The sequence below is a fragment of the Leptidea sinapis genome, chromosome 23 (genome assembly GCF_905404315.1).
Source record: "Leptidea sinapis chromosome 23, ilLepSina1.1, whole genome shotgun sequence".
In the NCBI taxonomy this organism is placed as follows: Eukaryota; Metazoa; Arthropoda; class Insecta; order Lepidoptera; family Pieridae; genus Leptidea; species Leptidea sinapis.
Window position 1 is genome coordinate 3893510 of NC_066287.1, and position 973011 is coordinate 4866520.

At 35.5% G+C, this 973011-nt stretch overlaps 22 protein-coding genes, 1 long non-coding RNA gene and 2 other non-coding genes across 44 annotated transcripts in view; 12 read left to right on the plus strand and 13 right to left on the minus strand.

The window, feature by feature from the left end:
• Window positions 1–19151, plus strand: part of LOC126971392 (uncharacterized) — a 21226-nt gene extending 2075 nt beyond the window's left edge. Inside the window, exons 2-14 of one of the 3 annotated variants that reach the window (XM_050817703.1) lie at window positions 1903–2023; window positions 3208–3303; window positions 3718–3846; window positions 4872–5013; window positions 7370–7419; window positions 8192–8294; window positions 9047–9100; window positions 11618–11689; window positions 13500–13663; window positions 14467–14562; window positions 15895–16036; window positions 16413–16553; window positions 18039–19151. In XM_050817703.1, coding sequence (XP_050673660.1) covers window positions 1903–2023; window positions 3208–3303; window positions 3718–3846; window positions 4872–5013; window positions 7370–7419; window positions 8192–8294; window positions 9047–9100; window positions 11618–11689; window positions 13500–13663; window positions 14467–14562; window positions 15895–16036; window positions 16413–16541 — 1298 coding nt within the window. In that variant the 3' untranslated portion in view covers window positions 16542–16553; window positions 18039–19151. Of the gene's footprint in view, window positions 1–1902; window positions 2024–2771; window positions 2906–3207; window positions 3304–3717; window positions 3847–4871; window positions 5014–7369; window positions 7420–8191; window positions 8295–9046; window positions 9101–11617; window positions 11690–13499; window positions 13664–14466; window positions 14563–15894; window positions 16037–16412; window positions 16554–18038 lie in introns of those variants that run through there. The other 2 variants (XM_050817702.1, XM_050817704.1) reach the window with 2 other exon arrangements.
• A 2082-nt stretch (window positions 19152–21233) lies between these two features.
• Window positions 21234–24365, minus strand: LOC126971477 (protein bcn92). The gene is made up of 3 exons (XM_050817810.1): window positions 24088–24365; window positions 23881–24001; window positions 21234–21510 (listed from the first exon to the last, which is right to left on the minus strand). The coding sequence occupies exons 1-3, from the start codon at window positions 24174–24176 to the stop codon at window positions 21460–21462; spliced, it is 261 nt and encodes an 86-aa protein (XP_050673767.1). The 5' UTR covers window positions 24177–24365; the 3' UTR covers window positions 21234–21459.
• Window positions 24366–28130: 3765 nt separating this feature from the next.
• On the plus strand, window positions 28131–481165 carry LOC126971377 (uncharacterized). Its single transcript, XM_050817680.1, has 10 exons — window positions 28131–28326; window positions 31035–31128; window positions 32323–32498; window positions 35171–35971; window positions 38290–38464; window positions 41991–42139; window positions 45482–45656; window positions 48695–48719; window positions 57322–59985; window positions 481156–481165. The coding sequence occupies exons 2-9, from the start codon at window positions 31040–31042 to the stop codon at window positions 57391–57393; spliced, it is 1662 nt and encodes a 553-aa protein (XP_050673637.1). The 5' UTR covers window positions 28131–28326; window positions 31035–31039; the 3' UTR covers window positions 57394–59985; window positions 481156–481165.
• LOC126971465 (fibrohexamerin-like) lies at window positions 71299–76646 on the minus strand. The gene is made up of 5 exons (XM_050817789.1): window positions 76488–76646; window positions 75666–75885; window positions 74283–74419; window positions 72986–73096; window positions 71299–71537 (listed from the first exon to the last, which is right to left on the minus strand). Exons 1-5 carry the CDS (start codon window positions 76537–76539, stop codon window positions 71398–71400), a joined length of 660 nt encoding a protein of 219 aa, XP_050673746.1. The 5' UTR covers window positions 76540–76646; the 3' UTR covers window positions 71299–71397.
• LOC126971327 (CLIP-associating protein) lies at window positions 79136–171761 on the minus strand. 3 transcript variants are annotated; one of them, XM_050817564.1, is made up of 38 exons: window positions 171542–171761; window positions 168009–168158; window positions 154433–154621; window positions 147574–147674; window positions 144820–144996; window positions 144021–144145; window positions 141766–141879; window positions 139366–139476; window positions 138594–138686; window positions 136381–136565; window positions 131376–131498; window positions 129234–129353; window positions 127916–128043; window positions 127292–127420; window positions 126396–126517; window positions 124815–124862; window positions 118499–118627; window positions 115983–116003; window positions 114969–115070; window positions 114068–114188; window positions 109897–110017; window positions 109126–109227; window positions 108021–108146; window positions 106962–107146; window positions 105735–105851; window positions 104523–104641; window positions 103833–103963; window positions 103234–103321; window positions 102065–102190; window positions 101290–101398; window positions 100296–100403; window positions 99803–99873; window positions 99164–99308; window positions 97028–97131; window positions 96096–96307; window positions 92806–92952; window positions 89292–89426; window positions 79136–88009 (listed from the first exon to the last, which is right to left on the minus strand). In XM_050817564.1, the coding sequence occupies exons 3-38, from the start codon at window positions 154619–154621 to the stop codon at window positions 87956–87958; spliced, it is 4338 nt and encodes a 1445-aa protein (XP_050673521.1). In that variant the 5' UTR covers window positions 168009–168158; window positions 171542–171761; the 3' UTR covers window positions 79136–87955. The 3 variants fall into 3 exon arrangements, with proteins under 3 accessions (XP_050673521.1, XP_050673520.1, XP_050673522.1); XM_050817563.1 differs by lacking the exon at window positions 115983–116003 and adding an exon at window positions 120904–121008; XM_050817565.1 differs by lacking the exon at window positions 115983–116003.
• On the minus strand, window positions 173824–187423 carry LOC126971323 (uncharacterized). Its single transcript, XM_050817554.1, has 4 exons — window positions 187089–187423; window positions 183782–183949; window positions 182333–182422; window positions 173824–179289 (listed from the first exon to the last, which is right to left on the minus strand). The coding sequence occupies exons 2-4, from the start codon at window positions 183935–183937 to the stop codon at window positions 173908–173910; spliced, it is 5628 nt and encodes a 1875-aa protein (XP_050673511.1). The 5' UTR covers window positions 183938–183949; window positions 187089–187423; the 3' UTR covers window positions 173824–173907.
• LOC126971325 (uncharacterized) lies at window positions 189098–210568 on the plus strand. Of its 5 annotated transcripts, XM_050817560.1 has the most exons (14): window positions 189098–189189; window positions 190932–191013; window positions 191853–191992; window positions 192596–192711; window positions 194765–194846; window positions 195185–195283; window positions 196721–196858; window positions 197723–197864; window positions 201035–201191; window positions 201261–201332; window positions 203335–203368; window positions 205328–205392; window positions 206644–206770; window positions 206850–207254. In XM_050817560.1, exons 3-14 carry the CDS (start codon window positions 191884–191886, stop codon window positions 207113–207115), a joined length of 1407 nt encoding a protein of 468 aa, XP_050673517.1. In that variant the 5' UTR covers window positions 189098–189189; window positions 190932–191013; window positions 191853–191883; the 3' UTR covers window positions 207116–207254. The 5 variants fall into 5 exon arrangements, with proteins under 5 accessions (XP_050673517.1, XP_050673515.1, XP_050673516.1 ...); XM_050817558.1 differs by having other exon boundaries at window positions 206644–210568; XM_050817559.1 differs by having other exon boundaries at window positions 196721–196855; window positions 206644–210568.
• Window positions 212204–216003, plus strand: LOC126971430 (uncharacterized). The gene has a single exon (XM_050817750.1). It carries the CDS (start codon window positions 212391–212393, stop codon window positions 213516–213518), a length of 1128 nt encoding a protein of 375 aa, XP_050673707.1. The 5' UTR covers window positions 212204–212390; the 3' UTR covers window positions 213519–216003.
• LOC126971497 (uncharacterized) lies at window positions 216089–216717 on the minus strand. Its single transcript, XR_007730917.1, has 3 exons — window positions 216534–216717; window positions 216375–216436; window positions 216089–216232 (listed from the first exon to the last, which is right to left on the minus strand). It is a non-coding gene; the product is annotated as an uncharacterized LOC126971497 (long non-coding RNA).
• Window positions 229357–249190, minus strand: LOC126971321 (uncharacterized). Of its 3 annotated transcripts, none has more exons than XM_050817552.1 (10): window positions 249102–249190; window positions 247459–247543; window positions 245677–245824; window positions 244802–244902; window positions 243744–243825; window positions 241402–241524; window positions 240137–240311; window positions 237428–237551; window positions 236322–236396; window positions 229357–234280 (listed from the first exon to the last, which is right to left on the minus strand). In XM_050817552.1, exons 3-10 carry the CDS (start codon window positions 245780–245782, stop codon window positions 229424–229426), a joined length of 5643 nt encoding a protein of 1880 aa, XP_050673509.1. In that variant the 5' UTR covers window positions 245783–245824; window positions 247459–247543; window positions 249102–249190; the 3' UTR covers window positions 229357–229423. The 3 variants fall into 3 exon arrangements, with proteins under 3 accessions (XP_050673509.1, XP_050673508.1, XP_050673510.1); XM_050817551.1 differs by having other exon boundaries at window positions 247455–247543; XM_050817553.1 differs by lacking the exon at window positions 243744–243825 and having other exon boundaries at window positions 247455–247543.
• Window positions 252204–262306, plus strand: LOC126971344 (uncharacterized). Of its 3 annotated transcripts, none has more exons than XM_050817596.1 (5): window positions 252204–252253; window positions 256265–256393; window positions 256682–256823; window positions 257647–257767; window positions 258861–262306. In XM_050817596.1, exons 2-5 carry the CDS (start codon window positions 256285–256287, stop codon window positions 261840–261842), a joined length of 3354 nt encoding a protein of 1117 aa, XP_050673553.1. In that variant the 5' UTR covers window positions 252204–252253; window positions 256265–256284; the 3' UTR covers window positions 261843–262306. The 3 variants fall into 3 exon arrangements, with proteins under 3 accessions (XP_050673553.1, XP_050673554.1, XP_050673555.1); XM_050817597.1 differs by lacking the exon at window positions 252204–252253 and adding an exon at window positions 255702–255812; XM_050817598.1 differs by lacking the exon at window positions 252204–252253 and adding an exon at window positions 255723–255800.
• Window positions 263454–286423, minus strand: LOC126971444 (cyclin-dependent kinase 6). The gene is made up of 7 exons (XM_050817765.1): window positions 286090–286423; window positions 283574–283742; window positions 280068–280209; window positions 275652–275819; window positions 271277–271437; window positions 268606–268741; window positions 263454–266390 (listed from the first exon to the last, which is right to left on the minus strand). Exons 1-7 carry the CDS (start codon window positions 286193–286195, stop codon window positions 266304–266306), a joined length of 969 nt encoding a protein of 322 aa, XP_050673722.1. The 5' UTR covers window positions 286196–286423; the 3' UTR covers window positions 263454–266303.
• On the minus strand, window positions 287669–287740 carry Trnap-cgg (transfer RNA proline (anticodon CGG)). Its single transcript has one exon. It is a non-coding gene; the product is annotated as a tRNA-Pro (tRNA).
• LOC126971345 (uncharacterized) lies at window positions 288157–351669 on the plus strand. Of its 2 annotated transcripts, none has more exons than XM_050817600.1 (20): window positions 288157–288419; window positions 307859–308010; window positions 320748–322085; window positions 323720–323914; window positions 324466–324624; window positions 325014–325137; window positions 326147–326220; window positions 327154–327269; window positions 328587–328661; window positions 332612–332725; window positions 333799–333946; window positions 336097–336175; window positions 337310–337444; window positions 338899–339024; window positions 340871–340979; window positions 344552–344620; window positions 347560–347645; window positions 348343–348422; window positions 348970–349082; window positions 350221–351669. In XM_050817600.1, exons 2-20 carry the CDS (start codon window positions 307938–307940, stop codon window positions 350341–350343), a joined length of 3336 nt encoding a protein of 1111 aa, XP_050673557.1. In that variant the 5' UTR covers window positions 288157–288419; window positions 307859–307937; the 3' UTR covers window positions 350344–351669. The 2 variants fall into 2 exon arrangements, with proteins under 2 accessions (XP_050673557.1, XP_050673556.1); XM_050817599.1 differs by having other exon boundaries at window positions 288157–288415.
• Window positions 352045–354503, plus strand: LOC126971417 (uncharacterized). Of its 2 annotated transcripts, XM_050817734.1 has the most exons (3): window positions 352045–352349; window positions 353570–353784; window positions 353905–354503. In XM_050817734.1, the coding sequence occupies exons 1-3, from the start codon at window positions 352045–352047 to the stop codon at window positions 354456–354458; spliced, it is 1074 nt and encodes a 357-aa protein (XP_050673691.1). In that variant the 3' UTR covers window positions 354459–354503. The 2 variants fall into 2 exon arrangements, with proteins under 2 accessions (XP_050673691.1, XP_050673690.1); XM_050817733.1 differs by having other exon boundaries at window positions 353570–354503.
• On the minus strand, window positions 359364–729424 carry LOC126971412 (uncharacterized). 2 transcript variants are annotated; one of them, XM_050817728.1, is made up of 10 exons: window positions 729419–729424; window positions 370548–370629; window positions 370029–370193; window positions 368979–369148; window positions 367249–367378; window positions 364987–365128; window positions 363682–363773; window positions 362465–362606; window positions 360175–360371; window positions 359364–359854 (listed from the first exon to the last, which is right to left on the minus strand). In XM_050817728.1, exons 2-10 carry the CDS (start codon window positions 370621–370623, stop codon window positions 359721–359723), a joined length of 1248 nt encoding a protein of 415 aa, XP_050673685.1. In that variant the 5' UTR covers window positions 370624–370629; window positions 729419–729424; the 3' UTR covers window positions 359364–359720. The 2 variants fall into 2 exon arrangements, with proteins under 2 accessions (XP_050673685.1, XP_050673686.1); XM_050817729.1 differs by lacking the exon at window positions 729419–729424 and adding an exon at window positions 384188–384217.
• Window positions 625538–695113, minus strand: LOC126971286 (uncharacterized). The gene is made up of 25 exons (XM_050817511.1): window positions 695056–695113; window positions 693263–693337; window positions 690112–690196; window positions 688614–688712; window positions 686546–686581; window positions 684591–684637; window positions 678413–678601; window positions 675159–675214; window positions 673702–673727; window positions 644174–644267; window positions 643102–643308; window positions 641957–642185; window positions 640832–640999; window positions 640047–640227; window positions 639318–639705; window positions 638489–638912; window positions 638067–638227; window positions 637080–637413; window positions 635973–636030; window positions 634673–634778; window positions 633168–633275; window positions 631501–631620; window positions 630176–630333; window positions 627014–627100; window positions 625538–625816 (listed from the first exon to the last, which is right to left on the minus strand). Exons 1-25 carry the CDS (start codon window positions 695073–695075, stop codon window positions 625538–625540), a joined length of 3735 nt encoding a protein of 1244 aa, XP_050673468.1. The 5' UTR covers window positions 695076–695113.
• Trnas-aga (transfer RNA serine (anticodon AGA)) lies at window positions 704198–704271 on the plus strand. The gene has a single exon. It is a non-coding gene; the product is annotated as a tRNA-Ser (tRNA).
• Window positions 729425–754629: 25205 nt separating the features above from the next.
• LOC126971339 (mucin-5AC-like) lies at window positions 754630–782894 on the plus strand. Of its 2 annotated transcripts, XM_050817588.1 has the most exons (12): window positions 754630–754709; window positions 758236–758423; window positions 765031–765264; window positions 772356–772712; window positions 773521–773865; window positions 775320–775868; window positions 777421–777693; window positions 777996–778511; window positions 779572–779805; window positions 780409–780819; window positions 781330–781530; window positions 782379–782894. In XM_050817588.1, exons 1-12 carry the CDS (start codon window positions 754703–754705, stop codon window positions 782709–782711), a joined length of 3648 nt encoding a protein of 1215 aa, XP_050673545.1. In that variant the 5' UTR covers window positions 754630–754702; the 3' UTR covers window positions 782712–782894. The 2 variants fall into 2 exon arrangements, with proteins under 2 accessions (XP_050673545.1, XP_050673546.1); XM_050817589.1 differs by lacking the exons at window positions 777996–778511; window positions 779572–779805.
• On the plus strand, window positions 765497–768222 carry LOC126971460 (uncharacterized). Its single transcript, XM_050817785.1, has one exon. The coding sequence runs from the start codon at window positions 765664–765666 to the stop codon at window positions 766375–766377; it is 714 nt and encodes a 237-aa protein (XP_050673742.1). The 5' UTR covers window positions 765497–765663; the 3' UTR covers window positions 766378–768222.
• A 5967-nt stretch (window positions 782895–788861) lies between the features above and the next one.
• LOC126971449 (cysteine dioxygenase) lies at window positions 788862–826854 on the minus strand. The gene is made up of 7 exons (XM_050817770.1): window positions 826794–826854; window positions 812358–812462; window positions 810941–811090; window positions 795069–795215; window positions 794384–794637; window positions 792084–792253; window positions 788862–791419 (listed from the first exon to the last, which is right to left on the minus strand). Exons 2-7 carry the CDS (start codon window positions 812456–812458, stop codon window positions 791381–791383), a joined length of 861 nt encoding a protein of 286 aa, XP_050673727.1. The 5' UTR covers window positions 812459–812462; window positions 826794–826854; the 3' UTR covers window positions 788862–791380.
• Window positions 826855–862013: 35159 nt separating this feature from the next.
• Window positions 862014–871673, plus strand: LOC126971446 (E3 ubiquitin-protein ligase RNF113A). The gene is made up of 7 exons (XM_050817766.1): window positions 862014–862396; window positions 862734–862891; window positions 865249–865401; window positions 866064–866191; window positions 869074–869135; window positions 870367–870541; window positions 871489–871673. Exons 1-7 carry the CDS (start codon window positions 862303–862305, stop codon window positions 871655–871657), a joined length of 939 nt encoding a protein of 312 aa, XP_050673723.1. The 5' UTR covers window positions 862014–862302; the 3' UTR covers window positions 871658–871673.
• A 1655-nt stretch (window positions 871674–873328) lies between these two features.
• On the plus strand, window positions 873329–886156 carry LOC126971402 (uncharacterized). Its single transcript, XM_050817714.1, has 7 exons — window positions 873329–873625; window positions 874025–874177; window positions 878644–878767; window positions 880406–880534; window positions 881716–882456; window positions 883935–884080; window positions 885067–886156. Exons 2-7 carry the CDS (start codon window positions 874039–874041, stop codon window positions 885102–885104), a joined length of 1317 nt encoding a protein of 438 aa, XP_050673671.1. The 5' UTR covers window positions 873329–873625; window positions 874025–874038; the 3' UTR covers window positions 885105–886156.
• A 14835-nt stretch (window positions 886157–900991) lies between these two features.
• Window positions 900992–931881, minus strand: LOC126971472 (protein quiver). 4 transcript variants are annotated; one of them, XM_050817799.1, is made up of 6 exons: window positions 931706–931881; window positions 925510–925654; window positions 913980–914039; window positions 913004–913051; window positions 902584–902730; window positions 900992–901808 (listed from the first exon to the last, which is right to left on the minus strand). In XM_050817799.1, the coding sequence occupies exons 2-6, from the start codon at window positions 925532–925534 to the stop codon at window positions 901609–901611; spliced, it is 480 nt and encodes a 159-aa protein (XP_050673756.1). In that variant the 5' UTR covers window positions 925535–925654; window positions 931706–931881; the 3' UTR covers window positions 900992–901608. The 4 variants fall into 4 exon arrangements, with proteins under 4 accessions (XP_050673756.1, XP_050673757.1, XP_050673758.1 ...); XM_050817800.1 differs by having other exon boundaries at window positions 925510–925712; XM_050817801.1 differs by lacking the exon at window positions 913004–913051.
• Window positions 931882–946682: 14801 nt separating this feature from the next.
• On the minus strand, window positions 946683–968054 carry LOC126971403 (F-box/LRR-repeat protein 20). The gene is made up of 13 exons (XM_050817715.1): window positions 967863–968054; window positions 964100–964213; window positions 962670–962753; window positions 961870–961977; window positions 959287–959384; window positions 958258–958324; window positions 957144–957246; window positions 956174–956259; window positions 954991–955173; window positions 953790–953891; window positions 950277–950364; window positions 949351–949475; window positions 946683–948051 (listed from the first exon to the last, which is right to left on the minus strand). Exons 1-13 carry the CDS (start codon window positions 967890–967892, stop codon window positions 947944–947946), a joined length of 1296 nt encoding a protein of 431 aa, XP_050673672.1. The 5' UTR covers window positions 967893–968054; the 3' UTR covers window positions 946683–947943.
• Window positions 968055–973011: the final 4957 nt, after the last annotated feature.

Here is a 973011-nt window from a genome sequence, read left to right on the forward strand (position 1 = left end):
GAAATTAAAACATCAGCTCAGCAAAAAATTTTTCGAATAATATCGACAATAACGCCTAAATTTATATAACATAATAAGTTAAATTAGAATTTATATAAAATTATTATTAAGTATAATATAGTGTAGACTGAAGACTATGTGACTAAGCAAAATAGTATTCAATAAATATCAGCGTTTATTGAACACGTGCATGTAGATGCACGTCCGTTTATGTATTATTTTTTTATATATAACAGATAGCATTCTTAAATAAACTTTTCATAACTTAACTTAACTTTTAATAAATCTTTCTTACCATGTCACTAGATCAGATTTTCTTATCTTCGATTTATGAATATTAATCTAGTAACTTTTCATAACTTAACTTAACTTTTAATAAATCTTTCTTACCATGTCACTAGATCAGATTTTCTTATCCTCGATTTATTAATATTAATCTAGTAACTTTTCATAACTTAACTTAACTTTTAATAAATCTTTCTTACCATGTCACTAGATCAGATTTTCTTATCCTCGATTTATTAATATTAATCTAGTAACTTTTCATAACTTAACTTAACTTTTAATAAATCTTTCTTACCATGTCACTAGATCAGATTTTCTTATCCTCGATTTATTAATATTAATCTAGTAACTTTTCATAACTTAACTTAACTTTTAATAAATCTTTCGTACCATGTCACTAGATCAGATTTTCTTATCCTCGATTTATTAATATTAATCTAGTAACTATTTATTATGTAATTAGCTAGTAAATATCTGCGAAAACTTGTAAATAGCGTTTTATGTAAATATTTTCCTAACTATTATTGTATTTAGCTGTAAGTTTTCCAATTACAATAAAATAAAATAAAAAATAAAAATAGTGTATATTAATAATATATTATATTTTAAAATCTCTTAATGAACGTCAAAATCTACAAAAATTTATTTTAAATAGCCTCAGGACGGTCTCTCCTTTCCCAATCTTTGGCAACGTATAAAAGTCATTTATGTTATAGTAACCTTTATCACACGAGGGTTTTTTAAAAATTCTTTTGAAAAACATTTGTTTTTTACATTTTCTGGATCATTTTGTAAAAGCATATAGATCGCCCAAAAAGACTTAATGACACGACTTTAACCGAGTAGTGGGCATAACAAGTTTATGTTTGTTCTTTGGGTTAAGTTTATTTTTGTTCAATGCATTATGATTATCACAGTTCATTACATTCATAACATTATCAAGAATATATTGAGATGTTAGTGACGACCCGCTCGTCTCTCTTGCATCTCCTGCTCGTACATGTCTGCCTGGTTAAGATATTTGTTGTATTAAAAATGTAACTGTATGGGAAATGTTTGAACCTGAATAGCTTTTGATTCCGGCCATCTAGAAGCCCAACGAAACGATTTTTCTGATCTAGATCTTTCCAACGATATATTATGGACTGTACCTATTGAGGTTACTAAAGAATAAAATGTGCAACGCCATCTTTGTGCTATATATATGACGGTGAGAGGCTGGTAACATGATCAGGATCCTCGCGGCTGTCCATAGTTTTGGGGCTAACACTCACTCACTCCCATAACAGCTATAGCCTACATAATAAGAACGTGGCGTTCGCGGCATGCGCGTGCGAGACAACCGCCTCGCTCGATAGTTCTTCTCTGACTGCCTGCTCGGCGCTCACCTGGTGCCCGAGGTCGACCGCACTCGCACCGCACGCCGATGGGTGTTAGTTTTTGACTTTCAATAAGTGATATTATATCCTATTTTTAATAAAAATACTTGAATTCGATCACATCCGAGCCAAGACGAGTACTGACGCTATCGAACTCGTGATGAAGACAAAAGGTCAAACACAAAAGGTCAATCATCATTCAACGTCATTCGAAACATTATTTTATTTTTCCTTTCAGATTGCACAGATCCTCGCACTATGGAGAAGCATTCGGTCTACGAGGAATGGGCCGATGCATACTCCTGCACCCGACACAGGTGCCAACCAGGAGGAAGGAACCTCGCTATCTACACTGTTGGGTAAGCTTTAGCGAATATATATGCTGTCATTCGATGGAAAAAGTAGAGCTCGTAAGAACATACAAGAAAGTCAGCCTCCCTAATCGCTGGAATGAGTGTCTCTCTTCATCATTATATCAACTATTTAAAACTAGCTGACACCCACGACTTCGCGTACACACATAACCGAACTCGTACAAATTAGTTCAAAAACAAAATTTATGAACGATGCCTGACTTGAACCTGTGACCTCTCGCGTTCCGTGCGAGCGCTCTTCCACTGAGCCAACCGTTCGTGTGACGTTACGTTCATAAATCTTGATATGTCTTTGTTCAACTCTCAGGTTGTGGCTTCATCTACAGGATCTACTTTACAATTGATAACTTGCTCAACCCCAATATTGCGCTCATTCAAATGAATTTCTACCGTATTCGAAGTTGTAGGATTCAAGTCCCGCGTCGTACATAAATTTTGTTTTCAAATTAATTTGTGCAATTAATCCCAGAAGTGAAACTGGTACTTAAATGTAAATGTAAATCTTGATATAAAAGAGTGGCAATGAGTTTCTTGCTGCTTCTTCTCATTAGCTCAACCCTTTACGAAGTAGCGTAAGAAGTAGATTCAATAAGAAAAAATTTTTTTTTGACATTCATAAGTGTCATTTCCGCGACCTACGTGAATAAACTGATTTTGATTTTTGTGAAGATATCGCATTTTTGGAACGAAGTTCCTTACGGCAGGCTTGGAGGGGATAGGGATTTTGCTGCGCGACCGAACTGAAAAAAATGTGATAGTAAAACCATAAGAAAAAATCCGTGGAAAAAAGTGCGTGGAAAAGCGCGTGGAATAAAACCGTTAAATGAGACGTGCGCAGGCGCGACAGTCGCATACACAAACAAGCGAGTAATGTATAATACCTTTCTCATTTTTTGCAATTTGTGTCGATTCTACATTAGCCGAAGGAACTTCGTTCCTACCTGGTGTCCCACGACACCACATTTTTTTATAATTAATTTTAGATAAGTGAGTCTAAGTAAGTCCAATTGTCTGAGGAATAACAGGTAGAAAACTTAATTGAAATATTTATATTCAGTAGTTTTTCTATGATGCGCGCATTAATAAAAACCTCTATCATTTCATTTACATATTTTCATTACATAAAGATTAATCGAGATGTTTTATTTAATTTAGTTAAAATTTTGCAGATGCAAGTTAGTGGAAGCCCCAGAGTCAGCCATCGAGTGTGAGGAAGTGGTGGAAGACACCAATATGCAGTTCCCGTTCTGCTGCACAAGACTGAGGTATAGATATTAATTTTTCATCACTCATACTCGGAAAGTAATGTTGTTTTGATCTGATTATTGGGTGAAAAATGCTGCTTCCCTCCATAGAGAGGGAAGCAGCATACTAATTACTTCCCACCTAACGGCCGGAATGAACTTTAAAAATAGAACTGCTGTGAAGAGTTTTATGTATAAAAGAACTAATAAAAAAAAATGCTGCGGCTATTACAAAAATTTTGTTTGGCGTGGGATCCGATCGAAATCCGGACGACTGCGAGTGAAAAATCGCAATTTTTTTATAAATGTGTGTGATTTAATGACATTTTTCGTAAAGATATTGTTAAACATCAATTCTGTGGATTTTTATAAGATCGATATTCCTAATCTGGTGTCTGAAAGGGTCTATCTGTAACAAGGTATAATTTTTGGTAGGTGTTTGGTGGTAGTAAGAGGTGAGGTGTGGACCAAGGTCCTGGGACAACCATGGGAGACATTGCCTGCAGCTCCCTGGAGTCACATGTACAAGATGAAGAGACCACCACCCGCCGACTCATTGCCTAAGTAAGTCATATTACTTAATTTTTTCTATGCATTTATTTTTTGATATATAAAATATTCTCAAAATATTATTATTATTTATTTTTATGAAAATAAGGGACGAGATGAGCAGGACTTTACTGGTGGTGATTGATACGCCCTAACCATTACAATGCAGTGCCGCTCAGGATTCTTGAAAAACCCAAAAATTCTGAGCGGCACTACAATTGCGCTCTTCACATTGAGATGTGTCCAGTAATTTTACTAGCCACGGCGCCCTTTAGACCGAAACAGTAATACTTACACATTACTATTTCACGGCAGAAATAGGTTCGCGTAGTGGTACCCATAATCTAGCCGGCTTCATGTGCAAAGGAGCCTCCCACTGGTGTATTATTATGAGATTCCCTTTATTTGTAGATTATAATATAATTATGATAGCTAGATAGCACCAAATATAATAGTTCAATGCATCTCATAGAAATATAAATAAAAAGGCAACACTAAAGTCCTTAAAGCCTCGCCTAGTATCGGAATCAAAATCTCGACCGAATGCCAATTCCGCGGTCATCTGGAGCGCAAAGCCAAATTGGCTTCGAAGAAGCTGGGCGTTATCAATAGAGCACGGCATTCTAGCGCTCTACAAAGCGCAGGCCCGGCCACATATGGAGTATTTATCGCGGCAAGTGTTTTAAAGGGGTGCTTGACCTGATTCCTGTCGCCGAATTCTACCTTCGTACAACACGCCACAAATTAGGATATCATACCAACCATCTAGATGTGTGGCGTTCCTCCACAATGCGGTTTTCAAAGAAGCTTCTTCCACGTACAACCAAGCTGTGGAATGAGCTTCCTTGTGCGGATTTCCAGGACGATGCGAGATGGATATCATTAAAGAAAACCGCGTATACCTTTCTAAAAGGCCGGCAACGCTCCTGCAATTCCTCGGTTTATTCTCAGGTATAACTTTATACCAAATTTATTTGAAAGGCTATATATGTTTACGAGCTATTAAAATACCTAACTACATAGCTATTTTTATGAAGCAGAGGTGCAGTACAAGGTCCAGTGTATGAAATCCAATCCGATGCTGAAGACAAGAAGGAGAAGTTTAGATCCTGGAAGAAGACCACGCAGAATCCAGACGTACACGACCCCGCGCCCAGAGTTGCACCAGCCCCAGATATTGTGGTATAACTCTCATTTTTTATTTTTGAAAGTATTTTAAGCATCTCGAATGTTCTTCTTAGTCCTTTCCTTACTACTGAGGATCGTGACTCATAGTCAATCTCCATCGGATTCGCCCCGTCCACGGCGCTTATGGGTTATCTTCGGATTTTCGGAAATTTAATCCGACTACCGTTTAGGACTACGGCCTCTAGGTCTTTTACTCTCTATTTTCTTCGTGAACATCAAGCGCTCAAGGTTGTCGGCTAATCTGCGTGCAACATGGCCAAAGTATCACTCTACGCGCTGTAAGCAGACCGTGTACAGACAGTGAATATCCTTTAACTTGAGCTACTTTAAGATGCTAATAATAATAATATTAGTCTATGGTTAGGATGTTGTTGCGATAAACGATATCGAATACGAGCATTTGTTAGAGTAGGGTAGGTGCTATAGATTCGGAGTATTATGGTATCGTTCGGAATGTATCGTTGTCGATTTTGCGAGTAGACCTCCTGATGTTTGTGCGACGGGCCGTCAATTATAGTCGGAGCAAACGACGCCAACACAATAATATATTTTAAGGGCGTTGATGAGAGCCTATCTGCTACCTTGAGAGTCCATGTCTCTGCATCGTATAGAGCAATGGGAAAGACAAGTGTGCGAAACAGAAATATTTTATTCTGTAATTTCTGCTACACACATGCCTAGTTGAGTCATTGCCGTTTTTGCTATGCCTATTCGTCTACTTTTGATTGTAAATGGCGCTTAACTGCTCAAAACGTCAGGGGATCTGTTATATTGGGTATGTTCCGATATGCACTGTGAAGCCGTTCCTTTATAGCCAGTTATACTGGTTACTATTTAAAACGGAACGCAATCCCGTATACTGTCAGCCACATTTTTTGACGCAGCATTCAATGAGTTTATTAAAGTTTTCTAGTTCATTAAATAAACTTTTGTTGTAGTACTGTCAAATTAAAAATATTTTAATTAATATTTTAGGCACTCGAGTGGTTTTGACTGATCACGTGATCAAAGTACTGCGAGTACCTTACCTCGAAAACGCCAGTGCTCACAGAATATGGCGGCGATTTATGACGTCATGTATTTCCCTAGGGTACTGCGGCAGTATACTGGCGGTCCATAACGGAACGAATTTTTCTACAGTGATAGCACTGTGCAGTGCTCGCAGTGCATATCGGAACATACCCATTATCTTGTCGTGTCGTAGAGAAGTCACTTCATGGTGCGAAATCAGCTAATAGCAGTTATACCTCGAAACTTTAGAAAGAATATAGGTTCTTGCCTAAGCATGCTTTAGTTCCTAAGCTCCTTAAAATATATTTTGCGATAAAAAAGTAAGGAATTAAGTTTATGTTAAGTATTGTGGTATGGTGTGGTAAGCCCATCGCGTATTGTAGTAAACTTACCCTAAACTCCTCGCTCAAATATAAATATAAACAAGTGTAACGGTCTTATAAAACACAAGAGAAATATCACCATAAATAAACTGTTTAATATTTAAAAAAAATATATAATTAGGAATACTAATGGCTATAGATATTGTTAAAACTTAAAAACTTACAATTTTTATTTTATTGAATTCCAATTTGGACGCGTTTATTGTTTTAGTAACTTCGATAATTCTCGCCATTTCACATATTTTTTAGAAAATAATATAAACCTTTATATACCTACAACCAGATCTTGTAACTTGGACCAAATCTCCTTAAAATCGGAATGCAAACTCGGTTCTCATTCACTGATTTTATGTTCTCATGTAAGTAACTACTGTCGCAATGAGAAATATAGTTCTTTAAACTGAATCTCAATAATTGTAGTGGTAATTTTAAATACACTTCAAAAGCTATCACTCGTAAGATTTTTGTCCGTGTTTGGCACACTTGCAAGGCTGGACAGCATCTACACTTAGGACTGTCTGTTACGCCAAACATATCCTCTGTTAAAACTAAAAAGTCAGTTAATGCTATTAAAACTAGAATTTGCTGAAATTCTAGAATAAAAAGAAATAACGCGAAAAATGAGAATTCCCGCTAGGACTCTTCGCTCTTCTAGCAAAGAAGACTTGAATCTCTTGCTCATCGTCGACATTAAGGACATGTCTTTATTTAATCCCTACATTTCAAGAGCTCGATCTCAATGCTTAGTATCCCGATACGCGGGTAAAAGAACAGAAATATCCTCTTCATTGATGAAAAAAATTCATAATTGCACCCCAACAAGCAGAATCACAGAGTACCCAAACACAAATAGCTTAATTATAGCTCCAAAATAACTTCAAAAGTAATTGGGGAAGTATAACGTGAGCATTCATTCATTCAGCATTTTTTATACTTATAAGCATTTCCTTTTTCAGATTGCTCTAGCAACAAGTAAAGAAAATATAAGAGACATTGATTCATCTAGGTGAGTTATTAAGATAATAATATGTTTATATTATGAGCCCTGGTTTGCCCTGATACCAAAAAGTATCAATTCGAAATATTTTAATTTTTTCAAAATTATTCCAAGTGCGTGGATAAAATAATAGGTAAATAAATTTTGGGTAAACGAATCTTATTTAAGTTAATCATCACAAGACTTAGTTTGCGACAATCACATTTTTGATACTATCCAATTATCGATTGTACATTCCCTGTATTGCTTCACCTAGTATCGGAAGACTGGGTCCCTAATTCTTGAGCCTATTGGGCGGTCATTTGAAGGCAGAGCCATATTGACTTCGGTTTCATTAATACAACGAGACTTATGGGTATAGTAATCTTATCTCTAGTCTGGTGTATCAGCTCGAACCGTTTGACTGCCTGCAGCACTAAATTGCTATAAGAGGAGCTATAAGGAGCTCTATTACCTAAATCGAGATACGAAGTTTCGGTTGACAGATCGTACATTTTTCTATTACGAAAGTATTTCGGATCCGAAGATCGAAACGAAGTTTGCGATTAGACATTTTGTCATTCATTTGCCTTATTCCCAAATTCACTTGACATTATTATAATCGTAACTACAACTTTGCTTTATATGCATATGTTTATGGTTTTTCATCAAGTTACGCGCTAAAATTTAAAATCAGTATTCTAAATGCATTTTATTGCAATTTTTTTATAAAGGTGTTATAAGTGTATTATGTTACTTGGATTGTTTAAGTTTTCAAACTAATTCTAATACCCTATTTCAGACACAAAAAGCAGCGCAAGACTACCGCTGACCCCAGTTACGTAGACAGTGACAATGACAGAGAACACGAACCACTCGTTGACGACCAGATTATCACCGAAAAAGTAAGCCGATGAACATGTAATGTGTATCTAACTAGGCTGGCCATTAAGATTACAAAACAACATCTTCTATTTTTTATTTATTTTTTAGAATTCAAATTTGGAACTCTATTATTATGTTTCATATTTCAATAATTTCCCACCATTTTACATATTTTTTTCGAGGTTAATATTATTGGATGGGGTGGTAAGAAAACAGAAAAGCAGTGATTACCGTGCACAAAGTATGTATAGAGGCGTCGGTTATTTAATTTTTACAATTACTTCTATAGTTGGGTATAAGTCGTATGTCCGTGTATTGTAAAATCGATAGATACAGGATGCCCCATGTAGGTCGGTCAGTATGGGTAAGTTAGAAACTATAAGACATAGGAAAAGCTGATCTTAGGAACCATGTCATCGATTTCAGTGACAAGAAAAACTGCATTCACAAAAACTAATACTCAGTTCGGAATTAGAACCTTGAATTATTGAAAAATAATTGAACTATTTGTAATCTGAATGTTTTGTAGCGATCGGGTAAAGCCTTGGTTTTAAAGTTTGCATTAATATTTGTCCATAACATTGTAACATCCACAAGAACACATTTCGATTATTTGTACAAACATATTAACTATATAGATTATCTTTTATCCTACGCAGAAGAATCTAGTTAATAATAATTATTAATCACGTAATGGATGGAGGTGAACCACTACGCTCTCGTCCGTTGAGCTATATAAGAAAATCAAAAATCATGTGCATTTTCTGCTCAGGTACAACCTTCTGAAGAGAAGTACTACGAAACTGAAAAGGCAGTAATGAAAGCGGTAAGATAATTTTGTTTGATTTATAAATCTGAAAGATCTGATAAAGACTCGATTACTGCCGCTAGCTTCAACATCGAAGTACACGCCACAAAGTAAAATATTATGCTTATCTTCTGGACATGGCTTTCTCTACGGTGCGGTTTTCCAGAAACTTTCTTCACGTACAATAAAACGGTGGAATGAACTTCGTTGTGCGATGTTTCTAGAACGATACCACAGAGGTATCTTCCACAAAATTGCGTACACCCACCATCAACCTTATAACCTAGTAGAATCTGAATATTCTTGATAATGTTTTTTATATTCATAAGCACATTAACGAACTTGCTAGAAACTGCGACATTCATAATGTTAACACGAAGATCAAACATAAACTCGTTATGCCTACTACTTGGTTCAGATGAGTTAGTAAGTCTTTTATTGGACGATGTATATACTTTTACAACATGATCACAGAAAATGTACAAAACAAATGTGTCACCAAATTCAAAAGAATTGTTAGATACGTTTTTGTGGTAAAAGGTTACTTACTAAGTATACAAATGATTTAAGTTTTCTTTAGTGTTAATTCCAATATTTGTTTTTAAAACAATTCGACAGGTGTTTCGCCTCTACACGAGGCATCCTCAGGACGTGTTGTCTCGCCAAAATCTGGCACGAGACTCTCTCTCAGTCAAAACTTAAATCATTTGTATAATTATGGATTTCCGCAAAGTAACGCCTAATTCAATAAATTTTCTTACTAAGTATAACATAAATGCTTTTCTTAATGATACCACAAACTGGGAATGGAGTGAACGCCTTCAGGCTATTTAATTATAAATTTTATTATACGATACTACATAAGATATTGTAAGTAAATTTAGAAAGAAATAAGCCCGCTGAGTTGAAATAATTAAATTATTAAAAAGACTGCTTATTAAGCCTTCGAGGTAGCAAATGGCGCTAAATTTCACACATAACAAATCTGAAATCGTGTTTCATCTCACGTCACACACTATATTAACTTATATATAAAATTCTCATGTCCGCGACAGTGTTTGTAGTTAAACTCCTTCGAAACGGCTTGACCGATTCTCATGAAATTTTGAGTGCATATTGGGTAGGTCTGAGAATCGGACATGTATTTTTCATCACCCTTAAATGTTAAGGGTGGTTCCATGCCAATTTTATTTTTTTACTTTTTTGACATTTTTTTTAAATTTCTTTGATTATGAGTCAGAATTAAAAATACATACAACTTCAAATTTTCACCCATCTACGATCAACAGTTACTTTTGTATCGCGATTTTAGTATCGGCAATACAACGTTTGCTGGGTCAGCTAGTTTTTCATATAATTAGCATTGAATGTGCGGGTTTGAACGTTTGGACTATGGAGCCAACCGGAACTAAAGAGTTTTAGACTTAGGCTGAGGTCCATAGAGCGTACTTAGACTTTGCTCAGACTTTACTAACGTAAAAATTTGATGATTGTAAGCTTAGCATATTCTTTGATTTCATTTTTATAGCCATTTGAAAACAACTATGCTAATACAGGCGAATGCAAAAGTCAAGTTCGCGTTTTATCACACTCAGCTAAGCTTTACGTAAGTAAAGTATGAGCAAAGTGTAAGTATGCTCTATAGATCTCAGCTTAAAAGCGAAAATATTTGTCTGGAGATTAAAATGTTAACAATGACACAGAGCTTGTCACTTCAATTTCATTCATTCGGCGAATGTCGCATTGGTCTTAAATTGACTAGTTTCGTTTAGCTAAATAGGCTATGAAACTCGCACTTTCAATGCAGGTTATATAAAAACTTCTTTATATATTTACGCATCGAGCATTAGGCACTTGAGGCGTTCCTCCACAGTGCAGTTTTCAAGGAACTCTCTTCCACGTACGATCACGCTGTGGAATGAGCTTCCTTGTGCAGAGGTGTTTCCAGTCGATACAAAATGAGTACCTTCAAAAAAAGCGCGTACACTTTTTTAAAGGGCCAACAACGCTCTTGTGATTCTTCTGGTATTTCAGGAGAATGTGAGAGGCGGTGATCACTTAACATCAGGTGACCCGTACGCTCGTTAGTCCTCTCTTCCATAAAAAAGGGGGGGAATAATACGCTAAAGATACACGTGGATAATAAGTGAAAAACGCCTATAAACGTGCACATTTATCTCTTACCAGCATGTATTGTCTGAAATTTCTTTTTCTTACCTTGAAAATGACTTTAGGACAACATTTTTAAGAATCCTGTCGCAGTGCTCGCTTGTGTCATTTAAGGAAAAGTTGTAGCTCCAGTGGCTTAGGCTCTGCGTGGATGAAAGTCAGTCAGGACAAGTAAATATATTCCCCCTTATTCATAATAGTCTGCTAACTTAAAGCATTGCTAATTCTCACTCTGTCGTCTTCTATTGACCTAAGTCAGAATGAGAAAAAACACTCCTAAGCGACTGTTTAAAGTTAGCGGACCATTATGAATAAGGGGATTATGTTTAGGTTATTCAACTTTAATTTTATTCGTTTGTTTTATAGCAAAAGCACCAGGGATGGACTGAAGTACCACACAACCAGTGGAACGATCAGGATCCTGGAGTGGATGCTACTGTAAGTCAACAGATTTTTTTTAATGGATGAGGTGACTATCGAGCGTACGGGTAACCTGACTTTAAGTGATCACAGTCGCCCACATTCTCGTGCAACACCAGATAAATTACAGGAGCGTTGCCAGCCTTTAGGGATGTGTAAGGACTTTTTTTGAAGGTAGGTGTCTAACCCATGTCTTATGGTTCTGGTAAGACAGCGCAAGGAGGCTTATTTCATAATTTGGTTCAAAAAGGCAGAAAGCTCATTGAAATCCGCACTGTAGAGGAACGCCACATATCCAGAAAGTGAGGGTAATATGCAAGGACGATATCACGTCATGGAGAGTGCTGAGGCAGCCGCCCAATGGACATCTGCAAAACCAGGGATCAAGAGTTGCGTTGCCGGCCTTTAAAGTGGGAGTATGCTTCTTTCGTGGTCCATAAGTCGTTATGGTTCGTGGAAAACAATAGCCGCTAATTTACTCCACAAAGTCGTTGCACGAGGCAAGAGATTTTTTGAGGTAATGTACGGTGGTGGAATTCGGCCGCTGGTACCAACCCGAACCACTCCTCCGCGTGTCGTGTGTCAAAGGTAGAAGTTCCACGACAGGAATCAGGTCAAATAAATAGCCCTTTGAAACACTCCGCGTGTTAAGTGCGGTAGAAGATGGACAATGAAGTGACATCTCTACGCAACGCCAAGTGATTTAGTCGGAAAGAGCACTGGACCGCAGACAATTTGAGCAACCATGCATTCCACGTGGTCAAATAGTTCGTGCTGATACTGATATTTTGTATCTAAAGACTGTCAACGCGACCAAATAATAAAAGTCATTTGTTTTGTCAAAATTATTTTACACTTGCGATTTGTATGACACTTTGTGTTAGTGTGCGTGAATTGCTCAAAATAGAGAGTTAGAGGTAAGTTCTAAAGTCTATTTTATCGACGATGATCTTTTCAAGATCGCCGGAAACGGTTGGAAGTAAACGTATTCCAGCAGAAATGATAATGGTGATGATGATAGTGACCAATTATTTTTTATGTTAGTTAAATCTCTACGACTCCGAAACAATGGTACTCTGAGTGAGAAGAAATGGCGCATGAAACTCTCCCAATTTTCTTACATTGCGTTTTCTTAAATAATAATATGGTACAAAAAATATTCTTGTAACACAATAGATTTTTATGATTATATTATAGCTTTCGTATGGAATCGTGCATCTAGGGTATATTAACTGGCATACGGTGCGAGTAGTATACTTTAATTTTTTCATAGCATCTCCTACGGTATATTGTTATGGGGCAGTGCATCTGACATTTTGACTGTTGCTTCTCAATATATTCTTGATAATGTTCTATTTATGTTCATAAGCACATTGAAGAATTTGCTAGAAACTGTGACAATCATAATGTTAACACGAGGACCAAACATAAACTTGTTATGCCTCCTACTCACCTAAGTCGAGTTAGTATGTCTTTTCGTCCCATTCTTTTCAGGTCTGAGGCATTCTTTTTGGAATGGGTGGTTTTTGATTTTCAATAGGTGATGTCACTTCCTATTTTGAATTTGAATAATATACCAATGATTCGTAAAGTCAAAGGCAATTCTCAAAAGTAGAATATTTCAAATTCCAGGAAACCATTACTCGTCCATGAATCATATTTTTCAAGCCTTGGGATTTAAGGAAGGGATTTTATTTATGAATCCGAAAACATCGAAAAAAGTCTCATGTATTTTCTGTAAAAATAATCACTTAGTCGTATGATGGTTCTGGCATCGCGTTGTCGGTTTGCAACCTTCTAACTTATTTCAAATATTTTACACATACAGGAAGGACCGCCTCAAACAGAAGTAATAGAAGAGAAGGCAGACAAACAGACAGGTCTACAAGCACTGGTAGATGCCATAGGGAATCGTATGAGGGACATCGAAAACGTTGTACAGCGGATGAGTGACAAGGTGCACCAGAATCCTGCCTTCAGTGAGGAAATACGGTAGATAACATTTTTGTTTTTATCTTAAACCAGCTTTTCTTATCAAAATATTCAATATCTCCGGCAATTTTAACGAAAAATTTACCAATCTGTCTATAACCTACTGCACCCATTTAATATGCCGCCATTTTATTTTTACGCTTGGGTTAAGTGCGTGCACAAAAAGTGCAAAAACTAAGTACCTGATTGCGATCGTTGGTAGGTGGATAACAATTTTTCCTAAATTACTTAGTTTATTGACAATTATAATCATCCAATCCATCCAAACAGTGGCGTAGTGTGTGGCAGCCGGATCTGTTTAGGATACGGTTGTTACTGGAGCTTGCGTAGCGCTGAACTGGAAAGATGGTGATTACGCATTTGAGCACTTTGTTTGTGTGTTTTTCAAAGCCAGTACACCCGGCGTCTACGCTATCCAGTAGGTACTCGCGATTTTACTTGTACTATTACATATTATTTGTCAATAGCACGGTTAATACGTGGTTTTATAGATCATGTTGTATCCCCGGCGCGTATATATCTCCCCCAGTCCACCGGTATAGCAGAACTAACAGAACCCTTTAATAATAATAATATAATAAATTAAGGACAAAACATTATTCTAGCAGCACACAGTTTTAAGATGCTGATGAACAATTGTACCCATTCGAATATAGAAAAACTATGGAGAAAGTAATGCATGTCTTATTCATTTTACTTAACTCTTAAGTCACTCAAAAAACATTTTAACTCTTTTTGCTTCTCTCCGTGATCTTTCATTGTTTTGGGTCAACCTTTTTTCTTATTAATTATGATGACTTTAGATCAGTAGACGGAGATCAAAAGCGGAGAATACTAACTGATGACGAGGAGTATCCGAGCGCGAAGAAAATTAGTCCTGAAGTAGATCATTCTAAAAGGTAAGAACTTGATAAATAGATAATATGACGAATTCATATGATAAAAGATGTGAAATCTTACTATGTAGAGAAGAGATATATATCCCGATACGACTTAGGGACTTTCATAGAGTATACTCCCAACTTAAAGGCCGGCGACGCATCTCTGGAGTTCCAGGGGGGATGCTTAGCCAAGATTGGGTAGGTTGTACCTTGCGTCCAGACCCTTGTCATGCTGGAAAGCCCAAGGTAGATTTTAATAAACGTAATGCTAAGAGATTTTACACCTTCTAAGACAGTCTCTGGATACATATTGCCTGAGGTCTGGCGTGAAAAGGAGGGGCCTTTTCACATAAATCAAGTTTTGTGATACCTTGATAAGACATCCCCCACTAAAGTATGACGCAGGATGCTGACCACATTGCACTTTTCCGTCCAATACAAAACAAAACAAAACGTCAATTCCGCCCTTCCTGGGTTTATATTTTCTCGTAGGGCATTTTTGTGTTTTGGACTTCTATATGGTGATCCCTTAGATAATTTATACGTCTAGATAGAGTGTCTTGCTGTTAGACAACCGATAAAGATAGGCCAGAAGTATTAGTTATGTGTGCGTGACAAGAAAACAGGCCAGGTTTATTATTTTAGTGTGCCTGACAAGCTACGTCTTACACTCGCGATTTGTATGAAACTTTGTGTTAGTGTGCGTGAATTGCTTAATAGAGGTTAGTTCTCAAGTCTACTTTTACTTACGTTTTCACAGCTGTCATAGTATATCTAGACGTATACATGATCTATGGGTGAGTATAAGGCCAAGTTAATTGCGTTATTTAGCTCAATAGAGTTCAATTTAAACAGATAACGGTGGCGCTAACTGGTCAAGATGCTTGTAATAAACATGTATCTAATATCGGCATAACTGACAGGGGGTCTGCATGGAGGCAAAAGGAACGGCTGCGCATGTACTTTTACATTGTCCAGGTCTAGTGACTTACGTTCAATATCTTGGAACCCCAAACACACCCTCAGAAGTCCTTAGGAAGGAGGTTACCAAGGTTTCTGGAGGAGTTGGGGTGGCAGGAATAACTAATATATTGACACACGCAAAATAGGCTCACTGTCGTCGACTTACAGAAATTAACCCGATTATACCATGGTGAGACCTAGCCTCCTATCAGAGCTACCATAGGAAAAAGTAAATCCTACTAATATCTTCCCTAAATATCCCTTTCTTGGCGTGCGTCCGTGCAGAATGGAATGTCGCTATGCACGCCTCTGTTTATGACATGATTATTCTCATATTAGCAACTACTAGTAAAATTATTAACAGAAATGAATTATTTTTAATTTCAGAAGCTTGCTTAAGAACAAAGGTAGTAAATACCTTCATGATCCAGACGTTACCAGTGAAATGCCTCTCTTTGTTCAAGACTCCAACATGAACAGATACTTCACTGACGCTAGTAACAGTATACGAAGAATTAGCCCTCCAAAGGTATGTGACCTGTCATTTTCAATTCCGTAGATTAAAAGTGGACTGTATAACCACACGCGTTGGAGCAAAGAAGTACCTTGACGTATTTAGGTCTGCATGTTGTAACAGGCACTTGATTGGTGATACAGTACTATGATGTCACTAAAATGGCGGATGTCTTTGCCCCATTTTAACACGCGGGGATTATACTTATGTGTTATGGACGTATGGTTTTGGTTGTGGTTGGTAAATACAAGGCATAATATGGCTTTAATACAGTTTAGTGCGCCTAATGTGATCTATTGATATATCTATTAATTATAGTGAGCTACAGCTCACATTAGAGCATCATGTACCTACAGCCCCACGTTTCGTTTCTATCCACTTTTATTTTCAGGAACCACCGCCCCAGACGTACATGGCGCCAGTAGACACGCGACGATCGCATTTCGCCTCCGAAGAAGTTGAAAAGAAGAGAAAACACAGCCATAAGAAGAAGCGGGGAAAGGTGAATTATGAGAATTAGGAACATACAAGTGTACGACATTATACGTATATCTACCAAGTCCGGCCATAAATTCTGTTGCAAATAAAAAAGCCTTTTTTTTGTAAGTTATTCTTATTTTGGGGCGTCAGGGAAAAATATCAGTGAATTTTCACGATGCGCGCCGTACATCATTTTAAACTGACACCCAAATTCGACACCCTGACGTTAGTTGGTCAACTAGACCATTTGTAACATAAAATTTGTTATTTTAAATTGATAACCCACACTTCTGGGATTCATTTTACAAATTAAATTTGTAACCAAAATTTATGAATGAACGGGACTCGAACCCGCGACCTTTCGGGTTCCGTCTGAGCGCTCTTACCAACTTAGCCAGCCGTTCGAGTACGCATGGATCGTAAATTTTGGTATATGTTGTTCAACTCTCAGATTGTGGCTCCATCTATAGGATCTACTTTACATTAATTTTGGTTACAAATTACGTAATTAAATTATTTGTTATGGTTTCAAATTTAATTCGTACATTTGTATCGTACTTTTTTAATTATTCAGCCTTTACTCCCTTGTTACACCAGAAGAATTACATGAGTGTTACCAACGTGCAGCTTTTGAAGTGTCATGTGTAACACCCATTTTGTGCAAGGCGATCGGTGCTATTCTGTTTTCTTTAACACGCCATTCAATTTGTGTGATTTAATACTAAGAAAAAAAAAATAAAATTGCGGGAAATTATCTAAATTCATACATTCCTAAGAAACGCGTTCCAATTTGAAGTCACGTGAATAAAAATTAAAAGTTTTGTTGTGACAATATTTATGGCTAGACTGATTACTTATAATAAATTAATGTTTAGGTATTTAAAACTAAATAGTCGTTAAACTAGGAAAAAAGCAGATAATATTAATTATACAAAGAATATGTAATTTTCTCCGTAGATAGCTGTCAATAACACCTGTTGATAAGCGTATTTTTTTTTTAATTTTATCTTTTATTAAAATTTAAATAGCATCAAACTACATAGTTATTAATTATAACTCGTGTAGTAGGTTCGATTTTTTATTTTATCGTTTGTGTGCCGATATTATTTTATTATACTGATCATCCAGATGAGGCTGTGAAGGAAAATACCTAGTACTTATACTTCCTTAATTTAAATGTGTGTAGGTACAACACCTTATATTTATACGTCTTCATAGATTGTGGTTGACCTTTTCTTCTACTTCTATTTTGAGCAATGAACGGACACTACCCCCAAGTGTATGTCACTTGTGTAAGTCGCTAGTGTAAGACGTAACTTGTCACGCACACTAAAGTAATAACCCTGGCCTGTTTTTATCAGTTGTGTAGCAGTAAGAGGCTATATTAAGACGTATAAATTTTCTAGGCAACAATTAACAATAATATAAGATACATTTAATTGACTACTACTAAAAACTTATCAAGTCATCTACATTGTAGTTACTCTTTTAATAATATTTGAGTTTCAATACAACAACAGTATCTTTTTATTTACAGGGCAAAGGTCACAAGAAACACAGAAGGAAGGATGAAAAACGGAAACGCAACCATATTACTTCGAATGAAATTGATAAAAATGTTTTCTCGTTAGAGGACAGTAGTACCAATAAATAATATATTTTTGTCACTTAACATGATGCAAGTGTAACATTATTATAATGTCTAGCCTTAACTTAGGCTAATATAGTAATTCTACTTTAACTTAAACTGCTAGATAGATCAAATTAAGAATTGTCCATTAACACTTTTCTTGATATATCTATTACTCAGTCACATTTGTTCATGTATTTTATAATATCACTATTTTTGTACTGTTTTATACTAATTCACTAGCACTACCCTAACTCAACTAGTTTTGTTCAATTTAGTCTTCTTACTTTAACAGTGTTGTCAAGGAGCTGGATTGCCTCGACAATCACGTGACGATGAAATCTATATTAATCAGCTTCAACGTATTTTTGGATAAATTTGTTAACGAACTCGATGTTAAGGTCCCGATGGACAGGTCCCGCTGTTTCGAAAGGTGCGCTAACAATTTGCTTTAATACTTTCTTCCGGAAGCGTTAGCTGACAGCTGGATCCCATAAGTCCATACAGGTATAAGAACATGGTTGTACAATAAAACTTTTCTTTGTTCTGTGTAAAGTGTCTTCCTAGAAGCCAGTACATATTTTTAAAACAAAATTCTAACTTCTAATTGATCTCTTTTTTTCTTGACATGAGCCTTTCAGAAGAGCCAAGAGTCATGACCAGATATTTAGCTGTATTTTCGTGTGGTGCCTACTATTTTCTTATTAATGCAAACTGACTCATCTGGTTTCTTATTAATAAAATTTATATAAATAGATTTTCTTTCATTAAGTTTTATTCTCTAGTTTTAGTCCATCTAACTACTGCGTTGACCGCTATTTGTACTTTCTCTGATGCCTCTTTATGATTACCTACTAAACTATCCGCGCCCATTAAGGCAGTATCATCAGCATAGTTCGCAACAGCGTAGGAACAGGACCAGACCTAATACACTTCATTGAGGCACTTCAGCTTTATTCTCCTTATTTTTGGAATCCTATAATATCTATTTGTAAAAATAATAAATGATTATTTTATATACTTAATTGTGCTTTATTTCTAAACTTGTACTACGTTCTGAAAATTTTTTTCGAAAAGAAATAAAAATGTACCTTTTAATCTTTACAACAGTGTCATCTATTAGGACAATATGTTCTTACATCGATTTAATATCACACCATGTCCTAACTGACTGACTAGTCAGTAACATTTCACCAGCACAGAGTCTAAACCGTTTTAGCTAGATGACGTTGGTAGACATACAAAAGGGTCTTTTGTCGTCATTTTCAAACAAGTAGGTAGGTTCGAATATTCATCGAGGTCACTGACCTCTACTATCTACCACTGGACTGGTGGCTGTCAAATTGTTTTTGTGCCTGTTTGATAATCGCCATTTTGGCGCTGTTGGCCATGTAGTGAGAGTCTGCGGTACTAAAACTATCGATGACAACCTCAGCAAACATCGATAGATGGTGGGAAACTATTTACAAAAAAAATGTGTACTTTATAACGTTGATTCTTGAAGTATAACTAACAACGAAGCATAAACAAAACGAACGAAATTAATTCAAAATGCAAAAATACTTCAGAGTATTGCACGTTCCTTCGCAGCCATTTGTATTATACGTCACAAAATTAGTTCTCTGGACGCTCGCGAGTGGCGCTCAAATAGGCACAATAAAGTAGCTGTCAAACATATGGAACAGCCTGTCCAGTGGTATATAAATACAGGTCAGTGATCGAGGTATTTGTCAAAGAAAATATAATCACGACGGTTAAGTACTTGTGATAATAAATAAAAGTAGACACCGACAATATTTACCACCTTTACTTTTTTTGAAAAAACATAAGATACATACCTACAAGACGCTGATGTCCCGCGACTTCGTCCGCATAGACAAAAGACTGAGCACGTAGCAGCGCTTTTTCAATTATACTTTTAAAATAAAAGAACATTTAGCATACTCGTATATCATGCTGTCACGCCATTTTTGTGTAAATAATGAAGTATTCTGCAAAGTCGTATTAAACATTATTTTATTCTATCTACGCCATTTTTTGTAAATAATGAAGTGTTCTGCAAAGTCGTATTAAACATTATTTTATTCTATCTTCAATAAATTTTCTCAGCGCGCACGATTTACTTAAAGAATATTTTTAGGTAGATACTTTTTTACACCTTGGCTTACATAAGTAGAGTTCTAGTAGGTATTCCTAATTTTATGAAAATATAATCTAGTTTATGTCACCCGAAATATAAAATGAAATGCCAAGACAAATGTAATAGCAGATAGCTACATTCGCCACGCGCGACTTTGAGCAGGATAGCTTCGTCTAGAACTAAACAACCCATGCAGGCAAGCACCGACTTAAAGGCTATCAACGAGTAGCACATACAGATAATAGTATTTTATTAAAATTAAAGGTATAAGATTTGCATAAGAGGTTTTAGGTTAAGAGAATTAAATCTCTATTAAGTTATTTTATACTTTAAAGTTTTTGAAGACAGTTTTTTTAATATGTCATGTTATAACACACAGTATAACTGTTTATGCACAGTGTCTATTTTATTCTATAAATTAAATATTTTTTTTAAAGCAGGTCATGAAAGTGATATATTTTTAGTGTTTTCTGGGTCTGTGTTGTCAGCCATTGGGTTAGTACCTCTAAGCATGATTTATATTCGTGTAAAGATTAAATTAAAATATTTTTAATAAACATTATTTACAATGTCTATATCATATCATGGGATGAAACTTCTCTGAAATAAACTTTATTTTGTTGAAGTTTTACTCATTTTGGTGTGTTAGTGAAGATATCAGAGTAAATTTTAAATTCAACACCCTGCTTTTTGTTGGTCAACTAGACCACTTGTATCATACTTCGGTTACCATAAGCCATGCAACATAGTGATGTTACAAATTGATCTCTATTTAAATGTTGGCTGTAGTAATGACTAATGTAGTATAGTCAGCCACACCAGCAAAATAAATCAGAACATATTGTGCATCATTATATTGCGGCATGAATAACCACCCCATACAGCACAGCTACTTAAGATTATTTACCAACAAGTTTATGGATTATTGCAAAACAGTTGTAGTTTTGAAAAATAACACCAGCTAGATTCAATACATTTTATTTATTTAAAATAAATCTAAAACTGTGGCCTATGACACCTTCTTAAATGTCTCACTTTGTCCTCCTCTGTCATAAAAAAAATTCATTCGAATACTAATTGCAATATAATGTTCAGCACAAAAAATTTCATAAATGCATCGTACAGATGGTTCGCCATGCTAAGGGCTAGTTTACTTCTGATGTGACAGCTTATAATGTATCACATCATCTAATTCTCCACAACCAACTTATCTGTTTTGTACATGGCTCCAATGACAGCCTGAAACAAAATTATTCATGTATTAATATTCTATTCAACTAAGTACCTTTAGAAATGTTATAGTTATTCACAGGTTTTTTTTATGAAAATAAGGGACATGACGAGCAGGACATACGGCTGATGGTAGTTGATTACAATTATGCTTGTCACCTTGAGATGTTAATGTTACCACCGTTGTGGTACCCATAATATAGCCTGCATCCTGTACAAAGGAGCCCACTGGTAAAATTATTTTCAGCAACTCGATACATTGGGTTCAAGACCCATTGGTAAGTTCAAAGTGGTTATGATTTAATTTATGTAGATATGTATAGTCGCAAATATAATTCGAGATCAAAAATGTGAACAATGGTGTTGCCAACAACAAATAATAACCTTTTTCGTTGTGCGTCTTAAAATATACTAAAATATCATTTTAAAATTATAAGTGTAGTCTAGATACATATAATTAACTATTGCACAACGTTTTCTCTTTCTAATATAGCATGAAATACATCGGAAAATTTAAATTTATTATGCAAACTTTGCTTTGATACTGGCAATAAGATAGAAACTCTAAACATTTGGCTGGTCTACAGAATCAGTACGTATATAATGTTACAAAAAATCTTGGTCGTAGTGACAGGTATCACTGGTTGCCATATTATTTTGTTCATTCGGTTTCTAACGATCATCATGTGGTTGAATGTGCTCTTCTTGCTTCTCGTTTATATATTAAACTATATTTTATATGTTTACTAGCTGACCGGACAGACGTTGTTCTGCACATAATAAATAAAATACTGTTTTTTTATGAATTTGTCAATAATATTTCATAACATTAAGAATTATTTCTTCTGCTTCCTGTTGTTATAATGAAATTGTTTCAAAGCAGAACTGTCAAACCGTGCGTAAATTCTCTCATAGAAAGTATGCAAAACAAATAATATTGGAATTAAAAATAATTATGGGTCTCAAATCGAAATAAATGCTATCCTATCTCTCAAGTTGGACTAAACTGCACTCGATGAAGTAATCCCCATTAAAATCCGTTCATTAGTTTAGGAGTCCATTGCGGACAAACAATGTGTCACATAATTTATATATATTAAGATATAATAAACATGGGTCAATGAAGGTGTGTAATAAGATATACATGTTTAAATAGCATTGTATTGTGTATCTTATATTTGCAAAAAAGTGTAAAGTGAATATTTTGCTTTTAAGTAAATAATTATACAGGTCACGCAACATCGAAAATGTGGTTTGAAACTCAAATTAAAACTCCTAAATAAACCTTCTTACCATGTCTACCTGAGTGCCCTACCACAGGCTTTAAGGCTCAAACCAGAAAAGGAAGGGGTCTTAGGCAATATTATCTCTTATAGGCAGCGAGGATGGTTTTGTAGATGAAGCATTATTAATGTTCTAGTCCAAAAAAAACACTGAAAATTCGCTCATAATGAAAAGGGGTTAAAGGGCATACCAAAGATAAAAACCAATTCAGTATTTGTTTTAATGTCCCTTACCACTCTCAAAGGTTATATTTGAACCCCACAACTGCCTGATGGAAAGCGCAAATTATTGAATAGCTCATATCCAAAAATTGTAAAAAGAGAACAGTTTAATTATAAAACATTTGTTTGGGACAAGTTGGCTGTCAAAAATATAATTTATAATAAAAGTAACCAATTCCGATTCATCAACATCAAGCTCTTCAGACCATGAATCTGAGAGTGAATATTAATATGGAAATAATTTAATTTTATGTTTGGTACCCATTATCAAATAAAAACATTAATAAATAATTTATTATTATTATTTATATAATTATGTTATATTAATCAAAATAATTTATTCTAAAAGTTGTGGTGTGGTCCACAGAAGCCACTAGAAAGAATAGAATAGATCTTCAATTACATTTCTGGGTATAGTATGTATTTGTTTTCTTTAAATGTAATATCTAATAAATTTTTTAGAAACAAAATGCATATGCTGCAAAACTATGTCTATGAGCCAATCCTTCATTTCTTTCTAGACCATGTCAGGTAGACTAACAGATTGAAAATTCCTATGTTGTCTCTTGTCTCCTTTTTTATGTACTGTAGTGTCAATAACAAATAGATTTGTTATCCCGACTTAGACCTCATGAGAAGCTAAATAATCATTGCAGTACAGATAACACAATGGTTGCTTGGAAAAAATTCAAAGATTCCACATATGGACTCTTGCAATGGCATGCTGCAAGTACATCTAACACCTAAACAACTGAATGAAATAATTGTTGAAATTCGAAAATAAAATGAAATAGAATTGGGCAGTATTTTCATAGACTACTTACCAAACAATCTTTAAGTGAAAATTCTATAAAGGATATATTTATATAAATACCTGTCTTTTAATCATTTCGAGATTTTCTTTCGCATAGTCAACTTCTTTTCTGACTAACTTTATGTCCGTTAATAATTTGTTTGCTTTAAATGAATCTTTTACTCTTCTAATAGCATAACATCTGAAATTGTTGCACAATGCTATCATCACTTTATTTTAGGTAATATTAGGTTATAAATTTATTATTTACATAGAATTGTTATTTACCTGAAGTTGTAATTAGGAAATTTTCCAGATTCTCGAATCAAGGATTTATACAGTGATAATATCTGTTGCTTTGGTATATTTGAAGCCATTATAGTGAATATTGGTTTTGGACCCTACCCTGCCTAAAAATTTATGCAGTAATTTTGAATTAATTATTAATTTTTATTTCTCACATCAGATCACACACACAGAGTACTTTTTTTAAGTAAAGGGCAAAGAGAATTTAAACACTACGTTCAGTAAAGGGGAACCATAAAGGAAACATCAGCTCATGGAGAATTTAACCACTACTTAAATCGGCTGATGGAGTATTTGTAAAAAAAAATAAAACACCAGTAATTTTTAAGTTCGCAGCACTGAACTTTTATTATCTTTGGTACAGTAACAATGTGAGTTTGTAACCAAATGACTCTTGCTGAAATAAATAAAATACATAATTAATTTAAAGTTGTTTTCTCCTAGTTGGTTAGGGCCGAAACCCTGCAAAAGTATTGACCACAGAAAACTATGTATACTCTGAGAGACATCGCTTCATTGTGTGTCTTCTACCGCATTTATCTCGGGGAGTGTTCCGAAGAGCTGTTTAACCTGATTCCTGCCGCCGAATTCCACCTTCGCACGACACGCCACAAGTTAGGATATCCTCCCCACCATCTGGATGTGTGGCGGTCCTCCATCCACAGTGCGGTTTTCAAGGAGTTTTCTTCTACGTACTACAAAGGTGTGGAATGAGCTTCCTTGTGCGGTGTTTCCGGGACGATACGACATGGGTACCTTCAAAAAAAGTGCATACTCCTTCCTCAATGTACGGCAACGCTCCTGTGATTCCTCTAGTGTTGTAAGAGATTGTGGGCGGCGGTGATCACTTCACACCAGGTGACCCGTACGCTCGTTTGTCCTCCTATTCCATAAAAAAAAACACAAAAAATGTTACGATTTGTCTGTATGATCGATCTGATGAAAATCGTGATGATTGATCGCATCAAACATGACGCCCCAAGACGAAACGATTGGTTACGACCAAACAAGTAAGTGATCGATCACTTACTTGTTTGTGTTATTGAAATTCTAAGACGTGTTCGATTTATTCAACTATGGAGTTCACGGAACACTGAACATATTAGAATAAAATATTCTAAGCTCAACAATATATACAACCACAGACTAAATAAGTGATATTAGTGATGGGACTCGGGCCGTTTTTTTAACCTAACATGATAAAAGGAAGAGGTTCTGAATTCGCATGTTTTTTATGAAGCTGGTGCTTCCCGTGTGGTCCCATTTCAATTTGGTTTAGTTCTTACAGTGGGATCCATGAGAAAACCATATAAGTCTGTAAGTGATTTATTGACGTATTTGGCCCACAAATGGACGAATAACTCAATATCACGCCAGCCGATTTCGATGATTCTTGTTTTATTAGAAAAGATGTACTTCAAGGGTAGTTTGATAAGAGTTTGGTTAGGTTCTGACTATGGGAGTAAATTAACGATACTCGGCCGAATCTTTTATATGCTATCCGGATATTTTAGTCACCTACCGTAACGTTTTTATGGTCAAGTAATTGTTGTAGTCGAATAAGATGATCAATGAAATTCTTTAACGGCTTACAGTGAGTTAGTGAACTGTGGCAGAATTTTACACTGTCTGTAATCAAATTGCAATGCGCTTACGTTCGTTGCTGCACTGCAACATATTTCAAGCGTTATATCGATTTTGGCGCTCTTCACAAGTCTCTTTTGAAATTTTCCTCGAGATGAATCTCCTCTGTTGAGATAGGCGTTTCTCTCTGACAACGTTTGATTCATTTAAGCGGTGCTGTACCAACACACACTGGACGCACTGGACCAACATTTGCTGTCTAACATATGGAATAGCCTGTAGTGTAGGAGTGTGTAGTATGCCTACACGTCATATTCAGACAAATTAGTTAGTGTGCTTCAGACTCACTAAAAATAAAAAAATGAAGAGAAAAAAACAATCGAAATGTAATAATGCACTAAAAAGTAAAAAATAATCGGTTATTGCTCTACAACTTAGTAATCAATAATGTAGTTATAATTATTGTTATTTTTGGAGTCGATGTCAGCCAAGGTAGATTTGTAGCTACATACAGAGTTATAGGTGAGATGTGCTTAAGTCACGCGACTTGAGTCGCATGACGAGAACAAGAGACTCGGTGACTCACTACAAACAGGAAGGGCAATTTAAAAAAGGGCAAAGTTAAACAACTTAGGCTGAGATAGTCCGGGACAAAACTATTGTTCTTACACCCCTTTGGTTGTTTGTGCAACCCATTGTTTGTCGCAAGGTCAACTTTGCGACGAAAAGTACAAGAGCTGTCATATCATCGGTTGGCGATGAGATTGTACAAACTCCTAGTTATAAAAGTTAACACCATGGGTGGGTGTAGTGATTCTGGCTGTTAAAGCCGTAGTGAATGCTAAAATCCAGCTTATATACGTTATTACTTTTCAACGGAGGCCTACGCCTCCCCCCCTTCAATTAGCTCAGACTAAAGCAAGACTAATCCAGGACGGTACCAGGCTATGTAATCCCGGAGAATCTGTTTCTGGACGTCCACAATTACTAGAATCTGTACCTAATAGTGGATGTCCGGGCTGCTCCGCGTATTCTGGAGGGGCCAAAGCTGTGCTGACTAGAGGCAAACGGAGCAGGAGGCTCAAACCACTCTCCTCTACATTAACTGTGGACTTTTGCTACATCAGGGGGCTTCACTCAAATTTAAAAACCGTCCACTTCCATCTGGTGACGACAAAGCCAGCCATGCTCTTTTTGACCGAGATACATCCTCTCTGGCTGATACATCTTACCTCTCGTACCCAGGGTATAATCCTGGAACATCTTTTATACCGCAGGCTGGCTTGTTCGTTGACGTCAGGGAGGATGTCTGATCTCGAGGCCTGACTTTCCTTGAAGGACAGGAAACACTTGATCTATCCATCATCTACGATCATCCGTAAATCTACGCTTGCCTATGTAGGTCCCATAGCGGTAGAGCAGAGACTGACCGGTTCCTCGAGCACATCCAAATGTTGGAGTAGATCCCCAGTGCTGAGAAGCGTGTTATTGGCGATTATAACGTCCACCACGCTGAATAGCTAGGCTCACGTACCACCATCATGCAGAGAGATCTGTTCACGAATTTGCCTTAACATATTATGGTAAGACACAACTAGTTATTGTGCCAACGCGAATCCCAGATGTAAAAGATCATACACCTTTACTGTTGGACCTTATGTTGACCTCATATCCAGACGTCTACTTTATTTTCGTTGACCCTCCTCTGGGTTGTTCGGACCACTGCTTGTTCCGGAACACCATGCCGATTTTTTTTTCTTTGTAGAAACTCAGCGAGCTTCTATTTTTCATAGAAAAATATGATTACAAAGTAATATCGTACAATTTTATAGATTATTTATTAGCCCCAGGGCGGTCGCTCCATTTCAAATCTGTGGTATCATTAAGAATGTCATTTATGTTATTGTACGTACCACATAAACGTTTTGCTTTTGAATGTCGTAATGCATTTATTTTGAACATTTTCTGGGATATTGTTGTAAAAGCATAAACATCGCCCCACAAAAGACTTACTAACATAACACTATAAGTTTATGTCTGTTCCTGGTGTTAACATTATAGTTATGACCACGGAACAGAAAAAACTACTGGAAGTGGCATGTGGGCGTTACCCTGTCGCCACTATTGTTTACAATTTATTGTACCTACTCGAGGCTCAAGTGAGACCAGTCAATTGATGTCAAGTGAAGCATAATAATTATCTTTTAAAAATACAAATGTGCCTTATTGACTGTAGAAATCATAGCCGCCATAAATATGTCCAACGAAGGGATTTCCTATCATTGGTAATCATAATTTTCCGATCTAAATTCAAAAACTCACAACTGTCAATATGGAATGATAATGACACTGAGAAAGGGAAAAATTGTCAGTTGTCACGTGAATGGGTTTGACATTTGCGTAAATATGCTGTAAAATTCCAAAATTAAAAAAAAAAAAAAATTAAAGATCGTTTTCAAGACAAAATAAACAATATTTTTCTTTTCCGTTTAAATTTTTATCTTGTTAATTATTGTGAGTGCGATCTTGTAAAAACAAATTGTTTATTATTTGTTAGTAAATAATAGTGTTATTTATTTACAATCTGACAAGTTAATATATGAAGTTAGATATCGAAGGATTTATTTTAAAAAAGAGGTTAGTTGGTTTATTTATTTCTTCTTCAGTTAACAGTTTGAATTGATGATTTTATTATTGTGGTGTGTACACCTAGTACCGGCATTTAATGGAATTTGTGGTTAGTTTATTTGTTAATTGTAGGTACTTAGTACATACAATTACAAATTTATTCAATGGTCTATGTCATATTTCTATGCAAATTAGTCAATCTTCAGTATAAATATAAAATGTTTTTAAAACAACTTTTGGAGAGTCGAAAGTTCAAAGGTCAAAGGCTCAAACACGTATAATGAAATTATGAATCGAGTTGATATTACGTAAAATTAGTGGTTGCTTATAAGTGAAACGTGAATTACATGCCCTTGATGTTTTGTTTACTCGCGATGTATTGCGTAAATCATATCTGGGATTTATATGTAACAGGCTAACGGCGAATTTCAATAAAATATTAAATGAGATTTTCAAGGCGAATTCCAAATTATTTAATTTTTCATTACCTTCAAATGTTAGTCAGACATTTTATTTTAACACTCAATTATGTATCATGATTCAAAAAATAATGTTTCTTTTTGGCGGATTGATTTTATCAAATATGTTTTGCATGGTGGTACTAACATCCCTACTAGAAAGTGACCAGTTGGTACTAGGCACTGGTCTACCAGTAGTAGTCTATCTAAATATATAAAAATGGATTGCTCTTCATTAGTCTCGCTTAAACTCGAGAACGGCTGGACCGATTTGGCAAATTTAGGTCTTGAATTATTTGTGGAAGGCCAGAGAAGGTTTAAAAGGTTAATAAATAGGAAAATGCTGCTAAATTAAATAAAAGCAACAAATTTGTTTTTCCTTTGATGTGTCCATACATAATTTTTATGAGAGAATTTATTGACACACGGTTTGACAGTTCTGCTGTGAAACAATTTCATTACGACAGCAGGGTGCATATTTTACGAAGTCATTTTTGATGTTATGATATATTATTGACAAATTTATATAAAAAAACATTATTTTATTTATTATATACAGAACAATGTCTGTCGGGTCAGCTAGTAGTATATAATTATAATTTTAAGTTGTAATGATATGATTTATGTAGTTTTATAAAATCATCAACAGTATAAGCTACATATTGGGAGATATATTGGTCCAAACTATGGTTCTTGAAATTTAAGATTATACATAAACAAGTAATTTAACAGTTTTACTTCTGGCTTAATTTAGAACTAGGGATCAAAAAATATGCTTCTTGTTGTTATAATGAAATTGTTTCACAGCAGAACTGTCAAACCGTGCGTCAATAAATTCTCTCATAGAAAATATGTCCATACAAAACAAATATCTCTCAAGTTGGACTAAACTAAACTGCACTCCATGAAGTAATCCCCATTTAAATCTGTTCATTAGTTTAGGAGTCCATCGTGGACAAACAACATGTCACATAATTTATATATATTATTAAGATATTAGATTGTATACAGTATGTACTGTGTCTATAACTAAAAATAATAAAAAATCAAGACAGTGAAATTTTTAATAAAAAAAAAAAGTTTCAATGTATTTAAAAGGACAAAGGACAAGTACATCCCCAATGGCTAACAGCACAGAAATTTTAATAAACCCTCATGATATGGGTATGAAATGAACGGCTTTGCTTAAAAGAATAAAAAAAAACTTTTATTTAATATGAATATATGTATTTATTGCATTTCAAGCCATTCAAAAATATAAATAATTCAGTAAGGCTTGGTTTTTTTAAAAGCTATTTTTGATTGATTGTTTCATTTATGGGTCACTAAGACCATAAGCAGAATTGTTAGAGGAACTGAGATGTTGGAGTGGAGCAGCCAATGCTGCGCCACCTCCCTATAATATGTGGTCATGATTCAGTATCAGCTCGATCCATTTGACCGCATGCAACATAGAGCAGCTCAAATTGTGGGGGACCCAGTGCTCTGTCAACAGCTGGATCACTTGGTGTTGCGTAGAGAAGTCTCTGCATTGTCTGTCTTCTACCACATTTATCACGGGGAGTGTTCGGAAGAGCTGTTTAACCTGATTCCAGCCGCCGAACTCCACCTTCACACGACACGCCACAAGTTAGGATATCATCCCCACCATCTGGATGTGCGGCGGTCCTCCACTGTGCGGTTTTCAAGGAGCTTTCTTCCACATACTACGAAGGTGTGGAATGAGCTTCCTTGTGCGGTGTTTCAGGGACGATACGACATGGGTGCCTTCAAAAAAAGCGCGTACACCTTCGTTAAAGGCCGGCAACGCTCCTGTGATTCCTCTGGTGTTGCAAAAGATTGTGGGCGGCGGTGATCACTTAACAACAGGTGACCCGTACGCTCGTTTGTCCTCCTATTCCATAAAAAAAAAGTGCTTAACCACTGACATTTGAAGCATCTCTGTAATTAATAAATTAGAGTGTTGTTCAAGATGGTATTTGTGTTTCGCCCGGTAACACTCGATCTCTAATTTTAACAGTCACTATTTTTAGATATATGTGGACTTCTGTTGATTTTGTTTTTCATTGACTATTCTCCTCAGTATGCCTTTTTCAACTCATTGGTGGTGTTGTTGGCTACACTCCGGAGTTGAATGTCATAAATCTGTATTGGTTTTAATATTGAATTATATAATTATAAATTATTATCAATGGATAACAATAGTTTCGTCCCATGAGACGTTGTTAAAGATTCACATAAAATAATCTGTTATTCCAGAATTGATGGCAAATGATGTTTCACAATGGGAGGACGACGACACGACGTACTCCGATGAAAGAGACAGCGACGACAGTCCATTACTATCATACAGGTGGGTAGTTTCATAAAGGTCACGCATTTCAGCTTCAGAATTATTTTGATTGCAACTAAATCACTACCGGCGTTTGGGAAGTAAATGGCACTCTGAGAAAAAAGAAACAGCGCACAAAACTCTCCCAGTATTTTTTCTTGTGATATTTGTATAACACTATATTACATATATAATTGTTAAAGAAATTTTCTGTTGAGTTATAAGATTTACCTACTGCAGTGCCATTTAATAAGTTATTAATTTAATTTGGGACGAAAGTTCCTTGGAAACCGTATTGAGCCGCTTTTCAACACCGAGCAATATGTGAAAATATGAAATTTTACCCGCATTATGTCGACGTTGACAATCTACTGCAGCGAGAAACATTTTTCCTCGCACAGTCTCTTTGTGGAACCAATTACTGGCAGCAGTATTCCAGACCTGATACGACCTATCTAAAAGGCCGGTAACGCAACTCGCGATCTCTGGCATTGCGGCTGTCCGTGGGCGGTTGCTTTATCACTTCCCATTACGTAAGCTTGTAGCTCCGTTTCCCCCTCTCTTTAAAAAAAAAACTGTGAAGAAACTACACACATCCAGGGCGGAATTTACCTTTTACACATTGTGAAAATCATCAACAATGTGCCATATTGATATCCATTATACTCTTATTTTAAGATGTCATGGTACCTGATGACTTAAATAAAGTCTGAAAAAAAAAACAAGTTGGACACACAATTTATCAATTGAACGAGATGCCAATTTGCCCAAGGCATATTACATAACAGCGAGCGTTTGTAAATGTTTATAAAACGCCAAATTATGCGATTTGCCTGCGACTGACATATTTTGTTGTCATACTTTTACGTCTGTCATATGCTTGTTTTTCAGTTTTTAAAAATTATCTTTTTGCTTTAAAGTTATCACCAAATCAGTGTGGGTGTAATTCTTAGGTAATAAAGTTCATTAAATAGTACATTGTGATACAAGTGCGCGAAGTAGGTCCTGTGCGCACGACTATCTTATACTATTTTTCCTATTAAGTTGCGCAAAGTTCGACCACTATAAATATTTTCAAACATTCCCGCACGCTCACCTCATTCTCGCACGCTCAGTTACATTTCCGCCCGCTCTTGTCAACGTGTGCGAAAGTGGAAAAAATAATTCTTATTTTAATCATATGCAAATGCCCTAAAATCTACATCCATATTCCAGGTATGAAAGAAATCGCCACGCTGTGCCTTGCAGCAACGATGGCAGGCCGGAGAGAGAGAGGAGATGGCAGGTGACACTGATAGCCAGGTTCTCTCTGATCAGCACTGGCATGATCCTGTTCTGTGTCCTCATGTACATACCGGTCTATAATCGCGCCAACAATCAGCTGCCCAAAGGTACGTAGATACTTAAGAGCAGGGGCGTGCATATCATATAGGCAATTAGGCAGTGCCTATCTCATTATGTACCTAAATAAATATAGCACTAGTGTTATAGTTAATTTACTGCCTACGGCAGGCAGTCTACAGATTGCATATGCCAAGCAAGCAGCGTTTTATTCAACTTATGCTGTACCGTCGAACTGAAACGCAACTACGACTAGTTAGATCCACAGTGCCTACCTTGCTAGAAAACCAATCCACGCCCCTGCTTGCATGCGTTACATTCTTCATGCAAACATTCGTACGTGATTATGGCGATTTAACGCATCTTTATTCAAAAAGATTGCGTCGCGTTACATTTTTTATACCTACGCTCGTACGTGATTATGGCGATTTAACGCATCTTTATTCAAAAAGATTGCGTCGCGTTACATTTTTTATACAAACGCTCGTACGTGATTATGGCGATTTAACGCATCTTTATTCAAAAAGATTGCGTCGCGTTACATTTTTTATACCTACGCTCGTACGTGATTATGGCGATTTAACGCATCTTTATTCAAAAAGATTGCGTCGCGTTACATTTTTTATACCTACGCTCGTACGTGATTATGGCGATTTAACGCATCTTTATTCAAAAAGATTGCGTCGCGTTACATTTTTTATACCTACGCTCGTACGTGATTATGGCGATTTAACGCATCTTTATTCAAAAAGATTGCGTCGCGTTACATTTTTTATACCTACGCTCGTACGTGATTATGGCGATTTAACGCATCTTTATTCAAAAAGATTGCGTCGCGTTACATTTTTTATACCTACGCTCGTACGTGATTATGGCGATTTAACGCATCTTTATTCAAAAAGATTGCGTCACGTTACATTTTTTATACCTACGCTCGTACGTGATTATGGCGATTTAACGCATCTTTATTCAAAAAGATTGCGTCGCGTTACATTTTTTATACCTACGCTCGTACGTGATTATGGCGATTTAACGCATCTTTATTCAAAAAGATTGCGTCGCGTTACATTTTTTATACCTACGCTCGTACGTGATTATGGCGATTTAACGCATCTTTATTCAAAAAGATTGCGTCACGTTACATTTTTTATACCTACGCTCGTACGTGATTATGGCGATTTAACGCATCTTTATTCAAAAAGATTGCGTCGCGTTACATTTTTTATACCTACGCTCGTACGTGATTATGGCGATTTAACGCATCTTTATTCAAAAAGATTGCGTCGCGTTACATTTTTTATACCTACGCTCGTACGTGATTATGGCGATTTAACGCATCTTTATTCAAAAAGATTGCGTCGCGTTACATTTTGTATACCTACGCTCGTACGTGATTATGGCGATTTAACGCATCTTTATTCAAAAAGATTGCGTCACGTTACATTTGTTATACCTACGCTCGTACGTGATTATAGCGATTTAACGCATCTATATTTAAAAAAAAATACTGATACAAGATACCTTCTTGTGCATTCTATCTAGGTTTCTATCGAAGCAGAATATACAAATTTCGAGATTCAAATTTAGTTAACCCTCCAAATATCTGCTTTATTTTGAACAAATTTTACCTGAACTTTGTAGAAAAACAGAAAACATTGCCAGAGAAACCTCGCACATGTATTGGAGATTTTATGTCATAAACATGTACTAATTAAAAACACGTATTTTCTGGAAGAAGTTTTATGGAATTTCTGCTCACAATTTTTGTTCAATGGCTACCGCTCTTGATTTTCGTCAACAGGCGGTATGCCTTTGGATTAAACACGATGCTTTTCGACCATATTTTTGCGTTGACAGGACCTGGGAAGGGCCCTCCTAAAAGATTTAGATTTACGGGCTAGCTTCCGGAACTCAAGCTCACCCTATGTAATTAGGGCAATAAGGTTTTAGTTGAAAACACCAGTCCAGAGCAATTTAAAATTAACCCAAAAATTTTTTTTTTCATAAATTAATATGCGATTTACCAACACAATGGAATAGCCTCAGCAACTTATGAAACATTTATAACAACTTAGAAACTTACAAAAACAACAACACAATACAAACACACACAGTTACGTTAGTTATTAGTTTTACAAATTTTGTTATTTTCAAATATACATACCACTCAACAGTGCATCGGTGTAATCGTGTTTATTATTAAAATTTAGGAAGCTAGTATGAGTCCCATTGTTAACCTTACTGTAAATTAAAAAAAAATGGAGATTGGCCCCGAAAATAACTATATATATAGCTCCAAATTATAAAATTCATTTTTAATGTTATGACGCAATTAAATAACTAACTCTACTTTTAAATGTAGGCATTGCAATTTTTTACCACGTTGAAATTGCGCGTAGAGTTAGTTATTCAATTTTGTCACAACATAGAACATAAAAGATGGATTTAGTAGTGTAATTAAGCAAAATGAAACACGAGAGCTACATACATGCGCAAATGCTAGAAGTAGCCGCCATGTTATGACCAGTGGGCAGTGACACAAATAAAGAAAAGTTGAAAGGTTACAAAGCGAGTGACAAAGATTTCATTTTTGGGCCAACTAACAGATGGCACTACAGTCTTCTGAAAACGTTACTTTAAAGAGTCTGTCCCACCCATACATGGAATATATATATTTTTTCAATCACAACAGCAATTTTAACAATTCTAATATTTTTTGCAGTTGCTGTAGCAGGTTGGTCTATTCACACGAACAGAGATACAAAAATATACGTCCAACCTTATAACGTTACAACTATCCACGAACCTACAGATATATGCCCCAAAGCTATAAGGCATAAAAAACATAACCTTTTCCTACTAATTGTCGTATGTTCAGCAACATCACATTTCGACAGGCGGAAAGCCATTCGAGAAACATGGGGCAGCTACCAGAATTATCTGGCAACATCGAAAATATTCAATTCAGTGCGGGAGCAGTATAAAAAATATAATTATACGTATGATCTTTATTCGGGAAATGACAGCTTTGTTGGGCGCAGTAAAAGAGACATATCGGGTTTCGCTAAAATCCTGCCAGAGATTGCAAAAGCTTTGCAGGATAATTTGGTGAGTGAGGCACCTGAAAAAAGGTTTGATGATGACAGTGATGAGAAAATGTTGCCAGAATTTGATATGAATAAAGAATTAGGTGATAGCACTGCCGACGCAGATTACGACTACGAGTCTAATATAATGAAAATACCACCCAAAGGTTACGAGGATAATACAGATTTGGACAAGGTCCTATCAATGCTAAAGGTGAAAAGTCCTCCAGAGGTGCCAGATAAAGTGGATTTTAAACTAGTGTTTTTATTGGGGCTGCCAGCTAACGAGAACAACACTGATGTCCAGGATCGGATAGATGATGAGGTGGTGAAGTATGGCGATATAATTCAGGAGGGTTTTGTGGATTCTTATAACAATTTAACATTGAAATCTATCATGATGCTGAAGTGGGTGACCAATAATTGTAATGAAAGTGGTAAGTGTTTTTTTTTTACTTTGCGAAGACGTAACATAAGACGCGCGGGCTCCAATCCCGCATCGTCCATAAATTTTTAGAAATTTTTAATTTGTTTCAATATTTAATGCAGTGGGAACACATAAATGCTTTACGGCCATAATGACGTGCGATTCAAATTCAAATCGAAATGAAAAATCGTTTATGCTATAGTAACCTTTCCCACACAAACGTTTTATAACAATTCTTTTAAATTTCGTAACACATTTGTTTTGTACATTTTCTTGGATCATATTGTAGAAGCATATACATCGCCCAACAAAAGACTTACTAACTCGACCCAACCATGTAGTAGGCATAACATGTTTATGTTTGTTCCTCGTCTTAACATTATGAATGCCACAGTTTCTAGAAAACGCCTCAATGTGCTTATGAACATACAGAACATTATCAAAAATGTATTGAGGCAGTCAAAATGATTATTTCTTTAAATTTTTCTATTAATGATTCTTTAGGACCTGGTTATAAATCGCGCGAATAGCCCTCTTCTGCAGCACAAAGATGGTATTAATATTGGCCGCTCTGCCCCATAACAATATACCATAGGACATAATACTATTAAAATAACTAAAGTATACTAGTCACGCCGTATCTATGTCAGTTAACCGTCTAATTTTCTTAACCGCATATGCTGCAGAACTAAGCCCATTCGCCAATCCTTCAGTATGGGGGCCCCAATGCATTTTGGAATCAAGAATAATGCCATGAAATACAGCAGATTCCACTGGTTTTACCACCTCTCCATTTAATAAAATATTCTCATCTTCATTTTTGACATTTGGCGCGGTAAATTGAATATATTTAGTTTTATGACTATTCAACAATAAGTTATTGGCGCTAAACCAGTACACGATGTCAGATAGAGCATTGTTTACTTCGTCATATAAAACTTGGCTTCGTTTCACTTTGAATATAAAGTGAAGTGTCATCCGCAAACAATACCACCATGTGTATTTTTTTCTACAAGGTTAGGTAGATCATTTATATAAATTAGAAAGAGAAAGGGTCCTAGAATAGACCCTTGTGGTACCCCCATACCGAGAGGAGTCCCAGGAGATCTCCTGCCATTCACATCGACCCTCTGAATCCTATTATTTAAATATGAGATCGAGCTCAAATCCTCTTATACCATAGTGACCAGCGTTGAATGTTGAACACAATCAAAAGCCTTAGATAAATCACAGAAGATACCAAGTCCATTCTGTGATTCCTCCCATGCCTCAAAAATATTCCTGATTAGTTCAACACCTGCATCCGTGGTCGAGCGTCCCCTAGTAAAGCCAAATTGTTTGATATGAAGTAACTTATAAGTGTTAAAGTGAGTATGCATTTGGCTTAAAATATTTTTTTCAAAAATTTTACTTATAGTCGGCAACACTGATACAGGGCGATAGTTATTCGGGTCAGAAGTGGGTCCCGATTTAAATATTGGTGTAATTTTACTATATTTCAGAAGGTCAGGAAACACGCCATGTTCAATACAGCTATTAAAAACTAGTGCTAGATATGGTGCTATGACGTCAATAACTGAACTTATTATTTTTACAGATATTTTTATATATATCAGCAGTTTTTTTCATTTCTAAAGATCTGTAAGTTTTAATTATTTCTGCTGGGCTAACAACACTGAATTCTATTCGATAAACAAAAAAACTCAGAAATCACGCTCGAAAATTGTCTGAAGCAAAACTCTGCTTACTCGTCTATTACAGAGTTTTGATTCAGTTGTGTTTCGACCGCGCTTTGAATACAATGCCACGCAACGAAAAAGTGTTCAGTTAAAACTGTCCAAATAACAGCAATTCCAAATATAAAAAGGATGGAGTGTCGTATTTCTGTTAAGTGAACCATTAAAGTGTAACTAATACTTTAAATCTAATTCTAATGAGCAGATACAATATTTTGAACATTACTGTCACGAAATAAGGTGTTAATTTTAATGAATGTTTTAACGTTATATGTTAATGTATACGTATTACAACGCCGCGCGGACATTTTGACGACCTTTACTAGGGAGAGTTGACCAAGACATACGAAGATTTCCGAACTATGTGTCACTGGAACGGTTGGCTCAGTTGGTAAGAGTGCTCGGACGGATTCCGAGAGGTCGCGGATTCGAGTCCTGCATCGTTCACGAATATTTTTTTCAAGTTCCAATAAGTGACTTAAAATCCTATTTTGAATAAAAATATCTGAATTTGAATATGCTATTTTAAGCTGAACTACATTGGTAGACTTAATTCCGCAGTGAAGCTTAAACGTAGATGTGTGTTTTTCAGTCCGCTACATCCTCAAGACAGATGACGATATGTACATAAACGTGCCCAACCTTATAATGAACCTGCGGAATAGATCGACTGTTTTTGATGCAACTACGCCCAAGGAAGCCGAATATCTTTTGATTGGAGATCTGATTTGTGGTGCAAGGCCCGTGCAGGACTCTAATAATAAATGGTAAGTGTTAATGGGGTATAACGCCCCTCATTTAAGTCCAAATTTTATTCAATTTAAATTTTAGTGAAATTTGACATATTAGGAAGTTACCATAATCATAATAATAATATTGACACACTTTTTACACAATTTATCTTGCCCCAAGTTGAGCATATGTAGCCTGTGTTATGGGTTACAAGACAATGATATATTTAATACAATATACTTACTTAAACATACATAAATTCATATAAACATACATAAACACATTTAAACATTCATGACTCGGAAACAAACATCCATATTCATCATATAAATGCTTGCACCTACCGGGATTCGAACATAGTACTGTTTAGTATTTACCATCTACCACCACTACTAAAGACGAGCGTAGATGTGGCAAGAAACACTTATTATACACAAAAAACATTATTTTAAAAGGTTTATCAAGTGGGAGAATTTCATCGATTTCTACAAGGGTGTCGTTTGCAGGCACAAGGTGAAGCCGAGGCCTGAATTCATCGGAGTGGTGAAGTCGAATTTTCTTCCGAGAGATACATATTTTGTTCGATACAACAAGGAAATAAATATATTATATCATATGAAAAAAATGTAGAGACTGCCAATAGAAGTGAAATCTTAGAACTTTTAGTATTAAAATTTGAAATTTAATAACGTTTAAAAACAATTAAATGATTAATTTAAAACTTATTTTCAATAATAATATATTAATCAAACAAAAACAATATTTCAACAATGCATATTATCATAATATACACATTGAAATTTTCACGAAATTTTTTGATGCATTTAGCATTCAATTTCACTTATAAGATAAACACAGCACTAATGTTGCATAGTACGTCAGCTGTATAGCTACATATATACTGCTATAAGCATTTCGGTGACGCGTGAATAGTGTCCTAACTGTATATCTATTAAATAAAATTCTCATGTCGCGGTGTTTGTAGTTAAACTCCTTCGAACGGCTTGGCCGATTCTAATGAAATTTTGAGTGCATATTGGGTAGGTCTGAGAATCGGATAACATCTATTTTTCATCCCCCTAAATGTTAAGGGTGGTCCACGCCAATTTTTTTTATTATTTTTTTTTTACTTTTTTTTTATGAGTCAGAATTAAAAAATACATACAACTTCAAATTTTCACCCATCTACGATCAACAGTTACTTTTGTATCGCGATTTTAATATCGGCAATACAACGTTTGCTGGGTCAGCTAGTATTTATATATATTTTTTAATTATTTATAGCGTGTATCCTTAATGAGCATGCCGGTGACGCGAACGCATAAGATTTTATATGAATTATAACGGGGCAGTAAGATTTTACGTCACAATATCACAAAACAGAAAGAAATACAAATCCCGTTAGAAATGGGTTTTCATGCAATATTTCTGCCCGCATATTTGTATGTACAATTTCGGCCCAGTTCTCATATCAATGCGAATAAGCATTTCGAGAAGGTTTAGTATAGAAGCATAAAATAAATATCACAAAATGAAATGTTGCAAATTCATATACCAAATAGGTATGATTCATATTTTGACTTGCTTCCGTAAATGAAAAATAAATAACTCAATATGAGATCATGTTCATTTTGACTTGCTTCAGAAATTAAAAATACATATACCAAAGTTGGATAATGAACATTTTCATTTATTTAAATTGACTGAAGCAGCGATTGTTCACGAGCATGGTGCATGTCACATGGCCCGGCAGTTGCATATTCAAATTCAAAAACACTTTATTCATGTAGGACACGGAAATGACACTTATGAATGTCAAAAAAAAATATTGTTTCTTATTGAATTTACCGCTGCTTCGTAAAGGGTTGAGCTAATGAGAAGAAGTAGCAAGAAACTCATTGCCACTCTTTCAAATCAAGATTTACATTTGCAATTGCTTTACAAATCATTTCAATTACAATATATGCAAAGTGACGCAACAAAAATACTCAAATGTCAAAAACTGAAAGGCTTACACGAGTAAGTCAAAAAAAGAAAAAAAAAAGGTAAATTAATACTTATAAACACAAGAGTTATTGAGTATAGTAGATGCATCAATTCACACATACCGTATATAAATAGAGGCATTATGTGAGCATTTCATAAAATAAAATATGTAATAACTTCAATTTTAAAGGAAATAATAATAATAAAAAACACATCAAGCAGACCTCCCGGTAACAAGATCATTTCTTCGGCAAAGGAACGACCCGTAGCACGATACCGCCACAAGCATTGAATACCAACGTATTAAAGCCATAATAAGCTGTGATCATACATAATTGTGTGTATTTTCGAATTTTGAATGTGTAGAAACTCGAGCGAGTTTATGGATTGTAACTGTATTACATTAATAACGTTTAGTTTCTTTGTTTTTATTTGATTTTCATATTACTATTTTAAAAACTTTTTTTTTGTGTGAGATAATAATAGAAAATAAAAGTAAAAGTCCAGTCACAGCTGGATTACTCCGCCGTTGTAGAGAATATTCCAATATTTTTCCAAAAATTGTTACATAAATAATATTACTTTAATCTATACACATTATTAGATGTACAACTTGATAAAGGATTCACACCATTTTCCAAAAAAATAAAAATTAAAAAAGTTGCAATATTTAAAATAAAAAAATGAATAAATAATACTTAATTTTAAATAAAAGTAGGTAAACTAAGAATATTGGTATAGATCAATATTATTAGTGGATAGTTATTACAATTTAAGGACTTACAATTTAACAATATTAATACTTTTTTTTTAAATTTGTGTTATCTATCCTGAAGTATGTCAACCTATTTGGTAATAGAATTACAAATTTTTGTTAGCCTTGATATAGCCGAAAATTGGTTCAGGGGATATTCGGCTATGGGTTGGTGTAAAAGACCGAAATAAAATGGTATAATTCTTAAAAGTTGTTATTTTTTTTTATAATCGTTCATAAAATGCTCGAGTTATTTACTTACGGTGTGTGTGAATGATGCAGCTACTGTACTCAATAACTTTTGTTTTGTATTAATTTACATTTACATTTTTGACTTACTCGTGTAAGGCATTGACTATTTGACGTTTGAGTATTTTTGTTGCATCACTTTACATAATATTGTAATTGAAATGATGAAAATGTAAATGTTGACATAAAAGAGTGGCAATGAGTTTCTTGCTACTTATTCTCATAAGCTAACCCCTTTAAATGTCAATATTATAAGAAATAGTATATTACGCATAGAGGGAGAAAAGTAGGTCTTTCTCATCCGCTGAATATTCGGGTCAGGCGACAATCGCGGGTGGCAATGTCCTACTTACTCACGTGGTGCGTATACGATTTTTTTCCCACCCGGATGACAAGCTCGCTTCTAGTCCCTGTTGCGAGGGACAAAAGTCATCTTGCCGGGAGAGAATCGGCCACTTTTCTCCCTCGTACCATGGACTAAAAGTGAGGTATTCATCGAAGTGGGACATTCATAAGTGTCATATCCGTGACCGAAATGAATAAAGTGATTTTGATTTGATTTGATTGTTTAGGTACAGCCCACGCTATATGTACGGCGGTCGGGTTTACCCCCGCTATCTGTCTGGTACCGGCTACGTGTATAGCGCTCCCACAGCCCGAGCACTCTACTCTGCGGCTCTGACGACGCACTACTTCCATCTTGAAGACATTTATATTACTGGTGAGTCTTACTATCAATCATTTATTCATCATTTATTCTTGATAATGTAATGTATGTTCATAGGCACATAAGTGAATCTGTCAGAAACTGTCATAAACATAATGTTAACACCAGGAACAGACATAAATTAAACTTATGATGCCTACTACTCGGCTAAGTCGAGTTAGTAAGTCTTTTGTGGGGCGATGTATATGCTTTTACAACAAGATCTCAGAAAATGTTCCAAACAAAAATATTACGTTATTCAAAATAATTGTTAATAACATAAATGACTTTCTTAATGATACCACAGATTGGGAATGAATGACCGCCCTCAGGCTATTAAATAATAAGTTTAATTGTACAATATTACTTTGTAAACATATTTATTCGATGAAAAAAAAAGGCCGCTGAGTTTGTTGCGCCCATTCTTCTCAGGTCTGAGGCATTTGGAATGGGTGGTAGTTTTTGGACTTTCAATAAGTGATGTCACATCCTATTTTGAATAAAAATATTTGAATTTGAATTTGAATCATTCCCTTCGCCATATATTTTTTTCTTTCTGTATTCTGCGTCTTGACAATCTGTCTCTCAACAATGATCCAATGTGCTGACCCAATATGACTGTATTTTGGTGTTGTAATCCAACTCGGATGGGCAGCGTTCGGGAAGCTCCGTAAAATCTTCTCGTCCGAAATACCACAGTGTCCGAAGACGAAGGTTTTTAACCAGTGTGTGTTGCAAGTGATGACATACAGTACGCAGACGTGGTCGCCAACTGTGGGCTTTATGAGAACCCTATTGTCGCTCAGAGGGCATTTGAGAGGGCTATCCTCGGAGTTTCTTTGCGAGATCGAATCAGAAATGAGGAGATCAGTTGGAGAACAAATTTACCGATATAGCCTAGATGGTTGCGAAACTGAAGTGACATTGGGCAGGGCATATAGCTCCAGGGATAGATGGTCGTCGGGGCAGTAAAGTCCTCGAATGGCGACCTCGTACTGGAAGACGTAGTGTTGGTAGACCCCAAGATGGACCGACGATCAGGTCAAGATCGCCGGAACAGGTTGGAAGAGGGCAGCGTAGGACCAATAGTTATGGAAATCTTTGGGAGAGGCCTTTGTCCAGCACTGGACGTCTTCTGGCTGAAATGATGATGATTTCGTAAGGCTTTTCCAATAATAACTCTCTCACTCTTTGTCCACCAATGTTGCTGCCAGTCCTTGAATTCTGTGGCGCTTCAGACTAGAGAATTTAAGGCTCATAGGACTCTGAAGTTGAGCAAGTTCGTTTCTGAGACTGTTAAGTCTACACTGGTAGCTTCTACTGAATAGTTCTATATCTTGCTTTATAGTTTCCAATTTTATAGCTGCGTACATCAGTTTGTTGCTAACATGCCAAGGATATATTAGGCAGGGGAAGGACAACAAATGAACAACTTTTATAATATTTAAGTGGGAGGCTCCTTTGCACAGGATGACAATGACAGGAGCGCAAATGTAGAGCGGATCAGAATTTTTGTGATTTTCAAGAATTATGAGCAGCAGTACATTGTAGTGGGCAGGGCGTATCAATTACCATCAGCTGAACGTCCTGCTCGTTTTGTCCCTTATTGTCATAACAAAATAAAGTCCCAGTTGCTGGTCAGGCGGTATCTATATGTAAATTTAAATGTTATATTAAAAAATGTCTCTGTCGTAAATCTTTCGACCCCAAAGCTGAATGAATATCTTAGTGATCGGACAGCCTGGGACTAGATTATGATTATGAAAATGAATGTACAATATTATATATTATAATTTAAAAAAGCGCAAAAAAGAATGCTGGGAGAGTTTCTTACGCTGTATTTCTCTTTCAGAGAGTTATTATTTAAAATTAATTATTCCAATAGTCCTTTCCACTACAAGTGACAAGTGTAATCCCAAACCATCTGTTACATAGTCTCAAACTACTATTGAATGAATTGCTTTACATCACCTTACAAAAAACCGCCATCCTGCATAATCGTAAGATAAAGTAAGGTAAGTAAAGTTCTTGCAAATTGATGAACACGACATTTCACTTTACACATAAATTTAACACACCACACGCTGCGTTTACTTGGTTTTGACCCGTAAATGCAGACAAACCAGGGAAAGGCTGAGAAAAAATATCAAATATAAAAGTAATAATAATAAAATTGACACACTTTTCACAAATTATCTTGTTTCAAACTAGGCATGGACTGTACTATGGGGTACAAGAAAACGATATACTAATTAATACGATATATATGTCGCAGGCATATGATAAAAACAGTGATAAGTTCAAATATCGGAAGATGTTAAAATAACAACACGATTTTTACATTTCTCTAAACAAATCTAGTGATTTGACCAAATGCCAGAGTTGGTTACGTGAAATGACAAAAAGTATTTTATTTGGTATTTATAAGGTTTATTTGGTAAGATTTCGACATAATTTGCTAAGAATTTAGCATCGTGTCGCAGTTGGAGGGGGGTGAGAGGGGATGGGGGAGGGATGGAGATGTCTTCTGTCCCCTGGCTCACTCCCCCCACTTCCATGAAAAGGTAACGCACCAGTCTCTTGAAAATCAAATTAATGCAACCTAACCTCAAAACAGATAAAAGTTTCTCTAAAGGCCAAGTAAAAGCCCCATAAAGGGCACATATTATTAAAAAAAAACACGAAAACCTGTCCGTGTCGGGGTATGACTCAAGTCTGATGCTTGCTTCGCGCGCTTTTACATCCTAAGTTCTTCTAGTCGCGTCACTCATTGTCATTTCACGGAACCATCCCTGGCATTTGATCAAATCACTAGATTTGCTCAGAGAAATGATAAAATCGTGTTGTTCTTTAAACATACTCCGTGATTTGATCAAATCACTTAGGGAATTGACTAAATCTCTTTTATTATAGCTTCCTTGCGACATACATATTACTTATAGATATAAACTATGACTTGGACACAAACATCTGTATTCATCATATAAATGTTTGAACCCACCCCGGGACCTCTAGCGAAGAAGCAGTGTTGTCTTCGACCCTCTCCTTTATTATTATACGCTTTATATTAGCTTCACCTGTATGTTTGTAACCGACTTCTTTGGGTGCGATTTTGACCCACTTTAAACGGCTAGGTTTCGTTCAGACTTTGTAGATTTATCGAGTATCGATGACATTACACTAATTTGATAAAATTATACTAAAAAATTAAAAATAAATAATAAGGCGTCCGGGACGCTTTTTTTACACTATTTTCAGTTTAAATTTATTTTCTATTTTTTAGTTGAATTTTATATAAAGCGTGCTTTTTACTTTTTTTTTAACTATTATTTTAGTCTGTGTTATGTATATTTACAGGTATGTGCGCACTTCGCGCCACGCCGCGTGTCGTTCCTCGTGACGAGCCCGGCTTCTCGTACAGCGAGTGGGGCGGGGCCTGCGGCGTACACGGCCGCCTGTCCGCACATCGTCTAGCGCCCGCTGACATGCGCCTGGTGGCCGGATTGTTGACTCACGAGCGCTACGTCGACAGGTCAGACTTATTTTACGCAATTAGGTATTAATCATTAGGCAATCAATTACCCCCTTAGGGGAGACCGGGGTTGGTTGTGACATTTTTTTTACAAACTGTCATATTTTTTGATTGACTTGAGTGTTTTACCTGAGTATAGGTTTTTTTGATAGAGTAACTATACAGGATCTTTATTTAAAATAAATTTTATGTAGCAGACTGAGAGTAATGACATAAATGGACAAATTCTGAAAAAAAAAGCCGTGTAACTTTCAACCCCGTGCTCGGGGCTGGTTGTTACACAACATGGGGCAAATTGTTACAATAGAAAATAAATTTATTATTAAAGTTTTTATTAGGAACAATCATCATAATCAGTTACTTTTCTTAATTTAAATATCTTAACATTATGTCTATAAAGCAGTATTTTGCCTTATTACAACGAAAATATAAATCTAATATAAAACTAAACTACAAACTTAATATTTGATCCAAAAAAACGTTTGCACCTACTAATGAACAAATCGTATTTAATAATTGAAGATAAACTACACTTGAACTTTAACTTGAAGATCATCTCATCATATCTTTAAGGAACGCCAACCAGTTAGTTGCTGTAGTCTGAAATATCACTTTCGCAAATTCTAATGAAGGTTGGAGGCTAATGCAGGCGAACAAAATAGTTCCTGTATTTAAATCGAAGGAAGATAAACATACGAGTACACTGCACCGAGTTCCCCACTGCATTTACTGTTACGCAAAGACTTACAAGAGTCCCTCTGTCTACTGATGTAATGGAACCAACTTGTTTAGATCCTCTTGGAGCTAAATTTTTTCTAGCTTTCACTCGTTTCATCTACATTCCAAAACGTCAGCTAATTTTGAAAATAATTTATTAATATTCGTTTTAATAAATGGCTCTGCTCAAGCTAGCAGCTTCTGGTGTTTTTATATAATATGACGACTGGTTGCGATGTAATGTTGCTACCCAACCAGATCCAGCGTCCTTTTTGTCAATCCACGATTGCGGTATTACAATGTTGTGCTTAAGTGCGCAAGAAAATGCCAGTTGCTTGACATCCTTTAATATCAAGCCGTAGCAATATTGGCTGTATTTAATAACCTTACTCACCACAACGGGGTGTTGGTCATCGTTGAAAACTTGTCTATTTTTCTGATAGCCGACTGTGAGAGATTCCACAGGTATGCCCTTCTCTTCTGCATCTTTTCTTTTCTTTAAATATCTTATTAGCGACGTACGACATAATTCAAAATCGATTGCGATTTTTTCCTCCTCCAAAATAGCTGCTGCTTGTTCGTCAATTTCTTTAGATATTTTGCCATGCTCAATTTTTTTATATATATATTATTCGTACAAAAAAGAGACAAAAGCTTGATAAAAAAATGAAGCACAAATTATCTCATTTGGCAATAAAGCACTACGGGGCAGGTAGTGACAAATCACAACCTGCCCCAAGGAAATGTAACTTTTAGTCCCAACGCCAAATCTGACCTTTTAAGGTTATGCTGTGAAAACGTAAATAAACATAGCTGTATAAACGTAGAATCATTGGAAAACGGAAGCATTAGCGCATAAAAATCACAACAAGGACAATTCTGCCTTTATGGAACATAAGTTGCAAACCAATATTACTAAAAGTGAAAAATTTTACTAATCTACAATTTTAATGGCGACACGTCCGGGCTCCTCTCACAAAAATGCTTTCGCCACTCGCTCTCGTGGCGTGGTAGCCGGTGGTGGCAGGAGTATTTATCCCTTTCTATCGTCAGAAGTGCGTTCTCTGTTTCGCGACCATTGTCACTGTAACTACCTACCCCTGTCACATCCAGCCCCGGTCTCCCCTATTCATAATAGTCTGATAAGTTAAAGCATTGCTAATTCGCACTCTGTCTTCTTCTATTGACCTAAGTCAGAATGAGAAAAAACACTCCTTAGCGGCTGTTTAAAGTTAGCGGACCATTATGAATAAGGGGGTTAGGCGTTAAATTTGTAACCAAAATTTATGAACGATGCGGGACTCGAACCCGCGAACCCTCTCGGGCTCGGTCCGAGCGCTCTTCCACTAAGCCAATCGTTGGATTCATCAATTGAAAGTAAATCAAAAGAATACTCAAGAGTTATAGTGTACAGTGGATACATCGATTAAAAGGCATAAAAGGCATTTATTTTCACAAAATTGATTCCTTTAGAATTCTTTTTGATGTCATTTCTAATAACTACTAGATACTACTACCGCTTCGGAAACAAATGGCGCTCTGAGAGAGAAGAAGCGGCGCAAGAAACTCAAGAATTTTTAAGACATTAAAATTACTAGCGTTTGTAGTATGAAATATGATTTGCGTTACACCGAGAACTTAGATGCGATGCGATTAGGTCGTTGACCACTGTTGAAGTATTATTTTAATATGCGTATTGCGTGCGACTCTGTTCGGTGCTCGGTGACAATTTTGTTTAAGGCACGAGAGTCCATTCGCATTAGATTAGCCAATCAGTTACCAATGCGTCTGTTGTCTATAGGTCCCTTCTCTATTTTCTACAGGGAGTATCTGTCTCATAACAAAAAATTACAACAAAGAGAATAAACGAATGCGGCGCAACCAAAAAGAAAATATAGCTTTAAATTTATGAATTAAAGCAGGTTTTTTAATAACAGTATCATCCAGCTAACACAAGTGGCACTCGTTCTCGAGCATGGCGCATAAACAACCGATCGACCCTCGACTATATTCGGAAGAATTTTATTTATCTATTTAGTATTTCATAAAATCTAAACCACATTATATCACTTATAGCTAGATAATAAAATACAAAACATTGGCCAACGGAGATTCAGGCAAAATAGAAAAAATCTTAAATAACCTACTTGATATTAAAACAGACACAGAGATAAAATAAAACGCATTTTGTATTTACATCTGTGTGTGTGTGTTTTTAAGTATAATTTGGCTGTACTAGCTGACATCATTATTGTTTGGGTAATATATCTCCAAAATTTTAAATTAATGAAAGCATTTGACGTTGATATATTTTGTTTCAGATGCGAAAGAATACGACTAACACAGGTAAGGCAGGACAGATTAAAACCAAAAGCAACGAAAAAGGTCCCGAAATACCACCTCAATTTTATTTAACAATATCCAGTTTTCCCGTGATGGGAAAATCAATGTGTAATATTGTTTTGTGGTGATTGAGAAACAGTCAGACGGTTTAATTTGTTTGATGTTATCAATTTTAGTTTCTGATAACTTCCGCTAAAGTAATTTCTATTTTCATATTTGATCTGGATTTCAAAATGAAATCGTATTTGTCTGTAGCTGTAATGAAGCCAAGCTTAACTTGATGTTTGTAAAACTAAGTTTATCAATTGTACATGCCTTACTTAAACATGGTTAATCTTAACCATCTGATTATTGTGATAGTATACTAACTAATCTAGGGTTTACCTCTGTTAACTTAAACCTGTATTAAATAACATGCTTCTTGGTAATAGATTTACAAGTTTAACCTACTATTAAGTGAACCCTGGCTTTATCAATTTAAAATTAACGGTTTACATAATAGAATTTATCCAAGGTTAATTTACAATTAAGTTATATATTATTTGAGGTTAACTTACTTAATGTTAACCCTGTGCTAAACATCCTTCAAAGATGAGTTAATGCAAAACAGAACAAGTACATATTTAATTAAAACATAATATTTAGCGTAGTATAAATGATCAATATCAAATACTCGATCAAAGAATCTCTCTCTTGCTTCTCTAGGTTACAAATTTTATCAAACAGAAGATTAACTAACTTATAGATGTTGGGATCTCACATTGTGATGTTAAGATTAAGCATTCGTTATGACGTTATTAATAATGTAAATAAAAATTAGTTATCAAGTAGTTAAATACATAACAAAACACGTGGCTTAAGAGTTTTGTAGTTGTGTGTAAAAGTCACGTCATTACCCAAAATTTACGATTTACTAACTGTGCGTCACCTAACCTCCAGTTTAGCACGCACAGCGCTCTCTTTTAAATCGATAGATTAAGTGTTAAACGATATATTTAATAATAAACAGATCAATATTTAATAATAACAGCTTAAATTAATTTTTATTATAATTGTTTTTAATTATTAATTTCAAAATGGTTGTTGGTTATGTCGGACGCGCTGTCATTTTTTTTTGTTTTTGTAAATTTAGATGGGCTTATAAAGCATAGTAAGGTGTAACTTTTCGTAACCTATAATCGAGAAAGACAACGTATTTTATCTTATAACATTAAGATTTATCGTAAAACTCTTAAAATTATAGGAATAGTGTAACGTAGAGAATACTTCAATTTAATCAGAGTATCCGTATCATGTAAAATAAAAAATAAATAAATGTTTTTGCCCTCGTAATAAGACGTTAAACGTCAAATTTTGTATGTAAATAGCTTAGAATATTAACACTAGTAAATTGTATACCGTAAGCGCCTCTAACGGATACTTATGGTTCCTTTTTTTGCGTACATATATTTTACAAGTCTCTTAAAGCAAATCTTTGATAGTTTTAGAGTTGTAATGTACTGTATTGTCTATGTTTGGTCGGATTTCTGTCGCTGTTTTTCGGGGTTATTGCACAAACAAATATATTAAACTATACAAGTGTATGTCTACAATTCTATATTGTTTTTTGATCATTACCGGACCAATGAGCATTCAGTGCTGTGCCCTGCTCACCTCAGTTGGTGGATTAAATTATTTGCATTCTGAAAATTAAGTTATTAGGAGTCTACTGGGTCATATGGTAAATGTTAAGGCTCCCACTTCTTACTTCAAAGACAGACAACGCATATCCGAGACCTCTTGCATTGCAGATACCGCTTATCCGTTTCTCCCCTCGAATATGCGAGGCAATGAGGCAAATTCATTCTCAGAAGTGGGATAGGGTTTACTTTTTATTATATTGATATAAATGTTGTTTTACATTTTAATATTCAACAACTAGACAAGGTTATGCTGTTAATTGCACGGGCGATTAAGCTAGTTATCTGGAACATGTATCATGACTTTGACGTTTTGCTGTCAATGTCACACAATATGATATGGTTAAACTATCGCAAAACAGCTGGTGGTATCCAAATTGCATGATAATAATTATTTAATTTAAAAAAAATATGGGCCACAAGGTCAAATCTTAGTGATCTCTCTTGTAGATTATTCATTGGTTGCTTACTATGGTGAACCGCTTATCTGTTCCCCCCTTCTAATATTCGAGGCAATGGAGTAAATGCATTCTCAGAAGTGGGATACTTATAACGTTTACCTTTATTCTATCCGTATAATTTATTTTACATTTTCATATACATCGACAAAACAAGGAGGTTTTAAACTATAAATGAAGATACGAATGTATTTAAAGTGTGTATTTTAATATACCCTCATTACGTGGCTCTCGCAAAACACATCCGTCACAAATATCTTTTTACAAAATATTGTGATAAAATGTTATTCGTTAAAAATATTTTCATAAGAATAGTTTGGATCGAGAGATTGATATAAGTTTCCTCTGGAACACAAGCGGCGGAAAACACTAATCAGGTCATACCGCATCGCTGTGATGCCATCCATACAGTACATTACATTTTAATATTTTTCCCCATTAGCCGTACATTTAATTCTTCAATACACCTTAAATAGTCTTAAACTTAAATAAAACTTATTCAATATTATAACATAGCTTTTCTATATAAAACATGTTATGTATTTAATGCATTTAGGATTTAGAATCTCGAACTAAAATCTCTTATTATAATAAGTATACAATATTTGTTTCGTACATGGGGCTGAATACATATTATCTAGAAAACTGCTTCTAAAAATTACATAAATTTGATATTTAGATTTTTTTTTATTTGTTTCTCTCTATATATATATATATATATATATGAGCGTCCTACCCAAAAAACACGATATAATAAAAAAAGACGTGTATAGCATTTTTTACCCACTTACCCATGCAATTATAATTATTTATTTATTTTATTTATGCAGTATTTTTTTTTTGATAAAATTCATTTAAAAAAAACAAACGGGAAGTGATGCTTGTCATAATAATAAAAATGAAAAAAAAATAGGCTCGAACCTCTGACCTTCTGCACAAAAAGCATACGTGATAGCCGCTGTTCCACGGCAACTGTAATAATCGTGGCGAATATCTATGTACATCTAGTAAGTAAGTGTTAGGTTATTTTCGTTACGAAATTTCTGGATTCGGTACCCACGCTCAAGGCCCGCGATTGAAGCTATGCAATAGCTTAAAAATAGAAATATTATAAATATTTTAGAGTATTCGGCCTCCTGTACGAGTTTTAGTTAAAATACGGTGTGATATAGTTTCCTGCCGTTAGTGGACAAAGGAAAATGGGTGCCTTTACGAAATCATAGCTATTTATCATATTTAAATTATATATACGGTTGTAATTGTTAATATTTATCTAATGTTTAATTAAGTAGTGATGCGTCATAGTATTAAAGTATTTTGGTAATGAACGTAATACATCGCCATATTAATAACATTTGTATTGCTATGTGTAGAGAAAAATTTGATCCCAAATCAATATGATAATGTATATGGTAGCCGCGATTTGGTTAAAACAGTCAGTCAATTGGCAGTCTAACCCGTTCGTTAAAAATCCGACATCGAATGAAATGGCTGCTTCGCAAACATTAACTATATGGTTGAAGGCTGTTAAGCCATTTCGTTAAAATGTATTTTGATGAATTAAAAGTCAAATGTCACTAAGTTTAATTTAATTTTCCGAAATTTTGAATAGAATTTGTATGGTTAGGGTTGGGTTGTATTAATAATTCAGATAAGACAGTATAAAATAAATCATTACTTCAATTCCGAGGTTTAATTGTACAAGCTTTGCAATTCACTGGCTGATTTAGCGACATAACGACTTTGAGATAAGGGCAGTCGTTCAGTTAATGGGCTAGGCTTTTAATTGCACGCCTGATTAAGCTAGCTAGCTGCAACATATATAATGACTTTGACGTTTTGCGGTTAATGTCACTCAATAGTCTATGGTCCAAACTACTGCAAACAGGTGGTTATTGTTTGAGTTTCAAGCTGTAATGGCAGTACTAGGTATACATACACACATACATACAGAAATACAGCTTACGTGATAATAAAGCTTATGTGGATTAAAGTACTGCGAAAGATCGAAATGCATTCCATGATCAGATCGGGGACTTATCAGAAAGGGTCTAGGGCAAGAGTAGCAAGAACAAGAGAACATGAAAAAAAGGGTTTGGTGCGAGTGTAAGAAGCATGACAATCTTAGATAATTTATACGTCTCTTGCTGTTAGACAACCGATAAAACAGGCCAGGTTTAATACTTTAGTGTGCCTGACAAGCTACGTCTTACGCTCGCCATTTGTATGACACTTTGTCTTAGTGTGCGTTCATTGATAAAAATAGAGGTAGATTCTAATCTCAATTTTTTCGACGTTTTCACACCTGTCATAGTCTACCTAGACATATAAATGATCTAAGTAGACAACTTTGTTAGGACTATGTTAGATAGAAGTCTCTTATTTGTGCCTACCGCTCTGGGACTGTTTATGTATATACAATTCTTGACGAACATACGGCCACTTTGAACATAGGCGCAGGTGAGAACTCGCTCGTGGTGCCAGTACAGTCGAGTGGACAATACTTACTTATAACTTTAATATATTATGTTATGCCATATAAAAAATAGCATTAATCATAACAGCAAGGAGGGGGGGATGTTATTGTTGTTAATATGCGCCTATGTCCAGAGCTGCCATAACGAGCAACAGTTAGCAGCATTCCATACAAACGTTCTAGACTGTTTTCTATTTGGTTTTAAATCTTTAATTCTTTTTCTTTTGCACGGCTTAGGGTATGTTCCGATATGCACTGCGACCACTGTACAGTGTGACGTCCATTTAGTATGCTCTGAAGCCGTTCCTTTATAGCCAGTAACCGTTCCGTTTTTAATAGTTACCAATATATGGTTACTATTTAAAACGGAACGCAATCCCGTATACTATCAGCCGCATTTTTTGACGCAGCATTCAAATGAGTGTTATAAAGTTTTCTAGTTCATTAAAAAACACTGTTGTTGGAGTACTGTCAAATTAAAAATATTTGGGATTAAACTGTAGGTATTGTTTGTAAAACGTTAGGCACTTGAGTGGTTTTGACTGATCACGTCATCAAAGTACTGCGAGTAACCTTACCTCGAAAACGCCAAGCTCACAAATATGACGGCGATTTATGACGTCATATATTTAGAAAGCACTGTGCAGTGCTCGCAGTGCATATCGGAACATACCCTTAATCGTACCCGCCGTAAACTGAAGCCTAGTATACAAATCCGACACCAAGAGAAGCGGAAAATTTTAAAATAGTCCGACAGTTGACTTATGTGGAAAAAAGAGTATTTTAGCGTTTTCTGTAGATTCTATTATGGATTGTGAAGTACACCTAAATCAAATAGGTTGGCAGCCATACTGCCGACAGTCGAAACCGTCCTTATATTAGTTTTGTTAGAGGTTTAACTTATTGTAGAAATGACGAACGAATAAATGCGACGTTCGTAGCTATCACATTTTCCGCCCGAGGCTTTATCGCAGACTCTAATTGAACACAGTTTATGCTGGATTCATATCGTTTTGTAGTAACTTTTAAATTGGATCGAATTTGGAATACACAAAATTTTCAATTGAATGACTGCAACAACATAATAAACTTATATTAATGCAAATACCATACCACGATATGCAGTGTATGTACAGAACACGTTGGTAAAATGTTTTCGCGCCATCTTCATTTATTTTTAATTACATTACAAATTAATTCAAATAGGACGTATACGATGAGTTCTTTATTAGATATTCACAATTAAAACCTAGCAAAGACATTTAAAGAGAATAGACCGACAGTAAAAAATATTACTATTAAGTAAGTCCGTGTCAAACAATTTTTGCGGGTATATGGGCGTGGCGCGTTCAAAATTAACCAATCACATCGCTGCCTGCCAAAAGGGGTATGATAGAACTGTATATTATACCTACGAATAAGATCTATGATAAAATGCCCAGAAGTAGTAACTCATGATGTGCTAGCATTATGTACAATATTATTTTACTGGCGTATTATTTATATTTATTTAGTAAACTAATTCAATTAAATTTACTTACCGTTGATAGGTAATGTTACAGTGAGCTTTGATTTGTACCACTATTCTATTTTTACACCACAAAACGGGACAGATCGGCAATTTGTCGCTTTTCGTCTCGCGTTGCACGTTCTATGTCTGAATGTCGACTGAACGCGTATCAAACGTCATTTTGTTAGTAGAGGTCACTTGACCGTAATTGCGCGGTGCATGGGGAAAGCTGCCGAATTGTTGTTGGTTTATTCTCGTTAAATGTCTTTGCAATATTATTTACCAAAAATAGGAAACCAACCTCTGTTGTGTTCTACAAGCTTCGCTCAACAATACCACACGTGTTTACATTGGCTGTGTTTCAAACGAACCTTATCCAATACGTAATTTTCCGCCTACCCACTATCAGATTGGTATTGTTGATCGAAGCTGGACGTATACAATAAAAACTTTTAATGTTATTAAATTTTACCATATAAATTTCTAATTAATATTATAACTACTTAAAGTTCGTTAATTGTAATTGTGATTGAATTGTGAATGATTGTGTTGAAAAATAAAGAAATTCAAGTTCTTTGAATAAAAACCTAAACTAGTATAAGTTGGTGTTATAATAGATAATTATCTGCAGTGGAATATACTATATAGTACTTTTTCTAAGACCATTGTATAAAATATTAATTATTTTGGAGTGTTGGTGGTTGTTTCGACATTGCGCAGTTCCGTGTGCTTTTTTCTTAAATGTGAAGCTTAATTTTTTAACTTGCACAAAATACAATAAAAATTAGTCGTATACAGCATTTCGCTACTATGGCGACATTAAATAAACACACGGGCGAAACGACTTAACCGTATTGATTTAAAAAAAAATGCAAAAAAAATACATAATTCACCTAAATTCATCAATCTTCTGTAAGATTATTTCGGAACAACCTCTAAGAATTCTAGTAACCGCGCGCTACCGTAGCACATGAGTAACCCGTTAATGCACCACGCTGTACACTTGTAGCCAATGCAATGATACTATTTAAAAAGTTATTACAGTAGTATAGTTCACTCCTTTGGAAATGATCCTTGTCAAAACACCAGTAGGAATTTATAGTATCTGGTTTGATGGTTAATCACGAAATTGGAATAGAAACACTTGAGAAAATTTATCGATGATTCTGTGTCATGTTTAGTTTCGTGTATCAAATAATTCTGTTATGTGAATATCTTCTTTCTTAACTGGGCTGGACTTTCAAAATGCTTTGAAATGAGTATGATGATTTTTCATTAGAGTTTACTTACAAATCGAAAAATGACAAAATACAAAATTATTTTAATCATTTCGCACAAGTCCTTTGATTAAGCATTTAATTAAAATTTAAATCTTTATCTAAAAATTGAATTGAATCGTCCAAATAATGCTATACATTATTCATTTAAAGTTAAAGTTTATTCGACCGCTTCAAAGAAACTAATCTCTCAAAAAAAAGCAGTGTAATAGCACACAGAAAAATGTCAACCGTTGTTAACCCATACCCTGGGGGCCTACTCCTGAAATCGATATTCGATATATCGTGGCATTAGTCGTGTCGAATCCTACTCTTAGTTACATCGTATTCAATGTCGAAACGATGATTGAACGAACGAAACATTTTTCGATAATATCGGCCCTAACCCTACTCTTAGTTGAAAATGTCAGAGACGAATATTCGGATTTGACAAATAATCAAACGTCACTTTTACGATAATCTCAACGACACCTAGGCTATCGTTGATATTATCGTTTCAAGTTGTATAGATAGATATATTTGCCATACAATATACATACTAAATAAATATTATTAAAATAATTATATGTGATTTACTATTCAACAGGGTTTTTATACTACCAAGTAATTGAAGTTAGTTTGTTGATCGTTTATGCGTAGAAAGTAATGCAAATGGCCGCCTGAGAAATAGGAATTCGACAAGAAGGGTTGAGTTACTTTTTTTTTACATTTAATTATCCACAAGTTTTGTAATATTTTATCAATTTAATATGGTCATATTAAATTCATTACATATTTTTTGCATAATTACATTTTGTGTAAATGATGCAAATTGTTAGTGCAGAGTAGCATGGTTCTTAGCGCCTAAACTATGTTTTGACTTTTGACGCTTAACAGCGATATAGCACAGATAATATTTACTTTTTCAAGGTGTGCGCATAATTCATTCACTCTAACATCGTAAAAAAATTAAAATATTAGTGTATGGTTACGATAAACGATATGGAATACGAACATTTGTTAGAGTAGGGTAGGTACGATATATTCGGTGTATTATCGTATCGTTCCGAATATATCGTTGTCGATTTTGCGAGTAGACCTCCTGTCTAGATAACTACGTTTTGCGGTGCTTCATCCCCTAGGAAATGAGTTATCTTGATAATTTTAATTTAAATTTCTTGGTTTTGCTATTTTTTTGTTATTTTTTTATTTCTCCCCCTTTACAGATGCATAGTACTCCCGGATATACATACATATTATATAAGTACCTGCAGTTGTTGGTGACCAGCGAATGTTGAGGATCCCGCACGATTTCATGAGTGAAATAATGTATTGCCAATATTGTAGATTGGTATTGAATATACATACAATCTAACGGGAAATTGGAGTATATAACTAATTGGAGACGGCATGTTGTGAAATTAGATCTAAACTAAACGCAGCTATTTTGAGTAGTAGCAGGCAAGCCTTGTATGTTGGTGTCTATTTCTTTTTTCGTTGTCTTCTTCTCCTTATATCTCCTCGTCCTGAAGATCCGTGATGATGGATAATGTAATTTACTTTATAGCTAGAAAGCAGCAGATAGATAATTGGAAGAAATCAAACCATTCATTAATATAGGTTTGTGAATTTTGATGCAGTTGAACTGAAATTCACGGGAGATAAGCCTAATGTTATGTTTGTGTGCACTCCAAATAAAAATGTGTTTATATGAGAGAAATTAAAACTGGCAGTTACACATTCTTAAAGTTGCTTCTTTATATTTTAAAATTTAGTTTGATTTATAGCCACCTCACAGGCTCAACTCTTTCTTTTAACGGCAAACCCTACTGTAAACAACTCTTAAGCATCCCTTAGTGTATCCGGTGTTCCAATTAAAACTGCGTACCTAATATTTTTTCATATTAAGCAACCATATACCAACACTCAGTAATACACATCCCATCCCAAGTTTCATGTCTTTAATAAAATTCGATACCTTTGAACCAAAGTGTGACAAGTTTTGTAAAATTTGAGTATTGAAAATTTCTTCTCTAAGGTTTGTCCAATATTAACAATTTGTATTATATTCACGTGATTTGGGTAGCCGAAAACCCCTTCTTGGGTGCCCAAGGGGCAATTTAATCCCACCACCGGGAAGGGAAGGGTTAAAACTTACTAAAATCATCACGTGATTAATGAAAAAACTAATGTACTGGTAAATGGCTAGTTATTTAATTTCCTAATTATCCTCATAAGAATCCATCAGAATTGTTACACATGGGGTTTGAGGTATTGAGTCCTTTGTTGTATGTGTCATATGTATGACCCTCCTGCCATTTTGAGTGCCGAGTTTTATTATGTTGATATCTCATTTATACGTTATCGAGTGCAAATGAGAAGTGAAGACTTTTGAAGTGAACTGATGTGTATATACATCACTTAACAAAGTATGAAATAGCACGTGCAAGCCTGAAAAGCTTATATGTAATCTACATTTGAAATAATAATTATCATTCATCAGGAGGTATTTAAGAATATACATTTTGTTAACTTCACAATTGCACTTTCGCTGAAGAGCGGCACTGCTAACCCTCTAACTAGATTCGGTTTAAGTTTATGTCAATGTTCTGCGGAATATCATTTGTAAAAACAATAAAGAACGATAAAAATCCCACGTCAACTGAAGTAAATTGAGTAAATATTAGTTATTACCACGGACGATTTTCATAACAGTGAAGCACTAAAACAAGTCGGTAAACGAGTAAATACATAGCCCCACGCACACACTTACACTAATACAAGCCGATCGGCCACCATTATGAGATTTGCCATAGTCTGTGACATATCAGATTGCGTCGCAATAAAATATTTTAAAAATACCGTCGTGCGTTGTGAAAAAGTGTAAAAACGATACTATAAAAGTATTTGTGGCCATATATCCGCACACACACTAGCCTAACGGTGCTTCACTTGTTAATATCACGGCGCGGAGTTTTCTATTTACTCGTCCGTGGTTACTACATGCAATATTTACTTCACTTCAAACTTCACTTCACATCTGCACTTGAAAATGTTTTAATTACCCGCCATCACTAGTGTATCGTTTAGTATTTAGGTATTATGTTTTAGATGTTAAGTGTATACCTCGAATACATAAGCATAACTTTCTCGCTCAAATTATAATCCTACAATATTATAATCTCTAAGCGTTAATCTCAAATGCCAATTATAGTAATTTTATTATATTACTTGATTAAATTTTAATGGGCACGATGACAAATTTTGGATTTCTCATATGTTGCCTTCAAAAAACTTTATTTCCGCTGAAAAACTAATGTATTTTTAAAAACGCGAAAACCCGCATATTTTATTGTACTTACATAAAAATAATGATGTACATGGCAAATCAAACAAAGAAATAAAAGGTTACTGGCATTTCAACTTTTGCAGAATCGAATGGCAAATTGCTCTATGGCAAAATTATTGTGATGTGACGTTATATTTTAATATGGACGTGTAGTCAGAAATATTAAAATCCTTCTACCTTTTTTTTGTTATATGTTCGATTATTTAGATTAAGTAGACTTAGATTTTCATCATATTTTTATTTACTAAATTATGACGTAATGCCCCAGCCTAGTGAAACTCTGTAAGAATAAAGCGATTCGCTCGATTGTATGAAACGTGCAGGCATTTATAGATTGACAGATGACGGCTATAATCTTGTAAAAAACGGAGATAGCTGAAATCCACTACGTTTGAAGCAACTGTTCGCTTTCAAACTTAGCCGGATTATACTTCGTCGCCCAATTGTAATTTCTATTTCAAACTTATGTCAAATGACAGCATGTTTCATTATAAACTAAATTGTAATTTTTATTTAGGCAGTCCCGCTTATTATTACGTACGTACGTACTATTTACAACCTTTTTGAGCATGGCCGATTGCGGTAACTTTTATTTTGTTTAATATTTTATTAACCTAAATATTTAAATCAAAACAGTGTCAATTTTTTGAATCTTTTGATCATATATTTTTTTAATCCATTTATTTTTTGAGTCATTAATATTGTCATCGTGCCCATTACTCGTACTATGATATTTTTTTTATTATAAATGCCATGAATTCAAATATTTACCTTTAATTACTATTAAGTTACATTTTTATTTAAGAAGAATCATTATTATAGCATGACATAATTTTTACTTGTATATTTTTTTAAGTTTTTGAAATGTTTATTCTAAGTTTTTTGGATGAAATGTTTAAATCGAAATTTTATTTGAAACAATGAATTGAATGTTTTTGACAGGCAATACGTATTTACTCGCGATTTATGTTAAATATTTGTACATATTTTAATATCTATATAAGCAAAGTAGAGATTGATTTTAATTATTTACTTATTATATCGTAGTGAAGAGAAGAGAAATTATATTATAACCCCGAGATAATTTTTATTTTGAGTTAAATTAATTTCAATGAATTGGATTCTTCATGTGCCGATTTTAATACTTATTATATATTTGTTGAATTATTTAAAAAAATGGGATCAGCTAAAATTTTATAATTTTATTTGCAATTTTTCTATTTAAGTTGAACTATTTCAGAAAATGTAGACATTGAACACAAGCATGAAATTTTAAATAAATAATATGGTCTAAAGCTGTTCGCGACATTACTGTTGTTTTTTTTTTGTTCTGCAGTATTTTTTTTCGTGCTTTTATAGTTATAGTTATTCATGCAACCTTGGTATAATAAGGGGTGTGAAAACGAAAATATCTAAGTCATAGGAATCATTTTAATTATTAAAAATTGATTCCTTGAAAATTATTTTTGGTGTCAGTTTAATTACTACTACTGCTTGGGTAAGAATTAGTCGTTCCCAATATTCCGTCTATCTCCGGTTGTGGCCTACTTGAGATAAAAATCGTAATTATCGTTGACTTTCTCTGTCCCAATAAACTTATCGACAGTAACTCACCTTATCCGTACACGCTGTCTGTCAATGGGAGGACGTATAGCTTACCAGCGAAGTTTGTATGGAAATTGCAATTCACGTGTCCCAATATAAGGCGATAAGAATGACTTATCGGATATAATGGGACAGCTTCAGTTTATTGACAGCTAATTACTGAAAGTAGAAGGTAGTAATTTATATCTATCTGTAGATAATATATTGGGAACGGCCGTTAGGGAGGTGAACGGACATATGAAACATTTTAATTACAGGCGCGATTTTCAATATCTCATTGTGTACAGTTGAATGCATATATTATCAGTGCTTAAAAATATCGATAATGTCTGAAACTAAAAGCTTGATCCCCTTATTCATAATGGTCTGCTAACTTAAAACAGCCGCTTAGGAGTGTTATTTCTCATTCTGACTTAGGTCAATAGAAGAAGACAGAGTGAGAATTAGCAATGCTTTAAGTTAGCAGACTATTATGAATAAGGGCGTTAGTCTTGATAAGTTTTTTATGATGTTTTCTCGTCTTTTGTTATAATATCGGAAATGGTTGCATACGTTCATTGTTGTAGTATAAGAAATTTGCTGTTTGATAAATCGTCTAGTAGATCGTGAATTTTAGAAACAAAACGAGAAAAGTTTATGAAATTTTGTTTATTATTATATCACTACATTGAATGGCACTAATTTTTATGCTAAAAATTTAAAATGTAGATCATAATAATCGTTAGCTTATACAGTTAGCGCGCGAGTTGAATGCAGCGGGAGCATCTCCCCCTTAGTTCCGCAAGTCTCGCCTCGCGCGCCTTCCATGTAGTGCTGTGCCGTAGTCGGCGCTTACCAACTCCGTATCGCGTTTATACTAAAGTTACGACCCCGTATTTATTTTAATTTTAATAATGACTGAGTCCATCAGGCTCCGTACAAAAAAAAGTGGGTGTGTACTTATATATGCACGTAAGAAGTTATACTTCTTTGGCCTAACGAAGCAAAAACCATTAAAATGATTTATTCCTCGTGCAATTCTACGTTTTTAGAAAGAACAATTTTGTAATAATTTTGCAAAGATGGCTTTGCCAATTAATTATTAAATAATAAATACGGCTGTATGGGCTTGAACCCTATGCCTGTCCTAATATTGGACGAAGAAACCGAAAAAGAAGACGCATGACGCCAACGTCAGAAAATTTTAGGAAGCAACCTCAACCTGTTACTTTTGTGTTACAGTGATGCGTACGCAGCTTAAAATTTCACTCTCATCCTTTTTTCATAACGCGCCTAAAGAAGTATAACTTCAAAAACGAGTTTTTATTTATCGCCAAGCACGAGAAATGACGAAAAATTTTTGAGACATGTGTGTTGATGAAAGGCGGAGCAAAAATTTGAGATTTAATTATTATATTCAAATGGTAAACTTGAAGCATTGTTTAAATTTATCGACACTCATGATTATCGTCATCAATTATAATTAGGTCACAACACTATCGCATTACTCAACTCTGCATTCCACTCGCGCGTCGTCTGTAATTATTATCATTATAGGTGTACGGGCCAACGCATGTACATTCGTTATTTCAGCACTTTTACGCCACATGCATTAATTTAGGTCATTTAGATAATCAGTTCATCATCGGTAATCAATCACGCCGCGCGTAACTCATGAACATATCATTTTAGGATCTATCAGTTTATTTTAATCTTTTATCTACACCCATGCTTTAAATCCTCTATTAAAGATTCTGAACCAGTTAGCTTATTGCCAACATTAAAACACCCAATGTTCTAATAACCATTACATCACCCAAAAGAGTGTTGTAATGTTGTCCTGAATTTCATAACAACACTCCTATGTTTTTTTTTTAATCCCTTCATGCGCAAAGAGTTTCAACATACAGCCACATTTTTATTGCTCGATGCGTGGTATCTGTATGAATTTCAAAAAAAGAACATTTTCGTTTACGCGCGCTCCACACTCCCAGATGGTCGCGCGTCGTAAAAAAAAAAGTAGGTTATTCGAATCCCCGCCATTTTTCTTCGATATTTTTATTGTTTTGTTTACAAAAAATGAGCGATTCATTTTAAACGCTGCAAAAGAACATTATATTCGAGTGAATTTTAATTATTGCACTATACAAAATGTGAATTACTACTAAAATAAATAATTGTTTCATTAATACTTATTTTATTTGTATATAATCAGTAACGAATGATATTAGGTTACTACTAGGACTGGTGTTTTAATGTTAGCAGTAAGCTAACTGTTCCAGAATCTTTTAGAGGATTCATATTCTGGGTGTAGATAAAGTCTTGTATGCAACTGTTGATAATTAGGTATTAAAACACTCATGTAATACTATTATCACACTCAGCTTCGCCTCGTGAGATAAATCCACATTCGTGTTTTAATACCCCTTATTACACAACAGTTGCATAAATAACTATTTATCAATATATCATTTTTACAGCCATCAAAGACTTTTACTTCTCTCGGACTTATCATTAAAGGTGTAACTCTAAAATAGGTAACTACAAACCACTTTATAGACCCATTCTATTATTTTGACTATATCTTAGATAAGTGTTGTGCACCATCACTTTAAATTTAACAAATAATACTTATTTCTGAAAAAAATACTAGATATGTGTGTGTTTTTGCTGTATGTATTGTCACTTTTGTAATTACAAAGTTCTATTAATATATATTTTGATGAATTGTGTGGGGTCACTAAACAAACGCTTGAGTGGCGAAAATCTTTTAAAATTGCCAAAACCAAATTACTAGTAAATCTTTTTGTAATATAACTCCGCGTAAAGAGCACAAAAAAGACTTATAAGCGTTAAAACGAATAAGGGGGTATCCCCTTATTCATAATGGTCCGCTAACTTTAAACAGCCGCTTAGGAGTGTTTTTTCTCATCCTGACTTAGGTCAATAGAAGACAGAGTGAGAATTAGCAATGCTTTAAGTTAGCAGACTATTATGAATAAGGGGGTAAATGTTTTATGCACTTTTGTCATTCTTAAATCGTCAAATTTTTCCGAGGAATGCAATGGCGAAAGTCAAAAAAGACTTCTAAAGGAGTCAATCTAGGGAAATAAAAGCCATTGCAGATCATATTTTCATGAGAATCATTTTCTCCATACTACGACTCGAATATAAGATCCGCTTCGATACCTAATCATCATCAAGTATTTTTGTGTACTTTACGCGTTTAGCATCTCCATGGGTTGATTAAAACTCAAAGTTAGTTAGTTTGAGCTGTGGATGAGCGAACGCGGTTAAAACTCAAACCGTCTCTCTCGCACGCGGCGAAGCTTAAATTAGCGTGACAGAGATCGTTGCAGTTTTACTACTATGTATTAATATAAACAGCGTGATGTTTTAACTCGTTCGTAAATAAGTTAAAATAATATTGTGAATAAAGATAATAACGTTCACAAACAATTATTGCCTAATCTTTTTTATAAATTTTCCGTGTAAGAAATAGGCTTTGCTTACATTACTTTTAAATGCAAACCAAACTGCATTTTCATTTCATTATAACATAGAATGTGGTGTAAGGTTAGCAAAATAGTCAATGTTTCTTTGGTAACAATCACTAAAACGTGAATAGTATGTAGGTTTTAAAACAACTCTACTTGTTTTAATATTCAGACAGTTTGCGATCAAAAGCCTCGGGTTGGAGATTTAAAATTCAGCTAAAGTTTTGAAGTAAAAAAAAAGAAACTATTTACTTTAGGGCAGAAGTTAGAACATCTTATTACCTGCAAACTTTTCTGTAACAGTTGCCGCTTACGACTTATGGCCTATTTAAAAAACCGGTTTTTCAATCTCGGCCTATAACTAAATTAAAATATTGTAATGATGAAAAAATGCATGTAATCATTTTTACAGATCAGTTTATTCACTATAACATTTGTGATAAACTTATTTTTATAATGTATTCCATACCTTATGAGTTAAAAGACTTTGAATCTTGGACTAACGGCCGTAAACTCGAAAATTTCAAGGTACAATATTTTTATTTTTTGTACAAGGTTTTTAACAAATATCCTGATTGTTTGTGTCCTTAAAAATTAATAGTGCATTTCCTTACTTGCAATTGCAACGAACATTTTTATATTTTACTAGCTGACCCAGCAAACGTTGTATTGCCGATATTAAAATCGCGATACAAAAGTAACTGTTGATCGTAGATTGTGATTGGGTGAAGTTGTGTGTATTTTTTAATGCTGACTCATAATCAAACAAATTAAAAAAAAGTCAAAAAAATTAAAAAAAAAATCGTGCGGACCACCCTTAACATTTAGGGGGATGAAAAATAGATGTTGTCCGATTCTCAGACCTACCTAATATGCACTCAAAATATCATGAGAATCGGTCAAGCCGTTTCGGAGGAGTTCAATGTTTAATACCATGACACGAGAATTTTATATATTAGATTATATTTCGTACACCTTAAAAATATTTCGTTATTATGTTATGTTCAGATGCTAGAATGAAATGCAATAAAGCAAGCTTTTATCAGCATGATGAATGAATAATAACCTACAGGTATTCAGTGTGCTATCGGTACTGGCAGGACGAAGCGGATAGGGAGAATGGTCGCTTCTCGACTCAGGGGGCCTACTCCTAAAATCGATATTCGATATATCGTGGCATTAGTCGTGTCCAATCCTACTCTTAGTTACATCGTATTCAATTTATAGGTTTGCGCATAATTCGTTCACTCTAACATCGTAAAAAAATTAAAATATTAGTCTATGGTTACGATGTTGTTACGATAAACGATATGCAATACGAACATTTGTTAGAGTAGGGTAAGTGCGATATATTCGGAGTATTATCGTATCGTTCCGAATATATTGTTGTCGATTTTGCGAGTAGACCTCCTGCTCCCTAGATAGCTTGATCGGCTTGTACTCTTGGTACACCGGTCGGTAAATGAATTCTCCTTGTAGTACATCTGCTTTTAGCTCCGATTTCACCAATGACACTTCAAACTGAGTTTTGAACGAGTTTACGAAAACCGAGTTTACATTGTCGTAAACAATAGAATGTATTAAAGTGCCGCCAAAACTCTCATCGATGAGTAGCAAAAAAATCATAATTCTTCTATTACGTTTCTGTTACGATAACGACAGTGACAACTCTTGAACGCGATCGACGATCGTCCGACGGTCAGCGCTGATGTCGGTCGAGCATAGCGCGTATACGTACGCGCGTACCTTGTTGCGTTTAGTGCTCAGCTGACAGCAAACTTGATTGCGATTGTGTAAAAATGTATTCATTTTTAATCTTTTTAATATGTGCATACTATGTACGGAAACGATTACGGAATAAAAGACAGAGAAGATATCATATTTACTCATTTATAATAGAGCGTCAAATTGAAGGAGATATTGTTAATATATTCCAAATTGTCAGAAAAAATTTTTTACGATGTAACACACGGGCGTACGTTCGGTCGCTCGGTCAGCGCAGCACTGAAGTCTGAACACACTTATTTATCCCCAGAGCCCATAGCGCGTCAGCGGACCTTGGTTCTCGTCAGCTCGACTTAGTTATACGGTTGACCGACGTTAGCGCTGACCGTCGCGACGGTCGAGAACTTAAATGCAGCCTAAACGTCTTAAATTCGGTGCTCAGCATTTAACTGTGTTTAGTTTATGTTGTTGAAATAAACTGTTGTCAATGTTAATTCAATATTTAATAATCGAGTTTTACTTCAATGGTGAAATCAACCCCCATACATTCTCCCAAATAAAGTCATAAAGTAGGTTGGATACGTAATCGCGCTACACAGAGAACGTATAAGTCCGTATAACAAATTTACGTCAGCAGATGTGGGTGTATTTGCAAGTGATATATTTATTGTCTTTGCCTCCTCAATGTAGTTATGGACAGTAATTGAAAAAAGGTTATATCGTCAGTAAATAGTGTGTTATGGCACTTAATTAACCGGTTAACTACATTGCGATGACGTTATTTTAATTTTTTTATATATGATCGTCAAATGCCACGTCCTCTAGTGTCGTGTTTCACCACTCACGATGTTCATTGGAGAAACTTCTGGCCTCGCACAGCCACTTTGTGAACTCAATTTCCGGCTGCAGTTATCTTGAACCGGTACGATTTTTGACTTTCAAGCTAAGAGCATACACACACCTTAAAATCCGGCTTCGCATCTTTTGACCCCAGGTATTGCGGCTGTCTATGGGCGGTCGCCTCACATCTTCCCATCCCGCGAGCTACATGCCCGATTGCCCCCTCTTTTTTAGATTTTTGAATTTCTATTCTCGGTAAAACAAATATTATGTTAAGAAGTCAGAGAAGATAAATATAGTATCTTTTCATACTTTATATCGTAGATTTTACAATCAAAACTATATATTAACTTTCAAATCTATACAGTGGTTTTTATTTAACAACAGTTTAACATTGAATAATAATTAATTCAATTTCGAGCAAGACATTTATATACCCTACGCCTTCCCCTCTGCTCTACTCGCGTCAAACTTCACACCGCTACTCTAGCTCCTCCTCTCCGACACCCGCTCCTCACGTCACTTTACTCGTTACATCTAATAAAATCCATTTACCTGCATAGTATTTATATTTTGTACGATAGTGCGCAACTATCTCTAGGCGGTTACGACTTACACTAAACCGGTTTTTACTGGAAAGCCAATATGAAAGTTTAGTTACAAAAATTTCAACATGCGTTTTTACTGTTCCAAAAGAATTTTAAAAATTTTATAAAATATGTAAAGTACATTTATATAAAATTACTGTACTGCACACGAATTTAAAATATGTAGTAACATTATATCAGATATGTATTTTCATTTTTAGCAATTTTCTTTCTATTTCATTTATTTTATGTGGCCAGTACGCAGTAACTTTAAGGGTTACCAATCTAGAAATTATTTCAATTACCTTTTACGCAGTTATGTTATTGGACTCTTTTCTATTCTATCGCTTACCAGGCTTTGGGTATATAAATTTTTAAACGACTTCTAATTTTTTGTAGGTAGTTAGTAAAATAAATTTTCAAGCCCAATCGTGTTGTAATTTTCTGGAAAAATAATGTTATATGCAATAGGCCTGTTGAAATATTTAATGATTTACTAAAATTGTTTTACTGATGTAATACTGAAGATATCTATGTAATTCTTACGTACATACATATATACATATATGTTTAACTAAGCACTGTTTTGACATTGGCATAAATATATTGTCTCACCTTTAAGTGAAAAATATCAAACTAAACTATAAGCACTTAATTTTTTCTAAACATTAATAATTGCAAGTGCCATTATGATGAGTTGGCTTGTTCAATTCGAATTTCAACTTTCTAATTCTTATCCTCCTACCTTCGCCAGTCAAGTCAACCTACGATCATGTCACTTCCAACAGTACCGCAATAAAAGCTTTTAAAGTGCCTACCTATGTGTTATACCTAATACCTACGGCTTGTATTTTTTTCAATATGTATCCAAATGTTTACAAATGCTACAATATCGGTAGTATCCTTTTAAATAAAACATTTTTTTTTAAATCTACCCTTCTTATCACTTAAATCATGAAAGCGATGTAAATACGCACTTAACCATATACAATACGTTGTAACTAGGAACGTGTCACGCATATGTTATTCGTAGGACAACAAAAGGATTACGAGAATACGAAAGAAACTATTTAGAACGCGGTCGTCCGCTCTCCCTCAAAGATCTTTCGCGTTCAATAATTGTCAATGTCAAATGTCCATCAAATATTGCTTACGTCAATGATTATTGTATGAACCACTGACCTGTATAAATACCACTGGACAAGCTGTTCCATATGTTTTTTGTGTGCATTTTTTTGTGTGACAGCAAATTTTTTGTGCCTATTTGAAGCGCCACTCGCGAGCGTCCAGAGAACTAATTTTGACGTATAATACAAATGGCTGCTAAGGAAGGTAATACTCTGAAGTATTTTTGCAAAATAATTTCCCACCATCTATCGATTATTGCTGAGGTCATCATCATTAGTTTTAGTACCGGAGACTCTCGCGCCAAAATGGCGAATATCAAACAGACACAAAAGCACTTTGACAGCCGCCAGTCCAGTGGTATATTATAGTCTGGTCAGTGGTATGTACTCTCTTGAAATGTCACAATAAATAGCTTTCACTGGCTGTTGGTGTGTCAGTCTTAGTCAGGCTGAGATCTATAGAGCGTACATATACTTTGCTCAAACTTTACTTAAGTAAAACATAGGTGAGTTTAAGCTTAGCATACTCCTTGATTTCGTTTTAATAGTCATTTTACAGCTGAAATTGTACTGAGCTTAAACTAAGACGGCATAATGTTAAAAACAAGTTCAAGTAAAGTATAAGTACGCTCTCTTACTTAGACAGAAAGACTATTTAAATCTTATCGACGTATACGTACAGATAGATCCTATTATAATATTTATCCCACTCATATTAGATTATTTATAAATTCAAATCAATAAAAAAAAGTTTGGATACACGTTGAAAAAGTCCTTCGTATATTTGTAATAGTCCTAATTATATTTGTTTATAGGAACATGATCTGAAACATATCCGGCCATACAAATAAACTTGATATAAAGTTATACCTGAGAATAAACCAAGAATATGAAAAATGTTGAATAAATCGCTGACAACACTGTCAATACAATGATAATATTGAAAATTTCCGAATTTCAGCAGCCTTGCAAATAAACGCGGGAAACGTGATACGTCGGAATAAACCAATCATAAGCAACGTCTATTGGAAAAGATTTTGCTTATTCTTAAGTATAACTTTATACCAAGTTTATTTGTTTATTTGTTACGCCGACTATGTTTGCTTTCGATCGCAACGGGTCAAGTATCTATAGTCCGACTCGTATCGATAAAATCGTTCGCAGTCGTGCTCGGAGGGGCTGTAATCGGTCGTCTCATGTGACGTCATGCTGTAGATTCGCCTTATATGAATCTCGGACACGTAGAGTGCGAGATGTGATCAATATTTTGTAATAAATAAATACGTACAATTTAACTAGTGTCTTTTATTTATGCCTGTTTTAGTAGATTTTTTGCCACAAACAGTAGCGTGCGGGAACCATTTGCGTTTCGTTATGAAGGGCGCTGTAGATATTAAGTGATTACCGCCGCCCACATTTACTTGCAACACCAGAGGAATCACAGGAGTGTTGCCGGCCTTTAAGAAAAGTGTACGAGCAGTTTTTGAAGGTACGCATGTCGTATATCGTCGTGGAAACACCGCACAAGGAAGCATTCCACAGCTTGGTTTTACGTGGAAGAAAGTTTCTTGAAAACCACATGGCGTATCGTGCGAAGGTGGAATTCGGCGGCAAGAATAAGTTCATTTAGGTCTTCGGAACACTTCCCGAGATAAATGCAGTAGAAGACCCACAATGAAGCAATGTCTCCACGAAACGCCAAACCAGCCAATTAGAGAGCACTTGCTGTCAACAGTTCGAGCTGCTCTGCGTTACACGCGTCAATGGTTCGAGCTGATACTACCTCTCTCGCCCGATGTGTCTTTTGCTATTTACGTATTTATTACAAGACTGGCTCGAATACTTGAACATCCAAGATTTCGTAGCGATCTGTTGAATGGTCTAAATTACGTTCTGCAGCGCCACATCTTGGCGAGTTTTATCAAAGGAGAACCCATGACGATATGATATGCAAATATTCATCGTAGACAGGTCAGTGGTTTAGGAACTCGAGGAAATAAGCATACAGATATTAATGTGCACTGATGCTTTGCTGACTTCTTAAAATCTGTGAGTCATTCAAAGTGGTAAGTAATCATAAGGTAATGTCCTCAGCGTACAATCAAACTGGAAGAAATTCCTTCCTCAGTACATCCAAGTAGATAGTTGTGGAGAACATAGTGTAGAAGATTTGTCCTGTTTATACCTGTATTTTTTTTTTATATATATATATATAAAAAAAAAATACCGATTATAGCTAAATGAATACTTTCGAATGCTTTTATAAGGGCAATATTTCATCGGGACGCCACCGTGGTGTCCGTAAGCTACCAAACTAAACACCAGAGTCATGACGCGCCCGAGCTGATCGCGTCAGCAAATTGGTTGCACACACCAGGTGAGTAGCTCCCTATCGAGTTGTATAATATACTTTGGTAGTGGCTATTGGTTGCGCCACTATATATAAATAATATAGCCCTAAGAGTCTGCTGTTTGTCGGAAGTGAAAGGAAAGCTTTAGTAAGATTTCTAATCTTTATTAATAACCAAAATCAAAATTTGTATTGTAGACTCAACAGGTTTCCTTCGAGGTTGTTTGGTTATCTTGAAGAGATCTATGCGTTACACCCAAAATCACAAATCTTGGAGTTAATGAAAGTAAGTATTAACTGTTTGGCTCTGTAGAAGAACGTCTCCCGTTCGAAGATGTTCAGCAGTGTCATATCCTGGGACAAGTAGTTTGCTGTCTTCTTATCTGAAACATAAATTTATATGAATTTTTGTGCAAATTTAATTTATATATAAATTGTTTGCCAAGGGGAGATAGGTAGCGATTTTGTGACAGTGCGATTCGCAGGAATGAGACATTATTTTTACATTATTTCAGCCGTTTTACAAATGTATAAGATGAATAGGTCTGCGAGTTGTCCGGGACCCAGTGTTCTGTGACCGGCTAGATCACTTGGCGTTGCGTAGAGACGTCGCTTCATTGTGTGTCTTCTATCGAATTTATCACGGGGAGTGTTCCGAAGAGCTGTTTCACCTTATGCTGCCGAATTCTACCTTCGCATGACACGCCACAAATTGGGATATCATCTTCACTATTTGCATGTGTGGCGGTCCCCCGCAGTCCAGTTTTCGAGGCACTCTCTTTCACGTATAACCAAGCTATGAAATGAACTTCCTTGCGCAGTGTTTCCGGGACGGTACCTACAACAAAAAGCGCTTACCTTCCTTAAAGGCCGGCAACGCTCCTGTGATTGCTCTGATGTTTTTTTATTGAAGAGGATGACAAACGAGCGTTCGGGTCCCCTAATGTTAAGTGATCACCGCCTCTCACATTCTTTGCAACACCAAAGAAAACACAGGAGCGTTGCCGGCCTTTAGAACTGTGTATGATTTTTTTTTATCTTAAATTAATATTTAATAAAGAGCATAGTAGCATAGTTCGAGAGCCTCAATATACCCGAGTAGTGGAATCACACTTTCCCACGAATAATATTATATAGTGCTTTATACTTCGCCTATGAGGAAAATACAAAGAAATTATAACATTTTCGTATGCCAGTGTCCTAGTTAAAAAGATATATATAGCCTACGACACACAACTAATGTGGCTTTCTATTGGTATCACAATTTTCACAATCGCTTCAGTGGATCCAGAGATTACCTCGTACATCTCAAAAACTACCCCTTTATAATATTAGTATACCTGCTAAAGATTATATTCCTTTTGTTAATCAGATTATATAGTCACTGTTAGGTTGCTTAACATGAAGTATGCAAAAACAATTCAGTAGAATGATAATTTAATTCTACACTTACAATAATATTCCACTCAAGTTCGGTGACTGTTCAGTAAAGTAAACCTAACGGTCAAACCGTGTGAAGTCAACTTGCCCTGGCGTAAGGGTACGTCTTTTGGTGAAAATATGACATACAATGATACATTACTCGGGTGGTGAACATGTAGAGACATGTAGTTTACCAGAATCTGTGATAAGTGCAAAAAAATAGACTTAATGAGCATTTAAAAAGAAGTGCTGTGATTTGCACGCATCAGATCAGAGCTATATGCTAATGAGCAGATCAATTAACATTAGGTATGTTAATAATAATGAGAAATAAATTCTTCTTCTTCCAGCCCCATCTATGTTCTTCATAATGTTGCAATATTATATATGTTTTCGTTTGTAATCTTACCGTTCGGGTTAATCCTGAATATGGGTAAAGTGGTGACGTCTGCAAACGCGAAAGCAGAGCACGGGTCCATGGCGTTAGCGTGGGGGAGGTTCATCGTGATTCTAATGAGAGCTGAAAGCAGATAAAATGTTGATGATCACAAAATTTATAGAACTTTAGTAAGTTCGGCCATACAGACATATTATGGAGTATTAGGTACTCCTGTTCCTGTTTGCTGCGCCCTTAGCTAAGGAGAGGAGTGGGGGAGGGGCTAATGTCGTGACCTAAGTAATGTAAGTATAGCTATGAATGACCGGTAGCCTAAGACCCACTTAGCGGGAGACGGGTAAACAAATATATTCATAGAATGTTCATAAAATTAAAACTACTGGGCCAAACTATGTTAAATTTTTGTGGGTCCAAACTATTCCGTATCAAACTAAAGAAGAATCACGTTATTCGGATCATAAATATCAGCGTTATCATACGTCATACATAATCATCATTCGTGTAAATACATAAAAAATACCAATCGAATTGAGAACCTTCTCCCTTTTTAAGTCGGTTAAAAAAGAAGAAACTATTTGGAGACATAAATATTTAAGATCTTCCCTCTATTAATAATAGATTCCATTATCAGAACTGAGTTTATTTCTTTTCAAATCTTTCAAAATAATAAATCCGTACTACAAAGCTGTGGAATGAACTTCCTTGTGCGGTGTTTCCGGGACGATACGACATGGGTACCTTAAAAAAAAGCGCGTACACCTTCCTTAAAGGCCGGCAACGCTCCTGTGATACCTCTGGTGTTGCAAGAGATTTGGGCGGCGGTCATCACTTAACAACAGTTGACCCGTACGCTCGTTTGTCCTCCTATTCCATAATAAAAAAAATCCAAATATCGGACAATAAATGACATAAGTACACATAACTTAATAGATATTATCCTATTTTTTCGGTCGGTTGAAATCTTCAGTGCCATTCTCATTTCTTAACAAAATTATTTATATTATTATTAGTTCTTATTTTCTATACAAATCTAATTTGTACCAATATTCATGGACGATACAGGACTTAAACTCGCTCCTTTCGGGTTCTGTCCGTGTGCTCTTACCAACGGAGCCAACCGCCCGAGTGACGCAACGACCGAAATTTTGGTAACTTGTTCTTTTTTGTGTCTTGTTCAACTCTCGGGTTGAGTATTGCAATTGGTTGTGTTGTGCAATTTTGGTACAGATAAAACTTGTATATTTAATCTCAGAAGTAAGGGATATCAATTTAAAATAAAGAAATCTTATTATCTATGTTTGCAACTTACGATAAATGCCGACGTAATGATAACTAAACACATTGTCTTCTCGGAGGCTGAAATGCTGGATCATGGTGCGCTCCGACTCAAACTCCAGAAAGGGACAGTCTATGGATAGCACCAAGGTGTCAGCTTGTACGTTGTAGCTGAAATTACCGAGCTCGTTAAGGAATTATAATGTCTTAATTGGGTCCCGATCGAACTCACACATCATAAATGTCGTAGACAAGAACGTCGAGCACAAGAAGCGAGTATGAAGATGATTCGGTATTCGTCTTGGCTTGGGTGTCATCGTCGTGCGGTGCGAGTGCGGGAGAGAGTGGGCGCGAGGCGAGCGCCGCGCAGGCAGTGACGGAATAGCTATCAAGCGAGGCGGTAGTGTCGAATGCGCATGCCGGGAACACCACGTTCTCATTACGTAATCGTAATTGCTGTGTTAACGTTATGAGAACTGCTAATATGGTAACGTTTATTGTTGATCATTATACCGTGTGTTTGTAAGACTGTGTTTTACTAATTGCTTTCGTGTTAAACTAAAGAAAACCACAAGGATCCTGACCATGTGACCGGTCTTCCCTCGTTACATATATATAAGAGATTTCTTTCCACCTATGTACTCATCCCGATATCGCTGGAACCATGAGTCCCTTCGTTGAGCTAAGCAAGCTACATTGACTTAGCAAAACCGGTATCTTTCATTACCTCTGATAACTAAGATTAAATATCAAGAGTTATGTCAATTGCGTGAAATATTTAAGTCATTAAAATAAATCTTATAACGCAACTACAACCTAAACATAATATTTATTGATTCATAGTCTAAGGCCGATCGTTCCATTTTTAAGAGTATCATTGATGCTATAGTAACACTTACCAAACGAACGATTTTAACTTTTGAGTTCGCCCAACTTGTGACAAAGTAGTAGGATAATAATTTTATATTTGTTCCTGGTGTCAGCATTGTGATGATCACAATTATTTCTATTTAAGCAATATAATAAGTAATATAGGTACAAAGTCACGTACGTATATAAGGTACTAATGATACTGAGAGGCAATAGAGTTAATTTCTTTAAAATTTTCTCTTAATGATTCTGTAGGACCTTAATTAAAAATACTTACTGCGAATAGCCCATTTCTGCACTATAAAAATATATATATTAAATATTTGAGTATACAAAGTTGCGTATTTAAAAATATTGTAATAAAAATGATTTGTAAAACGATGAAGATGTAATAATACTCAACCCTTGCCGAAGTGATGGTAAATGTTAAAATGTACCTATAGGTAACTGGTATCTATAACTTTCATCTCTTTGACCTAAATGAATGAATAAAGTGATATTTTTTTGTCCTTACTTATTATTCAAGAAAGTCCTGAAAGATACTTACAAAAATTCCGAAGTGACACATTTATTATGGTTTCGAATAATCAAGTTATTATCAATATAGGAAGCATTGAAGTATGGTGTCTCAAAGGGGAATCTACCGATGCTGTACTCCCCAGGAATTGATCCTCTGACGGTCGGGTTACAGTTGGAGTTAGCGGCGAGGTTTTCACGGAGACACACAGTATTGGTGTAATGGCATGGTCGCACGATGTTGGAGGGACCTGGGAAATAAACATCATCTGTAAAAATTGGCTTGAGATACTTTTCTAGAGGCCTTTCTTTTTCTTTAGAAAAGATCATATATTATCTTCAACCTTCTCGCGTTATGAGAAACTGGAAATATACCGATTACGCTTTTTTACGATAAGAAATGACAAATTAACACTAGGCAAATGCCTTTTTGAAGTGAACTTCTCATGGGGGGATACACTATTTCGTAACGTAACGCGTGTCGGCCCCAGTCTGGCTTCCCTTTCTCTCACGGATACGGCAGCGGTAGGGAGGTTAAATAATGATACTAATAATGTACATACACAAAATTCTATTCAAGAATTGTGACTAAGAATAAAATATATTTTATAGTCTAAAAATATTTTATTTATAAATAACCTTTCCTCCAATATTATTTACAATATCATAGTAGATATGTAATATACATCAAATTTAAGTAATAACATTAAATAATATATATTAAATAGTTCAACTTAGATTAGTTCTTTCGGGCGTTCCGAGACGCACACGATTTGTATTCAAAACTGATATTTTTTATCTCATTTAGGCTTTATTGTTCTGTATAAAAATAAAAAAATAAAAATATTCTTACCAGCATATGCAGTACTACTAATAGACAAAAAGATAATCAGTTTGCCCAACATTATGTTGATCGTCCTGCACCCAAGATTCGCACAAACTGTTCAAAAGCACGCAATTACAACAATACCCTCATTAATCATTGTTATAAACAATTTGAAGAATTATTTAAACAGTTGTTTAAATAATGACGCGTTGTTTTGGTCAATTTCAGTAGAAATCTTGATTGTTATTTGTTCTTGCATAAAAGATTAATTAATGAAGAGACTTGAAACATTTTGGAAAATTGGGGTCTTTTTGCTAGTTGCAAGTTCATTTCGACGATTCATTTTTACATTTAATTCGTTCTTTCCGTCCATAGGTATTTGTGTTTGAACATAATTAATGAGATAACTGCTAAGCCGCGTCCGCTGCGCAGTGTTTTCGTGTTTGTTAACACAAAGCAATGTTTTATAAACAGATTAGGGGCGTGGCTTAACAGTTTTGTTAAATAAAACATCTTAACATGTTTGCCGCGAGAAATGGATAACATCACCCGCGTTCGCCTGCGGGGGGGACATTAACACATAATTTTTTAGCGTTCACTGAATGAAGACGTACCTATCATTTGTAGCTAGTGATAATTTCTATTTGGTTTGTTTGTGTTCGAGTAGTATAAAGAAAATACTTTGTTTTTTATACAACTCATAACAGAAAGACTCGTTCTTTGGGATGTTATATTGGTTGCGTATATACTCCTAAGACCTTAATCACATCACATCATTCCTCCACATTCTTTTTATATCCCTCAGGCTATTAAATAATAAGTTTAATTGCACAATGTTACTTTGTAAACATATTTTTTCGATGAAAAAAAAAGCCCGCTGAGTTTATTGCGACGATGTAGCAGTAGGTGTTCATACGCAAGTATGGGACAGCCAGATACTAGTCGATAGCTCCTTGGGTCATCAGGTAAAATACTTGGCTTGAGTCTGCATATCTCTATGGAAGTATTGAAATGTGGATAGTGAAACGTCTTATGCGATAGACCTTCCTGTTAAAACTCGCACTTGGCAACTTTTTTAATTTCTAATCCTAAAACCTAGTGCCTAATCAATAATCGGTCTCACTAGTTCTTAAGCCCCGCCTGTTAATCAAGGAGAAAATCATATTGCCGTCATCTCTGGTCTGGAGGTGTATTACCAACATCGACCGCCGAAGTGTCGGTCCGAAACGAAAGAACGACGAATCCTATTACGAAAGTACTTCGGATCTTTCATTTCGGAACCATTTACAAAAGTGAATTTGGGAATAAGGTAAACGAAAGAAAAATTGTCTAATCGCGAACTTCGTTGCGATCTTGGGATCGGAAACAGTTTCGTAATAGGAAATGTACGACCCGCCAACCGAAACTTCGTATTTCGATTTTCGTAATAGACCTCCTGGTACACCCCAGTATCAGCTCGAACCATTTGACCGTACCGCGTGCAACGCAGAGCAGCTTGAATTATCGGGGCCGCAGTGCTCTGTGAACGGCTAAATCACTTGGCGTTGCGTAGAGACGTTGCTTCATTGTGAGTCTAGTATGGCAATGTTCACGGGGGGAGTTCCGAAGAGCTATTTGTCCTGAATCCTGCCTTCGTATGACACGCCACAAGTTAGGTATCATCCCCACAATCTGGATGTGTGGCGTTCCTCCACAGTGCGGTTTTCAAGGAACTTTCTCCCAACCAAGCTGTGTGAATGAATGCGAATGAACTTCCTTGTTGTAGATATGGGTACCATGAAAAAGGCAACGCTCCTGTGATTCCTCTGCTGTTGCAAAAGAATTAGTGATAGAGGTGATCACTTAACAACAGGTGACCCGTACGCTCGTTTATCCTCTTCCATAAAATAATCACAAGCAATGGTATTCACGGTCCATTTTCGGCAAATAGACATTCAAGTGCGAGTTAATTAATTTCACACACAAACTTTGAATTTTTTCGTGTGTTAATATGTAGGTTTCCCCACTATGCTTTCTTAAGAGCGTACCTATACCTCAGTTCCAAAGAGTAACAATTCAGAAAAGCGTTCTCAAAAAAAATATATAATTCGAGTTGTTCCTGTATTAAACGAAAATATCCTAGACGTATGAAGATATATTGGAAGAAACAACTACATTCATTTATCGACTTGTTTCTCTATGGTAATGGTGGGTTTTCGTTTATGGAACCATTTCTCACACTTATCTCAGACTTACTGAATTTATGACTTGTTACAATTTGAAACTTACATAAAATGGCGGGCGGAATCCGAATTGGCCCACCGGATGAAAGGTATTCAAAAACGCACTAGCCTTTGCTCCAACGACGCTTGTAAATCTATGGTGAAATGAAAAAAATAGCAGTCAATTAGTACCAGTGGGAGGCTCCTTTGCACAGGATGCCGGCTAGATTATTGGTACCACAACTGCGCCTATTTCTGCCGCGAAGCAGTAATATCTAATAATAATAATAATTTCCTTCTGAAATAGTTTGTTTTATTTTAGTGAAATTACTGGGCAAATGAGACTTTCAAGAATCCTGAGCGGCACTGCATTGTAATGGGCAGGGCGTATCAATTACCATCAACTGAACGACCTGCTCGTCTCGTCCCTTATTTTCATAAAAAAAGTCACTCATTGAGTAATAAAAAACCTCCTAAATGGCTTAAAAATCGTTTATTCATAACTATCGTACATTAATAATTATACAATAATATTAATAAGTTTAATTAAATACAAATAATCAAGGATTTTTGACACAGCAACACTCTCATCAAAGCCCTTAACATTATTAAATGCATTTACATTATATAAATTGTAACAAACACTGGGGAACAAACATTCAAAATTTTATACAACCGAGTCATAGTCATACTGTCAGCACGTTGTCATACTCTGACAGACTGACATCGAACAAACTTGACACATTTGACACATGTCATAAATTGTATTTAACATTCAGAACGCAACGAACGCTACCGGTAATAAGAAATAATCAATGTATTATTTGGTGTGAAAGGTAAAATGAAATTTAAGAAATGTGTCAAAAATATCTTAACCGTCACTCGCATACATTACAATCTATATAATAATAAATTTATTGTATGTGACATGCCAACCGGCGTTAGGTGACTAAATGACAAAAGATGGATTTGAATTACGTCATTGTTCGTTGATAGGTCACACACAACAATATGTAAGCAGATTTCAATAAATATTTAAACAATGAAATAATAAAGGCACGCTAGCTCACATTTTGTGAAACCGACTCTTGTTTCCACGAAACGAAGTAAGCACACGTTGATAGTAATAATTAATAAATATCGAAGTAACATTTACAAAAGTATTGACTCTCATTTGAAAGTGTCACAAGAGCTGAAAAGTGAACCGCGACAATTAGTTCCCTTTAAGACCATTTTCATATAGAACAATTTGTATTTCGATAACTATAAAAAAAAAATAATAACATATGAAAAACAGACAATAATAATCGCATTTATTATATATGGCAAAATTTAAAAATTACGAAAAAATTACATTCAAAACTGTGATGGAATAATAACTTTTGTCATTTTGTTTTTAATCATATACAAAGCATATTATATAAAATATGTAACCAAAATTTATAAACGATGCGACTAAAAATACAACTGAACCAACCAGCCTAATGACGCATCGATTATAAATCTTGGTATGTCTTGTTCTCTTGGTTTCCGTCCGAGTGCTCTTACCAACTGAGCCAACGGTTCGAGTGCCGCTTCGTTCATAAATTTCGGTTACAAATTTAATTTTTATAATTAATCCCAGAGGTGAGGACATCACTTTAAAATAACAAATTATGTTTTTTAAACGTAATGTTTTGTAATAGAATGCAACATATACCAGTTAGAATTGTATTATACTTTTGTAAGGAGAGCTTTCGAAGCTAACATTAGTACCTTATCGAAATAACGACAAACTTAATTTATCTAGCACTAGACAACCGAAGCTTGCGCAACACGCCACCAGCAACATTCAAAAATGAGATTCTAAATCTATAAATATTGAAATCTGTTTACTTGAAGAGTAAATCATTAGTCGCTAAATATATTAAAGCATTAAAAGGGAATTATGATAATAATAATAATAAAAAAAACTAAACACTTTTGGTTAGACATGTACAAGTTATTAGCGACTTTACAGACCACCATGTTACATGTAAAAATATGAAAAACCTAGCCTACGGTAGTGCGGCCGCGGAACATTGATAATTTCGGTCAACGACCCTTTCCGTTTTCATCAAGGGCGGACACGTGACTGCATAATACTGTCAGTCATACAGTTGAGAATTATATTCGCGGCAACCACACCTTCGCAGTCTGTCCTACCTAAAAACATACATATTACCTAAATGTAACAATGCATATGGTAGGAGGAAATGGGAGTACTTATTGCCAGACACACTAAATGGTTTTTCCACAACCGTTTTAACATGGTCCATCCGTGGTAACATGATTTCTTGTTAGTGACTTTATATGTGCTGTATAAATAAAATCTGAAATTCCATGTGTTCCGCGGCCGCGTTCGAACTGCAACCGACAGTCTCAAACTACCAAGTAAATTAAAAAATAAGACAAGACAGTATGTAAAGCCGTAACGTGTGATTCAAATAAAAAAAAAACAACACATTCGTATGACTAATCGCGTATTCGAACGCAAAGGAAGTTTTAAATAAAGTCAAATATTTGCAGCGATATAAAAAAAAGAGCACGAAAACCCTCGCAGTAAAAAGACTTCACATAGTTGTGTGACCAACAGTCTCGATGATAAAACATAACTATAGAACTTATCAACATTGTACAATAATCATTAGATAATTTATACGTCTAGATATTCTGACAGCTGTCACAATGGCGTCAAAAAAAATGGCGTTGACAGGTTATGTCTATTTTGAGCTATGCACTAGCGATGGGTCGTCAACATATTTAGTGTGAACGAAACTAGACCGTTCATTTCCCTTTGTCGACTAGTCGATGGACTAGTTCAAATCGTGGACTGTTCACCTTCGACGATATTGTAGACTCATAGACTGTACAGTCTATTACAAGTTTACGTTGCGAGACGGAACGACCGAATCGACTGTATGCGCTCGTCGCGACCGCCGTGGCTTAAAAGATCAACTGATTTTTTGTACATGATAACATGATGAGATACTCTGTAAAAAGCTGGTAGTGTGAAGTTATAATGAAAATGGTGAAAATATCTAGTTGTGAAAATTAGTTTATAACTTACATTATCTTTTAAACGGTCGACAAACGGACTCCGTCGAACCGCTGACTGGTTTATTGAACTGGTCCGTTCATTGAACGCCCATCGCCACTATGCACGCATACTAAAACTAATCGCGAGTGTAAGACGTAACCTGACCTGTTTTCATCGGTTGTCTAACAGCCAGAGGCTCTATCTAAACCTATACATTACCTAAGCAAAAAACATTAACATGATCGCAAGTTAGAACGCAACAACATCGTAACTGAGGCACAAATGTCTAACATTAACCAAACGAGGCACCGACATGATCTAAGTTGTCAAACTTATTGGGCAGTTCTAAATCTGACTAATTGAGGTATTCCATTATTTTGTGTTTTCTTGCACCATATTTATTAAACTGCAATGTGACAATGCATTTTTATTATTTATTCATTCAACTTAGTGAAATTATCAAATATGACAGTGACGAATATCTATGGCAAATAATGACGTCCTATGTACACATTTATGGACACATCATTCGCAGTCTGACAGCGGAACGACAAAAGTGTGCTTAAAGACACTGTCAGCACACTTTTTTCCTTAGTCACGTGCCAACTGTCATTGTCCAAATCAAACCTAAACTGAATAGAATATGTTTTACATTGCTGCTTTTTAACCAAGAATATTTTAAACAACTGGAGTAAATGCGGCAATGTATAGATATAGCAGTCCAAGTTTATTTTGGTTGTACATACATTATCAGCTTTGTTTCTATACTACGTGATTTGTCAATGGCCAATGTAAAATCAATACCCGGAAGGGATCTGTTCTACATATTTTTAAATATCAATATAAAAAAAATATGGTAACGGTAATTTCATAACCAATTAACAGCGTTGATAGATACAGTAATTTTTTAATGAAGACAATTGTTTGAAGCTTGAACAAGTAGGTGACACTAAAAATGTTTATGACCATGTACTGAGACTGGCGATATACTCCGAGCCAATAGAGAAAATAATCCATATGGCTTCACTCCCTCATTCTCTTTCACTCACATTCTATTTTGCTACCTATAGTCATAAATGCGGCAGTACTGTGTGCAACTAATGTCAGTTATAATTTAATGACACAAAATCCCAACGTAAAATGAAGAGTGGAATCGAGAAGCCAAAGCTATTATTACTTTTTTTTTTGCTGACTGTACTTTATAACTACAAGTACAGCGGGCCTACCATGAACTCTTATTGCGATTCAATTGACAACCTAAAATGAACTACTTTTCTATTTCGTACCACGACGTGATAAGAGCTATCTAATTTAGGTTGACGTCAAATCAACTGATTATATCGCAATGATGTCAATTGAATGTCAAAAATGATGTCAATTTAATCGCAGACTGATTTAGTTCGTTCATTCATTCGTACCATTAGGTGTTATTTCAACCTAAACTGGATAGCTTATTTGTCAAAGTGAGCGATTAGAAAAAAGTTACTACTTCCTCAGAGGAAAGTGAATCGTGTTGTTAATAACTTTTAAAAAATAGTGAAAACAGAAACAGAAAAGGAAATTTTTATTGATGAAAGATAAGATGAGAATACTTTATTGGACTCTTTTGTAAAACAAAATACAGAAAATAAATACCAAAAATTAAAATACTGAAGACGAGGCAGTAAGGGCCCGGGCTATAGCCTGTTCGCAAGAACGAATTAAAAAAAATGTAGGTACTCTGTGGTCCTGTCAAATCAAACATCAATGGAGGTGCGTTCATAACTTGTTATTTTTACGAAAACACCTAATCAAACATTTAATTTGTAATTCAATTAACTATATTTGTTTATATTACTATTGGGACTAGATTGTGATTATTTTATAGCGATAGAAATGACTGTACAATATTGTATATTTTTATTGAACAGAGCGCAAAGTAAAAAAAATGCTGGGAGAGTTTCTTGCGCCGCTTCTTCTCTCTCAGAGCGCCATTTGTTTCCGAAGCGGTAGTATTATCTAGTAGTATAAGAAATGACATCAAAAAGAATTCTAAAACAATCAATTTTGAGAAAATAAATGCCTTTTATGCCTTTTATTATTTAATAAGTACAAAAAGGGCTTAATGGTTTATAATTTGACGCTATAAAGCGCAATTTTAAAATGTTTTTTTAGTATTTTCTACGCAAAAAAACCGCTAAAATCATATCATTTTAGGTTTCGAAACGCAACGCATATGGTTCGAGTAAGAGAGACAAACTTATGCAACGACTGTAGAGAGTCATCTCTTTCTCACCACAGACAAATTTATTTCGTTCATTCTTCTTAAGGAATCCAAACGCCATTCAATAAAAGGCACTTCATGGTACAAATTTTAGCGATTCTGTTTAGGTACCTAAATCAAACTGCAGCGGATTCGCATCGTTTATTAAAAGTTGATGTTAGGCCCTCAGTCCGCAATTTTTTTTTTCCGGTCGTTTCAGGTCATAACAGTAGTATACCAATATATGCATTGTCAGCTTTCCCTAACAATTTAGTTGTGAGACACCCTTCAACGGTTTTAAAAGTAAGTGAACAATTAAAACTTTCGATATTATGACACGTTTAAGTAAAAAAAAAAACAACTAATGTTTTCTAATAGTAAGTAATTCTATTTCTTGCGAAAATTCACTACATTTATAAGTTAGACTGTACATACATACAAAGTTAATTTTACGAATCACGTTAAGCAGTCGTTCTCCCATCCATCTACCGACCGTAGCGGGCAACGCTTCACCCCGCCTAACTTTCACGCCAACAACATTACACGTACAAAATGATAATAATGTCTTTTACTAGCGGCACACTCAAACAAACATCTCTACTCAGTACCGTCGGCATAAAAATTAAATATTATAATTTAAATTTTAACAATAATTTATTTTAAAGCCATGTAGTTATGTTAAATTGAAAGTAATTTTAAATACAGACTTAAACCTGCTCATGACAATAATATCTGGAAGTTTTAACACGTTTTGTCAAATCGAATTAAAGTACATACTACTTACTTTCTATGCCGACAGTAACGTTACACTAATTTATTATACAATCTACTCATACGGCATCGATTTTCAAAATTTGTTCATTTATTTCCTGACCGTACTTCCAAATAATTGGGTAGATGACTAGACTATTATTCACCGTAATATTAATCATCATCTGTGTATATATGTCCAAAAGCATTCCACTATCCTAAAATTCAGGAAACCCATTATCTAACATCGAAAATTTTATTTAGAGAATTTAAGAGAATTTCATAACAGCGAAACAGTTTATAGGAGATGCTAGCCTAACCATTTTTAAAATGGGAGTAAGGGGCGTAACGAGCTGATGGGCAACCCGGTGTTGAGCGGTGTCATGCACAAAGCATAATATTAGCGCCGAAAAGTCTTTTGCACCGTTTCTTCTATCTCAGAACGTTTCGAGTGGTAAATTATAAACTCAGCACTAATCTTCGCTCACCGCTCAAGATTCACATCGAGCCAATACTGATGCGGTGGAATACTTTGTGGATATTAAACTTTATAAAAAACGCATCTATACTTTTTACAATTTATATTTACAAGTTTAAAAAAAGACAGCACTTGTACTGGACTACAATAAAATTTATCTTCGATTACGGATTTACTGCTGAAACATCACTTACGATATAAGTCATCTACCCAATAACATCAAAACTCCTAAATCTAACCATTAATTGGTTGTTAATTTATAAAGCAAATACGCATGATTCTATTTGAATAATTATTAAAAAAATATGAATCCACCCTGTAGCAACTTTCAACAAGTTTATTATTGTTATATTATTAAAGGTCTTGTATATAGGGGGCTCGGTTTTTAGATGAATTGATAGAATGTTTTATTTTAATATCATGACACATTCCATGAAAGATATCGCTTTATCGACGTCCTAATAAATTTAACATGATAGCTACCTATTTGTTTCCTATATATTTATTAGGTTTGACTATGTCGTGGTCTTCTAACGCATACATTACTATCTGCAACTAATGTAGTTTAAACAACAAAAGAATATTGATTTAAAATTACGATTACATACCTATATATATTATAGAAAAAACTGAGCTTTTTTTTGTAAGATAACATTATACTAGATAGGTAAAGTTTTAGGTAAAGAAGTCAACCCTAATGTCGTCAGAAGAGATAAGAGTCACGCGATAGAAAGAGAGGCAACTTCTAGGTGAATAAAAATGTAGGTTAGTAGCGCTATGAGATCTGAATTACACCTTATTGTATGACCGCACCTATTTCTTTTATTGATTTTGCGGAGTGAGACTTCCGTACTTATATATTCTATACTATTATATATTCTTTGGTAGAGCAATAAAATTCACGAAAAATGATCCCATGATATAAATATTACATTTTTATGTGAATAACAATAGTTTTGATCGTAGCGCACACATAAACGGCATAACCGAGCAACCCCGATCAAATATAAGGCAAAACAAACGGAAAAATTCTATTAGACACGATATATTTATAACATGAATTCCTTGTGTCTTGAAGACGTTCATTAAATAAAAAAGACAATCAAAAAACTGAGTATCGAACGCGCGACCCCATGCTAATGCTAAAGCAGCAAACAGAATCATACGTATCTGCAACATCGCACGCATTACAGACGTTAACACCGACCCATTATATTGTCAATATGAAGCCAATTAAAAGTGAACTATGATGGAGCACCTGTTGATAACAAGAAGGATAAAACACACTGAGCGAAACATCAAGCTTGTGTCACAATGCAGTAATAGAACAGTATTTTAATTTATAACTGACGCGCCCAAATCGACGCACGCACACATACACGCGATTTATACGCTCGGTAAGCAATCTTGGGAGGACAAAATTAACGAGTGCCACTCCGTACACCGCCGAGACTAGTCGCTGTCCGAGTTAAATTAGCTACACCGCCGCGCCGTCCGCGTCATCAGACTTTTTGTATGTATCAACCCTAACATTTCACCCAGACGGAGGTATATATTTCAAGAAGACCGCTGGTTTATGCTACTGTTCTATTACTTGTATTTTGCTTGTCTCTTGTATTAAGAACAGCACACTGGCGGATAAGATATTATCGAATTTAAATTTAACTTAAGGGGCTACAATGAAAACTAGTAGCTAATTAAATTAATTGAAATTTATAATATCAAAAGTGTTATTTTTATTGCAGAATTAGTAGGATGTGACGTTAAACCTGACTTTTTTTCTAATAGTAAAATTGACAAAAATCATTTCATTGATATTATAATTTATTCAATAGGAGTAGATATGTTACTGTCGCTTGCATCGTGTTACTCGAAAGCGTCCTAATTGGGACGCATTTTGACAGTTACCTTTCCTCATAGTTTTAATCACTCTATTATTTTTCAATCATTTTAATGTGCCAGTTTGATGATTTGTGTATCTAAATTAAAATATGATTAAGGTCATAATTTTAACAAGAAATAATAAAAAGAGCACCGACAATACGACTTAAACTTTATCAAATAGATAATATTATTAGTCCCCGATTTCACTATTGAAGTAGAACGCGATTAGAACGATTTGATCGCGTTCAAGAGTTGTCACTGTCATTGCCGTAATAGAAACATTGACATTTACCAATTTGATTTGTTTATAATTATCGATGACAGTTTGACAGGTATTTCACACATTCTATTGTTTATGACATGTAAACTCAGTTTACGTCAACGCGCTCAATAGGTAATGGTGAAATCGCTTTGTGTCAATCGAGGTCAAGTCTAGCATTTGAACTCGTTCACGTAAAACTGAGTAATATTGAACTCAGTTTGAAGCGACATTAGTGAAATCGGGGCTAAGTCACTTAAATTCAAGTTGAATACAGTTGAATAAGCCAAGTAACGTTCACGACTGCGTATTACTAACATGGTTAAGGTTTTTGTGGTTATCATGAGTAGTAAAAAAATTATAAATAATTATAACTGTTCGTATAAAACTTTATGTATCTCGCCAGCACTTCATGGATTTCATTCTGGGGTTAGACGAAAATTAACGAAGAAAAAATGTCAAATACATTGTATGTACTTTGATTTTGAATTTAGTCAATAAGAGCGGTCAAACCGGTGGTAGATCAAACCGCGGGTTGGTCAGACTGGTAGTTGGTCAGACTGGTGGCTGTTCAGACTGGATCAGTCGGTCTGCGTGGCGCGCGATGTCAACCTGTGTCTTCGCTACGAGCCTCCTCCACCTTTGTTCGCTTCGTCCCGTTGCTTGCTTATGTACACCTGGAAAATATTAGTACGAAATAAAGTCTTGAGTAAGCACAGCATAATGGATGTCTGTCTACGTGTAATTGATTACTGATCCTTCACCTTTGACAGCTGACACTTGATGTCTTTTGGGTTGATGAATTGATATAATAATAATGTTGGATACAGACCTAAGATAATTTATACGTCTAGATAGAGCCTCCTGCTGCTAGATAACCGATGAAAACAGGCCAGGTTTATTACTTTAGTGTACGTGACATCGTACGTCTTACACTCGCGATTTGTATGTCACTTGTTGTGTTAGTGTGCGTGCATTGCTCAAAATAGACTTGGTGGTCTACTTTAACTTTTTAGCTTTGGCTAACTTGTGGTATACCTTCCACAGAAGCCACAGTAGGAAGAATGGAACAGATGTAAGATACATACATATTTTAAACAACTTGTTGAGAAATATATCCGTCTGAAAAAAGCCTAATGAGACGATATCCAAGACATTTTCAAAGGAATCCTTGTTTATTTGAGTATATTTTTGGCACCATATACATCGATACCTCAGTTGCAAACTTACCGAATTTAAGACTGAGGTATCGATACATACGCACTGACCGATTCGAGTACTTGTAGTAATGTCCATAATAGATTTTGGGGAATATACCTGAATAAATTTAAGTATATTGTTTATATTACTCAGCAAGACAAGGCAAGAAGGCAGTAGCTTCAAGTACGCACATTAAAAATAATTAAAACATTTGCTATACGGCGCCCACGCCTACGGCACCCTTAAAAGGCATGAAAGGCATTTATTTTCTCAAAATTAATTCCTTTAGAATTCTTTTTGATGTCATTTCTAATAACTGCTAGATACTACTACCGCTTCGGAGAGAGAAGAAGCGGCGCAAGAAACTCTCCCAGCATTCTTTTTTTGCGCTCTTTTCAATAAAAATATACAATATTGTACAGTCATTTCTATCGCTATAAAATAATCACAATCTAGTCCCAGGCTGTCCGATCATTTAGATATTCAGCAGTGGAGTAATAGGATTTACGACACAGCCATTTTTTTATAAAACATTTAAATTTATTTATACATAATGCCTGAACAGTGGCTGGGACTTTATTATAGAAGTGTATATATATTCCCTTCCGACTGAAACACAATAATGCTTACATAATAGTACTGCTTCACGGCCGAAATACGTGTCGTACCTATAATCTATCCGGCATTCTGTGAAAAATAGCCTCTCATTGGTGGATGACTTATATGCATTATGGGGTAAATGCGACAGTATCGGTTTACCTGTAGAAGCCTCGCCTTGCTGACGGAGAGATGTTTGAGGTGAGGCTGCATCCGTTCCTCACCCAGTGCGAATGTGAAAGCGACCAGACAGAATACGGCCGCCTTGCGAACGTTGGAGTTCTGGTGGTCCGACAGCTGTGGAACATATTATCTTACTGTAATGGGCGTTTTGATGAATATTTGTTTACAATTTAATACGACCCATATAGCCGAATGGTTAGTGACCCTGACTACTAAGCTAGAGGTCCCGGCTTCGAATCCCAGTAGGTGCAATCATTTATATGATGAATATAGTTGTTTGTTTCCGAGTCATGGATGTTTATATGCATTTATGTATGTTTAAGTAAGTATATTGTATCAAATATATCGTTGTCTTGTACCCATAGTACAGGCTATGCCTAGCTTGGGGCAAGATAATTTGTGTAAAAGTATGTCAATGTAATGTCGCAAAAAATTATGAAAAATAAATGGGGAGATATAATGGGCGTTTTGAGCACGTACATGAATAGTAAGGCGGAATAACCTAACATACAAGACACGTTCCTAACAAACGCACTTGATGCCACGTTCATCATCTGAGATAGGTGGTATATATAAGACGAGTATCTAAGTTAATACTCAGAATGTACTCATTAATGATATTGTGAAGTAAGAATAAATTATATCAAGCAAAGTCGTGTGCATTTTTGTTTATTTAGTACCCTCATTATAGAAACTTAACGGTTAGATTTAGCAACTCGCTCTAACTCATCTTTCTTCCTAATTGCATAAGAGTTTGATGATCCTTTTGCTGCATTGATGAGTTCATCGGCAACACAACTTCACTTGTATTACCTAGATACCGGAATGTGGGTTTAAGAAATGTCGGTAAAAAACTATTATTTATATAAAACAATTTGTTATTTAAGGGCCGATTTTTCAATCCTCACTTAAACAACTAGATAAGAGAAATTCGACGAATAGCGCAATATCGAATTTTTCAACAGGCAGACAGAAGTTATCGAACGAATTAAGACTATATCGGGTGATTATATTTATCGGCCCCTTTGGGAGCCGGTTAAGAGTCAATTAGGACGTGTCTCTTTTTTAAGTTTTAAAGTTTTTTAGCCAATATTTGTAGATAAGTCATTCTCTAGTTATAAGTGTATTATCTATGCTCATGTCAAAAGATCTAATGATCTAATAACTATCATCTTTTGACGACTACACACATAATTTATGTTATTATTATCTAATGTAGTAGAAATTACAATTTATTGGATATTTTTGAGAAAATTGACGACTTCGCGATTGAAGAAGAAATTCATTTCCTCAACTTTGTAAACACTCCGGACAGAAAAACCAGTGTTGTGAGAGAGAGACCAGATCACAACATTATCTGGAATGATATTGAGTTCTGGAGGAGATTTCGACTAAAAAAGATACCTACTGTTGCCTACTTAATCTCATTAATTGAGGATAAAATTAAATCGGAAACGCAAAGGTAAAAGTATTTTTTTAATGATACCTCAATATCATAGAAGTAAGTACCACGAAACCAAATTTAAATTGAAATAAACTGAACCAATAAACGACTGAATTAGAGGTTTGTTGTTATTAATTGTTGTGATAAATGTCTAATGTCAAACAAGCATCCTTTCTCTGTCTTATGCGGTAAATAATATATATGTCCATCTCGCTTGCACGTATGAAGTGTGAAGTTGCTTCGACAATACCACAGACAACTATTCTTTGGATAAAAGGCGATTGAAAAATTCAAAACTTTTAATCGTTAGATAAACAGTAAGTTAATTTTATTCTCTCGATAGTTATCTGGTGATTTATCTGAGGATTGAAAAATCGGCCCTTAAAGTGATATACCTCACATCTGGTATTAATTAAACAAATTAAATTTGTAAGCAAAATTGCTCTGACGGAACCCGAGGTCGCGGGTTCGAGGTCTCGCATTGTTCATAAATTTCAGTTACGAATTTAATTTGTACTATTCATACATTCTTTTATATAATATGTAAAATTGCGGCGGCAATGACCTAAGTTTCTTACACAATAATCACGTTATAATTTTCAATTCTAAATCTTAGTGATAATATTATAAACTAGGCAGCGATATATTTAATACAATATACTTACTTAAACATACATGACTCGGAAACAAACAACCATATTTACCACATAAATAATTATAAATGTTTGCACCTACCCGGTTTCGAACCCAGGCTCTACTATACCGGGAATTCTGCTAAGCGGGCAGGGTCACTATATATAATATAATATATATATATATATATTCTACTTCTTACATAATCATCATCAGCCGGACGACGTCCACTGCTGGACAAAGGCCTCCCCCAAAGATTTCCACAACGATCGGTCTTGCGCTACCCTCAGTCGGTCCATCTTGTGGGGGGCCTAACAGCACTTATTGTACAATCAATCGCTAGTTACAGTAACACAACCTAAACAAGCGATATTGTTAGGTGTTCGGAAATAGTTTTTTCTGCCAATTTGAAGTAATTTTATATCACAATCATAATCAAGTATTCAGTGTCAGCCTGTTTTCAGCACGATTTATTTATTTTTGACATCATTCGTATAATTGGCGATTGTTCTTAGAACATTTTGTTAATCACTCTGTGACTAAAAATAGTTTAAACTGTTTCGAGTAGCAATAGTAACTAAAAACGTTTATTCGCGTATAACGCGTATTCAAATTATTAATATCACAAGGTTTAAAAACAATTAAATTATTAATTTCAGTTTATTTTTAATAATTATAATCAATAATATATAAACACTACTTTTTACTAAATCCATTAAATTTCACTCATAAGATATATACAGAACCAATGTTGCACCATACGTCAGTTGTATAGCTACAGATGTACTGCTACAAGCATTTCGGTGACGTGAACTCACGAGATTTCACCCATCCAAAAAAGTGTCTAACTATATATATTTAAAAATCACACGCGAAACATTTATTTGATACAGGCCACTCACTCGGAAGCAATAATAATTTTAATATTTTACATACATGTGAAAAAGGATTTCGCTTAAATGTGTTAGAGCAATTAGAAATAATAAAACACAAAAATAGCATGTTTACATTGTTGAATGAACAAACAAATTTAGTCCCATCACCTTTGTTACGTGTCTCTTCCGGGGATAATACGTCACAACAGCCCACCAATCACAGCGCGTCATTTCATGGGACGAGGGTATTAAAGAGCGGCTTTCGGCTCATTTGATTCAGTCTCGTGCCAGATTTTGGCGAGACAACACGTCCTGAGGATGCCTCGTGTAGAGGCGAAACACGTGTCGAATTGTTTTAAAAACAAATATTGGCGCAAATTCTACAAAGCGATTTTTTTTTATATATATATTTAAATTTATTGTTTTGATTATTTATTTTCGCGTGCGCCAGTCATGAGCATGTCGGTGACGCGAACCCATTTCCTCTACCAAAAAGTGCCCAATGTTCAAGAAGTTTTCACTTCAAAAATATATGAAATACCTGCGCGACACCCTCCGTGAGTTGCCCGACCATGTCGTCGGTGAGGTCTCCGGGCCGTGCGCGAGCGACCTCCGTGGCCAGTTTGAGCGCACACAATGCCGTGGGGTAGCCACGAGTTCGGATCATGGGCTTCAACAGCGCTAGCACCTGCCAACAAACAATCACATGTCAAAGCCAATTAATGAATCTACCATGTGTTCGGAAAAAGAAGAGCTCTAGAAAAGAACATACAAGAAACTCAATCGCAACTCTTCAATAAATTTTGTAATGGCTGTAATATACAAAACAGATTGGCTTCAAAGGTGCTGCATCCAGTTAAAATAGTTTTAAATATCAAAAATTAAAAAAAAAAGCAATAAAGAATAAGTTATATAAATATAAGTTATCCTATATTGGACGCCATATTTAAATTTTTCTAACTTTTATAAACACATTATGCAATTAAAGAATTATTATTATTATTTACAGCTTGAATTTTTTGATATGCCCTGCCCATTACAATGCAGTGGCGCTCAGGATTCTTGAAAAACCCAAAAATTCTGAGCGGCACCATAATAATTGCGCTCGTCACGTTGAGACAAGATGTTAAGTCTCATCAGTTATTGGAGAATCTACAGCTGAATACTTTACAATAGATACATGATAAAATAACAGAAAGCCATTTACAGATTCTCACGAGTAGCTAGGTAAGATTCTCTTGCAAAAATTATATAAAATGGGCATTTAAGAAAATTTACCACAGACAGCCCATAAAGGAGTTTTTAAATCCTGCGTAAATTTGATCGTTTACTAATCTTTCGAAGACCTTGGCTATGATACATAATTTTGATATACCTAGGTCGGTAGTTGACGACTTCTGAACTGTAGAACCTTTCTTGTGAATAGGTGTTACAAATGCTTTTTTCCACATTGACGGGATTTCCATACAACTCAATGATTTTTTAAACAAATAGGCTAGTGGAATGGCTACTGATTTGGAACATTTAATAAAGAGCAATGGACTATCTAGTTGAGATAATATCTTGGTTTTCATTTTTAAATCAATATTTTATAAATAAAGGTCAAAACTTGATTCAAAATTACTTAATTCCAGTTCAGATACATAATTGAATAAGTTTTCTTCAGTTTTGTCTAGAAATGTAGCATAAAAATATTCTGAAAATGCATTACAAAATGCTGTCGCCAGATGAGAGTATTTTGTTGTTAAATTTAACATTCAATTTGATCTAGATTTGAAAAAAGACCAGAAGTATTTCGGATTCTGCTCAATGGAGTTTTCTACAGATTCGATATACTTTTGGTAACACTCGTTTTCTACAGTCTTGACACGATCTCTTAATAGTTTATATGATTCTAGTCTACTAAGGTTTCTGTAACTTTTGTATTTTCGGAAATATTTAAATTTTTCTTTTATAATCTTTTTAAAAGCCGGTGAATTCTAGATAGCAAATTTATTGTTATCTACTGTTTTACTTGGGATGTATGTGTGTATTAGATTATTTATAACAGAATAAAAATAATTCACGTTTTCATTGATGGAACGATTCCTATTAAACTCTTGTGGCCAATTTATTTTAAGTAGTTGTGCATTTATTGAGTCGTAATTCCCTTTATTATCTAAGATTTTTTTCCGAGTATTTGATTTTAAGTACGATATGTGAACAAGTTCTACATCTATAATGAGCGTTTTATGATGAGGATCAATTGTTAAGAGTAGATATAGACATTCGGTCACAGCAACACGTTCGTTCAATAACACTAGGTCGAGGATTCGGTTGTTAAAATTATGTATATAGTTGTACTGTTGCAATCCATGAGTGTATAAAAAAGGCATTCATCAGCATTCGAGTCGTTTGAGGGAAGTAGAAGACCATCAGAACTTACTGTCCAAATATACTACTCATGTTAAAGTCACCCACAATGATTATTTTATCCAAGGGATGATTAAGAATTATATTATTCAATGCAAATAAAAAATTATGTAATTGTTCACATATGTGTATTTTTATGCATTTGTCATGGTGTTAAAACGCGCAAAGTCAACCAAAGGTCCTCGGTAGATAACTGAAATTGTTAATGTGACGTCACGATTAATTCCTTGCGAGCCGCAATAAGCCCCGCGTTTGTCCCGTCACCTCATAATTCCGATCCCTTCGCCACACTGCATAGTGATCATTGAAATATCCCGAATCCCTTATGCCATCCACAAGCCATATTTCCCTTAACAACATAATATCGTACGAGTTTAAACACAAATTACGAAAAAATAGTAATGACTTTGTCCTCAATCCTCTAACATTTTGATAATAAATTGACAATTTTATGTTTCCATTAGCCATTTCAAGATTCGTGTATTTAATAATAGTATAGGAATCATATCATAATCAAATAGTTTTATTATCAAAAAATTTTGTTCCCCGTGCATGAAATTGAATATTAAAATTATTACAATTTGTCCCGTAATTTCACTAGCCAAGGCGCCCTTCAGACCGAATAACATTACTGCTTCACGGCAGAAAGAGGCGCTGTTGTGGTACTCATAATCTAGCCGTAAAAAGGTGCCTCCCACTGGTGAAAGTGTGGATTGATTTGTAATTTATTTTATTTACACCCATGCTTTAAATCTACTATTAAAGATTCTGAAACAGTTAGCTTATTAGCAAAATTAAAATACCCAATGTCGTAATAACCATTACATCATCCAAACAAGTGTTGTAATGTTGTACTGAATTTCATAACAACACTCTTTGTTTTTTTTTTTTCAATCCCATCATTTGCAAAAAGTATCAACAGACAGCTACATTCTTATTACTCGATGCGTGGTATCTGTATGAATTTCAAAAAAAGAACACTTTCGTTTACGCGCGTTCCACACTACCAGAACGTCGCGCGCCGTTAAAAAAAGACCGATTGACAGTTTTGACAGCACATGTCAATCGGTCTTATCAGTCTGTCGCCGGATATTTTAAACGCTGCAAAAGAACATACTATTCAAGTGAATTTTAATAATTGCATAATACAAAATGTGAATTACTACTAAAATAAATAAATAAGACATTAACATTCAGTTTATTTGTATAAAATCAGTAATGGATTATATTAAGTTACTACTAGGATTGGCTGTTTTAATGTTAGCAGTAAGCTAACTGTTTCAGAATCTTTTAGAGGATTCATATTGTGGTGTAGATAAAGTCTTGTATGCAACTGTTGATAATTAGGTATTAAAACACTCATTCGTGTTTAATACCCCTTATTACACAACAGTTGCGTAAATAAGTAATGCGTGTCACCTGCGCGGCGGGCATGGCTCGCGCGATGTGCGGCATGCCCGCGTCGATGGCTCGCACCAGCTCCTTGCCCGGGCTGCCGTACGCGTTGATCAGCTTCAGCAGGATCAGGTCGAAGTAGTCGCGCCACAGCGGCCGCGTCTCCTCGCGCCGGCACAGCCACACCAGCACGCGCACGGCTTCCGTCGCTGCCCGCTCTTGCACGCTGCCCCACCCTGCAGCAGGAGGAAACCTCACGTCAAAGCATCGTCAAAAGAGCGTTGTTAAGCAAGGTGGTAAATACAGAAATTTTGCGCACGGCTTATGGGCGTTTTTTTATTTTCGTGTAACAAAGTCAATTCCATTTTTGTGATATGGCGTGTGTGCCAATGTCAATATTTGACGAAAAAGAATTAGTGACAGTTGATATTTATAGGTATTCTTGTAATCTTAGTTATGTGAACATTATCCCCCTTATTCATAATAGTCTGCTAACTTAAAGCATTGCTAATTCTCACTCTGCTTTCTTCTATGAACATGTAATGATGATTCATAGGTAGGTGACCTCATTCTGTTTATAAACAAATGCCCCGCCTAAAACTGACAATCTCTTTAAATTTAGGGTTGTCTAAGAAAAGAAATTGAAAAATAATATTTTTATTTCGTAGGGAAGTCTTTTTCTTTTTTTTTTATTTATTTATTAAAACTTAAACATCACCATACTATTGCATATGACCCAAATAACGTCCCATTGAAGGGATGTTATACCCTTTCTGGTTCACGTTGTATAAATATATGTAACAGTTATTAAAGCAGTAATATAATAAGTCGATTTCATGTTTACTCATACATTACAATTAATTTCGAAAATAGTAGTGTCAATCAAGGACCCTACATATTTTTTGGTCCTTCGAGCATCCTTGTTATAATCTCCAATCATACATCTTCCATCTTACCGGTTGACTGTGAGTTGTGTATGGCGGAGGCATTATCGCTGTTTTCCTTGTCGGCTGAACTATCGTCCATGGAGAGCGCAGCAACGGCCACGCGAACGATAATCCTGGAATCATATCGAGCACACTTATATCCGAACCAAAGAATATGTAATAGTACAAGTACAAAAGGCTTACTTCACAAAATCAATTAAAGAAATAGGGAAGTCTTGCGGCTATACAATAAGGTGCATTAAAGATCGCAGAGCTATTAACCTACATAATTATTCACCTACAAGTTGCCTCTCCTTCTATCGTGTGACTCTAACCTCTTCTAACAATGTTAGGGTTGTCTTTTATTACCTAAAACTGTACCTAAGTGTACAAAGTGATATTATATAAAAATAGCACATCCCTTTCTATAATATTATTTAGGAATATAATCGTAATCAATATTATTTCGTTGTCAAACATACATTAGTTGCAGATAGTTATTAATGTATGCGTTAGACTTAGTCTACTACCATTTTTTCTTGAAAAAGAAGGAACTATGTAAATAGGTAGGTACGAATAATAGAAGCTTGAACAGAACCATGACGCGAGCTAGACTTGCACGCGTCCTCTTGGGTATTATATTAACAATAACAAACAACTTGTTTGCGGTCGGCTCTTGGTCTAAGCACGACAAAGCAAAACACCCGTTGAACCTACTTGTGTAGAGGTAATAAATAGAAAGCTATCATGTGTGGTAATTTAATAATAATATGATCTATTCGCAATTTAGTCGCCTGTCGTTAACGGGTCACGGCCTTTTGACAAACAACTGACATAGGTGTCTCCGACACAGGTGTCCCTGAGCAGGGCGTGCATGGAGACTAAAGAGACGGCCACACACATCATTCTGGAGTGCCAAACACCTGGTCACCGAGGACTCTCCACGAGGGCATGGGTGACATCAGAGGTTTGAGTAAGTTCCTTGAGGAGTAGGGATGGCGATTAGCAACCCAACCCTACCACGCAAAATAAGCGCACAGTGGACACAGTTTTGCTGAGAATAGCCCGTACGTATACTTATCGTCCGTCGGTATAAAGTGTAGAGGTAATTGTTATAAGTGGATTTTCTGTTTTCGAAAGGAAACTAGCGTAACAAAAATAGTTTAGTTTGAGTGAATTATTTGGCGTTTGGCATTTTTATCAATATATAGCCATGTAAATTGCCGACAAACACTTTAAAAATATATGCATATTGCCTAATTGACACTATAACATAGCAATAATAATGCACCGCTCATGTATTTCTGGTGCAAGAGGACACTGGTGATCACTTTCCATAATTTTTGACATGATTCCTGCCGCCGTATGACATGCCACAGACTTGGATATCATCTTGAACATCTGGATGTTCCTCGGGTTTACAATGACATTTCTGCCACGTACAACAAAACTATGCGTATGTAAATGCGTTAAAGGCGGGTATTTTCAGGACAATACGATATAAGTGTAATGAACACACTGACGTAAAGTCAGTCATCCTTTCTGTTTCCGATGGCAGTCTTTAGCCCCCGAGCCGTGTATATATACGTGTGATTAAAGTGATTGTATAATTATTGAAGTATTTCATTAAATAACACAAAATACCAACAATAAAATAAGATTATTCAAAAGCGCGCAACATCTTCTTATAAGAATGGTCACAGTCCTGTGATTCCTCTGGTACTGCAGATGCAGCGGCAGTGATCATTTAACATCAGGTGACCCGTACGCTCGTATCAAATTCAAATATTTTTATTCAAAATAGTAAATAATATCATTTATTGAAAGTCAAAAACTACTCATTCGAAAAAGTATGTCTCAGACCTGATAACGGGCGCAAGTAAATCGGCGGCTTTCTTTTTTTAATAAAAAATATGGTTACAATAAAATTTATTGTTTAATAACCTGAGGGCGGTTGCTCCATTCTCAATCTGTGGTATGATTAAGAAAGTCATTTTTGTTATAGTAAATTTTACATTTTTAACAATTCTTTTGTATTTTGTAATACATTTGTTTTGAACATTTACCATGATCTTGTTGTGAAATCATATACAACGCCCACAAAAGACTTACTAACTCGACTTAGGCGAGCATGAATGAAGACGAAAGTTCGTTTACGCTACTCACTTGAAGTAGTCGACGGGTCGAGTGCCGTCCCCGTACTTGAGTATCTCGTGCGTGGCCAGCAGGAGTCGCTCGAACTTGTCCGGGGCCGCAGTATTAACGTCCAGAGCGCTCAGCTCCTTCAGGACCTCCGTTTCGCGGAGGCCGCCTGCATACAATCAATTACACAATGATAATAATCTCTATATTACATTTAAGGTGTTTTATTGCTTAGATAATTTATTCGTCTAGATTGAGCCTCTTGTTATTTGGCAACCGATAAAAACAGGCCAGGTTTATTACTTCAGTGTGCGTGACGTGCGGTTTTTTTCTTCGGTTATATTACGAAAACCCATCGGAATATTACTTATACCATAAGAAGCAGCGTGTTTCATAGGTTTTAGTATACGATATATTAAAAAATACCTATATATTTGCAATACAACTAAATCAGTCAATGAAATTTTATTTCATATATACAATACAATAGCGAGCGCGGTGTACTTAATTTATATGGCAAAACAACGTTTGCCGGGTCTGCACTTGTAATGTATATTTAAGTTATTTAGTAATTTATTCTGAATCATCGCTATAATTTGATATTGTCCGAGGTGTTTATAATTTATGATTCATCAGTCACCTTGAAGGTGCTCGGTTACTTACATCTGGTGATGATGAGACCATTCTCGTCCGTATCGTAGGGCTTCAGCTTATCCCGACCAGACGCGTACTCACTGTTGACAACACATTAACCCATTTATATCAGATAAAAATTACTAAATAAATAAATCGCATCCGTAAAATTATAATAATATAAAGTAAGTGATCAAAAACTTGCTGATATGTGGTAGAAAGTTATTCGGAAGCCGCGCAGTGAAAGAAAGCCACAAAAACAGATGGTGAGGATGATTTTTAAAATGCAGCGTGTGCCAATGGTGGAATTCTGTGGCGAGAATAAGGTTAAACAGCATTTCGGTACAATGAAGGGATAGGAGAGGATATCTCTGCGTAACGTCAAGCGATCAAGCCTTTCACATATGACTGGATCTTATTTTTGCCATCCCGAATGTCACTCCGACTCTTTTTTGGTCCTTCGAGCCGGTTGGTTATTTAAATAGCCTTTTAGAAAGTCGTGCCATCTTGACGGCATACATACCTATGAGGGTGGAGATAGTCGGCTCTGTGATGAGGGGTCGGCGATGATTCCTTGGTGCTATTGGCGTCTTCGGAAGAGTCAGCAGATGCAGCGCGACCCAACACCTCACTGATTAAATACCATGTTATTAGAAGGCACGCGGTTTAGAGACGTTATAATAATACTAGTCAAGTAATAGTTTATTCCATATTAGGATTTTCAGGAACTTGTTTCACCGCCTTCGATGAACGAAAAGCGTTAGAGCTAGAATAGAAATAGGCTCGTATTAGAGAAGTTTCTCAATATTATATTAATTTAAATTATTTTGTTTTTTAGGCGATAAGATAGTTTTTAGTCGCTTTCTCACTAGTGGTGGGACATGTCCTTTAAAAACAACTATGGGTTCAATTCAACAGATCTCGGGACCGTAGCTGTTTAATATAAAGTCGAGTCGATTTCAGTCCATCGAGTATAAGAGAGATTAACAAAGCCCATACCTAGAAGCAAAGCACACAAGCAAGCACATAAATTTAAATTTGTTATTTTTATGTCAAATTGTGTCATAATACATTAATCAACCTACCATCCGGAATAAGCTCGAATATAAAATTACACCGAGACGTTATAATAACATACAATATTGTAAAGTATTTTGCATCTTATGTAAAAATATTAAGCCCTAATTTATTTATTGAAGTAGAACACTTTGAACTAAGCTTACGCCTGTAAACGAGTTTACAGTTACTGCTAACATTACAAAAGCCAGTCCCAGTAACCATTACAACATCCAAACGAGTGTTGTAATGTTGTACTGAATTTAATTACAACACTCGTTTGGATGATGTAATGGTTATCAGGACATTGGGCGTTTTAATGTTGGCACTAAGCTAACTGTTTTAGAATCTAAATAATAGAGAATTTAAAGCATGGGTGTAGATAAACTCAGTTTATGTCAACACGCTCAAAACGTATTGGTGAAATCGGGGCTAAGAGTAAAGTGTGTTGAGCAAGTTACCTGTTGTAGTGACCGTTGGGCACTCCGTTAGCGCCCTTGTTGGACAGCGTCACGTCTGACATCTGGCTGATGCCAGAGTCCTTGCTCGACGTGTGGTTTCCGCACTCCGCTGAAATTAAAGTCTATTATCTAACTCGATTACTAGCAAAATTTTCAATAAAACTAAAAACCGAGACCCGCACCAAAGATAATACAGCGCTAAAATATGATGAAATGGCGACAGAGTACTGAAATAAGGATATCCTGATACTTTAGATGGAATTTCTTAATGTGCAAAAGACTCAAAAACTTTATTAATTTAGAATTACGCCTACATCAATACTAATGATTCATTTGAGCAAGGAATTAATTTTTAAAAGGTGCAACAATTTCTAGGAAATATTTGTAAAGCGACTCCATCGGTCAGAGCAAGTTTAAGTATAAGAATGGGGGCAAAAATCAGCTTTCGACCAATCCTCTAAGTTTGCTTGTTATTATGAACTATGACGTCAATGATGGAAAGCGTATGATGTCCTCGTTGGTTGGCTATTTTCAAATCTTTTTTATAATTCCGGGGTATAAGATGAATATTGTTGTTTTAAAATGATAACCCTCACTTCTGGGATTCTGGGGAGTTGAACAAGATATACCAAAATTTACGACCCATGCGCTCGGACAGACCCCGAGAGGTCACGGTTTCGAGTCCGTATTCACAATTATATAGCGATATAATTTTAACTGCACAGCAATAGCGTAAGTTCTGATTTCTCTAAGTGCTGATGAAGCCATGAATTACCGTTGGAATGTTGCGCCGTGTAGGTGTGTATCTCGGAGGTGGTCTTGCGGATCCTGGAGTACACGTCCTCCGCGGTGCTGATGCCGCTCGGCGCAGCGTTGGACCGCAGTGGACTATCGCTGCCTGCTGGTCATTAGACATTTGAGCATTTAACAAATATAAATATAAATAATAATAGAATAGAAAGCTTAGACGATCAATAGATTTAAAAACTTAGTAAAAAACTATTTCTCAATACAAGTCGTTTAGTGAAAATCTACCTATAGTATAACTATTATATCAATGTACACTTTATTGTATAATTATTTTTGTAGTCGTTAAATCTATTTTTTTCCCTCCTCTTTGTGCGTTTATCTACCAGGATAAATGAAAGTTGTATGTATATAATATGTGTGTATGAATATTCTATAGTCAAGTTAACGATAATACTGTAGGTCAACCGTAACGTAACGTACCGTCAAACAATGAAGTCAATCTCTAAAGTTGATGCATCTAATGTTCGATAATTTATATTTATACAATTTGTTCTTTATAATTTTTTATGAAATAATTAATATTTAAACCGCTTTGAACTTAATAATAATTATTAAGTTATTATAATTATTATATAACGTTTTGTCTTAATAATAATTATTAACTTATGGAGTGCTTATCGCCGCGTTAATGTACGGAAGCGAGAATTGGGTATAGCAGAAGAAACATAAAAGCAGAATTAACGCAGTTGAGATGCGATCACTGCGTAGTATGTGTGGGGTCAGACTGATTGTTAGAGTTCCGATTGCGGTAATAGAAGCGCGCTGTGGTCCGAAAATATTCCTGACAAGGATTGAATAAGGAATGCTGAAATGGTTTGGACAGGTGGAGCGAATTAGTGAAGAAAGAATGACTTATCATATATAGAAGGCAAGTGTGTGTGGACAAGTCGGCTGCCGGGGACCTCCTAGAACATTCGCAGACCAAATTGGGGACGTTTTGGAAAAAGGATAGGTCCGAAGCACCCGGAATCGGTCAGCAGTAATGAATCTAGATGAAGCATTTAAGGATAGAAGAGAGTGTGGTGGCGTTCTGGTGTCAATGCCTACCCCAACGGAAAAAAATGCGTGTGTGTTTGAGTTCGTGCGTGCGTGCGTGTGTGTCTTTGTTAATTAGCACACGTTATGCCCACTTACTGCTGGAAGTTCTCCTGACATGTTGCTGCACGACCCCGTTTACAATGTTCTGAGTTTCCACCGGGAGTTCATTCATAATTCCGGTGAACTAGAAGAAGAGACACACAATATTAAACAGCCATAAGAGACACATAAAGTTAAAACGTTAAAAAAACTTGTTAGGTGCGACGTGAGTCTTGGGTTCACAGTCAAGAACGTCGACCACAATAAGAAGATGATTCGGTATTCGTTTTAGCTCGGGTGTAATCGGCGGGCGATGCGGGTGCAGACGAGAGCGGGTGCCGAGCAGACAGTAGTAATCGCGTCCATTATTGAAATGCAGATTTGTTCAAAAGGTTTAGCGTTAACTTTTCACGGAAATACATTAATGTTAATTCAAATGTATCGGGGAAAAGTTAATTATAAATTAAGGTCTCAGTTAGAAATATTTAAGGTAATAATTGCATAGATTTTTTTAATTTACTATTCTAATTAATTGTTACCTGAAATTTTTTCTCCAAATAAATAAATAAAGTTCTCCGTGTATTAAGGCGTGAAAGCGTAACGAACAAACTCACATTCTCATTTATAAGTAAGGATTTTAAGGTAGAGGTACTCACGGCCACAGGATTGCAGTCGTACAGACAGGCGAGCGCTCGGCGAGCATTCACCCGCACGTCTCCGCTGCGGGGTTCGTTCGCGAACGACGACACCTTGCTGATGGCGCGCAGTGGGACCGTGTTGCCGCTCTCTGCACCACAATATCAACAAACTCACTCTAAAACTTATTCGCAAGCTTATTCCACCGCTTATGCTGTATATATTTTTTTATTTTTGGGCACCACACCGGCGCCTATTTCTGCCGTGAAGCAATAATGTGTAAGCATTAGGTATTGTGTTTCGGTCCTCACTCAATTACCGGGCAAATGAGACTTAACATCTTGTCTCAAGGTGATGAGCGCAATTTTAGTGCCGCTCAGAATATTTGGGGTTATTCAAGAATCCTGAGCGGCACTGCGCGGCCAAGGCGTATCAATTATCATCAGCTGAACGTCTTGCTTCGTCCCTAATTTTCACTAAAGAAAAGCCGCAGTGGACAGTTAAGTCTCATTTGTCCAGTAATTTTACTAGCTACGGCGCCCTTCACAACGAAACACAGTAATGCTTCTACATTACTGCTTCACGGCAAACATAGGCGCCGTTGTTGAACCCATAATCTAGCCGGCATCCTGTGCAAAGGAGCCTCCCGCTGTATTGCTCAGCCGACAGTGGTCTTCACACTGTGTGTTTCGTTCTCGGTAACCAAGTACCTTGTAGAGCGACAGCCAAGCCGCTGGGGGTGCAGTAGTCATGAGCTAGATCCGCCAGGAACCGGAGAGCGGCCGCCTTCGTCTTTGGTGTGGGACCCGTCGCGCCATCCGCTAGGAACCTGGACAATTATATTATATTCATAGATCATTTATATTACTGTAACAGCTGTGAAAATATTGAAAAGAATAAGGTTGACATGTAACCTCTACTTTGAGCAATACACACTAACACACAGTGACATACAAATCGTGAGTGTAAGACGTAGCTCGTCACGCACACTAATGTAATAAACCTGGCCTGTTTTCATCGGTTGTCTAGCAGCAAGAGGTTCTAGATCTACATGTATAAATTATTATTATAATATATACCACATATGTGCTTACAAAAATTACATAACTAAGTATGACTCCGACAATTTTTGTAATATACTTAATAGGTTGAGGAAAAAGTATATTCGTATTTTATAAGAAAATACATGTTTTCATCATCTTTTTTATTTTCAAAAATAATTTATAATAAATATATTTTTGTTTTTTTTTTGAAAATGTTACCTTTTTTTTATGACATAAAAAACCAACCAGATACAAATCGTACAGCAAAATATATTTTATTATGATGATATATGGACTTTTCCCTTTGCTCTTATTATACAATTAATATCACTCGCTGTGCTAGTAGTAGAATGAAAATTTCATTAAAATCGGTGCAGCCATTTTAGGTTCATAAACAGATTCCTACTTAGACACCCATTTTTATATACAGAGATCAATATACATACTTGTATTTAGAACTTCCTATTAAGTAAGTATTCATAAGATACATAATAGCTTTAAGGGTAAATGTATACCCTCTTATAATAAAGTCCCAGCCACTGTTCAGGTATTATCTATAAATAAATTTAAATGTTTTATTAAAAAATGGCTATTTCGTAAATCCTATTACTCCACTGCTGAATATCTAAATGATCGGACAGCCTGGGACTAGATTATAATTATTTTATAGCAATAGCAATAACAATATTGTATATTTTTATTAAAAAGACCGCAAAAAAAGAATTCTGGGAGATTTTCTTGCGCCGGTTTTTCTCTCTCAAAGCTCCATTTGTTTCCTAAGCGGTAGTAGTATCTAGTATATTAGAAATTACATCAAAAAGAATTCTAAAGGAATAAATTTTGAGAAAGAAAATAAATGCCTTTTAAATAAGAGATTACCTGAATATATTATGGAGCTGCAGCTCAGCGGGGAAGCACTCGTGGATGACATCCAAGGTTTTCATGATCTTGCTCTGCACCGAGCCCAGGATGTCAGTGCCCAGCTTCATGAGCAGCCTGAGGATTGTATTTATCAATATTAAAATGATGCATCCCCAGTTTCTTAATCCACTCTACCGTGAAATATGTAGTTAATTTTTTATCTAAAAGGAGGGCAAACGAGCGTACGGGTCAGCTAATGTTATCATCGCCGCCCACATTCTCTTGCAACACCAGAGGAATCACAGGAGCGTGGACGGCCTTTAAGGAAGGTGTAGGCGCTTTTTTTTTAATGAGTCGTATCGTCCCGGAAACACCGCACAAGGAAGCTCAGTCCACAGCTTTGTTGTACGTGAAAATAAGTTCCTTGAAAGCCGCACTGTGGAGGAGCACCACACGAGGAGCGTGGGGATGATATCCTAATTTGTGGCGTGTCGTGCGATGATGAAATTCGGCGGCAGGAATCAGATGAAACAGTTCTTCGGAACACTCTCCGTGATTAATGAAGACACGCAATGAAGCGACGTGTCTACGCAGCACCAAGTGTTCTAGCCATTTTGGCTTTGGCCTCCAGATGACCGCTGAATTGACAATCGCTCGAGATTTCGAGACCCAGTATTCCGATACTAGGTGAGGCTGTAAGGGAGGTATTGTCGAAGAGCGGTGATACAACAAATGAGTTTTTTTAGTGGTAAATACCCAAACTTGAGTCTTCTGAGGGTTAAATTGTACAAAGTTCATTTTACCCTATTCCGCGACCTTCCCGAGAGAGGAATCGATAGAAGACACAAGTTTCATCCGGTACTGGTCGACGAGATCCCGATAGAAACGTGCATCCCATAATAGCATGTAGCATCTTTGATTAACGCGAGTGTTTAATTTAAAAAAACGCTTTTTAATAGATTCAAACGCGTGTAATTGTAACTGTTTTTTTTTTTTAGTTTTTGGCTTAAAAGTAACATTTTCATAAGTATTTTAGCTAACCCGACGTTTCGTGAACTTTTCAGAGCATGTTTTGCCAAAAACCATCTGTTTAGAGCAAATACCAAATCTGAAGCAACAACTAGTGCTAAACTTCATAATGGCAACTATGACAAATACTATCTCGACTCCTGTAACCAGCACTCCCCCTGCCAAGTGTTTTATTTAAACATAAAAGCATGCATATTGTCCGATTATTTAACTGACCGGAACATGAGCTGGTAGAGCCAGTCTTTCAAGTGCTGCCAGTGCACCAGCAGCAGCTCGCTGATCGCGTCCAGCAGCAGCGAGTACACCTTGGTGTGCGCGTCCATCAGCATCTTGTTGATCAGCTCCGTGAGCCGCTTGAGCTGCTCCTCCGTGAGCAGTCGACCGCTGTTCAGGTAACGGGCCTGTAAACAACAAATTAATATAGGAGGGAAGCTTTTCTTGTATTATATACTTCTATATAATATAATACTACAGTTGCAGTTACAAATTTTTTGTCTGTCAGTAAATACAGACAGTTAGTTGGCGCTGCTGTAGTGCTAACTTACATTAGTAAGATTACCTTTACACGATTGGTTGTTGTGCCCTATATAAGTATAGTATTCGCTACTTATTGTGAATTTTAAGTGGAAACTCTGCCCAACTACAGGCATTTTTTTCTCAAAATTGATTCCTTTAGAATTATTTTTGATGTCATTTCTAATAACTACTAGATACTACTACCACTTCGGAAAAAAAAATGGCGCTCTGAGAGAGAAGAAGCGGCGCTAGAAAATCTCCCAGCATTCTTTTTTTGCGCTCTTTTCAATAAAAATATACAATATTGTACAGCCACTTCTATCGATATAACATAATCACAATATAGTCCCAGGCTGTCCAATCATTAAGATATTCAGGAGTGGAGTAATAGGATTTACGACAGAGCCATTTTTTTATAAAATATTTAAATTTATTTATAGATAATGCCTGAACAGTGGCTGGGACTTTATTATAGAAGTGTATACATTTACCCTTAAAGCTATTATGTATCATATGAAGCCTACAGTGATTACAAGTATTGTGTGTTTAAATAACCACCCCTCTTGCATATGTGTATCTCTTTTATAGTAAGTCCCTTCTGGGTGTCGTGGATTTAATTTTGTCATCTCTATAAATTACCTACAAAGTAAAGCATTTTCATGAATTATGAGTAGTATTGTATTGTTACAGCCACGGAGTATGGTTCACCATCACATAACGTCACTACTGTAACGTATCGTATCTAGTGACAGTACTCACCAAGTGTGACAGGCCGTCCTTCCGCTCGGTCCAGTGGCTGCACGCACACAGGGCGATGATCTCGTCTGGCGGCGGCGGGGGCGGCGGAGATGACTCCCAGCCCAACCGACCCGACCACGTCAGGCTCTGGAGATATATTCAAATCAAACCAAAATTTTTTTATTTCATAGGTAAATCATATTACACTTGAAATATCTCATTTTTTCCATACAGCTCATTCGGAAGGCAGATTTCCTCAGAAAAGAATGAGCAAGAAACTCTAAGGTTGCTCTTTTCAAAACAGATTAGGTGTTACAAGTTCTTATTTTTAATGCAAATTTAAAAATCATTTAAATTACAATTTATGCAAAGTGACGCAACAAAAATACTCAAACGTCAAAGTCAAAGAAACTTTATACAATTAGGCTTAAACTAAGCGTTTTTCAATAGTCACTATAAATATTTCTTTTTAAATTACTGAATTTACCAGATGTTCGGAAAAAGTTGAGCTCGTGAGAAGAACATACACGAAACTCAACGGATACACTTTACGACCAATAGAGTATTATACAATGGCTGTAATATACATAAGAAATTAGTTTGTAAGATGCTGCATCCAATATATGAATCATGTTTAAATAATAATACAAATTATTTCATAAATATTAATAAAGAATAAACTATATATATCTGATAATTTCAAAGCTGGCTTTTTAAATAGCCGAACAAAAAGGAAATGAACAATTACTTGCGTCATAACAACACCTTTTGTTCGACGTTTTATAATTCCCGTAAAATACACGCGTCGGTGTAGTTAAGTGTCATTGTCAGGTTCGTGCTTTTACAATTGGACGTAGTTCCTGAAAGGCGTTCCACAAGCCACAAACCATTGTGTATTCCATACATGTGGGTTGGGCTACTAAGTCATGGTGTCATTTCAAGAGTGACAATAGAGCTGCCATTTTTTGGCAGTCCATTAACAAGAATCACGTGACCAGTTTTGTATTCTTAACTCAATTTCGACATGATTGTGGTTTGGAAAGTTTTTCTGGAATTACGTCAAATTTTTCTAATCTCGTTTCATAAGGAACGACTGCATCTTCCTGCTATATATAAATCTACTCACATCATGTCTCCGGTAGGAGTCGAAGCTTCGTTCGGAGCACACGCTCGACGCCTCCGAGTCGTCATCACGCCGGTTCTCGTAACCGGAACTTTCCTCTGGACTCTGTCAATATACAAACCGTTACAAATAAACATTACTAGCGATACTCTATGGTCGTCGTTTTAAACAAACGTTTGAGAGAATATGTATAATTTAGTATCGAGATCTTGGGTGTTTGAACAATAAGAATCAAAGAATATAGTATTTTAATAATGAATTCTAAAAAATGTCCAAAATTAACAAGATTGAGATGCAGTGGCAGTACTGCCACCATATAAGCTGAAAAGCCCAGCTTGCCCTAGTAAAACAGAAGAATTAGTAAAATATATAATACGAACATTGACAAAAAAATATTTTTAAAATACATATTATTATCTTTCCCGCGCGTATTTCAAAAGATCGCGCAATCCTTCCCAATGATTCGGATATTCTAAGTGTCCACCATCAACGACGCGCCGCTTGCTAATGAGTCAACCAGCTATGTTAACATAAACACCAGAGTGAATGACGTCACGGCTCAGTAGTCACCGTATAACTTAAAGTTTTGTTCTGCTCTGCTATCTAAGGTACTGTCATCAGTAACCACCACGACACATATGACGAGCTATTAAAAATGCAATAACTTTCGTTACAGCTGATTTTAATGCTGCAATATGCTTCTTAACGATGGAATGTTTCATGTGGCTGTAATTACACCGGCACGCTTAGATAAAGGTGTCGTGATCCACGTACCCTCAGCTCAGCCTCCCTGCTCTGCTGCAGCAGCCGTAAGCTGGCCACGGGAGGTCTGGTGGTCTTCTCCACCGAGTCGCGGCGCCTCACTCCACCCACCACACTGTGAGACCGACTGCTCCTACAATCATACAATATAGTGAAAGGTTTCAATTATCTCATTTGACTTTTCAATTGTCAACATTAACAGTTTGTAACGTTGATATTGATTTGATTTTGAACGGAAACTTCATGACGTCACCACTGTAAAGTAAATGGAGAGGAGACTTGGCAGAGCGGGGACAGCGGCCATATTGAAGGAGGCATTATTGGTTGGACCGCCGAAGTGTGCGGACGTATCTCGAATGATAAAGGATAACGAGTGATTTATACATATTATGTGGTGTTTAATTTACAATTACTATTGGTGCTTATTAATAATAACGCTTACAAAAGATAAATAAGTTCCGCTGAGTGTTTTTCTCCTTTGGCCTGAAGTAAATAACTTCGAATGCGTATCATCAATTACTACCCGGTTACATTATCTCCGGACCTTACGCCGATGACGTCACATCGTCACTTGTTACGGTAAATTTATTGAATAAGGCGTTACTTTGCGGAAATCCATAATTATACAAATTATTTAAGTTTTCTTTAGTGTTAATTCCGCCAATATTTGTCTCTAAAACAATTCGACACGTGTTTCGCCTCTACACGAGGCATCCTCAGGACGTGTTGTCTCGCCAAAATCTGGCACGAGACTGAATCAAATGAGCCGGAAGCCGCTCTTTTATACCCTCGCCCCATGAAATGACGCGCTGTGATTGGTCGGCTGTTGTGACGTATTACCCCCGGAAGAGACACGTAAGAAAGGTGATGGGACTAAATTTGTTTGTTCATTCAACAATGTAAACATATTGTTATTTTTGTGTTTTATTATTTCTAATTGCTCTAACACATTTAAGCGAAATCCTTTTTCACATGTATGCAAAATATTAAAATTATTATTGTTTCCGAGTGAGTGACCTGTATCAATTAAATGTTTCGCGAAGTTGGATTTTTCGGGATGATTATTCGTAAATGCGGCAATATGTTCCTTTAATCTAATTTCGAAATTTCGACCTGTTTGACCTATATATACCCCGTTACAAGTGTCACAACTTAGTTTATAAACGCCGGATTTTTCGGAATTATTTAATCGATCTTTGCCATTACATATTCGACTGACATTGTGATTCGTTCGGAAGGACACATTAATATTGTTTTTCCTAAATATTTTAGCTATTTTATCCGATATTGGACCAATATATGTCAAACTACCCACATATTTAGTATTTGATTGTGGTGGGACGGGATAAAGTTCTGAATTAATTAAACGTTTTTGTTTATTTTTAATTAATTTGTTCACTAACTGTTTTGTATAGCCGTTGGAAACCGCGATTTGGTATATTGTATTAAGTTCTTTCGCGAAGCTGTCACGGGACAGTGGGACTGACATTAATCTGTGAACATAGCAGCGGAAGGCCGCTAGTTTATGTTGTACGGGGTGGCAAGATGACGCGGGAATAGCAATATCTGTATATGACGGCTTTCTATAGATTTTGAATTCTAATTTATTATTTACTCTTGTTAATGTTAAATCCAAAAAATTTAGAGATTGGTTTGATTCGAATTCCAATTTAAACTTTATTTTTGGGTGGATCTTATTAATTTTATTAATGAATAGATTGATTTGACGTTCGGTGCCTGTCCAGCAAATTATTATGTCGTCAACGTATCGGTAATAAAACAGGATATGTGGGTCTCTCACCACGTAATTACACTCAAAATTATCCATAAATATTTCAGCCATAATTGGACTTAATGGTGATCCCATTGCTAATCCTTCCTTTTGGCGATAGAATTGATTTTTAAATTTAAAATAATTTTGTTTCATACATAACCTAGTAAGATTGATGATGTCATCCTTTTCACCGGGATGTATCCTCTGTTTTTCAAAGAGATCATCAAGGATAATTAAAGTTTGTTCATATGGAACATTGGTAAATAAACTATCTACATCGAGAGACAATAATTTGGCATTTGGTGGAAGGTTGGTATTTTTTACTTTATTTATCAAATCTAGACTATTTTTCAAACTATACTGAGGATTGAATAATGATTTGTTTTTTATTATTACGTTAAGTTTTTTGGCAAGGTCGTACGTCGGGGCACCGATATAAGAAACTACTGGACGGACAGGATTATTTTCTTTGTGAATTTTAGGTAAACCGTATAAGATGGGAGGTCGCGGATTCATGGGAACTACGTATTTTAATTTACTTGGAGAAATAAATGACAAATTTTTAATGGACTCTTTTAATTCTGAAGTAAAGTTTTTAGTGGGGTCCGAGTTCAGACGTTCAAAATCGTCGGTTTGTATTATATCATTTACTTTCTGTTCATAATCGTTTTTATTTAGAATAACAATGCAATTACCTTTATCGGCTTTTGAAATGACTAAATTTTCTTGATTTAATTTATTTTGTAAAGAATTAAAAACATGTTTATCTGAAGTGTTTTGGTTATATGTGGTACACGATGGTTTTTTCAAAAGGGTCGAAATTTGATATCTGACGGCCATATCTTGTTGACTTCTAACACACGCCACTTCTGAATCTACTGCCAATGTATCAAGGGTTTTTTGGTTAAGACCCGGTCTGATATTGTATTTAAGGCCTTTTTGTAGTAATGAAATTTCAGGGGGAGAAAGTTGTGTTGTTGATAGATTTTTGACGCGCGTATAGAATTTAATATTAGTTTTATATTAGAATTTTATATTAGTAATTTATTATTAGTATTTAATAAAAACGTTTAATTAATTCAGAACTTTATCCCGTCCCACCACAATCAAATACTAAATATGTGGGTAGTTTGACATATATTGGTCCAATATCGGATAAAATAGCTAAAATATTTAGGAAAAACAATATTAATGTGTCCTTCCGAACGAATCACAATGTCAGTCGAATATGTAATGGCAAAGATCGATTAAATAATTCCGAAAAATCCGGCGTTTATAAACTAAGTTGTGACACTTGTAACGGGGTATATATAGGTCAAACAGGTCGAAATTTCGAAATTAGATTAAAGGAACATATTGCCGCATTTACGAATAATCATCCCGAAAAATCCAACTTCGCGAAACATTTAATTGATACAGGTCACTCACTCGGAAACAATAATAATTTTAATATTTTGCATACATGTGAAAAAGGATTTCGCTTAAATGTGTTAGAGCAATTAGAAATAATAAAACACAAAAATAACAATATGTTTACATTGTTGAATGAACAAACAAATTTAGTCCCATCACCTTTCTTACGTGTCTCTTCCGGGGGTAATACGTCACAACAGCCGACCAATCACAGCGCGTCATTTCATGGGGCGAGGGTATAAAAGAGCGGCTTCCGGCTCATTTGATTCAGTCTCGTGCCAGATTTTGGCGAGACAACACGTCCTGAGGATGCCTCGTGTAGAGGCGAAACACGTGTCGAATTGTTTTAGAGACAAATATTGGCGGAATTAACACTAAAGAAAACTTAAATAATTTGTATACTTGTTACGGTGTCCAAAACTAGCATCACTAGAATATTATTATTATTAATTCACAATTATTTAGTTTTTCTATATCATAGATTGATGTAAAGGTGTTGTGTTGTGATGCTGACTATTATTTTTACAATGATAAAAAATCAATGAAAGAATCTGGATTAAGTTAAATTAAGAGATCTTTAATTAAAACTAGTTGAATTATTATGATAAGAGACGCTCTTAATGCAAACAAAATCAAAATGATTAAAGTCATCATTTCTTGTGGGAGGGTAAACCGCTTCGTAACGTAACGCGTTACGTCGCCAGTCTGTCTGCCTTTTCTGTCTCATATACGTCGGCGGTAGGCAGGCTCCTCCTCTCTCACTCTAACAAATTGTTACTTTTTTAGGATTAAATAATGATACTAATAATGCACATAAATACAAAATTCTAATTTTTAACATTTCATAATCAATAAAAGATTTTATTAATAAATAACCTTTCCTAACATTATCAAATTAATATAATTCAAATTTATGTTCTCAACTTGAAAAATTACAATACTAAATAGTTTGTTTTTATAGTAGTATTAAAACAGAAAAATAATTGGAATATGTACCTGGTAGGGCTGGTTTCTCTGGAGCCAGCCAAAGACCTGGGTATACCGGAAGGTCGCCGCCTGGTGTTGGTCAGCGACACGGGCCCGCTGCGAGACGACGGAGAAGACGAGCGAGATGTCGCTACGGAGAAACAAACATGGCGGACATTATAACAAGAAGGTGATTAATTGGTAATTGGTCTCATGTAGAGATTACCACCACCTTAAATATATTGTAGAGAAATAACATACTATACTAGTGCGATGTAGGATTTATTTTTTGAAGAAATTTGTGTAATTGTTGTTAATCATAATATATATTAAGTATTTATTTATGCCATCTGCAGCGCCGCCCACAGGCAGCACTGGCAGGGTCGACTGCGATTGTATCAACCTCTCTGAAGAAATGAAGCTTACTATCGCAGTCAGACTTATAATCATTTCAATACCCGAACTTACAACATCGCACTAGCGAAGCCCGCTACATATTATCTTATCATAATTAAATTTCGCATAAAATTTGGTTCAGTCGATAGTTCCACACAAAAGTTCGGTAGTAAACTTTGGATCAACATAACTCCGTACACCAATTTTGATTAAATACTAAATGTTGCTGCAGACTACACTGAAGGCGTTCGTGTTAGTTTTATGAAAATCTGTTCAGTAGTTCCTGAGATTTAGCGTATATAAAAAACTGCCTTTTTTTAAATTGTATTTTTTGTAACTACAACTACACTCCCTTCATTAGGTACGCATAATCGGTTTTTGGAAACAATATCCAATGTACAGACACGTCGCCTGTACAGTTTGATAGTAATTATAATATTTGATCTAAGGTTTTTGTATTTGTAAAAAGTTTTTCATCTATTAGAGGTTAGTTCGTTTTTGCCTAAGGTTTCATTGACATATTTAAAACACTCACGTTGTGACTGTGACACTCCAGGTCTAGCCCTGGATCTTCCGGCAGTCTTCTCCGGGCTGACCGGCACCCCTCCACCGGCGACTGGGGAGCGCTTGGCGCGAGCTGAAATTACCATTATTTCTTATTATGCTTTCTGAATATAAAAATAGTGCCGCATGGCACAGTGTTGGTTGCAATATCAATGTAGGTACGCTGCTGTCAAACTTTACATTAGTTTTGCTCACCGTTCAAGATGCATCTTGAACGGTGCATAACGTACATGCATGTACGTTAGAAAACCAGTTTTAAAGACATAACTTAAGATGACCGACAGAGGGCGTGATAGGAGAAAGAAAAAGATATAACAGTTGCGTTTACAGTATATAACATTAGTTTGAAACGAAATGTGTAATTAACTTTCATATAAATCTCTGTTTGTTACAATATTGTTAATATCATAGGTGGAGGCTCTTTTGCACAGGATGCCGGCTAGATTATGGTTACAACAACGGCGCCTATTTCTGCCGTGAAGCAGTTATGTGTAAGCATTACTGAAATTACTGGGCATATGAGACTTAACATCTTATTCTCAAGGTGACGAGCGCAATTGTAGTGCCGCTCAGAATTCTTGGGTTTTTCAAAGAATCCTGAGCAGCACTGCATTGTAATGGACTGGGCGTATCAATTACCAGTCTTAATAATTAGCCTCGTTCTTTATTTTCATAAAAAAATTGCGATTCGGCCATACATACATGTAATGACTCTGGAGGAACGGGGCATAGCGCTGATGTGGAATGTGACATGCGGCACAAATATGTCTGGTACAAGGTCTCAGTGTGTCTCATATTTGAGCCGTTTGGTGTACAAAGTAGGCCCAATCTCGCAATAGAGGTATTTAAAGCAAGCTCAAACACCGGATTGTATTACGGCCAATATGATTTTTTCTATTCAACTTAAGTTATATAAATATAACTACAGCTATTAGCACTGTTTGTTTTAAATATTATATCATATAATAAAAACGTTTTACAATACCTTGTTGTGCCACTTCTCCTTCTAGGGGTTAGCAGGTAAATATTTTCCACGATTAATTTAAAGTATACTTAAATAAAATATTTAAACATAGCCTAAAATATTTCACAGTTTTTGTCAAGAAAATACACAAGAAATTAAACAGTGAAACATAATATATATATATATATATATATATATATATATATATATATATATATTTTGTCACAAAATATAATGTTAATATCGATGTAAAAAGTATGGCATGACTAAAACTATAAAAAAGAAGCCTAGTGTTTCTCACAGCGGTCAGAGTTTAGTAAATGGTGGTCCCAAGATCTATCTAGAGTTGAAAGAACATACCAAGATTTAAATATCATGAGTCATGCGGACGCTTGGCTTCATTGGTAAGAGCGCTGGCACGTAGCCCGAAACCCGCATCTTCCATAAAATTTGGTACAAATTAAACTTGTATAATCTATATATATAAAAATGAATTGCTGTTATTTGTCTCGCTAAAACTCGAGAACGGCTGGACCGATTTGGCTAATTTTAGCCTTGAATTATTTGTGGAAGTCCAGAGAAGGTTTAAAAGGTTAAATAAATATGAAAATACTCGGAATTAAACAAAAACAACAATTTTGTTTTTCCTTTAATGTGTCCCCCGTCGTTCAGAAATCATAAAAATAGTTTAAAATGAAAAAATAAAAACTAATTAGAATTTTTATATATTCCTAACTTTCTTAGGAGGTAAATATAAAATTCCTTAAAAAACGAGTAATAACACTTAAAAAAGATTCCTTTTGTTTGTTTTAAATTTATTTTATACAAACATTTAGGTCTTTTATTGAGGCATTGAGGCAGTACGAAGTCTGCCGGGTCAGCTAGTCAATTAATATAATGCAACAACGTATAAGTTAACATCAATGATTAGTTCGTTTAACATCAGTACGGCCCTTTTCAATAACCTATCTATCTTTAGTTTAACTTACTAGAGGTAGACGAATCTTTCCCTTTACGCTTACTTACATTTCAATAAACTATCGACAGATAGCATTGGATTATAACTATATTGGACATAACTATAGATAGATAAGATCTTGTCATTAACGGCCGTTCCCAATATTCTATCTACAGATAGAGATAAATTACTACCTTCTTCTGTCAGTACAAAGCTGTCAATACAATACAATACAAGCTGTCCCAATATATCCAATAAGTCATTCTTATCACTTTATACTGTCTGTCAGCGTACGCGTGTACGGATAAGGTGCGTTACCACAGGAACCTAGAGAAATAACAATAGCGCAGAGAAATTAAGATTCGATGGCCTTTTAAGTGATTGTATACCATTTTCATAAGTACCCTTGTCGTTTGATAAACCAATCAAAGAAGTTTAGGTCAGTCGAAAGGCGAAATTGTAGGCTAAAGCTAGTGTTATTTCTTTTGCTAATTGTACTGCTGTTATTGCAAGTACAAGCCGCTATTTTAGATCAATTTCTTTATTGTCTCGGATTATTCTAGAAAATGAGACTTTAGAGAGAAATTAGGATACAGTGTCATAAAATAGTGATGTTGAGCAAAAGCTGTAGCGACAGTTGTTAATAGGTGATAAAATATTGTGGTGTAATCATAGACTTAGAATATACAAACGTATTAAATTTGTACTAAAATTTATAAACGATACGGGTCTCGAAACCGCGAGGTTCCTTTCGGATTCCGTCCGAGCGTTCTTACCAACTGAGCAAACCGTTCGAGTGTCGCATCGTTGGTAAATCTTGGTATGTCCTGTTCAACTCTCACAGTGTGGCTCCATCTACAGGATCTACTTTACAGTTTACCGGCTCAGCCCCAATAATTGCGTATTACGAAACAGATTTGAGACGTCGCTGTTTCAAATCTAAACAATTTGATTTGTGATATCACTGGAATTAATTATACAAATTTAATTTGTAACCAAAATGAAAATATAAATGTTTAGGTATAGTTTAGTACGGCCCTTTTCAATAACCTATCTATCTTTAGTTTAACTTACTAGAGGTAGACAAATCTTTCCCTTTACGCTTACTTACATTTCAATAACCTATCGACAGATAGCATTGGATTATAACTATATTGGACATAACTATAGATAGATAAGATGTTGTCATTAACGGCCGTTCCCAATATTCTATCTACAGATAGAGATAAATTACTACCTTCTTCTGTCAGTAATTAGCTGTCAATACAATGCAATACAAGCTGTCCCAATATATCCGATAAGTCATTCTTATCACTTTATACTGACAGACGCGTGTACGGATAAGGTGCGTTACCGTCGATAAGTTTATTGGGACCGAAAAGTCAACGATAGTTACGATTTTTTGAATATTGTGAGTGGCCGTAAACGGTGATAGCAATATATACGTAACTAGAGATACGTTATTGAAAACGGCCGTAAGTCTAATGTCTAATAACGGGTGTAATAAGAACCCGGATCGTAATGACAGTTCTACTATGACATTAATATTATAATAAGTAATAGGCAAAATGATACTAACGTAAGCTCGCCGTGCCTGCGGCCACCTTGTTCCGCGCGATCTGCGAGTACATCGCGCGCGCACGGGCCCGCTGCGCAGCGCTCGCATCCACCGCCGACACTGACCTGGCCGCCACGCCCCCGCTGCGATCTGACGAACACGTAGCACGTATATACAATGGAACCCCCATATTTAAGGATTGGCTAATAGACTTAGTTCTGCCACGGACGAATAAAAAATAAGGATTCAGTGTCACCTTACATAACAGTGAGGCACCAAAACAAGCCGGTAAACGTGTAAATACATAGCCCCACACATACACTTACACTAATACAAGCCGATCAGCCGCCATTATAAAATTTGCCATCGTCTGTGACAAATCAGTTTGCGCCGCAATAAAATTATTTAAAAATGCCGTCGTGCGTTGTGAAAAAGTGTAAAAACAATAATATAAAAGTATTTGTGGATATTTGATTATTTAAGGGAGTAAAAATTGTGTAACTGGTATCCCCCGTAACCGCACACACACTAGCATAAAGCATTCTTTTTTTACTAGTCCGCGAGTTCTGCAGCATACGCGGTTAAAATGATTAGACAATTAACCGACCGAAGCGCGACTAGTTTATTTTAATTATTTTCATTGTATTATGTCCTATGGTATATCGCTATGGGGCAATGCTGCCGATATCAATACCATCTTTGTGCTGCAGAAGAGGGCCGTTTATAACCTAGGTCTTTAAGAATCATTGAGAGCAAAATTTAAAGAAACAAACTGATTGAGTGTTCCTCTCAATATATTATTGATATTGTTATGTATGTACATGAGCACATAAGTGAATTTACTAGAAAATGTCATAACAATAATGTTGACACCAGGAATAAACATAAACTTATAATATCTACTCCACTAAGTCGAGTTAGAAGTCTTTTGTGGGGCATTGTGTATGCTTTTACAGCAAGATCCCAAAAATGTTCAAAACAAATATATTACGAAATTCAAAAGAATTGTTAAAAATCGTGTGTGGTAAAGGTTACTTTAACATAAATGAATTTCTTAATGATACCACAGATTGGGAATGTAGCGATCGCCCTCAGGCTATTAAATAATAAATTTGAATGTTAAAGTTAAGTTAAAAAGCCCGTTGAGTTTCTTGTACCCGTTCTTCTCAGGTATGAGGCATAACGTGTCGAATGGGTGGTAGTTTTTGACTCTCATAAGTATAACCTATTTTATATAAAAAAGTATGAATTTTTAATGTGTTTAAAATCAGTAATGAGTCTGTGTAAAACTATACATTAAAAATTTTACTTAGTTACACCATTGTAACCACTATATAGGACATAGTACAATAAAAAAAAAATAAGGGCGTCCCTATATTAGTCTTATATTTTTATTAAACTTGTGTGAGTCTCTTAAAGAATCTGGAGAAATATTTATATTAATAATACTACACCGCCTCTTTACTACTATTTATAGGCGTGAAGTGATTTAATCAATAAATAATAGTAATTTGAAAAATTTCACGAATTAAAATAAACTTTAATTTCATTACATCAAATTGAAACAACTCAAACGTACACACATACTTGCCTTAAAAAACTTTTACATAGCACAAGTTCAATTATTTATCAGCTGTCCAAAATAAGCAACACACACAATAAAATATAGTGCGCAGGCCACTGGCTGATTACTGAGAAAATATTCAGAGAGAGTTGACATATTGACACACTCTTAAAATCCCTTTTTGCTTTTAAATATTTTTTATTCATTGGAAAAAAAAAACAGTTTATGTACATAGTAAATCTTCACCGTGTATTCTTTTTATTGATAATATAGCTTTGTTACAGATGGTATTATCAACCGTTAGACATTATAAATAGGGCTTACATTAGTGTATCACGTATACCTGTGTTATGAAGTGTAAATGTATGAGCCCGGGTTAAACATAATATTAATCTCAATCTTAAAAAATATCCCTAACAAAGAGTTCACACTGAGATCTGATAAATGTCGTGTTGACAGTTACAAAAAGTATATATCCCACATAATGTTAACCTTCGTACATACCTGTCACGGCGACGTATTAAATTTATGTATAGTCAGGCCAACGAGACGAGATAAAGAATGTAAACAAAGTTTCAGAGGTTAAAAACATTTTTATTTGAATAAATTATAATATAATCGTATCAGTATCGTGTTCGACAAAGATGATTTGTCGGAAGAGTCCGAATCAAACTCAATAACGGTCCGTTTGTTTACAATCACTATCTCGTCTTGTTGACCTTAGTATCGACATATTTTGTTAAAGTGTTTAGCCCTGTTAATCCTGGTACATTACATCGCCTGTTAAATAGTCTATATCCATGTTAAGCCTGGTATATACACCTGTTAAGAATAGTGTATACCCTTTATACCCGGTATATACCTCTCATAGCGACCGGTATCTGTGACAGCGGGGGACGCTCCTGGGAGGCACGTCTCCTCCGCAGAGAATTGCTCCGATTGGCAACCGACAAGTTCTCAGTAGACGCTAAATACCAAACCGTGTCCATGGCAGCGTGAAAAGTGAGCGTTGTACATTATAAAATCAAATCAAATCAAAATCACTTTATTCATGTAGGTCACGGAAATGATTTATTAAATTTCCGCCACTCCGTAAAGGCTTGAGCTTTAATGAGAAGAAGTGGAAAGAAACTCATTGCCACTCTTAAATCAATATTTACACCTCCATCGTTTTAGAAAAACATTTCAATTACAATATATGTAAAGTGATGCAACAAAAATACTCAAACGTCAAATAGTCAACTCCTTACATGAGTAAGTCAAACAAGTAAATGTAAATTACTCAATACGTAAAAAAAATAGTTATTGAGTACAGTAGTTGAATCATCCACACACACCGTTAAATAAATGAAAGTATTTTGCAAGTATTTTCTAAAAATGTAAGTATTGTTATATACAAATGATTTGAGTTTTCTTTAGTGTTAATTCCGCCAATATTTGTCTTTAAACAATTAGACAAGTGTTTCGCCTCTACACGAGGCATCCTCAGGACGTGTTGTCTCGTGCCAGATTTTGGCGATAATTATGGATTTCCGCAAAGTAACGCCTACATCAATAAATAGTATTGTTATATTTATTATAGCACTAGCTAATAGCTAGCGCTTCATAATAAAAAAAACTCTTGCTGTGTTGTGAAATCGAAACAAAAAACTCTTGTGGAATTTTGTGAAATCGGTTCTTAGCTGAACTCTACTCGGCGAAAGGAATATTCTTACCAAATTTCAAGTCTCTACGCCTTATGGTTCAAGAGATATCGTGATGACTGACTATATACGTTCAAATCTCTTATATATATATGTACATATATATAGATTACTTACATCAATTCATTCTAATTTACCAAAGAATTGTTATTTCTCATTATTTTTTAAACACATAGATGACATCATATTTAACTCGTATTTTGCTTAGGCCATTTTGTTTTTGAACGATTTTTCCTTGGTAGAGCTTATTTATAATATTACTTCAAAAGCAGATTAGAGATTTTCAGCATAATAACGAATTTTATTCGCTGTTTTTACAGATAAGGCCGCAGTTTTTTCCATAAGCTTAGCCTATTACCCATGTGCGCATAGTAATACAGAAAAAAGGAAATTGCATTGTTACTAAGTGGAATAATAGAAGAAGCTTTAAAGTATTTTTTGATAAGGACGATACAAATAACATACTCAATATAAGGATAAACATCCAAATTATTTATAAAAAAAAAATTGACAATTTTTCGGTAGATTAAAGTCTTAAAAAAGATTTGTTTATAATCAGTTGTCATAATAAATATAGTAACCGTCATATACTGAGTGAGAGACATATTTAAAACAAACAAATGTTATCTCACATATTTACTATACTAAAAGACTTACCCCCTTACTCATAATGGTCCGCTAACTTAAAACAGCCGCTTAGGATTGTTTTTTCTCATTCTGACTTAGGTCAATAGAAGAAGACAGAGTGAGAATTAGCAATGCTGTAAGTTAGCAGACTATTATGAATAAGGGGGTTACTATTTTATAAGAATTTATTTCTTCTTTCATATTTAATGATGAAATGCTATTATAATCGCTAATTTAATTGAAAATATCCGCATTGTGAACGCGTCTCAAACTTGTCTTCATCTCAAGTCTGAGGCATAAAATTTCGAATGGGTGATAGATTATGACGTTCAGTCAGTGACAGTTTTCTCAAAATTGATTGCTTTATCATTCTTTTTGATGTTATTTCTAACACTACCAAGCAGCACAAGAAACTCCCCCAGCATTCTTTTTTTACACTCTTTCTAATTTACAGTCAATTAGTGAAATAAACCTAATATTAGTTATATATATAAAAAAGGAAACAATTAAAAGTGCATTAGAAATTTATTTATTGCGTGTCATTTAATCGCTTATAAATTCTATACAAAGCTGATTTATAGATATTATATTTAACATAGCTATATAATAAATATATTAGGATAAGATGCGTTAAAATTAACAGTAGAGTATAAAATATGTTGCATTACATTTGTACAGCCGTTATTGGAATGTATTTAAGTAGTATTAAAAAAAACAGCATGCATATTAAATTAAACTATAAAACACAAAAGATTAACGTTAATAACTTCAAAAATAATTAACAATGTAATATAATATAATAATCTAAAAATACATTTTCATCTATAAAGTTTCATTTTATCTTTCAACTAATTCATAATAATATATTTAAAAAATATAAATATAACGGTACGTACATATTTGAGAATACTCTACTATGACTGTAGTAAAATTAAATGTAAACAAGGACGGAGTGAATAAGATTTCCTCTATAAGTAGGAAAATAGGAAAAATAGCAACGAAGGCTGATATTGCGATTTTCAGTTTGACCATTTCCATGAAAAATATTAATCTGTTTATTAACATAATAGCATTTAGCATGTTGGTTAAGTTATTATTTTCTTATAAACTTCAAATGTATATTTGAAGTTTCAAGTCAAAAAGTTTTATGTACAAGCTTTTATATGAAATGACAGTCAATCTTTCAGCGTAAATAAATAAATTGACCATGTAATATGCATATAGTATAATGTAAATAAACAAATTATTTTTAATTTAAATCAATAATTGTCACTGAATGTATAGAAACCGTTGCGCTGCCATGTCCTCTAAAAAAAGGAACTTACTCCCAAGACATTACATTTCTACAATTTATTTATTGATATTTGAAAAAAACTGTTACTTCTAATAGTGATTGTGATGACTATCTGCCTTATTCATAATCAATCGCTTTTCAAAGGTATAAAGCTATATTAGTTAAAACGTGTTTTAAGCCTATCGAACGTTCGATAAAATTCCTTATTCATATTCGTTAGATAAATCTCCCATAACTAATACGTCTCTATAGTACGCAATGTTGCCATTTCGTACAAAAAAACATGATTTTATCTAATTTAATGAGGAACTGTCAACGGAAACAGTTATCTTTTCAATGTCAATGGTTTGTCACTTGTCAAAAGTAGATGTCAAAATAATTTCAAACTTCAAAAATCAATGTTTTGAAGTCTGTCGGTTGTCAATCTATGACGGATATCCAACAACTGAGCGGGAAGCTATTTATCACATTATTTAACGAACAGCTGATCGATGTCGGCCATGTTTTTTTTCGTTCGAGTGCTTAAAATAGGTTTATTGAAGGGGTCCTAGCTAATATAAGTCACGTCAGCTTTATCGAAGAGATAATGAGCGTTTTATCTCTGAAATGCGATTATGAATGCCATTTTTAACAAGCGTATATTAGCGAGCGATGATTTAAGTCTCCGCTAAGTCATTATGAATAAGACAGTAGATGTAGACGGGTAAACGCCGAATAGTAATTGATGTTGTTGAAATTTTCGGACTTTACCCAAGGCGCTAGGATAATACTAGCAATACTCAGTTAAACGCTAAGTTTACTAAACCTTCTAGCATTACTCGCAAGATAATATATATTTATACATAATATTGTAATAAATTGGCGAATTCTTTATATAATTTATGAAAAAACCATTCATACACGTGTAAGTCTGTTGAGCTGTCTTTTCATGTTTTGAGATATTTGATTTAAGGCCCAGAAAACGCAGTTAACTTATTATAAGTGTTTTTTATCTGTTTTTGTTTATTTTTCCTTCGCGAAACAATTGAATCCTGTAGGCCTGATCTGTCGTAAATAAATATTGTTGTAAAGTACTGATCGCAATTTTTTTTTAAACCGGATACAATAGAAGTAAGTCACACCCAATATTAAGATACAGATGTCACAAACCTGAGACACTTGCAGATGGACTCCTCGGGCTGGTCACCATTCTTCTGTCTGCAATAAATTATAATAACCATTAACAATAATTACAAAACAGTTAAGTATATTTTTTTTAAATATGATGAAAAAGTTATATTAGAAATCTGTGTCTTTCTGTTGTTTAGCGTTCAATATTAGTTTTACAGTGCTCCCAAATTAATAATGCGCATACAGATCTTCGCTAATGGGCGTATTCCCGGAAACACCCGAATCATTCAATCGTAAGAGCCCTAAACAATGCACTTGCATTTTGCACCTTGTGCCAAAGAAATAGGGAGTCAAATCATGTGTTCACAATACGAAAAGAAATCGGGCGGTCGGCTGTGGTAGCCGGTCAGTCAGTGCCGACTGCACGTGTTCAGCCTTTGTGGAATTATATAGAGCTCCTATTACACACCCCTCTTGTTATTATTATTGTAATATAATTCTACTAAATTATGCAAAAGTAATGCATTTTACCACTCAATATAGATATCGTTTCCCGACGGTCGGGAAATACGACCGTTGCCGAAAAGTGGCGAAGATCTGTATGCGCATTATTAATTTGGGAGCACTGTAGTTTATGTTAATATTCAATTTGTGTGTTTATAAACATATTCTTCTGTCTCAAGGTGACGAGCGCAGTTGTAGTGCCGCTCAGAATTTTTAGGTCTTTCAAAATCTTGAGCGGCACTGCATTGTAATGGGCGGGGCGTATCAATTACCATCAGCTGAACGTCTGGCTCGTCTCCCTTTTCATAAAAAATCATAAAAAAAAATATTCCTAAGATCTTTTTGAAAAGGTGATAGTATGTTTCCTCTTAGTATAAATACTTTTTAAGATTACAGAATATTTATTTTAAGACAACAATAGCTTTGTTTATTATTATATAGTACAATAATTGTCGTTCCAGTGATTATTATAGGATTTCTTAGCTTATGTAAATTTTATAAATGAAATAATGTAATATTTTTATACTTATATAGCAGTTTATATATTATGTCTATAGTCGTTTTAAAGGCCGCCATTTGTTGAAGACTGTATTACTTCCTTTTCCTTTTATTAATTCTTTTTTAGTATGTTAAGTTAAGAATTTTGTTTTTCTTTTGTTTCAGTGTTAATATACTTCGATTATATATGTCATATACATACATATAAAAGCCAAGTAAAGAAAGGAAAAAAGGCCGCCATTTTGAATCCAGTACATAATATATAATTTGTTACGTTTTTAAACCCTCACTTCTAGGATTAATACACAAATAAAATTTGAAAAACAAAATTTTATGAACGATGCGGGATTCGAACCCACGACCTCCGGCGTTCCGTGACGGTGCTCTAACCAACTGAACTAACCGTTCGAGTACCGCCTCGTTATAAAATTCTGTTAGCTTTGCTCAACTTTCAGGTTGTGGCTCCGGTTAGCTCAGTTGGTTAGAGCACCGGCACGGAACGCCGGAGGTTGTGGGTTCGAATCCCGCATCGTACATAAAATTTTGTTTTTCAAATTTTATTTGTGTACATAATATATGTGATCGTTGGTGTCATGGTGTGGTACGAGGTATACTGACCGAGCGCGCTGTCCACACTGCCAAGTCGCTCGCGGTCAATCTGTTTCTGCGCCGCGGGCTCCAGCCGGTTGAACAGGGCCTCCGCCTCCGCAGGGAAGTGTCTCTTGAAGCACGCGTATGCACTGCCACAAACACAAATTATATTTTTTATGAAAATAAGGGATGAAACTAGCAGGACGTTACAATGCAGTGCCCTTCAGGATTCTTGAAAATCCCCAACATTTCTGAGCGGCACTACAGCTGCGCTCGTCACCTTGAGACATAAGATGTTAAGTCTCATTTGCCCAGTTATTACGCTAGCTACAGCGCCCTTCAGACCGAAACACAGCAATGCTTACACATTACTGCTTCGGGGCAGAAATAGGCGCCGTTGTGGTACCCATAATCTAACCGGCATCCCGTGCAAAAGAGCCTCCCACTGGTATTTGGAACCCGCATTACTATGTATATAACAAACGATTAGGCCAGTTTCAGTGCTCAACCGTACATCGCTTTTTATTACATAAAACACAAAAATAACATGTTTACTTTGCTGAATGAACAAACAAATTAAGTCCCATCACCTTTGTTAGGTGTCTCTTCCGGGGGTAATACGTCACAACAGCCGACCAATCACAGCGCGTCATTTAATAGGACGAGGGTATAAAAGAGCAGCTTCCGGTTCATCTGATTTAGTCTCGTGCCAGATTTTGGCAAGGCAACACGTCCTGAGGATGCCTCGTGTAGAGGGGAAACACGTGTCGAATTGTTTTAAAAACAAATATTGGCGGAATTAACACTAAACAAAACTTAAATCATTTGTACTGTAAATAGTTTTCAAAACAATGATGTATGTATATGAAAGTATAAAAAGCATATCCTGTATAATATAATTATAAAATTGAATGCACACTTACCGCCTGCCGCACGTACGTGCGTTACTATCCGCGTCGCCGCACGCGCGACGAATCGCGTCCGCTATTAAGGGAATTTGCTTCTCGAGACTAGCGCTCGACCACTTCTCCAGAACCAGGACTAGAACTTCACTGAAAACAGTAAAATCTCAATTAAATCATGTGACTTCAATATAACATTAGAATATTATTTTATTTAAAAGCATAAAAGGCATTTATTTCTCAAAATTGATTCCTTTAGAATTCTTATTGATGTCATTTTTAATACACTAGATACTGCTTCGAAAACAAATGGCGCCCCGAGAGAGAATAAGTGGCGCAAGACTCTCCCAGCATTCTTTTTTTGCGCTCTTTTTAATGAAATATACCATATTTTACTGTCATTGCTATCGCTATAAAACAATATCTTGTCCCAGGCTGTCCTATCACTTAGATATTCAGCTGTGGACGACAATGCCATTTTTTAATAAAATATTGAATTTTTTTATAGATAATGCACAAAACACTAAAAAGCCCGTGATATATACAAATACTCTTTACCAGTCAATACGAGAATCTCTTTGTTACACCGTGTTAGCTTGGTACAGTGTAGTGGATAGTCTTCTTAAAGCGACAGGGTGTACGAACCTGAGCGTGGAGCGGATTTCCTTGGACTTGTTGGTGGTCAGGTTGGTGTGTAGAACGGGGATCAGTCGCGGCGAGTGCACGTACACGACCAGGTAGCGCACGCATACCGTGGCCGCACTCGACACCACCTGCACGCGCAATAAAAATATACGAATGCAGACTTTTCCTTGAGGCCGATGAATATAATATATGATATATTCGTAATCCTAACTTAACTAAATATGCTGTGTGTCAAAAGAAAAAGCCGATGCTCAGCTTACAAGATTTTTCAGCATCAACCTGGTTAACTGTCGGAGTAAACAATAATTTAAAAAAGAAAAAAAGCGATTCGTAAATGCGGCAGAGACGACGAGCTATGAGTGGCGAACGCAATAATTCAATTCTGGACGCGGTGTTAGTAGTATATGTTAGGAGTCTCTTTAGACAAATAGCCACCCTCTCCAAATAATAATAATAGATATATAAATAGGTACTGTATACAATTCAAAACTACGCTTTGAGATAACGTCTCTAGCGCTATTGCCGCGTCGCTTCCACTTGGTGCGGGTTATTCTCAGTTCAAATCCCGCATTGTTCATAAATAACGAAGTGAACAATATCGCTTATATATATATATGTTAGAAAAAATTTGCAGAAGAGAGAATAAACTGTGTGCCGTGTAATAAGGTTAGTTAGAGTAAGGGCTCCTTCATAGGCCTCTGTATTCAATTTAATAATAACAATAAAATACCAGACATTATACTTGAATTCACTTGAGCACAAATTCAAGAAATATATTAAAGCTTCTTTGACAAAGAAGGTTTATTATATACTAGGTGATGCCCGCGACGTAGTCCACGTAGGTAAAGGGTTTTTAAAAATAATAAGCAAGTTCGTAATTGAAGATTATCTAATGTACTATTTTAGTTCCGGTTCCCGTTACCAACATATTATATTAGCCTTATTTCGAGGAAGATTGCTATGGCAAACTATTGGCATAGTTGTAGCTCATCGACGTGAATTTCAGTTTTTCACAAATCCCGCGGGAACCATGGATTTTTCCGGGATGAATGAAATGTCTTTTCTCAACCTCTAGTCTATCGCTGTACCAAATATCATCAAAGCTCCGTCGTAAAATCGTAACATACTTAGATTCACATTATTTTATAATATTTGTAACGATAGTGGATAATGATGCATGGTTATTGTCTGGTTCTGCGCAAGTGGCAATGAGTTTCTTGCGACTACTTTTCATTATAGCTCCACCTCACCCGAAATGGTGGTAAAATCTTTGACATTTATATGTGCCATTTTGACCTAAGTGGACCTAGAATGTTACCTTGGCGGAGTTTTGTATGAGATTGATCAACTCCTGCAGTATGTACAAACTGAACTGCTCCAGTTTGTTCCCGAGCACCTTCGCCATGTGAGCTATGGTGATGCACGCCTCGCGAACCACCTGCCAGACAAACAAACAAACATGTTACAAGCAATCATAAGTGTCAGAAGCGTAAAGGAATTGAACGTTTTTGGCCTGTCCAATGCGCAAAAAATTTATTGAGCTTTTAAGAACTGCAAAAATAACTGCCCCAAATAATATTTCGAATTATCTTTCCTAGTATCCTGGTAAGTACATACCTATTTCTGTTTTACAGTAATAAATTATTATTAAATAGCTAAATAAATATTTCATCGCTGAGTCAATATTTAAAAAGAATATTTGACAGACTCCTTTCGATATTCAAAATTTAAAATTGAATACACTTACCCCCTTATTCATTATAGTCTGCTCACTTAAAGCATTGCTAATTCTCACTCTGTCTTCTTCTATTAACCTAAGTCAGAATGAGAAAAAACACTACTATGAGGCTGTTTAAAGATAGCGGACCATTATGAATAAGGGGGTTAAAATACAAGACAGCAATAGAGTTCACTTTCAAATTGAAATACTTTTATGACATAACGATAATTTTGTATTCCCTATTGATTAAGTTGACCCCACAGACTACTGTTATCCTACATTCAAATATTGACCACTGAATCATTAAATAATTGATCGAAGCCATGTCCCTTACAATGCGTGTATTAATTAATCCATTACTATAGCTTAACCCCTTTATTCATAATGGTCTGCTAACATTAAACAGCCGCTTAGGAGTGTTTTTTCTCATTCTGACTTAGGTCAATAGAAGAAGACAGGCTATTATGAATAAGGGGCTTAATTCGAAAAAACAGCTGCTTGTTGGAATGATAACATTTTTATGCCGTAGTTAACTACATATTAATTATTACTCTTATTTTTGTAATTTTACACTTATTAATTCACATTCATATTTAATAATTTCATATTAGAATTAATATTCAAGTTACTGAAACAGCGACGACCTATATAGCCCAGTGGTTAGTCACCCTGCCTACTGCGCTAGTTCCCGGGTTCGAGTCCCGGTATGTGCAAACATTTATATGATGAATATGGATGTTTGTTTCCGCGTCATGGATGCTATGTACAGGCTATGCCTAATTTGGAGAAGATAATTTGTTTTAAAGTGTGTCAATATTATATTATTACATATTACTTTTCTTTTTTAAAATGTTGAATTTACCTAATTAGAATAACCAAGCTGGAATTAGTATATAAGTGCAAATTAATCGTTCACGTCGAGTCATTGTTGGGACATCTAATAGAATAAAATAAAAGTGTCACAGTATAACCTTATTCGGCACTTATTGCCAGTCGTTCTATACCATGCCAGCATGTTTGCGGAGAATAGCGTTGACGATTTCTATGCTGTGTTAAAAAAAGAGCCGCTTCCTTTATGGACGGCATTAGAAAATGCTGTAATTTAACAATCAATTCTGTGTATGACTGTTGAAAAACATGATATTTGTGACTTGTGACAATTTATTTATATTATATATTTGACATAATATATATTTTTTTATAATGTAAGAACTGAAATTAAATTCAACATCATTGAATTGTATTAGACTATATTAATTTTATAATTTTTATTTCTATAATCTAATTATTTTCTTTTTTAATTGTAATTATGACATAATATATTAACTTTTCTTTTTAATCTGTAAATTAATTAAAATCAATGTATTATGTAATTTAAGTTAAGATTGTTTGTAGATTTATGGGTAAAATGCCTGAAAATAAATGATTTATCTATTTATTAATCTAATAAATAAATAGACAAATCATTCAGAGGACAATGTGTCCGTTTTTATAATAAAATCCCTGAAGAAATTTGCAAACTACAATTAAAAAAGTTTAAAATATTTGTTAAACAGAAACTTTTAAAAAAAGCTTATTATACAATTAAAGATTATATAACAGATAAAAGTGCATGGGATTAGAGCAATGTAAATAATTTAGCAGTAGGACTGTATTATTCTATTATTTGTATAGTTTCTTGACTTCAAAAAGTGATGCGGTTATCCTATTTTGAGAAATAAACTATTTGAATTTGAATACCTGGCTCCTTAAATCCTTGATGACGACGAGGAAGGGTACGGAGAGGTCCTTGAGGTGCGCCGTGAACTCCGCAGGGTACTGCGTGTGCACGTTAGCGTTGAGGAGAGACCGCAGTTTTTTCAGCTAGAAATTTACGAGAGACGTTAATAGAAGTGCATTCAAAGTTAAATAAACGTTACATAATTAGGCTGAAACTAAGCACTTTTGAATCGTAGCTATAAATATTTCTTTTAAGTATTATGTTAATAAAAAAAAAATTGAAGTAGGCGTTACTTTGCGGAAATTCATAATTATACAAATGATTTAAGTGTTCTTTAGTGTTAATTCCGCCAATATTTGTCTCTCTCCAGATTTTGGCGAGATAACACGTCCTGAGGATGCCTCGTGTAGAGGCGAAACACGTGTCGAACTGTTTAAAGACAAATATTGGCGGAATTAACACTAAAGAAAACTTAAATCATTTGTATAGTATTATGTTAATTTTTTACTTAAAATAATAAAAGTAAATATTTCTTTTAAATTAATAACCATGAAATTGAACGGTCACTCTTTTCAATCTATTTGATTATTTTACAATGACTGTAATATACAAAACAAATTATTTTGTAAGTAGCGGCATCCAATTTATGAATCATGTTATAAGTTAAAAGCGTTTCAAACATAATTTCATAAAAAGTAATAAATAATAAACTGTATAAATATAAATTATAAAACCTTTAGAGATTGAATTCATTGTTTGTGTAATGATGGTCGTGATTACTGTGATAATTAGTAATCGCATCCAACAATAATTAATACCTACAATGATTTATTAACTACATATAACAGGTCGACATGGTATACAAGCAGCACCTGTTCACGAGTTGACGCATGAACCAGCTATTGTTTCCTTCGTACATACTTGAGTGAAGAAATCTGAGCGGAACTGCATTGTAATGGGCACGGCGTATCACCACAATTCTGAGCGGCACTACAATTATTGCGCTCGTCACCTTGACACATAAGATGTTAAGTCTCACTTGCCCAGCAATTTCACTAGCTACGGCGCCCTTTAGGCTGAAACACAGTATTGTTTACACATTACTGCTTGACGGCAGAAATAGGCGCCGATGTGGTACCCATAATCTAGCCGGCATCCTGTGCAAAGGAGCCTCCCACTGGTATTTATTGCATTACAATGCTGTTAACCTAACCTCCCTTCATCGGCGGTGGTGATCAACTTACCATCACTATTCTTTAATACCATAATTAATTGTCTAGCTAGCCCTACTCACCGCGTCGACCCGCTTCTCCCAGTCGACGCTCTTGTCTCCCAACATGGCGGCGGCGTGCCGGTACACGTCACCCAGCCTCAACCGTACTCACCGCGTCGACCCGCTTCTCCCAGTCGGCGCTCTTGTCTCCCAACATGGCGGCGGCGTGCCGGTACACGTCACCCAGCCTCAACCGTACTCACCGCGTCGACCCGCTTCTCCCAGTCGGCGCTCTTGTCTCCCAACATGGCGGCGGCGTGCCGGTACACGTCACCCAGCCTCAACCGTACTCACCGCGTCGACCCGCTTCTCCCAGTCGGCGCTCTTGTCTCCCAACATGGCGGCGGCGTGCCGGTACACGTCACCCAGCCTCAACCGTACTCACCGCGTCGACCCGCTTCTCCCAGTCGGCGCTCTTGTCTCCCAACATGGCGGCGGCGTGCCGGTACACGTCACCCAGCCTCAACCGTACTCACCGCGTCGACCCGCTTCTCCCAGTCGGCGCTCTTGTCTCCCAACATGGCGGCGGCGTGCCGGTACACGTCACCCAGCCTCAACCGTACTCACCGCGTCGACCCGCTTCTCCCAGTCGGCGCTCTTGTCTCCCAACATGGCGGCGGCGTGCCGGTACACGTCACCCAGCCTCAACCGTACTCACCGCGTCGACCCGCTTCTCCCAGTCGGCGCTCTTGTCTCCCAACATGGCGGCGGCGTGCCGGTACACGTCACCCAGCCTCAACCGTACTCACCGCGTCGACCCGCTTCTCCCAGTCGGCGCTCTTGTCTCCCAACATGGCGGCGGCGTGCCGGTACACGTCACCCAGCCTCAACCGTACTCACCGCGTCGACCCGCTTCTCCCAGTCGGCGCTCTTGTCTCCCAACATGGCGGCGGCGTGCCGGTACACGTCACCCAGCCTCAACCGTACTCACCGCGTCGACCCGCTTCTCCCAGTCGGCGCTCTTGTCTCCCAACATGGCGGCGGCGTGCCGGTACACGTCACCCAGCCTCAACCGTACTCACCGCGTCGACCCGCTTCTCCCAGTCGGCGCTCTTGTCTTCCAACATGGCGGCGGCGTGCCGGTACACGTCACCCAGCCTCAACCGTACTCACCGCGTCGACCCGCTTCTCCCAGTCGGCGCTCTTGTCTCCCAACATGGCGGCGGCGTGCCGGTACACGTCACCCAGCCTCAACCGTACTCACCGCGTCGACCCGCTTCTCCCAGTCGGCGCTCTTGTCTCCCAACATGGCGGCGGCGTGCCGGTACACGTCACCCAGCCTCAACCGTACTCACCGCGTCGACCCGCTTCTCCCAGTCGGCGCTCTTGTCTCCCAACATGGCGGCGGCGTGCCGGTACACGTCACCCAGCCTCAACCGTACTCACCGCGTCGACCCGCTTCTCCCAGTCGGCGTTCTTGTCTCCCAACATGGCGGCGGCGTGCCGGTACACGTCACCCAGCCTCAACCGTACTCACCGCGTCGACCCGCTTCTCCCAGTCGGCGCTCTTGTCTCCCAACATGGCGGCGGCGTGCCGGTACACGTCACCCAGCCTCAACCGTACTCACCGCGTCGACCCGCTTCTCCCAGTCGGCGCTCTTGTCTCCCAACATGGCGGCGGCGTGCCGGTACACGTCACCCAGCCTCAACCGTACTCACCGCGTCGACCCGCTTCTCCCAGTCGGCGCTCTTGTCTCCCAACATGGCGGCGGCGTGCCGGTACACGTCACCCAGCCTCAACCGTACTCACCGCGTCGACCCGCTTCTCCCAGTCGGCGCTCTTGTCTCCCAACATGGCGGCGGCGTGCCGGTACACGTCACCCAGCCTCAACCGTACTCACCGCGTCGACCCGCTTCTCCCAGTCGGCGCTCTTGTCTCCCAACATGGCGGCGGCGTGCCGGTACACGTCACCCAGCCTCAACCGTACTCACCGCGTCGACCCGCTTCTCCCAGTCGGCGCTCTTGTCTCCCAACATGGCGGCGGCGTGCCGGTACACGTCACCCAGCCTCAACCGTACTCACCGCGTCGACCCGCTTCTCCCAGTCGGCGCTCTTGTCTCCCAACATGGCGGCGGCGTGCCGGTACACGTCACCCAGCCTCAACCGTACTCACCGCGTCGACCCGCTTCTCCCAGTCGGCGCTCTTGTCTCCCAACATGGCGGCGGCGTGCCGGTACACGTCACCCAGCCTCAACCGTACTCACCGCGTCGACCCGCTTCTCCCAGTCGGCGCTCTTGTCTCCCAACATGGCGGCGGCGTGCCGGTACACGTCACCCAGCCTCAACCGTACTCACCGCGTCGACCCGCTTCTCCCAGTCGGCGCTCTTGTCTCCCAACATGGCGGCGGCGTGCCGGTACACGTCACCCAGCCTCAACCGTACTCACCGCGTCGACCCGCTTCTCCCAGTCGGCGCTCTTGTCTCCCAACATGGCGGCGGCGTGCCGGTACACGTCACCCAGCCTCAACCGTACTCACCGCGTCGACCCGCTTCTCCCAGTCGGCGCTCTTGTCTCCCAACATGGCGGCGGCGTGCCGGTACACGTCACCCAGCCTCAACCGTACTCACCGCGTCGACCCGCTTCTCCCAGTCGGCGCTCTTGTCTCCCAACATGGCGGCGGCGTGCCGGTACACGTCATCCAGCCTCAACCGTACTCACCGCGTCGACCCGCTTCTCCCAGTCGGCGCTCTTGTCTCCCAACATGGCGGCGGCGTGCCGGTACACGTCACCCAGCCTCAACCGTACTCACCGCGTCGACCCGCTTCTCCCAGTCGGCGCTCTTGTCTCCCAACATGGCGGCGGCGTGCCGGTACACGTCATCCAGCCTCAACCGTACTCACCGCGTCGACCCGCTTCTCCCAGTCGGCGCTCTTGTCTCCCAACATGGCGGCGGCGTGCCGGTACACGTCACCCAGCCTCAACCGTACTCACCGCGTCGACCCGCTTCTCCCAGTCGGCGCTCTTGTCTCCCAACATGGCGGCGGCGTGCCGGTACACGTCATCCAGCCTCAACCGTACTCACCGCGTCGACCCGCTTCTCCCAGTCGGCGCTCTTGTCTCCCAACATGGCGGCGGCGTGCCGGTACACGTCACCCAGCCTCAACCGTACTCACCGCGTCGACCCGCTTCTCCCAGTCGGCGCTCTTGTCTCCCAACATGGCGGCGGCGTGCCGGTACACGTCATCCAGCCTCAACCGTACTCACCGCGTCGACCCGCTTCTCCCAGTCGGCGCTCTTGTCTCCCAACATGGCGGCGGCGTGCCGGTACACGTCACCCAGCCTCAACCGTACTCACCGCGTCGACCCGCTTCTCCCAGTCGGCGCTCTTGTCTCCCAACATGGCGGCGGCGTGCCGGTACACGTCATCCAGCCTCAACCGTACTCACCGCGTCGACCCGCTTCTCCCAGTCGGCGCTCTTGTCTCCCAACATGGCGGCGGCGTGCCGGTACACGTCACCCAGCCTCAACCGTACTCACCGCGTCGACCCGCTTCTCCCAGTCGGCGCTCTTGTCTCCCAACATGGCGGCGGCGTGCCGGTACACGTCACCCAGCCTCAACCGTACTCACCGCGTCGACCCGCTTCTCCCAGTCGGCGCTCTTGTCTCCCAACATGGCGGCGGCGTGCCGGTACACGTCACCCAGCCTCAACCGTACTCACCGCGTCGACCCGCTTCTCCCAGTCGGCGCTCTTGTCTCCCAACATGGCGGCGGCGTGCCGGTACACGTCATCCAGCCTCAACCGTACTCACCGCGTCGACCCGCTTCTCCCAGTCGGCGCTCTTGTCTCCCAACATGGCGGCGGCGTGCCGGTACACGTCATCCAGCCCGCGCGCGCCGTACACAGGCGCGGGCGCAGCGGCCGCGAATGCAGCCTCAAAAGCCCCCTCACCCACTGCCCCCGCTTCCGCTCCGCCTCCGCCGCCGCTACTGCTCACTGAGGATATCGTGTATTCATATAATTTTATATACACTTATGCTTTAAATCATGTATTAATAGTTATTTATGCAACTGTTGTGTAATAAGGGGTATTAAAACACAAATGTGGATAACACTCATGTGATAATAGTATCACATGAGTGTTTTAATACCTAATTATCAACAGTTGCATGCAAGACTTTATCTACACCCAGAATATGAATCCTCTAAAAAATTCTGGAACTGAAGTCCTAGCAGTAACCTAATATCATTCGTTACTGATTATATACAAATAAAATAAGTATTAATGAAACAATTATTTATTTTAGTAGTAATTTACATTTTGTATAGTGCAATAATTAAAATTAACTTGAATATTATGTTCTTTTGGAAATTAATAGCTCATTTTTTGTAAACAAAACAATAAAAATATCGAAGAAAAATACTTTATTTTACGGCGCTTGAAGTTCTGGTGGTGTGAAACGCGCGTAAACCAAAATGTTCTTTCTACACTAAAATCTACACCCATGCTTTAAATCCTCTATTAAAGATTCTGAAACAGTTAGTTTATTGCCAACATTAAAACACCCAGTGTTCTAATAACCATTACATCATACAAACGAGTGTTGTAATGTTGTACTGAATTTCATAACAACACTCCTTTGTTTTTTTTCGATCCCTTCATGCGCAAAGAGTTTCAACAGACAGCAACATTCTTATTGCTCGATGCGTAGTATCTGAATGAATTAAAAAAAAAAAGACATTTTCGTTTACGCGCGTTCCACACTACCAGAAAGTCGCGCGCCGTAAAAAAAAGTATGTTATTCGAATCCCCGCCATTTTTCTTGAAAAAATAAGTGATTCAAGTTTTGACATCACACCGCCGGATATTTTAAACGCTGCAGAAGTATATAATATTTTAGTGTATAATAAAAAATAATACTTAGTTAATTTATATGGATGATATTAGGTTACTACCAGGACTGGCTGTTTTAATGTTAGCAGTAAGTTAACTGTTTCAGAATATTTATAGAGGATTCTTATTATGGCTAGATAGATAAAGTCTTGTATGCAACTCTTGTGTCTTGTCTCAACGTCTTGTTGATAATTAGGTATTAAAACACTCATGTGATACTATTATCCAAACCCGCATTCGTGTTTTAATACCTCTTATTACACAACAGTTGCATAAATAACTATTGTAGTGAAAACTTCTTTACTCGCATTGAGAATTTTTTGGTGGTGCATTGATCATGATACTGTCGGTTCCCCTATCGCGTTAACCAGTGGTTTGCGGGCATAATTGCGTAATGGCAATACTGCACATATTCAAATAAGTACAGATATTATATTCTATATAGGATTTACAATCACTAATTTAACGTCAAAAACTACAACCCGCACATTATTGGCGCTAATCTAAACGATGACAGATAGAACTTTATTTGCTTCGTCATATGAAACTTGGCGTCTTTTCACTTTGAATATGACTAACAAATCCGCAAACAATACAACTATGTGATTTTTTTTTATATCAGGTTAAGTAATCATTTATGTAAGTAAGGAAGAGGAATGGGCCAATAATAGACCCTTGTACCTTAGACCTGATACTGATAGGCAGTTCCAGAAGATCTCCTGCCATCCACATCACGAGCATCTAAATTCTATTATTTAAACGCGAAATCGTAAAATCGAGCACAGTTCCTTTTATAGTATAGCGACATGAGTTGTATAAAAACTAGTCTAAGCGCGATTTATTTATGAGAAGGAAATGTCCACCAAAGTGTTAATAAGTTATAGAAAGCGTCAATCGCAAACAATACTACCTTGTGTTTTTTTCTATAGGTTTATGTAAATAAGGAAAAGGAACGGACCAAGAATAGACCCTTGTGGTACCCCCATACTGATAGGAGTCCTAGAAGAGTTCTATTTATACAATATATTTTAACTATTATGCTTGGCAATATTGTTCGAAAACTAGTCCAAGCGCGATAGAGGTATGAGAAGGAAATGACCACCAAATTGTTAATAAGTTGTAGAACTTACCGCTGGAGGCGCTGTTGAGCTTTGTGGGTGGCGGCGGCTTCCTGCTGGCGGACGGTTGCAAGTACAGTGCGGCCCCTCGTCGCACCTCACATGCTACGGTCATGTTAATTATGAGCGATGAGGTGAAAGTTACAGATTAGTAAAGCATTATGCGATGCTACAGATGAAATAGTCAAGAATATAGAATGATGTATTAAATTTATACGTTGAGATAGAATCTCTTGCTTTAGACTGTAACCGATAAAAACAGGCCAGGTTTAATACTTTAGTGTGCGTGACAAGCTACGTCTTGGTTTAATTAGTTGTAGATAAGTTATGTTGAAGACAGAACTGGCAAGTAACACGGTTTATTCAGATATTATGTTGGGTATGAAGTAGTAACGGATAACCGCCAAAATTGATTTTTAGTTTCGTTTGGGTCTGTGTACTAAACGAAGCTACTTTTATTTAAATAATATTAAACTTATAACTTATAATTTTAAAATTATATTATTTCGATATTCGAGTTTTAAGATTGTTTAGACTGGATTATTTCGGTTATAACGTGTCGAATCATCTTACTATTGCGTACTGCGAAGGTTTACAGAATTACTTTATAAATTATTTGTCCGGGAAACCCTATGCTGCAATTCTCGATAGGTTTCTCACATAGGCTTGATGTTCTTTTAATTATAATTATGCTAATATTCATTGCGTTGCTGTAAATACATTTATTTTACTAGTAGTTGTATAGTTGTAGTAAGTGTACGTGAGTGCGTGCACGTATACGCACCGGGCGTAGATGCGCCGCTGTCTCCATCGCGACTGCGAGCCGACGTCGGTATCGTCATGGTTCGCTTCACGGCTCGACTCACGAAATCTGCCTCGTCTGTGCCCGCCAGTGCTGAAATAAAAATTTTGTTAGATTCTGGATATTATAGCAAGAAAGATTTTATAATATTGATGATGAGTAAAAATATAAAAATATCGTTATACTTTAAAATAAGGTAACCTAGAACAATACATTTTTTCTACAACATATTAAAATTGCCAAAAGTAATTCGGGCCTTTTAATATACACAGTTGTTTCAAGAACTGTATCATCAAATATTTCCTGAACACATTTTTGAGTTAAAAGTACAATATCGGAAAGTTCCTTCACGAAAACAGTATATCATTGAATTAGGAGTTAGAGACTCCAAACGTTGTGAGTTTTCTTGAGTGTATGTTTCGCTAAGATTCCACTTTAATAAATTTTGCGTTTGCAAAATTTCCACACGAGATCCTCAGATGTTGACTCGCCAAATTCTGTCAGAATTATCTGACTAATCAGTCAAGTGACAGATAATCATTGAAAGTTTTCAACGATTGTGTGCGCTCGAGGATATAATTCACAATTTTATTTATAAATTCAACTAGCCGTTCCCACCCGCTTCGCTGGGTGAATTTTAAAAGGAAATAAATTATAAATTTTATTTATCTTATTAAAATACAACAAAAACATACTAGAATTTTCGCATCGAATGGTGGTAGTTCCATATCGGTACGATTAGTGGTTTAGGCGTGATTGAGCCTCAATCAAACACCGTTTTCATTGTATATATATATATATATATATATATAACATATTGTGATTATATACTGCAACTTTTAATATATAACAAAGTTTTTAAAGGAACTTCGCCATTAAAGTATCTATTAGATAGCTATCGTTGAACCATTAAGGCATGTTCAATCTAATATTACTACATATTATAAAACAAAGTCCATCACCGCGTCTGTCTGTATGTCCGTGACAAACTCAAAAACTACTGCACCGATTTTCATCCTGTTTTCACCACCAATAATATTGTGGTTCTCGGGGAAGGTTTAAGAATACAATTTGTTAAGTTTTTGTATAGTTTTTAGGATCAGCCACTTAATTAAAAAAAATGTTGTTCTGAAGTAAAAGATATATTTTGTTACGTTTTAAGTTTTCAACTCACTTTATTTATAACATCACAATAATAAATACACATGAAATTCACATTCAAGGGTTACTAAGAAAATAGGAATGAATTTTCTCTACATACATTCAATGATTTTTGTTGGACGTGTCGGAAAAAATAAGCCGTCTGGGAGCTTTCAACCAAGACTGTCTAAGCCCTTTGAGATATAATAAAATAATGTACAGTGAAAATATAAAAGAAGGTCCTAACCAATTATATTGTCATAATTTTGGTATCAATAAAGAAATTTGAATTATGTAACTCACAGAAAAGTCCACGATAGCATATGTCTTTCTCTTAAGGATAAAATACTATATCCATTTTAATACTTTAAAAATTGGCAATTATAAAGCGTTAATATAAAAGCTGTTTACAAAAATACGATACTTATCATTTTATTATAGAATCATTCAGAACTACATTTTTGTTTTTAACTCATTAACTTTGGTTACACATCCGATGGGTTTTCAAGTGCGGGGAGATGGTTCAGATGAATAACAGACGACTGTCTCGGATAACGCTATAGTTTATTCTGAGTCACCTCCTACCTGTTATTAATAAGCAACTTACATTCTAAACATATACTATGTACGCATATACGTACGGTGTAACCGACTTCACTTTAGACTATATTATTCCCGAATACCTTACATCAGTGGTCGGCAATGGTCGGCTCCAGAGAGAGAGCCGCATGTGGCCCTTTGGCACCTCAATTGCGGCTCTGGCACAATACTAGCTTTGAAATTTAATTGCCGGATGCAAAAAGAAGGACTTTTGAAATATTAGAGTCGGAAAAATGTAATCTTAGTTCACAACACAAGTGGTCTGTTTTGAATGACTTGGAGAAGACAGCAGACAGCTGAAAAAGCTCGCTTTTGCTGTTCTTTCAATTTTCGGTTCTACATATTTGTGCGAAAAATTTTTTTCAAGCATGAATATTATCAAGAGTGAGAAATCAACTTATCAACTGAGAAATCATCTTATTGATAAGAATTTGGAATCATACTTTCCATAGTATAATAAATAATTAATTAACAAGCAGATTTGGCTCCCAATTTTTTTTTTTTATTATAAACCCCTCATAATTGGCTATTTGTTTAATAAGTTTGCCGACTACTGCCTAACATCATTTTTTTTCTATTGACAGAACAACGTCTGTCGGATCAGCTGGAGATCTTAGTGGAAGCGATATGGACTGTGCTCACCTGAAGGCAACAGTAGGCCAGCTTCTCTTGCTTCATCAAATTTTTGTTCCAGCAGCGCCATCTTCTGCGCCGGTATCAGCTCCTTCTTGCGCAGATCTGACCTCAACCTTTCACCTAAAATAAAACAGGGTAATAATTACGAAATAATAAATACAGGTAATCCCCCTTATAATGCGGTATAATGTTATAGGACGACGCTTTACAGCGATTTTTCTGTATAACGCGTTTTTTAACGTTATAATAATAATTAATCATAATTCGTAACAAGAATTTCCAATTGATTGCCTAGTTTTACTGTTTTATTAAGGTGCAAAAGGATGCGAACCTAATTATGAACTGTACATATCGTTATAAATTTCACAGTATAGAAATATGAATGTAGGAAATCCTCGTGTTATATGGCAGAATGACCCTGTTATAAAGGCGATTGAAATCGCGGTACAAGAAAACACATGTTATATGGACACCGTATCGTAGAGGTACCCTTACGGTACCCGTACGGTAGATTACCGTATTTCTACGTCAGACGAAAAAGTCGAGAGTTCTTCCCAATGTTGATATTTGAGTCACCTGCAATGCCAGTAAGTCTACCGTATTAGTGTAATAGGCCGCCGGGCATGGGGGGCTATTTCGCATAGCAATAAACTGTATACGACATAAATTTAGAGGTATTTCTTTACGTGTTTTGTTTCTGAATCCGTGGCAGGGGTTTATCTGACACCAAAAAAAATCTAAAGGAATCAATTATGAAATATCCTTTTTTACATGGAAGTCAAACGAGCGTACGGGTCACGTAAAGTTATAATTTTATTCAAAAAAGGATTTTTAATCGCTTTTTGAATATTACAAACTACCCTACCTAAACAAACTACCTACTATTAAAAAACTTATGGCTCAGACCTGAGTAGAACGCGCTCAATTAACTGAGCAGGTTTCTTTCTATTTACAAACAGTTTTCTTACAGCAGGTAAATAATAATAAATTATTTAAATAGTGGGTCACTCCATTCGCAATCTGTGCTATCATTTAGAAAGTAATTAGGTTATAAATAAACCTTTACTAGATCTATCTATAATATCATTTAACAAATTTCCTTTGAATTTTGTAACAGTATATTTTCTGGGACCATATAATAAAACCATAAATTTTTATGGAGGCAAAGAGCGTACGGGTCACCTAGTGTTATGTGATCAATGCCACCCACACTCTCTTTCAACTCCAGTGGAATCACAGGAGCGATGCCAGCCTTTAAAGAAGGTATACGCGATTTTTTTGAATATACCCATGTCATTTCGTCCCGGAAACACCGCACGCTTCCTCGTGTAACTTCCAATGCATTCCATAGTTTAGTTGTACGTGGGAGGAAGTTAGATATGTACCAACATCCACAATATATTTTATCGCGGCTCCACTAAGTTTGTTACTTAGTGGAGCCGTGATAAAAATGCCAGCTGATCTCAGCAACACCTTTACTAAATCGTCGGTCAAGCTCGTTGATCCGCTGACGCGCTATGGGGACAAATATGTGCGTTCAGTTCGACGCTGACCGAGCGACCGACCGTACGCGCGCTTATGTAACGTCATAATCGTCATCAAGAATCGTAAACAAAAATTCGTGTTCTGGCATGTTCCAATATCTATATATATATAAATGAATTGCTGTTCGTTAGTCTCGCTTAAACTCGAGAACGTCTGGACCAATTTGGCTTATTTTGGTCTTGAATTATTTGTGGAAGTCCAGAGAAGGTTTAAAAGGTGAATAAATAGGAAAATGCTGCTAAATTAAATAAAAACAACAAATTTGTTTTTCCTCTGATGTGTCACTACATAATTTCTATGAGAGGATTTATTGACGCACGGCTTGACAGTTCTGCTGTGAAACAATTTCATTACGACAGCAGGGTGCATATTTTACGAAGTAATTTTTGATGTTATGATATATTATTGACAAATTCATATAAAAACATTATTTTATTTATTATATACAGAACAACGTCTGTCGGCTCAGCTAGTTTATAAGTGATCCTTCAATTTGACGCTCTATAGTAATTGGGTAAATAAGATATCTCCTCCATAATTTACTCCGAAATCGTTTGCGTGCACACACTTGCACATATTAAAGAGGTTGAAAATGGAATAATAATTTTACGCTAAATTATTTTCATGGCACGCGCTACGCTCGACCGACGTCATGGCTGACCGTCGGTCGTCGAGCACTAAATGCAGCCTACGACTGATATGACATATATACGTACCAACGTGTCTGTACACATCCAATAGCACCTGCTGGGCAGCGTCCCTCACTGCCGAGTTGGGATCTGCGAGGAGGGCAGCTATGTTCGGCATGGACCCGCGCAGTTGAAGTTCAGTCGCGCCGTGCCTGAAATGATTACAAGACGACTGTAGAAAGGCATTAATTTTCTTAGAATACTTTCGAATAATTTTTGATGTTAATTAAGAAAAATAAATAAACAATAATGTATTGTGTCATTGTTAATTAAGAGATATTATTTAAGGTCTTAGGCATACTTTTTCGATTAGAATAGGTGGTAGTTTTGGACTTTCAATATATATCCTATTTTGAAAAAAATAGGATATGATATTTATTTAATTAATTTAAATTTATTCAAAGACTACGCCACAGCAGGGGCTGGCATATTAATTATAGAAATAAAAAACTAAACTAAAATCAAAATAATTTTTTTACATCTACCCTCAAATCTATTGTGTATGTTATGAGGGCAACTAGAATAGGTTATAAGGAATTTATTATTTCTAGTGTTATAAAAATTAAAATCACTATTAAGAGCGACATTCAATTTTAATCAAGACCTTCGGTCACCAAATCACATAGTGAAAGTCAGAATCTATCACCTCTTCTTATAAGAAATGCCTTAAACCCAAGGAATGGTGTCATTGAACGATAAATATCGTCAAAATTATATAATATTATATAAAATAAAAAAATAAAAGGGGATTTATTTCATGTAGGTAGGTACAGCAGAGCACATGTCATGTGCAGTTAAAATATATTTTCCAAATTGCTGTACTCACGTGTGCAATAGTGCGGCTATACATTTAAGCGCTTCTTCGCGTGTATGAGCGCCCTTATGCTGTAGAGCAGGTGAAAGACGCGCGAGCAGAACGCGCGGCGGAACCGCCTTGCACTCGCCGAGCGCCGAGAGACAAGTTCTCGCCGCTATGCGAACCCCCTCCTTAGTGTCCGCTAATCTGAAACGATGCAAAAAAATCAATAACAATACGCCCACTAGTAAAACTCAAATAATACGAATTTAAAAAACATGAAAAATTATAATCATTCCTAAATTAGAGTCCTTCAAATGAAAATTTAAAATCACTTTTTTCATGTTTTGCTTTTCTTTACATCTACCACCACCTTCGAGCTATGTGCCATGCGCATTGCAATGGGCGGGGCGTATCAATCACCATCAGCTGAATGTCCTGCTCGTCTCGTCCCTTAGTTTAATAGAAAAAAAAAAGATTTTCAGAAGGAGCGCGTTTCGTATTTAATGTACAAGAATTCACGGGCAGTAGTTAGTATTATAATTAACGATCGAATTCCGTACTGCGCATTGGTAGCGCGGTACCGACACGGTCTTGACCGGCTTTAATCAATTGAGCAACCGGGCATCCTCCCATCTCCTTATTTAAAAATATTACTTTGATACGTAACCTTCCCGAGCTTTGATTATCATTGGCCGACCACTCCCACGGAAGAATTAACTAATTCAAGACAATGTCGTATTGTTTCGAAGACGCGTCATCGTATGCATCAATGGATAGCAGGCCGATTGGTACATTTATACAGGGAGATGTATGAGGTTTTGATGGTAAGTGATCACATTATTTACGGACATGTATTAGTAAATACATACATACACATAATCATGCCTCTTTCCCGTAGGGGTAGGCAGAGATCACTTCTTTCCACTTGCTACGATCCTTGCATACTTGTTTCGCTTCGTCCACTTTCATTATTCCCTTCATACATGCTCTTCGGTTTAGGGTACTCTTGACCTAGCCTTTTTCAAGACCTAGGCTTTCCAACACTTTCATTCACAATCGCCTTAACCATTTTTATGTCAATCGTTCTTCATTCATTCCCATCGACATGGCCAAACCATCTCTCCTTTCTCAATTTTTGCCACGACATCTTCTTTCAGACCACACCGTCGGGGACCCAGTACTCTGTGAACGGCTGGATCACTTGGCGTTGCGTGGGGACGTCGCTTCATTGTGTGTCTTCTACCGCATTTATCACGGGGAGTGTTCCGAAGAGCTGTTTAACCTAATTCCTGCCGCCGAATTCCACCTTCGCACGACACGCCACAAGTTAGGATATCATCTTCACCATCTTGATGTGTGGCGGTCCTCCACAGTGCGGTTTACGAGGAGCTTTCTTCCACGTACTACAAAGCTGTGGAATGAACTTCCTTGTGCGGTGTTTCCGGGACGATACGACGTGGATACCTTCAAAAAAAGCGCGTATATCTTCCTTAAAGGCCGGCAACGCTCCTGTGATTCTTCTGGTGTTGCAAGAGATTGTGGGTGGCGGTGATCACTTAACAACAGGTGACCCGTACGCTCGTTTGTCCTCCTATTCCATAAAAAAAACCGTTTCCTTATCTCACTATTTTTTATCCTGTCACTCAGTTTAACTCCTAACATACTTTTTAACGCTCTCATAAACTCATGCACAGCCAAACGAGCCTTGTTAGACACCTTCCGACACACAAACTGCTCTTTACGACCGCTCAGCGCTCTCCTACGATACAGCGGATATTCCTAGTCATTGTGAACAGTCTCTTTAATAGTATTTCCCTGCAAACTTTAACATCCTACTTCATCCCCATGTCGATCAAAGTTTCAAATATGCTCGAACAAATGTTTATAAATTACTTCTTATGAGATGATGAGAGTTTTGGACTTAAAATATTTGATTTTTTAGAAAATGATTTTAATTTATTCAAAGACTAAGCCACAGCTGCTGCTGGGATATTATAGAAATAAAAAAGTAAACTAAAATCAAAATAAATTTAAAAATCTACCCTCAAAACTATTTTGTACGTTATGAAGGCTACGAGAATAGGTTATAAGGAATTTATTATTTTATAGAAGAAGAAGAAGCTTCTTCTTTTAGTGTTATAAAAATTAAAGTCACTATTTAGAGCAAATAATTTTAGTAAAATAAGGTTACAGAGACATCCAATTTTATTCAAGAGCTTAGGTCACTTAATCACATAGTCAAAATCTATCACCTAGATAGAGTGAGTGAACGATAAATATCCTCAAAATTATATAATATTAAAGAAGATAATATAAATAAGGCTTTAATTTGCTTAAAATGCTTTAATAACAATGGAAAAAGAAAAGGGGATTTTTTTACATGTCCAGTACATGTCATGTGCTGGTCTGCACTTAGCACTGTCCGTTACGCCGATTGTAAAAAAAAATGCTTGTTTAGTAATGTGACCAGTTAGGGCATAGTTTCTCAACCTTATTTTGCTCACCGCCCACTTTGAGAATATGTTTTTTTCTGGAGTATTTTCGTGTATTTTTTTGCCTTTTTAGGCTATATTTTTTAATCTACCCACGCCCCATCTGCGCCATCTCAATGCCCCCTAATTTTCTCTGGGTCTTCTACTGCCCCCCCGAAAGTCTCAAACGCCCACAAGGGGGCGTTAACGCCCACGTTGAGAACCTATGAGTTAGGGTGTCCACCATGATTCGGATATCATGCCTGTTAAGGCTGATAAGTGGACAAAGAGAGTATCATGAGAGTGATACCTGTCAATAATATGCGGTAGAACGTTCGGCACGTAGTAGGAGAACTCCGGTCCCATCTGCTCCGCCAGCGCTGTCAGTACTTCCAGAGCATTCTGCGCCACCTGGAACAAACGAAAGCTGTCAGAACATGTAACTTCAATAATTATAAAAACATGTAGGTACTACCCGGTTACATTATGTCAGGACGTTGATGACGTCAATGTGACGTCTGTTACGGTGCGCAAAACAAACATCACTAGAATATTATTTTCTATATATAAAAATTAATGTTTGTCCCGTATGATTTGAACCCGCGCCTTTCGGGTAACGTCCCAGCGCTCTACCAATTAAGCCAACCGTCCGTATGCCACATGATACGTAAATCTCAGTATGCTCTCAGGTTGTGGCTCCATCTACAGAATCTACTTTGCTGCTTATAACCTGGGCAACCCCAATAATTGCATATTATTAGGAAATTCACTTGAGATTGTCGCTCTTGAAATATTTGCTGGGAATAATTTAATTTGCCGCAAATCGCAAAAATATAATTTGAATGAAAATTTATGGACGATGCGGGATTCGAACTCCCGCCTCTCGATGTACCTCCTAGCGCTCTTCCACCCAAGCCAGCCGCGCCATATGTCACAATCCCGCATTTTTGGTACATATTCAATTTGTATTTTTTTTTCTTCAATCAACGGATAGGCCAAAACTTACTGAGCTAACGAAGATGAAACTTTGAACTTTTACGCATCTTCTCCACTATGAAAGAAAGTTCTCGGAGTTCTCTGGCCTTGGTATGATATGACAACTGTGCCGAAACTGCGTCAGTTATTCCATACAAATATCCGTCGGAAAAGGTGAACGAGGATACACTTCTTAGGCATTTTAGCGAGAAGTAAATCTAGATCAATATTTATTTCTTAACTATTCATGTGTTTTTTTTTTCGTTTGGCTATTGGCACACAAACCAGCCTATGAAATACTTTAAAAGAAGTGTCAAAAAGACTTCAAATAACTCACTGCTATCAGTATTTATTAATTTGTAGTAATAATATTTGTTTTTTATTTGCAAAATTTATAATAATTATTTTTTATTTTTCTTGTACGTGTGTAGGATAAGGCTCTATATGTACCTATAACCCACTGGATGTGTGGCGTTTCTCCACAGTGCGGTTTTCAAGGATTTTTCTTCCACATACCACAGAGATGTGGAATGGCTTCCTTGTGAGGTGTTTCCGGGACGATGCGGCATGGGTACCTTCAAAAAAAAGCGCGTACGTACTTTCCTTAAGTGCCTACAACACTCCTGTGATTCCTCTGGTGTTGCAAGAGAATGTGTGCGGCGATGATCACATAACACCATGTGACCCGTATCGCTCGTTTGTACCCCTTTTCCATAAAAGAAACACGGAAGACTGTCCGATTCCTTTTCGAGAATGTACAAATTACACCCTCGTAGGAATCGTTTACATTCACCTCTTAGTCACCAGTGTATTATTTATTTGCATTGCAGTAAAATAAACCTATGCGAATTTATTTTTAAATGTAAATGCGTCATGCCGAAAATAGCAGTACTAAAAGATGATAACCCACTTACTTACTCGAACGTATCTTTAAGATTGATGAAGCGATTCGGCAGAAACGATAAAAACATCACAACACTACAAAGGAGTTGAACTTGCGACCCGCAGATCTTTTAAATCACTCTCATCTCTTTAAAGCATACGCACTTAAAACACAAGCGATATAAAACATCTCGTAACACGAAATCGTCCATCAGAACTGCCGATTATTCAATGAATCATTATTGTGCTTGTCTCAGTATCGGCGTCTCATTCTGAACGAGGCGCGCCCATGTGAGTTGGTTATATTATGAAACCTGTCGGTGTAGCGACTGCCGATAAAAATTATCGCAATCTTGTTAATGTAAGAGGTTTGTAGTACGGGGGAGGCAGCTGTTGTTAAGCGCAAGGTCGCGAACGTTTCTCATTAGGACTAATTCATGCGTACTAGTAATTGCTAATGACACTTAATAATAATAATAAAGCAATTTAATTCCGAACTAAAAAACATTTAACATTTGAATAAACAATAATCTTAAGCTAATAAAATGTCTCTTAGTTCGGCGTGCCGATTGGCAAAGGCCTCCTCCAACGATTTTCACTCTTTTCTGTTTTGGGCAACTCTTCTCCAGTTAGGTCCTGCTGTCAATTATATTTCATCTTCCCACCTTGTGTGCTGTCTTCCTCGTTCTCTTTTGCCATCTCTTGGGTACCATTCGGTTAGTCTTTTGCTCCATTTCCCCACTTTATCTCGCATCACATGCCCTGCCCATCTCCACTTTTGTTGGTCGATTCGTTTGAGTACGTCGGTAAGTTTCGTAATTTTCCTTAGGTCATTGTTTCTTATCTTATCCTGCAGTTTATAACGGGTCATACTCCTCTCCATTGATCTCTGTGTAACGGCAAGTTTCTCTCTCAGTGCTTTGTTTAGGGTCCAAGTTTCGCATTATGACAATGACACTTAACATCACTCAAAGTGACGAGCGCAATTGTAATGCCGTACAGAATTTTGCTTTCAAAGAATCCTGAGCGACACTGCATTAAAATGGCGTGCCTCTTGAACGTGATACTACTCATCTCCCCATTTTTTTTCTCATAAAAAAGAGATAGCGCCAGCCTTCACGGTGGTGAATCCATCGATCGAGTGAACTCATTTCGAAACGTACAATTCTAATTTGACGTCCTATAAAAGGCACAAAAGGCATTTATTTTCTTAAAATTTATTCCTTTAGAATTCTTTTTGATGTCATTTCTAATAGCTACTAGATACTTTTACCGCTTCGGAAACAAATGGCGCTCTGAGAGAGAAGAAGCGGCGCAAGAAACTCTCCCAGCATTCTTTTTTTGCTACAGTCATTTCTATCGCTATAAAATAATCACAATCTAGTCCCAGGCTGTCCGATCATTTAGATATTCAGCAGTGGAATAATAGGATTTACGACAGAGCCATTTTTTTATAAAACATTTAAATTTATTTATAGAATCTATACACATGTAAACGTCCAATATTATGAGAAGAAAATTTATTATTGTAATGATAATTCAAATAGAAAATAGGTGCGTAATTTAATAATAATACTAATAATATTAACACACTTTTTACACAAATTATCTTGCCCCAAGTTAAGCGTATATAGCCTGTGTTATGGGTTACAAGACAATGATATATTTAATACAATATAATTACTTAAACATACATAAATTTATATAAACATACATAAATACATTTAAACATCCATGACTCTGAAACAAACATCCATATTCATATAAATGCTTGCACCTTGCACTTGGATTCGAACCCGGGACCTCAGTAGGTAGGATTACTTAAAAAAAAATTTTCGTCAGGTATTTAGTTTGATAAACTCGAATCGCGATTGTCCGTGGTTTTAACAATACTTTTGTAGCTTATCCATACTGCAGAATAGAAACACGGGTGCTGTGAGGCGCAAAGCTCATATATATTGGCGGAGAATGATGAGTGTGCTAGATAGTTCTATTGTTGGACGGTACTAGGAAACGAGTCGTTATCCATACGACTCGCCGTTACATGCAGGGATGGTTGAAGCATAAACTTACGGCCGGTCCCAATATACTATATAGTAGAGATAAATTACTACCTTCTACTGTAATTAGCTATCAATAATCTGAAGCTGTCACAATTTACCCGATAAGTAATTCATTTTTCAACGGTTTCATGGTCTTCATATATTCCATCTCTTTCTCACACCTAGGTTTTTAAAAATATAAAATGTACAGACCCAGCACGATTATTTACAGTATACGCGAATTTATACATCTACTGCACTCTTACTTATTTGAGTTTTTTTTATGATTAATAACTTCTCTTTTAACTTACACAAATAAGTCAAAAAGTTTGAGTTATTTTGGTATATAGTAGCATATAATGTAGGTACATACTCGTTAGAATATTTGCTGACAATATACCAAAATATAAAAAAATCCGTGCATTGGTTTTGTCAAAAAGTAGACATTTCATTTTAGGCAAATTTCAATGTTCTGTAGAATTATGTAACTGGGTCTATGGTTCAATGAACTTGAATATTTCAATATCATAAACGGCGTTGCCAATTTGCCGTGCAAAAGTTTAAGGGCAGCGCTTTGAAAGAAAAGCCGCCAGTGTCTTGATACGTGTATTTTATAGCCTAAACAAATGGTCGGATTTGGTGCGGCCGAACCATCGGACGCGGTCTGGTAACGGACCATATTCGATGGTATGTCGCATTGTCCATCGCACAAAATTATTATTATTACCATCCGGACCGTACTGAGTACGACGGCGGACGAATTGGCGCGAAGGGTACACCCACCCCCACCGGCCCGTCGTATGGTCCCTTCGTAGCAAATCCGACCATGTGTCTATGCTATAAAATACACGTGTCAAGACACTGGCGGCATTCCTTTGGTAGCGTACACGTCCGGCGGTATCTCTTTGACGGTCGCGGGCGGCGACTTTATTCAAAGGCAAGGTCGAACTTCGTACGGCGTAGGGTAAGGACATCTATCGATAATTAGCTTTCTTTAAAGAGAGTTGTAATCAATAAACAATAAGCTGTTTAAGTTTAATTTGAAATTGTTCTGTAATGATTATTGTAATAATACTACACCATAGAAATTTAGAACTAAATAGCTTCGTTTCGTAAGTTTGTTTTTACAAATTATGAAGTAGTTTAGAGATAATGATTGTGAATTTGGAAGAACTAAACAATAACAAGTTATTACTTGTTTGCAATTTGAAAGCAACCTATCAAAAATTGTACCAACATACTTGTTCGCTGCTCAGGGAACCACTCAGAAAATAGTGGTTTCGTAAATTCAGTTTTACCAGTGGGATGCTCTTTTGTACAGGATGCCGGCTAGATTATGGGTACCACAACGGCGCCTATATCTGCGCTGAAGCAGTAATGTGTAAGCAATAATGTGTTTTGGTCTGAAGGGCGCCGTAGCTAGTGAAATTACTGGGCAAATGAGACATAACATCTAATGTCTCAAGGTGACGAGCGCAGTTGTAGTGTAGCGCTCAGAATTTTTGGGGTTTTTCAAGAATCCTGAGTGGCACTGCATTGTAATGGGCAGGGCGTATCAACTACCATCAGCTGAACGTCCTGCTCGTCTTGTCCCTTATTTTCATAGAAAAAAGTATTGAACTTACAAAAATAAACAATTTTTTTACAAAGCTTATCCATTAATAATTTATTAATTGTTAAAAATATTAAAACATTCGAATAACACAAAAATACTAGTTTTAATACCTTGTTTAGGTTATTGGTAAGTAATTGTAAATAAAATATCGATAAACTAGAATTGTGTGGCCTGCCCTAGTTACGCCTTAATTTTTTTTTCGCCATTTTAGTTTGTTGATTCAGTAATCAGTTTTTGGCTACCTTCCGGGTGGTGTGTACGATCTGTCAGAGCGTCCGTGAAACCAAGTGGGTGCCTTACACAGGGCGTGATTGTTTTAAATGATGGACTGTATTCATTAATTTAACTTTCTAAAAGTTCAAGTGAAATGTTTAAATCAATTTTCATTTTTTCGCTTATTGTTAAGAGCTTGTTTACGAGAAGGGAAGTAACAGCCGATTTGGCGCCTGTGTGCTACGTTGTCCCTCCTCGGGGTCAAAGCACGTTGCCTAAACAGACTGTATTCTTTTTTCTAATTCAAATTTGATATTTATTTTCTTTGAAAATTTCACTTTTATAATTTAGGGATTTTAATTTAATAATAAATTTTTCTATACTTCTGTGGATCAGTATGACTTGTATTTTCATTTATTTCATATGCAAACCATACTGTATAACACATATCTACGTGTGATTTTGCCATATTTGAATAAATGATATTTCTTTCTTTCGATTACGATTTTATTGAAGTTGAACGTAAAATAGCACAAGAAATAATTTTTTAAGGATTTTTGTTTTATTACTCTAAAGAAGAATAACTTCTTGCGTTCGCACATTTCTTTATATCTTTTTTTTTTATATAAGAGACCATTTGCCGCCTCTTTTATAAAAACCTGATATCCATGGACAAGGGGCAAGAGATCCGTTGCTAGCCTTTAAGGAAGGTGTACGCGCTTTTTTTGAAGGTACCCATCGTCCCGGAAACACCGCACAAGGAAATTCATTCCATAGCTTTGTAGTACGTGGAAGAAAGCTCCTTGAAAACCGCACTGTGGAGGACCGCCACACATCCAGATGGTGGGGATGATATCCTAACTTGTGGCGTGTCGAGCGAAGGTAGAATTCGGCGGCAGGAATCAGGTGAAACAACTCTTCGGAACACACCCCATGATAAATGCGGTAGAAGACCCACAAGCAGAAGCGAACGTGAAGCGACGCCTTTACGCAACGCCAAGCGATCCAGCCGTTCACAGCACTGGGTCCCCGACAATTCGAGCTGCTCTGCGTTGCACGTGGTCAAATGGATCGAGCTGATACTGGGGTGCGCCAGACCAGAGATGACAGCAATACTCCATGTGTCCGGCCGGGCCTGCGCTTTGTAGAGCGCTAGAAAGTGGGCCGGCTTGAAGTATTGCCGTGCTCTGCTCTTTTCTCGAAGATACTTGACTCGCATCGGTTCAAGAAAACAACAGCCGGTAATTGATTCCACAAAGAGGCTGTGCCAGGCAAGAAATTTCTTGCAAAAGGCGCGGTCGTGGAATGTCATAAGTCAACGTGATGCGGGTGATATTTTGCATTGTACGTTATAATATCCGGTGGTGGAAATCGGCCAATGGAGTCAACCCGAACAGCTCCTCTGAGCACTCCCCGTGATATGCATAGATAGATACAGATACCTTAAAGTTCCCTCCGTTGAGCCAAGCCACCAGGGAATCAATGAGCTGCGCCGCAATGTCCTGGGTGATCTCCTCACGACGCACCAGCGCCACGAGCCTCTCCCCCAGTTGCTGCCGGAGCCGCAGGTCGGGACGGTCCAGGAGTGGCAGCGCATCCTCCAGGGTCGACGGTTGGGGGTAGTGCGCCATCTAAAAGGAAATTAATTCACCCTTCAATACATTGATTTCATTGCTTGTTGAATTAGGACTAATTTTGCGGAAATCGATAGTTATCCAAATTTTGTGAGTTGTCTTGCGTGTGAATTCCGCTAAAATTTGTCTTTAATCAATCGAAGATGAAACTGTTTCGTACTAGAATTTACCGAGTCAACAACATCTTCCGAGGATGCCTCGTGTAGACGCGAAACACGTGTCGAATTCTTTAAAGACAAATCTTAGCGGAATTTACACTCAAGAAAACTCACAAAGTTTGAATAATTTTATTGTTTACTAGCTGACCCGACAGACGTTGTTCTGTATATAATAAATAAAATAATGTCTTTTTATGAATTTGTCAATAATATTTCATAACATCAAGAATTGCTTCGTAAAAATGCACCCTGTTGTTGTAATGAAATTGTTTCACAGCATAACTGTCAAACCGTTGCATCAATAAATTCGACGGGGTACGCATCAAAGAAAAAACAAATTTGTTTATTTTTATTTAATTCCGAGCATTTTCCTATTTATTTACCTTTTAAACCTTCCCTGTACTTCCAAAAATAATTCAAGACCAAAATCAGCCAAATCGGTCCATCCGTTCTCGAGTTTTAGCGAGACTAACGAACAGCAATTCATTTTTATATATATAGAGAATTCATGAGTTTAATCATCATTTCTCACCCGAATTAAACTTGTATCGTGCTCCCTTGGGAACTCTTAAAACAAACCGATCCCGAGCTGTACTTGTTTCTTGTCAGTGACTACGCGAGTATAATATTTTCGGTAGTGCTATCGTTTGTATGCTAACTACAACAGTAACAACTAGCCTAGGTCGAATAACAAAAACGTAGCTTTTGCTTCTACATATTTTGCTACTTAATTGAAATCAAAATTTAAAAATTTCTATTCAAAATAGAAATCACTACAAAAGTGAATTCATGTTAAAAACTACCGTAAGATAATTCTTTTTTTTTATGGAATAGGAGGACAAACGGGCGTACGGGTCGCCTATTGTTAAGTGATCACCGCCGCACACATTCTCTTGCAACACCAGAGGAATCACAGGAGCGTTGCCGGCCTTTAAGGAAGGTGTAGGCGCTTTTTTTGAAGGTACCCATGTCGTATCGTCCCGGAAACACCGCACAAGAAAGATCATTTCACAGCTTTGTGGAAGAAAGCTCCTTCAAAACCGCACGGTGGAGGACCGCCACACATCAGATGGTGGGGATGATATCCTAACTTGTGGCGTGTCGTGCGAAGGTGGAATTCGGCGGCAGGAATCATCTTATATCCTTTAAATGAGCAATCACTTGTTCTTACAACACACACCAATTTTCATCAAGATAATGGTAATTGATACGTCCTGCCCATTACAGTGAGTGCCGCTTAGGATTCATGATTGAGTCTAAAATTCTGAGCGGCACTACAATTGCGCTCGTCACCTTGAGAAATGAGATGTTAAGTCTCATTTGCCCCGTAATTTCAATAGATACGGCTCCCTTTAGACCGAAACACAATAACACTTACACATTACTGCTTCACGGAAGAAAAGGGCGCCGTTGTGGTACCCATAATCTAGCCGGCATCTTGTGTAAGTAGTAGGGATTCGCCGGTTCTGGCTCACAGTAGTAGTGGGGATGAGCCGGTTCTGCCTCCCCGGTTCTGGCTCACTTGTTCGTGATGCCTACTAAAAAAAAAAAAAAAGAAGTTTGGTGTCAAACTGGGGGTTTTGATGTATTTCCGAGCGATTGCGCTGATCCGTTTTTCGATATCTCTTATAGTTTCAAAGTTAGCTTTTTAAGTTAAACAGATCCATACTAATCAGTGGTAATTAACCTAATGATTGGTGAGCGCCTCAATGTGAATTCTATGAATGTGATAGATGTAATTAGTAAATTACCTCTCACATTCGTTACTAAGATTAAAACGACAGTTTTGTGCTGTGTGTCTTATTTATGTTAAAAGATTATAAAAATAAAGTATATAATAAAACATCGTTGCAGATTGTATCATTTTCAAAATATTTGATGAAATCATTCAAAATCTTCTTATTAAACTCAAAGTATAGATACATTAAACAGTACTCGCTAAATATACTGCGTCAAATAAATTCTTTACTCTTGTAGTATTGTAGATATACATTCTGCAATTGCTTTGTAAAAACCTCGGCTGGAATCCCTAAGCTGGACGATCATATGAATCGAAGTATTGTCCCATATCATGTTCATCAATGTGTATTGTAACAACCCAGTGAGAGCCTGGCTTATTTTCACTATCTATATCAAGTCAAGTGAAAAAAATCTTTATTCACTGTAAAACATTATAAGTTATTTAGTGCAAGTCAGGTTGAAGTACAAAAGTTACAATGGCATACAACAATATTCATTAACAAAATTTAGAAAATTAATTCCAACTATCTTTATCATTCAAATAATCTTTCACATTATAATAGGCCTTGGATGTTAATTTATTTTTTACGATACATTTAATTTTTTTAATAGGTACGATTTTACTATCATTTGGGAGTTCATTATAAAATATAACACAATCCACATTAAAATATTAAGATATTTAATTTTACGGAGCCTAGTAGATGGAATTGCGAGTTTATGTGGAATTGCGAGTTTATGTTTGTCTCGAGTATTGACATTATGTACATCACTGTTCTTTTTAAATTGGCTAATATGTTCATGAGCGTATAGGAGGTTCTCGTATATGTACTGGCAGTGTAATGTCATAATATTAATTTAACTAAACTTTTCTCTCAATGAACCCCTTGAACGCATTTTATATATTGCTGACAATATAACAGGGCGTAACAACGTATATCGACTATCGGTTTGCTGCGTAAATATTATTTTGAATACTGAGATCAATTTTCTTCAAATAATTCTGTATCTCGATTGTATTCAAATTAGTTTAGAATAAGCTCTTGTCAGTTGAGGGATTGAATATTTATGCGGTTCATGTATTTTATTCATGTATTTAAAAGTTATTGTGTTACAACTTACAATAAAACAAAACATCATTTTATGTACTTATATTAATTCAAAATTATAAGGCAATATAGTAGTAAGTTTAACCAAAAATAATACACAGCCTTACAAACGATCAAACATAAACATAACTGCGGTAATCTATGGAAATATTGTGATTTTTATCAATTTTATTGTAAAAGAGCTTATTCAAAACGAACTTTGGTTTTTGAAATATGTAACTTGAGTTAAATGATATAGCTCTTTGTCATTATCTTGATGTAACAAATTTTGAGATAAATAAAATAAACTTTGGTTTCTGTGATTACTTCCTTTCGTGAATATATCAACAATCCGACAATCAGACTTCCTCATCAGGTCATCAATTATTATTAGGATTAGTTTAAGATTTCTGTCAAACATATTATAGAGATCAGGCAGTTATATCTTGAAAGTAATTAACATGGTTGAGATTTTATAAAGGTTGCTATATATCATCAAAGTATCAAGTGATTTAGATAAAATTTGTGTCACTGACATCATTCAAAAATTTTATAAAATTATTTGCGAAAACTGATTATCCACATCCACACACAATGCAACTTCTACTACAAAAAAGGTTTCAAATAATATAATGAGACGATTTATTGTTAAACAACCATTTATTGATTATATTTCAATATAATAATTTATAAGTAAACTAAAATACAGTACCTACATCGTAACTTACTCCACAAGTTATGTATCTAATCCTATTCTTTTCAAAAAAATTAATTCAACCTTAAAACTTATATAATATTTTTTAATTTATGATGACTCCAAGCTAATGTATCAATATAATTTGCTTAGATATACCGTTTGGTATGACAAACTAGATTTATTTATTCGTTGAGTGAAAATATTATGCTTAATGACTTAAATCTATGCATTGAACAATATTCATTCTTATTTTCAAATAGGCATATCTTTTAATTTTCCATTTTCATATACTTACTTAGTTACACTTTTATTAAATTTGAATGTGAATTGTCCAACAACATCTAATGCATGCGTTTACATCTAAGTACTAGGAATTGATTAAATATGTTAACTTTGTTTTCATCTTTATAATTATGGTACCGCACTCTATTAATTGACTTTTGGATAGCAAACAATTTTTTCTGTAATCAGAGGTTTAGAAACGCAAATGTAAATCAAGTTTTATATCCGTGTAAAATTTTTATATATCAGTGTACAATAATTTTAATTTATTTCGAAACTTATTTAACTAGTGAAAGTCATTGCATTAGAGTTTTAGAAATATTCAATATATAAAATCCCAAATTAATAGGTTTATTGAAGAACAATTTAGTTTTTCGTAATTGAACTGCAACCAAATTCTCATTTTAAAATAGATAAACTATGGAATTCTATCTTGGCAATTAAATCTTGTACACTTTTACATTTACTCTTTTTTCAATCTTTACCATTGTTATTTATACACTGATTTATTCATTAATTTATAAAAATATTTTCGAAATCAGCTGTAGGTAGCTTGTTTATGCATGTTCCCATTTAAATCTATGTAATATTGTAACTATGAGCTTTGTTTGAATTTTAAATTTCTATCAATATTTTGTAATTTCTGTGTGTGCGCGTGTGAAGGGCCCATATTGGCACACCTAAAGTTCTTTACCCGAAATTGTTCTTCCTAACTATTTGTAATCCGAATGATCATTCTTCCTAAAAATTTTCATCCTAAAGTTTTCATTCATACTATTTGTAGTGCTACCGGCGATGCTCATATCACTGATGTTTCCGAAAATTGTAATTAATAACATCATTAATGTAAATATATTTAAACTCCTACTGTTTTTTATCATAACGCTTTTATCCCTAAACATACTCACCATAATATTTTCACTCATACTCAGAATGAAACATTTACCAAGTGTAATAAAAAATATATGTGGGTAGAAGATTATATTTATAGTTTCAATGATTATTATTTTAGCTTGATATACCTATAATCTTTTATCTTATTTAGATTTTGTTTTCTGAAATATTACTATAAATAATGGGTGTTGCCCGGCCTGCGGCCGGGCTCATATGTATTTATGTTCTAACTTAACCTAACCTACCTTTAGTTTCTAGAAAAGGATATGGTTATAAGATCTAGATTCTGTTTTCTGAATTATAACTATTAATACTAGAGTGAAAAGAAAATACATCGACAAAAATGATAGAATTAAAAATATATTGATTATTTGAAAGCTATAGCCGCTAATATTAAACTTATTTAATTGAAATGTATATATGAAAACATGTATTTAACTACTTGTACCATGGTACTATTATTCTTATATGTTATACCTACATGTTATGTGAAAACAAAGTTAGGCAAAATTTGTGTATATAATATTGATTATTATGAATAAAAAGAAAGCTAAAAAATCATTATTATTTGGAAAATTTAGTCTTAAAGTTTGAAATTGTTCTTCCTTCAAATATTTGACAAGTTTGTCTAAACTGAATGAAAAAAATTTAATCGAATCAACATATTGTCAGTTGAATTTTACGATTATTTAATTTTATAGTTTTTGTGAATGACTTGTATTTTTCTTACGTTTGTGGAATAATATCAATTACTTTTTCAATAGAATTTAATGCATGAACAACGGAAAAGATATTATTCAAATCATCTTACAAGTAACATCTGTAAAAATAACGTAATGCAATTATATAGTACTCTAAAAATCGTCACAGTTAATGAATCAGCTTTTTGTAGTAGAATAATTTCATATTAAATTAAGAGTAAGTAAATTTTACCAATTACAAACATTAGAATCACCAGAAATGTTTTTGAACTCTATCAAAAATGATTTGATATCTTTATTATTATTATATCCGTTTGTTACATAGGTACGCTTTTGAAGTTTTCCTCCATCCAATTCGGACATGATTTAACCATTCATCAAAACCATGCTTACACACAATTTTTTTAATTTCCATAAAAATACTTGTGTCGTTATACGTAAACTTTGACTCCAATGATACTGAAAAGATTTTGCAAACTTAGTTATTGAGTACTTATTGTAAGATGAAACTCAGTATTTAAGAAATCAAAAGTAATTTTAAAAAAGAAAGCTTTTTGTAATAGAATAATTTCATATTAAATTAAGAGTAAGTAAATCTTTTTCAGAAAACAGAATCTAGATTAACCTATGTTATTGGTAAAATTTACTTACTCTTAATTTAATATGAAATTATTCTACTACAAAAAGCTGATTCATTAACTGTGACGATTTTTAGAGTACTATATAATTGCATTACGTTATTTTTACAGATGTTACTTGTAAGATGATTTGAATAATATCTTTTCCGTTGTTCATGCATTAAATTCTATTGAAAAAGTAATTGATATTATTCCACAAACGTAAGAAAAATACAAGTCATTCACAAAAACTATAAAATTAAATAATCGTAAAATTCAACTGACAATATGTTGATTCGATTAAATTTTTTTCATTCAGTTTAGACAAACTTGTCAAATATTTGAAGGAAGAACAATTTCAAACTTTAAGACTAAATTTTCCAAATAATAATGATTTTTTAGCTTTCTTTTTATTCATAATAATCAATATTATATACACAAATTTTGCCTAACTTTGTTTTCACATAACATGTAGGTATAACATATAAGAATAATAGTACCATGGTACAAGTAGTTAAATACATGTTTTCATATATACATTTCAATTAAATAAGTTTAATATTAGCGGCTATAGCTTTCAAATAATCAATATATTTTTAATTCTATCATTTTTGTCGATGTATTTTCTTTTCACTCTAGTATTAATAGTTATAATTCAGAAAACAGAATCTAGATCTTATAACCATATCCTTTTCTAGAAACTAAAGGTAGGTTAGGTTAAGTTAGAACATAAATACATATGAGCCCGGCCGCAGGCCGGGCAACACCCATTATTTATAGTAATATTTCAGAAAACAAAATCTAAATAAGATAAAAGATTATAGGTATATCAAGCTAAAATAATAATCATTGAAACTATAAATATAATCTTCTACCCACATATATTTTTTATTACACTTGGTAAATGTTTCATTCTGAGTATGAGTGAAAATATTATGGTGAGTATGTTTAGGGATAAAAGCGTTATGATAAAAAACAGTAGGAGTTTAAATATATTTACATTAATGATGTTATTAATTACAATTTTCGGAAACATCAGTGATATGAGCATCGCCGGTAGCACTACAAATAGTATGAATGAAAACTTTAGGATGAAAATTTTTAGGAAGAATGATCATTCGGATTACAAATAGTTAGGAAGAACAATTTCGGGTAAAGAACTTTAGGTGTGCCAATATGGGCCCTTCACACGCGCACACACAGAAATTACAAAATATTGATAGAAATTTAAAATTCAAACAAAGCTCATAGTTACAATATTACATAGATTTAAATGGGAACATGCATAAACAAGCTACCTACAGCTGATTTCGAAAATATTTTTATAAATTAATGAATAAATCAGTGTATAAATAACAATGGTAAAGATTGAAAAAAGAGTAAATGTAAAAGTGTACAAGATTTAATTGCCAAGATAGAATTCCATAGTTTATCTATTTTAAAATGAGAATTTGGTTGCAGTTCAATTACGAAAAACTAAATTGTTCTTCAATAAACCTATTAATTTGGGATTTTATATATTGAATATTTCTAAAACTCTAATGCAATGACTTTCACTAGTTAAATAAGTTTCGAAATAAATTAAAATTATTGTACACTGATATATAAAAATTTTACACGGATATAAAACTTGATTTACATTTGCGTTTCTAAACCTCTGATTACAGAAAAAATTGTTTGCTATCCAAAAGTCAATTAATAGAGTGCGGTACCATAATTATAAAGATGAAAACAAAGTTAACATATTTAATCAATTCCTAGTACTTAGATGTAAACGCATGCATTAGATGTTGTTGGACAATTCACATTCAAATTTAATAAAAGTGTAACTAAGTAAGTATATGAAAATGGAAAATTAAAAGATATGCCTATTTGAAAATAAGAATGAATATTGTTCAATGCATAGATTTAAGTCATTAAGCATAATATTTTCACTCAACGAATAAATAAATCTAGTTTGTCATACCAAACGGTATATCTAAGCAAATTATATTGATACATTAGCTTGGAGTCATCATAAATTAAAAAATATTATATAAGTTTTAAGGTTGAATTAATTTTTTTGAAAAGAATAGGATTAGATACATAACTTGTGGAGTAAGTTACGATGTAGGTACTGTATTTTAGTTTACTTATAAATTATTATATTGAAATATAATCAATAAATGGTTGTTTAACAATAAATCGTCTCATTATATTATTTGAAACCTTTTTTGTAGTAGAAGTTGCATTGTGTGTGGATGTGGATAATCAGTTTTCGCAAATAATTTTATAAAATTTTTGAATGATGTCAGTGACACAAATTTTATCTAAATCACTTGATACTTTGATGATATATAGCAACCTTTATAAAATCTCAACCATGTTAATTACTTTCAAGATATAACTGCCTGATCTCTATAATATGTTTGACAGAAATCTTAAACTAATCCTAATAATAATTGATGACCTGATGAGGAAGTCTGATTGTCGGATTGTTGATATATTCACGAAAGGAAGTAATCACAGAAACCAAAGTTTATTTTATTTATCTCAAAATTTGTTACATCAAGATAATGACAAAGAGCTATATCATTTAACTCAAGTTACATATTTCAAAAACCAAAGTTCGTTTTGAATAAGCTCTTTTACAATAAAATTGATAAAAATCACAATATTTCCATAGATTACCGCAGTTATGTTTATGTTTGATCGTTTGTAAGGCTGTGTATTATTTTTGGTTAAACTTACTACTATATTGCCTTATAATTTTGAATTAATATAAGTACATAAAATGATGTTTTGTTTTATTGTAAGTTGTAACACAATAACTTTTAAATACATGAATAAAATACATGAACCGCATAAATATTCAATCCCTCAACTGACAAGAGCTTATTCTAAACTAATTTGAATACAATCGAGATACAGAATTATTTGAAGAAAATTGATCTCAGTATTCAAAATAATATTTACGCAGCAAACCGATAGTCGATATACGTTGTTACGCCCTGTTATATTGTCAGCAATATATAAAATGCGTTCAAGGGGTTCATTGAGAGAAAAGTTTAGTTAAATTAATATTATGACATTACACTGCCAGTACATATACGAGAACCTCCTATACGCTCATGAACATATTAGCCAATTTAAAAAGAACAGTGATGTACATAATGTCAATACTCGAGACAAACATAAACTCGCAATTCCACATAAACTCGCAATTCCATCTACTAGGCTCCGTAAAATTAAATATCTTAATATTTTAATGTGGATTGTGTTATATTTTATAATGAACTCCCAAATGATAGTAAAATCGTACCTATTAAAAAAATTAAATGTATCGTAAAAAATAAATTAACATCCAAGGCCTATTATAATGTGAAAGATTATTTGAATGATAAAGATAGTTGGAATTAATTTTCTAAATTTTGTTAATGAATATTGTTGTATGCCATTGTAACTTTTGTACTTCAACCTGACTTGCACTAAATACCTTATAATGTTTTACAGTGAATAAAGATTTTTTTCACTTGACTTGATATAGATAGTGAAAATAAGCCAGGCTCTCACTGGGTTGTTACAATACACATTGATGAACATGATATGGGACAATACTTCGATTCATATGATCGTCCAGCTTAGGGATTCCAGCCGAGGTTTTTACAAAGCAATTGCAGAATGTATATCTACAATACTACAAGAGTAAAGAATTTATTTGACGCAGTATATTTAGCGAGTACTGTTTAATGTATCTATACTTTGAGTTTAATAAGAAGATTTTGAATGATTTCATCAAATATTTTGAAAATGATACAATCTGCAACGATGTTTTATTATATACTTTATTTTTATAATCTTTTAACATAAATAAGACACACAGCACAAAACTGTCGTTTTAATCTTAGTAACGAATGTGAGAGGTAATTTACTAATTACATCTATCACATTCATAGAATTCACATTGAGGCGCTCACCAATCATTAGGTTAATTACCACTGATTAGTATGGATCTGTTTAACTTAAAAAGCTAACTTTGAAACTATAAGAGATATCGAAAAACGGATCAGCGCAATCGCTCGGAAATACATCAAAACCCCCAGTTTGACACCAAACTTCTTTTTTTTTTTTTTTAGTAGGCATCACGAACAAGTGAGCCAGAACCGGGGAGGCAGAACCGGCTCATCCCCACTACTACTGTGAGCCAGAACCGGCGAATCCCTACTACTTGTGTAAAGCCTCCGCACACTTATTCGAAGTGTTCTTTCGTGTTCTTCTATGAAATTACCGATACATTATAAAAGTAAATACATATAAGAACACAACGTGCATTTCGTGTAAAAGGATCATCCCTTTTTAACCGACTTCAAAAAGGAGGAGGTTATCAATTCGATCGGTATTTTTTTTTATTATGTATGTACACCGATTACTCTCAGCCTTATGATCCGATTTACGTCATGTTCGATGCGAAATAGATGCCATTTGGTTCCATTAAAAAATTTAGATAGTTTGGCCCAGTAGTTTTCATTTTATGAGCATTTTTATTAACATTTTTGTCTATCTAGATGACATAATTGTTTTCTGTGTACGGCTTTTGTTTGGAGTTTTCATTCAGGTTGATTATATGTTATTATTAACTGACACTAAAACGTAAAAAATAAAATAACTACGTTTAAAAAAACCGACATCAAAAACGGAAAATTATCAAATAACTAAAAATTTAATTTAATACACCTCTTATGCAAACTTTTAAATACTAATAAAATACTATAATTTGTATGTGCTATAAATTGATAGCTTTGAAGTCGGTTCCAAGCCAAATGTAATAAAGGTACCTACACTCGCCACGCGTGACTTTGAGCGGGATAGCTTCGTCTAGAACAAAACAACACAAGCGGACAGACACGCGGGGCCAGATAACCTAAATAATTACAGTAAGTAAGCTGTTTATAATATTAAGTTTTATTTTGTTTAGGGCTTGGCACTGACTTAAAATTATATTTTATTAACATTAAAGGTAAAAGTTTGCATAAGAGGTGTATTAAATTAAATTTATAGTTATTTGATACTTTTCCGTTTTTGAAGTCGGTTTTTTTAAACGTAGTTTTTTTTTTATTATGATACTGTACCCAAAGGCTAAGATCGAAACCCTATTACTAATATCATCATGCGTATCAAAAACTAAAACCTTCTAGGAAACAGGCTGCATCTTATGACTTATGGTATAAGTATTATTCCAATCGATTCAGTAGTTTTCGTAGTATAACCAAACAAAAAAACTATCCAGTTACTATTTGGTTATGTTCAAACGTCACAGAACCACATCGCAAGCTGTGTCGCAATGGACTTCGCCGAAAACCAGCGCCGTAGCACCCGTTTAGCATAATATTGCTGAGTGGTAACCATTTTCATGTCACTTATTAAATTTATTGTTTGCATTAAAATTACTAATTTGTTATTAGTTTAACGGCCTTACAAATAAACTTGTTATAAAGTTATAACTGATGATAAACAAAGAATATGCAAAATGCTTACAATATCGCTGACAACACTGTCAATACAGTGATAATTCTGAAGTTTTCCGAATGACAAGTTGCCTTGCAAATAAACGCGGAAAACGTTATACGTCGGAACAAACCATTCGTAATTAAAATGTCTATTTATAAACATTTTACATATTCTTGGTTTATGCTTAGTTATAACTTTATGCCAATTTTATTTGTAAGGCCGTAAATGTTTTTTCCTATGTATAATTTTGTTTGTTTTATTTAAATAAATGCTTAATGTTTAAACAATTTACTATTTTAAACATTTTTATCCCTCACATCTGGTTAATTACACAAATATAAATTTGTAATGAAAATTTATGAACGATCCGGGACTCAAAACCGTGAACTCCCGGGTTCCTTCCGAGCGCACTTACCAACTGAGCCAACTGTTCAAGTATGGGTCGTATATTTTGGTTACAAATTTAATTTGTATTTGTACATGCTTAATATGAAATAAAAATATGTCTGTGTATAAGGGACAGGGTGTTTCACTTACAATCAAGAGGTGCATCAACTATGTGTGACTTATTTTGATGAAACCTTGTGCAAACAGAAAAATTCCTCAACTTTTAGCCTCACCTCATGGTCCGCTTTTCTAGTATTTAACCAATGTTTGAGCAGGACAACATTCAGCCAGTGCACTAGTCTTTAATATTATTAATCAATAAATGATCTGAATCACTAAGTACAAAAACAATACAGGCACCTTATTATTGTGTAAATTTAATTTAATTGTAAGATTCTCCCAAACGAAATGAAGAGTGACTCGGCTTGTTATGAGCCATGTTTGCTGGTTCAATACTTGTTGGGAATATTGCATATTTTTCCACATTTGACTATATATATATCTCCGACAACACTGTCAATACAATGATGATTCTGAAGATCTCCAAATGTCAGGCAGCTTTGCAAATAAACATGTCCTTTATAGTTTAACGGCATGTTTTATTTCTTTTAGGCATAAAATACGAAAATAGTACTTGTTTCAATGCTAAAGAGCACCGATCACTACCATTAAAGTTAGAAAACAAATACTTTAAGCTTGGTGGTCTACTTTAATGTGACATTGGCACACTTGTGGTATTCCTTCCGCAGAAGCCACAGTAGGAAGAATAGAATATATTTGAATTTAAATTCCAGTCCACTACCAGACAAAATAATGGACAAGAAACCTATTTTCAATTATAAAATTTCTCAAAAAGTCATACACGACAATGCGCGTGCAGTACAATGATGCTTTTCGCATATTGTTGGGATTGCCTAGGTACTGCAGTGCCTAGGGTATGTTTGCTGAATCGAGGGTGCCTGATTTCTATGCTGTGATGAGAAAAAGAGTAAGCAACTCTTCTGGGATAGACTCCGCAAATCTCAGAACCGCATTCTCCAAACGGTTTGTGACGGGATGCCAAGCAATATTTTTTTCATATTATATATATATGGACCAAGAAGCCTGGGAAGAGTTTTATTAACCTTTCCAGATAGATTATAAGTTTTGTGTATCTTTTTTTATCTTTATATGATGTATTAGAATATTAGTACTTATTTGTTTCATAATATATTGTATACTGGGTAATTTTGCCTTCAAAACTTATTATTATTATTTCGTTCTCAATGCAGGTTGTATGGAGAGACAACTTTTTCCAAGCACACTAAAATATATAAAGCAAAGGTATACTCACATTGGTTATTATTTATTTCTTCAAATCCAAATAGACAACCTTGTTCATGTCACAAAATGTCCAAATCCATGTAACTAGCATTTCACATTTATTGACACACTTTACACAACACACTCGATAGTGTATTACCACTTTGCACTCACTCAATCACTTTAGAAATTTAAAAACCCAAAGTTGAAAAACCGTAATTATAATATACATAAGAATTTTAAGATGTCATCACTAGTTTACAAAATTTATTTGGCAGGCTTTTTACAAAATCCTGTATGATATCAAAAAAGCATATTATTATGCCATGGACAGTTAGTAACTTATCTCAAGTATCATTGAAGTTATACACCATATTCATTCCAGAAAATTTGTATTTAATTAGATCATAATAATGTTTCTAACATAGGTATTGTAGTGAATAGATATATTGTAAAGAATATGCATATTTTGTTAATTTAAATTGTTCTCGAAGTTGGAGCATCAAATGAATATTTAGATCACCTGATTGTATATGATTGCCAGCCACCTATACTTTCTAACAACACCAGCTAAAACGAAGGAGTCACTTGCCTTTACAATGAGCATACTCTTTATAACAGAACACCATAAAGTTCTCTAGTATTATAATATTCTTTTTTAAATAAAATAATTTTAATTAAAACTTAAAAAAAAATATCAACTTCAGACTTTTTTTTTAAAACATTGCCTGCATGTAGCACAAGTACACAGAAATACCTAGCTTTACAGCTGCATATCAAAATGATGTCATAATGTGCTTTATCAGTTATTACTGACCTACTGTACAAGGTAATTTCTCAATCAAAACAAATTGAAAGACATGAACAAACACGATTTGTAATTTTTACTGTATGTTACATATTTAGATACTCAGTTGGAGTACTAAGTGTATAATAATATTATATATTTAGGTACAGAGTACAGAAATCAACACAGTATATTTGATTCAGTGAGAGATGTCTCAAACATTTCTTCAGCCTAGTAGCCTTCAGAGTAGTAGGAATATCATGATGTGTAAGTGTCACCTGATGGCTAGGTGATCATAGATGCCCATGCTCTGTGGTAATCTATATACATATAAGAGATTTCCACGTATATAGTCACTCATCACAATATATCTGGAACCATAAGGCGTAGAGACTTGAAATTTGGTAGGAATATTTGTTTTGTCGAGTAGAGGTCAGCTAAAAACGGATTTTAGGAAATTCCATTGGCGAGTTTTTCTTTTTGAAGCTACCGCTACTTCGTAAAGGGTTGAGCTAATGAGAAGAAGTAGCAAGAAACTCATTGCCACTCTTTTATATCAATATTTACACTTCCATTGATTTACAAATCATTGCAATTACAATATAATATGTAAAAAAAAAGATTAATATTATGTGCAGCCACAGGTCATGGCAATTTTAACAGGCATCTTTTTAATATAGGTGTCACGGACAGCCCTCTATGCAGAGGTTGCCTGGGGGCAGAGCAAACAGCCGCTCACGTTCTGCTGGAATGCAGTGAGGTGGCAAACTACAGGGCGAAGCACCTGGGGTCACCAGGCGCTCTTCGGGAAGTCTTCCGAGACGTTAACAAGTTGGGTGACTTTTTGGAGGAGCTTGGCTGGTTGGAGTAGCCTCTACCACCCTCGCACGCAAAATAGGCGCATATGACGTCGAGTTGCGGAAAGCGCCCGTATGAAGAAGAAGAAGAATAACATGTAAAATGATGCAACAAACATACTCAAACTTTCAAACAAACTTAACATTGGTTAACTAAAGGAGCCAATGTTTATTGTATAGTAATTTTCTCATGAAGCAAACAATGGTGAGAATCAATTTGGAATTTACTGAATGTTTTCAACTTTCAAACACATCCACATAGGATGTGTTTGAAAGTTGTTTCACACCTAGGACATTGTTACATTTGTAATTCTAAAATATAATATTCTTGTGTCATGGTGTTAAACATTGAACTCCTCCGAAACGGCTTGACCAATTCTCATGAAATTTTGAGTGCATGTTGGGTAGTTCTGAGAATCGGACAACATCTATTTTTCATCCCCCTAAATGTTAAGGTGGCACACGAATTTTTTTTTAATGTTTTTGTCATTTTTTTTTATAATTTAATTGATTATGAGTCAGCATTAAAAAATACATGCAACTTCACCCATCTAGGATCAACAGTTACTTTTGTATCGCGATTTTAATATCGGCAATACAACGTTTGCTTGGTCAGCTAGTTATAAAATATTATTTCAAGAATATCAAGAAAAATTTACACAAATTTTGGCCGTTATTTTGTTTATAAGATAGTTTATTTTGCATGGTCTTATAGTTTGTTTCAATAGCTTTCTGACACATTCACTCAAATCATCCTAATTATAAGTAAACTATTGTTACATGTATATTAATACACATTGATAGAACACTCAGTGAGCACCAAAATTAAAGGTTAAAAAGAGGCCTAGTGTCTGTTGTACCTGTTTATCTGTGGCATATCCTTTTTTTTTATGGACATCCAGTTGTTGTTACATTCTAGTATGATTAAAATATACAAATGATATGAGTTTTCTTTAGTGTTAATTCCGCCAATATTTGTCTTTTGATTATTATTATATTATTAGTTTTGATGTTTAAAATTTAATAATATAATTACTAGATACTCGCAAAGGTTCTAATTTGACCACATAAGAATTTTATTATTGGTACTTAATTTTGTCATCTGCCATTCAGCTCTTGTTTAACACTGTGAAAAATGATATAAACAGTAATTGAACTATGTTTATAATTAATTTGTTTCCATGTAAACTATCATTATGTCATTTCACACACCCTTAAGTGAACACAATGTGTTAAAAGGAGTCTAAGCTTTGTTTCACACACACACACACATATAATATTATATGTATGTTTCAAATATCTGCAATCTCTTTTTAATACAGTAAATATTATGTCAATTCAGCCTAAAGTGCAATGTCTCTATTAGTAAAATCTCATTGATTGAATATTAACTTTGTTATTTTACCAAAGCAACAATAACTACTTATTTTAACAGTAATACAATTTCAATAATATTAATTTCTTGATTAACTAAAATTACCATGTATACCTGTCCGGCACTTGGCTTAATGGACAAAGAGCAAATGTCTTTCGTTTTCTTTTTATGTTTTAAATTAGAAACACTGGCGTAGGTACATCCTAACCCATATAAGTCTTAAGACCTATGACATCATATTTTTGTAACTCTACAAAAAACTTTATAATCCTCCTACGTTGCAATTGATCTTTTGAAATTTTGGTTTAAAAACGTACACCGTTTTCTAAGTAAAACTGTAAATAATTAACAATCAGAAAGTTTGTCGATATGTTTTTCGCAAATCACGGGTTTGACAGTTGTGGCAATAATACAATATTTTTAAATTTATTATCAAAACAGATGCTGTAATAGAATGTCCAAATAGTCCAACCTACGGTTAAAATATTGTTATGAAACATAATAACGTCATGAACACCGATAGAGAAAAGAAAATGCAGGATTACCTTCTAATTATTTGACCTTTGCAAAAACATAGACCTATCACTGTAAGAAGCTTTTCAACTTTGGGGTATAAAAACAAAACATCACACTGAACACTAGTAAACAAATAATATAATTTGTAATTTGATAAAATGAAATAGCACGGTTACAAAATTTGCTTGGAAAATAGTATAGTACGGCAAAATGAATATAATATTACATAGGTACTCGCGCATGCCCAGCAAAAATTTACATCACGTGATCTGTCATGGCGTCATTCTTACAATTTTTTTTAAAGAATTAGAACATTGGCCACGAGGCCATCAGCTAACCAAAACACATCATACTTATCAATCTATACTTATCATCAAACTTAAAAAGTTACGCGAGAAACCAAAAAACGCCTTAGATTTTTGAGAAAACAAATGTTAAGTATATTAGCCCTCCTTTTTTTCTTGAACGTCATACTTATTAGCTCACGTAGAGTGTTTCTAGTATATCTAAAATCTGATTGCTTGCGTCAGTGTGAAATGTCTATTTAGCGTCTAAGTATTTATGCATTGTAAGTGTTGGGTATGTAATGCCGGAAATGTATCGATACCGATCAAAATAACTTCATGATAAGTTTGTTCACTTAGCGACGTGAAGATATTTTGATTACTATTGATTTATATACTAGTGATGCAGGCCGTCAAAAGACTTTATAGGAGTAGTCCAAAAATAAAAAACGTCAATGTGGATTTCTATTATGTACAAGGCCAGAAAGCTGTGAAATTAATGGCGTATAGAATACGAATTACTGAATAATCGACGATCAAGTCATCGCCTACCGTCTTGATTATTTGGCTTTGCGTAGAATGTGGAGTCGAATCGATACGATAAGTCTCGAGCATACTCCCATCTCAAAGACTGAAAATGCATTACTTGAACTCTGTTATTGCGGATATCCTTTGGTGGTTGCTTTTATTACTTTCCATCAGGTAAGCAGCTTGCCTGTTGGCCCCCTCTTATATAAAAAATACTCTTGTACTTATACTTTGTAGTGGCTAAGTAATTAGCTTATATCATAATATACTTTGCTAGTATGTATACAAACTATATTTGTTGCGGCCGACGTGTGCCACAACTAAAACGGGCCTTTGATCATTAGAAACAAATAAATTGAGACTGTTGATCACAACGTATTGCTGTGTCTTAAATGCTACACTTATAATCTTAATAAATATAAATCCAGTGTCCTGTTTGTTTCCAGTGAACTCCTAAAATAATGAATGGATTGTAATGGGGATTATTTCACGAAGTGTTTTGTATGGACATATTATTTTCTATGAGAGAATTTATTGACGGACGGTTTGACAGTTCTGCTGTGAAACAATTTCATTATAACAACAGGGACCATATTTTACGAAATAATTCTTTATGTTATGAAATATTATTGACAAATTCATAAAAAACAGTATTTTATTTATTACTAGCTGACCCAGCAAACGTTGCAGAAAAGTATAAAGTAATTAAAAAAAATTTGGGGTATAAAAAATAGATGTACCCGTTTCTCAGGCCTACCAAATTTATCGTACTACTTACATTTAGCGTATTCGATTGCCATCTTGCAACCCTATAGCGGATTTGTGGATGAAACAGAATAATATAAAAATCGCGATACAAAAATAGTTGTAGACCGAAGAAAGGCGAAAACTTGAAGTTGTATGTATTTTTAAATGATGAATCAAAATAAAATAAAAATTTAAAATTTAAAAAAAAATGTTTCGGAGTGGGTGACCCTTAGCATTGAGGGGTATGAAAAATAGATTTTGCCCGATTCTCAGAACTGCCACACGATATGCACACAAAATTTCATACAAATCGGTTCGGCCGTTTCGGAGGAGTTAAGAGGCATAAAAAGCATTAATTATTTTCTCAAAATTGATTCCTTTAGAATTGTCTTAGATGTCATTTCTAATATACTAGACACTACTACCGCATCGGAAACAAATGGCACTCTGAGAGAGAAGAAGTGGCGCAAGTTTGGTTACAAACACCGGGATACGAGAATTTTTTATATTAGACGTACATAACAACGTCTGTTAGGTCAGATAGTAATACCTACATAATATGATTTTGCCAGTCGTAAATAATGTAGTAAATAAAGTCTGGAACCCGGAACCAGGTGCCCACGTTACTAATTATAAGTATGCATACGATCAGTACGGAAAAAAATTGAATTATAAAAAACCCAAAATATATTCTTCCCAAAAAAATAAATAAAAAGAGTTAAATGTTTATGATGTAAAATAAACATGAATACTTGAAAAGTATATAAATATGAATCTTGTCATTTATTGTTTCAAAACATAAGTTACATTACAAAGTTAGCTATAAAAAAACCAGGTTATCTACCCGGAGTATTAGGTTCACGTTCATTACTATTATTTATTTTATTACAGTTTTTACATACTTTGGCGCAAGATTTACGAGCAGTCCGTGGTTTGTAACAGCATTTGTGTGAATTTTTAAACTCGAATTGATGCTTTTTTTCTTTTGTTATACTCAGAGGCTCGGAACCAATAGGCTTTGAGTAACCTCTTGTTTCAACAGGTCGACTACAGGGATTAAAAAGTGGACCTTCTTGACTTGATCCTAAAGTAATGCCACCATTATTGATAATGTTTTTAAACGGACATGTCAATGGCTGTGCCAAATTTTCCGCAGATAATGATTTCGCTTGTTTAATCAAACTTAGAGTTCTATTTGGATACTTGCCCCTCTCTACGATTCCAGAATTATGTGGCAGCTCCTCACTATATTTTTTGGAGATCCGAGGATTTACCTGTTTGGTACTAGATATACCATAATGACCAGAACGTTTCTGTTGTGAGTTGTGAGGTCGTACGAGGTACTCGTGCATAATTTCATCTGAAGGTTTACCGTATTCTTTATCAATAGACATATCTTTTTCAAAGATTTTGTTTCCATATTTTGTAGTCAAGTCATTCTGTTGGTTATTTATTGCAGAAGCATGCAGGTTTTCATCTAAAGATGAATCATATTTAGTTATGTTTTTCATAGCTGATCTTTCTCGGAATTCCTTCTGGTTACTTTTTGCAGGTAACACACCCAATGAATCAATATTTGTGCTTTGGGGCGAATTGCAAGTATATTCTAATGCGGAAGATTTGTACTCACGGAAGGTAGGCAATGTGTGATCTTGACTATTAGAATTGTATGGGTTACTTAGAAACAAGTTCGGCGGATGTGTTTTTCTAATATTTTCAGTATCCTTCAGCCGTGCTATAAAAGCCTTAATTTTTTCATCATCGACGGTTTCATTCATTTTAGCAAGGTGTTCTGTTATTTCATATTTCATCTTAAGGTCTATTGCAGAACTATGGTCTGATTTTTCTAAATCGCACAACCGTCTAGCTAGAGTTGATTTAATTTGCAATTTAAGAGCTAGTCTTTCTTCGTCGTCCGACAATGACAAGTCTTTAAATAATTTGTTTACTTCGAATTTCATTCTGATTTCTTCAACTTCGTCGATTAAAACCTCAACTTTTGGAGGTGGAATTTTATTTAGTTCACAAATTAATTGGTTGCTTTTAATTAAGGGATCGACGTAATTAGAATATCTTATAGTAGGAATAGAAAAAAAGTTAAATACTGCATTGCTCACTAATATTTTATAATTGTTTTTATTATCAATGTCTTCTCTGTGATATTTGTAGATAATATAATTGTCAACAATTTCATTGCGCATCTCATGGCACAGTGTTCGTTTTCGTTTTTCTGCGTTAGAAATTTCTAACACATCGTCTGCAACATTTTTGAGTTCTTGTTTGTATTTATATCTAATAACTTCGTTGACGAGAAGAGGTTTAACTGATATAACAGCATCTATAATTTTTCTCTTCAATGTTCCTTTTTTTCGTATACAATCACAATTCGACTGCAAAGAACTGAATATGATATTCTCTATTTCATCATCTAGAATTTTGTCATATAATGTATCATCATTAAAAATTTCAGGAATCGAATTCAATTCACTTATCATTATCATAAGTTTCATTATCCTTTGATCTTTTATCGTCTGAATATTTACTTTCTCTTCTTGTGTTGTAGCTGGAACTGGTATTTGCTCACACCAATTTTCAACTAAATCTAAAATTATATCTAAAGGCCTTTTGTGTAGTACTGGACGTACTTTGCAACAACCAGGGAGTACAGTTTGTGTGTCAGTTTCATAACTAAGATATTTATATTGGGACTTTTTAGTTAAAATTGGTTCAATTTGTAAAATATCAAAAAGGTTATCTGTTTTATTACTATGTTTTCGTAATGTTTCAGTCAATTTCAGCCTTCTTTGTAAATCATTAATAAGATTATCCAAATTCACTTCTTTGCCGGGTAAAATGGGTAATTTCAAAATAATATTTTTAATATATTTGTGTATATTTTCCTCTGAGTTTGGATCATGTTTTTCTAAACCATAAATTTTTTTGGCCAATAAGCTTATTATTTGCTGACGTTCATTGAAATCGTTGAATTCTTTTGCCTCTCTAATCGGTAACTTATCAAACCACATGTCTATTTCACACCTCAATTTAATTATTTCAACTTCTTCGGCAATCGATTTATCGCTAGGCATGGATACATAAAAGAGGGTGCTGTATAACGCATTATATAACTGATCTTTCGTAAATTGTACAGTTTCTAGAGCATATGGAAAATATCTATCAATATCGCTAAGTAATCTCCTTTCATAGTTTATTTTTATCGGACTTTGTTCACAATCAAAATTTTCAAGAATAAATATGCTTGCTAAGCGGTCCTTATATATTTCAAAGTATGGACTATTTCCATTTGACATTGTTAATGAATTCGGCATTGTAATTGTGAGTGTATATTCCAGATTTTGCTTATAACGTTCACGTAAACTTTTACCTCTTATATTTTCTTCTAAACCTTCAATGTCAAGAATATCATTATTAATACTAGCATTATGATACTGAATTGTATTTTCTTTAAACACAGCAATATTAGTTTTTTGACCTTTTCTATTAGAATTTAATTCTTTTACCAAATGCAGTGAACAAACATCCAACAAAAGTTCATTTTGTTTTAAATCTTCAGCATGGCTACAAACAAATTCTTGTATAATCTCGTAGCAAGTATTTTTATGATTCATACGTGTATGGCAAAGTTGGCAATTTTCACGTAAATATAACATATTTTGATTCACATTCATAATTAAATCATTGATCATTTCCTTAGTAATATCTTGTTTGCATTTCTCGTTTTTTAGTTCTAATGAAATTGGAAGAATTTTCAAAAAAAAATCTACTTTATCATTGAGACAGCTACATCCGTCTTTAAAGTCTCTAGCTAAAGAACAAATTAGCTGAATGATTGATTTATAGTTTCTACTTAGTGTTATATCTTTCAGATAGTTTGAAATAGCGATTAAATAGTGCAATTCAACATCCAATTTATTTCTAGACATGTCATTTCTAGATTGGTTATTAATATCTGGAAATTCACGTGTTAATAATTCACGAAAACTTTCATCGGAACACTTAGAATCAATATATTTTAGAATATGTTTTTTCAAAATTTTCTCTAGTTTTCCATTCTCGTTGCAAGTTAATGGTATTACTTTATCATCGATGACAGATTCTTTTTCGTACTCATTTACATTATCAATTGTCATTTGTGTTTTTATATTGCTAGAATCTCGCAGTCCTATATTCAACTTTTGATTCTTTTGAATGACTTTGTAAATTGAGTTCAAAGTTTCTTGATTTATTGTAGATATTTTCGTGTCGTTTTTTATTCTATTAGAATCGGAACCTCTAGCTTCAGTATTTATGCTGTCTATTTTTTCACTTATTTTGTTCAAATGCTTTTGTATGGTTTTTTCAATAGAATTCAAGGTTCCCTGATTTATAGTCAGTATTTCTGTGTAATTGTCATTCAAACTAGTTTGGCTTACAATATTTTGCAAGCTTTTAACTAAACTTTTGACAAACGAGTTTGCGTTATTTAAATCTTTGAATAAGTGAGTCTTATTTAACCATTTGTATACAGTGATCATGTTGCGTTTTTCAATTTCAGCGGCTGTCTTAGGTGCTTTATTTTTATCAATTTCTTGTTGTTTTTTGATGTCACGCGCTAATCTTTTAACAATAATGTCCCTATAGTTATTTTCTTCGCACGTGACAAATTTCCTTGGTATTGTGTTCAACCATCCATTTATCACTTCTTTTATTTCTTGAAGTTTTCTTGGTTCTTGTCTTAAATTATTCGTACTGTCAAATTTATAATCCGTATAATCTATTTCAGCTTTCAATTCTTGTTGAGGCAGAAAAACTGCATTAAAATCATTACGTCTTGATGGTTTCTCAGTTAAATTATTGAAACTGTACACTTGTGTATTCTTGATTTCTGTAAGCACTTTAGAGCGGTTATAAAATCTTGTACATCTGCCTAATTTTACTAATGTATCCACTAACTCAACAATATCTTCTATTGGCAAATCGCTAGATCTCTCAAATATAAATATTAACTTATCTTTGATAAATTGCACTGGAATGGAATCGTTCAATAACAAATTTACGATTCCGTCGCTCATTAATATGTTCTCATGTAGGTGTAGTCTATAATTTTGTAGATAGTCGAATACAATTTTTTTTATTTGCTTATAAAATGAGTTTGACTTGTTATTATGAATCTGTGACTGAAATTGTTTGTTGATAATAGTGCTCTTTATTCTTTCTATGAGATTATCTGCTATATGGACTTTAAAAACAGAATCATATTTATAACAATCAATTAGAAGAATATTGTTTATAATGTTCAATATCTCATTTTTTAATGCTAATTCTGTACAATTATCAGAGAAGTAATAGTTTATTACAGGTTTTAGATAGTTGCAAATAATTTCTACTAAATAATTTGTATCGCCTTTATAGTAAACGTAGTTTTGATCAATTTTTTCCAAGGTATTTTTTATCCATTCACTAATCTCCTGTTTTATTTCAAAGTTGTATTCTTTTATTTTCTTTGGTTCAACAGACTGCGAGTTGAAAAAACTAAATACATTTCCATATTTTGGCAGCGCATTAGCAACACTTCTCTGAACTTGTATTTCTGTATCTGATGTTCCACTTTTAACTGTCGATATATTTCTATTTTTGGTTTGACCAGAGTCAGTCTCCTTTATATTTAACTTTTTATCAATATCGTGAAACGTGTTTTCAGAACCTTTAATATCGATGCGACTTTTTTTAGCTACATTAAAATTAATATCGCCAATGCTGTTAAATTGCGGATTGTCTTCTACTATCTCATACAAGTCATCCGAATCAGTAAGAGCACTGGCCATTTCCTTTTTTATATTTAATTCTTTTTCATTTACATTGTGTATGGTATCCGCGAGATTTAATGCCAAGTAATTTTTTACTGCACTTTCATTTCTCTCAAGGTCAGGATGTGGTGGTAGGGAGTGTAATAGATTCACTGTTTTCACGTTTATTTTGAATGCGTAATCACTATTATTGATATTGTTTGATAGATCAATAACTTCAACAGTGAAATTATTTAAAAGATTTTGTTTTGCATTTTCGTCCTCTTCGTTTAGATATAATGGTAAGTCTTGCGACCACACTATAATTTCTTCTCGTAATTTTGTTTCATATTTACTTCTGTAATTGTCTGATAACGGTCGCTGTTCAGTTGTCGTACCAATATCTTTGCCCAATTGTGATGTACTTCCAGCCTGGAAAATAGAAACGTGATATTTTTATAAGAAGTGATGAGATTATTAAGTTATGGACTCAATATATCATATAAATTTGTAGTATTTTCAAGTATAATGTAATTATTATCTAGAACGATTGATATTAAATTCACATATATTTTTTGTTCTATATACAATGTAAAGATAGATTGCAACAGTTCGTGTGGGCTAAGCCCTTTCTAGGGTTGACTCTACATTATTGGAATTTAATTATTTTTATCTAGACGATAACTTATTTCATTGACACTGCTAGTTGCTGCATGCGACGCCGTCTGCGTGAATCTAGCACCAAAAATACAATGCCTGGAGGCAGCGTGATATGTTCCAACCTCTTGTTAAGATCCACGCGAAATTTGAATTATTATTCTATTCATTAGTTTTCCTTTTTGTGCCAGTTCGCGGTACTAACGCGCACTTCAGTAAAAGAAACTGGCTCAGAATTTTAATAAAGCTTTTCGGACGAGTGACCCTTGTAGTACCACTATATTGAGAGGTGTCCCAGGAGATCTTTTGCCGTTCATGTTGATTTTCTGAATTTTATTGCTTAAATATAAAATCAGAAGTTCGAGCGCAGGCCATAATGATTAAAATCCAAATAGGCTGGCTATTCCACAAGTTCAATACGAGTTAATTCTAGATAATGCTTCTCAATCAGTGATGGCTCACTCGATTCGATTTGACGTCCTTTCTTTTTTGACAGGACGTTCAGCTTATGGTACAATTACCATCAGTTGAACGTACATGACATACGTATACGAGCGTAACATACATATCAATATACGCCCTGCCCATAACAATGCAGTGCCCATCAGGATTCTTGAAAAACCCAAAAATTCTGAGCGGCACTATAATTGCGCTCGTCACCTTGAGACATAAAAGGCATTTATTTTTTCAAAATTGATTCCTTTACAATTCTTTTTGATGTCATTTCTAATATACTAGATACTACTACCGCTTCGGAAACAAATGGCGCTCTTAGAGAGAAGAAGAGGCGCAAGACCCTCTCCCAGCATTCTTGTTTTTGCGCTCTTTTCAATAAAAATATACAATATTGTACAGTCATTTCTATCGCTATAAAATAATCATAATCTAGTCCCAGGCCGTCCGACCACATAGAAATTCAGCTGGGGAGTAATAGGATATACGACATAGCCATATTTTATTTATAAAACATTTAAATTTATTTATATATATGCCTGAATATTGACTGGGACTTTATTATAAGTGTATACATTTACCCTTAAAGCTATTATGTACCTATCTTATAAAGCCTACTAGAATTAGTCACAAGCAATCCCTTATTACTAGTGTTATAATAATGAAAATCACTATTTAGAGCAAAAAGGTGATAATTTTTGTGAACATATATTAAATTTTCATAAATGTACTGACAATAAACACTCATAATATTTATTTCTTTAAATTTTTCTTTGAGAGACTGTCTATAACCAAGCTGACAGCACGGACAGCTCTCTTTTGCAGAGCAAACACTATATCAATGTCAGCAGCATGACTCCACAGTAAAACCGTATGTCATGATGCTGTGAAAATAACCGAAGTATACTAATCTAGCGGTCGCAACATTCGCGTACTCTCTAATTTTTCCAATGGCATATGCCGCAGAGCTGAGTCTATCTGCTAGTTGGGCAATATGAGGACCCCACTGAAGCTTTTTATCTAACTTTATCACGTAGAACCCAAGAAGACCGTAGTGTCCACAACTTCCAATCTTCTCAATAAGTGAAGTATTATCAGCAAACAATACAATCTCATGGCTATCATCTACCACAAACGGTAGATCGTTAATATATATAAGAAACAAGAAAGGACCGAGAATAGAACCCTGCGGAACACCTATTCCCATAGGCTTACCCCACAACCGTTTGCCATTTACATTGAGTATCTGAACTCTTTCACTTAAATATAATTTTAACAGATTCAGGGCTCTATTTTTACTCCATAATGCTTTAGTTTTAGGAGTAAAGTTTCATGGTGGACGCAGTCAAGATGTTAAGTCTCATTTGCCCAGTAATTTTATTAGCTACGGCGCCCTTCAGGCTCTAACACATTACTGCCTCACGGCAGAAAAAGGGGCCATTATGGTAACCATAATCTAGCTGCGCAGACCTAAATGTCATACATAATATTGACCCCACTTTGACCGTCGTAAAAGCCCTTACAACACGGAAGTTATAACAATAGAGATAAATGATCAAATGGTAAAGGTTTAAAGGTTCTGAGGTTAAAGATGAAAGGCAATACGCAAATAGCTTGCACATCTTTTTCAAAAGTAACTTAAAAATAAAAATGAAACAATCCCCTTATGTGCTTGGGGACTGTATATCCCTACCCTTCCCCCTCTTCCCCTCTTCCACCCCTAAACCCTTAATTGAAGATGCGAATTTATATTGCAGGACCCGCTAGTATATTGTAAGTCTTTGTATCACGCTCTCTGCCGTCGTACATGTTAAGCCGGATCCGCTGTGCCAATTTTTAACAAAACATGTTAAAACAAGTTAGCAAAGCAGTCCGTCCGCAGTGCCTGTTTCATTTTTGTTTCATTTCAAGAATGAATGAACATGGCCTAACAGACTTACTAATTTAGAATATACTTACTCTTTTGCTATTCGTAGAATGTTTGCTATTTCCGACAGTGCATGCAGCTTTTGTACGTATTTATTTTAATGATTTACCAACAACATCCCAAAGAACCGGTCTTTCTGTTATCAGTTGTAAAAAAATAAGTATTTTCTTTTATCCACTCAACCATAACCAAACCAAATAGAATTATCGCTAACTACGAATGATACGTCTTCATTCAGTGAACGGTAACATTTATATTATGTGTTAATTTCCCTTCCCGCAGGCGAACGCTGGTGATGTTATACATTTGTCGCGGCAAACATGTTAAGATGTTTTATTTAATAAAACTGTTAAGCCATACCCCTAATCGTGTTATACAACATGTTATGAAAACACAGTGCAGCGGACCCGGCTTTATACGGACATATTTTACACTTACTTCTTGGTCACGTAGATTATTACTGTGATGCTCCAGTATGTGGCGTTCTATGCGTTCCTTGATAACGGGGCAAAGGGTCTCATTGCATGTCTGAAATATTCAATACCCTTTAGTAATATCTGAAGAATATACTTTGGATATTGAATGAATTATGAATTAAAGCTCTAAAGGTCGATGCAGCACCGTACAAACCAATTAGTTATGTATATTACAGCCATTGTAAAATACTCAATTTGATTTTAAAAGAGTGGTCATTGAGTTTCTTCTATGTTTTTCTCACAAGCTCTACTTTTACCGAGCGTATGGTAGATTCAGTAATTTAAATTAACTGTAAATAATGAAGATTTAAAAGCGCTTAGTTTAAGCATATTTGACTTGAATTTGACTTTATGTACGTTTATTTAACGCTCTTATGTCGAAGCAAACACCGTCAGTAATCCTACACAAACTTGCGAAGTAATGAAGCAGATGTATATTATGTAGAAATATTGAGTCGTCCGCGTCGTTGTTGCTTCGTAGTTTATACAGCATGTTACCACAATGGCGACATTCAATAAATGCACAGTTAACGTTCCCAAATCGTCAGTGCCCCGGGGCACTAGATTTTTCAGATACACCAAAACCGAGTGTGCCGTACGGCATACTACTCCCACACCAAGTTCTGACCCTTATTTTGTTTAAAAGATGGTTTATTTTGCATGGCCTTATAGCCTGATTCAATAGCTTTCTGATAAATTCACTTAAATTTATTATTTATTGCTACCTGTAAAATAATACGCGTTGACAGAACGCTGCGCGAGCGCCAAAATCGCGACGATCTACACCGTACCGCACGCCGCGAGATGATCACAGAGCGCCAAAAAACTGGGAGATAAAGAACTGCCACAAAAGGAAATAGTACCTGAGACTCCATTTAGACAGGCGTCTTATACGGAAAAAAAACGCATCAGCAAAGAGCGATGAGTTGAAAATGAAGTTCCTACATCAGATTATTCCGATAAAGATTAAAAATTTTGGGAGGAAGTTGTATTTGTTTGCAAAATAGAAGCAAACCGTTGAGCAAAATAAGAGCTCTTTTCCTACATACAGCATAAGTGCAACAACTAGGTACAACGTATACAACTATCTCTTCGAGGTCTATTTTGATTCTGTCTCAGTGTGGTGTGGCAACTCTGGTGTCTAGATTAAAGGTAAGGTAAATAATGATTTTCAGTTATCATTATCGTTGACTCTCACCACGGAGCCCCCGGTTTGATCCTTGCCCGCCACGTATCAACGTGTTCTCGGTTTTCGAATTCAGAGATTTATTTTCGAAGGTCGGCAACGTTCTTATTCCTCTGGTACCCCCATCCAACATTGAACAATTACGAGAAAAAAATTTCATAAAATATCTGCCTAAGTACTAGGACAACATGAAACATATTGGAGTATTCCACCATTCTTACTCACAATACAAGATTTAATCTTATCCTTCAGTCTTTGTATATTGTCTAGGTATCTGACATCCACGTGAGCTATGTAGTGGCCCTCTCTCAGATTGTCTTCGGACTCCAAGTTGATGGATTCAAGAAAATGAGAACTCTTTTCCGGCAGTACTTCCTCCATTTTGTATACAAGCTGAAATTTAGGTATATTTAGGTACTTTTAAAATGTCTCATTGTAGTGCATATTTAGGCGCATTTTCTTACATGATATTTTACCTGATAGTTTATGTTCAATATAGTTATTGTAATAATGTTATTATCACTTTATGAATATAAAACAAAATATAGTTTCATTTTGTTATGCTACTAAGCCTCGCCTTCATGAAGTTTTCACTTCTGTGATACATATTTAGTTGTATATTTAAAACTAATATTATGTTCATATTAAATTACCTACGGCAAGGTGAAATTTTGGTCCGCATTGATCCGTCCATCCGCAAAAACAGGCAAAGGATCGGCCCTGCCACCTACTTGGAAACGTCTCAGAATACGACACATAATAAGTCCACCGATTATGTAGTGGACATAGTGGATAAATTTTGTACGCCTGTACACGAATAGTGTTATAAACGCATCTGTCCCTCCGTGTTCATCATCACCGTTGTCGCACCCCACCCTGTCAAAGCTACGAGCTCCAAGCCCGAAGTGCTAGAATGGGCGCGACCGCGTAATTGTCTCACACACCCTAGTGACCTCCGATTGGTCCGAAACTAGTAAGTAAATGTGAGTGAAGAGGTTTTAAATGTGTAAAGTTATGGTCATAATTGGTGGATTGGCTAATAGACTTGGTCCTGCTTGGACCTGAGATATACACAGTTCACTTTATTTTCATAATATTATACAATTATGTCGGAGTTCAGCTGATTTTAATACTTATGATGTTACAGTTATATTTACTCTGACCGCACCAAACGAGTGTAGTTACCATTTGCTCGGCTATGCCCCAGGTTTGCTCGTAATTCGACTCTCGTGGAATTAAAGGGTTTGTAAGGGCTAGTAAGATACTAATTTTACCTTTACACTCCGAACAAAATAATAGATATAAGCTGTTTTAATTATTAATTAAAACCGGTCCCAAGCCATTATTATTATTATTTGAAGAGGGTGGCTATTTCCTGGTCCTAGAAGGTTCCTAGTAACACCGCGTCCAGAATTGGACTATTGTGTTCGCCACTCATACTAGAGCTCATCGTCAAGCCCTACCGCCTTTACGAACCGCAGTAGTTCCTTGACGCGAGTGTTGCAAACACTATCTGAAGGTACGAAGTAGTTGCCAAAGATTGTGTTACGCTTATGCATTAGTGGGCCGCAGTCGCAGAGTAGATGAATAGGTGTTTCATCATCCTCAAGGCAGAACCTGCAAGCCTTGTCGCTTCTGATGCCGACCACACTGAGGTGCTTGTTTAGGCGACAGTGCCCGGTTAGCATCCTAGTGAGTATGCATAGATTTTTCCTGTTCAATGATAGGGCTTCATTCGCATAGCTGCTGTTGAATGCCCTTATCAGTGCTTTAGAGTGGTTTAAACCTGAAGAGTTGTTCCAGCGTTTAAGTGCTTCTTGTTTACATTGGTTACTCAGGGTGTGTCGGATGGCGCTCTTTGGCAGTCCACAAATGGGTTCCGGACCATATCGGACTGCTTTAGCCCCAGCTCTTGCGAGCTCATCGGCCATTTCATTGCCTATGATTCGGGCGTGCCCTGGGACCCATCTGAGAATCACTCTGTTTTTCATGCCTAATGAATTCAGGCATTCGACGCAATTATTGACTAACTTAGACGACGTCAAGTCAGCGTCTAAAGCCAACAATGCTGCCTGACTATCAGAGTGAATGTATATGTTATGATTGAAGTAGCCTTTTTGGATATTGGTTTCCGCGCATTCCAGGATGGCGTACACCTCTGCTTGAAATATGGAGGTAAAGCTTCCCAGGTTTGTGCTGGATTTAAACCTGGGGCGTTCTCCATAGACCCCACAGCCGACTTCATTTTCCATTTTGGACCCATCGGTGAACCACATGAGGCTCCCGTCCTTCCACGTGACTTTGTTGTTCATCCAGTCGTCCCTGGAAGGTAGTTCCACGATATAGTGTTTAACAGAGATTAATTGTGGAATCATCTGATCAGGTAACATGCCTAATATGTGGTCTCGCATAACTGAGTCCTCTAAGGTCCTAAGCGTTTGCGACATCCAGTTACATGAACCCCCCTGGGCGATTGCCCTCAGCATGCTTGCCTTCGCCTCTTGCTGTATGAACAGTGGAAGAGGCGGTAGGTTTAGCATTGCTTCAATGGCCGCACCAGTAGAAGACGTCATGGCTCCGGTTACCAACATACAGGCAAGTCTCTGCAGGCTATTTAGTCTGTCTGCAGTTGTTTTCTGGTTGGCTTTGTTCCACCACACAATGGAGGCGTATGTGATTGTTGGTCTCACAATTGCTTTGAATAGCCATAGGAGGATCTTGGGGCGCATTCCCCAATGTCTCCCTACCAGACGTCGACATACACCCAAGGTTGTTTTAGCCTTTTTCACGGCTTTGTCGATGTGAGAATTCCATGTGAGTTTCTGGTCGAATGTGACTCCCAGATACTTAACCTCAGCTGAGAATTCCAAAGTAGAGCCGTTCAAGGTGGGAGACTTCAGTTTGTTAAGTCTCCGTTTCCTCGTGAATGGCACAATAACAGTCTTTCCTGCGTTGACTGACAGTTTGTTGGCTGTACACCACTGTGAGATGGTGTTTAGCGCCTTTTGCAGTATAGAGCTTAGTAAGCTTTGGCAGAAACCTCTGACGATAATAACTAGGTCGTCTGCGTACCCTAGTGCATCAATTCTGAGTTCTGCCAGCTTACTAAGTAGTTCGTCTACTGCTAGTGTCCATAGAAGTGGCGAAAGAACGCCACCTTGTGGGCAACCTCGCGTAGTGTATAGCTCCAGTGATGTCCCATGGAGGGAGATTAGAGCTTTGCGATTTGAGAGCATTGACCTTACCCATTTGACAGTGGTGGAGTCTACATTTTTGTTAATTAGTCCCTTCACTAGCGTGTCTGTCGGGGTATTGTCAAAGGCGCCCTCAATGTCTAGGAACGCACAAAGTGCAATCTGTTTGTCTTGTAACGCCTTCTCGACTCTATCCACAAGTTGTAGAAGGGCCGTTTCTGTAGACCTGCCTCTACAGTAGGCGTGTTGAGAACTATGAATGGGCTTTAGGCCCAAGCCATGGTGGAATGTGTAAATAATGCAGCTGTTATTCTATATTACAAAGAGACTCTATGTACCTTTTTGTTCACGTTTCAAGCCCAGCTCCAATTCAATTGGTCAGAACCCTTCTGCATGAAAATTTTCCTCATCAGGTTCCCTGCTGTAAAGCTCCTAAACAAAACAACTTTTTCATTGCAGCTATAAATCTTGCCAGATACAAAGATTATACTGGTAAAAAGTTCAACTTTTTTAATTCTCTCATTAAACTTCGCATTCATTAAACTATCGTTTTTTGTTTATTTCCAAGAGTCTACTTTAGGCGGTTGAAAGTTCATACAGTTTAAACCAAACGATCACATTTTCTTGTAAATTTGTTTTCCAAATCTCATTGTTTTCACAGTTATTTTATATGTTTTATTTACATTTTAAATTTTGTTTATAGTGACACTTTTAATTAGACAAATATCATTTGAATCTGACAAGGGTACTGTTACTACAGAATAACCAAGCAAAAGATATAAGGCCGCGTTTCCATCTGCAAGATAAGTTCCGCGAGGAATGTCCGACAGTCTGTCTGACAGCAGCTTGCAAGTGTAAACCCTTCTTGCGAGTAGTTGCGAAAACGTGTCTAAACATGTCTGCATCGACTCGCGACAGATCTCGCTGCTTATCGGCTATCGGTCTAGTTTCGTATATCTCGCAGCAAGTAACGCCCGCACGGCTTGAGTTCATCCCAACCGATTGAGTTGCCTATACGGCGCCCGGATGTAGATCGCATCAGGCCGTCTTCTGCAGGCTATCCTAGTAATTACTATGTCTCCAGCTACTAGGTTGCCCGGTTATAAGTGTAGTGCTTATCTGACACCCGCATCTCAGAACACCAGCCACATACCGCTCTCTCAATGCTGGCGAACTCTGTTTTCCTAGGACGTTAAGAAATCGAGTGGGCCAAATGGCATTTCTCTTAAAGTGCTCAGAACATGAACTAGAACTTGATTTAATTCTGGTATTAAACTCGTTTACCCACGATACTCATTCTCAAGAGGCTCATGGAAGTCCAATTTGTCCAACCGATGCCAAAACAGGCTCGGATTTAGCCAATGTGCAAAAATGGGATTTTTGCTATTATAATACTGTTCTACAATAACATGGAAAGCATAATCAACCAGTTCTTGGAAGGGCACCAGTTGTCATCTCGCAATGCCAAATTATCTTCTAAGATACTGGCCATCATATAAATATAGACGGCAATATTTCAGGCCGGCCCACACTCTAGCGCTCTACAAAGCGCAGGTCCTTCCAGAGAGAAGTATTGTTGTCATCTCTAGTCTAGCGTATTCCAGTGCTCGAATTGACGGGATCGAGATTTATATAAACGGCTAGATAAGTTGGTGTTGCGTAGAAACTCATTGTGTTCTACTATAGCACTTGTCATGGGGACGCCACAAATTAGAATTAACATCCCCCACCATTTTTAAAATGCGACTCGTGGTATAGTATCTACTCGAATTTATATTCGCTTTTGAATTTGTATGTTCTTTGGCGGCCTCAATTCTGTATTCGGTACGCTCCATCTGAGTATATTTTATTAATCTGAGGACAGACTCTTTTAATTATTGTATTGTCATCGTGTTTGGTAAGTGTACAAACTTCAATCAGACATACCAAGCTAAGCATTCGAGTTCAACTCTCAGATTGTGGCTCCATCTACAGGATCTACTTTACAGTTGATAACCTGCTCAACCCCAATATTTGAATATTAGTGAATTAACTTGAGATGTCGCTCTTTTTTTTATTTGTTTTCACAAGACATACCAAGATTTACGAACCAAGCGTCACTCGAACGCTTGGCTCAGTTGGAAGAGCGCTCGGAAGGAACACGACATGTCGCGGGTCGAGTCCCGCACCGTTCATAAGTATTGGTTATAAATTTAATTAATCCCGAAGTGAGGGACATCCCTTTAAAAATAACTTGTTAATTAAAACGTGTTTAAAAGCAGAAAAGGTAGTTACCACATTAAAACCTCAGACGAAATAGAATTTTAATGAAAATATCTAGCAACGCCAAGAAAATTTGAAAGACCCCGCCTGTCCTACAATTGTCAACTTTTCAAGTTGGATCAACACGATTCCAAATTTTAGCCAAAAATTCTAAATTACTAAATTCTTGCAGGAAATGTAAGTCATATTCTTAATTAACATTATGCCTCGTCTTCTTTGGTTTTGTTATTTTGCTTGTTAAATGGTATAGTAATCGACGTTAAGAATGACCAGGCGATTATATTGTAACTATGGCAGATATGCAAAACCTTTATACTGATATCGAAAGAACATTATCTTATCAGTAAAACAATATCAATAACTTATTAACAATCAAACGAAAAGTATCCAAAATTTTGATATAGCTTGGGGTCGCTGTCATCAAATCGCGCCGTCATCGGAACTTCTCCATTACGTAGTACATAATATTACCTCAATACAATAAGTGCGCTGAAATAAACTACAAAACCAGGCACGGCATTACTAATTAAATAAGTTTGTTGAGTTACGTATGTGACGCCGAGTGTAAAGTTACTGAAGCGAGATCTACCGCTTCCCATAAAATTTCCAGCACATACATCTGGTTTTTTCGGAGTTATTATCGGAAGTATTTAATTAGATCGTACTTCCATGCCCGCAGGTGTTTATCAGGGCTGCATGCAATCTCCAAAACTACTTCTTCGATGCCTCTAACATGAAGTTTTACTTTGCCTATTTTAATTCTAGCAATGCTGCTTACACTGGCCATAGGGGGTTCTCTTGACAGACTTGATACCTGTTTATGATTATCTTCTAGATTTTGATTATATTCATAATAGGATATGATTTTACTTATTGAATGGCAAAAGCCCCCTTTCGAAAAAGTATGCCTCAAACCTGAGAAGAACGGGACGAAACTCAGCGGGCTTCTTTCTTTTCATAAAAATATTCTTACAATGTACAATAATATTAATTATTTAATTAGCCTGAAATAATTATTAAGAAAGTAATTTATGTTATACTAACCTTTACCCCACAAATGCTTTTTAACAATTCTTTTGAATTTTGTGATACATTTGTTTTCGACATTTTCTGGGATCTTGTTCTAAAAGCATATATGTCGCAGGGAAATGATAGTAACTGAGATTTAGTCAATTCCCTAAGTGATTTGATCAAATCACCGAGTATGTTTAAAGAACAACACGATTTTATCATTTCTTTAAACAAATCTAGTGATTTGATCAAATACCAGTGTTGGTTCCGTGAAATGACAATGAGTGACGCGACTAGAAGAACTTTTTTTCAATAATATAGGCCCCTATGGGGGGCTTCTACTTGGCCTTTAGAGAAACTTATCTGTTTTGAGGTTAGGTTACATTAATTTGATTTTGAAGAGACTGGTGCGTTACCTTTTCATGGGAGTGAGCCAGGGGACAAAGGACATCTCCCTCCCTCCCCCTTCCCCTCTCACCCATCCTCCAACTGCGACACGATACTAAATTCTTACCAAATTATGTCTAAGTCTTACCAAATAAACCTTATAAATACCAAAGAATATACTTTTTGTCATTTCACGTAACCAACTCTGGCATTTGGTCAAATCACTAGATTTGTTTATAGAAATGATAAAATCGTGTTGTTATTTTAACATCTTTCGAGATTTGACCAAATCACTGTTTTTATCATATCCCTGTGACATATACATCGCCCCACAAAAGTCTTACTAAAACGGAGTGATAATATAAAAAGATAAGAAGTATAAAGATAATATAAGTATAAAAGATAAATTTTATTATACAGAAATAATATAAAATTCACCAACAAGATGATCAGTCTCCGATCAATGATGAAATATTCTTTTTATGTTGCAGTAAGCAAATAACCACTAGTTAATATTTCAGGTCGGGACCTCACTTCGTCGATTGGCAGGCGTGTTTTCGGCCTGAGTGTTTATATTCCCCCTCTCGCCTTATTAAAATGACAGTACGTATCGTCTTGCTTTGATATAGATACAATTATTTTTTCTATTACTTTAAATATTGAGCGTCATTTGGAACAAAGTGCAACTTTGCTAAATTTGATAGGAATATTGTTTTTTTTCTAAACTGTTTTAAATTTTTAAATCGGGCCCTCCTTTGAGTAATTTTCACTATTTCTTATAGTTTCTGTTTTGACCAGATGGTGAACTTTTCAAGTCGACGTATCTATATATATATTATTATTATAGTCTGTACCACTATAAGGCAAAATGTGAATGATCAAATAATAAGTCGTTAAGAATATAAAATGCTTACCGATTTAAGTTGAGGTCAAATTGACTTCTCTGACGAATATGATACGGTTCAGCTTCGGCTGGAGACATGTCTATTCACTTGCAAGTATCGGTGTCTCTTGGCCACACATGTATGGTTTGATTGAGAATTAGAACAAAGTCTAACCTGAACTAACATATACCGTTACGTTATATAAACGTATAATATATTATACGTTTATAGTTATACGGTATACTGGTGGGAGACCACATAGGCGCCTTTTTCCACCGTGAAGCAATAATGTGTTAGCAAATAAGCAGTTCAAGTGAAATTACTGGGCAAATGAGATTTAACATCTTATGTCTCAAGGTGACGAGCGTAATTGAAGTGCCGCTCAAAATTTTTGGGTTTTTCAAGAATCCTGAGCGGCACTGCATTGTAGCAGGGCATTGGGCAGGAAATATCAATTACTATCAGCTGAACGTCCCGCTCGTCTCATCCTACCTACATACCTACTACTCTAGGATGATAAGTTTAGATTAGTGGCACTGAAACTTCATTCAATTCTAGCACATACCCCTCCCTGGAGAAATCCTATAGAATGGAGAGAGGCGAGGGAATGATTGCCATAGTACGCGGGCTTAAAGACGCCAGTCTCGCGGTCACATTGCTGGATGGAGACAACAAATATACACTGAAACCAGATAATGGTTAGTTTTTTACCTGATTTTATTTATTACTCTAAGATTTAGGCCAGTTAAGTCAAGACATAGTTTTGCCTGTTCCTTATTACCATTTGGTAGGAACGTTGTTTCCTGAGAGCGGCTCGAATTATTAGTCCATATGTCCAATGAAGATGTAGAGAAGCTGTGTGTGCCGGATTAACCACCTAGCGAGACTATCAATTATAATTGGCCCCGCATATCCAACCTTCTTTGAGTTAAATTTATTAAGACTTGGTACGTATGATAAGTCCTAATTCTGCCATTTCGTGTTTGAGTTGATGAGAAGTTAGAGTACAAGAATAATAACTTTAATTTTAAAAACATGAAGCAGGGTTACTGGTAATAGGATCATCCTGCGACCACAAGCAGCGCCCATTCACGTGAATGAACGCATGGGCCAGTCATCACGTCCCTCGACCATATTTTATAAGGACCTGTCCCACGTCGCCGCCACATGCAGTGACATTTAAGCCGGCATGACGAAGCCTGTCGCTAGAACTCAACCAGATTAATATCGTCTTAGACTTTCGTTTTGTACCTTCTCATAAATTAATAATGTGGTTAATGTTCTTTTAACCTAAATTACAGTATCGAGGATCGGTTCACCTCCAGTTCAGTCCTCGACAGTGCAGTGCGAAAATTTAGGGAGCCGGTCTGATAGTGGAGTGCAAGCGACAGACGGACTGTATGCCAGCACCTACAAGGTTAGGAACAATATAACTTGCTGTTAATCAAAAACATGAATCACTTTCATGGTAAACACACTCTTCTTCAAGGCTAAATGCGAAAACATTAAAAGTGGCGATCGCTTGGCCTAACGCTGAACTCGACGGCCGGTCCCAATGCCCTTATGTCCGATTTCAGGTTTCTCTAACGTATTGATTAATATAATGACCATCGATATAACAACGGGGCCATAACCACTCTTAAATACACTGCTTAGTGTATTTTAGGTTTAAGAAAAAAAGATTTTTTAAAAGGAGAAAGTTAAATAACTTTATTCTGTTCTGCATTGATAGAGGGATCTTGTTGGGAGGATTTTGGGTTGTTAAAAACGCAAATATATATTATTTAAGCGTTTCGTTTTAATTGCATGATATAATATGACAAATTTTTGGGTTGGACAGCAGTTTTAAGTTCGTAGCAGTAGGATAGCAGGATGTCTTTTTTTGTTTACAACTTTATACTAAATTGGGGTTTAAAAATTATTTTGCTAACCACTTACTATTTTGGTAGTTCATGTATTCCACTAGTTTTTAGTATCATAATATTTCGGCCTATGTAGAGGAGAAAAAGATCCTAAATATGCAGTCAGTTTTTGTTTCGTCCTGGAAAATAATTGAATTTCAACATGTTTCTCAACTTTTCGAAAATTCTGCCTAAAATTATGGACATAATACTTAATTAAGTTTTTTTCTTAACCTAAACGGTGCTGTAGTAAGTTAAATTACTGGGCTAGTGAGACCTTACGTCTAATTTGTAATGTGACAAGCACAAATGCGATATCTTTACTTCACTTTTTGTCAAAATAAAGCAGCGCGGTTGGCCCTAGATGCTGACTCGTTTCCGTCGAAATTATTCAATGATTTGATTGACTGTAGGTAGGTACAATAGGCCTGTCAGGGTTATAGGGAATGCATACGCAATGTAAGTGATCATGAGCTTGCAAGTGTTGATATTATAGAGCAGTCTATAAGTTCCGAAATATTTAGTGGAACGCCTAAGAGCGCTATTTGACACACCGTGAAACCATTGCCAACAAGAAGCACTTAAACCTATGCATGCATCAGATTGAAGACGGGTACTGTCGCCAAAGCACCGTTGTGAGGTAAGAAACAAGGCCAAAAAAATTACAGCTTTTCCTTTAGGCCGACGAAACCTTGTAAAACGAAACCGCAAATCTCTGCAACTGCGGCCGATTCTAACACCAGCTTACTTCCAAGGCATATTAGCAATACTCATGTCAAAAAGCTGCAGAGATACGGCGACCTCACTAAGAAACAATGAACACAATGGTTCTATCTTCAAGGTGTTAGCGGGGCTGATAGGGACTATAATAATTGCCATTTGGTGAGGATTGAGGAGGAGCCAACAATGTGGTGAAGACCAAATAATAATTATAAATACTGTGCCTCCGTATCATATATTTTACTGATGCAAGCAAAAATCACTGTCAATATTGGAACCTGGAAACAAACCGATATTCGATATGCTACATCGTTCTAATTAATAAACAATTATATATTCTGTTGCGAGTCGCCATCCACACTTAGCACTGTTTTGTCGTTGCAATAATTTTATATTGTAAATTATATTACAAATATCTGGACGTCCGAACAAAAAAAAACTAATAGGACATCTGGATTCGAACCGGGGGCTTTCCGGATCACCCAATGCATCTGAGCTATTATAGTCTTGTATATAGTGGCGAAATTTACCTTTGTATTCCAATGTTATTGTAGCAGTTTCTCATTAAAACACGGAACTATATTTTTTAAAATTGAAACCTAGCTAGATCGATTTCTCGCTACTACAACTACCTGTATACTAAATTTCATTAAAATCGTTGGAGCTGTTTCGGAGATTCAGAATATATATATATACAAGAATTGCTCTTTAAAGATATAAGATATTACAATATAATATATGATATTTCAATTGCCCTTCATTTCACCAACCATATGATAGGCAAAATACTATCAGGTGATATGTAACCAATTCCCTAAAACCCTGCACTGACTACTTTGTCTTTTACAGATTATGCATTGTCATGTCACGCCGACGTCACCGCTGCGCCAAGTGACAGAGTTTCCACCCCAGAGAGCTGAATTGAGTCCTGGTAAGTGTATAAGTTTGATTTTAGACGAGGCGCAATATCAAGAAAGAAAGAAAGAAAGAAAGAAAAAATGTTTATTGACGTCATTATACATTCTGATAAAAGTTCTTAAAGTTATACTAATCTAATTATGATCTAATGACGCCAATGGGCCCCCAACTCAACGTTATATCATCCTCATCATACTACAATACATCATTTACCAATTTACTAGTGGAAGGTAGGGCGTATCAATTACCATCAGCTGAACGTCCTGCTCGTCTCGTACCTTATTTTCACAAATCAAACTTTAGATTTAATGAGTGGCCAATAATGTAGTGATACAGTGATTGATGTTGAAGGTCAGGGCAACTTTGAGATCGGGGGCTGCGGCAGCGGGGAGAGACACCGTGCAAGCAGATCAACCAACTACAGAGGTGGATTGAGCTGGCCAGAAAGAGGTTTGTAACATACAGTAACCATTAGCATATAAGCTTCTGTGTGTGACATTTGACCAAAGCTTACCTTCCACGACTGTATAATAACAGTCACTCAAGAGTCATTTATAAGACTAGGGTGCGTATTAAGGAATGCGCGCGACATTCACAGCGTCAATATAATACGACTGCTTTACAGTAACCCTTGTGCGTAGTAAGCTTCAAGCGAGCTCGTGTGTATGGAATCCCTATGAAGTAACCTATTCCCTTATGCTGGAGAAACTGGGTTACTCCTCGTACTTGTACCCGACGGCGTATCTCATCGGTTGTCTTGGATACAACACTCTAGAAACCAGAAGGGCTCTCGACGAAGCAACAACGTAACTTAAAGTTAGCCGGGGCTTAATAGCTGCCTCTGATATTCATAATGAGCTGATTGGATTGTATATACCTGACAATTATAGTCGTAGCAGAAACACCGTCTTCTGGCGGTAACCGCGTGTCGCACGGCAGTCGTGCCGCGAGTCTTGAAATTATTTAATCGCCACGTAGAAGCCCGCCCTGATTGGGATCTATTTATTAACAAACTTGAGGCGCTGGTGCAGTTACTGCTCCAACTTTGTGAGCCCTCGCATAATAGTTTCTAGCGATAGCAATGAACTTGATTAATGTAATTGGTATTGTAACCGTTTTAATCAAAATAAATAAATAATTACTAAAACAACATACATTTAGGGAGAAGAACATCTAACGGAGATAATTCTTCTTCATCGTCTCCTCACTGCTGAGGTTCGTAACTCCATAGACTGTTTACAGCACGCCTCCATCGGTTACGGTTGGTGGCCTGGTGCAGTGCTACGTTGGCAGAGATATCCAGATGTTGGGATATCTGATCCTCAACCATCTATTCGTACTTGGGCCTCTCGGTCTTTTTCCCTCTAAATTCCCCGTCACCATAAGTCTTTCGATACTTCTGCGAGCAATGTGCCCGAAATATTTCAGGATTCTTTGTAGGCAAACCTGAAACGACCGCTGATATTTTTGAATCCTGAGCTCTTTTAAGGCAGAGACATCGACAATTCGAAGGCGCCAATTCTGTACCGGTTCGCTGCCCCATAGAGAAATATGGAAAGCACGAGAGTACGGACCAGGGGTAGTATCTATTGTTACTGAACGGAATGCTACTGAATGGAATATTACATTCAATATTTAAATATAGCGTTAACGCTAAGGTAATGAAAGGTATAAGAAATAAAAATACAACAATAAAAAAATTGTATTTTCATTATAATCATAATAAAATGACGTAATATATATCTGCTGTAAGACGGCCACGGGCCAGTCATGTAACGAACTCTGTACCTTCTACTAGTGTACTGGCTGAATGAACTATCTGGTACAAAAATGATATTTATATCCGGACCACACATCACGTTCACCCTTACTCTTAATACTATTCAGGATCTGTGTACTCACCTCGGCCGTCACCCAAGATGGACGCGTTCGCGAGCTCTCTACGGAAATACCCGAGCTTGTCTCCAGAAAGGTCGTCAGAGATTGTGGAGAGACTCGTCAATTTTGCACAAAGCAGAAATGGTTGTTAGTACATTTATATTTATATAATTGGGCAATCTTCTGTTCTACACCTCAATTGACATTTAAAATAAGAGACACTATGTTACACTATGTTAAAAAACCCGGTACGATAATTGGTACGGATATAAGTTGAATGCGGACCACCACTAAAAATATAATAAAAAATCAAAACCCCTTAGGTTAAATGCTACGATAAAAAGAACATTTCTTATTAAATTTTTTCAAAAATCTTGAGAACCCCTGACTTATTTATTCTACCAGTAAACTAAGGTCATCGCCCTGACCTCGGTCCAATGGCGTATAGGCAACAACTGCGCGGCGCGGCGACTCAAACAAAAAAGGCGGGCGATGTTTATTAAATTTATTAATACAAAACCTTTGTTTTTGCCGCTGTCCGCCCGCCGCACAAAGGTCCGTCACAGGGTACATAAATGAAATGGATGTGTAGGCGGGGAAAATCTAATCTCAATAAGGATTTGTCATATCATAGTCAAGGAAATGATTCTGTAGATAAGGTGTGTAATAAGTGCTGTGTATTTTGGCAAGTGAAGGCTTTTTAATTAGTAGGTTCGTTAGTGCGATCGTTTGCTATAAGTTCTTTAAAAGAAACATAGACTTTAAGAGACGATCAACATATTAACAAACTTCCATATAGCTCGTATAATGTATAAGTCATTTATCTGATAGTTTTTAGCGTGTTGAAAGCAATCTCGATTTTCACAGCATCAAAATCATTTCATTTGAAATTTTACTACACTAAATTCATTTGATTTGATTAATTTTGATACATAGGTACTTGGACAAATTGCAGAGAAATCTTGTAGAACCGATGAATAGACTCGTTGTTTCAGAAATAAATGCTTTCAGCAATATCAAAGAATAGCAAGACGTGTCCAGACGGCATGGATTCAGACAGTTCACAGCAAAACTACATGCTGGACCAGTCCCGGAACTGCGCTAAGACGCTCCAGCGAAACTATGAGCCACGTGTGGTCGTCAAGTCCAAAAGGTATAAAACTGGTAGCTCGCCTAGACTTGGACCCTTTCATTTGCTTAAATTTGTAACCAAAATTTATGAAAGATGCGATACTCAAGCCCGCTGTTCCGGTTCTCCAGCTCTTCCAGCTGAGCAAACCTTTCGAGTGACGTATGCTTCGTAAATCTTGGGACGTCTTGTTCAACTCTCAGGTTGTGGCTCCATCTACAGGATCTACTTTACGGTTGATACTAACTCCAATAATTGCATATTAGGAAATTGACTTAAGATTTCGTGTATTGTCTCATTCATGAGGTTGGACAATTGAAATCGCAAAAAAACAAATTAATTTTAAAAACTGTAAATATTCTAAGTGAATTCGTACGAACTCACGAGCAAGCATTGACGCACCCGCGAGCTTTGTTGTCACATACTTCACAGATCCGACCGATATCTATACCTACAACCTCACAAACTTATCTCTTTACAACTTAGATAATTTATACGTTTATATAGAGCCTCTTGTTGTTTGACAACCGTTAAAATTCAAATTCAAATTCAGGATTTAAAATCATTTATTGAACGTCAAAAACTACCACCCATTCAAAAGAGACTGCCTCAGACCTGAGAAGAATGGGTGCAAGAAACTCAGTAAGCTTTTTTTTTAAATATAAAATATGGATTACAATGTGATATCGTACAATAAACATTTATAGTTAAAGAGCCTGAGGGTGTTCGCTTTATTTTATTTATTTTAGTTTTATTTAATATTTTTAAGAAAGCCAACAGCTGGTTTTACAAACATTAAAATAATTAACAAACATAATTCGTTCGAGCTAATAATAGGCTTCAAACAAGTATAATATTATTAAATCTAACATATTAATTACAAACAAACAACACAAGTATAATTAAAAATTATTTAATAAAACTTCATAAAAAAAATCTTCTCGCACTCCTATCGCCAGTTGAGAGCATGATCAAAAAAGAGTAATTTCATTCCTAATGTTAATTTGTTAATCACTGCTAAATTGTTTTACCAAATGGGCTCTAATTGAATTAATACTGGAGTTAAAGAGATCAATATTATCCGTGTCACAAAAATGATTGAATGACTGCATAGCTCTTAAAATAAATGTGTTCCTTCTATAATTTGTGCGACAGAATGGTACAGCAAAGATAGGCTGTTGTCTTAACATTCTACTAGGGGCTGCCAGACAGACTTTGGTCAGTAATATAGAACAGTCAATCATACTTCTTAGTATTTTGATTAACGTGATTATATCAGAAATATCTCTACGAGCTTTAAGTGGTAGAAGGTGGAAGCGCTTGCAGCGTTCTTCATAGCTTACATTAGGTATTTTAAACGTTAAGCCTAGATATCGTGTAAACTTCCGCTGAACCCTTTGAATTCGATTAATGTGTTCAGCATACATTGGGTTCCAAATTTGTGAACCATATTCAAGATGGCTGCGAACGAAAGAACAGTAGAGAATTTTTAATGTTTTCATACTTTTGAAAGGTTTGGCTGTACGTATTATACGAGATCAAGTATACGGCCGATATTGTTGTTACGTGATTATATTGTTTCAAACTACACATATTAATATTATCAGCAAAATCGAAGTAAATCTGTTTGGTTAGATTATGCGGAATAAGTCCATCTTCAGAAGATGAAGAAAACCACTGAATTTCACTTAGATTGAAGTCACCCAGTACTAGAAATTTGTCATCTTTGTAGGTGTTAATAAGTGTGAGTAGCTGGTTTTGAAAGTTTGCTAACTGAACATTAAACGAATTACCTTCCGCCTGATTACAGAGGTAGACTGAACATAAGTGAATGTGGGTGGCTGTGGTTGTTGGAGTACGAGGTATAAATAACGTAACCCACAGATCTTCAGCTGATGCACTCCAGCTCGGGTTGCCCCGGGCATGTATTGTGTTCTTAACGGCAATGAGTACACCTCCACCCTTTGTTTGACGAGTGAGATCGTAGTTACGGTCGTTTCGCCACACATTATACGTTTCATTAAAAAGTTCACTGTCACAAAACATATCGTTGAGCCAAGATTCAGTTAAGACGATAATATCGTAATCGCTCATACAGACGTTGCGATAAAAAACATCCGTCTTTGTCCGCAGTCCTCGAACATTTTGGTAATATATCTTTAAGTTACCCATTTTAATAGTAAATTATAATAGCTGTATGACACAAACTCAAATAAGGTGTTAATATAACAGACTAATGCAATAAAAGGAAATACAAATAATTTACTATAATAATAACAAAACTGGTCACTGACAACTAGGTAAATAGCACGATCGTTAGTCTTGAATGGTAAGTTGTTAACAAAATAAAAAGTCATCGTTAAGTGTAACATAAGTTCACTATCTAATTTATAATCTGACCGAGTGTTTACGACACACGAAAACTCACTCAATGAATATAATAGATATAAAAGTAAATTCGGATTTAAATAATATTTACGGATAAAAATCACATACACAAAGAAGCACCCAGATATTAAATTTAGAATTGTTTGTATTATTACGAAGTGATTAATAAATAAAGTGTCTATCGTTAGTGATTGAATAAAACTTCGATAGGAATGCGAGTAGTCATGAAGAAAAGAGTTACAATGTTGCTTATTGGTTACTATACACAGAATTAAACATACTAATTGATTTTTGATAAGTCTTTCTCTGATCTTATATGTAAAGGGGGAGAACTGTCGGTGAAACGCACCAGTATTTTGCCACGCTGTACCCAAATATACTTGTGGTTTTTTTCCTTCGCTAGTGCCTTGGTCTGTGAAAGGAGCTGTTTATTCCGAGCTGTAAGATGGTCGTTAATAAAGATGTACTCCTTTCCTTCGAATCCTATGTCCGATATATTAAGACCCTTATAGGCACGCCCGGCTGCAACGAAGTCTTCTTTAGCATATCGGTTTATGAAAGAAATAATAATTGGTTTGTTTTTGGTGTTGTTTCCCTTGCGTACTGGTACTCTGGTTATAAAGTTAACTTTTTCTTTGGACACTGGATACAATATTTTAGTGCCAATTTTTCCTAATAAATCATTGGAGTACCTTCTCCTTGAGGTCTTTGATCTCTGAATGAGATAGATCATGACCGTTGAGATCTCAGAGATGTAGGAAACATGGAGATGCTCGGTTTTTTTTATCAGCATTGTTTGTTTTTAGACCTGATGAAAACCAACCGCGAGAGAGATGGGATAAAAGAAATGCAACTAAAGAGTTTGAGTTCACTAGCCGAGGAAACTTTGGCGTGAACAACGAGGTTAGATACCTGCGGGATGTTGCCAGGACTATTCGGGAAGACATACGGAATGTATTCCAAGTTTGTATTTTAGCTACTATATTTTTAACTAAGCACTTATTATTTTTTGTATTTGCATGTCCATTGCAGATACAAAATCAGCCGGATAGGTTATCCCCCCGAGAGAGATCATCGCCGGAGAGAACACTCAAGTCGCAAAAGGTTTGTACCACAATAAGTAAAAATTTTTTTGGCATATAATTTATTTTAATACAATTACAACCAACACTGCGTCTTCCGGTCGCCATTCAGGGACTTTACTGCCCCAAACGCAATCTGTCCGTCGAACTATGTGTCCTGCCCACTGCCATTCCGGTTTCGCAATCATTCGAACTATGTCGGTAACTTTGAAGATGGACCGACGAATTGGTAAAGATCGGCGGAATACGTTGGATGAGGGCAGCGCAGAAAATCTTTGGGGGAGGCCTTTGTCCAGCAGTGGACGTCTTCCGGCTGATGATGATAATGATAATATACTAGCGTATATAGTATAGACATACAACAAGCGAGCGAGAGAAACGAAAAACATCTCTAACGGAGGTAAATCTATTGTTGCAGTAACCGATTTTGATGCACAACTCGTAAACAGTCAGCCACTCTTGGCATTAGCTCCAAACTATTTTGAATATGAAGCCACTAGCTAACCCACACATTGGCAAATCAAAACTGATCACGCATTATTGTGCTGTTATATTATGCTAGTCTGTTTAACATCAGTTTAATAGTACCAAGGAAATGTCATTTCTTTTGCTATTTACGGCTATTTACGGTATTATATGCCTACATTGATCAATTTGAAAATAATTCAAAGCCGATGTATATTCAGTAGGTTCGTCGAAGCTATTATTGACTTAGTTTGCGCTAGAGCCGTTAGATATTATGAAACCGTCGTAGGTAAACCACGGAATTTGTCCTCTAAATATATATTTTCAGAATACTAGGGTTAATTTCATTTCATTTCATATCTTTTGAATTTATGAATCAATTTCGATGATACACATTGCGTTGGGCAGAGTCACGAGTTTAGTTACTCCAAGATGGTCCCATGGTACCTAACAAAGATTTTCAATATTATGATGAGAATTTTTACGGGAACGCGACAATAATAGAGAATACCAGCATTGGAAAGTAAAATTCCCAACATAATGCTGACTTGACACCATTTTGGTTCTACAATTTCCATAATATTGTTATTAGTAATAAGATTTTTGAACCAAATAAACCTTTTAATTATGATTATTATTGTTAATCGCATTTATTAATTATTTGGAAATTATTCGTCTCTTAAGGCGACACTAAATGCCAGCGACCTTGAGCGATATGAGTTCACGGCTGCCGGCCCGCCATCTATGTAACAAAGCCAATATTTTCAAAATTCTTGCGTGGAAAACAGTTTATATGCTTACAATCCTCGTTATTCACTACTAATCTGAATAAATGAACCTACAAAAAAAATACAAGCTATAAGAATAAGTTTTCTAAGAAAAGTACCAAAAAAATGCGTCACGTCATGCCAAAAAACTTGTTTGACTTCAAAGAAATGTGGTAGTTGAAAAAGGCTCGGCAGTGTTAACTATAACCAACAGCAAGCATAAGCAACCTACAAATAAGACTTAAGGATATGTGTAACACGATTAAGTAGTGTTCATAGCTTGAAATGCTATACTTTCACCACAAAACTTGTCTAAAAACACCATGTTTGCGTGTTTTCTGCTTACTCTTCCGCCTTAAGTACCAATAAAAAACTTTTGGGATGCAAAAAATAAATTATCACTAAGTATATTTCGCACGAGATTCTGTAGCTTATTGTCATGTCATAAAAATACATTTTTTTATATAGGAAATACAAATTAAATGGATTTGTGAGACTAACCACGCAGTCTAATTTCAAATATTCGCTGCCTGCGTCAACAAAGACCATCGCATCGGCGCGTGTGATATTTTCCAAAAACATAATTGTATCCACATGACATTGACGTAACATGCAACAGAATTATAAACATAAACAGAATCAAAATATTTATAAATTTCTACACAAGAAACTAGTGTTTAGATGTTCTTTGTAAACATATTTTGTTAGAAATATAACTTTGTATGTGTGTATTAAAATCACTTCGTAAAATAATTTGTCATTTCTAGAGTCTTACAAAACGTCCCGTTTCAGAGTGGCCACTCGGTTATTAATATGGAAACGCAAGGTAAAATAAAATGTCTATTTCATTTATTCTTGTATTTATAATGTAATCAATAAATTTACAGTAAGTATACAATGTATGTAATACCTATAAAGTGTGGCGCTACAGTGGCGAAATTAAATAAACGCACAGGTAGCGCCCATAATCATAGAAAAAATATTCAAAAATAAAAATACATAATTCACGTGAAGAAATTAAATTTCCATAATGTCATTTCTTAAGAATCTGTAAGAAATCCTACCGCAATACAATTAGGCTGGGCGCAAATGTTCGGAAACCGGATTAGGTTTCCTGACCAGGAATTCGGATTCGGAATTCCGTGAGACTAGCGCAAACGTCCGGTTTTTTGTTCAGTTTTTTTTACGACCAGTACGAAATGAGACGCTTGTGAAAGTACACGCAAGTATTATCATGGACGACGAAGACGAATTGATTACTATTGCACTTTTACTGGCGGTAAACAAGAAGAAGGGGAATCGTCGTTACTGGGTACGCCCGTTGAATACTCGGAGATTAACAGATAGTCAATTTTATCTCAAAAGAGCAAGATTACGACAACACCCAGATGAATTCTTCAAATATTACAGGATGTCAGTGAAATAATTTGATGAGCTTCATAATGGCACACGAGAGAAAATAAAATTTGTTACCTACGACGAGTCTACAGACGTCCACTCGCTACAAACCTCGCGCGAATCTGAATTAAAATTTCCGTGCGTGTGCGGCGGTTGAGCCGAAATGTACGCGAGCGCTGCGTTCGGGATGACGTCATTGAGTTTTTGCTTTTTTCCGTTCTTACGAACCGAACGCACCGAACCGAACGTTAGGTTTTTTTTCCGTTCGGAAACAATAAGAATAATGTGCGCCTTGTTGAATATTTTGTATGTAATTAGAGCGTTCAGGTTTCCGAATCTGATTTCCTGATCAGGAAACCTAATCCGGTTTCCGAACGTTTGCGCCCAGCCTTAATAGAACAGTAGCGTGACTCAGCGGTCTCATTGAAATTTATTCATGCGACTGGGCGAAGCGCTAGGGTTGGTACCTACATATTAAAAGCAAAATATGTGTTTATTGTATGTGTGTTGTTTTCGGTTATGGGAATGAAATATGTTAATTCAATGATTATTTATTACATACATATTATATTATAAATTTGCAATGGAAAATATTTGCATCTATTGCGACAAGCTTCAAATGCTCTGTTGTTAAATTTTATTGCTATTGCTTACGTTACGGATTGACGACGCAGACGATGCGGCGAAGCTAATTTAACTCCGACAGCGAGCAGGCGGCGTACGGTGTGGCATTCAATAGTTTTGTCATCCCATGATTGTTTAGAGGCCATGTCAATCGTGTGTATGTGTGCGTGAGTCGATTCGGCCGCTCTATTATGAAGTTACAGTTCTATTTCTGAATTGCACGTAATTCCAGAAAAACGTTCCAATCCACAATCATGTCGATATTGAGTTAAGAACACAAAACTGTTCACGTGATCCATATTAATGGACTGACAAAAATGGCAGCCCTACTGTCGCTTTTAAATGACATCATGACTTGGTAGCCCAACTTTAAACACGAATTCCTTAAAAAGTGATGTTTGTGGCTTGGAACGTTTTTCAGGAACTACATCCAATTGTTGCCATCTTGTGCGAAGGATGTTAAAAAAATTTGTTTCCAAAATATATAGGCACCTAGCATTCTTGTTGGTAAATTCCAAAATTTCAATTATTTGCTTTTATATTTTAGTTTAATAAATGGGTCAGGGTTATGGATGACGTCTCGAATGAGTCATCATTTCCTTCGTAAAATATCAACGAAGGGAAGAACGCACGAATTCACGATAATATCGGTGTTTATTCCGTACAATTTGCCATGAATAAAAGTCCAAAATGAGTGTATGATAAAATACATTCAGAGACATTCGTTTTTTGAGACGATATATTTAATGTTCAACATTTTCAGCTGCCGTTGAGATGGTGTCGAAGGAGATAGTCGCAATGCCCACGGAAGTTCCGTCGCAACGAACTGTAAGTATAAGGACTTCTAATATATAATAGAAATATATGTAGTTATAGTCTGGCCATAAATATTGTAAGGATTCTTAAAATTCAAATTCAAATATTTTTATTCAAAATAGGATGGTACATCAATTATTGAAAGTCAAAAACTACCACCCATTCCAAAATGAATGCCTTAGACGTGAGAAGAATGGGCGCAACAAGCTCCACGGGGGTTTTTTTATCGAAAAATTATGTTTACAAAGTAATATTGTACAATTAATCGTATTATTTAATAGCCTGAGGGCGGTCACTCCATTCCCAATCTGTGGTATCATTAAGAAAGTGATTTATGTTATAGTTAACCTTTACCACACAAACGTTTTTAACAATTCTTTTGAAAAACGTAATACTTTTGTTTTGAATATTTTCTGGGATCTTACTGTAAACGCATATACATCGCCCCACAAAATACTTATTAACTCGACTCAGCCGAGTAGTAGGCATTATATGTACAAAGAACCATTATGACGATTCAATTTTGAACCCATATAATATACTATATGCGGCGTAAACGGCGGCTATAAACGCTTTTATTATAAAAAAAATAAAATAATAATTTAAAGTTACCCTCACTTCTGAGATTAATTACACAAATTAAATTTGAAAACAAAATTTATGAATGAAGCAGGACTCGAACACGTGACCTCTCGAGTTCCGTGCCAGTGCTCATCCACTGAGCCAACCGTTCAAGTGACGTATCGTTGATAAATTTTGTGTCTTGTTCAACTCTCAGGTTGTAGCTCCATCTACAGCGTCTTCTTTACAGTTGCTCAACCCCAAAATTTGCATATTAGGAAATTGACTTGAGATGTCGCTGTTGCAAATCTAAACAATTTGTTATTTTTTTAAAGTGATCACCATAACTTCTAGGAATTATTACACAAATTAAATTTGAAAACAAAATTGATAAACAATGAGCGGGTCAACTTCCTGGCTTCCAAATTTTGGTATGTTTAATTTATGTTTAAACACTTTAGCAGTCCATCGACTGTAGAAAATGGTAGATGGAGCTACAAATGAAAGGTTAAAAAATCATTCCCACAACAGAACAAACCCTACCATCTACCACAGAATAAATAATGACTACAGCGATTTTAGCTCTTATTGTCAAAAAAGATTTCGCTATCAAATTTATAAAATCAAGTACTTAGATTTAAAAATCATAAATTGATTATAATTTTAATAAATGATGCACTTATAATTTTGTTATATATTTAGGTTGCCGTAGCTGCAATACCATCGTCATCAAGGGAACGATTACCTGGAGCCACTTCATCAGTTTTAAATAATCACTGGGCACAAGAAGCCAGCCAACCACATACCATTGTGACAGGGAACAAAGATGGTATTAAAAATGAAAAATATAAACACAAAAATATTCGATTGTGTAGGTCTTTGGAAGAAATACGATATGAAAAATATAGATCCAAAAAATGTTTACCAGATCAACGGGACTGTCACGATGGACATAAAAATATTAACAATTTACGTAATGAAAAGCATTGCCACAGAATTAAGAAGCCAAACAAAACTACAAATAGTGATTTTACTTGGAGATTCCAACAGAGTTGCAGTGGTATTCAGATTTTGGATAACGTTGATGAATCACCTAAAGTTAAATCTCAGTTATGTAATATTAATTATGAATGCGAAGCTGACACGATTTCTGAAATCATTCAAAATTGGTTAGGAGCCCTACCTTTGAAGCCTATTGATTATTTTTCGAGACCACTTGAGAAGGAATATTTGTTTTACGATCTTTTTAAGAAATTGGAACGCAATGCAAATATGTTAGGACTCGATGAAGTGAATAAGTTAAAAGATGATATAATTGAAGTGTTACATGAATTTCCAGTAGAGGTGACCGGTAATAAAGACATTTTTTTGGAAAGATTGGCAAATTTACTTATAGTAGATATAAAAAAATCAAAACGAAAGAATAATAGTCAAGCAAAACATGGAAGTGATATTTTTAACGGTTTTTGTTGTACGGATCGTTATATACCTCCAACAGAAGATGAACTTCGAAAATTTCTTACTGATGAAGTTAGGATATTTTTAAGGAAATCAGTCTTAAAATTTACTCTAAGTCAACGATTAGAACTTACAGAAGACATTTTCAATGTTGCGAGTCATTTTATGGACAGCGTTCACTCTGTAAATGAAGACATAGTTAAGCAAGATATTGTGAATATTTTAGTATACCATGATATATCTGCACAGGTTGCGATACACTTCGCAAATATCTTAATAAAACATCTTAAGCGACATTTTATTAACCAACTAAATAGTGGAAACCTAAGATCCGATACAATTATAGTATTACCAAATATTTCATCAACGCCAACACCTTTTAATTCGAAAAGCGAAAATATAGAAGGTTCCAGAAGGCAGCCCCTTAAAGAATCTAATGTCCTCGATTCAACAGATAGTTATACTCAACAACTGTCGGAGCAAATTACTAAATGGTTGAAATCTGTAGAACAATTTCTTCCGCAACTTCAAGAGCCAGACTTCAATCACGCTATCGTTCAGGATCTAATCAACGATATATTGGATCGACAAAGGTACCTTCAACTTCATCCATCGAATTTAAGTACTGCAGAAAGTGAGTTAGATCACTTGAAGTTTCAAATTTTCAAATGGATGAATGATAATAATTTTGAACTTCTGGAGCGCGCCGAGGACTTAATGCAACGAATAAACAAGATTCCAGTGCCTTCACTTCCTATGTCTCCTAAAAGGTCACCCACAAAATTTGAAAATCCTGAAACATCTTTAGGGCATGCCAAATCACCACATGAAAAAGGTGCAGTTAAAACAAGTAACGACGAACTCAATGCACAACAGACTACAGATCCAATGTCGGTACGGGATAACCAAAATAATGATACCCGTATTCCAATCAGAAATACACCTATACCTGTACATGATCAGATCAACGAAGAATATTCAAGATTTCTTCAAGAATGGGTTCAAAAAATACCTATATTGACTTCGACTGCCGATGAAGAAGCATTAGCTTCAAAAGCAAGAATTGGGATAATTAATGGAATCTATCAAGCAAACAATAAAATAAGAAGTACTTTAAGATCCAAAGATCAATTTTTACTCGAAGACATGCTTGATGACGAAATCGAAGATCTATTAAGTTGCCTGCCGCAAACCTTTGAGTTGAAATCGAAAAAACACGCATTGAAAATTGAATTAATTACAAAAACAGTGGATTTATTTAACAAGCTTATAGATGAATCATATAAAGAGCGATTAGCACAAAATGTAGATGCCAGCTTACAGAAACAAGGACTAAAAAGTCCCTTACATCCTGAAGAAGAGATACAAGTCAGAAGAGTAGTTGATAATTTTATACTGTTTACCAAATACAGAGACAACGACAAGATAAGAAGTGAAGTTTATAGAAGAAGACTGTTGAATGTTTTGGAAGAACTTATTGACGAAATAAAAAAAAATCACACAGAAGTCACTCAAATAGATTATGAATATTATTTAAATGATATTGTTAATGTATTGCAACAAGTCCCTGTTCCAGATTATGAAACATTCAATGAGGAGGCTGATATTATTGCTTTAGAGATGGAAATTGAAAAATGGTACAACGATCTGCCAATACCGAAACCTCCAAATAATCTGATTGAATTGGAATGGAAAAAGAAGATAGAGAAGTTAGCGAAAAAAGTACACGAAAATAATAAAAAATTTGAGTCTGAGGATTATCGGGATCTTATTATAAAGTCGGATCTGATGGTTTTTTTAGGAGAAGATATAATGAACGATCCAAACATTAATATTAATTATGTATATCGAGATTTTTTGGAACGTATTAAAAACGGAATACCATTAAGTCAAGTGTCTAGACGCGTTTCATTCCAAGAGCCAGAAAATTATATCCAACGTGTTTCATTTCAAGAGCCAGAAAATTATAACCAATTTCAAAGTAATGTCCCCATTTCATCAAGCTTATTAGAAAATAAAGTGTCATCAAATGAAGAACAGAGAGGTGAATATATAAAACCGCAAACACCAAAAATGCCCCTAACTTCGATACGCATCGATGATGAAAACGTTCGTGTTCCGACTATGGGTCCAATCATGCGTGAACATTATCCCGTAAAACATAATTCTGATTATAATAGAAAACAGAGTAGGCAAGAAAATAATCGATCTTCCATTGAAAAGAGTGCGATAATAGAAAATAATAACGATTCTGATACACAATGGGAAAAACCAAAGTATTACGATCTTCTTCATGCTCCACCCTTTGCAGAAATCTCGGATAGAACTGCTAAGGGAAATGAGGAAAGCTATAAATTATTTTCTGAAGAGCGACCACTTAGTTCCTCATTAAAAGAACCATCTAACATAGAATGGCACACCATTCCTACAAGCTTTGAACGAATGAATCAACAAAGACACCAGATAAATCCAGCTCGTAGAGAAAACTTTGATCAATACAACGAACCAAAAATCAATGGTAAATCTAATAACAAGCCTGCTGGCAGTGGCATAGCAGAAAAGAGGAATGGACTACATACCAGTCAGGTTGCGGGTCCAAGTGGATATAAACACCACCAACAAGGAACATCATCCGACTTATCAAGAAAACAAAATATCGCGTATGGTGAGAGGTTATACCCTAAAAATTACAGACTTCAACCACCTTATGTTTACCCACCAAGGAAGTTTTCAATACAAATTCAAACTCCTGCAGAAGCCTTTAATGAAGAAGGAGCGTTTAGAGGTACAGATGATAATATTAGGACAGTTGCCACAAATACATCTGCAAGAACGCCTTCGACTAGGCAACCCGAGTATTCCAATGAACCTAAAATTAAAAGGTCAAAACAAGTTCCAGATAAAGATGGTGCAAGAAAGTATGTAGAGTTAGATAGTTCAGAATATGACGATGATGATGATCAATATCGGTGCCGGTGTATCGAACGGTTTTGGAAATATGGAAGACGAGCCCGATATTACTGTGATGGTCTGGACATGCAATTACCTCCCTGTATGCCGTTTATGTGCAATTTTCCACGTTATTTTTGATTTATTTTGTTTACAATTTGAGTGTATATTTTGTATGTCAGTGTTGTAGCGTTCGTTCAGAATAAATTAATTTATATTATTTTAGGTTTTTCTTTATCTAACTGAAAGACATCCACGGCAGCTAAATCACAAAAAAATACACTTATAAATGTCAAAGTTTTTAAATGTTAAGAAAGTCTACTTTGCAAAAGTTGGGCTAATAAGTAGGGACTAGGAGATTATTGATGTGAGATACAGGCGAGGTTAAAACCCGATTGTAAATAATATTTTATTTTAAATTTTCAAACAAACAAATTATACATTTAGAAAAAAAATCATCCTTAGGTACGTGAGCGCTATTCACTTACGAGTTCTAATGGCTATGGGGCGGCGTGGACAACCGATAAAGATAAACCATCATTGCTTTTGGCTGGGGCTTCCAATGTTAATTTTGCAAAAAAATTAATCAATGCAATAATTAATGACATTCTTCCAAGAAGTAGCGAGATTACACCGTATTGTATGGTCGCCATATTGTATGGTCAGTTCGGCGCAGACCGGCATACACCATTAAAATTATTATTCAATGACCAAACTTGGCCACTTCTATGATGAACAACAGTTTAATATGTACAGTCAAATCTTAAATAAAAGGCACCACAGAACAGTTTCAAGAGATTATAATGGCCTTGTGGGCGGGGAAGGCACGCATTTGAGTAACGGATCATATTTCCCGAAATTAGCGTCACCAGCTGAAAGTCGCGCTCTTATTGTAATAACGCGAAAACGATAAATTTTTCCGTCTTGCCCTATAGTAACATCTCAAAAAAGAAGTGTAGTGTAGTGTAGTGTAGCTTGAGAAGAGATTTCTTTTCTCTCATTAGACCAAAAACCTTCAAATTCAAGTGATATTTGTAATTATTAAATTTATCAAAGTTCCATGCGTATGGATAGGGTTGTACTCATAGAAGAGAGGGCCTACCATCAACTTTTACTAAGCGATGCGATTCCGATGTAGTTCGATTTAGGTACCTAAGCTGAATCACTAAAATTCGTACCATGAAGGGCCTTTTACTGAATGGCGTTTGGATCCCTTAAGAAGAATGAACGAAATAAATTTGTCTATGGTGAGAAAGAGATGACGCTCTACAGTCGTTGCATAAGTTTGTCTCTCTTACTCGAACCATATGCGTTGCGTTTCGAAACCTAAAATAATATGATTTTAGCGGTTTTTTTGCGTAGAAAGTACTAAAAAAACATTTTAAAATTGCGCGTATATAGCGTCAAGTTATAAACCATTAAGCCTTTTTTTGTACCTACTTATTAAATAAAAAAAAATATTGAAGTAGGCGTTACTTTGCGGAAATCCATAATTATACAAATGATTTGAGTTTTCTTTAGTGATAATTCCGCCAATATTTGTCTTTAAACAATTGGACACATGTTACGCCTCTACACGAGGCATCCTCAGGACGTGTTGTCTCGCCAAAATCTGGCACGACAGTGTGTCGGATATGGTGAGTTACCGTCGATAAGTTTATTGGGACAGAAAAGTCAACGATAGTTACGATGTTTATCTCAAGTAATAGATTGACAGAATATTGGGGACGGCCGTTAGTGGATTCGGCTATCTCCGTTCTTTACGATATTATCCGTCATCTGTCAATCTATCAATCACTGCACGTTTCATACAATCGCTTTTTTCTTATAGAGTTTCGCTAGGCTGCGTCGCTGCGATGCGCAGTTAACGCATGCGCAAATCAAAGATAAGATCAACGAAAATCATAATTAAAATAAAACCGTTAAACATAAAAGTTTATTGTACCTAGTTCAATGTCTCTTTAAATTTAATGTTAACATTTAAGTGCCAAAATAGTTTTATAATTTAGAACGGTGTTTAACTGAGTTATTACGTTTACAAAATGGAAGAAGTTTATACAATTAAAGTGAAAACAAAACAAGATACAAGAAATCTTTATCCTTCGGAACGAAGATATTCGGCCTCTACTGTGTCTGGACTGGCTTTCATACACATCCTATTGGCCGTAATGTTCATAATACTAGCATGTCTTGCAGCAGCCAGCCCAAATACACAACCATCATCTAAATCAACAGAATTAGATATTAAAGTGAAAGAATACCATTTTATTATTTTATTAACGCCGAGTTTGCTCAGTTTAGTCGCTCTAATCGCTGGATTAACAGCAAAATTAGCATCAGCACGATGGTATGTTGACAGGAATATAAGATTATTATTTGCTGTAAGTATATTATCAACACTAATATCATTGTTCATGACATTAACAATGTTAGTTTGGATAATTACTACAACCAATCAAGAAATTCAGAAAGACTTGATTTTTATCAAGTATTCTGAGATATTAGACAAGAATGACTCTTATATTGTCATTCCAAGAAATTTGACAGAAACAAAGACGGTAAAAAAAGATTATACTTTCTTGAAACTCACTTTGGCAGTAAATATTTTTGTTGCAGCTTTGATTGAGTTTGTATGGTCATTAATATGTGTCAAGGTATCATACAGAGGAATGCTAAATGTTTACAATTGTAAAGATGATAATGACAAATCGGGGAGCTGTGTTCAAATTATAAAGACTGTTAAAGGGAATAATTTGAAAAAGGTGAACCGGAATGGTAACAGTTTACACTTTATTGATTATCTCCATGGGCAATATTCAAATGAAAAGACAAAAAAGGTATTTTTAGTGCAAGGAGACAACGGATTTTATTTAAAAAATCAAAGCAAAAATATAAAGAATAACGAAACAAATTCAGAAATTTACAAAGAAAGAATGATGAGTTTTTTAAATAGGTGTGGATCAGACGGTGTTTCAAATCTTGAAACACCTAGTGTTATGTCTGAGGGTGCTATAAATAGAAATGAAGAAGTAATAATTGGTGAAAGCAAGGAGGTCCCACAAACTCCAGTTAGTTGGGATGACTCAGTAAACTCTGTGTATAACCAGAACAATTTAAATTTTGATAAAATCTTCAGCCTACGTAAAAATACAATGAAAGCTGAGAGTTGATATATTATAACATTGATTGATGTTTTGGTATTCTGTAGTCGAATAACATAAACCAAGTTATGCAACACACTAAAATGATTTTGATCGAATCAAGATTTAAAAGTATTACACATATTATATACATGATTTTAATGGTTATATCAATAATTATCAGACATAATATATATATATATATATTCTTAAATCCATGTGTGTTCATTAGAATTAAATTTTAATGATTTTTTTAACTTGTGTATGATTGGGAGACTGTATGGCGTATACATTTATGAAATCTAGACCTTTCAATTATCTTTAATTTTGATATAATGTGGACTTTCAACATGTCTATTAGTTTTTAAAATTTGAAAGGGTTCAATTAGGAGCAGCAGACTCAAACAGCATTTATAATTGTTTTAAAACAACAGTTATTTTATAAAGAGATTAAGAAACAACACAATCTGCAAATCCTTGCAAGCAGTTCTGAGCTGTACTATATTGAAATGTCACACTTATTTAAGTAATGATCAACACACTTGGAATTTTAACTAAATTCTTGTGATCATTGGTAAAAATTAACATATTTTTATGTTAATAATAATCCTTTATTAAGTATTAAAATAAACATTCAAATTATACTTGATATCTAAAAGAGGTGGTTATTTTAAAACACTACTATCATAATATATCTCACTGTGATAGCTATATAGTAAATAATAGATAATAAGTAAAGTATAGAACCCAGTCTACTCTTTAATATTTAATTAGTATGATCAATGACAATCATATATGTGTTTAGAATGTCATATAATATGGAAATGATATGTCCTTATATGTATAAGGACATATAATTTTCAGACTGATAGCAGAACAGCAAAGGTGTGCTTAAAGACAAACCCCCTTATTCATAATGGTCCCCTAACTTTAAACAACTGATTAGGAGTGTTTTTTCTCATTCTGACTTAGGTCAATAGAAGAAGACAGAGTGAGAATTAGCAATGCTTTAAGTTAGCAGACTACTATGAATAAGGGGGAAGGTAAGCACACTTTTCTTCTTAGTCACAAGTCAACTGTCGCTGTCCGAATCAGGTTATAAATTCAACACATGTAACATTAACTAAATAAATGTTTTATATTGCTGCTTATTGACCAAAATATTCAATACAACTGAAGTAAATGTGGTTAATGTTTAGATATCATAGTTGAAAAGCATATTATAGTGTAATTCGTGGTACGTTCCATATTTCGACTTTGTTTTTATGCAACATAATTTGTATATGTATAGAATGCCATTGAGTATGACAGTCTAATTTGATGCACAGTAGAACTTTTATAAAAACTTTTCACATAAAGTGGTGTGAAGTTGTCAACTTGCAAATGATTCTTTTGTATAATATACCACAAGAAAGGTAATTTAACAGACTATAAAAGTAAAAATATTTAATTTTTATAAAAACTTTATCTGTTTAAAGCCGTCAAAATGCGGTCAGCCGTAAAAATTATCTGTAGCAGTCAATTTAAAAATTATTTTTTGTATTATCTATGATGTTTTAGTAACTATTCTATTACTAATTAGTAACTTTGAAGTATGTTTAAGTTATAAAAAATTGCTACATTCATTAGTAATAATCGAAATGTAATCTGTAGGTAAATCTACAAAAATCATAAAAAATGCATGACTACTTTAAACGAAATTTGTTTAAATTACTCAGTATCTATTGTTTATGTAATCTAACAAAGCGCTAGTTTGTTTAATAACAAAAGCATTGATGTCCGTTTTTTTAAACAAGCCGAAACACTTCAAAAGCAATAAATTTTATCGTAACACTAGCCCGTTGAAATTGGCGTCGGTAACGCGCGGCGGCTTAAGACGCGCTTTGTGGCAGCTTTGCACCTCAGGGGGTGATCTTTGAATTGATACTTTGTGATAATTGTAACATTGATAATCTGGCTTATGTATACCCAGAGATATATAAACTCAATGGTTGTTAAAAACAGACTGATGCATTCATTTTCATATGTTTACATTCTATTGAGATTATTGTACCATAAACTGATTTAATATATCATATTTTTCATGACATATTATGATATGTGTCCATAGTTAATTTTGTAGCAAAGAGGATGTAAATACTATTTAATAAGAGGTGGGACTGCCTAAGTAAACATTTACCCCCTTATTCATAATGGTCCGCTAACTTTAAACAGCCGCTAAGGAGTGTTTTTTCTCATTCTGACTTAGGTCAATAGAAGAAGACAGAGTAAGAATTAGCAATGCTTTAAGTTAGCAGACTATTATGAATAAGGGGGTAAATAATTAATATTATAATATAATATATTAATATAATACTCTTTAGATAAACACATAAATAGTTACCATTGCAAGTACCTACAGTTTTTAAATATTTATTCAAACAATTACTGAAATATTTTAATGTACTTTATACTCAAAAACAGATGTTTGTATAATTTATTTTGTCAATTATTTAATAAAATAAACTGGAATATTCATTTTCGCACTCATTTTATATATTTATAGTTGACCCAGCAAACATTGTTTTGCTATAAGTATAAATTATTTTTCGAGTTAGAACGTTTCTTGGATGTTGCAACAATACTTTACTTTTCTGAAATAAAAGTCTTTTCTAAAATAAACGTAGCCTAAGTTACTCCTTATTGCATCAGCTACCTGCCAATAAAAGTCCCGTCAAAATGGGTCCAGCCATTTCAGAGATTAGCTGGAACAGACAGACAGACAAAAATTGTATGAAGTGTTATTTTGGTGTATGTATATATATTCATATACATGTAGTAAAAAACGGTTATTTCAATATTACGAACAGACACTCCAATTTTATTTATATGTATAGATAATCTTACTATTACACTACAATTTACATGTGATTGATAGGGGGAGGCTTTTATCCAGCAGTGGACGTCTTCTGGGTAATGATGATGCATAGGGAAAAAAATAGTTATATAATAATAGCAGACAGTAATCATTAGAATAAAAATATATATTTATAGTAAGTAGTATACCAGTAGGTACTAGTAGTAGTATTCTAGACTCTAGAACGTACGTAAAATAAAGGCTTTAAAGTTAAACCTCTATTATTAAGTTCTTCAACAAAAGTTATAATTTATAATACCTTCTGATGTTCTTAAATATATTTTTTACGTTTTATCATAAACATGAATAACACTTATCCAATTATTTATTGTATAGGTATTTTATAGATTTCGCGATATTCTACTCGTAAAATTTTTATTATTCACTTTGTAATGTTTTTCAACGTGAATAATTTTATAAATGTCATTATAATTTTAAACGTGAAAACAATAACTGGTACAAGGAATTCAGAATTGAGAATTATTGATGGAGTGAGTTCTTACGATAGTGAGCTTCAGTATGTAATCAGTTTGGAGAGTCAGATAACAAGAACCATTCCCGGAACGAAGTCAAATTATAATAGCTTTCACATCTGTACAGGATCTGCACTGGCACCGATCTGGACTCTCACAGCGGCACACTGTGTTACTGGTCTAAACAGCGTACAAGGATTGCCTGAAAATACTATTATAAAATATGTTATACGTTATGATTTAAATACAGGCATATTAAAATCGCAAAAGGAGACAGGGCAGTTCGTAGATGTGTTGGAGACAGTTTTACACACAAACTCAAGGCTTACTCAAACAGAGATTGTGTTCTCGATCCATGATATTGCACTCATTCGGTCCGATCGTATGAAACTCGATAAGTTCGCAAAATTAAGTCCAGTAGATTATCATTCCTTGATTGGTCACGAAGCGATTATCGCGGGTTACGGACTGACGAAAACAATCAATGACACATACCTTCCATCAAGACAAATAAATAATACATTGCTTGTAGCAAACGTAATAATTCAGAAGTGTGACAAACCGTCTTTATTCTATCCTGTGGTATGCCTAGCTTCTAAGTGTGGCGCACCGGTTTTGTTGGTAGGCGGTGATTCCGGCGGTCCGTTGATACATGCATCCGGAGTGGTTGGTATACATTGTCGTGGTACTTATCGAACAGACCAGTCATACCGCATACCTGATCCTCCTTTATATAAAGTTGGGTATGATACAGCAGTTAGTCCATACCTGGATTGGATTGCGAAGATAACATCAACAGATGAAAATTCTTGAGTTATACATTTGTAATACACGTTAATAAGTTATTGGTAAAGCTAATCATAATCTAGTCCCAAAGCAATGTATGTACTTGGAGCCATTGATGTACGATAAACAACTACTCATAATCACGCTCAAAAATTGTTTTAAGCAAGACTCAACGTACGTATTAGGCAGAGTTTTCGTTCCGTTGTGTTCCGACCGCGCTTTGAAAAAAACGCCACGCAATGATAAAGTGTTCAGTGAATAACTGTCCAAATAACAGCATATACAAACTTAGAAAAGATGGATTTCAGATAATTGTCTTTTTAAATTTACTAAAATGTGTACATAACTTGACGTTTTTAATCATTTTGCTAAATTGCTACACTTCAATTGCTGATAATGTTCTAGCCTCGTGTTCGCGTCCGGGCTTTTAATGAGCGTATACAAAAGAACATTACTGCCACGAAGGTAGTAATATTTATATCTAATATATAAAATTCTCATGTCGCGGTATTTGTAGTTAAACTCCTTCGAAACGGCTTGACCGATTCTCATGAAATTTTGATTGCATATTGGGTAGGTCTGAGAATCGGACATCTATTTTTCATCCCCCTAAATGTAGGGGTGGTCCACGCCAATTTTTTTTTTAATTTTTTTGACATTTTTTTTAAATTTGTTTGACTCATAGTCAGCATGAAAATTACATACAACTTCAAATTTTCACCCATCTACGATCAACAGTTACTTTTGTATCGCGATTTTAATATCGGCAATACAACGCTTGCTGAGTCAGTTATTATATATAATGATAAGGATAATTTCATTTGACTAAATGTTTTAATGTCTTTTTTTGAGAATCTTTTAATAGGCGATTGGGGATCAGTTGTTTATTTTAGGTACGTCAATGACTTGGAGCGCGCATTTTTAAACTTACTAATTTAAATAGTTTGCAGTTGAGTATTATTATCTATGGTTTATGATAATTAAACTATAGCGGTGGAGTAAGTGGCGCGCGCAAACAAAAATCTAAAACTCACAATAAGAAGTTGGTCTCTAACGGCCGTTCCCAATATACTATGTACAGATAGAGATAAGTTACTACCTTCTACTGTCAGTAATTAGCTGTCAATAATCTGAAGCTGTCCCAATATACCCGATAAATCAATGTTATTGCCTTATATTGGGACGCGTGGATTGTATTTTCCAAACTTCTATCGCTGGTAAGCTATACGTCGTCTCATAGACAGACAGCGTGTACGGATAAGGTGAGTTACCGTCGATAAGTTTATTGGGACAGAAAAGTCAACGATAGTTACGATTTTTATCTCAAGTAAAAGATATACTTTATATTGAGAACGGCCGTAAATGTCTCTCAAATTATTCAAATATTAATGACTCTGTAACACACGTGTCTTATATTAATGGGGATAAAAATAAAACCATTCGTGATTAATATGCATGTTTTTTTATTTTTAATAATTATACCTATACGGCCAAGAACTAGTTTTCTTTAGTAGCTTAATTAGCTTCCTTGTGCATTGCATGTGCATTGTGCATTGGAATTGGCCATCTTGGTTTGTATTTCTTATTTATTTATCCATAGATTAAAAATATATTAATAATACTTATGTATATAGACGATCTAACAAGTTATATTTGTCAATATGTACGTTAGCTAATGGCTTAATACTGAAAATCATATAATAATACTGGCTGAGACGTTGTTCTGTATATAATAAAAAAAATACTGTTTTATAGGAATTTGCCAATAATATTTCAAAACATCAAGAATTATTTCGTAAAAAAATCTCCCTGTTGTTATAATGAAATTGTTTCACAGCGGAACTGTCAAACCATGCGTCACAAAATTCTCTCATAGAAAAAATGTCTATACAAAACAAATATTGAAAATAAACATAATTATGGGTCCCGAATCGAAATAAAAACTATCCTATCTCTTGAGTTGGACCTGGTTATACTGCACCCCATGAAGTAATACCAATTAAAATCCGTTCATTAGTTTAGGAGTCCATCACGGACAAACAACGTGTCACGTAATTTATATATATTAAGATAATCTGAGCCTATTTCACAGGCGATAAAATATAGGAACGTTTGTTGGTATGTATGTTCTTGTACTTACATTTCATAGGACTAAAACGCGTGTAAATTGCCTAAAAATTACCTACATTTCACCCTGAAAACATGATCCTACAAATATCACGAAATGGGTTGAATAAATATTTATAAATGTTAATCCTATAAAAAGTTTTATCATATAAAAAGTTGGTAGGTACCTAATTAATAAAAAGAGTTTTAAAGCGATATAAAGTTCCCTGAGATTTTTTAGTTACCTACAATAAATCAGTTTACATGCATTAGCTTAAATATATCGTAGTTCCTATGAAGTTATGTGATTTCACCGTATATTAGACATTTCGCATGAATATTCATTTAAAAAATTACGTTCCAGTGCGTGTTGAGACTGACGAACAGCGGTTCGTTGCGCCTTTATATTACACTGTTGCCAATTGGAACACGATGGGAATAAACTAATAATATTATGCGGAACTAAAATGAAATATAATCAAAGCCAGTGCTCTGTAAACGGCTCGATCAGCTGCGTTGCGTAGAGAACACGTAGAGCTGTATGTGTCGTACTGTGTCGCTTTATTGTGTGTCTTCTATCACATTTATTTATTACACGGGGAGTGTTCCGAAGAGCTGTTATCACCTAATTTCTGCCGCCGAATTCCACCTTCGCACGACACGCCACAGCTTAGGAAATCATCCCCACCATCTGGATGTGTGGCGTTCCTCCACAGTGGGAGGCTCCTATGCACAGGATGCCGGCTAGATTGTAGGTACCACAACGGTGCCAATTTCTGCCGTGAAGCAGTAATGTGTAAGCATTACTGTGTTTCAGTCTGAAGAGCGCCGTAGCTAGTGAAATTACTGGGCAAATGAGACTTAACATCTTGTCTCAAGCTGACGAGCGCAGTTGTAGTGCCGCTCAGAATTTTTGGGGTTTTTCAAGAATCCTGAGCGGCACTGCATTGTAATGTGCAGGGCGTATTTATTACCATCCGCTCAACGTCCTGCTCGTCTCGTCCCTTATTTTCATAAAATAAGTGCGGTTTTCTTTCTTCCATATACCGCAAAGCTGTGGAATGAGCTTCGATACGACATGGGTACCTTCAAAAAAAGCGTGTATAATATATGCTGGGATTAGTATGTACCCTGTTTGTCTTTTTTATTCTCTTTCAAACATACCATTAGAGAATCTCATAATATAATTAAATTAACAATCACTTGAAAGTCAAATTTTACCACCTACAAATTATATCCAGGCATATTTTTCATGAAAATCAGCGGGTCTCATTTTTTTCAAAGAAATAAACATTACCTTAGTGCACCTGCAGCTATAGATACCCCAAAAGGTTTAAAGAATAAATAATTACTTTAACAATAGGTACTTACTAAATTTCCCACCAACTCTACGATAATTATTGTTGTTGTAAGATCATTGTGGGACTGGTAATGAATAGTTGTGAAACTCCATACATATTTTCTAATATTGTTGTGGCAATCGACTAAATTCAAAATCATAGAGGTCCTGAAGGAGGCATTACCCGTAGATTAGATTATTAGAAGGGTTCCCTCTCGTTCCCGTACAGGGTCAGGCTACGTGTCGTATTCTGGCTAGGGTCGAGGCCACAGTACCGATTAATAATAGTCAAGGCATAACTCCACTTCAATTTGTAGCCGCCACCACCTTGAGATGACACAGCTGCGCTTGTTAAATTTATATTTCTAGCTTACGCAGATATTTCGACCAAGAGACCACATGATGTTAAGTGATCACCGCCGCCCACATTCTCTTGAACCCTAGAGGAATCGGAGAAGCATTACCGGCCTTATAGAATATTCTTCTCAATACATTTTTGATAATGTTCTGTATATTCATAAGCACATTGAAGAATTTTCTAGAAACAGTGGCATTCATAATGTTAACACGAGGAACAAACATAAACTTGTTATGCCTACTACTCGGTTGGGTCGAGTTAGTAAGTCTTTTGTTGGGCGATGTATATGCTTCTACAATATGATCCCAGAAAATGTACAAAACAAATGTGTTACGAAATTTAAAAGAATTGTTAAAAACCGTTTGTGTGGGAAAGGTTATTATAGCATAAACGATTTTCTTAATGACACCACGGACTGGGAATAAAGCGAACACCCTCTGGCTCTTTAATTATAAATTTTTATTGTACGATATTACATTGTAATCCATATTACATATTTAAAAAAAAATCCCGCTGAGTTTCTTGCGCCCATTCTTTTCAGGTCTGAGGCAGTCTCTTTTGAATGGGTGGTAGTTTTTGACGTTCAATAAGTGATTTTAAATCCTATGATTAAATTATTGATTTAACTTATATCAATAATTGTAAAGGAAAAAGTTTAAAAATGGGTTATTATTATTGCGATAGGCACCTATGTCCCTTGAGACAACTCTTAATTCGTTGAACATCTTCAAAGAATATTGCCTCTTACACCTTAATAATCACAAAAAAGCAGTAGGTAAATTTATCGCTAGATTCCCTCCGTTATACTATTTATTGTAATACCTTGGTATTGCTCTCATCTAGTCTGGATCACCCCAGAATCAGGTCGAACTATTTTACCACGTTTAACGAAGACCAAACCCAAGTGTCGGGCATCTATTCATGACCTTGAAGGAAATGTTGAGTAATAAATGTACAAAGCATATTCTGTAATCATTTCGTGACAATTTTAATCAATTACATGGAACGCAGTCAGGCAGCCATCTTGTGAAAGTTTCGCTCCAATTTGATAAGTATGGTTTTAGGTAGGTATTGGCTTATAAATAAATGATTCTACAATGGTCAAAAGAGTTTATTCTCGCTTCAATATAATATTTATAATAATAATAATTGATATAAAAAAGTTTATATTATTTTAAGTAACTTTGTCAATGAAAAATAAATATGTCCCCTTAGATTAAGGATTGGTCTCCGCTGCACTCCAACTAGATACCGCACTACATAATAACAATAGCTTTTTTATTACAGTAACTATTAGATGCTTGTGTGCGTGGCATCTTGACACTCAATGGCATCTTTAAAATTTTGTAACATACGCTTCGTGTTATTTTACATTGAAATTAATAAAATACAAAATACTTACTGATGATATGTGATCCCCGTGTTTATCTTATTGCTTGTAGTATTATTTTTACAATATTTTTCTACGCAGCCCTGCATTTAAGTTTCAATTATTGGCAAAGTTTAACAGAACATTAACGTCACACATTGTTCGAAACAGGCTCAAGCACGCCTACTTGAGCGTAGTATTAGTTTGCGCACTTTCAATAGCCCGAAAATAGGTCACTCCATTCACACAAACACACACACACACACAAACGAACACACACCTTTTTTAGTTTTTTAGAGTTTGCTTATAATTGTCATAAGCTTTCGAAATGACCAAGCCTCTGCACCTCAGGGTATCCTACCGCAGAGGTTAGGGCACAAAACTTTCTGTAACCATACATGATTAGGCTTCAATAAATGATTATTATTATTCCTAGTCCGTGGTATTATTATGAAATTCATTATGTTATAGTAACCTTTACCACACAAACTTCATTTCATACATACTAGTTATATTCGTGAAGAGGCAGGAGGGCCTGCATCAGAACTCATCTTGTGTGATGTATGTGGGTAGGTCCCTAGGCAGGTGGGTGTTAGCAGAAAAATCACAAGTCCTTGTTACAATCACATTTGTTTAATCAGCACAGGGTTAAATAATCGAAATACACAGTCAAATGAACAATGTACAGTCTAACCAACACAAAACCAACTAAATTTTAACATACGTATACCTATATCATAACTACGTAACGCTCCAGCTTTTTGTGCCTACACTATAATATGTTGAACAGTGGTGACCATGGAGTATGAAAATTTTAAGGCTAGATTTGTAGGAAACATTCTTATAATACATAATTTTATATATATAACTAACTAGCTGACCCAGCAAACGCTGTATTGCTATATAAAAGTAATAAAAAAAAATTATAGGGTGTAAAAAGTAGATGCAACCGATTCTCAGACCTACCAAATTTATCGTACTACAATTATTGTAAGTATTGATCCATTGCCATCTTGCAACCCTATAGCGGATTTGTGGGTGGAACAGAATAATATAAAAATCGCGATACAAAAATAGGGGTTGATCGTAGAGGGTTGAAAATTTAGGGTTTTATGTATTTTTTAATGCTGTATCATAAAAAAATAAAAAATTACGTCCATAAAAATAAAAAAACTTTTTGGGGTGGACCACCGTAACCATTTAGGGGGATGAAAAATAGATAGTAGCTGATCCTCAGACCTACTGAATATGCATATAAAATTTGGTAAAAATCAGTAAAGCCGTTTCGGAGGAGTAAGGTAACTAACATTGTGACACGAGAATCTTATATATTACTAGCTGACCCAGCAAACGTTGTATTGCCGATATTAAAAACGCGATACAAAAGTAACTGTTGATCGTAGATGGGTGAAAAATTTGGAGTTTTTTTTAATGCTGACTCATAATCAAACAAATTCAAAAAAAAATCATAAAAATTTAAAAAAAAAATCGTGTGGACCACCCTTAACATTTAGGGGGATGAAAAATAGATGTTCTCCGATTGTCAGACCTACCCAATATGCACTCAAAATTTCATGAGAATCGGTCAAGCCGTTTCGTAGGAGTTCAATGTTTTACACGAGAATTTTATATATTAGATAAGATTCTACTTATCACAAATTATAAATTTGAAATTAGTTCTTTTGCCCTGTGTTTGCCCGGGGCATAAAAATAATAGGAAAGTTCCAGGCCCAATTGTGTCGTAAGAGGCATATGGGCATTTACCAGTGGGAGGGAGGCTTTTTGCACAGCATGCCGGCTAGATTATGGATACCACAACGGCGCCTTTTCCGTGAAGCAGTAATGTGTAAAAAAGTAAAATTATTCGGCTTCGGTCTGAAGGGCGCCGTAGCTAGTGAAGTTACTGGGCATATGAGACTTAAGATCTTATGATTCAAGGTGACGAGCGGAGTTGCTAAGTTCCGCACGGAATTTTTGGGTTTATCAATAATCCCGAATGCCACTGCATTGTAATAGGCAGGGTGTGTCTATTCCCATCAGCTAAATGTACTGCTCGTCTCGTGCCTTATTTATTTTTTTATTTATTTATTTATTTATTGGAAAACAAACAGCTTAAGTTATATACACATTGTAACACATAATTTATATTACACAAGCCAATAAAGTTTCCACTTAAATATAAACAAAGTAGGAGTGAATATAATACAAAACATAACGATTTGATATACATTTTAAACATAAGGCGAAAAAAGTACACAAAAATACAAATGAAACAAAATTTATCAAATTTATCGGTTGGACATATTTTAAGAATGTTTAAGATATTCTTTAATTTTTTTAGTAAAAGTTGGATAGCTGCTATGAAAAATGTCTAAGTGACTATAATTATTATTTTAAGTGTTGCATGCTCTTATAATAAAACAATTGCTAGTATAATTAGTTCTACGAACAGGGATAAAGAATGTATCTATAGAACGTGTATAATGTTTTGGACAGTTAAGTATAATGTTACTTAAAATACGATTGGAATCAATTAAGTCATGTAATATTTTGAAAAGGAAAACTTGATCTCTGTATTCTCTACGCTGTTGTAAAGATAGGTAATTAAATTTAGGAGTATTACAATTTTGAAACTTATAATTTAATCTTTTAATAAATTTATTTTGTACACTTTCTATAGCATCTATATATTTTGTATAACGTGGGTTCCAAGCAGTCGAGGCATATTCTAAATATGGTCTGACATAAGCATTATATAAAAGATTAAAAGTATGAATATTTTTGAAGTCATTTCCCTGTCTGAATATAAAACCAAGCATTTTATAAGCTTTTGCTGTCATATTGTCTATATGATTTTCAAATAAGAGAGCCGAATCTAGCGTTACCCCAAGGTCTTTTATTTCTGACACCCTTTTAAGGGGTTTATTGTTTATTTTATATTTGAAGAAAATTGGCATTTTTTTCCTCGAAAATGTTATCATACAGCATTTGTCAACATTGAGGTATAAGTCATTAGCGGAAAAATAGTTTCCTAACTCAATTAAATCGCTTTGTAGGTCAACACAGTCCTGTTTTTCTTTTATTATTTTAAATATTTTGGTGTCATCCGCATAAAGTAAAATATTAGAATTTTGAAAAGATTGCAAAACATCATTAATAAATATGTTAAATAACAATGGGCCAAGGTGAGAGCCCTGAGGAACGCCCGATGTAACAGGGACAAAACTAGAAATAAATCCTTTAACAGCTACCGCTTGTGTTCTGTTACGGAGATACGACTCCAGCCATCTTAGAAGATCTCCTTGAATACCGATACGCTCAAGTTTAAATAATAGTCGAGCATGCGAAATTTTATCGAACGCCTTTGAATAGTCGGTATAAATTGTGTCTACCTGGAATCCATTGTTTAAGGCATCCATTACTTCATCTAGAAATTCGCAAAGGTTAGTTTCCGTCGAGCGTTTATTTACAAATCCATGTTGCTGTGGAATAATTAGTGGTCGTAATAAAGGAAATAAAGTGTCATAGATATTTTTTTCAAATAATTTTGGGATGACCGATATCTTTGAAATCCCACGATAGTTTTTAATATTATGTCTGTCACCACTTTTAAAAATGGGAACAATTAAAGACATTTTCCATATTGATGGTAAACTACCTGAATGTAATGATTTCCTAAAGAGTATATCTAAAGGTATTGAAATTTGTCTACTACATGCCTTCAGTAAAATTGGGTGTAAATGATCGGGACCACTTTCTTTGGTTGGGTCAAGTTTTAACAAGTACTTTTCTACCTTTTCACGTGTAATGTCTATTGTTCTCGCAATAGTTTGAGTATAGCTTAATGGTAAGTTATCATGGCTAAATCTAGTATTAGAATCGGCTGTAAAAACGGAGCTAAAGAATGTGTTAAACATATTAGCTATCATTTGACCGTCTGATCCAGTATCATCATCATAGTACATACAGTCTGGAATGCAATTACTACTTCGCTTAGATTTTACAAATGCCCAGAATTTTTTAGAATTGTTATAAATATTATTTTCGGCCTTATTAATAAATAAATCATAGCATTCTGCTTCTAAACGTTTTGTTTCACGGCGTAATTCCGAGAACCTATCATAATCACTAGATCTTCCGTATATTTTCCATTTTTTATGAGCTTTTAGTTTTTTCTTAATTAACTTTATTAAAGATCTAGAGTACCACGACGGAAACTTATCATTTTCATGCACTAGTTTTGTAGGGACAATTCGATCTATAATATGGTTAAGTATAGAATAAAATTTTCCTACGGCACATGTTATATCTTCTGATGAGAGCTCTTCAACCCAGTAAATTTTTGATAATTCATCATTAACTGCATTGTAGTCGGCGTTGTGATAACAACGAACAACACGAGTCGGTGCTCGTAAGTACATGTTATTTTTTTCACTCTCAACCTTCACCACTAAGGATGGATGATGACCGTCTTCTGGCAATGCTAATGGTTTTGTTCTATTGACCACACAAACAGTATTAGATAAAACAAGATCTAATAGTCTATTATTATTGTTGTAAATATTATTATACTGCTTAAATCCTGTAAATGTCATAAATGCAAATAGCTGATTAACTAAATTATTATAAGAAGTGTTTACAATGGTAATATGTCCTCCGGGAACATGCAGCCATGTTGCATCCTTAACATTGAAGTCTCCTAATACTATGAATTTATCATTTGGGAATTTAATTACTAGATCAGATAAATATTCAAAAAATGTAGCTTGAGAGTTACTTTGTTGTGTGTTTTGTGGAAAATAACAGCAGAAAACCCTTAACTTTTTTCGGGTTGTATACTTTTCCAAAAGTAGGTCCAGAGAAGTAATGTCCGCATCAGGCAAACATGGAGGCACGTAAGAGTGAAGCATGTCTACAGTAACACAACTACGACGTACAGCAATCAGTGTACCCCCACCCATAGTCACTCCTAGACGCTTGTAATCACGATCATTTCGGTATACACTATATCGCGAGTCAAAAAATTCTTCATTGAAAAATCCTTCTGACAACCATGTTTCGCTCAAACAAACTATATCATAATTCATATTCAAAAGATTCAAATAAAATTGTTTTGTTTTGGTGCGTAATCCCCTAACGTTTTGGTAAAATATAGTTAGAGCCATACTAAGTTAGAAGAAGCATTAATAAATAGTAATCATAAGTAATAATTCGATCCAAAATTTGTTCAAACAGTTTTCTACAAAATAAGTTTAAAAACATACACCACAAAATTGTATAGCAATAAATAAAAGCACTTATAATAAATAATAAAATAACTAGCTTATAGAAACATTCCCTCGTAGAACCAACCACATTATAAAGCTTGCAAAAACAGCAACTACAATTAAAACTATAATATCTATAAATAATTTTAAAAGTCATTAATATCAAAGCAAAGACAAACATGTATGAGTTTAGTATGGTAGCACTTATGTGATTTTCTTTAAACATTCACTAGAACTTATATGAATAACCGGTGAGCTGCTAGTTTTCCGAACCATGATCGTACAGTTACGGACCCAGCAATACATGAAGCCTTTCTGCTTTGCTCTTCGTCTAGCCTCATTTAGAAGAGATTTATTATAGGTTGATAGGTGATCATTAGCATATATTGGAGTATTAACACCGGCATATCCAAGGTCGGAAGCTTTTAAATTTTTTATTTTCCTTAGTGATGAAAGAAAGTCATCCTTTTTATATCGTGCCTGCATTTTTAATATAATTGGGCGGGGTTTATTTTCTACCGAGTCATTCTTAATTGCCACTCTGGTCACGAAATCTATGTCCGTATCTGGATTTAAGCAGTAACCACTTTTTGACGCTAAACTTTTAACAATTTGAATTAAGTTTTCGCTTTTTTTGTGTGGGATGCCGTTAATCTGAATATTCGAGCGCCGAACCCACTGGTCGTTTCTTAAGGTGCCTTCTGATAGTTCATTAATTTTTTGCGTTAAATCTTTTAATTCGATTTGATAGCTGTTAACTTTAGAGACCTCCTTATCTAAATCATTTATACGGTCTACGATGGTATTTATGCATGACTCCATAGTAGTAATTTTTGAAGACCATGAACTTACTGTTTCAGAAAGCTTACGAAATTCATCAGTAAAGAAACATTTAAATGATTCTATTGTAGAATTTAAACTATTAAATCTATCGTCAAAGTGAGCAAGCATAGACTTTAAATCGGTGTTTTGAGCTGAAATAGACTGAAAACTACTCTCAGGAATGGTGTTTGTAATAGGACTTATTATTAAATTACTTCCCTTTTATCCCTTATTGTCATAAAGGTCCTGTGCGGATGAGAACATTATATTTGAAAGCATGAATTGGCCAAGCATCTTAAATATTTTCTTTTTGTATCTCATTAACTATTGAAAATATCCAAGTGAATCTTATGTATTTTAAGTTAGGAATGGTAGATATTTTAATCGTTATATTCACGCGTTCTTCTTTTTCATTAATTTCTGTGCAGGTACAAGGAAATTATAAATGAAAATTATTTAAAATCCAACAGTACTGTATTCGCGAAAACAAAGTCATTTAAAAACACAATCGCAAAGGCATTACGACACACCATCATGGAAATACAATGGACTAGGATAAGGACAATACGGAGCATTAACACGATCACAATATTTAAGACATTTACTAATTTGAGGCCGATAATGACTAGGAGACCGGCATTTACTCATCATGTGACGACTGCAATTACAATGCAACCTATGATCAAAGTCTGTATTTTTACCTTTACTAGATAAATCTGGACGTCTACCACTTTTTTGTGCTTCTTGATGATCTAAGTATGGTACGTCCATTCCATAAAATTCTCTATGCATTCTGCGTTGACAACTTTTCCCTCTATAATTATGTTTAGGGATACTTTGTCTTTCATCATCATTTGGATGTGGAAGCAATCTAACGAGATTACTTTCGTAGTTACGTGATTCTATTATGTATGGTAGTGTCCGCGAAGTCAACTGCGGTATTCTGTGAATAGTATCATAATCATCAAAATTCGGTAATTCTGAGTCCATATATCTTTCAGGTAAATGATGCATTTCTGGTAGATTTTCGTTCTCATGGTGTTTTAAATTAGACCTTATCGGCTTTGCAGAATTATCTGGCATGCTTTGAATTATCCTTCTTCTTGATTGATTGGGTGTTTCATCAGTTAAATTTATTTTCGATTGCGTTTCCAAATTCGATAGATGACCCTGAGCTTTGTCGTTCCATTGATATTCTTTAATGAAAACTTTTGGTGAGAGATATGCGTTATTTTCTTCTTTACTTTCAGCGTGTGATACTCGTTTATATGTTGTGCTAAAATATTCATTTTCAGTTTGCACACTTATGTCAATGGTAAGTGCAGGGTATTTGGTAGTGGAATTAAATTCATTTTTATAAGCTTGAGATTTTGAATTCCGTTCACGAACTATTTGTAAGTGCTCCTTATCTTTGGCACTTAAGGTGCTAGGTGGTATCCTTGGTGTATATTGAGTATTTTTATCGCTTTTTATAGATTGTACATTTCCTTCAGTTTTTTCACCTACAATTGCATTCAAAAGCTTTTCAGCTTCGTCGTGGAAATTGAAAGGAGGTGAATTCCCAATGGGCAACTTTTTTAACCAGTCAATGATTGCATTTATTGTACTTTCATCATTTTGACTATGTGGTATGTCTCGTTTCTTTTTAAATTTATGTAAAGTATTAGTTAACTCTAGTATGCCTGTTGATTTCTTTGCTAACAACTGTTCAGACTGATTTAGGGGTAACTCATTTATCCATTCACGTATTATATCCTGAATACTATTAAAGCTCTCAAGTGTGTGTTCTAATAATTCATTACAAGGTACCGAAACTTCTAAAAGAGCATTATAAAGATCTTCATTAATGTTTTCTAAATTTGATTGTAAAGCTGGGAAACGTTTTAAAAAGTTATCACAAAAACGACCAATTTCTCCTCGAATTTTCGTTCTATATTCATGTTTTTCCTCTGGTTTATCAGCAATATAATGAAGACTTACAAAAGCATCTGCTAATTTGTCTTTTAGTGCTTCAAAAGATGGATCTATTCCTTCTAAAAATGGTATGGTTTTTGTTATTGTATCACGAATACGCTCTTTGTATTCATCCATTGCAGAAACCAACTCCTCTTGAGTATTTGTTGAAATGTCTTCCTTCACGCTTTTTATTAATTGTATAAGTTCTTCTTCTAAAAAATCCGAATCATTGAAATGCAAGTGACATTTGTTAAAAAGGTCTTTAATTTCATTTCTCAATTCTAAGTCACTCTTTCTATGTAATGATTTCCGAACTACGTTTTCTATAAATTGGTCAATTTCTTTTACTATATCAATGTTGGGCACACTTCCTGGAAAATATTCTTTCCTTATCATTTCTACTATTTGCTTTTTCAGTGAGTTCCATGGCGAAGCAGTCAATTCACCGTCATTTTTGAGATACTGGCGATCATTATAAAAAGTTTTGCTAGTATCTTTGAGCTGACGTTCCAGTCCGAACGTTAGATTTGAAAACTGGTCTTCGATTTCAGAATTGTCTTTGTATACGTCTTTTAAAGGAATGAATAATTCAGCAGCGTATTTCATGGCACGACCCAAGTCCACATCATTGGCAATATTATTTAACCGCTTGAAAATTAAATATTTAAGATGTTCTAACTCCATGTCATTTGAGAGTTTGGTATTGATTGCCTGTAAATAATTTTTCCTATCTATGATGTCTTGTGTTAATAGATCAACAATTTTATTTTGAATTACCTTGCCGAACATGTTTAATTTGCCAAACCATTCGTTTAAAATATGTGAAATTTTTTGTACATGATTTTCATTTGGTTTTTTACTATAATGTGAAGCATCATGCGGTTCTTCGTGTATAGATGATAAAGATAAGGTTTGGTTAAACTTATTTTTTAGGGTATTTCGGGGTGTTGATGTGTATTTAATTTCTTTACCAATTATGTTAGAATTAGGATCTTTAGGATGATTAGTCATATCTTTTTCGTTATTGGATTCATAAGTTTTATTTACGGGTTCACTTGATTTCTTTAATAATTTTTTCAAGCGTTCATATAAAATAGTAGTTTCTTGCATTGCATTAGAAAGGTCATCTTCATTTACGACATTTTGTAATCTCTTACAAATTTTATGAGAAAGGTCATTTATAGATAGTCTAGGATTTGAAAGTTGGAAATAGTTTTGTTTTTCTACAAGATCTTGTGCTAAAAGATCAACAACGTTGCTCTCAATAACATTGTCCAAAATGTTTAGTTCTTTAAACCATTTTTGTAAAATTTCTTTGATATTAGAAAGATTTTGTGAAATATGATCAACAGGCTTTTCACTATTATTTGCAGTATCTTGAGGTTGTTGAGAATGAAATCGATGGATTTTATTTTGGAAGTATTTTTGTGGTGTTGACAAAATATTCCTAGACTTTTCTATGTTTTCTTTGGCGTCAATATCATTGTCTGTGGATTTTTTAGGCCGATTTATATAATTTGCTGCTTCTTTCAAATCAAAAGATGTGTTTTCGATATCACTACAATGTAAATTATTTTTTAAGTGATCAAACAAATCATTAGTATTTTGGATTACTTGAGGCAGATTTTCATAACTTATGATACTTTTTAATCGCTTGTATATTTGATATTTTAGATGCTCCAACTCTTCGTTGCTAGTCGGTAAAGTATTTGAAACCTCTAAATACTTTTGTCGGTCCATAATATCCTTTGCTAAAATACCAACTATTTGTTCTTCAATATCCTTGTTGAATAAATTCATTTCACGTAACCATGTTCTCAAGAAATCTTTAATACATAATTTTTTTTGTGAACCCATTAAATTTTCATTAACACTCTGATCATCTGTAACATCACTGCTATTCGTATCACGTCGATCTTTACGAATAGGAGATTGAAACTGTGTGAGGTGTGTCGTATTTAACGGCTCTTTTAATGGTGTTGAGACATGGATTTCAGAGAGGCGCAAATTTTCATTTTCCTTGTGTAGAATATTTGATCTACTCATTTTATTTGCATCAAAAGGTGAATCACTAGTTAGTTGCGTTTTCGAAGGATCAGTATCATCGATATTACCATCGTCATATAAAGTGTTAATAGAGTCTCGTGACCGATACCGCATTGCAAACTTATTGTTGAAACCAACATTTTTAGTTTTATTACTGCTACTATTTGCCTCATTCGTAGTATCAAATTCTGTCATGTTTACTTTACTAAGAGTATCCTGCAACCATTCACTTAACTTTAAAGCTAATGATTCTTCAAAATTATCTTTGTCAACACTTCGTATTAAACCATCAATTTCGTTTTGTAAAAACTTTGTAAAATTATCTTGGTGCCACTGTTTTCGATTTTTCGGTTCAGTGTAACTTTTATCTTGAAGATTTTTAGTAACTTTTATTGTCTCATTAGTTGTCATATCTGCCGAATCGCTTACAATTTTAGGGGAATATTTTTCTTTTTTTAAATTAATGTCATCAATTATTTTTACTAAATTTCCTCTCCTTTTTTCTTCTTGGTCAGTTGGCTCATTCTTCACTTTCCGTCTAACGAAACTGACATCAGGTTGACTTTCCTGAAATTTAGAAAAATCTTCTTCAAACTTAATTCCTTCCTTATTTTCTACTTCATGTAATAGATTTAGACGGTTTTTATTCATCTTATTTTGTTCACTTCTCATTTGTTCTAAATTGTGTTCTGAAATTTCAGGTATAAAAACTTCCTTCTCCTTTAAAGTATCGGTTACAATTTGAATGTCATTCGGAAATTTATCGGTCTTATCAAACTGACGTAGTCGTTTGGAGTGACTTTTATCGTCATTCGTAAAGTCTTGTTCTTTTAAAGCTGCAATAAGGGTCTTAGCCAATAGTTTAGTTTCAGTATCGGTAAGTTTTGAAAATCCTGGTAAGTCCTTTATTTTTATCTCCGCATTAGGAATGTAGCCTTCGAAAGATATTTTCTCTAACAATTCTTTCAATGTATAATTACCAAGTTTATCAGGGAGTTGCAGTTGCACAAACTTCATCAAAAAACATTCAGCTAATTTATCTACGAAGCTTTCATTTTCATCTATATTCCATATTTCCAAACGCTTTAACTCTCTATCAATCTCATCCTTAGCTTGCTGATAATTCATTCCTTCTGTGTGAATTTGTTTCATCAAATCAATGAGCTTGTCTACCATAAAATCTTTTTGATCTTTGATATCATCAAAATTGTTCAATAAAAACATATTTCCCACCCATTGTTCAATATCAGTTTTTAAATTGTCCGGTTCCTTTATAAATCTTAGTGGCTGATTTGAATATAATTGTTTTTTACAGACGCATGAAGATGGTGTCTGACAGAAACATGATTTTTGTTTTACTTGAACGCCAATTTTCTGAAAAGAGAAATTACAACTTTCACAAAATGTAGATATCAGAAAATAAGGTTTTGGCGTTGCAAAATTATTGCTATATCTAGGTGACAATTCTGAACGCGAAAACGCGACTACTAAGCAAAATTTCAAACGCAACTTTATACCGAGTTTTATTCATGTGACGTGATTCAGCCATTTTCGTTATTGCTTTTTGTTATTAAACAGTCAGGTTAAGATATCCATCTAATAAGGTCGTAGTGAATATATATATCATCATATAATAAGAAATGAAACTAAGCAAAGCTTTTTCTTCTTCTTTTGTTTTTATTACATTATATTGAAGATGTATGATATCCTTTTTTTTAATAATAAGATATCTATCTAATAAGGGGGGGATAACAAAGGTGCAGGAATCTGAAACACCATAGCCTGTATAATTATTAAATTAAAAAATTTTAATTATTTAATTATTACATTGCTAAAAGGTACATGGGAAACTTTTTTTTAAATTTGATACAACGGTGTTTCTTTCTCTTTTGGAGTATTACTTGTTTCAAAATTAGTGTAAGTGCTAAACATTTAAACTAGCCCTTACAAATTTCGATTTTGAGAAAATAAATTTCATAACTTTTATGATGTTACTGGCGACCTGTCCGGCTTCTTATTGGTCTAGTTTAGATATTTCTATGGCAGATTCCAAAAAAAATAGGTTTACAACATACTGAAATATTGATTAGGTTTTATCATATACCCAGCCTATTCATAAGTATATTTACACAGAAAATACCTTAGAAAATATCTGGATTGTCCGATAGCTTATAAATTCATTGTGATATAGCATTAAATAATGTGAAGCTATTTTCCTCTTTTATTTCCTTCATATTTTGTGGTCATCCAATTGAAATACGTAGGACATTCTCCAATAGAAAATTCTTCACTGCTAATTTAAAATTATCATGGCGTTTAGAGCAAGCTATATCTCCCTAAAATTAACCATATTTCATGACCCAACAGATTAGGATCGGGACAAGACGATGGCCGACTTAAGCCTTGATGATGTCAAAATATTAAACGCAAGCACGATTGGAACTCGAACTTAATGACCCAGTGTGTCTTGCTTTTAGGACCATTATTGGTACGAGGTGTTGAGGCTAAATTACCTTCTCAAGAATAGTATCTTGTTATAACTGTGCCGTTCTTTTGACACCTTTATTTTACAAAAATATGGCTCAGTCACTCCTTGCTATCTAACACCCATCAAAATATCACTGAAGTGGGATAATGCCAACGCTGTGCATTGCTGTTTTATTCAGAAGCTTCTAAAGATCTATGAGCATATACTCGGTAATTCTGCTTCTTTTAATCGTACTCGATTTAAAAAAAATATCAGTAATCTCCCTTTGTCTACAAAAGAAGTGGTTTTGATTATTTCATCCTATTCATTTTAAATTATAGGTTCAATTTTACCAGTATTCTCTCCTATAAGTTTCGTATCAATGTATTCAGCGGCTAAAATCGATTGCGCTTTAAGGTTTAATTAGTAATTTCTGATGTTAAGTGATCACCGCTTCATATATAATTTAAATATATATGATGTGTTAATCTATATCCACTTCATCTATAGTCAACCGTTTGATGTGAAGCCATTTGTTTGATAAATAATGTTTCATTGTATTTCGTATACTTACGTTTAAGTCAAGTTGTGTCAGGAATTTCAAGAGACATAATAATACCAGTAGGAGGCTCCTTTGCACAGGATGCCGGCTAGATTATGTGTAACAAAACGGCGCCTATTTCTGCCGTGAAACATTATTGTATTTCAGTCTGAAGGGCGCCGTAGCTAGTGAAATTATTGGGTAAATAAGACTTAACATCTTATGTCTCCAGGTGGCGAGCGCAACTGTATTGCCGCTCAGAATTTTTGTGTTTTTCAAGAACACTGAGCGACACTGCATTGTAATGGGCAGGGCGTATCAATTACAATCAACTGAACGTCGTGCTCGTCTCGTCGCTTATTTTTATAAAAAAAATTACTATTTATTATATTATTTCGTCGTCTTACATTGGTCTCCTTTCCTTCTCTCTGGGGACATATTCTTCTGTGGCGTTCGTAGCGGCTTTTGGCGCAAGGACGGTCCTAAACCAAATTTATTTTTCTTTATATTATATTATAATGTAGCCCACATATATTTACTAACTTTGTAAGCCTATTACTTTAATGTAATAAAAGGATTTCTAACTATTTAGATAAACATATATCTAACCATCGAATAAATCGATAGAGTATAGTACGAATTACGTATCGTCTTACGGCTGTTCCCAATATACTATCTACAGATAGAGATAAATTACTACCTTCTACTGTCAGTAATTAGCCGTCAATATTCTAAAGCTGTCCCAATATACCCGATAACTCATTCTTATCGCCTTTCCATACAAACTTCTATCGCTGGTAAGCTATACGTCCTCCCATTGGCAGACAGCATGTACGGATAAGGTAAGTTACCGTCATTTGTCTGTCATCATCTCAAGTAGGCCACAACCGGAGAAAGACTGAATATTTGGAACGGCCGATAGAAAACCGCACAAGGAAGCTCATTCCACAGTTAGGTTGTACGTGAACGTTCAGGAACGCCAAACATTCAGATGGTGGGGACGATATATGCTTGTATATTACTGTTCGACGGCAGAAAAAGGCACTGCTATGGTGTCCACTACCCACCTATTGTGCGCAAAGAAACCTATCAATCGGTGATAGTGAAGTGATTAAAAATAATAGGGAAGTCCCAGACCCAAGAGTGTAAGTCGTAAGAGGCTACTAAGGGAATTTACCAGTTGGAGGCTTCTTTACACAGGATGCCGGCTATATTATGGGTGTGGTACCCTGTGTGCCTGTTTGGGTCTGAAGGGCGCCGTAGCTGGTGAAATTACTGGGCAAATGAGACTTAACATCTAATGTCTCAAGGGTACGAGTGCAATTGTAGTGACCTGCTTCTCTCAACCCTTATTTTCATAAGCAAAAAGTGGAACGATACGATCAAAAGACTCTCGCTGGGAACACTTATACTGAACACAGAAAACAGTTTTAGAATATTGACACACTTTGACACGCTTTGTTTACACAAATTATCTTGCCCCAAGTTAAGCATATAGAATAGAAATTCGAACCTCCGCACTCTCACATAGATCCAGCAGATTCTTGCATACGGCGTTCCTTATGCTGGACAAATATCGTACTTCGGTGGGTGGCCTCTGCTTTAAGTACTGGTACATTACTTCCACATCGTCAGATCTGAAATGGCATGTTAATAGTAGCTTTGAACATTGTGTATTCTTATCTAGAACGTTTAGACTCGAACTAAGACAGGTGCATCGACAAAGTAAAGACGGATGAGGCAATGACGTAGAATAAGTAATTCACAATCACGCTCAAAACTTTTCGCGTATGTTAGGCACGGTTTTCGTTCAGTTGTGTCGACCGCGCTTTAAACACGACGCCACGCCATGCAAAGTGTTCAGTGAACTGTCCAAATAACAATATATCTAAACCTAAAAAGAATGGAGTGTTGTATTTTAGGTAAGTGTCACTTTAAATTAACAAAACTGTGTAACTAATTTGACGTTTTTAATAATTTTGCAAAATAATTACATTTCAATTGCTTAAAGAAAACTTTCTTGAATCGTGTTCGCGTCCACGCGCGTGTTCCGTGACGTAGTGGTATTACTTCTAATGGGGGTGTACAAATAGATTTTGAGCCTTACTGCTACGAAATAATGTGTTAATTAAAATGATTGTTTCAATGTTATCTGTATAAGTCAATTTATACCGTATGTACAGCACCGCATGTACATTTTTGACGATCTTTTAATAGGCACTTGGGAGTCTCTTAAAGTTGTTTATTGTATCAGGCGATCAATGACAGCAGTGGAGTAAATAAAAAAAAAGAAAATATTTATAAAATCATGATAATTGAAAACCAGATCTAATATAAATTTTATACACGACACAAATGTAGAAGTTGTGAAAAGTAGAACGGAAGGACTTCTAGAGTGATGTACCCAAAAGGGTAAAAATGGAACGCTATTACTAAGATTCCGCTGTCCGTCTCTCTGTCCGTCCGTCTGTCATCAGGCTGTATCTCATGAATCGTAATAGTTAGACACTTGAATTTTCACAAATGATGATATCTCAGTTGCCGCTATAACAACAAATGCAAAAACAGAGTAGAATAAAGATTTTTTGCTCGATATTATATAGCGGCCACAGGTCTGTGTCTACACTTGAAATTAGCCTTAGGGGGCGTCCATCAATTACGTGAGATGTTTAAGGAGGGGAGGGGGTCGAGTCAAATCTCATCTAATCTTATGTTGAAGAGAGGGGAGGGTCTCGGCAAATATCACGCAATTGTTTTTCTATTCATGTCCATTTAATTCAGATTGTACATGCTTAAGATTTAATCTTAAGCGTAATCGTAATACGATTAAGATCACTCACTAATTCGTTCGAAAGAAAATAATTTCGTTCATACTTCGACGTTATACGTCTTTACAATAACCATGCAACACGTTTATGTAAGAAACACACATTTTGGAAAATCTCACGTGAGATTGGGGGATAGGGGAGGGGGTTGAAGAAAATCTCACGACATCTCACCAGGGGGGGAGGTAGGGACAGAAAATTAAAAAAAAACCTCACGTAATTTATGGACGCCCCCTTAGGTAAAAGCAGATCACATGATGAGAAACACTTCCAAAGTGGTAAAATAAATACCCCCCCCCCCCCCTGTAACTTCTAAAATAAGAGAATGATAAAACAAAAAAAAATATTTATGTACATTACCATGCAAACTTCCACCGAAAATTGGTTTGAACGAGATCTAGTATGTAGTTTTTTTAATACGTACGTATAAATGATGAGAGCTCATTTGCACTGTATGATTTTGAGCAAAGATCTTTTGGTTTTTAACCGACTTCAAAAAAGGAGGAGGTTCTCAATTCGTCAATATTTTTTTTTATGTTTATTACCTCAAAACTTTCGACTGGGTGAACCGATTTTGATAATTATTTTTTTATTTGAAAGCCGGTGCTTCTCGTGTGGTCCCATTATAATTGGTCCAGATGTGACAATGACATCCATGAGAAAACCATAAAAGTCTGCGCGAAACGCGAATTGCTTCAATATGACTTAGGGGCTCCTAACGGGTTAATAATATTATTTAACAGTCATCCTGTAGACTATAATATTGCAATATACACTGTATAGCTATCATACATACACTATACATAAAAATCTTACACTTTTTACTTTTTTACGCTCCGCAACGCCCCATAAGGAACTTCGTTCCAAAACTCCTTTTTTAAAGTCGGTGCTGCTTTAATGGAGTGTACGCACATGTAGGTAAGTATTTTATCAACAAGGCTTACTTTCCATACTGATATATACATGTCTACGTGATGTTTTTTTTATGGAATAGGAGGACAAACGAGCGTACGGGTCACCTGGTGTTAAGTGATCACCGCCGCCCACATTCTCTTGCAACACCAGAGGAATCACAAGAGCGTTGCCGGCCTTTAAGGAAGGTGTACGCGCTTTTTTTGAAGGTACCCATGTCGTATCGTCCCGGAAACACCGCACAAGGAAGCTCATTCCACAGCTTAGTAGTAGTACGAGGAAGAAAGGTCCTTGAAAACCGAACTGTGGAGGACCGCCACACATCCAGATGGTGGGGATGATATCCTAATTTGTGGCGTGTCGTGCGAAGGTGGAATGTATATGTGATCTTGTTGTATCTCCGTTGCACACGTTCTTTTGTTTGTCTTTGGTCACTACATCAAGGGTTGTTCGATCCTCGCTCACTTATTCCCATAACAATGTACCTTGAGCCATAACTGTTGCTCCGGCATTTGATATCGTCTACCACTACTGGTGTTGTTTGGATGTTTCTCCGACCGAGGCTGTTTCTTCTGTGTGTCTTCCCTTTATGCGTCAGGCATCTCCGCGAAGAGACACGACCTGGTGGACGCAGTCTCCTCGACCTCGAACGATTTGTAACTGAAAAACGACTAACATCATTAAATGAGTAACTACTTCGAAAATCTAAAATGCATTTCAGCATCAATTCTTAACTCGGCTCAGGTTAGATTGAAATTAAAAAACGAATGATTTGCCTTTCAAAATTTTAAATATTAATTATTTTGTGAAAAGTAATAAAGAATAAACTGTATAAAAAAAATTATCCTTTAATGGATGTATCAACCTTTATTTTTCTTGCTGTCATAATTAGTAATCGCATCCAACCTACAATGATTTATTAACTACACAGGTCTCTGTATGTGTGGCGGTCCTCCACAGTGCGGTTTCCAAGGAGCTTTTTTTCCACATACTACGAAGCTGTGGAATGAGCTTCCTTGTGCGGTGTTTCCGGGACGATACGACATGGGTACCTTCAAGAAAAGCGCGTACACCTTCCTTAAAGGCCGGCAACGCTCTTGTGATTCCTCTGGTGTTGCATGAGAGTGTGGTCGGCGGTGATCACTTAACACTAGGTGACCCGTACGCTCGTTTGCCCTCCTATTCCATAAAAAAAAAGGTCGACCTGGCACCACAAGCAGCATCCTTTCACGAGTTGAAACGATGGTTGGTCCATGCGACCTTGGCGTTTCATTCGCACATATTTGAGGTAAGGACACGACCCGGCACATGCCGTACCATGTTATAGCACTTTAAAATTATATAATAACTAGCTGACCCGGCAGACGTCGTACTGCCTCAATCGATAAATAAAAGACCTAAATTTTTGTATAAAATAAACTTAAAACAAACAAAAGGAATCCTTTTTCAAGTGTTACCTCCTGAAAAAGTTAGAAAGATATAAAAAATCATTTTAATTATTCATTTTAAACTATTATTTCTATTTGATTTCTGAACGATGGGGGACACATAAAAAATCATTTTTTTTTTATTTAATTCCGAGTATTTTCATATTTATTAAACGTATTAAACCTTTTCTGGACTTCCACAAATAATTCAAGACCAAAATTAGCCAAATCGGTCTAGCCGTTCTCGAGTTTTAGCGAGACTAACGAACAGCAATTCTTTTTCATATATATAGATATTTTAAAATGATATTTGAATTACTCACAACTCTTCCCCTGCGAGTACGTCAGTACTCTCTGAATGATTTCAGCGCTGCGTGACGTCACCATCTCACTGGATGCTGGGTACTGCCGGAGCGACCGTGCGAACTCGCATTCGTGAAATGTACCTTATGTCAATAGCAGTAATGTCAAAATCAATCTTCATCATCAAAGCTTTCACTGCAGCATACTTAGATTAAGGATTGGCCTCCACTGCGCTCCAACTAGATACAATCGAACAATGTGTGACGTTGACGTGCCACATGTTCTGTTAAACTTTGCTAATAATTAAAACTAAAATCTCGGGTTGCGTAGTAAAACTTTCTAAAAGTAATACTACAAGAAATAAGAGGCACTGGGATCACATATCATCAGTAAATATTTTGTATTTTATTAAATTCAATGTAAAATAACACGAAGCGGAGGTATGTTACAAAATTTGAAAGATGCCATTGAGTGTCAAAATGCCACGCACATAAGCATCTAATAGTTGCCGCAATAAATAAGCTATTGTTCTTAGGTAGTGTGGTATCTAGTTGGAGCGCAGCGGAGATCAATCCGCATTACTTTATTATTTTATGTTATACACTTCTTTTGTTAGGGAATTATTATCAGAGTGTTTTTCACGATACGTGCTGTTACACAAAGTATATTGTTGACTAAACTCAACCTCAGACCTCACTACTAATTTACTAGTTAATGTAATATCTTCATCACCGGTATGTTTTGTAAACTTATTAGCAGTACATTTCCTTCATTCAAGGCTTTTTTCTCTTACGGCTGTTCCCAATATTCAGTCTATCTCTTACTTGAGATAAAAATCGTAACTATCGTTGACTATCGTTGACTTTTCTGTCTAAACTTATCGACGGTAACTCACCTTATCTGTAGACTCTGTCTTTCAAAGGGACGACGTATAGCTTACCAGCGATAAGAGTTTGTAGGGAAATTGCAATTCACGCGTCCCAATATAAGGCGATAAGGATGACTTAACGGGTATATTGGGACAGCTTAAGATTATTGACAGCTAATTACTGACAGTAGAAGGTAGTAATTTATCTCTATCTGTAAATTGTTTAGTGGGAACGGCCGTTAATCGTTTTCAGCGATCTAACTACGGTCCTCGCCCCCAGTTGGCTTGTCGGTTAGCTGGAGGATACGAAATAGGGAACAAAATTTTATGAAGGATGCGGGGACTCGAATCCGAATCTCGCGCCGTTTGAGCGCTCTTACCAATTGAGTATACCGTTCGAGTGACGTATCGTTGATAAAATCTTGCAGATGAAGCTACAACCTGAGAGTTGAACAAACCATGCAAGACTTTATCAAGGTTACACGATATTGACTCTTGTAATATACCAAATTTCAATTGTATAGTTACATAAAAAATATGTGAATTAAATTCTTTCTAATAATTCTATAAAAACAATTTAATGATTTAAAGAAACCTTTATTATGTAACTTCTATATTTAATACCTTCTTTATTACAATTGACTAGCCGAGTGGTTAGCGATCCTACCTACTAAGCTACAGGTCCCGGTTTCGAATCCCGGTAGGTGCAAGCATTTATATGATGAATATGGATGTTTGTTTCCGAGTCATGGATGTTAAAATGTATTTATGTATGTTTATATGTATTTATGTATGTTTAAGTAACTATATTGTATTAAATATATCGTTGTCTTGCAACCCATAACACGGGCTATTTATGCGTAAATATTATTTAATAAAATAATAGTAATTTTCTTTCTATAAACGTAAAATAGCACAAGTAATAGATAACTTTATTATATTTATTGAATAGATAAGTTAATCTTTTCAAATTCTATTATATATTAAAATAGTTGAACCCACAGACGTTGTCCAGTAGGTACGCATGTCTTAAATATGAAAAATCGATCCAGCCGTTAGAAGGAGTTCACTAACATACACATGAGCAGGAGAATTATATTATATGGACGGAGATTGAGAATCTAAACCAATCTCAAATTCACTGGAACACACAAAAAATCATCAAAATCTGTCCAGCCGTTTAGGAGGTAGTTCAATTGTGAATCTAAACCATTCTCGAATCCACCTGAAGACACACACAAATCTCAAATTCACTGGAACACACAAAAAAATCATTAAAATCGGTCCAGCCGTTTAGGAGGTAGTTCAATTGTGAATCTAAACCATTCTCGAATCTACCTGAAGACACACAGAAAGTTTCATTAAAATCGGTCCAGCCGTTTAGGAGGAGTTCAATTACAACAGACGCACATAAGAAATATATATATTAAGATATTATGTCAAATATAATTGTACTTTAGGTATTTCTGTAGGCCAGTATAAAATAATAGTTACTTGTTAAGACTGAAGACCTCCGATGCAGACCAGGGGATTCAGTGCGTTGTGATGAAGAACACTTCGAAATACAGTCTTCACTCTAGAGACGAACGTACACAAATATTATGAAAGAAATATATTAAAGAATCATTGAGAGCAAAACGAGACTGGTGTCTCTGAGTGTCGTGCCAGATTTTGGCGAGACAACACGTCCTGAGAATGCCTCGTGTAGAGGCGAAACACGTGTCGAATTGTTTTAAAAACAAATATTGGCGGAATTAACACTAAAGAAAACTTAAATCATTTGTATAATCTGAACTGTTGATCTCAATATATTGTTGATAATTTTATGTATGTACATAGGCACATAAGTGAATTTGCTAGAAACTGTCACAGCCATAATGTTATCACCAAGAACAGACATAAACTTATAATGCCTACTACTACTGCTGTCTTGTTAGTAACCCCCTTATTCATAATAGTCTGCTAACTTAAAGCATTGCTAATTCTCACTCTGCCTTCTTCTATTGACCTAAGTCAGAATGAAAAAACACTCCTTAGCGGCTGTTTAAAGTTTGCGGACCATTATCAATAAGGGGGTAAGTCTTTTGTGTGACGATGTGTATGCTTTTACAACAAGGTCCCAGAAAATGTTGAAAACAAATGTATTACGAAATTCAAAGGAATTCTTAGTATTCGTTTGTGTGGTAAAGGTTACTATAACATAAATGTCTACCGCCGCCGTATGCGTGAGAGAAAGCGCCGCTGCCGATAGACGTGAAAACTTTGGTAAAAAATTTCATAATGTCTTAAAACAATTAAATTATTAATATAAATTTATTTTTAAAACTTAATTTCAATAACATATTAATAAAACAAAAAAAAATTTCTAAAATGCATTCATAAGATATACACAGCACTAATATTGCACAATACGGCAGCTGTGTAACTACAGATATACCGCTATAACCATTTCGGTGACGCGAACTCACGAGATTTCACTCATCCAAAAAGTGCGCAACGTGTCTATGGTAGAAGTTTTCACTCCAAAAAAAACATAAATAATTGGAGAATACCTTGTCTGTATTGTATCTCACATTATATAGTTGGACTGCTCGGTCAACCCAGCCACTACTTCTCTTGACTCCAGCCACTCCGCTGTCAGACGAAGTGATACCTGAAGATATATGAGAGGATCAAATTATCTATCCATGACCCATGTTGGGTTTTTGTACGTACTGCATTCTTCATTTCTGTTTATTAAATAAATTGCCTAATCGTTGAAATGTAAAAACATTTCGTGAAGTGTGTGAATGGGGTTTTGGTTTTATTTTTTAAAACTCCATTAGTAATTAAAACAAATTGCCTGCACCATCTATGTTAAAGATGACACTTATGAATGTCAAAGAATTAAATACTACTTCGGATAATTTGAGCTTTAATGAGAAGAAGTAGCAACAAACTGATTGCAGTTCATTTATTTAAAAAATTACAGTTTCAGCATTTTAAATTACATTTTACACAATGTATCTATATAAAGTGGTGCACCAAAATTACTCAAACATTACACAATAAGTAGGTACACATATATACAAAGCAATTATATATTTTTAAGCGAATAATTTAAAATAATAAATTATCTATTAAAAATGGAGAAAAAGAGGATCGACCAGGCACTACAAGCAGCGTCCATTCAGTCCATTCAGAGCATGACACATGGACCGGAAATCGCTTCCCTCGCACATATTATTATCTAAATTAAGGTAACGACGACTCGTCCCATGACGTCACCACGAGCAGTATCATTTAGGCGAGCATAACAAGCCCTGCTCCGGGAAAAAAACAACAAAAAACATAACAATACAAATAGCTAAAATTATAAAAAATACAAAACTATCCACCTTAGAAATAGCAGAAGACCTAATAATTATGAAAAGATATTCAACTTTACCAATGTTATTAATATGCGGTCGTGTTTGCAAGAATTGCAGACTAACTGCCAAGCCAAAATCGTAGAGACCACAAATAATTGCCCTTCTTTCAGTGTCTCCATCCATGATGAGAAGAAGAGGTGCTCAGTTACAAACCAACGAGGTAAACTGAAATAATTTAACTATTTTTATTATACTTAGCGCCTGTTTAACAATGTTTAAGAAAAGTACGAATTGTCATAAACTAGATAAATTGGTAGCCACATAAAGCGATACAACATACCACCAAGTAACACTGAGTGTGTTTCAGAATCGCGAACGTGAAAAGTGCTCAAATAGTACGTTAGCAACCTAAAAAAAGATGGCGTGACTTTTCACCAGTATATTTATATTATTTATACAAGATTGGATTGCAAAAAGCGTAAATAATTTAGTAAACCGAATATATTTTCAATAAATATGGTACAATTATTGACAATTATCCACATTCCTTTCTCTCCCGCTTATCAGAAAGGGACAGATGAAAGGACGCGACCAGCACACAGTCAGAAATGGAAATTATAGAGTCGCTCATTTTTTTAAAAGCCCAGTGAACAATGATTACAAATATTGTATTTTGTGTACAGAAAGCCATTGCCAGTGAATGTGAACGACTTACAAGGACGTGAACAACTACAAACAAGTTCTATTTACACGGTTTCACAGATAGACGTCTGTGTTCATTGTTCACTGGGCTTTTAAAAAAATTAGCGACTCTATAATTTCCATTTTTGACTGTGTGCTGGTCGCGTCCTTACCTACGTAGGTATGGTTACCTAGTTATAATTTATACTTGTTTTACACTACAAATCTGTAAAAGCTAACCTTTTTTAGCTTGCCCGTACACGAGAAGAGAATTGGCGCCAGTTGGTATCAAGAGAGAGATATGAAGAATTTTACAAACCAAATAAGTCTAGTGTGATTTTACCTAACTAGGTTACCGAATTATTTTATATATATAACAATATTATTATATTTACAAAGTGTTTGTTTCTCTCATTATAGGATACTAATTTATAAAATCCAAATCCAATCCAAAAGTAAAAAATATACACACAAATTCAACAAATAATCATAGAAACTTTCGCCTTTATAAAAAACGTAATACCTCCGACTGAACAAATCTTGATCGATCGATATCTATAAAATATGGACAGACTAACAAACGTAAAACTTATAGCAAGTCTCTTTTTTGTCAGGTTTAAAAAAATACCTAGTTGCTACTCCACTGATGTCACTGTCCAAATCTGGTTCTAAATTCAACAGACGCAGCTCAAACTGAAAAAAATGTTTATATTGCTGCCTATTGACCAATAATATTTTAAACAACTGGAGAAAACGCAGAAATCTATAGATATAGCAGTCGAAGCATAGTATGGTGTAATTTGAGGCATGTGCCATATTTCGCCTTTGTTTTTGTATGACGTGGATTGTCTTTATGTACAGAATAGGGCCTGTCAGAATATTTGTGTACTACAAGGCTTTTTTAGTGATGTAGGTACAGTTTTTATGTATTATGTGAAGCTGCATCAAGCCCGATTACGCTGAGATTTATGATCGGATTCACGAGATTCTTCTTTAGTTCGACCCGGAATAGATGCCAATTGGTCGTGGCGAGTACATACTATTACATTTGGCTTGGCACCGACTTTACCGACACCGAAGTTATTGTATACGTTTTAGTTTTTGAAGTCGGTAATTTAAACGGTTTTTTTTTAACGTAAAACAACATTTTGGGACAATGGAATTTCTAACATACATACGCGTCTCCTCAACAGCCGCAGCACCGTTTGACACAAGTCTGGGTGATAGCAGCATCGGCAGTCGTCATCTGATGGTACTACACACCTGCAAACAAATTTGATTTAAAATCTTCAGTTGCCAGAATTGTTTTTATGGAAGCGGAGGAAAAATGTGGGTTGATTCATGAAAAGCGACCACGGACGCCCTTGAAGAATGAAATGAACGTTGAAGGTCTTTAAAATATACAATTGACTCTGAACACAGTGAAAGGCATTTAGTGTGGTTTAAAGTAGAAGAAAGTTTTTTGAGAATAGCACTGTGAGAACGACACACATCCAGATGGAATGCGGCAGGGATCAGCTCAAAAATCTCTTCGAAATACTTGACGCGACGTGATAAATACGGTAGAACGCCCGCAGCGACGTTTCTAGGAAGAAGGCAGGAATACATCGTAAACCAAAATCGTTCGGTTTCGTGAAGAAGGAGTTCATAATATAGAGATCCTCCTCCTCCATGAAGTCAGCCAGCGTCAAGCCTCGCGTATTCCGATTTCCATAACCAAATTGTCCCATTCTCAACTCATCGCCGCTACGTTTGCCCAGTTTTTCATTGAAGTCTCCCATTACAACGTTGAAGTCTTAGAAGTGCGAATGGCTGTGGAGATGTCCTCATACATGGCTACCTCTGCATCTAAGTGTATCGCAGCGTAAACCTGTATAACTCAACGAGAGACTTAGGAACGAGGAATCCGAAACCACCCTGGGACAGTTGGTCGCCCTTCCGGAAGTAGAGCAGGAGTTTGGAATTTAGTAATATCGAGTCCTCTCCCTATCTTCGGTCTTCTTCTCTCCCTGTTTCTCTTCTCTCTATAACCCTACGATATCCCATAGTAGTCTGCTCAAAGCTTCCTCCAGTTCCTCCAATTTCTCGTCGGTCCGCTGTGTATTGACATTATTTGTTACCAGGGCCAATAGTCTTCATTCGTGGTAGCGTTGCCGAACCCGGGAATTCTTAGCGCCCCCTGCCTTGTCGCTTATGTGGGTGCTACCTTGGACACTCTTGGAACCCTTATACCCTTATTCGCCTCTTACGACACCCACGGGAGGAGATAGGAGGAGGCGTAGTGCTATTCTGATACGATTCCACACACACAACCCCCTTAAATTGTAGTAGAAATATTTTAATATTGCTAGAAAAAAGGGCTGCTATGGAAGTATTTAAAGGCCGTCGCAAATGGAGGTTGAATGCGAACTTTCCTAACCGATTTGACTGCTGCCTTCAAGGTTATAGCATACTCTTATTACAAAGACCAGCTCTTCTGGTATGTTCATGTGGCTGCTTTTCATTTGCTGGTGAGCCAGGGACCCGTTTACCTCTCGAGCGTAAAATACCGTATTCTATGCCTCCCTATCTGGGAAGCAGGCGTGTCTATAATATTATGTGTGTAAGTATGTCATGTAGGTACCTGTGAATAGATTTTAATATCAGATGGACAGACAGAAAAAGGCGCCGTTTTGGTACCCATAATATAGCCGGCATCTTGTGCAAAGAAGCCTCCCACAGTCTTATGCCTTTAGTCGCCTTCGGCATGGGAGTTTCTTATTATTATTCTTATGCCCCGGGAAAGCTCAGAGCATAATATAATAGGTACGTTTTTACTTACATTATAAAACATTTAACTGTATAATTTAGAAAACTGCAACATATTTACATTCACTTTGAACAGCAATATTAGCTAGGAAATGACATAACTTACAAAACAATACTGTCAGAAATTTGTTCCTCTACGTTATAGAGAAGTTTAAACTATTTAGCTTTAGCACAAAAAATGTTGACAGTTTTCGAATATTTATGTGTGATTTTGACGAACGTTTAGATAGACAAACATAGCGTGTGAGAGAGAAGAATATATTTAATGGAGACACAGCAAGATAGAAATGTAAAGCTTATCTCCTCAACTCTATTAGTAAATAGATCAAAGTCAGGGCGGGCTTCTACGAGGCCATTAAGGAATTACAATATATGTGGCACGGGGCAACCGTGCGACATGTGGGTACCGCCAGAAGACGGTGATTTCTGTTACGACTATAATAAGTATCAGGTATATACAATCGAGTCAGCTCATTAGGAATATCAGGGGCATCTATTAAACCCCGGCTAACTTTAAGTAATTTTGTTGCTTGGTCGAGAGCCCGTCTGGTTTCTAGTGTTGTGTCTGGCAACCGATGAGATACGCTGTCGGTTACAAGTCCGGGTAGTAACCCAGTTCCCACTTATATAGGAAATGCAAAAATGCCTTTTGCTTTTTTTCCACCATAAGGGAATAGGTTACTTTGTAGGGATTCCATACACAGGAGCTCGCTTCAAGCTTACAACGCACTAGGGTACTGTAATACAGTTGTATTACATTGGCGCTGTGGAAATCGCGCGCATTTCTTAATACGAACCCTAGTCTCATAAATGACTCTTGAGTAACTGTTATTATATGGTTGTGGAAGGTAAGCTTTTGGTCAACCTGGCTATTTGCTATCTCAAATGGTCATTTACGGACTTAAAGGCTTTTATAGATAAGTGCTAGAGTGATCATTCAAGTAAATCATCACTTCCACTTATTAGATTCTGTGCATCGGATCATGTTAAACTTGCAACTCTAACTTCACTTTTCTTCTTCACTTGTTCATACATTCTGAACTCATAACTTTAAGCACATTGTATTGTTCCACTTTCCATACGTTCGACTTATTTGGTCTGAGTGCACTAAGAAAGTGATTGCTCTATAGGAGTTTTTTTTTTTCATGGAGAGGAGAATAAACAAGCGACCAGATAACCTAATGTTAAGGCAAACAAGATGTTTTAAGACAACTTTTATGGTGAAAATGTAGCATTTGGAGGTATGAACACTACTTTATCTTGTTTGCCATATCCTTGAGTCTTATTTTTACGTTGCCAATGCTTGCTATTGGTTATAGTTAACACTTCAGAGCTATTCTATTTTATTTTTAACTATCATTTTCATTTGCAGTAAAACACGTTGTTTCTCGGTGTGACGCATTTGTTTAGTACGAAACTCAGAAGAGTTATTCTTATAGCTTGTAGTTTAATTGTGTAAGTACATATATAAGAATTAGTAACCAAGACAAGGATATATATTGTAAAATAATATATTAACTCATCCCTTACACTTTTTAGAAAAGTGTATGCGCTTTTTTGAAGGTACCCCCATGTCGGATCGTCCCGGAAACATCGCACAAGGAAGGAAGCTCATTTCAAAGCTTGGTTGTATGAATAAGGTGAATTTTATAGTCTTAAGTAGAAATACGAAAATAGATTTGTGTCCAGGTTATGTTTATTTATTTATTTATATATGTATAAACGCGAATTAACATTAAATAAAATTTTGTGACTACACGCTTTTTATGAAAACTAGATTTTCTTAAAATAGTATTTTTTATGTGCGTTACTCTCCAAACGCAACATTGATATTGCGAGCTGTTTCTGCCGCGTTAGTTACGCGTCGGAAACTCGTATTCAAAAATCACTCGAATTTTCCAAGTATCCATCTTTTTCGTCATCTTCACATTATAGACAAATGTCTATAATGAAACTGAAAATTTTTGGAATAATATTTAATCTTTATTTTATACTTGGAAAAATGGAATTATAATGGGACATTGTCACCACTTGGATACAGGCTCCAACTAATATTTTTATTGAACTCTGTGTCTTAGACCTGGTTAAAAATATTGATTGATTGAAGGATTACATTAAACACTGACAAACAACACTGACAAAAACAAACAAAATAGCGTGGAGCACTGGCACAAATGAGTAATAGTCTCTACACTATACGGTCAGCTGCTGCGAACTATAGGCGCCGCCCGACCGTCACGCGACATGCAACACACAGACGAAAAAGTTTGAGACGATGTAATAAAAGTTTCACTTTAAATAACAACTGAAAGTCGATAATCAAAGGTTGCACATTTTTGAAAAGAAGAACTATAAAAGTACGCACGTACCTACGTAAAAAATGATTCTCAAAAATTCAATGAAACACAAAAATCTTAAGCAATCGTATGTCAATTCGAAGTACTCGTACCTATTACAATGAAACTGCAATTTTATACTTTAACCCATATTATTAAAAAAAAACCCATATAAATATGTTTTAAGTTATTATGATACATCTAGTGCACTTGTTACTATTTGGACGATTGTTTTATTTAATTAATATTTTTAACTTGTGTAAACAAGTAATTTGAATCGTTTTAGTATAAAAATTTAATTATTACCATTTATAGACTACTTGTATATATATATATATATATAACAAAAATATAAAAATAACAAAAAAAAAAGAAAGTTTGTGATGTTATTTACCCATGCATGAACCCCACTTCAAGTGAAGGTGAAGGCCTCCTCTAAAGAATACCATGGGTCTCTTGAGCTATGTGCGACCAGCAGGTATATATAAAGTTCTGACGTTGTAAGTTACTATGTAGAGCTGATCTTTCTTCTTTTTAGTTATGTTATGTATTTCTTGGGTTTCTGATTCATTTCTTGTTATTGAAGATGTTGGAGATTTTTTTTTAGAATAGGAGCTCAAACGAGCGTACGGATCGCCTGGTGTTGAGTAGTTTATATATACATTTATTTGTTCTTTGTATATATACATATATAAACTACTTATGTATATATATTCTAGAAGAACAAACTTCTGTCATTATTGTCTTGTGTTATTGTATTTGACAATTTGTACTTAATATTTGGTTAATATTGCAGTGTTCTAAATTGTCCAGTTAAATAATTTATAATGTAAGTATAATATGAGATAAATATCTAACTTTGGATACGAGTATGTCTGCTAAATGTATTATGTATATAAACTGAGAAAGTTACGTTGAAATTCTTTAAAATTACTTTTATTTATTAGGAAGACCAACAGCTATAAACTATCTTAAATGTCAATTTATATAGTTAAGTGTGAGCAAATTATAGGTTAGAATTCAACAATACGAATAAACTAAAGGCACAATTTAAAATATTTACAGAATTAAAACAGTTAATACACAAGTGAAGATTCTAAGTGTCATTATTCACTACTATTAACATGGTACTTACCTAGATACACCGGTTGACATGCTCCTCGGTGACATAAAGTTAGTCAGAAAAAGATCTATTACATTAGGCTGAGTCTATTAATACGGGTACTGTACGAACAATTTATAATTATTAATACGGTTACCGTACGAACCATTTATAATTATTAATACGGTTACCGTACGAACAATTTATAATTATTAAAACGGTTACCGTACGAACAATTTATAATTATTAATACGGGTACTGGACAAACAATTTATTATTTTTAATACGGTTACCGTACGAACAATTTATAATTATTAATACGGTTACCGTACGAACAATTTATAATTATTAATACGGGTACTGGACAAACAATTTATTATTATTAATACGGTTACCGTACGAACCATTTATAATTATTAATACGGTTACCGTACGAACAATTTATAATTATTAATACGGTTACCGTACGAACAATTTATAATTATTAATACGGTTACCGTACGAACAATTTATAATTATTAATACGGGTACTGGACAAACAATTTATTATTATTAATACGGTTACCGTACGAACAATTTATAATTATTAATACGGTTACCGTACGAACAATTTATAATTATTAATACGGGTACTGGACAAACAATTTATTATTATTAATACGGTTACCGTACGAACAATTTATAATTATTAATACGGGTACTGGACAAACAATTTATTATTATTAATACGGTTACCGTACGAACAATTTATAATTATTAATACGGGTACTGGACAAACAATTTATTATTTTTAATACGGTTACCGTACGAACAATTTATAATTATTAATACGGGTACTGGACAAACAATTTATTATTATTAATACGGTTACCGTACGAATAATTTATAATTATTAATACGGGTACTCGACAAACAATTTATAATTATTAATACGGGTACTGGACAAACAATTTATTATTATTAATACGGTTACCGTACGAACAATTTATAATTATTAATACGGGTACTAGACAAACAATTTATTATTATTAATACGGTTACCGTACGAACAATTTATAATTATTAATACGGTTACCGTACGAACAATTTATAATTATTAATACGGTTACCGTACGAACAATTTATAATTATTAATACGGGTACTGGACAAACAATTTATTATTATTAATACGGTTACCGTACGAACAATTTATAATTATTAATACGGTTACCGTACGAACAATTTATAATTATTAATACGGGTACTGGACAAACAATTTATTATTAGGCTGTTGCTATTCGTCCGGCAACTGGACGAATGAAATTAATTAGTCGTCCAATTATCGGATTAGAGAGAAAAAAGACATCATTGAATGAAATTTAACTGTTCTAACATAACTTAACCTAACCAATTTTAATGAATTGTAGTTGATAGAGCTTTGGTCCACGATATAGTGCTACCACTCTTATTACAACTTAATACACAGTTTTCAAGAAAAACCAAAATAAAAGTCTACCCTCCCCCCTCCCTAATTTGTTAATGGGGGGAAACGCCTACAATTTGGTTTTCGCACTCGCCGGGCGGTGCCGCGACACGCTACGCTCGGCTCGTGCGTTGTTTTAACTGTTCAAACATAACCTAACCTAACCAATTTTTATAAATCATAGTGATAGAGATTTGGTCCATGTTTAGCTACTAATCTTATTACAATACACAATTTTCAAGAAAATAACGAAAAAAAAATTACAACCTCTGAACGGGTAAACACGTAAATAAAACACAGATCATACATTTGAATAGGTAATAAAAATCAGACAAATGTGTTATGATAAGTTTTTAAATACATAAAAAAGGAATCATAAAATTTAAGAAAAAACCGCTTTCCGACTGAGCTAGGTCAACTTTGAAAAAAAAATTGAATAAATGTACGAATAAATATAATTTATTCGTCCAGTACCCGTACAAATAGGCACTGCGATTACATTATACCAAGATTAACTATTATTAAAAATATTACTTGCTCCCCAAAGGAATGTATTTTGTCGATTAGTTCTAGTGGAAGATACAAAAGTGAGTTTACCTAAGCGGCATAGACGCGGTTCCTCGGGGCAGTCAATAAGTTCAGAGGCTATCTTCATGATAAATATTGAATCAGTGATTTGGTGCATTTTTCACTTTCTTTGGAAGCAGATTCTTCCGCTTCAATATGACTGTCGAATATTAATTTACTTTCATGGTACACCCCAACATCTCGTAGGACATTTTCTCTTTTCAGCAAATTACCTTTTAGCTTATAATTGAAGAGAATAGTGTTGCTTTTATGGCCAAAAGTTACCAAATTACATTTGGTCGGGTTAAGATCCAAACAATTCATTACACTTCAGCATCTGCTTCTGAAGTGGCAAATATTTTCATGTCATCTGAGAAACAGAGAAGTTTTGACGATTGGAGACACAAGCCGATATCCTTTACAAAAATAAATAAAAAGTATTGGCCCGAGTAAGGAACCTTGCGGGACTTCGCTGTGAACGATCACCCTGCTAGAAATGTAGTTATTAACTAACACTGCTTGAGAACGATTATTTATGTACGATGTAAACCACCAAAGCAAGTCGCCACTAATACCAATGTCACAAAGTTTCGATAAAAACAGAAAAATCTAAATTGATTAAACCGCTGAACGCAATTTTTTATGACAGTAAGGGAGGAGACGAGCAGGACGTCCAGCTTATGGTAATTGATACGCCCTTCCCATTACAATGCAGTTCCGCTCAGGATTCAGTGCATCACTTTGAGACATAAGATGTTGTCTCATTTGCCCAGTAATTTCACTAGCTACGGCGCCCTTCAGACCGAAACACAATAACACAGGAAACACTTAAACATTACTGCTTCACAACAGAAACAGGCACAGGTGTGGTACCCAAAATCTAGCCTACATCCTGTGCAAAGTAGCCTCCCACTGTTAAAGTCCTTTAAAGATGGTTGGAGAAGAATGGTTGGAAACCAAGCTCGGGGAATGCTTTATTGACAGATACATATAACTGTTAACCAGGTTTTCAAATAGTTTAGCTATTTATTATACATAATTTGGATATCGGTCTATAATTATTAGTAACATCACACTCTAGGCTTTATTCTATGTACTGGCTTAATATTAACACGCTTCCAAATGTTGGGAACGATGCCTTCAGATAATGATCTGCTGAAAAGTAATGATATTGGGACAGAAACTACGTCATCAGCACAAGCTATGAGAAAGGCGCCTGGTAGACGGTCAGGTCCTGCCGATTTGTAAGGATCAAGGTTTTTATTTTATATTGACAATAATCGGTATCGTGGATATACCCGACGTGGCCGCGGTGCTGTGTGGCAGTGAATGTCACCAAATGGAGCTAACTCAGTAATAAGTTACACTGACGTGTAGCACTGGTTTTCAGTAGCCCCAAAATTATTGACTCCTGTAGTAGCAGCTACTAGTCATTTTTAACATCTAGTTTTGAATATAACTGAATAAATAATTTAAAATCAGTAAATAAAGACAATATAAATAAATTTAATGGTTTTATTTTAACTCTTACGAAAAAAATAAAATTAATAAGAAAATCTAAAATGTATAATTGTAAAATCTAAAAATATCTATAAATTAGCACTTACAACATTTCTTATTAAATTAGGTAACTTCTTATTATATTTCTATGGTGTTAAGCATCGCGCCAATACGAGAACAGTAAAAATGGCATCTCCGGTCTTTTCAGTTGTGAGATTCCACTTCATCATGGATGGCGACACTGAAGACAGGTTCCTCGTGCATGGTCTCTACGACGCGGCACCGGCCGTCACTCTGCACAACTGCTCGCACAGCGGACCAGAGATTGACAGACGTGGTACTTATTTAGCTTATCAGAAAACTATACGCACCGTATAACTAAACGAGGGTTTATTGTATCTCCAGTATAACTGTGACGCAGCATTTACTTTTTATGGAATAGGAGGACTAGCCTACTGGTGGTAAGTTATCTGAAGGTAAGTGATCATAGTCACTTATGAACTCTTTTAACACCTGAGAAATCCCATTAGATATTATTTTTGTGCGCATAATTTACGAGAGTTGCTCATTTACCCAAAGAAGATAAAAGAAAATGAGGACCAAATCAAAACTCTTATTATTTCAGTGAGAAAACAAGAGCGGTCCTCACGGAAATGTGCTTCTCAGCATTACGAGAAGACCAGCAGGCAACCGAACGCCGGTCAGACGCCTTCCTCGGGCCAATATCGCTTAGATCTCGAATCTGAGAGACACAGTAGTGGCTTCAGGTATTTTGTATTTGCCATCTATGACGAAGGTTTTCAACCAGTGTGTGTTGCCAGTGATTACTTACGGACTGCAGACGTGATCGTTAACTATTTGACTGATTCTTATCAGTCAAATAGTTTAGCGTTAGTAAGCTCATGGTCGCTCAGAGGGCAATGGAGATGGCTATGCTCGGAGTTTCCCTGCGAGATCGAATCACAAGGAAAATTATTGCGAAACTGAAGTGGCAGTGGGCAGGATACATCGCTCGACAGACAGATGGCCGTTGGGGCAGTAAAGTCTTCGGATGGCGACCACGTACCGGAAGATGCGTAGGCCCCCCACGTTGGATCAGGTTAGCTCAGGACCGTTCATCATGGAGATCTTCACCCAGAAGGGGACGTCTTCAGTCTGATATTCGTAACATTCGTAACGTAACGCTTTACGGCGTCAGTCTGTCTGGCTTCTCTTTCTCTCACGCATATGGCAGCTGTAGGCAGGCTCTTCCTCTCTCACTCTAACCAATTGTTTCTTTAATAATGTACCTACTGTATCACAAAATTCTAATGTACTTATTCAAGAATTGTGACTAATAATAATATATATTATAAAATCAATAAAAGATGTTATTAATAAATAACCTTTCCTTTTATTATCACGTTTACATAAGATTTAAGTAAGCTAATCTTAAATAACCTAAGCTTTTCTCCAGCTAAACAATTTTAATATTACATAGTTCAACTTAGATTAGTTAGGGCGTCCCAAGACGCATAAGTTTTTTCATTTAAAACAATGTATTCAATTTAATCTAACTATGACACTATTACCAACAATATGACATTACAGAGCTGAAGGTGTGGAAGTAACGAACTACCAAAAGTTCACGCCGAGGAAGGCCGCTGAAGATATAGCAAGTACAAGAGAGACTTTAAGTAAGAATCGACACAATATGTCTGAAAATTCTGAGGTAAGCATTTCTACTTAAATCAAATCATTTTTGCCAATACAAATATTTTTATTTGGGGAATGAATGGCTGAATCAGCAAATGGGTTATTATATCATCTGCCTAACAATGAGTTTCTTGCGCCCGTTATGCTCAGGCCATAGGCATACTATTTCGTATTGGGGGTTGTTTAATTCAGAACGTTCAATAAGTGATTACAATCCTATTTTGAATATAAATATTCGAATTTGAATAAGCTGAGCCGTAACGAATTCGCCGCTAATGCTTCCTTGAATGCCAGAATGTGTGAAATTCATTCAAAGTAGGACTGTAATTATTTTTGATATCACTTCTTCCACGGCATCAAAGAGCGGCTCGAACCATCGACGTACTCGTGTCTTCGATCGACTTAGTTCTTTACTATATCTTGCTGCGCATATCAGGAGTATTCGAGGGAATTGTTTACTTTAATACTAGCAGTCAACCTTCCGGTCGTCAAATTGGGAAATACTTCACACACGCCATAGCTGCTGGATTCCTAAGAAACTATTGCGTCTTACATACACTTGATAGACTTACGGCATTTCCCAATATACTAACTACAGATAGAGATAAATTACTACCTTCTACTGTCAGTAATTAGCTGTCAATAATCTGAAGCTGCCCTAATATACCCGATAAGTCGTTCTTATCGCCTTATATTGGGACGCGTTAATAGCAATTTCCATCCAAACTTCTATCGCTGGTAAAGTATACGTCTTCCCATGTGAGTTACCGTCGATAAGTTTATTGGGACAGAAAAGTCAACGATAGTTGATTTTTATTTCAAGTAAGATATAGACTGAATATTGGGAACGGAATATCTTTGAGCCTTGAAGCTCAGAGCACACCCTCACTTCAAAGACCTCGAACGCATCTCTAACACCTGATACTTCAGACACCCATGGGCTTGGATGTAAGGATCTCACTTCCCATCAGATGAAACTATTTAGCGTTGTCTACTCTAATTTAAAATCACCACGGTCGTGTGATAGCTGTGCTACGATGTAGGAGTACGATCGACGATCATTAGTTGCCGTATAAAATGGTAAGAATAATATTATTGTTCCTTTTCAGACAATTGGAAGTAAATTGAATCGAAGATCGTGTTTATGCCATACAGAATGTAAGAAACAGCAATTAAAATTGTTAGAAGAGTCAAAAGATTTGAATGTCCAAAAAGAAGTGTGGACTGGATATAATATAACTTCATCAACCAATCTCAATCCTAATCGTCGCAATGATAATTCAGAGATGCGTTCCAAACAAGCCAAGCAAGAGGTTAAAAAACGCTTTAGGGAGTTTGAGAAATGGAAACAAAATGAAGAGAAATACTTTGCCAATAATGAAAACTATGATAAAAATCACCATATTAAGTCTTATATTCAAAACTGGTTACAAGATACAACAGGAATGTGTTTAAGTTCTAAGTCGTTACGGGAATTGTCTCAGAAATTAATCTCTAACCTCGATCTAGATGAAATCAGAAACACAAACACTTTGCTGAAAAGTGAATCTTTATCTAATGAAAATTTAAGGCACAAAGGAATGGATTGGTTAAATACAAATCCAGTAATTTTATCTAGTAATACAAAGGAGAATATGAAAGATTTGAAAAAGTCATTTCAAAAAATAACATCTAGTAATACAGAAGACAGTAAAATTAGAAAAAAATATAATTGTACAATAGATGACTGGTTACAACAAGTTATCGAAAGAAAAAACACTCAAACTGATGCTCCTGTAAAAAAGGATTTTATTCATAATCTATTGCGTAAACTGAAAAAACAGCCTGAAAGTTGTCACTTCAGTTCATTGCACAAAGAAATATGGAAATGGCTCAAAAGTCTTACTCATGAAAATATAGTGGGTGACGAATATTTAAAAAAAGTGACGATTCTCTTAACCAGAACTATTACTGATATAGTAACAGCTGATGCTGATGAAATAGTAGCAGAAAATGATGTAAATTATTGGCTTGTATTGATAAGTGATTTATTAGGGGCTGAAATATCTGATACTAATACAGAACATTTCATCAAAATAATTCAGAAGCGAATTAGAAATGAATCTTTTTGTAGAGAGTCAGAAATACAAGATTGTGGACAGAATAACGTATCTTTATCACGAAATGTTAAAGCAGAAATAAAGAGTATATCTACCTGTATAGACAATGAGAAAAATTCTAGAAAAAAGAGCTCGTCAAAGTCTTATTCGAAAAGAAAATCTTCAATAATAAAAAAATTAAGAACACACACAAACTTACAAGGAAAAGAAATAGAACTTATAGCTGATGCAATAGCCAAGACATTAAAAGAATTGTCGCTTTCAAAGAGTCAACAAGATTTATATACCAAGAAAACATTATTAGAAATTATTAGTGAGCCAGATAGCGGCAATTACAAAAATATTATCAAATGTTGCAAAGAAAGGGTGTTTGCAAGATATAAGTCACACAATAGTTTATGTAGTGGCAGTGACGTGATTAATCATTCGGGCTCTTCAAAAGCGCAACCTAAAATATCAACTCCCCATGATGACTTATCAAAAACTACCTTCAAAATACATATTGAGTCAGATTTCCATGAAGAACCATCTTACAATAATACTAATAAAGCACATATAATTATGGATCACGATTTGAGTCAATCTCTTAGTAGAAAACAAGAAAAACGAAATACAACTCCACAAAAAGAGTTACTGAAAAAGTTTCACTGCAAAGAGCCGTACAATAAAGATAAAATTAAAGGATCAATTAAAAAATTAACTGCACTAAAAGAATTATTAAACGAGTCAACTCAAAGACAATGTTTTGTTCGTGAACATTTACTTAAAACAAATAATATTGAAGAAACAAATTATAAGAGTTTTGAAAACGATATAAGTTTTAAAAAAGCTCCACAAAAGAAAGATTTATTGAAAAAATTATTAAATGAAAATAATATCTGTAAAGAAATCAATGACAGTACTAAAGAAGGGGCCAATAAAGAATTAACAATAAAATATCGGCCAGGAGATTCTATTAAAATATTTAATAATCATGGTAGTGCTAACAAAACTTCCGGCCTGTCAAAGCAGTATGAAACATCAACACCTCAAAAAGAGTTATCAAGTCTGTCATACCCACCGTTAAAGTCAGTTAATAGTGCAGATACATATAACCAGAGTAACGAAGACCTACATCCATCAAAAGATCTATCATCTACAGTGCAAAAAGAAATGTCAAACAAACTTGTTGACAAAGAACCTTCAAAAGATGAGAATCGAAACACAACTCCACGAATACACTTTCAATCAATATCCAAAGAGCCTTTTAGTACAACAAGTTATATGAAAGAGTCAAATAATAATCAAAGCCTAAGAGAGCCCTCAATCTTGTCACAAACTGGAATACGTATTCCACGTCCACAAAAAGAGAATTTTAGAAAAACATATTCAACTATTTCGTCAGATCCGACATCGATTCAATCTTATACCCCGAAGAATAGGGAATACATTACCTATAACCAAACTTTAGAAAATGATCCTGGCTTGCGAAAAGCTTCACAATTAAAAAACATGTTGGTACATTGTTTAAATGAAATGGACAGAAAGACAGCTAATGGCAATAAAAAATGTAATTTAGTCAGCAATTCTAAGTCGATGTTTCAAAATATAAAAGATTTGTTGTCGAAGTGGTTGAATGATATACAGCTTACAAGCATCAACGAAAAAATGGTTGATATTTTAACCCAAGACATACTTGATCGACAAAAGTACTTACAGATTTCGAATAGTGTACCGTCTTATAACGAAGAGCAAAATTACCTAAAAAGTCAAATTTTTAAGAGATTCAATAATTTTGCAAATGATAAAGATCTGTCTCGAGCGTTACAGAATACTTCCGATTTATTTGATAAATTAAAAGTACATTTGCAGATATACCGTTTAATAAGTAAGAAAAGTTTTAATACTAGGAAAAGCTTCGAACAAATAATTGGGTCTATAGATAATACGCTATCATTTATTCGAACTGTAATACCGGGACCGGTAAAGAGGTCGTTTGCAGCAATATGGTGAAGACAAAATGCTTTGAAAAGAAATTAATAAATGGCAATAAAGTATCGTAAGCAATTAAATCGTCGAAAATACTACCTATAACACAAAAGCCATCAAATGAAAAAATACTTTTCATATAATGTCTTCACGTAGAAGCTCACAACACCAAACGGTTCAAACTTACCGTAAAGATCGTCGAAAAGGAATATGTTCAAATGACTGGAGCACCATAACCGTCAATTTTTTTTAACTAATGCTACTATCTCAAGTGAAAAAAATATGAAATTATCTGTATCTGATGATCAAAATAACACACGGTGAGACAGTTATTTATTATACATATTTTCGAAAAGTACTCTTAGTGTTAGTATTTATCCCCGATATTCTGTGTATTGTGGTTAGTCTCCTAAATATATTTTGAAACTCTTAAGCGGCGTCTCAAGCATACAAACAAGTCTTATTAAGCAATAAAATAATCAAATAATAGTACCTAATATGATGTAAAAAATAAATGCCAACTAGAATATATTATTGGCAGTTATCATAATCTTCATCGTTAGCGTATTCATATTGTTTCGTTTAGTGTTTTAAGTGATTTGATTTTCACGTCATTAAACATTTTTGTTGGAATGATTTGTTTATTTTTTATGAAAACTTTAGTATCGTTGTGATTTGAAAGTCTATGAAACGAAAAAGCGACAATAAAATGAGACAGACACATAAATTCATAAGATTTAACGTGGGAGAAAATGAGAAGGAAGGAAGGAAGCATTATACAGTGTTCTGGTACCAGGCAATCATAGTCGAAGAAAGGTTTGTCTTTTGTATGACGCGAGTATACCTTAATATATTCTGATGTCATGCGGACGACGTATTACTACATAGACTCCAGGAGAACTTTAATATAGTAGCCGTGATAGTAATGTATTTAATAGCGTTTGAAATCATGTGTCATCCTAGCATCGTGTACCAGGACTTCATATGCAGTTAAGCACAATACAGGTTTCACTTCTGACATATGTACTTTTTACGCAGGATTTTTTTTTGCTGTACTTGTTAACTACACTGCTTTTAGTACATAGGTAAACATTTTTTTGGGTTAACACAATAATTATTGGTAACATGTTCCCAGAGACTTACGGTTTCAAATTTCTCAACGAAATTGTATATTTATTTGTTTTTAATTTTGTAGGAATCAGTTGTAGCTACCCAAATCTATCAATGAAAACCTTAGTTATGTAATTTTGCAACGCTGCTAGACCACTAGGCGTTCGGTAGAGATATCGCTGCATTGTCTTCTATCGCATTTATCACGGGGATAGTTTTCGACCGAATTCCACCTTCGAAGCCTTCTACGATACGCCACAAATTAGGATATCATCCCCACCGTCTGGATGTGCGGCGTTCCTCCACAGTGCGGGTTTCAAGGCAATATCTTCCACGTATTTAGGACCAAGCAGTGGAATGAGCTTCCTTGTGTGGTGTTTCCGGGACGATACGACATTGCTACCTTACAAAATAGCGCGAATACTTTTCTAAATGAGCGGCCATGCTCCTGTAATTCTCCTGGTATTGCAAGAGAATAAAAATAATAACATATTAACGAAATTAGAGTGAAATAAAACATCGAAATATGCAAAAATAAGTTTATTTGGCGAGGAACGGTTGAAAGTAATACTTAATGAAAACTTAACTCTAACTTAGTGTACCAGCTATGATATACTATGTTTAGCGGACGAGTATAGCAGAGGAGTCTGACATGATAAGGGAGACCTATTATCACGTTACTGCGCCTAATATGCCTATCACTGGAAATAGTCACAACAAACCGAGCATAAAATAAATTTTCCCTACGAATTGTGACAGATAATGAGAATAACAGACAATTTTAATATAATTATTATTATCATAGAGAAGATCTAGTATCAAAATTACAATAATAATATTAGATATCATCGTATCGCGAGTGTAGAAAGTAGCCTGTCATGTACACTTATGTAATAAACCTGGCGTTTTTTCATGCGTTGCTAAGCAAGTCTCTTTCTAGTCGTATAAATTATCTATATATGTAGTATGTAATTAGATAAGAATTAAAAAATCTCACAATTATTTTTAATTATTATTATTTCGTGTTAAAAATCTTATACGCGTTCGACAGTTTAATATCTTTTTAATCTGTGCCCACTAGGTCATGATATAATTTAAAGGTTAAAGCCATTTTTTGATCAGTTTCACCCATATCATTGTGATTTCGGAAATAAGTACAACAAAAAAAAATAGATGACGACCGATTCTTAGACCTACCAAATATATCGTACATAAAATTTATCGGACCACAATAATCATTATATTCGATTACCATCTTTCAACTCTATTGCGTATCTGTGGGTGGAATAGAATTATATTAAAATCGCGGTAAAAAAAATAGGTGTTGATCGTAGACGGGTGAAAATTTTAAGTTGTGTGCATATTTTAATGCTGAATCATAATAAAATAAAAAAACAAAAAATTGTCAAAAAAAAGTATGTTTGTACTTATGTATGCACGCAAGAAATTATACTTCTTTGGCCTAACGAAGCAAAAATAATTAAAATGATTTATTCCTCGTGCCTCCTAAGTTTTAGAAAGAAAAATTTTGTAAAAATCTTGCAAAGATTGCTTCGACAATTAATTATGAACCTTTCCATATTCAAATAATGAATACGGCTGTATAGGCTTGAACCCTTTGCCTGTCCTAATAATGGTCAGCGAGTGTATTGTTAATATAATCGATTTTAATTGACACCTCGTAAACAGTCAACCACGCTTGGAATTAGCTCCTTAATATTATGAATATAGAACTAACTAATAATATTGGTTATTATCGGACTGTCAGATCGTTTATACACTCGTTATTAGTTATAACTAGCTGACCCGGCAAACGTTGTTTTGCCATATAAATTGTTTTGATCTTTTGCTTGCTTGTTGATAAGAGATGGCGCTAGTTGTATTAATTAGTAACAATCACACTTCTTTTATATTTTGTATAATTCACACTATAGTTTTATAAATTATAGCCTATTTGTTATTCTGGTGTGTAAGCTATATTATTGTAAAGTTTCATCAAAATCTATTCAGTAGATTTTGCGTTAAAGAAGTATAAACATACATCCAGACATACAAACTTTCACATTTATAATATTAGTAGGATAAGTCTATGAATTCAGATCGTCCATATATTTTGCTATAAGTTATAACTTGTATTTATAATCCCTGTAGGGAGAATTAATTATAAATAACAAGTTGTGTTAAAAAAGAGCGCAAAAAAGAATGCTGGGAAATTCTTGCGCCGTTTCTTCTCTCTTAGAGCGCCATTTGTTTCGAAGCGGTGGTAGTGTTTAAACTGACATTAAAAATCATTCTAAAGGAATCAATTTTGAGAAAATAAATGCCTTCGATGCTTTTTATTAAAGGCTAGACACGTATACTCGTCCGCCAACTTAAATCTAACTTAAGTTACGAATCGAAATTAAAAACACTTATTTCGATATCAGTCTGTGCCAGAAGTATTGGCTCATGGATAATGGGATTTAATTGTTAAGAAACCGTCTTATTTGGGTATTATTGGGTATATCTCTATCTAGTTATTATGTATAATTTTTTTATTTGGATGATCCCAGAAAATGTACAAATCAAATGTGCCACGAAATTCAAAAGATACTATAACATAAATGACTTTCGTAATGATACCACAGATTTGGAATAGAGTGACCGCCGCCCTCAGGCTATTTAATTAGAAAAAGAAGGCCGGTGAGTTTCTTGCGCCCGTTCTTCTCAAATCTGAGGCATATTTTTGAAATTAATGGTTGTTTTTATGTTCAACTAGTGATTTTGAATAAAAATATTAGAAATTGAAGCCGAGCAGGTTAAGAATAAGAGTGCATGTTCGAAAGGTTGGATCCTATAGCTTCTGGGAGACATTCGTGTGTTTTTTATGAGAATTAGGGACAAGACGAGCAGGACGTTCAGCTGATGATAATTGATACGCCCTGCCTATTACAATGCAGTGTCGCTCAGGATTCTTGAAAACCCCAAAAGTTCTGAGCGGCACTACAACTGCGCTTGGCACCTTGAGACATAAGATGTTAAGTCTCATTTGCCAATAATTTCACTAGCTACTTTAGATCGAAACAATAATGCTTACACATTACTGCTTCACGGCAGAAATATGCGCCGTTGTGGTACCTCCCACTGGTAAAAAGTAAATTATGCAATATACACATTCGTAGAAGATTAATATTAAGTGGTCGAATGCTGTCCAAACATCCTAGACTTAAAAAACCATCAGCTTCTGCAGGTTTAATTGAATAATACATAGAAATACTCTACAATAAGTTCAGTAGAAAACATACTTCTGAAACATTTAGTTTTCGTTGCTTTGTTTTGACGAAGAACCCAAAAGTACCAAATTTGGCTTAGCAGTTAACATGCAGTCCAGTGGCGCTAGTGCGGTGCATGGTCGGTGAAGTACGGATGTTCTAGGCAGTCCAGTGCTGTGAGACGCTTTGCTGGATCGAAGACTAACATACCCTGGAAAACATAGCATTTATCAACCTTCGGCTTCGGTAGCGGATTTCGTATTTTTTTTATGAAAATAAAGGACGAGACGAGCAGGACGTTCTGCTGGTGGTAATTGATACGCCCTGCCCATTACAATGCACTGCCGCTCAGGATTATTGAAAAACCTTCACCGTCACCTTGAGACATAAGATGTTAAGTCTCAAGGTGGCGCCCTTCAGACCGAAACACAGTAATGCTTACACATTAGTGCTTCACGGCAGAAATAGATGCCGTTGTGGTACCCATAACCTAGCCGGCATCCTGTGCAAAGGAGCCTCCCACTGGTGAAATTTAAAACAATAGTAAGCTGTATTTTTATTAGTCTGCATACAATATAATATGAATCATGTTCAATTTCATAAAAAATAAACTGTATTAGTTATTTATGCAACTGTTGTGTAATAAGGGGTATTAAAACACAAATGTGGATTTATACACGAGGCGAAGCCGAGTGTGATAATAGTATCGCATAAGTGTTTTAATACCTAATTATCAACAGTTGCATACAAGACTTTATCTACACCCATAATATGAATCCTCTACCCATAAGATTCTGAAACAGTTAACATACTGCTAACATTAAAACAGCCAGTCCTAGTAGTAATCTAATATCTTTCATAACTGATTATATACAAATAAAGTAAGTATTAATGAAATAATTATTTATCTTAGTAGTAATTTACATTTTGTTTAGTGCAAAAATTAAAATTCACATGAATATTATGTTCTTTTACAGCGTTTAAAATGAATCGCTCATTTTTAAACAAAGCAATAAAAATATATAAGAAAACTCGCGGGGATTCGAATAACCTATTTTTTTTACGGCCCGCGACGTTGTGGTAGTAGATCAAGAATATTTTTGATGCCTGGGAGGAATCGCAGAATGCACTTGGCATCTTCTGTGATTTATCTAAGGCTCTTGATTCTGTTCAACATTCAACGCTGGTCAGCAAGCTATACCACTATGGCATAAAGGAACTGCGCTCGATCTTCTGACTTCATATCTAAACAATAGAATTCAGAGGGTCGACGTGAATGGCAGGAGATCTCCTGGGACTCCTCTCAGTATGGGGGTACCACAAGGGTCTATTCTTGGACCGTTCCTCTTCCTTATCTATATAAATGATCTTCCTAATCTTATAGAGAAAAAACATAAGGTAGTATTGTTTGCGGACGACACTTCACTGATTTTCAAAGTGAAAAGAAACCAAGCTATGTATGACGAAGTGAACGATATTTTATCTGACATCGTGTACTGGTTTAGCGCTAATAACCTATTGTTAAATAGCAAGAAAACTAAATTCATTAAATTTACCGTACCAAATGTCAAAAATGTAAATGCAAATGTTTTGTTAAACGGAGAGGTGATAGAACCGGTGGAATCTGCTATTTTTCTTGGCATAACTCTAGATTCCAAATTACAATGGGGCCCATATTGAAGGATTGGCGAACAGACTTAGTTCTGCAGCATACGCGGTTAAAAAGATTAGACAATTAACTGACATAGATACGGCGCGACTAGTATACTTTAGTTATTTCCATAGTATTATATCCTATGGTATATTGCTATGGGGCAACGATGATATTAATTGATGATATTAATTGCCGATATTAATGAAATATTTGTGCTGCAGAAGAGGGCTATTCGCGCTATTTATAACCTAGGTCCTAGAGAATCATTGAGAGCAAAATTCAAAGAAATTAACATCTTGACTGTTGCTTCTCAATATATTCTTGATAATGTAATGTATGTTCATAGGCAAATAAGTGAATTTGCCAGAAACTGTCATAACCATAATGTTAACACCAGACATAAACTCTCTCTAAACTCTGCACTTAGTACTGTCCGTTAGGGTGAGGCTGATAAGTCTACGTGTCAGTTTGGGCGACAGTGCAGGTATCGCTTCTATCGGCTGTCTACAGCTTGAGACATTCATCCATCGGGTATTGTGTAGGTTGTTGGTGAGAGAGCGTATCCATGAGCGCATTTGGCTGAAGTGCCGTGGCAGAAGTGGCAATGGACCAGTCACTTGGGTTGATCGTCAATTATTCGTGTCACTCTTGCATGTAGTCAAATGGAAGAAGTTAGTACTAGGAAGTCTGCCTCCACATGAAGTTGAGCCCAAATACTAATTTATCTTTAGAAATTGCTAAGTTCTTAGTACTTTTATGGTCATAAGTATACCTTGATGAGATCCAAAGCCTGCGGGTGAACTCGGGGAAGTATATCGGCCAGATCTTGTGGTGGATAGTCCGGGAAGCTGTCTACCACTATGGAAACATTCTGTGGCCACTCATGCTTGGCGGGTCTCCCAATCAACCTGTCAATCAAATATTATTAGCTGATTTATAACATAAATGATTTTCTTACTGACACTGCAGACTGGAAATGAAGTGGACACCCTCATCAGGCTCTTTAATTATAAATGTTTAGTGTGCGAAAGAACATTGTAATCCATATTTTTTTTTTAAACCGGTGAGTTCCTTGCGCCCATTCTTCTCAGGTCTGACGCAGTCTATTTTGAATGGGTGGTAGTTTTTGACGTTCAATAAGTGATTTTGAATCCTATTTTGAATAAAAAAAATCGAATTTCAACAAAATGACGGCGACGTCTTGCGAATGAAGTGATGGCGTCATAAACGTGCCCGGGCGCTATTTATGGTGCCTATTCTGTAATAGTGTAATACAATAGGATTTTGGCGAATTCTGGCCTTATTTATTTATTTATTTATTTAACACGAATAAAACATATTTTTAACAGCCTATTTATCTGTTAATTTTTTTATTGAAGGAGGCGTTACTTTGCGAAAATCAATAATTATACAAACGATTTAAGTTTTCTTTAGTGTTAATTCCGCCAATATTTGTTTTTCAACAATTCGACACGTGTTTCGCCTCTACACGAGGCATCCTCAGGACGTGTTGTCCCGCCAAAATCTGGCACGAGACTAATGCCAGATTAACATAATGTCTCGTGCCAGATTTTGGCGGAATTAACACTAAAAAAAAACTTAAATCATTTGTATATATTTATCTGTTTTTCTCAACAAATAGCGGGAAATGACTGAAGCTTCCACAGAATACAGAAAGGCAGTGTAAAGCGCATGTAGGAGGGGCATACGTCTAGTACGTACGCGCATGCGCAGTGCCGCAAATGTTCAACTGACAATACGCGCTGTATATATCAGTCCGTCTCTGACAGCCATTGAATAAAATACCTAGTAAACAAAACAAAAATGCCGTACTGTCCTGTTTATACTGGGTGGCCGAGAAGTTGACGTCCAAAGCTAAAATTTGAATTTGGCTCATTTTATTGGCCAATGTTCTGGAAAGTTTTTAAAAATATAGGCTCCCTATTTTTTTTGATACCTTGAACATTTTCATAAATTTTTCTGGAGCAGTTATCTTGAACTTACGACTCAATTCTAAACTAGTTCCGCATTGTCTAAGCTATTCAGAGATTCTTATGTGGTTATTGCAACTGTACTTAATAATTATCAACAATAAAATTAACTTCAAGTGTTCAAAAAAATTAGAAAAAAGTCCTAAACCACAATTAGGTGAAAAAAACGGATAAAAGGGGAAAAATAAGTTATTATCTCCTAAACTACGCAAAATCATAGAACATACATAGGGGTGATTCGGATACTCATCCCCATGAGGCTTTCAAATTTTAGCTTTGGACGTCAACTTCTCGGCCACCCTGTATATAGTAAAACAACGATAGCCGAACTATAAACGTACCAAGTGGAGGTTTATTTATGATTTCATTTCAAAACAAACATTAAATCATATGTTGTACCTCACACGACATATAAAATTGTACTCCTTGTTTTATGCCTGGAGGCATTATTATTCTTAAATATTTTTCTATTCTTGACAGATTGCCTTCTCAGCTAGAGATTTATCGATATCGATAACAAGATATCGATAGCATAAGTACATTTAACATCCATGATGCAGTTGAATACCTAAGCGATCGGACAGCCTGGGACTAGATTACGATTACTTTATAGCAATAACAATGACAGTACAATATTATATATTTTATTCAAAGGAGCGCAAAAATGATGTTGGAAGAGTTTCAGGCCGCTTCTACTCTCTCAGAGCGCCATTTCTTTCCGAAGCGGTGGTAGTATTAAACGTGACATCAAAACAAATTTTTAACGAATCAATTTTAAGAAAATAAATGCCTTTTATTCTACTATTTGTACAGAGCATTTTGAATGGCGGTAGAACAACACATTCAGCTCTAAAATTGCCAAGGCACTAACAATATCAGAATAATATATGGAATGCACTCAGACTAAGGAACAATCCAGAAACCGTCGCTCAGTACTGAGGCGGTCTCATTCAATTGCCAATTAGCAACAAATCGTAATACATCAAATTCAAATATTTTTATTCAAAAAATCACATATTTAACATCAAAAACTACTACCCTTTCGGAATAGTGTGTGAGAACGGGCGCTAGAAACTCAACGGACTTTTATTTTAATTTAGAAACATTTTAATATGTAGATAGTTCCGTACATTAAAATTTATTATTAAATAGCCTGAGGGCGTTCGCTTCATTCCAAGTCTGTGGTATCATTAAGAAAATCATTTATGTTATAGTAACCTTTACCACACAAAACAAACGTTTTTTAACAATTATTTTAAATTTCTCAACACATTTGTTTTGTACATTTTCTGGGATCATGTTGTAAAAGCAACACTTACATCGCCCAATAATCGAGTAGTAGGCATGAGAAGTTTATATTTTTTATTGGGACAGATTTCTCACTCTGCCAAAAACTACCAACTGGTAATAATTTCAAGTGCCCATCTTAATACACCTTATCATTATGATTACCTGAAAATACAGTGCAATTGCTCGGAGTCACATGAGCCGGCGAGCAAAGGTGCGCGGGTGTGTAGCTGGGCTAACACGCAGCCACTAGACCACACGTCCACGGCTGTGTTGTAAGACACGCCCAGCAATACTTCGGGGGGACGGTACCATAAGGTGACCACCTGAAAATACAAATACGAACTTTTATTCAAAATTGGAATATAAATCACTATGACAAAATTTATTTACTTATTTATTTATTACACTTTTTTGACACCACATTAACAAAATATAACTTAACTACTTACATACATACTTACATGATATGGTGCAAATGGCGGCCTTATCACTATATAGTGATCTCTTCCAGGCAACCATTTGTAATACATTAAAAGAGAAAGACAGTACATTAAAAGGGTAAGAAAAGTGTCAAAAATATAGACACACATAAATAAAATTTACTGTTTTTATAAAATCAAAATCGCTTCATTCATGTAGGTCGAAGAAATGACACTTATGAATGTCAAAAGTTTTCTTTTCTTTACATTTACTATCACTTCGGAAAACGTTGAGCTTTAATGAGAATATGTAGCAAGAAACTCATTGACACTATTTTTTATCAACATTTAGAAAAGACCCGAGAAGAACAAGCGCAAGAAACTCATGGGGCCTTTAGTTATTTTAAAATTGCAGCACAAATAGTATTATAATTTCATGAAATAGTGTCCGGTAGCAATCATTTCATTCCGAGGATCTGGTATTAGTTTATATCATCTATATAATTAAAATATAAGATAGCTAGTAGCTGTTGGTCTTCCTAATAAATAAATAAATATACAACCAAAGAACTTGGTTCGGGAATACAGCACCCGACAGATTATCCCACTATGTGCGAGGGAAGAAGTTAGAAATTATACAAATCTGTACCTAAATTTAAAGACGATGCGGGACTCGATCCCTCGCTTCTCGGCTTCCGTCCGAGCGCACTTACCAACTAAGCCAACCGCCCAACCCGCATCGATGGAAAATCTTGATATATCTTGTTCAACTCTCAGGTTGTGTCTTCATCTACAGGATCTACTTTACAGTTGATAACCTGCTCAACCCCAATAATTGCATATTAGGAAATTGACTTGAGATGTCGCTCTATCAAATCGAAACAATTTGTTATCTTAAAGTGATATCACTCACTTCTGGGATTATATACATAAATTTAATTTTAAGTAAGAACTTCATGAAACGCACGATTGTGGAATGCTAAGTAACATTTTGCGTTTAATCGTTATGTCTGGTGGTGGGAGTCGGCTGCTGGTATTAACCTTTTTTTATGACAATAAGGGACGACAAGAGCAGGACGTTGATGGTGATTGATACGCCTTGCCCATTACAATGCAGTGCCGCCGAGGATTCTTGAAAACCCCCAAAAAAACTGAGCGGCACTACAACTGCGTTCGTCACCTTGAGACATAAGATGTTTAGTCGCATCTGCCCAGGAATTTCACTAGGTACGGCGTCCTTCACAGCGAAACACAGTAATGCTTACACATTACTGTTTGGAGGCTAAGGAGCCTCCCACTGAACTGAAGCTGAACTATTTCTCAGAACACTGCCAGTATAATATAGTATTTTTTAGCAGAGAGATCATGCATATTTACGCAACGGCAGAGTCATGCCGATCGGAGATGACTTGATCGAAGATTCGAGCCTCTCTTCAAATTAAATTAAAAATATTTTATTTCGTAGGTAACTTGCATTTCACTTAAAATATGTAATTTTTTCATACAACTCGCTCGGCAGATTTCCTTATAGAAAAACTAGTAGCCGTTCACGAATATGTCGCATGGACCAGCCATCGCCTACCTCGACCATATTTTAGGGAAGGGTACGACCAACCCCACGTCGCCGCCATAAGCATAGACTCACACACACTTACTTTTACTCACACTACTTATCACTCACAACACACCCAATGCACACACCTTACACACCTTATTTCTTACTATACATACTTTTTAGATATACTTCTTAGTAGTTAGAGTTTGACTGTCTGTAAATAATGTAATATAATAAGCTATGGAAGAGCGGGGTCTTCTAACACAGGCGCTATAGTGCTTAAAAGGAGGCTCCAATCATGAGTATTGATTTATGTACATACTTGCTAAAGAAAATAAACATTTTGTATTAAGCGAGCAAGACGATGCCTGTCACGAGATCTCTACCAAATAACAAAACTTCGTTGTCTACGGTCAAATGCAAGTAGCTGATACAGAGGTACCTATCCCCGCCCATTTGTGGCGAATTTGAGCCTTATAGAGCTAGACGCAGCTGGTATGAAGTGAAGTGCTGAGAGTACAACGAGATTTTTACAGATCACTCTAATGAGACTTACTAACAACGCATCCAGAATTGAACTATTGTGTTCGCCATTCATACTTATAGCTCGTCGCCAAGCCCTACTGCGTTTACGAACCGCAGTATGTTCTTGACGCGAGTATTACTGCAGGGTGTAGTCGCCAAGGATGGTGTTATGCTTATGCATTAGTGGACAGCAGTCGCAGAGGAGATGAAGAGCCGTTTCATCAGCCTTAAGGCAAACTTTTACCAGTGGGAGGCTCCTTTGCACAGGAAGCCGGCTAGATTATGGGTACCACAACGGCGCCTATTTCTGCCGTGAAGCAGTCATGTGTAAGCATTCCTGTGTTTCGGTCTGAAGGGCGCCGTAGCTAGTGAAATTACTGGGCAAATGAGTCTTAACATCTTATGTCTCAAGGTGACAAGCGTAATTGTAGTGCCGCTCAGAATTTTTGGGTTTTTTGAGAATCCTGAGCGGCACTGCATTGTAATGGCGTATCAATTACCATCAGCTGAACGTCCTGCTTGACTCGTCCCTTATTATCATAAAAAAAAAACTCTGGTCTTAGTGCCTAGTGATCACGGAACTGAATGTCACTCGATATATCGACTGTTGAGCCAAATAATAATACAGGCGAAGTTTTTTAAGTGGATGTGAATGGCCAATTCTTTTATGTAGAGCTGCATAAGCTATAGACAGGAGGTTTCATCATTTTCGGGACACAACAGAATCACATGTGGACATTCCCTGAGCCTTGGTATGTTATATTAGTTAAATGGTGTTTCAACGGTAAAAATGTTTAGTACTAAAGTAATATTAACACTGTAAGTTTTCGACATGTAATAGTTTAAAAAAACTAAAAAACACGCTCTATATAAAATTCAACATAAAAAATAGAAAATTAATTTTAATAAATTTAAATTGAAAATAGTGTAAAAAAAATATATCAATATAAAAAATGCGTTGGGTGTAGAAGAATTATTATATTAATAATATCTTAAAAAGCACCCCACGATTTTATTATAATTAAATATATTTTTATTATTTATTTCTGAAGGGATTTTAATATTTGCGAACAAAAATATTTTATTAATATTGAAAGATCACTTAATTCAGCTAGCCAGAGATCACCGAACTAGCTCTTATAATAATTAGCTCAGTTTAATCACGCATTAATTATTTATTTATAAATTAATAATGCGTGATTTAATCATTATAATGGAAACAGATTACTTAAACAGCGCCATCTTTTCATAAATATAAACATTACTTCATCATTACAGAATCATTTGTATACGCGTACGTTCCATAATATCATTTCATAATTGCCTTAAGAGTTTATTAAAATGCTGCTAGATGGCGTGAAACACAAATTCCCCGCCATCTATTCGCTTCTAAACGAATTAGATACTATAATTTTGTGGAACTGTCTTGACATGTCGCGCGGTTTCTTTGTAGATTACAATAAATTACTAGATGGCGCTTGTTAAGGATTTCTTTATTTAAAAGTTATATAAATTGGCAATCAAATTAGTGTATTGTCATCGGTCCTCGATAAATCTACAAAGTTTGAATGAAATCTGGCCGTTTAAAGTGGGTCAAAATCGCGTCTAGAGGAGTCAGTTACAAACATACATACAAACATACAAGTGAAGCTAATATAAAGCGTATAAAAATAAAATTTGTATTAAGTCTGTTATGTTTTTGGTTACTTGTTGTTGCTAGTTTCTACTTAGCATCATCCAGCACTGATGCATAAGATAAGACGTGTGCCATAACTAAGCAATATCAGTATTAAGCGTCGTTGCTTGTGTGGATGTCGTGGGGCGAGCCCCTCATTTAAACTTAAATATATATCTTCAAAATTATTTCCCATGTCAATAAAATAACAAGTTGAACAGTTTGAGCTTTTTTGTCATGCATAGATAAATAATTTATACAGCTTATGTTATGTACCTACGTGATAAATGACGCACTTTCGTCCCTGTTGTCACATAAGTACGAATGCACTTTCTAAGTAGTTTACAATCCAAAGTTACTCACAACACTAGTAAGTTTCATCTCTGTATCATAAGTCTTGGCCAGGCCGAAGTCAGCCAACTTGACCCTGCCGGAGGATGTGACAAGCAGATTGTGGGGCTTGAGGTCTCTGTGCACTATCCTGTGGGAGTGAAGGAAGTCCACCCCGGATAGTATGTCATATGACATACTCTGAAAAAAATATTTGAATTACTTGGAGAAATGGTCGAAACAATTTATACTCTGGTATCAATTAGATGAAAAGGAAAACATTGGACACATCCACACATGGAACGCCAAAACCATGACTATTATATTATTTTCTTCTTGAGAATTGTATGATACACGTGTGCGTGCACGTGACACTCTCGATTCCCTTATATCGTTCGCCTGTGTCTCGAATAAATTTGTAACCAAAACTTATGAACTATGCGGGACCCGAACCCGACCCGAGCCAGCCGTTCGAGTGACGTATGGTTCATTAATCTTGGTATGTTGACTTGTTCAACTCTCAGGTTGTGGCTCCATCTACAGGATCTACTTTACAGTTGATAACCCCAATAATTGCATAGAAAAATGGTCTTGAGACGTCGCTCTTTCCAATCTAAACAATTAGTTGTTTAAAGTGATATCTCGCACTTCTGGGGTTACTTTTGCCCTGTGCTGCCTCGGGGCGTAAAAAGAATAGGGTAGTCCCAGGTCCAAGGGTGTCGTAAGAGGCGACTACGGGCTTTTTGAAAGTGGGAGAGTCACGCTGCTGTCTTATGACGTCAGCACAATCGGGCCAGACTCGTCCGGGTTACTTACCACACTCGCACAGAATACCGGCGTGAAGTAGCGGCCTAGTGCCGCTATGTTTCGCATAGGTTAGTGTCGAGGACCGGAGGCTATTCCCCCCCCCCCCCCCCCCCCCCCCCCCAACAAAATATGAGAGCGGTCCTAAAAAATAAATTACCCCAGGAGGGTACCGGCTGTTGTGGAGCCGGAGAATCCCTCCCCGAGCATTCGCGCGCGCTGCCCCTCGTATTCTGGGGAGGGCACAGTACCGCGTATGTCACAGGACAAACAGGGCAGCAACACCACGGCACCCCGCTCCACGCTTAATGTGGACTTTTGTAACATCCGGGGAATTCACTCCAACTTAAACGCCGTCCACCACCACCTTGAGACGGCGCAGCCGGCCTTGTGTTTCCTTACGGAGACGCAGATATCTCGACCTAGCGATACGTCATATTTAACGTACCCCGGGTACAAAATTGAGCATAATTTCATGCCTCATGCCGGGGTATGTGTGTACGTTAGGGAGGATATCTGCTGTCGCCGTCTCGGCAATTTTGAGGGTAGGGGCCTGTCTACTCTCTGGCTCCGCGTAGATTTAGAGGACCGCATCTATGCGTGTGTCTACAGGTCCCATAGTGGTAACGCAGAAACGGATCACCTCATGGGCTGCGTTCAAGCGGCATTTGATGACGTGCTTGCTCAGATCCCCTCCGCTGAAATCGTAGTCTTGGGTGATTTCAACGGGCACAATGCCGAATGGCTTGGATCACGTACCACAGACTACGCAGGGCGATCTGTGCATAATTTTGCATTGGCGTATGGTCTGTCCCAATTGGTTGAGTCGCCGACGCGGCTCCCGGATGTGGATAGCCACATGCCGTCCTTATTAGATCTTCTGCTGACTACACATCCCGATGGTTACCAGGTCTCTGTCGACGCCCCTCTCGGAACGTCCGACCATTGCCTGGTCAGGAGTGTAGTGCCTATCCGACGCCAACGTCGCAGACCACCAGCGACCCGCCGCGTTTGGCACTACAAGTCAGCAGATTGGGATAGGATGCGTTCTTTTTTGCTTCCTACCCTTGGGGCAGGGTTTGTTTCCTTTCAGATGATCCTAGTGCCTGCGCCGTTGCAGTAGCCGATGTGATACGGCAGGGCATGGATATTTTTATACCAAGCTCTGTAGTACCGATCGGTGGCAGATCACAGCCCTGGTTCGATGCGTCAGTTAAAGCAGCATCTGACTGCAAAAAACAGGCGTATCGAACTTGGGTTGCGGCGCTGGGCTCAAAGGATCCGAACTGCAAAGTTCAGAAAAGGAAATATAACCGTGCCTCCAGATTTTTTAAGCGGCAAATCGCCCGTGCGAAATCGAAGCACGTCGTCAAAATTGGCGAGCAGCTTTCCAGTTACCCGACCGGAACACGCAAGTTCTGGTCGTTGTCGAAAGCTGCTCTTGGTAACTTCAACCAGCCGTCCATGCCGCCGTTGCACATGAGGAATGACACCCTGGCCCATACGGCAAAAGAGAAAGCCGATCTCCTGTGCACTCTTTTTTCCTCCAACTCGACTCTTGACGACAACGGAAAAACACCGCCGACCATCCCGCGGTGTCAGAGCTCCATGCCTGAAGTACAGTTCCGACAGAAAACTGTTAGGCGAGCTCTGTTTTCGTTGGACGTCAGGAAGTCGAGCGGGCCGGATGGCATTTCTCCAATCGTGCTTAGAAAGTGTGCCCCTGAGTTGACGCCGGTGCTAACGCGTTTATTCCGGCACTCTTATTCAAAAGGCGTAGTCCCTGATTCATGGAATTCAGCCCTTGTCCATCCGATCCCAAAAAAAGGAGACAGTTCGGATCCGGCAAACTACAGGCCTATTGCTATTACCTCCCTACTCTCCAAAATTATGGAGAGCATAATTAACCGCCAGCTCTTGGTATACCTTGAGGGTCACCAGTTGATCAACGACCGGCAGTACGGCTTTCGCCATGGTCGGTCGACTGGCGATCTTCTGGTATACGTAACACACAGATGGGCGGCGGCTATTGAAAGCAAGGGGGAAGGCCTGGCAGTTGGTCTGGATATAGCGAAGGCCTTTGATCGTGTATGGCACAAGGCGCTCCTCGCAAAACTTCCATCATTTGGGCTTCCCGAGAGCTTATGCAAGTGGACCTCCAGCTTCCTCACTGGGCGCAGCATACAGGTCGTTATCGACGGTTATTGCTCGAATCCCAAGCCCGTGAACGCTGGAGTGCCCCAAGGCTGTGTGCTATCTCCCACGCTGTTTCTTCTGCATATCAATGATATGTTGGACACCGCCAACATGAATTGCTATGCAGACGACAGCACTGGTGATGCCGTATACACGGGCCATGCAGGTCTCTCTCGGGAAAACGTCGACCAGTGCCGGGTGAAACTTGTGTCTTCTATCGAGTCCTCTCTCGAGAAGGTCGCGGAATGGGGTAAGTTGAACCTTGTCCAATTTAACCCCCAGAAGACTCAAGTTTGCGCGTTTACCACTAAAAAAAACCCCATTTGCCGTATCACCGCTCTTCGAGAACACTTCCCTTAAAGCCTCGCCTAGTATCGGAATACTGGGTCTCGAAATCTCGAGCAATTGCCAATTCCGTGGCCATCTGGAGGGCAAAGCCAAACTGGCTTCAAAGAAACTGGGCGTCATAAATAGAGCACGGCAATACTTCAAGCCGGCCCACATTCTAGCGCTCTACAAAGCACAGGTCCGGCCTCACATGGAGTATTGCTGTCATCTCTGGTCTGGCGCACCCCAGTATCAGCTCGATCCATTTGACCGCGTGCAACGCAGAGCAGCTCGAATTGTCGGGGACCCAGTACTCTGTGAACGGCTGGATCACTTGGCGTTGCGTAGAGACGTCGCTTCATTGTGTGTCTTCTACCGCATTTATCACGGGGAGTGTTCCGAAGAGCTGTTCAACCTGATTCCTGCCGCCGAATTTCACCTTCGCACGACACGCCACAAGTTACGATATCATCCCCACCATCTGGATGTGTGGCGGTCCTCCACAGTGCGGTTTTCAAGGAGCTTTCTTCCTCGTACCACGAAGCTGTGGAATGAGCTTCCTTGTGCGGTGTTTTCGGGACGATACGACATGGGTACCTTCAAAAAAAGCGCGTACACCTTCCTTAAAGGCCGGCAACGCTCTTGTGATTCCTCTGGTGTTGCAGGAGAGTGTGGGCGGCGGTGATCACTTAACACCAGGTGACCCGTACGCTCGTTTGTCCTCCTATTCCATAAAAAAAAAAAAAAACAAAAAAAAACTTATAGATACAAATTAAATTTGTAATTAAAATTTATGAACTATACAGGACACGAATTCGAAGGCCGCGACCTCTCGGATTCCGTCCGAGCGCTCTTACCAACTACGCCAACCGTTCGAGTGACGTATCGTTCATAAATCTTGGCATGTCTTGTTCAACTCTCAGGCTGTGGCTCCATCTGTTCCAGAGTTGAACAATCCAATCCTTGCCAGAAAATAATATTACTGGTCCTTGACACATGTCGTAATTTTAATGTAAATTTTTACGTTTTTAAAAGCTGTAGAATCTGTTTCATTGATACATTTTAAGAATGAAATGTATATTGTGGGAGAATGGTGTGTAACTCCATTAAAAACCAACTTACTCTTATCCTATTCTCGCTTAAAGGTCCAGGTGCTCGCTTCAGATATGACTCCAGATCCTGTTCCACATGCTCGAAGACCAAGAACAGAACCAGCTGCTGATCACGCTCCAGGGACTGACCTCCATGGCAAACATCCAGTAACCTAGGAATATTTGCAACATAGTATCATTGTGGTTGGGATTAGAACAGTGATATTAAAATAAGGGGATAATATATTTATCCCTAGTAATTGGAACACTGAAGACCATAGAATAAGTTGATATTCTTCAGAAGTAACTTTATTTCTTACATATAGGTATATTTAATTAGCCGTTCCCGCGCCGCTTTGCTGGGCGAATTTTAAAAGGAAATACAATACAAAAGAATCTACGTAATCTTGCGTAGTGAGTTGTGACTCAACCGTGGCTCGCGTCGACTGTTGACGTCGACCGGCCCGGGTCGGTATGATTTTGATGCGATGGTGTTTTAAAACTACCCACTAGTATTATAATTTTTATAAAATATTTGTATTATAATTTTTATTTAATATTTGTATTAGAAATTAGAAATGTATATAAGCTATACTTAACTAATTAGCCTATTTTAATTACTTTATAATTTCCTGTACGCTTTAAGATGCAATTTTGTTACCCACTTTTTATAAAATAGCCTGTAAGTTCCATTTAAGTGGAAATTCCTTTATGGAACAATTAATGTCTTAAACCATAAATAAATTAATGAAGAAACGTTGGAATTCGAAAAATAAGTATTAATTACTTATTACACTTACACGAGCGAGCAGTGTCGCATTTTTGCTCGTCACGTACTTAACCGGTCTGACCGATCTCATAGAAATAGAGAAACATAAATAAAGCAAATGATATCGTTGCGATCCATATTAAATTTTTATAAGCTTCCTAAAGATACTAAAACAATCTTATTTAAAGTTATTATTATTATGAAACTACCATTAACTACCATAAACTACCATGATAGCTACCTATTTATTTCCTATACTAAGTAGGAATGACTATGTCGTGGTCTTCCAACGCATACTTTACTATCTGTAAATGTAACGTAAACATTGATTTAAAATTACGATTACATACTTAATTAGGTAAAAAAGACAACCCTAATGTCGTCAGAAGAGGTAAGTCACGCGATAGAAAGAGAGGCAACTTCTAGGTGAATAATAATGTTGGTAAATAGCGCTGTGCGGTCGGAATTACACCTTATTGTATGGCCGCAAGAGTCCCTATTTCTTTAATTGAATTTGCGGAGTGAGACTTCTGTACTTGTACTATTACATACTCTTTGGCACCATACAGCCAAAGCACAGAAACAGTCATAAGTGTCCATAGAGTACATTACACAGATAATAGTAAATTTCCACTAACATAACATACCCCCAGCTTGTTGAGTTTCTTGTGCCTGTTCATCTGAGTTTGTTAATAAAAAAATATTTTATTTCAATTTGAATGGATTCAATTTCAGAACTTTAATTCAAATTTCCACTAGAAACCTTATTTTAACAACAGAAATTAAATGAAAATGAATTTATTTTGGGAGAAAAATTTTACCACACATTCACACAAAAAAAATGAATGAAAACACAATATATGCTTAATATTAATACTTAGCTTACTTAATACAAAAGAATTCTAAATGAACTGTGTGGCACTGTCCTTCCAAAACTGGAGTCTACTCAGTCTACGTGATTTATTAAAACATAAAAAATTTACTGGTGGTCAATGCAACAGATCATTACTTCATTTTTGCCGCCCGCCACTTAAATGGGCACACAGATAGTGATAATGGGTTATTGACCAAGAAAATTACTGAAAAACTTACCATTTTGAAGGTAGTGCTTCTGTAGGGTTAGCGAATGCAAACAAAAAAATATTTATATTAAGTGACAGTTAAGATTTACATGTACAATACATACATTTACCTAACAGCTGCATTTTCCCATATCTTTTACATAGATACGAGACAGGCTTTGCAGGATTTGCAAAACAACACGAAGACAGCGGTCAAACTGTCCTACAAATTGGTATGGTAGAAATTACTAGGGAATAGGTACGGATGTAGGAAGAGAGGGAATAGAATACATGAAAAAATTGTGATTCCTTTTCATTCATGTAAAACAGCATAGTAAAGAAATCTTTTAAGGATATAAATATGTTGATAGAAATATTTACTACTAAAAATACTTTCTAAAAAATATTTCTTAACAATCCAATATGAATGTTGTTTATTCTGTATCCTATTTCCAAGTATATGGGATATTCCAGTGGGTTCTTCTTTGCACAGGATGCCGGCTAGATTATGCGTACCACAACGGCGCCTATTTCTGCGGTGAAGCAGTAATGTGTAAGCATTACTGTGTTTTAGTCTGAAGGGCGCCGTAGCTAGTGAAATTACTGTTCAAATGAGACTTAATATCTTATGTCACAAGGTGACGAGCGCAATTGTGGTGCCGCTCAGAATTTTTGGGTTTTTCAAGAATCCTTAGCGGCACTGCATTGTAATGGGCAAGGCGTATCAGTTACCATCAGCTGAACGTCTTCATCGTCTCGTCCCTTATCTTCATTAAAAAAATAAAGTAAGAAGATTTCCCTTCTGATATTGCATTCCTACAGAGGTTTTATTATGTGTCAAATTGAATAAAGCTCGAACAGTTGCCAATTTGAGAAGGAACTTTTTGTATCATTTTAAAGATAATGTTTTTCCAGTCAGCTTCAATGCAGTACTTAAATACAGCTGTTTTCATAAGCTATAGCATGCCCATTTCTGAAATTAAAAATTTTGTCCATGTTGTTATGGCAATAAGCCAGCACCAATTTTCAGCCTTTAAATGAAATGTTTGTAATATTGGCACAATTAAGGCCAGCTTAAGCAGTTTGTTATTTTTAAGTCAGATCCTTCACTTTTGGGATTTTATTTACAAGACATACCAAGATTTACGGTCCATGTGTCACTCGGACGGACGGCTCAGTTGGTAAGAGTGCTCGGACGGATCCCGAGAGGTGCGATTCTTCTCCCGCATCATCCATAAATTTTGGTACAAATTAAATTTGTTTAAGGCTAGCCTATTTTCCAGAACTATGCACCTTCTTTCTTGGCAGAAGTTAAAAAGGTAGCAGTAGGTACTGCCCTGGACTATCACCACATTGTACTGCTACTATATTTACCACTCCTTTATTTCTGCCGTGAAGCAGTGATATGTAAACATTACTGTGTTTCAGTCTGAAGGGCGCCGTAGTTAATGAAACTACTGGGCAAATGAGACTTAGCATCTTATGTCTCAAGGTGAGCGTGACGAGCGCAAATTTAGTGCGGCTCAGAATTTTTGGGTTATTCAAGAATCGTCTGAGCGGTACTGCACTGTAATGGGCAGGTCGTATCAATTACCATCAGCTGAACGTCTCGTCGTCCCTTATTATCATAGAAAAAACTAATACTTATGGTGTAGTGGCAGTTAGTTCCAGTGATACTGAATAAGATAGAAGACAATTTTGAAATACCTGACAATGTTAGGATGTCTGTACGCCTCCAATTGTCTCAGCAATGCTATTTCCCTCAATGTTGAGAGTGGTATGCCATCTTCTGTCAGTGCAACCTTCACTTTCTTCATAGCCACAATCTGGCCACCATTGTGTAGATCTCGGGCTTTATACACAGTACCGTAGGCACCTGGAAATTTAATAGATTTTTTTATAAAAGGGCAAACATATAAGATGTGGAATGGTGACGCAACTGCCTATTGACATCTGCAACATCAGGGGTCAAGAGATGTGGATAACTTTAAGGTGCAGGTGTAGACAAGAAAACTTGATGGTGCCTAATTTGTATTGGTTTTGGAAAACATCAGCCAATAATTGATTCTACAATGTGGCTGTGCGAGGCAAGAAATTTCTAGCAAAACATGTAATTTTGGAATGGCAGACATCATTGAGGTGGGGGTGGTATTTAGCACTTTGACATAATGCCCCGCAGTGGAATTGCGACACTGGTATCAAGACACAGATCCTCTTGACAAATGTGGTAGCAGATGCAGAGATAACTCATGTCTCTACTCAGCTCTAAAGGATCACGCCAAATGGATATGACTTTTACTACTTGCTAGACTCTAGCATTTATGAGATAAATCCTCTAGCAGCAGAGGATTTATCTCGTAAATGCACTCCATTACCACTGTCAAGGAGCTATTATGATAAGATTAAGCATTTCTTTTAAATTTAACATTTGAATACAGAGTGATTCTTTTTGATAATATATGAATAATTTAGAAAGAGGTAGTTTGTGATGTTGTAAGTGGTAATCTCTGGACCTACTGAACCAATTTTGAGATTTTTATTACCAGTAGTATGCCACATTATTTGTGTCATATATTAACCCGAAAAAAAAATCTCATAGTCAGATTTGCAAAGTCAGAGAAAAAAACAATCAAATGAAAATGTTTCAAACAAATGCTGCCTTAATAATGGGAGATATAATATAATTGTTCTGAAAATATGCATGGGGCTGAAAATTGCAAATTGCAACTCCAACTAATATGGTTACATATGGTGGTAATAAATATTAAAGACTAGCCGGTCCAACATTTGTTGTTCCGTACTAATATAATAAATAAAAGACTGTTTTTTATGAATCAATAATATTTCATAACATCAAGAATTATTCTGTAAAATATGCTCCCTGTTGTTATAGTGAACAGCAGAACTGTCAAACTGTGCATCAATAAATTCTTTCATAGAATATATTATGTCCATACAAAATAAATATTTGAAATAAAAATAATAATTATGGGTCCCAAATCGAAAAAAAAAACTATCCTATCTCTCAAGTTGGACTTAACTGCACTCCATGAAGTAATCCCATTAAAATCCGTTCATTACATTTATATATATGAAGATATACAATAATTTCCGAAATGTTTTGGGTTTTGCAACATATGACTATCTAGTAGGATTCATCTGAATCGGAGGTTTTTGCTTGCTGATTAATTCCTAGTACTCGGCTAATTCGAGTAAGTAAATTATTTGTGGGGCAATATATGAATGATGTATTTATGAAAATGTTCAAGACAAATGTATAACGAAATTCAAAGGAATTGTTAAAAAATGTTTGTGTGGTAAAGGTAACTATAACTTATACAACTTTCTTAATGATACCACAGATTGGGAATGGAGCAACCATCTTCAGGCTATTAAATAATAAATTTCATTGTATGATGTTACTTTGCAACCATATTTTTTATGAAAAACATAAAAGCCCTCTGAACTTGCTGCACCCGTTCATCTCAGGTCTGAGGCATACTTTTAGGAATGTGTGTTTTTGACTTTCAATAAGTGATATCTATTAATTCAGTTTGTTGTTCATAATAAGTATTAATTCATCTTGGACTATGTGTTACCAATACATTTTATTTATACATCTTTACTATTTGTAGACTAATTGAATTACAAAACACTAAATGATACCTTGGGTTTACTATAAACATATCCTTTCAAGCTGCATCAAAATCATTTGAACTCTTTCTGAGGTTATGGGACACACAGAGACAAATATAAATATGATTATTGTTACATGTTCTATTGAAGACTTATTACCTTACATAATTTTATGTACATAAATAAGGATATTAAATCTTGCACACAGTAAAAAAATGGGTCATTTCCCAAATAGGTAAAATACCTGTCATTTTAATGTTATTTCACGAAAGGCTAGCTTGTGTGTAATGTAAACAAACAAGTAACATAACTAAGTAAACAAACCTTATTATTTTCGACTGATGTTATAGTTATTGGTAAATTAAAGGTAAATAGTTCTACTATTTACCTTACACCAATAACGTAAGTAAGGTAAATAGTACTATTAATAGGGTAAAAAGGTAAGTATAAAACGAATTTAACCCGAAACTATCTTTTATGTATATAACATACATAATATTTTAATATGCTACAGCATAAAAAACTACCCGGCACATGGTTTTCTATAAGGTTATCCAAAACTTTATATTTATAATATTCATACATACCTGTTCCAATAACATTTAACTCTTCATATTTCTTAGCGGTCTGAAATAACGCATTCACATCTCCAATAGAATTTAAGCTAGGTGGACTAGTACTGCTAGAAGACATTTTTCCACTTTCAACAACACTAGGTATGGTACACTATAATACTCAAATAATGAAATTATGGTTACTCAATCAAACCCAAAGATCGAAAATGATTTTATTTTATAAAAGCTAACTTTTACATTGTTTTGTAAAGCTTACATTACAAAACGTAAACAACGTTTCTAAACTACAGTTTACGATGATAATTGATAGCATTCAAGTACAAGTCGAGGTTTAAGACTCAAGAGCCGAGGGGTGCGGGAGGCGGACCACGGTTGCCGTGGTGCCGGGTGGTCAATCCATGTAGTAATAATTGTATACATGAATGGAACACCTGTTGTGTAAGTCGGCTAAAATGAAAAGTTGTATGATATGCCTTAAACTTTTTGTAGAAGTCTTCAACGCAATTTTGGTGGACTATAGAGTTAAAATGAAACATTTTTGCTTGATAACGACATCTATCATTCTGCCAGTAATTTAGTACCCTATCAACGTTATGTGATAAAATTTGGTAGCATGTTGCAGTGTAAAATAGCAATAATTAATAATTATTTGTTTAAGTTAAACTATAGCTACCTAATGATATCTGAATTATTGTTCTGAAAAAACTATACTATTGAGTGTTGAATAAAAAATAGGTAAGTAACATTTTTGTAATTTTTTACATTAGACTAGTTTGGGCAAAGGGAAAGTATAAGTAAGGTTGCTTGGATCATTTTAGCTTTCCTCATAGATCTATGTTTCATTACTAGATGGCGCTGTACTAAGAAAAATAAATATAAAAAGATTATATAGAAATTAGAAACGATCGATGGATGCATATAACATCATATTGTAAACCTTAAAAGAAATTTTGTGAGCATATTGAGTAGGTCTGAGAATCGGCCAACATCTATTTTTCATACCCCTAAATGTTAAGGTAGGTCAACACAATTTTTTTTTTTTAATTTTTTTACCATTTTTTTTTAAATTTGTTTGATTATGAGTCAGCATTAAAAAATACATACAACTTCAAATTTTCACCCATCTACGATCAACAGTTACTTTTGTATCGCGATTTTAATATCGGCAATACAACGTTTGCTGGGTCAGCTAGTCATATTATATTATTACCTATATCTATGTTCCCTACATATCTACTATTAGTTAACTATAGACCTAATAAGTATATTTAACACTTAATAATAATTATTTTCACAGTTGCAAGCACAGAGTACATTTTATATTACTTATAAGGTTGCAAGGTGGTAAGTTTCGGTGAAGACGAGGATTACAACAATTATTTAATTGTATAGATACTTCTATTTACTGTTTCGTTTAGATTTAATTATAAAATCTATAAAATGTCTAACTATTTGCATAATATGCAATTATAATGAAGAAATAAATAGATATCATACTTCAATGGTGCTGTTTGCGGCATGAAAGTAAATATTCCAACCTATAAAATACTTAATTGATAACTGAAATAAAAAAAAGACAAAAAATATCAGTGGGCTCGTCCGGGATTTGAACCCGGGACCTCTCGCACCCGAAGCGAGAATCATACCCCTAGACCAACGAGCCATGTTCATGGAGGTCGAAATTATCTATCATATAACAAAGTCACCGAAGTACAATATACATTTTTTACTACATTGCTTATTTTTCCAATTAGTACTAATCTCATGCCTGGGCTTAGTAAATACAGTATTAAAAAATTGTACAGCACAGCTACTCGTATACCATTAATAATATTTATTTTACAATTTAAAAATAAAAGCATTTATTAATATTATTATAATACGGTTTGTATTACAACTATATTATTTATGGAAGATTAAAAACAACTCTGGCAGCTTTTTAGAAAGTTGAGCGAGAAAGGAGAAAAAAGTTACCGCTACACGACACCCTATACCGCACTCTTTCTATCACATTTCACACACATTATCTATCCTTGTTTCTTGTATGTCTGAATGATTTCTTTTGAAGAAACGCGTCAGTTAGCTCCGGTTAGTGCTGCGCGCGCAATGTACTTAAGAAAATGGCGCCATTCTGTTTAAAATACAATTTAATAACTCTTTATTTCGTCACGCTTTTAATTTAAACAAAACAATCGTATGTAAATTGTAAAATTAGTAAATATAGTTAATAATTTATTGATGCGGAACTCGTGTGATTGTGTACGGTGAAAGTTGTAATAAGAAAAGTGTATTTTTGCTGCGATTAACACACTTCGGAATTATCCAACGTACTTTTCGAGTAAGTAAGTAATAATATTAAATAGTATTAATTAGATTAATGCCAAAGCTTGTAGTCGTATGGTTTAGTTTTTACTCAGTTGTACCTATTGTAATTATTGATTTGAATACGTTTCTAATTTTAAACGTGGTTTTTCCGACCGTTTTTAAAAAAATAATTATTACCTAGGTTGTAAATTGTTATAAAAAAAATAAGCCAAAGTCGCTATGCGCAAAAAGGTAGGTACGGGCAATATAGCATTTAATAAAATCTAAAGGTATTGACTGAATGAAATATTCAATAAATTTTGAATTTCAAATTACTCAGGATTGTAAACTTATCAGAGGGAGGCTCCTTTGCGCAGGATGCCGGCTAGATTATGGGTACCACGACGGCGCCTATTTGTGCCGTAAAGCGGTAGTTAGTAGCTAGTGAAATTACCTACTGGGCAAATGAGACAACATCTTATATCTCAAGGTGACGAGCACAATTATTGTAGTGCCACTCAGAATTATTGGGTTTCTCAAGAATCCCGAGCCGCACTGCACTGTTATGGGCAGGGCGTATCAATTACCATCAGCTGAACGTCCTGCTCGTCTCGTCCCTTACTGTCATAAAAACATAGATAGGTACCATTACCATACATTTTCAAATATGTATTAGCCACTGAAACGAGGCTGATCTCTATTGTTTTGAGAACAAAATATCACAGATTCGATTTCCGAGTACGAGTTATTCGTCGTATGAATCTATGAAAATTATTATTTACTCGTATAATTGTAAATAGGTACGTAATATTATTATACTTAATTAACTGTTTATGAAAGTTTAATCTTTTTTTGGGTTATCTTACACGAGTCATAGGCAATGATATTCTTTAATAAAAAAAATGTGAGCCGTCACGGGACGCCTGGCAGATGTGAAACATCGACATTACTTTGTAAAAGTAATATGCAGAAAAGAACATATTGTGATAGGAACTAAATATGTCATAATGATAAAATAAAATATTACGATTTTTTTTCCAGATAACGATGACTATTTATTGAATAAACATTTATTTTCATTAAATACAAAAAAATTACGAATTTATTTCAAATCGTGACTACTTAATTCGTTTAATCAGTGACTTCGGTAATAGTTATATTCGATGTTGCCTCTGAGGACGGTATTACAGTGACAAGGCGACGCGTCGCCACGCCAGAAATCGGTTTTACGTGCGGCTATAGATGTTTCACATCAAAACAGGAGGTAGGTATGTTTTTATGAAATAAGAAGATTATTCGGAGTAGATTACCGCTGTCCCGATACTCTGGACAAGATATCTCTTGGCAATAAGTCCAAATATGCATAATAATGAGGGTACTTGAAGAAAAAACATTTTGGAGAAATTGTTAAGAGTTAGTAGTATAAAACTATAAATAATATATTATCAAGGAACGTGATTATGATTCTCGTCAATAAGCCTTATAAGCTAATACTTAACTACCACCACATTGTTATTGGAGCGTCAGGCGTATATTGTGAGGGTTCTTGTGGCTTCATCATGCACGCGTCATTTCTTGTGGCGGCGACATGGGGCGGGTCGTTCGCTTCCATAAAATATGGTATATTACTATTTTGTAATCCACTATACTCGTAATAATTTCTCAGGCCTATTTTGTAATCCACTATGCTTGTAATAATTTCTAAGGCCTATTTGTTCCTTAATAATATATTTTGAACAGGGCACTGCGTCATGCTGGTTAATGATTGAGTATTTTCTAAGAAGAATGTTTTATTTTTCACCAGCTCTGATAATTGGAGAGTTTTTGACCTACTTCGCAATAATCAATATTTAAGGCTGGCTGACTGGTGTGGCTTAATGCTAGTTTTCTACATTATATAACTTAAATAACCATAAAAAAACAAAATATCAATTGACTAGTATGTCAAAACATTAGCGCAGTCAAACATACAAAAACTCAATTGCCTTAACAGTTAGGGATTAAATATACCTTAATTTACGAACGATACGGGACTCAAACCCGCGCCTGTTGTTCCGTCCGAGCGCTCTTACCAAATGAGCCAACCATTCGAGTGACACATCGATCGTAAATCTTGAATGAATTGAACAAGCGTTCAACCCTCAGGGTGTTGCTCCGTGTACAGGATGTACTTTACAGCTTATAACCTCAATAATTGCATATTAGGGAATTTACTTGAGATGTCGCTCTTAAAAATCTAAACAGTTTGATATTTTTGAGTGAAATCCCTCACTTCTGGTATTAAATATAGTAAATTTAATTTATACCATAATTTACGAACGATCCGGGACTCGAAGCAAAAATTTAACTTTAGTATAATAATAAACAATAGCTCAAGTATTGATTTTATTACTAATTTGAACGGAACCAGTCTCGCAATTGGCAATTTCACAGGGAACTCTAAAATGTTGAAGGCGCGTCAATCGCGACGGTCTTAAACAAGTTGGAAACAGGTTCCCAGGTATGTGGGTTAGTAGCATACGTCCCCGGCCGAAACATACTTGTTCAGGATGTCGCTAGTATCGCCTCCCGGATTGTGGGGTATCTCATATATATTTATTTTAATTTTGTCAAATACGCACTACTTTACGGCTGGGTTAAATTTGAGCACTTAATCTAAAAAAAAAAAAACCTGTATGAATGTAGTTTTTAAAGATTAACTAATTATTTTTTTATATCTACGTTGAGGTTATGCTAGAAGTTGTAAACTATAATAGGTAAATAAACATTTTAAGAATTATGTTCACATAACAAGTAAATTTTATGTCATCATATCAGCCGGAAGATGTCCATTGCTGGTCAAAGGCCTCCCCCAACGATTTCCACGACGACGGGTCCTGCGCTGCCCTCATCCAACCTATCCCGGACCAGATCATCGGTCCATCTTGTAGGGGTGTCCTAACAATGCTGCATCTTACGATACGTGGTCGCAATTCGAGGAATTTACTGCCTCAACGGCCATCTGTCCGTCGAGCTATGTGCCCTGCCCACTGCCACTTCAGTTTCGCAATCATTTGGGATATCTCGGTTCTGCGGTTCTCAGGGAAACTCCGAGCATAGCCTTCTCCATTACCCTCTGAGCGACCGTGAGCGTCTGCTTACGTATTTCATCGCTGGCAACACAAACATTAAGCTGGATATAAATATCAATAACAATAATTGACACCCTTCACACATAATATCATCCAGTCCCAAATTAGGGAATTGCAAACATGTTACCAGTGGGAGGATCCTTTACCACAGGATGCCGCCTAGATTATGGGTACCACAAATGCGCCTATTTCTGCCGTGAAGCAGTAATATGTGAGCATTATTGTGTTTCAAGGTGACGAGCGCAGTTGTAGTGCCGCTCAGAATTTTTGGGTATTACAAGAATCCTGAGCGGCACTTCATTGTAATGGGCAGTATCAATTAACATCGGCTGAACGTATTGCTCGTCTCCTCCCTTATTTTCATAAAAAAATTACAATATAAGAGGCTTATGGTAGCCATAGCAAAGAATATATATTAGTAAAATGAAGTATGCTACAAATGGTTTAGTTGACCAACTAACTTCAGGGTATCGAATTTGGGCGTAGGTGTGCGCGCGATAATTTTGACCAAAAAAAAATTCAAATTCCAAATTTCTGTATTTGATAGTAAAATATATATGCAAAATTACTTATAATCTACTTATTAAAGCAATTTACAATTAAGCCTTACATATGCAGGTATCAGAAAACTTATTTCTACAACCCTATCTACGTGTTGAGGGATAAAACTTTATTATGCTTAAAAAACTAATACATAACGTTAGTGGGGTAAAATCCAGTAAACTGGGAAAACTTGGCTATTTGCTATCACTTAACCTAACTTAAGACTAATAATGACTAGAACTTAGTTAATTTTGTCGTAACGCGCCAAATGAAGTAGGTATAACTTCAAAAACAAACAATTGTTATATTATTGTGGCGAGGATCGAACTTTCCGGTCGATCCATCGTTCGCCTTCCGGATGGAAGATAACGGCCCTAATAGCCTAAACACGTGGTCGGATTTGTTACGGCGTCATACTCGGTACAGACCGGACCGTAATCATAACAATATTAATCGATGGTATATCGAATATGGTCCAGTACCTACTACTCGCAGGTCTACTCGCAAAATCGACTACGATACATTCGGAACGATAAAATAATACTCCGAATATATCGCAACTATCCTACTCTAACGAATGTTCGAATTCCTTATCGTTTATCGTTACCATAGACTAATATTTTGATTTTTTTACGATGTTAGTGTGAATGAAATATGTTCAAACCTAAACATCTGTGCTACGTCGCTGTTAAGTGTCAAAAGTCAAAACATAGTTTAAGGGCTAAGGACCATGCCAGACTGCACGACAAATTTGGTATCATTTACACATGATGTAAATGTAAAAAATATATGTAATGAATATTATTATATTATTACCATTTAAAATTGAATAAATAATACAAAACTTGCGGATAATAAAATGTAAAAAAAAAGGAACTCAACCCTTCTCGTCGACTTCCTACTTCTCAGGCGGCCATTTGCATTATTTCTACGCTTAAACGATCAACAAAATGACTTAGTAGTAAAAATTATCGTAAAAGTGACGTTTGAGTATTTGTGAAATTCGAATATTCGTCTCTGACATTTTCAACTAAGAGTAGGGTTAGGACCGATAATATCGAATAATGTTTCGTTCGTTCAATCATCGTTTTGACATTGATTACGATGTAACTAAGAGTAGGATTCGATACGACTCATGCCACGATTTATCGAATATCGATTTTAGGAGTAGGCCCCCGGACCTCGTCCGATAGTTCGGCCGGACCAAATCTGTTCATGTGTTTATAGCTTAATATTTTCACCACCGATGCTCTGTGTATGCAGGCTTTCATAGATCCAAACGCGGCCCATTTAAACCGTTCCAAGCAGAGTTGCGACACGAACAGTGATTCACGTACAGTCGCCAAGTGACATCCGTTTGCGCAACCATCTGCATCGTAGCAGAAGTATACCTATGGCGTAACAATACGTAAAAACCAACGTCCTAGTCTCGAGTTTGAAGTCAAAATACGCTCAACATCGCGTCAAGTGAAACAATATGGCGATATAAGGTGACACTAAATGCCAGCGATCTTGAGCGATATAAGTGCACGGCTGTCGACCCGCCATCTATACAACAAAGCTAATATTTTCGAAATTCTTGCGTGGAAAACGTAACATTTTAACAGTTTATATGCCTACAATCCTCGTTATTCATGACTAATCTGAATAAATTTACCTACACAAAAAAGTACAAGCTATAAGAATAACTTTTCTGAGAGTAGTACTAAACAAATGCGTCATGCCATGAAAAAAAAACTTGTTTAACTGCAAAGAAAAGTGGTAGTTCAAAAAGGCTCTCGAGTGTTAACTATAACCAACAGCAAGCATTAGAAACTAACAAATAAGACTTACGGGTATTTATAACATGATTAAGTAGTGTTCATAACTCCAAATGCTATATTTTACCCTTGGCCTTAATGGGGGCTCTACTGTCGCCACTACTTATCTCGCTCTCTTAACTGTGCATGAAAGAGACAAAACACGTTCGATCACAGACTACGCATTGAAACTGAGATCTATAGAGAGATACTTTGACTTTACTTACGTAAAAATTAGCTGAGTGTAATATAACACGAATTTTGCATTGGGCTGCCTTAGCTTGTGCTCAGCATAATTTCAGCTGTCAAATGACTATAAAATGAAAATAAAAGATTATGCTTAGCTCACACTAAGCTAAGTTTTACGTAAGTCGGAGCATAGTCTAAGAACGCTCGATAGATGAGAGCCTGAGCGTTGAGACACCTTGTGGAATATGAATAGAATAAAAATATATTTATTTACCATAGGGAGTGAAATTATCATAACATATTGCAACAACACTTGGTAAGAAAGAAAGAAAGAAAAAATGTTTATTGACGTCATTATACATTCTGATAATAGTTCTTAAAGTTATACTAATCTAATTATGATCTAATGACGCCAATGGGCCCCCAACTCAGCATAGTTGTGGTTTCGAAAGAATCCACAACGCTGGTCTTCCGTGGAAACCCGTGGTAAACATCATGAAACTACATCAGTTCGTAAAGGGGATATGACATGGGGAGAAGAACTGATACGAAACTCTCAGCAGCTTCAAGCTCGCTGTGAAAACCCCGAGGGATGTGTTTCAAAGCCAAAGTAAAATATTTTATTTATAAAACAAATCTTGTATAACATAATATTCGGTGAATTTACCACGACCAACATATTCACGAAGCATCCTTACACAAACAACATCACTTATTGAAAGTCAAAAAACTACCACCCATTCCAAAATTAATGCCTCAGACCTGGGCACCAGAATGGGCGCAACAATCTCAGCTGGCTTTTTTTTCATCGAATAAATATGTTTACAAAGTAATATTGTACAATTAAACTTATTATTTAATAGCCTGAGGGCGGTCACTCCATTCCCAATCTGTGGTATCATTAAGATAGTCATTTATGTTGTAGTAACCTTTACCACACAAACGTTTTTTTATTAATTCTTTGGAATAACGTAATACTTTTGTTTTGAACATTTTCTGGGATCTTGTTGTAAAAGCATATACATCGCCCCACAAAAGACTTACTAACTCGACTTAGCCGAGTAGTAGGCATCATCAGTTTATGTCTGTTCCTGTAAAGGCATGCAATATACGATTTTTTATATTAATATCGTTTATTTTTTATTACTTTTAAAACGCTTTAAGCTTTGAACAAGACACATATATTAGATGTAGCACCTTACAAACTTATTTCTTGTGTATATTACAGCCATTGTGAAATACTCTATTTGATTGAAAAGAGTAGGCGTTGAGTTTCTTGTGTGTTCTTCTCACGAGCCCTACTTATAAACGGTAGATTCAATAATTTAAAAGAAATATTTATAAAAGGCATTTATTTTCTCAAAATTGATTCCTTTAGAATTCTTTTTGATGTCATTTCTAATAACTACTAGATACTACTACCGCTTCGGAAACAAATGGCGCTCTGAGAGAGAAGAAGCGGCGCAAGAAACTCTCCCAGCTTACTTTTTTTGCGCTCTTTTCAATAAAAATATACAATATTGTACAGTCATTTCTATCGCTATAAAATAATCACAATCTAGTCCCAGGCTGTCCGCCATTTAGATATTCAGCAGTGGAGTAATAGGATTTACGACAGAGCCATTTTTATATTTTTATATAGCGACGATTCAAAACTTTAAGCCTAACTAAATAAAGTTTATTTTACTTTGACAAAAACTGTAATACAATACAAATTAGTTTGTACGATACTGCATCCAATATATGAATCGTGTTTACTAGAAAGATCGGTTGTTGGACCTAAAAACTCAATTGTAGTAAGTAAATGTCTACTATAATAACTCAAAGTCATGACGTTTGAGTTTTTTTGTTGCATCACTTTGCATTGTAGATTGTAATTAAAATAATTTATTAAAAGATGTATCAGTAAATGTTGTGACTAACAAGAGTGAGTTTCTTGCCACTTCTTCTCATTATATCTCAACCATTATCGAAGTGGTGGTAAATGGTTGTTTGATCTAAATCATAGTTTCTCAACCTTATTTTGTTCACCGCCCACTCTGAGAATATGTTTTTTTCTTGAGTATTTTCGTGTAATTTTTTATGACTAGACTATATTTTTTAATTTACCCACGCCCCATCTGCGCCATCTCAATGCCCCCTAATTTTCTCTGGGTCTTCTACTGCCCCCCCGAAAGTCTCAAACGCCCACAAGGGGGCGTAATCGCCCACGTTGAGAACCTATGATCTAAATGAAAAGAGTGATTTTGTATTTTTTTAAAGCCCAATGACTTGCGTAGTGGCTAACTCTTTATTTCATTTTTAACCGACTCCGAAAAGGAGTAGGTTTTCAATTCGATCAGTATTTTTTTAATGTATGTACTGAGATTACGCTGAGATTTGTGATCAGATTTTCGTGATTCTTCTTTATTTGTGGAATATTAGCCATTTGGTCCCATAAAATTGAAATAGTTACTCCCAGTAGATTTCATTTTATGAACATTTTTGTTTATTTGGATGATGTTTTAGTTCGTGTACTGGTTTTTTATGAGTTTTCATTTAGTTTGATTATGCATATATTATTATCACTAACCCGTATCTCGATAAGTGTGTTTTAGGGTTGTCTTAGGGTACCTGTCATTCATAGCTAACAAGCGTTCTTCATGGTATTTTAGAGACCCCGCAAACTGCATACTTTTGATCGGCCGATAGTTTGGTTGGTTTCTTAATCAGTATGAAGATGTATGAGAGTGCGCACATTATAACGATTCAGTATTGGCCGACAAAAAAGTTTGATGGGCTACACGATTGCCTTCAAACTGAACCGTCAGCAAACTATCGGCCGACTGTTAAATCAGTCTGCAGTTTGCGGGGTCTCTTAAGTGTCTCACAAGAACGTGATGTATATTGTTTAACGGTCGTTCCCAATATACTATCTACAGATAGAGATAAATTAGTACTTTCTACTGCGAGTAATTAGCTGTCAATAATCTGAAGCTGTCCCAATATACCCGACAAGTCATTCTTATCGCCAGTTCACTGTTGCAATTTCCATGCAAACTTCTATCCTTGGTAAGCTATACGTCGTCCCATTGACAGACAGCGTGTACGGATATGATGACTTACCGTCGATAAGTTGATTGGGACAGAAAAGTCAACGATAGTTACGATATTTTATCTCAAGTAGGCCACAACCGGAGATAGACTGAATATTGGGAATGGTCGTAAGGCACGCGGAACCTTTGTCGGCCTATCCGGTAGGTACTTAAAAAAATACTATTTAACATATGACTTAATAAAAAGCAACGAAATCTTATAGTTTACCTAATGACACTAATAAGTAAAAAATAAAAAATAAACTACGTTTAATAAAACCTACTTCAAAAACACACTTTAATACACCTCTCATGAAGATACCTTTTATTTTAATAAAATACTTTTATTCCAATGTATATAGCCATTGATAGGTTGGAAGTCGGTGCCAAGCCAATTAATGTTATAGCAGGTACCTACACTCGCCACGCGTTACTTTGAGCGGGATAGCTTCGTCTAGAACTAGAATACAACCCAAGCGGGCAAGCACCGACTTAAACCCTATCACTAGGTAACACATACAAATAATGGTGTTTTATGAATAATAAAGGTTTTCATAAGAGGTGACAGGTGACATCTCAGATAATTAATACGTCCACATATTTTATATGCGTTCACTGGTCTAGATAGTCTCTTTCTGCTAGACAACCGATGAAAACAGGCCAGGTTTATTACTTTAGTATGCGTGACAAGCTACGTCTTAGGCTGAGATTTTGCTCAGGCTTTACTTATGTAAAACTTAGCTGGGTGTGAGAAAACGTGAACTTGACTTTTTTTTTTAATATTTATTTATAAATATACAGTTTCTTCTTAATATAATACAAAGTCCTGTAAAACTGTTTACACAGTTTGTCTACAGGATCGAGCGAGTCTCATAAAATAAATCTTAAAGCCTATTTTACAAATGTTAGTACAACAATAAATATTCATTCAATAGTTTTTTTTAATTTATTTTTGTTTGGTTCCCGTCGGATGTCGCCTGCAAACTATTAAGCAGATATGGTATTCTTTTTTTTAAAGTTCTATCGCCAAAGTAATTGTTTACTCTAGGTACTTCAAGTTTGCCTGATGTCATCGAACGGGTGCCATGATTATGACTAATTAAGGATGGGCTATATGATCTTAAGAGCCATGGTTATTTAAGGCTAAAAGGTATTTGTGCTTCTTGCATTGGGTTGTCTTAACTTATCCTCAGCGTAATATCAGCTGTCAAATGACTATTAAAACGTAATCAAAGATTATGCCAAGCTTGTATTCAGTTAAGTTTATCGTAAGTAAAGTCTAAATGCTCTCTATATTATTTTTTAATGATAATAAGGGACGAGACGAGCAGGACGTTCAGCTGATGGTTATTGAAACGCCATGCCCATTACAATGCAGTGCCGCTCAGGATTCTCAAAAAACCCAAAAATTCTGAGCGGCACTACAGTTGCGCTCGTCACCTTGAGAAATAAAATGTTAAGCCTCATTTGCCCAGTAATTTCACTAGCTACGGCGCCCTTCAGACCGAAACACAGTAATGCTTACACATAACTGGTTCACGGCAGAAATAGGTGCCGTTGTCGTACCCATAATCTAGCTGGCTTCCTGTGCAAAGGAGCCTCCCACTGGTATATCTCCGCCTTACACTCGCGATTTGTATGTCACTTTGTATTACTGTCAACATCAATTTTTCTTCAGTGTTTTGACAGCTGTCATAATCTAGACGTCTAAATACGTCTGACAGTTCTTTTTGTAAAACCTTCTTTCTGTAATATGAATACTTGTGCATTTAATTTCAGTTAAATATTATTATTTTGTTCTTAAACTCAAATGAAAGTTATATATATTACTTAATGGTTAACGACCCACAACGGTGTGCGTGTTATTGCGAAAGTTTGAAAACGTTATGGAAAAGTCGTAAAGTACAGATAAGTACACATTTCAGTATGTATGATATAAGGGTCATAGATAAAATACAAAGTGCGGGTAAGTTAGTTTTTTAACTGAGTATGTATACAAAATATTACATATAAATATTTTAAAAATAATATAATAGTATCAAAACTAGAAATCATTAAGTAAGTTTATTTTTAAAATTGATTTTGGTTTATTATTTGTCGATCATACTGTTAAATTTTAACAATAAAATAACTGTGTTTAAAAAACTGTTCTAATAGTATATAATAATAATATTGACACACTTTTTTTTTACACAAATTATCTTGCCCCAAGTTAAGCATATGTAGCCTGTGTTATGGGTTACAAGACAACGATATATTTAATATAATCGGAATCGGAAATAAACATTCATATTCATCATATAAATGCTTGCACCTACCGGGATTCGAACCCGGGGCCTCTAGCTTAGTAGGTAGGATCGCTAACCACGCGGCTATATACACATAAAAATAAAAAAATAATTGCATATTCTTCTACAACTTAATAATCTATATATTGCAGTTACAACTATTGTTATTTTTGGTATCGGTGTCCTCCCGTCGCGGCTCCGCTCTCGCCTCTCGCCTCCTGACGTCGCGCGTGCGAGACAAGCACATCTCACCCAAAACTACGTATGTAGCTACAAATGTACCTTAGCAAGTTTTACGTAATTAAAATCTGAGCAAAGTTTATAGATCTCAGCTTTAGTCAGAGGTCCCTATTCAATGAGGTGTTACAATACGTAGGTAATCTACGCTTAAGTTTAGGTACTGTTGTCTCTTTTATGCAAGATGGTGAAGACAGTGACAAGAACATACTAGATCATGTAATCTCATCTATTACACATTGATCAATACATCCTCTGAAATACGGACCTGTGTTTCTGTAGCTGTTTCACAGATCGCCACCGAATATAGCATGATCAATGCCACGGACGAGTAAAAAAAGAAGGACTCCGTGTCTTACATAGCAGTGAGGCACCAAAACAAGCCGGTAAACGTGTAAATACATAGCCCCACGCATACACTTACACTAATACAAGCCGATCGGCCGCTATTACGTGATTTGCCATCGTCCGGGACAGATCAGATTGCGTCGCAATAAAATATTTTAAAAATGCCGTCGTGCGTTGTGAAAAAGTGTAAAAACAATACTATAAAAGTATTAGTGGATATATGATTATTTGAGGGAGAAAAAATTGTGTAACTGGTATACTCCGTAACCGTACACACACTACCATAAAGGTGCTTCACTTATTTTCTACCAGTCCGTGGATCAATACCTATTTTGACGTAATTCTATTTATTTATTTAGATAGTTACACCAAAAACACATCATTATACAATAAAAATTTTTGCAAGTACGCAAGTGATAGTACGACATGCCTTTATAGGTGTAAACAACATTTATAGAAGCGAAAATAATAACAAAGTTGAACAATTAAACATAATAAAATTAAAGAAATGAAGAGTTAAACAAAAATGATGATAAAAAATTTCTTAAATACATTTCTATTATAAAAAAGAGATTTATAAAATATATAAGTATACCACAATACAATAATTTACTTCTTATATTTAACTTACATAACTAAGATCTTAATATTATAATGCAGTCGGTTTTAAATTTATTGATATTAGCCATATGAAAAATATCTATATTACCATTTTTTGCAGTGATATCCTTATCTATACTAATATTATAAAGCTGCAGTGTTTGTTTGTTAGAACGCGCTAATCTCTGGTACTACTGGTCCGATTTGAATGATTCTTTCAGTGATGGGTAGTCCATTTATCGAGGAAGGCTATAGGCTATGTTTTTTTTTTTTCAAAATAAGGCATCCGTAATAAAATTGCTATTTTGTAACACAAGGTGTAAAATCGAAAACCTATTTTTGCATGCGCTGCAAAAACTATTGACAATAGAACAAAATTATGTACAGGCTATAATATAGGCAATATTTTATTACTTATAAAACTATCGGGTGAACTATACTTTATATGGCAAAACAACGTTTGCCGGGTCAGCTAGTTACCTATATTAGTTCTGTTGATTGTTGAGCTGAAAATATTTTTGATAGGGAATCTTGGCCTATTTTTAGGGACTGTAAGATTTACATTTATAAGACATTCTGGGGATATGATTCTACCATGTATAATTTTATGTAAAGTTGACACATCAGTTATTTTCGTCTTATCTCCAACGATTTCATATTGAAATGGTCCAGTCTTGTTTTATAGTCTGCAAAAGGGCAGGTTTTGTCTTTAAAAGCTAGAAAGCGAGTGAAATTACGTTGAATACGCTCTAATCTTTCAATGTGGACATTATATTGGGGATTCCAAACCGGTGAAACGTATTCAAGTGCACTTCGTACCAAAGCATTGTAAAGACACAGAATTGCAAATGGATTTCTGAAATCTTTGCAAATACGCTTAATAAAACCAGCATTTTGCAAGACTTAAGTATGAATTAATCAATATGATTAATAAAATTTAGTTTTTTGTTTATAACTATACCATGATAACGAACTAATGATGCCTGTTACAAAGGAACATTATTAACGACGTAAGATGATGCAGTCTCAGTTCTAATTCTAGTGATCTTTGTTAGAGCAAAGAAGTACAATTGTTCATTGACTGGCTGGTATGAATATAATAATAATATTGACACACTTTTCACACAAATTATCTTGCCCCAAGTGAAGCGTATATAGCCTGTGTTATGTGTTACAAGACAATGATATATTTAATACAATATACTTACTTAAACATACATAAATTCATATAAACATACATAAATACATTAAAACATCCATGACTCGGAAACAAACATCCATATTGATCATATAAATGCTTGCACCTACCGGGATTCGAACTCGGGACCTCTAGCTTAGTAGGTAGGATCGCTAACCACTCTGCTATACAGGTCTTCATTATTGAAGTATCTTTGGATTTTTAGAGTGACTGCTGGTTTTTCTATGTCAAAGAAAAACAAGATCTTTATATCTGTTGTGTCAGCTGAGGCTGAAAGCTGTGTTTTTCTATTATTAATGTGCTATTTTTACCAAATATACTATATAACTGTATCTGCTATGTTATTATCAAATTCAAATATTTTTATTCAAAATAGGATTTAAAATCACTTATTGAACGTCAAAAATCAAACTCCCAGGTCAGTTTGAAGAAGTCTTATGTCATTCTGAGACTTAATCTTATATATAAAATTCTCGTGTCACAATATTCGTTCCCGTACTCCTCCGAAACGGCTTGACCGATTCTCATGAAATTTTGTGAGCATATTGAGTAGGTCTGAGAATCGGATAACATCTATTTTTCATCCCCCTAAATGTTAAGGGTGGTCCACACGATTTTTTTTTAATTTTTTGACATTTTTTTTTAATTTGTTTGATTACGAGTCAGCATTAAAAAATACATACAACCTCAAATTTTCACCCATCTACGATCAACAGTTACATTTGTATCGTGATTTTAATATCGGCAATACAACGTTTGCTGGGTCAGCTAGTTTCTTTATAAATAATAAGACGTTATTATTGAAAAGTTTTCTATTAGAATCACAGTGCGTTGTAACAGGGATGGATTCTTCTGATATTAAAAAGTCTTACCATCTAGATTCTAGAATCTAGATATACAATGAAATGAAATGAAATTATTTATTTTGCTTTGGAATAGGATATGTCCAGAACTGAAACATTACAATCCTCTATCCAGCTTACATGAAAACCATGCAAAAACTAAACACTAATTTAAATATTCACTAACACTATAAAAATTATTAAATTAATACAATGACTTTTTTAGTATAAATTTTCTTACATTTATAACTTTATATATAATATCTAACTTAAAGGTATGAATAGTGTTGCCACTTTGGCAGTTTAGAGTATAAGGGTTCAAAAACATATTTCTTAAAATTGCCAAATGTATTTAAATTTACATCTATTACTACTATTACTATTAGATTTACTATTATATAATTTTGAAATAATGCGTGGGTTAATTTTAACCATAATTTTTCTGAAAAATCGTAAATGTACCTACTGGCAAATAAGTGTACCTAATACGATACTTTTACCAGTAGGAGGCTTCTTTGCACAGGATGCCGGCTAGATTATGGGTACCACAACGGCGCCTATTTCTGCCGTGAAGCAGTAATGTATAAACATTATTGTGTTTCGGTCTAAAGAGCGCCGTCCGCGTCGCTAGTGAAATTTCTGGGCAAATGAGACTTAACATCTTATGTCTCAAGGTAACGAGCGCAATTGTAGTGACATTCAATTTTTTTGGGGTTTTCAAGAATCCTGAGCGGCACTGCATTGTAATGGGCAATCAATTACCATCAGCTTACCGTATTGCTCGTCTCGTTCCTTATTTTCATAAAAAAAAATACGAAGATGATAAGCTGGTACACATACCTAATCCAATCTTGGATAGAAGTAAAGGACAGTCTAGTTGATTGTTTAATATTTTATGTAAGAACATAATATTATGTGATACATTTGTTTATTTTACAAGTAGGCAATTCTAATTGTATACATTTAAACGAGTAATTAACCCGCTTAAAAAAACTTAAAAATTTAATCACTAAAAAATACGTCCATTTTCAAGTATTTTAAACACTAACGAAACGAAAACAAAAAACCTAAAAAGTGCTTCAAGAAAATTACGTCATATCTAGGTAATATTAAAATCCAAAAAAACGAAGACAACCTAAAAAGTGAACCAAGAAAATGACATACATATATGATTAAAAACCTTCAAAACGAAGACTTAGCCTAAATAATTAACCAAGTTAATGACGTCCTTATTCTAGGTATAATTAAAATCCTACAAATTGAAAACAAAAAACCTATAAAGTGAACCAAGAAAATGACATCCATATAATATATGATTAAAATCTTCAAAACAAAGGCGAAAAGCCTAAAAAATTTAAAGTATAATTAAAATCGTACAAATTGAAAACAAAAAACCTATAAAGTGAACCAAGGAAATGACATCCATATAATATATGATTAAAATCTTCAAAACGAAGGCGAAAAGCCTAAAAATTAACCAAGAAAATGACGTCTATAATCTAGGTATAATTAAAATCGGACAAATTGAAATCAAAAACCAAAAAAGTGAACCAAGAAAATGATATCCATATAATATATGATTAAACTCTTCAAAACGACGGCACTAAGCCTAAAAAATGAACCAAGTAAATGACATCTATAATCTAGGTATAATTAAAATCCTACAAATTGAAATCAAAAAACTAATAAAGTGAACCAAGAAAATGACATCCATATAATATATGATTAAAATCTTCAAATCGAAGGCGAAAAGCCTAAAAATTAACCTAGAAAATGACTTCTATATTCTAGGTATAATAAAAATCGTACAAATTGAAATCAAAAAACCTATAAAGTGAACCAAGAAAATGACATCCATATAATATATGATTAAAATCTTCAAAAGGAAAGCAAAAAACCTAAATCGTGAATCAAGAAAATTACGTCTATATCCAGGTATTATTGAATACCACATTCAATAATTGATGGTGCCAATGATTTCACAAGAGCGTGTGGAAGCACGCCACGAGCCATCGTATGTGTAACGGTACATAACACCTGTATTGTTGGCCTACTTAGATCCACATAGCTCAATGCCGCGTCTAACATCCACTTTTTTATCACGATACGTTGATTCTTTACTACGGACTGTGGGATCGCTCAGTTTTCCGTACAGTTGAGTGAGAAAATGAATTAATGTTATGATTTTTTGTGGAATCGCTGAATTTTTCGAGTAAATTCAGTTCAGATGCAGAATTCAGCTTAGGAAAGGACAGAGGCTACCAGTTATTGCGAAAAAATGATTTATGTATATATGTATATGTATCCGTAGGATCAAATAGAGCTTTATTTGGCATTTCTATGGCATATTTTGAAGATACTCTAAAAATAAAAATTTAATTAAATAAGTAAAAATTTAAAAGTGAGTACTAAATTTAATAGAAAGTAATAATAAATAATAAATAATAATAATTATAATAAAAAATAAAATTAATTCCCAAACATTTCAGCCTGGCCTTCATCTAGTCCATATCTGAACCCCTTGGACTACAGATTATGGTTAGTGTTGGTGGGTAGATACTGTTCTTCAACTCCGAGACCGCAAAAATGGACTCTGCAGCAAAATTGCCCATGCGAATATAACAAATATATAATATTACAAACTCAAATTCATATATTTTTATTCAAAATAGGATTTAACTCAGCGGGGTTTTTTTTAGTTGTTTTATGTTACCAGTTTATAACAATTACAATATTCATGAGCTGGAAGACGTTCAATGCTGGACAAAGGCCTCCCCCAAAGATTTCCACGACGATCGGTCCTGCGCTGCATCCAAAGTATTCCGGCGATCTTGACCAGATCGTCGGTCCATCCATCATACAAAGTGCAAAGAGTATTCATTTTTCTGACAGAACTATATTAGCGACACAGAACAACAGAACATCACGACATGTTGTACCTGACGGTAATGAAACTGCAAACTGTACTGACGCAACAGAACGAGCGCGAGGGCGTGGAAAGTGGAATGGGGGGGGGGGGTCACGTTCCAGCGAGGTCCAGAGATAATGTGGCCGTGTAGTATTATATTTTTTTTGGAAGACTTTGCTTTTGGACAAATGAGGGTCACCTGGTGTTAGTGATCACAGCCGCCCACATTATCTTATAACACCAGAGGAATCACAGGAGTGTTGCCGGCCCTTAAAGAAGGTTTAAGCGCTTTTTTTGAAGGTACCCATGTCGTATCGTCCCGGAAACACCGCATAAGGAAGCTCATTCCCCAGCTTTGTAGTGAGTGGAAGAAAGGTTCTTGAAAAACGCACTGTGGAGGACCGCCAAACATCCAGGTGGTGGGGATGATATCCTAACTTGTGGCGTGTCGTGGAGAAAGGTGGAATTAGGTGAAACAGCTGTTCGGAATACTCCCCGTGATAAATGTGGTATTATTTGCTGTCGGTATTCGGCAAGCACTTGTTTTATGGACGCAGGTGAGAAACAGAGTTGTGATATAGAGACTAGGTCATCAACCAGTCCGTTTAACGCTTCAATACATTCCGTGACAGTTATAGTATTAGTATTCAGTGCTTGTCTGACCCTTTGCGGCATCGCCAATCTATTGATGTGTATGTGACCGACTGATTGAATATTATTATGAAACTCTTCACTCACATTCCATTATTGTAATAATAAATGGTTCCGTACTGATGAAATATCGGAAGCTCCCAACTATGCGTCCCCTGGTATTAAGTTAGCTAGGGTTAAGGTATTCGATTTTACACAGATTAAAAATGTATACTTCACCAGTGGAGGTCCTTTGCACCGGATGCCGGCTAGATTATGAGTACCACAACGGCGCCCATTTCTTCCGTGAAGCAGTAAGTGTAAGCATTATTGTGTTTCAGTCTAAAGGGCGCCGTGACGAGCGCAGTTGTAGTGCTGCTCAGTATTTTTGGGTTTTCCAATAATCCTGGGCAACACTACATTTTAATAGGCAGGGCGTATCAATTACCATCAGCTGAACGTTCTGGTCGTCTCTTCCCTTATTTTCATAAAAAAATACCAAAATTTTTGAACGATACGGGATTCGAACCCGCGCCTCTCGGATTACGTCCCAGCGCTTTACCAACTAGGCAATCGTCCGTCCTTCAATCCGTAATCTTGTTAAGTCTTCTTCAACTCTCAGGTTGTGGCTCCATCTACAGGATCTACTGTACAGTTGATAACCTGCTCAACCCCAATATTTGCATATTGGGAAATTGACTTGAGATGTCGCTCCCTAAAATCTAAACAATTTTGTTATTTTCACACTGGTGGGATTAACTACATAAATTAAATTTGTACCTATACCAAAATTTTATGACGATGCGGGATAATTTGTAATCACAGAAGTGAGGCTTAAAAAAACAAAATATTTGATTTTACAATAAAATACCAGAGGGTTTACTAAGACAGAGTATAATTCAAGAAATATGTTTAAGATTCTTTTATAAAGAAGGATTACTATAATATAGTACATTACATTATAGCGGATAGTGATGCATGGTTCATGTCTGAATCTACGCAGGCAACCTAAAACTGTATAATGTTATATTAAATACGCAAAGTTGTTATATACACAAATAAAATTTGAAAAACAAAATTTTATGAACGATGCGGGATTCGAACCCACGACATCCGGCGTTCCGTGTCGATGCTCTAGCCAACTGAGCTAACCGTTCGAGTACCGCCTCCTTATAAAATTCTGTTTGCTTTGTTCAACTCTCAGGTTGTGCACATTCGAACGGTGACAACAGTTATATAGGATTGAGAGATACACAATAAAATATTTATAACAGACATCGCCAATATCTTTTGAAGGTGTCGGTATAGTAATGAAATTTATTGTACACAAATGATTTATGGTGTTTTATGTTCGTGAATATTGGCTCTTTAATTATAAACTCAGTGGACTTGTCATTACAACAGAATTGTCGCAAATGTGTCACTAACAGTACCTATAGAGTATGGTTGCGCTATAAAATCCTACAGGCGCTATAAAATATTTATATTTATCGCTAGGTATTTTAAAGGCCTGCAGTAGGGTTTTATACGCTATCATACTCACAAACGTACTACTAATTGTTTACATAATGTGTCATGTTAATTAATTTGGAAAATACTATTACTCAATGAAAATGCCATACTACTATTATAAAATAATAAAAAAACTAACTACTGAATCACGATAATAATGTCGTCATTTTTGTTTCAGATGATCGCGCAGTGTTGTGCAATGAGACTGACTTTAGTGATGTGATCAACGAATGAGTCAAGCAGCGTCGTGATCCAAGATGGCCGCCACAAAATGGCGGACGAGCTGTCACCGGGTCGTGCTGATCTGTGCGATATTACAGATCGTCAATGGTGTGTACAAATTAAAATGTAATTTATTGTATTAAGCGTTGGTATTAGTATCGATGTGACCGATGACAATTTTCCATTATCACACAAATAGGTATATTTGTTTAAATAGAAATTCAATTCGTATACTCCTATTCAAAGTAGGATTTCAAACCACTCATTCGAATATGTACGCCTCAGACCTGAGAAATACCTACGGGCGCAAGAAACTGGGCGTATTTCTTTTGTTAGATAAATTACAATAAAATTTATTAATAAAATAGCCTGAGGACAGTCACTCCATTCCCAATCTGTGGTCTCGTTACGAAAGTCATATATACGTTTTAGTAACCTTTCCCCACATTAAAACGTTTTTCAACAAATTCTTTTGAATTTCGTTACATGTTTGTCCTGTACATTTTCTGGGAACAAGGTGTAAAAGCAAACCTACATACATGATATTAAAATATTGAAAATATATTGAGAAGCAACAGTTAAAATGTTTATTTCTTTAAATTATTATTCTCTTAATAGTTTTTTATTTTATGAAGTTTAACCCAATATTCGGGCCTAAATGGGTTCCTTGTAGTACCCCAGATGGGATTGGATTAAAACATTAGCAGTAGATCCTTATGGTTACTGCATGGCTACGGTTACTTAGATAAGACTCAATCCAACGCAGAAGGTCGTCGTGTACACCAATGTACCTTAGTTTATCGAGAGAGATAAAGTGAGATATTTTATGAAAAGCCTTAGAAAAATCCGTGTAAACGGCGTCCACATTTGTCTCTTTACTCTTTGTATGTTGCGCACATAACAAAATCAGTAAATTCGCAAAGATTAGTTTCCGTAGATTTCTGTTAATAATTAGATGCTGATGTTCAATAAGTATATGTTTTATAACGAGCAATATAATATCATCTAATCAAACATCAACGAGATGCAAATTAATATTGAAACAGGACATTAATTTTTATATCATGTTTATCGCCGCTTTTGAAGATAGGGACAACATAAGACCTTTTGCATTGAGAAGGCATTGTGCACGTTTGCAAAAATAGAGTTAAAATAATCTGTAAAAGTAATCTTAGGCTCTCATTATATTTCTTTTAAAAATATAACAGGCGCACCGTCTGGACCACAGCCCTGGTTTATATTATGTAAATTTCTTTTATTGATTCTCTAGGACTTGACTTATAAATAGCGCAAATAGTCGTCTTTTGCAGCACATGGAAATTAATATAATTAGTATTGCCCCATAGCAATTCCATCTACTAGGCTCCGTAAAATCTTTTAAAGTGGATTGTGTTATATTTTATAATAAACTCCCAAATGAAATTAAAATATTACCTATTAAAAAATTTAAATGTATCGTAAAAAATAAATTAACATCTAAGGCCTATTATAATGTGAAAGATTATTTGAATGATAAAGATAGTTGGAATTAATGTTCTAAATTTTATTAATGAATATTGTTATACTCATTTGAATGCTATTGTAACTTTTGTACTACATCCTGACTTGCACTAAATAACTTATAAAGTTTTACAGTGAATAAAGATTTTTTGACTTTGACTTTGAATATATATACCATAGGTCATAATATATGTACCTACTATTAATATAAAGTGAACAATGTCATGTCAGTAAGTGTCTTATCTTTTTAAAACACAAGTACTAGAAATAGCAATTTGTTAAATATCGTACAGACATAAGCAATGGCGACGCCATAATATTTCATTTCATAAATTGTTTCAGTTAAAATATTTTCTTGTACTAAATACAGAATATCAAACTTAATTATACTTAACTTCAAATAACGCGTTGTAACTAGTCGTAGTAAGATATTGTAATTGAAAACCATATTTTTAATTGCTATCTGTCTGTTGTTGCTAATTACCGAAACCGCTGGACCGATTTTGACGAGGCTTTCTCTACCTGAAGGCTATACTTAATTCAAATTCAAATAGATTAAATAGGATATGATATCAGTTATTGAAAGTAAAAAACTACTGCCCATTCGAAAAAAGTATGCCTCAGACCTGAGAGGAACGGGCGCAAGAAACTAAGCTGGTTTCTTTCATTTCTTATAAAAATGTGTATAATAATGTATTTCATGGCCTGAGCGTGGTTGCACTATTCCCAATCTGTAGTATCATTAAGGAAGTCATGTATGTTATAATAACCTTTACCACACAAACGTTCTTAGCAATTCTTATGAATTTCTTAAGGAAATTAATCATTTACAGTTACGTGCAATAAATTGAAACGCACTGCATTATCTAGTGAAAATATTACTGACCATTTTTCCATGCAAACGTTGAGTCTCTACTCCTTGGTTTTTAATCCTACTTAGATCAAAATTATTATCAAATAGACCAATATATTAATTATCTGTGTCTCTGTTTTGCTTATTTGGACTTTTTCCTTTTGTTTAAGTGCTAGTAGTGTACTTTAAAAAGTGCAGCGACTTACAGCCGTTCCCAATTTACTATCTACAGACATGGTTGAATAAAAAAGAAGGACTACGCCTAGATATAAGCAAGTGAAGCAGTTTTATGCTAGTGTGTGTGCGCTTACGGGGGATACCAAAAACACAATTTGTCTCCCTTAAATTAGTCATATATTGTAACATATAAGTACTTTTTACTCCGATTGTTTAAATTCTGATAGTTTTTTTATTTCACAACGCACGTCGGCATTTTTAAAATATTTTATTGCGACGCAAACTGATCTGTCACAAACGATGGCAAATCTCATAATGGCGGCCGATCGGCTTGTATTAGTGTAAGTGTACGCGTGGAGCTATGTATTTACAAGTTTACGGGCTTGTTTTGGTGCTTCACTGTACTGTGAGGTGATAAGGAGTTCTCCTTTTTTTACTCGTCCGTGTCTACAGATAGAGATAATTTACTAACTTCTACTGTCAGTAATTAGCTATCAATAATCTGAAGCTGTCCCTATATACCCGATAAGTCATTCTTATCTCCTTATATTGGGACGAATGAATTGCAATTTCCATATAAACTTCTATCGCTGGTCGAGGACGTATAGCTTATACGTCCTCCCATTGACAAACATCGTGTACATAAGGTGAGTTACCGTCGATAAGTTTATGGGGACTGAAAAGTCAACAATAGTTACGATTTTTATCACAAGTAGGCCACAACCGGAGATAGACTGAATATTGGGAACGGCCATTAGTCATATAGGCCGAAAACAGAGGTTTAGATTAAGATCTATAGACCGTAGTTAGACTATTCTCAGGCTACTCAACTAGCTGAGTGTGAGCCTAGCATAATCTTTTTTTATATAACCTAGATTTTATCACCACCGAAATTATACTCGGCTTAGGCTAAGACAGCCCAATGCAAAAGTCAGTGTATGATTTCAGAATATTTATTATCTCACAAAGAATACAAATTCACTTACTGAGATACTTAAACTAACATGATACACAAAGTTATTGAGCGGCAAATCGTAGTTGAAATACTACACATAATTTAAATCGTTATATTTAAAGTTACAATAATTACACAGAGTTACAATAAATACTAATTAGGTAGATACATTAATAACGAAATAGGTGGGTAACGTATAAAATTACCCCCTTATTCATAATAGTCAGCTAACTTAAAGCATTGCTAATTCTCACTCTGTCTTCTTCTAACCTAAGTCAGAATGAGAAAAAACACTCCTTAGCGGCTGTTTTAAGTTAGCGGACCATTATGAATAAGGGGGTAAATGTTTACAGTAATTAATGAAATACCTACACTATTTTATTATTTGTTATAATGACAGCTATGAGGGTAGTTGTTTATTAATGTCTCGTTCATAGTCATAGCCGGAAGCGGTCTAACAAATGAGAAATCCTTCAAATTGTGGTGTTTTAACGTTTTTTTTTCTGTGTCGCGTAACTATGACACTCAGCTAAGTTTTAGGTAAGTAAAGTCATAGCGAAGTCAAAGTACTTACTCTCTATAGATCTCAGCCATAGTATACAAATCCGACAATAATAGGCGAAAGAATCGAAACAGTCTGATTTACTCATTTTTGGAGGAGGAAATTGCCGAGAATTAATGATTTTTGACTTTCGGAGATGCATCTGTCCTTATGTTAACCTTCGGAAAGTCCTAGCCTCTGCAACTCAGGGTACCGCAGAGTGTAGGGCACAAAACATTCTGTACCATATATTATTAGTCTTGAATATTTTTGACTTAGACTTTGACATTCAAAGTCAAAGTCAAAAAAATCTTTATTCACTGTAAAACTTTATAAGTTATTTAGTGCAAGTCAGGATGAAGTCGCAAGTGGATGCTTTCGAATTCCACTTTCGCACGACAAGCCACAAGTTAGGATACCATCCCCATTCTGGATGTGTGGCTTTCCTCCACAGTACTTTTTCAAGAAACTTTCTTCCACATAAAAGCAAGCTGTGGAATGAACTTCCTTGTGCGGTGTTTCCAGGACGATACGACATGGATACCTTCGAAAAAGGCGGGTAGGTACACCTTTCTGAAAGGCCAGCAACGCTTCTGTGAATGTTCCAGTGTTACAAGAGAATGAGGGCGGCGGTGATATTTCCTTTTTTAAAAGTTGGCGTAATTTCCATACAACGTATCAAATTGGGCATATCTCGAAGGTTCTGTAACACTTAGGTCAGCGAACCGTCTATCCTTGAACGTTGACGCTTCGGAGCCAGCTTTAGAAATCATGACGTCATCACCGAACCCAAATACCGGAACCATGCCTTAGAATCGGGGTCAATATACGAATTACTTGATAATTTTTATATAAGAGAAGACATATAACTGGCTGATGGTGTTGTTTTTGTTGGGGTGACTTACAAAAACAAAATACAAAATTATTAAGTAATAATTTAAGTCAGAAAATTACAGCTTCGAATAGTGGGAGGCCTTTGCCCCGGATACCGGCTAAATTATGGGTACCATTAAGGGTGGGTGTAAGCATTACTGTGTTTCGGTCTGAAGGGCGCGGTAGCTAGTGAAATTACTGGGCAAAAGAGATTTGACATCTTATGTCTCGAGCGCAGTTGTAGTGCCTCACAGAATTTTTGGGTTTTTCAATAATCTTGAGCGGCACTGCATTGTAATGGGCAGGGCGTATCAATTACCATCAGCTGAAAGTCCTGCTCGTCTTGTCCCTTATTTTCATAAAAAAAATGTGACTCTGTTATCAGCAATCGCTTTCCTCAACACAATTTAGGCTAAGACTAAATGACATTGAATTATTTTTGTGAAAATATCGATATTTTTTAATGAAAGAAAGGTAAGTGATCACCGCCGTCCACATTCTCTTGCAACACCCGAGGAATCACAAGAGCGTTTCTGATTTTATTAAGCGTCCAATAAACGTTCATATGAATTGGAAAACCGATAACTCATTTGTAAGTGGCGGGCGAGGTTCGAACCGGGGGCTCTGTGGTGAGAGTCAACGGTTCAACCTATTGAACCACCGGCTCCTTTTATTTAGTCAAATTATTGCGCTCAAAGTCACCAGTGGGAGGCTTCTTTACACAGGATGCCGGCTACATTATGGGCACCACAACGGCGCCTTATTCTGCCGTGAAGCCGTAATGTGTAAGTATTATTGTGTTTCGGTCTGAAGGGCGCCGTAGCTAGTGAAATTACTGGTCAAATGAGACTTAAACTCTTATATGTCTCAAGGAGACGAGGGCAATTATTGTAGTGCAGCTCATAATTTTTGGGATTTTCAAGAATCCTGAGCGGCACTGCATTGTAATGGGCAGGGCCTATCAATAACCATCAGCTAAACGTCCTGCTCGTCTCGTCCCTTATTGTCATAAAAAAAGTTGTTAGCTAGAGATGTCTTTATCGGACTAGTCTTACACCCATAGGTAGTATAGCTAAGTAACGAGAAATTAGAGCCGGCTGCTGAGCAGGTATCCAACAAGTTAGTAATACATACACGACTTGTATATCCAGAGATTAGCGTTCAAACAAACATATTATAATATATAAGTATATTTATATAAGTTATAATATAAGTTACGTCAGTTGGTGCTGGGGCTGCTGCTTCGACTTCCGAAGACAGCAAGCGTCGCAAATATGTTGGTCTCAGTGAGTCATACATCTTTGTGCCGTTTGGTGTCGAGAAACTTGGCCCGTAGGGCCCAGAGGCGCGGAGAATGTTCAAAACACTATCTTCGCGCCTCAATAAGGCTACTGGAAACCCAAGCGCTGGCAGCTATTTCGGTCAACGGATCAGCCTAACTATCCAACGCGGAAATGCTGCCAGTATTCTTGGTACGCTTCCACGTAATGATAGTTTTAATTTTATGTAGTCGTAGTATTGTAAATATAGTTATAAGATTTGTTTTGTTTTAGGCAAATAAAGTATACAACAAGTCCATATTTATAATTTTAGTATTAATATCTCATACCATTATTAGTGTCCTGTCAGAGTCAAAACACCCTTACGTAATTACTGAGGTTATAAATTCGTACGCCGTATGACGTCATCGACTTTCGCCTTCGAGCCTTTCATTTTCCGAAAGATATCTCAATGTGAGAGAGACGCACTGTGCGAGTGAAATGCGAATAGCTTCGAAAGGTGCCTGGTCACGCCTGGTGCCGGCAGTTCGCGTGAATAATTATCTAAATATGAAGTATAAATAGGTATTTATACCTTTAAACGAACAATTCTTGTATATATGTATACATATAATCTGAATCTCGGAAACGGCTCCAACGATTTTAATGAAATTTAGTATACAGGTAGTTTCGGGGGCGATAAATCGATCTAGCTAGGTTTCAATTTTAAAAAATGTAGTTTTATCCGTGTTTTAATGAGAAACAGCTGCAATAACATTAGAATACAAAGGTAAATTTCGCCACTATATATGTATACAAGACTATAATAGCTCAGATGGGATATTGGGTGATCTGGAAAGCAGAAGAAGCCCCGGTTCGAATCCAGATGTCCTATTAGTTTATTTTGTTCAAGTTTTTTACCTTCTTAAAAATCCGAGCAAGGCTCGGTCGACCAGATATTTAAATTTAAACTTCGTAAGGAGTATAATTTATGGTTCAAGCTATTGTTTGTTCGTTAATATTTGTGTGGCAAAGGTTACTATAACATCAATAACTTTCTTAAAGATACCACAGATTGGGAATGAAGCGACCGCTCTCAGGCTATTAAATAATAAATTTTATTGTACGATATTACGTACATAAGTACGATTAATAAATCACTTGGAAGTTTGAAAAGATCAGCTTTGGAATGACTTTTTAAATAATTGTAGTGTAAGTTATTGTAGGTTTGTTGCTTTTCAAAAATTATGTTTATATTAAGTATGTATTTGTTTTATAATATGAACTAGCTGACCCGGCAAACGTTGTTTTGCCATACAAATTCACGCGATAGTTTTATAAGTATTAAAATATTGCCTATATTATAGCCTGTACATCATTTTGTTCTATTGTCAATAGTTTTTGCAGCGCACGCAAAAATAGGTTTTCGATTTTACACCTTGTGTTACAAAATAGCAATTTTATTACGGATCCCTAATTTTGAAAAAAAACATAGCCTATAGCCTTCTTCGATAAATGGACTACCCAACTCTGAAAGAGTCATTCAAATCGGACCAGTAGTACCAGAGATTAGCGCGTTCAAACAAACAAAAAAACAAACAAACACTGCAGCTTTATATATTAGTATAGATGAATTAATGATGTAGTTTTAAAAAATGTAAGAATGGTAGGTATATAATTTAATAAGTGTTTCTGTGCTGATATAGTAATAAATGACTGTTTGTTTCTGAATAAAGTATGTAAGGATTTCACATTATAACCATATTTTTATGGAAAAAACGAATTTTGATTTTTTTTATTGGAGACAAAAACAGAAATCAATTATTAAATATACATTCAAATTATATCGAACTATAGTATATTATGATACAAGTGAGCTAAGCTGCTCATTATACACGAGGCTGTGGCAGCCCGAGCCGTAGCCGAGGGCGTTAATCAGCTGAGTGTCTAGTGAAGAATTAACTCACGAGTTGCATACACACTTTTTCAACACACTTGTGAGGAAAAAGCAAACAGGTACCTATTGTAAGCAGCTCAGTTTTTTTTCCCTGCAATTTGCATTTAGTATGCCTATCATTTGTTCATCTTCTGTACTAAAATTTGACATTTTTACAATTTATTTACCGCACAGCAACAAATGCGATAAATAATATGAAAATTATGGGAAATTAATAATATTAAAATTATGGAAAAAAACAAAACTTACGCACAAGTTTTGTTTTTTCACGCGTCAAATGTAAGTTGCATGATTATATTACAGCCTACTTCAAAATTGTAATTTTAGTGACAAAATGCATATATTTTATAACCAATTATTGAAAATTATATCTTCTGAAAAAGGAAATTAATTATCAGCGGCATAAAACCTCTTTGTTATTACAAAAAAAAAACTGTATTACCCGGTTAAATTGAAAATGCTCTGTTTACTCCCATATAATTTGCAGTTAGGTACTAACTTAACTTTGTTGGGAAAATTATATTACACGCTAGTGTGTAATATTATTATATAATTTCTCCCATCTTGGGTCCGTTTTACTTACATTGAGAGTTAAATCGATTTCCAAATTTAAGATATATTAATTAAAATTTCTTTCCTTGCATTTTATTTGGGCCATTGATAAAAATATCAACTCACACAAGTACGAGGTGGCAAATGGAATCAAACACTTCCAAACCTCTGTTGCGTTTCCTTTCCTTTTAAACCAAAAGGTATCATTTATTTATTTATTTAATTACTCGTTAATTGCGTTACATGCGACTTAGTTACTAAACAAAATTGTAATACTAAATAATTATCACATGCACCTCGTAATAAGGCATAGCAATGAACGACAGAGGGGAAAACATTCAAATATATTTTTCCTCTAGGATTTCGGTATTCATTAATAGAAAAGTAACATTTTTCCAAAAGTAACTTTTTCAAAGAGCTTATGAATTTTTTAATATTGGTTTCGGCTTTCAAGTGTTCTGGTAACTTATTATAAATTTTAACTGACATTGGGAAGGGACCGGAACTGTGTAATGTTAATTTAGATTTAGTTTGCATAAGATTATTTTTATAGCGAGGTGTGTTGTGCCGGGGCACGTCTATGATTTTAGTGTATTCCAGGTATAATATATGATGTTATCCCACATACACCTTCATAAAATACTGTGTCGAAGAATATGAATCGAAGATCGGGTCGGCCTGCATCTGCCGTGGTCGTACGTATGAGTGTAAATTTACTGGCGAAGCATTCGATGTATAAAAAAAAAGAATAGTAATGTTGTCTTGATCTGATTATTGGGTGGAAAATGCTGCTTCCCTCCATGGAGAGGGAAAAACTCATACAAATTACTTTCCACCTAAGGGCCGGAATAAACTTTAATAATAGAACTGCTGTCAGCTGTGAAGAGTTTTATGTAAAAGAAAAACTAATAAAAGAAAATGCTGCAGCCATGTGACTTTCTAAACAGCCAGTGTGAACTTAGCGCAAACTTCTTTGAGCGGAATAAACCGCAACAATTACGCGGTGAGTTCCATATTTAAAATTTAAAAAGTCGACATAAATTGTCCTAATTTGACAATTAATTTTAAATAGGTACTACTAATATTATAACATTTTATCTATGAATAGTTTAGATAAACAAATAGTTTTATTTTCCTCATATTCGAAATGAAAAGTAGAGTGTTTAACACGGGTAAAAGAATCAATTCCTACTCGGACTATAGCCGGTCTAAATACCTCGGGAATTGATTCTTTCGACCCTCGGTTAACAATCTACTATAACGTACTAAATTATGTATTAATTCGAACTCTAATTGGATGTAGTTCCTGAAAAATGTTCCAAGCCACCATTTTCAGGAACTCCTGTTTATAGTTTAAAAATTATTAGTGTATTCCATACATGAGGGTTGGGCTACTAAGTCATAATGACGTGTACAGAGTGACAGTAGGGCTGCTTTTTTTTGACAGTCCGTTAATATGAAACACGTGACCAGTTTTGTGTTCTTAACTCATTTTCGACATGATTGTGGTTTGGAACGTTTTTCTAGAATTACGTCCAATTATGATAATGAATAAATAAGACGATCGAAATAAAATACCTGAAAAAAACCAACGGGTCTTCATACTAAAGGGGCCGTGTCGTGAAAAAGGTTGAAAAACACTGCTCTAAAATGTCAATATCATAATCTAACTACTTTATTTATATTACATACTAGCTGACCTGGCAAACGTTGTTTTGCCATATAAATTATATATGTAAACCTTCCTTGAGCTTCAACGAATCTATTACAAAAGATTTCATTGAGATCGGTCGAATAGTTTTGGAGTTTATAGGGAACATACAAACATACATTCACTTTTATATATATATATATATATATATATATATATATATATATATATATATATATATATAGATAAAAGAAAACATAAAGGAAAATATGTATAAGAAACTGTATGCTTGAGTTTGTTTGTGTGTTCATCATAATATATAAAACAAAATTTAAGTTGTTTAATAGTCACAATTCATCGATTTGACGACGGGGGTCAACGGACTACGGGTTTACCGTTAGGCATAAGCCACTATGGAATATTTTACATAATATTATGCGTTTTTAAAACTGTATTTATGTTAAAACTAATAAAATGTTAGTCTCTGGTAGACCGGTATTCTGAGTGTATATGGCAGGTTCGATTCCTGCTGGGATATTTCTACGTCTAAACGTGTTTGTCTTTCCAGAAATAAATCTTTTAAGATATTAATAAAACTACAATAAATAAATTAAGAAGAGCGTGTTGTAATATATGTTTCTTTAAACAGTACAACTGAACTGTGCTGGTGTCGATGATTTACTGTGTTCCCGTACACTTAGTCTGGCTATAGATACTGTTACGATTAAAAATAAACAAAATATTACACTTAAATTTGGAATCTGTCATTTTTACATGATTGTTCATCGAGTTTTCTCATTTTGGCGCCAATACATTGTACAAAATTTTGCGATATTATAATGGAGTGGGGTGATAAAGAGAACCGAATCGCTGTGATTGCATTACACAAAGTAGATGTCGGTATTGCGGGATCCCGCGAGATGCGGGATTACGGGACTGAAAAAAAGCTGTATAATATATTCTTAATAACTCAAGTTATTAACTGTTTCGTATTTTCGAGAAGTTTATTGATACATCCTTTTAAGGGTTTTTTCTTTCATTAAAAGGAATACCGCCCATAAGTGTGGTAGCAGAAAGGGCATTTTCTGCATATTGCGTCTAAAATAGCAGTGGCAGACGACAGTTTGGACAGTTGTGTTTCCTTCGCAAACATTTTCAGTTAATATTAAAAGCTGACAAACTTAATAATTAAGTAATAATTTATCAGTTTTTGAAAACGATCTGGCCGTCCTCCTAGTGTTCGTACGAATAAGATGGTCGTGGGGTAGGTAATAGCAATAGCCCTGTAGCTAGCCGGCTCCGAACTATCTCCTTTTTTTTTGGATCTAATGGACAAGGGCTAACTTCCACTGGGAAGTGTTACACTGTATATGTATAGTCTACACAACAAAAGTCGGTCAAACGCTCTTGTATTATTATATTGAAACAAGCGTTGTAGGTTCCTGGAGGTCTATTACGAAAATCGAAAAACGTAATTTCGGTCCGAAACGAAAGAACGACGAACTTCGAATTAAATACTAGTACCACCGAATAGTGCGGATGGATTTCGTTTCGGAACCATACATATTACCATAAAAAGTGAAGTAGTTACGATCATAATAATGTCAAACAACGAAAACGTAAATGTCAATAAGTTGGGAATAAGGTAAACGAAAGACAAAATGTCTAATCGCGAAATTCGTATCAATCTTCGGATCCGAAACACTTTCGTAATAGAAAAATGTACGATCCGTCAACCGAAACTTCGTATTTAGATTTTCGTAATAGGTCTCCTGACACGTATGACAATTCAATAATCCATAATTTGCCGAGCTCAGTGAAAGTACATTATGTAACGGTTGCAACGGTTCCGGATTCGATTCCCAACGAGTCATTGTGTGCATTGTCTAGAAATCAATCGTTGTTTACCGTAAGCGGTGGGAAGTTTCCGTTCGACTCCAGCTTTGTCTTATTTCCATAAAACATATAAGGTATATCTAACTGTGCTTATAGTTAACGGGATTTGTTCCTGGCGGAGGGATTAAATAGTTCAATATTACTTTTTAATAGGTATTTCGAGGAAACAATAACGGATCCCTTTTTCAGATTTCCGAACTATAAAACTAATTAATATAAAATAAAATTTGTAACCAAAATTTATGAACGATACGGGTCTCGAACCCGTGACCTTTCGGGTTCTGTTCGAGTGCTCTTCCAACTGAGCTAACTGTTCGAGTGACGTATGGTTCGTAAATTGGTATGTCTTGTTCAACTCTCAGGTTGTGGTTTCATCTACAGGATCTACTTTACAGTACTTATTAGCAAGATGTGTTATTATTGGAGTAGTAGTTTTAAATATTAATGTCTTTTTTAATCCCTTTCTTATCCACAGCAACAACATATGATATTATAATAAACAAGTTAACCTTAACATAAATATTATAAACTAAGAGAAAGAAAACTTTCCTTATACGTTTTCTATTGAATTAACATGTAACTTATAATTAGGATTCTAAATCTCAAAATGATAATAAAAATTTCCTTTCAGGTTACGAGGAGTATTCCATATCTCAACTATCACCAAAATCAGTCACAGACAGAAGAGAACATCTGGACGTGCTACGAACCAGCCAAGTTGAGAACCAGTTTAGAATAGAACCTAGTATTAACCATGAAAACATCGAAATCCCAGACGAGGAAACCGTGGATATTGTAGAAACTGCTGAACCTAGTCGTGGATCTAGATCAATAAATATAGAAGACATTCCATCAACAAACAACAACGAAATCGACAACGAAGTAAAAGTCAAACGAAAATACTATCAAATAACACCAACTAAAACTATAGACTTTAGAGATGAGGAAGATATGATAATGTCATCGGGATTCGGGGATAAGTTAAACTTCAAATTTCCGGGGGAAGCGAAAAGGGTTCCGCAGGGTCGTGCACTCCGACCCGCGGAACCCAAGATCAAGCCTACTGCAGTGCAACCGATCTTTGCGACAGTGAACCCTAAAGAACAGGGTAGGCAGAACACTGAAATACAAAATATAATTACAGGTATTGTTAAATTGCTGAATGGTAATGTAAATGTTCAGGCGAATTCGCAGCTATTAAATGGCAGACCCAGGCCAATGGCATCTAGAATAAATAACCGAGGACCTCCAAGAATATCTGACGTTCCACCGTTGGAATTCGATAAACCTGCCACCCATTCTTTTGTACCAACTAAAACACCACCACCCTATCCATTTGATTTACCAGCAAACTTACCTGATCAAATGATTCCTCCGAGACCAGGTTTCCATAGACCAGTTCCTCCATGGCAAAGACGGCCTCGACCGCCCACCCGTCGCCCTAACCCTAGTCTTCCAGTCTACAAGCCTACAATCCCACCGCTACCTGAACTAGACCTGAACGAGAACAACGAAGATGAACAACAAGAACACGAAAACGTGTCGATCGAAATAACAACGGAAATAAAAAACGTCACAGAATCACAGACAGAAAAACCAACAACTGAAATTAAATTTACAACAGAAAGAGTTAAAGAGACAACGATTGAAGTCAAAAATATTACAGAAATGGTTAAAGAGGCAACAACAGAGATTACTACAACGGCAAAGGCTGAAACAACGACAGAAACAGCGAAAAGTGAAAAACCAAAGAAAAAAGAAGTATTCGCTGATAAAAAGGAAAAAATAAAGAATGATTTTGACAAAGTTAAGAATGTAACTATGGAAATAGAACCGTCAATGGTAGAACACGTTAAAGAATCGACGCCTGCGCCAACTGTAGCGTTACCTAGCGTTGTACATAGCAGTGAATCTACAATTAGTGATACAGTTATAAAGACTTCATCGATCAACACTCTTCCTATATCATGTGAGTTTTATTGTATTTATATTGCTTTCAAGTATCAGTACCTATTCTGTTGGATCTTGCGATTTCCGCCAGGAAATACAATAACATACATGTACCTATCTTTTGTAAGTCATCAACATATAAAATGGGGCTAAATTGTTAGTATAGTATAGACAATAATATTGAGGTGCCGTTGGAGATTTTATACTAATTTCGAATTTCTGGGGAGTACCTTAACACTAAGCCGCAACATGTGATCTGTTTTTCGCCCTTGTACATATTTTGTGTTCGTTTCTCCCTCTGAATTTATTAATTTAACATTCTAGGTCATTGTTTGCAGCGGGAATTGAACCCTAAATTTTTTTGATGGACGAACCTGCTTTATTCCTCAAAATTGTAGTTTTAAATAAACCTTTGAACTTTCTACCACTTACAGCCAAACTATGATATGAAATACCTTGCGCGGTGCTTCCAGAACAAAACGATATGGGTGCCATTATAATAGCGCGTACACTATATGCTCTTGTGCTTTCCTGAGACATAAAAATAAGGTAGCCCCAGGCCCAAGGGTGTAGACGAGACGCGTCTCATCGTCTTCGTCATAAGAAAAAACTACCTAAGGCCGGCAACACTTATTTCTCTGGTGTTGCAAGAGAAGTGATCACTTACAATCAGATGATGCACACGTTCATCTTCCTATTCAATAAAAAATACGTACCACCTGGCAACCAACTTACCATGAGATGATTACAGTGAGACTACGGATACGGAACATGGGCTAATTGTTTCCCAATTAAGTATAAAATTGAACGTAGTCATTACTTGTACAATTTATATATACAATATCAGCTTAAGATTGTTCATGTAGAATGCTTCTCATAGATCCATTACAATATCGACTAGATATCAACCCAAGCATGACACACGCCAACTCTACTCTCATACAAGGTAAAGTTAGTTTTCAACACATATAAATTATGTATAGTATGTAGCACTATCAAACTCTCATTTTTATAACTATAGATGTTGGCTATAGAACTCCAAAGAAGATGTTATTAGAAACATTTTAAGTCCTAATTGCTTTAGAAAGATTGTCGCCTGCAATAATATCTAGTTTAGCCATGAGTTCTGTTCTAAATAAATATGCATGTTCTATAGCATAATGTAATCTCAATATAACTTATATGTATTTATTGAAGTCTCATCAATAATAAAAAATATTTTGTAGTTGCTCACATTCTCTTGCAACACCAGAGGAATTACTGAAGCGTTGCCGGCCTTCAAGGAAGGTGTTCGTGCTTTTTTAAAGGTACCGATGTCATATCGTCCCAGAAACACCGAACTGTGGAGGACAACACATCCATATGGTGGGGATGATATCCTAATTAATTGCGTGTCGTGCGACGGTGGAATTCGGCGGCAGGAATAAGGTGAAACAGCTCTTCGGAAGACTCCCCGTGATAAATGCGGTAGAAGATACACAATGAAGAGACGTCCCTACGCAATGCCAAGTGATCCAGCCCGTCACAGAGCACTGGGTATAGGACAGTTCGAGTTTCTTTGCGTTGCATGCGGTCAATTGGATCGATCAGTTCCCTCTCCAATTCTTTTACTAGTCTTCTCTTTGTTATTTAACGTCCGTTTTAACATTTCAGCGACGGAAAGCATCCCATATCACCCGTATCGACCGCGACCAGGTATAGTCCTCGACGACCCTGACTTCAAACCACACGGCAGCCGCGTGAGAGATGCGCCAGTCATCACAGCGCCTCAGGCTCTGCCGGGCTATGGAGAAATTTTCGACGTGACTGTGTCTGCAATACAAGGACCGGGGGAGAAGGGGGCATCAGGTTTGAACTCAAATTATAAATTTTAAGGTGCGAGCTACTCCCAAGTCACGCCTAAAGAAAGATTTACTTCAAAAATAACTATGCCAAATTAGTTTCGACAAAGAGGAGCAAATGATTCCAAAGACAGTTTTTCTGTCCCAGTCAAAACAAAACTTTATTACTATTACGTACATAACCTCGGTTTTCATTTAGATGTTATTTAGGCTCCTAATATACATAATTGACAGATAAGCCATTAACGTAGAAATACCGTCTTACTTAGATAATTTGTATATCTAGATAGAGCTTCTTGCTGCTAGACAACCGATGAAAACAGGCCAGACTTATTACTTTAGAGTGCGTGAAAAGCTACGTCTTCACGATTTTTATGTCACTTTCTGTTAGTGTGCGTGCAATGCTCAAAATAGAGGTTAACAGTTAACTTCAATTTTTTCGACATTTTCACAGTTATAACAGTCTATCTAACCGTATAAGTGATCTGAGGTTTGTATAATAAATAAAAGATAGTCCTATATAGTTCCTCTCATCCTAAAATATATTATTCATTACAGTTCACATCGAAAACATAAACATTCACCATGATGACATCATAGTCTCACCATCCGGAGACCAGGGCTTCGTCTCCATCGACGGCAAGCGGACGTATCTGAACCTGTTCGACACCAGCACTAGCATTGCTCCGACAAGGGTGCAGACCTCCCTACATACTGGTAAAATTTTACTTTTTGAGTACTCAAGAAGAGAAGAGCTGTTTAACCTGATTCCTGCCGCCGAATTCCACCTTCGCCACCACCACCACGACACGCCACAAGTGAGGACATCATCCCTACCATCTAGATGTGTGGCGGTCCTCCACAGTGCGGTTTTCAAGGAGCTTTCTTCCTACTACAAAGCTGTGGAATGAGCTTCCTTGTTCGGTGTTTCCGGGACGATACGACATGGGTACACCTTCGTTATAGAACGGCAACGTTCCTGTGATTCCTCTGGTGTTGCAAGAGAATGTGGGCGGCGGTGATCACTTAACACCAGGTGACCCGTATGCTCGTTTAAAAATGAATTCTATTATAACGGAATTAGTAATGTGCCTATGATATTCCAGTTCCCAAGACCGTGGGACCAGTAGGTATAGCGGTTCCAGCAGATGACGTACAACAGCCCATCAGGAGACCACCACCAATACACAGGCCACAACACACATACAAACGACCACAGCCCACTGTTCGGTACGTATTTTGCATGCCTTAAACTGTACATACGAATGATATAAAAAGCACATCAATCAATCAGAAATAGGAATTATTGTTGATTTAAAAAAATTAAATCACTTAATTGCTATTTTCAAGTTTTATTTGTGAAAGGGTTCCCATTAGGGTTCTGTGTTCTGTCCTGACTCAGCAAACGTTGTATTGAAGATATTAAAATCGCGATAAAAAAGTAACTGTTGATCGTAGATGGGTGAAAATTTGAAGTTGTATTTACTTTTTAATGCTGACTCATAATCAAACAAATTTAAAAAATAATGTCAAAAAAAGTAAAAAAAAAAATGTGTGGACCACCCTTAATGGGGGATGAAAAATAGATGTTGTCCGATTCTCAGACCTACCCAATATGCACTCAAAATTTCATGAGAATCGGTCAAGCCGTTTCGGAGGAGTTCAAAGTTTAACACCATGACACGAGAATTTTATTTATTAGAGAAGAGATAAGGCTGTGACAGTCGCATGTTTTGATGCACTCGAACAAATCCCTACGTAGGAAAATATAGGTACTATAAATTAAAAATAAGATTTACTCATTTAATATTGAACTAGTCATAACTACCTACCACCCATTTGAAAATTTATGACACGGACCTGAGAAGAATTGAATAAGAAACTCAGCGAGAAGAAACTCTTACATAAAAAATAATTAAATAGCCGGGCGGTCCCCCAATTTCATTCTATGATTTGGAATTGTTTATCTCTAAGAAATTAATGAAAATTACTGCTAAATTCGCCTTGTTTTTCTCGCGTTGTGCTAATTTAGTATTTAAACTATATAATAATAAACTTAACCCATTTTTTTTCAAAACTTCTAAGATCCACAAAAGCGATGATTGTTCATCGGAAGTTGCTCGTTCAAAGACACAAACGAAACTGGCACCCAACTCTGACCTTTGTATGTGCGGGTTCTTAGTTCTATAAATTTAACTGTCGTTTTATTCAAAGCTAATATTATTGAATTCTCTTTCAGAATAGATACTTGCATTGTCGGCGATGATTCTACTTGCGATCAAGCACAGAACGAGAAATGTCGTACGGAAGCAGGTAGGTCCCAATATACTATCTACAGATAGAGATAAATTACTACCTTCTACTGTCAGTAATTAGCTGTCAATAATCTGAGGCTGTGTTAATATACCCGATTTGCTGATAAGTCATTCTTATCGCCTTATATTGGGACGCGTGGATTGCAATTTCCATACAAATTTCTATCGCTGGTAAGCTATACGTCAACCTATTGACAGACAGCGTGTACGGAGAAGGTGAGTTACGCTCCATAAGTTTATTGGGACAGAAAAGTCAACGATAGTTACTATTTTTTATCTCACAACCGGAGATAGACTGAATATGGGAACGGCCGTAAACCTGTATATACTTTAGCTAGAAGACGTCCACTGCTGGACAAAGGCCTCTCCCAAAGATCTCCTGTCTGTTAAAGATGACTGTCGGTCCTGCGCTGCCCTCATCCAACCCACTCCGGCGATCTTGACCAGATCGTCGGTCCATATACACGATATACACAACATGATCGATACAGTATGGTTTTAATATAAATTTTAATGTAAGTTTTAATGTAAATAAATATTAAAGTAGTTAGATGTGTTGTTTTATTTATGTCTTATTTAGTTTAAAATATTACAATAAAAATTAAATCATAAAAGACGTATATACAGGCACGTATAGGTAGTGTAGTTATAGATATAGAAAAATGTAATTTCTTCTGGTTTCACGAGATGGCGCCTGGTCGGCGATAAAGCTGATGACTCTATTCTCCCCATAATAAGTTGCTCTATGTGTGCATTCTTTCCCCCTTATTCATAATAGTCTGCTAACTTAAAGCATTGCTAATTCTCGCTCTGTCTTCTTCTATTGACCTAAGTCGGAATGAGAAAAAACACTCCTTAGCGGCTGTTTAAAGTTAGCGGACCATAAGGGGGTTTGTATATAGCTCTTAATGTCACACGGTTAATGGTGCAGGTATATCAAGCTGCCAGTGTCGTCCAGGGTATGCGCGGCGGATCCACAGGGACCCCTGCAGACGAGTCGTGGCTCTCTTACTGGACATAAGGGTGGACAGACTCTATGACAGAAAGGTGAGTGTTGACATCTTCAAAAAGTTGTAGAGAATATCAATTTGTTGAAATTCGTAGTCACCGTAAATTTTAAAGCTGTATTTTTAAATAATATAGAATAGAAATATATTTATTTACCAGAGTTAGTGACAATAACATAACATAAAACGTCATGAAGCTAAATCAGTTCATGAAGGAGCTATGACTTGGGAAGAAGAACTGATGAGAAACTTCGAGCCCATCTTTTAAATCATGTAACTTACTTAGCCTGTTATACAATTTTTGGTGGCCTGTGCAGAACCAGATAAGAACAATACATCACTATCATCTATATAATCTATTATACAATAGTAAGCCTTCTTTGTCAAAGAAGCTTGAAAATATAAATTGAATTTGTGCTCAATGAGTCCTAGTGTACTGTCTGGTATTAAATTGTAAATAGATTATAAAGAAATGTGAAGGAGACCTTAACTCTAGCTAACCTATTTACACGGCACGAACAATTCATTTTATCTTGTTGAATTGAATTAATTCAAATCAAAATTTTTCTTGAATTCTGTAATAATAAAATAACAAGAAGAAAGAAAGAAATGTTTATTAGTATAGTACGCACATGTACACAGTACAAAAATCTAAGAAATTAAATTTAATCCGGAAAACAAATTGTGGAAAATTATTTTCTACACGATACGAAGTTAACTTAGCATAGTGCTGGCTTACAAACCAAAATCTTCCGTTGGGCCCATTGGTGACGTGACGATGGAGCATCTTTTTATGGCAGAGGGTACAAACGATCTGATGTTAATAACTTCGCCCACATTCACCTGACGCTATCGCAACTTCTGACGAATAACAGGAGTTTTGCAGTCCGGCCAGCCCATGTCTTATCCTCCTAGAAACATAGCACCATGGAAGAAAGTTCACTAAAAACCGCACTGTAGAGGAACACTAGACATCCAGATAGTGGGTAATATCCGAATTTGTGCGAAGGTAGAATTCGCCGACAGGCATCAGATCAAACAGCTCTTCGAAACACTCCCCGTGATAGATGCGGTAGAAAACACACAATGAAGCGACGTCTCTACGCAATGCCAAGTGAACGTGACCACTGACAGAGCATTGGGTTCCTGACAATTCGAGCAGCTTGACTTGGAGTTGTTGCACTAAATATTAATACTTTTTGTACCATGACTCCCCAGGATGTGTTACACCTATCTAGAGAAACTTTGGAGATAGAAAGTTTGCTGTCTCACCAAAACGATCGCTTTAGTTTTGATTTTGACTTTGCTATTCCTAATAAAGGAAGTTAATATTTATTAACAGTTCATTTATGTGCAGGTTGCGTGGGATAGTAAGTTGGCCGACAAAGACTCGGAGCCATACCAGCAGCTCAGCTATGAGGCGGTCAGAGCGGTAAGAATGAAAACATTATTTGTTAGACCTGTCGGCAGGTGGCGTTCTTTCGCCACTTCTATGGACACTAGCAGTAGACGAACTACTTAGTAAGCTGGCAGAACTCAGAATTGATGCACTAGGTTACGCAGACGACCTAGTTATTATCGTCAGAGGTTTCTGCCAAAGCTTACTAAGCTCTATACTGCAAAAGGCGCTAAACACCATCTCACAGTGGTGTACAGCCAACAAACTGTCAGTCAACGCAGGAAAGACTGTTATTGTGCCATTCACGAGGAAACGGACACTTAACAAACTGAAGTCTCCCACCTTGAACGGCTCTACTTTGGAATTCTCAGCTGAGGTTAAGTATCTGGGAGTCACATTCGACCAGAAACTCACATGGAATTCTCACATCGACAAAGCCGTGAAAAAGGCTAAAACAACCTTGGGTGTATGTCGACGTCTGGTAGGGAGACATTGGGGAATGCGCCCCAAGATCCTCCTATGGCTATTCAAAGCAATTGTGAGACCAACAATCACATACGCCTCCATTGTGTGGTGGAACAAAGCCAACCAGAAAACAACTGCAGACAGACTAAATAGCCTGCAGAGACTTGCCTGTATGTTGGTAACCGGAGCCATGACGTCTTCTCCTGGTGCGGCCATTGAAGCAATGCTAAACCTACCGCCTCTTCCACTGTTCATACAGCAAGAGGCGAAGGCAAGCATGCTGAGGGCAATCGCCCAGGGGGGTTCATGTAACTGGATGTCGCAAACGCTTAGGACCTTAGAGGACTTAGTTCTGCGAGACCACATATTAGGCATGTTACCTGATCAGATGATTCCACAATTAATCTCTGTTAAACACTATATCGTGAAACTACCTTCCAGGGACGACTGGATGAACAACAAAGTCACGTGGAAGGACGGGAGCCTCATGTGGTTCACCGATGGGTCCAAAATGGAAAATGAAGTCGGCTGTGGGGTCTATGGAGAACGCCCCAGGTTTAAATCCAACACAAACCTGGGAAGCTTTACCTCCATATTTCAAGCAGAGGTGTACGCCATCCTGGAATGCGCGGAAACCAATATCCAAAAAGGCTACTTCAATCATAACATATACATTCACTCTGATAGTCAGGCAGCATTGTTGGCTTTAGACGCTGACTTGACGTCGTCTAAGTTAGTCAATAATTGCGTCGAATGCCTGAATTCATTAGGCATGATAAACAGAGTGATTCTCAGATGGGTCCCAGGGCACGCCGGAATCATAGGCAATGAAATGGCCGATGAGCTCGCTGGGGCTAAAGCAGTCCGATATGGTCCGGAACCCATTTGTGGACTGCCAAAGAGCGCCATCCGACACACCCTGAGTAACCAATGTAAACAAGAAGCACTTAAACGCTGGAACAACTCTTCAGGTTTAAACCACTCTAAAGCACTGATAAGGGCATTCAACAGTAGCTATGCGAATGAAGCCCTATCATTGAACAGGAAAAATCTATGCATACTCACTAGGATGCTAACCGGACACTGTCGCCTAAACAAGCACCTCAGTGTGGTCGGCATCAGAAGCGACAAGGCTTGCAGGTTCTGCCTTGAGGATGATGAAACACCTATTCATCTACTCTGCGACTGCGGCCCACTAATGCATAAGCGTAACACAATCTTTGGCAACTACTTCGTACCACCAGACAGTGTTTGCAACACTCGCGTCAAGGAACTACTGCGGTTCGTAAAGGCGGTAGGCCTTGACGATGAGCTTTAGTATGAGTGGCGAACACAATAGTCCAATTCTGGACGCGGTGTTACTAGGAACCTTTTAGGACCAGGAAATAGCCACCCTCTTCAAATAATAATAATAATAATAGACCTGTCGGCGCATGCGCTTAACTTAACGAATTTGATCGAAAAATAAGAACCTTATTTTTTATGTAATTAGGACGAGTATCGAGTACTCTCTTTAAATATCGTCAGTGTTTCAACTACAGTCATACTGTATATCCTCTTACAATAAAATAATAAGTATTACATACTACACGGCCAAATTGTCTCTAGACCTCGCAGGAACGTGAAGCCCCATCCCGTTCCCCTTTCACCCCCTCGCGCTCGTCCTGTTGCGTCAGTACGGTTTGCAGTTTCAGTACCGTTAGGTACGTGTCGTGATATTTTCGTGCTATCACTGCTTTACCGTTGGTACTTGTTTTGGTTGTTTTTTTTTTCAAATAAAATCAATATATTTTATTGCAAGTCACATTTTAGAATAGGGTGGTACATTAAATGGGTAGACAATATGTGACGCCCTGCTATAGGGCACAGCAATGTTTTACATAAAACAAGTAAGTCTTGTACATTTTATACATTCTTATGATATTAAAAATACCACTATTATTATTAATATAACTATTTATTTCTATATTATAACTAATTCCCACACTTAGCGTTATTAAATTTTTTATTTTTATTTCGTTTGGGATGTGATTATAAATTTTTATTGTCATGTGGTGAGGGCTCGATGACACTAATGACATACTTGTTTGGGGAATTTTTAATTTGTTTAAATTTCTATTATTTCGCTTGTTATTTGGTAGTGATGGGTATAAGTCCGAATGTTTTTCAACAAATTTAATTGCTTCTAGGATGTAAATTGAAGTAATAGTTAAAATTTTGTGTTTAATAAAACATTGTCTACATGAATCCATCTGCTGTTTTCATTGCAACGATTTGACTTTTGTTGTTAATAGATCTATAGTTTCTGTTGTTCTGTGTCGCTATAATAGTTCTGTCAGAAAATATATACTTTTTTTTACTTAACCCAGATTCTTTCTACACACATCACTATACATCAATCTATAATACTGAAAAAATAAATAGTTGTTTGTATTTAAATTATAATATCCTAGTGATGACTAGTGTGTGTTGCCAGTGATGACTTATGACACACAGACGTGGTCGATAACTGTGGGCCTGATGAGAAAGCATGGTCGCTCAGAGGGCATTGGAGAGGGCTATGCTCGGAGTTTCCCTGCGAGCTCGAATGGAGTCAGAAATGAGTAGGAGAGTAGGCAGGGAACATACCTCGATGGACATATGGCCGTTGATGCAGCAAAGTTCTCGAATGAAAACTACGTACAGATGCAGTGTTATTAGGCCCCCCACAAGATGGATCGACGATCGCCGGAATACGTTGGATGAGGGCAGCGCAGGACAGATCGCCGTGGAGATCTTTGGGGACACCTTTGTCCAGCAGTGCACGTCTTCCGGCTGAAATTATGATCCTAGAGATGCTTATTTTGCACATCGTAACAAAGCGACAATGTGACGTCGTCGACTTCGGGTCCAGAAATAATATAACCGGGCATATATTATGTCAAGATTAACCCCCTTATTCATAATGGTCCGCTAACTTAAAACAGCCGCTAAGGAGTGTTTTTTCTCATTTGACTTAGGTTAATAGATAAAGACAGAGTGTGAATTAGCAATGCTTTAAGCTAGCAGACTATTATGAATAAGGAGGTTACACTTTAAGTCTCAGATCAACCATTAAATGTATCAGTACCATTAAGATGTCACGATAATGTTATGCGTATAAAGTTATTTAACCATCTTCCAAAAATATTAGAGAGTTACATAAAACTGGAATACGCAAAAAAATAAAATGATGGTTATTAGATAAATGCGTCTATAGTTTAAAAGAATTATATAGCCATAAATGCTTATATTTGAAGGTAATTATTTGAGACTGTTACTTACAAATTTATGTTTTTATAATTATGATGATTTTATGGAAAATTGTGCTGTGCAACTGCCAATTTTAAGAACTATGTCACCACATGCATATAAAATAAAAAATTCATAGTTTATCTTTCTGCCATTTATTCATCTCTTTCCCAAACTCTTTCGTTTTACTAACATGAAGTCACTGTCGTGCCTTTAATAAGTTGAAGTAATAAATGACTATGTTTCAGATCGACTCAGCGTTCTCAATGACTCCGTTCTCTGACGACTTCGTCTTGGGTTCCGTCAACTCTGTCTACAAAGACGACGAGAGCAGCGCTGTCTACGTCAACTGTACTGTACTTGTAAGTTTTTGACCTATGGTCTATTATTCTCTTATAAATGTTATTGTGAAATCTAACGTAAAGTAAAAATAAAATATTTTATCACATCTATTTTAAAAGCTAGTTGGTTCATTGTGAATTTAGTTTTTGTGGCACCTCCCAGACAGGGTATAAAAAAATTATCCTATATAAACGATGTATAAACTACCAGACAGCCTAGTTAGTATGTGATTGTCCTTAGCATCATTAAAATTTTGTATAACATAATATTAATTATATTATTTTTTAAAGAGGTTTTTTTCAGATTTTGGTTTTTTTTATAACTGTGATTAATAATATTAAATACATACAGACAACGCACGTAGATACATAATATAATAAACAATGCCGAAATATGGAACATGCCACAGATTACACTATAATATTCTTTGACTGCTATATCTATACATTGCCGCATTTACTCAAGTTGTCTAAAATATTCTTGGTCAATAAGCAGCAATGTAAAACATTTATTCAGTTCAGGTTTGATTCGGACAATGACAGATGACACACGACCAAGGAGAAAAGTGTGCTTACGTTGACTTTAAGCACACTTTTGTCGTTCCGCTACGAGACTGCGAATGATAATCTTGTAACTTATTCTAGTAGGCTTCATAAGATACATAATAGCTTTAAGGGTAAATGTATACACTTCTATAAAAGTCCCAGCCACTGTTCAGGCATTATCTATAAATAAATTTATATGTTTTATAAAAAAAATAATGGCTCTGTCGTAAATCCTATTACTCCACTGCTGAATATCTAAATGATCGAACAGCCTGGGACTAGATTGTGATTATTTTATAGCGATAGAAATTACTGTACAATATTGTATATTTTTATTGAAAAGAGCGCAAAAAAGGATGCTGGGAGAGTTTCTTGCGCCGCTTCTTCTCTCTCAGAGCGCCATTTGTTTCCGAAGCGGCAGTAGTATCTAGTAGTTATTAGAAATTACATCAAAAATAATTCTAAAGGAATCAATTTTGAGAAAATAAATGCCTTTTATGCCTTTTGATATGTCCTTACATGTGTATAGAAATTTATTAATTTTGTAGATACAAGAAACAGCGGAGACAGTCCGTTCGTCGGTGGCCACCGAGATCCAGAAACAACTACTGGGAGTCATTCGTCGTCGTTCCAACAACGTTGGTGCTTCCGCGCTGTGGGTGGACTCTGTGGCGCGCAGTGTCCTGCCTCTAAGAGGTGTGTCTATCATTATAAATAACTAGTGACAAACCTCTCGCGTATCTCCTGACCGTGTATGTATGCCTGGTAGTTAAAACTTATAGACAATAGCTATTGTTGGTATCTTAGATTAAGGATTGCTCTTCGCTGAACTCCAACTAGATACCGCAGACGTAGTCGCAAAGTGCGGCAACTAATACTACGCCCAAGTGGGCGTACTCGAGCCAGTCTCGAACAATGTGTGATCTTGACGTGCCACATGTTCTCTTAAACTTTGCTAATAATTGAAACTAAAATTCCGGGTTGCAAAGTAAAACTTTGTAAAAATAATACTACAAGAAATAAGAATGACTCTGGGATCACATCATATAATCAGTAAGTATTTTGTATTTTATTAATTTCAATGTAAAGTAACACGAAGCGTTTGTTACAAAATTTGAAATACGCCAATGAGTGTCAAGTTCCACGCACGAGTGTCACGCACACAAGCATCTCATACCTATTTGCCGTAATCAAAAAGCTATTGTTCTAATGTAGTGCGGCATCTAGTTGAAGAGCAACGGAGACCAATCCTCAATCTAATATTGGCACGTTTTAGTCAAGTCAAATGTCAACTTGTCAAAAATGCCGATGACGTTATTCCATTTTAGCAAGACTCGATAATATTTTAAGGTTAATGCATAAATTAACATAATATTGCACCGGGTTATAATGCAAAATATTATTTATTGTCATAACAAAATTACCTTACAGCAGTTTTTAGATGTTTTTATAAATTATTTGTGTTAAAAGACATAACATTTATATTTGTAAAAATACACACATTGCATACAACGAAACGGCTAAGAGGGAACGGATCAGAACAAAGATGTAAGTAATCTGCCGATTCAGAACAATCGAGATAGCCTAGTTGAGTTATTGGCAAGCAGGTAGGAGAACAATCCAGCGATAATTTTGAATCCGAGATCAGACTGAATCTGAGATTGCAGATACAATATTAATTTCGGGCTTTAGTGTACAAACCTAATTTTGAATGTGATTTTATGCGAAAAGTTTGAACCTGGAATAGCTTTTGACCTCGACAACCTTGAAACACAAACTCAGATTTTGACCTTTTCTCATCATTACGATATATTGTGGAAGTCTGTACCTATTGTGGATGTTGAGGAATAAAATATCTAAATCCCTCTTTGTGCTTTAAATATAGATACTATCACAATATAAATACAAGAGGTAGAAATAGACTTGCTGTTCCAACTTTCAGTGCTCCTACTTCATAAAACTGATCACTCATTCACGGGAAAATGTTTACAAATCCAACCAACATCTTCCCTTTCTCCCCTTTCTCGGAGTGCATCCGTGCAGAATGGGATGTCGCTATGTCAACTTAATGGCTGACAGGCTTGCCCTGCATGTTTCAGTATGACAACTCGATGATAATTGAATTAGCAGACGCCTCTGTTTACGACATGATTATTCTCATATTAAACATTTTATTGAGATAAAACCTTTAGTTCGAATGCATTTACATGCTGAATTTTCTATATATAAATTTTAAGAAAATTGTAATGAAGATAGCGTATTATAAAGTTTAGAAATATATAGACGATTAAAATGTGTGAATACTATGAAACCTGTAAAGGTAGGATAAAATTTGTTGAGTATCTTGTCTGTTCTTCTCAGAAAAAGACCTAGGTAGTCTCTTGAACCAATTGAAAATTGACAAAACTTTGACCATGAAATTGGCTATCTTAAGTGTACAATGTTTACAATAAATTTCATTGTTTGTGTACCAATACATTACCACAAACACTAAACTATGTTACAGGAAGTTTGCTAACAAAAACATTTGATTTAACCATTTCTGAGATTAGCATGCACAAACGCACAGACAAAAATCAATTCTAAAAACTATTTTATGGCCTCCCTTACATAGGTACAACATTTATAATTGTTTTGATTATAAACACCCTTATTCATAATAGTCTGCTAGCTTAAAGCATTGCTAATTCTCACTCTGTCTTCTTCTATTGAACTAAGTCAGAATGAGAAAAAACACTCCTTAGCGGCTGTTAAAAGTTAGCGGACCATTATCAATAAGGGGGCTAATGTACAGAGAACGGCTGGTTTATTTAAATAAATAGATATATTTTTTTTATTTTTTTCAGATGTGGATGAATGCTCTTCAGCAGACCTTAACGACTGCCACAAGCTAGCCAGATGTACCAACACTTTCGGAGCTTTCAAGTGAGTCTCTGAATAATTTACATAAATATAATCTTAACACGAGGAACAAACATATTAAACTTCATATGCCTACTCCAAAGTAGTAGTAGTACTTAACCAATTAAGTCGAGTTAGTAAGTCTATTATTGTGTGATGTATATATATATGCGAAAAATTTAAAATAATTTGTTAAGATATTTTAAATTTGAATTAAAAACACTGGCAACAAGTTTCTAAAGAAAGAAAGAAACAAAAAAGCATTTATTCGCTCAGGTGAAAATTAAAGGTCAAATGACACTTATGAATGTCAAAGATTACTACCGTAATAGTTATTTATGCAACTGTTGTGTAATAAGGGGTATTAAAACACAAATGTCGAATTATACACGAGGCGAAGCCGAGTGTGATAATAGTATCACATGAGTGTTTTAATACCTAATTATCAACAGTTGCATACAAGACTTTATCTACAACCAAAATATGAATCATCTAAAAGATTCTGGAACAGCTAGCTTACTGCTAACATTAAAACACCAGTCCTAGTAGTAACCTAATATCATTCATTACTGATTATATACAAATAAACTAAGTATTAATGAAGCAATTATTTATTTTAGTAATAATTTACATTTTGTATAGTGCAATAATTAAAATTCACTCGAATATTCAGCGTTTAAAATGAATCGCTCATTTTTTGTAAACAAAACAGTAAAAATATCGAAGAAAAATGGCGGGAATTCGAATAACCTACTTTTTTTACGGCGGGCGACGTTCTGGTAGTGTAGAACGCGCGTAAACGAAAATGTTCTATTTTTGAAATTCATACAGATACCACGCATCGAGCAATAAGAATGTGGCTGTCTGTTGAAACTCTATGCGCATGAAGGGATCGAAAAAAAAACATAGGAGTGTTGTTATGTAATTCAGTACAACATTACAACACTCGTTTGGATGATGTAATGGTTATTAGAACATTGGGTGTTTTAATGTTGGCAATAAGCTAACTGTTTCAGAATCTTTAATAGAGGATTTAAAGTATAGGTGTACATAAAATAAATAACGAATTCGTTGATTTTTCTTATTACTTTATATGGCAATACAACGATAGCTGGGTCAGCTAGTGGTACATAATAATATATCTATTCTACGTTGCAGGTGCGAGTGCCCCGATACGACTCTGGATCCGTTGTTAGGGCAGACACACGCGGGGCGGCAGTGCCGCACGTGTAGCCCGTCACACTGCAGCGAACGCGGCGTGTGTCACTACAAAAACGGCAACATACAGTGCACGTGTGTACATATACATTACGATAAACACCATTTTCTAGGCACTTCTCATTTCTCATTGGACAAAAAAGGCGAAGCATCATTACTAGCGTAGTGTCTAACTACCGACTTTCAATGTATATTTTATTAAAAAGAGCACACAAAAAAAGAATGCTGGGAGAGTGGGAGGCTCCTTTGCACAGGATGCCGGCTAGATTATGGGTACCACAACGGCGCCTGTTTCTGCTGTGAATCAATAATGTGTAAACATTACTGTGTTTCGGTCTGAAGGGCGCCGTAGCTAGTAAAATTACTGGGCAAATGAGACTTAACATCTTATGTCACAAGGTGACGAGCGCAATTGTGGTGCCGTTCAGAATTTTTGGGTTTTTCAAGAATCCTGAGCGGTATTGCATTGTTATGGGCAGGGCGTATCAATTACCATCAGCTGAACGTCCTGCTCGTCTCGTCCCTTATTATCATCGCGGCTTCTTCTCTCTTAGAGAGCCATTTTAAATTATTTGCTAATGTGGCCTAACATTCTATGTATAACCTATTACGTTACCAACTTAGAATCCAGCTGTTATGTCATTCGTCAATCGATCCCGTAGCTGCACTTCAATATGTTAATTTTTATTTCTATATCCATGTAAGAAAGAAAACCTATCACCTTAGATCATTTATACCCCTAGATAGACTATGAAAGCTTTGAAAACGTCGACCTAAATTGAGTTTAGAGATAACCTATATATTTGGCTGAATGCGCATACTGTGCAGTGCCAAAGAAAAAAATACTTATATTTTGAGCAATGCACGCACAGTAACAAAAGGTGTCATGCAAATCGCGATTGTAAGACGTTGCTTGTCACAAATACTAAATTATAAGTTCGATTTTAAGAATGGACTTTAGATTATTTGGTAGGCGCAATAAAGCAACCGTGAAAAGGGGAACAATGCATATACCACCTACCTTTACTGCTCCGCGCCACACAGCATCCACCGGTGCACGGCACTACAGGAACCAAGGGCGGCCCAGAACGTCTCGGACGGCACCTTCTCGTACGGCGGTCGCAAGCGGAAGAGAACTTGTGTAGGCTTATGAGTTGCGTCCACACATACGTCACGTGATTGTCGCGCCTAGCACCACCGTTGGCTACCGGTTTCAACTTAGGGTTGAAGAACAGTAGCGATAGATGGCACCTTAGCAAGTTCGATCTCCACAGTTGAAATTAACTGGCACTTTACCAAACAATATACAATGCAAAGACCGAACAATATATATAAACGCCTATACAAAAACCTGTCCTGTTTTCATCGGTTGTCTAACAGCCAGAGACTATCTAGGCGTATAAAGTATCTTAAGCCTATCACATTCATACATATATGCTAAGCTAAAAGCTAAAATTACCAATATCATAATAGTGATAACTGATCACTTTGAAAATAACAAATTGTTTTATGTTCATATTGTGTTCCAGTTGTTCGTCGGGCTACTACGGCTCAGGGTGTGAGGTGGACGGAGAGGTAGTGGGCGTGTCCGTAGGTGCGTCGCTCGCCGCAGCTCTTGTCATCGCACTCACACTCGCTGCGCTCACCGCTTGGAGGTAAGCGAGACAAAAACACACAAACAACAAACTCAGAAAACTGTCCTCATCCAACGTATTCCGGCGATCTTGACCAGATCGTCGGTCCATCTTGTAGGGGGCTTACCAACACTGCGTCTTCTGGTACGTGGTAGCCATTTGAGGACATTACTGCCCCAACGCCATCTGTCCGTCGAGCTTTGTGCCCTGCCCACTACCACTTTAGTTTCGCAACCATGTGGACTATGTCGGTAACTGTGGTTCTCCATCGGATTTCCTCATTTAGACCAGCAATTCTTGTATATTTATACCAGTCATCGACAGCAGATTTGTAATTTGGCGTTCACAATCGTGAATCCTTTTCAGTAACATTCGGTGTGCCCCAAGGATCCATCCTGGGGCTTCCGCTTTCATATAACTTTGTAGGCAGTTGACATATTGTGTATTTTCTTGTTATTTCGGAGCATCCATCAATGATCATCATTATCCATCGATTACTGGATCGTTTAAACTGATTGATGAATCTTACTTAAAATGAATGGTACTTCTTATATTATCTTCAGCGCGAAGAAAAAACCAATACCTTCCTCTGCACCGCCGCCTACATTCTCTTGTATGTACGCGCTCGTGTTGAAGGTACCCATGTCGTATCGTCCTGGAAACACCGCACAAGGAAGCCCAGTCCACAGCGTGGAAGAAAATTCTTGAAAACCTCACTGTGGATTGACGCCACATATCCAGATTGTGGGGCTGATATCCAAATGTATTGCTACCAGATATGGCTTGTTTTGCGAAGGTGGATCAAATAGCTCTTTGGAACACTTCGCGTAATAAATGCCGCAGAAGACACACAATGAATCGACGTCTCTACTCAACGCTCAAGTGATCCAGCCGTTCACAGGTCCCCGACAATTCGAGCAGACCTGCGTTGCACGCTGTCAAATGGTTCATGTATACCAGAGATGACAGTAAACTCCAAATGTGGCCGGAACTGTGCTATTTGTAGAGTGCTAAAATGTGGGTCGACTCTAAGTATTGCCGTGCTCTATTTATGACGCCCCGGTTCTTCGAAGCCAATTGGGCTTTGCCTTCTAGATGACCGCGGAATTGGCAATCGCTCGAGATTTCAGTATTCTAATACTAGGCGAGGATTTAGGGAAGTGTTATCGAAGAACGGTGATACGACAAATGGTTTTTTTAGTGGTAAATGCTCAAACTTGAGTCTCCTGGAGGTTAAATTGGACAAGTTTAATTTTACCCTAATTGCGCAGTTACTTACACACTGGTTTTGCCATCCACCGGAACACTATCTCTATTGCAATAGGGCCGCTGAAAATTAAGCATCGCGAAGCCATTGCGGTATGGACCCTCGGTTCCTGAAGACCTGTGCCACACTAAACATTTTATTTATATTTAAAATTTGAATATATGTGCTATTATATAATATAATAATATAATATTGACACACTTTTTACAAAAATTATCTTGCCCCAAGATAAGCATATGTAGCCTGTGTTATGGGTTACAAGACAATGATATATTTAATACAATATACTTACTTAAACATACATAAATTCATATAAACATACACATAAATACATTTAAACATCCATGACTCGGAAACAAACATTCATATTCATCATATAAATGCTTGCACCTACCGGGATTCGAACCCGGCACCTCTAGCTTAGTAGGTAGGATCGCTAACCACTACAGGTCGTATTATGGAATAATCTTACAACAAATACTTACCAAGATTTGTTATAGATGTTACTTGTTAGTATTGGACGGTTGAATTAGCGGTAACATCCTTTTTTACATCATCCTAATTATGCCAAGTAGAAAAATAACCATCGTTTGATTCCAGCCGCAAATGGAGTCGGGAACAGAAGGCCATGGGAATGGGATCCCCAGTGTTCAACTATATGGCCAGCAACACCATCAAAACTCCGCCAGTGGGTCTTCCGCCCTATCAGGTTTGTTTTTTTTTTTTGAAGTTATAATTCTTTTTGCGCGTTAGGGAAAGTCATCAGGGTGAATTATAACGATGTGCGCGCACACCGTCACGCTAAATCGACACCCTGGCGTTAGCTGATCAACTAGACCATTTGTATCATACTTCAGCTACAATAAGCCTCGACTTGTAACTCATGTGTCTACTGAACCACAAGCAATGGACGAGAACTAAGTAAATTTCAATTTATATACAAGTTTTACAATAAAAAAAAATTCTCTTATTGCATAAAAATAATTTAATCATATTAAATTAAACTTACATTTTTTTAAATAAGAGGGGGCAAAGGGCAAGAGAATCACGTTTTTTTTATATATATATTTATTAAAAAAAAACAAAAATTTTACATTGCGGTTTCAAAGCAATAAAACCACTGAGGTTTGTACAATTATTGCTAAATTTTCACAATCGTTAGAAACTTAGCTATACATTATAATTTTACAAATAAAAGATACAATAATTAATAGTTAAGCACGATAAGTTGATCGGTGGTCAGTCAAGTCTTAAAAAGTATTTTTTAAATTCTGTTTTAAATTAGTCTCAGTCAACGAGTCGGTCAAGTCACGTGGCAGTTTATTAATCAGTCTAGGTAATATGTAAGCTGTTGTTCTTTCACCGAACGCATTGGATGCCCGAGGCATATGCAGCCGGTTTAGACTAACAGCGCGCGTATACACGGGGATGATCTATAACTGTTTTTAATTTATTATTAAAATAATTTTCTTTTAGTATAGAATATTCAATTTGCTTAAATATTGCCAGACAACACTTGACAATGCTTAAATAGCCCGCTTTCGTTACCCTGAAATTTACGTTTAATTTGATTTGATACTATTTTTTAATTGGACATGGTGAGGCAATGCCCATGGAAATCCGCAACACCAGGGGTCCAGAGATGCGTTGCCGGCCTTTAGGGTGGGAGTATGCTTTATTCTTGAAGGTCCCTAAGATGTATCGGTTCGGGAAAAAAGCAGTCGGTTAGTGATTCCACAAGGTGGCTTTGCGAGTGAAGAAGTTTCTCGATAAATGCTATACCATGTATGTATATACCACAATAACAACATTATTTTTTGTTTATTTATTAATACTTAATACGTAAGTATTTATCCCTACTCTGTATTTATATTTTTATCTGCACCCATGCTTTAAATCCTCTATTAAAGATTCTGAAACAGTTAGCTTATTGCCAACATTAAAACACCCAATGTCGTAATAACCATTACATCATCCAAACGAGTGTTGTAATGTTGTACTGAATTTCATAACAACACTCCTTTGTTTTTTTTCGATCCCTTCATGCGCAAAGAGTTTCAACAAACAGCCACATTCTTATTGCTCGATGCGTGGTATCTGTATGAATTTAAAAAAAAGAACATTTTCGTTTACGCGCGTTCCACACTGCCAGAACGTTGCGCGCCGTAAAAGAAAAGTAGGTAATTCGAATCCCCGCTATTTTTCTTCGATATTTGATTATGAATATAATTATTATATAAATGAGCGATTCAAGTTTTGACAGCACACCGCCAGATAGTTTAAACGCTGCAAAAGAGCATAATATTCTAGTGAATTTTAATAATTATGCACTATACAAAATGTAAATTACTATTTAAATAAATAATTGTTTCATTAATACTTCGGTTATTTGTATATAATCAGTAATGAATGATATTAGGTTACTCTACAAGGACTCGCTGTTTTAATGTAAGCAGTAAGTTAACTGTATCAGAATCTTTTATAGAGGATTCATATTCTGGGTGTAGATAAAGTCTCGTATGCAACTGTTGATAATTAGGTATTAAAACACTCATGTGATACTATTATCATTAACATTCGTGTTTTAATACCCCTTATTACACAATAGTTGCATAAATAACTATTAGTCATTTACAGAGAGAGTCTTAAGCTAACATAGCCCCGGAAAACTGTTTAGACAGAATGTCTGCAGGATCAAGTCTCTTGTTTTTGAAGTGATAACTTCTTTAGTCGCGTTGGCACTTTTTGGTTGGGGAAAATCTTATGGGTTCGCGTCACCGACATGCTCATGACTGGCGCACGCGATATATAAATAATTAAAAAATATAATATACTAGCTGACCCGACAGAAGTTATTCTGTACATAATAAATAAAATACTGTTTTTTTATGAATTGTCAATAATATTTCATAACATCAAGAACTATTTCGTAAAATATGCTCCCTGTTGTTATAATGAAATTGTTTCACGGCAGAACTGTCAAACCGTGCGTCAATAAATTCTCTCGCAGAAAATATGTCCATACAAAACAAATATTGGAAATAAAAATAATTATGGGTCCCAAATCGTAATAAAAACTATGTTATCTCTCAAGTTGGACTAAAATGCACTCCATGAAGTAATCCCCATTTAAATCCGTTAATTAGTTTAGGAGTCCATCGCGGACAAACAACGTGTCATGTAATTTATATATATTAAGATTATAGTTAGACACTTTTTGGGATGGGTGAAATCTGGTGAGTTCGTGTCACCGAAATGCTTATAGCAGTATATCTGTGGCTGGATACAGCTGACGTATTTTTCTTCTTTAAAAGGCATAAAAAGGCATTTATTTTCTCAAAATTGATTCCTTTAGAATTCTTTTTGATGTCATTTCTTATACTACTAGATACTACTACCGCTTCGGAAACAAATGGCGCTCTGAGAGAGAAGAAGCGGCGCAAGAAACTCTCCCAGCATTCTTTTTTTGCGCTCTTTTCAATAAAAATATACAATATTGTACAATCGCTATAAAATAATCACAATCTAGTCCCAGGCTGTCCGATCATTTAGATATTCAGCAGTGGAGTAATAGGATTTACGACAGAGCCATTTTTTTATAAAACATTTAAATTTATTTATAGATAATGCCTGAACAGTGGCTGGGACTTTATTGTAGAAGTGTATACATTTACCCTTAAAGCTATTATGTATCTTATGAAGCCTACTAGAATTAGTTACAAGCAATCCCTTATTTCTAGTGTTATAATAATGAAAATCACTATTTAGAGCAAAAAGGTGACGATTTTTGCGAACATATATTAAATTTTCATAAATGTACTGACAATAAACAGTCATAATATTTATTTCTTTAAATTTTTCTTTGAGAGACTGTCTATAACCTTTTTACTTCCTGGATTCGTCTCACAGACGTATTTTTGCCGAACATACAGTAGATTCAGTAAATTAAATGAAAAACTATAATAGCATAAGCATTCTTGAATAAAAAAATTTCGAGTTTACTTACACAAGAGTCAATTTTAAATATTAATTTAAAGTAATTTTGGTGCATCACTTAACATACACTGTATAAAATATAAAATGCTGGAACTATTAATATATATTTTAAATAGTGGCAATAAGTTTCTTGCCACTTAATCTCATTAAAGCTCAACTTTTCCGAGGTAGTGGTAAAATCATTGACATTCATAAGTGTCCTTTTGACCTTGAGTGAATAAATGATTTTTCTTTGTTTAAAAGGTCGTTTGTCTCTAATATATATATTTGTTTTTATATTTCCAGGTGACATTGGAGGAGAGAATGCGATGGGCTCAGATTGCTGAGGCAATGGCACAGGCTAATCATTATGCGGTTTGTTCATTTTTTAATTCTCCTTTTCATTCTAGTCCAGTGTGTCCAATTTGAAAAACAAAAAATTATTAACGATATTATTGAAAGATGACCTGCTCAACCCCAACATTTGTATATAATAATAATATATCTATTTATTTTCTCCTCACAAAGATCTTAAAGCTAAAACAGTACAGTAGTGTTACATGTTTTTAACAGAATTAGTATTTTGTGAGGAGCTGGTGTCTGAAGTAGGTTGACCCTGTATTACAGATCACCAGGACCTCACCCCCAGATATAAGGATCACAATGATTAAAATAGTACACATCTGTACTAGTAGCTAGAAGAGCAACAATAGATCATAACAATAGAAGACTTTAAATTTGTAAATTACTAGTAATAAAATGTGTGTGTGTGTGTGTGTGTATGTGTGTGTGTGTGTGTGTGTGTGTGTGTATGTGTGTGTGTGTGTGTGTGGGCGTACTCTACTCTCAGTTACTATTAGTGTAGAAGGTTTTCAGTTGAGGTATAGTCCAATTTCTGTAATCACTCTGTCAAGATACGCTTGCATTTAGTTCTGTTGAGGTGGTAAATTGACAGCTCTTTGTTTACCTTATTGTAAAGGTTATTACCTTGTTGTTAAGGTTATTACCTTGAACACAGAAGAATCTTTGGGAGAATCTAGTATTAAACAAAAATTTTTTACAGATTCTATCTTTTCGCCGTTGCGCTTTATTTTTTTCCGGATCGTAACTGGTAAGGCTATGTTTTCTTAAAACTGTATGCAGGATATAAAGCTGACGCACAGTTAGAACCTTTGATAGTTTATTGAGTTCTGTAGTGGGATGGTAGATTGGTAATGAGTTACTTACTTTCAATATAGCTCTTTGGGCCCTTTCTATTTTAAGGAAGTGTGATTTTGTATATAAATTGACTTGAGATGTCGCTCCTACAAAACTAAACAATTTGTTATGTTTTTAAAGTGATAACACTCACTTATGGGATTATTTATTACACAAATAAAATTTGAAAACAAAATTTATAAACGATGCGGGACTCGGACCGCGACCTCTCGCGTTCCGTGCGAGCGCTCTTCCAAAACAGAAATTTTATCACCATACAGAGCGCATATATTCTGTAATGATCAAAGTTAAAAAATGGGCGCTCTAAAGCCAGTATTAATAACATCGCCGTGTGGAGTCGCGTTCGTAGAGAGTGTATAGAAATATATGGCACGACTATTATATCACCGCGATTCTCTCGTTACTTTAGATGGCGCTGTGGATCAGTGTGGGCCTCCTTTAACAGCCGCCATGTTGTATCCATATCATGGGCTACATTACATGCATCCAGTTATCGGCGGGTTGTTTGTTTGAAAATTTGAAAATTTTATTTAATTTATTAAGCTATTGCATAGCTTCTATCGCGGGCCTTGAGCGTGGAGACCGAATCCAGAAATTCCGTAACGAAAATAATCTAACACTTACTAGACGTATATAGATATTTCGGCTAGGTCATTACAGTTGCCGTGGAACAGCGGTTATCACGTATGCTTTTTGTGCAGAAGGCCGCAGGTTCGAGCCTGGGTTACATCTTGATTTTTTTAATTTTTATCATTATGATAAGCATTTTTATTTAGTTTTACCTGTCCCGTTGTCTATCTGTAATCAAATCTTGCAATTTAAATTTTACTCACTTCCCGTTTGCTTTTTTTAAAATTAATTTTATCAAAAAAAATACTACATAAATAATTTTAATTGCATAAATTGATAAAAAATGCTATGCAATAGCTTTACCGCGGCAGTCCCCGAGTGCCACACGTCTTTTTTTGTTATGATTACGGTTGAGTAGTTCTACCCGTGTGTTCATTTAATGTCGCCATTGTAGTGCCACGCTGTATACAACGTGTTTATATTGATCTATAGATCATAACCCTAAAGTTATGTGAGCTATAGCTAAAAAGAAAAAGAAAAGTCCAAAAAACATGTGTTCTAAAATGCATATTATGGGTGTAAAAAATGTTTTTAAATTTACATTGTGTCTTCATTGTAACCAGTATGCCAAGTCCTAATCTTAGCGACGTTGCCAAACTTACACTTACAAATTAAATCAAAGGACATAATTATCAATAAAATTTAGGTAGTGACATATTCTCATTGATAATTAGGTAAGTACTAAAATACTTGTCATGTGTCGAAATCATCTAGCTATCTAGGACCTTCAATATATAACCAAGTAAATAATAAAATAAAAATTGCGGACCTCTCTTCATACAAAGTAAGATCTACAGTACGAGAGTGGCTTTTACAATTCAGCTATGATGAAACCGAGAAAATTATTAACTCAAAACTAATATAACTTTATATATTTAATTATGTTTGTGTTTATAACTATTTACTTTATCTACTATTATTTAATTTTATAGAGTTCTTATTATAAGATAGGTATGCGTTAAAGTTAGATAAATATTGTTTAAGTGTCAGTCTTAGTTCTATTTCGTTAATTATTAACATTAAATAAAATGGCTCTGCACAGGGTTTCCTAGTGAGCCATCCAGAGGAATTTAATTTATAGGTGCCTCTTTGTTTCTATTTTTGAGACTGAGACTTAAAATTTATATTAGGCATGAAGAACAATGTATTTAATTATAATTAATAATAAATAAATGAAATGATATGAAAATACATAATTAGAAGCTCTAAGTATGTATGATAGTGTTGCCAATTTTTTCGTAAAGGTGTTTGACATTGATATTTGATTATTAATTTGGATGAATGATAAGAAGAGCAAAAAAAACACCATTCGATTCTCATAGACGGTTTCCTTATTACCTTAGAGCTATGGGAATTCAACATAAACCCTTTGTACAGATGCTTATACACAATTCTAAAGCTCCTATAAAGTGATGAGTATTTTGATAATGTAACACATGATTTAATTGCGTGTTGTAACTTAACAGCCGACGGAACCCGCTCAGATGTCGACGAGGCCTTCGTCGGCCATGTTCGCTCCGTACCCCACGCTGCCGCCGGTACCAATGCCCAGGTGAGACTCCTGTGAACATTATTTCATTATTAACACAAAAAGTAATTGCGTGCGTACAAAGTACATATGTCAGAAATGAAACCTGATTTGTGCATGAACCTCTAAACTGCCTATGAAGTCCTGATATATGTTGCTAGGATGAAATCTTGGGTATGATTTCAACCGCTATGAAAGACATTACTATCACCGCTACCATATTTATGTTCTCCTGGTGTCTTTGTAGTAATACGTCGTGCGCATGACGTTAGAATATATTAAGGTATACTTGCGTCATACATAAGACTCTTCTCTATCTCTTCTTCAACGATGATCGCCTGGTACCAAAACAATGTATAATGCTTCCTATTTCATTTTCTCCCACGTTAAATCTAAGAAGGTGGGTTTCCCATGAAATCTAAGTGCCTAGCCACTAAACACCACCTTAGGTTGGCTTTGGGGAAGTGCCCGCTAAGCCTTCATCGGAGGCCTTCTCTTGGGAAGAGAGAGGAGGGAGTGGCACTCCCTTAGGAGTAACGTCGCGTTAACATGGGCGAAGCGATCATCAGTGCGATAAGTAGAATTGCAGCTCCAATTAAAAATGAGTTATAAACTCAAAAATCATTGTTTCGAGGAGGAAATTGCTGAGAATGATACTCTGATTTTTGAGTGTTTTAGACACGATTTTTCGACTAACTAACTACAAATACCTTTTTCACAGGATGGGACTACAAGGCACTCACACGGGTACTCTGAATACTTCACGGGCAAACACCTCCGCCTCACTCCACAATATCTATGGTAAGATAAATATCAATAAATATTTTGTCTGTCGTAAGAAAACATTGTATACTTTTTTTTAATGAAAAAAAGGGACGAGACAAGCAAGACGGAGGATGATAATTGATACGCCCTGTCCATTACAATGCAGTGCCGCTCAGGATTCTTGAAAAAGCCAAAAATTCTGAGCGGCACTACAACTGCGCTCGTCACCTTATACACTTCGACATAAGATGTTAGGTCTCATGTGCCCAGTAATTCGCCCTTCAGACCGAAACACATCTTACGTCTGAAGATGATGAGCGCAATTGTAGTGCGGTTTTACAAGAATCCTGAGCGGCACTGCATTATAATGGGCAGGGTCTTTTAATTACCATCAGCTGAACGTGCTCCTCGTCTCGTCCCTTATTTTCTTTAAAAAAAAAGTCATTAACGGCACGGAGTAGGAATTAATTCTTACGTAGGGTTTTGACTTCAATTATTTTATTAAATAGTATTTAATTTATTCCAGTCTAAATTTGTTTAAGTAGTTTTTACGTATTATGTACCTAACTCGCTTCCTTATCAGGCTACTCCAAGCATATGGCGAGCGAATCAAGCGGATCCGAAGCGTCCAGCCACGTTCAAGACAGAGCCGATCTACTGGTACCGCGAGCCAAGTCTCGATCGAGGAGTATGCACGTTAGTATACTTACTATAGCTTCAAGTAAGGTTGTACTTAGTGTCTCGTAGCAGGAATTAGGAGGTAAAAAATATTGTAGTTGATAGAGCTTTAGTCCACAATTATAATGAGACACTGTCAATACATTACAGCAGGTAACTATGGTTAAAAGAAGAGTCACAGTACTTCTTTTATAATTACACCTAAATGGGATATTTAGCGTGATTTTAACATAAGAGTTCCCGATAATTTGCAAGTCTATCCATGTCATTTGTCACTGGTCGGAATATCGGGAGTTCATAAGGGAAATGGGAAGGTTCCCCCCTCCCTAATTTGTAAAAAGGGGGAAAGAAAGAGAAACGCCTACAATTTCGTTCTGGTACTCACCGGACGCTGCCGCGGCACGCTACCCTCAGCTCGTGCGTTGTGATATCTGTCCTAACCTAACCAATTTTTATAAATTGTAGTTGATAGAGCTCTGGTCCACGATTATAATGCTGCTACTCTTATTACAAGGTTATTACACCGTTTTCAAGAAAATAACGAAAAATAATTCTAACCTAAAACCGGTATATCACGTAATAAAACGCTACATGAGCACTGTCTTGGAGTCGAGAGGCTGTGCATTACCTTGTAATAAGAGTAGCAGCATTATAATCGTAGACCAAAGCTCTATCAACTACAATTTATAAAAATTGGTTAGGTTAGGTTAGGACAGATATCACAACGCACGAGCTGAGTGTAGCGTGCCGCGGCAGCGTCCGGTGAGTACCAGAACCAAATTGTAGGCGTTTCCCTTTCTTTCTCCCTTTTTACAAATTAGGGAGGGGGGAACCTTCCCATATCCATTACGAAATCCCGATATTCCGACCAGTGACATGTGACATGGACATGGATAGACTGGCAAATTATCGGGAACTCTTATGTTAAAATCACGATAAATATCCCATTTAGGTATAATTATAAAAGAAGTACTGTGACTCTTCGTTTAACCTGTATTGACAGTGTCTCTTGCGAAATAAATATCATGAATGCAGATATCTCTTCACACCATACTAGAAATATATTTAGCCTTAAAATGCCTTCTATTTATCTTCAAGAATAGATGCATTATTAAATAAACATCGGTACTTTTATAGCAAACTTAAACATTTTCAGAACCAAACTGGCATATACTACGACGTTGAATACGAGAACGCACCAGAGCCGATCTACGGAACCAAGGGGATCCCCTTATCCACATACACCGTAACGAGAGGACCACCTTACTATAGAACATAATATTAAAGGAATAATGTTTATTTTTGTAAAAATATAACTACAATATATGTAGGATTTTTTTTCATTCTACCCGCATTTGATGACTGCAGCTCAATATAAGTGTAGCTTAGAGAATGTAAAATTTATTTAAGAAAATATAATTAGGTTTGAAACAGTTTTGTTTATTTGAATAATCTAGTTTCAAATAGCCTCATGTTTTCATATACCTTTGCTCTCTCAGTTAAGAAACTGTACCAAGTATTTGCATGTTTTTATTCTTTTTTAAGATAACTTTTGTCGAATTAATGCAAATTTAAAACTTTACCTATAATCACTTAACAGCATAACAATCATAGATTAAAATCATGAAATTAGATAGATTCAAATGCATTTTATTGAAAAAATGAAAGGTTTAATTAAAATAAATTTATAAAAATACATTTCATTTAAATCTTTCTTATCAAAAATCTGAAATTTAGGCTTTATGACTTTGGAAATACGATATAAACAAAATTCCCAATCGCTCCGAAATCACATCGAAGGCATATTTTTGTAAAGGGTACGACAATGTGTCATTTTAACACAGTGAAAGAGACACGTCGTTACGTAATTTGTTCTTTATAAGTATCTCAGTTACGCCATTTTGTATTGTTTCTGTTGAATGTAATTCTGTAAATGTTTCTAGATAATTCCTTGCTGTTGTAAATTGTATGACGAGTACTTACGATATAATTTTTATTCATATGATACCGGTATTTCAATCCAATTGCATGAATTGTGGCCGCGGCGGGACTGCGGAGGCGGCAAGTAACTCTTGCCACATTGACACTTGACAGTAATAGTACATCAATCTGTCCACATGGCGCCTAATTCGTTTTGTTTTTTTTTTTTTATTTGAGCGATGATAAAAGTTTAAAAACATATAGTTCGTTGCTATGCATTAAAACTGCTTCCAATTGCATAGCAAAAGTAATTATTAAAGATCGCGTCACTCTTCTATGTTTTACGAGTATATATTGTTGTTATGCGTTAGAACAACCCAATAATATCGAATGATTTAGTAAAACTATTGATGAAGTCTGAGTAGAGTAAAACGTCAATATTTACGTAAAATATTTGTAATAATTAATGTAATATCATAATATTTATTTATATTTTTAATACTATTGTTATAATAATCACGGACGAGTAAAAAAAGAAGGACTCCGCGCCGTGATATTAGCAAGTGAAGCACCGTTATGCTAGTGTGTGTGCGGTTACGGGGGATACTAGTTACACAATTTTTTCTCCCTTAAATAATATGGCCACAAATACTTATATAGTATTGTTTTTACACTTTTTCACAACGCACGACGGCATTTTTAAAATATTTTATTGAGACGCAAACTGATTTGTCACAGACGATGACAATTCTCATAATGGCCGCCTATCGGCCTGTAGTAGTGTAAGTGTGTACGTGGGGCTATGTATTTACGTTAATCGGCTTGTTTTGGTGCTACACTGATAACTAAAGGCCTACGCAGACCGGGACGGCAAGGCAAGGGATTTTGCCGTGAGTCAGCGCACACTGGCCGCTTAGATACCGCGGCATTCCAGCACTTTGCCACGGCATGCCACGGCGTGCCGCGGCACGACAAAGCACGCCTCAGCGACTCCTGCTGCCTGATACACTTTTAGTCTTCAGTTGCGTTTGATCGAGTGTTGGTGTGCCTCAGTTTTAAAATGGTAGATTGGGATTTGGTGTTGATATCGATTATTGCAGATGAAGAAGAAGGTGCACAGGCTAATAATAGGGATAGAAGAAGATTTTGGGTTGATAATTTATGGAAAGAAAGGGAATCAAAGGGTGAATTCAATAATTTATTTAATGATTTAAAATACGACGTGCAAAAATTTTATGACTATCATAGAATGGATTATGAGAAATTTCAAGCACTGTTGAATATATGTCGACCATATATCGAAAAACAGAGGACCAATTTTCGCAACCCCATTGAAGCCGATCAGAGATTATCCTTGTGTTTGAGGTGGGTAGTTAAATGATTGTATAAGTTTTATTTTTTCTTCTTTTATTAAATTAAAAAAAAAAAAACAATATTTTTTGCCAAGTACAATCATGTATTGTAGACACATAATAACGATTTTCAAGTTTTTGCACTGATAAACCTTCTCACTGATAATCCCTGGATCTTTATTTGTTTTTACTTAATTTAGAGTACCTACTAGTTTAGATTAGTTTCGTATTCACAAACTGCAGTTTTGTAGCCAGACCCTGAAGCAGCTTCATAGCCAGGGCCAGAGGCGGTACCATAAACAGACCGTGAAACAGCTTCATAACCAGAGCCTGAGGCAGTTCCATAGCCAGACCCCGAAGCAGCTTCATAACCAGAGCCTGAGGCGGTTCCATAGCCAGACCCCGAAGCAGCTTCATAACCAGAGCCTGAGGTGGTTTCATAGCTAGAGACATCTTCAGATGTTGGAGCTGGAGTTCCCTCTATGTATTTTAATTCGGCGTCAGTTACCACATTAAATATTTGTCTCTTTATTTGGACCTGCACTCTTTCTGGTAGTTTTTTTACTGTGGCAGCCATTGTTTGAAAGAACGAATCAATGGGGTCCACCTCCTTTTTCGATTCAATGTATTTATTTAGTATTTCAGCAGTTGTTGTAGGTTCTGGTCTTATTAAGGAATGGTGTGAATCATTGGTCATTCGCGAAACTGAACGTTCATCATTATCATTGACAGCGGATTCTGCGAAAGAAGTCTGCGTATCCTCTGAAGAGGAGTCCAGATTCGAGGTTTGTTTTCTGTGCTGAATGAATTTTTTCAAAAACTCCAGCTCTTTTTCAAACTTGATAGGGCGTCGCTTTGTGTACGGGTCACCACTCTTTGTTTTTCTGTTATTCAGAGCTTTCCTAAAATTATTACGTATATTACCCCATATTTTCTGGCATTCTTCACCTAAAACAAAACATAAGCAGGTAAAATGGTATAGAAACAGAATAAGTAGGTAATGGGAAAAGGCCTTAGATAGTGACTAGGTTAGCACCAGCTGTGTTTATGGGATTATATTGAGCTAATCTTTTTCTAAGTAGAAATTACCACTGGCATTACGGTGACGGAAAAATATCATGAGGAATTCATAATTATATATAAATACGTAAACTGTATTATTTAATTGACTTTGTTTAACTGTGCCCTGTCTTTCACTCTGCCTCACTTACCCCTAATTATATTATCTTTCAGATTTTTGATCACGGGAAGTAGCTTCAAGTCTCTAGGTTACAGCTATCGCATGGGGTTTAGTACAGTGCGCTCTATCGTACATGAAACTTGCCGAGTCATTTGGAATGCCCTAAGACCTAGTGTTATGCCAAAACCAACAAGGGAAAAATGGACGCGAATCGCGATGGAATTTGATGAAAAATGGAATTTCCCGAACTGCATCGGTGCAATAGATGGTAAACATTTCAAGATAAAAGCACCTCGCAATAGTGGAAGTCTCTACATAAACTATAAAAAGTTTTTCAGTATCGTACTACTAGCGGTTGTGGATGCAAATTATAAATTTGTGATTGCAGATGTAGGATCATATGGACGAAATAGTGATGGAGGTATAATGCAAAACTCAATATTTGGAAAAAAATTGACTTCTAATGCCCTCGATATTCCCCCAAAAAAACGTTTACCGAGGACAGATCTTGAGTTGCCGTATGTTTTTGTAGCAGACGAGGCTTTTCCGTTAACCACAAACATTATGAGACCATTTAGTGGCGATCGATTGACAGATGAAGCAATGAAAATATACAATTATCGTTTGAGTAGAGCCAGGCGTATCGTCGAAAATGCATTTGGTATACTTCAAGAACGTTTCGAATTATGTCAAAAAGGAATTCAGGTTCAACCAAAATATGTTGATAATATCATTTTAGCATGTACTTGCTTACACAATTTCATCATAGGTGGTACAAGCACAGAAAGCCAAAATATAGCAAGTGTAAGCATTAATTTAGAAAACGATAATAATATGAACAATGCATTAGATGGTATGACAGTACGGGAGATGTTTAAAGATTACTTTAGGTCTGATGAGGGCTCTATTCCATGGCAAAACGATATTGTAAATAGACATTAATACTGTGTTAAATCTTAAAATATAATTATAGTGCAAAAATATTTACTTACCTGTTTTATTCATTTCTATTCCAATTCTTTTCCACGCATTGTTCTTCATTTGAGTGTTCATATAATGTTTTGATGACATATTATATAAATAATCATAGTCTTGAACTAAAGTTATTAATTTTTCCTCCATGTTGGAATAAAAAACGTAAAAAACTGGTCTCCGAAAAAATCACGTAGCACAGTCGTCAAAGACGCGGGCGCAAATGGATGGTCAATATTGGTGTGCATTCCCCGCTTCTCTACTCCCGCCGCCGCACCCCGCAGTATATCACTACGAGCGCCGGAGTCCGTGGCATGCCGTTGCCTACCGCAGTATGCCACGGCATCCCGCCACGGGAGCCTGTGGCGCGTGTTGCGATAAAATCCCTTTCAATGCCACGGCATCATTTTAAAGCATAGCAATTTATGTCGTATTTCTGTACCAGTACGGTTGAATGTCCATTAGTAAAAATTAAAATCCCTTGCCTTGCCGTCCCGGTCTGCGTAGGCCTTAAGGTGACACGGAGTCCTTATTTTTTTACTAGTCCGTGATAATAATATGTAGCTTATATTACGTCGTCGATGTACCAGTATTATATATTTTGTGTATTAAAATCTGTTAATTAATAGCTTTCAAAGAAAAGCTATATAACTATATTTTTGAATATTTTTATTATATTATATATAAAATATTATATTATATTATAGAGTATGTGCTGCGTAGGTGGTTTTTTGTTGAGTAAAAACTTCACCGGTTTAATGCTGAGGGACCAAGGTTCGAGTCTCCTTAAGAGCGCTTGTAGACGTCCGTTTTTTTCACCGGATAACGGACCGTGTTTTTTGCCGGATTCGCGGTGGTGTATGAATTATAATGAATGTGTGTACATGCACCGGACATCGGTCCGGCGAACAATTTACGCCGGATGCACCACCCCTTCCCCTCGGCGCGACGGATCCGGTCCGGTGTAAGAAATGGCGGTCATCCACGCCAGTGTATTGGTGCGTGTTGACGCTGCCGGACGTATTGCCTGTTTTCTGTTAATTGAGTGCCGTCTACCTGCGTTCTTTTAAAAATGGGTGATATTGACATGGAATTGTATGTATACAAGGATAGCCGTTTATTGACGGTCCGTTATCCGGTGAAAAAAACGGACGTCTACAAGCGCTCTAAGGCTGGGGACCGAGCCAACGGCCTTGAGGAATCGAGCGGAGCTAGGTTACCTCTCTCGCACAAGATAGCCATAGCTTTAATTCAGAATTAGAAGCATTTTTAATTTATTACAAACATAATACAAGTTTCTTTAGAAAACTAACAAAATTATGTCATGTTAAATAGTTTTGTTAATAATTGTGTACAAATAATAAATTTTCATACAATTTTTATCTAGATTGAATGATTAGCATGGCTCCAACTGAAAAATTAATGGGTATTTTGGTGATGTTTTAATGTCAGTAAAAATTAATTTTCTTTCCAAATTCTGAAGGTATATAATTATTTTTATATTATTTTTTAATATAAACCTTCAAAAATGGATTCCATTATGCACTATTAAGAAGTTATTATTAGGCACCTCTCTTAACATCAGAGGTTAAAAATTACATCATGAGTAGTCACGAGTTATTACTCGTGTTTTCGATGTTTTCAATGTCGCTTCTATTTTTTACATCAACGGAAAATTATAATAAAATACATCGTGTTTTTATATATACCGATATTGTGTGGTATCGTTATGACTCGATTAATAAAATTAAAAAGAAATAAAAATTAAGGCTCAACGCCTAAAATGTCCACTAACGCATTAATTGGCTTGAATAATAGTGTTAAACCAAGCGGCCACAGGGCTTAAGATACCCATTGATAAACCGGCTTGTGGCAATATGATTATCGTTAAAAAATCGATAATTATTGGCTAAATGTATGCTAACTGCCTTTTAGAACGTTAATTAACGGCCTTTCCGTTAATGTGGTCCTGTGCCAAAATTCGTGAACATAATACAGTCATTTTGTTTTTTTTCAAACACGCGGGAAAAGTAGATTGTTAACCGAGGGTCGAAAGAATCAATTCCCGAGGTATTAAGACTCCGAGTAGGAATTGATTCTTTTACACGTGTTAAACACTCTACTTTTCATTTCGAATATGAGGAAAATAAAACTAGTTGTATATCTAAACTATTAATTGATATTATATAATAATATTCGTAGTACCTATTTAAAATTAGTTGTCAACATAAGACAATTTATGTCGACTTTTTAAATTTTAAATATGGAACTCACCGCGTAATTGTTGCGGCTTATTCCGCTCAAAGAAGTTTGCGCTAAGTTCACACTGGCTGTTTAGAAAGTCACATGGCATTTCTTTTAATTAGTTTTTTTTTACATAATACTCTTCATAGCTGACAGCAGTTCTATTTTTAAAGTTCATTCCGGTTAGGTGGGAAATAATTTGTATGAGTTTTTCCCTCTCTATGGAGGGAAGTAGCATTTTCCACCCAATAATCAGATCAAAATAACATTACTTTCCGTACAGTATGAGAAATGAAAAAAACTATTTCCAATATGTTCTTATACGCTTAATTAATAAGGCCTGTATTTGTGTAAATTATCATACTATAAGTTGTTGTCTTATAAGAATTGTGTACCTACTTTTGGGATGAATTATCCAATTATATTGGTACATCAAGTTGATTTATAATTTTTTGTGAAACTCAGATATTGAAAGCTTTTAAATATACTTTTAGTTGATTAAGTTATATTTTTGTGTGTATAAAAAACTACATTAGTCATAGAATTATGCATTTATTTGTAAATTATTACTGTGCATCACTTAAATAAATTTATTGTTATATAAATTGTTTCATTATTAAGAGTGGTCTAGGATGAACTGTGTTCAGTGATTCGTGATCGGGGAATTTCGTTTAAATTTTTACGTATTATTTACATGCGTATTTTCTTGTCAGCCTATCAAACTATCTAACGGCCGTTCCCAATATACAATCTACAGATAGAGATAAATTACTACCTACTACTGTCAGTAATAAGCTGTCCCAATATAACCGATAAGTCATTCTTATCGCCTTATATTGGGACGCGTGAATTACAATTTCCATATAAACTTCTATCACTGGTAAGCTATACGTCGTCCCATTGACAAACAGCGTGTACGGATAAGGTGAGTTACCGTCGATAAGTTTATTGGGACAGAAAAGTCAATGATACTTACGATTTTTATCTCAAGTAAGAGATAGACTGAATATTGGGAACGGCCGTAAGAAAAAAGCGATTTACTCGATTGTATGAAACGTGCAGTCACTATAAAAAACGGCTATAATCTTGTAAAAAACGGAGATAGCCGAAATCCATTACGTTTTACTTATACTTATATTGTATCGTTTTTACACCGTTTCACAACGCATGACGACATTTTTAAAATATTTTATTAAGACAAACTGATCTGTCACACTATGACAATTCTCATAATGGCCGCATATCGGCCTGTAGTAATGTAAGTGTGTGCGTGGGGCTATGTATTTACACGTTAATCGACTTGTTTTCCTTATTTTCTTACTAGTCCGTGCCACACCAGTACCAAATCACAAACAGGTAATTCTTTTATGCTGTCGTCATACCTAATCCATGGATACATCGCGCGGGTACCATTCATCGTAAACTCTGCAGTGTCCGAATCATGTTAACGGGATGAACCTATTGTGTTACTCTCAATGTGCAGGCACATTTAGTAAATTTTTTTATGAAAAAAAGGGACGAAACGAGCAGGGCGTTCAGCCGATGATGAGTGCCCTGCACATTACAATGTAGTGCCGTTCAGGATTCTTGAACCACCACAATAATTCGCTCGTCACCTTGAGACATAAGATGTTAAGTCTCATTTGCCCAGTAATTTCATTAGCTACGGCGCCCCTCAGACCGCAACACAATAATATTTACACATTACCCATAATCTACCCGGTATGTTGTGCAAAGGAGCCTCCCACTGGTAATAATATGAAAGCGGCTAACGATTTAGTAGGTTATTAAGAGGCTTTGCTAGTTTGCTCCTTATGTCTGAAATTCTCAAAAAATTGTGCCAATTCTTGGCATTATTGAATTATTGAATGCAAGTAATATACCTACTCTATGTAGTCCTAGATATGTAGTCTTGAGTAAATCATAAAATTACAATATATTGTAGCTCTTCTTTCAATAGAGTTTGAATTGAATTTATTTTACAAGTTGGCAACACTTTCTGTCCTTATATAACACAGTTACATAAGAATCTGTGTTACCTGTAAATAATTGTGTATAAATAAGTTTGTAGGTATGTCTGTGTCTGGACTCTGTAGTAACTAGTCAATTAAATTTTTCCTACCTACATGTAGTATAAACACACACACTCTCGCATACAATTCTTTCACATGTTTTTACTTTCTTTTAAATTGAATATTAATAAATTTGAGGTTATATAATTAAATTGTTATTTTTAGAGTATCATCAAAGTTCGCCATAGAAATGCCAAATGATGACTGCCAATGGTTTATAGATCTGTTTGAACCCACGCATCACGATACATTCTCCGACTAGTGTGGCGATTCAATGACAATTTATAAGCTTGTAAAATACTTATTTAAATTTATTGTAATTTAATGACTTGATTAATGATTCTTAAACCTGATGTTTTATAGTGTGTTGCTGAAGAGATAATATAAAGCATTATTTGCAATCAAATTATGCATTCTTTTATTATGGAATCGTCGATACAGCCCTTCAAAATATTCATTTATTTTACGAAGTGGTATCTAAAATTGATTTATTTCTATAAATTTGTTTAAAACTATTAAAGAAGAGTTGCTGAGAAGGATTCAAAAAAGTACATAATAATTTATTTTTAGAATTTTATTCAAAAAATATCTTAAACATCTACTTATTGACAAAAATAAATGCAACATCTAGTTCCCTTATTTCTTTAAATACAATTTTTAATCTTATTAAATAAATAAAAGCACTACCTACAGCAAGATATGGCAACACTTGAGCCTATACCGAGTAACGCCATCTGTGTTTCATCAGCATTACCTACTAAACCCTTTTTTCAATTGGGAGAGATTCGAGAAACACTTAAAGTGATGTTTCTTTTGTTTTGTAATTCTAAAAAGGTTTTCTATTTAAATACTATATGTAAAATAGCTATAAAAGTACTGGGAGTCATGTTATATAATTTTATTACAGCGCCATCTATTACGGGAAAGTATTTGTTCTGAGATAACAGTTGTTTAGGACGTTATAATTGAATCTGTAGCCGGACTCGTTGATGTCAGTTGTGACTAAGTTGTCGCTATGGAAATGCACGTACAGCGGCCCAGGTGGCGTTGCTGAAATGAAAGACCAGATATTTTGAAAACATGAACATCTCACAAAATAGAATCAATCACACCAAAATTACCAACACTTCCAAGCTCCTAATAATACGAAAGATAACACAAAACTATGTCAACTGCTAGTCAAAATTGTACTTTTCTAAATAACTAAACATATTTATTCGCACGGCGGCCATCTTAATTAATTTTGATTACAGGAAAATAACGCTTAATTAAAAAAGACTAAGATTGACATTGAGATTTAGAATAGGCTGACGAGAAAAGTGTAAATTTTATTATCCTTCTATATAATATACTATGTTGTGTATACTCACATGCAATGATTTGATCAGAAGCACTAGATCCGCAATATTTGGAGCCACGTAGACCGTCAGCTGTCTCCGCCTCGGGGATGAACAGGTAGTCCTCAGACTGGCTGGATCCTTGCACCACCGGGTTCGTCTGGCAGTCGGTATCCAAGTACATGTTTGTGTCGTCACGGAAGGCCATCTCGAAGCTGGCTGCAGTTAATCTGAAGAATACCAGACATTAGGTCTATTATTTCTACATATATAATTGGTAATCAATAGTATCACTATTATTATTGGAGGATGGCTATTTGTCTAGTCCATAGTTTCTCAACCTTATTTTGCTCATCGACCACATTAATAATGTCTTTTTCTAGAGTATTTTCGTGTATTTTTTTGCCTTTTTAGATTATATTTTTTAATATACTCACGCCCCATCTGCGCCATCTCAAAGCCCCCTTATTTTCTCTGGGTCTTCTACTGCCCCCCCGAAAGTCTCAAACGCCCACAAGGGGGCGTTATCGCCCACGTTGAGAACCTATGGTCTAGTCCTAATGAGTCCTACTAACACCGCGTCCAGAATTAAACTATAGTGTTCGCCGCTCATACTTATAGCTCGTAGTCAAGCCCTGCCGCGTTTGTGAACCGCAGTATCTTCTTGTCGCGAGTATTACAAACATCACTGAAAGCAGGGTGTAGTCACGAAGGATTATGGACGCTTATACATTAGTGAGCCGCAATCGCAGAGGAGATGAAGAGGCGTTTCATCGGCCTCAAGGCAAATTCTACAAGTTTTTTTGTTTTAAAGTTATACTTCTTCAGGCGCGTTAAAAATATGAGAGTGAAATTTACAAACAAAAAAACTAACACAAAAGTAACAAGGTGAATTTGGTTCCTAAAATTCTCTGACGTTTGCGACATTTGTTATTTTTTTTTTTTTGGTTTCTTCGTCCATTATTAGGATAGGCAAGGGGTTCAAGCCCATACAGCCGTATTGGTTATTTAATAATTAATTGTCAAAGCCATCGTTGCAAGATTTTTACAATATTGTTCGTTCTACAAACGTAGAATAGCACGAGGAATAAATAACTTTAAGGATTTTTGCTTTGTTAGGCCAAATATGTATAACTTCCTGCGTGCACTCATATGTACCCACACACTTTTTTTTTAATCCGAACACACTCAGGTGCCGGTTTAGGCGACAGTGCCCAGTTAGAATCCTGGTAAGAAAGAATAGGATTTTCCTGTTCAATGATAGGGCTTTATTCGCGTTTTTGTTGTTGAATGCAACTGTGATTAATCTGGGGTTGCAAGAGAATGTGGGCGACGGTGATCACTTCACGGTGAACATCAGGTGACCCGTACTCTCGTCTGTCAAAAGTAAGGTAATTATTTCTTCTTTCATCGTGTGAGTTCTAAAATATTTTCGGCCATGTCTGTATAAATAAATAAATCTCATCCATATAGAGGACCCTATATGGATGGACGATATCCGTATTTATAAACATCGATTTGAGTGCGAGCTAAGAATAATTCCACCATAACGACTTACGAAAAACTCAGACGTCGTCCTGACAATTATATACAAATATTTGTATTACTCGTGCGGGAAAAGTAGTATCCTGGCACTCGCTTTTGCGGTTGAAAAAGAACCGTTTGCCCAATTTTGAAATTACGCGTGAGTTTTTTCGTAAGTTTGTTGTTAGAGTGCGTAAAATTTACTTATCGCACGCAAATTTAGATAAAATTGCTAAAATAAATAAAATAATAACAATAAAAAACACAATAGAAATATCAAAACTGAATTGAGGTTGATGCGTCTGACAGTTATCTATATATATAAAAATGAATTGCTGTTCGTTAGTCTCGCTAAAACTCGAGAACGGCTGGACCGATTTGGCTAATTTTGGTCTTGAATTATTTGTGGTCCAGAGAAGGTTTAAAAGGTGAATAAATAGGAAAATGCTGCTAAATTAAATAAAAACAACAAATTTATTTTTCCTTTGATGTGTCCATACATCATTTCTATGAGAGAATTTATTGACGCACGGTTTGACAGTTCTGCTGTGAAACAATTTCATTACGACAGCAGGGTGCATATTTTACGAAGTTATTTTTGATGTTATGATATATTATTGACAAATTCATATAAAAACATTATTTTAATTATTATATACAGAACAACGTCTGTCGGGTCAGCTAGTATTTAATAAATAAAATTATAATTTAAGTTACAAAAGTTTAAAAACGAATATGGAGTCGGAAATAATACAGAAATCGTCGCATTTTTAATACAAAATAGTATTGTATCACTTACTTGATGCCACACACGTCTGGTGTCTTCTTGAAGCACGTGGCATAAGCCAGGTTGGCTATGTAAGGCCCGGCTCCTCGGTTGTAGTTGAATGACTCGAAGGCTCCTGTTCGGTCCGGGTAGTACTGCAGGCAGCCGGGCGGTGCTGTGACGTAGACAACGGAATATTATCTAGTTTCTATACAGGTTGTTACTATATTATTCCGTAACTAACTATGGCAGATATCAAAAAACATTTTTTTTTATAATAAAAGGCCATAGAAGGCATTTATTTTCTCAAAATTGATTCCTTTAGAATTCTTTTTGATGTCACTTCTGATAACTACTAGATACTACTACCGCTTCGGAAACAAATGGCGCTCTGAGAGAGAAGAAGCGGCTCAAGAAACTCTCCCAGCATTCTTTTTTTGCACTCTTTTCAATAAAAATATACAATATTGTACAGTCATTTCTATCGCTATAAAATAATCACAATCTAGTCCCAGGCTGTCCGATCATTTAGATATTCAGCAGTGGAGTAATAGGATTTACGACAGAGCCATTTTTTTATAAAACATTTAAATTTATTAATAGATAATGCCTGAACAGTGGCTGGGACTACTGGGGGTAATAGAAGTGTATACATTTACCCTTAAAGCTATTATGTATTATATGTAGCCTACTAGAATTAGCCACAAGCAATCCCTTATTTCTAGTGTTATAATAATGAAAATCACTATTAAGAGCTAATCACTAATAATAAGGGACGAGACGAGCAGGACGTTCAGCTGATGGTAATTGATATGCCCTGCCCATTACAATGCAGTGCTGCTTACTATTCACTAGCTTTTGGCGCCCTTCAGACCGAAACATAGTAATATTTACTGCTTCACGGCATATTTAAACTGATATCGAAAGACCGTTAAATAGTCAGTAAAAAGACATCAATAAGTTTTTTAAAATCAAACGAGAAAAATCTTAACTGTTGACATGAAACACTCCCATACATTTAGTATGAGATTAGTAGAAAGGTGGTTATCGCAAAACAAGGACGTCACTGCGAACGTCTGCTGTGAAAACAAAATTTTATACTTACTAAGAAATAAATAGTATTCAATTAAAAGATAGTTTTATTATTTTGATAGGTTAATAAACAGATTCCTTTAACATCAGTACCTCTCAAGCTAAAAAAACCTATTAAAATTAGTTAACTCAAACAGAAACAACATTGTAATATTTACCAATCAGGTATTCATCTCGGTCGGCTGATGATGAGAGTGGAGTGGACGGCAGCGAGGAGGTGATGGCTTCCAGGAAACCGTCGCGATACTTCCTGTAACATTATATTGTTCAATGTAAAATTAACAATTAATGTTACACATAATCTGTATAATAAATATATAAAGTAAAAAGACGGAATTAGAAATTTTACTCAGCAACCACGAAAGGTGCATACATTCCCCAGATAAAAAACAATGTCAAATTATTCTATGGAAGTAGCAAATCATTGACAATTTCAGTGACTGTTTATTTGTAAGTTCGTACAATTCGCAATGTTTTTCATAATAAAATAAATATACCTATCTATGTACCTACATCTCGGTATGTTCGTTAAACTTTCCAGCTGTGGCGCCATCTACAGGATCTACTTAACAGCCTGCTCAAATCCTTTTTTTTTTTTTTCGAGAGGAGTTAAATACATTTACGTATTGAAGACCCCGAAACGGGGCCCATATGTCGGGTTCGGGTGTAAACACCCCCTACCGACTAAAACCTTCTCTGTGCTGATAGCCCTGAAGGCTTTTACAGCGAAGCCGGGCGGGGGCCTTGGAGGCCGAAAATGTAGCTCACAGGCGCGGGGCGTCTCGGAAGGAGACTCGAACCTCGGACCGCCTGCTCACTAGGCTGGATGGAGAGAAGATCACTAACGATCTAATATATCTGTTAGTCCAGTGGACTCTAGCCCAAATCCAATAATTTAACATCAGGGAACTAACTCGAAAACGCGTGCATTAAATCTAAGCTGATTTTATTATTAGGGATTTCCTCCAATTCAGGAATCCAATTTTTTTGGGTTTTGATTTCTGCGCATAATTTTCAGCGTATTTATAAAATTTTATATATTTCCAAAACTTGAAATCAATTAAATTATTCCCCCCTTATTCATAATAGTCTGCTAACATTACTACTTAAAGCATTGCTAATTCTCGTTCTGTCTTCTTCTATTGACCTAAGTCAGAATGAGAAAAAACACTCCTTAGCGGCTGTTTTAAGTTAGCGGACCATTATGAATAAGGGGGAAGTATTTTCTATGATTAAAACGCGTCTAATTGTAACTATTTTATTACATTACATTTTCCGTAAACGTCACATTTTTATTATTATTTTAGTTAACTCAACGTTTCGTGGCCCTTCCAGATCACGTTTTCAGGGGGGACACGTGTTCATTTATACTATTAACGCCTTTGCCCAGCAATAGGCGTTTTCCGGCTGAAATAATGATGATGATACTGAGACTAATAAGGGACGTTATTGTAGGGTCTTACCCTAAAGTGTTGAAGCACTCCAGCTGTGTGACCTTGATCTTCCAAGTGGCCTGCGGTAAGTTCGGCTGAGTGTTTCTGTCGGCGATCTTGAAGTTGATCCGGATTGACCGGCTGTTGGTCGACGCGTTCACCCGGACATACACTATAGTAAAAGTAATTTGATTATCTGTCAGTGCTTGATTACAACAACGCATTATTTCATTTGCAATAATTAATTAATTAATGCATAAATAACTACATATCGAAAATTGTCCTATGAAAAAGGGTTACTACAAAATTTATTGTTTTAATGATAAAAATATTTTGACAGGCTAATGATGATTTTCTAATGATGATTTCCGAATTACGTAGGCAGCACGACCAGCCTGTCAAAGAAAATTAAACTTACGTATACCTAATATACGTTGGGCTATTAATGAAACTTGAAAGTCGAGCGCTTGAACTGAAAAAAGCGGCCAAGTGTGAGTCGGACTCGCCCATGAAGGGTTCCGTATCAGCAAGAAAAGCATATAGAACTTCGTTAAAACGATTTATGACGTTTTAAAAATAACTACTTTCTATCTCGTTCAAACCAATTTTCAGTGGAAGTTTGCATGGTAATGTACATCATATATTTTTTATTTAGTTTTATCATTCTCTTATTTAATAAGTTACAGGTGGGGGACACATTTTACCACTTTGGAAGTGTGTCTCGCGCAAACTATTCAGTTTAGAAAAATAATATATTAGAAAACCTCAATAATTTTATTTTTCTATTTTGTGTGAAAATTCTCGGTTCACAGAATACAACTACTTACCAAATTTTATAGTTTCGGAAAAAAGTGGCTGTGACATACGGATGGACAGACAGACAGACAGACCGACGGACATGACGAATCTATAAGGGTTCCGTTTTTTGCCATTTGGCTACGGAACTCTAAAAACGAGTGGCTGACATTAAGGCTAGCCTCCCTCGTATTTTTGATTTGATAACCAAACGAAATATGTATTTTCAAAGATTTACTTTCCGATGCCAAAACTGAAAACACGATTGGAAGATATTTCTTCGATACTTATCATATAATATCATAGTTTGCTTGAGCACTACATCTTCTATGAAAGCAAAAAATATGTTTGCACGTCAAAAGTAATTTATTTTAATAAAGTTTATTTAAATATCATTAAATTATTTTATACAATTGAGAAAAAAATATTTTATTTTATTTGACAGCTTATACATATTATTGAAATTTATTTAATTCTCGTACATTCATTGTGGTTTAGTAGACAATTTTGAGTAACAACAGACTTAAGGTAGCTGAAATACGATAGGTACAAATGGTCTACCAACTAACGTAGGGTGTCAAATTTGAGTGTCATATTGTGCGCGCATTGTTAAAATTAACTCTAAATAAAATAAAAATAAAATAAGCCTTTATTGCTGTTCACAAATATTATAAATGATACTTAACTAAATATAAACTTAAATCTAAATTATATCTTAGGTTAAACAGCTTGTCTTTCGACAAATGCCTCCTCTAAAGATTTCCACGTCTCTCTGTCTTTCCCTATTTGGATCCATTTAGGTCCAGCTACTCTTTTTACTTCATCTTCCCAGCGTTTAGTTTGTCGCCCTTTTAAACTCCCCAAATTAACTCTGATCAATTTTAAATAGGTATAACATCAAAATAATGTTGATATACATATTTTAAATCATAACAGAAATTGTTAACATCAAATTTTTACATTGGTAGGACAGATATAAAGTTATATTATAGTAAGTTCTTTTTTGTTATGGAAAAAGGGTGAAGGTCAAACGAGCGTACCTTGGTACGTATCTGCTGTTAAGTTATCACCGCCGCCCACTTTCTTTTGTACCACCAGAGGAATCACAAGAGCGTTGCCGGCCTTTAAGGAAGGTGTACGCGCTTTTTTTAAAGGTACCCATGTCGTATCGTCCCAGAAACACTGCACTAGGAAGCTAATTCCACAGCTTTGTTGTACGAGTACGTCGATGAAAGTTCCTTGAAACCAAACTGTAGAGGATCGCCACACTTCCAGATGGTAGGGATGATATCCTAATTTGTGGCGTTTCGTGCGAAGATGGAATTCAGCGGCAGGAATCAGGTGAAACAGCTCTGATACTGGGGTGCACCATACCAGAGATGACAACAATACTGTATATATGGCCGGACCTGCACTTTGTTGAGCGCTAGAATAAGGGGTGCCGGCTTGAAGTATGGGCAATACTTCAAGCCGGCCCCATTACATTCGCAAACTTACTGTGTTGTCCATTATTGTCTCCACACAGAGGCGGCAGAATGTCGGAGTTAGCCTGCAGGTTGGTGACCTGGAAGATATCATTGCGGCAGGAATATCCCGGTCGACTTGTAACGTTTTCAACTGCTTCTACCTGTAAAGTTATTCAAAATACTCTTTAAATTCAATTACTTTTTTTTATGACAATATGGGAGACGAGCAGGACGTTCAGCTGATGGTAATTGATACGCCCTACCCATTACATTGAAATTCCGTTCAGGATTCTTGAAAAACCCATTCGGGCGGCACCACCATTGCGTTCGTTATCTTGAGACTTGATGTTATGTCTCATTTGCCCAGTAATTTCACTAGCTACGGCGCCCTTCAGTCCGAAACACAGTAATGCGTACACACTACTGCTTCACCGCAGAAATAGGCGCCGTTATGGTACCCATAATCTAGCCGGCATCCATTGCAAAGGAGCCTCCCACTGGAGGGGAATTATAACCTTCATAGCTATAGCCTGTTTTACTGGCGTATATATTGTGGAATAGGATATGAGTCACCTTATCTTAAAAGATCACCGTCGCCTAAATTCTTTCGCAACACAGAGGAATCACAGGAGCCTTGCCAGCATTTAAGCTCGACAGATCGAACCATTTTAGTAACAGGTACGAAAAAAATTGACATTCCATGACTTTGATGCATAAAATGATTTTCATTTGATTTGACAGTACCGGTTTTACGGAACTTTCCCTCTCCATGGGAGAGTTTCTTGCGCCTGTTTCTTCTCTTTCAAAGCGCCACATGTTTCCGAAGCGGTGGTAGTGTTTGAAGCGACATCAAAAAGAATTTTAAAGGAATCAATTTTGAGAAAATAAATGGCTTCCTTTTTTTGAAAAGTGGGGAATGATCCTTTTGAACGAATGCTTGTTTATTCTCAAAGTCAATGTCAAAAAGACTTTATTCAATCAGGTTTAAGCCAAGCGAATTTGAATAGTTACTATAAACAACACCATAGAAATAGAGAGAAGGTTTCAACAAACCTGGAATAAATATTGGAGCCTAAAAGATATATTTAAAAGCAACTTACCAATAACTCTCAAAGCTAAAGTTATAAACACATGTCTACTACCAAGCCTTACTTATGGAAGCCAGACCTGGAAATTCTCTACAGAAGCTGCGCATAAAATTAATACATGTCAAAGAAGCTTAGAGCGAAGCATAAGATAATGGATAAAATACGACACACAAAGATAAGAGGCATCACCAAAGCTACAAACGCTTTGACCTTCGCCCAAAAGCGGAAATGGCAATGGGCTGGACATGTAGCGAGAATGGCTGATAGAAGGTGGACCATAAGAGTTACCCAGTGGAAAGGTCCTTCAGGTAAGAGGAGAAGGGGAAAACCCTTAGCCCGCTGGGAAGATGATCTGAAAAGATTAGCTGGCATAGACTGGTGCTCCATAGACAAGAATGGGCATCTTTGGAGGAGGCCTTTACTCATACAGGGGTTCTTGTTAACCCATAAATTGTTTATATTATATTTTAATTTAATCTTACACATTACTAAAAAAAATAACCAAAACTAAATTACAAATACAATGTAAATTGGTGTTTACTGTAAAAAAAAACGATTGTTAACAAGAAATAAAAAGGCTTATTATTATTATTCTATCGATATACAATACAATAACAATTTTTTTTAATTGTTTATTCGCCTCTTATATAAAAACAGTGTAAAATGGACTCACAGTAGTGGGGGGTGCCAGGTTGAAGGTCTCAAAGTCGATCCTCATCTGACACACGTTGTTGTTGTTGATCTCCACGTTGTAAGAGCACTCCAACCCTGAGGACTCTCTGTTGAGAGGAGGGTTGATGAACACGGCAACTTTCGTGTTGGTCCGGACGTCGCACGCGTTCACTTAACAAAAAGAGAAATATATTTAGTTACCACAGGGAGTGACAATAACATAACATATTGCAAAAACAATTGGTAAACGTCATGAAGTTACAACGGCGCCTATTTCTGCCGTGAAGCAGTAATGCTGAAGGGCGCCGTAGCTAGTGAAATTACTGGGCAAATTGACTTAACATCTTATGTCTCAAGGTGACGAGCGCAATTGTAGTGCCGCTCAGAATTCTTAGGTTTTTCAATATTTCAATAGGCTTATCAATTACCATCAGCTGAACGTCCTTCTCGTCTCGTACCTAATTTTCGTAAAAAAAAGTTACATCAGTTCGTAAAGGGGCTTTGACATGAGGAGAAGAACAGATAAAAAACTCCCACCCCGTACCATAGCGAGTATGACGCTGACCCAAATGGTGCTAGGGGTCCATCCAAGCCCACCGGACCGTCCGATGGTTCGGCCGAACCAAATCCGACTATGTGCTTAGGCTAAACGGTCACTGAGCTTCTAAACATATTATTATCCGTCTATCTACATTGATAAGTGAAATCTAACCAACATTTTAGTTCTAAACTACCGAAAGCAGATAAATTTTTGTAGACCGCGGGGTCTACGTAAGCGGTTACGAAAAGTGAACCCCCATTTTTTATCACGCCAACGTAAGCCCAACGAGAGTTAATTTATTTATTAGGAAGCCAACGTGCATAGGTATAGTGCACATTGAAGAATTATTTTATTGTTTTGTACACTCTTCTTCCAGGCTAACTCAACATGCATAATCGTTATAAAAGACATAATTTGTTTACAACTAAACCTTAAAGATAATTTTTAAAAGTACCTATACCTATCAAAAATAAGTACCTAAGTACTTAAAACAAACAAAATTGAACTCACATGAGCAACATGTTGCGAACACTCCACAGAATCCAATGGCCTTTCCTCCCTGAGTGTTGCACTGGTTCCTGGATAAACAAACTCCACCTGTACTCCTGTCGGATCCCAGGCATTGCTCTCCATTGCCCGCTGTGAAGATCAACGCAGGGCCGTTCTGTCGAGGTGCTGAAATTATTTGTGATTAGCGCCATCTACCAAAGGATAGCTTATCTTTTACATAAAATATTTGAAACCGTGATGATATAAAATCACTCTACACTGTTATTTACTGTACCTATATTTATTTTCACTTTATTTGAATGGTTTAAATTTAATTCAGCTATAGTATGGCTCAGTTTCTTATAATAAAATTACATTATATAATGTAGATTCATTTAGATCATAATAAGTCATCGCAATAAGTCTTCTATAATAGAGTATATTAACAAAATCAAAAACATTACTAAAAATCTCAAATTATAGCACAACTTTATTTTTGCGTGAAAGCGACATCTAACGTCAGTTTCTAAAACTACTTACTTCGATGCGTGTCCATGGCAGTTCCGCTACCCACCGCTGCAATTATCAGCAGGATAAACTTTAATTTTACCGCCATTTTGATCTGTAAATATTGAAATTTACGAGAATTAATAAAGGGGGTACAAAATTCACATTTGTTAAGACTAATATATTATATTCTATGGATACTTTTAAAAATATGAGGCATTCTCAGTTGGACTTCAAGTAACTTTGTTAATTGTCTTACACACCACCAAACTATGTACTAATTATGTTTCTGGATACAACAAGGTTTTGTTTTTAAACTTTTATCATCGCGGAACTTTAACATTGTAATTATTATATATACGGTGAGTACGTACCCACTCACGATATATATTTTATTAAAATCCGCCGCGACCAGGATTCATGCAATTGGATCGAAATATCGGCACCAAATTAATAAAATATATTATATCGTGAGTACCCGTCATAATCATTGCAAGGTTTTTAATAGTACGCGAAGCGTTACGTTTCAGATATTACGAACAGATTAAAGATTTACATCTTCTCGTTCTGTTACTATTCTCATATGATGATTGAGACGAGATTATGATTCTCTATAGCAAAAATAATACCTACTGGAAGAGTATCTTAGCCATTTGTTTCCTAAGCTATAATTGTATACATTAAAAATAATAATTTTAAAGGAATCAATTTTGAGTAATGAAATGAATTTTATAGCTTTTAATTTTATGCGAACGCTTAAGCCCGTAACACAAGTTACGTCTTACCGTTATTATCAGAGAATAATATTATCTCTTATCTTAATTGAATTTATTTCACAAGAAATTCGGGCTGGTTTTTTAAGTAAATTTTGAGTTCGATATGTATTATTTCTAGTATTATATAAATAACAAAATTAAGTATTAATTTAAAAAGAATCTATATAATCAAAATCGGCGAGCAGCTTTCCAGTTACCCGATTGAAACACGCAAGTTCTGGTCGTTGTCGAAAGCTGCTCATGGTAACTTCAACCAGCCGTCCCTGCCGCCGTTGCACATCAGCAATGATACCCTGGCCCATACGGCAAAAGAGCCGATCTCCTGTGCGCTCGTTTTGCCTCCAACTCGACTCTTGACAACGGAAAAACACCACCGACCATACCGCGGTGTCAGAACTCTATGCCTGAAGTACAATTTAGACAGAAAACTGTTCGCTCTATTTCGTTGGACGTCAGAAAGTCGAGTAAGTCGGATGGCATTTCTCTAATCATGCTTAGAACGTGTGCCCCTGAGTTGACGCCTGTGCTAACGCGTTTATACCGGCACTCTTATTTAGAAGGCGTAGTCCCTGACTCATGGAAGTCAGCCCTTGTCCATCCGATACAAAAAAGGAGACAGTTCGGATCCGGCAAATTAGTACAAGCAGTATAACTAAAAGTACTCTGTGGTATTTAGCATGCAAAAAATGACATTAAATGAAACCATAGACTCACCACATGACGAGTTGTTTCGATTCGATTTTAAGTGTTTAACGAAATACTATATTCCTAAAAAAATCGATTCTATTAATAACGATCGATTTTATTATTTCAATCATTATAGAACATTTAAATTTAAAAAAAAACTCGGGATAGGAAGCACTTTACTTTTACTCCCAAACTGAATGTAAAAATTTAAGTACTTTAAATTATCAAATATATTATTATTGTCTGACACAACCATGGCCCATGTATGGTCAATCTCCTTTACGTAAATCCAAACACTATGTATAAATAATATGATTGTAAATTAATTGTTATTTCAATTGAATGGTGTTTATATTTTGTCGTAATCTTGTACAGCCCGTAATATATTTGAATAATAAAAAACCACATAAACATGCATATAATTGTTGCTCGGAGTGTCAGTAGATGTGAAAACCAGATTAATGTTGATAATTTCAATTCAAACATTATGAAATTTCAAAATTTTAATACTTAAATTTTTTTGAAGTATAACTTCTTCAGGCGTGACATGGGGGTAACCCAGAATAGTAGTAGTACTTCCGGCAGAAAAAAGTCAATTGAAACAATTTCTAACCATTAAAACCGTTAAGGTTTAAACAATTGTTTCAAATTGCTCACTAATATTTTCTGAAAATCTCCAAGTGTATTTGTTCATTAATGACTACTTTGTAATAAATAATAAATAAAAGTTTTCAGTCTGACGTTTGCGACATTCGTTAATTTTTCTGGATTCTTCGTCCATCGGACAGGCGAAAGGTTCAAGCGCATACAGCCATATTCGTTAATATTCTATAACAATGTAGTATTGATATGTTAATAAAAAAAAAAAAAAAAAAAAAAATCTCTTCAATTTCTTATTATTTTTATTCAATTATTAATAACACGGCTTTAATATAAATCTTCTTAAGCATTCTTCGTAAGCATATATAAATCTACTTGTATTTCAACATTTAAATAATATCTATTATATTATACTGGGTGTCAGGTGGGTAAAGGGCAAATGAAGAAAACATTTGTCTGTGAGATCAGATAAGCAAAAAAAAGTATAAACATAAGTATCTGTTAATCATTCCTAAAACTAATTAGAAATTAAGTTTTACTTCAATCGCGCGTAAAGATTACACGCACACACTTTTTTTGTATATATCTGTTTTATTTTATAGTATTTTTTTCCTAACATTACAATTTTGTGAAAAATTAGATCATGAGGCGTGCAATTCATGATTTTCCAAACTTTTTTAAAATATTATGTTGCATATGCAATGTTTTGGATACATTGCTACAAGTAGACAATCCAAGAAATTGTAATTTAAATGCACTGTAAAACAATCAATAATAACAGTTACATTTATCATAAAAATTGACACAAATTTAACTCAACATTATATTATGTTATGTTATGATAAATTTTGTTTTATTGAGGTACGCTATAAATCAATAGAAGAGTTGCAACATTAATATGACTTCCCGTTAAGTTAACTGTTAGTTGTAGAAGCCAACGGTATAACTAAGTATGAGATTGGGTTATTAATCATAGTATAGACCTCATGTGACCCTAATCGTATCGACCAATGTTGTGTATAGTTTTAAGATATAACTCAGAAATAACAGATTTATAAGATAAAGAACTAACCCGACAAACGTTGTTTTGCCATATAAATTATTTTTAGAGTTAAACCGTTTCTTGGAAATTGCAACATTACTTTATTTTTCTAAAATAAACCTGAGTTACTCCTTATTACATAAGCTACCTGCCAATAACAGTCCCGTCAAAATCGGTCCAGCCATTTCAGATATTAGCCGGAACAAACAGACAGACAGACAAAAATTGTAAAAACAAATATTTTGGTGCATATAATTCATATACTTACATGTAGTAAAAAACGGTTATTTCAATATTACAAACAAACACTCCAATTTTATTACATATATATAAATATATAGGCGTATATATATTTATGCGTCAATAAAGAGCCTTTCGCTGCTAGACGACCGATGAAAACAGGCCAGATTTTATACTTTAGTGTGCGTGACAAGCTAGGTCTTATACTCGCGATTTGTATGACACTTTCTGTTAGTGTGCGTGCATTGCTCAGAAAATAGAGGTTTACTGTCAACCTCAATGTTTTTCATCGTTTTCACAGTTGTCACTGTCTATCTAGACGTATAAATGAAAAAAAGTGTCGAGACGATCAAGAGCTTCGAATCTAATAATAAATGATACGCCCTGCTCATTATATTGTAGGGCCAATCAGGATTATTGATTCAAATTGAAATTCAAATATTTTTATTCAAAATAGAATATTATGATGTCACTTATTGAAAGTCAAAAACTACCAGCCATTCGAAAAAGTATGCCTCATATCTGAGAAGAACGGGCGCAAGAAACTCAGAGGGCTTCTTTTTTTTATGAAATATGGTAACAATGAAATATCGTACAATATAACTTATTATTTATTAGCTTGAGGGCGGTCGCTCCATTTCTAATCTGCGGTATCATTAAGAAAATAATTTATGTTACAATAACCTTTAGCACAGAAACGTATTTTAACAATTCTTTTGAATTTCGTAACACATTTGTTTTGTATATTTTCTGGGATCATGTTGTAAATGCATATACATCGCTCAATAAAAGACTTACTAACTCGACTTAACCGAGTGGTAAGCATAACAAGTTTATGTTTCTTCCTCGTGTTAACATTCTAGTAGTAAGCATAACATTACATGACCGTCTGTCTACCTCTCATTAGAAATTTTCAAAAATGCAATACTACCTAACCAGAGGTCTACTCAAAACCTAAGAACATAAAAAGCATTTATTTTCTCAAAATTGATCCCTTTAGAATTCTTTTTGATCTCATTTCTAATATTAGTATATTAGATACTAACGCTCTGAGAGAGAAGAAGCGGCGCAAGAAACTCTCCCAGCATTTTTTTTGCGGTCTTTGACTCATGGCAATCGGCTTTAGAGAAAAGAATTTAAGCGACATCTGATCTTAATAAGCAAGCGACTTAGGTCTGGATTTTTCATACACATACATACACACACTCACGTCTTGTTCCCGTCGGGGTAGGCAGAGACAATAGAATGCCATTTGCTTCTATCCTTACAAACCCCACGCGCTTCCTCTACATTCATTACTCTTTTCATACATGCTCGCCGGTTGCGGGTGCTTCGGACCTCTCCTTTTCTCAAAACGTCCCCAATTTGGTCGACGAATGTTCTACGAGGTCTCCCGCGACCGACTTGCCCACACACACTTGCCTTATATATTTGATGCGTCATTCTTTCTTCACTCATTCGCTCCACATGTCCACACCATTTCAGCATTCCTTTTTCACTCCTTGTCACAACATCCTCTTTCAAACCACAGCGCGCTCGTATTACCGCATTCGGAATTCCATCAGTCAGTCTCACCACATACTACGCAGTGATGGCATCTCAACTGCATTAATTCTGCTTCGAAGCTTCTTCTTAGATTTTTCAATCTTATTTATTTCGCAACCCCGTTACAGCTTGATAATTTCTGGCGACCCCTTGACATTCAGATAAATAATTTATAATTTAATTTTAAAAGACGACCATAATTCTTTTTGCACACTCGATCTAAGGATTTCGCTATACCCAGGCTAACTGCCAGGCCTTCTCCCATACTTTCGATAGCCGCCGCCCATCTATGTGTTAGGTATACCAGAAGATCGCTTGCCGACCATGGTGAAAGCCATACTGTCGGTCATTGATCAACTGGTGACCTTCTAGGTATGCCAAGAGCTGGCGGTTAATTATGCTCTCCATGGTTTCTGAGAGAAAGGAGGTAATAGTTTGCTGGATCCAAACTTCTCCTTTTTATGGTTAGGATGGACAGAGGCTGACTTCCATGAGTCATGGACTACGCCTTTTGAATAATAGTGCCGGAATAAATGAGTTAGCACCGGCGTCAACTCAGGGTAACCCGTTCTGATATTGGAGATTACGCGATTGGAGAAATGCCATCCGGCCCGCTCGACTTCCTGAGGTCCAACGAAAACAGAGCTCGCCTAACAGTTTTCTGTCAGAACTGTACTTCAGGCATAGAGCTCTGACAACGCGGGATGGTCGGCGGTGTCATTCCGTAGCCGTCAAGTAGAGTTGTCTATGCCAGGGGCGTGCATTCCATATAGGCATTTAGGTAATGCCTACCTTAATAAGAACATAATTAATATAATATCACACTTCTTTTGAGTAATTTAGTTCAATTATTCTATAAGTAGGTACTAAACAAAATTTCAATTGAACATCCAACCAGTAAGTTTTAGCGTACTTACATTTAAAACCACAAAATTGACATGTCGAGAGTAAATCATAACTTCAACCTCTTCGTGTTATGTGCACGATACCTAAGGTGGGTACTTGTATCTACAGTGCCTAACTTACTAGAAAAGCAATGCACGCCCCTGGTCTATACTATCATGTGGACTAACAAACCGTGCGAGAGAGACGATCATCGCTAAGAGATTCAGCAAAATAGAAAAGGTAATCGAATCTATTGTAATCTTCTGTAATTAATTTTGATTGACAACTCGTAAACATTCAGCCACGCTTGGATGGATTGGTATATTAGTACCTAATTTGAATATGAAACCAGCCAACCACTAGATAACGCTCACATTGAAAAATAAAAATTGTTCAAGCCTTTGACCATTTATACGTCTCGATACTAGACTATGACAGCTGTGAAAACGTCAAAAAAATTGAGCTTAGAGTTAACCTCTATTTTGAGCAATTCACGCACAGTAACACAAGGTGCGTATCATACGTATTAAACCTGCCCTGTTTTCGGTTGTAATTGGGTCAAGCATTATCGGGCTGTCAGTGCATCTTTATCCTAATATATTGTAAGTCTATGCGTAGTATTAGTGTTAATTTACATTAAAAATAATGATCAAGGAATCAATTTTGAGTAATCAAATGAATTTATAGCTTTTAATTTAATGCGAACGCTAAATCCGGTAACACAAGTTACGTCTTACCGTTATTATAAGAGAGTTCATACGATTGAGAATTAATGTTTATAAATGTTACAGCTGATCGCAATAAAAATACAGTATTATCTCTTATAATTATTATTTAACTGAATTTGCTGCTGCTTCGACTGCCGAAGACAGCAAGCGTCGCAAATATGTTGGTCTCAGTGAGTCATACATCTTTGTGCCGTTTGATGTCGAGACACTTGGCCCGTGGGGCCCAGAGGCGCGGAGAATGTTCAAAATACTATCTTCGCGCCTCAATAAGGCTACTGGAAACCCAAGCGCTGGCAGCTTTTTCGGTCAACGGATCAGTCTTGCTATCCAACGCGGTAATGCTGCCAGTATTCTTGGTACGCTTCCACGTAATGATAGTTTTAATTTTATGTAGTCGTAGTATTGTAAATATTGTTATAAGATTTGTTTTGATTAAATATACAGGGTGTCCCGTAATCAGTGGACCAACGGGATACCCGTGATAGGGGTGGTCATCATCTCTCGAAAACACCAAATTTTACTGTTCTAGGGCCAGTAGTTCAAAAGATATGATTTTTTAAGCATTATTTTGAAAATTCTACCCTTATCAACACAAAAGTTGAAAAAAAATATTTTTTATTTTTATTTTGCCCTGTTTCTTAACTTAAGGTGGCTGAGGAAACATGTGTCTTCACAATTAAATCCATTTTTGTGAATAAATATTGCCAAATTAAAAATTAAAAACCAAAACATGCGCAAATATCAAATAACTAAATTTGCAACGTGATGTTTGAAGCAAGCTAGTGCAAAAAAAATGTATGACAGCCTTGCGGACCATTATTTAAAAAACATCTGCAGTTCATACTGATTCCAAAAAGGTATAACAATATTACATTTTACAAAAAAAATAACTTAATAACCAATTTTAGACTCCAATTGCGAGAAACATTTAAGCGCTATCTATTCTGAGAATTATTTTGTTATCGAGAGAGAGATAACACAATATGCTATCTCTTTCTCGCTCAGGTACCTTTTTCGTTTACGGGGTCCTATTGGCCGACGCCTATGATCCCCACACCCTAATTTTTCAAATTATTCTTAGTTTCATCAGAGACTTGCTCATAGCTCGTAGCTGCACACGTGTTTTTTACTTCGCTACCATTACGACTCTTTTTTTTGGTGACTGACGCTTGAATTGGACCTTGTTTGTCTTTGTGATTTGGATACTGTTTGCCCGGATTTTATAAAATGCCTAATACCTATACTCCTCGTGAATATGCTGAGATGTATTTTATTTACGGTCTGTGTAATGCAAACGCTCGGCAAGCAGCCCGTACGTATCGTGAGCGCTATCCTAATCGCGACCGCTATCCGGATCATCGAATTTTTCTCCGTGTAAATAACGCGTATTTAGAAGGCAGAATTCCCGGAGCTGCAAACAACGTGGGAAGACCTAGAAGAGTCGATGAACTTCAAATACTGGCCGAAGTGACAGAAGAACCTTCTACGAGTGTTCGTCGTATTTCAAGACGTACTGGTATAGCAAAAACAACAGTACATCGCATTTTAAAAAGAAACAGTTTATACCCTTATCATATTCAACGAGTGCAGGCACTATTACCTGCTGATTATCAACGGAGGATAGATTTTTGTGCAGAGATGCTTCGCCGATGCCGACAAGATCCACTATTTTTCAATTCAATATTATGGAGCGATGAATCGTGTTTTAAAAGAGTTGGAGTGTTTAACATTCATAATTTACATGAATGGGCTGTTGTGAATCCACGTATTGTACGAGAAGATAGATTCCAGCACCAGTTTGGAGTCAATTTGTGGGCTGGAATCTTAGATGGTAAACTTATTGGTCCATTTGAGCTCCCACCGAGGCTTAATGGTGCTCGGTACTTGCAATTTTTAAGAAATGACTTAAGTAATTTATTAGCAAATGTACCACAGGAGGTATGTGAGAGGATGTGGTTACAGCATGATGGCGCACCCGCTCATTATTGCAGACAAGTGAGGGAATATTTAAACGAGTCTTACCCAAGTAGGTGGATTGGACGAGGAGGTACAATCCCATGGCCAGCTCGATCACCTGATCTTAATCCATTGGATTATTTTTTATGGGGATATTTTAAAGAATCCGTATATGAAACCGTTAACGATAACGAAAGACAGCTAAGACAAAAACTGAATGTGGTGAGTGAAAAAGTCAAAAATAATGAAAGGGCGTTAAAAAGTTTAAAAAGAAATTTTATAAGAAGATGCCGGCTATGCCTTAGAGTAAGAGGAAGACATTTCGAACATTTATTATAAGAAATAAATAAAAAAATTCTAACTATTTACTTTTGTTTTATTGTAAATTCCGCCAAGAAATTGCTATCTAATGTTGATTTAAAATAATTATTGTCTTTTATTGTTTCACAATAATGATTAATTATACCTTTTTGGAATCAGTATGAACTGCAGATGTTTTTTAAATAATGGTCCGCAAGGCTGTCATACATTTTTTTTGCACTAGCTTGCTTCAAACATCACGTTGCAAATTTAGTTATTTGATATTTGCGCATGTTTTGGTTTTTAATTTTTAATTTGGCAATATTTATTCACAAAAATGGATTTAATTGTGAAGACACATGTTTCCTCAGCCACCTTAAGTTAAGAAACAGGGCAAAATAAAAATAAAAAATATTTTTTTTCAACTTTTGTGTTGATAAGGGTAGAATTTTCAAAATAATGCTTAAAAATCATATCTTTTGAACTACTGGCCCTAGAACAGTAAAATTTGGTGTTTTCGATAGATGATGACCACCCCTATCACGGGTATCCCGTTGGTCCACTGATTACGGGACACCCTGTATAGTGATTTATACCTACTGAATTTTGAGATAGTTATGTACAATTTTAAGTTATAATTTATTACATTACATAAAATAATTAGTAAGGTTAGTTAGTTTTAACAAATGCATTACAAAGCAAAAATCCTTAAAATTATTTATTCCTCCTGCTATTCTACGTTTGTAGAAAGAACAATCTTGTTAAAAATCTTGCAAAGATGCCTTTGACAATTAATTATTAAATAACGAATACGGCTGTATGGGCTTGAACCCTTTTGCCTGTCCTAATAATGGGCGAACAAACCAAAAAAATAATAACGAATGTCGCAAACGTCAAAAAATTTTAGGAAACAACTTCAACCTGTTACTTTTGTGGTACAGTGATGCGCGCGCATCTTAAAATTTCACTCTCATCATTTTATCATAACGCGCCTAAAGAAGTATAACTTCATAAGTATTTTGTAAATTTGCGTTCAAAATTAATGAGTTAGTCAATAAGGTCCTATGTGCTCACAAAATTTATTCTTCCAGTGAAAGTGAGACTGATTGATAGAATTCCGAACGAGTAAAAAAAGAATTACTAATCAAATATAGGTATATAAGGCAAGTGTGTGTGGGCAAGTCGGTCGCAGGAAATCTTGTAGAACATTCGTCGACCAAATTGGGAACGTTTTGAGAAAAGGAAAGGTCCGAAGTACTCGGAACCGGCAGGCATGTATGAAAAGAGTAATGATTGTAGAGCCTTGAAAATAAACGTGGGAAACGTTATACGTCCGAATAAACATTTGCTAATTCTTGGTTTATACTCAGGTACAACTTTATATCAAGTATTAGTAAGGGCGTAAATCTTTCACGTACGTTTCGTCCTACATTATATTACTAGAGCAACAGAAGCCAAAACAAAATTTTAGTATTTTTGTCTGCCTGTCTGTATTCTGTAGTCTGTACTCGCATTTTTTTTTTATATGAGAGGGGGCAAACGGGCAAGAGGCTCACGGGATGGGAAGAGGTGAGGCAACCGCCCGTGGACATCCGCAACAACAGGTGTGTCAAGAAATGCGTTGCCGGCCTTTAAGGTGGGAGTATGCTTTTTTCTTGAAGGTCCCTAAGTCGTATCTGTTCGGGAAGACCGCTGCCGATAGTTGATTCCACAAAGTGGCTGTGCGAGGCAAGAGATCGCATGACGCAAAAACTACACCATGGAACTGAAAACAGTTTCCATTGATGCATTGCTCCATGGAAACTGTTTTCAGTTCTACGTTTAGTGTAACTAAAATAGTATAGGCACTATTTTACCGCGAACAAATATCTAATAACCGCTATTTTAAATTTAATTCCTAAATGTCATAATAAAATTAAAAATAAAGATTTTTTATTTTAATACATTACAAATTTGTTTATGGCCGTCAGGCTATTAAATAATAAGTTTTATTGCACGATATTACATTGCAACCATATTTTTTATGAATAAAAAGAAAATTTATTGAAGTAGGCGTTACTTTGCGGAAATCCATAATTATACAAATGATTTAAGTTTTCTTAAGTGTTAATTCCGCCAATATTTGTTTTTAAACAATTCGACACGTGCTTCGCCTCTACACGAGGCATCCTCAGGGCGTGTTGTCTCGCCAAAATCTGGCACGAGACTTTCTTCCATTATATTAGATCTTCCATATTGAGTCTCGTCCTGAGGATGCCTCGTGTAGAGGCGAAACACGTGTCGAATTGTTTAAGAACAAATATTGGCGGAATTAACACTGAAGAAAACTTAAATCATTTGTAGAATAAAAAGAAGCCCGCTGCTTTTTCGAATAGGTGGTAGTTATTGACTTTCAATAAGTGATATCATATCTTATTTTGAATAAAATTTTTAATAATCACACGTACAAGTTCGTGAGCAAAAGCTACTTTTAAATCTAATATATAAAATTCTCGTGTCATGGTGTTAAACATTGAACTCCTCCGAAACGGCTTAACCGATTCTCATGAAATTTTGAGTGCATATTGGGTAGGTCTGAGAATCGGACATCTATTTTTCATCCCCCAAAATGTTAAGGGTGGTCCACACGATTTTTTTTTTACATTTTTTTTTAATTTGTTTGCATTCAAAAATAGCATTAAAATACATACAACTTAAAATTTTCACTCATCTACGATCAACAGTTACTTTTGTATCGCGATTTTAATATCGGCAATACAATCGATAACCACCTACATAGGACCACCCTTAACATTTTGGGGGATGAAAAATAGATGTTGTCCGATTCTCAGACCTACCCAATATGCACTCAAAATTTCATGAGAATCGGTTAAGCCGTTTCGGAGGAGTTCAATGTTTAACACCATGACACGAGAATTTTATATATAAGATTGAAAATAGGATGGGACATCACTCATTGAAAGTCAAAAACTAACACCTATTCCAAAAGGTATGCTTCAGACCTGAAAAAACGGGCGCAACAAACTGAGTAGGTTTCTTTTTTCTTTTCCAAAAAAATATGGTTACAAAGTAATATCGTACAATTAAACATATTATTTAATAGCCTGAGGGCGGTCGCTCCATTCTCAATCTGTGAGTAATCAATTTATGAGTAAATTTGAACTTTATTGTTGCATATATACATCGCCCCACAAAAGACTAACTAACTCGACTTAGCCGAGTAGTTGACATTTATAAGTATATGTCTGTTACTGGTGTTAACATTATGGTTATGACAGTTTCTAGTAAATTAACTTATTATTCATTTATTACTCGCATCTGCCCGCGACGTCGTCCGCGAGGACGGTATAAGCTGAAAAAATACTATGTATGCATCTGTTGTGATGATATGTTTCTTATATTATGTTGTCCCGTCTTGTGCAATTCATGCAAAATTTGAATTAAATCTATTCAGCAGTTTATGCGTTTTGCCCGGATACAGACTAATATTGTTTGAACTACTTTATTGGATCTGGTATTATTGGTTGTACCTACATACAGCAATTAGATAATATTCTTTAAAAAAATGTATATTTTTCACTTTATTACAATTAAATGCATAAAAGGCATTAAATTTCTCAAAATTGATTCCTTTAGAATTCTTTTTGATGTCACTTCTAACACTACCACCGCTTCGGAAACAAATGGTGCTCTGAGAGAGAAGAACCGGCGCAAGAAACTATCCCAGCATTATTTGGAGCTCTTTTTAATAAAGTCATTGCTATAGCTATAAAATAATCATAATCTAGTCCCAGGCTATTAAATCACTTAGATATTCAGCTGTGGAGTATTGGGATTTACGACAGAGACATTTTTTAATAAAACATTTAACATTATAAAAATGTATTAATATTAAGTACCCTTAAAGCTATAATGTTTCCTATTGTATTATCATGCCATAATTAACCCAATTTGCCTACATTTTTTAAATTAAGAAAAATTTTAGAAATAATAAATAATTACTTATAAAAATATTATCCAGACTTAAGATCTTAAGATTGTATAAAAGGCAAAAAAGGCATTTATTTTCCCAAAATTGATTCCTTTAGAATTCTTTTTAATGTAATTTCTAATATACTATATACTACTACCTACTGTATTTGGAAGTACTATGTATTAAATGTTTTTTATAAAATTGTTTAAAGTGTTACTTCTTACATCTCTCTCTATGAACTGGTAAGAATTTCATTTTAATGAAAATGTGTAAGAAATTGTTGCAAATCGGAAGAAAATAATTATTTTTATAAAAAAACTTATGTTTAACGTGTTTAAATTAATTAAAAATCTATACTTATATTATAAAGCTGCAGTGTTTGTTTGTTTGTTTGTTTGTTTGAACGCGCTAATCTCTGGTACTACTGGTCCGATATGAATGATTCTTTCAGTGTTGGGTAGTCCATTTCTCGAGGAAGGCTATGTTTTTTTTTTCAAAATTAGGGATCCGTAATGAAATTGCTATTTTGTAACACAAGGTGTAAAATCGAAAACCTATTTTTGCGTGCGCTGCAAAAACTATTGACAATAGAACAAAATGATGTACAGGCTATAATATAGGCAATATTTTATTACTTATAAAACTATCGCGTGAATTATACTTTATATGGCAAAACAAAGTTTGCCGGGTCAGCTAGTAAGGTATAAAATTGTAATCATTTTAGAAAATATATTTTAGATTCATTAAATTTTATATTAGTTAAAACTAATATAAATTTAGAGACACTGAGAAGTACTTAATTAAGTATATTTTTTCTAAATTCCGTTAGAATTAGATTCAATGTACATAATTAATAATATATCAAAAATATTTGAATGATATTAATAGATGTTATAATTATATATAATAAACATATAAGTAATTATAAATATGATACTTACGTTTTGTGTGCGGAAGTTGTGCGTCTGTACTGAATTGGTTGAGTAAGTGAGAAGCTCTTATATATGTTTTGCATCGCGGTGCAAGTTAGACCAGGAGCCAGCTTAAAATATTATCATATTTTTTCTTATCTGGTTTGGCATTTATGCATGCGGTAGTAGAAATATAATCAGAACAATGCGAGTTTCTTTTTTATCTTTAGTAAAAAAAATCATGGTAACACACTTCTCTTAGTCGGTAGTCCTCTTTAGGGCTCGTTCATGAAGGGACTCCGCTGCTCGTTTGTTCGTCTGTCCGTCTGTCAGGAAGCTGTATCTCACGTTTCAAACCTGATATGTTTTTGTTATTTAAAGTTATAGTTAGTCAACTGAAGTTTATACAGAGTGTATACTTCTATGATACATAAAATAACAACCAATAATTAAAAACTAAGATTTTGAATTTAGAATTGACCACCACATTAATATATTTGTCTTTTACGTTTAGTGAAAATATTTTAAAAATACTAATGTATCTTGTACGCTGTTACAGAAACCTTCGCTTTAGAAAAACGGACAATTTTATTAATAAAATAACTATGAACAAAATTTAACGAAAATTTATTGAAGATGGCGTTACCTTGCGGAAATCCATAATTATACAAATGATTTGAGTTTTCTTTAGTGTTAATTCCGCCAATATTTGTCTTTGGTCTCGTGCCAGATTTTGGCGAGACAACAAGTCCTGAGGATGCCTCGTGTAGAGGCGAAACACGTGTCGAATTGTTTAAAGACAAATATTGGCGGAATTAACACTAAAGAAAACTCAATTCATTTGTATAAAAATTAAACTACTTTTGACAAATTTTGTTCGATTCGCATTATTCTTCAAAATATCTAAAAAGTTCTCGTCCCGTGCTACTGACCCTCCACCACAAAATGAGACTTAAAATCTTATGTCTCAAGGTGACGAGCGCAGTTGTAGTGCCGCTCAAAATTTTTGGGGTTTTTCAAGAATCCTGAGCGGCACTGCATTGTAATGGGCAGGGCGCATCAATTACCATCTGCTGAACGTCCTACTCGTCTCGTCCCTTATTTTTATAAAAAAAAGCCTTTCTTAAAAATTAATAAATATTATATCCAAAGTTTTAGTATAGTATTTTAAAAAAGTTTGATATGTAATGGCGTTTCAATGTGCGACCACTTGCATAATTATCATTCCATAATAATTATTTAGATTATGTGCGTTGTCTCTTAGACTATATGCAGGGCTTCCTCTGCTATTTGTATTGGTAGTAAAGTGCCGCGCACAGTTACTCGTCCTCCATTGACTCCGCATCATCTATTCGTTGGTACTTCTTAATACAAAGGTGCTATCTTCGTGCATCTATAATAAATAGACGGAGCCGTAACAATCTAAAACCCCACGACATATTTTTTGTACTCAGAGTTGGATCGTTTATCAATTTAGAAACTTCAACCATTTCCCGCCACTTCACATATTTCTTTCGAGGTTAATATGAAATCAATAATGTAATGGTGTACTACTGTAGGGATTGCCTTACCCAAATTGGGTATGGAGGCGACAGTCATTTTCAATACAATTCAAAAGGTATTTTGATCGTATGTCCGTGTATCGTACTATTGATACAAAATAATAATATTGACACACTTTTCACACAAATTATCTTGCCCCAAGTTAAGCATATATAGCCTGTGTTATGGGTTACAAGACAATGATATATTTAATATAATATACTTACTTAAACATACATAAATTCATATAAACATACATAAATACATTTAAACATCCATGACTCGGAAACAAACATCCATATTATATAAATGCTTGCACCTACCGGGATTCGAACCCAATACATATACCAACACACCGTCATAAATGGAGAGGCCGCGTGCTATAAGAACTAAAAACGCTATTAATACCGTTAAAGTCAAATTTCACCGAAATCCTATAAAGAAACAAAAGAGATCATCGCGAGAAAAATTAACGCTAGAACTTATCGTGTATCATCAAAAAAGACCTGTGTGCTTATCATCGGTATATACAGGATATGCCCCTAATCAATTCCTACAACCAAAAGGAGTAGCTTTATCAAAATACTTCATGTTTGTGCTCATAGCTCTAAAGAAGCTTCACAAGTTGTCGGAAAAGTGCAACGTGTAAAATATCCTGCGTCAGTCATGATTTAGTGGGGGTGTCTTGTCAAGGAAAAGTGGTGGAAATCTTTTTATGGGAAGGACTGAAAACTTCAGTCAAAGTGTGAGACTGTCTGAGATCATATTGTAGTGAAACCTCTTTGTACTACGCTTATCAAAAATTTACTATGGTATTTTCGGCAAGACTGCACTTGGTCACAAGGCACAAACTACCCAGCCCTTGCTGGAAGTCAACATCCCGGATTTTCTGATGTGAAAACTGATCCTAGCCTAATGCAAATCTGTAGCTCTTGCTTGGACCACTAATTATGCTAAGTTTTAGAAGACCTGTTCTGAATGACACTTTAAAATAGAGTCGCTTCCAAAGAGGAGAACTTCCTTTGAGGGATCATTCCCAACCACTGGTAAGTAAGTAACGACTTTTATGTAAGTTTTTATTTTTCCTCTAAGCGTACAGCTATGCCGAGAGGAGAATATTGTAACACTAGGTTGTCTGCTATGCTGCATCTTTCTTCGGTTAGCTGCAAGACATAAAGTCAATTAAAATTAAGTTCCAATTTATCAAAATCAAAAACTAGAACAGCATGATCCAGTATCCTGTAAACGTTTCAATACTTTAGCTTTGCGTATACATGTCGCTACTTTGCTCGTCATCTATCGCTTAAATCACGGGATATGTTTCAAATAGCCCTTTAAGGCTTGTGTATATGTCAATAAGTGGTTTTCTCCGTGTAACTGTTCTTTATTGAGTGAATATAAATGAACAAAAAAAAATATATTTTATTTATTGGACTTTATATTTTAGTTTGAACGTTTGAAATTATTCTCATAATGTTATAAATAGATGAAAAAAATCTCAAAGTGAAGCCTTTTTTGTTTGAATTTTTGTAACTTCATACTTCTAAATGGCATTGAATTTCAGTATTTTTCTTTCACATAAATTTTTGGCTAGATATTTTTCACAAAGTGGACGATTGGCGACTCAATATAATGACTTATTAGGTTAAAAATAACTATTCCTTGTTTTCTATATAAATTCGCATGGGCGGGTCCGTGCGCGGGCGACTGGCGGCAGTGTAAGTTGGACTGTCGGACGGAGAGGTCACTCTACTTGTAATTTTATGGTGCACTAATTCACGCATCCCGCTTTAGTGACACTTGTTTTATTTTAGTACAAGGTACTTATTATGTAAATAATAAAATTTCATTTTGCGTCGTGCGTGCGGGCTGCTGTTGTCGAACTATCGATACTTTGGTTATCGATATATATGATAAGCCGGAAATCATCTATAATATCTATAGGGCTATCGATATAACATTGAATATTTAGGTTCAATTATACTATAGTATTACTGTGTATCGAAAATATCGACACTATCGATAGATTATCGATATTATTTGGCTTCAATTATCAGCTTTAATAATATCCTATTGATAGAGGACTATTGAACTGAAACACTTTTGCGTGTCCTCTCATTTATATATATTTCCAATATATCACCAGACTCTTAAATCTTTAATTTTATCATCGCTAACTAGCGATCTAAATGTGTTGTGTGTAGGCGTCCCTCTACAGTGAAGTTTTCAAGGAACATTCTTCCATTCACAATAGAATTGTGGAATCAACTTCAACGCGCGATGTTTCCAAGTCAATAGGATGGGTATCTTCAAGAGAAACTCATACTAATCATAATGATGGTCAATACTTATGGATTTCTTTGGTATTTCACGGGAGCGCGGAGAGAGGATTCCCGTAGATTCCTTCTACGTGACTTTCTTCTCCATCTGCTTTTTTTTCTACCTAAGTCTGATGAACCAGATACACTATCCTTCTTTCCTTAATCGTGTTATAAGCCCCCGTACGTAACGTATGTTTAAATTTATTTCCCGTCAGTTTGTAAAATCATTTAATGATTTTTGAAGTGAAAACTTATTAAGAGGCGTTGAGCACTTTTATTAGAATGGGTATAAAAACGTTAAATTCGCGTCAGGAGACGTGACCTGATCGAAAATTCGCAAGTATGAATGAAATTTAAAAAAAACTTAATTCAAATTTAAAAATTATTATAATGTTAAAATCATTGTAATAGTTCTGAAGTGTTAATTTTTTATGCAATATAAATTGTCATTGTTGTGTACGATAGCGCAATAAATGAATATTGTTAACCAATTAAATGCTAGTACTTTTATACTGATAAATAAAGCATTTTGTGCGAAATAATTGCGTAACTATTCCAAAATATTCAAAAATCCACAACATTAATGTCCAAGTTTTTACTTCAGCCAGCACTCCCAGAGTGCAATCCGTTGTTTTATGGGAGAGAAGGACAAACGAGCGTACGGGTCACCTGATGTTAAGTGATCACCAACGCCCTTGTAATACCACAGGAATTACAGGAGCGTAACCGGCATTTAAGAAAGATATACGCTTTCTTTGAAGGAACCCATGTCGTATAGTCCTGAAAACACCGCACAAGGAAGCTCATTCCATAGCTTGGTTGTACTGGAAGAAAGTTCTATGACAACTGCACTGTGGAATGCCTGAAATCCAGATGGTGGGGATATAATTATATACCATTAACAATAAGGAATCAAACTTTCATACTGACATTCACAGCTGCGACCCCTAGCTCGGCAGCGAGTATTGCTAACCAATGGGCATTAGCCCAATGGTTAGCAATACTCGCTTATCAAAAGTTTCAAAAATTGCATTTGGCTACGTAATGACTCTGCTATAATAGCAAATTGGTTTTGTTTCTCACGCTACTTCAATATAATATAACAAGAATATTTAATACAGATTGTCGCGAAAGTGAGAAAACACAATGAATATAACATAATATAATTCGTTGAACTCATCAGGAATTATTTTGAAGCCTGGGAGGAATCACAGAATGCACTTGGTATCTTCTGTGATTTACCTAAGGCTTTTGATTGTGTTCAACATTCAAGGCTGGTCAGGAAGCTTGGCACTATGGTATAAGAGGATCTGCGCTCGATCTTCTGATCTCATATTTAAATAATAGGATTCAGAGGGTCGATCTGAATAGCAGGAGATCTCCTGGGACTCTTCTCGGTATGGGGGTACCACAAGGGTCTATTATTGGACCTTTCCTCTTCCTAATTTATATAAATGATCTACCTAAACTTGTAGAAAAAAAAAACACAAGGTGGTATTGTTTGCGGATGACAATTCACTCATATTAAAAGTGAAAATAAGTCCAATCTTATTTAATGAAGTAAACAATGCTCTATTTCACATCGTGTACTGGTTAAGCGCCAATAACTTATTGTTATCCTGTGCAAAGGAAGGCTCTTTGGCCATGCCGGCTAAGTTACGGGTATCATAACGGCGCCTATTTCTGCCGTGAAGCAGTAATGTGTAAACATTACTGTGTTTCGGTCTGCAGGGCGCCGTAGCTAGTGAAATAACTGGGCAAATGAGACTTAACATCTTATGTCTCAAGGTGACGAGCGCAATTGTAATGCGGCTCACAATTTTTGGGATTTTCAAGAATTGTGAGCGGCACTACATTGTAATGGGCAGGGCGTATCTATTACTGTCAGCTGAACGTCATGCTCGTTTCGTCCCTTTTTTCATATAAAATAAATAATAGTTAAAACAAACTAAAAAACATGCTTTATATAAAATTCAAGTAAAAAATAGAAAATAAATTTTAATAAATTTAAGTTGAAAATAGTGTAAAAAACATATATTTTATTGCAAAAAAGCGTGTGGTGTAGAAGAATTATTATTCTATTTTTCAATTTTTAGTTAAATTTTCTATAAAAGCGTATTTTTAAAACTATTAAGTACTTTAACACCAATTCCTGCCTTATCGACGATAGATAAAAATTATATAAATTGACAAAACTCTTAGTTTGCAAATTTAATAATTGAATAATCGTATTGTTATCGGTCCTCTATAAAAATTTCAAAGTTTGAATGAAATCTGGCCGTTACAAACATACATACAAACATACAAGTGAAGCTAATATAAAGCGTATAAAAATGTAGTAATGGCAGGTACGAATTTCAAATATAATATCATAGTTTCTTTTGAGTGTATTGTCAGACTAAGTTAACTAACTCAAATAAAATTTGAAAAACAACAAAATTTTATGAACGATGCGAGACTCGAACCCACGACCTCCGGCGTTACGTGCCGGTACTCCAACCAACTGAGCTAACCGTTCGAGTTACTTATCGTTATAAAATCTTGTATGCTTTGTTCACCTGTTAGGTTGTGGCTTCATCTACAGAATCTACTTTACAGTTGATAACCTGCTCAACCCCAATATTTGCATATTAGGAAATTGACTTGAAATGTCGCTCTTGTAAATCTTATAAATGTGTTATGTTTTTAAAGTGATAACCCTCACTTCTAGGATTAATACACAAATTAAATTTGAAAAACAACAAAATTTTATAAACTTTACAACTTTTAATTTTATTTGTGTATTAATCCTAGAAGTGAGGGTTATCACTTTAAAAACTTAACAAATTGTTAACTAACTCACCAAAATGTAAAGTTTTGGAAGCATAGCTCCGTCTAGTTCTATATAAGCAAATATTTGGTTGTCTATTGGTCATTTAAATAAACAGTTGCGGTTGAAAGTTCAATATATGGGTATAGTGATCTATGCACTTGAAAAAACCTCTAATTAAGTGTTTGCTTTTGAATTGAAGAAAAGAAAATATTTATGATAAATTTATTGAATATCCGTTACTTTGAAGATTATTTTATACGCTTTTTATCAGCTTTACCTATCTTAATTTTAACTTTAAAGACTTCCGATTTATGTGAACATTAGCACACACATAATATAGTAAAAAAAAATAATGAAACACAAAAATAAGAATTATTTTTCTTATTTTGTATTTAAATTATTAGTATCTATCAATTCATGTCCAAAAAATGTTTATGTCTCACGACTACCCAACACTTTCACATCTCTTACTCAGGGGCGTGTATATAATATAGATTTATAATAGGCAATTAGGCAGTGCATCGTTATGAACCTATATAAATATAGCACTAGTGTTAAAGTTAATTGAGTTTAATTTGGTTCCATTATTTTATAACCAAACTTCTATTGAATATCACCGCTCTGCGACAACACTTCTATAATATCGGAATACTGGGTCTCGAAATCTCGAGCGATTTTCAATTTCGTGGCCATCTGGAGGGCAAAGCCAAATTGGCTTCGAAGCAACTGGGCGTCATTAATAGAGCACGGCAATACTTCAAGCCGGCCCACATTCTAGCGCTCTACAAAGCGCAGGTCCGGCCACACATGGAGTATTGCTGTCATCTCTGGTCTGGTGCACCCCAGTATCAGCTCGATCCATTTGACCGCGTGCAACGTAGAGCAGCTCGAATTGTCGGGGACTTGGGATCACTTAGCATTGCTTAGAGATGTCGCTTCATTGTGTGTCTTCTACCGCATTTATCACGGGGAGTGTTCCGAAGACCTGTTTAACCTGATGCCTGCCGCCGAATTCCACCTTCGCACGACACGCCACAAGTTAGGATATCATCCCCACCATCTGGATGTGTGGCGGTCCTCCACAGTGCGGTTTTCAAGGAGCTTTCTTCCACGAACTACAAAGCTGTGGAATGAGCTTCCTTTTGCGGTGTTTCCGGGACGATACGACATGGGTACCTTCAAAAAAAGCGCGTACACCTTCCTTAAAGTCCGGCAACGCTCCTGTTATTCCTCTGGTGTTGCAAGAGATTGTGGGCGGCGGTGATCACTTAACAACCCGTACGCTCGTTTGTCCTCCTATTCCATAAAAAAAAAGATTACTGTGTTTCGACCTGCAAGGTGCCGTAGCTAGAGAAATTACTGGGCAAATGAGACTTAGCATCTTATGTCTCAAAGTGACGAGTGCAATTGTAGTGCCGCTCAGAATTTTTGGGTCTTTTCTTGAACATTCTTGGATGTTCTAAAAAAGGTAGTATAAGTATGACGATTATGATAAGGAAACTCATTCAAGGTAAAGTTTTTAAAACGGCTCACTGCCTTTAAAAATGTATTGACCTGATTTTAGATTCAAATAAACTCAATGTATTAAACTTGTTTTACCTAATGCACGCATTTTGAATGTTAAAATTGTATTGAGTCGAAATGCTCTCAAGTTTGTTGACCCTGCGAAATATATCGATATAATTTTAGACAGTACACTGCAGTGGGATCTTCGGCTTAAAAAAGATATACTTATTTCAACAGTTTCTGCAGTTCATTAAAAACTAACTGATCGAACTGCTTCTAGCACTGTATAACGACACAGGATGAATTTTTCAAATTTTCACAGATGACCAAATTCGAAGCTGTGAGGAATAGCGAGAAGTAGCGACTGATCCGATTTTGATAATAATGAAAACTGCATCAATGGATTATTGAACAATGAACAATCAATATTCCTAGCCGGGATTGGAAACCCGTTGATTTTAAATAAAAAAATTTAAATTTTAAAAGGTTATTGTTATTGCCTATTGTATTTTATATTTATTCTTGAATATTATGCTAAACAGTACACGTATAACCATATGTTTGACAGCAAATTTTTTGTGCCTGTTTGAAGCGCCACTCGCGAGCTTCCAGAGAACTAATTTTTACCTATAATACAAGTGGCTGTGAAGGAACGTCCAATACTCTGAAGTATTTTTGCATTTTGAATTAATTTCGTTCATTTTCCGTGTTATTTATACATCAAGAAAGAACGTATGAATCTACATTAAATTTTTTCTCACCATCTATCGATGTTTGCTGATTGGCCTTAACTAGTTTTAGTACCGCAGACTCTCGCTACATGGCCAACAGCGCCAAAATGGCGAATACCAAACAGGCACAAAAGCACTTTGACAGCCGCCAGTCCAGTGGTATATAGTAGAGGTCAGTGTAATGACGATAAAGCAGAGCTGCTAAAATGGTAAACTAATTTAAGGGTTGGAATCAATCCATAATTTTTATCGATAATCACTATAATATACAAATATGTATATTCTTATATCGACAGTTACATTAATATAAATGTGGTCTATATTTAAAGTTTAAGGTTCCCTTTGTTTATTTTAAGATGGACCTAAGCTAACTTCAACTGGTTTAAACGAGGGAAACATTTTAATTATCTCAAAGAAAAAAACAATTTACATACCTAATATATCTTTAATAGTTTTCTTTAGCGTGGTGCACGAACTATTAAAAATTACTCCGTGTCACCTTACAAAACAAGCCGATTAACGTGTCAATACATAGTCCCACGCACACACTTACACTACTACAGGCCCATATGCGGCCTTTATGAGAATTGTCACCGTCTGTGGCAGATCAGTTTGCGTCTTAATAGAATATTTTAAAAATACCGTCGTGCGTTGTGAAAAATTTTTTATCTGCACCCATGCTTTAAATCCTCTATTAAAGATTCTGAAAGATTTAGCTTATTGCCAACATTAAAACACCCAATGTTCTAATAACCATCATCCAAAAGAGTGTTGTAATGTTGTACTGAATTTCATAACAACACTCCTATGTTTTTTTTTCGATCCCTTCATGCGCAAAGAGTTTCAACAGACAGCCACATTCTTGTTGCTCGATGCGTGGTATCTGTATGAATTTCAAAAAAAGAACATATTTTTCGTTTACGCGCGTTCCACACTACCAGAACGTCGCGCGCCGTAAAAAAAGTAGGTTATTCGAATCCCCGCCATTTTTCTTCGATATTTTTATTGTTTTGTTTACAAAAAATGAGAATTCATTTTAAACGCTGCAAAAGAACATAATATTCGAGTTAATTTTAATTATTGCACTATACAAAATGTAAATTACTACTAAAATAAATAATTGTTTCAATACTTAGTTTATATGTATATAATCAGTAATTAATGATATTAGGTTACTACTAGGACTGGTGTTTTAGTGTTAGCAGTAAGCTAACTGTTTCAGAATCTTTTAGAATATTCTGGGTGTAGATAAAGTCTTGTATGCAACTGTTGATTATTAGGTATTAAAACACTCATGTGATACTATTATCACATCCAATCACAATCCACATTCTTGTCTTAATACCCCTAATTACACAACAGTTGCATAAATAACTAAAAAACGATACTTTATAAGTATTTGTGGCCATATATGATTATTTAAGGGAGAAAAAATTGTGTAACTAGTATCCCCCGTAACCGCACACACACTTGCATAACGGTGCTTCACTTGCTAATATCACGGATGCGCGGAGTATGTCTTTTTTACTCGTCCGTGGCGTGGTGTAGTAGTTTCGGTTTTGACTTTGTCTTTAGTTTTCGTTTTTCAGTTGTTGCAATTCATATTTTGTATTAGTAGGCGTGGGGCCTGAATCTGAAATTTTAACAATATTCTTCAAATGCTTCAAATTATTTTAAGCACAATAAACTTACTAAACAAAAATTTAAATAAAATAATTTAAATGTCAAATAAAATAACTAATGTAAATATTATACTATATTTTAATAAAACAGTTAAATAAAATGTCTCTCGATTGCTTTATATAGATTTCTTTAGGTAGTCAGGTGTTTCTGAGATTATTTAAGGTTGAAGTAAAGCGTCTTTGGTTTCAAAAGTTGTATGTGATATACTCGATACGCCTGTTTTTTGAAGGCAAAAGCTGCTTTAACTGGCACATCGAACCAGGGCTGTGATTTGCCACCAATCGGTACTACAGAGCTTGGTATAAAAATATCCATGCCCTGTAGTATCATATCTGCTACTGCAACGGCGCTGGCACTGGGATCATCCAAAGGGAACCACACCTTGCTCCAAGGGTAGGATGCAAAACAGGAACACATCCTATCCCAATATGCTAACTTGTAGTGCCAAACGCGGCTGGTCGCTGGTGTTGGCTGGTCGGGGGCGTTGGATAGGCACTACACTCCTGACAACTAACCTGACAATAATTATTGGTAATAATTATTTTGGGGAAGGAAACGACCCAAGTAACAGGTTATTGTACTCTGCTTGGAATCTGATTTTTATGAGACTTTTGACTTACGTAATTTTTATTAGGATTGCTCTAATCAAACACTATTTTATTTTGTTATTATTTTAAATGTTATCGAACTCTTTTAAATGTGAAGTAATAAAAAACTTACTAACATAGGATTTAACTTCGACCTGGTGTTCAAATAATGTTTTCTCGTAAATTTTTTATTTAAATAAAGTAGTATTAATTATAAAATGACATTATCCGCCGCGATGGCAAGCGTCCTGTGGAATGACTGGTGGCTTGGGCACGGGGAAGGGTGCTGGTGTGGGACGCTACTTGCGTCGAATCTGTCTCCTTCTCATGTCCAAGTTACGTCAGTTGGTGCTGGGGCTGCTGCTTCGACTGCCGAAGACAGCAAACGTCACAACTATGTCGGTCTCAATGAGTAAGACATCTTTGTGCCGTTTGGTGTCGAGGCACTTGGCCCGTGGGGCCCAGAGGCGCGGAGGATGTACAAAGTACTATCTTCTCGCCCCAATACTGGCAACCCAAGCGCTGGCACCTATTTCGGTCAACAGATCAGCCTAGCTATCCGACGTGGAAATGCTGCCAGTAATCTTGGTACGCTTCCCCGTAGATAATGATAGTGTTAATTTTATGTAATCACTAGTGGACCCAACAGACGTTGTCCTGTACACACGTCTTAAATTTGCAAAATCTGTCCAGCCGTTAAGAGGAGTTCTTATTTATATGGACGGAGAGAATTATATTATATGGACGGAATTGAGAATCTTAACCAATCTCAAATTCACTGAAACAAACAAAAAATCATCAAAATCGGTCCAGCCGTTTAGGAGGTAGTTTAATTGTGAATCTAAACCATTCTCGAATCCACCTGAAGACACACACCAATCTCAAATTCACTGGAACACACAAAAATATCATCAAAATCGGTCCAGCCGTTTAGGAGGTAGTTCAATTGTGAATCTAAACCATCCACGAATCCCCTTGAACTCACACAAAAAATTTCATCCAAATCGGTCCAGCCGTCTAGGAGGAGTTCAGTGACATACACACTCACAGAAGAATTATATATATAAAGATAGTACTCATTGTAAATATACATAGTTAAAAAAATTGTTTTGTTTGAATAAATATGTTTTGTTTAATAAAGTGGTTTAGCAATTTTACGTTAAGTTTTTCACAGTGTTAGTAATTAGTTTAACATTTTGCTCTCAGTGAGAAAATTTAAGGTTATGATTTTATATTTTTATTAATTATTTTGTAATTAATTGTAATTGCTGCTTTTTCTCCAATAAATGAATAAAGTACCTAAATTAAAAAATATATAATCTATATAAATAAAATTATAGAGGAGGATTGATTGTAAAAAACTACTACCTAGATAGATTTCAAATAATTCTTCCAAGTTTTATTCCTAAGACACTTTTGCCCTTAATACCTAAAAAATATTGGGAGATCTTCATTTAATAAAAAGCAATTAATATTTTAAGAACACAGTAAGTCCGTGTAAGAAATTTCTTTGAAAACCTCACTTTGGAAGATCTACCCACATCCAGTGGAATTAGGCATGAATGGTCAGGTCAGGTCAACACTCTCCGTGCTAGATTCGATAGAAGACACACAACCAAGCAATGTCTCTACGCACCGGCTGTTATAGAGTACTGGATGCCCGGCAATTCAAATGGCTCGAGCTGATACTAGGGTGAACCAGATCACAGATGAGAACAATACTCCAACTTATAGTGCGCTACAAATTGAGCTTAACCTTTAAGCTCAAATTGTACTTAATATATCTTTTAAAAGATAAAACAAGTGACCACTTTAGGTCACAGTTCATTTACCTCTCGTCAAGTACTTGATTTTGGTTTGTGGATAATCATAGTGGTAGGCAGTTAGTCAAATTACAGACAAAAACGTAGTGCGTAAATAAGTTGAAGTGCTTACATAACTGTATTGGATTGTGATGGGCGCGCATCAACAACTTGTTCTCGTGTGGCCACGAAATAAGAGACTTGCTCAGGCGAACTGGTAGAATCTGAAAATCATGATATACTAAAAGTAGTATAAAGTGCAAAGATAACACTGAAAATTATGTAGAAGTTCAAATACTATTATCTGTAGAGGCTTCGGTTTAATAACTGGGTTAAGGGTAGACAAACAGAAGTTCTGTTATGACAAGAGTAGAGCGAGTTGCCGGCTCTAAAGTATCTATCTGCCTTTAAATCAAATTGAAAAGTATTTTTATGATTATTTTTATGAATAGTAATTGATACGCCCTGCCTAGTGAGCAGCGCCGCTCAAGATTCTGGATAGTCCCAAAAATTCTGAGCGTCACTGCAATTATTGTACTCGTCACCTTGATACGTATGATGTTTAGTTTCATATGCCCAGTAATTTCACTAGATCCGGTGCCCTTCAGACCGAAATACAATAAGGTTACATTACTGTCTCACGGCAGAAAAAGGCGCCGTTGTGGTGCCCATAATCTAGTCGGCATCCTGTGCAACGAGCCTGCCACTGGTGAGTTTTACCAAAAGAGCGTACTTACAAGCTGCAAATGCTGCATCGCAACGCCAGCCGTATTTCAAAAATTTTACTTGTCTTTTTGTACATTTATCGTGTTCGTGTGGTGTATGTTTCAAATGTAACAAAATATTTTTTGTTTTATTTAAATTTCCATTATACAAGTCTTTTAAAAATTGATACTACTTTTTAAAGATCGAAACAAATCTTCCATTATCAAATTATCTAGCCATTATTAGTAAGAAAGAAAATTAAGAATTATTTTTAAAAATTTACGATTTATTGAAAATTCTTTGACAAGTAATTAACAACTATCACTCTCCTGAGTAAGAAGTTGGCCAGAAGAGTTGTAAAAAAATGGGCTCAGTCATTTTGTTTTCTCAAAAATTCTGATGATTTATGTTATGGGTATAATTTAAGCACTTCGCAAAGATTTCTTAATTTTTAACAAAAAAATATTTTCTAGTTAATAATGCCTAGTAAAGCGTAAGTGTAAGTGTAATCTTATTTAATTAGTTAAAAATAAAACAAAAACGTATTTCTGAATGACCCTTCAACTACCGTAACAATTATATGATGTAAAAGAATAAAATATCTTATTTGTTTAAAAATTATAAGGAATACTATCGTATTTGTGCAAACACCTTTTACATTACCACTCTATTTTTTTTTAAGTATTAAAATGGATATCGTATTTATCCTTATGAAATAGACATATGCCATAGCGGACTTTTCTAAACTACGATATACTAAATACAATTCCACAATACATTATTTTGTTATATCTCAAAGGGCCTAGACAGCGTTTTTATTTAAAGCACACCTACAGCAGAAAAATTGGTGCAGTACTTTTTGGGGTTATCGCAAACAGACACGCGGCTGAGGTTTTGTTTTATAATATGTGGTGTTTTTTTTTCACAATTTCTTTTATTTTTTCAGATTGCAGCTGGATTTTTATTTATAGCAAGGAAATTATAATGGAAGGAAGCAAGGAATGTATATTCAAATTATTTAAAGGCTTGTGTTTTTTGCAATTCAGTTTTGATGAAAGTCATCCATTTAATTCAATGACGTTCTATACACTATAGAATGTCATTGATTTAATTACATGCTATTATAATATCCTCTTATAAGATTTTTGAGAGATGTTTATTCACATTTCCAATTATATTTATCGTCATAAAATAATGTAATTTTACAGAGTAGGAATTGATACTTATGTAATATCTATCTCCTATGAAAAGAAAATATATTTAACTATTCAGGAGAAGAAAAATGAGTCAAAGTGCCCTCTCGAGATATTGGGAATTACTTGTCAATAAAACCAACACTGCCGCTTCGGAAAAAAGTAACGCAAAAATAATATCTGAATATTGTTTTTGGGCTCTCCTATTTATATTAACACAAATAATTGCTAGACACGAGTCTAAGTCTGCCTCATCCTCTGCGTTTTTTTAATTGTGCTTTATTTTAACTTCACTGTTTGGTTTTGTATTCTGATCCGTCAAATCGCTAAAAACATCGCTGGTTTTGTGGCTACACATCGGGTATGCGCGAAGGTCGTTGCCTTGTTTCATCACATTTCTAAGGTACACTAGAAGATTCGCTGGACAGTGTGGTTCACTTGACCCCTTCAGATCTTATAATGGTGTCTGTTCCCACTTACTTTAACCACCTCCGCTACATTACATTAGAAATAATGCGCCGTCTACGGAGTTTTTTATTTGAGCTTCGATTATCTCAAAACAATCAGAAACACGCCGAACTTTTTGGTTCTTTAGTTCGGTTTTGCGTTAATCCATCGCAATTTATTTAAGAAACTTTCTCACTGGAATATACTCGCGCACATTATATAGGTCCCTCATTCGGAAAAATATACAATGTTCTCAGCTTTGCCCGCTACCCGATGCTCAGTAGATATTATCCTCACCATCTTGGATGTGGGGCGTTCCTCCACTGTGCGGTTTTCAAGGAACTTTTTTCCACTAAGCTGTGGAATGAGCTTCCTTGTACGGTGTTTCCTTTACGATACCACATGGATACCTTCAAAAAATGCTCGTACACCTTCCTTAAAGGCGATGTGATTCCTCTGGTGTTGCATAAGAATGTGACCTGTACGTCCGCCTCTTCCATAAAAAAAATAGACTGATGGAACTTCAACAGCGAGTTCCTTTCAATGTAAATGTATTCTGTTGTGATACAAATAAAGAAAATATTCCTTTAAATGAAATATATCCAAATTTTTGTGTAACCACGCGTGTAATTAATTAATATTTATAACTGAATTTTTATATTGTAACAATAATCTAAACAAAACAACATAATTTACTTTTAAAATACATAATTCTGTTAGAGAAACATTTATCTTTTTAACCAAATTCAAAAAAGGAGGAGGTTCTGAAACCGTCGCGTCGGTATGTATGTTACCTCAAAACTTTAGACTAGGTGAACCGATTTTTTTTAATTGAAAGCTAGTGCTTCCCGTGCGGTCCCATTGTATTTTGATCCAGATCTGACAATGGTATCCATGAGAAAACCATAAAAGTCTTAAATTTGCTAAACGTATCTGGATTTTGTAGATGTGGAAATTTGTTCTTGTGAAGTAGGTACTTGGTTGATATCTTTTTTATTTCTTTACCTACAAAAAAAGGTGCGAAGGCAATAATAGCTTATTATATAATAAGTTTCAAGCGTCAAATCCGTCCTAATAAAAAAAAATATGTTCCCAGAAGTAAGAGCTGTAAATGTCACCAAATTCATTTCATCATTAAAATAAACAGATCTATGTAATATAGACTAGGAGCTAGGATATTATGAAGCTAGTACCTACTTTCAGTCCGCGACGAGTTTATGAAAGAAACGCACGTCTACCGATGCAAATTTTAATCCTAAATTATTACTCTTTTGGTATCTGTATAGAGCTGTTACAACACGTCGTAATGCTCCTTCATTTTATGTTTGCTATATTGCTAGGATGATTTTGTTTCTTCTATATTGAATGTTTATATTCGCCTGACATCAAATGGTGCTTTATTTTAAAGCTAGTTTCCACAGAACTCCGTCCTATATAAACCAATATTAATATATGTTTTTATTGTTAGAAAGAGCATAATTTTGGATTAGTCTCACTTAAAACAAAATTCACTCTTTATGATGAGATCCTTTAAGAATTGAAAGATATCTTTTGAAAATTTTCCAGAAAAAAAGTAACACATGTTGGCCTACAATTACATAAAATTATTGTGGCGTTGAGATTAGCTGTCATAAGAAACCACATACATAGTGATGGTGTCGTAAAGTAGGAATTGGTACTTCGTAATAAAACAAGAAGCTAAGCCATGTTTGGGCTTATTGGGATTGTCATGACGCAACGTTACTAAATTAACACCTGTGAAATATAAAACTCCTCTTGAAAGAATACTGACTTCAAATGATGTTAAAATTATAGTAAGTTAAGTATGTTTTAATCATAACAGTTTGAGGTTGGTGCACATAATAATCACTCATTTCTGAAGGTCATGTTCGTAATTCATGGTTTTCGTAACGTAGGTCACTAAAGCTTTTTTTTATTGGAATAGGAAGACAAACGAGCGTACGGGTCACCTGGTGTTAAGCGATCACCGCCGCCCACATTCTCACAAGAGCGTTGCCGGCCTTTAGGGAAGCTGTACGCGCTTTTTTTGAAGGTACCCATGTCGTATCGTCCCAGAAACACCGCACAAGGAAGCTCATTCCACAGCGTTGTAGTACGAGGAAGAAAGCTCCTTGAAAACCGCACTGTGGAGGATCGCCACACATCCAGATGGTGGGGATGATATCCTAACTTGTGGCGTGTCGTGCGAAGGTGGAATTCGGCAGCAGGAATCAGGTTAAACAGCTCTTCGGAACACTCCCCTTCCACCCTTTTTTGCGACTCCCTCCACTATTTGAGACTATTTTGCACGTTATCATTAGAATTATACGCACTGCACATGCCTTTCTTATTCCCGTAGTACATTAGACATATTTTTTATAATTAAAAAAAATACCATTGGAGATCTTCTTTACACTGAGTGGTAATGAGACATTAAGAACATTAAAAATGAATAGTGGAACAAATTAAAATTATTTTATAAATGTTTTATAAGTAAATTGAAGCAACTCTGTGTAAATCCTGAGTAAATGCAACCGCGAATGATTCGCGCGCCACTTGCCGAGCTACCAGTCAGTTCGCAATAAGTCTGGATTTGTAAGAGTCCGCCGCGCTGCGGTGAAACTGGAACATCCCGGATTAAGTACAACTTACCAGCTTCTTTATAAACCCTTTCAATTAATTAATCGGGATTATATTTTATTTCATTTATTCTAGTTTAGAGCGATGGTTGAAACAAATTAAGGCTTAAGAAAAACGCTTAAGTTGCTACAGATAATGGAATAACTTCAAACGTTAATAGTCGGAACATTAATTCTTTATCTTTTAGAATTGACAATATTTCTTGGTGACATTTTATTTTGATACTTTTAAATTTAGAAATTTTAGTTTTAATGAATTATGATTGAGTTTTTTTACTAATTCCTCTACTTTTAAACTGACTTTTAAAATGTAGGAATTAATAATTTTATATTTGGTCCAACAGATCTTCGTCGTTTATTAAAAACAAACTAAGTATTTCTAAACAGACATTTTCATTTGGTGAAGTGGAAGTAATGGTCCTATGGTATATTGTTGTGGGGCAGTGCGGCCGATATTAATACCATCTTTGTGATGCAGAAGAGGGCTATTCGCGCGATTTATAACCTAGGTCCTAAAGAATCATTAAGAGAAAAATTTAAAGAAATAAACATTTTGGCTGTTGCTTCTCAATACATTTTTGTTAATGTTCTGTATGTTCATAAGCACATTGAGGAATTTTCTAGAAACTGTGACATTCATAATGTTAACGCGAGGAACAAACATAAACTTGTTATGCCTACTACTCGGTTGTGTCGAGTTAGTAAGTCTTTTGTTGGGCGATGTATATGCCTCTACAATATGATCCCAGAAAATGTACAAAACAGACGTATTACGAAATTTAAAAGAATTGTTAAAAAACGTTTGTGTGGGAAAGGTTATTATAGCATAAACGATTTTCTTAATGACACCACGGACTGGAAATAAAGTGAACACCCTCAGGCTCTTTAATTATAAATGTATGTATTGTAATCCATATTTTATATAAAAAAAAGCCCGCTGAGTTTCTTGCACCCATTCTTCTCAGGTCTGAGGCAGTCTCTTTTGAATGGGTGGTAGTTTTTGACGTTCAATAAGTGATTCTAATCCTATTTTTGAATTGAATTTGAATTTTAATGGGAAGGATCACAAATGGCCATCTAAACTCTGTACAGAATTTATATATCTTATAGAAATCATGCAGCACTCTGTTCTCTCTCACTCAGTTCTGGTTCTGTAGAATTATTAAGAGATTATGCAGTAAATTTTTGTACTCAAAAGTAATAACATTTATATAAAAAGTTAACAAAAATTCTGCTTATAATTACGTACATGCTATTTATTAATAAAAGTGTATCAATGTAGTAATCCTATCGGTGTCTGAAAATAACTAAAGTGGGGCAACTAGCAACAAAGAATTAATAATTAATAAGATTGTGAATTGTATGAAAATTGTCATGTTTGATCATTTTGTTTTGTTTGATGTTTATCAAAAAACACCATTTGTTTAAAAAAATTCTTACGCTCAAGAAACCTGTTAACTTTGAGCACTTACCGTGAAAAAAAAAGCACGATCACCCAAGTGACCAGCTACTACAAAATCATGTTTAATGTTAAACATATTCATATAACACGTGACATTCCAATAACAGAATATTTCTTTATAAAGTGATACAGTTATAATCTTCATTCACAAAATTGTCGCTTAGTTCGCAACTCGCAAATCAATGCGCTGCGAATTATGAAGAAGTGAGGAAAACTGCCAGAACCAATGGGACTAAAAAAAGGACCGGATTAAGTGTCGCGACAAGTGTCATTAGGTCAGTTTCTAGTTATCTCTTCTACAGTCCATTTTTCGCAAGAAGTCTACCGATCTACGTCTGACAGTGGACTTCACATGTTACGAGTAAAAACATTTAAATAAAGATGTTAAAAAACTTAAAATAATTAATCATCACATGAATCACTTTATTTAAAATTACAACAAAAATTTACGACTTGATTGGTTGAAGACACACCTGTAGATACATAATTTCATAAGTACCAAGCTAATAAAAAAAGCAATTGTGTGGTTTTTTTTCACAAAATAACATAGGTAATTATATCAGCATTGAAAAAAAAACAAATTTATATATTATGCTTTACATTTTCATAAAATAAAAAAACCTTTATCAAGTGTGGGGTTCGAACCTACTCTTCCGAATGCAATTGCATCCAATATTATGCGACCTATAGGCGCCGCCCGACCGTAACGCGATATGCAACACACAGACGAAAAAGTTTGAGACGATGTCATTAAAGTTTCACTTTAAAAGCGTGTTAAATAAAGCGCCCACAAAAACCTAAAAGACTAGCAACTCTCCTGTGAACATCTGTGGCGTTGAAAGAGAGTATCATCGGCGGTGATCAATAACTATCAGATAATTATCTTTATAATACAATAAAATTCCACGACAACAAATGAGGAACTTCCTAAATCGTCCAGGTCTCATATTGCACCGCAACATATCTGCTAAACCGTTGATCTGGGCATTATTGAAAATGTGCATTTGTACTTTAATCTGTAACCTCACCGATTGAGAGTCAAAACTCACAATGGCCGTATTATGATCTCGCTATTGTGCGAATTTTAAATCTCCATTTGTCAAATATTAGTTACAATGGGTTCAGTGTTGCAAAGTTCTTGGGTTCCTTCTGCGAATGAACTATAATGATTTTGCTATACATTGTAGTACATAGAATTAAAGCCGTGTCTGCATATAAACTATTTATTTGAAAACGATTTATATACGTTCTAATTGTAGCAATGCTAAGATACAAAAAGGTAAGTTGGTCACACTTGTGACTGCCCTCTTTTCTGTGTTGTAACGCCACATTTAAAATAAAAATATAATTTATTACACTAAAACAGTAACTGTCAATTTTTTTTAACCAACTTCAAAAAAGGATGAGGTTCTCAATTCGTTGATTTGTTCTTTTTTTATGTTTGTTACCTCAAAACTTTCGAACCGATTTTGATAATTCTTTTTTTATTTGAAAGCTGGTGCTTCCCATGTGGTTATAATTTGGTCCAGATCTGACAATGGCATCCATGAAAAAGACCATTAAAGTCTTAAATTTGGTATACATACGTATAGCAAAGTGGATGATAAATTTACGAATAACTCAATATCTCGCCAACCAATTTCACTGATTCTTTTTTTTATTGGAATGGATATACTTCAAAGATAGTTTGGTTAGGTTTGATTACGAAATCCATTACAAAGTAACGGAACTCTTCAATTCTTAAGAGCAAATCTTTTTTATAGATATTAAAGTCATCTACCAGAACATGGTTATGGTCAAGTAATTGTCGTAGTCGAATAAGATGATCAATGGGACTCCTTAACGACTTACAGTAAGTCTGCGATCTGTGACAGAATCTCTAACTGTCTGTAATCAAATTGCAAAGCACTTACGTTCATTTCTGCATTGAAAATTTTTGTATATCTACACATGTTTAGACAAATTAAATCATAAAATAAAAAAAAATAACAAAAAAACAACCGACTTCAAAAACACTATTCCAAAATAATAGATATAATGTGCACTAAAAAGTATAAAAATAATTGCGTATTTGTATACAATCTAATTAATTAATCTAATTCTAGTTACGATTATTGTAATTTTTCAAGTCGGTGTCATCCAAGTTAGGTTTGTTACTACATACATAGTTATTGGTCAGATGTGCTTGAGTCGTAACATACCTATTATAAAATCGCACCCATATGGACATATTATTTTTATATAATTTAATATATAATATAGCTGATTCGTCTTATCTATTAAGAAAAATAGGATACACTGCAGAAGGCCTTCCTTCACGGTGTACAGATGTATCGGATGATGCCTACATCGGATCATTATCGTCATTGTAATTGTTATTGTTAGTGACAAGTACTTTGACACATCACAGCCGACTAACTGGCAACCGGGACCCCTTCTTCTTTTGAGCAGATTAGTTGTAAGTTGATAAACACTGCTTCTATTGTGCAGTGTAATAATTTTTTGGACTTACATGTACAAGTACAACGTTGACAAAGGTGACAACGGTGACAACAGTACCAACAGTGACAGAAGTGACAGAAATGACAACAGTGACAGCAGTGACAACGGTGACCGTGACCATGACCGTAATAGTGACACAGTGGCAGAGACTGTGCCATGAACGTGACTGTGACTGTCAACTTCACCTTCAACGCTAGTGCAAGTGCAAGTTCAAGTGCAGGTAACAGCGGTGACAATAGTGACAACAGTGATAACAGTGATAAAAGTGACAACGGTGACAACAGTGGCATGTATGAAGTATGTCTTCCTATGAAATCAAAAAAAACTTACATTGATAAGTACTTTGACGAGTACTTCGCCAGGTATTACGCTGAGTACCTCGCCAAGTATTTTACCGAGTACTTCGCTATTGTTACACTCAATACTTGGACAAGTTATTCGCAAAGTCTTCGACAAGTACTTCTACTTCTGCATCGTTAGCATTTACGTTATTTTAATTGATATTGTTAGTGACAAGTAGTTCGACACATCACTGCCAACTATTTGGCAACCCGGTCCCCTGTTTCTTTTGAGCAGGTCAGTTGTAAGTTGATAAACACTGCTTCTATTAAGCGGTGTGTACTTCGCCGAGTACTGCGCCAAGTATTTTGCCGAGTACTTTTGCCAAGTACATCGCCGAGTACTTCGCCAAGTACTTATCGAAACTCGTGCAAGTGCTTTGCCAGGTACTTCGCAGAATATTTCACCGAGTACTTCATCACGTATTTAGCCAACTACTTCGCCAAGTACTTTGCCGAGTACTTCGCCAAGTACTTTCGCCAAGTACATCGCTGAGTACCTCACCAAGTACAATGCCGAGTACTGTGCCAAGTACTTCGCCAAATACTATGACGAGTACTTCGCCGAGAGCTTAGCCAAGTACCTCGCCAAGTATTATAACGAGTACTATACCGAGTACTTTACCAAGTACTTTGCCAAGCACTTCACCGAGTACTTGCTTGCGAGTATGCTTCATGAACACGATGGTCTTGATTACTGTCACTACAGGTCAACCTGGCACCACAAGCACGAGTTCACGAGTTCAACAGTGGGAGGCTCCTTTTCACAGGATTCCGGCTAGATTATGTGTACCACAACGGCGCCTATTTCTGCCGTGAAGCAGTAAATACTGTATTTCGGTCTGACGGGCGCCGTATTTTTTTTTTTTTTTTATGGAATAGGAGGACAAACGAGCGTACTGGTCAACTGGTGTTAAGTGATCACCGCCGCCCACACACTCCTGCAACACCAGAGGAATCACAAGAGCGTTGCCAGCCTTTAAGGACGGTGTACGCGCTTTTCTTGAAGGTACCCATGTCGTATCGTCCCGGAAACACCGCACAAGGAAGCTCATTCCACAGCTTCGTGGTACGAGGAAGAAAGCTCCTTGAAAACCGCACTCTGGAGGACCGCCACACATCCAGATGGTAGGGATGATATCGTAACTTGTGGCGTGTCGTGCGAAGGTGAAATTCGGAGGCAGGAATCAGGTTGAACAGCTCTTCGGAACACTCCCCGTGATAAATGCGGTAGAAGACACACAATGAAGCGACGTCTCTACGCAACGCCAAGTGATCCAGCCGTTCACAGAGTACTGGGTCTCCGACAATTCGAGCTGCTCTGCGTTGCACGCGGTCAAATGGATGGAGCTGATACTGGGGTGCGCCAGACCAGAGATGACAGCAATACTCCATGTGAGGCCGGACCTGCAATTTTTAGAGCGCTAGAATGTGGGCCGGCTTGAAGTATTGCCGTGCTCTATTTATGACGCCCAGTTTCTTCGAAGCCAGTTTGGCTTTGCCCTCCAGATGGCCACGAAATTGGCAATTGCTCGAGATTTCGAGACCCAGTATTCCGATACTAGGCGAGGCTTTAAGGGAAGTGTTCTCGAAGAGCGGTGATACGGCAAATGTGGTTTTTTTAGTGGTAAACGCGCAAACTTGAGTCTTCAGGGGGTTAAATTGGACAAGGTTCAACTTACCCCATTCCGCGACCTTCTCGCGAGAGGACTCGATAGAAGACACAAGTTTCTCCCGGCACTGGTCGACGTTTTCCCGAGAGAGACCTGCATGGCCCGTGTATACGGCATCACCAGTGCTGTCGTCTGCATAGCAATGAATGTTGGCGGTGTCCAACATATCATTGATATGCAGCAGAAACAGCGTGGGAGATAGCACACAGCCTTGGGGCACTCCAGCGTTCACGGGCTAGGGATTCGAGCAATAACCGTCGATAACGACCTGTATGCTGCGCCCAGTGAGGAAGCTGGAGGTCCACTTGCATAAGCTCTCGGGAAGCCCAAATGATGGAAGTTTTGCGAGGAGCGCCTTGTGCCATACACGATCAAAGGCCTTCGCTATATCCAGACCAACTGCCAGGCCTTCCCCCTTGCTTTCAATAGCCGCCGCCCATCTATGTGTTAGGTATACCAGAAGATCGCCAGTCTACCGACCATGGCGAAAGCCGTACTGCTGGTCGTTGATCAACTGGTGACCCTCAAGGTATACCAAGAGCTGGCGGTTAATTATGCTCTCCATGATTTTGAAGAGTAGGGAGGTAATAGCAATAGGCCTGTAGTTTGCCGGATCCGAACTGTCTCCTTTATTTGGGATCGGAGGGACAAGGGCTGACTTCCATGAATCAGGGACTACGCCTTTTGAATAAGAGTGCCGGAATAAACGCGTTAGCACCGGCGTCAACTCAGGGGCACACGTTCTAAGCACTATTGGAGAAATGCCATCCGGCCCGCTCGACTTCCTGCCGTCCAACGAAAACAGAGCTCGCCTAACAGTTTTCTGTCGGAACTGTACTTCAGGCATGGAGCTCTGACACCGCGGGATGGTCGGCGGTGTTTTTCCGTTGTCGTCAAGAGTCGAGTTGGAGGCAAAAAGAGTGCACAGGAGATCGGCTTTCTCTTTTGCCGTATGGGCCAGGGTGTCATTCCTCATGTGCAACGGCGGCATGGACGGCTGGTTGAAGTTACCAAGAGCAGCTTTCGACAACGACCAGAACTTGCGTGTTCCGGTCGGGTAACTGGAAGGCTGCTCGCCAATTTTGACGACGTGCTTCGATTTCGCACGGGCGATTTGCCGCTTAAAAAATCTGGAGGCACGGTTATATTTCATCTTCAGAACTTTGCATTTCGGATCTTTTGAGCCCAGCGCCGCAACTCAAGTTCGATACGCCTGTGTTTTGCAGTCAGATGCTGCTTTAACTGACGCATCGAACCAGGGCTGTGAGCTTGGTATAAAAATATCCATGCCCTGCAGTATCACATCGGCTACTGCAACGGCGCAGGCACTAGGATCATCCGAAGGGAAACAAACCCTGCCCCAAGGGTAGGATGCAAAGAAGGAACGCATCCTATCCCAATCTGCTGACTTGTAGTGCCAAACGCGGCGGGTCGCTGGTGGTCTGCGACGTTGGCGTCGGATAGGCACTACACTCCTGACCAGGCAATGGTCGGACGTTCCGAGAGCGGCATCGACAGAGACCTGGTAACCATCGGGATGTCTAGTCAGCAGAAGATCTAATAAGGACGGCATGTGGCTATCCACATCCGGGAGCCGCGTCGGCGACTCAACCAATTGGGACAGACCATACGCCAATGCAAAATTATGCACAGATCGCCCTGCGTAGTCTGTGGTACGTGATCCAAGCCATTCGGCATTGTGCCCGTTGAAATCACCCAAGACTACGATTTCAGCGGAGGGGATCTGAGCAAGCACGTCATCAAATGCCGCTTGAACGCAGCCCATGAGGTGATCCGTTTCTGCGTTACCACTATGGGACCTGTAGACACACGCATAGATGCGGACGCGGTCCTCTAAATCTACGCGGAGCCAGAGAGTAGACAGGCCCCTACCCTCAAAATTGCCGAGACGGCGACAGCAGATATCCTTCCTAACGTACACACATACCCCGGCATGAGGCATGAAATTATGCTCAATTTTGTACCCGGGGTACGTTAAATATGACGTATCGCTAGGTCGAGATATCTGCGTCTCCGTAAGGAAACACAAGGCCGGCTGCACCGTCTCAAGGTGGTGGTGGACGGCGTTTAAGTTGGAGTGAATTCCCCGGATGTTACAAAAGTCCACATTAAGCGTGGAGCGGGGTGCCGTGGTGTTGCTGCCCTGTTTGTCCTGTGACATACGCGGTACTGTGCCCTCCCCAGAATACGAGGGGCAGCCCGAGCGCGAATGCTCGGGGAGGGATTCTCCGGCTCTACAAGAGCCGGTACCCTCCTGGGGTAATTTCTCTTTAAATACCGCTCTCATATTTTGTTGGGGACGGGGGGGGGACGGGGGGGAATGGCCTCCGGTCCTCGACACTAACCTATGCGAAACATAGCGGCACTAGGCCGCTACTTCACGCCGGTATTCGGTGCGAGTGTGGTAAGTAACCCGGACGAGTCTGGCCCGATTGTGCTGACGTTATAAGACAGCAGCGTGACTCTCCCACAAAAAGCCCGTTGTCGCCTCTTACGACACCCTTGGACCTGGGACTACCCTATTCTTTTTAAGCCCCGGGGCAGCACAGGGCGTATTGTACATTAAACACGAATTAAACCGCAGTGCACAGCTATTGTACAAAACAATTCTTGTCATATTAAACTAACAGCTTTTGACTGCACACACATAACTACGACTACACCTCACTACAGTTGGTGATTGTTTTTTTTATGAAAGAGGAGTACAAACGACCGTACGGGTATGTTAAGTGATCACCGCCGCCCACATTCTCTTGCAACACCAGAGCAATCACAGAAGCGTTGTCGGCCTTTAAGTAATGATAATTATTCTGCAAGCATGACAAATTAAGAAATACTTATTATGTAACGCACTTTCTTTCGCATAGTGTAAGCCCGCCTTATGTGATCCGGATTTACTAATTAAGCACGTTACACATGCGACGACATGAACTCTCAAAGAGGCGCGTTGCTATTTTTACACGATATTGTACTACCCGCAATATCGAATTTTGTAAGCAACGAAACTAATATCACTATTTAACTGTTGTTTTAGATATCTGTGATCCTTTTCACATGTTAGTTAGAATTGAGACAAAAATTCCGACGGACAAAAAGGCACTTTATATATATATTCTGTAATCAAGAGTTCAGGAGAAAAGTTATTTATTATTATATTTGTACTTTATTATAATTGTACCTTTATGGTATGGTATGGTATGGTATAACATAAACTATTTTTTATGATTTTTTAAGGCGATAACCCTCACTTCTGGGATTAAACTGAAAACAAAATTTTATGAACGATGCGGGACTCTAACCCACGATCTCTCGCGTTCCGTGCGAGAGCTCTATTCAACTGAGCCAACCGTTCGAGTGACGTATCGTTTATAAAATCTTGTATGCTTTGTTCATTTCTCAGGTTGTGGCTTCAATTATTCATCAGGTTATCAACTGTACAAATGCAGAATGCCGCCGGTGGTTAGGGTGACAGACTGAGGAACTTTAGCACGATACATGCCGTTCCCAAAATAGCTACAAATTATTATTATTTATCATAGTACCTATTATTAAAAATGAAAGGAAGTCTTCTTACACTGTACATCTTATATATAAAATTCTCGTGTCACAATGTTCGTTCCCATACTCCTCCGAAACGGCTTGACCGATTCTCATGCAATTTTGTGAGCATATTGAGTAGGTCTGAGAATCAGCCAACATCTATTTTTCATACACACGAATTTATTTTTTTTATTTTTTTTGACTTTTTTTAAAAATTTGTTTGATTATGAGTCAACATTAAAAAATACATACAACTTCAAATTTTCACCCATCTACGATCAACAGTTACTTTTGTATCGCGATTTTAATATCGGCAATACAACGTTTGCTGGGTGAGCTAGTTATATTATATAAAATACTTCTCCTCCCAGTGGTATAAATTTATTAAATAACACACAATAGATTTACAACAAATACGTAATTTACAAAAAAAAAATAAACAGCATGTTTAGCAGAAATGAATAACTATTAAAGTAAAATAATAATAGCGATTTTAAATATAGCTTTAGGCAATTTAATATTATAAAAGAAAAAGAGAGAGAAATTATATATTTGGACAAATAGACGTGAATATTTATGGTTAGGGTCAATTAAGATTTTTTTTAAACAATTTTAACTAATTAAGGAATTTATTCGAACTGGATTTCCATATCTTTTCTCATTTTTTATGAAATAGGAAGACAAACGATTGTACGCGTCACCTGGTGTTAAGTTATCACCGCAGCCCACATTCTCTTGCAACACCAGAGGAATCGCAAGAGCGTTGCCGGCCTTTAAGGAAGGTGTACGCGCTTTTTTTGAAGGTACCCATGTCGTATCGTCCCGGAAACACCGCACAAGGAAGCTCATTCCACAGCTTTGTAGTAGGTGGAAGAAAGCTCCTTGAAAACCGCACTGTGGAGGACCGCCACACATCCAGATGGTGGGGATGATATCCTAACTTGTGGCGTGTCGTGCGTTTACAAACAGATAAACTGTAGATGTTAGGTACTTCACTATTTTCGAGCAGTAGGGCATTGTATTGATGAAAATTCTATAGTACTATTATGTACGACATGCTTGTAATAATTAGCCACTAAACTGAATTAAATACTCTTTGTTTTTACCATAAAGAAGGAGAATAGTTTTAAATCAATGTAGGCACAACTTTGGTATGAATTAGTTTCGTTAAAACTTGAATAGAGTATTATTCGTAAACAATACAATCTAATTCCATAGTTATCATAATATGCAAGAAATAGGAAGTCTAAAATAAGAAACAGAAAAGGTACTAAAATCGAACCCTGTGGAAGCCCCGCTTTTACGATTGATCTAAAAGATCCCTTTTCATTGATCTACCCTTTGTACTTTTCAGATTAGCTTATCCGGCTTTGTGGGTAACAGCGTTGCTACCCAACAACTTTGGCAAGGTGCTTAGTAATTAAAAATGTTAATGTCTTACGGCCGTTCCTATATACTATCTACAGATAGAGATAAATTACTACCTTCTACTGTCAGTAATTAGCTGTCAATAACCTGAAGCTGTCCCAATATACCCGATAAGTCATTCTTATCGCCTTATGTTGGGACGCGTGAATTGCAATTTCCATAAAAACTTCTATCGCTGGTAAGCTATACGTCGTCCCATTGACAGACAGCGTGTACGGATTAGGTGAGCTACCGTCGATAAGTTTATTGGAACTGAAAAGTCAACGATAGTTACGATTTGTTATGTTTTTAAAGTGATAACCCTCACTTCTTGGATTAAAACACTAATAAAAAACCCACGACCTCTGGCGTTCCGTGCCGGTGCTCTAACCAACTGAGCTAACCGTTAAAGTGTCGTATCGTTATAAAATCTTGTATGCTTTGTTCAACTCTCAGATTGTGACTTCATCTACAGGATCTACAGGATTTACAGCTGTTGATAACCTACTCAACCCCAATATTTCCATATTAGGAAATCGACTTGAGATGTCGCTCTTGTAAATCTAAACAATTTGTTATGTTTTTAAAGTGATAACCCTCACTTCTAGGATTAATACACAAATAAAATTTGAAAAAAAACAAAATTTTATGAACGATACGGGACTCGAACCCACGACCTCCGGCGTTCCTGAACAAAGCATACAAGATTTTATAACGATCGACGAACGACACTCGAAAGGTTAGCTCAGTTTGTTAGAGCACCGGCACGGAACGCCGGAGGTCGTGGGTTCGAGTCCCGCATCGTTCATAAAATTTTGTTGTTTTTCAAATTTTATTTTTGATAGTTACGATTTTATTGGGAACGGCCGTAAGTAATGTCAGTTCTACGTTCTTCCTCTTATGACTGACATAAAGAATGCCTTATAATAATGCTATTTACAATTTGTTAAATAAGTGAGCACCAATTGAATATTTCACCTAGTACATTAATAATTAACCAATATTTATTGTTGTTAAAGTTTTAATGTATATTAATTAATGACCTAAATACAGCGGGCTGTTTGAAACTTTTTCCATTTTCTCGTAGCGACACTTCACGGCGCCGTTCAAACCAACCACTTAAACGCAATTTAATCCGTGGTTAACATATTTCAAATCCTGCTTATAAGTCCTTCAAAGTGAATGAGACCTTTTTCCGTATTAACGACTTAATCATTTAAATTTTCAAGATTTTGAAAATTCGTATTATACTTCTCAGAATAATAAATAAAGATGCCATTTGATTTTTTGTGGATGAGATACAAATACAGTTGAAATAATTCTAATTTGTGACTTGGTATTTTTGTTGTTTAATATACCTACATATTTACTTTGATCACAAAAGATATTTGTAATAGTATTAATTTATTTCAAGTGATAATATTTTAACAAATTTTAACAGTTTTTGATAACACTAATTATTAAGTATTAATTTTAACTTAAAGAGCGCCTACGTAAACCTCTACTAAAGTAACAATCATTGATTACAGAGGTACATCGTACATCATTTCAGCCAGAAGACGTCCACTGCTAGACAAAGGCCTCCTCCAAAGAGCAAAGTGCAACATGTACAAAAACTGTTAGGTTTTAAGAACAATGTATGGATGAATTGAGATATCTTCTGAATCTGGCAAAGGGTATCCACAGCGTACTTGGCTGGTGCTTTCACTCTCAATCAAACTCAGATAACCATTATTTAAGCAGACTTAGTCTGAGCATTTTAGTATCATCTTTACGTTTTACATTTAATCAGGGTCATTCATTTAAAAAACAGAGTCGTGGGAAGAATTTCAATCTAAACATCTCAACAGCGTTTTATTATGTAAGTACCTGACCCGGCTTAGAATACCGGAATACCTTAGACCCGGAATAGGTTTTCGATTTTACGCCTTGTGTTACAAAATAGCAATTTTATTACGGATCCCTAATTTTGAAAAAAAAAGCCTATAGCCTTCCTCGATAAATGGACTACCCAACACTGAAAGAATCATTCAAATCAGACCAGTAGTACCAGAGATTAGCGCGTTCAAACAAACAAACACTGCAGCTTTATAATATTAATAGTATAGATAATAATAAATATAAATAATTTCGCATCATCGCTTTTAAATTATAAAAGCCACATAAAATTTTTTTGGCCATCATTTGGTACAAATACAATACGTACATAGAAAACAAGAGAAGTAGACTTCAAATTACATACAATATAATTTACGAAGGTTAAGCTAACTTTTCTTTAACTATAAATTAAGATATTTGTGTAACTGGACGGCTCAGGTGTTTACATTATGAGCTGAGTGACTTGTCGCTTTAGAAGTTGGTTGTATACATAGTGGCTTAAAAGCTATCACATGGAATTAACTTACATTTTCTTGAGAAGGAGAGTAAAAGAGAAAATAACTAGAGAGTGGTGTTGGGATTTGAAATAATGACCATTTAAATTTAATATATTTCTTCTGCGGTGTTTCCAGGTCGATTCCATATGGGTAACATCATAAAAAGCGCGTACACTTTTTCAAAGGCTGGTAACTTTCCTGTTATTATTCTGGTGTTTGGAGAAGAGAATGTGATCATTTGCGGCAGTTATCACTTAACGGCAGAACACCCGTACGCTCCTGTGTCTTCTGTTCCATATTCCAAAAAAACGCTAAATAGAAGTTCTAGAAATCTATGTATTATAGATCTGATGGCAGCAATTTATAGCAAGCTGCGTTCTTATAAAATCTTTTTTATGAAAGAGGAAGACAAATGACGGGTACCTAGCTGTTAAGAGTCACCTCATGGTAAGGAGGAGCGTTCTCGAACTTTTAGAAAAGGTGTACGTCCTTTTTTGAAGGTACCCATGTGATGCGAGGTATTGGCGCGATGGAACGAAGCATGATAGGAGTCACACTAAAATAGAGTCACACTATAATATAAAAGGGGGAAAAGGCTAACAAAAAGAGTGGAAGACATATAGTACCAAAAAAAGTAGTTTCTAGAAAAATAAGAAATTTCTTAGCTTAAATGGCAATGTGAAGGAAGGAAAAAATGGTATATATAAATCATAATATGGTATGGCAATCACGATATCTAAATAGCAAACATGGCTTGCATCCCGTGCCACTAAATAAATTAAAAAAAAGTAGAATACAGGGCATACAATGCATGAGATGGGAAAATGATACAAAGAAAACTAGTGCTATTTAAGAAAACGCACCTTGGTACATTCGAAACAGCGAACTCCATCTGGACCTTAACATTGAGTTTGTTGACAAAGTTATCCAAAAATGAGCTGAAGCTCATCAACATAGACTTCACCATCACGTGAACGTCGAGGCAATCCAGCTCCTTGACAACACTGATATAGTAAGAAGACTGCTAGTGAATTAGTGTAATACACTATAAAAATAGTGATATTATAAAAGGCACATGAACAAAGTGACATCCCCTTAATAGAGACATTAAGAAATGTGGTGATGGACACATTCTTAGTTTAATCTATCTAGCAGTTTAAGTTAAAGTAGAATTACTTATTAGTCTAAGTTAAGGCTAGATTGTAATGCAAGTGGGGCAACATTATAATAACTATATTATTGTGTTCCCTAATTGAAAGGAAAAAAAAATTGGATTAGGACAGTAATGGATAAGAAAATAAGGAAAATATAAAGAGGATGACGCTCTCGGGAAACATTATGAATGCTAAAATGCTAGAAACGTACACGCAAACACAATATTTTATGTATTTTAGTCCAAATTGTTAAGAAAAATAATTACATAAGATAATTAATAAGCCTCATAGTTCTGCCTTGTTTGAGCTACAGTCTCCAAAATGTAGTTCAAAATTATTAGAAATAATTATTGCTGTAACTAATTTTTATTATATGACATACTTTGGGAGAAATAAACGTATTTTGTTTTAATTGTATTGGAATTACGCTACGTTTTAGGCCATCTGGTAACGTGTTATTGCATCGTAAATTCGTTTTTATATTAAATAAGTGTAAATGTGTGTGTATGTTTTGAATGTATGTAAAAAATACTGTTTTGTTTATATTTTTTTAACATCCACCTTTTCTTAACTTAATTCAACCCATCTCCTCTCGCATTTTAAATTTATTTCTTGCGAAAAAATACTTAATATTTTTGAGATGCTTTGATTTTCTTGTGTCTCCATGCGACACTTACTTCTTGCCGGGATACCCCCTCACAACTAATAACTTGCCTTACTGCTGGTACGTCGAATCCAGCGACATAGGACGTGGGCTGTGGAGGCCGCAAATACAACCGGGGCATCTCTTAAGGAGACTCAAACCTTGGACCGGCTGTGTGCTTGGTGGTAGCAGATCGCTTATATCTCATATGATATAAATAAACATGATCTGGACGAATAATATTATAGTGTCATTGTTATAAGGTGGGTCAGTTCGCTTCATCACTACATTTCTAAAGAAAGCTCTTACGATCTGTGATCAAGGCTTAGAGACCCCGGAACGCCTCGGGTTAAAATAAAAAATTGTTTAGATTTGAAAGAGCGACATCTCATGTCTATTTCCTAATATGGAATTGTTGGGTTTGAGCAGGTTATCAACTGTAAAGTAGATCCTGTAGATGTAGCCACAACCTCGGAATTGAACAAGATATACCAAAATTTAAGAGCGCTCGGACGGAACCCGAGAACCCGCATCGTTCATATATTTTCGTTACAAATTAAATTTGTATAATTAATCCCAAAAGTAAGGGATAATATGACTTTAAAATAAAAAAATTGTTTATCTTACAATCGAGTCAGTTCGTTAGTTCCGTTCTAGAAAAATGTAAATATAAGGCGAATCTAAGTGCTCTGCATGTTTTAATGTCAGATTTAAAGTTCATTTCGATATAATCCCGCTATATTTCGAGACCGAAAATGAAAAGATACTCTGAAAGGAAATAGTAATTAATGTTTATGCTAAAATAAATACGTACGGTCCAGTTTCACGAATCTACATTACTCGAAATATCTACAAAAATCTACACGAAATTCACCTGATCATTGTCGAGGGATTGACGCGTGTCGATAAAATTGTCGATAATATTTATGTGTGACCTTATTTTATGTGCTATATATTATTTGAACCATAACGTATCAAAAAATAGTTAAATGTGGTTAAGGTTCTGTACCATCATACTAAATATAATACTATTAGATGAGGGCAGAAAAGAAAAGATAGTTGTGAGGTTAATATTGAGTTTAACTCTGATAGAGGATAGAGGAGAAAACATGTACAGCACCTTTCGTTATAGCAGTCAGAACAGAGAAAGCAAAACCATACAATTAAACTAAGTAGCATTGATATTGACATAACAAGGCAATGACTAAAGTTAAGACAGTTAAAGTTTCGTTTACACGTTCAAAAAACACTTTGTAATTTTTAACAGTCTTTTAAAAATAAAATATATATGACATCAAAAAAATAACTCGTTAAAAAGGCCAAATCTCGCAACTATGTTCTTCTCCCATATAAAGTTAAGATCCAAGTCGGTCAATTTATTTAGTCTCTACTTAAGGGTCCTTCTGTCATAACTGACCATATCAATATTGAAAAAATTTTATGTTTTAAATAAATACTAACTGACCTGGCAAACATTGTTTTGCCATATAAATTATATATGTAAACCTTTCTTGAGCTTCAACGAATCTATTACAAAAGATTTCATTGATATCGGTCTAATAGTTTGGGAGTTATTAGGGAACAAAACATACATTCTCTATATCTATATCTATATATATATATATATATATATATATATATATATATATATATATATATATATATATATATATTCTATCTCTATATATATATATATAGATAGAGATAGAATATAGATAGATTAATTATTATAATTATTTATATTAAATGATTTGCATGATTTCTCACACTCTGACGCGTTTTTGAAGTTTATTTTATACAAAGCAGAGCTTAATCACTCACTAATGATTTTTTCATAGCGTCTACATCAAGAAATACTCTTTGCAAAATTCAGCTGTCTAAGCTGCACGAGAGAAAGAGCGAGAGAGTGCTATATCGTAGCCTCTACTGATAAACGGACGGATATTGGATTCTCAGTTTTAAAATTCCATTGGTAACTTTTTGGCCCAGGAGCTCTAAACTAACCAAAGGCATAATGTACCTACCGAGATATAATCCAGAGATCTCAGTGGAACATATAAACTAAATACATGTGCATGTAATTACAGCGTCAACCACAATCTTCAGAAAATTGGTCTTAATCTTAATTAGGCTTAAATCTTAAATAGCGCGCAGTCACTGTGGTCTGTGTGTTACACATATACGTAACTTTTCACCAAATAACTCTCACAGATAGCAAGAAATTTAGCGGAAAGATATTACTCAAACTTTAAAATAGTAATAAAACTTTTTTTCTTTCGAAAGATGTCAACAATACTTAAACATATAGTATTGAGTCTTATAGAATACATATCCTAAGTAAAAGTTCTGTGTTGCCATAAAACTTGGCGTTATAAGTGCAAAATCTTACAGCTTAAAAAGCTTACTACACTTTATTCTGTGACCATGGTCTAAGATCTTTCTTGTGTTATTGGTTTTTGTTCCCAGATACTACTTGCCATAAATAATGGAGGAATATACAATACACAGAGAAATCGCCCTGCGTAATTAAATTTTCAATAATAATCAGTCAGTTCTACTACTATATGTGCATTATTTTTTAAAAGAGCGTTAGTGACGGTGATCACTTATCGCAAAGTATTCAAAAAAATACATCAATAATTAAATGCAGAATTACGTGTAAGTAATTTGAAATTAAAGAATCTATCGACAACATCACATCACTAGATCTCTTCAAAGCTCTCGAGTCCGGAATAGTTTCATTCACAAAAAAATATTTTTTAGTTTATATTTGCCACTCCATTCATGTTCACTCCTCAAATATTCAAACGAGGCATCTCCATGCGTTTTTAGTTTTTGTGTTTAATATATTGAATGGATGTTCTGTATTGAAAATGGATGCTGATTTTATATTGTTGATTCCTGTCGAGTGGTGTGTGGGTATCAAACTGTAAAAAATGTCATTGCTTATGCCGGAGTCATGGTTCGTCAATTTCCATGGTTTGTAGTAAGATAGCTGGTCTATGCATCGCTCTTGAATGAGCGCAAATTGCGGTGGCTGGATAATCCTGTGATCGAAAATCCTGCTTTTGTTATAAATTTTGAAGCGTAAGCGATCACCACTTACATTATTGTACTATATACATATTCAAATTCAAATTCAAATATTTTTATTTAAAATCACTTATTGAACGTCAAGATCTACCACCCATTCAAAAGAGACTGCCTCAGACCTGAGAAGAATGGGCGCAAGAAACTCAGCGGGCTTTTTTTTAAATATAAAATATGTATTACAATGTAATATCGTACAATAAACATTTATAATTAAAGAGCCTGAGGGTGTTCGCTTTATTCCCAGTACGTGGTGTCATTAAGAAAATCGTTTATGCTATAATAACCTTTCCCACACAAACGGTTTTTTAACAATTCTTTTAAATTTCGTAACACATTTGTTTTGTACATTTTCTGGGATCATATTGTAGAGGCATATACATCGCCCAACAAAAGACTTACTAACTCGACCCAATCGAGTAGTAGGCATAACAAGTTTATGTTTGTTCCTCGTGTTAACATTATGCATGTCACAGTTTCTAGAAAATTCCTCAATGTGCTCATGAACATACAATCGGTCAAAAATTGTGCGCTTGTGATTCCTCTGGTGCTGCAAGAGAATGTGGGCGGCGGTGATCACTTAACATATTTATATCTATTTAGAAACAAACAGTCACATACATATTTAGGTTTGCAAAGAGATGTTGATACTACGACTTTGACAATTAAGACTACAGTAGAGAAAAATATATAATAGAGGGATATTATAAGAACTTAAGTTAAGGTTTCTAACGAAAAAAATTTATAATTGTTTAAGGTTTAGTAGGAATAAAAGGCTTTTAATTTATATTATTTTATTATACATATTATTCATATTACCGAAAAAGACAGTTTTCGATGACGGGCCGTTCACAAGTATGGCGCATCACTTCCTTCGTACTGTATATCTTGGTGACGGTAACGACCCGCCCCATGACGCCGCCACAAGTTATTTAATTTGTATTGCGCGATTCAAAATTATTGCACTATGAACTCGTCGTATATAATTGAGTAAAATATACTCGTTGTTTATAGTATATATTACGAATTCAGTACTACAAAAATATTAACTCGCACAGTTTGAATACAAAGTCAGAAACATCTATACATACATAGACGACACAATATTTCATTATAACCCTGCCATCTCCAAGAAGTCTGCAAAAAAAGCACATCCGCTGTGTGACAGACTGGGCGCCCCAGGGCTGTACCAATTAGCGCATTCCGGCTGCAAGATCTATTGTGAACAAGCTTCGCGCGCCACCCCTAATGATACGGTGCCTTAATATTGAGTGGTAGCTTGTACCTATGTAGGTTTACTTATACAGTTTTATCGCGAATTTTAAGGAAAATAATTATTTAGATTGAGCGCAATTTTTACTTGGATGTATTTTCCATATACGTTATATAAAGGGATAGTAGGATATTGTAATGTATCTCGCTTACTCTCAATACCAATTTAATTTATGTGGCTCTGTCACATTATTTTTGTTATTTTATTGACGCATCTATTATTCATCTTATATCTACGGTAGCTAGCAATATAGTCAACATTTTATATTCATATTTTTGGTTTATACTCAAGTATACATTTATAGCAAGTGTATTTGTAAGGCCGCCAGAATCTAAATCGAATTCTAAAAAAAAAAACGCCTTTTCATTTATTATTAGCAAAATTACTTCTCATATACATTGCTACATTGCACATTGAGAGCTTAACTGGTACGTTCTTGTTGTTCTTAATTAACAAATATAAGGAGAATTGTAATACATTTTTATACAGTATTATACATTAAAATTACGAAATACATTTTCAATATAATATTAGTAAGCAAATTGAAAAATGTTTGTTTGACATGTGAAAATAACAGCTTAATAACACGCATTTATTAGCTTAGTATGTAACACAATTTGTGAGCGTATTATTTAACCACTTGAGTTTTTTTATATAAGATATGTCAAGCGGCTCACTTAGTGGGAAGTTGTGAAGCAACCACCCATGGACACCTGAAACACCAGGGAGGCATGACATAAAGAAATGCAATGCCTTTAAATTGGGAGTATGTTCTATCCTTGAAGCTCCCTAAGTAATTTATTGTAGAATGCCAGACTTTGCAAGTGGATTTCACATTTTGACATAATTTACTAGACATTTAGTGGAATTCGGCCGCTGGTAGCAACCCGAAACACTACTCTGAGCACTCCCGTTGTAATATGCGGTAAGACGCAGAGAGAACCCACATCTCTACGCAACGACAAAGAACCAAGCCGATCGGAGATGACTTAATCATCAATGATTCGACCCGCTCTTCGATGTAGGTATGCGATCAAATGGAAGAAGCTGTTAGTGGGAGCGCCCGCCCAGAGGTTAACAGTACTCAATGTGATGCCGAATTAGAGCCTAAATCATAACCTTTAGTTGTGGACTTGAGGTGAAGTACTGTCTCACCTTGCTGAGTACACCAAGCTTTTTAGAGGCTATTAGCTCTACTCTTATTCGACGCAAAACGAAGTTTCGATCGAAGTTTCCCGTGTTTCCTACTACGGTCCGAAGTTTCACCCCGAACTGTATATGTTGTGTGTCATTCAAGCAGTAGTGTGTGTTATGATGAGGCAATTTATATAAGAAAAAAATTCTTAATGCACTTCTTCTCCATATAAACTTTAACTGTGTTAAATTTCACGTTCATCAGTTCGTGCTATATTTTAAAAAAGTGTTACAAAGTTTTCGCTTTATGTTTTAACATAAAGATAATATATCATAATAATATTACAAATACATAAAAAAAATCAATATACCGCCTTTTCATTTATTGTTAGCAAAACCACACTGAGTCCTAAAGTCTTGTTGACCGCAGGCGTTACATTTCTATTATAAGTTAGTATAAAGTTGAAACGATGGACTTGTTATAAGTTTGTTACTAAGATATTTCTTCATTGTTAGACACTGAGCTAAGACCCCCATTCAGATATCATTTAACTTTTTAATTTTTCTGGAAGGAAATCTAGTGTATATTCGAAACTTGTATAATATTTAGCTCGTTTGGACTTTGTAAGCAAGACGGTTATGCCCCTAGCAATAGGGCTGGCCTAACTGTATTATAGTCAAAGTTAAATAAACTTTATTCATTTAAACTTAAGCTAAGCGCTTTTCATTCGTCACTATAAATATTTCTATTAAATTACTGAATCTACCTCAATATGTTCGGAAAAAGTGCAGCTCCTGAGAAGAACTGTATGTTATTTTTAGAAACTCAACGGCCATTTTTAAATCAAATAAACTGTAAGATGCATACATTGTAAGGTGTTTGGACATTAAATAAAACAACTGCTTGAGTAGTATGAAGAGTGTGAGGAATATGTGGAAGATATATTTTACTTCAGTTACACGATATAATATATACAAAATCCTTAAAACTAGTTAACCAATTACAATTGTTACTTAAAAAATATTTACAAGTTTACAAAATACACACCAATACAAAAACTAACATTTTGACCAATAGTTAAACGTTTCATTCAATAAGAATTGAGAATAATATTATGTGTTCTATCTCGCTCTAAAACTAATGCTATCGCAGTAAGCCGGCCAGCGAGCGCTTGTGTAAACTCACGCCGATCCTCGATCATCCGATGTCAATGAGCATTGAGCACCCACTCTGTCGCTCATTGATAAAAATTTAATGAATAGTGATCGACCCCGCGACGCTTTAGTAGAAGTACGCTGTGCGGTTGCTGTGAGGTTGTGTAACGCGGAGTTTATCACGTATATCTGCGGTCTTCGAGAGAACGTGACGATGCTTATACTTCGATGAGATGACTACTGGTGATCTGCATGATTCTATGACTTGATGTTGACTTGACATTATGAAATGGTTCTTATAGGAGCTAATATTACGGTATATAAAATAAAATGTTCTTTTAAGAACGAATCTTTTGGCATACGCTTATTACAGTTAATATGTACGATTAATATTTCTACGATCTATAATGCTACGTAAGGTATTACGTTACAAGCTAGATATTAACATTTGTATTAATTGATGTTAATATTGGTTGTAGGTACAGCTACACATCCAATATAATATGAACCATGATCAATGTTACGAAACGTCATAAATATGAAATATTTCATAATAAGTAATAAAAAAAGCGCAAAATTGAAATCATTTCTTGACGTTTTTATAAAACTTATACTTTTACAAAAATAATTTCTATCAACACAATATGACAAAATTATTTTTTTCTTTACATTTTTTTTATAGACAGTGTGAAAAAATATCACCAATCTACCCCTACCTTTTACAGTTGGAGCCATGCTAATCATAAAATCTTGATAAGAATTGTAGGAAAAAAATATTAATTATGCACAATACTATTTAACATGACATAATTTTGTTAGTTTTCTAAAGAAACTTGTATAATGTTTGTAATAAATTAAGAATGCTTCTAATTCTGAATTAAAGCTATGGCTATCTTGTGCAAGAGAGGTAACCTAGCTCCGCTCGATTCCTCAAGGCCGTTCGCTTGGTCCCCAGCCTTAAGGCGAAGAGTAAGCAGAAAACACGCAAACATTGTGTTTTTAGACAAGTTTTGTGGTTAAAGAATAGCATTTGGAGCTATGAACACTACTTAATCCTGTTACACATATCCTTAAGTCTTATTTGTAGGTTGCTAATGCTTGCTGTTGGTTATAGTTAACACTGCCCAGCCGTTATGAACTACCACTTTTCTTTGAAGTTAAACAAGTTTTTTGGCATGGTGTGACGCATTTTTTTGGTACTTCTCTCAGAAAAGTTATTCTTATAGCTTGTACTTTTTTGTGTAGGTTCATTTATTCAGATCAGTAGTGAATAACGAGGATTGTAAGCATATAAACTGTTTTCCACCAAATAATTTTGAAAATATTGGCTTTGTTACATAGATAGCGGGCCGGCAGCCGTGAACTCATATCGCTCAAGGTCGCTGGCATTTAGTGTCGCCTTAAAAAAATTGTAAGCACGCGGCCACGACCACTCTTGCCGGCACTATAATTATCCTATGTTATATCAACCTCAATACACTGCACAAAGAAATTCATTCAACATCACTTACTGTTTGATTGTAAGTGAAAATTAGTTTTTAAAATGACAATGATATTTGAATTTCTCGAGATATTGGAAAACGGCATCAGGAACCAGTTTTTATCAGTTGCATAGGATGCCGGCTAGATAATGGGTACCACAAAAGCGCCATTTTCTGCCGTGAACTAGTACCTAATGTGTAAGCATTATTGTGTTTCAGTCTGAAGGGCGCCGTAGCTAGTGAAATTACTGGACAAATGAGACTTAACATCTTATGTCTCAAGGTGTCAAGAATTCTGAGCAGCACTGCATTGTAATGGGCAGGGTGAATCAATTACCATCAGCTGAACGTCCTGTTCGTCTCGTCCCTTATTGTCATAAAAAAAACGGCATCAGGATAAAAACCTGTTAATAATTATAGAGGCGTGTAACACTAAATAAATAGTGCAATCAATATATTTGCTATTGGCGTATGTATAAATAATTAATTGTGAATTCATGTTCTCAACAACAGCCGCGGGCTATAATGACAGCCGTGTACATGTCCGCCATTACGGATTTAAGTTGTGGTGACAGCTGACAGCAATGCATTTGTCATGTAAAACGCTTAAACCTATACATAAAAATAATACTTAAAAAAATTGGTTGTATTATTTTGAGTCATAATATTTTTTTTGTCAAAATTTAAGCGCTGCCAGTATTCTTGGTACACTTCCCCATAATGGTAGTTCCAATATGATGTTATCATAGTATTGTAAATATACGAGGGGAGGTCAAAAAGTTCGCGGAATGACTGGGAAAAAAGATGAAATGATACATTATGTTATTTTTCCTTTTCAATATATTCCCCCTTAACACGAATACATTTTTGGGATCTGGCATATAACTTATTAATACCGTCGAAAAAATAGGTTTTGTCTTGGGCGTCAAAATACGCCGAAATCGCCGACTTGACTTCATCATCGTCTCTAAATTTTTTTCCACGCAGCTCTTTCTTCATCTTTGGGAATAAATAAAAATCGCTAGGGGCCAGGTCTGGACTGTAGGGTGGATGGCGTAGTTGTTCAAAACCGCATCGATGAATGGCAGCCGTCGCAACATGACTCGTGTGAACGGGCGCGTTGTCGTGCAAAAGGAGTACACCTTTTGTCAGTTTTCCTCTTCTTTTTTCTTTAATAGCTTCTTTTAATCGGTCCAATAGGGAAGCGTAGTACTCTCCCGTTATAGAAACACCACGTTCTTTATAATCGATCAAAAGAATACCTTCAGTATCCCAAAAAATAGTCGCCATGATCTTTCCGGCCGATTGCGACACTTTAAATTTTTTTGGGGGTGGTGTGCCTTTTTTGTGCCACTGCATCGACTCCTGCTTTGACTCAGGCTCATAGTGGTGAACCCAAGTTTCATCACCGGTTACAATTCGGGCCATAATTTCTTCCCTAACTTCTCCACAGCGGTCCAAATACTCGCGGGAACAGTTGACGCGCTCACGTTTTTGCAGCGGCGTGAGCATTCTCGGGACCCACCTTGAACACACTTTACTCATGCCAAGATGTTGATGAAGAATATTTAAAATTGTGGTTTCTGATACTCCAACTGATGCTGCAAGTTGTTTCTTCTTCAACCTTCCGTCTTCCAATACAAGTTTTTCAACTTTTTCAATGATTTCCGGCGTAGTGGCCTCAATGGGCCGTCCAGGTCGAGGATCATCTTCAATTGACTCCCTTCCTTGCTTGAAAAGGCCGTGCCATTTGTAAATCATGGTTTTACCAGGAGCAGAGTCTCCGTAAACAGCTAACATCTCTTGCAAAATAGTTTGAGGCGTTTTTCCTTGTTTGGTGAGGAACTTTACGACGGCGCGATGTTCAATTTTCTCCATAGTGGCTAGTTTGTTCCCGATTTACTTGTTCACTCGTTTGTAACTCGAAAGCTAATGACCCAATTAGGCTAGAAATTGGCATATATAGTAATTATGAGTTACTCAAGTAGCGGCTACCTGGAGGAGCGACCTCACCCCCGCCAACCCCGCCATTCCGCGAACTTTTTGACCGCCCCTCGTAGATATGAGATTTGTTTTGTTTGGATAAATATAAATTAAATATTGTTATTATAAATTGGAATATAGCCTATTATTACTGCACTCTCCGACCGATGTTACTTTTTCTAATAATTTTTTAAATGTGGTGTACAGTGATCCCAAATTAATAATGCGCATACAGATCTTCGCTAATGGGCGTATTCCCGGAATCATTCAATCGTAAGAGCCCTAAACAATGCACTTGCATTTTGCACCTTGTGCGGAAGAGATAGGAGTTAAATCATGTGTTCACAATACGAAAACAGTCAGTGATCAGTCGTCTTTAAGTATTGGTGCTGATTACACGTGTTCAGTCTATGTGGAATTATATAGAGCTCCTATTACACACCCCTCTTGTTATTATTATTGTAATATAATTCTACTAAATTATGCAAAAGTTATGCATTTACCGCTCTATATAGATATCGTCTCCCGACGGTCGGGAAATACGACCGTTGCCGAAAAGTGGCGAAGATCTGTATGCGCATTATTCATTTGGGAGCACTGTACATTTGTGTCAATCAGGGTAGTAATCGCCATACTACGTTTGTATGGAAGACTGACCGACTAGCGCAACCTTAAGGAATATTAGGCATTAAAGCGGAGTATGTTTAATAGCTAATAGCTCATTTGAGGTATAAATGTCCTCATTTCAAGACGGAGCAAAATTCTACGTTGGCGATAGTGTAGTCGTGTTTCTACCTATAGACGAGACCGTACCCTCTCCTTGAAGACAAAAGGTTTCTAGAGTGAGAGTTAGGGATTGATTACATGTCTCACGTAAAGTTTATTTCCTCTTGGCTTTATAAAAAGCCTTTCAGGGCCGCTGATTTACGGTGGACGATTGAAGGCTAGGCCCTCCTAGGTTGTATAGGCCTTTATTATTTACTTCAAATTTAAATAATTATTAATTAAATGCTATGTCTTTTACCACGGACGAATAAAAAAATAAGGACTCCGTGTCACCTGACATAACAGTGAGGCACCAAAACAAGCCGGTAAACGTGTAAATACATAGCCTCACGCATACTCTTACACCAATACAAGTCGATCGGCCGCCATTATGAGATTTGCGTCGCAATAAAATATTTAAAAAATGCCGTTGTGCGTTGTGAAAAAGTGTAAAAACAATATAAAAGTATTTGTGGATATATGATTATTTAGGGTGCACCTAAAATTTCAACTCCGGTAATTGGAGATCCGAAAATGTTCTTTCTAAGATTTTTCATCCTAACAATCACAATTCCTAATGTTAATTGTCTCTAATGTTAATAATTCCGAGGCATTCAACTTCATAATGTCAGTAGCAATAAACATCTATTATACTTTTATTTGTTTTCCTATATTTTCTCAACATAACCATCTTTTATACTATTATTCAAAGTCTTATCTTTTTTGTTTAGATTTCTTTTTATTCATAATAATCAATATTATATACATTAATTTTGCGTAACTTTGTTTTCACATAACATGTTGGTATAACATATAAGAATACGAGTAATAGTACCATGGTACAAGTAGTTTAATACATGTTTTCATATATACATTTCAATTAAATAAGTTTAATATTAGCGGCTATAGCTTTCAAATAATCACTTTTATTGGTGTATTGATGATAATCTCTTTATGAAGTTTGACTTTGACAGTTAGTGATTGCAATGAGAAATATTTTATAATTCTGTTCATATAAAATGACAATAATCCAAATCCTTTTTCAGAAACAAAAGGTAGGTTAGGTTAAGTTAGAACATAAATAATGTTTGTTGCCCGGCCGCAGTAGTCATCATTTCAGCCGGAAGACGTCCACTGCTACAAAGGCCTCCCCCAAATATTGCCATGACGATCGGTCCTGTGCTGCCCTCATCCATCCTGCTCCGGCGATCTTGACCAGATCCAATAATAATCATTAAAACTATAAACATCATCTTCTACCCACATATATTTTTTATTACACATGATAAATGTTTCTTTCTGAGTATGAGTGAAAATATTATGGTGAGTATGTTTAGGGATAAAAGCGTGTGGATAAAAAACAGTAGGAGTTTGAATATATTTACATTAATGATGTTATTAATTACAATTTTCGGAAACATTAGTGTTATGAGCATCGCCGGCAGCACTACAAATAGTATGAATGAAAACTTTAGGATGAAAATTTTTAGGAAGAATGATCATTCGGATTACACATAGTTAGGAAGAACAATTTCGGGTAAAGAACTTTAGGTGAGCCAATATGGACCCGATTATTTAAGGGAGAAAAAATTGTGGAACTGGTATACCCCGTAACAGCACACACACTAGCATAAAGGTGCTTCACTTGCTAATATCACGGCGCGGAGTCCTTTTTTTACTAGTCCGTGTCTTTTACCTGTTCTGTGTATAATATCTCTCTTATGCATCATTTCTCTCAGACAAGGTATTATCATATAGAATTATATTACGAGACGCAATGCAGACTTGCTCTAATTGGCGGAGACCCAGAACAGACCAGACAGAAGGCGAACAGGACGTTCAGCTGATGGCAATTGTTACGCCCTATGTATTACAATGCAATGCAGCTCAGGATTCTTGAAAACTCCGAAATTCTGAGCGGCAGTACAATTGCGCTCGTCACCTTGAGACATAAGATGTTAAGTCTCATTTGCCCAGTAGTTTCACTAGCTACGGCGCTCTTCAGACCGAAACACAGTAAAGTTTAAACATTAGGTACTGCTTTTTATTTACACATTACTGCTAATTATTATATTAATTAGTAGTGTTATATTAATCGCCAGAATACGTTAGATGAGTCATAGAGGTCTTACGGCTACGCTATGGGTACTACAACGACGCCTATTTCTGCCGTGAAGTAGCTCAGAATTTTTGGTTTAAATCCTGAGCGGCACTGCATTGTAATGGGTAGGGCGTATCAATTACCATCAGCTGAACGTCCTGCTCGTCTCGTTCACAATACCTTTACTTAGCTACTAGAAGCAGTAATGTGTAAACATTACTGTGTTTCGGTCAAAAGGCCGCCGCGGCCGTAGCTAGAGAAATTACTGGGCAAATGAGACTTAACATCTTATGTCTCAAGGTGACGAGAGCAATTGTGGTGCAGCTCAGAATTTTTGGTTTGAATCCTGAGCGGCACTGCATTGTAATGGGTAGGGCGTATCAATTGCCATCAGCTGAACGTCCTGCTCGTCTCGTTCAGAATACCTTTACTTAGCTACTAGAAGCAGTAATGTGTAAACATTACTGTGTTTCGGTCTGAAGGGCGTCGTAGCTAGAGAAATTACTGGGCAAATCAGACTTAACATCTATGTCTCAAGGTGACGAGCGCAATTGTGGTGCAGCTCAGAATTTTTGGTTTGAATCCTGAGCGGCACTGCATTGTAATGGGTAGGGCGTATCAATTGCCATCAGCTGAACGTCCTGCTCGTCTCGTTCACAATACCTTTACTTAGTTACTAGAATTCTTTGGAAGAGTAGATAAATAAAACGAATTAATATGCACAATTCTTTATTAAATAAAAGTTGGTAAAATTATATTTTTATTAGTTCAATGTTATATAATATTATGTATCTTAACACTGTACTTATTCCGAAAGCTTACATTTTTCTATTTTTGAATTGTAATTTATGGGACTATTTTGGTCTCAGTATTATATTTATTTATATGTATATAACTGTTTGTTCCTTTAAAATCAATAAATACAAAATAAATAAACAAAGTCGAATCGACTTTTTAACATTTGGTATGTTAACATCAAGATATTTAGAGGACTACTAAAAAGTACTTGTCGCGTTTTTTATCAGAATTCCCTTAATTTCTACAGGAACAGGATCGTGTCGCTACCTACAAGATGACAAAAAGCCATCAAAGAAAATGTCACATTATAATAGGCACTGTAATTAAATTTAAATAAACTTTGACAAAAAATTCGTTGAGTTTTCATAGAATTTTATCTTAAACCGCTTTGGGTTGAGCTGCAACAATGAGAATAAATGAATACAAAAAACGTATCCACAAAAAATACATAATTTACGTCTATTTTAAATTTTGGTTGAATGATGTTGGAATAAAATTCATTGATATTTCGTTCTTCTCATTGGAACTCAATAATAAGGTGCATTTTATTTAATTACTATTTCCGCTGCATTTGAGAAAATCATGAACGAAAATGAATTTGAATTTGGCCGGTATACAAAAATGGCTAACGGGTTCTTGTGAAGACGGAAGGGCTCTCTTCTCTCCAACGTCGCTATTATACATACCGTGCCCTTATCAGTTCTCCGTCCAGTCGTATATCACACAGGCCAGAAGAATGACAAGGGTACGGCTTTGTATACTCATCTGGAATCTGCTTTCTTCAGTTCTTGGGCTCGTAAATAACATACAAAAATTACAGACTCATGTGCATTGATATTTTATAATAGCGGCATCTAGCGCCGGATAGCAAAACTACATAACGTAATCTTATAAATGTAGGCAGTTTGTTTCTAAACATACAGATAAACCACGGACGAGTAAAAAAATAAAGACTCCGTGTCACCTTACAAAACAGTGAGGCACCAAAACAAGCCGGTAAACGTGTAAATACATAGCCCCACGCAAACACTTACACAAATACAAGCCGATCGGCCGCCATTATGATATTTGCCATCGTCTGTGGCAGATGAGTTTGCATCGCAATAAAATATTTTAAAAATGCCTTGGTGCGTTGTGACTAAGTGTAAAAACAATAATATAAAAGTATTTGTGGATTTACGATTATTTCAGGGAGAAAAAATTGCGTAACTGGTATACCCCGTAACCGCACACACACTAGCATAAAGGTGCTTCACTTGCTAATATCACGACGCGGAGTCCTTCTTTTTTACTAGTCTGTGAGATAAACATGATTTTTACCATCCTTACTGAAGACCGAAAAGATAAACTTCAGATTTTGTCACCAGTCAATACATACTGAATCCGCAGCTTTATATGTTAATCTTATTTTCCAAGAAAACACATAATATCTGTTACAATAAAAATATCTACGAGATTCCATTGATAGATTGACGAAAGACAAAACATTATATAGGTATATATCGGATATTAAAATGCCAAAAATAATCAAATTGATTGAAACATCAATCTCGGATCTCACCAATTTTAGATTCATGTTATATCTCTAATATATAAAATTCTCGTGTCATGGTGTTAAACTTTGAACTCCTCCGAAACGGCTTGAAATGAAATTTTTAGTGCATATTGGGTAGGTCTGAGAATCGGACAACATCTATTTTTCATCCCCCTAAATGTTAAGGGGGTCCACACGATATTTTTTTTTTAATTTTTTGTAATTTTTTTTTTAAATTTGATTATGAGTCAGCATTAAAAAATACTTACAACTTCAAATTTTCACCCATCTACGATCAACAGTTACTTTTGTATCGCGATTTTAATATCGGCAAAACAACGTTTGCTGGGTCAGCTAGTAATATATAAAATAATATAATATTGACACACTTTTAACACAAATTATCTTGCCCCAAGTTAAGCATATGCTTATTGTCGTGTAACCATGTCTTGTAAACCACAACACAGGCTATATTATATAATATAATATAGCCTGTGTTATGGGTTACAAGACAATGATATATTTAATACAATATACTTATTTAAACATACATAAATTCATATAAACATACATAAATACATTTAAACATCCATGACTCGGAAACAAACATCCATATTCATCACATAAATGCTTGCACCTACCGGGATTCAAACCCGGGACCTCTAGCTTAGTACGTTATAAAGGTTAGGTTTGTTATAGTTCTGGCGTTAGCTGATCATAGCTTAGCATACCCTTATTTTAACATTAATATATTTTTAAATCTTAAAAGAACTGTAACATTCTAAATTTGAATATTTATTACATATAATAATAAACGTAAGCGTAGTTTTATAGAACTAGTAAACAATAAATACCCAATCATTATGAATTAAGAACGGAAATAGCTTGAACTTCTTTCAATTCTGTAGTTTATTTCTCCTGCGTCCAAAATGTGGTCCATTTGAGTTCACAGAAAAAACGCAAGAAAAAACATATTGCCGATACGAAGCTACCTGAAAATAAAAACAATATTAAGTTAAATATCTGACAGGTTACAAGAAAAATAGACATTCCTAAGTAGTATAAAAAAAGTTTTATTCGAAGTACATAGTTAAAATAGAATTTTCTAAATATTGATACTATAAAATGTCAGAAATACAAAAATAGAATTAATGTCGATTACAAAAAACTGACCAGGCTATTGTAACATTAACATATTCTTGTATAATATGCCTTGAATATAACAAATCTTTTAATTTTCGGGTATACTGCTATAAAAGCGAACACCATGCGTTTGATAAAAAATAAATAGAGGGATATTTCGAATATCCATAAAAGCATTGGTACTTTCTACATACAAGGCAACTCTTCGATTGGTGTTGTAAGAAACTTACTTTTTTTTAACTTATACAAAAATAAAAACATTATTACGACTTTAAGGGACAATAAACGAATTTTGTTATATTTTTTAAAACTTAAAACAAAAATTTAGATCTTTCAACTACATATTGTAATAAATATTTTTTTTCCAAACAATATAATATGTACTAAATAGTGAAGCAGGATTTTTAAATTACAGTTTATTGTTATGGTTCAAGGAAGCTCATTCCACAGCTTGGTAGTACGTGGAAGAAAGTTGAGAAAGCAGATGGTGAGGATGATATCCTAAGTTGTGCCGTGTCGTGCGATGGTTGAATTCGACAGCAGGAATCAGGCCGAACAGCTCTTCGGGATACATGTGATAAATGCGGTAGAAGACACACAATGAAGAGACGTCCCTACGCAACGCCAAGTGATCCAGCTATTCACAGAGCACTGGTCCCCAACAGCTCTGCGCTGCTCGCGGTCAAATGTTTCGAGCTGATACTGGACTGCGCCAGACCAGAGATGACAGCAATACTCCATATGTGGCTGGACCTGCTTTGTAGAGCGCTAGAATGTGGGCTGGATTGAAGAAGTGCGGTACCTATTAGCAAAATGCATTAGTACAGCTGTTTGTTTTGTTTGTTTGTTGCCGTTTGAAGGATGTGGGGCTCATAATGCGGGTACAATGCTATGTAGTATCACGGCAATCTACGCTATAGTTCGTTTTGAGTTGTATTACTGGGGCACGTGGGCAACTTAATCTATATTATAAGCAGATGGTGAGGATGATATCCTAATTTGTGCCGTGTCGTGCGAAGGTTGAATTCAACGGCAGGGATCAGGCCGAACGTACAGCCGATAGTAGAAGACACACAATGAAGAGACGTCTCTATACAACCCCAAGTGAGCCGACAGAGCACTGGGTCCCCAACAAATAGAGCAGCTGTGTCGCACGCGGTAAAATGGTTCGAAATGATACTGGGGTGCGCCAGACCAGAGTTGACAGCAATACTCCATGTGTGGCCGGACCTGCGTTTTACAGAGCCCTAGAACGTGGATCGACGTGAAAAAGTTTTGTACCTATTATCAAAATGGATTAGTACAGTTATTTCGCAGTTTGAAGGATTTGGGACTCAGAATACGGGTACAATGGTATGGCACGTGGGCACTTAATGCAACTTAATTAAATTAATTGATTAATTGCAAATGTCTGTTAATCTAATGGGTCCTAGAGAGTTCGGATTTCAAAGTTTTACATTATTTTAAGTTAAAGAAGTGTTGCAAATACAAGATGTAGTGGGGCATATGGATTCGAATCCCGCATCGTTCCTAGAAGTGAGGGTTATCACTTTAATAACATAACATCTTGTTTATATTTGATTTGTTTATGATCCTTCACTAATATTTTGTCAAATATATAGTGTTTTTTACAATTGATAATATTTCTATTTATAACACACAAACTTCGATGATTTAGACTTAATCCGGTACTCCCTGATACCGTGATGGATGTCACATTTCATTCTGTTCTTGTTCGTTATTCTTAAGTGCTGCACTGGTTCTGAAAAGAAAAAAAAACATTGTTAATTACAATTTATCGTAATTTATTTACCACAATTTTACACTATTTTAGTGAAACGTACTTTCTAATCAAATGTTGTCGTTTAAATAAAGTATGCAACAGAGCGATATAAAGTTAACATACTATATCCACCTATGCATTGACTGATCACGATATCTCTGGAAAGGCAACTTGAAATTTGGTAGAAAAATTTCTTATTATTAATTCCAACAATTTTTTCCATTATACCTAATATTATTGATTTATTATTATACAAATGATTTAAGTTTTCTTTAGTGTTAATTCCGACAATATTTGTCTTTAAACAATTCGACACTTGTTTCGCCTCTACACCAGGCATCCTCAGGACGTGTTGTCTCGCCAAAATCTGGCACGAGACTATTACCGACTACTACCAAATTCAGTCGAATTGTTTAAAGACAAATATTGGCAGAATTAACACGAAAGAAAACTCAAATCATTTGTATAATAATTATAGATATCCGCAAAGTAATGCCTACTTCAATAATTTTTTTTTTGATATATTATTGTTTTTTAAACTTCAAATTATCAATTTGTTGGTTCAAATGTCATTTGGGACGTTATTAAAAATATAATGCAATCTACTTTATATTTTACTAGCTGGTCCGACACACGCAGTTCTGTTCATAATAAAAAAAAACTCTTCCGGGGGGAATTTCGTAAGATCCGTTCTTAGCGGACCTCTGCTCGGCGAAAGGAATATTCCTACCATATTTCAAATCTCTACGCCTTATGGTTCCAGAGATATAGTGGTGAGTCAATACACAGGATGTCCCAAAGTTATGGGACATGAAGGGAAAGTACCTTAAATATCGTAGATAGGGTATTTTACTGAAACAAGACTTTATGTTATTTTTAAAAGTTAGTAATTCTGCATTTAAAGATTTTCTATTTCTTATTTTTTTTATTTATTATTCTATTTATTATTATATTCCCATAACCTTGGGACATCCTGTATAGGTGGAAATCTCTTATATATACAGATTATGTAGGTATATGTTCTGGATTAGGATTTCCCCATACTGTCCCAGTTGAAACACACTGTATATTAGATACCTATTTAAAAATGTAAATGTAGAGAGTTGCAAGGTAATATGGCCCCGTTTGACCCTTTGATAATCAATTTTAAATGTGACCTCCGTACAAGCTGAGCGAGATATGGGCGCGGATATTTTACTGAGCACGCGCCCTCGTAAAATATAACAAGGGTACGGTCGGCATAAACGCGGGTATAGAGGTCGCGTAGACAGACTCAGACACAGAATCTGGAGCAAATCTTTCCGCATCTTACTAATATTCTAATGAGGAATAAACATATGCGAAAGATTTAGTTTTTGAATCATAATAATACTTATTGAAATTCAAATATTTTTATTGAACCGTCAATAAACTACTACATCAAAAAATATGCCACAGATGCTGAAGAGAAGAGCGTAAGAAACTCGGCTGGCTTTTTTATTGACTATTCGTACTGTTTCTATTGCCAACCTATGATATCCTTAGGAAAGTCATTTATGTTATAGTAAACTTTACCACACAAACGTTTTTTGACAATGCTTTTGAATGTCGTAACACATTTGTTTTGTACATTATCTGGAATTATGTTGTAAAAAGCAAATACAACGCCCAACAAAAGACTTAGTAACCCGACTTAACCGAGTAGTAGGCATAAAAAGTTTATGCTTGTTCCCAGTGTTGGCATTGTGATTATCGCTGTTTCTAGCAAATTCAGTAATGTGCATAAATACCTATGTGCATAAAATTATCAGGAATATATTGGGAGGCAACGGTTAAAATGGTTATTTTTTTATTTTGCTCTCAATGATTCTTTTATGACCTAGATTATAAATAGCGTGAATAGCCCTCTTATGCAGTATAAATATGGTATTAATATCGGCTTCACAGTCCCCGTGATTGTATTAATAAAGCCTCGTACGCCATGTTTTATAACTGTACTAGCACTACTATCACTCCCGGTGAGAAATAACAGAGAAGAAACGGCGCAAGAAACTCTCCCAGTAGCATAGCGCGTTGCTTTCTTTTACGATCTCGATATATACATTTGCAGTTTAGTTTTAAATTAATAAGTCAACGATTTGAGCAATCTATCTTTAACCCGTGCAGAACACAACAATAATTCGTAACTGCTCGAATTTTACTCTTAATTTTTAGAATTCTCTCGTGACATTAAAAACGCTCGGCTTAAGCTCGGGCTTGTTAATGGCAGATCGTTTGCAACAACCTACCTCCACCCTTGTATCACAACGTACTAGTGTGTGATCACCTTAAGATTGTTCCACTCAACTGCCCAAAATGAAAAAGTATGTGTTAATACGACATCTCCGTGGAGAGTGTCCACTTGTTACTGGGCAGAACAGTTTTACAGAGATCCATTCTCAATAAATTGTCCTTCATTTGTTTTATGTTTCGATATTCTAATATTTGTTGTTAATTCTTATAACGGAATATTCCATTCATTAACGTATATATATATATATACAGGGTGGCCCATGTACATCGGTCAGTATGGGCAAGTCTGAAGCTATGAGACACACAAAGACCTATTCTTAGGAATCCTGTCATTGATTTTATTGACAAGAAAAACTTAATTCATATATTTAAAAAAAAACTAGTACCTACTCAGTTCGGGAATCGAACATAAGTTTTGAAAAATAAAAGAAGAAGAATGGTTCGAAGAATTTAACCCCATTAGATTATAATATTATCCTTTGGGTAACTTAAGAATAAAGTGGAAAGAACATGCTGCAACAACATTGAAGACCTAAAAGCAACCGTCGAGGCAGTTTAAGCACAAAATCATTACCTGAAGATAAAAAACACAATTAGTAAAATCGTTACCTAACCGAGTATATTGTTGAATTAAAACCATGGTTATAATTTGCAACACCTACTAAATTAAATTAAAGGATATGAAAAACAGTACATTTAATTCAATTAAGATAGTAATACTGCTTAAAACCTACACAATCGATTTTGGAAATGGAAATAATGTAATTTTATTTCTTAATTCCAGATTCGGTTCCCTAACTGAATACTAGTTTTTTAAATCAGAAAATACCCTTTTTGGTGTCAATAAAATCAATGGTTCCTAAGAACTGAGACTTTTTGAGAGTTTCAGACTTGCCCATACTGACCGATCTACATGGGTCATCCTGTATATTTATATACCTACATCCGACAATAATTATTATCCAAACACAATCTGTGATACTACCACAGGTGTTAAAAGAGTTTCTACATTATCATTCAACAACGTACCACGATTTTAATTTGGATGAAGAACTGTATTTATTTATAATATTGCTATTTACTAAAAAATCAAGTTACACCGTTCGGCTTCAGTTTCCATTAACTTAAATGTAAAAAATAAGAATGTCATTTAAATATTCTTCATCTAATCGAAATCTCTGCGAAGAGTCAATCACTTACCACAAAGTGAGTCCGAAGATTGGAGATTGTAAAATACACTGTCACAAATCAAGACCAAGTTGATTTCAAGCAAATACAAAGACCATTAATCAATCTGGTGATGTAGAGAAACATATGAACTGTCAGCCACAGAATATTATAATCATTATTGAAAGGGTAGCGGAGCGCGAGATACAACCGACCGCGCCCGTATCTCGCAATAGACTGATCATTTCCGTGGGCCGAGTGCCGCCTACCGCCCTAGTGCTGCCAGATACAATACAGGCTATAGCCCCACCCCGTCGAGACATTAACTTATCTTTGCAAACGATATTTTTGATTGGCGATTTTTGAAGTTTATTCCTGGTGCTAACGTCACTAAGATCTTATTGGGTTGGTTTTACATATACTTGAATCTTACTAATTTTCCTCTGATCCTCGTATCCTAATCCTCGAGATCATCTTTTCCTCACCATTCGGTCAATCGACCATTTTTCTGCTTCAATATTTGCTAGTGAATTGATATAAAATAATAATTAATATCGTGATTAGGTACATACAAAACTAACCTTAATGTGGTTTTCGTTTCTCTGTCTAAAATTATTATTATTATTCTAACATGCTCTATCAAAATAAGAAAATTACTTTTCTGACACGCAGTTGGAATCACCGTGATCAGTTTGCACAGACTTTTTCAACGAACCAAAAGAAAACTAAAACTACCTCATCTTGATGATAATCATACGATAGACAAGAAAGCAATTAAGAATGGCTGGATATCCAATTTTTTGGTTTAATTTGTAACCCTATTACAACTATACACTGTAAACAAAAGCATTAACACTACAATTACATTATCGACTCGATTCGCTTGGCATTGCAATGGCAATTATTTGAAATTTTAGCAGAGAATTTAACATGTTTCTTTTAAAATCAAACACAACGTATGTTAACTGTTGAATTCTAAGGGTAAAAGAACTTTCGAAATTGGCTTAGTTTTGAGTTTATACATTGCAAACAAACAATCAAATCTTAACCCTTTCTTATGATTACCTACTTTAAATAATGAAGGTACATAATATCTAAGTCTTGTTTGTTCGGCTAAACGCTCGATTCACAGGACGTAAGTAATAAATTATTAAAAAAATATTCACCTCAACAATATCTAATAACTAGAACATTTTAACGTGGATCCTATAATTACCCTAAAATAGGGTAAATCGCTCCGAGCTGGCCACTCCGCCCGCCCGCCCTCAACTGCGCACTCGATACGTTAAGTTAGAAGACCGCGCAACTAGCTCGCGCTAGAAGGAATAAAGTCACAGAATAGAAAATACAGTATGTACTCGTATACTGGTATAATGGGATATGAAGTGACGAGAGGATAAAGATGCTCAGATAATTTTATATATAATACGTCGTGTTCAACACATTAACGTGATTACAATATGTAAATCGTGTACGATATTAATTCACAGAAATGCAGTTAAATGCGCCGCCATAGTACAGATTTAAGCGACATCTTGCGATTAAGAGCCTTCCAAAGATAAAAATATATAGTTATTATATTCCATAAGGCTTGATGTAATAGTATTTAATTGTACCTCTTTTAATTTTTTTTAAAAGCTTAATTGTGTTCATCTAAACGTAAATGAAAACATTGCCGTTCATATTTTATTCTGTTAGAAAATGTTTAACAACGACTGCTTCAACAATGACTGATATTTAAAGACGAGCGTAGATATCATTTCATTGCAAAATGTTTGCTAATAGCGAGATAAACGATTTAGATATTTTTACACCTTTCTATGAACATTTTTTTGAAAGATACCGAAAACTATACGCTTTTCTCTGCAAATCAATATAACTTCTTCATCCTTTAGCAATTTGATAACTATATTAGCTGGCAATTATCGCGAAAACATGTACGAAAATTTTGTCTGTTTTGTTAAATTTCAGAGTATAGTTATATTAATTTATTATCCTAAGTCAAAATAACGTGGGTTTTAATTCTATTTTTGCATGTAATTCTTGTCTAAACTTGAATAAAAATCAAGTCCTCGAATTCCTAGGCAATTCTATAAAACTTTTAAATTTAAACGTAAATTACTGGAAAATGAATTTTAAAATGTTAGATTATTCTCACGTACTATCTATTTATCTATTTTTTCTGATAATATCAAAGTATAGAAGTAGAGGGAGATACATCTTCGCATACTGTATATAGCTGCTCTGTGACACGTAATTGCATTACATCGTAAAATTGTTTGAAGTTCGGCTATCGCGCGGGAACAGCGCGCGTGTAAGGGGGACCGCCATTGTTTGACATCGTCGCGGCTACATTTAAGAGTAGATTTGTCCGGGCGGCGGTGTGTGTAACTAATAAATTCCATCAAACAAGCAAAGTTGTGGTGATAACTATTCAGCTAGTCAGCCTGCTGATAATAATAGCCGGCTAATATATCTCAACCACTAACGAAGCATCATAGGGTTTACTTGATGGTATTAGCCCACCCCCGTCCAAAAACAGCGATAGATTATTAAAACTCGTCTAATTGAAACTAAAAGTTTACAAGAATTGTATAGGTTGAGCTTTAGCAATAGGGTTCCATATGTTCTCTTTCACTCTTCTGGTATAGAACACTAAGAAAATATAACTATACAAACAAATATCAAAGTCTCTTCAGAGTTTCGTGAAACAATCACAGACTCGCAGAAAAAACATTAAACACTCAATCGCAGGCTTTAAACGCGATTTTCAGTAATTTTTCCGTCCGGCCGGCGAGCGGGTCGTAAATCAAGCCGGCCTCATTAAACCCAGATGCCGGTTCACGGTTTGCCGGACATCGGTCCCGGTTTTACAGATTTGCTCCGATAGACCGGCCGGCCATTTGGAGTTGGCAATATTGATTGTAATAATGCTGTTTTAATGCCGGTCTTTCACAGGGAAAGGTTGTTTGAAATGTCGCGTAGCTATATTAGGTTATTAATGGTTCTTTTTTATGGTAGAACGATTGTATATACCAGAACTAGCCGAACCCCGAGACTTTGCGCCAGATTAGTTATAGATAAATTTCAAATCGCCTGCAAATAATCAAAGAATTTGAAAAAAAATAAAAATAAAATAGGACTGAGATGCGAGCCTTGTGGAACGCCAGATATAGTAAAGAATGGCTGCGAGTTGTAACGAATCACGGACAGAATTTAAAGTCTTTTTGGTAGATAAGATATATCATATAGAAATATTCACCATAATTATCTCTTTGCCTTGCCTTGGATACCAGCGTAGTAGTGATCCAGTGAATCTTTAGTGATAAAGTTTTTTGATGAGGATGTTGTGATTTACTTTGTCAAACGGCCTACTAAAATCTGTGTAGATCTGACAAAAAGCAAATGAAATTTGTTGTAGTGAAGCTACCTAGTAGAAATTCATTTTGAATCCATCTACGAAGACTGCAAGTGCATACACTGTCAGAAAGTTAAAATTAAGCACTCTTACACTAAACGTTATACACACATAAGTACAAATTTTACCGCACGTTTCGTTGTATAGCGCCAAAACTTCCCGAACTAGTATCATAGGTAACTCTTTTTTTAAACTAGTAGTAAGTAGAAGTTATAAATCTTCTGGAATACTATAAAGACTATTGTGAATATACTCCTTGTGTACTTACTCTTTTTATAATTGTTTAGTGCTATGTCGTTGTTGTAAGTAGCAGTTTTTAATATTTACATTTTTATATTTATATCAGTCCTTCCCCTTCATAAAAAATTTAAAAGTAAATAAAAGTTTCATACTAATTATTGCGCACAAACGTGCTTCCCCGTCTGTCTGTGCACACCGCTCCGTGTCCGCTAAGCCTCACTTAATCCCATCCACTAAACGGGAATTAACAGACAAACTTCCTCTCCCGTTTTATAATTAAAAAACTACAACACCGCTAAGCGGCTAATAATCCGAAAGTGGCTTTCGATCGCCCACTATATTCATTCATCATAGAAAAATTACGATCTGAGATTGATATTTCCATCCATTCCATACTTTTAGCATTATTTTGATGACCAAGTTCGCCCCTTCTTTCATAATAAAATTCAAGATGTGTTTTTGGAGGTTGAATTAGAGTTTGACAGTTTATGGACAGGGCTCCTAATTTAAAAAGAACTTCAACTAGTTATTTATTTTTGTATACGTTAATAAACGCAAAGTAAAGTGATTTCAAATTTTAAACTTTTTGTCTTTATCTTACCTTTTTCAGTACAGAATTACATGACAGGGAGAAGTAATTTTACACTTGGAGTAACTTTTCATTGTGTTCATTAATAAAACAGTACAAGTTTATGGACAGTTTGTTAATCTTGAAAATATTGCCAGACTTGGGTTTTGTCTAGTTATGTATGTAACTAATTATGTCAACAATCCTATCATTTTAGTACCCCTTATTGCGACCGAACTGCTTTCAAATCTAATATCACGGGGGCAATTAATATGAGGATAAATTTCTGCGGGAAATATCGCAAATGGATGTATTTATAGACATTAATGTCACGTAATGAGTTACGGTACACATAATGGTGGCGGTTTTCAATTTATTTTTATTACACATTTTGCTTTCCACGGCTTTCAATACAACATCATCTACACCAGCCCTGGTGTAGATGATGTTGTATATGTAAGAGAGCTGGTATGTACTAGTTGAACAGGTAGTGGTCATCCTCGGCTGAGGATGCTGGTGCTGTGTTGATCTGCCCCCATCGGTGCCCTTATCGGTCTATTGTATATCTGGCAACCGAGCAGAACTTAGTCGAGGGTGGAGCCTTCACTTGATCTTGAGTATTTCGGTTGTATGACTTTGCATATATTATAATTGAAATAATTTGTAAATTAAAATCAAATTCTGTTTTGAAACGAGCATCCTTAGAGTTTTTTGCTCGTTCTTCTCTAAGAAAATCCTGCCTTCCGAACGAGCTGTATGAAAAAATTACCTATTTCAAGTGTAATGCAATTAACCTACGAAATAAAACATTTTTGATTTGATTTGATTGCTCCATCTGGTAGAGGAACGTCTGCGGACTCGTTTGCTTATTGAAACCCAACCACGATCAGCTCATCAACGCTCTCATCTCTCCTCCTCATTATGTGACTGAAATAGGTGAGAATTCACTGCTGACAGAGAGGAGCGTTCGGACACAAAGCTGCGAAAGATGCATTGGTGCGTTTGGCTGTCCAGGGTATTCGTAACATGCACCTCCAGCACCACATTACGAATGAGGGCGCGTATTTACTGGGTCTTTGTGGCTTTGGAAATTCCCTTCCTCTTCCAGATATATTACATGGCAACAAATAAAGGCAAACACAGAACCATAGAGTAAGTACTTATTACTCTTTTAAGTTATGTATGATTGTAGGGCCGCTTAGAAATTTTGGGTTTTTCAAGAATCCTGCGTTGTAATGGGCATGGCGTATGAATTACCATCAGCTTAACATCCTGCTCGTCTCGTCCCTTATTTAAAAAAAGCTAGCTACCTTGCCCTTTTAATTTCGAGGTCCGATGCTTGTCTTTTCGAATGGTTGGCGATTTAAATCCTACATTGAAAAAGTTATTCTAATTTGAACATCATATCTAGAAGGTTTCTACTAATATGTCGATATTATATATCAAGTGTGGTAAATAGCGCTATCTATCCACGGCTACGTGTCCATAGAGGGGTACAGATCATAAATCGCTGGTACATCTGGTGCATCGGTCGGTTGACAACAAAGCCTTTGAATACATTCGTGCCATTATTAAACTACAGACGGAGTCTCGAGTGGCTGGATTTAAAATTCTATGCACAGTAACGCCATCTAGTGGATAGCATAGAAAGACTGATGGTCAACTAATTTCGGATATTTGGGCACAAACAACATGCGAAAGGTGAATTTTTACATTAATATAGATAAAAAAAGGATAAGTGCAAGTCGGTCTCGCTCACCAAGGGTTCCGCGGACATAATATAATTAGGCACCTACCTATACTTATTAATAAAGGGAATGTTTTTTTTCATTCTTCATTCTAAATCAAAAAACATATACATCATAAGTTATTGACGTTCAATAACTGATTTTTAAAATCATTTATTCATCCGAAGAAAAGCATTATAATTTGAAAATATGTTTAAAAATCTGTACCTACCTACGAACAAAATGACGATAAAGTTTTTTTTATGAAAAAAAGAATGAAATTGATCGTCCACGCTCCGTCTGAGTTTACCTACGTCGATATTGTAGTAGTGTTCCCGACGTAGTAGTTTATGTTAGTTACGAGACGCCATGTGACGCCGCCTGACTTTACCCGAGCAAAACTTGATCAGCAAAATTCTATGAAATAAATACACTTTATTTATTTATTTATTGGTTCCCATACAACTTCATGTATTAATAATTACAAAATAACGCTAGTATAAGTAAATATACATTTAACAGTGGGAGGCTTCTTTGCATAGGACGCTGGGTATATGACTACCACAGCGGCGCTGGTTTCTGTCGTGTCTGTGAACCTACACAAGGAGACGTCGCTTCATTGTGTGTCTTCTACCGCATTTATCATGGGGAGTGTTCCGAAGAGCTGTTTCACCTGATTCTTGCCGCCGAATCCCACTTTCACACGACACGCCACAAATAAGAATCATCCCCACCATCTGGATGTGTGGCGTTCCTTCGCAGTGCGGTTTTCATGGAACATTCTTCCACATACAATCAAACTTTGCAGTGAGCTTCCCTGTTTCCAGGACGATACTACATGGGTACCTTAAAAAAAAGCGCGTAGGCACACATTTCTAAAGGGCCGACAACGCTCCTGCAATTCCTCTGCTGTTGCAAGAGAATATGGGCGGCGGTGATCACGTAACATCACGTGACCCAAATGCTTGTTTCTCTTTCATAAAAAAAAATCACTATTTGTTATTTTGTTACTTTTTTTTACATTATTGCAAATTTGTTTCTCGTTTTTGAAGTTATACATTACTTTAAGCGCGTTATGAAAAAATTATGAGAGTGAAATTTTAAGATGCGCGCGCATCGCTGTAACACCAAAAGTAACAGGGTGAAGTTGGTTCCTAAAATGTTCTGACGTTTGCGACATTCGTTATTTTTTTGGTTTCTTCGTCCATTATTAGGACAGGCAAAGGGTTCAAGCCCACACAGCCGTATTCATTATTTAATAATTAATCGTCAAAGCCAACTTTGCGAGATTTTTACAATATTGTTCTTTCTACAAACGTAGAATAGCACGAGGAATGAATAATTTTAAGGATTTTTGCTTAATTAGGCCAATAAAGTATAACTTGTTGCGTGCTTACATAAGTACACACACACTTTTTTTTTTAAAGAAACAGTCCTGTTACCTACACGCTGGTGGTGTAGATTTATAAAGTGGAATAACTTATGAAATCAGTATTAATTATTGAATTTCTTTAGGCTTAAAAGTGCCCATTGAGACATTTTTCTATAAACACATTATCTAGTTAAATCCAGGCTCATCCGCCCACAAGTATTTGTCTACAAAGAGTTCAGCGTGACCCAATTTATCTAAAATTAAAATGACTTTCATCGGAATCGATAACGCTAAGTGCGCGCTCGTTAATATCAATACAATTTTCGCGCCTACCCTCACAAATGGCGGCGGTAATGACGCGCTATGTTTATCACACAGATCGAATCATGGGGCGTTATCGAGGGTCCCGGTTGTTAAATTTAAATTGAAAATTATATATGACAAGTGGTTTTTTTAACAAGTGGCGTGTTGGGCAAAAAACTTATTTATTAAGTACTATCAATAACAAATTTCACACGAAACATGTTTGGTGTCCGGATTAAGGATATGACGTAATACTAGTAACTTTTCTCCAAATATGAAAAATTGGTAACCATTTTGATTTTTATGTGAATGTAGCAAGGGTACGCCTTAGACCTGAGAAGAACGGGCGCAAAATGAGGCCTTTTTCGATAACTGTAAATGTGGGTAATAATTATTATAGATAAAATAATGTAAAATAACAAAAGAAGTTTAAAAAAACACGCTTTGGTTCAAATTTAAAATTAACATCAATTCCTGCCTTATCGACGATAGATGAAAATATATAAATAGACAAAATTCTTATAAATTGAAAAATGTAACAATTTTATCTAATTAATGTATTGTCATTGGTCATCGATAAATCTACGGATTTTGAACGAAATCTGGCCGTTTAAATAGGGTCCAAATGGTGCCGAAATGAGTAGGTTATAATCAAACATACATAAAGGTGAAGCTAATAAAAAGCTCAATCCTTTTGCAATCACTATAATATCATACTAATGTACAAAATTACACAATAACAACGGCTATCGGATAATATCTTAAGAAATACAGACCGTATGGGAACCCATATCTAATTTAACACGAAACCATACTACAACAGGCGCAAACATCAAAAATTCAAGTGAGTTGTATTGAATAAATAATGATGGTAAGAAAATCAAGCAGTTATTCCCCGCGCGGTCAATCCACGCCATAATAAACGTAATTAAGATATTCCACACGCGCGCCCCCGCGGGAAGCTGTTAGTCAATCTAACAAAACCGGTTAGGGCTCACTGAATAGTTAATACTTCCATCCGGCGCCAATCTCGCGAGCTGCCATGGGAACGCCGAATCAAAAATGCATGACTTTGTATCGACTCGGCCATGTTTGGTGAGAGCGACATCTACTAGTGGATAGTAGAGATATCGTTGTTGTAACAATGCATATAGATGGCGCTAACGGCTATATTATTACGTTAGTGTCGATTATTTTATGAAAAAGATAAGTTTATTATACTTTTAAAGGGTTAAAACGCGTGTAATTTAACTGTGTTTTTACATTCGATTTTTGCGTAAAATTTACATTTTTATTTTAGATAACCCGACGTTTCAAGACCTTTCCAGATCTCGTTTTCGGGGGGTTTCAGGACTCCTTATGAAAAATATGTAGGTAAATATTTTGTCTTGTAATGTAGCATAAATAAATAAAATTTAAGACAAAAATAATTAATAATGTTTTGTCTTCCGCAGATAAAATATAATAATAATACCAATATCCCACATATACAAAATTATTATTAGTTCTCGAAGGAGTAGGTGAGGGGTTTACCGCAGCTAGATATCGCCGGTTATATTTCTGGGCCCATCTAATGGGGCAAATTGCAATAACAATTGATCACAGAGGTCGCAGTGAGACGAGACTACACAGACGACAGAACTGTACCGCCATTTGTGAGGGTAGGCGCGAATATTTTAGAAACCATAACAGTAATGGCGAGCCGTATTAGATATTAGTAGCAAGTATACTATTTATTTATGCAACTGTTGTGTAATAAGGGGTATTAAAACACGCATTTTCGCCTCGTGTGATAATAGTATCACATGAGTGTTTTAATACCTAATTATCAACAGTTGCATACAAGACTTTTCACCTCACCAGCACTAAACGGGCGCTATCGCTATGTGAAAACTCGCAGCAAAAACGCTTTTTGCTGCGAGCGTGAGGCAAAGTGATTTAAATTTCGAACCCCACGTGACCATACATCCGGGAGCTCATTTTAGCCTAGCGTATTATCTCATTGTCACAAAAATTTATATGTTACTAGCTGCCCTGACATACGTTGTTCTGTAGATAATAAAAAAAAAACTGTTTTATAGGAATTTTCCAATAATATTTCAAAACATTAAGATTTTTTTCGTTGACGCATTATTGACGAGTAATACCTAAACAATTTGTTATGTTTTTGAAGTGACTCACCCTCACTTCTAGGATTATAAACAAATAAAATTTGAAAAACAAAATTTATGAACGATACGGGACCGCAACCCACGACATCTGGCGTTCCGTCCCAGTGCTCTAACCAACTGAGCTAACCGTTCGAGTGACGTATCGTCATAAAATCTTGTATGCTTTGTTCAACGCTCAGGTTGTGGCTTCACCTACAGGATCTACTTTACAGTTGATAACCTGCTCAACCCGTTCGTATCTGTAACCCGTATATATGTGTTCATCGGTGGGGACGAAGCTTATACAATGTTGCCCATAGTCCTTTGCAATAGTTGACATCGCGTTTTTCTAAGTACAATAAAGAGAGAGAGAGAGAGATGTTTGATGAAGCAGCTGTTGGTCCCACTGACCCCTATCGGTATTGAACCCGCGTACCTCGCAGTAGTAGCACCACCGCGGGCAACACAAACATGCAAACGTAATTAGCAGAAACACCATTAAAGAGCCGTTGGTCCTAAACCAACATGCAATTAGTATGGAGACACACAACTCCCAACTTCAAACAGGGCTGTCGGGTTATTGATACTAATATGTTTTCCAGCAGTCGCGGATTCATTATTATGTTATGGTCTGTAAAGTGGATTTGGTAATTTGGTATGGTTTTACCAGTGGGAGGCTCCTTTGCACAGGATGCCGGCTAGATTATGGGTACCACAGCGGCGCCTATTTCTGTCGTGAAGCAATAATGTGTAAGCATTATTGTGTTTTGGCCTGAAGGGCGCCGTAGCTAGTGAAATTACTGGGCAAATGAGGCTTACATCTTGAGGAAGACATCTTATGTCTCAAGGTGACACGAGCGCAGTTGTGCCACAATTGCGCTAGTCACCTTGAGATATAAGATGTTAAGTCTCATTTGCCCAGTAATTTCACTAGCTACGGCCCCTTCAGACCGAAACACAGTAACGTTTACATATTACTGCTTCATGGCAGAAATTGGCGCCGTTGTGGTACCCACAATCTAGCCGGCATCCTGTGCAAAGGAGCCTCCCACTGGTAAAATGTATGCGATGGACTATGCGACATATCATCGACTATGGTGTGCTACCACACCGCGTCCCAAAAATAACAATAATTGTAACTACATTATATTATAGCCGTAATAATTTGATTGACTTTTAGGTAGTCTAATATTTTTCAATTAATTTATCTTAGAAAACTATAAAAATAAGTTTATAGAAGAATACGCAATTATTTTTTTGTTTGGAATAGTTTCTTTTGAAGTCGGTTGTTTTTTTGTTATTATTTTTTAATTATCAGCACTTTGGTTACATAGTTTTTATTATCTGTTTTACAGATAAGCCGGGAGCGTGGGAGCACTGGTGGTATCCTCGGGATGATAAAAGGCAGACAAAATTGCGTAATGTAATATTGTTGTAATGTTGTAATTAATATATATTTTAATTAATAATTTAAAGCTATAACAAAACTAACATAATTTTAAATATATGTTACTGACATTTTTTTTTAGTCTCTGTAACTTTTTTGAATCATAATATACAATTATAATTACTGTAATAGAAAATCCCTGTAAAATTTTAGATTTTTTTTAATAAGAGGAAGAAAATAGTCAAGAGTCTTACTATAGGGTTGGAATGTGGTGAAACAACCGCCCATGAACATTAGCAACACCAAAGCTATAGAGATGGGTTGCCGTCCTTCGAGTTTGGATGCTTTAAACCCGAAAGTCCCTAAGTGGTATCGATTCCGGAAACTGTTGCTTATGAAATAGGAGCGAAACCCCTCAAGCAAAAATCTAATTGTACGATATTAAATTGCAACGCAGTTTATTAAAAAAAAAACAGCAGAGTTTCTTGCGCCCGTTTGTCTCAAATCTGAGGCATCCATTTTCGAATGGGTGGTTATCTTTGACGTGATATTAAATCCTATTTTTAATAAAAATTGAATTTGAATCGTCGTACGATCAATTTCATCGCACGTCGAGAACGCAATTATGACGACGCGTTAGGGTTTTCAGTGGGACCGTTTCGGGTACCGAACTCAAAAAGGATATCTAATGATATAAATGATTTTCTCAATGATACCGCAGACTGGGAATAAAGCGGACACTCTCAGGCAATTTACAAATGTTTATTGTAGAATATTACATTGTAATCAATATTTTTATAAAAAACTAGCCGCTTTGCTGGGAGAATTTAATGAAGGAACGTTGCAATAAAATAAGAAGTTATAAACCATCTAGGATAAATTTAGCATCGAATGGTGGTAGTTTCATGTCGATACGATCAGTGGTTTAGGCGTGCCTCAAACAAAGACCATATTCATTATATATATATATAGAAAGCCCGCAGTTTCTTGCGCCCGTTCTTCTCAGGCCTGAGGCAGTCTATTTTGAATCGGTGGTAGTTTTTGACGCTCTATAAGTGATTTTGAATCCCAATTTGAATAAAAATAGTTGAATTTGAACTTAATTAATTTTTAATAGGGATTTCCACGCTCGACTGCTGTTAACACAAACAGCGCTTAACTCGTCAAGAACTGACAAGTTATTAGTAATCCACCCCTAACTGTTGAGCAGTTTGTTGTTGAGATAGATTAGTAGAGCTAATGAAAGCTCAAACTAATGACCCGAATATTACTCATACTGACAAATAGTTGACTTCAATTATTCGTCTACCCTCATTTATCTTTGACAAGTGAAACGCGTAATTTGACAGATGTCATGAGGTCATTCAGACGCGGTGTATACTGCCTCGCCACGGTATGGAACGGGTGTCATACAAATTACAAATTCAAATACTTTCATTCAAAATAGGATAAAAAATCACTTATTTAAAGTCAAAAACTACCACCCATTCCATATGCCTCGGACCTGAGAAAAACGCGCGCAACAAACTCAGCGGTCTTTATATAAAAACATGGTTACAATGTAATATCGTACAATAAAATTTATTATTTAATAACCTGTGGGCGTCCGCTCAATTCCCAAATCAGTGGTATCATTAAGAATGCCATTTATGTTATAGTAACCTTTACCACACAAACGTTTTTTAACAATTCCTTTGAATTTCGTAATACATTTGTTTTAAAAAAATTCTGGGATCTTTTTGTAAAAGCATAATATACAACGTCCCACAAAATACTTACTAACTCGACTTAGCCGAGTAGTAGGCATTATAAGTTTATGTCTGTTCCTGGTGTTAATATTATGGTTATGACAGTTTGTAGCAAATTCACTTATGTGCCTATGAACATACATAACATTATCAAGAATATATTGAGAGGCAACATCTCAAGATGTTTATTTCTTTAAATTTTTCTCTCAATGATACAATGCGTGTAAGTTGAAAATAGGGTCCAACGAAAATAACAAGTACCTGCATTGACGTAATAAACTCCCAATCGTTAAGGCGAAGAGTAAGCAGAAAACACGCAAACTAAAAACTACTCTAAAAACACCTTAGACAAGTTTTGTGGTGAAAATATAGCATTTGGAGTTATGAACACTATTTTATCCTGTTACACATACCCTTAAGTCTTACTTGTAGGTTGCTAATGCTTGCTGTTAGTTAAACTTAACACTCCCGAGCTATTATGAACTACCAGTTTTGTTTGCAGTTAAACAAGTTTTTTCTCGGCATGATGCATTTGATTACTATACAGCTCTCATAAAAGTTGTTCTTATAGCTTTTACTTTTTTGTGTTGGTATTATTAAGATTAGTAATCAATAATGAGGATTGTAAGCAATTTAACTGTTTGCGCCTGTTAAAATGTTAAATTTTCGACGTAAGAATTTTGAAAATATTCGCTTTGTTACATAAAGCCGTGAAGTCATATCGCTCAAGGTCGCGGGCATTTAGTGTCGCCTTAAAAAGTCGTCAAAAATGTTTGAGCGGCGTTGCATATATGTATACGCTAACGTATACAGGTAACATTAAAATGTTCATTCAAATTAACACCTTAATTCGTGGCAGTAATGTTCAAAGTCTATTGTATACGCTCATAAGAACCTAATTGATTATGGTGCGAAATGTACGACAGAGAAGGACATCTGTTTCACACATTTCGCCGGTGATGTTTTTTCTATTATGATTAAAAACGTCAAGTTAGTGACATAATTTTGTTAATTTAAATGGGCACCTACCTGAATACGACACTAAATGATTTTTAAGTTTGGATATGCTCTTATCTTCCTAGTTTTTTACTGAACCCTTTGGTATTGCGTGGCGTTGTATTCAAAGCGCGGTCAAAACACAACTGAACTAAAACTCTACCAAATTGACGCGTAGGCAGACTTTGCTTCGGACAACTTTTGAGAGTATGAGTATATTTTGTTTATTGTACGACAGTTGTTTCTCATGGTTCTCACAGTTATAAATTTTATAATTCTATGTTCCAACCCCATTTTGTCAACTCGACAATCTTCAACAAGATTGGAAGATTATAAAGAAATATGGGAGTGACTAATAAGAAAAATTAAAATTATATTATTAGTGGTAACGTAATACAATACGACTTAAGTACATTACTGTATAAAGTTCTGATTCCTTTCTAATGCGATCAAATTTAAGCAATATTTAATTCATTTAATATTCGACACTCGTCACTTTCCCGTTTATATTTTAGAGCCCAAATAATGAATTCATGTGACGAGGGACGACCCTAGCGTAAACCGCCATGCGGGCGGCGCTATGCGGGCCGAGATCCAGCGCCAGATACTACGACAGGAGATTAGGGCTGTCATCGTTAGTAATTAGACTAATATTTTAAACAACAAAAATTCCATTTTCTATGTGAAGACTTAGTTGGCGCATTGAGCACATTATTTTTGTGTTAAGCCGGCTAAGCTAGGGCAATCAGTCAGAGCTAAATTTACCAGAGTGATTTATAGACAATTATAATTATATACGGCCTTACCAATAAACTTCATATACACCTTATAATACGCCAAGAATATGTAAAATGTTGACTAGCCGTTTTCAATATACTATCTATCCTTAGTTTATCTTACTAGAGGTAGACAAATCTATCCTTTTACGCTTACTTACATTTCAATAACGTAACGACATAATAATAATAATAATATTGACACACTTTTTACACAATTTATCTTGCCCCAAATTAAGCATATATAGCCTGTGTTATGGGTTACAAGACAATGATATATTTAATACAATATACTTACTTAAATATACATATAAACATACATAAATACATTTAAACATCCATGACTCGGAAACAAACATCCATACTCATCATATAAATGCTTGCACCTACCGGGATTCGAACCCGGGACCTCTAGATTAGCAGGTAGGATCGCTAACCACTCGGCTATACAGGTCGTCTATAAAACATTGGACTATAGCTTTATCGGACATAACTATGGATAGATAAGATCTTGTCATTAAACGGTGACGACAGCAATAAATCCGTAAACAGAGATACGTTATAGAAAACGTCCATATATCGATCGCTGACAACACTGTCAATACAATGATAATTCTGAAATTATCCGAATGTGAAGCAGCCTTGCAAATAAACGCGGGAAACGTTACACATCCGAATAAACCAATCATAAGCAAAATGTCTGTTTGTAAACATTTTGCATATTTTTGATTTATTCTCAGTTATAACTTTGTACCAAGTTTATTTGTTAGGCCGCTAATATTTATAATTTTATGTAATTCTCATAATCTAATATTTCAATTGAACTTATTTAGATGCATTTTTATTTTACTTTAATTAAATTAAAAATGTTATTCAACGAAATGTCTTTTACAAATTGTAAAAACTTGTATTTCAATAAGTAGTAAAATAAAATATCTATCTCTTAAATTTAATGAAGAATAAAATTTTAGTACCTTTTAAATGATGAACACGACTGTAAGTACAACTGAATTTGTTAATTTAAAACTTGATTTACATCATCTAATATTGACCCCGATGTTTCTTTGAAATGTACTATTCCTAAAATCTAATACATATATAAAATTCTCATGTCGCGGTGTTTGTAGTTAAACTCCTTCGAAACGGCTTGACCGATTCTCATGAAATTTTGAGTGCATATTGGGTAGGTCTGAGAATCGGACATCAATTTTTTTTTTACATTTTTTTTTTAATTTATTTGATTATGAGTCAGCATTAAAAATACATACAACTTCAAATTTTCACCCATCTACGATCAACAGTTACTTTTGTATCGTGATTTTAATATCGGTAATACAACGTTTGCTGGCTCAGCTAGTTCTCTATAAAAACCTCAATCTAATTGACCTTTAAAACATTTTTGAAAAAAAAAAATATTATTACTAATCAATACTTACCACTACTACTCGGACTCGAACCACACTCGACTCGATCACGACGGAACACGTGTGCATTCTGCAACCAAACAAAGGCGTATTCAACAAACAAATTCTATTTCACATCCCACCACACATGTTCTGTACAAATAATAGATTTTTTTTCGATTACTACGCCATTGTAATAAGGTCGGTTTTCGCTTGAACACTATTGAGAATCGGCTTCGGGAATGTTTTGTCGCGGGATAAAAATAGCAAAAAATTACGAGCGTAACAGTAACTATACTTAAAACCGTGGTGTAAATTGTAATGCATTTTTAATTATACTTTCGAAAAAACTCACAGAATGGCGGGCGTAAGATTTACGTTATTTTCTAAACTAATTTTTATGGTGTTGAAGTTTTTGTATGTCTGAACGCGCTAAATCCCGGTTCTTTCAGTCATTTTTAGATTTTTGTAATTGTTTTTGTTTAATTTGCCAGATTTATCAGCAATAGTATAGTATATTTTATCTTTTAGCTTAGGCTAGTTGGAACAATGCGCTCGCGAGCTGATAGTAAAATAATATCTACACTTTTACACAATTAATTATTTTGCCCTAAACTAGGCATAGCTTGTACTATGGGTGCAAGACAATATATTTAATACGATATACATACTTACTTAAGCATCCATAAATACATATATTTATACTAGCTTTTACCCGCGACTTCGTCCGCGAATAATACAAACTGCTCTTTCCGCTGCTGGCAGTGCTCTTCTATCATACAGCGCATATCCCTTGTCATTGTGGAAAGTCTCTTTAATAATATTTCCCTGTGAACTTTAATCTCCTATTTCATCCCCATGTAGGTTAAAGTTTCAAAAATTCTCGAAAAAATGTTTACATTATTTCCTTTTTCAAGCTCTAGTCTATCTCTGTACTAAATTTTATCAAAATCGGTTCGGTGGTTCGGCGTGAGAGCATAACAAACAAACTTACATTCACATTTATAATATTAGTAGGGATGTACATAAAGACATTATAATATAGGTCGTCTTTGTATAGCATTAATCCTAGTACACCTAAGTAATACTTACACGCCGTTTATTTCTATACAAAACGGATTTTAGGCCAAAGGGGGTATTATACGCGGGTAATAGTTATTTACGCAACTGTTGTGTAATAAGGGGTATTAAAACACGAATGTGGATTTATCTCACGAGGCGAAGCCGAGTGTGATAATAGTATCACATGAGTGTTTTAATACCTAATTATCAACAGTTGCATACAAGACTTTATCTACAATCAAAGTATGAATCATCTAAAAGATTCTGGAACAGTTAGCTTACTGCTAACATTAAAACACCAGTCCTAGTAGTAACCTAATATCATTCGTTACTGATTATATACAAATAAAATAAGTATTAATGAAACAATTATTTATTTTAGTAGTAATTTACATTTTGTATAGTACAATAATTAAAATTCCCTCGAATATAATGTTCTTTTGCAGCGTTTAAAATGAATCGCTCATTTTTTTGTAAACAAAACAATAAAAATATCGAATAAAAATGGCGGGGATTCGAATAACCTACTTTTTTTTTACGGCGCGCGACGTTCTGGGAGTGTGGAGCGCGCGTAAACGAAAATGTTCTTTTTTTGAAATTCATACAGATACCACGCATCGAGCAATAAGAATGTGGCTGTATGTTGAAACTCTTTGCGCATGAAGGGATTAAAAAAAACATAGGAGTGTTGTTATGAAATTCAGTACAACATTACAACACTCTTTTGGGTGATGTAATGGTTATTATAACATTGGGTGTTTTAATGTTGGCAATAAGCTAACTGGTTCAGAATCTTTAATAGAGGATTTAAAGCATGGGTGTAGATAAAATCAATAATAGCACTTATAACCACAAATTAGAATATCCTCCCCACCATCTGCATGACTGGCGTTTTAAACGAATATTCTTCCACGTACAAGCAAAGTATAGAATGAGCTTCCTTGATATTCAGGACGTCCAACGCATTGGACCTCTGATATCCTACCCTACCCTAATATAGAGTATAGGTAATCTAAATTGATTAATACTATACTAGTACTAATAAGATTCAAAATGGCGAGCGCGGGAAGGTTACTTAGACTACTGGGGGGACTAGAGAGGCACGGCATTCCGGCGATTGCACATTTCATCTGAGTTTATTATTGCTTCGATTTGAAACTAGCGCCACATCCGTTCAATTGTGGAACTATGCACACATTTAGTACTATTGTGCGTAGTATTTGCACCATTGTGCCACTCCAGCGGTGGGATACTGGAGAGCATCTGTCGCTGGCAGCTGCGTGCCATTTGTATTCTGTGGGCCATTGTCAAGCTATGGGTACAGAAGGCTAGTCAAGTAACTATTATCGTGTGGCGAAAACACGAAGTTTTGATTTACAATAATAATTAATCTATACTCTATCGGCCTTACAAATAAACTTGATTTAAAGTTATACCTGTAAAGAATAGACCAAGAATATGCAAAAATATTACTAAATTATGATCGGTTTATTCCGACGTATAACGTTTCCCGCGTTTATCTGCAAGGCTTTCACTTTATAGGTACCAACTTTATTTAGTATTATATAATACTAGCTGACCCGGCAAACGTTGTTTTGCCATATAAAGTATCATTCACGCGATAGTTTTATAAGTAATAAAATATTGCCTATATTATAGCCTGTACATCATTTTGTTCTATTGTCAATAGTTTTTGCAGCGCACGCAAAAATAGGTTTTCGATTTTACACCTTGTGTTACAAAATAGCAATTTTATTACGGATCCCTAATTTTGAAAAAAAAACATAGCCTATAGCCTTCCTCGATAAATGGACTACCCAACACTGAAATAATCATTCAAATCGGACCAGTAGTACCAGAGATTAGCGCGTTCAAACAAACAAACAAACAAACAAACACTGCAGCTTTATAATATTAGTATAGATTGACACAATTTAACACAAATTATCTTGCCCCAAACTAGGCATACAGTATACTTACCTAAACATACATAAACACATATAAACATACATAACTCGGAAACAAACATCTATATTTATCATGTAAGTGTTTGCACCTACCGAGATTCGAACCCGGGACCTCTAGGTTTGTTAGGCCGTCTATATATAATATATATGAGATTTCCACCTATGTATTGACTTATCACGATATCTCTGGAACCATAACGCGTATATACTTGAAATTTGGTAGGAATATTCCGTTCACCGAGTATAGGTCAGCTCAGAACGGATTTTACGAAATTCCACCCGCAACGTCTGTCGGGGCAGCAAGTAATATTATAAACAGGTAAAGTTTGTGAGATTGTAGGGAGTAATTTCTGGATCTACTGAACCGATTTTGTGAATTCTGTTACCAATAGAAAGTTACATTTTTAGTGTGTGTCATAGGTTATGAACCTGATGAATTAAAAAACTTGTCGTGGTAGTCGGATTTGCAAATTAAGTCGGAGAAAAAACTGTCGAACGATGAGAGATATGTGATTGTTTTGTATATATGTGTGTGGAAGTTTTGGAACACCAACTAATATAGTCTGCATTTACCAGTATAAACTGGTAAATGCGGTCGAAGTGACCAGTGGCAGGCTCTTTTGCACAGGATGCCGGCTAGGTTATGGGTACCACAACGGCGCTTATTTCTGCCGAAGCAGTAATGTGTAAACATTATTGTGTTTCGGTCTGAAGTTTGCCGTAGCTAGTGAAATTACTGGGCAAATGAGACTTAACATCTTATGTCTAAAGGAGACGAGCGCAATTGTTTTGCCACTCAGAATTTTTTGGTTTTTCAAGAATCCTGAGCGGCACTGCATCGTAATGGGCAGGGTATATGAATTAACATCAGCTGAACGTCACGTTCGTCTCGGGGCAGCTAGTATGTAACGAACTATCATTCACAAACACAAGGGCAGAGAAGTGCGCATTGCACTTTCAGCCTCAGTTTGCCAATCTCGCCCACCACGAATAGGTACCGATTTTTAAGGAAAAACTTGAGCGGAGTTTTTTTAAATATGAGTAAAACGCGTGTTTGAAGTTTGTTCGCTAACCGAAAATAATTATATCAATACACAACCACTAAAATAAATTATGAAAACAATGTGAGCTTAAATGAATTTAAAATGTATTCGAATGAATGAGTTATTGTTAAACAATTATCGGTTTGACGAAATAATTAGTAGATCATAAGCACACCGGGGTTATCTGCAGTGATTTCATATACAAATATTAATTAGATTTTCCATCAATGGAGCGACAGATAGCCGTACAGACAGACGCGCTGTGTCTTTCCACAGTTTTAATAGTAGTACGGATATAAGGACATGAAATAAAAACGGGTCCATATTGGCTCACCTAAAGTTGATCATTCATCCTAAAGTTTTCATTCATACTATTTGTAGTGCTACCGGCGATGCTCATAACACTGATGTTTCCAAAAATTGTAATTAATATCATCATTAATCTATACTAATATTATAAAGCTGCAGTGTTTGTATGTTTGTTTGTTTGTTTGTTTGTTTGAACGCGCTAATCTCTGGTACTACTGGTCCGATTTGAATGATTCTCTCAGTGTTGGGTAGTCCATTTATCGAGGAAGACTATAGGCTATGTTTATTTTTTCAAAATTAGGGATCCGTAATAAAATTGCTATTTTGTAACACAAGGTGTAAAATCGAAAACCTATTTTTGCGTGCGCTGCAAAAACTATTGACAATAGAACAAAATGATGTACAGGCTATAATATAGGCAATATTTTATAACTTATAAAACTATCGCGTGAATTATACTTTATATGGGAAAACAACGTTTGCCGGGTCAGCTAGTGTAAATATATTTAAACTCCTACTGTTTTTTATCATAACGCTTTTATCCCTAAACATACTCACCATAATATTTTCACTCATACTCAGAAAGAAACATTTACCATGTGTAATAAAAAATATATGTGGGTAGAATATGATATTTAGCTTGTAATCTGAAATATTACCGTAAGTACGGGCTCATATATGTATATTTATCTTCTAACTTAACCTATATTGATTATTATTAATAAAAAGAAATCTAAACAAAAAAATATGACTTTGAATAATAGTATAAACGATGGTTATGTTGAGAAAATATAGGAAAACAAATAAAAGTATAATAGATGTTTATTGCTACTGACATTATGAAGTTGAATGCTTCGGAATTATTAACATTAGAGACAATTAAATTAGGGATGAAAAATGTTAGGAAGAACATTTTCAGATTTCCAATTATCGGAGTTGAAATTTTAGGTGAACTTTGGCGCACCCAATGAAAACACGGTTTAATCCGATTAATCGTAGCTGTCGTGAACTTAGAGCGCTTTCGCACTACGTCCGATCCGAATCCGATCCGTACCGGTGAAAACACGGTCCGAAGTTGTCGTAGAAGAACTATTTCTATGGTAGTTTACGCACTAGATCCGGCTACCGTCATCCGATTTATTTCCGTCAGCCGTTAGAAATGGTTCTAAGACAACACCGGACCGTATTTTCACGGGTTCGGATCAGATTCGGATCGGACGTGGTTCGAAAACGCGTTTACAATATTTACTAGGGAGGACTAATAGAGAAAGACATATCTAATGGAGAGAGCAAGATACAATAAGAAACCGAATATGTATATTGCAGCTGTAACCTATATTGATTGACAAGTCGTAAAAGGTCAGCCACGCGTGGAATTAGCTTCGTAGTACAGTGAATAAGCTAACGCACACATTGATAATTAAAATTAGTCTCTCATAATCGGACTGTGACGTCGTCATCCATACCAGTGGGAGGCTCCTTTGCACAGGAAGCCGGCTAGATTATTGGTACCACAACGGCGCCTATTTCTGCCGGTGTAAGCATTACTGTGTTTCGGTCTGAAGTGCGCCGTAGCTAGTGCAATTACTGGGCAAATGAGACTTAACATCTTATGTCTCAAGGTGACGAGCGCAATTGTAGTGCCGCTCAGAATTTTTGGGTTTTTTGAGAATCCTGAGCGACACTGCATTGTAATGGGCAGGGCGTATCAATTACCATCAGCTGAAGGTCCTGCTCGTCTCGTCCCTTACTATCATAAAAAAAAAACCATGAATTGTAATTTTTTTTATGAAAATAATGATTCGGACCGTCCCGTGGCTTAGTTGGTAATGGCGTAGTTCCAAACCTGCATTGTCAATGCAAGATCTTGATTTTGAATTGTAAATCGGAGCAATATATTCATTATATGTGTCTCTGTGTTTGCTTATGATATTTTTGTTATTGTTAGTTAATTTAGTTATTTGGTAAATAAATAAATAATTATGATTATTACTATATTTATAAATAAATAAACTAATTTTACATGCAGGTTTGAAACAGCAATAAAAACCACTGAGGTTTGTACAATTGCTAACTTAGTCTACACCAACAGAGTTAAATTAACAAAAGAAACAATAGTTAGCTACACAGACTACTTATAATTTACAAATAAAAGTAAAAGTAATTGTTACAAATAATTTTTTAAGCATGATAAGTTGATCGGTGGTCAGTCAAGTCTTAATAAGTAATAAGTTACTCAAATTCATAACCAGCCTAGCGAAACTCTCTAAGTAAAAAAGCCATTCACTCGATTGTATGAAACGTGCAGTCATTTATAGATTGACAGATGACGGCTAACATCTTGTAAAAAAACAGAAATAGCCGAAATACACTACGTTTTAAACTGTTCACTTTCAAACTTAGCCGGATTATACTTCGTCACCATATTGTTTTAACTAATTCAAACTTATATAAAATCTCATTTGCACATTTCATACTAAATTAAATTAAATTATTTTTCTCCTTGTTCATAAGTATTCACAACAATATGTATTAATACTGAAACTCATTTTAAATCGCACAACGGTACGCCCAACTTAACAATAGACAATTCTACAATTATAGAATAGTTAATTAATGAGAATCGAAAACAAAACCTCCACAGAGGCGAATAAAATCCACCTCCGATACTTTAAGTAAACAATGAAATATAAAAAAAAATAAACAACAATACCACTCCGCTCGCGAGGCAAAGGAAGCGTTGAATACAGCCAGACAATTTTCATATTGCTTCAAAAAAACCACGAGTAATTACCGCGGTCTTTGCGTTAAAAGAAATGTTAATGCGGGGACAAAGGCTGATGCTATCGCGGGTTTTAATTAAAAACTCTAATTTTAAGAAATGTTTGTTCGAGTCGAGTTCTTGTGGTAGGGCAGATTTGATGTTTAGGTATGTATATTTCACGGCTGTTTAAGATAGTCACAAGCCTTTGTGATTTGATTGTGGGTTATACAAATTGAAATGTCTGTTAGCAATGTACTAAATTTAACTAATGTATATGAGCTTTACACAAAATTACCTAAGCTAAATTTTTTTTAGGGTTGTGTACCTCAAAAGAAAAAAAACCGGAACCCTTATAGAACCACTTTTTCGTCCATCCGTCCGTCCGTCTGTCTTTTTTTTTTATGGAATAGGAGGACAAACGAGAGTAAGGGTCGCCTGTTGTTAAGTGATCACCACTGCCCACAATCTCTTGCACCACCAAAGGAATCAGAGGAGCGTTGCCGGCCTTTAAGGAAGGTGTATGCGCTTTTTTTGAAGGTACCCATGTCGTATCGTCCCGGAAACACCGCACAAGGAAGCTCATTCCACAGCTTTGTAGTACGTGGAAGAAAGCTCCTTGAAAACCGAACTGTGGAGGACCGCCACACATCCAGATGGTGAGGATGATATCCTAACTTGTGGCGTGTCGTGCGAAGGTGGAATTCGGCGGCAGGAATCAGGTTAAACAGCTCTTCGGAACACTCCCCGTGATAAATGCGGTAGAAGACACACAATGAAGCGACTGTCTGTCTGTGAAGTCCTTTATCTCGGGAACGCATGAAGGTATCGAGTTGCTGTAAAAAAGTCAAACTTCTGCGTTAACTTAAAAAATAGTTAATACAGTTTATGCCGCAATAAACTTATATTTCGACACTCTCAAGGTAATCAAAATTTCGTTGACCTAAAACTATGAAATTTGGCAAGCCATACAGTCTTTTGCTACAAGTATAGGGAAAACTGTGAAAACTATGCATTTGTAATTAAATCATAAAAAACAGGGTCTTTATACAAGGAACGGCGTGAGGATCTTTATATTTAAAGGGGAGGCAATTTGAGCCAATTTTTTAACAAACCGTACAATAAACTTTATCTGGTGAAAGAAAAAAATACTAATAGCGATAATTTTTTTTTACCCAACTTCATAAATATATTAGTTGATACCTGCTTGGCAGCCATAATAAGAAACTAGAAGAGATAATTTGAAAATTAATCAAAATATAATTAAAATGCACTCTTTTTTATTTATCTGTATTCTTTTTTTACCATTTGTGAAATCAGATATATTTTACTTCTTCTATAAAAATTTGACAACCCTAAAAATGACACACAAGTCGTGTTTTTTTTGACATCACTAACTTACCTACCATCACGTGAGGCCTACACTTGATCGCTTGTATCGAACACACAATCAGATATCATTTCATTAAATATACCCGCTAATAATGTTACATTTCTACCATCCGGGCAATAAAAAAATCTCCCCATAACGAAAACTAATATCAGCCCCTTCGGGAAATCAGGCCCTATGAAATCAGAAACTAACTTATGGACTGTGGGGTAGAACGTGATATTGAATTATATACAAACATAAGTCTTGCAACACAAGAGGAATCACAGGAGCGTACCGGCCTTTTTCTAGGTGTACCCGTGTTTTTTTTATGACAATAAGGGACATAAAGGCATAAAAGGCATTTATTTTCTCAAAATTGATTCCTTTAGAATTCTTTTTGATGTCATTTCTTATACTACTACCGCTTCGGAAACAAAAGGCGCTCTGAGAGAGAAGAAGCGGAAGCAAGAAACTCCCAGCATTCTTTTTTTGCGCTCTTTTCAATACAAATATACAATATTGTACAGTCATTATACAATATTGTACAGTCAGTACAAGACGAGCAGGAAGGCTATCAGCTGTGGTAATTGATACGCCCTGCCCATTACAATGCAATGCCGCTCAGGTCTCTTGAAAAACCTAAAAAATCTGAGCGGCACTACAATTGCGCTCGTCTCCTAGAGACATAAGATATTAAGTCTCATTTGTCCCAGTAATTTCACTGGCTACGGCGCCCTTCAGACCGAAACACAATAATGTTTACACATTACTGCTTTAGAGCAGAAAAAGGCGCCGTTGTGGTAGCCATCGTCTAACCAGCATCCTGTGCAAAGAAGGCTCCCACTGGTAAAGCTAGGAGCTTTTTTGAAGGTTACCATATCGTGTCGTACTTGAAACTGGATTTCTGATGTTTGTACGTGGAGGGAAGACGAAAACCGCCCTTGTTGTGGTGAGATAGTGGAATTGGTAACAGCTCAAACAGTTCTTCGAAATTCCTTTGGTGTTGCAAGAGAATGTGGGCGGAAGACGAAAACCGCCCTTGTTGTGGTGAGATAGTGGAATTGGTAACAGCTCAAACAGTTCTTCGAAATTCCTTTGGTGTTGCAAGAGAATGTGGGCGGAAGACGAAAACCGCCCTTGTTGTGGTGAGATAGTGGAATTGGTAACAGCTCAAACAGTTCTTCGAAATTCCTTTGGTATTGCAAGAGAATGTGGGCGGAAGACGAAAACCGCCCTTGTTGTGGTGAGATAGTGGAATTGGTAACAGCTCAAACAGTTCTTCGAAATACTTCCAGTGATAAATGTAGTATTTTACAGCGACGCCTCTACGTAACTCCAAGCGAAATCATAGGCCTAGTAGTAGATACTTACGGCCGTTCCCAATATTCAGTCTATCTCTTACTTGAGATAAAAATGTTTGTTGAATTTTCTGTCCCAATACACTTATCGACGGTAACTCACCTTATCAAGTGCACGCTGTCTGTCAATGAGACGACCTATAGCTTACCAGCGATATAAAGTTTGCATGGAAATTGCAATTCACGCGTCCCAATATAAAGCGATAAGAATGACTTATCGGGTATATTGGGACAGCTTCAGATTATTAACAGCTAATTACTGGCAGTAGAAGGTAGTAATTTATCTCTATCTGTAGAAAGTATATTGGGAACGGCCGTAATTCAGTTACTGTCTTAGTAATAAACGCAATGTAAAGTTACTCCCAGTGTAAAATTAATTCTCCCTGTCATGTAATTCGGTAGTGACGAAGTTAAGTTAAATTTGGAATAACTACTTATTTTATAACTTTACTAGCTGACCCGGCAAACGTTGTATCGCCATATCTATACATACTAATCTCTGAAATGGCTGGACCGATTTTGACGGGACTTTTATGGCAGGTAGCTGATGTAATAAGGAGTAACTTAGGGTACGTTTGTTTTATAAAAATTCTTTTATTTTAGAAAAATAAAGTAATGTTGCAATGTCCAAGAAACGGTCTAACTCTAAAAATAATTTCATGGCAAAACAACGTTTGCCGGGTCAGCTAGAAAAATAATAAAAAAAAATGCAAAAAAAAACCATGTTTGGGATATAAAAGATAGATGTTGGCCGATTCTCAGACCTGCCCGATATGCACACAAAATTTCATATAAAACGGTGGAGTCGATTCGAAGGAGTTTGGTAACAAACACCGAAATTAAGATATTAGAAGTTTATTAAAAACACAGTTATGATTTTACAAATACACTTAAAATAATAAAAACTTATAACTGAGGATAAACCAAGAATATGAAAAATGTTTACAAATAGACATCTTGTATGCGATTGGTTTATTCGGACGTAGGTACCTATAACGTTTCCCGCGTTTATTTGCAAGGCGGTTTGACATTTGGAAAACTTCAGAATTATTGTTGTATAGTGTTGTGAGGGATATAGTCAACATTCCTTTGGTGTTGCAAGAGAATGTGGGCGGCGGTGATCACTTAACACCAGGCGACCCGTACGCTCGTTTGTCCTCCTATTCCATAAAAAAAAGGTATAACTTTAGACAAAGTTTATTTGTAACACGGACTAGTAAAAAAATAAGGAATCCGTGTCACCTTACATAACAGTGTAGCACCAAAACAAGCCGATTAACGTGTAAATACATACCCCCACGCACACACTTACACTACTACATGCTACTGCGTTGTAAAAACGATACTATATAAGTATTTGTGACCATATATGTTTATTTAATGTAGAAAAAGTTGTGTAACTAGTATCCCCCGTAACCGCACACACACTAGCATAACGGTGCTTCACTTGCTTATAATATCACGTCACGGCACGTTTTTTTACTCGTCCGTGATTTGTAAGGCTATTTTGGAAAAATATAATATGGTGTAACATGATTCCGTCAAGTAGATATACGTTGACCATAGCAATTAGCAGTCCAGCAGTATCTAATTGAAAACGGGCTGAATATTGTTACATGTGAAGCGTGTTCAAGACATTAGGCGCCGCACAGCTGACTTACAATCAGTGAATCATGTCGCCAATCGCGTTCTAGTGCTCTTAATAGTGATTTTCATTATTATAACACTAGAAATAAGGGATTGCTTGTAACTAATTGTAGTAGGCTTCACAAGATACATAATAGCTTTAAGGGTAAATGTATACACTTCTATAATAAAGTCCCAGCCACTGTTCAGGCATTATCTATAAATAAATTTAAATGTTTTATAAAAAAATGGCTCAGTCGTAAATCCTATTACTCCACTGCTGAATATCTAAATGATCGGACAGCCTGGGACTAGATTGTGATAATTTTATAGCGATAGAAATGACTACAATATTGTATATTTTTATTGAAAAGAGCGCAAAAAAATAATGCTGGGAGAGTTTCTTGCGCCGCTTCTTCTCTCCCAGAGCGCCATTTTGTTTCCGAAGCGGTAGTAGTATCTAGTAGTATAAGAAATGACATCAAAAAGAATTCTAAAGGAATCAATTTTGAGAAAATAAATGCCTTTTATGCCTTTAGAATAAACTAAAAATTTTATATTACTTTCAAGAGATTCGCGATTTGGGACACTTTCTAGAATAGGGCCTTAGAAAGCAAGGATATTGGCATGAAAAAAAACTACATAATGGTATGTAGACCGTACGGCGACGTATGTGATTTTTACATTGTTCAAAAATACAATCTTAATTAATCTACTGAATTCGGTTGTTTTTTTGTTAAATTTTTATTCAGTAATTCTGACTCACCCTCTTCACATTCTCACTTCTAAAACCCGGACAAATTAGAAAGGCAGACAAAATCCGGACTAGAGTCTAAAAGTCTGGACATGTCCGGATTAATCCGGACGGATGGCAACCCTAGTGACATGCCTTTTCTCTCTCCTATATAAATACTATTATATCCTACTCGCGTCAAATATTTTGTACAAGCTCTTTCAGTTTTATTCTCTTGATCTGTTTATGTTGCTGCTTTTCACTTATCAGTCTCCGAAATAAACGTGTCAATCATTGCTTCATCTACATTATTTTATCTCTACTCAATTAAATTGTTAAATTTACTTTCATAAATGCTTATTTAAGATGCAGCCACCTACATAAAATTTATTCACAAACATCAAATAAAGAACTTATTAAGAATATCAATGGCGGATTAACCACGAAACGATTGGGCCCCCGCCCCGCATATTTAAATCTAAGCGTAATTTAGCGTAATTTTTTGATTGAAACTTATTAATATGTGGTACCTACCTACCTATATTGAATTGAGATGATGTCACAAAAACGTGAGACGTTACTACATTTCCAAATAAGACAATCCACGTCAGATACTCGGTAACCAATATTTACAATAAAGGTGAAGTACCTACTCTTTGTGAGAATTTGCTAAGGGCTGCGGGCTTTCTTTGTCCGGCATTGAATATGATCTTTTCAAGATTTATTAATTTTGCCAAGTCAGGTCCTAATCTTACATATAACAGACATCACAGATTATTACATTATCTTATTAAAAGCCCACCATACAATTATCCCCCACTTATCTAAGATATTATGTTATTCTTAAATCTTACCCATTCCAAATTGTTATATTTGCCGGACTGAAAATTTTCAACTTGAAACGAATAACAGAAGTCATTTGAACAAAATTTATTATAAGCAACTTATTTTAAATTTCACAGCACAACACTACCGTCACACGCAACAATAAAAAACACACTGCCACAGGCCACTGGTGGTGGTGGTAAACTGGTGAGTGTCGAGTGATGAATGGTCAATGGCTTATGGCATAGTGGGATAAAATAAATTGAAATCGAACAAATTCAAATTGTCAATGCGCGTCTGCGACGGACGTCCGCGAGTCGCAATCTGCAGCAGGAAACGTCCAATCACAGCGATTCCCGCGCTAAATGACGCATGCGCACTCCCCTACCAGCCGCCATCTTGCTTCTGATCCATTTAGATTGGCTGACAGACTCGCATGCTAATGACTCAATGCGCGTTGTGAATTTTAAATTGGAATAACAATTCGTTTATAAATAATTTTGTTAATATAGTAGCGTAGTAGGTAACTGATTGATGTAATGTATTTCCTTTGTACATGCTAAGTAATTTAACTTAATGTACATACGTACGACTCTAAAACTCAAAGTAAAATTATTAAAAATATATTTCAGTATGGTATTATTCAACCCACTATACCCTGATCTGTTCCATTAAAAGAAAGCTTTTTACTGGACTGAAAAATATGAAGATAAAGTTATATATATATAATAGAATTAATCTACAAATTCAACACAATATCAGAGCGAGAGTTTGCTTCTCGACTCAAAGCTTTACAACGCCCTAAAAAAACGTAACCTCGCAAGCTTAAAATCACCACAGATGGCTGTAAAATTATCATGGCACGTGTGCAAACGGGATTTCTATTCAAGACTACTCGAATGGGCAAGCAAAAAAAAAGAACTCATGTTTTCGTATTCAAATCTAGCCTGCTTCTGCAACTGAGCAAAAAGCTAACTACGCTGCACATTAATATCCAACTCCTTATAAATGCCATATTGTGTTTTTAAATATGTTTTTTTTTTAATTACTACAAAAACTGATAGATTCTTGTGTTTCTTTTATTCTTCCCCAAAGTAGTGGTTATTAAGTTATTCTTTCAAATAAATTCATATTTCTGTTGCTATCGTCAAAAAAACTTGGAAAATGTACTTGTAGAATAAACGGCCATTACAAAGTAAAATTACCAATTAATGAGATTTTATAAGAGGATCGTATAGCTTGAGAGTACCTACTAAAAGTGTTTCTAAGACTTGGGAGTGATTTTTGAGCCTAGCGAAACTCTCTAACAAAAATCGATTCACTCGATTGTATGAAACGTACTTGATAGTTAATTAAAACGTAATTGATAGATTGACAGACAGACGGCTGATAATCTTAAAAATAAACGGAGATCGCCGAACTCCACTACGTTTTAAGCAACTGTTCGCTTTCCAACTTAGCCGGATTATACCTCGTCGCTGCTATTTCAAACTTATGTCAAATGACTGCACGTTTCATACTAAACTCAATTTCAATTTCTACTCAGGCAGTCTTGCCCAGGGCCGGATTTAAACTTAATGCCGCCCATGGGCGGGAAAAATCCGCCCCAATACTGGAATTTTACTTAAACTAATAGTTTACATATTTTATTTTTCAAAACTAAAATAAATAATTTATTGCAGAAACTTTATTATATGTTATATATTCTAAAAACATGAATAAATAAATAAATATTATTGATATCATTGTGAAATCCGACATGTTTCAATATAACAGTACGATTAGTGTTTAGACAATTTTGTAACATATTTTGCATGTCAATTGACGAAACATATTGGATTATCCATTATATTGTTAACACCTTAAGTACAATGTTTCCTGCAAATAAATTTCATTTCATTTTATTTCATTTCATTTCATTTCATTTCATTTCATTTCAAATATTTGTTTTTTTTTTTAACAATTATAAATTTGGCACTGAGGGTGACTCATAATTATATAACATCAATTTTTTCACAGGCAAACACGTCTGACTTTTTGAATTGCGAATTGGTCGATTAAAACTTCGCAATCTAAACGTTGAAGTACGTGGGATTGGATGCATAGAATAGCTAAGCAATATTGAGCAATCTTGATAAGACTAAAAAAAAATTATTCACTTTCAAAATTTTGCCGCCTTAAAAATATTGCCGCCCTAGGCACTTGCCCCAACTGCCCCTAGTGGAAATCCAACGCTGGTCTGGCCTCTTATAACGTATTATTTACATCCACTTTGATGTTTAGTAACATCTTAAACTCTACTGGGGTGGGCCTATTTCCTTTAATCAAAAGTTAGGTAAGGTAAGGCCAACCCAGTCAAATCGTATAATGAAATCTATTGTTTTCAATATCCATATTTACTTATGATAACAAGCAAGACTTAATTGTAACTAACAATATATCATTATCTACAGCTATTTATGGTGAGTTGATTACTAGTAAGTACACACGTGTCGGGTCGCTAATGTGGCTGTGTAAGCACTTATAATGTTTAGTTTATAATAAGATCTTATAAACATCTTGATTTGGACTGTGCTATTTATTCCAAGAGCTGTAACCCTGTACGCAATTCTGTTAATTTCATGTGCTATTGAGGCATATTTAGGTATTTGTAAATTGAATAACCTTTCTTTTATGATGTTTTACGACAATGACCATATAGATAAACATAAAAATTAGACCGAAACGGGAAATTCATGTATCGGCCCGTATTTATTTAAAAAATAAGCTAGGATTTGAAGAAGGATAACATCTCGCTGAGCAAGGGCGGCACTACAAAGAACTAAAGAAAACTATGCATTTTTCAAAAATATTTTTAAGGTACCGGCTAAATGATATAAAAAACATAAAAAAATTACTGCTGCATTCACTGCAAAGGATGTGAATCTTCACTCCTAAGAGGATTTTGCATTAGCTGCAATTTTTCAATACAAACGTTCTAGAGTCTAGACTCATCTCTTTTCTCCTTGTTTTTTAGCCCCAGACAAAACTATTATCAAATTAGATCAATACCATTTATAAATCAAATCAAAATCACTCTTTTCATGTAGATCAAGGAATTGAGACTTATAAATGTCAAAACTTTTCAATTCCTTTTATATCTATCCGTCACAGAATATTTCCTTCCCATTCACTTTTGAAAATTTTATAAAGATTGATTTATTTTAACGAAACCCTACATTTTGAGATTTTTGTCTCTCGATTTTTAGCCTGAGCTGCAGTTGTGTTTATCGAACTGATAATTTGTCTCGCCCGTGTTAGCCCGACGGTATGTTGTTTTAGAATTCTTAAATCTGAGACCACAGCTCATGTTACCTATACCAGTTCCATTGCACAGTGTAGATTATGGGTACCACAACGGTACCTATTTCTGCTACAAAGCAGTAATGAGTAAGCATTATTATGTTTCGCTCTGAAGGGCGCCGTAGCTAGTGAAATTACTGGGCAAATGGGACTTAACATCTTATGTCTCAAGGTGACGAGGGCAATTGTAGTGCCGTTTAGAGTGTTTGGGTTTTTCAAGAATCCTGAGCGGCACTGTATTGTAATGTGCAGGTCGTATCAATCACCATCAGCTGAACATCCAGTTCGTCTCGTCCCTTATTGTCATTAAAAAAAAACCTCTCGATTGAATATAATATTATATAGTTTCATAGAGCTCAGTTAATACTAGGTATTCACAGCAAATAGTCGATCGAGTTTAATTAATTTCTATCATACTGCCACATACCATCATCGTTCTAGGAACATGTCACGCGAGATAACTATGTTTGTACAAAATAATCCCGATAAAGGCATCTCTTTCCTTCCACTTCCTTTCTAATCTTTCAATTTAGTTTTATGGATTCATTTCTCCCTCATATATGGACCCGGATGATATGCTTATATCGCTTTTTATTAAACATAGCTAACGGTGGGTCGCATTAGAATCTAAAACATACCTAGCATCCGGAGAATTAATTAACTTTCGCGGTGTGATTAGGTTTGTAAAACATAGGACATAGGATGGCACTATTAAAAGCAGTGTAGCTCAGTGGGCAGGGTCAATGACTATTGTCAAAGCCTACAAGTTTTTAGTCTTACTTTTCCAAATTACAGCCTATTCTTCTCTCTCAGAATCATCATCTCTCATTTGTTTTCGAAGCGGTAGCAGTATTAGAAATGATATCAAAAAGAATTCTAAAAGAATCAATTTTGAGAAAATAAATGCGTTTTTAAACTATAAAATTTAAATATTATTATTCAATCACCACTTATTATATACCACTAATTCCAAAGGATATGCCTCAAACGTGAACAGAGACAAGAAAGTGCGGAACTTCCGAAAATATTTCTCTTTCGTTTAAAATCTTTAATTTTATAAACAATTTAATTAATTAATTAATTAATTTTTCATGAAAGAGCCTGTTGGCATTTCCAAGGTAAATAATAGTAGCGTAATGAAAGTCATTTATTTTAGATAATAAAATCGTAATTTAATCAATCATATTAAATTTGTACAGTTCAACATTAAAAATAACTGATAGTAATAAACAACAAAGACTTCAAATCCTCAATAATATTAAAAATTTGCTGAATCCTATATTAATACTGAATGTTTATTTATTACTGTTAAGTATTAGATAAAAATAACATGTGTTGCCTTCAGTAACAAGTTGCATTTGTGATTTTTTGTGCTGCATACTCTTCCTATTACTAGAAAATCCTTACTTAATCCTTAGAACTTACACATAAATAATACGTCGCGATATTCACAACTACATACGTTAGCCATCAATTGAAAATCATTCTTAAACACGCGAATATCTGAATGCTTTAGATAGTCGACCTGACGTGATACCCGCATATATACTTCACCCTCATGCGCTCTCATACTCATTGTTATTTCATTCGAAACGTCACAGCCTTAGAGTATATAACGAAAGGAGAAACCATGCGGACCATGAAGTACGGACGGACGCGGTACTAGCACTAATGATATTATATTGTACACATTGTAAATCGCATAATTGACGTTATTAAATGTTATTTGTATCAATCACATCTACTTTTTTTATGAATTAAGAATATAAATTATTAGAAGAAATAGAAGGATTTTTTTTTGCAACTTAATACTTACCGTACACAGACATTATAGTATTTAAGCATACGCCTACTTTTTTACTGCAGTGGATCCGATGGAAGAATAAAAATCATCTCAAAACTTAAATCATTTGTAGAATAATAATAATATAATATAATAATAATTTATGGAATAGGAGGACAAACGAGCGTACGGGTCAACTGTTGTCAAGTGATCACCGCCGCCCACAATCTCTCTCGCAACACCCGAGGAATCACAGGAGCGTTGCCGGCCTTTAAGGAATTACTACGAGTCGTGCTTGCTTAACTTTATACGTTGCCGTCTACAATTGGTTTAGTTCTCTAAGCCGCATAGCAATACTGTACGGCAATAAGCAGTAAGTATTATTTTAATTGTATTCGGCCAAAAACACCGGGTCAAATGGTTCACGGAATGTCGGTTGCGATAAATATTGAGGAAACAACCTACTAAAAAACGTTTTTACTACAACCGTTTGTATATTTTACATTTACTCCAGTACACTTATAGCTTTAATTAATTAATTAGTTATTCAATGATCGAAATTATTATGTGTGGGCACACATACGGTTCGTAATAAAAAATATACATAAATTATAACGACAGAATATACTTCAAGAGGACTGGAATGAAAGTGTTTTTATAAGTTTTTACAATTAGATGTGACAAAAATTTAATTGAGGTGTTTTATCAGTAGGTCACGTTATAATTTCTGGTTAGAAAGTACGTACGCAGTGAATGAATTATGAATTTCATTTTGTGTATGTATATTTACGTCAGAGGAAGAAAAAGGAAAAAGTTAAATTGCGACAGCATTTCTCTAAAGTCACTTGTGTAGCTAAAAGTCATCGAAAAGCGGTTTCGAGTATAATGTAACCATTTCTTTAAAACAGCTAATGATTCACTAATAATACTGTGAGCTTTTATCATAATTTGATGTTTTTATTTATCTTTCGGGATGATAGTTAACTTATACTTTTGAGAATCCAAATGGAATTGGGAATACTGCAGCCGGTAATTGATTTCACTAAGTGGCTGTGCAAGGCAAACATTTTCTCGCAAGGCACTCAGTTGAAGAATGCCAGACGTCAACATAACGCGGGAGTGATGAAATTAGGCTCTGGTATCAACCTGAACAACTCTGCACAGTCTCCGTGATAGACGCAGTAGAGTCTGCAAAGAGAGTGACGCCGATCGCATGACTGATCGAACATAATTCGAGCCGCTCCTCGTTGTATAAGGTCAAATGAAAGAAGCTGGTACTGGGGAGCGCCCGCCCAGAGGTGAAAACAGTACTCCATGTGAGGCCAAACTTGCGCCTTAAATAGTTACAGGCGGTGGCTTGATCTGAAGTGCTGTCTGATCTTACTGAACGCGAAACTTCACTTCACGCCAACTGAAATCTCGACTTTAGGGGATACGAGAAATGAAGACCTGTAACTGTCGACTTGATTGGAATTAATGCTGCAGATTCCCAGCAAACCATTGATATGTAGAAGAAACAGTGTAGAGAATATTGGTATAGAAGAGAGCTCCAGTTTCTACCCAGGTAAGAGAAATAAGATGGATTCTCCAAGACTGCTTAGTATGGTACTGGTGGTGTAGCGTTCTTGGAAACGATGCAACAGCATCGTAACATTAAGCAAATTGTCTCTGGGAAGTAGGGGGTTAGCCCTCCAAAAAGGCCCACCGACCTAGCGAAACGCGGAGCCATAATCGAAGTGGTAAGTGGGAGAGTGGAATGTCTCCAGGCATGCAAATCCAATTCGCTTGTATCCCTAAGGGCGTAACATGCAAACAACACTCATCACAAGTTTAAAAAAAATTACATCTTGACTCCATATTTTAATAGGTGATATGCGTTAGCATATTATGGATAGCAGGGATGGGCTGGTTGGAATAATCGGCCACCCCTGCGTGTATAATTGGTCCAATTAAGAAGTCTAATTGCGGAAACAGGAGCCCCCATAAAAGCACCTATCCAAAACGCCGTCAACGCTTTTGTGATTTCTCTGTGTTGCCATTTTTGTGTGTTTTTTTATATATAAGAGGGAGTAAATGGGCAAGCGGCTTACGGGATGGGGAGAGGTGAGGCAACCGCCCATGGACATCCGCAACAACAGGTGTGTCAAGAAATGCGTTGCCGACCTTTAAGGTGGGAGTATGCTTTTTTCTTGAAGGTCGCTAAGTCGTATCTATTCGGAAAGACCGCAGCCGGTAATTGATTGGTGTATGTAATGTGTATGTACGGTATGCTTGTTTTTCCTCCTATATATTTTTTTAATTTTCATCATAGTATCACACATATTAATCATTATTTAAGTATCCATACTCTAAAGTCTAAATCATAAATTTCCCAGTAACTCAAAGTAATGTTATTGTCATGGTATGTAATGTTAACTAATCATAACATAAGTACGTTATGAAACGAATCATCGTCGCTTTCATACGAGTATGAATGCAAAAAAATACGAGTATTGCAAATGAGCTAGTAACTATCCGAACATAAACGCGGCATCGACAAATCGCAATCCCGCCGCGCGCCGCGGTCGCCATATTGCAAGCGCGAGGGGCCGAGGAGGGCTAAACAATACCCGTATTGTTCAAGTAGACAGAGATTTTTTTAATATCACGACTCCCGTAGTCTAGGTTTTAATTCATAATCACAACTATATAGACGTACGATTTTAGGTTGAGATTGCTTACACTAAGTATTAAACGAAACGGAGACGAAGTGCCGCCCAATCCCATACCCACATAGGCACAGTAGCCTAGTAGTGACCTTCATAATATACCTACTGCAATAGGCGGTGATGCGATGATATACCACCTAGCTTAATAATTGAGGTATCATAAAACACTAACTATCACTCACGTGCTACAACAAAACATTAAAAAATCAAGTTTTTATAAATATTACAAATTTTGACTAAGCATGAAATTCGACATGTATTTATTTAGTTCAAATTCTCACTTCTCCCTTTTTTGTATTTAATTTAATTAATCAAATAATTGTGGTGTGTAGTTTACAAACTTTTAAAATTTTTGAGATATTGATTGCATATTATAAGTAATCTATGTATGGATGTTTCCTGTGCACTTAAAAATGACCGGGGCCGATTTCGAAGAAAATTTTCAGGGAGTCATAGAAATCTAATTAAGAAGGTAATTAGATATGTTATAAGTTATAATTGCTTGCGGGACGATTGTTATACATACATTACATTGCTGCGTACACTTGCAAAAAGCAATGGAACGAAATAGAAAGAGAAAGGCGAGGTGAGTGAAACAGAAAGAATACCATTTCATTTGTCGTTGCTCTTTAAAAGGTCGCTATCCCAAGAGTCATTAGAAAAAATCATAATAAAGAAGCCATACCCCTAAATCTTACAGCTGGAGATATGCTAATCATTCAATCAGAGATAGAGAGACAGAGGTAACTTAGCTCCCCTCAGCCACAAAACCTTAAGCAGTTCTTATCTAAGTACTGAAGCGACAGTGCTAGTGGTTTAAACATTGTGTTAAAAACATGATAATACGTAAAACGTATTAATGAAACGTCTATAAAATTGTGTTGATTTATAGAAAAGACAGGGAAATTTATAAAGCAAAACCCTATCGGACCCAAAAGTTTTATACAAATCGCTAGAGCCGCTCACGATATAAATATTTAAATACACTAGTATTAAATACATATCAATAGTGAAATATATTATAATACTAGCTGACCCGGATAAAGGTTATTTTGCCATATTAATTATTTTTAGAGTTAGACCGTTTCTTGGACATTGCAAATTACTTTATTTTTCTTAAATAAATTTAGCCTAAGTTACTCCTAATTACATCAGCTACCTGCCAATATAAGTCCCGTCAAAATCGGTCCATTTCAGAGATTAGCCGGAACAAACAGACAAAAATTGTAAAAAATGTTATTTTGTTGTATGTACCTTATATAAATTCATATACATGTAATAAAAAACGGTTATTTCAATATTAGGAACAGACACTCCAATTTTATTTATATGTATAGATATATTGTTTAAAAATAATTTGATACCGTACCGAAGCGATAATTATATAAAATATGAAAACCGTTCGCGCGCACTATACAGCCTCATCAAATGTATTTCAAGTATCATTGCCGTTGCAGTGAGATCTACGGTTTCATTAAAAACTTCCGCTGCTATAGACAGCCTGTCCTATTTTGCTAGGTTCGTTATTTGTTGCATTTACGTTGCGGGTTCAATATATACATAATTTTAGGGTTCCGTGCGGAGTAAAAATGGACCCAAATTTTATGAAATTGAAGGACGAGACGAGCAGGACGTTCAGCTGATGGTAATTGATACGTCCTGTCTATTACAATCCAAAAATTCTGGGCGGCACTACAATTGCGTTCGTCACCTTGAAGCAAGATGTTAAATCTCATTTGCCTAGTAATTTTACTAGATACGGCGCCCTTCAGACCGAAACACAATAATGCTTACACATTACCGCTTCATGCCAGAAAAAGGCGCCGTTTTGGTACCCATAATCTAGCCGAAATCCTGTGCGAAGAAGCCACCCACTCGTAAATGCCCTAAGTCGCCTCTTACAGAATTCTTACTTTCTATTATTTTTATCCCCGGGGAAGTACAGGGCAAACTACTCTGATATCGATATAACATCACGCTGATACACAAATAAAGTTTGAAAAACAAAATTTTATGAACCATGGGGGATTCGAACCCACGACCTCCGGCGTTCCGTGCCGGTGCTCTAACCAACTGAACTAACCGTTCGAGTACCGCCTCGTTATAAAATTCTGTTTGCTTTGTTCAACTCTCAGGTTCGAATCCCGCATCGTTCTAAAAATTTTGTTTTTCAAATTTTATTTGTGTATTAATCCTAGAAGTGAGGGTTATCACTTTAAAAACATAACATATTATCACGCTGATATCTAGATTTCCAGGCACAGCCACTTTATGGAATCATTAATCAGTATCTCCGAACCGGTACGACTCACAACAGGTTCACACGGACCGATTTTAGTTGATCAACTGCTAAATCGCTTGCGATTTGTAGAATCTCAACAGACGTTCAACAAAATCGAACCATCTAGAATCGGTTCGAACAAAGTTTGAGTCGTCTGTTAAGCTAATTCTATCCAAAGCAACATAGTTAAACCTAATTTAAGTCTCTCCGAAACACAATCAAGTACATACCTACTTATAAAAAGATTTTTATTATTATTACAGAAAATACGTTAAATATTCCAAATATTAAAACACACTATAGGAATTTCTCTTTGTCCACCAACTCTGCTTACTATCATTGAATCAATTTTCATCCAACCTTCTGAACACTCTCATTCGAAATCGCTATCAAATTTTTAGTTGAGCAACTTTGTTGTAAGTCGTGTGTGAACCCTTTATTAGGGCACCTCCAAACTTGAGCATACTCTCACCCTAAAGACCAATACTGAAACTCATTGCTTTAAGAAAATTTATTGAAGTACGCGTTTTAACTTTGCGGAAATCCATAATTATACAAATGATTTAAGTTTTCTTTAGTGTTATTTCCGCGAATATTTATAAAGAAAACTTAAATCATTTGTATAGTCATTGCTTTTCTGCTATATTATGCATATTTTCGTATATGACAAAGAGTGTTTCGCTATTTTTGTGATTTTAATGTAACAATGTCGTTAAAACGTTAGTCAAATGTGTATTCTAAGCTAGGCGAGTCCACTCGCCGAGCGCGTTGGCCCAATGCTTGGCGAAAGTGTAATACCGCTTTAAGAATTACCTGATCTGCCAAGGTGACTGATAACCTACCGTTACATTCGTATATTTAAAAAAAAAACTCAACCCAAATACAGGCGTAAATAATGCATTGTTTTGTCCCAAGCACCTCCCATTATCATAATACTACCATAAATCGAAATCTACTCAAATCTAAAATTTAAATTAATTTAAATGTTTCTTATTGTATCCCGCTTTTTGTGCAGTGCAGTTTTGAGTATTCCCAGAAGTCAACAGAAATGGAAAAGTAATACGGAATAAACACCATTTTAGGGTTCCGCAAGTGAAGGGAAACCAACGGGAGCGTATTAGGTAGGTACACTCCACCGCCATTATTATATCTTGTACGATATTACGGACCTCCGTCTGCAAGAATAATCACATTATGCTGGTTTTATGAAATTATGACGTTCGTGACGCAACGAGCAGATTTTAACAAGCCGTATATAAATCGATCCAAATCATAGCGCGATGCGTCACCCTGAGAATATAAAAATGGAATATGTCAAGCATGTTACTAACGTTCTACGCTCGTCGCTTAGGCCATAACACGAGAATAGGTACACAGGATAGCTAACAGGAAAACAAGAAGTAGAATATTGGAATAATAACTGTATTAACTTTGAATGTATATAATAGTTATGTTAATAATAGTGATTATCGATAATACTTGAATTAACAAAAAGGTTCAAACTACCAAAGATTCGGCGAACCCTCCGCGACATAATAGCAACGTAAAAAACAAACAATATTTCAAATATCGAACGGGAAGTGACACCGATAAGTGCGATAGGATGTGCTGACCCCGGGCGCGATAACGCGCCGTCGGGACATTCGAAATTCAAATTGCGCGCCATCTTTTGTGAACACAAAGCTCACTCAATGCTCTTTGTTGTCAGTTTTTGAATAATGAATGAGACAAAGGTAAAATTCTATACAGTATGAATAAGTGATGTCAGAATCAAAGGTGATTTACTTGTGATGTAGGCAGCTGTGTATCAACCGTGGTTTATACTTTTTACAGAGAAAAAAAAAAGTAAATTCTAATCCCGATTACTCCAACACCAGCGAGAGGCTTCTTTGCACAGGATTCGGCTAGAGGAGTACCAGCGCGGCTCCTTTTACTGCCGCCATGCAGCTGCACTGTTAGCGCCTTAGCTGGGATTATTATCTTATGTCCAAAATTATGAGCACAAAATATGTATTCATAATGAAAGGCCGTTAAGTTGAATATCAATGATCTGAATGTACGGTTTTAAAGAACAGAGCAATGAATATGGCGCGAGAAGTCTTTACAGTTCTACGGTCCCCTTGTAACAAACTCCCCACTTTCATTGTACATTCACGCAAAGGGCCGTTAACTAACATTAACGCTAATAACATTTAAATGTAAATAATGAAAAAGGGATTATTAAAGATCTTCTATAGTCTTCAATATAAATTCAGTGCCCGATATGGATTTATCGTTTATCTTTTAAATTATTGTTATGTTAATTAAAAAAAATTACTAAATTTCTATTCGGTGTATGTCTTTGATAGTGCTATTGACCCCGGATATTAATAAACTGGGGCTTGCTTGATTGTAAAATAAGAAACAATATCCAAGGTGTAAACACTCCCTTCCATTGCCTTTCAATTATAAAATAAAATACGTTACTTCACCAAAACCACCATAGTCCATAATGCCACAGACTAAAAGCAAACAAAAACTTTATCTCCGACCGGCCATCGACAAGTCAATTTAGCCACTTTTATCCGATACAATAAAACCACAGATAACTTCAACCGCTACGCGCTGTAGGGAATCTGTATTTGACATTAGATAAAGCGCGATATACTTTTTATTTTTTTGTCTCTTATCGGGAGCCATACGATAGCAAGATAACAAGATGTCGCTATTTCTATTTTTATTTAAACATCGGAAAACGTGGTAAGTATAGCTTCAGTCAGCCTAGCGAACTCTCTAAGCGATTGTATGAAACGTGCAGTCATTGATAGATTGACAGATGACGGCTATAATCTTGTAAAAAACGGAGATAACCGAAATCCACTATGTTATAAGCAACTGTTCTCTTTCAAACTTAGCCGCATTATACTTCATCGCAATATTGTAATTACTACTAACTAAATTTAAATTTTTACTTAGGCAGTCCCACCTCTTATTACGTAGTATTTACAACATCATTGGCTTCAGTAAATCGATATATGGGGTCATTTCTTGATAGTTCTACACTCAAGTCAGATTCACAGAACAGCAGAAACTCGCAAAGAAATCTCTTATCATCATATAAATATTATCTAATACGAACGTGCCACAAAAAGTATAATTTCAAATTATGCGTAAATAAATTCTATTACGTAGCAGACACGTGGAGACAAATGTTTAGGTATTTTATCGTCCAACCATTATCTAAGAAGTAATAATACAAATACAAAAATTGAATAGAATTCTCCCGAGCAACAATTTGAGTAAGCCCACAGATAACATAATACAGGCGTACAAAGAGTACATTTATCAATAGAAAACATCAATCAGCCATTGAATATATAATCTTTGTAATTCAAAATCACAGCATCATCGTTGTTCGATGCGACAGCAAGGGAGTTGGGCATTTACCATTGCCATTAGACGGCGAATTGAGGTCAATTGTTGCTCGACCGCCATGTTTGATCTAATTTCAAAATGGACGCATTTTGCGCGGGAAATGTCGTTACGTTTTGTTTTGTGTGCTTTGTTAATTAACTGAATTGTGAATGGATGTAATATTTTACATAATATAATAGAATGGGAGCGTATAAACGAAAGGTTTAAAAAAAGACAGTACTCATTGCACAATAATTACCTACCGAAACTATAGAATTGTAATATCTGCGTCCACCATCAGTATAATATTACTCTAGGCCTAAGTAAAGGAACAAACAAACAAACAAACAAAAAACGAATTCAACAGGCGTATAGAGGCGGTATGGAGATTACTGAACATAATAATTTTATAACAAAACAATTTAGCTTCAATTTGCCTTATAATATTATTGTAACTATTATTTCCAAATAGATTAGATAAATAGACAACTATTTCCAAAAACATATGTAAAATTTATTTCAGAATGTAAATCTGTGTGAATCAACGCTAGTAAGGAATATGTTCTACTTACTGGGGGCCGCGCGCTCCAAGTGCTTTATCTAGAAACACAATTCTATACAAACGCTAGGCATCAAGCTCTCGTTATTTATAGTACTGCCAGTTACTAGACGAACATAATATATTAAGGCAATTTAATCCTTATCGTCTGCATGTAAGGCTCAATTGACAAAGTCATCTAAAACTATTTAAACAGCTAAATATTCACAATTACAATTTTTATATATAAATTATTATGTAATATATAAGTATATCTCACTATACTCCTCCTACACCGCTGAACGGATTTTGTTGAAAATTTGTAGGTGTGATTAAGTAAATCCGACAATTGTTTAGATATAATACAATTTCATCAGATATAAAATGATTTTTCGATTCATTAATTTATTGCCACGTTGTTAATCTTTGTATTATTACAATAAGATTCAATGTAAGCAGTGAGAGAATGGGCGCGACCGCGATCTTACTCGCCCTGGCAATGGACCTCCTATTGGATCCAGTAATCACTAATCAGTCGATAGTTAGTTATCCTGTTTCTCAATAACTCTCTCAAACTACACACACATATTAACTCTCCGTATTATAAACCTAGCTGTCTCATATTTCAAAGAATATTTAAAAACGAATTCATAACAAACAGTTGCTCGGTACAACAGACATTGTTGCACCTATCCTATTTCTCTACGTCAGCAGCAACAAATGATCTTAAAGAATGCGATACTCTAGACTTCTCGAAGCCGAGCCGTAATACACTCTGTTAAAAACTACTTAGTTTGTAGCTTGCACAAATACTGTAAGAATAATTAAAAACAAAAACATTTGAATTTGGAACCTGTCATTCTAATATAATCATTGTGTTTTCGTATTTCCGCGCCAATCTGCAAAGAGGATGTAAATACTACGTAATAATAGGCGGGAATGCCTGAGTAAAAATTGAAATTTAGTTTAGTATGAAACTTGCAGGGAGATTTGACATAAGTTTGAAATAGTAATTACAATATGTCGACGAAGTATTATCCGGCTAAGTTTGAAAGCGAACAGTTGCTCAAAACGTAGTGGATTTCGGCTATCTCCGTTTTTTACAAGATTATAACCGTCATCTGTCTTTCTGTGAATAGCTGCACGTTTCATACAATCGAGTGAATGGCTTTTTTCATAGAGAGTTTCGCTAGGCTGCCAATCTGCGTTAAGTATTCTTGTGATAATAAAACGGAGTTGAATGATAAACAGAACCGAATTGCTGTGAGCATTACACAAGGAAGATATGGAGTCAAATAGGACTTACACAAGGAAGTCGAATGCAATTTTTGGAACTCTTCATTCGATTATAATTAAAAAAAAAAGATCGCAACAACAACTCTGACCGACAGCAACAGATCCCGGAAAATCAATATAGCAACTAGAACCATGACGCGTATTTTAAACAAATACCTAGGACTTGAAACTTATAAGAGACTCACTTGTGATTAGTACGCAGAGGGAGATGACAGATTTTTTTTATTGACTATATTTTTTAACTATCAAACAACACTCTTGCAAGCAGTATGACTAAGTTTATAGTCACAGCACTACAGAAACTTCTCAATTAGTCAGCAGATGACAACGTTAGCATTATATAGTCTAGGGTTGGGACTAACTCGTTAATAATAAAAGCGACGTTTTATTTACGATTTCGTAGTCAAATAATAATAAGCCTGTGAGTATGAGCTATGTCTACCAATTGTACCAAATACGGCCGAACTATCGGACGCGGACCATACCGAGTACGACGCCGGACAAATTGATACTATGTGCCCACTGGACCGTCAGATGGTCCGGCCGTACCAAATCCGACCATGTGTTTAAGCTATAATGACATGCTAGTGTGAAGACGAGATCAGTAGAAGATGTGCTATCACACGATCTGCCGTTGACAAGCTGAATAAGGTCTGGTGCAACCGCAACATCACTAAAGCCACGAAAGTCCGCCTGATGAGAAGCATAGTCTTCCCAATTTTCTTATATGGTGCAGAAACGTGGACGGTGCGTATGAAAGGCCGACGCAAAATCGACGCACTAGAAATGTGGTGCTGACGACGACTGCTGCGAATTCCTTGGGCTGCGCTTCGGACCAATGTTTCGATATAGGAAGACTTCAAGGTGAAGTAGAGATAATCGTCGACTCCATGGAACGACTCGTCGTCCAAGGACGAGTGGACGGCAAGCGGTCACGAGGTCGGTCACCTACGCGTTGGACAGATCTGATAAAGGCTGCGACACAAACCACCATAGTCCAATGTTCCCGTAACGCTGAAGATCGTGGCAAATGGAGGAGCATGCGAGGGCTGCATCATCCACCACAGATACGTCTTGTGTGTACCTACAGTCTCATCATGCAACCACGACCACTTTGTCAAGAGTTAACGACTGAGGAGAAGGAGTGTGTATAACTATAATTGCCGCAATCAAAACCAAAATGGCCGCGCGACATGTCAAATAAAAAGAATTAAAATCGAAGTGATGTATCTTGCGTAATGGTACGGCACCAATCGTGTATTTGTAATATTATAAGTACAGAAAATACAACTGTTACAGTTGCAAAGTAAAACTATCTAAATGGAAATCAATATTAATTTTTAGGCCTGCTCAATAATCACTTGGGCATAAGATTTCATTCACAAGTCACAGTAAGTCCAAAGTAAATAAAGTATGACAATTTTGTATTTTATAAAACAGCTTGTTGCCAGATAAAGCGGCCTTCGTGTGATAACCCAGTGATAACGTACAGACACAATGTTATTGTATCTATATTGTAAATTGTATTGGGGACACTGAACCTACACGAAATATGCGACACAAATTTTTATACTCGCGCATTCGCCTGATTTAGGGTTACCATTTAGTAATTTGAAAATCCTGTCAAATGCATCTGACATTTTGATAAAAGTCGGGACATTTTAGTTAATCTCCTTCGATTTCGTTTCTCGTAAAGATTAAAGACTTATTTTGGTTTGGTAAAGGTGTTTTTTTAAGACAGTAAGGGACGAGACGAACAGCTCGTTCAGCTGACGGTAATTGATACGTCTTGCCCATTACTAGCTTTTTGGCTGATCGGAGCATCAAGGTTGTTATCAACGGTGCATGCTCCGACTTAAAACCCATAAACGCTGGTGTCCCGCAAGGCTGCGTGCTATCCCCTGCGCTGTTTCTTCTGCATATCAATGATATGCTGCAAATCAGCAATATTCATTGCTATGCAGACGACAGCACAGGGTATGCTTCCTACACCGGCCGTGCCAACATGTCCCGGGATAGCGTCGACGAGAACCGGAACAAACTTGGTCTGAAATCGAGACTATGCTTTGCAAAGTCTCGGAATGGGGCCGACATAATTTAGTCCAATTCAACCCCAAGAAGACACAAGTTTGTGCGTTCACCACTAAAAAGTCTTCCTTTGTCGTATCCCCTCGATTCGAGATCACTCCTCTAACTGCCACTGCCTGTATTGGCATACTTGGCGTCGATATATCGAGCGACGTTCAGTTCCGTGGTCACTTGGAAGAGAAGGCCAAACTGGCCTCTAAAAAGCTTGGTGTACTCAGTAAGGCGAGACAGTACTTCACTAAAAGCCACCGCCTGCAACTTTATAGGGCGCAAATTCGGCCTCACATGGAGTACTGTTCTCACCTCTGGGCGGGTGCTCCCCAGTACCAGCTTCTTCCATTTGACCGCATACAACGAAGAGCGGCTCGAATCATCGACGATCAAGTCATCTCCGATCGGCTTGATTCTCTAGCATTGCGTAGAGATGTGGGTTCTCTCTGCATCTTCTACCCCATTTATCACGGGGAGTGCTCAGAGGAGCTGTTTGTGTTGATTCCAGCGGCCGAATTCCACCATCGGACATTACGTGCAAAGTACCATCCGCATCACGTAGACGTCTGGCATTCCACAACCGCGCGTTTTGTACCACTTTGTGGAATCAACTACCGGCAGCGGTCTTCCCGAACAGATATGACTTAGTGACCTTCAAGAAAAAAAGCATACTCCCACCTTAAAGGCCGGCAACGCATTTCTTGACACACCTGTTGTTGCGGATGTCCATGGGCGGTTGCCTCACCTCTCCCCATCCCGTGAGCCTCTTGCCCGTTTGCCCCCTCTCATATAAAAAAAAATACAATGCAGTGCCGCTAAGGATTCTTGAGAAACCCAAAAATTCTGAGCAGCAGTACAACTGCGCTCGTCTCCTTGAAATATAAAATGTTAAGTCTCATTTGCCCAGTAATAACACTAGCTACGGCGTCCTTCAGACCTAAAACAGTAATGCTTACACATTACTGCTTCACGGCAGAAATAGGCGCCGTTGTGGTACCCATAATCTTGCCGGCCGCGGCATTCTGTGCAAAGGAGCCTCCCATTGGTATATACTTTTATTACTATATTCCATTTAATTAAAAGTAAAATCCGGAGATGTTAGAGAGACGGACAAAATCTGGACTGATGTCCAAAAGTCCAGTCTTGTCTGGATTAATCCGGACGGACCCTAGCCTGACTAGCGTATCTAGGACCCGCTCTTTACGGAACAAGATCTCTGATGCCCAAGGTATGATCCTCACCGGCCACAATGTGTTTTCGGTTTTTGAATTCAAATGTTCGTTTATTCGCCGCTTTATAAGGTAACAAGGTTTACCAGAGAGTATAGAGCGTCGTCTTTTGTCCTTGTCTCCTCTAAAAAAAAATACCGGTCAAGTGTGCGTCCTATATGAAAACGTCCGTTACATGAACTAAAATGGAATCCTCATTTTAAAGTCCACCCCTTTCCAACATTAGCCCGGCCAAACAGACAGACAATGTGACAAATAAAAAAATATAATTAGTGTTTTATGGTATAAGTACGAAAGTTAATGAAAAAAATCCCTTGTTTTTTACATCAACAACATGATAAAATTATATGGTTACAACAATGACATTCTATACAAAATAAGGACATATTATCATTCGCAGTATGATAGTAGAACGTTAAAAGTGTGCTTAAAGACAATGTAAGCACACGTTTCTCCCTAGTCGTGTGTCATTACTGTCACTTTCCGAATCGAATCTAAACTAATTTATGTTTTACATTGCTGTTTATTGACCAAGAATATTTTAAACAGCAGAAGTAAATGCGGTAATGTATAGATAAAGCAGTCTAAGCTTATTATTGTGTCATTTGTGGCATATTCCATATTTCAGCTTTGTTATGCTGTCTGTGTGTGTACAAAAATAATACCTCGTATTATAATCCCCTTGTGCGTATGTGTAGATATTATAATGAATTATCTCAAAAATAAAAACCTAGACATATTTAGTCAAAGTTTGGCAGAATTCAAGAATATTGTCAAAAAATAATATATTTGAAGTTATATTTATAAGACATAAAATTGTAATCATTTTAAATGGTTTATGTATAGTTTAATATTTTTCGTTTTTATGTTTATACTATACTAGCTGACCCGGCAAACGTTGTTTTGCCATATAAAGTATGATTCACGCGATAGTTTTATAAGTAATAAAATATTGCCTATATTATAGCCTGTACATCATTTCGTTCTATTGTCAATAGTTTTTGCAGCGCACGCAAAAATAGGTTTTCGATTTTACACCTTGTGTTACAAAATAGCAATTTTATTACGGATCCCTAATTTTGAAAAAAAAAAACATAGCCTATAGCCTTCCTCGATAAATGGACTACCCAACACTGAAAGAATCCTTCAAATCGGACCAGTAGTACCAGAGATTAGCGCGTTCAAACAAACAAACAAACACTGCAGCTTTATAATATTAGTATAGATTCAGATACTAAAATTTTGTTACCTTTGTAAAAAGCATGCTGTGCACGCTATTAGTGAACTACAATACAGATATGTAAATACATATAGATATTCTGTATACTATATTATTTAATTCAAAATTTGTTGTAGTTTGTTTGTGTGCCCAAATAAATAAATATGACGTGATTTTTCTATATTAGAATGTATATGTATGAGACGAAATTTACATGGAATATTACAATCGGCGAAGAGGCTCAAATCGGTATACAGTACGCGCGACGGTATTGTACGCTTCCGGATAAGCTTACATCTGTCTAGCACCGAACCAATCTTTATGGAGAGGCATGCACCACTAGTGTTACCATAAATTACAAACTTTGGATTTGTTTAACTTTGCAACAATTACACGTCTTCGTAATTTGGTAATGGGCCAGTGTATACGCTTTATTTTATTTTATTTTATTGTAATTGGAAAACTTACAGCTAAATACAATAATAGTTAGGAAAATGTTTAGATAATAGGCTATTTACAAGTTTTCGCAGATATTTACTAGCTAATTACATAATAAATAGTTACTAGATTAATATTAATAAATCGAGGATAAGAAAATCTGATCTAGCGACATGGTAAGAAAGATTCGTTAGTTTATTTAAGAATGCTATCTGTTATACATAAAAAAATAATACACAAACGGACGTGCATCTACATGCACGTGTTCAATAAAGGCTGACATTTATTGAATACTATTTTGCTTAGTCACATAGTCTTCAGTCTACACTATATTATACTTAATAATAAATTTATATAAATTCTAATTTAACTTATTATGTTACATAAATTTAGGCGTTATCGTAGATATTATTCGAAAAATTTTTTCCTGAGCTGGTGTTTTAATTTCGTTACCGTTGTATTATATAAATCTATATCTATGCTACAGTCTCTAACAATGTCATTATAAAATTTTACAACAAATATCCCAGTTATATCCAGGATCTATCAATACGTACAAAAATCACTAAGAAGATTATATGGAAAAAAGGGTATTACAAAATATCTGATTATTTGGATGACAAACAACCTTGGGATGAAAGCTGCCCAACTTAAAAAGTTGTGTAATAAATAAATAAAAAATGTATAAATATATTATCTTAATTTAAGTCACGTAAAATACTACTATGACTACCATATTTTGGTTTATATACTCTTGAAAGATTCAAGAGTTTTGCCTACCCCATCAGGTTGGTTTAAATATGTGCATTTAAAATTTCATTCCAATTCACCTACTATCAAAAAACTTTCTCATCAGGCACATAAAAATAAATTGAAAGTCTTATCAATTTCAATCTATGACTGTAGATATATGTAAGCACTTATATACGATTTTACGGTTCTTCAATGAACCTAAATGTTAAATCAAAGAGATATATGCTCAAAAATTATGATGGAGATCATAACCGTTAGTATAGTAAGTTAAATTGAAGTGATTTTTAATTTAAAATCCAATGAAATAACAACGCGTGGTAACCCTACTAGTCGCACATCTGCTGAGCACGTGGTAGCCTATAATACGTGAGAACCGCGCAGTATTGGGGACCCTCATTCTAGTAGCATGTCGCAGGACAATCCAAGACCTCGGCACATACACAATTGTCCAGACGTTTCACCGCATTGAGAATTTGACACTGATTGACTATTTTTAAAAGTCCGCAAGTAATATATTTGAGCCTGGAAATATAATTTGCTGAGATTAGTGAATATTCCTTGTTGTTCTTTCCCTTGTAACAGTTTAATTTACGTATAAACATCGTCGCCATTATTCGTTACTACCTATATTTAAGGATATTTTTACTTGTCTACCATCAAAATGATCCGAATGAAATAACTAATTGAATTTTCGAATTAAAAAGTAACAAATTTAAATAATAATAATACTACATGTCCAACATAAGTATGTTTTCAAAACTATTTAAACTATGCGCCTGTCAGATATTCAATAACCTCGAAAAGAATACACTGCAAAGAAAAACCAAGCTTTGAAAATGATAACGAAATCTGATTGTTTCAGCAGGATTCACAAAAACCATTTTGACATGTCATCAGGGGCGTGCATTGGTTTTCTAGCAAGGTCGGCACTGTACATCTTACTAGTCGTAGTTGAGCCTGGAGATTGCTTTCCGTAGGTATTGAGGAAAATTTATGACGGGGGTTGAATTTTGTGTATAAAATAACAGAACCAAATGAAATGAAATTAACTTTAACACTATATTTATTTAGGTTCATGACGAGGTAGGCACTGCCTAACTGCCTATATGATATGCACACCACTGCATGTCATGTCCACCAGTTTCTTTCGACTGAAGCGCTAGAACAGTCTTCTTACCCAGATTTGTACCCAGAAATCTTAGCAACATTAATTTAAGGACAACCTCACTATCTGAATAAGTGGTAAGTTTCCCACGATGCTGTTTAAGGAACATTGTTCCACGTAAAACCAAACTATGTTATGAAGTCTCAAGTCGATATGACTTGAAAACCTTGGGTACCTTCAAAAAGAAAGATCAACTTCCTAAAAATCCGGCAAAAAAAGAGAATGGCGACGGTGATCACTCCCCATCAGGTACCGTAAGTTTTGTCTTCCTAAACGAATAAAAAAACGATTTGTTGCTATTTGAGATTGCTTATTAAAAAAACTAGACGACCGCGAAGTGACGCTGCGATTTATCAGCTTGTTTTCATTATGCCCAGTTACACAGTCGACCTACTACATACACACACTATAACACTATTGGAGGAACTGTTCAGTCACAGTAGGGTACTGCGGTGGATCACTTTATTTCACAGTCTGGGGTCTCTTAATATATATAATCTAAGTCGAGTTTATGTTGCCAATTCAAAAATAGCTCACTATCTGATACAGATAGCGATTACGATATTCAAGGCTTAAAACTTAGCTTAAATTTGTCTAAGATTTTCTCATGCATGAATATGGTCAGTAATGTTGTTCAAAAACTAGATTTTTAACAATTAAATAACTTGCTACAGCGCCCTTTTAACCAAAACACCAAAAGTGCGTCCACAATACTGTTTTGGCGGCAAAAATTGGCACCGGTGTGGTACTGAACACTTAACATTTGGCTCAAGCCCTCCCAAAAACTCCCCCTTACGGGGAATGGAAGTAAAATGTTAATAATAGCAACTAGGTTGTACAAGCGAGCATTCCTAATTATTCGGAACCAAAATGAAAACTGTTAATTGACAAACTGACCCGGAAAACTTGCACAAAGCCTCCACTACACGCCGCGTTCCTTCATAACATTTAAAATTAAAATATTTCACTTAATTAGGGAATATTTGGAGCGCACATTCCGACGATATTTTAATTAGTTTACACTGTTTGTAGGTTTTTAAGGGTCCATACCATCATACAAGATATAGCACTATAAAGTTTTTAAATTCTTTTGTAAAAGAAATATTTTTAGGGTTTCATGCCTCAAAAGGAAAGAACGGAACGTTGATCGAACGGAGAGTTGCAATTAAAACGATATAGTTAAGTCTATAGTTTCTTGAAGCCGTGAAAAAATCAAACTTCTAATATGGTCGTTAGTGGCGGGAAAAGCATAGAATTAGCACACGAGTTGAATGCAGACGGGGCCTGAGATAAACAGTGGGAGCATCTCCCCCCGCTGTCCGCACGTCGCGCCTCGCGCGCCTGTATTGTAGTGCTGTGCCGTAGTAGTCGCTTACCTCGTTAATACTAAAGTTGCAATCCCGTGTTATTTTTTTTGATTTTAGTAATGACTGATACGAATCCACTAGGTTCCGTTCCAAAAAAAAACGAGTTTTTATTCATCGGCAACCACGAGAAATGTCGAAAAATTAAATACATGTGTTGATGAAAGGCAGAACACAAATTTTATGAATGAAAAAAATTAATATAATAATTTTTTCATTATTTTAACTTAGTGTAAAATGGTAAACTTAAAGCATTGTTTTAATTTATCGACACACTTGATTATGATGAGGTCACAGCACTATCGTTGCATGTAACTCGCGCGTTATCTGTAGGTGCCGTAGAGTCCGACTCCGACTTGTCCAGTTTTTTCTATTAGCAAGGACAAAAGACCATTTTGATATCCGCCATCTTGTTTTCTATAATTTCCTGTCACAACAGTAATACTGACTATGTCAAAATGTTACAGATATAATATTTTATCATCGTTATCAGTTTGATAAGTTATTGTAAAGATAGTATTGCAACATTGTATTAACTGTTACATATTGAATATAATATGTGATCTAGCAATAATCACAGAATACGCCCTACGATTTGAGTCATCTTTATAGCCCAAACACATGGTCGGATTTGGTACGGCCGGACCATCTGACGGTCCGGTGGGCGCCTAGTACCAATTGGTCCGGCGTTGTACTCGGTAGGGGCCGGACGGTAATAATAATAATGTTGTCCGTATGAAATCTGATCATGTGTTCAGACTATTAGATTCCGTGCTAGCAGGATAACCATCGGGAACTGCAAGAATGTCGCCGGTGATTACATATACGGTCATTAGATCGTATGAATTATCTGTTGTATTACCAAAAAATAAATGCAATTTTGAAAAGCTACAAATTAATCTGTGTAAAGTTGAGCACCTCGCACCGGGCTTGTCTCTTCTACGAAAACCTGCAGCTCAAAAGGGCTTGCATCCAGGGCCAATAAAAAAGATTCACAGATGTTGGGACCTATTAGGTGATATCGCTGTCATTTTAAATTAACACATGATAATGTAATTTGCAGTTATATTTTGGCAAATAACAATATTCGCTAGTTATTATAAATCTACTACCATTATATTATCCCGACTGCAGGAGTAGCATCCATGGACATGAAATAAATAAAAAAAAAAAGAACTAAATCTACTCGATAGTCGATACGCGAAACAGTAAATCGTTCAGTACACAGCCGGTCCGTGATTTGAGCCCTGTCGGGTGACTCTCCGCTACTGTGAATCATCTTTTAAGACCCGCCTGGTTCCTGGTTCGCGCCCGTCTCCCTAGAAAGCTATTTAAGGTACCGGTACCTCTCTCATAACCTGAATACGTAAATTTATATTTCTCCCCTTGAAAAAAATGACCTCAAAACATTATCTTTGTTAAATGTTGTATATACCTACAGCTCTCGTGAATATCTACATCTGGAATTGAAATCACGTAACAATGACACGAAACAAAAACAAAATTATACTATAGTAGGTAGATTGCATACCATACTGCTTATCCCGAATTATTTTAGAGTAGGTCCCAATTACTAAGATTGTTAATTATACCTTAATAAGAATGTTAAATGTATTAATGTACCTATTAATCATAAATGTTTAACAAATAAGGACTTTTATAAAATTTTCCTCAACAATATTAATTTATTACATAAGTAACTCACCATTTTCATTTTAGAGCACAAATAACCAGCGAAACTAATTGGAGTGCTTTTCCAAAGCATCTAAATTGATTTTCACAATATAACATTGCTGAAAAATTACTTTTTGTTTACGAGCGGAGAATGAAACCTTTGCCTCCCGTGCGACACGTTTAACTGACAGATCCGTCATCAAGCTGTCAGTTCACTGATAAAAATAGCGCCCTTGACGTACGCACATGGTAGATTTGCTTAATAATGTTGCCAGTTGTTGGAAACTTTCACATAATTTAATATCATATTTTGGTTTATGTTCAAAACGAATTATTCACTAGTAAATTGCGTAATCAATTACTGATCAAGACAATTATAACGTTGAATGAGTAATACTACTCATTCAACGTTATAATCAGCATCTTTTTTTTTTGCGCTCTTTTCAATAAAAATATACAATATTGTACAGTCATTTCTATCGCTATAAAATAATCACAATCTAGTCCTAGGCTGTCCGATTATTTAGATATTCAGCAGTGGAGTAATAGGATATACGACAGAGCCATTTTTTTATGAAACATTTAAATTTATTTATAGATAATGCCTGAACAGTGGCTGGGATTTTATTATAAAAGTGTATGCATTTACTGATAAAGCTAATATGTATCTTATGAAGCCTACTAGAATTAGATAGTTACAAGCAATCCCTTTTTTCTAGTGTTATAATAATGAAGGTTACTATTAAGAGAGAAAAGGTGACGATTTTTGCTAACGTATATTAGATTTTCATAAATGTACTGCCAATGAACAGTCATAATATTTATTAATTTTTTATTTGAGTTACTGTCTAAAACTAAACTGATATATAACACGAGCAGCTCTCTTTTGCAGAGCAAACTCTATATCAATGTCAGCAGCATGACCCCACAGCAAAATACCATACGTCACGATGCTGTGAAAATAACTGAAGTACACTAATCTAGCGGTAGCAACATTCGTGTACTCTCTAATATTTCTAACTCTCTAATCTTTCTTTGCAGATTATTCGTCTCAAGCCAACGCCTCGTCGAGAATATCTGCACTTCGCTTCAATTTAAAAATAAGAGAAGTATTACCAGCAAGCAATACAATCTCATGACTATCATCTACCACAAACAGTAAATCGTAAATATATATAAGAAACAAGAAAGGACCTGAATATAGAATCGAACCCTGCGGAACACCTATCCCTACAGCTTACCCGAAGACCGTTTGCCGTTTACGTCGATATTATCTGAACTCTTTCGCTTAAATATGTTTTTAACAGCTGTATTTTTTACTCCATAATGCTTTAATTTTAGGAGTAAAGTTTCATGGCGGACTCAGTCAAAAAATAGCATACCAATTGTAAACCTTAAGATTGTGGTGATCACCACCAGGTGACTTGTAACCAACCTACTCTTGTTTGTCCTGCATAAAAAATATGAATTATGATGAAGCATCTATTCAATCTATGTTCAGATTACTTTAAATCTTTGAGTGAAAACTTCTTTAGCCACGTTGGACACTTTTTTGTAGGAGAAAATATTATGGGTTTGCGTCACTGACATGCTCATGACTGGCGCACGCGATAAATAAATAATTGAAAATTAAATATTTATATATATAGATAGACACTTTTTGAATGGGTATAATCTCGTGAGTTCACGTCAACAGTATATCTGTAGCAATACAGCTGACGTATGTGCAACATTAGTGCTGTGTATATTTTCTAAGTGAAATTGAATGGATTTAGTGAAAAGTTCAATGTGTAATAAGGCGTGGTTTTAGTAAAAAGGTATTTTAGGCCTTTAATTAAATCTCGGAATATTTAATACCAATGCGTATTCGGATAAAACTTAAAATTATTGAAAATATTATCACATTTATTAAATATATGAATATCCTTTATGTGTTACAATTATTTTCATCAAATTTTTACCTAAGGTTTAAAAGAGTTTATAATAAAAACACAAATACCCAACTAATCTGACACAAGGACATATTTACGTCCCTAAATACCTAATAATACGTATTCCCAGATAACCTAATAAATAAATAATCTCAAATTTGGGGTAACTTCATTAATCGAGCAGGGAACACTGAATATTTCATGTTATGTCATGTTGAGTTAGTGGCGGAGATAGATTAAATTGTGGCTGAACTATAGACTATAGAATACTCTGAATCTTAAAGCGTTTCAAGCGCTTTATTAGTCATTCCTAAGATTTATTTTGTTACCTACCTATATCTATTTTGTTTAAGTTTTATAATTATTATCTTTGTAAATCTCAATCAGCGAATATTTTAGGTATATAAATTGATTATAATTAATTGTAAAAACGAACACAAATTTGATTGAATGTGTACTTTATAATAACGAAGGTACTTACTAGACATTGACAGAGACGAGAGTCTCGTGCCAGAGTTTGGCGAGTCAACATCTCCTGAGCATGCCTCGTGTAGAGGCAAAACACGTGTCGATTTGTTTGAAGACGAATATTCGCGGGACTAACACCCAAGAAAACTCGAAACATTTGGATAATTATGGATTTCCGTAAAATAAGCCTACTTCAATAAATAAAATGTACATTATTAAGACATTCTCAAACAAACTCGTAACTTGATATTCAAGTTCAAATATTTTTATTCAAAATATGATTTAAGTTCACTTATTGAACGTCAAAATCTACCACCCATTCGAAATAGTATGCCTCAGGCCTTGAAAAGACAGACTGTCAAAACATCGGTTAGCTCTCAATAAGGTTATGTGTTCATTATGAGCTTTCAGCGCCTGGCAGAACTATCGATTCGTATCTACTGTCAACAACTGATAAGGTTAAAGCATGACGTTATTGAGAGGAAGCCGGAACTGATCAATAGAAAGCGTGTGGTCATTCATCACGATATCGCTAAACCACATACATCTATAGCAACTCAGACAAAATTAAGTTTGGCTAGAAGGTGGCAATGCATACGCCATATAGCTCTGACCCTGCATCTTCACATTTCTTCCTGTTTCGATCTCTTCGGAATTATTTTGGGAGAGTCAGGTTAACATAAAGAGAGGACTGCCAACCTACTTATGACGCTTTTTTGATCAAAAGTCCCAAAATTTCTACAGCAACGGGATCACTTCACACCTTCAGGAGTTCAAAACGATCGAACAAAATGGCACATACTGTAACAATAGTATATAAATTTTTAAAAACAAATTTCACTTATTACATAATTGAGTATTAGAAATTGAAGGTTAGCTAAAGTTGATAGGTAAAGATTAGCACATGAGAACATGTTTTGATCTAATATTAAAGAATGTCACAGATGTCAGAAAAAACAAGATGGCGCGTAACGGGAAATCATGACGACTTTGATATAAAATTTCTCTCATACATCGATAAAGATGTTTCACTTCAAAAAGAAAGACTTTAATAACAAGCAAACATTTCAATAATTTCAAAATAAGCCGAAGTCAACTTTTATCGAAGCTATTTTGAGTTTTTAATAATGAATATGGAGTTGTGCAATCATATCTTGAATAAATTATAATTAATTGTCAGGAAAAAAGCGCTTAAACTGCTGATAGATGTGATCAATTGACCAATGAGTAGCGGCTGACGTCACTACTACGTCACAGGTCTTGACCGTGACTCGGAAATTTTTATTAATTTCCATCAATTAACTTGCTTTTCTGTTGTGTACAGAAATATTGTCCATCAATGAGAAGGGACTTATATAAAATGTATGATTAAGTGTTTATTTTATTAAATCGATTCATAAAGAAATAAGTAAATTGAAATAACAAGACTTATATATATATAAATGAATTGCTGTTTGGCTAATTTTGGTCTTGAATTATTTGTGGAAGTCCAGAGAAGATTTAAAAGGTGAATGAATATGAAAATGCTCGGAATTAAATAATTTGATTTTTGATTAACAGACTGTATCATAACTGTGTGTGTCTATCAATATTAAATTATATACTATTTCAGGAAAACTCTATTTTGTTAGTAAAGAATATCGTGTGTAATTGATGGAAAATAATAATTTGTTTTTATAAAAAAGGATTCCTTTTATTTGTTTTAAGTTTATTTTACAAAAAAGTTTGGGTATTTTATTTATCCATTGAGGCAGTACGAAGTCTGCCGGGTCAGCTAGTAAGAAATATAATTTTAATTTTAATCATAAACATAAAAATAATATATAAGGTTACCACAAATGCTACGGCGTTGTATCCGTTCCATAAAAAGAAAAAAATCGTAAAGGAAACCGCGAATGGAACCCAACTTAAAACTTTCGATGTTGTGACAAACATTTAAAAGTGTTTCTATGTCCGATTTGAAAAGTTTTTGCAATCACAATTTATAAATATTTCGGGTTGAAGTTTAAAATCAAAATGGCCGTAAGGGCTTTGTTATTTTGAAGTGTAAACTTCTTTAGACGCGTTGGGCACTTTTTGGTAGGGGAAAATCTTATAGGTTCGCGTCACCGACATGCTCAAGACTGGCGCACGCCATTTAAATAAATAATTAAAAAATAAATATAATATATGTATAGTTTGACACATTTTGGAACACACAGGTGAAATCTAGTGCAATGTGTGGTGAAATGCTTAAAGCAGTATATCTGTAGCTATACAGCTGACGTATTTTGCAACATTAGTGCTGTGTATATCTTATAAGTTAAATTGAATGGATTTAGTGAAAAGTTCAATGTGTTTAAACTGTGCATTGTTGAAATAGTTTGTTGTTTGTATAATATTATTATTGAAAATAAGTTTTAAGTAAATTGAAATTATTAATTTAATTGTTTTTAAACATTATGAAATTTCAAATTTTAATACTTAAAGTTCTAAGTTTTCATTTCTATCGACAGTCTCTTCAACTGCGAATTTTTTTTGATTGCATTTGCTTCTTACGCTTTTTTTAATAAAAGTAAGTAAGACTTCACTATTTATTCCATATAAGTATAATTACCCAGCCTTAGAACCCTTAAAGCATTAGAAAAAGACGTTGTTGAAATGGGATAAAAACTAAAAAAAAAAGTCTACTACTTTTCGTACTATAAACTAAAACTGAAAAAACATTTACCGTTTTCCGGAGATTTTTCTAATAATATGTAAGTATGTTTGTTGCTGCGTAGTTATTATTTGTTAGTTAGTTAAAATAAGTTATCATTTTACATATTATATTGTAATTGAAATTATTTGTAAATCTATGGAAATGTAAATCTTGATATAAAAGTGGCAATGAGTTTCTTGCTACTTCTTCTCATTAGCTCAACCCTTTACGGAGTAGCGGTAGATTGAATAAGAAAAAGATTTTTTTGACATTCATAAGTGTCATTTCCGTGACCTACATGAATAAATTGATTTTGATTTTGATTTGATTTGAAGAATAATTTTAACACAAACATATAATTTGCAATGAGACAAAAAAATTAACTGGTTTGACGTAAAACACTATTTAATTATTACACATATACAACACTAATAATTATTAACATAATATTTGATAAAATGAACCTTAAGCCGACGTCATAAGATCCACATAACAGACAAGTGTGTTGAACAAATATAATGTAAGCGATGTATGTGCGTAAGAACGCACGTTCAAATCCCGACTAAGACAATAAATCCTACTCTCCAAAACTACTCAACTTAAAACACGTTGTCTGTAACATTTGGAACAGTAATTAAAAATGACACTCAGTTGAGCATCAAACCATGAAACGGGTGTTTGAGGCTAAAAACTTCAGCGCAAAAGCAAATGTCGTACGGGCTGACAAAAGCCTGTGTAATTATACCTCTGAGTTGCATCGGGTGTGCCCATTGTGATAGGTGGAGTGAAAGCGGATGCGTGAGCGATTTTATGAAAAAAATTGGTGGATCATTATTTAAAAATGCATTATTTTTTGTTTGTAAGCTGATTGGAATGAACAATAAATATGACAAGAAGCTTGACACAATTCATTTGGGAAAATCATATTAAAGTCAAACCGACTGTGACATTAGCTTGCGAAACAAATCAGATCTATACACTATCTTTTTAAACTTCGTTACATAAGTGCCATGTATAGAAAATGTCTTTTGAGAAAATATTTATTGTACTACTGGTATGACAAGCTTACCATGTTTAAATATATTATGTATTTTAACAAGGCTAAAAATTTTTCAGTTGGCTGACAGGTTTTCTATATGACTTACTTATTAACGGACTATATAACAAATATTGGGTTTAACCAGCTACGACTTTATAATATATATTTTTTCAAATTGAAATTAAATTTCAATTATTTATAGTTGCCTACTTAGTACCGTAGTAACCGATTCTAATGACTACATTTTAAACATTATCACTTAATGGAGTTTGCATATTTAAGAAAAAAAACTAGCGGTATATATGTCTTTTAAAGACTGGTGCTAAAAGGTTAACTGAAAAGGTTACTTTATCTTAATATATATAAATTCAGTGTCCTGATGTTTGTTTTCAGTGAACTACCAAACTAATGAACGGATTGTAATGGGGATTACTTCATAGATAGAGACATAGGATAGTTTTTATTTCGATTTGGGATCCATTATTACTTGTATTTCCTGTGACTGTTTTGTATGGTCATATTTTCTATGATATAATTTATTGACGCACGGTAAGAGAGTTCTGCTGTGGAACAATTTCATTATAACAACAAGGACCATATTTTACGTAATAATTCTTGATGTTATGAAATATTATTGACAAATTCATAAAAAAACAGTATTTTATTTATTATGTACAGAACAACGTCTGTCGAGTCAGCTAATATTACATAAATATTTGGAGTCATTTACACAAGTTAACTGCTCATTGTCATCATTTGAGTAGCGCGTTGACGGCGGTATCTATTAAAACGCTCCGCTTATGCGTCAGGCGCACCCGACGACCTATATCGCTCACAAAGATCTCTCGGGAACCATTTAGTATATGTATGTCGCGCTAATATGAACAAATATACTCGCTTTTAAACTTTACATTAATATCTAATGCGGACTAAAATATGTCATATACTTGAGATACAACTAGGAATAGCGGTTATAATACTTATATGTATTTGTTTCATTACGAATTTTAAAATGTAAGTATTGTTCTAGAATGTATAGAAATAACACAACATGATCGCCACAGATGAAGTAGACAGAGCCTGGCACTAAGAGAGAAATAAAATAATATGTACAATGTGCACTATAATGTATTATTCCACCTTCGCACGACACGCCACAAGTTAGGATATCATCCCCACCATCTGGATGTGTGGCGGTTTGCAAGGAGCTTTCTTCCACGTACTACAAAGCTGTGGAATGAACTTCCTTGTGCGGTGTTTCCGGGAAGATACGACATGGGTACCTTCAAAAAAAGCGCGTACACCTTCCTTAAAGGTCGGCAACGCTCCTGTGATTCATCTGGTGTTGCAAGAGATTGTGGGCGGTGGTGATCACTTAACAACAGGTGACCCGTACGCTCCTATTCCATAAAAAAAAAAATATAGTATATACATTTTCTTCTAGCAGGCTTTGGATTTATTTTGAACCACATTGCGGGCACTAAGTAACTAACTAAAACATAAACGAGTAACGTTATAATTTAAATGACAGATAAACAGTTAAATAAATAATTAACTTGAACCCTTAGATTAAGGATTGGTAGAAGAACAATAGCTTTTTTATTACGGCAACTATGAGATGCTTGTGTGCGCGGCATCTTGACACTCAATGGCATATATAAAATTTTGTAACATAAGCTTCGTGTTATTTTACATTGAAATTAATAAAATACAAAATACCTACTGATGATATGTGCTCCCCGTTTCTTTCTTATTTCTTGTAGTATTATTTTTCAAAGTTTTACTACGCAACCCGGCACTTTAGTTTCAATTATTAGCAAAGTTTAACAGATCATAATAGTGATTTTTCATTATTATAACACTAGAAATAAGGGATTTCTTGTAACTAATTCTAGTAGGCTTCATAAGATACATAATAGCTTTAAGGATAAATGTATACACTTCTATAATAAAGTCCCAGCCACTGTTCAGGCATTATCTATAAATAAATTTAAATGTTTTATAAAAAAATGGCTCTGTAGTAAGTCCTATTACTCGACTGCTGAATATCTAAATGATCGGACAGCCTGGGACTAGATTGTGATTATTTTATAGCGATAGAAATGACTGTACAATATTGTATATTTTTATTGAAAAGAACGCAAAAAAAAAGAATGCTGGGAGAGTTTCTTGCGCCGCTTCTTCTCTTTCAGAGCGCCACTTGTTTCCGAAGCGGTAGTAGTATCTAGTATATTTGAAATGACATCAAAAAGAATTCTAAAGGAATCAATTTTGAGAAAATAAATGCCCTTTATGCCTTTTCATACCCTACAACCCATTCGAAAAAATGTTACTCAGACCTGAGAAGAACGGGCACAAGAATCTGCTGCGACTCGTTTTAAGGGCGTATAGTTTTTTTTTGTCATAAAGTACCTATTGTGGTTTATGTGTATGAAGTACGCATGTGGCATGGCGGAGTTCTTAGATATAAAAACGTATTAGAAATTTATAGACGGCCCATATAGCCGAATATTTACCGACCCTGACTATTAAGATAGAGGTCCCGGGTTCGAATCCCGGTAGGTGCAATCATTTATCTGATGAATATGGATGTTTGTTTCCGACTTATGGATGTTTATATATATTTACTAGCTGACCCAGCAAACGTTGTATTGCCGATATTAAAATCGCGATACAAAAGTAACTGTTGATCGTAGATGGGTGAAAATTTGAAGTTGTATGTATTTTTAATGCTGACTCATAATCAAACAAATTTAAAAAAAAATGAAAAAAAAAATCCTGTGGTCCTCCCTTAACATTTAGGGGGATGAAAAATAGATGTTGTCCGATTCCCAGACCTACCCAATATGCACTCAAAATTTCATCAGAATCCGTCAAGCCGTTTCGAAGGAGTTCAATGATTAACACCATGACACGAGAATTTTATATATTAGAAAAAGATGTATGTTTACGTAAGTATATTGTATTAAATATATCATTGTCTTGTATGTCTTCCATAGTACAAGCTATGCCTAGTTTGGGGCAAGATAATTAATTGTGTAAGATTGAGTCAATATTATTATTATAATTTCCCTTTTTGACATAAGTTACCTTTGATCCTAATCTCGTAAAAAAAAATTATTTTATGAAAATAAAGAACAATCAGCTGATACGCCCTGCGAATTACAATGCAGTACCGTTAAGGATTCTTGAAAAACCGAAAAATTCTGAGCGGCACTACAATTGCGCTCGTCACCTTGAGACATAAGATGTTAAGTCTTATTTGCCCAGTAAGTAGATATAAATACATAAATTCCTTCAATTGTAACAACATAAAAAAAAACAAAAAGAACACAATAATTGTGTTGCCAGCAACACATTTTATTAATATTTTTATAAAGTTAACTGCTCAGTGGCTTCTCACATAATCCTTCAAATATATTAAATCCAGTCGTATTCTTTGAAGATATTCTGAAGAAAATATTATAAAACACGTACGAAAGAATAAAGAGAGCGCGAACTCATACAAAACGCGGCAACAGACACGATCTAACATTAATTTTAAATTCAAATATTTTTATTCCAAATAGGATGTGAAATCACTTATTGAAAGTCAAAAAAAAACTACCACCCATTCCAAAGTGAATGCCTCAGGCCTGAGAAGAATAGGCACAATAAACTCAGCGAACTTTTTTTTTCATCAAAAATATGTTTTACAATTAAAGTAACAGTGTACAATTAAACTTATTATTTAATAGCCTGAGGGCGGTCGCTCCATTCCCAATCTGTGGTATCATTAAGAAAGTCATTTATGTTATAGTAACCTTTACCACACAAACGTTTTTTAACAATTCTTTTGAATAACGTAATACTTTTGTTTTGAACATTTTCTTGGATCTTGTTGTAAAAGCATATACATCGCCCCACAAAAGACTTACTAACTCGACTTAGCCGAGTAGTAGGCATCATCAGTTTACGTCTGTTCCTGGTGTTAACATTATGGTTATGACAGTTTCTGGCAAATTCACTTATGTGCCTATGAACATACATTACATTATTAAGAATATATTGAGAAGCAACAGTCAAGATGTTAATTTCTTTGAATTTTGCTCTCAATGATTCTCTAGGACCTAGGTTATAAATAGCGCGAACAGCCCTCTTCTGCAGCACAAATATTGTATTAATATCGGCAGCGTTGCCCCATAGCAATATACCATAGGACTTAATAGCATAGAGTAATTTAATAAATAGACAGATTATGTCAAAGCAGACTGACCATCAAAGCGCCGTCTACGGAATGCGTTTACGGGCCCTTTGAGATTTGTGGAAAGCGCAGTGTAATCTAAGGCTGTGTGTAATGAAATTCCGCACCTTTGAGGTGATCACCTGCCGTGCTATTACTGCGGAGTATTGTAAGCATGCTGGTAATTGTTTGCATGTAGTCAATCATGGCAAAGATGGGGCTATACATAAATTGTCATAGGACATAACGCATGTCGGTTATTAGTCACATAGTTTACGCACACCACTTTCAATTTTCACACAATATATTCCCAACACTACCCGAATTTCGAAGTTTGATTTTCACAGCTACAAGAGACTGTAGACATCGTTTTCTTCTCGTCTCGTCTCGCGTTCCCGAGATAAAGGGTCTTGACAGAAACATGGAGGGGCAAGAAAGTGATCCTAAAACGATTCTGTTTTTTTTTTTGATATACGAAACCCTAAAAATAATCTCAAATGGCAGTTTTACTACTTGTTTTATAACAATAAGGTTCGAGACGAGCAGGATGTTCAGCTGATGATAATGAAACGCCTAATACAATACAGTGCCGCTCAGGAGGCTTGAAAAACGAAACAATTCTGAGAGGCACTACAATTGCGCTCGTCACCATGAGACATTAGATGTTAATTCTCATTTGCCCAGTAAATTTCATGAGCTACGGCACCCTTTAAACCGAAACACAGTAATGTTTACACATTACTGTTTCACGGCAGAAATAGCCGCCGTTGTAGTACCCATAATCTACACGGCATCCTGTGCAAAGAAGCGTCCCACTGGTAAAACTGCGATTGAATATAAAAATTTACGGTTAGTTAAAAAGAAAATCTTCCAAACGAATGATCTACTACCCCATTATTTACGTGTTCGTTAAATTATAAGTATTCATACTATCTTCAAGTGAATAGAGTAAATTTATCACAGAGAAAATGTAGAGGGGAGTTATTACGTCGAGACGTTTCGAAAAAGATGATTGAGCAGTTATTACAGCAATAATACAAGTGTAGCGAATGCTTTGGGTTCATTTTTTCTTAAAAACTCATTCAGATTATGAATGAGTGGGATTGGGCATACAGTTGAACATTATACTATAAAATTATTCATTCATTTGTATCTTCTACCGCATACGACATTGTTTTATTAAAAAACTTTAATCCGTGACCCCTCAACTTGTTTTGCCTTCTATTTCATAAAAAGGGAACTTTTCAAAGAGACACTAACTGACTTAAAAAGTGAAGAACATTCTGGAAATTTTTACAAGCAAAATAATCTTAGTGCCATAGAACATCATAAGTATTATTTTGTAACATCAGTAGATACTCTACGATCTTTCAGCATAAAACTTCCTAAGTCTTTTTCCATATTACAAACGTTATGATTAAATAATATTATAATTCATCACCAAAAGAAAAAAATATCAGTTTGAACTCTTTTATATTTTTATCGTATTAACAGTTCAACCAATTTAAATCCCATTTAGAATAATTTTTGTTTCCTTTTCTTTTTGTTACGTGTTTTAAGCTGTCACATCCTCCCCACCTTGATTCGTTGATAAGTTTTGGTCTTGACCAGAATGATAAGAAGAGTGGAGACTGAAATAAGTTAGTAGAGACGTCTAATAAAGATAAATGGGTATATAAATATTGAAATATATCCAAGTAATGGTATATATCATAGATACTAAGAAAACCCCAAAAGAGACCGAATAAGTCAAATTATAATTCAAATATTTTTATTCAAAATACAATAAAAAATAATCAATAAGTATTGAATGTCAAAAACTACCACCCATTCGAAATAGTATGCCTCAGACCAGAGAAAGGGCGCTAGAAACTCAGTGGGCTACTTTTTTTTTCATACAAATTTAGTTACAATGTAATACCGTAGGGTAAAATTTATTATTTAATAGCCTGAGTTCGGTCCAATTCGGTTTCTAATCTGTGTTATCATAATAAAAACTTACCAACTTATCGCAATCTATGGAGACTTTGTATCTGTAAAAGAAGAAAAATAAGTTATTAATATAGAATGCCAGATGTCAATATGATCCGGGTGGAATTTTGCATTTAGACATAATGTCCGGTTGTGGAAACTAATCACACAAAAATTCAATTTGTTCTTCTTTGTATCGTCTGTATGTATTTTTATATCATCCTTTTCACTCTGGTTAGGATATAAGGCCAGACATATAAAAAAACTATAATACTATAGGTATAAATTGTGATTTTTTAACAGGGACAGTATGGATAAATCTGATTTCGAAAGACATGACAGTTAAAACAAAAAAAGTGCAATAATATTTCATACTAGCTGACCCGGCAGACTTCGTAACGCCTCAATCGATAAAAGACCTAAACTTTTGTATAAAATTAACTTAAAACAAACAAAAGGAATCCATTTTTAAGTGTTATTACCAGTGTTTTAAGGAAGTTTATTTTTTACCTCCTGAGAAAGTTAGAAAGATATAAAATTCTTAGCTATTCATTTTAAACTATTATTGTTTTTTTAATTTAATTCCGAGTATTTATATATTTATTCAACCTTTTAAACCTTCTCTGGATTCTTTTCTCTGGACCAAATCGGTCCAGCCGTTCTCGAATTTTAGCGAGACTAACGAACAGCAATTCATTTTTATATATATAGATTTGAATATATTATGTATCATATACGAATACGAATGTACGTATCGACTGTGATTCGTGTACTTCGCAGGAACTATTTATACTTTTTACATATTCTTTGCTGGAACTGACTTTTAGTATGAGAAAACATTTTATTAAATCTGACCAAATTCTGGTGCTCAGAATTTTTTTCTCACTGTTAAAAATAATTCTTAGAGTCGATCCTAATGATAGAAAAATTTAATCAAAGTGGACAATTCGAACTTTTCCAAAAATGTAACTATGCCAAATTTTTTTTTTTGATTTCTTTTTTAGTCCAAATATTCCCTAAGACAGATGTTTTTATATATGACTTCTGAATAAAACAATCCCCATACCACACTGCATACTAAATACTAATACTATAGTATAATCTTATAGTCATCAGGCCTTTATAAATTTTAAAGTAAGTCGATTATAAGTTATCTATACTTCTATATTAATGTTATAAAGCTGCAGTGTTTGTTTGTTTGTTTGAACGCGCTGATCTCTGGTACTACTGGTCCGATTTGAATGATTCTTTCAGTGTTGGGTAGTCCATTTATCGAGGAAGGCTATAGGCTATGTTTTTTTTTCAAAATTAGGGATCCGTAATAAAATTGCTATTTTGTAACACAAGGTGTAAAATCGAAAACCTATTATGCGTGCGCTGCAAAAACTATTGACAATAGAACAAAATGATGTACAGGCTATAATATAGGCAATATTTTATTACTTATAAAACTATCGCGTGAATTATACTTTATATGGCAAAACAACGTTTGCCGGGTCAACTAGTAAGGTATATTTTTTATAACGGCTTATAAAATGCTCGCATAATTCCTTTATTTATTTTCGATGTGTGTGGATTGATGTATCTACTACGTGGTGGCTGGATGATCTCCTTACCAGGAGGTCTGCTTGATGTGTTTTTTATTATTATTATTATTTCCTTTAAAGTTAAAGTTATTACATATTTTATTTTATGAAATGTTCACATAATGCCTCTATTTATTTACGGTATGTGTGGATTGATGCATCTACTATACTCAATAACTCTTGTGTTTATAAGTATTAATTTTCTTTTTTTTTTCTTTTTTTGACTCACTCGTGTAAGCCTTTCAGTTTTTGACATTTGAGTATTTTTGTTGCGTCACTTTGCATATATTGTAATTGAAATGATTTGTAAAGCAATTGCAAATGTAAATCTTTATTTGAAAGAGTGGCAATGAGTTTCTTGCTACTTCGTCTCATTAGCTCAACCCTTTACGAAGTAGCGGTAAATTCAATAAGAAACAATATTTTTTTTTGACATTCATAAGTGTCATTTCCGTGACCTACATGAATAAAGTGTTTTTGAATTTGAATTTGAATTACTCTAACAACTCTAGTATTTTATTTATTAATTAACATTTACTTTTTTAATTCACTGGCTTAAAACATTGAGTATTTGACGTTTGAATATTTTCGTTGCATCACTTAACATATATTGTAATTGAAATGATTTGTAAAACGATGAAGCCGTCAATGTTGATTTAAATGAGTGGCAATGAGTTTCTTGCCACTTCTTCATATTAAAGCTCAAACTTTTCCGAAGTGGTGGTAAATGTAAATAGTTACAAAAAACTAAAATTCAACTAAAAAATAGGAAATAAATTTAAATTGAAAATAGTGTAAAAAAATAAATTTTATTGTAAAAATTCAACTGAAAAATAGAAAATAAATTTAAATTGAAAATAGTGTAAAAAAAAATTAATTTTATTGTAAAAAAAAAGCGTGGGGTGTAGAAGAATTATTATTTTAATAATATCTTAAAAAGCACTCGACGCTTTTTTTACAATAAAATATATTTTTTTTACACTATTTTCAATTTAAATTTATTTTCTATTTTTTAGTTGAATTTTATATAAAGCGTGCTTTTTAATTTTCTTTTAACTATTATTTATTTTTCATTTCTTAGTCAAATTAGTGTAATGTCATCGGTCCTCGATAAATCTACAAAGTTTGAACGAAATCTAGCCGTTTAAAGTGGGTCAAAATCGCGCCCAAAGAAGTCGGTTACAAACATACAAACATACAGGTGAAGCTAATATAAAGTGTATAAAAATAAAAGTAAACTTTCGACATTAATAAGTGTCATTTCCTTGACGTACACGAATAAAGTGATTTGATTTGATCGTATTGTAGTGCGTGAGAATCACGTTCCAAGATTTATAGATACATGTGAAGGTACTCGTAATGTAGGACGTATACAAAATAATAATGAACCTAATGAATGGAAACCAGACATTGTCACTAATTAAAACGCGAGCGACTTAATTATAATAATTACAACTGAGAGTACTTTAATGAAGATGAAATATCATGAAAATTGTGAAGCACACTCGCTTTGCAGTGCCATCGACGCTGTAACCTCACTAGAGCGGTCGAAACCGGTTCTATCCGGTTATCGCCGGCTACAACTGGATCGCGACGGTTTTAGACATAATGTGCACGCTTTGTCTTTGTCCCGCGGATTTGCAAGTTTAAATGTTAATAAATTTGAATGTATAAAATAGTGGGTTTTGGTTAAATTTTCATTTTAAGCTCAGAATTGTAGTGAGTGTTGAAGAGATGATAATATTAGGAATAAATAAAGATTAAGAGAGTAAATGTTATGTGTCTTAACGGCTATTCAGAATAATATTATAATGAATATGGAAATGTTTAAGACGCATGTATAACTAATACCTAGTTTTATTCACCAGTGGGAGGCTCCTTTGCACAGGATATCGGCTAGATTATGGGTACCACAACGGCGCCTATTTCTGCCGTGAAGCAGTAATGTGTAAGCATTACTGTGTTTCGGTCTGAAGGGCGTCGTAGCTAGTGAAATTACTGGGCAAATGAGACTTAACATCTTGTCTCAAGGTGACGAGCGCAGTTGTAGTGCCGCTCAGAATTTTTGGGGATTCAAGAATCCTGAGCGGCACTGCATTGTAATGGGCAGGGCGTATCAATTACCATTAGCTGAACGTCCTGCTCGTCTTGTCCCTTATATTCATAAAAAAAATATTATCTGTGTGGAATGTGGATTGATGCATCTACGTACCTACTACCTACTCAATAACTATTGTGGTTTTATGATTTACTTACATTTTATTATTGTTTTACTTACTTTAGTAAATTAATGAGTATTTTGTTGCATCATTTTGAATCAATATAATATAATAATATTGAAATACTTTTTACACAAATTATCTTGCCCCAAGTTAAGCATTTTTAGCCTGTGTTATGGGTTACAAGACAATGATATATTTAATACAATATACTTACTTAAACATACATAAATTCATATAAATATACATAAATACATTTAAACATCCATGACTCGGCAACAAACATCCATTTTCATCATACAAATGCTTGCACCTACCGGGATTCGAACCCGGGACCTCTAGCTTAGTAGGTAGGATCGCTAACCACTCGGCTATACAGGTCGTCTAAATATAAACTAGCCTTAGATTATTAATACGTTTAGATAGAAAAATAGACTATAGAACTAACCTCTATTTTGATCAAAGCACGCACACTAACACAAAGTGTCATCCAAATCGCGAGTGTAAAACATAGCTTGGACACTATAGCAATATTCCTGGCCTGTTTTCGGTTTTCTAACAGCAAGAGACTCTATCTAGACGTATAAATTATCAAAGACCTTCCGAAAGTCGATCGAATTATAGACTTTTTCAATTTGGAACAATCTATTGAAACTTCTAGATTGTTAGAAAATTTTATTTTAATCTAGCTCTGTGATATATGTGTATATTTTTTTATTGAAGAGGAGGACAAACGAGCGTATCACCTGATGCTTAGTGATCACTGTGACCCATACTCTCTACTATCACCAGAGGAATCTCAATAGCATTGGCGGTCTTTAGGTTTTTTTTTTTAATGACAATAAGGGACGAGACGAGCAGTACTTTCAGCTGATGCTAATTGATACCCATTACAATGCAGTGCCTCTCAGGATTCTTGAAATACACAAAAATTCTGAGCGGCACTACAAATTCCGCTCGTCACCTTGAGACATGAGATATTAAGTCTCATTTGCCCAGTAGTTTCACTAGTTACGGCGCCCTTCAGACCGAAACACAATAATGTTTATACATTACTGCTCCACGGCAGAAATAGGCGCCATTGTGGTACCTATAACCGGTGTTTAATCTATTATCAATATTCATTCCACAGTGGATGTTGCGTGAAATCAAATCAAAATCACTTTATTCATCTAGATCAAGGCAATAACATTTATCTTAACATTAACCACAACTTTCGAAAAGGCTGAAGCTTTAATGAGAAGAAGTGGCAAGTAACTTATTTCCACTCTTATAAATCAACATTTATAGCTTTGTCGTTTTACAAATTATAAAATTATTTTAATTACAATGATATAATGTAAAATGATGTAACAATAATAATATCACTAGGTACTTTACACGAGTAAGACAAAAAATTCATGTAAATTATAAAATGAATAACTCTACAGTTGTTGAGTGCAATATAATTGCATCAATCCACACACACTGTAAGTAAATAAAGGAATTATGCGAGCATTTTATTAGCAAAAATTATTTTCATGAAAAGAGCTCATTGAAAAATTATCCTTAATACATAGGTATTTGAATCCAATTTTGTGAAATGATTTTTATGACTTTTACTATATCTCACTACTGAGTGACACCTTCGCTTCTCTGTATTTCGAATCGCAGGCTTTACTACGCTAGTAGGTACTATTAGCTGTTCTGTGGCTTTACGTATGTGATAAACATTTATTGCACCATATTTCGTGTAACAAATTATCATCCTAATGATCCTTTGTCCCAAATAAACATTTTAAAACATAATCAACCCGGTCATAACCGGTTAAGTCCGCCGAAATCCGCTGTTATCTTTCGGGGACCGGTCGTAACAGCCCTGGACCGGTTCAAAGCAGTTACAATGATGTTTTGTGGTTTAGTTCCGACCGGAATTAGGATCTAAAGGGTTCTAATGCGGCCGGGGTGCGGTTTTTGTTTTATTTTGTTGATAAGTTTGTTGTGATATTCGGTCTGCTATTTTTTTTATTGGTACAGTACAGAAGTATAGACTACCAAATAACAAGCGAAATAATAGAAATTTAAACAAATTAAAAATTCCCCAAACAAGTATGTCATTAGTGTCATCGAGCACTCACCACATGGCAATAAAAATTTATAATCACATCCCAAACGATATTAAAAATAAAGAGAAGCCTTCTCTATTTAAAGGACACGTTAAAAAATTTTTAGTTTCAAAATGCTTTTAAGATTTACCCGAATTTTTTAATTACACTAAGTGTGAGAATTAGTTACAATATAGTATAAGAATGTATGAAATGTATAAGACATATTTATTTTATGTATAACATTGCTGTTCCCTTGCAGGGCGTCACATATTGTCTACCCATTAATGTACCTACCACCTTACTGTAAAATGTGACTTGCAATAAAATATTTTGATTTGATTTGATTTGAGTATCTATAGCAAATTCATGATAAAAGTGTAAATTAACAGCTAAATACAAGATAGGGCGCAACTCTATGAGGATGTGTACACATTATGATATGAAGAAATCGAGATTTAAAATATATATTTATTATTATGTAGGTAGGTAGGACTTCGTCCACGTACACATACCCCCTTAGTCATAATAGTCTGCAAACTTAAAGCATTGCTAATTCTCACTCTGTCTTCTTCTATTGACCTAAGTCAGAATGAGAAAAAACACTCCTAAGCGGCTGTTTTAAGTTAGTGGACCATTATGAATAAGGGGGTTAATATCAGGTGATCCGAACATTCGTTTGTCATGTTCCATAAAATACACCTTTATAATAATGTCCCAGCAACTGTTCAGGCAATATCTATAAATAAATTTGAGTGTTTTTATTAAAAAACTACTACTCCACAGCTCAATATCTAAGTGATCGGACAGCCTGACACTAGATTATGATTAATTTATAGCAACAGCAATGACAGTACAATATTGTATATTTTATTAAAAAGAGCGCTTAAAAATGCTGGGAGAATTACTTGCGCCGCTTCTTCTATTCATATAATTCTAATTTCTATTCTATCATTTAATTCTAAAGGAATCAATATTGAGAATATAAATGGCTTTTATGCCTTTTAAAAAACATCGTGTTGTATTTACGACACACTCTGTAGATATTGTTGTGATTATTGCAGAGGATAAGTAAGAGATAAGGTAATATTATTACCTTCAATAATTATGACAGAAGAAGAGAAGAGAGGCTCACAATTGGTAAAGAAATATTATGACAATATAACAGAAACACAAAAGAAGATAATGCTGCTAAAGTTGGTTTATAAAATAGAAACTCTCGACCTATTTAGAAAACCAGTAAAATCCGGTTGCGACTTCACAGAATATAATTTATCGCTCGCAAAGTTTGTGTCTCAAGTATTTAGCGAGCGACCAGCCGAAGTTTGTTTACAGCGCTTTGTGAAATTAACGACCAAATCCGACTAATTGGTGACAAACTTGGAGTATTAAAGAGTTTATTGATGAATTTAAAAATCATTCATCGGATTAATTGGCCCCGAAACTGAACTTTTTCAATTTGGAACATTTTTATTAATTTATTTTGGTCTACGTACCAATTCAAGTTTATTTAAATGTTTGCAACAATACGTGCTTCCAATCGATTTATTACCCCTTTTGTATGTAAATTTTACCTAAACTTTTTACGTCTACAGCAACAACTTCCAAACAATACCTATGCCGCGCATTTGATGAAGTTTCAGGGAATCTGGCCCTTCAAATAATGTGGAGATTTTCCCATACTCTGGAATCTATTTATAATATTTGTTTGAAAGCGTATGTAAGCAAGATAATTATTATCTTAATCTTAATTAATTATATATTCAATGTTTCTTTTTTAAATATTCTTTATAAACTGCAATATCTTATGTGATTGAGTTCGCTAAATAATTAAAACTATTTGTATTACAAGTTTATTATTACATTTTATCAATCAGCGCCATCTAGTATCAAGTAGCTGTGTCCTTGGATTATCTTTTACAAGCGACTGCATTTTAAAAACGTAGACAGAATTATTAACATCTGAACAGCCTCGAGTGAATGTTAGATTTATTCAAAGTCATGTCTTTGTGAATAATGCTGATTCCTGATATCAGATATTGTGAATACTTTGTTTGCGATGTCTGGGAAACGTTCGTTGGATAATCATCTAGAATGTCTTTTGTAAAATATTATTGTACAAGCAAATATTTTATATTTTTACGGTTGCAATCTTACGGTTCTTAGCAATACACAAGCTAGCGTTGTTTGAAGTACGACGCTAGGTAGGTATGTAATGTTTATGTATTATTATATCATTAATGTAGGTTATGTAGGTATTTAAATTTTTATATACCTACTTATATAAAAATTTACATACCTATCCATCTGCCTTTGCATCTGAATGTATGTAGTGACACTACAACTTTCAAGCATTTTTTTTTCATGTAGAACCAGTCTATGGAGTATATAAATATCCTTCATAGCAACAAGGAAGCTCGTGAATTTGCTCTGGGGGCCTAGCCTAAAATCGATATTCGATATATCGTGGCATTAGTCGTGTCGAATCCTACTCTTAGTTACATCGTATTCAATGTCGAAACGATGATTGAACGAACTTAACATTATTCGATATTATCGGTCCTAACGCTACTCTTATTGTAAAGGTCATAAAAGGCATTTATTTTCTCAAAATTGATTCCTTAAGAATTCTTTTTGATGTCATTTCCAATATACTAGATACTATCGCTTCGGAAACAAATGGCGCTCTGAGAGAGAAGAAGCGGTGCAAGAAACTCTCCCAGCATTCTTTTTTTGCGCTTCTTTTAATAAAATATACAATGTTGTAACTGTCATTGCTATTGCTATAAAATGATGTCAGTGACAAATATCCTCCTCCAACGATCACATCAAAACGAAATGAAAATCATTTTATTCATGTCAGGTTAAGGAAATGAAACCTATGGATGTCAAATGTTTTCTTTTCTTTTTACATTTACCAGAACTTCAGAAAAGGTTGCCGTTTAATGAGAAGAAGTAGCAAGAAACTCAGTGCCACTCCTATAATCAATATTTACAGCTTCACCTTTTTACATATTATCATTTCCATTACAATATATGTAAGTGATGTAAAAAAAATGCCAAATAACGACCGATCTAACCTATCGCGGCAATCATGACCAGTTCATTCGTCCATCTTTTGGGGGCCTACCAACAACACTACATCTTCCAGTACGTGGTCGCCATTTGAGGACATTACTGCGCCAACGGCCATCTGTCCTTCCAGCATTTCCGTGTCCACTGCCACTTTAATTTCGCAATCATCAATATGTATCATGTCATCCGGACCCAAAACATAGTGCTCAGCGCGTTTTCAAGTTTTTACTTCAAAATCTTGACAGTTGTTTCGAACAACGGCCACATATATTGAAATCTAAATAAGAAGGTACTGGGATAGTATATATAAAGTGATTGAGTATTTATCGGAACTGGACGTCACATTCACTTATATTTCAGTATATTTAACAGTGGACACTCTTCTACAAAGAGAAACTATAACAATTATTAAATTATAACATTTATAACTAATAAAAAAATAAATAAATGAAGATCATTTCTCACTACGAAATTCTAAATTTATTCGTATTGCCGTGATTTTGCAAAACATTAGCGACAATATCCGAAGCGTCGTAAGAGTAATTACTACGTAACAATGTAATATGTGTGACATAGGTGACAGTCGTCCCGCAAGGAATTAACATTTTAATGATTCAAATATATTTATTCAAAATAGGATTTAAGTCACTGAACATCAGAAAATACCATCTATTCGATTCAATTCCTCACACGTGAGAAGAACGGACGTGTGAAAACAGCAGGATGCTTATTTACACAATGAAAATTCGTTACAATATAATTTCATATGATATTTGTTATTTAATAGCCTGAGAGCGGTCGCTCTATTCCCGATCTGCGGTATTCTTAAGAAAGTCATTAACATCATAGTAGGTAGCCTTTACCACATGAACGGTTTTAACAACTATTTTGAATCTCGCTCATGTTGTAAAAGTTTTATACCTAAATCACCCATCAAAATAATTACTAAGTTGACACACAGTAGTAGGCATAACAAGTTAATGTTTGTTCCTGGCGTCAACATTATGATTGTCACAGTTTCTACTTTCTTGCAAATTCACTAATGTGGCTATACATTACATTACAACAAACATAAACTTGTTATGCCTACTACTCGGTTAAGTCGAGTTAGAGAGTCTTTTATTGGGTGGTATTTTCAATATGATCCCAGATAATGTACAAAAAACAAATGTGTTAGGAAATTTAAATGAATTGTTAAAAAACGTTTGTGTGGAAAAGGTTATTATAACATAAATGATTTTCTTAATGATACCACAGATTGTTGTAATCTATATTTTTATAAAAAAAGGCCGCTGAGTTTCTTGTGCCCGTTTTTTTCTGGTCAAGGCAGTCTATTTTGAATAAAAGTATTTGAATTTGAATTAATAAGAATATTTTTATTACCTTCCTATCTATTTAGACTTCTATTGGCCAAATCTTTCAATATTGATGTACATATTATTAAGGTTAATGATAACTATACAAGACTAACTCCAAGCGGCACTTGTATAACTAGCTTAACTCACGACAATAACCAAACTTTAATCAGCGTAGAACATTCGCAAACTTTAGCATACTGACTATAACTCAACGAACTAGTAGTAACAACTTAGTGAACTATGCATGTTGAGAATAGCGCCATCTAGTGTCGGGCGGAATGACTTTATTTATGAGACTGCCTCGCATAGAATTCCATAAAGTATTTATTCATATTCAGTATTCATGACTCTACGAAGTATTGCAGATAAAATACTTTATAAGAATTTAAATAACATAATACATACTACTTATTTTTTTAGCAAGACTTTTACTTAAAAGACACCCCCTAAGATTGCCAAATGCCTTAAATTTTACAGTTTACCCCATTTGTTATGATAATACAGAAACTCGTCATTGCGAAACTAATATAAGGGGTAATTAATAGTGCTTTTTTTCGAAACTGCAAAATTCAAAATTGACAAATTTTAAGTAAAACTTGGAATTTAATTTTACGTTTATATGCAACTGTTTTACAAAATGAGGAGTTATTAGACGCTATTTCTCCGAACAATTAATATCTTCATTAAACACTGCTGTTACAACTAGTGTTGCCAGAACAAAACTGTCAATCGTAGGACTGTTATTTCTTATTAGATATTATTGTTATCAACGTATGGTAATAAAACTTTTATTTATGGCGATGGATGAATAAGTTTTATCCATAATTACAAGAAAAACTACCTTTATTATCGTTAGTATCATCGCCTCCAAAAACTGATATAGGCATATACTTATATTAAAGATTGGTCTCCGCTGGGCTCCAACTAGATACCGCTAGCGTAGTCGCAAAGTGCGACAACAAATACTACGCCCAAGTGAGTGTACTCGAACCAGTCTCGAACAATTTGCGACGTTGACGTGCCACATGTTTGGTTAAACTTGGCTAATAATTGAAACTAAAATGCCGGGTTGCGTAGTAAAACTTTGAAAAAATAATACTACAAGAAATAAGAAAGACACTGGGATTCCATATCATGAGTAAGTATTTTGTATTTTAATAATTTCAATGTAAAATAACACAAAGCGTATGTTACAAATATTTGAAAAATGCCATTGAGTCAAGATGCCACGCACACAAACATCTAATAGTTGCCGTAATAAAAAAGTTATTGTTCTTAGCACAGAACAGAAAATCTAGTTTTTTCTGTTCCGTGGTTCTTAGGTAGTGCTCGGTATTTTGGATCGCAGCGGAGACCAATCCTGCAGCGGGAATTATTTAATTTGGTTTGTTGTTAAAAAAAACTGTATTACCTGGTTAAATTTAAAATGTTCTGTTTACTCTCATATAATTTTGCAGTTAGAAACTTACTTAACTTTATAGAGATAATTCTATTATACACTAGTGTATTATGTTATTTTACACGTGTGTGTTATAGTTCAGTTTTTGGCCCTAAGTACGATGTAATAAGGCTCACTTTACGAGCACGTGTGTTGAAAATTATAAGCTGGTATAACCGCGGGGCACAGTTAATTCAATGTAAACTAAACAGCGATGCTTCTGCCCTTATAAGCTCCCTGTCAAAATTTGACATTTCCGCCATCTTGAGACCTTTAGAGTTGCCATATCATTGACATTTGCTTAAAATGTCGGACGCGAATAGATTGTTTTGCTAATATTCATTCTCGTAGGGCTGTAGAAATGAAATACGAAATGCTACATAAAAATATATATATTCTTGATAATGTTATGTATGTACATAGGCATATAAATGAATTTGCTAGAAACTGTTCTAAACATAATTTGATTTACCACACTTTTAATAATTAATCAAGTCTCAAGTTACATTCTTAGATGTGACATTAGAAGGATTGAGCAAGTTATCAACTGTGATGTAGATCCTGTAGATGGCGCCACATTTCGAGAGTTGAATAAATAACCAAGATTTATGGAATCTTGTAATCTTGTAAGTGGTTAAAGCGCTGGGGTGTATGAGAGCGACGTGGGTTCTATATTTAATCAAATGTTGTGTCAAAGACTAAGATATATTATGAGTGAGCTTAGTTGTGTAATGACACACGAGGCTGTGGGTTGTAGCCCCAGCCGTAGGCGAGGGCGTAAATCTGCTGAGTGTCTAGTGAGTAAATTGCTCAGGAGTCTCTTACGCACTTTTAAAAACAGTACCTAGTAAAAGTAGCAGTAGAAAAACAATTGCATTTTTTGACATTAATTATAATTTGACAGTTGACAATTTATCATACAAGTACAAACTTAAAATTATACATATTATAAGCTTTTAGTTAAACATTAATTTCTCGTTCCGTTAATTTGCTAGCTAAAATAACTTTTGTTTTAGTTAAAATTATATTTAGCGTTTTCACACCAGCAAACATGCTGAGTTGGGACTATTTTTGTAACGTATAGGCAGTAGGTATTAATCTTTCAGATTCACAGTCTTCTAAGTTTTATTTTAAGTTATTTGTATATTTATGTGTACTATACGTTTCAAAATAAACATTTTTCATTTATATTTCATTACTCTCATATAATTTGCAGTTAGGTACTAACTTTGTAGGGATTATTCTATTAAGTCTCTTATTCTAGTTTGTAATATTATTATGCACGTGTGTGTTATTGTTCAGTTTATGGCTCTAAGCACGATGAAATAAGGCTCATTTTACGAGCAAGTATGTTAAAAATATATTTCTATTACTATCAAATGACCCCAATGAGAATAGAACTTGCGGTTGCTTGATAACTTACCATACCTCTCGATCTACGTACACTCACAACACGTAACATAAAATGCATTTTTAATTTAAAACTTAACAAAGGATTCCAACATTCCTTTTAATGGAGGGTTCCTAACAATAGGCAGGGCTGCTACCTCCCAGATACAAGCTAGGGGTGAGCCGGATAGTCTTTTAGATATTTTCATTAGTACTAAGGATCTGAGCCTTAATTAAGCTTTATGTTTTAATCCACAAGAGAAATAATAAGGCTGTGGAAAAAGCATCAACGTTGGTAGTTTTACGAAACTTATAATCTTATTAAATTTTCTTCATATTTTAATTTATTCAAAAAGTTATAAGATCAAAAATTAGTTATTACATATACATATATAATGTTTTGAATAAGTGCATTTATATTTTTGTTAAGGTGAAAGGGAGTTTCTAGTGAAAGCAGAATGAAAAAAGGCAGGGGTCCGTGGCGGCTCTTGTTAAGATGGTCTAAGAACGTTTTTTGACTAATTGAACGATGGTCTCATTGAATACTATGAGAAGTATAATTTCGGTGTAACTTTTATGGGAGGACATTGAAAATCTGACAAACATTGTTTTTCACAGCCAAGACGACTTTTTGTACAGGAACTAAACAGATGCCATACGTAGGTACTATAATGGAGTCTATAAACTTAATTTTAAAGTGAAAACTTCTTTCTTCGGCAGTCAGCACTTTTCTTGGGTGGGTATAAAATGTTAAACTCGCGTCAGGACTCATGGCCTGATGGAAAATTCGTAAGACTGTCGTTGAAATTATGGATGAAAGATTTATACTTCTAAATAATTATTGTGCTACTATTTCAACGTAATGTTCCTACGGTCATGGGACCAGTTGTTTTTTTTTATGAAAATAAGGGACGAGACGAGCAGGACGTCCAGCTGATGGTTATTGGTACACCCTGCCCATAACAATGCAGTGCCGCTCAGGATTCTTGAAAAACCCCAAAAATTATGAGCGGCACTACAACTGCGCTCGTCACCTTGAGACATAAGATGTTAAGTCTCATTTGCCCAGTAATTTCACTAGCTACGGCGCCCTTCAGACCGAAACACAGTAATGCTTACACATTACTGCTTCACGGTAGAAATAGGCGCCGTTGTGGTACCCATAATCTAGCCGGTATCCTCTGCAAAGGAGCCTCCTACTGGTTGAGTCATTGTGATCGAATCCCAACCGTGAAAATATTTTTACAGTTTATTATGGATCTGTGTTAAGTGTAATTTTTTTTATTTAATATAAATTGTCATTTATGTGTACGATAGCGCAATAAATGAATATTGTATTTAACCACATAAATACTAGTACTTTTATACTGATAAATAAATTCGTGCAAATTAACCTAACCTTACCATTCCATAATATTGAAAAATGCACAACGTTAATGTTCAAGTTTTTACTCTTCCACTTCCTCTCTGGATAAAATATAAATTCAAATATTGAAATATTTGTAAAATAGAAAAGCATTTTATGCCTGTTAGTTTTAATTTGTAAAACATACATGTATAAAATTTATAACAATTTGTAAAATTAACATTGTTTTAAATATTCTAAATATTCACTTTGAGCAGAGTCACCCTCCCGTTATGTTATGTGCGCTCTGCAGGAATGCGTACCAAATAAGAAGGGATGGTGTAGTGTTGGACCGGCTTAGTATCGATATATCGATGAAATAGCGAAAACAATTATGATGAAAATATGATTAATCATTACTCATACAATCAAGCTTATTTATTAAAGTCTGATATGAAAAAATATCTTTAATTTTAGAGTAAGTCGAATTGGTTTTATATCTTAATATATATAAATCTCGTGTCACAATGTTTGTCCTCAATGGACTCTAATGAACGAATTTTAATGGTGATTACTTCATGGAGTGCAGTTTGGTCCAACTTGAGAGATAGGGTAGTTTTTATTTCGATTTGGGACCCATAAATATTTTTATTTTCAATATTTGTTTTGTATGGACATATTTTCTATGAGAGAATTTAGTGACGCATGGTTTGACAGTTCCGCTGTGAAACAATTTCATTCTAACAACAGGGAGCATATTTACGAAATAATTTTTGATGTTTTGAAATATAAAACAGTTGTTTTTTTTACTATCTACAGAACAACGTCTGTCGGGGCAGCTAGTATGTATATATATATTAAAGAGCGTGAAACTCAACATAATGACATGTGAAACGTAGTTGACACGAGACTGGCTTGATATTGTGTACCTACTTGCCAAAATTAGAACACAATTTGCTATTTCTGTCAAAAGCAGTGACGTACTTGTTACTGATTTATTTCATAGGCGTGTCGTTGTGATCATAGTGACGTGAGGCATAATAAGATAATACGATATTGTGATCAAGGACTTCTTGTTATGTTACGACTCAATAACTGCTATTATGACTAGATGGTATCACTTTATATAAGGTGGGTCAGCTGTGTATTCGGTTAATTGAAAATTGTAGAAACATTACAATTTGATAAGGATCTGTAGAGGTTCTACCAATTATTATATACACGTGTAGCTAGTGCTGATGTCACATCACTACAAGATTCTTTTAAGATTTATAAATTTATTAAATTTTGAGTTTTGTGTGACATAGGATACGACGAATATCTAAATATTTTTATTATTTAGCCACAATAGCTTGCACGAAAAAAAAAGACGTGTGGCAGTCGGGGACTGCCGCGGTGAAGCTATTGCATAGCATTTTTGTCAACTTATGCAATTATAATTTATTTATTTTATTTATGCAGTATATTTTTTAATAAAATTAATTTTAAAAAAAGCAAACGGGAACTGAGTAAAATTTTACTTGCAAGATTGGATTACAGACAGACAACGGGACAGGTGAAACTAAATAAAAATGCTTGTCATAATAAAAAAACGTGATAAAAAAATAAATAAATGAAAAAAAAATCAAGATGTACCCCAGGCTCGAACCTGGGACCTTCAGCAGAACGAGCATATGTGATAACCGCTGTTCCACGGCAACTGTAAAACACTTGCCGAAATATCTATATAGATCTAGAAGGTAAGTGTTAGGTTATTTTCGTTACGGAATTTCTGGATTCGGTCCCCACGCTCAAGGGCCGCGATAGAACCTGTGCAATAGCTTAATATCTAGGTAGTTCATAATAACTGTGTTAGGAATTTACGTCCTAACGTTTGCTGAGAACTTTTCTTTTTGCGACTGCTGCCTCGTTTGTTATTATTCTAAGTTATTTAAATAATCCTTCCATGTTTTATAGCATTAATATCTTTTTTATTATTGTTTTTTAAATATCTGTGTTGTTATTTTTTCTTTTATTCATTTAATGTGAATCTTTCATGTCTATTGTATTTGTAAAAAAATTGGTGGCAGTTTTCGCAAATAAGGATTTTTATTAATAAATTAGGGCTTAGCTCTGAGGACATTGAAAAATAGGTCACCTGATTTAAATGATTACGCTTTTGAAGTTACGTTGCCGGCTTTTCATGTGAGATTAGGTAATATAATGTGCAGAGGCTTGAAGGTTCAGAAGGCCTTAAGGAGTCCGTTACAAATGAATTGCATTGTTTATGTAGCTATTCAACAGAAGTACCTCAAAATATTTTTATGATGCTAATTAAGCACACTATTAGCAATACTAAACTCTGGTTTGCAATCAAATAAACATATTATTTATTATAAATAAGCATGAACAAGTAACGAAAATTTGTTAATTCTCTATACACAATATTGGTCGTTTACATCACATATTAAATACGCAATACGGATTGTTTATTAGAAAACTAATTGTTAATCACAATAAGTAGAACTAAACATTAACAAAAAATTATACTGCCCAAAAAGTGAAAAAAAAAAAAACATATAAAACATTTTTACTTCTAAACCTTGAGCCTCCGCGTATCACGTTGTACTTATTTAATTAATATGCTTTTCTATGGAAGAGGAGGACAAACGACCGTACGAGTCACCTGGTGTTAAGTGATCACCGCCGCCCACATTCTCTTGCAACACAAGAAGAATTAAAGCAGCTTTGCTGCCCTTTTAAAAAGGTGTACCCGCTTTTTTAAGGTATCCAAAATTCTGAAAAAAAATCCAACCCAATTTAATTCAATTCCAATTTTACTTATTTGACGTCAATACAAAATTACTTAGGTACTTATACCGACATTAGTTTAAGAACATAGTTATTAAGATAAATAAAAAAAATTAGGTTAATTAATTTAGGGTCAATTATTTTTTCTTTTAACTTTTTCGGCGACGTATATTTTTGTGAAAAAGTTTTAATGAGACCAACTTCGTACCTTACCTTTCCGACAAAAAAAGAATGATCAAAATCGGACTACTGTGTAAAAAGTTATACTTGAGAACCTCCTCCTTTTCATTTGTCGTGTTAAAATAAAAATGGATGGAAACATGTTCGAGGGTGTTTATAATAAAAATACTTTTATTTCACAAATTTCTGTAAAAAAATATGGTGATTAATATGATTTTTTGTGGTAGTCGACAAAAATATAACATACGCAAGCAAAGCCACTGGTGGGTGCTCATATCAAGAATAAAATTCTACCCGTCCATACATGAGCCGATTACCTAATACCTCGCTTGCTAAATGAGCTGCTCTTCATTGAGCGGCAAAATTTAAATACTAAAAACATTAATTACAGACTAAAAGATTATCTATTACAAAAATTATAGCAGCTAAGAGAAATTGAACCTGCTAAGTCATATTTATAAGTAGTATTTATTCGTTTTTATGTCTTTTAAAATATTTTCACTGTTGTTCATTTAATTTATTTATAGCATAAGTTGGAAGTTGTGACGTATTATTAAGTGTTATTAGCATTAGTTGTTAACCTTTGTGGTTTTTTTAGATGCTAAGTTGACCTAGTTTTATATCGATATATGTAATATGATAAATAAAAAAAAAATAAAAGTGAAAAGTGAGCTTTATTAAAATGTAATGTAAGAAAAAAATGGTATCCTTGGGTTGCTGTCCTCGACTTAAGCTTAAGAAATACGAACCTTGAACCGAGACTCTTCCTGTTAAGTTATTAAGTTGATCAAGTAATAAAATTACTGTATAATTACAGGACCTCAATTTTCAAGCTATTAACTAAGATGATGGACTTTCGTTAACACTTCGTTAGATAATTAAACGATTTTCATTTTCGCTTGCTGTTAATTTTAATGGTTTCTTAGGGTCGAGTCAGATTTCTTCAACGATGTAGTAGGGTTGTTATCAGCCGACTCCAAAAATGGAGGAAGATTACAATCCGTCAGTATATTTTTTGTATATATGGTAATATTATTCATTCGTCAATTGTTTTATTCTTACAATTATTAATAATGAGTACAGTATGTATATAAATTCCTTCGATAAATTATATTTAAGAATACCATCGTAAGGGTGGAAGAGTAGAGATGTGCTTTTTTGTCATTAAATAAATACCTGCTATGGTCTATGTGTGAGAAGTGCTATGCTTTGCCGCAACTTTATTTAGATGTTATTATATTATGATTTTAGATGAAATAGTGGTGGTGGAGGGGCAAAAATGGATAGAAACCAAAACTAAATGGAGTTAAAACGCGTGTAATTGTAACGGTTTTACATTAGATGTTTGTAAGAAAATTTAGGGATGCTAGGAAACGAGATACATTTGTTTTGTTGTATTCCAATCTTCTGAATCGGTTTGCATTTTCCAGTCCGCACTGTTCTTTCTTTGATTAACGCGAGTGTTACACATTTAAATAAAACACTTTTAAAGGATTCAAACGCGTGTTATTGTAACGGTTTTACATTAGAAACACTCGCGTAAATCAAAGAAAATACTAAATGGAGTTCTTTGGAGGAGGCTTTTACCCAAAAGGGGTCCATACAAAACCAGAGATAGAGATAGTAACTTAGAGTAATATTAAACAATTGTTATTTTTGCATGGAATCAAATAAAGCTTCATTATTATTAAATTATGATTTTAGATGTTAGATAGAAAATATTAAATTAGAAAGGCTTGCTGAGCTACATCTAGCTTAATGGTACATATTTTCCACTATTCCACAAAAACAATTAATTAATACCAACTTTTAGATCCATCAATGGACTGGTAAACTATAATAAAGTAAACATAATTTCACCATTTGTGAATTTTAATAAATTACCCTATTTTAAATGTAAATCTGAAGTCAACCTTTTGAGTGTTAACGATCAGATTGTGTTGATTTTTTGCAATTTATTTTAATTTAGGATGGAAACATTGTGGCATGTAGTGTGGCGCTGGTATTTTTAATGAGTAAAATCGATTGTAATTACTCTTATAATCAGAACTCAGGAGTTGATGATTACATAACAAAAGATATACGTGAGTTGTCGTAGTAAGGCCTGGATGATCATACCAGGGGAACTATAATGACATTTTAAGCACCAGAGGGTGCTCCGAATAGCTGATTGATCTACCATTCAATTCCACCATCACACACATCCCACATGGCGTTATTGGAGGAAACTGGAACTGCGCTTTGAAAGCGCAGTTTTCAAGGAACTTTCCTCCGCTTACAACCACGTTGATATGATATAGGTATTAACTACTTGTAATCTAATTAATTGCATGTCGAGTTAGCCCATAAATGGGTTATACGTTGTTAGATAATATATGTTATTAATGTAGAATTACAATAAGGCAACACATTGTTTAGAACGCGGGCTTGTTACTAAATAAATAGGTACCTTTAAAAAACCACGTACACCTTTTAAAAGGCTAGCAATGCCATTAGATGACCCATTCGCTCTTTTATTCTCCTCTTCCACAAAATAATAATAAACACAAAATGAGAACTTCTTCCGTTTAATAGTGGTTGAAAATAATAATTGTGACGTCAACCGCCGCGCCATGCTCACAACTCTGATATACACCTAATGGCATCTCTCATTAGAGACAAATTTCAGTAGCTGCCTCTATAAATCGGAACAATAATGCTTAGTCTCTTTTTCTGCGGCACAATCTCAGCGCTGCAATAGACGCGCTCATTAAACTACATTTTAAAGTTGGAATGGCCGAATGAATTTATTTCTATGGCTTTCTGCGTAATTTTACGAATTTAAAGATAGCATTTTATTATATTTTTCTTGTAAATATTAGGTCGCTTGCTCCGATTTCGTACAAGCTGAATTTGATAGAAAATTGGTACATTTTATATCTATAAGTAATGCCTCGGTATTTTTAACAGTGAAGTGCAAACAAAAATTGACTACGATGTCGATAATTTTACATTATTGCACTTATTTATAATACAGGTACAATAATTCTACTCGTGAAATATTTATTTCTTATTTCTAATCATCTTATAAGATGTTTGCTATTTCATAAAGTATTATTATAAAAAAAATCAAACTTTGCATGTGTTGATTTATTTTCTCAAAATTGATTCTTTTGGATGTCATTTCTAATATACTAGATACTACTACCACTTCGGAAACAAATGGCGCTCTGAGAGAGATGAAGCGACGCAAGAAACTCTTTGGTGAAAAGATTCCGCCCCTGTTCCAATGCCCCACGCATTGGATATATACGTGTGGTCTTCATCCACAGTACGGATGTCAAGGAACTGGCGCTCTGAGAGAAAAGAAGCGGCGCAAGAAACTCTTTGGTGAAAAGATTCCGTTCCTGTTTCAATGCGTGGGGGTTCCGATATATACGTCTGGTCTTCATCCACTGTATGGATGTCAAGGAACTCCCCTCCACATACAACCAAATAGTGGAATGAACTGCTCGGAGCAGTGTTTCTTGGTATATACAACTTGGGTTCTCTCAAGAATAGCGCGTATGCCAACACAAAAACCGACAACGCTGCCACATGTCCTTTAGCGTTACAAGGTGATAACTTAACCTTCAGACGACCCGAAGTTAACCCTACTTGTTTTGGGTTGCTAGTCTTCTAATCACGGTGGAAATATTCAATAATTGTTCAATACTATTATTACATAATTATTCAATATTTTCATCGTTATCGATACAATTATGGATAACTCAGTACATCCCTAGCCCACAGACGTATCGATCCCGCATCCCGGCGTACCTTAACTATACCGGTCGTTCAACCTCTGACCCTTATACGAGCCCTTCTCAATATTCTATATTTAAAAAATGCCGACTGTTCCACATTCAAATCTTATATTTCATTGTATTCCAACTTTAAAAAAAAGTATTCATTCTTAATTTAAATACACCTACTGATTTAATAAATTACCCGCTACCCTCAATAATTAAATCTTTCTCTTTGCATCTTTCAATACCCGATTATTAATGTAAGCTTATTTGTGTTATTTATTTATTTAATTGGCGGTGATCACTTAACACCAGGTGACCTGTACGCTCGTTCGTCATCCTCTTACATAAAAAAAATAGAATCCAGATTTTATGTTACTTTTTGACGGATTCCGTATCTGCATTTCAACACGACAATGTATATGTTTATATATTTCTACTAGCCGTTCCCACCCGCGAATATGGCGAAATCAAATGTTCAAAATAAAAATACTTATGTCTCCCAAATCGAAATAAAAACTATCCTATCTCTCAAGTTGGACCAAACTGCACTCCATAAAGTAACAACGTGTCACGTGATTTATATATATTAAGATACAAATAATTTAAGTTTTCTTTAGTGTTAATTCCACTACACGAGGCATCCTCAGGACGTGTTGTCTCGCCAAAAGAGTCTCGTGCCAGATTTTGGCGAGACAACACGTCCTGAGGATGCCTCGTGTAGAGGCGAAACACGTGTCGAATTGTTTTAAAAACAAATATTGGCGGAATTAACACTAAAGAAAACTTGTATAATTATGGATTTCCGCAAAGTAACGCCTAATTCAATAAATTTTCTTATATTAAGATATATAGACGAGCGAAAAACGCTTAGTTGAAGCCTAATTGAATAAAGTTTATTTGACTTTGACTTTAAATTATCCGGCTGTCAGTTCATCTTTAGCTATACGTACGGCACGCTATGATGGCCGTTTTGACGTTTGTCCACTCATGAAGTTTCGTATTAATTAATAATTAATCTCGGGGAGTGTTCAGAAGAGCTGTTTAACCTGATTCCTGCCGCCGAATTCCACCTTGGCACGACACGCCACAAGTTAGGATATCATCCCCACTATCTGGATGTGTGGCGGGTCCTCCACGGTGCGGTTTTCAAGGAGCTTTCTTCCACGAACTACAAAGCTGTGGAATGAGCTTCCTTGTGCGGTGTTTCCGGGACGATACGACATGGGTACCTTCAAAAAAAGCGCGTACACCTTACTTAAAGGCCCACAACGCTCTTGTGATTCCTCTGGTGTTGCAAGAGAATGTGGGCGGCGGTGATCACTTAACACCAGGTGACCCGTACGCTCGTTTGTCCTCCTATTCCATAGAAAAGAAATATATTGAAGGGGCAAATTACAGCTCTTTATTGTCAACTGTCAATTTTCGAGAATAAATTGACATTTGACATCACTATTATAACATGTCAAAACGGCTATCATAGCGTGCCGCTAGTATAGTTACAAGTTTATGATTGAAGCATGACAAAAGGTTACATATTATAAGCATAGATATGGAACTGCATATTTTGCAGATGCATAAAGAATGCAATATGCAAATATGGCGCACTTGAAGATGTAAATGGGAAGAGTTGAGGGTTGTTGAGGTCGGCAGATCAGCGATTATAGATGCAGCAGACGGCAGACGGTTTTCCCTTTGAGTCTCGTGCGAAGTACTTGACTATCTCGTGTTCGAGTACCTGTGACGTCATTTGGTAGTAAGCCTTTTACAACAACGGTCATTCGAGTATATTTAAACTAGTCACCGACCTAGGTCCTAAACAATCGTTGAGAGCAAAATTCAAAGAAATTAACATCTTAACTGTTCTCAATATATTCTTGACTAGCTGACCCGGCAAACGTTGTTTTGCCATATAAATTATTTTTAGAGTTAGACCGTTTCTTGGACTTTGCAACAATACTTTTTTTTTTCAAAAATGAAAGATTTTTTTCTAAAATAAACGTAGCCTAAGTTACCCCTTATTACATCAGCTTCCTGCCAATAAAAGTCCCGTCGAAATCGGTCCAGCCATTTCAGAGATTAGCCGGAACAGACAGACAGACAAAAATTAAAAAAAAATGTTATTTTGGTGTATGTACCGTATATATATATATTCATATACATGTAGTAAAAACAGTTATATCAAAATTACAAACAGAAACTCCAATTTTATTTATATATAAAGATAATGTAATGTATGTTCATAGGGACATAAGTGAATTTGCTAGAAACTTTCAACCATAAGGTTAACACCAGGAACAGACATAATCTTATAATGCCTACTACTCGGTTAAGTCGAGTTAGTCTTTTATTGGGCGATGTATTTGCTTTGACAACATGATCCCAGAAAATATACAAAACAAAATGTGTTACGAAATTAAGAATAATAGTTAAAAAAAGTTTGTGTGCTAAAGGTTACTATAACATAAATGACTATCTTAATGATACCACAGACTAGGAATGGAGCGAACACCCTCAGGCTCTTTAATTGTAGATTTTGATTGTACGATTTAACATTGTAATTCATAAATTAAGAGTTCGCAAGATTCGTAAGAGTTTCTTACGCCCATTCTTATCAGGTCTGAGGCAGTGTATTTTGAATGGGTGGTAGTTTTTGACGTTCAATGAGTGATTTTGAATCCTATTTTGAAGAATAATATTTGAATTTGACATCAATACCAAATTCAAATATATTCCATTCGAAAGTCTGCCTCAAACCTGAGAAGAAGGTACAAAAAACTTAGCGCGCTTCTTTTTTTTTAAATAAAATTACGTTACAATAAAATTTATTAATAAATAGCCTGAGGGCGGTCGCTTCATTCCCAATCGGTGTAATTACTAAGAATATAATTTATGTTATAGTAACATTTACCACATCAACGGAGCCTGTGTAGATTTCGCAAGTCTTTTTACAGTTATATTAAAATATTATGTACGAGTGAAATATTATTTACAATTCTCGTTTTTTAGTTACTTTGAACATGATTTCTGACCTCGTTTTTATCCGGCGGATTCATTTGAAACGTACTTAATTTGTACACACATATCAAGTTTGTCCCAAATAAATAAAAAACTTTTTAATGCGTAAATAAAATAATAATAAAAATGTAACTTTTACGCAAAATTCTAATGTACAAAACAGGTAAAAATATACGCATTTTAATCCATAAAAAAGTATTTTATTTGAATGTGTAACATTCAGGTTAATGACAGAAAATTCTAAGGTTTTTTGCTCTTAATAGTGATATTCATCTCTATAACACTTGAAATAAGGGATGGCTTGTAACTAATTCTAGTAGGCTTCATAAGATACATAATAGCTTTAAGGGTAAATGTATACACTTTTATAATACAGTCCCAACCACTGTTCAGGTAATATCTATAAATAAATTTAAATGTTTTATAAAAAAATGGCTCTGTCGTAAATCCTATTACTCCACTGCTGAATATCTAAATGATCGGACAGCCAAGGACTAGATTGTGATTATTTTATAGCAATAACAATGACAGTACCATATTGTATATTTTATTAAAAATAATGCTGGGAGATTTTTTGGGCCGATTCTTCTCTGTCAGAACGTGAACATGTGTAGAAGAAGCGGTATTAGAAAAGACATCAAAAATAATTCTAAAGGACTCAATTTTGAGAAAATAAATGCCTTTTATGCCTTCAGGGTGTCCAACTTTCCTTAGAAGGAAAGTATATCAGGATTAGCGGTCTTATAAGACCGGATACTCAGGAGTATCATTGTATCAAAGACCAAGGCATGAGTTATTATAATAACTATATTACTACTTACTTGAGATAAAAATCATAACTATCGTTGACTTTTTTGTCCCAATAAACTTATCGACGGTAACTCACCTTATGCGAACACGAGGTTTGTCAATGGGACGACGTATAGCTTATCTGCGATAGAAGTTTGTATGGAAATTGTACTCATCGCGTCCCAATATAAGGCTATAAGAATGACTTATCGGGTATATTGTGACAGCTTCAGATTATTGACAACTAATTACTGACAGTAGAAGATAGTAATTTATCTATTGGGAATGGCCGTAAATCTCGATATGTTTTTGTTCATAATTTACATAGCAACAAATAATTGACTTTTTGGTTGCCGTAATAAAAAAGCCAATCCTAAATCTAAGGAAAAATGCCTTTATATTTTCTTTTTATAAATATTATAAGTGCAAATGTGAGTCGATTGTTCTCAAAAGCCTTGACTACTCGACTGAATATAGTGAAATTTTGAACAAAAGTTGTTGAGAGTATATTTTATCCCGAAATTTTAGTTTTCAAGGGAGTGCGATATGTTTTAATATGTAAAATAACAGGAACCGGAGAGTTTTTTTAATACATTTACATAAACCATTTTCCAGTCAATTCCACCTTCGCACGACACGCCACAAGTTAGGATATCATCCCCACCATCTGGATGTGTGGCGGTCCTCCACAGTGCGGTTTTCAAGGAGCTTTCTTCCACGTGCTACAAAACTGTGGAATGAGCTTCCTTGTGCGGTGTTTCCGGGACGATACGACATGAGTACCTTCATAAAAAGCGCGTACACCTTCCTTAAAGGCCGGCAACGCTCCTGTAATTCCTCTGGTGTTGCAAGAGAATGTTGGCGGCGGTGATCACTTAACACCAGGTACTACCCGTACGCTCGTTTGTCTTCCTATTCCAAAAAAAAAAAAAAAATAAATAAACCTTCCCTTGGTTCCGACTTCTGTTACAGTTAAAAAGTTAAATGAAATTTTTGATACAAACAGAGAAGTGTGAGAGTAAATGTAATTCGAAAAAAAAACTACGTTTTAAAAAAACCGACTTCAAAAAAACAATTGTCATCGAGTTAAACAAAAATTTTCATAAAAAATGTTCATAATATGAAAACTACTCGGCCAAACTATGTAAAATTTTTAAGGGACTAAATGGCATCTATTTTGCATCGAACTAAAGAAAAATTATGTAAATCGGATTATAAATATCAGAGTTATCGGTGTACATACCTAAAAAAATACCGATAGTATTGATAACCTCCTCCTTTTTGGAGTCGGTTAAAAATAATAATGGCTTATTTATCATTATATAACAAATACATTTTAACAATACATAATTAATCATCTATTTATATAATATTAATTTAAATAAAATTTCTTTCTCGACGGCATTTCTTTTTCGACGATCTAAGGGTTGATTGGTTAAAGTGTCAGCCTAACACGTAACGGGTAGCAGGTTCGATCACCGCTGGGAACATTGCTTACTTATCCACCACTGATCATATAATGTAGTACTTAAAAAGCTTCCCGTGTCAGTAAATTAACATATTTTTTTTCTTAAGAAATTTGGGCACATACTTTTTATGTAAGCGAGACTTAAAATAGTTTAAATCAAATCAAACCAAAATCAATTTATTCATCGGTCAAAGAAATGACACTTATGAAAGTAAAAAAAATCTCATTAAATCTACCGCTACTTCGTAAAGGGTTGAGCTAATGAGAAGAAGTACCAAGAAAATCATTGCCAAGAATCTTTGTGCACGATAATCTCGGAAACGATTAAGCCAATTTAATTACGGTTTTGCTCATATATTGTGGCAAGTTCTCGAAAAATCTGACAAAAATAGCTCACTGCAACATTAAATTCCATCCCTATCGCCTCATAAGCAATCAAACTTTGTAACCTCTCTTGTATAATGTTTTCAGGGTAGTTTACCGTAAGTCCCTTCAAAACAACGCCCCTGTGATTCCTCTGGTGTTTCAAGAGAATGTGGGCGGGGGTGATCACTTAACATCAGATGAGCATTCGCTCGTTTGTCCTCCTTATAAAAAGTTACTTGAATTTAAATAATAAAAGGCATAAAAGGCCTTTATTTTCTCAAATTTGATTCCTTTATAATGTTTTTTGATGTCATTTCTAAGATACTAGATACTACTACCGCTTCGGTAACAAATGGCGCTCTGAGAGAGAAGATGTGGCGTAAGAAACTCTCCCAGCAATCTTTTTTTGCGGTCTTTTTAATGAAATATACAACTGTTATATATTGTACTGTCATTGATATTGCTATAAAATAATCATAATCTAGTCCCAGGCTGTCCGATCATTTAGATATTCAGCTGTGGAGTAGTGGTATTTACGACAGAGCCATTTTTTAATAAAACATTTAAATTTATTTATAGATAATGCCTGCACAGTTGCTGGGACTTTATTATAAAAGTGTATACATTTACCCTTAAAGCTATTATGTATCTTATAATAAAATATAACGTTGTACAATGCGGTTTCTACTTAACGGGCTAAGTTTATGATAAAACCCAGTAAAATATAAACCCTTAGGTAGATTACCTTTGAGGTGATCACTTGGTATCAACGATCGTCCGTTGAATGCCTAGTGACCTAAGTAATAACAAAAACCAGCCATGAGCGAGTTGTACGAAAGGTTACGTACTAACGTACGAGATATATCATTTACTAAAATAACATTTTTGTCAAAATAATCATTTCTTTTATTTATTTGTTGTTGTAACGGAAATAGAAAAAACACTCTGTTAAAATAACAGTTGTGTTACTTTTGTGGTTTATAAGATACAACAAGCTGACAGACCGAAGGACAGACTGACAGCATAATCTAAGTAATAAGGTTCCCGATTATAATGATTCGCATAAATAACTAAAAGAAATTGTTTTACGCCAATTCAACAAACAGAGATATAAGTATACCCAAAACAGAACTTTTTAATACTAGAAAAACCCTTTATGAAAATCTCACAAAAAAATTAATAAGTTTTCCTAAATAAAACACCTATATTTCTGCCGTGAAGCATTAATGTGTAAGCTTTACTGTGTTTCGCCCTGAAAGGCGCCGTAGCTAGTGAAATTACTGGGCAAATGAGACTTGACATCTTATGTCTCAAGGTGATGAGCGCAGTTGTAGTGCCGCTCAGAATTTTTGAGTTTTTCAAGAATCCTGAGTGGTACTGCATTGTAATGGGTAGGGCGTATCAATTACCATCAGCTGAACATCAGCTCGTCTCGTCCCTTATTGCCATAAAAATAATATCTAAGTATACCCAAAACAAAAAAAAAAACCTTTATGAAAATCTCACAAAAAATTAATAAGTTTTCCTAAATAAAACTCCTATACAAATATCCTATACAAAGTTTATCAATAAAAATGATATTCCAAGCTGAATAGACCATTAAAAATACGTTTTGAAGCCACGGTATCATTAAAACGATTTCTTATAACGCGACGGAATTAAAAGTATTCACGAAAGAGTTAAAAAAATAATAAACGGTTGAATATCGCTACTCAGTGAACCGGCAAACCGCAATTTCATATTACTTAGAGCGAAACAGGTGCATACACCCCTCTCTATCTAACTTTAATTATTTTCACCTCGTAATACCTTGATGGCGGTTATTGCGCTCAGCACAAGCAAACTTAGTCTCTACACCGAACGTAATAAGGATAATTTTAGATAATTCGCCGGCGAATCGATACCTACCCGTAAATAAAAAATTACGTAAACTTATCCTAAACTTACCTTGAGAAGACAGCGGCCACTGCACATAAATCGAAATCAAAATTAAATAAAATAACGAAAATCATAAATAAATTTATTGCGATGACGAGTGTAAGGGGGTAGTGAAAACATAAATCGTGGTAAAAATAACGAAAAATTTCGGAACGCAAATAAATAATCACGTGCTTCAACTGCAGCACGCACTGGCTCTCTGAAGCAAGAAGGGAGAGTGCAGGCTTATATACTCACCTGCGGGGGGAGGGGCGCACGGCCATTTTGAACGGTTGCCATGGTAACTAGGAGATGGCCCATTACGGGAGGGTGTTGAAGATTAGTTGTAGCGACAGCATGACAATTATATTTCTTATTTTTAAAAACGCGTTCGTGCTAAGACAAGATGATTTTTTTATACTAAAATCTGATTAAAAGTTTTATTGCTTATGTCTTACAAAATCCATATATTTTTTGTTGCTTTTGTATGAAATTTACTTAAAGAACACCGAGCATTATTTTATTTATATTTCTTAATAACATAATTTAATAAATTGTAATTTTTAAATAAGCTTTGTGCATTTTTTCACATTTTTTCTTTCGGAGAGAAAATCTCTGTTATTATTGAAAAAGCCTTTTGAAATTTACAGCACATAATGGACTAAGTGCGGTGCAATAAGTTCATTAATCATCATCAGCCGGAAGATCTCCACTACGATCGGTACTGCGCTCATCCAACGTATTACGGCGCTTCGACGGGTTTTTTATTATTTAACACTAATACTAATATATTATTTTTCCATAAAAAGACTTACTCGATTATAGCATACACATAAAAGTAATGAATAAAATAAAATACTCCCTTTAAAATATAAATTTATATGCTAACGCTACATTCAGCGTCCGTTTCAACCTACCATCTCACACTGGCAACATCCCTTCACTCACACATGCATCTTCAATGCTAACCGCTTACGCACACACACGTAGCCGTCATATAAACGGAAGCATACTATCGATGTAACGCTATCTTGCTTCAGCACCGTAAAACTCGGCCCCATCTCACTCTAATAGTCGGCATTTGTTTCGTAATAGTTTTTAATGTGATACAAATATTATATTCCTGGTTGAAAATGTAATTGATACACAGAAGTCAATTTTAGAACGGAAGATATTTTAAATTTCTTCTTAAATATTAATTAAAATATTATGTTAAAGGAAAACCAACTCTATTTCAAATGAATCAGAATCGATATTACAGTCATCGATTCTATTTTGGCGTTTCGTAGCTTACATGTACGGCTACATAATTTATTAGCACGCGCTTCTGCTATTCCTCACAAGATGTCGCTATAATTGTAATACACTCGCCTTTATCAAATAGAATTAATTTATTTCCTAATAATATTTTATGTGAGACACAAACACGTTACAACATGTTTTGGCGGATTTGAAAATAAACTCAAAACATATACGCATTAAAGATTATAATAATATACTAGTGAAAGACTGAAAGTATAATTTTGATCATCCAGTTCAACCAATTCATAATCGGGATTATATAACAACTTGAAAGCTAAGGAATAGATCAATTAATAATAATAACATTATTTCAATTCAATTATTACTTGTTTTTATAAAGGTTGCATTCTGAGAACTAATTATATTTGCACAATGTTTTTTTTTATTATGAATGAAACAAAGAAGGCCTCCACCAAAGATCTCCACAATGATCGGTCCTGCGCTGCACTCATCCAACGTATTCCGGCGATCTTGACCAGATCGTCGGTTCTTCTTGGGGGGGCCTACTAACACTGCGTCTTCCGGTACGTGGTCGCCATTAGAGGACTTTACTGCCCCAATGGCCATCTGTCCGTTGAACTATGTGCCCTGCCCACTGCTTTTACATAATTGCCAATTTTTTAAGTATTGAAATTGATATAGTATGATATCTAAATTGAACACTTTTAAAGGATTACAACGCGTGTAATAGTAACTGTTTTGACGTTAGATTTTTGCGTAAGTTACATTTTTATTTTATTAACGAAATTCCATTCTTAATGAAAATCACAATAATTACGAATTTTGTACCACCGAGTTCATTTATTTTTTTAAGAGTTGGACAACACAAGTGTATGTGTCATGTGATGGTGATCACCACTAACCAAATTATCTTGCAGTATCAGAGGATTCACAAACCAAGTGGACAAATTTTAATGGTACCCCATGTATTATCCAGTTTATGTTGTTAACATGTTGTCAGATAATGGGATTCACTCTGTAACAGCAGAGGTAAAGTTGATACTATTTGTATTTGTGCATATGTGATTTCTTGCAGCACAGTTCACACAACCATACTTATACGCAGAGAAAATCCTGACATTGTAGCCATTCATTCACTTTCCTTCATAGGTGTATCTACTGGGAATTTTCTTTTAAGGCCAGGAGATGGTGATTCTCTAGGTATATCAGAGGGTGGTTGTATGTGATAGAAATAAATATCTTTTGCATAGCAATGTATGTTGGCGGTGTCCATCATATCATTGATATGTTGGACACCGCCATGATATATCAGACGACAGAACTGGTAATGCCACAAATCTCCTAAACAGGAGGAGTTCAGTTACGACAGACGCACAAAAGAAATATATATATTAAGACTAGCTGACCCAGCAAACGTTGTATTGCCGATATTAAAATCGCGATACAAAAGTAACTGTTGATCGTAGATGGATGAAAATTTGAAGTTGTATGTATTTTTAATGCTGACTCATAATCAAAAAAATAAAAAATTGCGTGGACCACTTACATTTAGGGGGATGAAAAATAGATGTTGCCCGATTCTCAGACCTACCCAATATGCACTCAAAAATTTAATGAGAATCGGTCAAGCCGTTTCGAAGGAGTTTAACTATAAACACGCGACATGAGAATTTTATATATTAGATTTATTTGACGCCCATATTTCGATCCAATTGCATGAATCGTAGTTGCAACGGAAAATCTAATTTGATTCCATCTGATTCTTTGGCGGTACGTGAAGATATTGAGGTCTCTATGCATCTTCTTTCGTCAAGTCGGTCCTGTCCTAGGTAAGGAAGGTTCAGATTTTAAGATATCTTGTACTAGCACTAGATTTTAAGTTACTTTGGTTCTAACACTTTATGATTTTTTGTTAGTCGAAACAAAGAATTTAATATTACTTTTCTCTTTATTACAATTTCATCTTATTTTCTACATTTATATATATAACAATATTACAAATATAAATATAAAAAATAGAGTTCACGACAATTCCGCCGGTGGTTAGGAACTTCCGCACGATGCGTGCCGTTCCCAAAACAGCTGCTTTCTGTAACTGACCCTTTATACAGTTATTAAGTGAGAGCCTCTTGAGATGATGGTCGAGGCTCTTTGCTATAAGACCGTTAACGGAAACGACTATTGGGACAATTATTTTTAAATCAACATCCCACACGTCAGTAACCTCGTGTGCTAAGTCTAGGTACTTCGACAATTTGTCTATTTCAGCTTTCACAAGGTTATCATCACACGGAACGGTGATATCACAATAAATGTCCGACGCTCTAACCGATCTACCAACACAATATCAGGCTTATTAGCAATGATAGTTCTGTCCGTGATGATAGATCGGTCCCAGTAGAGCTTGGCACGGCTGTTTTCCAGAACTGGCTCCGAAGTATTATTACGACATTATTACTAAAATTTTTACTTGCTATCTATTATTTTGAAATAGTAATGAAATTTTTATTCGAAAAATTAAATTTGATGATGATTTACTATCGCAAAATTATTATGATTTTGGTCTAAGATTTTAACACTATCTTGTCATAAACTAGAAAGCTGAGGGTTAAATACAGTTACTTTTTTTTAAAGTATTCAGACTTTTTTATGGAAAAGGAGGACAAACGAGCGTACGGTTGATCTGGTGTTAAGTGATCACCGCCACCCACATTCTGTTGCAACACCAGAGGAATCATAGCAGTATTGCCAGCCTTTAAGCAAGGTGTACGTGCTTGTTTAAGGTACCCATGTCGAATCGTCCTGGAAACACCGCACAAAGAAGCTCATTCCACAACTGTGTAGTACATGGAAGAAAGCTCCTTGAAAACCGCACTGTAGAAGAACCCCACACATCCAGATTGTGCAGATAATATCCTATTTTAGTCTTTACCTTATTTTGCTCTTTATAATTCTACCTAGTTTTAAAAGCCCAAAGCAAAAGTTTATGAAAAACTTAATTTTTAATGAATATTCTGTGCAAAAAAAAAAAATTATGTTACTATAGTAACATAATTTTTTTTAGAAGAAAACTTTAAATATTTCTCTCAGGGATGTTTACTTTTGTATTATTTTCAGCATTAATAGTTAAAGATAAATTTATTCAAACAAAACACACTTATAACTATATATTTTACAATACTATGGTTACATAAAATTAATAATCATTCATCTATTCATTTTAAAATTTCTTTATTTCAGCAAAAAATATCTAGATAGTACATTACTTGACACAGTCCATTGACTAAAATAACTAAATAGTAATCTTAAATTTAATAGATTTCAACGGCAACATTTCCTTATGGAAACGATGTGGTCAATGAGTATGTTTAACATCGGAGGTTTATAATAGTTATTTAAGCAACTATTGTGTAATAAGGTGTATTAAAACACGAATTTTTATATTATATAATAGTATCACATGAGTGTTTTAATACGTAATTATCAACTGTTGCATACAAGACTTTATCTTCACCCATAATATGAATCCTCTACAAAAGATTCTGGAACAGTTAGCTTACTGCAAATATTAAAAAAGCCAGTCCTAGTAGTCATAATATCATCCAAAGGAGTGTTATTATGAAAACGGATGATATAATGTTGTACTGAATTTCATTACAACACTCGTTTGAATAATGTAATCGTTATTTGGACATTGGGTTTTTTAAAGTTGGTAATAAGCTAACTGTTTTAGAATCTTTAATAGAGGATTTAAAGCATGGGTGTAGAAAAAACTTATAATAATATCAGATAGTTGATATTTTAATGGAGAGGTAGGTAAAAATTATTTACTAAAATATTCAAAATGTTTTGCTTAGCATTAAGCAATCACTGATTGATGATGGTAAAGGTAATAAGTTAATCCTAATAATTAATTGAAGGTAGGTTGAAAATAAAATACTTGTAACAATTTGTTCAAAGCGGTAATTGGCTTGTGCATGTTTCATTGTCCTCATCAAACTGGTTTAGCAAATGGAGATGATCGATTATATGTTTCGATAAACGGTAGGCCAATTTTTCTTGTTTTGCCAATGGACGAAATTAATTTATTCAAGTGATGTGGATTTGTACATAGAAATAATGTTGTCATATTTTTTTGAAATTAAATCTTGAAAAAATTATATCATTACGGGAATGATTTTCCAGAATACTGGCAGCATTTCCGCGTTGGATAGCTAGACTGATTCGTTAACCAAAACAAGTGCCAGTGTTTGGGTTTCTATAATTATTTCATAATATTAAGGCGCGAAGTACTTTGTACATTATCCGCGCTTCTGAGCCCCACGAGTTTCTTGCGTATTCTTCTCAGGGCCTCAGCCCTGAGAAGAATATATAAGAATGTATGCCTCAGCATACATTTTCGAATGGGTGTTAGTTTTTGACGTTCATAAGTAATCTAAAATCCTATTTTGAATAATAATTTTTCAAATTGAAAACTATACTAATATATTTAGCTGACACATAAATTTATAAATGTATACTTTGGAAAGCCAGAAGGTAGGGTTGGGATTTTCACAGGGTTTTAAGTTTAGGATGTGTCGGTGTTCCCATTTATATGACTGACCTACATGACCTGTCGTCCTCGCTGTTTGCCTCAGGTGGAAATTACGTCAGCCATAAACAATTGATTTAATATGAATGACTGGAATTAAGCTGGACTATGATTTTGTAATGTTTTACTTTCCCGCGGGAACTCGTCACTTTTATGGAATTTATAAATTTTATAATACACACACATTGTTTGACCAGCAATGTATAAATTTTACTAGTTTAGGTGTAGTAAGTTGTTGTGTACTAAGATATATAAGTTATTTTAATTCTTTACTATCCCACGGGAACTCGTTAAATTACCGGGATGAAAAGTCTCCAAGATGTTGACCAGCAATATAAGGTATCAACATGGCAAAAGTTTACTTAATTAGGTGCATAAGTTAGTGTAGTTTTGTAACTATCCCACGGGAACTCGTTGATTTTCCGGGATGAAAAGTATATAAGATGTTGACCGGTAACATCAGATATGAATATGACAAATATTATATTAAATTATGGGCATAAGTTATTGTGTACAACGCTATATAAGTTACTATAGGATTTTAACAGTATCACGGGAACCCTTTAATTTTCCGGGATGAATTGTATCTAAGATGTTGACCGGGGATGTAAGGTACCATTACGCACAAATTTGAACTTAATCAATCCAATACTTTTAGAGCTTAGACAAACAGACAGAGAAACAAAAACTTTGAAAACAATCGGGACTTGTACTATTTCTCTTCTTACACCCCTGACTCGGTTTTGAGCATTTTTTTTTCTTTGTTAAGAAATTCGATCTCTAGGTTTATTGTAAGTATATATTTAGGCATATATCTTCAACTTCTGTAAGAATATTATCTACATTATTTTCAACAACGTTTATTAGTATTTTATTATTCAGTTGAAGGCATAACTTGACGGAATTCTATTGAATGGTCACAGGAGAAAACTTTATAACGATCCGCCAACAACGATAGCAAACTTGAATTCAGACTTAAATAATATTTATTTAAATGGTCTCATACGAGATAAATTTAAATAGTCATTCGTTTGAAGGGTTATTTTCCTTAAGGCGTCAATTCATGACAGTGACCTTGGTCAAAGGGTGAGGGCGGGAGAGCAGGGTCGTATTTAAAGGTTAAATATTTATAATAATTGTTGACTAAAAATATAAAATGAAGGCGTTAGTATATAAAATATAAAATGTAGAAATTATTTTGTTAAAGGTTTTAGATATGAGGTGCATATTCCAATGTCAATAAATTATTTTTACGCACTTATTATTAGCTTCACCTGTATGTATGTTTGTTTGTAACCGACTCATTTGGGCGTGATTTCTACGCACTTTAAACGGCCAGATTTCGTTCAATCTTCGTAGATTTATCGAGGACCGATGACAATACATTAATTTGATAAAATTATTACATTTTTCACTTTACTACCCCTACGGGAAAGAGGCGTGATTATATGCATGTATGTATGTATGTTAACTAAAAAGTTGTTAATTACAACATACACTGGGGTGTATAGGCACAATTAAAGGAATGGAACGCAATTTTTGTCAGTTGTCATTTATCTGTCATCATAATCCAAGTCTTCCGAATTTAATCTATCCGTTAGGCACACCCTTGACAAGCTTCAACGCGTGTTTAAATTTAAGCAATGTCTAAAGATTTTTGAACGCTAAACAACTGAAAGACACAGATTAATAATTGAACTTTTTTAGTATGTTTAACACATAATACAGATTGAGGTCATTCCACCTTTGAAACAAAGGCTTTAATTTTTTCTTTAATTTCGTGAATTGCGATCAAATCTGTTATATTCCCAGGTTCTGTTCAAGTAGAGAAATAAGTTAATTTTTCAAAGAAATCGCGTTAAGTCAGCATTTTAGGTGAAAAGGAGAAAAAACACTTCCTTTATTCAAAAAATCATAATATTATAAATTATACCATAGTTATGATATAGAATATATAAATTATCATCTTCATAAAAATTTGACTACGAAATAATAGATTCGCTACTCGATGCTAGATGTCGCTGTAAACCAAGTCCACTTCGCTACTGTTTAATACAACAGTTAGAAGAAACAGAATCAATGAAAATAATATAATATTAATGTGTACATGTAGGTAAATTTTTAAGCGTCATAGAAGCATAAGATCGATTTTCTAACAAGACTAACCCAGTTCGATCTGATCCCTCGGTTCCACACGCCAAATTTAATTATCAACATAACTATAAATTTCTACCACGTACCAAACGGCGGAATGAATTTCCTTGAGCGGTGTTCCCAGGACGTAACGATAGGGACGCCTTAAAAAAACGAGTACACCTACCGCTAGGCCGCTATCCCAAAAAATCGCCAAATTAGTGCATAATTGAGTCCATTTCCTAAGGGTTTATATAAAGCTTTTATTTTTACAAAAAATAATTATATGTCTACAGAGTATGAGAAGAAAATTCTTTTTTTTCTTTACATAAATCTAAACATTGAGAAAAAATCACCAAAGTACCTAACATATACAGTTGGAGACATGATAATCATTCCAATCTAGATAAAAATTGTTATGTATTTTGTTATTTTTGTAAAGAAAATTGCATTATGTTTGTAATAATTTAAAAATGCTTTTAATTCTGAATTAAAACTATGGCTATCTTGTACGAGAGAGGTAACCTAGCTCCGATTCCTCGAATTTCGATTCTCGATTCCTGAAGGCCTCAACGCTCCTGAGATTCCTCTGGCGTTGCAAGAAGGTAAGAAGCGATTACTTTTTATGTTAGCTTCATTTGTATGTTTGTATGTATGTTTGTAACTGACTCCTTTAGACGCGATTTTGACCCATTTGAAACGGCCAGATTCCATTCAAACTTTGTAGATTTATCGAGGACCGATGACAATACACTGATTTGATAAAATTATTCCATTATTTAATTTGCAAACTAAGATTTTTGTCAATTTATATAATTTTTATCTATAGTCGATACGGCAGGAATTGATGTTAATGTACTTAATAGTTTTAAAAATACGCTTTTATAGAAAATTTAACTAAAACATGAAAAAAAAAATTATAGTTAAAAAAAACTAAAAAGCACGCTTTATATAAAATTCAATAAAAAATAGAAAATAAATTTTTGTTAATTTAAATTGAAAATAGTGTAAAAAATTATATTTTATTGTAAAAAAGCGTGGGGTGTAGAAGAATTATTATTTGAATAAAATCTTTTAAGTTTTTTTAAACTATAATTTTTCTTCTTTATTGAGTATCGTTAATTTTGGTGCCATCGATTCAAAAGACTACCAGGAGGCTTTGTTCTGAGAAGAACCGGCAAGAAACTTAGCAAGTTTCATCTTGCCTATAGTGTTCATATTATCCACACATTTTTATCATCTATAATATAATCCTGAACTTTATAATACGTTTTCTTCTTTTAATTTATTTATTATTATTATTTACACCGACCTATATAGCCCAGTGGTTAGTGACCTTGCCTACTGAGATAGAGGTTCCGAGTTCGAATCCCGGTAGGTGCAAACATTTGTGTGATTAATATGGATGTTTGTTTCCGAGTCATGGATGTTTATATGTGTTTATGTATGTTTAAGTAAGTATATTGTATTAAATATATCATTGTCTTGTGTAGTACAGGCTATGCCTAGTTTGGGGCAAGATAACTTGTGTTAAAGTGTGTCAATATTATATTATATACTAATTGACCCGGCAGACTTCATACTACCTTAATCTATAAATAAAAGACCTAAACTTTTGTATAAAATGAACTTAAAAAAACAAAAGGACTCCTTTTTTTAAGTGTTACCCGTGTTTTAAGGAAGTTTATTTTTTACCTCCTTAGAAAGTTATAAAAATATAAAAATTCTAATTAGTTATTCATTTTAGACTATTATTTTCATTTGATTTCTGAACGACGGGGGACACGTCAAAGGAAAATCAAAATTGTTGTTTTTATTTAAATCCAATCATTTTCATGTTTATTCAAACCTTTTAAACCTTCCCTGGACTTCCCTGGAATTCAAGACCAAAATTAGCCAAATCGGTCCTGCCGTTCTCGAGTTTTTGAAACTAACGAACAGCAATTCATTTATATATATAGATTTGTATCCATTACTTTATTTAAATACTACATTATTTTTATTCATAACCACAAGGTCCTCCTTTCCCATAAAAAATGACGCCCTTAGAGAGAAGACTACTACCCGTATTATTTAAGCCTTTAGTAATGTTAACATTAATATAAAAAGGGAGGTTCAATAAACTGTGTAAATTAGGTACAAACTCTTTGGAAACAAATAAAGCAAATAAAATAATCTGGTAATGTCTTGATAAGCAAAGATGGATATCTGATATGTGCGTCTTACGGCCGTTCCCAATATTCAGTGTATCTCTTACATATATCTTTGTATATATCGTTGATTTTTCTGTCCCAATAAAGTTATCGACGGTAACTCACCTTATCCGTACACACTGTCTGTCAATTGGACGATGTATAGCTTACCAGCGATAGAAGTTTGCATGGAAATTGCAACTCACGCGTCCCAATATAAGGCGATAAGAATGACTTATCGGGTATATTGGGACAGCTTCAGATTATTGACAGCTAATCTATCTGTAGATAGTATATTGGGAACGGGTTACATAACATTGCGAATGGTGTTATGGATAATCAATCATCTATTAAGTTTCATAAACTTTAAAGTGCCAACACTATCTGTGCGTATTCCATGACTATTTTCGATTTCCTCAAATAATATTTTTTTTTGTTGCATCACTTTGCATATATTGTAGTTGAAATGATTTGTAAAATTAATTTAAATAATAATCTGTAATATCATTCAGTTTTGAAAAGAGCAACCTTAGAGTTTCTTGCTCGTTTTTCTCTAAGGAAATCTGTCTTCCGAACCAGTTTTAAGAAAAAAAAAATGCTATTTACCTACGAAATAAAAATATTTGTGTATGAAAAAATAATGTATCGCATAACAACCCGATAATAAGAATATGTAGAGAATTTAATGAAAAGTGTGTGCTGATTTTGATATATTCTTTACAAATATACACTTGTTTAAAAATACTTTTTATAAAACTAGCTAGTTTACATAAAATAATTTAATTTTTGACTTAAATTTCATTATTATGTAATTTATTTCTTCACTTATTATTATTTTTTACTGTATTTGGTGATTTATGTGTACAATTTTCATTTGATCTCAGGATCACATAAAATATCCTGTACTTGTTATTAGATTATAGTTGTATCCTGTTATCTGTTATTGTACCTAATAGTTAAAAAATTTTTTACAAAAAAGCAACCGACTTCAAAAACACTATTCCAAAACAATAGATATTATAATATGCACTAAAAACTATAAAAATAATTGCATATTTTTATACAATCTAATTAATTAATCCTATTCTAGTTAAACCTAACCAAAGTGTAACCTAACCAAACTCTAACAAAACAATCTTTTAAGTATATCCTTTCAAATAAAAAAAGAATCATCGAAATCGGTTGGCGCGATATTGAGTTATTCGTAAATTTATCATGCACTTTGTATAGCAAATTTAAGACTTTTATGGTTTTCTCATGGATGCCACTGTCAGATCTAGACCATATTACAATGGGACCACACGTCAAGCACCAGCTTTCAAATAAAAAAGAATTATCAAAATCGGTTCACTCAGTCGAAAGTTTTGAGGTAACAAACATAAAAAAAATACCGAAGTATTGAGAACCTACTCCTTTTTTGAAGTCGGTTAATAAATAAATATAAAAGTGTGTGTGTACTTATGTATGCTCGCAAGAAGTTATACTTCTTTGGCGTAACAAAACCAATCCTTAAAATTATTTAATCGTCATGCTATTCTACGTTTGTAGAAAGAACAATATTGTAAAAATCGTGAAATAAATTATTGAATATTAATGAATACGGCTGTATTGGCTTGAACCCTTTGCCTTTCCTAATAATGGATGAAGAAACCAAAAAAAATAATTTATGTCGCAAACGTCAGAAACTTTCTGAAAACTTTTATTTTTAGATGTCCTTGTGCGCGCGCAACGCAATAGTCAAAAAAGTTTAGCTTCGTAGTGGCTGTTGAGTTTCTTGTATGTTCTTCTCACGAGCACAAATTTTTCCGAATATACGGTTAATTGAGTAATTAAAAAGATATATTTATAATGACGATTCAAAATCCATCGCCAACGTAAAACTCCCCCTTTAATCAATTCGATACGTGATTCGCCTCTGCGCGAGGCATCCTCAGGAGATATTGACTTGTCGAACATTCGAGAGACTTTCGTGAACAAAGTATACTCATAATATTTAGATAAATATGGATTTCCATAAAAATCGTCTAATTCAAAAAGAATATTACAAAAAGTTTTTATTGTTAGCAAAATTATTAATATAAGGGGAATCCTTATTATAAAATACTCTAATATTTTCATCAAGCCTAAATATTGACCGATAAATTAATTAATTAAGCTGTTGCATCAACGCAACGATTAACTTAATTCAATTAAGTTAAGCAAATAAGGCCTTTTTTGGTGAAATATTGTAACACCAAAAATGAGGGACTTTTAATTTGAATATTATAACTTTATTTACAATCTCGTACGAGTTATATTACCTAGTTTATGATAAAAAAAATATGATAATAAGGGGCGAGATGAGCAGGACGTTAAGCTGATGGTAATTGATACGTCCTGCCCAGTACAATGCAGTGCCTTTCAAGATTCTTGAAAAACCCAAAAATTCTGAGCGGCACTACAACTGCGCTTGTCACTTTGAGTCATAAGATGATAAGTCTCATTTGTCCAGTAATTTCACTAGCTATTCGCGCGCCCTTCAAACCGAAACACAGTAATGCTTATACATTACTGCTTCACGGCAGAAATAGGCGCCGTTGTGGTACCCATAATCTATCCGGCATCCTGTGCAAAGGTGCCTCCCACTGGTGATGGTATAAAAGTGGTATAATGCGACAGATTTGCATATCTATAGACCGTACTTAAACTTTGCTCTGACATTACTTATGTTATACTTAGCTGAGTGTGATAAAACGCGAACTTGTCTGGCATTGGGCTGTTTCAGCTCAAACTCTCTCAGCTCTCAAATGACTATAAAAACGAAATCAAAGATCATGCTAATCTTACACTCAGCTAAATTGCATTTTGTTTTAGATAAGTTAAGTCTTAGCAAATTCTAAGTAGCGTACTTACTATACTATAGATCTCGTCTTCTACCGCATTTATCACGGGGATTTTTTGTATGTATGTATGTATGTATGTTATATATTTATTCATAAAGTTAAAATTTCATTTAAAACATGCCCCGCAAAACTGCTTACGCTGTTTACCTGCAGGTAACTCGCTTTATATAAACATAGCTCATTAATTAATACAATTAATTTACGTAAATGGTTACAACGTATTTAACAAGTGTTTTTTAATAAACTTTTAAATTTAGCAAGTGTAGGCTGACGTCTTATGTCCTCGGGTAAACTATTGAGTAAGTATGGAACTTGTTTTTTTAACGTTCTATCTCCATAGTAATTTTGTACCATGGATATTTCAAATTTACCTTTGGACAGTGACCTTGTGCGAGTTTTATGTTGCACCAAATTAGTGAAACGATCCTGTTTACTATGTATTTCTATATTGCACTATACTTACATTTTATTTATGAATAAAGTATGATAATTTTTAATGCTTTTCTAGTCATAGTACACATGTGTAATGTTTTACAAATTCTGATCCTGAAATCTAAGGGTGACCTGTAATACGTTGTCAACATACTTAAGACCTACTTTACCAGTGGAAGACTCCATTGTTCAGGATACCGGCTAGATTATGGGTACCACAACGGCGCCTATTTCTGCCGTGAAGCAGTAATATGTAAACATTACTGTGTTTCCGTCTGAAGGGCGCCGTAGCTAGTGAAATTACTGGGCAAATGAGACTTAACACCTCATGTCTGATGAGCGCAATTGTAGTGCCGCTCCTAATTTTTGGGCTTTTGAAGAATACTGAGCAGCATTTTATTGTAATGGACGGGCGTATCAATTACCATCAGTATTTTCATAAATAAAAGATACAAGCTCGTCACAAATACCAGCTGTTAAAAATGTAACACTTATGTACTGTATTAGTTTTCATTCTCTTGCAACACCAGAGGAATCACAGGATCTTTGCCGGCTTTCTACTTCACTACTTCTTGTACGCGCTTTTTTTCACCGCACAAGGAAGCTCATTCCACAGCTTTGTTGTACGTGGAAGAATGTTCCTTGAAAACCGCACTGTGGAGGACCGCCCACACATGCAGATGGTGGGGATGATATCTGAATTTGTGGCGTGTCGTGTGAAGGTGGAATTTGGCGGCAGTAATCAGGTGAAACAGATCTTCGGAACACTGCCCGTGATAAATGCGGTAGAAGACACACAATGAAGCGACGTCTCTACGCAAGGTGATGACTGCAAGAAATAAACAGGTATTACTATACAACTAGCTGACCCGACAGACGTTGATCTGTTCATAATAAAAAAAAACTCTTACGGGTGGAATTTTGAAAAATCCGTTCGTAGCTGACCTCTACTCGGTGAAAGCAATATTCCTACCAAATTTCAAGTCTTTAGCTCTAATGGTTCCAGAGATATCGTGATGAGTGACTATATACGTGGAAATCTTTTATATATATATATATATATATATATATATATATATATATATATATATATATATATATATATATATATATATATAGTTTATTACTACATACCAGTCGGAGGCTGCTTAGCACAGAATGCTTTCTAGATCAGCTAGATGAGAAATACAGTGACGCCTTTTTCTGCTGCCATGACACTATTGTGTATAGGGTTAGGGACGTTTCAAGTCCTTTAAACTTCATAATGAAAACTATGACAAATACTTTATTTTTCAAATTTTATTTGTGTATTAATCCTAGAAGTGAGGGTTATCACTTTAAAAACATAGCATATTGTTTAGATTTACAAGAGCGACATTTCAAGTAAATGTCCTAATAGGCAAATATTGGGGTTGAGCAGGTTATCAACTGTAAAGTAGATCCTGTAGATGAAGCCACAACCTGAGAGTTGAACAAAGCAAACAAGATTTTATAACGATATGTTACTCGAACGGTTGGCTCAGTTGGTTAGAGCACCGGCACGGAACGCCGGAGACCGAGGGTTCGAGTCTCGCATCGTTATCATAAAATTTTGTTTTTCAAATTTTTTAAATTTTATTTATGACAAATACTATCTTGATTAATTTCATCTGCAATCACCCTGAAAAAGATATTCAGAAAGGTCGTCAGGTCAGCTAAAATAATAATAAAAAAAGTAGCCAAAGTGCAGATCGGAATCGCCCATGAAGGGTTTCGTAGCAGCAAGTAACATAATATGAAATATACTAGCTGACCCGGCAAACGTTGTTTTCCCATATAAAGTATAATTCACGCGATAGTTTTATAAGTAATAAAATATTGCCTATATTATAGCCTGTACATCATTTTGTTCTATTGTCAATAGTTTTTGCAGCGCACGCAAAAATAGGTTTTCGAATCCTTGTGTTACAAAATAGCAATTTTATTACGGATCCCTAATTTTGAAAAAAAATAAACATAGCCTATAGCCTTCCTCGATAAATGGACTACCCAACACTGAAAGAATCATTAAAATCGGACCAGTAGTACCAGAGATTAGCGCGTTCGAACAAACAAACACTGCAGCTTTATAATATTAGTATAGATTAAATTATTTAAATGGAAAAGGCAAAAAATCTTACCTCAAAATCCTCATTATGAGCTCTCATCATTTATACGTATTAAAAAAAATAATTACTAGACCTCGTTCAAACCGATTTTCAGTGAAAGTTTGCATGGTACATCATAATTTTTTTTAGTTTTCTCAATTTCCTATTTTAGAAGTTAGAGGGGGGGTTAGAGACCTATCCATAACTACCCCACACGTAACAAAATTTTTGAGTTTCAGTTCAAAGTATGGGGAACCTCCAAATTTTTTTTTTCTATTTTTGCATGAAAATGTTAATGCGGTTCACAGAATACTTACCAAGTTTCAACAGTTTAGTTCTTATAGTTTTGGAAAAAAGTGGCATAAATGGACAGACAGACAGACATGACTAATCTTTGTGGGTTCCGTTTTTTGCCATTTGGCATTTGGCTACGGAACCCTAAAAATGTAACTATTTAGCAAAAATCTAATGTAAAACACAGTACCAATAACACGCATTTTGATCCTTTAAAAATGTTTTATTTAAATGTGTAACACTCGCGTTTATCAAAGAAAATACGATTAAAAGGCATAAAAGCATTTATTTTCTCAAAACTGATTCCTTTAGAATAATTTTTGATGTCATTTCTAATATACTAGATACTACTAGCGCTTCGGAAACAATTGGCGCTCTGAGAGAGAAGAAGAAGCGCAAGAAACTCTCTCAGCATTCTTTTTTTGCGCTCTTTTCAATAAAAATATGCAATATTGTACAGTCTTATTTATCGCTATAAAATAATCTAGTCCCAGGCCGTCCGATCACTTAGATATTTAGCTGTGGAGTAGTAGGATTTACGACAGTGCAATTTTTTTATAAAACATTTAAATTTATTATAGATAATGCTTGAACAGTGGCTGGGACTTTATTATAAAAGTGTATACATTTACCCTTAAAGCTATTGTGTTTCTTATGAACCCTACCAGAATTAGTTACAAGCAATCCCTTATTTCTAGTGTTATAATAATGTAAATCACTATTGAGAGCAAAAAGGTGACTGAACGTTTATTATAAACATAACCAAAGAATAAGCCTTGTCTATATAAATCAGGTGTATGAACTAATATAAAATGTATGATGATGCATCATACGCATGCCATACATTGCAACCGTCGGAATATCGGATTGTTTCGCAAAAAGAAAGCGACTTAGCATTAACTCATCCAAGTTTTTTAATAAACGAAACGTGGGGCATGCGTGGAATTTTAATACGCTTTTTTAATTAAGTTTTCCATCTGTTAGTCTCAGTGCAGGACAGGATTTAAGTGCTTTTGGCTTACGATTTAGTCAGATTTTTCTGCGTTAATTAAGAACTACTTTTAATCACATATAGATAACTTAATAAAGAAATATACTTACTTATATAGGCAATTATTTATCACAAAATAAAAAAGTTTTCACTTCTTTCGGAGGTGTCTACAACTGCCAATTTTTTTTTATTGCTGAGAATTCAATAGATAAATACATAATATGTTTTATTAAGATTAAATTCTCGTATCCCGGTGCTTGTTACTAAACTCCTCCGAAATGGTTGAAACAATTTGTTTGAAAATTCGTGTATATATCGGGTAGGTCTGAGAATCGGCCAACATCTATACCCCTAAATGATAAGAGTGACCCATCCCTAAATTTTATTTTTTATTTTTTTGACATTTTCATTTTATTTTATTATGGTTCAGCATTAAAAATACGATCTACAACTATTTTTGTATCGTGATTTTTATATTATTCTGTTCCTTCCACAAATCCTTTATAGGGTTGCAAGATGACAATCGAATACAATAATTGTAGTACGATATATTTGGTAGGACTGAGAATCGGTCGTTTTTTTTTATACACCAAAAATGTTAATTATTGAATTATTTTAATCACTTTATATGGCAATACAACGTTTGCTGGGTCAGCTAGTAAATATATATAATTTGTTACAGAGCTTGTGGTACGTGTGTAAAGTTCGTTATATTTTTTAAAATCGGAGAACAAATGAATATTAAGGTCACTTGAAGATAAGTGATAACTGCTCCTGCTCCATTATATCTGTACAAAAAATTTGAAGCAGAAAACATTTGAAAAGCCAACTAGAATATTATGAGGGTAGACGAAATATATGAGAGTTAATGAGTGTTGTGCTCGACTGTGCCGCGCTCTTGTCGTTTTGTACGCGAGTGTACAGCTTGATGAGCATTTTTAGCATTCACTTGTACAGTCGCAGGGGAAAATGTACAATGTGTTTTCACTTATTAATAAAGTGATTTTGATTAGATTTGATAACGTTAAAATTATAGTATTTAACATCAACTAACGGCCGTTTTCAACCAAAATTCGGACCAAAATTGTAACCGAATGGTACCCTTGAGAAAGCACACGAAGCAGAGGAAGACAGACAAAGAGATGGGAAGATGATTTTAATAAAGCAGCGAGCCCAGAATGGTTACGTATAGCAAAAGATAGAGACAAGTGGGAAGCCTTAGAGGAGGCCTTTGTCGAAAGACAAGCTGTTACAAGGAGAAAACAACCGAATGCCAACGATAGATTGATAGTTTAAGTTAATGATATTTTGTTACCCCTATTAAACTTTTAATATGTTGTGTTAATTAAGTTCAAAATAACAGCAATAAAGGCTTATTTTATTTTATTTTTATTTAACGGCCGTTTTCAACAACCTATCTATCCTTAGTTTAACTTACTAGAGGTAGACAAATCTATCCTTTTACGCTTAATTACATTTCAATAACCTATCGACATATCGCATTGGGCTATAACTAATGATATAACTTTATTGGACATAACTATGGATAGATAAGATCTTTTCATTAAACGGTGACAGCAGTATATCCATAACTAGAGATACATTAGTGAAAACGGCAGTAAAACAATAAAGTTAATATCTGAGCGATTTTTTTATGGAAGACGAGTACAAACAAGCATATGTAAGGGTCACCTGATGGTATGTGATCACCGTAGCTTATGCACCGCAGCGCATGCTCGTGAAAGACCAGAGAAATCTACAAAGAAACGTACAATTGGCATATGGTGGGCGAGAATCAATCCGGGGGCTCTATGGTGAGTATCAAAAGTTCTAAGTATCACGCCACGGATGCTTTTTCAAAATATGAAGTAGCCTCAATTATAAATTGGATTTTCTTACACCGTTTCTTTTGCAAAACAATGACTTTTTTAGAATTAAAAGGGCAAATGGGCAAGACAGATGTTCAGTATATATATCTCCACCCATGCTTTAAATCCTCTATTAAAGATTCTGAAACAGTTAGCTTATTGCCAACATTAAAACACCCAATGTTCTTAGAACCATTACATCATCCAAACGAGTGTTGTAATGTTGTACTGAATTTCATAACAACACTCCTTTTTTTTTTCAATCCCTTCATGCTCAAAGAATAAGCTCAAAACTCACTATACAAAATGTAAATTATTACTTAAATAAATATTTTTTTCATTAATATCTACTTACCTAGTTTATTTGTATATAATCAGTTATGGATGATATTAGGTTACTACTAGGACTGGCTGTTTTAATGTTAGCAGTAAGGTTTCAGAATCTTTTAGAGGATTCATATTATGGGTGTTGATAAAGTCTTGTATCTCGTGAGATAAATCCACATTCGTGTTTTAATTATTACGCAACAGTTGCATAAATAACTATTATTATATTTCATTGAATAAGTTCATTTTTAGCAGCAGACTTATATTAGAGTTTTTGAAAAGCATTATTTTTAACATTCAACATCTCTTAGAATCCTGTTCCTCCAACAATCGGAGGTACTGTATTGCATAACCAAATAAGCTTCGAATTTTGACATCATCAATAGGTTATACTTTATGACAGAACCAGGCGTACATGTAATGGATATTTTATTGGGTTTGAGTGTTTCTAATCTTCAACATTGTCTGTTAGTATTTTGATATAAAATTCAACTTAATACTAAATGTGTTCCTTTAGGAAAATAGTTACCAAGCTTTGGTGATTTGGTACTACCGCAGAATGGTCGCATCGGCTGTTAGTAGGGAAGGATTCTCTTCATGAGAGAGAGAAAGAGTTAAGAATCTAGAGTCTAGATTACTTATATCTTTCCCTCTGTCTCTCTTTACCTCTTGCTCTTCGTCTAGATTCTAACGGACAGATAGAGTGATCTTATTAAATGATAAAGATTTCGTGGTTTAAAATCATTCGGATTGCAGACTAAAGATAATATTAGAAATAACTTATGCTGGAAATTTCCATCGTTATCTAAACTAAGAACTTGGACAAAATTATGACTACAATCTTGACTATTAACATTTATATTTTATTCCATTGAACTTTGCGTCTGTCTGTGTATATTTCTTGTGTCCAATAAATCGTCTGGGTGTACACAATAATGAACGCCTCACTCATCTGTCTGTCCGTATGTTTGTCTGCACGTAAATCTGTTTCCCGCGAGTGTTGAACAATTTCATTATTCGCTAATGGTCTAACTTTTAAAACGCTGAAAAATTATTCAATTTACTGAAATATTTGTTTATTTTTTGTATCGATTGGTTGGTCTGTCGATTTGACTTTTTATTCGATCCCGAGGTAAGGTTAACTGATGGTAAAACTTTTTAAACGGGATATCTACAACGCTTCGAGAACTTTTGCGTTTCCTGATATTTCATCGTTATTGCAAACGTCATGCTCACTAAAGTAATAGGTGAGTGGTTATTAATTACTGGCCGATAAAGCTATTATTAATACGGGTATATCTTGAGTACCCATAGGCATATAATATTTATTTGAGGCAAATCATCATCATTCCATTCGGAAGACGTCCACTTCCACGTCCAGGACAAAGGCCTCCCCCAAAGATCTCCACAACGATAGGACCTGTGCTGCTGTCATCCAACATATGCCAGTAGTTCATCTTGTGGGGGGCCTACCAACACTACGTCTTCCGGTACGTGGTTGCCATTGGAGAACTTTACTGCGCCAACGGCCATCTGTCCGTCGAGCTATGTGCTCTGCCCACTGCCACTTCAGTTTCGCAATCATCTGGGCTGTGACAGTGACTTTGGTTTTCTTACGGATCTCCTCATTTCTGATTCGATCTCGCAGTGAAACTCCGAGCATTATCCTCTGAGCGACAATAAGCTTCCTCATAAGTCCCATATTGCGTTATGGGCCTTTGAGGCAATATTTTGATCCAATTGCATGAATCGTGTTCAAGGCGGAACTGCGGAGGCGGCAATTTTTTATATATTATATGCAATTGTTTAGGTGAAGCAAACCACCTCGGTTTCCAGCTAGTATAATGTATACATAACATAGTGTTGTTCTTAAAATTATTTCACTTATTGTAAGAATGTCCACATTTATCAAAAGCTTCGGTGTCGGTCCCAATCTTGTATCAATCTATTTGGCAGCATCCCCTTTTACACCATATGACACCTCTTCAAACAGATTTTACCCAAAGATTCTCCGTACCTTCCAGAATCTTACTTAAGATGTAGGTAACGCTCCTGTGATACCTCTTATATTGTAGGAAAATGTGGGATACGGAGATCAGTGACCAGGTGAACTGGGATCTAAAAAGCTTGGTTTACTCAGTAAGGCGCGACAGTTTTTCACTAAAAGCCACCGCCTGCAGCTATATAAGACGGAAATTCGGCCTCAGATGGATTAGGTACTGTTCTCACCTCTAGGCGGGCTCTCCACAATACCAGCTTCTTCCATTTGACCATATAACGAAGAGCCGCTTGAATCACTGACGATCAAGTCATCTCCGATCGGCTTGATTATTTGCCGTCACGTAGAGATGTGGGTTCTCTCTGCATCTTCTAACGCTTTTGAACCCGGGAAGTGCTCAAAGGAGCGGTTGGGGTTCCACCACCGGACATAACGTCAAAATACAAAGTACCATCCGCATCACGATGACGTCTGGCATTCCACAACCCCGCGTTTTGAAAGATATTTCTTGCCTCGCACAGCTACTTTGTGGAATCTTTTACCGGATGCTGTTTTCCCGAGCCGATACGATTTAGGGACCTTCAATAAAAGAGCATAATCCTACCTTAAAGGACGGCAACGCATCTCTTGACACCTGTTGTTGCGAATGTCCATGGGTAGTTGCTTCACTACTCCCCATCACGTGAGACTCTTGCCCGTTTGTAAAAAAAATCACATAAGATCAATTGACCCGTACGCTCATTTCTCCACTTCTTCTACAGTGTGGTTTTTTTAGAAGAGCGGTGATGGCTAAGTCAGGAACTACGAGTCTTAGAGAAAAGTCGTGAAAGGAGTCAAGCCCGCGATTTATAAGAAAACAACGGCATATTTAGTTGTTAAAATTTCTTGAACGTTTGACGGAAATGGACCCGAATGATATTTCAAAAAAAACACACCCTGTATTATTGTATTGACTCTGTTGCTGATAAGGATCAGAGCTAAGAAATGTATTACTTAAAATGAAAGGAAATACCAAAATTTTTCAAATTTGGCAAGACTCCTTTCACGATTTTTCTCTAAGACTCGTAGTTTCCGACTTGGCCATCACCTCCCTTCTCAAAAAACCACCCTGTATAAAAAAAAAACAATATACAATGTGACAAAACTTTTGCCGTATATTTCAAAATCACTTTCAAGGAATTCTTTAAATTCTATTTTCGAATGGATGTTATCACGGATTTTTTTAGGAATTCGGTAAATACATAATTCGTTAATATGTAGGTATATATTAATTTTAATTACTCCTCATCTACGATCAATCTATTTTACAAATAACACACAAAAAAATTCACTTTAACGACAATTTATAATTACAAACAGCGAAAATAACAAGCGTCCAAACAAATATATACCCTATATCTAATAGAAAAAGGGTCAAAACTGCGCCGACATCGTTACCTTCGCGATTTTTCGAATGATCAAAAACATACAGATCAAAAACTAAACAGTATATCATGTAACTGACACAGAGCAGGAAAGACAGTAAGACGTGGAACATAGATAAGACAACGTAGCAGTTAATAAGAGCAATTCTTTTTTGACAGACAGTTGTCAGGAGAAAAGAATTCGTTATAAAGATAATCCAACAAATGACTATTACAGACCACATAAATATAAACAGTTTGAATTCATTTTTTATTTGCGCCTTCACTTCATCGATGTGTTCTGAAACAAAATAAATTGTAGTTAAAAAAACTAAAAAACACGCTATTTATACGTAGAAAACCAAACTAAAAAATAAATCTAATACTCGTATATAAAATTCTCATGTCGCGGTGTTTGTAGTTAAACTCCTTCGAAACGGCTTGACTGATTCTTATGAAATTTTGAGTGCATATTGGGTAGGTCTGAGAATCGGACAACATCTATTTTTCATCCCCCTAAATGTTTATATGCCAAATTTTTTTTTAATTTTTTTGACATTTTTTTTAAATTTGTTTGATTATGAGTCAGCATTAAAAAATACATACAACTTCAAATTTTCACCCATGTAGATTCACAAAGTACCTAACTGTGGATCGTAGGATCAACAGTTAGGTACTTTTGTATCGCGATTTTAATATCGGCAATACAACGTTTGCTGGGTCAGTTAGTAGTATATATATTATTTAAATTAATTATATATAAAGATGAAAATTATATAAATTAACAAATATCTTATTTTGCAATTGGAAAAATGGAATAATTTTATCATATTAATGTATTGTCATCGGTCCTCGATAAATCTATGAAGTTTGAACGAAATCTGGCCATTTAAGGTGAGTCAAAATCGCGTCCAAATGAGTCGGTTACAAACAAACATACATACAGGTGAAACTAATAAAAAGCGAGTAAAAAATAATTGTAATTCTAAAATGGTTTTTATTTAAATATGATGAAACAGAAACACAGAAATGTAAATTAAATGCACTAGTGATAGCCGAGTTAAACATATCGCCTCATAGGTGACTTAAACACTACCGAATAGTAAGTAGTGTTTTAGTATAAATAGGAACGGAACGTTAAAAATATGTAAATATTTCAGTACAAGATATCAGTGGAAGGCTCCTTTGCACAGGATGCCGACTAGATTAAGGACACCGCAGCGACGCCTTGTCTGCCGTGAAGCAATAATGTGTAGGCACTGCATCGTAATGGGCTGGGCGTATCAATTGCCATCATCTGAACGTCCTGCTCGTCTCGTACCTTATTGTCATAAAAAGGTTAGGAACAATATTTATAAGTAATGATTTTCAAAATGATGGTCGGTTGATTATGTCCTCCGTATGATTTTAGGAACTTTCTTCAACTTACAATTCAAATTCCAATATTTTTATTCAAAATAGGATTCAAAATCACTTATTGGACGTCAAAAACTACCCATTCAAAAGAGACTGCCTCAGACCTGAGAATAATGGGCGCAAGAAACTCAGCGGGCTTTTTTTTAAATATAAAAATATGGGTTACAATGTGATATCGTACAATAAACATTTATAATTAAATAGCCTGAGGGTGTTCGCTCTATTCCCAGTCCGTGGTGTCAATAAGAAAATCGTTTATGCTATAGTAACCTTTCCCACACAAACGTTTTTTAACAATTCTTTTAAATTTCGTAACACATTTGTTTTGTACATTTTCTGGGATCTTAATATAGAAGCATATACATGGCCCAACAAAAGACTTACTTACTCGACCCAATCGAATAGTAGGCATAACAAGTTTATGTTTGTTCCTCGTATTAACATTATGAATGTGGTTATGACCAATAAAACTAAGTGATGATACTCTATGTAATGATCTATGAGGATAGCATTTATTGCATGGCGATGTGCAGTGCAGTAGTGATCAATTACCATCTGCCTGTTTATTCCTTAAGATATACTCCCATAGTTTTAATAACAAATAAGTGTAAGACTTATACTTAGAATAGTTAAGACATAGGCAATTTCGAGTTGGACTCATTATAATTCTACCGCTGTACTAAAGGCGATTCCGGCCACATATCGTGTACTAGCTGACCCGGCAGACGTTGTTTTGCCATATAAATTGTATTGATCTTTCCCTTGCTAGTTGATAAGAGATGGCGCTAGTTGTATTCATTAGTAACAATCACACTTCTTTTATATTTTGTATAATTCACACTATAGTTTTATAAATTATAGCCTATTTGTTATTCTGGTGTATAAGCTATATTATTGTAAGGTTTTATCAAAATCTATTCTGTAGATTTTGCGTTAAAGAAGTTCAAACATACATCCAGACATACAAACTTTCACATTTATAATATTAGTAGGATTTCTGTCATCTCTGGTCTGACCCCAGTATCAGCTCGAACCATTTGACCGCGTGCAACGCAGAGATGCTCGAATTGTCAGGGACGCAGTTCTCTGTGAATGGCTCAATAACGTGGCGTTGCGTAGAGACGTCGCTTCATTGTGTGTCTTTTACCACATTTATTACGGGGAGTATTCCGAAGAGCTGTTTTACCAGATTCCCTGCCACCGAATTCCACCTTCGGAGGGCACGCCACATATTAGGATATCATCCCCACCATCTGGATTCCTCCATAGAGCGGTTTTGAAGGAACTTTCTTCACCGTGCAACTAAGCTGTGAAGTGAGCATCCTCGTGCGGTGTTTCCAAGATGATACGATATGGGTACCTTAAAAAAAGCGTGTATGTCTTTTTAAAAGACCGGTTATATTCCTGTGTTTCCTCTGGTGTTTCATGAGAGTCTGGGTAGCGGTGATTTCTTAACATAAGGTGACCCGTGGGTTCGCTTATCCTCCTTTTTCATTAAAAATAAATATGCACGAAATATTCAGGGAATCCAACAATCATCACAAGTGGCGAGGAACTAGATATCTATGAATATCACAATTGAACGTAGTACTACAAACATATTACGTGCGATTTTTTTTACATCACTTTTTATTTGCGTTTTACTCGAAAAAAAATTTCAGTGATCAAAGACAGTTCAGTCAAGCTTAGCAAATTTAATGAATAAAATTTTTTGTAGGAATTGTGTGGGGATAGAATGGGATGAATACTTTTAAAATAAAGTTCTTGCTTAGAATAGTTTGCTATTAAAGATTGTTATTTTTTTTTATTTATTGTAATTGTTGAGAGGGTTAGTCGATCAGGGTTGCAGCATCTGACGCCAATATATTATTGTCACAACCTTATAAACTTTGATTTAAAGATATCCATACAGTTTCATATATAGAAATCTAAATAAGCAGATTATACACAAATAAAATTTGAAAACAAAATTTTATGAACTATGCGGGACTCGAACCCGCGACCTCTGGCGTTCCGTGCGAGTGCTCTTTCCAACTTAGCCAATCGTCGAGTGACGTATCCTTGATAAAATCTTGTTCAACTCTCAGGTTGTGGCTTCAGTTCAGCGTTCAGCTGATGGTAATTGATACGCTCTGCCTCTTACAATGCAGTGCCAACCAGGATTCTTAAAGAAACCCAAAAATTGCGCTTGTCACCTTGATACATAAGATGTTAAGTCTCATTTGCTCAGTAATTTCACGACATACGGCGCCCTTCAGAACGAAACACAATAATGCACACACACATTACTTATACTTACACATTACTTCCTCACGGCAGAAATAGGCGCCGTTGTGGTACGCATAACCTAGCCAGCACATGTGCAAAGGAGCCTCCCACTGGTAATTGCCATAAGTCGCCTCTTACGACAACCTTGGGCCTGGGGTCCTATTTGTTTTATGCCCCGAGGAAGCACAGGGCAACTTAATTAATAGCTTATTACAAATTAACATAAAATTAATTAATTCGATACAATAGAATATTTACTTGTAAACAATAGAGATGTATACAGCGGTCCATAAATGAAGCCAATAATAGTAAAGAAAATTGCAATCACAAATGTCGTAATTCGCCAAGTCCACAGTTCACAGAAATTACACATTTCTTTGCAAACATATTACTGAAAATTTAGTTCATGGATTTTTGTTTACAAACTTTCAATGACAGAAGATTTTTACCAAAGAGAATTTAAACACTACTTTAAATTTTTACAGATGATTTGCCCTGACAGTTGTGTAGCTATAGATAATATATAACGTTTATTATTATTTTTTTTTATCATATTAATCATTTACAGAAAGAATCTTAAAAGGTAACATAGTCTGCAGGATCAAGTCTCTTGTAATACATTAATGCTTATTAGAACATTGATTTTATACAAGTGTAATTAACAAATATTGATAAAAATTAGCATCTACTTTAACACCTATGTAAGTTATTACCAAGTATGTTACAAAATTAACTTTTTCTATAGGATTACATAGGCAATTACTTAAATTATTATGAAAGCAGTTAAAACTGTGTGCATACAAGGGAGGCGGTGAACCTGTAGAACGAAGATAAGGTGAGCCAATAACTAGAAGTTTTGTTTTATCTGCATTTAACATAATACCATTGTCATGTGACCATTTGATTACCGAGTCAATGTCCTGTTGAACCAAACGACACGTCTCAGCGAGGTCGGTGCCGGCACGAAGAGTACATAGGTCATCCGCGGACATCTATGCTGAACATTGGCGTAGTACACCACATAGGCTATTAACGTACATGAGATAGCATATTGGCCCATTTGGGTTTCTTACTCATAGATTATAAATTATAGGATATAATAATGCAAGGATTCCAAAGGTGGTGGCAGTCATACTCTTAAAATATCTTAAAAGGCATAAAAGGCATTTATTTTCTCAAAATTGATTCCTTTAGAATTCTTTTTGATGTCATTTCTAATATCCTAGATTCTACTACCGCTTCGAAAACAAATGGCTGAGAGAGAAGAAGCGGCGCAAGAAACTCTGCCAGCATTCTTTTTTTGCGCTCTTTTCTTAATAAAAATATACAATATTGTACAGTCATTTCTATCGCTATAAAATAATCATAATCTAGTCCCAGGCTGTCTGATCACTTAGGTATTCAGCTGTGGAGTAATAGAATTTATGACAGAGCCATTATTTTTATAAAACATTTAAATTTATTTATAGATAATGCCTGAACAGTGGCTGGGACTTTATTATAAAAGTGTATACATTTACCCTTAAAGCTATTATGTATCTTATGGTGCCTACTAGAATTATTTACAAGCAATCCCTTACTAACCGACTTCAAAAAAGGGAGGAGGTTCTCAATTCGTCGGTATGTTTTTTTTATTTTTTTATGTTTGTTACCTCAAAAGTTTCGACTGGGTGAACCGATTTCGATGATTCTTTTTTTATTGAAAACGATACACTTCAAAGATAGTTTGGTGATAGTTGGTGGTTGGGTTCTGATTACGGAATCCATGACAAAGTAACGGAACTCTTCAATTCTTAGGAGCAAATTCACGATACTCGGCTTACTCTTTTTTAGGCTATTAGGATATTTAAGTCATTTACCATAACGTAGTTATGGTCAAGTAATTGTCGTAGTCGAATATTATTGGAAATGGAACTCCTTACTCCTAAACGACTTACAGTAAGGGTGCGATCTGTGGCGATTCCAAAAATAACAATAATCGTAACTAGAATTAGATTAATTAATTAGATTGTATATAAATACACAATTATTTTTATATTTTTAGTGCATAATATTATCTGTTATTTTGGAATAGTGTTTTTGAAGTCGGTTGTTTTTTTGTTAAAATTGATCTAGTCTATAGTTAAATCTAGTGTTATAGTGAAAATCACTATTAAGAGCAAAAAGGTGACCACTGTGAAACCACTGCACACATTGACAAATCATGTTTGGTGACCCATTATCGGGCTGTCAGATTGTTTATACACTAGTACTTTTAAGTGTATGGTGGCAGCGCTTGCCCAGACGAACTCTGAACTTTACATTTATTTAATACCTAAGTATCTATCCCTACTATGTGGTAGTACCCAATGATGTTGGACAATATGCCTAATAATTGTCGCTATTATGCATAGGATTACTAATAATCTATATATATAAAAATGAATTGCTGTTCGTTAGTCTTACTAAAACTCGAGAACGACTGGACCGATTTTTCTAATTTTGGTCTTGATTTATTTGTGGGGATCCAGGAAAGCTTTAAAAGGTGAATAAATATGAAAATTCTCGGAAAAAAATAAATATAAACAAAAATTCTGTTCTTCCTTTGATGTGTCCGCCATCGCTGAGAAATCAAATTGAAATAGTTTGAAATAAATAACTAATTAGAATCTATATATCTTTCTATCTCTTAGGAGGTAAAAAATAAAATAATTTTCAACTATAGTTGGTAGAATAACTACAGTTTTTAAATATCTATCAGATTATTTTTATGTAGATTAATAAATTTTTGTCACAAATTAAATTTCTCAATTTAACCGCACCACGAAACAACCCAAAAATATATCAGAAAGCTTAAAACTAATTAACAGACTGTATCATAACTGTGTGTGTCTGTAAATATCAAATTGAAACCTTATAAATAGCCAGTAGGTATTTTAGGAAAACTCTGTTTTGTAAGCAAGTAATATCATGTGTAATTAATCTAAAATAATTATAAAATTTCAATCATACCGAGCATTTTTTTTATTTGTTTTAATCAAAAAAGGATTCCTTTTGTTTGTTTTAAGTTTATTTTAAACAAAATTTTAGGTTTTATATTTATTCATTGAGGCAGTACGAGGTCTGCTGGGTCAGCTAGTATAATAAAAAAAAGTGTCTCATATTAAGAATTGGTCTCCTTTGCACTGCAACTAAGCACAATACCTTTTTTATTAGGGCAATACTATTAGATGCTTGTGCGCGTAGTATCTTGACACTCAATGGCATCTGTCAAATTTAGTAACAAACACTTCGTGTTATTTTACATTGAAACTGATAAAATACAAAATTATATCTTACTAGTTGACCCAGCAAACATTGTATTGCCAGATAAAGTTATAAGAAAAGTCATAATTAAAATTTTTGGGGTATAAAAAATAGATGACGACCGATTCTCAGACTATATATTATTTAGGTTATATTATAGTTATTTTATAATTATTTAGGCTAATCATTTACGGGTATTTCTGAATGTTGGCCAAGAAGTGCTTAGTATCATTTAGAAAGAAAGATTATAAAATCTTATTATTTATTTATTTTAAATTATTCTTTCAATTTGATTTCTGAACGACGGGGGACAGATCAAAGGAAAAACAAAATTTTTGTTTATATTAATTTTTTTCCGGAAATATTCATATTTATTCACCCTTTAAGCCTTCCCTGGACTTTCACAAATAATTCAACACCAAAATAAGCCAAATAGGTCCAGCCGTTCTCGAGTTTTAGCGAGACTAACGAACAGCAATTCATTTTTATATATATTAGATATAGATTACTTGTATAATTATTTTAACAAAGTGTTACTACTACGCAACCCGGCATTTTAGTTTCAATTCAAAATTCTAAACATAATTTTTAACCTAGAATAATAACGCATAGAACGATAGTTTAATTCATAGTTTCTGTCATTATAGAAGTAACATTTTAATTGATTTTGCGTGAGCATCACATACTTACATTCGCCAACACGCACACAGACAGCTAAATAATGTTGCAAGTGAGACAGACATTTCCCTAAATCAGTAAATTGTAAGAAATACTAGATTATATTATGTATTAAGAAAGAAAAATAAAATAGTATAAATTAAAAATTAAATAAAAACATCATGTATTTATTTATTTATTTATTTAATAAGTACAACCACATTACACATATTATCCTTACCAACTAGTTTTATATATTACAGGGTATTGTGTCTGATATGTATAACAATTACGGTGTACATAACTTTGCCAAATAACTATGAAATACTAAATAATTTTATATAATTAATAACAATAATATTACTAAATTTTGAAATGCTCCCAAATCTTTTGCTTAAAACTATATAAAGAGTCATGAAACACATCCAATTCGATGCGACCATTTATTAAATTATACTCCTCAAGAATGCGCTTAACCGGAGACTGTAAGCCTAGATTTGATCTACAGGGCGGGGTATAGAAAATTTTGGATAATTTAGCTCTCGGATAATATAAGGGGCCTTAAGTGCAACGCGACTGAGCAGGTACTCACAATTTACTTTATGGTTAATAGTGTTGTAAAGAAAAACTATGTCATACATCACTCTCCTGTCTCGGAGTTTGACCATGTTAAATTTAGCCAGACGTTCCTCATAGGGTTGTCGATGCGAAAAACCATGAGAACAGAATGCTAAGTGACGCGTAAATGATCTTTGAATACTCTCAACTCGTTGTGATTGGTTTGCATAAAAAGGACACCATGCAACACTTGCATATTCGAGATGGCTGCGGACTAAGGAGTTGTAGAGTAGAATTTTCGTTTGAGGGAATTTGAAATCTATGGTATTTCTTTTGATAAAACCCAACATCTGTGCTGCTTTAGCGGTACAATACTTTATATGAGAAGTGAATTTCAGCTTATTATCTATAATAACTCCTAAATCTCTCATTTCTTCCACTTCCTCTAAATCAACTCCGCCAATCTCGTATCGATAGACAGTGGTTTTTTCTTCCTAGTGTACCTCACCAGAAAACATTTATTCAAGTTGAGAGTCATGAGGTTAACTTCGCACCACTTTCTTATCTCATTTAGGTCAATCTGGATTAAGGTGCAGTTGTAGTGGGTTTTGACTGGACGAAAAACTTTGAGATCGTCGGCGAATAGGAGTGCCTTACAATGATTAATGTTGTCTGTAATATCATTTATAAATATGGAAAAAAGTAAAGGCCCCAGATGGGAACCTTGAGGCACACCAGATGTAGCAATATACGTCTGAGAATTATGTCCGTCCACAACAACGCACTGGGGTTGATTCTGTAAATAGGAGTCAAACCACTTCAGCAGCAAACCTTCGATGCCGTGTTGATTTAATTTAGCTACAAGTATCGTATGGTTCAATTTGTCGAAGGCGCTGCTGAAGTCGGTATAAATTGCATCAACCTGATATCCATGATCTTTTTCATCAGACAGCTCCGAGACAAATGGAATTAAGTTGGTCAAAGTAGAGCACCCTGGCCTAAAACCATGCTGATGCACGCTAATTTGGTCATTAATAAATTGGCATATAGAGGAATACACAATCGATTCAAATAATTTCGAAAATGATGATAAAATCGATATTGGCCGGTAATGTTTAACATCTTCTCGTTCACCTTTTTTAAAAATTGGTAAGATTCTAGCCTTTTTCCACTCATCGGGGAAAATGCCAGATTCCATTGACTCGTTGTATATAAGAGATAACGGTAGTGCTAAGGCTCGACCACAACGTTTAATAAATATGGGAGGTATTGAGTCTGGCCCAGAGCCTTTAGTTTCATCGATCTTTTTAATGTATTCCAATATATTTCTTTCAGTAAAGTGCAAGCTGGAATATGATTTTCCCTTAGCAACATACCTATTTATTAAGTCAGAGGTATTCGGCTCCGCAGTCACTGGTAGGTAAACAGAGTGAAACTGTTTGGCGAAAAGATTAGCGATATCCTGCCCAGTGTCTGCAATTATATTATTTCCTTTCATTTTCGCAGGTAACGATGAGTGACCTCCTCTCTTGTTTCTAATGAAGTTAAAGAATGCTTTAGGGTTCACAGGAATGCTAGATTCTATGGTATTTTTATAGTTACTAAAACAAATATCACAAAGCTTGTGGGCACGATTTCGGAGGAGACGGTACTCTAATTCATCGCGAGGATTACCATACTTGCGGAAGCGCAATCTAACCTTATCCTTATCCTTTAGTGTTCTTATAAGAGCTTTGCTAAACCAGGTAGGCTGTCTGCGGTGGTGATAATTGCGCTTGGGTACATGTCTATCGATTACGGTATTCACGATCTTATAGAATATGGCCACCTTTTCATTTACATCACTGCAATCAGAAAATTCATTAATCCACTCAACACTACCTAATTCTTTGGTAATGTTGTCATAGGCGCCACTATAGAAGTTATATGTAAGTTGTTTCTTGGGTATTTAATTATTTGTGCAACAATTTTTGAAGTGTAAGTAGAGTTCTTTAGAATCATTGTTTTCTAGGATGGAGAGATGGAATTTGGGATATTTTTTTAAAGCCAAGATGGCCGCCGTCCAAAATTATGATTTCAACAATATGGATATCGATTCCGAGGTTCTTGACGGTGCAGAAAACGAATTTGGGATCATTTTTGAAATCCAAAATGGCCGCTGCGCAAATTTATGATTTCCATAATATTGATTTCGAATTCACGAGGTTCACATTTTTAAATCGAAGATGGCTGCGGTGAAAAATTCTTTTGGGGCTTTACGTATGCGTGTTGGTTATAATGATAACCCTAATGCCAAACAACTTATAGGCATATTTCGGAAATTGTTGTGCCACATTGAACTAAAATCGTTGAAATCATAAATTTGCGCGGCCGTCATATTGGATTTCTAAAATTATCCCAAATTCGTTCTCTGCACCCTCGAGAACCTCGGATACTATATCCATATTGTTGGTATCAAAATACTGCACGGTGGCCATCTTGGATTTCAAAAATGATCCTAAATTCATTTTCTGCACCCTCGAGAACCTCGGATACGATAACCATATTGTTGAAATCATTATTTTGTGCGCGGCCAGCATGGATTTAAAAAAATAAAATGGCGCGTAACCGAAAATCGTGTCGATTTGCAATAAAATTTCTCTCATACGTCGATAATGAAGTTTCACTTCAAAAACATACCGACGTATTGAGAACCTCCTCCTTTTTTGAAGTCGGTAACAAAAGAGTGGCCGTTAATGTTTTCACGAGCTCAACTTTTTCCGAACATATTACTTATGGTAAATTCAGTAATTTCAAAGAAATATTTATACTTAGTGACTATTCAAAGCGCTTCGTTTAAACCTAATTGAATTAAGATTATTTGACTTTGACTTTGAATACTTATAACATCACCATGGCGTCGTATATTATAGCCTCCTATCAATATCTACCAATAAACACAAAAAACTACCCCAGTGGTGGAACTCGGGGTATATAGTACAGTCATAGCTGGCAACATATTTTTTTAATGGAGTCTATTTTGTTAACAAAATATTTTGCTGTTTTGACGAATGTGTTAGCTTAAATTAAAAGTTGTGAAATAGTATTTAGGTGTCAAATGTGATTATTTTATCATAATTTTTATTTGTGGCACCCTTTCACTGCACATTAAGTCATTTTTCAATTAAATTTTGCACACTGATTGCCTGGAAGTTGACAGAATGACACTGACGCGGTGGGAAACGTATGTGGTCAGAAACGACCACAATGAAATTGCTTCATTTCGTTTGGGCCTACTCACGTTCTAAGCGTTATTATTCTAGGACTTTTAATATTTGAATGTTTTTCATTAAACATTAATTAAACTCGTTTAATTTGTTCGTTACTTAATACATAGTAATTTTCATCAAAAAATATATAAATACGAAAAATAATAATAAATGTTTATTTCAGACACATATACTACAATCCACACTTAATCAATATTTAACAGTGAGATTTCAAATACTCGCAGAAATTATTTTACAAGAGTAAACAGAATATCAAATCACATTCGGAGTTTAAGAAAATATCTTCCAATCTCGTATCAAATCTGCAGTTTCAAATCAATAGTTATTCAGATATGAACAAGTTGCCAGATATGCAGAAAATTGCGCTGTCCGGAACACGGCAGGCGCGTTTTTATCATTTATTGATATTATCTGTAACAGTCGGGCTAGGTGTACCTTACAATAAATAAAGAATTCAATTTGTTTCATTCTTGTTTTTGAAGTGAAACTTCTTTAGAATCGTTGTGATTTGAAACTCGATGAAACGAAAATGCGAGACGATAGAGACAAACAGGTAAGTGTATAGGATTAAGGCGGCGAGAGTATGAGATAGGAAGCATTGTACAGTGGTTTGGTACCAGGCGATCATAGTTGAAGAAGAGATTGTCTTAATATGTATGATGCGAGTTTGTCTTAAGGCGAGGTTTTCCCAACACTTTAGGCAAAACTCACTCGAACGTATTTATCTATAGAGGTACATTTACGTTCGACACGGGCATGGCTGAGACACTAGCCGACCTATGCGGGTCAACGACCCCACCCCGGAAGGACCGCGTAATTTATTTTATTTATATATTTAGAAACAAACAGTCACATACATATTCAGGTTTACAAAGAAATGTTAGTACCGAATTAGACCTACAGTTTCCTTAAAATTTATATTTTATGACAATTAAGACTAAAGTACAGCAGAGAAAAATAAGTTATACAAAATAAAAATAAAAAGAGGCACTAGTAAATATAAATGACTGTTTGTTTCTGAATAAAAAAAATAAAAAAAAAATATTATAATCAGGTAAGTTTTTTTTTGAAGAAACACTTCTTTATGGATGATTAGTTGATTATTTCGTAATTTCAGAACGGTAGCCTAGTGAAATTTTCTCAGAACAAAGCGATTGTATGAAACGTGCAGTAATCCTGCACGTTTTTTCTTTTTGTTCGCGTTCAAACTTAGACGGATTATACTTCATCGCCATAATATTGTCATTACTATTCAAAATTATGTCAAATCACTGCAAGTTTCACTATTTACTATATAAGGCAGTCCCGCCCACGGAACAGAAGAAACTTTTCTGTTCTGTGGTCCTTATGGTCTTATTACCTAGTATTTACATGCTCTTTGGGTAGCGGAGAGCTGTGAGATTGTGCCAACCTACTGTTGGTACCACGTTGTTGTGTCGGAAAAACATAGCGTATGCGTGTGTGTGACGAGAAAGAGAACGGATCAGCTGTCCACTTATCTACAGTTATAGAATATTGTGTATAAAATCTGACGCAAAACCGCAGATATGGAATTATTATAATAAATCAGTAATCGAAAATATCAGTGCGGATCTTGTTCATTTTATAAGCTTAATTTCTGTCACTGTAATTTTTAATTGTTATTAAAAAGTTTCCTTGATTATTAAATTAACTTATGGTACTAATTACAAGGTAGTAATTACAAGGTACTTCTATTTTCACCAAGCTAGTAATATTTTCATTAAACTGTGATGTGCAGAGATGGGTAAATGGACAGCAGAATATAATATTATGCGAAATTATCGATAAAATAGAAGGCTAACATGTCAGATGACACACCAAATACAACTATAACTGTAAGCCTAGTTTTGTCTTTTTATTTATAAGCGATCTTAGAAACGTCGCTACTACGTCAACCTCTTTAAATGATGACGATTCTAGATATTATAACTCGTGCCTATAAAGATGTATAAAACGTTTTTAAAATGGCGGCAAAACAGGTGGAACTGACAGCGAAACAAAGATGGCAGATATATAATATTACATGTGCGAGTGAGAGCGAACCATTAGTGCTCGCCTGTTTAGAATCGTTATTTTAACTGACTTCAGAAAGGAGGAGGTTATAAATTCGATCGGTATTTCTTTTAAGTATGTACACCGATTACTCTGAGTATTATGATCTGACTTACGTAATTCTTCTTCTTATTTGATGCGAAATAGATTGGTCCCATAAAAATTTACACAGTTTAGCCCAGTAGTTTCCATTCTATGAACATTTATATGAAAATTTTCGTCTACCTGGATGATATAATAGTTGTTTTCTGTGTACGGCTTTTTTTTGGAGTTTTCATTCAGGTTGATTATATATTATTATAAACTGACACTAAAACGTAAAAAATAAAAAATAAATAAAAAAATTATAAAACCGACTTCAAAAACTTAAAAGTATCAAATAACTAAAAATTTAATTTAATACACCTCGCAAACCTCTACCTTTAATATTAATAAAATAAAAGCTTTGAAGTCGGTACCAAGCCAAATGTAATAAAGGTACCTACTCTCGCCACGCGTGACTTTGAACGGGATAGCTTCGTCTAGAACAAAACAACCCAAGCGGACAGACACGCATGACCAGACAACCTAAATAATTACAGTAAGGAAGCTGTTTATAATATTAAGTTTTATTATGATTAGGGCTTGGCACTGACTTAAAACCTATCAAGAGGTAGCACATATAAATAATAGTATTTTATTAATATTAAAGGTAAAGGTTTGCATATGAGGTGTAATAAATTAAATTTTTAGTTATTTGATACTTTTAAGTATTTGAAGTCGGTTTTTTAAACGTAGTTTTTTTATTATTGGCAAGAATTATACGAATCTAAATTTTGCCAAAATAATTGTTGACTTATTACGTAATCACCTAAATTCTAATTTGATTGTGCATGTCGTAACTAAGCTCGTTAAATATCTGTTTACTAAAAATTAATATGTAAGTATGATTGTCGATAGGTGTGAAATATAAACATTGGAACAGAATGACCTCATGCAATAAAACCTTATTTTGTTGACAACAAACACATCTTATTGGTTATACCTTTAAGACAAAGATATAGTTTGCTGGATGTGCCATTTTGTTGAAGTTTTATTGCTATTAGTTAGCGTACGTAATTTCTGTTATAACGGAAAATAATTCAAGCCAAGGTGGCTACTATCAAACGTCAACTCGAAGTGTGCTATGTGTTTTATACATTTTGACATTTCAAGTAATAAGTAGGTTGCACCTTCCGCATGTATTAATTGAAGATATTTTAATAATGCCAAATTTTCTGAAACTATTGACAGTACCTCTGATACGCTAATCCATTTCTTGACAAACAGATTCTCATTCCAATCGATTACTTAATCGTTTCGAGAATATTTTAACATTGGATTGACGCAATATCATAAATAGGTACCATACTATATTATATTTATTTATTCAGATAGTTACACGAACAACACCTTTTAGTAAGAACATAAGTACAATAAGACATGCCTTTTCAGGGGTAAACAGCATATACCAGTGGGAGGATCCTTTGCACAGGATGCCAGCTAGATTATGGATAGCACATCGGCGCCTATTTCTGCCGTGAAGCAGTAATGTGTAACCATTATTGTGTTTCAGTCTGAAGGGCGCCGTAGCTATGGAAATTACTGGGCAAATGAGACTTAACATCTTATGTCTCAAGGTGACGAGCGCAACTGAGGTGCCGCCCAGAATTTTTGGATTTTTCAAAAATCCTGCACGGCATTTCATTGTAATGAGCAGGGAGTATCAATTACCATCAGCGGAACGTTCTGCTCGTCGCGTCCCTTATTGTCATAAAAAAATATACAAGTGCGAAAATTAGAATTGAAATATCTGGCAAAGCCAGTTAGGTACAATTTATACACTCATGAAAGGTAATTTTGTTGGCATCGATTCAAAAGACTGTTCAAAGAGGCCGAGTTCTCAGAAGAATCGTTTAAAAATTCTGCATGTTTTATCCTTGTTTTAATGTTTTCACAGGAACCACACATTTTTATTATAATGTTACATCTAGAGAAAATATATCTCTAATATAAAGGTGTATTTACATGAGGGTTGTATACTGACCGTCACATTGCTGTTTTACATCATCACATAAAACTGTTTATACTGTAGGTCTTAGCTTTACTCAGTGGGTTTGACTGCGTGAATGTTTCTATGTTTGACTTATTGCAAAACTTTTGCTAAATATAAGATCTTCTGTTAAATATAATTGGACATAATTCCAGAAAAACGTTCCAAAACACAATCATGTCGAAATTGAGTTTGTTGTTGAGACCAATACTGGTCATGTGATTCATATTAACAGACTGACAAAAAATGGCAGCCCTACTGTCACTCTTTAAATGACATCATGACTTAGTAGCCCAACCCACATGTATGGACTACACTAATGTTTATTAAACTTTAAACACGAATTGCTTAAAATGTGATGTTTGTGGCTTGGAACGTTTTTCAGGAACTACGTCCAAATGAGGTAATGATAATATAACTTTATTGCAGACAAAGAGATCTATAGTACAATAAAATATAATAAAATACAAAGTAACTAAGAAATATACATAAAGTGAAAATTATAAAAATAGAAATAAATGTTCTCGCTCTCTCTCACGAATCAGCGTAAACAATACCGTTTTATTCAGGTTGAAATTTGTTAATATTTATTAATATTCACTTTGTAATGGAGAAGCTTTATGATTCGCAAAGAATATTAAATACTAGCCTTCCCAAATCGGCAGTGCCCCAGATCACTAGATTTTTCAGATAAAGCAAAACCGAAAGTGCCCTACAGCACCCTACGCCCTCACAAAGCTATTAGCCCTTATTTTGTTTATAAGAGGCTTTATTTTGCATGGTATTATAGCTTGCTTCAATAGCTTCCGAATAAATCACTCTAATCATCCTTAGTATAACCAATTTATTGCTACAGGTAAAACAATACGCATTGAAAAACGCTGCGCGAGCGTCAAAATCTCGCCGATCTGTGTACAAGAGTTTCCCGGAACGGAAAGGCTAGATAACAACTTGATGACAGCGGGCCAAGCACATTGACAAAAAATAAAACAGGGGACATTCATTGGCTGTATATACGTGACAATAAAGGATGATAATTCCAAGTAAATCACATTTTACATCAGTGACATACTTATTCCCATAAATAAGCACCTCTGTGTGGTCGGAATAAAAAATGAAAGAACTTGCAGATTTTGCCTTGAGGCCGATGAAACGCCTCTTCATCTCCTCTGCAATTGCGGCACACTAATGCATAAGCGTAACACCATCCTTGGCGATTATACCCTATTCTCAGATTCTGTTTGCAATATTATTGTCCACATATTACCCATCTAGCAGATAGACTCAGCTCTGCGGCATATGCAGTTAGAAAGATTAGAGAGTACACGAATGTTGCGACCGCTAGGTTAGTGTACTTTAGTTATTTTCACAGCATTATGACGTACGGTATATTACTATGGGGTCATGCTGCTGACATTGATATAGTGTTTGCACTGCAAAAGAGAGCTGTTCGTGCTATATATCAGCTTGGTTATAGACAGTCTCTCAAAGAAAAATTTAAAGAAATAAATATTATGACTGTTCATTGTCAGTACATTTATGAAAATTTAATATATGTTCACAAAAATCGTCACTTTTTTGCTCTTAATAGTGATTTTCATTGTTATAACACTAGAAATAAGGGATTGCTTGTAACTAATTCTAGTAGGCTTCATAAAATACATAATAGCTTTAAGGGTAAATGTATACACTTCTACAATAAAGTCCCAGCCACTGTTCAGGCATTATCTATAAATAAATTTAAATGTTTTATAAAAAAATGGCTCTGTCGTAAATCCTACTTCTCCACTGCTGAATATCTAAATGATCGGACAGCCTTAGGGACTAGATTGTGATTATTTTATAGCGATAGAAATGACTGTACAATATTGTATATTTTTATTGAAAAGAGCGCAAAAAAAAAGAATGTCGGGAGAGTTTCTTGCGCCGCTTCTACTCTCTCAGAGCGCCATTTGTTTCCGAAGCGGTAGTAGTCTCTAGTAGCATAAGAAATGACATCAAAAATAATTCTAAAGGAATCAATTTTGAGAAAATAAATGCCTTTTATGCGTTTTAATACTTGCGTGAAGAACATACTGCGGTTCGTAAAGGCGGCAGGGCTTGACGACGAGCTATAAGTATGAGTGGCGAACACAATAGTTCAATTCTGGACGCGGTGTTACTAGGACCCAAACAGGACTAGGCATATATCTACCCTCTGCAAATAATAATAATACTAATCCCATACCAATATGACTAATTTACTCAACTGAGACTTTTAAAATGTTCGGCGACAAATGCCAGTACAGACTTTTCCTCGGGTTTAAACTTTCAAGTAATATTTATAGTATTTTCAACACACTCTTTAGTATTTCTTCTTCTTCTTCACAGTCGTTCCCTCATTACTGAGGATCGTGACTCTGCTTAAGTTCGTCTACAGCTTTCCTCCATCTGTTTCGGTCTGTCGCATGGTGGAATGCGATGCTGATGGGTTGTTTAGTCTGCTCGGATATTTGGTCAGACCAGCCTCTTGGTCTCTTCCCCTCAATTTTCCCGGTGACCATCAAACGTTCAAGGTTATCAGCACCGCGTCGTGCAATGTGGCCAAAGTATCTCATGATCCGCTGCAGACATGTAGTGGATAGACGTGGACTGCTCACTATTTTAAGCTGTTTAAGGAACTCACGTATAAACAAACAAATAATATCTGTTTTGACGACTGTAGAAGTTCAATTAGATTTTGTTGAGTTGCTACAATGTTTCTAGACAACGAATGATTAGAACTTGAGAAATATTTTCACTTACAAAATTTTCAAAACATAATTTTCTATCGAGCACACAAGACAAGAGAAGACAATTTGCATTGTATGTTTTTGTAATACATACTGTATATATACTATAAATAAAATTGTGGTGGCTCTTAAAACAAAGATTTTAAATGAAATACTTAAATATCTCTCGGTATTATGTAATATTCATAAATTTTAGAGCCATTTAGGTCAAAAATGTCATGAATAAAAAATTCATGAAACAACTATTTCCGATTACTTGCATAATTTGAGAAATCTTCTCGCAAAATTAAGGCTGTAGCTCCAATGGCCTTAGCTGTGCCTTGACAAACGAGGCAGTAAGAATATAATCTATATATATAAAAATGAATTGCTGTTCGTTAGTCTCGCTAAAACTCGAGAACGGCTGGACCGACTTGGCTAATTTTGGTCTTGAATTCTTTGTGGAAGTGCAGGGAAGGTTTAAAAGGTGAATAAATAGGAAAATGCTCGGAATTAAACAAAAACAACAAATTTGTTTTTTCTTTAATGCGGGTCCTTCGTCGAATTTATTGACGCAACGGTTTGACAGTTATGCTGTGAAAAAATTTCATTACAATAACAGGGTGCATTTTCACGAAGCAATTCTTGATGTTATGATATATTATTGACAAATTTATGAAAGACATTATTTTATTTATTATATACAGAACAAAGTCTGTCGGGTCAGCTAGTATAATATAAATATGAATAGATTCTAGACAGTTTTCAAAAATAACCTATATCTTATTTGTCAATTTGAGTTAAAAGAAACTTATTTTTCTTTTTAAGTTGTCAGATTATCCAGTTCGTATTTGGGTTATGTGTGCCCATTGGCGTGCATTGGTTTTCTAGTAAGGTAGGCACTGTGGATCTAACTAGTCGTAGTTGAGCTTTGGAATATGAAAAGATTACCTACCGTAGGTATTCAGTATCCAGCGTAAGGGATAATTTTATGAGTGGGTGTTAATAGAAGTTTGGTTATAAAATAACGGAACCATATCAAACTAAATTAACTTTAACACTAGTGATATATTTATTTAGGTTCATAACGAGGTACGCACTGCCTAATTGCCTGTTTATATGCACGCCCCTGTGTGTGCCCAATCGAATTTGTACTCCAGAGTCCAGTGTTACGTTTCCTAGAGGGTTAGATGCAAATTCGGAGGGATTTTACAAACGATCTAATAGTTAAGTTGACGGACGTTTACATAAATTTCCAACCACTTACGTTGATTGACGTTTACATAAAATACTATTATATTAAATTTGTACTTGCACTTCCAACTGAGCCAACCGTTCGAGTGCCTCATGTTTCGTAAATCTTGGTTTGTCTTATTCAACTCTCAGGTTGTGGCGCCTCCATCGCGAGCGCTTGGACGGAAACTGAGTGTTCGCGGGTTTGAGTCGCGTATCGTTTATAAATTTTGGTAACAAATTTAATTTGATTAATCCCAGAAGAAGAATTCTGGAAGTGATATACCTTAGTATCACTTCCAGAATAAAAAATTGTTTAAAATACTATAAAAAACGCAGTAAATCCACTTTCATCCATCCACCTTACAAACAACCTTATATAATATATTCAATAGTAATATAATCTCAACCCCAAAGTTTATACAGTCGCATTGTAACATGAAAATTCAATTTCCCGCCAATTGTTAGCAGTCACTATTGTTTTCCCGCGGTTCCGCCAGCCCGCTGACACCTGTTCTTCCGGCTTCTTATCTGTACTCTATGCTTCTGCCTGTACATGTAGTTCCTTTATTGTCCTCTGTGGTACCTATACAGTTTTCTATTCTTTATAGATCAAAGAGGATGTAAATACTACGTAATAAGAGGCGGGACTGCCTAAGTATGCCTAAGTAAAAATCTACATATTGATTTGACATAAGTTTGAAATAGTAATTACAACATGGCGACAAAGTATAATCCGGCTAAATTCGAAAGCGAATAGTTACAATAACCGTAGTGGAATTCGGCTAGCTTCGATTTTTACAAGATTATAGCCGTCATCTGTCAATCTATCAATCACTGCACGTTTCATACAATTCATTTTTTCTTAGAGAGTTTTGCTAGTCTGTTATAGATATATAAATGTTTAGATATACAGATAATAATATCTTAACCGAGTCGTGATCTAACGAGGAGAATTAAGAATTTATTTCTGTTTGTTTGTTTTGATAATCTCAAATGATAATAATCTGGATTCGACATGGATTCTTTAAAAAAAAGCGCGTACACCTTTCAAAATGACGCTCATTCATGTGATTCCTCTGGTGTTGCAAGTGAATGTGGGCGGCGGTGATCACTTAACACCAGGTGACGCGTACGCTCGTTTGTCCTCTTATTCCATAAAAGATATATATCTAACTTTAATCGATTCATTGCCACTGATTTTGTTCTTTCTTATGTATTTTCTGTATGTTTTGTACTATTTTTTGACATCTCATGCCGGTTTATTTCAACATATATAAAGAGCATATTGTACGTCAGAACCTGTTTAGGTCTCATTTTTATAACCAGTCAACCACGCCATCCACTGTACAGTTTTCAGGAGTCATTGGCAGTAATGGTCTCAATACAAAAATTTATGAAATTGAGAGCAAAACCCAATGGTGAAATTTTTTTATGACAATAAGGGATGATACGAGCATGATGTTCAGCTGATGGTAACTGATACGCCCTGCTCACTACAATGCAGTGCCACTTAGGATTTTAGAAAAACCCAAAAAATCTGACCGGCACCGACATAAATAGGCGGCGTTGCGGTACCCATAATCTAGCGGGCATCCTGTGCAATGGAGCCTCCCACTGGTAAATTGTCACGTAAATGAAGTATATTCTGACAAAGCAGCGAAGCTTGTATGAGATAAATTTGTTTAAGTCAATTAAAATTTAATGAAGCGCTACCTCCACGAGCGACTTTATCGGACTGTATAGGACAAGTCCGCCCTTTTAACGACTGTTAATCTAGTAATCCTACTGATCAACGATTATTGCTTCAGCATATTGACGCGACTCTTTCCACTCAAGACGACTTGATTGCGAAGATTCGCTTTACAAATGTTTTGAAGAAAAGATTTCTTTTGACAGCGCGCTCGCTGTGATGTGACAGGCACACACTCGCTCGTGTAGGGAGTGTCTTACTGTATTGTGTGGTATTGTCATATACAAGGTTGTGACAACAGGGTGATATCGTTATATTGACGCGGGTAACTTTCAAAGGCTTTAGACTTTAGTAAACTTCTATTGTTTCATTGTTACGTTAGACAAACGTGTTGGTTGTTTATAAACGAGTTTTGTTTAACTTCTGTTCAGCTCCCTCAATGTTATTTTGATAAAGGACTACTTAGAAATTACTAACTTTGATATATTAAAAATAAATTCAGTTCCTAGAGTTAAAACTTCTTTAGGTGGATTGGGCTCTGTATTTCGTGGGTATTAAAAGAGATTGACATTCGATTTTGTAGCAGTCGCTCTGGTAAAAGGGATGAAGTTGAGTAAGGGATCGCGATCAGTCACAGCAAATTATACGAGAGTAAATTGTACGTAATTATGATTACTATATGACGAATGGCGACCACGTACCGGAAGACGTAGTGTTGGTAGGCCCCCCACAAGATGGGCCGACGATTTGGTCAAGATCGCCGGAATACGTTTAATGAGGGCAGCGCAGGACCGATTTTCGTGGAGATCTTTGGGGGCGGCCTTTGTCCAGCAGTGAACGACTTCCGACTGATGATTACTATACATACAGGGTAATCGTTAAGTGTGACCAGGCGATTATGCCGTAACTATTACAGATATTCAAAAACTTTAAACGTTACGAAATCAGTAAAATGACCTCAATAATCAAACGAGGAGTATCCAACATTTTGGCATTAAACACTCCCATACATTTAGCATGGGATTAGTAGACAGGTTTTAATTCCCTTATTTTAATAGGTTATTTTAGGTAACTACTAATATAAGAGGAAACCGTTTAATTAAATAGTATTTATTTCGTAGTAAGTATAAAATTTTGTTTTCCAAGCAAATGTTTAAGGTGATATCCATGTATAGCCATACAATGACCTTTCTACTAATCTCATACTAAGTGTATGGGAGTGTTTAATACATCATGTATATATAGTAAATGTTAAGTATAACTTTTACTTTGATATCTATATAATAAAATATTTTAATTGTGTTCTGCATGACAGGACCGACAAGTCAAAAGCACGCCCTTTCAGGAGCACTATGTGTTGATCACCTACCGCCTGTTATCTTAGATAAGGTAACGTCCCGACAAAAAACGACGACAAGCAACGCAATTTTAGTAAGCGAAACATAAAGTGTATCGGGGACACACGTAATTTTGCAATATAAGTTTCTGCAAACACGACCGCTCACAACAAAGTCTAAACATCGATTGCGTCTCTACTATCTTTCAACTTCAAATTCGAAATTCAAATACAGCGGGTGACCGGAAACGCGATGGCGGATATTTCCGGCTGCTTTCAGGGCCTAGTTTGCTATCGGGAATTCTGGAAACGCGGCACGTAAGCGTAGCGAATAGCGTACAGTATCTGTACATAAAATATTTGTTCAAAAAATAAATTTTTATACGTTGTGCTTCTATAACAGATGAAATAGTAGATTGTTAACCGAGGGTCGAAAGAATCAATTCCCGAGGTATTTAGACGTCCGAGCGCAGCGAGGTCGGCTATAGTCCGAGTAGGAATTGATACTCTTACCCGAGTTAAACACTCTACTTTTCATTTCGAATATGAGAAAAATAAAACTAGTTGTTTATCTAAGCACAGATTAGAATCCCGCCATTTTATGTCGACATTTTAAATTTCAAATATGGAACTTACTGCGTTATTGTTGCAGTTTATTCCGCTCAAAGAAGTTTGCGCTAAGTTTACACTGGCTGTTTAGAAAGTCACATGGCCGCCACATTTTTTTTATATAAGTTCTTTTTTATATTACATAAAACTCTTCACAGCAGTTCTATTTTTAAAATTCATTCCGGCCCTTAGGTGGGAAGTAATTTGTATGAGTTTTTCCCTCTCTATGGAGGAAAGCAGCATTTTCCACCCAATAATCAGATCAAAACAACATTACTTTCCGAGTATGAGTAATGAAAAATTATTTTTAAAATATTTGTTCGTTTATCGAGTTGCGATTGTCGTACACATTTCGCAGCTTGCAACGCGTCGAATTTGGCACTACAATTTAGAATTTATAAATTAAATGCAGAGAAAAAAAATATCTGAAATGCTGTAAACATGTAGCGCAGTGGCTTGTGACCCTACTGAGCTGGAGGTCCCGGGTTGAATCCCGGCAGTTGCACACATTTATATGATAAATATGGATGTTTGTTTCCGAGTCGTAGATATTTATATGTATCTATGTATGTTTAAGTATATATAATCTTTTATTATTTTACGATAATCTCAACGACACCCTCTAGGCTGTCGTTGCTATTATCATTTCAAGTTGTAGTTGTGCTTTTTATTGTGATTGTGGAGTCAATTACTTGAGTCTTTTGATGGAAACTTTAGCTTAGACGCATATCTTACTTTATAAGTTGCCGTAACATAAACGGACTTTGCTAATTTGCACAGTTATTAATCAAAGTAAACTTATGTGATGACATGAGAATCAAAATAGTTGCATAGTCATAGTTTTCATATTGACGATATAGCCATATAGCCGAATGGTTAGTAACCCTGACTACTAAGCTAGAGGTCCCGGGTTCGAATCCCGGTAGGTGCAATCATTTATATAATGATTATTAATGTTTGTTTCCGAGTCATGGATGTTTATATGTATTTATGTATGTTTAAGTATGTTTAAGTATATATAATCGTATTAAATATATCGTTGTCTAGTTACCCATAGCACAGTATTTGCCTAGTTCGGGGCAAGATTATATTTTGTGTAAGAACTGTGTAGTTCTTATCATCAATATTAAAGTATCATTATCATATAGTTTGTTCAATAATAGCATCAAAAAATCAATTGAAGAAATTGATTTATATACAGCCAAGGCAGTATGCCCGCGTACGTATTAGTAGATTGTAAGCCGAGGGTCGAAAGAATCATTTCCCGAGGTATTTAGACCGAGTAGGAAATGATTATTTTACCCGTGTTAAGCACTGTACTTTTCATTTCGAATATGAGGAAAATAAAACTAGTTGTTTATCTAAACTATTTATTCATAATATATAATAATATTAGTAACACCTATTTAAAATTAATTGTCAAATTAGGACAATTCGTGAAAAGTTACATTTTTGTTTGGAATGTTTATGCTCTTTGATATATTATGACAGATTTGGCTGTTCTGGATATCTGTCAAAGTGGGAGACTCTGGTATTTCATCAGACGATGGATTCCATGGCGGATACTCCCTGGAAGTTGTCGGCTGAGGCGAATTAAGGTGTATTTTTATAGTTTCAGTTAATTTGGTTCAAATTTTAGTTTTATTTTGGACTGAATCTTCATGAATGTAACCTTCGGCGACTGTGCTGGATTTCGAGCCTCCATGTCTTTTTAACGTTGTCATGTTTGCCCCAGCATCGGCTAAAAGTGTTGCTGACGTTCGTCTATAACAATGTCCGGTATACTGCTCACAGTTTGGTAAACTCAAATAGGCTGCTATCTGAGATTTTATTTTTACCGATCACTTGTTTATAGCATTTTCCCTTCTGATAGTTGAGAAAAAAACGGTCCGTTTTTACATGACTAGGTTTCATTTTTTGATATTTCTTTACTATTTGTGCAAACTCTTCTTGTACTACAAACGAGCGCTCAATATTTGTTTTTGTTTTAGTCAGTTTTACTAGTAATAATTGGCCTTGACTTTCAATGTCCTTAATTGTCAAATTTGTGAGTTCACTGCTTCTGCAAGCGCCGTTTATAACTAGTATAAATACCACCTGTGAAACACATGAAATTTTTTAGTATTTGTGTAATAAATACGTTCATTTTTAGAATAAATTCATAAATACTTAGGGAAACTTACCTTCACTGACAAATATATCTCGTCAGGAGCATCATTTAAAAAAAAATCCACTTCATGAGAGGTGAAAACCTTAGATTTCCTATTCTTGAACCTCTGAGACTGTCTTTTCAAAAATGATGTTAAATTATTGATTTTTTTCAAATTTACATTGTGTTTTACACTAAGTGTACTCTTGAGCATTGAATATCGGCTCCATAGCGATTGCATCTCTAATTGAATCTGGTGTTAACATTTCAGAATCGCTTGAACTCATTTTTAATAATTAAATCTTAGCATAAAAGATTATTACCTATTTTTTTCATCTCTGTCACATATACATTACAGATCAGTATCCCGCCAATTTTGTGTCGACTTTTTAAATTTTAAATATGGAACTCACCGCGAAATTGTTGCTGCTTATTCCGTTCAAAGAAGTTTGCGCTAAGTTCACACTGGCTGTTTAGAAAGACACATGGCATTTCTTTAAATTAGTATTTTTTTACATAAAACTATTCATAGCTGAAAGCAGTTCTATTTTTAATGTTCATTCCGGGCCTTAGGTGGGAAGTAATTTGTATGAGTTTTTCCCTCTCTATGGAGGGAAAATAAAAGCACTTTCCGAGAATATGTAGCATAAAAATGTTAAAATTGTAAAGCAAAATTATTGAAGCTTACTATCAAATTAACATAACGTTGTAGAATTAAAATTCATATCTATTATGAAATGTTGCTATGACATCCCTGTGAGCGTTTCCATTGATTCACTTATTTATTATTATTATCTGGATAGTAGTAAAGAATGAGCAAATAATAAGTTAGGATAAACATTGTACTATACCGGAAGTTTGTTTGTTACGCTTATACGCCGGAGCTACTGAACCGATTTTGATGAAATCTGGTACAGCGATACACTAAAGTTTGGGAAAAGACATGGAGGTCGCGGGATTTGCAAAAAACTGGAATTCACGTCGATGAGCTATAACTAGACCAATAGAAGGTTTAGTTTCAATCTTTCTCGAAATAAGATTCATATAATATGTTGGGAACGACAGCGAAAAGGAACTAGAATAGGACATGAGATCATCTTAAATTCCAAACTTGCTTATTATTTTTAAAACCCTTTATTCCGGACGAACTGGCGTGCATCAGCTAGTATTTAAAAAAAAGAAGCGATTTAATCATTTATATCACATAGACTCTGATTAGACTGTATGACTATAAGATGTATTATGATTTTTGTGCAGTAATTAGAAAAAAGATTTTTATTACTAAAGACCGCATTAGTAAAAGTTCTAATATTGTTTTAAATGTTGTGAAAAAATAATGAATAGACATTGGCTTTTAAAATTACTAACCCTAGAAACAAATGACATTATTATTATTATAATCTAGTAATGCAATTTGTTATAGTGTTCTCACACATAGCTGCAACGCGCTTGCAAGCGCTCATACTACACAGATACAGACAGATTGAACTGATGCGAAAAGAATATCGCGATTAAAAGGAATAGAAAAAAGACAACTATTATTCATCTTAGCGTGAAATTGTCAAATATTAATTATCACTTCTATTCATACGGTTAAAAATCGTGATACAATGAGAACGCACAGTGCAATCGTGATAAGGCACGCCGCCGCCATTTTACAAATTGTTTCGCGCGCAAATAGCTGTCACATATCAATTTATGACAGAACTTAAAAAACAGTATCTAATAACTATAAGTTGTAGACGTTAACTTAAGATTACGTACTATACAACCTTTTATCATACAATGAAATTATTTATTAAGTACTTTAAATGTCTACCTGCAACGGCAGTTTCAATTCCGGCTTGCATGTGATGTTATATGTATGGTATCTATGTGAGAATAACAAAATAATAATAGCGATGTTTCGCGGATCTTTGGTAAGCCTAAGTTATTTATATGATATTGAAATATTTTGTAGTGATCTGTATATTATTAGGGGCTTATTCATGTCATATCCACACTACAGTATTTGCTTCAATCTTAAAACCATTTCCTACTAATATCTTCCCTTTCTTGGCGTGCGTCCGTGTAGAATGTGATGTCGCTATGCCAACTTGATGGAACACAGGCTTGTCCTGCATGTTTCAGTATGACAACTCTCTCGTTTATCCCTACTTAAACATTTTATTGAGATAAAACTTATAGTTGCGAATGAAACGCAAAAAAAAGAAACAAAAAAATACATTGCAATATAGTTGCCAATGCAATGTAATCGTATAGGAATTTGTTCATGTTTCGCCCCGCAAAGTTTCGTCCCACATAAGTAAATCTTTTTTCGACCTAGATTTTATTCCTATTTCGTCCCGAAAAAAAGAATAATGAATAATTTAGTATTTTATTCTTGTTTAGTCCCACTTTTTGTTGTTTATTCGTCTCGGGTAGTCATTTATGTGTTTTACAATATGTTTTGTACGGACAGCGTACAAAATATTTTAATTAATCTTATTTTCGATTATTAATAAATATTCATTATTTTATGATGATTATGCAATTTTATTTAAGTTTTAAATCCTTGGAAAATCGTTGGATAGACTTCGGGATAAAGATGATTTTACTATGTACTTGGTCCGTTTTTGATATGTTTGCCAAGATTTATTGTTCTACTTTTGAGACAACCTGAGATAGCTGTGCGGCAATCTGCATGAAAATAATTTCCTGTAATAGGTTTTTGAACTCCTTTCATGCCATGGTCTGGTCTCGGGTAAGATATTGCTCTTATATATGTTTAGAATATAGTTGTAATTCACATTTTTTCTTGTTGTACTAAATTAACATTTTATGAAGTGACCCGAAACAGGTAAAATAAACGTGGGACGAATCAGGAATGTGGGACGAAAACTCGGGCGAAACAGGAACACATCGTAAAAGGAAAAGTGATAAGGAAATTAGAAAAGTGGAGGACATCACGTGCACACCCGATGAAGCTTGGCTATCCATCACTTCTGACTACACACTACTGCTGCACGCTGGTTACCTCACGGTTCACAAAAGCACGTTTTAAGCAAGCTTGCTAAATTGTATAAGTTCGTATAAGTTTAATGTACATGTATATGTACGAAATAATAATCACACTTTATAATAAAGTTTTTTTGAGAGGGCGCTACAGTGCCATAGCTTATATCGGTTCCGTTAAAAACATTCAAAATAAAATATTTAAAAAGTATATAAAATCATAAGAAAGTGATATTGTGGAAGGAAATTTGATAAATATCGTTATATATTGAAGATACCAACAATGACAATATCTGAAGAAAGTTAAACGACAAAAAACACCAGTGACTTGTGAACATTTTCGTGTAAATTTTTCGTGTTTATATATCATAACCTCTTTTGGAATTCGAAACCACGATTTCAGTCATCCAACAAGACTCTGATACTAGCAACGCCATCTGTTAAAACAAGCACGCACTATTTCAAAGTCTGACAACGCTACTTGGATTCTGAGACAGCGCATCGATCTAATAAAACTTCGATCAGCTTAAAATAAGACAGGCCACTAGAGGGCGACACATAAACAAACTATTACTGAAAAACCTTAATAACAATAATGGATGAAATTATGAGAGCTCTAAAAGAAATCCAACTGGAATTAGATGATCATAAAAAAGCGATCAGAGAAAGTGGAAAAAACGTGACAGAACAAGTTACTCTAAATATAAATAAAATATTAGAGGAAAAATTTTTTGCATTAGAAGAGAAACATGAAAAATTAAAGGAAATAGTAGATAATCAGGAGAAAAGAATCTACTTATTAGAAAAGCAGGCAAGAAAAAGAAATATAGTTTTCTTCGATATTGAAGAACTGGAATATTCATATGATACTCTAGAAAAAAATATGCTCAAATGGTTAGAACAACATTTCTCAGTCAAACTATCCTATAGTGACCTACAAGAAGTTAAAAGGCTATTGAAGAAAAACGATAGACCACGCCCAGTAGTGGTATCTTTCTTCTTAAACCTGGGCATAAAGATAAAAATCTTTAAACAAAAAAGTGCACTGCGAGACACAAGTTACTATATGAAAGAAGACTTCCCTAAACACGTTTTGGAAAAAGAAAACAACTACAAGAACAGTTAAAAATAGAGAGAGAAAGAGGAAACATGGCTTTCCTAAAATATGACAAACTGGTCATACCTACTGTTAACGCCTGTAACAGCTGAGAGGAGGAGACGGCGGGGGAGAGGGGAAGCGACCAGTTTTAGAACCTGCGCCGACATACGCGAGAGAGACCGCCATCGCCCGGCCGTAATGAGAGACGTCCTTGCTGAACATTATATTTAATCTATACCTAATAATCTTGTTAATATAAATCTAGAAGTTTAAGTTTTGTTTTAATTATAAACAAAAAGTGGCGATCGTGAGAGGACGGAGTACTCTAAAAGATAATATTCTTTTAATAAGCATTACGCTGCCGGCGACTTAAAAAGTGCCACGTGATTGACACGACGAACAAGACGTTGTAACTTGGAACATCGATGAGAATTAGATCTACGTTTGATTTTGGATAATTTGAGATTGCTGCTATTGGAGCCTGATGAACCAGTGGAGATCCAGAGGTCTAATCCAAGGAAAGTAAGCCTGTTCCATACTTAAAGCTGTTCCAAAGCATTCCTTTGTTCCACTCATATATCGCATTTAGTTTGTGTGCAGTAGCCGTTATGTTATTCATTTAATTTAGCGATTTTAAATAGTACTCAAGCGTTAGATATTTAATAATTTATATATCTAATCAAGCTTACATTGAGGCTATAATTGTTAAAGCTTTAAATTGCATGCAAACGATAAGCATCATATCAGCTATCTACCTATTGCCTATATTGTATTTGATTTTAATAATTCTGCCAGTTTTCTTATAAATTAATTTACTGTATCGCTGCCAGTTAGCGGCTTATTTGCTACGCTTCTTATACATCACTCTATTTCTTTATTTCTCTTTATTTAGCAAATCATTTCATTTTGCCTAATTTGTTCCGTATATAGCTTACATTTATAGCTAGTTCCTTGCATAACAAGGTCATAATTAACCCTTTTAAAATAAATTTGTTCAACACAATATAAAACGTTTTGTCAACTTATTCCAGCGTTCGAAAGATCGAGTTGTTTGGTGTTTCTGTATAATCCGCTGTGCTGTAAGGCGCTGTGTGCGAATACCCGTTGCCGTTGGACTTTAGACTCCGGCACAACAATACATCACGGAGCATCTAACCGTCGGAGCGGCGTAGTGGCGACTGTATTTGAAGTGATCTGTTTATCTCCTTGTACTCGTCAGGTTTGAGTGCGCTGCATTAATCGTTCTACTTTATTAACATGGTTTGCGCTTAGAATTCTTTAATAAATTCGTACATTGTCTATTTATATTTGAAATATTTATGATAACTTGTATAACAAAATGACTGAATCTAAAGCCGATAGTCAAGGAAAGGTTGATTTATCTAATTTAATAAAACAAAGAGGAATAATTAAAGGAAGATTAACAAATTTTTCGACTTACCTATTTACCTTACAAAGTTTAAAAGAAATATCTTTAGTAAAATATAAAGAAATAGAATTAAAATTAAACAAATGTCAGACATTACTTAATGATTATGAAGTTATACAAGATAAAATTGATTTATTACATACTGATACAGAGGAACAAATAAAAGAAAGAGATATGATTGAGAATCAATTTTTAAGTTTGATATCTACTTGTCAGGATCTTTTAGATAAACGCCCAAATGAAAATCAAAGGTTAGGGAACCAGGGGTCTGATTTTAGTAGTTGCCATTCCTTTTCGACTAATTCTATTAAGCTACCTACAATAAAGTTACCGACTTTTGATGGAAATTATTTGTTTTGGATGGAATTTAGGGACACATTTGAATCGGTTATACATAGCAATGAAGGGATTCCGCTGATAAATAAATTTCATTACTTGCGTTCATGTTTAGAAGGGAGCGCATCTGTTGTCATAAAGTCGATAGAATTTAGTGCTAAAAATTATAAGATTGCATGGGATCTCTTATGTGAAAGATTTGGAAACAAAAATATTTTAATGAACAATCATTTAAAGGCGTTGTTCAGTATTGAACCATTGCGAACGGAATCATTTAAAGCGTTGCGGTTTGTTATCGATCATGTGTCTAAGCATTTACGTGCTCTTGAATCGCTTGGCCAGCCTATTGATCAATGGGATGCCCTTATAATATACATGGTGTCCGTAAAATTGGACATACACACGAGTAGAAAATGGGAGGAGTACAAGGGTAATCTAAACGAGTTACCTTCGTTGAGTGAATTTTTTTCATTCCTGCGTAGTCGTGCTGAGGTGCTGGAAACTTCCTATAGTACTAACCGGTCTGAGAAGGTGATAGATAAACCAAAGTCTATCACTCAGTCTAGAAGTTTTGTAGTGTCACATGATAAAAAGGATAACAAAAGAGGTTGTATTGTGTGTAACGATGAACATCCTTTACATGCATGCTCTAAGTTTAAAAATATGAGTATCGATGATCGTTACAATGAAGTTACTAAATTAAAATTATGTAAAAATTGTCTGCGCAGTGGTCACAACGCATATCAAAGCCAGCTCAAAGGACTGTGTCTCACATGCAAAAAGAAACATAATACACTAATACATAAACCAACCCTGTCGTATGCAGAACTTCAACCCACGACTTCGTCTTCCCTACCCGTGTCTCTTACGCTGTCTTCATCAGCCGGCCAAGTGTTACTGTGTACAGCTGTAGTAGAATTAATTGTAAACGACAATATTTATCAAGCTCGCGCTCTTCTAGATATGGGCAGTCAGTCTTCATTCGTTACCGAAAATTTAAAGAAAAATCTAGGGTTGTCTATTGATGATTCTAGTTCGGTTAACGTTTATGGAATTAATAATGTGGGCTGTAGGATTTATAAAAAATGTGAAATCAAAGTTAAATCAAGAGTTATGTCTTTTGAGATAAATGTCAAATGTTTGGTAGTGCCACAAATAACTGGTATTTTACCAAACTCAGTGATTAACACTGAATTAATAAATATACCTAACAATATTCAATTAGCTGACCCTAAATATTTCTCACCGGCTGATATAGACATACTGTTGGGTGCGGATGTATATTGGGAGATAGTCGGATCGAATATAATTAAACTCGGTTCGAATAAACCGGTGCTTCAAGAGTCTAAGCTCGGATGGCTTGTAGGTGGTCCCTTAGCAACAAGTCAGTCAATCTCATGTAAAGTTCATTGCAATTTTTCTCAGGAAATAAAGGATTCATTAGAAAGATTTTGGAACATTGATGACTTACCACAAACAAAAACATATTCTGTTGAAGAGCAGCTTTGTGAAGATGATTTTAAAAAGAATGTTTGTTGTCTGCCAAATGGCAGATTTTCTGTTCACATGCCTTTAAAGGAAGGACCAGAGAAAGCACTCAGTGATTCCTATTATATTGCTAAAAAATGCTTGGAAAGCCTAGAAAGAAAATTTATTAAACAACCAAGTTTAAAGGAAAAGTATAAAGAATTTATCAATGAATATGCTGATTTAGGGCATCTAACTAAAATCAATCGACCTGAGTTTGGATACTTTATGCCACATCATGCTGTAATCCGCGAGAAATCTGAAACCACTAAATTAAGGGTGGTGTTCAACGCTTCGTCTAAAACTCATACAGGGAAATCACTCAATGATATTCTTATGGTCGGCCCAGTTGTGCAAAGTGACCTAATATCTATATTACTTCGTTTTCGTGAGCATAAATATGTTCTAACAGGCGACATCGAGAAAATGTTCAGGCAAACCGAAATCACACCGTCGCAGCGTCATCTTCAGCTCATTTTGTGGCGTGAAGATTGTAATCAGCCTATTGATATTTTGCGTCTAAATACAGTAACCTATGGTACTGCGTCTGCGCCCTTTCTCAGTTCTCGGTGTCTCCTGCAATTAGCTAATGAATGTGACGATGAATCTATTGCTCGTATAATCAAAAGCGATTTCTACGCTGATGATCTTAATACAGGCGCAGATACCGTAGAGCGCCTGCAACACATTTACAAAAATGTTGTCGAAGTTCTTGACTCAGCGTGTTTACCTATAAGAAAATTTCGTACTAACTGTCCTCAATTATTTCATAATGAAACTGATTCGGGAAAACCCATGGATTTTTATAAAGATTCCAGTGTTTTGGGTCTGAATTGGTCACCTACAGCGGATCAATTACAATTTTCAACAGATCTGACTCCATCCCCTCAGATCACCAAAAGAACTGTCATATCCACGACATGTAAGGTTTTTGATCCATTAGGGTTGCTATGTCCTTGTGTTATTATAGCAAAAATTATTTTACAGGAATTGTGGTCTTCCAAGTTAGATTGGGATGATCCCGTTCCTTTGAACTTTTGCAAAAATTGGTCAAGTCTTTTAAAAGAATTTTTACACCTGTCAAACATTAAGATCCCGCGACGGGTTCTGTCTGAAAACCCGAGATCTCTAGAGCTGCATTGTTTTGTAGATGCCTCCCAACAAGCCTACGCGGCTTGTGTGTACGTACGTTCTCAAAATCAGGACAGAAGTATCACGGTTAGGCTGCTATGTGCAAAGGCAAGAGTTGCTCCTCTACACTCTACCACCATTCCTCGGCTGGAATTATGTGGTGCTCTGTTAGGGTCTTGCTTATGCTTTAAGGTTTTACAGTCATGGCGCGGTAACTTTAGCCAAAAATATCTATGGACGGATTCAACAATTGTTTTAGCTTGGTTGAAGACCCAAACTAAGGATCTCAAGGTATTTGTGTGTAATCGGGTAAATGAAATTAATAAACTTACCAGCGGATTTATATTTCGGCATGTACCCACAGATAAAAACCCGGCAGACCTGGCGTCTCGCAGCGTAAGTCCCAGTCAGCTCGAAGCTTCTGCCCTCTGGTGGGAAGGGCCGTCGTTCCTACGGAATGATGAATCCTACTGGCCGAAAACCGCTCATACTCACATTCCTATACACTTACCCGAGGTAAAAGACATAATTAAATGCCACGTCTCAGCTAACGATGCTCTAAAATTTGACAAATATTCTAACCTTAACAGAATGAAGAGGATTTATGGCTACGTATTACGTTTTGTATCAAATTGTAAAAATAAAAATAATAAAATAATTGGTCCTTTAGATGCTAATGAATTGAATCAATCTTTACTATTATTAATTAAATGTAGTCAACAGGAATGTTTCAATGAAGAGATAAAATTAATTTCAAATAATAAAGCTCTCAATCGTAAGTCTAAATTAATAACACTAAATTGCTTTATCGACTCACACGGCTTGCTAAGAATTGGGGGTCGTATTCAAAACTCTGAATTTGAATACGATAAAAAACACCCGGTGATTTTGGATTCAAAGCATCATTTCACTAAATTACTATTTAAAAACGAACACGAAAAGTTGTTTCATGCCGGTCCTCAGCATCTACTTGCCTCTATAAGAGAGAGTTTCTGGCCCATCGGTGGTCGACATCTGGCACGTAGTACGACGAAGCAGTGCATGATTTGTTTTCGTTTGCGTGGACAAACATTGCAACCTATAACGGGAAACTTACCTGCTGAAAGAACCTACTCTTCGTTTCCATTCTATTCGTGTGGGGTGAATTTTGCCGGACCATTTATGATTTCCAGTCGAAAAGGAAAGGGCAACCGCATTTCTAAATGTTATTTGTGTTTATTTATATGTTTAGCATCAAAAGCACTTCACCTGGAAGTAGTTAGTGACTTAAGCACGGAGTCATTCATTTTGTCATTGCGAAGGTTCGTTTCTAGAAGAGGCAAACCATATTCAATATTTTGTGATAATGGCAGCAATTTTAAGGGTGCAAACAATGAGATAAGTAGATTACTCAAATCTAGTCGTGAGCATTTAACCAATTTTGCCTCTAATGAAGGATTTAGATTCATATTTAGTCCCGCTTATTCTCCACATTTTGGAGGTATTTGGGAGGCTGGCGTGAAGTCAGCAAAGCATCATTTGCGTCGTGTCGCTGGCAATGCTTCTCTCACTTTTGAGGAACTAGCGACGCTGTTCACACAGATTGAAGCGATATTGAATTCTCGCCCTTTAACCCCTCTTTCTGCTGATCCTACAGAACCTACTCCATTAACCCCTGGGCATTTCTTAATTGGAAGACCTATGAGCGCGGTGCCTACGCTTCCTATCACGGCAAAGCACCCCAACCGGTTCCAGCTCATTGAGCAATTAAGGCAACACTTTTGGCAGAGGTGGCGCCGGGAGTTTATAGCAGAGCTTCAACAGCGAACTAAGTGGAGAACTAAGACAAATGAGCTTCAGATTGGAGACTTAGTATTACTTAAAGAAGATAATATTCCTCCACTCCAATGGCGTCTAGCACGCATCGCTAAATTATACCCTGGATCGGATGGAGTAAGCAGAGTCGCAGATGTCCTTACTACAAAGGGCACAATAAAAAGAGCTATCCACAAGATGTGTGTAATTCCTGCCAAAGATGATGTCAAAACAAACTAAGTACTCGGACGCTGTACTGGGCCACATTCAATCCTATTGAAAGCAGTACTTTCAAGGCCCGGAGGATGTTAACGCCTGTAACAGCTGAGAGGAGGAGACGGCGGGGGAGAGGGGAAGCGACCAGTTTTAGAACCTGCGCCGACATACGCGAGAGAGACCGCCATCGCCCGGCCGTAATGAGAGACGTCCTTGCTGAACATTATCTAAAAGAAAACTTTCTCCTTCACCAACCAAATCTACCGAGTACAAGCCAAAGGAAATAAACAGACAAACAAACAAAAAGAACAAATCACAACAGCACCACCCCACGGTGAGAAGAACACACAGCATCTCAGAAGGTTTGATTACTAACCGGGCATGCTAAATTTCTTAACAAATAAAGAATTAACGATACGGAACACAGCGATAAATAAAGAAATCTCCAAAAACAATGCATAGCAATTAGCTGCTCCTCTCTACACAGATCCAGCAAAGAAATATTTCAATACAAAAAACATAAAATATCCCCCAACCCGGTTGGTCACCGTGGAGGATTATGACCATAACCCTCCAAAGAAAAATACAAAGCTAGAAAAATGCTTAAGTATTATAAACTAAAATATTATGGGAATCTCAGAAGTAAGACATCGTGGTTGTGAAATTAAAGAATATGAGAACTTTATACTCTGCTACATGGGACAGACAGCAGGACAATATGGGGTTGGCTTCATAATAAACAAGGCAATAAAACACAATATCGAGAGATTCATTGGTATATCAGAGCGCTTAGCTATACTCAACATAGACATAGGAGACCACAAGGTATCCATTCTGCAAGTCTACTTCCCTACGGCAGATGCAAAAGAAACTGAAATTGACGAATTATATGAGTTAATTGAGAAAGCACTAACAACAAACAAATCATACTTATGGGCGATTTCAACGCTAAGGTAGGAGCACCTAAAGAAAACGAAGATTTGGTCATGCAACAACATGGACACGGCACAAGGAATAATAGAGGACAAAAACTCGTAAACTTTGCGCTCGAACATAAGTTAACAATAATAAATACCTGCTTTAAGAAAAATCTAAATCGAAAATGGACTTGGATTTCGCCGAATGGGCTTCACAAAAACGAGATTGACTACATTCTCACAAAGCAACCAAAATCATTTGAGAACAAGAACTATCCGTCTGATTATCGTGCAATAAGAGGAACAGTAAAGCTCTCCAAACATAAACTAAGCAGAGCCCGATTCACCAATAAACAAGGATACCAACTTAGAAGTGTAGAGGAAATAGAAAAGTATAAGGACAACCTTAAAATAAAACTATCTGAGGCAACAAATTACCAAACAAATGAATCGGTAAATACTTGTTATGATAAAATTTCTGAAAGCCTTAAATTTGCAAAAATAAAAAAGAGTAATCATAACCATAAAATATTACAAGAGAAAACTGAAAAACTGCTACAAAGAAGAAAAGTACTACAATCATCCAGAAATAAAACTCGCTCCATAAAAAATGAACTCTCTGCGTTACACAAAATAGTTAACAAATATATAAAAAAAGATTATTTAAAATATAGACAAGACACTATAATTAGACACCTACAGCTTTGCGGTAGCACGAAGAAACCACTTAAGGAGCTTCGAACAAAGAATTGCTGGATAAAAGGTTTGAAAAATCTGCACAAAGATGTATACAAACGAAACGATATTGTAAATACTGCTACGGAGTTTTATAGAAATCTGTACAGTAGTAATAGAAACCCCATAACAATACCAAACAACAGGAAAGAAGGCCGATTTAAAGATTATATAGAGATCAATGAAACCGAAGTTATAGAAACAATAAAAAAACTTAAACTAGAAAAAAGCCCAGGCTCCGACAACATCACAAACGAAGCACTGAAAGCTGCTCAGTTAATTCTGGCTGCACCGTTATCGACACTCTTCAACATGATACTCCAACACTCGATAACTCCCACTCAGTGGTCGGAAGCAAACATCATATTGTTATATAAAAAAGGAGACCATAAAAATATTGGTAACTATAGACCAATCAGCCTACTTTCTAGCCTCTACAAATTTAAAGGCATAAAAGGCATTTATTTTCTCAAAATTGATTCCATTAGAATTCTTTTTGATGTCATTTCTTATACTACTAGATACTACTACCGCTTCGGAAACAAATGGCGATCTGAGAGAGAAGAAGCGGTGCAAGAAACTCTCCCAGCATTCTTTTTTTGCGCTGTTTTCAATAAAAATATACAATATTGTACAGTTATTTCTATCGCTATAAAATAATCACAATCTAGTCCCAGGCTGTCCTATCATTTAGATATTCAGCAGTGGAGTAATAGGATTTACGACAGAGACATTTTTTTATAAAACATTTAAATTTATTTATAGATAATGCCTGAACAGTGGCTGGGACTTTATTGTAGAAGGATATACATTTATCCTTAAAGGTATTATGTATCCTATGAAGCCTACTAGAATTAGTTACAAGCAATCCCTTATTTCTAGTGTTATAATAATGAAAATCACTATTAAGAGCAAAAAGGGTGACGATTTTTCTGAACATATATTAAATTTTCTAAAATGTACTGACAATGAACAGTCATAATATTTATATCTTTACATTTTTTCTTTGAGAGACTGTCTATAACGAAGCTGATATATAGCACGAACAGCTCTCTTTTGCAGTGCAAACACTATATCAATGTCAGCAGCATGACCCCATAGTAATATACCGTACGTCATGATGCTGTGAAAATAACTAAAGTACACTAATCTAGCGGTCGCAACATTCGTGTACTTTCTAATCTTTCTAACTGCATATGCCGCAGAGCTGAGGCTATCTGCTAGATGGGTAATATGTGGACCCCACTGAAGCTTTTTATCTAACGTGATACTCAAGAAGACCGTAGTGTCCACAAGTTCCAATCTCTGGTCATTTATAAGTACGTTGGTTTGCACCTCCGCTGTGTTTGGTGTAATGAACTGTAAACACTTTGTTTTTTTACTGTTTAAGTGCAGATTATTCGTCTCAAACCAACGCACTATTTTTGAGAGTGCATTGCTTACCTCGTCATCAATATCCGCACGTCGCTTCACTTTAAAAATAAGTGAAGTATCATCTTCTCAATCTTATAGTTTATATGTATTAATTTACTTACAATATTTAAAAAACTTTGTAAAATCAAGAAAAAAATGGCTCATTTAATTTAATTTAATAAAGTTTTTTTAATGAATAAGCCTGATGTATCTGGATATATATAGTATGTATCGCGGTTATACGAGATCGGCCATTAAGATTTAACATATCAAGAACATGTGTGTCTCAGAAAGCGGCGCCCTGCTACTTGCCAAGGAATATGAATGACAGGAATGTTTAGTATATTGCATTGACAGCCTAAATAACCAATGAGTGAATCTCAGCTCTCTGTACCTACGCCCTGTTGCAACCTGTTTTTCAAAAAGTTATATTCTTATGAAATATCAAATTTTTACTTATTAAAAATAGTGACATAAACGTTTCAATAATATATCTAACAATTTGTGGCTTTGAGGAGTTTTTTATTCATATATTTAACGCGATGTAAGTTCATTAAGGTTTATTATTTTATCTACATATAATAATTGGACGTAATTCCAGAAAAACGTTCCAAACCACAATCATGTCGAAATTTAGTTAAGAACACAAAACTGGTCACGTGATTCATATTAATGGACTGACAAAAACTGTCACTCTTTAAATGACATCATGACATAGTATGCCAACCCACTTGTATGGAATATACTAATATTTATTAAACTTTAAACACGAATTCCCTAAATTGTGATGTTTGAGGCTTGAAACATTTTTCTGGAAAGTCTACGAGAATTACATGCAACCGAGGGCAAAGATGATACACATCGAAAATAAAATTATTTTTATTATTATAAGTCCCTTATTTTCCTAAAAATTGTGGGCTCTAAATATAAAGTGATTCCAATTTATAGCAAACAAGAAAACTTTAAAAGTAAGAGAAATACAAGTTATTGTACTTTGTCAGACATTCCTAAACACACTCTGTTTTAAAACAGCAATTATTTAACAAACAAAAGAACAATTTAATAATAAAGAATCGTTTACGTTTAATATTTGCATAGAAACAAAGAGAATATTGTAAGTGAATACAAATTATTTGTATTTTATTAAGATTTACTCGAGGACTGTTTTAATGTGGATATACCTTGACTTTCTGATTGTCTCATGTAACTTCACGTTGCCAGATATAGAGAATATCTGAAAAATCATCTCTTGGAATTACTTAACCAGAGTGAAGTTAAGTCAGATGCTCAGCGAGGTGATACAGGAACATAATAATCACCTATAATTGGTCTCTTGGAACAAATATTATTGAGTAGTATTTCCAATCAGACTCCAATAATTTTAAAGTAGAATAGGTAGAGGTTGTTTATATTTTACCTATTGTGTATTTTTTCGTAGCTCATTATATAGATATTGAAATAATAATAATAATACATTATAATTGTGAATTTCGACAAAATTTACGAACTATATAATAATATATTTTTATGCCAAATATGACAAATACATTCAACTTTTGCTTACAAACATAAATTTAAAAGAAAAATGATAAATCAGGTCTATATAGTAAAAAATTTTCATCATTTGTTAATGATAAGGCTCCGGAAGGCTGAGTAAGCTCCTTAGCACAGGACGCCGGCTAGATTTTGGGTACCACAACGGCGCCTATTTCTGCCGTGAAACAATAATTTGTAGACATTATTGTGTTTCTGCGGGCGCCATACCTAGTGAAATTACTGGGCGAATGAGACTTAAGAACTTATGTCTCAAGGAGACGAGCGCAAATGTAGTGCCACTCAGAATTTTTGAGGTTTTCCAAGAATCCTGAGCAGCACTGCATTGTAATGGGCAGGGCGTGTCAATTACCATCAGCTGAACGTCCTGCTCGTCTCGTCCTTTATTTTCATTAAAAGAATTATATGTAATATGAAATACATAAAATATTCTACAAATACCAATTTTGTATGGTATAGGTATATTTACCTATAACCGCTATTGTCTAATGACTGTAATAGGATTTCATCATATTCATTAAGCTTAATTTAATAATACACCACATAGATAATAGATAAATAATATTAGCCCGAAATATTTAAATTACATAACATTCCCAAAATTACGCTACATCCATATTAAAACAGTCCCAGTTTTAATAGTCACCCCGCGATATTCAAATGAAGCGAACCGGATGGAACTGGATACATCTGGTTATCCGGATAAATGTGACTCACTTGTTGAATCCGCTTGTTCTATTATAGCCGGGTTTATAAAAGTTTTTCTATTATCATTTATTTTATTCTTTCTTAAGAATAAGTTTAAGGTATTTATAATAATAACTAGCTTTTATCCGCGACTTCGTCCACGTTGAAGAGTTTCTTTGTGCAATTTTTTATTATTTTTAAGGATAGGTACTTTGTAAACAATACACATACAAACTGCTCTTTTCGCTTCTGGCAGTACTCTTCTATGATACAGCGCATATCCCATGTCATTGTAGACAGTCTCTTTAATATTATTTTCCTGTGCACTTTAATTCAAATTCAATTTTTTTTATTCAAAATAGGATGTGACTAAAATAGGTGTAATAATACCCATTCCAAAATGTAGACCTGAGAAGAACGGGCGCAACAAACTCAGCGGGTTTTTTTTTCATCGAAAAAATATGTTTACAAAGTAATATTGTATAATTAAACTTATTGATAAAAAAAAAATGATTTATTTAGGCGTTATTTTGCGGAAAACCATAATTATACAAACGTTTTTTTTTTTTTATGATAATAAGGGACGAGACGAGCAGGACGTTCAGCTGATGGTAATTGATACGCCATGCCCGTTACAATGCAGTGCCGCTCAGGATTCTCAAAAAACCCAAAAATTCTGAGCAGCACTACAATTGCGCCAGTCACCTTGAGACATAAGATGTTGAGTCTCATTTGCCCAGTAATTTCACTAGCTACGGCGCCCTTCAGACCGAAACACAGTAATGCTTACACATTACTGCTTCACGGCAGAAATAGGCGCCGTTGTGGTACCCATAATCTTGCCGGCTGGCTACTGGTGGATTTTTATTGTGTGTAAATTCCGCTAAGTAAATGTTGAATATTTGTCAAGATACGGGAGGGGACTTACTTCAGTGAAACTAGCAAGGCCGTTGCAGCCTAGCGAAACTCTCGAAAAGAAAAAATATTTTTTTTAATTTTTTTCAATTTTTTTTTAATTTGTTTGATTATGAGTCAGCATTAAAAAATACATAAAACTTCAAATTTTCACCCATCTACGATCAACAGTTACTTTTGTATCGCGATTTTAATATCGGCAATACAACGTTTCCAGCAAACGTTTTCAGCTAGTTAAAGTATAAATAGCACGGAAAACGAACGTAATTAATTTAAAATGTAAATATACATCAGAGTATTGGACGTTCCTTCGCAGCCATTTGTATTATACATCAAATTAGTTCTCCGGACGCTCGCGAGTGGTGCTTCACAATAGGCACAAAGCATTTGCTGTCAAACATATGGAACAGCCTGTCCAGTGGTATTTGTACAGGTCAGTGGAAACGTGCAGTCGTTGACAGATTGACAGATGACGGCTATAATCTTGTAAAATAGCCGAAATCCATTACGTTTTATGCAACTGTTTGCTTTCAAACTTTGCCGGATTATACTTCGTCGACAATGGAGTTTCTGTAATTGCTACAATTTCAAGCTTATGTCAAATCTCTGCACGTTTCATACTAATCAATGAAAGTGATTATTTATTCGAAACAAAACAAATCTTATAGCTATATTTACAATACTATTACTACATAAAATTAAAACTATCATTACGTGGAAGCATACCAAGAATACTGGCAGCATTACCGCGCTGGATAGCTATCCAGATAGGTCCTAGCTAGGCAGATCCGTGGACCGAAATAGCTTCCAGCCAGCGCTTGGGTTACCAGTAGCCTTATTGAGGCGCGAAGATAGTACTTTGAACATTCTCCGCGCCTCTGGGCCCCACGGGCCAAGTGTCTCGACACCAAATGGCACAAAGTTGCATGACTCGCTGAGACCGACATATTTGCGACGCTTGCTGTCTTCGGCTGTCGAAACAGCAGCTCCAGCACCATCTGACGTAACTTGGACATAAGAAGGAGCCAGAGTGTCGACGTAAGTCGCGTCCCACACCAGCGCCCTTCCCCATGCCCAAGCCACCAGCGTCATTCCATCTGGACGCTTGCCATCGCGGCGGGTAATACTATTTGGCTCTAAAACAGCTGGTATATTAAGAGCAGTGCTCTGCTAAATGCTTCATACTAAACTAAATTTCAATTTTTACTTAGGCCATCCCGCCTATTATTTCGTAGTATTTACATCCTCTTTGATACACTGATTTATTGCAAGCTGTATCGAAGCGATCAACGCCGGCTCGCACACATAGATACATCTAGACAACAGTAAACTTAATACACATTAAAAGTTTCTTTAAATAGTGGGAGTGTCTTTCAACAGTGTTGATAAAATACAGTTGTAGAAGCTATATAATCTTAATATATATAAATTACGTGACACGTTGTTTGTCCGCAATGGACTCCTAAACTAATGAACGGATTTTAATGGGGATAGGATAGTTTTGATTTCTATTTGGGACGCATAATTATTTTTATTTTCAATATTTTTTTGTATGGACATATTCTCTATTAGAGAATTTAGTGACGCACGGTTTGACAGTTTCGCTGTGAAACAATTTCATTGTAACAACAGGGAGCATTTTTTACGAAATAATTCTTGATGTTTTGAAATATTATGGGCAAATTCCTAAAAAACAGTATTAGTTTTTAATATATTTTATACAGAACAACGTCTGTCTGGGCAGCTAGTATTATCTATAAATCACATCCACAGTTGAATTATACCATTCGATAGCCAATCAAAGAAGGTGTTAAGGTTTAGTGAGTACTGTAAATGATGCAGTACCTTACAAAATTTGTGATGTATTAACAGCTTTTGTTAAATACTCAATTCTTTGAAACAGTTGCCGCTGAGTTTCTTGTAACTATGTTCTTCTTACGAGGTCTAATTTCAGAGATCAAATAAATGTAAAAAAAACATGTAAAAGGTCAAATATAGATAATATAATAATAATTTAATATTTTTTTTCTATTATATTGGCTAGTTCAGTAATTTCATTGAATTATTTATAATGACTATTCGAAATTGCAAGTTAACAACAATAAAGCAAATACAAAAATTATTTCAATATAAAAAGCAATTACATTTTTGCACAATATTACAAAATTAAAAAGGAAAAACAAATAAAATTTAAGACATCAAAAATGCTTATAAAATCAAAACTAATTAAATAATTATTATGAGTAGGCAATTTCAATATAATTTTAGTGAAATAATAAAAAAATTGTAATTAAACAATTCATGCGAAAATGGGTACCGCTGGGCAGCAGACACGATGATTTTCATCGAAGCCTATTGCCGCACAGCTCGCGGCGTGGTTCCGTAAATTAAATATATATAATTTATAAAGGGGACGGAGGGGGACGGAGGGGGGGAGGTGAAAGCTCTACCTCTTCTCTTTATTTATTCTTATGAGTTGGTCGAGCAGATGCTTCCCTTTGTGGTCATCATTTGGAGTTAATGGGTCCATTCTCTCTCTGAACCAGTCTAATCCAGTGAGTCGCCAGTGTGCGCTGGATCTGACGATCAGCCTCGAAGAAGACAAACAACAAAACTCCTTAATGTGCGTAGGAATATATATTCTGTGGGTTAGCTATACTCTAAAACAATACAGCGCTCTGCAAGTCCAGTATAATAATGCAATTATGCAATTAGGTACCTGTAAAACCTGTATTATTACCCAGGCTGGTCGAAAATAATATTGCACGATCGATCCATAATATTAATGTATATCCATGAGCTCTACAAATAATAGGCCTAGACAACTGTATATGTTTAAATCGTGTAGGCGATATAGTCAATACAATAAACATACTTAAAATAGAAATAAATTTATACAAATAATCATGGTCTCCCAGAGGACAGGGCAATGCTCGGAGTTTCCCTGCGAGATCGAATCAGAAATGAGGAGATCCGTATTAGAACCAATATCACCGATTTAGTCCAAATGCACGGCACATGGCCGTTGCAGTAGAAAAGTCCTCGAAAGGCGACCACGTACCGGAAGACGCAGTGTTGGTAGGCCCCCCCAAGAAGAACCGACGATCTGGTCAAGATCGCCGGGATAGGTTGGATAAGGGCAGTGCAGGACCGATCGTCATAGAAATCTTTAGGTCCTTGTCCAACAGTGAACCTCTTCTGGTTGATATGATGGAATCATGACTCGTAAACAAATATTCATATTCATTCATCCATTATATTATAAAAGATTCCGCTGACCAGGATTTGAACCCGGAACCCTTAGCTCAGAGGTCAGGGTTACTAAACATTAGACTGAGGTGTCCAATTTAAATTCGTGAATCAAAACGTGACCTTGCTCATTACAGCCAATTCGTGTAGAACAAGTCTGGAATATAAAAATGTTTGTGAAAAATTCATAGAATGAATGCCATAGTTCTTTGGATATTGATTTTGTGTAAAGATGAAGCGTATTGGTGGACGCACACGCCTACTAGACGTACTTGGAGTACGAAACATACAAATGGATGTGGCGTCGAGCAGAACGCTTTAGGCCTTAGCTGAAATAACTACTATTTAATAGTATCTGGAATAAAGAAATTAAATTGTGGAATTAACAATGAAAAACTATTGCATGGATTCGAATCACTTCCTAGCCAACGTGTTACTAGAGGTCTTACTTAAAATATAGACCATTGTACCGCAGGATAATATTATTTTAAATTTTATTTTTCGTTTAAGCTGAACTTTACGAAGTGATGATAGTTGTAAAATATAATTATATAACTTTAACATTCCCTAATGTTTTATTTATTTATTTATTACACTTTTTTGACACCACATTAACAAAAAATAACTTAACTACTAATATACATAATAACAACATATGGTGCAAATGGCGACCTTATACTATATACCACTATATATGCCAATATATAGAGATCTGTCAAAAGTGTCAAAAATATACATACATATATACCATACTAAAATATATAAGAAAATAAAATAATACGTAATTAAAAAGTAGACACAATAATTAACATTTCTGAATTGTTGAATTATGTTGATGGATACAATACATACAAATTCTATCAAATAGAGGACAGATAATGTGTTTCTAGTTGATTTAAAGGAGGCTAATGACTGTACTTGATGGATAGAAAGCATTATATTTCAGGATAGTAATGTTACTTTTAACCAAAGTAATAGATGTTTACAGGATTGAAAAAGGAATGCTTAAATGGTTTGGACACGTGAAGCGAATGAGTGAAAAAAGAATGACATCAAATATATAAGGGAAGTGTGTGTGGGCAAGTTGGTCGCTGGAGACCTCGTAGGGCATTTTGCGAGCAAATTGGGAACGTAATAAATAAAACAAAGGTCCGAAGAACCCGGAAACGGCGAACATGTATGAAAAGAGTAGTAGAAGCGCGTGTGATTTGTAAGGTTAGAAACAAGTGGCATTCTGTTGTCTTTGCCTACTCCGACTGGAAACAGTGTGGGTGTGTGTGTGTTAATAAATGTTTTTTGAGTTTGTTATTCACACTGAAGGTTTTTATTATCTTTCCTATATTCAATTGTACCTTAAAGATAACGCCTCGAAATATTTTTTTCACTGGAAATATTTATAGAAAAATATCTCTCACTGAAAGCCGAAATAAACTGCCGCATCCATTATTCATAGCTTAGTATCCCCGCCCACCGGAAGTCACGCCTACTCTCATGGGCGTGTTCTATATACTATAAAACATAGTATATACCGAACTATCCATAAAGTTACTATTGTTGTTGAGATATGCTAGTAGAGAAATGTTTGATGTGAGCAACTATAGAAATAAAGTTTTCACTTGAGTACGGCGTTGACAAGAAATAATGTTAGATCTACCTTGTCTGGCTAAAACTTCTGTAACAAAAAATGGCAGTTGTAGACTGCCGGTAAAACTGAAAACTAAGAACTTTTATTATTAAAATTTGAAATTTCATAATGTTTAAAACTTATTTTCAATAATATATTAATCAGACACAAACACTATTTTAAAAATGCACAGTATATAATCACATTGAATTTTTCACTAAATCCATTCAATTTCACTTATAAGATATACACAGCACTAATGTTGCACAATACGTCATCTGTATAGCTACAGATATACTGCTATAAGCATTTCGGTGATAGGAACTCACGAGATTTCAACCATCCAAAAAGTGTCAAAAAAAATATTTTTTTAACTATTTATTTATCGCGTGCGCCAATCGTAAGCATGTCGATGAAGCGAACCCATAAGATTATGCCCTACCAAAAAGTGCCCGTCGCGATTAAAGAAGTTTTTATTTAAAAAAATATCAGGAGACATGAAGATTCGCGCTAGGACTCTTCCGCGTATCAACAAAGAGGACCTGAAACTTGGTGGTTATTGTCCATAAACAGATATCCCCTTAATCAATCACTTAAATTAAAAGCGGCTTGATCAAAATGCTTGTTGCCTCGAATCGCGATTAAAAAGACCAGATTTATCCTTTACACTGATGAAAAAACAATAACTGAAGAGTGTAATGATTGAAGACTATTGTGATACATATGGTGTACCAAATAAGGGCTAAAGGCTATACTATATAGCATGGTGTTCACATGACGCGTTACAATCGCAAGTATTTATAATATATGCCATATGGCAAGCTCAGTTGACCGCGATCTTTGAAGAGTGTGCACACAATCGTCACAATGGATTTAATACTCGATAGTCTTGAAAGCTCACCTAGCGATAATGACATGCAGAATTTGAATACTATATTGTCATAAATGCTACGAAAGAAGCAAAATGCCAGAGCATGGATATTAAATCATTCGAAAAACAAAATTTTATGAACGATGCGGGATTCGAACCCACGACCTCCGGCGTTCCGTGCCGGTGCTCTAAACCACTGAGCTAACCGTTCGAGTACCGCCTCGTTATAAAATTCTGTTTGCTTTGTTCAACTCTCAGGTTGTGGCTTCATCTACAGGATCTACTTTACAGTTGATAACCTGCTCAACCCCAATATTTGCATATTAGGAAATTGACTTGATATGTCGCTCTTGTAAATCTAAACAATTTTGTTTTTCAAATTTTATTTGTGTATTAATCCTAGAAGTGAGGGTTATAACTTTAAAAAAACATAACAAATTATTAAATCATGTAAAGTTCAGAGGTGATTTGTAACTTTTTGAAGATGGAAGAAGTAGGAAAAGGGCGGATCACGATAAAGCACAGCATGAACTCAGCACAGGACCAATTTTATTGGGTATAGTAAGCCAATAATATATCGTACAGTAGAAGTGTAAACGTGTCCATAATAAGGTATGGTGCTCAATTTGTGCTATGAATTATATGCTATATGGTATTATATTATAGCGTAGTCAGAAAAGAGATTTACGCTTATATCTGCAAAGAAGTTTACAAAGTGTTGGAAAAGGTTTGGTGGGAAAAGGAGTGGAGACTTCGATGAAGCGTGTCAGAAGACTGTCTTAGTTCGTTCTGTGTAATCTCGTAACAATAAACTTTCCTATCCGATCCGGGAACCTCTGATCGCGCGGTATCCCTCAGATCGGAGCGTTTTTGGCGCTTGCTTGCTCTGTCAATGCGTATTATTTTACATGTAGCAATAAACTGCTTATAATTAGGATGATTTGAGTGAATGTGTCTGCTAAAGCTATTGAAATAAGCTATAAGTCCATGCAAAAGTATATGTATAACCATCTTATAAACAAAATAAGGATCAGAACTTGGTGAGGGAATAGTGTGCCGTACGGCACACTCGGTTTCTGAAAAAAATAGTTTTTGGCCATTCTTTCGATTGGCATCATAAAAGTAGAGGTGTTTCTTTTTTACATTTCAGCCGGTTCGATTCCCAGACGAGACAAGTAATTTTTAGAAAATCTTTGAATGCAGAAGTACTAACTTTTAAAAATAACATAAAGTCTTCTTTCAGTAAATTACCCTATCTTCGATATTTAAGGTACTTTCCCTTCATATCCCATAACTTTGGGACATCCTGTATATATAATAATATAAGCAGTATGTTTATCAACATCATAGTATAAAACAAAGTCGCATCCCGCTCTGTCCCAATGTATGCTTAGATGTTTAAAACTACGCAATGGATTTTTATGCGTATTTTTTAAATAGTTACCTACGTCTGCCGAATTTGTATTTTATCGTCGTTTATTGTCGAGATATAAATAACGGGACGTTATATTTATTTTTTTTTTTTTTTTTAGAATATTTATTTAAAATACAATATAGTTATAGCTTACAATATAATAACACACACTTAAACTTTAGGAAGCTTATCTGTGTGTGAAGCCGCTTAGAATTAAATTACATAATATTTAAAAAGAAAACAACAATTACTTTCAATTAATACAGTTATTACAAGATGTTAACTTACAATTTTAAACAAAGTAGTATAGAAATCATTAAAATGCAAAACAAAAAATAATTATCAACTAAATGTTAGTAATTACAAATTAGTTGTCTACTTAGCTTACCGCAGATACAATTATATTAATGAAGGATTTTGTAAAAAGTACTTTTTTAACGATGACTTATATTTATTTTTATTTATATATAATTTTTGAATCTCTAAGGGAGTCTCGTTTAAGTATAGAGGAATGACGTAGTTGTTTGCTCTGGTGCCATATATATTTGTAGATTTAGGTAATTTAAATGACATAGTTGTTCCTGTAAATTGTCTTAGATGAGGCAGTCTTTGAATTTCTCGAAGGAATTTAGATTCATTTATATCTGACAATATACGGAATTTCACTTTATCAAAGACATTTATAACCTTGCAATGTTTAAATAGTGCAAGATCCGTATTTTCTTTGTGTTTATAAAAATAATTTGGAACGATAGTTTTAAGAATTCTTTTTTGTAATTTGTATATATCCTCTAAATATGACTTGTACGTCCTTCCGTAACTGCTTAGTCCGTAGTTTATAACGGAATCCGCCAGAGCCATATATAATAATCTTAGGGCACTATAAGGTAACTTATATTTTAAATATGCAAGTTTACAAAGCACCGATCTCAATTTAGCACAAACATGGTTTTTATGAGGTCCCCAATTGAGTCTATTATCAATCACAAGCCCAAGGTATGAGTATTCTTGTACATTTTCTATTTTAATACAACCACACGTCTGTATTGGATTGTGGAAACAACGGTGGTGGTGGGCGATAATAGCGGGTTCATTTTGTGTTTTATGATGAGACGAATGTACATACATAAGTTTAGTTTTGTCAATATTAATAACCAATCCGACATCATGAGCCCACATACACATATTATTGAAATCTGATTGCATATCATGTTCTGCTAATTTAAGGTTTTTGTTTGCAACAACCAAACAAGTGTCATCTGCAAATTGGTACACTGAGGCTTTTGTGATAACACCACACATATCATTTACATATAGTAAGTATTCTAAAGGACCTAAGATTGAGCCTTGAGCACAGCCGCTTAGTGTAGGTATCATAGTGCTTTTAGTGTTTAATACTTTCACTGATGTACAACGATTATTATGATAGCTTTTGATTAAGTTAAGAAATGGTCCCTGTATCCCATTTTGCGAGAGCTTTTCAAAAAGTATGTCGTAATTAAGAACATCAAAAGCCTTGCTGAAATCAATAAACATCACTAATATATTTAGTTTATTATTTAGGTGACCATTTATTTCATTAGAGAATTTTTCTAAAAGTTGCGAAGTATTCTTGTTTTTTTGAAAACCAAATTGATTTTCGTTTATTATATTATTTTTGGCTAGAAAAGCATTTATTTTATCACAAATATATCGCTCTATTATTTTATTTATGCTCGATAAAATTGTTATTGGACGATAATTATTGTAATCATTCCTTTCGCCTTTTTTATATATTGGTCGTACTATTCCTATCTTTAACAGGTCTGGATAAATGCCAGTTTTAATGGAGCAGTTTATGAGGTGTGTTAATATTGGGACCATCTTTTCTGAAATATATTTTAGGTCATAGGCTCGTATGCCATCATAACCTGGACTTTTATCAATATTAAGTTTTTTTAAAATTTGATTTACTTCTTCCTTTGTTGCTTTTCCAATCCAGATAGCGCGGTCAGCAATGTTATTATATACATTAGGGTTTAGCAGTTTTCCGAAGTGACATTTATTGGTGATTTTCTTAACATTTCTATCAAATTCTTGTATAAAATTATTTGCTAATTGTAATGGTTCTAGACTAAAGGATCTTATTAAAATTTCATCTATACTTTTTGTGATTTTACCTGTCAAATTGTTTATTATTTTCCACACCATACGGGGGTTATTAAAATTATTCGAAACTGTTTTCATGGTGTACGTATATTTGAGCCTTTGCGCATATTTATTTGTTTTATTTCTGTACTTATTATATATAAGCCTATTTTTTGCATTATTCATGTCTTGACGCCATATGTAAAAAAGTTTGTCACGTTTTTTACACATTTCTGTCAGACGGCTATTACTCCACTCACATGATTTTCGCTTAGTGATATTAGTTGGACTTTCAATTCTACATTTAATTTTTATTATTCGCTTTTGACAGAACGACAGTCTGTCCGGGCAGCAGTAGATAATATAAGCTTCCTTATTCCATTAAATATAAGATACGACATGGGTACTTTCCAAAACAGCGCGTACATCTTGCTTGAGGCCTTTAAACGGCGGTGATCGCTTAACATCAGGTGACCTTGACTTTTTTTGTTCTCCTCTTCCATAAAAAAATGAATTTACTTTCTAAAATTAAAAAGTAACTTTATAACCAAATGGTTATTATTACTCGTTGTGATGGCAAGTGTTCTGATCGAAAGACCCTGGTGGCTTGGGCACGGAGATGGGTGCAGGAGGTCTATTACGAAAATCGAAAGCCGAAATTTCGTCCGAAACGTAAGAACGACGAACTTCAAATTAAATCCTATTACCAAAGTACTTCGGATCCGATTAGTGCGGACGGATTTCATTTCTAAGCCATAGACACAACCATAAGAAGTGATGTTGTAGTTACGACCTTATTATACTCAAACAAAGAAAATTTCAATGTCAAGTGAATTTGGAAATAAGGACAATGAAAGACAAAATGTCTAATCGCGAACTTCGTATCGATCCTCGGATTCGAAACACTTTCGTATTAGGAGAATGTACGATCCGTCAACCGAAACTTCGTATTACGATTTTGGCTCCTTCTCATGTCCAAGTTACGTCAGTTGGCATAAAAAGGCATAAAAGGCATTTATTTTCTCAAAATTGTTTCGTTTAGAATTCTTTTTGATGTCATTTCTTATACTACTAGATACTACTACCGCTTCGGAAACAAATGGCGCTCTGAGAGAGAAGAAGCGGCGCAAGAAACTCTCCCAGCATTCTTTTTTTTTGCGCTTTTTAATGAAGTATACAATATTGTACTGTCATTGATATTGCTATAAAATAATCATAATCTAGTCCCAGACTGTCCAATCATTTAGATAGTGGATGTGGAGTAGTGGCATTTACGACAGAGCCATTTTAAATAAAACATTTAAATTTATTTATAGATAATGCCTGCACAGTTGCTGGGACTTTATGATAAAAGTGTATAATAAAAATAAAAAATTCTTTATTAGTTTTAACAAATTCTCCATAATAAATAGTGGCAAGAACCTCCTTTTAAGCATATAAAGAATGCTTGTGCCAGGAGACTCCTGGTGTATACATTTAGTGTATACATTTACCCTTAAAGCTACTATGTATCTTATAATAAAATAAAATTTTCAATAAAAATATACAATATTGTACAGTCATTTCTATCGCTATAAAATAATCACAGGCAGTCCGATCATTTAGATATTCAGCAGTGGAGTAATAGGATTTACGACAGAGCTATTTTTTTATAAAACATTTAAATTTATTTATAGATAATGCCTGAACAGTGGCTGGGACTTTATTGTAGAAGTGTTTACATTTACCCTTAAAGCTATTATGTATCTTATGAAGCCTACTAGAATTAGTTACAAGCAATCCCTTATTTCTAGTGTTATAATAATGAAAATCACTATTAAGAGGAAAAAGGTGACGATTTTTGTGAACATATATTAAATTTTCATAAATGTACTGACAATGAACAGTCATAATATTTATTTCTTTCAATTTTTCTTTGAGAGACTGTCTATAACAAAGCTGATATATAGCACGAACAAACACTATATCAATGTCAGCAGCATGACCCCATAGTAATATACCGTACGTCATGATGCTGTGAAAATAACTAAAGTACACTTATCTAGCGGTCGCAACATTCGTGTACTCTCTAATTTTTCTAACAGCATATGCCGCAGAGCTGAGTCTATCTGCTAGATGGGTAATATGTGGACCCCACTGTTGGTGCTGGGGCTGCTGTTTCAACTGCCGAAGACAGCGAGCGTCGCAAATACGTTGGTCTCAGAGAGTCTTATATCTTTGTGCCGTTTGGTAATTAATATAATATTAACATAGGTACATCAATATTACATCATATATCAGTGACTAGCTGACCCGGCAGACTACGTACTGCCTCAATCGATAAATAAACGACCTCGACTTTTGTATGTACGTCAAATAGTATTGTTTGCCTTCAGAAATCTAATTTGTGACAAAACTTAAGATATGTCAATCTACATAAACATAATCTGAGAGATAGTTAACAACCAAATAGTCAAAACCATGTAGTTAATCTACCCACTATAGTTAGCTAAAATTAAGTTTATTTTTTACCTCCTGAGAAAATACGAAATATATAAAAATTCTAATTAGTTATTCATTTTAAACTATTCTTTCAATTTGATTTCTAATCGACGGGGACACATCAAAGGAAAAACAAAATTGTTGGTTTTATTTTACTCCAAGCATTTGCATATTTATTCACCTTTTAAACCTTCCCTGGATTTCCACAAATAATTCAAGACCAAAATTAGCCAAATCGGTCCAGCCGTTCTCGAGTTTTAGCGAGACTAACGAACAGCAATTCATTTTTATATACATATATAGATAGACATCCTCTTAAAGTTTTCTCTTCTATTACTTGGGTATGTGTGGATGAAATAGATACAGAAGTAATGATACCCGGTGAGTCTTGTCGACGAGAGCCACCACTGAAAATGAAATAAAAAAATCAAAACCCCTTAGGTTAAGTGCTACAGTAAACAGAACATTTCATATTAAATGGTTTCAAAAATCTTGAGCAACCCTGACTTATTAATAGAGGAGGTCCATTCAAACGCTGTGGAATGAGCTTCCTTGTGCAGTGTTTCCGGGACGATACGACATGGGTACCTTCAAAAGGAGCGCGTACACCTTCCTTAAAGGCCGGCAACGCTCTTGTGATTCCTCTGGTGTTGCAAGAGAATGTGGGCGGCGGTGATCACTTAACACCAGGTGACCTGTACGCTTGTTTGTCCTCCTATTCCATAAAAAAAAAATACTATGTTACCCGTCGGACACAAAGTACCACTTGGGTATATCAATAATAAACAAAAATTGAAACTAACATCTAGTTAGTTTACCTATTGCAGTTCATGGCAAAACTTAATGTCTACTAGGAAAAGAACTGCAAAGGAAAACCCTGCACACACTAATGTAATTTTATTTTACAGGCTAGAATTACAATTTTTGTTGGTTGCCTATGTTGGGTTGAGCAGTTTACTTCCACGCTTGCCGCTGCACTCCAACTAGATACCGCAGGCGTAGTCGCATAGTGCGGCAACTAATACTACGCCCAAGTGGGCGTGCTCGAGCCAGTCTCGAGAGAAGTGTGACGTTGATGTGCCACATGTTCTGTTAAGCTATGCTAAGAATTGAAACTAAAATTCTGGGTTGTGTACTAAAACTTTGTAAAAAGAATACTACAAGAAATAAGAAAGACACTGGGATCACATATCGTCAGTAAGTATTTTGTATTTTATTAGTTTCAATGTAAAATTACACGAAGCGTATAATATTACAAAATTTGAAAGATACCATTGCATCTAATAGTTGCCGTAATAAAAAAGCTATTGTTCTTAGGTAGTGCGCTATCTAGTTGGAGCGCAGCGGAGACCAATCCTTAATCTAAGGGTATAGTAGCATTTGATGCATAATTTTTGTTTTATGGTCAACTTAAATTTGTTATACAAAGGGAGTTCTTGGTTTCCTTACCAATCCCCCTCACGTGAGCCTCTTGCCAGATTATATTAAAAAAAACATTGTTTTCTTTTGAATAAATGTTATATCGATAAAGCCTTATATTACTACTAGCTGACCCGACAGACGTTGTTCTGTTCGAAATAAAAAAAACTGTTGCAGATAGAATTTCGTAGAATCCGATCTTAGCTGACCACTAGTCGGCGTAAGGAATATTCCAATCGAAATATTTCAAATCTCTACGCCTTATGGTTCCAGAGATATCGTTATGAGTCTATACAGGTAAATTAGGAATACGAATCCCGGTGGGTGCAATCATTTGTATGATAAATATGGATGTTTGTTTCCGAGTCTGATGGATGTTTATATGTATTCATGTATGTTTAAGTAAGTATATTGTATTATATATATCGTTGTCTTGTTCCCATAGTACAGGTTATGCCTAGTTTGGGGCAAGATAATTTGTGTGAAAGTGTGTCAATATTATTATATTATTATTATACGAGTATTATTGTATAGGTGGAAATATCATATAATCTTATATCTCTAATCGAGCAATTCTTGTTTATATATAATCTGAATCTCGGAAACGGATCCAACGATTTTCATAAAATTTTGTAGTTTCGGGGCCGAGAAATCGATCTAGCTATGTTTAAATTTTAACAAATGTAGTTTTATCCGTATTTTAATGAGAAACAGCTACAATAACATTAGAATACAAAGGTAAATTTCGCCAATATATACAAGACTATAATAGCTTAGATGACATTGAGTGATCCCGAAAGCAGAAGATCCCGGTTCGAATCCAGATGTTATCATAGGAAGAACTAACAGTAGTTCTTTTTTTGTTCAAGTTTTGTACATTATTAAAAATCCTAGTAAGGCTCGGTCGTCCGGATGTTATGTATATATATATATATATATATATAACATCCGGACGACCGAGCCGATATATATATATATATATATATATATATATATGTATTATATACTAGCTGACCCAGCCAACGTTGTATTGCCGATATTAAAATCACGATACAAAAGTAACTGTTGATCGTAGATGGGTGAAAATTTTAAGTTGTATGTATTTTTTAATGCTGACTCATAATCAAACAAAATTAAAAAAATGTCACAAAAATTATGTTGTCCGATTCTCAGACCTACCCAATATGCACTCAAAATTTCATGAGAATGAGTTCAAAGTTTAACACCATGACACGAGAATTTTATATATTAGATACCCAATATTATGGAGGTGGGAGAATAATACTTTTAATTGAAGGGAAAAGCCTTCGATTAAAAGCATCCTTCCTAATGTTTTCAACACTTATTAGATACGTACGAAACCCTTATTTATCCCCGCAGCTATCAAGGTATCGAGCGCCAGTCAATAAAGTCCCGCTTTTTAAATATTTATCCATGCTCGCCCTACCATCGTAAACTACACAGACGTAAGGTAACGAAATTGGTCTTATATGACCTTCATAAACTTCGTGAAGGTCAGTAAAATGTATTTGATGGTTTTTGTAAACCGAACGGGGTGAGCAATTTATTTATATTACCGATCACAAAATGTATAAAATAGCAACTAAAATAATTACTATTGGAATCTGTATAATAAACTAGCTGATGCCGGCGACGTCTGCGTGGACGCTGTGAAGCAGCAAAAATACTATGCCCGCATCTATTATATATTCCACCTATATGTTTCTCGACATTTTGTGAACATTCATTGTAAGATCGTATGCCCAAGTTATTAGCGATTCAGTAATTTTTTGCCGGCGCTCTGTTTAACGCTGTGCACTTGCGAGCCGGCAAGCATTTGCCTTAGAAGCACGCTGATTAGTTATTAGATGGGCATGCTTCATAAGGTGTTTGAGTGGGACGCTGAGATGCCATGTGCTCCGCTTTCTCTTGACGCCGAGAAACTGCTTCTTCAGATGTTTCACCGAGACGTTGAGAGGCCATACACTCTGCGTTTTTTGACGCCGAGAAGTTGCGTCTTCAGCAGTCTCTGAAGCACGCTGATAACGCTATGCGCATAGCATTTGCCTGACGTCGTGCATCAGCTTGAGCAGAACTTTCTCCAGCTCTGACTTCTGCTTGACGTGCTGCTTGCTCACGTCTAAGGTACTCAGCATGAACATTCGATTCTTGTTGTCTAGGAATTATCAACTGGCAAAAAAAAAGATTGGATTTGCGTTTGCGTTTGCAAGTCATAATTGCACCAAAATTATTAAACTTATATAGCTATCTAAATAGCTATAGACTAAAGAACTTACCAAAAATAATTAAAGTTCCTACGCTATTTGACAAAAATATTAAACAAAGAAACTAAAGTATCTACTAAACACAAAATAATTACTTGTTGAAGTCACTTTTTACGTAGAAAAAAGTAACTTCAAAATAAGTCAACAGTCATCAATCAGCGGAGAATCCTAAAACCGCGATTTGAAAATGATGTCATTTGCACAGCGCCATCTACGGTACAACTCCTATAAATTTAAGGCGATGGGACTGAGAATTTCGAGGCTTCAAGTTAGGGGAAGTCGAATGAAAGTGCTCGAATTTACAGGAGTTCTAATGTATTGAAAAACACTTGCACTTTACCGCGTACGTCAACTAACGAACAGCCCGTTTCACGCAACTTTGGTACATTACCTATGTATGATTTATCCTAAAGTAATGGTCTGTTTTTACTGATTTAAGGCACAAATATTATCTGCATTAAGTGTTCTTTACGATGAAGTTCTTAGTTAAATTTAATGAAAAGTAGTCATATACTGTCAATAAAACCACCTAAAAACACACCCCAGAATTTTATTAATTTTACTAAAACATAAAAGCAGTTTCTGTGGCTAAACACTTAAAATATATCATAACAACAGATATCCATACATTCTTACAAAATGCGCAATATTTATAATATTAGTAGGATAGATTAGATTAGAAAAAAAAAATATGTCAATAACTGGTACTGATTGTACCAGGTCGTTGAAAACAAATGGCTGAAATAGAAGCAAGATCGGCAACGCTCCTGTGTTAACTTATATAGATATATTTGCTGACCCGACGGACATCGTTCTGTTCAAAAGAAAAAAAAGAATTAATTTATTATCTAAACCAATGAAAGTTAAAGGTTAGGTACATTGAAAAAGTTTATAATAAAGCTGGGTAGTCGTGATGTTTTTAAACTTTCTGCGCAATTTTTTAAATATAAAAACCTTCTAAAAATTATCAGAAAATCTTTCCGTTCTAAAGCTAAACAGTGAGCAGGTAAAATAGGGGTTCATTTATTTAAATATATAGATACATATATAAAAATGAAACATGTAGTTAATACAAATACGAAATACAACTATATAATTTGTTCCACATTTATTTATTTATTTATTTGTATAAAGAAACTTACAGCTATTTATATTACATAAAAGTATGATAATCTATAAATATTACACTAGCCAAAATAGTTCCTAACGATGCTTATTACATAGTGAAGTTTTAAGACTTATAAAAATTATTACAAAAAAAATACAAAAGTTTAAAGAGCTAATAAATTCTCTGATACAAAATAAATATAACCTTTAGATAACAATTTTTTTAACAAAAGATACAAAATCGTACTTATTACATCGAAATATATTTATAGGGTAATATTAAAATTACAATATAATATGTATAACTATAAATATATTTGTGTATACTAGTTGATGAGGTAAATTTTTCTATGTATATTACATACATACAGTGCAATATTTTTCTTTATGCGTTAATTGTAAAACAGCACTAAGGAAAACTCTTCACTAACAATGTCCTTACTTTCCCATAACAAAATATAAGTGATGTGCAATTCTGTCGATAGAACGTTCGTAATTAGCGATACATTATCGATATTACGAGAACGAGACTGCACTTAAGAGGACATTTTATAGTGATGAGCTGCAGTCGATAAATTTGAATTTATACGTTAAGGTATTAATGCTGTCCTTAATATAATATAAATAATATATTACTTATATTTTATATATATTATTCTTTTTTTTAATAACTTTTCTTATTGTTTCTTATATATTTATGTCTATATGTATGATAATCCAAATAAAACTAATAATAATTAAGTTTAGTTAGGTAAATAATTCATAAGATTAAAATTTTAGATTAAATAAGAAAACTTTAATATTTTATTTTTTAACAATTAGGCCGAGGATTTTTGGACAGCCCTAGCACAGGCTTAGGTCTAATTGGGCTGCCAGTTGCAATCACCAGCCTTAAGTTTTAGTCTAATGCTTTGGTCTATAAATTATCGTGTAAATGGTGTTCACTTTTTTAAGTCTCTAAATAAATAAATAAAATTAAAATTGATAACGGTCAAGATCAACTTCGGAAAGAGAGTTGAAAGAGACTTTTAGCACAAATTATAATATAATTTATATTGGATAAGAATGTTGAGCATTGTTTAATATATGTAGATAAACGTTATCCTTTGTTATATGGTAGAGTTCTCGTGACAGGTATCGTCATGCTCGCATAAAGCCATGATTTTATTTACAGTATGTGTAGATTGGTGTAACTACTGTATTGTACTATATGTATGTACTTAATAACTATGTTTTTACTTATTAATTTACATTTTTTTGACTTACTTATGTAAGGCATTTATTAATTGACGTTTCAGTGTTTTTGTTGCATCTCTTTGCATATATTTTAATTGAAATGATTTGTAATTTTTTTTATGGAATGGGAGGACAAACAATCGTACGGGTCACCTGTTGTTAAGTGATCACCGCCGCCCACAATCTCTTGCAACACCAGAGGAATCACAGGAGCGTTGCCGGCCTTTAAGGAAGGTGTAAGCGCTTTTTTTGAAGGTACCCATGTCGTATCGACCCGGAAACACCGCACAAGGAAGCTCATTCCACAGCTTTGTAGTACGTGGAAGAAAGCTCCTTGAAAACCGCACTGTGGAGGACCGCTTAATTAAATATAAGAACTTGTAATACCATTCTGTTGCGAAACTTAGAGTTTCTTTCTCGTTCTTCTCTAAGGAAATATGCCTTCCGAATGAGCAGTATGAAAAATTTACATATTTATTTTAGTGTAATGCAATTTACAAACGAAATACAATAATTTTGATTTTATTTGATTTGGATTAACGAAATCCTGCAAACGTCCCTATTTGGGTGCCAAATAATGATAATTTTCAGAGTAATGAATATTAAAATTTATAACTAGTCGATGCTTCATAAAAATGACTTTAATGTAAAATTCAAGTAATTTAATTTCCGGACAAATATCATGAAATTTGTACTACTGGAAATAAATGCTTGAAAATGTTTAACAAGTTTTTCACCTCAAATCCTTTCATTTAAAATTCAGTGAAATATTATGTAATGTTGTAAATTTTTACATTAAGTGTAGTACTAGTACTAAAATACAATTTTAGGTTATAAGTAACGTAAAATTTTAGTTTACCCAGGCCAACAGTCACATTATATTAAAAAAAATACGTTAAAGCAATCATACAGATTTCATTAAATTCATATTAAGAGGATATAGACCACAAAATAAGAAGAAATATGGCTTAAAATGTAAATTAATCATAGTAAGTTAGATCAAAAAGAAACGTAGTTTGTGGCGTTTGAATTTAAAAGATTTATTATCAGAAGTATATAAAGCTTAATTATTTTTTTTCTCTTTACTATGCCTGTTACGTTAACAGCGGTCCACGACATAGCCCATCGAATTAGCAAGGTGAAGTGGCATTTACATTAGCCACAAAACAGATAAACGCTGAGTTGGACGTATTTTTTCGTAAAGACCGCAACTGAATGAGCATATCCAAAGATCAGGATAAGGGGCTCGCATTAAGAAACGCCTATGTTTAGCAGTGGATTAAAATAGTCTAATAATAATGATGTTCTATAATAATATGAAAAACAATAAATATAATTATCATAACATCGATATCTACAGTTGTAGCACACCCCTATGTAGCGTGCAATGCTATAATTCCTGTACGAAATACAGCACTTACCTCGCTGGTTACTTTCAATACGACTTCGCTTCTAGACGAATAACTACAGGTTGCTCTATTATTAATTCATCAATTTAATTAAACATTTGTATTGAAATAATATCACCATTCGAAGAGATGTTTTCCTAGAGGGATTTTTTCGACGCCGTTGGAAATAAAACGACAAAATACTTAACATAGACCCAATGCGTAGCGTTATTTAACTAGGTTTTTATTTTAACTTGAACCAGGGTGTAATGTTTCCACTATAAAAACGTTGTTTTATTAATATTTTATTACTATTATTATTTAATGTGTTATAAAATAATAAAACTATAAAATAAATTATTAAGTAAGTTCAATATTATTCCATATGTATAGACACAGTTCACGATTGACTGGTTGGAAAATAATATAAGAAAATAGAAATACATAACTTAACAAAAAAAATTAAATTTAAAATAACCCTGGAACGAGACATATGTAATACTATACTAGTCAAAACAAACTAAGGGCCACTTGATTTTTTTGACCTCGTTGGCGATAATTTATTTTTTATGCATTCTCAAGTAGTTGATTATTTATCGTGGTGTTACCTTATTTGTATACACACGTTTTTGAATGAAATACCTGCATAATTGTTTAAAGTGGGTAGTTTTTGATAATTTATTAAAACCACTTGATTCTACCCGATTTTAAGGCGGATTTCAACTCAGCCAAATTGACGATTCTGTCAAGAACACTAAGTTTTGTTTAACTAGTGGCTGAATTAACATTTTAAAAAAGTAAAGTTTAGTTTTGCAAAAATGTTAATATTTAGAAAAAGTGGAGATAAATTAATTTTTTAATTGTTATTTTAATTATTTTATGCTGACTACAATAAGAATCAATTATTTTATCCAATCGAATCATTAATTAACCTTTAATCCTCAAGAATTCATGAGAATACTGTAAAAACGTGGTGGCTTTTATTTTGTTTTGACTAGTGTATATGTATTATAATGTGTTACATGGAAAGCTATTTAGACGAAACTAGTAATAGTCCTTATTAAATTAAGACATTACAAACTGATGCTGTAATGCCGTGCAAGATAATGATAAATACAGATAAAATTACTTATATTAAAATCAAGTTTGTGTTGTTGTCAGTACACCCTGTATAGTCTGTAATGAGTGAGCACGTACACTTGGTATGTATATTTAAATTTGATACCCGCTGTAGCTGAGTGGATGTAAATATTTGTGTATTTGTTTATGCATACATATATAACTTCACTAATATTATAAGGAGGAAAATATTTGTGTTTTTGTATGTATGTTTGTAACGGAATTGAACATAAGTTGCTCCAACATGAAAACATTTGATTTACTTGGAAATTTGCACCCGTATCTAAGACAACGTCGATACGTCGAAGGGTTGGTCGCCCAATTGTTTAAACCGTTGACTCTTACCACGGAGACCTCGGTTCGATTTTCATCCGCGGAAATACGCGCATAAACATGCGTTTTCGTTTTTCCAATACCTTTATTGGACGTTTATGCGTCGGTTTTTTTTTATGAAAATAAGGAACGAGACGAACAGCTGATGGTAATTGATAAGTCCTGCCCATTGCAATGCAGTGCCGCTCAGGATTATTGAAAAACCCAAAAATTCTGGGCGGCACTAGAATTGCGCTCTTCTCCGTGAGACATAAGATGTTAAGTCTTATTTGCCCAGTGATTTCACTAACAACGGCGCCCTTTGGACCGAAACACAGTAATACTTACACATTACTGCTTCACGGTAGAAATAGGCGTCGTTGTCTACCCATAATCTAGCCGGCATCCTGTGCAAATAGCCTCCCACTGGTAAAATCGTTCTTGATACAAGAGGGTATGGGATGCGGTGATCACTTACCATCAGGTGACTAGTATGCTCGTTTGTCCTACTCTTCCATATGAAAAATACAATATGTATGTATACTAACCAGTATCACGGGGATCATTAAAAAATACGGCACAATGTCGATGTAAGAATAAATCGAGTTTTTAACACTTGAATTAGCTAAAATATTTAGTTAAAGACAATTATAGACGCGTTCTAACAATTGACAAATATTTATTTTTAAAAATGGTTTATCATCTACCAGTTGGGATTTTTTTTGATATTATAAATAATGACGCTTTTTATTGGTAACAGAATTTTCAAAGAATGGTTTAGTAGATCCAGAGATTACCCCCTACTACCTCACAAACTCTACCTCTGTGATATACGCATAGAAAAATCTATATTTTCCCGTCAAATATCCATATCTCTCGTTTTGCTAGTAGCTTCCTCTTAACACAGTCACCAGTGGGAGGCTCCTACGCACAGGATGCCGGCTAGATTATAGGCACCACAACGGTAGCAAGAGAAGCAGTAATGTATAAGCATTACATTGCACTCTGAAAGGCGCCGTAGCTAGTGAAATTACTAGGCAAATGAAACTTAACATCTTATGTCTTAAGGTGACGAGCTCAATTGTAGTGCCACTCAGATTTTTTTTTTTTTTCAAGAATCCAGAGCGGCATTGTATTGTAATGAGCAGGGCGTATTAATTACGCCCTGCTCGTCTCGTCCCTAATTTTTATAAAAAAGTCGCATTGTGGAATAATATTTTGCCGGTCGCAATAAAACAGTGTATTCCGACGAAGGGCTTGAATAGAATTGAATAAAATAATTATACTCTCAAAACAACATGTTGAATTTTGTAAAAATATTTTAACTAATATTATTTAAAACAATCCTTTATTCAGATTAAGTTATATTATTGTTGATAAATTATTTAATATTGCATCAGTTTGTCCTTATTTGACAAAGGCCTCTACTTTTTTTAATATGAAAAAAAAAAGTTATTTTTCGGTTCTATCTCTTCTTTTTCTAGTACATAGTAATATTAATTATAATATTGCTATTATTTTAATATTTACTAGCTGCCCCGACAGACGTTGTTCTGTAGATAGTAAAAAAACAACTGTTTTATATTTCAAAACATCAAAAATTATTTCGTAAATATGCTCCCTGTTGTTAGAATGAAATTGTTTCACAGCGGAACTGTCAAACCGTGCGTCACTAAATTCTTTCATAGAAAATATGTCCATACAAAACAAATATTGAAAATAAAAATATTTATGGGTCCCAAATCGAAATAAAAACTACCCTATCTCTCAAGTTGGACCAAACTGCACTCCATGAAGTAATCACCATTAAAATCCGTTCATTAGTTTAGGAGTCCATTGAGGACAAACATTGTGACACGAGATTTATATATATTAAGATGTACCTATATTCTGATCAGTAGTACCAAATTTCAAATTATTATCTTTTAAAAAATTTTAATGGAACCTTTAATAAAACAAATAATATTATTTAACAATTGTAGTTACTCAATGGATCACCAGGGGGCTGCTGAAAATCAGCGCTGTGTTGGCATTATACCCTCGTATCATGACGCTGAGTCAGTTCCTTTTGATAGCAATAACTGCCACAGAGAACTTTTAAATTAGAATAATCACTAATATATTATACATTCTACCGCATTTATCACGGGGAGTGTTCCGAAGAGCTGTTCAACCTGATTCCTGCCGCCGAATTTCACCTTCGCACGACACGCCACAAGTTACGATATCATCCCCACCATCTGGATATGTGGCGGTCCTCCACAGTGCGGTTTTCAAGGAGCTTTCTTCCTCGTACTACGGAGCTGTGGAATGAGCTTCCTTGTGCGGTGTTTCCGGGACGACACGACAAGGTAGGCACCCAACTTATAAGAAAACCGCGTACACCTTCCTTAAAGGCCGGCAACGCTCTTGTGATTCCTCTGGTGTTGCAAGAGAATGTGGGCGGCGGTGGTCACTTAACACCAGGTGACCCGTACGCTCGTTTGTCTTCCTATTCCATAAAAAAAATACATATCTTATTTGTATTTTTTGCATTTTGTATTTTTTTTTATGTTATTTATACTTATTTTTTTACCTCTGTAAGTCTTTTTTACTTGTATTATTCTGTGTGGTTTGTGTTTTCTTATTAATAAAGTTTTCATTCATTCATTCATTAAAATTGCCGACTATCGTATTAATTTCGTCTTCGTCGTCGTCTTCTTTTGTATTCTTCTTATTATGTGTCTTCTATGGCTTCTTATCCCACTTCTTCACCAAAACGTAACTCTCTTGCTCCATTTCTCTTCTCCTCTCTCTATAGCCTGTCCATTTCTATTTATATTTCTCTACAGTATACGCCACGGTTACTAGTTTCTGTATCTGTTTGCAGGACAGATTAAAACGTAAAATTTTACGGCCGTTCCCAATATTCAGTCTATCTCTTACTTGAGATAAAAATAGTAACTATCGTAGACTTTTCTGTCCCAATAAACTTATAGACGGTAACTCACCTTATCCGTACCCGCTGTCTGTCAATGGGACGATTTATAGCTTTCCAGCGATAGAAGATTGTATGGAAATTTCAATTCACGCGTCCCAATATAAGGCGATATGAATGACTTATAGGGTAAATTGGGACAGCTTCAGATTATTGACAGCTAATTACTGACAGTAGAAGATAGTAATTTATCTCTATCTGGAGATAGTATATAGGGAACGGCCGATAGAGAATTATGAATTTTATATTTTATTTTATGTACCATACATAGTACATAGTTACTTTTACGTTACTTGGGTAATATACGTTAAGTACAACAACATCAAAGTAACATTAACATTGCATTTGAATTAAACTCGCCGGACATAAAGTTGTATACAATAAAATGCACGCCTGTATTAAAAGTTAATATTCTATTTGCGGACCATAGACTTAAACAATATCGTAGACAGAGTCATCACAAAGTAGTTTATTCTATAGCGCGATTTTGCTGGTGATTTAGTTTTTTTCATAGTATTATCTGCATAGCACAGTATTTGAGGGAACAACGCTGCTGATATTAATACCATCTTTGTGCTGCAGGAGAGGGCTATTCGCGCTATTTATAACCTAGGTCCTAAAGAATCATTGAGAGCAAACTTTAAAGAAATAAAGATCTTAACTCTCTTAATAATTTATTAAGACGACCCCTATAGCCCAGTGGTTAGTGACCTTGCCTACGTAGCTAGAGGTCCCGTGTTAGAATCCCGGTATGTGCAGACATTTATATGATGAATATGAATGTAAGTATAAGAACAATTTTATTTTACAATACCTTGTCTAAAAGTTACTAAGTCCTGGGTGCAGACTCATAAAGTGCACGGCTTATTGTTTACTGCAGACTGTTAGCTGGCTACGTGGCTCGAGTAGCTAACTCCTGCAGGACCTAGGCTGAGGGTATAACAGTGGTAGGTCCTTTAATCTCACTAGCTGAAGAACGTTTGTATGGTAAAGAAAATATTTTATAACAATTCTACATCTTGGTAATGGGGCGATTAGGCCCAGGCTATTAATTGCAGAATGGTGTACAAATGAAACGGAAAACATGAGCATATACTATTTAAACTTAACAATTTACACGAACTAAACACGAAATAAAGTTAACAATAGGACTAAACTGATAGGGATATTAGTAGGAAATTTGTTAGTCTATGCTCGTATAGAATAGATTTAGATTATTAACGTTATTTAACAGAATGTTAAAGTTATTGCTTGCTCGCCAAGTAAAAGTATTTCTTTTATAAGTTTACCATAGGGAGGCTCCTTTGCACAGGATGTCGGCTAGATTATGGGTACCTCAACGGCGCCTATTTCTGCCGTGAAGCAGTAATGTTTAAACAATACTGTGTTTCGGTCTGAAGGGCGTCGTAGCTAGTGAAATTACTGGGCAAATGAGACTCATCATCTTACGTCTCAAGATGACGAGCGCAATTGTAGTGCCGTTCAGAATTTTTGGGTTTTTCACGAAACCTGAGCGGCACTGCATTGTAATGGGCAGGACATATCAATTACCATCAGCAGACCGTGCTGCTCGTCTTGTCCCTTATTTTCATAAAATAAATGGTTAGTGTGGGGAAGTCTTAGTGATGATGTTTTCGAAGTGATTCAACATTAAACCTTTGATATAATATGTATGATCCCCTGTCGTAATTCTATACAAAATCATATCACTCTTTGCTGGTCACCCTGTGATAAAATATTAAAACATGTCTCGGAGGGTTCTGCTACAGAAATAGATGTGATGGCAGTACTGCCTCGGATGAACACTGCACATTCAATTAGTTCTAATGGTGCTACAGAAATAGATTTGGTGGGAGTACTGCCCCGGATGAACACGGCACATACAGGTAGTTCTAATGGTGCCACAGAAATAGATTTGGTGGGAGTACTGCCCCGGATGAATACGGCACATACAGTTAGTTCTAATGGTGCCACAGAAATAGATTTGGTGGGAGTACTGCCCCGGATGAATACTGCACATACATATAGTTCTAATGCTACAACACAAATGAGGTATGCTGGCACTTTTGCCCTCGAAGACCACTGTCCACATAGTTCTACTGCTGTTACAGATATAGGTTTGCTTGATGGTATAAATGCCCCTGATAAACACTGGATATACAGTTAATTAAACGCTAAACATTAAACTACACGCACGCACGCAAATTTTACCTTAACAACCCACAAGATATAACACTAATAGTGCCTTTTAAATATTATGAACAAATTAAAATATAATTCTTTTATTTTCATGTCAGCAATGTTGTAATTTGCAAACTTGGCTATTTGTTGTAATAGTACTATTAAAACAAACATTATCAAAATTTCAGTTGTCTAACTATTGCGTCGAGATACAGCTCGTTGACATACAGACAGACGAACGAACACTGGAATCTTATGGTTACGATTAGTAAAACGGCCTCACTACAGTTTAGGCCAAACCTGTTTCACTGCGACCAATGTGATCTATTGTGATAGCCTCTGATAACTATAGCTCACTGCTAAGATTGATTCTTTTCATTTTTTCTTTTTACATCTTTTGCAGTGAGCTGACATATCTCAAGTGGTTAAAGAATTGATTTTACCAAAGAGATGCTACGTTTAAGTATCAAAGGACCACATCGGCACTATTATGATCTACACTCTCTGCAATCTCTATGGCCTAGGATTAAGAGGTGTTTGTTTAATCACTGAAGTCTAAGTTATTACTAAAAACCTTTTTCTACAGGACCTTAATAAATTAACAACAGTGTAAAAAACAATTGGAATATATTTTTTAACAAACTAGAGCATAGATTAATAATATAAAATTACATAAAATACAAAAGTATATTCTAAACTAACAATTATTTAAGTAACACTATCATCATTTTCGTTAGTTGGTTTTTTAAATTCATTCACAGCGTGAGTATTAATAATATCATTTCTATTCGTTTTATCATTAGATTCTTTTCCAGTAGAACTCTCAATCTTATTATTCCGAGAATTGGTTGTTGGAGAAGGAGTAATGAAAGAAGTACGTTTTTTGTCGAATTTCCGCATGAGCTTCTTAAACCATCTGCCGAATCTCGGTTTGCCCGTCTCGGTAACAGCTCTCCGCATTCTGATTTCTCTCTTCTTGTAATTCCACTGTTAAGAAGAGCAATCCAACATTATATAGTGGTCAGTGTATTATGAGCATATAATTTATATAATAAAAGACTCAGAATTGAATAATTATACCTTCATTATAATTTCCTTACGACTTATATGACTTACGGGTTGCGGTTGTACAAGACGCCATCTTAGAAGACACTCTAGTGATGTCCCACAACACTAGTGACGTAACATAGCACTTTAGATGTGTACGATTAAAATGTTTTTTGTTTTGCAAACACTTCTGAATGTATAGAGATAGAACTTGGACCACCCGATGCACAATTTCACATAGATGCTTCCAAACTTTCTAAATTTGACACAGCGACAGTGTGGTCGAACATAAGCAAGTGTAAAATTTCTCTTGATTAAAAAGCAAATCTTCATACTAATTGCATTACGCAAAAGCTATTGCATGAGATTTAGTTTCTCACCGATATAGTGCTCGAGCTCTAACATATTTTACCACAGTATAATAAAATTTATTGAAGTAGGCGTTACTTTGCGGAAATCCATAATTATGCAAGTGGTTTGAGTTTTCTTTAGTGTTAATTCCGCCAATATTTGTCTTTAAACAATTCGACACGTGTTTCGCCTCTACACGAGGCGTGTAGTCTCGCCAAAATTAAGCACGAGACGTGTCAAATTGTTTAAAGACAAATATTGGCGGAATTAACACTAAAGAAAACTCAAATCATTTGTACCCAGTATAATATTCTACTCCCTGTAATTCACATATATCTCTACAAAAAATAAACATTTATCTTAAAAGGATTTTACCACTACATTCAAATTGTGGACCGAATTATTTTAGTACCTTCCTCAGATCGATATCACATGGGTTAAAAGTCATGTTTTATGCATAGTATAGCGTGCGGCTCAATGTGCCGTTCAGGATTCTTGAAAAACCCCTAAAATTCTGAGTGGCACTACAATTGCGCTCATCACCTTGAGACAAAAGATTTTAATTCTCATTTATCCAGTAATTTCACTAGCTTCACGACGCCCTTCAGACCGAAACACAGTAGTAGTGTTCACGCATTACTGCTTCACGGCAGAAATAGGCGCCGTTGTTGTAACCATAATCTAGCTGGCGTCCTGTGCAAAGGAGCCTCCATCTGGTATCTGCCTTGTAGAGTGCTAAATTTGGACTGGCTTGAAGTAATTAAAAAACAATTCTCACATTCTTACATTGTTATTGTTTTGGAGAGCATTCAACTTCTTGTTCAGGTACCAGAGCTGGTCATCTAGGTATTTCTTGACTCCGGGCATTTTGTTCTGCAACATCCATAACCTCTTGTATATACAAATTTTTGAAGCGAAACTTTTATGACATCGTCTCAAACTTTTTGGTCTGTGTGTTGCATGTCGCGTGACGGTTGGGCTGCGCCTATAGTTTGCAGCAGCTGACCGTGTAGTATATAGTCTATTGAATGAAACCCTTATAAAATATTGTCTTCAGTTTTTTAATATGTGTATATAATCTTAATAATTGTTGAGTATTATGTATGTCTCCCTGATTAAAAATATTGATTGAAATTGAAAAGTATTGGGAATCAGTCATCCCATGTAAACTGTATATCTATATATGCATGAAAAAGAATCGAAAGTATTCAAAAGTATTCAAATTTCATCATTTTTAATCCTTTTCAATCAATATTTTTAATAAGGGCTAAGACACGGAGTTCAATAAAAATATTAGTTGGAGACTTAGTCTACTTTTATTATTTCCCATTATCATTCCAATTTTCTTAATATAAAATTAAGATTGATAAAGCAATTTTTATACCCTTAATGGAATATTATTCCAAAAATTTTTATCATTATTTTTATTCCAAAATGTCTATAATGTGAAAAAAAGTTTCAGTTATACCGTGGTTTCATAAAACCACACGATCGTTTTTTGTTAATGCTTTTCACAGAGAAAAACCAACTTTAAATGCAATAGCTACCATTCCCTATATTTATGTTCTCGTAGACAGACATGAAAACGAACGATGTGTACTGAAAAAATAATCTTGAAATTGAGCATCACTTTCTTTTGTCAAGTCGGCTTATTCAATTTCAAATCAAAATATTTTTATCCAAAATGGAATTCAAAATCACTTATTGAACGTCAAAAACTACCACCCGCCCAAAAAAGACTGCCTCAGACCTGAGAAGAATGGGCCGCAAGAAACACAGCGAGCTTTTTTGTTTAAATATTGGAATACAATGTAATATCGTACAATAAACATTTATAATTAAAGAGCCTGAGGGTGTACGCTTTATTTCCAATCTCTGGTATCAATATGGTTAAGTCTGTCCTGAAGCCAATCACTTTTTTTCTTAGTATAGTGGACGCGCATTGAGGAATTTTCTAGAAACTGTGACATTCATAATGTTAACACGAGGAACATACAAACTTGTTATGCCTACAACTAGGTTGGTAAGTAAGTCTTTTGTTGGGCGATGTATGTGCTTCTACAATATGATCCCAGAAAATGTACAAATCAAATGTGTTACGAAATTTAAAAGAATTGTTAAAAACGTTTGTGTGGGAAAGGTTACTATAGCATAAACGATTTTCATCTTAATGATACCACGGAATGGGAATAAAGCGAACCCTCAAGCTCTTTAATTATAAATGTTTATTGTACGATATCACATTGTAATCCATATTTTTTATATTAAAAAAAAAGCCCGCTGAGTTTGTTGCGCCCGTTCTTCTCAGGTCTGAGGCATTCATTTTGGAATGGGTGGTAGTTTTTGACTTTCAATAAGTGATGTCACATCCTATTTGAATAAAAATATTTGAATTTGAATTTAATTATTACAAATATAAAATTTTCAGGCCACATATCAAGGGCAAGTAACGAAAGATGGATCAGTATAACCACAAACTGGTACCCATTAGATGCCAAAAGAAGAAGAGGATGGCTGGAAAGACGAGCTAGTACATTACGGAATAGTGCTACGGTCCTGCATAGCAATAGACAATGGAAAATGGACGAATGGAAGAAGAGCGGGAAGGCCTTTGTCCAGCAGTGGGATAAAAGAATAAAATATAATGTAACATAACTGTTTTATATTATTAAGCTTTGATAAATAAATAAATAAGTGAAGTGTTCCAAAGAGCTGTTTGACGTAATTCCTGCCGCCGAATTTCACTTTCGCACGATATCCCACCAATTAGGATATCATCCCCACCACCCGGATGTGTGGCGCTCCTCCACGGTGCGGTTTGCAAGGAACTTTCACTTACAACCAAGCTGTGGAACGAGCTTCCTCTTGTGTTTCCAGTACCTTCATAAAAGCGCGGACATCTTTCTAACTTTTTAAATAGGTTTTAATAACTGAAAATAAATCATATATTTATTTCTTTATTGGTGATCAACAGCGTTACAGTAAAGGTTTATAAAACATAATTCTTGAGGTCATTATAGATTATATACTCATATTGACAGCATTATTTTACAATAGTTTTACAACAAGCTGTATTAAAGAACAACTGCCTCTTGTGTTTTTTATTTTCTGTGTCTATGTTTGTGTGTGGGTGTGAAAGCGTATGTGTGTGGTTAGTGGACAATAATATGTATATATTTTAAACAAATGAGTAAGGCACTGCTTTAGACTGGTGTAATTTAATAATTTCCCGCTTCAACTTATCCTTTTCTAACATGAAGATATCTAGAATATCATAGTTATTATTGTAATTGTTTTGAATTCTGCAAATACTCGAGTTTTTATAATAGTTCGTTTTAGTACGTGGTGCAATCAGGAGTTTCGTATGACGTGTTCTATATTGTGGTACATTTAACGATAGGGCACTCAATAATTCTGAACAGTTTGTATTGCCTGGCAATAAGAATGTAGAAACATTACATCTTGTTGATTTCGGCGTAGTTCCAGTGGGTCTATATTAAAAAATCTACATGCTTCATCGTGTGACGTGCAGTGATAATATGCTTTGAAACATTTTGTTATGTTTTAAAGTGATAACGCTCAAATCTAGGATTAATACTCAAATAAAATTTGAAAACAAAATCTTATGAACGATGCGGGACTCGAACCCACGACCTCTGGCATTCCGTCCCAGTGCTCTGCCAACTGAGCTAACCGTTCGAGTGACGTATCGTTATAAAATATTGTACGGTTAGCTCAGTTGGCAGTGCACTGCCACGGAATGCCAGAGGTCGTGGGTTCGAGTCCCGCATCGTTCATAAGATTTTGTTTTCAAACTTTGAAACATAAATATTTTTTTTTTGTATAAGACATTGTTTTTAATTAATTTTTTAAATGCATTGAGCATCTGAGCTTTTCTTATGTACTGAATAAAGATCATAATATATAGAGCATAACAACAAAACGAACCTTATCTTCATTGCTCATGCCTTCATAATGCTGCATCAGATCCTGGATTGCCTGGATACTGCCAAGACATTCAGTTCTGTCGTCTATTGGCACCTGGGAGTTTTCCGACAGACTGGGTAGCACCAGGTTGAAGTCGAATTCTGAACTCAAAGATTTATCTAGAAGCGGTAAATAAGAATGAATGAATACACGCATACAATTTAGGTACAATTTGTGCACTTATGAAGGTGAATTTTTATGCCGTCGGTTCAAGAGGTCTTGTTGTGAGAAGAACCGGCAAGAAACTCAGCAAGTTTTATCCTCAATTTACAGTTTTCAAAGTATCTGTATATGTATATTTCTAAACATTATAATACGCTTTCTTCATTAATATTTCCTTAAAATTTATATATAGAAAGTTCAGTCATATGATGTTGGAGTTTATTATATATTTGTATCCATTTTCCTATGAATGTGTAATCAGTTATACGAAGTCCGAATGTTGGACTAGCAAGTCTATTTCTACCTCTTGTGTTTATAATGTGATAATTACTGTTTTCAAATAGAACATCTTCACTCCTAGTGTTGTATCGTGCAGGTTAAGCACGCGGCCGCGAAATAGTAAGACATCTTCCCTACTAGCGTTGTATCGTGCAGGCTTAGCGCGTGGCCGCGAGTAAGTAGAACATTTAATATTTACTAATATTGACAAAAACATTTGGTTTAGAGAACACATTAGGATAATTAATATAAACAAGATTTAAAAAGTAGTTTTCCAAAGAAGTTTCTCTTAAGACGCGTGTACTTTATACACACAATATTTAATAATAAATTAATTAGTCTAGGCATTATATAAGCTATTGTTATTTCACTGAACGCGTTGGATGCACGAGGCACGTGCAACAGGTTTACACCAACAACAGCTATGTCTGTTTTTAAGTTATTATTGAAATAGTTTTCTTTTAACATTAGCAATAGCAATTTGCTTAAATATTGGTAACACTTGATAATTCTTAAAAAGCCCGCTTTCGTTACCCTGATTTTATTTACATTTAATTTGATACTAGTTGCTTATGAATTTGAATTTGAATTTTATATATTTCGTCAAGGTAAGAATTGTAAGAAGGTACGACCCTAACTGCTCAGTCCATATTGAAAGTACGATTCTGCTAACGCGTTATAGATAGACCATTCATTTGATTTAATAGGGGATGCGATTTTTAAGAATTGAGATATTTGCAAATAGATGTCTGAGTTTGTTGCGTACATAGTCTATGTGATTACTCCAATTAAATTTATCATCAATTAATAACCCAAGATAAAATGTAGTTGGAACTAACACCTACCGTACTTCCCAAAACCATCGGTATTGTAGTCACGGGATGCTGCTATGTTGTCCACGTGCCGCTTGCTGTCTGCTGGAGCCGTCAGCCAGTCCAGAAAATCGCGAAGGTCAGGCGGCAACTCTGAATTACCAGATGTAGGTACATAATGGGAAGATAAATGACGACACAGATAGTACCTTAATATAAGCCACCGCTTGCAACTATAAAAGGCACAAATTCGGCCTCACCTGGAATACTGTTCTCACCTGTGGGCGGACGCTCCCCAGTACCAGCTTCTCCCATTTGACCGCATATAACGATGGGCAGCTCGAATTATCAACGATCAAGTGATCTCGGATCGGCTTGATTCTTTAGCGTTGCACAGAGATGTGGGTTCTCTCTGCAGCTTCTTACGCATTTATCACGGGGAGTGCTCAGAAGATCTGTTAGGGTTGATTCCAGCGGTCGAATTCCACCACCGGACATTAAGTTAAAATGCAAAATAACCACACGCATCACGTTGACGTCTGGCATTCCACAACCGCGCGTTTCGCAAGAAATTTCTTGCCTCGCACAGTCATTTTGTGGAATCATTTACTTTGCTGTTTTCCCGAAGCGATACGACTAAGGAACCTTCAAGAAAAAAGCATACTCCCAAATTGAAGGCCAGCAACGCATCTCTTGACACCTATTGTTGCGGATGTCCATGGGTGGTTGTTTCTCAACTCCCCATCTCGTGAGGCTCTTCCCCGCTTATATTATATTTACAAAAAAAAAACGAGCAGATGTTCTTCATAATTTAGGATGGTATTATCCGACAGCATCATTAACAATATTTACTTCTTTAAATCTTTGTACCTTTGACTTAGCCCGGCTTCAGTGGATACTTGGATTGTGCGATCCTTCCCAACATTTGCTCTACAAAGCAGATCACCAAATTAATATACCGAGGGTATGCCCGTTATATAACCAGCAGCGGGGACTGTCCGTATGTTGGCCATTTAATAAAAATAAATATTTCTCTTCGTAGTTATAATTACTAACACAATTAGAGTATAAGTTTAAGTACTAACAATGTATCATAGTTGTCTGAAAATAAACGTTTTTATTTTTATAAAAGAACTGACGTTACACTGGACTTAACTGAACTGACATCGTGGTCGCTGTGTACATTTTAAATATTTCATAAATTGCGTGGTGGGCATTTTAAGGGGCTTTCAGAGTTTCGAGTTCTGTGTGCCGCGTTCGCTTGTAACTTACGTGGGCATATAGAATCCTACACACAGCGACCGCGGCGGTCAAAGTGAACTCACGTTCTGTCGGAGTTCTATTTTTGTCGAAATCAAGTTCAAGTACGATGCCCAACGATATGGAACATTTTATTCAGTATACATATATAAAATTACCTATTGAAACGGAACTCCAAAACTAGACCGGATCGCTTGCAGTGTGACCGAACCCGGAACCCAGAACTCGGAACTCTGACCGCTAGACCGCGCGCAGCGGCGCCTCATAGTCTGTTGGTATAACAGTATTAATACCCCCTTATTATGATTTAGAATTAGCCTAACTTTTAAGTTTTTTTTGTTCTTGATGTATGGCATGCGTCATACATTTTGCTCATTGCTACAAATTCTTCCCGGGACCTATAATTGTATTTATAAATAATATATTAATATGTGTCGTACTTGCGCAAGTTCTCTGTTGCACCTGGATATCCACCAGGTCACCCATGAGCCTGATGAGCTGCTGCATCAGCCCCGTGACTGCCGGACTCTCCGGCCTTTCCACTTGAGCTGGACATCAAACTGAGAGTTAAACTCAAAAATATTTATTAATCATTCATCATCTCACCTGGAAGACGTCCACTGCTGGACAAAGGAAGGCCTCATAAGGATGAGGATACTCATCGTCGCTCAGAGATCGAATTAGAAATGAGGAGATCCATAGGATAACCAAAGTTACTAACATAGCCCAGATGGTTGCGAAACTAAAGTTGCAGTGGGTAGGGCACATAGCTCGACGGACAGATGGCCGTTGGAACGGTCCTTGAATGGTGACCACGTACCGTAAGACGTAATGTTAGTAGTGGGGGGCCTTCACACAAGATAGACCGACGATCTGGTCAAGATCGCCGGAGTAGGTTGGATGAGAGCAGCGCAGGACCGATCATCATGGCGATCCATGGGGGACGCCTTTGTGAAGCAGTGGAATATTTATCCAGATGGGCTGAACCAAAGCGCTTTGAAGTAATCATTGGATCATCATCATTATCTTTGGATTAAAATAAACCTCCTTAGCACATGGGTAGATAAAACAAACTTAATAAACTTGTAACATTGGATTATTAGAGTTTCAGTTGCTTTTTCATTTGGCTTTAAGTATATATTCGTATTCTCATATAATTTCCCTAGAACGTCACGTAACGTTACGGAACCTACTGAATCGTAGCTGTCAACGACATTTGAATGACAAGCTCGCTTGAAGTTAGCAGTCAACTAAATGTCAAAATAAAATTAATCAAACATTCGTGAGGCATTGTAACTATATTAATTAACACGGCCTTGCTCATATTTTATCGGTGTGGGTACCAACTAGTTTCGGACCATTCGGAGGTCCTTCATATGGGTGAGTGTAGTGGGTTCGCGGTGATGTCCCGTCTCGAGCATGACCCACACCGATAAAACATGAATAAGCCGTGTTAACATTCTTTTCTTTCAGAAATACGTGTTTTTAAGTAAATGTTTATTATATAAAATCTCCATTACATGCGCTAGGAAATTTGTACAAAAATGTGTTTCTAGCTCGTGTATGCATGCCTGGTTAAGCATATGTAATGGTAGTCAAAATTTGTTTCAAAAATTGCTCCAATTAGTTAAAAAAGAATGTCCAGATTCACGATTTCCTATAGAAGATATTCAATTCAAACAAACCAATTTGTTCAAAATGGCCATTGTTGGCACGTGTGAACAAACCTCATTTTCGATGTCACTCCATGGAAAATGTTTGAACCTGAATGGCTTTTGACCCCGACCACCTAGAAACCTTTCCCATAAAGATCTTTTCAAATATATTAATGGAATCTAGGTACAGACCTGCAGACTTCAGACCTTGCGGTTGCTGAGGAATAAAATTTCCAAAGGGTTTTTAGATGTAAAGTAGAAGTGCAAGCAAGTTCCAGGCCTTAGGTTACCTTCAATCCTTCTCGTATTGCGAACAACCTGGGCAGCATCTCTGCAGATCTTTTTCAGGTTCGCGTTCAACACCTTAAAGCTGTTCTTCATTTCTGCACTTTCCTCCTGATACAGAAAATTATAATTATGTAATCAACGGACAAGACATTATATTATAGGGAAAAACTAACTTTACCAGTCACTCCTTCAGTCATTTTAAATAACTTATAAATAACTGAGCCATGGTGTTGTCCTGAATATTTTATGACATTATTGGACGAGACGAGCACGACGTTCAGGTGATGGTAATTGATACGCCTTGCCCATTATAATGCAGTGCCGCTCAGGATTCTTGCAAAGCCCAAAAATTCTGAGCGGCACTTTAATCGCACTCGTCACATTGAGACATAAGTCTAATAATAATGTAAAGTCTCATTTGCCCAATAATTGCACTAGCTACGGCGCCCTTCAGACCGACACACAATAATGCTTACACATTACTGCTTTACGGCAGACAACATTTGCTGTCAATAATTTTGAATCTGTCCCAATATACCCGATAAGTCTTTCTTATCGCCTTATATTGGGACGCGTGAATTGCAATTTCCATACCAACTTCTATCGCTGGTAAGCTATACGTACTCCCATTGACAGACAGCGTGTACGGATAAGGTGAGTTACCGTCGATAAGTTCATTGGGACAGAAAAGTCAACGATAGTTACGATTTTTATCTCAAGTAGGCCGCAACCGGAGATAGACTGAATATTGGGAACGGCCGTAACTCAATTTCGTTAGCTTTTCATTTGTAAAAAAAAGGCATAAAAAGGCATTTATTTTCTCAAAATTGACTCCTTTAGAATTTAGATTATTGATTTTAGATCGATTTTTGATGTTATTTCTAATACTACTATCGCTTCGGAAACAAATGATGCTCTGAGAGTGAAGAAGCGGCGCAAGAAACTCTCACATCATTCTTTTTTTGCACTCTTTTTAATAAAATATACAATACTGTACTGTCATTAATTTTTCTACAAGATAATCATAATCTAGTCCCAGGCTGTCCGATCACTTAGATATTCAGCTGTGGAGTAGTAGTATTTAGGAAAAAAGGCATTTTTAATAAGACATTTAAATTTATTTATAACATAATGCCTGAACAGTGGCTGAGTCTTTATTATAAAAGTGTATACATTTATCCTTAAAGCTATTAAGCTCTTATGAAGCCTACTAAAATGTGTTTCAAGCAATCCCTTATTTCTAGTGTTATAATAATGAAAACCACTATTAGGAGATAAAAGGTAATAAATTATTCTACTTACATCCACACTTCTGCCACGACGGTTCGGGATCTGTTGTTTCGATACTGTTTGTGGTTTTCTGGAGACAATGGCAATGTCATAAGGCTTTTTTTAGTACTTTTTCTAATTAATATATTTTTTTAAATAATCGGGGATTTAAATTAAACGGCTCTTGCCGCATCTTGCATTTCAGGTGGCGTTAAAGTAAGTTCATTACACTCATCTTCACTTGAACTCATTTTGTCAAACAAAGAGGATGAACTACGTAATAAGAGGCAGGATTGCCTAAGTAAACATTGAAATTTAGTATAGACTAGCTGACCCGACAAACATTGTTCTGTACATAATAAATAAAATAATGTTTTTTATGAATTAACTTAAGATTTGTCAACCTACATAAAAATCGGCAGTTAATCTACCAAATATTGTTAGCTAACATTAAGTTTATTTTTTTATTTTTTACCTCCTAAGAAAGTTAGAAAGATTTAAAAATTCTAATTACTTATTCATTTTAAACTATTTTAAATTGATTTCTGAACGACAGGGAACACATCAAAGATAAAAAAAATTATTGTTTTTATTAAATTCCTAGCATTTTCATATTTATTCACCTTTTAAACCTTCTCTGGAATTACACGAATAATTCAAGAACAAAATTAGCCAAATCGATCCAGCCGTTCTCGATTTTTAGCGAGACTAACGAACAGCAATTCATTTATATATATATATATATATATATATAGATAGATTATATCCGTCATCTGTCAATCTATTAATGACTGCACGTTTCATACAATCGAGTGAATCGCTTTTTTAAAGAGTGTTTTTGAGAGAGAGAGCGCAATAGAGGGTTGTCAAATACAATTACTTTTCAAAATCAATGACGAAACACGAACAACAATAATTTTTCCCGCGTTTTTTTATCTAAATAAACAGTTTTGATTTTGCAAGCCAGTTCGAAATTTAAATAAATCCTTTCATAATTTACCTCCTTGGTTGCCATGTTTCCGAGTAAAAGATCATTCGGACACTGATACATATCTGATAGATCATGTTCTATTTCGAATAGGTGGTACATTCGAAGCTTTCAAAAATAAATACTTAATTGTATTAATTCAACACCCATACCTCGATGATGTAAACACTGCATTCGCTTTAGATACTGTAGTTTTCCACTTCTGCCCAATATTCGTCCGTATTCTGTTACCCACATCCTTCATTTTGCCCTGCATCCACGCCCTCGACTTCATCAAGGCGTTCTTGTAATCATTTTTAGCTGAATGCTTTCCTCGCAGCACATTGTCCAAGTAGTCTACTTTCATGCCATACTCATCCTCGTCGTAGAGATCATTCCAGAAAATGGAATCATCAGCGCTTCGTTTCACCACTGTATTGTTTGTTTCTGCTTGAGTATCATTAGATGTAAGTTTTGTGGAATTTGTTGCGACAGTAGCCAACGCATCTGAAATTGTCATTCTACTAATTATTTCTTTTTTTCTTACTTCCTACTAAATAATTTAGAGGAAGCATATGCAACTTCTTAAAGAGTCTAAGCAGGGTTGGCAGCTGTAGTGTCAGAGACCTCTTTTTCTTTACGAGTTTCTCGTGACTGCATGATGGATAGTAAATTAAGCAAAACTTATTTAGTTTTCAATAATTTGTTCTACTGACGTAAATCTTATTTGTAAAAAAGTTTTCATTTTAAGTGATTACCGCAGCCCACGCTCTCTTGCAACACTAGAGGAATCACAGGCTCTTCACCGGGCATTCAAAATGGTTATACGTGCTTTTTAACAGTTATAAATCGCGTGTTTGCCAGGAAACAATGCGAAAAGAAGTTCATCCCATAGTTTGGTAGTACGAGGAAGAAAGATCCTTCAAAACCACACGTTAGAGGAATTCGACACATCCAGGTGATGAGAGTGATATTTAAGTTTCAAAATGTCTTAAAATATAACCCAGGATTAGATAACATCAACTCTGTTACTGGTATGAGTCAAATGCCCAGAGCAGTGTGTGAAGTGTCGATACTTCTTTTGCAAAACAAAATGACCCGCCAATGTAATACGTAAAATACGCCATCAACTGCCGAGCCTTCTTCCCGTGAGATCTTACCTATTGTTTCCAATTCAGGTATTGCATCAATACTAGTAGTATTCATCTCTTCAATAGACATGAGCACTCGAGAGCGATGTCCAATATTTTGCACCATGTCCGAATCATACAGTGGGTATTCCAATTCCTTTGTGATATTGGTAGTAATATTATTATGTATTCTGTAAACATGTATCTATCAACATTTCAATAGGCCAAAATTTTTATATTTGTACAATGTCCTCACTGGATAATGTTTAGTAATTAAGTAATGGTTTTCCAAATAAAAAAAAACATGCTAATATATTGGGGTAGTTAGTTGATTTACTTGAATAATAGTCTTCTTAAAATAGAAAACAGGCTACTCTTTAGAGAGAGTTCTCTTTGCTTGAGGAATCTAATTTAATAGTGAAAGCCAAGTATGTGGTTAATTAACTACTTACGAATCATTCGAGCGTGTTAGATTAGTATCCAATTCGCCAGATAAGTTGGCCATTGTGAAAAACCAATCCGCCACTCTTCCCAAAAACTCCCCGATGGCAAAACTAGAATTTGACTTATCCTCAGTTTTTCTATCTTTATCAATCTTTTCAAAATTATCGACAGACAAGAGATTTCTATTTTTTTTATACGTCAAATATTGATCTTTTTCATGGAAACTAGACTTGTCTGTTGTTAGATCACTACGAGATTGAGTCTCGATTTCGATTGCATTATCCGATTTGTCAATTTCAGAATTCATCCGTGGATCAGGTGCATCGTGGAAGTCTTTTGGACTAATAAACTTGACGTGTTTCTGAATGCTAGACAATAGATTTGAATGATTTAACATGCCAGAGTTCATTGTTCTTTCAAAATCATCAAAACCTGTGGATATTTGTCAATCAAATAACAGTTGAATAGAAATTATTCGAAATATGAATAGAACTTAAATTCATAGCTGAAATCCAAAATAGTTTTTTTTTTTAATTAGATCTAAATGGGCTTCATTAACAAATAATATAATAACACAAATTCTCTATCTGCACATAAATATTTCTATAAAATTTAATTTCAAGCAATATTTTACCTACATTATTCAAATAATATTATTGTAGTCGAAAATTTATACCAGCCAACAAATAACCATTACCACTAAGTGTCTCTTCAATGTGTCAAACAATAACATCAAATATCGCTGGCTAAAGATATAATCTGGTCTTTATTATTAAACTATTTTTCCTACTTTGTTTTGTACGCGTTCTCTGAGCAATAGTACAAAAATTAAAATACCCTTCTTTTTACGCCTCAATCCAGAGGGTATCAAACTTTCAAATAATGTGTATCCCTCGTTTGTTTTGGCATCGGATGTCGTTGTTAGGTCCTTCTTTCCTTCGAGCACTCCATAATCACTGTAAGCCTGGGCCAACCCAACCAAATTATCATACTTATTATAATCGTCAACATAGTATGAATCAGATTTTTCGCTTTCAGGTCTATCATCCACAACTTTGTTATCTCTTGAATGTACTGGTAGACGAACATTATAGTTTTGCATCACAGCTTGCTTGATCATTCTGTTCACTTCTTCGGGGTACAGAGGCATAGGCCCTTTCCAATTTAAGTTAAGAAGGTCATCTTTTTGGAATTTAGGACTAAGTTTGGAAATTTGTTCACGATCCTACAACGTAATTTAATTTATTAATTATCACGCGATAATTGAGAGTATTTGACCAGACATTTCAAAACTCAGACCTGCCAGCATACCATATGATGAGAAATATAGAAAAATAAACAGCACTTTTGTGGGTTTAATAATGCGACCCCTTAAAGGGTTAGTATATATGTGTAAGAAATAAAAATCAACTCGTTTTACGAAAAACTAGGTACAGCATAGGTGGTGAGCTTGAAGAATGGCTTTTAGGTTACTATTCCTAGCTATGATCTTGCAATTCCAATAGTGACTTTCCATCAGATGACACCCGAGGCTAAGAGCTGGTTGTATAAAAAGCTAATACGCACATTATAGCTCCTTCGATGCGTCTCTATTTCCTCTTGACGTTCATTATCATCTCCCAATACAGCTCTAGCTTCTTCATATCCTCGATCTCTTTTTATCTCATCATCTTCCACGTGCATTAGCTTTCGACCCATTCTGGCACTTAAAGTATTTTTATCGTTTGGATTTACATTGGATTTCATTCTAGAAAATTAATATGCGTCACTTAAAATATTTATTTCTCATATTTGCTTGATAGTTAATCTATTTGTAACATCTAATAGGTGTGATTTTGTTTCCATAAATAAATAAGAAGATAAACATCAACCGGCTAAGTGCGAGTTGGAATCGCACGCAAGCGTTTCCGTGCCAGTAAAGATCTACTACCACTGTGTAATATTAAAATTATTTTGTAAAAGAAAGTTTTTTAATGAAAATTTGGATTTTTTATTAACTGTTATAGCGGCAATAGTAAAACAAACACTCAAAATGTTTGAAATAGAGCCAGCTGACAGATGTCTGTCAAAGGGCTGTTCTTCCTTTTCTATCTTGCGGTATCGCCGTTAGAGATGTACTTCTCAATTAAACGCTTTGTTTGTGTATAAACTAGTCTAAGAGAGAGACAGATGGGTGGACAATAGAGTTTTAGCAATAGGTATACGTAATACTTGTATTTTAAAGGTCGACAATGCTCTTGTGAATCTCATGGTGTTTTAGTCTTTAGTCGGCGCTGATCACACACTATCAAATGCCTCCCAGACTTGTCTTTTTATGCCATCTTTATTTTTAATAACGTACTCGTTCATACTTTGAAAGTTGCGATTCGAGTAACTCAAGCGACGTCGTTGTCAGATCTAAGTTATTATCAACATAGTCCACGTTAAGTTCGGATATTGGTGCGTCAGATTTCTCTTCTTTAACCTTCGTCTCCTTCCCACTTCTAAAAGGCCCAGCTTTTTCAGCTTCAGCTTTGGCGCTAAAACGGAAAATTCATTATCATAATTTCGTTCTTGAATAAAAAACATCAAATTTTACATGGTCTTTACTCTGTATTAGAAGACTGCTTATTTGGGTTTCGTTTTTGTATTCGTAATACAGAACGTGAGTTCAATTATTATTCGTGTTATATGTCATCTTAGAATAAATTTTAGGTACCTTTATCAATATAAGGCAGTAAGGCTTAATATTCTAAACTACAATAGGTATAAATTATAAAAAATATTTTGTGAAAAAATTAATCTTTCGTATGGTATAATTGTGTATCGCATTCTTGTTTTGTTTAATCAGTGCAAGGTCTCTGTGCCAAGCATGTCGGTTAGTGCCGCCTTTTTCTCCTATAAAACAGTACAGTTCTAGCCATCCGATGGGCTCATCTACATATTCTACCGCATTTATAGGAGCTGTTTGTGTTGATTCCAGCGACCGAATTCCACAGCCGTACATAACGTCAAACAGCTAAATACCACCCGTATTACGTTGACATCTGGCATTCTACAACCGCGCGTTTTGTAAGAAATTTCTTACCTCGCACAGCTACTTTGTGGAATCAATTACCGGCTGATATTTTCTTGAACCGATACGGCTTAGGGACCTTCAAGAAAAGAGCATACTCCCACTGAACGGGCCGGCAACGCATCTCTTGACACCTGTTTTTGCAGATGTCTATGGGCGGTTGTCTCATCGCTCCCCGTCACGTGAGCCTCTTGCCCCTCTCCCTCGTCTTGGCTTAATAATGACAAGCGCAATTGTGGTGCCCCTTATAATTCAATCAAGCCTTCAATCAAGAATCATTTCATTATTATCATTGTCATGGCATATCCCTTACCATCAGCTGAACGCTTAGTTCGTCTTGTCATTTTTTCTCGTAAAAAAATGGCTATTTTGATGTTAGCCTTTGAATATATTTTATTTTAACTAATTGTTCAAATATAACCTTGCACCATGTGATTGGCTTAGATTGTTTGCAGTGTCGCTGGCGTTGCGCGATCTCGTCATGAATTGCTTAAGCATTTCGTCCAGCCGTTGGCTGTGCTTGTAGTACGGATGTTTTAGCTTGTGCTCGTGAGAAGTGACGTCATGTGGCTGGTAGCACTTCGGGAAGTTCCTCCGTTTGTTGCTCGGCTCGTAATGGATAATGTAGTTCTTTTCTTCGACGAAGTAATCTTTAAGATTAAAATAACTTATTAAAACTTTCGTGAGGCATTATCAAGTTTATTTATTTAAATCTGCTTTACGGATTAGTTCATCGGTATTTCTTCAGAAATACGTTTAACATCCATAGTGTCATTTATTATATAGTGGACAGTAATTATTATGAAGGGTACTCACAATATATATATATTTAATTAATATGGATCGTGGTCGCGGCGGAACTGCGGCGGCGGCGAGAAACTTCGAATTCCAACATCGATGAAATGTGAGTAATGAATTTAAATTAGGGCTAATAGATTTCTATAGTTTCAAAGAATTCTTTCTATAGCAATATTATATGCTAATATTTAAAATTTAAGTGATTATTTATGATATTAATTAATTAAAACTTTTTAATGTGTGTCAATGACGCAAAAATGTATAAAATTTGAAACTGCCCAGTCAAACATTTGTGAACCGGAATATTGGCGAATAACGCTGTGCAATTATCAATTTTAACATCCGAAATCGGCAGTGCCCAAGGACACACTACATTTTTCAGATACACCAAGACCGAGAGTGCCGTACGGCACACTATTCCCTCACCAAGTTTTGACCCTTATTTTGTTTATTATATGGTTTATTTTGCATAGTCTTATAGCTTGTTTCAATAGCTTTCTGACACATTCACTCAAATCATCTTTATTATAAGCAATCTATTGCTGCACGTAAAATAATACACATTGATAGAACACTGCGCGAGCGCCAAAATCACGCCGATCATACGATCATGGGACATACCTGGCAATTAGAGTTTCCCGGAACGGAAAGTTAAGAACTGTATGTTACCACGATCCATACAAATAAATAAAATTTCGGGCATAAGCGGGCACCCACTTGTATGAAAGTAAACATAATAGTAAAACATTTAAACAATGTCCAAATCACCCGCATTTTTCTTCAGTCTCCCATTACTCTTCTTCAAACTGCTCCTCGTCTGCTTGCCTGCCGGTATCTTCTCCGGAATCTTCTTCTCAACAGATCTCTTGAACCTGTCGATCGCGTAACGGCTATTGTCGCTATGGTAACCGTTCCCGAATGTCTTCTTTAGCCTCTTGATTTGCGAGTCAGTCTGTATTAGTTTCTTGTAAAAATCTGAAATTTAACTTTGATCGGCTAACGCACTGACTCGAATTGAAGGCAGGTTAGAGTGTTCTTCTCTAGTTGGTCAAAATATTATATGAGTCCACTTGAAGAGCTGGGAACGGTTTTGTTACAAACCTAAAATTTTTATGCCTCCTACTCGGTTGAGTTAGTAAGTCATTTATTAGGCGATGTATATATTTTAAAATATCCCAGAAAATGTACAACGTTTATGTTGTATGATATTTACCAGTGGGAGGCTACTTTGCACAGGATGCCGGCTAGATTATATATGATAGGGTACCACAACGGCGCCTATTTCTACCGTGAAGCAGTAATGTGTAAACTTTACTGTGTCTTCTACTTCGGTCTGAAGGGCGCAGTAGCTAGTGAAATTACTGGGCAAATGAGACTTAACATCTTATGTCTCAAGATGACGAGCGCAACTGTCGTGCCGCTCAGAATTTTTGGGCTTTACAAGAATCCTTAGCGGCACTTCATTGTATTGGGCAGGGCGTATCAATTACTACGCTGAACGTCCTGCTCGTCTTGTCTCTTATTTTCATACAAAAAAAATATGTTATATTATTTTCTTAATGATACCACAGACTGGGATTGGAGCAACGCCCTCAGGCTATTTAATTATAAATGTTATTTGTACGTTTTATTGTAATATAAACTGAGTTTCTATACTTTACTTAAACAATCAGAAATTTAAGCGATAGTAAAATAAATAATATTAATTTGGGAGAAGTTTAATTTCTAATTATGGCTGTATATTAGGGTTGCCACATTTAAAAAAACATAAAAGATCTTGTCTGTGAAATGTAAGGTTCAATTCACTTTCATTCTTCTTTCAACGCATTTTTTCCCTTACCTCGTAGGCTTTGACTCAGCTGAGGATCGGAAATCTTGTCCGTATCCAGAACGCTAGACAACTCACCACTGATGTTATCCATATCGAGATTGTTCTGAAACAATACAATAAAAATTATGAGCATACAAACTACACAAGTGAAACCTGCATTGTGCATGCATGTTATGAAGTCCTGGTACAGGTTGCTGGGATGACACATGATTATAACCGCTATGACAGATATTACTATCACCGCTACCATATTTATGTTCTCCTGGGGTCTATGTAGTAATAATATGAAGCTTGCGGCATACATAAGACAATCTCTACTTCAACTATGATCGCCTGGTACCAAAAACTGTATAATGCTTCCTATCTCATTTTCTCCCACGTTAAATCTTATGGATTATGTGTTTGTCTCTTTTTACTGTCGCTTTTTCGTTTCATCAACTTCCAAATCACAACGATGCTACAAAAGTTTTCACTTCAATAATTTAATAATGGTGAGAAATGATCATCTCATAGTATGTTATTGTCGACGACAATCACCGACTGGAAGCTACAATATTTACAGATATATGTGTCTGTTGGAATATGACAGTCGAGCGATTTATTTGAGCTATATGAGTGAAGAAAGAATGACTTATCAAATACATAAGGCAAGTGTGTAGGCAAGTCGGTCGCGGGAGACCTCGTAGGACGTTCGTCGACCAAATTGGGGACGTCTTGAAAAAGGTAAGGTATCCGTTGCATCCGTAACCGGCGAGCATGTATGAAAAGAGTAATGAATGTAGAGGAAGCGCGTAAGGTTTAAGTGAGTGTAAGGGATAGTAGCACGTGGCATTCTGTTGTATCTGCCTAACCCGACGGGAAAAAGGCGTGAGTGTGTGTGTGTATGTGTTATAATTAACCAGATAGATAGAGTCAAATGTCCAAAGGAATAAGAAAGATTTCAGAATAAATACAAACTTATATATAATATAATGATTGATTATAAAAAAAAAATTCGCACTGTCTATAAGAATTTAAAGAAAAATTGAATTTTCTTCTCATGTTCTGTAGACATACTTTTATTTTTTGTAAATAGATAAGCTCATAATTTCTTGGGATAGCGGCCTTAACTAGAGTTTTTCCTGGGCCCTTTTCGTCAACCCGTCCAGCTAAAATATTATAATATAATATTAAAATAAGCCGAGGCAATAAAGAATGACCAGCTGTGTGAAGTGAACAGTAAAGTGTAGCAATTAGGTTGCTATTTAAGGTGCCATTAGCAATATCAGTGCATAGACGAATAATGTTTAGACGGAGCTTAAATCCTTACTAACAATAATCAAAGAAAGAAATTTTTAATGTATGGAAAAGAAGGACAACTGAGCGTACGGCGGCGGTGATAAGGCTTATAAGTTATCAAAGCATTTAAAGGAAATCCCTTGAAGTGTAAGTTAAAGAATTTGGAAGAGGTTTGTTATCATGTAACAAAAACTATAAGTTTAAAAGTTTCAAGTGAAAACCTAAACGAGAAATAGACGACGATTAGTGTTACTGAGAATAGATATTCACAGAAAGCTAAAATTTTATGTAAAAACTAGACGACAAGGTAAACGTTGTTTTGCCATATCAATTATTTCTATTGAATATTTTGGTAGTGAAATAGAAAATAAGTTTATATAAGCAAATAACTTATTGTAAGTGTGCGTCTGGTTGGGGATGTGGTTTGTGATTGAAAGAAGCAATAAAAAATTGTTTAGTGTGGGCTACCCTTATCTCTTAGGGGTATAAAAATAGTTTACGACCTATTCTCAGACCTAGCGAATAAACAATAAAAAAATTATCAAATCAGTCAAGCCGTTTCGGTAGACGTTTTCCGTTTTCGTTTGGTGACAAACGCGGAATTTTATATATTAGTTAAAGATGTGTAATAAAATAATGACGTGATATATTATGTCAAAATATTTATTTTACCATCACCGCAATGTGGTGCTTCCGAAGAATGTTAAGTATCAGCTGAACTTTGGGAGTTACAAGAGTCAAGGTCAGCTCGTCGGTGGGTACTCTTACAGACCGTCACACAGAGAAATTCAGCACATCTCGGTCATGTGTTATTTCATGAAAGAAATTACCTTCAACAACTCATAATGATGACGGAAAAGAGAGAGTTGAAGATCTGAGCTGAAGACCTACGTCTGGAAATGAAGTGATACCTGAAGAGTGAGAGACTTTCGACCTGGACTATTATTTTACTCTATGCATTACCACCTTATACAAATATTTGTATTTTCACGAGAGTAGGTCAGAGATTGGAAAGTAATACACAGCTAAAAGGAACGAGCATTTATTTGCGTTCACTTCCACGAACTTGCACTCCATCGGTCTGCCGCTGTTCCTCTTCAGATGGCGGTTTCTTCAGCAGACCGCCCCGAACACTCGTTCTCTTCTGTCTTCTCCTCACTGAATCACTTTCCACTTTTCGTACTTTTCTATACAAGAAGTATTCACTTCATTTCCTTCTTTTCCTTTTCACTTTCGATTCTGTACTAGAACTGCTATTTGTATATCCCCGGGACTATTCTATTTTCAAAATTATTCTCTTCCATCTTTAAATTTAAATTGTACTAGAAATGTCGTCATGTACGTCGAAGCGTTGCTATTCGACAGTATGTTGCTTGGATCGGATGGGTGCGATGAAATATAGCGGAAAACTTTCGGGAAGGCCAACAGTGGAATTATTTTTTTGGCTGATATCGATATATTGAACAGCTCCATCTACGCATTCGTATATCTGAAGTATTAACCCGTCACTATAAATATGTACTCAGGTGCGCGACCGAGCCGCGTTTTAACGCAAAAGATATATTCGTTTTTAAAGGGTTAATTGTTTTCTTATTTATAGTTTCCTTTTATTGTTTTGGTGGGATTAGGTCGTATCTCATGGGCCGTTGTTGCTGATGACTGAGATAATGGGTTTCAAAACTCGTTTTTGAAGTGCAAACTTCTTTAGCATCGTTGTCATTTAGAAGTTAATTAAACGAAACAGCGAGATGAAAATGAGACATAAATTTATAAGATTTAACGTGAGAGAAATGTGATAGGTTGCAATGGTACCAGGCAATCATAGTCGAAGAAGAGATTGTCTATGTATGACGCGAGTTATATACTTTAATATTATATTCTCACGTCATGCGCACGACGTATTATAATTACTATCCTCTTCCCGAAATTTTACATTCATCTCACTATCTTGAAGACAAAATATTTGATCAATATGTTATGTTTTTAAAGTGATAACCCTAACTTCTAGGATTAATACACAAATAAAATTTGAAAAACCATGCCGGTGCTCTTACCAACTGAGCTAACCGTTATGTTATATTTATAACATATTGTTTAGATTTACAAGAGCGACATCTCAAGTCAATTTCCTTATTTGCAAATATTGGGGTTGAGCAGGTTATCAACTGTAAAGTAGATCCCGTATATGAAGCGACAACCTGAGGGTTGAACAAAGCAAACAAGCGTTACTCGAACGGTTAGCTCAGTTGGATAGAGCACTGGCACGGAACGCCGGAGGTCGTGGGTTCGAGTCCCGCATCGTTCATAAAATTTTGTTGGCTTTGTTCAACTCTCAGGTTTTGGCTTCATCTACAGGATCTACTTTACAGTTGATAACCTGCTCAACCCCAATATTTGCATATTAGAAAATTGACTTGAGATGTCGCTCTTGTAAATCTAAACAATATGTTATGTTTTTAATGTGATAACCCTCACTTCTAGGATTAAAACACAAATAAAATTTGAAAAATAAAAATTTTATGAACGATGCGGGATTCGAACCCACGACCTATAAATTAATATGTATTAATCCTAGAAGTGAGGGTTATTACTTTTAAAACATAACATATTGTTTGCATATCAAAGCAATTTTTCTACAGAGCTTTCGCAGACTTAAGACACTTTGTATCGTGAAAGTTGAAAACACGAGGAATTAACCAGGATGAAACGACATATGGACCTTCAAAATACACCTTTCTAAATCACTCCTTCGACTTCTGTTTTAATAGATGATTGAAAATATGATAAAGAAATTGTAGTGTTAAGGGTTACTTTAATTTTAAGATCCAAAACTACTGTATTCGAAGCAATAAGCAAATGAGTTGTTCCTAAATAAAAAGGAGTTGGGCCATCTCTTTGTACGTTTACTAGATATAGCATCAGATTACACAAAATACTTATATATTATAATATATAATATTGACACACTTTTCACACAAATTATCTTGCCCCAAGTTAAGCATATATAGCCTGTGTTATGGGTTACAAGACAATGATATATTTAAAACAATATACTTACTTAAACATACATAAATTCATATAAACATACATATAAACTTACATAAATACATTTATACATCCATGATTCGCAAACAAACATCCATATTCATCATATAAATGCATGCACCTACCGGGATTCGAACCCGGGATCTTTAGCTTACTAGGTAGGATCGCTAACCACTCGGCTATACAGGTCGTCTAACTTATGGTTACTATTTGTTTGATATTTTTAAAATAGCGCATAATTCAAACCATTTCTTAACGGTTTCTATAAAGCTTTTATTTTTACAAAAAATAATTATCTGTCTACAGAGTATGAGAAGAAAATTTATATTTTCTTTACATGTCTATCTTTAATAGACATTGCGAAATAAATCACCAACGTAATTTTGAATACCCTATCTACCCTTAGTTTAACTTACGGATACATTGCTGTCACCGTTTAATGACAAGATCTTATCTATCCATATTTATGTCCAATACAGTTTTACGGCCGTTCCAAATATACTATATACAGATAAAGTTAAATTACTACCTTCTACTGTCAGTAATTAGCTGTCAATAATCTGAATCTGTCCCAATATAACCGATAAGTCATTCTTATCGCCTTATATTGGGACGCGTGAATTGAAATTTCTATACAAATTTCTATCGCTGGTAAGCTATACGTCGTCCAATTGACCGACAGCGTGTACGGATAAGGTGAGTTACCGTCGATAGGTTTATTGGGACAGAAAAGTCAACGATAGTTACGATTTTTATCTCAAGTAAGAGATAGACTGAATATTGGGAACGGCTGTTAGTCGAAAGCTATCAGTCAATAGGTTATTGAAATGTAAGTATGCGTAAAAGGATAGATTTGTTTACGTCTAGTAAGTTAAACTAAGGATAGATAAGTTATTGAAAACGGCCGCAGCGACTGGTTGCTCCACCGTGGTGTCCCGGTGTAATATAGTCCTGAGAATCAGGTACAGCATACGGGTCACGCTCGCTTCTCCTCCTTTCCCATAAAAAAGTATTTTTTTCGCTGATACTTTTTTTTTATGGAATAGGAGGACAAACGAGCGTACGAGGGTCACCTGTTGTTAAGTGATCACCACCGCCCACAATCTCCCGCAACACCAGAGGAATCACAGGAGCGTTGCCGGCCTTTAAGGAAGGTGTACGCGCATTTTTTGAAGGTACCCATGTCGTATCGTCCCGGAAACACCGCACAAGGAAGCTCATTCCACAGCTTTGTAGTACGTGGAAGAAAGCTTGAAAACCGCACTGTGGAGGACCGCCACACATCCAGATGGTGAGGATGATATCCTAACTTGTGGCGTGTCGTGCGAAGGTGGAATTTCTGCGGCAGGAACCAGGTTAAACAGATACTGATATATAAACACATTTGTGAAGCTTGATTTAATTGTAAATTGAGTATACACAAATATTTCAGCCTTCCATACAGTACTTTAGTCAACATTCGCTGCTCTATAGATACAGTCACAGTTAGGCATTCGTTATAGTAAATATCGTTAAATAATACCGCACTAATAACTATAACAAGTTTATAATAAACTAACAAATAATTTATCGTTTTAATATAACGAGGGTGGAATTACAATTAACGTTTTCCGTCCCGCTCACTCGTACCGCGACGGAGCAGGACACAAGATGATTTAAATGTCACACACTGCGTAATGTATGCGACGTCCCGTTCGTTCTTTATGCGTTAGAGAGGGAGGTGTGATTTAGTGCTCGTCTACGTCACGTGTTAGTAATGATCGCTTCATTTGCTCTGTTAAGGGGGAGCATGCTTCAACAATGGACACAGAAATGTGTGTTTGTCTATCATTAATTAGTATTTATTAATGCACCGAGGTTAAGTAGGGTTCTTAAACAAAAATTTTACAAAAACACAACCGACTTCAAAAACACTATTACAAAAAATTGATATACCTAATATGCACTAAAAAGTATAAAAATAATTGCGTATTTTTATACCATCCAATTAATTAATCTTATTCTAGTTACGATCCAGAAGGATCACATAGGAAGCACCGGCTCACAAATAAAAAAAGAATTTTCAAAATCGGTTCACCCAGTCGTAAGTTCTGAGGTAACAAACATAAAAAAACACCAATGAATGGAGAGCCTCCTCCGTTTTAAGTCGGTTAAAAAATCGAATTAAAAGTAACTTATTAGTTTAGGTAAAAAAAATACTAATAAGTGTCAAATCCGTATATCTTACCACCTCCCACCGAAGTGGTGAGTGTTAATGAGAAGAAATGGCAAGAAACTCATTACGTCATTACCATTTAAATTAATATTTACTTCAACAAGAAATGTTTCAAATTCAATTTTTTCAAATTCAACAGTGATGCAAGAAAATATTCAAACGTTTCAAATCAAATGAAGTGAAAATTAAAAAATATGAGTAATAAATAAAAAACTCTATTACTAGTACAGTGGATTCATAAATGCACATACACTGAAATTGAATAAAGAAGGTGTCTTGACAAGGATTGAGACAGGGACGCTGCAATGGTTTGGTTGGTGGTAGCAAACGATTGAACAAAGGACGGTGGGAGGCTACTTTGCACAGGATGCCAGCTAGATTAGAGGTACCACAACGGCGCCTATTTCTGCCGTGAAGCAGTAATGTGTTTCGGTCTGAATGACGCTTTAGCTAGTTAAGTTTAAGTAGTAAAGAGCGCGTGAGGTTTAAGTGAGTGTAAGGATAGAAGCAAGTGACGTTCTGTTGTCTCTGCCCACCCCGACGGGAAAAGGGCGTGGGCGTGTGTGTGTGTGTGTGTGAAATAACTAAAGGGAGAATTCAAACATTTGAAGTAAATTATAAACAAAAACAGCTCTACCAACAAAAACAGGGCTCTGAATAACAGGATCATCCAGTCAACCCAAGTTGCCCCCTTTCACGAAAATGACGCATGGATCAGCCATCGCTTCCTTCGACTATATTTTAGGGAAGGTAGCGATCCACCCCCACTGCCACAAGCATGACTTACGGCCGTTCCCTATATACTATCTACGAATAGAGATAAATTAGTTCCTTCTACTGTCAGTAATTAGCTGTCAATAATCTGAAGCTGTCCCAATACACCCGATAAGTCATTCATATCGCCTTATATTGGGACGCGTGAATTGAAATTTCTATACAAATTTCTATTTCTGGTAAGCTATACGTCGTCCAATTGACCGACAGCGTGTACGGATAAGGTGAGTTACCGTCGATAAGTTTATTGGGACAGAAAAGTCAACAATAGTTACGATTATCATCTCAAGTAAGAGATAGACTGTATATTGGGAACGGCCGTAAGAAGGTTTTGGGAAAACATTTTAACCTTCCAGAATAGCTTGTCATATAATATAAAAGTATAGACGCCATTTCTCTAAATTCTATATCAACTAAATAAAGTTGTCGAGGCCAATAAAATATCTTAGATTTCTCATCATCTGTTTATGTCTATGTTTGCACACGCCGATCTTACAAACAGCTTAAACGATTTAAATCCTGTTTTTACTGCTGTGTTTTGGCCAACTCCCCGTATTATCCATCTTCCAACTACATTTTTAATTCAGCTCAGTTGAAATCTAAAAATCAAAAACACTAGAAAAATTTAATCGATATATTTGGCCGCTCAATATATATCCTAAATATATAAAAGCACGAATTGATATTTATATAGAGTAAGCTTCGCCCTAACTAGCAGAGTAAAACACAATGTAATATTTTGATCGCCTCGCGAATAATTGTTAAAGTTCCGATTCCAAAGTACTCGCACGGATCGAAACATAATATTCTCGTGTTTATATCAACACTCAGAAACTCATAAATATATTATTTTGTGGGCTAACTTTGTTCATAATACCAACTAGCAATCGATGTTGCGATAAATTATTAACTCAACTCAAATATCGCTTTACTTTGTAGAATTATTTAAGCAATTGTTTGAAATCGTCATTTTGGTAACATTATTCAAATCAAATCAAATCAAAATCACTTTATTCTTGTAGGTTTTTAAATGTTTTCTTTTCTTTTTACATTTACCGCCACTAGAAGTGGCAAGAAACTCTTTGCCACTCGTTTAAATTTTTTAACAGTTACAGCTTCAACGTTATAATAGTTTCACTTACAATATTAATACAAATACTCAACGTCTTACACGACTAAGTAAAAAAGGTAAATGTAAATTAATAAGTAAAAAGTGGCAGATTTACGATCCATGCGTCACTGGGGTGGTTGGCTCCGTTGGTAAGAGCGCTCTGAAGGCAACCGAGAGGCGCGGGTTCGAGTCCCGCATCGTTCATAAACTTGTAAGTAATATATCGAAAAACATAGCGAATCTGTTATGAAATTCAAAAGGATTATTGTTAAAAACCGTTTGTGTGGTAAAGGTTACTATAACATAAATAATTTTCTTGATACCACAGACTGCTCAGGCTATTTAATTTTAAATTTTATTGTACAACTAGCTGACCCAGCAAAAGTTGTATTGCTATACAAATTAATAAAAAAAAAAATATATTTATAGTCTATAAAACATAGCTGCTGGAGGACAATATATTTTCTGCCGTCTAAATAAGTCTTCAATCCGTACCAAACTCCTCAAACAACGTTCAAATAATGCGCATAAAAATATCTACTACGATCAGGGATTGAATCGTAGAATATTCATTTCAGTAGAGTTATTATATTGCAGGGTTAGGGCCGAGTCAAGAGCATTTATAAAAAAAGCACATAGCATAGAGTTGTAAACAGCGCGACAATAGACCTGCCGGAGCACAACAGACGCTGTCTACGGGAACGTTATCGTTTATAGAAACAATCTTCTTTTGTCCGCTGAGAGCTGCATTGTTGCTGGATGGTTTTTTTATTAATGTATATTGTGGAGTCTGACTGGGAGGATGGCTACTTAGTATTTTCCTGGACGTTCAGCTAACTAGTACTGATTATAGATCTCGTTAGCATAATTAGTATTAATAAGAAAGAGTGCAAGTCAAGTCACTGACGTTTAAGCGCTACTTCCACGAGTGACTGACAATATTATCATCGCGCATATATCTCATCTGGCAATAATTTTTGAAGTAAAAACTTATTTAGCTGGATATTATAAATCTTATGGGTTTCCGTCACGAACATGCTCATTACTGGTGCACGCGATAAATAAATAATTAAAAAAAATATAAATATATATATATATATATATAAGTATATATAGTTAGGTAGCATGGTATGATGCTTATAGTAGTATACCTGTATGGCTACCGTATTGTGTAACAATAGAGCTGTGGTTATCTTATAAGTGAAATTGAATGGATTTATTGAAAAGTTCAATGTGTATAATATACTGTGCATTGCTGAAATTTTGTTTTGTTTGATTAATATATTAATAATTTTAATACTGAAAGTTCTAAGTTTTTACTTCTATCGACAGTCTCTACAAATGCCATTTTATTTTATTTAATCAAATTTTGAACGCGTTTATTATGTTGGAAATTTAAAACATATCATATTGTTTCGCGGTTATAGTTAACGGAATGGGGTGTTAAAAAAACAGAACTGCAGTGATTGTCTTGTACTAAGTGGTAATATAGCCGTCGGTCATTTTCAAGATACTTAAAAAGCTAGGTATCTATCAGTCGTACTTTGGTGGTTTGGTTTACTATATAAAGATATACCAACATATCGCCTGTCGAAGACCATAAAAGATCATGGGAGCTTTGTGTTATTAGAACTAAAAAGGTTGTTAATGCTCCCAGAATTTGCCGATATCCTCTAAGGAAATTATAATATACTAGTCAAAACAAAATAAGGGCCACCAAGGGTTGATTAATGATTCGATTGGATAAATTAATTGATTTTTATTGTAGACAGCATAAAATAATAATGCAAACAATTAAAAATAGAATTTTTTCCAACTTTTTAAAAAAAAATGCATTTTTGCAAAAATAATTAGTGATGAAAAAAAATTCTGAAAAAAAATAAACACAAAATGTGGGATGATTTGTGACTTTCCTCAATACCTAGTAAGCCCTCCTCGTTTTCTAAGGCACTCTTGAAGCCTAGAAAGTACACTCTACACCAGGTGTACCACTGTTTCTTGAGGAATTTGTTCCGCCTCCAGACTCTAATGCGACGGTCATCACTAAAAAATTTAACTTTGCACCCATCCGTAAACAATACTGTCCTCCAATCACTCATATCCCATGCATGATGAGCACTTGTTAATGGTATCCACACTACGCGTCTCCTGGAGAACTGCTAATCCTCGTGTAAAAGATTTCTAATGGTTTGATCACTAACGCGTGTACCGATCGCCTGCCGCAAACGGTTTTGTAAGGAGCGGGCTGTGCTGCAGCGTTCTCTGCGCTCAGTCAAGCGCACGTAGCAGTCCTTTTGTGCGGTAGTTGCTCAAACTTTGCCAAATCCTCGTCTCCTGATTAGACTCCCAGTCTCTTGAAAACGTTTCCAAGCATTCTGGATCGCTCGACCGGAAAAACCCAGCTACACCGCCACAGAACGCTGCTCATGGCCTTCTTGAGGCAATGTTACGTCCCTAGTTACGGTACGCAAGTCCATATGACGTTGAATTCTCGGCATAACTTTCTTAAAATGTTAATTCAGCTACTAGTTAAACAAAACTTACAGTGTTCTTGAAAGAATCGTCAATTTGACTGAGGTGAAATCCGTCCTAAAATTGGGTAGTATCAAGTGTTTCCAATAAATTATCAAAAACTACCCACTTTAAACAATTATGCAGGTGGAATACTCAAAAAAATGTGTGTAAACAAATAAGGTAACACCACGATAAATAATCAGCTACTTAAGAATGCATAAAAAATAAATTATCGCTAACGAGGTCAAAAAAATCAAGTGGCCCTTATTTTGTTTTGACTAGTTTATATCGCGAGATATAAAGATTCCCTTTATAAGTCTTTCACGTATCATAAAAGAAGACCGGAAAGTAGGTGCGAATTGTAGATCTACAGGACTTGCCCTAAATCCATTCCCTTTGGTTAAATAATGCGATCAATTGCTTATTGTCCCGATGTGTGCGTGAAAAGTACATAATTATTATTTTTTTCACTAAAGAAACATATTTTTCAATCGATAAGCATATAATTATATATTGCAATAAGCAGAATGACAAAGAACGCTCAAACCAACAAAGAAGCATCAGATGTAGTCACAAAACTACATCGTGGTCATTTTACTGCGTCGGTCATGGTGTGGTGTGGAGTGTCCTAACAATAAAATCTTAGATCATGTTGTGAAACTTCTTAGAAATACGCTTTTAAAAAATGTACCTTGAAGTTTCTTGAAACCCTTGGACTACAAATTAGGACCAATTTTAGTACACATGACCTGTTTTAAGCGACACGCTTACATCGAGTCGCCTACGAAAAAGTGATGATTTTCTTGAATAAGATTACTCGTATTTAATAAAATAATTTTATTTTATGCACCGAGTCATCGAGCTCTTTCTTAGATCCTAAAACGAATAATTAGTCGTCTTCTCGTGGGAGTTGCTAGACGATTAAAGCGCGGGTTCGTCGCAATGATTTCGCTCGCTTACCACTTACAATGGCTCGAGAGTTTTAGGTATTCACGAGCAAATTTTCCGCAACTCGATGTTGACTGTGTGGAAACGGCCCTGAGTTACCTTTGAGTCTTTGAGAGTTTATTGGTTGACCACACTGGGTCAGTGTGAGTTTGTTTGAACTTTGAACACGAAACTTCAGATACATGTGTGGGTCTCCTCACGATATTGTTTTACATCGTAGGAGAGAGATCGATAAACGCACAATTGAATTCCGAAGGTAGAGAACAACCTTATGGACGGCAATGGCCCGAATATTGCGCACTCAGCCATTTCGTTTGTGATATATTGCTAATTGCGACAACTGACGTCTTTTTGAAGTAAAACTTCTTTAGGCGCGACTTGGGGGTAACTAAGAAAAAGAAAATTCTTACGGAAGTAACGCTCAGTAAAAAAGTCAATTGAAACAATTTTTAAAGCCGTTATAATTTGATGGTTTAAAAAAAAACATTTCAATAAGCTCAGTAATAATTTTTGAAAATCATCAAGAGTATAACTTGCTTATTTATTACTACTTTTGTAATAAATAATATAAAAGTTATCAGAATTTTTCTGACATTTGCGACATTTGTTTATTTGTTTTTGGTTTCTTAGTCCATCATTGGGATAGGCAAAGGGTTCACGCCCATACAGCCATATTCGTTAATATTCAGTAACAACGTCATATTAATATGTGCTAATATAAGCTTCAATTTCTTATTATCAATTATTTTATTTAATGAGTGAATATTTTAAAATGTGCGAATGGTATTAATGAATTATAATTGGAAAATAAAATGAAAATTATAGTCAGTCAACAAAATGGCGGAATCCCAGGAAAATTTTACTCTTTCATAAATAAATAAGCATAAAAGAGAAAATCAAGAACCTGATAATGATCTGACCTGTAAAACAATTAAGTGTTATTTTCTGATGAATAATAATATCAAAATATATAAAATCTCACTTAATTAAATAATATTATTTATTATAAATAAAAAAATATCAAAAATTCATTAATTATTTAATTAATGTATCTGTTAATTATTCCTAAAGTGAATTATTATTAAGTTTTACTTCAATCGCGCGTAAAGATTACACGCACACACTTTTTTTTGTAACTAAACGGTTGTCGACTATAACCACAAATTTGCGGCACTTAGCCACTATATGAACGTTGATCTCCGTGCCAGAGTGGTCCTGAGTCATCTCTGTTCTTCCACATCAATTTATCCCTTAGTTCCAGTTAACACAAACAGAAAATACCTATTATATGTGTCATACAGTAATTTTATCAAGATTCATCGCTCATCGTAACTCGATACATCGTCACTACAGACACAGACTCGCCTGTATATTATGATATATTATTATTCAGCCCTTCCCACAGTAACATCACTTCACGCAACTCCCTTATCAATCACAATAAAAAATGTACAAAAATGTTTTAATTTGTGAGGCGTACGCAAAGCGCGCCAACAATGGCGGATAGCGGCGCCCGGAGATTAAAACCTAGCAGACAGTTAGGCGATACAGACCTAGCAACCGCGTAGATGGAGAACTGCCTTCTCGATCTTTTTTCATAGCCAATCTTACCTAACCGGTTAACGTAGGAAGTAAGTACATCGAAAACTTTTTCTTCGGATTTGTTCTATATTTGAACAAACTTTTACGGTTTTTGGTTATTTAATTGTATAGGTTTGCTTGATTAAACCGGTTAACTATTGTTTTTGTCTATCACAGAATCATGTTTTGTTCTAACAAAGTTTTAATTTGTGCTCTAGCACAGTTTTAATTTTAGTGAAACTTACCTTACATCTGCTTAACAACACCGCAAGCTGTATTAGCCTGTAAATGGGTGAATGCGGCGTATGCACGAAGTTAAGTTTAGCATACTTTTGTTATTTAAGAATGAAACTAACGTCCAGTTTCCAGTGGATGACAAAAAAAAAACGGGTTAATCTTCATAAAAGGCCGGCAGCGCTTCTGTAAATCCTCTGGTATTGCAAAAATAATACGGGTGGTAACGAGTTCTAACTATCAGGTGACAGATACGTTTCTTTATCCTCCTCTCCGATAACAACTCAATCACCATCGCTGTATGGACTCCGATACACTTATTGTTCACACATGACACTGCACCACATTGACTTTCCGCATTTCGTTAATTTAAACACAAAGACTGGAAGAAAGTCTTGTGATTGGTTGATTTAGATCACAATTAGTTACCTTAGATGCTTAATACTAACTACCCGATATAATCTTTTAACCATCAGACCACAACCAGAAATCTCTCGAATAAATTCAATAACTTAGATTGTCGTTTACCCGTGAACCCTTCTGCCACCTGTCTATTTAATATTGCTCTATGGTTCCTTGTTTATTCATAATAATATACACCGTACATCCTATCAATCTGAGTTCGTTGGTATTTCATGTTCATTCATTCGAAACGTTGCAACCGATTGATGTTAGATCAGATAGGTGACCACTCAGGTCCTGAATATCAGCACTTTATTATAACAATTAATGTCTCTTACTTTTTTGTAATTGGTTTCATATCCAGTTATCAGGCGTAATGTCATTTAAATAAACAAAATACTTAAATTTAATGCAATCTATATCTTATATATAAAATTCTCGTGTCACGGTGTGCGGGACCGAACTCCTCCGAAACGGCTTAACCGATTCTCATGAAATTTTGAGTGCATATTGGGTAGGTCTGAGAATCGGACAACATCTATTTTTCATCCCCCTAAATGTTAAGGGTGGTCCACACGAAATTTTTTGTTTTAATTTTTTGACATTTTTTATTAAATTTGTTTGATTATGAGTCAGCATTAAAAAATACGTACAACTTCAAATTTTCACCCATCTACGATCAACAGTTACTTTTGTATCGCGATTTTAATATCGGCAATACAACGTTTGCTGGGTCAACTAGTACATATATAAAAATGAATTGCTGTTCGTTAGTCTCGCTAAAACTCGAGAACGGCTGGACCGATTTGGCTAATTTTGGTCTTGAATTATTTGTGGAAGTCCAGAGAAGGTTTAAAAGGTGAATAAATAGGAAAATGCTGCTAAATTAAATAAAAACAACAAATTTGTTTTACCTTTGATGTGTCCATACATAATTTCTAAGAGAGAATTTATTGACGCACGGTTCGACAGGTCTGCTGTGAAACAATTTCATTACGACAGCAGGGTGCATATTTTACGAAGTAATTTTTGATGTTATGATATATTATTGACAAATTCATATTAAATCATTATTTTATTTATTATATACAGAACAACGTCTGTCGGGTCAGCTAGTCTATATATATAAAAATTAAAGTTCGTTAGTCTCGCTAAAACTCGAGAACGGCTGGACCGATTTGGCTAATTTTGGTCTTAAATTATTTGTGGAATTCCAGGTAAGGTTTAAAAGGTGATTTGTCCCCCGTCGTTCAGAAATCAAATTGATAGAATATTTTAAAATAAATAACAAATTAGTATATTTATATCGTTCTTACTTTCTCGGGAGGTAAAAAATAAACTTATTTTTAGCTAACTATAGTTGGTACATTAACTACAGTTGTTAACCTGGCCTAGGTCGTCGCAGTCAATCAAATATTGCGAAGAAGCTACTCCACGTGATCCAACCCTGAATATAATTTATTTTTATTTCATTATGATTCAGCATTAAATCTTCAATTTTTCGCCCTACTACACTCTACAATTATTTTTGTATCGCAATTTTAATATTATTCTGTTCCATCCACTAATCTGCTATGGGTTGCAAGACAGCAATCGAATACAATAATTGTATTATGATATATTTGGTAGGTCTGAGAATCTTGCCTCTATTTTTTATATTCCAAAAACATTTTTCTAAATATATAGCAATACAACGTTTGCTGGGTCAGCTTGTACATTATAAATATTTATAAAAGTATTCTGCATCATTCGTCGATATGATTGAAGGATTAAAAATACGTGTTGCAGTCCGGGAGTGCCGGCAGAAGTGAAAACTTGAACATTAACGTTGTACCTTTTAGAATATTTGTTTTAACTGTATTTTGAAATGGTCAGGGGAATAATTTCGCACAAACCGCTTTAAAAGTATAAAAGTACTAGCATTCATGTGGTTAATTACAGTATTCATTTATTGCGCTATCGTACCTATACAAAAATGACAATTTATATTACACTAGCTGACCCAGCAAACGTTGTATTGCCGATATAAAAATCGTGATACAAAAGTAACTGTTGATCGTAGATGGGTGAAAATTTGAAGTTGCATGTATTTTTTAATGTTGAATCATAATCAAACAAATTAAAAAAAAATGACAATAAAATAAAAATAAAAAAATTTGTGTGGACCACCCTTAACATTTAGGGGTATGAAAAATAGATGTTGGCCGATTCTCAGACCTACTCAATATGCTCACAAAATTTCATGAGAATCGGTCAAGCCGTTTCGGAGGAGTACGGGAACGAACATTGTGACACGAGAATTTTATATATAAGATAAAAAATTAACACTTCAGAACTATTACATTAAAAAGTTTATCTCGCAGGAAAATCAACTTAAATACATAATTTTAACAAGTCCACCATCTTCATTGCCAGAATCATCATCGGCAATCTCTAAAACTGGTACAATAGGTTTAGGTAGCTGAAGTAAGAAACAAAATGATAAAAAAAAACAAAAAAATACAAGTAACATTAGCAACCACAGCGCCAATGACCGTATGATCATTAGAACATACAGTAGAACTCCAATTATCCGAATTAATGGGGACCGGGACCCATTCGGATAATGAAATATTCGGATAATCGGAGTTTTTTTTAAAAAATTGCCATTGGAGAGAAAAAAAGCTACGTTTTGATATTGCACTATTTTTTTATTGAATTAAATGAAAGAAACATGATATTTTCACATGTTTTAAATATAAATAAAATGTACTTATGTACAAGTTTAGAAATAAAAATCATTGTTTTTCAAACATCTCCGTCAATGTAAGCTGTTTTGCTGTCTTCATCCGTTTTCGGGCAGCCAGGTCACGCATTCGCTTGACGGTGAGCAGTTGCAAGTGGTCATTAAATCAAAAATACATTGAGTTTAGCAAAATTCTCTTGCCCACCTCTACCACGTGTTGTGCCTACACTGACTTCGCGGAGGGAAGGACAATAGTGAGCGAACGCGCAAACACTGGATTCGCGGGGGGAAGAATAATAGCGCACTTAGACATTTTTTGGACAATTTTTTTCTGAAAGTGATTCGGATAATCGGCGATTCGGATAGTCGGAGTTAAAAAAAGATGTCTGCTGAGTTTATTCCGCCTGTTCTTATCAGGTCTGAGACATAACTTTTGGAATTAGAATGTATACAGTAGAATTTGATGTTCAATTATAAGTGATTTTAAATGATATTACGACGTGAAGTATCTTAGGTTTGGTTTTTTTATTTAGACACATTATTTTGTATACTTATCTATAAAGATAATCGTAGCCGTACTAACGTAGCATATAACTCCTGCATCAATCGTATTTGTCGCCAATTTAAAACAGTTTCTCAAAATAATCAGCAACTCAATTTATTTAATTCCACATCAACCTGCTTTCGTCATAATGTCGTTGACTGCCTGCGTAAGGGAGCTAATTTGTAGAAATTACTATTATTCCTTTTACACTACTTTAAATAATCTAAAGGGTATAACTTCGATTCAAGTGATATTTATTCCTAGCCAAAATACACTTACTTTCATATCCATGCTGTTTTAGAACAGCCACGTATGAGATTTTTGATCTATTCGATCGCGTAAAAATTAATTCTACGATTTGTATGGCGTCGAAAGAGCGCCATCTAGTGAAAGAAGAGGAAAACAACATAGATGTGTGCGGAGAAGATCTAATCGTCATAGTTCTGTGTCAACTACTTGGGTTTACAAATTATAATTAAATAACTTTTGCAGAAATTTAAGAATTTTCTTAAGGATAAACTTTATAATTTGCACAACGTATCAAATGTTTAACTGAGAAGAACAGAAGACAATATATTAGGTCAAAAATTGGAAGGTGCAAAATTTAAAATATTATACTGTAAGAGTAAACCTGCAGGAAACAGAAGTAGTTTCAATAATTATAACTTCTAAACATTTTAATGAAAAGAAACTGTGAAATAATAAGCCCTCTGCAAGGACAGAAGAGGGAAAAACAATAATACCAGTTTCCTGGACGCAATAGATGGCTCCGCTCAAATCCCAGGACATATTAGAGGCCTATAAATCTAGCATTAGTTTTTATAGAAAAAGTTGCGGCGCGTGACACTTACAAAGTGAAAAATGGCGCCAAGCCAGAGCCTGGATAGCGAGGCATGGTTCCGTAGTAAAATTGAAGATCTGTTAGTCGAGCACATATATCTTGAAGCAGTCGGCAGCGAATGTATCGACAACGATACATTCGTAACGATACGATAATACTCCGAATATATCGCAACTACTAGGGTAGGCTCTAACAAATGTTCGAATTCTTTATCGTTTATCGTATCCATAGACTTATATTTTGATTTTTTGACGATATTACAGTGAATGAATTATGTGCAAACCTTGAAAAACTAAATATCATCTGTGCTATGTAGCTGTTATGTGTCAAAATATAGTTTAGGCGCAAAGGACCATGCCAGATTCTGCCCCACCAATTTACATCACTTGCACAAAATGTAAATATTCCAAAATTATGTAATGAATATAATATGATCATTGAAAATTGAATAAATAATTCAAAACCTACGGGAAAAAAATGTAAAAAAAGTGACTCAACCCTTCTCGTCGTCTTCCTATTCTCAGGTGTCGATCTCAGGCGGCCATTTGCATTATTTTCTACGCATAAACGATGAATAAAACGACAAAGTACTTAGTAATAAAAAAATCTTGTTGAATGTGCATCTACGATCAACAGTTACTTTTGTATCGCGATTTTAATATCGGCAATAGAACTTTTGCTGGGTAAGCTAGTAATATATATAATTAATAATAAAATCCGAAAGTAAGCTCAACCTTTTCCGAAGTTGTGGTACCTAAAATAAACTTTTCACATTCATAAGCATTATTTCCTTGCCATAGATAAATAAAGTTATTTTGATTTCATTTGATTTAGAAGCAGGGACACAGAGCACAGGTTGTATGGGTCGTCAAATTTTTCTGACCACTTGGGCTTAGAAAAGGAACATATTATTTTGTCCATGTACATCTAGACTGTGCATTAAGTGATAATCGCCGCCTGCATTCTCCTGCAATGCCAGGAGGATCACAGGAGAGTTGCCGGCTTAGTAGAATTATGCACGCGCCTTATTTGAAGTTACCCGTTGTGTATCTTTTTGGAATCATCGCTCAAGGAAGCTCATTTCATAGTTTCATCGTACATAGCAGAAAACAAAACAAATTCCTTGAAAACTGTCTTTTTCTGTTTTCCTGATCCGATACGAGTTAGGGACCTACAAGAAAAGAGCATAGTCCTAACTTAAAAGCTGGCAATGCATCTATTCACCCCAGGTGTTGTGGATGTCCATGGGCAGTTGCCTAATATCTTTAATCACGTGAGCCTCGTGCCCATTTCCCCCTCTAATATATAAAAACACTGCACTCTGTAGAGGAGCGCCATACATTCAGAAGGATATCCAAATTTTTCGTGTTTTGTGCGAAGGATTCTACGGCAGGAGTTCTGCCGTAGGCCAAAGTTCGTCGCAACACTCCCCGTGATAAATGCGGTAGATGACACATACTGAAGCAACGCCTAGTGTTCTTGATCATTCACAGGGATGGGTTCCTGACTATAAGAGCAGTCAAGGTTGGACGACTGTATTTAAAAAATGGCATGTAATCCACATGAAAAGCAGGGAATTACAGATTATGAAGTGATTGCCTTTTCAATATAGTTGCTATATTATTTTGTCTACGGATCTCTAATAAAGAGTTGCGTAGATCCAGCAACAAATCAGTCAGACAGAGCCGGGGGAAGTACCTTAAGGCGCACGCCGCAAAATGATTTGTAGGCACGCGGCGCTATACAGGGTGTATCCGAACAATTACTTGTGTTTTATTTCTGTAAACAAAAGATTTTACTCACAATCGTCACTGGACAATCAGTATGTCGATATACGTAGATGACTATGTAAACTTAAGAAATTATATACAAATTGAAGGAATTATCTGTTTTACTAAATGCTTTTTCTGGATTTTTTTTGTTGTTTGTCCACACAAACGTCAACAAACAAATATCATTTAAACGGCTTTATTTAATGAAATGTCTTTCAAAGAATGTTTCCAAATGTCTATACATGCGAATTAATATTTTTTATGGAATTCGGAGTCATTTTTTTGTAAGACTATAATGATTCATCAATCATGTTCTTGTTAATTCGTCAATTATTCTCACAAAACCTAATAAAGAGACAAATTAATTAAGAAGGTATGTCAGAATATTTAAGGGTCATGAGTCATGGCGTTCTTTTTTTGCTCACCGCATCCTAAGAAATTTGCAAAAATGTAAGTAAATTAGTGAACAATTCTTGACAGGTTAACTCAGAAATGAGCAAAGTTATGTTTGTATATTGCAAATACAACAAATTTCATCGATTTAAAGACTTAATCAGAAAGTCATTATTATATGTTTAAGCACTTATAATAAGAGTTTTACTATTATTATTCGAATTTACAGATATTTCAACATTGGTAATATATCAATCTACATTCCTTCTGATTTCTATATTGCTGAAAATTTACTATCTTTACTCTAAAAAAAAACCTTTATTGAACATAATATTATCCCGTGTTAATTCCTCAGCCGAGACGAGCAGGACATGCAGCTGATGGTAATTGATTCGTCCTGCCCATTATAATGCAGTGCCGCTCAGGATTCTTGAAAACCCCAAAAACTCTGAGCAGCACTACTACTGCGCTTGTCACCTTGAGACATAAGATGTTAAGGCTCATTTGCCTAGTAATTTCACTAGCTACGGCGCCCTTCAGATTGAAACAATAATGCTTACACATTACTGTTTAGAAATAGGTGCCGTCGTGGTAATCTAGCGTGCTAATCGGCATTCTGTGCAAAGGAGTCTCCCACTGGTGTTCCGGTGAAATATAGCCGTAAATATAAGCTAACAGAGACCAAGAAGTTGTTTTTGCAGTACATTACATTTATTGTGAAAAATAGTTATTTAAAGATAATAAATAAAATTTTATTCCATTTTTATTTACTTCTCTATATTATATTACGTATGTGAATAACATTAAGACGTATTAATTTCAATATTAATACCAATAGATTAGTGTTATGTTGTGTGTGTAACATTTGAGTGTTATTCAACGAAGAACACAGCAGACTATTTAGAAATATGCTGCTAACAAGAGTAGAAGACGAAGGAGAAGAGAAGTGATAATGTTTAGAGAATTTGCGAAAACAAAGTGGGACTTTCAAAAATATAAAAAAATATTAATACTTTAAGAAAAAACAGCACCACCCTGTGTAATATAAAGGTGTTGCGCCAATTGACTTCTATCTCACATCTAAATAATATTAATATTTATCGCTTTTATACCCCATTTTACCAAAACCCTCAAATCAACACGACACACTTTAATCTATTGTGATAAGGTTGAATTTTGAAACGCCTTTAATAATTCAGGGACTTTTAACGTGGCTCATTCTGTAAAGGTATAAATATTCTTGTAGCGGGGTTTTTGCATGGCTTAAGTAACTTGTGTCCCTTAAGAGGGTAGTATATCGTATTGGAGAATCATTGGTAATAGCGAGCTATGGCCGGGGTTTGTAAAGAAGAAGTGTATTGAGTTTCTAGTACTCGTTGTACTCAGGTCTGAGGCATAAATTTTCAAAATAATGGTAGGTTGTATTAATGAAGTCATCCGCAGGGCATTTGCTGCTCTTAATATACCAGCTGTTTTAGAGCCAAATGGTATTACCCATCGCGATGGCAAGCGTCCTGATGGAATGACGCTGGTGGCTTGGGCACGGGGAAGGGCGCTGGTGTGGGATGCTACTTGCGTCGACACTCTGGCTCCTTCTCATGTCCAAGTTACGTCAGTTGGTGCTGGGGCTGCTGCTTCGAATGCCGAAGACAGCAAGCGTCGCAATTATGTTGGTCTCAGTGAGTCATACATCTTTGTGCCGTTTGGTGTCGAGACACTTGGCCCGTGGGGCCCAGAGGTGCGGAGAATGTTCAAAATACTATCTTCGCGCCTCAATAAGGCTACTGGAAACCCAAGCGCTGGCAGCTATTTCGGTCAACGGATCAGCCTTGCTATCCAACGCGGTAATGCTGCCAGTATTCTTGGTACGCTTCCACGTAATGATAGTTTTAATTTTATGTAGTCGTAGTATTGTATATATAATTATAAGATTTGTTTTATGGTAGGTAGTTCTTTTTTTTGGTTTTTCAATATAAATGAACACAGACTAGCGTATAGATCAACAAAGTGTGCGAGATAGAAGAACATCAAATTCAAATTATAAGTTAAAATATTTTTAATAAAAACAGGATTAAAAATACTACCACCCATTCGAAATAGGTCTGAACCTGGGAAGAACGGGCGCAAGAAACTGAGCGGGCATTTTTTAAACATGTGGATTACAATGGATTATCGTGTAAAACAAAATTATAATTAAATAGCCTAAGGGTTTTCGCTCCATTCCCAGTCTATAGTATCTTTTAGAAAATCATTAATGTTATAATAGCCTTTACCACCCAAACGTAATTTAACAAGTCTTTTAAATTTCGTAACACATTTTAAACATTTTATGAGATCATATTGTAAAAGCATATATATAATAATAGACTTACTAACTCGATTTAACCGAGTAGTTGGCATAACAAGTTGTAGTTTGTTACTTGAGTTAACATTATTGTGCTTATGAACATACAGAATTATTATCAAGAATATATTCAGATGCATAATGCAGGATCTTCCGATCTCTAGCACACTCACTCCCAGACGCATACAGTGCTGAAATTGAGGCTTAACTTTTTAAACGCTCAGGTTGCAAATAAGACGAACCGACATGCACTAACTAAAGCAACAGGCTCTGACAAAATCGTTTCCAATTATAATAGAATAATGATTGATTGAACATAGTCAAATATAAATTTATTCTAATCATTGCAACTACAACAATTCGAATCATGATTCAAAAATTCTAAATGAAATGCGCAGTGTAATTTTCATAAAATGCCATCCCCGCTTTTCTCCGAGTCTCCCTGTGCGGTAATACATCACGGGCGCACAAAGCGACGGCTAGCTTGCAGCCCGGTGCAACGTTGTTCAACTTGCGACCGAGTACAGTCGTTTACGAAACGTAAAATACGAAATGAACTAAATTAAGATTTTTGTTTTTATATTTCAGCAAAAGCAAACTCAAACGCACTTCTATTTGTAGAAGCGAAACTATTATAAGGAAGTTCAGGCCGCTTGGCTCACACTCTATCCGTGCTAAGCGTTAGATCTTAGCGTTACACGAGAGCGTCAGATTTAGTACCGTAACATGATATAGTATATACGTATACAGAAGCATTACCTTCCGTATTCACTCATGTCAGCTGTCATACATAGCTGGCGTGGCTTTCTATGTCTCTCTCTACTCTATGCATTCACGCTGGTCACTTTTGTAATTTAAATATCCCTTGCGATCACCTGTTATAATTATTCTTTCTGCCGATTACAAATAAACCAAGTAAACTGTCCCTCATGTCTTTTTTTCATAATTTTTTTTACGCTTAGTTCCTACGCTTTAAAGCTTCGATTATTTTGGGCGTCTCTAGCTTTTTTATAACGGAGGTGACGAGATAAACAAGACATTCACCAATTATTGTGCTCATCACTTTGGGTTGTGATATAGTGTTGGTTGTCCTGTTATTTTATGGTTAAGTCTTTAAGCTAAAACGCAAAAATAGCTTGCATACCACTGCTTGGTAGCCGAAAACTCGATTAGCTGTCACTCTATTGTTACCAGAGATTATTGGCGAGGGTGATTATTTAAGAAAAGGCAAGCTCATTCGTAATCCTGTTCTATAATTATTTATCTTATCTTATATATAAAATTCTCGTGTCGCGGTGTATGTTAATAAACTCCTCCGAAACTGTTGAAGCGATTTGTACGAAATTTAGTGTGCATATCAGATAGGTCTAAGAATCGGCCAACATCTATTTTTCATACCTCTAAATGATATGATAGTGAATGATAAATAGGTGTGATCCGCTCCCAAATATTATTTTATTGAAAAAAAAAATTTTTTTTTAAAGTTTTGTTTTTTATTTTATTAAGATTAAGCATTAAAAATACATCCAACTTAAAATTTTCACCGTTTTACGAAGAACCCCTGTTTTTTAATCGCCTTCTTTATATTATTATTCTGTTCCATCCACAGATTCGCAATGGGTTGCTAGGTAGCAATCGAATATTTACTTTAATTATTTTTTTTCTCAATTTAGATTAACCAGCAACTATTGCAATGTTGGATGAGGGCAGCGCAGGACCGATCGTCGAGAAAATCTTTTGGGGAGGCCTTTGTCGAGCAGTGGACGTCTTTCTACTGATGATGATGATGTCAATTATCATTACTTTCTTCAAAGCCCGCTCACAGACAAAAAGATAATTTGTCTATGAAAATAAAAAAAATCTATTTTAATATTAATATTTGTAATTAATTACTTAATATTTTGTTAGTGACTGTACTATTGTTTTGTCCTGCGGTGTCCCGCGAGCTATCCCTTAACGAAGGGCAAGCCGGCACTACCAAGTGTTCTCGAAAGTAATAGAAATATCAACAAGGATTTCATATTGTACAAAATTCACGAATAAACTTCATTTACAACTGAAGTTCAAAATGATATTTCATTTAATGCTTGCGTCCCGGAATTGAAGGTCTCGCTGCGAGAACGCGACTGACTGTCAAATATGACCACGAAGGCTGCACTAAAAGTATCGGGAATGGAACTTTCCACTGTACCTGTCATTTTAAAATCTTTTTAATTGAAAACTCCTTGGTTTTAAAAATCGAATACCATTTATTTATTTAAGAAAAGATTCTCGGTCTTGTCACAAGGTCTTTTCAAACTTGTTTAGTCGTTGAGAAAATGGAATTGACTTGAGAAAATTCCAGAGCGATGATTTATTATGACTTTCGAAGTGGTTTAACACAAAAACAGAGTGTTGACCGGATGATTTCTGCATTTGGTGATGAGGCCAATCCAAAAACATAATTTATCGCTGGTTTGCTGAAATTCAACGTGGACGTGTCAAGCTCAGTGATGATCTCCGTCAAGGTCGTCCAAAAACTGCAGTCACCAAAGAAAACGTTGATGCTGTGCGTAAGCTGATTGAGGAAGATCGACATGTGACATACCGCGAAATTCAGGCAACTTTAGACATTGGTATGAGTCAAATACAAATAATCTTCCATGAACAATTAGGTGTTAAAAAGTTGTTTTCCCAATGGATACCGCATTTGCTCTGTGAAGAGCAAAAAGCGGCTCGCGTTACTTGGTGCGTCAGAACTCTCGAAAGATTCCACGCAGGATCCTCAAATGCTGTATACAACATCGTATCAGGTGACGAATCCTGGATATACTCGTACGGACCCGAAACAAAAAACCAGTCACGAGTTTGGGTGTTCGAAAATCAGTTAAAGCCAACAAAAATTGTTCGTTCACGGAGTGTTGCAAAAAAAATGGTGGCCACATTTGTCTCCAAAACCGGCCATGTTGCGACTATTCCTCTTGAGGGACAAAGAACGGTTAATGCAGAATGGTATGCTAGCATTTGTTTGTGATAAACGTTTCTGAACTCCGTAAAGAGAACTGCAACCGCCGCATCATCCTCCATCACGACAATGCGAGTTCTCACACCGCGCACAGATCAAAAGAGTGTTTAGTGCAAGAAAACATAGAATTATTAGACCATCCGCCGTACAGCCCCGGCCTAAGCCCTAATGATTTCTATACTTTCCCTAAAATAAAGAATAAATTGCGTGGTCAGAGATTTTCATCACCTGAAAAAGCTGTGGACGCCTACAAAACGGCCATTTTGGAGACCCCAACTTCCGAATGGAATGGTTGCTTCAATGATTGGTTCCATCGTATGGAAAAATGTGTCAAATTTCCCGGAGAATACTTCGAAAAGCAATATGCCACCCTCGTATATGTTTTTTTAATCTAAAAGGTTTTCGGGAAGAATCCTTAATATCTTTCTTTGACTTTACTACTTAATTGGAGAGAGTCGTGCACTTAACGAAATGTAATTGCCAGAGTATGAAGAAAGAAAGAACAATCATTTATTCAATTAAGTTAAAATGACACTTATTAATGTCAAAGATTTTACCACCACTTCGGAAAAGTTGAACTATAATGAGAAGAAGAGAAGTGGCATTGCTGTCATTGCGACGTCTGACCAAACTTCATTTTCATTAATAAAATCATCCATTTTATGATCTTCATTAAATTTCATTCAATATAAGATTTTAATCGACGTATGTAGCGATGAAAAATCGAAGTTAAAATGTAGAAGCGTAGAGTGTTTCCCATAAAAGAAATTCTCCGTCGCTTAATTCATTTCTATCAACAATATTTCAGGATGATGAAAACGAGAGTAACTCAAATCTCATTAGAAATGAAAGTATCATTTGGTGAAATGAATCTGATCGAGGAAACCTTAATTAAACCAAGTGTTTGAGCCGTGATTGGGTTTATTAGAATTCAAATGAGACGAAACTCCTCTACAGTGCGATTTTCCACAAACTTTCTTCCATCTACATTCAAACAACGACTCCTTAATAGCCCAGTGGTTAGTGACCCTGCCTACTAAGCTAGAGGTCCCGGGTTCAAATCCCGGTAGGTGCAATCATTTATATGATGAATATGAATGTTTGTTTCTGAGTCATGGATGTTTATATGTTGAAGTAAGTATATTGTATTAAATATAATATTGTCTTGTACCCATAGTACAGGCTATGCCTACATAGTTTGGGACAAGATAATTTGTGTACGAGTGTGTCAATAAAAAAAATTACGACTTTATTAAAAATAGTGGACCCAACAGACGTTGTCCTGTACACACGTCTTAAATTTGAAAAATCTGTCCAGCCGTTAGGAGGAGTTCACTAACATACACATGAGCAGGAGAATTATATTATATGGACGTAATTGAGAATCTAAACCAATCTCAAATTTACTGAAACAAACATAAAGTCATCAAAATCGGTCAAGCCGTTTAGGAGGTAGTTTAATTGGGAATCTAAACTATTTTTGAATCCACCCGAAGACACACATCAATCTCAAATTCACTGGAACACACAAAAATCTCATCAAAATCGGTCCACCGTTCAGGAGGTAGGTCAATTGTGAATCTAAACCATTCTCGAATCCACCTGAAGACACACAGAAAGTTTTAATGAAATCGGTCCAGCCGTCTAGGAGGAGTACAGTGACATACACACGCACACAAGAATTATATATATAAAGATTTAAAAAAAAAAATATTAACTATGGGATGAGCTTACTTGCGTGGTTACTGTTTCCAAAATTATACGAAATGGGTATCTTCAAAAAAAAGCACGTAAGCTTTACTAAAAGGCAGCGCTCCCGTGATTCCTTTAGTATAGCAGGAGAATGTAGGTGGCGGTGTTCACTTATGAATAATATACCGATCTAAAATATATAGTTTAGAACAAAGCAACCGAAAATCAACGTTTTGAAGTTTAGAAATCCTAAGACCATATTTGACATTAGCATCAGGTATCTACCCACATTATAAAAACTATATAACTGAATTTCGTAATTTATGTGTTTAAGTCTAAACTTTTAATTATTGGCGAGAATGTTTATTTTTTAATGGATTATTAATAAATTTAATGTTTTAATCAATTAATCGAATTCGTTTTTTAAATATTTTTTATAATCGAGAACCAACAGTAACGATCGTGTAATTGATAAGAACATCTCCCGGACGCGGCACGAGGAAGGGATATGAAACTTTACCAAAGGGCTTTGTCTCTACAAACAGACAGACATATTTTAACTATTGTCACCGAATAGACAATAATAATAAATCCCTCTCCGTGGGACGCTTATAATTAAGTGATTACTCTACTAGCGCTGCGGAACCCAGGTATTTAAGATTAAGTCTTTAGCACCCATTGACGTACAATAAATGACTAGACTAAAATCACGCTCAAAAATTGTCTGAAAAAAAATTCTGCCTACGCGTGTATTACACAGATTTTTTGTTCAGTTGTGTTTCGACCGCGCTTGGAATACAACGCCACGCATAATAGTTTTCAGTGAAAAACTGTCCAAATAACAGCATATCAAAACTTTACAAGAACGAAGTGTCGTATTTTTTTATGGAATAGGAGGACAAACGAGCATACGGGTCACCTCTTGCAATACCAGAGGAATCACAGGAGCGTTGCCAGTCTTTTAGGAAGGTGTAAGCGCTTTTTTTGAAGGTAAGTTATTTTTAAACTTGGTGTAACCGAAAACTGGACCGAAATAGCAAAATTTATTCGTTTTTGTAAATTTACGCACAAAACACTAATCCTATTCTTAATTTGAAGCTTCCATATCTGCATAACGTGCCTTAAACTTTAGAAGAAACTTTGAATAGTTATAATTGTTAAACTACTGGTTCGAATTGAAAATTGAATGAAATGTGAAATATAAGTACCGTGTTTATACAATGTCTGTTTGCTTACTGAAAATTTAGACTTTAACTTTACCCACAACGAAGTTATAGGGGGTCGAAAATGTCCTGAACTGCTTCGAGATATGGATGGTACGGCCGTGCCACTTGTTTTTGCTTGACTTGGCGAAAGAAACAAAAGCGAAACTATAGCACTCGCACAATACATTATTATATTACTGTACAACTATTTTTAAATAATAAAGTTAATTTTTTTGGTTCTTAACAACATTCACACTTTTATTTTTGATATTACAACCCCATAATATTTTGGTCCTTCGAGCCTTCAGAAGAATTTTGAATCCACAGTTTTAACGCTCAATCCGCTCTCTGCGGGTCAAATATTCAGCGGGTCATTATATAACAACGAATTCGTGATTTTAATGGAGCTGACCCAAGTCTGCATGCATCTGTTATGTTCACGCAAGCGAAGTTCCTGTTCTGCAGAGTGCGAGCCTGCTCCTACCCTATCATGAAACTATACCTGGAGACACGATTCTTTGATTATGAATCGTATCATTAATATATTGCCTAGTAATACATCCAAAGGAACTCTTCTCTAAATATTACTTACATAGTTAAAACACATTTTACAACTTTTTAAATCTCTGGAATAATATTTTCATGTTATTTTATATATAAGTTTTAATTCAATCTCATTAAAATGATTAAGTACTTACTCTAGTTACGAACGGCTAAGTACAGTATTTAACAACAAGAAAACAATACTTATATGTAGCACAATTCACATTAATTAAACAATTTATATTAAATAGCTATTGTGATGAAAAATTTTGGAATTATTACGATAAAATTAAAATAGGTTATAAGGCTCTTATGAAAAGGCGGTTCGACTAAAATTTACTTAAACTTATTTTAAAATAATAAAAAACTCACAGCTTGCTGACTCGTATCACCAAAGTCTGAAACAAAAATATATTATACTAAGTTATGTTAAGGATTGTTCTCCGTTATGCTCCAACTAGATACCGCCCTGAGAACAATAGCTTTTTTTATTACGGCAACTTTTAGCTTATGTGCGTGGCATCTTGACAACCATTGCATCTTTTAAATTTTGTAACAAACGCTTCGTGTTATTTTACATTGAAATTAATAAAATACAAAATACTTACTGATGATAATATTAGGTGATCCCAGTGTCTTTCTTATTTCTTGTTGTATTACTTTTAAAAAGTTTTACTACGCAACCCGGCATTTTAATTTCAATTATTAGCAATGTTTAACAGAACATGTGGGACACATCAACGTCACATATTGTTGTCGAGACTGGCTCGAGTACGCTCACTTGGGCGGAGTATTAGTTAACGCACTTTGCGACCACGCCTGCGGTATCTAGTTGGAGTGCAGTGGAGAACAATCTTTTGCATAGTTTTCATAAAGAACACATACAGCTTAACAAATCCTTAGATACATATGAAGGCGTAGCGTACTTTATGAATACATAGTAAATTAGAGATCACACTTATAGTGCGATAATAGTTATTTATGCAACTGTTGTGTAATAAGGGGTATTAAAACATGAATTATTAACAGTTGCATACAAGACTTTACCTACACCCAGAATATGAATCCTCTAAAAGATCCTGGAACAGTTAGCTTACTGCTAACATTAAAACACCAGTCCTAGTAGTAACCTAATATCATCCATTACTGATTATATACAAATAAAGTAAGTATTAATCAAAGAATTATTAATTTTAGTAGTAATTTATATTTTTTATAGTGCAGTAATTAAAATTCACTCGAATATAATGTTCTTTTGCAGCGTTTAAAATGAATCGCTCATTTTTTGTAAACAAAGCAATAAAAATATCGAAGAAAAATGGCGGTGATTCGAATAACCTACTTTTTTTTACGGCGGGCGACGTTCTGGTAGTGTGGAGCGCGCATAAACGAAAATGTTCTTTTTTTTTTTAATTCATACAGATACCACGCATCGAGCAATAAGAATGTGGCTGTCTGTTGAAACTCTTTGCGCATGAAGGGATCGAAAAAAACAAAGGAGTGTTGTTATGAAATTCAGTACAACATTACAACACTCTTTTGGATGATGTAATGGTTATTAGAAAATTGGGTGTTTTAATGTTGTCAATAAGCTAACTGTTTCAGAATCTTTAATAGAGGATTTAAAGCATGGGTGTAGATAAATCAAATGATATAACCGCAATTATTATTGGCGATCATTATCAGTCCTTTACAAGTTATTGGTAAGAAGTGCTTAACTGACAGAACGTGCAATAAATTATTTCCAAAACATGGCTAGTGGTGTCCTCCGAACATTGAACACAACCCGGTAGCTGTATTTTAAATTGTTCAAAGGGATTTTTACTTACCAGATCCAAGATATCCTGAATAACCGAGGTCTTGTGAAAGCGTCTTGGAGTTCGTTCTGTAAATATGTATATATTGTATAATATTTGGTGCGCAAAAATCGTTCGGAGTAAGCCACTTTGATACCAAGTATCTAACTGACTATCGCCCATTTCTAGGTAAGATTTTAATTTCTTATTAAGACATTTTCAAAGTAATCGTCCTGACTTATTATTACGCGGTCTTTCGCGCATAATTCAAATTCAAATATTTTTATTCAAAATAGGATTTAAAATCACTTATTGAACGTCAGAAACTACCACCCATTCAAAAGAGACTGCCTCAGACCTGAGAAGAATGGGCGCAAGAAACTCAGCGGGCCTTTTTTTTAAATATAAAATGTGGATTACAATGTGATATCGTACAATAAACATTTATAATTAAAGAGCCTGAGGGTGTTCGCTTTATTCCCAATCCGTGGTGTCATTAAGAAAATCGTTAAATAACCTTTCCCACACAAACGTTTCTTAACAATTCTTTTAAATTTCATAACACATTTGTTTTGTACATTTTCTGGGATCATATTGTAGAAGCATATACATCGCCCAACAAAAGACTTACTAACTCGACCCAACCGAGTAGTAGGCATAACAAGTTTATGTTTGTTCCTCGTGTTAACATTATGAATGTCACAGTTTCTAGAAAATTCCTCAATGTGCTTATGAACATACAGAACATTAGCATATAAAATAGAACAAAATTCAATAAGTCACAATCCACCAACTTTTAGAAGTGAAAATTTTTTAAGCTTCGTTGTGATTTGAAGCTCATTGAAACGATAAAGCGAGACAGTAAAAAGAGGCAGACACATAAATTCATAAGATTTTGTGGGAGAAAATCAAATAGGAAGCCTTATAGTAAATAAGCTTAAAATTATATAAGCCTTATATAGTATATCTACCAGTGGGAGGCTCCTTTGCACAGGATGCCGGCTAGATTATGTGTAAGCATTGTTGTTTCAGTCTGAATGGCGCCATAGCTAGTGAAATATCTTGCCAAATAAGACTTGACATCTACTGTCTCATGGTGACGAGCGCAGTTGTAGTGCCGCTCAGAATTTTTGGGGTTTTTCAAGAATCCTGAGCGGCACTGCATTGTAATGGGCATGGCGTATCAATTATCATCAGCTGAACGTCCTGCTCGTCTCGTCTCTTATTTTAATATAAAAAAAACAGTTTTTGGTGCCAGGCGATCATAGTTGAAGAACAGATTGAACAGATATTATTTTATGTATGACGCGAGTATACTTCAGTATATTCTGACGTCATGTGCACGACGTATTACTACATACACACCAGGAGAACATAAATATAGTAGCGGTGATAGTAGTCTTTCAAAGCGGTTGAAATCGTGTGTCATTCTAGCAACATGTACCAGAACTTCATATTATGCAGTTTAGAGTAAATTTTACAAACGTCTCGTTTTGAAGGTTTCACTTCTACGACATGTGAATTACACACATTCTTTTATTTATCAAATATATCATTATCATCAACGGCTCGCTTAATTGTAGGTGATCACCCTAGTAAAAACATGGTGAATGTTTACGTTTAAAAAGCTTCAGTGGGGTCCACATATTACCCATCTAGCAGATAGACTCAGCTCTACGGCATATGCAGTTAGAAAGATTAGAGAGTACACGAATGTTGCGACCGCTAGATTAGTTATTTTCACAGCATCATGACGTACGGTATATTACTATGGGGTCATGCTGCTGACATTGATATAGTGTTTGCACTGCAAAAGAGAGCTGTTCGTGCTATATATCAGCTTGGTAATAGACAGTCTTAGAGAAAAATTTAAAGAAATAAATATTATGACTGTTCATTGTCAGTACATTTATGAAAATTTAATGTATGTTCACAAAAATCGTCACCTTTTTGCTCTTAATAGTGATTTTCATTATTATAACACTAGAAATAAGGGATTGCTTGTAACTAATTCTAGTAGGCTTCATAAGATACATAATAGCTTTAAGGGTAAATGTATACACTTCTACAATAAAGTCCCAGCCACTGTTCAGGCATTATCTAAAAAAATAAATTTAAATGTTTTATAAAAAAATGGCTCTGTCGTAAATCCTATTACTCCACTGCTGAATATCTAAATGATCGGACAGCCTGGGACTAGATTGTGATTATTTTAAAGCGATAGAAATGACTGTACAATATTGTATACTTTTATTGAAAATAGCGCAAAAAAAAGAATGCTGGGAGAGTTTCTTGCACCGCTTCTTCTCTCTCAGAGCGCCATTTGTTTCCAAAGCGGTAGTAGTATAAGAAATGACATCAAAAAGAATTCTAAAGGAATCAATTTTGAGAAAATAAATGCCTTTTATGCCTTTTTATGCTTTTATTATAACTTTCTTGATACATTGAGGTATGAGAAGCATGTTTTACCGAAGTTTCGGAATTGTATCTACCAAGTTGATTCTGAGTGATCGTTGTAGACTCTTCTTTTATGGAATATATTACACTTATTCAATTGTTTTTCACCAACTCCAGAATACCCAAATTATCATTCATAATGTATATCAAAGTGACATTCATAATGTTAACACGAGGAACAAACATAAACTTGTTATGCCTACTACTCGGTTCGTAAGTAAGTCTTTTGTTGGGCGATGTATATGCTTCTACAATATGATCCCAGAAAATGTACATTACAATGTGTTACGAAATTTTAAAGAATTGTTAAAAAACGTTTGTGTGGGAAAGGTTATTATAGCATAAACGATTTTCTTAATGACACCACGGACTGGGAATAAAGCGAACACCCTCAGGCTCTTTAATTATAAATGTTTATTGTACGATAACACATTGTAATCCATATTTTATATTAAAAAAAAAAGGCCCTGCTGGCTGAGTTTCTTGCGCCCATTCTTCTCAGGTGTGAGGCAGTCTCTTTTGAATGGGTGTTAGTTTTTGACGTTCAATAAGCGATTTTAAATCCTTTTTTGAATAAAAATATTTGAATTTGAATATCACATTATTCTGGGGTTGCAAGAGAGAATGGCGTAAACTTTGTAAATCTTCATTTTAAAAGCAGTTGCAAAGTCCTTACTGCGTTTCTTGTTATGTTACAAGTCCGTTTATCGGTTTCAAGACCTATAAAAACTGATTCCCGTGAATTTGTTGGAAAATCTTTTTATGGGGAACGGGGAATGTAAAACATACTGTTTCCTTCAACTTCTAGTATAGTTTGTTTGGATAGATACCCCTCAAGGTCCATGAGTTTCAGCTGTCTCTTCTCCTTCATGTAGCTTCTAGGAGCCTCGCTGGTCTGCTCCGTCAGTACGGTTGAAGACGCCCTGAAGATCACCAGGTACCCCACCACCACCGAAAGGCTGAAGAGCGCAAGAAGGCACGCCACGCACGTGTACTCCGAGCCAACTATCTTCTTTAAACTGAAATTTACATATTTGGTGTTATGCTCAGCAATTATGAGATTCCTTTGTATTTCTACTGGATTTACTGTTTACATTACATCGGATAGGGAAATATCGACATGGTTGGGGGAGGTCTATAATAGGGTCCATTACCAAAATTTAATAGAAAATAGTTATTTGTTCAACAAGTGAGCAAAGTTATATTTTGCTTAGAGTGCTGACTTTAGGTCACGTGGTGAAGTAGTCTAGAATTGAATCACGAGCGTAGCGAGTGTTTCTAAAATAGACTACTGAGGTAGTGAGTGATTTAAAGGCACGAGCCAAAAAAAAATTTGCTCTCGTGTGAAACATATAACTTTTCACCTCGACTAGCGAGAAAAGTACATTAAGTAAGAGAAACAATTAAGATAATAAATTTTTGTGACAATGAGATAATACGCTAGGCTAAAATGAGTTTCGGAACGCACCTTTTTTTTTTTATGGAATAGGAGGACAAACGAGCGTACGGGTCACCTGTTGTTAAGTGATCACCGCCGCCCACAATCTCTTGCAACACCAGAGGAATCACAGAAGCGTTGCCGGCCTTTAAGGAAGGTGTACGCGCTTTTTTTGAAGGTACCCATGTCATATCGTCCCTGAAACACCGCACAAGGAAGCTCATTCCACAGCTTTGTAGTACGTGGAAGGAAGCTCCTTGAAAACCGCACTGTGGAGGACCGCCACACATCCAGATGGTGAGGATGATATCCTAACTTGTGGCGTGTCGTGCGAAGGTGGAATTCGGCGGCAGGAATCAGGTTAAACAGCTCTTCGGAACACTCCCCGTGATAAATGCGGTAGAAGACACACAATGAAGCGACGTCTCTACGCAACGCCAAGTGATCCAGCCGTTCACAGAGCACTGGATCCCCGACAATTCGAGCTGCTCTGCGTTGCACGCGGTCAAATGGATCGAGCTGATACTGGGGTGCGCCAGACCAGAGATGACAGCAATACTCCATGTGTGGCCGGACCTGCGCTTTGTAGAGCGCTAGTATGTGGGCCGGCTTGAAGTATTGCCGTGCTCTATTAATGACGCCCAGTTTCTTTGAAGCCAATTTGGCTTTGCCTTCCAGATGACCACGAAATTGGCAATCGCTCGAGATTTCGAGACCCAGTATTCCGATACTAGGCGCGGCTTTAAGAGAAGTGTTCTCGAAGAGCGGTGATACGACAAATGGGGTATTTTTAGTGGTAAACGCGCAAACTTGAGTCTTCTGGGGGTTAAATTGGACAAGGTTCAATTTTCCCCATTCCGCGACCTTCTCAAGAGAGGACTCGATAGAAGACACAAGTTTCTCCCGGCACTGGTCGACGATTTCCCGAGAGAGACCTGCATGGCCAGTGTATACGGCATCACCAGTGCTATCGTCTGCATAGCAATGAATGTTGGAGGTGTCCAACATATCATTGATATGCAGAAGAAACAGCGTGGGAGACAGCACACAGCCTTGGGGCACTCCAGCATTCACGGGCTTCGGGTTCGAGCAATATCCAACAACGACCTGTATGCTGCGCCCAGTGAGGAAGCTGGAGGTCGACTTGCACAAGGGGTCTCGGGAAGCCTAAATAATGGAAGTTTGGAGAGGAGCGCCTTGTTCCATACAAGATCAAAGGCCTTCGCTATATCCAGGCTAACTGCCAGGCCTTCCCCCTTGCTTTCAATAGCCGCTGCCCATCTATGTGTTAGGTATACCAGAAGATCACCTGCCGACCGACCATGGCGAAACCCGTATTGTCGGTCGTTGATCAACTGGTGACCCTCTAGATATACCAAGAGCTGACGGCTAATTATGCTCTCCATGATTTTGGAGAGCAGGGAGGTAATAGCAATAGGCCTGTAGTTTGCCGGATCCGAACTGTCTCCTTTTTTTTGGATCGGATGGACAAGGGCTGACTTCCATGAGTCAGGGACTACGCCTTTAGAATAAGAGTGCCGGAATAAACGCGTTAGCACCGGCGTCAACTCAGGGGCACACGTTCTAAGCACGATTGGAGAAATGCCATCCGGCCCGCTCGACTTCCTGACGTCCAACGAAAACAGAGCTCGCCTAACAGTTTTCTGTCTGAACTGTACTTCAGGCATAGAACTCTGACACCGCGGGATGGTCGGCGGTGTCCGTTGTCGTCAAGAGTCGAGTTGGAGGCGAAAAGAGTGCACAAGAGATCGGCTTTCTCTTTTGCCGTATGGGCCAGGGTGTCATTCCTCATGTGCAACGGCGGCATGGACGGCTGGCTGAAGTTACCAAGAGCAGCTTTCAACAACGACCAGAACTTGCGTGTTCCGGTCGGGTAGCTGGAAAGCTGCTCGCCGATTTTGACGACGTGTTTTGACTTTGCACGGGCGATTTGCCGCTTAAAAAATCTGGAGGCACGGTTGTATTTCCTTTTAAGAACTGTGCAGTTCGGATCCTTTGTGCCCAGCGCCGCAACCCAAGTTCGATACGCCTGTTTTTTGCAGTCAGATGCTGCTTTAACTGACGCATCGAACCAGGGCTGTGATCTGCCACCGATGGGTACTACAGAGTTTGATATAAAAATATCCATATCCTGCAGTATCACATCGGCTACTGCAACGGCGCAGGCACTAGGATCATCCGAAGGTAAACAAACCCTGCCCCAAGGGTAGGATGCAAAAAAGGAACGCATCCTATCCCAATCTGCTGACTTGTAGTGCCAAACGCGGCGGGTCGCTGGTGGTCTGCGACGTTGGCGTCGGATAGGCACAACACTCCTGACCAGGCAATGGTCGGACGTTCCGAGAGGGGCGTCGACAAAGACCTGGTAACCATCGGGATGTGTAGTCAGCAGAAGATCCAATAAGGACGGCATGTGGCTATCCACATCCGGGAGCCGCCTTGGCGACTCAACCAATTGGGATAGACCATACGCCAATGCAAAATTATGCACAGATTGCCCTGCGTAGTCTGTGGTACGTGATCCAAGCCATTCGGCATTGTGCCCGTTGAAATCACCCAAGACTACGATTTCAGCGGAGGGGATCTGTGCAAGTACGTCGTCAATTGCCGCTTGAACGCAGCCCATGAGATGATCGGTATCTGCGTTACCACTATGGGACCTGTAGACACACGCATAGATGCAGACGCGGTCCTCTAAATCTACGCGGAGCCAGAGAGTGGACAGGTCCTCAAAATTGCCGAGACGGCGACAGCAGATATCCTCCCTAACGTATACACATACCCCGGCATGAGGCAAAAAATTGTGCTCAATTTTGTACCCGGGGTACGTTAAATATGACGTATCGCTAGGTCGAGATATCTGCGTCTCAGTAAGGAAACACAAGGCCGGCTGTGCCGTCTCAAGGTGGTGGTGGACGGCGTTTAAATTGGAGTGAATTCCCCTGATATTGCAAAAGTCCACGTTGAGTGTGGAGCGGGGTGCCGTGGTGATACTGCCTCGTTTGTCCTTGGTCATGCGCGGTTCTGTGCCCTCCCCAGAATACGAAGGGCAGCCCGAGCTAGAGTGCCCGGGGAGGGATTCTCCAACTCTGGTAGAGCCGGTACCCTCCTGGGGTAAAATCTTTTTTAGTACCGCTGTCATATTCGGTTGGAGGGGGGGGATAATAGCAAGCGTATGGAGAGTTTTAAAAATTGCATTTGGCTCCATAACTACTTTGTGTAATGCAATCACAGCCATTCGTTTTTTTTAAGAAAACAAGGGACGAGACGAGCAGGACTTTCAGCTGATGGTTATTGATACGCTCTGCCCATAACAATGCAGTGCCGCACAGGATTATTGTAAATCCCCAAAAATTCTGAGCGGCACTGCAACTGCGCTCTGCACATCTTCCGTCTCAAGGTGACCTTGAGACAGAAGATGTTAAGTCTCATTTGTCCAGTAATTTCACTAGCTACGGCGCCCTTCAGACCGAAACACAGTAATGCTTACACATTTCTGCTTCACGGCAGAAATAGGCGCCGTTGTGGTACCCATAATCTAGCCGGCATCCTATGCAAAGGAGCCTCCCACTGGTTCTCTTTATCACCCCACTCCATTTCAATATCGCAAAATATTGTAGAATGTATTGGCGCCTAAATGAGAAAACTCAATGAACAATCATTTAAAAATGACATATTCCAAATTCAAATGTAATATTTTGTTTATTTTTTACTGTAACAGTATTTATGGCCAGACTAAAGACAAAGTCAAATTCAAAGTTTTTATTTGCATAAACATGTTAGATTGATGTTACATAAATATTATAAAGTACATGTTTGCCACATTTATGACGTGCAAATTTTATAAAATATATTTCTAAATCATTAGTTACAATAATATAAATTTAACAAAAGATTAGTAGCAGTATTATATAGTATATAGTCAAGTTTTTAGTTGAAAATATTCGTCTAATGAATATAAGCAGTTTATACTAAGGTATATTTTCAATTTAGATGAGAAATTCCTATTTGACGATACCTCTCTTATTATTTTAAGTAATATAATGTGTGTGTATGATCTGTCCCATTCAAGCAGTAGTGTGTGTAATATTTATTTTAATTATTTAATGTATATTAAGGCACTTTATATAAAAAATAGCTTTGTGCACTTCTTCTCCATATGAACTTTATCTGTGTTATATTTCACGTTCTGCCGATCGTGCATTTTTTTTAAAAGGGGGTAAAGTTTCCACTTTACGAATAAATATATTGATAAATAAATAAATATAACCTTAAAAAGCAGAAATATAAATCTACAATCATTCAGAAATTTGATTTTATCTCATTATGGCCAAGGCGCGACATGTAATTGTATAAAAACGCATTTATTCTCTCATAATTGCTTCCTTTAGAATTCTTTTTGGTGTCATTTCTAACACTACAGCTTCGGAAACAAATGCGCTTGGAGAGAGAAGAAACGAAGCGCCGCAAGAAACACTCCAAGAATTCTTTTTTTGCGCTCTTTTTATAAATGAAATAAAAAAAAAAAAAATTGCTATAAAAATAATTACTTATATCTAATGCCAGGCTGTCCCACCACTTAGATATTCAGCTGTGGCGTAGTAGTAGTATGTAGTACTTACGACAGAGCCATTTTTTAATCAAACATTTTTTTTTATAGATAGTAAGAATGACAAAAATAGATACATAAAAATACAAAATTAGCAGCGCTTTCCGCACTAGGCATGCCTGTATCGCGGAAAACAAGTGAACATACAAATAATATAACACTAGAAATAAGGGATTGCTTGTAACTAATTCTAGTAGGCTTCATAAGATACATAATAGCTTTAAGGGTAAATGTATACACTTTTATAATAAAGTCCCAGCCACTGTTCAGGCATTATCTATAAATACATTTAAATGTTTTATAAAAAAATGGCTCAGTCGTAAATCCTATTACTCCACTGCTGAATATCTAAATGATCGGACAGCCTGGGACTAGATTGTGATTATTTTACAGCGATAGAAATGACTGCACAATATTGTATATTTTTATTGAATAGAGCGCAAAAAAAGAATGCTGGGAGAGTTTCTTGCGCCACTTCTCCTCTCTCAGAGCGTCATTTGTTTCCGAAGCGGTAGTAGTATCTAGTAGTTATTAGAAATGACATCAAAAAGAATTCTAAAGGAATCAATTTTGAGAAAATAAATGCCTTTTATGCCTTTTAATACAATTAAGTAACAAAACCGGTTCATGAGTGAGCTTCAAATTAAATTTTTAAATGAATTCTGAAAATATTTGATATAAGTAAAGTACTCCTTTCTATAATTAATATTATATGTTATAAGTAACCATTATCTATGTGTTTAAGCACGTACAAAATATTTATTTATGATTTGAGTAGTGATCTGACAGAGTATGTGTGAGTGTGCGTGTGTGATGTGTTTGTGTGAGTATGCGTTTTGAAAAATCTTAGTGCCTGATAATGCCTGAACTGGACTTTATTATAAAAGTATGTATCCTTAAAGCTATTTTGTATAATAGAATATTAATAAATTTAACTTACGCACAAGAAACACATGAGCAGGTGTCTGATTTGTTCCTTTTTTCATTCTGTAACCAACAAGACATCAGGATTAGGTATATATTGTCATAAGACTACTTAAAAATTCTAGGGAATTCCAACGGTGATAGAAGAAACCAGTCAATTGTGAACGAAACTAGCATAGCTCCGTATCTATGAAGGAAATACAAGATACTAGCTGACCCGACAGACGTTGTTCTGTGCACAATAAATAAAATACTGTTTTTTATGAATTTGTCAATAACATTTCATAACACCAAGAATTATTTTGTAAAATATGCTCTCTGTCAATAACGTTCTACATTATGTATAGAACGTCATTGTTCCCTGTTGTTAGCTATAATGAAATCGTTTCACAGTAGAACTGTCAAACCGTGCGTCAATAAATTGTCTCATAGAAAATATGTCCATATAAAACAAATATTGGAATTAAAAATAATTATGGGTCTCAAATCGAAATAAAAACTATCCTATATTCCTATCTCTCAAGTTGGACTAAACTGCACTCGATGAAGTAATCCCCATTAAAATTCGTTCATTAGTTTAGGAGTCCATCGCGGACAAACAACGTGTCACGTAATTTATATATATTAAGATAACACTGTGTACTTCATAAATACTTTTGTGATCGACTCATTATTTGAATGTTAGCCTATGTTGAATTTGCCAATAACCGTACGACAAGAACGGTGACATTCCCGCGCACTTTTTTGTAAACCTTTGTATACAGTGTTCGAATCTATCTGTTCAAAACTATACCTAAATTATTTGCCATTATTCTATTTTAAGTTCAAATTGAAATAGCACTTGCTAAAATCAGAAATCGATTGAGGCCTGTGGATTTCGTCAATAAGTCCATCGACTTTACTTAGTATTTCGTGCCGTATGTCTAAATGAGGCTGATCGACTTAAGCGGTACGCAAGGGAACCTTTTTTCGTCCATCTGTCGCATGGCGCATTACAGCCGGCGAGGGAACCATAAATTTCAATTACTGCGTTGAAATCAGGTTGGCCGATTACTCAAATGCCTTTGATTGTTTATGGTATAAGGCGCTACTATTAAAACTTCCACGTTTGGGTTTCCCGAGAGTTTATGCAAGTGGACCTCCAGCTTTCACACTAGGCGCAGCATACAGGTCATAGTCGATGGTTAATGCTCGAACCCGAAGCCTGTGACCGCTGGAGTGCCCCAAAACTGTGTGCTATCTCCAACACTGTATTTTCTGCATATCAATGATATATTGGACATCTCCAACATACATTGCTATGCAGACGATAGCACTGGTGAAGCCGTAGACACGGGCCATGCAGGTCTCTCTTAGAAAATCGTCGACCAGTGCCGGAAGATACCTTCAGACCGAAGCACAATAATGCTTACACATTACTGCTTCACGGCAGAAAAAGGCGACGTTAGACCCATAATCTAGTTGTTAACTCATCCTGTTGAAATTCCCACTGGTAAAAAAGAATTAGCGCGTATTATGTTGTCTATAGTTCATAAATATATCCACGATAAAAATGTATAAAAAGTATGAAAACTGTAAAGGAAGGAGAAAACTTGCTGAGTTTCTTGCCGGTTCTTCTCAGAACAAGACCTCCTGGTAGTCTCTTGAACCAATAGCATCAACATTTATAAGAAAAGAATTTTCATTTCGTTTTATTTTATTTCTTGTCTCATATAGGCCTGTTAATCTCCACTTTACTTATTTGTATGCGTGTATTCATTCTTTTTTACTGCATCTTGATAAATTTTTGAGTTCAGAATTGGATTTCAGCCTGGACCTACCCAGTATGTCGGGAAAACTCCCAGGTGCCAATAGATCAAGTACGGCACAGCATTGTTATAGGCACGGTGTATCACTGTCAGATAAATGTCTTGCACATCTCAAGGCTTTCATCAGAGTAAACTTATTTTTGGTAAAAAAGCGATCACTGACCTTGAACCACCAGCTTTCTACCTTGTCTCTGTGAAACTGAAAAAAAAAAACACAATTTCAATAAATAGAAAAAATCTTCATAGTAATAATAATTCACGAGTGGCATCTTATTAAGAAAAAGTGAAAAATTTGGCAGTGGTAAGGCAACCCATGGATATCCGCTATACCCAGGGGTCATAAGATGAATTGCCGACCTTTCAGTTGGTAGTAGGGAGTCTCAGTCTCAGCTTTAGGAACAAGCTGCAGACTTATCTTTATATTAAACAAAAGCATTATAAAGGTTGATTGGCAAAAAAATTATGAAAATCCATGGCAACCAAGGACGTAAGTAATGAAAGGTTTTATTTAAATTTTGAACTGGCTTGCAAATAGAAAGCTGTTTATTGGAAAAAAAATGAATGAAAAAGTTATAGTTGTTCATTGTTCGTTATTGGTTTTGAAAAGTGTGATGAATTTACTTTTACGCCACTTACAATTCAAAGGGGCAAGAGCTGTTTAGTTTTAAGTGCCGCGAATTATTTAAGAAAAGTACTAAACAAGCCTAGGCTTTGATGGACTTTCGTTTGTGTACCACAGCTTCACTTCGGCCCACATTGACACGTTCGTCATAACATTAACAAGAATATATTGAGAGGCAACAGTCAAAATGTTTATTTCTTTAAATTTTGCTATCAATGATTCTTTAGGATTTACGTCATAAATACCGCTAATAGCTCTCTTCTGCAGCACAAAGATAATGCTACAAACGTAACAAACTCGGATTGTACTAATAATATATATTAAGGGTAGTTTTGGCCATATTTCATAATATGGTTTCGACCTACAAATTCTAGCATTATAATATAACTTTAGTTTTGTGTATCTCCCGTGATACGTCAGCAAAATGATGACCCGAGGAAACAATGCCCGCCAAACCGAGGAACAGCTCCAGCTAACACTTGTGGAGCTAAAAAGTACAAGGGTCAGTACGAACAACTACTAAAAGAAAGGGATGAAAACGAAATTGAGGTTATAGACATTATAAATAAAAATAAATATTTAAAAACTGATCTATGTCAATTGCACATGGAAAACTCAAAGTTAATAGAGGAAAATAAAATCTTGCTAGCGATTGTGAATGAGTTTGAGCAGTATAGAAGTGAATATGAAGAAACCTTAGATCTGGTAGTGAAACTAAAATCCCAGCTATATGAGGCTGAAGATGTTATAAGATCCTTTAAAACAGCAGATCAAAGTTTCAAGAACTCTCAAACCCAGTGCCTATTCAATGAGTTGGTTGGATGTGCCCCAGAAGTTGGTGTGGACTCTGTGGCTTTCCACCCGGCTCTTTTAAGCAAAAATAAATCAAAGAAATATGAAAGATTACGTAAATTAACTAAAAAAAACAATAACAATATTGTTAATAAAAAATACATCACATGAGATCTCCTGGGACTCCTCTCGGTATGGGGGTACCACAAGGATCTATTCTTGGACCCTTTTCTCTGTCTAATTCTCCTCCTAATTTATATAAATGATCTACCTAACCTTGTAGAAAAAAAACACAAGGTGGTATTGTTTGGGGATGATACTTCACTTATATTCAAAGTGAAAAGAAGCCAAATTTTATATGACGAAGTAAACAATGCTCTATCTGACATCGTGTACTGGTTTAGCGCCAATAACTTATTGTTAAATAATCATAAAACCAAATATATTAAATTCACCGCGCCAAATGTCAAAAATGTAGATGCGAATATTTTATTAAATGGAGAGGTGGTAAAACGTTTGTGTGGGAAAGGTTATTATAGCATAAACGATTTTCTTAATGACACCACGGACTGGGAATAAAGCGAACACCCTCAGGCTCTTTAATTATAAATGTTTATTGTACGATATTACATTGTAATCCATATTTTATATTTAAAAAAAAGCCCGCTGAGTTTCTTGCGCCCATTCTTCTCAGGTCTGAGGCAGTCTCTTTTGAATGGGTGGTAGATTTTGACGTTCAATAAGTGATTTTAAATCCTATTTTGAATGAAAATATTTGAATTTGAATATATTTTGTAATATTTAAACAGCTGATTACATGACTCTTTGTCGTAGGATCCTCTTCTTGTTTCATTGCTTGGTGCTTATGCTTTTGTCTCTTGTGTTTGTCCGTGCTACTGGAGTCGTGAGAAGACCTCTGGAACATGAGATAGTATGGAATATCAATAGAATTATTGAAGAGGTTTATCATGGAATACAACATTGCTCAAATTATCATATGATGTTTGAAATCAATCTTTTGGTGCACCAATATAAGAGAATTTCAAATTAAGTGATTGAGTTGGTGAAGTTAATAGAAATGTAATAAGTGGAAATTCCTCGCGAGACGATTGTCGCCTGCATATCTATATGTCTATAAGGGATTTCGACCCATGTATTGACTCATCACGATATCTCTGGAACCATAAGGCGTAGAGATTTGAAATTTGGTAGAAATATTCCTTTCGCCGGGTAGAGGTCAGCTAAGAACAGATTTTACGAAAATCCAGCGGCAAGAGTTTTTTTATTGTGAACAGAACAACATCGATCGTTTCAGCTATTACATACATTTTAATACCCGTAAAACATATGCAACCAACACTCAGGCACCATCTTCACATTGAGGGATTTGTGGTTGCCAAAATGACAACGATACGAATAAAAATTATTATGAATCTCAAAGACATATAGATGAACTGCAGTACTTTTATTGGATGTTGTGGAAAAGTTTTTGCATTTAGATATACCGAAATTTTTCGTCTTGCGTCCCTATTTATATCTACTTAATAACGATTTACTTGCTCGTGATCTGTAATCTGTGAGGTGGTATGCAGTCACACCAAGTGTTATTTTAAATGAAGAAGATGTTTCCACATTCTTAAACCAGCCAAAATGCCTCTGAGGTAATTCAAGAAAAAAGCTGGTCTTTTTTAAAAAAGATAAACCTAACGATGTTCCATACGCTAAAGCCAAAGTCAAATAAACTTTATACAACTAAAAAACTAAAATTTAATAGACTTTATATGTATTTTTGAAAAAAAAAAAGAAGAACATAAAAAAAACTCAACGGCCACTCTTTTCAATCAAATAGAGTTTTTTACAATGGCTGTAATATACACAACAAATTAGTTGTAACGTGCTAAATCCAATATATGAATCATTTTCAGAGTTAAAAAGCGGTATAGATATGAGTACTTAATTTCATAAAAAGTAAAAAATAAATAAATTGCAAAATAAAAGTTATATATTGGATGCATCGACCCTTAGAGCCTGAATTCAATAATTGTGTAAGGATGCTTCATGAACATGATTAGTATCTTAATTAGTAATCGCATCAAACACAAAAAAACCGATCAGGCAAGGAAGATAAGAAGCGAGTTGACGCATCGTCCAGCCATCGGATTAGAAGAGCTAGGTAGCCAGAACATCTTGGCAAAGGAATTTAAAAAATATTATATTCTTGTAAGCACTTAAAAAAATCTACTAATACGCTTGGAAGCTTGGTATGTATTGTTGCACTTTGAATTTACATGAAGTAGAACTTCCTACGCCCTTACCTGATCACATTTGCCTCGTGACTCCGAATACGGTTTCCTCTTCTTTTCCTTCTTCTCTTTCAACAGCGTCGCCTTCTCTGGATCTCTAGTTAACAATAAAATTGATTTTATCATTGGAGTGTTTTATTTCGATTGCATTTTATTTTAAATTTATATATTCATATGAAGTTTCATGAATATTAAGATCTATTTGCTGCAAAAGCTTAGTATTACTTGAAATCATTTTACCAGGAACTCTTCATGGTTATTGTAATACTACTATGGTTTTTTATAATTATTTTCAAATATTACAAAAAATATGCTGTTAATATGCTGCTGTTTTGATGTATTTAAGCATCGCACGTTATTTGTGTCAGTCATCAACTGAAACGAAAATGTTTAATGGGCACATTGAGGGCATGCATTCAAAACATTTCGATTGAAACGACAAGCTCTTAAGTTTTTCCGATGCCTATAAAAAAATTGTCGTATCACCGCTCTTCGTTAACATTCCACTTTATTCCTCGCCTAGTATCGGAATACTGGGTCATCCAAACCAAATTGGCTTCATGGAAACTGGGGCCCACTAAGCGAGACTCTACTTCAAGCCAGTCCATATTTTGAGCTCTATATGACGCATTTGTGTTCCAATGCACCCCAGTAGCAGTAATCTGAATTACCTTTCTCACCACCTCGTTCCTCTAGTGTTTGGTTTCCATGGTACATTCAACCATTCTTCCAAACTTAGTTATTAACTCTTTGTGTTGTATTTCCAGGACGCGTTCGAGCAGTTTAAATTCCCGGCCATTAGTGATTCCTTTTGTGTTCCAAGACTTACGGGTGGCGGTGATGACTCCCATGAAGTTACCCGTCTTTTGGTCTGTCCCCCTATTCCATAAAAGTTTGTTGACACATCCGGATAAGAGAGAAAAAGTGCACAAGACCGTCCAAAAGCAATTAACGTGACAGCCATGTTCATCATCACATTTGTACAATTAATGTATATCATTAATTCAATTCTATATTTTAAATTCGACATGACTCTTTTGGAAATAAGAAAAATCCAATTGATTAAAAGTAAAAAAGTTAGAAATGGGACAAAACTTATAGATGTTCTTAAGTACGCTCTAACACAGAAATGGCAAAAGAAGAAAACGAAAATTTTGGGAGGACCAGATGGAAAAAGACAAAGGTCCACCCAAAAAACGGATACATGAAGTAAGCTGGGGGAAGCGTCCAGTAATTTGTATTTAAAGATGATTGGAATCAATATAAAATTATAAGCCTATTATTATTATTATTAAAAAAATTAGGAGAACGTTTGATCCTCACGACGATGACGACGATGAGAAGGTCATCTCTGCAACTTCCCGCTAATTCCATACCCAAACGCTTCAAATTGTACCTATGACAATTTCGAGCTCTTTTCAAATATATAATTTGTATTATTTTGAGCGCTTCGAGCTCCAAGGGTAAGCTGTTCATGAGTTAGAGCTCTTTATAACAGAACTCAGAACATGCATTTGATCAGATATTAAATTTCGGAGGAATTTGAAATAAATATTCTGAAAATCATGTCTGATAAAAGATGTAATAAAGCACTATTTTTAATTTTCAAACGGCAATAACTTTGAAATCGCTTTTTTTAATATTTTTTAAAATCTAGTGATCCAAATCGCCCAAATTGTATTAAAAATCTAAGTCAAAACTTATCTGGTCAATCCCTTTCGAATGGCGCCAACCGCGATGAAATCGATCGAGTCATTCAACACTTTACCATATATACATACATATATATACATACACACACACACACACACACACACAAACACACACACATACATACAGACGTACGGACACCATCGCGGGGAAAGTCAGGGACGCGTCCTAGGATCGTAAGACGGCGGATCTGATAAAAAATCGATTTTCGAAAAACGGGGTTTCAGTTCAAAAATTCGGGAAGTTGTCACTTATTGTGAGTACAAATCTACCACCCATTCGGAATCTTATGCCTCGGATCTGAGAAGAACGGGCGCAAGAAACAGTCATTTATGTTAAAGCAAACCTTTACCACATAAACGTTTTCTAACAATCCTTTTGCATTTCGCAACACATTTTGAAGATTTTCTGGGACCATGTTGTAAATATATAATATCGTATATAATGTTTACCTGGTGTTAACATTATGGTTAGGACAGTTTCTAGCAAATTTAGTTATGTATCTATGTACATTGTTAATAATATATTGAGATGCAACAGTTAAAATGTTTATTTCTTTAAATTCTGAATGATTCTTTAGGACTTTTTTTATGTAATTAAGGGACGAGACGAGCAGGGTGTTCAGTTGAACGTATACAATACGCGCTGCCCTACAATACGCCATTAAAATGCAGTGCCGCTCAGGATTCTTGAAAAACATAAAAATTCTGAGATATAAGATGTTAAGTCTCATTTGCCCAGTAATTTCACTAGCTACGGCGCCCTTCAGAATGAAACACAATAAGGAGCCCCCACTGGTTATTTATTCCCTAAAAGTCATTATTTGTTATTTTTAAAGTGATGTTCCTCACTTCTGGGATTATTATACAAATTAAATTTAAATGATCCTTTAGGACCTAGGTTATAAATATCACGAAAAGCATTTCTGCAGCATTATTAATACATATTAGAATATTTACTCTTGTAAATGGGGCTATTTTTAGTATTGGACCTGAAATACATTTGATATCATCATCATAATCAGCCGTAAGTCGTCCACTGCTGGACAAAGGCCTCCCCCAAAGATTTCAACGACGATCGGTCCTGTGCTGCCCTCATCCAACGTATTCCAGCGATCTTGATCAGATCGTCGGTCCATCTTGTGGGGGCCTACCAACACTGCGTCTTCCGGTACGTGGTCGCCATTCGAGAACTTTACTGCCCCAACGGCCATCTGTCCGTCGAACTATGTGCCCTGCCCACTGCCACTTCAGTTTCGATCTCGCAGGGAAACTCCGAGCATAGCCTCTCCATTGCCCTCTGTGTGACCACGAGCTTTGTCATAAGGCCCTAATATAAATAAATACATACATTTGTATAGTATCTATTATATATACATATACCTTACCTTATACATTTGATAGCCTTAATATAAATAGTTCCTACTTATTAATAATATTAATAATGTCCTCACTCGTTTTCCTGTTGCATCATGTCTTTGAATATCTTCAACATCGGTGACTGAGTCTCTTTGTGTTCTTTAGCATGACTGTAAGCATGTTATTATTATATGACTTTATATTATTAACACCAGGGATCAGGAGATGCGTTGCTGGCCTTTAAGTAAGGTGTATGCTTCTATGCTTCAAGGTCCCTGAGTCGATGTTCGGGCAAACAGCAGCCGGAAATTTATTCCACAAAGTTGCTGTACGACACAAGTAATTCCTTGAAAAACCAGTGGTTGTGGTAATCCAGACGTCAATGCGATGCTACCAACCGCATCGACTTAATGTCCGTGGTGGAATTCGGCCGCTGGTATCAACCAACTCCTCTGACCACCCCGAGTGTATGTATATGTGTATAAATGTACAAAACCAAGGTCTTTCGAAATTGAAAAGAATTGTTAAAATACGTTTAAGTGGTAAATGTTACTGTAATATAAATGACTTTCTTAATAATACCACAGATTTTGAATACCACCCTCAGGCTATTTAATAAATTTTATAGTAATGAAAGTTCATTACTAAACTATAAAGATGCCCGCTGAGTTTCTTGCGCAAGTCTGTTCACGTTCTTCTCTGTCTGTCGGTCTGAGGAATAAATTTTCTAAAGGGTGGTAGTTTTTTGATGATCAATATGTAATTAATAATACTATTTTGAACACAAATATTTGAACTTGAATATCTTTGTCAGGAACACCATAATAGTTAAAGTAAAGTAATGCAGAGAAGAAATCATCATAGTCTTACGTCAAATAATGAAATTTTTAAGGGTTGGGACTTTTTTATGGGGAGGAAAGATATGAAAACGATGGGAATTGTTTCTGGCACTCGCCGGCCGCAACGCTCGGCTCGGTATGTTGTTTTAACTGTTCTAACATAACCTAACCTAACCAATTTTTTAAAATTATAGTTAATAGAGCTTTGGTCCACGATTATAAAGCTGATAATCTTATTACAAGGTAATGCAGGTGATTTACCCGTTTTAGGTTAGAATTTTTTTTCGTTATTTTCTTGAAAACGGTACATTACCTTGTACTATGAGTGGAATCATTATAATCATGGACTAAAGCTCTATCAACTACATTATTTTTGCCTCCTAATTTGTGCTACGGGATACATACATACGCATTTATCACGGGGAGTGTTCCGAAGAGCTGTTTAATCTGATTTCTGCCGCCGAATTCCACCTTCGCACGACACGCCATCAGTTAGGATATCATCCCCACCATCTGGATGTGTGGCGGTCCTCCACAGTGCGGTTTTCAAGGAGCTTTCTTCCACGTACTACAAAGCTGTGGAATGAGCTTCCGTGTGCGGTGTTTCCGGGACGACACGACATGGGTACCATCAAAAAAAGCTCGTACACCTTCCTTAAAGGCCGGCAACGCTCTCGTGATTCCTCTCGTGTTGCAAGAGAATGTGGGCGGCGGTGATCACTTAACACCAGGTACGCTCGTTTGTCCTCCTATTCCATTAAAAAAAAATACAACCTTCCAAACCGATCTTTCGAAAAAAGTATATTATAATTATTCTTGAGAGTTCGTTCTTTAATGATTTTAAGTAGGTATAAAGAAACCTACCAAATAGAATTTTCTTAAATTAACGGGACTATCTGGAGTGAAAAAATACACCCATACATTTACCAGAGATCAAAAAATACGTGTAGTTCTCTGAGAAGGCGGTATGTTTTAAGACTAATTAATGTCGTGGTCGTTTAGAAGCTTTCAGAAATGATTTCAAATGCATTATTATATTTTAAGCTTACCTTTTTGTGCTATGTCCCATATTACATAAACATTTCAAAATAATAACATTATATTGTCTTATTTGTCGTAGATCTATGTCAGATATGTTTCTTTTCTGTCAGGTAACAAAGAGTTTTTATATTTGTGCTCTTTTCGCTTATCAAGCCAGCTTAGCGAAAAGCTGGTTCTCCGCTCTCTTAGAAAAAAGCGATTCACTCGATTGCATGAAACGTACAGTCATTGACAGATGACAGCTATAATCTTGTAAAAAACGGAGATTGCCGAAATCCACTAAATTTTAAGCAACTGTTCGCTTTCAAACTTGGCCGGATTATACTTCTTCGCCAATCGCCATATTGTAATTACTTCTATTTCAAACATTATATCAAATGAGTGCACGTTTCATACTTAACTAAATTTCAATTTTTACCTACGCAAACCCGCCTCTTATTACGTAGTATTTGTAATAAGCTACATAAACTGATAAGCCGCCATTTTTTAACATGAGTATAATAATATATAGGGAAAAGAGAGCCCTCTCTACGCATTATGAGCTGTCTATTTGAAAACTAGCGCCATCTGGAGATTGGCTCCGAAAATAACTATATATAAGCTCGAAACTTATAAAATTCATTTGTAATGTTGTGACGCAATTAAATAACTAACTCTACTTTTTAATGTAGATATTGCAATTTTTTGCCATGTTAAAATTGCGCGTAGAGTTAGTTATTTAATTTTGTCACAACATAGAACATAAAGGATAGATTTAGTAGTGTGAATATGCAAAATGGAACACGAGAGCTACATACATGCGCAAACGCTAGGAGTAGCCGCCATTTTATGACCAGTGGGCAGTGACACAATTATAGAAAAGTTGAAAGATTTCAAAGCGAGTGACAGCTGCCAAAGCTTTCATTTTCGGGCCAAGTAACAGATGGCACTACAGTCTTCTGAAAACGTCACTTTAAGGCGTCTGTCCCACCCCTGAAGTAACCGCAGTTGCAGCTGTTAGTGTCAATGTTAGGTCGTTATTACTCCTGGCTTTTGCCGTTTTTAATTACACTTCAGCTGAACGTCCTGTTCGTCTCGTAACTTATTTTTATATAAAAAACCCGATGAAGCTTCATGACCAACCTTGGTAAAAGGTTTTGTTGCAATATATTATGTTATTGTCATTCTTTATGGTGAACCGTGAATGAATATATTTTTATTCTATTCTGAAACATTCGTGTCGGACATCGAACCCGCGTCCCCCGGGACACAGCACACGTCGGGGGCAATTATTTTCGTGAGGCAATAACATCAAATATGTTTTTATTGCTGTACGGAACTGTTATGTGGGCAGGTTCACGCAATTTTCCTGAGTGATACTCCGAATGCGAATTTTGGGGTTCCGCGAGACATTCTTTCAAGTTTACAATTGATTAAGGAACGAGAGAACCCTCTTCACAACACAAAGTTAAAATGAAATAACTCAGTTACTAAGAACGTTTAACTTTAATAATTATAGTCAGTTTACAAATTTAACAGAGATTAGCCGGAACAAACAGACAGACAGACAGACAGTCAGACAAAAATTAAAAAAAAAATGTTATTTTGGTGTATGTATCGTACGTATACATATTCATATACATGTAGTAAAATAACGGTTATTTCAATATTACAAACAGACACTCCAATTTTATTTATATATTGTATGTATGTATAGATTATTGGTGTATGTAATTAAGTTTGAGTATCTTTGTTACATCAATTTACGTGCATTGTAAATAAAATAGTTTATTAAGCAATGAAGATATAAAGCTTATATTATATACTAGTGGACCCAACAGACGTTGTCCTGTACACACGTCTTAAATTTGAAAAATCTGTCCAGCCGTTAGGAGGAGTTCACTAACATACACATGAGCAGGAGAATTATATTATATGGACGTAATTGAGAATCTAAACCAATCTCAAATTCACTGAAACAAACAAAAAGCATCAAAATCGGTCCAGCCGTTCAGGAGGTAGTTCAATTGTGAATCTAAACCATTCTCGAATCCACCTGAAGACACACAGAAAGTTTCAATAAAATCGGTCCAGCCGCCTAGGAGGAGTTCAGTGACATACACACGCACACAAGAATTATATATATAAAGGTATTCATAATGTTAACACGAGAAACAAACATAAACTTGTTATGCCTACTACTCGGTTGGGTCGAGTTAGTAAGTCTTTTGTTGGGCGATGTATATGCGTCTACAATATGATCCCAGAAAATGTACAAAACAAATGTGTTACGAAATTTAAAAGAATTCTTAAAAAACGTTTGTGTGGGAAAGGTTATTATAGCATAAACGATTTTCTTAATGACACCACGGACTGGAAATAAAGAGAACACCCTCAGGCTCTTTAATTATAAATGTTTATTGTACGATATTACATTCTAATCCGTATTTTATATAAAAAAAAGCCCGCTGAGTTTCTTGCGCACATTCTTCTCAGGTCTGAGGCAGTCTCTTTTGAATGGGTAGTAGTTTTTGACGTTCAATAAGTGATTTTAAATCCTATTTTGAATAAAAATATTTGAATTTGAATTTGATTTAAAGATACCGCACTACCTAAGAACAATAGCTTTTTCATTACGTCAACTATTAGATGTACTACAAATTCGACTAGATGTCGTAATAATATAATGTATCCTTTATGCGGAACCCGTATTGTTCATCGGATTACTCTTAGCCGGTCTACAACAGTTTATTGGAGCTCGTTTTAGAGATATGAAGGAAATAAACATCTTGTAAACCATTTAACTCCGGGTTAAGTACAGTTTTTATCCTCAAAAGTAGATATGTTTAACTACTTAGCATTATATGGCATGCTATAAGCTCACAAGTGTGTATATGTTTGGTCGTCAAATATAGTAATATTCTATATACTAATAAAATATACAGTTCATATGTGAAACAATCAAATTCAGGTAATAAAATATGTATGCGTAAAGTCACGGGTAATAATTATGCGTTAATATTACTTAACCTTATATTAATACTAGCTGACCAGACAGACGTTGTTCTGTACATAATAAATAAAATACCGTTTTTGATGAATTTGTCAATAATTTTTCATTGTAACATAATAATATGCTCCTTGTTGTTATAATGAAATTGTTTCACAGCAGAACTGTCAAACCGCGCGTCAAAAATACTCTCACAGAAAATATGTCCAAACAAAACAAATATTGGAAATAAAAATAATTATGGGTCCCAAATCGAAATAAAAACTATCCTATCTCTTAAGTTGGAATAAACTGCACTCCATGAAGTAATCCCCATTGAAATCCGTTCATTAGTTTAGGAGTCCATTGAGGACAAACATTGTGACACGAGATTTATATATATTAAGATTAAGATTATACAGAGGTTAAGTTTGTAAGGTTGTCAGATTGTAAGAGCCAGCTTAAACATAAAAATGTCGACATTCAATAGTGATCTTTAAGCTTATTTATTTATTTTTATGAAAATAAGGGACGAGACGAGCAGGACCTTGAGCTGATGGCAATTGATACGCCCTGCCCATTACAATGCAATGCCGCTCAGAATTCTTGAAAAACCCCAAAAATTCTGAACGGCACTACAACTGCGCTCGTCACCTTGAGACATAATATGTTAAGTTCTCATTTGCCCAGTAATATCACTAGCTTAACTTTAATACCCTGCTTACTATTATAATAATATCATTTATTTCAAACTATAGCCAATAATATAATGTTGGAAAAAACACTGACAATAGGAGGTATATATAAGCTTTTTAACAGTTTTACTACACTGCTTAAATCACCATTAATCTTTCTCTTTCTTGTCAACGTCGACACTTAGAGTACTGGTGACAAAATGACCTAAATATTAAAAAAAATACAATCGCTAGTTTCTTTCCGTTTAAATAAAAAGGCGGGATTTTATCCGGGCCGTTTTCTGAGCGAAATACTTATATTAAGGATTAAATTATAACATTGTCTTAAACGATGTATTTAACCAAGTTATATTTATATATTACTAGCTGACCCGACAGACGTGGTTCTGTAGATAATAAAAATAAAACAGTTATATAGGAATTTGCCAATAATATTTCAAAACATCAAGAATTGTTTCGTAAAAAGTGCTCCCTGTTGTTATAATGAAATTGTTTCACAGCGGAACTGTCAAACCGTGCGTCACAAAATTCTCTCATAGTCCATACAAAACAAATATTGAAAATAAAACTAATAATTATGGGTCCCAATAGAAATAAAAACTATCCTATCTCTCAAGTTGGACCAAACTGCACTCCATGAAGTAAACCCCATTAAAATACGTTTTATAGTTAAGGAGTCCATCGCGGACAAAGAACGTGTCACGTAATTTATATATATATAAAAATATTAAGATAATATGTACAGTTGTATAAATTAAGCATTCAAATCAGAAAAAGCCAAACCACGTAGCAGGTTTCGATACTTACATCCAAACAAACAAAGAAACATTCCGAATTCAATTAAAGCTGTAAAATCTGTTGTTTTTGTTGTTGGTAACATAGTATTGCATGTTATTAGTACTCTAGATGTTACTCCGTATAACTCCAAAGGCAGGAGTAGGGTAAACTCACCGATACTGTAACTACTCCCGCGGGCCGAGACGTCGTCGTAAACCTCACGTTTACCCTGCCGTCATAAATTTATACTAATACTCTTTATTTGATGCTTGAGACTGGTGCTCTGCTGTCAGGATCAATGGAACTCGACCAAGTGTGTGTCGGGGAGTTATTATCAGTTAGTGTTATACAAAGTTATAAGTATTAATTGAAGTAGCTTTTTGTGCCGTTAGACGCCCTTGAATACAAGGGTGTCTCACTGTAACCGGCTGTCTGTACGCTATAAGCCGCAATACATAAAGTTTTAAACAAGTTCCGAAATTAGTTCTATTTAAATTCAAATTGCTTTAAAATAAAAAAAATATCTAAGTATATATTTTTGATACCTTTTATAATATTAACAAATCAAAAAGTGACCAATTAGATTTAAGAAAGATATAAGACTTATCTTAGTATTCTTAGTGTACTTCCTCGTAATGATAGTTTTAATTTAATATTTATCATAGTATTGTAATCATAGGTTTAAGAATTGTTAAGTAGTTAGAGTAATTTTTAATTAACTTATCTTGAGTTTATGGGATATTGGAACAATTCCTTGAGGACGAATCAATGGGCAAAACTATTTTTGCTTCTTACGAGATTCCTTGTGTTGGTAAGTGGCCTTGTATGATGCAAAATATAGGCCACATACCACACGAACGTTGCACCTCGATAATGGGACAACATTATAGCTATTTACCCCAATGTGAAGATAGAGTTAGAAATATATATTTATTTTAGAGTTTACATTTTTTTATGGAATAGGAGGACAAACGAGCGTACGGGCACCTGTTGTTAAGTGATCACCGCCGCGGCCGCCCACAATCTCTTGCAACATGTCACATAATGTCACACTCTCGTCGTCGACCCCTCTCCCCCCCCAATTCTTGAGTGACGTAATTTATAATGTTTATCGAAAACGATACATTTTATTATATCTTATTTTATATTACTATACTTAGTCTGTATACAATTATAAGTAACCAAAATATTACATTTGAATTTGGAATATCATTATTATATGACATTGAGTTTTTTCATTTTGGCGTCAATACATTGTACAATATTTTGCGATGGGTGAGTGGGGTGATATAGAGAACCGAATTGCTGTGATTGCATTACACAAAGTAGGTATGGAGGCAAATGCAATTCTTAAGACTCTCTATTCGCTTGGTATTAGTAAACTGTTTGTGTACTGGGCTATTAATAGCTACAAGACTCCTCTGTTTGTGACAAAAAAAGATCTGGCCGTCCACGTAGTGTTCGTACGAAAAAGGTGGTCAAAGCAGTAAGGGAAACAATTCGAAGAAATTCTGTCCGAAAGCAAAAGATCTCGGGCGATGAAGATAGCACCTGGAACCATGTCTCGTATTTTAAGGGATAACTTAGGACTTGCAGCCTATAAGAGACGTACTGGTCATTTCTTAACTGATAATTTAAAAAGAATAGGGGGGTAAAATCGAAAAATGACTGAAGCGGTAAATAAAAGCGGTCAAAGAAAAAAATTTATTTACCGATGAGATTTTTTTTACAATTGAGCGACATTTTAACAAACAAAATGACCGAAGCTTACGGGAACGTGCTTGAAAACGGGCAAAGTGCAAGGAGTGACTGAGCCATTCTTTTGTGAAAAACATATCAAAAAATCTGCACAAGTGTATCAAGATACCATTCTTGAGAAGGTAGTGAAGCCCCTTAACAACTTCATGTTCAATAACCAAGAATGGTCCTTCCAGCAAGACTCGACGCCGGATCATAAAGCTCGGTCTACACAGTCTTGGTTGGAAACGAACGTTTCGGACTTCATCAGAGCTGAAGACTGGCCGTCGTCTAGTCCCATTTATTGTCAGTTTTTGATAATACGGCTTGCTCTTAGCGCCGTGATAATTTGGAGTCCCTAAAAAACAATGCGTACGATTGGCAGTGAAGAATTATCCCATGGAAAGAGTGTGTGCTTCTATTGATAACGGGCCTCAACGTTTAAAGGACTGTATTGCAACCAATGGAGACTACTTTGTTTCAGTATTAATGGCAAGACTAGGTATAGTCGCCTGTCTTCATAATACTTATGGTATATTTTTTCTAAACATCAAATTCCTTCGTTAAAAAACTCTTCATCCTGCAGACCTAGATATTCTTGTACTGCAGCTACGGCTTCACCTTCATCAAATCTCTGGCAAAATGGAGGATGCTGAAGTATTGCGAAGCCTGCATCTCGAATTGCAGCCATAACAGCATATAACGAAATGCCGTTTCTCAAGAATTTCGTAACGCTGTTAGTTAATAATTCATTAATAGAGTATATTAAAAATATCAATAAACGTAACTAGAACTAGATTAATTAATTAGATTTTATGAAAATACGCAATCATTTTTATACTCTTTAGTGCATATTATATCTACTGTTTTGGAATAGTGTTGTTGAAGTTGGTTGTTTTTTTTGTTAATGCTTTCAATCTAGAAAAAAAAGTAAGAAATTTTAATACATTTTGATACTGCAATATTAAGTACTGAAATTTCGCTTTCAGTTCTGACTCAGTTTTCCTATTTTTTTGATTAAAGTGGTACATTAATTTGACAGTTATTTTGCTGCCCATCTGAGAGAAGTTATCTAATAGTGTATAGCTGTATATATGAGGTTACTCCCTTGTTTATCTGAATCCGTTACCCGACACAACCCTTGCGGTATTATAGGTGCACGGCTATAAAGTGCGGGAATCGAATCTTGAACCGTCCCGAGAGCGGGGGGCGTCATGCCGCATGCGACGTCTGTTATTTATGACCGACTGTCACTCACATATTAGCTGCTAGGGTTGTCGATTAAGGAAAATTTTGAAAATAAATAACATCCAAATGTTTTGAGTTTTCTTTAGTGTTCATTCCGCAAATATATTTTGTCTCTAAACAATTAGACACGTGTTTCGCCTCTACACGAAGCATCCTCAGCTGTTGTTGACTCGTCAAACTCTGGCACGAGACTCGGAATTAACACTGAAGAAAACTCAAAACATTTGTATAATTATGGATTTCCGCATTGTAACGCCTACTTCAATAAATAAATAACATTTTTCATTATTCATAATTATTACCTGAAATGTCATTGTAATAAATGATACTAAAAGCTTTAGGTAAATTTTATGATGTTCCTTTTTGAAATGAAATGTCTTCATTTTAACATTGGAAATTTTATCACAAAAAAAGTACGTATAAATAAACATTTTTAGCTCTATTTTTGTGTTTTACTATTTTTCACAATTGGATTATATGGTAAACGTTGTGTATACACAGTGTGTAGGTTACTGAAAACTCGTGATATTTAAAAACCCTTCGGCCTTCGGTTGCAGCTTGTTAATGGCATCTCGTTTGCAACAACCTACTTTCTACCATTGTATCACAATGTTGTTTGTATTATATAATATTAACTATTTGTGTAATGTATGTAAGTATATTCTTATATAGGCTCATAGCGTTCTACGTGTCACATATAATTATGCGTTTAGTAGGCTGTTGGGGCTACCATGGCGTTGTAGAGCTTCTGGAATGTTTGCTGATGCATCTGTGGACGGTTTCCATGCCAAATGCGCAAAAAAGCGATCTCCATGTTGCAGCGTCTACGTGTAAGCAGTAACAGCATCCTAAAGATGATTGCTGCCAGAGCTGTTCCTTCCAGAAACACTGGATACAGTTAGCTCTAGGTTTATGAATATATTTCACTAATAATACTAACGTAGTTCATAAGAAATATTGTTACAAATACATTTACTAATATATATGGAGATATCTCTGAATTAAATAAATACTCAAGGTGATATCACTTCATACTCATAAACTACTCCACCATTTTTCTTGCTGATTTCACCAATGAATAGCGTGGTTCTGAAGGAAGGTTTTAGTATATAATTTGGAAAGTGTCTGTATACGTTTAAGATATTTGTTCGAGGTGTCCTAAAAGCCGCCTGGGAGCTTTCATCGAAAACGATGTCTACTCTTTGAGATGTAACAAAACAATGTGTGGTGGAATTGTGTATCTTATTTAGATCTACAGGAAAGTCCGCGATAGCATATGTCTATCTCTTAAGAATATGTTATGTTTTGAAAGTGATAACCCTCACTTCTAGGATTAATACACAAATAAAATTTGAAAAACAAAATTTTATGAACTATGCGGGATTCGAACCCACGCCGTGGGTTTTAATCCTAGAAGTGAGGGTTATCACTTTAAAAACATAACATATTGTTTAGATTTACAAGAGCGACATCTCAAGTCAATTTCCTATTTTTTTTTTTATGGAATAGGAGGACAAACGAGCGTACGGGTCACCTGGTGTTAAGTGATCATCGCCGCCCACACTCTCCTGCAACACCAGAGGAATCACAAGAGCGTTGCCAGCCTTTACTAATATGCAAATATTGGGGTTGAACAGGTTACCAACTGTAAAGTAGATCCTGTAGATGAAGCCACAAACTGAGAGTTGAACAAAGCAATCAGAATTTTATAACGAGGCGGTACTCGAACGGTTAGCTCAGTTGGTTAGAGCACCGGCACAGAACGCCGAAGGTCGTGGGTTCGAATCCCGCATCGTTCATAAAATTTTGTTTTTAAAATTTGATAAATAATATAATAATAATAATAATAATAATTCTTTATTGCAGGCATAAAATCCCATACACAATATTGAGTCGTACAAATAAAATAGTATACAAATTCAATACAAATAGTATACGTAAAAATAAAATAGTATACAATACAAGAGAATTACAAATTTATTTTCATTAATTATTTATCTCAGTCAGATAAAAGCAAAAAGAAAACAGCTTTGTGTCCAAAGCTATTTTCTATTTGCTTCCCGATGTGTCGAGAGCCAATGGGCTATCATTGGACTACGCAGGTCCTGGCCCACCACCTGGAGGATGCTGTTACACGAGCTACGCAATCTTTCCCAGAAGGAAGATATACGAGCTCTGATGACAGCAAAGAAATCGGGCATTCCCGCCTCGGCAAACATGCCCGACGCGCTGCAGTACCGCGGTAACTTCATAAGAATGCGATATGCATCATTATATTGCACCCTTATGGTGCTGAAGGACGCCCTCTTGTATCGGTACCATAACTGGCAGGTATAGAAACACTGGCAGTATGCCCTGAAGAGAGTGCCCTTCACTTCATCACTGCATTTAGCAAATCTGCGCGCGAGCATGTTGCACCGAACCGACAATGACCGCCTTTCCCGCTCCATGTCGAGATCGTCCTTGCGATCGTCAGTGACAATGTGTCCAAGGTATTTGAACTGCTCAACAACCCGAACCTCTGTTCCATTCAAATACACTTCGGGAACTCTCTCCGGACCCTTTTCCGCTTTGAAAACAAGCATTTTCGTCTTCGTGACATTGTACTTCAGTCCGTGAGAGTTGGCATAACTCTCACAGACTGACAATAACTTTCTGAGTCCTTTGATCGACGGGCTAAGGAGCACCATATCGTCCGCATAGCTCAGGTTGTTAAAGCAAACACCATCGACATGGCAGCCGACTCCAGTGCTCCTCAGCCCGCCTATCAGGTCGTTAACGTACACGTTAAAAAGGTCCGGAGAGGTTAGTCCACCCTGACGAACCCCTCATTCTGACCTATAGGCATCAGAGGTCGTGTCGCCCCACCTCACATGATTCGTTTGTCCCCCGTACCAGTATCTCATCACCTCTACCACTGATTCAGGAACACCTGAGGCGCGCAATTTGCTCCAGAGGATTTCATAATTCACTAGATCAAAAGCGCGGCTCAGATCCAGAAAGCAAGCATAAACAGACGTGTTACGGCTCACATAATAGTCAACTGTGTACTTGAGGCTGACGATGGCTGAGTCTGTTGAGACGCCGGGACGGAATCCAAACTGTGCCTCATCTATACACACTTTCTGCAGTAGTTCGGGCTGCAACAGCCGCTCAAACAACTTGCCCACTACGGTGCCCAGAGAAATAGGCCTATAGTTGTTAGACGAGCCCAAGTCTCCTGTTTTGCACTTGACGATTGGCACAACAACTGTTTTCATGAGAGGATTAGGTAGGTATGCATGCTTCACACATAAATTGTAAAGCACACATAGCTTAGACCACAGGACCTCACCCGCATATAGAATGTGCTCTATACTAAGATCGTCATGGCCTGGAGACTTGCCCCGCTTCATTCCTCGAATTGCCTTGGCTACATCGTCGACTGTGAACTGTACTACAGGTTTCGCAGGAACAACAGGGAAAGTTACCATCTCCGGGCTTTGTGCTGGCATCGAGTGAATTTTGAACTTCGAGGCGAATAGTTCTGCTATTTCTCTGGGCTTCTGCAAGCCATCCACAGATACAGGTAGACTATGTTTGTGTTGCAATTTTTTTGTTGCATTCCAAAAATTTGGGAATTTTTTTTCTCTTCTATACATAGCCAAAATGTCCATCTTAATCATTTCCTCATTACGAACACACCATTTCACTTTATTTTTAAATACCTTTCTACTATCTACCATCCTTTCATATATGTCGCCCGTGGACGGCCTGCCAGTCACTAACCAGCATTCATAAGCAAGCCGAGCCGCTTGATGACTTTCCTTGACATGGAGGTTCCATCCGGTTACAGGCTTCCGATTTTTATTTATAGGGCGCACATCTGAACATTTTACGGCACCTACTTGTAAAACGTTAATAATCCTATCGTAATATTCGTCAATACTTTTAAAACAGTCGTCGCTATCGCTACTTACACAACTACTACACTCATTTATACAATTTACACATTCATTCATACTCACCCTCTCAAGTTCACACTTACAATATTCGTAATAACTATCTATTTGACTAACATTTCTATTCCCCCAACGTATCTTATAATTATTAGCGGGCAGTGCCCGGCTCTCGACTGATTTTATACTAAAACAGGGATCAATCTTACACTCCACGCACAGTGGTAGGTGGTCTGATGTGTACACACCGTACATAACACTGACAGACACAATAGTGTCACGCGCCGCCTGAGTCGTCACGCAATGGTCCAACCACCTACGAGAACCGTGCGCGTCACTGACAAATGTATGTGTGTCTGAGTATATACCTAACACGTCAATGTCCGCACATAAAAGTTCTTGCTCATCACAAAAAGTCAATAATTGATATCCAAACTTGGCACTAGGGTGGGCATTATAATCACCTAAAATATAAACTAGTGGAATGTCGTTTTCCTCAATGATGGCACTCATCTGCGCCAAACAATCTGTAAATTCGGGAACGTTGTCTTGCTTATCAGTTGGTAAGTACACACTAAATACCATAAATGACTGTGCGCCATTGACCACTCGAATAGCTATCATCCTATCACTAGAGCAGTTCACAATAGAAACATTAGGAAACTTGGACTTTCTCCAGAGCAGCGCGAGTCCGCCGTAGGGCCGGCCCCTCAGGACCCCCGCAGAGAGGTCTACCGAGGACCTAGCCATGCAACTAAAATCTTTATCAATGGTATCCAACATTCCAAGGTCATGTGGCAAGAGCCAGGTCTCCTGTAGGGCGACTAGATCCGCTTCTCCACACAAATCCCGTATGTGTTGCATCGACGTCTTGATATTCTTACAATTAAACGTAATCATTTTTATCGTGATGGGTGTATTATTCATATTAATTAGTTTTAATTACGTTAGAAAAACGTTCCCTAAACTTTCTAAAAACCAAGTCTGCAGGCCAGAACTCCGTGCTTAAAAATGTGTCCAGATTCTGTTTCGCAACAATAATCTTGAAGGACCTAAAATCCAATTCTTTCCTCTGTGGTAAGATCAGAACGTCAATAGCTTGTGCTCCCTTCGATTCTATGTGCTCCTTGACGTCCTCAACAGAACAAAGATAACATAGGTACTATATCCATTTTAATACTTAAAAAATTGACAATTATAAAGCGGTAACGTAAACGCTGTTTAAACGAATACGGTATTATTCCTTATAATTTTATTACTGCATATTGTAAAATCATTCAGAAATATGTTTTTGTTTCATTTTGAACTCATTAACTTTGATTTCACATTACCGATGGCTTTAGACTACATTATTCCCAAATATATTTTATTTCTATTGGTAGAACAGCGTCTGTCGGGTCTGTTGGTATAATATGAACAATATTAATCACTGACTAAAAAAATATTAATATTTATTTACTTTTATCGTGCTGTACAGCCCTATCGAATATTTACAGGGTTCACCTGAACGTTTAAGATGTTATTTTATTTATAAGGAGTCGCCGGGACCCATCTACATGCCGGATGTGTTACGTTTTCACACGAATACACTAAATTCAGCCTGACTTATGGGAGGTCGGGAAATTTGGAAAGCAAACCTTGCATAATTTAGGTAATATTAATTAAATATTAAAATACTTGGTATAGAAGCGGTTCAAGCGATGAAAGAACATTTTTATCAGACATGGGAGAATTTTAAATAGAGTAGTGGGAAATTGTTATTATTTGGTCTTGAAATTGAAAAGTTTTTTTTGGTAATATATTTGTACAAGCGCTTCCCACGACTCAAACTCGTGAACGATGGTTGGTCCATGCGTCAACTCGTATACAAGTGCTGCCTGGTCGACGTGTGTTAGGTTTTTTTTTTATGGAAATAAGGGACGAGACGAGCAGGACGTTCAGCTGATGGTAATTGATACGCCCTACCCATTACTATGCAGTGCCGCTCAGGATTCTTGAAAAACCCAAAAATTCTGAGTGTTACTAAAATTGCGCTCGTCACTTTGAGACATAAGATGTTAAGTCTCATTACGATACGGCGCCCTTCGGACCCAAACACAGTAATGTTTACACATTACTGCTTCACGGCAGAAATAGGCACCGTTGTGGTACCCATAATCTAGGTAGACTATAGGCTTCCTGTGCAAAGGAGCCTCCCACTGGTAATAAATTACTGTATTTTTTTATTATTGTATTATCATGTTCACGAAGCATCCTTACACAAACAATTAATTCAAGCTCTAAAGGTGGATGCATCCAATCTTCGATAATTTATATTTATTCCTTATAGTTTTATATTTAAAACGCTTTGAATTTATTCATATTATATTGAAGGAACACCTTACATACTTATCTGTTATGCAATTCATGATCATTGTAATAAAAAAGCCAGAAGACGTGGGGCCTACCAACACTACGTCTTCCAATACGTGGTATCCATTCGAGGACTTTACTGTCCCACCGGCCATCTGTCAGTCGAGCTATATGCCCACTGCAACTTCACTTTAGCATCCATGGCTATGTCGGTAACTTTGGTTCTCCTACGGATCCCCTCATTTGTGATTCGATCTCGCAGTGAAGCTCCCAGTATGGCTTTCTCCATGATTGCCCTCTGAGCAACTATGAGGTTCCTCATAGACCTCATAGACTACGTCTGCGTTCCATATGTCATCACTGGCAACACACACTGGTTAAAAATTCGTTTTCAGACACTCTGGTATTTTGGACGAGAAGATTTTACGGAGCTTTACAAACGTTGCCAATCCGAGTTAATTTCGACGGGTGACCTCTTTCCCGGACCTTGAACCTTTTCCCGAACGAGTGACCTGTTATGTAATTAATTATATAAGAACCATGATTGTAAAATACTTATTGATTTGAAAGATTTTCCGTTGAGTTTCTTGTAAGTACTTCTCACGAGCTGCTCTTTATCCGAATCTGATGCCGGATGCCGGCTAGACTATGGGTACCATACGCGCCTTTTTCTACTGTGAAGCTGTTATGTGTAACCATTATTGTGTTTCGATCTGAAGGGCGCCGCAGCTAGTGTTGACATCTTATGTCTCAATGTGACGAGCGCAATTGTAGTGCCACTCGGAATTTTTGCGCTTTTCAAGAATCCTGAGCAGCACTGCATTTTAATTTGCAGGGCGTATCAATTGCCATAAGCTGAACGTCCTGCTCATCTCATTCTTTATTTTCTTATAAAAAGGTACTCAGTGTAAAGATGCTTCGTAAACAAGCTGATATTTATATCAAACAAATCACAAATCTATGACACCATTGTGAGGCTTCGGTGATCACCTAATCCAACAGAATCCTTCAATCCTTTCATAAGGAAGATATTCAATAAACATCGAAGTAGGTACTATTTGTATATGAAGTCGTTAAGTCGTAAAGTTTTAGGGGATCAGGACGCAGCGTGTGGTCAAAGTCATAAGCTTACTTCTAGACATAAATAAAAATGATGTGTCCAAGATAGTAATATTGAAGCAACACATTACCTTGGCTAAAAGAATATCAATGTTAACGTAGTGCTTACACCAAACAATTATGGCCTTTGTGTTGTTTTACAGTTTTACTGTTTCCATTTTAAATAGAAGATAATATGGAAAATTGAAGATAAAATTGCAAGCGCTTTGAATGCAGTTTTGTGTTGTTTAATTAAGTCATCAGTTTTTTTGGTATCTAATGATAAGAATCAGCGGGCCTACCATGAACTCTTATTGCGATTCAATTGACAACCTAAAATGAACTGCTTTGCTTTTCATCACGACGTGATTAGAGCTATCTAATTTAGGTTGTCGTCAAATCAACTGATTAAATCGCAATGATGTCAATTGAATGTCAAAAATGATATCAACTGAATCGCAGACTGATTTAGTTCGTTCATTCATTCGTACCATGAGGTGTTATTTCAACCTAAACTGGATTATTTTTCAAAGTTAAGTGACCGATTCGAAAAAAGTTGCTACTTCCTTAGAGGAAAGTGAATCGTGTTGTTAATAACTTTTAAAAAATAGTGAAAACATAGAAAAGAAAAATTTTATTGATTAAAGTTGAGATGAGAATACCTTATTGGACTTTTTTGTAAAACAAAATACTGAAAATAAATACCAAAAATGAAAATACTAAAGACGAGGCAGTAAGGGCCCGGACTAGCCTGTTCGTAAGAATGAATTAAAAAAAAATACTCTGTGGTCCTGTCAAATCAAACATCAATGGAGGTGCGTTCATAACTCGTTATTTTTATGAAAGCACATAATTAATTAATAACATTTAATTTGTTATTCAAAGAACTATATTTATTTATATTACTTTTATTTAATAAGTATAAAAAAGGGCTTAAAAGTGTATAATTTGACGCAATCGTGCAACTTTAAAATGTATTTTTAGTATTTTCTACGCAAAAAAAAACCGCTAAAATCATATAATTTTAGGGTTCGAAACGGAACTTTATTTCGTTCATTCTTCATAAGCGATCCAAATGCCATTCAGTAAAAGGCACTTCATGGTACGAATTTTAGTGATTCAGATTGCGTACCTAAACTGAACTGCATCAGATTCGCATCGCTTATTAAAAGTTGATGGTAGGTCCTCAGGTCCTTACTTACTCCTTACTCCTAGAATAAAAGACTTGAAAAAGGATTGAAGTTTATTATTGTACTGATTTTTTCTACTTTTAAACATAAAACTTAATTAAAACGGTATGAATAATTGACATGTCTTGTCTTAAATTACATCAACCAAACTAATAAACTTACAAACTTACAAACTTACAAACTTACAAACTTACAAATTGGCTTATTAATATTATTAGTTGATTATAAGTTTATCATAATATTCTACGAATCTACTTATCTTAAATAAAAAAAACTTATCTTAATTTGTTTATCTAGATACTATAAATATATATTTAATTATCTACATTAGATCGCTTATCTCTTATCACTGATACCAAACCACAGATACCATAACATGTTACTGATACTTTTACATCCAGGCTTTAGTTTACATATTTGCTAATAAATTCCGTATTTTATTTCTATGATTTTCTTTAGCTTTACAGGACGGTTTTTATTGTGGATTAATATATTTTTTTTACCCTACGAATAGGTATTAGTAACGGGGAATCCTCATTACGAGCTAAATAAGATTTCTTTTTAGATTTCTGGCTTTTACTCGCAACTTTGTCCGCGTGGAATCGTTACTTTGGGCAGCATTTTTTTTTTATATAAATAGGGAACGAGACGAACAGATTTTTCTAATTTTTTTATTTTTTTGAATACTGTGCAAATAACACATAAACACACTGCTGTGGTTGACTATAAATTGCTTATTTTAATAAATGCTTATAATCTACTTTAATTTGTTTTTCCATCCTTTTCTAAAACATAAATATTTTGCGGGTTTTATATTCGTGAGCACGCCAGATAATATAGACTTCCATACAAAGTTTCATGGTGTCATATTCGATAATGCCGAACTTCCACCCACTATTTCAACACTTTGAAGCCTTTTTTTCGCAATAAAAGGTAGCCTATGCCTTTTCCCAAGCTCGAGTCTGTCTCTGTACTGAATTTCATTAAATTGGGTTCAGTGGCTTAGGCGTGAAATCGTAACAAACAAACTTACATTCACATTTATTATATTAGTAGGGATGGACACAGGAGCTTTTAAATTAATTTATTTGTATGTTTATTACTCATACTCTAATTTTGTCAAATATTCTTTAATTAAACTAAGCGCTCATCATTGTTTTTATAAATTAGTTTATTGAATCTACCAAAAGATCGAAATAGGTCCCCGAGAAGGACATATAAATCGGCTTCCCTATTAAAGTAAAAAGGTGATATATGACCCATGAAAAAACTTCGCATTTCGATCAATTACGTAATACATTTTATAAATAATAAAAAGCATTTATTGCTGTACAAATTTTACATACTAGGTACTAAAATAAAGTAAAAAAAAAGTGCCTCTAAATACTATCGGCAAACGGTCTTTACTGTGGTACAGCTTGTCTTCCGACAAAGGCCTCCTCCAAAGATTTCCATTCTGTCCTATCTTTTGCTGTGAGAGTCCATAGTTGCCCCGCTATTTTCTTGATGTCGCCTTCCCATCTCATAGGCTACCTACCTCTACGTAATACATTAAGGTAATATAAATGTAAGCATTTATTATTTTTAATTTTTTTAATTTATAAAATATGAATGAAATACTAATAACTACTGAAATACTACTAATTAATATAAGTGGTACATTATTCTTTAAATTAATTTTACAAAACTATAATATATTAAAGCAAAAATTTCTATTAATTATTCCTAAAATCATACGCGATTTAGTCCTAAAATTATTAAAAACTATGCACTCGGCATTTGTGTTGAAGTACAATGCTAAGTAGGAATGTGCCGAACCACAAGCTGTGGAATGAGCTTCCTTGTGCGGTGTTTCCGGGACGATACGACATGGGTACCTTCAAAAAAAGCGCGTACACCTTCCTTAAAGGCCGGCAACGCTCTTGTGATTCCTCTGGTGGTGCAAGAGATTGTGGGCGGCGGTGATCACTTAACACCAGGTGACCCGTACGTTCGTTTGTCCTCCTATTCCATAAAAAAAATCCTTGTTTTACATTCGGTTTAACCAAACTTCGGCATTCGGCCGATGATACACTACTTACTTATACTAAAAAATATCTGCACGTTTTCACTGAAAAAAATAGAACCAAAAATTGTTAAATAAAACAAACCCTTTAACACTTGCAACAAATTTATAATATAACTAGCTGACCGAGCAAACGTTGTATTGCCGATATTAAAATCGCGATACAAAAGTAACTGTTGATCGTAGATGGGTGAAAATTTGAAGTTGGGTGTATTTTTAATGCTGACTCATAATCAAACAAATTAAAAAAAAATGTCAAAAAAAAATGAATAGTGTGGACCACCCTTAACATTTAGGGGGATGAAAAATAGATGTTGTCCGATTCTCAGACCTACCCAATATGCACTCAAAATTTCATGAGAATCGGTCAAGCCGTTTCGTAGGAGTTAATGTTTAACACCATGACACGAGAATTTTATATATTAGAGATATTAATATTTCTTAGCATAAACCTCGTTAAAAACCTAGTGTAAGCCAAAGCCAAATTAACTTAATTCTAATAGGCTTCTGAATCTTCACTATAAATATTTCTTATAAATTCCTGAATTTACCATATGTTCGTGAAAAGTAAAGCTCGTGAGAAGAACATATAAGAAACTCAACTGCCAATCTTTCAATTTTTTTATAAAATTTGAAAAACAAAATTTTATGAACGATGCGGGATTCGAACCCACGACCTCCGGCGTTCCGTGCCGGTGCTCTAACCAACTGAGCTAACCGTTCGAGTACCGCCTCGTTATAAAATTCTGTTTGCTTTGTTCAACTCTCAGGTTGAGGCTTTTGTTTTTCAAATTTTATTTGTGTATTAATCCTAGAAGTGAGGGTTATCACTTTAAAAACATAACATGTTGTAACACCGCTCAATGTAGGTACTCATTCCATGGATTAGTTGAATAAAAGTTCCTTTTTTGCAGACGAAGTCACAGCAAGAACCAAGTATAGAAGTTTGTATACTCCACAAGGAAATATTACACAAATCCTTCCCCATATACTAATTGTTTGGGGGCCGCTTCTACGCTGGACGGTATTATGCATTACATGAACATATTTAAAATGAAAATACTTGAATTTATTATTTTATTGCACATACGTTTAATTTTTCTAAATAATAATATTTACAGTGATTTTCCTGCCATATATACATTGCATATTGTATTGCTTATAAGGAATCTCACACAAATTTAAATCACATCCACCGCCATTTTGACATAGTGCTGCCAGTTTTGTTAAATTTCACAACTAAGCGATTCGGTACTTCAAAAGTTTGTGTGCTTGTAAAGAGAGTACACCTCAAAAATTATTTTTGAATGTTTTGTAATAATTGGATTCACGGAAAAATTTAAGTAATTGTCAAATATTATTATTGCAGTAAAGATTACTTCAAAAATTCAGATAATGTAAAACACAAATAAACTTGCAACCTTCTGCCCATAAGTTGTACAAATAATCATCATTATTTAGGAAATGATCGTAACGAGACTTAAGACATTGTTATTTATTGCATGATGCCAACCAAAACCAGGAGTGTAATACAAAGCTTTTAAAATCCATTTAACGTTCGCATCGATGTTTGTGCTCAGAATATAAATATAATAATATTGAATTACATCAAGGATTGTCGAGGAAGCTGATAAAACTAGTCTGATACGGTTTCCAATACAATCACTAGAAGTAAGGTGTAAGTTATTTAGCTGTGATTCAAAATTTATTGTATTTGTGTATATGTAATCTATAAACGTGTTTTGAAGACTTCTTCTCACTGACCTGTATAAATACCACTGGACAGGCTCTTACATATGTTTGACAGCAAATTTTTTGTGCCTGCTTGAAGCGCCACTCGCGAGCGCCCAGAGAACTAATTTTGGCGTATAATACAAATGGCTTCGAAGCAACGTACAATACTCTGAAGTATTTTTCCATTTTGAATTATTTCGTTCGTTTTCCGTGTTAGTTATACTTCAGAAGAATCAACGTAATAAAGTTTGCTTGAAGTTGTCATCACTAGATTTAATACCGCAGACTCCCGCTACATGGCCAACAGCCCAAAAATGGCGAATATCAAACAAGCACAAAAGTACTTTGACAGCCGCCAGTCCTGTGGTATATAGCAGAGGTTAGTGCTACTTCTTTTTTAATATAATGTTATTTTTATTATTATGTTGGCACTGCCTCAACCGTGTCGATGGTTTCTCCACAATCATGCGCAAAATAATCGCCTCAGTCAAAAATAGGTTGGAGAGGAGTCCCAATATTATTTTGAAGGTGATATCCGACAGACAGGACAGCGCATTCAAAGCGCTCTGGATGTCTGCTTCAGTTTGTAAGTTTATTAATTATATCAACTAATATAGAATAAGTTTGTTACTAACATCTATATGTAGGTAATTTATTTTTGTATTTACTAGGCTAAGACTGTTTCACTAACGTTTATACATTTTTTTATGACAATAATGGACAAGACGAGCAGGACGTTCAGCTGATGGTAATTGATATGCCATGCCCATTACAATGCAGTGCCTCTCAGGATTCTTGAAGAAATCCAAACATCCAGTAATTTCACTAGCTATGGCGCTCTTCAGACCAAAACACAATAATGCTTACACATTACTGCTTCACGGCAGAAAAAGGCGCCGTTGTGGTACCCATAATCTAGCCGGTATCCTGTGCAAAGGAGCCTCGCACTGGTAAAAAAGTTTATTAATTATTTCAACTTATACAGAATAACTTTATTACTAACATTTATAAGCAATTTATTATTATTTTTATTAACATAGGTTAAGACTGTTTCACCAACATTTATATGTGAACCTATTGTTGTCTAAAAATAAATAAACAATATTAAGGGCACATCACTAGTGCCTCTGTTGAGGTAGTCCGCACCATTCAGTTTGGCAAGGAGTCAAGGACGGTCAATCGTTGAAGGCGATAAATAAAGTTTTTTTTATTCAGTACAGTTTGTATTCCCTATTAATACACCTCCGCAAGGGAACATATTAATTTGGCGTTATATCTTAACTAGAATCAGCAGAATAATTAGAAAAATATCGACACTTAAGTTCGCTCGAAGATGAAAATATTATTACATTATACGATGTTTTGATTTTGTTTTTAATGTTAAAAACTGTTTAAATATAAATAAAAAAATCTCAGTGGGCTTTATAGCGGCGTTGAGTAATTATCTCCCCTAATTTAAAAAATATTTTTTACTTTTTAAACATATATTTAACTATTTATAGCCTGTATAGCCGAGTGTTTAGCGATCTTACCTACTAAGCTAGAGGTCCCGGGTTCGAATCCCGGTAGGTGCAAGCATTTATATGATGAATATAGATGTTTGTTTCCGAGTCATGGATGTTTAAATGTATTTATGTATGTTTAAGTAAGTATATTGTATTAAATATATCATTGTCTTGTAACACATAACACAGGCTATATATGCTTAACTTGGGGCAAGATAATTTGTGTAAAAAGTGGGTCAATATTATCAATATTATTATTATTTATAGAAGTACCCTCATAATTATATAATTTATTAAAGAAGCATATATTATCAACCTATGATTCAATATTCTAGTAGTTTTTTTTTAAGTCAAGTAAAATACATTAACAACTTCAGTTATTATTGTATAAAATATAGTATTTTGTTTACTTACGGTGAATATAAATGTTGTAGCAATAATTTATTCAAAAATTTTCAAACGACCTTTCTTACTTCGTAACTTATTGTTGGTTGAAAATTTGGATATTTTTTCTTCGATTATGTTTTCAATTTGGTCCCTCTTTCTGACAGAATTATTTTCACGATACATAAGAGAAGAAATTAACCACAAAAGAAAAATTATGAAAACTTCAAAAACAAATAACTGAAAGTACGAAAATATCACGACATGTAACGTTATTGAAACTGAAAACCGTACTGACGCAACAGGACGACCGCGAGGAGATGAAAGGGGAACAGGAAAGGGGCTTTACAGCGAGGTCCAGAGTATTTTTAATTCTAATCTATCACGTTTGAGAAGAATTTTAAGATCTTTTTGAATAGGTTTGATAAAAACATATATATTTTTCCGTACTAGATTTAAAAGTTCTGTAAAGCCGTTATAACCAGTAATTACAATTCAAAGGTGACTCAACGTTGTGCCGATACCAACTTTTGTATGATATCCACGGACAAGTAAAAAAAGAAGAACTCCGCGCCGTGATATTAGCGAGTAAACCTAGACCTAAACTTTATGCTAGTGTGTGTGCGGTTACAGGGTATACCAGTTACACAATTTTTTCTCCCTTAAATAATTATATATCCACAAATACTTTTATATTATTTATTTTAAACTTTTTCACAACTCACGACGGCATTTTAAAAATATTTTATTGCGACACAAACTGATCTGTCACAGACGATGGCAAATCTCATAAAGGCGACCGATCGGCTTGTATTATTGTAAGTGTGCATGTGCGTGAGGCTATGTATTTACACGTTTACCGGCTTGTTTTGGTGCCTCACTGCTACGTAAGGTGACACGGAGTCCTTCTTTTTTTACTCGTCCTTGATGATTTTTTTTTTTTATGGAATAGGAGGACAAACGAGCGTACGGGTCACCTGGTGTTAAGTGATCACCGCCGTCCACACTCTCCTGTAACACCAGAGGAATCACAAGAGCGTTGCCGGCCTTTAAGGAAGGTGTACGCGCTTTTCTTGAAGATACCCATGTCGTATCGTCCCGGAAACACCGCACAAGGAAGCTCATTCCACAGCTTCGTGGTACGAGGAAGAAAGCTCCTTGAAAACCGCACTGTGGAGGACCGCCACACATCCAGATGGTGGGGATGATATCGTAACTTGTGGCGTGTCGTGCGAAGGTGAAATTCGGCGGCAGGAATCAGGTAGAACAGCTCTTCGGAACACTCCCCGTGATAAATGCGGTAGAAGACACACAATGAAGCGACGTCTCTACGCAACGCCAAGTGATCCAGCCGTTCACAGAGTACTGGGTCCCCGACAATTCGAGCTGCTCTGCGTTGCACGCGGTCAAATGGATCGAGCTGATACTGGGGTGCGCCAGACCAGAGATGACAGCAATACTCCATGTGAGGCCGGACCTGCGCTTTGTAGAGCGCTAGAATGTGGGCCGGCTTGAAGTATTGCCGTGCTCTATTTATGACGCCCAGTTTCTTTGAAGCCAGTTTGGCTTTGCCCTCCAGATGGCCACGGAATTGGCAATTGCTCGAGATTTCGAGACCCAGTATTCCGATACTAGGCGAGGCTTTAAGGGAAGTGTTCTCGAAGAGCGGTGATACGGCAAATGGGGTTTTTTTAGTGGTAAACGCGCAAACTTGAGTCTTCTGGGGGTTAAATTGGACAAGGTTCAACTTACCCCATTCCGCGACCTTCTCGAGAGAGGACTCGATAGAAGACACAAGTTTCACCCGGCACTGGTCGACGTTTTCCCGAGAGAGACCTGCATGGCCCGTGTATACGGCATCACCAGTGCTGTCGTCTGCATAGCAATGCATGTTGGCGGTGTCCAACATATCATTGATATGCAGAAGAAACAGCGTGGGAGATAGCACACAGCCTTGGGGCACTCCAGCGTTCACGGGCTTGGGATTCGAGCAATAACCGTCGATAACGACCTGTATGCTGCGCCCAGTGAGGAAGCTGGAGGTCCACTTGCATAAGCTCTCGGGAAGCCCAAATGATGGAAGTTTTGCGAGGAGCGCCTTGTGCCATACACGATCAAAGGTCTTCGCTATATCCAGACCAACTGCCAGGCCTTCCCCCTTGCTTTCAATAGCCGCCGCCCATCTGTGTGTTAGGTATACCAGAAGATCGCCAGTCGACCGACCATGGCGAAAGCCGTACTGCCGGTCGTTGATCAACTGGTGACCCTCAAGGTATACCAAGAGCTGGCGGTTAATTATGCTCTCCATAATTTTGGAGAGTAGGGAGGTAATAGCAATAGGCCTGTAGTTTGCCGGATCCGAACTGTCTCCTTTTTTTGGGATCGGATGGACAAGGGCTGACTTCCATGAATCAGGGACTACGCCTTTTGAATAAGAGTGCCGGAATAAACGCGTTAGCACCGGCGTCAACTCAGGGGCACACGTTCTAAGCACGATTGGAGAAATGCCATCCGGCCCGCTCGACTTCCTGACGTCCAACGAAAACAGAGCTCGCCTAACAGTTTTCTGTCGGAACTGTACTTCAGGCATGGAGCTCTGACACCGCGGGATGGTCGGCGGTGTTTTTCCGTTGTCGTCAAGAGTCGAGTTGGAGGAAAAAAGAGTGCACAGGAGATCGGCTTTCTCTTTTGCCGTATGGGCCAGGGTGTCATTCCTCATGTGCAACGGCGGCATGGACGGCTGGTTGAAGTTACCAAGAGCAGCTTTCGACAACGACCAGAACTTGCGTGTTCCGGTCGGGTAACTGGAAAGCTGCTCGCCAATTTTGACGACGTGCTTCGATTTCGCACGGGCGATTTGCTGCTTAAAAAATCTGGAGGCACGGTTATATTTCCTCTTCAGAACTTTGCAGTTCGGATCCTTTGAGCCCAGCGCCGCAACCCAAGTTCGATACGCCTGTTTTTTGCAGTCAGATGCTGCTTTAACTGACGCATCGAACCAGGGCTGTGATCTGCCACCGATCGGTACTACAGAGCTTGGTATAAAAATATCCATGCCCTGCAGTATCACATCGGCTACTGCAACGGCGCAGGCACTAGGATCATCTGAAAGGAAACAAACCCTGCCCCAAGGGTAGGATGCAAAAAAGGAACGCATCCTATCCCAATCTGCTGACTTGTAGTGCCAAACGCGGCGGGTCGCTGGTGGTCTGCGACGTTGGCGTCGGATAGGCACTACACTCCTGACCAGGCAATGGTCGGACGTTCCGAGAGGGGCGTCGACAGAGACCTGGTAACCATCGGGATGTGTAGTCAGCAGAAGATCTAATAAGGACGGCATGTGGCTATCCACATCCGGGAGCCGCGTCGGCGACTCAACCAATTGGGACAGACCATACGCCAATGCAAAATTATGCACAGATCGCCCTGCGTAGTCTGTGGTACGTGATCCAAGCCATTCGGCATTGTGCCCGTTGAAATCACCCAAGACTACGATTTCAGCGGAGGGGATCTGAGCAAGCACGTCATCAAATGCCGCTTGAACGCAGCCCATGAGGTGATCCGTTTCTGCGTTACCACTATGGGACCTGTAGACACACGCATAGATGCGGACGCGGTCCTCTAAATCTACGCGGAGCCAAAGAGTAGACAGGCCCCTACCCTCAAAATTGCCGAGACGGGGACAGCAGATATCCTCCCTAACGTACACACATACCCCGGCATGAGGCATGAAATTATGCTCAATTTTGTACCCGGGGTACGTTAAATATGACGTATTGCTAGGTCGAGATATCTGCGTCTCCGTAAGGAAACACAAGGCCGGCTGCGCCGTCTCAAGGTGGTGGTGGACGGCGTTTAAGTTGGAGTGAATTCCCCGGATGTTACAAAAGTCCACATTAAGCGTGGAGCGGGGTGCCGTGGTGTTGCTGCCCTGTTTGTCCTGTGACATACGCGGTACTGTGCCCTCCCCAGAATACGAGGGGCAGCCCGAGCGCGAATGCTCGGGGAGGGATTCTCCGGCTCTACAAGAGCCGGTACCCTCCTGGGGTAATTTATTTTTTAGGACCGCTCTCATATTTTGTTGGGGGGGGGGGGGGGGGGGGGGGAAAGGACGGGGGGGAATGGCCTCCGGTCTTCGACACTAACCTATGCGAAACATAGCGGCACTAGGCCGCTACTTCACGTCGGTATTCTGTGCGAGTGTGGTAAGTAACCCGGACGAGTCTGGCCCGATTGTGCTGACGTCATAAGGCAGCAGCGTGACTCTCCCACTTTCAAATGATATCAAATACAGCGCAAATTTTCAGCAGCTGCTACTTGAAATTGAAGAAACGAACAATATCATGTTGTTTTGAGAAAATGGAAATCAAGATATACGAAAACTACTCACCGTTGATAATCTTTTGGATACGAACATACGACTAATACAAGATAAGAGTTTACTAAGTGCTTTTTACAATAAAACACGATAGTATCGATTTAGAGATATATGGATTTTACCGTTATCTATAAGAACAATACAAATTCTGTGAATTGATTTCCGCCTTCGATTTCAATGAACTATTTTTTTTTATGAAAATAAGGGACAGGACGAGCAGGACGTTCAGCTGGTAGTAATTGATACGCCCTGCTTACTGTGTTTCAGTCTGAAGGGCGCCGTAGCTAGTGAAATTACTGGGCAAATGAGACTTAACATCTTATGTCTCAAGGTGACGAGCGCAATTGTAGGGCAATTCAGAATTTTTGGGTTTTTCAATAATCCTGAGCGGCACTGCATTGTAATGGGTAGGGTGTATCAATTACCATCAGCTGAACGTCATGCTCGTCTCGTCACTTATTTTCATAAAAAAAAACAGGTGACTCTTAAATTATTATCGTTTAATAGAGAGTGATGGCATGGCGTCGCTGCAAGAATGTTGTTATCATTCTTTTACTTCTTTGAACACGTCATAAATGCAAAAATAGCTTTTGTTAATTTTATCTTGATTCCGAATAGTTGCAATCTGCTCTTCATACAATCTTATCGCGAATCAATAAGTTCAGAGAAATTGGAATTGGATTTGCAATAACAAAGAGATACAAATATTGATAGTGAGCTATTAATATGATCTTTGAATGTTGTTTGGTTAAACATTTAACTTAATATGAAATTCAAAAGTACCTATTGTTAAAAAATGTTTATGTGGTAAAGGTTACTATAACATAAATTATTTTCTTAATGATATCACAGACTGGAAATGGAGCGAATTCCCTCAGGCTATTCAATTATAAATTTTATTGTACGATATTACATATTATAATGTTACGAAATAAAATAGCCCGCTGAGTTTTTTGCACCCGATCTCCTCAGGTATTTCTATTTCGAATGTATGGTAGTTTTTGACTTTTAATAAGTGATTTTCAAATCCTATTTGAATATAAATATTTGAAATTGAATATGTGGTTATGATATTATAGTAAACCAATTTGTCTCCTCAATTTCTTCTATCAACCAACAATGGAAGATTAAGGTGACCTTCAATACTATTACGAATTCAATTTGTTATTTTGATGGCATTATTAAAGATGTCTCTCGAGTACGATTGTAGTCTACATCGAGTTTTTCTTGATGTTATGACTAAAGGATGTCCGCCAAGGCGTAGTCTCGCCTCTACTATGGACCTTCTTCATTGATGAGTCACTATCAGATTGTCGACTTGACTTCGCATAGACGATTTGTTCCTGTTTCGCCCCGCAAAGTTTCACCCCACACAAAAAATCATTTTTGCCGACCCAGATTTTATTCCTGTTTCGTCTCGAAAATAAGAATAATTTATTAGTTTAGTTTATGATATTTTTGTGCCAAGTTTTATCGTTCTACTTTTAACAACAACCTAAGATAGCTGTACCGCAATCTGCAAGAACATAATCCTGTATTAGGTTTATGAACTCGTTTCATGCCATCGTTTGGTCTCGGGTAAACTATTGCACTTATAATATATCTAGAATATTGTTGTAATTCACATTTCTTTTCCGGCTGTGCTAAAATAACATTTTTTAAAAGTGAGACGAATCAGGAATAAAAATCAACGTGAGACGAAACAGGAATGTGGGACGAAAAGCCGGGGCGAAACAGGAACAAATCGCATAGACACACAAGGACAAACTCACTTTGACTTATTTGACTTTGACTTTATATCCCTGTGACTGAGTAGCAAATCTATACCTACTATTTCCCGATAAGGTAAAATATCTGGGACTCACATTAAACCAGAAACTTAGCTGGAATAGCCAAGTGTATTCTTGTGCAAAAGGCAAAATTTGCCTTAAGTAGTTGTAGTCGCCTTGTTTATTGTTCAGTCCAGATTAATCCACGTCGCGTAAATTAAATTCATTATTATATTAACACTAGATCCAGCAAACGTTGTATTGCTGAAATTAAAATCGCGATACAAAAGTAACTGTTGATCGTAGATGGGTGAAAATTTGTAAAAAGTTGTATGTATATTTTAATGCTGAGTCATAATCAAACAAATTTAAAAAAAATGTCAAAATTTCGTGTGGACCACCCTTAACATTTAGTGGGATGAAAAATAGATGTTGTCCGATTCTCAGAACTACCCAATATTCACTCAAAATTTCATGAGAATCGGTCAAGCCGTTTCGGAGGAGTTCAAAGTTTAACACCATGACACGAGAATTTTATATATTAGAAGATTACTTTTAAGAACAAAGTAAATTATTCTTAAAATTATATTCTATTTCTATATTCTTTAAATTATATTTAAAATGTAACAACCTCAATATTAAAATAAATCATAGTGCTAAAATGCAACGCATGGAATGATCTTTTCATATTTCAGTGTTAGATATCAGAATAATCTGATCCATCCATTAATCTAAAACAAACCTTCTTTTGCAAGATCTTAATCCGTTTCAGATGCCATTCATGCGCGCGTTCATTCATTTAAAACTACACTTTACTTTGGTCCTTACCTCTGGGACTCCCCAAGGCTGTGTACTATGTCCGACACGATTCCCTCTGCGTGTGATTGATTTGTAGAATGCTTCCAAGAAGCATTGTCATGATGACAACATGTCTACGATTGTATTTTATAGGTACACTGACCATGCAAGGCTCTCTGGGGAAATCTTCGATCACTGACGTAAGAAAATTGTATCTCTTTGAGCCTTATTTGTATAATATAGAGACCAAATTTTTTATGAAAATAAGGAAATAGACGATCCGTACATTCAGCTGATGGTAATTGATACGCCAGACCCATTACATTGCCGCTCAGGATTCTTGAAAGACCCAAAAATTCTAATCGACACCACAACTGCGCTCATCAATCACCTTGAGACATAAGTTGTTAAACAAATGATTTAAGTTTTCTTTAGTGTTAATTCCGCCAATATTTGGTTAATTTTTAAAACAATTTGACACGTGTTTCGTCTCTACACGAGGCATCCTCAGGACTTGTTGTCTCGCCAAAATCTGGCACGAGACTTGAAGTCGAATTGTTTTAAAAACAAATATTGGCGGAATTAACACTTAAGAAAACTTAAATCATTTGTATAATTATGGATTTTCGCAAAGTAACGCCTAATTCAATAAATTTTCATAAGTTGTTAAGTCTCATTTGCCCAGTAATTTCACTAGTTACGGCGCCCTTCAGACTGAAACACAGTAATGCTTACACATTACTACTACACGGCAGAAATAGGCACCGTTGTGGCACCCATAATCTAGCGGGCATCCTGTGCAAAGGAGCCCCCACTATATATATAAATAAATAAGTCATCTTTTTCTATATTAACTGAACATATTGTTCTAAAAATTGTTTTTCAAAACATGAAAACCTTTCAAGTTAGTTCTTAAGTTTTGGATGTGTTAAGGAATTACAGCCGTTCATTGTCTACCAGAAAAATCACGATGGCATTGTTGGCTTTCGGAGGGGATACACTTTATGGTACTGGTGACATATCCAGCAGTAAACACTAGTAAGAGCTCATTCAAATTTTAATATTTTTATTCCAAATAGGATTTGAAATCTCTTTTAGAACGTCAAAATCTACCACCAAATCGAAAATTTATGACTCAGACGTGAAAAGGGTCAAAAACATCAGCGGTCCTAATTTTTTAAATAAAATTTCATTACAATATAATTTATTAATTAAATAGCCTGGGGGCGGTCGCTCCATTCCCAATCTATGGTATCATTAAAAGTCAATACTGTTTTTACATTTTCTGGGATCATTTTGTAAAAGTATTTAAGATATCGCCCAGCAAAGGGCTTGCTTAATTTAGTAGTACGGGGACTACGTCAAACAGCTTTCGAGTACACTCCCCGTGTTTATGGTGCATCGTCACAAACTTCAATATCTGTACAGTATTACATATTATTCTTGCTCGAACCCGAAGCCCGTGAAAGCTGAAGTACCTACCCCAATGCTGTGTGCTATTTCATTCACTTTTTCTTCATATCCAATATTTATTCATATCTTCATAGCAAATGTATGTTGGTCATCCCCAACATACATTTGCTTTGCTGACGACATCAGCGACAGCAGTGGTGATGCCGTATACACGGTCCATGCATGTCTCGGGAAATCATCGACCAGTGCCGGGAAACTTGTGTCTTCTATCGAATCCTTTCCTGAAAGAGTCGCGAAATGGGATTGAACCTTGTCCAATATTACCCCAGAAATCTCAAGATTGCGCATTTATCACTGAGAAACCCCGATTCGTCGTATCACTGCTGCTGCTCCCTTCAAACGCCCCCCCCGTAAAGTCTCGCCAAGTAATGGAATACTGCGACTCGAAATCTCAAGCGATTACCAATTCCGCGGTCATCTCGAGGGCAAAGCCAAATTGACGTCAAAGAAACTGGGCGTCATAAATAAAGCACTGCAAAACTTCAAGCCGAATTACATTACAAAGCGCAGGTACGGACACATATGAAGAATTGCTGTCATCACTGGTCTATCGCACCCCAGTATCAGCTCGATCCATTTGACCGCGTGCAACGCAGAGCAGCTGGAATTGTCAGGGACCCAGAGCTCTGTGAAAGGCTGGATCACATGGCGTTGCGTAGAGACGTCGCTTAATAGTGCGTCTTCTACCGCATTTATAGCAGGGTATGTTTTGAAGAGCTGTTTCACCTGATTCATACCACCGAATTTCACCTTTGCAATCACGTTTGGATATAATCCCCACCATCTGGATGTGTGTCGTTCCTCCACAGTGCGGTTTGGATAGAACTTTCTGCCACGCACAAAACTTTGGAACGATCTTCCTGTACGGGGTTTCCAGGAAGATACGACATTGCTACATTTGAAAAAAAGTACCTGCATCTTAAAGGCCGACACCGCTCCTGTGATTCCTCTGGTGTTGCAATAGAACATGGGCGATGGTGATCACTTAACACCACGTAACACGTACGCACGTTTGTCCTCCTTTTTCATAAAACAAATATTACTTTAAATTGCGTGACACTCAAGAATGACAACACAAGATATAACTTGTATCAATTAAATGCAACATATTTTGCATCAAGTGGTCGCTGGTTAGATATTTATCAAACATGTCTTATTAATATGGTTACACTATTTACTGAGAATTAGTTATTGAAATATTGTAGGATTATTATAACTTTAATAAATATTAATTACATCGTAATTTTCTATTTATTTTTTAAAACGATGACAGTTATGAGACAGCTTACAACGCCCTTCTCCAGTCACAGAAGGGAATGAAGTTCGATGCATGAAGTTCTTAATAGGTAAATTAAGTTAATTTAGATTTGGTACTCAAATCAAATCGAAACGTGAATGTCAAAACTTTTCTTTTTTTGTAACATTTACCACCAAACAATTTGTTACTTAATAAATTGATTACCCTTCTGGGATTAATAACACAAATTATATTTGAACAATTGAATTGGAAAATTTATGAACGACGCGGGACTCGAACCCGTGAACTCTCGATTGTGAAAATTGTGAAAGTTCCAAAGTCGAAACAAGTTGAGTCTGTTCTGTCAGTAGATCTCAAAGATCATCAAAGGCTTACAAAGAAGTACGTGCGTGCATGCTTTTTGACACTTTAAATCGTCTGGACAAGTTTGAAAATTTGCAATATTTTGCCAGGCATTGTTATCTTCGTTCAAATACGGAATCTCTGAGTTACCTGGTACATGATTTACAATTCTAGTAATCAAAGGCTGTCCACTTTGAACGGAATATAGAAATGCTGGTAAGGGATGCCCGAATTTTACGAGTACCCAAAACGTAACGGTATTATTGGGTTTTCAAAGAATCCTAAGCGGCAATACATTGTAATTGGCAGTGCGTATCGTTTACCATCAGCTGAAAGGCCTGCCTACCTACCTATTTATCAATTTGGGATATATTGGCATGAACGCTTACTTAGAAGCTGTCCAGGCAACTTGTAGATTTCAAAATTGACCCCGGTTCTGATATGTAGGTTTCTCACTGTTTTACCAGTGCGAGGCTCGTTTGTACAGGATGCCAACTAGATTATGGGTACCACAATGGCCCCTATTTCTGCCGTGAAGCAGTAATGTGTAAACATTATTATGTTTCGGTCTGAAGGGCACCGTAGCTAGTGAAATTACTGGGCAAATGAGACTTAACATCTTATATCTCTCAAGATGACAAGCGCAATTGTTATGCCGCTCAGAATTTTTGGATTTTTCAGGGATCCTGAGCCACCCTGCATACTAATGGGCAGGACGTATTAATAACCATCAGCTGAACGTCCTGATCGTCTCGTCCCTTATTTTCATAAAAGAAAAAAATATGTCAGGCAATTCAACGAGGTAACTGCGTCAGAATTATAAATTTATTAATTATTACAAAAAGTAGAATGCTCAAATTGTAACGTTTAATTTAAAAGAGTGGCAACGAGTTTCCTGCCACTTCTTCTCATTAGCTCATCAACCCTTTACAAAGTGGCGGTAAATTCAATATGAAAAGAAATTTGTTGCGTTGGTGTTTTCGTCTTCCGGTACGTGGTCACCATAATGAAGTAACTATAATGAGATAATATTATTTTTATCTTTGCCATTTGTGATATTTGAATCATGTCACGTGATACGGAGTGCATGCCTGAGGGGTTACGGGGTTGCCGGGTCGAGGGTCGGAGGGTCAGCGGCTCTACATTTCTATCAATTAAAATGTATTTTTATGTAAATTATATTCAAGTGTCAACAACAGGGACATTCACCCTATGACAAAGAGCAACTGCAAATATTACAGAATTGGGAACACATATTGCCTATTATAAAATCGAGAGTGAAATCTTGATGCTTTCGAGCAGTCACCTATTTTATTAACTTATTAATATAAAAATTATATATATATTTTCATTACATGCGTATAGCTAATATATAAAATTCTCATATCGCGGTGTTTGTAGTTAAACTCCTTCGAAACGGCTTGACAGATTCTCATGAAATTTTGAGTGCATATTGGGTAGATCTGAGAATCGGAGAACATCTATTTTTCATCCCCCTAAATGTTAAGTGTGATCCACACCATTTATTTTTTAAATTTGTTTGACATTTTTTTTTAAATTTGTTTGATTATGAGTCAGCATTAGAAAATACATACAACTACAAATTTTCACCCACCTACGATCAACAGTTACTTTTTATCACGATTTTAATATCGGCAATACAAAGTTTGCTGGGTCAGCTAGTATTCTATAATATGATTTAATTGGCCACCTTCAGGTAGTTCTAATGTCATTGTGGGACAATTACATCATCACTTAATTATGATGTTTTACATTTTTGCAATCTCCATTGAGTACTTTTTTACTATTTACAGGCTGTGTGGATTGATGCATGTATACTCAATAACTATGTGATTTTTTAAATTAATTTAAGTCAATTTTATAAACTTACTCGTGTATGTCAAGATGTATGAGTTTTTAATTGCATCAATTTACACGGATTGTACTTACAATAACGTAATAAGTAATAAAGTCTAACTTTTGACATTTTTATGAGTAATTTCTTGGACTTTCATTTATAAATTGATTTTAAGTTGATTGGAAATCGAGTGAACGTAGCTAGGATAGTCTGGAAAATGGAAGCCCGTTATACTTTTGTGTGTCACCCTGGGAGATTAAATACTCCCTTTAATCCTGAGAGTCTCCCTGAAAACGTTGAGCTATAAAGGCGCCGAAAATTACTGGTCAAATAAATCATAAACAAGAAACTTTTACATAATAAATATTATAAGCATTCTTTTTTAATTATTTTAAACAATTAAAAATATGTTTTACTCCATGAATGTACTTGATTTAATTAATTTGATTCGATAAGTAATAATAAATTTTTAAGTCTTCTTTACAGTGTCTACATCAATTAATTTTAATCTATGGCGCGACATCTGTCAGATTATGATATTATTCCGCTCGGCTTCGTGCCTATTGTTTTGTGAATTAATCTCATTTATTCGGATTTATTTACTTGCTTCTTGTAAACACGGACAATAGTATTAAGTATTTAATGTTTGTATCCGGAGTTTAACTTGAGGCGGCTAAGTTATAATACAATGCCATAGGCAGAATATTTCAAAATACTACATAATATTATTTAACATTTACTCTGTAGTTTCAACATACTTACTCTTACTGTTAGACAACCGATAAAGACAGGCTAGGAATATTAGTTTAGTGTGCGTGACAAGCTACGTCTTACACTCGCGATTTGTATGACACTTTGTGTTAGTGTGCGTGAAATGCTCAAAGTTGTTTTTAAAGCTCTCATAGTCTATCTAGACGTATAAATAATCTAAAGTCTAGAAGAAGATTATTATTAAGGTATTTTTTATGTTGAAACATAATAAAATAAAAATAAAAAAATATGTTTAGGGCTGGACCACCCTCATCATTTAGGGGTATGAAAAATAGATGTTGGCCGATTCTCCGACTTTCCCGATATGGACATAAAATTTCATACAAATCGGTCCAGCCGTTTCGGAAGACTTTGGTAATCACCGCGACACGAGAATTATATACATTTGATGGTATAACACCTTAAAAGTGGGCATACGATGTCGTCTGGAAACAGCTGTTATATTTCTGAATGTTGGCCAAAAAGTCCCAAGAATAATATCCAATCCCAGAAACTAAAGAGCGTAAAGGATCTGATGGTGGGACCAATTGTGGCAATTTTACTTTGCCTCCAGCACATAATAATCTAGTTGATTCATCACTCTATTTTAGCGCCTTACAATATTTACAAATTATTGTTATTTTCTCAATTGTTACCGATTTGTCGTCACAATAATCTATTGCTGGATCATAGTGGAATGCACCTCGCACACTTAGCAGTAAGGTATGAAAAACACAAAAAAATTACAAAACAAAAGCACATAACTTGAAATATCAATGTCACAAAGGATAACCGAAGTCAGGAAAGTTCTCGCGCACGTCGTCACTCACAAAGATAGAAGGATGCACTCTTTGTCTTAAGTATCGGTCGACATAGAGGATGGATCGACATATTGGTTCTATAAAGTCAAATATTATTGGTTAGGTTCATAAATTCAATTTTGTGAGAAAACTTAAGATTTATCAATCTACATATTTTTTTTATCAAACAGCACCCTTTAACAGAGTTTAGGCCAGAGTCTACTCGCCGCAATCATCTTGTGGCAGTATCTACGAAGGTAAGGACATCATTTAGCCGCAGATTCTTTCTGTTTCTGGGACCGTACCTTTATAATAAGCTACTCAAGGTATTATGTTTGTATGGTCTAAACATGTACAAATGTCGGTCAACTGCACACGAATGGCTTCTTTTGCAAGATTACTGTCACACAGAGAGACTTCTGGAAGTCTTGGGTAGTTAGGATACCTATAAACCGAGAATACCCTATCGTACGCATGTTTGCACATACACCTTCTCTCTCTCTCTCACACACAAGCACACACACACACACATACACACACACACACACACACATTTACCTCTATCCTTTGGAATTTCAAGCTTTTTAGTCACTGTGTAAAAGTGGAATCCTGGTGACCAGTAATACAGGTATTTTATTACCTACCACAGGCACCAGCGATCCACAACCAAAACTTATGTATCCCCTGTATTTCTAAGTTTTCGCTATATTGTAATTTTGGTTGTTGGTGAGAAATAAAAGTTATTATTATTATTATTATTATTATTATTATTATTATTATTATTATTATTATTATTATTATTATTATTATTATTATTATTATTATTATTATTATTATTATTATTATTATTATTATTATTATTATTATTATTATTATTATTATTATTATTATTATTATTATTATTATTATTATTATTATTATTATTATTATTATTATTATTATTATTATTATTATTATTATTAATAAAAATAATCCGACAGATAGTTAACAACTGTAGTTAATCTACCAACTTTTGTTTAGCTAAAATTAAGTTTATTTTTTACGTCCTGAGAATGTTAGAAAGGTATAAAGATTCTAATTAATTATGCATTTTAAACTATTCTTTCAATTAGATTTCTGAACGACGGTGGATACATCAAAGGATAAACAAATTTGTTGTTCTTTTTTAATTCCGAGCATTTTTATATTTATTTTACATTTTAAACCTTCTTCTCTTCCACAAATAATTCAAGACCAAAATTTGGCTAATCGGTCCAGCCGTTCTCGAGTTTTAGCGAGACTAACGAACAGGAACTCATTTATATATATATAGAAGTAACACTCGCGTTAATCGAAGAAAATACTATGTGTAGCAGTTGGGGGTAAGAAATGCTAACCGAAATAAAAAAAATTGTCTTGTTAACCTATTAACCTATTATTAACTTCTTCACCAGCCTGTTATTACAAAGTTAGCTGTCTTTTTAAGCTTCTATGTTATGTATTCAATATATATATTTAATTAAAAAAAAACTAAATATAATAAGCTAGTGGACTTGTAAACGCTGAAGAATAGAATCTCTATATTAAAAAATATATTCAAAATTTTCAATGATTTATTTAAAATACTAAAAAACATCAAAAGTGGATAATATTTTGAGTGTCTATATTTTTTAAAGACATCTAGAAAGCGTTTTGGAATTGATAGCATCAAATTGAGAATAATTGTTCTAGCAATACTGAAATAACTAGCGGAAGCATAGAATTGGGAATGAACTGGTCAATTATTTTGATAGAATCTTAATGTGGTACCACACAGGGGGACGGAATGCAACTGAAATGTAGCAGCAAAATTAACGCTCCAGAGAATATTATAATAATAAATAATATTGTGTTATTTTACAGAAGCCGAAGACAAACAAGCGTATAGGTCACCTGACACATTCTCTTGCAACACCAGAAGAATCATTAGAGAGTTGCCGGCCTTTAAGGAAGGTGTACACGCTTTTTTCGAAGGTGCCCATGTCATATCGTCCCGGAAACACCGCATAAGAAAGCTGATTCCCCAGCATGGTTGTACGTGAAATAAAGCTCCTCGGCACTGTGGAGGAACGCCACACATCGAATGTGGAATTCGGCGGTAGTATCCAATGTAATGCACATATTAGTTGAATTATTGTCGAGATTTCATCTAAAAGTAACTCATTTTTCAGGGTAAAACAAATTACTAATATCCGTTATCGATTCGTCAGTCCAGCCGGCCATTTGTTTCCATCCATACGTCTCTCTGTCAAGGGGCTGTATTTCATAAGCTTCAATACTTCAAGAATTTTTACAGAGACTGTAACTTCACTGACGCTTAAAATGTAACATTATTTTAACCAATTATAAAAGCAGTGAGTACAGAATCTATTGTTTGCATTGTTTATATAAGAAATATAGCAAACTTAATGTGCTATCTATATATTATATATAGCTAATGTGCTAATATGTTTCTAATTTGAATTGTTTACCTGTATTGTATAAAATATAATGCTACTTAGGTACTGATGCATGCATATAATTATACAAGTTACCTGTTTGTTATTTAAACTAATGAAGTCTACATAAATAAGGCCTATTTGTAATTTTAAATTAAAAAAAAGTTGTAAGACAGGTGATTTGTATTAAAAAACGTGTCACTACTGCTATTACTTGTATTTCTAGGTTTTAATGTACACTGGAAACGTACAACTGTAAAACAAATATGATAATAAATAAATTTTAAATCAAATCAAATGTGCTATCGTCGCGTGTTTTACCGCAGTTGTGGCACTACACTTATACGGAATGTCTCCCAGTTCTAAACATTGTTGATGATTTTCAATATAATTCGAGTTATTGGAGGCGAAGGACAGAGCCACGATTATTATTTCGTAGACATTGCAAAGTCAGGGAGTAAATCATTTCGAAGATATCGTCAATTCCTAGCGAAGCACTACAATTTGAAGTAAACTCCTCAGTATAGATTATTTATTTATATTCGGGAAACAAATACTATTTAGAACATTTACAAAAATACATAAAGGATTGCACACACACCAACAAAGTTGCCACTAATGTGAGAAGAGAAATATCATGTGAGAAGTCTAAAAGGGGGAAAAACAGAAAAAACGTTACAGAACTTTTGATGAAAAAAACAAAGAACAAACCGATTATTGCTAGATTAAAGGAAATTATTAAAACAAGTATCCTCTAATATACTTTTTAAAGTGTGTGATCGAGCGAGTATTTTCGTAGTAAAGGAGTGATAGAGCTAGATCACTTGGCGTTGCGTAGAGACGTCATTTCATGTGTGTTTTCTACCGCATTTATCACGGGGAGTGTCCCGAAGAGCTGTTTCACCTGATTCCTGCCACCTTCCGAATTCCACCTTCACACAACACGCCACAAATGATGATATCATCCCCACCATCTGGATGTGTGGCGGTCCTCCATAGTGCGGTTTTAAGGAGCTTTCTTCCACCTACTACAAAGCTGTGGAATAAGTTTCGTGCGGTGTTTCCAGGATGATATGACATTTATCGTTAAAAAAAAGCGCGTACACCTTCCTTTAAGGCCAGCAACACTCCTGTGATTCCTCTAGTGTTGCAAGAGAATGTGGTGGTGATCACTTAACATCAGGTGACCCGTACGCTCGTTTGTCCTCCTTTCTATTAAAAAAAAAACTGTTGCTAGTCGTCCGCCAACCGGATAAATACAGAAAAAATCATTATAAGTATTATAATCTACCCAAAAATTATGACATTTTTAAGGGTTGGGACATTTTTATGGGGAGGAAATAAAGGGAAACGCCTAGAAGTCGTTTCTTGCACTCGCCGGCGGCTGCCGCGGCCCGCTACGCACAGCTCGTGTGTTGTCTTAACTGCTCTAACATAACCTAAGTCATAGCCAATTTTTATAAATTATTTTCTTTCTGTGCCCAGAAACATTATAAGAAGTTGGAGAGTGATGATATAAATCTGTTTTCAACAATGGAGTAGCAAAGTAAGTGTTCTATCTCAAGATTCGACAATGATAATAAAAAAATCGTTAAAAATTAAGTCTCCATACCAAAAAAAAATTATATTTTTTTATATGGATTTCTATTAGAGCATATTGTTTTTAGTTTTTAAATAATAATGTCACGAGAGTGGGTCAGGGATTGGAAAATAAAGCACAAAATTTACAGGAACGAGCTTTTATTGGTGTTTACTTCCACGAATTTACACTTCGCCGGTCTGCTGCTGTTCCTCTTCAGACGGCGGTGCCTTCTGCAGATCACACCGCACGGAAAACTCGTTCTCTTCCATCTTCTCCTCACTGAATCACTTTCCAATACTTATTTTTCTCTTCCATATTTTCCATTTTACTACCGAGTCTGTACTAGAACTGCCGTCGGCCACGTTTGGTACGGCTATATATTTTTATCCTGCTTACACATTTTCCATCCTTTTTCTCTGTTCGATTTGATCACTCACTTGGAATCTCCAGTCAATTTACAAATCCAAAAAATTCCTAACACTGGTTGGGATTGAACTCGGGTCTACAGCGTCTGAAGTAAACACTTTTCCGCTGAGCTAAGGGTATTGTTGAGTCATGTACGTCGAAGCGTTGCTACGCGACAATAATTTATTTTTTAGTTTCAAAGCAGCATCAATAATTTTTACTTATAACTGAGAGAATTGATTAGTTCTTATATCGTATGCGACTATATATTATGATATCATTTATGATTTAAAAATTACTGAACGACTACAGTGTCACAGAGCATTTTATTTGTACGACCCCAATGATGGTAATACAAGAGTTACAACAAATCGCAAAAACACTCTATAATACCTAAATATTGACTTAACAGAAAGTATTGCAAATCATTTAGAAACCAAATTCACATACAGCCGTTTGCTGCCAGTCCATTTGAAGAAATTAGTGTTGTTCCATACATTTATCTTTTGAGATACATAATGTTTATATTTAAAAAAAAAGTTCGATTAAAACACCGACTTCAAAAAACTCAAAAGTATAAAATAACTTAATAAAGATTTAATTTAATATACCTCTTATGCACACCTGATACCTTTAATATTAATTAAATACTACCTATTAGGGGTCTAAGTCGGTGTCTGCTTGTTTTGTTCTAGACGAAGCTATCCCCCTGAAAGTCACGCGTGGCAAGTGTAGGTACCTGGCTTGGCAGTATTTTATCTCTCAATATCTCTCTATCTGTATATAAAGTATGCTAATTTAATTTATACGAAAATATATGCACTAATTGTTGGTAAGAGCGGTGAGACGTTACTCGTCGTTTGCAAAGCAAGAAAAAATGCAACACAACATTTTTGAAAAAGTGGAGCACGTGTGGCATATCAGCAGTATGACACACCTAAAGACCTTGGAAGTTTAAGTTCCGAAGAGCTATTTCACCTGATTACTGCCACCGAACTCCGCCTTCGTACGACAAGCCACAAATTAGAATAATTACACCCCACCATATGGATGTGTCGCGCACCTCCACAATTGGTACATATTCTTTGCACCTAGTACAGTGAAGTGTTTCCGCGACGTTACGACATACCTGTACCCTCAAAAAAAGCGTGTAAGCCTTCCTTAAAGGACGGCAACTGTGATTCCTCTGGTGTTGCAAGAAGTACGTGGGTGGCGGTGATCACTTAACACCCGGTGACCCGTATGCTCGTTTGTCTCGTCCATAAAAAAACACGACTACCTCAAGAAATCCCCACTTTACTGTTTAGTTATTATATGATTGCTAGCGACATCTATTGTTGAGTAGGAATAGTACTAATCTTTCTTTTTACGTAGGTTTTTTCTAATAAGTTTTGAGTGTTTCTATAAATTTAAACATTACTTGAATTTTCCTTTCGGTCATAACGCTAATGTTACAACGGTCGTGGTTTCATGATATTTTCTTATCATGATATGAGTCAAATCTGTGATGAGGAGTGTGAGAGTGAGTCTAAGCACAGTAGCGCCACGCCATCTAGGAATTTCTTAAGTCAAAAAAATTTTGATATATCCATTCTCCTTAGATTGCTCTGACCTTTGGGAAACTTTCAACTTTCATGCATACGTATGTATACAAAATGATTTGGAATTTGTGCAACAATCTTACAGTAGATGCGCGCAATTAAAATCTACCAAATTATAGTGTTTAGTGATCGACTGTGACCATTCAATTTCAAATAGCCTAAGCACATTATCGGATTTGGTAAGACCATCCGACTACCGTCTGTCTACCGAGGTCTGGTAGCGGACCATATTCGATGGTATTGATGTATGATGTCGCATTGTCCATCGCACAAAATTATTATTATTACCGTCCGGACCCTAGCGAGTACAACGCCGGACCGATTAGTGCGAGGCGCCCACCGGAATGTCCGATAGTCCAGCCGTACCTGATCCGACCATGTGTTGAGGCTATTATGACTCTTATTATAGATGTAAATGTGTGATTGTTTGTAAGATAATCTTTAAAGCAGAAACTTGTCAAGGATACAGAAAAGGGTAATTTTCAACTCTGATGTATGATGTCCATGGTATTCTCAGCACACATCTTCGGCAGCACATCTCAAGAGCATCAATTCGCTGTTTCTCTATGCTTTTGATTTAAATTCAAATATTTTTATTTAAAATAGGATATGATACTATTTAGAAATGAATGCCTCAGAACAGCTGAGAAGTGAAATGTGAAAAATCACTTAACACCATGCTCGTTTGTCCTCCTATTCCATAAAAAAAAGAAGAAGAATTGGAGCAAGAAAATCAGCAGCTTCTTTTTTGCATGAAAGTTCGATACAAAAAAAAATTAAATAGCTTGACGGCGGTCGCGCCATTCCCAATCTGGGGTATCGTTAAGAAAATCATTTATGTTGTAGTTAATACGTAAGTATCCAACCCTGCTCTGTGGTTGTAGTAACCTTTACCACATTAACGTCTCTTAACAATTCTTTTAAATTTCGAAATAAATATTTTGTTTTGAACATTTTTCCAGGGTCTTGTTGTTAAAGCATATACGTCGTACCGCAAAAGGCTTAGTTACTTGACTTAGCTAAGTAGTAGGCATAATAAGTTTATGTTTGTTCCTAGTGTTAACATTATGGATTTGGCAGTTTCTAGAAAATTCACTTTTGTGCTGATGTACATATATACATAACATTATTATGAATATATTTTTGAAAAGCAATAGTTAAAATTTATAAGTATTTGTTTAAATTTTGCTTTCAATGATTCCTCAAGACGTAGTTTTTTAATAGCATGAATAGCCCTCTTCTGCAACAAAAAGGTGGTATTAATATTTGCTATTTAACATATTGGCGGTAAAATTTGCTTATATATAATACTACCTTATATCTTTTTTCTATAAGGTTAGAAAGATCATTTATGCAGATAAGGAAGAGTTACGGTCCAATAATAAACCCTTGTGATATCCCCATAATGAGAGGAGTCGCAGAAGCTCTCCTACCATTCACGTCGGTCTTCTAAATTCTATTATTTAAATATGAAATCACAAGATTGAGACCAGTTCTTTTTATGCCATTGTGATATAGCTTCATGACCAGCGTTGAATGTTGGACAGAATCAATGGCCTTACATAAATCACAGAAGATACCAAGCCCATTCTGTGATTCCACCCAGGCATCAAAAATATTCTTATTACCTGCATCCCTAGTTGAGCGTCCCCTAGCAAAGCCAAACAGTTTCTGAAAGAAATGATAAACCAAGTATCAGCTCCATAGGAATTTCTAGTAATATTCCATGGTTTTGCCATACCTGTACCTACTCTTTGGATGGAATATTTCTAGTAGAAATACTTTATTTTATTTATACGTATTAACGTTTTATAAATTAACAGTAGGTTAAATAATTATCACTATCAAAATGCTATAGTTTGCTGTATCAAAAACAGTGATTTTATCTCATAATATACGAGGAATCAATTAACAAAGATAACATTTATTTTAAAATATTTCACATCAGACTCCTTCAGAGACATATTTTCGTAATCTGAATTCAATGACGTTCTTTACGTCATTGGCTCAATTGTTACACTTATATAGGAAACTTGTAGAGGAATAAATAAATTTAAATTGAAAATAGTGAAAAAAAATATATTTTATTGTAAAAAAAAGCGTGGGGTGTAGAAGAATTATTATTTTAATAATATCTTAAAAAGCACCCCACGCTTTTTTTACCATTAAATATTTTTTTTTACACTATTTTTTATTTTCTATTTTTTAGTTGATTTTATATAAAGCGTGCTTTTTAGTTTTTTTAAACTTTTATTTATTTTTAATTTTTTAGTTAAATTTTCTATAAAAGCGTATTTTTAAAACTATTAAGTACTTTAACATCAATTCCTCCCTTATCGACTATAGATGAAAATTATATAAATTAACACAAATCATATTTTGCAAATTGAAAAATTTAATAATTTTATCAAATTAGTGTGATGCCATCGGTCCTCGATAAATCTACAAAGTTTGAACGAAATCTAGCCGTTTAAAGTGGGTCAAAATCGCGCCCAAAGAAGTCGGTTACAAACATACAAACATATAGGTGAAGCTAATATTAAGCGTATTAAAAGAGCCACGTGCGCGGTCTACCAAGAGTTCCGTACAACCATACAGGATAAAAACATGTAGGTACTTTTTGAATAGGTACTTTTGTAAAATGTTATGGTGCCATAACGATATTTATTTATCTATCTAGTTCGCAACGTTTTTGACGCTCATTAAGCGATTTAAAACTCCTGTTTTATAAAAGTTATTTGTTAATGTCTATCTATCTAATCTATCGCAACTTACTTCACAATTTTTTCTTATTATAAAAGACACGTCATTTTTTTTTTCTTATTAATTAATTGGTGCATTTTGGTGCATAAAGATATAAATTTTCTTTCTGTCCCACTCGTGAAAAAGCTACGAGGATACTTTTGAATTTATTCACAAAATCGGTAAATCTGACATTGCGCTTTATTGATAGTCATACTATACGCACAGTTTAGGGATGGATGCAAGCCAATTGTACAGGAAATCGTGACCGTTTAAAATATTGCTATCACAATTTTTTCATATAGAACAGGATCTTCAACCGGATATGGGAATTCTGCCATCATAACGTCATCGGTTTGATTTGAGTGAATTTTTGTTTCTTTCAGCTAAATGATATTGTATGTGTGTGGCAATCTCCTCTTTTGCCACTCAATGTAGAACACCCAGCATCACATATCTTCTAACATTTCCGAAAAACAACTCTTCATAATTGCATTTATTAATTTTACATGGATCTGTTTGAACATGCGCGCAATTATGGGTATGTTCCGATATGCACTGCGACCACTGTACAGTGTGACGTCAATTTAGTATACTATGAAGCCGTTCCTTTTAATTATAATGTTTAAATTATAGTGTGTAAAATTATATATATGATAAATTAAGCCAGTTATATCGGTTACTATTTAAAACGGAACGCAATCCTGTATAATGTCAGCCGCATTTTTTGACGCAGCATTCAAATGAGTGTATTAAAGTTTTCTAGTTTATTAAAAAAAAAACAGTTGTTGGAGTACTGTCAAATTAAAAATATTTGTGATTAAACTGTAGGTATTGTTTATAAAACGTTAGGCAGTTGAGAGGTTTTGACTGATCACGTGATCAAAGTACTGCGATTACCTTACCTCGAAAACGCCAGTGCTCATAGTAGAATAAGGCGGCGATTTATGACGTCATATATTTCCCTACGCCACATCTGCAACTGATTATTCACTATGGAAAGTCATGAAAAGTGTTAAAAGACCTATCACTTTCCAATCACCCTTACGTAAAGAAGATGGAAGCTGGGCAAGAACTGATGCAGATAGAGCAAAATTATTGGGTGAACATTTGTCTTGCGTTTTTACTTCTAATCCCGACTTAGGATCAACTAAAATAGACGAGGTTAGGGAAAGCATGTCCTTGACCCATCAGCTGTCACTTCCGATCAAATGTTTTTCCAAAACTGAAGTATACCATGCCATTCGTAAACTAGACTCAAAAAAGGCACCCGGCTATGATCTCATAACAGCAAAAACATTAAAAGAATTACCTGACATAGGCATTATATTATTGACACAAATATACAATGCTATTTTAAAACGCGCATTCATTCCTGAGCAATGGAAAACAGCTGAAATAATCCTTATCCTTAAGCCTGGAAAGGAACCAGATAAAGTTACATCATATCGCCCCATAAGCCTACTGCCAATAGCTTCTAAACTGCTGGAAACCCTCGTCATGAAAAGACTTCTACCAGAAATCAATAAATCAAATATAATCCCTTCGCACCAATTTGGATTTCGCGAGGCTCATGGAACCGTTCAACAGGTTCATCGACTAGTCAATGAGATCAAATCCGCTTTTGAAAAAAGAAAGTACTGCTCGGCAGCCTTCCTCGATATCTCGCAAGCTTTTGACCGAGTTTGGCACCAAGGCCTGCTATTCAAGATATTGAAAATCCTTCCTCCAAACTTCTATCTATTTTTAAAATCTTATCTTACTCGACGTCACTTTTATGTAAAGCTTGGTGAAGAAAAATCTGACTTATATGACATTAAGGCGGGAGTCCCACAAGGAAGTGTTATGGGTCCAGTCTTATACCTATTATATACTTTTGACCTACCATTAACAAAAAATGTACTTGTGGGCACCTTCGCTGATGATACAGCAGTGTTATCTACCCATGAAGATCCGGAAATTGCATCCAATATGCTACAACGAAGTCTTGATGAGTTATCCGTGTGGCTGCGCGACTGGCGCATCAAAGCGAATGAGTCCAAATCTGCTCATATGACCTTCACACTTAGACATGGCTCATGCCCTCCAGTAAAATTGAATAACATTGAAATACCCCAATGCGAGGAAGTGCGATATTTGGGTATACTCATGGACAGAAGACTGACATGGAAAAAACATATTTTCAATAAAAGAAAAGCACTTGGCATACAACTCAGAAAGATGTACTGGCTAATGTCACGGCACTCAAAATTGTCTCTCTGTCATAAATTACTCCTATATAAAAGTATATTAAAGCCTATGTGGTCCTACGGAATTGAGTTGTGGGGAAATGCATCAAATTCAAACCTGGAAATACTCCAACGCTTTCAGTCTTCATAACAAATTCACCTTGGTATATCACCAACATCCAACTTCACCGCGACCTGAAAGTATCAATGGTCAAACAGGAGATTCTTAATAAACTCAAGTCTTATGCAAAACGTATTCAAGCCCACCCAAACGCACTCGCCTGCAATTTGATGAGTAAAAGTTGTTTCAACAGACTAAAGAGAAAAGCCAATCATAAGTTACTTTAGGAATAGTCGAATATATTGCATATTAATTTGAAAACCCAAATCACATTAGTGTGTGGTGGGCGAGAATGGAACCGGGGGCTCTGTGCTGAAAGTCAAAGATCCTATCTATTGCATCACTGACGCATTTTAAATACAGAAGTGTCAAATAAAAAATTACAATCTCACTTTTCTGCGAAACAAAAAATATTTCCACTGTACGTTAGATGTTAATCACAATACCTTCAAGCGATGTTATCAGAAAATCAATTCTCGTGTTTGTTGATCTGTATCTCTGTTATATCATAAGATAATTATCTAAGATTCAAATTGTGGGTAAGTGCACGATACATAAAAAGAATTGCGAAAAAAACAAGATAAACCATCTGTAGAGGAACTTGAATAAAGGCTACGTCGGGAAGTGTATTTATATTCACACAGATAATCAGGCGGCTCTTTCCGCTATAGACTCAAACTCGATGGGTTCCAGGACAGGCAGGGATCGAAGGCAATTCTTGCAAGACGAACTTGCATGAATTGGTGCTAAAAGCATTCAATGTGGCTCTGAACCATTCTGTGGTGTTCCATGGAGTCTTGTTAAATCGACCCTTGATACATCATGTTAACAAGAGTGTTATAAACTGTCGAGCAACACTCCGGCTTTAACCTAATCCAAAAGTCTAATCCAAGCTTTCAGTAAGAAATCTGCGAATGAGGCACTAGGGCTAAGTAGAGCTAAGAAAACTTACACATTTTAACGGGCACAATAACGGGGCACTGCAGATTAAACCAACACCTCTCAATCTTAGGCCTCAGGAATTGCAGATCGTGTAGATTCTGTAATAGTGCAGATGAAAGTTACAAATCCTCTCTGAATGTGGTACTCTAATGCGGAAAAATAGCATCTCATTGGGAAATCCAATTGACTTGAAATACGTTATCTCACTGCAAAATGTATAATAATATTCACGAAAAGAATCAATCTTAGCAGTGAGATACAGTTAACAGTGGCTATCACAATAGATCACATTGGTCGCAGTGAACTGCACTGAACTGTACTAAAGCCACTATCCAAACCATAACTATCTGTAGAGGAACGCCTTTAATTCAGATGATAAAGCTAAAATTTGTAGATAAATAAAACCAAACAATTGAATATCTTATATTCGCCGAATCGCTCCAATTCAAACTGAAAATCTTATATTCAAAATACAGTTTTAAAATAAGTTATTAAATTTCCAAATGTAGGAATTTCATAATAGCGCACTATAGCGGTGAGAAGCCGATAGACCAGTGCCAGTATCGAGGCCTTTGAAAATGCTAAAATAAAAGATTATAATAGTAGGATGAAACCCATTGGAACAGGAAGAGAATGTAACAGAAATGAAAGGAAAAATAAATAACGGGTGATCTGAGGTTGGGAAGTGGACAAGGGGGGGTTTTTAAGAGTAAAAAACGGTTTATCTCGATTTCCGGCGAAACTACAAGTCGTATGGAAAAAAGTTAAACAGCAAAGTTGTAGGTAGTAAAGAGTATCTACAACTTTTGATTTCACACTTTTTCATATAACCTCAAAGTTTATGTGAAAAATTTATGTAACCAAGTTTTTTGTTTTTTATTTTTATGTTTTATAAAATATTTATTTTCCACCAAATTTGCTAAAAAGTTACCTGTTCATATACCAAATACACTGTAATTTGTTTGATTTGAAATATTTATTTTTTCATCTTATTTTGACTTAAATATTAAAGATTTTGTATTATATATACTATCCTTTTTCTCATGATGCTTTTAAAACAGGATCATGGGATCCATCCATATATCCAAATGGGATATTCATCATCTGACAAAATATTAAGTAGTAGGTAGACATACTTCATAATATAATACAAAGTCCTCCCCCGCGTCTGTCTGTCTGTCTGTTCGCGATAAACGCAATAATTATTGCACCTATTTTCCTGCTGGTTTCTCCAATGGATACCGTGGTTCTCGAGGAAGGTGTAAGTATCAGCTGAACGCCTTGCTCGCCTCGTCCCTTATTTTCATAAAAAAAAAACACAAAAAAAAACTAATTACCGGCTGCAGTTTTCCCGAACCGATACGAGTTAGTTTATCAGATTCAGATACATTAGTAGTGTTTTATTTATATCAGTCATTTCTTTGATAATTATTTATATCTCCTATTTAATATGAAAACGTATAATGATACAAGGCAGTTGCAAAAATAACAAATGACATCATATTATTAGGAATTGATTAAAACGCGTTCTGCTACCGTTAAAAAGTCATAAAAGGCATTTATGTTCTCAAAATAGATTCCTTTAGAATTCTTTTTGATGTCATTTCTAATATACTAGATACTACTACCGCTTCGGAAGCAAATGGCGCTCTGAGAGAGAAGAAGCGGCGCAAGAAGCTCTCCCAGCATTCTTTTTTTGCGGTCTTTTCAATAAAAATATACAATATTGTACAGTCATTTCTATCGCTATAAAATAATCATAATCTAGTCCCAGGCTGTCCGATCACTTAGATATTCAACTGTGGAGTAATAGGATTTAAGACAGAGCCATTTTTTTTATAAAAGATTTAAATTTATTTATAGATAATGCCTGAACAGTGGCTGGGACTTTATTATAAAAGTGTATACATTTACCCTTTAAGCTATTATGTATCTTATGACGCCTACTAGAATTAGTTACAAGAAGTCTATGAATAATTCTTAAGGTTTAACACCGACGGGTTTTTCTGTCAGGTATATCATAGAATATCGAGATGGTATGCTTGCTTATTAACTAGGGGCATTACTTTTTAAAAATAAAAAATAAAATAAGGGACGCGCTGCTCATTACAATGCAATGCAGCTAAGGATTGTTGAAAAACCCAAAAAATTCTGAGCGGGGTACTACAACTGCGCTCGTCACCTTGAGGCATCAGATGTTAAATCTCATTTGCCCAGTAATTTCACTACCTACAGCGCCCTTCGGACCGAAACACCGTAATACTTACATATTACTGCTTCACGGCAGAAATAGGCGCCGTTGTGGTACCCATAATCAAGCCAGCATCCGGTGCAAAGGAGCCTCCCACTGGTTCAACAACATAAGAATAAATAAACTAAGAAATAATCTTTGGACAAAATTTTTATTAACCACAGTAATTATGGCGAACCCACACAAATTCATGAACGACTAAGCTGCAGTGTTGGACTCACTTCCATTTTTAACCCGTAGATCAAGAACCTGGGCCATTTAATTTTTTACAGAATACACACATCAAAAAAATCTAAGCAACATGCATGATATTACAAATTAACCGTTAATATTAATTAATTTCTAAGTCTTTATTCACTCAAATTGCAAAGGTATGTAAACGTTTTTGTTATTGATGACATACTGGCTGGTTGTAAAAAATCGATCGTTTTGTTTTTTTCTTAAAATTAAATGAAAGGGAATTTGTTTGATATTAAGTGCGTTTTTATTGCTACGTCTTTATTTTATAATTTTAGTCTTAATTTTATAATTTTACCATCCATTCAAATAAAGATGGTAAAATTATAAAATCTTAGTCTTGATTTTATAATTTTACCATCCATTCAAATAAAGTTAGCGACAAAATTTTATTCTTAGATATTCTTTACGTCATGGAGCGACGTCATTTGACGGCAAATGAAATCCAAAGAGCTGTAGGGATGTTGCAAGCGGCAAGTTATCAATCTCAGGTATCTCTGCATTTTAGCAATAATTGAAGTGTTATTTGTCAAATCAAATCAAATCAAAACGTTTATTGAACTCATAACATTGATTTACAATGGCTTAAGTTCAGTCATACACTAAATTTCATAATAATAAATAAATAATATCAAACAGATAAAATTAAAATCAAACAAATCAAATAAGTAATATAAATAACATCAAACAATTAAAATCACATAAAACAAATCACACTTAAGTAGATCAATTCAATTCCAGGCTACTTTATCATTTAAATAATCTTGGATATTGTAATGTGTGCCATATAAAGTACCAGCCACTGTTCAGGCACCATCCATAAATAAATTTTGATGTTTTTTTTTATGGAATAGGAGGACAAACTAGCGTACAGGTCACCTGGTGTTAAGTGATCACCGCCGCCCACATTCTCTTGCAACACCACAGGAATCACAGGAGCATTGCCAGCCTTTAAGGAAGGTGTTAACAAAAATCTTATAGATTTGATGGGAAAAAGATGTCACTGTGTGGTAGTCCCGAAATTACAATAGAAGAAAAGAGGAAGAAACGAAAAAGTATTTGAATTAAAAAAAGCTGTTCACAGTATCTTATAAAAGACCCAGGACAAACCATAGAAAAAATTTAAGCCAGAGGTAAGACGTAACTGATATCTATGAGTTGAAGGATTAAGGGAATATTCAAGTTACAACAACTCCATTTATTATATGGGTATCAAAATTATAATATACCCAAGGCTACTTTTACTATGAATTCTGTTAATATAATAATTTCAATAATTGATGTCATAGCACCATATCTTGCAATAGTCTTTAATAATTTTATTAATCATGGCGTGTTTGACCAGATCTTCTGAAAAATAGTAAAATTACACCAATATTTAAGTTGGGATGCTCTTCTGACCCGAATAACTATCGTCCTGTGTCGGTTTTTCCGACCTTTGTTAAATTAAAAAAAAAAAAAATTAAGCCACATGCTTACTTACTTTAACTCTCATAAGTTACTTCATTTAAAACTATTTGGCTTTACTAGGGGACTTTCAACAACAGATGCAGGTGTTGAGCTTATCAAGAATATTTTTGATGCCTGGGAGGAATCGCGAAATGCACTTGGCATCTTCTGTGATTTATCCAAGGCTTTTGATTGTGTTCAACATTCAACGCTGGTCAGGACTCTATGTCAATATGGCATAAACGGAACTGCACTCGATCTTCCGATTTCATATCTAAATAATAGAATTCAGAAGGTCGACGTGAATGGCAGGAGATCTCCTAGGACTCCTCTCAGTATGGGGGTACCACAAGAGTCTATTCTCGGACCGTTCCTCTTCCTTATCTATATAAATGATCTTCCTAATCTTATAGAGAAAAATATAAGGTAGTATTGTTTGCGGACGACACTTCACTGATTTTCAAACTGAAACTAAAATATGTATGACGAAGTGAACGATATTCTATCTAACATCGTGTCCTGGTTTACCGCTAATAACCTATTGTTAAATAGCAAGAAAACGAAATATATAAAATTTACCGTACCAAATGTAAAAAATGTTGATGCGAGTGTTTTGTTAAACGGAGAGGTAAGGACCCCCATATTGAAGGATTGGCGAACAGACCTAGTTCTGCAGCATACGCGGTTAAAATTATTAGACAATTAAATAACATAGATACGGCGCGACTAGTATACTTTAGCTATTTCCATAGTATTATGTGCTATGGTATATTACAATGGGGCAACGCTGCCGATATTAATAGAATATTTGTGCTGCAGAAAAGGGCTATTCGCGCTATTTATAACCTAGGTCCTATAGAATCATTGAGAGCAAAATTCAAAGAAATTAACATCATGACTGTTGCTTCTCAATATATTATTGATAATGTAATATATTATGTTCATAGGCACATAAGTGAATTTGCTAGAAACTGTCATAACCAGGAACAGACATAAGCTTATAATGCCTACTACTCGGCTAAGTCGAGTCTTTTGTGGAGCGATGTATATGCTTTTACAACAAGATCCCAGAAAATGTTCAAAACAAAAGCATAACGTTACTCAATAAGAATTGTTAAAAAACGTTTGTGTGGTAAAGGTTACTATAACATAAATGACTTTCTTAATGATACCACAGATTGGGAATGGAGCGACCGCCCTCAGGCTATTAAATAATAAGTTTATTTGTACAATATTACTTTGTAAACATCTTTTGATGAAAAAAAAGCCCGCTGATTCTTCTCAGGCCTGAGGCATTCATTTTGGAATGGGTAGGTAGTTTTTTTTGACTTTAAATAAGTGATGTCACATCCTATTTTGAATAAAAATATTTGAGTTTGAATTTGAGTTTGAATGCGAATTCTCACAAAATGTATTTTGAAGTTCTCATACGAAAGTCTAGGCAGATGAAAGTGATTACTACCCTGACGCGTTCCGGGCACTCTAAACCTTAAATATTCCTTAAAAAACCGGGTGATATTGGCGGGTGTGCGAACGCGTATTTATTCGCATTATTTATTTACGTGTAGCAAAATAATGTTTTTATATATATATATAGATTTCGGTGCAATTTTCTGAAAGCTATTGAAACAATCTAATATAATAAGTACAAATTATTTGATTTGTGTTATTGTTTTATTTTACACAGACCTGTATTTCGACAAAAAGTTGAAAATAGTAATATTTTAGATTAAATGAGTTTTTTCAATGAAAACATTTGGTTTTATTTATTAGTATTTCTGGTTTTATAATCAACTTTATATTATGTTCTTTCTAAAACATAACTAAAATATACATTCTTTACTTAATATAATATATACTTTCAGTACGCTCTTATGAACAGATGTTTAGTTTCTAGACATTATATATTTTACATACTGAACGATAGGAAATTTAATCTAGTTTTTACTGAATACTAATAATTTGGATAATTCTAAATCCAAATTATCATATGAAGCAAAATATAGAGTAAGTTAGAAAATTCTTTATGTTATGTCGTGATAATCTACGTTTTCTGTTCAAATACAACTTTCAACAAAATGACAATGAAATTAGCTTCTCAGTAATGTAATATACATGTACATCATAGAACAAAAAGCTATAAAAATTTTGTTGAAAACTACTTGCACCGATAGAAACCCTTGAACATGAAGTGTGAGATCGTTTATGTATAATATAAAATATAACTATGCCATAGCTATATTTGGACAAAATAACTGCTGAATTATATCATACGATAATTTTCCAAGTAACGTAAACATATTTCAACATAATCCCACGGACTAGTAAAAAAAGAAGGACTCCGCGCCGTGATATTAGCAAGTGAAACACCTTTATTCTAGTGTGTGTGCGGTTACGGGGTATACCAGTTACACAATTTTTTCTCCCTTAAATAATCATATATCCACAAATACTTTTATATTATTGTTTTTACACATGTTCACACGCACGACGGCATTTTTAAAATATTTTATTGCGACACGAACTGATCTGTCACAGACGATGGCTAATCTCATAATGGCGGCCGATCGGCATGTAAGTGTATGCGTGGGGCTATGTATTTACACGTTTACCATCTTCTTTTGGTGCCTGACTGTTATGTAAGGTGACACGGAGTCCTTATTCTTTTACTCGTCCGTGCATTGTCCAAATAAAACAAACAGTAAAAAAGACAAAGGAAACGACAGTTCAATGTTGTTATTTCATTTGGATGGACTCTATTTCAAGTCTAATTTATATCAACAAATACTAAATATCATAGTATTATAATTATATAATATGATGTCTCACATAATATTGTGTTATAACAATAGCAACTCACTGAATATTGGGTATTACGAGTAATCGAAAAACAAACAAAAACTCAGCAGTCACAGAATAAAAGCATGCGCCTTTTCTAATATTCTGAAAGTGCGAACGTTCCGGACAATTATGGACAAGTTCGATGAATTTTATTCATGAATGAAGATATTGTTACAACAAATAAAAAAAAGAGTATCAAAAACAGTTATTTCCAACAAAACACAAAAAGTTATGGTTTCTTATGTTATTTTAAGAATTGTGGAAACAATAGATAATAATTTTCGAGTAGTTCAAGATGAGATTAGCAACATTTGGATAGTTATTGAGGTATGGTACACACCTAAAATAGTATGCAGATGAACGCTCAAATGGTTCTAAAGACGTCATATGTTTGACCTACCAATGTAGGCACTCTAATTGGAACATATGCATTAATTGTTAGATCAGACGAATTTTCGTCAGTAAGTGTTGACATCAGGATCCTGAGAAATTTAGCCGCTTCAAAAATGTATTTTTCTTCCTACATATAATAACTTATTTATTTTGAAAGAAGGAAGTATTGAATTTTCTCGTAGATTCTTGTGCGTCAACAGATAAATGCGTCTCGTTGCACAATAAGATTTTAATCAATTTCAATCGGAATATTATGCTTTATTGCGACTGGATATTAATGAAATTTCGTTGATAATTTTTCTGATAACTTCTTTTAACTTTGTAAGATAATTGACAATTATTAATTGGTGTGATTTTGTTGCATTGGCAAGAAATTTATTTAAACAAAATTCATTTGATTCAATCTTACATTATAGGAACTATATTGCTACCACGATTTATTAAATAATAGGTACTCATATACTAAGTCTGGCCATAAATTAAAAATAAACAAAATATTACATTTTAATTTGGATTCTCTCATTTTTATATGATTGTTCATTGAGTTTTCTCATTTCAGCGCCAATACATTGTACAATATTTTGCGAAATTAAAATGGAGTGGGGTGATAAAGAGAACCGAATCGCTGTGATTGCATTACACGAAGTAGGCATGGAGCCAAATGCAATCTTTAAAACTCTCCATAGGCATGGTATTAGTAAAATGTTTGTGTACCCGGCTATTAATAGGTACAATGAGACCTCTGTTTGTAACAAAAAAAGATTTGGCCGTCCACGTAGTTAGTGTTCATACGAAAAAGGTGGTCAAAGCAGTAAGGGAAGGAATTCGAAGAAATCCTGTCAAAGATTTTATCTCGGGAGTTGAAGATAACACCTAGAACCATGTCGCGTATTTTAAAAGATGACTTAGGACTTACATACAGCCTATAAGAGACGTACTGGATGACCAGTTTATTCTTAACTGACCAATATATTCTTAACTGATGATTGAAAATATCATATGGTTCGGTATCAAAACATCGGCACAAGTGTATCAACATACTATTTTTGAGAAGGTAGTGAAGCCTCTTAATGTTCAATAACCAAGAATGGTTCTTTTCTTCCTTCCAGCAAGACTCGGCGCCTGGTCATATAGCTCGCTCTACGCAATCTTGGTTGGAAACTAACGTTTCGGACTTCATCAGAGCTGAAGACGGGCCGTCGTGTTGTCCCGATCCTAATCCGCTGGATTATGATTTATAGTCAGTTGTATAGCTTGCTCTAAACGCCATGGTAATTTGGAGTCCCTAAAACAATCCGTACGATTGGCAGTGAAGAATTTTCCATTGGAAAGAATGCGTGCTTCTATTGATAACTGGCCTCAACGTTTAAAGGACTGTATTGCAGCCAAAGGAGACCAATTTGAAAAAGCTTTTAATATTTTAAATTATTTTATATTTAAGTATTAAACTAACACAATGTAAAAGTAATAAATGTTATTTGCAATAGAAACATTTTTTTCTTTGTTTCCATAGTTATGGCAAGACTACGAAAATTCATTTAAGATAATATGCTCTAAATAATAAAGGCTTTTTTGTTAATTGTTTAAGTACTTTGTTTCCGAAGATATATTTCTGAGCGAATATTTACATTCGTTAAATGAGCCTAATTTTTTGTATTATTTACTCTCCTCCTACTTACTGTTTTTTATTTTAAATATTTTTTCCTATTTCCGGGGAGAATTTAAAAACTGGGTCGACAAGAGCTGGGTACTCTTTCGGAGTTGTTGTTATTAAAGAAAACACATCGATATTTTAAATAATATGTTTTATTAGTGCTTATTCAAATTGTTTTTTTTTTAATTAAGTTGTATATATTTTATATACGAATATAGAAAAAAATATTTTAATCCCCTTTTTGACATTTCCTCATATATTCCCTATAAAAGTTAACTAAAGAGCCTATTTTAATTTCTTTGAAGTTGATGTTATTTTGTTTTAGGTGCAGTTTAACATGTTTTAATGAAATATATTTTATTTTAAATAAATTAAGCACCATTCGCTTTCGAAGCGGTAGTAGTACTTAGTAAGAAACTTAGTCTTACTATACTTAGTAAGAAATTTTAAGAAAATAAACGTATTTGTATGCCTTTTATAACACATTTTATATTGAAAGTCATATTTGCGCCATTATGACTTTAGGCCATCTTGTAGGTAGCATAATCCCGTTGCTGTAGAAATTTTGGGACTTCTGATTGTAATAAGTAGTTTTGGCAATCATCTCTTGATGTCAACCTGACCCTGCCCAAGAGTTCTGATCAGGAACTTTGACAATGACCTTTTTAGACGACGATAAGAATGACGAACGAACGAATGTCAGTTTTACAATCTTTTATAAATCGGTTCGGACTCATCAATTCTTAATAAAATGAGTTCATGAATAAGGTTTCTTTCGTGTCGAAACCCAAATATTGGATACCTAGCTTTTTTAGCGACTTATCGAAGAAAACAGATAAATAAATCAGTTGATGTAGGAAGCTTGCTTGATAAAAAGGACTCATTTGGTTACATATTCTCTTTGTTTTCTTGAAAGTTTAACTAGCTATTTGTTATTATATATCAAAAAATTACTTCAATTTACTAGTTTATATAGAATATAATATTCCCCATAACAAAAATTATCTGCGTTTATTACTTACAACATTTTAAACGTTAGAATTGATAAACTAGGATGGCATCAAGTAACCATGCGTCATCTTAACACAAAATTGATTCTAGAATATTTATTTCATCTATTTAACGATTACTTATAAGAAGGCTAAGTTTGTGTTAGAATAAGTGATCGAATTTATTTTGCAGTATTTGATTGTCAGATAATTTAAATTTAATCTTCCCAAATTAAATTGTCTTCTTTTACGAACACTGTCCCACGACTATTTTTAGTATTATTATTAAAACTTTTTCAGGTGTAACTTGGGACCCTCACTTCTGGGATTAATTACACAAATAAAACTGAAAATAAAATTTTATGTACGATGCGTGACTCGAAACCTCGAACTCTTGCGTTCCGTACGAGCGTTCTTTCCAACTGAGCTAGCGCCGCTCGAGTGACGTATCATTTAGAAAATCACAATAACACTTTCAAAGATAAATTACAAGAGTGAGCTGACAAATGTCAAAGTTCTGGGACCTCCAGCTTCCTGGCGCAGCATATAGGTCGTTGTCGACGGTTATTCCACGAACCCGAAAGCCTGTGATTGCTGGAGTGCCCCAAGGCTGTGTTCTATCTTCTATGAACGGCTTTATCATCAGGCATTGCGTAGAGACTTCGCTTCATTGTGTGTCTTCTACCGCATTGATAAATGGAGGAGTGTCCTTAAGGGCCGGCAACGCTCTGATTCTTCTGGTGAAGAAAGCTCCTTGAAAACCGCACTGTGGAGGACCGCCACACATCCAGATGGTGGGAATGATATCCTAACTTGTGGCGTGTCGTGCGAAGGTGGAATTTGGCGGCAGGAATCAGGTTAAACAGCTCTTCGGAACACTCCCCGTGATAAATGCGGTAAAAGACACACAATGAAGCGACGTCTCTACGCAACGCCAAGTGATCCAGCCGTTCACAAAGCACTGGGTCCCCGATACGTCCCGGGCACGCGGTCAAATATATCGAGCTGATACTGGGGTGCGCCAGACCAGAGATGACAGCAATACTCCATGTGTGGCCGGACCTGCGCTTTGTACAGCGCTAGAATGAGTAATACTTATTTATGATAGTGTATCAATATAGGAATCCTACCAAAGGAAATGAGTAGCAAGGAGCGAGGGTCTAGCGATTTATCAATAAAAATTAATGAAAACGACGATATTAATTTATTTATTAATTAATTTACGTCTATATATTTTCGTTGGATGGATGAGTTTCTTAAGACTGTGGTAGAAGTGAAACTTCAACTGAAAAAGTTTAAAAACTAGTATTTCAAAGTTTCCCGTCAATATTTCACATAATATATTTCAAAGAAAATACAAAGAAAAATATTTCCAAGAACAACATTTAATAAGATATTGTTTTAAAATATTCAAGAAAAAATAATTACTACAAAATAAATACTTCGAAAAAACATATTTCGAATAAAATTATTAAAAAAAAAAACATTTTCTAAAAACGTATTTAAAAAAAAATATTGCAAATATACTTCAAATAAATTATATTAACAAAACACAGCATAGGTAGTTAAACCATTTCAGTTCATAAAAATCTTACGTTTTTTAACGTTACGGACGTTTTTTGCCAATACAATTCATTTGAATAATTAAAAAAATTGGACCGATGACAAAATAATTTTTTCATTAAAATCAGACAATAAATTAATATATTCTACATACACATAATTATTTAGATACATAATTATATTTATTTTGATCCTATTTATATTCCCAAAAAAAGAAAGTAATTATTCATATATACATAGAGAATTTTATAATCAAAAGCGATGTTAAGTTCATTGAGATTATCTTTTCTTATTTTAAGCTTTTATATTTTCAAAAATGATTTTATTATTTTTAAAGCGTGTTTTTGTTTCTTCAGCTTCAATTTAGATCTAGACAACTAGTGAATAAAACAACAAAAAAAATACATTTTCCATGATCTAAAGATATTCTGCCTTCACATGTTACACCATACACTCCGGTATCGTCCTTGTCATTTAGATGTGTGGCGTTCCTTTACAGTGCGGTTTTCAAGGAACTTTCTTCCACATATAACCAAACTATAGAATGAGCTCCTTTCCTTTCTAGAATGGTAAGACATGGGTACCTTCAAAAAAGTGCGTAAACTTTCCTAAAAGGCTGACAACGCTTCTCTGTGTTACAGGAGAATGTGGCTGATAACATCAGTTAATGATCTGTACGCTCTTTTGTCCTCTGTTTTTTTACTTGGGATAATAATCTTGCATTATTTCTTTACACCTTTGAGATAAACTCTACCCGATACAAAAAAATATTAATTATGATTGATTTGTTATTGAAGGCCCGTTCTCTTGATTCTGACACTGAAACGTTTATGTTAGATAATATATTAAATTAAAATATAGACATTGATTAAAAACATCTACAAGGACTTCATAAAAGTGCAAAATTAATTACTAATTAGAATTATTGATAAGAATTATCATGCTAAATGTCTTATCGTTGATAATTGATATAACGCATAATATATATAATTGATGTTTTCGGTACCTTGTCACTGTTTGTGTGGAACATTGTGCTTCATAAGTGTATAAAGTTGTGTCATTCTTTTGCGTCATAAGTGACGCTATGTTAGGTACGTATTTTTCTTTTTAATTCTAATACGAAACGGAACTGTGCCAAAAAGCCTTTATAAAAACCCCTACTAATAGTCTAATAACCCCTAATAATATAAAATACAATATGATAGATACTACTAAAAGCAAAAACTAAGTGTAAAGGACTTTGGACAACAAAAAATCTTTGTCCCAAGTTACAACTGAAGAAGATTTAATAATTATAATAATTAATAGTCGTGTGACAGTGTTCATAAAAGAAGACAATTTAATTTGGGAAGGTTTAATTTAAATTATCTGACAATCAAATACCGCAAAATAAATTCGATCACTTATTCTAACACAAACTTAGCCTTCTTATAAGTAATCGTTAAATAGATGAAATAAATATTCTAGAATCAATTTTGTATTAAGATGACGCATGGTTACTGGATGCCATCCTAGTTTATCAATTGTAACATTTAAAATGTTGTAAGTAATTAACGCAGTTAATTTGTGTTTTGGGGAATATTATATTCTATATAAACTAGTAAATTGAAGTAATTTTTTAATAGATAATAACAAATAGCTGATGAATGTTTCAAGAAAACAAACAGAATATGTAACCAAATGAGTCCTTTTTATCAAGCAGGCTTCCTACATCAACTGATTTATTTATCTGTTTTCTTCGATAATTCGATTCTACATCATCCATATCAAAGATCGTACAGATGAGCCATTTGTTGGTTCCCTTGAATATCATAGTTAGAAAACTTCTTATTAACACTAATCTCACTAACCATATTCACAGTCAGGTCAGTAGAGCTTTCATGTGTAATGACGTCATGACATAAACCATGTGGGGGAGGAATATCTTGTCCACTGCTAAGAATTTGGGCTAAAAGTTGACAACGTTAACATCCATATATTAAGTATTTTTTCAAAATATTAGCTTGTTTGTACTCTCTATTAATTGAGCATAGGGTTGAGTACGATGATGTTTGTAAAGATCATTCGATATTTTCGAGTCTATGAAAAATCAATAGCTTAAATATTGTTCCTGTTTATTCAAAAGTCTCATTGTTATTTTCGTTCATTTTTCGGTGATATATTCAATATCTAATAAAGGCATAAAAGGCATTTATTTTCCCAAAATTCCCAAGATTCCTTTACATTTCTTTTTGATGTCATTTATAATATACTTGACACTACTAATACTACTAATTTACACATAGTTTGAGAAAAATGTATGAAACATGTCGTATACATTTGACTTCTTTAAATTTGTTAAACTATTATCAGTTGGACTTATTTTACCTAAAAAGTGTTTTGAATCAACTACATATAGCAAATTGTGAGATAAGCATATTATAATTCAAGAATTTATAAAAAAAAATGAATCATGTCGTCTTTGCAGTGCAATAATTATTTCTGTCGATATCTATAGCTTTGCTTATCAGTATTTCTTATACTTCCCAAATTTTTTTAATTGAATAAGTACGATTAATTATCCGAACAATAAAAAGATTTAATCTTATAAAATATGTTTCAATTAATCAGTTTTATCTTTGCACGCAATTTAATTACCAAGTACTGATTTGTTATTGATTTCCCTATGTGAAAATTCTGATAATTTTTGGAATATAAAATAATATACAGCCCATGTCTTGCAAAAAAAATGCCGTTAGTTATTTAGTAATTGCAATTCTCTCTCATTTACTCATTATTACTAACATACCACGATGTTTGGAATACATATTTTCTAGATAAAATATTTTAATGGTTATTCATTTATTTTATTGAGTTTTTCCTTAATATTACAATGGAAGAAAGCACTTAAATCCTTTTTTGTTTTTTTTTTTTAATATTCTGCATCTCTTCCTTAGCAACGTCGTATTCGATTAGGGCTTCCAATCCCGCGGCTTGTATTCAATCTCGGCATTTGCGGGACCACGAATTTACAATCCCGGGGGATCTCGGTATTTGCGGGATCCCGCATATTGAAAATATGCACATTGTAAAAGAATGAATTTATCTTATTTATGTATTTATTTGTTTGTTTTTTTCACAGAAAAAAAAAAACAATAACAAATTCTGAATAAAAAGCATATCAAAACAAAACAAATCGTTTTCAAAAAATACACAAAGCAAAATATAAAATCAAGCAAAAAAAAAAAACACATTTTAAACTGATATATTATTACTTAATTATTAAGTTTGTCAGCTTTTAATCTTTACTGAAACTAATTTTAGACGCAATATAGCCTGCACCAGAAAATGCCCTTTCTGCTTCCATACTTGTGGGGTTTAAGGGTTTGTACGTGAATGAAAGATTCATTGGATGTATTAATAAACTTCACGAAAATACGAAACAGTTCATAACTTGAGTTATTAAGAATAATATTTGACGCAGATTATCCTATTTTGCATCGCATGCACGTTTTTTTCTGTCTTCCCGCTTCTCGCGGGATTGGAAAATGGCGCGGGATCCCGCAATGCCGAGATCTCGGTATTGCGGGATTGGAAGCCCTACATTCGATGCAAAACACTGAGAGAAGCAGTGGACCCGCTCTTATTTAAGGGTATCTTACACCGCCATATCAATGCAGTCTATGCATCTTCAGGATTCGAAAAACAAATATTTTGAGATCTCTCTTTGTTTTTTGCGCGTCCAGCTTCTAGGACCCTGCTATGAAATTTTTCTAAGACAACTGGCAAATAATTATTGTTATTATCCATTAATTCTTCAGTATTTTTTTTTGCCTTCTAGCCCTACTGTTGCGGCAATCTGCAACGGGTCGATACCCCTCCACTCAAAGAATGATGCGATAATCTTTTTCCTTCACTTCAACTTTTTTAACTGTTTCTGGCAAATCCTAAGAACCAAAATCTTTGGGTTGTCTTTTAGTTTCGGGTCCATTATATGTGTTTTAAATATTTGTATTTTAGGCTGGTATTTATTGACTGTATGTATTTTTTTCAGTATTTTGTAGACTTGTTTTATACATAAAATATATTTGCGGTGAAAGGCATATACAGTTGAAGTTATGTGCAGATCATTAACATCATATAAAAGAGGTCGTTGTTTTTATCATTTAAATTACATAGAATTGTAAATATATAATAGCCACGAGAATGTTATCTACGATATAGAAAAATATCTATCCAATATGCGTAATGTTCCAAAGATCAAAGAAAATAATCAAATTTAAGTTTGCCGATGGTAAATAGATATTAAGATTATAGTTGAGTATATCACTAAAGATACTATCACACTATTAGTAATTATAAGAACTTTTGCGAAATATATTATTAAATCTACAGATAGTACATAATAATCTAGATATCTACAATACAGATTAATAATCTAGGTACATAGATGATATTATAGTTTCGAAAAAAAATATACCGATTATAATTTTATAGTTCATTACCGAATGGTAAGAAAAATCTTGCAGTACGTCTGTTTAGATATTTTTGTAAGTTATTTAAAAAAATATTAGTTAAGAAATTTTTGTAACAATTTTATTCACTTTAAGATATTAAATGTTAATTTATATTTTCCAGTAAAACTTCTGATATTCGGGCTAATAGGTGTAGCCTATGCTCGGCCCAACTTCGAATGCCCTTCATCAGGCCGCTTCCTGGTGCCGCATGAGACTGACTGCGACAAATTCTACTTCTGCAATGATGGAATAAGAAGCAATGACGTGAGAAGCTGCGGCGGTTCTCTTCGCTTCTCTTACGAAAAACAAGTAAGTACAAAAATAAGGTGAATTTGTAATTGTAGCAAAATTTTCAAACGATACAATCATTTGATTCAATCGATTTATTGATACGAGTGGCCGTTGAGTTTCTGGTATGTTCTTCTCATGAGCTCTACTTTTTCCCAACAAATGGTACATTCAGTAATTTAATAAAAACATTTATAATGACTAACTAAGTAACTAGTAATTGAATAAAGAACGCTTTTCTTATTATTCTCTGTTTAGTTCTTATTAAATTGAAAATTATTAAATATCAAATAATCAAATACGATAGTAGGTACTCAAATATTTGAATCACTTTTATACTATTTCACTATAAATTTAAAATGAGATATACCCGGCAGATTGTAAGTACCTTCAATAAAATGTAACATCAAGGTACCCACTCAATCTATGCAAATAAATGATTTGATTTGAGTGAGAGATAAGTGCATGTTTTTCATGCAGATCAGAATTTAAGGTATCATAACTTAAAGGACGACAGAAATATATGAATATATTTAATGCCGCTGAATTCTTATAATATTACAATTTCTATAAAAACTCAGGATGTAACAAGTTAGATTATAACAAGATGAGTCGAGAGGAGAAAGACGTTTTATCTAATGGTACGTGATATACCTGCCCATTATAATGCAATGCGGCTCAGAATCCTTGGAAAAGTCCAAAATAGACTATAGAATTTATTTTCTCAAAATTTATTCGTTTAGAATCTTTCATGTCATAAGATGTTAATTCTCACTAGCCCAGTAATTTCACCGCCGCTGTAGCATCCTTTTCCAATTGAAGTCATGTTCTAAGAAGCCTCATATTAGGAGCCTGAAAATCGGAACAAGATTCTGACAGCCAAATCATGCCTCATTGAAGCAAATACTAACAAGTTTTGAATACTAGCTGACCCGAAAGACGTTGTTCTTTCATGGCAAAAGTTACAATAGCGATAGTTAGCATGGCAGCGGTTGCTTAGCGTGCTTAATTGTAAGTGGGTTGAGGGTCAGACATTGAAAACTTAATTTTAGTGAGGATTTTCATAAGATCATTCGCTGACCTAGTAAACGGAATATTCCTACCAAATTTCAAGTCCCTTAACCTCATAGTTCTAGAGATATCGTGATGAATTAGCTGACCCGGCAGACGTTGTTCAGTTCATAATAAATAAAACTGGTGGAACATCGTAAAATCTGTTCTTACCTGACCTCTACTGGTGATATGAATGTTCCATTATATTATATATTTATTATTAAGGTTCCAGAGATATTGTGATGAGTCAATATACTAATAACAATAATGAAGCTATAATTGATTTCATGCAAAAATAACAATTATTTAATCTTAGTCTAAGTTACTATCTCTATCTCTGGTTTTGTATGGACCCCTTTTAGGTAAAAGCCTCCTCCAAAGAACTCCATTTAGTGGTTTTTGGAGTCTTTATCCAACTTTGCCCCGCCACCGCCACTACAGGATGAGTCAATAGACAGGTGGAAATCTCTAATAATATAGATATAATAATTGTGAAGGTTGATAAAATATATTGAGTGAATGACATTACTGCAAAATACGATTAAAATAATCATTATAAAAATATCAATAAAATTTATGATATCAGTGAACCAATAAAAAATACAGAAGTACTTTTAACACGCCACTACTATTTATGACACTGTATTTGTTACTGTAGGTGATAAGAAATGAAACGGGATTCGCCGAGCACTGCGATCTCATATAACAATTAATGATAACTTTTTAACATTCCGCTAAGAAAATTGTTTTTTTTTTTTTGAAAATTCGGAGAGTTATTGGTATGACCCGGTTTTTCGAAAATCGAGTTTTCATCAGATCTCGAGGTTTTAAGGTTCTAGGAAGCTTCCCTGACTATTCCCGCGATGGTGTCCGTACGTCTGAATGTATGTTTGTGTGTGTGTGTGTGTGTGTATATGGATGTATGTAAACCTCTTATAACTTTTGAACAGCTTGATCGATTTCATCACGGTTGGTGCATTCGAAAGGACTTGACTAAACTTTTCATTCAAATTCACATTTGCATACAATTCGGACCGATTTCTTGCGTGTGTGTTTAGGTATGGAATTAGCAAAAAGTTGCAGGGATGGCCTTTAGGGTCAACCATTTTACAAATTTTTTATACATTATTAGGATCAACAACGTTGAAGTACAGCATTTCTCTTCCACATTCCCTTATTTGGTGATCAAGTTCTAGGTTACTGAATTGTAATCAAGCTCAACCGTTATCAAGGACAATCTCCTCAATCAACGTTTTATCGTTGCTTCAGTTCACGGAAACGATCGATTATAACAATATCATGGTCGCTTATCAAGATTATAACGTACCGCTAATAAAAAATAAAACTGTTTACACATTTTCTTTGTTCCAACTAAGTGTGGAATACTTTCTGTTTTCTGCAGTCTTCAAGCCTGCCAAGCATGATCTCCGTCAAATTATTCACGTTATCAATATGTCTACTCCTAAACATATTCCAAAAAGATGAATTTCAACCCCTTGCTTCATTATTTTACTTTACTTTACTTACTTTATTTTAGTTTCAATTGGTCCCATTTCTACTCTGTATTTTTGGACTTTTATCCGAGTTAAACACTGTAAAAACCAACCTGGGAGTTCAAGCACCTCCAAGTTGAACAATACTAATTCAGAGGTTGATATATATGTTACTGTAGTTAGTCAGGCTTCGTTCGTTTTTAAGCACTTAGCAGGTACTCAATCTGCATTAGTCAAATAGTAGTTTTCTTTTTTTTTTTTCAAATAAGTAAAAGGTTAAATTTGTAATTTGTACTTACATTTTTATTTCTCTTTTTTTTTCGGCATAGTATGTATTAGTTTTATTTTTAATTCCGTTTGTTTCAAAATCACTTAGGGAGTATTTTTTTTAATTTTCATGCTGACCTTAATTGTCATTTTAGAACAACGAATTGTAACTTAAGATGTAGAAAATTGTATTGTATATGACGTGGTACACTTCAATAAATAAATAAACACGTAGACATCAGGTTCTTCGAGTGTAGAATATGACACTCAATCTCCTTGGGATTAAGAATGCCAGAAAAGGCTTGATGACTATCACTCTTATAGCACAGTAGTGTAATTTACTTCGAATCCAAATAATGATTTTGGAATCACTGAAATAGTCGTCTCCTTAGGCCATATAAGTAGATCGTCATTGTTTTGTCTTTACAATCATGAAAAGTAAAAAAACGCCATGACACATTTAAAGCAACTTGCACGTTGAGCCCTAGTTAAAGGAAATCCTACTACTCGTTTTAACATTTTGCTAATCTTCAAGTAATTTCTTGCGAATTGTTTGCTTATTGTTTGTAACTGACGAGTGATTTTAATAGGCTTTTTATCAGATGAAGCTCTGTTCTAAAGTGGTTTTTTTCATAATCAGATCATCTTGCAAAATTTTCGGTTCCTGTGAGAATTCTGTATATATTATGTGCACGAAAAGGCAACTGTGAATCTGCAAAACTTTGTGTATACCTTTTTCAGACCATTCCAGATCTATCTGGAAGATTGTTGTAGTATTTCTGTATATATTTCTACTCGAGGCAAAATATTCGTGAGTTAGACAAAAATCCATGTTATAGGAGAGACAAAATTTTGCTATATGTCTTATGAGTAGTAGAGAGATACTCAAAAAATTTAGCTTATGCTTGAAATCCAGCAGAAAAGTAACAACATTTCTGATCTTCCATGGTCCTAAGCAGTTTATGGCATATAATTATTTTTGTCCTGGTTTTGTTTTTACAAGCAGTACTAAGACAGAATAATAATAGAATTGGTTTATAGTATTTAATATCTAATATATAAAATTCTCGTGTCGCGGTGTTTGTAGTTAATCTCCTTCCAAACGGCTTGACCTATTCTCATGAAATTTTGAGTGCATATTGGGCAGGTCTGAGAATCGGATAACATCTATTTTTCATCCCCCTAAATGTTAAGGGTGGTCCACACCAATTTTTTTTTTTTTTTTACTTTTTTTTTAATTTGTTTGATTATGATTAAAATTAATTAATGATGTCAGCATTAAAAAATACATACAATTTCAATTTTCACCCATCTACAATCAACAGTTACGTTTGTATCGCGATTTTAATCTCGGCAATACAACGTTTGCTGGGTCAGCTAGTATTATATAAAAATGGATGATCCTTCCCAAAACCTCTAAATAAAACATACTATGAAAATTTGTAAATCAAATCATGTAAATTACGAGTGTAGCTGATTCCATTGTGACTAATATAATTAGTAATGTATATCATTAATCATTAAGATTGATAATATGTCATTTACCATCTTTAATATTAAAAATTCCACCTTATCATTTTCGGTTCCACTCATGATCAGCTGCTGTCAACATGTTCGCGTTGTTGTAGCATGCGTGACATTTTCTTGCCGTCTCTTTCACCTTTGCTTATACTTACTTATGCCCAGATACTTTGCAGTGCTCAGGATGTGAAACACAGTCTTGATAATACCATACTACAAAACCATTTGTGTCCAAACAATTTTAGCAAACAAATATATTATGTTTTTTAATAACGAGTTCCTGTATCAAGTTGAAGTACGAAACTTCTTCATATCCTTGATCAGTACTTTAAATGTCCGGATATTGGTGGCTAAATAATATTGAAACTTATATTTTTCCTCAGTATTCTTACTTCATCTTGATACCACTATTTTTCTCACAGAACAGATTAAAGAGATCTCTTTAAAATGTTGTTTGGTTCTTCTAGTTTTCTAGCAGAACTTACCGTGTTCATATGATTTATCTTATCTGTAATGAGCCTGATTAGAAAAATCGTTATGAGGATATCCTTTAAAACCATCCTTATCATTACTATTTTTATAAATACTGTAAGTATTTATGTTGACTGTACTCACAATATTGAAAAACAAACAAACATGATAAATCGAATAAAATATTGTACTATTTATGATCATAAATATAATAACATGCATAAATCATATTTCATGGAATTATTGCAGAGGCAATTCTACCCTTATCACTTCCGCTGAAGCCGTGATGTTTCAATAATATAAAAATCTAGAAAATATCGATACAACCCCGACTTTATCTCTGTTTATGGTAATGAAATACAAAATAATCTAGAAGTAGCGTTAATCATTCGATTAAAATAAAAAAAAAACTTGTGCCTTATCTTAATATAATGATTGGAAATAATTGTGGGAGTGATTCGACTTTTTCAATTTTATGACGAATAATGTTAAATTATACATGCATATTATATACTACAGACAAAATTGGACAGATTGGAGCTAACTGTGAAAATTTGTTCTTAATATAAAAATAAAATTTCTAAACAGAATTCGTTTTACATTTTTTCATTTGTTTTATGAGACTGCATAGAAATTTCCTTCTTACGTTTGACTACATTTACGGCATCTACCGTAGGATATATTGTAAATTTTATCTTTTTAAATATCCTAACATTAATTATTATTGTTGTCAGGAAAGCTTGAACGTTCTAATTATTTTTAGCTACAGATCAGAATATTTTGAAAAACAATGCACTAATTTTAAAAACGGATACTGTTTGTCAAAATTTCAATTTATAGTCTATAACCTTTATTCATTACACGCTTTACAAAATTTGTGTATGTTTTTATTAGACTTAGTTCTGTAACATTTTTTCTTTAATTTTCACCAAATATTCAATTAAGTAAGTTTAATTTTAACGTATTCTTTAATAATTTATTTGTAATGAGTAGGATTACCATCAGCACCAGGTCTTGCTCAATTTACCACTTTTTCTATTAAATAAAAAATATTGTGCTCTTACGAAATTATTGTGTGAGTAGTGCTTTTTCAGATTTTTGTTTGTTTTTGTCAAAATACTGACAGATGATTTATATATATCCAGATTGAAAGAAATGAAAAGAATCTTTAGTTGCGGTATACTTATGAATTGATTGATTTTCTATTTTGTGGGCACGGTTATAATGTGATAAGTCTGTTCTCGACTGTTTTGTTCTTTATTCTAGATCGATATTTATTTCAAATAAGGTCATGTCTCTCTGTTTTGATTTCTTATACTTTTGTTGTACATTTGCTAGATTATATAGATCAGTGTTTAAAAGGGCCTTACCATATAGGCCGCAAGTCATCGAAGAAATTGAAATCTGTTTCAATGGTCTGCCATTGTTTCCAACTTTTAGTTCCGACTAGTGAACGTCTGCCAAGAAAGAAACACTGCTTTTTTAAGTTTTTTACTCAAGATTATTGTTATAATATAATTAATCAAACATGAGAAAGGGCTTACCGAATGTTACCTCTTAAGTGTGACTTAAATGTTTACCAATTAGTGTCAAGCCTAGTATTAGAAACATTTAGTTTATTATCTCGATTATCAAAAAAAAATGTCTAGTCTCTTCAAATCTTCTTTTGCAAAAACTGCACAAACTGTAGTATTGAAATTCCGCGATAGAAGTCTTTCTTACAAGTTTTATAGCGCCTATTATAACGCTAGGATATGTAGATTGTAGATATATATGCCTATATCATATTTTGTGTTAATCATAAACGTTTTAATGTTATACAGGTGTGCGAATTTCCTGAAAACGTAAAGTGTGTCAACAGCAACACTCAAGTTGTATTCACCAACGTCGTCCGGACCAGTAATGGTGAACTCTTGGAGAACGGCTGTCCTGCTGACTTCGAAGTTCATCTCCTCCTGCCCCATGAGACCGACTGCGACAAGTTTTACCATTGCGACTTCGGAGAGAGAGTTTTGACACTCTGCGCGCCCGGAACACACTTTAGCAATTTACTGCAGGCAAGTATAATATTCTTCAAATCCATCCAATCCAATCAATTCTTTCAAATACACAATTTCGGATTTTTTTATTGTTGAATTAACAGTATACATCAAAAATAAAATTTACTCAAAACAATTACCTATACAATGACTGCCCATTACACATTATATTTCGTATTATTTTCGAGGGTAGGTGTGAAAAAAGTTAACACTGTTTTTAAAGAGCTCCGTATTTTCAATCATCTTAAAATTAAAAAAAAAAGTAATTTTATACTATTATTTTAGTAGATTTAGTGTTAAGTGTGATAAATGTGATAAATAGTACCCACCAGACAGTACTTATTCTCCTAGTGAAAGTCAATTAAGTTCACTTCTTTAATATCCCTTTGTTCCGATCACTACGTATCACCAGTCATCATGGATGCATTAAAAGACTCGCTCAACGCCATGGCTGAAATGTTCGAACAGAAGATGAGCGAGTTCCAGCAGGGCCTAGATAATGGACCCATTACAAACACTTCCCTGGCTGCAGAGTTTAACAGCTTCAGGACCTTTGTGCTCTCTGCCATGAATACTTTGCAGAGACAGGTGGAGTTCCTTGGTATAGAGGTTGATCGTCTGGAGATGCGTAGAAGGCGCAAAATGCTACTAGTGCACGGAGTCAGCGAAGATAAGTCGGAAGATGTTACTTCACGTGTTTGTAAAGTAGTAGGGGAACATCTTGGTGTGACTGGATTCTCTGTTGCTTCCATCAAGTCATCCCATCGCTTAGGACGTCCTTCCGAAAAGAAACCTCGTCCTATAGTGGTAAAGTTTGCGGATGTAGCATTGCGGGATAAGGTTTGGTTCTCCAAAACTGGATTTAAGGGCAGCGGTTTAACTGTGTCAGAGTTTTTAACAAAGAGTCGTCATAACTTATTTATGGAGGCAAGGCAGAGATTCGGCATAAACAAGTGCTGGACAAGGGATGGATGCATACATATTATAGGCCCAGATGGTTCACATCACCGAGCTGAGTGGAAAGCTGACCTACACAGCATACCACAGACATCTAAACAGACATCTAAGCCTCTGACTCAGGGTACTGCCAGTCTCACCTCCAGGTCCAAAAGAACGGTCAAAAATAAGTAATAGGTATCATTAATCTGTAAGTATTTTAAGGTAATGTAACCTTTAAATAACTTGTACAATTCATAGGTTTAGTTAACTGTAAGCTTTTTGTAACTTCTAATTACCCATGTCACTACCACAAAGCCTAAGCTATCCTAGTATGAATCTTTATGTTATGTATATGAATTAAACCTTTTTTTATTTAGTATTTATAACTTATTACAAAATTTCATAACCATCCTGTGTTGATAATTAAGATAATATATAAAGAATGCATATACCTAACTTGTAATGCACCACATTGTAACATTTGTGTTATAGTTTAATAGTTTGGTAACAAGCCTGCAGTATTCATTTACATCCTGTTCTGTTTTTTAATACCAAAAATAAAATGGAACATCATATAACTATTAAATGCTATTTATTAAACATTTTAAATAAACAATTTTCCATAAAATTTGATAATTTGATATTACTAAATGCAGCTTATATTTCAAACATTTTCAATTGTTACATAGTATAAATGTCATACTACATAATTATCAGATTTATATTGCCTATGCTATTTCTTTCCTGTGTATAATATATTTAATAAACTGTAGTTTTAGTGTAATAAATCAAATTCCGTTGTTGATACTAGGAAATGAAAACTGTAGTTGTTACATAATAGGTACCTATTAAATTACCATTGTTATTTGTGTAGACTGTAGTGTCTTGTGTGACTGGCAGATGTACGTGACAACTGTCATCTAATGACAGCTGTGACATTTGACATACCAGCCGCAGACTAAATAACTGCTTTGGATACAAGGCTTTTGGTCATCACTGCGCTGGCATTTATAGATTATTAGAATTAGATTATAGAATTACATGATTAGTAAGCTAAGTTATTGAAGCTGTAAGATAGCGCCGCTTATTATTTTATTATTTATTTTTTCTCACCCTTAATATGGGTCAAGGTATTAAAAATATTATGTTTTAATTACTGCATCATGTTTTCACCGTAAATAAAATTTGTACAGCATAAAAATGGAGTACTCAGATGGAGGCGCGCAATCTTTATTTCTTTTTTATAATAATTTACGTGAAAATTACAAGTCTATCTCAAAACAGCTTCATAGATATAGTTTATATTATTTTTATTCTTTTAATTTGTATATGTACTTCATTTTTATTATTGTAATTTTTTGTCTTTAGTCACTTAGTTTTTAGTCCTCTAAGTTACCTATTTAAAACCTACCTATGTTTTTTGAGGGTTTTGAGATAAATAGTTTATTTTTGCTAAAAGGAAAAAAGGGTTACTTTTTCATTTTTGATTGTTTTTACTTTATCTTTTATTTTTTTTTTATTTTTTATTATTGTTTGTTTTAAGAAGTGAATTAATCTCTCCTTGCAACTGGCGGGTGGGTTCGTTAATCATTTAATTTAATTTAATTTAATTATTTTTGTATATTATTTTTTAGTTTAGGAAACTCGTTGCAGGTATACTTTTGGATATTATTTTATATAGGATTATTTTTTGTGTAATAGTATAAGTAGTAATAAACAGTAGATAATTTTTAAATATTATCAAGATTCAAAATGTCACATAACTCTAGCCTTGATGATTTTCAGTCTATAGTCTCTTCTGGTTCTAGTGGTGAAGAAAGTTTTCAAAGTGTATCTTATATTCCTATTGACGTTGCTCTCAGTAATCACTTCCCAGACACACAGAAAAACTTTAATATAGTTCACCTAAATGCACAAAGCATTCCTGCACATTATCTTGACCTTCAGGCGTCGTTTGATTCTAGCAATGTTCATGCCGTACTTATTTCTGAGTCGTGGCTTAAGCCCAGCCTCCCTTCTTCCTCTTACTACCTTCCAGGCTACCACCTCCTTCGCAACGGCCGTGTGGGTAGAGTTGGTGGCGGCGTTGCAATCTATCTTCGATCTCACCTTCCGTTTTCAATCATAAGTTCTTCTAGTGATTCCATGTCACAGAATGAAGTTGAGTATCTTCTTGTTGAAGTTATCCTTTCACATACAAAAATCCTTCTTGGAGTATTCTACAGTCCTTCACTTAATGTCGATTATTTCTCTTCCTTTGATCATATCCTCGAGAAATTTGTACCACTATATGATCACTTGATTTTGATGGGTGATTTTAATACCTGTCTTCTTAAAGATGACCATCGTTCAAAAAAGCTTTTGTCCGTTACTGATTCCTACAATCTCCATATCCTTCCTCTTACAGCCACCCACTTCTTTCCTCACTCCACTCCGTCTCTTCTTGACCTCATCATAGTCTCTAAGCCCGAGTATGTAAACTCGCATGGGCAATGCTCTGCGGATGCTTTTTCCTTCCACGATCTCATTTTTCTCTCCTATAAAGTACGCCCCCCTAAACGTAAACCCCAAATACTGATGCAGCGGAATTTTTCTGGGATGGATATGCAACGTCTTTCTATAGACGCACAAACTATTGATTGGGATGTCATTTTTAATTCTAATAGTATCAACGATAAAGTTGATATTTTTAATTCTTTGCTAATACAGCTGTATGATAAGCATGCGCCAGTTAAACCCGTGAAGATAAAGCATTTACCTGCTCCTTGGCTTACTGATGATATTAAAAAACTGCAAATTTCTAAAAATCGAGCTAAATCTATTTATAAGCATAATAACTCTGATCTTAACCGGGAAAAGTATATAAGATTAAGGAATCGTTGCAATACAATGTGCAGAGACGCGCAGCGACGCCATATCTACTCGTCTGTTGAGAACGGTGAAACCAGTAAAGTTTGGAAATTCCTAAGAACGCTAGGAGTTGGGAAGCAACAACATACAGTTTCCAATAATCTAAATATTGAACAACTTAATCAACATTTCTCTCAAAATTCATCTTTTCTTGACAATAACACTAAAGCTCAAACGCTTAAATCCCTATCCTTAATCCCAACCCCTGACTTTCCACCGTTCAACTTCTCTCCCTTCACTGATTCTGACGTTAAAAAAACCATTTTGTCTGTTACATCTAAGGCCGTTGGTAGTGATTGCATTAGTCGTAATATGATCCTTCCTATCATAGATATCCTAGTTCCTACAATCTTCCATATTCTTAATTTTTCTATAACGTCTGGCCAATTTCCTGTAGCCTGGAAAGACGCTAATGTTATTCCAATACCTAAAATTTCTAAACCACATAATCTTTCTGACTATCGCCCCATATCTATACTACCTTTTCTTTCCAAGGTTCTTGAACGCTTAGTCCATCAACAATTCTCTATATTTATTAATAAGCACAGTGTTCTTAACCCTCTCCAATCTGGTTTTCGTCCAGGACATAGTACGACTACTGCACTTATAAAAATTACCGATGATATCCGATCTGGCATGGATAAGCAACAGCTCACAATACTTACACTACTCGACTTCAGTAATGCCTTCTGCACTGTTGACTTTGATATTTTGCTGAGCATGTTGAGTTCTATTAACGTATCTCCAACAGTGATAGGGTGGTTTCGAAGCTATTTACGTGGGCGTCGGCAAAGGACTAAGATTGATGATAACACTTCAACCTGGTCTAACCTTTCCGCTGGAGTTCCACAAGGCGGTGTACTATCTCCTCTTCTTTTTGCAATTTTTATTAACTCTATAACTAAAAATTTAACTTCCTGGTATCATATGTATGCAGACGATCTCCAGATATACTCACAATCTTCTCTCGAGGGTCTGCCTTTAGCTATTAAAAACACTAACAAAGACTTAACTACAATCGTGGAATGGAGTACTGCCCATGGACTAAAAGTGAATCCGTCGAAAACTCAATGTATTATTGTTGGTAGCTCACAACTAACCCATAAAATTGAGTGGGGTAATCTACCTCCCATTTCTGTAGGAGGAACTCTTATTCCTTTTAGCTGCTCTGTTAAGAGCTTGGGCGTATTCATTGATCGGAATTTGTCTTGGCACCATCAATTAAAAGAAGTTAGTAGGAAGCTCTATGCTGCCTCTCACTCATTAAAAAAATTCCAAAATTTTCTTCCTATTCCCACGAAAACTTTACTCGCTCAATCCCTTCTCCTGTCCATTCTTGACTACGCTGACATTTCATATGTCGACTTAACCGAACTCCAGTTGGATAAGCTTGAACGATTGCAGAACATGTGTATTCGTTTTATATTTGGACTACGTAAGTATGACCACGTGTCTGAATTTCGCAAAAAGCTCAAATGGCTCCCTATCCGCTTGCGTAGAAATTTCCATATACTTATACATCTCTATCGTGTCCTATTTGATCCTAAAACTCCTATATATCTCAAGGAAAAATTTTCAGCATTAAGTTCTCACCAACTATATCTTCGGTCTGTTCATAATCTCTTGCTTTGTACACCTGTTCATAAAACTTCCTTTTTCAACAATTCATTTGCTGTGCAAGCTGTTAACCTATGGAATTCTCTTCCCTCTGAAATCAGAAAGGCTCAAACTCTCCAATCTTTCAAAACAACGCTCCATAATTATTATTTATTACTGTGACAATTTCAATACTAGTTCTTTTCTTGGAATTATTTACTGTATGTTTAAATTATATGCATATCGATAACACCACCTTCTGTTATCTTTTCAACTATAACTGATTCATTATAGGTTGCCTGGTAGAAATCGCTCTTAAGCGATAAGGCCGCCTATTGCTTTTTGTAGTCTCGATTTTTGTTATGTTTCATAATTTTGTGGTATGCAATAAAGATATATTTCATTTCATTTCATTATATTTAAGGTGGATCCGTGATTTTGGAAGGAGTTTTCATATGGGCGGCTTTTTTGTTGAAATATTTTTATTATAGCTGCTAGGGCACGACAGACCACCAAATTTTGAACATACGTAAAGTAAGTAATTGGGACATTATATTATTATAATAAGAACAAATGAGTGTGGGAGTAAATAATCATCACTACACCATGTTGACTTGCAAATCCGGACGAATATCATGAAAAATTGAAGGAGCGGCTGCTATAATTACAAAGAAACATCGCAAATGGATCGCATTGGTTTTAAAATTTGATAGATACTTTAAACCACATTTTTACATACCAACCAAAGTTCCATCTATATCCTCATCCATACATATCCTACATCTTCGAAGAAAAAAATATATACTTTGTGACTTCTAATAAGAATATATTTATTCAACTCACAACAAAGCTTAAAACTATATTTACCATATTCAACATAATTCCTAGTAGTAAAAACTATCACTACGAGAGTGAGTGTACCAAGAATATTGGCAGAATTTCCGTGTTCGAATGCTAGGCTAGTTCGTTGACCGAAAAAGTTGCCACAACTTCCGGTAGCCCTTCCTAGTAGCCCTATTTAGACGAGTAGATAGTAATTTGTACATTACAAGTGTCTTACACTTAATGGCACAAAGATGCTAATACTCATTGGGCCACTCACTTCGTATTTCTGATACTTACGGTCTTCGGCAGTCAAAGCAGCAGCCACAGCACCAACTAAAGTAGCCAGGGCATGAAAAGGAGCCAGAGTGTGGATGCAAGTCACGTCCCCTTTCCAAGTCCTCAAGACATTAGGGACATGCCGTTAATCCGCAAAGGGACAAACCATTTGGCTCTAAAATAGCTTGTATACTATGAGCGGCAAATACGGGTGATTTCATTGATGCTGGTTCAGGTCAACGATTGAATTGATTAGCCTGCCGATTTTGGGCAAGATAACTCCTGACCTGGTAGTCCTTCAGCACGCTACATCAGCATTGCTGTGGTTCATATAATTGTAATCCTAGCTGGAGTGATACCCATAAGGACAATATCAGATTAATAATATTGCGATTGTTCGATAGATTACGAGTTTTTTTTTTAATTCTTTCGTAGGCAACTGAAGTTACATACGTTTTCAGAATATTTTTTCTGAGTACTGTAAAACTAATATATTTGTGCCAATTGTTGTCAATAAATCCATTAGTCTTTCAAACGTCTTGAACTATATTTATTTGTTACAGGTGTGTGTTTTACCTGCTCAATCTGAGTGTGTGCCTGGAGGTGGAGAGTCTACTGTAGCTCCTACTACTGCAGCCCCAGTATCCACTACAACTGTTGCCAGTACCGCCGCCCCTACAACCACTACAACTGCTGCAAGTACTGCAGCATCTACAACCACCACGACTGCTGCAAGTACCACATCATCCACAACCACTACCACAACAAGCGGAACTCTACCAAATGGATGTCCGGAAGACTTCAACGTTCAATGGTTCCTGCCTCACGAATGTCAGTGCCAATTGTTCTACGAATGCATAAATGGTGACAAGTTTAGAAGAACCTGTGAAGATGGATACCACTTTAATGCCGTTACACAGGTTTGTTTTATTGTTCAAAGAATTTTTTACAGAATTATGCAATACTGTTGTTACAAAAGATCTTGATATTAATATAAAACAAGTTAAAACGGGAGATCTTTACTATAAACTAACTTTAACTAGAGTGATCTTAGTCGAATTTATTGAATTAGGCATTATTTTGCCGAACTCTATATTTATCTAATTGTTATGAGATATATGCAGAATGCACCTAAAGCATAGCCGCACAGCTTAGAGATATGGGAGTTATACGCGTCTTCCACCGAAGTGAATCGGCCCAAGCTGAACAACCGACCAAACAACCGGGTTAATCTGCAACGTTAAACTCTGCTTCAACCAATTGGACACGAGGCATCCTCAGGAGATGTTGACCCATCGAACCTTAGAACGAGAGTTAATGATCTTAATCATCTGTCATTGTCGCAATTTATTACTAACTTTAGCTAGTTCCTATTTCGTAATTAAAATTTAGCACAGAATTATTATGTTAGAAATTTCGATCATTTTCGCATTAATAGAGATATTTTTGTCGAGTCTTAAATTGCAATGTGGAATGGGATGAGAAATAAAATAACATTGTTCATAGTCCATAGAAGCTTCGTATCTGCCGTACGGTAGAATATCATACTACCAACAAATATTTTACGTATAAACGTTAATATACTTCATATTATGCAGTGTGTCTCTAGCTAGACAATTGATAGTACGTTTATTTTTGCAATGATCTTATTACTTTCGATATTTATTATCATTCTTATTCTTGGCCAAAAGCCTTGTAATATGCCAGCATAACTATTCATTTATATAGAAATGCGAAGATCCAGCCACAGCAGGCTGTGAGGCCGATCCTGAGTGTGATGGAAGCTCCTCTTCTACTACCAGTACCGAAGCTCCTACAACCACTACAACTGCAGCTAGCACCGCAGCTCCAACTACCACAACCACGGCTGCAAGTACTGCAGCTCCAACTACAACCACGACCGCAACTTCTACCACATCCAGCGGAACTCTGCCAAATGGATGTCCGGAAGACTTCGACGTAAAATGGTTCCTGCCTCACGAATGTCAGTGCCAATTGTACTACGAATGCATAAATGGTGACAAGTTTAGAAGAAGCTGCGAAGATGGATACCACTTCAATGAAGTAACACAGGTCTGTTTTATTAATTTACTAGCTGACTCGACAGACGTTGTTCTGTTCATAATAAAAAAACAAACTCTTGCGGATGGAATTTTGGAAAATCCTTGTGTGTGTTCAAATGTTCTTAGCTGACCTCTACTCGGTTAAAACAATATTCCTACCAAATTTCAAGTCTTTAGCTCTAGTGGTTCCAGAGATATCGTGATGAGTGACTATATACGTGGAAATCACTTATATATATAGATTGAACTTTGGAAATGGATTGTCTTGATTCATACCACAAACTTTCAAGGGTTGGCCTTTAGATTTGAATGGTCAGGGCGAATGCGAGACGGATCGGAAATTAAATATTTGCGGGCTAACTCGACATGCAAAATGTTCATTAAGTAGTTGCTGCAGATCTGAAGAATTGCTATTATCATTGCTGCATTGATCTCTTGACATCGATCAAGTTATTTGTCCATGTTGCCCATGAAGTATAATTGTAAGAATTTAAGCTGTGCATCTTCGGGAGGTTGCAGTGTTCCAATACGATGGTGAATCTGTCCTTATATGTCCTCGGGTTTTGCTTTTGATATTGTAGATATCTACAAAAGCAAAACCCGTATTACTGATGACAATTCCATAGTTTACTATAATAGTTTTGCACCAATCATCGTATATCAAAATAAGTTCTTTATATTAAACAAAATTGAATATTAGTTCCCAGAATTTCTTGAATTGCATGTATAACAGTGGAAGACAAACGAGTGTTCGGGTTCTCTGATTAATTTTATTTGATCAGCGTCTCCCATATTCTCTTGGAACACAATATGAATCCCAAGAGCATTCCCGAATTGGAAGCACTGCCCCGAAACCTGTGCAAACATGGCTAAAATTACTTTGAGAACCGCACTGTCGAAAAACGCCCACACATCCAGTTGATGAGTAGATGGAATTCAGCTGCAGTAATTAGGTTAAATATCTCTTCAGATCATCCCCCGTTATTAAATCAGTTAAAGAAACACAATAACAAGACGATTCTAGGCAACGCCATGTGATCCAGCCATTGACAGACGTGTTTTTCTGTATTATCTAACTTAAAAGAATCTATAGACGATAGAAAACATTACTTCCACATTAAAACAATATAAAAGATTCTACTCGTATTTACACCAAATAAACTTTTTTTAATATCTTGCATCATGTTTGTAACAGCATTTTCGTTTATGTATGTGTAAGTGTAGGTTCGTAGTGTAGGTGTAACTTATACTACAACAAAAAAACGTGAAATAATTGAAAATTACACATTATGTAATCGAACGATAGTAAAGCCGAGACATCTGTTTGATAAGTCTGTTAGCCCAATACTTAAATTTGTATAAAACCGAATATTGTCGGCATTCATTATTTTTTAATAGTTATAATTTATTAAAGTATGATTGAGCATGATGTCCTATAAAGTAAAACAATATCTTTTATTATAGCTCTGTGAAGATCCTGTGAGTGCTGGCTGTGACCCCAGTCCCGAATGTACCTTATCTACCACTCCCAGTACCGAAGCACCAACAAGTACTACAACTGTTGCAAGTACCGAAGCACCTACAACTACCACTACTGTTGCCAGTACTGAAGCCTCAACAAGTACCACTACTGTCGCAAGTACCGAAGGATCAACAAGTACCACTACTGTCGCAAGTACCGAAGGATCAACAAGCACCACTACTGTTGCAAGTACCGAAGGACCAACAAGCACCACTACTGTTGCAAGTACCGAAGGGTCAACAAGCACCACCACTGTTTCGAGCACACAAGCTGCTACCTCAACCACAGCTGCTATTACTGAAGCTCCAACCACCACCCCTTCTACTACAACTACTGAAATAATTCGATTGCCGAACGGATGCCCAGAGGACATCCATATTCACTGGCTACTACCTCACGAGTATAACTGTTCACTTTTCTACTACTGCGTGCGAGGCGAACTGGTTCTAAGAGAATGCGCTCCAGGAACACATTTCAACCCAATAATACAGGTTTGTTTATTTTTTTAATAAGCTTCACAGACCATCAAATGTACGAATAAAGTAGATCAATAGTAAGCTTATTATAATAACCAATAGGTATTTTTAAGTAACTTTTCAATCCGGTAACTGGCAAAACGATTGTCACGACACCCACTAAGCAGATAGTCTTTTGGTTTCGGGATCATAAAAGTCCGGCTTTCGTGACCCGTCAGTTCGTTGAACACAGCATTTGAGTCACCTCCGTTAAATCTTTCAACCATTTCACGACACCAATTAATACAACGGAATTTTTGGGTCTCGGTCAAATTATGAGGTATCACCATGTGAGGACCACTAAATGTTCATGGAAAATTTTACACACCTCTCACGTCTCATAACAATGGCTAACCTTATCCGAATCTGCTGATAGGACACTCTTTTATCAGTCTCTATTATACGCCGCACAAAACTGATGTTATCTTCAGTCGTCGCAGTAGAAGGCTTTCCTCACGCAGATCATCGGTGAGATTAGTGTAACCACATTTAAACTCATTTAAGCAGTTGCAATCAGTGGCACGAGATAGGGCTTCATCGTTAAAGGCTAATTCTAGTCTATTATAACTTTCTTGTTGAATAAATGACATCGGATGTCATAAAAAATTATGAAAATTTTCTCGTGTTAAATTCATGCTGACGTGACTGACAATTATCAATTTGCCGCCAAATTGTTATATAAATGATAAATAAATATATCTCATGCTGAATAATATGGGCAATGAGATTCAATTTAAAAATTTATTAATTTATATTAAAATATTGTTTACAAGTGGCCAGTTCTAAAAAACTTTTAGTGTCTCCCTCGTAGGATTATAGTACAGCTAGCTATATTATAATTTTAAAAGATCAATCCTTGAGTTTCTTGAAGATTCTTCTAAACTCATGCAAATTTAATTGATGATTCAAGTGTTTTTATAAAAATATTTGACTTTCACCTACTACGGGTATGAATAGTTTCAGATATAACCGTGATTTTCAATCACTTCATTTTAATTTTACTTCTTGAATCATACACTCACTCTTCGTTTAAGAAAAAGAGACTTATTAGTAACTGGTTCTTTGGCTTGAGAATATTCTGTGTGTTTCTGTCCGTAGTGGGCTAAGCAAACTGCTGTGGTCTTCTATGTGCTAGGTAACAGATATCAGAATTTTTCAATTTATTGGCTTTTCCTCTTTTACCTTCTGCGTTGTTTTGTAATCTCTGCTAAACCTTTGTTTGAGCTTTTTATTGAATGTCATGGTGCGGGATTCTTAATCTTTTAAGAAAAAGAATATTAGTGACATTTGAAACTCGTTCTTTGGGTTGAGAATATTCTGTGTGATTCGATTCGAGTGGGCTAAGCATACTGCTGCTGTCTTATTATGGCCGAAGTAACAGATATTTTATTTATATATTACTTATACTTATTTTTACTGATTTGGCTTATCCCCTTTTCCCTCCTGTATTATTTTTAATCTATGCTAAGCCTTTGTTCAAGCTTTTTATTATTATGGTGCAGATGTAGTTGAATTATTTTCATTACAGGTCTGTGATTGGCCTGAGAATGTTGGTTGTGAACCAGGTACTCCAGTATCCACCGTGTCTACTACAGAGGGCAATAGCGATGGTTCTACTTCAACCACTCCTTCTACCACCACTACCGAAATAGTTCGATTACCAAACGGATGCCCAGAGGACATGCATATTCACTGGCTACTCCCTCACGAGTATAACTGTTCATTGTTCTACTACTGCGTGAGAGGCGAATTGGTTCTAAGCGAATGCGCTCCAGGAACGCATTTCAACCCAACGTTACAGGTTTGTTTATTTTACTAATAAGCTCACAGACAATCAAAAGTACGAATACAGTCATCAGGAATAAGTGAAGAGTAATATAAAAACCAAATTTACTTTTAAAGGTAAACCCTTGTGTAATAATTTGTTTGTTTTTTTCTTTAAATCTAAACGTATTAATAAAACAAATGGCAGCCCCATCTGAGTCAGCGTGATTTCGTATTTGCTTACGATTTAACAAATATTTTTTTTCTACTGAGCTCTAACGAAACTATAATTTTCAACTTCCGAAGGAATATTTTTATATAATAGTTGCTTTATTACAGGTCTGCGATCATATTTGGGCAGCTGGTTGTGAACCCGGAGAGCCTGCCTCTACAACAGATTCTGGCACAACCGGGTCTTCTACTACCGAAAGTTCAACTACCACAACAAGTACAACCACAACAACTGCAGCTCCTACCACAACTTCGACATCAACAACAACTACTACAGCAGCCCCTACTACCACAACAACAACAACTGTAGCTCCAACTACTACAACATCAACAACTGCAGCTCCTAGCACTACCGAATCTACTACCACCACCACAACTACAACAACAACTCCAGCACCAACCACCACCACTTCAACCACTACTACAACTACCGCAGCCCCGACCACCAGTACAAGTACTACCACTGCTGCTCCTATTAAACTACCGAACGGATGTCCTGAAGATTTTGACATTCCGTGGTTCTTACCCCACGAATGCGACTGTGGAATGTACTACGAATGTATCAACGGTGATATAGCGAAGAGGTACTGCGAACCCGGATTGCACTTCAACTCGACTTCACAAGTGAGTGATAAGCTTATGTTTAACTACATTTTTACAGACACCTTATTTCTCAAAATAGACAAAAAAAATATTTGTTATTATAAAATGACATCATTGCAAAAAACATCTTAAACATAATATGCATTAGTTTAAAATATATAATATTATTAGCAAAGTATTCGTTCAGAAAGTAATACCTCGGAGTTGCAACTATATAATAGAAGTATAGTCAAAATATGTAACCAACAATAGCATGCCATAAATAATAGAAAGTTATGAGATGAGTTATGAATTGTTACTTGGCTAAGCCTTCTGGTTACTCTGGAAACGAAGGTTTGAATTGCGCATTGTACTTGTGTACTAATGTAATAAATACAATATTAGCTTATTAAGACGGAAGAAACTCAAAAGACTCTCAAGTTCATTGTAATTTGATCAGATATTTATTTTAAAAAAACAACATACATGCATTTCCTGTCATAAGGCGAATGCAAATCATCCGCTTTTGGTGGCTATTAATTAATACCGGTACTTCGAACAGCCAGAGGAGATTTTAAACTTCCTGGATGCAATAGCTTCAATTTCTGATCAAATCAGCTGATACAAATCCTACAAATGCAATGCAAGATAGTAGTTGATCTTTTCCCGAACAGTTACGACTCAGGGAACTTCATGCATAGAGCCTTAGATCATTTATACGTCCAGATAAACTGTGACAGCTCAGAAAACGTCGAAAGGCAATGTCTTTCAACTTCAAGGTTGACAGTTAACCCGTATTTGAGCTGTGATTTTGAGCAATGCACGCACACTAATACAAATTGACATTTTGACATACAAATAGTGAGTGTAATACGTAAATTGTTTGTTTTCTTCGATTATCTAACAGCAAGAAGTTCTATACGTATAAATTATCTAAGCATAGAGGCCCATCTTAAGGGCTAACAACAAATCTCTAGTGGCCTGGTTTTGTGAATTTCTATAGGCGTTTGCGTCACCACTCCCCATCACGAGAGTCTCTTGCCCGTTTGCTCCCTCTTATACAAAAAACTTTGAATAACGGAATACATGCTTTTTATTTTAGGTCTGTGAAGCTCCAGAAAGCGCTGGTTGTACTCTTACTCAAGGAGGCGGAAGTGGTATCACTGCAGATATCGAATGCTGCCACGACCGACTACCAAATGGATGTCCAATTGACATCCACGTTCACTGGCTACTGCCTCATGAATACAACTGTTCATTGTTTTACTACTGCGTGCGAGGTGATCTGGTTTTAAGAGACTGCGCTCCAGGAACACATTTCAACCCAATATTACAGGTTCGTTTGATAGGGTTTTTATTTGGATTTATAAAGGATACAGTCCAGCAGGAAACTTACTTCAAAATTCATTGGAATGTGCAAAATTGCGAAATTTATTTAAAATAGAGTTAATTCTAAATAAACCTAAGTCTCTAACTCTGGACCATATGCAATTAGTCCAATTTTAGATAGTTTAGATATAAACATGTGTATTCTTACAATAGCTCATTAAAAAGAAATATTAAAAAAAAATACACGGTGTCAAATATTTTAGTGACTGTTGGCAGTACTTATAAGCACGTTTTGCTAACAGTAAACGTAGAAAGCTAATATGTATTTAAGATAACTAAATACAACAAATTTATGCTAAAGCACCTACTTATTATTTCGAAGGCATTCGTACATTTTTCAAAAAACATTTTTGTAATAACCGTGCTTCAGGGTATTAGAGTAGTTCTTGTAGTACTAAAAATCCTTAAAGCGAAATATTATCATTTTTTCTACTACAAAATATATTTAATTTGGATGGTGCAATTAATGAGAGTGGCATTTGCCATAAGAGTTTTGTATTGATTCAGAGAACAAAATTCAACTTGAATTAGAAAAATTGTATCGTTACAGGTCTGCGATCATATTTGGGCTGTTGGTTGTGTGTCTGGCGATCCTGGCGCAAGTACCGAAAGTCCAACCGCTAACTCAACTACAACCACATTATCTCCAACCACAACTACAACTACTGCAGCTCCAACCACCACATCAACTACGACCACTGCAGCTCCCACGACAACAACTTCAACCACAACAACTTTAGCCCCAACGACCACCACAACTACAACTACCGCAGCCCCAACCACAACTCCAAGTACAACAACCACTCCAGTTCCTACTCTGCCTAATGGATGTCCAGAAGATTTTGATAAACAGTGGTTCTTGCCTCACGAATGTGATTGTGGACTATACTATGAATGTATCAGAGGTGACACGGCTAAGAGATACTGTGAATCTGGCCTTCACTTCAGTCCAACATCGCAGGTATGTACATTAAAAACTTTTGGAAAAGGTTTTGTACAGAATAAAACCAAACGAATAAAACCAAAATAGACCTCTCAGTATGAGAGATCAATTAGATAATAGATCAATTATTAATCAGAAACTTTTAATCCTAGTCAGGATAGTGTGAAACGTGGCATAGCATGACTGACAGATAAAAAAGTCATATGGAATGACAATTGACCTGGCAAATTATGACGGTCAACATGTTAGTGGTTACTAAATTCACTATCACATAATTTAGGATCCCAAATCGATCGACTTTCACCTGTGAATTACTCTCTTTCTTATGTAGTATCTGAGGTTGCTGAGGTTGTAACTTTCCAGGTAGGTTCATGCAATTAAATTGTTTACGACGCGTAGCTTAAGTAGCTAACTAGTGCGCCTGTTGCAAGCGTGTTCAGGAAGAGGTTCAGAGGATGATCAGTGATTATGGATTGGAATCATAGATAAGTGGCCGAGACAGACTTTAATAATTTTTATATTTTACAGAGATGCGAAGATCCCGCAACTGCTGGCTGTGATCCCAACTTTGTGAACTCCACCCAAGAAATATCACAATGCCCTGATGATCATAACAAAGTGTGGCGCTTGCCTCACGAATGTGATTGTGAACTGTACTACGAATGCGTTGAAGGAGAGAAGGTTCGGAACTCCTGTGAAGATGGATTCCAATTCAATGCAACCACACAGGTAAGCTTAATTATTGCATTTATCCATAAACAATTAATGACAAAGGATAAAATAATAAATAATTATAACACATATTTTTGCTTAAACCCAAAACGAGTGATTTAGGTCAATATTCTTGATATATATATGAAGAGCGTCTCAAAAAAATGTAAAAAGGCGGAGAAAGTGTTAAACAGATTGTGGTAGAACTCTATGCTTTATGGAACAAAGAAATTAATGATGCTTTTGAAAAAATTGATGATTGCTAGATTAGTTTATTGCCCAAAACGAGAGATATACTAGATATCTCTCGTTTTTTAACGTTCAAAGTAAAATTAAGAAATGATCTTTTGATCGTCGTTGATTACCTCCCCTTTTCATTCATTATGATGCCCTTGTCAACTAGTAATTTTACTGAAAGTAATAAGGCTGGTTTAAGGCCAAACGTACAAACGGCATTTCATTGTAATCCGTTGAATGGTGTTTTATAAAATCCTTATTGTTAATGAGTATTAACTCATACAATTTTATAGATATTGCCTTTATTTGAATTACTCCGCAAGCATCGAGCAGACTGTTAAGTGATTATCGCCGCACATTATTTATTCTTGTAATACCAGAGGAGTCTCGTGATCGTTGTAGACCTAATTAGTACCTATATTGTATCTATCAGGTAACACCGCTCAAGGAAGTTCCTTTCATAACAGCTTGATGAAGAGAGATCCTTAGTCTTAAAAACCACACTATGGAGCAATAAGCTGCGGTGAAAATAATATAACAATAAAGTGAAAATTGCACATAAAGAATGATAATATATTTTTTTTATAATAAGTTAACTTTCGGAAGAATTAAATTATTCATTTTTACAGGCCTGTGAAGACCCGGAAACTTCTGACTGTGAATCAGGATCTAATTGTCAAGAGGCCGAAGATAAAATATGCAAAGGGAACTGCAACGTGCCATACTGGAGACACAAAGACGACTGCAGCAAATTCTGGAGATGTGCTCATGAGAAGGCAGTTCTTGGACAATGTGCTGATGGACTTTCTTTCAATGAAGAAACCCAAACTTGTGATTATGCTGCTAACGTAAATTGCAACAAAGTAGTATTCACGGCATCTCAAGATGACTTAGGAGATTTCTTTACGTTGATCAAATACGCTTTATCGCATTTATCCGAACAAAGAGATAATGTTCTGTAAAAACTTCTTACGGCCAAAGACACAAATGATTAATTTCTAAGTTGACTGAAGATACTGTAAGCTGAGGAAAGCTAACCGCATAAGCTAAACAAATTTGAATAAGAAAAATTTAAGAAGGATCGCACAGCATTTATTTTGGTGATTAAATTAATTTATTACAAACAAATATAATGATATTATAAACATCTTTTTTTTATTATTCCTGTAGGAAACTGAACGAAAAATTAAATTTTAAGTCAAATAACATCTAGAAGAAACAAGAATGTGGAAGTATAAATTGATCACATTTTTTTATACTAAACTAGATATAATCAACTAGAAAGATTGTTGAGGAAAGCAAACCGTTGCTGACAATCCGACCCTTTATTATGTTGTTATAAAGGGTCGAATAGTCCTACACAAGAATTCCGAAACCACATTTTTTATATAACAATAAGGGACGAGAGAAGCAGGACGTTCAGCTGATGGTAATTGATACGCCGTACCCGTGCCGAGTGCCGCTCAGGAGTCTTGAAAAATTCTGAGTGGCACTGCAATTGTTCTCGTCACCTTAAGACATAAGATGGTATGCATAGAATAATAACGCTCAGAACGATAGTTTCATCCATAGTTCCTGTCAATATAGAAATAATATTATAATTAATATGAATAGACATTTCCTTAAATCAGTAAATTGTAAGAAATACTAGGTTATATGTAATAAGAAAGAAGAAATAAAATATAAATTAAGAATTTAATAAAAACAGCACGTATTTAATTATTGTTGGAACAATTTTTGAAGTTCAAGTACCTAAAGGAGTTCTTTAGAATAGTTTTTAGAAACTCGATGAAACGAAAAAAGGAGACGATAGAGGCGCCTTTCCCAGCTATACCCGAGGTTCTCGATGGTGCAGAGCACGAATTTGGGATAATTTTTGAAATCCAAGATGGCCGCCGTGCAAAATTATGATTTCAACAATATGGATAACGTATCCGAGGTTCTCGAGGGTGCAGAGAACGAATTTGGGATCATTTTTGAAATCCAAGATGGCCGCCGTGCAAAATTATGATTTCAACATTATGGATATCGTATTCGAGGTTCTCGAAATCTCTTTTTAAATCCAAGATGGCTGCGGTGAAAAATTATTTTGAGGCTATACGTATGCGTGGTGGTTATAATGATAACCCTAATGCCAAACAACTTATAGGAATCTTTCGGAAATTGTTGTGCCACATGGAACAAAAATCGCTCGGATACTATATCAATATTGTTGAAATCATAATTTTGCACGGCGGCCATCTTGAATTTAAAAAATGATGCCTAATTCCTTCTCTGCACCCTAGATAACCTCGGATACGATATCAATATTGTTGAAATTCATATTTGCACGGCGGCTATCTTGGATTAAAAAAAACAAAATGGCAAAGGTAACTGAAAATCGTGACGTTTTGCTATAAAATTTCTTAAAAAAGAAGTTTCACTTCAAAAACATACCGACGTTTTGAGAACCTCCTCCTTTTTTAAAACATATCGTACGATATGCCACTCGAACGGTTAGCTCAGTTGGTTAGAGCACCGGCACGGAACGCCGGAGGTCGTGGGTTCGAGTCCCGCATCGTTCATAAAATTTTGTTGTTTTTCAAATTTTATTTTAGTATGAGTCCTGCCATTAAAATGCAGTGCCGCTCAGGATTCGTGAATAAACCAAAAATTCTGAGTGGCACAACAATTGTGCTCATCACCTTGAGACATAAGATGATCAGTATCATTTGCCCAGTAATTTTACTAGCTACGGCGACCTTCAAACCGGAACACAATAATTTTTACACATTACTGCTTCAGAGCAGAAAAAGGCGCTATTGTGGTACCCATAATCTAGCAGGTATTCTGTGCAAAGAAGCCTCCAACTGGTATATATTAAATTGTTACCCGCTAAAAACTGTTGTATGCCACTGTGCATCAAAAGCCATAAATAATTTTATCACTAGTTCTGTCTATTGTGCTAAATTTATACGCATGGTGCAGTAGTACTCATTACTGGCAGTGGCATAAATTACTATTTTCTACTAAATTTTCTACCTCTCTACTCTTATCGGTCATGTATACCTACCAAAGAGGATGTAAATACTACGTATTAAGAGACGGGACTGCATACGTAAAAAATTAAATTTAGTTTAGTATGAAATGTGCAGTCATTTGACATAAGTTTGAAATAGTAATAATTACCACAGAACAGAAAAAACTAATAGAAGTGGCATCATGTCATTTTAGTATGGAAACCGATGTCGCCAAATTCACACATTTATCTATTAAATATGTTATACACACATTTAATACCGGCTATATGATAGGCGTAATTTCACAATCACGAAAAGACATAACTACAAATTTATTTACATCAATTTCGAACTTAATACAATTACGCTAATCTCATATTCTTAAAGTGATTATGACAACCTCATAACTTTTTCTTATATTGCGAAAAATAACATATAATAACTTGAAGTAATAGGAACTCTGTAACCATAGATTTGACTTCTGTCATAAAACCTAGTGTTGTACGAAAATGAATAAACACATTCATAAGTTAGTGAAAACTAGAAATGATGTAATCAGGGTTGATAAAATATATTACCTAAATATGTAAAGTACGTCGTAAGCTAAAATAATAAAAGGCAAGAAAAATTCCAAAACAAGCAGTAACGAATGATTAATGAAAAGAGAAGATATAAGTACCGATGAAGTATTAATAATCTTATTAGTCTTATGATATATGATATTTCCTCTACTCCATGATGTGACCTATTTACCAGTTGGACTTTGAGACTTGACATCTTATGTCTCAAGATGACGAGCGCAGTAGTGTAATGCCGCTCAGAATTATTGGGTTTTTCAACAATCCTGATCAGCAACCATTAGCGTAACGTCCTGCTCGTCTTGTCCTTTATTTTCATAAAAAAAATTGGTGAGGTTTTTTCTTCTACCTTGACTCAACTTTATCGGTGGAACCTCAATATATGCCACTATGTACAAAAAGAATGTTTGTCTATATTAAAGAAATAATAAATGTAAATAAATAAATGAAATAAAATGCTTTTGAAGAACTATAGGCCCATATCACTTCTAAGCCATGTATATAAGCTGGATTATCTAGTGTTATCACGAGTCCTCTCGTGCGTAGTCTTGACGACTTCCAGCCTCCCGAACAAGCCGGATTCCGAGGAGGCGTTAGCACCATAGACCACATACATACACTGCGGCGGTTATACAGAAGATAGAGGAGTATAACCAGCCACTATGCTTGGCGTTCGTGGACCATGAGAAAGCCTTTGATTCGATCGAGACCTGGGCGGTGCTTCAGTCTCTACAGAGGTGCCACATTGATTATCAATATATCGAAGCGTTGAAGTGTTTGTATGTAAACGCCATCCGATCTCAAAGCCTATCTGACTGCAGCGGGGAGTCAGAAAAGGTGATGTCATATCGCCCAAGCTGTTCACCGCAGCGATGGAAGATGTCTTTAAGCTTCATGACTGGAACGGACGAGGCATCAACATCACCTTCACCTTCGATTCGCAGACGATATCGTAATCATGGCAGAGACCATGGAAGATTTAAGCCATGATGGCTTACATTACATCTTCGATGGCCACAAAACATCTTCCCAAGGAGTAGGTCTCAAAATGAACATCGACATGACGAAAATCATGAAAAATGTCCATGTCGCACCTACTCCCAAAACAATTGGGAACTTCACCCTCGAAATTGTCGACAGGTACGTCTACCTCGGACAAACAATCCAGTGAGGCATGTTTAATTTCGCGAAAGAGGTCACTCGTCGAATCCAACTCGGATAGGCAGCGTTCGGGAAGCTCCGTAAAATCTTCTCATCCCAAATACCACAATGTCTGAAGACGAAGTTGTTCAACCAGTGTTTGTTGCCAGTGATGACTTACGGTACGCAGACGTGGTCGCTAACTATGGGCCTTATGAGAAAGCTCACGGTCGCTCAGAGGGCAATGGAGAGGGCTATGCTTGGAGTTTCCCTGCGAGATCGAATCAGAACTGAGGAGATCCGTAGGAAAACCGAAGTTACTGATATAGCCCAAATGATTGCGAAGCTGAAGTGGCAGTGGGTAGAGCACATAGTTCGACGGACAGATGGATGGACGGAGCAGAAAGTCCTCGAATGGCGACCACGTGCCAGAAGATGGACCGACGATCTGGTCAAGATCGCCGGAATACGTTGGATGAGGACAGCGCAGCACCGATCGTCGTGGAAATCTTTGGGGTAGGCTTTTGTCCAGCAGTGGACGTCTTCCGGCTGATGATGATTTAAAAAATAACACTTATTTAGTTTAACTGGAATCTTACACATATTTGTTAAATACTAATTAGCTGTGTCTAAGAGACAATTAAAACTATTAATTTGAATTAATCGTAGCCTCTGAGAGCTGTTCGTGCTATATATCAGCTTGGTTATAGACAGTCTCTCAAAGAAAAATTTAAAGAAATAAATATTATGACTGCTCATTGTCAGTACATTTATGAAAATTTAATAGACATAGACTAAAATAGACTAGAAATAAAGGATTGCTTGTAACTAATTCTAGTAGGCTTCATAAGATACATAATAGCTTTAAGGGTAAATGTATACACTTCTATAATAAAGTCCCAGCCACTGTTCAGGCATTATAAATAAATTTAAATGTTTTATAAAAAAATGGCTCCGTCGTAAATCCTATTAATCCACTGCTGAATATCTAAGTGATCGGACAGCCTTGGACTAGATTGTGATTATTTTATAGCGATAGAAATGACTGCACAATATTGTATATTTTTATTGAAAAGAGCGCAAAAAAATAATGCTGGGAGAGTTTCTTGCGCCGCTTCTTCTCTCTCAGAGCGCCATTTGTTTCCGAAGCGTTAGTAGTATCTAGTAGTTATTAGAAATGACATCAAAAAGAATTCTAAAGGAATCAATTTTGAGAAAATAAATACCTTTTATGCCTTCTTACACAATTACCACAACCATATTATAACAATTATTTGCTAACTCACACCCCTATCCTATGATGCATGGAAAAGACTTGAATACAATTTATATAAGATATTTTTATTGTTTACATTAATTATTTTAACATTAAGTTACATCGATTAAACGACAATGTAAATGAACCATGCGTCGTAATATTATGGTTCATTTTTAATTGTATATTTTGCACAACACATAAAAAATACTAATTGCATTTAAATCGGAAAATTATGATTACCGATGATAGGAAATCACTTCGTTGGACATATTTTTATTGCAGCTATGATTTCTACATTTAAAAATGGCACAATAAGGCATATTTGTATTTTTTAAAGATAATTATGCTTCACTTGACATTAAATGACTGGTCTCACTTGAGCCTCGAGTAGGTACATCTGTACACAATAGTGGCGACAGGGTAACGCCCACATGCCACTTCCACTAGTTTTTTCTGTTCAAGATTAAAAAGTATATTCAAGCTAAGTTTGAAAGCGAACAGTTGCTTAAAACGTAGTAGATTTCGGCTATCTCCGTTTTTTGCAAGATTATAGCCGGATTTGGCGGTCTATTTTTCATTCCAGCTCGCCCATTCCGGTGCCACTGGCATAAGCGAAGGCCAAGCGCAAAGTCATCAACATCGACACTCCAGCTAAAGTTCCTGTCTAAATCCCAGTTAAGTCCTCTTCGATTTTTTTTTATGGAAATAAGGGACGAGACGAGCAGGTCGTTCAGCTGATGGTAATCGATACGCCCTGCCCATTACAATGCAGTGCCGGTCAGGATTCTTGAAAAACCCCAAAAAATCTTAGCGGCACTACTACTACGCTCGTCACCTTGAGACATAAGAAGTTAAGTCTCATTTGCCCAGTTATTTCACTAGCTACGGCGCCCTTCACACCGAAACACAGTAATGCTTACATATTACTGCTTCACGGCAGAAATAGGCGCCGTTGTGGTAGCCATAACCTAGCCGGCATCCTGTGCAAAGGAGTTTCAGTGTCTCGAAGGTTGTGCGTTGGGCGTGCGACTAGCAATAAGAAATACAAGATCCGTAAGAACAGCGCATAGTACAATTCATTTTCATGTAATTTATCTGTTGTTTGTTGTGTTAACGGGGTTAAATAAAATTACATAATAAGTTATGTTTACTTTAATCACATTACATCTTATATCAAAACTATAATAAATAATAAAATGAAATGGTTCATCGCAGCACTGGTTTTAATTCATAAAAAATATTTACTCTTCTAAGGCCAAGTACACATACAATGAACGAAGGCCAGGTAAAAATCTGTTCCTTCATTCGCACAAACTCTCTCTTTCTCTCGTTCCATTGTTTTTTTTAGGGCTGATTTCACCATTGAAGTAAAACTCGATTAGAACACAGTGATCTAAGTTTATACCTGTAAACGAGTTTGCTTATTGTTTACAGGTGTAAACGAGTGTATACATTCAATTCGCATTTCACCAACACAAACTAAAAACACTAATAGCTTAAACGCGTTTAAATGCTGACGGCCTAATTTTGGACTGTTTTTATCGCAATAGAAATAACAATTTTGATTTTGTTCATACTTCTTGGTGACAGTTTTGACAGCTATTCGGTAAATTCTGCGTTTATAATGTATTGGTGCAATCGCTTTGTCTTTGATGCAGATCAAGACTGGCATTTGAACAAATTAAAGTAAATTGAGTTTTATTAAACTCAGTTTAAGTATGGTGAAATCGAGCCTTAGCCGTCATTCGTTATATTATGTTGAACCGACATAAACAAATACTATAATAACAATTATTTAAGCCAATAATATATTTAAACAAATTAAGTGTAAGTATTTACTATTACGTATAAAATGAACTATTAATTTAACTTAACTAAGTATTTATCTAATTATAATAACCGAGTAAATTCCATCACTCTTTTTAATCAAAATTTACAGCCTCTCCTCATTTCTTCTTAAGTTTTAAATAGATATCTTAAAAAAATTATAAACTTAATTTTACATTCAAATATTGCGTTATAGGAAATAGGTTAAACGCCCTGCAGTGGTGTACTTCAGAGATATTTTCCATTGAGAAAATTTCCAATAATCTATAGATTTTTATAATATTTTTTATATTCTGCCCCTCTGTCGTTCATTGCTATGCCTTATTACGAGGTGCATGTGATAATTATTTAGTACTACAATTTTGTTTAGTAACTAAGTGGCATGTAACGCAATTTAATTAAATTAAAAAATATATTTTAAGGCTTCATTTACTGCTCAACTGACGGTCAGCACTGACGTCGGTCAAGCGTAGCGTAGACAAAAAAAAAACATAATGATCGCGTTCAGTCCAGCGCTGATGAATTGCTACGCGTGCGCGTATTGCTACGTCGCGGTGACGAGAATAGTAGGTCGAACTCGTCGGTCCAATGTACGTCGGACCAGGGAGGTGCAACGTCCGTACATTGGCACATGAAAAAAATTTGCATTGAAAGTGCAGCCATCTATTCTATTAGGTACGCTGCAACTTCATCACGATGGCGATCATTTTACATACATGATAGATGGATAGATAGCGCTAGTGATAGCAAAACACTCGCTTAACTTACTTATTAAGGCGAAGGGTAAACAGAAAACATGCAAACAAGGTGTTTTTTGACAAGTTTTGTGGTGAAAATATAGGATTTGTAACTATGAACACTACTTTATCCTGTTACACATACACTTAAGTCTTACTTGTAGGTTGCTAATGCTTATTGTTGGTTAAAGTTAGCACTCCAGAGCTATTATGAACTACCAGTTTTCTTTGCAGTTTTTTCACGGAATCATGCATTTGTTTAGTTTACTACTATCATAAAAGTTGTTCTTATAGATTTTACTTTTTTATGTAGGTACATTTATTTAGATTAGTAATCAATAATGAGGATTGTAAGCAATTAAGCAGTTTGCGCCTGTTAAAATGTTACATTTTCGACCCAAGAATTTTGAAAATATTGGTTTTGTTACATAGGAGCCGTGAACTCATATCGCTCAAGGTCACCGGCATTTAGTGTCGCCTTAAAACAATACTTGACTATCGTGTTGTTATCATAGAATGGCTTATCTTATTAAAAGCTAACCCCTGAACTTAATAGAAGAATAAGAATTTCCAACCACACAATTAAAACAAGCATCAGTATTCAGTAGGTATGCAATCAATACGGTCTACAGCAATAGTTAAAACTAAAAACATAATTAGCGCCATCTAGCAACGGTACGCTACGAGCGTAAAAATAACGCAGCGCCATCTCTTAGCCTGGGCCTGATTATACAAAATAAAAATATCAGTGGCACATCTATCTCAAGTATATTATCTATGCGTCGGACGCTGACCGAGCCACCGGCCGTACACACGTGTTTTACATCTTAATCAAAAGTTCGTGTTCTGCCACTAAACGGAAAATGGTCAGCGCGTACGGGTACGCGTTACGCTCGACCGACGTAAATGCAGCCTAAATAATATAAAATCGTAATTTTGAACTGTAAACAGATTACACAATCAGAAACACAAGAAAAATTAAAGCGTTTCTAGCAGGAAGTCTCGTAAACTTTATGTGTATACAATTTGTCATTAAAATATTTTTTCACGTGAAACAGAACTTGTAGCCTCTATTTATATACTTATTTGGAATTACTGCTGACTATCAGCAACTTCGTTTGCATCCATTACCTGAAAAAGAAACCAGCCGTCAGAATACCTTTTGCATAGAGCATTTTTTTTATGGAAAAGGAGAACAATCGAACGTACGGGTCACCTGATGTTAAGTGATCACCGCCGCCCACAATCTCTTGCAACACCAGAGGAATAGAAGCGTTGCCCGCCTTTAAGGAAGGTGTACGCACTTTTTTTTTGAAGGCACCCATGTCGTATCGTTCCGAAAACACCATACAAGTAAGCTCATTCCACAGCTTTGTTGTGTGTGGAAGAAAGTTACCTGAAAAGCACACTGTGGTGGAACGTCACACGTCCAGATAGTCAGGATAATATCATAATTTATGGCGTGTCGTGCGAGGGTCGAATTCGGCGGCAGGAATCAGGTGAAACAGCACTTTGGAATACTCCCCGTGATAAATGGGGTAGAAAACACACAATAAAGCGACGTCTATCTAATATTTAACGCTCTGAAAGATATCAAATGTAATAATATTGTTGTGGTGTTAGTTAATTAGGCAACTTGTAGAATGGGTTCAGCCAGTATAAGTCTCCAATAGCACTTCTCTGTATATCAAAATAGACGGTGAATTTCAAGAAATGTGGGTACAAGGTGAAATAGAAGCTTAATTCTCACAGCTACCGTAGACATTAATAATTATATAATTCTATTAAAACGTACCCTTTTCATTTTCTTTCCATATTCTGACCAGAATGTGACCTTAACGTTGGTGGGTTTCCCTGTTCGAGCGTCAAATACTCGGCAGCTGTCAAATGGCGGGCAGTACAGATGCAGCGACACAGCTCCATCTACGTGGCTAGGATTCTCTACTCTATGGAGACCCAGAGCATCTGAAATATTTATTTTTTTGTTATAGGATGCCGTCGACTAATATTTACTTTGATATAATAAGCGTGCAAGAAAAAGTCCACTCGCTCTTAAAGACGTTAAGCCCCTGTTAACTCGTCATATTTTTCATACAAACGCTCGCACGTGTATAAGCGATTTATCGCATTAAAAAAATGCATGCGTACAAAATACCTACACATGTCAGATGTGAAACTTTTTTGGCAAACTAATTTTTAAATCTCTTTTATGCTTATACTAATCTGTTCTCAAAATAATATTGTGTCGGATCGGAGAAGTTTTATCGCTCGACCGCGAGTAAGTAGAACATGTAGGTTACTAGCGTTGTATCGTGTGTGAATTTATTTTTCCGAGACAAGCAAGTCGTTAACGTGATAGTGAGTGATTGTGGTCATGCAGTGCCGTTCACGCTTTTGAAAACTTCAAAATATTTAGCGGTATTGAGAATGCGTCCTATATATTTATTTATCATAGGGAGTGACAACATTACATATTGCAGCAACATATGATAAAAATTATGAAGAATATATGTGAAGAACTGATAAGAAACTCCCAGCCCATCTAATAAGTCATATAACAACTAAAGGCTGTTTTCAATAACGTATCTCTACTTACGGATATATTGCTGTCATCGTTTAGTGACAAGATCTTATCTATCCAAAGTTGGACATAACTTTATATACATAAAGCATTGGACTATATAGTTATAGTCCAATGCTTTATGTCGATAGGTTATTGAAATGTACTAAGTATGTAAGTACATTTCAATAACCTAACGTAAAAGGATGGATTTGTCTACCTTTAGTTAGTTAAACTAAGGATAGATGGTTATTTAAAACGGCCGTTAGCCTAATTAATATTATACAATTTTAGGTAGCCTGCGCAGAATTAGACAAGAACCATGAATCATTATCCTCTATATAATCTACACTATAGTAAGCCTTCTTTCTCAAAGAAGGCTTAATATATTTCTTGAATTTTTGTTCATTGAGCCCTCGTATACCGTCTGGTATTTATTGTTAAAATGAATACCAAGACCTATGAAGGAGCCCTTAACTCTAATTTATGAAATGGCATGTACAGTTTATTCTCTCTTCTTGGATTGAATGTATTCAAATCACAATTTTTCTTGAATTCAGTAATATTTTTGTTAACATACATTATTACATTCATGACAAGATATTTAGGCTGAGATCTATAGCGCGCATTTAGACTTTGATCAGATTTTATGTGAAAAAGTTAAATTTCGTATTCTTGTAACACAAATTCCCGCTCTCAATATACCAGCTGCATTACAGCCAAAATTACCCGCCGCAATAACAAGCCCCCTGATGGAATGCCCTTGGTGGCTTGGGCCTGGGAGGGGCGCTGTTGTGGGACGCGACTTGCTTCTTTCTCATGTCCCAGTTACTTCGGTTGATGCATTAGCTACTGCTTCGACTGCCGAAGACAGCAAACATCTTCAAGCTTAAGCATCTTTGTGCCGTTTGGTGTCAAGTCACTTGGCCCGTTGGGCCCAGAGGTGCGGAGAATGTGCAGATATTTGAGCTCCTCAACAGGGCTACTGGAAACCCAAGTGCTGGCAGCTATTTCCGTCAACGAATCAGCCTAGCTATCCAATGCTGCCAATAATCTTGCTACGCTTTCCCGTAACGAAAGTTTTAATTGAAGATAAATTTGTTGATAGATTGAGTTATAAGATTTGTTTTGTTTGAAAAAATTGACGGTTCTGTTTCAATTATGATGAAGTTACGTCCATCATAATCGCGCACAAGAGACGCATCATACTCAATACTATGATATACGTATCTATTCTCGTAACAAGATCGAACGTCGATTGTTGCTAGATGAGTATTCTACAAAATTTTGACGTTCGGTTGAGTTTACAACTTAAATATTTTAGATTTGGTAGAAAAATGATGGTAACTTTGAGCGAGCTTGTCGTTGACGCGCGTCTCCGATTATTTCACTTAACGATCTAGGAAAATTATTGGAAGATACGAACCAAGAGCAAAACATGAATATGATTGGAACTTAACGTCAACGATTTTCAAAATACGTGAATTGCACCACGGACACCTCCAATCACAGAGCAGTAAAACTATTAAACTAACCATTTATGTAACACACATCGTTCAGCTCCAGCCTAGTTCGTCCTATCTCTCTCATGCTTTGCGTGTCATAATCGTCAGTGCACTCATCGAGGTGTTCACATCTGTCAATCTGACAGCTGCCATTGTGACATCTATCGCACACACTGTTATTGTTCTCGCTGTCAGTTACGTCACCGCTTTCTCCGCTGTAAGCTGTTTGGTGTTTCTTTAGTTTCTTCAGAACTTCCGGTTCAACAGTTTCTGGCCAAGCATATCTGTAATAAATTTATTTAAACTTTAACTATCAACCTAATTGATTCAAGTTCAAACAAGAATCTAATGTAGTTAAACTAAATATGAGGGTACCATGATACCTCCATTACCATGCCAGTGGTAGGCTCCATTGCACATGATGCCGACTAGGTTATGGGTACCACAACAGCGCCTTTTTCTGCCGTGAAGCAGTTATGTGTAATCATTATTACGTTTTGGTCTGAAGGGCGCCGCAGCTAGTGAAATTACTGTGCAAGTGGTTTTAACATATTATGGCTCAAGGTGGTGAAGGCAATTGTAGTGCCGCTCAGAATTTTTGAATTTTTCGAGAATCCTGAGCGAAACTGCATTGTAGTCAATAATAGCTGAACGTACTCCTCGTCTCGTCTCTTATTGTCATAAAAAAATAATAGTATAATAATAGCATACTAACCTTACTTCTTCCAGTGTACCGTCAAGTTGCTTCATGAAGCAATGCGCGTCAGCATGGTCATGTATGGCTGAGGCGTGACCGGCGCCCCAGCAAAGGATCATGATGTTGAATAATCCATTCCCAGCGTCCACCAGGTTCCTGGTATATCTGGAATCAATAGACATGGGCTTATTATTATTATTATTATTGGGAAAATGCGCTTAAATCTGTAGATCTATTTTGCCCTCGGATGTACACCCTAGCGATGACTATGCTCGTTGTGATGAGGTAGTTGGGAAACGTTTAGATATTTTTTCCCTTCCATAATCGGTGTTTATAACTGTCTCTAAATCACATCCTCCAGGCCTATGAACTTTAATAGGCGACAAGTGGGGTAGGTCCTCTGCGTGGATATTGAGGGCCTTACGGCAACCTGCTCTCATTGCGGCGATGGCTTGACATTCCATATGGATAGTGTTTATGCAGACAAGGGTTTGAAAAGAAGATTCGCAGTGAAGACGAGCAAGAATGACTTGTAGATTTTAGGGTATTATATTTATGGAAGAGGAGGACAAATGAGAGTTTGGGAAACCTGATGTTAAGTGAAGAGCCGCCCACATTCTCTTGCAACACCAGAGGAATCACAGGAGCATTGCTAAGCTATTATTTCAATAAACTTAATTTTTATACTTTTTGAATCAAATACAATTTGGAAATGGGTTGAAATGAAACAAACACACAATTTTATAATGATCTTGCCGCAAAACAGGTGTCAAAAACAGCTTCCATAAAGATATATTCGTTTCTGGGATTAACGGGCACAAACAAACAGAAAACCTTTAAAATATACAAGGACAATGATGGTGGAACTGTCAGTGAGACAGTCCCGACTCGTCAACCGATTAATTACTCCGTGATTTCACAGTTCCTCGATCCTTGGTGACGCATGACGTCACACGACTTAAAAAACAGGACTTAGGCTGGGTTGCACTAACTAACTTTAGCAATAACAAACATGTTAAAGTACCGGTTAAACAAATATTGTGTTGAACCATTTGACAATTTTTAGATAACGTCATAACATTAATTGTTAACTATCCAATATTTGCTGGCTAAAGCTATTGTTTATGTTAAATAGTTAAATAGAGAACTGTCAAAAGTTTCAGATAAATTTTAGATATTGACCACGAGTTGTACGATGTTCGATGCCCATAAGAAACTTTCACTTTCTCTCGTCGTCTGTTTAATAAGTTTACTTCAACTGGGCTATGAACTAGCATCGAAAATGGAAAACTCGTGATTTGAATGGTAAAACCACAATGGGCTATCTAGGCTAGACCCAGTAGATAGTCGCTCGTAGTGTGATAATGACTAATTTAAAAAAATATTCGCAGTAGCTACACATAATATTATTGACCCATTAAAACAAAAGTAAATAACTATTTTATCTTATCGTTGAAGTAGATATTTAAGTTAGTATTGTTAATATTTCCGTCTTAAATGGGAGCTACAAATATGTTGCTTTGATAAAACATTAAACCAAAATATATAATGATTTCTTTTGACTAGGATTTCCTCGAATTAGTTTTTCTTTTCAAAACTTTTAAAGCGGGACGAAATATTTTTGGATTATTTGGTTATTTTCCCTACATGCTTTAAAGTTTCATTCGTAACTAATTATTTCATTAGATCTAAAGTAGCAGTGGGCACATAGCTTGACGGATAGATGGCCGTTGGGGCAGTAAAGTCCTCGAATAGCGACCATGTATTGAAAGACGCAGCAATGGTAGGCCTCCGAAAAGATGGACCGACGATTTGGTCAAGATTACCGGGAAAGGTTGGATGAGGGCAGCGCAGATCCAATTGACGTGAGTTCTTTGTCCAGAAGAAGAGTTCTTTCGGCTGAAGTGAACTATTCGGTCAGAAGAGAGAACAAGAAACTTAATGAAGAGGAGGACAAACGAGCGAGGGTCATCTTTTGGCATGACTTTCATTTTCTCGCAACACCAGCCTTTTGCGACTTCCTCTCTTATAGAAAGGTGTACGCGCTATTTGTGAAGGTACCTTTGTCGTACCGTCCTGAACACTGAAGGAAATCTATGGGTACTTTGGTTGTACCTACGTGGTAGAAAGTTCTTGTACTAGGTACTTGTACTACTTTGGAGGAGTGCGACAGTAAGATGGTAATTGTAAATGAATTATATTGCCTCTCTATTTACTCTTGATAATGTAGGTACATACCTACATAGGCACTGAAAAATTTTTATTGTTTAATATTATATTGTACCAATATTTTAATTTTCTTATGCCCGTTCTTCTCAGGTCGGAGGCATACTTTGTGGTAAATTTGGGTGGTAATCTTTCAAGAAGTTATATCATATCCTATTTTGAATAAAAATATTTGAATTTCAATACAGTGATTGTCACGAATTGGTCACACTTCAGCATGATTGTAATGGGAGAGGAGGACAGACTAGCATACTGGTCACCTGATGGTAAGTAATCACGTCAGCCCATAGTTGTAACACCAGAGGAATCACAAGAGCGTTGCCGACCTTATAAAGCGTCCAATGAATGCGTCCAACGTACACATGAATTAGAAAACCGAAAACACAAAAGCGCCCTCCACACGTAGAGTTTGGAACGCGGGAAACAGCACGCGCCGTTCGATCCGATCGCACAGAAACATGAAGGATGACGACGCGGACCTGAATTTTGATCTCGCACATCGACACGAGCGCATGTTTACAGTTTTGTGCGTGCATCCACGTGTAAAGGCAAAATAAAAAATGGCGGTTGGGAGCGTCGAAGCCATAACGGAGTTCATTCATAAATTGCGTACCCACATTCGCCGATTTTTTTTCAGATGTTTAAACATATCCAACTAATGCGATGAATAACCGAGTATCCATTTTTCGTACTAAGAAAAAACCTTTTAAAACTTATAACGTTCCACGATCCAGTCCAAACTGCATTCCGAATGCATCCCTTGTAAATGTTTTTATCCGCACAGTTCAGATCGTTTGCCTAAACATTTATGATTAACCCACGTTGCTAACCGTGGACATTTTATAACTCTTAATTAGTACGACAGTTTGATCCGCTGTCAAAAACCGCAAGGGTCCATCCGCGGTTTGGCATGCAGTCCCAGATGCGTGGGTCCGAACGCTACGTGTGGCGGGCCCTTTACTGATACGCCGCGGGCTATGATCGAACCGAGAGCTCCGGGGTGATAGTCGATGCTTGCGCAACCAGCGCTGATCTTCCAGTGAGACCAACAAATGACGTCTTACACAGACGATAAGCAGCGCACGACTTTTAAACACAATATGATAACGATAATGTAAGACAGTCTAGTTTTAATTTCCGTTCTTCCGTTCATTGGCTTTTGAAATGTGTTCAGACAAAACAACACCAGCGTCTTATTTTTTCCTGTCACGCTGTCGCGAGATAATTACTTTACACCACACATCCGGTCAATTGAAATGTTATTCCATTTACAAAAGATAATTATACTTTACTAGCTGACGCTACAGACGTTGCTCTGTACAAATAAAACATCAAGAAGTTTTTATATAAATATTTTTATAATGAAATCGCTGTGAAACAGCAGAACTGTCAAAACGTGCGTCAATAAATTCTCTCACAGAAAATATCTCCATACAAAACAAATATTGGAAATAAAAATAATTGTGGGTCCCAAATAGAAATAAAAACTATCCTATCTCTCAAGTTGGACTAAACTGCACTCCACGAAGTAATCCCCATTTAAGCCCGTACATTAGTTTTGGAGTCCATCGCGGACAAACAACGTGTCACGTAATTTATATACATATATTAAGATATAGTCGATTATTTCATTGTTTCTAACTATACCATTTCGACCTCCAATAAATTGTGACAAATCAAATCATATTTTGCTAATAAACAAACATTTTATTCCAGACAATTATTGTTACACAAATGATGTTACATGTTTGTATAATTATGGATTTCCGCAAAGTAATGCCTATTCCAATATTTTTTTGTTTTAATTATTGTTACATAAACTATATTAAATATTTATATAAACAATCTATACTAATAAATGAAGAGCGGTTTTTTTCCTTCGGTTATACTGCGTACGAAACCTGCTGCGAAAACTGCTTGCGGAGAATGTTTTTAGTATGTATATCTCTTTTGGTGATAAAAGTACCCGCAACCTTATATGATTTGACTACAAAAATACCTTTAAATTCGCAATTAGGGTTGTCAACTCTTCGTTTTTCTATTTTCCTTTTAAAAACTTTTTTCTCTTTTTTAATTCATTAAGTTATGGTTACTAACAATAATTATAAGTTTTTTAAATTTAGTTATGTCAATAATTTAGTATGGGAATAGAAAGCTTCTATATTTTATTTATTTATTAACTGCACTTAATACAATTAACACAATTCTGATCTTTTAAACAATGATTCAGGATTTACAACAAGAAAGCAAAAAGAAGGACTTTTGGTGAATATGAATAAGAATAATGAATATGAAATTAATAAAAGTACTGAAGAACCTATATATATTACTATAAATAATTGCAAACTAGAAGTTGTAGACAGTTATAAATATCTAGGTCAAACAATATCTTTCAATAATTGGCAAGATACAGAAATTGAAAAAAGAATTCAACAAAGCTGGAATAAATATTGGAGTCCAAAGTTCATTTTTAAAAACAGAGATATATCTGTAAGCTTAAAAACGAAGACTTTCAATAGCTGTATAATCCCGTCCCTAACGTATGGCTGTCAGACGTGGGCATTGAATAGGAGTCAGCTTAGGAAAGTCAAAACAGCACAGCGAAACATGGAAAGAATTTTTTTAAACATAAGGTTAATAGATAAGATACCAAATAAAAACATAAGACAAAAAAGTAAACTACAAGATGTAGCAAGAGTAACGAAAAGAATGAAATGGAACTGGGCAGGACATATAACAAGAAGATATACAGGCTGTCCCAAAGTTATGGGACATGAAGGGAAAGTACCTTAAATATCGTAGATAGGGTAATTTACTGAAAGAAGACTTTATGTTATTTTTAAAAGTTAGTAGTTCTGCATTCAAAGATTTTCTAAAAATTACTTGCCTCGTCTGGGACTCGAACCAACTTAAGTGTAAAAAAAAACTACTACTATGTATTACCCCTACTTTTATGATGCCAATCTAAGGATTGGCCAAAAACTAATAACTCTTCTTAAGTAACATAGTATTTTAAAAGAATGGAGCAACGTAAAATGTTTGAGTCAAATTTCAAAAAAGTTATTTATTGCCGACGACGACGTTCGAAAAGTAGAGATATTATCATTGCATAGATAGCATTGATTATTCGTAAATAAGTACCCACTTCATAATAAAAATACTTTATAGCATAGTTTTTTTTAGTTTGAAAGCGATAGGAGAATGTGGGCGAGTTACAAACAGAATTGTGTCATATCATATCGAGTATTCACCATAAAATTATAAGAAAATCAACAGCGGACTCATTAAAAGATTGGCGATTTGCGTAAGACAGGAGGGATCACATTTTGAGCATTTAATTAATTAATTTACATAAAAATACCCACTTAATTGACTACTTTCTCATATTTACATATCATAAAAGTAGGGGTGTCTTTTTTACATTTAAGTCGGTTCGATTCCCAGAGGAGGCAAGTAATTTTTAGAAAATCTTTGAATGCAGAATTACTAACTTTTAAAAATAACATAAAGTCTTCTTTCAGTAAAATACCCTATCTACGATATTTAAGGTACTTTCCCTTCATGTTCCATAACTTTGGGACACCCTGTATATAGCAATAGCTGGAGTAGTCTAGTCACATCATGGTATCCGAGGGACGCAAAACGGAAAAGAGGCAGACCTACCACCAGGTGGATCGACGGATAGCCTTTTAGATTAATTGCTTTTGAAAGAGTACACTAGACCCGATCGACAACTGACAAAATATTGTGGAAGAAAAAGGGGGAGGCCTTCGCCCAGCAGTGGGATGAAGTATAAACTAGAATTTATATTAAAATAACAGTTTTGTATAGTTAAAAGTAGTTTTAAGGCTTAAATAAACACACTGGTTGGTGAACGCAGTCACAATAAGGCGGGTGAAAAAATATATATCAAAGGTTTTATAGCAATCGTGACAAGTTGTTGGAAAAAAAAATTGTTTCTGAAAATGTAGTTATAACAAACTGCTTTTTATTAGACTGTGCTCTTTTTTATTCTCTCTGAAATATAATATACTCTATTTCTTACAGAAAAAGTTGGCAATCGTATTCGCCTTGTATTTGCAATACAAATCATTCAGTCAATGACATTTCATTACATATTATGACGCGGTACTTAATTACTTATCTGACTTAATGGCGTACTTAATTGATATGGTAAAACAACGTTTGCCGGCTCAGCACTTGTGTAAATATATTTATGTTGGACAAAATGGTAAATCTTTGAAAATCAATCGTCTTACGGCCGTTCCCAATATCTACAGATAGATATAAATTACTACCTTCTACTGTTAAATCTGAAGCTGTCCCTATATACCTGATAAGTCATTCTTATGGCCTTATATTGGCAGGCGTGAATTGCAATTTCCATACAAACTTCTATCGCTGGTAAGCTATACGCCGTCACCTTGACAGACAGCGTGTATGGATAAGTTGAGTTACCGTCGATAAGGTTATTGGGACAGAAAATTCAACGATAGTTACGATTTTTATCTCAAGTAAGAGATAGACTGAATATTGGGAACGGTCGTTAAATGAAAATTTCCATAACTAGATTGTTTTGTCAGCTTCTGAATGGGTAATCTCTATTTAAACGTTTAATTTGTACCGAAATCTATGTACGATGCGGGACTCGAACCCGCGCCTTTTGTCCGACCGAATGCTCTTACCAACTGAGCATTCGTTCCAGTAATCATCCATCGTAAATCTTGGTATGTTCAACTCTCAGGTTGTGGCTCCACTACCTACTGGATCTACTACGCAGTTGATAACCTGCTCAATCCAATTGCGTCCATCAATAATGGTACAAATTTAATTTATATATTTAATCCCAGAAGTGAGGCTTATCATTTAAAAAAACAAACTGTCTATAAAAGTTTTCGCTTAAACGGGAATGTACATATATTAGGTGGGGAAAACGAACTTTTATTTACCACCTTAGCGCACAGAACTATGCAAACGTTATTTCATTTTAGTTAATAGAACAGCTAAGATTAAGGATTATAGCTTTTTTTATTACGGCAACTATTAGATGCTTGTGTGAGTAGAATCTTGACACTCAATGGCATCTTTCAAATTTTGTAACATGGGCTTCGTGCTATTTTACATGGAAAATAATAAAATACAAAATAATTACTGGTGATATGTGATCCTTGTGTCTTTCTTATTTATTCTAGTATTATTTTTACAAACTTTTACTACGCAACCCGGCATTTTAGTTTCAATTATTAGCAAAGTTTAACAGAACATGTAACACGTCAACGTCACACAGTGTTCGAGACTGTCGCACTTTGCGGCTACGCCTGCGGCATCTAGTTGGAACACAGCGGAGACCAAACCTTAATCTAAGTGGAAGAACTATTTCAAATCTCTTCTTTTTATCTTTATCTTCTGCTTCTTCAAATTTACAAAAAAAAGCGTCAGTGTCAATAATTTGCAAAATATTTGAGTTTAAAAATATCTATTTTTTTTATGGAATAGGAGGACAAACGAGCGTACGGGTCACCTGGTGTTAAGTGATCACCGCCGCCCACATTCTCTTGCAACACCAGAGGAATCACAAGAGCGTTGCCGGCCTTTAAGGAAGGTGTACGCGCTTTTTTGAAGGTACACATGTCGTATCGGCCCGGAAACACCGCACAAGGAAGCTCATTCCACAGCTATAATACAGATCTCCAAAGTACCAAAATTGCTGTTTCTAGTAATAAAAGTTAACCAAATAGCTCTACATCTTAATTATAAAATTTTTGAAGCAGAGTTACTTTTATTGCAGCTTCTTGCGCTGGGAAATGACTCTTCTGGATATGACTTAAGATAAGACATAGAGACTACGCCATTTAATTTTATATGGCTAGGTTTGCTACTATATGGATTGGATGGAGCACGTTACAAACTAATAACTATGTAATATTAAGGCCATTGTAAAATACGCCATTGATTAAAAAAAATGGCCGTTGTGGCTCTTGTATGTTCTTCTCACGAGCTCTACTTTTTCCGAACATATGGTAGATTCAGTAATTTAAAAGAAATATTTATAGTCTATTTGACTTTGACTTTATGACCTTTAATGTTGATTGTATATTATTGTAAATAACGCAATTAATAATAATTAATACTGTAATAAATTATAAATTTCAAAACATACATACAGCTTGTCATATAAATACTTATAATAAATTTATATAAGCTACAGTGAATCTATGAGTAATGCGTTGGAGATATGCAAAGCCACCGGCCAAAGCTAGTGATAAATGATAAGTTCAACTGACGACACAGGCATGATATCAGTGAAAACGCCCTCGAGGTTGCAATAAATATAATTCTGCTAAATTATGTCAAAACAATACGTCATATTGTCTTTATCAGAACATTGTAAATTGTTAAGTATGTGTCACCATAGTAAAGAACTTTATTATACACTAACTGTCGTTTTCAATAACGTATCTCTAGTTACGGATACATTGTTATCACCGTTTAATGACAGAATCTTATCTATCCATAGTTACGTCCAATGCTATCTGTCGTTAGGTTATTGATAATATGAAAGTAAGTAACTTTAAAAAAGTATTTTTTTATGGTAGAGGAGAAACGAGTGTACGGGTCACCTACCTGGTGTTAAGTGATCACTGCCGCATTCACACCGCACAAGGAAGCCCTTTCCACGGCTTGGTCGTACGTGGAAGAAAGTTACTGGAAATCCGCACTGTAGAAGAACGCCAGATATCCAGACTGTGGGAATGATATCGTAATTTGTGGCGTGTCGAGCGAAGGTGGAATTGGCGGCAGGAATCAGGTTAAACAGCTCTTCGGAACACTCCCCGTGATAAATGCGGTAGAAGACACACAATGAAGCGACGTCTCTACGCAACGCCAAGAGATCCAGCCGTTCACAGAGCACTGGGTCCTCGACAGTCCGAGCAGCTCTGTGTTGCAAAAATATGGTTGATAATTTTTTCAGAGTTAGTATTTGTCCGCCCTTTTTAAAGTGTCTCTTCACTACTGAATTTTCGTTCTGTCTTGTGCCAATAGAAACATCCAAATGATATGAGTTTTCTCTCTGGCTCGAGTCTCGTGCCAGATTTTGGCGAGACAACACGTCCTGAGGATGCCTCGTGTAGAGGCGAAACACGTGTCGAATTGTTTAAAGACAAATATTGGCGGAATTAACACTAAAGAAAACTCAAATCATTTGGATAATTATGGATTTCCGCAAAGTATACAATAAATTTTCCAATAGATCAGCCAGTCAGCCACTTTGTCAATTCTGGTCCATTCAATTTCAATTCCAATTAATGCCGGCTAGATTATGGATACCACAACGGCGCCTATTTCTTCCGCGAAGTAGTAATGTGTAAGCATTACTTTGTTTCGGTCTGAAGGACGCCGTAGCTAGTGAAATTACTGGGCAAATATGACTTGAGATCTTATGTCTTAAGGTGACGAGCGCAGTTGTAGTGCCGCTCAGAATTTTTTGGGTTTTTTTCAATAATCTTCAGCGGCGCAGACTAAGTATATTAACATTTTAGTAATATTCTTATTAATTTTTTTTTATGGAGGACGAGAACAAACGAGCATGTATGTGATGATGAAGAAACTAACGGTAAGTGATCACCTCAGCCCATGGTCTTGAAACATCAGAGCTGAGGGAATCACAAGAGCGTTGCCGAACTTAAAAACCTTTCCGTTCCGGGAAACTCTGATCGCGCGGTATGCCTCAGATCGACGCTATATTGGCGCTCGCGCAGCGTTCTGTCAATATGTATTATTAATAATAATAATAATTTATTTCTCTTAAAAACATAGTTAACAGCAGCTAGTGGCCGGAGTCACCTTTTAGGCAAATAATGCCTGTGCCAGTTGTCTCCGCTCTTCCTTTTCACATAAGGCCATACAAAATAAACCATCTTATAAACAAAACTAGCGGCCCGCTCCGGCTTCGCACGGGTATAAAATATATACCCTATGTGATTCACTGAAAAAATTATTAAAATCGATTCAGTAGTTTTGATTTACTCATTACTGCCCGTGGCCTGCCTCGAAAATTAGCCATTATTTGTCGTAAAAAGTAAATGACAAAAAAATGTTACTGTGGGATATCCATAAGAGATAGACATATACCATAGCGGAGTTTTCTGTAGACCTTTTCAATGTGTACAATACTTAGGACATTATTTTGATAAATCTCGTAGAGGTCAGCCAATGTTTCCAATGTAAGCGGAAGAAATGTAATTATTGACATGTTGGTCCAACAATCTTTTTGAAATCATCTTCCAATCGTATCGTTTGTCTCCCTCTATTTCTTTTGCCATATCTTGGATACCACTCTATAATGTCTTCTGTCCATTTATCTTGTTTTCTGCTTTCTTTCGTTTTTTCCACACTTTCCATTTTGTTTTCTTTCTTATGTTTGTGATACTTATTTTATCTTGCTTTCTTATTTTGAACATGCTGCGCTCGATCCCATGTTAAGAGTCAACAGTTAAACCCAATCATATGAACTGTAGAATATGTAATGCTGTTTCTATGTAGGTAATCTACAATTGTGTGAATTCAATAATTTTCCTTTGTAGTTTGTGTTACGTGGTTATCACTTATCGTCTCTTAGCGATCCGATGTCAAATGAAGAACAATATTTACACAAGTTCGGAAGATAGCCTTGGTTGACAACAGTCGAACTACTTATGTTTTTAGCATTTTATCAATACTGAAAGTTAATATTCTTGATGAATTAACTTTTTTAATAAAATAAATTTAATAAATAAATAAATAAATTTAAAAAATGCAGTTATTCTCTGTTTCTCATTATGTGGTCTACTGTCAGGACTGTTTTTTATATATCTTTTAAAATATTACAAGTGATTTCTTTTTAGATAATTTCTACGTCTTGATAGGTGAATGAATGATGAATGAGCTGTGTATGCGTATGAAAAAAATTACATATTTCAAGTGTAATGTTACTTACATCTATATATATATATATATAGATGTAAGTAATATAAAGTATAGAGTATAAGTGATGAGTGACTATATACGTGGAAATCTCTTATATATATATATATATATATAGTAGTTACAAGTCTAAGCAGCTTACATTTTTAATGTTTGCTTAGTATCTTGTGGCAATTATTTTGTTTCGAATACAATAAATACCATATTATACATATATAATATGGTAATTTGGAGGGTATGCTAAAAAGTATGATAATTTTTTTATCATAATTAGTCCAATAATTATTGTACTTATTTCAAAATGTAGGTTAAGGTATCTATGCAAATGAGGATTATTGAAATAAATTACTATTATGAGGATAGACACAAGCGAGTATCTTATTCTTAGAAAATGCGTCAATGTCCTTCTAACTCATAGACGCCTAGTAACTTTCGGATAATACAATAGAATCACGGATCTTATATAAATCGACATTAGCCAATGCCGAGTGTTTTCGATATGTTGCGATTATTAACTGACCAATAGGCGTTCAGTACCGCGCACCCGCTGACTTCAATTGATTGAGTGAATTGTTTGCATTGCGAATCTATATATGAGCCACTGACCTGTATAAATAGCACTGGACAGGCTGTTCCATATGTTTGACAGCAAATTTTTTGTGCCTATTTGAAGCGCCACTCCCGAGCGTCCAGAGAACTAATTTTGGCGTATAATACAAATGGCTGCGAAGGAACTTAATATACTCGTACTCTGAAGTATTTTTGCATTTTGAATTAATTTCGTTCGTTTTCCGTGTTATTTATACTTCAAGAATCAACGTTATAAAGTACAGATATTTTTGTAAATAGTTTCCTAGTATTTTCTTTGATTAACGCGAGTGTTACACATTTAATTAAAAATCTTTTAAAGGATTTGATATGTGGCCACCACATACACACAACCAATCTTCTCATACATAAAAATAAATTGCTGTTCGTTAGTCTTGCTAAAAGTCGAGAACGGCTGGACCGATTTGGCTTCTTTTGGTCTTGAATTTTTTGTGGAAGTCCAGGGAAGGCTTAAAATGTGAATAAATATGAAAATTATCGGAATTAAATAAAAATAACAATGTTGTTTGACTCTTCATGTGTCCCCCGTTCCTTCCCACAAGCACACAGCCGGTCTGAGGTTCGAGTCTCCTCAGGAGACACCCCGCGACTGTTGTTGCGTAGTCTTTGCGGTCTCCACGGCCCACGTCCTACTTCGCTGTGAAAGCCAGGGCTAACAGCATAGAGGAGGTTATATATATAAATGAATTGCTGTTCGTTAGTCTCGCTAAAACTCGAGAACGGCTGGAGCGATTTGGCTACTTTTGGTCTTGAATTATTTGTAGAAGTCCAGAGAAGGTTGAATAAATATGAAAATTTTCGGAATTAAATAAAAATAACAACTTTGTTTTTTCTTTCATGTGTCCTCCGTATTTCAGAAATCAAATTGAAAGAATAGTTTAAAATGAATAATTTATTTGAATCTTTGTATCTTTCTAACTTTCTCAGGAGGTAAAAAAACAAACTTAATTTTAGCTTGGTAGATTAACTACAGTTGTTAACTATGATGGCAATACAACGTTTGCTAGGTCAGCTAGTATAATATATAAGTAAGTATGTGGTGGCCACAGATACTTAGGGGAGAAAGTATGATCTGGTTATCAGTTTAGTTATCCAAATGATTTGAGTTTTCTTTAGTGTTAATTCCGCCAATATGTGTCTTTGCCTACTGTTGTTTAAAATCATTTGGATAATTATGGATTTCCGCAAAGTAACGCCTACTTCAATATTTTTTTTTTGTATCAGTTTAGTTAAAAACGTGTCTATTTCGGGGTAAGCATTTACAAGTTATATTTGATACTTGTACGGATGAAGAAGGGTTGACGGCGATACAATATTTTATAAATTGGGACATCAAAGGGGATAAGATTACGTAACTGTTGTTAGGAACACGTACTTATAATTAAGGCGAAGAGTAAGCAGAAAACACGCAAATAAGGTGTTTTAAGACAAGTTTTGTGGTGAAAATATAGCATTTGAAGCTATGAACATTACTTTATCCTGTTACACATACCCTTAAGTCTTACTTGAAGTTTGCTAATGTTTGCTGTTAGTTAAACTTAATACTCCAGAGCTATTATGAATTACCAGTTTTGTTTGCAGTTAAACAAGTTTTTTCTCGGCATGATGCATTTGTTTAGTATACTGCTCTCATAAAAGTTGTTCTTATAGCTTTTACTTTTTTGTGTTGGTATATTTATTAAGATAAGTAATCAATAATGAGGATTGTAAGCAATTAAACTGTTTGCGCCTGTTAAAATGTTAAATTTTCGACGCAAGGATTTTGAAAATATTGGCTTTGTTACATAGGAGCCGTGAACTCATATCGCTCAAGGTCGCCGGCATTTAGTGTCGCCTTAATAAGTGAATTTGCTAGAAACTTGCATAACCATAATCTTAGCACCAGGAACAAACATAAACTAATACTGCCTACTACTCGGCTAAGTTGTGTTAGTAAGTTTCTTGTAAGGGCGATGTATATGCTTATTCATTTCTCATACTTGGAAAGTAATGCTGGCTTGATCTGATTATTGGGTGGACAATGCTGCTTCCCTCCATAGAGAGGGAAAAACTCATACAAATTAGTTCCCACCTAAGGGGCCGGAACGAACTTTAAAAATATAACGGCTGTGAAGAGTTTGATGTAAGAAAGAACTAATTAAAAAAAAATGCTGCGGCCATATGACTTTCTAAACAGCCAGTGTGAACTTAGCGCAAACTTCTTTGAGCGGAATAAACCGCAACAATTACGCGGTAAGTTCCATATTTGAAATTTTAAAAGTCGACATAAATTGGCGAGATACTAATCTGTGCTTAGATAAACAACTAGTTTTATTTTCCGCATATTCGAATTGAAAAATTCCTACTCGGACTATAGCCGATCTCGCTGCGCTCGGCCGTCTAAATATCTCGAGAATTGATTCTTTCGACCCTCAGTTAACAATCGATATTACTATTACAACAAGATCCCAGAAAATGTTTCACAAATGTATTACGAAATTCACAAGAATTGTCATAAAAACGTTTGTGTGGTAAAGGTGTATAACAAAAATGACTTTCTTAATGATACCACAGATTGGGAATGCAGCGACTGCCCTCTCTGTTAAATAATAAGTTTAATTAAGTTAAGCCCTGCACATATTTAAAGTACATGAATTAAGTAGTAAATAGTTGAGTATGTTACAATTTAAAATAAGTCTGTTTAAATCTAATATTTAAAATTCTCGTGTCCCGGTGTTTGTTACCAAGCTCCTCGGAAATCGCTGAACCAATTTGTATGAAATTTTGTGTGCATGTGTAGATCTGAGAATCGGCTCATACCCCTAAATGTTAAGGTTAACCTCTAAATATTTTATTTTTATTTTTAATTTATTATGTTTCAGCATTGAAAAATACATACAACTTCAAATTTTGGTCCTTCTATGATCTACAACAATTTTTGCATTGCAATTTTTATATTATTCTGTTCCATCCACAAATCCGCTATAGGGTTGCAAGATGGCAATTGAATATAATAATTATTGTAGTACGATATAATAATAATAATATTAATATTGACACACCTTTTACACAAATTATCTTGCCCCAAGTTAAGCATATATAGCATGTGTTATGGGTTACAAGACAACGATATATTTAATACAATATACTTACTTAAACATACATAATATTGCATGTTTATATACATCCATGACTCGGGTTACAACATACATATTCATCATATAAATGCTTGCAACTATCGGGAGTTGAACTCGGGACCTCTAGCTTAGTAGGTAGGATCACTAACCACTCGGCTATACAGGGCGTATGATATATTTGGTAGGTCTAAGAATCGGTTACATCTATTTTATATACCCCAAATTTTTTTAATTACTTTATATGGCAATACAACGTTTGCCGGGTCAGCTATTCTAATATATAAAATTCTCATGTCGCGGTGTTTGTATTTAAACTCCTTCGAAACGGCTTGACCGATTCTCATGAAATTTTGAGTGCATATTGGGTAGGTCTGAGAATCGGACAACATCTATTTTTCATCCCCCTAAATGTTAAGGGTGGTCCACGCCAAATTTTTTCTTTTTTTTTTTTTATTTGTTTAATTATGAGTCAGCATTAAAAATACATACAACTTCATATTTTCAACCATCTACGATCAACAGTTACTTTTGTATCGCGATTTCAATATCGGCAATAGGTACAACGTTTGCCGGGTCAGCCAGTAATTATATAAAACTCAAGTTTTTTTTGCAATGCAACACGACATCCATCACGAACATGATGTATCTTCACTAACCAATGAGTGAGAGCTACGTTTGTCCGCCGATAATGATCAAAACCTTATGATAACTTAAAATATAATAATATGATAATCTAAATGATCGGACAGCCTGGAACTAGATTGCGATTATTTTATAGCGATAGAAATGACTGCACAATAATGTATATTTTTATTGAAAAGAGCGCAAAAAGTTCTTGCGCCGCTTCTTCTCTCTCAGAGCGCCATTTGTTTCCGAAGCGGTAGTAGTATCTAGTAGTTATTAGAAATGACATCAAAAAGAATTCTAAAGGAATCAATTTCGAGAAAATAAATGCCTTTTTAAAAAATCACTTACCGATATCGATCGAATTTCGCAAACTTCTTCCAGTCTTTGGGATTAGATTTGTACGCAGCCATAAGTTTCTGTACATGTTGTATATTCACGTAATTATTTTCAAACACCCTGTGTAACTCTTCTATCAGAATCTTCAAGGAAGGTATTTCTCTGAAAATAATATACTTTAAATGAAATGCATTGAGTAAAAATCAGAACAACGACTTAGGGAACGAACTGTCGGATAACGGAAATAATAAATACGTCACATAACGCAGGAATATAAATTTTCCCTAGATTTTCAAAACAAGATCACATCCTCATCGTTCTTGAGTATCACGGTCTATTCTGCCTAAAACCGACAGGCCATACTATATATTTATATATACATGTTAATGAAGTTAACCGCAAGGCATTTGCTCTGGAAACCCAAGCGCTGTTTCGGTCAACGGATCAACCTACGTGTCTTTAAGGGAGAGATTTAGTTCAGATGTGTTTACACCGCGCTTTGAATACAACGCCACGCAATGACAAAGTGTTCAGTGAAAGACTGTCCAAATAACAACATCCTTAAAAAGGATGGAGAGTCATATTTCACTTTAATTAACAAAATTGTGTACCGTTATTAATTATTTTGCTAAATAATTACATTTGAATTACTACAACAAAATACTCGGTTACACCCGAAATACTCTCACACGCTGCAGTACTGGGTGCAAAAAAATCAATACGCAAATAAAGACACAACATTGTAGAGTCGGGAAGCTTTACTTAAATGAAATCACTGACTCCATCTTTAATCAGCTTATTGCGTGCACCGTTTATTATATGTTGTGCATGTGATTTACAAAAGAAGTAATAGTAACTGCGAGACTAATAAGTTATAATTGATATAATATCAACAAAAAATGTCTAGGACTATGCGGGTGCAAATTAGCGTCTCTTCTTCTGAGCGTCCGGCGTCTATCCTTATCTCCCTCTACCTTGTGTGACTGGTTGGCACTTCAAACAATCCTGAGTTACCAACATAAGATAATTTGGAAGCAATCACAACACCATCTTTCTTTACCATGCCGCTTTCAAGCAACTTTCTTTCGTACAACCAAGCTGTGGAATGAGCTTCCTTGATGGCGTTTATAAGACAATACGACATAGGTGCCTTAATAAAATGAGTAATCCTTTCTAAGAGACCGGTAACTCTCCTGTGATTCCTCTGGTGTTGCAAGAGAATATGGGCGGCGGGGATTGACATCAGGTGACCTGTACGGTCCTCTTATCTTTAGGTCAATAGAAGAACGGAATTGTATACGAAACAATTTATTTCTTATTTTGCTAACTGTACTGCTAAAGTTGCAATCGGTACGAGCCGCCATATAAGATTCTTTATTGACTTGATTTATAGGAGAGAAGATTCTAGAATGTGGTTTACTTTACTTACATATCAACTTTTAGTGGTCGCTCTATAGAATAGTTTCCTGACGCCAAACTGTGAACACATTCAGACAACCGGCTTCTACAATTCGCGTTTTCTATCTCCATTTTAACTGAAACAATACAATTTTAGTATTAATACACACACACCCTGCCTATTTAACTTGAACTAACAAATCGATGCATTCATATTATTATCTAGACAATAATGTGTTTTCTGTTTCTGGTTCATGAAAGAGTTCACTATCAGTTAACTTTTGCCATTTGACTCCGTTTGTTTACTGTTTTCTCATTCATAACCAAACCGTGGAGGAACGCCACACATCCATCGGGATTGAATTGTCATCCATACCAGATCAAATACCAGAATTGGTTCCGAAATGATAATAAGTGATGCCACCAGAAGAACTTATGATGTTGAAGCGAGTGGTGCGAGCTTCAGACTCGATTCATATCCCAACTGGGACAGGTTAGGTGGAAGGAGAGCCCTTTCGTGGTTTTATTAAATAATATGGGACTTAAAGTAACTTTTTTCTGTTTTGAGGATAGGTTACATTAATTTGATTTTCAAGAGAATGGTGCGATATCTTTTCATGGTACAAGGGTACAGAGGACATCTCCCAGCCTCCCCCCTTCCCCTTTTACCGCCTTCCACCTGCGATACGATATTTAATTTTTACTTAATTATGTCTAAGTCACACCATCGGGTGGGAATGATGTCCTTGTTTGTGGCGTGTCGAACGAAAGTGGAATTTGGCGGCAGAAATTATATCAAATAGTTTATCGGAACACTTGCGTACTATTTGCGCTAGAAGACACTATGAAATGACGTATCGGTTTTAACTTACACTTACATTTTTCCTCATAGAGAGTGATAAAAAGTAGAGTATCTACGGTGAGAGGAAATAACAAACTCGAGTTCACTATGGATTCAAAAACATTCTCGCCTTTAAAATACTTGTTTGCCCCCTTGATATACAATCGCCTATCACATGAATAGACAGAAACTGTTTGTCTGCCAGTCAGGTCTGCCTATATGTTTGTTCCGGCTTATCTTAATACCAGTTCTGACCCGGCAGCGAATTTACAAAGCCTATCTCTCACTCTCTCTCTTAGCAGTCAATTAGACTCTTATGAGTCTAATTGAGCCAGATATGTTCTAGCCAGAGATGTTCAAATCCGCAATATACATAATTTTCTACAATTAAATACTACGAATTATAAGGCGATTGCGGCATAGAAATGTCATTGCTTGAGGCGGCGACGTGGTGCGGGACGGACGAAACTCGTTCAATAAAATGCTATCAAAAACATAGCTTATAAAAGAACCAAGTCTCGTAACTCACTCAGTTCTTCTCTCGTAAAAAGTTGTGAGATCCAAGTAATACCAAGTCGGTCAATTTATTCAGTCCCAACTTAAGGGTCCTTCTGTCTTATATTATAACATAGTTAGCTAACTTAATATATTATAGTATCAATATTTAAATAAATAGATTAACTTGGCTATCGCATGAAACACGGCGTATGTTTTTTTTTTATTTGACACACAATGTGCTTTACAAATAGTAAATATATAAATTGTTTAGTAGATATTCACGAGCGGCCCCTAGTAATAGTAATTAATCTACATGACCTACATAGGCCACATTCTAAAAAAAATCTTACTTGCCTTGACGACATGTGTTATTAAATTTTCTCATTACTACTATCTCAAGATAATAATAACAAGTGGTAATTCCATAAGCTACTATCAATTATTTCATAATTATTTGCTATCGCAAGATTTCTTGGTTTATAAAGACGGTTTCACACAGGCCGCGTTAATGCTGTTGTGATTAATTTATAGAGAATTTTATATGCCGACGTTCTGTCACGGTCGCCATCTGATATCGGTCGAGGTTCCGTGGGACATGTTAATAAAAGTCATGAGCTGAATAATATACTGCCTTTATTCAATAAAACATTCTATAGATCCTAAACCATCATAGATCGCGTTAAAGAGTGACACGAGAACTCGATCATTTTTATTGCAATAAGGGACGAGGTGAGCAGGACGTTCAGCTGATAGTAATTGATACACCCTGCCCATTACAATGCAGTGCCACTCAGCATTTTTGAAAATCCCAAAAATTCTGAGGCGCACTACAATTGCACTTTACAATTCACTTTTGCCCAGTAATTTCACTAGCTACGGCGCCCTTCAGACCGAAACACAATAATGCTGTAAGCATTACTGGTTTACGGCAGCAAAAGGCGCCGTTGTGGTACCCATAATCTAGCCGGCATCCTGTGCTAAAGAGCCTCCCACTGTTAAAAATTGGAATTATATATAAAAATGAAATTCCATTTTATAATAACAATATAACTACTAGTATCTTTAAAGCTTATGTAATTGTTCTAAGTTTTGTTTCTAATTAATCATCTAGCCAAAGGCACTCATGACACCTCGTTCCCCAATTTTTTTTTGTAGGAGACTGACAAATAGCTTCCCCGATAGTGAGGGAAATAAAGGTTTTGTCTCCCTATCTATATAATATAGCTTTAAGTTCAAGTGATGCGTCACCGGCCTTTGGAGTTAGAGTATGCTCTGAACTAAAGATCCCTAGGTCTGGTTCCGAAAGTTCCAGAAATTCCATAACATTATGCGATTCAGGAAGTTTTCTTGTTAAACACACCGTTAAGAAAATCAGAGAGATTAACATGGTGCTGCTAACATTTCGTATTTTGATTATGACCAGTAGTCACCTAGTAGTATAAACTTGCACAACTCCTAAGCTTCAAAAAACAAACAAAAATTCTAATCTGCAACTTCAAGAATAAAAATCGTTGTCCAAAACGTGTCGTTCGACTGCAGTGTATGTGAACGTACCCTTACAAAGTTATTATTTAGTCGTATTTATGCAAATTCGATATGATATATTCTTAACCAGCGATAACATATTATTGTTTGTTTGTCATGTGACGCAACTTCTATAAAATACGCATTGGATGTAAGTGATTCAATAATAGGTTACAACCGACGATCAAAAAAAGAAGAAGGTTATCAAATAGGTAGTGTGTATGTTTGTTACAGTCGAAAGTTTATGCATCCCCAAATGGAACTGATCATAACCAGGGTGAGAAAACTTATCTGGATTTTAAATCTCTGCGGCACGTTATGAATAGCACAGTCCTTAATAACATATACATCGCTTTGGCTCAATCAGTGATCACCTACTGCATCCTGGTATGGGAAGGCACAACAAAGATTACCCTGTTATAATTGGAAAGAGCTCAAAGATTAGTTCTGAAAGTCATGTACTTCAAACCTTTAAAAATCTCTTGACAAATAGGAAATTTTATGTACTAAACATCATTTTAGCCGTCCACTAGTCACTTCCGCTAGATAAAGCGAAACTGATCAGTAGAAGAAAATATGATGATGTAGCTCCCACCCTTACTGTCCGCACTACTTTTGATGAACAACAGTTTGGCTGTTAGCGTACTTATATAATAAAATAAATCATGACCTAAAAATATATCCTATGACATAACATCTTTGCAGAAAAGCTTTAAATCGTTGGCTAACTTGTCTTGCTTATGATGAAGTGGAAAATCTTCTGATCAGACTGACAAGACAAGCACACGCAGTCTGTAGATGGAAGTTGAAACCCAATTAAAAGTCCATACTCAAACCCACATGCACGCACTCACATACACACACATCTAGTTTTCAGATATGTTTTATTTGTGCGATACTTGTAAAATTTTGTCTTTAATCATTTTTGTTCATTTCTCTATTGTTTATCAAGTACTTTATTACAAGCATGTGGGTACATAACCCACTAATGAAGTTGCGAGATATTCCCGAAATAAGTGTCCTAACTCAACTTGCTGGGAAGTCTCAACCACTAAAATGTATATGCAATCTTTGAAGTAAACGAAATTTATTTAAAAAAAATTGTAATAAAAAAAAGTTGTATTGGCTGCAAGAGACCCTATTTCTTTAATTGATTTTGCGGAGTGAGCATTCTGTACTTCTACTATTACATATTCTTTGGCACTGTTTGCAATTTTTCGACTTTAAAGATTATTGTGCTATTATTAAAGTGTTTATACACTACTACTGCGGCTATTCCCAATATTTAGTCTATCTCTTACTTGAGATAAAAATCGTAACTATCGTTGAAATTTTTGTCCCAATAAACTTATCGACGGTAACTCACCTTATCCGTACAGGCCGTCTGTCAATGGGATGACGTATAGCTTACGATAGAATGTTATATGGAAATTGCAATTCACGCGTCCCAATATAAGGCGATAAGAATGACTTATCAAGTATTATGGGACAGCTTCAGATTATTGACAGCTAATTAATGACAGTAGAAGGTAGTTGTTTATCTCTATTTGTAGATATTATATTCGGAACGGCCGAAAATTAATGGTTTGAGGATTATAATAAAGTCATATAAAAACTTAAGATAACTGGAGATACATATAAATACTAGAAGCTTTATAACGTAAGGCTCGCGGAAATATCAATACCTTTTCGATACAAATAAAAACCTTGAAGTCCTTGTAAAGGTAATGTGATTCATTAAAAGGAACTTATGACCATTTACTTGTCATAAATATTCTGTAAAATATTCTTAAGAATCGGTCAGCCAACTAAAGGCTAGAACACACTTACAAATACTGTAGATACTTACTTAATTTTTAAATCGAACTTTCCTTAGTCTAATTATTTTATTTATCGGGCATATTCGGGTCGAGTTGATAAAAAAGGATGTCGAATAATTAAAATGAAAGGACAAAAAAATATGGATCGATTTGACGGAGTATTAGCACTTATATCTTCAATCTAGATGATTTATTTCATAGACCAAAATTTGCCTAAGTATTTTTAACACAATTATAATTTCAAGTAAATATTTAACCATGACGCCGTAGAGACATCTCAATGAAATTACCAACTTTTAAACGTCAAGGCTAAATTGTTGTCCCCAAACTTTAGACTAGACAGTAGTCTATAATAATTTTATTTTTTAATGAAAATAAGGGATGAGACGAGCAGGACGTTCAGCTATTGTTAATTCTGAGCCTTCCCAAAAATTCTGAGCGTCACTACAATTGCGCAGATGTTAAGTCTCATTTACCCAGTAATTTCACTAGCTGCGGCGCCCTTCAGACCGAAACACATTAATGCTCACACATTACTGCTTCACGGCAGAAATAGCCGCCGTTGTGGTTCCCATAATCTAGCCGGCATCCTGTGCAAAGGAGCCTCCCACTGGTGAATATTTTAATCACATAAATCCGCAGATATTTCACATTTTGACTCCCCACATAGCCACGCAACGCTTAAGCGAATTTATTATTATTAATAATCAACCGATCGGCAATGAGATGAGATGAGAGAAAATACAATTATTTTCTCTGTTAACTGGTAGAAGTTTGAAAGATATTACCACACAGATAGCCACACTGTTTCAATCTCTTTGTCAATACCATCTTAGTAGTTATAAATAGCTTGACTTGAGTATAATATTTTTGTTTCTTTTATCTGGGGGCTGTTAAGGGTCGAAGCCGTTGGGGTGAGCAAGCAGGGGTCAGATCCCTCTTTTTAATTAAAATATTACACTTATATCACGTCAAATTTCTTATAGCTCATTGTGCAGTTTTATCTCATTGTGCAGTTTTATCTCATTGTGCAGTTTTAGCTCATTGTGCAGTTTTCCTTAAAGAATTCTATCTTCTATAGGATACTAGGGGTAGCTCCATATATATTAGTTATATCTAAAATATGTTTGAAAATTTATTGAAGTAGGCGTTACTTTGCGGAAATCCATAATTATACAAATGATTTAAGTTGTCTTTAGTGTTAATTCCGCCAATATTTGTTTTTAAACAATTCGACACGTGTTTCGCCTCTACACGAGGCATCCTCAGGACGTGTTGTCTCGCCAAAATCTGGTACGAGACTAAATCATATGAGCCGGAAGCCGCTGTTTTATACCCTCGTCCCATGAAATGACGCGCTGTGATTGGTCGGCTGTTGTGACGTATTACCCCCGGATGAGATACGTAACAAAGGTGATGGGGCAAAATTTTAATACTAACTTAATATTAACTACTTTATTTTGCCTCGTGTAAAGGCGGAACACGTGTCGAATTCGTTAAAAACAAATATTGGCGGAATTAACACTAAGGAAAACTTAAATCATTTGTATTAATATGTTTATTGTGTCTGTTATTAACCGACACGTGTCTTGATTGATTGAGATGACTTTTTCGAAGGTACTCATGTCGTATCGTCCTGGAATTACCGCACAAGGAAGCTCATTCCACAGCTTTGTAGTACGTGGAAGAAAGCTCCTTGCAAACCGCACTGTGGAGGACCACCACAAATCCAGATGATGGGGATTGATATCCTACTTTGTGGCGTGTCGTGCGAAGGTGGAATTCGGCGGCAGGAATCAGGTGAAACAGCTCTTCGATATTTTTTTTTATAAATAAATCTATTTAATCATAAATATATGCACAGTTGGTACTTAAATTTTACATCTCGCCAAACTGTTGCAACAGTTTGTTGGCGAGTTTACGCTCTTAGACAATATTATACTATTGTGCATCTATAATAAATTATGCCTAATTTATTCGTTATATTATACACTATTACTAATACACATATAAGATTACACACATATCATTACTTAGTTATCAATACATAATATTCCTAAAAACATATTAAAATCTTACCTGTATACATATAACTAAACTATACTACTTTAAATATTAAGGCTTATGTGGAGACGTTAAGAAAGTGCTCTTTTAATTTTTTCTTAAGTACTACTCTACAGTCTTTTTTATCCTCTCTTAAGAGAGGTTAACCATTCTATACTATTAAAAATTTTTGGCACAACATATTCCCTTAATCTTTCCCCATAGTAGTTACATATTTTTGGTATTATATATATATTCCTGATATTCTTTCTCAAATTTTCCCTCAGATTAACAGGGTTTTTAAATCTATTTGAGTAATAATTTTCTTTTGTTATTAAATAGTTTACTTTGTTAGTTACTGGCAGTATTTTTAAGTCTTTAAATATATTGTCATAATTTTTTCCGTATTTTTCCTTTTCCTTGCTTCCAATTATTAGTTTTAATAGTCTAATTTGAATTTTTTCAATCTCGTTTAAGTAAGTCTTAAACGTTTTACCGTAAATATTTAGACCATAGCTTAAGACTGAATCAGCTAGTGCATAATATACTACCAGTTTTGTATGTTTGTTCAGCACGGGCTCGAGATGATAGAACTGCCCTAGAACCGACCGTAGTTTATTGCATACCGCTGTCACATGTGTTTTGAAATTGAAGTTACAATCGATATGCAATCCCAAATACTTATAATTTTCTACATATTGAATATAGCTACATGCGCACGCATATTTATCTCTGTGTAGGCAGTCGTAGCTATGCCCCAATATACCAATATCCTTGTATTGGACTGTCTTAGCGCGTCTGTTATATGGCGAGTAAATATGCATGCATTTTGTTTTGTCCATATTAATAATAATGCTATTATCGTGTGCCCATTTAGTTAGGCTTTCAAAATCTATTTGGATATTATCACGCGCCTCTTCCACGTCGTTAGACGCGTATAGCAAGCACATGTCATCTGCATACATAAATACTCGACATGTCTTAATCACATTAACTGCACTATTAACAAGCATTAAATATCCCACTGGTCCATATATCGAGCCAGTCGGTACTCCTAAGTTTACCTGACTAGTATCAAATAAGTCTTTACGAGAAACGAAATGTAAACAACTAAAAAGTCCCGACTTTTATCGAAATGTCAGACTTTTGTAAGGAATTTTCAAATTTATAAATATTAACCCTACTCGTGATACATAATATGAGTGGTCTCGGACACTGCACCCGCGGTTAGGTTCCAAATACTTAGCTTTAATCTCAACTCTTCGCGTTGCGTTATATCATATCGATTTATTTTTTTATCAGTTATTTATTTACAGCACTAAATCAACATTCGGCATAATATGAAGATGGAAACGGTATTAAAAGTTATCTTGTACATTCTTTGAATTTGCCTTTTTTTTGAGTCCATTTTAAAATTGCCCACCTGTGGGGCGTAGGCCACACATTGAAACACTGATATATATATATATATGAATATGGATGTTTGTTTCCGAGTCATGGATGTTTAAATGTATTTATGTATGTTTATATGAATTTATGTATGTTTAAGTAAGTATATTGTATTAAATATATCATTGTCTTGTAACCCATAACACCGGCTATATATGCTTAACTTGGGGCAAGATAATTTGTGTGAAAAGTGTGTCAATATATATTATATATATATTCACCATTATTATGATTATGTGGGTCATCGGTATAAGCCCATTGGGCCCAAGAGTGGCTATTTTCAATATTCTTTATTTTCTTACACGTTTTATATAAGGTTTATGTGTTTATGTGTCTATGCACGGACTAGTAAAAAAATAAGGACTCCGTGTCACCTTACATAACAGTGTAGCACCAAAACAAGCCGGTAAGCGTTTAAATACATAGCCCTACGCACACACTTACACTACTACAGGCCGATAGGCGGCCATTATGAGAATTGTTATCGTCTGTGACAGATCAGTTTGCGTCTCAATAAAATATTTTAAAAATGCCGTTGTGCATTGTGAAAAAGTTTAAAAACAATACTATGTAATTTAAATTTAATGTATTTGTGGCCATATAATATAATTATTTAAGGGAGAAAAAATTTACTCGTCCGTTGTGTCTATGATTCTTTCATGAATGTTACAATCCACTTCAATTTACACGTGTCAAGGAACGATAACAATAATAGGCTAGTTCGTCAACAAGTTTAAAACGTTCTAGATAAAGCTTTTAAAAATAATTAGCGATGTATTATTCGACACAGAATGCCGTCTAGAAAAATATATACAAAGTATGTATTAGCACATAAAACATTGGAATTGTTATTAGCATAATATTAAGATGTAAAAAAGTTGCCAGCCTTTAAGAAAGGTGTACGCACTTTTTAAACATACCGTACCTAAAGGGTAAAAACGATTACTAAGATTGCGCTGTGCGTCTGTCATCAGGCAGTATTTCATGAACCGAGGGAGTTAGACGGTTGAAATTTTCAAAGATGATGTATTTCTGTTGCCGGTATAAAAAAAAAGAATGATACAAATATCTAAGGGGGCTTCCATACAACAAACGTGATATCGCCCAATTTTTTAACATGTCCAAGTTACCCAAATTTCAGAACTCTATCTTTTTTTTATGAAAATAAGGGATGACACGAGCAGGATGGTAATTTATACGCCTTGCCCATTACAATGCAGTGCCGCTCAGGATTATTAAAACACCCAAAAATTCTGAGCGGCACTGCAACTGCACTCGTCAGCTTGAGACATAAGTTGTTAATTTTCATTTGCCTAGTAATTTTACTATCTACGGTGCCCTTCAGACCGAAACACAGTGATGCTTACACATTACTGTTTCACGGCAGAAAGGCGTGGTTATGGTTCCCATAATCTGGCCGGCATCCGTTGCAAAAAAGCCTCCCACTGGTAAAAGGTATCTCTATCATTTATAATTTCAATTCTAGAGACATCCAAACACTTGAAAGAATAAATTCCAGTTGGAAAATAAATTGCGTAAATTTTTCAGAAGTTATAAATTTAAGTTTAAATAATATATTATTTTTATAAACATTTTTGGCTTCGAGAAGCCCTTGTGCATATGCTTAACAAAATCACGCAATAAAAGGAATAGTACGTTGTTTACCATTGGAGCAAACAACCATTTTAAAGGCGTTAGTGTTTTTTTTAATCCAGAGAATTGTAGTGTTTTAGCGTAGATTCTAAGCCTTAGAACCCCGAGAGTAAAGATTCTAAGTTACAATCCGGAACATTGAGCTGAGCGGAAAATCTTAGAGTAGAATTGATTCTAAAATACAATTCTGAGTGCAGCCAGATAATCAAAGTACATGTTCACTTAAGCATCAAATTGAATGGACTCATGGATGAAATTATCAAAATGCTTTCACAATATATGTTGACAAGATTTTTTGCGAACGAGCGTACGGGTCACGGGTGATGTTAAGTGATCACCACCTCCCACATCCTTTTGCAACGTCGGAGGAATCACAAGAGTTGAAAGCCCTTTAATCATTCTGGAAGTACCGCACAAGGAAGCCCATTCCACAGCTTTGAAGTACGAATAAAGCTTGGAAGGAAGGAGGAATGTAGGAAGAAAGCTCCTTGAAAACCGCACTGTGGAGGACCGCCATCCACGACATATCCAGATGGTGGAGATGATATCCTAATTTGTGGCGTATCGTGCGAAGGTGGAATTCGGCGGCAGGAATCAGGTTAAACAGCTCTTCGGAACACTCCCCGTGATAAATGCAGTAGAAGACACACAATGAAGCGATATCTCTACGCAACGCCAAGTTATCCAGTCGTTCACAGAGTACTGGGTCCCCGTCCCCAAATGGTTCGAGCTGATACTGGGGTGCGAGACTAGAAAGCAATAATCCATATGTGGCCGGACCTGCGCTTTGTAGAGCGCTAGAACGTAGGATGGCTTGAATTTTGTAGGTAAAGACTTTGTATCACATTTTTAGCGTTCTCTATGGTTAAAATAATACTTTCACTGTCACTAGTTCAACTATATATACTTACGAGTATCTCTACATAGAAGAACATAAAACGAAGTAGCTTCTGCTACTTGTTCGCATAGATCTTTTACAGTTTTCAACGAATTTTAATGCAGTTTTCAGCAGTGCACAGAGTGATTCAACAAGTTTAATCTGAATAATACATGAATACATGTAATGCGCGCGAAGCCAGGGCGGAGCGCAAGTTTTTTTATTAATATTAGTAAAATGTAAATTTGAGTAATTAAATGAGAGCAAATGTATACAAACCAAGTTTTTTTTATTTAGCTCGCGCTAGTCAGACACATTCATTTCATAGAATATTCCTGATTGGTCTCTTTGAAGATTCAAATCACTTTTAGTCGCTACGGATTAAGAAGGTTACAAACATAATTAATCATTTATTATTTAATTTAAATTTTTTGGTCTATTACGTATCTCTAAGAGGTCTTGACTTTTTGAAGTAAAACTTCTTTAGAATCGTTGTGATTTGAAACGAAAAAGCGAGACGATAGAGTAGAGATAGATAAAACTATTATTATGGCCGCCGCGCCAATTTATGATTTCAACAATATGGATATCGTATCCGAGGTGCTCGAGGGTGCAGAGAACGAATTTGGGATAATTTTTGAAATCCAAGATGGCCGCTGCGCAAATTATGATTTCAAAAATATAGGTTTAGGTTTCGAGATATTTATTTGTCATTAAAAAAATAATATTGTCACTTACATGAGAACATAAAATGTTGTAATAATTTATCCGCCGTTCTTTACTTCTCCAGTTCATACATATACAGTTACTAGGTACTTATTCTTCTTCACAAAATTTACAATTACACACTTTTACGTTTGTTATGTGACCTCTGTCACATAACAAACTATTTCAGACATGTTTTTTATAAAAACTTTGAAATAATATAGTCTGATATCTCACTCATTAAATGTTTTTAACGACTTAATCTTTTTGAGAGATGAAAGTAGACTATTAAATATGGATATCGTATCCGAGGTTCTCGAGGGTGCAGAGAACGAATTTGGGATTATTTTTGAAATCCATGATGGCCGCCGCGCATAATTATTAATTCAACAATATGGATATCGTATCCGAGGTTCTCAAGGGTGCAGAGAAGGATACTGTTATTATTTTTGAAATTCAAAATGGCCTCCGCGCAAAATTTTATTGATAACTCTAATTCCGATAGAACTAAAAGGCATTATTCGGAAATTGTTGCGCCACATGAAACTAAAATGGTTAAAATTTATGATCAAGAACACGAGACACTAAACACTAGCCCCCTTTACTCATAATGGTCCGCTAACTTTAAACAGCCGGTTAGTAGTGTTTTTTCTCATTCTGACTTAGGTCAATAGAAAAAGACAGAGTAAGAATTAGCAATGCTTTAAGTTAGCAGACTATTATGAATAAGGGGGTAGAAAACGTCAGTATTTTGATGTCTTCTTCTTCACTGCATAATATTAATACAACTGCTCCGTCTTCACGGACTGATGGTGCAAATGAGAATAAAAGTGACGGTAATAATATGTATTTTCACCACAAAACTTGTCTAAAAACACCTTGTTTGCGTGTTTTCTGCTTACTCTTCGCCTTAATTGAGAACAAATAGATACAATACAAAGTTTTTTTTTTATTTAGCTCGCTAGTTTTTTTTTTTATATAACTCAGAAGAAAATGGAGTTTTTGAATTGTTTTTGATAATCCTAATTCTTTTTTTTTATGTATTTATAAATATACAGTTTACAGGAAGTGTGAGTATTTTAATTTTTTCAGAAGTTTCACTTCTACCGTGTGTGACTTGCACACACAAACATATTTTTTTATTTCGTTAGTCTTCATTAATCCAGATCACTATAAGCTTCAGTTACTTATCTTTTGATTACTTTAGACTAAGATATAATACTAATAGTAATCTTACGAAATTTTACGTTCCATTTTTAAAACATATTATTATTATTTTAAATCGAGAGTTATAACAACATAATTTACCTCTACGTTTTAAATGCATGAAAAGAAATAATGGCTTGCTTTGATTTAAAATACGTAAGTTTTCATTAATCTGTGATTTGATATTCGTGACATATATAAATCAAAAATACATAATAAAAAATACAAATAAAGTAAAAAATTAAAAAAAAAAACATAATTAATCTTCTTTCTTTCTTTTTTATCATAATTATATTTTACGTATCTTGACTTTGTATTAAGCGTTAGTATATTTCGTAACATTTTAATTTTTTTATTACATTTTTCTCAATTATTGTAAAGTCAAAGTCAAATAAACTTTATTCAATTACGCTTAAACTAAGTGCTTTTGAATCGTCACTACAAGTATTTCTTTTAAATTACTGAATTCATCATATGTTCGTAAAAAGTTGAGCTCGTGAGAAGAACATACAAGAAACTCAACATAATATATATAAAAAATTAGTTTATTACGTGCTAAATATCCAATATATGAATCGTGTTTAAATAATATAAATTATATCTAATATATAAAATTCTCATGTCGCGGTGTTTGTAGTTAAACTCCTTCGAAACGGCTTGACCGATTCTCATGAAATTTTGAGTGCATATTGGGTAGGTCTGAAAATCGGACAACATCTATTTCTCATCCCCCTAAATGTTAAGGGTGGTCCACGCAAAATTTTTTTTTAATGTTTATGACATTTTTTTTTTAATTTGTTTGATTATGAGTTTGCATTAAAAAAATACATACAACTTCAAATTTTCACCCATCTACAATCAACAGTTACTTTAGAACGCGATTTTAATATCGGCAATACAACGTTTGCGGGGTCAGCTAGTATTTTATAAAAATTAATGACCTTTAGAGCTTGAATTGTTGCTGTAAGGATGCTTAGTGAACATGATGGTCGTGATTGCTGTCACAATAAGTAATTGCATCCAACAAATACAATGATTTATTAACTATAACTGGTCGACCTGACACCACAAGCAGCACCCGTTCACGAGGAAGATATTTAAATTAATAATTAATTTGTTACACAAAATAGTTTTCTTTATCAGTTGTAAGTAATTCAACAGTTATTTATTTGGTAGTAATTAACTAAATTTAAATTTTTTCTATACTGCATCGTTTTTTATTTATTAACTAATTTCAAATTTTTCTATTTTTAACATATTCTGTTATCTATCTATATAATTATATAAAAGAGAATGTATGTTTGTATGTTCCCTAATAACTCCTAAAATATTCAACCGATCTCAATGAAATCTTTTGTAATAGATTCGGTGAAGCTCAAAGAATGTGTACATATATAATTATTTATATGGTAAAAGAACGTTTGCCAAGTCAGCTAGTTTATACATACCTAAAACCTATTTATTCTCGTAGAAAAAATATGTTTTTCGCATGTTTAATATATTTGAAAATTTACCATTAAATATCTACTTATCATAGCAACATAATAATTCCAAATACATAAAATTTGATGCATTTATATAATTTTTTTGTATCGCTTTTGTATTTTAGGTGCAGATTTATCACATGAATATAACACTAACTATATACTTAAATATCTAATAAATATTATGTTTTTTACGAATTCATTTTCAGTAATTTATATAATATTATAATACAATGAGACATCTTGTAAGTTTATATAAGAGTTGTTTTGATACAGTTAGTATCATAAATGTAAGATGAAAGCACTGCAGAATCCACAATGTTGCAATGTAAATGCAAACTTGTAATAAAACCTGTTCCGTTTACTCACCACTCTTGGACGTTCACAAAACACTTTAGCCTCGCACTACGTAAACAAAAAAAAAAAAACACAAATACGTCCGTCTTGCGCGTTGTCAAACGTCAAATAACAACTATTTTCCCGCGCTCGAACATTTACGCCAGTGAGTTCTCGAAAGTTGTCGTGTTTTGACTCGCGATTGATAAATGAATTATTTATTTAAGAGTAATTTCTATGTTTCTAAGGTGTTTAAATTGTAATAAAGATAAGCGTGACGTGGAGAGTTTAATTAGTTTGTGTTTTTGTTTTTAGTGCTTTAATAAGGAAACATCTGATGACGCGATTAACGGCTTCTAAGTTATGAATAATAGATTTATGAATGTATTATCAATATGGAATATTTACGTTTATAATTACAATATGATTTCAGGCAGCTTATTATAAACCACTGCCGATAAAATATCTGTCAATTTTACTAAGTCCAAAACAGTTCTTTATTAAAATATTATTGGGCACTGGTGTTAATTATTATTTAAAAAATACTAGCATAAAAATGACTGTAAATGATACTACATAATTGAAATGAAACCCCCGTGTTTCTTGCGCTTTTTTTTCTTCGGTCTGATCTGATGTGCTATCTTTTGAATGGTTGATAGATTGTGACGTTAAAGAAGATTGTTTCAAATCCTATTTTGAAATAAGGTATAATCCATGTGACACTCCATTTACCACTTATGTTATAATTATATTATATTTGGGTTCGAATCCCGGTAGGTGCAAGCATTTATATGATGATTATGGATGTTTGTTTCCGAGTCATGGATGTTTAAATGTATTTATGTATGTTTATATGAATTTATGTATGTTTAAGTAAGTATATTGTATTAAATATATCATTGTCTTGTAACCCATAACACAGGCTATATAATTGGGGAAAGTTTTTTGTGTAAAAAGTGTGTCAATATTATATTAATAAATAACAACAGCGTTGTAGATAAAAAGATGATATTCTAAAATAATTAAAATATAACTCCTCGAAAATGTTTTACGACAGAGAAATTTTACTGTATTCCCGAACCGATACGACTCAAAGGCCTGCAACGCAGAGACTCTTGACACATGTTGTTGCCATGTCCATGGGAAGTTGTTTCACCAATCCCGATTACGTGAAACTCTTTCCCGTTTGCCCTCTCTTAATTAAAAAAAAACTATTGAGTCATTAATAATTCATTTACATCCAAATATTCATATTAAAAACGACATAATTTAAAATCAGGTATGAGATTTTTTTTATGGAATAGGAGGACAAACGAGCTTACGGGTCACCTGGTGTTAAGTGATCACCACCGCCCACATGGCGCCCACCCGACCAGAGGAATCACAAGAGCGTTGCCGGCCTTTAAGGAAGGTGTACGCGCTTTTTTTGAAGGTACCCATGTCGTATCGTCCCGAAAACACCGCACAAGGAAGCTCATTCCACAGCTTAGTAGTACGAGGAAGAAAGCTCCTTGAAAACCGCACTGTGGAGGACCGCCACACATCCAGATGGTGGGGATGATATCCTAATTTGTGGCGTGTCGTGCGAAGGTGGAAATCGGCGGCAGGAATCAAGTTAAACAGCTCTTCGGAACACTCCCCGTGATGAATGCGGTAGAAGACACACAATGAAGCGACGTCTCTACGCAACGCCAAGTGATCCAACCGTACACAGAGCACTGGGTCCTCGACAATTCGAGCTGCTCTGCGTTGCACGCGGTCAAATGGATCGAGCAGATACTGGGGTGCGTCAGACCAGAGATGACAGCAATACTCCATGTGTGGCCGGACCTGCGCTTTGTAGAATGTGGGCCGGCTTGAAGTATTGCCGTGCTCTATTAATGACCCCCAGCTTCTTCGAAGCCAATCTGGCTTTGCCGTCCAGATGGCCACGGAATTGGCAATCGCTCGAGATTTTGAGACCCAGTATTCCTTAAAAAAAAAAAAAAAACTTGAAATATTCTTTCTATAGAGAGTAAAGTGGAGGTCATTACGAAATTTTGTTCCCATACATTGTAAGGCGTTTTTCTTTCAATTAAATTATTGATTTTGTGCTTAGTTATTTTAATTCTATTTTTAAGTTTTTTACTCTATTTTCAACAACGCACGCACACTAAAACAAGTTACAGGTACGTATCGCGAGTATAAGACGTAGCTTATCACGCACACTGAATTAATACACCGGGCCTGTTGCTGTAAGGCAAGAGGCTCTATCTAGAGGTATCAATTATCTAAGTCGTTTTAATTATTGAAGTAAAACTTCTTAAGGCGTGACTTGGGGGTAACTCTATATTATCTTATATATAAAATTCTCGTGTCACAATGTTCGTTCCCGTACTCCTCCGAAACCCATCACCCATCTACGATCAACAGTTACTTTTGTATCGCCATTTTAATATTGGCAATACAACGTTTGCTGGTTCAGCTAGTATATTATAGTATACTAATATTTTTCTGACGGAAGTAACGTACTTCCTTACGTTCTTACGTACTTCCGGCAGAAAAAAGTCAATTGATACAATTTTTAACCATTATAACTTAATGGTTTAATTTTTTTTTTCGAATTGCTCAGTAATATTTTTTGAAAATCACCAAGTGTATTTATTAATTTATGTCTTATTTGTTATAAATAATAAATAAAAGTTCTCAGTCTGACGTTTGCGACAATCGTTCATTTTTCTTCGTCCATCGGACAGGCAAAAGGCCCATAGAGCCATATTCGTTAATATTCAATAACAACGTTATATTGATATGTGTGATATTAATAATTTTATTATTTTTATTCATTTCTTAATAGCATATAATATATATTAATAGCATAGCTTAATAGTTATCTATTAAAAGCAATGCTTTAATTAATGTTAGTATATACATATTTAATGGTATAACTGAATCTTCTTGTCTTTCAACTTTTTAAGAATATTTGTTATGCATGTCCTAGAAAAGGTGGGACAAACAAGGGCAAACGAAAATAACATATTTTGTCTATGAGCTTTCAGTAAATAAAAAAAAGTAAATTTATGTATCTGTTAATTATTCCTTAAGTTAATTATAATTAAGATTTACTTCAATCGCGCGTAAAGATTACACGCACACACTTTTGTTTGAATCTATCTAGACTAGCCATAAGTTTTGTTAAAAATAAAATTCATTATTTTTGTAATCTTAAAAAAACTTTTTTTTTATGGAATAGGAGGACAAACGAGCGTACGGGTAACCTGGTGTTAAGTGATCACCGCCGCCTACATTCTCTTGCAACACCAGAGGAATCACAAGAGCGTTGCCGGCCTTTAAGGAAGGTGTGGAATGGAATTCTTTTCGAAATAACTAAGTAATTATGATTCTGTTTCCATGGGAAATTTAGTCTTGTTCTAGAGATTTATTTAAGTGTCGGCGTTTCATTTACAGTAAGCCATGTATTCTAAAGCTGGCGATAATATGAAGTCGGAGGGCCACTTTCCAGTTCTCATAAAGCCCGGAGCGTTGTCTTCCAGCGAAACTGGGGTAGGGTTCGTACCTTATGACCAGGTGCAGATTCTTGCTGGAAATTCCAACGTACATTTGCGAAAAGCTAATTGCTCGGGCGTCGGGGTTGATGCCACGCCATTCGTCGCATCGCGGTCTGTATCGGTAATCGGACGCAGACGATTGCACATCGCGCCACTATAGGTAAACGGGCGCGCATTCAAGGGTTTTGTCGCGACAATATTCGCCTGGGTGGCTACTCTTCTCCGCTTTATTTTAATCTTTCGTCGATGAAAAGGTTATTTTTGTACTTTATTCCCCACGTATCGTGAGAGCAAACATCGAGCCTTTCTAACTGATTTAGGGGATGACTTGTATATCGACGATCAGAGAGTCCTAGGGGGAATCTTCATTTCTCGCGATAATTTTTTTGTAAGGTGTCCGCGAATTCTAGCTTTAACAGCACTAGAAATTTAATTAATTAATAAATAGTACGCGGCCACCTTGATTGATCCGGCTTTGCTTTCCAGACGACCGCGGAATACACAAACGATTTAGTTATGTCCTTCAAAACAAGAGGAGGTTCTCAAGTCGACCGTATTTTTTATGTTTGTTACCTCAGAATTTTCGACTGGGTGAACCGATTTTGATGATTCTTGTGGTCCCATTTTAATTTGGTCCATCTAAAAATGGCATCCATTTTAAATTATGGCATTTCATCCTAAATTTGCGTAAAGTAGGTGCCCGACAAAAGGACGATTAACTCGATATCACGCCAACTGATTTCGATTATCTTTCGATGTACTTCAAGGGTAGTTTGGTGTTTCTGACTGGGATCCATGACAAAGTAACGGAACTCTACAATTGCTAGGAGCAAATTAACGATACTCAGCGGAATCTTTTATATGCTTTCCGGATGTTTGTGTCACCTACCATAACGTCGTTATGGTCGAGTAATTGTCGTCGTCGAATATGATGATCAATGATGGAACTCCTTAACGACTTACAATGAGGGTGCGATCTGTGGCAGAATTTCAAACTGTCTGTAATCAAATTGCAATGTGCTTACATTCATTGCGGCATTTCAAAATTTAGTACGTCTATACATATTCAGACACATTAGTTAGTATACTGCAGATTCACTTAAAATCATGAAAAATAACAATGGATTTTTCTAACTATTATTTTATTTCTCAACTATTCCAAAACAATAGATATAATATGGACAATAAATTATTAAAATAATTGCGTTTTTTTATACAATCTAATTAATCTAATTCTTATTGCGATTACTATTATTATTAGGGTTTAAAGTATTAAATTGCCGATGTGTACTGAAAAATTGAAATTCGTTTTTTTTTTTAATTTAACATAATATTTATTTAAAAATGGATTGTGTGGTTTCACGAAACCATGGTAAAAGCGCAACTATTTTTCACATTCTAGACATTTAACTAAAAATTTTTGGAATCATATTTCATTAAGGGTATAAAAATCGCTTTATCAATCTTAATTTTATACTTGGAAAATTGGAATGATAATGGGAAATAATAACAGTAGACTAAGTCTCCAACTAATATTTTTATTGAACTCTGTGGCTTAGCCCTGGTTAAAAATATTGATTGAAAAGGATTAAAAATAATGGAATTTGAATACTTTCGAATAATTACGTAGGTACTCAATTATCGCCGAGTGATGTAAGTTGATAGTAAGACAAGTGTCTTTTTTTTTTTTTTTTCTTTTTTTTTTTTATGGAATAGGAGGACAAACGAGCGTACGGGTCACCTGGTGTTAAGTGATCACCGCCGCCCATACTCTCCTGCAACACCAGAGGAATCACAAGAGCGTTGCCGGCCTTTAAGGAAGGTGTACGCGCTTTTCTTGAAGGTACCCATGTCGTATCGTCCCGGAAACACCGCACAAGGAAGCTCATTCCACAGCTTCGTGGTACGAGGAAGAAAGCTCCTTGAAAACCGCACTGTGGAGGACCGCCACACATCCAGATGGTGGGGATGATATCGTAACTTGTGGCGTGTCGTGCGAAGGTGAAATTCGGCGGCAGGAATCAGGTTGGGCAGCTCTTCGGAACACTCCCCGTGATAAATGCGGTAGAAGACACACAATGAAGCGACGTCTCTACGCAACGCCAACTGTCTTATCGTAAGATAAATATTATTGAGTGAAAATATATATTAGCTTGATCTGAAATTAAAATAGAATGTTCGTATTAATTTATTTATGCGGAAACCTAACAGTCACACACCGATACATAAATTACTTAAAAAATATATATCTCAGTGTGCAGTTAGTTATCACATCATTTAAGGTTGCACATCATTCATCAACTGTTTACCTTCTAACTTGGGGTATAATATATTAGGGGTTAAAGTGTGAAATTGCCAGTTTGTATTGAAAAATTGAAATGCGTATTTTTCTAATTTTACATATTTATCTAATCTAAATAATTATCATTATTACCTATAATACTTGCTCTGTACTTTCCCCGGGGCGTAAAAAGAATAGGCGAGTCCCAGGCCCATGGGTGTCGTAAGAGGCGACTAAGGGCTTTTTAGAAGTGGGAGAGTCACGCTGCCGTCTTATAACGTCAGCACAATCGGGCCAGAGTCGTCCGGGTTAATTACCACACTCGCACAGAATACCGGCGTGAAGTAGCGGCCTAATGCCGCTATGTTTCGTATAGGTTGGTGTCTAGGACCGGAGGCAATCCCTTTCCCACCCCCGCAGTCTTGGGTAATTTCAACGGGCACAATGCCGAATGGCTTGGATCACGTACCACAGACTACACAATAATTATGCAATTGGCGTATGGTCTGTCCCAATTGGTTGAGTCGCCAACGCGGCTCCCGGATGTGGATTACCACATGCCGTCCTTATTAGATCTCCTGCTGACTACACATCCCGATGGTTACCAGGTCTTTGTCGACTCCCCTCTCCGAACGTCCGACCATTGCCTGGTCAGGAGTGTAGTGCCTATCTGACGCCAACGTCGCAGACGACCAGCGACCCGCCGCGTTTGGCACTACAAGTCAGCAGATTGGGATAAGATGCGTTCCTTTTTTGCATCCTACCCTTGAAGCAAGGCCCTTTGGATGATCCTAGTGCCTGCGCCGTTGCAGTAGCCGATGTGATACTGCAGGACATTATTATTATTGAAAAAATACTACAAAATTTTATCAAAAACCACATAAACGGAGATAACACTTAGCCCTTGGACTTTTTAAAACACATGACTTAACAAGGCCTATGCACTTACAAACAATAGACATACAAATTATAGAAATGTTGTAATTACAATAGGTACTAATTATATAAAAAAATGTGTTTCTGAGCCTTTCATCCAAGTATTTCCATGAGCTTAACTTTTAACGTTATTTTATTAAATAATTTGCTTAAATTGCTAGTCAAATTCGAATATAAAGAAGAAATAACGAATTATACATAAAAAAAACATATTTAATCAAAAAAAAAATATATCAAATAAACATATCTTCTCAAAAAAAAACAATATATTTAAAGTTTATTGATAGGCCATAATTAAACAAAGTAACTAAATTTACTGCATTTCGTGAATGATGTGTACAATTTTAATTGGATATCAGGATCATAAAAATATGCTGTACTTGTTACTAGATGATAATTTTATCTTGTTATCTGTTATTGTACCTACTTGTAAATAAATAAATAAGGGTTTTAAGCATTATAACATAATTTGCCTAGGAACATAAACAACACCATCAGTGTTCCTGGTAATAGTATAGGTAACTAAAAATCAATTTACCTGACAATTAGCACGTACAAGATAATCGATCTGTAAATAAACATGCTACGGTTAAAATTCAAACATAGTCTTATTAAGGCCTGGTCGCAAATAAGGCCTGATATAAAAGCTAGGCTTTATTAAATACATCATACTTTATAATTGTTTCATGCGGTATTTTATTTGCATATTCAAAAAGTACATCTTTTTGTCTTGTTTACCTTTCTAATGAGCTGTATTATGATCTGTATTCATTGCTTGAAACAAAACTTCAAAATATAGCGTACGAGTATTAAAAATCGTTAGAAATTATAACTTTATAACTCGCCATGAAAATGCCGGTTCTTCACAAACGATAGGCTTTCCGCTGCGAATGAGGTGGCCGTTTGCGTATTGTTTGCCCAACCTTGAAGCTTTTTTTATGAAAATAAGGGACGAGAAGATGCAGTGCCGCTCAGGATTGTTGAAAAACCCCAAAAATTCTGAGCGGAACTACAACTGCGCTCGACACCTTGAGACATAAGATGTTAAGTCTCATTTGCCCAGTAAGTTCACTAGCTACGGCGCTCTTCAGACCGAAACACAGTAATGGTACACTTTACTGCTTCACGGCAGAAATAAGCGCCTTTGTGGTACCCATAATCTAGCCGGCATCCTGTAATCCTGCATATTTTAATCGACTTTCTGGCACTGCAGGCCCTAATAGGCCTTATATGTATCAAGTATCTTAGTTGTAAGTTGTGGATATCCCCAGTCAGATGTAGATGTGCAATACAATTAACATTTAATCACTACTTACCCGCTAGTGGTCTATTATACTACTGAATGTACCCCATCGTCGGTTTACTGCAAGAATGACACATACAAAACTATGAATTAAGCCACTTTTACTTTTAGTTATTTTGTTTTCCCTATATCATCTGAGATATGATTATGTTATAGAAATTGAATGAAATTATTATTAAAATCAAGTGAGTTTTTTTAATATTAACCACTCATAATAAAAAAAAAATAAAGCTAATGAATTCTTACCATTGGGCTTTTGATCGAGATTTGAATTATGTATTTCTTAAAATAGGTGTCTTTTTTAAAATAATACTTACTATTTCAATACAAATAGTTTTTTTTCTCGTGGAAAAAGAGGGCAAACGGGCCACCATGGAAAACTGCATCACCGAAGGTTGGAAATGGTATGGGGAATGAAAGCGGAGTGGGCTTAAGGGACTCTGGGGGAGGTAAAGGGAGTAGACCTACGGGACTGCGCCCAGTAAGAAAGCAGGAAGTCCACTTGCAGAAACTCTTGGTAAGCCCAAATGATCAAAGTTATGGGAGAAGCGCCTTGTGCCATACACGATCAAAGGACTTCGTTATATCCAGGCTAACTGCCAGGCCTTCTCCATTGCTTTCGATACTGCTCTGTATTTGATAGCTAATCTTACTAGATAACGAGCGACGGCTGAGATATGAAAAAAAAAAAGTATTTATTATAGTCTTCATCTACTCTAATACATCTTTTACATTTTCCATAAAGTGCTTTTCATCCAATAAAAAATATTCTCCGTCTTTGCTTTTAAGAAGCTCGTCAACTGCCACCTTCATCTCTTCGTCACTCCGAAATCTTCCTCGTAGGTCTTTCTACTTTTAAAATTGAAAATAATCGCTTGGTGCTTTATGGGTGCTTAATTTCAAACCCTGTTTAATTTAGGACACGCATTGCAACTCGCTCTGAGTGAACAGATGCATTGTCCTGCAAAAACAGGACACCACTTCACGCACTTATATCAGAAGTGAGATAGGATGTACATTTTTCGACTTTGAACATCCGTGGCGGTTTTCCCCCTTTTCTATCCACTGCAATGACTCCTCTTTTGGCACCGGATCATAGTGTTGAATCCATGTTTCTTCATCAGGATTATCGCCACAGATGTTCAAAAGCTCCTGCAAAGTTGTGCTCGACGCTGCTTATCCAGTGACCTAAGCATTTTGGGCTTCCACCGCGCACACACCTATTGCATGTGCAAATGAATATACAAAATTTCGCTAACTCGTTTCAAAACACTTTTTTATGAAAGCCCTACAACATTTTTGCGTGGTAAAGAAATTTTTTAAGGGTGACTATGAGACGATAAATTTAAAATTAAAAAATACAAACTGGTCCGATATCCTAAATGGCTCTGTTGAAGATGCCGTGGATAATTTTAACAGAAGTATACATTCGCTCATAGAATCTCATATACCTGTTATAAAAATCTCCTCACGTCATCAATACCCGAAATGGTATACTACAGCTCTAATTAATTCTATAAAAGAGAAGTACAAAGTTCACACTAGGTGGAAAAAGTTTAAAAATCCTGGAGACTACTACTATGGAAGTAGTTTACTTACGAATGGACATGATATCTGCAATGCATTTAATGAATACTTTCAAAGTGTATTCCAGCCTAGTGACCTAAGAGGAGTCAAATATTTCTGAAAATCTTCACACAATTGAGATTGATAAAAGAGTACTTATTATTATTAAAGAGGTTATTAAGTAAATTGGATATCCGGAAGGGCGCCGGTACTGACGGTATACCAGCTATTTTTATAAAGAAATGTGAATCAGGCCTTTTACCTCCGCTACTAACACTCTTTAAGCGCTCCATTAATGAAGGGACCTTTCGTACATGTTGGAAGGAAGCCCGAATAGTACCAATACATAAAAAGGAATCAAAAACAAATATTGGTAACTATAGAGGTATCTCCGTTTTGAAAATATTTCGTAAAATGTTAGAAAACATGTTTACGATCATATTTATAGAAGTTGCCTACGATGCATCCTTTTTAACCAACACGGTTTTATTAATTCTCGTAGTGTCCTAACTAACCTGCTTGAGTTCACTCATACCGCTAAGTGCGACATGAATGATAGAACACAAATAAATGTTATTACATCAGATTTTGAAAATGCTTTTGATAAAGTCAACCACAGTATACTACTGAAGAAGCTATACGCAGTTGGAATCAGAGGGAACCTTCTTAGATGGACAGAATCGTAGGTATATAAGAAATCGTTGTCAGGCCGTCGTCGTCGGTGGTTTTTGATCAGACTTTGTTGAGGTGACTTCCGGTGTACCTCAGGGATCGCACCTGGGTCCTTTGTTATACAATATATATTTATATGACATAAGTGATTGTTTTGCTAATTCAAACTTCTTGCTGTATGCTGACGAAAAAAAGATTTATAAAAAGATTTCACAAAGAAACGATTGCTTTATGTTACAAGGTCACTTAAATAGACTGTCACAATTTTATAAAGTAAATAAAATAACAGTTAATATAGCTAAATGTCAAATTATTACGAAAGCACAATAATATAAAATTTGATTATATTTTATGTATCGAAATTATTCCAAAAATTACTCAAATAAGGGATTTAGGTGTGATCCATGATAGCAAACTAACCCATAATAACCATATCGAAATAATAACACAGAAGGCTTATAAAAATCTGGGGCTTATTCTTCGCACTTGCGAACCTTTCAATGACATCTTGTGCCTAAAAGTGCTATATTAAAAAGCATCCTTGAATTCGCAAGTCCTATCTGGAGGCCTTCATATCAATGTGATATTGACCACCTTGAAAAAATACAAAAGATATTTATGAAAAAAGTTTAATTCACTAAATTTACTCCTTTAGACTACAACGAATCATGTCATTATCATAAAATAAATACCTTGGAAGATATAAGAGATGCAATTGATATGTTACTCCTGATAAATTACATAATAAATTTGACTGTCCAGATATCTTAAACAAAATATCATTCTAGGTACCAACATTGCGTACCAGGCATACTAATTTATTTAACATTCCCTTTGCTTCCACTGAGTATCTTAAAGATTCACCTGTATTTCGAATTCCTGACATATATAATAAGAAAGTTTCTTACGTCGACATTTTCAACTTATCACGTCTGAGGTTCAAAAAACTAATATTAAACTGTTTAAATTGCAGGAGTTAATCATCAGTACATTCAGGGTAATTTATTAACCATCACACCCTTATTTATACGTTATATTCGAACAAAAACTCACACTTCTCACATTCACTCACACCACACACCGTTTCAGTTACTCAATATGGATACGATTTCTTCTTTTCTTTCTATTAAATTTTTTGTTGTAAGTTTATCTTAACTTTTATTTAGTATTTTTCGTTTTTGTCTTAAACTACACTTGTCACATACTCATTGTACTTTTAATAGTATTCCTTTAATTCCTTTTATTCTGTATAATTTTTAATATACTCTTTTCATTTTGTTAGCTGTAAGGAATTATAAATAAATAAGTAAATAATAAAAATTAAGGCTTTTGAAGTCCCACATCACTTTTATGCCATGTATATAAGCTGTTTTCTAGGGTTATCACGAATCGCCTCTTGCGCAGGCTTGACGACTTCCAGCCTCCCGAACAAGCCGGATTCCGAAAAGGATTTAGCACCATAGACCATAGAGAGTGTTTGTATGGAAACAATACCGTGTCAGTCCGTCTCCAGGATCAAATCTCGAAGACTATGCGACTGCAGCGGGGAGTCAGACAAGGCGATGTCATATCGCCCAAGCTGTTCACCGCTGCGTCGGAAGATGTCTTTAAGCTTCTGGACTGGAATGGACTGGGCATCAACATTACTCCCATAACAATTGGAAACTGTACTTTCGAAATTGTCGACGAGACCAGGGCCAAAAAATTAAATTAGTCAGGTCCAATTTAGCGAAATAGTTCACTCGTCGAATCCAACTTGGATAGGCAGCGTTAGGGAAGCTCCGTAAAATCTTCTCATCTCAAATACCACAGTGCAATGGAGAGGACTATGCTAGTAGAACCAAAGTAACCGACATAGCCCAAATGATTGCGAAACTGAAGTGGCAGTGGGCAGGGCACATAGTTCGACGGACAAATTGCCGTTGGGGCAGTAAAGTCTTCGAAAGCGACCACGAACCGGAAGATGTTGGTAGGCCCCACAAGATGGACCGACGAACTGCTCAAGATCGCCGGAATACGTTGGATAAGGGCAGCGCAGAACCGATCGTTGTGGAATACTTTGATGATGATATTATAACCCAAGTAAAGGTAGACAGTTAATGAATGATGTGTAACCTTTCAAGTTACGACTATCTGCACACTTAGATATATTTCTTTAAGTAATTTATGTATCAGTGTGTGAATGTTGGGTTTCCGCATAAATAAATAAATGGATAAACGAATAAATACGAACATACTATTTTAATTTCAGACCAAGCCGAGATATATTTTCAGTCCATAATATTTATCTTACGATAATACACTTGTCTTACTATCAACTTACATCACTGAGCGATAATTGAGTACCTAATTGTTTAAATATAAGGCAGTGTACACAATGCGAGTTTGTAACGTGCATTTCATATTTTACAGAACCTGTGAGTGTTCAGTGTGAAAACTCAGAAATAGGCGTTTTAAAAGATGACGCAGCCTATCTAGATCGAATTTTCACCTCCAAATCCTCGTGTTTTTTTCATAACATCTGTTAAAGTCACAGAACAGTTAAAAGAGATTTCCAACATACGTGAAATACATATCGCGGCCAGAAAGCAATCTTGTCGTTATTCGAAAGATGCAAGTTTGCACCAGAGCCATGAAAACTATTTGTATAACTTATATAATAATATATAACTTTTAAGCTACATGACACACAAATAGTTACAAATTTTCTAGCGATAGAATTTTAGACTGCCATCTTCTGTAATGCTGAGGTCTGTAATGATGGAGTCACTTCTTGATTAGTGTAATTTGTATTTTCTTTGATTTACGCGAGTGTTACACATTTAAATAAAACACTTTAAAAGGATTCAAACGCGTGTAATTGTAACTGTTTTTACGGATGATGCGGGTGTCTATAAGCTGGACTGTGACTGTGGCCTGTCTTACATTGAGCAAATCAAACGCAATATCTCAAACTGACTATCGTTGACTTTTCTGTCCCAATAAACTTATCGACGGTAACTAACCTTATCCGTACACGCTGTCTGTCAATGGGACATAGCAGTTTGTATGGAAATGCAATTCACGCGTCCCAATATAAGGCGATAAGAATGACTTATCGGGTATATTGGGACAGCTTCAGATTATTGAAAGCTAATAACTAACAGTAGAAGGTAGTAATTTATCTCTATCTGTAGATAGTATATTGGGTACGGCCGTTAAACAACACATTGCGGATGTCAAACACGGACGTCACTCTAACCGCCGTTTTCTATAAATCTAACCTTAGTTTAACTAACGGATACAATGCTCTCACCGTTTAACAAGATCTTATCTATTCTTAGTTATGTCCAATATAATTGTCCCAATATACCCGATAAGTCATTATTATCGCCTCATATTGGGACGCGTGAATTGCAATTTCCATACAAACTTCTATGTCCCATTGACAGACGGCGTGTACGGATTAGGTTAGTTACCATCGATAAGTTTATTGGGAATGAAAATTCAACGATAATTGTGATTTTTATCTCAAGTAAGAGATAGACTGAATATTGGGAACGGCCGTTATAGTCCAATGCGATCAGTCAATAGGTTATTGAAATATAAGTAAGCGTAAAAGGATAGATTTGTCTACGTCTAGTAAGTTAAACTAAGGATAGATAGGTAATTGAAAACGGTAGTTAGTCAGCTGTATGTAAACAAATAACCACTACATCCGGTTCGACCAACCAAAATTTTTGGTAAAAGAGAATAGATTTCTCCCAAGACTGATAGACGTGAAGCCATCGAAATTAAAAAACACCCAAACTTCAATGGAAAAGACGGTCTAAAATTATCTAACAACTGGGATCAAATAATCTCTAAATTAAACCCAAAACTACACATACCAAAAAAGAAGAGGACACTGTCAGTAAATTTTGCCAAAACCATCTGTCTACAGCAAATACCACCTCCGAGGCAACAAATGGCGCTAAACGTCATAATGACAACTATGACAAATACTATCTTGACTCATTTCATCTGCAGTCTCTCTAAAAATGAGATCCCACCTTGTCTTGTTGAGCCTACTAACACAGCGGCTTCCGGAACGTGGTCGCCATTCGAGGACTTTACTGCCCCAAAGGCCATCTGTCCATCGAATGAACGTCGAATTTGTCTAATGACCTTACATTTGGAGCGGGCAAAAAAAACTTGCGCACCATTTCCCACAATTTTAATATTTCGTTTGTATCGCATTTGTTGCTGAGTGGTAAATAATTGTAAAGATGTCAAGTTTTAGTACAGAAGATGAGCAATTGATAGATTTAACACGAAGAAGATCAAATGAGAAAAGAAGAAGTGCGCTGCTTGTGGTGGCAGGATGATCCTGTTGCCTCGGCTTCAGTTTCTTAAAAGTTATATTATATATATATTTTATTTATAAACCCTTATAAAATGCTCACAGAATACCTTTATTTATTTACGGTGTGTGTGGATGATGCAACTACTGTATTCAATAACTTTTTTATTCATTTATATTTACTTTTTTCGCTTAGATACTCTTGTAAGGCATTGACTATTTAGCGTTTCAATATGTTTGTTGCATCATATTATATTATATTGTAATAGAAATGATTTGTAAATCGAAGAAAATGTAAATCATTATATAAAACAGTGGCAATGAGTTTCTTGCTACTTCTTCTCATTAGCTCAACTCTTTACGAAGTAGCGGTAGATTCAATAAGAAGAATTTTTTTTTTATTCATAAGTGTCATTTCCGTGACGTCCATGAATAAAGTGATTTTGATTTGATTTAATAAATATGGACGTATATAAAGTCGAGAACGCTCTTGTGGTACCTCTGGTGTGAAAAGAGTATGGTTCGGTGATCACATACCATCAGGTGACCCGTATGTATAGTCACTTGGCTTCTTCGATAAATAAATAAAACCTCCCACAGTCAAATTTAGTACTACATACATCGAGTCCTTATGTAATGTCTATAAAAATAATCTGCCAAACAAAATTCGAAACATAAATAATGAAAATGAATTTATACTGAAAAACTTTTTATTAGAAAAGTGCTACTATGCCGTAAATGATTTCCTAAACGAGCCATACTAAAATAAATGAAAATATGGGTCTCCCTACTACGGTCTGCTTTTCAGACCAAATTGCGACGCCCAAACTGGGTATCCATAATACTGCCTTGTATAATTATAGTATTAACTCCAAATGTTATATTTAAGGACTGTATGAATGGAATTGCAATAAATTGAAATTGAAATTGAAAATTGAAATTGAAATAAAACTAATACAAATATTTTACTGTATTGGTATCATGAAAGTAGTGTCAATGAGGTAATCGTACGTTTTCTCTAGCGTGAGGTACCTAGCAATACGATAAGACGGATTATAAACAGATAAGTCAATATTAACATAATAATTAAAAGATTATAGTCTTAAATCAACACAATTTAGTAAGTATACTTTAATTATTATTATTTTTATATAAGACGGGAAAGGGGCTCACGTAATGGCAAGTGGCGACGCAACCAACCACACATGGACATCGGCTATACTAGAGTTATGAGATGCATCGCTGGCATTTAAGATAGGAATATCATCAAAGCTTGAAGGATATCTATTCGAATTAACAACAGCTGGTAATTGATTCCAAAAATTGGCTGTGGGAGGCATAAAGATTCTCGCAAAACACGTGGTTGTAAAGCGCCTGACGTTAACATGTTTCAGTTGCCGAAGAATCAAACCGGTCAGAGATGATTTGAATTAGATCGTTAGTGATCTTCTCTCCATCAAGCCTAGTGAGCAGGCGGTCCGAGGTTCGAGCCTCCTTCCGAGACGCCCCGCACCTGTGAGCTACATTTTCGACCTCCAAGGCCCCCGCCCGGCCTCGCTGTAAAAGCCTTCAGGGCTATCAGCACAGAGGAGGTTTTTAGTCGGTAGGGGGTTTACACCCGAGCCCTACATATGGGCCCCGTCTCGGGGCCTTCAATACGTAAATGTATTTTCCTCCTCTCGAAAAAAAAAGATGATTTGATCGTCGATGACTCAGACCGCTCTTTGTTGTAGAAGCTGGTACGGCGCGGGGGCGCGTCCGCCCAGATGTTAGAACAGAACTGAATATGAAGCCGAATTCGCGCTTACGCCTAAGAGAATTACTGTTTTGCCTTACCGAGTACCTAAAGCCAAGCCCAAGCCCTTTTGAAAGTTACACGCAACTAAATATCGCTCGATGTTTCAACGACAAGTATGCCAATACAAGCTGTGGCTGTACAACTAATAATATTTTTAAATACCTACACACATTTACACATACCTACAGTTTCATACAATAACAATATTTTTAATATATGGTTACAGCATTTTTAAATGATGAAATAATTTATAGGAGATAAGGTCTAAGTGGCACAGTTCAGTAACCATGTAATTACTCTTCTGATAAAACTATCCTTAATATAAACAGTACTGCTATGCAGAATACTGAATTACGGTTTATTACACACTAGCTGACCCGGCAAACGTTGTTTTGCCATATAAAGTATAATTCACGCGATAGTTTTATAAGTAATAAATAGTTTTTGCAGCGGACGCAAAAATAGGCTTTCGATTTTACACCTTGTGTTACAAATTAGCAATTTTATTACGGATCCCTAATTTTGAAAAAAATATAGCCTATAGCCTTCCTCGATAAACGGACTACCCAACACTGGAATCATTCAAATCGGACCAGTAGTACCAGAGATCAGCGCGTTCAAACAAACAAACAAACAAACACTGCAGCTTTATAATATTAGTATAGATTTACGCTCACATCTACGGGGTACTCTAAATGAAATGTTTTACAAAATTGCTGGAACGTCTATCAGATTACTGAGAATTTTGCACAATAATAAAAAATCAAAATTATTGCGACGAAACCACCTTCCACCACTTCCACGATTCCACCATCGCACGGCACGCCACAAGTTAGGATATCATCCCCACCATCTGGATGTGTGGCGGTCCTCCACAGTGCGGTTTTCAAGAAGCTTTCTCCCTCGTACTACAAAGCTGTGGAATGAGCTTCCTTGTGCGGTGTTTCCGGGACGATACGACATGGGTACCTTCAAAAAAAGCGCGTACACCTTCCTTAAAGGCCGGCAACGCTCTTGTGATTCCTCTGGTGTTGCAAGAGAATGAGGGCAGCGGTGATCACTTAACACCAGGTGACCCGTACGCTCGCTTGTCCTCCTATTCCATAAAAAAAAAACTCTAAAGAAAAAAATTGCTTTTTTTATTGAAGTCTCATAGTCCACAATCCCCATATTCGTGACCAAACCTAAAATCACATTACAGCCACATTGTGGAATCAATTCGTGGCTGCTGTTCTCCCTAACCGATACGAGTTAAGGATCTTCAAGAAAAGAACATACCCACCTTATACATCTCTGATTTTTATTATTTATTTTCTACCCTGGTCCTGCGGATATTCATAGGCGGCTGTTCTTAAATTAAAAAAAATATAATTGAAGAAATAAAATGATAAATAATTAAAATGGTAAGTTTTATTATGACCGCAGTGAATAAATGTGCCTTACACAAAAAAAAAAAAAACAAATATATGAGTATAAGTACTCGGCATCAAGTTGAAAAAGTAATAACTGGTAAACCAAACATTAAAATGAATTATGAGCAAATAGAGAGGGTAACCGAGGCCCGAAATCTTGGCTTGCTCATAGACGGAAACTTACGCTGCGAAAAATATATACTTCAGATTGTTCGTAGTGGCTTTTATAGACTAAAAGTACTATACCGCATCAAAAACCCAATAAAGAAAAACCTACGTGTACTCCTCTGTGAAACCTTGATTCTTTCCAAATTTATTTATATGGATGCAGCCATTATTAGCTTATTGGAGCATACTTAATGTCTCATACAGCGTGTTCAAAACGCTTGTGCACGATATTGTTTCTCCATCCCGCGTCGAGACCACGTTACTCCTTAACGGCCGTTTTCAATAACCTATCTATCCATAGTTTAACTTACTAGACGTAGGACAAATCTATCCTTTTACGCTTACTTACATTTCAATAACCTATAGACAGACAGACCTATAGCATTGAACTATAACTATATTGTACATAACTATGGATAGATAAGATCTTGTCATTAAACGGTTTTTTTTTTATGGAACAGGAGGACAAACGAGCGTACGGGTCATCTGTTGTTAAGTGATCACCGCTGCCCATACTCTCTTGCAACACCAGAGGAATCACAGGAGCGTTGCCGGCCTTTAAGGAAGGTGTACGCCCTTTTTTTGAAGGTACCCATGTCGTATCGTCCCCGAAACACCGCACAAGGAAGTTCATTCCACAGCTTTGTAGTACGTGGAAGAAAGCTCCTTGTAAACCGCACTGTGGAGGACCGCCACACATCCAGATGGTGAGGATGATATCCTAACTTGTGGCGTATCGTGCGAAGGTGGAATTCGGCGGCAGGAATTAGGTAAAACAGCTCTTCGGAACACTCCCCGTGATAAATGCGGTAGAAGACACACAATAAAGCGACGTCTCTACGCAACGCCAAGTCATCCAGCCGTTCACAGAGTACTGGGTCCCCGACAATTCGCGCTGCTCTGCGTTGCACGCGGTCGAATGGATCGAGCTGATACTGGGGTGCGCCAAACCAGATCTGACAGCAATACTCCATGTGTGGCCGGACCTGCGCTTTGTACAGCGCTAGAATGTGGGCCGGCTTGAAGTATTGCCGTGCTGTATTAATGACGCCCAGTTTCTTTGAAGCCAATTTGGCTTTGCCCTCCAGATGGCCACGGAATTGGCAATCGCTCGAGATTTCGAGACCCAGTATTCCGATACTAGGCGAGGCTTTTAGGGAAGTGTTGTCGAAGAGCGGTGATGCGACAAATGGGGATTTTTTAGTGGTAAACGCGCAAACTTGAGTCTTCTGGGGGTTAAATTGGACAAGGTTCAATTTACCCCATTCCTCGATTTTCTCAAGAGAGGACTCGATAGAAGACACAAGTTTCTCCCGGCACTGGTCGACGATTTCCCGAGAGAGACGTGCATGGCCCGTGTATACGGCATCACCAGTGCTGTCATCTGCATAGCAATGAATGTTGGAGGTGTCCAACATATCATTGATATGCAGAAGAAACAGGGTAGGACACAGCCTTGGGGCACTCCAGCATTCACGGGCTTCGGGTTCGAGCAATGTCCGTCGACAACGACCTGTATGCTGCGCCCAGTGAGGAAGCTGGAGGTCCACTTGCACAAGCTCTCGGGAAGCCCAAATGATGGAAGTTTAGAGAGAAGCGCCCTATGCCATACACGATCAAAGGCCTTCGCTATATCCAGGCTAACTGCCAGGCCTTCCCCCTTGCTATCAATAGCCGCAGCCCATCTATGTGTTAGGTATACCAGAAGATCACCTGCTGACCGACCATGGCGAAACCCGTATTGTCAGTCGTTGATCAACTGGTGACCCTCTAGGTATACCAAGCGCTGACGGCTAATTATGCTCTCCATGATTTTGGAGAGCAGGGAGGTAATAGCAATAGGCCTGTAGTTTGCCGGATCCGAACTTTCTCCTTTTTTTGGATCGGATGGACAAGGGCTGACTTCCATAAGTCAGGGACTACGCCTTTGGAATAAGAGTGCCGGAATAAACGCGTTAGCACCGGCGTCAACTCAGGGGCACACGTTCTAAGCACGATTGGAGAAATGCCATCTGGCCCGCTCGACTTCCTGACGTCCAACGAAAACAGAGCTCGCCTAACAGTTTTCTGTCTGAACTGTATTTCAGGCATAGAGCTCTGGCACCGGGGGATGGTCGGCGGTGTTTTTCCGTTGTCGTGAAGAGTCGAGTTGGAGGCGAAAAGAGCGCACAGGAGATCGGCTTTCTCTTTTGCCGTATGGGCCAGGGTGTCATTCCTCATGTGCATTGGCGGCATGGACGGCTGGCTGAAGTTACCAGTCGGGTAACTGGAAAGCTGCTCGCCGATTTTGACGACGTGTTTTGACTTTGCATGGGTGATTTGCCGCTTAAAAAATCTGGAAGCACGGTTGTATTTCCTCTTTAGAACTATGCAGTTCGGATCCTTTGTGCCCAGCGCCGCAACCCAAGTTCGATACGCCTGTTTTTTGCAGTCAGATGCTGCTTTAACTGACGCATCGAACCAGGGCTGTGATCTGCCACCGATCGGTATTACAGAGCTTGGTATAAAAATATCCATGCCCTGTAGTATCACATCGGCTACTGCAACGGCGCAGGCACTAGGATCATCCGAAGGGAAACAAACCCTGCTCCAAGGGTAGGATGCAAAAAAGGAACGCATCCTATCCCACTCTGCTGACTTGTAGTGCCAAACGCGGCGGGTCGCTGGTGGTCTGCGACGTGGGCGTCGTATAGGCACTACACTCCTGACCAGGCAATGGTCGGACGTTCCGAGAGGGGCGTCGACAATGACCTGGTAACCATCGGGATGTGTAGTCAGCAGAAGATCTAATAAGGACGGCATGTGGCTATCCACATCCGGGAGCCGCGTTGGCGACTCAACCAATTGGGACAGATCGTACGCCAATGCAAAATTATGCACAGATCGCCCTGCGTAGTCTGTGGTACGTGATCCAAGCCATTCGGCATTGTGCCCGTTGAAATCACCCAAGACTACGATTTCAGCGGAGGGGATCTGTGCAAGCACGTCGTCAATTGCCGCTTGAACGCAGCCCATGAGATGATCGGTTTCAGCAGATATCCTCCCTAACGTACACACATACCCCGGCATGAGGCAAAAAATTTTGCTCAATTTTGTACCCGGGCGCATGCGCGGTACTGTGCCCTCCCCAGAATACGAAGGGCAGCCCGAGCTAGAGTGCTCGGGGAGGGGTTCTCCGACACTGGTAGAGCCGGTACCCTCCTGGGGTACTATCTCTTTAGGGACCGCTTTCATAATCTTTGTTGGGGATGGGGGGGGGGAATGGCCTCCGGTCCTCGACACTAACCTATGCGAAACATAGCGGCACTAGGCCGCTACTTCACGCCGGTATTCTGTGCGAGTGTGGTAATTAACCCGGACGAGTCTGGCCCGATTGTGCTGACGTCAAAAGACGGCTGCGTGACTCTCCCACATCTAACGGTGACAGCAATGTACCCGTAAGTTAAACTAAGGATAGATAGGTTATTGAAAACAGCCGTTAGTGAAAAGAGAGTCATTATTAAAAATGGGGAGGCGTATGAAATTGCACTTTGCTAATTTACTATTCGGTATCATAAAGATCGAAATCATCATTTACCTATTTAATAAGCTAAAATGTAGAAGCGAGGCTAACAATCCACATAATACTCGCGCTTCGCACGACACTTTAATATACCAATCTTCCACACATCGACATTTTGTGGTAGCTTTTGGCTACGCAGGCACTAAGTGTTGGATTAACATGCCAGTTGCCACCACCTCTTCCAAATTATCACTCAAACGGATCTTTTAAAAATAACCACAAAAAGCTATTATTGCAAGATCAAAAATTAACTAAGTACTTTTTTTTTATGGAATAGCAGGACAAACGAGCGTACGGGTCACCTGGTGTTAAGTGATCACCACCGCCCACATGGCGCCCACCCGACCAGAGGAATCACAAGAGCGTTGCCGGCCTTTAAGGAAGATGTACGCGCTTTTTTTGAAGGTACCCATGTCGTATCGTCCCGGAAACAGGGCACAAGGAAGCTCATTCCACAGCTTTGTAGTACGTGGAAGAAAGCTCCTTGAAAACCGCACTGTGGCGGACACATCCAGACGGTGGGGATGATATCCTAACTTGTGGCGTCTCGTGCGAAGGTGGAATTCGGCGGCACGAATCAGGTTAAACAGCTCTTCGGAACACTCCCCGTGATAAATGCGGTAGAAGACACACAATGAAGCGACGTCTCTACGCAACGCCAAGTGATCCAGCCGTTCACAGAGCACTGGGTCCCCGACAATTCAAGCTGCTGTGCGATGCACGCCGTAAAATGGACCGAGCTGATACTGGGGTGCGCCAGACCACATATGACAGCAATACACCATGTGTGGCCGGATCTGCGCTTTGTAGAGCGCTAGAATGTGGGCCGGCTTGAAGTATTGCCTTTGAATTGAATGTACTACTACTGTTGAGAATGGGTATCTTAATGGATATATTTTATCTATATTTCTCATGCATTTTTATTTATATATTTTTAGTAGTTGACCCGACCGACGTTGTTCTGTACATAATAAATAAAATACAGATTTTGTATGAATTTGTCAATAATATTTCATAACATCAAGAACAATTTTGTAAAATATGCTCCCTGTTGTTATAATGACATTGTTTCACAACAGAACTGTCAAACCGTGCGTCAATAAATTTTCTCATAGAAAATATGTCCATACAAAACAAATATTGGAATTAAAAATAATTATTGGTCTCAAATCGAAATAAAAACTATCCTATCTCTCAAGTTGGACTAAACTACACTCGATGAAGTAATCCCCATTAAAATCCATTCATTAGTTTAGGAGTCCATTGCGATTATTTATATACATATACACGTGTAGCTAGAGCATATGTACGTTAATGCGTGTATCCACATCACTACGTGATATTATATCTTTTGTTTTAAGATTGATACGATAAGTATTTAAATATCCTACAATAGCTTGCACGGAAAAAAAATCTAGGAAGTTCATAATATCAGTGTTAGGAATATAAGTCCTAACGTTTGCTGAGAACTTTCCTCTTTGCGAATCGCGCTGCTGCCTCGTTTGTTATCATTCTAAGTTATTAAATACTTAATCCTTCCATCTTTTATAGCATCAATATCCCTCTGTGTATTGTTTTTTAACATTTGTATTGTTATTTTTTCATTTCTTCATATAAATACTAGCTGACCCAGCAAACGTTGTATTGCCGATATTAAAATCGCGATACAAAAATATCTGTTGATTGTAGATGGGTGAAAATTTGAAATTGTTTGTATTTTTAATGCTGACTCATAATCAAACAAATTTAAAAAAGTGTTCGTGTGAACCACCGTTAACATTTAGGGGGATGAATAGGTATTGTCCGATTCTCAGACCTACCCAATATGCACTCAAAATTTCATGAGAATCGGTCAAGCCGTTTCGGAGGAGTTCAAAGTTTAACACCATGACACGAGAATTTTATATATTAGATTAATTGTTCATATTTATTGTACTTGTAAAAAATTTGGTGGCAGTTTTCGCAAATAAAGATTATTATTATTATAACAATGGAACAATGAGGAATGTAATGCACTTATTTAAATAAGGAACGTTATAACAGAATTTTGTTTGTTTGTTTTTTATTAACAAAATAATATTAGGACGATCTTTAAAGTAAACAAGGTAGAAGAACAGGTAAAGAATATTGGTATCCCCATATGAGTAGTGAGAACTGCTCTCACCTCTAAGCCAGTTCCAGCTTCTTCCATTTCAACACACAACTAACAGCGGTTCGAATCATCAACGATCATCTCTGCATCTTCTACCGCATTTATCACGGGAGTTCTCAGAGTAAATGTTCGGATTAGTACCAGCATCCGAATTCCACCACCGGACGTTACGTTAAAAGGCGAAAATTCGCCCACAACACGTTGACGTCTGGCATTCTACAATCCAGCGTTTTTCGAGTAATTACACAGCCACTTTGTCAATCAATGGCCGGCTGCAGTTTTCCCGAACCGATACGACTTAGGGACTTTAAAGCAATACTACCAACACAAAGGCCGGAAATGCATCTCTTGACCCCTGGACGTGTTGCGTATGTCCATGGGATGTTGCCTCACCACGTGTGCCTTTTCCCCGTTTACCCTCTCTTATATGCATAAAAAGATCTCCTTTCACATATTTCAATTCAATTCAAATTCAAGTATTTATTCTTTGTTGAATAACTCATGTTTTACTTCCTTTCACAACGACTTTCTAAATTTTATTATTTTAATATGAAATCAGAAGAATGAAATTTGTTCTTTTTATGCCTCGGTGGTATAGCTTCCTGACCAGCGTTGAATGCTGAACAAGACCGAAAGCCTTAGATAAATCACAGACGATACCAAGTACACCTACGATTTCTCCGAGGCTTCAAAATATTAATGATTTTCGTACCCCTGGTTTCCTGCATCCACAGTTGAACGTCCGCTAGTAATTTACTGTCGCATGTGAAGGAAATTGTGAGAATGAAAATAATTGATTCAAGTTTTTTTTATTAACTAAGTTATGGCAATATATGGCGGTAGTTATTCGTATCAGAAGTGCTCCCGCCTTAGATGTTGGTGTAATTCTACTGTTTCAGAAGGTCAGGTCAGTATTGCCATGCGACTATTAAAACAACTGCAAGATACGTTTTTTGTATATCAATTACCAAACCATTTTTGATGTTTACACATATCTTGCACACATTTATATGATTTAGATGAAAAGAAAACTTACCGTCACAATGAAACATTTAAGGATTTTAATAATATGTATCCTCCACAGTGCGGTTTTCAAGAAACTTTCTTTCACGTACAACAAAGCTGTGGAATGATGGGACGATAAGTCATGGGTTCCTTCAAAAAAAGCGCCTACACCTTCCTTAAAAGCCGGCATCGCCTCTGTGATTTCTCTTCACAAGAGAATATGGGTGGCAGTGATCACTTCACATCAGGTGACCCTCGTTTCGTTTGCGCTCGTTTGTCCTCTTTTTCATTAAAAAAATGTATGGTAAGGAAGTATTCTATTAAAAAAACTTGTACAGCAGCAAAGTATATTTCCAAAATCAGATAAATCTTTTCTACTACGGTTTATCACTTGTACGCGCGTCATGGGTAAATTATATGATTCTATAAAGCATTCGGATACTGTTCTTGTAATCAGTATAAAATATTTTTCCAACAATTTGTTTGGACTTCGCTGCGAACTTTCATCTCCCATTTCAACCCCATGAAGGTCAAATTTTCAAAAACGCTAGAGCGAAAGTTCATTAAGTTAATAATCATCAATTGCTTGCGTGTGGTCTCGCACCAGAATAGCACCACCCCATCTCCTTCCGTGGGTGTCGTAAGAGGCGACTAAGGGATAAAAAACAACGGAGGATGGGCAACAGCATCTTTCGTTAAGAGCACACCACTTACTGCAATCGCCAACCCGCCTGCCAAGCGTGGCGATTATGGCAAAAACCCCCCAAAATATGACAGACACTAAAAGGCCCGGCCCCCAGTCCCCGGCGGCCCCGCTCGTGGTGGCCGGGGTGCTAAGAATCCCCGGGTACGGCAGCGCTACCACAAACGAAGACCATTGGTCCTGGCAACATACAATGTCAAGACACTGCGGACCGACGAGAATTTGGAGGCACTGGAGGAAGCTGTGAGCAGATTACGATGGGATGTCATGGGGTTATATGAGGTCCGAATACAGGGTGAGGACCCGATAATCCTAAATTCCGGACACATGCTCTACTTCTCGGACAAGCAATCCATTTAGGCAAGTCCAATTTCGCGAAAGAGGTCACTCGTCGAATCCAACTCGGATGGGCAGCGTACGTGAAGCTCCGTAAAATCTTCTCGTCCCACATACCACAGTCTTTGAAGACGAAGGTTTTCAACCAGTGTGTGTTGCCAGTGATGACTTACGGTACGCAGACGTGGTCTCTAACTATGGGCCTTATGAGTAAGCTCATGGTCGCTCAGAGGGCAATGGCGAGAGCTTTGCTCGGAGATATGCCCTGCGAGATCGAATCAGAAATGAGGAGATCCGTAAGAGAACCAAAGTTACATAGTTCAAATGATTGCAAGACTGAAGTGGCAGTGGGCAGGGCACATAGTTCAACGGACAGATGGCCGTTGGGGCAGTAAAGTGCTCGAATGGCGACCACGTACCGGAAGATGCTCAGTGTTGGTAGGCTCTCCAGAAGATGGACCGACGATCTGGTCAAGATCGCCGGAACACGTTGGATGGGAAGCGCAGGACCAATCGTCGTGGAAATCTGTGGGGGAGGCCTTTGTCCAGCAGTGAACGTCTTCCGGCTAATGATGAATCATCAAATACAATATTAGAAAGCGTAATAAACAAACTTATATTCACATTAATATTATTATTACTAGCTGACGTTGTACTGCCATACAAAAATTATAAAAATAATTTTTGACCGATTCTCAGAACTACCCGATGTGCACTCAAAATTTTATACAAATCGCTTCGGGAGATTCGGAGGAGTTTGCAACAAACACAGCGACACGAGAAATTCATATATTAGAAAAGTAGGGATTATATGATTAGAAATCAATCTTATTTTGCATTATTTTGACAACGATAAATTATTCTAATCAAAATTATCTTCCCCGATCACCTTGAATAGCTTTTCATGAAAGAAAACATGTTTTGATTGTTAAATACATGTCATCATTAAATATAATACCTATATCATTGTAATTTTCGTATTAATCTTATCAATAAATCACGCGCTTATCTGCATTTCGCTTTTTTTGCGGTACGCCTTCGCGGCTTTAGCTCAAAATCGATCATCATACATTTTTACAAGGATGTTGATACAGAAAATAATAGAGGGTAATTAGATTAAGGATTGGTCTCCGCTGCGCTCCAACTAGATCTACCTAAGAACAATAGCTATTTTATTACGGCAACTATTGGATGCTTCTGTGCGTGGCATCTTGACACTCAATTGCATCTTTCAAACTTTGTAACATACGCAGACGCTTCTTGTACTATACATTACTTGTTATTTTACATTGAAATAAATAAAATACAAAATTCTTACCTACTGATGATATTATGTGATATATATTTATTGATATATTTTACCTTGCAACCCGGCTTAGTTTCAATTATTAGCAAAGTTTAACAGAACATGTGGCACTTCAGCGTCACACATTGTTATTGGCTCGAGTACGCCCACTTAAGCGTAGTATCAGTTGCCACGCTTTGCGACTACGCCTGCGGTATCTAGTTGGAGCGCAGCGGAGACCAATCCTTAATCTAAGAGAAACGGTAGGGGCTGTGTCTGCGCACACGACTCCAAAAATTACAATAATCGTAACTAGAATTAGATTAATTAATTAGATTGTATAAAAATTCGCAATTATTTTTATACTTTTTAGTGCATATTATATCTATTGTTTTGGAATAGTGTTTTTGAAGTCGGTTGTTTTTTTGTTATAATTTTTATAAAGTGAAACTTTTATTACATCGTCTCAAACTTTTTCGTCGGTGTGTTGCATGTCGCGTGACGGTCGGACGGCGCCTATAGTTCGCAGCAGCTGACCGTGGAGTGTATAGACTATTACGTATTTAGTTGTAGACTTAGTCTACTTTTATTATTTCCCGTTATCATTCCAATTTTCCAAGCACAAAATTAAGATTGATAAAGCGATTTTATACTCTTAGTGGAATATTATGCCGAAAATTTTTAGTTAAACGTCTATAATGTGAAAAAAAGTTTCACTTTTACTGTGGTTTTATAAAACCACACAATCCATTTTTTATTGTTTTATTTTTAATGAATTTGAAGTACACTAACTAACAATTTGTCTAAATATGTTTAGATATACTAAATTTTTCAATACAGCAATATAGAACGTAAGCGCTATGCAATTTGATTACAGACAGAAATTCTGCCACAGATCGCACCGTTACTGTAAGTCGTTAAGGGGATTGATAATCATATTCGACTACGACAATTACTTGACCAAAACTATGTTATGGTAGATGACTTAAATATCCGGATAGCATAAAAAAGATTCGGCCGACTATCGTTAATTTGCTCCTAAGAATTGAAGGGTTCCGTTACTTTGTCATGGATTTCGTAACCTAACCAAACTCTCACCAAACTATCTTTGAAGTATATCCTTTCCAATAAAAAAAGAATCATCGAAATTGCGATATTGATTTATTCGTATATTTATCATCCACTTTGCTATACGTATGTACAGCAAATTTAAGACTTTTATGGTTTTCTCATGGACGTCATTGTCAGATCTGGACCAAATTACAATGGTACCACACGGGAAGCGTCACCTCTCAAATGAAAAAAGAATTATCAAAATCGTTTCACCCAATAAAAACATACCGTGCTACTGGGAAGTCTGCTCATCATGGACGCAGCGCGTTTTCGCATTAACGCAAAGAAATCGTCCACACGAACATCCGCAAACATTGCTGACGCGCTGCAGCGACGCGGCTTCCCCAACACTGCTCTCAGCACATTGTTGTACTGAAGACGTAGGGCGCTGTAACTTCTCTGCGTGTGCACAAATAAAAAGAAAGGCAGTATGCTCTACACAGAGATAATTTGACCTGCACAATACACCGTGCGAATCCACGAGCCAACATGTTGCCTCGGACCGAGAGCGCCCTACGCTCCTGTTCCATGTCACTATCGTAATCGAGGCGTTCAGTCACTACGTGTCCAAGGTACCTGAACTCAGATACTTGTTTCAGGGGGGCTCCGCACAGATATACAGTAGGAGAGGATGTGACTCTTTTGTTCCTCCCCCTGAAAATAAGAAACTTACTCTTTTTTGAGTTGTAAGTGAGCATTTACCCCACAATATAATTTTCGCATATCCGCAGCAACTTACCAAGACCACCGACCGATGGACTCAATAGAACCATGTCATCTGCATAGCTTATATTGTTCATGCTGACACCATCTATCGAGCATCCGACAGCTGCTCTACTGAGCCTCTCGATCAGCTGGCTTACATATAAATTGAAAAACCTCGGTGACGTCAGTCCTCCCTGTCTCGCTCCATAACCTAGTCTGTACCTATGGGTCACTATATTCGTCACCACACCTGACCACATCAGATTGTTTACCGTAACAGTATTCCTACAGAGACTGTAGTTCAGGACTTAAGCTTGTCTCATGTTTAAGCTTGTGCCATAGGACGTCATATGAGACTAGATCAAAAGCTTTAGACAAGTCCAAGAAGCACGCGTATACCTGCGTATTCCTATCGGTGTAGTAACTTCTACTATATCATATTACCCCAAACTAGCCTGTACTAGTGCAATACAACGATATATTTCATTATATTCATTACTGGGATTCGATCCCGGGACCTATAGATCAGTAGGCAGGGTCACTAACCACTCGGCTAGGCCTAATAATGATTTCATCAAGTCAATGATGAAACCGTAAACATTGATTAAATTGCCTCTTCTTCTCATCAAATCTCAACTTTTCCGAAGTGGATAAACCTTTAACAGTCTTAAGTAACAATATTGACGTAAATGTCTATAGTTTTTGAGTTTGAGGAAGTCGATAAACTTTTAAACGGACAGATGGTCGTGGTGGCACTAAAGTCCTGGAATGGCGACCTCGTACCGGAAGACGTAGTATTGGTGCGCCCCACAAGATGGACTGACAATCAAGATCGCCGGAGTAAGTTCGTCATACCCATCTTTGGGGGAGACCTTTGTCTGAAGTGGGAATAAACTTATTGCCACTCTTTTAAATCGCCAATGTTTTCTTCAGCATTTTGCTAAATAGTTACATAATGTGTGGAAGGGAGGAACAAGAGACATACTCAAAGTTCTCTTCGACTTCACTACGTCAAAACATGAAGAAGTTCTTTCAAACAAGTTATGGGTATAATTTTTATTTTTGATAACAAAACGGGTACGATCAAAACAAGGTAGTCCTCTTGCTGTATCCGGTGATAGTCAGACGGACCGACAGCTAGAAGATTCTGGTTGGTAAGGTACCCTTTTATTTAGTTGTTTACTGTTCTATTGTATTGTACTTTAAGTATGTTTTTACTTTTTAATTTACATATTTTTTTACTTACTCGTGTAAGGCATTTAGTAATTGACGTTTGTGTATTTCGTTGCATCACTTTGCATATATTGTAATTGAAATGATTTGTAAAATTAATTTGAAAATATGAATCTGTAATATCATTCAGTTTTGCAAAAGAGCAACCTTAGAGTTTCTTGCTCGTTATTCTCTGAGGAAATCTGCCTTCCGAACGAGCTGTAAGAAAAAAAACATATTTCAAGGGTAATGCAATTTACCTACCAAATAAAAATATTTTTGTTTGTTTGTTTTGTATAAGACGTGAAAACAGAGGAATATAACAGAGAATCGAAGTGTTTAGCTTGCAAACTACTTACAACTTAAGCGATTAGTAATCTATTAAATAGATAAATTATTATTAATAAGATAATAATATGTATGTTTCTGATTAATTAACTTTTTATTTTATCTTTGGAATTTGAGCTGGATTAGTAGAAACCTCATTGGCCGTTCCCAATATTCAGTCTATCTCTTACTTGAGATAAAAAACGTAACTATCGTTGACTTTTCTGTCCCAATAAACTTATCGACGGTAACTCACCTTATCCGTACACGCTGTCTGTCAATGAGACGACGTATAGCTTACCAGCGATATAAAGTTTGTATGGAAATTGCAATTCACGCGTCCCAATATGAGGCGATAAGAATGACTTATCGGGTATATTGGGACAGCTTCAGATTATTGACAGCTAATTACTGACAGTAGAGGGTAGTAATTTATCTCTATCTGTAGATAATATATTGATAACGGCCGTAAGTTTACTAATTCGAACGGAATTAGGGAATCCTGGATCTTTAATTGGTGATGATCAATTTTATAATACTATTGTTAACTATTTTAGGTAGGTAGATGAACAACCTAGAATGTCTAATTTCTTTACTTATAAAAGTAAACAAATTGTATGACTCTCCAAATGAAATTTAATTTACATAATTGAATTTAAAAATAAAATTCTTGTGAAAGCGCGCTTTCCAAAAATGCTCTCCGAAACGAAACGTTATTTTTGCACACATAACCTTCAGGCGATACGTCCTTTTAATTCTGAACTAAGTAAGTCGTCTTTAAAAGTAGTATACCATTTTTAAACCGGAACGGAATAACATCCACTCCAAAAGGACATATCCTATTCGTGTTTCTAGTTAAACATAAGACGTTTTTCTCCTGAGAGACGCGTTCGCAAAAGTAGTATACTATTTCAAGTAACTCAACTGCAAAATGTCGTATGTTCGTAAGGAATGCGTTGTGGTTATGCCGTTTTACAACTGAGTTCATGTAGTTTATCCGCTTTGTATTCATGTTGTAAATGTGTATATAGGTGAATGTGGACGTGTTTGATTTCTTAATTGTATTCGAGGTTCTTGACTCCAAGATTATCTAAGTTGAAAACACCTTGGATTAAATGGTCTTAGTGTTTACCTTTCGAGCTATGGGACATAGATGTGACTGCTGGTTTTTTTTGGAGGACAATCCAGCGTACGGGTCACCAGTTTTGAGTGAACACTGTCCCCCTTACTCTTACAAGAGCTTTTGTGGGCCTTTTAGGAAGATTTTTATATAAGAGCGGGCAAGCGGGCAAGAGGCTCATGTGATGGTACGCGGTGAGGCAACCGCCCATGGACATCCGCAACACTAGGGATAAAGAGTTTTTGCCGGCCTTTAAGGTTAAATTCCCTATGCTTAAAGGTCCCTAAGGTCGGATCAGTTCGGATAAAACTGCAGCCGGTAATAGATTCCATAAATTGACTGTACGAGGCAAGAAATTTCTCACACACGGTAGTAGAACGCCAGACGTCAACATGATGCTGTTGGACTTTGGTATTTTGACGTAATGTCCGGTTGAGTTCAGGTGCTGGTATCTCTACGCGACGCCAAATAATCAAGCCGATTGGAGATGACTTGATTGTCGATGATTCAAGCCGCTCTTCGATGTATGCGGTCAAATGGAAGAAGATGCGAGCGCCTGCCAAGAGATGAGAACAGTATTCCATATGAGGCCGAATTTGCGCCTGATCTTAATTGACCAGCCATTTATAGTAATGGCAATAATAAATAAAATATCATAATGACAATGTTAATCAATCTGTTGTGTCTTGCTGTCATATTGCAGTTTGTTTACATTTGAGTTCCATAAATATTTCTAAGCGACCTGGGTAAAACGATAAACAGTGGCTTGCGGTGAGTATTATTTAATATATTGAGTAAATTTAAGCAAGAACAAGAAGAGAAATAAGCTATGTTGTCGCAAATAAATAAATGTTTAGACGTTTTGACTGAATTCGCAGGTTAGTACGATGTAATGAATTTGATACTTGATTGAAGATAGTTAACTATTCAAAATTTTATTATATTTTTTCTGTGTTATCTTCATTTGCGTTCATAGGTTTAATTCACAAGAAAGTATTGAATATTATATTGTATTTCAGATAATCTTGACGACAGTTGCGACCAAGAAAACAAATAATATACCTAAACGAAACATACATTTCAGCACCTCAAATAGAAACAGTCATAAAAGATGCTTTTGAAAGTATAACACCAAAATATTGAAAAACAATGACAGAGCATATTCTTCATGGTGAAGTTCAGAACAAAACGAGAAATGGAATAATAGATGAGCTAGAAGCATTGATCAGAAGTGTACAGGATGATAGTTCCAGTAGTAGTTCAGACAGTAGTTCTATTTCTATGGAAATAGAAATGTTAGAATCCGTTTTTGATAATTCAAATTCAAATTCAAATATTTTTATTCCAAATAGGATGTGAAATCACTTATTGAAAGCCAAAAAACTACCACCCATTCCAAAATGAATGCCTCAGGCCTGAGAAGAATGGGCGCAACAAACTCAGCGGGCTTTTTTTTCATCAAAAATATGTTTTACAATTAAAGTAACATTAAAAAAGTAACAAAGTAACATTGTACAATTAAACTTATTATTTAATAGCCTGAGGGCGGTCGCTCCATTCCCAATCTGTGGTATCATTAAGAAAGTCGTAAAGGTTAATGTGGTAAAGGTTTTTTAACAATTCTTTTGAATAACGTTTTACTTTTGTTTTGAACATTTTCTGGGATCTTGTTGTAAAAACATATACATCGCCCCACAAAAGACTTACTAACTCAAAAAGACTTAGGTACTAACTCGAATAATGAATAAAGTCTGTATATCTTCCGTTATGCTCACCTCAGCTGTGTAATGGTTTTCATTAAATATTGTTCTTGCAGTGTAGGTATTTGTTACCCCTTCAATACTCTAGGTTTTATAATATTAATATGATCCCTATGTACGCTGAAGTGAAAATTTTAAATAAAACATTTTACTGCAAAGAACTCATGTCTATAAAGTGTGTACTAGAATTATGTAATATAATGACTTTATAAAATTGAAAAATAAAAACCATTACCTACATAATACCCGGTAAGACGAAGTAATTATAAAAAAGTAGGAAAATTATCAAAATGATTTATTCCTACCTTGGTTGGTAAATACCATATGAAGTTTTTTGAATTTGCCGCCTTTTGCTATGTTCACCTTTCGTTAGCCAGACTTTATGAATTTATATTATGTTCGTAAAATTCTGAGAACTATAAAAACATTGCCATGATGGCCATACCGTTCTTATGAAATATTATGTGGGGAAAATATTATTTTTCTATCGATTATAGTTTTTTTTGTGTAGGTTCCCTGTGGATGAAAAATTGGAAGATGTCTCGATGAAGGCATACACAGAAAAAATTGGAAGCCTTCAAAACATTCTCGGCTTAGCTCATAGCATCTTGTTTCAAATTCTTGTTTTGAAAACAAGGGAAGAAACGTTCTTTGCAGAGATACCGTGCTGACCACATTCAAAAGTTATCCAACTTATGTACAAAAAGTATATAATCCAAAATAAGAAGCATATAAGTAACTCTTTTTACCCTGTTGAAAATAAACGCCTTTAACGAAAATAAATTTCTGTCATATTTAATATTTTTTCTTTATTACTTTTTTCATCAGAATGGGTTCAGTCGTTCCAGAGTTTACCCGGAATAAACAAACAGACTTAGGAATTATTAAATATAAATCTTTAATAAGACATAAATTCTAACACACAAAATAATATTTTGTATAACTACCTTATGTGTTTTTGAATTGCAGGAATCTTCAAAGTTAGCTAGAAATAAAATAATATGCTCACAAAGACAGATTCGACCTATCCCTAGAAACCTTCAATATGCTGTTGATTAACCACCAAAAGTGCACAAGATAAAAACGCGAAATGGCATCACTAGAAACTATTATATTAAGTGATTTAAAATCCAATTTTTTAAGGTGATTTTATAAAAAGTTGCTGACCTTATAAAGCGGTGAACGTTATTAGTTATTATAAATTCGTAAACGATTTTTTTTGTTATCCAACTGCAAGTTTAACTGGCAATAATCCATATTCAATAAAAAAAATTCTTCGGGTGTCATGTAGGGGCTTAAGATCTTACCCCCGTATTCATAATAGTCTGCTAACTTAAAGCATTGCTAATTCTCACTCTGTCTTCTTCTATTGACCTAAGTCAGAATGAGAAAAAACACTCCTAAGCGGCTGTTTAAAGTTAGCGGACCATTATGAATAAGGGGGTATACGTTTACTTTTGAGTGATTGTTGAACACTGTATATAGTTTAAGTGTAATATTTGTATAGGGCTTAATAATACCTACATATACCCAGTATATAGCATGTAAAAAAAGTGTAAAAATAAGTTCTTATAATGTAAATTTCGCATTAAAAATTAAAGTGCATTATTTCTAGTTACCCAAGCAAATATAGACTTTTCCAGCTACCCAAGGAAATACACAGCTTGTTTCTTTATTTCTTATATTCACACTTTTTTATTTATCGATATTTTGTCGATACTATAGCATGACAATCACTACCGTCTACCTTACTGGAATAACAAACGCCTACATATGGATTTGAATTGAAGTAGATTGCCGCATGTCGTCCCTTTCTATCGCACTATTAGGAACTTTTGATGAAAGAGTGCCAAAGAGTTCATCATAAATTGCTCGTTCTTCAGACGACAATGCCACAGAGTACATTATAATTACTCAATACCTTTATAGGGGCTCCAACGGGAGTTTTTCTTGTAATCGAGTATATTTTATGTATTTATGTTTGATGATCTTGTTACCAATGGTAATAATTAAATTATATTGACAGTGACAGATGACATATCACTTGCATACCTTTGACGACCATGGCTTTGCCTTTGCTTTTCAGATTTAAAAAAACTATTTAGATTTCAAAACATAAACATAACCTCAAAGCAGCAACAAACATTGAAACAAAACAAAATGTTTACTTATGCTATTAAATAAAGTGTATATGTGATTTATTAAATAAATATAAGATATTTTAATATATTGAATGTAATAATCGTTGTTAAAATATGTCTGACCAAGAAATTGAAGTACCAACTACTTTTAAAAAGAGGAACCTAAAAAACAGAGGCGGTAGGAAACGAGCTGCTTCAAGTTCAGATGGTGAGTTGTGTGATAAACGTTGGTGACTAAGTCATCAAGAATATAATATGTGATGCTTTAATGCCTGCCAAAAAAAAACTTAATCAAATGTTGAGGAGATCATCTGCCATAAAGTGAAGCCTCAGGCTCTTACTAATGCTTGATTGCTTCCTTACACTGACATACCTGGGTCATAATTATATCACTAAAACTTCAATCTAAAATCAATCCTTCTAAAAATATATATCTTAAGGAGGCAGCTACAGGACATCATTAAGTACCTTCCATTGCAAGGAAATTGTAGTCAAGTTTGTATCTTGTTTATAAGATTTACTGAAATATCATCCTTTTGTTCCAGAGAAGAAGAGTTCAGATTCTGATGAACAAACAGTTGTGTTACCAAGCAAAAGAGCACCCAAGCTTAACCCTAACATACAAAGTACTGGTGAACGAAGACAAAAGGTTGTGCTTGCAAATAGTGATAGTAGTGATGAAGATGCACATAATTCGAAACAGGTATTATATATAAAAAATAATTAGCAAGAATCCTTAATTATTGCTTTCTTACAAGCTTAACCTGCTCACACTGTGTTGTGTCTTATTTTTCATTCATTACTTATTATTATTTTCTTTGGGATTTGCATCTACATCTGGAAATCAGTTGGGTACTGTTACCTTTAAGAATATTCTTCTTCTTTAAGTATGTTTTTGCACATGAACATTGGCCATTAGCTTCATGTAATGGTTCTTATCACCAGTGAGAGAGAAAAATTGTGTGACATATATACACTCTAAGCCAGGATTATCTTCACCAACTAAGTCTTCTGCTCTCCACCTGATCACCTATAATCAATTTATATTTTGTCAGTTTACAATCCATTAATTAAGTCCTATGTATACACAAAGTCAGATGAAATTAACTTTGTGTATACATATGTGAATATATATAGTTTCATTACAAAACTACCATTTAAAAAAAAATATGTGCTTAAAATCATTTGGCAGAAGTGAAAACATCAAGAAGGCTAGGCTAATGATGCAAAATACAGCTATGTAACCAATCTACCTTTGTATAATATGAATGAGTGTTACATAACCGACAATGAAGGCACACTCTCATTCAATACCGATGAAATAAAATGCTCAATTATACCAAAGAAGTTTTCATGTCAAACTTGTTTTTTTCCACCACTGAGATAAGAGAAGAAGGAATAAACTACATTTAACACAGTTAAGGGCTCTTTCATAGGTCTTGGTATAAAATTTTACAATAAAATAACAGATGATATACAAGGCCTCACTGAGCACAAATTCAAGAAATATATTAAAGCTTCTTGGACAAAGAAGGTTTACTATAGTATAGTAAATTATCTTACATATAAAATTCTCGTGTCACAATGTTAGTTACCTTACTCCTCCGAAACGGCTCTACTGATTTTTACCGAATTTTATATGCATATTCAGTAGGTCTAGGTAGGCTACTATCTATTTTTCATACCCCTGAGTGATAAACATTGTTCACCCTTAACAGGTTTATTTTAATTCTTGGACAAATTTTTTTGTTTTTATTTTATTATGATTCAACATTAAGAAATACATACAGCTTCAAATTTTCACCAGTCTACAATCAAAACCTATTTTTTTATCACGATTTTTATATTATTCTGTTCCATCCACAGATCCGCGAGATAGCAATCGAATATAATAATTATTGTAGTACGATACATTTTATGTACAATATAAGTATTTGGTAGATCTGAGAATCAGTCGTCATCAATTTTTTATACCCTAAAAATTTAATTATTGATTTTTTTACTACTTTAAATGGCAATACAATGTTTACTGGGTCAGCTAGTCTTATATATAAAATTCTCATGTCACAATGTTCGTTCCCTTACTCCTCCGAAACGGCTTGACCTTTTCTCATGAAATTTTGTGAGCATATTGAGTAGGTCTGAGAATCGGCCAACATCTATTTTTCATACCCCTAAATGTTAAGGGTGGTCCATACGAATTTTTTTTTTTTAATTTTTTTGCCATTTTTTTTTAAATTTGTTTGATTATGGGTCAGCATTAAAAAATACATACAACTTCAAATTTTCACCCATCTACGATCAACAGTTACTTTTGTATCGCGATTTTAATATCGGCAATACAATGTTTGCTGGGTCAGCTAGTCTATACTATATTAATAATATTATAAAGCTGCAGTGTTTGTTTGTTTGTTTGTTTGTTTGAACGCGCTAATCTCTGGTACTACTGGTCCGATTTGAATGATTCTTTCAGTGTTGGGTAGTCGATTTATCGAGGAAGGCTATAGGCTATGTTTTTTTTTTTCAAAATTAGGGATCCGTAATAAAATTGCTATTTTGTAACACAAGGTGTAAAATCGAAAACCTATTTTTGCGTGCGCTGCAAAAACTATTGACAATAGAACAAAATGATGTACAGGCTATAATATAGGCAATATTTTATTACTTATAAAACTATCGTGTGAATTATACTTTATATGGCAAAACAACGTCTGCCGGGTCAGCTAGTATTATATATTATTGAGGAAAATAATGCATGGATCTTGTCTGGTTATTAAGGCTTAGCTGTCGATTAAAAAGATAGGCTGAGAGTTTCTTATCAGTTGTTCTACTGAGAGCCATAGCCCCTTTACGAACTGATGTACCTTCATGACATTTACCGAGTGTTGATGCAATATGTTATGTTATTGTCACTTCCTATAGAAGACACCGAATACCATAAAAGCGTATCTAAATCAAGCTGCCTTTAAAAATTTAAAAATGCTACTTTTTAATTATGTAATATTTATTATAAGTCTTAACATTAATTATAAATTACCTTATCATGTAATGTTGTTTCAGCCAGCCAGCAAGACAACATTATCTCTAGAGCAACAGAGAGAGAATGCAACAGCGACATATGAGTTGGACACTGAGAGAGATAAAGATGCACAGGCACTGTTTGAGAAGGCACAGAAGATAAATGAAGAGTTGCAAGGGCAGGCTGATGATAAGGTATGATATACCTTTTCTATTAGAGGGAGCAGACTTGCAAATGGCACACCTGATGGAGTAAAAAGTCATGCATTGTGAACCGATATGTTTATCAACTTCAGTAAAGGAAGAGGCGAGCAGGATGTTCAGCTGATGGTAATTGATATGCCCTGCATTACAATGCAGTGCCACTCATGATTCTTGAAAAATTCAAAAATTCTAAGTGGCACTACAATTGCGCTCGTACCTGGAGACATAAGATGTCAAGTCTTGTGTGCCCAGTAATTTCACTAGCTACGGTGCCCTTCACTGAAAGACAAACTCTTATCGCTTCACGGCAGAAAAAGGCCCATAATCTAACCGGCACCCTGTGCAAAGGAGCCTCCATCTGTTGCCAGCCTTTCAGATGGGAGTATGCTCTAAGCATAGTTCTGGGATACAGTCAGTGTTAGATGATTCTAATTAGCAAAGTGCCTGTGAGAATTAAAATCAAAAACTAAAAAGTCAGACATTAAGTAGTAAATTTGTAGTTAATTGTGATGTTTGGTGGTGGAATTCAGCTGCTGATATCATACTGTGTAACAGTCTGTGGGCCAACTCTGAAAAGTCATCTTCATTCAGTCATTTTATAAATAATGAATAAAAAAGAGATATAATGAAGTTTTTGTATTGAATCTTTACAGGTCTACCGGGGCATGAACAATTATGCTCAGTACTATAAGAAACGGGACACAGCGGCAGGGAACGCTAGTTCGGGATTTGTACGGAAGGGGCCCATCCGAGCACCTGCCAACCTGAGGGCTACGGTGCGGTGAGACGATATTTGTTTTGTTATAGTCATTTTATGTCAAATTCTTATTAAAAAGAAAATCTTTAATATTTTAAATGCTTAGTAAAATATTTTTCAAATCTTCAAAGACATTTTTTGACGATACCGCCATAGCTAGTTTTAAAAAAGAAATATGACCATGCTAAGTTTTAACACGTCGTCAAAATGTCTATGTCTAAAGTTGCTTGTTAACTTCAGCCGCTGCGCTTGGAGTAAGAATAAGTGGCTCATACGACCAAGAAGAGAGCCTTTTTGGCTCGAACTCGACTCTTGACGACATTGAAAAGACAGACAGAAAACTGTTTATTGTGCGGCGTTTCTTCCATCATGCTCAGTTCAAGTTGAGCCGAGTTGACTTTGGTGCAAACGCGATTTGCGAACACTTGTACTCGAAGTGTGTTGCACAGGAAGCCGACTAGATTATTATAATAACATTACTTACTGGTTTTTGGTCTGAAGGGCGCAGTAGCTAATGAAATTACTGGAAAAATGAGACTTAACATCTTATGTCTCAAGGTGACGAGGGCATTTGTAGTGCCGCTCAGAATTTTTGGGTTTTTCAAGAATCCTGAGCGGCACTGCATTGTTATAGGTAAGGCGTATCAATTACCATCAGCTGAACGTCCTGCTCATCTCGTCCCTTATTTTCATATAAAAAAAATTCAGCTCTTGTTCATCAATAAAAAATGCGACAGTCCGTATCTTGTTCTGACAATCATGGAGAATGATTATATATACTGGATATGTGTATGTTTGTAAGAAAATATCCAAATTATTACACCAAAATTAAATCAACTTACCTTCCTATAAAAATATCAATTTGCAAAGAAAATATAAATTAACATTACACAGTTATTACCCGGCGTCATTTAAAATTTACATTAATTCGCCAGTGTACCTTAAAAGCCGAAATAAATTTGAATGAATATAAAAATTCTTTGAAAAAACCCCTTATTAAAAAGTTCGTCATTCATTTCAGCTGGAAGAAATGCACTGCTGGACAAAAGCCTCCCCCAAAGATCGCCATGACGATTGGTCCTGCACTGCCCTCATCTAACCTATTCCGGCGATCTTAATTAGATTCCAAATATATCAAATCCATATCCCAATATCAAAAAGTTACTATTCCATTAATGAATTTTTGAATGTCTGTCCCTTTCTTGTTAATTACTATGCCTTTCGAGGTGTATGTGACATTAACCATGAAAAGCAAGGGAAATGGTTGGGCAGTTGGACTCGATATAGCGAAGGCATTTGATTTAAGATAGGACTAGGCATCTATATCGAAACATTCATCCGCATAGGCTTCCCGAGAATTTTGCTAGTAGATCACTTTTTGTCTCACTGGGCGCAGCATATAGGTTGTTTTCGACGGTTTTAGCTCGGAGCCTGAGCCTATAAACGACGGAGTTCCCCAATGATGTGCACTATATCCTAAAATATTCCTTCTTTTTATCAATGATATGTTGGATGCCACCAACGTGCAATGATATGCCGATGGAGGTAATATAACGGTGGGAAATGGCTCTTTTTAGAAATAGCCGTCCAGCGCTGAAAAAAACAGTATAATTTCTATCGATTCAACTCTTTTCGAAATGGAGTGAAATCCACAAAATATCTCCATTTGTCATATCGCGGCTCTTCGTCTACACTCTTCTGAGTGCCTCGTCTAATATAGGTTTAAAGATATTTTATTTCTCATTAAAAACATAATATTGTCACTTACATGAGAACATAAAAATATGATGTAAGTAATAATTTATCCGCCGTTCTTTAGATGTTCAGTACATATTATATATACATTATAGTACTTATTCTTCTTCACAAAATTTATGATTACACACTTTTACAGTCACATAACAAACAATTTCAGACATGTGTTTTATAAAAACTTTGAAACAATATAGTCTGATAACTCACGTTTAAATGTTTTTAGCGACTTAATCTTTTTGAAAGATGAAGGTAGACTATTAAAAAGTTTTGCGCCCTCGTAAATAAACATACGCTTGCCATAATTTGTTCTTGTCTTAGATAGTATCAAGTAGCTGGCTCGTCTCATGCTGCGTTTAGACGCATGTTTAGTTTGGGTGAGTAATATTGATGTATGGATGGAATTATGTAGAATTTTTTGTATCAGTATACACATGTATGGTATGTGTAAAGTTGTTTTATGTTCATGAGGTTAGTTTGTTTGTATATTTTAGAAGTAGGTGTTAAATAAGCGAAATGAAATAACATTTTTATGAGTCTATTTTGTATTGTTTGCAATTCAGCTAACTTGGTTTTTTGAGCACTGCCCCATATTTCAATTAGGTATGTAAGGTGTGATTTAACTAATGAATTATAGATAAGTGTTCTAACTTTAAGGGGTATCGAACGAACTATGCCACGAAGTGAACCCAGCAAAGAAGAGAGTTTCTTTTTAACATATTCAATATGGGCGCCCCATGTCAGTTTACTGTCCAATAGTAATCCCAAATATTTCTCAAAGTGCTTTTCTGTTAAGGGAACATCATTTACTTTTAAGGGTTTATAGGGAGGTATTGGTTTGTTCTTCGCACTAAAGATAATATAAGAAGTATTTGTACCATTAATTGTAAGTAGATTTGATTGTAACCAATTGGAAAGAACATTAAGATCGTTTTGCGCATGTTGGGTAATGTCATTGATGGAAGCCCCAAAATAGAAAAGACAGGTGTCATCTGCATACAAGGTTATATGACCATGTAATCCTAAATTAACGATATCATTTATATAAATTGAGATGAGTAAGAGTGATATAGGATTGGTTAACAAATGAAACACCTCGAAATTGCTCCTTATTTAATATACCTATGTTCACTAATTTGTAACGTTCTTTTTAGTTGGGACTACCAGCCGGATATATGTAAAGACTACAAAGAAACTGGCTTTTGTGGTTTCGGAGGTGAGTTTGCACCTATTATTTTTTATCACACGTGCTAGTAACGTGTATCTTATTACCATCACTTTTACAGTCATAATTCAATATATTTACATAAAATAAGGCGTTGTTTAGTAATAATAATATCCTAGTGATGCTTTTTTTGCTTTTACCGTTAGAAAGCGACGATGTGACGTCATCAAAGTGAGGTCCAGAGATAATATAACTAGATAGGGTACTTCTTCTAATTCATAATTTACTAGATATAAGTTCGGTCCCAAATAATTCCAAATTCACTTAAGTCTTGTATTTTACCAGAGGAAAGACCTCTTTCACAGGTCGACCAGATGGGCACTTTTTCTGCCGCCATTTGAAGTTTTTGTTTTAATATCTAAGGGCATTTACCATTGGACGGCGCCTTTTTCTGCTGTGAAACAGTAATGAAGTAATAAGTGTAAGCATTATTGTGTTTCGCTCTGAAGGGCGCCGTAACTAGTGAAATCACTGGGCAAGTGAGACTAAACATCTTAAGTAACTGCTTAACGCCCTGCTCGTCTCGTCCCTTATTGTCATATAAAAGGTTACCGTAGCTAGTGATGGATGCGCCGCAATTATCTATTCTCTTTTCTTGTAATTTGGTTATGGCAAATTATAGTGCAGACGGTTCCCTGTGGAAAGAAAAAAAACATAGAAAGATACCGTAGACAACAGACGCATTGTCATTTGAGAGGGTAATCTAATAACAGTTGTCTCTGGCGCCGCATAATAATATAACAAATGGTCACCGAGCAACACAGCAATCACGGACTAGTAAAAAAATAAGGACTCCGTGTCACCTTACATAACAGTGTAGCACCAAAACAAGCCGATTAACGTGTAAATACATAGTCCCACGCACACAAACTACTACAGGCCGATAGGCGGCCATTATGAGAATTGTCATCGTCTGTGATATATCAGTTTGCGTCTCAATAAAATATTTTAAAAATGCCGTCGTGCGTTGTGAATAAGTGTAAAAACGATATAAGTATATAAGTATTTGTGGCCATATATTATTATTTAAGGGTGAAAAATTGTGTAACTAGTATCCCCCGTAACCGTACACACACTAGCATAACGGTGCTTCACTTGCTAATATCACGGCGCGGAGTGCTTCTTTTTTTACTCGTCCGTGCGCATACAAGTGACATTACAGGGCCAGTGAGAATATACTCTCTAGGTGACGCAAGTATTAATAATATTTGGATATCAACAGATTCTTGCAAGTTTCTCCACGATCGCTCGGACTACAAGCACGGCTGGCAGTTGGAGCGCGAGGAGACCCAAGCGAGTGCCGGCGGGGACTCCGACTACGAGATCCATAGCGACGAGGAACTGCCGTTCAAGTGCTTCATTTGTAGGAATAGCTTCGTGGACCCTGTTGTCACCAGGTATTTGGAACAAAACCAAAATTAATTTATTCATCCAGATCCAATAATGTTTCGTACAATCAATATAGAAATTATTGTTCATTCAATACAGAAATGACCACGTGTACGCTCATACCTCCAAAGACCCTTCACGAGTGGTCGAAAAAGTGCAATGTGGTCATGATTCTGCGTCAGCTGTGGTCTGGTAGAGAGTGTCTTACCAAGGAGACAAAAAGCTTCATTTTTGTTGAAAAGGAGTGAAGACTTCTATCAAAGTGTTTAAGAGACTGTTTTACGGCCGTTCCCAATATTCAGTCTATTTCTTACTTGAGATAAAAATCGTAGCTATCCTTGACTTTTATGTCCCAATTAACTTATCGACGGTAACTCATCTTATCCGTACACGCAGTCTGTCAATGGGACGACGTATAGCTTACCAGCGATAGAAGTTTGTATGGAAATTGCAATTCACGCAATCCAATATAAGGCGATAAGAATGACTTATCGGATATATTGGGACAGCTTCAGATTATTGACAGCTAATTACTGACAGTAGAAGGTAGTAATTTATCTGTATCTGTAGATAGTACATTAGGAACGGCCGCTAGACAGCGATGTGAACCATCTTAGCAATACGCTTTTTAAAATTGCACCCTGGACTTACAAACAAAACTGCATCTGCCCATAAGGCACGAACTACCTAAGCTTGGCTGAAACACAACGTTCCGAACTTTATAGACCTAAAAATTGGCCCTCGTCTAGCCCATATCTTAAACCCCTTTGGCTAAGAAATTCTAGTCAGTTTTTCAAACAGTGACTAAATTTTCCATGGAAACAGTTCATAAATCCAGTCAGACATTTCATAAATTACATTACATCCTACAGAATAAATGCTTTTTTATTTGTCAGATAAACAGAACAGACCACAGATAATTGACAGGTGTGTTTAAATATCTTAATTATTTCAGATGTAAACATTACTTCTGCGAGAAATGCGCTTTGGAGAATTATAAGAAGAGCACGCGGTGTTTCATATGTAACGCACAGACCAGCGGCGTGTTCAACCCGGCCAATGAGATCGCTGAGAAGATGAAGAGGGCGGCTGAAGATGAAGATGATAATGATGATGACGATTAAATTAATACCTATTTCATTTTTGTTTATTTTTATTAACATCACAGTCCACTTGTATAGTATCCTCCTTATTCTAGCTTACTGCTAACTTATAGCATTGCTAAATCTCACTCCGTCTTCTTCTATTGACCTAAGTCAGAATGAGAAAAAACACTCCTTAGCGGCTGTTTAAACTTAGCGGACCATTATGAATAAGGAGGTTAATCTTTAACACATTCCAGCACTCTACAAACCGCAGTTCTTTAGAGTGAGAGTAGGTCCTCCAAAGAGTGGAAGGTTGTTAAGTTTTGGCTAAGTACTGGGAGTAGGCCAAAAACTATGGCTTTCATATAATTCTCGCGGGATTTTACAGGTAATAGATTATCAATCACATTTCTTGCGTCACTTCTAATACATTCAGGGGTTAATTCTATACTTTTATTGTCACTTGAAAACTCATTCCTTGCATTCGAAATTTGACCAAAACGCGGGCTGTTCGCGCGTTGTTAATTTGATTTCTTTTTTTTTATTCAGTCGTACCAGCCAGTCTTAATTCAAACAATATTAGGAGGATTAAAAACTCATTACTGCCCGCTAAAAGTTTCTTATAGAAAACACCAACTTTGGGTGCACGTAAAGGCAATTCAAGGCGTCCTTTTCAAATAGATGGGATGAAAATAATCATTATATTAACATTTTTCATCACATTACCAATTCTAGCGCTCTGCCCAGACGTATGTGTAAATTTCAAGGAGACAGCTGAGTTACGCTACTTATAAGTTCTATTACTTCTTTTGTGTCTGGTCTGGTGTACCCTAGTATCAGCTTGCAACATTTGACCGCATGGAACACGTAAAGCTGTTCAAATCGGCTGGGTTCCAGGACTCTGTGAACGGATCCATCACTGGGCATTGCGTTGCTTGGTCGGTCGCTTCATTGTTTTTTTTCTACCTTATTTATCATGGAGGTGTTAAAGGTTCCGAAGAGCTGTTAGAACTAGTCGCTGCCGCTCAATTCCATCTTCACACCGTGGGCCTCATAACAGCAATACCTACTTTAAGACGCCCCAAATTCTAGCGCTCTACAAAACGTTGCTACGACATGGGTATACAAAAAAGCGCATACGTGCGTGAATTAATTTGAATGAATGTGTTAATATCTGTATTAGTTAATGTGAATTTTCGTTCATAGACTTTGAACATTACTAACACGAATTACTGCACGATACAACACTAGTAGGGAAGTTGTACTACTTACTAGCGGCCGCGCGCTAAACCTGCACGATACAACGCTAGAACGGAAAATGTTTTACCTACTAGCGGCCGCCCGCTAAACCTGCACGATCCAACGCCAGTAGGGTACATGTTCTACTTACTTGCGGCCGCGCGCTAAACTTGCACGATACAACGCTAGTAGGAAAGATGTTCTACTTACCTGCGGCGCTACCGACAAAAACCTCCCACATTTGTCATAATGCATTTCATCCTTAAAAAAATTACTCTCATGCGCGCAAAGAAGTTTCACTTCAAATAACACCGATAGGGTTCTATGCAAGAAAATCTGTTGAGTAAGATCTCCATTTTGATTCGTTGCTTGTTGTAGACTTCTCAGATGTCAGTGTATGTTGATATATATTAAATTCAACGTCAATTGTCAGTTGACAGTTATCATTTATCAGTCTAATACGGAATTTTAGAGTAGTACATGTCGAATAATTTCAAAAAAGTTTTAAATGTTATCAATTTTAATATCAACAAGTATTAACTATAATAATTTAAAAATGCTAATGATATCGAGTTATCAATGTTATAATTATTGTTATTCCCTGTTAAGTTTTTGATAAGGTCGTGCAACTAATAATAATTAACTATTATTTTACTATCGCGTAGTTTTGTGGGTGCAATTTATTTATGTATGAAATTTTAAGGATATTTAATATTAACAAGTGTGATTATTCTGTTTTCATTAATTTAGATCCATGAAATAAATATTGTAAGTATAATATCATATTGTACTTAAAAATTTACTAAATTTGCTACTAAATTGATATTATAAATTAAATTTACACGAAAAAGTATTTACTCTGTATTACAATACTTCACTCTATTATTTCAACAAATGATCTTTTAAATAATCTCTGCTTGAATAGACATATACATTATTTTATCACAATCAAGATACAATTTTATGCTGTGTATGAGACTTGTGAAATTACTGTGGTTATGGTCAATCAGGTTATCATAAATTATGTACATTGATTCATCCCTCTTGGCCGTTTGCCCCCTTTTATATTAATAATAAATAATAAAAAAAGGAACAACATTCAAATAATGTTCCATTGATTAATCTCTTCAAATATAGAAACATATAAAAACATATTGGATATTTCAGAGCAAGGATATAAAATGGAACCTGCAAAGCCATTTGCATGCACAATGCCAGATTGTGGTAAAACTTTCACAAATGAAGATCACCTACATGTGCATACAAAGAAGCATGACATGGTGCTAACACTTGGCAACGAGCAGAGAGCAGCTTTTATTGGTAATTATCTCTTATATTGTAGGGTATAATATCAGTTATTGAAAGTCACCAACTACGACCCATTAAAAAAACTATGCCTCTGACCAGAGACCAATGGGTGCAAGAAACTCAGTGGGTCTTTTCTTTTTATAAAATATGGTTACAGTTAAATATCATAGAATAAAATTTAATATTTAAAAGCCTGAGGGCGGTTGCTGCATTCACAATCATCACAAGAAAGTCATTTATGTTATAGTAACCTTTACCACACTAAAGTTTTTTAACAATTCTTTAGAATTACATAATACATTTGTTTTCAACATTTTCTGGGATCTTGTTGTAAAAGCATTTATATCGCCCCACCAAAGACTAACTTGACATAGCCAAGTAGTATATTAAGTACAGTCACCTTCAAAAAGAAAACGGAAATGCTAAAAATGTTTTTTTTCGTTTTCACATACATAAGTACCTTAACTTTATAAGATTATGCCCTAATATTTTCAATACCTAATCTTATAATTCAGGTATATTATGAAGTCTGTGTAATTGCTAGTTGTCAGAATTCAGAGAAATTTTTCATTTTTGAAAATAATTATACATTACCACGTAAATATTTTAAGACTTAACTTTTGTGTAAATATTAAGATAGTGTGTACAATGTAGTTAACCCTCTTTGGTTGACTTTCTTATAAGTAGGATTACCTTCTGTCCAGATTAATCCGGACATGTCTGGACTTTAAGACTCTTAATCAATATTTAATTTTTAATGATATGGAATATAATAATAAAACTACATCATATTAACTAATACCAAATAAGTCTTTATGAGATACGAGATGAACTTAAAAGTCCGGACATTTACTGAAATGTCAGGACTTTTCAAATTACTAAATGGTACCCGAGTTACCGCAGGTGTTAAGTGTTGAGCAATTATTTGTAGCAACTCCAATGAGAATTAAATTGTTTAGTGAGTTGCTGTTTCGTAATTGTAAGTATCTGTGAATCACAGTAATTTACAGCAGTAAAGTTGGTGTAAATGTAGTGCCTATCCGTGACTATTCTATGATGTGGATGTTGGATAGGCACTACACTCCTGACCAGGCAATGGACGTTCCAAGAGGGGCGTCGACAGAGACCTGGTAACTAACGGGATGTGTAGCCAGCAGAAGAATTAATAAGGATGGCATGTGGGGACGAGTTGGCGACTCAACTTATTAGGACAGAGCATACACCAATGCAAATTTATGCACAGATCCCCCTACGTAGTCTGTGGTACGTGACCCAAGCCATTCGTCATTGTGCCTGTTGAAATCACCCAAGACTATGACTTCAGCGGAGGGGATCTGTGCAAACACGCCGACAATTACCGTTTCAACGCAGCCCGTGATGCACCGTCTCTGCGTTACCACTATGGGACCTCTAGACACACGCATAGATGCGGACACGGTCCTCAAAATCCTCATGGAGCCAGAGAGTAGATCCCTACCGTCAAAATTGCCGAGACGGCGACAGCAGATATCCTCCGTACGGTACACAAACTCCGGTATGAGCCAAAAAATTATGCACATTTTTGTACCCGGAGTACGTTAAATATGATATAACGCTTTGTCGAGATATCTGGTGTATTACAGGTAATATTACCGTGAAAAGAAATTTATTCGACACATTAAGGGACTACGCTCACTTATTCAGCTCTTTTCAGCTTTTGTCCATAGAAAACAACAATTTTTTATGGAGACGTGTACGCGTCGATTCAGCTTTCCGCGTCCATTCTGCTTTCGCGGCAAACCAGCATAAAATGAAGATAAATGTGTTTTTATTATGCGAATGCTATAGAGAGCGTTCGGCGCTGTTCCGCCGCGTACAGCGCTGTTCGTCGTCGAATGCGGCGGAACAGCTCTTTACAGGGATGGTTCGCGACTCAGAATGGACGCGGAAAGCTGAATCGACGCGTACACGTCTTCATATAAAATTGTTGTTTTGTATGGACAAAAGCTGAATAGAGCTGAATAAGTGCGCGTAGTCCCTTAAAGTTATTATTCTGATTCTTACGACGCCGTACGCGGCTGATAGAAGCTGAGCTGTATAAGTGTGACCAAAATCGTTCAGCGAAACGCGAATAGAGCTGAATAAGTGCGCGTAGTCCCTTAAAGTTATCTCTACTCGTGTCACTGGATCGAAAAGTCGAGTTGATTGACTTAAATACGTAGATCTCTACGTGATCGTGATACAAAGGCTCGAGCACTTAGACTACTGTAATAAATCATAGATATGAAGGAATACCGTTTTTAACCGACTTCCAAAAGGAGGAGGTTATCAATTCGATCGGTATTTTTTTTATGTATGTACACCGATTACTCTGAGATTTATAATCCGATTTACGTATTATGTTTTGTTTGATGCGAAATAGATGCCATTTGGTCCCTAAAAAATTTTACATGGTTTGGCCTAGTAGTTTTCATTTTATGAACATTCATATGAAAATTTTCGTCTACCTGGATGACATAATTGTTTTCTGTGTACGGCTTTTTTGGAGTTTTCATTCAAGTTGATTATATATTATTATTAACTGACACTAAAATGTAAAAAATAAAAATAAACTACGTTTAAAAAAACCGACTTCAAAAACTGAAAAGTATCAAATAACTAATAATTTAATTTAATACACCTCTTATGCAAACCTATACCTTTAATATTAATAAAATACTATTATTTGTAAGTGCTACATATTGATAGCTTTGAAGTCGGTGCCAAGCCAAATGTAATAAAGGTACCTACACTCGCCACGCGTGACTTTGAGCGGGATAGCTTCGCCTAGATAAAAACAACCCAAGCGGACAGACACGCAAGGCCAGACAACCTAAATAAATACAGTAAGTAAGCTGTTTATAATATGTATTAAGTTTTATTTTGTTTAGGGCTTGGCACTGTCTTAAAACCTATCAATAGGTAGCACATATAAATAATAGTATTTTATTAATATTGAAGGTATAGGTTTGCATAAGAGGTGTATTAAATTAATTTTTTAGTTATTTGTTACTTTTCAGTTTTTGAAGACGGTTTTTTTAAACGTAGTTTATTTTTATATACCTACATAAAAGAATTATTATAAATGGTCATATAATGCAACGATAAGAGTAGGTACGAGAAAGTCACTATAAGTCACCAGAATCATTAACTGTTACATCTCAATATATCCTTGATAATGTTATGTATGTACATAGGCTAGTTAGAGAAATTTCTAGAAACTGTGATAATCAATGTTAACATCAGTTAAGTTGAGTTAGTAAGTCTTAAATGATCCCAGAAAATGTACAAAATAAAACATTTAAAAATTGTTTATGGGGTAAACTATAACATAAATGATATTCTTAATGATACCACAGATTGGGAATAGAGCGACCGTCCACAGACTATTTAATTATAAAGTTTATGAAACGATATTTTATTTGAAAAAGTCCGCTGAGTTTCTTGCGCCCGTTCTTCTCAGGCCTGAGGCATACATTTTCTAATGGGTGGTAGTTTTGACGTCCAATAATTGATTTAAAATGCTGTTTTGAATAAAAATATTTGAATTTGACATTTATTTTGGAATGATCATCACTAAACGATTATAAAAGTGGTAAACGTCACGTCCGTGATAATTATACGAAGTAAATTTGTAACCAAAATTTATGAACGATGCGATATTCAAACCCGCCACCTCTCGGCTTCCATTAAGGGCGATTGGCCCATACCAACTTTTTCTTCAATGACGAGACGGTCCCACTCGTCTTCAGCTGGTAATTAATACGTCCTGCCCATTACAATGAAGTGCCGTACAGGATACTTACAAAACCACAAGAAACCAACAACTGCCATCGTCACCTTGAGAAATAAGATGTGAAAGTCTCATTTGCCCAGTAATTTCACTAGCTGCGGCGCCCTTCAGACCGAAACACAATAATGTTTACACATAACTGCTTCACGGCAGAAATAGACGCCGCTGCGGTACCCATAATCTATCCGGCATCCTGTGCAAAGGAGCCTCCCACTGGTAAAATCAATTTAACCAATCGTTCGAGTACACATGGTTCGTAAACTTTGGTATATCTTGTTCAACTCTCAGGTTGTGGCTCCATACAGGATTTACTCCACAGTTGATAATCTTCTCAACCCCAATAATTGTAATTTGTATGTTAATCATTTTTTACGACGGCATGTCTTATAGCTAACCCTAACATACTAGCAAAAGCCCTAATGAACAAAAGAACAAAAGTATCAAAAAGACTGAAACGCAAAATACCTCAAGATCTACTAACTAGCCAACAAGATGCTTAATTAAGGAAATTGGGTTTGGCATAGGTCATTCTCCAAGCAAGCCAATATATATACTAGTAGAACACACATATTATTGAGTGTCTCAGCGATGGAGACAGATTATAATAAAATGAATACAAATAAAAAAAAATGTCTTATAGCTATAGTGTATGTTTAATATTTTTCAGCTGATCAGACACCAACGCCAACTCGGTTTATAAGAAATTGCGAAGAAGTCGGACTCTTTCAGGACTTGCAAAATGTCAGCGTCAATCCGTTCGACGAAGGTTTTAAGAGAGCCATGGAGACCAAGTAAGTTTGAAATTGATCCTACTTTTTCCATCATTTTTGAAGTGAACAACTTCTTTAGCATCGTTGTAATTTAAAAGTCGATGAAACGAATAAGAGACAGAAGTATTATACAGTGTTTTAGTACCAGGCGATCATAGTTGAAGTAGAGATTGTCTTATGATCCGAGTTTACTTTAATATATTCAGACGTCATTCGCACGGCGTATTACATACACGCCAGGCGAACATAAATATGGTAGCGGTGATACTAATTCTTTTATAGCGGTTGAAATCATGTGTCATGCTAGCAACATGTACCAGGACTTCATATGCAGTTTAGTGGATCATGGACACATCTTAAAATTATTATACAAGTACTCACCCGTTGTTGTTGTTTGTGGTTCTTTTTGTGCTCAACTTCGTACTCCCTCCACTCCTGTTTACCAAGGAATAGTGGGAGTTTACTTGGATCTCAGTGTTGTACGTATGTTAAGGCGACACTAAATGCCAGCGACCTTGAGCGATATGACTTCACGGTTGCCGGCCCGCCATCTATGTAACAAAGCCAATATTTTCAAAATTCTTGCGTGGAAAACAATTTATATGCTTACAATCCTCGTTATTCACTACTAATCTGAAGAAATGAACATACACCAAAAAGTACAAGCTATAAGAATAACTTTTCTGTGAGAAGTACCGAAAAAAGAAACATTTTTTTTTATTTGTTTGATTATGAGTCGGCATTAAAAAATATACATATAACTTCAAATTTTCACCCATCTACGATCAACAGTTACTTTTGTATCGCAATTTTAATATCGGCAATACAACGTTTGCTGGTTCAGCTAGTGTAATATAATATTTAATTGACCAAAATGAGCTTATTATATTTTAACAACATTCGTAATATAAAATTATTAAAATGGAAATTAAGCAAAGAAACAGTCTTACCGCTAGGCAAATACTTGAAATTTATGGACGTGCTGTATTCCAACCGTGATACGCCCCAGCGCTCTAACCACTTAATTAACCATCCGGATGACGCATGATCCATAAATCTTGGTATATTCGTTGAACTCTCCCTTCTGGGTTTTTCCTTCGAGAGAATTTGACTTTCAATAAGTGAATTTCAAATTTCAACTATAGCCTAAATATTATATTGGCACAAAAATACCAAAATAAAAAAAGAATTCAATCAGATTTTCTTTAGAATAAAATGCAATCATTTTATTTTTAATCTATCTTATTAGCCATCTTATTATTTTATTTATAGTCCCTACAATTATAAATAACAGAAATGTATTTCGACACAACAACTGACAACACTAGAAACGTTGTACAAGTGTTATTCACCCTTATTACAAGGTAGGTAATTGCATTACAATGCTGGTTAAAAAAGTTTAAAAAAAATATCAAAATGTTTTCTGCAACTTTCTCGCTAAAGTACTAATAGATATAATTCATTCATATAAATAAATATTATTCACCATATAGTTGTAACTTACAAGATAAATAAATTGTGTTAACACCTAATTAATATATACCTATTTATTAACATCTTTCTTCATGTAAGCAGTAGTAAGTAAACATTTATAGAGTGATTCCTATCTCATATTATCCATAAATTTTGGTATAAATATAATTTAAATATAAATTACAGACACGGTGGGCTTTCAGCTGAGTCACAGAGCGAAGAAGCGCTGCACACTCCACATCTTGTGTTCCCGGTAGATGGAGGGGACTGTACCTTGTATACTGCTAATAACCAACGGAACATCACTATTAGCAGGTTTGGTCCCTTAAGATAAATAATAATAATATTGATACACTTTTACACAAACTATCTTGCCCCAAAATAGGCATAGCCTGTACTATAGGTACAAGAAAATAGACTCGGAAACAAACATATTCATCAAATAAATGTTTGCACCGGGATTCGAACCCGGGACCTCTAATTCAGTAACCGTAGTAAACTGGGCTATATGGGTCGACATAAAAATTATTATATCATATTATTTTGTGTGTGGACATTTGTAACTATTCCGATGCTCCTGATATAAGGCCAGGATAGTGAAAATATCAATGAACATTTATCGACATTCATGTGTGTACAAACTTTCAAACCAATTGAATGTCTTGAAGTGTGATATTTCCCTGGTGTTCCCAGATCCCATGCCCAAAAGAGAGTCAGTACCTTTAAAACTCTTTTTACTAGAATAATTTTGATGTCCAACATGCATCATGTTATCTTCTATTCTTTAATTTAAAAACATGCTTGCTAAAAATTAGAGATGAAATGGATATCCAGTAACTATCCGACCTTGTTTGCACTATCCGACTGGAGACCTGATAATAATTATAACACTAGAAATAAGGGATTGCTTGTAACTAATTCTAGTAGGCTTCATAGGATACATAATAGCTTTAAGGGTAAATGTATACACTTCTACAATAAAGTCCCAGCCACTGTTCAGGCATTATCTATAAATAAATTTAAATGTTTTATAAAAAAAATGGCTCTGTCGTAAATCCTATTACTCCACTGCTGAATATCTAAATGATCGGACAGCCTGGGACTAGATTGTGATTATTTTATAGCGACTGTACAATATTGTATATTTTTATTGAAAAGAGCGCAAAAAAAAGAATGCTGGGAGAGTTTCTTGCGCCGCTTCTTCTCTCTCAGAGCGCCATTTGTTTCCGAAGCGGTAGTAGTATCTAGTAGTATAAGAAATGACATCAAAAAGAATTCTAAAGGAATCAATTTTGAGAAAATAAATGCCTTTTTATGCCTTTTTTTTTAATACATTATCCGGCTGGATTCCGAATAGTAAAATTCAAAAAAAATTCATTATTTTACACAAGGCAAATCATACCACAATAAGTTATAGACCACAATAAGTCATAAATCTTTTATTAATTAGTTTAGTGCTCAAAATTAACAACTGTCCTATCCTATTAATTTTTTAGATCGTCAAGTGATGAATCAGGTGCCGTTAAGGAATATGAAACAACAACAATATCAAAACTGACAAACGAAGTAACAACTATCAGTCGAGTAGTCGGCAAACCTGACATTGTCGATAGAGTGACCACAGACGATGTGTCCATAGTGAAACATGGCGACAAAGACGGTGTCAACGAAACAGTTTACACCAACAACGTAATTAAAATACTCAGTAACGTTGCAATACGTAAAGATGAAGCACGACATAAAATTGTCGAGCCTAAAGAAACGGAAACTGTTAAAGACATACCGCCGATATTGAGCCAGAAATCGTTGGATTACGTTGTCGATAGTCTGGCGGCAGACTGTCAGAAGAACGTTTTGAAACGGAAGCCGAAAGAAGATACGATCAATGAAAAAGATATCGAAGTAGTTATCAAGATGCCGAACGGAAAGAGTGTTAAAATGAAGGCAGTGGATGATGAAAATGCAAAGGAAAAGCTGAAAAGGGTTATAAGTAGTAAAAGTCAGAATCCTATGCCTGTTCCAAACGTATTACCGTTAGGTGGGACGTTGATACCAGTTACGTTTGTAACTCCACCTGTGATTACATACCCGAAGGTACCGATAGCGCCATTACCAAGGTTGGCTAAGAAACCGACCTTGAATAAGAATGGGCATAAAGAGCCTGATGACGAGGATCATGAGAAAAAATGGAAGACGGCCTTCGCACAGAGCAGGAATGCGGCTTCCAAACGATACAGGTAAAGTTGTTAGGAATTTTTTTGAAGTTTTTTTAACTGCCAACGATTAGAAATGAATTTTTGGGTCTTTCAAGAATTCTGATCGGCACTGCATTGTAATGGGCAGGACGTATCAATTACCATCAGCTGAACGTCCTGCTCGTCTCGTACCTTATTTTCATAAAAAATGAACTTGGGTATATTCGATTATTAAGCATGACATTAAATTTTTGACCCACCTCACCCGTCATTCCCTACTCTATGTCACACTGCGTTGACTCACTCGCCCTCTAGTGGGACGTAATTTATGGATATATGGATATACAGTGCCTTACCGGTTCCTTGAGCTGGTTCGTTTTCGTATCTGTAGCTTTAAATAATAAGTATAACTAAATCAAACTATATGATTATACGATAATATAGTTTAATATAGTGTATTTTTTTATGGAATAGGAGGACAAACGAGCGTACTGGTCGCTTGTTGTTAAGTAATCACCGCCGCCCACAATCTCTTGCGAAGAATTGAAGCATTGTGGAGGACCGCCACACATCTAGATGGTGGGGATGATATCCTAACTTGTGGCGTGTCGTGCGAAGGTGGAATTCGGCGAAAGGAATCAAGTTAAACAGCTCTTCGGAACACTCCCCGTGATAAATGCGGTAGAAGACACACAATGAAGCGACGTCTCTACGCAACGACAAGTGATCCAGCCGTTTACAAATAATTAATTAATGAAGTAATAATTATAGGTAGCTAACCTATAGCTCAAATACATTCTCGAGTGCCGTGTTGTACCGGTCCAGTGGCTTATACGCCAAAATGGCGGCAGCGTGCCGGTTAACCTACTCGGTTAGAAATTAAAGGAATAAAACCAGGCTCGTTTGCCAAATTTAAATCATTTCATCATAATCTTAATATATATAAATTACGTGACACGTTGTTTGTCCGCGATGGACTCCTAAACTAATGAACGAATTTAAATGGGGATTACTTCATGGGGTGCAGTTTAGTCTAACTTGAGACATAGGACAGTTTTTATTTCGATTTAAGACCCATAATTATTTTTATTTTCAATATTTGTTTTGTACGGACATATTTTCTATGAGAGAATTTAGTGACGCACGGTTTGACAGTTCCGCTGTGGAACGATTTCATTATAACAACAGGGAGTATTTTTTACGAAATAATTCTTGATGTTTTGAAATATTATTGCAAATTCCTGTGAAACAGTATTTTTTTTTATTATCTACAGAACAACGTCTGTCGGGGCAGCTAGTAGTATATATAAATCAATTTATAAATACAAAATGTGTAACGCATCGTTACAGTGTCACAAAATTAGCTTACGAACTATCAATATCAAGTGCCGACTTACAACTAAACAAAATGGCGGCGTCGGGCGTTTACGATCTCCCCCCTCCCGCATGCTTCCTCCTCAGGGGTCTACGGGGTATAGCAATAGGGATGTGCGCGTTATATAATTGAATAATGTTTTTAGGGAAAGGTTCAAAATGAACATGAAACGACAATCAGAAGAGAACAGACTATTACGCGAAGCGAATCTTAAATTGATGGCAGAGAAGTCGATGCTTAAGTTCATAATCACACAACATCTTAAAAGATGTCCGAATTCAGAGGATCTCAGTAAGTTTAATTTTTTTTTCCTATTTCTTATATTAAATTTTCATATTATGTCAAATTCAAATATTTACGTCAAATGATTATGTGATAAATGTTAGTAAAACTTATGTGATTCAACATTTTAACGAAAACTTTCTTGATAAGTTTACTTTTATAAAAATTTGATACTTTTTTCGTTTTTTATGTTCTTTCATAACTATATAGCGAGGTAAATAATTAACTATCGAATAATAGTTATTTATGCAACTGTTGTGTAATAAGGGGTATTAAAACACGAATGTGGATTTATCTCACGAGGCGAAGCCAAGTGTGATAATAGTATCACATGAGTGTTTTAATACCTAATTATCAGCAGTTGCATACAAGACTTTATCTACACCCAGAATATGAATCCTTTAAAAGATTCTGGAACAGTAAGCTTACTTACCTAATATAATTCATTACTTATTATAAACAAATAAAATAAGTATTAATGAAACAATTATTTATTTTAGTAGTAATTTACATTTTGTATAGTGCAATAATTAAAATTCACTCGAATATAATGTTCTTTTGCAGCGTTTAAAATGAATAGCTCACTTTTTGTAAACAAAACAATAAAAATATAGAAGAAAAATGGAGGGGATTCTAATAACCGACTTTTTTTTTACGGCGTGCGACGTTCTGGGAGTGTGGAGAGCGCGTAAACGAAAATGTTCTTTTTTGAAATTCATACAGATACCACGCATCGAGCAATAAGAATGTGGCTGTATGTTGAAACTCTTTGCGCATGAAGAGATAAAAAAAAACATAGGAGTGTTGTTATGAAATCGAGTACAACATTACAACACTCTTTTGGATGATGTAATGGTTATTAGAACATTGGGTGTTTTAATGCTGGCAATAAGCTAACTGTTTCAGAATCTTTAATAGAGGATTTAAAGCATGGGTGTAGATAAATATATAAAAATATATGTACGTCAATTAAAACTTATTTTGTTTCCTTTCAGAAGCGCGATACCAAAAAGTCTGTAACAACTCGCCGTAGATATATTATCTACAAGAAATTGACTGATTATTAATTGAATTACCCGGGGAATGGTACAGGCACCAGGGATATGTTTAGGAAGGAAAGTATATATTATGTTAATATTGTATCAATTGGGCGCTCCAGGAGTCCAACTAATTTTAGAACTACATCTATCCAGCTCAAAGGTCCTGTAGAATGATGGAAGACTGTGTTGTAAAATTTTTCGTTCCAACCGTTGTACAGAGAAGCTTAGAAACGAAAGTACTACAGGGTAATTATAAAATGTAACATGTTTTTTACAGAACGAAATTAACTCCAAACAATTTGTTATGTTTTTAAAGTGATCCCTTCTAGGATTAATACACAAATAGAATTTCTCTGCCAACTGAGCTAACCGTTCCGAGTGACGTATCGTCATAAAATCTTGTATGCTTTGTTCAACTCTCAGGTTGTGGCTTCATCTACAGGATCCACTTTACAGTTGATAACCTGCTCAATCACAATATTTGCATATTAGGAAATGTTGAAGCCACAACCTGAGAATTCTTCTTTATTTAAGAGATATTTTATAGCAAAGTCGTCACATATTCGGTTACGCGCCATCTTGTTTTTTTTTTATCAAAGTAGTAAATATATTACTTTGAAATTGATAAAATAAAAAGACTTATATGCTCTCATGTCTGTATATAATTATAAAATAGCTTTAATTTAATTAGGATTTTTTTCCCTCATTCTATCCAATTTCTGTGAAGTTGTAAATAGTAGAAAAATTATATTTGTTTTAAAGATGTTTCACTTATTACCTGTGTACATTCGCATATATTTTGTTCAATAAGTGCCATCAATTTAAGTTCGTTTTATGAAGAAAAAGTGATGCAACTTTGAGGTCAAGTCAGTAATATCACGATCTATGGTCTCTAGTTTACGTCTAAATAACGTGTTCGTCTCGGGACGCCCAACAAAAGTGATAACTTAAAATAATCTAAGTTGAACTTGAGAAAAGCTTAATTTTATATTTTTTTATGTAAGGAAAGGTTATTTATTAATAAAATCTTTTATTGGTTATAAAATATGTTTTATTTCTTTTACAATTCTAGTATGTATGTTCATTATTAGTATCATTAGTATGGTTAGAGTGAGAGAGGAGGAGCTTGCCTACCACTGCCGTATGCGTGAGAGAAAGGAAACTCAGATAGACTGGCGCGTAACGTGTTACTGTAACCAGTTTACCCTCCTAATAAAAAGTCATCTCTTCAAAAACAAACTTGATATTCTGTAACGCCATCTGGTGGCCAGTTAAAACAACGCATAAAATAGAACTGAATAGAAGGATATTATTTTTAATATGTTGTCGTTACGCGCACCTGGCGTGCATATATATAATGGAAATACTCTGTGTGTGTGAAAGTGGAATAGGAGAGCCGCCGTTTTCAACCCATTCAGTTCTTGCATGTATGCAAAGACATGTAGCAAGTCATGCTAGTTAAATAAAATTAAAATAGATGGCGTCTTTTACAAACTTAATATTTTCTTATTCTTAACTTTATTGTCTTTTTAAGACGCAAAGTTCTTCAGTATATAAATAAATTATTTAATGTGTCAAAAATTTATCGGTTAATATTTTTTTTGTATTAAATCGTAATGCACAGTGCGAATATGAGAAGTGTTATTATAAACATCTCATTGGAATGAACACTTTGCTCGTAAATTTGTTTTTGAGTAGCGTTGTGTTACAGCAAAGAATATATAATAGTACACGTACGGAACTCTCACTCCGATGAATCAATTTAAGCAATAAGGAATCTTGCGGTCATACAATAGAGTGTAATTCAGATCACACAGCGCTACTAACCTACATTTTTATTCACCTAGGTGAATAAAAATGTAGGTTAAACTACTAGTAGTTGCTTCTCTTTCTGTCGGGGACTCTCTCGAATAACCTCTTCCGATGAAATTAAGGTTGACTTCTTTACCTAAAAGTGTACCTACCTAGTATAAGGTCATCTTATGAAAATAGCTGAGTTAGCTAAAATAGTTAAATAGGTATGTACCTAATCGTATTTTAAAATCAATATCCTTTCGTTGTCAAACTTACATTAGTTGTAGATAGTAGATATGTGTATGCGTTGGAAGACCACGACATAGTCATACTGCTTACGGCCGTTCCTAATGTACTATCTACAGATAGAGATAAATTACTACCTTCTACTGTCAGTAATTAGCTGTCAATAATCTGAAGCTGTCCCAATATACCCGATAGGCGATAAGTTATTCTTATATTGGCACGCGTGAATTGCAATTGCCATACAAACTTCTATCTTCTTCTATCTGTCGATAAGTTTATTGTGACAGAAAAGTCAACGATAGTTACGATTTATATCTCAAGTAAGAGATAGACTGAATATTGGGAACGGCCGTTAGTATATAGGAAATAAATAGGTAGCAATGAATAGTAATTTCATAATAATAATAATCACTTTAATCTACATTGTTTTAGCGTCTTTAGGGAGCAAAAAAAAATTCGATCGCAATGACTTTTAATATGCCTGCACCAGAAGGGGTTATTTCTTTAAAGCAAATTTCTGCGAAACGTTCCCATTGCCTTTGCAGTACTCGCTGTCGTTTGTTCTCACCATATAGTGATTTTCTGGCTTCATCCGAGAGTAATTCTCAACCCCAGTCCTCTTGCGTCCACATCGCACGATTTCGAACGAAGCTAAGTCTAGCAATTCTGTGCTCGCGGAGTAATTTTGGGCTGGCAACTGCTTATATTGGCAGCGAGAGACCTTCTCCTGACAGTCCATAAGCTGTTTTGCAGACCTCTCACTTTCTCTAGTCTTTTTGAGGTCGACATAAGAAGATATGCGATTTCTCAATGCCTGGTTCACCAGGAAGCGGTCATCTCGAGCTTCTGTGCATGGTTTTCTTCCAGACCCAGGCATTTTACCGACGGAACCAGTCACTTGATAGGTATCGCTGCCAAGTTCTCTGGACAGTCGAACGACTCACATTTAACCTCTGGGACACATCACATTGACTACACACTTCCTCAAGTAGGGCTGTAATTTTACTCGCTGTTATCATTCTATCAACCATTTAAAGACCGCAAAGTAATTGTATTAAAACTTAAAAATATCATGGAATCCGACAATAGTTATCTAAAAATGATTTAGGGTTTTTTTATGGAAAAAGGAGGACAATCGGTCACCATTCTTAAGGCGAGGTTTTCCCAACACTAGGCACAAAACACTCGAACGTATTTATCTATAGCTCTAGATATATACGTTCGACACGGGCATGGCTGAGACACTAGCCGAGCGAAGCGGGTCCACGACCCCACCCCGGAAGGACCGCGTAATATTTTATAAAAATGGTTGCGCAAGAGTACGAAATGTTGTGATATTTTTATGCATTTTGAAGTGAAACTTCTTTAGGCGCATGAAGGTATTTTTTTTTGCAAATGAAACGGAAAAGAACGTCTCAGAAATTTGAGACGTTTTTGTTCAAGGGAGAGAGCGATTGACACCGATTGAGGAAGAGTATTTCTTACTCTCGAGCTTCCCTACTAGCCTTGTATCGTGCAGGTTTAGCGCGCGGCCGCTAGTAAGTAGAACATCTTCCCTACTAGCCGTGAATCGTGCAGGTTTCGTTTTTAATTCCAAGATCGCCGCCGCGCAAAATTATGATTACAACAGGGGATCGTATCCGAGGTTCTGGAGGGTGCAGAGAACGATTTTGTGATCATTTTTGAAATCAAAGATGGCCGAGGCTCAAAATTATGATGACAACATTATGGGTATCGTATCCGAGGTTCTGGAGGGTGCAGAGAACGATTTTGTGATCATTTTTGAAATCCAAGATGGCCGCCGCTCAAAATTATGATGACAACATTATGGGTATCGTATCCGAGGTTCTGGAGGGTGCAGAGAACGATTTTGTGATCATTTTTGAAATCCAAGATGACCGCCGCTCAAAATTTTGATTACAACATTATGGGTATCGTATCCGAGGTTCTCGAGGGTGCAGAGATGGATTTTGTGATCATTTTTGAAATCCAAGATCGCCGCCGCGCAAAATTATGATTACAACATTATGGGGATTGTATCCGAGGTTCTGGAGGGTGCAGAGAACGATTTTGTGATAATTTTTGAAATCAAAGATGGCCGACGCTCAAAATTATGATGACAACATTATGGGTATCGTATCCGAGGTTCTGGAGGGAGCAGAGAACGATTTTGTGATCATTTTTGCAATCCAAGATGGCTGCCGCGCAAGATTATGATTTCAGCAATATGGATATCGTGTGCGAGGTTCTAGGGTGCAGATAACGATTTTGGGATCTATTTTGAAATCCAAGATGGCCGTCGCGCAAAATTATGATAACAGCATTATGGGTATCGAATCCGAGGTTCTCGAGGATACAGAGAACGATTCTGTGATCATTTTTGAAATCCAAGATGGCCGCCGCTCATAATTATGATTTCAGCAATATGGAAATCGTGTCCGAGGTTCTCGAGGGTGCAGAGAACGATTCTGGGATCATTTTTGAAATCCAAGTTGGCCGCCGCTCATAATAATGATTTCAGCAATATGGATATCGTGTCCGAGGCACTCGAGGGTGCAGAGAACGATTTTGTGATCATTTTTGAAATCCAAGATGGCCGCCGCTCATAATAATGATTTCAGCAATATGATTATCGTGTCCGAGGATCTCGAGGGTGCAGAGAACGATTCTGTGATCATTTTTGAAATCCAAGATGGCCGCTGCTCATAATTATGATTTCAGCAATATGGATATCGTGTCCGAGGTTCTCGAGGGTGCAGAGAACGATTCTGGGATCATTTTTGAAATCCAAGTTGGCCGCCGCTCATAATTATGATTTCAGCAATATGGATATCGTGTCCGAGGTTCTCGAGGGTGCAGAGAACGAATTTGGGATAATTTTTGGAATCCAAGATGGCCGCCGCGCAAAATTACGATTACAACATTATGGGGATCGTATCCGAGGTTCTGGAGGGTGCAGAGAACGATTTTGTGATCATTTTTGAAATCAAAGATGGCCGACGCTCAAAATTATGATGACAACATTATGGGTATCGTATCCGAGGTTCTGGAGGGTGCAGAGAACGATTTTGTGATCATTTTTGAAATCCAAGATGGCTGCCGCGCAAAATTATGATTACAGCATTATGGGTATCGAATCCGAGGTTCTCGAGGGTGCAGAGAACGATTTTGTGATCATTTTTGAAATCCAAGATGGCCGCCGCACAAAATTATGATTTCAGCAATATGGATATCGTGTGCGAGGTTCTAGGGTGAAGATAACGATTTTGGGATCTATTTTGAAATCCAAGATGGCCGTCACGCAAAATTATGATTACAGCATTATGGGTATCGAATCCGAGGTTCTCGAGGATGCAGAGAACGATTCTGTGATCATTTTTGAAATCCAAGATGGCCGCCGCTCATAATTATGATTTCAGCAATATGGAAATCGTGTCCGAGGTTCTCGAGGGTGCAGAGATCGATTCTGGGATCATTTTTGAAATCCAAGTTGGCCGCCGCTCATAATTATGATTTCAGCAATATAGATATCGTGTCCGAGGTCCTCGAGGATGCAGAAAACGATTTTGGGATCATTGTTTAAATCCAAGATGGCCGCCGCGCAAAAGTATGATTTCAGCAATATGGATATCGTGTCCGAGGAACTCGAAGGGGCAGAGAACAATTTTGTGATCAGTTTTGAAATCCAAGATGGCCGCCGCTCATTATAAAGATTTCAGCAATATGATTATCGTGTCCGAGGTTCTCGAGGGTGCAGAGAACGATCCTGTGATCATTTTTGAAATCCAAGATGGCCGCTGCTCATAATTATGATTTTAGCAATATGGATATCGTGTCCGAGGTTCTCGAGGGTGCAGAGAACGAATTTGGTATAATTTTTGAAATCCAAGATGGCCGCCGCGCAAAATTATGATTACAACATTATGGGTATCGTATCCGAGGTTCTCGAAGGTGCAGAGAACGATTCTCAAAATTCGTCCTCGACACCCTCGCGCAAATTTATGATTACAGCCTTATGGGTATCGAATCCAAGGTTCTCGAGGTTCTCAAGGGTGTCCAGGACGAATTTTGAGCGGTGGCCATCTTGGATTCCAAAAATTATCCCAAATTCGTTCTCTGCACCCTCGAGAACCTGTGACACGATATCGATATTGCTGAAATCATAATTATGAGCGGCGGTTATCTTGGATTTCAAAACTGATCACAAAATCGTTCTCTGCACTCTCGAGTACCTCGGACACGATATCCATATTGCTGAAATCATACTTTTGCGCGGCGGCCATCTTGGATTTAAACAATGATCCCAAAATCGTTTTCTGCATCCTCGAGAACCTCGGACACGATATCCATATTGCTGAAATCATAATTATGAACGGCGACCAATTTGGATTGCAAAACTGATCACAAAATCGTTCTCTGCACTCTCGAGTACCTCGGACACGATATCCATATTGCTGAAATCATACTTTTGCGCGGCGGCCATCTTGGATTTAAACAATGATCCCAAAATCGTTTTCTGCATCCTCGAGAACCTCGGACACGATATCCATATTGCTGAAATCATAATTATGAACGGCGACCATTTTGGATTGCAAAACTGATCACAAAATCGTTCTCTGCACCCTTGAGTACCTCGGACACGATATCCATATTGCTGAAATCATACTTTTTCGCGGCGGCCATCTTGGATTTAAACAATGATCCCAAAATCGTTTTCTGCATCCTCGAGAACCTCGGACACGATATCCATATTGCTGAAATCATAATTATGAACGGCGACCATTTTGGATTGCAAAACTGATCACAAAATCGTTCTCTGCACTCTCGAGTACCTCGGACACGATATCCATATTGCTGAAATCATACTTTTGCGCGGCGGCCATCTTGGATTTAAACAATGATCCCAAAATCGTTTTCTGCATCCTCGAGAACCTCGGACACGATATCCATATTGCTGAAATCATAATTATGAACGGCGGCCATCTTGGATTTAAACAATGATCCCAAAATCGTTTTCTGCATCCTCGAGAACCTCGGACACGATATCCATATTGCTGAAATCATAATTATGAACGGCGACCATTTTGGATTGCAAAACTGATCACAAAATCGTTCTCTGCACCCTTGAGTACCTCGGACACGATATCCATATTGCTGAAATCATACTTTTTCGCGGCGGCCATCTTGGATATAAACAATGATCCCAAAATCGTTCTCTGCACCCTCAAGAACCTCGGATTCGATATCCATTATGCTATAACCATAATTTTGCGCGGCGGCCATCTTGGATTTCAAAAATGATCCCAAAATCGTTATCTGCACCCTCGAGAACCTCGGACACGATATCCTGAATAAAATATTTCTGAAATCATAATTTTTTGCGGCGGCCATCTTGGATTTCAAAAATGATCCCTAAATCGTTATCTGCACCCTCGAGAACCTCGGACACGATATCCTGAATAAAATATTGCTGAAATCATAATTTTTTGCGGCGGCCATCTTGGATTTCAAAAATGATCACAGAATCGTTCTCTGTACCCTCGAGAACCTCGGATTCGATACCCATAATGCTGTAATCATAATTTTGCGCGGCGGCCATCTTGGATTTCTAAATTCCCTAAAGATACATACATACAAATATCCCGCGTGCCATAATATTCAAAATAATATTCTGTAAATTTTATTTTAGTACTTTCCGACTTCCATTTACCTATATATTTCAACAAATACGCTGTCGCATGATCATTATTTTTTTACTATGATTCCCGCTTTGTACTTGTTTGCTAAAATCTTACGTAATGTGAGCCCGAGAGACACAAACACAGTACCTTCCTTGACAGTGGTCACGGGCGTACTGCTTGTATGAGCGTGAATGCAACCAAGGCGTCGCGTTTGGTTTATTACAAAAAAAAATAATATAAAATAATTCACAAAGCGTATTGATAAAACCCACAAGGAAAATTTATAAATACTAATAAACTATCGAATAAAATAAGTTTTGTGTTTATAGCTATCATAGTTTTATGATAATACAAACAATTCAAATGAAAAAGACTATTTTTCAAAAAATAAATTATCGAGATTTTTTTTCGTAATCGTGTTTTCGAAACTGAGATAATTTAGATAAAGAAATGAAGACAAACATGTCAAAAAATTGGAACCGTAATATTTGTAGAAGTATTTTAATTAGATTTTCAAAAAAGTTACCTTTTAGGACTATAGCGCCTTAAGTGATCACCGCCGCCCACATTCTCTTGCAACACCAGAGGAACCACAGGAGCGTTGCCGGCCTTTAAATAAGGTGTACGCGCTTTTTTTGAAGGTACCCATGTCGTATCGTCCCCGAAACACCGTACTTGGAAGTTCATTGCACAGCTTTGTAGTACGGAGAAGATAGTTCCTTGAAAACCGCACTGTGGAGGACCGCCACACATCCAGATGGTGGGGTGATCCTAACTTGTGGCGTGCCGTGCGAAGGTGGAATTCGGCGGCAAGAATCGGGTGACACAGCTCTTCGGAGCATTCCCCGTGATAAATGCGTAGAAAACACACAATGAAGCGACGTCGCTACGCAACGCCAAGTGATCCAGCCGTTCACAGAGTATTGAGTCCCGACCGATTCGAGCTGCTCTGCGTTGCACGCGGTCAAATGGATCGATGATACTGGGATGCGCCAGACAAGAGATGATAGCAATACTCGGCCTACATGTGGTGGCGCTTGAATGTGGGCCGGCTTGAAGTATTGCCGTGCTCTATTAATGACGCCCAGCTTTTTCGAAGCCAATATCCAAAACATGATGAGATTATTTTATAATATAATCCACACTATACGAGATAGCAAAAATGTGTGCTAGTTTTCCGCACACTAGGTTTTACACTCGTAACACTGATATTTTTTGAAGTTGGCAAACGTAACCGCATCGTGTGAAACATTATTACAAAACTCTTCTTCATTGCGTCTTAGTTGAGATAAGTTTTTAAAACAAATGATTGAAATAAAACACAGTGAGATTGTCAGCAAAATAGCTATTGTTTTTTATTTTATCGGATACCCGGCCTCACATAACTATTGATCAATATTCAATACTAGGGCGTACACTTGCGGACATAGTAATGTCAACAATATTTATCGGTGTTTTTATTGTTATTAATTGCAACAATTAAATTTCTAACAAAATACCAACACAATTAATAAATAAAACTAATTATATTACTAACATTTAGTCAATTGGCTATCTAAAGACGAACTGGTGGTTAATATAACTGTTTTGAGCTCATGGAGCCAAATATATTCACCACAGACCGTTTGATGGTGAAAGAAGGAAGACATGATAATAATATCTCCTATTGTGTTGATATACTAGTATATAATATAAAATTGTTCTGTGCCTACGTGTTTGTCGCTGAACTTGAACAATTTTACCCTTTTTTTAAAGCAATTGTGTTTGATTCAATGGAATGTTTTATTAGCTTAACTGGTCTGGCGCCGCAAAACAATTCCTTATTCGTTTTTATGCCACTCTCAGCAATCATCAATATGTTTTTTTTTTTTGCTATTCATAAGAAATGTTTGGAAATGAAAATATTTACAGGGTCCAGTGGTACAGCATATATTTAACATAAAATTTAATTGAATTGCATATTAGAGTATTGTATTATGTATGTTATTTTGGGCTCATTCCCAATCCAAAAATATGGTCAAGGAAGGTGATGACTGGTCCATATGTCAATGTCGTGATTGGGCGCTATTAGTAGCTAGGTGATCCTGTCATCGCGGACTCTGTTTCATGTTATTATACGCTGCTTATGCATTTATAGTTATAAGTATTATTAATATTTATAACTATTAATATAATGCTCATATACTCTACCTTACACATAATATACAAGTACCTATTATAAAAAGGAAGTGAGTCAATATATTAATTGCCTTGCTTCCTTTTTTCTTTTACAACATCACAGGAATAACCAGTGTGAACATTTTTTTTAAATTGATGTTTAGTAGTAATTTAAGCCTACTGTGTACCTAAACAAAGTTAACATAAATAGTGTTGACATTTTAATGCACGTAAGTGTAATATAACTAAATATGTCCACTGTGAAAGTCAAAAACAATTCGCTTTTGAATAATAATTATGTCATCCAAATAAAATTTAAAAGGACGAACCTTTTAATATTAAGTACATTTTTCATTTCACAAATGCCAGACAACCTTATTTAAATATAATGTACAGATACCATCATATATGATTAAAGATAAATAAAATAAATATTAAATAAATAATTATCGAGGCATTGTCTGACACTTAATATTACCTATCATCCTTTAATCTAAATAATATTGCAAATAAACATCACTTTGAACCTTCACAGATAATATATCTATAGTAATTTCATATATTATCTTTGGAAGTTTGGATATGTCAGATTCAGAACGGCCAAGTTAGATAGTAAGTACATATAGCTAAATTATTCTAAAGCAATTTTTAATTTCTATTAATATAAGGCTGTCTACACATTTGCGACTTAGTCGTTAACATAACGCTCATAAAAATCAAATTAATTACTTAATTACAGGTTCCATACCTTCTTAAGAAGTAGTAAGTCAAGAGTGAAACATTTCATTGTGAAATTTATGCGTTTTTATTTCCATCTTAAATATTTTAAATTAAAATTACAACACGGTTAACAATTTTAAAATATCAAAATAAACAGAACGACATAATCAATATACATATAATATATACATTATTTAATATATTGTGACATTAATTTTTACATATTTTTGCTACTTTTGAAAGATTGTAAGTTTGATAACTAACATAAATAACATTCTTTTAAATACTATCAACTTCATTTTTTTTAAACATTATAATAGACCAAGGTCACAATGAAAACGACAAGCAGGCCACCGTATGTTTCATCTATTCCATTACATTGGAAATCAATTGCTTCATGAATATCACGTTCAATTTAAGTTTAGTGTAACTTTGATTATTCTGCATGGAGTATAATTAATACATTTTTTTAAACAAAACAAAATCAGTCAAGTGCGGATAGTTTGTGTTAAACGAATACAACAAAATATATATTAAGTTAAGTTGCGATCAGAATACGTCATGAATTTATTTATCCCAGAATTATCTCAAACGAATCCTAGTTTGTTTAGTTATAGGAGGAAAATTCCTCTGTTTTCTGTTAATTTTCTGTTGTTACTTAACAGAAAACAGAAGAATTTTCCACCTATACAAGGGGGGCGATTTTTCGAAGTAGATTTAAAGATGGTTTTTCGAGTTAAATTGTGGTCGATTTTTGCAAGATAACGCTTGATTCTAATAATTTACTTGACATTCACCCTCTGAATCATTAACACTACTAAGACAACCGACTATTGTACTCCATCATCACGCTCACAAATCGTATTTTATCTTTCACAGGTTCCGTTTAAAATAAACATTCAACGCACTATCAAAGCACTAACGCACTAAGCAAAGTTATCATTTCATGTATATAATTGATTTCCAATACTCTGAAATATAAATATTTCGTTTCGACTGTCGCATGTTGAAAGCCAGTTAGTGTAGTGCAAATTTACAATATTATTAATGCAATTCTGAAACATAAATTCATGCCTAATTATCATTAATACAGTTGTCAGGCACAAGATTTACGCTCACTAGTTCGTTATGCGCGAAATCTGCATTTCACTTGCTATTCAAAAGCCGACTGCAACTCCATGAATATTATGTAGGTCAAAGCCGACCTAGTCATTATAATATATACTTAGTCTGGATGACTTAGAACTTGCTGGTCATTCCTTAACTGATAATTTAAAAAAGAACACGGTGGTAAAATCGAAACAACTACTGAAGCGGTACGCAAAGGTCACAGAATTATTTTGTTTACGGGTGAGAATTTTTTTACAATTGAGCAACATTTAAACAAACAAAATGACCGTATTTATGCTCAAAACTCTAAGAAAGCTTCCCAATTAGTCGACAGAGTGCAATGTGGGCACTATCCGACATCAGTGATAGTTTGGTGGGGCATTAGCTATGAAGGAATGACTGAGACATACTTTTGTGAAAAGGATATCAAAACATGGGCACAAGTGTATTAAGACACCATTCTTGACAAGCTTTTTATATGTAAAAGTAATAATTGTTATTTGCAATAGAAATTTTTTTTTCTTCGTTTCCGTATTTCTTGCAAGACTAGGTATAATTAATCATTTTCCAATAGTTAAGCACTTCAGATTATGACAATATTTACAATAGTAATTAGGACAACTTAAGTACGTAATTTTCTCAAATGATTCAAATCGTGCGTGTCTACCCTAAAATTTGTTGAACAAAATGGCCGCCAGAACATAGGTAATATGTCGGAGTTGCAGTAGACCCTTAAAACTTAAACAAAACTTTAATATAGTAAGGTAATTCAAACTATTATACTAATAAGTGCAGAGTTCGCACAGGAAAGATATGTTTAATTAATAAATAGGAAGATATTGTATATCTACATGATATGAGTATGAAGTAAATTTTAATACATCTAATGATGATAAAATTTATTTGAATATTATAATATCTAATCTAGGTACAAAATTGCTGTAGCGATAAAATATGGTTGATTTTTAGCACCAATTAATAATTTTTTAGTTTGATTGTAGAGGATTAGCCTTTTGTTGAATATTTAAGAAAATCAACAGTGTAATAATACGTTGTGGTATTCTTTTGTAAATTCATTGTAATATTAGCGTCGATGAAAACTATTAGAAAATAATATGAATATAAAAATTTATATCAGTTTATTGTGTAGTATATTGAGTTTGTACTCATCAAGTTTTATAAATATAAATATTAAATTTTTTAAATGGGCTTTTGTCTACAAAATACAAACAAAATATTTTAATCATAGTATTATGTGCAGTCATGCAACTACCGAAACATGCAGAAACTTAAAATTATACCTATACAATTATTTACTATCCCTCTTTGCGAGTCACAGTAAAAGCGTGGAAATAGATAAATTTAGAAGACAGAACGATACAAATTTTTAACGTTTTCAAAATAAATATGTCTAGTAATTAAGTAAATGTAGCATTACATAAAATACAACAATTATTAATAATTTCAAATAATGGCACGTCCACGCTTTCATATTTGGGTTTGGTGCATTAGCGATGTAGGATGTCGATATCGATAATCTTAAATATCGATATCTCGATATATACATAATATATACATTATTCACAAATAAACATCATATTAAAACTCAAACTTTTTAATATTAATGGAGAAGATGCCTATTTATTTAAAGTATTAAGTACATTAACTTTGTAAGTTCGATATCTAGCTATACTGTTATTTATAATTTGTAGCTAGCGCATACTATGTATAAATATCTAAACACAGCGAGCGAAATAGGAAGATAATATATCGGGAATAGTATTTCTAATCTAATATTACTTAAAAAAACACAGCAATCTTGAAAAGGCTGCACCTGTTTCTTGGTAACATCTGTTATAGGACCGACCTAATCTTCATTCAAACCTAAAATTTTGGATACTGTAAGGCAAACTTGAAACAATGCCACAAACAGTCAATCCTAAAAGAACCACATTGTTCGAAACAAGATCTAGGAATGCTGTGAGCTCGATAGAAATATCGATAAAGCTACTTTAAATATACCTAAATATCAATCTAATAACCTATTTTAATATTACTTGGTGTTAACGTTTCTAAAGTATTTTATTTAACAACATACCTACTTTCTAGCGATATTTATTTCTAATATTTATTTAATTAAATTGACGTAACTTTTACAAAGACTTTTTCATCAGTATAAACAGCCTAAGATTTTTATTTAAACATGCCTCGTTCCAGAGGGGTCGATAAAGATCACAAATTGAGACTTAAAGTCATAAGTTGCGCTTTCTTCTACAAATATCTGATTTATGAAGATTATGCATGCGTGAATATTTTGTTTTGCAGGTAGTTGGAGGGTCTAATAAAATGGCAAAACGAAATTAAAATTATGGGTCATGACAATTGTATTTTTACTAGAATCATAAAGTCTTTGTAAAAAACGCCCAATAAATAAAATTTTTGCTAAAAATTATTAATTGCAACGAGGTATTAATATGGTCTTTTATAAGACCTTTGTACTTATAAGGTACAACTGTTCCTTTTATTAAACATACGTGTAATAAACACATTTTAATGTTCAACAAAACATTATGCTACTTATCGAATAAATATAAAATATACCACATATTTTATTGCATTTAGACTTAATACAGATAATTAAAACAACACCACCTTTTATTTAATGATCTAGCATTAATAACTATTTTCACCGTCAGCCAAAAGAAATTAAGAGCTGTAAAAGCTAAATTTGTTTTCAGTGTGTTAATCCATTATTTGCGTCGGTTTGTTTTTTTTTTTTCGCAAAATTATTCTCAGCTATTTTACTTGCTTAACTGTTGTGTTTCTGCAACTGTTGTCTGCGTCCTCAACATAGAATATTAATTCCGTTATAAATTATTTTATAAGACATTTAATTCTTCAACGTCAAGTACTTTTATATTGAGTACTTTCTGAAGAAAACTTATTCTTGAACGATAACTTGTTTTAACCAAAACGTGGAACTACTAAATAAAACCTAATAAGTATAAATAATTTAACCAATAAGCATTCAGAAGAGGCTAAAATGTAGAAGATTGATCTCTCTTATCATAGAATAAATATTCCATTATTATTTCCACTTCAATACTTTATAGACTTTTTGTCTCGATTTCCGCTACACTCCGGCAGTTTATGCTAGTTCACATTTGGTTTCTATCTAAAAGTGCCATAATCTATTCACGGTGCGACTATGAGCAATACAATTTGGTCTACGAATTGGACCAAAAGTTTAAGCAAGATTCGCCAAAACGCTCAGTTGTACTGAGCCATTATATACATAAATTTGACTATGGACAAGACAGATTATCTAGAACAAAAAATGCATCAACGCAATCGATAATTTATATAAATTAATATGGAAAATAATCGTTTGCTTCTTTGGTATAAGCCGAGTTGATATTAAATATGATATAGGTAATCTGTCTGGTGTGAAATCGACAACCTTCCTTTAAATGGCCAGTTAAACTAGCAACGATACTTATTAGAAACTTCTACCTACTGAACCTATTTAATAATAATTAACTGTGTATAACGAGATATTAACAGTGACCGCCATGGAAAGAATCGATAAAATGAAATGATAAACCTTCCGAGGCGGTCTATAAGGTATCAACTAACTTACAGCTTAAGAATTATTAGTGTTAAAATCTCAGATGCTCAAAATGCAAGGCAAAAAGCCTTAAGTGCGCATGCTGTCCCTCATTATTAAACATTCTTAAAGTGAGCTAGCCTAGCACTAACAATAATTGGACGTAAATAAATCTAAGTACAACCTCGTCGATCGACTCGTTATTTATATCGATAACTTCACTGACATCACTTCGCATGCACAGGCGGATTTTACCAAAGTTATCGATAATTTGAACCCAACACTACAATTTGAGTGAAAAAATTATTGGCTCTTCCTAATCACACATAACCTATACAATTCAGGGTTTCTCACAATTATGGTTTTTGTATGTAAACATTAAACAACTCTTGGCTTAAAAAATATATTATCTATTTCGGTTAATTTTCATATAATTTTAAAGCTATCCGTTAATTTATAGTGAAGTCAAATTTTAGGTAGCGGCAAAAGTAAATGGTAGCGTGTATAAAAATAAATTATTTCTATTTTATTATGATTATCAGCTGAATTCAAAATTATGAGAAACCTTGAGTATACACATCGATAGACCACTGAGCCAAGTACAACGTCAAACACAATCTTATGTAAGATCCTTCGCCATTTTGTTGACATTTTGACATGAGTTTGACTGCCACTGGTTAAATTGCAAGATGTTGCGTTAATAAACTCTTTATGGTAACATGGTGTGTGTTGACTTGCAAATAGGTAGGTACACATTTATTTGTATCATTGACTGCTGATTAGTTGAATAAAAGTAATTATATTCTCTTTGGTTGAATAGGTTTATAGGGAGAAATATCAAAGATCTCTTTTGCACGTCATTTAGTGTATGTCACTCAATGAACGATTTAACGTAAATACAACATACATACGAGTGTCACAAATATAAACTTGTTACCCATATTTGATTCAATGTTTTTTCATTTATTATTGCTTTTAATATTCAAAATTTGTTTTTTTGCAATTTAGAGCAATCTAATCTATCCTGGTACTCTAAAATGTCTTTAAGTATTGAGGCACCCTCAGAATATATTATTAATTTGTAATAATATTTCTCGCAGGTCATGTATAACAATAAGCCGCCCACACACAGTCGGGTAACCATAAACAGTTGATTGACACAGACTAACGAATCGATCGAGGTTACCTGAACCATGCACATGCTAGCAAGACGAGTGCGGTTAGAGCCAGTGCAGAATGGACAGACGACGCGACGTTACACATATCTTCCTCGCAGAAACACATGTGGCCGTTCCCTGTACTTTCCATCATGCACACGTGGTCTACCATAAACAGGTTGATTTGGAGTTGAGATGTGCAGGTACGGCGGACGACCTCGTAAGCTGAAATGTTAAAATTATTGTCTTTATTGAAAATGCTAAATAATGTTAAACGTGGTGGGAATCAACCAAACGCTTACGACTAAAGCTTAGACAAAAAAATTACAGAACTGTTCATAAGGCGCAGTTGTAAAGTTGTCTTTAAGGCATAAAATAACTCGTAAATTAATTTTTATTTTTCTTGCATATTTTAATCAATAAGATATGATGTGATATAGGTAAGAAAACCAAGATTATTCAATCATTCTTCATCAGTAAAATTCTAAACATCTTACCATGTGCTTCCCTGGGGCATAAAAAGAATAGGGAAGCCCCAGGCACAAGAGTGTCGTAATAGGCGACTAAGGGCGTTTAAAAGTGGGAGCTGGCTCCTCTGCTCAGGATGCCGGCTAGATTATGGGTACCACAACGGCGCCTTTCTCTGCCGTGAACCAGTAATTTGTAAGCATTGTTGAGTTTCTGTCTGAAGGTAGTGAAATTACTTTGCAAATAATAATAATAATATTTTACATAAATTATCGTGCCCCAAACTAGTCATAGCCTGTACTATGGGTACAAGACAACGATATATTTTAAACAGTTTACTTACTTAAACATACATAAATACGTATAAACATCCATGAATCGGAAACAAACATCTATAAATGATTGCATCTACCAGGATTTGAACCCGGGACCTCTAGCTTAATATAAGACTCACAAGACAAAATTTATAAGACTCACAGATTATATGAATACACCAATTTCGTTTGATTTAAAGATAAATCTGCATACTTACGGCTTTTAGAATATCTGACCATCTTGACGCAGCACCCATTGCAGGTTTGCAGAGGAGGCTGGTCTCTGGGTAGAGCTGTGTAATTGAAGGGGTCCTTACACCTGGCGTCCGTCCAGCTGTCACATTCGTAGCAGTAAATAGTACGGGCTGGAATCATATTAAATATATATAAGAAGATTAATAAAAATGTGTACTTAGGCTGGAGTTTATGTATACATTTTATAAAAATTATTTTAATTTTTGTAAATTTTAAGCTATTGCATAGCTTCTATCGCGGGCCTTGAGCGTGGAGACCGAATCCAGAAATTCCGTAACGAAAATAACCTAAGACTTACTTACTAGATTTATATAGATATTTCACTACGGTCATTACAGTTGCCGTGGAACAGTGGTTATCACATTGCTTTTTGTGCAGAAGGTCCCAGAGTCGAGCCTGGGGTACGTCTTGATTTTTTTTAATTTCTTTATTTTTTTTTATCACGTTTTTTTTTAATTTATATTATTATGACTATTTATTTAGTTTTACCTGTCCCGTTTTCTGTCTGTAATCAAATCTTGCAAGTTAAATTTTACTCACTTCCCGTTTGCTTTTTTATTAAATTAACTTTATCAAAAAAAATACTGCATAAATAAAATAAATAAATAATTATAATTGCATAAGTTGATAAAAAATGCTATGCAATAACTTTACCGCGGCAGTCCCCGAGTGCCACACGTCTTTTTTTTATTTTAGATTTGAAAGAGCGACATCTCAAGTTAATTTCCTATTAAGTATGCAATTATTGGGGTTGAGTAGGTTATCAACTGTAAAGTTGATCCTGTATGGATCCACAACCTGAGAGTTGAACAGGACATATAATTATATTTACGAATGATAGGTCACTCAAACAGTCCCTCATCGGATCATCGGAAGATCGCCGGATGAAGGCAGCGCCGGACCGATCGTCGTGGAAATCTTTGGGGGAGGTCTTTGTCCAGCTGTGAACGTCTTCCAGCTGATGATGATGATGATAATGAATGCCAGAAGTGAGATATATCACTATAAAAATAACAAATTGTTTATAATTATTGTTTTATCGATTATTTCAAGGGGGCGATTTTTAAAGTCGAATGCTCATTGTATAGAAGCACTGATAAAACAACGCTAGACAGTTTAGTCTTTACATAGACTTACAATATACAAGTGTATAAACAAACAAACCGTGCGAGAAAAAGGTAAGCTAATCTGTTGTTATTGTAACAGATATTGATTGTCAAGTCGTAAAAAGTCAGCCACGCTTGCCATTAGCTCCTTAGTATTTTGAATATTAAGCCACTCACACATCACTGGACTATCTGGTCGTCTATAGGGCCGAATATTCTAGATCTATGGTTTTTATGATTGAAACATGACATTGACATATTTGACATTATGTATTTACTGCAACTATGTGACTCATACGAATTTTGCTTTTGAATTATTCATAACTAGCTGACCCGGCAAACGTTGTTTTGCCATATAAAGTATAATTCACACGTTAGTTTAATAAATAATAAATAGCCTATGTGTTATTCTGGTGTGTAAGCTATATTATTGTAAAGTCATCAAAATCCATTCAGTAGTTTTTGCGTTAAAGAAGTTCAAACATACATCCAGACATACAAACTTTCACATTTATAATATTAATAGGATATGAATCAGCATTTATCACGAAATGGCGAAATAGCATAAACATTAGGTCTTCATCTATTTATTAGGTACTTGATGAGAAATCTTTAGTTCCCTTTTTAATCATATTGTTATCATATTTTACTTTTATGTAACCTTGTTTTAAGTTATTATAATTAAAGGTAGCCGGTAGGACGTTTGGACGAGACGTGCAGGACGTTTAGCTGATGGTAATTGATAATATTACCCGCCCATTACAATGCAGTGCCACTCAGGATTCTTAAAAAACCCAAAAATTCTGAGCGGCACTATAAATTGCGCTCGTCACGCACCGTGAGTAAGTAAAAAAAAACATAAGAGGAAACGATCTTCAGACGATTGATGAAAAGTATTTTATATCAAATTTGCATACATACACTCACGCCTTGTTCCCGTGGGGGTAGGCAGAGACAATAGAATGCCATTTGCTTCTATCCTTACAAACCTCACGCGCTTCCTCTACATTCATTACTCTTTTCATACATGCTCGCCGGTTGCGGGTGCTTCGGACCTCTCCTTTTCTCAAAACGACCCCAATTTGGTCGACGAATGTTCTAGGAGGTCTCCCGCGACCGACTTGCCCACACACACTTGCCTTATATTCATCTTCTTCATTCGTCATTCTTTCTTCATTCGTCATTCTTTCTTCACTCATTCGCTCCACGTGTCCAAACCAATTCAGCATTCCTTTTTCAGTCCTTGTCACAACATCGTCTTTCAAACCACAGTGCGCTCGTATTACCGCATTCGGAATTCTATCAGTCAGTCTTACCCCACACATACTACGCAGTGATCGCATTCAACTGCGTTAATTCTGTTTTTATGCTACTTCTGCCATACCCAACTCTCACTTCCATACATTAACGTGGCGACAAGCACTCCATTATGTACAGCCATTCGCGCTTCTATTGGCACAGTCTGACCGTTTATAAAGGCATGCAGCGCTCCATTCACACAATTTCCCGCAGTCACTCTCCTTTCAATGTCACCTTCATATCTTCCGTCTCTTGAAAACAATTTTGATAGGCTAAAATTATATGTTGTCGGGAAAAAAATTATACAGGCTTATAACCTCAAGTAATGGATACATTTCTATAATAAAGTTCCAGCCACTGTTCAGGCATTATCTATAAATAAATTCAAATGTTTTATAAAAAATGGCTCTGTCGTAAATCCTATTACTCCACTGCTGAATATCACTGTATTGCTATAATGACTCGATTGTAATTATTTTATAGCGATAGAAATGACTGTACAATATTGTATATTTTTATTGAAAAGAGCTCAAAAAAGAATGCTGGGAGAGTTTCTTGCCCCGCTTCTTCTCTCTCAGAGCGCCATTTGTTTCCGAAGCAGAAATGACATCAAAAAGAATTCTAAAGGAATCAATTTTGAGAAAATAAATGCATTTTATGCCTTTATGGCTTTTAAGGCCGCTGTCCCAAGAAATCGCCAAAATAGCGCACAATTGTAACCATTTCTTAACGGTTTATATGAAGCTTTTATTTATACAAAAAATAATTTAATGTCTACAGAATATATGAAGAAAATTCATTATTTCTTTACATTTCTATCTTTAATAGACATTGCGAAAAAAAATCACCGAAGTACCGAAAACTTTTACAGTTGGAGCCATGTATGAAAAATTATTACCTGTTTACCAATACTACTTAACATGACATAGATTTCATTTAAATTTTCACTTCAAACTATGGCGATCTCGTGCGAGAGAGGTAACCTAGCTCCGCTCGATTTCTCAAGGCCGATGGCTCGGTCCTCCGCCTTGAGGCGAAGAGTAAGCAGAAAACACGCAAACATGGTGTTTTTAGACAAGTTTTGTGGTGAAAGTATAGTATTTCGAGCTATGAACACTACTTAATCCTGTTACACATATACTTAAGTCTTATTTGTAGGTTGCTAATGCTTGCTGTTGGTTATAGTTTACACTGCCGAGCCTTTTTGAACTACCACATTTCTTTGAAGTTAAACAAGTTTTTTGGCATGGCGTGACGCATTTTAATGGTACTTCACTCAGAAAAGTTATTCTTATAGCTTGTACTTTTTTGTGTGTGTTCATTTATTCAGATTAGTAGTGAATAACGAGGATTGTAAGCATATAACTGTTTTCCACGCAAGAATTTTGAAAATGTTGGCTTTGTTACATAGACGGCGAGCCGGCAGCCGTGAACTCATATCGCTCAAGGTCGCTGGCATTTAGTGTCGCCTTAAATAATTTCGTAAAATGTTCGGGATGAAAGCGCTCTGAGAGGTCTTATTAAAGGGTCATACTTATAACTCATTATTGTGAATTTTATCATACTTATCTAAAAATAACATTTCTATAATAATATTGGTACTTTGTTGTGACGTAATCTCTACAACTATTGTCAATTTCACTTGTAATGCTTCGATAATCTAAGCTGTTCTATCAACCTGAAGGACAAATTGTAATTGTAGGTGTGAAAATATTAAGCCCTCACCACACCAACGGGTTAAACGCTCATTGATTACCGAATACCTACATGGTGTAAAATATTATTATTTATCAAGTATCAAAACCAACGATTTAGAAAGCTATTCCTGTTGAGGACAAGTTTTGTTGGCCAAAATGTGACGAAATATAATAAGACTTTGATGCTTTAATAATCTAAGGTGTCCCGTGTGGTTCCTATGTTTTTGAGACTAGTAGCGAACTTACTAGTACTACTTTTAAGAATTATCTGTGTATGTTAATTTTTGTCCATTCCTATGTTCTTGAGACAACTATTTTCTAAAAATTATCCAGGTACCTAAATCTATTAAAGCACAGGTCATAAACTAAAACAGAATCGCAACAAAAATTGTTCCACGCACAGTGATAGCACGCGTGCGATATTTCACTCTCACTATTGCTTACACACTGAAGGGTGCTGGATATGTCCGTTAAGGGGAAGAGTAAGCAGAAAACACGCAAACATGGTGTTTTTAGACAAGTTTTGTGGTGAAAGTATAGCATTTCAAGCCATGAACACTACTTAATCCTGTTACACATATCCTTAAGTCTTATTTGTAGGTTGATAATGCTTGCTGTTAGTTATAGTTAACTCTGCCGAGCCTTTATGAACTACCACTTTTCTTTGAAGTTAAACAAGTATTCTGGCATGGCGTGACGCATTTTTTGGTACTTCTCTCAGAAAAGTTATTCTTAAAGCTTGTACTTTTTTGTGTAGGCCCATTTATTCAGATTAGTAGTGAATAACGAGGATTGTAAGCATATAAACTGTTGTCCACGCAAGAATTTTGAAAATATTGGCTTTGTTGAAAAGATGGCGGGCCGGCAGCCGTGAACTCATATCGCTCAAGGTCGCTGGCATTTAGTGTCGCCTTAAACGAATGCGGGACGTTCTAGTGCGGCGCGAAGTATTACTTATCTAACTGTTCCCAATTACTCGCCGTTCTCAATTCACCCACCCTCCCCTATATTTTCTTAAATTTCATTTGATTTTGTCAATCATCAGTAATACTGATAATAATTTAAAAAAAAATCATGTACATTCCAGTTGACATCAGTAATTATTTTGTATTTTATTAATTTCAATGTAAAATTACACGAAGCGTAGGTATGTTATAGAATTTGAAAGATGCCATTGAGTGTACAGATGGCACGCACACAAGCATCTTATAGTTGCCGAAAAAAAGGAGCTAAGTAATATTCTTAGATAGTACGGTATCTAGTTGTAGTGCAGCGGAGACCAATCTTGGATTTCAAAAATGATCCCAAATTAGTTCTCTGCACCTTCGAGAACCTCCGATACGATACCCATATTGTTGAAAAAATAATTTTGCGTGGCGGCCATCTTGGATTTCAAAAATGATCCCAAATTCGTTCTCTGCAGCCTCGAGAATCTCGGATACGATATCCATAATGTTGAAATCATAATTATGCGCGTAATATAACATTTCTCTCATACGTCGATAAAAAAGATTTACTTCAAAAATAATAAATATCACAGTAATTCCGTACTCTAGCGCAACTGTCGGCGGTCGTTGACCCGCATCGCTCGGTTCGTTCTCAGCCATGCTCGACGCCCGTGTCCATGCGTACCTATCGGATCATACGTTCGAGCGATTTTTACCTAAAGTGTTGGGAAAACCTCGTCTTAATCTAAGTTATTGTCATATTTTTACATGTAACGTCAAAAATCTGTTTACGCATGTCGCTCGCGGTCGCGTGTCTTCGAGGTTCTTAAGATTCACAACACTTGTGTGGTTTCTGTAGGTACTAAAGGATTAGTTGAAGGTGGTAATTTTAAAAATATAAGCAATGCATAATATTCAGAATCGCTCATAAATATGTCAATGTTTTAGTTTAAATTCTTAAATTTTTATTCTATATCGAATATCTCTAATTTTTTTAGTGTCTTCAATCATGAATTTTAGTCGTCTAATTTTTGAATATGTCTCTATCACCAGCGAAATGGGACCATCCGATGGAGGTAATCCTGCTCGCCTCACAAATGTTCCGTTACCAAGATTTCCTTCTTCGCTCAGTGCATCTCTTTCCATGCACCATGCCCAACATGATGAGCTGAAACAACTTATATAATGACTGAGATCATAGATACTCAATACGCATTTTCACATTTAAAATTTTTGCAGTTGTCTTGTAGTGACATAGATATAATAATCTTTTTATCTCTTATCAATTATTCGGTTATTATAATTATTTTTATGAGTAATTATATTTTACCTAAACTGGCATCTGCCCAAAGATCTATCAGTTTGTTTCTAGATCTTTTAAATGCGTTCGACACTATTTCTCACGAAATCCACATTAGTTTGAGCACCTCATGGGTTGCTTTGAATGTGTAGGTAATGATGGCTACTTTATTTCAAATTTAGCTGACATTCAGCTTTAAAAGTCTAACCCCGGCCAATTGGTTGCTAGCATTAAGTCTGTCACGTTTGGGATACAATAAAATATGTTGTGCTTGTGCTGTATATACATATAATATTAATTGTATAAATAATTCAAAATATCTTTAACTATCCAAGCGGCACGCTATGATGGCCGTTTTGACATATTATAATAGTGATGTGAAATGTCAATTTATTCTCGAAAAAAAAATAATTTAATCTATTAGTTTTTGTTGCAAATACATCAATTATAAGTTCGTTTTCTAAAATAATATATATATTCACATCTCTTTCATATTCTTCCCTTATTAATTTAACAGTTCTATTCACAACCTTTTCCCAGTCTTCTTTAGTCACATGTTAACAAGCTTCTTCTAATATTTTTAGCATTTTTGTTGTGGTAAATAGGGGTTCTGTATTGTGTCTTGCAGCAAATCCCTTAATTTGAGCCCACGTCAACTCAATTGCATTATATTCACAGTGGTAAGGCGGTAACCGTATAACTCTGTGCCCATGTGTATCCACCACAACTGTATCCGATCTTGGTTGGTTTGTTTTCTTTTAAAAGACGTACTAATTCCGCTTTTAACATATGTATGTTTGCATTTACGCCATTTTTTGAAGCCATGCGACGATGTCAGCTTTCTTTTGAGATTGGGCAAGTGGTTTGTCAATTTGCATCGAGTGGTATGGGGCGTTGTCCATAATTATAATAGATGGTTCAGGGAGGCTACACAAGATTGACATAAACTATTCAATAAACTTTTCTGCGTTCATTTCTTCATGATAGTCTCGAGTGGTTTTTGACGCAAAAACCATGAGAGAGCCTTCGACAAACCCGTTGATGGCTCCGGCGTGACAAATTATAAGTCGCGATTATTTTCCAACAGGAACTTTGGACGTAGATGCTGCAGTGTCATCGGTCCAAGAACGGTTTACAGTATGGTTATCATTAAGCCATGTTTCATCCAAAAACACAAGATTTTGCCAATTTTCAATTTCTTTCACTTGCCGTAAAAAACTATATCTTGCCATCACGATATCAAATCTTTCCATCAATATTTTGCGTTTGTTACATTGTTTGTATCGAAATCCAACGGTCTTCAAAATCTTCGTTAAAGAACTTTCCCCACCGAAGAATAATCCAGCTTCCTTCAGTGATTGCACTAACTTTTTTCTTGTTGGATACTCCTTCCGTAAATAGTAGCCTTACACATGTCTTCGGATGGCATCGGCATCAAATCTATCGATGCCTACGACTGGTTTTGCTCGTTTTCTTTTTTAGTGTGTGAAGTTATTTTATTCTGTGCCAGTCTCGCCATATTTTACTTTAGTTATTCGTCTAACAGTTCGTTGTCCAATATTAAGCGCATAAGCTACGCGTTCAACCACTGACGTTATAGGTAAAATTGGCCCTCCATGTTGAGATTCATGATCGAAATAGTTACAAAAGCGTATAACGAACTCACGTGTCTGACTGTTTAGAACAGTTCTCTGCGTACGTTCGGCCATATCGACGAAATCCACAACAAAAGGCGTAAACAGAGTCCAAATTAACGAGCAAGGGTCAACAGTAATGCAGTATTAATATCCGAAACCCAAAGCCAGGTCAAAACTATATCACAATCGCAGTGCACTCACAATTTGTACTTTTCGAAGCAACGTCAAGTCGAAACTGCTTTGTTTTGAATTGAGTTTGTCGGAGGTTGCAGTTGTGCTGACCAGCGATCCTATGTGACGATCGTATTAGATATCATTTTTAAAAATTTTGAAAAAAAAAAACAAATGCCGTGTTTTGTGGTAATTATGTACACCAATAATTAGAATCTTATAAAAATAAAAAATAAAATATGTACGCGGGACCCTTATATAGTTTAGAAATCAATGTAATAAATAAATTTTGTGTCCTAAAATTATACATTCGATAAATTTTTATGACTAACTGCACGTCACACAGTAATTTGCTCCTTCAATGTAATTATTAATTAATGCGAAACTTCATGAGTGGACAAACGTCAAAACGGCCATCATAGCGTGCCGTATGTATAGCTGTTAATTGTTACCCTCGACTTCGTCCGCATTTTCCAATGTAACCATAAGTATCGGTTGGTATTCCGACGCTGCCACATACAATCATATATGTTATCTACTAATAAATGTAGAGCCATTTTTTCCATCGGTTACCTATAGGTAACCTTTCGCAGTATCCTGCGAACTACTGGACCGATCGGAGCGTGTTTGGGAGGCTTTAGCATATGTTTATAGGTAATTCGCAATACAAATAATTCAGTCATTGACATTTTTTCATCACTGAAAAGGATATTTCTGTACTTTTCTGATTTCACCCGCCTGTCGGGATGGCAAGCATTTTCATCGAGACACTGTTTAACTTTATTGTCTCGACATAGGATGTTTTGGTATTTGACATAGATACTAGATACCCACATTCTACAAGGCAACCACTGCAATTCTATTATTTTAAACACCCTTTTAAAATATTGTCATTTTATATCAACCTCGAAAAAAATACGTGAAATGTAAACGTAAATAGCGAAAATGATCTTAGTTAAAAAAAGAAATACAACTTTTTATGTGTAACATTATTGATGGTTAGACTACTTATACACAATATGTTATACCTACTTAAATGTGGGGAATGACAATTCACAAAATAGATGATAGTTTTATTTCGATTACTTACTCCATAAGATTGTAAACCTGAAACGGAATCTAAAACTTATTTTTATGTTATATTAAGCTATACATTATTAGAGCTATCAACTCTATAACGTCGAACAGAGAGAATTTCGGTTAATGACCCCGACATCGTACTATGTCACTATTATCCAATCAGTGATCAGTAAGCGCAAATGTTATACTAAGGAACAAAACTCTTTCTGTTTCGAGACTTATTTAGATTTACACATAGTAACAGCATGTTTATATATAATACAGGTTATGTACATTCTATTTGCAACTCAGAATAAGCGCAGCGTAGCAAGTACATTAATTATTTAACTGGTAAGGTAAAACGGAGTGAATAGTGTATACGAAAATAAGATATGAGGGTACTTTTAAATATTCAAGTAGAGATACGTCCTCGATAAAATGTTTGTTGAAGGTTAACCTTTTGTTCTCCTGTTGCTACTTATTTTCGGTAAAAAAATGGCCTCGACGATTATGGAATGAAATTACACAGCACAGGGAAATTCATATCATAGATTGGCTGTTAGGTTCCTTAAAAACTGCACTTGAATGTCTCCACGCATTTGTATGGTGTCGATGATATTTTAGTTAGTGATGTGAGGTGCGATTGTGCAATTTGGCGGCAGGAATCAGGGGAAACAGTTGTTCAGAACCCTCACTGATAAATGAGAGCAGAAGATGCTCAATGAAGAGACGTCTCAACGCAGGATCAAGCGATCTAGCCGTTCACTGAGCACTGGATCCCGTCGATTTGAGTAGCATTGTGTGTAGTGCTCAAATGGTTGGAGCTGATACTGGAGAGCACCCAATGAAAATCTATAATTATTTGACTAGACGTACGCCTTATAGATCCCTAATATGTTGGCCAGCTTGAAATATTATCCCAGTCTATGGTTATTACGACAACCAGTTTTTTCGAAGCTAATAGGGTTTGTCTTCCAGATGAATTACAAAATCCATTATTCCGATACTAGTCATGTGATTTTTTTCAATAAATTACAGAGAAACATTTGAAATAATATAACCTACTATTCATTGTGTTCTGTGGATTTCCCTATTTACTCCGTTTTACGGCATTATGAAGGCATTAAGCACATAACGTAAAAAAAAACAAGAAACTGGCATACTCACTTTGGCATTCGGCCTGAACTAGAGGAGTGAGAGTAAGTGTCCATAATGCTGAAAACCCATGCTACAGTTAGTAAAAAACAAAACACAGGGAACAGATCTACACAGAGAACGAAATGAAGATAATTTGGAAAAATAAATTTTGACAGCCAGTCTATCAATAACTGAAACAAGAACATCGAGATGACGCTGATACTTGACGAAATAACATTAATTTATAGAATTCGTCCCTAGTGGCGCTAATAGTAGTAGATAATATTTTTCCGTATTTTATTTCTGCACATTACACAGAAATAGCAATAATTACCTATGCGCTCAATAATTGAATAACTCCATGATTGGAATTATTCTAAAATTATTGTAATTGTGTTCATGTTATAATTCAGCGCCATCTATTGCGTCAGTTATGAACAGAAAAGGATTCCAGGTGTAATAATGGAGAACCAATCGTGTCTAAGTAACACACATGCATAATAATATCCATTCCGTTAAACACACATTCATGTGGACTTCAACACGTGAACAACACATTTGTAAAATTATCGATATCGATAGAAATTGTAGTAACTTTAGGAATTTAAAAAATAAAGTATAATATAACATCTAGTTATTATGAAAATAAAAAGCGTAGGAAATTAGATAAGCTAATTCCAGTAAAAGCATATAGATACATAGTCAGTTGAAGTAAAATTTATGAATGGTAAATTATAAAACGAAAAAATATAAAACATCAAGACGTAAAAGTGTAGAATTATTGTTTATGAAGGCATACCAAAAACTACCTTCGGAGAGGTATTTATTTTCAACAATTTTGGAATATAAAATATTAAAAAATATATATAAAATTTAAATGTGTTAAATTTTATATGCCATTATCCATATCAGTGAGGAGCGAACGTCTCTATCGATATCGATAATTATCACACTTCTAACTAGAAGATCTATCGACACAGACCATCAGCTAATGTATTAACATTACCAGTACGAATGCAGGAATTTGATTTAACTTGATTGACGCCGAGCCAAGACATCAGAAGAACTGAAACAAAAATAATTGGATAAGTAATTGGATATGAGGCAATAGAATCATGCACATGACATGGTGATGTAAACAGGTAAGAAACATTACGATCAGCGCTCTTATTCTTACATGTATTTCCTTTGTTTGGTACTGTATCGTTCCATAGTTTCAAATATCTATGGTTTCACAATAAGAAACTTACACCTATTTGAGTTAAGAATTAGTAAAAAAATACGCTATTGAAATAAATAATACTGTAGTTCCATAGTTCAATGTTATTAAATTGCAATATTTTGATGGTATTACATTGTGTACACATTCTCTTATATGTTTCGTACGATCAGACATCTGAATGTAAGTATTTAAATTGTATAATTAATAGACGTTGACGAGCTATCTATATGACTTTATTCAATAAAGTAATTTTAACTTCGACTGTATATTTAAAGCTTCTAAAAATGTACTGTTACTTCGACCATTGAAAATCACACAAGTATAGGTATTTCCTATAACCTCACTAGCTGACCCGAAAGACGTTGTTCTGTAGGTATATAATAAATAAAATACTTTTGAGAGTTTGTATAAAATATTTCATAATATCAAGAAATTTATATTTCGCAAAATACGCTCCCTGTTGTTACAATGAAATTGTTTCACAGCAGAACTGTCAAACCGTGCGTGAATAAATTCTCTCATAGAAAATAATATGTACATACAAAACAAATATTGGAAATAAAAATAATTATGGGTCCCAAACCGAAATAAAAACTATCCTATCTCTCAAGTTGGACTAAACTACACTCCATGAAGTAAACCCCATTAAAATCCGTACATTAGTTTAAGAGTCAGAACAAACATCAGGACACTTACAACATCACACTGGATTATATATATTAAGATATTCAAAACTTTTATACGCATTCTTAAAGATCGCGAAACATTGACAAGATCACATAGACATACTCACGTAAGCAAATGCGAAACATATTTACAATTTCACGTAATCCGTTAAATTTCGGCCAATAATGAAACATACCATTGACAGAGCTGCTGGCCCCTTTTACAAACGGAAACGTAACGAGGCCACAATTCGATACACGCATCTAATTTGGGAATATAGTAATAACTAATAAAGCACCTACCTAATCAATTATATTTTGAAGGTGTGAACCACCGTCTTCTGGCAATCAAATGTGTACCGAATTAGAATCACGAAAATAGATTCTGATAAGTAGAAAAGCGACAGTGCCCCTGGAAATAAATCTTATGATGCTATAACATTTTACGTGTTGCAAGCGTATTATGAGAACAAATTCGTATTTAATACTTGCTTACTTTACTTATTTTCGTCCTATACTACTATTCGTACCTATATTCACGATCAGGAAGAGGACGCGCTATAAAGGAAAATAATTCTTGGGAATAGTAAAATTGCGGAATAAACCTTTTGTCCTTTCCTACCAAAAGACGTGTGAAGTTACCAGAATACTTAAAAGACAAATCAAATAGGTATTATTAAATTCTTAAAAATGCTACTTTTGAAAAAAAGTTACTATTCTGATGTTAAAATAGTTACTAATATCAGCCCCTCTATTGTTCATTGCTATGCCTTACGAGGCGCATGTGATATATTTTAGTAATTTCATGATTTGTTTAGCCACTAAGTCGCATATCGCGAATGATGAATAAATAAATAAAAGAATTGGTTGGATTTTATTTTATTATGTTGGTACAACTTGTAGGAATTATTTGATGTAAATTTTGAATCCATTCTTTTGGATTGCGTTGGTACTAGTTCTACAGTACTGTAGAACATACACAAAGAATGATAATAACTAATGAATATAGTAGAACTTCTACTTGTATGTCGTTTTGTTTTATCTAATGTCGTCGTGATTCTGCCCGATTCAGGTTATGTAAGTCTGACATTTGTATATCATAAAAGCATGAATGAACTTTAGCGAAATCACGTTTTTCTAGCTACAATTAAAATCGAAAACCTGCTTCTTTTTGACATCGTATCAAATTGGAATATTTTTTAACAACGAACAGTCATATCGAGAAATATTAATAATTTCATGAATATATTATAGCGAATACCTACTTTTAGCACATACCTATATACCCAAAATAATATATTAGATTGAAGGTCAAGAGGACCAGAGATTTTAACAGGTTGCAGCACAGAAAATAGTTTTTTGATGCCGCGAATGTATCCCTAATAATTTAAGTAATTCCTGATAATTTCCCATTTCATTTTAAAAGTTTACAGTTTTCCATGAGCTTATGTTATGCAGTAACCATAAAACAGCACAAGGATAAACTGTCCATTGGAAGCGTAGATTTGAGTGTGATTTGCTTTTCGTACATTCAAAAATGACTTCTACGAGCACGTTTCTGGAAATTCAACTTCTAGTTTTGATGTACTATAAGTTATTGATTATACTTGAAGTCGAAGAAGTATACAGCATGCCCAAACAGCCCAATTGACAAACACCATTACAACCATAGAACACTTACTCAACAACGAAATAAATTCTCATACTAATGGACAAAGTTATGTTGGGTTTTATTTGATATAGAAGTGGGAACAACTACTTTTAATATTGTTGTAAGATTTCTGGCGCTGTCTCTTATGGCTACTGGATATTATAGGACTTCACGAACTAAAATTGTTCAACACAAACTAGCTTGAAATTTACAATTGCATAAACAAACAACAGAACGGTTTTATAGGTTCAGGCGTGAAACGAAACGTTGAGCTTTGTATAAACTGTAATAAATCAACATTATTATTGTTAACTGCGTCTAATACGTAAAACATGTCGTTAACGTGTTTATTGCATTGATAACTTTAATTTTGTTTACTTTATTGACGCTGTCAATGTCAAATGTCAGTGGAGTGACGTTGATTAGTGTTGTATTCGATCTATTTATGTTAATCGATATTATTACAAAATATTATAAATATATTATGTGCTACTACTAAATTACTCAACATTTTTCACAGATATAATTAGAAATTTACTTTTTCACGTGAGAATGTAAAGTTTTATTTAATGTTCATTGTATTTATGTAGTACCTAATTATTATCATATGAATCATTGGGAGCAAAGTTTAAAGAAATAGGTGAACATCTTAACAGTTGCCCTTCAACATATTCTTGATACTGTAATATACTCGTATGTACCTAGGCACATAAGTGACTTTAGTGGGAACTATCATGACCAAAATGTTAGCACCGGGAACAAACAATAACTTATTATGCCTACTATCAACTCCGCTAAGTCCAGTTATAGCCCTCTTGTGCTGTATAGTCGGTGTTATCCAAGATAGGCCGGAAACAAATAAGGCCGGCAACGCTCCTGTGATTCCTTGGGCAAGAGATTGTGGGCGGCGGTGATCACTTAACAACAGGTGACCCGTACGCTCGTTTGTCCTCCTATTCCATAAAAAAAAGATAGGTTTGTAACTACCTACATACATAGTTATAGGTGAGATGTACTTGAGTTGTGTGGAGGCGAGAGGCAAGAGCGAGTCGCGGCGGAAGGACACCGATTCCAAAAATGACATAGATTAATTAATAAGATTGTATAAAAAAACGCAATTATTTTTATACTTTTTAGTGCATATTATATCTATTGTTTTGGAATAGTGTTTTTGAAGCCGGTTGTTTTTTTGTAAAAAAAAAATATATTGTACGATATTATATTTTTTTATTGGTTACAGTAACCATATTTTTATAGAAAAAAAGAAACCCGCCGAGTTTCTTGCACCCGTTCTTCTCGGGTCTGAGGCATACTTTTTCGAAAGGGCAGTAGATTTTGACTTTCATTATGTGAAATCATATCCATTTTGGAATAAAAATGTTTGAATTTAAGTTAAAACGAACAGATTTAATTAATAAATTCAACTACCTACCAAAATCCTGCCAATTAATTTGATTTAAGCGGCGATATAATTTTTATCAGAAGTTCATACAATTAAAGGTAAAATAAAATTTGCTGGACACAATCTTCTTCTTCTTCATACGGGCGCTTTCCGCAACTCGACGTCATATGCGCCTATTTTGCGTGCGAGGGTCGTAGAGGCTACTCCAACCAGCCAAGCACCTCCAAGAAGTCACCCAACTTCTTAACGTGTCGGAAGACTTTCCGAAGAGCGCCTGGTTGCTTCGCCCCCAGGTGCTTCGCCCTGTAGTTTGCCACCTCACTGCATTCCAGCAGAACGTGAGCGGCTGTTTCCTCTGCCCCCAGGCAACCTCTGCATAGAGAGCTGTCTGTTGCTGGACACAATGAAGCTCAAACAAAGCTCTGTTATTTTAGCCTTAATCAGAGAATCGTGGTAGCCTATTTTTCACTTTTTCATTCATCAAAATTTAGAACACATAATGTCTTTTGATCTAAATAAACCGTTCCATTTACCAACGTTTTTATGTTTTGGTACTCCATGTAATAATTTAAAACAGTTTTTTAGGGATTGTTAGACATGCCAATTGGTCCAGTCATATCGTGTCTGTCTCTCAAGCAACGGGTTGCGGGTTTAACTCTTACTAGCGACATTGTATATTCTAGTGCATATTTTTTGGTTGAAGGTGAGGTTAGTGTTCACCGCCCATATTCAAATCAAATCAAATCAAACTTATTCATGTAGGCCACGGCAATGACACTCATGAATGTCAAATATTTTTTTTATTGAATTTACCGCCACTTGGTAAAGAGTTGATCATTAGCTCAACCCTTGATGAGAAGAGCTATTATTAAGTATGAGAAGAAGTAGCCAGAAAGTCATTGCTACTCTTTTAAATCAAGATATACATTTTCATCGTTTTACAAATCATTTCATTAACAATATATTATTATGTAAAGTGATGCAATAAATATATTCGGACGTCAAAGAGTCAATGCCTTACACGAGTAAGTCAAAAAAGTAAATGTAACTTAATACAAAACAATCCTCCACGGTGCGGTTTTCAAGGAGCTTTCGCCCTCGTACTACAAAGCTGTGGAATGAGCTTCCTTTTGCGGTGTTTCCGGGACGATACGACATGGGTACCTTCAAAAAAAAGCGCGTACACCTTCCTCAAAGGCCGGTAACGCTCTTGTGATTCCTCTGGTGTTGCAAGAGAATGTGGGCGGCGGTGATCACTTAACACCAGGTGACCCGTACGCTCGTTTGTCCTACTATTCCTTAAAAAAAAATAGTTTTTGATAATTTGTTATGTTTGAACCTGACCAAACCTGAGAGTTAAACAAATCATACAAGATTTTATGACGATACGTCACGGTTAGCTGAGTTGAATGAGCACTCGCACCGAACGCGAGAGGTCGTGGGTTCAAGTCCCGCATCGTTCATAAAAATTTTGTTTTCGAATTTTATTTGTGTAATAGTTATTAAGTACAGTAACTGCATCATCCACACATACCGTAAATAATTAAAGTTATTTTTTTTTATGGCCGCCCTATAAAAAAATAAAATAAAAATAATTAACGGCGCATTATAAGTGATGTTTGTAAAGTGTATATTATAAAAAACACAAGGTGGTATTGTTTGCGGATGACACTTCACTTATATTCAAAGTGAAACGAAGCCAAGTTTTATATGACGAAGTAAACAATGCTCTATCTGACATCGTGTACTGGTTTAGCGCCAATAACTTATTGTTAAATAATCATAAAACCAAATATATTAAATTCACCGCGCCAAATGTCAGAAATGTAGATGCGAATATTTTATTAAATGGAGAGGTGGTAAAACCAGTGGAATCTTGGCATTACTCTTGATTTCAAATTGCAGTGGGGCCCCCATATTGAAGGATTGGCGAATAGGCTTAGTTCTGCAGCATATGCGGTTAAGAAAATCAGACGGATAACTGACATAGATACGGCGAGATTAGTATACTTTAGTTATTTTCATAGTATTATGTCCTATGGTATATTGTTATGGGGCAGTGCGGCCGATATTAATACGATCTTTGTGCTGCAGAAGAGGGCTATTAGCGCGATTTATAACCTAGGTCCTAAAGAATCATTAAGAGAAAAATTTAAAGAAATAAACATTTTGACTGTTGCTTCTCAATACATTTTTGATAATGTTTTGTATGTTCATAACCACATTGAGGAATTTTCTAGAAACTGTGACATTCATAATGTTAACACGAGGAACAAACATAAACTTGTTATGCCTACTACTCGGTTGGGTCGAGTTAGTAAGTCTTTTGTTGGGCGATGTATATGCTTCTACAATATGATCCCAGAAAATGTACAAAACAAATGTGTTACGAAATTTAAAAGAATTGTTAAAAAACGTTTGTGTGGGAAAGGTTATTATAGCATAAACGATTTTCTTAATGACACCACGGACTGGGATTAAAGCGAACACCCTCAGGCTCTTTAATTATTAATGTTTATTGTACGATATTACATTGTAATCCATATTTTATATATAAAAAAAAAGCCCGCTGAGTTTCTTGCGCCCATTCTTCTCAGGTCTGAGGCAGTCTCTTTTGAATGGGTGGTAGATTTTGACGTTCAATAAGTAATTATAAATCCTATTTTGAATAAAAATATTTGAATTTGAATTTGAATATAAGTGTGAACACCTACTAACAAGTGAGTCCCATCGACATTTATCGATGATCAGTATAAAAAAAAGAAAACAGAGAGAAATTAAATGCTACCTGCCGTGGGCCATAACGTTTTCTTGAAGTCAATACTTCTTTATGAGTGCTGAAGACTGTAGATAAAAGGCTATTAAATAAGATTGAGCTGTCACGCTCGAATATGTAACGCTCGTTGTCGTAACGGGAGATTCGGCTAGAATGTCAACGCGGGAGCTATGGGATGGTCCATGAGAAGGCGATTAATTATATAATACTTATCGTAAATTTTATTACCTACTTACTTACGGCCGTTCCCAATATACTATCTACAGATAGAGATAAATTACTACCTTCTATTGTCAGTAATTAGCTGTACCCAATATACCCGATAAGTCATTCTTATCGCCTTATATTGGGACGCGTGAATTGCAATTTCCATACAAACTTCTATCGCTGGTAAGCTATACGTCGTCCCATTGACAGACAGCGTGTAAGGATAAGGTGAACTACCGTCGATAAGTTAGGAACGGCCGTAATTGACACTGTCAATACATACGACAGGTAACTAAGGCAGATATTTTTTTTTAAATTTATTTAATTATAAAACTATGCACAGTTGGTACTTAAATTTTACATCTCGCCAAACTGTTGCAACAGTTTGTTGGCGAGTTTACGCTCTTAAACTATATTATAATATCGTGCATCTTATTATAATATTATAAATGTGAAAGTTTGTATGTCTGGATGTATGTTTGAACTTCTTTAACGCAAAAACTACTGAATGGATTTTGATGAAACTTTACAATAATATAGCTTACACACCAGAATAACATATAGGCTATTTAGGATTATTTATAAAACTATCGCGTGAATTATACTTTATATGGCAAAACAACGTTTGCCGGGACAGCTAGTCTATAATAAATTAAACTATACCTAATTTGTAAGTTATCTACACTATTACTTATACACACATAATACATTACTTAGTTATTAATAATTCATAATATTCCTAAAAAACAATAACAACTAAACTATACTATAGTATATACTACTAATCTTTATATATATATAATTCTTGTGTGCGTGTGTATGTCACTGAACTCCTCCTAGACGGCTGGACCGATTCTAATGAAACTTTTTGTGTGTATTCAGGTGGATTCGAGAATGGTTTAGATTCACAATTGAACTACCTCCTAAACGGTTGGACCGATTTTGATGATATTTTTGTGTGTTCCAGTGAATTTGAGATTGGTGTGTGTCTTCAGGTGGATTCGAAAATGGTTTAGATTCACAATTAAACTACCTCCTAAACGGCTGGACTAATTTTGATGACTTTTTTCTTTGTTTCAGTGAATTTGAGATTGGTTTAGATTCTCAATTCCGCCCATATAATATAATTCTCTTGCTCATGTGTATGTTAGTGAACTGCTCCTAACGGCTGGACCGATTTTTCAAATTTAAGACATGTGTACAGGACAACGTCTGTTGGGTCCACTAGTATAAATAAAATATATAAATACTAATTAATATTAAGGCTTACGTGGAGACGTTAAGGAAGTGCTCTTTTGATTTTTTCTTTAGTACTCCTTTACAGTCTTCTTTATTCTCTCTTAACCATTTGTATTGTGTTTTTTGATAAACGTATTGTCACTATAGAAATTGTCTGTTTCATTCATTCTTAGATCATTTATTCGACTACATAGACTATGACAGCTGCGAAAACGTGGAAAAAATTGAGTTTAGAATAATTAACCTCTATTTGGAGAAATTCACGCACACTAAAGCAAAGTGTAAGAAGTAGTAGTATAACAAATCGGAAGTGTATGAAGTAGCTTATCACGCACACTTAGCTAATATTCCTGGCCTGTTTTTATCGGTTGTCTAACAGCAAGAGACTATCTAGATTCTAGACGTATAAATTATCTAAGCATTAATTATTAAGAACTTCTTTGTTATGGTCTAAAAGTGCCAATTTAAAATACTTTCGGTACTTTGAAACGTGGGTACTTACTACAACTCTGAAAAAAGGTTAAATACAACTTCGTGATGTCGTAGTATACATAACATTCTGTACGGATAAAATGGCCGAAAGATGAGCAAAATGTAGGTCAGGTCTCATTCTTGTTTATTCTAGACATTTCTGTAATTGTGCCTACAATTGGAATGACGTCGCTATACGACAAACACATAATAAATGGGGCTCACTAAAAGTTTTGCACTTCTAGCTAATCGGGACTATTTGAATTTCGAATGTTATATTTTTTGAAACGTTGCAACCTTTTTAGTAATAAAAAAAAACAATTGGCGGGAAATCATTTGTCAATTGTTTTTTATCGCACATCAAAGTTCTACGTACGCAACGAAAATGGAATTAAGTCGAAAAGATTTTAGAGCGATGATTTTAAAAGATCTCTCTCTCTACGCAAGACTGTGCCGCTCGTCTTCAAAATGCTTTTGGGAGAGAAGCACCTTGCTTGAGCACCGTGAGGCGATGGTTTGCTGAATTTTAGAGGGGTCGGGTTTCTTTACACGAGGAATTTCGTGAAGAGCGGCCTTCAACTGCCGGTAACGAAAATAAAGTGGCTACTGTTAAGCGGCTATTTGAAGAAAACCCACGGATTACCTATGAGACAATTCGAGGACTATTGGGGATTGGTATGAGTAAAATTCAGAAAATTTTACACGAAGAATTGAAAGTTCGGAAACTTTGTTGTCGTTGGATCCCTCATGAACTGACAGCGAAACAGAAGCGGGCTCGCGTGGAATGGTGCTCACAGATGCTAATAAAGTACGACCACAGACATTCTAATGCTGTTTATTACATTGTCACAGGAGACGAAATGTGGATTTATTGTTTTGCACCCGAAAAAAGACAGAAATCTTGTGAATGGATTTTTGAAAATGAGAACAGGCCAACAAAAGTGAGGCAGGCGAGAAACGTTGGTAAAAAAATTATCGCATTTTTTCACTTTGACCAATTTTAAAGAGCCAGTGATAGCGTTCAGATCAGGTCTGTGGTGCTCCTGTTTTAAAAAACGGTTCGATTGCATGAAAAATGTAAAAGAGAGTATTTTGAAAAGCAATAAACATAATATTTTGTTTATAACATGTTGTTTTTTTAAGTTACGCAGAACTTTAGAACGTATAAGGGGTAAGCCCGCAAACGAGTCGTATGTAGTTACTGTTATATTCAAAACTCTCTAAGCAAAAATCGATTCACTCTATTGTATGAAACGTGCAGTCATTGATAGATTGACAGATGACGGCTATAATCTTATTCAAAACGGAGATAGCCGAAATCCACTATGTTATAAGCAACGGTCAACTTTCAAATTCAGCCGGACAATAATTCGTCACCAATCGCCACACTGTAATTATAACTATTAGTAATTATAGTATGGCCAGTATGGTCACCAATCCCGTGCCCAGGGGTACGTGTGCAGTCCTCAACGGCTGCGAAGGTGGAAATGCAGTGCATTGGAACGGCGAAGTAGGTGGAAGAGACATACCTAACAGTGAGCTAACTCCACATATTGGGGTGATAAGGATCATGTCGGAGTTTCAGCACCAGGCACGGTGATGTAAAAGAGTCGGTGGCGGATGAGACCCTTGGGTCCAACGGCAGCGCTCACAGTCCTAAGCAGGATTAGTGTCTTGGCGTCAGGTGGCAACCGGCCGTAAAACTACATAGCCACTTCACTTTCCTTGTCCTTTGGCGCAAAACCGTGCCGAATGGAAAAAAAAGACAAGGAAGGCCGACCCCAAGTAAATGGGAAAAAGGTCTAGGAGGAAGAAGAAATAATTACAGTATGGCGATTGGTGACGAATATACATAATAATACTAAGGTAATACATAAATTTGAAATAACAAATTTAGAAATAGTTTAGTGTAGTCCCGTCTCTTTTTACGTCCTCTTTGTTCACTATATTTATAATAACGGAGAATGCATCCGTGAATTTGTTTATTTATTATTTATTTATTCAATAGGTATCTAGGTATATATCAAATCCAATTCAAATATTTTTTTTCAAAATAGAATTTTTAATCACATACTTTGCCTCATACCTCAAAAGAAACAGCGCTCTAAACTTAGCGGGCATCTTCGTTTTTTAAATAAAAATCTCGATATAATTGCATTACGTAAGTGTAAGGGCGGTCCCTTCTTTCCCAATATGTGTGATCATTAAGATGTTTTTGTTAATAGTACAATACATTAATACAAAAAGACACTGAAATGTCTTTTTTTTTATGGAATAGGAGGACAAAAGAGCGTACGGGTCACCTGGTGTTAAATGATCACCGCCGCCCACATTCTCTTGCAACACCAGAGGAATCACAAGAGCGTTGCCGGCCTTTAAAGAAAGTGTACGCGCTTTTTTTGAAGGTACCCATGTCGTATCGTCCCGAAAACACCGCACAAGAAAGCTCATTCCACAGCTTAGTAGTACGAGGAAGAAAGCTCCTTGAAAACCGCACTGTGGAGGACCGCCACACATCCAGATGGTGGGGATGATATCCTAATTTGTGGCGTGTCGTGCGCAGCTGGAATTGCTTAAAGAATAGTATTCCTTAGTTTATTGTTTCCTTGCAATGTTAAAATTTTTAATACATTTCTACTAGCAGGAAATAGAAATATAGGGTCTTGCTAATTAAATAATGTTTACATATAACTTTATTTTAATATTTTCTTTCCTTTTAAAGTGACAAATACAGTAAGAAACAAAAGCAAATATTAAATTTAAATAAGTCATATTTGTACCTACATAATACCCACAGACACTAACATCCTATATTGTACATTCAAAATCAATAACATATTTTGAGTTTATGATAAGATGCTTATGAACTAAAACAAGGAGCAGATATTATAATTAATAATTACCTGGAACAGGAAAAATCCAGCGCATTGTCACGACTCTTCCAGACTCCCTCCACTTGAAGATCTCAGAATAGTGACATTTGTGTCAACAAAACATGTCGTCATATGAGAGAGACCGCGGGGACACAGACAGACAGGGAACGCACATCTGACAGATAAATTATAGCAGTGTTGATGTTATAAATAATTGAACTGACAAGGGAACCCTTTAAAATGAAAGAAAGTAGATACAGTTAAAGAAAACGGATTCATACTCCCCGGCCCGAAGAGACTTTACGTTTTATAATATTAGTATGATTACCGATTAGTTGTTTGCCTACCCATATTTATTAGAATCATTTGTAGATTCTAATAAATAAGGGTGAACGTAATGCTGTGCTCCAAGGGCTCGTGTGGCACCCAATATTAAATCCAGCTTATTGTGAACCTACCTAACTTTATCGTCCTCCTTAAAAAAACAGTTCCCAAGTATATTTTAAACTAGTTATAAAATGGTTCGATCGTCGACCTATACGACAAATAACAAGATAACTCTTCTATACCTACTATGTAGGAAAAAATCTGTTTAGTCTGTGGTGTGTGGCCAGGGCCGGATTTAAACTTAATGCCGCCCCTGGGCACCGGAAAAAATCCGCCCCAATACTGGAATTTTACTTAAACTTATAGTTTATATATTTTATTTTTCAATTGAATTTCTTGAATTATCAATTAAACCAAAAATTGTTAATTAACAGAATTAATTAATTACTGAGCAATCTTGATAAGACTAAAAAAAAATTTGCCGCCCTAGGCACTTGCCCCAACTGCCCCTAGTGTAAATCCACCGCTGTGTGTGGCCTAGGTATTGAGGTTATAGCATTCAGTAGTAGGTACTGAAACTGATTTGCGTGTTTATATTAAATTTAAATAAACATAGCGTGCGCTTATTAAAAGAATTTGTACAGGGTATTGATTAGCAATGGTTGCTGCTAGGGCTATATATACCTACTTATCAATACCTATACCTATGTATTCAAAAACGTACCTAGGTACATGCTATATTTTATGAAGTTATAATTTACGAGTTGTTAGTTTAATTTATTATGAATAACATTTAATATGTGAATGGCATCTGATTGTCTTTTCATAAATTGGCAAACAATTAAAATCACTCTCGGCAGGGCATTTAAAAAAGATTGTTTTCAAATTTAATTTGTTTAATTAATCCCAAAAGAGGATTATCACTTAAAAAAATAACAAATTGTTTAGATTTGAAAGAGCGACATTTCAAGTCAATTTCCTGATATGCAAATATTGGGGTTGAGCAGGTACCTATAGTAGATGCTGTAGATAAAGCCACAACCAGAGAGTTGTACAACAAGACAAGCAAGATTTATCAACTATACGTCACTCGAACGGTTGTCTCAGTGAAAGAGCGCTCGCATGGAACGCGAGAGGTCGCGGCTTCGAGTCCAGCATCGTTCATAAATTTTGTTTTCAATTTTAATTTGTGTAATTAAAACAATCCCAAAGATAATGCGAAATATCAGGACGGGTTGGACAAGGGATCGAGGAGGACAACTGATCCAATTGGATATGATTAAAAGACAACCCAGAACAGATGGCAAAGGAAACATCTGAGAGCGTTTTTTTTTTATGAAAATAAGGGACGATACGAGCAGCACGTCCAGCTGATGGTAATTGATGCGCCCTGCCCATTACAATGCAGTGCCGCTCAGGATGCTTGAAAAACCCCAAAAATTCTAAGTGGCACTGCAACTGCGCTCGTCACCTTGAAACATAAGATGTTAAGTGTCATTTGCCCAGTAATTTCACTAGCTACGGCGCCCTTCAGACCGAAACACAGTAATGCTTACACATTACTGCTTCTCGGCAGAAATAGGCGCCGTTGTGGTACCCATAATCTAGCCGGCATCCTGTGCAAAGTAGCCTCCCACTGGTAAATCTGGGAGCATATGTGAATGACAATTAAACCTTAACGAAGAATAGATTGACCAGCATGTGTCAAATGTAGATTAGGTCATTGTTAACGTTATGAAATATTCAAACAAACAAAATATATTTAAGAAACAAAATTTTAATCTAACGTGATCGCACAAAGTAGGTACGAAGTAGGCATCAATGCCTAGTAACGCGCCTATACTAACCCCCTTATTCATAATGGTCCGCTAACTTTAAACAGCCGCTTAGGAGTGCTTTTTCTCATTCTGACTTAGGTCAATAGAAGAAGACAGGGTGGGACAGAGTGACAGAGGGGGTAAGTAGTTAGCGACTATTACTAACAGGTCGATTCAAAATGACGTTATGGAAAATTGATTTATTTAGGTGAATAATGAATTTTGATTTTTGAATTTCTTTTTCTAAGATTACGGCGAAATTATTACAGCCCTGCTGGTGTTGGTGATGTTGTATTCACGGTTAGGTATTTTACATAACTCAACATCTAATGTGAGCCTATTTTGCATTTGCTGGGTAGTATTTGGGAGATCATCCTTTTGAGAATGTAGATTATAGTCAACCACAGTTGCACAAGCCAAATTGGTCAATTTCACACATAAACGTACAAATTAATTTGCAAAGTGATACGTGGCGGAACCCCAGATTTGGATCAAAATTGAAAAATATAAGTCAGTATCTTAATGTATGCAATAACCAAGGGCTTAAGCCAGTTACGTAGATACTTAGATATCTGATTAAGTCTTCGTTGCAGCAAATCTGATTCGGATTTTCGTGCATAGCTAACATAGCTGTATTATTCTCGATATTGCCAACGAGGAGAATTCATTAAATTATTCTCTTTAATTTTTCATGTAAAATTTAAGGATTCAACACGGGGTCTTTCTAACTTCTTCTATTTTGGTCTATCCTAAAACATGATTTGAATTGAATATGCGGGATATGTGTTCTGCAATAACAACGTCACTTCTCGCCCTATTTCTTTTTCTTTACTGAGAGGCGATTGGAAACTAAGTCTTTTGGTTTTTTATGGAATAGGAGGACAAACGTGCGAATGGGTCACCTGGTGTTAAGTGATCACCGCCGCCCACATTCTCTTGCAACACCAGAGGAATCACAAGAGCGTTGCCGGCCTTTAAGGTGTACGCGCTTTTTTTGAAGGTACTCATGTCGTATCGTCCCCGAAACACCATACAAGGAAGTTCATTCCACAGCTTTGTAGTACGTGGAAGAAAGCTCCTTGAAAACCGCACTGTGGAGGATTGCCACACATCCTGATGATGGAGATGATATCCTAACTTGTGGCGTGTCGTGCGAAGGTGGAATTCGGCGGCAGGAATCAGGTTAAACAGCTCTTCGGAACGTTCTCCGTTTAAATGCGGTAGAAGACACTCAATGAAGCGACGTCTCTACGCAACGCCATGTGATCCAGCCCTTCACAGAGCACTGGGTCCCTGACAATTCAAGCTGCTCTGCGTTGCACGCGGTCAAATGGGTCAAGGGAGCAAAAAGTCTATGAGTACCGTATATTTTGGTCCTCCGGTCCTCGACACTAACCTATTTCAAACATAGCGGCACTAGGCTGCTATTTCACGCCGGTATTTTGTGCGAGTGTGGTAAGTAACCCGGACGAGTCTGGCTCGATTGTGCTGACGTCATAAGACGGCAGCGTGACTCTTCCACCTATAAAAAGCCCTAAGTCGCCTCTTTCGACACCCTTGGGCCTGGGACTTATTCATTTTACGAACCAGGGAAGCACAGGGCAAAGGTTTTCATGATTTTCCACTCAGCAATCCGTTGCTAGCCTAGCGTCCAGATTATGTATCAGATTTTCTAGAATTATGTTTTAATTTTTTTTCTAGGATGTGTTTTATGAACCAGTTGTACAAAGTTTGTGTTCGGTATACTTTGGTTTCTGCCAATAATTCTTCCTAGCCTTATTTTCTCTATCAGGTCCGCTACTATGTGTGATATGTTCATGTTGTTCTATCCCTTACGCAAAATGACTCCATGACATTATTACAAGAAACGGGGCACGCCAACGAAAAACACTAGTTCGCGGTTTCTATGGTGGGGTCAACCCCAGCACTTGCGTTGTATTATAGCCAAAACACATGATCGGATTTGGTACGGCCGAACCATCCTACTAGGTCTGGTAGCGGACCATATCCGCTAGTATGTCGTTTTGTCCATGGCATCAAAATTATTATTATTACCATACGTACCGAGTACGTCGCTGGACCAATTATTGGTGCGAGGCACCCAACAGACCGTCCGATGGTCCCGCAATACCAAAGAATATTGTACAAGTCATACCAAATCTGACCATGTGTTAAGGCCATTATAGTAACACCGAAGCACACGTCATTACTGTTATACTCTATCCATTGACGTTTTATGTATAGAACCTCATTGGGTCTATTATATAAAAACTAAAATAGATATAAAATGAACCGGACGATTTTCTGACCTATTTCATTATTAGAGCTCCATAGTCGTTTGATGTCTTTGACAAGCAACCAGTAACGGGTACGATTCTCGCTGGTTTTTCGAGTAATTTTGTTACCAATATAAAAAATTATCAACACAAAAAGTTATTATGCTCATAGAGGTTTCAATGCAAACCTAAAATCAATTCTTTAGACAACGACTATTAATTAATTTTATGGTTTAATTATAAATTATATAAGAGCTGTTTAACCTGATTCCTGCCGCCGAATTCCACCTTCACACGACACGCTACAAGTTCGGATGTCATCCCCACCATCATAGGTGGCGGTCCTCCACAGTGCGGTTTTCAAGGAGCTTTCTTCCTCGTACTACAACGCTGTGGAATGAGCTTCCTTGTGCTGTGTTTCCGGTACGATACGACATGGGTACCTTCAAAAAAAGCGCGTACACCTTCCTTAAAGGCCGGCAACGCTCTTGTGATTCCTCTGGTGTTGCAAGAGAATGTGGGCGGCGGTGTTCACTTAACACCAGGTGACCCGTACGCTCGTTTGTCCTAATCCATAAAAAAAAGGCAAGACTTACTTCCATTACAATGGAAAACATTATTAAATCCTACAAATAAAGATATTAATTGTCGACGAAGAATAAAATACTTTTTAAAGGAATTACCACTCAAGTCCGATTTGAGTAACCGTGAAATTGCGATCCTGCAAAGGTCGCGTCGGTTTTCATAAAATATAATAATAAAAATGTAACTTGAATATAAAAACCTGTTCTAAAAATTCATTTACAATAATTATGTAATTGTAAATGCTTCTTAATTTTTACGCGTTTTAATCTTTTAAAAAGGATTTTGTAAATAAAAATGCCAATATTTTGTAAATAATAATGTTACTCTCGAGTCTCAAAGAAAATACCAAGTACCTATTTATGTGAAAGAAGGAACATATTAGGTACTTACACTTTTTTCCTTTCATACTAAGAACTAAAAAAGTTAATTAATAGTATATTATAGGTAATAATAATTTTTAAAGGTAATTTTATTATTGACAATGGACTTTTATTTTTAAAATGATACTTCCTTGTGACTAGAGGAAATCTGTAATATCTGCCCACCCCTCTGGTAGCAGGCATGCTTGTATGTATGTATGTATGTAACAGTAAATATATATAGGTAATCAACATTTAAAATAATGGCCATACCACGTGTATTCATAAAATATTCTCAGTCAATTTTCAACGTTGTTGATTTGATCTCATTGATGTTTGGCTTACTACTTTTATATTTCTTTACGCCAATATTGAGTTATATTTATAGTAAAAACTTACTTTTTGATTGACACATTATTATGAGGAATACGAAATAATCTTACCATACAGTAGGATTGCGTTAAAAATGGTCAAAAAGGAAGATTTACATAATAATTGTTTATAGAATTTTAACGTAGCAGTTTAGGTATGTACAGTGAAAAGATTATTTTGTAGTTTAAGTTGTGACTTTAGCGAGAATACTACCACACGGCAAGATGCGCAGATATTATTGATTTTCATTCTTATGAGCACACTACTTTGTTTACTACGCGCCAAAAATATAATAAATCTATATCTATAGACATAATTTAAACTGAACCGTGACATTTTCAATTTTTTAAGTAAATGGACCTTAGATTTAAATTACACATTACTCGTAGACAGATGGTTTAGTTTTTTATATATTTTCTATAATTTATCTGTCATTTTAGTTAAATTTTTACAAACCGAAATAATGGATCGATTTTTTTTTATTACGTACCGACTTGAATTAAGAACATTGCACACAGCACTGGAGATTTAAGCGTTCACACCGAATGTTATAACTGTTTAGACATTTTTATTGTTATATTAATTGATTATAATTTCATAAGGATTTTCGGGAGCGAATTCTAAATCCCATGGTTTTTCGCGTTATCGCGTTAGTGCGTGCAGCGCGCTCGAAGCACACTGGGTTACTGGGGTTGCCGTAACCTACATTCATAATTACCCCATTTTCATTGCGTCACTTTGCGTCAATGAGTTTGAGTGATATATTATTATGTAAGCATTTTTAGCCCGCAACACCAACATAATATTGTTATGGGTTTAACGTGTCTGCTGAAGGAATGGACCGATTCTGACGCATATTTTTTTTGTTTTAAAGCTTTTAGGCCTGTTTAGATTCATCCTAACCAGTTGTGGTCATTTCTCCTGATGACGACGTCGATCGAGTATGGACTTGTAGCCCATATTATATAAATATACGATATCTATTATATGTATTGTCTATTGTCATCTAACTAAAAAAAATCTTTGTAATTAAAACATATCAATGTATGTACCAGCGAAATTTAAAAATTGATCAGGTATTTACAAAAAAGTATTATAGATGTTGCATTACCAAACTCTAGAATAATACTTAAGAAGAATTTTAACTAAGTTTAAAAGGTAGATAGTATAATATAGTGATATAAATATATATATATATATATATATCACTATATTACATTATAGTACTAATATTATATCTATATATATGACAAACGTTGGTGCCTGAATTTAATCAGTGCATCCCAATAGAAAAAGTTGTAAGAATACAATATTATACACACGTTTGTATGTACTGTTTTGTTCATGCTCAATGTACTTTTGTGTGTTGTTTAAGTATTTAAATCAATGAATTTGTCATCAACTCTATTCGATAAAGTTTTTACATTGACTTTTACTTATGCGTTGTAAAATTTATGTACTTTAGCAAGAAATACGCACAAAAATAATAAAATGTGGAAATAACTTACTCATTTTCACAATATTTGAAAACACATTTCAGAACTTAGCAATGTAGTTTTAAAACGTTTAAGGATAAATAAATAGAATGGGTAAAAATTTGGTGGACTTCTGAGAAATGGGGAGTATTTGTTGAACTGTAAACCCAAGTCGCCGTGTCTGGGCCTGCGCCATGCTGCTATGCGGAGGGCCGGAGTCGTATTATAATTATAATGCCACAAGGTATAAGCGTGGAAGTCGAGCTCTGTGCCACGCGATGCGGAGTCGACAGAATTGTTAATCAGCATTTCGCCCCCGCAGAGTTACATTAAAAACGATTGAAGATAATTTACACTTTGGAAATGTTTGTTGTATTATATTAGCTGTCAAATTCGATTTTTGGACGTAAACATCAGTAGGTGACCGCCAATATTTAATTATTATTACACTTTGGTGTTTACCTACTGAACGAGAATGAATGGCGTTATTGTTATGGTTGGTTCATGCGTCATGATCTTCAACTATCGCTGCTTGGGGTAGCTTATTGATAATGTCTACTACAAATCCTTGTTATTTTTTTATTTAAGTATTTAAATTTGTTTCTTTAAATTATTGCACCTGCAATTATTTTTTGTGACAGACGCAAGTCAAAATGTTCATGGTACATTATTATTGTTTTACGTTTACACATGTTTTTAAACTAATTAAAATGCTAGAAAAATGTGTATTTGTCGTACATTTCATAATTTTAATAGATAACTAAGTACTAATACCACTAGCGATAATATCAGACACCTATGTTAAAACATTGTGCGCTCAGTTTTGGCATTTTAACCCTCTAATGGACGAAAAAATGCGAATGTTATATAAGTGGAAATCACGTAGAATGTATGTCACCCAGAATAAGTAATGAAAATACCGATTTACATGAAAAATCTAAATTTCTTTATTGAGTACTTTGAACTTACATACTTATACCTAAATCAGCTTAAGAAACTCTCTTTTTTAGCGTTGTAATATTAAAAAAAGTATAAGAATTCCATTTCTTCGGCATTCAGCCTTTGTTTTCTGGTTTTTGGCATTCGGACATACTCATATGGTTTTACCTTTGCTTTATGCTAATCGAAATAAACCGTAGTACGAATCTAAGGTCATTTATTTTGTACCATTGTTTTTTTTGCAAGGTAGGCTCTGTAGATCTAAGTAGTCCTAACCCTTCGTTTACACCAAGGTATTATACCTACACGTATTTGACAAGTTTCATGCAAATTACAAATACAAGTTATATGCAATGTTTTCGAAATACAAAAACATAAAACTTGTCGTAGACAATATTTGTAAGAAACTTGTCTGATCGCTGATAGAATTGTTTGTCACCTATCAGTTGTCTGCATGTATATGATCTCATGTTTTATACTTATTGAAGGCTTGTTGCTATACTTGTTTAAGACATGTCAGTGCAGAAGTTAATGAATTTGACAACACAATTGACTACTGGCACAGACAATAGAAAGTGAAAGTACTGCGGAACTTTGCTTCATGAGTGCAGTATACTTGTACATCATACAGAATGAAATTCAAGAAAACCACGCAAGTACGGGTCGCGATCATTTTTGTGGAGACGACAGCAAGAAGCGGCCTATCGTTCCTTATTGAATGATTTAAGAATAGAAGACAGAAGTGGATTCAGAAATTTTGTTAGAATGAGACCAGTAAATTTGGAGAGTTTGCTTCAAAAAGTTGCACCATACTTTTCTTAGCAGAATTCACAGTATCGAGATGCCATCACTCCAGCAGAGTTTCTTTTATGGAAAAGGAGGACAAACGAGCGTAAGCACGGGTCACCTGGTGATACGTGATCACCGCCGCACACATTCTCTTGCAACACCATAGGAATCACAGGAGCGTTGCCGGCCTTGAAGGAAGGCATACGTGCTTGTTTTTGTTAGCAGTTTATTTGAGATTTCTAGCTACTGGTGACTCATATTCTTCTTTGTATTTGCATCGGATATCAAAGGCAAAATGTAGTTAATGCATTACTCATGCTTGAGAGACGATTATAAAAGTATCGAAAGAATATCTTAAGCCGAGATAAATATTGCAAATAATGCTTATGTCATTGACCACTCGTTATTTCCACTAAAAAAAAAGAGGTCTGTCCGGTAAATGTTTAAAACTTTATCCACTAAGCATGGATAGAGTATAAAACTTGCTTTAAGTAAGTATTAAACATAAACTTCAATAAAATTAACAATATTTGTTAAAAACATGTATGCTTCATGTTGGTGTGAACGCTGTCAATGTATCAGACTGTATCAAACATGTCTCGTCTCAGATCTATATGTGAGCGCAAATGTGTTTTATACTTGTATAAAAACTTGTTTGCAACACAGTGTGAACGCAAGAATGTTTCAGACAATTATTGAAATACATTTTAAAAACAAATAATCATGTTTTGACAAGTATTCTACAAGTTTTATATAAAACAAGTTTTTGACTTGTTTCTTGGTGTAAACGAGGGGTGATTGCGCTTTAGTCTGACAGAACTAGGTTTTGAGGTCTAACTAAAATACGAAGTCTAAATATTTAAGTTGTTTGTGTTTCGCATATAGTTTCCTTACTATATGGTCAACTAATACTCCAGTTTGTGTCATTCGAGGTACTTACATGATAATATTATAGACAGAAATTTGGGTACCTATTGCAATTATTGCTGCGTTTTTTAACACTGTTTTCTATTAACCACCAGTGAAATTATCTGATTACATACAGACTATAATAGTACACTGTTATTCAGCCGGCAATGGAGACGGCTATGCTCGGAGTTTCCCTGCGAGATCGAATCAGAGGTGAGGAGATCCGTAGGAGAACCAAAGTCACGGACATAGCCCAAATGATTGCGAAACTGAAGTGACAGTGGGCAGGGCACATAGCTCGGCGGACAGAGGGCCGTTGGGGCAGGAAGGTCCTCGAATGGCAACCACGTACCGGAAGGCAAAGTGTTGGTAGCCCCTCCACAAAATGGACCAACGATCTGGTCAAGGTCGCCGAAGTAGGTTGGATGAGGGCAGCGTAGGATCGATCATCATGGCGATCTTTGGGGCCTTTGTCCAGCTGTGGACTTGTTCCGGCCGAATCTTTCTTGTGTGAGCCCCACTTTAGTTTACAATCATCAATAATGCCAAGAAATATAAAAGATTCCACAGGTTTTAACTCGTCTCCGTTTAACAAAACACATATATATTTTTAATATTGGGTGCAGTAAGTTTTACATTATTGGCACTCAGCCAGTACCCACACAATGTTAGATAAACACTGTCTATTTCGTAAAACACAAGTTAGATTCTTTTCAGTAATTTTAATATGAATGCAGTATCATCTGCAATAAATACTATTTTATGTTTTTTTCTACAATATTTAAGTAGATATTTATATCAATAACTAGCTGACTCGACAGACGTTGTTCTGTATATAATAAATAAAATAATGTTTTTATATGAATTTGTCAATAATAATAACATCAAAAATAACATCGTAAAATATGCACCCTGCTGTCGTAATGAAATTATTTCACAGCAGAACTGTCAAACCGTGCGTCAGAAAATTCTCTCATAGAAATAATGTATGGACACATCAAAGGAAAAACAAATTTGTTGTTTTTATTTAATTTAGCAGCATTTTCCTATTTATTCACGTTTTAAACCTAATAATTCAAGACCAAAATTAGCCAAATCGGTCCAGCCGTTCTCGAGTTTTAGCGAGACCAACGAACAGCAATTCATTTTTATATACATAGGCTGCACTAAAAGTATCGGGAATTGAATATTTCCACTGTTCCTGTCATATTAAAATATTTTTAATTGAAAACTCCTTGGTTTTAAAAATCGACTACCATTTATTTATTTAAAAAAAGATTCTCGGTCTTGTCACAAGGTCTTTTCAAACATGTTTAGTCGTTGAGAAAATGGAATTGACTCGAGAAAATTCTAGAGCGATGATTTATTATGACTTTCGAAGTGGTTTAACACAAAAACAGTTTGTTGACCGGATAATTTCTGCATTTGGTTTTGAAGCCTCATCCAAAACCACAATTTATCGCTGGTTTACTGAATTTCATGGACGTGTCGTTTCGTGTCGTGGACGTGTCAAGCTCAGTGATGATCTCTGTCAAGGTCATCCAAAAACTGCAGTCACCAAAGAAAACGTTGATGCTGTGCGTAAGCTGATTTAGGAAGATCGACATGTGACATACCGCGAAATTCAGGCAACTTTAGACATTGGCATGAGTCAAATATAAATAATGTTGCATGAACAATTAGGTGTAAAAAAGTTGTTTTCCCGATGGATACCGCATTTGCTCTGTGAAGAGCAAAAAGCGGCTCGCGTTACTTGGTGCGTCAGAACTCTCGAAAGATTCCTCAAATGCTGTATAAAACATCGTATCAGGTGACGAATCCTGAATATACGCGTACGAACTCGAAACAAAACCAGTCACGAATTTGGCTGTTCGAAAATGAGTTAAAGCCAACAAAAATTGTTCGTTCACGGAGTGTGACAAAAAAAAATGGTAGCCACGATTGTCTCCAAAACCGGCCATGTTGCGACTATTCCTCTTGAGGGATAAAGAACGGTTAATGCAGAATGGTATGCTAGTATTTATTTGCCACAGGTCGTTTCTGAACTCTGTAAAGAGAACTGCACCCGCCGCATCATCCTCCATCACGACAATGCGAGTTCTCACACCACGCACAGAACAAAAGAGTTTTTAGAGCAAGAAAACTAAGAATTATTAGACCATCCGCCGTACAGCCCCTAAGCTATACGGCGATTTCTATACTTTCCCTAAAATAAAGAATAAATTGCGTGGTCAGAAATTTTCATCACCTGAAGAAGTTGTGGACGCCGACAAAATGGCCATTTTGGAGACCCCAACTTCCGAATGGAATGGTTGCTTCAATGATTGGTTCCATCGTATAGAAATCAGTGTCTCGTAGTGTTTCTTACGATAAAGACGCACAGTTCGTATTTACTCGCCACCCGCTATTTTTATTAGTTGTAATACGTGTGTAAAAATTTGCATTCCCCCACTCATTGCCGTAACAAGTATGTAGTGATGGGAAAGTTCAACATCGATATCGATATACAATTTTTATTTACTGGCATCCAATATGGATAGATTTTTGACTAGATCAAATTCAGTGTCATCCTTGCCAAATACTAAAAGACCAGGTGATACGGAGCTAGACTGGTCCATGCCTAAAAGAGTTGCGCATGGAACACAAGTGAAAACGTAAACACCAGTGAAGACATTCAATAGATTTAGCGGCCTTCCTGACCAAGGTTCATCAGCATCCATCAAACATGGATGGTATTACTACGTTATTGTTTTCTCCATGATTAGTATTGAACAATTTAATTGTGATTAATGTGCTAGTATTATGTCACAATAATACTTTTATTGCAAAATAATATTGTTATACCTTCTTAAAAATAAATTGTAGGTACATAATCTAAAACTTGTGTGACCATAAAGTCAGCGAGATGTTTTTGTATTTTAATACCTACCTATTTCATTATCTTGTTTATTAAGTTTATATTGTTTTATATCTAAATATTTTAGAAAGACGTAATTAGTCTATGTAAAATAATTGTCTTTTAGTGATTATGTACAGTATCCATTGTATTAGATTTTAAGCTTATGGTAAATAAAGACCTTTATAAACTAACTAACTAACTATCGTATAGAAAATGTGTCAAATTTCGCGGAGAATACTTCGAAAAGCAATAAATACATTTTTAAATAGTAATGTGGTGTCACTTCCTTGATTCCCGAAATTTTCAGTGCCGCCCTCGTATATATATAGATAGATAACTTAGGAAGAGGAAGTCGTCATACGTGACGTCGGCAACAGGCCGGGCCCACATTGTATAAAAAACTACGGCCACGTTAGAGTAAAAGTGTTCTGTGACTACGGCGAAATAACCAAATACTAAACATAGATATAAAGAAGAGGGAGACTTATTTATAATTTATTTATTTATTTATTGGTCTACCAGCGATTTTACATAAAAATATTTCTTAAACAATTAACAATTTAAATTACATGTGCAGGGTATGCAAAATCATTTAAAGGTAAACACTACATGCTAATTTCGCTTATCGATACATTATTACAAATCTAAAAGTGAGTTAAAAACTAAAACCGGTATAATACTAGCTTTTACCCGCGACTCCGTCCGCGTGGAATAGTTACTTTCGGCAGCATTTTCATTTTAAGGATACTATGCAAATAATACACATACAAACTGCTTTTTCGGCTGCTGGTGGCGCTCTTCAGCGGATACTTCTATATTATTATGTGGTAGCTGTTAATTGGCCTTATTTTCATGTTTTACTTTTGATTCAAATGTTTTAACTGTACTGTGTTTGTGGCTAGCTTCCCTTATAAAAACCCCTTGTCATTGTGGACAGTCTTTTTTTTAGTATTTCCCTACGAACTTTTTTGTTTTAAATTAACATAAGGGACGAGACGAGCGGGACGTTCAGCTGGTTTTAATTTATACGCCCTGCCCATTACAATGTAGTGCCACTCAGGATTTATGAAAAACCCGAAAATTATGAACGGCACTAGAACTTCATCCCCATGTAGGATGTTTTGATCAAAATTTCAAAAATGCTCGAACAAATGTTAATAAATTTCTATTTATCAAGTGACCAAATACAAAGTTTCATGTTATATCTCCTAAAATGACTAATTTACATACAAACTTCCATCCCCTATTTCAACCACTTCATTTATTTAGTTAGTGTAGTGTATCTCTGTATTGTTTGGACATGTCGAGAGAATGAATGAAGAACGATTGACGAAGAAAGTGTATAAGGCGAGTGTGAATGAAAGTGTTGGAAGGGGTAGACCTAGGCGGATGTTTCAAGATCAAATCAGGGACGTCTTGAAAAAAGGCCAGGTCAAGAGTACCCTAAATCGGAGAGCATGTATGAAAGGAATAATGAAAGTGGACGAAGTGAAACAAGTATGTAAGGATCGTAGCAAGTGGAAAGAATTGCTCTCTGCCTACCCCTACGGGAAATAGGCGTGATTTTCGGTAAAAATCGGTTCAAGGCGTGAAAGCGAAACAAATCAACTTACATTCACATTTACAATATTAGTAGTATAACTTATTGGTTTTCGTTCGACTTCGTTATTGATACTTATATAATTCATCACACTTCACAGTCTATGTATATATCAACTTTTTTTTAATGAAAATAAGGGACGAGACTAGCAGGACGTTCAACTGATCGTTATAATTGATAAGCCCTGCCCATTACAATAGCCGTACCTACTGTGCGGGCTAAAGATGGCACATAAGTGTTAGAGCGCTTTCGCACTACTTCCTAAGCGAATCCGATCCGTACCCGTGAAAATACGGTCCAGTGTAGTCGTAGAACTATTTGTATAGTTGATGGAATGAAATCGGATGACGGAAGCCGGATCTAGTGCATAAACTACCATAGAAGTAGTTCTACGACTACTTCGGACGGTGTTTTCACGGATACAGATTGGATTCGGATCAGACGTAGTGCGAGAGCGGTCTAAGGCGTAAACTGTGCTGATTTTGTTCGAATTATGATGAGAATGAGCGTAAGCTTATGGTAGACCGGAAGTGATCACTGCCCCCTATACTCCATTTAGAGTGACCACAGGAGCGATGCAGGCCTTACAGGAAGGTGTGCCCGCTTCAATCGCTTACAAATGAAATTCAAATTCAAATATTTTAATTCAAAGTCAAAAAATCTTCGGTCTGGAGGGCGCCATAGCTAGTGAAATTACTGGGCAAATGAGACTTAACATCTTATGTCTCAAGGTGATGAGCGCAATTGTGGTGCTGCTCAGAATTTTTGGGTTTTTCAAGAATCCTGCGCGGCATTTCATTGTAATAGGCAAGGTGTATCAATTACCATCAGCTGAACGTCCTGCTAGTCTTGTCCCTTATTGTCATTAAAAAAATTCACTAGCACAATCTCGGGACGATATAGGACCCTTCTATACAGGGTGTCCCAAAGTTATGGGACATGAAGGGAAAGTACCTTAAATATCGAATATAGGCTATTTTACTGAAAGAAGACTGTATGTTATTTTTAAAAGTTAGTATTTCTGCATTCAAAGATTTCTAAAAATTACTTGCCTCGTCTGGGAATCGAACCGACATAAATGTAAAAAAAAACACTCCTACTCTTATGATGCCAATCGAAAGAATGGCCAAAAACTAAAAACTCTTCTTAAGTAACATAGTATTTTAAGAGAAAGTAGTCAATTAAGTGGGTATTATTTGTAAATTAATTAATTAAATGCTCACAATGTGATATCTCTTGTCTTACGCAAATCGCCAATCTTTTAATGAGTCCGCTGCCTGTTGATTTTCTTATCATTTTATGGTGAATACTCGATATGATATGGCACAATTCTGTTTGTAACTCGCCCACGTTCTCGTATCGCTTTTTGTATAGCATATCTTTCACGTATCCCCAAAAGAAGAAATCTAATGGTGGAAGATCCGGGGATCTGGCCGGCCATCTAATCGGTCCATTCGTACCAATCCAAGTAGGAAAACATTCATTTTACGTTGTTCCATTCTTTTAAAATACTAAGTTACTTATAAAGAGATATTAGTTTTTTGTTTTTTTTTAACATTACAGTCGGTTTGATTCCCAGACGAGGCAAGTAATTTTTAGAACATCTTTGAATGCAGAAGTACTAACTTTTAAAAATAACATAAAGTCTTCTTGCAGTAAAATAGCCTATCTTCGATATTTAAGGTACTTTCCCTTCATGTCACATAACTTTGGGACACCCTGTATATACATAAGGTATGTGAAAAGATCGTTAGCCAATCGAATATGGTGAAGACTGTTTGTCTGTCGTTGACATTCGACTGTCTCTAGAAATACCAAGAGTTTGCAGTCCATAATTATGGAGAGTAGATAACTTTTATCAATAGGGCTGTAGATGTTCGTATATTCATTGTAGGACCTAATTTGATCGGATGAGTTAGGGCTATATTTCATCGGGACACCACGGTGACCCAACCAGTCGCTACCAACAAAATGTATACAGCTCTATAGAGAGTTACTCACCTGATGTGCGTGTGGTTGCGTAACCAATTCGGTGACGCGACCAGCTCGGACGCGTCATGACACTGGTGTCTAGTTTGGTAGCTTACGGACACGACGGTAGCGCAACCAGTCGCCGCTACCAACAAATGTATACGGCTCAATAGAGAGTTACTCACCTGGTGTCCGTTTGGATGCGCATCCAATTCGGTGGCGTCACCAGCTCGGACGTGTCACGATTCTGGTGTCTAGTTTAGTAGCTTACGGACAACACGGTTGCGCAACCAGTCACCGCTACCAGCAAAATGTATACGGCTCAATAGAGTTACTCACCTGGTGTCCGTTTGGTTGCGTATACAATTCGGTGGCGTGACCAGCTCGGACGTGTCATGACTCTCGTGTCTAGTTTGGTACGGAGTACGGCTTTCAGATACGATGGAATATACGCATTAGCACCGGAGTCAAATCTGTGACTTTGAAGCAAAGATACAAATACCCAGAAGATCCCGCTTCTCCTTAGCCAGCTAGTAGGTACCTTAATACCTACTTGCAGCGGCGTGAAGATTTTATGTTAGCATTAGTAATTTGAGTAAAACTTATGATTATTTTAAAGCATTTAATTATATCACATTGAATTTTAACTGCTATGTAACACTAACAACAAGAAATAATCTATGATTAAAGACAGACAAAGAACCTATCAAAATATAATGTCCGTATTCCACAAGATGTCTCAACACGTAATCCCTGAGCGTGTGTGTTTTGTCACTGTCGTCATAAATGTGCATAAAAGAGATAAAATCACGGATTATGTATTCAGAGACCTTGTGGGAATATGATTACAGACCCATGGTTATTGTTGGTTCATATTTCATCAAATATAGTCTTAATATATTTTATTAGTGTATATAGACGGACAAGACCTGCAAATCAGACTGAAAAATATCTCTAACGGGGATAGAGCAAGATAGGAAAAGAAAGCTATTGTAACTGACTTCGATTGATAAGTAGCAAGCCAAGCTTGGTACCAGCTCCTTAGTATTTTGAATATAAGACTAAGTAGTTAACCACATGAAAAATCAAATCAAACAAAAAAAAAATTGTCACGTATTATCAAGACATAATTTATACGTCTAGATGGAGGCCTCTTGCTGTTAGACAACCGATGAAAACAGGCCAGGAATAACACTTTAGTGTGCGTGACAAGCTACGTCTAACACTCACGATTTGTATGACTTTTTGAAAGTGTGCGTGCATTGTTTATAATAGAGATTAACACTAAACTCAATTTTTTTCGACGTTTTCACAGCTGTCATACTCTGGACGTATATATGATCTATGGCTAGTATATTCCAAGTCTATGGTTCATACTACAAAGGCCCAAAGAGTATAATAATATATAGGGAAAAGAGAGCCCTCTCGACTCATTATGAGCTGTCTATTTGAAAACTAGCGCCATCTGGAGATTGGCCACGAAAATAACTATTATAAGATCGAAATTAATGTTGTGACGCAATTAAATAACTAACTCTACTTTTTATAAGATTTGCTTATATCGTTTATACGTATACATAGACTGTGACAGCTGTGAAAACGTCGAAAAGAATTGAGGTTGACAGTCATTCTCCCGAGTGTAAGACGTAGCTTGTCACGCACACTAAAGTAATAAACCTGGCCTGTTTTCATTGGTTATCCAGCAGCAAGAGACTATCTAGACGTATAAATTATCTAAGAAGATATGTACATAATAATTATATTATTCCCAAAAGAATACATTAATAATATATTTATTATACACTACAATATATTGAAAGTAGGACCGTCGAGGTAATTTATTAACTTTTTTCACAGGCCTGCGTTCAAACCTTTTTGAGTCTGTACTTTTTAGTAGATTATCAATTGCATAATAATGTGAAGCCTAGATTGGTCTACGCTGCGCTCCAACTAGATACCGCACTACCTAAGAATAATATCATTTTTATAACGGCAACTATTAGATGATTGTGTGTGTAGCATCTTTGAAATTTTGTTACTTATATAAGTTACAAAATTTACTATATATACGCTCCGTGTTTGTTTTTTTACATTGAAATTAATAAAATACAAAATACTGAAGATATATGATCTCAGTGTCTTTCTTATTTCTTCTAGATTTATTTTTACAAAGTTTAATTTCAATTATTAGCAAAGTTTAAAACATGTGTGACGGAGACTGGCTCGAGTACACCCACTTGGGCGTAGTATTAGTTACTGCACTTTACAAGTACGCCTGCGGTATCTAGTTGCGCAGCAAAGACCAATCCCTAATCTAAGTGTGTAGCTTTTAAATTTCGTCGCATGTTTGACTTTTGACATTGATTTTAGAGTTTTCAGTAAATTCTCGTAGTCCACCTCTTATATTATAAAAACATTGACGAATCCCTATCGGCCGTTCCCAATATTCAGTCTATCTCTTACTTGAGATAAAAATCGTAACTATCATTGACTTTTCTGTCCCAATAAACATATCGACGGTAACTCACCTTATCCGTGCACGACGTCTGTCAATGGGACCACGAATAGCTTACTAGCGATATAAAGTTTGTATGGAAATTGCAATTCATGCGTCCCAATATAAGGCGACAAGAATGACTTATCGGGTAATATTGGGACAGCTTCAGATTATCTCAATCTGTACATAGTATATTGGGAGCGGCCGTAAATGGATCTTTTGAATACTACACATTTATGTTGTATAAATGTTTCTACATAAAATTCAGGTAGGTATTAGTTTAAATCAGGGGTGCTCAAACGGTCGATCGGGATCGATAGGTCGATAGCGAGTGCTTTTTGAGTTGATCTCGAGAAAAAAATCCGGTATAATAAACTAAAATCGGTAATTACGTACCATCTTATGAAAAGTATGCTCACGACATGCAGTGTCATGCAGATTCAACATTAAGTCGCTCTTTAGTTAAGCTTAGAACTTTAGAACGCGTTTGTTTTGTAAGAACCAATTAACTCGTAATTTTGAATAATAATTATGAGTTTTTTCATTGACATTTAAGAGCAGACCTACACTTACCTTAACTAAAAAAATGCATCATTTGCTCAAAACTAATATCTATGTCATCGTGAGACTCTACCTAGACGATAATCCTTCATCACACATACTTGAAGCCTTTCAGAGCCGATCGATCGTAGTCTAACAATTTTGAGGTAGATCGCCAGCAGTTCAAGCTTGAGCACCCCTGATTTAAATCAATAAACATACGAAGTAATATGCGACATAATATTTACTCTACATTTAGCAATAAATATGCAACTGGATATTTATTATTCTAATCCAATTTAATTGGTTAAGTATATCATAGAGTAATGAACACGTAACGTGATGCTTACATATGTTATTATTATTAATAGTACCTACATATAATAATATAATATTGTATAGTTTACTTTACATCACTAGGTGGGTACCTACTTCAAATAGGGATGTACCACCAACGATAATTATTACATAAATATATAGACGGTATCGATGTAAACAGAGAAAAGCAACAAAATAATAAATTACTTTGGAATATTTTACAATTTTCCACAATCTGGGAGGATATTACAATATTAGGCACCTAATTTAAATTTTATAATTCCAATGATATTTAGCAAGCCTGACTAGACCAAAGAGGATTTAAATACTACGTAATAAGAGACTGGACTGTCTAAGTAAAAATTGAAATTTAGTATGGAACGTGCAGTGATTTGACTTATGTTTGAAATAGTAATTCCAATATGGCGACGAAGTATAATCCGGCTAAATTTGAAAGCGACCAGTTGCTTATAACGTAGGAGATTTCTGCTATCTCCGTTTTTTACAAGATTATAGCCGTCATCTGTCAATCTATCAATGACTGCACGATTGATACAATCGAGTGAATCGCTTTTTTCTCAAAGTTTCGCTAGGGTGGACTAGAGGTGCAATTGAGAATAAAATCCAATTTAAAGACTATTGTATAATCCTTTAAAATTTGATTATCTGTGGTAAAACATTCAAGACGTATCGACTAAACTAATAATACCGCTGATAGGCATATCGGTGGCATAAGGCATCCCTAGTCAACTACATATGGTCAGAATTATATCCAAATCCATATAGAAGTATATGAAAAACTCAAATTCATAATAATTTGATGAAATAAAAAATATTTTTGACATAAATGATTCATTAAAAATTTAGTTTACCTATACCATAAGTAAATACAGCAGGTAGTTATCTTACAATATTTTACACTTTCACGATTATTAGCAACATATTTTAAATAGTCACAACGTGCTGTCAAGTTTCCATCGCAAGTATTATATATATAGCTTAAAAAAAGGACGAGTAGAGGTTTCTCCAGTGGGAGGCACCTTTACCACAACGGCGCCTATTTCTGCCGTGAAGCAGTAATGTGTAAGCATTATTGTGTTTCAGTCTGAAGGACGCCGTAGCTATTGAAATTACTGGGCAAATGAGACTTAATATCTTATGTCGCAAAATCACGAGCGCACTTGTAGTGCCGCTTAGAATTTATTATCAGCTGAACGTCCTGCTCTTCTTCTTATTGTCATAAAAAAAAAGATTTGTTAAATTCATATCTACCCGCATTATCCACACAACACAACACGCTTGCTACATTGGCAAAATAAAACTAAAAGGAAATCCAAATCATGGAGAATATTAAACATTAGTAATATTGCAAATAATTTGAATACTAAATACATATTAAAAAAATATATATTAAAATATTAAAAGAAGAAAATAGAAAGGTAGGCCTGGAAAAGGAGAGGAATAGGGCTATGACTAATATATTGGAGTAGGTTAAGCCGGAAATTGAAAGCAACAAAAAATACAAAGAAATAAAAATGTATAACTTTATTTTTGTAAAAAAATAATTTTAATCGCCATCAATAGCTCCAAACTGGCTAAGACTATAATGGCGGAATCTGTTCAGCTCATATCTTAACTTATCCAAAATATTTTTTACTATCTTACCCTAATTACAACACATTTTGATTTTATGATAACATTAATTTTTTTAATACTAAATTTATCGGATTAAACATTCCCCTCTGCTATTAGAAGTGAAAAATTATTTCAAAGAGTAAATGTAATAGGACATCAGATTGTAGATAAATTATCTGCGCGTGTATTTTATGTTTTTCATAATTTTTTTTATCTATGATGTAATTTCTTCTTCTTCTTGATATATTGGCTCCTCGCGTTGAGCGTTTCAGCCATATATGTCATTTATTTATTTTTTATATTTTTGATAACCTTAACAAAAAAAAATCTGTATTCTCTGCGAATACTGTAGTATTTATAATTCTGACATTTCAAATCAGATTTAAATCAATGGGGACAACCAGTGATTCATGTTTTCTTGCTCAAGAAATAAGAATTTTCGTAAGCTACGTTGTTTGTTTTGAACGGAGAAAACATATTACTTAATCAAATCTTAACTCTTCTTCACAATTTTTTTTAGAAAGTCAACTTACACGTCAAAATTATATCAGAAAACTATTTTGCCCCCTTATTTTACCCTTAACGAAGAAAAAGGGCTAAGACTAGTTCAGCATACAGCTTAGGATGAAAAAGACACATTGTCTCGGCATGATAAACAACTATGGCCACAGATATTTTTGACAATGACATAAGCATATTGATCCGCTTGAACATTTAGGTTACTTATAAACTAACACAGTTGTATAATTAACTAATTATAGTTAGTACAATATAACTCAAGTACATAATTAATTAGATATACTACCCATATCAACATACACAAGTCTGTATGATGTGGCAATATTTAAAACTTAGCCTCCTTACGTCGATAACAATCATGGTTAAGAAACAACATTGAACCTTTACAATACTTCCAAACCTCCTCCAGAAATTACAACAGTAATTTCTACACAGTAAGTTCTGTTGAAGACTGTCAACAGACATAGACAGTTCACACACTCTGCAATAAGATAACCCATCGGAGCCGTACTTCATGGGAAGCTATCCGGCTCGAAGGACCATGTAATTATCGCAACAATTGGTACAACAGTCAATTGGTGAAGACAAATATTGCCACAGTGAAGCACGTAAGACCGATGTACATGAGGGCCACGTCTCAAATAATGTTGCAACACCGACAGTAGCGGGGTCGCGCCCCGCCCCCTGTCACGGGCGGAGTCACCGGAGCGAAGTATGCGTGCACCTTAATGTTCGGGAGGTGATTCTGAGGACAAATTTAAAAAGGTTTTGGTGAAGCAGCTCATTGCATAGTGCACTAAAATATTAATGCTTCATTTATGTGGATAAATTATGACGGCGTCTGATGCATTGGGCCTTCTGCTAACATGAAATTGTATTTAGTTACGCATGAAAGGTCTAGATTGCGCTAGTTGTCTCGCATGCGCGCTGAATACGTGCGAATAATCGACTCGCGCGCCATAAAACAGTATCAAAGTTGTCTTCGAGTTGTCTGCCTGCCGTGATTGATTCTATAACCTTTTAAGTGTCTTGTGTGCCACGTGTCCGCTACATATATTTTGAAGACTTGCTTGTGGCATCAATCTAGTTCCTGAATATACCGTGGATGCTTCCTGATTGCTGTTTTTATCCGCTCTGCTGCGACAACGACAAGCCACGAATCAAGACTGATCTGCGAGTATTCCTCCTCAGGAAACCCTAGATTCAATACAGGTTAGTGGATTGGTTTTTTGTATTAGTTGTCGCCATAATTATCCGCTTTCTTTTTCGAGTTACGTTCCCCGCGGTAGACTGTCTATTTACACGACAGCCTACCAACATTTATGTGTAGGGTTTAAATGCCCTACCAGGTTTGTAACCGCCCGAGTTAATAATTAAAAGTGAACTATATTCATTACGACTAAATTTTTTACTTTATGTTAAATTATTTTGTATACTAATTATTATCAGTCTATAACTTATTTTAAAAACGTTATATTCAAAATCGTAAATAACATCGCTTATTTTTCAATAAGCACCATATAGAGTTATTCAAATTCCATCTAAAGCTAAACTAGTGTGTTTTTTAGCTTAACAGAAAGCATCCACAAGGTTTCAAAAGAATAGTTGATTAAAGCGATATCGAATAGAATTGAAATATTTTAGGTATACTTTGAATTAGGAGTTATTTTGCGAAAATCCATAATTAAATGCTAATGTTTTATTGAGTGATAATTCCACTAAGATTCTGGCACGAGTCTCGTGCGAGAATTTACGAATCAACATCTCCTGAGGATGCCTCACGCGAAGAGGCGAAAAAGATGTCGAGTCGAATAAAGACAAATCTTATCGGACACCAATAAAACTTGGATACGCATGATTTTAATTTTGATAGTTATAAAATAATATTTTTAAGTTGTATTGTTTATTCTTTTTTTTTAAAAAAAAAAACCTTCATATAAATAGTATTTGTTAGTACGGCTCTTTCCTTTTTGTCTGGAATTATGGCATATCACACGTATAATCTCAGCATACAAATTTATCAAACAAAAATATTTACACGTACCCTCAGTTTTCGTATAGCATTCCTCGTGACCATCTGGCAGTCGTACAGCTCTATAAGCTGCAGGTTGTGGCATGATATCAGGTGCTCCAGCGCGCCGTCCGTCACCAGGGGGCAATTATCTAGACCTGTCACACAACAATAGCGGTTACATTTTTAAATTACAGGAAGCAATCCACATTCTGGATGTTAGGCGGTCCTCCACAGTGCGGTTTTCAAGGAACTTCCTTCCACGTACTAGAAAGCTATGGAATGAGCATCCTTGTGCGATGTTTTCGGGATGATACGACATGGGTACCTTCAAAAAAAGGCGAGGACACCTTCCTCAAAGGCCGGCAACGCTTAAGGATTTTAATAAGCAGCTGTGTCATCTTGATCATTCCATCAATAGGCTCTTAACAATTTGTTATGTTTAAAGTGATAACCTTCACTTCTGGAATTAATTATACAAATAAAACTGAAAACAAAATTTTATGAACGATGCGGGACTGAACTCGCGACTTCCCGCGTTTCGTGCGAGTGCTCTTTCCAACTGAGCAAACCGTTCGAGTGACATCTTGTATGCTTTGTTCAACTTAGGTTGTGTCTTCATCTACAGGATCTACTTTACAGTTGATAACCTGCTCAACCCCAATATTTGCATATTTAGGAAATTGACATGAGATGTCGCTGTTTCAAATCTAAACAACTTATGTTTTTAAAGTGTAAAATAACCCTCATCTCTGGGCGTAGTTGTTGGCTTGTTGGATTGGTTGTAATTGGCTGGCTCAGTTGGAAAGAGTGCTCGCACGAAACGCGAGTGGTCGCGGGTTCGAGTCTCGCATCGTTCATAAAAAAATTGTTTTCAGTTTTATTTGTGCAATAGGCTCTCGTTTCCATAAACAACCCAGTTTATTTTCCTATTTGTTGTGAAGTTAGTATAGCCATACCGAGCACTGTGAGGTGTTCCGCGGCGCACGGCGACATTGACAGTTGCTTGATGCCGTAGTCCGTGATCAACTCGCAGTGTGACAGCGTCTGTCAAACATTCAAGATATAAGTTATTTATTTTATCTACACCCATGCTTTAAATCCTCTATTAAAGATTCTGAAACAGTTAGCTTATTACCAACATTAAAACACCCAATGTCGTAATAACCATTACATCATCCAAACGAGTGTTGTAATGTTGTACTGAATTTCATAACACTCCTTGGTTTTTTTTTCGATCCCTTCATGCACAAAGAGTTTCAACAAACAGCCACATTCTTATTGCTCGATGCGTGGTATCTGTATGAATTTCAAAAAAAGAACATTTTCGTTTACGCGCGTTCGACACAACCAGGACGTCGCGCGCCGTAAAAAAAAGTATGTTATTCGAAACCCCGCCATTTTTCTTGAAAAAATGAGCGATTCAAGTTTTGACAGCACACCTCCGGATATTTTAAACGCTGCAAAATAACATAATATTCAAGTGAATTTTAATATTTGCACTATAAAAAATGTAAATTACTACTAAAATTAATAATTCTTGCATTAATACTTAGTTTATTTGTATATAATCAGTAAGGGATGATATTAGGTTACTACTAGGGCTGGCTGTTTTAATGTTAGCAGTAAGCTGTTTCAGAATATTTTAGAGTATTCATATTATGAGTGTAGATAAAGTCTTGTATGCAACTGTTGATAATTAGGTATTAAAACACTCATGTGATACTATTATCAAACCCACATTCGTGTTTTAACATCCCTTATCACACAACAGTTGCATAAATAACTATTAATGAATGAGTGTTAACAGGGATCTTAAAAATGAATGAATTACGTAATATTAATCCGCCCTATTCTCAGGCATACCAAATTTATAGCGAATTTTGAGAAAGTAAATGTCTTTTATACCTTTATTTCTTTTAAATTACTGAATTTACCATATGTTACGAAAAAGTTAATCTCGTGAGAAGAGCACACAAGATAATCAACTGCCACACTTTCCAATCAAATAGAGTATTTTACAATGATTGTAACAAATTACTTTGTAAGGTATTGCATCCAATATATGAATCGTGTTTAAATAGTATAAAATATGTCATAAAAAGTAATAAAGAATAAACTGTATAAATATTAACTATCGTATATTGGATACATCAACCTTAAGAGCTTGAATTCATTGTTTGTGTAAGGATGCTTCTTGAACAAGTCATAATAAGTCCAAATAAGTGCATCCAATAAACACAATTCAAAACTCATAAGTGATAGGCGCACGTAAGGGTGTTTAAAATTTTGTTTCCTAAATGTATACTGTCACAATTGTAGCTGTGTATGTACTTTCTGTGTCTTAAAGATTGCTTACGACGAAAATCTTTAGGAGGCAAAAACTCATCTAGCTAGAAGGCTTAGCCAGGTAAGGTTATGTGACGTGGCCAGAACGATCAAATTGTCAAACAAAGCCAACAATGCTCTTACAATGATAGGAAAGTAGCTATGAAACGACTGTAACTTGGCTCAACCCTCAGGTACTTAAGGAAAACTTTCAAAACTTTCGCGGCTGCGTTAGAAGATGGAGGCATCTCTCTGCCTTCGCATGAAAATTTATCTTTTTAAATGTTTTGTTTTAATATTTAATAATAATCCTTATTTGAATTTGAATAAGGTCAGTTTTACAATCGGTCTTATTTTATTAAGATTACGTTTCTCTTATTCTACCTACAAGGCATGCAAATATATGTAGTATAACATTTTAATTCATACAAAATTGAACCTAACCATTAAGTATTATACACTTAGCAATACAAATATAATTCTAATAAAATAGTAATATTCATGTCAGATTTATATGTCAAATTTCCTTTAATTTCAATAGACATTTATTGAAAAATTTTTATTAGCCATGTTGTTAATCTTTTCTTAAGTTGATTACATATCATGTCTTTTAAATGGTCGGGTAACTTATTATATATTTTTATCGCCATGTAATGAACATTTCCTTGGCAGAGTGTCAATTGACATTTGGGTACAAGTAATTTGTTTGGGTATCGAGTGTTCCTAGAAGAGTGATCTTTCATTTTGGTGAAATATTCCGGGAGTTTATGTACAAATACACACATATCCCGCATATACAAAGAGGGAAGTGTTAATATTTTCTTTTTGATAGAAAGTGGCTTGCAGCTATCCATCCAGTGTGCATTGCATATTGCACGGATACATTTTTTTTGAACTCTGAAAGCGCGATTTGCGTCCGAAGAATTTCCCCAAATGATAACTCCATAGCACAGTACGGATGACACATATCCGTGGTATGTACACCACGCGGCTTGTTCTGATAATGTCTGTCTTATTCTCCTAATGGCAAAAATAAACCTATCCAATTTATTACAAATGTCTTCAATATGTTCTCTCCATTTAAGATTTTTATCAATTATTATACCAAGAAATTTAATATTATTTATGTGTTCAATCATTGTACCATTATATTTTAATATTTAAATTATTATTAAAATTCCTGTTAGTATTAAAATGGATTATTTTAGTTTTTAATATGTTTAAATTTAAGTTATTGTTATTAAGCCATCTGGTAATGTCATTAAGTGAATTAATAATTGTATTTTTAGTGTAATTTTGTCTTTTTCTTTAATAATTAATGTGGTATCATCGGCAAATAGCACATATTGATTAATTGTAGAGTTTGGGAGGTCATTGATATATGATAGAAATAGCAAAGCACCGATAATACTTCCTTGTGGAATGAAAAGGCGCAACTCTGATTTTCTCTAAATTCCGAAGTGTAAACAATTTTTGTGGACTTTTTATTGCATTTAACTATTCTTGATATTTCGGTACGTTGTTGTCGACTTTTAATGTAAATTTTTATCAAGTTATTCGCATTGTCTCTAATTCCGTATTTCTCGAGCTTATACAATAAATTTTCATGTAATACCAAATCATAGGCCTTCGACATATCTAGAAAGACGTTTGTTACGGGTATTATAATATTTAAGCTATCAGAAATACTTTTAATGAGGTTAAAAGAAGCTAACTTTGTGGAACTATTTTTCGAAAGCCAAATTGTTCTTGTCGTAATATATTGTGTTCATTGAAGAAAGATAAGTTTCTACTGTTTATCGCTTTCTCAATTACTTTCGAAAACATTGGGATGAGTGTAATAGGCCTGTAATTATTTACATCGCATTTATCACCTTTCTTAAACAAACCACCGATTTTTTAAGTTTTTCTGGAAAACATCCTTCTTCAAACGCTAATTAATTTCATAAGATAATGGCGCACATATAAATTTTGCACTTAATTTAATAGATTGTGTGTCGATGTCATCATATCCCACAGATTTGCTATTTACGTAATTATTCACTGTGAAGTGGTTCTAGGGTAAGTGTATATTCGATCTTTTATATATTTTCCTAATTTCCTACACATTTAGAATCTAGCCAAGTTACACTAAGCACACGCACCAGTTTTTCTAATCTTGGACACCCCATGGCCAAGTGGACGAGCGTATTATCTGTTATCAGCACACATTCTTCTAGGTCCATGCGTTCTAGTAGACGACAACTCTGAAATATAAACAAATAATTTAGGATACTTAAAGAAATTCAGGAATATTCCATGCATCAATTACCATAAATCTGAATTCCAATGTTAATTCGGTTTTAGGGTTCACATTCAATTCAAATTCAAATTAAGACCATATAATATAAAGGCTAAACACTTTCAATCGGTATTCAGCCTATTGTATAAAATGGTCCTTCGAGTCGATAGTTACTGTACATGGGAGTGCACACCTCAACTGGCAAGAGCATGGAAGCCGAAGAGCTGCAAGGATTGGACCAACTTTATTGAGTCTAGGTCAAGGTAGCCTATATGCTGGTTCTTCAAGACATTTAACCTCTGTACTTCTTGACACTCAACCTGGCAAGCGCCTAGAACTGTGTCAGTAAGCTGCGAGTAATGAGCCAGTCACTTAGATTTGTTAGTCCTTTTAGCGTTTTTTTTATGACAGTAAGGGACGAGACGAGCAGGACGTTCAGCTGATGGTAATTGATACGACCTGCCCATTACAACGCAGTGACGCTCAGAATTCTTGAAAAACCCAAAAATTCTGAGCGGCACTACAATTGCCGACGTCACCTTGAGACATAAGATGTTCAATCTCATTTATCCAAGTACTACGACGCCCTTCAGACCGAAACACAATAATGCTTACACATTACTGCTTCACGGCAGAAATAGGCGCCGTTGTGGTATACCCATAATATAACCGGTATCCTCTGCAAATAATGTTGGTTTATTTTATTTTAATACGCAAAAATTAATCTTTGAGCAAATAGTTTGTCTACATCCGGTAAGAGTGACAACTATAATTTTTATTTTCTCTACCTCACACTACGGCTATAAAAGTAGCTTACTCTGTTGCTTGCTGTGCATTACTCTGTTGCTTGTTGTACAGAACCGACGCAATACTTCCTAGTGATACAAGTGATTAAAATTACAGAAATTCTTTTGTTTAATTTCATGCCCATATAGTTACTTTTACAGTAAACAAGCCTCCTACTGGTAAATGCCTTCAGTCGCATCTTACGACACCCTTGGGCCTGGGATTTTCCTATTCTTTTAATGCCCTGGGGAAGCACAGGGATGGTGTCGAATACTCACCCTGGCGAGGGCCTGGAAGCCAGCGTCAGTGAGTTGTGCACACTGGGCCAGCTCCAAGGTGGCCAGGTCGGGGCAGCGGGCCGCAAGTGCACACAGTGCTGCGTCCGTAAGCCGCGTGCACCCGGACACGCAGAGCCGTCGCATCGCGCCACCCAGCTTCGATATCGACTCGTCTGTTATATTCTGCAAATAGAATGTCCTTGCTGTTAGACAATCGATAAAAACACGCCAGGAACATTAGTCTAGTGCGCGTGAAAAGCTACGTCTTACACTCGCGATTTGTATGACATTTTGTGTTAATGTGCGTGAATTGCTCAAAATAGAGGTAAGTTCTAAACTCACACACGACGTTTTCACAGCTGTCATAGCCGATTATGTCGTGTATTTTAACACTAGAAATAACTAATTCTAGTGGGCTTCATAAGGTACATAATAGCTTTAAGGGTTAAATTATGTATACACTTTTATAATAAAGTCCCAGCTACTGTTCAGGCATTATATATCATCTATAAATAAATTTAAATGTTTTATTAAAAAATGGCTCTGTCGTAAATCCTACTGCTGCACAGTTGAATATCTAAGTGATCCGACAGCCTGGGACTAGATTATGATTATTTTATAGCAATAACAATGATAGTACAATATTGTATATTTTATTAAAAAGAGCGCAAAAAATAATAGTGGACGAGTTTCTGGCGCCGTTTCTTCCCTCTCAAAGCGCTATTTTGTTTCCGAAGCGGTAGTAGTAGTAGTAGTATTAGAAATGACATCTAAAAGAATTATAAAGGATTTTGAGAAATAGATTTTAAAAAAGATTTTGACAATTTTGAGAAAATAAATGCCTTTTATGCCTTCATTGTTATTTTCTAGTTGATTTTAATTCTAATAAGCATCAATTGTCTTTGCTGGCTGTTTAAAAGAGTAAGTTTCTTTTTTTTTCTGGTGCGCCACTATATGCTTATGCGCCATCGGTTTGGTCACGACTTTTTTCCGTGCTAGTGTGGTATCTAGTCGAGCCCTGCTTTTTATCTTACGATGACACCCCAAATGAGCAGTACTTATTCACCTCTTTCCATGCCCGTTGGTCTGGGACGTCTAAGATCAGGGTCTAACAGGGATGATATGAGCATCAAACAGATTGGTTAAACATAAGAATTAATACTGTAGTGTCTCTATTAGTTACCTCGCAGCCCTGCACGTTGAGCACCTCTAAGTCCGGGCAGTAGGTGGCAAGACACGACACAGCGCGATCGTTCACGTGCTTACATCCTGCACAACAAAACCTATATTATTTATAGTCAAGTTACATTACAGTGCAGTATAAATGCCGGGGGCCGGGCGTACGACAATTTCATATTATTTAATCACAAATACAATCGTATCACAATTTATGACGTATTTCATATTTACGAAAATATGAAATTCCGCTTTTTTGTGTCCTAGAAGTATTCTTTTCTCCATTTTTTTAGAGAACCACTGAATTAAAAGTGCGCACAAATTTTAAGTGGGTAACTGGATACTCATTTAATGAGAGCGTAGTTTCAGGTTTTCATATTTTTTCTTGGTATATTGTTAATTTATATAACTGTTAGTTAATTTTAAATTCTATACAGTCTTTTACTAAATTTGAAAATTCAGCGGCAGGAATCAGATCAAACAGCGCTTGGGAACACTGCCCGTGATAAATGCGGTAGAAGACACACAATGAAGATTATGACGATTAATATATTTTATAAATCTAAAGTGCTATGTTAATGTAAGCTAATGTTAATTAAAAGGAGACACTTCGCAGACTTCGCATTGCAGATTTTATAAAATCGACATATAATATATATATAAACAGACGGGACTCTATTACTAAGACTCATCGGACTGTCATCGGGCTGTTTACCTTATAAGCCCATAAGACAACGTAATATAGACGGAGAGTGTATAGCCCCGCATAGCCAATCCAGTTAATACTTCATCCTAGACCCAGATAGTAGAAAATGCAAGAAATTCAATGTCCACTTTTTTAAACGCCTCTATCAGTACAACATAAGCATTATATGTGAGTTTATTGTATAACATGAAAAGAATGGCCTCGCCTTCTCAAGTCTGAATATCTTCACCCATAGGATCTCCATAATTTCCCACTTTAGCTGCTGGCTTACCTTTACATATGAAACTCTTCAGCTTAGGACAAGCACGCGATATCGCCTCAACGCCGTTCTCTGTGATAGACTGACACCACGACACGTTCACATGGGTCAACATCTGTGAAAAAATGCGCGTAATATTTATTAATTGTAACAGCAACAACTTATAGGTATATAATAGTTATAATAGTAACTATTAGCAGGGTGCCCGCAAGGAGGAGTACTCGGGCCACTTTTATTAAACCTGGCAGTACATGAGCTATTAGCAAAACTGAATAAGATGAGACTTTACACGGGACTTTATGCAGATTATATCAGCATTCTAATAACGGGCCCATATTAGAATGTGTTGTGAACCAAAACAATATTTCAGTGCACAACACGGTGAATTCACACTACTAGTTGACGGCACAAAAATGCACCGCTGTGGTATCTATTACCAATCTAACCGACATTCTGTGTTAAGAAGCCTCTAATATATGTATTTTATACTGATAAACAGATTTCTAGCAACGAAATAACAAAGAAAAACCCATTATGATTGTATCTTATGATTTTTACTCGGTTCTTTCATTTTATCATTTCATTAACTGTAAATCTTACTGATAACATAAATTAATACGCTACAATCTCAGCGAAGATTGGCGCAAAAAAAAACAAAATACAAGAAACAAACCGGTCTTTTACATATTACATGTTTATTAAAAACTATATATGAATTGTGTTTCAAGGTAATCCAATATATAAAATTCTCATGTCGCGGTGTTTGTAGTTAAACTCCTTCGAAACGGCTTGACCGATTCTCATGAAATTTTGAGTGGATATTGGGAAGGTCTGAGAATTGGACAACATCTACATCAACATCTTTTTCATCCCCCTTAATGTTAAGGGTGGTCCACGCCAAATTTTTTTTTTTTAATTTGTTTGAATATGAGTCAGCATTAAAAAATACATACAGCTTCAAATTTTCAACCATCTACGATCAACAGTTACTTTTGTATCGCGATTTTAATATCGGCAATACAACGTTTGCTGGGTCAGCTAGTCATAATATAAACTTATCACACATAGTGCTGCACGATATATACAATACCCTTCTTACTGATAATTAAAAATGAAAAATACTCACAGGACACCCGTCTGAAAGCGCCTTTAATGATATATCTGTGATGTTGGGACACGAATCTAGGTTAATTCTGAAACAAATATATCCTCCATATTGTTATAATGTACACTAACTAATAACACTATGTACTTATGGTAAGATTTTATTATCACACAACTACAGTCGCGGGCAAAAGTTTGGAATAACTTACTTGAAATTGGTTCCGCGCTATCTTGCTTACTAAATAAACTTTTAATTGTTTATTATAAAAATGACATAATTTTAAAGGTTCAACTCTTATCAATAAACTGATACCGGATTCATTAAAATCAAGCCAGTATTTAAGAAGCTATCCCAGATTAAGTGAAGGACTAACGACGTAAGTGATTCCAAACTTTTGCCCGCGACTGTATATTCACTAGCGACCAATTAAAGTGACCTCATGTAATGCAAAATGCAAGCCTAATATTTAATTTAAAGTACTGATTAGTTTTAAGAAACATGATCCAAAATGTTTATAAGACTGTAAAATTGCATTTAAAAGTAATTTTTTATTTAATCAAAGAATGATTTTTTATTTAATGAAAGAAATGTCCATAACGTTTCGTTGTTATAAAATAATTCCTTTTCGATGAATATAGCTTTCTTCAGTGCCAACAATTGTATTACCAGTGGGAGGTTCCTTTGCACAGGATCCCGGCTAGATTATGGGTACCAGAACGGTCCGTGTAGCAGTAATGTGTAAGCATTACTGTGTTTCGGTCTGAAGGGCGCCGTAGCTACTGAAATTACTGGGCAAATGAGACTTAACATCTTATGTCTCAAGGCCGCTCAGAATTTTTGGATTTTTGAAGAATCCTGAGCAAGACTGCAGTGTAATGGGCATGGAGTATCAACTACCATCAGCTGAACGTCCTGCTCGTCTCGTCTCTTATTTTCATAAAAAATCCATCCAACTCATGAAAAATAATAATTTAAATCGTCTGTCGGTGTCAAACATATTGCTGACGAACACAAAACTGCCCATATTTAGAAGCTGGTCAATTCACTTACCTCTGCAGCTTGCTACACCTTCTCCCTAGTGCCTGGCACGTTTGGTCTGTCACCTTCTTGCATTTGTTCAAATTTAATTCTTCAATGTTCGGGCAGGACTGAAAATTTAACAAATACATACTCTGTGTTTATTCCGTCATGACAACGGTTACTTGGATGGCTTTCCATAAAATCCTTTCTTATCTGACCTATACTCGGCGAAAGGAATGTACCTACCAAATTTCAAGTCTCTGCACCTTGTGGGTGCAGAGATATCGTGATGAGTCAATACATAAAGGCATAAAAGGCATTTATTTTCTCAAAATTGATTCCTTTGGAATTATTTTTGATGTCATTTCTAATAACTACTAGATACTACTACCGCTTCGGAAACAAATGGCGCTCTGAGAGAGAAGAAGCGGCGCAAGAAACTCTCCCAGCATTCTTTTTTTGCGCTCTTTTCAATAAAAATATACAATATTGTACAGTCATTTCTATCGCTATAAAATAATCACAATCTAGTCCCAGGCTGTCCCATCATTTAGATATTCAGCAGTGGAGTAATAGGATTTACGACAGAGCCATTTTTTTATAAAACATTCAAATTTATTTATAGATAATGCCTGAACAGTGGCTGGGACTTTATTATAGTAGTGTATACATTTACCCTTAAAGCTATTATGTATCTTATGAAGCCTACTAGAATTAGTTACAAGCAATCCCTTATTTCTAGTATTATAATAATGAAAATCACTATTAAGAGCAAAATAAACATATATATACATGGGTGGAAATCTCAAAACACATCAGACTTGAACCAACTTTCTTTTTCTATTTTCAAAGCGGCAAACGGGCAATAGGCTCACGGGATGGGGAGTGGAGAGCAGGCACTGTAAATCTTACTAGTCGTAGACGCGCTTTAGTCCGACAGTACTAAGTTTTGTCGTTTCCATATTGAAGTTATACATCGAATAACGCAATCTGGAGACCGCCTATGTTAGGTATTTACTATGTAGAGAAAGGTAAATTTTAATGAGTGGGTGCTCAATAAAAGTTTACTTATAGAATAACAGAAGCAAATTAAACTAAAACTTAAGCACTAGTGCTATATTTATTTAGGTTCTTAACGAGGTAGGCACTGCCTAATTGCCTATATAGTGTGCACGCCCCTGGTGCTGAGTGAGAGCCCATGGACATCTGCAGCACCAAGGTCAAGAGATGCGTTGCCGTCCTTAAAGTTGGGTTGGTCTAATCATGAAGGTCCCTATGTTTATCGGTTGGGGAAAACTGCAGGCGGTAATTGATTCCACAAAGTAGCTGTCCGAGGCAAGAAATTTCTTGCAAAACAGACGTCAACATGTCCGTGTGGAATTTCGCAATTTAACGTAATATCCGGTGGTGTAATTCGGCTGCTGGTATCAACCTGAACCAAGTTCGTCATCATACGGACAGCAATGTAAAATAATTCTTGTTGTATCTATGTGTCGAAGACAGCTCGTTAGCAACGCAAGCAGGAGAGCTTCAAGAACGATTCACAGTCGGGAGTTAGTTATAGACTTTTGACAGTTTTGTAAAAATGTGTTCATGGAGAACTGAAAGTTGTGTTAATGTATTTGTTATTATTTGAGGGTTGAGACATTAAGTGAAAATATTAAGCATGGATTTATAATTATAAGTGTATAGGTACGAGGTTCCCATCGTGCACTATGCAAGTCGATTGACAATGTACCGGTAAATTTTAATATCACGCCGTTGGCCCACGTATACCTACCACATATACATGTATATACATCCTATAAGTAGAGGAATGAGTAGCTGTTACCCGCGACTTCGTTTGCATAACAGTGTACTTATTTTAGTTGGTGATCCAATGCCACATCCATATATAGAAATCAATTATACATCTATGTCTATACATCGTTAAACCAACGTTCATAAGAAACGGTTTTCGTTCGACCGTTTTTCTCTGACTTTATTTGCAAAAACCTACTACGCAAGTCTTTTAATTTTTCGGGTTGATAAAACAAATAATGTGGCTTTCTATTGGTATTAGAATTTTCAAAATCGCTTCAGTAGATCCAGAGACTACCCCCTACAACCTAAGAAACTCCACCTCTTAATAATATTAGTATAGATGCAGGGGCGTGCATTTCATATAGGCAATTAGGCAGTGCATACCTTGTTATGAACCTAAGTAAATATCGGATTACTCTTGACAGAGCAGTCGTGGTCATGTAGAACGACGAACGATTCTACGCCAGTTATCCCTGGCTGTTGCTTCTCTGGCACATGTGTTGAGGGGAGTATTGGTTATGGCTTTGGTCTGGTCTGTCCAGCGTATAGGGGAGCGTCCTCTTGAGCTACTGCCAAAATATATCACTAGTGTTAAAGTTGATTAAGTTTAATTTGGTTCCGTTATTTTATTACCAAACTTCTATTTAACACCCGCATAAATTTTTTACTTACGCTAGATACTAGATACCAACGGTGAGCAATCTTTGCATATTCCAAAGCTCAACTGTGACTAATCAGATCCACAGTGCCTACCTTGCTAGAAAATCAATGCACGCCCCTGTATAGATGATACTGGCTGCTGTGTAATACCTGAGCCAAGGTCTTCATGGATCCATCGCCGATGCTCTCGCATCCCCTCAGGGATAGCTGCCGCAGGAAGCCACCACATCGCTGCGATATGTTCTCTATTACTGGCCCCTGGATATTTTACGTTTTTATTTTAAAAGATTGGGGTTGAGCAGGTTATCAACTGTAAAGTGGATCCTGTAGATGAAGCCACAACCTGAGAGTTGAACAAGGCATACAAGATTTATCAGCGATACGTCACTCGAACGGTTGGCTCAGTGGAAGAGCACTCGCACGGATCGCGACAGGTCGCGGGTTCGAGGCTCGCATCGTTCATAAATTTTGTTTTCAAATTTAATTTGTGTTATATTACATATTTTATTAAAGTAAGTTGAAAAAACTTTTGAATCGCCAAATAGGTATTTTTGAAATAAAACTTCTTTAGGGACGCTCTTCTTGGGTGAATGCGTGACGAGAGCGTTACGAAAAGTAGGATTTTAATGTTACTCATATCTTTTACTATAAAATTATGTGTGTGTACTTATGTATGCACGCAAGAAGTTATACTTCTTTGGCCTAACGAAGCAAAAATCATTAAAATGATTTATTCCTCGTGCTATTCTACGTTTTTAGAAAGAACAATTTTGTAAAAATCCAGCAAAGATGGCTTTGACAATTAATTATTAAATAATGAATACGGCTGTATGGGCTTGAAACCTTTGCCTGTCCTAATAATGGACGAAGAAACAAAAAAAATAACGATTGACATATTTTTTTATAACGCGCCTAAAGAAGTATAACTTCAAAAATTGCCCGAAACTAACCTCAACATCTCTCTGAAAGTCAAATAAGTCGATACGCTGCCAGTTGGATCCGTCCAGCGCTAGAATGTTCCATAGCTTCGAGACCTGAAAGACGCAACAAAAAGTCACCATCTTAAATTAAATAAATAACAAAAAATATATTTTATTCAATACCAACGATATACAAATGATGTATATTCAAAAAGTCTTCCCATTCTAAATCAAATATTTTTTATGCTCGTTTTTCCTCCGTTAATGGGCTAGGGTGAAATGTATTTTATTAATTACTAGCTGACCCGACATACGTTGTTCTGTATATAATAAATAAAATAATGTTTTTATATGAATTTGTCAATAATATATCATAACATCAAAAATTACTTCGTAAAATATGCACCCTGCTGTCGTAATGAAATTATTTCACAGCAGAACTGTCAAACCGTGCGTCAATAAATTCTCTCATAAAAATTATGTATGGACACATCAAAGGAAAAACAAATTTGTTATTTTTATTTAATTTAGCAGCATTTTCCTATTTATTCTACCTTTTATTATACCTTTTAAACCTTCTCTGAACTTCCACAAATAATTCAAGACATAAATTTGCCAAATCGGTCCAGCCGTTCTCGAGTTTTAGCGAGACTAACGAACAGCAATTCATTTTTATATATATAGATTAGAAACTTTAAAATACATTTAAATAATATTATTTTATGAATCATCGTTAACAATTTCGAAAACTCTTGTATCATCAACATTATCTTTAAAACTATTATAATCTAAAATAGAAACTATAGGTTCATGGTAACTAAAATAGGAAATAAAATTTTTTGATTCGAATAATATATAATAATGATGTATCTACATTTTATTTATCTAGATTCATTCGCGGTCTGCTATATGTACATGCATATATGCATACAGTATAGCTGCGTCTCGTAACGGTGTCGCGAGTCCGGAGATTCTATCTCATTTCAAAATAAGCGTACCGCGCTAAAAGAAGTTTTCACTTTTTTTATGGAAAAGGAGGACAAACGAGCGTACGGGTCACCTGGTGTTAAGTGATCACCGCCGCCCACATTCTCTTGCAACACCAAAGAAATCACAGGAGCGTTGCCGGCGTTCAAGGAACGTGTACGCGCTTTTTTTGAAGGTACCCATGTCGTATCGTCCCGGAAACACCGCACAAGTAAGTTCATTCCACAGCTTTGTAGTACGTGGAAGAAAGCTCCTTGAAAACCGCACTGTGGAGGACCGCCACACATCCAGATGGTGCATACTTCAAAAATCGTTCCGATTAATAGTAAGTCTAAGTATCTTTGGTCTATAAGTCAGGCGACATATTAAACGTTCTAGAACTTTCCTATTTAGATATCTATGGCGGATATGGTTGTTAACATATTATAACCGTAACCGTAACTGTGGAGATCAGATGTTCTGCCACTCATTACCTGCGCACAGCGGCACAGTGAGACCACGTCCAGGTAGGACAGGATCCGCAGTAGGAGCTCCTTCGGCAGTTTCTTGTTTATATGGTTGTCGTCCTCGCCCGAAAACCGACCGATCTGAAACAAACAAAGTCAAAATATTCATTTTGCAAGTAGGCCACCAAAAAAGAACTTTCACATGTACATATTTTCTTTCAGCCGGGTTATAAAGGGGTGTGCGCAATATAAGAGCATCTAAAATTCAAATTCAATTGGTTTTTATTTTAGAAATACCGCAATAATAAGATAATAACTTAAGTAATGATTATTTAAAATATTTTTAATACATGATGTATTTTACTTCAATGACATTTAAGTATATTTAACAAAATAACAAAGTTGTATATCAAAAACTACTAAACCGATTGTGTATGTAAATAAATAGTATGTAGAAAGGTTGAGATCCAGATTTACACATTTTATCCTGTATAAGTAGGTCCCATTTAAAATTTATAAAATGAAGTCGCTAGTGGCACTTGACCTTTTCCATAAGTTAAATAAATTAAATAATATTCTATTTATATAATGAAGAGAGGATGGTTAAAGTTAATTTTATTATTACGATTTTCGATGCATGAATTCTGATGAATATTAAATTAGTTAATTTTTACAACCTGAAATTTAAAATAATACTACGTTCTATACTTTTCAAATCATTTACCTAAGTAAGTACCAGTGTACCTAAGCCTTTAGAGTACGTATTTGAAAAAAAAAACTTAAACAAACCTACTCGCCAACCTTGAAATTAACTTTCAAATAATTCACACTATACGTATGTGGATATGCAAAAAGAAACCAAAATGTCAAGTAGCTAATAATAATATCCTTAACGAAGTAAAAACAAAACGTTCTCAATCACCGTGCAATTACAAGAATACTCCCGATGACAGTACAATTCAAATTCAAATATTTTTATTCAAAATATGATTTAAAATCACCTATTGAACGTCAAAAACTACCACCCATTCAAAAGAGACTGCCTCAGACCTGAGAAGAATGGGCGCAAAAAAACTAAGCGGGCTTTTTTTTATTATAAAACAACATTAAATGTATTGAGAAGCAACAGTCAAAATGTTTATTTCTTTAAATTTTTCTCTTAATGATTCTTTAGGAGCTAGGTTATAAATCGCGCGAATAGCCCTCTTCTGCAGCACAAAGATGGTATTAATATCGGCCGCACTGCCCCATAACAATATGTTTAAAAAAAACGAATACATGGTAGGTACCTATGTGAAGTCGACACCTATTTGCAATTTGTTTTTTAGATTATTGCGTGAACTATTACTATTCCTTTAACTACTTATTTGCCTAAACTATTAATGTTACAATTTGTTTCGAGATCTGTAAATAAATTACGTATTATATATTTTTATAATGTAATAATCTATATACTTAGAAGTACTATATACGTAGATTCTGTATGTATGTTCACATATAACTCGAGAACTATTAGCCCATTAAAAAAAAACTTTTGTAGTATCACCACTCCTCTACAACATTTTCCTTAAATCCCCGCCGAGGGATTGCCAATTCCGCGAACATCTGGCTGGGAAATCTGGTTTCGAAGAAGCTGGGCGTCATAAATAGAGCACGGCAATACTTCAAGCCGGCTCACATTCTAGCGCTTTGTAGAGCGCTAGAATGTGAGCCGGCGCAGGTCCGACCACATATATAGTATTGCTATCATCTATCTCATAGCTGCTCGAATCGTCGGGGACTCAGTGCTCTGTGAAAGGCTAGATCACTTGGTGTTGAGTAGAAACATCACCTCATTGTGTGTCTGTACCACATTTATCACCGGGAGTGTTCCGAAGAGCTGTTTGACTTGATTCCTGTCGCCAATTACACCTTGGCACGACACGCCACAAATTAGGATATAATCCCCACCATCTGGACGTGTGGACCTCCACAGTGCGGTTTTCTTCCTTGCGAGGACTTGGTAGCTTTTAAAAATGTATTAGCCACAGTAGTTTGTTGTGTATTCCTTGCAAAGTGAGTATATTAAAAAATAAAAATTGCTTCCCAAAGAAACTATTGCCCATGCAAGTCTAGTAAATATGTTGATATAGCATAGCAACTGTGGGAGTGGGAGGCTCCTTTGCACAGGATGCAGGCTAGATTATGGGTACCACAACCGGGCCTATTACTGCCGCGAAGCAGTAATGTGTAAACATTGTTGTGTTTTGGTCTGAAGGACTCTATAGCTAGTGAAATTACTGGGCAAATGAGACTTCGCATCTTATGTCTCAAGATAACTAGCACAGTTATAGTGCAACTCAGAATTTATGGGGTTTTTCAAGAATCCTGAGTGGCACTGCATTGTAATGGGCAGAGCGCATCAATTACCATCAGCTGAACGTCTTACTTGTCTCGTCCCTTATTTTCATAAAACATAAAAACCGGTTGTTCCTGTCTGACTGACAACAGTGCTCCAACACATATAATAATATTGTTTACTAGCACCAAGTGGTGATTTTTTTCCACTTGTGATAATGTAGGTATTACTACATGGCCCAGTGGTTAAGTGGTGCTTTTATTTATTTAATTATAAATGACTAATCCTATACTGTCACACTCATACAAAACAAGTGCACTTGTTTTGTGTGTACTCAGTTATTGTTTCCAAAACCCCCTTTAGAGGTCCTGACTAATTCTAAGTTTTAATTAAACCCAAGTAGGGACAAAGAATTGTTTCTTACAAATTTATATGTATATCAAAAATAAAATAATATAAAATATTTTAACTATCTTTATTGTATTAAATACTCTGTTCTCAGGCACCACCATGAATTATCCCTATTTTAAGGGTTTTTTTTACAGATCCTTGATCCAACACATGTTCAATCAAAATAAGAGCAAAATCACTATTATCTGACTACTTGGTAGTTGGTACCTATTGTGCTTTAAAACATGTGTCTATGGTTTTTTCTCACTGAGGTCTTACAGAAGAAACAATAGCTAAGTCAGGTGGTTAGGAATGATAATATTAGTATATTGCTCTATGTTAGGAAACGCAAAACCCATACTTTTATAATTTACTAAATTATATGAAAAACTATTATATAAGTCTTACACTATTCAGGCATTTTAATAATTATTTTATTTTAATAATATTTTTATATAACTACACTAAAACATTTTATTTAAAAAAAAATAAGAAAAAAAATATAATAAAAAAAAAGTTTATAATGTTTTCTATGCATTTTTTCAGTACCGATTTTTAAGTATCAATCCAAATTAATTTCCTATGTAAGTGTTGGTACTAATTAATGTGTTATCTCTGAAGTTCAGCCTCAATTATAATTCGTAATATATTTTAAATGCTAATTGAATGCTTGTGATCTTCCGCTGAAGTCGGAGTACGAACACATGCGCTGGGGTCATCTGAAGTCAATTTAGCTAACGGTAATAAAAATTATTTGCAGACTTAACGCTACAGGTCAATAAACTGACGCCGATACAGACGAATTAATTGCAAACACATGAGAAGAAATCGTAACGCAATATCACTACATTAATAGAATAATAAATAAGACTTGCGATCTTTACATTCGGACAGAAATAAAATAAAACAATTTTTTTAGTTCAATCATGGCTCTAGGTCTCAAGATTATCCCTATGAGATGAGAACAAAGGAACAGGATCTGAGTACATACCCTGCCTGTCAGCTGTTTTGATGAAAACACAAACAAAAGGTGAATAATATTATGGATCACAAGAGGCCTACCTCGAATTTATTCCTTCCGGAATAAGTCATGTTAGGGAACGGCGTAACCTTCGCCACAATGTTGATTTTTATCACCACTAAAACAAAATTCACAATCACAGTAAAATAAAATCTTTGAATAAATATGCGTCTTTTAATTTTTCGCCGAGCGACCGTCGAACCCCGAGAAAACTCAAAACAGCTCTACCACAGAGCAATAATACTGAGTTGTGCGTTGTTGTCTGAGAGCCAGTCAATATGTCAGCTCAATACATTATTAGTTCCATATGTCTTTGTATTATCTTTGTAAAACTTCACAACTTGCGAGATTTATATTGTACATTTGAAAAAAACAGAAGTAGTAAAAATAATTATATATCTATATATATAAAAATGAATTGGTGTTCGTTAGTGTCGCTAAAATTCGAGAACGGCTGGACCGATTTGGCTGAATCTGGTCTTCAATTATTTGTGGAAGTCCAGAGAAGGTTTAAAAGGTGAATAAATATAAAAATGCTTAGGATTAAATAAAAACAACAAATATGTCCCCGTCGTTCAGAAATCAAATTAAAAGAATAGTATAAAATGAATATAGAAAAAAAACGAGAAGGCCTACAGTAGTGATATTCGAAAGGAACCTTGTCTACTTAATTCTGAAAATTGTAAAAGAAAAATTAAGTCGTTTCGTCAATTCGTTCTCGAGATATCCTAATAGACTAATGGACGTCTATGATATTTTTTTTAATGAACTTTTTGTATATTAATACGTCCTCGACAACTTAAAAAAAGTATTAGGATTATTCATTAGTGTATCAGCTTTATATTGATGTGCTTTTTATATTGTGTAAGAGTAATATAAAAAAAATATGGAGTTTAAAGTGTGCAAATCGTGTGAACTTGACAGGTCGGTTATAAAGCACAACCTCGCCGCTTCGCGTTCGAGGCGTGCAATAGTATAGCACATTACAACATTAAGGCCCAGTGGCACAATTATGACGTAGTAGCATAGTAAACACGACAATCATGTTCATGAAGCATCCTTACACGGGCAATGAATTCATGTTCTAAAGTTTGATGCATGCAATATGTGATAATTTATCCACCAGTTTATATATGTAGAGGCTAAATTCATCAAAGTGTTAAAATATATATATGACATCTGCAGCAGCAGAGTGAAGCTAAAGACAGCTGGAACCCCCATTCCAATTAAAAGAGCTGCTAGGTAAGGGGAACACTCCACCAACAATATTCATCTCAGTATAGGAGTCCCTAATAAATTAACTTAATTGGAATACGACGGGCTTAAATATAATCGAAAGTATATTAATCATTTCAGATTTGCTGACGATCTTGCCTTACTATCTGAGAACAGCGTAGAAAGCAAATTTTTTACAAATAGGCATCTTGCTTATGATTGGTTTATTATTCGTATCACGTTTCCCGCGTTTAACTGCTTGACATTAAGAAAACTTGATAATCATCATTTCTCTTTATCTTGTCTTATCCTTGTCACTATAGAATTACATGAACGCAATGTTTAAATTCTCTTTGTTACACGACAGGAGAAGTCATTTTTAACTTTGAATGTTTATCAATAATATAATGGATAATAGTCCAGTAAAGAAAAGTTTTAAATCGACATTTTTTTCGGAAGTTTAAATTCTCGATCATATTTTTAGTTTTTTATGTAAAATAAGGATACAGAGTCAAAAATCGAAAATTAGCTTGCAGGGGTTGTAAAAACAATTAAAACTACCCCCGAAACAGCTTCTTGGGGATTTTCTTCGAAAATATAATTTTTAGCGAAAAAACATTCAAACAAAATCGATAGATAATAAAAAAATCTACAAATTTGTCTATTATCACTTTCCTCGTAAATGCAATAGAAAAAGAGAAATTTGCATCTCAAACTTTGGGACTCGGAATAATAATTCATCTCTGTAACTCCTATTATGCATAAACTGTCTCTCTTACTCCTACAGCAGTTGTATTGGACTGAGGCGCGGACATGCTGCGTGTTGATCGGACTGTTTTGGGCATTGTACATTTGTGTATATTTTTACACTCTATTGTTGACTATAACCACGTTTTTTTTATAATATTGCTGATATCGTGTTGTTATTCTTGTTTATAAACTCCAAAACTGGAAACTGAGGATCATGTTGATTTATTTTGTGATAAAAAAAAATAAAGTTTTAATATTCATAGGTACATCATACATGTTGCTTTATCAGCTCAATCACAAGCTAAAATTCGACTTTCACGCTTACCTCCAACTACTTCAGCTTTAACTCAACACGCAAAAAGAGTTTATTATCAAATGCAATTATGGTTAGGTAATGATTTACAACCACAAGAATGGGGTTGGAAACGGCTCAACACGATGATGATTCCAATCATGACCACTGATGATGCGGCTCCGAAGGAATTATTGAATCAGGAAAAAATAAAATTCTAATAATTTATCATTTTCTTTTGTACTGAAATTGCATTTATTAACGAAATTTTATTTTCACATTTTCTGTGGCTGCACCGGTAATTGTGCAAACAAGCGTTGTACATGTCAGGGACGACTGCTAAACTGTGGAAAGAAAACGCCACAGATAGAGACTAGGGGAACATGGGTATCAGTGGATCACGGGGAACAGTGAATCATTTAATATAGTTCTGTATCAATAGCACCCACATACACGCTTTTCAATAACTCTCTTCCATACCCCGCGCGGCCCAACTAGTCGCAATCTTTCCATCATACCGGGAGGACGCGCGATAGCGCATCAATCAGTAGGTAAGTACGCAAAAAAATTTTTACGTGCTACTTAAAATTGTCTTACTGCAAAGTTACTTGTTTTTTTTTTATTAAATGCATTTTTTCTTTATATATATGTACTCAATCGTATAGAACCATACTGAGGTTCAGGAAAAAAGCAAATTATTTAATGTAAAAAATATTATTTGTGTTTTTGGTACATGAGTTACAGTGAATCATGTTATTATGGGTTTCGTTGGATCACGATCTATTGTACCCCAAAGAGCTTCGATCTTCAAAGTACTTTTTTTACAGGTTAAAATGCCACGTATCCGTTAGCTTGCATACGAGATGGCGTTGCTAAATGATATCCAGGTACCACAAAAATGCCATGAAACCAAACTGGTAGGTTTTATGGCTTTAGGAAATGACATCCTGATCTAAGCCTTAGAACACCTGAAGGTTGCAGTTTGAGCCGTGCCACGTCTTTCAACCGCCATAACGTAAAAATGTTTTTTGACAATTTAGAAAACGTTATGTCGAGAGAAATTGTGTTTGGAAACGAAGCCAGGGTTTTCAATTAAGACGAAACCAACACCATGACAGTTCAAAAATCAGCCAAAGTACTCGCCCCCAAAGGCCAAAAACAGGTTTCCAAAGTTACCAGTGCAGAGCGCGGAACACTAGTAACTACATGTTACATAGTGAGTGCACTGGGTAGTACTCTGCCACCCGTAATGATCTTTCCAAGGGTCCATTTTAAGCAACACATAATAAATGACGCACGACCTGGCACTTTAGGACTCGCAAAACAATCTGGCTGGATAAATGGAGAATTATTTGCAAAGACATTACATCATTTTATAACCCACACAAATTCAAGTAAAATTAATCCTAGCCTTCTAATACTGGACAATCATGAGTCGCACATTTGTGTTGAGGCACTAAATTTAGCCAAATAAAATGGGGTAACTATTATTACTGTCCCACCGCATTCAACCGGTAAAATGCAACCTCTAGACGTTGCTGTTTTTAGGCCATTAAAACTGCCTACAACAAGGCTGTTAACGACTGGATGATGCGCAATCCAGGGAAAACATTCTCAATTTATGAAGTTGCTGGGTGTGTTAGAGATGCCCATTTGAAAGCAATGACGCCGGCTAACATATGCAATGCCTTTCGCGAAACAGGGATTTTCCCTTTCAACAGAGATATGTTTACTGACGAGGATTTCGGACCCAGTGAAGTTACCGACAGGCCACACTATCAAAACCCAGACAACAGACAACACGAAGAGACGACAATGACGAGAAGAGAACAAGAACTCCTTCACCAACAATTCTGCCTTTAGAACTATCATCGGCAATTGTTCATGACGAAAAATCGTCTTTAGCCGACCCTCAAAATACATCATCTGCAGAATTTGCCAAATCAGCTTCGAAAGATATTGAAACCTTAAATGACGTCGAACTAATGCCATTGATATCTCCTTCAGAAAATATTTTCTTTCATCAACTTTTAACTGAACCAGCTTCTTGTACACCAGTCAAACAATTACCTGTAGAACCACCTTGCACTGCATTTAATGGCCCAACGCCAACTTCTAGTACATTTATAGACTCAAATGCACAAACTAGGAAATTCATTAGTCCTTTAGAATTTTGTGGCTTACGAAAAGCTGATCCTAGAAAAGGTAGTAGAACAGCAAGACGAAAAGGTCGACACCAAGGACGAAAACCATGATTGCTAAAAAAGAGCAGAAGATATACATAAGGGAAAAAAGACTAAGATACAGGCTAAAGCTGTTATGACAAGAAAAGTCTTAAATAATAGCTCCAGTGAAGAAGACGAAGAAATGAGCATCTATTCGGAAGAAGAACCTGTGTTTGAAGAGGAAGCTGAGTTTCAAGTCATTAATCCTGATAAATTGCCAAAAGAAGGGGACTTCGTATAAGTATTATTTAAAGTGAAGAGTAAAAATATTTATTACATTGCAAAAGTAATAGGAGAAATGGGTGGGTATACTGGGAGAATAAAAAGGAGGACTATTATTTCGACGTTGATTTACAAACATAGATTTACGTTAAGTTTAAGTTTTCTTTTCTGTTCTAAATATGTTCAAAAGTTTGAGATAGATTAGCCATAAGATTAAAAATTGATCACATAATATTTAATATTGATTAATTTTTGGGTGCCTCATTTGTTCATTTTTGTTTTACTGTGGCCTAGATTTAAATTTTGAAATATCTATATTTTTATGTTATTAAACCTATCTTTAGTTACTTTCTAGATTGATTGTTCTTTAAGACTATTTTGTGATTTAGAAACTTTATAGACTGATTAAAAATAGAAGCTATGACTAATTATTATATCTTTTTTAAACTAATAAAGAGATTCATTTAATAAAAACAAGTTTTATTG

What these genes read in the sequence shown, in the direction of transcription:
- LOC126971377 (XM_050817680.1), top strand. Translation starts at nt 31,040, where the DNA reads ATGGCAAATGATGTTTCACAATGGGAGGACGACGACACGACGTACTCC. An exon ending in TGAAGACATTTATATTACTG is followed by an intron (nt 42,140 to 45,481) that starts GTGAGTCTTACT and finishes GTATATTTACAG; the next exon opens with GTATGTGCGCACTTCGCGCC. An exon ending in AAAGAATACGACTAACACAG is followed by an intron (nt 48,720 to 57,321) that starts GTAAGGCAGGAC and finishes CCCCCTTTACAG; the next exon opens with ATGCATAGTACTCCCGGATA.
- LOC126971460 (XM_050817785.1), top strand. Translation starts at nt 765,664, where the DNA reads ATGGATGCATTAAAAGACTCGCTCAACGCCATGGCTGAAATGTTCGAA.
- LOC126971327 (XM_050817563.1), bottom strand. Translation starts at nt 154,621, where the DNA reads ATGGCGCACTACCCCCAACCGTCGACCCTGGAGGATGCGCTGCCACTC. An exon ending in CTCTACCAGCTCATGTTCCG is followed by an intron (nt 105,852 to 106,961) that starts GTCAGTTAAATA and finishes TACAATCCTCAG; the next exon opens with GCTGCTCATGAAGCTGGGCA. An exon ending in CAGCTCCATAATATATTCAG is followed by an intron (nt 104,642 to 105,734) that starts GTAATCTCTTAT and finishes ATAATTGTCCAG; the next exon opens with GTTCCTAGCGGATGGCGCGA.
- LOC126971339 (XM_050817588.1), top strand. An exon ending in GCTTCTCTTACGAAAAACAA is followed by an intron (nt 758,424 to 765,030) that starts GTAAGTACAAAA and finishes AATGTTATACAG; the next exon opens with GTGTGCGAATTTCCTGAAAA. An exon ending in ATTTCAACCCAATAATACAG is followed by an intron (nt 775,869 to 777,420) that starts GTTTGTTTATTT and finishes TTTTCATTACAG; the next exon opens with GTCTGTGATTGGCCTGAGAA.
- LOC126971472 (XM_050817799.1), bottom strand. Translation starts at nt 925,534, where the DNA reads ATGCGCTGGATTTTTCCTGTTCCAG. An exon ending in CTGGATTTTTCCTGTTCCAG is followed by an intron (nt 914,040 to 925,509) that starts GTAATTATTAAT and finishes TTTTTGTTTCAG; the next exon opens with TTCTTCTGATGTCTTGGCTC. An exon ending in AAATTCCTGCATTCGTACTG is followed by an intron (nt 913,052 to 913,979) that starts GTAATGTTAATA and finishes ATGGGTTTTCAG; the next exon opens with CATTATGGACACTTACTCTC.
- LOC126971477 (XM_050817810.1), bottom strand. Translation starts at nt 24,176, where the DNA reads ATGGCTTCAAATATACCAAAGCAACAGATATTATCACTGTATAAATCC. An exon ending in TTTCCTAATTACAACTTCAG is followed by an intron (nt 24,002 to 24,087) that starts GTAAATAACAAT and finishes CAACAATTTCAG; the next exon opens with ATGTTATGCTATTAGAAGAG. An exon ending in TCGAAATGATTAAAAGACAG is followed by an intron (nt 21,511 to 23,880) that starts GTATTTATATAA and finishes ATTTTGTTTCAG; the next exon opens with GCTGTCATTGGAGCCATGTA.
- LOC126971465 (XM_050817789.1), bottom strand. Translation starts at nt 76,539, where the DNA reads ATGTTGGGCAAACTGATTATCTTTTTGTCTATTAGTAGTACTGCATAT. An exon ending in TAGTAGTACTGCATATGCTG is followed by an intron (nt 75,886 to 76,487) that starts GTAAGAATATTT and finishes TTTATTTCCCAG; the next exon opens with GTCCCTCCAACATCGTGCGA. An exon ending in TGTGTCACTTCGGAATTTTT is followed by an intron (nt 74,420 to 75,665) that starts GTAAGTATCTTT and finishes CGGTAATTTCAG; the next exon opens with CTACAACGTACAAGCTGACA.
- LOC126971286 (XM_050817511.1), bottom strand. Translation starts at nt 695,075, where the DNA reads ATGGGACATAGCACAAAAAG. An exon ending in TAGAAAGCTGGTGGTTCAAG is followed by an intron (nt 684,638 to 686,545) that starts GTCAGTGATCGC and finishes TGTTGGTTACAG; the next exon opens with AATGAAAAAAGGAACAAATC. An exon ending in GAGACTGAAGAAAAATGCGG is followed by an intron (nt 642,186 to 643,101) that starts GTGATTTGGACA and finishes TTAATCTTAAAG; the next exon opens with ATTACTTCGTCGAAGAAAAG.
- LOC126971323 (XM_050817554.1), bottom strand. Translation starts at nt 183,937, where the DNA reads ATGGAGGAAGTACTGCCGGAAAAGAGTTCTCATTTTCTTGAATCCATC. An exon ending in ATAAGATTAAATCTTGTATT is followed by an intron (nt 182,423 to 183,781) that starts GTGAGTAAGAAT and finishes TGAATATTTCAG; the next exon opens with ACATGCAATGAGACCCTTTG. An exon ending in ATAATCTACGTGACCAAGAA is followed by an intron (nt 179,290 to 182,332) that starts GTAAGTGTAAAA and finishes TCTATTTTCCAG; the next exon opens with GCTGGAAGTACATCACAATT.
- LOC126971449 (XM_050817770.1), bottom strand. Translation starts at nt 812,458, where the DNA reads ATGGAGATAGAAAACGCGAATTGTAGAAGCCGGTTGTCTGAATGTGTT. An exon ending in GCGAAATTCGATCGATATCG is followed by an intron (nt 795,216 to 810,940) that starts GTAAGTGATTTT and finishes TATTGATTCCAG; the next exon opens with ATATACCAGGAACCTGGTGG. An exon ending in GGTACACTGGAAGAAGTAAG is followed by an intron (nt 794,638 to 795,068) that starts GTTAGTATGCTA and finishes AATTTATTACAG; the next exon opens with ATATGCTTGGCCAGAAACTG.
- LOC126971344 (XM_050817596.1), top strand. Translation starts at nt 256,285, where the DNA reads ATGGATGGCGACACTGAAGACAGGTTCCTCGTGCATGGTCTCTACGAC. An exon ending in ACCAGAGATTGACAGACGTG is followed by an intron (nt 256,394 to 256,681) that starts GTACTTATTTAG and finishes TTATTATTTCAG; the next exon opens with TGAGAAAACAAGAGCGGTCC. An exon ending in AGACACAGTAGTGGCTTCAG is followed by an intron (nt 256,824 to 257,646) that starts GTATTTTGTATT and finishes ATGACATTACAG; the next exon opens with AGCTGAAGGTGTGGAAGTAA.
- LOC126971321 (XM_050817552.1), bottom strand. Translation starts at nt 245,782, where the DNA reads ATGGATGGAGACACTGAAAGAAGGGCAATTATTTGTGGTCTCTACGAT. An exon ending in ACCGCATATTAATAACATTG is followed by an intron (nt 244,903 to 245,676) that starts GTAAAGTTGAAT and finishes ATATATCTTCAG; the next exon opens with GTATCACTTCGTCTGACAGC. An exon ending in ATCTATGTGAGAGTGCGGAG is followed by an intron (nt 236,397 to 237,427) that starts GTTCGAATTTCT and finishes AATTTGGTTTAG; the next exon opens with GACCGTCCTTGCGCCAAAAG.
- LOC126971403 (XM_050817715.1), bottom strand. Translation starts at nt 967,892, where the DNA reads ATGACTTATTCCGGAAGGAATAAATTCGAG. An exon ending in CCGGAAGGAATAAATTCGAG is followed by an intron (nt 964,214 to 967,862) that starts GTAGGCCTCTTG and finishes TGTTTGTTTCAG; the next exon opens with ATCGGTCGGTTTTCGGGCGA. An exon ending in CACTGTGCCGCTGTGCGCAG is followed by an intron (nt 962,754 to 964,099) that starts GTAATGAGTGGC and finishes TGCGTCTTTCAG; the next exon opens with GTCTCGAAGCTATGGAACAT.
- LOC126971446 (XM_050817766.1), top strand. Translation starts at nt 862,303, where the DNA reads ATGTCTGACCAAGAAATTGAAGTACCAACTACTTTTAAAAAGAGGAAC. An exon ending in ATGCACATAATTCGAAACAG is followed by an intron (nt 862,892 to 865,248) that starts GTATTATATATA and finishes ATGTTGTTTCAG; the next exon opens with CCAGCCAGCAAGACAACATT. An exon ending in AAGGGCAGGCTGATGATAAG is followed by an intron (nt 865,402 to 866,063) that starts GTATGATATACC and finishes GAATCTTTACAG; the next exon opens with GTCTACCGGGGCATGAACAA.
- LOC126971325 (XM_050817558.1), top strand. Translation starts at nt 191,884, where the DNA reads ATGGAGAGAGGCGAGGGAATGATTGCCATAGTACGCGGGCTTAAAGAC. An exon ending in TACACTGAAACCAGATAATG is followed by an intron (nt 191,993 to 192,595) that starts GTTAGTTTTTTA and finishes CCTAAATTACAG; the next exon opens with TATCGAGGATCGGTTCACCT. An exon ending in ATTGAGCTGGCCAGAAAGAG is followed by an intron (nt 195,284 to 196,720) that starts GTTTGTAACATA and finishes AATACTATTCAG; the next exon opens with GATCTGTGTACTCACCTCGG.
- LOC126971412 (XM_050817728.1), bottom strand. Translation starts at nt 370,623, where the DNA reads ATGGCGGTAAAATTAAAGTTTATCCTGCTGATAATTGCAGCGGTGGGT. An exon ending in TGCCATGGACACGCATCGAA is followed by an intron (nt 370,194 to 370,547) that starts GTAAGTAGTTTT and finishes AAATAATTTCAG; the next exon opens with CACCTCGACAGAACGGCCCT. An exon ending in CCAGACGTGTGTGGCATCAA is followed by an intron (nt 360,372 to 362,464) that starts GTAAGTGATACA and finishes GGTATTCTTCAG; the next exon opens with ATTAACTGCAGCCAGCTTCG.
- LOC126971444 (XM_050817765.1), bottom strand. Translation starts at nt 286,195, where the DNA reads ATGTCTTCTAGCAGTACTAGTCCACCTAGCTTAAATTCTATTGGAGAT. An exon ending in GTTAAATGTTATTGGAACAG is followed by an intron (nt 283,743 to 286,089) that starts GTATGTATGAAT and finishes TTAAATTTCCAG; the next exon opens with GTGCCTACGGTACTGTGTAT. An exon ending in AGATGAAACTTACTAGTGTT is followed by an intron (nt 271,438 to 275,651) that starts GTGAGTAACTTT and finishes TTGTATTTTCAG; the next exon opens with GTGGTCACCTTATGGTACCG.
- LOC126971417 (XM_050817733.1), top strand. Translation starts at nt 352,045, where the DNA reads ATGGTAGATTGGGATTTGGTGTTGATATCGATTATTGCAGATGAAGAA. An exon ending in AGATTATCCTTGTGTTTGAG is followed by an intron (nt 352,350 to 353,569) that starts GTGGGTAGTTAA and finishes ATTATCTTTCAG; the next exon opens with ATTTTTGATCACGGGAAGTA.
- LOC126971345 (XM_050817600.1), top strand. Translation starts at nt 307,938, where the DNA reads ATGGCCGCCACAAAATGGCGGACGAGCTGTCACCGGGTCGTGCTGATC. An exon ending in CAGTGTCCTGCCTCTAAGAG is followed by an intron (nt 333,947 to 336,096) that starts GTGTGTCTATCA and finishes TATTTTTTTCAG; the next exon opens with ATGTGGATGAATGCTCTTCA. An exon ending in CCGCCGGTACCAATGCCCAG is followed by an intron (nt 347,646 to 348,342) that starts GTGAGACTCCTG and finishes CCTTTTTCACAG; the next exon opens with GATGGGACTACAAGGCACTC.
- LOC126971430 (XM_050817750.1), top strand. Translation starts at nt 212,391, where the DNA reads ATGGAAGAAGTTTATACAATTAAAGTGAAAACAAAACAAGATACAAGA.
- LOC126971402 (XM_050817714.1), top strand. Translation starts at nt 874,039, where the DNA reads ATGGAACCTGCAAAGCCATTTGCATGCACAATGCCAGATTGTGGTAAA. An exon ending in GCGGCTTCCAAACGATACAG is followed by an intron (nt 882,457 to 883,934) that starts GTAAAGTTGTTA and finishes TAATGTTTTTAG; the next exon opens with GGAAAGGTTCAAAATGAACA. An exon ending in TCCGAATTCAGAGGATCTCA is followed by an intron (nt 884,081 to 885,066) that starts GTAAGTTTAATT and finishes GTTTCCTTTCAG; the next exon opens with AAGCGCGATACCAAAAAGTC.